The sequence below is a fragment of the Thermothielavioides terrestris genome, chromosome 1 (genome assembly GCF_000226115.1).
Source record: "Thermothielavioides terrestris NRRL 8126 chromosome 1, complete sequence".
NCBI classification, from domain to species: Eukaryota; Fungi; Ascomycota; class Sordariomycetes; order Sordariales; family Chaetomiaceae; genus Thermothielavioides; species Thermothielavioides terrestris.
The window spans coordinates 2314054-3356025 of record NC_016457.1 but is presented as its reverse complement, the minus strand read 5'-3'; the positions used below and the strand labels follow the sequence as shown (position 1 = coordinate 3356025).

At 52.7% G+C, this 1041972-nt stretch overlaps 272 protein-coding genes and 3 non-coding genes across 275 annotated transcripts; 135 read left to right on the top strand and 140 right to left on the bottom strand.

Annotated features, from left to right (window-relative positions):
* Positions 1 to 35529: 35529 nt before the first annotated feature.
* THITE_2037128 (uncharacterized protein) lies at positions 35530 to 36201 on the bottom strand (the record flags this gene model as incomplete). The annotated part of the gene is made up of 2 exons (XM_003649361.1): positions 35530 to 35709; positions 35809 to 36201. 2 exons carry the CDS (start codon positions 36199 to 36201, stop codon positions 35530 to 35532), a joined length of 573 nt encoding a protein of 190 aa, XP_003649409.1.
* Positions 36202 to 37022: 821 nt separating this feature from the next.
* On the bottom strand, positions 37023 to 38554 carry THITE_2107926 (glycoside hydrolase family 93 protein). The gene is made up of 2 exons (XM_003649360.1): positions 37942 to 38554; positions 37023 to 37876 (listed from the first exon to the last, which is right to left on the bottom strand). The coding sequence occupies exons 1-2, from the start codon at positions 38499 to 38501 to the stop codon at positions 37219 to 37221; spliced, it is 1218 nt and encodes a 405-aa protein (XP_003649408.1). The 5' UTR covers positions 38502 to 38554; the 3' UTR covers positions 37023 to 37218.
* Positions 38555 to 39418: 864 nt separating this feature from the next.
* THITE_2107924 (uncharacterized protein) lies at positions 39419 to 41913 on the bottom strand. The gene is made up of 2 exons (XM_003649359.1): positions 41667 to 41913; positions 39419 to 41592 (listed from the first exon to the last, which is right to left on the bottom strand). Exons 1-2 carry the CDS (start codon positions 41837 to 41839, stop codon positions 39573 to 39575), a joined length of 2193 nt encoding a protein of 730 aa, XP_003649407.1. The 5' UTR covers positions 41840 to 41913; the 3' UTR covers positions 39419 to 39572.
* Positions 41914 to 42235: 322 nt separating this feature from the next.
* On the top strand, positions 42236 to 45053 carry THITE_2107922 (uncharacterized protein). Its single transcript, XM_003649358.1, has 2 exons — positions 42236 to 43210; positions 43277 to 45053. The coding sequence occupies exons 1-2, from the start codon at positions 42365 to 42367 to the stop codon at positions 44768 to 44770; spliced, it is 2340 nt and encodes a 779-aa protein (XP_003649406.1). The 5' UTR covers positions 42236 to 42364; the 3' UTR covers positions 44771 to 45053.
* A 592-nt stretch (positions 45054 to 45645) lies between these two features.
* On the top strand, positions 45646 to 47446 carry THITE_2107921 (uncharacterized protein). Its single transcript, XM_003649357.1, has 2 exons — positions 45646 to 46264; positions 46338 to 47446. Exons 1-2 carry the CDS (start codon positions 45799 to 45801, stop codon positions 47153 to 47155), a joined length of 1284 nt encoding a protein of 427 aa, XP_003649405.1. The 5' UTR covers positions 45646 to 45798; the 3' UTR covers positions 47156 to 47446.
* On the bottom strand, positions 47447 to 49402 carry THITE_2107918 (uncharacterized protein). The gene is made up of 3 exons (XM_003649356.1): positions 48825 to 49402; positions 48580 to 48745; positions 47447 to 48524 (listed from the first exon to the last, which is right to left on the bottom strand). Exons 1-3 carry the CDS (start codon positions 49132 to 49134, stop codon positions 47738 to 47740), a joined length of 1263 nt encoding a protein of 420 aa, XP_003649404.1. The 5' UTR covers positions 49135 to 49402; the 3' UTR covers positions 47447 to 47737.
* Positions 49403 to 52155: 2753 nt separating this feature from the next.
* On the top strand, positions 52156 to 53360 carry THITE_2107917 (uncharacterized protein). Its single transcript, XM_003649355.1, has 2 exons — positions 52156 to 52756; positions 52820 to 53360. The coding sequence occupies exons 1-2, from the start codon at positions 52348 to 52350 to the stop codon at positions 53089 to 53091; spliced, it is 681 nt and encodes a 226-aa protein (XP_003649403.1). The 5' UTR covers positions 52156 to 52347; the 3' UTR covers positions 53092 to 53360.
* A 119-nt stretch (positions 53361 to 53479) lies between these two features.
* On the top strand, positions 53480 to 55215 carry THITE_2107915 (uncharacterized protein). Its single transcript, XM_003649354.1, has one exon. The coding sequence runs from the start codon at positions 53672 to 53674 to the stop codon at positions 55088 to 55090; it is 1419 nt and encodes a 472-aa protein (XP_003649402.1). The 5' UTR covers positions 53480 to 53671; the 3' UTR covers positions 55091 to 55215.
* A 728-nt stretch (positions 55216 to 55943) lies between these two features.
* Positions 55944 to 57233, bottom strand: THITE_2037075 (glycoside hydrolase family 64 protein; the record flags this gene model as incomplete). Its single annotated transcript, XM_003649353.1, has 1 exon — positions 55944 to 57233. The coding sequence occupies one exon, from the start codon at positions 57231 to 57233 to the stop codon at positions 55944 to 55946; it is 1290 nt and encodes a 429-aa protein (XP_003649401.1).
* Positions 57234 to 58944: 1711 nt separating this feature from the next.
* Positions 58945 to 60639, top strand: THITE_120899 (uncharacterized protein; the record flags this gene model as incomplete). Its single annotated transcript, XM_003649352.1, has 2 exons — positions 58945 to 59031; positions 59095 to 60639. 2 exons carry the CDS (start codon positions 58945 to 58947, stop codon positions 60637 to 60639), a joined length of 1632 nt encoding a protein of 543 aa, XP_003649400.1.
* A 225-nt stretch (positions 60640 to 60864) lies between these two features.
* THITE_2039607 (uncharacterized protein) lies at positions 60865 to 62184 on the bottom strand (the record flags this gene model as incomplete). The annotated part of the gene is made up of 2 exons (XM_003649351.1): positions 60865 to 61367; positions 61764 to 62184. 2 exons carry the CDS (start codon positions 62182 to 62184, stop codon positions 60865 to 60867), a joined length of 924 nt encoding a protein of 307 aa, XP_003649399.1.
* A 2203-nt stretch (positions 62185 to 64387) lies between these two features.
* On the top strand, positions 64388 to 65628 carry THITE_120898 (uncharacterized protein; the record flags this gene model as incomplete). The annotated part of the gene is made up of 3 exons (XM_003649350.1): positions 64388 to 64627; positions 64660 to 65058; positions 65209 to 65628. 3 exons carry the CDS (start codon positions 64388 to 64390, stop codon positions 65626 to 65628), a joined length of 1059 nt encoding a protein of 352 aa, XP_003649398.1.
* Positions 65629 to 65975: 347 nt separating this feature from the next.
* Positions 65976 to 68507, bottom strand: THITE_2107910 (uncharacterized protein). Its single transcript, XM_003649349.1, has 2 exons — positions 67529 to 68507; positions 65976 to 67462 (listed from the first exon to the last, which is right to left on the bottom strand). Exons 1-2 carry the CDS (start codon positions 67834 to 67836, stop codon positions 66238 to 66240), a joined length of 1533 nt encoding a protein of 510 aa, XP_003649397.1. The 5' UTR covers positions 67837 to 68507; the 3' UTR covers positions 65976 to 66237.
* On the bottom strand, positions 68508 to 71188 carry THITE_2107909 (uncharacterized protein). Its single transcript, XM_003649348.1, has 2 exons — positions 69008 to 71188; positions 68508 to 68935 (listed from the first exon to the last, which is right to left on the bottom strand). The coding sequence occupies exons 1-2, from the start codon at positions 71030 to 71032 to the stop codon at positions 68660 to 68662; spliced, it is 2301 nt and encodes a 766-aa protein (XP_003649396.1). The 5' UTR covers positions 71033 to 71188; the 3' UTR covers positions 68508 to 68659.
* Positions 71189 to 71768: 580 nt separating this feature from the next.
* On the top strand, positions 71769 to 73189 carry THITE_2107907 (uncharacterized protein). Its single transcript, XM_003649347.1, has 2 exons — positions 71769 to 72011; positions 72098 to 73189. The coding sequence occupies exons 1-2, from the start codon at positions 71979 to 71981 to the stop codon at positions 72986 to 72988; spliced, it is 924 nt and encodes a 307-aa protein (XP_003649395.1). The 5' UTR covers positions 71769 to 71978; the 3' UTR covers positions 72989 to 73189.
* A 1128-nt stretch (positions 73190 to 74317) lies between these two features.
* Positions 74318 to 77001, top strand: THITE_2107903 (uncharacterized protein). The gene is made up of 2 exons (XM_003649346.1): positions 74318 to 74470; positions 74532 to 77001. The coding sequence occupies exon 2, from the start codon at positions 75194 to 75196 to the stop codon at positions 76739 to 76741; it is 1548 nt and encodes a 515-aa protein (XP_003649394.1). The 5' UTR covers positions 74318 to 74470; positions 74532 to 75193; the 3' UTR covers positions 76742 to 77001.
* On the top strand, positions 77002 to 79070 carry THITE_2107902 (uncharacterized protein). Its single transcript, XM_003649345.1, has one exon. The coding sequence runs from the start codon at positions 77864 to 77866 to the stop codon at positions 78947 to 78949; it is 1086 nt and encodes a 361-aa protein (XP_003649393.1). The 5' UTR covers positions 77002 to 77863; the 3' UTR covers positions 78950 to 79070.
* A 388-nt stretch (positions 79071 to 79458) lies between these two features.
* Positions 79459 to 81093, bottom strand: THITE_154545 (uncharacterized protein; the record flags this gene model as incomplete). Its single annotated transcript, XM_003649344.1, has 1 exon — positions 79459 to 81093. The coding sequence occupies one exon, from the start codon at positions 81091 to 81093 to the stop codon at positions 79459 to 79461; it is 1635 nt and encodes a 544-aa protein (XP_003649392.1).
* A 457-nt stretch (positions 81094 to 81550) lies between these two features.
* On the bottom strand, positions 81551 to 82786 carry THITE_2107899 (uncharacterized protein). Its single transcript, XM_003649343.1, has 3 exons — positions 82257 to 82786; positions 81981 to 82132; positions 81551 to 81814 (listed from the first exon to the last, which is right to left on the bottom strand). Exons 1-3 carry the CDS (start codon positions 82434 to 82436, stop codon positions 81634 to 81636), a joined length of 513 nt encoding a protein of 170 aa, XP_003649391.1. The 5' UTR covers positions 82437 to 82786; the 3' UTR covers positions 81551 to 81633.
* Positions 82787 to 82963: 177 nt separating this feature from the next.
* On the bottom strand, positions 82964 to 85754 carry THITE_133987 (uncharacterized protein; the record flags this gene model as incomplete). Its single annotated transcript, XM_003649342.1, has 4 exons — positions 82964 to 83641; positions 83717 to 84456; positions 84607 to 84748; positions 85482 to 85754. 4 exons carry the CDS (start codon positions 85752 to 85754, stop codon positions 83138 to 83140), a joined length of 1659 nt encoding a protein of 552 aa, XP_003649390.1. The 3' UTR covers positions 82964 to 83137.
* Positions 85755 to 86243: 489 nt separating this feature from the next.
* Positions 86244 to 87933, top strand: THITE_2107893 (uncharacterized protein). Its single transcript, XM_003649341.1, has 3 exons — positions 86244 to 86396; positions 86468 to 86889; positions 86960 to 87933. The coding sequence occupies exons 1-3, from the start codon at positions 86334 to 86336 to the stop codon at positions 87702 to 87704; spliced, it is 1230 nt and encodes a 409-aa protein (XP_003649389.1). The 5' UTR covers positions 86244 to 86333; the 3' UTR covers positions 87705 to 87933.
* Positions 87934 to 87941: 8 nt separating this feature from the next.
* On the bottom strand, positions 87942 to 89633 carry THITE_2107888 (uncharacterized protein). Its single transcript, XM_003649340.1, has 2 exons — positions 89293 to 89633; positions 87942 to 89212 (listed from the first exon to the last, which is right to left on the bottom strand). Exons 1-2 carry the CDS (start codon positions 89493 to 89495, stop codon positions 88180 to 88182), a joined length of 1236 nt encoding a protein of 411 aa, XP_003649388.1. The 5' UTR covers positions 89496 to 89633; the 3' UTR covers positions 87942 to 88179.
* Positions 89634 to 90645: 1012 nt separating this feature from the next.
* Positions 90646 to 91686, top strand: THITE_2038036 (uncharacterized protein; the record flags this gene model as incomplete). The annotated part of the gene is made up of 2 exons (XM_003649339.1): positions 90646 to 91342; positions 91451 to 91686. The coding sequence occupies 2 exons, from the start codon at positions 90646 to 90648 to the stop codon at positions 91684 to 91686; spliced, it is 933 nt and encodes a 310-aa protein (XP_003649387.1).
* Positions 91687 to 92806: 1120 nt separating this feature from the next.
* Positions 92807 to 93337, bottom strand: THITE_2039304 (uncharacterized protein; the record flags this gene model as incomplete). Its single annotated transcript, XM_003649338.1, has 2 exons — positions 92807 to 92905; positions 93077 to 93337. The coding sequence occupies 2 exons, from the start codon at positions 93335 to 93337 to the stop codon at positions 92807 to 92809; spliced, it is 360 nt and encodes a 119-aa protein (XP_003649386.1).
* A 710-nt stretch (positions 93338 to 94047) lies between these two features.
* THITE_2107887 (uncharacterized protein) lies at positions 94048 to 94852 on the bottom strand. The gene is made up of 2 exons (XM_003649337.1): positions 94325 to 94852; positions 94048 to 94255 (listed from the first exon to the last, which is right to left on the bottom strand). The coding sequence occupies exons 1-2, from the start codon at positions 94669 to 94671 to the stop codon at positions 94153 to 94155; spliced, it is 450 nt and encodes a 149-aa protein (XP_003649385.1). The 5' UTR covers positions 94672 to 94852; the 3' UTR covers positions 94048 to 94152.
* Positions 94853 to 95033: 181 nt separating this feature from the next.
* Positions 95034 to 96532, bottom strand: THITE_39868 (uncharacterized protein; the record flags this gene model as incomplete). Its single annotated transcript, XM_003649336.1, has 2 exons — positions 95034 to 95668; positions 95761 to 96532. 2 exons carry the CDS (start codon positions 96530 to 96532, stop codon positions 95034 to 95036), a joined length of 1407 nt encoding a protein of 468 aa, XP_003649384.1.
* Positions 96533 to 98245: 1713 nt separating this feature from the next.
* Positions 98246 to 99258, top strand: THITE_2014679 (uncharacterized protein; the record flags this gene model as incomplete). Its single annotated transcript, XM_003649335.1, has 4 exons — positions 98246 to 98759; positions 98832 to 98949; positions 99017 to 99084; positions 99149 to 99258. Coding segments are annotated over 4 exons (810 nt in total), but the record flags the coding sequence as incomplete, so codon positions are not given.
* Positions 99259 to 100052: 794 nt separating this feature from the next.
* On the top strand, positions 100053 to 100858 carry THITE_41571 (uncharacterized protein; the record flags this gene model as incomplete). The annotated part of the gene is made up of 3 exons (XM_003649334.1): positions 100053 to 100080; positions 100155 to 100727; positions 100821 to 100858. Coding segments are annotated over 3 exons (639 nt in total), but the record flags the coding sequence as incomplete, so codon positions are not given.
* A 346-nt stretch (positions 100859 to 101204) lies between these two features.
* On the bottom strand, positions 101205 to 105387 carry THITE_40294 (uncharacterized protein; the record flags this gene model as incomplete). Its single annotated transcript, XM_003649333.1, has 3 exons — positions 101205 to 102685; positions 102746 to 103842; positions 103895 to 105387. The coding sequence occupies 3 exons, from the start codon at positions 105385 to 105387 to the stop codon at positions 101205 to 101207; spliced, it is 4071 nt and encodes a 1356-aa protein (XP_003649381.1).
* A 30481-nt stretch (positions 105388 to 135868) lies between these two features.
* On the bottom strand, positions 135869 to 136141 carry THITE_2039230 (uncharacterized protein; the record flags this gene model as incomplete). Its single annotated transcript, XM_003649332.1, has 1 exon — positions 135869 to 136141. A coding segment is annotated over one exon (273 nt), but the record flags the coding sequence as incomplete, so codon positions are not given.
* Positions 136142 to 147660: 11519 nt separating this feature from the next.
* On the bottom strand, positions 147661 to 147984 carry THITE_2041343 (uncharacterized protein; the record flags this gene model as incomplete). The annotated part of the gene is made up of 1 exon (XM_003649331.1): positions 147661 to 147984. A coding segment is annotated over one exon (324 nt), but the record flags the coding sequence as incomplete, so codon positions are not given.
* Positions 147985 to 185112: 37128 nt separating this feature from the next.
* On the top strand, positions 185113 to 185436 carry THITE_2039121 (uncharacterized protein; the record flags this gene model as incomplete). Its single annotated transcript, XM_003649330.1, has 1 exon — positions 185113 to 185436. A coding segment is annotated over one exon (324 nt), but the record flags the coding sequence as incomplete, so codon positions are not given.
* Positions 185437 to 199004: 13568 nt separating this feature from the next.
* On the bottom strand, positions 199005 to 200171 carry THITE_2125615 (uncharacterized protein; the record flags this gene model as incomplete). The annotated part of the gene is made up of 5 exons (XM_003649329.1): positions 199005 to 199214; positions 199276 to 199417; positions 199475 to 199541; positions 199681 to 199896; positions 200096 to 200171. 5 exons carry the CDS (start codon positions 200169 to 200171, stop codon positions 199005 to 199007), a joined length of 711 nt encoding a protein of 236 aa, XP_003649377.1.
* A 2540-nt stretch (positions 200172 to 202711) lies between these two features.
* Positions 202712 to 204318, top strand: THITE_2141222 (uncharacterized protein; the record flags this gene model as incomplete). Its single annotated transcript, XM_003649328.1, has 6 exons — positions 202712 to 202888; positions 202961 to 202997; positions 203053 to 203120; positions 203178 to 203418; positions 203476 to 203608; positions 203700 to 204318. 6 exons carry the CDS (start codon positions 202712 to 202714, stop codon positions 204316 to 204318), a joined length of 1275 nt encoding a protein of 424 aa, XP_003649376.1.
* A 568-nt stretch (positions 204319 to 204886) lies between these two features.
* On the bottom strand, positions 204887 to 207517 carry THITE_112766 (uncharacterized protein; the record flags this gene model as incomplete). The annotated part of the gene is made up of 4 exons (XM_003649327.1): positions 204887 to 205027; positions 205072 to 206816; positions 207414 to 207455; positions 207487 to 207517. The coding sequence occupies 4 exons, from the start codon at positions 207515 to 207517 to the stop codon at positions 204887 to 204889; spliced, it is 1959 nt and encodes a 652-aa protein (XP_003649375.1).
* Positions 207518 to 209562: 2045 nt separating this feature from the next.
* On the top strand, positions 209563 to 212270 carry THITE_40025 (uncharacterized protein; the record flags this gene model as incomplete). The annotated part of the gene is made up of 5 exons (XM_003649326.1): positions 209563 to 209637; positions 209700 to 209781; positions 209843 to 211100; positions 211137 to 211980; positions 212064 to 212270. Coding segments are annotated over 5 exons (2466 nt in total), but the record flags the coding sequence as incomplete, so codon positions are not given.
* A 594-nt stretch (positions 212271 to 212864) lies between these two features.
* Positions 212865 to 215076, top strand: THITE_2107881 (uncharacterized protein). The gene is made up of 2 exons (XM_003649325.1): positions 212865 to 214337; positions 214419 to 215076. The coding sequence occupies exons 1-2, from the start codon at positions 213133 to 213135 to the stop codon at positions 214897 to 214899; spliced, it is 1686 nt and encodes a 561-aa protein (XP_003649373.1). The 5' UTR covers positions 212865 to 213132; the 3' UTR covers positions 214900 to 215076.
* A 1906-nt stretch (positions 215077 to 216982) lies between these two features.
* THITE_2084540 (uncharacterized protein) lies at positions 216983 to 218404 on the top strand (the record flags this gene model as incomplete). Its single annotated transcript, XM_003649324.1, has 2 exons — positions 216983 to 217485; positions 217555 to 218404. 2 exons carry the CDS (start codon positions 216983 to 216985, stop codon positions 218402 to 218404), a joined length of 1353 nt encoding a protein of 450 aa, XP_003649372.1.
* On the bottom strand, positions 218360 to 220264 carry THITE_2107879 (uncharacterized protein). Its single transcript, XM_003649323.1, has 4 exons — positions 220010 to 220264; positions 219817 to 219921; positions 219289 to 219739; positions 218360 to 219208 (listed from the first exon to the last, which is right to left on the bottom strand). Exons 1-4 carry the CDS (start codon positions 220169 to 220171, stop codon positions 218844 to 218846), a joined length of 1083 nt encoding a protein of 360 aa, XP_003649371.1. The 5' UTR covers positions 220172 to 220264; the 3' UTR covers positions 218360 to 218843.
* Positions 220265 to 223291: 3027 nt separating this feature from the next.
* On the bottom strand, positions 223292 to 225357 carry THITE_2039882 (uncharacterized protein; the record flags this gene model as incomplete). Its single annotated transcript, XM_003649322.1, has 4 exons — positions 223292 to 223465; positions 223595 to 224488; positions 224564 to 224969; positions 225029 to 225357. 4 exons carry the CDS (start codon positions 225355 to 225357, stop codon positions 223292 to 223294), a joined length of 1803 nt encoding a protein of 600 aa, XP_003649370.1.
* A 314-nt stretch (positions 225358 to 225671) lies between these two features.
* THITE_2125607 (uncharacterized protein) lies at positions 225672 to 226118 on the bottom strand (the record flags this gene model as incomplete). The annotated part of the gene is made up of 2 exons (XM_003649321.1): positions 225672 to 225890; positions 225951 to 226118. 2 exons carry the CDS (start codon positions 226116 to 226118, stop codon positions 225672 to 225674), a joined length of 387 nt encoding a protein of 128 aa, XP_003649369.1.
* Positions 226119 to 227206: 1088 nt separating this feature from the next.
* Positions 227207 to 227910, top strand: THITE_2024308 (uncharacterized protein; the record flags this gene model as incomplete). The annotated part of the gene is made up of 3 exons (XM_003649320.1): positions 227207 to 227509; positions 227557 to 227682; positions 227758 to 227910. Coding segments are annotated over 3 exons (582 nt in total), but the record flags the coding sequence as incomplete, so codon positions are not given.
* A 429-nt stretch (positions 227911 to 228339) lies between these two features.
* On the top strand, positions 228340 to 228440 carry THITE_t35. The gene has a single exon. It is a non-coding gene; the product is annotated as a tRNA-Ile (tRNA).
* Positions 228441 to 228665: 225 nt separating this feature from the next.
* Positions 228666 to 229743, top strand: THITE_2107877 (uncharacterized protein). The gene is made up of 3 exons (XM_003649319.1): positions 228666 to 229245; positions 229326 to 229446; positions 229515 to 229743. The coding sequence occupies exons 1-3, from the start codon at positions 228985 to 228987 to the stop codon at positions 229544 to 229546; spliced, it is 414 nt and encodes a 137-aa protein (XP_003649367.1). The 5' UTR covers positions 228666 to 228984; the 3' UTR covers positions 229547 to 229743.
* A 1869-nt stretch (positions 229744 to 231612) lies between these two features.
* Positions 231613 to 233284, top strand: THITE_2141217 (uncharacterized protein; the record flags this gene model as incomplete). Its single annotated transcript, XM_003649318.1, has 2 exons — positions 231613 to 231723; positions 231845 to 233284. 2 exons carry the CDS (start codon positions 231613 to 231615, stop codon positions 233282 to 233284), a joined length of 1551 nt encoding a protein of 516 aa, XP_003649366.1.
* A 279-nt stretch (positions 233285 to 233563) lies between these two features.
* THITE_2107875 (uncharacterized protein) lies at positions 233564 to 236268 on the bottom strand. Its single transcript, XM_003649317.1, has one exon. It carries the CDS (start codon positions 235826 to 235828, stop codon positions 233687 to 233689), a length of 2142 nt encoding a protein of 713 aa, XP_003649365.1. The 5' UTR covers positions 235829 to 236268; the 3' UTR covers positions 233564 to 233686.
* A 2205-nt stretch (positions 236269 to 238473) lies between these two features.
* On the bottom strand, positions 238474 to 240493 carry THITE_2141215 (uncharacterized protein; the record flags this gene model as incomplete). The annotated part of the gene is made up of 2 exons (XM_003649316.1): positions 238474 to 239384; positions 239488 to 240493. The coding sequence occupies 2 exons, from the start codon at positions 240491 to 240493 to the stop codon at positions 238474 to 238476; spliced, it is 1917 nt and encodes a 638-aa protein (XP_003649364.1).
* A 738-nt stretch (positions 240494 to 241231) lies between these two features.
* THITE_154514 (uncharacterized protein) lies at positions 241232 to 243090 on the bottom strand (the record flags this gene model as incomplete). The annotated part of the gene is made up of 2 exons (XM_003649315.1): positions 241232 to 241867; positions 241933 to 243090. The coding sequence occupies 2 exons, from the start codon at positions 243088 to 243090 to the stop codon at positions 241232 to 241234; spliced, it is 1794 nt and encodes a 597-aa protein (XP_003649363.1).
* Positions 243091 to 243474: 384 nt separating this feature from the next.
* Positions 243475 to 245143, top strand: THITE_162666 (uncharacterized protein). The gene is made up of 2 exons (XM_003649314.1): positions 243475 to 244305; positions 244473 to 245143. The coding sequence occupies exons 1-2, from the start codon at positions 243585 to 243587 to the stop codon at positions 244565 to 244567; spliced, it is 816 nt and encodes a 271-aa protein (XP_003649362.1). The 5' UTR covers positions 243475 to 243584; the 3' UTR covers positions 244568 to 245143.
* A 6226-nt stretch (positions 245144 to 251369) lies between these two features.
* On the top strand, positions 251370 to 252529 carry THITE_2107873 (uncharacterized protein; the record flags this gene model as incomplete). Its single annotated transcript, XM_003649313.1, has 3 exons — positions 251370 to 251519; positions 251590 to 251625; positions 251682 to 252529. Coding segments are annotated over exons 1-3 (791 nt in total), but the record flags the coding sequence as incomplete, so codon positions are not given.
* Positions 252530 to 258905: 6376 nt separating this feature from the next.
* Positions 258906 to 269924, top strand: THITE_2093920 (uncharacterized protein; the record flags this gene model as incomplete). The annotated part of the gene is made up of 6 exons (XM_003649312.1): positions 258906 to 258911; positions 265094 to 265297; positions 265388 to 268383; positions 268442 to 268888; positions 268944 to 269048; positions 269141 to 269924. 6 exons carry the CDS (start codon positions 258906 to 258908, stop codon positions 269922 to 269924), a joined length of 4542 nt encoding a protein of 1513 aa, XP_003649360.1.
* Positions 269925 to 270052: 128 nt separating this feature from the next.
* On the bottom strand, positions 270053 to 272776 carry THITE_2107870 (uncharacterized protein). Its single transcript, XM_003649311.1, has 2 exons — positions 272495 to 272776; positions 270053 to 272236 (listed from the first exon to the last, which is right to left on the bottom strand). Exon 2 carries the CDS (start codon positions 272212 to 272214, stop codon positions 270181 to 270183), a length of 2034 nt encoding a protein of 677 aa, XP_003649359.1. The 5' UTR covers positions 272215 to 272236; positions 272495 to 272776; the 3' UTR covers positions 270053 to 270180.
* A 1042-nt stretch (positions 272777 to 273818) lies between these two features.
* Positions 273819 to 274230, bottom strand: THITE_154508 (uncharacterized protein; the record flags this gene model as incomplete). Its single annotated transcript, XM_003649310.1, has 2 exons — positions 273819 to 274081; positions 274155 to 274230. The coding sequence occupies 2 exons, from the start codon at positions 274228 to 274230 to the stop codon at positions 273819 to 273821; spliced, it is 339 nt and encodes a 112-aa protein (XP_003649358.1).
* Positions 274231 to 274262: 32 nt separating this feature from the next.
* On the top strand, positions 274263 to 275640 carry THITE_154507 (uncharacterized protein; the record flags this gene model as incomplete). The annotated part of the gene is made up of 5 exons (XM_003649309.1): positions 274263 to 274293; positions 274602 to 274844; positions 274953 to 275239; positions 275354 to 275444; positions 275510 to 275640. 5 exons carry the CDS (start codon positions 274263 to 274265, stop codon positions 275638 to 275640), a joined length of 783 nt encoding a protein of 260 aa, XP_003649357.1.
* Positions 275641 to 276101: 461 nt separating this feature from the next.
* On the top strand, positions 276102 to 277533 carry THITE_2084525 (uncharacterized protein; the record flags this gene model as incomplete). The annotated part of the gene is made up of 5 exons (XM_003649308.1): positions 276102 to 276177; positions 276246 to 276600; positions 276702 to 277041; positions 277120 to 277318; positions 277409 to 277533. The coding sequence occupies 5 exons, from the start codon at positions 276102 to 276104 to the stop codon at positions 277531 to 277533; spliced, it is 1095 nt and encodes a 364-aa protein (XP_003649356.1).
* A 440-nt stretch (positions 277534 to 277973) lies between these two features.
* Positions 277974 to 279684, bottom strand: THITE_2141213 (uncharacterized protein; the record flags this gene model as incomplete). Its single annotated transcript, XM_003649307.1, has 6 exons — positions 277974 to 278478; positions 278589 to 278755; positions 278835 to 279145; positions 279258 to 279387; positions 279439 to 279504; positions 279559 to 279684. 6 exons carry the CDS (start codon positions 279682 to 279684, stop codon positions 277974 to 277976), a joined length of 1305 nt encoding a protein of 434 aa, XP_003649355.1.
* A 1228-nt stretch (positions 279685 to 280912) lies between these two features.
* Positions 280913 to 281498, top strand: THITE_2084523 (uncharacterized protein; the record flags this gene model as incomplete). The annotated part of the gene is made up of 2 exons (XM_003649306.1): positions 280913 to 280996; positions 281112 to 281498. 2 exons carry the CDS (start codon positions 280913 to 280915, stop codon positions 281496 to 281498), a joined length of 471 nt encoding a protein of 156 aa, XP_003649354.1.
* Positions 281499 to 283234: 1736 nt separating this feature from the next.
* THITE_2141204 (glycosyltransferase family 21 protein) lies at positions 283235 to 284960 on the top strand (the record flags this gene model as incomplete). Its single annotated transcript, XM_003649305.1, has 2 exons — positions 283235 to 283344; positions 283400 to 284960. 2 exons carry the CDS (start codon positions 283235 to 283237, stop codon positions 284958 to 284960), a joined length of 1671 nt encoding a protein of 556 aa, XP_003649353.1.
* A 207-nt stretch (positions 284961 to 285167) lies between these two features.
* On the bottom strand, positions 285168 to 287002 carry THITE_2107866 (uncharacterized protein). The gene is made up of 2 exons (XM_003649304.1): positions 286022 to 287002; positions 285168 to 285962 (listed from the first exon to the last, which is right to left on the bottom strand). The coding sequence occupies exons 1-2, from the start codon at positions 286883 to 286885 to the stop codon at positions 285375 to 285377; spliced, it is 1452 nt and encodes a 483-aa protein (XP_003649352.1). The 5' UTR covers positions 286886 to 287002; the 3' UTR covers positions 285168 to 285374.
* Positions 287003 to 287083: 81 nt separating this feature from the next.
* THITE_2107864 (uncharacterized protein) lies at positions 287084 to 288224 on the top strand. The gene is made up of 3 exons (XM_003649303.1): positions 287084 to 287188; positions 287245 to 287583; positions 287667 to 288224. Exons 2-3 carry the CDS (start codon positions 287378 to 287380, stop codon positions 288115 to 288117), a joined length of 657 nt encoding a protein of 218 aa, XP_003649351.1. The 5' UTR covers positions 287084 to 287188; positions 287245 to 287377; the 3' UTR covers positions 288118 to 288224.
* A 35-nt stretch (positions 288225 to 288259) lies between these two features.
* On the bottom strand, positions 288260 to 288955 carry THITE_2169356 (uncharacterized protein). The gene is made up of 2 exons (XM_003649302.1): positions 288853 to 288955; positions 288260 to 288774 (listed from the first exon to the last, which is right to left on the bottom strand). The coding sequence occupies exons 1-2, from the start codon at positions 288853 to 288855 to the stop codon at positions 288439 to 288441; spliced, it is 339 nt and encodes a 112-aa protein (XP_003649350.1). The 5' UTR covers positions 288856 to 288955; the 3' UTR covers positions 288260 to 288438.
* A 2970-nt stretch (positions 288956 to 291925) lies between these two features.
* Positions 291926 to 292861, top strand: THITE_2107861 (uncharacterized protein). Its single transcript, XM_003649301.1, has 2 exons — positions 291926 to 291974; positions 292093 to 292861. Exon 2 carries the CDS (start codon positions 292243 to 292245, stop codon positions 292741 to 292743), a length of 501 nt encoding a protein of 166 aa, XP_003649349.1. The 5' UTR covers positions 291926 to 291974; positions 292093 to 292242; the 3' UTR covers positions 292744 to 292861.
* Positions 292862 to 295776: 2915 nt separating this feature from the next.
* On the top strand, positions 295777 to 297093 carry THITE_2084517 (uncharacterized protein; the record flags this gene model as incomplete). The annotated part of the gene is made up of 6 exons (XM_003649300.1): positions 295777 to 295810; positions 295873 to 295943; positions 296020 to 296231; positions 296304 to 296388; positions 296453 to 296744; positions 296816 to 297093. The coding sequence occupies 6 exons, from the start codon at positions 295777 to 295779 to the stop codon at positions 297091 to 297093; spliced, it is 972 nt and encodes a 323-aa protein (XP_003649348.1).
* Positions 297094 to 297650: 557 nt separating this feature from the next.
* Positions 297651 to 299585, top strand: THITE_2040701 (uncharacterized protein; the record flags this gene model as incomplete). Its single annotated transcript, XM_003649299.1, has 2 exons — positions 297651 to 297881; positions 298029 to 299585. Coding segments are annotated over 2 exons (1788 nt in total), but the record flags the coding sequence as incomplete, so codon positions are not given.
* Positions 299586 to 301078: 1493 nt separating this feature from the next.
* On the top strand, positions 301079 to 303100 carry THITE_2107857 (uncharacterized protein). Its single transcript, XM_003649298.1, has 6 exons — positions 301079 to 301316; positions 301407 to 301908; positions 301980 to 302137; positions 302200 to 302507; positions 302582 to 302813; positions 302891 to 303100. Exons 1-6 carry the CDS (start codon positions 301121 to 301123, stop codon positions 303037 to 303039), a joined length of 1545 nt encoding a protein of 514 aa, XP_003649346.1. The 5' UTR covers positions 301079 to 301120; the 3' UTR covers positions 303040 to 303100.
* Positions 303101 to 303160: 60 nt separating this feature from the next.
* THITE_2125584 (uncharacterized protein) lies at positions 303161 to 304815 on the bottom strand (the record flags this gene model as incomplete). Its single annotated transcript, XM_003649297.1, has 5 exons — positions 303161 to 303598; positions 303759 to 303982; positions 304016 to 304032; positions 304116 to 304239; positions 304515 to 304815. The coding sequence occupies 5 exons, from the start codon at positions 304813 to 304815 to the stop codon at positions 303161 to 303163; spliced, it is 1104 nt and encodes a 367-aa protein (XP_003649345.1).
* A 1478-nt stretch (positions 304816 to 306293) lies between these two features.
* On the bottom strand, positions 306294 to 312101 carry THITE_2107855 (uncharacterized protein). Its single transcript, XM_003649296.1, has 2 exons — positions 311787 to 312101; positions 306294 to 311596 (listed from the first exon to the last, which is right to left on the bottom strand). The coding sequence occupies exons 1-2, from the start codon at positions 311882 to 311884 to the stop codon at positions 306412 to 306414; spliced, it is 5283 nt and encodes a 1760-aa protein (XP_003649344.1). The 5' UTR covers positions 311885 to 312101; the 3' UTR covers positions 306294 to 306411.
* A 415-nt stretch (positions 312102 to 312516) lies between these two features.
* On the top strand, positions 312517 to 313576 carry THITE_2125581 (uncharacterized protein; the record flags this gene model as incomplete). The annotated part of the gene is made up of 6 exons (XM_003649295.1): positions 312517 to 312661; positions 312709 to 312779; positions 312965 to 313006; positions 313229 to 313283; positions 313392 to 313410; positions 313474 to 313576. The coding sequence occupies 6 exons, from the start codon at positions 312517 to 312519 to the stop codon at positions 313574 to 313576; spliced, it is 435 nt and encodes a 144-aa protein (XP_003649343.1).
* An 847-nt stretch (positions 313577 to 314423) lies between these two features.
* On the top strand, positions 314424 to 315231 carry THITE_2107854 (uncharacterized protein). The gene is made up of 3 exons (XM_003649294.1): positions 314424 to 314574; positions 314633 to 314716; positions 314774 to 315231. The coding sequence occupies exon 3, from the start codon at positions 314801 to 314803 to the stop codon at positions 315206 to 315208; it is 408 nt and encodes a 135-aa protein (XP_003649342.1). The 5' UTR covers positions 314424 to 314574; positions 314633 to 314716; positions 314774 to 314800; the 3' UTR covers positions 315209 to 315231.
* A 59-nt stretch (positions 315232 to 315290) lies between these two features.
* On the top strand, positions 315291 to 316611 carry THITE_2107852 (uncharacterized protein). The gene is made up of 2 exons (XM_003649293.1): positions 315291 to 315376; positions 315438 to 316611. Exons 1-2 carry the CDS (start codon positions 315303 to 315305, stop codon positions 316420 to 316422), a joined length of 1059 nt encoding a protein of 352 aa, XP_003649341.1. The 5' UTR covers positions 315291 to 315302; the 3' UTR covers positions 316423 to 316611.
* Positions 316612 to 317392: 781 nt separating this feature from the next.
* THITE_2107851 (uncharacterized protein) lies at positions 317393 to 319414 on the bottom strand. Its single transcript, XM_003649292.1, has 3 exons — positions 319165 to 319414; positions 317676 to 319020; positions 317393 to 317617 (listed from the first exon to the last, which is right to left on the bottom strand). Exons 1-3 carry the CDS (start codon positions 319172 to 319174, stop codon positions 317542 to 317544), a joined length of 1431 nt encoding a protein of 476 aa, XP_003649340.1. The 5' UTR covers positions 319175 to 319414; the 3' UTR covers positions 317393 to 317541.
* Positions 319415 to 319641: 227 nt separating this feature from the next.
* THITE_2107848 (uncharacterized protein) lies at positions 319642 to 321388 on the top strand. The gene has a single exon (XM_003649291.1). The coding sequence runs from the start codon at positions 319940 to 319942 to the stop codon at positions 321203 to 321205; it is 1266 nt and encodes a 421-aa protein (XP_003649339.1). The 5' UTR covers positions 319642 to 319939; the 3' UTR covers positions 321206 to 321388.
* Positions 321389 to 322822: 1434 nt separating this feature from the next.
* Positions 322823 to 325671, top strand: THITE_2107846 (uncharacterized protein). The gene is made up of 4 exons (XM_003649290.1): positions 322823 to 323264; positions 323345 to 323614; positions 323677 to 324141; positions 324204 to 325671. The coding sequence occupies exons 1-4, from the start codon at positions 323028 to 323030 to the stop codon at positions 325443 to 325445; spliced, it is 2214 nt and encodes a 737-aa protein (XP_003649338.1). The 5' UTR covers positions 322823 to 323027; the 3' UTR covers positions 325446 to 325671.
* Positions 325672 to 326812: 1141 nt separating this feature from the next.
* On the top strand, positions 326813 to 328855 carry THITE_2107843 (uncharacterized protein). Its single transcript, XM_003649289.1, has 2 exons — positions 326813 to 327042; positions 327209 to 328855. The coding sequence occupies exons 1-2, from the start codon at positions 326943 to 326945 to the stop codon at positions 328303 to 328305; spliced, it is 1197 nt and encodes a 398-aa protein (XP_003649337.1). The 5' UTR covers positions 326813 to 326942; the 3' UTR covers positions 328306 to 328855.
* A 4603-nt stretch (positions 328856 to 333458) lies between these two features.
* Positions 333459 to 337110, top strand: THITE_70031 (uncharacterized protein). The gene is made up of 3 exons (XM_003649288.1): positions 333459 to 334407; positions 334462 to 334667; positions 334726 to 337110. Exons 1-3 carry the CDS (start codon positions 333998 to 334000, stop codon positions 335988 to 335990), a joined length of 1881 nt encoding a protein of 626 aa, XP_003649336.1. The 5' UTR covers positions 333459 to 333997; the 3' UTR covers positions 335991 to 337110.
* Positions 337111 to 338587: 1477 nt separating this feature from the next.
* On the top strand, positions 338588 to 343936 carry THITE_2107835 (uncharacterized protein). Its single transcript, XM_003649287.1, has one exon. It carries the CDS (start codon positions 339516 to 339518, stop codon positions 343833 to 343835), a length of 4320 nt encoding a protein of 1439 aa, XP_003649335.1. The 5' UTR covers positions 338588 to 339515; the 3' UTR covers positions 343836 to 343936.
* A 466-nt stretch (positions 343937 to 344402) lies between these two features.
* Positions 344403 to 346068, bottom strand: THITE_2107833 (uncharacterized protein). Its single transcript, XM_003649286.1, has 2 exons — positions 345995 to 346068; positions 344403 to 345920 (listed from the first exon to the last, which is right to left on the bottom strand). Exon 2 carries the CDS (start codon positions 345844 to 345846, stop codon positions 344491 to 344493), a length of 1356 nt encoding a protein of 451 aa, XP_003649334.1. The 5' UTR covers positions 345847 to 345920; positions 345995 to 346068; the 3' UTR covers positions 344403 to 344490.
* Positions 346069 to 347578: 1510 nt separating this feature from the next.
* THITE_2107832 (uncharacterized protein) lies at positions 347579 to 349373 on the top strand. Its single transcript, XM_003649285.1, has 2 exons — positions 347579 to 349061; positions 349133 to 349373. Exons 1-2 carry the CDS (start codon positions 347685 to 347687, stop codon positions 349301 to 349303), a joined length of 1548 nt encoding a protein of 515 aa, XP_003649333.1. The 5' UTR covers positions 347579 to 347684; the 3' UTR covers positions 349304 to 349373.
* A 69-nt stretch (positions 349374 to 349442) lies between these two features.
* On the bottom strand, positions 349443 to 351010 carry THITE_2148916 (uncharacterized protein; the record flags this gene model as incomplete). The annotated part of the gene is made up of 1 exon (XM_003649284.1): positions 349443 to 351010. Exon 1 carries the CDS (start codon positions 350958 to 350960, stop codon positions 349443 to 349445), a length of 1518 nt encoding a protein of 505 aa, XP_003649332.1. The 5' UTR covers positions 350961 to 351010.
* Positions 351011 to 351255: 245 nt separating this feature from the next.
* THITE_39051 (uncharacterized protein) lies at positions 351256 to 351591 on the bottom strand (the record flags this gene model as incomplete). The annotated part of the gene is made up of 1 exon (XM_003649283.1): positions 351256 to 351591. A coding segment is annotated over one exon (336 nt), but the record flags the coding sequence as incomplete, so codon positions are not given.
* A 574-nt stretch (positions 351592 to 352165) lies between these two features.
* Positions 352166 to 352633, bottom strand: THITE_17733 (uncharacterized protein; the record flags this gene model as incomplete). The annotated part of the gene is made up of 1 exon (XM_003649282.1): positions 352166 to 352633. A coding segment is annotated over one exon (468 nt), but the record flags the coding sequence as incomplete, so codon positions are not given.
* A 338-nt stretch (positions 352634 to 352971) lies between these two features.
* On the top strand, positions 352972 to 354303 carry THITE_2107828 (uncharacterized protein; the record flags this gene model as incomplete). Its single annotated transcript, XM_003649281.1, has 2 exons — positions 352972 to 353337; positions 353405 to 354303. Coding segments are annotated over exons 1-2 (1000 nt in total), but the record flags the coding sequence as incomplete, so codon positions are not given.
* Position 354304: 1 nt separating this feature from the next.
* THITE_2107826 (glycosyltransferase family 31 protein) lies at positions 354305 to 356520 on the top strand. Its single transcript, XM_003649280.1, has 3 exons — positions 354305 to 354529; positions 354629 to 355247; positions 355310 to 356520. Exons 2-3 carry the CDS (start codon positions 354630 to 354632, stop codon positions 356120 to 356122), a joined length of 1431 nt encoding a protein of 476 aa, XP_003649328.1. The 5' UTR covers positions 354305 to 354529; position 354629; the 3' UTR covers positions 356123 to 356520.
* Positions 356521 to 356613: 93 nt separating this feature from the next.
* Positions 356614 to 358008, top strand: THITE_2073944 (glycosyltransferase family 32 protein; the record flags this gene model as incomplete). Its single annotated transcript, XM_003649279.1, has 3 exons — positions 356614 to 357108; positions 357198 to 357353; positions 357439 to 358008. The coding sequence occupies exons 1-3, from the start codon at positions 356794 to 356796 to the stop codon at positions 358006 to 358008; spliced, it is 1041 nt and encodes a 346-aa protein (XP_003649327.1). The 5' UTR covers positions 356614 to 356793.
* A 1103-nt stretch (positions 358009 to 359111) lies between these two features.
* THITE_162651 (glycoside hydrolase family 18 protein) lies at positions 359112 to 363349 on the bottom strand (the record flags this gene model as incomplete). The annotated part of the gene is made up of 9 exons (XM_003649278.1): positions 359112 to 360588; positions 360649 to 361359; positions 361458 to 361646; positions 361728 to 361845; positions 362047 to 362238; positions 362329 to 362453; positions 362529 to 362881; positions 362916 to 363091; positions 363161 to 363349. The coding sequence occupies 9 exons, from the start codon at positions 363347 to 363349 to the stop codon at positions 359240 to 359242; spliced, it is 3402 nt and encodes a 1133-aa protein (XP_003649326.1). The 3' UTR covers positions 359112 to 359239.
* Positions 363350 to 364186: 837 nt separating this feature from the next.
* Positions 364187 to 366885, top strand: THITE_2125566 (uncharacterized protein; the record flags this gene model as incomplete). Its single annotated transcript, XM_003649277.1, has 5 exons — positions 364187 to 365191; positions 365267 to 365517; positions 365585 to 366359; positions 366555 to 366683; positions 366724 to 366885. 5 exons carry the CDS (start codon positions 364187 to 364189, stop codon positions 366883 to 366885), a joined length of 2322 nt encoding a protein of 773 aa, XP_003649325.1.
* Positions 366886 to 366946: 61 nt separating this feature from the next.
* Positions 366947 to 367468, bottom strand: THITE_2107819 (uncharacterized protein). The gene has a single exon (XM_003649276.1). It carries the CDS (start codon positions 367414 to 367416, stop codon positions 366964 to 366966), a length of 453 nt encoding a protein of 150 aa, XP_003649324.1. The 5' UTR covers positions 367417 to 367468; the 3' UTR covers positions 366947 to 366963.
* A 1085-nt stretch (positions 367469 to 368553) lies between these two features.
* Positions 368554 to 369802, top strand: THITE_2039986 (uncharacterized protein; the record flags this gene model as incomplete). Its single annotated transcript, XM_003649275.1, has 4 exons — positions 368554 to 369093; positions 369194 to 369377; positions 369456 to 369569; positions 369657 to 369802. The coding sequence occupies 4 exons, from the start codon at positions 368554 to 368556 to the stop codon at positions 369800 to 369802; spliced, it is 984 nt and encodes a 327-aa protein (XP_003649323.1).
* A 661-nt stretch (positions 369803 to 370463) lies between these two features.
* Positions 370464 to 372218, bottom strand: THITE_2037555 (uncharacterized protein; the record flags this gene model as incomplete). Its single annotated transcript, XM_003649274.1, has 3 exons — positions 370464 to 371190; positions 371280 to 371746; positions 371814 to 372218. The coding sequence occupies 3 exons, from the start codon at positions 372216 to 372218 to the stop codon at positions 370464 to 370466; spliced, it is 1599 nt and encodes a 532-aa protein (XP_003649322.1).
* A 536-nt stretch (positions 372219 to 372754) lies between these two features.
* Positions 372755 to 373737, top strand: THITE_2107816 (uncharacterized protein). The gene is made up of 2 exons (XM_003649273.1): positions 372755 to 373130; positions 373247 to 373737. Exons 1-2 carry the CDS (start codon positions 372874 to 372876, stop codon positions 373587 to 373589), a joined length of 600 nt encoding a protein of 199 aa, XP_003649321.1. The 5' UTR covers positions 372755 to 372873; the 3' UTR covers positions 373590 to 373737.
* On the bottom strand, positions 373738 to 375082 carry THITE_2107815 (uncharacterized protein). The gene has a single exon (XM_003649272.1). It carries the CDS (start codon positions 374951 to 374953, stop codon positions 373886 to 373888), a length of 1068 nt encoding a protein of 355 aa, XP_003649320.1. The 5' UTR covers positions 374954 to 375082; the 3' UTR covers positions 373738 to 373885.
* Positions 375083 to 421877: 46795 nt separating this feature from the next.
* On the bottom strand, positions 421878 to 423870 carry THITE_112716 (uncharacterized protein; the record flags this gene model as incomplete). The annotated part of the gene is given in 6 exon segments (XM_003649271.1): positions 421878 to 421904; positions 422200 to 422202; positions 422215 to 422315; positions 422376 to 422969; positions 422999 to 423229; positions 423642 to 423870. The coding sequence occupies 6 exon segments, from the start codon at positions 423868 to 423870 to the stop codon at positions 421878 to 421880; spliced, it is 1185 nt and encodes a 394-aa protein (XP_003649319.1).
* A 1184-nt stretch (positions 423871 to 425054) lies between these two features.
* On the bottom strand, positions 425055 to 427266 carry THITE_2038627 (uncharacterized protein; the record flags this gene model as incomplete). Its single annotated transcript, XM_003649270.1, has 5 exons — positions 425055 to 425297; positions 425411 to 425998; positions 426053 to 426454; positions 426540 to 427023; positions 427151 to 427266. The coding sequence occupies 5 exons, from the start codon at positions 427264 to 427266 to the stop codon at positions 425055 to 425057; spliced, it is 1833 nt and encodes a 610-aa protein (XP_003649318.1).
* A 1088-nt stretch (positions 427267 to 428354) lies between these two features.
* THITE_40154 (uncharacterized protein) lies at positions 428355 to 430301 on the bottom strand (the record flags this gene model as incomplete). Its single annotated transcript, XM_003649269.1, has 3 exons — positions 428355 to 428668; positions 428747 to 429890; positions 429984 to 430301. The coding sequence occupies 3 exons, from the start codon at positions 430299 to 430301 to the stop codon at positions 428355 to 428357; spliced, it is 1776 nt and encodes a 591-aa protein (XP_003649317.1).
* Positions 430302 to 431546: 1245 nt separating this feature from the next.
* On the bottom strand, positions 431547 to 433895 carry THITE_2107811 (uncharacterized protein). The gene is made up of 4 exons (XM_003649268.1): positions 433597 to 433895; positions 432909 to 433530; positions 432135 to 432838; positions 431547 to 432068 (listed from the first exon to the last, which is right to left on the bottom strand). Exons 1-4 carry the CDS (start codon positions 433827 to 433829, stop codon positions 432023 to 432025), a joined length of 1605 nt encoding a protein of 534 aa, XP_003649316.1. The 5' UTR covers positions 433830 to 433895; the 3' UTR covers positions 431547 to 432022.
* Positions 433896 to 435569: 1674 nt separating this feature from the next.
* Positions 435570 to 441386, bottom strand: THITE_2107809 (uncharacterized protein). The gene has a single exon (XM_003649267.1). The coding sequence runs from the start codon at positions 441148 to 441150 to the stop codon at positions 435589 to 435591; it is 5562 nt and encodes a 1853-aa protein (XP_003649315.1). The 5' UTR covers positions 441151 to 441386; the 3' UTR covers positions 435570 to 435588.
* A 3245-nt stretch (positions 441387 to 444631) lies between these two features.
* THITE_2107806 (uncharacterized protein) lies at positions 444632 to 446778 on the bottom strand. Its single transcript, XM_003649266.1, has one exon. The coding sequence runs from the start codon at positions 446661 to 446663 to the stop codon at positions 444711 to 444713; it is 1953 nt and encodes a 650-aa protein (XP_003649314.1). The 5' UTR covers positions 446664 to 446778; the 3' UTR covers positions 444632 to 444710.
* Positions 446779 to 447783: 1005 nt separating this feature from the next.
* Positions 447784 to 449076, top strand: THITE_2107805 (uncharacterized protein). The gene has a single exon (XM_003649265.1). The coding sequence runs from the start codon at positions 447958 to 447960 to the stop codon at positions 449029 to 449031; it is 1074 nt and encodes a 357-aa protein (XP_003649313.1). The 5' UTR covers positions 447784 to 447957; the 3' UTR covers positions 449032 to 449076.
* On the bottom strand, positions 449077 to 450189 carry THITE_2107804 (mitochondrial 54S ribosomal protein MRPL1). Its single transcript, XM_003649264.1, has 2 exons — positions 449850 to 450189; positions 449077 to 449785 (listed from the first exon to the last, which is right to left on the bottom strand). Exons 1-2 carry the CDS (start codon positions 450092 to 450094, stop codon positions 449122 to 449124), a joined length of 909 nt encoding a protein of 302 aa, XP_003649312.1. The 5' UTR covers positions 450095 to 450189; the 3' UTR covers positions 449077 to 449121.
* Positions 450190 to 450361: 172 nt separating this feature from the next.
* On the top strand, positions 450362 to 452551 carry THITE_2107803 (uncharacterized protein). The gene is made up of 2 exons (XM_003649263.1): positions 450362 to 450879; positions 450942 to 452551. Exons 1-2 carry the CDS (start codon positions 450491 to 450493, stop codon positions 452467 to 452469), a joined length of 1917 nt encoding a protein of 638 aa, XP_003649311.1. The 5' UTR covers positions 450362 to 450490; the 3' UTR covers positions 452470 to 452551.
* On the top strand, positions 452552 to 454584 carry THITE_2107801 (uncharacterized protein). The gene is made up of 2 exons (XM_003649262.1): positions 452552 to 453432; positions 453677 to 454584. Exons 1-2 carry the CDS (start codon positions 452844 to 452846, stop codon positions 454465 to 454467), a joined length of 1380 nt encoding a protein of 459 aa, XP_003649310.1. The 5' UTR covers positions 452552 to 452843; the 3' UTR covers positions 454468 to 454584.
* Positions 454585 to 455255: 671 nt separating this feature from the next.
* THITE_40124 (uncharacterized protein) lies at positions 455256 to 456975 on the top strand (the record flags this gene model as incomplete). Its single annotated transcript, XM_003649261.1, has 3 exons — positions 455256 to 455553; positions 455619 to 456543; positions 456621 to 456975. The coding sequence occupies 3 exons, from the start codon at positions 455256 to 455258 to the stop codon at positions 456973 to 456975; spliced, it is 1578 nt and encodes a 525-aa protein (XP_003649309.1).
* Positions 456976 to 457041: 66 nt separating this feature from the next.
* Positions 457042 to 457766, bottom strand: THITE_2107800 (uncharacterized protein). Its single transcript, XM_003649260.1, has one exon. It carries the CDS (start codon positions 457735 to 457737, stop codon positions 457180 to 457182), a length of 558 nt encoding a protein of 185 aa, XP_003649308.1. The 5' UTR covers positions 457738 to 457766; the 3' UTR covers positions 457042 to 457179.
* Positions 457767 to 458748: 982 nt separating this feature from the next.
* On the bottom strand, positions 458749 to 460721 carry THITE_2015007 (uncharacterized protein; the record flags this gene model as incomplete). The annotated part of the gene is made up of 2 exons (XM_003649259.1): positions 458749 to 459230; positions 459284 to 460721. Coding segments are annotated over 2 exons (1920 nt in total), but the record flags the coding sequence as incomplete, so codon positions are not given.
* Positions 460722 to 461541: 820 nt separating this feature from the next.
* On the top strand, positions 461542 to 464195 carry THITE_2141171 (uncharacterized protein; the record flags this gene model as incomplete). The annotated part of the gene is made up of 9 exons (XM_003649258.1): positions 461542 to 462002; positions 462083 to 462441; positions 462527 to 462649; positions 462711 to 462849; positions 462918 to 463144; positions 463443 to 463542; positions 463625 to 463758; positions 463846 to 463992; positions 464098 to 464195. The coding sequence occupies 9 exons, from the start codon at positions 461542 to 461544 to the stop codon at positions 464193 to 464195; spliced, it is 1788 nt and encodes a 595-aa protein (XP_003649306.1).
* A 1186-nt stretch (positions 464196 to 465381) lies between these two features.
* THITE_2107799 (glycoside hydrolase family 11 protein) lies at positions 465382 to 466694 on the bottom strand. The gene is made up of 2 exons (XM_003649257.1): positions 466118 to 466694; positions 465382 to 466037 (listed from the first exon to the last, which is right to left on the bottom strand). The coding sequence occupies exons 1-2, from the start codon at positions 466387 to 466389 to the stop codon at positions 465623 to 465625; spliced, it is 687 nt and encodes a 228-aa protein (XP_003649305.1). The 5' UTR covers positions 466390 to 466694; the 3' UTR covers positions 465382 to 465622.
* Positions 466695 to 468259: 1565 nt separating this feature from the next.
* Positions 468260 to 469644, bottom strand: THITE_2107797 (uncharacterized protein). Its single transcript, XM_003649256.1, has 3 exons — positions 469357 to 469644; positions 469217 to 469288; positions 468260 to 469120 (listed from the first exon to the last, which is right to left on the bottom strand). Exons 1-3 carry the CDS (start codon positions 469535 to 469537, stop codon positions 468468 to 468470), a joined length of 906 nt encoding a protein of 301 aa, XP_003649304.1. The 5' UTR covers positions 469538 to 469644; the 3' UTR covers positions 468260 to 468467.
* A 977-nt stretch (positions 469645 to 470621) lies between these two features.
* On the top strand, positions 470622 to 471550 carry THITE_2107793 (uncharacterized protein). Its single transcript, XM_003649255.1, has 3 exons — positions 470622 to 470860; positions 470943 to 471292; positions 471356 to 471550. The coding sequence occupies exons 1-3, from the start codon at positions 470713 to 470715 to the stop codon at positions 471464 to 471466; spliced, it is 609 nt and encodes a 202-aa protein (XP_003649303.1). The 5' UTR covers positions 470622 to 470712; the 3' UTR covers positions 471467 to 471550.
* A 387-nt stretch (positions 471551 to 471937) lies between these two features.
* Positions 471938 to 472977, bottom strand: THITE_112700 (uncharacterized protein; the record flags this gene model as incomplete). The annotated part of the gene is made up of 4 exons (XM_003649254.1): positions 471938 to 472554; positions 472632 to 472754; positions 472822 to 472881; positions 472941 to 472977. 4 exons carry the CDS (start codon positions 472975 to 472977, stop codon positions 471938 to 471940), a joined length of 837 nt encoding a protein of 278 aa, XP_003649302.1.
* A 651-nt stretch (positions 472978 to 473628) lies between these two features.
* THITE_112699 (uncharacterized protein) lies at positions 473629 to 475078 on the top strand (the record flags this gene model as incomplete). Its single annotated transcript, XM_003649253.1, has 3 exons — positions 473629 to 473876; positions 474035 to 474253; positions 474550 to 475078. The coding sequence occupies 3 exons, from the start codon at positions 473629 to 473631 to the stop codon at positions 475076 to 475078; spliced, it is 996 nt and encodes a 331-aa protein (XP_003649301.1).
* An 871-nt stretch (positions 475079 to 475949) lies between these two features.
* On the bottom strand, positions 475950 to 476907 carry THITE_2107791 (uncharacterized protein). The gene has a single exon (XM_003649252.1). It carries the CDS (start codon positions 476875 to 476877, stop codon positions 476260 to 476262), a length of 618 nt encoding a protein of 205 aa, XP_003649300.1. The 5' UTR covers positions 476878 to 476907; the 3' UTR covers positions 475950 to 476259.
* A 7445-nt stretch (positions 476908 to 484352) lies between these two features.
* On the top strand, positions 484353 to 486390 carry THITE_2141167 (uncharacterized protein; the record flags this gene model as incomplete). Its single annotated transcript, XM_003649251.1, has 3 exons — positions 484353 to 484522; positions 484587 to 485897; positions 486153 to 486390. The coding sequence occupies 3 exons, from the start codon at positions 484353 to 484355 to the stop codon at positions 486388 to 486390; spliced, it is 1719 nt and encodes a 572-aa protein (XP_003649299.1).
* Positions 486391 to 487721: 1331 nt separating this feature from the next.
* Positions 487722 to 488945, bottom strand: THITE_2141166 (uncharacterized protein; the record flags this gene model as incomplete). Its single annotated transcript, XM_003649250.1, has 3 exons — positions 487722 to 488278; positions 488433 to 488486; positions 488525 to 488945. 3 exons carry the CDS (start codon positions 488943 to 488945, stop codon positions 487722 to 487724), a joined length of 1032 nt encoding a protein of 343 aa, XP_003649298.1.
* Positions 488946 to 489914: 969 nt separating this feature from the next.
* Positions 489915 to 490783, top strand: THITE_2107789 (uncharacterized protein). The gene is made up of 2 exons (XM_003649249.1): positions 489915 to 490246; positions 490360 to 490783. The coding sequence occupies exons 1-2, from the start codon at positions 490069 to 490071 to the stop codon at positions 490362 to 490364; spliced, it is 183 nt and encodes a 60-aa protein (XP_003649297.1). The 5' UTR covers positions 489915 to 490068; the 3' UTR covers positions 490365 to 490783.
* Positions 490784 to 490788: 5 nt separating this feature from the next.
* THITE_2107786 (uncharacterized protein) lies at positions 490789 to 492603 on the bottom strand. The gene is made up of 5 exons (XM_003649248.1): positions 492188 to 492603; positions 491935 to 492131; positions 491534 to 491876; positions 491339 to 491474; positions 490789 to 491285 (listed from the first exon to the last, which is right to left on the bottom strand). The coding sequence occupies exons 1-5, from the start codon at positions 492462 to 492464 to the stop codon at positions 490802 to 490804; spliced, it is 1437 nt and encodes a 478-aa protein (XP_003649296.1). The 5' UTR covers positions 492465 to 492603; the 3' UTR covers positions 490789 to 490801.
* Positions 492604 to 493918: 1315 nt separating this feature from the next.
* THITE_2107785 (uncharacterized protein) lies at positions 493919 to 494785 on the top strand. The gene has a single exon (XM_003649247.1). The coding sequence runs from the start codon at positions 494010 to 494012 to the stop codon at positions 494481 to 494483; it is 474 nt and encodes a 157-aa protein (XP_003649295.1). The 5' UTR covers positions 493919 to 494009; the 3' UTR covers positions 494484 to 494785.
* Positions 494786 to 495246: 461 nt separating this feature from the next.
* THITE_112693 (uncharacterized protein) lies at positions 495247 to 496603 on the bottom strand (the record flags this gene model as incomplete). Its single annotated transcript, XM_003649246.1, has 4 exons — positions 495247 to 495448; positions 495584 to 496060; positions 496120 to 496366; positions 496471 to 496603. 4 exons carry the CDS (start codon positions 496601 to 496603, stop codon positions 495247 to 495249), a joined length of 1059 nt encoding a protein of 352 aa, XP_003649294.1.
* Positions 496604 to 497798: 1195 nt separating this feature from the next.
* THITE_58222 (uncharacterized protein) lies at positions 497799 to 500159 on the bottom strand. Its single transcript, XM_003649245.1, has 5 exons — positions 499652 to 500159; positions 499184 to 499459; positions 498911 to 499127; positions 498190 to 498842; positions 497799 to 498089 (listed from the first exon to the last, which is right to left on the bottom strand). The coding sequence occupies exons 1-5, from the start codon at positions 500063 to 500065 to the stop codon at positions 498006 to 498008; spliced, it is 1644 nt and encodes a 547-aa protein (XP_003649293.1). The 5' UTR covers positions 500066 to 500159; the 3' UTR covers positions 497799 to 498005.
* A 4203-nt stretch (positions 500160 to 504362) lies between these two features.
* On the bottom strand, positions 504363 to 510534 carry THITE_2107776 (uncharacterized protein). Its single transcript, XM_003649244.1, has 6 exons — positions 510518 to 510534; positions 509822 to 510381; positions 509688 to 509736; positions 508806 to 509618; positions 508593 to 508684; positions 504363 to 508523 (listed from the first exon to the last, which is right to left on the bottom strand). The coding sequence occupies exons 2-6, from the start codon at positions 510164 to 510166 to the stop codon at positions 504510 to 504512; spliced, it is 5313 nt and encodes a 1770-aa protein (XP_003649292.1). The 5' UTR covers positions 510167 to 510381; positions 510518 to 510534; the 3' UTR covers positions 504363 to 504509.
* A 1839-nt stretch (positions 510535 to 512373) lies between these two features.
* THITE_2107775 (uncharacterized protein) lies at positions 512374 to 513894 on the bottom strand. Its single transcript, XM_003649243.1, has 2 exons — positions 513224 to 513894; positions 512374 to 513156 (listed from the first exon to the last, which is right to left on the bottom strand). The coding sequence occupies exons 1-2, from the start codon at positions 513457 to 513459 to the stop codon at positions 512418 to 512420; spliced, it is 975 nt and encodes a 324-aa protein (XP_003649291.1). The 5' UTR covers positions 513460 to 513894; the 3' UTR covers positions 512374 to 512417.
* On the bottom strand, positions 513895 to 515688 carry THITE_2107774 (uncharacterized protein). Its single transcript, XM_003649242.1, has one exon. The coding sequence runs from the start codon at positions 515437 to 515439 to the stop codon at positions 513988 to 513990; it is 1452 nt and encodes a 483-aa protein (XP_003649290.1). The 5' UTR covers positions 515440 to 515688; the 3' UTR covers positions 513895 to 513987.
* Positions 515689 to 515764: 76 nt separating this feature from the next.
* On the top strand, positions 515765 to 518273 carry THITE_2107772 (uncharacterized protein). The gene is made up of 4 exons (XM_003649241.1): positions 515765 to 515993; positions 516065 to 517105; positions 517167 to 517362; positions 517415 to 518273. The coding sequence occupies exons 1-3, from the start codon at positions 515888 to 515890 to the stop codon at positions 517223 to 517225; spliced, it is 1206 nt and encodes a 401-aa protein (XP_003649289.1). The 5' UTR covers positions 515765 to 515887; the 3' UTR covers positions 517226 to 517362; positions 517415 to 518273.
* Positions 518274 to 519725: 1452 nt separating this feature from the next.
* Positions 519726 to 522006, top strand: THITE_2107766 (uncharacterized protein). The gene is made up of 5 exons (XM_003649240.1): positions 519726 to 520765; positions 520825 to 520843; positions 520920 to 521110; positions 521187 to 521258; positions 521360 to 522006. The coding sequence occupies exons 1-5, from the start codon at positions 519807 to 519809 to the stop codon at positions 521949 to 521951; spliced, it is 1833 nt and encodes a 610-aa protein (XP_003649288.1). The 5' UTR covers positions 519726 to 519806; the 3' UTR covers positions 521952 to 522006.
* Positions 522007 to 523961: 1955 nt separating this feature from the next.
* On the top strand, positions 523962 to 525681 carry THITE_2042844 (uncharacterized protein; the record flags this gene model as incomplete). Its single annotated transcript, XM_003649239.1, has 3 exons — positions 523962 to 524479; positions 524561 to 524916; positions 524987 to 525681. The coding sequence occupies 3 exons, from the start codon at positions 523962 to 523964 to the stop codon at positions 525679 to 525681; spliced, it is 1569 nt and encodes a 522-aa protein (XP_003649287.1).
* A 736-nt stretch (positions 525682 to 526417) lies between these two features.
* On the bottom strand, positions 526418 to 529198 carry THITE_2084460 (uncharacterized protein; the record flags this gene model as incomplete). Its single annotated transcript, XM_003649238.1, has 7 exons — positions 526418 to 526492; positions 526570 to 526595; positions 526664 to 526795; positions 528107 to 528379; positions 528472 to 528632; positions 528723 to 528767; positions 528834 to 529198. 7 exons carry the CDS (start codon positions 529196 to 529198, stop codon positions 526418 to 526420), a joined length of 1077 nt encoding a protein of 358 aa, XP_003649286.1.
* A 1426-nt stretch (positions 529199 to 530624) lies between these two features.
* On the top strand, positions 530625 to 532382 carry THITE_2107763 (TAF6-like protein). Its single transcript, XM_003649237.1, has 2 exons — positions 530625 to 531294; positions 531359 to 532382. The coding sequence occupies exons 1-2, from the start codon at positions 530907 to 530909 to the stop codon at positions 532375 to 532377; spliced, it is 1407 nt and encodes a 468-aa protein (XP_003649285.1). The 5' UTR covers positions 530625 to 530906; the 3' UTR covers positions 532378 to 532382.
* A 281-nt stretch (positions 532383 to 532663) lies between these two features.
* Positions 532664 to 533768, bottom strand: THITE_2169343 (uncharacterized protein). The gene is made up of 3 exons (XM_003649236.1): positions 533587 to 533768; positions 533388 to 533469; positions 532664 to 533294 (listed from the first exon to the last, which is right to left on the bottom strand). Exons 1-3 carry the CDS (start codon positions 533624 to 533626, stop codon positions 532850 to 532852), a joined length of 567 nt encoding a protein of 188 aa, XP_003649284.1. The 5' UTR covers positions 533627 to 533768; the 3' UTR covers positions 532664 to 532849.
* An 860-nt stretch (positions 533769 to 534628) lies between these two features.
* Positions 534629 to 535066, bottom strand: THITE_2107760 (uncharacterized protein). The gene has a single exon (XM_003649235.1). It carries the CDS (start codon positions 534888 to 534890, stop codon positions 534705 to 534707), a length of 186 nt encoding a protein of 61 aa, XP_003649283.1. The 5' UTR covers positions 534891 to 535066; the 3' UTR covers positions 534629 to 534704.
* Positions 535067 to 535615: 549 nt separating this feature from the next.
* THITE_2084457 (uncharacterized protein) lies at positions 535616 to 537402 on the top strand (the record flags this gene model as incomplete). The annotated part of the gene is made up of 2 exons (XM_003649234.1): positions 535616 to 536370; positions 536469 to 537402. The coding sequence occupies 2 exons, from the start codon at positions 535616 to 535618 to the stop codon at positions 537400 to 537402; spliced, it is 1689 nt and encodes a 562-aa protein (XP_003649282.1).
* Positions 537403 to 538667: 1265 nt separating this feature from the next.
* On the bottom strand, positions 538668 to 539698 carry THITE_2125528 (uncharacterized protein; the record flags this gene model as incomplete). Its single annotated transcript, XM_003649233.1, has 4 exons — positions 538668 to 538832; positions 538869 to 539014; positions 539093 to 539148; positions 539412 to 539698. 4 exons carry the CDS (start codon positions 539696 to 539698, stop codon positions 538668 to 538670), a joined length of 654 nt encoding a protein of 217 aa, XP_003649281.1.
* A 598-nt stretch (positions 539699 to 540296) lies between these two features.
* On the top strand, positions 540297 to 542236 carry THITE_2141153 (uncharacterized protein; the record flags this gene model as incomplete). The annotated part of the gene is made up of 4 exons (XM_003649232.1): positions 540297 to 540614; positions 540657 to 540965; positions 541046 to 541969; positions 542060 to 542236. The coding sequence occupies 4 exons, from the start codon at positions 540297 to 540299 to the stop codon at positions 542234 to 542236; spliced, it is 1728 nt and encodes a 575-aa protein (XP_003649280.1).
* A 2803-nt stretch (positions 542237 to 545039) lies between these two features.
* THITE_40790 (uncharacterized protein) lies at positions 545040 to 545204 on the top strand (the record flags this gene model as incomplete). Its single annotated transcript, XM_003649231.1, has 1 exon — positions 545040 to 545204. A coding segment is annotated over one exon (165 nt), but the record flags the coding sequence as incomplete, so codon positions are not given.
* Positions 545205 to 545409: 205 nt separating this feature from the next.
* Positions 545410 to 546511, top strand: THITE_154429 (uncharacterized protein; the record flags this gene model as incomplete). Its single annotated transcript, XM_003649230.1, has 2 exons — positions 545410 to 545465; positions 545554 to 546511. 2 exons carry the CDS (start codon positions 545410 to 545412, stop codon positions 546509 to 546511), a joined length of 1014 nt encoding a protein of 337 aa, XP_003649278.1.
* Positions 546512 to 548468: 1957 nt separating this feature from the next.
* THITE_41497 (uncharacterized protein) lies at positions 548469 to 549486 on the bottom strand (the record flags this gene model as incomplete). The annotated part of the gene is made up of 2 exons (XM_003649229.1): positions 548469 to 549065; positions 549121 to 549486. The coding sequence occupies 2 exons, from the start codon at positions 549484 to 549486 to the stop codon at positions 548469 to 548471; spliced, it is 963 nt and encodes a 320-aa protein (XP_003649277.1).
* Positions 549487 to 550703: 1217 nt separating this feature from the next.
* On the bottom strand, positions 550704 to 552475 carry THITE_2107758 (glycoside hydrolase family 5 protein). Its single transcript, XM_003649228.1, has 2 exons — positions 551973 to 552475; positions 550704 to 551905 (listed from the first exon to the last, which is right to left on the bottom strand). Exons 1-2 carry the CDS (start codon positions 552322 to 552324, stop codon positions 551076 to 551078), a joined length of 1182 nt encoding a protein of 393 aa, XP_003649276.1. The 5' UTR covers positions 552325 to 552475; the 3' UTR covers positions 550704 to 551075.
* A 1624-nt stretch (positions 552476 to 554099) lies between these two features.
* On the bottom strand, positions 554100 to 555481 carry THITE_2107757 (uncharacterized protein). The gene has a single exon (XM_003649227.1). It carries the CDS (start codon positions 555087 to 555089, stop codon positions 554280 to 554282), a length of 810 nt encoding a protein of 269 aa, XP_003649275.1. The 5' UTR covers positions 555090 to 555481; the 3' UTR covers positions 554100 to 554279.
* Positions 555482 to 556948: 1467 nt separating this feature from the next.
* Positions 556949 to 557968, top strand: THITE_2038768 (uncharacterized protein; the record flags this gene model as incomplete). The annotated part of the gene is made up of 2 exons (XM_003649226.1): positions 556949 to 557055; positions 557191 to 557968. The coding sequence occupies 2 exons, from the start codon at positions 556949 to 556951 to the stop codon at positions 557966 to 557968; spliced, it is 885 nt and encodes a 294-aa protein (XP_003649274.1).
* Positions 557969 to 558790: 822 nt separating this feature from the next.
* On the top strand, positions 558791 to 563698 carry THITE_154425 (glycoside hydrolase family 18 protein; the record flags this gene model as incomplete). The annotated part of the gene is made up of 11 exons (XM_003649225.1): positions 558791 to 560158; positions 560224 to 560715; positions 560787 to 560996; positions 561114 to 561212; positions 561277 to 561761; positions 561898 to 562201; positions 562290 to 562473; positions 562541 to 562664; positions 562742 to 563311; positions 563384 to 563596; positions 563647 to 563698. The coding sequence occupies 11 exons, from the start codon at positions 558791 to 558793 to the stop codon at positions 563696 to 563698; spliced, it is 4101 nt and encodes a 1366-aa protein (XP_003649273.1).
* Positions 563699 to 564751: 1053 nt separating this feature from the next.
* On the top strand, positions 564752 to 565021 carry THITE_2037701 (uncharacterized protein; the record flags this gene model as incomplete). The annotated part of the gene is made up of 1 exon (XM_003649224.1): positions 564752 to 565021. One exon carries the CDS (start codon positions 564752 to 564754, stop codon positions 565019 to 565021), a length of 270 nt encoding a protein of 89 aa, XP_003649272.1.
* A 1133-nt stretch (positions 565022 to 566154) lies between these two features.
* Positions 566155 to 569965, top strand: THITE_2107756 (uncharacterized protein). The gene is made up of 5 exons (XM_003649223.1): positions 566155 to 566336; positions 566412 to 567599; positions 567648 to 569624; positions 569694 to 569768; positions 569833 to 569965. Exons 1-5 carry the CDS (start codon positions 566261 to 566263, stop codon positions 569865 to 569867), a joined length of 3351 nt encoding a protein of 1116 aa, XP_003649271.1. The 5' UTR covers positions 566155 to 566260; the 3' UTR covers positions 569868 to 569965.
* A 416-nt stretch (positions 569966 to 570381) lies between these two features.
* On the bottom strand, positions 570382 to 571357 carry THITE_2040302 (uncharacterized protein; the record flags this gene model as incomplete). The annotated part of the gene is made up of 6 exons (XM_003649222.1): positions 570382 to 570430; positions 570603 to 570764; positions 570864 to 570906; positions 571003 to 571087; positions 571230 to 571250; positions 571307 to 571357. 6 exons carry the CDS (start codon positions 571355 to 571357, stop codon positions 570382 to 570384), a joined length of 411 nt encoding a protein of 136 aa, XP_003649270.1.
* Positions 571358 to 571524: 167 nt separating this feature from the next.
* THITE_2107753 (uncharacterized protein) lies at positions 571525 to 573689 on the top strand. Its single transcript, XM_003649221.1, has 2 exons — positions 571525 to 572007; positions 572067 to 573689. Exons 1-2 carry the CDS (start codon positions 571675 to 571677, stop codon positions 573327 to 573329), a joined length of 1596 nt encoding a protein of 531 aa, XP_003649269.1. The 5' UTR covers positions 571525 to 571674; the 3' UTR covers positions 573330 to 573689.
* THITE_2107752 (uncharacterized protein) lies at positions 573690 to 575066 on the bottom strand. Its single transcript, XM_003649220.1, has one exon. It carries the CDS (start codon positions 574866 to 574868, stop codon positions 574050 to 574052), a length of 819 nt encoding a protein of 272 aa, XP_003649268.1. The 5' UTR covers positions 574869 to 575066; the 3' UTR covers positions 573690 to 574049.
* Positions 575067 to 578050: 2984 nt separating this feature from the next.
* THITE_154420 (uncharacterized protein) lies at positions 578051 to 580126 on the top strand (the record flags this gene model as incomplete). The annotated part of the gene is made up of 8 exons (XM_003649219.1): positions 578051 to 578279; positions 578368 to 578500; positions 578568 to 578905; positions 578973 to 579088; positions 579157 to 579300; positions 579413 to 579753; positions 579829 to 579972; positions 580027 to 580126. The coding sequence occupies 8 exons, from the start codon at positions 578051 to 578053 to the stop codon at positions 580124 to 580126; spliced, it is 1545 nt and encodes a 514-aa protein (XP_003649267.1).
* Positions 580127 to 580262: 136 nt separating this feature from the next.
* THITE_2037112 (uncharacterized protein) lies at positions 580263 to 581671 on the bottom strand (the record flags this gene model as incomplete). The annotated part of the gene is made up of 2 exons (XM_003649218.1): positions 580263 to 581386; positions 581416 to 581671. The coding sequence occupies 2 exons, from the start codon at positions 581669 to 581671 to the stop codon at positions 580263 to 580265; spliced, it is 1380 nt and encodes a 459-aa protein (XP_003649266.1).
* Positions 581672 to 582901: 1230 nt separating this feature from the next.
* Positions 582902 to 584311, top strand: THITE_2036996 (uncharacterized protein; the record flags this gene model as incomplete). Its single annotated transcript, XM_003649217.1, has 3 exons — positions 582902 to 583696; positions 583754 to 583848; positions 583915 to 584311. 3 exons carry the CDS (start codon positions 582902 to 582904, stop codon positions 584309 to 584311), a joined length of 1287 nt encoding a protein of 428 aa, XP_003649265.1.
* A 587-nt stretch (positions 584312 to 584898) lies between these two features.
* Positions 584899 to 586293, bottom strand: THITE_112666 (uncharacterized protein; the record flags this gene model as incomplete). The annotated part of the gene is made up of 1 exon (XM_003649216.1): positions 584899 to 586293. One exon carries the CDS (start codon positions 586291 to 586293, stop codon positions 584899 to 584901), a length of 1395 nt encoding a protein of 464 aa, XP_003649264.1.
* A 1638-nt stretch (positions 586294 to 587931) lies between these two features.
* THITE_2107749 (uncharacterized protein) lies at positions 587932 to 589136 on the bottom strand. Its single transcript, XM_003649215.1, has 3 exons — positions 588796 to 589136; positions 588123 to 588618; positions 587932 to 588070 (listed from the first exon to the last, which is right to left on the bottom strand). Exons 1-2 carry the CDS (start codon positions 588989 to 588991, stop codon positions 588218 to 588220), a joined length of 597 nt encoding a protein of 198 aa, XP_003649263.1. The 5' UTR covers positions 588992 to 589136; the 3' UTR covers positions 587932 to 588070; positions 588123 to 588217.
* A 416-nt stretch (positions 589137 to 589552) lies between these two features.
* Positions 589553 to 591682, bottom strand: THITE_2141149 (uncharacterized protein; the record flags this gene model as incomplete). The annotated part of the gene is made up of 7 exons (XM_003649214.1): positions 589553 to 590116; positions 590307 to 590387; positions 590440 to 590529; positions 590580 to 590688; positions 590759 to 590825; positions 590884 to 591163; positions 591617 to 591682. 7 exons carry the CDS (start codon positions 591680 to 591682, stop codon positions 589553 to 589555), a joined length of 1257 nt encoding a protein of 418 aa, XP_003649262.1.
* A 44-nt stretch (positions 591683 to 591726) lies between these two features.
* THITE_129749 (lanosterol synthase) lies at positions 591727 to 594275 on the top strand (the record flags this gene model as incomplete). The annotated part of the gene is made up of 3 exons (XM_003649213.1): positions 591727 to 591996; positions 592070 to 593782; positions 593909 to 594275. The coding sequence occupies 3 exons, from the start codon at positions 591727 to 591729 to the stop codon at positions 594197 to 594199; spliced, it is 2274 nt and encodes a 757-aa protein (XP_003649261.1). The 3' UTR covers positions 594200 to 594275.
* On the bottom strand, positions 593906 to 599055 carry THITE_2107740 (uncharacterized protein). Its single transcript, XM_003649212.1, has 4 exons — positions 598627 to 599055; positions 595591 to 598561; positions 595193 to 595531; positions 593906 to 595134 (listed from the first exon to the last, which is right to left on the bottom strand). The coding sequence occupies exons 1-4, from the start codon at positions 598863 to 598865 to the stop codon at positions 594670 to 594672; spliced, it is 4014 nt and encodes a 1337-aa protein (XP_003649260.1). The 5' UTR covers positions 598866 to 599055; the 3' UTR covers positions 593906 to 594669.
* Positions 599056 to 599501: 446 nt separating this feature from the next.
* Positions 599502 to 600706, top strand: THITE_2107736 (uncharacterized protein). Its single transcript, XM_003649211.1, has 3 exons — positions 599502 to 599976; positions 600094 to 600415; positions 600478 to 600706. Exons 1-3 carry the CDS (start codon positions 599831 to 599833, stop codon positions 600535 to 600537), a joined length of 528 nt encoding a protein of 175 aa, XP_003649259.1. The 5' UTR covers positions 599502 to 599830; the 3' UTR covers positions 600538 to 600706.
* Positions 600707 to 600839: 133 nt separating this feature from the next.
* Positions 600840 to 602448, top strand: THITE_2107735 (uncharacterized protein). The gene has a single exon (XM_003649210.1). It carries the CDS (start codon positions 601210 to 601212, stop codon positions 602245 to 602247), a length of 1038 nt encoding a protein of 345 aa, XP_003649258.1. The 5' UTR covers positions 600840 to 601209; the 3' UTR covers positions 602248 to 602448.
* On the bottom strand, positions 602449 to 603391 carry THITE_2107732 (uncharacterized protein). Its single transcript, XM_003649209.1, has 2 exons — positions 603130 to 603391; positions 602449 to 603057 (listed from the first exon to the last, which is right to left on the bottom strand). Exons 1-2 carry the CDS (start codon positions 603236 to 603238, stop codon positions 602651 to 602653), a joined length of 516 nt encoding a protein of 171 aa, XP_003649257.1. The 5' UTR covers positions 603239 to 603391; the 3' UTR covers positions 602449 to 602650.
* Positions 603392 to 604491: 1100 nt separating this feature from the next.
* THITE_2107730 (uncharacterized protein) lies at positions 604492 to 605972 on the top strand. Its single transcript, XM_003649208.1, has 3 exons — positions 604492 to 605442; positions 605516 to 605590; positions 605645 to 605972. Exons 1-3 carry the CDS (start codon positions 604594 to 604596, stop codon positions 605741 to 605743), a joined length of 1023 nt encoding a protein of 340 aa, XP_003649256.1. The 5' UTR covers positions 604492 to 604593; the 3' UTR covers positions 605744 to 605972.
* A 1077-nt stretch (positions 605973 to 607049) lies between these two features.
* THITE_2107729 (uncharacterized protein) lies at positions 607050 to 610149 on the bottom strand. The gene is made up of 2 exons (XM_003649207.1): positions 610042 to 610149; positions 607050 to 609939 (listed from the first exon to the last, which is right to left on the bottom strand). The coding sequence occupies exon 2, from the start codon at positions 609703 to 609705 to the stop codon at positions 607060 to 607062; it is 2646 nt and encodes an 881-aa protein (XP_003649255.1). The 5' UTR covers positions 609706 to 609939; positions 610042 to 610149; the 3' UTR covers positions 607050 to 607059.
* A 1480-nt stretch (positions 610150 to 611629) lies between these two features.
* On the top strand, positions 611630 to 614040 carry THITE_2107727 (uncharacterized protein). The gene is made up of 2 exons (XM_003649206.1): positions 611630 to 613430; positions 613563 to 614040. Exons 1-2 carry the CDS (start codon positions 612415 to 612417, stop codon positions 613840 to 613842), a joined length of 1296 nt encoding a protein of 431 aa, XP_003649254.1. The 5' UTR covers positions 611630 to 612414; the 3' UTR covers positions 613843 to 614040.
* Positions 614041 to 614398: 358 nt separating this feature from the next.
* Positions 614399 to 617428, bottom strand: THITE_2107726 (uncharacterized protein). Its single transcript, XM_003649205.1, has 8 exons — positions 617034 to 617428; positions 616875 to 616911; positions 616787 to 616808; positions 616674 to 616722; positions 616519 to 616603; positions 615845 to 616459; positions 614793 to 615742; positions 614399 to 614655 (listed from the first exon to the last, which is right to left on the bottom strand). The coding sequence occupies exons 1-8, from the start codon at positions 617040 to 617042 to the stop codon at positions 614599 to 614601; spliced, it is 1824 nt and encodes a 607-aa protein (XP_003649253.1). The 5' UTR covers positions 617043 to 617428; the 3' UTR covers positions 614399 to 614598.
* A 708-nt stretch (positions 617429 to 618136) lies between these two features.
* On the bottom strand, positions 618137 to 622998 carry THITE_129744 (lysine methyltransferase enzyme-like protein; the record flags this gene model as incomplete). Its single annotated transcript, XM_003649204.1, has 3 exons — positions 618137 to 619085; positions 619160 to 622253; positions 622336 to 622998. 3 exons carry the CDS (start codon positions 622996 to 622998, stop codon positions 618982 to 618984), a joined length of 3861 nt encoding a protein of 1286 aa, XP_003649252.1. The 3' UTR covers positions 618137 to 618981.
* A 1008-nt stretch (positions 622999 to 624006) lies between these two features.
* THITE_2107722 (uncharacterized protein) lies at positions 624007 to 625680 on the bottom strand. The gene is made up of 2 exons (XM_003649203.1): positions 625233 to 625680; positions 624007 to 625180 (listed from the first exon to the last, which is right to left on the bottom strand). Exons 1-2 carry the CDS (start codon positions 625480 to 625482, stop codon positions 624087 to 624089), a joined length of 1344 nt encoding a protein of 447 aa, XP_003649251.1. The 5' UTR covers positions 625483 to 625680; the 3' UTR covers positions 624007 to 624086.
* Positions 625681 to 625839: 159 nt separating this feature from the next.
* On the top strand, positions 625840 to 627044 carry THITE_2169332 (uncharacterized protein). The gene is made up of 3 exons (XM_003649202.1): positions 625840 to 625963; positions 626178 to 626482; positions 626546 to 627044. The coding sequence occupies exons 1-3, from the start codon at positions 625946 to 625948 to the stop codon at positions 626706 to 626708; spliced, it is 486 nt and encodes a 161-aa protein (XP_003649250.1). The 5' UTR covers positions 625840 to 625945; the 3' UTR covers positions 626709 to 627044.
* A 1659-nt stretch (positions 627045 to 628703) lies between these two features.
* Positions 628704 to 630359, top strand: THITE_2039794 (uncharacterized protein; the record flags this gene model as incomplete). Its single annotated transcript, XM_003649201.1, has 3 exons — positions 628704 to 629489; positions 629610 to 629776; positions 629846 to 630359. 3 exons carry the CDS (start codon positions 628704 to 628706, stop codon positions 630357 to 630359), a joined length of 1467 nt encoding a protein of 488 aa, XP_003649249.1.
* A 34-nt stretch (positions 630360 to 630393) lies between these two features.
* On the bottom strand, positions 630394 to 630835 carry THITE_2107715 (uncharacterized protein). The gene has a single exon (XM_003649200.1). The coding sequence runs from the start codon at positions 630814 to 630816 to the stop codon at positions 630619 to 630621; it is 198 nt and encodes a 65-aa protein (XP_003649248.1). The 5' UTR covers positions 630817 to 630835; the 3' UTR covers positions 630394 to 630618.
* A 46-nt stretch (positions 630836 to 630881) lies between these two features.
* Positions 630882 to 632312, bottom strand: THITE_2141120 (uncharacterized protein; the record flags this gene model as incomplete). Its single annotated transcript, XM_003649199.1, has 5 exons — positions 630882 to 631288; positions 631373 to 631541; positions 631610 to 632025; positions 632097 to 632219; positions 632297 to 632312. 5 exons carry the CDS (start codon positions 632310 to 632312, stop codon positions 630882 to 630884), a joined length of 1131 nt encoding a protein of 376 aa, XP_003649247.1.
* Positions 632313 to 636028: 3716 nt separating this feature from the next.
* On the top strand, positions 636029 to 638370 carry THITE_2107714 (uncharacterized protein). Its single transcript, XM_003649198.1, has 2 exons — positions 636029 to 636659; positions 636751 to 638370. The coding sequence occupies exons 1-2, from the start codon at positions 636397 to 636399 to the stop codon at positions 638234 to 638236; spliced, it is 1749 nt and encodes a 582-aa protein (XP_003649246.1). The 5' UTR covers positions 636029 to 636396; the 3' UTR covers positions 638237 to 638370.
* Positions 638371 to 638723: 353 nt separating this feature from the next.
* On the bottom strand, positions 638724 to 639939 carry THITE_2107713 (uncharacterized protein). The gene is made up of 2 exons (XM_003649197.1): positions 639290 to 639939; positions 638724 to 639230 (listed from the first exon to the last, which is right to left on the bottom strand). The coding sequence occupies exons 1-2, from the start codon at positions 639732 to 639734 to the stop codon at positions 638821 to 638823; spliced, it is 855 nt and encodes a 284-aa protein (XP_003649245.1). The 5' UTR covers positions 639735 to 639939; the 3' UTR covers positions 638724 to 638820.
* A 2936-nt stretch (positions 639940 to 642875) lies between these two features.
* Positions 642876 to 643665, bottom strand: THITE_40285 (uncharacterized protein; the record flags this gene model as incomplete). Its single annotated transcript, XM_003649196.1, has 2 exons — positions 642876 to 643162; positions 643242 to 643665. Coding segments are annotated over 2 exons (711 nt in total), but the record flags the coding sequence as incomplete, so codon positions are not given.
* A 1166-nt stretch (positions 643666 to 644831) lies between these two features.
* THITE_2107710 (uncharacterized protein) lies at positions 644832 to 646105 on the bottom strand. Its single transcript, XM_003649195.1, has 3 exons — positions 645859 to 646105; positions 645643 to 645799; positions 644832 to 645575 (listed from the first exon to the last, which is right to left on the bottom strand). Exons 1-3 carry the CDS (start codon positions 645970 to 645972, stop codon positions 644926 to 644928), a joined length of 921 nt encoding a protein of 306 aa, XP_003649243.1. The 5' UTR covers positions 645973 to 646105; the 3' UTR covers positions 644832 to 644925.
* Positions 646106 to 646427: 322 nt separating this feature from the next.
* THITE_40673 (polyketide synthase) lies at positions 646428 to 654494 on the top strand (the record flags this gene model as incomplete). Its single annotated transcript, XM_003649194.1, has 8 exons — positions 646428 to 647251; positions 647319 to 647538; positions 647623 to 651279; positions 651325 to 651739; positions 651851 to 652134; positions 652210 to 652494; positions 652581 to 653856; positions 653899 to 654494. The coding sequence occupies 8 exons, from the start codon at positions 646428 to 646430 to the stop codon at positions 654492 to 654494; spliced, it is 7557 nt and encodes a 2518-aa protein (XP_003649242.1).
* An 809-nt stretch (positions 654495 to 655303) lies between these two features.
* THITE_2107704 (uncharacterized protein) lies at positions 655304 to 656670 on the top strand. The gene is made up of 4 exons (XM_003649193.1): positions 655304 to 655463; positions 655563 to 655972; positions 656061 to 656279; positions 656333 to 656670. The coding sequence occupies exons 1-4, from the start codon at positions 655366 to 655368 to the stop codon at positions 656470 to 656472; spliced, it is 867 nt and encodes a 288-aa protein (XP_003649241.1). The 5' UTR covers positions 655304 to 655365; the 3' UTR covers positions 656473 to 656670.
* Positions 656671 to 656718: 48 nt separating this feature from the next.
* THITE_2107701 (uncharacterized protein) lies at positions 656719 to 657541 on the bottom strand. The gene is made up of 2 exons (XM_003649192.1): positions 657219 to 657541; positions 656719 to 657031 (listed from the first exon to the last, which is right to left on the bottom strand). The coding sequence occupies exons 1-2, from the start codon at positions 657402 to 657404 to the stop codon at positions 656834 to 656836; spliced, it is 384 nt and encodes a 127-aa protein (XP_003649240.1). The 5' UTR covers positions 657405 to 657541; the 3' UTR covers positions 656719 to 656833.
* On the bottom strand, positions 657531 to 658985 carry THITE_2107700 (uncharacterized protein). The gene is made up of 4 exons (XM_003649191.1): positions 658455 to 658985; positions 658254 to 658380; positions 657959 to 658179; positions 657531 to 657813 (listed from the first exon to the last, which is right to left on the bottom strand). The coding sequence occupies exons 1-3, from the start codon at positions 658777 to 658779 to the stop codon at positions 658008 to 658010; spliced, it is 624 nt and encodes a 207-aa protein (XP_003649239.1). The 5' UTR covers positions 658780 to 658985; the 3' UTR covers positions 657531 to 657813; positions 657959 to 658007.
* Positions 658986 to 659775: 790 nt separating this feature from the next.
* Positions 659776 to 660653, top strand: THITE_2042627 (uncharacterized protein; the record flags this gene model as incomplete). Its single annotated transcript, XM_003649190.1, has 2 exons — positions 659776 to 659819; positions 659900 to 660653. The coding sequence occupies 2 exons, from the start codon at positions 659776 to 659778 to the stop codon at positions 660651 to 660653; spliced, it is 798 nt and encodes a 265-aa protein (XP_003649238.1).
* Positions 660654 to 660824: 171 nt separating this feature from the next.
* Positions 660825 to 662888, bottom strand: THITE_2107695 (uncharacterized protein). Its single transcript, XM_003649189.1, has 2 exons — positions 661837 to 662888; positions 660825 to 661779 (listed from the first exon to the last, which is right to left on the bottom strand). Exons 1-2 carry the CDS (start codon positions 662662 to 662664, stop codon positions 660997 to 660999), a joined length of 1611 nt encoding a protein of 536 aa, XP_003649237.1. The 5' UTR covers positions 662665 to 662888; the 3' UTR covers positions 660825 to 660996.
* A 1189-nt stretch (positions 662889 to 664077) lies between these two features.
* On the top strand, positions 664078 to 668802 carry THITE_2107690 (uncharacterized protein). Its single transcript, XM_003649188.1, has 4 exons — positions 664078 to 664402; positions 664593 to 667120; positions 667188 to 668581; positions 668645 to 668802. The coding sequence occupies exons 1-4, from the start codon at positions 664222 to 664224 to the stop codon at positions 668682 to 668684; spliced, it is 4143 nt and encodes a 1380-aa protein (XP_003649236.1). The 5' UTR covers positions 664078 to 664221; the 3' UTR covers positions 668685 to 668802.
* Positions 668803 to 669541: 739 nt separating this feature from the next.
* On the top strand, positions 669542 to 670608 carry THITE_2107689 (uncharacterized protein). The gene has a single exon (XM_003649187.1). It carries the CDS (start codon positions 670069 to 670071, stop codon positions 670558 to 670560), a length of 492 nt encoding a protein of 163 aa, XP_003649235.1. The 5' UTR covers positions 669542 to 670068; the 3' UTR covers positions 670561 to 670608.
* Positions 670609 to 671564: 956 nt separating this feature from the next.
* Positions 671565 to 672597, top strand: THITE_2084410 (uncharacterized protein; the record flags this gene model as incomplete). The annotated part of the gene is made up of 2 exons (XM_003649186.1): positions 671565 to 671740; positions 671811 to 672597. The coding sequence occupies 2 exons, from the start codon at positions 671565 to 671567 to the stop codon at positions 672595 to 672597; spliced, it is 963 nt and encodes a 320-aa protein (XP_003649234.1).
* A 2805-nt stretch (positions 672598 to 675402) lies between these two features.
* On the top strand, positions 675403 to 677206 carry THITE_2107687 (uncharacterized protein). The gene is made up of 4 exons (XM_003649185.1): positions 675403 to 675674; positions 675736 to 675961; positions 676026 to 676075; positions 676150 to 677206. The coding sequence occupies exons 1-4, from the start codon at positions 675629 to 675631 to the stop codon at positions 677196 to 677198; spliced, it is 1371 nt and encodes a 456-aa protein (XP_003649233.1). The 5' UTR covers positions 675403 to 675628; the 3' UTR covers positions 677199 to 677206.
* A 3330-nt stretch (positions 677207 to 680536) lies between these two features.
* THITE_41229 (uncharacterized protein) lies at positions 680537 to 685108 on the top strand (the record flags this gene model as incomplete). Its single annotated transcript, XM_003649184.1, has 6 exons — positions 680537 to 681266; positions 681395 to 681511; positions 681591 to 682146; positions 682221 to 682558; positions 682616 to 682802; positions 682882 to 685108. 6 exons carry the CDS (start codon positions 680537 to 680539, stop codon positions 685106 to 685108), a joined length of 4155 nt encoding a protein of 1384 aa, XP_003649232.1.
* Positions 685109 to 685531: 423 nt separating this feature from the next.
* Positions 685532 to 689469, bottom strand: THITE_2107682 (uncharacterized protein). Its single transcript, XM_003649183.1, has 3 exons — positions 688431 to 689469; positions 686560 to 688364; positions 685532 to 686483 (listed from the first exon to the last, which is right to left on the bottom strand). The coding sequence occupies exons 1-3, from the start codon at positions 689193 to 689195 to the stop codon at positions 685742 to 685744; spliced, it is 3312 nt and encodes a 1103-aa protein (XP_003649231.1). The 5' UTR covers positions 689196 to 689469; the 3' UTR covers positions 685532 to 685741.
* Positions 689470 to 689697: 228 nt separating this feature from the next.
* THITE_154383 (uncharacterized protein) lies at positions 689698 to 690339 on the top strand (the record flags this gene model as incomplete). The annotated part of the gene is made up of 1 exon (XM_003649182.1): positions 689698 to 690339. One exon carries the CDS (start codon positions 689698 to 689700, stop codon positions 690337 to 690339), a length of 642 nt encoding a protein of 213 aa, XP_003649230.1.
* A 48-nt stretch (positions 690340 to 690387) lies between these two features.
* Positions 690388 to 691671, bottom strand: THITE_2107678 (uncharacterized protein). The gene is made up of 2 exons (XM_003649181.1): positions 691198 to 691671; positions 690388 to 691088 (listed from the first exon to the last, which is right to left on the bottom strand). The coding sequence occupies exons 1-2, from the start codon at positions 691545 to 691547 to the stop codon at positions 690437 to 690439; spliced, it is 1002 nt and encodes a 333-aa protein (XP_003649229.1). The 5' UTR covers positions 691548 to 691671; the 3' UTR covers positions 690388 to 690436.
* A 711-nt stretch (positions 691672 to 692382) lies between these two features.
* THITE_t36 lies at positions 692383 to 692466 on the top strand. The gene has a single exon. It is a non-coding gene; the product is annotated as a tRNA-Gly (tRNA).
* A 1186-nt stretch (positions 692467 to 693652) lies between these two features.
* On the bottom strand, positions 693653 to 696972 carry THITE_2107675 (uncharacterized protein). Its single transcript, XM_003649180.1, has 5 exons — positions 696663 to 696972; positions 696503 to 696590; positions 694926 to 696431; positions 694597 to 694865; positions 693653 to 694521 (listed from the first exon to the last, which is right to left on the bottom strand). The coding sequence occupies exons 1-5, from the start codon at positions 696813 to 696815 to the stop codon at positions 693769 to 693771; spliced, it is 2769 nt and encodes a 922-aa protein (XP_003649228.1). The 5' UTR covers positions 696816 to 696972; the 3' UTR covers positions 693653 to 693768.
* An 832-nt stretch (positions 696973 to 697804) lies between these two features.
* THITE_2107671 (uncharacterized protein) lies at positions 697805 to 699362 on the bottom strand. The gene is made up of 2 exons (XM_003649179.1): positions 698826 to 699362; positions 697805 to 698744 (listed from the first exon to the last, which is right to left on the bottom strand). The coding sequence occupies exons 1-2, from the start codon at positions 698916 to 698918 to the stop codon at positions 698088 to 698090; spliced, it is 750 nt and encodes a 249-aa protein (XP_003649227.1). The 5' UTR covers positions 698919 to 699362; the 3' UTR covers positions 697805 to 698087.
* A 767-nt stretch (positions 699363 to 700129) lies between these two features.
* On the bottom strand, positions 700130 to 705561 carry THITE_2107667 (uncharacterized protein). The gene is made up of 6 exons (XM_003649178.1): positions 705179 to 705561; positions 702967 to 705102; positions 702575 to 702910; positions 701513 to 702512; positions 701024 to 701451; positions 700130 to 700963 (listed from the first exon to the last, which is right to left on the bottom strand). The coding sequence occupies exons 1-6, from the start codon at positions 705368 to 705370 to the stop codon at positions 700220 to 700222; spliced, it is 4836 nt and encodes a 1611-aa protein (XP_003649226.1). The 5' UTR covers positions 705371 to 705561; the 3' UTR covers positions 700130 to 700219.
* An 890-nt stretch (positions 705562 to 706451) lies between these two features.
* THITE_2107664 (uncharacterized protein) lies at positions 706452 to 707205 on the top strand. The gene has a single exon (XM_003649177.1). The coding sequence runs from the start codon at positions 706732 to 706734 to the stop codon at positions 706891 to 706893; it is 162 nt and encodes a 53-aa protein (XP_003649225.1). The 5' UTR covers positions 706452 to 706731; the 3' UTR covers positions 706894 to 707205.
* A 12501-nt stretch (positions 707206 to 719706) lies between these two features.
* Positions 719707 to 720794, bottom strand: THITE_2107663 (uncharacterized protein). Its single transcript, XM_003649176.1, has one exon. The coding sequence runs from the start codon at positions 720384 to 720386 to the stop codon at positions 720198 to 720200; it is 189 nt and encodes a 62-aa protein (XP_003649224.1). The 5' UTR covers positions 720387 to 720794; the 3' UTR covers positions 719707 to 720197.
* Positions 720795 to 720930: 136 nt separating this feature from the next.
* Positions 720931 to 722404, top strand: THITE_2107661 (uncharacterized protein). The gene is made up of 2 exons (XM_003649175.1): positions 720931 to 721749; positions 721803 to 722404. The coding sequence occupies exons 1-2, from the start codon at positions 721498 to 721500 to the stop codon at positions 721866 to 721868; spliced, it is 318 nt and encodes a 105-aa protein (XP_003649223.1). The 5' UTR covers positions 720931 to 721497; the 3' UTR covers positions 721869 to 722404.
* Positions 722405 to 724176: 1772 nt separating this feature from the next.
* On the bottom strand, positions 724177 to 724852 carry THITE_112631 (uncharacterized protein; the record flags this gene model as incomplete). Its single annotated transcript, XM_003649174.1, has 2 exons — positions 724177 to 724215; positions 724271 to 724852. 2 exons carry the CDS (start codon positions 724850 to 724852, stop codon positions 724177 to 724179), a joined length of 621 nt encoding a protein of 206 aa, XP_003649222.1.
* A 2690-nt stretch (positions 724853 to 727542) lies between these two features.
* On the bottom strand, positions 727543 to 728756 carry THITE_165551 (uncharacterized protein; the record flags this gene model as incomplete). The annotated part of the gene is made up of 1 exon (XM_003649173.1): positions 727543 to 728756. A coding segment is annotated over exon 1 (1042 nt), but the record flags the coding sequence as incomplete, so codon positions are not given.
* Positions 728757 to 728974: 218 nt separating this feature from the next.
* THITE_2107655 (uncharacterized protein) lies at positions 728975 to 729237 on the bottom strand. Its single transcript, XM_003649172.1, has one exon. The coding sequence runs from the start codon at positions 729223 to 729225 to the stop codon at positions 729037 to 729039; it is 189 nt and encodes a 62-aa protein (XP_003649220.1). The 5' UTR covers positions 729226 to 729237; the 3' UTR covers positions 728975 to 729036.
* Positions 729238 to 730331: 1094 nt separating this feature from the next.
* Positions 730332 to 732659, top strand: THITE_2152964 (uncharacterized protein; the record flags this gene model as incomplete). The annotated part of the gene is made up of 4 exons (XM_003649171.1): positions 730332 to 730505; positions 730567 to 730630; positions 730661 to 731312; positions 731460 to 732659. The coding sequence occupies exons 1-4, from the start codon at positions 730448 to 730450 to the stop codon at positions 732657 to 732659; spliced, it is 1974 nt and encodes a 657-aa protein (XP_003649219.1). The 5' UTR covers positions 730332 to 730447.
* A 1271-nt stretch (positions 732660 to 733930) lies between these two features.
* THITE_2107652 (uncharacterized protein) lies at positions 733931 to 735832 on the bottom strand. Its single transcript, XM_003649170.1, has 4 exons — positions 735293 to 735832; positions 734898 to 735221; positions 734284 to 734843; positions 733931 to 734185 (listed from the first exon to the last, which is right to left on the bottom strand). The coding sequence occupies exons 1-3, from the start codon at positions 735661 to 735663 to the stop codon at positions 734345 to 734347; spliced, it is 1194 nt and encodes a 397-aa protein (XP_003649218.1). The 5' UTR covers positions 735664 to 735832; the 3' UTR covers positions 733931 to 734185; positions 734284 to 734344.
* A 284-nt stretch (positions 735833 to 736116) lies between these two features.
* On the top strand, positions 736117 to 737538 carry THITE_2039294 (uncharacterized protein; the record flags this gene model as incomplete). Its single annotated transcript, XM_003649169.1, has 6 exons — positions 736117 to 736145; positions 736204 to 736232; positions 736291 to 736305; positions 736374 to 736398; positions 736451 to 736882; positions 736953 to 737538. 6 exons carry the CDS (start codon positions 736117 to 736119, stop codon positions 737536 to 737538), a joined length of 1116 nt encoding a protein of 371 aa, XP_003649217.1.
* Positions 737539 to 737665: 127 nt separating this feature from the next.
* On the bottom strand, positions 737666 to 738921 carry THITE_2107646 (uncharacterized protein). The gene is made up of 3 exons (XM_003649168.1): positions 738435 to 738921; positions 738225 to 738311; positions 737666 to 738093 (listed from the first exon to the last, which is right to left on the bottom strand). The coding sequence occupies exons 1-3, from the start codon at positions 738587 to 738589 to the stop codon at positions 737976 to 737978; spliced, it is 360 nt and encodes a 119-aa protein (XP_003649216.1). The 5' UTR covers positions 738590 to 738921; the 3' UTR covers positions 737666 to 737975.
* THITE_2107643 (uncharacterized protein) lies at positions 738922 to 740999 on the bottom strand. The gene is made up of 3 exons (XM_003649167.1): positions 740495 to 740999; positions 740008 to 740434; positions 738922 to 739949 (listed from the first exon to the last, which is right to left on the bottom strand). The coding sequence occupies exons 1-3, from the start codon at positions 740668 to 740670 to the stop codon at positions 739122 to 739124; spliced, it is 1431 nt and encodes a 476-aa protein (XP_003649215.1). The 5' UTR covers positions 740671 to 740999; the 3' UTR covers positions 738922 to 739121.
* A 1590-nt stretch (positions 741000 to 742589) lies between these two features.
* Positions 742590 to 745686, top strand: THITE_2107638 (uncharacterized protein). The gene is made up of 5 exons (XM_003649166.1): positions 742590 to 742831; positions 742885 to 742986; positions 743046 to 743420; positions 743478 to 744141; positions 744197 to 745686. Exons 1-5 carry the CDS (start codon positions 742721 to 742723, stop codon positions 745483 to 745485), a joined length of 2541 nt encoding a protein of 846 aa, XP_003649214.1. The 5' UTR covers positions 742590 to 742720; the 3' UTR covers positions 745486 to 745686.
* An 892-nt stretch (positions 745687 to 746578) lies between these two features.
* On the bottom strand, positions 746579 to 748320 carry THITE_2107635 (uncharacterized protein). Its single transcript, XM_003649165.1, has 4 exons — positions 747914 to 748320; positions 747746 to 747830; positions 746908 to 747631; positions 746579 to 746852 (listed from the first exon to the last, which is right to left on the bottom strand). The coding sequence occupies exons 1-4, from the start codon at positions 748056 to 748058 to the stop codon at positions 746745 to 746747; spliced, it is 1062 nt and encodes a 353-aa protein (XP_003649213.1). The 5' UTR covers positions 748059 to 748320; the 3' UTR covers positions 746579 to 746744.
* A 173-nt stretch (positions 748321 to 748493) lies between these two features.
* On the top strand, positions 748494 to 750895 carry THITE_2107631 (uncharacterized protein). Its single transcript, XM_003649164.1, has 8 exons — positions 748494 to 748572; positions 748662 to 748853; positions 748909 to 748944; positions 748994 to 749258; positions 749314 to 749394; positions 749446 to 750048; positions 750165 to 750630; positions 750709 to 750895. The coding sequence occupies exons 1-7, from the start codon at positions 748559 to 748561 to the stop codon at positions 750585 to 750587; spliced, it is 1614 nt and encodes a 537-aa protein (XP_003649212.1). The 5' UTR covers positions 748494 to 748558; the 3' UTR covers positions 750588 to 750630; positions 750709 to 750895.
* Positions 750896 to 750912: 17 nt separating this feature from the next.
* On the top strand, positions 750913 to 752134 carry THITE_2040718 (uncharacterized protein; the record flags this gene model as incomplete). The annotated part of the gene is made up of 4 exons (XM_003649163.1): positions 750913 to 751097; positions 751166 to 751185; positions 751270 to 751743; positions 751839 to 752134. The coding sequence occupies 4 exons, from the start codon at positions 750913 to 750915 to the stop codon at positions 752132 to 752134; spliced, it is 975 nt and encodes a 324-aa protein (XP_003649211.1).
* Positions 752135 to 753025: 891 nt separating this feature from the next.
* THITE_29131 (uncharacterized protein) lies at positions 753026 to 756226 on the top strand (the record flags this gene model as incomplete). Its single annotated transcript, XM_003649162.1, has 4 exons — positions 753026 to 753204; positions 753234 to 754155; positions 754217 to 755504; positions 755595 to 756226. Coding segments are annotated over 4 exons (3021 nt in total), but the record flags the coding sequence as incomplete, so codon positions are not given.
* On the bottom strand, positions 756142 to 758135 carry THITE_133921 (farnesyl pyrophosphate synthetase). Its single transcript, XM_003649161.1, has 2 exons — positions 757858 to 758135; positions 756142 to 757758 (listed from the first exon to the last, which is right to left on the bottom strand). The coding sequence occupies exons 1-2, from the start codon at positions 757975 to 757977 to the stop codon at positions 756835 to 756837; spliced, it is 1044 nt and encodes a 347-aa protein (XP_003649209.1). The 5' UTR covers positions 757978 to 758135; the 3' UTR covers positions 756142 to 756834.
* A 261-nt stretch (positions 758136 to 758396) lies between these two features.
* THITE_2107621 (uncharacterized protein) lies at positions 758397 to 760992 on the top strand. Its single transcript, XM_003649160.1, has 3 exons — positions 758397 to 758765; positions 758840 to 759521; positions 759591 to 760992. Exons 1-3 carry the CDS (start codon positions 758668 to 758670, stop codon positions 760836 to 760838), a joined length of 2028 nt encoding a protein of 675 aa, XP_003649208.1. The 5' UTR covers positions 758397 to 758667; the 3' UTR covers positions 760839 to 760992.
* Positions 760993 to 762347: 1355 nt separating this feature from the next.
* Positions 762348 to 766140, bottom strand: THITE_2107617 (uncharacterized protein). The gene is made up of 3 exons (XM_003649159.1): positions 765930 to 766140; positions 762867 to 765863; positions 762348 to 762801 (listed from the first exon to the last, which is right to left on the bottom strand). Exons 1-3 carry the CDS (start codon positions 766016 to 766018, stop codon positions 762489 to 762491), a joined length of 3399 nt encoding a protein of 1132 aa, XP_003649207.1. The 5' UTR covers positions 766019 to 766140; the 3' UTR covers positions 762348 to 762488.
* A 549-nt stretch (positions 766141 to 766689) lies between these two features.
* Positions 766690 to 769432, top strand: THITE_2107614 (uncharacterized protein). Its single transcript, XM_003649158.1, has 4 exons — positions 766690 to 766974; positions 767042 to 767168; positions 767222 to 768627; positions 768732 to 769432. The coding sequence occupies exons 1-4, from the start codon at positions 766841 to 766843 to the stop codon at positions 769222 to 769224; spliced, it is 2160 nt and encodes a 719-aa protein (XP_003649206.1). The 5' UTR covers positions 766690 to 766840; the 3' UTR covers positions 769225 to 769432.
* Positions 769394 to 771648, bottom strand: THITE_2107613 (uncharacterized protein). The gene is made up of 2 exons (XM_003649157.1): positions 769803 to 771648; positions 769394 to 769699 (listed from the first exon to the last, which is right to left on the bottom strand). The coding sequence occupies exons 1-2, from the start codon at positions 771423 to 771425 to the stop codon at positions 769607 to 769609; spliced, it is 1716 nt and encodes a 571-aa protein (XP_003649205.1). The 5' UTR covers positions 771426 to 771648; the 3' UTR covers positions 769394 to 769606.
* Positions 771649 to 771825: 177 nt separating this feature from the next.
* Positions 771826 to 773166, top strand: THITE_2107610 (uncharacterized protein). Its single transcript, XM_003649156.1, has 2 exons — positions 771826 to 772373; positions 772436 to 773166. The coding sequence occupies exons 1-2, from the start codon at positions 772129 to 772131 to the stop codon at positions 773040 to 773042; spliced, it is 852 nt and encodes a 283-aa protein (XP_003649204.1). The 5' UTR covers positions 771826 to 772128; the 3' UTR covers positions 773043 to 773166.
* A 615-nt stretch (positions 773167 to 773781) lies between these two features.
* On the bottom strand, positions 773782 to 777074 carry THITE_2107608 (uncharacterized protein). Its single transcript, XM_003649155.1, has 5 exons — positions 776860 to 777074; positions 776080 to 776790; positions 775426 to 776022; positions 775116 to 775359; positions 773782 to 775059 (listed from the first exon to the last, which is right to left on the bottom strand). The coding sequence occupies exons 1-5, from the start codon at positions 776953 to 776955 to the stop codon at positions 774068 to 774070; spliced, it is 2640 nt and encodes an 879-aa protein (XP_003649203.1). The 5' UTR covers positions 776956 to 777074; the 3' UTR covers positions 773782 to 774067.
* Positions 777075 to 777215: 141 nt separating this feature from the next.
* THITE_2107603 (uncharacterized protein) lies at positions 777216 to 778322 on the top strand. The gene is made up of 2 exons (XM_003649154.1): positions 777216 to 777995; positions 778083 to 778322. The coding sequence occupies exons 1-2, from the start codon at positions 777469 to 777471 to the stop codon at positions 778312 to 778314; spliced, it is 759 nt and encodes a 252-aa protein (XP_003649202.1). The 5' UTR covers positions 777216 to 777468; the 3' UTR covers positions 778315 to 778322.
* Positions 778323 to 782870: 4548 nt separating this feature from the next.
* On the bottom strand, positions 782871 to 783233 carry THITE_40223 (uncharacterized protein; the record flags this gene model as incomplete). The annotated part of the gene is made up of 1 exon (XM_003649153.1): positions 782871 to 783233. A coding segment is annotated over one exon (363 nt), but the record flags the coding sequence as incomplete, so codon positions are not given.
* Positions 783234 to 784478: 1245 nt separating this feature from the next.
* On the top strand, positions 784479 to 785932 carry THITE_41253 (subunit C of CAF1 complex-like protein; the record flags this gene model as incomplete). Its single annotated transcript, XM_003649152.1, has 4 exons — positions 784479 to 784527; positions 784577 to 784628; positions 784683 to 785201; positions 785266 to 785932. The coding sequence occupies 4 exons, from the start codon at positions 784479 to 784481 to the stop codon at positions 785930 to 785932; spliced, it is 1287 nt and encodes a 428-aa protein (XP_003649200.1).
* Positions 785933 to 786970: 1038 nt separating this feature from the next.
* THITE_41471 (uncharacterized protein) lies at positions 786971 to 789940 on the top strand (the record flags this gene model as incomplete). Its single annotated transcript, XM_003649151.1, has 2 exons — positions 786971 to 788521; positions 789389 to 789940. The coding sequence occupies 2 exons, from the start codon at positions 786971 to 786973 to the stop codon at positions 789938 to 789940; spliced, it is 2103 nt and encodes a 700-aa protein (XP_003649199.1).
* A 1867-nt stretch (positions 789941 to 791807) lies between these two features.
* Positions 791808 to 794314, bottom strand: THITE_2107592 (uncharacterized protein). Its single transcript, XM_003649150.1, has 4 exons — positions 793975 to 794314; positions 793848 to 793905; positions 793010 to 793716; positions 791808 to 792884 (listed from the first exon to the last, which is right to left on the bottom strand). Exons 1-4 carry the CDS (start codon positions 794128 to 794130, stop codon positions 791961 to 791963), a joined length of 1845 nt encoding a protein of 614 aa, XP_003649198.1. The 5' UTR covers positions 794131 to 794314; the 3' UTR covers positions 791808 to 791960.
* Positions 794315 to 796886: 2572 nt separating this feature from the next.
* THITE_2107590 (uncharacterized protein) lies at positions 796887 to 797524 on the top strand. Its single transcript, XM_003649149.1, has 3 exons — positions 796887 to 796965; positions 797042 to 797117; positions 797201 to 797524. The coding sequence occupies exons 1-3, from the start codon at positions 796920 to 796922 to the stop codon at positions 797352 to 797354; spliced, it is 276 nt and encodes a 91-aa protein (XP_003649197.1). The 5' UTR covers positions 796887 to 796919; the 3' UTR covers positions 797355 to 797524.
* A 1100-nt stretch (positions 797525 to 798624) lies between these two features.
* Positions 798625 to 800952, top strand: THITE_2107588 (uncharacterized protein). Its single transcript, XM_003649148.1, has one exon. It carries the CDS (start codon positions 798733 to 798735, stop codon positions 800764 to 800766), a length of 2034 nt encoding a protein of 677 aa, XP_003649196.1. The 5' UTR covers positions 798625 to 798732; the 3' UTR covers positions 800767 to 800952.
* An 810-nt stretch (positions 800953 to 801762) lies between these two features.
* THITE_2084370 (uncharacterized protein) lies at positions 801763 to 803568 on the top strand (the record flags this gene model as incomplete). Its single annotated transcript, XM_003649147.1, has 1 exon — positions 801763 to 803568. The coding sequence occupies one exon, from the start codon at positions 801763 to 801765 to the stop codon at positions 803566 to 803568; it is 1806 nt and encodes a 601-aa protein (XP_003649195.1).
* A 181-nt stretch (positions 803569 to 803749) lies between these two features.
* Positions 803750 to 807609, bottom strand: THITE_2107586 (uncharacterized protein). Its single transcript, XM_003649146.1, has 4 exons — positions 807207 to 807609; positions 806143 to 807143; positions 804324 to 806075; positions 803750 to 804262 (listed from the first exon to the last, which is right to left on the bottom strand). The coding sequence occupies exons 2-4, from the start codon at positions 806349 to 806351 to the stop codon at positions 803908 to 803910; spliced, it is 2316 nt and encodes a 771-aa protein (XP_003649194.1). The 5' UTR covers positions 806352 to 807143; positions 807207 to 807609; the 3' UTR covers positions 803750 to 803907.
* Positions 807610 to 810073: 2464 nt separating this feature from the next.
* THITE_112604 (uncharacterized protein) lies at positions 810074 to 810937 on the bottom strand (the record flags this gene model as incomplete). Its single annotated transcript, XM_003649145.1, has 2 exons — positions 810074 to 810681; positions 810838 to 810937. The coding sequence occupies 2 exons, from the start codon at positions 810935 to 810937 to the stop codon at positions 810074 to 810076; spliced, it is 708 nt and encodes a 235-aa protein (XP_003649193.1).
* Positions 810938 to 812455: 1518 nt separating this feature from the next.
* Positions 812456 to 815133, top strand: THITE_2107582 (glycosyltransferase family 3 protein). The gene is made up of 5 exons (XM_003649144.1): positions 812456 to 812662; positions 812723 to 812820; positions 812902 to 813177; positions 813240 to 814798; positions 814854 to 815133. Exons 1-5 carry the CDS (start codon positions 812578 to 812580, stop codon positions 814939 to 814941), a joined length of 2106 nt encoding a protein of 701 aa, XP_003649192.1. The 5' UTR covers positions 812456 to 812577; the 3' UTR covers positions 814942 to 815133.
* A 953-nt stretch (positions 815134 to 816086) lies between these two features.
* On the top strand, positions 816087 to 818410 carry THITE_40155 (uncharacterized protein; the record flags this gene model as incomplete). The annotated part of the gene is made up of 2 exons (XM_003649143.1): positions 816087 to 816538; positions 816637 to 818410. 2 exons carry the CDS (start codon positions 816087 to 816089, stop codon positions 818408 to 818410), a joined length of 2226 nt encoding a protein of 741 aa, XP_003649191.1.
* Positions 818411 to 824156: 5746 nt separating this feature from the next.
* On the top strand, positions 824157 to 826234 carry THITE_2107579 (uncharacterized protein). Its single transcript, XM_003649142.1, has one exon. The coding sequence runs from the start codon at positions 824269 to 824271 to the stop codon at positions 825622 to 825624; it is 1356 nt and encodes a 451-aa protein (XP_003649190.1). The 5' UTR covers positions 824157 to 824268; the 3' UTR covers positions 825625 to 826234.
* A 2249-nt stretch (positions 826235 to 828483) lies between these two features.
* Positions 828484 to 829053, bottom strand: THITE_2084364 (uncharacterized protein; the record flags this gene model as incomplete). Its single annotated transcript, XM_003649141.1, has 2 exons — positions 828484 to 828793; positions 828863 to 829053. 2 exons carry the CDS (start codon positions 829051 to 829053, stop codon positions 828484 to 828486), a joined length of 501 nt encoding a protein of 166 aa, XP_003649189.1.
* A 314-nt stretch (positions 829054 to 829367) lies between these two features.
* Positions 829368 to 831599, bottom strand: THITE_69856 (fatty acid elongase). Its single transcript, XM_003649140.1, has 4 exons — positions 831373 to 831599; positions 830811 to 831276; positions 830462 to 830744; positions 829368 to 830391 (listed from the first exon to the last, which is right to left on the bottom strand). The coding sequence occupies exons 2-4, from the start codon at positions 831234 to 831236 to the stop codon at positions 830045 to 830047; spliced, it is 1056 nt and encodes a 351-aa protein (XP_003649188.1). The 5' UTR covers positions 831237 to 831276; positions 831373 to 831599; the 3' UTR covers positions 829368 to 830044.
* An 873-nt stretch (positions 831600 to 832472) lies between these two features.
* THITE_2107570 (uncharacterized protein) lies at positions 832473 to 834021 on the top strand. The gene is made up of 5 exons (XM_003649139.1): positions 832473 to 832643; positions 832775 to 833197; positions 833373 to 833418; positions 833508 to 833625; positions 833711 to 834021. Exons 2-5 carry the CDS (start codon positions 833001 to 833003, stop codon positions 833827 to 833829), a joined length of 480 nt encoding a protein of 159 aa, XP_003649187.1. The 5' UTR covers positions 832473 to 832643; positions 832775 to 833000; the 3' UTR covers positions 833830 to 834021.
* Positions 834022 to 834842: 821 nt separating this feature from the next.
* On the bottom strand, positions 834843 to 839629 carry THITE_2107568 (uncharacterized protein). The gene is made up of 4 exons (XM_003649138.1): positions 839149 to 839629; positions 836396 to 839077; positions 836152 to 836343; positions 834843 to 836091 (listed from the first exon to the last, which is right to left on the bottom strand). Exons 1-4 carry the CDS (start codon positions 839356 to 839358, stop codon positions 835174 to 835176), a joined length of 4002 nt encoding a protein of 1333 aa, XP_003649186.1. The 5' UTR covers positions 839359 to 839629; the 3' UTR covers positions 834843 to 835173.
* A 1441-nt stretch (positions 839630 to 841070) lies between these two features.
* On the bottom strand, positions 841071 to 843931 carry THITE_2107563 (glycosyltransferase family 8 protein). Its single transcript, XM_003649137.1, has 3 exons — positions 843191 to 843931; positions 842599 to 843131; positions 841071 to 842542 (listed from the first exon to the last, which is right to left on the bottom strand). The coding sequence occupies exons 1-3, from the start codon at positions 843707 to 843709 to the stop codon at positions 841273 to 841275; spliced, it is 2322 nt and encodes a 773-aa protein (XP_003649185.1). The 5' UTR covers positions 843710 to 843931; the 3' UTR covers positions 841071 to 841272.
* Positions 843932 to 846555: 2624 nt separating this feature from the next.
* Positions 846556 to 848485, bottom strand: THITE_2107561 (uncharacterized protein). Its single transcript, XM_003649136.1, has 3 exons — positions 848396 to 848485; positions 848286 to 848308; positions 846556 to 848180 (listed from the first exon to the last, which is right to left on the bottom strand). The coding sequence occupies exon 3, from the start codon at positions 848092 to 848094 to the stop codon at positions 846658 to 846660; it is 1437 nt and encodes a 478-aa protein (XP_003649184.1). The 5' UTR covers positions 848095 to 848180; positions 848286 to 848308; positions 848396 to 848485; the 3' UTR covers positions 846556 to 846657.
* Positions 848486 to 849569: 1084 nt separating this feature from the next.
* Positions 849570 to 850943, bottom strand: THITE_2062148 (uncharacterized protein). Its single transcript, XM_003649135.1, has 2 exons — positions 850578 to 850943; positions 849570 to 850521 (listed from the first exon to the last, which is right to left on the bottom strand). The coding sequence occupies exons 1-2, from the start codon at positions 850641 to 850643 to the stop codon at positions 849670 to 849672; spliced, it is 918 nt and encodes a 305-aa protein (XP_003649183.1). The 5' UTR covers positions 850644 to 850943; the 3' UTR covers positions 849570 to 849669.
* Positions 850944 to 851404: 461 nt separating this feature from the next.
* On the bottom strand, positions 851405 to 854454 carry THITE_2107553 (uncharacterized protein). Its single transcript, XM_003649134.1, has 4 exons — positions 854182 to 854454; positions 853486 to 854071; positions 853136 to 853429; positions 851405 to 853081 (listed from the first exon to the last, which is right to left on the bottom strand). The coding sequence occupies exons 1-4, from the start codon at positions 854204 to 854206 to the stop codon at positions 851584 to 851586; spliced, it is 2403 nt and encodes an 800-aa protein (XP_003649182.1). The 5' UTR covers positions 854207 to 854454; the 3' UTR covers positions 851405 to 851583.
* Positions 854455 to 855065: 611 nt separating this feature from the next.
* Positions 855066 to 855139, bottom strand: THITE_t5. The gene has a single exon. It is a non-coding gene; the product is annotated as a tRNA-Val (tRNA).
* A 251-nt stretch (positions 855140 to 855390) lies between these two features.
* Positions 855391 to 856868, top strand: THITE_2062142 (uncharacterized protein). The gene is made up of 6 exons (XM_003649133.1): positions 855391 to 855456; positions 855647 to 855731; positions 855807 to 856022; positions 856083 to 856108; positions 856159 to 856254; positions 856309 to 856868. The coding sequence occupies exons 2-6, from the start codon at positions 855678 to 855680 to the stop codon at positions 856424 to 856426; spliced, it is 510 nt and encodes a 169-aa protein (XP_003649181.1). The 5' UTR covers positions 855391 to 855456; positions 855647 to 855677; the 3' UTR covers positions 856427 to 856868.
* Positions 856869 to 857163: 295 nt separating this feature from the next.
* THITE_2107548 (uncharacterized protein) lies at positions 857164 to 859463 on the top strand. Its single transcript, XM_003649132.1, has 2 exons — positions 857164 to 858650; positions 858713 to 859463. The coding sequence occupies exons 1-2, from the start codon at positions 857435 to 857437 to the stop codon at positions 859393 to 859395; spliced, it is 1899 nt and encodes a 632-aa protein (XP_003649180.1). The 5' UTR covers positions 857164 to 857434; the 3' UTR covers positions 859396 to 859463.
* Positions 859464 to 859823: 360 nt separating this feature from the next.
* Positions 859824 to 860796, bottom strand: THITE_2107547 (uncharacterized protein). The gene is made up of 3 exons (XM_003649131.1): positions 860453 to 860796; positions 860231 to 860357; positions 859824 to 860066 (listed from the first exon to the last, which is right to left on the bottom strand). Exons 1-3 carry the CDS (start codon positions 860582 to 860584, stop codon positions 859918 to 859920), a joined length of 408 nt encoding a protein of 135 aa, XP_003649179.1. The 5' UTR covers positions 860585 to 860796; the 3' UTR covers positions 859824 to 859917.
* Positions 860797 to 860925: 129 nt separating this feature from the next.
* On the top strand, positions 860926 to 861698 carry THITE_2107546 (uncharacterized protein). Its single transcript, XM_003649130.1, has 3 exons — positions 860926 to 861280; positions 861335 to 861470; positions 861537 to 861698. The coding sequence occupies exons 1-3, from the start codon at positions 861278 to 861280 to the stop codon at positions 861602 to 861604; spliced, it is 207 nt and encodes a 68-aa protein (XP_003649178.1). The 5' UTR covers positions 860926 to 861277; the 3' UTR covers positions 861605 to 861698.
* Positions 861699 to 861865: 167 nt separating this feature from the next.
* On the bottom strand, positions 861866 to 863504 carry THITE_2107543 (uncharacterized protein). Its single transcript, XM_003649129.1, has one exon. The coding sequence runs from the start codon at positions 863167 to 863169 to the stop codon at positions 861997 to 861999; it is 1173 nt and encodes a 390-aa protein (XP_003649177.1). The 5' UTR covers positions 863170 to 863504; the 3' UTR covers positions 861866 to 861996.
* THITE_2107542 (uncharacterized protein) lies at positions 863461 to 864777 on the bottom strand. Its single transcript, XM_003649128.1, has 2 exons — positions 864298 to 864777; positions 863461 to 864239 (listed from the first exon to the last, which is right to left on the bottom strand). The coding sequence occupies exons 1-2, from the start codon at positions 864668 to 864670 to the stop codon at positions 863710 to 863712; spliced, it is 903 nt and encodes a 300-aa protein (XP_003649176.1). The 5' UTR covers positions 864671 to 864777; the 3' UTR covers positions 863461 to 863709.
* Positions 864778 to 865277: 500 nt separating this feature from the next.
* THITE_120736 (uncharacterized protein) lies at positions 865278 to 866598 on the bottom strand (the record flags this gene model as incomplete). Its single annotated transcript, XM_003649127.1, has 4 exons — positions 865278 to 865624; positions 865712 to 866095; positions 866201 to 866372; positions 866440 to 866598. The coding sequence occupies 4 exons, from the start codon at positions 866596 to 866598 to the stop codon at positions 865278 to 865280; spliced, it is 1062 nt and encodes a 353-aa protein (XP_003649175.1).
* A 604-nt stretch (positions 866599 to 867202) lies between these two features.
* On the bottom strand, positions 867203 to 868731 carry THITE_2107538 (uncharacterized protein). Its single transcript, XM_003649126.1, has 2 exons — positions 868050 to 868731; positions 867203 to 867990 (listed from the first exon to the last, which is right to left on the bottom strand). The coding sequence occupies exons 1-2, from the start codon at positions 868383 to 868385 to the stop codon at positions 867472 to 867474; spliced, it is 855 nt and encodes a 284-aa protein (XP_003649174.1). The 5' UTR covers positions 868386 to 868731; the 3' UTR covers positions 867203 to 867471.
* Positions 868732 to 868866: 135 nt separating this feature from the next.
* Positions 868867 to 870157, top strand: THITE_2107535 (uncharacterized protein). Its single transcript, XM_003649125.1, has one exon. The coding sequence runs from the start codon at positions 869307 to 869309 to the stop codon at positions 869913 to 869915; it is 609 nt and encodes a 202-aa protein (XP_003649173.1). The 5' UTR covers positions 868867 to 869306; the 3' UTR covers positions 869916 to 870157.
* THITE_2107532 (uncharacterized protein) lies at positions 870111 to 871821 on the bottom strand. The gene is made up of 2 exons (XM_003649124.1): positions 871396 to 871821; positions 870111 to 871255 (listed from the first exon to the last, which is right to left on the bottom strand). The coding sequence occupies exons 1-2, from the start codon at positions 871682 to 871684 to the stop codon at positions 870306 to 870308; spliced, it is 1239 nt and encodes a 412-aa protein (XP_003649172.1). The 5' UTR covers positions 871685 to 871821; the 3' UTR covers positions 870111 to 870305.
* Positions 871822 to 872918: 1097 nt separating this feature from the next.
* On the bottom strand, positions 872919 to 874928 carry THITE_2107530 (uncharacterized protein). Its single transcript, XM_003649123.1, has one exon. The coding sequence runs from the start codon at positions 874792 to 874794 to the stop codon at positions 872956 to 872958; it is 1839 nt and encodes a 612-aa protein (XP_003649171.1). The 5' UTR covers positions 874795 to 874928; the 3' UTR covers positions 872919 to 872955.
* A 626-nt stretch (positions 874929 to 875554) lies between these two features.
* THITE_2107527 (uncharacterized protein) lies at positions 875555 to 876143 on the top strand. The gene has a single exon (XM_003649122.1). It carries the CDS (start codon positions 875710 to 875712, stop codon positions 876064 to 876066), a length of 357 nt encoding a protein of 118 aa, XP_003649170.1. The 5' UTR covers positions 875555 to 875709; the 3' UTR covers positions 876067 to 876143.
* Positions 876144 to 877502: 1359 nt separating this feature from the next.
* Positions 877503 to 879383, bottom strand: THITE_2152932 (uncharacterized protein). The gene is made up of 3 exons (XM_003649121.1): positions 879215 to 879383; positions 879021 to 879132; positions 877503 to 878942 (listed from the first exon to the last, which is right to left on the bottom strand). The coding sequence occupies exons 1-3, from the start codon at positions 879250 to 879252 to the stop codon at positions 878289 to 878291; spliced, it is 804 nt and encodes a 267-aa protein (XP_003649169.1). The 5' UTR covers positions 879253 to 879383; the 3' UTR covers positions 877503 to 878288.
* A 962-nt stretch (positions 879384 to 880345) lies between these two features.
* THITE_2107521 (uncharacterized protein) lies at positions 880346 to 881207 on the top strand. Its single transcript, XM_003649120.1, has 2 exons — positions 880346 to 880729; positions 880827 to 881207. The coding sequence occupies exons 1-2, from the start codon at positions 880474 to 880476 to the stop codon at positions 880958 to 880960; spliced, it is 390 nt and encodes a 129-aa protein (XP_003649168.1). The 5' UTR covers positions 880346 to 880473; the 3' UTR covers positions 880961 to 881207.
* On the bottom strand, positions 881173 to 884380 carry THITE_2107520 (uncharacterized protein). Its single transcript, XM_003649119.1, has one exon. The coding sequence runs from the start codon at positions 884092 to 884094 to the stop codon at positions 881455 to 881457; it is 2640 nt and encodes an 879-aa protein (XP_003649167.1). The 5' UTR covers positions 884095 to 884380; the 3' UTR covers positions 881173 to 881454.
* On the bottom strand, positions 884381 to 889404 carry THITE_2107518 (uncharacterized protein). The gene is made up of 2 exons (XM_003649118.1): positions 888911 to 889404; positions 884381 to 888851 (listed from the first exon to the last, which is right to left on the bottom strand). The coding sequence occupies exons 1-2, from the start codon at positions 889074 to 889076 to the stop codon at positions 884668 to 884670; spliced, it is 4350 nt and encodes a 1449-aa protein (XP_003649166.1). The 5' UTR covers positions 889077 to 889404; the 3' UTR covers positions 884381 to 884667.
* Positions 889405 to 889617: 213 nt separating this feature from the next.
* THITE_2107516 (uncharacterized protein) lies at positions 889618 to 892024 on the bottom strand. The gene is made up of 3 exons (XM_003649117.1): positions 891156 to 892024; positions 890707 to 891030; positions 889618 to 890644 (listed from the first exon to the last, which is right to left on the bottom strand). The coding sequence occupies exons 1-3, from the start codon at positions 891223 to 891225 to the stop codon at positions 889905 to 889907; spliced, it is 1134 nt and encodes a 377-aa protein (XP_003649165.1). The 5' UTR covers positions 891226 to 892024; the 3' UTR covers positions 889618 to 889904.
* Positions 892025 to 894235: 2211 nt separating this feature from the next.
* Positions 894236 to 897402, bottom strand: THITE_2107505 (uncharacterized protein). The gene is made up of 7 exons (XM_003649116.1): positions 896585 to 897402; positions 896325 to 896488; positions 896090 to 896242; positions 895815 to 896032; positions 895729 to 895761; positions 895537 to 895667; positions 894236 to 895477 (listed from the first exon to the last, which is right to left on the bottom strand). The coding sequence occupies exons 1-7, from the start codon at positions 897073 to 897075 to the stop codon at positions 894625 to 894627; spliced, it is 2043 nt and encodes a 680-aa protein (XP_003649164.1). The 5' UTR covers positions 897076 to 897402; the 3' UTR covers positions 894236 to 894624.
* A 282-nt stretch (positions 897403 to 897684) lies between these two features.
* Positions 897685 to 903290, bottom strand: THITE_2152925 (uncharacterized protein; the record flags this gene model as incomplete). The annotated part of the gene is made up of 3 exons (XM_003649115.1): positions 897685 to 898090; positions 898186 to 899541; positions 899609 to 903290. 3 exons carry the CDS (start codon positions 903288 to 903290, stop codon positions 897906 to 897908), a joined length of 5223 nt encoding a protein of 1740 aa, XP_003649163.1. The 3' UTR covers positions 897685 to 897905.
* Positions 903291 to 905110: 1820 nt separating this feature from the next.
* On the top strand, positions 905111 to 905735 carry THITE_2107498 (uncharacterized protein). Its single transcript, XM_003649114.1, has one exon. The coding sequence runs from the start codon at positions 905226 to 905228 to the stop codon at positions 905628 to 905630; it is 405 nt and encodes a 134-aa protein (XP_003649162.1). The 5' UTR covers positions 905111 to 905225; the 3' UTR covers positions 905631 to 905735.
* Positions 905736 to 906735: 1000 nt separating this feature from the next.
* On the top strand, positions 906736 to 908527 carry THITE_2037692 (uncharacterized protein; the record flags this gene model as incomplete). The annotated part of the gene is made up of 6 exons (XM_003649113.1): positions 906736 to 906902; positions 906987 to 907516; positions 907582 to 907825; positions 907885 to 908246; positions 908307 to 908431; positions 908489 to 908527. The coding sequence occupies 6 exons, from the start codon at positions 906736 to 906738 to the stop codon at positions 908525 to 908527; spliced, it is 1467 nt and encodes a 488-aa protein (XP_003649161.1).
* Positions 908528 to 908737: 210 nt separating this feature from the next.
* THITE_2107494 (uncharacterized protein) lies at positions 908738 to 909648 on the bottom strand. Its single transcript, XM_003649112.1, has one exon. It carries the CDS (start codon positions 909533 to 909535, stop codon positions 908948 to 908950), a length of 588 nt encoding a protein of 195 aa, XP_003649160.1. The 5' UTR covers positions 909536 to 909648; the 3' UTR covers positions 908738 to 908947.
* Positions 909649 to 910433: 785 nt separating this feature from the next.
* Positions 910434 to 911664, top strand: THITE_2107492 (uncharacterized protein). Its single transcript, XM_003649111.1, has one exon. It carries the CDS (start codon positions 910790 to 910792, stop codon positions 911387 to 911389), a length of 600 nt encoding a protein of 199 aa, XP_003649159.1. The 5' UTR covers positions 910434 to 910789; the 3' UTR covers positions 911390 to 911664.
* On the bottom strand, positions 911665 to 914140 carry THITE_2107486 (uncharacterized protein). The gene is made up of 6 exons (XM_003649110.1): positions 914064 to 914140; positions 913654 to 914005; positions 913509 to 913590; positions 913353 to 913455; positions 912898 to 913294; positions 911665 to 912843 (listed from the first exon to the last, which is right to left on the bottom strand). The coding sequence occupies exons 2-6, from the start codon at positions 913800 to 913802 to the stop codon at positions 911940 to 911942; spliced, it is 1635 nt and encodes a 544-aa protein (XP_003649158.1). The 5' UTR covers positions 913803 to 914005; positions 914064 to 914140; the 3' UTR covers positions 911665 to 911939.
* A 185-nt stretch (positions 914141 to 914325) lies between these two features.
* On the top strand, positions 914326 to 914837 carry THITE_2107484 (uncharacterized protein). Its single transcript, XM_003649109.1, has 3 exons — positions 914326 to 914447; positions 914517 to 914709; positions 914769 to 914837. The coding sequence occupies exons 2-3, from the start codon at positions 914529 to 914531 to the stop codon at positions 914807 to 914809; spliced, it is 222 nt and encodes a 73-aa protein (XP_003649157.1). The 5' UTR covers positions 914326 to 914447; positions 914517 to 914528; the 3' UTR covers positions 914810 to 914837.
* An 878-nt stretch (positions 914838 to 915715) lies between these two features.
* Positions 915716 to 920512, bottom strand: THITE_2107478 (uncharacterized protein). The gene is made up of 8 exons (XM_003649108.1): positions 920117 to 920512; positions 919125 to 920051; positions 918931 to 919065; positions 918803 to 918869; positions 917685 to 918751; positions 917466 to 917619; positions 916142 to 917395; positions 915716 to 916072 (listed from the first exon to the last, which is right to left on the bottom strand). The coding sequence occupies exons 1-8, from the start codon at positions 920285 to 920287 to the stop codon at positions 915789 to 915791; spliced, it is 4059 nt and encodes a 1352-aa protein (XP_003649156.1). The 5' UTR covers positions 920288 to 920512; the 3' UTR covers positions 915716 to 915788.
* A 1324-nt stretch (positions 920513 to 921836) lies between these two features.
* On the top strand, positions 921837 to 923570 carry THITE_2107474 (nucleosome assembly-like protein). The gene is made up of 4 exons (XM_003649107.1): positions 921837 to 922104; positions 922194 to 922273; positions 922359 to 923443; positions 923497 to 923570. The coding sequence occupies exons 1-4, from the start codon at positions 922058 to 922060 to the stop codon at positions 923545 to 923547; spliced, it is 1263 nt and encodes a 420-aa protein (XP_003649155.1). The 5' UTR covers positions 921837 to 922057; the 3' UTR covers positions 923548 to 923570.
* A 930-nt stretch (positions 923571 to 924500) lies between these two features.
* On the top strand, positions 924501 to 926646 carry THITE_2093818 (uncharacterized protein). The gene is made up of 2 exons (XM_003649106.1): positions 924501 to 924909; positions 925229 to 926646. The coding sequence occupies exons 1-2, from the start codon at positions 924605 to 924607 to the stop codon at positions 926337 to 926339; spliced, it is 1416 nt and encodes a 471-aa protein (XP_003649154.1). The 5' UTR covers positions 924501 to 924604; the 3' UTR covers positions 926340 to 926646.
* A 1314-nt stretch (positions 926647 to 927960) lies between these two features.
* THITE_2107467 (uncharacterized protein) lies at positions 927961 to 933756 on the top strand. The gene is made up of 8 exons (XM_003649105.1): positions 927961 to 927993; positions 928110 to 928386; positions 928459 to 928591; positions 928664 to 928853; positions 928924 to 932770; positions 932831 to 932904; positions 932970 to 933184; positions 933269 to 933756. The coding sequence occupies exons 2-8, from the start codon at positions 928252 to 928254 to the stop codon at positions 933472 to 933474; spliced, it is 4800 nt and encodes a 1599-aa protein (XP_003649153.1). The 5' UTR covers positions 927961 to 927993; positions 928110 to 928251; the 3' UTR covers positions 933475 to 933756.
* A 644-nt stretch (positions 933757 to 934400) lies between these two features.
* Positions 934401 to 935558, top strand: THITE_2107461 (uncharacterized protein). Its single transcript, XM_003649104.1, has 3 exons — positions 934401 to 934763; positions 934937 to 935082; positions 935192 to 935558. Exons 1-3 carry the CDS (start codon positions 934578 to 934580, stop codon positions 935382 to 935384), a joined length of 525 nt encoding a protein of 174 aa, XP_003649152.1. The 5' UTR covers positions 934401 to 934577; the 3' UTR covers positions 935385 to 935558.
* A 110-nt stretch (positions 935559 to 935668) lies between these two features.
* On the top strand, positions 935669 to 936661 carry THITE_2141037 (uncharacterized protein; the record flags this gene model as incomplete). The annotated part of the gene is made up of 5 exons (XM_003649103.1): positions 935669 to 935854; positions 935958 to 936031; positions 936173 to 936354; positions 936450 to 936483; positions 936562 to 936661. 5 exons carry the CDS (start codon positions 935669 to 935671, stop codon positions 936659 to 936661), a joined length of 576 nt encoding a protein of 191 aa, XP_003649151.1.
* THITE_2107457 (uncharacterized protein) lies at positions 936639 to 938786 on the bottom strand. The gene is made up of 8 exons (XM_003649102.1): positions 938603 to 938786; positions 938064 to 938534; positions 937907 to 937997; positions 937738 to 937842; positions 937459 to 937670; positions 937211 to 937394; positions 936946 to 937150; positions 936639 to 936878 (listed from the first exon to the last, which is right to left on the bottom strand). Exons 1-8 carry the CDS (start codon positions 938675 to 938677, stop codon positions 936848 to 936850), a joined length of 1374 nt encoding a protein of 457 aa, XP_003649150.1. The 5' UTR covers positions 938678 to 938786; the 3' UTR covers positions 936639 to 936847.
* A 2418-nt stretch (positions 938787 to 941204) lies between these two features.
* THITE_2107455 (uncharacterized protein) lies at positions 941205 to 942043 on the top strand. Its single transcript, XM_003649101.1, has one exon. It carries the CDS (start codon positions 941336 to 941338, stop codon positions 941927 to 941929), a length of 594 nt encoding a protein of 197 aa, XP_003649149.1. The 5' UTR covers positions 941205 to 941335; the 3' UTR covers positions 941930 to 942043.
* Positions 942044 to 942512: 469 nt separating this feature from the next.
* Positions 942513 to 945010, top strand: THITE_2141035 (uncharacterized protein; the record flags this gene model as incomplete). The annotated part of the gene is made up of 18 exons (XM_003649100.1): positions 942513 to 942534; positions 942675 to 942785; positions 942852 to 942922; positions 942978 to 943139; positions 943196 to 943265; positions 943325 to 943430; positions 943488 to 943598; positions 943652 to 943709; positions 943801 to 943868; positions 943922 to 943964; positions 944013 to 944060; positions 944112 to 944143; positions 944217 to 944317; positions 944441 to 944475; positions 944542 to 944576; positions 944640 to 944796; positions 944850 to 944879; positions 944936 to 945010. 18 exons carry the CDS (start codon positions 942513 to 942515, stop codon positions 945008 to 945010), a joined length of 1335 nt encoding a protein of 444 aa, XP_003649148.1.
* A 243-nt stretch (positions 945011 to 945253) lies between these two features.
* On the bottom strand, positions 945254 to 946873 carry THITE_2062090 (uncharacterized protein). The gene is made up of 3 exons (XM_003649099.1): positions 946488 to 946873; positions 946142 to 946410; positions 945254 to 945991 (listed from the first exon to the last, which is right to left on the bottom strand). Exons 1-3 carry the CDS (start codon positions 946543 to 946545, stop codon positions 945752 to 945754), a joined length of 567 nt encoding a protein of 188 aa, XP_003649147.1. The 5' UTR covers positions 946546 to 946873; the 3' UTR covers positions 945254 to 945751.
* Positions 946874 to 947343: 470 nt separating this feature from the next.
* THITE_2107442 (uncharacterized protein) lies at positions 947344 to 950191 on the bottom strand. The gene is made up of 2 exons (XM_003649098.1): positions 947795 to 950191; positions 947344 to 947742 (listed from the first exon to the last, which is right to left on the bottom strand). The coding sequence occupies exons 1-2, from the start codon at positions 950078 to 950080 to the stop codon at positions 947467 to 947469; spliced, it is 2562 nt and encodes an 853-aa protein (XP_003649146.1). The 5' UTR covers positions 950081 to 950191; the 3' UTR covers positions 947344 to 947466.
* Positions 950192 to 951348: 1157 nt separating this feature from the next.
* On the top strand, positions 951349 to 952760 carry THITE_2107438 (uncharacterized protein). Its single transcript, XM_003649097.1, has 4 exons — positions 951349 to 951638; positions 951697 to 952055; positions 952117 to 952288; positions 952345 to 952760. Exons 1-4 carry the CDS (start codon positions 951490 to 951492, stop codon positions 952394 to 952396), a joined length of 732 nt encoding a protein of 243 aa, XP_003649145.1. The 5' UTR covers positions 951349 to 951489; the 3' UTR covers positions 952397 to 952760.
* A 67-nt stretch (positions 952761 to 952827) lies between these two features.
* THITE_2062081 (uncharacterized protein) lies at positions 952828 to 953409 on the bottom strand (the record flags this gene model as incomplete). The annotated part of the gene is made up of 3 exons (XM_003649096.1): positions 953145 to 953409; positions 952941 to 953079; positions 952828 to 952871 (listed from the first exon to the last, which is right to left on the bottom strand). Coding segments are annotated over exons 1-3 (231 nt in total), but the record flags the coding sequence as incomplete, so codon positions are not given.
* A 35911-nt stretch (positions 953410 to 989320) lies between these two features.
* Positions 989321 to 989572, bottom strand: THITE_2042428 (uncharacterized protein; the record flags this gene model as incomplete). The annotated part of the gene is made up of 1 exon (XM_003649095.1): positions 989321 to 989572. A coding segment is annotated over one exon (252 nt), but the record flags the coding sequence as incomplete, so codon positions are not given.
* A 16567-nt stretch (positions 989573 to 1006139) lies between these two features.
* Positions 1006140 to 1008058, top strand: THITE_2107427 (uncharacterized protein). The gene is made up of 7 exons (XM_003649094.1): positions 1006140 to 1006892; positions 1006947 to 1007194; positions 1007258 to 1007300; positions 1007359 to 1007441; positions 1007495 to 1007650; positions 1007708 to 1007954; positions 1008011 to 1008058. Exons 1-6 carry the CDS (start codon positions 1006247 to 1006249, stop codon positions 1007942 to 1007944), a joined length of 1413 nt encoding a protein of 470 aa, XP_003649142.1. The 5' UTR covers positions 1006140 to 1006246; the 3' UTR covers positions 1007945 to 1007954; positions 1008011 to 1008058.
* Positions 1008059 to 1010905: 2847 nt separating this feature from the next.
* On the top strand, positions 1010906 to 1011601 carry THITE_2107426 (uncharacterized protein). The gene is made up of 2 exons (XM_003649093.1): positions 1010906 to 1011360; positions 1011412 to 1011601. Exons 1-2 carry the CDS (start codon positions 1011015 to 1011017, stop codon positions 1011501 to 1011503), a joined length of 438 nt encoding a protein of 145 aa, XP_003649141.1. The 5' UTR covers positions 1010906 to 1011014; the 3' UTR covers positions 1011504 to 1011601.
* An 847-nt stretch (positions 1011602 to 1012448) lies between these two features.
* Positions 1012449 to 1014512, top strand: THITE_2107421 (40S ribosomal protein S1). Its single transcript, XM_003649092.1, has 6 exons — positions 1012449 to 1012640; positions 1012742 to 1012826; positions 1012896 to 1012921; positions 1013001 to 1013502; positions 1013593 to 1013848; positions 1014251 to 1014512. Exons 1-5 carry the CDS (start codon positions 1012627 to 1012629, stop codon positions 1013734 to 1013736), a joined length of 771 nt encoding a protein of 256 aa, XP_003649140.1. The 5' UTR covers positions 1012449 to 1012626; the 3' UTR covers positions 1013737 to 1013848; positions 1014251 to 1014512.
* Positions 1014513 to 1015090: 578 nt separating this feature from the next.
* THITE_2107415 (uncharacterized protein) lies at positions 1015091 to 1016725 on the bottom strand. Its single transcript, XM_003649091.1, has 6 exons — positions 1016244 to 1016725; positions 1016126 to 1016165; positions 1015946 to 1016070; positions 1015626 to 1015821; positions 1015205 to 1015511; positions 1015091 to 1015141 (listed from the first exon to the last, which is right to left on the bottom strand). Exons 1-6 carry the CDS (start codon positions 1016510 to 1016512, stop codon positions 1015110 to 1015112), a joined length of 969 nt encoding a protein of 322 aa, XP_003649139.1. The 5' UTR covers positions 1016513 to 1016725; the 3' UTR covers positions 1015091 to 1015109.
* Positions 1016726 to 1033675: 16950 nt separating this feature from the next.
* On the top strand, positions 1033676 to 1033927 carry THITE_2038189 (uncharacterized protein; the record flags this gene model as incomplete). Its single annotated transcript, XM_003649090.1, has 1 exon — positions 1033676 to 1033927. A coding segment is annotated over one exon (252 nt), but the record flags the coding sequence as incomplete, so codon positions are not given.
* Positions 1033928 to 1041972: the final 8045 nt, after the last annotated feature.

The following is a 1041972-nucleotide window of genomic DNA, read 5'->3' as shown; positions in this document are numbered from 1 at the left end:
GAGTCACGTGTGCACTAGCACGCGACAACATCTAATATATACCATCTAGCTATAGAGAGAAGAAGTATTTCCTTGTCGAGGCTTACAACGATCTTATAGAATACGTTAAGGCTAAGATCCTACTAAACAAGTCCTTTAAATCTATCAAGTCCTTTATCTCCTAGTATATCTTTTATCGCTAGGGTTACCCTATAGTTATAGTTGTTGATAGAGGCTCTAAGTTTAAAGGCAAAGTCAAGGAGATTCTTTGTAAATTGGGTATTAAGAGAGTTATTATCTCGCTATATAATTTGTATATAAATAGTGTAAATGAGGCTAGCTATATCCCAATTACTACCTTATTTACAAAGATAACTAATAGTATAGGAAAGAGGTAGAGGGAGCTTCTTCTATATATCTTATATATAGATTATATAACTATTAGAGGCTCTTATAGGATATCTCCCTTCTTTCTTACCTACAATTATAAGCCTATTAGTCTAGTCGAGTTTAATATTCCTATATAGCGAATTCTTACCTAGGACTCTGTCTATACCCAAATAGAGGGAGAGGATCCTACTAGACGCTATACAAAGCTCATTGCCTTCTATACTTATATCCTCTAGGAAGTAGAGTATAATTATAAGATTATTACTAAATAGGTTGCTATAGCCTATAAAAAGATAGTTAAACGCTATAATAAGGCCTATAGATATAAATTTCGCCTAGAAAATACACTTATATCTATTAATAATCTCGTCCTCGTCTATAACAATGTGCACTAACTAGATATAAACTTAGTTCAGAAGCTAGAGTATCGTTAGTTTAGCCTATTCTATATTCATATAATTAAAGACTAGGATATTTACTTCTTAGAGACTTTAGACGATATACCTATCTAGACACTATATCCTTCAAACTATATAAAGAAGTTCTTTAAGCTAGATAACGTCTAGCTAGAAGTAGACAATGTAAACCTATTCCTTTGCTTAGAGGGGTATAGCAACGACGAATACTACTATAACGGTCGCTATAGCAAAGCATAGAATAGTAGAGGAGCTAACCCTAACCTTAGCGCTAGCTAAGGCTTAGCTACCTTAGCGCACTATAATAGTAAAATATACCGACTTAACAGTCGCTTAAGCTCTTACTACGATAGGGAGATATATACTAGACACTTCTAAGGAGAATACTACTACCTCGATAGTCGTTTAAAGCTCTATAAGGATAGCGAAGAGGGGTCTAGTACCGCTAAAGACAACTAGAATACTAGTGACTAGACTATAGGTTGTTACCTTTATTAATTGGCTAAGAATTCTAATAGTAGTTAACTAGTTGGGCTTCCTTATAGTAGCGAACTATATAGTGCCTTAGCTAGTTGGCAATACTATCTTAATAATCTTTATTATACTTATAGCGATAGTCTACTAAAGGAGGAAACTATGTAAATAGTCGTAGAAGATACTACGATTATAGTTAAGGAGGAGGTCCTTAAGGAAGAAACCCCTAATTATATTATAGCGCTTTAAGCTAGCTAGACTCGCTCGACTATAAAAGGGGTAAAGAAAGAGCGACCTTGTTAGGAGCTTATCGTCGAAATCCTCTATAGAAAGCTACCCGGTTTTTAATACTAGCCCTCTAAATATATAGGGACGTACATTCTAGAAAGGGGGGAGGGCATAGAAGCTACTGTCTCTAATAGTTTCATTAGCGTTTAGCTATATTTCCTTCCTAATACCTATTGTTATATTAGCCTCCTACTTACTAATAATATCTTTGTTAGCTACGTCTTACTTAGTCTTCGTCTATCTATTGTCCTTTGTTCGTTTTTAGCCCTTAAGATCTTATTCTTTTTTCGCTAGTACCTAAGTTTTCTTCCTAAAGGGTAGCCCTACTCTTAGAAGCCTTATAGTCATTTATACCTTTTTCTTTTCATTTCTATCCTCTAGATAGATAGTTTCTATTATATAGGACTAAGTTTCTTAGAGCTAAAGCTAAGGCTAAGAAAAATCTATAATTAGGGTATATAGTCTCTTAATCTACTATCTATAGGCTAAGCTCCTAGACTATATCCTACCCCCTATCTATCTTTATCTATTGTCTCTATCTCTTAGCAATATAAGCTTTTACAGTTGGCCTAGTACTATATTATTTGCTCTTTGATAGTATCCTCTAGTAGGGTAAACCACTCTTAGCCTACCTCTTCTAGGCGTAGCTTTAGCCTAGGATCGTTCTTCGGATTATACAAAAGGTAGCCCTATAAGATCAAGTCCTAAGCTAGGTGCTTCTAATCGTTCTTATAGATATAAGTCTAGATATATTCCTTCTCCAACTAAATATAGTTAGTATATTTGTTAGTAAAGAGAGGAGTAAAAGAAGTATAGCTATTAAAGGGCTAAGTTATATAGATATCCCTATCTTCGTTAAAAGGAGTTGTCGAACGTTAGTACAAAAGTTTATAGCTTTAGTAAGGAACTTTATTACTATAGGAGTGTTAGTTTTCCTTTGCCTAGAGGGCAAGTATAAAAGGGAAGTGTAGCACTTACTTACGATCTTATACTTAGATTAAGAAAGCCGAAGCTCGGTTTAGGTGTATAGTAAGATAATATATTCAATACCTAAATAGTCTACTATTGTAATACTCTATAAACATTAGACGAAGAACTAAGGTGTTATAGTACTATTCAATTATATTAACTAGCTTATTGTCGATATAAACCGATCGCTATATCCTACATTAATTTTACTAATTGCTTAGTAGAACCTACTAGATATATAGTAGCCTAATATTTAGTTGGAAGATCTTAATTATACTATAGATAGCCTTATATTTAACTAAGATTATAGTATACTTGTTAGTATAGCGTTTATCTTTTAGTATTAGCGGATCCTTTATCTTACTTTGGACTACCTAGATATACTTCTAGGCTATAAAGATCGTTGTTTTCGGTATTAGCGAAAGATCGATCTAGCGGTTTATAATCCTATATAATAGTAGCCTCTAGTCGCTTACTTTATTAGTAATTTCCTACAATATATTATAGGTATACTAGCTACTTAGCATTATAGTTTCTAAATTACAAATTTATATATAGGAGCTATATATAAATTTGAAAGGGAAGTAGAAGACTCGACTACTAAGAACCTAATCTGCCTAAAGAGACGAAGGCACTAGAATAAGGTAGTAAGAAGGTTGGAGGAAGAAAATGCTTCTAGGATAATAAAGAGAAGAGGAAGGCCTTAAGAATTTAGGGGGCGACGCTTATTTCTAGCTAATCAGTAGGCGCTATAAGCCTTATCCGTTTTCTTTTACCTAGTTTAAGAAAGAGCTAAGTAGCCCTTTTGCCTTCGAAGGCTTACCTACCCCTTTTTCTTAATCCTTTTGCTAGTTCTTTTATAATCGACCATTTCTTCTATTTTACCTACTACGCCTTGGATTTTCTTATAATCGCTTTAATCGGTCTAGATCTTTCTATCTAGAGAGCGACTTTTCTATCGAGCTAAATTTTTATATATTATTGTAAATATTGCTATAGGTTGTTGTAGGATTCCTAATTTTATAGGGCCTATATAATCTTAGGCTAATATAACCGCTGCCCTAGGATGGAAGTAGCTGCTTAGAGAGCTTAAGTTTTATATACCACTAGGTTCGTAGAGGCTTATAGAAGATAGCGATCAAGTAAAGTATTATACCTCTCTTATAGGGCAAGAGCTAGACTTAAAGATACTAAGTTACCCTAGGGAGACTAGTTATAAGCTTTTTTTATTTCTATAAACCCTAAAGAAGTATCTATAAGATATAATCAATTAGCGGCCTAACTAGATTCAGAGCCCTTAGCTTAGCGCGAACCCTAAGATTGTAAGCTACCTATTCCTAGGCTAGCTAAAGGGAAGGTATACAATAGATCGGTTTTTTAAGGTCAGTTTCGTAGATATAGGTATTTTGCTTTTCAATATAGAAGGTATACTACTTACTAAGGAATAGCTAGAGGGCTAGATAATCCTAGACGTTATATAGTTTTTCTTTTATCCTTATAAGGACTATCTCTAGTTCTACCTATAGCCTGTCTTAGATACTAGTCCTATACTAAAGGAGTTCCACTAGTCTAACTAAAAGGTTATTACTAACCGTTGTCGTTTCTAGGTCTTCCTTTGCTTCGTCGACAAAAGGTATTAGGCTATTACGATCTTCGACCAAGTTATAGGCTAGCTTTACTACTTTGACTCTATACTCAAAAGTATAGAGATATATACTAACATTTTGTTAGAAGTCTAGATTACTTTCTAGTCTATCTATAGGTTCCCTTAGTTGTAGCGATATAAGGAGATTATTATCCGTTGCCCTTAGCAAAGTTTAGAATAAGAGTGTAGATAGTTTACTTTTAAGTTTATATAGGCCTTTCTTTAAGAGCTTTGGCCCTACCTTCTAGACGGACAAACGTAGTTTAGGCTACCCTAGCTTCGACTATACTAAGGAGATAGTAAGATAGTTATATAGTAGTATATATTACATTTGTAGTTAGGAGCTTATAGGAATACTCTTAGTACCTTTAAGGATTACCTACTCTACGCTAAAGGAATCCCTTCGTTGTAGTAGAACGAAGGGAAGATGTATAAGCTCCCTCTAGACCTATTGTCTTCGACCTAAGAACCTATATAGTCTACGCTCTTAGAGTACAACGAAGACGAGGTGATCGAAGTCCTCTAAGCCAACGACGTGTTTATACTCGATGTCCTCGAATTCGATAACCTATCTATATATCTCTATAACCACTTTAGTAATATAGAACTTAGGATCTTAACTATATACTTAGTAGCGTTTAGAGAAGCCTAGCTCCCTAACTAGAGCGAAAAAGGAGTAATCGCTACTACTTAAATTATCTTTACACCTTAGTTAAAGAAGGATATAGCGTACTAAGTATACTACTATAGGGTCGTAGAACTCCCGTTGGATAGACAGTTTAGTAGTGTACCACCCTTATAAGACCCTATAGGCGACCTTAGACAATAGCTATAGGGTACATTTCTAGTACCTAGTACTATTCTACCTTTCTAACTAGAGGACTAGCTAGTTGCTTTAGGTCTACTAATAGCATTTATAGAGGATCTTAACAATATATCGACCTAGTAGGATGTCGAAGCTAAGATTATAGAGATTGCTACATTGCAAGCGATTACAATATAAAGGCTTGTCGATACCCTTATAGACAAGATGGACTATAAGCGCCTTTTTAGTAGTAACCTAGTTAAGAACCTTAGGGCATTAGTATAAGTAGCCCTTAAGAAGATAGTACTTAATCCCTACCTCTAGGAAGAGGAGATATTTATTTATACGCTTATAAGGAGGCTAGACTACCTTAAGATACTTTATACTCTAGTATAGAAGTATCTTTAGGCATAAGGATTATCTACGTTATTTAGCTGAACGTTACCCTTAGTATAGTACTATAGTAAGCACCTTCGTAAAGAACCTATAAAGCTTAGACATCTACTTCGCCTACTACTATACAACCTATACGACTACGCCTTCGTCTATAAGTATAAATATCTAGTATAGTAGCAAGGCTAGGACGTATATATCAAGGAGGTAGAGGAGTACGAGAGATAGTATAATCAACTACTATAGCTAGCTAGACCTTTGTAAACTAAGAGAGCTATATATAGAGAGCAACTTAAGGAGTAGCGACGATAAGAGGTATATATTAGAGAGCTTTTAAGGTACAAGCTTGCCTATAGGAGTGTATAGCAAGCTCGAAAGGGAAGTGTAGATTAGGGTGATAGACTACCTAGATATAGGGGACCTAGTTTTTCTATTTTTCTATTTGTCTTAGAGCGTTGTATTCGTTACTAGGGGAGGTCTAACCCTCTAGTTATATATATTTAAGTAGGCTAAGCCTATCTTCTTTATTAAAAAGTAAGACATTAAGCAGTTGTTAATATATATTCGTTGACACTACGTTAGTGGTTCTCCTTCTTCTAGGAAGGCTATTAAACCTCTCCTTTTGTTATTCTACCTTTGTCTAGACGATAGGTATCTAAGTTATTGAGCTCTGACCGCATTCTTATTGTCCTTTCTTATATTTTCGCTATATCCTATTAGATATATCTAAGCTATATGTCTTCCTCTTGGAAGACAGCCTTCCTACTACTTGATACGTACTATCTTCATCTGTCCAGAGGGACACTGTATTCCTTTGGAAGCTATCTCGTACGCCTGGTTCTAGGTGTGGTGGGGTAGGTCAGTGTGGAGGTTTTGCACCACTTTACTATAGCAGGCCCGCCTTGCGCCCAGAATAACGTTGGTCTAAACCCACTTCGCGAGCCCCTAAAAAACTCTGCGCACAGGGACTGCAGCCTATACTTCTCCTTTTTCCTTCCTTAAGGTAGTTGAATAGAACATTGTACGCTTATTTGCATACGCTATAAGGCTAGCATATTACAGTTAGGTGGAATATAACTATATATAAAAAAACGATAAGATATATAAGTAGCGTCATTGATTTAAAGTCTATAACTAGACCTATATTAGAAAGGTCCTTCTCCTTATCCTTAAACGGGTATATAGGCGGAGTAGGTATATAAAAAGGCGGAGCAAGGACGTAAGGGGTCTAAGGTAGGACCGGTATATACGCTTAATAGGCGTATAAAATGTCCTCTATAGAGGAGGATAGGCGTTGACTACAGTATAGGTCGAAGGTGAGTAGGCGTATATAGGGTAAGTAACAGAGGTAGGTCCTTTAAAGAGTATAGATAGGCGAGGGGAAGGTAAAAGCGATAATATAGTCTATAAGATATAAGTTTATTTTAACAATAGTCGCTTAAGACTATATTATAGTATAGATAGCTTCTATAATATATTAATTCTTTCACTAAGAAGAATCGAGATACTACATTATATACTTAACTAGACGACTATAGTACTATATAGCAAGATTGTTTTAAAGAGCCTAGTATAAAACTAGGGCTCCTCGCTAACCTAGGGTGGAGGGCGTAGAGGAGATGATTAGGGGTATATTAAAAGTGAAGGCTAAATATACTAGAGATCGATGTACAAGGGCTATACTGACTATACTATAGAAGCTATAGAAAAGGGCAATAAATAAGGCCTTTAGGATAGTATAGTAGGCTAGCGTAGTCTCGGTTTTTTCATAAATAGGCTTTATAATAGTTTCGTTGTTAGTATAGAATTTGATTAGACACTTTCAGCCTATATATAAGGAGGGGTTAGTTGTCTAGAGCGCTAAATCCTAATAGTACTTGGTATACAACTTAGTATACTCTATATATCTTTCTCTATAGCTCTAAACGTATTAGATAAAATTGCTATATATAAGCCACTTAATATAGTTTAGGTAGATATTACCCTCCTCTTTAGGGAAAGCGTATCCTTATTATCGGAGTTGCCCTTAATGATATAGCCGCTAATAGTATAGCAAAAAGAATTGCTATAGTTGTTGTAGTTTTATCTAAGACACTATTAGCTTCTAGTCTAAGGCTAAAGTAGGCCTAATATAGGATAATATATATTACAGTCCTAGTTATTGTCCCCCCTAGGATAACGTCCCTCCCTACTACTATTGAACAAACTATAGTCAATATTCTAGAGGGTATAAATGGAAATAAAAGTAGATAAGTCTTAGGAATATATTACAATTATAAGGAGAATAAAAAGCTACTATAGACGCTATATAGGTAGACGAGGTATATATAGGGCGTTTATATGAAAGAAGCTAAATATATATAAGAAGAAGGAGTTGTAGGAATAAGCTGGGTATAATATAGATATACAATAGAAGGTAGTAGAGGTAGTATAGACGTCGTTGTTTATAAGAAGGTTAAGGATATATATGGAATAGAATATAGTAGGTACAACCTATAGAATAAGTAGAATATAAGGTATAAGCGTAAAGGACAAGAATATATATAAGATAGAAGTATAGGGATAAGAAAATATATATAAGGTAGAGTAATAAGAGGGATATCAATATATAAGTAGAAGGAAGATAGGTTTATAGTAGAGAGAAGGGGGTATATAATAAAAATAGGAAGAGAACATAGAGAGTAAGTTTCGTATAGGGCAAAGGGGTTTTAATAACAATAGGTAGAGGTTAGTTATATACAATTAGTAGACGCGCTTTACAACATAGTTACTATAGAGAAGAGTATAGGACAAGGAAAGGGCTAATCTACGTCCTATTGAAGCAACGTAAACAAATAATCCGCGACTAGGTAATAGAATCATAGGCAACTGCACTAGACTATATAGACGCTAAACTAGGTACTAGCGTTCGCTGTAATCGACCTTGTACCGGACCTGGCCCGCGCCCAACGCTACGCCGCGCCTGCCCTGATCTAACTCCCTGTCTAGGCGGGGGGAGAATATTATAGACCGGGCTATACCTAGGCTAGGTATATAGGGCTACACCTAGGATCTATAGCGGTTCCGTGATAGGCCTACAGCGGACCTATAGCGAGCCTGCCTTGTGCCTAGAATAACATTGGCCCGAGCCCCCTGTATATAAGCCTCTAAAAACTCTGTATACAAGAGCCGTAGCCTATACTTCTTCTTTTCTCTCTTTAAGATAGTTGAATAGAATATCATGCGCTTATTTGCAGACGCTATAAGGCTAGCACGTAACAGCTAGCTATAGTAGCTAGTTTCACTACCTATTATACTCTTTTACTTCCCTAATATTAAAGTAGTGCAAAACTTCTACACTAACCTACTCTACCACAGCTAGAGCTAAGCGTGCGAGATAGCTCCCAAAGGCATACAATGTCCCTCTAGACGGATGAAGATCGTATATACCGAGTAGTAGGAAGGATGTCTTCTAAAAGGAAAACATATAGCTTAGACGCGTCTAGTGGGATATAGCGGAAAGACAAGAGACAACAAGAATATAGTCAGAGCTCAATAGCTCGAATGCCTATCGTCTAGATAGAGGTAGAACAACTAAAGGTGAGGCTTAACAGCCTTCCTAAAGAAGGAGGACCACCGACTTAGTACTAAACAACGTGTACTGACAACTGCTTAACGTCTTGCTTCTCTTCTTCTTAATGATGAAAAAGATAGGCTTAGCCTACTTAAATATATATGGCCAGAGGGTTAGACCTCTGCTAACGAACGCAACGCACTGAAATGAATAGAAAAACTGAAAAACTAGATCTCTATATCTAGGAGATTCATCACCCTAATTCAATATATGTTATACGCAACTGTGATAAGGGCACCTATAACTGCACTACAGTTAGGGGTAACGAGTGTTCCCTTAAAAAAGTGAACCTCGCCTACGACTACATTGTAGATAGCTAAATTACATTAATATACTTTTGTAACATATATTAGTGTTTGGAAATATAGTTTTATAAGACTAAGAAGCATTAATCTTTCTTATTAGTATACGTTTACCGCTAGGTGTTATAGCAAGGCAAATCAAGTGCTAGATGACTCGTAGCTAAATTGATCCTTAATTGACGAAGACTTTAAGTCTAAGGAGAGAGAGGGAAACTATCAACATATAGGTGGAAAACAGTGCTTAAATACCTTGGGTAGTACATATAGATAATTTGCAGTAGGGCTGTAATTTACAGTGGGGCTGCAAAGTCTATACGTTGCGGGGCAAGACGCGGTTCGCCTTATTAGCGCGTTTTTCCTTATTAGCAAGTCAACCCCTCCTTCCTAATCTGGAAGTCGACTCGAATCTTATAAATCTACTAACTTAGGAAGTCACGTGAGTGTGTGGTCACGTGACAGGTCTATACGCAAGTTATATAACGGTGGTTAGCGTGCTATGCCGTTATATTACCCCCCTTTCGAAAAAGCGTTGTGCCTATATAATAGATACATTGTAGTCCTCTACTAGCTATCGAGAATAAAGAGAATTGGCTTATAAGCCTATTTTTTACAAAGTTTATACAATTGAGTTCTATAGGACTTGGAAATCTGCTCTACAACCCGCTAGTGTCACGGCAAGGCAAAACAAGTGCTAGATGACTCGTAGCTAAATTGATCTTCGATTGACGAAGACTTCAAGTCTAAGGAGAGAGAGGGAAACTATCAATATATAGGTAGAAAATAGTGCTTAAATACCTTGGGTAGTGCGCATAGACAATTTATAGTAGGGCTACAAAGTCTGTACGTTGTAGGGCAAGACGTGGTTCGCCTTATTAGTGCGTTTTTCCTTATTAGCAAGTCAACCCCTCCTTCCTAATTTAGAAGTCGACTCGAATCTTGTAAATCCACCAACTTAGGAGGTCACGTGAGTATATAGTCACGTGATAGGTCTGTGCGCAAGTTATATAACGGTGGTTAGCGTGCTATACCATTATATTACCCCCCCTTTGAAAAAGCATTGTGCCTATACGATAGATATGTTATAGTCCTTAACTAGCTATTGGGAATAAGGAGAATTGGCTTATAAGCCTATTTTTTACAAAGTTTATATAATTGAGTTCTATAGGACTTAGAAATCTGCTCTACAACCTGCTAGGCTATGTAAAATGCTACATCTAGGCTAGTAGGTATACAAGGAAGCTAGGATAAAATGTTATTCTACGACCTTATAGTAGGTTTATATATGTGCGCAACGTCTTTTAGATCGAGTTGGATCGCATTGTCCTTTAGATATTAGCAGGTTATTATCTAGGTATTTATTATCAAAGTAATCCTCTTTATAGGCTTTTAGCTATTACAGTAATCGCTAAGGTGGTCTAACTATATAGGAGAATTCTTTATAGAATTCCTAGAGGCGGTATAGTATATTTTTGAAATTGATAGCGTTATACTATTTAGGGTCCTTGCCCTAACCGATCTACTGAGCGCAATATTAGAGTTTCCCTTTGAATATCTAGGAGGTAAGAATCTTTTCGACTTACTATTCTAATTTGTCGTCTACTTTAATTAGCGGCTTAGGCTAGGGTTCCTAGCCTAGTAACGGATTATTCGGTGCCTTTTAGAGTTAATCTAAGGTAAACACTAGGTATATCTTCTAGGTCTTAGGTAGCTTTAGCTTATAGGAATGACCTTTCTTAGCGATAATTAGAAAAGGTTTAGCGACTAGGTAGTCGAGCTTGTTACTTAGTCGGTTTATCTACTAGTAGCCCTTTGTAATATAGACCTCTTAACTAACTTTAAATTCTTTTAGCTACTAATACTTATCCGTTTACTACTTTTAGGCTTTCTAGGCTTTTTATATACTTTCCTTAGCGAATTAGATAGTAGAATTGATTTTAGAGAGTATCTTTTAGGCTTTAGTACAATTAAGCTTGTCTTTAGCGCTATTGAACTCTTAGATATATTCCTACTAATTGTAGGTTATCTAGGGGAATATACTAGTCTTAACCTTAAATAGGGCGAGGCCTATAGACGAGTAGGGTAAAATAGCTTAAGCAAAATCTATAATAGGTAGTAATTTTAACTAATTGTCTTAGAAATAGTTAACAAAGGGGTATAGGCGCTAATCGAGGTATTGATTTATAATTTTAGTCTGCTTATCTATCTAGGGGTATTCCAAAGAAGAGAGGTATAGGTTAATTCTAAGGATCTTATAGAACTTGTCCTAGAATACTGAGATAAACTAAGGTCCTTAGTCTAAAGTAATCGATTCTAAGGCTCTATAGGTACACTAAATGTATTGATAGTAAAGTTGCGCTATCTCTTTAGTAGTAGTAGTTTTATAGTAGGGGAGTAAGTAGCTACGTTTCTTTAAACGGTCTATTACAACGAAGACTTAGTTGTAGTCCAACTTGTCCTAGGGCATTACATAGAAGTCTATAGTAATATATTGCCAAGGTCTTACAGGGACTTCTAGGGGCTTAAGGAGGCCTAGTAGCTTGTTACAAGGTATATAGGAACGTTGGTAGGTCTAGCAATTCTAGACGAACCTATCGATATCTCCTATTTGCCTTAGCTAGAAGTATTGTCTTTAGACTAACTCTTGTATCTTATTCCTACCTAGGTAGGCTATAGAGATTTGGTTATAGATCTTAGCTAATAAGTAGGTTTATAGGTAACTATCTAATAGAATTGTTAGCCTACCTCCCTTTAGTAGGAGGCTATTGTTGCTTAGGGTCTAGTCGGTATTATTCTAGTAGGCAAGTTTCTAGAAACTCTCTAGGGCTTTACTCTCCTAGTTCGCTTTAAGGATAGTATCTACTAGTTTATATCCTTTAAGTCACTATAGGTAGGATAGCTTAGATTCATTGGCTTTAATTTGATAGATTATATATTGTAAGTCGTATTTAGTAGGCTCCTTAGGCAGCAACTCTAGTTCCTCTAGGATCTATAGGTCTAGCTTGCTCTTAGGGAGGACTATCTAGGTATAGTAAGCTTCTTAGACTTCCTTTTAGGTGGCGAGCTCTTTGGCTTTGCGGGATAGGGCATTGGCAATAGCGTTCTACCTTCTAGGTCGGTAGATAATTTGAAAATCTAGGGTAGAGAGGAGCTTAGCCTATCTAGCTTGTTGTATATTGAGTAGCCTCTTCTATATAAAGTATTGCAACGTATAGTGGTTAGATAAGATATTGAACCGCTATTAGAGGCTAAGTAGTATCGAGTACTATTCTTCAACAGTATATACAATGGCAAGGAGTTCCTTGTTATAGATAGGGTAATTGCTTTTTAGTCTAGACATTGTTTTTTAGAAGAACGTAATGGGGTACTAACTATTATTGTACTTCTACTAGAAGACTTTAGCTACAACTCCGCTAGATACATCGACTTCGATTTAGCTCTCTCTAGTAGGATCGTAGTGTTTAAGGAGTAGGGTGTTGGTCATTTGCTTCTTAAGTTCTTAGAAGGCTTCCTTATACTCTTTGGTCTATTTAAACGGTTTTCCTTTGACGGTTAGGCGCTATAGAGGGCGTATAATCCTTCTATACTTATAGACAAATTGGTAGTAAAAGTTGTAGAATCTAAAGAAGGCTTGTACTCCTTATACAGTAGTAGGTTAGTCCTAAGAAACTATCGTCTCGATTTTCTTTAGGTCTACTTAGACGCCTTCAGTGCTAACGATAAACCTAAGGAACTTAGTTTCAGTAGTATAGAATTTGCATTTTTTAATGTCTATCTAGAGACCTACCTTATATAGTTTCTAGAGGATAAGCTATATATACTTACAGTGTTCTTCTTTATTCTAAGAGTAGATAATTAGGTTATCGATATAGGCGGTTATAAATATATTGAGGTACTCGAAGAACTAGGAATTAACGAATCGCTAGAAAGTAGTAGGTCCATTGTATAGGCTAAACGGCAAGACCTTATAGTGGAATTGACTATAGTAGGTTTAGAAGGTCGTTAGGTCTTTGCTTCTAGGGGTAAGTCAGATTTGGTAGAAGGCCTACTAGATATCGATCTTAGTAAAGATTTTAGCGTTTTTCCTAATTGATGTAGGGTTTCGTTAATATAGGGTAATAGGTAGCGATCTTTAACAATAACCTTATTTAGGGCTCGGTAGTCGATATAAAATCTCTAGATCCTATCTCCTTTAATAGCAAAGAGTATAGGAGAGCTATATAAGGTGGTACTTAGCTCGATAAAACCCTTCTATAGGTTTTTAACTAGGTACTTTTTTATAGTCTCTAGCTAGTCGAGGGTATAGGAGTATAGGGGGCTTACTCGCTAGGGTAGTAGTCTAGTAAGTTTAATCTTATAGTTGTATTCGCACTTTAGTAGTATCTTGTTAAATTCCTTTTTTAAGAATATATCGGTAAATTTAGTAAAGTAAAGGTACTTTGTAATCGCTTTCTCGACTTGGCTTTAGACCTCTTTGTCCTCGTTGTTAGGGAGTTTACTAGTCTTCGTAGCTTTAATAGCTTAGTCGATCTAGACGATTATAATGAATCCTAGTATAGAACTCTTTTATCGGTTTCCTTTAAAGAACATTTTGTTAAAGGCTATAGTAGAGATGACTATAGCCTTGATTAGGTCTTCTAGAATCTATAGTCGCTCGCCCTTTTCTACCTAGGAGGTAGTCTATTCCTTCTCTTCTTTAGGTATTATAGGTTGAATATAGGTTTTTAGGGGAATGAATTCCTTGCCCTTCAGTACCTAGTCTATCTTCTAGAGGCTATTGTCCTATACGCCTTTAAATAATACCTTCTAAAGGGGTTTCTTAAGGGGTTTAGTAAGATTACTCCTATTGGTATATATTTTAGAGACTTTGAGTTGCACTAATTAGTATAATCCTAGGTCTACCTTAGGTTATACTGATTAATATATTCCTAGATCTTTAGTAGGTTATACTAATTGGTAGAATTCGTTAGGTGAAGGTTCAGAGAGTATTTCCCTATATTTTAATATTTATAGCTACTATTGAGCCTTCTAACGTTGATCTTAATGCTTTATCGCTTAGTCTCTCTATTTAGTATCCTTCTAGTGTTTAAGGTTTAGGGCCTTAGGAACAAGGGAGTTATAAAGAATTTTAAGGATATAATTCTATTCTAGATTATATAGTTTATCTTTAGGCTAGATCAATCGATATTAGCGAATATCTAGTAGAATATTATAGTAAATAAGCTACTGCTAGCCTAGTAATAGCTAATACTCCTTCCCTATATTAAGAGCTAGGAATAGGGTATCCCTCTATATTCTCCTATCAATTTAGAGGTTGAATCTTAGGATTAAGTCGATAGGGTCTATAGACTAGCCTTAAAAGTCCTTTATAGAGATCAGAGTCTTAAGTAGTGTCCCCTTAACACTAAGTTTCTTAGCAATTCGCTTTATATAGGTTCGATCAAGGAAAGCGTATCCGTTTACTCTAGAGTCAACGAGTATAGTAATAGTAATGCTAGTTCTATTAATAGCTAACGTATAGGGGAAAGAGAGACTCTAACCGCCTATAAGCTACTAAAGGTCTACTTAGGTAACCGTTAACCTAATATCTAGCTCTAAGCTAGAGTCTACTTTCCCTAGGGCTTTTAGTTTTCTAATTCAGTGGTCTTAGTCTTATTCTCTTTAGCTAAGTTCGTCATTTTTTCTAGGTCTACCTCTATCTTCTTAATCGTAGCTATAATATATTTTAGGTACTACGCCTTTATATAGCTAGTCTCCTAGCAATAGAAGCATTTACCCTCCTCTTTTAGGGTATTATACTCCTTCTAAGAGAGCCTAGGAGATCCTAATTTAGCCTTGCCTCCGCTAGAGCTATCTGGTTAAAGGGTCTTTTCTTTCTTTTTCGTAGGACCTAATCCTCCACTTAGTTGTCTAGATCCTAGTAAATTGGATTTTCTATCCTTCCAATCCTTTTTAGCTATCTCCTAGAGCAAGGAGAACTGGTGACTAAGGTAAGTAAAGTCATTGAAGCTGACATTCGGATCAACTAGATCTCTTACTATTTAGAAATAAAGGCTCTAAGAGAGTCGAGTATAGAACTCCTCTTTCTATTCGTCTTTAGATTTCTTAGACTTAGTAGTAAGGTAGATAAACTTAGTAAGGAATTTACAATAGGGTATAGATCCTATCTTTAAGGCTATAAAATTGTTCTTTATATAGTAGAGCTTAGTAGGATTAGTATAAAATCTATCTAGGAAGTCGAACAACTTATTAAGATTGGTGATCAGTTCTGTTACACCTTCTTCTAGATAGAGTATAAGAGCCTTTATTACTTTGCTACCAATAAAGGACACTATATACCTAAATTTCAAGTCCTTTATTAGGAACAATTCGTAGTTCCCCTTGATCTTCTAAAGTATAGCTACTTTCTATACTAAATACTTTAGGTCTTTACTATCGATAAATTTCTTAGAGTTAGTAATCTTTATAGTCTTTATATAGGCTATAGGTTTAAAAGTCTTTTCGATCGTTGGGATTAGACGATTAGGATTATATAACTCTAAGTGCGACTCGGTTTATATTAGTTCGGTTTAGGTCGAGGGTATAGTTTAGCCCTATAGATCGACTATATTAATAATCTTCTTAAGGAGCTCTGTCCTCTTGTCTTTAAGTACTATCTTGTTGTATAAGAGTACCTCGACTTAGGTATGTAAAGCAGAAAGTTCTTTAAGGTCGGGGATATTGCCTTATTCCTACTTAAACTGCTAAACTCTTATAAATAGCACTACTATCGAATTAGCTAGTATATTGTAGGTGACTTGTAGGGCTATAGCTTGCCCAATTGCTATATTGTACTACACAATGATCAATTAGATTATCTCGATAAGATTGTCGCTTTATAACTGATCGACCTATTTGGTGCTCAACGGTTAGACCTCCTTAGAAGCAATTGGTTCATTATCCTAAAGGAAGTAAGTAATAGCGATATACTTATTCTTAAGTCTTATATAACGCTTAATTAAATCCGTCTTCTATTCTTTAGCTAAGTATTCGATTTAGCTAATTTGGTTAAAAAACTTAGGAACAGGGTTTATAAGCTTATATTCCTCGATTAAGTCGGTGGTTATATAGGTTTAGGAGCTAAACAGAGTTAAATCGCTAATCTTCGATCGAATTTAGGTACCTCGGTTACCTCCTATATTAAATTTATAGAGGTCTACTAGATTAATCTTCTAGGTGTTCTAGCCTTGTTCAATAGGCCTAGGAGTATAATCTATATTTTCTATTTTATAAGCTATTGTAGAATCGTACCTCTTTTGGAACTTCTTCTGTCGATCAATATAGTTAAATCGCCTTAACAAGGTAATCGTACTACTTACCGCTAGTCGATTAGAGGTTGCTTCGCTATCGGCAACCTATTGTACATTTAACGGTTTATCCTTAATGCCAATTGGTTCCTAGCCAACCTATTGTACTATACTGTCGGTAAGTCGAAGGTTCTATTAGAGATTTAGGTTCCCTAGCCAACTAAACTAGTCTTGTTGAGAAAGGCTATATTGGATATTATATCGCCTTTGTAGGCCTATAGTAGTAAGACTTAAAGTAATGTTATAGTAAGGTAAAACAAGTGCTAGATAACTTGTAGCTAAATTGATCCTCGATTGACAAAGACTTTAAGTCTAAGGAGAGAGAGGGAAACTATCAATATATAGGTGGAAAACAGTGCTTAAATACCTTAGGTAGTGCGTATAGACAATTTGCAATAGGGCTATAAAGTCTGTACATTGTAGGGCAAGACGCGGTTCGCCTTATTAGCGTGTTTTTCCTTATTGGCAAGTCAACCCCTCCTTCCTAATCTGGAAGTCGACTCGAATCTTATAAATCTACCAACTTAGGAGGTTACGTGAGTGTGTAGTTACGTGACAGGTCTATGCGCAAGTTATATGACGGTGGTTAATGTGCTATGCCGTTATAGCTAGGCTATATAAGATGCTATATCTAGGCTAGTAGGTATATAAGGGAGCTAGGATGAAATGTCATCCTACGACCTTATAGTAGGTTTATATATATACGCGACGTCTCCTAGATCGAGTTAGATCGTATTGTCCTTTAGGTACTAGTAGGTTATTATCTAGGTGTTCATTATTAAAGTAATCCTCTTTATAGGCTTTTAGCTATTATAGTAATTGCTAAGGTGGTCTAGCTATATAGGGGAATTCTTTATAGAATTCCTAGAGGTAGTGTAGTATATTCTTGAAATTGGTAGCGTTGTACTATTTAGGGTCCTTGCCCTAATCGATCTACTGAGTACAATACTAGAGTTTCCCTTTGAATATCTAGGAAGTAAGAATCTTTTCGACTTACTATTCTAATTCGCTATCTACCTTAATTAGCAGCTTAGGCTAGGGTTCCTAGCTTAGTAACGGATTATTTAATACCCTTTAGAGTCGATCTAAGGTAAATACTAGGTATATCTTCTAGGTCTTAGGTAGCTTTAGCTTATAGGAATAACCTTTCTTAACGATAATTAGAAAAGGTTTAGCGACTAGGTAGTTAAGCTTATTACTTAGTTGGTTTATCTACTAGTAGCCCTTTGTAATATAGACCTCTTAACTAACTTTAAATTCTTCTAGCCGCCAATGCTTATTCGCTTACTGCTTTTAGGCTTCCTAGGCTTTTTATATACTTTCCTTAGTAAATTGGATAGTAGAATTGATTCTAGAGAGTATCTCTTAGGCTTTAGTGTAATTAAGCTTGTCTTTAGCGCTATTGAACTTTTAGGTATACTCCTACTAATTGTAGGTTATCTAGGGAAATATACTAGTCTCAACCTCGAATAGGGCAAGGCCTATAAATAAGTAGAGTAAAATAGCTTAAGTAAAATCTATAGTAGATAATAATTCTAACCAATTGTCTTAGAAATAGTTAATAAAGGGGCGTAGACGCTAGTCAAGATATTGATTTATAATTTTAGTTTATTTGTCTATCTAGGAGTATTCTAAAGAAGAGAGGCGTAGGTTAATTCTAAGGATCTTATAGAACTTGTCCTAGAATACTAAGATAAACTAAGGTCTTTAGTCTAAAGTGATCAATTCTAGGGCTCTATAAGTACGTTAAATATACTAATAGTAGAGTTGCGCTATCTCTTTAGTAGTAGTAGTCTTATAGTAGGGGAGTAAGTAGCTACGCTTCCCTAAGCGGTCTACTACAACGAAGACTTAGTTGTAGCTCAACTTGTCCTAGGGCATTGTATAGAAGTCTATAGTAACGTGTTGCTAAGGTCTTGCAAGGACTTCTAGGGGCTTAAAGAGGCTTAATAGCTTATTATAAAGTATATAGGAACGTTGGTAGGTCTAGTAATTCTAGACGAACTTGTCGATATCTCCTATTTATCTTAGCTAGAAGTATTGTCTCTAAACCAACTCTTATATCTTGTTCCTACCTAGGTAGGCTATAGAGATCTAGTTATAGATCTTAGCTAATAGGTAGGTTCGTAGATAACCTTCTAGTAGAACTATTAGCCTACCTCCCTTTAGTAGAAGGCTACTGTCGCTTAGGGTCTAGTCGATATTATTCTAGTAGGCAAGTTCCTAGAAACTCTCTAGGGCTTCGCTTTCCTAGTTCACTTTAAAGATAGTATCTACTAGTTTATATCTTTCGAGCTGCTATAGGCGGGATAGCTCGAATTCGTTGGCTTCAATTTGACAGATTATACACTGTAAGTCGTACTTAGCAGGCTCCTTAGGTAGCAACTCCAGTTCCTTAATCAAGTTGGCGGTTATTGAAGTGGTGTAAAACCTCTACACCAACCTACCCTACCACACCTAGAACTAGGCGTACAAGATAGCTTCCAAAGGAATGTAGTATCCCTCTAGACAGATGAAGATAGTGTATATCGAATGGTAGGAAGGCTATCTTCCAAGAGGAAGACATATAGCTTAGGTACGTCTAGTAGGATATAGCGGAAACATAAGAAAGGACAATAAGAATACGGTCAGAGCTCAATAGCTTAGATGTCTATCGTCTAAATAAAGGTAGAATAACAAAAGGAGAGGCTTAATAGCCTTCCTAGAAGAAGGAGAACCATCAACGTAGTGTCAACGAACGTATATTGACAACTGCTTAATATCTTACTTTTTAATAAAGAAGATAGGCTTAGCCTACTTAAATATATATAACTAGAGGGTTAGACCTCCCCTAGCAACGAATATAACGCTCTAAGACAAATAGAAAAATAGAAAAACTAGGTCCCCTATATCTAAGTAGTCTATTACCCTAATCTACACTTCTCTTTTGAGCTTGCTATATACTCTTATAGGTAAACTTATACTTTAAAAGCTCTCTAATATACACCTCTTATTGTTGCTACTCCTTAAGTTGCTTTTTATATATAGCTCTTTTAGCTTATAAAGGTCTAGCTAGCTATAGTAGTTGATTATACTATCTCTTATACTCCTCTACCTCCTTAATGTATATGTCCTAGCCTTGCTACTATATTGGATATTTATACTTATAGGCGAAGGCGTAGTCGTATAGGTTATATAGTAGTAGGCGAAGCAGATGTCTAGGCTTTGTAGGTTCTTTACAAGGGCGTTTACTATAGTGCTATACTAAGGGTGACGTTTAGCTAGATGACGTAGATAATCCTTATACCTAAAGATACTTCTATACTAGAGTATAAGGCATTTTAAGGTAGTCTAGCCTCCTTATAAGTATATAAATAAGCATCTCCTCTTCCTAGAGGTAGAGATTAAGTACTATCTTTTTAAGGGCTACTTATACTAGTACTCTAAGGTTCTTAACTAGGTTATTACTAAGAAGGCGCTTATAGTCTATCTTATCTATAGGGGCATTAATAAGCCTTTGTATCGTAGTCGCTTATAGTATAGCAATCTCTATAATCTTAGCTTCGATATCCTACTAGGTCGATATATTGTTAAGATCCTCTACAAATGCTGCTAGTAGACCTAAAGCAATTGGCTAGTCCTCTAGTCGAAGGGGTAGAATAGCGCTAAGTACTAGAAACGTACTCTATAGCTATTGTCCAAAGTCGTTTATAGGGTCTTATAAAGGTAGTACACTACTAAACTGTCTATCTAGCGGAAGTCCTACAATCTTATAGTAGTATACTTAGTACACTATATCCTTCTTTGACTAGGACGTAAAGATGATTTAGGTAATAGCAATTACTCCTTTCTTACTTTAGTCAAGGAGTTAGGCTTCTCTAAACGCTATTAAGTATATAGTTAGGATCCTAAGTTCTATATCACTGAAGTAGTTACAGAGATATATAGGTAGGTTATCGAATTTAGAGATATTAGATATAAATATATCGTTGGCTTAGAGGACTTCGATCACCTTATCTTTATTGTACTCTAAGAGTATAAGCTATATAGGTTCTTAGGTCGAAGATAATAGGTCTAGAGGGAGCTTATACGTCTTCTCTTTGTTCTATTATAACGAAGAGATTCCTTTAGTATAAAGTAGGCAATCCTTGAAGGTGCTAAGAGCATTTCTATAAGCTCTTAACTATAGGTACAATATATACTACTATATAACTATCTCGCTATCTCCCTAGTATAGCCAAAGCTAGGGTAGCCTAAACTATATCTATCTATCTAGAAGGCGAGGCTAGAGCTCTTAAAGAAAGGCCTATATAAACTTAAAAGCGAACTATCTATACTTCTATTCTAAACTTTGCTAAAGGTAGCGGATAATAACCTTTTTATATAGCTACGACTAAGGGAACCTATAGACGGATTAGAAAGTAATCTAGACCTTTAATAAGATGTCGGTATACGTTTCTATACTCTTAAGTATAGAGTCGAAGTAGTAAAGCCGGCCTACGACTTAGTCGAAGATCGTAATAGCCTAATGTCTTCTGTCGACGAAGCAAAGGAAGACCTAGAAACGACAATGGTTGGCAATGACCTTCTAGTCAGACCGGTAGAACTCCTTTGGTATAGGACTAGTATCTAAGATAGGCTATAGGTAGAACTAGAGATAGTCTTTATAAGGATAAAAGAAAAACTATATAACGTCTAGGATTATCTAGCCCTCTAGCTATTCCTTAGTAAGTAGTATACCTTCTATATCGAAGAGCGAAATACCTATATCTATAAAACTGACCTCGAAAAACCAATCTATTATATACTTTCCCTCTAGCTAGCCTAGGAATAAGTAGCTTATAATCTTAGGGTTTACACTAAGCCGAAGGCTCTGAATCTAGTTAGGCCGCTAGTTGATCACATTTTATAGATACTTCTTTAAGGTCTATAGAAATAGAAAAAGCTTAGGACTAGTCTCCCTAAGGTAACTCAGCATCTTTAAGTCTAGCTCTTACCCTATAAGGGAGGTATAATGCTTTGCTTAATCACTATCTCCTATAAGCCTCTACGAACTTAGTAGCATATAAAACTTAAGCTCTTTAAGTAGCTACTTCTATCCTAGGGTAGCGGTTATATCAGCCTAAGATTATATAGGCCTTATAAAATCAGGAATCTTACGACGACCTATAGCAATGTTTATAATAGTATATAAAAATTTAGCTTAATAGAAAAGTCGTTCTCTAGGTAGAAAGATCTAGACCAATTAAAGCAATTATAAGAAAATCCAAGGTGTAGTAGACGAAGTAGAAGAAATAGTTAATTGTAAGAGAACTAGCGGGAGGATTAAGAAAAAGGGGTAGACAAGCCTTCGAAGGTAGGAGGGCTACTTAGCTCTTTTCTAAACTAGGCGAAAGAAAATAGATAAGGCTTATAGCGTCCACTAATTGGCTAGAAATGAACGTCGTCCCCTAAATTCTTAAAGCCTTCCTCTCTTCCTTACTATCTTAGAAGCATTTTCTTCCTTTAACCTTTTTACTACCTTATTCTAGTGCCCTCGTCTCTCTAGGTAGATCGGGTTCTTAGTAGTTAGGTCTTCTACTTCCCTTTCAAATTTGTATATAGCTCCTATATATGAATTTATAATCTAGAAACTATAATGCTAAATAGCTAGTGTACCTATAATATATTATAGGAAATCACTGATAAAGTAAACGACTAGAGGCCACTATTATATAGGATTACGAACTGCTAGATCGATCTTTTGCTAGTACCAAAAACAACGATCTTTATAGCCTAGAAGTATATCTAGATAGTCTAAAGTAAAATAAAGGATCTGTCGATACTAAAAGATAAACGCTATACTAACAAGTATACTATAATCTTAGTCGAATATAAGACTATCTACGATATAATTAAGATCTTTCAACTAAATGTTAGGCTACTATACGTCTAGTAGGTTCTACTAAGCAATTAGCAAGATTAGTATAGGATATAGCGATTAGTTTATATCGATAATAAGCTAGTTAACGTGATTGAATAGCACTATAACACTTTGGTTCTTCGTCTAGTGTTTATAGAGCATTATAATAGTGGACTACTTAGGCGTTAGATATATTATCTTACTATATACTTAAACCGAGCTTCGGCTCTCTTCATCTAGGTATAGAGTTGTAAATAAGTGCTATACTTCCCTTTTATACTTGCCCTCTAGGTAGAGGAAGACTAATACTCCTATAGCAACAAAGTTCTTTACTAAAGCTACGAACTTTCGTACTAGCGTTCAACAACTCCTTTTAACGAAGATAGGGATGTCTATATAACTTAGCTCTTTAATAGCTATACTTCTTTTACTCCTCTCTTTATTAATAAGTGTACCAACTATATCTAGTTGGAGAAGGAATATACCTAGACTTATATCTATAGGAACGATTAGAAGTACCTAGCTTAGGACTTGATCTTGTAGAGCTACCTTCTATATAATCCGAAGAACGATCCTAGGCTAAAGCTATATCTAGAAGAGGTAGGCCAAGAGTGGTTTACCCCGCTAGAGGATATTATTAGGAAGTAAATAGCGTAGTACTAGGCTAACTATAAGAGCTTATATTGCTAAGGGACAAAGACAATAGATAGGGATAGGTAAGGGGTAGAATATAGTCTAGGAGCTTGGCCTATAGATAGTAGATTAAAAGACTATATATCTTAATTATAGATTTTTCTTAGCCTTAGCTTTAGCTCTAAGAAACTTAGTCCTATATAATAGAAACTATTTATCTAGAGGGTAAAAGTAAAAAGAAAAAGGTATAAATGACTATAAGGCTCCTAAGAGTAGGGCTATCCCTTAGGAGGAAAACTTAGGTACTAGTGAAAAAAGAATAAGATCTTAAGGGCTAAAAATGAATAAAGGACAGTGGATAGACGAAGACTAAGTAAGATATAGCTAATAGAGATATTACTAGTAAGTAGGAGGCTAATATAACAATAGGTATTAGAAAGGAAATATAGCTAAACGCCAATAAAACTATTGGAGATAGTAGCTTCTATACCCTCCCCCCTTTCTAGAACGTATATCCCTATACGTCTAGAGGGCTAGTGTTAAAAACTAGGTAGCTTTCTATAGGGGATTTCGACGATAAGCTCCTAACGAAGTCGCTCCTTCCTTACCCCCTTTACAGTTAAGCGAGTCTAGTTAGCCTAAAGCGCTATAGTACAACTAGAGGTTTCTTCCTTAAGGACCTCCTCCTCAACTACAATTGTAGCGTCCTCTATAACTATTTATATAGTTTCCTCCCTTAGTAGGCTATCGCTATAAGCGTAATAAGGATCGCTAAGGTGGTACTACTGACTAGCTAAGGCGCTATATAGTTTGTTGCTATAAGGAAGCTCGACTAGTTGGCTACTATTAGAATTCTTAGCTAGTTGATAGAGGTGACAACCTATAGTCTAGTCGCTAGTATTCTAGTTGTCTTTAGTAGTACTAGACCTCTCTTCGCTATCCTTATAGAGCCTTAAACGACTATTAAGGTAATAGTATTCTCTTTAGAAGTGTCTAGTATACATCTCCCTATTGTAGCAAGAGCTTAAGCGACTATTAAGTTGGTATATTTTACTATTATAGTATACTAAGGTAGCTAAGCCTTAGCTAGCGCTAGGGTTAGGGTTAGCTCCTCTACTATTCTACACTTCGCTATAGCGACTATTGTAGTAGCGTTCATTATTGCTATACCCCTCTAAGCAGAGGAATAGGTTTACACTATCTACTTCTAGCTAGACGTTATCTAGCTTAAAGAACTTCTTTATATAGTTCGGAGGATATAGTGTCTAGATAGATATATTGTCCAAAGTCTCTAAGAAGTAAATGTCTTAGTCTTTGATTATCCAAATATAGAATAGGCTAAACTAGCGATATTCTAGCTTTTAAACTAAGCTTATATCTAGCTAGTATATATTATTATAGACAAGGATAAGATTATTAACAGATATAACTATATTTTCTAGGCGAAATTTACATCTATAGGCCTTATTATAGTATTTAGCTATCTTTTTATAGGCTATAGCAACCTGTTTAGTAGCAATCTTATAATTATACTCTACTTCCTAGAGGATATAAGTATAGAGGGCAATAAGCTTTATACAACGTCTAGTAGGATCCTCTCCCTCTATCTAGGTATAGACAAAGTCCTAGGTAAGAATTCGCTATATAGGAACATTAAACTCGACTAGACTAATAGGCTTATAATTATAGGCAAGAAAGAAGGGAGATATCCTATAAGAGCCTCTAATAGTTGTACGATCTATATATAAAATATATAGAAGGAGCTCCCTCTACCTTTTTCCTATACTATTAGTTATCTTTATAAATAAGGTAGTAATTAGGATATAGCTAGCCTCATTTACACTATTTATATACAAATTATATAGCGAGATAATAACTCTCTTAATACCTAATTTACAAAGGATCTCCTTAACTTCGCCCTTAAACTTAGAGCCTCTATCGATAACTACAACTATAGAGTAACCCTAGCGACAAAGGATATACTAGGAGATAAAGGACTTAATAGACTTAGAAGACTTGTTTAGTAGGATCTTAGCCTCGATATATCCTATAAAATTATTATAAGCCTCGACAAAGAAATACTTCTTCTCCCTATAGCTAGACGGTATATATTAGATATCAAAGTGCTATTTAGTAAAAGGAAAAGGCGAAGGCGCTATCTAACCTACCGCTTCTTTAAACCTCTAGGCATTATACACTTAATATAGTATATAAGCCTAAATCTACTCTACAATATCTTTATATATACTACGCTAATAGTAGTAGTTCGTCACTTATTAGTATATCGCTTTTCTTGTATAATAGCTAACCTCGCTATAGCACTAGTCGAAGATTAAACGCCTCTCTTTAGGGGTATTAACAATGTGCCTATAACACTATATATAATTTGTACTTTAGAGGAAAAGGTAACGATCCTCAATAAAGTATTTCAACGCTTTCCTTTTAAGCTAACGTCGCTTCTAGTATAGATTGTAGCTAGGTAGAGCTTCTATCGTCGATAGGAAGTAGGTAATGTCCTAGAAGCGCTAGGAGTAACTATCCTAAAGGTGGATAGGTTCTAGTTTCCCCTCTAGATATAAAGTCTCTTCGCCTATATAGTTGACAAAGATTTAGGCGTCGACCTAGTCGTTGATATCCTCCTCCGACTCCTTCTCTATATAGTTAGAGGGCCTAGACGGCTTATAGGACAATACGTTAGCTACAATGTTCTTAGGGCCTAGGATATACTTGACTTCAAAGTTAAATAAGCGGATCTAGGTAATCTAACGTATTATAAGAGTACCTAGAACATCGTTTATAGCACTATTGAGCTAATAGACTAGAACTAAAGTATTAGTCTCTATAGTGAAATGTATACTAAAAAGGTAGTAGTGAAAACGCTTTAGGAGGAAGAGTAGCCCCCTTAGCTCCCTCTTTATAGTATTATACTACTTCTTTACCTTTAACTAGATACTACTCTTAAACCTATATAGGTGTCTCTTATTATTAGGACCGACCTACTTAAGTATACCTCTCTAGCCGAGGATATTAGCGTTATAAACTAGAAAGATTATACTATACTATAGATCGCTATAGACGAGCGTTATAAAGACTAGAGTAGTAGTGATTTTCTCCTTTAACTTGTCTATCGCCTTCTACTTAGTAGACCTTTAAGTCCATTTAGCATCCTTTTTTATTAGAGTATAAAGAGGAATTATAATGATTGTAAAGCCCTTGATCTAGATCTAGTAGTATTCGACTATTTTAACGAAGGTACGTACCTCTTTAACGTTAGAACAAGTCTTCTATTCCCTTATCTTAATCATCTTCGCTTCCTTAGGAAAGCGCTTATCAAGTATATAAAGATAACTAAGTAAGACTACTTTTAGCTACGTCTATTTCGACTTTACTATAGCAATAGTTGTATCTACTAGCTCTATGTTTAGTAACATTATATTAATATTTTTAAGATACTCGACAATAAATTTATAATGTCCCTCTCTATCTAGATAACCATTATAATTAGATCGAGGACCTTTTATTATAATGTCGTCTAGGTAGACTCGATAGACATTTGGGATAAAGTTACTAAAGATCGTTGTTATAGCCTACTAGAATTAGGCAATGGAATTTATACCTTTTATCGATAGTATATATATATAGAAGAGACTAATCGATGTTGAAAAGGTCGTTAAATTATAGCTCTGTTTATCGAGATTGACCTAATTGTAACTAGAGAAGAGATCTAGGAGAGATATTAGCTTATAGCTACCGAAGTCTTTACTAAATTCCTTTATAGTAAATAGGACAAAAGCGTTATAGATCGTTATAGTATTAGCCTTTTAAATATCATTGATAAGCTATAATCTATTGTCCTTCTTAAAAACGAAGAACTAGTTATTATAGTAGCTTATATAGCTATACTCGATAATCTTATATATCTACCTTTCTCTAAGTAGATTAATGACCTTCTATATTAGTAGCTTTAGAATCGAAATAGACTTACTTTGCTAGGCTTTATATAGGATAGTTTTAACGTACTAGGGTAGGATAATATCCTTATAGATATACCTATATTTAGTAAAATCCTATATAAGCGTAGTTTCCTAGTTTTATAAGATTTTAGTAAATATCTCCTTTTCTAGCTCATTGAGGAACCTATCTATAGTAGTAAGTATTGTTTAAAGGTACTCCTTAGTAAACCTTGAGCCTAGCTTAAGATCTAAAAAACGAGGGACTATAAGGTCTTCTTATTCCCTTTTAAACTATATCTTTGCTTTAGCCTTTGTAAGCTGCTTTTCTTACTATAATAGGTCTCCCTCTAGTATAGAGCTATCTAATAGTGTCGAATCAACTAGTTGAACCTTATTTGCAATATTCTTCTAGAGCGTAAACGTCTTTAAAGTACGTTTGACCTTACGTTCGAATCCCTACCTTAGCCTCTAGTTAGAAAAGGGGCTTCCAACTAGGGTCCCCCTCTTCCCTTTTAAATAAGACAACAATTTGATCTTCGTCTATCTAGACGGAGAAGATGAAGAATAAGAATGTACAATGTGAAAAAGAGTGTTAAAGAGCGATATATAGGACTTCTATAAAATAAAATAAAAAACTGCTTTACCTATATTATCGTTAAGAAAACTAAGAGTAGTCTCACCTTCCTCTATCTCTACTTAGTTAAAGATTCTTTTAAAACTTTTCGTTAATCTCTAGAATTATTCCTAAATAGCTAGTTACATTAGAGATAGTAGGCGGTTCTACTAGGCAATCTTCTTAGAGACAATATATACCTAGACTATCTTTCCTTCTATAAGTAGATTAATAGTAATTAGATTACTATTATAGTAATCGAAGGTTAGAGCAGTATCTTTAATAAATAGTATACTAAGGATTGCTTTATATTCGCTAGTAGTATCCTTAGTTATAAAGAAGTAAAGGTTAATATCGACTCTACCTAGGTAAAAAGTGACCTAGGTCTCTCTAAGGAACGGTGCCGAGTTGTAAAGACCCTTTGAAACGACTTTAGTAGGCTAGTATAATAGTATATATTTCTTAACGACGTTTATCGAGATATAGTTGTACTCTGAACTAGAATCGATTAAAGCGAGATACTTATTATAATAACCTTTCTTAAATTAGATATATAGAGTAGAAAGCGACTATACTCTTATTATTACACTAAGTTCTATATACTTTAAGACTAAAAGCGTTGAGATAGACTTCTAAAGTAGGGTATAGATATAATTGTCAATGTCTCTAAATAGACTCTTACAAATCTAGCGCTCTTAGAGGCTTCCTATATAGATGCCCTATACACTATCCTTAATAACTCTGAAGATTGCTAGAACCGTCTTAGTCTAGCTAGAGCAAAGGCTACTAAGTGTATTTACATTAGTATATAGAGCCTATATATAGATCCCTATATCTTTTAGTATAGTAGCTAGTCCGTTAAGCTTAGGAACATTAGACCCTTTATAGTCGATAATCTCGATATCGGTAGAAATACTTTATAGGTATATAATTAGAGCATCCTTATATTTAGGCGAGATATAGACTAAGTCGTTAAAGGTTAGACCGGTCTTCGCTTTTATTATAGTATAGATCGTATCCTTTATATATAAAGGTAACGTAGTAACCTTTAGCGTAGGCGGCTTAGACTATAGCTCCTCTTTCTTTATATAATTCGTTGTAGCTAGGTTCTTAAAGATAATTATATAAGGAAGCTCCGCTAGAGGTATAGGAGTACTACCTATCTAGATATTATCTTCTTTTTTATTTTTAATAAACCAACGTTTAGTAGGCGGTATACCTTAAAGTATAGTCTCTACTTCCTTGTCCACTTCCTCTTTAGCTTCCCCCTTAGTCTAGTTAGAGAGAGGAAGAGGTAGTTAGTAGAATTCGTTAGCCTTTAGTATAGGTCGTAGGACAATCTTCTAAGTTAAGATACGACCTCCCTTTAATAGGACTATATAAAACGACAACTAATTAGACGTTATATAATAGAAGGCGGAGGTAAGCTTAGGCTCCCCTTTGTATATAAGACGATTGATTGTTGTTTAGACAGTTGTAGGCTTCTAATATAGCTTAGGCTACTAGAGGTAGTACTTGTTTAGTATTAGGGATATATCTAGTTTAAATAGGCAACCATTTAGGCGTTTATACTTATAGTAGTAAGCTTGGTATATAGGGTAGCTATTATATCGTAGGCAATAGGCTATATATATAAGAATAAGCTAGCTAATCTTACTAACCTCTTATATATTATTAATATCTGCCTTTGTAAAGGTGATCGTCTTGGCTAGTATATAGCCCTTTTTACTCCTATCGCTAAGGTAGTAGTCTATACCTTTACGATATATTAGACCTATAGCTATAGCTTTTATAGCCTCTATATATTTAAGAACTATATAGTTAGAGTTACTATAGTAGTAGCAATAGCTAGAACTTATAGGTCTACTATAGCTAGGAGGACGACTATTAATATATAGACCAGTGACGAAGCTAATATATCTCTCCTACGAGCGACTCTACTACTATTAGAAATGTATCTAGAGAACCTCGATCTCGTTAAGAGTAAGATCAATTCTATATAAACGGAGGGCCTCGATCTTTTACTCGAACTACTTAGCGATCTTCTACTTCTAGATATATAGACGCTAGAGCTAATTAACTAGATTGTCGATATCGTTAGATATAGGTATAAGAGCTTTCTTTAGCTCCTCCTCTTCCTACTCTTACGACTTAGGAGTCGTCTTAATAGTAAGTGTAGCTAGAGGCGAATAGTACTTCTATAGATCGATCTTATACTTATAGATCTTAAGGAAGAGGTCTCCTACGTTAAGACCCTTCTAAAGAGTATCTTAAACGAACTTAAGGAAGTCTATCTACTTTATAGTATAGATAGAGTCTTTGTTGTTCTTCTTTAGGGTATATTAACGATCTTTAAGAGCTACTTAGATCCGTTAATCAAGTGTATACTATACCATTGGAATAATTATATACTATAGCTCTTTACGAACTTTAGTAGAGGCGATAGCGTATATAGAGTCGATTAACTTAAAGTAGTTATAGATAACTTTATTAATTAGCTAGTATCTCCCTTTAATTAGATTATAAAGGTAACCTCTATTACTATACTACTTAGGATTATTATCTTTCTAGCGCTTTAGGAACTTAGCCTTGAAAGTAGCTTAGGTCTTTTAGTCCTTTTTCTCCTAGTAACAGATAATAGGCTAGATTATAGTATTATATTAAAGTTCGAATAGGTATATATAGGTCTTGTCATTAGTAATCTAATAAGCCTTATATATCTCCTCGAAGGTCTTGATCTATTATATAGCATTCTAACTAGAGAAGTAGCTTTAAAGGCTAGCCTTCGTTAGGGTTAGAAAGGTCGTACTAAGTATAGTAGTAAAAACGTACTTAATTATCTTTTTTAGAGCTTCGGCTTCAGCTTAACTAGAAGGTATTACCGTAGATGCCTTTATATAGATAAACGGAGTAGAGGTATTTAGCGAAGATGGAAGGGGTATTTATACCGCTTTGGCTAGGTCTTCTTCGCTTAGTATACCTTAGAAAGGCTATAAGACAGATATATCCTTAGACTCTCCCTTAGAGGTTGGTATTAGGATTAATAGTGTTATAGAGGTCGATAGGATTCTTAGAGCTTCTATAGACAGTATACATATATATCGCTAGAGTCTAGTTATTAGACGTTTGACTATCGTCTTTAAGAAAGGTAACAACTATATCAATAGATTGTAAAAAGACTAATATATACACTTCTATAAGAATGTTAGCTCCTTCGACGTCTATCTAGAGGAAGAAAACCTCTTAAGTAGCTAGGTTCCTTTGGAATATATAGTCTAAAGGCCTTGAAGGATAACTATAGGTTCCTTATAGATTATCTAGATACCCCTAGCAACTAATATACTAAACCTAACTAACGTGATAGCGGTAAGAGTATAGCTCTTAAGAAGAAAAGTAAACGTCTATACTAAGACCTTGTATCTAATATAAAACAGTGCTAGATATATTGTTAGAAGGAGCTAAATGTTGTAAAGGTATAGCTCTAAGCTTAGAAGCTTATAAGTAGCTACTATACTTAACTACTTTTGTAATTGGTTTAGCTAGATTAGAGAAGAAAATGACGATCGATAAAAATTCTGCCTTTGTCTTTACTTAGGAGGATAGAACTATTGTCTTTCGATTAGGTTAGTGTTTTACGACTACTATATCGATAATGACGAAGCCTCAATAGATCTTCGAAGTATTAAGGATAATGGGATATCTTTTCGATGCCCTATACTATTTAGGCAAAGGAAAGTCTCTTAGGACAAGGTCTTAATAGACCCTTAGAACATATACGCCTCAATAGGCTTCTATACCTCCTAGAGATGCTGGTATCGGTATACTAGAGCCTCAATAGGTTAGCTATATCGTCGTTGTATAGCTATCAATATAGCATTATGTAGTTCTACGATTTTAGAAGACTTTATAGTCTATACTATCCTATTTAGATATAGAGCTAAGCTCCTCCCTAATTAAGCCCCTATTTAAAGTAGTATAAAACCTTTATACCAACCTACCCTACTACACCTAGAACTAGGTGTACAAGATAGCTTCTAAAGGAATGTAGTGTCCCTTTGGACAGATAAAGATAGTATATATTGAGTAGTAGGAAGGCTATCTTCTAAGAGGAAGATATATAGCTCAGGTACATCTAGTAAGATATAGCGGAAATATAAGAAAGGACAATAAGAATACGGTTAGAGCTCAATAGCTTAGATACCTATCGTCTAGACAGAGGTAGGATAACAAAAGAAAAGGCTTAATAGCCTTCCTAGAAGAAGGAGAACTACCAACGTAGTATCAACGAACGTATATTGACAACTGCTTAATGTCTTGCTTTTTAATAAAGAAGATAGGCTTAGCCCACTTAAATATATATGACTAGAGGGTTAGACCTCCCCTAGTAACGAATACAACGCTCTGAGACAAATAGAAAAACAGAAAAACTAGGTCCCCTATGTCTAGGTAGTCCATCACCCTAATCCATTATATAGGTTTGGGAGCTAAACGGAGTTAAATCGCTAATCTTCAATCGAATTCGGGTACCTCAGTTACCTCCTACGTTAAATTTATAGAGGTCCACTAGATCAATCTTCTAGGTGTTCTAGCCCTGTTCGGTAGGCCTAGGAGTATGACCTACGTTTTCCGTTTCATAAGCTATTGTAGAATTGTACCTCTTTCGGGACTTCTTTTGTCGATCGATATAGTTGAATCGCTTCGACAAGGTGATTGTATTACTTACCGCTAGTCGATCAGAGGTTGCTTCGCTATTAGCAACCTGTTGTACGCTTGACGGTTTATCCTTAGTGCCAATTGGTTCTTAGCCAACCTATCGTACTACGCTATTGGTAAGTCGAAGGTTCTATCGGAGATTTAGGTTCCCTAGCCAACTAAATTGGTCCTATTAAGAAAGGCTATATTAGATATTATATCGCCTTTGTAGGCCTATAGGGGTAAGACTTAAAGTAATGTTATAGCAAGGCAAATCAAGTGCTAGATAACTTATAGCTAAATTGATCCTCGATTAACAAAGACTTTAAGTCTAAGGAGAGAGAGGGAAACTATCAATATATAGGTAGAAAATAGTGCTTAAATACCTTGGGTAGTATATATAGACAATTTGCAATAGGGCTACAATTTATAGTAGGGCTACAAAGTCTATATATTGCAAGGCAAGACGTAGTTCGCCTTATTAGCGTATTTTTCCTTATCGGCAAGTCAACCCCTCCTTCCTAATCTGGAAGTCGACTCGAATCTTACAAATCCACCAACTTAGGAGGTCACATGAGTATATGGTCATATGACAGGTCTATGCACAAGTCATATGACGGTGGTTAGCGTGCTGTGCCGTCACACTAGGTAGTTACTAAGAACTATTTATATATAATAAGGGGTATCTACCTATAATTCGAAACTATTTGCTCTTTATTAAAGAAAGCTAAATTAGCTTAGAAGATATTATAAATTACGCCTAGCAAGTTGTATAGAGTAGCACTAAAGCAGATAATGCTCCTTTATAAGGGAGCAAGCTTCAAAGTATACGATTTATAACGAACTAGTTTATAACCTAAATATCATTATTCTAATATTAAGTATTCGAAAAGAGTTAGAAACTAACTAAATTTAAGCCTTATAAACGCTAATGTCTATAAGGATATATAGTAGACTATCAAATTTATTAAGAACTTCGAAGTTACCTATAATGTCTAGTAGATAACCGCTGTTAATCCCTAAGAACTTAAATACTTACAAGCTATAGTATTATTTGAAGAGACACTAGAAGGAGGTGTCTATATTTAATAATATATCTAGATATTGTATATTTTAGTATTTTCTCTCTTAGATATTGAATAACTATATTCTTTATATCTATCTTATAACTATTAAATGTAAAGTCTAAGTAGCTATTAATAAAAACTTTATCCTAGACTCTAGGATCGAAGATAATACCTTAAAGACTAAGAACTTAATATAAGAAACGCTAAGGACCCTAGGACTAGAAAGTCGGAGACCGCTAGAGACCTTGAAACCTTAGAGGACTAATAATCAACAACTAAGACTAGCTATACTACTAGAGATATCGGCAAGACCTAGATACAACCTAACTAAGATCTAACTATCAACTCTACTAAGCCTAACTTTTCAAGAGCAATTAAAGCTCTAAAATATACTCATTATTCTTCAATAAGAATATAAAACCTATAGCGCTAATAGTTATTAGTAGACGCTATTAAAAACCGTTGAAAGGATTATAGAATCTATTGAGATTAGGTTGTTCTAGAAGCTTTTGCAAATACTATAGCTTAGAACCGGGCAGGAGAACTTAGAAAGGCATACAGGGCCTAGAAGGCCTATAGCATTCTACAGTGGTAGTGCGGCACAGGCTAGAAAGGACTAATATAGGCTTACGTTGAGTTAAATAGCTTTGTATTCCACTGTTGAGCAGGCATCTCCTCTCCCGCTCATATACCCACCGGCCTAGATGCAGTGTTCTGCACGAGCTAGCGAGCTGTGGGGCGGATTTCCCACATCCACAAAACTCATTTGGCTGGGTGTTTCTAAAAATCAGCTCGCGAGCTCGCGAACTAGCTCCAACCAATCACCGAGCCCACTGCCTCTACTGCCCCACCTACTTCAACCCCATATTTGAAAGCCTTACTAACCCTAACCGTAAATGGTATATATATAGATATATAGTTCTTTGACTAAGGTATCGATATATATAAGCCAGTCTTATTTTGGTAGAGGTTTGGTTAAGATGTAGCTGTTCAAATATAGTAAATATAGGGTAAGTAGGAGGTGTAGGGTAAGTCGCGTAGGAGAGGTGCAGGGTAGGTCGGTTGGGAGACAGTGTAGGGTAGGTCCCTTGGGAGACAACTACTACTGCGCTAGAGGTGCAGGGTAGGTGGCTCGGGGTAACCACTTTACCACAACCACCACTATAGCAGTTCTCCAACTCTATTTACATAGCGTACTGCTATAGTAGGTTCAACAATGCCTAGTTGACAACTCCCTTTATAAGGCTTCAAGCCTAGGCTCCTCCACTATATAGTATATAGTAGAGGTCAAAGCGAGTCTATGTAGCCTAGGGCGTCTTAGGTCTAGACCTTTTATAATCTATATGCTAGACTACCAACTGCTTTATTATTTCTTTGCTTCTCTATAAGTGTAGATGAGAGTATTGACCTCGAGAATCTAAGCTCTAAAGAGGAAGCTCTAAAGGCCTATAGCTCTTACTCTAACCTCGGTTAGTAAAGAGCTTTAGGCCTTGGTTAGGCTCTAGTGCTAGCCTAAGGCTCTGTTAGTGAAAAGATAGTCAAGGGGGTCCCAGTCGGCTAGTCTTTTACGCTTCTTACCCTACACCTATATCTTTCATTTCCACTGCTCTTCCTAAGCCTCCTTAAGCACTTATTTAGTAGGCTTGTAGCTAGCCTACCTTAGTGCCTCTAGTGTCTACCTTTATGCCCCTGTAGGCTCCTGTGGCTCCTACGCTCTCTAGAGCTTTCTTTAGCCTGTAGGCTTCCTGGACCTCCTATAAAGCCAAGAGTAGGCTCTACTTATAATGTTAATAAGCTTCTAGCATAAATTTAGTTCAATTTGATTTAGTATAAATAAAAATGCACTTCGAAAGCTAGGTATATAACTTATAAGATATAGGCATAGGAAGACAATGATGACCTAGATAATAGTGCTGATGATAGTAGGCAGAGATGGTGATAAAGAGGTGGGTAGATAGATGAATCCGAGGTCAGTGAGCCAAGGTCACGTGAACCCCCGAACCTTACACTAAATCATTCCCAAATAGCAGTGCGTGCCTCGACGCCGGACTCGTTCGTTTTGGCCGCTATCCATCAATCCAGTGCCCGCCAAGTCAGCCACACGTACTTGCCCACCTCGGAGTAACTCACGAGGTGGATCTCCTCGGGCGGATCCTCGGGCGCCGGCGGGTTCTTGCCATCGCTGGCCATGAGGCCGTACTGGCTATAACCCAGACAGTCGACTCCAGGAATTGCGTTGGGCAACGGGTAGATCTGTCACGCCCATCGCCGCGTCAGCTGGCCAACCACACCTATCTAACCAACCCAGACGCAGGAGGGAAAGCCGCCTAACTGGGCTGGAGCTTTACTCACCCAGAAATAGTACGCAGTCGGGTAAGTTGGGTTGCCGTGGTCGCACTTGAATTCCGAACCGATTATGTAGCAGCCGCCCTCGGTGGTCGTCAGCGTGAACTGCCACATGCCGGTGGGTTGGGCCAGCGGCGCGCCCGTGAAGACGCCGCACAGCGTGTCGTTGGCTGTCCACTGCCCGCCGTCTGTCAGGCAGCCCAGGTCCGCGTAATCGCCATCGTTCCAGCGCGTACGCAGCTGGCCCTTGCCAATGAAGCTCTTGGGCGGCGAGGGGCTGCTGGTCGGGGCCGCGGTTGGTGCTCTTGCTGCTAGCGGCGAGGCGCCGTGGTGGACGGCGGCGCCCAGGGCGAAGGGGGTGAGGGTGAGTGCGGCGGTGAGGAGGGTGGTGGCGAGCATGTTGGATGGATGGGGATGGAAGGCGTACTAAAGTGCCGTGTTGCCCTGTCGGTGGTCCGGCGGGTAATAGAGCCTGAGAGGTAGCAGAGAGGTGTGCCGTGAGGGGTGTGCCCTCCGGTTTATATCTTAATCTTGGCGCGTGGTCATTCTCGAAATTTCCGACTCAGAGGCAAAATACCGGACGCTTATATCCGCGGACCTGGTTTGTGAGACGAGTATGTCATCCTTTGTCATCGTCATGGATGGCGGTCACGCACCGTTGGTTCCGCTGGCTCCTGCTTGCGGAGCAGGAACGGGCCGTACGAATCGGGCGGTTGCGGAGGGCATACCCCCTTTTGCGCAGGGCGCCTTCTGCCTTTGGTGCATTTGCGTGCGTGCAGACCCGGAAATGGGGGCCGTAATGGGGGGGGGGGGGGGGGGGAACGAGCCATTGCGTTGTGTTCGTGGGTTGCAGCTACCCCGGAAAGAACGTTCCCCAGGAAGCTTGATCAGTGGTTGCAATCGATCCATCTAGCTGCATCTAGGGAGGTACCTAACAGCAATGGAAAGTTACACCGCTGCAGAGCAGCTTTCGAAGACCAGCAAGGAATTTTAACGTCTTGATTCGCCGATCCTGCCAGGCAACAATGCTCCGATCCGTCAACTGCCCGCCGCAGATGAACCAGGAAAGGGCTACCCAGCTTCCTGTTCGGGGCCCCGCGCGCCACATCGTTGGACATCGGACGCGTTCCACAACCGGCGGACTGCGATCCTTGGGAGCCACCCCCCGGCTTTCCTGCCGGCACGTAACCGTTGCGACGCCAGGTCGCGGCGCAGCACGATGACCAAAAGGGATAGCTGTTGGGCTGCCAGAGGATCTTTCAAGTATTCCGTAACGCTTAGAAAGCAAGCAAAACCGTCTGACGGAATATTAATTATTATTTCGAATCATGCCACCGAACTACCTTCCTAGCACAGCAACCCGACGTGTTGGCCCGCCATTCTTGCCCAAGCTCAAGCTGGCTTGAACGACCTCTATCACCAGTACCTGTTCACCGGGTAGGCATCCCTAGGGGGTCTCCTCAGCGTCTCCTCGACGCTGAACACCGTCACGGACAGCGGCCGCACGGCGCCGGGCACGTCGGCACCGGGCCAGTGCGCGGCGCCCATGATCATGATGTGGTCCGGGTTGTGGCGCATGACGTGCAGCGCGCGGCTGTAGCCGTCGGGCTGGGCGATCGCGTGCGCCTCCCACATGTCGGGCTGGCCGGCGAAGCGGTTCATGAACACGTCCGAGTAGGTCGCGTCGCTGACGATGATGGTGCCGTTGGGCCCGCCCGCCGGCGTCCACACGACCGTCGGGCTCGACCCGGCCTGCCGCCCGTTGACCGACAGCGGGATGCTCGTGGCGTTGTTGAACGCCCACGGCGAGCTCGACAGCCGGTAGTGCACCGGGTAGTTCTCCCCGTTCCACGATTCGCCCCCCGGGTACTCGTGCGTCAGGATGTACTGCTTCAGCGGCGGCACATACGCGACCGTCGTCATGCCCGGCCGGTCTGACCAGCGCGGAAACGCGACGTCGTCGACCACGGGGCCCCAGTTCACGAGGTCGGTCGACACCTGGTGGGAGAGCTTCTGCGAGTGCGCCGGGTCGCGCTCGTCCGAGTAGAAGACCCCCACGGTGCCATTGTCGTACCTGCAGCGCGATGGTTAGGCCACGGACCGCGGCGGGTGCGTCGAGTTTGCTTGTTGAATACTTACCAGATCGTCGGCTCGAAGATGTGGTTGCCGTTCGTGTCGCCGGTCAAGTTAAGGCCGCCGCCCAGCCCGGCGCCCTTGGCGACATTGCTGATGTATTGCCACGTCTTGCCCTTGTCCTTGCTGCCGTACAGGTCGATAAACCCGCTAGAATTGCCCCAGCTGTTGCCGCTGGCCAGGATCGTCCCGGCAGGCCAGTCGCCCACGGCGGCGGGTAGAACGGGGCCCAGCGCCGGCTGCGCATCCATGCCGAGCCCGTTGTGCTGATCCGTGATGTTGCTGAACCACGTCCAGCTCGCGCCGCCGTCCTTGCTCCGAAACACAGGGAACACGCCCGGAGTGGTGTTCAGACTCGCCGTCGCGAGGATCACGCCGCAGTCGAGCTCCACGATCCTCGGGTAGATGATGTTGTGATGGTAGTCCGGCTGGTAGATGATGTTGAAGCCAAAGGTGCTAAAGGGCCGAGGCTTGGTCCTGTTGGTATAGCCTGGCGGCAGGTTCTGGAACTGCGCTGCCGCCGTGGCTACCGCCGTGGCGGCGAGGGCAAGCGTCTTCAGTTGCATCGTGGCGGTTACTTGCCGGCTCAAGCTGCGAGACAGAAGACTGAGAAACCAGAGATCAATAACCAACATTAGAATCATCCGCTTATATATGTATAAGAGGCTCCCCTGTCCTCTCAACCCGGGACCGCCTGGGATTGCTCTGCGCTCACTCAGCCTACATTTCTCGGCATCTACACCGGCATTGAGGTCTCAGTTTAGCCGAATCACTCCCATGCCACCAACAGACACAACGCAACGACGAAGCTCACGAGGCTCGAATGCACGATGGCGTTGTGAAAGTGCCAAGCCGCTATCCCAGGTCACCGTCGCCAGTAGGATCGAACTAGTGTGCAGATCAACATTCCACCCGGGCTCTTGGGACGAGCTAGCAACAGCTGGGTGCATCCTCACTTTATCCGCGAGTATGCGGCCCAATCATGCCTCACCTGCTGACGGCCGCACCGGGTAAACATGCTTAGACCGAACCTAAACGCTGTGCTGTCAAAGCGGAGGAATGCGGGGAAGCTGGGGAATCCAGGGAGCCATCCCAGGCCGGTATTTTGTCGGCACGCAAAGAAGACATTCGCTTAGGAATGTAAACAAGTGCTTCCGTTGCCCGGCCCCCTGGGGAAGGCGTAGATGGTATTGGTATGGAGGTCGTTGATTCTCTTGTCTGTACGGGAGCTGTGGAAGCGCCTGACGCCCGGCTGCTAGCCGAGGAGAAACGCAGCCGACTGTTGGCTTCATCAAAACGTATTACTCTACCTCGCCGAAAGCGGGATTAAACTCAACAATCTACAACCACACCCTTATTCATCTTTGGTTCCCACAGGATTAGTCAAATGGTGATCGTGTCACCCAGTTGACGTACGCTGATGCCGACGAAGAGACCGGCCAGCAACGCAAAGAACATCGCGGCTGCCCCAGCACGACCAGCGTTTGAGAGGCTGGGCAGAGCGCGGTAGAGTGAGCCATTTTCAAACCAGCTAGCGGCAGTGGCTAGAGGAAACAAAATGCGAACCAGGGTCGCCCTGAAGGGTGCCAGCCCTTACTCGCAGACGAAAGGTGGAAATTGCAAAAACAACGTGGCCATCACCGAGGTTTACGCCTCCTGGACGTTCGCTCTGGCTTAGACTTGCCCAGTCGGTCGCCGCTTGCAGCGGCCCTTGGTTTTGACTTCTTTGCAGCTGGGGCTCGTGACGTCGCAGATGAAGGAGGCGTCGGTGGTTGGACGACCCTCCGGCTTGGCCTGGAACCCGTGTTCTTCACAGGCTGCGCCGCGGTGGCGAGCTTGGCAGCGTCGTTGCGGGCTGCAATTCGAGCGCTTCGGCGAAGTTGTTGAGGGAAGCCTTCGGGTTGGGAGATGCCTTGGGATGCTGGTACACGACCCTTGCCAGACACAGAAGCCTTCCTCCCGGCTCGCCATGGCTTATCTTGAATCGCGACAGGAATATCCTCAGGCCCTAGTGGTTCTCCGACTGACGACGCGCCACGCACAGTCAAGCCTTCAGTGTTTTTCCTGACGCGCTTAGAAGGCGGTGTATCATGCATTGCGTCATCATGTCGAACGCGTTTCGACGACTCTTCCTCTCGCGCAGGTAGGCTGGGATCTCCTGGAAGCATGTTGGGTTGATTGAGTCGCTTCCGCTTCGCCGTCTTTCGCGCACTAGCCACTTCGCTCTCTCTCTCTCGTCCGACTTCGGCATCACGGTCCGCAACCGAGCTGTTCGAGGCCTCTTTGGATCCGACAAGCTCAGCTTCAACAAGAGGCATCTGATCCCGAAGCCACTGCAACAGGAGGCTATGGCTCAGGACGTGCCGCTTCTTCTCCCGGTAGAATTGCGACTCCCGGATGAAATCCGCAATAAGATCAGTCCGCTTAGTAGTTGCCCTCAGCGACGCTTTTGCCGCCATCAGTCTGGAATGAGCGGCAGCCAATCTCCGCGTACGTTCTTCCTTGGTATAGCGAGAGCGCCGCGGATCCATCTTGGCTTTTGCCGTCTCGCGCAAGGCCGCCTCGCCAAACTCCTCTGCGGATTTGACTGCCATCTCGGCCTGGTCCCTCTCCGTTTGACGCTGAAGCGCAGATTCATCCGTCAACAAGTACTCTTCTGTTTCGCCGGGACGAAGTACGCCCGAGTCGACGAGCGCTTTCCATGCCTCTTCATGACGCGGGCGCAGACGCTCGACGGCGCGGACATGCTCGTCATACCACGCGCATTCGTAGTTGACGTACTCGATCCAGGTGGTTAGGCTGTCTTGTCGCTTCGGATCTTCGTCGAAGTGGAAGGTCCTGGGGAAGCCGTGCCGTGCGAGTCGGCGCTGGGCTTCGTCGACGTACCCCGCAAATCCGCCCTGGCCACGGTCCTCCCGCAGGGGGTAGAAATATAACCAGCGCCGGCGGGCCCGCTTCTCGTTGAACTGCGTTCTGAGCACCTGAAGATACTCATCCTCCGTTTTCGCAGCCGACTCTATCCCTTGCTTCAACCTCTCCAGCCGCTTCTCCTCCACAAACGCCAAGAATCCTTCATCGTCATCCGCTACAGCCGTCTTGCTGGACAATTTTTGATATTCAGCTTTCAGCAACTCGTGGGTGCGACGCTCCAAGACCTTTCGCGTCTCCTCCGGCCACCAATTCTTGGCCTCTGCGCGCTGCTTTTTCGCCTCCTCAACAAACGCAGAAAATTCGGCTTCCTCATTGAACAGCTCTCTGTTGTCCACCTGCCACTCGCGGAAGTGTTTCCAACTCTCCCACTGTCTCTGGAACACCATCTCCCAGCGCGGTGGGTCTAAGTCTGGCCAACCTCCTTGCCAAGGCCGCAATAATTCACGATAGGCTTCGGGGTGCTGGGAAACATGATCGAGAAGATCGATCGGGTATACAGGCCGGCCGCCATCTCCGACCAGCTTGTTGTAAGCTTCAGTTTCGAGCGTCTTCTCTAGCGCATCCAAGTCAACCACCTCGGTTGGAGATCTTTCGCGGCGCGACGGCGATTGTGGCGACCGGGTGGATTTGTCGCGTTCGGCCGAGATCTCAAGCAGGCGCGCAGCGACTTCGTCGAGATCAACAGGGCGCGATGTTATGGCCGGGCTCGCTTTTTGCGCTCCGAACCTGCCCGAGCAAGGGGATTAGCATGAGTATTGAAAGTAAAACCCGTCAGGTGGGAATGGACGCAATGTGTTCACCTGAGTCTCTCGGCAAGTTGGTGTCGCTGGTCGCTGGGCAGGCGTTCCCAGCCGTCGATGTTCCCCAATTTAAAGGCTCCATCGGGGCGCCGGTTGTTCTTCATGTACTCCACAAGTTCCACATCGCTGAATGCGAGCACTTCATCGACGGAGAGGTTTGCTTGCGGCTGCATTGTGGTGTGATGCCGCGCAAAACGGTTGTGCTGGCGCCTCCCGATTTTTCGATGTCGAGAGGAGAGAGGTCCGGGGGCATGAGCGAGCATTCCAGGCTTGCCGTGCCGCCGTGGTTTTTTGGCGGCCTGACAATGGTCAGGCAGCCCGCAGGGTGCTTGGGTGGGGGTTGGGTTGTGCCGATTTGGGTTGCGGGCGCCAACTCCGGCAACTCTCCGTCAACGCTCCGTCAGCTCTCCATCCACTCAAGCCCCGCCCATGGAAGCGCCCAGTGGCCAACCCAAGCGCCCCGTCTGCGGCCTAACCCAAGCGCCCCACCTGCGGCCTGTGTCAGGCGGCTTCCTGGGGCAAGCCAGCTTCATTGGCAACGGGACGTTTGTTTGGCGACAAGCACATTGCAGCCTTGTTGCCGCCGGCCCGCCTCGTACGGATGTAAATGGAGCTGCCAAGCCAGTCAAGGCCGCCCAACATGATCCCTCTCTCTTGTTCTCGATTCTGCCCCGCGCACGCGCATTTCGAGTTTCGACATGGAGGACACGGATCTCATTGCATGTGTGTATCCGTTTGAGGATACGAGTGGCTTCGGGAGGAAAGCGATTGAGGCAGACAAGAACCAACTGCGGCTTGTGCCCGCGCAGCTTCCTGTCGAAGTTCAACACGACCGCCCCGAGCCGCAATACACCGAGCCTCGCGGTGAGGCCAACGTTCCTGCGTACCTCCACGGTCCCGGGCTTGAATTGAGGTTTAGCCAGGGCCCAAGGATGTCGACCGGATTTGTGTTCGGGTGCGGCCCCGATTGCGACATTGTCCTGCCTCCAATCCGCGGCATCAGTGTTCGCCACTTCGCCCTCACGTTCGACGACAAGCACCGCCCGATCGTGAAGGATCTTGAGACGTCCATGGGAACCGAGGTCATATATGACCGACAAGGCCATGGACGGCGCAGCGGCTTCGTCTGGATCGTGGGAGGCCATGATATTCTGCGAGGCAAGACCATCGTCGTCAACGTCAACAGGGTCCTCAAATTCCAAATCGTCGTCAACGAGCCGGCCCTCAGGTCTAAAGACTACATCAACAACGTCAGCCAGTTCTGGCAGGGCTCCGTCGACGCTGAGAATCTCTTAGACAGCCTGGGCCTGAGGACCCAACCGCCAACTGAACGAGGCAGTGGCATCCAGACGCCAGGCACCGGCTCGATCTTCCTCGAAAAAGACATCGGCGAAGGATCTTTCGGGGTTGTGAGATACTTGTGGAATGTGAGCACTGGAGAGGAATGCGTCATCAAGCAGCCATCCCAGAAAGCCATTCGGGAGAGGAGGGTTAATCCTGCTGCGTGGGAGAGGGAGGCTTCGATCATGAAACGAATCTCTCATGTGAGTTGAGCACTCTCATCGCAACTTCGCCACACCTCCATTTGCCCAATCCTAATGTGCGATTAGGACCATGTTGTCAAGTTGCTTGGAGCAGAGTTTGTACCTCTACCCCAGTTCCGCCTCGAGTATGTTCGCGGTGGATCTCTTGACAACTACGACGAGATAACGACCAGCGAAGGCTTGCAAATACTGGAGCAATGCCTCTCAGCACTTGCATACCTCCATGGGCGGGATCCGCCGATCGTGCATCGAGACATCAAGCCGAGCAACATTCTCGTCCAGCATCGACGCGGCGGTGAAATTTTTGTCAAATTCGGTGATTTTGGCCTTTCAAGAGAGGGCTATGATCCAACGACGATCTGCGGCACTGAGAAGTATCTAGCGCCCGAGATCTTTGTCGAGTGGGGCGCAAGAAACGCTCAGCGCCCCGACAGGAGTTATACTGCAGCTGTCGACATCTGGTCCCTTGGCGTGTCTGTCTTCGAATGTGTGTCCGGCCGTCTGTCCGCCGCGGCTGGCGGCATCTCGTGGTGTCGCCATATCATCAAGAAGCTCAAACGCGACTTCGAAAAAGATCCTGAGCCCCTGAAGCACTTCTTGTTGGACAACATGGTGATCTTGCGGCCAGAGAAGCGGAAATCTGCCCAGTATTGCTACGAGAAAGTTCTGCACCTCACCGGTCAAGCGCAAGACGATAGTCCGACTCCAACCGCAACTTCCTTTTCCACGGCAGCGACCTCCCGTCAAGACGCGCACACAATTGCTGGGACCCGGTCGAGCACTACTTCAGGCGAGAATTCAGCCGACACAGTGCTGGCATACACCAGTCCAGAAGCCTCGTCTCCTGATGCCCACGTGTCACGCCTGCCGACGTTTCACGAGAGCTGGTTACTGGATCCATTGCACCCATTTGGTGGCGGGTCTAGCCTCGCAGCCCTCCTAGGCCAGGAAACATCCGATGTCAGGAGCAAAGAATCGTCTTCGCTTCCAACCGAGGCATCACCCCAACCACACAGTGGCGGGCCCGAACCCGTGCTGCAGGACCGTCCGTCGTTCTGGACCGCTGTGCCTCCGCCTGCCGTTCGCGTTGACCAGCACACGCGCAAGAGGTCCAAGCGATCCACGCGGTCATCCCACTCGGCTTCGTCCTCGTCTCGGAGACGACATCCCAAGCGCCGCGAACTCACTGCCTCCGCCCGGCGTCAGCGGAGCAGCCGCCATGCTGGTAGTTCTCGCACTGTGAGGCCGTTTCACCTGGATCAACACCGCTCAGCGTCGCAAGGGTTGCTTCCGCAGGTGGGAAACTGGAAAGACCCGTGGGAAGCAGCCGAGGTGCAACCCGGCCTGGCGGATGTTCAATTTCAACCTGAAGACTGGAACTTTGACGACTTAGATTGGTATATCCAGCCCGCCGATGATCCCCTTGCCGTTTGTGCTCCGGTTTCAGGCACCAATCCGCCGGGCAGGCCGAGAGAGGGAGACAATGGAGACGGGTCGGGGACGGATAGTGAGGCGCAGATGGCGGCGCTGTTGCTGTGCGGCATGCGCCAGCAATCTTGATGGGCAACGAAGTCGGCGATATCAACGAAGATGAGCTTGTCGGTTCGACTAGCCAAGGGTTAGGTGTGTAAGTGCCTTGATTCCTTTTTGATTGTATAGAGATTTGTACGAATATGTCAGTCTTCTTCGCCTATGCGTCGACCCTGACCCTTGTGCTTGACATCTTCCCGTCGACGACCATACATCGAGAGACTAAGGCGCTATAGGAATGGGTACGAACGATGTATTGGAATGTAGGTATGTACGGAGTAGATATGAAGGATGTGTAAAACTACCTGGTATGTAAATAGTTCACCATGTGTCTACGTTTTGTTGCTGCGGGATCGCCATTCACCGCGTTCAGCTTTGACAGATGCAGACGGGAGTTATGGATAGACCCAAGCAGTGAGAGGGGAGTGAAGCGCGGCTGAAATGCGGATACCGCATGGGTGCTTTAGTTGAAAGCCGCGCTGTGGCGCCCCTCTGGCTGAGCCTCGCGATGTCGGCTCACAAAGGTGCTCCACTTGTAGTTCTCCACTGCTCTGGCTCAAAACCCCGCACCCTCAAGCTGCCCAACCCTCAGACACATGATCTCAAGACTTCCTCTGAGAGGTCCATTCTGTCCCGTTTTCCCGTTTCCGGTCTGTGCAACGATGTCGAAGGAAGCCGCCGGTCCTCCCCATGGCCGCTCTTGTCGCGGACCACAATGGCCTAACATCCGCGCGCAACGGGGCTGGCCGTGATTGGCAAGGCCGGGTGTTGGCGCTCCACGTCGCAGCCCTGGAGGGGCCTTATCGCGACAGAGCCCAGCGGGGCCGCTCCATTGCGACAGCTCATCCCTGCCTGGCCGTTGTCATCTTCCTCCCTTTGAAGCCCGAAAACTTCTCTCCCGCTCATCGATTTCTCCGCTCGGATCCGCTGGGGAAATCGAGAGTTCTTCTGGAGAGCTGACGCGTAGGAGAAGTTCTCGAGAACTTGCTGCCGAGCGGCTCCGACGGCTTCCGCGTTGACTCCGGAACCACCCCGCGTCGCCCACCGCGTCGCCCGCCATGGCCGAGCCGACAAACACCCCGATTCCCCCAAGCACCCCGGTCCCGGCATCAACACCGCGCTCCTCGTCGCCTGCGCCGCCTACCCCCAGCTTGACCTCGAATGCGGCCACAACGACCGTCTCTTTACCGTCGGCCCCACCCGGCGCCGCGCCGAGGCGGCCCATTGTGCTCCACATCGGAGACCCGATAAAGTACAACCCGGCCACATACGCAGAGTTCAGCCAAGCATTTGAAGTGGTGCGCCCCAGCGCCGAAGAGCGTGAGCGCAGCGAGTTCATACGGGCCCTGAAGGAACGCCGATGGGGCGACTTCAGCGCCATCTTCCGGCCATTCTGGGGCACCGGCGGCGAGATGGGCCAGTGGGACGCGGAGCTGATCGGGCTGCTACCGGACTCGGTGAAGGTGTTTGCCAGCGCCGGCGCCGGTTTTGACTGGGCCGATACCAAGCTGTTGGGGGAGAAGGGTGAGAACATCATGCACGCATGCGCTTTGCAGCAACAAGCGCGCCAGGAGCTCTGCTGACGCAAGCAACCTAGGCATCATCTATTGCAACTCGGGTCTCGCGGCCGCCGAAGCCGTCGCCGACTTCGCCGTGGCCATGATCATCTCCACGTTCCGGCATCTCCCGTGGTGCATGACCGCAGCCACCTTCACGCCTCCCAGCCCACACGCCGCCGACCTCTCCGCCGCCGAAGCCTTCCAGACCTGCCACGCCCGCGCGACCGCAGTCAGCCACAACCCGCGGGGCCACGTCCTCGGCCTCATCGGCTTCGGCAACATCGGCCAGCAGATCGCCGCCAAGATGGGCAACCCAGCCTTCGGCATGCGCATCGCCTACCACGACATGGTGCGCAAGCCCGCCGAGATCGAAACCGCGCTGCACGCCCAGTACCACCCGACGCTCACCGGCCTGCTCCAAACAGCCGACTGCGTTGTGCTGTGCACGCCAGCCTCGCCCGACGGGCAACCGCTCATCACGGCGTCGGCGCTGGCGGCCTTCCGGCGCGGCGCGCGCTTCGTCAACGTGGCGCGCGGCTCGCTTGTCGACGAGGACGCGCTCGCCGACGCGCTCGAGGCCGGCGTCCTCAGCGCCGCCGCCCTCGACGTGCACGCCCGCGAGCCCCGCGTCAACCCCCGCCTGGTCCGCATGGCCACGCGGCTGGACAGCCCCGACGGCCCGCCGCCGCCCGGCGCCGGCAGGGTCATGCTGACCTGCCACAACGCCGGCGGCACGGTGGAGACGCACGCCGGGTTTGAGGAGCTGAGTATGAGGAATATCATGGGCGTGTTGAAAGGGGAGGGGCCGGTGACGCCGGTGAATTTGGAGTTTTTGAGGGTTGACGGGAAGGCGTGAGTGTTGAGGATGAATGATAAGGCAGGCAGTTGGGCGTTTGGTGAGCCCGTGGTGCGGCCTGGTACACTATGGGTGTGTGCGGGATGAGATTGATGGCACGGCAGACGTCGTGGAATGGTTTGTGGATTTGGGGTCCGGACTTGGCACTCAGGGGTTGGTTGGGGGCTATCAGGGGTTGGAGGACAGGATCAATAGAGCTTGGAAAAGTTGAACCGTCAGGACGGTAGCGAGGGTGGGCCGCAACTTTAGTTATATGCGTAACTTTGTAGAATTTAAGAGCCAGGTTAGACAAGAAAATGAGGCCGCGGAACACGAGCCACGGCCGCTTTGGCACCTCCCGACGACGCATGGGAGAGCTTGGGTGCATCGCATGACATAAACGTCGTTGCTCGATGGCCAAACCAAATGACGAGAAGTACTCCGTACATGTACGGAAAAAAACCGCTTGCTGCAGCAAGAGAGAAAAAGCAAGGAAATGAAAGTTGAGAAGAGGTATTAGTCGCGTCCCCCACACACGGAAACCCATGTGCCTGCCGTCTAAAACCGCAACCTTGGTTGCTCCCTTCCGACCCCACCTGCATCTCATCGCTGCGTCGGAGAAGTGGCCGCCATCTCGACCGGGTTGCCCTCGTGGCCGGCCGGGATGGTCGTGGTATCCAGCTCCGACGCCTGCTGCGGCGGCGGGTAGTGCGCGGGGGCATGGCCAGGGTACGGCGCATATCCACCCGGCGGCGGCGTGAAGCCAGGTTGCTGCTCCGAGGGCTTGGAAGGGTCGTAGTACGACCTGTGCGGGTCGTACGCCGCCGCCGCCGCCGCCGCCTCCGGGGGGCCCATCGGGGTGGCGCCGGCGAGGTAGGGCGTCACGGTGTCGGCCCGCAGCGTCGTGCCGACGCTGCCCGGCGAGAAGTAGCCGGCCTGGGACATTTGCGGGGACATGGCCGAGGGAGTCGGGCCGCCGCCGGGGTATGACGTGTCGCCGGGGGCAACGGCGCTGTAGGCCGTGCCGGAGCCCGCGTTGGCGTTCTTGTTCCGGTTGCGGATTATGAGGTACGCGATACCGCCCGCGATGAGGGCGACGCCGGCTACACCGCCGACGACGCCGCCGACGATGGCGCCTGTGTTGTTGCTGCCTCCGGAGGTTGCAGCACCCGGACCGCTAGTCGTTGTTTGGGCGGGCGCGGTGGCCGTCGTGCTGGTCGAGGACGACGAGGTTGTCGTGGATGAGGTCGAGGGAGTGCTCGTAGTCTGGGCAATTTCGGGCACGTCTAGCATGGTGATGATCGTCTGCGAAGTATAGCATCGGTACATGGACCTCGCCGAGGTGCCGGCCCAAAGGTAAGTGATGCAGGCGCCGAGAGTCGAGGTCTCGCTGGGAAGAGTTAGCGGAGAGAAGACAACCATGGCAGTCCTAAAGCGTCACGCACCAGCAGCCTGTCTTCAAGCCGATGTCCGAGCAAGCACCGGCTTGGTAGGCGTTGTAGTCTAAGCATACTGTGAAGAAGGGAAAATCGCCATTGGAGGAAGTGCAGGCCACAACGTTGTCCGTGTTTGTCGCGCAAGTGGCAGAAGGAGGGCAGGTGAAAGGAATCACTGCGTGACGTTGCTGGTTAGCGGATGGCCAGGGCCGAAGCAGTCCAGACTGAGACATAGCTAGGTAGTTAACGCTCACAGTCTGATCCAGTACGCCAGCCGCATGTCCGGCTGTCGAGCCAGGTGTTCGATGATGTCGATGATGTTGTCGCTCGCTTTATCCTGAGCCATTCGTCCCTCCTTCGCGCCAAGTACAGCGCATCTTCCCCGTCAGCAACAAATGGCGCCTCGGTCGGCTTGGGTGTCCATCCATTTGCGCCGTCGGGCGTCGACGCCCTCGTCTCCCTGGGCCATATCAATTCTCCTCGTCCCTTGAGTTCTTGGCCGAGCAGCTGGTCGGCGATGGCCAGATGGCCCGCTGTGGCCAGAAGCCACAGGTGAAACCGCATGGCGCTGGCCGACCGTCGTGCGCCGATATTCCCGCGTTTGAACCAGCAGAATGAAGCGACCGAAGATGGTCGTTGGCCTCGATGACTGGACAGTCCCTGGAATCAGGGCGCGATTCGTGATGAGACAGAATCGCGGAATGCCCGTTGTGGAAGTTGAAGAATTGGTTGCAGACGCTGGGGAGCGTGTTCCTCAGGGTTTTCCCAAATCAAGGGTGCAAGCGAATGGCGGCTGGCTGACAAGACGACAAGACGAGGGAAAGTCGCTCGGGGGGGCAGGGCCGACTGCCCAAACATCAGGCCCTGTCGTGGCTCAGCGGCGCTAGTGTAGGCTGAAAGGCGACCAGGGTCCCCGGGGGTCCACAGGGGTCCGGTCCGAGGTGACCTCCAAAGTTCAGACCTCGGGATGGGGCAAATGAGATTGCGCTTGAGATCCTTCCAGGTTCAGCGGCCTGGCTCCGGTCTCCGGACATCTGTCAGGCCTCACACCACAGTCTTCACGCCAGACGCCAGAAAACGGGTATGGGGCGATGCATCCCATGATTTACTCCTCGGAGGTTGGGCTGGGAGTATTAACTTTGTGTACAAATATATTAACCTGCGCCGACCCGAGAACCAGCGTGCTGGGCAGGGTCCCGCCATCGAATACGACGATGATGGGAACCACGGGCATCTCAGCCTGCTGAGTGAGCATGCAGAAGCTCTGCTGGTCCCCTCCCGGTCTCTCGCAGTCGGGCAAAAATAGAGGTGGGGATTTGCTGCCCGCCAATCCGGGGGATGACAACCCGCATGGGGCTCTCGCAGGAAGCCAATCAATTGCTACGATCAGCTCAGCCCAGGTGGGGTATGAAAAGTTCCGCCCCGCGAAATTGCAGGGTCCACCCGAAGATGTGCATGTTCATCCAGCTTGGCTGCATGTAGCCTCGTGATATTGGCCACAGCGAGGTTATCGTCAGAGCCACATCCTTTTAACTAAACCGCTTTTGCGATTTGAGTGAACAAGAGCTGTGGAATGTCGATGACATATCTTATGCTTCATGATGGGCTCCAATCGTGGACAGTAATCACACGAGAACTCGCTTCTCCACTATGCGGGGAGCAAACACAGTAGCTCGCCCCACAAGGCTGTGGAACATGAAACATCCAATCAAGACCACGTGCTGTGCTGAACTTGTGTCGGTAACCTGTTGAGGGCAACTCCCCCACACAACCCCTCCTCTCCCCTCCCCCTCACAAAAAAAAAAAAAAAAAAAAAAAAAAAAAAAAAAAAAAAAAAAAAAAAAGAGAGAGAGAGAGAGAGAGAGAGAGAGAGAGAAAGGAAAAGGGGAGAAAAGAAAGGGAATAAGTGGCATCATCGCTTCTGTATATCTAATGTCTCCAGAAACAACCGACGTTCACCGTTGCTCTTGACTCGCCTAGACCGCCCAGATATACGGCATACAGAAACCTTTCAGGCGGCTAGATGTTTGCCTCAACTTCCCTTTCCAAGTGTCATGTGAAGTGGTGCATACCTCACCGTGGCGGCAAATGCTGCTTGTCGCTGCAGTTATGAAACAGCTCCAGAGTGTTTTGGACAGCAGATTTCCTCTCGTGGCAGAAAACGTCAGTGAGAAGCAAAGCTATCATGTGAATTGTCTCGATTACTAATTGAAGCTACTCCCTTTGAGAACTGGGATCAATTTTCCCCAATTTTCAACCATCATCGACCATCCAGGTCCCTTCGCAACTAGAACGGTTTCGACAACACACTGACCACCTGCGACCCATCCGGGTCGTGGATGGATTCTCCGGTGCTGCCAACCTCCACGGCGATGTCGAGGGTCATGACACGAACCTCCCCGAGCTCCTGCAGCTTGTTTGTCACCGTATGCTGGTCACGCAGCCGCCGGTCCGTCGACTAAGTTGCATCATCCGTCGTCTGCACTTGGATGGCCACTTCCACGTTTACGGGTCCATTCTTGAGCTCACCGGCCTCGGAAACCACGGCCTCGTCAAGAAATGAACTCGTGAAGGATCTGTTCCTCTCACTGGAGGATGATTGGTCGGCGATGCCCTGAACTCCGGGAATCAGACCTGACCATACTCGAGGGTCTTCGCATGGGCACGTTCTATGGCCTCGTTCACCACTTCTCTTGCACCTTGTTCTCCACGGAGCCGTGCTCAACCTGGAACGAGGTGGCGCATCTTGTGGGCGTTTCCTGACGAGCTTCAGCGGAATCTTCTCCTGGCCGGCGCATGGCTTTTTTAGCTCTTCCCAGCACTATCAAGCATTCTTCGACTTTGGAGACCAAAACGAGGCGGTCCCAATACTGCGGGAGCTGTTCAACGTGTCAAGGGCCCAGTCGTACAATTGATTGAAGCTAAAGGCCCTAGCACCCAACACAGGAAGAAGATGTTCCATTCGAACCTAAATATCGGCTTCCGACAGGTTATTTAAACGAAGATGAGTCGAGTCGTCGGATGAGCTCGCTGTACCCTGCTCTATATTGACCCAAGGCATGATGTGGCTTACAATCACCTCCACAGTGAACTCGAGGACCATGGCGGGCACAATCGGCTTCATTGCCTGTGTCCTCGATGGCTGGCAATGGCGTTTGTGGATCTCGGTACAAATACGAGACAATCTGAAGTTGCTTAGCCTGCTTGACCCGTTTTTGCCAGAATTGATGACAAACCTAAGAGGCTCGGGAGGAAGGCGTAAGTGGATGGTTACCTCTAGTCAGACACGACAAGTCAAAGCACGAGAGTTCGGCGGGCCGTCCGGCATCAGGATGTGCGATAACCGGCCAAGGAGTCGTTCGAATAGTATTTGCCGTAGATAAATCAGAATAAGACTTACAGATCTTCAGAGTCGGCTTGGCACCCAAGTCTGTAGGGCCTACCCACATCTTGTCCGTGATTTCTGTGCTTGCGTGGTTTCCTCGGCCACCGGCTGGGCAAGGGAAGCAATACCCAGTCAACCCTAACCCTGGCGCGACGCTCTCCACACCCGAAACATTTTTGCCTGTGCAACAGCAAATTTGGCGCAACATGACGGAGCCGAAGTCGGGGTCGGTTCTCAAGACACCATTCAAACGCAGGCTGCCGAGTTTGACCAGCGTGCCGTAGGGGCGACCTATTGGGAGTCGCGAAGCTCGACCTTGTTCACAGTTTGGCCGCCGAAACCCCTGACGACCGATTTCAAAAGCGCCCCTCCCTGCCCCTCGGTTGCCCACCATGGCGGATCCATGCCGTATCGTCGTCATGGCCAGCGGCAATGGCTCAAATTTTCAGGCTCTCATCGACGCCGTCGCTGCCGGCCGCATTCCCGACTCCAAGATTGTCCGTCTCATCGTAAACCGGGGTAAGGCATATGCGACCACCAGGGCAGAGCAGGCCGGCATTCCGTGGGAGTATTTCAACTTGATTTCGCACGGCTTCCAGGCCAAGGGAGAGAACGACCCGGCGAAGGTGCAGGAGGCAAGGGACAAGTACGACGCAGCGTTGGCAGAGAAGGTGGTGAACGGAGACTTCAAGCCGGACCTCATCGTTCTCGCTGGGTGGATGTACGTCTTCGGCAAGCGCTTCCTCGACCCCATCGATGCGGCGGGAATCAAGATCATCAACTTGCATCCCGCCCTGCCGGGTATGGTGTTCCCCTCCGCCTCTTGTCTGCCTTCCCGCTCCTGACTGCTAACAATTCATGAAGGGCGATACGATGGTGCGAACGCCATTGAGCGTGCCTTTGCCGACTTCAAGGCAGGCAAGCTTGAGAACAACAGGACAGGTATCATGGTCCATTATGTCATTGACAAGGTCGACCGGGGCGAGCCGATCTTGGTTAGGGAGATTGAATGCCGCGAAGGCGAAGATTTGCATCAGCTCGAGGAGAGAATCCATTCTCACGAACACGAGCTCATTGTCGAGGCTACAGCACTGGTGGCAAGGGAGATCGTTGCTCGGAAGAGCAAGACACAATAACCATATCGTCCTGGGCGCCTGGACGAGGCAATTAGAAGGCCTCCAATTTCCAAAGGCTTTGTTGTCGACTGTGGTCCGTGTCCTCGGTCTGTTCTGCCTTACTTTGTCGAGTGCATCCTGTGCGGCGAGGTTGGTAGCCGCCTCGCTTCTCGCTTCTTGTTATGATCTCATCCCAATACATCATGGGTGCGCACTTCTGTGCCCCAAACCATTGCTTCATCCCATGTCTCCAGTGATTCCTGACAAACTACCTACCTTAGGTACGGAATACCTGAATTGAACTAAGGTTCCATGAAAACATTGGGGCCAAGCGAGAAAGGGAATCGATCGGTTCCACAGCGCCTGCCTGCCTAAACTCACAGGGCAATCCATTGGCTCCGGTGATAGGCAGCCAACGGCTGCCAAGCACCAACTGAGCAACGACCACAAAGGCGCCTGCCACCTTCATAAAGTCGGCGAAGGACGCGCCACGCGCTTCCATGGTTCAGCATTCAGTGCTTGTTTGCTGCTCTTGGATCTGTTCTCGGTTTAATTCCTCGATCCTTCTGCTTCTGCGTTGGCGTCTCTGCGATCAACAACCATGAGCGCCGCGGCCATGGGAGCGGCGATGGACCCTCAGACCCGCTCCAGGCTCGTCCACATCCCGCTGGAGGTCCTTGTTCGCATCACTTACTTCATCTCGACGACCGACCTAGGAAACGTACGGCTGAGCTGCAAGGCCCTGGAGCGCGGTCTTTTCAATTTCTTCTCGCATGAGTTCTTCCGCAAGAAGCAATTTATGGCAAGCTCCGCCAGCCTGCAGGCGCTCATCGACATTTCGAATCATCCGACTCTCTCCCCCGTCCTCAAGCATGTCATCATCGGCGCCGACCGCCCGGGCGAACGAACAAGCAGGACAGACCAACAGAACGCCGCCCTGCTGGAGCTCGCCAACGCAGACTTCGCGAACTTGCTGGCCACAGGGGGTCTCCGAGACATGCTTGCTGAAGCCTTCGCCAACCTGAAGAACCTCGAGACCGTCGACATCCGCGACTTCAACTCCCAGAGCCGCAATCGCGACGGACTGGGCACTCCATGGCGTAGCTACGGCTCCACAACACTGGCTGCGTCCACGAACACCGTCGTCGCCATCAAGCCGCGTTCGAATCCGGACCCTTACATCAATCAGCTCTTTAGCGCGGTCACCGCTGCCTTAGCTGTCGCAAAAGCGCGCCCAACGAGTCTGGAAGTTCTCATCAGAGGTGCCGACTGGCGTTATGCGTGGGGGCTTTACGACTCCGCCTTCTATATTCCGCCGCGCATGGAAGCATCCATCGTTCCGGTTCTGGAGGGTCTGCGGTCGCTCCACCTCTCTCTCATGCTCACCGGTACGGCCGTCACGCGACCCTTCATTGTCCAGAAGTTCTTGTCGCGCGCATCCAATCTGACGTGGCTGCGCTTGAACTTTTCCCGCACCACGCGATCGGACTCGCAGCATCTTCTCTCTTGGCTCGCACTCAACGAGGCCGACAACCCGCCGGACTCGTTCGACGCGCGCCCCGTCCCGTTCCGCCATCTTGAGCGGCTCGATCTGGGTGGTGTCGAGACGGACGCTGCGACCATCATCAAGCTGGTCGCCAAGTTCGCGCCCACCCTCACCTCGCTCTATCTCCGGAGAGTGTGCCTCTTCGACAGCGAAAATCGCCACAGGTCGACCAAAGTCAACCCCTGGGCTTCCTTCTTGACTGCGCTTCCCAGGGTGCCGGGCGCGAATCTCCGCGTGGTGGACCTCAGCTGCATTGCGCACTCCTTCGATGGATGGAGGGGCAATGTGTCGTTCAAGACCACAGATTCGGCCCCGTATTCCAGGGAGTGGAGGTGCTCAACCAACCTCGTTACCCTGGACAAAGCCGTTGCTGGGGCGGTTGCGATTATGACGGCTGACATGCCTCCGGAACCTAGTCCTGATCCTATGGATGGTATGTGCAGGCGGTTGTTGGGTGCCGAAGGGGAGGTATGACTGACGCTTCTTGCAGAAGACACTTCCGAGGAGGACGAAGATGAAGATGAAGATGAAGACGATGAAAACGACGACGAGTAGGTAGGAGCAGCAAGCGAAGGGGCGGGGTCTCAAATGGGGTTGTTGCGGTGCTGTTGCGGGGAGAAGTAACTGGTTGTCTTTGCTCGGCCCTGCACTTTTATCTGCGTTGGATTGGTCTCGAGGTCCGCCATAGCTAGAGGTAGACAGGTGTCTCCCAGGAGGTCTCACTTAGCCTCCGTTAAGCGCTGCCAACCTCCAGCCCGAGGGGCAACACCTAGAGTACTCCAGGTTGATGTTCTTATGCACTGGATGTACTGAATTGCGTTTTCTGAGGCTTAGTTCGAGTGTCCAAACGGACACAAACCGTGTTGACGCAAGTGCCGGGCAGTGAGAGACTGGTAGCTCACAACTCGGTGGCCGTGAGGACAAATCCTTGGTTAATGCCAGAAGAACTACATAGCGAAACATGGCGTAGCGAGATTAGACAACAACTCGCGGCAGCGGCTGTCTTCAGCCCCGATGTCAGCGAGGCGGAACCGAACCGGGCCATTGCTCCGGCAAGTCGGGGTAGATTGGGCCGACTACTTCATGGTCGAGCTCATTCTTGCCTTTCACGCTCGGAATAGGATTAGGCTACTTCGGCGAGCTTGATCATGGATGTGTTCCCAGAAGTGAAGGTGCTCGTGTAATCCTCACAGCTCTGACTAAACTCAGCACATTCTTGCCGACTTCGAGCGTCTCCTGCCCGCCCCCTTACCTCTCGAGAGCGGACAGCTACCACCCCCCCCCCCCCCCCCCTCTTCTCCCCCAACCCCTTACATCAAAACAAGCCTCAAGGCATGCGATCACCCACGTACGCACCCCCACCCCCGACCGCGACGACCAACACCCTCGGATCCCCCGCATTCACCTTCCCACTCTGATCCTCCCCGCCGTCAGGCTGGACATCGTCATACGCGAACGCATACCCCTTCCCGTCGAGGTTGCACTCGTGCACAACACGGGCATAGTGATTCGCGGGGCCGCCGGCGCGGTAGAACGTCGCCGGGTGCGACGGGTGCTCGGGCACGTCGGCGGCGGCGACGCACCCGCGCTGGAAGGCGGCCGCGAGCCGCGGGATGATGGCGTTGCGCACGGCCGCCGCGCCGCCGCCGCCGCCCGTCGCGAACGGCCCGCTGTTGCACCCCAGGATGTCGGCCGTCGTCGGCCGCGCGAACGCCTCCCCGCCGATGACGAGCTGGTTCGGCGACGCGGCCGGGACGATGCCCTTGAGCGTGCCGTGCGCGGATTGCGTGTTGATGCGTAGCACGGTCTGGGGCTGTGGGGGTGGTGGTGCGGGCTCTGGGCCGCGGTCGAGAAGGGGGAGGCGGAATCTGTGATGGGGTTTCTGCTGCTGCTGCTGCTGCTTCTGGGCGTATCTGTTCCATGCAGCTTCCACCAATGGCTCAAAGTACCCTGCGAAACTGGCTCCGACCGCATCGCCGTGGGTCGGGCTGAGAGCGCGAAGCGGCCTGGCCTGCCCCTGGCGCTGCACGATGAGTCTATCCCAAGGCCAACCATCCTTTGCAGCCTGGGCTCGGAGCCCAGCGCACACCTTGTCCAGCCCGTCTGGCGGCATGCCGCTGACGTGCTGAACGGCGCCGCCGTGCGTCTGCAGCGTCAGGGCGATGGGCAGGCGCGGGACGAAATCGACGTAGCTGATGTTGGCGAACAGCTGGTCATTGTTGAGCGTGAACTCGCAAAAGGCGAAGTCGACGTCGGCGTTTGGGTCGCTTGGGTTGAGGATGGAGGGCTCAACGAGGGCGGCGCCGCCGCCGGGCCCGCCAGGGTTGCGCAGGAACGTGAGCTTGTCCTCGACACTGAACCAAATGCGACCGCCAGCCATCTGCGGAATGATCGCGGTCACGGAGTTGCCAGGAGGGCCGAGCGGGATGGCACAGTCCTCTGTCAGCGGTTGCAGGATCCTGCCAGCCGGTGGTGGTTCAGGGAAGTAGAGGCTGGTGCCGTCAGCCTTCAGGAAGACGCGCGCCATGCCATGTTGAATTGCCAGTCCTGTGATATATGAGTAAACATTCTCTGAAGTCGATTGGTTGACGAGCTGGATCGTCAGCGAGGCGGGCATCTCGAGAAGCTCCCGTACGGAGTACAGAATAGGTAGGTAGTGATCATATGCGAGCGTGAAAAACTCTCATCAAAATGAGGTCTTCGCAGGAGGTGATATGGCTACTTTTGAGACGTCTGGTTGCCTGATTCGTTGTACAACTGAGAATCACGGTACTGATTTGTGAATCATGGGCGTGTTCCCTCGGCGAGGCGCTGACGTCGTGGGCAAAACCTGATTTGCTTGTTGTATCTGCGGAAACAGGGCCACCTCATTGCGGTTTCGTCCAAGCACAAGCTCCAAGCTGACGTAACAGCCCCCTTCCTCCCACTTACCTCTAGAATCCGGTACTTCGATACCTCAACAGGGACGGTCTGACTATTGAAGTTCAGCTGTTAGGAACATGATATTCTACAACATCCTCCTCGTCCACTGTTTCAACAGCAACCCAAAGCGCCTAAGTAGGCTACTCTGACGAAAGTCCTCGTACGCTACTGGTCGTGAGGAGCATCTCGACGGGGTTTATGGCCGGAGGAAATACAAGACGCTTCGACGCAAATGCTAGAAACACCAGATTGCTGTTTTCTTGGCCAAAGGTTGCGTATGGATGATATGGTGCTATGTCGAGGCCGTTCCTCACTTGCAGATTCAATACAAACAGGCAGGCCTCGAGGGACCAAGCCATGTGCTATGAATATATCTAGCTGCCAGTGTTGCATTGGCGACAAAGCCTAAAAGACCCTTCCTTGGCCGGTCTCCACCGCCTCCCGGCGTTCAATAGCGGATGAGGTACATATCCGGACTTGGGCGTAGACGATACACACACTCGCCGTCTGTGTGATGATGGTTTGCCGTTGTTCGAGGAAGGAGGAGGGGAGGGGGGCGCGGGGGAGAGGAAAGACGGAGAGAGAGTTGCGTGGCGTAGCCGTAAATAGGATTCAATTAGGGGCCTCGGTTGACTACAAAGCAAGCCCTGTGTGGTGTAGTTGGCTACCACATTCGGCTGTGAAGGGATCTATATCGAAAGGTCACCGGCTATTGAGGGGACTTCTTTTTGGAGCCGTGCTCCAATCTTCTCCTGCCCGTGTTTCTACGGCACAGCATCATGACATGACGATGCATTTGCTTCGCGTACCACAAAATGAACGGGTGCTGATCCCGGACACGAGGAAAGTCGAATGAAGGACCGGCGACATTGACTCGGTAATGCTTGATCGGAGCCATTCAAGGTTCTCGCAAGCATCCAGACGAGGAGGAGCCGTGGAACGTGGACGGTGTTAGGTGTCAGCGTGCCTGGGTATAAATAACTACGGCGCAAGTTGAATGATCGGCGGCCAGCTCTGCCAAGTTGCAACCAAGCGCCTTGGGGCGGCTTCGCGGTGCTTCAGTTGAACCTTCTCGACAGACACCTCACTGGGAGAAGCGCGCTGGGGATCGGCTGCGGTTCCCCCCTGCCGGGTTACATCTCATGCAACGCTGCCTCCCGGCTCGCTGCGCCGCAGCAGAGAGGAACCTGATTTATGGGCCGCTTCTACCGGGCCGTTTGCGCTGAAGGGAATGACATCTGGCCCCCGTCGTGCGCCCAAGAGAGCAACCATCTCCCTCCCCGCGCAGCGCTCCTCCAGAGAAGAGCCCATCCGCTTCGTGCACCTGCTGCGGGAAGTGGATGCCAGGTGCATCTGCGTCAACCTTGCTTAGAGGCTATCGAGCGCCTTTGCAGCGCCTGGCAGGCATGGACGCCAAAGACTCGGCTCGCGTCGAGCCGAGCGGGCTGGAGTCTGGGGAGTCGGGCGAGGACCGACCGAAGGAACCGGCTTCGGTCCCGACTCCTCCCCCGGCCCCGGGAACCACCTCGCCGACGCTGCCCGCCTCGCCCGTGAAGCACGGCGTTCGGTTCTGGGGCATCATTGCCGCCCTGTGCCTGCTCTCCTTCATCTCGGCCCTCGACGTCGCCATCGTCACCACCGCGCTACCCACCATCACGCGGCAGATCGGCGGCGAGACGGAGTATATCTGGATCGCCGACTCGTTCGTGCTCGCCTCGTCGGTGCTGCAGCCGCTGCTCGGCCAGCTCGCCGACATCATTGGCCGCCGTCTCCCCTTGATCGCATCCGCCGCGCTGTTTGCCGTCGGCAGCGGCGTCGCCGGCGGCGCCTCCAATGTCGCCATGCTCATCGCCGGCCGCACCGTCCAGGGCGTCGGTGCCGGCGGCCTCTACGTGCTCCTCGACATCATCTGCTGCGACCTGGTCCCACTCCGAGAGCGTGGAAAATACCTGGGCATCTTGCTCTCCTGGGCTGGTATCGGTGCCGCCATCGGGCCGGGCGTGGGCGGTGCGTTGGCCGAGAAGGACTGGCGCTGGATCTTCTACCTCAACATCCCCATCTGCGGCGTGGCGCTTGGCATCATCCTCGCCTTCATGCGCGTCAAGACGGGCCAGAAGGGCTCCTACAAGTTCCGCCAGATCGACTATCTCGGCAACCTGATCTTCATCCCCAGCATCACCGCCTTTCTGCTCGGCCTGTTCATGGGCGGCGTCAGCTATCCCTGGTCCAGCTGGCACGTCGTCCTCCCGCTCGTGCTGGGAGCCGTCGGCTGGGCCGCCTTCCACCTGCAGCAGCACTTCACAAGCACACCGAGCATCCCGAGCCGCCTCTTCGCGAACCGCACTTCGGCGACCGCCTACTTCCTCACCTTCCTGTCGTCCACCATCGTGCAGATGATCGGCTACTTCATGCCCGTCTACTTCCAGGCCGTGCAGGCCACCACCGTGCTCGACTCGGGCACCTACTACCTGCCGTTCGCCTTCGGCACGCTCGCCTTCGCCGTCGTCTCGGGCGCCCTGCTCTCCCACTTCGGCGCCTACCGCCCGCTGCACGCCGCCTCCTTCGCGCTGTCCGCCGTCGGCTTCGGCCTCTTCACCCTGCTGACCGACCAGAGCCCCAAGGTCATGTGGGCCTGGTTCGAGCTCATCGCGAGCATGGGCACCGGCGCGATTCTCTCGGTCCTGCTGCCGGCCGTCATGGCCGCCCTGCCCGAGTCGGACGTCGCCGCCGCCTCGGCGGCATACTGCTTCATCCGCACCTTTGGCTACATCTGGGGCGTGACGATCGCCTCTCTTGTGTTCAATGCCCAGTTCAACCGGAACCTGGGCGTCATTTCCGACCCGACCCTGAGGGACATGCTGAAAGACGGCGCGGCCTACGCGTTTGCGAGCCAGGCGCACGCGGCGAAGGAGATCCTGCTCGGGACAAACCCGGGAATTTGGAGCGAGATTCTGAGCGTGTACATCAAGAGCTTGAACACCATCTGGTGGGTCGGACTCGGCATCAGCGTTCTGGGATTCTTCTGTGTCGGTCTGGAGAGGGGGTTGGAACTCAGGAGGACCCTGGAGACCGAGTACGGGATCGACGAGTCGAAGTCATGAATCGTGTCTGGGGCATTCTGATTCCGTAGAGTTTTACTCCGTTAGAGCTGCCTGCTTTCCATTTCCAGCACCCACCAAGGCTCTTCACAACGTGGAACCAACTAGACTGCGTGGTGAGAGGAGTGTGAAACTGCACAGGCCTAGTGTATGGATCGGCAATCCGCCCCTGGCACAGTAATGCTCCAAGAAATAGCTCCCCGTCGTATTAACCATCGGTTGACTCTCCTAGCACGACAGCATTGGAAACCGCTTCGCGGCAAAGTACAACCAGTAGAAGAGCAGATTGTCTCCCCCGGGCATGCCAACCAGATCGCCGGCGACCGCGGCCAGGGCCCAGTCGGTGTAGAAGGCAAACAATATCGCTACCATCGCCACCGAGAACGACAAGAACATCACGATCGAAAAGTTGGAGAGCAGCTCGGCAATCTGTCCCCGACGGTCCCTCGGGGGCTCGCCCTGCTCTTTGTTTAGTCGCCTGTTGGTGTCCCTTTCCTCGAACATGGAACCGATGACGAAGAGCAGAACCAGGAACAGAGTGATCCCGCCGAACGCGCCCGTGACCGCCCGCAGCCGCCCCGCGGTGCCCATGTTGTTCTTGACGATGTCCATCAACCCCACGAAGCCGACCACCGTGCCGACGAAGTAGAGGAGCACCCACCACCAGATGCGCTGGAACTGCTCGGACCAGCTGGGGGGATAGCGGCGAGCGGGGGCCTCCCGGTTGGCATCTCTTTCGGCCGGCGCCGGCCGGCCATCGGAGTCTGCAGCGTCGTCCGTGGCCGAGTCGCGCAGCTCGTATGACGTCTCGGTGGCGGTACGCGAGGTGTACTGGTACGATCTCTCTCTGTAGTGGCGGCGTGAAGAATAATAGGAGTCTGCAGCGCCGTCTGGACTGGCGGGGGCTGATGCTGGGCGGCGCAGCTCGTATATCGTGTTGTTGGCGGTACGCGAGGTGTGCGGGTATGCCTCCTCTTCGTAGCGGCGTGAAGACTTCGAAGCATAAGAGGAAGAGGGTACGGTGGGGTTGTCCATGCGGCGGCCGGACTCGTACTCGTCAGGTGGGGACGAGGTTGGTGTGGCTGCTGGGGAGTTGGGCGGCTCGGGCGGCGTCGAGGGGATGAGACTCGCCGCATGGATGGCCATGATGGTGATCGTGGCGGAGAGGAACAGCTTCCAGATGGCCAGGAGGATGAAGGGCCATGTGCGGCGGCAGCGGACCATCGTGAGCACGGTGACGGGACAGGAGACGCAGAAGCCAACGGCCGAAACGAAGATATTGAAGCGCCGCCTCTTGAGTCGGTTCCAGAACAACAACGGGTGACGGCCGATTGAGAGGAGGAAGGCCGTCAGGTAGGTCAGAAGATGGCTCGAGAAGCCGATGGCGCCGTAGGGGAGCGCGTAGCATTGGATCTGCTCTTGTGCCGTGCCGCCTCCTGCGTAAGGGGGATTATCCAGCCAGGTGCGGAGGTTGAAGGCTTGCACAGGGCCTGCAGCCGCCGCAGCGAGGAGAATCAGAAGATGTAGGTAATGGCGCCCCCTCTTCATCGTTCCGGACTTAACTTGATGGTCTTCCACGACTTCCCTCGAGCTAGTTGAGTCGCAAATAGGCTGGTTTGCTGGAGACTCGGGCCCTTGCTTCACGGAAACAGTTGCATTGTAATGCAGTGCTAGCAACTAGAGGAAAGGGAAAGAGTCGGCCCTGACAGGGATGGCGAAAGGAAAGGTCGAGGAAGGCTCAGGTACTTAAACGACAGAACAAGCAAGACAAGGCTCTGGGGTGGGGGGCGGGGGGTTGCTGCAATGCACAGCCGCATCGTCGCGACGATGCGCTGCAAGTAGCTGAGCCCGGCTGCCCGGTATTTAAATTACCTGAATAACGGCTGAGATGCCTAGCGGGTGGTGTGGCATGATTCAGGGTCTTGCTGCGCCGGGAGGGGTAGAAACGGCAGCTATTTCGTCCCCAGCTCCGTGAGGCTTGACTCTTTTTGCGCTTGGCTTTGCCGACTTGAGAGCTCGCGACGTTGCAGCGCAGCCGGCTAGTGTCGAAGCGAGGATGTGGCAGTGTCAGCGACACTCTTAGTGTTCCCCCAGTTAATCCCCCCCCCCCCCCCCCCCCCCCAAAAAAAAAAAAAAAAAAAAAAAAAAAAAAAAAAAAAAAAAAAAAAAAAAAAAAAAAAAAAAAAAAAAAAAAAAAACCACCAACAGCCCCAGCCTTGTCTTTGCAGCTTTGCATTGGGCCGGAGAGAAGGCATCCGTACCTGGGAGGTTTTGGCACATATTGGGTTGTCCTCACGTTCTGTCGCTCGTAAGGTCAGAGAGCTCGGTTGCAGGGACATGGTGGTTGGTTTATCTGAGGTCAGTGGCAGAGGAACTTGGAAGTTGCACTCCCTCAAGTCGAGTCCAAGCTGCAAGATGTAACCCAGTCATGCCAGACGATTTGACTATTTTACCCTACTAGAGCTCCACGAGTCCCTAGGCAGAAAGCCTCACTCCTGGGATCAACGCTGTATTGACGTCGACGCTGCATGGTGAGCTTCAGGTTACAGGCTGTTGGGACTGGGAGTTCTTAATGCTGACGAGCAACATTCAATAATCATCAGAGGGGACGGCAACCGTCTACCCGGGCTTGTTAAGCAATGCGTTTTCTGCAGCACAGGAGGGAAAATAGAATCTTAATCACCACTAGCTTCCGGTATTCCAGCTTCTGCGCCAAGTTTCTTCGGTTGGATTCCCTACATAGGTCGAGGAGCATTGTGCAAAGCGGCCCTACCTGGCGCTTCAACGTCTCCTCACTGCGGTGCTGCTACAACACAGTTCGTCGGCCAGGCGTGCCGCCCTGGGACGCAGTTTGCTAGTCAACTTAGATGCCCCCCCTCATCGTCATCATGGATCCGTGCCGAGGCACCTCGTGCTACGCCGGTTGAGGACATCAAATCTTTGGGCAAGCTAGCCTACCAAAAGTCGTGCCGGACGTGCCCTCCTCTATGGCCGCGACAGCAGTAGATCTTACGCAATCTCTCGCAATGTCTGGCATCAGCTTTAGGCCATGGAATGGCTCGCCTTCTCCGCGAACGTTCGGGTCCCTCCTATGATGGCGGACCGTGTGCGCAGCTTTGAAGTGTAATCTATGTTGCGAAATTTCCACAGTAGTGAACATACACTAGTGTGAGCGCCACAAGCTCAGAACCATCTTAGCCCAAGTTTAATCACTTAGTGGAACTACCAGGTAGTGTATTTAGCGAGAGCTGGAGCGTTGCACAGCAGGGCTTCATGGCCCGGGAGAGGGAGCGGAACAACCCTTCGTTCCCACGCTGCTAACCCGTTCTCGCATGCTAGGCGAGCACAGGCTGAGCTGCGTCGCCAGCCAGGGAAGGTGATCGACGCCAGCCGTACACTAACTTCGTTCCTTCCCGACAACGGCGACCAGCCGATCCTCGCGGCCAATGGCGCCTTGGCCTCGTTCCTTAACATGAGTCTCGAGAGGCAGCAAGCAGCCACAGCATACTGCCCCCGACGCTGCGCACATCGGTTTATTGGTCCTGGCGGTCCTTGTGGATGCTTGATGGGAAAATGACAAAGGCCAAAGGACGCATGCATCCAGGGCCAGCCGGGCGTTTGCCACGTTGAAAGTCAAGATGCTCCCCAGATGTCCTCGGCGCAGCGCGCGCTTTCTCCGTCGTCCTCTTCCAAACGGCAGACCGCGCGGGTCCGACGTGACGTGCTGTGAAGAACCCACAGCAGCAACAGCATGGCTTCCTATGTCCAGGCCGTCATGCGCCTGTTCGGCTTTGGGCGGCGCCGGCCAAGCGCCCGGCCAGGCGAGGAACAAGGGGCAGCGTCGTCCGCGCTGCCGCCGGGCAACGTCAACAGGACCAGCCAGCGCATCGCCAGCGACGACGCCCTGACGCTGTTCCGCTTGACGCTAGGCATCGCCACCCCTTCACACCTGGGCTTCACCGAATCCGCCGCCCGCCCGCTGACAACGTCGGTCTGTATGCGCGCGTCGTGCGCTCTGAGCAGAAGGCTGAGGACAGCTACAAGGTGTTCTCGGCCGTCATCAACACCTGCTACTTCCTGCAGATCATCGTCACCGCCGCTCTGACCGCTCTCGGCGCCGCCAGCGCCGACAACAAGGCCATCACCGCCTTCGGCGCCATCAACACCATCATCGCCGGTTTCCTGACCTTCCTCAAGGGCTCGGGCTACCCGGCCCGCCTCAAGTACTACGCCAACGAGTGGAAGAAGGTGCGCGAGTTCATCGAGCAGCGCGAGCGCGACTTCACCCTCGAGGGCTGCACGCTCGACGTCTACGAGGTCGTCGACGCGGTCCGCGAGATGTACGACAGCACGAAGCGCGAGATCGAGATGAACACGCCGGACAGCTACAATTCCAAGACGAACAACAGCCGCTTCGAGGGCGTCAACACCTCCAGAGTCGAGGCCATCGCCGGCAAGCTGCACGGGCTGGACGACACGCTCCGGAAACTCAAGAGCCACGTTCCCGGCGGCAGATAATCCAAGGCGGAAGATTTGGCGGGCAAGCTGCGCGGGCTCGACGACACGGTCCAGAAGTTGAGAAGCCACCTCCCCGGCGGCCTGGAAGCGAAGGCGGAAGAGGCGGTCGGCCGGCTGCGGGGGCTCGACGACATGGCCCGCAAGCTGAGGAGCAACGTGGGCTCCGTGTCTGAGGACGTGGAGGCAAAGTCCGTCGACTTCGTGGCGAGGCTGCGGAGCGTGGAAGACACGCTGGAGCAAATTAAGAGCCGGATCGAGAAGGGCGCGCAGGACGCCGCGCGGAGCGCAGCAGATACCGCCACGCACGCTGTCCAGGACGAGGAGAAGCGTGTGGCAGCGGAGCTCCGAGACCTTGGGAAGGCCGTCGTCAGCGAAGCGGAGCAGCACAGGCCGCGCCCGCCCCGCGAGGTCTCCATCACTTTCTCGCATCATGGCGACCAGCCGGATGAGGCACATGTTTCGGTCAGGAGCTGACCTGACGTGGAGGTCGCTGGTTCGATTTCAGCGGCAATCGCACATACCTACGGGTTATTGACGCGTATGAGGAAGGAGACGATGATCACTAGGTGATGCCGGCCCTATGGGCAGTTTGATACGGACATAATGCTGGCGAACTTTGGAAAGGAGGACATCCTGGAGCATGTTGGGTTGATAAAATCACAAGCTGATACCCCATTGGGTGTTGGTATAAAATATACCTAATTGGCACTACTAAGAGATCACTGACGAGTTCTTGGAGGCTACACGACATTGCCCAAGTTCAGCGCTGGTAGTCATTGGATCTTGACTTAGATGAAGATGGTTAGGCCGCCCGTTGCACTGCTACTTGGGTTCACCGCACTCGCCAGCCCCTGAGACCAGGGCGTACTATGATTTGCACAAATGTTTAGCAAGGCACGCTAATCCGAGCCAGTACACTTCAAATTGATTTGCCCAAAGGATGGATGTACTCATGGTAACCGCCAAGCAGACACCGCATTTTACAGCTTTACAACACGTACTGGACAACCGGTGCCGATTTCGGGTTCGGGACAGACACCTGGATAGCGTCCATGCCTCCTCCGCACGAAACCGCCCTCCTTCTCACTGCCTCCGCTTCAGCGCAATCTTCAGCCCCAGCGGCTTCCGCAAGAACCCCTCCCTCGTATCCATATGATCCTGCTGCAGGGACACGTCGTACCGCCTCGCCCACGTGGCCACGATCAGCTTCATCTCCATCTCGGCCACGTTCCTGCCCACGCACGCCCGGGGCCCGTAGCTGAAGGGGATGAAGGCATTCTTCTGCCTCGCCGTCAGGTTATCCCACCGCTCCGGCCGGAACTCGTCCGCGTCGGGGCCCCAGATCTCCTTGGAGTGGTGGATCGAATACGTCGGCACGCTCAGCACCGTGCCCGGCGGGAAGTAGTGGCCCGCGATGTGGACGCCCTGGCCGTCGCGGGGCACCTCGCGGGGCAGGCCGATGCCCGAGGTCGAGTGGAAGCGCAGCGTCTCGTTGACGACGGCGGACAGGTAGGGCAGGTCGCGCACGAGGTCGAAGGTGGGCACGACCAGGTCGGCCGGCACGGCGGCGTCCAGCTCGGCGCGCAGCCGCGCCAGCACGCCCGGCGTGCGCGCCGCGTGGAACAGCAGCGCGCACGACGAGTTGGACGTCGTGTCGCTGCCCGCGATCAGCTGCGTCAGCGCCTCCGCCGTCAGCTCCTCCCGACCGAGCGGCTGGCCTTTCTCGTCGCGCCCGTCGATCAGCCGCTGCAGCAGGTCCTTGCGCGACGCCGGCGGCGGGTTCTCGAGCCGCGCCTTGACGCGCGCGATCGCGATGCCCGCCAGCTTCTCCACCGCGCTGAGCCCCTTGGAGAAGAAGGGGTCCGGCAGGTACTTGGCGTAGGGCTTGAGCTGCGGGAGGATGCCGAGCGTGGCCGAGACCTCGCCGCGGCGGTTGAGGATCTCGATCGCGGGCGCGTAGATGGGCGGGCTGTCCGGCGAGGCGCGCACCTCGGCCATGTCGGCGCCCGACGAGAGCATGCCGAAGGGCGCGCCGAAGGCCAGGTCGCCGATCACGTCGAAGGCGAGGTAGTTGAACCAGTGCAGGCAGTCGAGGTGCGCCGCCCCGTCGGGGCTCGTCGACCGCGCGATCAGGTCGTCCAGCTGGCGCACGAACAGCTCGAGGTTGCTGTGGATGTAGGGCTCGAACTGGGCGACCGACTTGACCGAGAAGGTGTGCGACACGATCTTGCGCTTGCGCGTGTGCTCGGCGCGGTCCCGCGTGTTGAACAGGCCGCGCTGGATGCTTACGAACGCGTCGTAGAAGTCCCTGCGGGGGTGTGAGCCTCAGCGTCCAGCACAAGGATATCCACCTTTCCGCGCCCATCCCACTCACGATTTCAGGAAGCCGTTACCGTGCCCGTAGATGGCCTGGATTGCCTCGTCGTCGAGGATGCTGACGTGGTTGGGCTGGATGCGCACGACCGGACCCAGCTTCTTGTGCACCTTGTCGACCGTGGCGTAGCGATCGCCGCGGCGGCACACCAGCAGCAGCCACCAGTTGGTGAACTGCGCCGGGAACGGCGCCGGGATGTGTCGCAGGTGCCGGTAGGTCACCAGGTACGGATACACGTAGTAGACCACGGCCGCGACGAGCAGCGCGGCTGGCGCCCACGGCGAGAGGATGAGGTTGATGACCGCCATGATCACGCCGTCGCAAACACTACGTACAACTACCCGGACACGCTCGGTTCAGGGGTCGCTCAACAATCGAAAACGGGGTTTATATCGACGGGCATTAGATGTTCGTTTCCCTCCCCCCTCGGCTCAGAAGTCGTTTTCCACTCGGCTTACTCGTGTAGTGGCCGCCCGTTCCAAGGTCGAGCGGATCGTCTCCTCCTCCCCGCCGTCTCCGCCAATGTAAGCTTGGGATACCCCGTGATTGATCGGCCGCGTTGTCGGCAGCCGTTTCGGCTTGGGAATGGGCCCTCTCTGATGCGCGGAGGCCCCGGATTCTGCACGAACGGGACCCAAGTTTGCGGGGATGTGGAACCTAAGTTACCCCGGCACTCTGGACCGGCATTGGGCGGTGTGCGAGCTGAGGTAGTTACACTACACAGAAACAGGCTCGCAGCTGATTTGTGCAAGGTACGAGCTTCTCGCGACTCCGAGCGCTTTGTGTGGACCTTACCGACACGGAAATCCGGGGGGCGGAGGAGATGAGCGAGCGGCCGAGGCACTCGTCATTGTCCCCTGTGAGTCCAGGCTCAGCTGCAGCAATCTTGTTTTGTATCCCGCAAAGGGCCATTGGGCGGTCCCATCTGCCAAGTCGCATGCTCGCCCACTCGCAGGGTTATGCGCCATGTGCCGTGTGTATTTCTGATGTACATGCGTAGAAGAACTAATCCATGCCTGTTACCCCGAACGCCCATGCCATGCACCTAGAACAAGAACCACCCGCTGGGCCGATGAGGCAGGTTTCATACAATTAAGGTACTTGCTGTCCCGGCTGTGGCCGGGAGAGCCGTCATCGAAGCATGTAGGAGAGATCGGGCAAATTTGCGATGATGCGCTGCGCCGATTCGTAGTCGTCTTCGTGCTGCGGGGAGCCAGATGGGATGTCTACTGCGCCTAATCGGGCAGGTTGTGTGGGCGGCCGATCGCTGGTCAACGTCCCCGCAGGGTCGGACGCCCTTGTCGTCGAAGTGGCCAGAACTGCTGGGTTCCCCAGCTTAGACACGGCCTTAGCCGGAGGCCGCATGGAGTCTGGGATAGACACCGGGGCTTGGGCATGCGGGGCCGGCTTCGCGGCAGCCGACTCAAATACCGAGAAATCAGCCGTGCCCCATGGGTAGCTTGGACCTGGCCCTCCCACCTGATTACCGCCGACGTCAACATTGGATTGGTGCTCAGATGCACCCTGGATAGGTACGCTGGCGAGACTTTGAGCAACCGGAGGTGCCACCGGCGAAGACACCATCTCACCCCATTCATCATCATCGCCGCCGTCAGCAGCGGCGGTTTCGTTGACTTGGAGACCCCCATCGGCGGGGACAGCAATTGGCTGTGAGAGGGAGGCGCCAGGCTCAGCTACGCCGCGAACCGGAGCTGTAGATGCAGAAGCCTGGCAAGCGGCAGCACTGGCGTTTGGTGGCTCACGTAACATGCTCGGCGTGGGTGGCGGTCTGCTGGAGACAGGTGAGCCGTTGCTCCAACCGAATGAGGGGACAGCTGGCCCGGCACTGCCCGAAGGCCGATGCGTGGGACCAGGGGTTCTGTTTGCCATGCCAGCCAAGCCTTGAGAAGCAGGGCCGGTAGTCTTGATAGGCTGGAGCGAGGAGGCTCTCGCGTGTGATTTCTTCCTCCCAAACACGGCTTCCAGGGCAACAGGCTCGGCAGCCGAATCCCAGCCAAACATGTTCTTCTGCGTCTTGGATATGCCACCGCCGAGAGCGACACGCCCGGCGATGGAATCTTCTTCCATCCATCGGCGGACGATCTTGATGACATCGTCGTGCACTGTCGACGACTGCCAGGCCACCCGTCTGTAACTCTCGTCGTCTGCGGCATTGTGCCTCCGTGACGACCCCAGTCGAGAGATGCGATACCAGGTTTTGCGCTCTGAAATCTCGGTGAAGCTATCGTTGATGATGTGGTCCGGCAGCTCGCGATCCGTTTGGGAAATGCGTGTGGGAGGTGACGGCGATGGGGGGAATAGCTTCTGGACCAAGTCGAGATCGGGGGCGAAGTTTAGTGGGCCAAACTTGGCAATCGGGGAAGTAGCTCCTCGCGAGGCGTCTGCTGTTGGGGGCCGTAATGTTGTTGCTGGGGGCGTTGCGGGCGGGCCGTCGTTGATTAGGCCCCGATCTTCTTCGGCCGATTCTGGCTTCGCGGTTTCCAACGCTATCGGGGGCTCGTTTTCGTCTGCATCCTCAAAATCGCCAAACTCGGCAGCATCATCCGAGCCATCTCTTCCCGTCACATCGAGTGGCCTCCTGCTACGAGCGGTCGAGAGAGGAGGGGCACCTTCTTCGCTCGCCGCCCTCGCTAAGCCATCAAACTTGAGGACGAGCTCCTGGACCTTTCCAGAAGCTTTCCTGGACAAATTTCGCTGTACGCTGGGCTCCTCGTCGAGCGAGGTTATTGGCGATTCTTGACGCTCGTCTTCCCGGTCAGTGTTGTCGTTCGAGGGCGTTGAGGAGCGGCATTCTCGACTCCGAGCCGCCGACTCAATGCTCACACGCTCCTCATTTCCGGGGGTAGGATCGGCTACTGTCTGCTCCGTGGCACCAGCTGTGACTTCTGCGTCGCTTGCGGCGGGGTTGGTTTCTGTGACAGGTATCTGCTTGTGTGCATCGTTCGTATTTGGCTCGGCCCATCCTTGTCCCTCCTCGATCACAAGAGCATCATTTCGCACCGCATCAGCAGGAGCGTCGACAGAAGAGGGACCGTCGACAACCAGCCGAGGGGTGGTGCTCCTGTCGATCGAAGCTGGGCGCGAAGCAAACCCATTCGCCCATGGGTCGGGAGAGGGCTGTCGTAACGACGCGGCATGCGGCGGTCGGGTAGTCGCCACGTTTCCGGGCCATGCGATCGGGCTGGCCTTGCTCAGCGCTTCGTCCCGTGGCGTGCCTGGAATGTTCGGCGAAAGATTCGGACTCGATGCTCCCCATCCGCCGGCCCATGCCGCTTGTGTCTCAGAAGCTGTTGCCCAATCTCCGAATCCGTCATCGTCACCTCCCCATGGCGACTGTTCGAGAGCGGCAGGTATGCGAGGAGAGCTCGAGGCAGAGAGGAAGGCTCGTGGGGGGGCCGCAATGGCGGGCAGGGCTGGCGAGGCATGCTTCTGGTCTTTGTCTGAATCTGTCGTGGCCCATGGTGAGCGCCACGGATCGTCCATCCTGTCTCACCAAGATTGTCATGTTGCGGGCCAAAGCTCGTGTAAGACGCGGGGCATCGTTGAGGGTGCGATGGTGCGACAGTCGGCGATGACGATTGTACTGTGTAGGCAGAGGCCGGGAGAGTCGGTCCGGTCTCGAGCTTGATTGGGACCGAGAAGGCAGATGACGTTTGCACGAAGATAGTTGGACGGTTCTGGCGGGTGCGGCCAGGTGCGGCGCCAAGATAATCGGGGTTGCAGCGTCGTGGTCTGCAGCGTGCATACGGGCCCCCGCCGACCCGACGTTGACGTTGTCGTCAAGCAGTATCTTGGATGGCGTGTGTGCGGTGCTCCCGCGCTATCCCGTGTCGCGCGCTATCCCATGTCCGAGCTCCTGGAAAGAAAATGAGAAACACCCGGCGCCGCGATTGGTTTGATGTCAATCTCCAAGCTCTGAGTCCCGATAATCGAATCCGCACTGTGTGCCCAGTCAATGTTAGTTACACAAACAGTGCGCCTTTGGCATCTGCAGATCCTCAACCTAGGGCCTGGGGACGGTCCACTGCGAGCACTTATGACAGCAATGTTCGGTCCCCTACGAACCTGGAATTCAAGAATAGCTCTACACTACCAGGTAGTTAAATCCTGCGGATATCTGATCCGCAGCTCCTTCACACCTGTCCCTACGTCACAGATAGGGGGTCGGTGGGGAAGGGGTTTCGCTTTCGCCTGCATTAACGCTTGGCGTCGACTGCCCCCCACCTGCTGATAAAGCACGCCGATTCAGGCCGATGGAGGGGCCAATTGCTTTGCTTTGGAGGCAATTTCACCGCAAACGAAAGGTCCGCCGGCTTGCCTAAAGGGAGAATGGAGTCCAAGTCCTTTCAACCACCCTGAGAAAAAGTCGGTGGTTTTCCAAACCCACTCAACCGGTTCAGTCAGGCGTCGCGCCTCGCGCAACGTTGCCATGTCGCTCTCCAAGATCAAGCACATTGTCCTGGTTCGCATGCCCCGCGCGGCCCCCCGCCATGGCCCGTCGCCCTCTCCGGCAGATTGCCCGCTAACATCAGCATCCAACCCGTCTAGGTGCTCTCGGGCAAAGGAGGCGTCGGAAAATCCTCTGTGACAACACAGCTGGCGCTGTCGCTCTCCCTGGCCGGCCACGCCGTCGGCGTCCTCGACGTCGATCTCACCGGGCCCTCCATCCCGCGCATGTTTGCGATCGAAGATGCGAAAGTGACCCAAGCCCCCGGCGGATGGCTGCCCATCACCGTGCACGAAGCAGACCCTGGGGCAGGCGTTGGTTCGCTGCGCGTGATGAGCCTCGGGTTCCTGCTGCCCCGTCGCGGCGATGCCGTGGTGTGGCGCGGGCCCAAGAAGACGGCCATGGTCAGGCAGTTCCTCTCGGACGTGTTTTGGGACGAGCTCGACTATCTTCTGATCGACACGCCTCCCGGAACGAGCGACGAGCACATATCCCTGGTTGAGACGCTTTTGCAGAAGACGACCCCAGAGCAGCTTGCCGGCGCCGTCGTGGTTACGACACCCCAGGCCGTGGCGACTGCCGATGTCAGAAAGGAGCTCAACTTCTGCGCTAAGACCGGCATCCGCGTGCTCGGGGTAGTGGAGAACATGAGCGGGTTTGTGTGCCCGAACTGCAGCGAATGCACAAACATTTTCTCGAGCGGCGGCGGGGAAGTCATGGCCAACGACTTCAACGTCCGGTTTTTGGGTCGCGTGCCTATCGACCCCCAGTTTCTGGTGCTGATCGAGACAGGGAGGAGGCCGAGAAACCCCGAGGGGACCACAGTCAACGGGCACAATATTTCCACACCGGCCGGGGCACCAGCAGACGACCAAGAAACCAGAGATTCGGCGCTGTTGGTGCAAAAATACAAGGATTGCTCACTTGCCTCGATATTCCACGCCATCACCGCCGACGTCGTGGCCGCCGTACAGCAGGCCCAAGGCAGCTAGAGCACGAGCAAGAGTCATCAAGCGAAGGCATCAGGCCACAGAGCTGACCCTGCGCTGCTGGACTGTAGGCAGGTTTCGGCTGCCTTCAAATGCCCTGCTGATCACCGAGTGCCAGCGCCATCGCCTGGCGAGCCCAGCAAGCCGCCTGAGGGATCAGGGGACGGCCTAAGTCTCCGGCAAAGGAAACAAGTCGCTGGTGCCGGTGTCATCACAACGACCATCTGACGGTCTTTGCCGGCAGCCCGGAGCGTCTGAAAGAACGCCATTAGTCCAGATAGGAAAAGGTTGAGGATTGGCCGCCAAGCCGGCATAAGACCGCATTTATGTTCTCCGATAATCGTTCCCGGAAGCGTGCCTAGAGATGTCGAGCTGCTTGGATGCGATCCGGATGCGACCCATCCATCAGCCAGCATTTCCCGACCGATAGCAATCGCCGCCAGATAACCCAAGTGCAATCACCCCACCAACAAGTAGAAAACGGAGAGAGAAAATGAAGGCGGCTGAAAGGGTAGAGCGGGCACGGAGCTGCGGTCCGTCGACCCTTCGAGTAACTGCGTCTTGGGCCACATCCAGGGCACCGGAGTGAATGCCGCGTCGTGTCCCGATCCGCTTATTCTCCAGAGTGCTGGGAGCCCTTCCTAAGTACTTCGGGCAGCAAGTGGTGGTGGCCAGTCCAAGCGAGTGCGGATAAGACTTGATATCAACTTTCAAGAACATTCAAGACAAGGGACGATATTGCAGAGAGAACGGACTCGCCCAGGTCCGGAATTCCCTTTGCACTGCGTCACTCGGTCGCCAGGCCATCAGAAAGCTTACGCTGCACTGGAATCCGTTTGATGTTGACCAAGTCTCGGGAGATCCCGGTCAAGTGTGTTTTTGGAACCCAATGACTGCGGCCAGTCGGTGAGCGCTGCCCAATTGCGGAGCATTTCGTGCCGCACCCCTGCCATTTAGCCCAACCAGGAGTTACCAGGAAAGTCAGCCCTGAGGCACGTGCCATTATCGAGCATTTCGAAATTCGAGATTCTGGTGCCGCTATTTGGAAGTTTGGGGCTCTATTCATCCCTCAATGAGGCTGAGAAAGGTACATGGATCGATAATATGATATCAAGATCAAGAAGGGCGTCGCCAATTCCATGGAACATAGTGTAGTGTACACTACAGATGACGTATGGATTAAACCACGGCACCTGAGGTGGTTTTGCTTGGCCCCGCAAATAACTCAGGTACCTGTTTGCCTGACTGTGTGGGCAGCAGTGAAAAGACTGGGCTGCGCTTGGCGACGAAATTTTTGGCCCCGCTAACCTGCCTGGTCCCTGTTTTGACATCAGAAAATTGATACCGCAGTCCAGAATACTGCCGAAAACACCACGCACGTCCCTTCTTGGTGACCAGCTTGAGTTTATTCAGGAACGCACACACTATCTGCGTGAATATCGCAACCGGCCCCAGAAACGCCAACACATCAGCCCATTTTTCCCAGTAACATTCCCCAGCATTATCCGTTTTGTGCGCATACCGCGTCGCTAACCGCTCCCCCGAGACCCTAGCCCGTGCTTAGCGGGTCGCATCCGGAGGCAGAGGAGCCCTCACCTTTTGCTATGCTCAGAGCAACCTGAACGTTACCTCTCAGCCGAAGCAGTGTTTTGCTCCCCGGATCTGAGCTTCTCTCCTCTTGCCTCCTCCTTCGGTCAATGACCGCAATTGATCTTCTGCGCTTCCTTTCCAAGCCTGCCAAGTACGTCCGTGGTCGGTCAGTCCCCTGGCCAGTGCGCGGCCCGTTGTTGACCCTTTTTGTCTCCAGGCCTCGATAGCACGACTCACTGCTGAAGTCTTGACCGTCAACTACCCAGCGCGAAACCACGACCGACTGCGATTTGTCTCGTCACCGCCAACCCTCCCGGTCCTCCTCCGCAGGTGTCGGCCCAACCGCAACCACGGCTCACTCTCAGCGCAAGTCCAAGATTCCGTTCACACACCTCTACCGCCTCCCCGTCCGAGGCCGACCTCCCTAACGTCCCCCCGTGACGTTCGAACATCCATCCTGCACACTGCAGCTGGCTCCGCCAGCACTCCGAAGGACACCACTTCCTGTGGGCCTACTCTCTCAAACGGACGCCGCAAGGTTCGTTTGAGCGGCAGCTAGTGTCCCGCGGACGCCCTCACCCTAGAAAGCACAATCAATCGCTTGGGCTCCGGTCGACCATGGTTCTCCTTGGGATCCCCGAGAACTACAGCTTTTCTCCGGCCCCTGGCAGTCTCCAGCTGACCATCAACCACGAGGTCGCCGCAGACTTGGACTCGAGCAACGCCTTCGAGGGTCCCGAGAAGCTTCTCGAAGTGTGGTTCTCCCCTAGCCCAAGCGCCCTGCCCCCGAGCGCCAAGGAAAATGGCTTGAAGGCTGTCAGCCCCTCCACTTGGGAGGGCATGCTGGATCTGGTCAACTGCAAGGTGCTCTCCATTGTCAGGTCGGATCACGTCGACGCCTACCTCCTCTCCGAGTCGAGCATGTTCGTCTTCCCACACAAGATCATCCTCAAGACGTGCGGAACAACGACCCTGCTGCTTGGCCTTCGCCGCCTGCTGCGCATCGCCGCCGTGGATGCCGGCTTTCCATTCCACAACGCCTCGTCGCTGGAGGACATCCACGTCGCCGCTACCCCGCACCGCGTCTTCTACAGCCGCAAGAACTTCCTGTTCCCCGACCGCCAGCGCGGTCCCCATTCGAGCTGGAAGGAGGAGGTCAAGTTCCTGGACGACATGTTCGAGAACGGCAGCGCGTACATGGTCGGCCGGATGAACGCCGATCATTGGTACCTGTACATGACGTCGCCCGTCAACGGCACTCTGACGCCGCCGTTGACGCCGCGTTCGAGCCACGGTGGCAGCCCAACTCGCAGCTCCAAGATTCCCACTGGGATCGTCGCGCCTCTCGGCGGAGCTACCGTCGATGACCCTACCGACGAGACCCTCGAGGTTCTGATGATGGACCTGGATCCCGAGCTTGCGAAGCAGTTTTACCTGGAACAGGCGAGTGCGGTCGCCAGTGACTGGGTGCCTGCTCAAGCTCAGGAAGCTCGTCGTAACGCCCAAGACAGCCTCGGCGACCTGGATTCGACTGTGGACGTCTTCGCCAACTGCGGCGAGTCCGACATTCCGGGGAGCCAGGGGGCTGATACCGAGCAGGCCGCTATCGAGGCGATGACCACGGAGGGACACGCGCTCGGCACTGTTGTTTCTGACACGTGCGGCCTAGCCCAGGTGTACCCTGCTTCGGCCTACCCCGACGCGCGCATCGATGCCTATCTGTTCTCCCCCTGCGGCTACTCGGCTAACGGAGTCGTTCCCGTCCCGGACTCCGGTGCAGATGGCAGCGGCATTAAGCGTGCCCACTACTGGACCGTCCATGTGACGCCGGAGCCCATCTGCTCCTACGCCTCGTTCGAAACCAACGTCCCGAGCGGCCGTAACGGACGGCAGACAGCGGACATCGTCGAGCACGTTGTCAGCATCTTCCGGCCCGGCCGCTTCACCGTGACCTTCTTCGAGGCGAAGAACAAGCCCGCAGACGAAGCCGCCGACCCCCTGGTGGCCCCTCGGGCTGGTGTCAACAAGCGCATGGAAGCCATCAAGGGTTACCGGCGCATGGACCGCATCGTTCACGAATTCGACGACTACTACCTCGTGTTCCGCTACTTCGAGCGCGATGACTGGGTTGGTGATAACCGGGCGAGGGTTGGCGAGGATCTCTAGGCCTTTCTCGGCCGAAGAGGAGCAGGGATGCAACCAGGTTACGAGTCACGATCCCCAATGTTTGTTCGTCCTTCGGTTCGCCTGCTATTTTCCATCTTTCGCCTGCTTCTTTCCGCAGTCGTAGCATAACTTCGCCGCTATGCTTGCAGTTTTGTCGATTTCCTAGCTGTGGTATCTCTGCTGTTCGTTGCACGGGATTGGAAGTGTCGTTTTCAGTGTACCTCTGAGTGCGGTCGGTGTTTCCCCTGATGACAGCACTCCATCCCTCTCACATTCCAGTCGCACTCAGGGCCCCCAGCCCAACCACCCGTCGTTAAAGTACGCCTTAGCCCCGCCGCCATTTTGAAGAATGTGGTTCAACCATGTGTGGCAGGGAGCATTCTTTTCTGCCTCCAGCCTTTTGGGAGGCTGGGCTGAGAGTTTCGACGACAGGTATGGTCGTCATACCCGCCATCTTCAGCATGGCGAGCCACTTCCCTTCATGATTGAGGTAGCTTCAATTCTTCACGGTTAACATCAATGTCTTTTGTTGTTTTCAAGCCTTACCCTCGTTCTCTGCGATCACGGAACAGCGACGTCTCAACTCCAGGTTCAGAGTGGATATGCCCTCGTCTGCTTCCTATACAGAAAGTCAATCCTCCAGAGCACCAGCGCGACAGGAATGGCTGCCGACGTTGGTTCTCGCCACGCTGGTCTTCCTCACCGTGGCGTCCGTTGTTGGGCTCTCCTTGTCTGCCACCGCGTTTGGCAACGCTGCGGACTTGGGAAAGCCCGGGCGTGGAATCATGCAGAGCTTCATTATGTTCGCCGTGCGTTTTCCATCCTCTACCTACTCTCGCAATGTGCTTGTGTCAACGAAAACCGTCGGCTAAACCCATATTCGGCTCATCCGCGCAGTCTGTGCTCTCTCTCTTCTACCTCCTCCTGCACGTCCACGCAGCCCGCAAAGGTGAAAGCCTCTATTTCGACTCTCCCATCCCATCATTCCGCCACCAGCTCCACGCCTGGGCGGCCATCGTGATACGCCTTGCCGCCGCCTTATGGGCAGGCGCGCTGGTCGGCGTCGCGGTGGGGATCAACCGAGAAGAAGGGGGAAGCAGCACGGTGCAGCTGAATGTCGACATGTTTGTCTGTGCCACAGGACTCCTCTCCAGCTGCCTCGTCCTCGGCGTTGTGCAGTTCTCCAGCCGCCCATTCACCCTGCCTTGGGTCACGCCATCGCCCTTCGACGAGGACACGTTCTGCCGCGCCGCCGAGTGCGACGACGACAAGACCGTCACCCCAGGTCCCAGCAGCAGCAGCACCAGCAGCACCAGCACCCTAAGCCCCTCAACCCCGTCCAGCGGCCCCTTCTCCTCCCGAGCAACAGCAAGAACAAGTGCGAGAGCACGCAAATGCAGGATGGCCCACACCCGCCGCTACATCCTCAACGTACCCACCCCCGTGCCACAGCGGCCGGCGCCGCTCCCGACCACCCCACCCAAGGGCCAGCAGTCAAGCGGCACGGCAACGAGCTGTTCCCAGACCAGCACCACCACCAGCACCACCACCAGCACCAGCAGCACCACCACCGGCAGCATCAGCACCAGCAGGAGCAGCAATATGTGCAACAGCAACAACGACAGCCTCAACCCGGGGCAGCAGCAGCCGCAGCAGGTAGAGGAGGAACCCGACCTCCCCCCTCGCCGCGCAAGCGAGTCCGATTCGTTCTTCGCGGCGAGCACGGCTGTCCCGTCGTCGCCCGAGCGGGAGGATCCGCGGGGAACTTTGCGGCGCAACAGGAATAAGAGTGCTGCGGTTGTGGCGGAGCCGGTGGCGGCGCGGGCGGGCGTTCGGAGGGCGGGGAACGCGGAGGTTGTTGTTGTTGTTGTTGGCTCGGAGGGTCAGCGGCGGAGGGTGGCGGCCTCGGGGGATGGGTATGGTGGTGGTCGTGGTCGTTGGGGTATGGGTGCGTCTGGGACGGGGGGGCGTCCGGCGCTGGTTCGGGCCGAGGGGAAGAAGAGTGGTGCTGCTGCTGCTGGGCTTGCGCAGGACAATGATGGGGTGGCCAAGTTGGGCGCGGCGGGTGTTGGGCGGGGCGGGGAGTCGCCTTCGTCGGCCGCTTCCTCACTCCCACCGCATTCGACGACTCGACCGCCAAGTTGTTATGTTCCTGGGGCGTGGATGCCGCGTGGCTCTCTTGAGGAGGTAATGGCTGGTGGGGTTTGATCTCCTCGCAGGGCCGGGTGGCCGGACGACAGAGATATGGTCGGGAGTGTGAGTCGTTGTGCATTTCCTTTTTTTATTTTTTTCTTTTTATTTTTTTTTTTTTTTTTTATTTTTATTTCCCCCCCCCCCCCCCCCTCTTGTCTCGAGTTTGATGTCCCAGGCCTGAAAAAGTCAACACAGTGCTAGCTGCTGAAAGTACACAATACACAATTATGTGTTGTTTCTGTTGTCTCCTTTCCGTTGTCCTACAATCTTGGTTCGGTGTTGGGCCTGGCTTGCGCAGACCCGCGGCTTTATTCCTTTTCTGTACCTGCCGTTTTCCCAGGTTTCCAACAGTAAATGCCCTTGCTTTCTATCACCAGCCTTGTGGAGTACAAAGACCCGAATGGTTTGTAAGCTGTTAATAAGACTGCTTGTCACAGTCTCCTACCCGCTAATATGGCCTGGCGTGGCATGCTCACTCGGGAATATACGGAAGAAAACAAGATACCATGCCCAGCTCCGGACTCTCAGTCTCCAAAGATGCGACGTCTGGCAGTCTTGAGCCGCTCAGTCTCTATCGCAAATACCGGCGGTGGGATGGGCGCTCGGGCGTGGGCCAACATGGCCTCAAGTAACCGCACAGCCTGCCGCTGCCACTGCTCCGCTGCTTGCCCTGGTCCAAACCGTGCTTCCAGCGGCATCCCCCGCGCATAGGCGCATTGTCCTCCAGAGTTCTTGATCCCCGCGTCCAAGGCGTCATATACATAGTCCAGCGCAGTCTTCCCTTCGCAGTCCCTTGCATCGAGTCTCGCCATGACATCCTCCCCGAGCAGGTACTGAAGGGTCAACAGCGGCAGCAGGTATCGTCCCTCGGACACGGTAAACTCATCCGTCAGCGTCTTGACGAAGTGGTGGAGAACGGTCATGCCGGCTTGGTTGGTAGCCGTAGGGTTGCCGCCCAGCTCGAGAACGAGCTTGATCATCTCGATAGCCACGGAGTCTGGCTGGGCAGGGTGGGCGGCAAGCATGAGCGGCGTGGCGCCGCCGCAGTCGTCCTCCCACAAGGTGTTCACGTCGGCGCCCATCTGAGCGAGAAACCTCACCAGCTCACGCTGCTCGGCGTAAGCGACGCTGTATCTGTCCTTGTCGAGATGAAACGTGATAGGCGGTGTCAGAGTCCGATGCAGCAGCTCCCGGCAAGCGTCCCAGGTGAGCCGGGGGTATGCGCCGGATTTCAGGAGGTCCACAACTGCTCCAAAGTAGCCGACTTCGAGGTAACCAGCCAAGACCTCGCACTCCTCGGCAGAGTCACCCAGCCGGGCTCCGTGCTGGACTAGCCGTCGCATGATGTATGCGCGGCCTTCTCTCGTGCCGCCGTGGTGTGGCCCCTGGCAGGCGAGCTGCAGAGCGGTCTTGCCGTCCACGGTCGCTCGGACGCGCGATTCGGCGCCCGGATGCGCGAGGATGTAGTCGACGATCTGCCAGTTCCCGGCATACGCCGCCAGGTGCAGCGCCGTGGGGTATCGGCCCGTCCGGTATCGGCCAACGCAGACGGCGTCTATCGATGCCCCTTTCCTCGCCAGGGTCATGAATGTAGAGACCTGCCCGTGACAGAGGGCGGTATGGATGGGATGCCACATTTTCGACTCAGGCCATGCCTGTAGTTGGGGCGGGCATCCTGGGCGGCAGGCACAGAGACTCCGGGACTGGGCATTGAGCTTCGCGCCGTGGTCCACGAGCCACTCGACGGCTTCGTCCTGACCCATCATGGCGGCTAGGTGCAGCGCTGTCCCCTTGTGTCGAATCGATGGGTATGATGAGTCCCGGAGATGCCGCAGTGTGACCCTGGCGCCGGGGTCTAGCCGGGGATCGGGCAGGATGCCCACGTCGCCGAACCAGTTGATGTCTGCTCCACACGCCACGGCGTGCTCCATCGCACGGAGTGAGCCATTGGCCGCACCGCACAGCAGGGAGAGTTGGGGCCAGTCGACGGGCGCAATCCTGTACAGCGACGCGTAGTAGATGTGGTAGGCAAGATGACAGGTTCTAATCAGGCTGCTCAGCGCCGCTAGCTTGCTCGGCAGGTCAAGGTCGTTGCTCTCGACAAGCGCATCCCGGATCCTCCAGTGCAGGGGAAGCGAGAGGGAGAGAAACGAGGCCATGAGTAAGTAGGGGTCTGACTGCTAATATGTTGTTCAAGTCAATGCACGCGCTTGGATGCAATCATTACGAGACACGCGGCGAAACGCTCAACTCCGAAGGGGGGGGGGGGGAAGACATGGCCCAGCACTGCGTATGGGAGCAAGCCGGGAAGGCCTCTCTGGAAGTCGCGACTCGTAACCGAGGGCGCAGCTTAGGGCTCATGCGACTCTTCGTTTTCGTCTGCGGGCACGAGGAAGGATCTTGCCGTCTGAAGCAGGGAGGAAGCAGCTAGGAAAGCCCATAAGTGGGCTAACCCCAACACTCCGAACTGACAGATCACTGGCCGTGAGCACCGCAGAAAAGGCCACAGGACCAAGCTTCCAAGAAGGATCATGAATGGCAATGCTGGAGTGCAACAGATATAGTCCTACTTTGCTTCCCAAACCTCGTAATCCTGGCAGCAACATCTCCCAGCTACTGAACGCTCCAAATATGCATACGTCCCATTACGACCCATGAGCGGCAGTAATTAGCTCGGACACACCCCGGAAGAGACTGACTCACACTACCCGCCTCGTCTTCCCCGTCTCGACCTCGTAGACCCAGCCACTGATGACAACCGAGTCCGGCACCAGTTTCGACGCCCTGAGGAACGCGACATCGGCCTCGACCGCCTTCTCCAAGTCCGGAAACGGCAGGAAATCAAGCTTTCTCTGGCGGAGTTCCTCGACCACCGGGGGACTACGAGCCAGCACGGACGTCCGTGTCAGCATTGCGAATCGTCGCCCGTCACAGCACATCCCACACAGCAGCCCTAGCGCCCAAAGGAGGAGGAGCCAAAGACAGATGCCAAAAAGAAGGTGGGAACCATCACACGAGGCAGGGAGAAAAAAGCAAGGGAACTCACCCGAGCTTGTCCTCAACAATCTTGTACGCGCCCTCGTTCCGGAACGTCAGCATGCCACAGCCGGTGTGCTTGACCAGCACGATCTCGGTCGTGCCGAGCAGCTGCTGGCTGATGACGATGGACCGGAGCGCGTCCTCGGCTGAAGCGCCGGCCTGCGTATCTCTCACAGTTAGCATAAATCAGCAACAAACACAACACAAACTGGGTATGGCAAATCAATCGATAGTGATCTTCCGGGGCTGGGCGAGTCCCAATGGGGGATGGGGAGGAACTCACATTGCGAATGACGTGGGCGTCGCCCAGCTCGATGCCAAAGGCCGGGGCCGGGTCGATGCGCGCGTTCATGCAGGTGAGGACGAGGTACTTCTTGGCCGGGGGCAGGGCGAGGCTGCCCTGGGTGAAGGAGGCGGAATAGCGGGCCGAGGCCGCCTCGAGGTTCTGCTGGACGGCTGACATTGCGGGTTTGCGGGGATAGTGGGTGTGGAAGAGAGAGCAGTTTGGGAAGTGGATAGAACAAAAGCCACGAGTTGTCTTCAGGCGTGTTTGGATTTCAGGGGTGTGGGTTGAGTTGAGCACGGTACTGACGACAGAGAAAGGCAAGGGACCGTGGAAGAAATCGGGGATTATCTGATAGATTTATACACATCACAGAACTACACAACGAAGACAAATGGCTTGAATAGCCAACCCACACAACCCCGCCTAGTGCCTCTGCTGCCCGCATCGCCATTGCGTCGTCGTGGGTGAACCCCCTTCTCAACTTCCCCATCAGACAAAGTGGGCTTGGCATCCGCCCAGTCCACTGGCTGCTTTTGGCAGCGCAGCCCACAGTTAGGGATGACGTGCTCGCGGCTCCCCCTCCTCCCCTCCTGCACGTTGCTTCCCCAACCAGACAGATGGGTTTGGGGTGGCACCAGAAAGCCACTGCATCTCACCATCCGAGTGATCGTCGGGCTGCAGCTCCTTGCCGGACGCGGATCGTGACCGGTTCGAGACGTGATTTCTTTCATGGTGTTGCGTGGTGAAAAGGGTGTAGTATACAGGTAGTAGATAACTGCCTTTGTCCGGGCCTTCTACTCGATGATTGATGCTGTCTCCGTGACGCCGTGACCCCCCCCAATGCGATGACGTAGTTGGACTAATCGAGTCTAGTTGATTTAGTACCGCTCGTCCTTGAAGCGCTTCTGCTGCAGGCGCGCAAGAATCTTCTCCTTCTCCTCGAGAGCTCGCTTCTCCTCGTACTCGCGCGCGGCCTTCTGCGCCCGTTCCAGCGCGCTCCGGTCGGCGCGCTCGTTGAACTTCTGCTTGGCATCATCCAACGTGGACTTCAAGCTCTGGTACATGGTCTGGGAGCCGGACGGAGCCGCGGGTCGGGGTGCGCCCGCGACTCTCGGGGCGCTCAGGTCCACGACCCGCGGTGCTTGCCACGACATCTCGCCAGTCCCGCCCGTCTTGACCAGCGGCTTCAGTCCGACTAGTCGGCGGAACCACGGCTGGTGAAAGGTCCATTGTTGCACAAAATGCAAGACCGCCGAGACGAAGAAGAAGAGGGTGGCGCCCGCGGGGAGGAAGAGCGGGACAACGACAGAGAGGGGCAACATAACAAGGCTCATAATCCTCAACATTTTTTGTTGTTCCTGAGCCATGTATGCGAGCGGCATCTGGCAAGGAGCGTGTTAGCGGAGGACCCGGCCGGCGGAGCAGGGGGGAGGGCTCATGTATTGTGCGTCGCATACCCTAATGGCCATGGTCATGATGATGCCCGTGAGAACAGGGAAGATGAAGAGCGGGTCGGGCACGGTCAGGTCGGTAAACCACAAGATCCCGCCGGTCTCGAAGGAGGGGACGGGCAGCGCAGCCATGCCCCTAGTGAGGCGGAACATGCCGATGCCGATGGGGACCTGGACCAACGGGATGAGGTTCTTCCACAGCGAGTAGCCGGCAGCCCGGTTCATCAGGCTCACCCTGGCCCGAGCCTCGGCGCCGGCCAGGTGATTTCCTGTAATCATCATGCGCTTCATCTCCTCCATCGCAGCCTTGTACCGCGGGTCCTTGAGCAGGTCCTGATACTTCTGCGAGTTTTCCAAGGCGGTCAAGGAGGGCTTGAACAGGGCCAGTCGCATGCCGACGGCCACGAGGGTGATGGAGGCCCACCACGGGAGGCCGGTGTAGACGTAGACGGACTCGAGCAGGGTCTGCATGAGCGAGGTCGGGCCCCAGCCGTAGTCGAGGCCCAGCGTCTTCAGGAAGCCAATCTGCTCGGGGATGTCGAGGAGGTCACTCCCAGTCAGGCTCACCGGGGTCGCCGTGACGTCCGAGAGCACCGAGGCATCGGCGGGCGCAGCGGCGCTGCTGCTGGGGATCGTCGACTCGGTCGACGCATTGCGTGTTTGCCAGAGCGAGAATGGCCGCCGAGACAGCGCGGTCGGAGCGAGGGGGCGGGCCGGTGTCCGGGTTGTCGATGCGCGAAGCAGGGCTGCCGCATTGTTGCTTCGCAACACAGTGCCGAATTGTCGCGAAAGAGGTGGTGGTCGGCTCGAGGGCGTCTTCGGCAGCGCCTTTGCATGGCCGTGAGCTGGGGAAACGTGGAAATTCCAGAAGTTGGGAGCAAAATCAAACCACTTACTGCCCTGGCGAGCCCCAGTGCTGGGTTTGACCGGAGGAGGCCTCTGCTGGAAAGCATTGTGTCTGGCGGTTCCTGGATTGGCGACTGTTGGACACGCGAGCCGTCGCTCGTCGCTCGTTGACTCGTCGCGGGCCAAAATTTCCTGGCCAGCGTCCCGAGAGTTCGGGTGGATACCTCCGAGCGAAAGGATTGGCTACTCCGCTCAGCGGCCGGCCCAAGCATCGGCTGACATCGCATCCTTCGCAGATAAAGTGGGGCACTCGGCCGACACCACCTGCAGGTACAGAGTACTCCGTTCGGATACACGGGTGACATGGACGGAATACATCAACATCAGGGATACCAGAACTGGAGATACCTGAGGCAAAGAAGGCATTCTGTTGTCAATGGATTGACCTCGTCTATACATCGTCAACTACTTAGATTTGGACTTAGATCGTACGGTCTCTTCGGCTTTGATCGCCCGTATATGTACAAACAGTATACGAAGGCCCGTGATGCTCTCGTGCTTGCGACAACCCCGTTGTCGCAGCGACGAGTTGCGACTTAGGCCTCAAGCACCGCCGATCCCCTTTGCAAGAAAGAATAGCCACGATGCTGGCGCAAAACCGGCGAGTATCCACTCGCTTCGTGTGTTTTGAAACCGCAATGTTGCAACAGACGGGCTGCATCATTCCAGACTCGTCAAGTCGTCGAGTTCGCGCCGCCGTCTCGGCTTCTCGACCGCCTCGATGCCCGGACCGACAGGATGCGCTTGTCGCCTCGAGACAGGAAAGACCTTCGCACGCACAGTTAGCTGTTGCACCCCAGACAGCGACTGCCCGGGCGCGGGCGCGGGCGCGGGCGTGGACGAGAGAGAGAGACGTGTGACATACCCGCGTATTACTCCACCCCAACCTGAACGCGGCCTCGTGAGCGAAAAGCTCGCCGAAGCCGAGCATCATGCCGTTAATGAATGGAAGAAGCAGGTTGATGGCGGCGCCGCGGAGGATGGACCAGATGGTCGGTGGTTGGTAGAGGATTACGGCCGGTGACGAGGATGACGGCGGCGAGTTCGACAGGTCTTCGTGGCCCGAATACTGCTCGCTGTCGGAACGGATCGTGACCCCGGACTCGGCCATCGGATTTGGCGGTTCGTTGGAGGCCATGGCGGAGGGGGAAGGGCGTGTCAACGGGAGAGCGTTGTTGGGTTGTTGCCCTGCGTCAGCGCCTGCAGCGCCGAAGAGGCAAGTTCGCGGAAGCAGGGGTACGGTGCCTCCAACAGAGACGGGGTTCGGCCTGGTAGTTGATCCGGCGGGCGGCGGACTGCCCTCGAATCAATTGGACGCGGCTTGAAACTACTTAGAAAGTGCGACGAGAAAGGCGTCCAGAATACAGAAATACAGCCGAAAGCTACTTGGTCTTGAGAACTTTGCGTGTTGTAACCGGACACAGTCGGTGTAGCCACGAGATTCGCGGTCAAGGCACTGGGATTATGTAATTGTGTTGGGGCCGCGGGGCTGCTTTGGCCGCCTGCGGGTGACGCGGGGCAGGAAGCTGCATGCATGGTCACGTCGCCCTGAGCTGCCTGATTTCCAACCTCCAAACGGAAAGCTCCAGCCTGTCATAACCACTCCTTGCCTCCGCTCCGTACTCTCCAGGTTTTCATCCTGGATTTTGGCCCTCCTTCTTCCTCGTAACCCGTCATTCTCCCCGCCCGAATACTACCGACTGCTGGACTCTGCAGGATGGCCGACCACGATACGCTGATCAGCAACTTCTGCGAGCTGACGGGCGCTTCAACGCAGCAGGTACGCCGACTGCTTAATTGCCACATTCCGCTTCGTGCGGTTTGCTCCAAGATTTATGCTGATTGTTGCAGGCTGCAGAGTATCTCAGCGCTAGCCAGTGGGATATCGGCTCTGCCGTGGCGTCGTACTACGCAGACATGGAGGAGGGCCAGGAGGCACCCGCAGCGACTGCTTCTGGCGCCGTTCCGGGCCCGGAGTATACCGGCCCGCGAAGACTGGACGGTCGTCCCGCGCCCGAATATGCCGCTACCTCCTCGTCGGCTGCGAAGAAGCCACAAAAGCGGACTGGTCTGGCCACCTTGAGTTCTCTGGGCAGCGGCCACGATCATGACGAGTCGGACGATGACGACTACGATGACGACGACGACGAGCGACGCGGTCCCCGGGATCTGTTTGCCGGCGGAGAGAAGTCCGGCTTGGCAGTACAGGACCCTGCCCAGCGGTCGTCTGATCCGAGGCGGCTCATTCAAGACATCTTGGCCAAGGCTCGCTCGTACGCAGCGCCAGCGGACCCTTTTTCATCCGAGGGCGAGCACTCATTCGCTAACGTCAAACTCTTCCAGAAATGCTCGACAGTCAAACCAAGAACCTGCGGGCCCTTCGAGAAGCCATTTCCGTGGTGCGGGCCAAACGCTTGGCGGAGATGGCGTTGAGAGCCGCAGGATTCCCGACCCTCGCGGCGAACCCATTCCTACCGCCACCACCGAAGGCCCCGTACAAGAGCGCGTTTTGCACATTTGGAATGACGGCTTCAGTATTGACGATGGCGAGCTGCGACGCTTCGACGACCCACAGAACCGCGCCGACCTGCAGATGATCAGGGAAGGGAGGGCGCCCATCCACCTCATGAACGTGCGGCTGGACCAGCGCGTCGACGTCAAGCTCCAGCAACATAACGAGAACTACCGCCCCCAGCCCAAGATTTACCGCCCCTTCAGCGGTGAAGGCAGGCGCTTGGGCAGCCCCGTCCCGGGCGAGCCCACGCCGGCCCCGCCTGTGGCGGCGGCCACCACGACCACAAGCGCCAGCTCGAGTCAGGCCCCATCCACGGGGGTCGACGAGTCGCAGCCGACGCTCAGGCTCCGCATCCGGCTCCCCGACGGGACGCTCCTCAACGCGCGTTTCAACACCAGCCAGACGGTTGGTGACGTGTACGAATTCATTGAGCGGGCCTCGCCGTCGACCAGCAGCCGCCCGTGGGTGTTGTCCACAACGTTCCCCAACAAGGAGCACGAAGATAAGGGGCTGGTCCTGGGCGAGATGGACGAATTCAAGAGGGGCGGCACGGTGGTCGTCAAGTGGAAGTAGAGAGAGAGAGTAAACGGGGAGGAGGGGACGGTTATGCTGTTCTGGCGTGGGTTGGGAATTTGGGCCACAGGCGTTTGGCGGTTCGGCAATTGCTGGCCATAGAAGGGAGGAGTTCTGCAACCCGTCCTGCTGCTTGACTACGTAGCTCGCGAGGATGGGTTAACACTGACGGAAATGGTTCATGCCAACAGAATTCTGGTCCCAGAAGCAGGGCGACGAGGTACTCACTACGCACATAGTAGTTCCACTACGCACATCGTAGTTCGCCTCGCTACGTTTTGTCTGCCTGCCCAAAAAGAAGCCCCTATTTCGTGACGATAAACGGTACCCAATAGCCCTACCTTTTCAACGCCGGAACGCCAACACCGTGGTATCACAACCCCCTGCCCTTGGCCGTAGTAGGCAGGCAGCCCGGCGGACATTGATCCTCTCCGTTGCCGTCCACACAACGCATTCCATGCAGCCTGCGCTCTGCTCAGCTCGCCGGCATCCCCGCCAGCATCTGCGACGCGCCCAACCCAGAACCGGCACCAGCAGCAGCCCCCGGAACAGCAGCAGCAGCGGGCTGCGCCGGCACGACCGGCCCGTCCAGGAACTTGAACCACGAGCGGGCGGCGGCGACGTTCAGCTTGGCGCTGTTGAAGCGGGCCTCGCCGGGGGGCATGCAGACGAGGATGTAGGTGTTGGTGGTGAACTTGGTGGCGAACATGCTGAAGGTGGCGCCCATCTTGTACTCGAAGTCGGAGAACTGCTCGGCGTTGCGCGGCGTGCCCGTGTACTTGGAGCACGTGTGCTTCCAGCTCTTGAGGATGTTGCTCATGCGCTCGAACCGGTCGCCGTACGGGTTGCGCTCGCCCTCCGCGCTCGTCCACCGCGACACCACCAGGAACGAGGTCCGCTCGAACAGCAGGATCTCGTCCGCGTCGATCGCCAGGCCCAGGCTGGCCAGCTGCGTCTCGATCAACGACAGGTTGGGCACCAGGTCGTGGATGATCGACGCCCAGGCTTTGTAGAGCGACTGGTCCCAGATGGAGGTCGCGAAGAGCTGGAGGTTAGGGGAGAGGTCATTGTTGGCGACCGGGGTGGGGGTGGGGGTGGTGGTGGTGGTGAGAGAAGCTTGCGGGGGCTGTTCCGGCTTCTGTTTCTGCACGATAGCGACGGCCTCGGCGGTCTTGCGGCGCACAAGGGCGGCGCGGTGGTCGAAGACGTCCTCGCGCGTCATGGGCTGGACCAGGTCCATCTTGTGGATCAGCACAAAGACCTTGGCCTCGCGCGAGTACTGCACCAGGGCGCTAATAATGTTGACGTAGGTGGCCAGGTCGCGCTCGACGTCCCGGCTCTCGATGTCGAAGACGTAGATGAGCACGCCCACGTTGCTGAACACATGGGCGCGCTGCTGCGAGAGGTAGTTCTCCATGAAGGCCTCCTGGCCGCCGCAGTCCCACAGGTTCAATGTCAGGTTGCCCAGGAACTTAACGTGGGACAGGTCTATGTCGATGGTGGCGCCTCTGGGAGGAGGGGGGAGGGAGGAGAGGGTCAGCCACGGGGCCTCAAATCTCATGGTGCATATGAATGAGAGCAGGCTCACAGTCTGCGCGTGTCCCGGGCGAGATAGTTGCTGAAAATGATGCTGCGCATGCTCGACTTGCCGGAGCCGCTCTTGCCCATGAGCAGCACCTTCTGCTTCTTGACCTTCTTAAGTTGCGCATGAGCGGCTGCAGGCCCCGTCCAGTCCCCCACGACCTGGCCTCCCGCAGACGGGGCGCCCATCGTCGTCTCAAAGTCCGCCATCATGAACAGATTGTCAGCTCATCGGTGCAGCTGCCTTGCCTCAGCTCGAAATGGCGCAGAGACGATGCAGGACTATGGCGTTTCGGAGATGAACCGGCGTGTCTTGTGCGTCCTGATGCTGGGCTGATGACGGAGCTGCGGGTTGGCTCGGCAAGCAATCCCGCTGTGGGGCTGGTTGTCCCTCCCCAAACGGCCGTGAGCAACACAGCAATGCTGCTCACTCACGTGATTGGCAATGCAGCCAACAGGCCTCGTGCCTTGCATGCTGGCGAGTCTGCACACATCGTCAAGCAGGGACACCAACTGCCTGAAAAATAACAAATTCAAGGTTCACGACTGCCTGGGACTTATTGCACATCATCCGGCCAACAAATGTTACAACTTGACGAATGCGTTGCAAGTCACTGAGTCCAGGGACGGTTCATCTAGGGTTGGGGTTAGGGTTCTGTGCGGCGCCGCCCGACTTAGACCACTCCATGTGCTCCATTTGTGGATAACACTTCCGAGAGCGAGAACGGTTCGACCCTTTGAGGAGCCTAGCTCAGAATGAATCGTATGCTCTGTCCATAAACTGTTCCTGGGTGGTACCGGTACTCAATCTCACTTGTACTCAAAATAACTTACTGCATCTTCAAAGAAGGCTTCCCCAGTCCTTCCGGTTCCTCCTGGTGTATGAAACCTGTTGTCTCTCAGATAAAATCAGGAGAACTTTTCCTCACTCTGCTGGACTTTCTTGCCCATTCGAACTTCCCTCTGCCTTCTTTGACATGTTGAGATCTTGGGTCTTGGCCTTGACAATAGGGCCGGAGTGGACAAGTCACAACCCCTTGAGCCCTTTGTGTTGAACGGAACAACACCGAGAGAAGAAAGGACTTGAACAGTTGGCGCTCTAGCAAGTACCTTTATACTAGGCTGATGCGTCAACAACAAGCTCTCGGCAATGACAACTGTACTCAATGACATGTTCACAGGAAGCTCTGGTGAGCAATATTTAAAACACGCCTCCAACCTCTCCATGGACTCGCACATACTCACTGCTTGTATCCGCACTCAACACTTCTCTATCACCATCTAGAGCAGACCCTAGGAGCAGACCGTAGCAGTCAACATGTCGAGCCCTCTTCTTCGCCTTTTCGCCATTGCCGCCCTCATGGGCATCCCCCACCTGACAACGGCTCACATGGAGATGACCTCCCCGCCGCCCCTGAAATCCAAATCCAACCCGCACACCAGCCCCTCCAACGTCGACTACAGCATGACCTCGCCGCTGCACGCCGACGGCAGCGACTTTCCGTGCAAGGGCTACCTGTCACTGCTCGGGTCCCCGGACGGCCAAGCCGTCGCCACCTGGACCGCCGGCGGCACCTACAACTTCACCGTCGCCGGCGGCGCGCCCCACGGCGGCGGCTCGTGCCAGGCCGCGCTGTCCGTCGACGCCGGCCGGACCTTCCGCGTGCTGCACAGCTACGAGGGCGGCTGTCCCGGCCTGTCGCCGCAGAGCTCGTTCGGCTTCGTCCTGCCGCACGACGTGCCGGCTACCAAGGGCGCCGTGTTCGCCTGGACGTGGTTCAACAACCTGGGCAACCGCGAGATGTACATGAACTGCGCCGTGGTGGATGTCGCGGGTGGCAGCGGCGGCGGGGGGAGTGAGAAGGTTGCGTTTGGCAGTCGCCCGGTGATTTTCAAGGCCAATGTTGGCAACGGGTGCAGGACGGTGGACTCGGCGAACGTCAAGTTCCCCGATCCTGGTCCGGATGTCGATGCTAATGGGCCGGCCACGCCGCCGACTGGGAGCTGTGGTGCTGCCGCATCTTCGGGGGGGGAGGGTGGTTCCGGGTCTGGGGCCGGTTCTGCCTCGGGGGGAGGCAGTGGTGGTGGCTCAGGGGGCACCTCTGGTGGTTCAGGGGGCAACGCTGGGGGTTCGACTGGCGGTTCTGGTGAAGACAGTGGTCCAGGTGAAAACGCTTCCCCGACCGCTCCGGGACAGTCGCCTTCTGAGACTGTCAGCCCGCCTGCTCCGAACCGCACATCACGTCCCATTCCGACCCCGGTTGTTGGTAGTTCTGGAACTGAGTGGACCCCGGGCAATGACTGGCCAGACTGGTTCCAATCTCCGGCCGCGAGGCCCTGCTGGGGCGCCTACCTCGCCGTGTTTCTGTGGACAATGCTTTTTGCATACTACATGAGCTAAAGGCACTCGACAGGCAGATATCTATCCTTCCTTCCCTTGCTAGCTCCTGCACGGCGGGGTTTGCGACGGTAAGGGCAAATGCGAGATTTGAATAGAACTTATGGGCACCAAATAAATAGAAAAGGTAGCGCGCATCAAGTTGGCTCTCCTCAATACCGCAGTCCACGTTTTCAATAAATGTGATCCTCTTAGTTAGCGTTACTTCGGTGTCAATTCTCCCGGTATTAAATGGTTAAACGAGTGTGATTCTATCTCCCTAGGTACCTGCGGCTCTTATTCTCATTCATACTGTCAATGCACTTCGTAGGAAAATGTGTGGCTCAGAGTCCCAAATACGGCTGCTGGAAAGCTTCAAGAGCCCATCTAAGTGGAGATGCCTGGTCGTTGCCAGGAAAGGGCCAGCGAGAGATCATAGAGAGATATCAGTTGCCACCTGTGGGAGACTGGCGAACTCAACAACTTCTCTCTTCCAAGGCAATCAGCAACTCCACACCGGCGCCAAACCCCTGAAAGACGGTCCACGTCGAAAACGACGACGACGACGAAAACAACAACAGCGTCAACGAATCACCGATGAACCCAACTGGATCCAGTCCTTCCTAACTCAACTCTCACCTCGAACCGACCCTTGCCCGACAGCGCAACCTAATCCATCCTCCAATCGTCTATAGGATTCTCCCCGTCCGCTCCCGCGGAAGAAGCTTAGCGACGATTAGTACGGGTTGGCGTGGAAGGTGATTAAGGAGAGTGAGGATGACATCATGGCCGAGTCGAATCATCCTGGTGGAAGGGAATGAATACAACGCTGCTGACTGGCTCTGATCCAGACACTGGGTGGCACCGTGAAGAATTACCCTGTTGGTAGCGCCGAGCTGGAGGATGTATGTGAGTCAGTGGACACCGGCGAGGAGTTTGCGAGTCACTGGGAACAGCCACACATAAGAGGTCAAAATGACAGCATCAATCATTAAGAGCAGAGAATTGTTCAACGCTGACAAGTATCTATGAAGCTCATACACAACGTGTAGACCCACAGCTCATCGACTACATGAGGCCCGACATCTCCCGAGGCTACGCACCATCTGACGGGCCAGTTCCTCGTCCAGGGCAGAAGCGACGCTCACTCATCGATATGGCGCATCTTGGCATTGTGCTCCGCGATGTGCTGCACCTCAGCCGAGAGCGAGTCTTTGCCGAGCGGATGCCCCAGTGCGCGGGCCTGTCCAAGTACACGTACAGGTTGCCTCGAATTAGCCCAAGGAACAAAACAAACATCGGTAAGACAAAAAAAAAAAAAATAAATAAATAAATAAATAAAAAATAAAAATAAAAATAAAAAAAAAATAAAAAATATAAAAAAAATAAAATAAAATAAAAATAATCCACGCACCTCGAAATGCTGCACCCGCTTCGCATCCTCCTTGGTCACCTCCCCGGACGGCTTACGCGCAACCTCGCCGGCGACGCTGAAGAAGTTCTGCTGGCGGTCGTGCAGGCTCTGGGCGGCGGCGGCGGGGCCGCCCTTGATGGGCCCGCGGCGCGTCATGTCGGACTCGGCAGCGGCGATGGCGGAGGCCTCGGACTGGGTGATGGGGCGGCCGTCGGCCGCCTGGGCCGCGAGCTGCTCCTTGGGGGGCAGTTCCGACTCCATTGTTGCCAGCGTGAGAGATGCGTTGGTGGCCGGTCAATCTTGGTTGGTGGTGCGAGAACTGTTCACGCTGCTGCTTCTCGGTTCACTGGATTTGGGATGCGGTGGTGATGGCGGCCTGGCAGTGGCGGAGTTGGACGGGAAGGTGTCGAGCGTCCAGAGGTGGTAGAAGTCAACGTGCTGCATGTTGGATGCGCTTAACGATTTAAGTACTTGTGTGCGCTCTCCAGTTCTCGAACACCAACGAAGCATCCTTTATGAAGCTTGCAGCATGTTTCTGCATTACCGTGCCTCTATGATCCGATCTCATCCCGCTGATCATTCATCTTGCCTGACGTAGCATGGCCGGTTCCGGGGTCCTCACCTTTTTTGTGGGCCAGTACCCCTACTACGTGGTAAATGACAGCAGATCTTGGAACACACAGGGTTCTGTACAAAGGGTCGGGTCCTATTAACTTCGAGCGTCGTTGGCCGATTGGCTCCAGACCGGTGTCCAGAGAGGCACTGGGCCGTCTCCATGCTGCTGGAAAGACAATTGCTCGGGTCTCTCATCCGTCGTCGGATTAAAGACCGTGGCGGCGTTTTGGGCATTGACGGTTTGGCCGTGAGGACTTCGGATCCCTACGATGGGCCGCGAGGTGCCCAAGGAATAAACTACTGATCGATCACGGCCGTGGTCCACCATGCCTTCCAACAGAACTTAACAAAGGAGTGATAATTTGAGGCAGGACTGAGGGATAGGTGGCTTCAATTTTGATTCTCGGAACAGAAAGATGAACACTACTAGCGGAACGCCATCACGGTGATAAACCTGCCACTTACTCGACCGTCTCTCCCAGCTCTTCCAGCTTTTTGCGGTCGGCCTCCTTGGCTTTCTCCGAAACGTTCGGGTTCTTGATTGCAGCCTTCAGTCCACGAATTCTTACCGCCAGACGCGTTTCTGTCAGCCAGTTCTCGAGGTGCGAGCGGCAGGAATGACCGTTCACTTACACATTGCCGCGGTCTTTCGTCTCGCCCATCTGCTGCAGACCGCTAGTGTCCGCGCTCGACGCCCGCCGGGCCTTCCTGCCAGTGGGCTGCTCAGTCTGTTCAGCGGCCGAAGGGCCCTGCGGAGCTTTTGCCTCGGCCGGGTGCGAGTGGGGACCGGTTGAAGAGCTCTTCTTGCTGGCCGACGAGCGCCGCTTGGGCTGCTCCTCCGGCTGCGTCTGCTCCTCCTCTTCGCCAAACTCGCTGGCCAGAAGCTCGCGGTCATGCTGCTTGGCTTCCTCTGACACGCGGGGGTTGTGGATGGCGGCCTTGAGGCCGCGTTCACGGTTTGGATTCTTTGACTCGGCCATGACGAGGAATACGGTGAACGTTGTCGAGCGTTGAGATCGTCTCCGCAGCCGGCCACTGGGCTAGAGGCAAATATAATAGGGACACCAGACATCATCGCGTTCCCTTCCTCCCTGAGGGGTAAACCGTCGTGCGCTACTGAGCCATGACGTCAGAAATATGCAATTTCGCCGTCAGAGCAAGCCCTGCTGGATTGTCCAGCCAACCCCGTGACCATTGTTATATGTCCTCAACAGCTTCCAATCTTGGCCTGCACCCAGAACGAGACCCTACTCACCCAATGGCACTCCAATGAGTGCGTTACCGTAGAGCACTTACGGGCTGTCATACAGTGTTATCTCCTTCCCCTAGCCCACGACCCTGCTCACAACCCAAACGGCCAAGTCTCATCATACTCCAGCGCGACATGAGGCTGGTGGACCTCGAGCGCGCCTACATGCCTCGTCTCGTCGAACCAGATGAAGCCGTCAAACTGCTCCGGCAGCACGGCCGACGAGTAGTGCGACTGCCTTTCCGTGTGCGGCGCGTAGATCACGCCGATGAAGCGCTCCAGCCGCTTCTTCATCAGCGCCTTGCGCAGCTCCTCGTTGCAACGCCCTTCCCGAAGGTCCAGGACGAAGCTCTTGACCCCCGTCGCGTGCATCAGCTCCTCGTAGCTGCCCGGGAGACCGGGGCGCACCTGCATGACCTGCATGTCGCCGTCCCAGCGCCGGGCCGCGGCCACCGTGCCCGTGTTGCCGCTGCAGCCGATGTTGAGGGCCTGCTTGCCGAACGTCTCCTTGCACAGCTGCCCGATGTTGAGCTCCTCGCGCGTCCAGCCCATGCTGGTGGCGCGCGCGTCGCCGATGTGGCTGTTGTGCGCCCACACGACGGCCTTGGCCGGGCCGGTTTTGCCGCGATGCTTGAGCACGCGCACCAGCGTCTCGAACATGTGCGTGTCGCGCAGGTTCCACGACTCGTCACGGCCGTAGTACATGGCCCTGTAGTACCGCTCGGCGTCTTCCGGATACCGTCAGTGCTTAGCCTTTGTTTCTCCCTCACCCAGAGCCAGGGAAAGGAAGAAAAAAAAAAAAAAAAAAAAAAAAGCCCACCCTTCACCAACCGCGCATTCTGCTCCCCACTGTGGAACTCCTCCCCGTCCCAGCTCGCGGCCGCATACTCCAGCCTCTTGGACAACAGATCCCGCAACATGCTCACCACATCCTCCTCACACCCCCTAAACCCGGTCGCCAGCGCCTCCAGGCCGTACTCGTGCGGATTCTCCGCCCAGACCATCATCCTGCTGTACCTGTCCTTGGCCACCTCGGCCATGTCCTTGTCCACATGCTCCAGGTAGCTGATGACGGCCTTCATGGACGCGCCGAGCGAGTACAGATCGAGGCCGTAGAACCCGACGGCGTCGGCGGCGATGGGCTCCTTCCCCGCGTTCCAGGCGCGCAGCCACTCGGTGAACCGCTGCACCTCCTGGTTGCGCCACATCCAGGTGGGGAAGCGCATGAAGGCGGGCTCGCGGCCGTGCTTGCGGGCCTCGGCGGCGGGGCCGACGCTCGCGCGCGGGCCGGGCCCCGGCCGGTGCCGCACGTAGCGGTCGACCGCCTCGGCGTCGGGCCAGTCGGCCTCGACGGCCACCGCGGTGAAGCCGTGGTGCTGGATCAGGTGCTTGGTCAGCTCGGCGCGCGCCGCGTAGAACTCGGACGTGCCGTGCGAAGCGTCGCCGATGAGCACGACCTTGGGGCCGTCCGGGTTCGTGCCGAAGGAGTCGAAGAACTCGACCAGCGTCGCCGTCGATTCCGAGAGCGGCGCGATCGGGGTGAGGTGCGCGCGCAGGAGCGGGAGGGCCGGGTCTGATTCGATCGAGTTCATTTTGGAGCGCTTGAAGAGGTAGGGTTTGGTCGTGCTTATGGAGATGGGTTGTTGTTGTTGTTGTTGTTGTTGTTGTTGTTGTTGTTGTTGTTGTTGTTGTTGTTGTTGTTGTTGTTGTTGTTGTTGTTGTTGTTGTTGTTGTTGCTGCTGCTGCTGCTGTTGGTGGTGTTGATGATGTTGTTCAGGCGGGCGGCTGGCACTTCGGAGTGCTGCGGAAATGGAGGTACACCGCGATGATGCTCGGCCAAGAGTGGCGAGGCGGTTCATGAGGAGGTCATGTTCAGGCCGATTGGGAGCATCTCGCACGCAAGTTCGACGCGTCGGATGGACTCGCCTCCTGCAAACGCGCGTTTAAGGAGATGGGGTCAGCATGACGAAATGGGTCGCTCCCCAAGGGAGACCATTGGAAGGCTGACGTCAGGGGGCACGGGGAGTGACGATGTCGCCCAGACAATGATCACTCGTCGTCTCCTCTCCGAATCTCTTGTGAGGATGAGCAGGCTCGTGGTAGGTTAACGCTGATGACGAGTTGTTCAGAAAAAAAAAAAAAAAAAAAAAAAAGTAAACCCGAGGACTGATATCTAGATAACGATAAGCGCTCGAGGTCCTTAGACACCCCATACCTAAGGTACCTATGAAAGCATTATTCGCTACTCAAGAAGCCGTGCCGTGCCGATTCACGTGTATGCTTTGCAGGAACCGACATCGAGCCGAACCGAATGCAGGGACGGCGATGGGCAATGCTGATAGGTCCGATCTGGACCAAACTCCAACCTTAGTCTGAATCGGAAACGCTGAAGGGACTAGCCCTACTTATACTGTGGCACGGAGCGTATTGTTGAATAATCATCGGATCATGTCCAGACTGTTCAGACTGTTCAGACCGCCCAGCCACAAAACGTGGTTCTGCGGCGTGGGGCGTCCCCGCGCATGCCGAGTTGGGACGGGACCGTTCCATTTACAAAGAATCTGGAGCGCAGTTCCACCCTGGAGTTGAGCGGTCTGAAAATGTATACCGGTCTCCACAACACTGGTAGCTCCCCAACCCTCCATTCATTGGCTTGATCTGTGCTGGTAGCATGATAACTTCAAGCCTCGGCTGCAGCCTCAGGGCGTCGCCGTCGGGTTCTCCAGCATCCGGCCGTTGCGCACGGGCAAAGGGCGGCCATGGTTGACTGTTGACTAGGTAATCTGGGCATACGCAGCTCAAGCAACAAGACGGAGGTCTCCGCAGCCATGACGCGTGGGCAGAGTCAGAGAAGAGTACGGTAAGAATCAAGCTTGAGCATTCACAGCGTAGTGAGGGCACGACGCAAGCGTAGGAATCTGTCTCGCCGTTGGTTGCCGGGTGGGAGCGTAAATTACACGAGCCCGCGCCACAAGCAAAAAGTATCCGTAGCTGATCAGCCCATCCCAACAGCTTTTCGGATCTAGGCGTCAACTAGCCGCCGTGACAAGCCGGCATCGGGTAGAGATCGGACGGAACTGGGGCGAGAACACCGCTTAGTGTAATGACGTCCGTTTTGTATGAAACAAGCCACAAAACCTCCTCGCGCAGTCGTCTTGGACCGAAGTACCTACCTTATTCAACTCCTCACCGCGCGCCGCTTTCTCTCTTTCATTCAAAGGGTGCGAGGATAGGACCAGTTTGGCCCCGTCCCCTGATCCGCCTCGCCCACCACCGCCCCGATGGCCGCCGACCCCGTCAACCCTGCGCAATCCAGCGCGCCGCGGCTCGTCTTGTGCATGGCCCTCATGGCCGGCATGTCGTTCCTGTTCATGACGGCGCGCCTCGCATGCAAGCGCAGCCGCGGCCGCAGGCCCGGCCCGGACGACTGGATCCTCCTCTCCGCGTGGCTCTTCCTCGCGACGTACGTCGCGCTCACCATCTCCTCGACGACGTTCGGCGTCGGCCGCCACCTCGCCGCGCTGTCTGAGCACGAGATCATCTGGTCCGGCAAGCTGCTGTACATCGGCGAGTTCTTCGCCATCATCGCCGTCGCTGTCGGCAAGACCTCCTTCGCGGTCACGCTGCTCGGTCTCGTCATAGAGCGGTGGCAGACGGTGCTGCTGTGGTCGGTGATTGTGAGCGTGAATGGGATTATGTGGACGTGTGCCACGCTGCTGCTGGCTCAGTGCCGCCCGACAGAGAAGCTGTGGAATTTTCGATTGGAAGGGGAGTGCTGGGCGCCTCATATCTTTGTGCTGTACTCGGTTTTTTCGGGCGGTAAGTTGGTAACTTTCTGCTTTCGCTCCGTCTGGACTGTTCACCGGGGTACTAATCCGTCTGATTACACAGCCTGGTCTGCTGCGATGGACGTGGTGATTGCCATGTTCCCCTGGGTGCTCCTCCTGCCCACCCGGATGAAGCTGCTGGAGAAGATCGGCATTGGCGTCGCTATGAGCCTGGGGGTATTGTAAGTACGTCGAGACCGTCGCAGTTCCGTCCCCCTTTTTGCTAACTATCAATTACGCCGTCTTCAGTGCCGGCATCACGGGGACGATCAAGACAATCTTCCTCTTCCATGTCCCGCCCCTGTCGGATTTCACCTGTACGTTCCAAAACAACCGAGTGTATTGAGGCGCAAGGAGGGAGTGGACTGACGCCCTCGCGAGACTGTTCCACCAATCTCTTAATCTGGGCAGCCGCAGAATCAGCAGTCATTATCAGTGCCGCTTCGATTCCCTTCCTGCGCCCCCTGCTGAAAGCAGTCACCGACAGCACCTGCCTGAGAATTGGAACGCGCGACGACGTTCCTTTGCGCGGGCACGCCCGCGTCTCCGCATATCCGAGGATAGAGCTGCCAATGATTCGTTCCCCTGAGGGGCAGAGTGGTCACTGCGAGGGCGAAGGAAGTACCATCGATCGCGTATAACAAGCCTCAATGGGATTCCCTAATCCAATTAATGATGCTATGTACCGGGAGCAGCGGTGTCTCGGGGTCGGGGATTAAAGAGGCTGGCAGACGGAATAGAAATGGGGAGGATTCCCATTAACGCTGCAGAGTCATGAAAGAGGATACATTTCAACACTATGCATCAAGTAGGCAGCTCCAGGCTTGGCTGAACGCTTTATTCAATTCGATGCATTGCTGCACAGGCGAGGGGTATCAGCTCAAGGAACTGGGGGTCGCAGAAGTCGGGCGGGCATGACATCATTCATTCCGCCTCGGCTGGACAAGAAGGGTCCGGTCCATCAGCATGATGCCATCCGACTCCTTCACTGGATCAACCACAATCAAGTCCCTTGAAGACAGAATTCCTCGGAATTTTTCTGTTGGCGGACCTCCACGATTCATGGCCCGATTCACCGTGTTGCTTGCCACGATTGGGTCGCTAGTTGCTGGGGCCTGCGCCCAGGAGCAGCATCCGCAGTATCCGCAGCATGTCTTGACCGGACCGTCTCGGGCGGCCGAGCCATCGGCAAAGGCCGCAGAGGTGATCCGGGAACGGTACGTCCGTCGCGCGCTTGTTGGGCAGAGTGACTTGACCATTTGGGTCTGACTATGCACCTCACAGGCTGAAGCTAGCTGAAATTATCCCTACCGGTAGGAGGGGACCAACATATCGACGCCTCCATGGCCAGTTTTGTGTGACAATACGCTAATCAGTCCCTGGCCAGTCCTCGATGACTTCGTGCCCTCGCTCGGCCTGCACGTCACCTGGTCCTTCTGGGAACGCGCGCTTCTCGGCAACACGCTTCCGCCGGAGAAGCTCCAGGACGAGCCGACCATCGCGCTGCACGACATCCTGGCCGCCGCATCCCCGGCGCTAAAAAACGCACGCGCAGCCAACGTGACCTACGTGATCACGCTGACCGACCCGGACGCGCCCTCGCGCGACGAGCCCGAGTGGTCCGAGTTCTGCCACTGGGTCGCGTCGGGCGTGCTGAAGCCGGGGCTGTGCGACCCCAAGGAGCCCGCGCCGTGCGTGCCCGTGCTGGCCGACCTGGACGAGGTCGTGCCGTACAAGCCCCCCGGCCCGCCGGCGGGGACCGGCAGCCACCGCTACGTGTTCGTGGCGTTCGTGCCCAGCAACGGCACGACCGACCGGCTGCACCTGTCCAAGCCGGCCGCGAGGAAGCGCTGGGGGTATGACGAGACCTGGTGCGGCGGCGGCGCCCACCAACACAACCACGACCACCACACGAAGGGTGCCAGGGAGTGGGCGGCAGAGAACGGGTTGGCGGCTGTGGGTAAGTGGCCCTACATGATGCACGTCAACTGGAAACGTGTTGTTTGCTTGCTTGTGCGATCTCAGTGTGCTCATCGGCGAGTCTTCTAATTAGGGGCCAACTTTATCTACGCCAGAAATAAGCAGCAGTGAAATCAGGAGAAAGTTCGGCCATTGGGTGGGTAAAAGGGAGGAGGTCGAGGCGGGCGATGTTGGAAAAGGGGTTCAAGGGTGTGTTTCGAGTAATTTTGCTTTCCAGCCTCGAACGGCTCTTTGCATATCAAGAGCTTGGGATTCACGGTGTGACGGATTTCGCGTGAATCATACACGAATATTGAGAAATGGAAGATCGAAGACCCTTTCATCGTTAACAACCTCGTTACCCTTCCTGTCACCAGAACGCCGGGAATAGGTCAATCCAGAACCCAACGCCTTCAGATATCACACATTGCCTCCCCAAGGCCTCCAGATCCGTACCAAAAGAACAACAAAAAATCAATCATCCAGCCAATAACTTCCCCTGCACCGGGGCCAAGTTCGCCTTCCGTTCGCTCTCCTGCTGCCACCGCCTCAGCTCCTCCAGATTCACCTGGCCGATGATATTCCCCCTCTGCGTGCGCAGCTCCGTCATCTTCATCTCGTGGCTCTCACGCAGCCCGGCGAGCCCCTCGTGCCGCGCCTCCCGCCCCAGCTGCGCCTTCCTGCACAGCTGCTCGTACTCCTGCACCATCCGCCGGTTCTCCCACGCCAGCTGTTGCGCCCGCCGGTCCTCGCGCGCCTGCCATGCCTGCCATGCCTGCCGCTGCCTGTCGCGCAGGTGCGCCAGGCTCTGTGCATGCCGCACGTTCTTGGCTTCGGTGGCGAACTGCAGCTTGTCGCGCCGGTGGGCCAGCTGCTGTTGGTGGGTCTCGTGGCGGTGGAAGCGGTCAGCCTCGCGCTTTTGGTTGAGCATGGCGATGTCGTCATTGTGGCGCTGCCAGCGGATGGTGGAGTTGACGGCGGCTTGGCTCAGTTTGATTTGAGAATCGTTGTGGTGCTTCTCGGCTGCCATCAGGATCGCCTGGTGGTGGTCGAGCCCGCGGTGGCGGCGCTGTTGCTGCGAAACGTCTTCGCGGTGTTGGAGGGTCCGATAGTGTTTGTCGTCTTCGAGCTGGGCGAGCGCGATGGCTTTCTCACGCTCCCGCCGGATCGTGTTAGCGTGTTCTTCCTCCATCAGGCGGTTCTGTCGCTCGCGGGCGCGGCGCTCCCGCTCGTACTCGCGGATTTCCTCTGGTAGGCCGACGGCATCGGGAGGTTGCGTCTCTTCCATGGAGGCATAAAAGCGATCTTCGCAGCCGTGGGCTTTTAGGAGCTGCAAAAGTGCGTCCGAGCAGGGGCCGGAGAGGATGCCCTTAGAGACGTACACGGTGGGGGAGTAGTGCAGGGTTCCCTGTTGGTAAGTGTTTTCGTGACTGTTCAGTGTCCGATACAGCACTCGGTCGAGCAAAAGCCGCGTGATGGCTTCGTTGTGTTGGTTGTCGAGTGCGAGGAAGATCACAGTTTTGCCGTGGACCTTGAGCAGTGGGCTCGCATCGACAGACGCGAGGAGATCTAGGCATTCTTCCGCAACGGCGACGTCGGATGGGGCATTGGCCTTCAAGGCGATCTCTCCCAGGGCCGTGCGTCCCCCGTGCTTGATTGACCTGTAATTTGGATCGTGGCCGGCTTCCAGAAGACGCTTCATCACCTGCAAATGGAAGCCCCGGGATGCTTCGTGAAGGCTCCCATCGTTCACGACGGGTTTGGCCTTCAGTAACAGCTTCACCATTTCCGAATTCCCGGCGCGCGAAGCGTAGAAGAGCGCTGAACGTCCTGCCGCATCCTTGGCAGAGACTCTCGCCCCAGCGTCGATCAGCATCTGCACAACGTCAATCAGGCCGAACTTCACAGCGAGAAGTAGCGGCGTAGTTCGTGTCTTGGGTGTCGTGTACGAGATATCGGCTGATTTGATTAGCGATGGATGGAGCACTTCCTCCAGTTGGACGACAAGACCGCACTTACCCCCATGATGAATCAGCGCCTTGATGACTGCAGGACTGATGAGTCCTTCCTCTTGAGCCAAGGCCCACATCAACACGGACGCCGGCTCCAGCTCCGAACTGACGACCCTGTTTTCTCTGTTTCGTGCAGACTCGGCGTACAGTCGCATTGGGATGGTCACCTCCAGATGGCATCCAGCTTTGACGAGACCGTCCAAAATCGCGGTCGAACTGCCATAACTCTTCAGGCAAAGCAGAATGGGGGGTGGCATGCCGGGAATGGACCGATTGAAATCGGGAGTGACGGAAGACTTGTCCGCGAAGATGGAGATGAGTTGCAAGAGAAGTGCCTCTCTGTGATGAGCCATGATCGCAGCTGTGAGCGCAAGCGTGGCTGATGAAGACGTCGCACCGTTCGCCAATAACAGGGACAGGAGAAATGGGTCTCCCCGGCTCGCAGCGATGCTCATCGCCTTCCCGTTCTCGTGATTTACATCGGCATTGGCGGCAAACAATCTGCGGAGCATGACCCCAGCCAAGCCAGCCTTGGGCTCCTGGCAGGCGAGGTGGTCCACAACTTCCACCAATGCTTTACTGACGATGGGTCCGGATGCGCCTCGCTGGAGGAGGATATCTACCACGTCAACATGCTCGAAGGCAATCCACTGGGTGCCGCGGCTGATGATGGCGGCAAAAGCCTGCCCGTAGATGTTCCCGTCGTGGTCCAGGTATTCTGAAAGCAGGCGGAGCAGATCACGGTCAAGGGTGGAGGCCGCGTGCTTGACGCACAATCCATCCTCAAGGGCAGCTTCCGCCCCTGAATCAAGGAGCATCTTCGCCAAGGCCAAATCTGTCTGCTCTTCCAACACGACATGCTTCAGCGCCATGTTGAGGTGATCGAGCTGCAGCCGACTCAGAAGCTCTCCGAACAGGGTAATTCGCTCTGGTCTGGAAGTCTTCAGTGCTTCCAAGACGGCTGTGAACAAAGGCTTGTACTCGATCCCCTGGCTCAGGAGTAAATGGAAGGTTTCAGGGCGGAAGTTCCGTATGGCGTAGATGAAGACTTCCCCGTTGTTGTAGTTCACGGAAGCGCGGGTGAGAAGCAATTCGACCAGAGCCCTGGCGTTTGCGTCAGCAGGCGCAGGGATGTACAAGTAGATTCTCCACTCACGAGTTTCCAGGCTCGCCCTTGAAGACGGACACGAGAGCCTTGCCAGCAGCATCCTCGTTGATCTGGTGGCGAACCAGCAGCTCGACTAGCGCTTGCTTCTTATGGCCGTCAGGCACAGCCATGGCCCAACCTAACGCCGCACCTAGCGATTCAGGAGAGGGCTCTTTGGCCACGATCTCCTCCGCCACCTCCACACATGCTGATCGGACCGCTATTTGCAAAGCCTCCCCCTTCGCGGCGTTCACATCGGCGTTCCCTTCGTGAAGGAGCAGGTAGAAGAGTCGCATGTTCCGCTCGGTGCTGACCTTGTCGCCTCGTTTTGCATCAGCAACGAGGCAGTGGACGGTCTTGATCAAGGCGTCGGCGGCACAAGGACCTTGTGCCCCAGCCTCGATCAGGAGCCTGGTTGCTTCATAGCGAAAGCTTGGGCTGCCAAGGCCGACGGATTGCGAGACGGCAATGGTGAGGCTCGCTGAAGAGGGTTTGAACTCGAGCAGCTTGGCCAGGATATCCAACTGCTCGGCTCGGATCGCTTCAACCAAGGCTGCGGCTTCATACTGACCCGGCGGCCTTTTGTAGCGCAAAATGATGTTCAGGAGCAAAGTCTGGCGCCGCTTCACTGCCTCAACAAGCCCTTCGATTTCCAAACGGGACGTTTCGGGGCCGGTAGCGCCTGCTGACAGGAGCAACTCGAGAATTTGGTGATCCGAGGTGCCGGCTCTCTCTCCCATCATCTGCCGCAGCTTGCCGATGGCAGCATCGAGTGAGCGAGCCGAGGGCTGCACCGTCCCAGAAATGAGAAGCGCGACGAGATCCGGGCGAGAAAGTTCCACGGCTCTTGTCAGGGCGACGGCGTCTCCGTAGTTGACATCGGCCCAGTGGTCAAGCAGCAGTCGTATGACCTCCAAGGACTGATTCTCAACGGCAATGCGGAGGCCTGTTGAGCGACAAGCTAGGCAGGGTAAGTGGTGGCCGGAGAGCAAGACCCTGAGGAGGTCGACCTGGTTGCGATAGACCACCTCTTGGAAGTCGTCGTGCAGGTGAACCGGGCTTGCGCCGTGCTCAAGCAGAGCCGCCAAGACGGCGAGGTTGCCCCTGGCTATTGCGTGGTGGAGGACGCTATCGAGGTTGACTTGGTCGGCATGCGCAGCAAGGACGTGGACGGTCTCGGGACGGCATCGAATTGTAGCGCGAAGGAGGACATTGTTCCTCTCGCCCGGGTCGCTCCGCTGGGTGATCTTGCTCCACGTGGTGGAATGTCTGCGCCGCACAAAGTTGACGTCCGCCCCGAGAGCAAGCAGGCCCTTGACAACGCCGACCGAGCCATCCGCCTCAACGACCTCGGCAAGAACCTTATTCACCTCTCGTGCCGTGAACTCGGCGCCGGCCTGCGAAGAGAACCTGTTCCGAAGCCAGGTGAGCGGCTGCTCGTCGCGGTCGGCGGCACGTTGCGCCTGGAGAAGTCGCGTGGCCTGCTTGATCTCGAGCTCCATGTCATTGCCAGGATTGAGGAACAGGTGTCTGTGGAAGGCAGGTTTGTGAGTACGCCATCGTTGGCCACAGGTGAGTGGGTTCCGTCGGCGATTCAAAGCTGCTCCGTAGGGTGTGTTGCTTGCGGTCCACACCAACTCATGCCAAGTATCCGACCAACGGCCCTCGACCGTTTCCCAAGGTTTGTGTGGCGTGCAGGTCGCATAAGTGAAACCCCATGGCTGATGGCTGCTGTGTCGGCAATCCCGCGCGAACCCCTCACTGGCCCCAGGATGTTCGGTACATCCATGCTGTACTCAGGTAAGCCGGCAGACCTGTTCTTTGCTTGGGACGGCTGGAGAAGTCGCATGAGCTGCGCCGCTCTCGCGCTTTGGGCTCGGCTTGCACGGGCTACCATTGGAGGGGTTCTGGCGACGAAGTAAGGGAAATCCCCGTGTCGCGTCTCGGGGCTACGGTGGCCACTCGTTTGGTGGAGTTGGCGTGATTTGGAACCAGCAAACGGTGCAGCACCAGCCGCTAAATTCAGGGGAAGCTTGCAGAATCGCGACAGCCACGAATCCCCGCCGGCAATTAAGCGCCGTTGGTTCTAGGCTTTTGCCCCTGCGGCCAAGACGCAACCCGACGCGACGGGACAGGGGCCGACCAAGCCTGCAAGCCTGCCGCGCTGCAAGTACCCGGCAGGGCGACGTTGAATGACTGGAAGCGCTGGAATGCCAGAGTTCGACCAACAGCAGCGTGCCACGGAAGCAAGGCTGACAGGTCCCTTTACCAAGCTGTTTGTTCTGGGAGCAGATTGCAGGTTCTGGGATCCTGGGCAACACTTTCAGATGAGTTCGATGGAGTTGGAGCCTTTTCACGCCGGGGTAATTCACCGTCCTGATCTGTATGGCCAGGGAAGCGCCTTCCCACTCCTCATCCTGCAGGCCCATTCTGATGCCCGGGGCTGATGACAGAGCTACTGTGCAGGATGGAGACAATGAAGCTATCACGAAGTGCCTAATACACAGAGATGGTGATCAATGATGGTGGTGTTCGTTGTATTGATCAAAGTGTATAGGAGAGGGCTACTCTGGGCATCCAGATCTATGGCTCTGGTGGATCCTAATTACGGCAGTGCGGCCCGTGGGTGCCGAGCCCCCGGTATTGAGGCCGAGGTTCTGACACACCCCCCCCAAGTCGAGCCACGGCTCTGACCTGCCTACCGTATTTAGTAATACTAATACTATCGCTATTTATATGATTTTTCTGGTTTGGTTGTTCTATAGTGTTAAAGTCTTTCCATTGCCCAGATCCTTCTAAGTGCCTACCTATCTCAGTTCTATATCCTTAGGTTGCAAACTAAACCTTCTTCTCAGCTACTAGTATAGGCTAGCTCGCCTAGTGTTCCTTTTTATATACCTGGTTAGCGTGTAGTTCGATTAGGTGCTTGATGTCGATTAGGTTACACTTGGTAACGAATCTCTTATAAGGCTCTAGGTTCAGTGCCTTCGTCAAGCCATCTGCTAGCATTTCCTTAAAGAGCATATATTCCACTTTGATTCTCTCGTTCCACGCTTTCTAACATAGCTAGTGGTTATAAATATCAATATACTACAACTTTGTCTATAGGGTAGCTACTTCAGCTATAATTAGCCAGATTGTCTAGTAGTTGTTGCATTAAATAGAGAGGTGGTGGTCGTTCAGTTCGATCGATAGCTCCTTCAATAGGCGCTATAGGAATATACCTTCCTTGGCCGCCTACGCTAGGGCAAGGAGTTCTACCTCTATAGTTAATATAGTAATAGTGTCTTGTTTACTAGTACACTATATAATAAGCCTACTAAACTATATAATAACGTAGTTTTATAAGCTTTTGTAGTCGAGGCTATTGTTGGCGAAACTAGTATTGCTAGCTACAATTAGAATATCGCTATTGCCTAGTTGGAGCACTAAGAACTATATCTTATAGAGGTAATATAGCACCTTATTAGCTACCTTATAGTGTTTAGATCTAGAGTTCTGATTGAACTATATAAGCTATAACGTTGTAAAGACAATATCTAGCTATATATTAATAGCTATATATAGGATAGAGCTGATCTTCCTTTAATATAGGCTTACTAACCTACTAGTTATAATCTCTAAGTATAGGAGCAGTTCCTTTATATCTATAGGTGTTTTCTCTTTCTTCTAGTCTTATATAAGCTGGTAGATCTTCTCGATATATACTGTTTAGCTAAGCTACACTAAGCGCTTTGTTCAATTATAGTAGACCTCTATTCTAAGGAACTAGTGTAAGTCATCGCCGCCTATAAGTTTATAACGGGCCCTTAGGCCGTTGATTAGTTCTTTTATACGCTTATAGTCTCTCTTATAGTATATAAGGACGATGTTATCGATATAAAAGAAGATAAGGATACCTTTGTTCGTTATAATATAAGGTTCCTAAGGTTCTACTTAGAAATCTAAGGTCTAGAGCGTACTAGTAAGTGCCCTTTGCTAAAGGAGAGGCGACTGTGTGCTATAGGCTATATAGAGCCTTCTTTAGCTTTAATACTATTCTAGGCTTACAATAGCCCTGGGGCATCTGTATAAAGACATCCTTGTCAATCTCTACGTTTATAAACGTATTGACTACATTGAATTACTTCAGTTTAAGATCGAATTGTATTATAGTTGTAAAGACTGTTCTAAACGATCTGTAACAGGAGTCTTCAAGCGCTACTAGTAAGATGCCTCAAGGCGAAGAAGCACAACAGTATTATGGCAGTGACTAGGGCAAGTGGTTACCGTTTCTAAGGCGACGCTATCTAAATGTATCTCCTATTGTCATTAGAGACTGATCCTTAGAGGATTAGGAATCCCCCTCCACCTTAGTAGGCGACTGCCCACCCTTTTAGTTATAGTCTATAGGCTCTAATCCTATACGTTATATTGTACGTTATAGATACTAGCTTCTAGGTTCTAAGTGCTCACTCTGTTCTAGAACTATACCAACGCTTGCTCAACAACGGCTTATGTATATACTATAACAGTTTATTCTCCCCTCTATAGAACCTGTCCTCAGGTTTAGACTTTGTAGTCGGCAGTGTACTATATTGCCTAATCTTCTAGAAAAGGTCCGCCTACCTATATAGGCTTACCAACTAGCAGGATAAAGGGTAATATATTGTCTATTTGACTATAAGCTTTGCTAGAGATTTAGTGGGGTATTCCTATAGAGTTAGACTAGTTGCTAAGGCAACGTATATAGTACGCTTCGCCCTTTTTATAACAATTTATATTTTACTATTATATATAGACTACCTACTCTTTACTTTAAATTTATATTGTTATAGCTATATTTCGCGCTTTATACTTCCTTTTCTTTATATATTACTGTCTTATTAATTACAATGCCCTCTTCTTCTTTATTTACTCGCTTTACATTCCTACGCTTGTTACTATCTATATATTGTCATTTCTCCTTGTTTTATATTTACCGCCTTCTCTCTACTAACTTATTATAGATCTTAAAAGGTTTCTTACGCTTCTTATATACAAGAAGTCACTATGCCTTAAATGTCTATATACCTTATATCAGAACCTCCTACTTAACTCGTTGATATCTATTATCCCTAAGTATATTATTACTAAATCGTCATCGAGCTATTATAATTAATATATAAAGAGAAAAGATATCTATATATCAGTAGATAGCTTAGGACTAACACTTAGTAGTAGTTTACCTACTAATTCTATTAAGCTATTAGTACAATGTCTAGCAATTTGACTAATCTAATAATTAGTTTATATATTGCTCACCTCCTCTATAAGGCTAAGAAGAGTCAGATTCTATCTAATTGCAAGTCCTTTAGTAGTTAGGAGGACGATAAAGAATTCGCTCTTTTGGACAATATTCGCTATAGTATTATATATTTATTGAAAAAGTTGATTAATATATTCTACGCTATAGACAAGGTTTACTACTATATCTTCGATATTATACTAAATAAGTGTTTTACCACTGAGTAGCAGTTAGCCTTTAAGGCTATAGTAGTAAAGTATATAGAGCTGAACATCTCCCTCTTCCTACGCCCTAAACGCCTTAAGAATATATCTAGGGCGAAGGTAAATTACTTCCATTTATCCCTTAGGTTTAACGATAGGATCGCTAATAGCGATTTAGCACTAATATAATCTAGAGGTCTAGGACCTAAAGAGGGCGTGCCACCTACGTCCCAACGATATAGGTTACCTCGCCTAGACTTAAGTAAAATATAATTTCGCTAAGGGTCTAATTTTACTACTTGCCAATAAGATTAGCAATTATAACAATGCCTTTGACCTTATAGAGCAGGTCTGCCTACTATATAATTCGTTGACCTAGCGTTCTCTAATAGTCTAATTGGAGTTTTAAAGGAGGGATCTAGTTGTTTTGTTTATATATACCTATATAAATTAGTTTATATATATTAGTCTCTAGCTACAACTAAGCTAACCTAATATTGCTATATTGTATACTACTTAATACGATTTAAGCGTCCTCCCCTCGTTTTCTTTTAGTAGTAGCTTTATATATTCGCCGAAACTAGTGAATTAATTACTATATGTTCGCTATATTGTCTTTGTAGACCTACTAGTTGTATTCTAAGAGCTAACCTACCTACTTTATCTAAAAGAACGTCTTGCCTTCGATTTACTATCTAGCCTACACTTCCTCGACTTCCTATTTCTCATTATCCTCTAAGTCTAGCATTAGCATCTAAGCTTCTTTAACTATAGTCTATAGATACTAAGGCTCTAATAAAGCCACTAGGAATATATTGTACAACCTTATATACTTGTATAGCAATGCTAACCGATATACTAACGACCCTACTTAGTCCAACACTTAGAATAGCCTAATAAACCAAGGCTTTAGCCCAAGGCTTTAGCTTTTTACTAGTCTTAAGTTTCAAGTTCTAGGTAGACAGCTTAACTAGAGCTCTCTTTTAAAACTTTATTAGCTTATATTTTTTATCGTAGTACTGTTTCTAACTTGCTATAGCGTTAGCCCAGTGTTGCTCTAACTATTAACGCAATTCCTTAAGTTTCTTAATCTATTCTACTATATTAGAGTATAGTACCCTCTTCTATTAAGCATTGTCCTTGATACAACGAGAGATTGTAGAGTCGTAACTTATAAATATATAAAAAGGAGTAATCCTAGTAGTAGTATTAACAAAGTTATTATAAGCGAATTCGGCTTTAGAGAGAAGGGTTGCCTAAGTAATAGGGTTTATAAAGGCGAAATATTGCAAATATTGGATAAGGGTTTAGTTTATTTGTTTAGTTTATCTATTAGTCTAAGGGTAAAACGTTATTGAGAGTCTCCGGTTTACTTAATTAAAATAACAAAGATTGCTTTAAAATTAGAAGGTGAAGACCAACCCTCGATCGCTAAAATATCTATAAGGTACTCTGTACTTAAGTTCAATTTCTTAGTAAAGGAGTTTAGCTAGTTCCTAGCTTTGAATAGAAGTTGAGATAGGGAAAAATCAACTTATCTTTGTATATTAGTCAACTACAACTAGGATTATATCCTTTTCGCTATCTAGTTGTTCTACTATAGGAAAATCTATAATAAAATCTATAGCAATTTTGCTCTAAAGTTAGATTAGTACTAGCAGGGATTAGAGGTTGCTATAGGGTCGATACTTTACTAGTTTTTAGTACTAATATACTAGGTAGGTATTACAATATTCGCTAACATCTCTATTAATATCTAGCTAATAGTATTTTCGTTATAGCAACTCCTTAGTTTAGTTGTAACTAAAGTGGCCTACTAAAGGGTTATTATAGTATCGCCTAAGGAGCTCTTATTTTATAGCTTCCTTAGTAGGGATATAGAGCTTAGCTTAGTATATTAGTTCGTTATTAGATCCTAACTCCTATTTAAAAGCAACGTTAGTTCTTCGCTATAGAGTTTTTAGATAGTCCTTGATTTTTTACGTCACTAGATCTAAGTCCTACAACTCTAAGATCAACTCTTTTATTGTTTAAGAAGGTACTAAGTTATATAGGGCTTCGCTTTATATATAAATAGCTACAATCTTTTTAGGTACAATTTACTCTCGACTAAGCAATTCTTCGAGTTCGTCTATACTAAGAGGCTCTTAAGTGCCCTACTTTACTAGCTAGGTAGTGACTATCTAACGTTTTATAGCTATCTTAAAGCTAATATATAGCTAAGTCTCTACGCTACTAGGCATCTAGTATCCTATGCCTATCTATATAATAGATTGAATATATAGAAGTCTCTCTTCTACGAACACTTGCTAAAGTCCAACCATCTTGTTTTATAGAGTTGGCAACTACGCTATACGTTCTAAAGCCGACCCTTCTTCGTAGTCGGGTCTCCTCAATAGTTAGGTCTCCTCAATAGCTCGTTGACAGAGTTTTGCTTGCCTACTTGATACTTAATAACAAAATTGTACTCTGCAAGGTATATACACCACCTGGCTTAGTGCCTATTCAGGTATATTTGCTTTATAAAGCTCTATTAATTGTTGTAGTTAGAGAGGACAGTGATAGGAAAGTTACTCTCTTTAATATAATAGCGCCAATGTTTAAAGGCCTTAATAATTGCTATTATTTCCTTATTAGATGTCCTATAATTCTTTAGCAATCCTAAGAACTTAGCTAACTAAAAGGCTATAGGTCGTTTTGTTCTATTGTCTTCCTCCTAAAATAGGACCGCTCCTATAGCGAAGTCGAAGATATCAGTCTCAATAGTTACTTTTCTCTATAGGTTATAGTAGTATAATGTTGATACTTCTATAAAAGCTTGCTTAAGTCGCTTAAAAGCTGTTCGTTCTTTGTTAGCAAATTAGAGAGATCCTAGCTTCCTCCTCTTTTCTAATCCCTTTAGCAAAGTAGTTAGAGGTAGCGCTAATTCTAAATAATAGGAAATAAACCGCTAATAAAAATTATAGAATCTAAAAACGATTTAAATATCCTAGTAAATAGTAGGTTCTAGCTATTCTTAAATGGTTTAGACCTAAGCTATATCTATAGTAATTCTTTTAGAAGTTACTAGGTATCTAAGGAATTTGACTTTATATTAGTAAAACTAGCATTTACTTAGCTTATAGTATAACTATACTGCTTAGAGCTTCTTAAGGACTTGTCGAATATAGGAAGTATAGGTGTTATAGTCCTTTAAAAAGATTAGGACGTTATTAAGGAAAGCTATATAGAAATCGTCTATAAGTTGCCCTAGTGCCTAATAAATATAGCTTTAAAAAGTTGCTAGAGCGTTAGTTAACCTAAAAGGCATAACTAAGTATTTGAATAGGCTATATTAAGTATAAAAGGCTATCTTCTACTCGTCTCCCTCCTTAATATAGATTTGGTTGTAGGCCTCTTTAACATCTAATTTACTAAAGTCCTTAGTACTAATTATATAGTCTAAGATTTCTAAGATCAAGGGCAGTAGATAGCGGTTCTTCTTTATAATTTTATTGAGCCCTCGGTAGTCAATATAGAGTCGGAGGGTACTATCCTTCTTAGGTATAAACAAAACTAAGCTTATAGCTAGGCTCTAAGATTTTTAGATACGCCCTTTTGCTAAGTTTTTACAAAGGTATTCTTTAATAATATCTAACTCCTTTTAAGCTAATAGGTAAATAGGCTCTACTAGCGGTATTGTACCTAGCAATAGTTCGATAATATAATTGGTCTTATAGTATAGTGGCAGTATATTGGCTTTAGTAAGGTTCAATACGTTAGTAAAGTCTTAAAGCTCTTTAGGGATTTCGTCCTTATATTAGGACAGTTTTATCTACGCCTCCTTATCCTCTTCCTCCTTAGAGAATAGAGCTTATAGTATATTAGGGTATACAAATAGAGTATAAACGTAGGGTTTTTAGTATAACGTCTTAGCGAACTGCTTTAGATGTTTAAAACGAACTTTAGTAATCTTAGGTATAAACTACTATTCTTTAGCTACTAGAAATAGTAAGATACATTCTTCTACTATTATAGGTATCCCTAAAATGATAGCCGACCCTTCTTCGATTAATAGGTAGTCAATAGCTATATAGAGGACATTGAGTCTCTACGTTACGCCCTTTCTATCTAAGAGTTCTAGGAGTATAGAGAACACTCTATACGACTAGGACATTTGAGCGTCTACTATATAAGTCTATAGCAAAGAAGGCTTTACTATAGGAAGGTAATACTATTTTATAAATTTAAGGCTAACTATATTAATTTTAGTATAAATGTCTAAATCTACTATAACCTCCTAGGGTTTCTTAGTATATAGGATAGTAGTAGCTTAGAAGCATTCTATAACTCAGTCCTTATATAGGAGAAGTGCACTAGTAGTACTAGGGTCTACTATTAGGCATTGGCTTTTCTCTCCTTTACGCTATTGTTTTATAAGCGACTAGTACTAAGTTTTTACCTAGCTCTTAGAGTATAATAAGTACCTTTATACCCTTAGCGTCTTATACTTTTAACTTTGTCTACGCCTTTAGACTTTTCTAGGTAGTTGTAGAAGAAGTAACCTATTTTGCTATAGGTCTAGTAGGTAAATAGGCTATTACCTTTGTCCTTTGTGTCACAGCATATGCGCGAGCCGCTGTTGAGCAGGAGCCGGCATAGTTCTAAGACGGAGTGAGCACTTAGAACCTAGAAGCTTGTATCTATAACGTGCAATATGACGTATATACTCGAAGCCTGGGAGCCGTAGCTAAAAGGGTGGGCAGTCGCCTACCGAGGCGGAGGAAGATTCCTAATCCTCTAAGGATTAGTCTCTAATGACAATAGGAGATATACTTAGACAGTGTCGCCTTAGAAACTGTAACTACTCGCCTAGGTCATTGCTATAATACTATTATACTTCTTCGCCTTAAGGCATTTTACTAGTAGCGCTCAAAGACTTTTATTATAGATTCTAATCCTTCTTCCTCTATTAGCTAAGATACTATCTATTTATAGTACTCCGACTTAGATACCTATATCCTTGTCCTATTTATCGCTATCTATTATCGTCAATTCGCTTATAAATCTAGTATAACTTTATAACTTAGAAATGGGGTCCTTTCTTAGCTCTTGCCGCCTATCTCTTTTACCTCCTAGTGTTCTACTACGAGAAGAACTGTTCTTTATAGGGGACCTGCTATAGAAGGTGTAGGCCTACGTTACCTAACTTTAGGCTCTAAAGGAACTTAAAGACTAGGAGTAGGAATTGCTTTAGTCGCTAGGAATAAGCGAGCTGCCTAATAAACAAAAGAGAGATAGTACTAGATTAGCCGATAATAGCGAGGATAGAGGGTAGGATCGTTAAACTATTAAAGTCAAGAACATTATACTATTGGAAGAGAACGTTACCTTCTAAAAGTATTAAATTTAGCTTTAAGACCTTTATCAAGCCTTTAAGGGCAACCCTAAACGCTTTAAAACTAAAAAGAATTAGATCCTCTTTACTATCAATAAGATAGAGTAGACGTTATATACCTACTAGTATAGCTATTGCAACAACTTGCTAAAGGAGGAACGAAATATAGCTAAGTCGATATAGTAGGTCCTTAAAGATTAGACCACTTTATATATTAAGGACTTTGCTAATAGTTAGTTAGAAATTATAAAGGCTATCGACTAGGCAAAGCAATAAGAGGGCTAAAGCCCTTTAAACTTCTACTAGTACCTCGACTCGTTAGAAGCCTAGACTAAGCGTTAAGACAATAAGAAACAAGCTCTTCTATTCTACTCTAAGTTATCGCCTTAGATTTAGTTATATATCGACTAGTACTTCCTTAAGAAGCCTAAGACTTATAAGACTATAGTTCGGCTAGCAACTTAGATTTAGAACGTTAAGTAGTACGATACTCGATAGAGACCTCTAAGAACCAACTAGGGATCTAGGCGGCTCTTCGACTAGAAGTGGCGAAGGCAAAGGCGATCTATACGTTAGGATTGCTATAGTCGACCCCGCTTTAACAACGAAGTAGGGAAGGAAAAGCGGAGCTATAACGATAAGGAGGCGAAGGACAAGGGTGATAGCCCATTTACTTGCTAGACCTATAGTAAAATAGGTTACTTCTTCTACAACTACCTAGAAAAGTCTAAAGGTATAGACGAGGTTAGAAGCGTAGGACGCTAAGGGTATAGAGGTACCTATTATGCTCTAAGAGCTAGGCGTAGACTAAGCACTAGTCGCTTATAAGACGATAGCGAAAAGGAGGGAAAAGCTAGTGCCTAGTGGTAGACCCTAGTACTACTAGTACGCTCCTCCTATATAGGGATCGAGTTATAGAATGCTTCTAGGCTACCGCTACCCTATATACTAAGAAACCCTAGAAGGTTATAGTAGATTTAGACACTTACGTTGAAATTAATATAGTTAGTCTTAAGTTTATAAAACAGTACTACCTTCCTATAGTAAAGCCTTTTTCGTTATAGACTTGTATAATAGACGTTTAAGTGTCCTAGTTGTATAGAGTGTTCTCTATACCCCTAGAACTCTTAGACAGAAGGGGTATAACGTAGAGACTTAATATCCCCTATATAGCTATTAACCGCCTATTGATCGAAGGAGGGTTAGCTATTATTTTAGAGATGCCTATAATAGTAGAGGAATATATCTTATTGTTTCTAGTAGCTAAAGAATAGTAGTTTATACCTAAGACTACTAAAGTTTATTTTAAATACCTAAAGCAGTTCGCTAAGACATTGTATTAAAAACCTTACGTTTATACTCTATTTATATACCTCGATATACTATAAGCTCTGTTCCCTAAGGAGGAGGAGGACAAGGAGGCGTAGGCGAAACTGTCCTAAGGCAAGGACGAAATCCCTAAAGAGCTCTAAGACTTTGCCGACGTATTGGACTATACTAAGGCTAATATTCTACTGCTATACTATAAGACCGATTATACTATTGAGCTATTATTAAGTACAATATCGCTAGTAGGGCCTATTTACCTATTAGCTTGAAAGGAGTTAGATATCTTTAAGGAATACCTTTGTAAAAACCTAGTGAAAAGGCGTATCTAAGAATCTTAGAGCTTAGCTACGAGCCTAGTTTTGTTTATACCTAAGAAGGATAGTACCTTCCAACTCTATATCGACTACTAAGGGCTTAATAAAATTATAAAGAAGAACCGTTACCTACTACCCTTAATTTTAGAAATTTTAGACTATATAATTGGTACTAAGTACTTTAGTAAATTGGACGTTAAAGAGGCCTACTACTGAATCTGTATTAAGGAGGGAGACGAGTGGAAGATAGCCTTTTATATCCGATATAGCTTATTTAAGTACTTGGTTATACCCTTTAGGTTAACCAACGCCCTAGCAACTTTTTAAAGCTATATTTATTAGGCATTAGACCGACTTATAGACGATTTCAATATAGCTTTCCTTAATGACGTTCTAATCTTTTTAAGGGACTATAACACCTATACTTTCTATATTCGATAAGTCCTTAAGAAGCTCTAAATAGCGTAGTTGTACTATAAGCTAAGCAAATGCTAGTTTTACTAATATAAGGTCGAATTCCTTAGATACCTAGTAACTCTTAAGGGAATTACTATAGATCTAGCTTAGGTCTAAACTATTTAAGAATAGCTAGAACCTACTATTTACTAGGACATTTAAGTCTTCCTTAGGTTCTATAATTTTTATTAGCGGTTCATCTCCTATTATTTAGAATTAGCACTGCCTCTAACTATCTTGTTAAAGGGATTGGAAAAGGGGAGGAAGCTAGGATCTCTCTAATTCGCTATCGAGGAATAAACAGCTTTTAAGCGATTTAAACGAACTTTTATAGAAGCCCTAACATTATACTACTATAACCTATAGAGAAAAGTAACTATTAAGACCAATGCTTCCGACTTTGCTATAGGAGCGATCCTATCTTAAGAAGAAGACGATGAAATAAGACGACCTATAGCCTTTTAGTTAGCTAAGTTCTTTGGATTACCTAAGAATTATAGGATATCCAATAAGGAAATGATAGTGATTATCAAGGCCTTTAAACATTAGTACTATTATACTGAAGGGAGTAACTTTTCTATTACTGTCCTCTTTGACTATAATAATCTATAGAGCTTTATAAAGTAAATATACCTAAATAGGCGCTAAGCTAGGTAGTGTATATACCTTACAAAGTACAATTTTGTCATTAAGTATTAGGTAAATAAGCGAAACCTAGCTAATAGGCTATCGAGGAGACCTAACTATAAAGAAGGGTCGGCTTTAGAACGTATAGTATAGTTGCCAACTCTATAGAACAAGATAGTTAGACTCTAGCAAGTGTTTATAAAAGAGAGACTTCTATATATTCAATCTATTATATAGATGGGTATAGGATACTAGATGCCTAGTAGCGTAGAGACTTAGCTATATATTAGCCCTGAGATAGCTATAAAACGTTAGATAGTTACTACCTAGCTAGTAAAGTAGGGTACTTAAGAGCCCTTTAGTATAGACGAACTCGAAGAATTGCTTAGTCGAGAGCAAATTGTACCTAGAAAGGTTATAGCTATTTATATATAAAGCGAAGCCCTATATAACTTAGTATCTTCTTAAATAATAAAAGAGTTGATTCTAGAGTTGTAGAACTTGGATCTAGTAACGTAAAAAATCAAAGACCGTCTATAAACTTTATAGCGAAGAACTGACGTTACCTTTAAATAGGAATTAGAACCCGATAACGAGCTATTATATTAAGCTAAGCTTTATATCCTTGCTAAAGAGGCTATAAAGCAAGAGCTCCTTAGGCGACACTATAATGATCCCTTAGCAGGATACTTCGGTTATAACCGAACTAAGGAGTTGGTACAACGGAAGTACTACTAGCTAGGTATCGATAGAGAAGTAAATAAATATTATAATACCTGCCTAGTATATTAGTACTAGAAACTATTAAGGTATCGACTTTATAGCAACCTTTAATCGTTGCTAATATTAATATAACCTTAGAGCGAGATTGCTATAGATTTTATTATAGGTTTTCCTATAGTAGAACAACTAGATAATAAAAAGGATATAATCCTAGTTATAGTCGATAGGTATATAAAGATAAGTCGATTCTTCTCTATCTCGACTTTTATTCGAAGCTAGGAACTAGTAGAACTTCTTTATCGAGAGATTGAGCTTAAGTATAGAGTACCTTATAGATACCTTAGCGATCGAGGCTTAGTTTTCACCTTTTAATTCTAGAGCGATCTTTGCTACCTAAACTAAGTAAACTATAGATTTTTAATAGCGTTTTACCTTTAAACCGATAGCTAGATTAAACAGATGAACTAGACCCTTATCTAATATCTCCGATATTTCGCCTCTTTAAATCCTATTATTTAAGTAACACTCTTCTCTAAAGTAGAATTCGTTTATAACAATTCTATTAATATAACTATTAGTGTTACCCCTTTTCAAATACTTATAGGTTATAACCCTACTATTTCCTATTATATTAAGGATGATACTCAATAGAGGAGAGTACTATACCCTAACGTAGTAGAACGGATTAAGAAACTTAGGGAGTTGCGCCAATAGTTAGAGCGACACTAGGCCAACGCTATAGCGAGTTAGAAATAGTACTATAACGAAAAATATAAGCTAATAGAGTTTTAGAAGGGAGCCCTAGTTAAGCTATCTACTTAGAACTTGAAACTTAAGACTAGTAAGAAGCTAAAGCCCTAGTTTATTAGGCTATTCCAAGTGTTGGACTAAGTAGGGTCGCTAGCGTATTAGTTGGCATTGCTAGACAAGTATATAAGGTTATATAATATGTTCTTAGTAGCTCTGTTAGAGCCTTGGTATCTATAGACTATAGCTAAAGAAGCTTAGATGCTAATACTGGACTTGAAGGATAATAAGGAATAGGAAGTCGAGGAAGTGTAGGCCGAATAGCGAATCGAAGGCGAGATGTTCTTTTAGGTAAAGTAGGCAGGTTAGCCCTTAGAATATAACTAGTAAGTCTATAAAGACGATATAGCAAACGTATAGCGATTAATTTACTAGTTTCGGCGAATATATAAAGCTACTGCTAAAAGGAAACGAGGGGAAGACGTCTAAGGCGCGTTAAGCAGTATATAATATAGCGATATTGGGTTAGCTTAGTTGTAGCTAAAGACTAATATATACGAACTAATTTATATAGTTATATATAAATAAAATAACTAGATCCTTCCCCTAAAACTTTAATTAAACTATTAAGGAACGCTAGGTCAACGAATTATATAGTAGGCAGACCTGCTCTATAAGATCAAAGGCGTTGTCATAGTCGCCAATCTTATTGGCAAGTAGCAAGATCAGACCCTTAGCGAAATTATGTTTTGCCTAGGTCTAGGCGAGCGATCCTGTCGCTAAACCCGAGGGACAAATGGAAGCGACTTACCTTCGCCCTAGATATATTCTCAAGGCGTTTAGGGCATAGGAAGAGGGAGATGTTTAGCTCTATACGCTTTACTACTATAGCCTCGAAGGCTAATTACTGCTCAGTAGTAAGACGCTTGTTTAGTATAATACTAAAGACGTAGTAGTAAGCCTCGTCTATAGTATAGAATATATCGACCAACTTTTTTAATAAATGTATAATACTATAGCGAGTATTGTCCGAAAGGGCAAATTCTTTATTGTCCTCTTAACCGCTGAAGGACTTACAATTGGATAGAACCTAACTCTCCTTAGCCTTGTAGAGGAGGCGAGCGATATATAAACCGATTATTAGATCGGTCAAATCGCTAGATATTATACCAATAGTCTAATAGAGTTAATAGGTGAACTATTGCCAAGTGTCGGTCCTAAGCCACTTACCAATATATAAATATCCTTTCTTTTAATATACTAATCGTAGCGACTTAAGGAGGACTTAGTAATAATATACTTAGGAATAATAGGTATCAACGAGTTAGGTAGAAGATTTTTATATACTGTATATAGACACTTGAGGTATAGCGACTTCTTATAGGTAGGAAGTGCAAAGAACTCTTCAAGATCTATAATAAATTGGTAGAGAAAAGGCGGTAAGTATAAAGCAAGAAGAAACGACGATATATAGATAGTAACGAACGTAGGAACACAAGGTAAGTAAATAGAGAAGAAGAGGGTACTATAATTAATAAAATAATAATATATAAAGAAATGGAAAATACAAAGTACAAAGTATAGCTACAACAATGTGAATTTAAAAGCGAGGAGTAGGTAGTCTATATATAATAGTAAAATATAAATTGTTATAAAAAGGGCAAAGTGCACTATATACATTGCTCTAGCAACTAATCTAACTCTATAGGGATACCCCACTAAATCCTAGGCGAAGCTTATAGTTAGGTAGACAACTCGTTACCCTTTATACCACTAGTCAGTGAGTCTATATAGGTAGATAGACCTTTTCTAGAGATTAGGCAATACAGTATACTATTAATTATAAAGTCTAGACCTAAGGACAGGTTCTATAGAGGGGAGGACAAACTATTATAGTATATACACGAGCCGCTATTGAGCAGGAGTCGGCATAGTTCTAAGACGGAGTGAGCACTTAGAACCTAGAAGCTTGTATCTATGACGTGCTGTTATACGCTGATGGTCCTCGGTGACCATCTAGCGGTAAACGTGTAAAGATAAGAAAGATCAATGCCTCTCAGCCTCGTTAGCTGATAAAGCGGCACTCTTAAACACTAGTATATGTCACAAAAGTATATTAATACAGTCTACTGTTCTACAAAGGGGTTATAGACGAGGTTCCTCTTTTAAGGGAACGCTCATCACCCCTGACTGTAGTACGGTTATAGGTGCCCTTGCTACAGTTGCGTATAATAAGTGCCTAGGAATAAGAAGAAAAGATAGCGTCCTCGCCATCATTATAGAACTCAATATAGAATAAGGGAATATATAGAAAGGAAAGAAAACTAGTCTACATTATATCCTATATAGGATTTCTATATCTATTATCCTAGTCTATAGCAAAGTCCTCTATTACGATATATTCATTTATTTGTTCTACTTGTTAAAATCGACTATACTATCACTAGTATAAGGGTCGTCTCTTCTAGCTTTAGATACCTTCACTACCGCTCTACACTTAGCGGAAGTAGGCGCCTTCTTAAGCTTCTTAGAAGGACGTGTCAGCGTCTTATACGTCTTGTCGTCAATAGTTACTTTGCGCTAGCGCTTAGTAGTGATAACTTCGGCCGTTTTAGCTCTCGACGTTAAGTGGAGGCTTTTATTGCACTAGCTTTACAACGTCTTAACTAGCGTCGTCGATACAACTAACGACGCTACTTTGGCGATAGGTGCCTTAGTAGGCGTTTTCTATATAGTCGGCTATATAGTCTTAGTAGATGAGGAGAGGAGGCGAGGGCACATCAGGTGGCTAAGCGAGAACTAGAGAGAAGAGGATGATAATCGAGGGAGCTCCTCCTAGTAGGTAGGAGGAGAGCTGAGATCTATATATATAGGTAGGAGCTTAGCCCCACAGGCCAGAGCGAGAGCCCTATAGGTGCTAGAGCTACAGACAGGGGGCCAGTGTGGTATACGACACACCCCCTAGACGCGCTCCGAGGAGCGGGTCTGTGAAAAACGCAAGGCACACTGGGCTATAGATCTAGAGATCCTATCCACAGATCCATTTGCCGATCTATCCCTCGAACAAAGGAAAAACAGGTGCCTAACAAGGCTGTCTTAGCCTACGGTTGCCTCTATCAACCGTGTTGGCTAGAGCTGTTGACAGGTTCGTCAATAAGAAAAGTGGTTGAACTAACCTCTATTGTTGGGAGTGTCGACTACGATAATAGCAGTACTTGCCATTGTATTGCCTAGTAGATAGTAGAGTAGCACCCGCCATTGGGCTACCCTAGCTAGTAGTGGTAGTAGCACTTGCCGTTGTGCTGCCCCGGCTAGTACTCCTAGGCATGCCGCTATATTGGCAATAATCGTGCCAACGCCTACATTAGAGGCCTCTACTAATATAGTAAATCTCCGTTCTACTGTTACTGCTAGCCCCGTAATTAGCAGGGGTAGCCACTCTCTCTAAATATATCTAGACGTTCCTAGCGTAGCTCTAGAAATAGTTCAGAGTATAAAGACTACTAGTAGGTTCCTCGCTCAAGCCCTAGCCCCGGTACTTAAGCACTTCTATACCCCCTAGTTGGAGGCGGGGAGAAACCTACCCTTCTAATTCCCTTAGCACCCCCCAGTTGTTCTAGAGAGCTAGGAACTGTTACTAGGCCCTTTTAGGCTATAGCTCCAATTAGGTATAGAGCACGTGCTATACTAGGAGCTAAAGAACCAAGTAAGGAACTATAGACGCCTAAAGCCTATAGTCACCATTGTAGTGTACCTAGCACCTGATTCTATAGTACTAGCTAATTAGGAAGGCTACTAGGAACTTAGGTCTCTATAGCAAAGCCGAAAAAGGCTATAGGAAGTGCCTTGCCTCGTAGAGGTAGGCGAGGAAAAAGATCTTCTAGAACCGTAGTACCCCCTAAATAGTAGGGCCGCCTATCGATCGCTCCTAAGAACGGCTATAACGTGTGCGCTAGTGGCTTAGCGGGCAATAGCCGAGGTTACAAGAGGTTGAGAGATCCGAACGTTCTAAAAAAAGGGGTTCGAAAAAAGAGGTTAGAAGTCAACGATCGAAGGTGCTCTTAATCGTAAAAGTATACAAGAGATACTATAGTAGTTGTAGGTTCAAGAGGCTAGAAGATAGAAGAAAGGAAGAAAAAGATGGCCCTACAACTGATAGCCCTATAAAGAACCTCCAAGGGTGATTTTGAAGCGCGAACTAGGCTTATAACTGAGGAGAGGAGGCGAGGGCACATTAGGTAGCTAAGCGAGAGCCAGAGAGAAGAGGATGATGATCGAGGGAGCTCCTCCCAGTAGGTAGGAGGAGAGCTGAGATCTATATACACAGGTGGGAGCTCAGCCCCACAGGCCAGAGCGAGAGCCCCATAGGTGCCAGAGCCACAGACAGGGGGCTAGTGTGGTACGCGACAGTAGAATATATAGTCGTTATAGTTGCAGTATAGCTAACCTTGGGCGCTACCTCTTAGTATCTAACGGTTTAGATAGCTATAGTAGCCTACTTTACAATATATACTTTGGCAGCGGTTATATCTATTATAGTAGTTTAGGACTTAATAGCTAAAAGGCAGCGCTTAATATCCTATATACGCTACGTCAGTCCTATACAAACGACGTCGTATATATTCACTACTACTTGAACGGCGGTATCGATCTCCTTTTAGAGCACATTATCTATATAATAGAGTTCTATCACAGTCTTATCGTAGGCTAGCTATATATCGCTAATCTTCCTAATCTAGTAATAGTATATATTATCTAGGTCGCCTTAGAAGGCAAGGCTATCTAGCTCTGTGTAGCTAGCGTTCCTATTTATATTTATAGCGCTAATATATCTTGTGGATTCTATAGCGATTTTCTCAACCTCCTTGACGTGAGCTCGGTATTTCTAAGCGAACTATAGCAGATCCTTGGTAAACGCCTATACAGCCTTTATATCTACCTAAAGAGATTTGATTACGTTATCGCTTACGGTGACTACGTAGCTAGCACCGCTTACTATATCTACGGCTCTAACGTTGTTGTAATAGGCAAGCTCAAGCTCTCCCAATATCGCGTTGATTATAGAGTTGCCCTCTCCTTTAGGCAAGACATATTGTAAAACAAGGATCTTAATCGCTATTGGCATTTAGCTCGCGGTAACTATACTAGTCTCCTAAAACTCCTTAAAGGCCTTTTTAATTGTGCTTTTAATCCTATAGATATACAAGTTATAAGCGAAACCGACAAGTTTATCACTAGGGTCTTTCTTCAGGACTATACAATAGAATCTAGTAAACTATATTGCGAGTTTAGCTATATATTCCTCGTTATAACCAAAGTCTATATATATATAAGCAAGTGCCTCGCTTATAGTGGCGATATACTTGTTTATAGCTTTTATATAGCAACGAGAGTATCTATAGGATATATAAATCTCCTATAGCTCTAGAATACAATGTGGTTCAGTGGCTATGTCTTCTTCGTCGCTAGTGTACTCGACTCCATTGTCGTTAGAGGCATCTTAATCGTCATTGGTTGCAATAGCCTTGTCTTTAGATATAATGTATAAAGCTTATTGTACTTCCTTACGCTATATATAGGTAAATATGACGTTGCTGGTATTGGGATACTAGATCCTAGGTATACGTTGGAGGGGCTGCTCTCCCTCTATATATTTGTGAGTAAGGAGGGCATCTAGGTGTTCTTACGCTATATCGCTCTTAAACGCTTTTTTATTGTCTTTAGCGACTTTATATTTGTTGTCGGAGACTATAATAAGACCCAAGGTAGCGGCCTACTACTATTCCTTGTAGGTAGTCTTTAAGCTATTCTAAATTGCTCTAGCTATATTAGCTTCCTTAGTAGCCGTTATCTCGTTGTCTTATATAGTTCTAGAAGCAATGTTCTTGGTCGCAACTTAATAGGACGTATATACTCTTATAGTGTATAAAGGAACATTGGGTGTACTATCGGCCTTTTTTATACCTTTTGCTTACTTAGTAGCGAGGCGAGCGCTCTCCCTTTTTTAGGTACTAGTAGCACGACCTTTAGTAGGCGTCTTTCTTCTATAAAGAGGTATTTTATAGGTAATAAAAGCTAGTCGTATATCTCCTTCTATAATGTCGATATAGTTGTTTTCAAGTACCTTGCTGCTTAATAATGTCAATAAGTCAAAGGAATCGACTATACGGTTGGCCTTGTCGTTGCTACAAGTATTATAACAATATATAGCAAATTGTTTCAAATTACGAATATAGTATAAGTGTATACCGATAGACGGCTGTTTATATAAATACACGTAGTTCAGTACTAAAAACGGCTAACAATTGATTGTATAACGAATACAATAGATTGCGATATAGGAGTATTGTAGGAAACAGATATATTAAGGGTGATATATAAAGAGAAAGAAAATTGTAATAGCTTATATTAAGCTGTTCTAGAAGTAAACAAAACAATAGTATAGTGCCTATAGCCAATGAACGATATTGCTATCTAGCAGCAGCTAGAGAATAGAACATTGTACCCTTAAGGCTCAAAGCCCTATACCTTTATAGTAATACAATAGCTTTCCCTAACCATTTGTAGGTCATAGCCAGTAGCGAATCTGTATATAGGAAAACTGGGATAAGTAAAGTGCCTAACGAACTGAATAACTATAGTTTTATAACTAAAAGTAGTGGTATCGTCTAAGTAAAGGATAAAGAAAAGAAAAGGAGATTTGTAAAATAGAGGACGACGCTTATACGTTTAGTAGCGGTATAACGGTAATAGATATAGTAAAGCGAATATATCTTATTAAGGAAAGTATAAACGAATAAAAGGAAGAGAAGGAAATAGGAAAGAAGGAAAGAGAAAGTTAGTAACAGTATAGCTGTCATTGGTCGTTGCCTTTCTTCTATAGTAGCTTAACGACAACTTGGTTCTAGGATCAAGGAATCTCCGTCACTGCTTCCTACTCCTTAATAGCGATGCCTTTATTATAATGTTCCTTCTCCTAGTCGATAGGATACACTCTCTTATATTCTTCGACAAGCTCTCTAGCGCTATCAACGAGCTGAATATATACGATCTACTAGTCGTCCTTAGCGGTATACCTTTTCTATTGTACTAGATACTCGACCTTGAGTCTCCTGTTCCTCTAGATAATACGCCGTTGTACAATTCTCTCGACTTTCTAATACTCGTCTCCGTCAACGATTATAGAGCTAGGGGGTTCTATATTATAGCCAAAGGGGTCTTTCCTCTAATCCGGTTTCTATAACTAGGAAACTGAAACTATAGGATAGACTTTCTAACTAGCTAGGAAGTCAAGTTTATAGGCGTTTCTATTGATTTTGCGGATAATCTTAAATGGTCTTACCCATTGTAGTAACTACTTTCGTTTAAGCTTTCCTAGAAGATAGTATCTATTATATAGTTGTAGGTAAATAGTGTCTCCTACTTTAAACTTAGTAGGTGTATACCTATCGTTGTAATATATCTTTGTAATAGCGTCTATATAATTAATCTGTTCTACTGCTTCCTTCTAATACTACTGTCTAAAGACACTAATAGCTTTAGTAGAGGCAACAATGCCCTTCTTACAATAAAGTATATCTAGGATAGAGCGTAGTTTAAAACTGTATACCAACTTGTTCAGTGATCTTCTAATAGTAATTGCAAATATATTATTAAAGTTATATTGTAATATAGGGAGAAGTAGAGGCTATAGCGTCCCTAGTTTCTCTATAGCTTCTATCTAGATAGTAATTTCTACTATCTAGTTCGTTCTTTCTAACTAACTGTCCGTCTAGGGGTAATAGGCTATCAAGAAAAGGAGGCTAACGCCTAGGATATAAAAGATTTCTTTCTATAGGTCAGAGGTGAACTTAGGGTCTTTATCACTAATGATTTATATTAGGAGCCCCCAATCTATATACGTTAATGCTCTAAGGATTATAACTGCCTAATCCTCTACTAACATCTTATTGTTTTTAGCTATAAGAAGCTTTTTCTTACTAAACTTATAGATAATGGTATATATAGCGTTGAGGATCAAGTACTTTTTTATTAACTATAGTGTCCCTTTAGAGGGTATAGCAGGCAAACCGACAATAAAATCTATTATAATAGTGTAGAAAGGCTATAGCAGTGTCCAAATCAGCTAAAGGTCTCTAGGCTTCGGTTCTCTTAAGGTCTAGTTCTCTCTATATATAGGGCAGTGCTAAACATACTTATATACTATCTAGCGTTTTTAGTTAAAAGCGAATACTAAAAGGTTTACTATTATATTGTCTATACCAAAGTGGTAAATATTATTGTATACAATAGTAAAAATATCTTTAATATAGTTGCTAGGGATATAAAGTTTCTTTACTCCTTCGTAGTTGATATAGTAGAGGAGACTATCCTTTAGCTTATAGGGTCTAATCTATAGCTTTCGGTGCTACTTCCTTTATAGCTCTCCTTCTTGCTCTTTACGTTCTCTCTAATTAACGATTTTCTTAGCTTGTTCCTTGTTACAGACCGGGCTATACCTGGGCTAGGTATGTGGGGCTGCGCCTAGGATCCGCGGCGGCCCTAGGGCGGACCTGTGGCGGGCCCGCCTCGCGCCTGGAATAACGTTGGCCCGAACTCACTTCGCGAGCTACTGAAAACTCTATATATAAGGACCGTAGCCTATACTTCTCCTTTTCCTTTCCTTAAGGTAGTTGAATAGAACATTGTACGCTTATTTGCAGACGCTATAAGGCTAGTACGTTATAGTTCAACTACCTTTACGTAGATAGAGCAGCTATTGCTTTTAGACGTAGATAAGAGTAGTATACTAGGCGTTTCGACGTTAGTACCAAGTAGGCTAGACGCTACTATAAACAACCTAGGTATCCTATAGGTCCTAGACCTAGATTAGGTCTATAAGTACTTCCAACTTCTATAGAAGACGATTATATACTAGAACGCAACTATTAAGGAACTTTATATAGCCTAGATTGCTATAGCTTAGACTATAAACGCCCCTATAGTAGCCAATGTCCTAGCTTCGATGACTAACGCTATAGCTCTAGCAGCTCCCTAGATATAGTAGAAGCGCCTCCCTATAGGATAACCCTTTAATAGTAAAAAGGAGCTCTTTACTGCCTAGAAGGCTATAATAGTATATATCCTAGTAGTAGACTAGGACTTTATTAGAGGCCTCTATAACTAATAGGTGTTTATTTAAAGAAACCTTAGCCAAAGGGTCTAGGCCAAGGTCGTAGCCTTCTATAAGTCGGGAGAACCTAGATACAACTATAACCTAGGAGCGTTTCTCAAATATTTCGTAATAGTCTATATAGACCTTTATAAGTAGGTTATAGCTTTAATAGAGCTAGATATACTCCGCTAAAAAGACAATAAGCTATTCTTCTCCTTTATTATTTACTTCGAGGTAAAGCTATCGAAGGCTAGAGGACTTAATTAAAGCAATAAAGTACAATTTATTAGACTACAACGATACCTCTCCCTAAAGTTAAAGTATATTACAATAGGATGGAAAGTCCTATAGAACAACTATACTATAGCCGTTGTAAAGTACTATAAGATTACTATCGACCTAGAGGCCCTTCGTTTAGAGGAACGATATTAGCGGTCCTAGGGAAAGCGACCTAGGCCCAATATAGATATAGAGAAGAATATAGACAGAGATATATCGATAACTAAGATTAATACGACCTATATTGCCCTAGCCTAGAGAGAAGCTAACAGGGGTTATAGAGGAAAGTAGTAGTAGAACAAAGGAAAATAAAGTATAAACGCGCTATAAGCAAAGTAGATAAACAACAAAGTATATATAGCGTACTAATAGGCTAGAGCCTATATCCGTTATAGGCGCTAAGGCTACTTTATAGGTACTTATCCCTTTGCCCTAGCTAAGAGACTGGCTCCTTAGGTCAATGTTAACAAGTTAGAGGCTAAGGAATAGGTAGAGAAGGACTCCCCCTCTAAGGAGGAGGAGGGAAAAGAGTAGCCCTTATACAAAGTCTTATATAGGGGCCGAAAAGACTTAGCTACTTATAGAACGAGTTTATAGAGATTAAAGAAAAAATAGATAAGCCCCTCTTTCTTCTCCCTATTTTCCTAAACTCCTCTAGTTTTATAAATATATAAGTAGATACTAGGTACTAGAGCTATAGAGCTATTAGCGAAAGAGTATATTAATAGTTAGAGATTAAGTAGATAAGCTTACCAACTCCTTGTACCCTAGGTATTATAGTTAAGGGGGTATAGATTATAAAGAAAATTATATATATCGCCTACGTTACAATGGACATTAATAAGTAGATTAGTGCTACTACATTCTATATAGTCCTAGGGCTAGCCTACAACGTTATATTGGAGCTCCCCTAGATAAACTACTATAGGATTATACTAGACTTAGCTAATAGGGTCTTTACTATTAATTTACAAAGCGGCCTATAGGTATATAAATACTCTTTATAGTAGAAGGAAACTAATACTACTCTAGTTATAGGCGTAGTATTTATAAGCTTAGCCTATAGGGTATAAAGGGAGAAGTCTAAAGGGGTATAAGATATATTCCTTGTCACTAGTATCTATAAGATGACTACTATAGTAGGAGCAGCCATCTCCTAGCCTAATACCGACCTAGACCCGAAGGTCGCCTTACTAAAGGAGCTATATAACTTCGCTAACCTCTTCAATAAAGAGAAGGCGAACGGCCTACCCCTCTATCGAAGAGAGGCCAACCATTATATCTATCTTAAGATAAGTCTAGATAGAAAACCTTTTAAGCTCCTATAGAGACCTTTATATAATATACTAAAGGACTATCTCCTAGAGATTTAGAAGTAGGTTGTAGACCTATTAGATAAGGGATAGATCTAGGTAAACTCCTTATCGATAGCTGTTCTAGTCCTCTTTATAAAGAAGCTAGAAGGAGGATAAAGGTTCTATATAGACTACCAAGCCCTAAATAAGATTACTAAGTAAGACTAATACCTACTTCCCCTAATTAAGGAGACTCTTTAGTCTCTAGCTAGGGCTAAATAGCTTACGAAGCTAGACGTTAGGGCTATATTCTACTATATTTAGATAGCTAAGGGGGACAAGCATTTTATAGCGTTTTATATAAGGTTTAGACTATTCAAGTAGCTAGTCTACCCCTTTAGGCTTATAAATACTTCTACAATATTCTAGAGATATATCAACAACGCCTTTAGTCCAACGTTAGGAGACTATATAATAGCGTATCTTGACGATGTTTTAATGTACTTAAACAGGAGCTAAAAGGACTATATAAAGAAGGTATATAAGGTCCTCCGAAGACTAAGGGATATAGGCCTTAACCTAGACTTTAAGAAATGTATATTCGTAGTAAAGGAAGTTAAGTATCTAGGATATATTGTAGAGGTAGAGGTCTATATCTGCCTCGACCCTAAGAAGATTAAAGCTATCTATAAGTAGAAGGTACCCTATAAGGTTTAAAGAGTATAGAGCTTCCTAGGATTCACTAATTTCTATTGTAACTTTATCCTCAACTTCTTTAAAAAGGCGGCCCTATTGATATATTTTATCTATAAGAATATTCTATTCTACTAGGCTAAAGAGGAATAGGAAGCCTTCGATACGCTTAAGGCTATATTTATATTAGAACTAATCTTTGCCTAGTAGGATCCTAAGAGGGAGATAGTTGTAGAAGTAGACTATTCTAGTATAGCGTTTAGTAGATACTTATCTTAGTAGGGAGAGGACAAGGTTCTTTACCCTATAGCCTACTACTCTATAAAACTAAGCCCTACTAAATGTAACTATACTATCTATAATAAGGAGCTACTAGCTATTATCTCTTGCTTTAAAGCTTAGTCGATAGAGCTCTAGAGTATAGTAGCCCCCTTCACTATCCTAACCAACTATAAGAACCTCGAGTACTTTACCTAGCTATATCCGATTAGTGAACGATAGGCCCAATAGGCAAAGACGCTCTCCCTATTTAACTTCGAGCTAAAGTACCGACTAGGATCCTAGGCCTTTCGTCCTAATATACTCTCTTAGCGTAAATAGGATAAGCCTAAAGATAGCTAGTATATCGCCTAGCTACTCCCTCCGATTAAGGTATACTAGACTAGTGTATAGGAGGAGGCTAGGTTGCCTATAGGAGAGACGCTCTTCGAGGATAAGTAGCTTACTGCCCTATAGGACAAGGGTATTGTCGAAGATAAGCACTATATTTATTAACTTTAGGCCGTTTACAATAGGGCTTAGAAGTTCCTAAAGGAGGCGAATATAGTATAGACCTAGATTGTAGACTACTCCCTCAATATATAAGGCATACTCCTATTCTATAGCTATCTCTAGTTACCTATATAGGAGCCTCTAACTACTATAATTATCTAGTAGATTTATAACTTAGCTATATTAGGATATCTAGGGTGTAATAGGCTATTTAAAATGCTCTAGAGAGATTACTACTAGAACCTTATATCGTCTAATATAAAGCAGTTCATTAGGAACTATAATTAGTACCACTAGAGTAAGATCTTTTAGTAGCTATATTAAGGGCTTTTACAACCTTTGCCTATCCCTAATCGCTTTTAGAAGCAGATCTCCATTGACTTTATAACCGACCTCCCTATAAGAGATAAAGGGGCGCCTAGCTACCTTATAGTAATTACTAACTACTTCTCTAAGTATATATAGCTCAAGGCAATATATTCGATAGGGGTAGAAGAGTATACCCTTCGGTTCTATAATATATAGTAGCGCTTCTATAGGTTCTCAACTCAAATTATAACCGACTGTAGGTCGGACTAGTTAAGTAGGTTCTAGACTATACTATATAAGGCGGTAGAGGTAGAGTAGCTCTTATCAACTTCTTACTATCCCTAGATAAATAGAGGGATAGAACAGGTCAACTAAGAGGTATAGACGATCCTCTAGATCTTTATATCCTTTGCTTAGTACAACTAGCCTAAATACCTTTTAGTTTACTAGTTTATACTTAATAATAGAGACTTGTTTATAACTAGGGTAAGCTTAAACTACCTCCTCTATAGGTTCGATATAAGTCCTATACAACTTATTATAATCCTAACAGCGCTTATAGCGTCTTTAGAAAGCTATATAGCTAGGTTCCTCCACTATCTAAAGAAGGGGATAGAGTAGACCTAAATAGCTATTGTATATATATAGCAACAGTAGTAGACAAATATAAATCGTTCTTACCGCCTAGCTAAGCGGTTTAAGGTAGGGGATAAGGTATAGCTCTCCCTATATAATATAAAGACGAACTACTCTAGTAAAAAACTCGACTAGCTAAATACTAAGTATAAGGTAGTTATAGTCCCTACCCCCCTAATAGTTATACTCGATATACTAAGTAGTCTATACCTAACCTTCTATATCGACCTAGTTGAGTGAGTGGCCTCTGACCCGCTTCTATTGTAGAAAGTTATAGATAAGTAGCTAGACCCTATATAGGTTACATTAAAGGAGGGTGTTCCCTAGTAGGAGTATAGGGTAGAGGCGATCCTTAAAGCTTAGAACGCTAGAGGGAGGGGGAACAACTACAATATATACGTTAAATAGGTAGGTTACAACAAATCAATGTAGAAGCCCCTAGAGAACTTCTTAGATATTGCTATACTTAATAAGTTTAAACGGGAATAGGGAGATATATAATACAACGATAGGCCAGTGTCGAACAGGAGGCGAAAGGGAAAATATTATATTCGTATACTAACTACCCTATAAAAAATGACTATAATAGAACTAATATAGCTTAGTAGTACTACTAGGTATATAGTTACTCCAATACGTTTAACTATAGCCTTATTATAAAAAAACGATAAGAGAAATATAAGTATAGGGAGGCCCTAACGCGCTAACTAGGTCTACTTTCTTAGATATAGGTAGTCCTCTAGCCTTACCCTAGCGTCAATCCTATAGTACTATAGGATACCTAGGTATAAGTTGATAGGAGGCAAGGTCGGCGGCCGACGTATAACCTACTCTAAGATCTCTAAGGTAGGACAAGGATAGATATTAAAATTGCTATAGCTACTTTAGTCGATAGGTTGGTTTAACAGAGGGTCGAGACGTAGAATAAAGTAGAAACAAGGCTATAATAGGAGACAGAGCCGTCTCTAGCCCTACTCTATTGCCTCTTCGTCTCTAGATAGTACTAGGTCGCTAGTAGGCGAGTATTCGGCACCCTTATCTAGCAACGAGAGCACCTCTATAATTAACTATCTACTAAACCCGCTAGAGGTCTAAGGAAAGGGATTAATATATTCGCAATAGACGTATATAAGGTTCTTAGTAGGTAAGGACGAATAGCGCTAGGGATATAGAGCGAAGGGGACTAGGGCAATATTACGCTTAGTAGGAGTTGAGCCGTAGCCACCTTATAGAGAGGGGCTAGACTATAGCGAACTTAAAATATAGTCAACGAGATGGTTGTTAATGTTAACAACTATTGTAATAGCGTCGACTAAATAGTGTATTTTGCGTTAGTAGGCTTCCTCGTTACTTATTAGGCGATAAGTAAAGTAGGTAGCTAGCTAAGCAGAGGCGTTTAGGGAGAAGGTAGATAGATTATAGGGCACTAGGGCCCTATAGCGGCTTAGTATAGCGGGGGAGGCAACTAGGGTCTAAAGGACAGTGCAAGTCGGAGTCTACTTAGTAGTAGACAAGGGGAGTAGAGCTAGCTAAATAGGGATATAGTATACCTATACATTATTAAAAGTAGTCTAGAAAGACTATACCAACTTCTAGAATTCACGTTTAAGGACTATATAGTAGGTAGGCTATAAGCTCGTCTTCTTCTAGGCGAGGGTCTCGATAGCCTAGTCTATATTGTATACCTTAAGGATTTTCTTTAGACTAGACTAAAGGCGGAGGTTTATTGCCTATAACGTAGAGTCCTATTTATATATTGTATAGGCCCTACGACATTCCTTGTAGGATTTGCTATAGCTAGGTGTATATTCGACCTTAATGCTACTAAGGAGGTAAGCGATATACTATATATAGAACTCTCCCTTGTTAGGAAGCAGTTTGTTTTCCTTGTTGTTAGAGTCTCCTTCGATAATAAACCTATCGATCGACAGCTTATTATTTTTCTAGCGATTATTTTAGTTCTATAATATCGTAGTTAGCGAGCAACTTAGGTCTATAACAAGGTTATCCTAGAAGCACTTATATTATAGTCTTCGTTATTATCGCCGCTAGGATAGTAGCCTATACCTCTATCTCTAAGAGTAGTAGTAGCAACTAACATTTTAGCGATCCTATATATAAACGTAATAGGCGAGTTTTAGGAACTATATTGCTATTAGGGTAGTGGACAAAGAGACTCTAGCTAGAGCTAAAGTGGAAATGAGCAGTACGCTCGAGGATATAGATGGATACGAGGTGAATATATAAGAGAAGAGGAATATATATAAGGCGGGATAGGGAGACGATATTGGTATATAAAGAGGGAAGAGAACAGATCGTAAGAGAGGAGGGGGATATATACATTGAGTATAGGAGGGAAATATAAGAAAGTTAGGTTATATAAGAAAAGGGGTTTTAATAGCGACGAATAGGGTTGAATTGTATATAATTAGTAGGTATACCCAATATAGTGCAGTTGCTCTATACAAATGTACAAGGCGAGGAAGGGGCTAATTAGCGACTTGCTAGGGCGATATAAATAAACAACTCGAGCCTAGGCAATAGGACGGCTACAAATAGCAAGGCCTTAGTAGGCAGCTACCCCGAACCCGACTATGCCAATGCTCGACGTAGCGTTGTATATAACCTAACTGGACTACTTAACAGGGCGGGGGGGGTATGTTATAGACTGGGCTATACCTGGGCTAGGTATATAGGGCTGCGCCTAGGATCTATAGCGGCCTTGGGGCAGACCCATGGCGGGCCCGCCTTACGCCCAGAATAACGTTGGCCTAAACTCATTTAGCGAGCCTTTAAAAACTCTGCGCATAAGGACCGTAGCCTATACTTCTCCTTTTCCTTTCCTTAAGGTAGTTGAATAGAACATCGTACGCTTATCTGCAGACGCTATAAGGCTAGCACGTTATATTCCTCCGCTTTATAGAGGCTCCTAATAATCTTATTGTACCTATAGTCGTCGGGGTAGGCCGCAGTTAGCTTAGCTTTAAACTCATTACTAATGACTAGCTCGAAGGTGCTAGTGTCTATAGCGTAGCATTCCTTAGTGTCGATCTAGATAGTGGACTAGATGTCCTTTAGTTCATTAGTAGTATCTTAGGTTTCGTTAAAGGCGTCTTCCTCGAAGGTCGATAGGCGTGATAAGGCGTCTAGTACAACGTTGAGCTTTCCTAGTATATAGAAAATGTTAAGGTCAAACTAGGACAACCAGTTTATAGCGTTAGCGAGCTTTAGGTTGGCTTTCGTAAGGTCTATAGTAGTAAGAGATATATATTTTACAATGCTTCTAGTTGCTATATAGTCTATTAGAATGTTTATAGGATATTGGTTTAACTATACTATCTTCTAGAGCTTCCTAACTGCCTATACAACAGTAGCGACTTTTACTTTTATACTCCTATACTTCCTTTCTACGTTGGAAGTCAGTTGGGATAGGAATATAATAGGCTAGATCTTACTACTCGAGATATCTTAGCTAGGGATACTGGTACTATCCTATTCGCTATAGAGTTGAAAGACGATTACTCTATATCCTTTGCCGCTTATATCGAGCTTAATGAACAGTGGTTTATTAGAACGGTGATAATATAGGAAGTACTACTTATATAGATGTTCCTATAGCAACCTAAAAGACTTTAGTTCCACTAGCGTAGGCTCGAATTTAGTGTTCGAAGTAAATGCTTTCCTAGCGTTCTTCGACTTAGCGATTGAAAGGTCTTCGCTCACTCTCCCTTAGGCAAGGAGCTTGGTTTTATAGTCCTATAGAGGCTACGCTTTCGCTATATACTATAGGATACTCTTATATAGCTATCTAGCTATACTAAGGTACTGTTCTAAGGTCTTAAGGGTGTTGGAGAACTTAAGTTTCTTAAATATAGTGATCCTGTTGTCTATTTTAGCCACTCCTTCGCCATTGACTATATAGCTAAGAAGTCTTATTGACGGGTAGGCTATAAAGGATTTTTCTATTGAAATGTAAATATATACCTTATCGAAGATATTGAGAACCGTCTTAATGTACTTAAGGTGCTCCTCTATATTCTTACTAGCGATAATAATATCGTCGATATAGGCGTATATAAAGTGCTTATACTTATAGAACAAGTGGTCTATAAAGCGCTATATAAAAGCTAGTAAGTTTTTAAATCCTATTAGTACAACGTTTAAGCGTCCTAAACCTCTAGGACTAATAACCACTATATAGTTATAGTATTCTTCTACAACTAAAAGCTAGAAGAAGAATCTAGAGGCGTTAAATGCTATAAAGATGGTGTTGCCTATTATTATATTTATAATGTCATCTTAGTTAGGCAATAGGTATATATCTGGTACCACCAACGTATTTAGAGGCTAGAGGTCCACTACAGCTTTGCCTTTCGTTTTTCCAGCAACTATGTAGTAGACTATAAAGACTAGGCAAGCGATAGGAGTTGGCTAGTCTATAAAGTCTATCTTTCCTTACGTATATAGTTTATTATATTCTTCGTCGACGATCGCTTAGTCCTTGGTATTTAGTAGGTAGATCCGAACAGGCTTAAGCTAATTCTACTATCCGTCGATAAGTGGAATTCTCATCTTTTAATCCTCTAGTATAGGAATAATGCTATAGTTATAGAAGACGTTATACTTATCTAGCAGTACCTTCATTTCTTCTATATACCGTTTGTCCCTACTACAAACACTTACCCCTGCTACTGACTTGATATATAGGATGTCGTCTAGTTTCTCGATACTATAGGATAGCGTATAGAATTCCTGCTTAGTAGGTAGCTTACGCTTATCCTCTGTCAATGTCTCCGTTATCAGTTCCTTACCGCTAGGCTTCTATTATATAGTCGTCGTTATTTATATACATTTGTTGTTTGTAACGTTATCCTAGGTCTATTATATAAAGTTCTATACTATTATTTAAATATCCTCCTCTAGGCTATACTAGAGGAGGTGTCTAATGTACTATTCTTCGACAATGGTAATTGGGCGAGCAATGTTGTTCCTTACAACGGCCTAGTATACGCTCTTTATATCTACGATAGTATTTAAAATGCCCTTGATATATAAAGCAAAGTAGAGCTTATATTTCTAGCTACCTAAATTGTCGTTATTAGTATCTATAGGCTCGAACGTAGTCTCGATTAGGTGTTCTATTATAGGTACGACCGTCACTATATTCGTAGCTTTCACCTTCTAGATTATCCTTCTCCGCTCTATATATACTTTCACCTTTATATTATAAATAGACTAGAAGTAACAGGTAGATATGTTGAAGTCAATCTTTACTCTATTATAGAGTATAAAGTTAATTCTAATCAACAGTTTTGCTTCTAAACCTTCAACGACGTTAGCTATTATAGTGAAGTAGCCTTCTACGTTGGTACTATAGACAATTCCTTGGATATAGAAGTCAAACTCGACTTACTTCTTGACTTCGGTATAGGCTCCAACGCCTTTGACAAAGTATAGCTTTATATCAATCTAATACAGGTTTTTAGCCCACTTAGAGATAAACTCCTTATCGACGAGGTTGGTATTACTGCCTATGTCGAAGTAAACCTCTATACCTAGCTCGCTTAGGTTTACGCTAATACTAACTATAAGGTATATAGCTTGCTTGTCCAATGCTTTTAGTAGCGGTATATATAGCTATACTTCTACGATCTGTCCCTTAGCCAATATAAAGTTTGCTACCTTACCCTTAAAGTTGTCTTCGTTATCACTAAGGTCGTACTAGTGGTCCGTTTAAGGTTATATAGGTTTGTACTTATCTTCGTCGCTATTGTTAGCTATATATTCGAAAAGCTTACGATATATTATAAAGACTCTACTATAGACGGTACATTGCTAAATCTATAGGAACTATCGTAGTAGTTTATTCCAACTTGGTCTAGGCTAGCAAAGGGTATAATATAAGTAGTAAAAACTATTAGCTTCCTTATCTTCCAATTCTTCGTCCTTAGCTTCTATATTATATTCGTCGATAAGAATATACCTAGTCTTCTCTAGCATTTTACAATAAAGGTTAGCGTCTTTATAGTCTCCTATCACTATAATCTCGCTATAATATACAAAAGTACCGTCTTTAAACTGCTTCTTACGTATATATATCTAAATTCGTTGGAGTCGTCAAGGTCGTTTTCCCTAGTTGCTATTGTTGCTTCTTCTCTAGCTATTAAACAGTCTAAGTCCTCTTCTACAATCGTTAAATAGTCGATATCCTCTTCTATATCTAGTTATACTATAAAAGTTTCGGTTACTAAATAGTTGTACTTAGTTACTATCTCTACGCTAATTGTCTCTAAGTTACTAAGGTTTATCCCTATCTCTTTTCTAAGGACTATAATATCCTCTTCTACCTCTTCCTATCTAGAAGGCTCTACTATCCTCCTAGTCGTCTCCTTGTCTCTCGTCGTTGTACTCTATATCTACATTGTTGGTAATACGATTGTAGCCGATAATATAGCCCTCGGCGATATCCTAGTGGAGCTTATCTCTAACGATATATACTTTGGTGTCAAGGATATTAATAAATATACCTATCTTTATATTTATATCTAGTTTAAGATATAACTAGCGAAGTACTAAATAGAGGTAGTTGTATAGGCGTATTAGACGTTGCTCCTTAGTAGTATCTCCCTAAATATATATATATTTAAAGCATTCTATAGCGAATTTTCTAACTGGCTTATCTTTATAGTTGTCCCTCGCGATATACCGGTTTTCGTTCAGTTATTTCTTTACTTTGTATCTCTTAATACTAAACTTCTTTTTTAAGCGTTTAGTCTACGCTTTTATAGATATAGTTAGTGCTGCCTTTTCTATAGTAAAGAGCTACTGCTTATACTATTATAGCGCTAATCCTCGAAGTAAGGTCTATATCTCTATATATAGGGTCTCTTCTCTTACTAGGTAGTATCTAATAACTTGATCTACCCGCTTAACCCAAAGGTTGACGTCCCTATAGTACAGCTACTGTTTATTGTACTATAGGTCCTAGGATTCCTTAGACTCGTTCTCTATATCCAGCTAAAAGAGACTAGTGTCCTAGATCTTCTATTTCGACGTAGGTACAGACGGTTGCAAAGACATAGTACTCTTATCCTTAGTTTTAGGCTAATAGTCTTCTATGCCTATAGCCCTATTTGCCCTTTCAATTATAACGTTCAGGTTCTCTATTATTCTAGCCATCTAAGTAAGAATATCCTATATAGCAAAAGTGGCCTAGATGTCTATAGCTCTAGCTACTTATCTAGAGGGTCTAGCTCCTTGTCTATATAGTGGGCTCAGTATCTCTTAGAATAGTAAGGAGACGCTAGAATCGACTGAACTATCTATACGTTCTGTTCTAGGGTTCTAGATAACTATACTTAGTTTAAGAAGCTCGAATAGGTACTAGGATAGTTGGCTAGGCGTCTATAGCAATAGCTAGGGAACCTAGTCGAAAGCGCTAATTAGCTAAGCTATTAGAGATAATAGGTCTTCCTTTTTAGGTTGTCGGTTCTAAGGTATTAGATCCTATAATCCTTTTGACGGTTCTTAGTAACGTCTATTGAGATTATAGCTACTAACGGTATAGGTTTTATATCCCTATTAAGGAATAGTTAATATATCTTAGAGCTCTAGTTGCTCCTAGAAGATTAGGCTTAGTAGGGTTGCTAGCTAGTTCTTAGTTAGATTGTATCTAGGTTTTACTAATATTTCTAGTAATATAACTAGTCTTAATTGCTAATTGTTAGTCCCCTAAGGCTTTAAAGTCTCTAACGGTCCCTAACTCTCTAGTACTAAGGTCTCTAGCGTTTCTTAAGTTAAGTCCTTAGTCTCTAAGGCAACGTCTTCGATCCTAGGGTCTAGGATAAGGTTCTTGCTAATAGCTACTTAGACTTTATATCTAATAGTTGCGAGATAGGCGTATAGAATGTAATTATTAAGTATCTAAGAGGGAGGATACTCTACGACGTATAGTGTTTCAATGTACTATTAGGCGTAGACGTCTCCTTCTAGTGCCTCTTCGAGTAATGCTATAGCTTCTAGGTATTAGAGTTCTTAGGGACTAATAGCAGTTACCTACTAGACGTTGTAGATAACCTCGAAGTCTTTAATAAACTTAAGTATCTACTATATATCCCTATAGACGTTGGTGTTTATAAAGCTTAAATCTGTCTAGCTTCTAACTCTTTATAAACGCTTAGTACTAGAATAACAGTATCTAGATTATAAACTAGTTCATTATAAATCGTATACTCTATAGCTTGCTCCTTTATAAAGGAGCATTATCTACCTTAGGTACTGCTCTATACAACTTACTAGGTATAACTTGTAATATCTCCTAAGCTGAACTTAGCTCTCTTCGATAGGAAGCGAATAGGTTTAAATCGTTAGTAGGCACTACTTATTATACATTAATGGTCCTCGGTAACCATCTAGCAGTAAACGTATAAGGATAAGAAAGATCAATGCCTCTTAGCCTCGTTAGCCGATAAGGCGGTACTCCTAAACACTAGTATATGTCACAAAAGTATATTGATGTAGTCTACTATTTTACAAAGGGGTTGCGGACGAGGTTCCTCTTTTAAGGGAACGCTCGTTACCCCTAACCACGGTGCGGTCATAGGTGCCCTTGCCACAGTTGCGTGTAACACGTGCGATATGACGTATATGCTTGGAGCCTAGGAGCCGTAGCTAAAAGGGTAGGCAGTCGCCTACCGAGGTGGAGGAAGATTCCTAATCCTTTAAGGATTAGTCTCTAATGACAATAGGAGATACACTTAGACAGTGTCGCCTTGGAAACTGTAACCACTCACCTAGGTCACTGCCGTGATACTATTGTGCTTCTTCGCCTTGAGGCATCTTACTAGTAGCGCTCGAAGACTCCTATTACACTTCGCTTCCTTGTTGTTATAGCTCTACTTTTCCTTCTCTACTTTGTTGTTAGAGCGAGGTCGACTTAGCGATCCTAATACATAGATCGCCCTTGCTTTTGCTACTTCTAGTCGAAGAGCTGCCTAGATCCTTAGTCGGTTCTTAAAGGTCTTTGTTAGACGTTGCACTACTTAACGTTCTAAATCTAAGTTGCTAGCTAAACTATAGCCTTATAGGTCTTAAGCTTCTTAAGGAAATATTAGTCGATATATAACTAAATCTAAGGCGATAACTTAGAGTAGAATAGGAGAGTTTGTTTCTTATTGTCTTAACGCTTAGTCTAGGCTTTTAACAAGTTGAAGTACTAGTAGAAGTTTAAAGGGCTTTAGCCCTCTTATTGCTTTGCCTAGTTAATAGCCTTTACAATTTCTAACTAACTGTTAGTAAAGTCTTTGATATATAAAGTAGTCTAATCTTCAAAGATCTATTATATCGACTTAGCTATATTTTATTCCTTTTTTAGTAGGTTATTATAGTAGCTATACTAATAGGTATATAGCGTCTACTCTATCTTATTGATAATAAAGAAGATCTAATTCTTTTTAGTTTTAAAGTATTTAAGGTTACCTTTAAAGGCTTGATAAAGGTCTTAGAGCTAAATTCAACACTTTTAGAAGGTAACGTTCTCTTCTAATAGTATAATGTTCTTAACTTTAATAGTTTAACGATTCTACCTTCTATCCTTACTATCGTTAGCTAATTTAGTACTATCTCTCTTTCGTTTATTAAATAGCTCGTCTATTCCTAGCGACTAAAGCAATTTCTACTCCTAGTCTTTAAGTTCCTTTAGAGCCTAGAGTTAGGTAACGTAGGCCTATACCCTTTGTAGTAGGTCCCCTATAGAGAACGGCGCTTCTTATAGTAGAACACTAGGAGGTGAAGGAAATAGGTAGCGAAAGCTAGGAAAGGACTTTATTTCTAAGTTATAAAGTTGTACTAGATTTATAGTGAAGTAGTGCAAAACCTCTATACCAACCTACCCCACTACACCTAGGACTAGGCGTGCGAGATAGCTCCTAGAGGAATGTAGTGCCCCTCTAGACAGATAAAGATAGTATATATCGAGTAGTAGGAAAGCTGTCTCTTAAGAGGAAGACATATAGCTTAGGTACGTCTAGTAGGATATAGTAGAAAAGATAGAAAACAACGAGAATACGGTTAAAGCTCAATAGCTCAGATACTTATCGTCTAGATAGAGGTAGGACAATAAAAAGAGAGGCTTAATAGCCTTCCTAGAAGAAGGAGAACTATCAACGTAGTATCAATAAACGTATATTGACAACTGCTTAATATCTTACTTAATAATAAAGAAGATAGGCTTAGCCTACTTAAATATATATAACTAGAGGGTTAGATCTCCCTTAGTAACAAATATAACGCTTCTAAGATAAATAGAAAAATAGAAAAACTAGGTCCCCTATATCTAGATAGTCTATTACCCTAATCTACACTTCTCTTTTAAGCTTGCTATATACTCCTATAGGCAAGCTTATACCTTAAAAGCTCTCTAATATATACCTCTTATCGTCGCTACTCCTTGAGTTACTCTCTATATATAGCTCTCTTAGCTTATAAAGGTCTAGCTAGCTATAGTGGTTGATTATACTATCTCTTATACTCCTCTACCTCTTTAATATATATATCCTAGCCTTGCTACTATACTAGATATTTATATTTATAGGCAAAGGTATAGTCGTATAGGTCGTATAGTAGTAGGTAAAGTAGACGTCTAGGCTTCGTAGGTTCTTTGTAAAGGCGTTTACTATAGTATTATACTAAGGGTAATGTTCAGCTAGATAATATAGATAATCCTTATACCTAAAGATACTTCTATACTAGAGTATAAGGTATCTTGAGGTAGTCTAGTCTCCTTATAAGCGTATAGATAAGCGTCTCCTCTTCTTAGAGGTAGAGATTAAGTGCTATCTTCTTAAGGGCTACTTATACCAATGCTTTAAGGTTCTTGACTAGGTTACTGCTAAGAAGGCGCTTATAGTCTATCTTATCTATAGGGGTATCGACAAGCCTTTATATTATAGTCGCTTATAGTGTAGTAATCTCTATAATCTTAGCTTCGATATCCTACTAGGTCGATATATTGTTAAGATCCTCTGTAAGTACTACTAATAGACCTAAAGCAACTGGCTAGTCCTTTAGTCGAAAGGGTAGAATAGTGCTAGGTGCTAGAAACGTGCTTTATAACTATTGTCTAAGGTCGTCTATAGGGTCTTATAAGGATAGTACACCGCTAAACTATCTGTCTAGTAGGAGTCCTATAACTCTATAGTAGTATACCTAGTACGCTATATCCTTCTTTAACTAGGGTATAAAGATAATTTAGGTAGTAGCGATTACTCCTTTCTCACTCTAGTTAAAGAGCTAGGCTTCCCTAAACGCTACTAAATATATAGCTAGGATTCTAAGTTCTATATTACTAAAGTAGTTATAGAGATATATAAGTAGGTTATCGAATTTAAAGATATTAGATGTAAATACGTCGTTGGCTTAGAGGACTTCGATCACCTTATCTTCGTTGTACTCTAAGAGCGTAGGCTACGTAGTTTCTTAGGCTAAAGACAATAGGTCTAGAGGGAGCTTATACGTCTTCCCTTCGTTCTACTATAACGAAGGGATTCCCTTAGTATAGAGTAGACAATCCTTAAAGATACTAAGAGCATTCCTATAAGCTTCTAACTATAAGTACAATATATACTACTATACAACTATCTCGCTATCTCCCTAGTATAGCCAAAGCTAGGGTAGCCTAAACTATATTTATCCGTCTAGAAGGTAGGGCTAGAGCTCTTAAAGAAAGGCCTATATAAACTTAAAAGCGAACTATCTATATTCCTATTCTAAACTTTGCTAAGAGTAGTAGACGATAACCTCCTTATATAGCTATAACTAAGGGAACCTATAGATAAACTAGAAAGCAATTTAGACCTTTGACAAGATGTTAGTATATATCTCTATACTCTTAAGTATAGAGTTAAAGTAGTAAAGCTAGCCTACAACTTAATCGAAGATTACAATAGCCTAATGCCTTCTATCGACAAAGTAAAGGAAGACTTAGAAACAACAATAGTTAGTAATAACCTTCTAGTTAGACTAGTAGAACTCCTTTGGTATAGGACTAGTATCTAAGATAGGCTATAGGTAGAACTAGAGATAGTCTTTATAAAGACAAAAGAAAAACTATATAACGTCTAGGATTATCTAGCCCTCTAGCTATTCCTTAGTAAATAGTATACTTTCTATATCGAAGAGTGAAATACCTATATCTATAAAACTGACTTTGAAAAACCGATCTATTATATACCTTCCCTCTAGCTAGCCTAGGAATAGGTAGCTTATAATCTTAGGGTTTATACTAAGCTAAGGGCTTTGAATCTAGTTAGGCCACTAGTTGATTATATTTTGTAGATACTTCTTTAGGGTCTATAGAAATAGAAAAAGCTTAGGACTAGTCTCCCTAGGGTAACTTAGTATCTTTGAGTCTAGCTCTTGCTCTATAAGGGAGATATAATACCTTGCTTAATCGCTATCTTCTATAAGCCTCTATAAACCTAGTGGTATATAAAGTTTAAGCTCTCTAAGTAGCTACTTCTATCCTAGGACGACGGTTATATTGGCCTAAGATTGTATAGGCCTTATAAAATTAGGAATCCTATAACGATCTATAGCAATGCTTACAATAGTATATAAAAATTTAGCTCGATAGAAAAGTCACTCTCTAGGTAGAAAGATCTAGACCAATTAAAGCGATTATAAGAAAATCCAAGGTATAGTAAGCAAGGTAAAAGAAATGGTTAATTGTAAAAGAGCTAGTAGAAGGATTAAGAAAAAGGGGTAGGCAAGCCTTCGAAGATAGGAGAGCTATTTAGCTCTTTCCTAAACTAGGCGAAAGAAAACAAATAAAGCTTATAGCGTCTACTAATTAGCTAAAAATGAGTATTTGCCCCCTAAATTCTTAAGGCCTTCCTCTCCTCTTTACTATCCTAGAACTATTTTCTTCTTCTAACCCTCTCACTACCTTATTCTAGTGCCTTCGTCTCTCTAGGCAGATTAGGTTCTTGGTAGTTAGGTCTTCTACTTCCCTTTCAAATTTATATATAGCTCTTATATACGAATTTGCAACTTAGAAACTATAATGCTAAGTAGCTAGCGTATCTACGATATATTGTAGGAAATTACTAATAAAGTAAGTGACTAGAGGCTACTATTATATAGGATTATAAACCGCTAGATCGATCTTTCGCTAGTATTAAAAACAACGATCTTCGTAGCCTAGAAGTATATCTAGGTAGTCTAAAGTAAGATAAAAGATCCACTAATACCGAAAGATAAATACTATATTAACGAATATACTATAATCTTAGTCGAATATAAAGCTATCTATAGTATAATCAAGATCTACTGATTAAACGTTAGATTACTATATATCTAGTAGGTTCTACTAAGCAATTAGCAAGATTAGCGTAGGATATAGCGATTAGTTTATATCGACAATAGGCTAGTTGACGTAATCGAATAGTACTATAATACCTTAGTTCTTTGTTCAGTGTTTATAGAGCATTACAATAGTGGACCACTTAGGCATTGGATATATTATTTCGCTATATACCTAAACCGAGCTTTAATTCTCTTAATCTAGGTATAGGGTTGTAAATAAGTACTACGCTTCCCTTTTATACTTGCCTTCTAGGCAGAGGAAGACTAATACTCCTATAGCAATAAAGTTCTTTGCTAAAGCTACAAACTGTTGTACTAGCGTTTAACAACTCCTTTTAATAAAGATAGGGATATCTATATAACTTAGCCCTTTAATAGCTATACTTCTCTTACTCTTCTCTTTACTAATAAGTATATTAACTATATCTAGTTAGAGAAGGAATATACTTAGACTTATATCTATAGGAATAATTAGAAGTACCTAGCTTAGGACTTGATCTTATAGGGCTACTTTCTATATAATCTAAAGAACGATTCTAGGCTAAAGCTACGTCTAAAAGAGGTAGGCCAAGAGTGGTTTATCCTACTAGAGGATACTATTAGGGAGCAAATAGCGTAGTACTAAGCTAACTGCAAGAGTTTACGTCGCTAAGGGATAGAGACAACGGACAGGGATAGGTAGAGGGTAGGATATAGTCTAGGAGCTTAGCCTATAGATAGTAGATTAAAAGACTATATACCCTAATTATAGATTTTTCTTAGCTTTAGCTTTAGCTCTAAGAAACTTAGTCCTATATAATAGAAACTATCTATCTAGAGGACAAAAGTGAAAAGAAAAAGGTATAAATGACTATAAGGCTCCTAAGAGTAAGGTTACCCCCTAGGAAGAAAACTTAAGTACTAGCGAAAAAGAATAAGGCTTTAAAGGCTAAAAATAAGCGAAGGACAGTAGATAGACGAAGACTAAATAAGACGTAGCTAATAAAGACATTACTAACGAGTAGAAGGCTAATATAACAATAGGTATTAAAAAGGAAATATAGCTAAACGCTAATGAAACTATCGGAGGTAGTAGCTTCTATACCCTCTTCCCCTTCTAGAATATATATCCCTATATATCTAGAGGGCTAGTGTTAAAAACTAGGTAGCTTTCTATAGGGGATTTCAACGATAAGCTTTTAACGAAGTCGCTTCTTCCTTGCCCCCTTTATAGTTAAGTGAGTCTAGCTAGCCTAAGGCACTATAGTATAACTAAAGGTTTCTTCCTTAAAGACCTCCTCCTTAACTATAATCGTAGTATCCTTTACAACTATTTATATAGTTTCCTCCCTCAATAGGCTATTGCTATAAACATAATAAAGATTGCTAAAGTAGTGCTATCGACTAGTTAAAGTGCTATATAGTTCGCTACTATAAGGAAGTTTAACTAGTTAGCTACTATTAGAATTCTTAGCTAGTTGATAGGGGTAACAACCTATAGTCTAGTCGCTAGTATTCTAATTGTCTTTAGTAGCGCTAGACCCCTCTTCGCTATCCTTATAGAGCCTTAAGTAACTGTTGAGGCGGTAGCGTTCTCTTTAGAAGTGTCTAGTATACGTCTCTCTATTATAGTAAAAGCTTAAACGACTGTCAAGTCGATATATCTCGCTATTATAGTACGCTAAGGCAGCTAAGCCTTAGCTAGCGCTAGGGTTAGGATTAGCTCCCCCGCCGTTCTACGCTTCGCTATAGCGACTATTATAATAATGCTCGTTGTTGCTATACCCCTCTAAATAAAGGAACAGGTTTATACCGTCTACTTCTAGCTAGACGTTATCTAGTTTAAAGAACTTCTTTATATAGTTTAGAGGATATAGTATCTAGATAAGTATATTGTCTAAAGTCTCTAGGAAGTAAATATCCTAGTCTTTAATTATCTAAATATAGAATAGGCTAAACTAGCAATACTCTAGCTTCTAGACTAAGCTTATATCTAGTTGCCAAATGTTGTTATAGACGAGGACAAGATTACTAATAGATATTACTACATTTTTTAAACGAAATTTGCATTTATAAGCCTTATTATAGCGTTTAGCTAGCTTTTTATAAGCTATAGCAACCTGTTTAGTAGCAATCTTATAGTTATACTTAGCTTCCTCGAGGATATAAGTATAGAGGGCAATGAGCTTTATATAGCGTCTAGTAGGATCCTCTCCCTCTATCTAGGTATAGATAGAGTCCTAGGTAAGAATTCGTTAGATAGGAACATTAAACTCGACTAGACTAATAGGCTTATAGTTATAGGTAAAAAAAAAGGGAGATATTCTATAAGAGCCCTTAACAGTTATATAATCTATATATAAAATATATAGAAGGAGCTCTCTCCACCTCTTTCCTATACTATTAGTCATCTTTGTAAACGAGGTAGCAATTGGGATATAGCTAGCCTCATTTACTCTATTTATATACGAATTATATAGCGAGATAATAACTCTCTTGATCCGTAGTTTATAGAGGATCTCTTTGACTTCGCCTTTGAACTTAGAGCCTCTGTCGACAACTATAACAATAGGGTAGCCCTAGCAATAAAGAATATACTATATAATAAAGGACTTAATAGCCTTAGAGGACTTGTTTAATAGGATCTTAGCCTCGATATATCCTATAAGATCGTTGTAAGCCTCGACGAGGAAACACTTCTTTTCCCTATAGCTAGACGATATATATTAGATATTAAGGTACTATTTAGTAAAAGGAAAAGGCAAAGGCGTTGTCTAACCTACTACTTCCTTAAACCTCTAGGCATTATACACTTAATATAGTATATAAGCCTAAATCTACTCTATAACATCTTTATATATACTACGCTAATAGTAGTAGTTCGTTACTTATTGGTATATCGCCTCTCTCCTATAATAGCTAACCTCGCTATAGCACTAGTCGAAGATTAAACGCCTCTCTTTAAAGGTATTAACAATATACCTATAATACTATATATAATTTATACTTTAGAGAAAAAGGTGACGATCCTCAATAAAGTATTTCAATACTTTCCTTTTAAGCTAATATCGCTTCTAGTATAGACCGTAGCTAGGCAGAGCTTCTATCGTTGATAGGAAGTAGGCGATATCCTAGGAGCGCTAGGAGTAACTATCCTAAAGGCGGACAGGTTCTAGTTTCCTCTTTAGATATAAAGTCTCTTTGCCTATATAGTTGACAAAGATTTAGGCGTCGACCTAGTTGTCGATATCCTCCTCTAACTCTTTCTCTATATAGTTAAAGGGCCTAGACAGCTTATAGGACAACACATTGGCTACAACGTTCTTAGGGCCTAGGATATACTTGACCTTAAAGTTGAATAGATAGATCTAGGCAATCTAATATATTATAAGAGTATCTAAAATATCGTTTATAGCACTATTGAGCTAATGGACTAGAACTAGAGTATTAGTCTCTATAGTGAAATGTATACTAAAAAGGTAGTAGCGAAAACGCTTTAGAAGGAAGAGTAGCCTCTTTAGCTCCCTCTTCGTAGTATTATACTACTTCTCTACCTCTAACTAAATGCTACTCTCGAACCTATATAGATATCTCTTACTATTAGAACTAACCTACTTAAGTATATCTCCCTAGCTAAGGATACTAGCATTATAAACTAGGAAAATTATACTATACTATAGATTGCTATAGACGAGCGTTATAAAGACTAGAGTAGTAGTAATTTTCTCCTTTAGCTTATCTATCGCCTTTTGTTTAATAGGCCCTTAAGTCTATTTAGTATCCTTCTTTATTAGAGCGTAAAGAGGAATTACAATAATCGTAAAGCCTTTAATCTAGATCTAGTAGTATCCAACTATTCCAACGAAGGTATATACCTCTTTAACGTTAGAATAGGCCTTCTACTCCTTTATCTTAATTACCTTTACTTCTTTAAGAAGGCGCCTATTAGGTATATAAAGATAACTAAGTAAGACCGCTTTTAGCTATACCTACTTCGACTTCACTATAACGATAGTTGTATCTACTAGCTCTATATTTAGCAATACTATATCAATGTTCTTAAGATACTTAACAATAAATTTATAATATCCCTCTCTATCTAGATAGCTATTATAATCAGATCGAGGACCTTTTACTATAATATCGTCTAGATAGACTCGATAAACATCTAGGATAAGGTTACTAAAGATCATCGTTATAGCCTACTAGAACTAGGCAATAGAATTTATACCCCCTATTAGTAGTATATATATATAGAAAAGACTAATTGACATTGAAAAGATTATTAAATTGTAGCTCTACTTATTAAGATTGACCTAGTTGTAACTAGAGAAGAGATCTAAGAGAGATATTAGCTTATAGCTACCAAAGTCTTTACTAAATTCCTTTATAGTAGGTAGGACGAAAGCGTTGTAGATCGTTATAGCATTGGCCTTTTAAACATCATTGATAAGCTATAATCTATTATCCTTCTTAAGAATAAGGAACTAGTTATTATAGTAGCTTATATAGCTATACTCAATAATCCTATATATCTACCTCTCTTTAAGTAGATTAATAACCTTTTATATTAGCGGCTTTAGAATCGGAATAGACTTGCTCTACTAGGCCTTATATAGGATAGTCTTAATATACTAGGGCAAGACAATATCCTTATAGATATACCTATACTCAGTGAAATCCTATATAAGTGTAGCTTCCTAGTTTTATAAGATCTTAGTAAACATCTCCTTTTCTAGCTTATTAAGGAACCTATCTATAATAGTAAATATCGTTTAAAGGCGCTTCTTAGTAAGCCTTGAGCCTAGTTTAAGATCTAAGAAACAGGGGACTATAAGATAGTCCTATTCCTTCTTAAACTATATCTTTACTTTAGCCTTTATAAGCCGCTTTTCTTACTATAATAGGTCTCCCTCTAGTATAGAGCTATCTAATAATGCTAAATCGACTAGTCGAACCTTGTTTATAATATTCTTCTAAAGTATAAACGTCTTTAAGGTATATCTAACCTTATATTTAAATCCTTACTTTAGCCTCTAGTTAGAAAAGGGGCTTCCAACTAAGGTCCCTCTTTTCCCTTTTAAATAAGATAACAATTCGATCTTTGTCTATCTAGACGAAGAAGATAAAGAATAAGAATATATAATGTAAAAAAGAGTACTAAGAAGTAGTATATAGGACTTCTATAAAACGAGATAAAAAACCACTTTACCTATATTATCGCTAAGGAAACTAAGGGCAGTCTTACTTTCCTTTATCTCTACTTAGTTAAAGATTCTTTTAGGACTCTTCGTTAATCCCTAGAATTATTCTTAAATAGCTAGTTATATTAGAGATAGTAGATAGTTCTACTAGGTAATCTTCTTAGAGACGATATATACTTAGACTATCTTTCCTTCTATAAATAGATTAATAGTGATTAGATTACTATTATAGTAATCAAAGGTTAGAGTAGTATCCTTGATAAATAGTATACTAAGAATTGCTTTGTATTTACTAGCAGTGTCCTTAGTTATAAAGAAGTAAAGGTTGATATCGACTCTACCTAGGTAAAGAGTGACCTAGGTCTCTCTAAAGAACGGTGCTAAACTATAAATACCCTTTAAAATAACCTTAGTAGGCTAGTATAGTAATATATATTTCTCGACAATACTTATTAAGATGTAGTTATACTCTAAACTAGAGTCGATTAGAGCGAGATACTTATTATAATAACCTTTTTCGAACTAGATATATAGAGTAGAAAGCGACTATACTCTTATTATTATACTAAGTTCTATATACTCTAAGACCAAAAGCGTTGAGATAGACTTCTAGAGTAAGGTATAGATATAATCGTCAACGTCTCTAGATAGACCTTTACGAATCTAGCGCTCTTAGAGGCTTCCTATATAGATGCCCTATACGCTGTCCTTAGTGACTCTGAAGATCATTAGAACCGTCTTAGTCTAGCTAGAGCGAAGGCTACTAAGTATATTTACATTGGTATATAGAGCTTATATATAGACCCCTATATCTTTTAGTACAATAGTTGGTCTATTAAGCTTAGGAACACTAGACCTTTTATAGTTAATAACCTTGATATTAATAGAAATACTTTATAAATATATAATTAGAGCGTTCTTATACTTAGGCGAGATATAGACTAAATCGTTAAAGGTTAGACTAGTCTTCGCTTTTATTATAGTATAGATTATATCCTTTATATATAGAGGTAATATAGTAACCTTTAGTATAGGCGGCTTAGACTATAGCTCCTCTTTCTTTATATAATTCGCTATAGCTAGGTTCTTAAGGATAGTTATATAAGGAGGCTCTACTAGAGGTATAGGAGTACCGTCTATCTAGATATCGTCTTCCCTTTCGTCTTTAGTAAACTGATACTTAGTAGGTAGTATACCTTGAAGTATAGTCTCTACTTCCTTATCCGCTTCTTCCTTAGCTTTCCCCTTAGTCTAGTTAGAGAGAGGAAGAGATAGTTAGCGAAATTCGTTAGCCTTTAGCGTAGATCGTAGAACAACCTTCTAAGTTAAGATATAACCTCCCTTTGATAGGACTATATAAAACGACAACTAATTAGATACTATATAATAGAAGGCGAAGGTAAGCTTAGGCTCCCCTTTGTATATAAGACGATTAATCGTTGTCTAGATAGTTGTAGGCTCCTAATATAGCTTAGGCTACTAGAGGTAGTACTTATTTAGTACTAGAGATATATCTAGCTTAAATAGGCGACTATTTAGATGCTTATACTTATAGTAGTAAACTTAGTATATAAGGTAGCTATTATATTATAGGCAATAGGCTATATATATAAGAATAAGCTAGCCAATCTTGCTAACCTCTTATATACTATTAACATCCGTTTTTATAAAGGTAATCGTCTTAGCTAGTATATAGCCCTTCTTACTCCTATTGCTAAAGCAGTAATCTATACCCTTATAATATATTAGACCTATAGCTATAGCTTTTATAGCTTCTATATACTTAAGGACTATATAGTTAGAGTTACTACAGTAGTAGTAATAGCTAGAACTTATAGGTCTACTATAGCTAGAAGGACGACTATCAATATATAGGCCAATAACGAAGCTAACATATCTCTCTTATAAACGGCTCTACTATTGCTAGAAATATATCTAAAGAACCTTAATCTCATTAGAAGTAGGATCGATTCTATATAAATAGAGGGCCTTAATCTTCTATTTAAACTACTTAGCGATCTTCTACTTCTAGATATATAGACGCTAGAGCTAATTAGCTAGATCGTCGATATCGTTAGGCGTAGGTATAAGAGCTTTCTTTAGCTCCTCCGTTTCTTACTCCTATAACTTAGGAGTAGTCTTAATAGTAGGCGTAGCTAGAGGCGAGTAGTACTTCTATAGATCGATCTTATACTCGTAGATCTTAAGGAAGAGGTCTCCTACGTTAAGACCTTTCTAAAGAGTATCCTAAATAAACTCAAGGAAGTCTATCCACTTTGTAGTGTAGATAGAGTCCTTATCGTCCTTCTTTAGAGTACGCTAACGATCTTTAAGAGCTACCTAGATCTACTAATTAAGTATATACTATATCGTTAGAATAATTATATACTATAGCTCCTTATAAACTTTAGTAGAGGCGATAGCGTATATATAGTCGATTAACTTAAAGTAGTTATAGATAACTTTGCTAATTAGCTAGTATCTCCCTTTGATTAGATTACAAAGGTAACCTCTGTTACTATACTATTTAAGATCGTCGTCTTTTTAGTACTTTAGGAACTTGACCTTAAAAGTAGCCTAGGTCTCTTAATCCTTTTTCTCCTAGTAATAGATAATAGGCTAGATTATAATATTATACTAAAGCTTAAATAGGTATATATAGGTCTTGTCATTAGTAACCTAATAAGCCTTATATATCTCTTTAAAGGTCTTGATCTATTATATAGCATTCTAACTAGAGAAGTAGCCTTAAAGGCTAGCCTTCGCTAGAGTTGGAAAGGTCGTACTAAACGTAGTAGTAAGAACGTACTTAGTCATCTTCTTTAGAGCTTTAGCTTTAGAGAGACTAGAAGATATTACTATAGGTACCTCTATATAGATAGGCGGAGTAGAGGTATTTAGCAAAGACAGAAGGGGTATCTACACTATTTTAGCTAGGTCTTCTTCGCTTAATATACCTTAGAAAAGCTACGAGATAGATACGTCCTTAGACTCTCCTTTAGAGATTAGTATTAGGATTAATAGTGTTATAGAGGTTGATAGGATTCCTAGAGCTTCTATAGACAATATATATATATATCGCTAGAGTCTAGTTATTAGGCGTTTAACTATTGTCTTCGAGAAAGGCAACGACTATATCGATAGACTATAAAAAGACTAATATATACATTTCTATAGGAATATCGACTCCTTCGATATCTATCTAGAGGAAGAAAACCTTTTAAGTAGCTAGGTTCCTTTAGAATATATAGTCTAAAGGCCCTAAAGGATAACTATAGGTTCTTTATAGATCACTTAGATACCTCTAGCAACTAATATATTAAACCTAACTAATATAATAACAATAAGAGTATAGCTCTTAAGAAGAAAAGTAAACGTCTATACTAAGACCTTATATCTAATATAAAATAGTGCCAGATATACTATTAGAAGGAGCTAAGTATTATAAAAGTGTAGCCTTGAGCTTAGAAGCTTATAAATAGCTACTACGTTTAACTACTTTTGTAACTAGTTTAGCTAGACTAGAGAAGAAAATAACGATTAATGAAAATTCTACCCTTGTCTCTATTTAGGAGGATAGAACTACTATCTTTCAATTAGGTTAGCGTTTTATAACTACTACGTCGATAATAATAAAGCTTCAATAGGTCTTCGAAGTGTTGAGGATAATAGAATATCTTTTTAATACTCTACGCTACTTAGGCAAAGGAAGGTCTCTTAGGACAAGGTCTCAATAGACCCCTAGAATATATACGCCTTAATAGGCTTCTATACCTCCTAGAGATGCCGATATCGGTATACTAGAGCTTCAACAGGTCGGCTATATCGTCGTTATATAGCTATTAATATAATATCGTATAGTTCTATAGTTTTAGAAGACTTTGTAGTTTATATTATCCTATTTAGATATAGAGCTAAGCTCCTCTCTAATTAAGCCCCTATTTAAAGTGGTATAAAACCTCTATACTAACCTACCCTACTATACCTAGGACTAGGCGTATAAGATAGCTCTAAGAGGAATATAGTGCCCCTCTAGACGAATGAAGATAGTGTATATCGAGTAGTAGGAAGGCTATCTCCTAAGAGGAAGATATATAGCTTAGGTACGTCTAATAAGATATAGTAGAAAAGACAAAAAACAACGAGAATACGGTTAGAGCTTAATAGCTCGGATACCTATTGTCTAGATAGAGGTAGAACAATAAAAGGAGAGGCTCAATAGCCTTCCTAGAAGAAGGAGAACTACTAACGTAGTATCAACGAACGTATATTGACAACTGCTTAATGTCTTGCTTGATAATAAAGAAGATGGGCTTAGCCCACTTAAATATATATAACTAGAGGGTTAGACCTCCCCTAGCAACGAATACAACGCTTCTAAGATAAATAGAAAAACAGAAAAACTGGGTCCCCTATATCTAGGTAGTCTATCACCCTAATCCAATAGGCGAATTGATAGTAATAGATAGCAATAAGTGGGATAAGGATATAGGTATCTAAGTCGAGGTACTATAAATAGATAGCATCTTAGCTAGTAGAGGAAGAAGGATTAGAATCTATAATAGGAGTCTTTAAGTACTACTAGTAAGATACTTTAAGGCAAAGAAGTATAATAGTATTATAGCAATGACTAGGGCGAGTGGTTACCGTTTCTAAGGCGACGTTATCTAAGCGTATCTCCTATTGTTATTAGAGACTAATCCTTAGAGGATTAGGAATCCCCCTCCACCTTAGTAGGTAACTGCCTACCCTTTTAGTTATAGTCTATAGGCTCTGATCCTATACGTTATATCGCACGTTATAGATACTAGCTTCTAGGTTCTAAGTGCTCACTCTATTCTAGAACTATGCTAGCGCTTGCTCGACAGTGGCTTGCGCATGTGCTGTGACACAATCGTATAGCTAGCGTTGCTATATAGTTCTTTTCTACTAAGGTCTTCTATTATTAATTGCTATAAACAACAAGTCTCGCCTTATATTTGACGAGGTGCCCTATTTTATTAAGCTTATAGACATATACTTATATACTATTAAGGATCTAATTGCCTTTGACTTATTTGTTGTAATAGCTAACCTCCTCCTAGGATTGCTTAATCTTATAGCTATATAGATAATCGTGTTTAGCTTCTAGGAAAAGGTCTCCTAGTAGGTAATTCTTAAGATCTATATACTATTTCGGCTTTAGTAATAGCTATAACTAGTAGATAGTATTTAGCTAATTTATTTACTTTAGCTAAGCGACCTTCTCGTATATAAGCTTTCTTTCTTCTTCCTTTTATTTAGCTAGGCAGATTATCTTCCTAATTAGTGAAATGGTGCAAACCTCTACATCAACCTACCCCACTACACCTAGGACTAGGCGCGTAAGATAGCTCCTAGAGGAATATAGTACCCCTCTAGATAGATGAAGATAGTACGTATCGAGTAGTAGGAAGGACGTCTCCTAAGAGGAAGATATATAGCTTAGGTACATCTAGTAGGATATAGTAGAAAAGATAGAAGACAATGAGAATACAGTTAGAGCTCAATAGCTCAAATGCCTATCGTCTAGATAGAGGTAGGACAATAAAAGGAGAGGCTCAATAGCCTTCCTAGAAGAAGGAGAACTACCAATATAGTGTCAACGAACGTATATTGATAACTGTTTAATGTCTTATTTAATAATAAAGAAGATAGGCTTAGCCTACTTAAATATATATAATTAGAGGGTTAAACCTCCTTTAGCAACGAATATAATACTTTAAAACAAATAGAAAAATAGAAAAACTAGGTCCTCTATATCTAGGTAGTCTATTATCCTAATCTATACTTCCTTTTTAAGCTTACTATACACTCCTATAGGCAAGCTTATACCTTAAAAGCTCTTTAGTATACGCCTCTTATTGTTGCTACTCCTTAAGCTACTCTCTATATATAGCTCTCTCGGCTTACAAAGGTCTAGCTAGGTATAGTAGTTGATTATACTATCTCTTATACTCTTCTACCTCCTTGATATATACGTCCTAGCCTTGCTACTATACTAGATACTTATACTTATAGGCGAAGGTATAGTTGTATAGGTCGTATAGTAGTAGGTGAAGTAGACGTCTAGGCTTTATAGGCTCCTTGCAAAGGCGTTTACTATAGTGCTATACTGAGGGTGACGTTTAGCTAGATAATATAGATAATCCTTATACCTAAAGATACTTCTATACTAGAGTATAAAGTATCTTAAGGTAGTCTAGCCTCCTTATAAGCGTATAGATAAGCGTCTCCTCTTCTTAGAGGTAGAGATCGAGTACTATCTTCTTAAAGGCTACTTATACCAATGCCCCAAGGTTCTTAACTAGCTTACTCCTAAAGAGGTGCTCCTAGTCTATCTTGTCTATAGAGATATCGATAAGCCTTTATATTATAGTTACTTTTAGCGTAATAATCTCTATAATCTTAGTTTCGATATCTCACTAGGTCGATATATTGTTAAGATCCTCTGTAAATACTGCTAGTAGACCTAAAGCAACTAGCTAATCCTCTAGTTAGAGGGATAGAACAGTGCTAGATACTAGAAATATACCCTATAGCTATCGTCTAAGGTCGTCTATAGGGTCTTATAAGGGTAGTATACTACTAAACTGTCTATTTAGCAGAAGTTCTATAACCCTATAGTAGTATACCTAGTACATTATATCCTTCTTTAACTAGAGTATAAGGATGATTTAGATAGTAGCGATTACTCCTTTCTTACTCTAGTTAGGGAGCTAGGCTTCCCTAAACGCCACTAAGTATATAGCTAGGATCCTAAGTTCTATATCACTGAAGTGGTTATAGAGATATATAGGTAAGTTATTGAATTTAGGGACATTGGATATAAATATATCATTGGCTTAGAGGACTTTGATCATCTTATCTTTATTATACTCTAAGACTATAAGCTATATAGGCTCTTTAGTTAGAGATAGTAGGTCTAGAGAGAGCTTATATATCTTATAATTATCCTATAGTAGCGAAGGGACTACTTTAGTATAAAGTAGACAATCCCTAAAGATACTAAGAGCTAGCTTGTAAGTTCCTAACTATAAATGTAATATACACTACTATACAATTATCTTACTATCTCCCTAGTATAGCTAAAGCTAGGGTAGCTTGAACTACGTCTATCTGTCTAGAAGGTAGGGCTAGAGTTCTTAAAGAAAGGCCTATATAAACTTAAGGGCGAACTATCTATACTCCTATCCTAAACTTTGCCAAAGGTAGTAGACAATAACCTCCTTATATAGCTATATCTAAAGGAATCTATAGACGGACTGAAAGGCGATCTAGACCTCTAACAAAATATCAATATATATCTCTAAGCTCTTAAATAGAGAGTCGAAGTAGTAGAGCTAGCCTCCAACTTAATTGAAGATCGTAACTGCCTAATACCTTCTATCGACAAAGCAAAGGAAAACCTAGAAACGATAATTATTAGTAATAGCCCTCTGGTTAGACTAGTGGAACTCCTTTGGTATAGGACTATAGTCTAAGACAGGTTGTAGGTAGAACTAGAGATAGTCTTTATAAAGGCAAAAGAAAAACTATATAACGTCTAAGATCGTCTTATAATCTAGCTATTCTTTACTAAGTAATATACCTTCTATATTAAAGAGCAAGATATCTATATCTATAAAATAGATATCGAAAAACCGATCTGTTAGGGACCTTCCCTCTAGCTAGCCTAGGAACAGGTAGCTTACGATCTTAGGGTTTACGCTAAGCCAAAGGCTCTGAATCTAGTTAGGTCGTTGGTTGATTATATCTTATAGGTACTTCTTTAGAGTCTACGAAAATAGGAAAAGCTTAGGGCTAGCCTTACCTAGGTGGCCTAGTATCTTTAGGCCTAGCTCTTGCTATATAAGGGAGATATAATACTATACCTAATCGCCATTGCTAGCAAGCCTCTGTAAACCTTGTAGTATATAAAACTTAAGCTCTCTAAGCGGCTACTTCCATCCTAGGGCAACGGTTATATTGGCCTAAGATTATATAAGCCCTATAAAATTGGGAATCCTACGACGACCTATAGCGATATTCGCAATAGTATATAAAAAATTAGCTTATAAGAAAAGTCGCTCTCTAGACAGAAAGATCTAGACCAATTAAAGCGATCGTAAGAAAAATCAAGGTACAGTAGGCAAAGTAGAAGAAATAGTCGATTATAAGAGAACTAGCGGGAGGATCGAGAAAAAGGGGTAGACAAGCCTTCGAAGGTAGAAGGGCTACTTAGCTGTTTTCTAAACTAGGCGAAAGAAAACGAATAAGGCTTATAGTATCTACTTATTAGCTAGAAATGAGTATTCGCCCCCTAAATTCTTAAGGCCTTCCTCTCCTCCTTACTATCCTAGAACTATTTTCTTCCTTTAACCTTCTTACTACTTTATTCTAGTACCCTCCTCTCTCTAGGCGGATTAGGTTCTTAGTTAGGTCTTTTACTTCCCTTTCGAATTTGTATATAGCTCCTATATATAAATTCGCAACCTAGAAACTATAATGCTAAGTAGCTAGTATACCTATAATACGTTGTAGGAAATCACCGATAAAGCGAGCAACTAGAGGCTACTATTATATAAGATTATAAATCGCTAGATCAATCTTTCGCTAGTACTAAAAACAACGATCTTCGTAGCTTAGAAGTACGTCTAGGTAGTCTAAAGCAAGATAAGGGATCTGCTAATACTGAAAGATAAGCGCTATACTAACGAGTATACTATAATCTTAGTCGAATATAAGGTTATGCTAGTACCGAAAACAACGATCTTCGTAGCTTAGAAGTACGTCTAGGTAGTCTAAAGCAAGATAAGGGATCTGCTAATACTGAAAGATAAGCGCTATACTAACGAGTATACTATAATCTTAGTCGAATATAAGGTTATCTATAGTATAATTAAGATCTACTAACTAAACGTTAGATTGCTATATATCTAGTAGGTCCTACTAAGCAATTAGCAAGATCAGTATAGGATATAGCGATTAGTTTATATCGACGATAGGTTGGTTAACATAGTCGAATAGCGCTATAATACCTTGGTCCTTTGTCCAATGTTTGTAGAGCACTACAATAGTGGACCACTTAGGCGTTGGATATACTATCTTACTATATATCTAAACTAAGCGTCAACGCTTTTAATCTAGATATAGGGTCGTAAATAAATGCTATACTTCCCTTTTATATTCGCCCTCTAAGCAGAGGAAGACTAATACTCCTATAGTAACAAAGTTCTTTACTAAAGCTATAAACTATTGTACTAACGTTCGACAACTCCTTTTAATAAAGATAGGGATATCTATATAATCTAGCCTTTTAATAGCTACACTTCTCTTACTCCTCTCTTTACTAATAAGTATATTAATTGTATTTAGTTAGAGAAGGAATATACCTAGACTTATATCTATAGGAATGATTAGAAGTACCTAGCTTAAGACTTAATCTCGTAGAGCTATCTCCTATATAATCTAAAGAATGATCCTAGGTTGAAGCTATACTTAGAAGAAATAGGCTAAGAGTAGTTTATCTTATTAGAAAATACTATTAAAGAGTAGATAGCGTAGTACTAGGCTAATCGTAAAAGTTTATACCACTAAGGGATAGAGACAATGAATAAGGATAGGTAGAGGGTAGGATATAGTCTAGGAGCTTGGCCTATAGACAGTAGATTAAGAGACTATATACCCTAATTGTAGATTTTTCTTAGCCTTGGCTTTGGCTCTAAGAAACTCAATCCTATACAATAGAAACTATTTATCTAGAGGGTAAAAGTGAAAAGAAAAAGGTATAAATGACTATAAAGCTCCTAAAAGTAGAGTCACCCTTTAGAAAGAAAACTTAGGTACTAGCGAAAAAGAATAAGGTCCTAAGGGCTAAAAACGAACGAAGGACAGTGGATAGACAAAGACTAAGTAAGATATAGCTAATAGAGATATCATTAGCGAGTAAGAGGCTAATATAACAATAGGTATTAAGAAGGAAATACAACTAAACGCTAATAAAACTATTAAAGACAATAGCTTCTACGCCTTTCCCCCCTTCTAGAATGTACGTCTCTATATAGCTAGAGGGCTAGTATTAAAAACTAGGTAGCTTTCTATAGGGGATTTCAACAATAAGCTTCTAACAAGGTCGCTCCTTCCTTACCCTCTTCGTAGTCGAGCGAGTTCTATTAGCCTAAGGCGCTATAGTACGACTAGGAGTTTCTTCTTCGAGGACCTCCTCTTCAACTACAATTGTACCGTCCTCTATACCGTCCTCTCTTAGCGTCTTATCGTTGTAATCACTTATATTATAGACCTCGTTATAATCTAGAACTACAACGCTATTATAAGGAAGCCTACTTAGGTGATTAGTATAGCTATCTAGGCTAGTGAAAACGTAGGTATAGTCCCCTTCTACCTAGTTGAGGCTAGTGCTATTAGCGACGCTATATTCCCTTTCACTATCGTTGGTAGACGTTGAGTAATATATATTTAAAGAATCTTGCTCTCTATCACTATAATCCTTATCGCTAACCTCGTTGTAATACTTACTATTATAGTACTCCTCTCTATAATAGAACAAGGTTGGTCTATCTACTTCTAGCTAGACGTTATCTAGCTTAAAGAATTTCTTTATATAGTTTAAAGGATATAGCGTCTAAATAGGTATATTGTCTAAAGTCTCTAGGAAATAAATATCTTAGTCTTTGATTATCTGAATATAGAATAGGCTAAACTAGCGATACTCTAACTTTTAAACTAAGCTTATATCTAGCTAGTATATATTGTTGTAGATAAGGACGAGATTATCGATAGATACAACTATATTTTTAAGGCGAAATTTACGTTTATAAGCCTTATTATAGTATTTAGCTATCTTTTTATAGGCTATAGCAACCTGTTTAGTAGCAATCTTATAATTATACTCTACTTCCTAGAGGATATAGGTATAGAGGGCAATGAGCTTTGTATAGACCTTTATAGAATCTTCTCCCTTCGACTAAGTATAGATAGAGTCCTAGGTAAGAATTCGCTATATAAGAACATTAAACTCAACTAGACTAATAGGCTTATAATTATAGGTAAGAAAGAAGGGAGATATCCTATAAGAGCCTCTAACGGTTGTACAATCTATATATAAGATATATAGAAGGAGCTCCCTCTACCTCTTTCCTATACTATTAGTCATCTTTATAAGTAAAGTAGTAATTAGGATATAGCTAGCCTTATTTATACCGTTTATATACAAATTGTATAGCGAGATAATAACTCTCTTAATACCTAACTTACAAAGGATCTCCTTAACTTCGCCTTTGAACTTAGAGCCTCTATCGACAACTACAACTATAGAGTAACCCTAGCAATAAAGGATATACTATAAGATAAAGGACTTAATAGACTTAGAGGACTTATTTAGTAGAATCTTAGCCTCGACGTATCTTGTAAGATCGTTATAAACCTTAATAAGGAAATACTTCTTCTCCCTATAGCTAGATGGTATATATTAGATATCGAAGTGCTATTTAGTAAAAGGAAAAGGCAAAGGCGCTATCTAACTTACTACTTCTTTGAATTTCTAGGTATTATATACTTAATATAAGGTATAAGTCTAAATCTAATTCGCTATATCTTCGTATATACTACACTAGTAATAGTAGTTCGTTACCTATTAGTATATTAGCTCCCTCCTATAATAGCCAACCTTATTGTAACATTGGTCAAAGATTAAACGCCTTTCCTTAAGGGTATTAACAATATACCTATAACACTATATATAATTTATACTTTAGAGGAAAAGGTAACAATCTTCGACAAAGTATTTCAATGCTTTCCTTTTAAACTAACGTTACTTCTAGTATAGACTATAGCTAGGTAAAGCTTCTATCGTTGATAGGAAGTAGACAATGTCCTAGGACCGTTAAGAGTAACTATCCTAAAGGCGGATAGGCTCTAGTTTCTCCTCTAGATATAAAGTCTCTTCGTCTATATAGTTAATAAAGATTTAGGCGTTAACCTAGTTGTTGATATCCTTCTCCAACTCCTTCTCTATATAGTTAGAGGGCCTAGGCGGCTTATAGGACAATACGTCGGCTACAATGTTCTTAGGACCTAGGATATACTTGACCTCGAAGTCGAATAGGCAGATCTAGGCAATCTAGCGTATTATAAGAGTACTTAGAACATTGTTCGTAGCACTATTGAGCTAATGGACTAGAACTAGAGTATTAGTCTCTATAGTGAAATATATACTAAAAAGGTAGTAGCGAAAACGCTTTAGGAGGAAGAGTAGCCCCCTTAGCTCCCTCTTTATAGTATTATACTGCTTCTTTATCTTTGACTAGATACTACTTTTAAACCTATATAGGTGTCTTTTACTATTGGGACCAACCTATTTAAGTATATCTCCCTAGCTGAGGATACTAGTATTATAAACTAGGAAAATTATACTATACTATAGATCGCTATAAACGAGCGTTATAAGGACTAGAGTAATAGTGATTTTCTCTTTTAGCTTGTCTATCGCCTTTTGTTTAGTAGGCCTCTAAGTCTACTTAGTATCCTTCTTTATTAGAGTATAAAGAGGAATTACAATAATTATAAAGCCTTTGATTTAGATCTAGTAGTATCCAACTATTTTAACAAAGGTATATACCTCTTTAATATTAGAATAGGTCTTCTACTCCTTTATTTTAATCACCTTCGCTTCTTTAGAAAGGCGCCTATTAGGTATATAAAGATAACTAAGTAGGACTACTTTTGGCTATGCCTATTTCAACTTTACTATAGCGATAGTTATATCTACTAGCTCTACGTTTAGCAATACTATATTAATATTCTTAAGATGCTTAATAACAAATTTACAATGTCCCTCTTTATCTTGATAGCTATTATAATTAGATTAAAGACCTTTGATTATAATGTCGTCTAGGTAGACTTGATAGACATTTGGGATAAGGTTACTAAAGATTATTGTTATAGCCTACTAGAATTGGGCAATAGAATTTATACCTTCTATTAGTAGTATATATATATAGAAGAGACTAATCGATATTGAAAAGGTTGTTAAATTGTAGCTTTGCTCATTGAGATTGACCTAGTTGTAACTAGAGAAGAGATCTAAGAGAGATATTAGCTTATAGCTATTAAAGTCTTTACTAAATTCCTCTATAGTAGGTAGAACGAAAGCGTTGTAGATCGTTATAGCATTAGCCTTTTAAGTATTATTGATAAGCTATAATCTACTGTCCTTTTTAAAAATAAAGAACTAGTTATTACAGTAGTTTATATAGCTATACTCGATAATCCTATATATCTGCCTCTCTCTAAATAGATCAATAACCTTCTATATTAATAGCTTTGGAATTAGAATAGACTTACTTTGCTAGGCCTTATATAGGATAGTCTTAATATACTAGGATAGGACAATATCCTTATAGATACGCCTATACTTAGTAAAATCCTATATAAATGTAGCTTCCTAGTTTTATAAGATCTTAGTGAATATCTCCTTTTCTAGCTTATTAAGGAACTTGTCTATAGTAGTAAGTATCGTTTAAAGGCGCTCTTTAATAAGCTTTGAGCCTAGCTTAAGATCTAAGAAACGGGGGACTATAAGATCGTCCTATTCCTTCTTGAACTACATCTTTGCTTTAGCCTTTGTAAGCCGTTTTTCTTACTATAATAGGTCTCCCTCTAGTATAGAGCTATCTAATAGTGCCAAATCGACTAGTTGAACCTTATTTACAATATTCTTCTAAAGTATAAACATTTTTAAGGTATATCTAACCTTATATTCAAATCCCTACTTTAGCCTCTAGTTAGAAAAGGGGTTTCCAACTAGGGTCCCCCTTTTCCCTTTTAAGTAGGATAACAATTCGATCTTCGTTTATCTAGATAGAGAAGATAAAGAATAAGAATGTACAATATAAAAAAGAGTATTAAAGAGCGGTATATAGGACTTCTATAAAATGAAATAAAAAACCGTTTTATCTACATTATCGTTAAAGAAACCAAGGGTAGTTTCGCCTTCTTTTATCTCTACCTAGTTAAAGATTCTTTTAGGACTTTTCGTTAATCTTTAGAATTGTTCCTAAATAGCTAGTTACATTAGAGATAGTAGGCAATTCTACTAGGTAATCTTCTTAGAGACGATATATACCTAGACTATCTTTTCCTCTATAAGTAGATTAGTAGTAATTAGGTTACTATTATAGTAATTGAAGGTTAGAGTAATATCCTTGACGAACGGTATACTAAGAATTGCTTTATATCTACTAGCAATGTCCTTGGTTATAAAGAAGTGAAGGTTAATACCAACTCTACTTAGGTAAAGAGTGACCTAGGTCTCTCTAAAGAACAGTGCTAAGCTATAAAGACCTTTCGAAATAACCTTAGTAGACTAGTATAGTAGCGTATATTTTTCGACAATGCTTATCGAAATATAGTTGTACTCTAAACTAGAGTTGATTAGAGTGAGATACTTATTATAATAACCTTTCTTAAACTAGATATATAGAGTAGGAAACAACTATACTCTTATTATTGCGCTAAGTTCTATATACTATAAGATCGAAAGCGTTAAGATAGACTTTTAGAGTAGAGTATAGATATAATTGTCAATGTCTCTAGGTAGACCTTTATAAATCTAATGCTCTTAGAGGCTTTCTATATAGATACCCTATATATCGTCCTTAGTGACTCTGAAGATCGTTGGAACCGTCTTTATCTAGCTAGAGCGAGGGCTACTAAATGTATTTACATTGATATATAGAGCCTATATATAGATCTCTATATCTTTTAGTATAGTAGCTAGTCCATTAGGCTTAGGAACATTGAACCCCTTATAGTCGATGACTTTGATATTAGTAGAAATGCCTTATAGGTATATAATTAGAGCGTCTTTATACTTAGGCGAGATATAGACTAAGTCGTTAAAGGTTAGACTAGTCTTCGCTTTTATTATAGTATAGATTATATCCTTTATATATAGAGGTAACGTAGTAACCTTTAGTATAGGCGGCTTAGACTATAGCTCCTCTTTCTTTATATAATTCGCTATAGCTAGGTTTTTAAAGATAGTTATATAAGGAGGCTCTACTAGAGGTATAGAAGTACCGCCTATCTAGATATCGTCTTCCCTTTCGTCTTTAGTAAACCAACGCTTTATAGGCGATATACCTTAAAGTATAGTCTCTACTTCTTTGTTCGCTTCCTCCTTAGCTTCCCCCTTAGTCTAGTTAGAGAGAGGAAGAGGTAGTTAGTGGAATTCGTTAGCCTTTAGCATAGGTCGTAGGACAACCTTCTAAGTTAAGATACAACCTCCTTTTAATAGGACTATATAAAACAATAACTGATTAGACGCTATATAATAGAAGGCGGAGGTAAGCTTAGGCTCCCCTTTGTATATAAGACGATTAATCGTCGTCTAGATAGTCGTAGGCTTCTAATATAGCTTAGGCTACTAGAGATAGTGCTTATTCAGTACTAGAGATATATCTAGCTTGAATAGGCGACTATTTAGACGCTTATACTTACAATAGTACGCCTAGTATATAGGATAATTGTTATATTATAGACAATAGGCTATATATATAAGAACGAGCTAGCTAATTTTACTAACCTCTTATATATTGTCAATATCTACTTTTACAAAGGTAATCGTCTTAGCTAGTATATAGCCCTTCTTACTCCTATCGCCAAGGCAGTAGTCTATGCCTTTACAATATATTAGACCTATAGCTATAGCTTTTATAGCTTCTATATATTTAAGGACTATATAGTTAGAGTTACTATAATAGTAGCAATAGCTAGAGCTTATAGGTCTACTATAGCTAGGAGAACAACTGTTAATATATAGACTAGTAACAAAGCTAATGTATCTCTCCTATAAACGACTCTACTATTGCTAGAAATACGTCTAGAGAACCTTAATCTCGTTAAAAGTAGGATCGATTCTATATAAACGAAGGGCCTTGATCTTTCGTTTAAACTACTTAGTAATCTTCTGCTTCTAGATATATAGACGCTAGAGCTAATTAGCTAGATCGTTGATATCGATAGGCGTAGATATAAGAGCTTTCTTTAGCTCCTCCTCTTCCTACTCCTACGACTTAGGAGTCGTCTTAACAGTAGGCGTAGCTAGAGGCGAGTAGTACTTCTATAGATCGATCTTACGCTTATAGGTCTTAAGGAAGAGGTCTCCTATATTAAAACCCTTCTAAAGAGTATCCTAAATGAACTCGAGGAAGTCTATCCACTTTACAGTGTAGATAGAGTCTTTGTTATCCTTCTTTAGAGTATACTAGTAGTCCTTAAAAGCTATCTAGATCCGTTAATCAAATATATACTATATAGTTAGAACAATTATATACTATAGCTCCTTATAAACTTTGATAAAGGTAATAGCGTATATATAGTCGATCAACTTAAAGTAGTTATAGATAACCTTACTAACTAGCTAGTATCTCTCTTTAATTAGATTATAAAGGTAATCTCTATTACTATACTACTTAGGATCGTTGCCTTTCTAGCACTTTAGAAACTTAGCTTTAAAAGTAGCCTAGGTCTTTTAGTCCTTTTTCTCCTAGTAACAGATAATAGGCTAGATCGTAGTGTTATATTAAAGCTTAAACAGGTATATACAAATCTTGTTATTAGTGACCTAATAAGCTTTATATATCTTTTCGAAGGTCTCGATCCAATGTATAGCATTCTAACTAGAGAAGCGGCCTTAAAGGCTAGCCTTCGTCGAGGTTAAGAAGGTTACGCTAAGTATAGTAGTAAGAATATACTTAGTTATCTTTTTTAGAGCTTTAGCTTTGGAGAGACTAGAAGGTATTACTATAGATACCTCTATATAGATAGGTAGAATAGAGGTATTTAGCAAAGATAAAAGGGGTATTTACGCCGCTTTAGCTAGGTCTTCTTTGCTTAATATACTTTAGAAAGGCTATAAGACAGATATATCTTTAGACTCTCTCTTAGAGGTTAGTATTAAGATTAATAGTGTTATAGAGGTCGATAGGATTCCTAGAGCTTCTATAGATAGTATATATATATATCGCTAGAGTCTAGTTATTAGGCGTTTAACTATCGTCTTTAAGAAAGGCAACGACTATATTAATAGACTATAAAAAGACTGATATATATACTTCTATAGGAATATCGACTCCTTCGACGTCTATCTAGAGGAAGAAAACCTCTTAAGTAGCTAGGTTCCTTTGGAATATATAGTCTAAAGGCCCTAAAGGATAACTATAGGTTCCTTATAGATTACCTAGATACCTTTAGCAACCAATATACTAAACTCAACTAGCGTAATAGCGGTAAGAGTATAGCTCTTAAGAAGAAAAGTAAATGTCTACGCTAAGACTTTATATCCGATATAAAACAGTACTAGATATACTATTAGAAAAAGCTAAGTATTATAAAGGTATAGCCCTAAGCTTAGAAGCTTATAAATAGCTACTATACTTAACTGCTTTTATAACTAGTTTAGCTAGACTAGAGAAGAAAATGACAATCAATAAAAATTCTACCCCTATCTTTGCTTAGGAGGATAGAACTGTCGTCTTTCGATTAGGTTAGCATTTTACAACTACTATATCGATAATAACGAAGCTTTAATAGGTCTTCGAAGTATTAGGGATAATAGAATATCTTTTTAATGCTCTATACTATCTAGGCAAAGGAAGGTCTCCTAGGACAAGGTCTCAATAGACCCCTAGAACGTATATACCTCAATAGGTTTCTACACCTCCTAGAGATGCTAATATCAGTGTACTAGAGCCTTAATAGGTTAGCTATATCGTCGTTGTATAGCTATTAATATAGTATTGTATAGTTTTATAATCTTAGAAGACTTTATAGTCTATACTATCCCATTTAGATATAGAGCTAAGCTCCTCCTCGATTAAGCCTCTATTTAAAATAATATAAACCTCTATACTAATCTACCCTACTATATCTAGGACTAGGTACGTAAGATAGCTCCTAGAGGAATATAGTGCCCCTTTAGACGGATAAAGATAGTGCATATCAAGTAGTGGGAAGGACGTCTCCTAAGAGGAAGATATATAGCTTAGGTACGTCTAATAGGATATAGTAGAAAAGATAGAAGACAACGAGAATATAGTTAGAGCTCAATAGCTCGAATGCCTATCGTCTAGATAGAGGTAGAACAACAAAAGGAGAGGCTCAACAGCCTTCCTAGAAGAAGGAGAACTACCAACGTGGTGTCAACGAATATATATTGACAACTGCTTGATGTCTTGCTTAATGATAAAGAAGATGGGCTTAGCCCACTTAAATATATATGATCAGAGGGTTAGACCTCCCTTGGCAACGAATACAACGCTTTGAAACAAATAGAAAAACAGAAAAACTAGGTCCCCTATGTCTAGGTAGTCTATTACCCTAATCTATTAGGCGCCTAGCTTCCGCCTTTGGGCCTAGTATTCCTATATAGAAGGCTGCCTACTATAGTTTAAACTAGTATTTAGCTTTAGTTCTAGGCGTACTAGGGGTACTCTCTCTCTATTTAGAGGAAAGTAGTAATAATAATAAGCTAACGAAGGCTCCTACTATAAGTATAGCCGATAGTATTAGTGGTAGTATTGGGTATAGGAACTTAGGGAAGGTTCTAGAGGTATTGCCCTTTACTATGATAGTATCTAGGGCTTCCTTAGTAGTAGTGATCACTTTTGCTTATTTGGTCTCTAATAGTGTACCTATCGTTATAGCAAGCTCCTTTTCTTCTTCTTCTTCTACCATAGGCAAGAGTTCATTATTGCTATTATAATTAGTATTATTTATATATCTAGCTTGAAGCTAGTGCTTTAGCTCTTCGAGGTCCACCTAGGCGAGGCTCTAAGCGATTTCCTCCTTATTACTAGAGAACACTTGTTTTTCGTTAAAGATAATATTATAAATATAAACTACCTAGTTGGTAAATAGGTTCTAGATACAATAGATGTTCAAGGAATTGTATCTAACAAGATACCTGATCTATACTCTTAGTCGAAGGCGCTTTAGGCGCTTCTACTTCTTCTTCGCGATATCTATTATTGTAAACGCCTTACAACTATAGACCTTTAGGTGGCCTTAGTATAGCTTATACTCTAATATATTGAGGCTATCTCTAATAGCTAGAGAGCTATGAAAACGCTTTGATAGTGTTCTCTATTCGGTAGTTAGACAAGGTGTTCTATTGTATAGATATATTGCTACTCTAGTGATCTCTAGCTATAGTTGCTATAGCAACTGTATACTGTTAGCTATTGCTCTAGCCTTCTCCTTAATTATACCCCCTAAGCGCTTAGCGCCGCTATTCTAGGCAGGGGTATTAGGTATAGAGGGCTCTATCTTAATACTTTGCTTATACGCCTAGTTGGTGATAATACTTTTTTAAGTAAACTCGTTGTTATACTCTAGAACTTTAATCTACAGTTTGTACTACGTTTAAAGGAACTATATAAGGTGTTTAATAGCTACTAAGATGCTAGCCACCTCGTAGTTATATAGGTAGTAATCCTTTATAAGATCTAAGTAATAGTCTATTGCTAGAAGCAGGTATTTAAAGCGTTGCTAGCTTTCTTTATAAGAATAAAGATCTAGAGCGATCCTTTCGCCTAGGCCGAAGTTAAACAGCCTTAGTATTTAGTTAGGGCAGCGTTTTAACTTGCTAAGGCTATAGCTATACACTTAATAGTTGGGATGCCCTTAATTTAGCCTCCTCTTAAATAGTTGACAAAGTGTTCTAGCGCTCTAGGGCCTATATAGCTAAGGCATAGGTGCTCTATTATAGCATCTGCTATACTCTCTATACGCTTTACAAGGCGCTTAAGCTTCTATATTCTAATTACAAAGGCTATAGGTATATAGTCCTCCAGTATATACTTAAAGACGTGTTATTAGTAAAGCTTAATAGTATATCCAAAGAGAGAGTAATTATACTACCTAAGAGAGTAGTTCAGTATACTCTATAGGCTATTGTCCTACTAGATCCCTTGCTAGTTAAGTTGTTCTAATGACACGATATTATAAACGAAGGTTAGATAGTATACAACGTTATATAGTGTAATAACTATAATACCCTCGTCGTTCTATAGTTTAATATCTATCTCGCTATAACCCTCAATCTAAATAAGGTGCTTGCTTACTTAGACGTACTTATTAGGCGCTACTAGCCTTAGAGGGCGTTTAAATTTGCTAAAGTAGTTAGCAATATAAATAGTTGACCCCGAATCTAGAATCACTAATGTTATACGCAGATGGTCCTCAGTGACCATCTAGCGGTAAACGTATAAGGATAAGAAAGATCAATGTCTCTTAGCCTCGTCAGCTGATGAGGCGGCACTCCTGAACATTAGTATATATTACAAAAGTATATTGATGCAGTCTGCTGTTCTACGAAGGGGTTGTGGGCGAGGTTCCTCTTTTAAGGGAACGCTCGTCACCCCTGACCGCGGTGCGGTTATAGGTGCTCTTGCCACAGTTGCGTGTGACAACTAAGTTGATTAGAGGATACGATTCTCCTACTTAGTATATTGTTTAGATCGCTATAAAGCTTGCTAAGTATTTGCCTATAGCTTGCTATATATACTTACGAGCTATTCAATAGCTAAATAGAGCGATGTTGTTTAATCTACTTAGAGGTATAGTGTTGTTGTTCGATCTATTTAGAGCTATACTTAGCTCCTAGGCGGCCTAGTTGGCATTGTACTCTATACTTTAGTATTTAGGAGCAACGCTTAGCTCCTAGGCAGCCTAATTAGTATTACGCCTATTAGTATAGTGTTTAGTGCCTTAGCTAGCATTATACTTATTAGTATAATCTTGATCCTAGTGTTCAATGCTTATATTTTGCACCTATTAGTGTAATACCTCCTAGTTTAATAGCTATAGTGCCTTCGAAGGCTACACCGCTTGAACTACGGCTAGTCAATGTAATTTATCGCCTCTATTGCTCTTAGAGTCGTAGTTAATTATAGTCCTAGATCTCTTTATATAGAGCTTGTTCGCTTTGGCTTATAGAGATGAATCGCTCCTTAGATTCGCCTTTATATATATTTAGATATAGGGTCTAGCTTCCTAGCTATCTAGTATATTCTTTGGATATAGGTAGTAACAAAGCTTAGTAATATAGAAGTGGTTATAAGTATAGTACCTAGGTATATCCGAGGACTATACTATAGGAATAGTAGGCGTAAAAGCTACACTGAGCTTCCATTTAGCTTATAATCTTCCGCCTTTAGCTCTTTCCTTACAAAAGCTCTAATAGACGTAGTTACCCTATTGTTCTTAGTGGTTAATAGTGTTGTTCTCTTTTTTATAAGCTCTATATACGGCGAAAGAGCCTTTGCTAATGTAGCTAGGAGCTTTCTCAAAGAACGGTTTAGCGCCTATATAGACCGCTATAGCAATATCTTTAAACCTAAGCTTCTTAATTTGATCTATCTAGTTTATCTAGTAGTATAAGACAAATATCGGGATAGAGTTTATAAAGGCCTATTTTAGTTTAGTGAACTAAATACCTAGATTCTTAGCTTTAGTAAGCCCTTAGGTAGTTGATTCATTTATTAGGTTCTCCTACTTGACGATCCACCTTTCGAACTTAGTGGCTCTTATATATATATTCCTAGGGTGCTTAAGCGTATCGAGATAGGTTCGGAGGCACGTTTAGAGCTCGAGTTCAATCTCTATAGTAGGTTTTATAATCTTCTTAAGGTTATAATACTATATTCGAAAGGAATAGCTCTTTAAAAAGTATATAGTATAGTAGTTCGCTAATATAGTAGTAGTTATAAAGTACTCTATCTAATTAAGCCAATAGCACTAAAGCTTATACTTCTAATTATAGTTGTTGCACTTTTTATAGATCATTACGATGAATATAGTAATATTGCTCCTAAGCTCCTTCTCAAAGACCCTATATACCTCCTAGTTAGCTATATTAAATAACTCAATAGTAGGCAGAGGTCTATAGTATCGTCTATCATTAGAGTAGCCGTCGTTATTACAATTGTAGTAGCTAGGTATAGTAACCGATCGTCAGTTTTAGCGGTCTTCGTTATAGAGCAGTTGATCGCCCTAATCACTAACTTCTATACTAGGAGTACAATCGTAGGCTTCGTCGTAAGGTTCGTTACAAAGATCGTTGTAAAGTATACTATAGGCCACGATACAAGCTGTATAGCGGGCCTTAGTATCCTTAGTATCTTTCAGTTCTATAATGTAGGCTCGAAGCTTCTAATTAATACGCCCCTAGGCTATATCGTAGGCGTCAACGCTCTCTAAGGTAAGGCGAAGGCGCTCCTCTTTATCCTCAAAGTAGTCTATAAGTTCGTAATACGTAATCTTGTTAACGAACTAGCGATACGAGAGCACCTAGTTATCGGAGCTTGCTAGGATGATGTCAACCTTTATATTGGCCTTTGAAGACATAGTAGCTATTCTAGTAGTCGTTTTTAAGGGTATTGCTAAGGGATTTTATTGGTCGTTGTTGTTGAGATTAGGTTATTTCAGAAGCTTTCGCGGCACTATAGCTTAGAACTAGGTGGGAGAACGTAGAAGGGCTTATAGGGCCTAATAGGCCTATAGCCTTCTATAGTGGCAGTGCGGCACGGGCTAGATAAAGGACTAATATAGGCTTGCGTTGCGTTGAACAGCTTTATATTCCACTACTAAGCGGGCATCTCCTCTCTCGCTTATATACCCACCGGCCTAGGTGCAGTGTTTTGTACGAGCTAGCGGGCTATAGGGCGGATTTCCCACACCCGCAAAACTCATTTGGCCGGGTTTTCCTAAAAATCAGCTCGCGAGCTCGCGAACTGGCTCCAACCAATCACTGGGCCCACTGCCTCTACTGCCCCACCTACTTTAACCCTAAATTTAAAGGCCTTACTAACCCTAACCCTAAATAGTATATATATAGATATATAGTCCTTTGACTAAGCTATCGATATATATAAGCTAGTCCCATTTTGGTACAGGTTTAGTTTAGATGTAGCCGTTCAAATATAGGGGGTGCAGGGTAGGTAGGAGATGCAGGGTAGATCGCGTAGGAGAGGTGCAGGGTAGGTCGGTTAGGAGACAGTGCAGGGTAGGTCCCTTGGGAGACAACTACCACTGCGCCTGAGGTGCAGGGTAGGTGGCTCGGGGTAACCACCTTATTACAACCACCACTATAGCAGTTCTCCAACTCTATTTATATAGCCTATTGCTATAGTAGGTTTAACACCCCCTCTTTGGAAATTGGTATAGTAGTAGATAGAAGGTTTAAACCTTACTATCTAGAGAATTGAAAATAGAAGGATAGAAGGTTTAAACCTTACTTATCCAACTATATAGCAAAGTAGTACAGTAGTTAAATACTGTTAAATCAACTTTTAGTAGCTGTTGAAGCCACTGACCGAATTTCTAAGCGTAAATACAGTTACCCCCTTAAGACAAAGGAAATAGAAGGGTATAGCAGTGGCACCCAGTGTTCCCAATCTCAAAAGCCACTACTACACCCACTTCAACAAAGGAAAGGGGTAGGGTACAATAGCGGATAGCCCTCCTAATTTCAACTAAACCACTATTGCACCTAAGGGGTATAGCAGTAGGAAAAATCTAATTTTAAAATCGACTACTACTACACCCTAGGCTTCGGTTTTAGACCTAGTAGGTCTAGAAATACCCTAAATTTAAAGCCATTTAAGGCTTTAGTTAGGCTATCGGCTAGCATATAGTTAGTATCAATATAGCTTATAGCAACTACCCCCTTTTTAACTTGCTCCCAAACGTAGTGGAATTTAAGCAATGTATACTTTATACATTAGTGCAGTATAGGGTCGTGGGCGATAGTTATAGAGCCTATATTATCGCCAAATAGACGAATAGGGCTTGGAATTAGCCGCTCTATTTTCTTAAAAAAGCCTATAAGCCATTGAGCCTCCTAAATAGCCTCTGCAAAAGCGTCTATTTCGGCTTCTACCGTCGAGAGAGCTATAGTGGTAGCCCTCTTCGACTTCTAACTCACAGGCCCACCTACTAGCTTAAAGAGATAGCCGTAGGTAGATTTAGAAGAAGTATTATCGCCTACGAAGTCACTATCTAAAAAGCCTAGAGGTTGAAGACTAAGCTCAGCCCCCTCTGTTTTAGTAGAGGGTCTACTAACTAATAGGCCTTTAGTAGGCTTTTTAGTAGTAGTATCTACTAGTTCTTTTAGACTATAGTAAATAGCTAAGTCTTTATAGGTGTTTAGAAAACGTAGTAGATTTTTAGCCGAGATTAGATAGACTATAGTGGGTTTTACCGTAGCTCGAAAGAGCTACTGGACTATAAACGCTATATCTACCCTTGTTTAGGTCATTAAGTATATTACAGTGCCCACTAGTTGTTAGTAGAGCCTATACTCAGCTTTTTCTATAGGGCTACCTTCTTTAGCCTTAAAGCCTAACACTCTAGGTTATAAAGGTATTTAAATAGGCCTACTATTTTCTAACCCGAAGTAGTGTACAGCTTCTTCGATATATTGGCTTTAGTAGATATATAGTAGCCTTTTAGCCCTATCCCGTTGTATTTAAACTCTAAGGAAGAAGGATGCTAGGCCTCTATCTTCTATAGGGTATACCTTGTTTAGACAGCGTTTTAGGGCCTGTATTTCTTGAAGATTAGGGCCTATTAACAAGCAGTCATCAATATAGGTAACTACAAATATCCTAGTTTCAAGATTATAGAAGATAGCAGAGTCTAAGACTAGTGGTTCGAAGCCCTCTTTGCCTAAGAGACTCTTAAGCTTAGTTTACTACAGTCTAGGGCTCTGTTTTAGGCCGTATAGAGCCTTAGATAGAAGGATAACCTGCTCTTCTTTAGAATTATAGCCTTGCTTCTTTAGTAGGCGTTTAATAGCCCTACTATAGGATGAAGCGAAGTCTTTAAAGCCCTCTGGAAGTTGTATATAGTTTTCCTTATCTAATTCTCCATTGATAAATGCCTCTATAAAGTCGATTTGTTCAATTTTCCAATCTTCTACTATAGCAATAGCAAGTAGAATTCGCTACAAAGACGGTATAGTAGTAGAGGCGAAGGTTTTATTATAATCGAGGCCTTCTATTTGTTGGAACTCTCTAATTACTAGCCGGGCTTTGAATTTAACTATTCGGTTATTCTTATCCTTTTTAGCCTATAGAACTAACCTACTACTTAAAGGCCTACGGCCTAGGGGAAGACTTTTATAGGGAAGGAACTTAAAAGTTCCTTGGCTAACTAACTGTTCAAACTTACTATAAATAGCCTTTAGCTACTGATCCTTATTTTGATTCTTTAGGATCTGCTTCCAAGTTTAGAGCTCTTTAGTAGTTGTAATACCTAGCCTTAGAGCCTTAAAGCAGTAGGCTTTAGCACTATTTATAAGAAAGTTTGCAACAGTATAGTCTAGCTGCATTCTATCTTAGACATTGGTAGGCTCATCAATATCTATAGATAGTGGGTTATTTGGAGGGGAAAATGTAGGTTCGGCCTTCTCATCTATAGATATAGTAGAAGGTCTTTTAGGCTCGCTACTAAGCCTACTATTACTATCTAGTATATTAGGTTCATTTATACTAGGTGTAGTAACAGTGGGAGAAGGAGGTAGGGCAGGCTAGCTAGGCCTACTTTGTATAGTATCTATAGAAGTTAGATCTTCATCTATATCTACTATATCATCTACCCCCTCTCGAACTATATTTTCCTCTTTATAACCACCACTTAAGGGGGTCTCCAAGGTAGTAATCCTAGATATAGTATCTAGTTCATCTAGTATCTTAACGAAAGATGATTTTACTACTACCCTTCTAGCAGAGACCTAAACTAGGTAGGTCTTAGAACCTAGAACTACTAGGAGTCTACCAGCCTCTATACAAGGCAGTAGTTTCAGGGACTTAGACCTTTTCTCATACGGTATAAGCAGTTCTATATTAGAACCTATAGCTCTATACCGGCCTAAATCAGGCTAATGAGTAACACTAGGCTCTAGTTCGTCGAACAGAGCTTGGTAGGGCGTTAGGTCCCTATTTGTTACCGCTGTAGAATTGATTAATTCTACTATACTAGGTAGTATAAAGCACTAAAGGTACTGCGGCAACTGGAGTCGAACCATAGTAGCCTATACTCTATCAAGTAGAACGCGTATAGACCGCTTGGCTAAACTGTTCTGCTCGTGAGTATACGAGTTAGAAGTTGAATAATCAATGCCTTTCTTAGCTAGCCAACTTTATAATAGGCTATTTACTTCGTTACCACCATCGAAGTGCAATTTAGAAGGGTATCTTCTATATTTGTTCTTAAGGCCTCTAAAAAAGCCCTTAATAGCATCTAGAACAGTAGGACCCTCCTTTTTCGGTAGAAGTAAAGCCCACCTATATCTTGATTTTCAATCTACTAGTAGAAGGATTACTAGGAGTTTATTGTAAGGAATTGGCTTTATCTACAGTGTATCCCCCTCTATAGAATCTAGAACGTACGGTGGGTCAGGAATAGGCTCAAAAGCCACTCTCCTAATAGCCTTGGCCTTATTGCAAGCAGAGCATTGAAAATCAACCTCCTTTATAGAGTCTATATTAGGTATACCGCTTGTGATTTTAGCAGTTTTCTTGAGAAGGCGTAGGCTAAGATAGCCTAGTCTAACGTACTACAATAGAGCTACTTTTAGTAGCTTCCTATAGCTACTACTATCGCTAGTAATATCTATAGTAGGCTCTATAAGGCTACTACTTTCGGTGGTTCAACCCTAGGAGAGGTCCTAACACCCTTCTAACTTACTACCGGGATCGTCTAGGTCAACGGGACCTTTTCTACTAGGCTTACCCCGGCTATAGCCCTCATTAGGACTTGGTTTAGGCTCTACAAGCCTAGTAGGCTTGCCCTCTATAGAGCCTTCAGAGCTATCTAGCTCTATATTACTAGAATTAGAGCTTTCTAGCTCTTCAACTCTAATATAACTATCCTTCCAACTAGAGGGTTTAGAAGGTAGTTCAACTACTAGCTTTTGGCCAGCTTGCTTCCTCTAGAGCTCGGCTAGGCAATACCTTCTAGCTATTTAAATATAGCTAGTTAGGTGTAGTCTAGGCGTTTGTTGGCTCTTAATCTTTAGAAAAAACCTTGAAGCCTCAAAATCCAATAGGGCAATAGGCTAATTTGAAAGCCCACACAATGTACTACGTTCTAAATAGCCACTAGCTTTATAGTGCTAAACACCACTCATTAGATTGATATTCAACTAGGGGATATATAGAGCCTTTTGGAGCCTCAACTCTATATACTTTAGTAGGTTCTTTTGAACTAAGACCTTGAATACTACGATGCTACTACCTAGAGGCTTCAGTGGTCCTCTACCTATATAGATAGAGCCTAGAGTGCCATTGTTTAGCCTATAGTCACTATCAAACCACTTTTTACTGTTGAAAATGTGGTCTATAGACCTAGTGGATTATCGTGATAGACTACTTAGACATAGGGGACCTAGTTTTTCTATTTTTCTATTTGTCTCAGAGCGTTGTATCCATTGCCAAGGGAGGTCTAACCCTCTAGTTATATATATTTAAGTGGGCTAAGCCTATCTTCTTTATCATTAAGCAAGACATTAAGCAGTTGTCAATATATATTCGTTGACACTACGATTGGTGGTTCTCCTTCTTCTAGGAAGGCTATTAAGCTTCTCCTTTTATTGTCCTACCTCTGTCTAGACGATAGGTATTCGAGCTATTAAGCTCTAACCGTATTCTCGTTGTCTTCTATCTTTTCTACTATATTCCATTAGACGTACCTAAGCTATATATCTTCCTCTTAGGAGATATTCTTTCTACTATTTGATATATACTATCTTTATTTATCTAGAGGGGCACTATATTCCTCTAGGGACTATCTTACGTGCCTAGTCCTAGGTGTAGTAGGGTAGGTTGGTATAGAGGTTTTACACTACTTTAAATAGGGGCTTAATCGAGGAGGAGCTTAGCTCTATATTTAAATGGGATAGTATAGACTATAAAGTCTTTTAAGATTATAGAACTATACAATACTATATTGATAGCTATACAACGACGATATAGCCAACCTATTAAGGCTCTAGTATACTGATACTAGTATCTCTAGGAAGTATAGAAACCTATTAAGGCATATACGTTCTAGGGGTCTATTGAGACCTTGTCCTAGGAGACCTTCCTTTACCTAGATAGTGTAGAGCATTGAAAAGATATTCCATTATCCTTAATACTTCAAAGACCTATTAAGGCTTTGTTATTATCGATATAACGGTTGTAAAACACTAACCTAATCGAAAGACGATAGTTCTATCTTCCTAAGTAGAGATAAAGGTAGAATTTTTATCGATTATCATTTTCTTCTCTAGTCTAGTTAAACTAGTTATAAAAGCGGTTAAGTATAGTAGCTATTTATAAGCTTCTAAGCTTAGGACTACACCTTTATAATACTTAGCTCCTTCTAACAGTATATCTAGCACTGTTTTATATTAGATATAAGGTCTTAGCGTAGACATTTACTTTTCTTTTTAAGAGCTATACTCTTATCGCTATTACACTAGTTGGGTTTAATATATTAGTTGCCAAAGGTATTTAGGTAATCTATAAGGAATCTATAGTTATCCTTTAAGGCCTTTAGACTATATATTCTAAAAGAACCTAGCTACTTAAAAGGTTTTCTTCCTCTAGATAGACGTCGAAGGAGTTAATATTCCTATAGAAATATATATATTAGTTTTTTTATAGTCTATTGATATAGTCGTTGCCTTTCTCGAAGACGATAGCTAAATGTCTAATGACTAGACTCTAGCGATATATATATATATTGTCTATAGAAGCTCTAAGAATCTTATCAACCTCTACAATACTATTAATCTTAATACTAACCTCTAAGAGAAAGTCTAAGGATATATCTGTCTTATAGCCTTTCTAAAGTATACTAAGTAAAGAAGACCTAGCTAAAGTAGCGTAGACACCTCTTCTATCTTTGCTAGATACCTCTACTCCGTCTATCTATATAGAGGCACCTACGGTAATACCTTCTAGTCTCTTTAAAGCCGAAGCTCTAAAGAAGATGACTAAGTATATTCTTACTATTGCGCTTAGTACGACCTTTCCAACCTTAGCGAAGGCTAGCCTTTAGGGCTACTTCTCTAGTTAAAATGCTATACAATAGATCAAGACCTTCAAAGAGATATACAAAGCTTATTAGGTCACTAATAACAAGACTTATATATACCTATTCGAGCTTTAGTACAATACTATAATCTAGCCTATTATCCGTTATTAGGAAAAAAAGGACTAAAAGACCTAGGCTACTTTTAAAGCTAAGTTCCTAAAGCGTTAGAAGGGCGACGATCCTAAGTAGTATAATAATAGAGGTTACTTTTATAATTTAATCAAAGGGAGATACTAGCTAGTCAACAAAGTTTTTTATAACTACTTCGAGTTAATCGACTATATATATATTGTCGCCTTTACCAAAGTTTATAAGGAGCTATAGTATATAATCGTTCTAATAGTATAGTATACGTTTAATTAGTAGATCTAGGTAGCTCTTAAGGACTATTGGCGTACTCTAAAGAAGGACGACAAAGACTCTATCTATACTACGAAGTAGGTAGACTTTCTTAAGTTCATTTAGAATACTCTTTAGAAGGGTCTTAATATAGGAGACTTCTTTCTTAAGACCTATAAGCGTAAGATCGATCTATAGAAGTACTATTCGCCTCTAGCTACGCCTATTGTTAAGACGACTCCTAAGTCGTAGAAGTAGGAAGAGGAGGAGCTAAAGAAAGCTCTTATACCTATACCTAATAATATCGATGATCTAGCTAATTAGCTCTAGCGTTTATATATCTAGAAGTAGAAGATTATTAAGTAATTTAAATAGAAGATTAAGGCTCTTTATTTATATAGAATCGATCTTATTTCTAACGAAATCAAGGTTCTCTAGATATATTTCTAATAGTAGTAGAGTCGTTTATAGGAGAGACATATTAGCTTCGTCACTAGTCTATATATTGATAGTTGTCCTCTTAGCTATAGTAGACCTATAAGTTCTAGCTATTGCTACTACTATAGTGACTCTGACTATATAGTTCTTAAATATATAGAAGCTACAAAAGCTATAGCTATAGGTCTAATATATTGTAAAGATATAGACTACTGCCTTAGCGATAAGAGTAAGAAGGGCTATATACTAGCTAAGACGATCACCTTTATAAAGGTAGATGTTAATAGTGTATAAGAGGTTAGTAAGATTAGCTAGCTCGTTCTTATATATATAGCCTATTGCCTACAATATAATAGCTACCCTATATACTAAGCTTACTACTATAAGTATAAGCGTCTAAATAGTTGCCTATTTAAGCTAGATATATCTCTAGTACTAAATAAGCACTACCTCTAGTAGCCTAAGCTATATTAGGAGCCTACGACCATCTAGACAACGATTAATCGTCTTATATATAAAGGGGAGCCTAAGCTTACCTCCACCTTCTATTATATAGCGTCTAATCAGTTGTCGTTTTATATAGTCCTATTAAAAGGAGGTTATATCTTAACTTAGAAGGTTGTCCTATGATCTACGCTAAAGGCTAACGAATTCCACTAACTATCTCTTCCTCTCTCTAATTAGACTAAGGGGAAAGCCGAGGAAGAAGTGGACAAGGAAGTAGAGACTATACTTCAAGGTATACTACCTACTAAGTATCAGTTTGCTAAGGACGAAAGGAAAGACGATATCTAGATAGACGGTACTCCTATACCTTTAGTAGAGCCTCCTTATATAACTATCTTTAAGAACCTAGCTATAGCGAATTATATAAAGAAAAAGGAGCTATAGTCTAAGCTACCTACACCGAAGGTTACTACATTACCTTTGTATATAAAGGATATAATCTATACTACGATAAAAGCGAAGACTAGTCTAACCTTTGACAACTTAGTTTATATCTCGCCTAAGTATAAGGACGCTCTAATTATATATTTATAAAGTATTTCCACTAATATCGAGGTTATCAACTATAAAGGGTCTAGTGTTCTTAAGCTTAACGGACTAGCTACTATATTAAAAGATATAAAGGTCTATATATAGGCTCTATATACTAATGTAAATACACTTAGTAGCTTTCGCTTTAGCTAGACTAAGATAGTTCTAATAATCTTTAGAGTTACTAAAGACAGTATATAAAGTATTTATATAGGAAGCCTCTAAGAGCGTTAGATTTGTAAAGGTCTACCTAGAGACGTTGACGATTATATCTATACCCTACTCTAGAAGTCTATCTCAACGCTTTCGGTCTTAGAGCGTATAGAACTTAGCGTAATAATAAGAGTATAGTCGCTTCCTACTCTATATATCTAGTTTAAGAAAGGTCATTATAATAAGTATCTCGCCCTAATCGACTTTAGTTCAAAGTACAATTATATCTTAATAAGTATCGTTAAGAAATATATACTACTATACTAGCCTACTAAAGTCGTTTTAAAGGGTCTTTATAGCTTAGTACTATTCCTTAGAGAGACCTAGGTCACTCTTTATCTAGATAGAGTTAGCATTAACCTTCACTTCTTTATAACTAAGGACACCGTTAATAGGTATAAAGCAATCTTTAGTATATTATTTATCAAAGATATTGCTCTAACCTTCAATTACTACAATAATAATCTAATTACTACTAATCTACTTATAGAAAGAAAGATAGTCTAAGCGTACATTGTCTCTAAGAAGATTGTCTAGTAGAATCGCCTACTATCTCTAATATAACTAGCTATTTAAAAACAATTCTAGAGATTAACGAAGAATCCTAAAAGAATCTTTGACTAAATAAAGATAGAGGAAAGCGAGACTGCCCTTAGTTTCCTCGACGATAATATAGGTAAAGTAGTTTTTCATCTTATTTTATAGAAGTCCTATATACCGCTCTTTAGTACTCTTTTTTATATTGTATATTCTTATTCTTTATCTTCTTCGTCTAGATAGACGAAGGTTGAATTATTATCTTATTTAAAAGGGAAGAGGGGGACCCTAGTTAGAAGCCCCTTTTCTAACTAAAGGCTAAGGCAGGGATTTAAATATAAGGTTAGATATACCTTAAAGACATTTATACTTTAGAAGAATATTATAAACAAAGTTCAACTAGTCGATTTAGCACTATTAGATAGCTCTATACTAAAGGGAGACCCATTATAGTAAGAAAAGTAGCTTATAAAGGCTAAGGCAAAGATATAGTTTAAGAAGGAATAGGACAATCTTATAGTCCCCTATTTCTTAGATCTTAAGCTAGGCTTAAGGTTTATCGAGGAGCGCCTTTAAGCAATACTCGCTACTATAGACAGGTTCCTCAATAAGCTAGAAAAGGAGATGTTCGCTAAGATCTTATAAAACTAGGAAGCTACGCTTATATAGAATTTCACTAAGTATAGGCATATCTATAAAGATATTGTCCTACCCTAGTATATTAAGACTATCCTATATAAGGCCTAATAGAGTAAGTCTATTCTAATTCCAAAGCTACTAATATAGAAGGTCATTGATCTACTTAGAGAGAGGCAAATATATAGGATTATCGAGTATAGCTATATAAGCTATTGTAATAACTAGTTCTATATTCTTAAGAAGGATAGTAGATTATAGCTTATTAATAATGTTTAAAAGGCCAATGTTATAATGATCTACAACACTTTCGTCCTACTTACTATAGAGGAATTTAATAAGGACTTTAATAGCTATAAGCTAATGTCTCTCCTAGATCTCTTCTCTAGTTACAACTAGGTCAATCTCGATAAGCAGAGCTGCAATTTAACGACCTTTTCAACGTTAATTAGTCTCTTCTATATATATATATTGCCGATAAGGGGTATAAATTCCATTGTCTAGTTCTAGCAAGCTATAACAACGATCTTTAGTAACTTTATCTTAGATATTTATTAAGTCTACCTAGACGATATTATAGTAAAAGGCTCTTAATCTGATTATAATAGCTATCTAGATAGAGAGGGATATTATAAATTTATTATCGAGTATCTTAAGAATATCGATATAGTATTACTAAATATAGAGCTAATAGGTACGACTATCGCTATAGTGAAGTCGAAGTAGATATAGCCGAAAGCAGTTTTACTTAGTTATCTTTATATATCTAATAGGCGCTTTTCTAAAGAAGTAAAGGTGATTAAGATAAAGGAATAAAAGACCTATTCTAATGTTAAGGAGGTATATACCTTTATTAGAATAGTTGGATACTATTAGATCTAGATTAAAGGCTTTACAATTATTACGATTCCTCTTTATACCTTAATAAAGAAGGATACTAAATAGACTTAGAGGCCTACTAAGTAAAAGGCGATAGACAAGCTAAAGGAGAAAATCACTATTACTCTAGTCTTTACAACGCTCGTCTATAGCGATCCGCAATATAGTATAATCTTCTTAGTTTATAACGCTAGTATCCTTAGCTAGGGAGGTATACTCAAGTAGGTTAGTCCTAATAGTAAGAGACACCTATATAGGTTCGAGAGTAGTATCTAGTTAGAGGTAGAGAAGCGGTATAATACTACGAAAAGGGAGCTAAGGGGGCTACTCTTTCTCCTAAAGCGTTTTCGCTACTACCTTTTTAATATATATTTTACTATAGAGACCGATACTCTAGTTCTAGTCCATTAGCTCAATAGTGCTATAAGCGATATTCTAGGTACTCTTATAATACGCTAGATTGCTTAGATTCGCCTATTCAACTTCGAGGTCAAGTATATCCTAGGCCTTAAGAACGTTGTAGCCAATACGTTGTCCTATAAGCCGTTTAGGCCCTCTAACTATATAGAGAAGGAGTTAGAGGAGGATATCGACGACTAGGTCGACATTTAAATCTTTATTAACTATATAGGTGAAGAGACTTTGTATCTAGAAGGGAAACTAGAACCTATTTACCTTTAAAATAGTTACTCCTAGTGTTCCTAGGACATTGCCTACTTCCTATCAACGATAGAAGCTCCGCTTAGCTATAGTCTATACTAGAAGCGACGTTAATTTAAAAAGGAAGCGTTGAAATACTTTGTTAAAGATCGTCACCTTTTCCTTCGAAGTACAAATTATATATAGTGCTATAAGCGTATTATTAATACCCCTAAGGAAAGGCGTTTAATCTTCAACTAGTATTACAATAAGGTTAGCTATTATAGGAGGAAAGCAATATACTAATAAGTGACAAACTACTACTACTAGCGTAGTATATACAAAGATGTTATAAAGTAGATTTAGGCTTATACACTATATTAAGTATATAATGCCTAGAGGTTCGAGGAAGTAGTAGGTTAGATAGCGCCTCCGCTTTTTCCTTTTGCTAAATAGCACCTCAATATCTAATATATATCGTCTAGCTATAGGGAGAAGAAGTATTTCCTCGTCGAGGCTTATAACGATCTTATAGGATATATCGAAGCTAAGATCCTATTAAACAAGTCTTCCAAGTTCGTTAAGTCCTTTATCTTCTAATATATCCTTTATTGCTAAGGTTACTCTATAGTTATAGTTGTCGACGAAGGCTCTAATTTCAAGGGCAAAGTCAAGGAGATCGTTTACAAGTTGGGTATTAAGAGAGTTATTATCTCGCTATATAATTTATATATAAACGGTGTAAATAAGGCTAGCTATATCCCGATTGCTACCTCGTTTATAAAGATAACTAATAGTATAAGAAAGAGGTGGAGAGAGCTCCTTCTATATATCTTATATATAGATTGTACAACTATTAGAGGCTCTTATAGGATATCTCCCTTCTTTCTTACCTACAATTATAAGCCTATTAGTCTAGTCGAGTTTAATGTTCCTATATAGTAAATTCTTATTTAGGACTCTATCTATACCTAGATAGAGAGAGAGGATTCTACTAGACGCTATACGAAGCTCATTGCCCTCTATACTTATATTCTCTAGGAAGTAGAGCACAATTATAAGATTACTACTAAATAGGTTGCTATAGCCTATAAAAAGATAGTTAAACGCTATAATAAGGCCTATAAATACAAATTTCGTCCTAAAAATACAGTTATATCTATCAATAATCTTGTCCTTATCTACAATAATATACACTAGCTAGATATAAGCTTAGTTTAAAAGCTAGAGTATCATTAGTTTAGTCTATTCTATATTTAGATAATCAAAGACTAAGACACTTACTTCCTAGAGACTTTAGACGATATACCTATCTAGATACTATATCCTCTAAACTATATAAAGAAGTTCTTTAAACTAGATAACGTCTAGCTAGAAGCGGATAGTACGAACCTATTCCTCTATTTAGAGGGGTATAGCGACGACGAGCACTACTACAATAGTCGCTATAACGAAGTGTAAAATGGTAGAGGAGCTAATCCTAGCCCTAGCGCTAGCTAAGGCTTAGCTACCTTAGTATACTATAATAGCGAGATATACTAACTTGATAGTCGCTTAAGCTCTTGCTATAATAGGGAGATATATACTAGACACTTCTAGGGAGAACGCTACCGCCTCGACAGTTGCTTAAAGCTCTATAAGGATAGCGAAAAGGGGTCTAGCGCTACCAAAGACAACTAGAATACTAGCGACTAAACTATAGGTTGTCACCCCTATTAACTAGCTAAGAATTCAAATAGTAGCTAACTAGTTAGGCTTCCTTATAGTAGCGAACTATATAGCACCTTAGCTAGTCGACGATATTGCTTTAGCAATCCTCATTGCGCTTATAGCGATAGCCTACTAAGGGAGGAAACTATATAAATAGTTATAGAGGACGCTACAATTATAGTTAAAGAGGAGGTCCTTAAAAAAGAAACCCCTAGTCGTACTATAGTACCTTAGGCTAGCTAGACTTACTCGACTATAAAGGGGGTAAGGAAGGAGCGACCTTATTAAGAGCTTATCGTTGAAATCCTTTATAGAAAGCTACCTAGTTTTTAATACTAGCCCTCTAGACGTATAAGGATATACGTTCTAGAAGAGAGGGAGGGCGTAGAAGCTACTGCCTTTAATAGTTTCATTAGCGTTTAGCTACGTTTCCTTCCTAATACCTATTGTTATATTAGCCTTCTATTTACTAGTAATATCTCTATTAGCTATATCTTACTTAGTCTTTGTCTATCTACTATCTTTTGCTTATTTTTAGCCTTTAAGATCTTATTCTTTTTCGCTAGTACCTAAGTTTTCCTCCTAGGGGGTGACCCTACTTTTAGGAGCCTTATAGTCATTTATATCTTTTTCTTTTTACTTCTGCCCTCTAGATAGATAGTTTCTATTATATAGGACTAAGTTTCTTAGAGCTAAAGCTAAGGCTAAGAAAAATCTATAATTAGGGTATATAATCTTTTAATCTACTGTCTATAGGCTAAGCTCCTAGACTATATCCCACCCTCTACCTATCCTTGTCCATTGTCTCTATCCCTTAGCGATATAAGCTCTTGCGATTAGCCTAGTACTACGCTATTTGCTCTTTAATAGTATCCTCTAGTAGGATAAACCACTTTTAGCCTACCTCTTCTAAGCGTAGCTTTAGCCTAGGATCGTTCTTCAAATTATATAGAAGATAGCCCTACGAGATTAAGTCCTAAGCTAGATACTTCTAATCGTTCTTATAGACACGAGTCTAAGTATATTCCTTCTCTAACCAAATATAGTTAGTACACTTATTAGTAAAGAGAGGAGTAAGAGAAATATAGCTATTAAAGGGCTAAGTTATATAGATATCTCTATCTTCGTTAAAAGGAGTTGTTAAACGCTAGTACAAAAGTTCGTAGCTTTAGTAAAGAACTTTGTTGCTATAGGAGTATTAGTCTTCCTCTATCTAGAGGGCAAGTATAAAAGGGAAGCGTAGCACTTACTTACGACCCTATACCTAGATTAAAAGAGCCAAAGCTCGGTTTAGATATATAGCGAGATAGTATATCTAACGCCTAAGCGGTCTACTATTATAATGCTCTATAAACATTAGATAAAGAACTAAAGTGTTATAGTACTATTCGATTACGTTAGCTAACCTATCGTCGATATAAACCAATCGCTATATCCTATACTAATCTTACTAGTTGCTTAGTAGGACCTACTAGATATATAGTAGCCTAACGTTTAGTTGGAAGATCTTAATTATACTATAGATAGCCTTATATTCAACTAAGATCGTAGTATATTTGTTAGTGTAGCGCTTATCTTTCGGTATCGGTAGATCCCTTATCTTGCTTTGGACTATCTAGATATACTTCTAGGCTATAAAGATCGTTGTTTTTAGTACTAGCGAGAGATCGATCTAGCGGTTTGTAATTCTATATAATAGTGGCCTCTAGTCGTTTACTTCATCGGTAATTTCCTATAACGCGTCGTAGGTATACTAGCTGCTTAGCATTATAGTTTCTAGGTTGCGAATTCGTATATAGGAGCTATATACAAATTCGAAAGGGAAGTGTAGATTAGGGTGATAGACTACCTAGATATAGGGGACCTAGTTTTTCTATTTTTCTATTTGTCTTAGAACGTTATATTCGTTGCTAGGGGAGGTCTGACCCTCTAGTTATATATATTTAAGTAGGCTAAGCCTATCTTCTTTATTATTAAGTAAGACATTAAGCAGTTGTCAATATACGTTCGTTAATACTACGTTGGTAGTTCTCCTTCTTCTAGGAAGGCTGTTGAGCCTCTCCTTTTATTGTCCTACCTCTGTCTAGACGATAGGTATCCGAGCTATTGAGCTCTGACTACATTCTTATTGTTCTTTCTTATATTTCCACTATATCCTACTAGATGTACCTAAGCTATATGTCTTCCTCTTAGAAGATAGCCTTCCTACTACTCGATATACACTATCTTTATCCGTCTAGAGGGACACTACATTCCTTTAGAAGCTATCTCATACGCCTAGTCCTAGGTGTGGTGGGGTAGGTTGGTGTAGAGGTTTTATACCATTTCACTAGGTACTTTTATAATACGTTGGATTGCTTAGATCTACCTATTCGACTTTGAGGTCAAGTATATCCTAGGCTCTAAGAACGTTGTAGCCGATATATTGTTCTATAAGCCGCCTAGGCCCTCTAACTATATAGAGAAGGAGTTGGAGAAGGATATCGACGACTAGGTCGACGCCTAAATTTTTGTTAACTATATAGGCGAAGAGACTTCGTAACTAGAAGGGAAACTAAAACTTGTCCACCTTTAAAATAGTTACTCCTAGCAGTCCTAGGATATCGCCTACTTCCTATCAACGATAGAAGCTCTACCTAGCTATAGTCTATACTAGAAGCGACGTTAGCTTAAAAGGAAAGCGTTGAAATACTTTATTAAGGATTATCACCTTTTCCTCTAAAGTATAAATTATATATAGTGCTATAGACACGTTGTTGATACCTCTAAGGAGAGACGTTTAATCTTTGACTAGTGTTATAATAAGGTTGGCTATTATAGGAGAGAGCCGATATACCAATAGGTGACGAACTACTACTATTAGCGTAGTATATACAAAGATATAGTAAACTAGATTCGAGCTTATACCTTATATTAAGCGTATAATACCTAGAGGTTCAAGGAAGTAGTAGGTTAGATAGCGCCCCCGCCTTTTCCTTTTGCTAAATAGCACCTTAATATCCAATATATACTATTTAGCTATAGGGAGAAGAAGTATTTCCTTGTCAAGGCTTATAACGATCTTATAGGATATATCGAGGCTAAGATCCTACTAAACAAGTCCTCTAAGTCTATTAAGTCCTTTATCTTATAGTACATCCTTTGTCGCTAGGGTTACCCTATAGTTGTAGTTATCGATAGAGGCTCTAAATTCAAGGGCGAAGTTAAGGAGATCCTTCGTAAATTAGATATTAAGAGAGTTATTATCTTACTATATAATTCGTATACAAATGGTGTAAATGAGGCTAGCTATATCCTAATTGCCACTTCGTTTATAAAGATAACTAATAGTATAGGAAAGAGGTAGAGGGAGCTCCTTCTATATATCTTATATATAGATCGTACAATTATCAGGGGCTCTTATAGGATATCTCCCTTCTTTCTTACCTACAATTATAAGCCTATTAGTCTAGTCGAGTTTAATGTTCCTATATAGCGAATTCTTGCCTAGGACTCTATCTATACCTAGTTAGAGGGAGAAGATTCTATAAAGGTCTATACAAAGCTCATTGCCTTCTATACCTATATCCTCTAGAAAGTAGAGTACAATTATAAGATTGCTACTAAACAAGTTGCTATAGCCTATAAAAAGATAGCTAAACGCTATAATAAGGCCTATAAATGCAAATTTCGCCTTAAAAATACAGTTATATCTATCGATAATCTTGTCTTTGTCTACAACAATATACGTTAGCTAGATATAAGCTTAGTCTAAAAGCTAGAATATCGCTAGTTTAGCCTATTCTATATTCGAATAATTAAAGACTAGGACATTTACTTCCTAGAGACTCTAGACGGTATACCTATCTAAACGCTATATCCTCTAAACTATATAAAGAAATTCTTTAAGCTAGATAACGTCTAGCTAGAAGTAGATAGACCAACCCTATTCTATTGTAGAGAAGAGTGCTATAACGATAGGCACTATAACGAGATTAGCGACGAGGGTTATAGCAATAGGGAGTGAGATTCTACAAATATACGTCTCTCAACACCTACTAACGATAGCGAAAGGGAATATAACGTCGCCAATAGCACTAGCCTCAACTAGGTAGAAGGGGACTATATCTACGTCTTCACTAGCTTAGATAGCTATACTAATTACCTAAGCGGGCTTCCCTATAATAGCGTCGTAGTTCCAGATTACAACAAGGTCTATAGTATAAGCGATTACGACGATAGGACGCTAAGAGAAGACAGTGTAAAGGACACTACAATTATAGTTAAGGAGGAGGTCCTCGAAGAAGAAACCCCTAGTCGTACTATAGCGCTTTAGGCTAGCTAGACTTATTCAACTATAAAGGGGGCAAGGAAGGAGCGACTTTGTTAGGAGCTTATTATCAAAATCCTCTATAGAAAGCTACCTAGTTTTTAACACTAGCCCTCTAGATATATAGGGATATACGTTCTAGAAAAGGGGGAGAGCGTAGAAGCTACTAGCTCCAATAGTTTTACTAGCGTTTAGCTATATTTCCTTCTTAATACTCGTTGTTATATTAGCCTTCTACTCGCTAATAATATCTCTATTAGCTACATCTTACTTAGTCTTTGTTTATCTACTATCCTTCGCTTATTTTTAACTTTTAAGACCTTATTCTTTTTTACTAGTACCTAAGTTTTTCTTCTAAGAGGTGACCCTACTCTTAGGAGCCTTATAGTCATTTATACCTTTTTCTTTTCACTTCTACCCTCTAGATAGATAGTTTCTATTATATAGAACTAAGTTTCTTAGAGCTAAAGCCGAGGCTAAGAAAAATCTATAATTAGAGTATATAGTCTCTTAATCTATTATTTATAGGCTAAGCTCCTAGACTATATCTTACCCTTTGTCTATCCCTATCCATTGTCTCTATCCTTTAGTGATATAAGCTCTTATAGTTAGCCTAGTACTACGCTATTTGCTCTCTAATAGTATCCTTTAGTAGGATAAACTACTTTTAGCCTACTTCTTCTAGATATAGCTTTAGCCTAGAATCGTTCTTTAGATTATATAGAAGGTGGCTTTATAAGATCAAGTCCTAAGCTAGATGCTTCTGATCGTTCCTATAGATATAAGTCTAGGTATATTCCTTCTCCAACTAGATATAGTTGGTATACTTATTAGCAAAGAGAGGAGTAAGAGAAGCGTAGTTATTAAAGGGCTAAGTTATATAGATATCCCTATCTTCGCTAAAAGGAGTTGTTAAACGCTAGTATAATAGTTTATAGCTTTAGTAAAGAACTTTATTGCTATAGGAGTATTAGTCTTCCTCTACCTAGAGGGCAAGTATAAAAGGGAAGCGTAGTACTTACTTACGACCTTATACCTAGATTAAGAGAGCCGAAGCTCGGTTTAAATATATAGTAAGATGATATATCTAACGCCTAAGTAGTCCACTATTATAATGCTCTATAAACATTAGATAAAGAACTAAGGTATTATAGTGCTATTTAATTACATTAACTAGCCTATTGTCGATATAAACCAATTGCTATATTCTACGTTGATCTTACTAATTGTTTAGTAGGACCTACTAGATATATAGTAGTTTGACGTTTAGTTAGAAGATCTTAATTATACTATAGATAGCCTTATATTTAACTAAGATTATAGTATATTCGTCAGTATAGCGTTTATCTTTCGGCATTGGCAGATCCCTTATCTTGCTTTAGACTACCTAGATGTACTTCTAGGCTATAAAGATCATTATTTTCAGTACTAATGAGAGATCGATCTAGCGGTTTATAATCCTATATAATAATAGCCTCTAGTCGCTTACTTTATTAGTAATTTCCTACAATATATTATAGGTATATTAGCTGCTTAGTATTATAGTTTCTAGGTTGTAAATTCGTATATAGAAGCTATATATAAATTTGAAAGGGAAATGGAAGACTCGACTACTAAGAACCTAATCTACTTATAGAGACGAGGGCACTAGAATAAAGTAGCAAGAGGGTTAGAGGAAGAAAATAGTTTTAGGATAGTAAAGAGGAGAGGAAGGCCTTAAGAATTTAGGGGGCGAATATTTATTTCTAGCCAATTAGTAGACGCTATGAGCTTTATCTGTTTTCTTTCACCTAGTTTAGGAAAGAGCTAAGTAGCCCTTCTACCTTCGAAGGCTTGCCTACCCCTTTTTCTTAATCTTCCTACCAGTTCTTTTACAATCAACCATTTCTTCTACTTCGCTTACTATGCTTTGGATTTTCTTGCGATCGCTTTAATCGGTCTAGATCTTTTTGCCTAGAGAATGACTTTTTTATTAAGCTAAATTTTTATATACTATCGTAAACATTGCTATAGGTCATTGTAGGATTCCTGATTTTATAAGGCCTATACAATCTTAGGCTAATATAACCGCTACCCTAGGATGGAAGCAGCTACTTAGAGAGCTTAAGTTTTATATACCACTAGGTTTATAGAGGCTTATAGAAGATAGCGATTAAGCAAGGTATTACGCCTCCCTTATAGGGCAAGAGCCAGACTTAAAGATGCTAAGTTACCTTAGGGAGATGTCGCGTACAGTATATAGGGTGCCCTTGGCCTTTGCAGGGCAAGGATATTCTTTTGCCCGTTGTGACAGTTATGAGCCTGGTTCGCGCAGTGGTCTTGCATCTCGCCGGCCGTTCCCTGCGCATAGCAGCTACAACACGCAAAGGTCTATAGTTCGAACCACAGTCCGACCAGCTCGTGTTAGACCGTCGACGCCCTAGCGTGCAACGCTGATGGGGACCTTGAGCTAGTTGCGAGAGGTTGCGGGAGCTGAGAGTCTGGGAAAACAGAGACTTGTGCGTTTGGCAGCCCTTGTGGTTGACCCTCCAAGGTCTAGGGGGTGTGTCGCGCACAGTATATAGGGTGCCCCTAGCCTTTGCAGGGCAAGGATGTCCTTTTGCCCATTGTGACAGGAGACTAGTCCTAAGCTTTTTCTATTTCTATAGACCCTAAAGAAGTACCTATAAGATGTAATCAACTAGTAGCCCAACTGGATTTAGAGCCCTCGGCTTAGCGTAAACTCTAAGATTATAAGCTACCTATTCCTAGGCTAGCTAAAGGGAAGGTATACGATAGATTGGTTTTTTAAGGTTAGTTTCGTAGATATAGGTATTTCGCTCTTTGATATAGAAGGTATACTGCTCGCTAAGGAATAGCTAGAGGGCTAGATGATCTTAGACGTTATATAGTTTTTCTTTTATCTTTATAAAGACTGTCTCTAGTTCTATCTATAGCCTATCTTAGATACTAGTCCTATACCAAAGGAGTTCTACTAGTCTAACTAGAAGGTTATTGCTAACCGTTATCGTTTCTAGGTCTTCCTTTACTTTATTGACAAAAGGCATTAGGCTATTACGATCTTCGACTAAGTTGTAGGCTAGCTTTACTACTTCGACTCTATATTTAAGAGTATAGAGATATATACTAATATCTTATTAAAGATCTAGATTACTTTCTAGTCTATCTATAGGTTTCTTTAGTCGTAGCTATATAAGGAGGTTATTATCTACTGCCTTTAGCAAAGTTTAGAATAAAAGTATAGATAGTTTACCTTTAAGTTTATATAGGCTTTTCTTTAAAAGCTCTAGCCCCGCCTTTTAGATAGATAGATATAGTTTAGGCTACCCTAGCTTTGGCTATACTAGGGAAATAGTAAGATAGTTGTATAATAGTATATATTACACTTATAGTTAGGAGCTTATAGGAATGCTCTTAGCACCTTTAAGGATTGCCTACTCTACACTAAGGGAATCCCTTCGTTGTAGTAGAACAAAGAGAAGATGTATAAGCTCCCTCTAGACCTATTGTCTTCGACCTAAGAACCTATATAGCCTATGCTCTTAGAGTATAATAAAGACGAGATGATCGAAGTCCTTTAAGCCAACGACGTGTTTATATCTAATATCCCTAAATTCGATAACTTGCCTATATATCTCTACGACTATTTTAGTGATATAGAACTTAGGATCCTAGCTATATACTTAGTAGTGTTCAAGGAAGCCTAGCTCCCTAACTAGAGTAAGAAAGGAGTAATCACCGTTGCCTAAATCATCTTCACGCCCTAGTTAAAGAAGGATATAGTGTATTAGATATACTACTATAGGGTCGTAGGACTCCCACTAGATAGATAGTTTAGCGGTATACTACCTTTATAAGACCCTATAAACGACCTTAGACAACAACTATAGGGTACGTTTCTAGTACCTAGCACTGTTCTACCCCTCTAATTAGAGGACTAGCTAGTTGCTTTAGGTCCGTTAATAGCATTTATAGAGGATTTTAACAATATATCGACTTAGTAGAATATCGAAGCTAAGATTATAGAGATTACTATACTATAAACGACTACGATATAAAGGCTTGTCGATACCCCTATAGACAAGATAGACTAGGAGCATCTCCTTAGGAGTAAACTAGTTAAGAACCTTAAGGTATTAGTATAAATAGCCTTTAAGAAGATAGTACTTAATCCTTACCTCTAGGAAGAGGAGACACTTGTCTATACGCTTATAAGGAGGCTAGACTACTTTAAGATACTTTATACTCTAGTATAGAAGTATCTTTAGGCGTAAGGATTATCTACGTTATTTGGCTAAACGTTACCCTCAGTATAGTACTATAGTAAGCACCCTTATAAGGAGCTTATAAAGCCTAGACATCTACTTCGCCTACTATTATACAACTTATATAACTATACCTTCGCCTACAAATATAAGTATCTAGTATAGTAGCAAGGCTAGGATATATATATCAAGGAGGTAGAGGAGTATAAGAGATAGCGTAATTAACTACTATAGCTAGCTGGACCTTTATAAACCGAGAGAGCTATATATAGAGAGCAACTCAAGGAGTAGCGACAATAAGAGGTGTATATTAAAGAGCTTTTCAAGTATAAGCTTGCCTATAGGAGTATATAGCAAGCTTAAAAAGGAAGTATAGATTAGGGTGATAGACTACTTAGATATAGAGGACCTAGTTTTTCTATTTTTCTATTTGTCTTAAAGCGTTATATCCATTGCTAAGGGAGGTCTAACCCTCTAGTTATATATATTTAAATAGGCTAAGCCTATCTTCTTTATTATTAAGTAAGATATTAAATAGTTGTCAATATACGTTCGTTGATACTACGATTAGTAGTTCTCCTTCTTCTAAAAAGGCTATTAAGCCTCTCCTTTTGTTGTCCTACCTCTATCTAGACGATAGGCATTCGAGCTATTGAGCTCTAACTATATTCTTATTGTCTTCTGTCTTTTCTACTGTATCCCACTAGACGTACCTAAGCTATGTGTTTTCCTCTTAGGAGACATCCTTCCTACCACTTGATATACACTATCTTCATCCGTCCAGAGGGGCACTACATTCCTCTAGGGACTATCTCGCGCGCCTAGTCCTAGGTGTAGTAGGGTAGGTTGGTATAGAGGTTTTGCACCACTTCACTAGTATTATACAGTAGAGAGTCCTTGAATACAGAGTGGTTGCAGGAGTTATCGCAAGGCGTATCTTCTACAATACTAGCCTTCTTTATAGCTTTCTTTGCAGTTGAAAGACCACTAGGAGGCAGTATTTCTTTAGTATTTAAATTCTCTAAAGAACTATCGCTATACTGGCCACTAGCGATATTGTAGGAGCCTGCTATACAGGTAAAGGAGCGCCTATTGCCTTTTTGGTTATTAGAAGGCTTAGAGCCCTTCTTCCACTTTTTGCTACCCTTTTAGCCTTGGCTTTTAGGCTCTTTAGACCCTGAGCCTTGTGGCTTAGGGCCTTTAGAACCCTTATTTTTAGAGCCTTTAGAGGCTCTATTAGCCATTTGTTTAGCTAAAGTAGAGGCTAGGTTCCTTTGCTCTTCAACTAGATCAGCTATTAGGAAGTTGAGGTTTAGTACATTAGTACTAGAGCCTAGTGCCTGCATAGTACGTAGCGTACTACATTGCCGTTTAGCCTACTGAGGAAAGGCTTTTTCTATAGCCTATAGATAGTGATTCACTTAATCTATAGGCTAGATAACCACCCCTGCAAGGGCCAACCTACTAATTAAGTTGGAAAAGCTAGCATTGAAATCAGCTAGCGAACCACTATAACTGCTGAATTTCAGAGCGTGGTACTCTCTATATAGAGAGTCCCGTTGAATTTCAGCAGAGTGGGAGTACCGTTGTATTAGAAGCCTATAGGCTTCGATAGGGCTAGTTTGCCAAACTATAGTAGCCTGTGGCCTAGGTCCAATATTATTCTATAGAAGCATTAGAACTATAGCCTGTGACTAGTCACTATAGTGAGCTATACTAGTGGGATCACTAGTAAAATTGGGAAGGCCAAGGGCCCTAAATATAATATTCAGCGCTTACTTCTAGAGTTCGAAGTTCTCTAGCCCTATAAGCCTCTGAGTCTCTAGAAATTTATAGACCTTCTTTGATAGCTCTTTAGCTAGCCTACTATTGATAGCCAAATCACTAGCTATAGTGTCTACTGCCTCTATAGGAGTAGGTTATACAGGTGTAGGCTAAGGGGCAGTAGTAGTGGCAGTAGTAGAACCACCACTATTACTAGCACTAGCTTGCACCTTCAAAGCCTCTATTTGATTGGCTAGACGGCTTACTATATTCTGTAACTGGGCTATTTGAAGCCTTTAGGCCTTAAATCTAGCCCTAGCTTTCTCCTACTAGGCCGAATCCTCCATTTCGGAGTCTTCCTCGTCATCTGGAGGAGGCCTCTGTGCAGGCACCTACGCCCCGGGGCCTAACCCAGTACCGCTAGGCTAGGTGGCCATCTAGTAAGGCTCTAGCCTTACTAAGCCTAAGCCTCTTTTTAGGTCTTTACTAGTATAGCAGGTTCTATACTAGGCCTACTATCAGACTTTCCTATAGGCAAGGCGTTTTACGCACTTACAGCAGTGCAACCACTATTCGCTATCTAGTGGCAGTTCTAGTTACCTAGAACCAGTGACCTCTATAGAGCTACTATCCTAATACAATACTGTATAGGATAAGGGTTTTACGTAGTACTAAGGCTACAACTACTGGCTATAGCAGTAGACAGTGTTTTTACACTGCGTTTTACCTACCCTACTAGGACGAGGTAGAACTAACAGGTGATCAGGCTGTTAGGAGGGCCTATTTTAGGTCTCTCGAGGGTATTCTACCCTCTATTTTACACCCCTAATAGGCAACCACAGCTTGCGGATTCAGTGGACGTACGGCTAATGTATAGACCTCAAAGGCACCATTTAATAGGCCTAAATAGGCTCTGTTAGCCGTGTTGATTTCCTAGCACAATCAACTAACTAACAATGTTAGTTTTGAACAACGATAGGCCTTTGTTAACCCGCTTTGGGGCTTCTAACCTTCTAAGGGGCTTCTAACCCGTTAGGGGGCTTCTAACCTACTAAAGCTTCTTCTAGAGCCAACGAAGGAACCAACTAAGCTTTTTCGTAGCGATTAGGCTCTAAGGATAAACCTTATAAGCCTATAGGACCCGGATAGTGCACTTCTAGGCTTATAACCTATTGAGATTAGGTTATTCTAGAAGCTTTCGCAGCACTATAGCTTAGAACTAGGTGGGAGAACGTAGAAGGGCTTATAGGGCCTAATAGGCCTGTAGCCTTCTATAGTGGCAGTGCGGCACAGGCTAGATAAAGGACTAATATAGGCTTGTATTGCGTTGAACAGCTTTGTATTCCACTACTGAGCGGGCATCTCCTCTCTCGCTTATATACCCACCGGCCTAGGTGCAGTGTTTTGTACGAGCTAGCGGGCTGTGGGGCGGATTTCCTACACTCGCAAAACTCATTTGGCCGGGTTTTCCTAAAAATCGGCTCGCGAGCTCGCGAACTGGCTCTAACCAATCACTGTGCCCACTGCCTCTACTGTCTCACCTACTTTAACCCCAAATTTGAAGGCCTTACTAACCCTAACCCTAAATAGTATATATATAGATATATAGTCCTTTGACTAAGCTATTGATATATATAAGCTAGTCCTATTTTGGTAAAGGTTTAGTTTAGATGTAGCCGTTCAAATATAGGGGGTGCAGGGTAGGTAGGAGATGCAGGGTAGATCGCGTGGGAGAGGTGCAGGGTAGGTCGGTTGGGAGACAGTGCAGGGTAGGTCCTTTGGGAGACAACCACCACTGCGCCTGAGGTGCAGGGTAGGTGGCTCGGGGTAACCACCTTATTACAACCACCACTATAGCAGTTCTCCAACTCTATTTACATAGCCTACTGCTATAGTAGGTTTAACAGTTGTATGTAGAGCTATATAGTGTTGTTTAACGAGTTTTTAAGGCAAATGAGACTCTTAATTAACAGAGCTACTACGTAGAATAGAGACAATGAAGCTATTACAAAGTGCCTAATACACAGAGATGGTGATCAATGATGGTGGTGTTCGTTGTATTGATCAAAGTGTATAGGAGAGGGCTACTCTGGGCATCTAGATCTGTGGCTCTGGTGGATCCTAATTACGGCAGTGCGGCCCGTGGGTGCCGAGCCCCCGGTATTGAGGCCCAGGTTCTGACAGCTGATGGGCGCTCTTGCCGAAGTGCGAGACTTGGCTCTGCAGCAAACAAAAATCGAAGCAGAAGGCCAGCATGGGAAGGCTGGTCTTCCGCCTTTCACTTTGCTGCCTGGCGAGAAACGGTAACTTCCAGTGTCAACTGCGGCTTCAAAGTCACTCACCTTATTCAAAATTGTGTACACACTATCCGAGGGATTGCTTTTGTCACTTCCTTCCTTCTTTTCCTTCAAACTCCGCATGTTTCAAGATGCTGATACTTCCTTCTTCTCTGAGTTTCATTGTTATTTCCTGCTCCAAAGCCTGGTGGCGTTGGCGAGGAGGGCGGCGCACATGGCCGCAGCAGCGACGGCCGTCGAAGCCGCGACCGAATACCGCAGGCCGTCGTACCAGACGAGCGCGCCCGGAGCTGCACGTCCGGAGGAAGCCTCCGGGTCGCCGGCTTCGAGTGTCCGATTTCGTCGATGACCTGCAGTTCGCCCTGGCGTGAGCACCTGGACTGCTCCCAGTCTCATCCCCGACAAACATCGCACACAGCAAGGAAAAGGGGCGTACTCTCCATCTGTCTGATATCCCGCCCAAAGCATCCGGGAGCCGGATGCTGAGCGTGGTTGGCCAGATGGCGGACGTGATGGCGGCGCCGTACACAATTGCCAGCGACCGGATGAGGTAAAGATGGATGCAAACACAGCATAGTCTGGAAGCATGAGGTTAGCACACCGAAGCCCTCGTGGTCGTCCTACTTCCTAGCAACCTCTTCCCTGCGTGGTCGAAGGTGGCCAGCGAGGCAAATAGAATGTCCGAATACGCAATCTGCTGGCCTAGATTTAGTACTTCCAAACCGAGTCCCCAAAGCCTAGGTAGTGATCTCTGAGCGAAGGGAAGAGCTCGACCGACATTGCAGCCGATTCTCCACGGCAGTAACGTGTCGTGTCGGTTCCCTGTGGCGAAGTTCGATACCTTTCAAGTGCTGGAAGCATCCCTTCGCAAACTGGCCACCGCCCGAATGTCCCTTTGAGTGAGGCATTTCGCCCACGGCGTGTTTAAGCGTCATGAAATCAAGGAGCCGGCCGAGGAACGGGGGATAACGGGCCAGTTGATGCAGACGTGCGGGAGTGGGCAGGAGAGCGCGGCCAATGTTTTGTGGCGGGCACATCGAGGTCAGCCGCGAGTTGACTCTTGCGCCGGCAATAAGTCCGTGTAGTTAGTGTCGATGATCCGGGTGCACAATGTCCACCCGGAGTTGTCAAGGAGAGAGATGCGGGGAGTTGATGGACATGACGGATACCGGGAGCCGAGTGAGCTTCCGCTCGGCCGGAAAGGGAATTCGACGTCAATATTGAGCACATGACCGATCGGCGGCCGGCATTCTCACCAGGACGATCTGGCGACGTGCTGGGTATCATGGGCCGCATCGTGCTGGATCTCCGCGGTGGCCCGGCATTTGTCATGTTTGATACAACTCCCTTCGTTTTCACCTTTCCAGGGGCGGCCAGGATTGGCGTTGATTACAAGCTTGGAGAGAAGGATGTTTGGCTGTTGAGCGCTCTTACGAAAAAATTCAGCGTTGCACCTCAAGTCAAGGAGTTGAGGATCCACCACCGTGAGGAAAAAAAGATTGCTTGATGCATGCGAGAGTGGTTTGGAGTTGGCGTGCTGGCCATCCCTGATCAGGCCTCGAGCATCGCACGGGACACTGGCGAGATGGGGCGCTCTGGCTTTTCACCTGCCTCGCCAGTTCTTGGCGCCATTTAGTTACTCCGCAGATTTGCGTCGATCATCACCAACGCCAAAGCAGGGGGGCCGCGCATCCTTACATACTGTAAGGAGCACAAGAAAATGTGCGATGACCACACTACGCAGTACACTACCTTAGTTAAAGTACGGGTTGATTCCATAGTGTACTGTGTACTGTATAGTGTAGTTATTAGGTGTTTATGTAAGCACCTCTCCCCTGGGATCGTCGAGCACCATGTGCGTCCTAGGGGAGCCAGCTGCCGATCCGCCTTGAAGACAATACAGTCGACCCTTGTTTGTTCGTTAGCGTGGTACTTATGGTGGATCACGACAAGGCTCTAAATTACAAATACCTACCTAGCCGTCTTAGCACGAATTAGACCAACCGCAACAGGAAGTTAGAGAGCACTATCGCCTCTGTATACAATATAGCTTCCTTCAGTGTCTAACCAGTTATTTAAGTAGGAAAATGGCGTTTAATACACTGCTTCATCTATATTAAACGTGCTTTAGTCGAACTTGGATTCTAGAGAGTGATGAGGAAGAGGTGAGTACAAAGGCCGAGTTTAGTTGGCTGTAGGCCCCTGTTAAAAAGTGGGGGCAAGAACTAAACTAATAAACAAACAAGGATTGAACTATACACTCCAACCCTTGTTTGTTTGTTAGTTTGGTACCTAGAGTGGATCACCATTAGCATATTTAAACTGATTGGTTAAATTGGCTAGTGTGGCTGATTTTAGTCGGTTCTAGGACAGCGACTTCTTTAAAATGACAACCCCTTTTTTTTAGAATGACAATCCCAGGGGCGGCCCGTGCGTCCACCACCAAAATCTTGCACCGCGCATCACTACACGGCCTTCCGCATAGCTTAGCTAAGACGCCGCAAAGGCCTCTTATCGATAAGACAGCACCACATGACTTACTGCCTACACTATATAGGTAGGTGGTCAAGACAGGCAGTATTCCAGGCTTACATAAGGCACCTTACTGTGCTGTGCAAGGCTGATTCTACTGCATCTTTAAGCTTTTCAGCCAGTTCCGCGTTTTCCACCAAAGCTGCATTCTCCCGGCTCTTCAAAAACATCAGGAACATCGTCGATTTGTAGCGATTCTTATGGCGATTGACATGCGCTACAAAACTTGGTGGGAGACGCACGGGCCGCCCCTCGGGGTTGTCATTCTAAAAAAAAGGGGGTTGTCATTTTAAAGAAGTCGCTGGGACAGCAGGGTGTGAAGTGCCGGAGCCAGTTAATGGAGCAGGGGGGTAAAAACCCAAATTTTGGTTTGCTGCAGAGCCCTGTTAAAAGTGGGGCAAAAAACCAAACTAACAAACAAACAAGGGTTGGAGTGTAGTTAAGCCCTCCACAGATGGCTACAGCTGGACCCCGCCAACCTATGTCGGGAATTGCCCAGGAATCAGCTCGTGCGCACCGAACGATAACGATGGTTCAGCGCCCGATGAGGCATCGTGTTGCTCAAGTTCACCTCGTCAACCTTGCCTCGGTGCTTCCAGGCGGCAAGGCCAAGATTTCGATAGCCTTCGATTCTCCCCTCAGAGGGTGGCGGCGGGCTGACCAGCTTGAGCGCTGATAGCATCCGACATCGAGTCTGCTCCTCGAGACCAATGATCGGGCAGTTTGCCACTAAGTTACTACAAGTTCGCCGTCGATGAGTTTGTACACTAGTGTAGCGTGAGGGGCCCAGCTGGCGAGAATTTCACATGCAGGCCCGCAATTGTCCCGGCGAATCGGTGGCTTCAATGCTCCCAAGCAAGGGTGACCCAGCACCCGGGCTCGCAATGCCGAGCCCGGCTCTACACGTATGTATTACACAGTATGTCGAGTCTTTTGAGGACCTTGATGACAGCATGATCTTTCTGACGCCGATCCAAAGATGAAGCCAGGGCGCCTGGTCATCCCGACGATCATACGGATACACTTCATATTCTCTATGGACGGTATGTACTGTGCACACTGTGACAATGTACTCTGACTTTGGCAGCTGGGCATCGTCCAGTTGTGTTTTCACGGGTGTGCCGTCACTGTCCCACTCGGACTCCGCTCCGGGACCTTCACGTGGCGCCCATTCACTATCTGCTTGGAAGCCCCAAGACCTGGGTACCCTGGAAAACAGCCCAAGACCGATAGAGCACGTCGGCTACAGGTACCCGCATCCTGTTCTTAAATATAGCGAAGGGAGCTGTGCTCCTTTGCGCACGAGCTTTTCTGGGTTGTCCTCATAGACCGATCTCACCATGGCCGCCCAAAGTCCAAATCCGGCCCTGGACGGGGAGTCCAGGGTCACCGAGATCGTTGTCATCCTCTCGGTGGCCAGCGTCTTCTCGACGCTGGCTGTCACGCTGCGATGCTACTCCCGCGGCGTCATCCTACGCAGCTTTGGCTTGGACGATGCGATCATGGTTCCCGCGCAGGTACGGGCCGTCCGAAAGGGCGGAATTGCCGGGGACGCGCTGACTGGAGGTCAATGTTGACATTAAGCACAGATCTTGACACTCGCGTCCGCTGTGGCCATCGGTCTCGGTACGAACACGCCCATCCTGGTCTAAACCCCCCTAACACAACTGACCGTGAGCAGAGGCGAAGTATGGTCTCGGCCGACACGCTTGGACGATGCCAGAGGAGAACTTGATCCCGTACATGAAGGCGAGCAAGCCTGGAACGCAGCTGTGCCTCGCGGGGCTCGCGACTAACCTCCACCAGGCCTTCTACAGCTCCATCGTCGTCTACAATATCGCCGTCTGCATGACCAAGATCTCCATCCTGTTGCAATATCGACGCATCTTCAACAACACGGCTCTCCGGAAATTCATCATCTTCGGCTTGGCCTTTCTGACTTGCTGGGGCATCACCCTGTCGTTGCTGCTCCCCCTCGTCTGCATTCCAGTTGCAGCATTTTGGGACCCAAACGTCGACGGTTTCTGTCTCAACAACGCAGCCATCTGTAAGCATCATTCTGGCTGCGTGGTATCCTTCATCGTGTGGCTGACATTGCCGGTAGGGTACGTCATGGCGGGCGTCAACTTAGTCACCGACTTCACCCTGTACGCGATGCCGATCCCTGTCATCAGCTCGCTGCAGCTCCCCAAGAAGCAAAAGGCACTGCTAATTGTTGTCTTTACTCTCGGCATATTGTGAGTTCACCAGCGCCGTTCGGCCCCTGTTTCCTTTCAGCGTGCTACCTACACCCGGTGGCATAACCTTGCTGATAACCGAACCAAAAAGCCCCTGCGCCGTCTCCATCTACCGCATCCACACCCTCGCCGCGGCCGCCCGGTCGACCGACCCGACCTGGGACAACGTCGACGCCGCCACCTTCTCCTTCCTCGAGCTCAGCGTCGCCGTGATCACCGTCTGCCTGCCGACGCTGCGGCCCGTGCTGATCCGCGGGCGCATCTTCGCATCCCTGCTGCGGTCCAACATGCGGTCCAGCACTGGTCCGACCGGCGGCCGCCCGAGCCGCGCCACCTTCGGCAACGCGAGGTCCGGCTCGAACGCGGAGCCGTCCACGTTCAAGAGCAGGCTGCGCCCGTCGGACAGCACCGAGCGCCTGCGCCCCGAGGACTCGAGATCGCCGCGCGGCCGGCTGGACCACCACGATATCGAGTTTGGCGAGCTGGACGGTGCGGGCAGCGGCGCGGCTGCGGGTCCCCGCAGGTACAGCGTCAGCGTGGTGGCCGGGTGCATGCCGGAGAGCGGCAGCGTGCCAGAAGTTGGCGCTGAGGGGCCGGGCATCAAGACGACCACCGTGGTTTCGCAAAAGGTGTCGTTCCATGGTGGAGAGAGACCGTCCGACTCCGACGAGGAGCAAGGGATCGGAGAGGGAAAGCTGCAGGGGATCTAAGAGGGGAAGCTTTTGCTTTTTGCAGAACATATTTGCCTTCCGTGTCCCGATCTACTTTTCCAGGCCACCGCCTTCAGAGATACCCCGACTTAATATTCTACAACCTGTAATGATACTTGCTAATGCAAGCAACCGAATCACGAGTTATTCCGCCAATACATCTGAACCACTGCACCCTGACTTCATCCAAACGCCTAATCGCAACCCACATCCCCAAAACATGAAAGGAAAAAAAAAGCACCGTACTTACCGTGACGGCGCCTGCAACCGTCCAATCACTCTACCCCAGCCTCGCTGACATCTCAACCTCGCCCTATCTCCTACCCCCCGGCCTCCCCTACCCCCTGCCCCTCCGGGGCCCCGGCCCCATCAACCCGCTAAGCCGCGACCAGGCTTCACGCCAGCCCTCCTCCCCTTCGCCGTGGCGACCGCAGCCGCTTTTGCCGCGGCAGGCCCAGCCCCAGCCCCAGCCCTGTCATCCCCGCCGCCGTCCCCAGTCTTTCTTTTCTTGCTGGATGGTCGTGGCGGCGCGCCCTGCTGCTGCTTTTTCTTCCCAGCGTCGTCGTCGTCATTGTCGTGCTCCGCTGCTTTGCGCTTGGAGGAGGTCCGCTTTGTTGGTGCTGCTGGTGCCGGTGCTGGTGCTGCTGGCGCTGGTGCTGGTGCGGGTGCGGGTGCGGGTGCTGGTCCTGGTTCTTCCTCGGAGCTGCTGCTGGATATGTTCAGGTCGTCGGGGTTGAACGGAGGTGGGGCTACGGGTTGGTACTGGATGTTCTCGTCGTCGTCCGCGGCGGCGGCGGCGGCTGCGGTCTTCTGCTTCTTTCGGGGACGGCCGGCGGTCTTCTTGCCGCTTGAGCCGGACTTGCGCTTGCGTTGGTCTTTCTGCAAGTCGGATGCTAGACCCTTGATTTTGAGCTCCTTGGCGGGTTGCGCAGGTTGCTGCGCGGGCGGTGGTGGTGGTAGTGGTGCTGCTGCTGCTGCTGTTGCTGCTGCTGCCGCCGCGGCGGCCCGTGCCGCCTCCTTTTGCGCTGCCCTTCTAGCTTCTGCCGCCACGGCCCGCTCGGCTGCTCGTCTGTTCGCCAGCTCTGTCTCCTCCTCGCCCGCCTTGAAGCCCGCCGCGCGCTGCTGGACTTCGGTGCGCAGCTGGGCCAGGCGGGCCGCGACATCGCGCGCAGCGCGCGCGCGAATGGCCCGGACGAGCGCGCGGCCCGGCGGGGCTCTGCGGACTCCGAACGTCTCTGGTACCTGCACCAGCACCTGCTGAGGGGGCGCGGCGGGTTGGGGCTCGCTGGGCTGGGTGGGTGGCCTTCTTGCTGGAGGCTTTTCCGGCGTCGTCGTCTTCTGCCGGGGCTGGACTACTTGGGGTTTGGGGGATGGCTGGATCTGAGGGCCTGCCTGCTGTCCTGCGGACTGGTTCTGGGGGCCTGCCTGCTGTCCTGTGGCAGCCGAGCTGTCCGCCTCAGTGGATCGAAGGCCGGCCACACGCTTCCTCTTTTTCGCTCTTTTCGCCGATCCGGGGGATTTATGCTCGGGGTCAATTTTCAGCCCCATGAGCTGATGCAGGCATGTGACGAGTGCCTTGCGCACCTCCTTGGACTTCTTCTGCCTCCACTCAGGGATCCTGTGCCATCCTATGGCCTCGAAGCGGATGAATGCCATGGCATTGGCGATTACATGGATCCCGCAGCTCCACTCATCCTCTTGCTCGGGATTTACTTCCAGAAAGTGGTCTGCTTTGGGGTCGGGGATGGGCCTCCCTGAGCGTTGAAGCCAGTCCCTCAGTGCCTCTCGCGCCTGTCGGCTCCGGAACGCGGCGCCCTCCGGCATTGAATCGATGTACCAGCTCTGCCCGGTCGAGCGCCGGTAGAACAGCACAGCCCAGTGCGCCGAGAAGTGTACAAAGTGTACGGTGATCTTGGCGTTGTCGAACGCCTTTTTGTGGAGGTTTGCTGCTCCTGGAGAGTAGTGTCCGCTCCCCAGCTCGGGAGCCTCTTCTTGCCAGCCGCCCGCGGTTGGGTCCCGAACAAGCAGGTTGTAATGCTCAGGGAGAATCCACCACTTTCCCTGCGAGATGGAGCCTAGGCGCGCTGGTCGCTGCTCTTGACACCACGTCAAGAGTCTGTTGGCGAGATAGTAGACGTCTTCGCCATCCAACCATTCCCCGTGCCGTGCGCGGAAGAGTCCGTTGTGGCATGACCGCCAGGCCGCCAGCCTATTGCTCTCAGAGACGGCCTCGTCGAGAGCCGGGTGTGCGACTCGCCTGTAAGCGGTGTCGAGAAAAGGCCTGTTGCCACTGAGCGAGCCACGGCATTCCCTGTCGAATTGAGGGTCCGTTGCATCATGAAGCTGATCGTCGCTGAGAGGCTTAGCAAAGTCCCGGTGCGTCGGTAACTGGAGGTGTTGCGCAGCCTGCGGGGACTTGCCGCCATCGTAGTCATTGAGGAAGTCCATCTCGGAAGATTTTGACGCCATGATATGCAATGTGTTGGAGAGACCGACAGCTAAAGCACCAAGAGCGTTGCTAGACTTGCATCAGGGCATTGGAAATGTCCATATGGTATTATCCTTCTATTCATTGGCATGGCTCTATTATGAGTCGGCGTGAGACAAAGGAAGCACCCAAAGCGCACTCTCAACTCTCAAGCAAAGCCACTCCCGCATCCGGCATTGGAAACGCGGAATCGCGCGCCAAAGAGTGGCCATACAAAGAACACTCTTTTTTGTGACTCTGAAATCTAAAATCTCATTCTAGTTGGACGGGTAGATGGGATTCTTTCAGGCTTTCAATCCTGTGGAGGCGCGGCCACTGGAACGAGCAAAGAACAGAACTTAGAAACCCGGCCACACTCACCCGTGCTCGGGCTAGATAGACAGATAAGTGAGTGGTACACCTGTGCTCCGTGGTGACAGGTAGTGATGGATATGGCATCAGAGAGAGATTGCATCACATCATACAGGGTTGTTTGTGCGATTTTGGTTATCTGCTCAGGAGGTATGATAAAATGCCCAGCACTGATGATGGCTGCTCTCCTCTCCCAACAATGGAAAGCCGAAGCAGCGGTTTGACTCGGCCCGTCGTGATTGATCAGGACTCTCACGCAACTCAGCTGCCCTCGCTTGCCGATTCTCGGCGCCGCAGGCTGGAGACGGCATGTAAGAGTATGTGCATACCAAGCCAACAGCCCCCAGACAGAACGCCCATTGTAGTGCCAACGGTTGGTGGCGATTGAGTCGTACATACACAGCAAAACACGGCATTTTAAGTGGCCAATAGTTGTCGTCGAAAATAACCAGAGTGAATATTAACCCTTAGCCCCCTTCATCACCTTACCCCACCCCTCACCCTTTGGCCATTGATTCAACGCACCGATAGCCAGCCAAGCGCCTGGGTGTCCAGTTACCCAGTGGGCTCGTCACGTCAAACAGCTGGGAATTGAGATCAACTACTACGAATGGGAGCTCCTTGCCGCGCAACCATACCAGAACGGCAGGTGTCAAGCAATCAACCACGAGACATGCAGCACAGCTCGCTGGCGAAGATGAAGCCAAGAGATATCTGAGCTTGGCATCCGACCTCCGCCACAGTGCCAAGCGACTCTTCGTCTGTCGGCACGACTCGGCCGTGTCGCACGTGTTGTTACTTTTAGGAAGGTATCACTGATGTAGGTATGCAGCCGGTTCTCCGGGATCAATGAAGGAAGCCGGGTGGTGGACGTTGGTGGGAAGCTCAAGGGCGTGAAGACAGAACAGACGCAGGGAACTCGCAGGTGGCTCGCAGGTTTCACCACAGCTCGAGCTTCTCCGTGTCCTGGTTGGCGGGATTCCCAGTCGACCATTTTCCCACGCTGCCAGCCGACCACCATCAGATCGGTTCCCAATATCTGCGGATGAAACTGAAGGAAGGCGATCTTGTGACCCTCATGAGCTGAGTCCCGGTCCATTCTTTCTTTCTTTCTCGTGCTTATACTTGTGCTTTGATCAGGGCATGCGGCAGCGGAGGAGAAAAAAAAAAGCTGCAGATGGCATGGCCTAGCCCGGGCGTGCATGGAATAATGGAGAACACGGCATCTCCGCTGCCGCCTCCAACGCTGTCCTCACTGTGTAATCGGCACGGGACGTTACTCTGCCGCGCTGGCCATGAGGCCATGGTCGGTGTCTGTGCTTTTCCGCCCTGTCAAGCGACAAGGGCTCGCATCCTTCCCACCCTTCCGGCCGTAGGGTAACAAACGTTAGTTAGTGTACATACTACTCTAGTGTTCCTTTGGGAGTCTGTCAGGGGTCGTCTGCCGCGTGGCACCGCTGCAACTGCCTTATCGGGATTGAACTAGGCCACGCAATTGGCCACTGCATCAACTGGTTGTCGGGCCTCGGCAGAGGTTCTCGATGCCCGGGTCCCTCCCTCACCGGTTCCCTCGGCCAGATAAGGGACTGTGGATGTACCACAGTATGGAACGCGACCTGCAGCTATCGTCGCTGGGGACGGACCCAGAAACAGAACTGATGCGCCAAGTGCCGTTCCCAGATGCACCCGTGTCGGAGACGCGGTAAAGAGACCAGGGTGGGAAAGGGGTGTTGGCGAGGAATTCGGATGACACCATTGATAACGCATGAAGGAAAGAGGAAGGCGCTTTTTCAGCGCAAGCCGGGTGGCTGCTGTGCTCCCGGGCAAGAGCAATATCGATGGCCCCGGTTAATTCGAGTCAGGTACGGCTGCCGTGTGGGGTGTGGGCGCGCTTTCGAGTCCTTCCCGAGACCTACCTGCCTTCCCGAGACCTACCTGCTTTCTGCCTCCTGCCTCCAGCCGCGATCGTCTGATCAGAAGGGAGCCATTAAATCTGTGCGGGGCACAGAGCACATGTTCGTTGCACATTAGGTTCTTTCTCTCTCGCCCTTCCGTTCCTGACCTTTCCTCAATCTTCATTCCGCAAGGCCATCGTTCCCCTCCCACCGCGCATTTCGATTCGTTCTCGATTCTCAACGACGCCAATTCCATGTCCCGTTGATCGAACCATCAATAACTTCCGAACATGTCAAGCGTAAGCGAGAAGCCTGAGGTTAAAGCGCCGGCGTCGTTCACCGCCGGCGCTGTCGACAATGGCCAGGCCGATCATGCGGTATGATGTCGCGTCGCATCAAACGTCGATTCCACTTGAACGTGCCATAGCTGACTTACGTCGAACATTCTAGACGTCGGCCCCATTTTCGGGCGAGGACCTGCCTTCCGAACTGCGCGAGGTCGGCCAGGCGCTCGCCGTGACCGAGAGCGACTTGATCGAGGCGAAGGCGACAGCGGCGAGGTTTACGCTTGACGACACCAGGCGTGTACGTGGCAGCGACCCAGTTAGCCCCATATCAAGTGTTCACCACCACTCACAATCGTTCAGTTGATGGCACAGGTTCACAAGCAGCACTCTCGTGATCCCAATTTCCCCGGCCATACCATCGAGATGATTGAGGATTTTCTTGGTTCGTGGCTTCCCGCTCCAACTTCTGGCTACGATGCTAGCCACTAAACAATGAATGCCAGGCAATGAGGAGGTCTTCAGCAATCCCGAGAAGCATGAGCAGCTCATCGAAGAGATGAAGATCCAGGCAGCTCTCATCACCAACAATTCGCCCTACGCCGAGGTGCGCTCTGTTGTCGACAACCACGACGATCCGTCGATGCCTGTGTCCACCATCCGAGCTTGGGCAATTGGCATATTCTTTTCCTGCTGCATTTCCTTCATCAACGCCTTCTTCGACGTGCGCATGCCCAGCATCTATGTCATCGCGGCGGTCCCGCAGCTGCTCGCTTACCCGCTTGGCAAATTCATGGAGCGCGTGCTGCCCGATGTGGGCTTCACCCTGTTTGGCGTCCGCCACAGCCTGAACCCTGGTCCCTTCAACAAGAAGGAGCACATGCTCATCACCATCATGGCCAACGTGGCCAAGAGCACGCCGTACACCAACTACGTCGTCTGGATCCAAGTACTGCCCAAGTACTTCAACCAGCCATGGGCCATGAGCGTCGGCTACCAGCTTCTGATCGCCCTGTCGACCAACTTCATCGGTTACGGCCTTGCCGGTATTTGCCGCCGCTTCCTGGTGTATCCGGCCTACTGCGTGTGGCCCTCTTCGCTGGTCACCATCGCCCTCAACACGGCGTTCCATGACACGTCCACAGAGGCGGCAACAGTCGTTGGCCCCTTCAGGTCCATCTGGAAGATGTCCCGCCTGAAGTACTTCACATGGGCCTTCGGGCTTATGTTCGTTTACTTTTGGTTTCCCAATTACATCTTTGGCGCCTTGAGTCTCTTCAGCTGGATGACCTGGATCGCGCCCGAGAACGCAGACCTCGCCAACATCACTGGAGGCACCTCCGGCCTCGGCTTCAACCCGTTCCCGACGTTTGATTGGAACGTTGTGACGTTCATGGTCGACCCCTTGATGGTGCCATTTTTCTCCACTTTCAACTACTTCCTGGGCGCCTTGGTTGCCGGCTTCGTCATCATCGCCATTTACTACAGCAATGCGTTCAATACGGGCTACCTCCCTATCAACTCCAACTTGCCGTTCGACCACTTCGGCAATCCGTACAACGTCAGCGCTGTTGTCGACGAGAGGGGAATATTCGACGCCGAAAAGTATGCTGCCTATTCGCCTCCATTCTTGGCTGCCGGCAACCTCGTCGTATACCTCTTCTTTTTCGCCGTGTACACGTCGACGATCACGTACGCCATGCTCTACCATCGCCATGAGATTATGCTCGGTTTCCGCGATGTCGCGAGAAACGTTAGGTCGTGGTGGGCGCGGGCCCGCCAGCTGAGGGGCAGCTCGAGCGCGGAGGCAGAAGTCGAGGACGATGTGAACATGCTCGACGTCCACAACCGCCTGATGCGCGCCTATCCGGAAGTGCCCGAGTGGTGGTACACGGTGTGCCTGGCCATCGCCCTTGCCCTCGGCATGATTGGCGTCGGGGTGTATCCGACAAACTCTACGCCTTGGGTGGTGATCTACGGCATCGTGCTGTGCCTCATCTTCGTCGTTCCGGTCGGCATCATCAAGGCTATGACGGGCGTCGAGGTTACCCTCAACGTGCTGGCCGAGTTCATCGGAGGAGTGTGGGCCGAGGGCAACGCGATCGAAATGTGCTTCTTCAAGTCGTACGGCTACGTAACGTGCGCCCATGCGGTCGCTTTCTCCAACGACCTGAAGTTGGCCCACTACCTCAAGATTCCGCCACGGTTCACATTCTGGGCGCAGATGGTGCCTACTCTCGTCTCGACGTTCGTCTGCATGGGCATCCTCCAGTACCAAACGCACATCAAGGACATATGCACGAAGCACGCGCCTTTCCGGTTTACCTGCCCGGGTGCCAACACCTTCTTCACCGCGGCCGTGTTCTGGGGTACCGTTGGTCCACGCAAGATGTGGGGCGTCGGCGGGCCATACGCCATCACGCTGATCGGCTTCCCCCTGGGAGTCGCTCTCGTCGTTCTGTTCTATCTGCTCAGCCGCAAGTGGCCCAAGAACGCCGTCATCCGGAATGCGCATCCGGTCGTCATGGTCAATGGCGCGCTGTCGTGGTCCCCGTACAACCTCATTTACATATGGCCAGCGGTGCCCGTGGCCGCCTTCTCGTGGCTTTATGTGAAGAAACGGTTCTTGGGGCTGTGGTCCAAGGTATGTTGCTCGCCGTTCCCCGCTTCGGTTCGCCAAAAACCTGAATAAAAGGAATGAGAGTGAGACTGACTGTGGATGGAAAGTACAACTTTGTCACCTCGGCAGCGTTTTCGTGCGGCATCGCGATCAGCGCCGTCATCATCTTCTTCGCGCTGCAGATCTCGGACATCGAGCTGGATTGGTGGGGCAACTCGGTCAACAACGACGGCTGTGACGGCCGAGGCGACTGCGTGCTCAAGGTGCTGGCCGACGGCGAGTACTTTGGCCCGAGAATTGGTGAATTCCACTAGGTAGGAAGGCCCGCCAGTGCTGAGGTCAACTGCCATCTTGTTTCTTTCTTTCTTTGTATTTTTCTTTTCATCTTTCCCTCTACTTTGGTATGAATCCTCGAGCTCTCGCAGGACACGCGACTATCTCAATGGTTTCGTTGTCATCTGACACCGGGACATTCATTCGAGACGGAGATGAGGCGGTCTGGCTGGATGATATGGGCTTGAGGGTAACTGGCTAGCTACCTAGCTTAGCTCATGAGATCTACCAATTTACACCAGCCTTTGAGGATTTCCAGGTGATTGATGGCTGTGTGGGCCGAGGGTCCAAGATCGAATCGGGTTGGCTTTGGTGGAAAAAAAAAAAAAAAGAAAAAAGAAAGGAAGAAAAGAAAGGGAGTGCAAACAGCAGTGTTATTGATCGAGATGCCAAGAGCCTCGAACAACAATGCTTCTGCCACCCGACTTTGTCGTTCCTTGCTGGCGAGAGGAGGCAAAGAGAGGTTGCCCCTAAACGGCTCTCTCCGCATGCCAAGCCCCGCCCCACAAGTGATATTTAGCTTCGTTACAGGGCCAATGGGGCAGTGGCCCAGGGCCCCTGGTCAGGCAAATATCGGAAGTTTCAAGAGAAAGTTTCAGTCGCCTCTTTGTTCCTTCCCAGCTGGGACAATAAACGGGCATACTACCACAGGGCAGCCATTCTACTGTGGTAAAGGTGCGCCGTCAGCTCTGCTGCACTTGCCGACGTGTTCTCGCGCCCATCTTCCACATGGCTATGCGGTTTTTGGCTGGTCTATCTCGGAGGCCAATCGCCTTGCCGAGCTGCGCACGCAATCTCTCGGGGCCCCTTCTCGTTCCCACCCTCACCCGCACACTCGCAACCATGGCAGCCGACGATAGCGGCCGCGCACCGTTTGCGCAATGGGCTGGCCGCTTGAAGCCACAGCTGCTGCAGGCGCTCAGCACCATGGGGCTCACGCACTCAACGCCGGTGCAGGAAAAAGTGCTGCAGCTGCCCAGCTTCACCCAGGACTGCCTGGTGCAGGCCAAGACGGGCACCGGCAAGACCATCGCCTTCCTGCTGCCGGCGCTGCAGAACCTGCTCAGCGCCAGCGACCTGGACCGCTCGTTTGTCGCCCTGCTGGTGCTCGCCCCCACGCGCGAGCTGGCCCAGCAGATCGTCGATGAGTGCAACAAGCTGACAGCGGCCTGCGAGCCCCCGCTGGAGTGCCACATCGCTGTCGGCGGCAGCAGCAGAAAGTCGCACCTGGCCAGATTCCTCAATGGCAAGCCCGCCATCCTCGTGGCTACTCCCGGGCGCCTGATCGACTACCTCTCCGAAGAGGCGGCCCGCGACCGGCTGAGCAAGGTCCGCTGCGTCGTGCTCGATGAAGCCGACCGCATGCTCGACGCGGGCTTCGCGCCCGCCCTGTATGAGATCCTGGAGCAACTCCCACCCAAGGCGGAGGCGCAGTGGCAGGGCATGTGCTTCAGCGCGACGGTGCCGCCCGAGATCGAGAAGATGCTGCCGATGGTGCTGGCCAAGGACCACGCGCGCATCTCGACCATCGACAAGAACGAGGTGCCGACCGTCGAGACGGTCCCGCAGTCGGTCTACCCGGTCGGCTCAGTCGACGACGTGCTGCCGACGCTGCACTCGGTGCTGTCGTGCGCCAGGGCCGACAACCCGGCGCTCAAGGCCATCGTCTTCTGCCCGACGGCGCGCCACGCCGGCCTGCTCTACCACGTCTTCGGCCACACGGGCGGCGCGGCGCCGCCGAAGCTGCCCGTCTTCCAGATGCACTCGCGCATGTCGCAGACGCAGCGCACGCGCACTGTCGACGAGTTCAAGGCGACCGACCGCGGCCTGATGTTCGCCTCCGACGTGGTCGGCCGCGGCATGGACTTCCCGGACATCAGCCTGGTGGTGCAGATTGGCGTGCCCGGCGAAAAGAACCAGTATGTGCACCGCGTCGGCCGCACCGGCCGCGCTGGCAAGCTCGGCCGCGCCGTCATGATCCTCGCGCCCGAGGAGATGTGGTTTGTCGAGAAGCACCCGGAGTTTCCGATCAAGAACGAGGGGCCCTTGTAAGTTCCCTCCTCCACACGCCACCTCAACCCTCAACCCAGCCTGAACTAGGTAATTTACTAACCCGCGCTCCGATCCAGCACGCACCCCAAAGCATCCCTCTACCCGTCCCGGGACATCATCCAGTCCGCCCTGGCCAAGGTGCCCCTCGAGACCAAGGAGCAGGCCTACACCGGCAACCTGGGCTTCATCAAGAGCATGATGAAGCGCTACGGGCTCGACCGGGCGCGCGTCGTCGACCTCGCCAACCGCTTCGCCCGCGCCTTCGGCTGCCCCGCCATCCCCGAGCTGAACCCCGTGGTGGTCGCCAAGATGGGCCTCAGGGGCGTGCCCGGCCTGGTCTTGCAGGGCCACGGGCTGGTGACCACTTCCGCGTCGGGGTCAAAGCCCGGCTCCAAGGCGGCGTCTGTGCCCGGGTCGGCGCCGGCTGAGTCGTCGGCTGGGGGAAGCGTCGGCGGCGGTAATAGGGGGAAGGGCAGCAGCCGGCGGGACCAGAAGGCGGGAGGCGAGGAGGGCGCGAAGGAGGGCGAGGAACCTAGCCGTAAGAGGCCGAGGCGGTGATTTGGTTTCTGTACCTCTAGGTGTGTCTCGTGGGCTGGTGGATTTGGGGTAGATCTCTGTTTTGTACGCTGAGGGGGGCTTTCTTTTGCGTTAGACATGTCCTCGGAGTTCTTACGTGTGCAATAGCTCGAGGGCATACATTGGGTTATGGGATGGCTTTCCATCAAGAGCGGGCTCCGGAAAGCTCAGGTGGATGGTTGGGTAGGTTGGCTTCTATCCAGTGTAATTCGGTTTGTCGGGTCTGATAGATTCTGACAGATAGAACAGGTCTCAACTCCCGTTAGACGTATTGCTATCATCTCTGCGGGCTGGACTACGACATGCATTGATAGAAGAATGTTGATCTTGTTCTAATCACGTTCCAGCTCCGTTGACACTCTGGCCCGCAGACGTAGCACGCTGGTGTGGCAGGCAGCGAGGGCGTACCTGCCGCAACCTGGGTTTAGTGATCAGCGAACGGTGCAACTCTCGTGCCCCTGGTTTGGTGGTTGGCAGAGGTACCATAGCGCGCCACGGGGGGTTGCCGAAATGGTCATGGCGCCTATCTCCTTGGTCAGGGACAGTCCGACAGACCGAAATATTTCCCTTGGGAGAAGAACGTACGTTCAACTCTCCTTCCAGAGATAACCTTCAACCGAAAATATTTCTTCCTGAAAATGGTCCCTTCTCTTAAAGATGTTCTCTTACACTGAGGGATGTTCTCTCACTTACATTGTGCTTTAAGATCTAGGAGAATTTCGTCTAGGCGACTTTCGTAGCGATGGTCTTGAAAAATTTGAACATTCTCCTACGACTCTGTGATCCAATTCGTGCTCCAAGAAGGTAGTGGAGACCATGTCGACAACCCCCCGTGGCGCGCTATGTGTAGAAGGAAGGATGGACCACTGGTAGGAAGGAGCATATTGGTGGGGCACCAGGTATTTAGCTACGCCCGGCTGGGCCACCACACCTTAGGAAAAACAACCCACATCCCACCCACCGTTTTCATATGGTAGATAATGCGGGTCCAAGACCTATTGTTAAGGTAGGTAGGTAGTTATGTAGAGGACGCCACTTGGCACATGCCATCACCTAGAGTTGGGATCTATCGGGTCACTTTTTTCTTTTCTTTTCTTTTCTTTTCTTTTCTTTTCTTTTCTTTTCTTTTCTTTTCTTTTCTTTTCTTTTCTTTTCTTTTCTTTTCTTTTTCTTTTCTTTTCTTTTCTTTTCTTTTCTTTTCTCTTCTCTTCTCTTCTCTTCTCTTCTCTTCTCTTCTCTTCTCTTCTCTTCTCTTCTCTTCTCTTCTCTTCTCTTCTCTTCGCTTCCTATTCCCGATTGTTTCAGAGCCCGATGCAAATTGCAAGACAGCCGAGTCTTGTAAATGAGAAGAGCGCTCGGCGCCGACGCAGACGGTGCTGAAGAGAAGTCGGAGCTGGTAATTGTACAGGCGCAATTACCCCTAAAGAGTGACCTCAATACAAGGCTGGGTCTAATCTGCCTTGGCACGCGTAGTCGCATGTGCTGACATATTCCAAGCTTACATGTACCACTGCTCATAGACTTCGCAAAACTCTCCATTATTACTGGCCAACTTGACACCAGATACTAACCAACTAGCAAGCCCATCCATACACCTATGCAACTCGCCTCACTCTCAGGGAATACTGCAGGGTGTGTGGCAGTGGCAATGATCGCCCAGTGGCTATGCTTCTGCGGGGAATGGTGCATCCGGCTTGGGCCAGCAGCCAGATGCCACGCAGTCTGCCTGGTCGTTGGCAGGCATCTCGCAGCAGCAGCACCATAGCCCGGGCCAATACGGAGCACTGAGATATTCACTAGTTCTTCGTAATGGCGCGAAGCCTGCGAGAGAGCCGCGTCTGTGCAACCACACCTTGCAGCAAGGCTGTGGGTTGACCAGTCGTTCCAGAATGGCAGTGCGTTCGTTGGCGTCTGGCGCAATGATGAGGGGTAGGGCAGGCTGGGTAGGTAATATTTGGACGGGAATCTGTGAGAATCCATCTCATGGCCGTCTGTCGCGTCCACTGTTGACACTCAACCAGCCGTCGGGCACTTCAGCACGCATCCTGGAGATCGAACAAGGACAATGGCCGAGGTCTTGGCCGTTGCAGGCGGGATAGCAGCTATCTTCGAGCTCGCCAAGGCCGGGTGGCGCTTCGCTGATACCTTATCTCAATTTGCTCGCCATGCTGGAGCCGCCGGCTTTGAAGTGGAACGCTTCGCTAATCAAGTCGAGGCCTTTTCAGATGCGGTTGAGCTCGCCCAGCTTATCTTGTCTCGACACCTCCACCGCAACCAAGAATCATCCGTGGTGACATACATAAGACGCCAAAATATTCTCGATATTATCGGAACTGAGGCGAACATTGTCCAGCGGCGTCTCCGAGCCACCCAGGACCAGGTGATGGGCCTGGAGAGCCGCTCAGTGGTGCTGGCGAGCATCAAGTGGCTTCTCAGACGATCTTCAATCATGCAGCTCTCTCCCGAAATGGAGAGTGTTAAAAGCACGCTGAGCCTACTCGTCGACATCGCCCAGCTCGAAGACGTAATGAATTTGGCAGATAGCGTTCTCAGCAACAAAGATGAAGTGTGAGTTTACCCAGGCTGTTGCGCTCCATCCTGACATGACTCCGTCACTCATTCTTGGATTGCATACAGTCGGTGGCTGCGGCGTCGGATCCGGCGCCATTTGAAGACAATAGAGCGGCTGCGTGCTCAGCTGCCGAGTGAATATGGTCGCGAGGGTCTCGGGCTATATAGCTCTTTTTCACTTGATCTGGAGAAGCCAGACCCGTTGCTGGAGCTGGGAAGGAGCATGTACAAGCACGGTAGGGTTCCCGACTCCGTGCAGTCCTCATCTTCGGGTTCCCAACGGACTCTCAATTCTCCCCAAGGGCCGTCTAATCGACCAGATGGCACGAGGGGGCAGCAGCCAAGCCGCAGCATGACGGTAACAATCCCGACCTCGTCGTCTTCGCGCCCGGCGTCGGCCGTTAACCCCATACCGGGTCCCGTCCGACCGCTTCGACGGGTCCCTCCGCGGCAGTCGCGATTGTCGCCTAATCGATCCGCGGCGGCGGACCAACCTGCTGAGGCTCAACCATCAGTCAAGACGCTGCGGTTCAGGGACGAGGATGTGACTGGAAGCATCGACGGGTACGTCGGGACAGAGCAGGGCTCGTTGCGCTATACCACTGCGTTCTTGGCCCCGACGCTGGAAGCGAACATTGTCTCGCTGGCGGAGGCCAGGCGGCTCGACTTGGACGTACGAGAGCCCGAGTCAATGCTCGAGACGGTCTATTTCGATTTCGGGACCCGCCGCCCTGGGAAAAGCGTGGGGACGGCGACGCTCCAGTGGAACGCCGGCCCTCAGGCAGACGGACGGTTTCCGCCGCTCAGCATCGTTTGCTACGTTTGTGAGAACGCCGCGGTTAAGCTGATCCTTGGGCAGCCATTCTTGGAGGAAAAAGCGCGGCGATGGCGGAGAAGGGGAGGCGTGTCGCCCTAACACAGCCCACAACGTGGCATCATTTCCTCAGTGAAGCGCAATCAAAGCAACGCTCCCGGTTGAGGCGCGTCATGCCGGGCCGGACGGCCGTCGATCGGTCTCCGATCATTTTCCTCCCCAGCCAGGATGCCGCCTCTAATGCTGCAGATCAATGCTATGCTAAATGGGTATCTCCTCTAGAACTTATCTCACGATGATATCTTTCCCAAGCGGACTCCCCTTGGACCAGTGACCTGAACCTGGCCTTGGCCTGGGAATGAGGGTTACCGGCTGGTATACCTGGCTGTTTGCTTCGGGCTCTTTATGCAAGAAAGCAACGGTGTAGCAGAAGCTGCACCTAGGGAACCGCTAGATGCGGGCCCCAGGACCTTCCGCGGCGCGGAGCCTCGTACAGTAGAGGATCAATTCAAATATTCTGGATGTTTAAACCCTCCTCCGTTCACGACCATGCCTGCACCTTCACCACGCCTTGTTGGTGGGTCCCAAGCTCGATCGAGTGTAGCGGAAGGTAGGTCTCGGATTCAGATGGCGAGGCATTCTGCTGTATTGTGGTGGTGATTCGGATCCTCGACTGCGAGTCGCAGCTCCCTTGGAACGTCGATCCTGGGGTAGCCCTCGTTCGACCGCTCGAGTGGTTGTTTCTGAACGAGATGCGAGGCGCCTTGCGCACGGAATCCTCCTCCCCGACCCATCCCCACTTGGTCAAGTAAGAGCCGATCAGCAGGCGCATCGAGGGCAAGCAGGTGCAGAGAACGCCGAGGTCGATCTCGAGCGCCGACCATATCCCGACGCGAGCGAAGCTTACTGTTGAAGTTGTCAGGCCTCTCCTCTCCCATTGTGTGCACATACACCGGTAAATCACCAGTAACCAAGACAAACCTTACCGGTCGGATTCGACGCCTTGTCAATGTTGTTGACAGCCAAGAACTTCAAGATGCTAAACGCAACGACGCTGACGCCGATGGCTAGCATGAAGGAGACGCCCAGCCTCTTCTTCAGCGAGAGCTGCAGTCGGGCGACGTAGGGAAGCGGCAGCAGGATGACCCAGACGTCCATGACCATGGTGGCGATCGCGCCGCTCCAGAACACGAGCATGGACGGCAGGCAGTGGCCCTCGTGCTGCAGGTCCCAGCGGGTCCAGAACAGGCTGACGGGCTGGCACTGGAATGCCACCGAGAGCACGACGCCGGCGGAGAGCGCCGTGTTGACGACCATGGTGCCGATGACGATGGGGCGCGGGTTGCCTATGGTGAAGATACGCAGGTAGAAGAGGATGATGGAGTGCCGGATGAACAAGCGAGACGCGGCGTACATCAGCATGCTGATGTAGAACCCCTGAGAGGCGCGCCGGGTCGCGGTTAGCCGAGAAACGGGCTCCTTGGCTGGCTGAACTGGCTCGCTGGTTTGCTTACGGTGAATAGATATGTGATGTCGTCGGGCTCAACAGCCCACACGTCGGTGCCGAGCCCGTGATTGGTCTCCTCGAATGCGATGGCGCTGTATGCAACACACCCAGCCTAGACACCCCGCGGCGCTCCCAACCCGCCCTGATGTCAGCCGTCCGCAAGACACGAGCGAAGAAATAAGTAGCCATGGCGTACATACCAGGGCCAGCAGCAGAAACCAATCATCCCAGCCGTACTTCCCCGTCGTCTTGAACTTGTTGAAGAAGCGCAGGAACACGGCCGCGACGGCGAGAGCCAGGAACACCGCCAGGACGGGGATGTATGTGTGGTCGATGTAGGGAGCGACGCCGCACGAGGTCATTGTGATGTTCTGTGTGGCTGGACGGATGCACGACGTTCGTGTAAGCAAACTGGCGCACCGGTCAATTCAGGGGGTGCATGCCGGCAACATCTGCGCATGACCACGGTCGGGACACAAAAGAAAGAGAAAAGCAAAAAGGGTCCTACCCAGCGATTCCCTCACCGTGCAGTTTACCCTGATACACGTCTCGACCGTCTGCGCAGTCGCCGGGTCCTGCGCAGCGCAGATATCGCTTGACGGGGTACGGCCGGCCGCCACCGCCTGATGGGCGGCTTGTAGCATGCAGTTACGCTGTCACGAAAGGTCAGCCACGGAATTCGGGACTCGATTCACCAGTCCACTCAGGGGACTCACGGCGCATGCCGGAAACGACATCAACACGGCCAAGGGATCCGGCGAGGTCCTGGCCGAAGCCATGGCGAGAGCTTCGGGTCGGGCGAGACGCCCGAGACTCGCGGCAGCGTTTGTTGTTTAGTCCGCCAGACAGCCTTCTGTCTCAAAGCCACACTAGCCCACTGACAAGCGGGAAGGGGTTCTCTTAGCGAGTGGGCGCCTGTCGGGTCGGCATGGCTCTGGTGCAGATGAACATCGCCGCGAGTCGCGTTCGAGCAACGGGCAGGGAAGGGGAGGAAAACGGGCTCTCCTCAGCGGGAAGAAGCGAGAGGCCAAGTCCAATCTAAGAGACGGCCGACGGGCGAGACGAGGAAACCGCCTGGTTACCTCGAGCATTCAACTGGATTTCGCCGACAGGGTTGGCCGACCTCCCACTTCTCGAATCCTGCGCCATACGCGGCGCGCGGGACGGGGGCACAGCGGGATCCCATCGAGATTCAGTGGGCTTTTTCCCACCCGGAAAGGCAGGCAGCAGCAGGGAAGACATCGCTGCAGGTGATTGAAGTGGCGCCAGTTGCTGTGGCTCCTTTCCTTTGGCCCCCGTCATGCATGCGCCGAGGCGGCGTAGGTCGCTCGCCCGTCACGTCAGGCCCGCGGCCCTCATGATTGGCGCGAGTTGTCGCTCGCAAAGCCGACAACAGACCGCCCGGCCGCAGTGTATAAGAAGGGTCCATGGTTCCGCCGGAGCGCCCCCATGATCGAATGCCCAGGCCTTGTTGCCAGCCAGACTGAGACTGTTTCGCTTTGACTCGCCAGGAGACCCAAGGAGAGTAAGATGCCCGCCCAGTCGGAAAATGGGAGGGGCATCGACGGCCCGATCCGGCAACTTCCGCTTTGCTTTCCTGCGTCAGATGGATCTCTCAGGTCACTCACTGCAGGCACGCGGAGAGAGCCGAGATGTGCAGTTATGTGTTGGGAGACAATGCATAAGGCAAACAAAAGGTGTCCTTGTGTGCCGCAAGACGGAACCAGCCGAGGCCCGCCGAACACGCGGGGGATGTTGCAGTTGCAAAACCAAGGCAGCCTTTTTCTTGGCGAGCGTCCGAGATTGGCGAATCGACTTGCGGAATCGGTGTTCTTTCTAAGCAAGCTGGTGCTGGGTAATCTGTTCTCCACTGACCCAAGTTACCGGGGAACTACACTAGGAATATCGGACCCGATCTGAGGCCCGCCAGCCCACCAAGATAGCGCGATGGTTAGCTTGGTGGGCGGCGGGCCGGCGACGCGAGCTATAGTATAGTAGTTAAGTCTCTGAAATAGTTAGTTAAGCAGTTAGTGTAGTCACCTTGGTCGCGAATTGCGCTCTGGCTAATAGTTAAAGGCCTGGGGGGCCGGGCAATATGATAGCGCGCACAGGGGTTCGGGGCAAGGATCTGGACACAATGGAACGCAGCCGCCACAAACTCGAAGGCGTAAAATTGGCGAAGGTAAACACTTCACCCAAGCGCAGCTCTGCTTGGCGCTTCCGGGGCTCCCCGAGGAAAAAACTTGGGCCCGTCGGGGATATGCACTCGGCTCGAGCACGGATATGATGGGAAGCCCTTCGCTAGCAACAAGCGAGCCAATCTCGATCGCTCCCGGCTGGAACACTCGATCCGGGAGGGAGGCTGTCAACGAACGTCAGCCCACACTCCCCCCCCCCCCCATTATTTCGGTTCTCGCCCGCCCCGCTATGACGCCCAGAAGAGAAGAAAAATGGCCATCACTTCAAGTACGTTGGTCTCGGCCATCAACCCGTCCATCCGGTGCCCCAGCGGTAAGCTGTCTACACTACACAACCGTGCTCTAGGATCCGATATCACTCGTGTTTTGCACTCACCGGCAGGCCGAAAAGACTTCGAAAGAAACGCCTTCCGGTTTCAGGTTCCTTGGCATTGCAAATTGTGGCACAGTTGCCAAGCCAGCGGTCGGTCCTGGGCTTGGTTAATGTTCCACACTCACGCAGAAAAATAAAAAAGATGCCTGAATCCCTCCGTCCCAAGACTTTCCAAGATTGGACCCGCGAGATTGCCCAGCGGTACCCAAAGAGGGAGATCCATCACATCACCTCGGGAAACCAGCCACGGCTCCAACCATGCTGCTGCTGCGCACACTATGGATAAAAGACCCTGCTGCCGTCGGGCATTGAGCATCCTCCCGCATGTCGATATTGATGCCTTCGCCTTGGATGCGGTGTGAGCTGGCCACTCGTCCGCCCCCAAGTCGTTGTCACAGGCTGCGACAAGCCTTTCTTGGTACAAACTTCGGTCCATCGGATGTTCTTCGCATCTTGCGCGCTTCCCCGCACTCCCTATACTACATGCGCTGCGGTCGCTGCGGTCCAACCCATATATCACCTCGCGAGCGTGTGTTATCACGTCGAGTAGGGAAATGGAGGGGCCGTCATGAAGCCGGGTCGAGGGGTCAGCAGGATCAGGCTCGCTACACTAGCTGTACCGAACCCGCCGGCATGGGTGCTCCCATAGGCAAGGTTTGTATTCCGTACAGAGGATACAGACACATAAAGCTGATTGGACAGCTACATGCTGTTTCGAGCACTAACTAGCCGTTATGGTCCTTCCGGCTTCACTATGAAAGCCAGCTGAGAGCTGTAAAAAGAACGGGACCCAAATACAGATCCTTTCAGACGCAACAGTGTCTGCACATCACCACGCCGCGGGAGCACTCGCCGCCGAGCAATAACCCCCAGACCGGCATTTTCATCCCTCCATCCGCGGGCATGCGAGCTCAGAGCTTGCGGCAGAGCCTGGTGTCCGTCTCGATCTGCGTCCAGTTCTCGGTGCCCGGCGTGGAAACGGCATAGAAGAGGCCGTCGGGATCATACTTCTGGCGGATCTTGAGCAGCGCCGGGTAGTTGGTGCCCCAGAAGGCGTTCTGCCAGTTGGGTTGGTACGGATCGGCCTGCGCGTCGAGTCAGCAATCTCAATCATATGGATCCAAACCACTGCCGCCGCCGCCGCCGCCGCCGCCACTGCAATGTTTACCTCAAGAAAGCAGCAGGTCAACACGAAAAGAAGCAAGTCAACTCACCTCATTGACATAAGCGCACCCATTCGGCGCGGCCGCGCGCAGCGCCGCGTCCACCACATTGGTCAGCTTGTCCTGCGCGGCCGCCTTCTCGGCGAGCGGCGCGTTGCCGGCGACCGGCACGACGGTGATGACCTTGCTGACGGCGTCGCGGAAGCGCGGGTTGACGGCGCTGGCGTTCCACTCGGCGCGCGGCAGGCCGTAGCCGGCGCTCCACATGTGGCCGATGATGAAGGAGCCCGCACCGAGCACGGTCCGGAAGGCGTCGACAATCCCCGTGCTGTTGGCGGCGACGTCGGCGCGCGCGACGGTCCACCCGCCCGTCAGCGCCGAGTTGCCGGCCACCTCGGACTCGAACATGGCCTCGTACAGGTCGTAGAAGGTGGGGAAAGCCCGGGTGGTGACGGCGGGGCGCACGCCGAGGGCCGCCAGGTCGTCGTACAGCGGCTGCAGCGCCGCGGCCAGCTGGTCCGCCGTCATGCCGACGCCCACGATCGGGTGCACGTGCAGGTTCTGCCCCGCCGTGCCCAGCTCCCAGTAGACGTACAGGCCGTGGTCGTCGACCATGCGCGCGCTGTGGCCGTGGAAGACGCGCACGGCCTCCCAGAAGAGCGTCGCGTTGGTCGTCACGCTGGCGTCGATGTCGAAGCTGACGCCCGCGCTCGGCTGGTCGTCGAACGTCTTGTACGTCGCCTCCACGATGACCGCGAAGGCGGCCGGCCCGCCGCCCCGGAGCGCCCAGAAGAGGTCCGCCTTGGTCTTGGCGTTGGCCGTCGTGAGCTTCCCGTCCGCCGTGATCACCTTGAACTCCAGCGCCGTGTCGGCGAGGAAGCCGTAGAGATTGGTCAGCGGGCCGTGCCCGCCGCCCTGGACGAGGCCGCCCGCAACGCCAACGGTCTGGCCCGCCCCCCAATGACTGTCAGCTCTGCCACAGCGCCTGAGAAATCAACCGTGAGGACCGGTGCTGCTTACCGCGCACTCTCCAGTAACCATGATCTTGGGCGGCTTCAGGGCGTTGGCCTGCTTCAGGACCTGGAATGCCTGGACTCCGGCGCCGACAGTCACGGCGGAGCCGTTGTACCCGGAGGCACCCTGCCACGTGTCGGTGAATTTGATGTCCTGGAAGCTGTGCGTGTTGATGACGAGGGCGCCCCAGCCAACGCTGCGGCCGAGGAAGTCGTGGCCCGTGTTCCGGATGATCAGCCGCAGGTTGTTCTCGCGCGCAAAGTTGATGCCGGCCTGAATGTGGGCGACGGTCTTGGCCATGATGACCAGCACCGGGTAGTAGCCCAGCGTGCAGTTGTCAGTCGGGTTGGTCGTGGGCCGGCAGGTGTCGTTGGTGAAGTAGGTCCAGAGGGCGGCGGCCGGCTGCTCGACCCTGTGACGGAGGTTCAGCATCAGAGCGCGCGGAGGACAACGCGCTGGGAGGCAACGTACTGGAACTGCTCGCTGGTCCAGTTGGCCGTCACAGTGGCGCACTCGTCGGCGTTGTACGTCTGGACGTCGCCCAAGGGGCCCTTGAAAGTGTTGTAGCAGGGCGCGCCCGGGGGGATGTCGACTTGCAGGTTGCCGCCGACGGTGGCGTTAAGCTTCTGCCACTGGCCGCTGTCGGGCCAGCAGGTGTCGCCGGGATAGCATTTGCAGGCATAGTTCGTCCCGCTTTCCCTCCTCAACACCCACTTCTGTCTGTCGATACCAGCGGCCAACGCTGGCTCTTGGGTGAGCAGGAGCGCACCGCACAGGAACCGTAAGACGCCGCCCTGCATGTCGTTGCCGGTGCTTCTGGCGTGTCAGAAGCGAAACCAAAGAATTGAAGACGTGCGGGATGACGCAAGCGAGGTGTCGATCGCGGGCGGGCGGGAGCCTTAACTATTCAGCGGACGGCGAACATGGCGCAGTAAGCGAGTGGAAGGAGGGTTGTCGGCGACATTTCCAGAACAGCACTGGGTGCCGTCGGCCGGGATGCTACCCGGGCAACCCCCGTTTTTTGCCTGTGCGCATGCCTGCGTGTCGCGTGGTTCCTGCATGGATACGACACCAGTTCGTGGCTATATTCGATGCACTCTATCCGTAAAATACACTAGATTGTAACAACAACGGCGAGTCTTTCCGGCACCAGCTCCCTGGGCGGCAGGGCTCCCGGCAATATTGCAGGGCGAATCTCCGCCTCGCGCCTGCTCCCGAAAGCGAACGTCGTCCGGGCGACGGGCATCTCCATTCTCGGTTGCGAGGGCCGATGTTGGGGATAGTTAGTGTAGTTCGTCGACGTTGGCCATTGGCTCGCCGGGAAACCGGGATACTACACTACACTACACTGGCATCCTGTGTACCTGGTCTATGTACCGTAGTGTACGCGTACACTAGATGCCGTGAGCACGGCCGATGTCACGTCGGGGAACCATCTGAGCCAGGCACGGTCGACCGTGGCCAGGCTTGCCAGGCCCAACGAGACTGACATGATAGCAGAGTGCCCGAGCAGAAAAGCATAGGGCCCCAGCACGAACCCCAGCACGAATTTTGGTCGCATTCGGGGTGGTGTGCGGACATACCTAGTGTAACTGCTATTCCCTTCTTTTGTCGGCGGACGGGAGAGAATCCGCCGTTCCTTCTGCAGATTCCAAGATGCAAGTCCAATGTCTACAATTGCTGCGGGGAAGCTTGTCGCAAGATTAGAGGTGGGCAGCGTGGTACTGTGTACACTTGTTGGGGATGCAACCTGGTCGATCAACCCAGCCGCAGAAGGGCGGGGGAGTACCTGTCCCGAATGCGACTGCGGGGATGAGTAGTGCAAGCGAAAGGCAGCGGGAATGGAGGGTATTCGATCCGAGCCAGAACAATTGCTGTGATTTAGTCGACTACAGTGCTGAATATAACGTAGCTAAATCGCCTAAATATTGAGTCTTTTCGTATGCACAGGAAATCTCTCTACAATACTAATACGTCTAGCCTCCTATACACTAGATAGCCGGCTCTACCCCAGATTATTGGTGGCACCAGGTCGGGAAGAAAAGTCGGAACTCTATCCTGTTTACTCACGGAATTCTATCCCGATTCCTCAGGTCAACTCGCACCGTCGCGGCCTCCCATACTGTGCATCCACACACGTGCCTACCTTACCCATGGGTCTTGGCCTGGTCTTCTTTGTTCCTGTACGCTACCAAGTAAGAGGCTCTGTGGATGGTCACACCCGAGCAGCACATCCGTCTCGGCTACCTAACCCATCATCGGCCTGCCCTGGCGATGTCCCTCGGGACCCCGGAGTGCCCGATCACGGCTCTCCCGGTCAACGGCCCGACCCGGTCCAGAACGCCCGCCCGCTTTCAGTGTGATCATTGAACAAAGTTACCACATCTGTCGTACATGTAGGGCCGTCCGTTACCACGATAGTTGTTACCTTTCTTCATACACTGCTGCTCTGTCCTTTTCACCGTTCCCTCTCTCCTCTACCACCGTCGCTTGTGCCGGTGGGTGGCCCGCGGCCCGCCTCTGTTTCAGTATCATCAGCCAGCTGCAACCCACGGTTGCACGCGCGGCTACGCAAGTCGCCTCGCTCACACCTCTGCTCGGCCACAACTCGTAGGGCGCTGCCTCGATGCAGACCGGGCAGAAGACCTCATGTTCGACTGTTCGCTGTCCCAGTCCCGCTTGTATTTTCAGCTCCTCCAACTGCTTCTCATCATTCCTATGTGGATCAAAGAGACAAGACGCGATGTCGAGAAACTTCGCGCGTCGTATGGAGGATTCTGGGGCGTCGAGTCCAACGTCCTGAGAGATTACCCCGAAATCGACGAGGCGGAATCCGCCAAGACGGTGGGTGAAAATTGGAAGACCTTGATGGATGACTTCGGTTCGCTTGAGGATCGGCTTTTAAAGCGCATCGAGGCTAAGACTAACGAGGTTCGGGGTCTACGCGATGGGGTAATCGAACAAGTTCACCGACCCAATTGGCAAGAAGACGTGCTAAGGTGTGTGACGTGCGGCTGCTCAATGTCAACACACTATTGGAGGCGTCCAAAACGACGTCAATGAACCGATACATCATAATATTCACCGTTCTCACCATTTTCTACCTGCCGCTGGGGTTCGTCACGGTAGGTCTAACGAACACTTCGAGCTTACGGATAATCAACACACTGGGCATGCGAAATAACACGTTCTCTTCTTAGGCCGTTTTCAGTATTGACATCCTTACCAATCAGGACTTGTCCAGCTTGAAAGGCCAATATGCTGCGTCCACAGTCGTGGTCTCCATCCTCACGTATCTCGTGGCGGGCGGGCTCATGATGTTTGTCGACCGCCGCGAGATCAAAGCTTACATCAACCGGCATCTCTGGGCCACAGCTCCTACCACTTCGGTGCGGATACTCCTGAGGACGCTAAATGTCTTCCACAGCCCTGCACGTGGCGAGAAGAGAGCAGAAATGAGGACCGACACGGCGTTCAAGTCCTTGGCGTCAATTTGGATTGCCTCGGCCCGCAAGTTGCGACGCGCGTGGCACAGGGAGACGGGGAAGGCGGTCGACGACACGGAATTACAGCCGACAGCCGGAGCGGAGCCCTGACGACGTATGACACTTGTTCGCGGAGGTATGCTTCGCGGCTTCCAAGACACGACTGAAACATGAACATAGGCCCACGAGTCCAGCAGGATCCAGCCGGTTGCGCATAGCTGGTTCCACCAGGCATTCTCGCTAAGAATCTGAGCCGCTCGGGCGATGCAGGCCACCACGCTACCTAGTAAAGGAATAGCCCGGTTAGCTCAGCTGGTTAGAGCGTCGTACTAATATCGCGGAATTGTCTGCAATATTGAGTGATGCGAAGGTCAACAGTTCAATCCTGTTACTGGGCATCGTCTGCTTTTTGAAAATGTCGAGGGCGACAATGCCCCACAATGGCGATAAGGGGGCCTCTTGATAGGCACTTTTTGGAATGAGATGTTGGACAGGCGTTGAGGTGATGCTGATGGTGTTGTCGACCGTGACGGAGACCCAAGGGTTGGTGGCAAAGACTCGATGAGTTGCTGCTCATTTGATTCTGAAGGTCTTTTCTGGTTTGTCGCCTGATGTGGAAACGGCTCTGGCTGTCCTTCAGCGAGTGAAAGGGAGTACAGTACAATAGGTGTGAGGCTGAGATGGTTGACGTCACAGGAACCACCCAGCCGCCAGGGGCTTGATCTCCAGTATCCCTTGAGCGTGAAGTCCCCCTAAACAACTTCGCCCAGACAAATCCAACCCAACTTGAGCATGCCCATATCACGTCTCATCCTGCGAAGCGCGAGCCTCCTCTCAACGACGAAACAGACACGATTCCCAACACCCAGCCTCCAACTCTCACACAAGGTCTCACACCAACAGCCAGCACCACCATCACTATTCCTCCTAGCACAGCGCGCCATGACCCTCCACATGCAGGGACGCTGCGTTTGCCAGCGGCTGCAGTACTCGCTGGACCTCGGCTCGCCCGACGAGGCGCGCACGACGCTCTGCCACTGCCGCAGCTGCCGACGCGCCTTCGGCACCAACTACGGCCTGACGGCCAAGGTGCCCGTGCAGGCGTTCCGGTACGACCGCGGCAGCCCGCGGAAGCACAAGCAGGATAACGGGGTGACGCGCGAGTTCTGCGAGAACTGCGGCGCCTACATCTGCGAATATGGCGTAAGTTATCTGCTAACCAAGCTTGGGGGGCCGGGAGCTGATGTAGCGGCGTTGCTGATGGGTGGGTTTTGTGTGTGCAGGAGGAGGCGGCCGACAAGTTCCGCTACGTCATGTGGGGGTCGCTGGACGAGCCCGACAGGATCCCGCCCAAGGGCGAGTTCTTCTGCAAGAGCCGGGCCGACTGGATGCCCGAGATCCCAGGTATGGCGCAGACAATGGCGGTGCATCCGCGCTGTGGTAGGCCGGGGCCCTAACTAACGGTGCTGCAGGTGTGTTTCACAAAAGGGAGATAAAGGAGTGAGTGAACAACACGCAACTCGCCACGGAGTGACGGCGTTTGGGGTGGAAGGGATGGAGGGGCTGAGGCTTATTGAGTTGTGAGTTCCGCGCATTCTAGGTTTCAAGCACCGTCTGGTGGTCTGCCTGTCTGTCTGTCTCTAGCTGCGAGGAGAAACCCAGTTGAAACGCGGGTGTTGCCCCAAGGCGGGCAAACCTGGAAAGATGCGAACAAAGAGGCCCACTGCTCACTCAGTGGCTCCTGTTGAGCTGAAGAAGGGATGACAATACATGCTAGACAAAGAAGCGTGCTGTAACTGGGGCACCGGGTCCCGACATCACACACGGCAACCCCGAACTAAAGAAAAGGCGCTGAGCAAACCACTGCCAAGCCCACCAGCAATGATACTTCGCGCAAATGCATATAGACAAGCCGGCTGATCCCCCTCAGCTCCCGTTCCTTCCGCCATACCATCTTCCCCATTCGTCACAGTCACTCAAACCGCCTCCGACAAGTTACAACATGGAGGACACACGGCCCAGCCTCTCCCCGCGCCGTCGTGCCATCTACGAAGGCCACCCGAGTCTCGCGCCAGGCGCGCCGATGACCGTCCTCTCGTTCGACTTCCCTCTGCCCCCGTCACGCAAGGGTCGCTCCCAGCCGCGCGACGACAACAAGCCCGATTTCTCGGCCTTCTCTTGGAAGAAGCAGCCTCGTCTGGGCCTGCCGGAGACGGCGCTCCTGCATGCTGCGCCCGTGTCTCCCCGGACAATGCCGTGCGAGCGTCCCGTCATTGCGGCGGCGGTGTCAGACACGCAGTCAGCCGAATGAGTTATGAATTGTGGTTGTAAGGTCTGAAGTGGGATTTTGTGTCTCTCCGACACAATGCCATTGCGTTCGAAGCTGACGCTTGAGAGGCAGGGCGAGCTGAGGTTTGCCTCGACTGCGTGACTCGTAATGAAGGGTCAAGGCCGTGGCGTTGATGTTCCGACAAGACACCGGGTGGGTAGAATGGGCAATTTGAAATGGGTATAAGGATAGGGATGGGGCGCTACGTACCGATTTGATGGGCCGAGGTTGGATGGCGTAAAGTGCATACTCGGGCGGCAGGCGATGCAAAGAACTCCAGACAAGACTGAATGACAGGAGGTTGCAGTGTAGTTACGATGTATGAATGTGAATGGACGAGGATAGAATGTGTTGGCCCCCAACTTTTGGGCCGTATTCATTTCACACACCGTTCCTCCTGAGCAGTTCAGTTAAGGTCATCTATCTCGAACGGATCCAACCACCAGCCTCGACCGTGAGAGCAGGTATACACATGCCGAACTCAAATGTATGTACGTCCACGGACGTCTGGAATCCTCTCTCTCGGTGCCACCTGATGGTAAACAAGCGGAGCATCCTCACAATCAGGCTCAGACAATCTCTGACGCTAAATAACCAGTGTTAACGGACAATTTATGCCCAATCCAGCCGTATCCCACGCCGCTTCCGCGCCGCGCGCCAACCCAACACCCAGCCATCACCGCCTATACGGATGTGTACATGCCTGCACATCGTCAGCGCTAACCTCGGATCAGCCAGTTCCCGCGCGGTTCTTCCCAGGCGCCAACGTCCCTCTCCGCTGGTCCGCCTTGGGCGACGTTGCACTGCAGGGGTACAATGTCCGACTACGCCAGTGAGATGCGAGGTTTTACAAGTCCGGGGACTCACAGTGCGGGCCCCGAATAAATTTCATCTCTTTCGGCAGGCAGACGCACCCAAATACACAGTAAGGTAGCACTGCTCGTCAGCATTGTCGCGGCCCAGGTGCTACATCGCCAACTGCAGCGGGACATCAATCACTTCCAGGCCGAGGGTGCTGTGGTCCTCCCAGTGCAGCTGCGCGGCGCGGTGCGCCTGTCGGTCTTGCAGCGCGGGAAGTTCGCATCGCTGAGGGTAAAGGGATGCAGTTAAAGGAGGCGGTCTCTTCACGTTGGCGTCGATGTTGATGATATTCTCTTGCCCTCAATTCCAGTAACGCGCCTCCTTTTCTTTCTTTCCCAGGTTGAGGAAGCATATTCCTGTGCATCAGTGACACTTCCACCATGGCAGTGATACAACAACTCTGGCCAGCCCTCCTCTCCCTGTCCCTGGCACTGGCACTGCCCACCGCCGCGAGAGCCACGCCCTCGCCAGACCCCAACAGCGCAAAAGCCGTACGACCACACACCCCCCATCAATTTCCTCCTATCTCCCCTCTCCCATCCACGATTCCCATCCCCCATCCTCCCAACCCGTCCACCCGATCTGACCAACCCCCCTCATCTCCATGATTAGTGCGCCGCCCTCTCGACCGCCCTGCCACACCTCGTCGCGCTGCCCAACACGCCCGCCTACGCGCAGCACAGCACCTACTGGTCCGCGCGCCAGACCGAGGTGCACCCGGCGTGCTTCGTGGCGCCCTCCACCACCCAAGAAGTGTCGCGGGCGATCGCGCTGCTGACGAGCCTCGACGCGCCCTTCACCGTCAAGGCGGGCGGCCACACGGCCTTCGCGGGCGGGTCGAACATCGCGGGCGGCGTGACGGTCGACCTGGCGGGGCTGGACGGCATCGCGGTGGCCGCGGACCGGCGGAGCGTCGCGGTCGGCGCCGGCAGCCGCTGGATCAACGTGTCCGAGGCGCTGGACCCGCTCGGCCTGGCGGTTGTCGGCGGGCGCAGCGCGACCGTCGGCGTGAGCGGCCTGACGCTGGGCGGGGGGATATCGTATTTTTCCGGGCGGTACGGGTGGGCGTGTGATAATGTGCGGACGTACGAGGTGGTGCTGGCGTCCGGGGAGGTGGTGGAGGCGACGGCCGGGGGCAAGCACGCGGACCTGTACTGGGCGCTGAGGGGGGGCGGGGGGTCGAACTTTGGGGTGGTGACGCGCTTCGAGCTGAACGTGATCGAGCAGGGCGACTTGTGGGCGAGCTCGGTGGTGTATCCCGGCGTTGCGAACGCGACCGTAATTGCGCTGATGCACGGGCTGCTGGTGGAGGGCCTGGCGGCGCATCCGGCGGCGCATACGTACTTTGTGATGACCTACGTCGCGGCGCTGGGCGGGTACGTGGTCCTCAGCGACCAGTTCCATTCCACGCACGCGGACGGCACGGCCACGCCGGAGGTGTTTGCCGCCTTCCACGACGCGGCGCTGCCCACGCTGTCGGTCAACACGCGGTTGTCAAATACGTCTCAGCTGCTGCGCGATATTGAAGAGCCCTTCGGTGACCGGCAGACGTCGTGGGATACGACGGTCGCGGCGACTGCGACACCCGAGCTGCTGCTGGACATTGTGCCGCTCTTCGAAAAGCACGTGGCTCGGCTGCTGGCCGCCGCGGCCGCCGCCAACTCCACCGTGACGCCGTACCTGGTCTACCAGGCCATTTCGACCAACATCATTCAGGCGATGCAGGTCAACGGAGGAAATGCGCTGGGGCTGCGGCCCGAGGACGGGCCCATTATGATTGTGCAAGTGACGACGACGTGGTCGAGCGCGGCACTAGACGACATGATCGAGAACAGCTCCAGGGAGCTGATTGCCGAGGTCGACGCGCTCGCGGCGTCGCGCAACGCGACGTCCAAGAACGGGTATATATACATGAACTATGCCGGCAAGACGCAGGATGTGTATGCGGGCTATGGCAAGGAGAACCTCGCGAGGCTGCGGAGCGTGGCGAAGCAGTATGATCCCACCGGCAAGTTTCGGAACTTGTGGAATGGGTATTTCAAGCTGTGGTAGGTCTGCCCTCGAGTTAACAAATGGGTGGTCGCCATATGTGGGCGTGATTTGCAACAGTCTCCGTCATAGATAGACCTGGGAATTGAGTTAGTTACCCTCAGTTGATTCTCGCGGCATACTGGGCATAGTATGTTGTAGCGTCCACGGAATTTACCTACTTCAATAGTCGAGCATGACGCTTAAGAAACCCCAGCAATGCGCCCGGTGCTTTTACCGGGCGAAGAGGAGGCTCGAGAAGTGTTGGTCCCCTGGAGACTCGCTCGGCAGGCGTGCAGGAGGTGGCACGCAACAGCAGAGCATGCCGCGTTCTCCCGTGCCGAAAAGGTGGCTAACTCGTCACTCTCTGTCGATCCGGGTGACCGGCAATCCCGGGGGTCGATACTGGTTTGGAAAAAGTTCACCTCAGCCCGCGGAGTTGGCCAGCATCTCCTTGCACACCCCCAGCCGCTCGTGCGCCTCCTGCAGCAGCTCCGAATGCGCCTCGGCAAACACGGAGCGCAGGGCGTCCAACAGGTCCGGCAGTCCATCCCTGAGGCTCAGCGCCGCGCTCTCGGTCATCTCGGGCAGGTTTGCAATGTTGGTGAGATAGGCGGCCACGCGCCGGTAGTTGACCGGCAGGGGCTTGCCCGGCCGGAACGGGCCGCTCGCGTGCGGGGGCGGATCATGGACAGAGTCCTGGGGGCTGAGCGCGCGCACGAACGACCAAACGCTCAGCGCGGCGTAGTACATGACCCACGGCCGGTGTGGGTCCGGCTCGTTGCGGCATGAGTAGGACTGCACCTCCATGGGCGGCAGGCTGACCACGCCGGAACCGATGTCCAGGCGTTCGCGGTCGCCGACGCTGGCGCTCCGCCGTGGATCGACCAGCACGCGGTGGAGCAGCTTGCAGGCATGCAGCACGGCGTGGCGGGTTGATGGCAATGTCGCCCACACACGCATCCGCGCGACCACGTTAGTGTAGTCTCTCACGGACACCTTCCTCCCCAGCAACCGCTTCGCGCCGGCGTAGACTTGGCAGTCGATGATGTCGACGTGCAGGCTGATCTGCGCCAGGTGGTAAAGCACGGCCGCGCTGTGGATGGGACCAGTGGAGCCGGGCGCATCAGCGAGACTCGGGTTACCCGACGCGCCCTGGGCAGCGTCGAAGCTGCGCTTCCAGTCGTCGAACGCGCTCAGCAGGACCTTCTTCCAGGCCTCTTGCGAGTCGGTCGACGGCGTGGTCAGGTCCAGCCCTTTGAGGCGTGTCTCGCGGTGGCTCAGGTGCCAGCCGACGCTCAGCAGCCCAGACATAATGATCATGCGACCGAACGAGTGGGTCCTGACCTCCTTGCCGTGGAGCGCGCGCTTCAAGCCGTCAAGGAACGAGATAGGGTGGACGCCGTACATGCGCAGATTCTGGTCGAGTTGTCGCACCGTGTCCGGGTTCGAGGCCGTCCACATGTTGTCGTCGCAGGGAAGCGGCAGCCGGATCTCGTGGGGTGCCATGTCCGCCGCGTGGCCGAACATGGCGGCGTGGATCACATCGATCATGAAGGCGGCGAAGACCACACGGTGGATCGCTTCGGTCTCGGCCCATCGGCACCACCACGTGTGCGAGTCGAGCGAAACACCCTGCGGCTGCTCGGCGGAGGGCACCTCGGGAGGCGACTCGCTTCCGGAGCGGCCAATAAGGGGGCTGCCCCGCCGGAGGAGGGTGAGCGTGACGGTGTGGTAGATGTGGGCGCGCTCGTGGAGTCGCCGAGACGAGTACATCTTCTCGTAGAACTCGAGCAGCACCAGCGCCTGCGATACCCAGAGAGAAACGGGCGGTTGCGCCTCTTCGGCGGTCAAGATTTCCGACCTGACCCCGAGAATGAGCATGTCGGCGAAGCCGCCGTAGTCGGCCAGGTTCCCGGTCGAGTCTCGGGTGCGCAGCGAGATCGCCCCCAGCGCGACCATGACCATGAGCAGAAAGATGGAGCATCTGTTGCACGAAAAGGTTGGCTGGTGGACGATGGGGAGGCGAGGGGACACCCGGTCCCAGTACTCCTGCAGACAGTCGCGCATCATGTCGACGCTCAGCGCGGGGATGTCTCCGCTGCTGTCATGCACCAGGTTCGCGACGAGCGGTTCCGCCTTGGGCTGCTTCTGGCGGAACACCTGGAACCAGCGCAGAATCTCCTGGCGGCGGAACTCGGAGATCAGCTCGTCGGTCTCGACGAAGCGGGTGGGCGTGTCGAGCTGGGACCGGCCGCTGGTCAGCGACTCGTAGTCGTAATGGATGTTGTTGTTGAGGGTCGACTCGAGGCCGCCGTCCATGAAGGGCAGGTGCGAGACACTGAAGTCCCCATACGGCGCGTGGGGATCAAACAGCCACACGGCGAAGTTCTCGCGGGACATGTCGCCGGCCTGGAACTCGGTCGTGGGATAGGCCACGGGCGCGGGCTGCTCGGGGACCCGCTGAGCGTCGCGGGAATAGTAGCCCGGCCTGGGCCGGATGATGTTGACCGCGGCCAACTCGGGCATTTGCGCATGCCAGCCGCCACCGGGGTTGCTGTGCGACATCCTGGGCGGGGGCTGCGCAGGGTTCGGCAAGGACGGTGAGGGCTGTGAGTTCGAGTCCGGGCCGAGCAATATGGCGGCGTCATGCGGGACCCGTGTGAGGGCCGGGCGGGCTTCGCTGGTTGCAGACGGCGAGATGGCCGTCGTGGTGGGCGACGACTCGGTGGTAGCACTGAAGCTGGGCAGCCGGTTCCTGGGGACGTACGAAGCCGAATGGCGCTTTCGATGGCGGGCCAAGAGGTCTGCGCGCACGAATTTCTGTTCGCACTACTCGCGCAGCGTCAGTATGGTCCGGCACTGTTGGGCTACGGGGCTGTGATGAGACTCTGGTGAAGCTGGGGGCTCGGGCCGGCGCCGGCGAAGGGCAGAGCCGTGTCTCAGTCTCGGAGAGAGGGAAGGCCGTACCCCAGCAACGTCGCAGCGGTAGATTTCCTTTGGCGCATCTGAGCATAGCAAGTAGCCAGGTCAGCAATAACCGCGAACATGGGCGGGCGGAGGAGGGCAGACAAAAACAGAGACGGGGCCAGTCGCACGGTTCAGCTGGTGTCGCTGGAGATGCTCGGCTCTCGAGTAAAGCTTGCCGCAGTTTGGGTAGTCGCAGGCAAAGCGGCGCGGGGCACCCTTCCGGCTCGCGCGCTTGTATGGGGCGGGCCCAGCACCGCGGTTCTGGGGCTGGGGCTGCGGCGGCTGTTGGGCGTCCATGGGGCTGGGTTCTGGGTCTGGTTGCAATCAATGTCTCGTGCTCTGGCTCTGGCTCTGGCTCTAGCTCTGTGCCGTGCCGGCGTCGGGGCAGTCAGTCAGCCGGCCTTCATCCGGCAACTTCTCCCCGTGGGGCAAGCAGTCGATTGCACGCACGAAGTGCGGAAACTGGGGGGAGAGGGGAAAGAAGAAGCGACAAAAAAAAATGTGCGCTCAAGTCGCGGCACACCCGCCCGCCTACAGGCACCCGCTGCGAACAGCAGACATTTGGATTGGGCCTGATTCTGCCTCAAACCAGAGTCATTGAAGAAGACGATTTGGCGCAAAAGTGCAGTAGTTCATTGGGTAAGTGTAAGCTGGTTTTGGGCAGGAAAAGAGCTCATCAAAGATCGAAAGGCACCTTCCCCAGACTGCCCCACCTGCGCCCAAACTCGCGCTTTTGGGGCGGGAAACCCCCACGCTCATCTCCACGCCCCACCGCCAGCAGAGTCCAGGGTCAGTCACTGAGCCCTCGGGGGTCTCACAGGACCTCCCCATCCACGTGGGAAGGCGCGGCTGTCGACGTCGAACGGGGAAACTCTTACGGATGCGATACTCCCCCGCCTCCATAGTGACTGTTCGAATCGCCTGGCACCACAGAGCCTGGAAGGAGAGAGAGCTAAGAAAACAGACGGGATGGAACCGCGCTCAAACCACGGAATACCCAACTGCCTTAATGTCGGAGGTTATAGGGAGAGCCAACGCCTAATGTTCTCGAACTACCAATGGATTATTATTATTATTATTATTATTTTTTTTTCTCTACCACTCTTGCCAAGAGCAACCTCAACAGCCCCGAAGAGACCCTCCGGCGGTTCCAGGTAGACCGTTTCGTCGTTGCTTGGCACAAGGATTCGTTGAAGGTTTGACGGCCCTCCGCACGGGTAGAGCTGATCCGGGGCGGAGGCGCCCTTTGCAGGCGTGGGGGTCCCTCACAACTCTCAGAGCTCTCGTCCGCCAGGCTGCGCCTGGTGAGCCGTTCATTGGCAGAGCCATCAGGGGCACCAGTTGAAGATAAGAATCAAGGGTGGATCCCCAAATGCGCAAATGCAAGGCGAATCCCGCGGAGCTGGCTTTTGTGTTTCTTTTTTTGTTTCCACCAATGCAATAGTCCGCATCACTGCCAAAACCATTCAGCTCAATGGAGCCCAATGGACCATAACTGGTAAAGGTACCATTATTCCGCAGTTATGCACAAGCCGCGGCATCAGAGTGGCCTCGCCTCTGCCGTTCCATCTTCATTTTTCTCTTGCTTCTTTCCCGAGTGCTTCTACTGTCGAAGGAGATAAAGTACCCAGAACAAACCATCGAGGGCAAGGCTAGCAGTTCCAGTGTCCGTGTCACGGAGCGGGATGGCGAAGCTGGTCCAGCATGAATGACCTCAACGGTCAGCGTCGCCAGTTTTAATTAGACGTCGCGCATAAGACTGACACAGCCACCGAAACTCCCGAGCCTGTGTAATCAAGACTTGGCGTAGATCGGCACCGAAATCGTCGTCATGGGACAACCGGTCCGCGTAGTGTCCAGTACATAAGCCGCTGACTGGAAGCGCGCTGCGGCAAAGGCAACACCATGGTTGATGACTATGCTAGCCACGAAGAAGCCACATCGACAAACTCGGAATCGATAATAAGTGACGTGACGCGAACGATCGTTAACCCCGTTCTGTTCCCAGCGTCCACATGCCCCCCTCGACCTTTCTCGACACATAAGAGTGCTCCTTAACGACGCTTGTCAGGACCACACACACTGACTTATCATCCGGCTTGCCGTCCAAACGAGGGAGGGCGACTGAGGTGCTCCTCGCGGCGAATGCCAAGACAGGCGTGAGAGATCGTCGTCGGGCAACAGCCTCGCATATTCCAACAGAGGAAAAAACGCCCACCAGTTGGCCAGCCGGGCCCCGATCGCTAGATTCCGATCTTCTCGGTCAGCGAATTGATGAACTCACACCGCTCCAGCAGGCGTTCTGCCTCCAGAAGCCGTTGCCTCTCCGCTGCCTCCTTCGTCCCCATCTCCCTAACCTCCAGGCTCCCATCCGCGCCTACGATGGGAATCTGCATGCCCTCTTCGCTCCCTCCGGCGCCCTCTCTCGCCGCCGCCTGGCCCGCCAAACGCACGCTACCAGTGCCTAGCGGACCTCCGACAACCAGAATCTCAACGCCGTCCTGCTGGCCCCCCTCCGGCCCGGCAGGAAACGCCTCGGGCCACGGCCCAAGACTGGCGTCCTCCCCGTCCTCCCCCGCCGGATTCCCCGTGTAGGCAAACCGGATGAAGCTGCCCGCCATGGCGGCCGCCAGCCGCTCGTCCGCGGGGGAGAGGCTCTGCCCGCCGCCCTCGGGGAACACGCCGTTGAAGATGTAGTTAGTGTCGCTGCCGTGGGCCACGCCGACGTAGGGCATGCCAACGGCACGGAACACCGGCGTCAGCATCGTCTGGTTGAGCGCGTACACGCGGACACCGCCGCCGCCGCCGCCGCCGCCGGCAGCGGCAGCGGACGACGCGGCGGCCATGGCGCGGCCGAAGTCCAGGCTCGAGCACGTGAAGAGCAGGTCGCGCAGGATGCGCGACGCGCGGAAGTAGTGCACCGGCACGGCCGGGTCGCCGGCGGCCGCGTCCCGGCGCGCCTCGTAGTTGGCGGCCTGCTCGGCGAAGTCGGCGGCCGGGTAGAGCGCGAACAGCCGCGCGAAGTCGTCGTCAGTGAGCGCGTGCGCGAAGTTGCGGATCGTGGCTTTGATGCTGTCTTCGGTTTCGTAGAGCTGGGCGGGGCCCGCGTTGAGGTCGCCGTCGTCTATCGTCCAGCCGTAGACGAGCGGGATCCCTTTGGGAGGGTTGTCAGTCAGAGCATGGGTATTATATTGACTTGGCCGTCGTGAGGCCGGACGGAGACGGTTTCGGAGATGCAACCAGGCTCTCTCTCTCACCTTTGACAAACCGACCGGATCGGTAAAGAACCGACTGTCGCTCGGGGAAGAAATCCCCGTCGATGGACGGAATGAAGGTGAAGAGCCCTCCGGGAGGGTGATTGCTAACCGAGTACTCCATCGCCTTCTTCGTCAGCTCCTCAAACGGCACATTTCTCAAGCACTCCAGCAACTTCGCGTCCTCGACCTCGTCGCCACACCCCACCATTGCGGCAACGTTGCGGGTGTGCAGCTCGGACACGTCGCTCGACATGTTGAGCGCGGTGCCCGGCGGGCCCGACATGGCCCAGGCGCGGGTGAACGGGACGCCCTTCTCGCCGCCGTACGAGACAAGGTGGAGCGAGGTGGCGGTGCCGCCGGCGCTGAGTCCGAAGAGGGTGATCCTGTCCGGGTCGCCGCCGAAGGCCGCGATGTTGTCCTTGACCCACTGCAGCCCGGCGCGCTGGTCGCGTATGCCGTTGTTCAGGGACTTCTGCTCCTTGAGAATGGGCAGGCGGGCGAACCCGAAGATGGTGAGGCGGTAGTTGAGGGCCACGTAGATGATTGGCTTGCTGAGCGACTTCGACAGCGTGATCAGCTTGTCCGGATCGAAATGAGGGTCGTAGGCCGAACCCTTGACGACGCCGCCACCGTGCAGGTGGACGACGACAGGCAGGTTGTCTCCTTCGGCGGTGCCCGCAGGCCTGGCAATGCGAAGGTTCAGGCAATCTTCGCTGATCTCGGGTATCTCGACAAAGTAAGGGGGCATCGCCGCCTTGGACTGGGGACATGCTGGGCCGGGCGCCGAGGCATCAACCTCGGCTCCTTCTGGAGAGCTGTATGGCTCTGGCGGCGCAAAGCGTCGCTGACCAGATGTGTCGTGGGCATACCGGATGTTCTGGAAGTGTTCTACGCCACCTGCTGCCGTTCCTCTGTACGTGACTTTGTTCTTCCGCAGCGTTACCGAGGGATCCGCCAAGGCAGACCTTGCCGCGAGGCCGACAAGTATGGCTGTCCGGAGAAACATGACGAGCGGATTATTTTCTCGAGCCTGGTTCCGCAGGACTGATGTGCAAATGTTCGACAGCCTGAAGCAAGGTAGAGGAAGAAGAATCAAATATGTTTCGGGGGCCAACCTGCAGTAAATAGAGGTGAAGTCGAGACCCCTGACGAAAGAAACTTGCGGCGCAGGCCAACAGCCCTCACGTATGCTTGGTCGCATTGCAGGATTGCTTAAAATAAGCGGTGTGGGCAGACAAAGGAGCACGGCGTGCTTGGAGGAATCCGACGAGTCGAGAAGGAAGAAACCAATGAACAAACGCTGGCTTGCCGCCAAGCCTGAAAGCTGCGTTAGCAAGATGCTTGCCAGCCAGCTGATCCTCCTCCAACAGCACGGATTACAGTTGGCAAGTGAAATATGCGTGACACATCCGCTGTTGTGCAACCCGAGGATTAAGTTGCAATCTCGACATAGTATTGAGACGTTCGTCTCGCTACCCCGTTTCTTCACCATGTCATGCGTTCTAAGCCCTGAAAGGCGATGTAGCTCAGAGTTGTTCTCATGTTTTTGCTAGACGTTGTTCTCATGTTTTTGCTAGACGTTGTTCTCATGTTTTTGCTAGACGAACACATGAACCGCGACCTCTCGTACTTCGAAGGGTATGTGTCGAGGTAAGGCTGTTGTTTGAAGAGCAAGAGCTCCCTCCTGTCTAGGATGATCGAGGCGGGAAGAGTTTGGTGATGATCTAAGCCAGGAAGCCGGGAATCAGGAACCTTTGGCAACGTCTTTCCCACCGCTAATGAGAGTGACTGAAGCCTGGGAGGCTCGGATTCTCGATCCCGGATTCTGCTCCAGCATCCGGTCCACCACCCGCTCCGTGCTATCTTCCCGGTTCAACCTTTGCCTCACGAGAGTCACCGAGTCCACCCAAGCCATCATTTGACGATACGCTGTTCCATGCTTATTAGCCACCTGATGGATCATCCAGCCAGCCACTGCCTTCTCGGGAAGGGAAATCTTCCCAAGCACGTATAGCATCGTGATCCCTAACGCCCACATGTCCCCAGGGGCACCACGCATCCCATTCTCGGCAAACTCGGGCGGGATGTACCACGGTGTTCCCCCAACAGGACCATTGTCATGGACAAACCTGGCCATTTCGAAATCAAGGAGGACGGCGCCACGCTGGGGCGAATAAGCAATGTTCGCTGGCTTGATATCGTTGTGAACGATCTGCTGGGTCTCGAGATAAGCGAGTGCGGAGAGGGCATCTCGGAGAATGACGGCAGCATCGGACGGGTGGAATGGCGAGTGCATGCCGCGGTGAAGAGATGGCGGGAGACGCTCGATATATAAGGCAAAGATGCGGCCATCGAACGCCTTCAGCGAGACGATGTTTCTCTGTAGGGAGTTATTAGACGACTTCACCAGGAGACCACGCTGGATGACTAACACAAAAGGCTTACATGACGCAGCTTTTCCAGGAAACTCTTTTCCGTACGCCATCTCCTTGCGCAGCTGGCCAGGTCGTTTGCGGTCTTGCCTTCGTATCTGACGATTTTCGCTACAATCCTTTCGGCAATTTCCGAGTGCTGAGCCACAAAGACGGAGGAAGAACGCGAGTCGGCGATGCTTCCGAACCGTCCCAGTTCGTACGTGGCCGGGCTGCTGGCGCTCGACGTTCGGCTGGATACCACTGGAAGAGGAGCCGCTTTCATCTCAGGGTTTTTTGGCTGTGTCGTCTTGATGATGGCTATTTCCCCATCTAACAGATCCAGAACTGAGGCGCCGTGTTTTCGGATGACTTGACGTCCAGGCGTCGCCGCAGTAGTCAGTACAGCGGCATTGGGAGAGCTGGTGATTGCATTGAGCCCGGATATGTTTGGTAGGCCAGCACCGCCAGACACAGTGGGGACAAGTAGGATTTCAGACACATCAGCTTCTCGTCTTTGGCGCTTGGTTGCCGGCTCCTCTTCATCACCGGAGGCGAGCCGCTTGGCAGAGGTAGGAGTGTCTCGTGGCGCTTCGGCGATATCAACAACAAACTGCCTTCGGACTAGCAAGAGATCGACCAGGTGTCGCCGAATGTCGCCACCATCACCCACCGAAATTCTCCAGAGGCCGGGCGAAACCATGCGACGCTGAGTGGGTGACAGTCTAGTTTTACCGCCAGACGGGCCCAGGTCGGTCAGGTAGATGGGACCGGGTGACTCGTTGACCAGCAGGCAGTCGTCACTGCTCGGGTCGTAGTAAATCCTACACTGGGCTTGTCCGTGAAGGATCTCGGGAGGTCGATGAGGGTGCGGAATCGAAAAGGGGATGACAAGGGCAAAATCCACGTCGACTGTGCGCTGCACCACGCCAACCATGTCCCAACCACCGACACTGTGAGGTAGGCGGATGACTGCAGAAGTCTCGCCTTCCGGTGGCCGAGAACAAGCGAGTATAAGCCGAGCGTCCGGCGATGTGGTCAGCGACACGTTGGTGAAAGTCTCCATCAATTCGGCGACTGGAAGATTGGCCGGAGTGGCCAGTGTGTCTTGGCCTTCGCCCTCGAGGCCACGTTTGGCTTTAGCCTCTTGCTGTTCAGGCTTGTCGTCATCAGGCACACCCTGTACAGGCATGGCCGGGTGCTGAGGTGGGCTGTCTGCAACACGGCGCCTCACTTCCGCCGAGTCTGTGAATGGTTGAGTAGAACCACTGCTATATGGCATGATGCACGAGAGACGCCGAGGGGCTGATTGCCTGAGATCGGAAAAGCAGAAGTTGAAAGATAAACCAGTCGCGGGGAGCTCAGGTTCGAGCGATGCCCAGTGGTTCACTACCTTCCTGCATACCTAAGGTAGGTAATTCAATTCACATGGTCGGTTGGTTGGGCTCCCGCTGGTGCCTGATAGCGGCTTACCAAACCCATGATTACCTAATCACCCCCCCCCCCCCAAAACCTCGGCTCTGCCAAACGGGCAGCGCTAATCATCAACGAGCGCTTCGTTCCACCAGGCTGGACACTCTTCTTCCACCGCCCTCTCTCCCACCTTATCCACAATCCACTCGCGCGCGGCCACCACCACGGATTTTCTTTCGATTACGCTGCAACTCCGTTGGAACCGCCCCCACGATGCCTTTTGAGCCACCGAAAATCACCGACAAGAAGAACGCGATCTGGATCGAAATTGCCAAGCCGGGCTTTCGCGACCCCAGGTATCTCTGGTCGGACTACTGGCGACGGTTCAACACTATCACCATCCCATTGCTAGACGAGGATGCGTATTTTGCCGACGCGCTTACTGCTGCGAAAGAGGCTCAGAGCCGTCAGCACCTCGAAGAATTGCTCGCTAAGAGATTCGAGGCGCGCCGCAAGGAACTCGAACAAACCGTCCGCGACATATTCTACGCATCCTTCTCCCCGAGAACGCCATTCCCCTCCGAGGCTGCCCGTACCGCAGCGTCCAAAGTGGGGACAACTGGCAGTCTTGACAGTTTCATACAAAGTGTATGTGGTGTCGTCTGGGGTTGGGGAGAGCGCAGCAACGAACATGAGGCCCTGCAAATCCACCCCGCCGATGGCCATGACTCTGGTGACAGCGGTGGCAGTACCGAAGGTGATGGCGAGAGACAACATAGCGACTTCAGTTTCTCTGGGAACGACGTAGGATCTGAAACGCAGCAATGGCCTGAGTATCCGAAGTTCGTCCATGACGACGAGGCGGATCTGCTCTGGAACGGCATTCCTTCGGCGTGGAGGGTTCTTGAGTGCGAGGATGCAGAGGAGACACCCTTGGAGCGACAGCTGCCGTCTCCCACCTTACCAAAGGACAACGCGGTGTTAGCCGTGAAAGGTGTTGTGAATAGGGGCGACGACGAACACATCTCTCGCCAACAATCGCCTACATCGCGAAGATTATCGTCAGAAACAGATTGCGCGACCCGCGCTATGCTGCCTCTAGGAACCTCCAAGCCGTCTCAACTGACCGAGAACTCCTCGGCTTATGCTCCTTCGACACAGACCCCGGGCAAAGCGCCTGCAAGCGCGATTCCCAGCCCGTCGTCCGCAAGCCCTCGGCGAAAGCAGGGAACCTCGCCAGATCTGACCGGCGGTGAAGGAAGAGACAGGCCACAGTGGCCGTCCCCACGGAGCAACATCTCCTCGCAAGAAGGGGGCGACACTACAGATGTTGATGCTCGCCGGAATGGATCGGGTGGAAGTCTCGAGGGGACCAGGAAAAGGTCCCTTAATGAGGGGATAGAGTGTGATGGCGGAGATTACCGCTTCAAGCAGAGAAAGCGGGAAGCCGAATCTGATGATGGAAACGCGGCAGCCTCGTGACGTACTCGACCGGCATGTGGCTGAATAGATACCTGGCTGCAATCGACATCAACATTGTTCGAGTCGATCGACGTTGTGTTGGAACCGCTGCGCAGGCTCAGGAAGATGAAGCTATCACAATGCAAGCAATGCATACAACTGGGATCAATCGTGGTGTTGAGGATGTTGTATTGTGGGAGAGTTCTCTTGATTAGGAGCCTAGTCTTGGGCGGCAGTTGGGCATTAAGCCGGTGGATCCTAATCTCGGTGGGCCGGCCCAGTGCCCTAGGCTAGGCTAGTTCTGATATATCCCCCTAGGTCGAGCCTCTGGCTCTAGCTTGCTAAATCTAGTAATCTATAAAGCTATTCCCAACGCTACGTCCTTCCTAATCTAGTAATTCTATAGTGTTGAGGTCCTTCTACTATCGCCCTAATCTACTGAGCTTTATACGCCTACCTTTCTTAATCCTATATATTATATTGTAAACTGAACCTTCTATTCGGCTAGAGCCTTCTTCTAGCTCTATATTTCTTCCTTCTATACCGCTTAATAGACGTAGATCTCGATGAGGGCTTAAATATCTGCTAGATTGAGTATTGCTATAAACTTCTTATAGGGCTCTAGTTCTAGCGCCTTTATTAGGCCATTGGCCAATATCTAGTTCAAGGGTATATAATCTATATTAACCCTCTTATTCTAAGCTTCTTAGTATAGCTAGTGGTTATAAATATCAATGTATTTTAGCTTTGTCTATAGTATAGGCATCTTAGTGTTAATTAGCTAGATCGTCTACTTGTTATTGTACTAGATCGATAGGATCTTATTATTTAGATAGATCTCTAGTACCTTTAATAGACGTTGAAGGAATATATCTTCTTTTGTTGCCTATATAAGTGCCAACAACTTTGCCTCTATAGTTGATATAGTTACTATATCTTGCTTACTAGCTCGCTAGGTAATTAGCCCTTTAAATAAGATAATAGTATAACTTTGTAAGCTTTTACGATCGATACTATTGTTGACGAAGCTAGTATCACTAGCTATAATTAGGATATCTCCTCCTCCTAGCTAGAGGGCCTAGAACCTTGTTTAATAGAGGTATTATAATACTCGATTAGCTATATAGTAGTGTTCTAGTCCTAGGTTCTAATTGAATTGTATAAGCTTAAAGGCCGCGAAAGCAATGTCTAGGCGTATATTGACGGCTATATATAGGATTAAGCTGACCTTCCTTTGATAGAGCCTAATAGAGCTGTAGCTAGCAATATCGTTATATAGGAGCAATTCGCCCTTAGCCATTAGAGTCTCTAGCTCTCCTTCTTTCTAGGCTAACCTTACAATCTTCTTAATATATACCGTCTAGTTAAGCTAAATTAAGCGCCTTTTATAGTTGCGATAAATCCTTATATCTAGGAACTATAGAAGGTTATCTCCTCCTATAAGTTTATACTTTTCTTATAGCTAGCTAATTACTTTGTTAGCTTAGTGTTGATCTTTCTTATAGTAAGTAAAGACGATGTTATCTATATAAAAGAAGATAATAATGCCTTTGTTCGTTATAATATAGGGCTCTTATAGTATAGCCTAGAACCCTAGATTCCTTAGAGTAGCCGTTAACTCTTATTGCTAGAGGAAGGGAGACTTTTATAGGCTATAAAGCGCCTTCTTTAGCTTTAGAATAGTTCCTAGCTTACAATAGCTATATAGTATTTCTATATAGATGTCCTTATCGATCTTTGTATTAACAAAGGCGTTAACTATATTGAACTACTTTAGTTCTAGGTCGAACCTCGCTATAGTAGTAAGCACTGTTCTAAAGGATTATATAGCGAGTATAGCTATATAGTTCTCTTTAGCAAACCTCTTCTTTTACTAATCGCTATATACTACTAGCCTTGCTTTACATTTAACGAGGTACCTACTCTTATTAAACTTATAGACATATACCTATATATAATCTAGGATCTACTTACTTTAGACCTCCTTATTATAGTAGCGAATCTCTTCTTAGAAGCCTATTACTTTATAGCTTCGAAGATAATTAGATTTAGCTTCTAGAAATAGCTAGCCTAGTAGGTAATCTTTAAGTTCAAAGTGCTATTGCGGTATAGGTAGAAGTATCAACTAGTAGATAGATCTAAGCTTACCTTCTTACTATAGGTAGTCGACTTCTTCTTAAGTAATCCTCTTAGTATCGCTATCTTCCTTTTTAATAGTACCGACTACCTTCTTAGCCTTCTTTTTACTCTTTTAGGCGAGTTCCTCTCTCTCTTTCTCTATATAGAGGACCCTCTTTAAATGCCTATATTTAGTAGCTTTAAGGCCTAATATTCCTATATTAAAGGTAGCCTCTTATAGTTAGAATACTCTTTTAGAGGCTCTAGACGAACGTAAGCCTAGGAAGGCAACTATAATCAAGGTACTTAGTAGAGTAGATAGAGGAGTTAGATATTAAAACTCTAGGAAGGTGCTTATAGTATTGCCTTTTACTATAATAGTATCTAACACTTCTTTAGTAGTAGCTAGGCTCTCTTCTAGTTCTTCGAAGGTTATTAAAAGTATATTGAACGCCTCTGTTATATCCTCTTCCTTAGCTATAGGCGTAAGATCGCCGTTATTTAGCTAATCGGCATTATTAGCGCCTTTAGCGTTGAGCTAGCGCTTTAGCTCTTTAAGGTCTATCTAAGGAATGTCTTATACTATAAGCTTTAGATCGCCTAGATATATCTACTTCTTGTTAAAGATTATATTATATATATATACTACTTAGTCAGTAGCTAGGTTCTAGATATAGTAGATATTTAAAGAATTGTATTCTATAAGGTAATTAATCTAAGCTTTTAGTTAGAACCGTTCAAAGCGCCTTTCTTTCTTTTTAGTAGTATCTATTATAGCGAATACCTTGTAACTATAGACCTTCAAATGCCCTTAGTACAGCTTATACTCTAAGGCTCTTAGGCTATCTCTCTTAGTAAAGAAGGTGTAAAAGCGATTTAGTAGCGTTATCTACTCTATTATTAAGGATAGTGTCCTATTGTAGAGATATACTGTAGCTCTAGTGACCTCTAGCTATAGTTGCTCTAGCAACTATACGTTGATAGCTATTGTTCTAGCCTTCTCCTTGATTATATCCTCTAAGCGTTTAGCGCCTCCATTCTATATAGGTGTATTAGGCGTTGAAAGCTCTATTTAGATGCTTTGTCTCTCTACTTAGGTAGTAATAGCGCTTGCTTATATAAATTCGTTGTTATACTCTAGGACCTTAATATATAGCTAATACTACTTTTTAAGCAATATAGTAAGATGTTTGATAGTTGCTAGGATACCTAATGCTTTACAATTATATAGATAGTAGTTCTATATTATACCTAAATAGCGATCTATTGCTAATAGCAGATATTTAAAGCGCTATTGGCCTTCCTAGAAAGGGTATAGATCTAAGGCAATCTTGTCGCCTAGGCTATAGTTCAATAGCTTAGGAATATAATTAGGCCTATATTTTAATTTGCTAAGGCTATAGCCGTTATATTCGAACGTTAGTACGCCTTTAATACGCCCTTCTTACAAGCAATTGACGAAGTGTTCAAGGGCCCTTAGGCCTATATAGCCAAGGCGTAGGTGCTAAGTTATAATATCTGCTACACTCTCTATATAGCGAGCCTAGCGATCAAGCCTCTTTGTTTAAGTGGTAAAGGCTATAGGTGTATAGTCTTTAGATATATATTTAAGGATATATTGTTGGAGCTTCTTTATAGTATATCTAAGGAGCGTATAATCTTAGCGTCTAAATAGATAGTTTAGCGTACTCTCTAGCTTGTTGTCCTACTAGATCCCTTGTTGATTAAGCTATTCCAATGATACGATATTATATACGAAGGTTGGGCAGTAAGCTACGTTGTATAATATAAGGACTATAATGCCTTTATTGTTCTATAGTTTAATATCTATCTCGCTATATCCTTTAATCTAAATAGGGTACTCGCCTACCTAGATATAGTCATTAGACGTAGCTAACTTAGAAGGCTTTTTAAACTTATTTAGATAGTTAGCAATATAAATAGTTGACCCTAAATCTAGGATCACTAAGTTAATTAGGGGATATCTCTAGCCTATCTAGAATATAGCTAGGATTATAGCGAAGTTCGCTATATATTTACCTATAGCTCTCTACCGCTATGTTCTTATAATATACTAGTAGCTAAATATCGTTATAATGTTGGTGCCTACGTTAGGGGCATTGCCTATATTAGGAGCGATACCTACTTTAGAGGCAGTGCCTACTTTAGAGGCATTACCCTTTTCCTAGGTAGTACTCTCTTTAGAAGCAGTGCTCTCTTTAGAGGCGTTGGCCTTGGCTATATCCACTTTAGGGACTTTAGGCTCCTTCGTTGGGAGTATAGCTATAGCTCTTTTAGAGTAGTTAACTAGTTAATATAGTAGTAGATCTTCGTTTATATCGCTTTTTATATTGTTAGCGAGGCTACTCCTAGACCTCTTTATCCAAAGTCTATTGGCCTCTGCTTATAGAGTTGAATTAGCCTTTAAATTAGCCTCTATATAAGCTTTGATATATTCTCTAGGTTCCTACCTAGGTAGTATACTCTTAGGGTTTAAATAGTAGTATTGCTTAATTAAATAGAAGTGATCGTAGATATAGCACTTCCTTAATATACTTAAGGACCTTATAGAGGTACTAAGAGCTATAGATACATTTAGCTTACATTTAGAGTAGAATTAGCCAATTCTAGCTCCCTCCTTACAACTGGTTTAGCGTCTAGGGCGATCCTCTTGATCTTCTAGTTGCTTACGGTCCTTATTTTCTTTCTCTCTAGGGCCGTATATTAGGAAGGATCCTTTTCCTATATAGCTAGGCGCCTTCTTAAGGAATAGGTATATACCTTTATAGACTTCTATAGCTATATTTCAAAAGGTTAGCTTCTTAAGAATCTCTATTTTACTTATAGTATAGAAGGAAATAAAGCTTAGGAATAGCTTCTCTAATATAGCTATTAGTTCGTTGAACTATAAGCTAGGATCCTTTGCCTTGTTTATCTTCTAGAGAGAGGCCTTATCTATTAGGTTCTTCTACTTAATAAGCTACCTTTTGAAATTAGCCTCTTTAATATATATATTCCTAGGGTATTTAAATATATTGAGATAGGTATAAATATATATTTAAAGCTCTATTATTGTTTCGATAGTTGGTTAAGTGGTCTTTTTAAAGTTGTTATACTATATTCGAAGGTTAATATACTCTATAAAGTAGGTAGACCAGTAGTTAGCTACTACTATAGTAGTTATAAAGGTCAATATCTAGGTAAGGTAATTGGTCTAATGTTTATAGTCCTTATATTTACAATCTAGATCCTTCTCGACTTATATAATAACGATAGCGATATTATTGTTGAACTACTTTTCCCTCTTATTATAAAGCTTCCTTTAGCAGCTATTTAGTACTTTGATACTAGGCTACTCTTATAGACCTTTGTTCTTAGAGAGGGTCTAGGAATCTATATCATTATCCTAGGCTATAGAGGCAGTACTAGGCCACTACTCGCCTATAGTAGACGCTCTTAGATTAGCTAGAGCTTCTATAGCTATAGCTAGTGTAGAAGCCTATAGTTCAACGATATATTCCTAGAGCTTACGCTAGATACGTTTATAGGCGAGATTATAGGTATCTACTAGTATAGGCTTTAGGAGGAGCTCCGCCTTATCTTCGAAATAGTCGAATAGGTTAAGGTGCTTAGCCTTATTGACGAACTTACGATTCTAAGCTACCTAGTTATCTAGGCTAGCTAGGATAATATCGATCTTTATATCGGCTTTCGAAGATATAGTAGTTGCTACTAAGCGCTATATATAGAGCTATATACTTAGAGATAGGGCTAGGTTTTCGAGCTAATGAGACTCTTAATTGTTAGAACCGCTATATAGGCTTAGGAAGATGAAGCTATTACGATGTAAGTAATGTATATAACTGGGATCAATCGTGGTGTTGAGGATGTTGTATTGTAGGAGAGTTCTCCTGATTAGGAGCCTAGTCTTGGGCGGCAGTTGGGCATCAAGCCGGTGGATCTTAATTTCGGTGGGCTGGCCCGGTGCCCTGGGCCGGGCTGGTTCTGACACGTTGTAGCTCTTCGTTAGTATCGGAGTGGCGCTGCGTAGCATTGGATTTGGCTTTGTCATGTCAAAATCGGCAGCAGGGACACAAAGGACAGAGCTCAATCACGGCTATAGCGTGTCCGAAGACAGATATATTTGGCGTTGAATTATATCCAGAGAGATACATTCAGACTACATTTGATGCCCGTCGGTGAGCGCTTTGAGAAGGCCTCAACTTCCCATCCCAGACTCGTAGTTGAGGGGAAGAACCGATTTTGGTCTATTGACAAATGAGCTCCGCATTAGCCTTTCCCAAATCTAGGGTTGGATACCATTCATGTCAGTGCATTTCGAAGTGTACACTAGTTCCTAAGGGGCTCCTGCTTTTGTGTTGACGTCACTACAGGTAGTCAACAACAACAATGCAACGACGTCATGCCGTGTTTCTGGACCTGAAATGAACTCTGAGGACAAACACGATAGATAATGAACCTCAGGCGGTTGTCTAGCGATCCCAACCTTGTCTAAGGACAACTTATACAGCGCTGACATCAACAACTGCACCACAGAAAAAGCAAAATATGCCATTCCAAGCCATCCTTCATCAATTTCTGGACTACGTGATGTCCTGGGTTCATCCTGTACGTACAATGTGCTCGACGATGACTGCGGAGCGGAATGAACTGACCGCGAGTCCATGGCTCATCACAGGACGCCCACTGGGGATGGATGACGTTCGTCCGCAAGGTATTCCTCCTGCAGCCGATCTTTCCCAATGAATATGTCCGGCTAAGTAAGCCCAGACCGGCAAGTTTGAGCGAGAGCAGCAACCACTGCTCAAGAAGCTGAGGATTATCCTCCTCTTCAATCCCCTGACCGAATGGATCGACACGACCCATGCGATGCGCCTCTACCTACACGAGTCGGCCCTCACCCAGGGCAAGAAGGAAGGACAGCCCGAGTCCAAGAAGCAGATCAAGCAGTTTATCGCCACGTACCACATCAACATGGACGACTTCGAGCCGTCGGACCCGGATAAGTACACCAACTTCGAGGACTTCTTCACGCGCCGGCACAAGCCGGGCTCGCGGCCGACGCACGCGGCCGAGGACGCGTCCAGCGCGGTGGTGGTGGCCGACTCGCGCGCGGTGGCGTACGAGTCGGTCGCCGAGACCACCAAGCTCTGGATCAAGGGCCGCGACTTCAGCATCACGAACCTGGTCATGGACACGGACCTGGGCCTGCGGTTCTGCGAGGCCGCCGTCGCCAGCTTCCGGCTGTCGCCGCAGGACTACCACCGCTACCACGCGCCCGTGGCCGGCAGGATCAGGATGTTCCGCAGCGTCCCCGGCGACTACTACCAGGTCGACGCGGTCGCGCTGCAGAGCAAGGTCGACATCCTGACGCGCAACCGGCGGCAGTACGTCGTGATCGAGACCGAGGCGTTTGGGGACGTGCTGTTTGTGGCCATCGGCGCGACCGACGTGGGATCGGTTGAGTAAGGGCTCCCCTCCGCGTAATCGCAGGGATTTTTGGAATAGGACGAGATCGAATGCGAGGCGGATACTGATGGCGGGTTAATGACTTGATTACAGGATTCACGAGCGCTTTCGGGAACCTGGCGCGCAGGTGAGCAAGGGTGATGAACTGGGCATCTTCCAGTTTGGCGGGTCTTCGATCATCGTGGCGTTTGAGAAAGGAAGAATCGAGTTTGACCAGGATCTGGTGGAGTTGAGCAAGCAGAAGATTCAGGTGGCCGTGGAGGTTGGAATGAGCTTGGGTCACGCTGTGGGTCGAAATTAAGGGAAATTGGGATTGCTGCCTAGGGAGTGAGATGATACCGATCCTGATGGTGCAAAGGAGGTAAATCTGTTACTAGCTGGTGAAGCCCACTTCTGCAGACGTAACTTTACGCCGACAGGATGGGATATACCATAGCGCGCCACCGGGTTGTGAGAAAATGATCCCTGCCACCGTTTCACAGTGGCAAATACGTCCTCCGTTTGGGGGGCCCATCTTACTGCTACAAAATACTCCCCCGCACCATTTCCCTATACGAATGGCAAGTTGTAAGCTGCACTCATGTTACATATTGAGAACCATCCCGTTGTACATCTTGTTTCTCTCTACGAAATCTTCTACTATAGTTTTCGTACTCAACTCGTTTGCTGTTACAAAATACATTGCACTATCTGTCTATTTCCTAAATGCAACATTGTACTATTGTACAATCTACACTTGGAACAGAGACCTTCAATCTATCGCTATATTGTCTCGGTATACGACATCCCCTACTTTTGCGACATTGTCTCGTTTTCATAGTACCTCCTACTCTAGGTCATCATCTTGCAAGGGCTAGTTATATTGAGTAAGTTGCTTGATACTCTATTGTATCTTCCGTATAGTGACGCTCTATAAGAGGAAGTTGCTCTACTAGCAACTACCTATTACGAAAAAAATTGTATACTTACAAGGAAGGCGCCTTGTATATATTCTTATTTTGCAATTAAGGCCATTTTCTACTATCTATCGCTTCTTCTACACCTAGAATCGCTGTATTTTAGAGTGCTTTTAGGATATTAAGGGCATCATGTCTTTTGCAACTGAGCTAGCGACGGTAACAGTGCTAGAATGACTAGGTCTAGCGGCAGTCGAGTACTATATACTATAGGCATCTCAATCTTGGTATACCAGTGGTAATTTTTATAGTCTATGCCATTGGGTTATAGGTCTCCGATATTATAGTAATAAATATAGTGCGAAATAGATCTTAAGTTCTTACAGTAGGTTCCGGTTGCCCCGACAACGCCCTCTCTACCTTAAGCCCCTTTGGCTATAGTAAACCCAAAAGCCTCTGATGACCCTTCCCTTAGCTTTGTACTAACTAAGGTATACCGGTCAACTCAATGTAAAAAGTAGAAAAGCTTAGTATTGGAACGCTATATATATTAAGACTCAACGCAACGAGCCAACTATAAAAATTGCAATGACCCTGCTAGGCTCGCTAAGACGTTTGCTCTAGCTCTAACGCCCTCTCGTCTAACTGTTATAATTATATGTAACAAACTAACCGACTATAAAAACGGCAATACCTTACCTAGTTCACTAAGATGCTAGTTACAGCTCCAACGCCTCCTCTAGCTCCGTTGTCTCTGGTATATGCTTAGCCGCTCTATCGTCAGTGATAGCTCTGGCATCTCTATAGTCTATAGCCTCTCCATTCTCGCCATTGTTGCTGCTAGCTATACCAACTTCAATTGCGTTTTCGTAGTTGACTAGCTGTCCAACCCTATTTTGAACCAAGGTAGGGTCAATAGGAATACTACCGTAGATAGAGTCGGCCTAGATCATTGTTCCCTTTGGCTATATATCGCTATTGTCTTGCCTAGCGTTGTTGGGGGCTATAGCCGGCTCAGGGGCGTAAGGGGCTATAGCTAGCTCAGGGGCGTAAGGGGCTATGGCCGGCTCGTGGTAGTAGGGACCTATGGCCATCCTGGGGGTGTAGGGAGGCGGAGGCTTGGGGTAGTATGAAGCGTTGGCTAGCTCTGGATTGTAGGGAGCTATGGCTAGTTCGCGAGTATTGAAAGCTATAGCTGGACCCGGAGTATAGAGAGCTATACCTAGCTCGGTGTTGGTAGGGGCTATGCCTGGTTTAGGTTGTACGTTGCGGTTGGTAGGGGCGGGAAGCTAGTTCCTTTAGCGCTTATTGGCTAGCTGGTTTTTCACACTCTGGTTGCTAGGCCCCTTCCGTTTTTTCAAGACCGGCAGGGCCAGTTGCTTAGCGTCATTCTCGTTATCGACGTCTCCCTTCTTTATCGTGAATATATTCTCTAGCACTTAGATCAGCCTATTGTAAAAAAAGTATAGTGGTACGAGGCGTCTTACTCTTCTTAGGTAGCTGCTTTTTTATACTCTAGTTGCTAGCGCCCTTCTATTTCTTTGGGGCTAGCTTAGCTAGTTGCTCGTCGTCGCTTTTGTCGCTTATAACGACGACTTCCTTAGCGAGCATTTTCTCTAGTATAGGATCAGCCTACTATAAAAAAAACGTGGTAGTATAGGGCGACTTACTCTTCTTTGCTATACTTATTCTAGCGCTAGTTATAATCTCGTCTATAAGTAGTTTAATCACTAGTCGTAACCTCGCTTTGATCAACGGCTTATACTTATTGAGCTCGATCCTTTGGCCGTCCTTGGTCTATATCTTAGATAGGAATCGTAGGGCTATTTCTACAATATTTGGATACGCCTCTTTCTAGGCCTTCTAGGCCCTACTAATAGCGTTGTTGCCGATATTGGCTTCGTCGTAGTCTAGGAGCGAGAGTATAAAACTGTAGATATTATACAAGGTAAGCCCGCTGTCGGGGCTCCTTAGAGTTAGGCTAAGTACGTTATTAGGCAGTTTTTTTATAGCTCTATACCATCTGAGTATAGACTTGCTAAATAATCGACTAAACAAGTTCTCTCTATTAGTATATTCCTTAGCGGGGTCGCTTTCGACTTCCTTAGCTAGTTTTTTACTAGTTTTTATAGCCAATGCTTTCCCTCCTACTATTATACCTCTTTAAGTACTATCTACTATTAACTTTATATCCTAATCATTAGTAAGTTGCCTATAATTTTACCTAGAATCTGGAAAAGAATAAGAATATAAAAACAACTATAGCGATTTTGTTGTTACTAATCTTGTTGGAAACAGACTAGACGAGGAATGAAATGTTAGGTTAGCGAAGCTTTACGATAGCGAAAAAGAATTAGTTAGGAGGAGGAGAGGTTCATAGTAGTAGAAGGAGGAGAAGATCGTAGTAGTAGAAAGAGGAGAGGTTCGTAGTAGTAGAAGGAGGAGAGGTTGGTAGGAACCTAGAAAGAAAACTTTAGAGGTATTTACTAGAAAATAAAAAGTTAATTAGGTAAGCTAAGTGTAATAAGTTAGGAAGCAAGTAGATCTAGTCAGTAATACTCTGTAGATTAGAGGATAGGAAGGTCTAATACCATTGAGGATCGAGAGTTCAATGTTGATAAGGAAAGGATCACCGGCGACATATTCATCGACTACTATAGCCTACTTGCCCTTAATAGCTTAGGCCAGCGTCTTAGACGGCCTATAGCAGTTCACCCTATTATAGAAATAACGGCTAGTAGTCGTCGTTAAGAGATCTTCTTTATATAGTCAACTATACTAGGTACCTAGGCAGAGGTAAAGCTCGAATATAAAATGAGATCACTCTAGCACTTAGTTCTATCTATCTACATCGCCTGCCCTACAATCAATACTCAGACTCTACTAAGTATATAGGGCCCTATTTACACTATATCCTCCGTTCTAGCCCCTTCCCTATAGGCACATTAGTATTAGAGCGAACGAAATTTTATAGTTAAATCCTACTATATCTCTAGAGATATATTAGTCCTATAGAGTAATATAAAAAGGTTGATTGACCATTCTTATATTATAATATCTATACTTGTCTATCGCTTTGCTATCCTAACTAGACAACCTAGAATTGCCCTAGCTAGAATTCGTAGTATACAACGGGGCAATACTAGTAAAATTTACGTCGTGAGCAGCAACGACTCTAGCATTACTCGCCCTCCCTACGATCTAGTATCACTCGCCTTCCCTAGGGAGCGTTCTAATAGGGAGGAAGTTTAATTTATATATATCGATATTTAGGTCGTCTATATAGATGAACTAACGCTTCTCTACTCTCGACCTCTTGGATATACGAGCCTTGAAGAACTTTATAATACTATGGGGATAAGGACAGTAACGGCTATATCTATCAAAGCTATAGATCGTCTTAAAGTAGTTGATAAGCAAGTAGCGGTCAATATTAGATTGTCTCTTCGAGTCTAGGTCATCGAGATAGTTGATATATAACTTAGCGTAGCACCTAAGCTTAATAAACAGGACTAGATATACTACCATTAGATACTATTAGGATTTTTATAGTAGGGAATTCGACTTATGTTTATACTAGTTCTATATATCCTTTTTGCTCTTCGTAATATCGAGGTAATTATTAGCAAAATCGAAGACCTCGATAAATAACTGTGGACTAAACTAACGTTTAAGCTCGGAGCAAATAACCTTTAGGTTACTACAACTCTTGTACACTAGACTCTCGTTGACCATCCTCCGGTTCAACGCCTAGATTTAGTGACGATAGGAGTTAGTGACGATAGGTACTAAATAGTACATTAGAGATTTTACAACTTATAATCAGATTATTAATAGTCTAGAGTTGCTAGTTCGATACGTTGCCCCTAACCCTCGACACTATATAATCCTAGATAAACTAGCCCTATTTATAGTCGAGGTCGCTTATATAGAAATTAATAATTTTGTACCGAGTCTCGTTAGTTAGAGTCAAGAGGTAGAAGATCTAGAAGTTATATTCTACTATCTTAAGTTGAACGCGGATCGTATCCTTAGTTTCCTTATTTAGAGCCTATATATATTTGTGTTTATTACTCCTAGGTTGCTAGGATGAGATATAGATTCGTTCCTATAAAAAAAAAAAGTTAGGCACTTAGTCTAAGTAAGGAAGAGGAACGCTATTTATATTTAGCCTAGTAAAGAAATCCTAGAGGCTTTGCTCTACGTCCTCTTCCTGCTCCGCGTCAAATGGATTCTCTTGCCCTAAGAGCTCCTTGCCTACAAATAACTTAGAGCTATTTTTATTATTGTGCCTAGTATTGTCGTTGGCTAACACTACGTAGACGCCGCTCTAAGGATTTGCCTAGCTGCCGTTTTATATAGCTAGTACGACTGCTAAAGATACTAGACTAGCACGCTAGCCGCCGCTCTAGCCGCTATATACCGTCTCGCTAGTTATTATAGTGGACAGGGCTATACTAAGAACAATAGGATTGTATTTGGTATATCTTTCGTAATAATGATCGCTAATAGATGACAAGCCGTTAAGGAGCTTGAGCCGATCGGTGAGAGCGACGTCGAGTTATCGGTGTAAGAGTGGTAGGCTAAAAGGAATCTAACGATCGAGCAACCTTAGTAGAAAATGCTAGGCTACAATGGCGATACCTAGATATAGTGTCTAGGTTGGGAAGGCGTACCCCTTTCGCGAGCTAGGCAGGGTTGATAGCGATAGCGGTGGCGTAGGGTCGAGTGTGATAAATAGTTGGCGATATTTCATAGTTAAGTACGCCTACTGTCTAGTCCCTAAGAGCTATAACGTTGGAAACCTCTATCTTCTAGCCTACTATCCTAGCAGCCAACTACGTCAATCTAGCTGACCACCATACTATAACGCCAATTCGATTTTTAGCACTAGGCCGATTCCTATTAGATATAGCGTTTCTACAACACTGCTAGCACCAGCTAGCTATATATCCTAAAACATACATTTGATGGCTCAACCGATTTCAATACCGAGTAGAAGCGCTGTAAGGATGCCGAAGCTACTACGAAAAGGCCTGCTCTACAAATATAGAATTCTAATGGCTATACTATACTAGATAGTCTTGGCTATACGGGACTAGGCCAACGTCGTGCCCCTATCGAGGAATAGCTATTTAGTATAGAGTTCAACGATAGAATCGAGTCTCTACCAGATATGCCGTTCGACTAAGAACTAGACGACCTCCTAGATCTACCATTGGCATTAGACGAGAAGGCAGAGGAAACCGACACTCTGACGACTATAAAAAATATCTAGGAGGAGGTCGTAGTAGCGAAACAGGCCGAGCCCTAGACCACAGAGTATAAAGAAGCTCTACCCTTGTCCGCTCTTCTCGATAGCCTTTTCACACCCAATATACCAGTAGCTCAAGATAATGTTGGATTTAATGACCTAGGGGACGAGGTTAGCCCAAGCGTTGGACCCACCCCCGCCAACACTATACTAGACACTACGCTAGACACTATACTAGACTCCTCCGAGCCTATATATCACAACCCTAAACCTTTTAATATATCGCTATTCGCCTTCGCCCTTACACTGTAGGAGAAGAAGCACAACATCTCGTAGACAGCTTATTCATACCTTTGTAAGGTTCTTCAACTTACAATGTTGGTAGAGGAGTTCCAACGTATTCCTCGTTAGAAAGACACGTTGCTTCGACAACTGAGGGATGTCCTTCCGTTGTCGATACTACAATGCTCGACTATTAAGCTAGACCAAGCGTAAATACTATCGAAAGCCTCTATAGATACTACAGTTCTTATATTTGATATAGAGAGCTTAGCTATCAACCTTCTCAGTTCCACTGCTCTCTTAGACAAGATCTACTGGGGGTTTGTATAAGTTGTTGATAGCCTTATCCTTGAGCTGTGGCAAGCAAGGTAGTAGGGCGAAAGTGTTCGATCAATAAGTAGGAAATTCTTTAAGTATATCGACGATGGACTAATCCTCCTGTCCGACTTCGTATACTGGAGGTATAGGGCCACTAAGCTAGCGTAGCTATATAGATTAGGCTAATATAAGAATCTATATATAGGGAGGGTCTGCTACTATAGTATCGATATAAGGATAGTACATTTGTAAAATGCTATTGTGAAAATCTAGTGGGTGTTTAGACGGTCAGAGCTTCTGCTAAGCTAGTAGGCGGCTATAGCCGCTATAGTGTTGGCCGATATCAACCCTAGTTTAACCGAGCTAGTGATAGAACTTAATAACGATTTTTCACTATACTTAACCTACGTTATCTAGCATCTCCCTAGGGTAGTCCTCGACTATAAGTTCAGCTCGACCGACGTCGACCACCAAGCTACAACAGGCTAGTTCGTCATCCGGTATATCTATAATAGTAATACTAGCAACGTACGACCGGTACACTTGACCTCCCTACACTAGGCCGAGTTGGAAATCGGTGAGTAAGGCCACGACGCCATTATCGCTAAGTTTATAGGGGAGGATAGGGTTTCGTTGCTATAGGCTCTCTTCTACGATATATTCGGTCTCTATAACAATATATACCGAGCAACAATAGGGTTTTACCTAACAAGGCTTTTCCTTAAAGAGTAGCTAAGGGGTAGGAGTAAAGGGATTTTCCTACTTACCCTAGGCTTATACGGTATAGACCTCTCGGACATTATTAAGTCCCTATTTTATATAAGGAGCTTGGACATTGGACGCTAGCTTAGGATTAACGATCGCGATCTCTTCGTCTATAGTTTTATCGTTTATATCATTGGCGATATACCGTCCTAATCTAAACTCACTAGGTCCAAAGGTCATTAGGCGCTCCGTCGTTATCGTAGTTGCAATATCCCTCTCGACCAATAGGCAAACCTTGACTATAATATCATTAGCAATGGGCGATACTATATATAGCACCTAGACAATATCGCTTTTGTCTAGTCTTGGCCTACTAAGAAGGTAAGGGAAGATATAGAGAGAAAACTCGGGATTGTTTATAGCGAACTTATTACCAACATCACATAGCTATTTCTATACCTCGATATCCTATAGTCGTGTCCAATTGACGTAGTGTATTCTAAGTTTGTAGGCATTGCCTACGTTATGCTCAATACCCTTTTTATACTGGACGGTCTACTATTTGAGCTAGCGAGGAATGAACTCGCTACGGTATATCAGAATTTCATATTCCCTCCTAGCTAGTCGGGGCTATAGAACCCTAAGATATATCGCGGCTTATATAAGATGAACGAGTATACCCAAAGTTCGATTATTATATCTATTATTCTTCGCTATTAGCTTAAGCCTTATTATATTAGATCCGACCTCTATAAGCTTATCGTTTAGTTTATACTGTAATTCCTTGATATAACTAACCAATTCCCCTATAATATAGCCTTCGTTGGAGCCTAGGACTAGGTCGTCGCTACTTTCTAGAGTTTTAGCATCTCCGTTATTATAATCTTTAGTAGAAGTAAAACCAACTACGATTTTACACTTGCTACTTTGAACGGTTAGAAGGCTATACAGTTCCTCTTCTATATATTCAGAGAGGCTAAAAAACTGGCTATAATCTAGAGCGAGGGAAAGCGCCGATAAACCGAAACTCTAAGAACCTACGGCACTACGTATACTTTATTCTTTAGAGCTAGTACGTTGGCTGCTACAATGTTGTTTCCGCCTTTGCTACCCTCGGTGGTCTCTACTATGTCTACTATACGCCAATGTAAATCGGCTAAGTAGAAATCCAATAAGTACCTTAATATAAAAGGGTTGCTAAATATCTATCAAGTCCTCTACTTGCTATAAGACTATGCTAAGTATAGATATTGCTTAACTCTGACCTTTACTAGTGAAACGAAATATAAGTCAGTTTTTATACTCCTCCTCCTATTCCTCTAATTTAGAATACTACTAAATAAATGCTATAGCAACTAGAGATTATACTTACGATATTATAGTAATAAACTACTGTGACCTAGCTCTAACGTTTATCTAGCGTAAAAATGAGTAGTAAACGATATCTTTTGCTTTAGTAGGCTATTTCGAAAATCGGTTTCCTAAAATCCACGATATATTCTATGCAATTCGGCGTAGTTGTCCAAAACTCGCTAGTGCTTACGACCTATACTACTATAAAAACGAGGAAACCGAAGAAGACTGTTCTACCTTGGAAATCGCACTAGATACGTTGTATCGCGAACTATTTACGCTTTATAGCCTATCGACGGCCTAGGTCAGTGGTAGATAGGATCCGCTACTCAAAGTGCTAAGTCCTTGTCAAGTCGATAGTAGTAGCGAGTTTATATAGCTCTTCTAGGTAGTACTCGCTAGGGATTACAACTAGCCGATCGTAATGTCTTGGGGCAAGGACAACTTCTAATAGGCAGAGAAGCTGTCGTTTAAGACTAGGTAGGCAATAGCGACGAGGTAGCTGTTTTAGCTATATAGCTAACCTGTCTATAGGGACTCGTCTAGGAGGAGCGTTTTTATACTTAGCTATTTCATCTGGGTCTTGGGCGACAATAAGGAGGTATAGACAGTTGTACGCTTCGATAGTATCTTTACCTTCTTCTAGACTGGCACTATATATCTATTCGCGGTAGTAACGTATACCGAGGCTAAGACGGCATTTCTATAGAAGGAGTTCATTATTGAGTGCCTAATCTATAATCTCATAGATAGGCGGGAAATCATTGGGCTTCCCTGTGTTGGCTCGGAACGTATCTAGATGGTGCCTCGTAAAGAGAAGGGTTCGTATATCTATATTAACTATAATATCTACTTTATGTAATTTGACTGTCTAGGGCTTGCCTAATCCAAGTGTGAAATCCGCTTAATATATGGCCCTTCGTTCTGGCTAGACCTGTGTAAGCTTGATGGGCCAACTGCAATCTATAGGCCCGATGGTGGTGTATATTGGCGTATTGGGTGTTGGGTTAGCTGACCTCCTAAGTGTGAAATCCTCATTGGTTGCTATCCACTTGGCTGCCTAGTGCACCTGCCTAGCCGCGTGAGGTCCGGCATTTCGGTAATTTCATAACTCCTAGATCGCTTTCCCATTGCAACTCTGCAACTTCTAGGTTAATCTCTCCTACAATATCAACCAACCCAACTCCAACTTTAACAACAATAGGCTCCTACCGCACATCGCCACTATATGAGCTCGGCGTTGCACTACTAGATACTCCTTCTTTTCACAGTGGGCTCAGATCGGGATAGCGACTTGGTCAATTGACCTCCTAGTATTCGCGTCTCCGACTGTAGAACCCTAGACTCTTGCACTTCTCAACCTTCAATACTACCAACAGCGTAGTCAGATTTTCATATCTAGCTGTCCCGTCTTGACGCTGATATATATAGCAGATTCCGCTGTTTTTTTTTTTTTTATACTAGGGTCCTCTTTTCATAGTAGGTTTAGATCTTGACGACGACTCTGCCAAGCGGCGCTACCAAGCATTGACGTGCTCTACTAACTGACGGTCAACCTACTGTAGATATCTAGATTCCTACTACTTCCCGACTACCGATAGCGTAGTCGGGTTTTCACATTCAATTGCCCCGCCTTAGTACTAACAACAGGCTCTACTGTTCCCTCTTTTCATAGTAGGTTCAGATCTTGACGACGACTCTGTCAAGGGGCGCCACCAAGCATTGACGTGCCTTATTTACTGACGGTCAACATACTATAGATATCTAGATCCCTGCCACTTTCTGACCACCGATAGCGCAGTCAGTTTTTCACACTTAGCTCCCCCCCTCCGTAGTTTTCACACTTTGCTACCCCCTCCGTAGATTCGCTATCAAGTGCCTTTTACTGACTATGGCTTTTCACAGTTGCCCCACTGATGTCCTAGGCCGACGATAGTCTGAGTTCCTACTCGACCGCCTTCTCTTTAGGCGGGTTGCTTTCGACTGTACTGCGTAGGGCGGTATAGCTTCTGATCCCTCCAGGGCGGTATAGCTTCTAATCTCTCCTACGTATATACTTGTCGCTGATCAACCAGTAGGCCAGGAGTTTTTTATAGATACGGGTTTGGCTGACAATGTGAGTTTCCGCTCTCCGTTTTTCTACAACGTCACTAACTCTTTTTCTCGTAGTAGACTAGAGTCCAACAAGGCTACACCTCTATAGTAAGATCCCCCTGGCCTACGCATTTTTATACTATAGCGAATAGGGGATATTGCTAATAGCTATTAGTCAGTTTCTAGGCCGCCGACCGTTTCGCCCTATCGCATTAAACTGGACCGCTTCGCCTTGCACTATCAACCAGGCTATCGCTGTAACGGCTAGCGAGGCTCCTATAGCCCGCTTTCTAGATTATATGGTCAGTACTTCTAGCGCCTAGCTTCCTTTTCATAGTTGGCTGATCGTTCTCGGCCGTCGCTCCGCTATATTGTTTCTTGGCGTTGACGTACTACCGTATCTATATTGGCGTTCTATACTCTCCGTCAATTGCTATAAGCGAACGCCGAGGAAATCGTAGTGTAGCGCGACCGCGGCCTAAGTATATAGGTGAGTTTTGTTATATAGCGATTGGCCGGGCACTTAGAAAGCTGACCGGTATATAGCGACAGTACCGGTATCCGTCTGCATTGACGACAGGCATATAAGCGAACCGCCAGGCTATCGTAGTATATAAACGTGGTCGGGATAATCGGGATGGTCAGGATTGTCGGTGGGATGGTAGGAGGCGGGATGGTAGGAGGTGGGATGGTAGGAGGCGGGATGGGAGGAGGCGGGATGGGAGGAGGCGGGATAGTGGGAGGCGGGGGCGGGGTCGGGTCAGGGCGCCCTGTAAGCCCGGAATTGACACGCCCAGTCAACTATCCTGGTGAAGCAAGTGCAGTCTTACGAGCCACGACGCCCCCCCTGCTGTAAGATGATTATAGTGTGAAAAAAGGCCTCGCTAGAAGCCTATCCGGAGCCGCTAGTACCATTATTAGGCTATAAGTAAGTTTTGCTGCTGTGAAATTATCGTAGATACAGCTTTATAGCGTAAGTAACTATACTGAATAGGATTTCCATCTTGTATCTAGACAATTTTACATTGACTAGCGGCTTAACCGCCTAAGGGCGTCCTCTATATACGGTAGTCATCAACCCACTGGGCAGGCTCAAATGTAAAATATTCCTTATAGAGCAAAGGTCTTAAATGCGAAATAGCTAGGCCCACAGTATGATGTGGGACACCAAAATGACCCTAACCTCAAAATGACCCCTCTATTGCAAAAATGATTCGTATGTAAAATGGGTGGCCGCTTAAGCCATTATACGGGAGTTTTGAGGGCGCGACCATTTTCGCCCCGCAAGATTGTCCGCAAGATCATTTTCTCACAACCCGGTGGCGCGCTAAGGTATGTTTGTCGTTGAACAGGCTGGGGCGGCTGGTGGGTTGTATGCCGTCGGAGCAAGGGTCATCTTCTACGACGCGACCTTCTACACTCCAGTGGACGACAAAGCGTTCGTCTTACGTTATCTTGCCTCATCGCGTAGCTTACGCGGAGCCGCGAGTTCGCGAGTTGGTTCGTCAGCCTGGCAAGCACACCAGACCTTGCTTGGGGGTATGCGCTTCGCACCTTCCTAAATGGTTCGCCGTCTCGAAGCAATAACTCCTTCCGCCAAGACGCCAAGACAGGGTTATGCAAACGCTCCAGCTACCAGCAGAAAGGCCGTTCCTGGCAGGGCGAGATTAGACGAGGTTTTCTGCATTCTTCAAGAGCGTGCAGTCCAGCCCGTCCAGGACGGACTTGGGCACCGAAGGGGTTCAGAACTTCAGGGCGGAATGATACCAAGCGCGTCTTTGCTTCGAACACTCGACAAACCACTGCTGTAGCCGCATGATGGACTTTTCTGGGTGTGCCGACGACGACTCGTTCGGCCCTGCCGTGGCGATTTCGACTTCACCATCAAGTTCGAGAAGATCTTCTTCGCCCTCATCCCCGCGCCCATCTTCATCGCCTTCTCTCTGGCACGCATCGTCCATCTCGCTCGGAAACGAGTCATCGTGGGCGGCGCCTTCCTGCGGGCGGCGAAAATCGTGAGTCTCGACTCGACCTGCCACAACCTAACAGCTTCGTTCTCTCCCGACAGAGATTCCCGTGCGGTTGCTGACCATACAATAATCTAGGCTACTTTTGGCGTTCTCTGCGCCTTTCAGCTTGCTCTGCTCGTCCTGAGCAGTACCAAGTCACGGCGCTTTGCAACGTTTTTCATCCCGGCGGATGCTCTGACACTGGCCTCCGGGCTCTGCATGATCCCGCTGTCCTACTTGGAGCACTCGCGCTCCCCTCGCCCTTCCATATTTCTCAACGCCTACCTGTTCATCACGGTCCTGCTGGACATCGCTCAGGCGCGGACCCTCTGGCTGGCGTCAGCGACCGCCGACGAGGCCACATTTTCCCGCATCTTCACCTGCGGAGTTGCCTTCAAGGCTCTCGCCATCGTCCTCGAGTCGCAATCCAAGTCCAAATGGATTGTGCACTGGGATGTCAAGGACCACAGCCCTGAGGAAACCAGCGGTCTGTATGGCCTCGGCGCCTACTTCTGGCTCAACCGACTGTTCCTTACTGGTTACCAGAAGGTCCTCGACATCGACGATCTTTTCCCCTTGGACCAGTGCATGGCTTCCGAGACGCTGTACTCCAGACTTGCCCATCGCATCGACGTATCCCGGCTTCTAGGGAAGAATCACGGGCTCGCGCGCGCCCTGGCGAAAGCCCTGGCGGTCCCACTCTTGCTGCCAGTAGGCCCACGTATTGCCTACGGCGCTCTTCAGTTTTGCCAACCGTTCCTGATCCAGACGCTCCTGGAATACCTCGAGCAGCCCGTCGAGGAGTCTTCCGCAAACGTCGGTTACGGGCTCATTGGGGCCACTCTTCTTATTTACGTCGGAATAGCGACCTCGGCGGCCTTTTATTGGTATTTTCAGGAGCGCGTCATGTATATGGCTCGCGGCCTTCTGGCCAGCGTCATTTATCGGAAGACAACCGAGTCGAAGCTGTCAGCTTCTGACGACTCCGCCGCGCTCACGCTGATAAACGCAGACATTGAGCGCATCATCGTGGGGTGTCTCAACATACACGAGTTCTGGGCCAACACGGTCGAGGTTGCGCTAGCTTGCTGGCTGCTCTCACGCCAGATCGGCCCAGCCTTTGCGGCCCCTCTCATCGTTGTCGGCCTCTGCGTCGTCTGTTCCTCCGTCCTGGCAAGGTTTGCGGGCCCGCGGCAAAAGCAATGGATGGAGAAGATTCAGAGGCGAGTCGGCCTTACGTCCAGCACCATTGGCCAGATGAAGCACCTCAAGATTTCGGGCCTGGCCGAAGCCGTCCAGGATGCAATCCAATCCATGAGAGTCGACGAGCTCAAGGCCGGGTCACGCTTCCGTACGGTCCAATGCTTTGCCGCCACGGTCGGATACACGCCGCTGTTTCTGTCACCGGTCATCGCCTTTGCATTCGTTTCTCGGACCCTGGATGTGACGGTCATCTTCACGTCCATGTCTTACATCAACCTGCTTGCGGCGCCCCTGGGGTTTCTGTTCCAGATGATACCGAACCTACTCGCGTCTTTCACTTGCCTGAACCGCATCCAGGCCTTCCTCGAGCAGGATTCTCGCGTCGACTTCCGTGAGTCCCCTGCCCCAGGGAACCTACGAGTTGGAATAGACGGAGAGAACCTGCGCAGCCACCATCCGCCTAGCCCTGCCTCACACAAGCTCCAGATCACCGGGGGCAGTTTTGGCTGGGACCCCGACAAGTTGATCCTCAAGGACATCAACCTCAGCATTCCAGTCTCTCGGTTGACTATGGTCGTTGGGCCCGTCGCGTCAGGAAAGTCAACGCTTTGCAAAGTTCTCCTCGGCGAGTTGCCTGTGACCCACGGGCAAGTGCTGATGGCACCCAGCACTTCCCGCAAAATTGGCTACTGTGATCAAAGCCCCTACCTGGCCAACGCGACTATCAAAGAGAACATTGTGGGCTTTGCTCCGTTTATTCAGGAACGCTACGACGAGGTCATTGAGGCCACCATGCTCCGTCCAGATTTGGCACTCCTGCCGCTGGGCGATGATACCAACATCGGCAGCAACGGAATCTCTCTTAGCGGGGGGCAGAAGCAGCGAGTCTCGATCGCAAGGGCGCTCTACCTCGACACGGACTTCTATTTATTCGACGACATTCTCAGCGGCCTCGACGCCGACACCGAAGCGCAGGTGTTCCTGCGCGTCTTTTCATCCGCTGGCCTCATCCGACGAAGGAATGCCACAGCTGTGCTTTGCACTCATTCGATCCGGTATTTGCCTTCGGCGGATCACATTGTTGCCCTCGGCTCGGATGGAACTATTGTGGAGCAAGGCACCTTCCAGGAGTTGATGGCCAACGATAAGTACGTGTCGAGCCTTGGTGTCGAGGAGGGCAAAGCCTCGTCTTCGAATGGCAGCTTGACGCCCGAGGTCGGATCCGTCAAGGAGCAACCTCGCAAACAAGTGCCTAGGCCGCCGGCTGCTGCTTCCAAGCCCCACGAGCAGTCAAGAATGACAGGCGATTGGGCCGTGTACAGTCATTATTTGGCGCGCATCGCCACATTTTCGAAGGTCGCCTTTATTGTCCTCGGGGTCTCCTGGGGTGCGCTAGCTAACCTCGGCACCATTTGGCTCAAGTTCTGGTCCGAAGACGTGGCATCTGCCAACCCGTCACATTCCAACGCCTTCTACAACGGGTTGTACGCCCTCTTCCAGATCGGCGCCCTGCTCTCTTTCACCTTGTCGGCCTTGGTGTGCTACAGATCTATGGTCACCATCTCAGGGGCACAGATACACAAAGAGACGCTCATGACGGTCATCAACGCCCCTCTGAAATTCTTCACCAGTACAGATACGGGTGTCACAGTCAACCTCTTCTCTCAGGACATGACCCTGCTCGATGGCCAGCTCCCTCAATCCGTTCTCAACCTGGCGCTGACCGCCTTCGAATGCGTGGGCATGGCCGCCGTCATCGCCACATCCTCGCCTTACATTATCATAACTTTTCCAGTCCTCGTCGCAATTATGTACATCTTGCAGAAGTTTTATCTCCGCACATCCCGACAGATCAGACTGCTGGATCTGGAAGCCAAGAGTCCTCTCTAGTAAGGCCCGAGATTTCACCTCCATATCCAAGCTCCGAGACACTAACGCACCATTCAGCTCTCACTTCATCGACACCATCAGGGGGATCGCCACGTTCCGTGCCTTTGGGTGGATCCAGGAAGCCATCGACCAAAATTACAGGCTGCTGGACACCTCCCAGAGACCAGCTTACCTGCTGGCTATGATTCAGCGCTGGCTGGCTTTTGCGCTTCGACTTGTCGTGGCCGTCCTTGCTGTCGTTCTCGTGACTTTGGCCATAAAGCTGCGGTCCACGACGGCCTTCACGGGTGCTAGCTTGGTCGCTCTCATGTCGTTTGGCGACAGCTTATCCTTGATCATCACATTCTATACCCTGCTTGAGACTTCCATCGGCGCCGTCAGCCGGTTGAAGTCGTTTAGAGAGACCGTCAAACCTGAGAATCGCGAGGGTGAGGACCTGGTGCCTCCGAAGGAGTGGCCGCTGCAGGGCGGCATCGAGATCAACGGTGTGTCCGCGTCGTATAGGTATGTCTTGCCCTTCTGTTTGCGCCGAAACTACCGTGCTAATCGTCCCCGGCAGCGACGGAGAAGAGAATACCAACCCGACGGAACACCTGGCCCTTAATGGCCTCCAGCTCTCCATCGCCCCAGGCGAGAAAATCGCCATCTGCGGCCGCAGTGGCAGGTGTGTTGCGCCCTCCTTTTCTCCCCCCCAACACCCAGCCCCCGGAACGAACAACCCGAACTAACCTCTCCCTCTCTAACCCCCATCAAAAGCGGGAAATCCTCCTTCATCCTCCTCCTCCTGCGCCTTCTCGACCCTTTAGCCCCACAGCCACAAACCACCACAACCTCCTCCTCCTCCTCCTCATCCTCGCCAGCCCGCGAAACGGACCTAGGAATCAGCATAGACGGCACCCCGCTGCACCGACTCTCGCGCCCGGCCCTCCGGCAGCGCGTCATCGCCCTGCCGCAGGAGCCCGTCTTCCTGCCGTCCGGCACGTCGGTCCGCACGAACCTGGACCCGCAGCACGCCGCCACGGCGACCGACTGCCGCGCCGCGCTCGAGGCCGTGGGGCTGTGGGACCACGTCGTCGCGGCCTGCGGGGGTCTCGACGCGCCGCTCGGCGCCGATGCCCTCTCGCAGGGCCAGAAGCAGCTGTTCAGTCTCGCGCGGGCGGTCCTGCGGCGGCGGGTGCGCGCGCGGGAGAGGGAGAGGGAGATAGAGCGGGCCGCGGGCGGCGCGGAGGTTGCGGCTGCTGCCGCCTGTGTTGAGGAATACAACGACGGGGGCGACGGGGGCATCTTGTTGCTCGACGAGGTCAGCTCGAGCGTGGACAAGGACACGGACGAGCTCATGCAGCGGGTCATCATGCGCGAGTTTGCCGGATACACGATTGTCATGGTGAGCCACCGGCTCGGCATGGTCATGGGGTTCGATCGGGTGGTGGTGATGGAGGCGGGCCGGATTGTGGAGACGGGGCGGCCGGGGGACCTGGTTGAGACGGAGGGGTCGAGGTTTCGGGACCTGTGGATGGTTGGGAACGGGGGTAGGGGCTGAGGGGTGTGGACCAGGTGCTGAATGATGATGGCTGGGGGCGGATACGCCTGGGTACGGCGAACATCTAGATGTCCACCGTGACTGCGAACTTGAATATTGGATGTTTGCACATTGCTTGTTCGTCAAGACTCCAGAATAGTATCTGGAACCTCGAATCATTTATGGTCCCATACATCATCCATGCCCGATGCCATGAGGATATCCTACCCAGCCCAACGCCATGTCCATGCACCTTATGCACAATCCTTTTTCTACATCACCGGTTGCGATTGACCGAGAACCGTCGCACCATAATTTCTCGAATCGTGTACTTCTTGAGCGCCGCGGCGATCCCGCCTCGCCGCATCTGCTCGTCAAACACGGGCGGCGACGGGATATCGACGTAGACCAGCACGAGGCTCTTGAGAACGTGCGAGAGCACCCGGTTGACGCCCATCAGCCAGGACCAGGACCGCCTCGGCGCGTTATGCTCGTGGTCCTCCCAGGAGGGGTCTGAAAAGGTAGGCATGACCATGATGCCGAACTCGCTGTGGTCGAAGACGGGCCCGCGCTGGTAGAGAATCCAGTCGACGCCGAACTTGATGCCGTGGCGGGGCACCCAGCCCAGCGAGCGAAAGTGGTGATAGACGGCGTAGTTCACAAGGAAAGGGTCGTCGGGCCCCAGACAGGATCCAAGTGGCCGGGGCGGGAAGTGCGAGTAAGCCCTGAATAGGGACAGGAGATGTTCCGTCGAGATGGGACTACTAGTCACCGGATCCACGACCCGGAGCGCTCCGAGCGAAAAGACGAGGAAAAACGCTTCTTCGGGCGCAAGCTGGAAGTGCTCTTTGTTCTCGATCTCGGTCGCGCTCACCGGGGCGTCCAGGCCAAGCTCTGGTGGACTCTCCGAGACAGGCTGAGCTGCTGGGGGGGCTGCGAGCGAGGTCACAGGCTTCGAGGTCGCTTCTCCGTTCGGCAACGCGGCCGTCCCGCTTTTTGATGAAAGACTCGCCGAGCGGTACGGACTTGGGGGGTCGGAATGCACAAACGTGGTGGACTCGACCGTGGGCGAGAAGCGGACGCTCTTGCGGCGCTTTGAAGCCTTTGGCTCTTTGGTCTCCCCAAGAGCATCTTCAAGGGATTCTGAGGACGGGGGTGAAACAGCGGCGTCGATTGTGCCATTTGGCTGGGTCTGGTTACGAGACACCTTGCGTGCCATTCGGTCGCCCGCCGAGGCACTCGCCTGCGCCGAGCGTCCATAGTTGTCACTGGCTCCATTCACTTCGCCATGGCTATCACTCTTCTGGCCGGCATGGCCGTTGACTGCTGTGGCTGGTACTGCCGGCTGATGCTCCCTCCTCAAGGGAGTAGCGTTTGGCTTGACTGCTTGCGCAACCAAATCCGTCAGGGAGTTGGGCAACAAGAGTAATTCCGCCGGGCCAACTGGTGGCTTCCACTGCGGAGGGCGCGCAGGTATTGGACGAATCGGCCTTGCCGACGAGTTGGGGAGCGCCAGCAATTCAGCCGGACTGACAGGCGCTTTGGGTTGGTCACCACAGCTCGTCACAGTTCTGTTGAGCTGGAAGACTGTCACGTCCTCGCCTGCCACGGCGCGTTGTGCAATCGCCTCGGCAATTGTGTCTGTCGAGTTCGGTGTGCCGACGGGGGGCGCCGCTGAATCCGGCACCCCCAGCGACGCAGTGGCATCCGCAGGCTCTAGGCCAAGACCGTTCACCTTGCTCAATTCGGCTGCGGCGGCGTGAGATGCCGCTTCCGCGAGCCTTTGTTTCTCGATGGCCTCCAACTCTGCCTTGGCTCTCTCCCACTTGGCAAGACGCCGCTCCTCTCGCCGCTGCTCCGTGCGCGCTTCGCTGACCGTCTTGCCTTCGGGCGAGCCACGTCTGGCCAGCTCCCGCTTCAGCCAATTCGGCTCGCTTCGACTCAAGCTTCCTTTCCCGTAAAAGCCTTGCTCCCAGAGAGCCCGGATGGATGTAGGATCGCGGACATGCACGGAGCGGGTCTCGGGATCCCACACACCGACGTGGATAACCGACGGCTCGCGCGGCGGCGGTCGGAACACCTGGCTCAGCCAGGCGTAGGCCAAATGAAGGAGCGAGATGGGATTGTTCGGGTAGAATGCGGGGAGCGGGAAGGTCCGAATTGGCGCAGGCAGAGCGTAGATCTGGTTCAGCGATGGCTTCGGTGGTGAGGCCCGCCCTGATGATGCTGAGGCGACTGCGGCAATTGGGGCACTGTCCGGCGCGGCATCTCTGCCAGCGGAAAATGCGGCGACTGTTGTGGGTTCAGCCATATCGGGAGTGCTTCATGACGGCCTGGGAGTGCGACTGTAAGTTGCTGAACGAGCAAGAAAGAGAAACAGAAACAACCGCAGCAATTTCCCCGGTGATTGCTCAGATACCGTTGTAGTCTATAAATAGAGGGCATTCACCGAGCGCACAGTGAAGTACATTGCTCTAAGCACCAATATTTGGATGTCATCAACGCGATGGGGGAGGGGGGCAGGAAGCAGGCCATGGGTATGGCGAGACCACCTGCACCGCATTCGGCTGCAAAGCCCTGCCTGCGCTTACCTCGGCTTGATGCGGGAATATTCCACCACGCAGTTACCGTCCGCGGCGAGAACGTGACCGTCCAGCGTCCTGGAAAAGGTCGCTAGAGGTTCGAGGGGTGTTGAAAAGTTGGCTCGGAACGCGGCTCACATCTGCGGCTCACATCTGGGAGGCGCTGGGGTTGCTGCTTTGGTTTTGCAGGAGCTTGCCAGAAGCTTGAAAACGGAGGATGCAGATCAGTCAGTGCTCGCCAGCAAAATTTTGATGTTCCTCAAGCCTTGAAATCGAGGCAGCAATCGGCGGGTGGCAGCCAATAGCTTCCCCCCAGCAGTTAGGAAGGTGGGGCCGATGCTAACAGGCCAGCAGCTGAGGATCTCGATGGCTCGCTCGCTATCAACGACCCCAAGCTTGAGCCTGGAGGAGTACTCAGTAAGATGGCGCGTTTGATCAAATTCCAAGATGGCCGACTTAAGCGGTGTTCATGCCATCCATTCTTACCTTGTCCGCCGTCCCACTGAATGCTCTCTCTTTGTAAAAAAAAAAAAAAAAAAAAAAAAAAAAAAAAAAAAAAAAAAAAAAAAAAAAAAAAAAAAAAAAAAAAAAAAAAAAAAAAAAAAAAAAAGTCCTCACCCGCCCAAAGTTGGAAGATTGAATCACGGCGTCAACCCTCCCAACATGAGCGAAAATGTCTCCGAGAAACATCGAGCCTTGATCGAGGTACTAGGCCGCCTCTACGGTACATGGTCGAGGGTCGAGATGCATTACATCGAATCGTCCGACGTCATCCGCCCGCTGAACCCGCCCGAGTCAATCGAGCTGGACTCGACACCGAGGCCGCCCAGCTTGCGACTTTGCTCTCAGCTCTCCGACACGAGGTGGTATGGAGATGCATGGCCGCGTGAGCCCGGGCAGGTTGCCCGCGACGGTGACGACGCAGTACGATGCGTTTGCCCCAGGTTTGAGCAGGTGCCGTCGACCTGCGGGTTCCATTCCCGGAACGGGTCCGAACGTGATGCTGAAATTCATCGAGATCATGTAGCGTTGTCGCCGAGCACTGTGTCGTAGGAGCGGCTGCAGTTGGCGATGGAGCCCGGCGCCGTCGGCAACGCCGGGTGCGCCCTGGTTGCGTACTCGGTCGGCGCTGCGGGCTGCGGTGCGTGAGCGGACGGCGGTGGGCGGCACCAATGGGTCGGCAGGTGTAATCCGCATCGAGCTTGGTTGGGCTGGGGGCGAGTTGGTTGGGCTGGGAGGGCGGCGGAGCCTTGGGTGAGCTTGGGGCTGTGAATGCCGATGGCAAGAGCATCTCGCACTGATGATGTTGACTGCCCGAGCGGCCGGGTCATGGTCATCGTGGTTTATCCGACGCACCCGACGGATCGGTGCATGTCGCTGGAGGTTCCGGCTGCTGAACCTCCAAAACCTTGGCTTCCCCGGCCTGGCCGTCACCGGCCTGAGCAGGCCTCCGGGGCCATGCTTTCTGCCGCTTCGTTTCAAGCTGCCTCGCCGCATGGGTCATGTTCTCTCCTACCCACTTCCAGAACTTCTTGGCGAGCTCAACGTTGAAGGCTACCCGGATGAGAACTGCCGAGACCACCTTGGAGACGGGAACTGTAAGTCGGAGGGTTGGCCGTCAGCCTGCTCACTCACCACAATTGATCGTAGCGTACAAAGGGTTTCTTACGCATGATGTGCAAGACAAAGCCGAGATCGAGGTGACCGCTAGAGTCTCTCTGGAATTGGCGAATGTTGAGGGCCATAAAAGCTCGCCAGGAATGACAACCGAATTGCCATGCGGACCAACCAGCCAGACTCCACCACAGGTTCCCAAACTTGAGGAAAGATGATATAGCCTTCAGGACTGATTAGATCGTCGCGTCCTGCCACGACGGCTGGCCCCAGGACATCGATATGCTGGATCGCTGAAATGAGCACGATAGCCACCATAGCCACCACAGCCACCACAAACCGCCCAGTTTCTTCCCGCTCTCTGGGCTTGCCATATTAACGGAGTATATTACAGAGTCGTCTGGCATCTTGAGTTTAACTGTGCCAACTGAAAAGAGCTGAAAAAAAAGTTTTGGTTGTTAGGGTTAGGAATATATTTGGCGATTGACGAGACTTGACGCAGATGGCCACCCGCCCTCCACGGACCTTGTCCAACCAGCGTCGGCCGTCCCTGTCCCGATCCCCGACGGGGGCAACGGCCCGATCGGCGATACGTCGTCTGTGCCCGCCGCCCTCGAGACATCAAGCAGTTCTGGGTTTCCCGGCCACGGTGACTTCAGTCTCTCCTTCCTAGAGGATCCAGCCATTCCCGCACTCGGCTACCCGACGACCTACCAAACGATAACAGCTCCCCCAGATGCCTACAGTCACGCTTCGCCATCGCAGAATGCCTCCATCCTATCGCAGACACAACAATCGCTCTAGCACTCCCAAGAATCACGTCCAAAGAATGCGGGTTGGACATCGCTCCCAGGGCAAGCACCGGACCCTCATGTCGCGGACAATGGCATAGCGTCTGTGATCGATGGTTCTTGTGCCGGGGCCGTGTTCGACATATCCGAACCCAGCATAGCCCATCAACCTCAAGATGTCCAGCTACCCCATGGTCTTGACATGAATTTCGCCACCTCGGACCTCGCTGGCTTCGATCCCATCGGCTTCAGCTTCGATCCAGCCATTTTCAGCTTCGGTTCCCCAGAGGAGAATCCAGTCGCACTTCTGCCTGCCGAGGACTCGTCGATCCGGCATGGCATCGGTAACGTGGGCATTTCTCCCAGTCGGACAACATTGGCGCAACAGGACAGTGCCAACCAGCGAGACCTTGTTTCCTTTCACCCTACCTCTACCGGTTCCAGTGGAACCCTGTCCACACAGAGTGGGCCACCCAGCCCTCCTCTCCTGTGCGGCTTCGACGATGTGGGCAGTTCTCCAAATGGGGAAGGATTGGCGCAGTACTCTGGCGACAGTCTGCGGCAGCTTGTTCCTGTTTATCCAAGTTCTCCCGTTTCCAGTCGGACCCTGTCCGCACAGACTCGGTCACCGATTCCTCTCTCGCCGGACGCGACAGCCACTCACCCTCCTGGTCGGCCGCCCGCTTCAACACCAGCTCTCGTGTCGACGCCATCGTCCTTAAACACGCATCCCCCTCCCAAGAAGAATAAGATTAACGAGCTCGAGATAGTTCCATACGGCGAGGCAGAACCGAGCCGAAAGCAAGTCAAACGGGACATTGATTTATCCAGGAGCGAAGTGAGTATACACGGAGGCTGCCAAGTTCGGATAGAGACGAGAATGCTCGTCATGGGCGCTCACGCTTCTAGATCTCTCGACAATTCATCCGCCGCGGCAATGGAGATGGCATCGAATTGGACATCATCGTCATGGGAAACTCGGGTCGAAAAACAAAAAGTGCATACGACGCTGCCACGAGAAAGTCAGTTGCCTGTTGCCGGAAAGTGGGCGCTTGCGAGACGTGCAGGCAAAACAAGAGAAGAGTAAGAAAATGACCAGGATACGGCGTTCCTTGTCCTCTCGTGAATTGTTTTATGATGGCTGAATTCGTAATTAGTGTGATTTGCATCAAAAGTCCCCATACGAGCCTTGCACGCCGTGTTCTCGGTCCATGGCCAGCAAGCGGGGCCTGATCAAGTTCCCATGCTTCCAGTCACAAATAGTTGATGCAGTATTCTTCAGACGGGGTAAGCCTCCAATCGCTGTCTTGCAAGCACGCACCCACTCCCCCATGCTTACCGGCTCCCGAATCCAGGACCAAGCTTCCAAAGCCCACAATATTTTCAGCGCTCGACTGTCTGCGACCTTGTGGACTTGACCTCGCCGACAGAACCGGAGGTGCGGACGCTTCAGCTGGGCCAGATCCCCGGGCCGACTCTCGAGGTTTACGACGCCAAGTTCCAGAAGCAACCTGGCGACAAGGTCGACTGCAGGGCACTGAACGAAGACGGGAAGGAGTACGTCCTGAAGATGCCCCATTACGGCCTCACCAAGCTCCAGAGGACAAGGGAGAACATGAAGACATACATTCGCAAGACACGCAACAGTTACCTCAGCGAGCTCCGGTTTGCAACAGATATTACCTGGCTCACTGCGCAGCGGGCTATTTCGTACGCGGCTCAACATCCGGTAATCAACGCCTCGGGCGCGCAGCCCATTCCCGGTACTTTGCCCTTCCTCCTTCCAATGCAGTGCTGACATTATGGCTTAGCATGGCCGTCGCCATGTGGGCTTACTGCCGTGTCATTGAGAAGGAATGGAAAATCTGCGGCGACGACACGCTGGACCTGGAGCCGATCACCGACCCCAAGAGTCCGTGGTACGGATTCATACCCATCACGCCGGCGATGGACGTGCAGCTCGACCAGATTGTCATCCGCGACGTGCTGCAGCCATTGAGGACAAAACTCCTTGCCAGACTCCAGGACAGCATCCAGAACTATCGGCCCGACAACTGGTTTGACTGCTACTTCACCATCTTCATGCTTCTAAACCACATCGAGCAGGCCGCGGCGCATGGCAATTGGTTTTCCAAGATTAATGGGCTGGGCGTAAGTAGGCGCTGATTTCTTGTTTCTTGTTTTTCTCCTACCGGAAACTTACTGACCAGCTAACCAACATGGACACAGCGACGGTACTCAGACATGAAGCTCGCCGAGGCCTGGTTCCACACGACCAGGATCCTGCTGTCGCGGTTCCATTTCGTGTCCAACGGCTCGGCGCCCTTGCGGCTCGACTGGGGGAAGGCGGGGAACGTTCGGTTCGCCAACTTCAGCGACGACGAGATCAAGTTCCTGCGCGACTCGCAGGCGCTGATGGCCAAGAAAAGTAAGCAGTTCTACAGTAGTGCTCCCCTCTATGCCCTTTACTACTACCGTACGAGCCTTGTGCTGATGGTTTACCTGCCAACCCCCGCAGGAGCGCATGTGGAAGAAGTCAAGTCCAAACACAAGTACGAGCACGACCTGTACTGGACTCATCAACTCTTCAGCGAGAAGTGGGAGCCGGGGTTGCCGCACATCGTCGACGAGATCCCGGATTGAGAGCGAATTGTGCGTGCTCAGCATCACTTGTGGTCATAATTGGCATTGTGTGAGAAAAAAGAGCAATTCATTTCAAAGTAAATTCGTAGTCATTTGGTTCGTTGGCATCATCCTCAGGCATGGGATGATGCCTTGCCATCATGCAATGTGGCGCCTTTTGCCTTCGCTGCCTGGAAGAACCTGAACACAATCCTCCGAAACGGAGTCCCACCAACAAGGCTCAAACTCGCAAGACTTGGGTCGAGTCCCTGGCCGACAATCTTTCGTGGTGGGTCCAAGACGGGATGATATACGCAACGGTGTCTCACTGACGCCCTCGAAAATAAGAGAGAAGCAGGGGACATCCGCCGGGCAAGCAGGGGCACGGGGTGTGAGAACCCCCAAGAGAATAAACAAAAACAGAACCTACACGGAGAATGAAAAAAGGAGAGTAGGAAGTCTCAAGAGCACTTGAAATGCTTCGTCAAAACCCGGTTGATGGGCGGCGCGCGGTGGACATCCCACTTGGCAAGCTTCCTCGCCTCGCTGTCCCCGTAGATCTCGAACGAGTTCGCCTCGAGAGCCTTAGGCGTCTTCCAGACGAGCTTGTCGTCGGCGGACCGGAGCCACAGGCGGAGCATGTGGCGCTTCCCGTTCAGCGACCTCCGCCTCGTTTCGTGCGAGTCGCCGACGATAACATCCCGAGCCTCGGGCTGGTCGCTGTCAACGAAGGCATTCCGGGCATGCATGAGTGCCAAGTTGTTGAAAATCTCGATGTCGCCCGGCTCCAGCTTGATGGTGAGCTGGTGCTTGACGGCGGTGAAGTGCACCGCGTCGATCGCCTCCGCCTGCTCCTCGGTCATGGCGGGCACCTGCGGGTGGTGGGGCGAGAAGGGGGCGCCGGTCAGGGGCCGGCGAGAGTAGCAGAAGCCCGGGCCGTGCTTCTCGAAGTTGAAGAGCAGCGGCCTGTTGATCCAGCTTGCCTTGGTTTTGTTGAAGCTTTGTTTTTTAATTAATTGTGAGGACGCTTGTTAACGAAAGGGCCTGACCGGAAGCACACGGGTGGCATAGCTTACTCATCATGAATCCACTTGTCGTCGGCGAGAAGATGAATGATGTCGGGCCGCGTGGCTGCGATCTCGTTGTAGATCATGCCCGACGAGGCTAGCAAGCTCTCTCCGCCTTGGACCGCCGTGTCGAGGACATACATGGAGAGAATGTCGCACATGTCAGTATGAAACGGCTTTTGTCATGAACAACGTTCGTAAAACAAGAGGGCATGGGCACCTGTCACTTCGATCACTTCTTTTGGGGGTACCTACTTGTGCCCGATTGGTGTACGGTGACGGCCGGCCCGTGGATTCGGGCAATTCTCTCTCGATATCCTTGATGTGCACAATCATTCTCCCATCGTAGTCTTGGCAACCGCGAATTTCGGCAATGTAGCTGGTGATGCCGAGATAGATGAGGACATTGTCCAGCGGCGAGAAGTCAGCCGGGTTCAGGCCACGAATGACGTTGAACCCGGTGCCGAGATGGATGTTGACGGCAACCTCCCTGAGCCGGGCGCCGAGCGTTGGAAGTGGGAAAGTCTTCGTAGACACGTCGTCGGGCAGGTTATCGCCATCCAGACCTATTTAGAGACGAGCATTAGCATCGGCGGGCATTGTTCACATAATACGCCTTAGATAAGTAGGTAATTTAAAGACACTTGACGCTCGAGAGTCGACCGAGTTATGCCATACCTTTGAAGAATGCCAGGGCAGCCTTGATCTCCTCGACATCTTCGGCGGACAAATGCACCAGGAACTTCACGGGGTCGGCAAAGTCCGAACCGGTCCAAACCCGAGGGGAAGAGATCTGGTCTGGGAACCCCTCGGGCACAGTTGTGGGCCGATTCTAGGCCGTTGCCGCCAGGGCAGCGACTCGGGCCTGGTACGTCTCGTAGCTTGGGTGCCACTCGATATCGGGGCGCTTGACGGCCTCGACCGGCTTGGTTGGGTTGGGTCTGATCAGATGTGCAAATCTGGCAGCATCGTCGTTGACGATGTCGTGTTCGATGTTCAGGTTATCCGAGTCGACCTTGAGATAGCTGCGGTTGAGCCCAATGGATTCTGCAAGGTACTGAAGCTGCAGAAGGGCCGCGTCGTTGCCGTTTGTAATGTAAGGCATCTTGATTCTTGGCTTTGGTGGAAAGTTGGAGCCTGGAGTGCCTGCTGCCGCGGGGTTATCATGAAGATGGGTGCCTGGAAGTCTTCCCGGCTTTTAACCCAAGCGGTTGTCAAGAGCCTCATCTATCTTCTCAAGGTCCCCTCGCTCTTCCGAGCACTTCCCATGCTGCCAAAAAATAGAGCCCAACTGGGCTTACAACCCCACAACCAGACAGGACAGAGCCTCCCGGGGTGGCCCGCCTGTCTGCCGTCGGATCCATCAGATGCCACCGATTCAATCCACATCCTATTCCATACATCGCGTGCCGATCATCAATATGCGGCGCGTGGTTTTAGGCCGAGAGATGACAGCCTTGCCTAGGCAACCCCGTACGGGGCTCACTTATTGGAAGTGACTTGAGTGATCGGAATATGAGATCAGGGAACAGCAGACCAGAACCGTCTCAAGAAACTCGGCGGCTTGCAGCCTTGTCATGTGGCCCGCGCCCACATGCGCAGATCCCTTCAACTATCCGCTGTGGTTTCTGTTTCTCCGCTTTCTTGCCACGCCTCCGCATCCTCAAGAACGAAGGAGAGCTGTGGAGGAACTTCGCCAGCCTTGTCTCAGAATCCATGGGACGGCTTGAAAATTGGTGTTTGAGCCGCAGAAAGCTGCACTTTCCTCCGGCACCCTCCGTCAGCCTCACGCGGCAATTATGGCACTGCCCCTACCCGCGGACCGCACGATTTCACCCTCGAATTCAGATGGGACACGTCACAGGAACTTTGTCTGCGAAATTGAATTGGACAGGCTGGGTAAATCTGACGCCCATACGAAGTAGGCACAACGGGAATTTGTGCCGTCTTTCCCAGGTCAAGGATAGGCATCTCGGACCTGACAGCTCAATGACGGAGGCCGCGTCGTCAGGCGTTATCTCAGGGACCAATGAGACTGAGGTACCTGGATTACAGCCTTCGAGTTGCAGTACGGAGTAGGAGTAACATTAACGTAACGTGAACTGAGCCTTGCCTGAGGTGTTGAATCAAATTTCTCACTCGGTTATTGGGTGCAAGCAAACGCCTCAATGCGCTGTTATGGCCCCTCAACCCGGTTTTGAGATATTTGCCTCGTTACACAATGAGGCTCTGCTCGCACCGTTGAAGGGGGTTATGCGTTGCCCAATTTCTTGCGCAGAGGAGCTACACACAACTTCCCGTCTTTGCTATGTAAGTCGCGGAACCAGCAGGCAATGCCGGCTCGTCCCTGGATTATCGTCTTTGCCGCCGCCGCGTTTCTCTACCTTCTGCGGATTTGGCCGTCCAACGCTCTTGCTGTTCGTATTCTTCATTTCTTTTTTTTTTTTTTTCCTTTACTACTTTCCCCAGTTCATTTCCCCAGTTCAACGAACTTGCTTGAACATGGAAGCGAGTGAAAACTGACGCACGCAGCACCCGCTCAACATGTCGCCGCCTACACCCATCTCCATCCTCTCCCTCAGTCAGAACCGGGCAATCGTGCGAGCAATTCAGGAGCACATCAAACCCCATGGCTACAACATTGGCGGTATCCTAGAGTCCGATCCGTTCTCGAAAAGTGAACTAGCTCTTGCCCTCAGGGTGTTGGAGCCCCGGCCTGCAGCCGTGGTCATTGGCCGAGCCTACAGCGAAGAGGAGACGGCCGATGCCCGTGAGGTGTTCTCCGAGTACCTGAAGGAAGTGGGCATTGAGCAGGGCACCGTCATCAAGATCACGTCACAGGTGTTTGAAGAAGTCGGAAAGGAAGGTGTGCCGAAGTGGGTATTGGAGCAGCTGGAGGAGTTCTTCAACAAGAACTGACTAGCTAGTCACATTTGACCTTGTGTCTGCCCCAGGGAGAGATATTGCAATGAGTTCGCGTGGACCCGTCACACAGGAGATGGGCGGGTGGCTGTGGGCCTTGTTATAGAAACTATCCTCGTCTCCGGCTGAGCGGGATAATCAGTACAGGACTTCACACATGCCGGCGTGGTTTCGTGCTTTGGTGACGCAGACTCTTCGGCACGCTTATCCCATCCTGGCTTCCAGGACAGGCCGTCCCCTTGTGCATTAAAAGCTTGCAACTTCCTAACCTACAGAGAGCCAACCGACAGGTGCCAACCGCTGATGTTGTATACTTTGCATTGTAACGCCACGATGCTCGTCGAATCCAGAACGGCGACCGCCAATCGCCGTCACGGTCAGCGGATTCCTCAACCATGGACGAAGTGCCTCGGCCACTAAATGATGTGTTTGTTGCAAGAGCAAACTTGGGCTCAATGCTTCCCGGTCGACTAGTCCAGTTCACCCGCTCAACGGCCAGCGCCTCGCGAGGTTGGTTGCTCGGAGGTCGCACGATTTACAGCGCTAAGAAGGCTATCGTCATGTATAAACTGAGGCCATTACCTAGTGTATATCTCAAGATCTCGTTGCACACAGTAACAACAAGTATACTACGTAGTAAGACTTTTAGCTGCCAAACGTGGGATACAGAAAGCAGAGGCCAATGCTACACTCTCATTTGCCATTCCACAGATGCGCTTTTCTGCTCGCTAAGATGATCTTGATTTTGTGTCTACCCCCTACCTGTTTGCGCCAGTTCACAGTATGTGCGCTGATTCCCTAACCCCACAATCCACTCGAGTTTTGAGGTGGTTATACGTTCATCCTTGACAATGTTACTACAGCTATTGCCAAAAACGCTTTACCACAGTAATCGCGCTCTCGTGTCAATCAAGTTGCTATTTATCGGGCTACTGTGTGACGACTGATGCGTGTTTGAGTCGTTTACAGTGAAGTCCAATGCCTAAGCTACGTAACTTGAAAGTGTTACGTCACCCCAGCAATGCGCACTGCGACTGGGGGTGTGGGGGTGCTTGGGGGGCCTGGCGGCTGGCCCTTATCTCAGACCTCAGACCAGTATTGGGCTGTATTGGCTCGCTGCGCGGGCCTCAAACCGGCTTAGCCTGTAACACTGCCCCACTACACTGCCTATGTACAGCCAATCAGAGCGCCCATTGCAATTTGAGCCCATACTGCTTCTCTACGAAAAGTGGGCCAGGTTCTCAAAAGGGTCTAGCGGACAGCGTTACATACAAACTAGTATTGGATTACGTCTTGGCAGGCCTGGGCACAGACCTCTCCCAGCCACAGGCCGGGAAAACAGAGAACGCAATGAAAGGGGTCTGAGGGCTGAGATAAGCTGGCCCCATCGAGGCACGGCTTCGTCCGAATTCGAAAACTCCTGGGAGAACCAGCAATTGGGTCGACGCGCCGCAGGAAAACTGGACGCGATCCCGTGATTGTTGCTTATCCAGCAAGGTGTCCCTGGCGACGCACTGTCTCTGATGGTCTCTCAGCACGAAGTTTTCCGCAATGGCACCAATCGGATGCTCACTGCTCCGCTGGAGATGAAGGACGAGCGCCCCACATGGATTTGCGCCCAAATGCGAGTCGCATTCGTGCTCCGTCGCCGAACCTTCCGTCGCGCCAGACTTCCTTACGACTGAGCTTGCTCGCCCGCCCGCCTTCGGCGTCTTTCCCTCGTTAACCCAGCGATGACCGTTGGCAATGGCCCAATGTCGATGGTCGTCCAAGGCGCCGCCTTGGTGAGCCTAATCTGGAGCTGCACCGTCTTCGTTGTCCAGGCCATCGGAATCTCGCAGCTGTACGGTGTCTGTCCATTTGCGCCGCGCGCTGTTGCTGACCTTCGCACGCCCCAGCTTCCGCCACCACTCCGGACCGCTCCCGAAGCCCGTGTCGCCGTCCCTCGAACCAGATGAGGTTCCTCACATCACCGTCATTCGCCCGGTCAAGGGCGTCGAGGTCGGCCTCTACGAGTGCCTCGCATCGACCTTCCGCCTCGCCTACCCCAAATCGAAGCTGACCATTTACCTCTGCGTCGCCTCCACCGATGACCCGGCGTATCCGGTCCTACAGCAGCTCGTCGCGGACTTCCCGGGCTTCGACGCAAAGGTCCTCGTCGAGGAGGACGATCCGCTGCTACACGGCACTGGGGGCCACGTCAACAACCTGGGCCCGAACCCGAAGATCCGCAACATCAGCCGCGCATACCGCGAAGCCAAGGGCGACATTGTCTGGATCGTCGACTGCAACGTGTGGGTCGGCACAAACTCGGCCGGGCGGATGGTGGACAAGCTCTGCGGATTCCTGCCCGACGGCAGCAGGACCACGCCCTACAAGTTCGTGCACCAGCTGCCCCTCGTCGTCGACATCGACCCGCTGCCAACCGCCGAAGAGCGGCAGCGCCTCCTCCCCACCACTCACAACGCCAGCCCGCCGACCGACCGCACTCCCCGCGGCATCCTCTCCCACTTCGGCGGCCGTCTCGAAGAGATGTTCATGTCCACCACCCACGCCAAGTTCTACAGCGCCATCAACACCGTCGGCGTCGCCCCCTGCATCATCGGCAAAAGCAACATGTTCCGCAAGTCCCACCTGGACCTGTTCACCGACCCGGCCCGCAACCCGCTGCTCTCCCCACGCGACGCCGCCCGCGGCCGCGGCCTCGACTTCTTCTCCTCCTACATCTGCGAGGACCACCTGATCGGCGACCTGATCTGGCGCTCGCGGCTGCCGCCGCAAAGCTCCGACGACGACGGCGGCGCCCCTGCCCCCCGCTTCCGCAACCACGGCCTGGTCTTCGGCGAGCCGGCGCTGCAGCCCATGGCGGGCATGTCGGCGGCGGGCTACGTGGCGCGGCGGGTGCGCTGGCTGCGCGTGCGCAAGTGGACCGTGCTGGCCGCCACGCTGGTCGAGCCGGGCGTCGAGCCGCTCGTGTGCTGCGCGCACCTGGCCTTCGCGCTCACGACGCTGCCCTGGTTCCGCGGCGGCGACCGGGGGTGGGGCGCGGGTGTCGGCGTGCCGCCGACGTGGCGCGCCATGGCGCTCGTGTGGGCGCTGGCCGTGACCGCGTGGATGCTGGTCGACCGCTGGGTGAGCGGCGAGCTGCGGCGGCTGCGGAGCGTCGACGTGGATGAGCACACGCCGGCCTTCGCGCGGGGCGCGGGCCGCCCCGGCGGCATCCCGCAGCGGCCGTTCGGCGAGTGGCTGGCCGCCTGGGTCGGGAGGGAGGTGCTGGCGCTGCCCATCTGGACGTGGGCGGTGCTGCTGGGCACGACAGTGACCTGGCGGGGCCGGCGGTTTCGGGTGCGCATGGACATGAGCGTGGTGGAGGTCGGGGGTGGGACGCGCGAGTCGTCCGCGCCGGGCTCGAAGGTGACGAGCCGTCCTAATTCCCGTAATAAAGACCGTATAGACTAGATCTGATCAGGGCCCGTTAGACATCGCACCCTGTAGCCATTGATACAATAAGTAATTTAGACACCCGGGACGAGGCAGAGTAACGCATCGAGGTGTGAATGCCAGAACAGCAGGTTCCGGTCAACGCATGATTGTTATTTTGTAGCTCCGTAACTCGAAAAAAACAGCAATCCCCTGTTGTTGTCCTACGTGGCCGATTCGCCGTGCGCCGTGGAGGTATCCGTGCCCAGCCCCTTTTACCAGCAATCCAACTCCAACGGCAGAAGAAGCAATGCGACCCAACCATGTCATGATGAAAGCCACGAAAAAGAGAACTCTGCGAAGTCGACCAGCTAGCGGAAACAACTAGCGGAGACGAGGTCCTCCACCAAACAAGCCTTCTCCTTGAAAAGGCAGCAGACTCCTCTTCATCAGCTACTCCCACTTCTTCACCTCGACGCCCTCGGGCGGCACTGTCTCGACCTTGCGGTTCTTAACATCCTCCCAGTCGGTGCTCAGCGCCGTCCCGTTGCTCTCGATGAAGCTCTTCATCATGGCGCGCTGCTGGTCCGGCGTTGCGCCCTTGTAGAGCTGCTTGAAGAAGCTGTTCACGTCGGACTTGTCCTCGTCATCGCCCGCTTCCTCTTCGCCCAGCTTGTCCCAGTTCTTGGGGCCGGACCGGCTGCTGGTGGGGTAAGCCGGGCTGGCGCCCGCGGTGGCCGGCGCTCTGGTCACGGGTGCAGAGGAGGCCGAAGCTGCCTGGCTTGGCGCTGGGGTCGTGGTGGCCAGCTTGGCGTCGTTGGAATCCGTTGAAGGTAGAGCACCAATCTCTTCTCTGCCCCAAGTGCCCCACTTGACGCCAGGAGCAGCCTTCTGGAGGACGAGTTCGATCTTCCGCGGCGTGACGGACCAACGGCTCTTCGAGGGATCAATCTCTCCGTCGAGAATGAACGTGGACGTGGCCTCTCGGTCACCGGGTTTGACGTAGGGTGCAGCTGCTCGGGCGAGGGGTGAAATTTGGACCTGCAGCGAGTTAGAACAACTTGAGACATGGCAGTTGCTTCCGAAATAGAGGGACCGACCTGGTTCCTGGAGAACTTGACGTCCAGGTTCTCCTTCTTCGCGTCCTTCACGAACAGAGAGATTGTGACATTCTGGGCACTCTGGTAAAAATCTGCGCGAAGCTTAAGCTTTTCGTCGGGCACACTGCCCGGAGCAGGGCCCTCGGGTTCGGTCGGCTTTTCTTCAAGCTCGTCATCTTCCACTGTAGGTTCGGGATCGGGCTTTTTGTCGGTTTTCGCTTGGGGCCGGGGTGGAACCTTGGTGACGCTGACCTTCCGGCCGGGATCATCTTCGGGCAGTCTCCCCAGGCTTCCAAGTGCCATGCTTCGCCAACTGTACGCCCGCTTCCACTCTTTCTCAAATCCGGTCTTGGGAGTCCCCTCAGAGCCGGAGCCGGAGCCCAACAGCCCATAAACCTTCTCGCCAGTTGAGTCGCGTGATGTCTGACCCGGCTGGCCCTTGCAATCTGCAACCCCGTCCTCATAGGTAACGGTGTAGTTTCCTCGCTCGTCAACCTTGTCCTGAATGCCATCATCCTCGCCTACCGGGCAGCCTTCCGCCAAACGCATGCTCCACCTGGCGCAGCAATCGGAGTCGGCATAGCGTCCGAGCCGGAAGTATATGACCGAACGGCGATATTGGGCGTCGATCATTTGCCTGCGAGAGTTCCCGGAGCCCCGCTCGGCGGCCACATGATATGCGAGTTCGGCGTCTCGGAGAGCCGCATCGTAGTGCTTGAGCTGCTGGTGGGCTGTGGCGCGCGCGAGGAGCCAGGCGGGAGAGGTGGATGACTCGAGGGCTTTGTCGAGCTGCGCAATGGCAGTCTCATATTCCTTTCTCTCGACGGCCAAAACGCCCTGGTGACCGAGCGTGGTGGCAGACATGGCGAACGGCGAAGAGAGGTGACGGTTGTGAGAGAGTCGCCAAAGCTCGACTTGCAGCGGAGAGGGAGAGAGCAGGTGTCTTAAATGTTGAGGAGGATCCACGTGCAGCGATGTGGGGGATGGAACATGTGGATATTGGGCGAAGGCAACCGAACAGAGCTCCCCTCCCCGCAAACACCTGAACCTTTGCGGGGCAAACGATTCTGCCAGCACCTGGGTGCGTCATCCAGCTTACTGTGTAGCACGAATCTGCACCGCCTGCTATTTTAAGCTTAGCTGAAGCTCAAGCTACTCCCTGTCACCGTACGAAGTGGACCGTCATGTGAATTGCACACAGTATGGATTTCTGACCGTCGCAGCGATCGCAATAATCCCAGCAACCTCGCTCATTGAACCACCGAGACGCCTACCCGACGCTGTGCACCGGCGAATGGACCAGCAGCAGAATACGGCGCCACGCACCCCAACCGCGAGTGTTTCCCAGCTACGACAATGGCGCACCTCGGGCCCGGCAAGGCGGCGAGCAGCAAGGAGCAGGCCGGGCTGCGGTATCCGTCCAACGGCAAGACCATCTACCACCGCCCGCTGAACCGCAGTAAGACGGCCGAGCTCAGCCAGGCGAGCTTCGCCTACCTCTTCTCCGAGATGGTGAGCTACGCGCAGCGGCGGGTAACAGGAATACAAGAGCTGGAAAAGCGGTATGCTTATCCTCCCGTCTCCTTCATTCATCATTCCATCCTCTAGAAGCATGGACTGACCTTCCCGTTCTCCGCCTTGCCAGCCTCAACCTCCAAGGCCACCCGATTGGCCTCAAGCTGCTCGACCTGCTGCTCATCCGCGAGCCGCCGCGGTCGCAGACGCGCCCGCTGACGATCATCGCGCTGCTGCACTTCATCAAGATCAACCTGTGGACGCACCTGTTCGGGCGGCAGGCGGACCGGCTCGAGAAGAGCTCGAACCCGGACACGCCGGACGAGTACATGATCATCGACAACGAGCCGCTCGTCAACGCGTACATCAGCGTGCCGCGCGAGATGAGCCAGCTCAACTGCGCCGCCTTCGTCGCCGGCGTCGTCGAGGGCGTCTGCGACGGCGCCATGTTCCCCGCCCGCGTCACGGCGCATAGTGTCGGGGGCAAGGAGGAGGGCGAGATGTGGCCCGGCAAGACGGTGTTCTTGGTCAAGTTTGAGCCGGAGGTGCTGGAGCGGGAGGCGCTGATTGGGAAGGGTTGAGGATGGGTCGGCCGGGAATCAGCGGGATGTGGGGGCTGCGGGCTCAGTTGTTGGGGAGGTTTTGCATCTTGTTTGGCGTTTTGGGTTTCAGGGCGCGGTTCAATCAGGGTCATTGATATCATGATTTGCAAAGGGACGGTTTGCGCAGGAAGAGGACAGAGCGAGCGGCACTCCGACGCATTGCCCGCTTGTCAATGCATAATGCACTCCCCATAAACTCCTAACGTGATGCCAACCAGCCCGTCCATAACCGCATCCCCTCCTTGACCAAACGCCTTGCAATGCAGCACAAAACGACAAAGCAAAGAACGTCCTTCCCTATCAACGCGGCAACCCCTTGTGCTGGCTGCCAGGACCGCCTCTCCGCCTCAACCCAGTGCGTCGCATGGAGGTGCCCGGGGCCGGCCCACGAGCCATCAGCTCCGCCAAACCCAGGTCCTTCCAGGCCGGCTCCCGCACCTTCTGCGTGGCCTTCTGGACGCCGTAGGCAGCATGCTGGTCGGGCACCACATCGTCCTCCTCCTCGGGGTTGATGGGCTGCAGGTTGGGCGGCACGTAGATGTCGTCGACCGGCAGCTTGTCCTTGCAGAAATCCTCAAACAGGTCGGCGTGGTGCGACTTGTGCATGTGCACGTACGTGTAGCATCCGTCCTTGTTCTGCAGCGTGCGTTAGTTAGTTGGATCAGTGTGCAGCATTGAAGGGGGAAGATGTGTAAGACTGGAAGGTCTTATTACCATTGTGGGCGCAATTGGAGCACGCAGCACAGAATCGGTGATGCTGGGCGTCGGGGTGTAAGGCTGTGGTTCTCGGGCGAAGATCGCAGCCTTGTTCGAGGCGTTGCTGGAGCTCAATGGAATGCGGGCCTGTGGAGGCGTCAGGGACTGGCTCGTCTCGCTGGAACGCGAGGGAGCAGGAGCTGGCTCCATTGTTGCCAAGCTTTCTTGTCTGGATGAGTGGAGCAGTTACTGTGGCTGGGAGGCGGAAAGGATGTGGCGGTGCAAATTTGTGGATCAGTTGTGCCAGACGCCAGTGGCACGTCAACCCTAACCCTATGCATGCCACAACCCACTCACCATCCCTCACACTCAAGTCCGACTTTCGAGGCCACACAATTCGGTCCCGGCCGTCGGCAAGGACTCCCCATCTCTGTGGCAACAAGTCGTAGGAATGGGCAAGCTTGACAGCTCCTCAATTTTGGAACAAAACAATTCAGGACATGAGGACGATGCAATGGATGTAATAGGGCAATCAGTTGTACCGATCCGTCCCCAATGCCCCCACAGCCCCTGCTGACGCAAGGATGGAGAAGTACGGATTAAAATGAATGATGGCCTAGGTAGGCAGCGTGAAGTGGTCTCCGCGACACGAATTGAAAACGACACCGCATACAACAGGGATAAAGGAGTTGAAAGCTCTGGATTGTATATCTCTCTGGAATTCTACGACGCTCGCTGCTGCATGATCGCCGAACTGCACATTGTCAGTCGGGCAGCTTCGTGGGCACCTCTCAATGAATTCGAGGTGGGTGATTTGATGCAAGTTACACCCAAGATAAGGGGGTCTTCAAGTGCCAGTCGGCAGCCCAGCGCTCCTCGGCCTTGCCCCTGGGGAGAAAGCAAGATTCAATTGTTCTGTTGGCTGAGCCTTTCTCTCTCCTGGTTGATAAGTCTCAAACTTGGCGCCTGTATTCTTCAGATAGCTCACCCATTCAACGATTCTATGTTGGCGAGCATGAATCCCTGAGTCAACGACCACAGCAGCTTCCAAACGGTCGCTCGGGCAGGTGAATTATTCTTTCTCTTGGCCCAATGATATTCGCCTTTGTTGTCAAATCGGCCTTGGCATTGTTTTACAAGTCACTGACACCAATCTTTGGCAGCGCTTGGCCTAGATTCGCGGGAGAGTCAAAGGACTTTATGCACTGACGGTATAATCCTATTCTGGGTCGGTGCCTAAGCCCCCGTCGTGCTCATCACGTAGTCTAGTGTAGTCTAGCTTCTTTGGCAACGTTGAACGATGGTCCGCGACGATGCTCGTATGGGCGACAGTGTCGGCAGGTTCCGACAATAATCACATTCTGAGAAGCCATCTCACCCCTGACCGGTTTACCCACCAGCCCATGATTCCCTAGCTTGAATAACTGGTCAAAGTCCATGAGGCGACCACATTGAAGAGAGCCTTCTCAGCCTAGGTATGGCTTCTTGCCAAGTTTCGGACGTCTCCGTTCCCAACTGCTGGACAAGCTTTGAAAAGACACCAGTCATCCCACCAATCAAAGGTAATCCATGTGACGGGAGGGGCATCGCAAGCGAGACAGCTTCACCGCCACGAGACTCGACGGTAACTAGAGACGTTCCACATTACACTAAGGTTGCTCTTGCGCTCAGCTGGCCATGGCCAGACCACGCGGGTGTAGCCCAGGCGTACGTTATCCGTGCAAGTACGGATAATGATGAGGAACTGTTGGGCAGTGGCGAGAGTTTCTTCCCATCAGATGTCCGGGTGGAGGCCTAGACCTCCGGGGCATATGCTTGACCCCTGCATGGTATTGAGTTACCTTATGTTGCATTAGCGTGCTTGGTGGGGTGGCTGGCCGTTTCCGCTGCAGCTGTGCAGCATGCTGCAGACAGGGACACACCGACAAACGCCAAGTTACCTGAACAGTGTTTGGGAAGAGAACATGGCTGCCCGAGCCTGGAGAATACTATGCAATGCCATGGACCGTTTCGCTTGGAGCCGTTCATTTATCTTCTGCTCTGATCGTTTCCACTCCAAACGGAAAATTGGCCGGGAGATTCGAGGCGACAGAACGGTGTTTCAAGGCCAAGCCCCACGGGCGTTCCAACCTATCGCGAGCCCTTCTGGGGACCTGCATTAGCGCAGAAGCGCCGGAGCAGCGTGCCACCTGCGGAAGCAACAATGCCAGCAATGGCCCGTTCGAAGGACGCAGCATTTCACGTGCTTAAGTATGAAGCTAACGAGGAAGGCCATTGAAGAGTACACTTCACAGGAGGTGACCATCTTGCATGTGCCCAGCACCCCCCTGAATCAGACAGTCATGCCAGGGCCAAATCCGTTCGCATGATGGCTGCGGCCCACTTGACCACCAGGCGTTCAGGTCAATTCCCCCCAAGAAAGGCCGCGTTGCCCTGCCTGTCGATATCCGCATTGTCAGTGTCAGCAGCGTGACGCGCTCTGCTGAAGTTGATTGATCTCTGAGGGCTTCCCGAGCTCGAGCTTGTGGGCTGACGGTTAGCGAATTGGCCCCGCGGAAGGCCGCTCAATGCTGCAGAGATGACCCCTGTGGAGGAAAAGGAGAGCTGCATTGGCTCGACCAGCCAGGCCAATCAGGCTTCGGACGTATGGCTCAGAAAGGAAGTGGAGCCTGGCTAGCCCAGGTTGTGGCCAGGATCTGGCATGAGCCTAGCCGAGTTTGGCTCAAGTGGCTGCACCATGGCAAGATCCCGGTATGTACGTACCTCCACATGCCCAGAAGGGACCGCTGCTGCTTCCATTCTTCTTTTCACCGGTCCCAAATGCTGGGGCTTTCTTCTCCTTGCACGACTCGATCGCCGCAAACTCTCTTTCTGCGATCCACCCGCTGTAATTCACCGCTTCCCTCGGAGCGGAACAATTACAGCAGGTGCCGATCGCAAACAGGAGCCCTTCTTGGCTGCCGTGTTTCCATCCCTCGACCTTTTCTTCGCCAAAGGTCGTTCCCTCGTGTCTCTCCTGCTGGAACGGGGTCACGGGGCCCGGCTCTTCTCTTCGTCGTCCGCCATCCACTGGGTGGCCGCTTCTGTTTTTGCTTTTTTGCCGAGGCGCGCACAGGCACATGTCTGCCATTGTGATGCTGGTCAGTACCTCCTGCCACAAACAAATTGTCATCTGCGCAACGAATGTTGCTCAGGTTTATTGTGCTCTCTTCCGCACCCCCGCCACCCGGCTCCCAAAACATAACTGACAGCTTCCAGGGCACGCCGTCGATAATAAAATAAGAACCTTACGAATTCCAAGCTCGCCGACTATCCAATTCGCTCGTACGGTCATCTGTCGACGATATCACTACGCAACCAGCCATTACACAGTCTCCATCCACCTAGCTACCACCTGATTCCCGCGCCATGGCGTCCGCGCCCTCCAACGAGACCCCGGCCGGCAAGCTGGGGCTGACCATTGAAACTACGACACCACACATCGCTGAGAAGCGCTCCGAATCCTCACCCTCCCCGCTGCAGCCCTTCCCCGCGTTTGAGGAGAAGGAGGCGCAGCTCTCGCGTCCCTCGGATGTCTCATCACCCAGCACTGCCCGCGCCGACCCCTTCGACACCGACATCGAAGCCATGGTCACACACAATTTCAGTCGAAGGTCAGCCGAGTGCACCAAGGGGGGCTCCGACTGCGAAGTCTGGCCTGGGCAAGATCACTGGAGACGGAAGGCCAAGGCAGCTAAGAGGAAGCGCCGCTACTGCAACTGTCTGGCCGGGTTGAGCAAGCGCAACCGCATCATCGTCAAGATCCTCATCATCATGCTCATCGTCGGCATTGCCGTCGGCGTTGGCTTCGGCGTTAGCAAGCCTCTCGGCGCGGGCGTCTGGCGCAGCGAGACGCAGAATAGCCCATGAGGCGCTGCCGCGCCGTCCGCTTGATATTGGCATACAACCATCTCCCACCGCTCGCTCTGGCCACGTTGTTTGTGCCGAGCGGGTGGTTTTCACGTTGCCGCGGGGACATGCCGCCAACGCAAATCAGCAATGGCGCCTCGCTTCCGGCAGCGAGCACACCTTCTGGGTTTTCATCGTTCCCACCGACGGATGTGGGAACGAGAGCACGTTTCTTGTTTACTGGCTGACCTCCGAGATGCGCTTACCTGCCAACTCGCCTTGCATAATCGGTTCGGGTTCGGTTCTCCTGCTACAACGGCATTGTTCCAAGTTTCCTTTTTTCTACTATGAAGCATTGCATGGCGTTTGGGGTTTTCATAAGGTAAAGACGACGGTCGTCTTGGGTCTTGTCAAGCCACAAGCAGGTGGCGGATTACGGTACATACATACATAATAATCGACATGCCAGGGATGGCGATCATGGGCTATCGGTCAAGGCATACAAGCAGGGATTTCTGCCTGATGTGTGGCGACTTTGGCGGCAGAGCGTCATGGCCATGCCAGGGCGCTGTTTGTTGATGTGAGACGAGGAATGCTCAAATCCGTTTTTGGGGTTGCAGCATTGTTGTCTTGCCCGCCTTTGTGCTGCGAGCTGTTGTTCCTTGTGTTACTCGTGAGTGCGATTGTCTCGGGTGCTTTGTTGCCATCCTAGCCTCCTGCTGAATCTACGACAGACGTGTGTGAGGCCTGTCCGGTTGCAACAGCACAGAGACACCGGAGCAGCCATCCTGTATGCATACCTGTCCACGGACCACAGTGTGCTCCCGACAAATGCTACCAATCCGGCCAGATGCCGGACGATCGCGTGGGTGGCACATGCCAAGCCGATTATACGATGTGGATTCCCACAGCTGCCTTGGATTTCTGCTCGGCCGTACGGGCGCTCTGACGGCCGCGCAATCAACGATGAGGCTGGTCTCTCACTCAGATGCCGTCGGCGATGGGCCAGCAATCGTAAAGAAGACGATTCTGCAACCGATCCTTGAGGAGGTAACTTCCTACTCCTACCGGTACTACAAGCAAGCCGAACTGTCTGTGTTCCCGCCTGTGCTGCTGAAAGCTGGGTGCACATGACGGGTTGCGCGTACCCAGGGTCTGTTCCCTGGTTGATGAGAGAGCATAAAGGATTTGTCCCCCCTCCATCCCTTGCCGACTACCGGGGTGAAAGGAGGGGCTGCACTACTGCAACCTGCGCGTGTCTTAGTCAGGAGTCTCATGCACGAGCAGCAGGGTTTTGGAGCATGGTTCTGGCCGCGCAGACCATCAGGAACGGTGCGCAGAGCAACTATGCCTAGTTCACGAGCTTCTTCGTCCAGACATTGTTGCACGAAATGGCACATGAGTCGCCGTTGGTTACATAGAGCTTTGACAGAGTAACTAGGCGGCGGGCCTGCTCGATCCTACTTACCGAGATACCTATTGATTGTGTCATCCCAGCGATGTACGGGTGTCTACTGTGTGAGGTCATGCCCACAATACGCTCCAGTGGACTATTTCTCCTGCATGGTTCTGTAACTCCTCACCATTAGGTTCTTCTAACAATCTGTTTGCTGTTCTCTCTTCTATCTCGCTGTGCACATGAATAGCATCTACGCACTGCTGGCATGAGTCCTGAATAACCAGCAACAGGAGCAGCTTGCCGGATTGATTTGGTGATCTCGGGGCACATCGGCCGCGTGCTCAAGCCTTCAAAGTTGTATCCTAAGGAACTCACTATTGAGGAAAGCAAGACTTAACGTCGGCAACGGCAGTAATCACTGTCGTGCTGAAGAATGATCAAGGTGGATTGAGTGGTTGCTTGCGAAACGAGCAGACGCAACCCAGGAAGAACATAATGCACGGTAGACCACAACCTCAACAAATTTGTCGGAGGCTGTGGGAATATGCAGGAACAGTAGTAAAATTTCGAAACAGGGGGATATGTTGGTGGGATGGTTGATTGTCCTGTGGTTGGTTTCGACGGTTCAACCTGCCTGGAAAAAGGCAGTGAATACAGGGTTCCCTTTAAGTTCCTTCAAGTGGCACACTACGACTAGCCAGCTTAACGGCTAAAGCTGGCGCTGCAAGACCGAAAACGAGCTTAATGGAAACTAGGTTTAAAGATATGGGTCCCAGACTCGGCCTTTGTTGAACCCGTCCTAGACTCATCCACCACGATCGATCCGCAAATGTTGCTGGCTTCGGAGACCACAGTACGGGTTGATGAGGCATGCCACTAGCCAGCGGCTTCGAGACACCGCAATTTCTCTAGTTACTACGCAACAGTCGCAAAGGGGGCACATTGACCTGTCCTTATCTTGTGGCGAGGTAATCAACCTTCCGGTTCCCTCACCGCCTATGAACTCTCGTTTGACTTTTCATCTCTGGTCCCGATTCTCATCATCAAGTCTCTCTTTGGCCCCTCCCCCTCACCTTTTCCGTGTCTCTCACTTTTCCTCTTACACTAAGAATACACCCACACATAGGGTGAGAGCGAAGGTTAGGCTTCGGTTTCGACGTCCTCGACTTGGACATCGGTGGGTTCCGAACCTCGCTTCTAACCCATTCACAGCTTTTATTGTACTGCTTGGTTGAACATCTGGATAGGCACCTCCGGTTCCCGGTCTGAAGCCGCGTTGTCTCCGTGGTCGTTGGCCAGGGATCAGATTAATGCGTTGGGACTCGGGGCAAACCCAGAATCCTCGGTTAGTGCCCTCTCAGCTGTTGCGTGGCGAACACTGTTACCAGGGTTGCATCAGAGACAGGGAGTTATGAAATCCGTCTTCTCGGCGGAAGTGCGGCGGATTGAACGGCAGTCCAAGACTCCAAGCCAAGCCGTGTTGTCAAGCTCGGCCGAAGCACGGAAGAACCACCAGATGCTGTCGGCCCCGGTTCCCAGGTATAAAAAAACGATGGAGATGCATCTTTCCAGTTGTACCGTCGGTTACGGTGCATCATCGACCTTCGAACCTTGAGTTTTCCCTGTTGATCTTGTCCAAGAATCCGACACAGAATATGGTCAAGATAGCGATTGCCGGTGGCTCGGGCGGTAAGGACAGCTCGCTGATGCTTATTTGAAACTGTTTCCCATTCCCGCTAACGCACAAGCAGACCTTGGCCGAGAGATTCTCGATGCGCTCGTTGCAACCGGGAAGCACGAGATCCTGATTCTGTCCCGCAATGTTCGTTCCGTAACTAAGTGATCCTGCTTCGCCCGGATTGCTAGCCGACCGGCGGCGCTGACTTGGATCGGCACAGGACACTCCCACTTTCGCGCTCGCACCCGGCGTGACGTGGGTCAAGGCAAACTACGACGATGCCAACCAGCTGGCCGAGATTCTGCGAGGTGTCGACACCGTGATCTCGGTGATCGTCGTGCACACGGATCCGGACAACCGCGCGCAGAAGAACCTGATCGATGCGGCCGTGCGAGCGGGCGTGCGGCGGTTGGCGCCGAGCGAGTGGATAACGTAGGTTTGCGGTCCTGATAGAGCCCTGGATGTGCCGTGTGCGTTCTTGCTGACTCGAAGGCTGGCTTCTAGGTCGACCGTGCTTCCTCACATGCCCTGGTATGCCGGGAAGGTCGAGATACGCAAGTACCTCGAAGACATCAACAAGGACAAGAAGGTACCCAGGTAGAAGTCGGGCGGAGAATACGGTACAAGGCTGACGCGATGTGCGTCCGCCACAGGTCCTCGAGTACACGCTGTTCCAGCCCGGTCTGTTTCTGAATTACCTGACATACCCCCACAAATCAGCCAAGCACATCGTCCAGCTCGAGTTGCCAATCAGCTTTGCCCATCGCCGCGCGCTCATGGTGGAGGGCAGTGACGAAGCCAAAATTACCCTCACCACAGCCGAGGACCTCGCCAACGTGGTGGCCAGGGCTGTTGAGTACGAGGGCGAGTGGCCGCGTGTCGGCGGCGTCCGTGGCACGGAACTCACCCTTGGACAGCTCCTTGCCATCGGAGAGAGGGTCCGAGGTAAGCCACCCACGTATCTTTTCTCCTTCGGGATCTTGCATTCACTCGCTCATGTTGTTCGAATAATCAAGGCGCGCCGTTCCATATCGAGAGACTCGACGCCGAAGACCTCAAAGCCGGCAAGATCAAATCTTCGTGGATGCCTATGCCCGAGCACCATGCCATTTCGCCCGAGGAGCTCGAGAAGCTGAGGCCAACCTTTATTGGCGGCATGATCCTCGGCATCTCGGCCGGTCATTTGTCCGTCTCGGATGAGTGGAATCGGCTGTTGCCCGATTACAAGTTCACCCAGGCTGAGGAGTTCCTGGCTGCGGCCTGGCGCGGCAAGCTTGATGAGATGGGCTTGTAGACACGGTTCCAGGAGGGGTTCGGCGCAAACTCTCTGATACCTTAGTGAATAGATGGATAGGATAGATACGGAGGGCAGTGACATGACATAGTAACTGCACCAGACCGGCAGAATCTAACTCCCTGGTACTGGATGGCTCAACCTCCAATCCTCGCCTATGGACGTTCCATGGCAACTTTTCCTGGCCATAGCTCAGCAGTAACTATCCCGGGCGTCTGGTCTGAGATATCGGCTGAGGATGTTATGGACTTGGCTTCAAGTCGTCAAAGGAGCCTAAGGCTTCAGGGGTCGAGGGGTTTCAGGGTGTGCTGACCCACAACAACCCTCAAGCCGTGCAACGAGAAAACAGGGGGGCTTCATTTTGTCCGCCGAGGCACGGCGAAACGGCGGCTCCCCTCCCCTTATTAATCAGCCCTGCCAGATTAGAGACCTTCTTTTTCCGCCGATCCGGGGGAGTTCTGCCGGGCGATTTGTCCACGCCGTTCACGAGCACAACACGGATTTCCACTCACCTGAACTTTCATTACTTTCATATTCCCGCCCAGTTGGTAGCGAGAATGGAGAGCTCGGTGGAAGAGCAATCGGAGCCGCCGAGGAAGAAAGTTCGAAAGGGCACGCGGAGCTGCTGGGAGTGCAAGCGGCGCAAGATCCGGTGCTCCTTTGCCGCACCGGCGGATGTGATCTGCTTGGGATGCAAGAGCCGCGGGACTGCATGCGTCAGCCAAGAGTTCCCCTATGTGCCCGCGCTCGCGAGTTCCAAGTCCGGCGTCGAGGACAGGCTCGGCCGTGTTGAGGCGCTCGTGGAACAGCTGCTGGACAAGTTGGTTCAGGGCAAAGATGCCGATGACGCCAATCACATCCTCCGTCAAACACCGGGCTCCCCACAGCGGTCGCCTGGTGTCACGAGGAGTGGTACTACTAGCCCACACGGCCAGCGCGTTCCAACATGGCCTGGCACAGATCCGGAACCGGATTCACATCCCGCTGCCGCTAGCACCAGACACGAAGGACTCGCCCGCACACTTCGCGCGGCGTGGCCCAGTCCCCGTGAGCTCGATTTGATCCTCAGCGAGCCCGTCGGAACATCCGGGTTCCTCCTGCGAAAGGCAGGCTGTACGGAGCCCCGCTGGGACGCGGCATCGGCGCGGGAAACCCTCCAGCTGCCGTCGCCGGGCTCTCATCCCGTGCTGGTAGCGGCGAAACTCCTTACTCTGTGCATCCATCTGCAAGGTGTCCCGATCAGTTCCGTGCAGCGCTTGGAACGTCTGGGCGTCAGCTGCTGCGACATCATGTCGAGGGCGGCCGACGCAGTGAAGCTCGTGACGGGCAGCGACGAGCTCGCCAACTCGATCGAGGGTGTCGAATGCCTCGTCATGCTGAGCACGTACCTCGAGAACGCCGGCAACATCAGCCGGGCATGGGTTGTTGCGCGTCAGGCTATGGCGGTGGCGCTGGTCATGGGCCTGCATCGGGGCAGCGGCCGTGGAGGCGGCATCATGAAGACGCTTGACCCTGGAACGAAGACACGCATCAACCCAGAGCAGCTGTGGTTTCGCTTGGTACAGATCGACCGCTACCTCTCCATGATGCTCGGCCTGCCGCATAGCTGGATCGATGACGACTTTGCCACGCCGAAGGCTCTGGCGAGTTGTGCCCTCGAGGAGCGTATGCGGCGCATCCACTGCTCGGCCGCCGGCCGAATCCTCCAACGTAATAACGCTGAGGCTGACCTCGCCCAGACTCGAGAGATCGATCTATTGCTGCAGGACGCAGCGTCCTCCGTGCCGCCAGAGTGGTGGCTGCCACCCGAGCTCGACGCTCCCCTACAATCCAGCAGCAGTAGGGGCGGAGACCATCAACAAGACATGGGGCTCGACGACGCGGTGCGTCTCATGGACCAATTCGTGCATTACCACCTCCTGCTGCGGTTGCATCTCCCATACCTCCTACGCTCCCCAAGCGATGGCAACACCAGCCACCACATGTCCTACCTCCACAGCAAGATCACCGCCGTGCACGTAAGCCGCGAGTTGCTCTCGCGCTTCGTCTCCTTCCGCAAGGCCGACCCTACCGGCACCTACTGCACGCACGCCGTGAACTTCCTCGCCTTCACCGCGGCCTCCGCCCTGTGCCTCGCGCACATTGAAGCGTGGCGACAGCGCCAAAACCAAGCGCCAGTCCTGACCACCACCACCACCACCACCACCACCACCATCCCGACAACAACAACAACAACAACCACCAACCCCCTAGTCGCGACACCGACATCAGCCCACCCAATGACCTTCCTCGCCCACCCGCGCCCAAGCGACCGCGCGCTGATCGAGCGCGCGCTCGCCTGCATCCAGAGCACCCGGCGCTCCCCGCCCGCGCCAGCGCCGGACCGGCCCGACCCCACGGCCGCCCAGATGGCCACTATCCTGCGCCACCTGCTGCTCATCGAGGCCGACGCCGCGCGCGGGGGCGCCTACCGCCACCGCACCACCCCTGCTCCTGGTCCTGGCCCTGGGCCTGGGCCTGGTTCTGGCCCTGTTGCTGGCCCTGTTGCTGGGAGGAGTAGTAGTAATAGAAATAGTAGTGGTAATAGTAGGAGTAGTCCCTCCTCGCTCGCGTCCGCGTCTGCGACCGCGGTATCCCCCGGCTCGGGGCTGGGGCCGGATGCAGCAGCAGCAGCAGCAGCAGCCGCAGCAGCAGCAGCAGGGGTGAAGCACAGTGGTGCCGGCGGCGGGGACGGGGAAGCTGGTGAGATTGACGCGCAGGAGAACGGCTGCGAGGCAGAGGAGGCGGAGACAGAGACAGAGGAGGCAAGGGGCGCGGGCATCGACGTCGGGCGGGTGAGCGACGGGGTCAGGGCGCTGCGCATCTGCATTCCGCATTTTGGGGTCATCGAAATTGAGCGGGCGGATAGTAGAGGGGTCCAGGAGGAGCGCGGAGGGGGGATAATAGGCAGGCCGGGGGAAGGAGAAGCGGAAGGGGTGGGGGAAGGGGTTGGGCCTGGGGCTGCGGCTGGGCTCGACCAGCAGGAGGCGGACTGGTGGGCGCTGCAGGGCGTGGATATGGCCTTTGAGAGCCTCATTCGCGAGGTGGCGGAGCCGGAGACGGCGCTGATGCAGACGGGGGGTGAGGGGCAGTGGGCGGGCTGGCTGGGGCAGCAGACAGGAGTCTAAGCTGATGGGTGTCTGTGGTAAGGGCCCGCGGGCGAACATCGGGGGGTTTAACCAGACAGATTGGGTCTTAGGTAGTTGACTGATGAGAACCCGATCGAAGTTGAAGCAAAGCTTTCATGGTGTTCTAAGACTTGCCATGCATTATATGTATCTGAGAAGAAGCATCGGGCCATATGCGGACAGCAGCCCTCCGTCACAACCACGAAAGGGCCCGGCTTACAGAGCTAACGGAAAGAACAGGGCATCTTCATACCTTCATTGACTACACCCGCATTCGGAGAGTCTTCCTGCCCTACCTGTCATGCAACCTCTCTTCTCAGCTGTTCCAGCCACTTGGGAGGGACGGCAGTTCTTCATTTTCATGGAGCTCGCCCCCGGCAGCGCCAAACTCCGCCCGACGACCGAATGTCAACAGTCATCGGGCCGGTGATGCAACCAACCGAACGGGATTGGCACGCGTCACTGGCTTCCTCTAACACCGCTACGACACTAAGTTAGTGCCAGCCGAGGTAGCATTGCGGGTGGACCCTTTCGAATCCTTGCAGTTCATCCTGCCCACCTCGTAGTATTCATCCTTGTTAGTAGCATTATCAGCCAACGCATCATGGCAGCCTTGAAGCACGCCATGCCGGCCGTGACGCGGAAACGGCACGAGACTGGCCGGCACGCAGCGCACCGTCCTTTCGGGCGCATGCTCCGAGGGAGTGGAAGCGGGTGGGTGGGGGTTCCGGCGTGGAGGGCATCACGCTCCCTAGGCAGTCTTATTAGAAGCCCTCAAACGCAGACCCAAGCCCATGGTCCCTCTCCCCTTCGCTCCAAGAATAGTTACGAACTCGGCATCAGGTTGAATCCGGGGCAGTATGTCGCGGGCTTTGGGCGCCTTCCGGGCCGTGTACCTCGTGGCCCTGTGCTGCGTTGGCTCGTTTTTGTTTGCCTATGACACGGGCATCATCGGGGGCATCCTCACCTTCCCGAGCTTCCAGCGGGACTTCCGCTACGGCTCGGCAGATAAAGCAACCGTGTCGTCGAACTCGACCAGCTTGCTGCAGGCCGGGGGTGAGTAGTCGGTTTCCGCTTTTTCAACTCACCGCGACGATATGCGTGATGCAGTTGTAGCAGAGCACAGCTGAGTTTTGTCCGCCGCAGCCTTCTTCTCCTGCTTTTTCGTGTGGCCCTTCACGGCCCGGTATGGCCGCCGCTGGTCGCTCGTCCTCGCGTCGACGCTCTTCAACATCGGCGCCGTCGTCCAGACCATCAACACCCACTCGCTCGCCGCCTTCTATGTCGCCCGGGTCATCAGCGGCGTCGGCGTCGGCATGGCAACCGTCATCATTCCCATGTACTCGGCCGAGATGGCCCCGAAAGGCATCCGCGGGGTGCTGGGCAGCTTCTTCCAGTTCTTCTTCACCCTGGGCGTCATGACATCCTACTGGATCGACTACGCCGTGTCCAAGTACATCCCCAACGACCACTCGGCGCAGTGGCAGATCCCCGTCGGCTTGCAGCTGGTTCCCGGCGCCATCCTTGGGTTCGGCATGCTTCTTACCAAGGAAAGCACGCGATGGCTGGCCAAGACCGGCCAGCACGAGGCCGCGCTCCAGTCCTTGATATGGGTCAGGGGCGGTGACAGCTCCGAGATTCGGGAGGAGTCAGTGGTTTCACACAACGCATCCCGGAGTGGAGAAAGCATGGATTTGTGGGCTGACCGTAGAGACGCAGATTCGCGGAAATCATCAGCAGCATTGACGAAGAGAACCGCATCAGGTCCGGTGTGAGCTGGAAGGAGCTTCTCGAGCCGATCAACCGACATCGCGTGTTCCTCATCATCGCTCTGCAGATTGGTGTTCAACTCACGGGCAACACCTCCATGGCTTATTGTGAGGCCTGGTTCCGGCGCAGCGTGCCATGGTAACTTTTGCTAACCGCCCTGGCGCGGCAGATGCACCACAGATCTTCTCTCTCGTCGGCGCCGGCCAGAACAATCTCCTCATCACGGGCTTCTTCGGTGTCGTCAAGGTCGTGGCCTGTCTCTTCTTCTTGCTCTTCCTCATCGAGCGCATCGGGCGCCGTGGTTCGCTGCTCGCCGGCGCGTTGCTCATGGGCAGTTACATGCTCATCGTCGCCGTCCTAACGGCCAAGTTTCCGCCCAACCCCAGCGCCGGCCTCACGCCGCCGGCCATCGCTTCGTTGACCATGATCTACCTCGAAGCCATGAGCTACAACATATCCTGGGGTCCTGTTCCGTGGGTCAGTAACCTTGATTGCTTCTTCGCCCACACCAGGACTTTATTTTGGGGCGCGCTCGCTAACACCCTTTGCAGATCTACACCGGCGAGATCTTCCCGACGAGGATTCGGGAGGCGGGTGTGGCCATCAGCACGGCAACGCAATGGCTCTTCAACTGCGTCTTCTCTCTGGCAACTCCGCCTGCCGTGCAGAATCTGGGGTGGCGAGTCTTTGTCATGTTCGCCGTCTTCAACTTCGCCCTGGTCGTCTTCGTGTGGTTCTTCATCGAGGAGACCAAGGGCAAGTCGCTCGAGGAAATGGAAGAGCGTAAGGCTCTCCTCCCTTCGTTGGGCGATGTATCTTGGGAGAGATATTTGTGCCTAGAAACTAACGGCTCCGCGCAGTGTTTGCTAGTAGCCGACGTGACAAAATCCGACAGCGCTCAGATCGAAGACGGCAAGGGCGGGAGTGGACAAACAATTCAGAGCCTACCGTAAACCAATCATGCAGGAAGAAAGACGGTATATCACAACTGGGAGATCAATGGCCATGAGATAGACGGACCCATTCTTGATTATATGGCCGGATTGCCCAGCCGGCGGCGACATGCTCTCTAGTACTAGAATAAACCAAAAGCAAACAAGAGCCTCCTCCCCGACTCAGGGCTGCAATCCCTATATAGCCCCTCGACCGGTAGCGCTCTCCTCCTCCGGACCGGGCGACGACAACGACGCGTCAGGGCCAAGCTCCGCGGGACGGAACGAGAAGACATAACCGACAGACCGCTTGCTGCTCGCGCTCTCCGAGTCGACGACGGTGGAGTCGTTGGGCGACGGCAGCAGCGGCGTGGTCTCCGAATTGGACGGGGAGCGCGGAGACGGGCCGGCGCGGTCGTCGGCGCCCTGCCGCGCGGATCTCCAGTCGCCCACGCAGACGGCCAGCAGCATGGCCAGCAGCAGGCAGGCGAAGACGGACAGGACGACCCCTTGGTGTTTCATGATCGGGGAGTCCCCGATCGGCGGCCGCAGAGGCGGTGGAGGCATGGCCGGCTGGCTGGTTGCTGAGAGAGGCAGAGCAGCGGTGGGTGACCAGCGGTTGCGGGCGACGAGAGGCTTTTTTTTTTTTTTTTTTTTTTTTTTTTTTTTTTTTTTTTTTTTTTTTTTTTTTCGGTTTGAGGCTTATGAAAGTCGTGCCTGGTAGTGGTTAGCTTTATTCGAAGCTCCCGGCATCAAGCCCGGGTTCGGGAATCGAGAGTAATTCGCGCACACACACCTCGAAACCCGTGTGGATTCCGGATAGTGAAAGCAAGGAGAGCGGTTCCGGGAGAGGTTCCGGGAGATGATCTTGACCAAGAGAAACGCGAGGGAACGGAACAAAATAGAAGTGGCTGCTGAGTGTGCTGATGGTGGCCTTTTGCGTGGGCAGGTTATCAGGAAGTTTCTCAGGCGCATGTGCCGCCGAGTGAAGACTTGTCCTAGCCGGCCGCCTCCCGGAAGCTAGGTCACGTTGACGTTGAACGGCGAACTTACGGGACTCGGAAATGTGTCTAACGAACCGGCGTCCACATGCCAGGAAAATGATCAGATTTGAACTTGTTTTTCAGTTGTTCCCTGTCCGACGACGCTGAACGGAGCTTCTTTGCGCCAAACATGGCGAAGCAGTGGGCGCAGCGCCGCCCGTTCCGGTTGCCTTGTCTCCTGGGCGGCGCCTTGGGCTGAATTCACAGCTGAGTCTTGGCGCGACGAGGCACTATCTGCTGCTGAGTCAGTGTATGGCTAGGCACTATCAAATGTATCCCCTCTCCCAAGGCTGGCTCCCACCACCAAGTTCTGGCTGTGCCAACGCTCGTCCCGGCCCCCCCCTGGCTTGGGTGCCCAGCCATCATCGCTGAACCTGCCCCTCGGCCATACCCATACTCGCTGGGACAGCTCGTACTACCTCCTCCACTCAGCAAAACAACAGGCACCATCTCGTGCTCATCCATCATCCCCTCTTCCTCCTCCAATCCCGAACCTCCACCTCTCTCACCTCCCTTTCCCCATGTAAACCGCCCATCCAGCTTTTCGTCGCCCTTCCCCTTCCCCTTCTCCTTCCCCTTCCCCTTCCCTTTCCCCTTTCCCTTCTCCTTCCCCTTTCCTTTATTTTTTCCATCTCCCCTCCCATCACCGTCCTGAATCCCCATCTCATCGGCCCTTCCCCCCTTCCCTTCCACGTCCTCCCTCGCCCTCCTGCTCGCCCGCACACAACAGCACCTCGCCAGCGCGAACAGCCCGACAAAGAGCAGCGCCCCGCCCACCACGGCCGGCACCCCGATCTTGACCAGATTCATGCTGCCGCCGCCGCCGCCGGCGGTGGTAATGCCATTGCCGTCGCCAGTATTGCTGTTGCCGTCGTTGTGCCCGCCAAACACCCCGTCGCCAATGTGGCCGGGGGCAGCGGCGGCAGGGGCGGATGAAGGGGAAGGGAGAGGGGAAGGGCCGACGGGAGCGAGAAAAGTGGTTGTGAGTGAAGGCGCCGTTGTTAATGGTGCGGTCCCCGGGAAGGAGGTCGCGCTCGCGGGGGGAGTGCTCGCGGGGGGCGTCGTCGGGGGCGTCTGTGCCGTCGTGGCTGGGTTATTAGGTGGCGAGAAATGCAGAGTGAGCGTGGTGAATGACGGCGTCGGTTTTATGGTCGTGAGCGGGGGCGCGTCGGCGGGGGGTGGTGTCGGCGAGGGGGGTAACGGGCTGGGATTGCTTGTCGGGGGTGGCGAGGCGCTTGGTAGAGCGAGCTGCTAGGTTAGCAGTGCACGATTAAGGCGGGCCAGTTCCATCGATGCTGAGCAAGGGAGGGTCAGCCGTACGTTGCGTTGTCCTGTGGGCTCCGCTTGAACATGCTTTCCCCTTTGACAGGTGTCATCGTGTTCGGAGGGTGGGAGCTCAGGGCTTGGTATGTGCGACTGAGCATCCGATCCTGCCCGGGATGGTGGATGGGAACGTTGTATAGTGAGACGAGCCGATTCCTAGGTCGCGAGGCCGCACTCTGTGACACCGTCTCCACGGCACTCCTGGGCGAAGTAAACGGGATACCGGAGATTCCAACCACAGACAGGAGGAGCAAACAGGCAAGCCCGAGGGTACGAGAGTCCTTTATCAAAGCAGCTGAGAGGCCAAACAGCTCAGACACGTGGGCTACACAACCACTCATTATTGTGGCACACGGCCGACCCATAGGCCCGCTCGTCGTCATCGGATGACGATACATTCTTTATAGCGTTCCTCTTCTACCCCTTTCCATCCTCTCCCGGCCAATGGACGGCTCAACCCTGTGACAGCCCTCGCCCTCAACACATCCACCTGGCCGTGGGCCGTTTTTCTGCTCCGAGTTCCTCCATATGCGTGACCCAGCGCCCCCAGAAGAGGTCATGCCGCACCACTTCGACCAAGCCTGTGTTGAGGTGACCGAAGCCGAGTTCTCACCAGTCACAGCCTCCTTTGGGTCACAGCGAGGCACGGCTGGCTGATAAGACCCTCAACATAAGATGGGCGTATATCTCTTCTTAACCAACCACCCCAAGCAACACCTCCGGGATCCGCCGGCCACTCTTTGAGGCACCTTCGACACCCAGAGCAGCAACTCAACCAGTCCCACCCCATCGGTCGTCCCGGGGCAGCATACCCGACCCAATCCACGACTCGCCGGCTTCTAAACATAATAAAGAAACTTGGTATCCCCCTCCCCCCTCCCAGCGAGTCATGCACAGCAAGCCAACACCCGTACGGCTCAAATTAGCCCTCTGAGCCGTGTATTCAAAACAATGTGGGCGTCTACAATATTCAATTTGAACCCGGCGACCAGCAACAGCCAGGCCGGACACCATCTCCAACTCGAAACTAAACTAAAACCCCGATACAACCATCTTCTATGTCCTAGCCCGTAACCGCGCCGACTATTGCCCCTCCCGAGTCTCTTCGCCCACAGCCACAGGCTCTACCGCCTCGACACTCGCGCCGGTTTGTTCAGGCGCACCTTCCTGCCCGTTGTCACCCTCCCCACCCCTATTCCTATCCCCATCCTCATCGTTATTCTCATCAACATCCACCAACTGCCTGCCCTTCCAGGCCCTCTTGGCCGCGGCCTCCAGCGAGGCAAAGTCCCCGCTCATCTCGCACATGCCGCGGAAGCTGCCGCCCTGCTTGCGCAGGAGCTCCCACGGGTGGCCGTACTCGACGACGCGGCCGTGGTCGAGCACGAGCACCTTGTCATAGTCGACGATGGTCTGCAGGCGGTGGGCGATGGTGATGATGGTGCTGGTCAGCTCGCGGATAGTCTCCTGGATGGCCGCGTCGGTGGCGTAGTCGATCGACGCGGTCGCCTCGTCCATGACCAGCACGGTCGGCTGCTTGAGTAGCGCCCGCGCGAGGCAGAGCAGCTGCCGCTGCCCCTGCGAGAGGTTGTTGCCGGACTCGGTCACCGGCGAGGAAAGGTCGAGGAAGATGTTCTTGTTGGTGGCGGTGGTGGTGGACGGCGGCCGGGACGTCTGTTGTTGCTGGCCGGTTTGGTCTTGGTCTTGGCTGGTGGCGGCGACGGTGTCCGATGCGGTAGTGGCCTCGGGAAGGACGAGGGCGGGCGTGGGCGGATTGGTGGCTGCTGTGAGCTCGTCGGGTCCGATGAGATGGACGCGGCGGAGCGCCGTGAAGATCTGCTCGTCGGTGTAGAGGTCGAAGGGGTCGAGGTTGCTGCGGATGGTACCCATGAAGAGCGTCGGCTCTTGCGGCACGATCGTGATGGCCTCGCGCAGGTCGCGGAGGCCAATCTGGCCAATGTCAATGTCGTCAATGAGAATCTTGCCTTCGTCCGCCTCGAGAGCCCGGAAAATCGCCAGCGCGAGCGAGCTCTTGCCGGCGCCAGTCCTTCCTACGATACCAATCTTCTGGCGGGCCTCAATCTTGAACGTGAGATTGCGCAGAACCGGGTCTAGCTCTTTACGGTACCGGGTGCTGTAGTTGATGAACTCCACTGCTCCCTCGGAAGGCCAGTTCTCTGGCGGCCGGTTCTTCTCGACAACGGCCGCCGCCTCCTGCTCGACATCCAAGTACTCCTTGATCCGCTCGACCGAATTCATGTTCTGCTCGTTCATGGCATACAGCCGGACCAGCCAAAGAACATTCTCGGCGAACCCGATCGCATAGCTGAGCGAGATGCCCGCTGAGCCCGGATCGATCTTGCCCAGGCTGAGGATGACGAACACGCCGGCGAAGAACGCAACAAGGTCGCCCAAGAGATCGGTCCTGAACGCGAGCCATCTGTTAGTAGCCCACATGTAGATGAACGGCCGCAGTTGCGTGTTGATCCGGGCCAGGTTGTCGCGAATGAAGCGCCTCTCGTCGCCGTACGCGCGGATGGTGGTGACACCGCTGAGGGTCTCTCCGAACTGCTGGAACAGCGGGCTCCGCTCGACCGACTCCAGCCGCTTCAGATCGCGCGAGGCGTGAAGATAGAACTGGCCGAGGAAAGCATATGCCAGCATGATGAAGACACCGGCAATCAGGAAGCCAGGGGTGATGTAGGCAATGATGACGATAGTCACGACAATCCCCAAGGCACAAGACATGACGCCGATGGCGATCGACGCGATCTCCTGATCGACAGCCTCCAGATCCTTGCTGAAGCGGTTCATCATCTGCCCCAGCGGCGTGACATCAAAGAACTTGAACTTGGCGCCAGTTACGGCCCTCATCAGGCGGTCGTGGATCTTCCACGACGCGGTGAGCGAGCCGAAGAAAATCCACAGGTCTCTGACGAGAGCGGATACCGCGCCTGCTATGCCAATGATTGCCAGCACCGTCAGGTAGTATGTGATGTTCACTTCGGGAACCCCAGCCCCAGTGGCGGAGAAAGCTGTCGCGCTTCCCCGGGCAAAGTTCGCAGTGAAGGCGAGGTAGGTCGGGGACAGCGTCTGTGCCGAGTAGCTCTGCGAGTTTGTGTTGAACGGCATCGTCGCGGCGCCCTCAGTGGCGTATTGGTTGGACCATTCCTTAATCCAAATGTTGGAGGCGACGCCAGAAAGTTGCTGCGCCCCGAAGACGAGAGCTGTCACGAGCCAGAACCACCAACTTCCCATTGACTGAAGGTAGAGCTTCATGACGGGCCATTTCACCGCGCCCGTGGCTTTGGCCTCCTCCATGGCATCTTGCTTCTTGGTCTCCTTTTTCTTGGCCGCCTCGTTTCTCGTCCTTTGTTGATCGCCATCTGGCTCGTTCACCAGAGTGTCACCGCTCTCCTCGCCGACGCTGGAAGGGACGCGCGACGGCACCCGGGAGATGTGAACTGATCCTGGCGCAGACTTCTGAACAGCAACGTCCTCGGGCAACTTCCCGGCTGCGATGAGCTCCTGCGGCGTTCCCTGACCAGTGACACGACCGTTGGCCATGGTGACGACGTAGTCGGCCGGCGGCACGCAGAGCGGGATGTTATGCGAGACAAGGATGCAGGTGCGGTGGCGCATGAGAGGGCCCATGATGCAGTTGTTGAAGATCCACTGGGCGGTATGGGAGTCGACAGCGCTGAGGCAGTCGTCCAAAAGCAGGTGCTTCGAGTTGGAGTACACGGCTCGGGCGAGCGAGATGCGCTGCTTTTGGCCGCCAGAGAGCGTGATGCCTTTCTCGCCCACCAGGGTCTCGTCTCCGTTGTCGAGGATTTCCAGGTCGCGTTCCAGGCCGCAGGCCACGATCACGTCGCGGTACCTCTGTTCGTCGTAGGGAGCCGAGAACAGGATGTTGTCCTTGATGCTGGCGTTCACAAGCCAGGCCTGCTGGGCGACGTAGGCGCAAGTCTCGCTGAGCCCCGTCTCGGGATCGGGCCGGACATCCTCGCGGCTGCGGCCGCCGGGGAGGTAGACGCGACCCTTCATGATGGTCATCTCGCCAAGCAGCGCCATCAGCATGGACGTCTTGCCGGATCCCGTCGGGCCCGTGATGACGTTCAGCTTGCCGATCTTGAAGTCGACATCGAGATCGAGCAGGCGGAAAGCCATAGACCCGTCCTCGGCAACGGTGTTCTTGCCGCCCCAGATGAACGTCGCATTCCGGAAGCCGATGACCCTGTTGCCGTTCTCGTCAACGTTGTCAATGCCCAGCTGGGCGAACTTCTCGGTTTCTTCTTCGGATAAAAATTCCTCGATGCGGTCGATCGACACCTTGGACTCCTGGACGTGGGCGATCATGTCGCCGAGCTGGTCGAGCGGGTAGCGGAGAAGCATGAAGAGCGAAATGGCCGTGAACGCGACGGACGGATACAGCGGCTTCTGCTCGACGACCGTGTAGACGAGGAACGAGAAGAACGTGATCAGGATTGGCACAGCGTTCCAGACGGCCACGGCGGCAGCCCAGATCACGAAGCGCTTCCGCAGAGCCTTGAGCTCCGCACGCCGCTTCTCATCCACGATCTTGGCGAAGCGGTGCTCCCAGGCGAAGTACTTGACGATGCGAATGTTTTGCAAGATCTCGTTTGTCGCGTGGATACGCTTGTCCGTAGCAGCCATGATCCTCTTCTGACTTGAGTTGAAGCCCTTGCCGAAGGCAATGTTGACGGGCAGCAGCAGCGCCATGACGACGAAGCCGGGGATGGCGCTGAGGCCCATGACCTGGTAGAGCAGACCGATGGAGACGAGCAGCTGTGTGGGCGCCGATGCGACGAGGAAGTGCATGTATGCGGTCACTTCGGACACTTTGAAGCTGTCGACCGACATCAGATTGATGATGGTGCCCAGGTTGGCCTGCTCATCGGCATCGTCCTCCTTCTTGCCAGCCGATTCATCGGCAGCCCGATTTGTCTCCGCTTGGCCGTCCTTGGTGTCCTTTCCGAAGCCAAAGAGCCGCTTCGCGCGGGCGACGATACCCTCTTTCGTGCGGTCGGCTTCAGAGCTCTTCTTCTTGTCCGCTCCAAGGTTCGTGTCCTTGCCGGCCGCCGCCTTCCTGCGCAGCGCCTTGGCATAGATCTCGCCCACCAAGATGGCCCGGATGTTGATGCAGATCTTGCGGCCAATCCACAGGGCCTGGCCGTCGCAGGCAGAGCGAACGAGGTCGGACAAGGGGAGGAGAATGACGTACAGCCACAGAACATTCCTAGGCGCCACCGCGGGATCCTCGACATACTGCAGGATGGCCCGGAGGAGCAGGGTCGGAGCAAAGGTGAGCACGCCGCTCAGGACGGCCCAGGCAGCCTGGGCGAGCAACAAGCCCTTGAAGTACTTCACAAGGTGGAATGACAGAGACGTGGTCTTCTTGAAGTGGCGGTAATTGGCCAGAACGGCGGCAGCCTTGTCTTTGGGAAGCAGGTTCCAAACCCTCTTGATGTCCAACGGCTCCTTCCAGCCGGCCCAAATGATCGAGTCAACCCAGGAGAAGGTGTAGTAGGAGAACAGGGAGGCCAGGTTCTCCCGGCTGGGCTCGATGCCATCCTCCCATTCAAGCAGGATAGTCTTGTTCCCCTTGCGCGTGCTGATGGCGATGCCAAACAGCAGCGATGTCAAGACAAATTCGGCGATCACCAGCGTCTGTGCGATCCGGGAGCTCGGATGGATCAGAACGGAACGGAATATGACGACGGAGAAGAGCCATTGGAAGCCGTAAATGGCAGCTGTGTGGTTCCAGAGCCGCGGGACGCGCCATTGCGTGTTCCCCAGGAAGAGCCGCAGCGAGGCGAGGACCAAGACGTAGACCCAGACGATCAGGCCAACCGTGGCAGCAATGCGAGTCTGATTCCGGTCATAGGCGCCGGTAGCCAGGGCGACAGCATTGACGGCGACGAGACCAGCAACGGCGACCTCCTCGGCAAGAACGGAGAGCGTCTGGCCCGGGGGGATGTCGGCCGCCACGATCGAACCCTTCGTGGGGGTCTTGGCCAGCGCAAGGCGGCCGCCGTTGATGGTCAAGTCCTCTTCATCCTCGCTGACAGGCTCTTCCTCGCAGGGCAGCTCCGTGTGGGCCGGCGGCGTTAATGTCACCGGGCCATCGCCAATGCGCTCGTACCCTCGGTCGCTTTTTAGTTTGACGGCACGCGCGATGCTCTGGGCGGCGAGTCGGAGAAGGGACAGGCTGACAACGACCAATGGCAGCAGGACTTTGAGGTAGCTGTTTCAGGGTTTGCTTAGTTAGCTCGATGTCGGTGGTCGGTGGTTTGACAGCGGAACGCCACGCCGTTGCAGGCGGCAGCAGGCCGTCGCAGGCCGTTGCAGGCTGCGAGATCAGCCGGCCCAGCGCCGGTGCCGGGACAGGTCCCAGCGCAACTTGCACATTCCAGATCGGTTGCTTAGTTACTTACTCTTGCTGAAAACAATGCGTGAAGTCGTCGGTCCGCCAGATTGGCCAGGGACACGAGGCAAAGCCCATCTCGCCCGCGTCGTCGTGGGCGTGGGTCATGACGGTTGCCTCCGTTGTTGAGTGGGCGAGCCAAACTCAAGCTCGAGAACGGGCCAAGCTCTGGGGGACGATTTTGGTGGGGCAGCGGGATGGGGATTGGAAGAGCAGAGAACGGTTCCGGCTCCAGCTCTTCGGCTCTGGCACCGCGACGGGTTTAAAGCTCCTGTGAACCCCAGTCTGGCACCTTGCTGCAGGAAGACCTCACTAGCTGCTCTCCTGCATTCCGTTCTGGGTCGCCGGATTCTCGAGTTTTCTTGCCATCTGGGTCGTGTGCGGGTCCAGGCTCGCAGGGCGGTGGTAAGCAAGGTGGGGTGCAGCCAGTCAATGCCCCACTGTAGTCCGTACCTTTGTCACAGTAGTCGCCCGTAAGCGGGCGAACAAGCCGTATTCCGTGCATAACTAGTTACCTGGAAATTTAGGTTGATGCTTCGGATATGGGGGCGGTGGAATAATGCAGCTGTTACTCGCTCTGTGGCCCGAGCTTCGCTCCTAATGTTGACAAACAACAACAGCACAGCACCAGCTCCCATCCTCGTGGTCCAGACTCGCACAAAGGCCTACCTCCAAATACATTTGAATTTTGGCACGAGACAATCAAGCAGTGCCATTCCCTGCTGTTGAACGCCGCAACCATGCATCTGCCTAGCTTGGCCGCCTTTGGTTGGACCCCCCGCCTTTTCCTGCGGGACGAAAATGCCCGAGACAGCGGGAAGCTCGAAATTTGGGCGGTCAATGGTGTCAGAAGCCTGCCCCTCCAGAAGCCGCCGGCTCTCAATTGTGAGTCAAAATGTTGCACATCGCAATTGCTCTCTCGTGTGCGTCAGGTGGCTCCTCGTTGATGCAGCTCTCCCACCACCCTCGCCGGGTCCATCAACACGAATCCGAGACAGATAGTGTAGGTTACATTCACCTCGTCGGGCAGCAGTGTTCCTTACGGGTAGTGTTGGTACTGTACAGGAAGATGCAGGCAGTACACTAGTGGGGTTCCGTGCGCCATCGCCGTTCGGCATGCCATGCCTGTTATCCCGTCTGCGACCTTCCTAATCCATCACAACCTCGGCGAAGCTATCTAATCAAAAGGCGGGCACCCTTCACCAACAAGTGCGAAAGCCAAGAAAGCAAGTGAGTCACCCCGAGAGTGACGGGATGCCACGCTGTCGGAGTGCAGAAGTCAGCCGCAACTGCGGAGAGTGGTGTCGACGCAAGTGATCCGAGAATGTCACAACGACAGAGCTGGGACACGCGGGGAAGCGTGAAAGCCTGTGCACATAGAATGCTGCAGCGATCGGTCTCACCGCGTGAATCGTTTTTCCTTACCCCTCAACCTGCACCTCCCGACAATAGACTGTGTTGCACAGCGAGGAGCACAAGCGGAAGAATCTGTCCATCCAGAAGTGCTGTAAGCGCCCTTGCCGTCCGTCACAATGCCAGCTTCTGGTGTTCGCTGTCGTTCAAAGGGTGCGGTTTCTTGATCTCGAAGCTATCAGTTCTGGCCCTTTCTGGCCAGACAGAGAGCTCTCAATAGTGTAGGTAGTTTTGGACAAGATCTTGCCCAGCACTGAACAGCAATTGCTGCCTCGGCTGACCAGAACGGCTTCAAACGGTGCCGGCGACAGAGGTCACAGGGTGTCGCCCACTATGAACAGGTCTCCTGCTCCCGGGGCCGTTTGGGACTACCGTCGAGGATGCTAAAGTTTTGGCAGTTCTGAGCGTCGAGTTTCTAGGGGCAAAAGCAAGATACTTTACAAAATCCACATGCGAAGAACCCCGAGTTTCCGCTCAAGGATCCCAAATTTTCTCTCTCGCTCTCTCTCTCTCGTTCAATATTTGTGCACTATAGCCCTCTCAACCCACTGCTTGCTTGTAGCCACCGCTCACTTACAAAATACCATATGTCTTTAACTTCCCTTTTTTTTAATCATTGACCACGTTGCGGGTAGCGGGGCAGCAACAGTCGCGGCTTCGCGTTTCTATAGCTGCACCGGAGAACGTCATCGTAACGTCATGACGGACAATTGAGACCACCTTGTGCAATTCACTCCTGCAATTGGAAGCAATGAAACTTTCTTCTAATAATAAACCCGGCACCTAAGACGACAGCGCTTTCTCATTTCCTCCAGCTCCACAATTTGCCATACACCAACATCTTTGTTCACGGGTCGCTGACCCCCTCAGACCGTTGTAACCATGGCTGCCTCTGAAGGAGTCGTGACGAAAGACCAGGGCACTGAAATGAAGACAGACACTGACGGCGGTGTCCTGGGAGACAGCATCACAGAAAAGCCCACCGACTCGCACACACTGGCCGTTGAAGCGCCAGTCGTCGAGGGTGGCAACCCGGTCGACCATGGCTGGAACAAGGACGACCCACAGGTTGTCGCCCGCCTTGTAGATGGACTCAGCAATGAGGACTTCTGGCTTCTCGTGAGACGCTTCAATATGGTATGCGGTCTCAGTTCCTTCCACGTTATACACGTGTTTGTGCCTATGCTGACCAGCATGCAGCAAATCTTTTACCTCAAGGAAACCAGCAAGATTCCGCCCAGTGGCCTGGACTTGAACTTGGCCGACCAAGCTGAGTTCGCACCTAACAAGCAAGTATTGAGTAGTTGAGAGATTTGGAGCATAGCCAGGCTTATACCGATTCCGCTAGGTTCCGATCTCAGATGGAGAGGCTTTACATGGGCCCGGTAAGGCTGTTAACGTCCGCTGTAATCTACAAATGGGACAGTTGCTGACCTAATTCAGCTCCTTGGAGTACTAGCCGGTATAAAGCACATCTCGAGAATACGTTCCTGGCTTGAACCGCGGAGGACGGGTGCATTTTGTGCGGTGAGCATGCCATAGGCGATCCTATATCCCTCCATTGCTGTTGCTAAGTCTCCCCAGGTGTACTTTGTGCTATGGTACTTTAACATGCTCGTCGCAGGGTTTATCGCCACAGCAATGGTACTCTGCGTTTCGCCGAGAGCCCGTACAATACTGTTCCCCCCTGCGCCGATGGCGCTCACAGACACGGCAACCGGGGGTTTGACAAAGCCTCATGCAGGCGTCCTCGGCTCAACGGACGCTGTGACAGGCGCGCCGGAGAATGTCAAGGGGGAAGCGGTCGAGAATGAAGCCAGCAACTTCGTGACCGGTGTCGTGGGGATTGCAGTGAACACGCTTACCGCGCAAGACCCCAAGGATGAACCGGAAAATGAAAAAGGGGAGAGCCACCTTACCGATGACATGCCGCAGCCCAATGAGGCGACGACACTGTTTGCTGTCGCCAAGGACAAAGCTGCCGGTGTAAGTGAACCCTCACATGACAAGACGAAGTAAGTCAAGACCTGGTCCAGCAGAACCCCCCCCCCCCACCCCCCGGCCTCCCCCTCCCTTGCCGGTCTAACTGCCACATAGGTACCCCGTGGAGACCATGATGTGGTCCAAGATGCTGCCCTTGCTGCGGCTCCTGCACTTTGTCTCGGACAATTGGGAGCGGGTCGCAAAGTATGTTTCCTGATCACCATCTCCCTAGAATATGAAGAGTCCGCTGACAAGGGATTCGCAGTGCATTGGACCCCACACCCCCCTTTCCCAAGGGAAAGCACAGGCTCCGCCTGGCAGGTCTTCTTTATCCCATGCTCATGGTGTCCATATGCTTTTCGGCAGCTACGATCTTGAAAGCCACCACGTTCATTTTCGGAGTCATCTTCTTCGGCGACCCGATAATCCGACTGATAACTCGATGGCTCGACCGCTGGCACCCAGGATGGACCCAGCTACTGCGTCCCGAGGCCCACATCCTACATGGCGTCCCGAACGATGCCCAGCTCGCCATCACGCTCCTTCGCCTCGGCGAAGCACACGGAACCCCCTTCCCACCCGCACCCAGCACCGACAAGAGCCCTCCCGAGGAACCCCTGCAGTTGACGGCAGCGGACATGGACGCAGCCGGCGCCGACGCGCCCCTCGGAGCTACGCAGGACGAGATCGACGAGGCGAAAGCCGCAGACACGAAGACGCTCGAGCAGGCCGGCGGCCCCGACTCCGAGATCAAAGACGTGGGCGGCCCCAAGACGAGCGGGTTTCTGGCGCTCGTCAAAGGCAGCGTCAAGCTGGGCGTCAAGGCGGCCCTGCAGATCGACAAGCTGCGTGCCAAAGTCGGCGGCCGCGAGAGCGCCAAGAACAGGCTGGGGGCCGTGCCGCCCAAGGGGGCGGGCGACCTGAGGGAAGGGCCGACCGAGTTCAGCGCTCGCTGGGAGGGCAAGCCGGGACATGTCCGCATCAGCAAGCCCGGGCCCGACGTGCTTGTTTCGTTCAATAACGACTGGCGTGTCCGCGCGGTGGACATTACAGAGCTGAAGAAGCACAGCGGGATGGGCGCGCCGAAGCTCAAGCTTGCCGTTGGCTGGGCCATGGACCGCGATGTCTCCGATGGTGTCGAGATCAAGGATCGCAACGGGAAGGCGTATGTTTTAACCGCTGTGCCGTTGAGAGACCAGCTCTTCAATAGGCTTTGTGCCATGGGTGGACAGAAATGGGAGGTGTGGTAAATGTGGTGGTAGGAGTTAAGCTGTCATGGAACAGCAGGATGGATCTGCTATCAATCAAACCAGATTGAACCGTTTTCGTTTGATCCTGACAGGATGCAAGGAAGGAAATACAAAATCGTAGCGCCACTGCCCATGGTGCAAAGGCCTTACAGGAGTGAGCTCGAGCGCCAGTTGCTGAGTTTATTTGTCTCAACCGGGTATGTCCCTAGGCTGCTGTGCCTGCCGGTGTGATCAATTGGAGGACGTCGGGTGTCATTGGGAGCAACACCCTATCACTGATAGACAAGCTCTCTTGATATATCCTATGTCTTGGCATGTCTCTCCAGCACCGCTTGCACGAGGATCTCGGTAGCTCGATTTCGAGCTAGATATTATGAATGAGGTGCCACTGCCGAACGATCAAACGTTCGAAGCCCTGGAGGCAAGACTGCCGTAACTTGAACCGGCGGAAGCTTTCCTTCGCGATCACGAATTGCCACTCCTTGCACACAGAGGCCAACGAAGCCCAGCCCGCGTACGTCTGCTGTGCAACCTCCTCTCGAATCGTGAGGCGGACGTTGCGTCTTGCAAACACCGCTGGAAAGCAAAGCCGCAACCGCGATTGGCTGGCTACAGAGAAGGAAATTCGCGACGCGTTGGCAGAACTAGTGACCACAGAGGCAATGTTTGGATCAGGTTACCGATGTTGCGCAACGAAACAGCACAGGGGGATCTGGCTGCCTAGAAATGCCGGAAGCGCCCTTGCCGTCAGACAACACATGGTGCCCAAGACAATCTTCTCGGGGAACAATGCAGAGCACCGGAGCAGCCCAGCGATTTGACTCAGGTAGTAGGTACGGTACCGAAACCCGCCGAATGGATTGTCCGCCCTAGTATATGAGCTAGTTTTCCTCACCCGCTTTTTGGAACCCTCCCGTGAAGGCTTTTTGTTTTGCTTCGTCGAGACTATACGTACAGAGGGCCCATGCGGCCCGTGCTTGGATCACCGGACAATTACAGTCATCTACAACAGGAAATAATACCGCATGTGGAAACCCGTCAACATGGGCAGTCGATCGGGGTGAAATGTAGCTGGCTACCGCAGCTACGCTGCGGTGGAGCTTGCGTGCTGAGCTGCGTTCAGCCCATGATCATGCCCTTCATGCCAGCGAGATCGCCCTCCTTGGCCGCGATCTCAAAGTAACCGTAGATGATCCTAGCATAGGTTAGCACTGGACTCGCTTCTTATACCTCAGCGGGTTTGGTTCGCTTACGTGACGGCAAGCAGGGTTCCGGTACCAGAGCCGAGCGCACCCATGAGGTCGCTGGCAACCGAGAGGGCACCAATGCAGGCGCCACCAAAGGCAGCGGCGGTGGGGATGATGCGCTTGAGCTCCTTGTACATGCTCTGCTCGCGGTGGCCAGCCATGACGAGGCCCTGATCCTTGAGCTGCTTGGCAACGTCACGGGGGCTCGAGCCAGACACCTCGATCCACGTCTTGGAGAAGACAGCGCAGGCAGTGAGCATGTAGGCGATGTAGACGGCGGTGTGGATCGGGTCCAGCAGGGCGTCCTTGAAGTTGAGCGGCGGGGACATGTAGTAGACGAGACCAGAAACGGCAGACAGCTGCGAAGAGCCGTCCTTGGCCTCCCAGACGCCGAAGAGGCGGACCAGCAGGTTCTCCGAAAAGCGCGAGTACAGCATCTGGCTGATCAAGAAGACGTTGGAGGACAGGGCGGACTGCAGCATAATGGGCATGTTCGATGTGTAGAACAGGCGGACGGGGTACGAGCCACGAGCACCGCGCTGGCGCGACGACTTGACGGGGATCTCAACGCGGAAGCCCTGGAGGTAGATGACGGCGGCGAACACCACGAGGGTAGCCAACAGGTTCATGATGTTGGGCAGGTTCTGGCGGTAGAAAGCCTCCTGCAGCGCACGCTGCTTGTTGGGCCACGTCATGAACAGGTGGAACAGCGCGATGACGGCACCCTCGTACTCGGGGCCGCGGCCGGTGTTAATCGAGGTCGGCGAGAAGGCCTTCCACATGATAGACTCGCAGATGTTGGTGGCAATGAACAGCGAGATACCGCTGCCAAGACCATATCCCTTCTGGAGGAGCTCGTCGAGGAGGATGACGATCATGCCGGCGACGACGAGCTGGAGGATCAGGAGAAAGACAATGCCGGCACCGAGCTCGCTGGGGGGGCCGTAAAGGCCGGTGAAGACGTAGACGGTGGCGGTTCCAACGGAGAGGATGAGGGCGAAGAGCTTCTGGGCCGTCTGGTAGAGCTCGCGGTCCGACTTGAGGTCGAGGTTGACGTCGATCATGTGGGTGCCGGCAAGGAGCTGGAACACCATGCCCGACGAGATGATGGGCGTGATACCGAGCTCCATCAAGGTGCCACGGTTACTCGCCATCATCATGCGCAGCCAGTATAGCGGATCGGACGTGTCTGACGAGACAATGCCGTAGAGCGGCATCTGGCTCATGACCAGGAAGATCAGGAGCGTCAGCCCGGTCCACATCAGCTTCTGGTTGAACGGTATCTTGGTCTCGGGCTGCTGAACCTCGGGGAGGAACGGCACGAAGGGCTTGACGAGATCGAGGAACCGGACTGCATCGCGGAAGGGCGGAGCGAGAGAATCAGCGCATTGTCGCAAACAGGAATAGGGGTGCTTTGCTCGCGGGGGTGCTTGGAGCTGCGGGAGCTCCGCGACACGCCCAAGCCCAAGCGGAAGGATGCTGCGCAGTTACTTACGGGAACTCATCTTGGGCGATTGTGCGGAGAAAATAAAAACCAGATATTAAACCATCCAGAAGAAGGAGAAGAAGAGGCGAAACGAGCGACAACGACTCCGCAGAAAAGCGCGAGTTGTCGTCGGTGCAATGGCGTCGGGAAAGGGGGGGAGAAGGCAGCTAGCTGGAGAAGCAGCTCCCTTAAGATCTGGCTTCAAAGTAATTCTGTGATGTGTCCAATTTCGAAATGGGTCCACACGTGACAGCTGTTCCCAGCCCGAAACAACTGGGGAAGCCCAGGTGCTCCGTGCGTTGCCGCCTACGTGCGGATAACATAGGACCGAATTTGGAATAGTTAGTGGTGAGCTGCGGCTGGAGTTTGGCTCAAATTGAGTTAAGGGACGCCAAGCCCTTCCCCAGCTTTCATTGGTTGGTGCCTCGCTGGACCAATTTGTTTGCCGCATTCGACATTCAGATTCCGGGGCTCCACAGCGCAGCCGGGAGAAAACATACACCAACGCCTCTTGCGATGCGGATGCGACTGGAGCCAGGCTGATGCTGATGGGTCCTGCTGCCCGTTTAGCCTCTGTTCTAGGTTCGGCGCTGCAGTCAGGAAGGGCTGCCGTCAGGAAGATGGCGCCCTTGATCGTCATCTATGGCTCGACCGGCACTGGCAAGTCGGATGTAAGCCCGGTCCATCTTGCTCCGTCTTGCCGTGATTGAGCATCGCTGACGACTTCCAGCTCGCCGTGGAGCTGGCAACCAGGTATAACGGCGAGATCATAAACGCGGATGCGATGCAGATGTACAGAGGCTTGCCCATCATCACCAACAAGCTCTCGGTCGAAGAACGGCGAGGTATTCCACACCACCTGCTCGGGAGTATCGAGCTCGACGAGGACCCCTGGGTCGTAACCCGTTTCAAAAGGGAGGCCACTAGGATAATATCTGAAATCCGCGGTCGAGGGAAGCTTCCCATCGTCGTGGGCGGCACGTCCTACTACCTCGACGGTCTGCTGTTTGAAGGCCGGTTGGTCGACGACCAACTGGCACTCGAAGGCGGGGCCGCAGACCGCGAAGAGCTCGCGGAGAAACACCCCATTTTGAGGGACTCAGCCGAAGCAATGCTGCAGAAGTTGCGCGAGGTTGACCCCGTGATGGCGGAGAAGTGGCATCCGAATGACGCCCGCAAGATCCGCACGTCACTGGAGATCTACTATGCCACTGGTCGGCGCGCATCTGACATCTACGCTGAGCAGCGGAGCAGGAGAGAGTCCAAGTGGGCGTCCCACGACCGCTCCCAAGGTCACAGTCTCGGGCAGATCCTTTTGTTCTGGCTCTATGCGCGCCGAGAGGCGCTCAATGAGCGTCTCGACGAGCGCGTAGACAAGATGGTGCAGAACGGTCTCCTCAGCGAGACGGCAGAAGTCTATGACTATCTCCAGCGGAGACTAGCCGCAGGCGAAACTGTTGACCGGTCAAAAGGCATCTGGCAGTCAATTGGTTTCCGGCAGTTCGAGCCGTACCTGTCTGCAGTCAAGCAGACGCCCGAGAGCTCCGAGCTGGCCAAGCTCAAGGCTGCTGGCATCGAGAGCACTAAGGCGGCGACGCGCCAGTACGCCAAGTACCAGGTCCGCTGGATGACCATGAAGACCATCCCGTCCCTGCAAGACGAGCAGCTGTTGGACAGGCTCTATCTCTTGGATAGCTCCGACGTCCAAAGCTGGCATAATGAGGTGCTGGAGAAGGGGGTTGAGCTAGCCCGGCAATTCCTCGCTGGCGAGCAGCTGCCTTCTCCATTTGACGTCTCCGACACCGCGCGGGAAGTGCTTGTCGGGTCCGTCGAGCGGAGCAATCGCGAGGACACGCCGTGCCGCAAGACCTGTGAGCTCTGCCAGAAGACCCTCTTGACGGAAGAGCTGTGGCAGGCGCACATTACGAGCAGGAAGCACCTCAAAGCGGTGCGTGGAGCCAGGAAGAGGATGCTTATACCCGCTCACGCCGTGCCGTCAAGGGCGCTGGTAGCAGTTGAGACCGAACCTGATAGACCACGAGGCACATAGCCAACAATAGAAGATGCTCAATGAGCCTCAACATCAGTGACACCTCAGGTGCCTAGTGTCGGCCGGTAAAAAAGGAACCTGGGGTTCTGACCAGCAAACACAGTACCGACGGCCGGCAAGGTATCGCTCAGGAACACTCTCCTGTCCAACATCAACCGCCTTCCGCAGTACTTTAGGACCTGGCTGTCCACCCCATCGGATGGTCAGGGTGGGGATGCTGCGCATGGTTTGCTTGGAGACGGCAAATTCCGACTTGGCGGTTCGGACCTCGGAGGTTGAACAGGCCGTCGCACACGGCCCACATCCTTCCCAGCGACCCTTGAAGCAGGAACCTGGAAGATATCCGGTACTTTTTGTGGTGCGTTAGGTACCTGGTAGGTGGTCCACAGGAGCAGAGGCAAGTTCTGCCAACCTGGAACTTTAGCTCCTGCTTCAAACCAGAGGTCCAATTTGCCAGAGACAACCTGACAATAACGCGGCTTCACTCAACTCCACAGTAACTGAGGGCGAGGAGTGTGATCTCTTCCACCACCTTTCGAGTGAGACACCTTTGTTGATCATTACCTGCATCTTGCCCCCCGCAGGAAAACCAATCCACCCTGAAGGTAAGCCGCGGGTAACCACGAGAAGGTGCTGCGCTCAAATCGAGTCGGACTGGCTCCGTTCGCGAAGTGCAGACGGTGCTGCATCCCGGCGGGATCGCCGTTGCGTGATGCAATGCTGTAGTTACACTAAGGTAGCCTGTGAGCGTGCATCATCCTCAATACACTACCAAGTTGCGGCAGTTACTCAGTACCTGGTCATTACAAGTTTTGCGCCCTAAGAGTCGCGCACCCAGCGCACTGCGCTGTCACGCTCTTTTACTGCGTAGTTCCCCTGCCGTACATACAACAGCGCTCGTCCCAACTCCGGTTCGGGCTTGGCATATTCCCCCAAGATAGGTACCTTAGGTATGAAGAAAACGGATCTTAGGGTCTTTAAGGGATGGAACATATGGCAAAAGTCCGACAAGACATAGATACCTGGTATATACATTCTGACGAACTTTACCGTACTCCGTAAACTACTCCACTACCTTACTTGGAATAACTACCTAAGGTACCTTATCGAAGGTGCCCGAACAACCCTCGGAGACTTTTTGGGCCAACGACGCAGGGGCGGTCAGAAGCGGGAAAACCTGGCCGTTTTGGGCACAACCTGGAAAGGCGCAGCGCAGCCTGGAACATTCAGGTATGACGCAGCCGGTGACCTGGGGTTCGCACTTGGTCGAGTTTTGGAGCTCAATTGGATGAAGTGTTCCCCCGGATTTCTTCGGCCAACGAACAAATCGCCAGTTTCCTCCTCTCAAAACTCTGCAGTGGCGATTCCAACGTTTCCCAAGACGCCTGGCCCCACACGAATATATCGTTAACTTACCTGGTACTCTGTACGGGCGGACTTGGGTTGAGGCCGCGCTTTGGGTTCTGCTTCCACCGACATCGTTGAAAACCAACCACGGACAGAGGACCAGCCTCAGGGCAGCCGAGCATCTTCGCAACAAAACCCCCGTCTTCACACACAGTACGGCGTCATCCACGTCCTGCCGTGGTCACTACTGTGTAGCCGCGCAGAACTTCCAGGTCGCACTGATCTCCGCGGCCTTAACGGCGGCGCTGCTGCAAGGCAGCCGCCGAAAACAGCATAACTTGAACTCCCCACTCAGCGCCAAATCCTCCAAGATCGAACCCCCCACCTGGGTGGTGGTTGACTGCCGGGTGGCTCGAATTCGCCTTCGCTCTCGATGTGAGCAAGCGATTTTATCGGCGCCTTCGTTCCCTGCGATATGGAAGACGCATTCAACTTCGCCGGTGCCCTGTCGGGCTCTATGCCACAACCACCGACGTATACGACTGCTGTACCAAGCTCGTCGACCCCGGGGAGTTCCAAACCCTCCGCCTCTGCCCCAGCGCTACCTGTCGCGGTCGCGACCAACAAACCTCCACGCATTCTCGCGTGCGTCCTCTGCCAACACCGGAAAATAAAGTGCGATAGACACTTCCCCTGCGCCAATTGCACCAAGGTAAGCTTTGGAATCCAGCGTGGCTCGTCCGTGGTGTTGCCCTTGGTGTGCCCGGCTCCCGCTGACCCTTCCCGGCCAAGGCAAATGTGCAATGCACGCCAAGCACGCCCGCCCCTGCGCGGAAGCGCAGGCGGCCGAACCAGGATCTGCAGGAGAGGCTGGCTCGTTGCGAGGAGCTCTTGAAGGAGTATGCGGCCGAGAAGCCCGACCAACTCGCCGCGCGCCCGGCGCAGCCCCCCAACTTCCACGACGAAGCGTACATAAGGTGGCAGCCTGAAGGGAGGCTCGTCAGAGAAGATGGCAGCGTGCGCTTCATGGACAGCCCTTTGCTGTCGATCGTCTACGACGAGGTGGGTAAACATCTGCTGTCCACTTCGCCCCAGATGACCGCTTACAGTGAAGTTTCCGCCAGCTCCGAGCCATGAGGGAGATCGTGGACAGCGAGGACTCGGATGACTTCGGTTCCGAGGCAATAACGCCCGACGAGAATTCCGATCTGATTCTTGGTGGCGACAGTCCTGGCGCGAAGGTGGAGGATCTCTGGCCGGAGGCTGCGCACATGCTCCGCCTGTGGCAGATCTTCCTCGACCGGGTGAACCCGCTGACCAAAGCCATCCACGTCCCGACGCTGCAGCCTTACGTCGCCGAGGCCGCCAACGGTCCCCAGAACGTGCCGAAGAATATCGAGGCGCTCATGTTCTCCATCTTTCTGATGGCGGCTGTGTCGCTAACACCGGAGGAGTGCCGGGGTTTGCTGGGATATTCGAGGGAAGAAGCGGTGCAGAGGTATTCGTCAGGAGTCCGGTTAAGTCTGCAACGCATCGGCTTCCTCAGATCTCACGACTTGCCAACCCTCCAGGCTCTCGTGCTTTATCTGGTATGGACCCTGTCGCGCAGTTCCCACAACCACAGCCCTTTCGTTGCTGATACCGGGCGCAGATTTCCCTCCAGGGCCGGTACAACCCGCACGCCACGTGGATTCTCAACGGAGTTGCCGTCCGCATCGCGCAGAAGATGGGCCTACACCGCGACGGCGAGGCTCTCGGTCTTCCTCCCTTCGAATCGGAGATGCGAAGGCGTGTTTGGTGGCTAATCTTCATGCTGGATTTCAAGTACGCCGTTTTTTCCGGGCTCACCCACTCCTGGCTGCCGAGATACTGCGACGCGAAGCTTCCAAAGAACCTCAACGACGCAGATATGTTCCAGTCGGCCACCGAGCCGTTCCAAGACCGCGAAGGACCCACAGAAATGATCTTCTGCCTCCTCACGTACACATTTGCCAGGTTTGTTGTCGAGCATCCCGGACTCGAAAACGTGGTCATGATTGCGGAGGGAGTGTCGAACAGCAAGCGGCCCACGGAGGAGGAGCTGGCCGAGTATATGCGTGGGTTTGGGCAGCTCCGGGAGAAACTCTTGGAAGTCTTGGACAAGTACTGCGACCCAACGGCTGGCCCTGTGCACGAGATGGCAATTGCCATGAAGTCGCACCTCACGGACAAGCTCAACGACCTGATGACGCCGCTCAAGGAGCGTCCCGACGGGGAAGGGGAGGTCAGGTCGGCGCAAGACAACGCATTCAAGGTCGCCATCATGACGCTCGAGCACGACGAGACGAATTACGTGTTGAGCAAGGACAAGGGCTTCGCCTGGTTCTCGCTGCAGCACTTCCGGCTGGAGCTCTTCATGTACGTGGCGGGACAGCTCTGCAGCCGCACCGAGGGCAAGCTGGTGGAGCGCGCGTGGAAGCAGGTCATCGTGGTCTACTCGTACCACCCGGAGCTGTTCGACGTGACCAACAAGAACTACGCCGCGCTCGCCGTCTTCATCCTCAAGGCGTGGAGGAAGCGCGAGCAGGTCATCCTGGCCCGCACCGGCACGATGCCCGAGGTGCCCTCCTGCATCGAGAAGCTGCGCGCGTGCATGCCGAACGAGGACATTAAGACGGAGCCCACACCCCCGGAGCCGCCCTACACGCCCGCGAACCTGAACATGGACCTCACGCCGGGGCCGAACGCCGCCGGCATGCCGCAGGACCCGCTCGGCCAGTTCTGGAACTTCTTCGACTCGCAGGCGCTGGACTGGGACATGTTCGGCAGCCCGGCCGTGAATGTCGACGGCCCGGCGGCTACGATGAACGGGTTTGGCGGGTTTGGAGCAGCGGGGCCTTCGGTGGAGTGGTGAGCGCTTCGGATCGGCGAGGGAATGGAACGGGAATGCGCCGGGGCGAGATGCAGGGTTTCTGGAGGGCTTGGTTGGATGTTTCGTGGTGGCCGACGAGGCCCCTCCTCCCCTTTTTTTCCCCTCCCCTTACGAAGTCGGCGGGAGGCTGCAGGTTGTTGTGATAAACAAACCTCCCCTCATACCCTTCACCCTCGGCCCCCCAACCTTTCCCTCACCCATCCCCCGCTTACACGGTGTGTTACAATATTTTTGTCCATCGAGTTCCACCACTCGAGGACCTGCCACTCTACTCCCTGGCTTTTACGACCCTTAACGAACTATCCCCCTTGGAATAGTGGGCTGTATATCCTCACAGGTTTTGGCGGCTACTTGGGCGTACGACGACGGGACCCACGGTTGGGCGGATTTACAGGCGCAATGTTTGCGTTCGAGTATATTACCTCATGACACAATGAGAGAGAAACCAGCGCGCGGTTGCCGGAATTCCCCCGAGATGTCTTGCTTTGCTCTGTTTTCTTGTTTCTGTGATGCGTCGAATCTCTTTCGCGGGTCGTTCCGGCGTGATGACACCGACGAACGCTCACTACGCAGCTCCTGCTGCCTCTCGGGTGCTCTCTGCACCCGCCATTTCCCAGATGGGCCGATATGTCTCGAAAGCCGGCGACGGCAGGCCTGGCGCCTGGAGAAGCCTGCGCCGCACTGATGGGCGTCTCCGGACTGTCTAGTCTGAGATGCCGTGAGCTGGCACCGTTGTTACACAGCGCGGTAGCGGCGTTGGTGAGTGGACTGGCGTCTGAGACATGGCTCCGAGCTGGGCTTTGCGAGAAATCGGGTTTGGGAAATCCCGATGGTGCGCGGATTACTAGGTAGTTGTTGGGGACTACCTACGGAATAGATGGTGGGTGCATGCTGGAGGAGGCACTGGGAGAGCCTGGAAGGGGATGGTGGGCGGGCGATAGAAAGGTCCGGGCTTGCGCCTCGCATCAAACAAGTTGCCGTCGAGGAGATGAGTGGTTTACGCATCCGTTGTGGCGTGTAACTACCTCAACATTGTTGTCATCAGAGGGACGAGAGGGGAGAAAAGCATCACCGCGTTCAGATCCAGCGTACGCGGCTTTGCGCCAGGCCAGTGTTAACAGGCCCTGGGGGGCATTGTGTTGGCATGCAAAGTATTATGAAGCCACGCGGTGTCTTTCATACCTTGGATATAATGGCGCATGTCCAGTGCCTATGATGTTTAGTAGCCTGTGAGACTCGAAGTCCTTGATGGACCGGACTCAGCGATACCTAAGCTGGTACCTGGGGGAGGGTAATTCCTCCCCAACCTGCCCCGCCATGTAGCTGCGGTCCCCCAATTACCCCACCACGAACCCCTCCATCCAATGGCCAGCACCTCCACCGTCTACACGTCAACGCGTACCGGGCTTACTCTCCTCACCTTTGACCTCACCCAGTAGCTGCGTGTGAAAGGGCCATCGCGCCTTCAACGCCGATAAAATGAGTCCCGAGAAAGCGAAAACGGAGATTCCGAATCCACGCCGGATCCTCGCCGTTTCCCTCACCGACTCCGCGCAGCACCTCAGCGATGTCATCAAAGGTTCGCGACGCCATAAGTCTCACCTCTTCCACTCACTGTCCAACCTCAACCCCCATCCCCGTCCCACGTCCCATCTCGTCAAGGGGGGCATACAGATATAGCCAGCCAGCTACAGATGTACCAAAAAGGCTAACACACTTTCCCTCCCCCTCTCGCCCAAAACCAGACCTAACCGGCACCCACCCCACTCCCGCACTACCCCCACCCCCACCAACACCATCATCACTATCACCGTCGTCGCCACCGGCCCGGTCATCAACAGAGGAACCGCCGCCGGCGCCCTCGCTCGCGGGGACGACCCACCTCCTCCCGCTGCGCACGCCCTACTACGCCGCCTCGGTCCCCGTGTGGCTCGACCTGGTGGCGTCGCCGGCCGAGTGGGCCGCGTCGTTCCTCTCGGCGGAGGCGCGGGAGGTGCTGGAGGTGCTGGGCGGCGTGCTGGTCGTGTTTGCGCTTCCTCCTCCTACTGCTCCTCCTTCTTTCTCGTCGTCGGCTGGGGATGGAGGGGCAGCGGCGGGGGCGGGGTCTGGGATTGGGACTGGGGCCGGGTCCGGCAAGGAGGAAACGGAGAGGGAGCGGGCGAGGGAGTTGATCACGCAGGTTGGCAGGGTCGTGAGGGAGGGGCTTGGCGGGTGGGAGTGGGACGGCGTGGGGTTGGCGGTTGGCGTTGGCGGTGGTGGGTTCGGGGGAGACGGAGCGGAGCTGGACGAATGGGAGGATCTGTGTGCCGAGTCAGGGTTGGAGTTCGTCCACGTCTCGAAGACAGGCGCGGGGACTGGCGCGGCTTCAGGAAAGGGCGGGACGGGGGAGGAGAGGAACGAGTATGGTGAGAGAATTGGCATGGCAAGGGTGTTGGAGGCGTTGGAGGCGAATGATTGGTCTGGAGGCGGAATGAAGAGGGGCGATGAGGAGGAGGAGGATGACGGCGAGGGAGCAGCTAAGAGCTCGGAGGGGAAGAGCCGACAGCACCAGGATGGGGACGATGACTACGAGTTTGATCCCGAGAGTCTTGATTTCGGGTTTGATCGAGAGGACTTCGCTGGGTTGAGAGAAGCTATCTTGGCAAGTGGCGGCGGAGGCATTGGGGAAGGCTCGAACGCGGGGGCGGAGGAGCAAGAGGAGGTGGGCGAGGAAGACGTCGAGAAGCTGGAGCGCATGATGCTGAAGTTGCAAGCGGTGAGGGATGCAAGCGCCGGGTTGCCGGAGGAGCAGCGAAGGAGGATGGCGGCACGGGCAGTGGGGGAGGTCATGAAGGAGCTGTGAGAGCAGCGCCTTCCGCTCTAGGGTGAGGCTGGAGACCGATGGCGAGTCCGACGGCGTCAATAGCCTCATTTTTAAGTCAGGCCAAATCAGGCCCTTGCCAAGGGCAGATGTTGGCCTCCGTACACCAAATCGAGTTGCCATGTGGGCCGACGTCCAGTTGTCTGGACTTAAATAGACGGGATGAGGCAGCATTCCCCCCTCCTTAACAAAGGAGGAATGGACCAACTAATGATTTGCGAATCCGCGGCGAACGACCACCACCACTTAGAGGAGGCGTGTGCCTGGGGATGGTATAAGCCAGCGTTGTCGCATAACCGCCCTGAGAATAGAGGGCGTTTACAGGGCTAAGCATGGCCACAGCAACAGGGCCGAATGTCTGGCCGTAAAGAGGAAAAGACTCACGCGCGTGCTGACTATTGACAGCGCTGCGTTTGCTGCGAAGCTTACGGAATAGTTACACAAACTCTCATTTCTTCTGCCTTGTTATCTCGGATCCGCAAGCAAGGGATACTCACATCAGGCCTGCTTCAACGACTCCCGGTCTCGGCACCGTGAAGCCGCGCAGCGGGGATGGCCACGGAACCGACAGCTGAACGCCACGTACTTTCCCGTCACGTCCAATGCGATCTCGGGTGACATGTTGAAGCCCTCCTTCCCTCGGCCGTGACCCGTCGGCCGGCGACACACGCGGCAGCCTGGGTCCCTGCCGCGCGCCCCAATTTTAACCGAAGCGCCAGTACATCCCTACCAGGCCACGGAACCAGAGCGCCTTTCCAAAAATACACTACGTCCCGTCTGATCCCGAGCATGCGCGCCTGCATGACGGGCGTTTACTATGCACTCCATGCTATGCTCTGTCACTGTGAGTATGCCTCTGTGGGGAAGGTCGATCTCCGAGTCGGCGCCAAGGGCGGGACGGTAAAGGGGCAGAGGGATGGCTTGGACTGGGAGGGAAGGGAATTCCGGGTAGGTTGCTACACCGATTGAAGGAAAAGGCGGGTGTATTCCGTACAGGACCATATTTGGCAGTACTTGCATAGTAAGTACGTAAGGTGGTCGACGGACTGGCCGATTGGCGTGTACCTGTTATGCCTCGCGATGTCAGACAGATGGCCCGCTGTCACAGAGGAACCGGGGGCTGTCAGCCGTGGAGCCGAGGCTGGGGACAGGGAGCGGCGAGATCTGAGACAACCTGTATACTACTCCGTTAGTTTCCAACAGTCAAACAGTGGAGTGAATCTCCGGTGGCGGGGCTTTGTTTTTGTTTTCCTCTGCTGCAGCGTGATGTTTGAGCCAGGAGCTGCATTAACTGACGCGCCTCGCGCAGAGCAGGAGTGCCATGATGGGTCCGGGGTAGGGGTGTTAAGGGGCGCTCCTATTGACCAGGGGTTGACGGAAGAGCCCAAAGGGGCAGCTAGAAGCCGGATCGAACGGGCTTCGAACATCGAGACGTACAGGGTTCGCTGGGAGGATTCAAACCGATTGGCAGCAGGGGCGTTCTTGGATCCAATGCCGCGCTGCCGGGAAGGAGGATGTTTACGGCTCCTGGAACATCATTCGACGAGCGCATCTCCCCCTGTGGCTCAGCTGAGCCTGGTGGCGGAAGAGGAAGGCGAAATCGGCAGCTTGATGTGGTGCGCGCATCCGCATCCGTGCATGTCGTGTTGTGGTCTTGTCACCTCGTGGGACTTGCAGGGCTGACGGGACCCTGTGCGTGTGATCGGGTCAGAGATGACCGATTGGTACCCGGCAAGCCCGCTGCTCGCAAGCCACCGCCAACATCACGACCAATCTGCATATCCACACGCCGTTTTAGCGATCGTTTCTCGACCACATGGCCCCCGAGAGTCCTCCAACAGCGCGTTCTCCCAGCCGCGTGGCCGGAAGTGGTGGTCGGCCTGGAAAGCTGTTTTTCGGCCCCCGCCAAGTCTCTTCCATCCTGCAGCGACTGCATGACCAACAGCGCGGCTCCAGCCAATCATGCCAACCTTGGCGCTGTGTGCTGCGTTCAGCGCATGAACTTTTTCCTCCGAAGGCTCGACGAGTCCGAGGTGCGTCGGCGCGACCAGCGCGGCACGATTCCCACAAGAGCCGTCCATCGCCGGGTTCCACAGGGCGCAAACCGGGAATCGAGTAGTGTACACCATGTATTGTGAACGGATGACTCCGTCGTGTCGAATCCGCTGTACTGCTACGACAACTGTCAGAGATGGGGAAACAGAGTTCGAGACTCGCGCATTCGGTCGATGTGCAAACCGAAGCACCGCAACCTGGCGTGGGGTGGATCTTCCGCCAAGCGTGGGAAGCGGAGCCAGGGCCGTGACAGGGATGAGGGTCGTGACAGCGGATAAACTCCCAGCGGGTGGCACGCTAAAAATGGGTGCAGGCTGCTTGGTCTGCGAGCAGTCCACTAAGCAGATTTGGTAATTTTTTTTTTTTTTTTTTTTTTTTTTTTTTTTGATTTTTTTTTCTTCTTCCTTTGCGTGGGAACTGCGATGCAGAAAAGGAGGCCGGGATGGGAAACGGGGACCGACAGGTCCCCCGGAAACCCCGGTTCGGGCATGGGAGGGAGGTCGGCGAGCCAATTGCGTGTTTGTTCCGAGAAGCGTTCCTGGAAGAACCCGCAGGCCACTCAGGGGTAAAGCGGGTCTTCGCATTCGACGCACCTCCTGAGGATGGGGTCGTGTAACAGTGCATTTCGACACTGTGGAGGTACTGGCTGGATCAGCCGCCTGTTCGGACTGCACGAACCAAACCAGCGACTCCCAGAACCGGGAGTTGGTTGATCTTTCGAATGTACGGAGTGCGGATTGCGTACTGTGTAGAGTAGTGTACGGATTGTACACTAGGAGGTAGGTAGTCACTCGATTTCTTTTTGGAAGCTGGTGGTTTGATGGAGGTCCTCAGGGCGAGTGTAGGAGAGAAGATTCCCAGACCCTCAGCTCGGATTCGGTCAAGCTGGTGCGCCCGGATCGGGCGGGAAAGCTGCGAAGCTGTGCGAGAAAAGCGGCCAGTCTGACGGTCTTATCCAGCACTGCACAGCTCAAAGCCTCGGCGACGGAGTACTTACAGTGTGTTCACAGAAGCACGAAACTCCGCAGGAACACAGCCAGTCGTACGGCCTGACTGGGTCCCTAACACGGAGGTACGGAGGTCGGATGCCCCAACCCGTTGCAAAGACAGAAGAGGGTTGTGCCACAGTTGATGGCGATCTCTCGCAGAGGACTTGCTGTCGTGTATTCCGTACCTGGAGCCGCAATTCCTCTTGATGTGGCTGCCTCAGAAGGGCCTGTGACAGGCAGGTCACCGCGGCTGGATGGCCTTTTCTTGGCTCCCTGTGATCACCTTGATGGATCCACGGAGAGTGCCAAAGCGGAGAAGACTTGGAGGGTAACTACACAGTACTTGTGCTGGTATGCCCGGCATTTCGTACATGGAGCGGATACACACTGTACTTGTCTGCACCGTTGGCCACCTGGACGATTCCTCAGTGAGTTAACTCGTGCTTCCTCCTTCCCCCTTTCGCCCCCATACTACCGATACCGCGGTACTAACTTGGTATTGCGTGTAATCGTGAGATGAGGAACGAGCCCGATGACCGGGTCGGTATTTATCCCGAGGATGAGAATCGACTGTGCCTCAGGAGTCTGTCGGTGCGGCGCATGCAAACACACTCCAGGTCGTTCCCAGGAAGTGTAGTGTAGTTGACGCGCGATCTGGAAAAGGGCTTAATCCCGGGCCCACCAACGTGTGGCAACCAGCCTGGAAGCCAGGAGGTTGAGGCCCACACTGCCTGATCGCGGCAAGCCCCTAAAGGGCTGCGCGACCCGACTGGTGCTGCGGAGATGCGGCAGTCGAGTGCCCATCATGCGCGGCTGTGCAAGTGCAGGAGTTGCGCTCCCCGGTGACGGAAATCGACAAGTCGGCGACGTGGATGCGATGCCCCGTAGCGGTCCGAAAGTATCCGCGCTGCGCTCCAGCGAACATCCCCGCACTCGAGCAAACCAGAGTTCACGTTAACTACCTTACCTAACTAGCGGCAGTCTGGGATGCTCTGCCGATCCATCCCCTGAAGTCGAACGTCAGGTTGGTCAGTGGAGGGCTCTCGCCCTAACCAACGTTACCAAGTAGTGTAGTACACTACACCAGAACTGCATTGTGGGTAGGTAGGCAGTGAGTTGCCGTCGCGGGCAGATAGTGTAGTTGCGGCGCTGATTGAATCCACTGCGATGTTGCCCTGATGGTGTTTTAGCGCCGGGGAATACTGCGGTAGACATGAAAGAGGATGCTAGCGTAGCAAGTCCTGCGAAAAGTTAGCGCGCGTTCATCCGATTCATCTAGCAGATCATGGCATCGTGGAACGTCTCTTCATGGAGGGAAAGTCGGCCGCAAAACTGCCCCAGGGCAATTTTTGCCGCGGCTGGTGTAGTGTACACTACACAGTATTCCGTACTTACCTAGTACTCCGCATGGTGTGATGTTTCCCAGGAGGAACCACCACCTTTCTCAGTTTCACCGTTTGGATCATGGATTCCTTGTATTCCTTCCCGTCTGCCAGTCCGCTTCGCTGCGCCTGATCCTGGTCAGATAGGCACTTACTTTCCGACACCACGTAGCACAACCCGTGCTGTCGGGAGACACATGCCTCCTGTCGGGCGGCTCAAACCCGCTATCGCCGTTCGTGCTCCTGAAGATGCGCGCGATCGACTGTCTCTCCTGCATGTGGGCTGTACCGATTAACTGCCGAGGGTGGTCAAGCTGGGCTCCATCGTCCCACGGTTGCGGATGGCAGCACCAACCGACAAATACTGTGTACGGAATAGGGAATTCTGAACCGTCTGCTCTGAGGAAGCAGGCCGCGGTCATCCCCACGCTGGTTGGGGCCTTGCAGCGGGCTTCAGCCCCAGCGGCGAGCACGCAGGCACAACGCTCGCACACCGTTGTCCGCACTGTACGCCTGTTCCTCGGCGGCTGCCATTCGCTGCCGTATCCGTTGGATCCCAGTTGTCCGTTTCGCCAAAGGCGCTTGGGTGGACAGGACCCACCGACCCGCCCAGTGTGTGGGAGCCGCCCGCTTGAGGTCCCGACCTTCCTGCCCCGTCTTTGCTCTTCCCTCTTGAACGGCCCCATGTCCCCTTCTCGTCTTCCCCCCTAGTCTCTCTTTTTTGTCACCTTTCGGCCGCCTCACGCCGTCTTTCGTCCAACGCCCTATCCTTTCACCCTTCCCCCTCCCCACTTCTACCTTCGCTTTTCTCACCACAGTCACTCCCTTGGAATAAACATTCATCTCTACGTTTTCACGGAATCCGTTCATTCTTTCCGGGTTCCATTTTGCCTCTATTTCACTCTGACCCTCCTGTTCTGACGCAACCCCGGCGGACGGGCTTCCCCTATCCGACTCGGCGACCGACAGCAACCTCCTGTTCCGATCTCTGGTCCAGGACGACACTCCTTTGCAACGCTCAATTTCCCATTGTTCTTTTGATCGTCCACTCCTTCCAACGCCTTAGAATCCGTGGAACCTTGGATTCTTCGACTTTCCGCCATCGGCTTCCGCAGTTATCAGCTCACCAATTCGACACACCGCCCATTAGTAGCCGCCACTTGAAGGATCGGTTTTGAGGGAGGGAAAGGAAAACATTCATTTTTATCGAAACCCATCTCTTCGACGAAGACGACGGCGCGGCACGAAATGGCGACCGACGTGATCCAACAAGAGGTCAAACAGGAATTCAAGGAGAATTCCGGGGACGAGGTTAAGCAAGAGGAGGGAGTCGCTCTGTCGGTGTCGGCTGCGTCGGCCTCACCGTCTTCCAGCAAGTCACCTCTCCCTACGCCCAAGTCTGCCAGCCCGAACAAGGCGACCAAGTCCCCTGCCAATGGATCCAAGGCCCAGGGCTCGGGGTCACGGCGGCCGGCGCGCAAGAGCACCCTCACTCAGCAACAGAAGAACCAGAAGAGACAGCGGGCGACGCAGGATCAGTTGGCCACGCTCGAAATGGAATTCAATAAGAACCCGACGCCCACGGCAACTGTCCGTGAGAGGATAGCTGAGGAGATTAACATGACCGAGAGGTCTGTCCAGATCTGGTTCCAGAACCGGTGAGTTGCCCGTGCTCCTCGACCACGAAATGGGCGGTTGCTAATCGAAGACAGACGCGCCAAGATTAAGATGCTGGCGAAGAAGAGCCTGGAAAGCGGCGAGGACATGGACTCCATCCCGGAGTCGATGCGCCAGTATCTTGCGATGCAGGCCATGGAGTCGGGCAAGAGCATCCCCGGCTTTCTCGGTCGCACCGGCCTTATGCCATATGGACACCAGGGGATGATGGGCGGTGAGCAGTCCGGCCCTGGCAAAGTCTGTACGTTACAACCGGCAGCAGTATCTTGTGGCGCGACGCATGCTGACCATCGCTGCAGTGATCCACCATCTCAACTGCCGGTCCCTCACCATCGGCAGGTGGATGCGGGTTGGCCAGAACGCCATGGACCTGATCATCTTCTACTCTCCCGACAAGTGCACGATGACGTATTACATCAACAACGACCAGGCCGGGTACAAGATCGAGTACCCGTTTTCGTACATCAAGAACATCTACCTCAACAACGCCGAAGGCGGAGATCAACTCGGCGGCATCACGATTGAGCTTTTGCACCCGCCCCTGTTCTACATGGACTCGTCGACCACCGCAACCTTCATCCAGGTCAACGATTTCACCGAAGACATGCAGGCGTCGCGGGTGCTGACGCACCACCTCGGTGGAAATCCGAAGGTGCTGAGCGGGCAGCTGGCGAAGCTGGTCAGCTTGGAGGTTTTCATGCACCGCCACAGTGCCCCGGCTCCCGTGTATGACCAGCTTCACCCGCTGTCGATGTCCGCCCCCGTCTCCCCCGCCGCGCGGCCGTCGTCGCAGCCGAACTTCGCCCAGCCGCACGCCGGCATGTTCCAAGAGTCGCAGTGGGGTATCCCCGCCCATCAGACCATGATGATGCGGGGGCCGGGTCACAAGAGACAGCGCAGCCGCAGTGTGCCGGGCCCGATCGACTTCCAGACGATGCAGCTCCTGCAACATCCGCCGAGTTTCCACATCACCCAGCCCGAGCATCAGCCGCCGGCTCACAACCCGCCCATCTTTAGCCCGATCCCTCAGCAACCAAACATGTTGGGGCCTGTTGGACCCAACCTACGGATTGACACGCGGGCTGGCTTCGGGGCCGTGGATATGCGACCGTATCCGCTCTCCGCGACAACGGCGCCCTCGCCGTCGGACTATTCGAGCCCCAACTTCTTCGCCACTCAGCCTCCAGAGAACGGCGGGCTTCCTGCGCCTAGCTTCACCCCGTACAGCGGCACGTTTTCGCCGCTGGTCAACCCTGCGAATCTAGGCGTGCCTGCTCCGCCGATCTCGCCGCTCTCGTTCAACCACCCAGACCCGGCGATTGTGGGAGAGTCTCCGCCCATGTCGATGCCTCCGATTTGCGAGGGGTCGGCCATCTCAGACGACGGCGCCAGCCTGAACGACATGTACCAGACCGGGAAGCCGACCATCACGCTCCCGCTTCACCCACACTCGCCGTTTGTGGAGCCCAATCAGGCGGACATGGAGCTCAACCAGTTCATGGACCTCAAACGCTTCGATGCCGAGCAGGCTTCGCTGTCGCCCGAGAGCGTCCAAGCCCAGTGAGCCCCCCGGGGATGACGCCTCGCTTCTCCTTTTTGCTGCGCATCTCCGGGGTCAGGCGGTGCTTCAGCGCTGCTCTCGGCAAATACAACATAGATGGTCCATGATGTGCGATATACCCGTCGAGAGAGTGGTCTTTCACTGGCTCGACTTTCCTTTCTGGCGTTCAGAGGTTTTAGTCGTTGTATATACCAGGGAGCTTCTTGTCGCGGGCCTGTCGGTTTTCCCCTGGAACGGACAGACCGGGTGTACGACATAAACCCAGCCGTTCTGGACTCTCCGAAATCTATCAACGGACACACAAATCCCTCGCAACTTTCCACCCTGTTGTCCCATTTCATCGATCAGTCACGAAATTGTATGACGATATCCCAGCCATTTGTGCCTCCGTCTGGCACAATGGCATCGGATTTTTCTCATTCTTGGTCTTGCGTCACACCTTGCTCTGCTCGCGTTTTGCGTTGCTGCTTTTCCTCCTCTCATCCTTGCATGCGGATTCGTTTTCGCTTGTTGCTCTCCCGAGGACACTTGCTACGTCGTCCGCCGGGAAAAAGCCCTTTTTAATACCTATTCCCTAGTTCGTGGACTGGTCTGGTCGGGGACGAAACGGCGTGTCAGAAGACGGAGCCGATGGCCGTGTGCTGCGCAGGGAAGGAAGAATGGTGAAGGCCCAGGAGGCTTGTTTTCCCTTTTCTCTCTTGGTAATGCGGTTCTAGCTATCTTTTGGGTGGGGGTTGGGAGCATCATTTGCGCTGCGAAACACTAGGAACGGTTGGGTTGGTGGATTTTGGGAGTTGATATCTGGCTTTTTGCAAATTGAGGAGCAATGAACATCAAAAGAGTGACACGGTGGCCCAACTCTGTACAGGGTGAGGTGGTGGATCGTGGTGCAGACAGTCGACTCGAACTGGGTGCGCTGGGGTAGGTCCAGGTTTATTCCTGTATCTTTCCTCGCCCATCCAATGGTGGTAGTGCTGCGGTTTGAGCGGTAACTTGGGCGGCTCTCTGTTCGGTGATGGAAGGGCTGTTCCAGCCATTCTTGCGGCATGCTCAGGTTGTTTGCCTACTCCGTATCCCGTATAATGAGTGACAGCAGGACGTAAGTGAGCGAGCGTTTTCGCTGAGTCGTTGCCCGCGCAGTTTCTCCTCAAAACAGGAACCGCCGTATACCAACTACTGAACACGGAGGAACACATGTGACACTGCACTACATACCTACCTTAGGTAGGCAACCGCCGTAGGGCTAGCCGATCATGCAAGACCACCGCTAAGACGTCGCCGAAGTAAACAATGCCGGCCAACGGAGCCAGGAAGCGGGCGCTTGAGCGCATCTGTGCCTGCAACACCAGCCCTCGAAATGCAACACAGTGCAACCGCCGTGCTGGTTATCCCAGGAGAAAACACTTCATCAACATGGTACTCCGTACATCGGTAGGTAGGCTGCATTCTAACGAAAATTGCGTGGTTGCTCCCAAGGCGGGCAGCGGACGGGAGGTAGGTAGAATAGGCACCATATCTGGACTGCACTGAGAGCTGGGGTCTGAGGGCCTTGACAGTGAGACGCTCGGCACATTTTAGGTAGGGCTGAAGAACCTGGAAGTTTGTTTACAAATAGGAGGCACTTACGCCTAACGTGATGTAGTTATTGTATCTCGCCAATAGAACATCGAATCACCTTGATTCGGGGAAGAGTGAATGTCGGTAATATCCGTGCGGCTCCTCAGATTCGAAGTTGCCGGATGTTGTTGTCTGAGAGATCTCACGCTTTCGGTGAGGCAGGAATTCCCGATGAAGGAGTTCGTTCCTGCGGGATGTTTGGAGGTGGGGAATGCCGCACGCTGCGTCATCAGGGCGGGGCTGAGCCTGATGACGGGGGCTGAGCAATGCTCAAACTGGCATCTCCGCCTTGTCGGTGCAAGCGATTCGCTGGCGATCGGCGCTCCGCCCCTTGGGACATGGCCGTGTATGTATTCCGTACACTACATGTTCATACAATACCTTAAGGTTAGTATTCCGTACTGTATGCTCGTGTCCCGTACCCAGGGTTCCACGAGAGAGACGCCGACACGGAGCCTGCAGCCCGCGGTCCGTGAACATTACGTAGGTGTGCATGCACATGTAAGCGCCTCAAAAACAGGAGGTACTTTATGCAATGGACTTGACAGATCCCGGGTTCTCAACATAGCGCGGGACTTCCATTGGGGAGACCATCAATCTGAGGCACTCACCTTGGCTCTCAATGCCCCAAACACCATCCCTCTAGACTCCGTACATGTCAGGTGCGTCAGGGCTTGTAATTTACCAAGTGGATCCTTTTGTGCCTTTTGTATGCGGTGTGTCAGCAAGCCAAGCTTTTTCGTGCCAGCCCCGGTTGCCCTGCTGGCTGAGGGGCGATGACGTTACGAGCAGGCAGTCAGATTTTCCGTCCGTACTCGGACGGTTCCATACTGTGACGGTTCGAGCGCCAAGGACGCACCAAAGTCTTGCTTTTCGGTTTTCTCGGCTTTGCATTTTGCTGGCTGTTCACTGTCTTGCCACTGAAGGCGTCCTGAGCTGCGCTTCAGCTGCTGGAAAAGACATGGGTCCATGGGAGGCGCAGGAACTAGGTAACGGAACTTTCCTCTGTACCTGGCGGGGAGCGTGCTTGAGGTTCGCCCTGGTGGTCTCGATACAGGCTAGTTTTTCGGAGCACCACAGCCACGGTGGGCCAGAATGGATGGATTCAGCGGCGCCTGATAGGCTGCTGCAACCTGGTCGAGACTTCAGCCGTTCACGTTCCGGTTCCAAGTTGTCTTGCCAAGTTGTCCTGCCATCGCTCACTTGTTCTGGGGTGTTGTCCGCTGGCGAGAGGCCAGGCCACTCGTTCTCGAGTTTGTTTTGCTTTCCATCGTCGCTCGTATTTTTTTTTGTCGTTGTCTGTCTGAAGATTGTTATGTTCGAGATTAAACGTCTGCCGCTGCTCGATCACGCCCTGCTCATGCGCCCTCCGCTGAATCGCTCGCCTCTGGAGGGTTCCCCTTGTGCCTGGGACACTAGCCGTTTTGCCCTTCCTCCGCGGGCATGGAGGGAAGAAGCCAGCAGAACTCTGCCGCCGCGTTACGAGATCAGCTTGACAGCATTGAACTGCAGCCCCATGCCTCGACCTCGCACTCAAGCGCTGGCGTAACGAGACGAGACACTCAAGCAGACCAGCCCTCGTTAGGGCATGCTGGGATGCTGAGAAGCTCCCCGTCTGCCCACGACGGCGCTCGATTCGATGGCGACGACGATACCAGAAATTCTGGCTCTCGACGGCCGCGACCGGCCCTAAAAGTCAGGACTGCTGAACTCTACACGATCAAGTCCCAAACGCCAGTGCCACCGTCGCAGGAAGTCGGGCAGGACCGCCATCATGGGCCTTCACCTGTTGCCGGAGGCCAGCCTCCGGAGCGCAGTCGCATTGACGAGCCGCGAGTTTCCCTGACCCTTCCTCGCCAAACCTTCTACAGGTTGCGAGAAAACGTTAAAGGTGCGGGGGCTCGCGGTGGAATGCTCGATACCGCTCTCCCGCAGTATGCCGACTGGGCCCGCCGTTCGAGGGCGCGCCAAAAGACGCTAGCCAGATGCCAATGGGAAAAAATACGGACAACCGTCGAGACGGTGTATAATCGTCTCATCTTGGAGGGCCTGTTGAGGCGGAAACCGATTCCGCCAAGCCGGGATGGGAGGCGTATACCGCTGAAGCCGGGGTTGGCGAGACAGAGAGCACTAAAGGACGAGCGGACCGGCCGCCCGTACGTCTCTAATTTCATTCGGTCGAGTCGGTACACCGTCTGGAACTTCTTGCCAAAGCAGCTCTTCTTCCAGTTCAGCAAGCTGGCCAACTTCTACTTCCTGGTTATCGGTATCCTACAAATGATACCCGGGCTCAGCACCACTGGAACGTACACGACCATCGGTCCACTCATTGCCTTCGTGGCGCTCAGCATGGCAAAAGAGGGCTATGACGATTACCGAAGATATAAGCTCGACAAGCTGGAGAACAGGAGCTCGGCATGGGTGCTGGACCCCGAAGGCACTATCCGGAGTGAGCCAAGGAGAACACGGCACATGTCTTGGGGTCTTTTTAGGAGAGAGAAGCCGTCGGCCGACCCAGAGATGCAGTCCACCGAATTGGCGTCGGCACACACCGGAGGTTTCCAGTCTGAGCAGTGGGCGAGGGTCGAGTGGCAGGATATCAGAGTGGGAGACATCATCCGGCTGCAGCGCGACGAGAACGTGCCCGCCGACATCGTCCTGCTTCACGCTACGGGTCCAAACGGTGTTGCGTACATCGAAACGATGGCCCTGGACGGCGAGACAAACCTGAAGACCAAGCAAGCTTGCCCTCTGCTGGCCAGACACTGCTCCTCGGCCGCTGACCTGGCCGAGCGCGATGCCGAGATTGTGTCCGAAGACCCGAATATGGACCTTTACAACTTCGAGGGCCGGGCCACCGTGAACGGGGAGACCATGCCGCTCACCCTGAACGAGGTTGTTTACAGGGGCTCGACGCTGCGGAACACGACACAAGCCGTGGGGCTCGTCATCAACACCGGCGAGGAGTGCAAAATCCGCCTGAACGCCAACAAGAACGTCCGCGCCAAAGCCCCTGAAATGCAGCACATCGTCAACCGCATCGTCGTTATGCTCGTATTCTTTGTTCTTCTCCTCAGTCTTGGTTGCACATTGGGCTACATCTTCTGGCGGAAGCACTACGAAGACCGCGCATGGTATCTTCGTCGCGGAAGCGTATCGCTGGGACAGATCTTCATCGCTTTCCTTATTGCCTTCAACACGCTTATCCCGCTGTCGCTCTACGTTAGTCACGAGATCGTCAAGATTGGCCAGCTGCTTCTGCTCAGCGACATTGAGATGTACGATCCGGTTACGGACACACCAATGGTGGCGAACACAACCACGATCCTCGAGAACCTCGGTCAAGTCAGCTATGTGTTCTCCGACAAGACCGGCACCTTGACCGAGAATCTGATGAAATTCCGCAAAATGAGCGTCGCGGGGACCGCGTGGCTCCATGACATGGACTTGCGGAGGGAGGCCAGGAAGCAAGGGAAAAAGCCAATGCGCCGAAACACCTCCGAGCGTGCGAAGAAAGGCCACCAGACGTCATTCGTCAAACGCCAGGCCAGTCTAGACGGACGCGAGACCATAGACGAGCCTCTTGTCGAGGGACGTCGGTCGGAAGGCGGCTATATTCCGAGAACGAGCTCGGTCTCGGGATGGAGATCGTCGGTCCACGCCGGGCAAAGTCAGCCAGAGCTCAAAACGGACGACTTGATGCGCTATATGGCCGACAAACCCCACTCGAATCTCTCCCGCAAGGCCCGGCAGTTCATCCTCTGCCTGGCTCTGTGCCATACTTGCCTCCCTGAGACGGGCGAAGACGGCGAGATCAGCTTTCAGGCTGCCTCCCCCGACGAGTTGGCGCTGGTCGAGGCTGCCCGAGACTTGGGATGTCTGCTGGTCGACAGGTCCGCGCAGTCCATGACGCTGCAAGTCCGCGCGGCAAATGGTTCTACGACAACCGAGACCTACGAGATCATGGACGTCATCGAGTTCAGCAGCAAACGCAAGCGGATGTCCATCATTGTGCGCATGCCGGACGGCAGACTGTGCCTCTTCACCAAGGGCGCCGACAGCGTGATCCTGCCGCGCTTACGACAGAAGCAGCTTGCCATGCAGACCGCCTCCGCCGTCGAACGAAGGGCCAGCGAGCGCAGGAGCGTCGAGCAGGTGAAGGCGCTCCGCCGACAGAGTCTGCAGAGCCCCAAGCGCGACAGCATGCATCTTAGGCGGGCACTGGACCGGAAGGATAGCTGGCGGAGATCGGCCATGATTACGGACGAGGTTGACCACTGGCTCTCTCGCCGCGAGGCCGAGGCCGAGGGCGCGGACGGAGACGGCGAGGCCTACCAGACTCCGCGCCGCTCCCTGGCTGGTGCCCGGTCGTTGGAGCTTTCCCGCTTGGCTGACCCCTTGGACGGTCTGGTGGATGATTCCATGGTTCTCAACGACGCCGCCGTATTTGAGCGCTGTTTCCAGCACGTCGAGAAGTTCGCCACCGAGGGCCTCCGAACGCTCATCTTTGGCTACCGCTACCTGGAAGAGAACGACTACCAAGAATGGAAGGCACTCTATCACCAGGCGACCACCAGCCTTGTCAAGCGCCAGGAGCGTATCGAGGACGCGGCCGAGCTCATCGAAAAAGACTTCGACCTTGCCGGCGCGACCGCCATCGAGGACAAGCTGCAGCAGGGTGTGCCCGAGACGATCGACAAGCTCCGGCGCGCGAACATCAAGGTCTGGATGCTGACTGGCGACAAGCGAGAGACGGCCATCAACATCGCTCACTCGGCGAGGATCTGCAAGCCCTTCTCCGAAGTGTACATCTTGGACGCGACGCAGGGCGACCTGCGGGAACGGCTTGCCATGACGCTGACGGAGGTCAGCCGGGGCGTGGTGCCGCACTCGGTTGCTGTCGTCGATGGCCACACGCTTTCGGTGGTGGAAGAGCACGACGTCCTCCGACTCCTGTTCTTTGATCTGGCCGCTAGAGTCGACTCGGTCATCTGCTGCCGCGCGTCGCCCGCGCAGAAGGCCATGCTGGTCAAGTGCATCCGCCACCGGTCGCCGTCCGCCGTGACGCTCGCCATCGGCGACGGCGCCAACGACATCGCCATGATCCAGGCCTCGCACGTCGGCATCGGCATCTCGGGCCGCGAGGGCCTGCAGGCGGCGCGCATCTCGGATTACTCCATCGCGCAGTTCCGTTTCCTGCAGCGCCTGCTCTTCGTCCACGGCCGCTGGAACTACGTCCGGTCCGGCAAGTACATCCTCGGCACCTTTTGGAAGGAAGTCGTGTTCTACTTGATTCAGGCGCATTACCAGCGCTACAACGGCTACACGGGCACGTCGCTCTTCGAGTCCACCACGCTGACCGTCTTCAACACCCTCTTCACCTCGCTGCCCGTCATCATCCCGGGCATCTTCGAGCGCGACCTGTCGGCGGAGACGCTGCTCGCGGTGCCGGAGCTCTACGTCTTCGGCCAGACCAACCGCGGGTTCAACTACGGCCAGTACCTCGGCTGGATGGCCATGGCCGCCGCCGAGGCCGCCCTCATCTACTACTCGGTCTACTACCTCTACGCCGTGCCCTGCCACGCGCCCGTGCCGACCGACCTCTACCCGGCCGGCACGCTCGCCTTCTCGCTCGCCGTCGTCTTCATCAACCTCAAGCTGATGTTCCTCGAGGTCCACGACCGCACGCTCCTCCTGCTCGGCGGCATGGCCGTCTCCGTCGGCGGCTGGTGGATGTGGAACCTCCTGCTGAGCGGCCTCTTCCGCCACTCGTTCGGGCCCTACGTCGTGCGCGACGCCTTCCTCCGCGGCTTCGGCCGCCAGCCCATGTGGTGGCTCGTCCTGCTCGTCGTGCTCTCCGCCCTCGTCGTCTTCGAGCTCGGCGTCACCGCCGTGCGCAAGTCCCTGTGGCCCACCGACCGCGATCTCATGCAGGAGATGGAGCACGTCAAGGGGGTGAGGGAGGTCCTGAGGGAGCATGCGGCCGCGGCGGATGACGGCGGCGAGGCCGGCGTTGCGGGGTTGGGGGAGGATGCGGACCGGGCGGGTGATGGTGGCGGGGCGGGCAAGCCCGGGGACGCGGCGTCGGTGAAGACGTTTGCGTCGGCGCAGTCGTCGATGCCCGACGCAGCGGCGCCAGACTGGCAGCGGTGGGAGGGCCAGGCCTCGCGCTCTGCGCATGGAGCGGGTGGGAACGGAGGTGGTGGACGCCTGGCGGGCGAGGAGCGCTAAGTTGCCCCTGGACCATCGGCGAACTGGCGACAACGAGCTTGCCCACTAGCCCCCTCCCCCCTCCCCTTATTTATGACTTGATGACATATATTTGGTTTGGCGTTTTTTTGGATGCACCTCAAAAGAAGGGCTGGGGCAACGTACATATCTAGAACATCGCCGGCACTCATTACCTTTGAGCATTGGACAGGAGCACAGGCGCTATGGGGCATTAGAGTTGTTTTTGCTTAGTGGGTTCATTTGAGGCGAAAGGGCTGCGTCGAGAAATTCTATCACTTTTTTGAGGAAAGCCTTCGCAAGACGAGCCTTGCGTGATGTGTGAGTTACAGCATCTGAATCAGGCACATGCTGGAACCTTCCCATTGCGCAAGGGCTCTTTGCTCTTGAGCAGAGTGAGCGGAGGAGAGTACTGGGAGTGTGCAGGACCGACGTTCGACCAACAAGCGCAATAGTACACTGCTTTCCCCCTCCCTTCGTCATGCGGGCTGAGCTGTGCCAAACGGTGCATTTTGCACTGCCAGCGTCAGACAATGAGATGGTATTAGGATTATTATCGGTAGAGGCGACATGGAATCAGAAGCAGACAGGCTTCTATGCCAAAGAGCGCTGCCAAATGCCTTCTATACCCTGGCCAGATGGATGTCCAATGCCTCGCTCAGTTAGACGCCACACCGTTTCCTGTTGCGGGCGCCGGTTCGACCTTCAGCTCGGCCACCTTCTCGATCGCGGTCAGAGCCGGCTCCGGAGTCGACTCTGCAACGGCCGCCGGAGCTGGCTCGCCAGAGTCCGTCTGCTCCGCCTGCTTGGTCTGCTCCGCTTGTTCGGTCTGTTCGGTCTGCTCCGTCTGCCCCGTCTGCTTAGTTTGCTCCGCTTGCTCGCTCTGCTCCGCTTGCTTGGTCTGCTCCGTCTGCTTGGCCTGCTCCGCTTGCTCCGTCTGCTCCGCCTTCTCCGCCTGCTCCGCCTGCTCTGTCTTCTCCGAACTTGCTGCCTCCGCCTCTGACCTGTTGTCCAGCGTGGCGGCCGGCTGCGGCCCGGCAACACCAGTCTCGGTGGCGCCGGCGAGGTAGTCCTCCGACTCTCCGACTTGCCGTCCGCCCGCAACCCAGCGCCGCCACCGAGCCTCGCGCCGCTCGGCGCACATCTTTTGCAGCGCCGGCCAGTACACCGCGTGGTCGTACTCGAACTCGAGCCGGCCGCTGCTGAACTCGGTCCACATCTGCTCGGGCGGCACGTACTGGGCCATGTCCTCGTTGAACTTGAGCTTCTGGCGCGTGTGCGGGTCGATGAAGGGCGTGATCAGGCGGAAGAAGCCGGTGACGATCCAGGGCATGTTGATGATCAGGGCCTTGCCGAGGCGCTCCGGGTAGTGGTGCTGCAGGATGTGCAGGACCTCGCGGGCCTGGCCGAGGCCCGGCGCCGTGTTGGACCGCGACTTGCTCTGCTTGAAGTTGATCAGCAGCGCCAGCGTCTCCTGGCCGGGCGGCATGAGGTCGATGACGCGCTCGACCATGAAGACAAGGTGCTGGACCTGGCGCGGCGACGGGTCCGTGTTCTGGCGGCCCGGGTTGAGGTAGTGGCACACGCGGGCCTCCTTGTCGTAGCCGAGGATGATCTGCTTGCCCGTCTCGTTCTCGGGCGAGATGAAATCGGCCGTCAGCTCCTCGACGCCGTACTCGCGCCGCCAGGCCAGCGTCTCCAGCAGCCGCTTCTCGGCCTCCTTCTCGTGCCACTTGGTGGCCCGCAGGTAGCGCAGCAGGCACTCGCGCGTCAGCCAGAACCGCTCGCGGTCGGTGACGGGCCCGGCCTTGCCCTTAGTGGACGGGATTTCCGTCCACGCCTTGACTTGCCCGAGAAGCCAGTCGTATTTCTGCTGCTGCTCGGCCGTCAGGGGTGCCCGCTCTTTGGGGCGGCTCTCGGGCGTTGGGGAGGCCAGCGGGACCTTCAGGGGCCCCGCTGTTTTCTCGTGCACCTCGTCGGCGACTGACGGTGTCGCGCTCGCTGCTGCCGCCATCATGCTTTGCTCGATCGACTTGTTCGTAGTAGTACTGTCTTCAGCACTAAAATTGCTTGCTGCACTATGCCACGCTGCGGCGCGTCGCATGCAACGGGTCAGCAGGGAACAAGCAGGGAGATGATGTGCACTCGGTTCTTGGGCTCACACAACGCCAGAGCAGGCCCAACCCGATATTTTGGGGCTCAACTGAACGATTGAGGCAAAAAGCCCGATGAGGTAGTTGCTGTTTGCTAGCAGGTAGAAGCTGGGCAAATGGTATGTCTCTAACACAGCTTGCGGCAGTAGCATAAACGTTGTGGGCAGCTCAGCGGTCCCTGCTGAGTTTCTCCGTACATTACCGACAGCAGCTTTGTTGATCGTAAATTTACCTAATCAGATGAACGGACCCGACTGCGGAAGTCCCCGTCGCAGCCCCTGGCCGGCGCGACGTCCGATCTCCTGCGCTAGCTGATGAGAGTTAGCGTTACAGCACTTAAGTCGTGTAGCACTGACCCTCTTAAAAAAACAACACGGATTTCTTAGAAATACGAGACACCCTGCAGCGGTCCGTGCGCCCCCACCAACACCTCCCAACGAGCACCACCACACCCCCTAGCTAACATGTTGCTACAGGAATCGCGATAGGAACCTGGAATTGATGAGAGACCCGAAGGTTCAAAGGATCTAAACGGTTAACTGACATGTTGCTCACCAAAAGGAGAAGGCATTTGCAAAGTACTATACTTATCGATAAGATAGCTTATCGATAAGTCATCTTATCGATAAGATGAATGTTATAAAAAGGAGGTAGCATTTACAAAGTACTATACTTATCGATAAGATAGCTTATCGATAAGTTATCTTATCGATAAGACCAATGTTATATGACCTATATTTTCAAGCTTTTTTAACAGGTCAACATTTTTTTTTTCAATCTGTACCTGACTTACCGGCCTCTTCAATCACACTTGCAACGTCGTCAATTTGTAGCAATTCCTTTGGGGACATGTGAGCTTGGAGCGATTCCTTTGGGGACATGTGAGCTTGGGGGTGTGGTGACGCTCGTTGGGAGGTGTTGGTGGGGGCGCACGAACCGCTGCAGGGTGTGTCGTATTTCTAAGAAATCTGTTCGTTTTTTTAAGGGGGTCGGTGTAGCACTGCATAACGTCAGCTGCACCCATGTCTTGGCGCGTTTTCGCGTAAAGTGTTTCCAGCGCGTCGCCCCGCGTCTCGCCAGCAACCCCTCCATTGACGACGGATAGCATTTCACATTTCGTGGCACGGCCTTGGGCAAGTGAACCGTGAAGAGATCTCAATAACAACATGGCCGACGAAAGTATCGCTGAGCTGAACGAGCGGTTCGGCTCGGGAAGCCAGGCGCTGGAGCCCGACGTCGTGGCCGAGCTCAAGTCCATCATGCGCATGCACCAGCTGTCGGCACAGGACTTGTTCTTCAAGTGGGAGTCGTACGGCATGAAGATGGGCCTGGACGATTTCAAAGCCACACTCGACAACATCCGCGCCTTCAAGCAAAACCTGCAGGACGAGCTCGAGCGCAGCAGCCGGTCGCAGGCGCACGTCAAGACCGAGAAGCGCGTTGGCGCAACCCCGCGGACGGGGAAGGGCAGCGATGTGTTCGGCATGTTGGACGGCCTTGCAACGCCGGCTCCGGGGAGATCCGTCAAGGCGGCGCGGAAAACGCCGGCCGTGTCGCGCGTGAAGGCTGAGCCCGCCTCCTCGCCGCTGAAGGTGGACGACCCGCTAAACGCCGCGGGCGCAGTTCCGTACGTCACTGCCAGCACGCTCACTGGTTTGCTACGGGAGTTGAGTGCTCTTGGCTAACGTATACTGCGACCATGCGTAGCCCATCATCGTTCCGCGACAGACCGAATCCCGGTGAAGTACTCGAAATCCTGAACGAGCACCTCCCGGCCTCCGAACCGCCCATCGCCCCGTTCAGCCAATCCCGCGTCAAGCTCACGGCTGCCTCGGATCAGAAGAAGCTCGGGTACAAGCCACTTGCGATGAAGCTGTCCGAAGCATCCGAAATCCTCGACGACCGGATAGACGACTTTGTCGCGCTCATTATGGAGCACCACAAGCTGGATGACTCGGCGTTTGGGAGTCCCGCCAGCCAAGGGACCGCCGAGATCGTTGCCGTCGGCCGCATCGCGTCAGACTCGCTGGAGGGCAAGCTCAACGCTGCGTCGCTGGTATTAGAGAGCTCCAGGAGAATGGGCAACGGGCTGCGCGTGCCCCTGAACCTGAGCAAGCTCAAGGCGTACCAATTCTTCCCCGGCCAGATCGTCGCCCTCAAGGGCATCAACAGCTCCGGCCGCGAGTTCACAGTCCACGAAGTCCTCGATATCCCCCTCCTCCCGAACGCCGCCTCCGCTCCAAGCGACCTCGCCGCCCACCTCTCCCGGCTGCGCGGCGGACCGGACGCCATGGACGCCGACTCGGACCCGCTCCCGCTCACCATCCTCTTCGCCTCGGGCCCGTACACCGCCGACGACAACCTCGACTTCGAGCCGCTGCACACGCTCTGCAACGAAGCCGCCGACACCTTCGTCGACGCGGTCGTGCTGACAGGCCCCTTCATCGACATCGACCACCCGCTCATCGCCGCGGGCGACTTCGACCTGCCGCCGGAAGCAAGCTACGACCCGGACACGGCCACACTCGCGACCGCGTTCAAGTACCTCATCTCGCCGGCGCTCAACCGGCTGGCGGCGGCCAACCCGGCGGTGACCATCCTGCTGGTGCCCTCGGTGCGCGACGCGCTCGACAAGCACGTCTCGTGGCCGCAGGACGCCTTCCCGCGGCGCGAGCTGGGCCTGCCCAAGACCGCCCGCGTCGTCGGCAACCCCATGACGCTGAGCATCAACGAGGCCGTGCTCGGCATCAGCAGCCAGGACGTGCTGTGGGAGCTGCGCCACGAGGAGCTCGTCGGCGGCGCCGCCGTGGCCGCCGCCCCCGACGTGCTCTCCCGCGCCAGCAGATACCTGCTCGAGCAGCGCCACTACTTCCCGCTGTTTCCGTCCGTCGATCGGAGGCGGTTGCCCAAGACGGGGGCGGTGGTAACAACGGGTGAGAATGGTGGTGGCGGTGCTGGTGGCGGTGGTATGCCGCCTGGCGCGATGCTCGATGTCAGCTATCTGAAGCTGGGCGAGATGGTGAACGTGCGGCCGGACGTGTTGGTTGTACCGAGCGCGTTGCCGCCGTTCGCCAAGGTGAGTTGCCCTGTTTTCTCCCCCTTTCTTATCTTCTGCTTTCTAAGCAGAGACTGACAAATGAACTGCAGGTCGTGGAAAGTGTGCTGGTCATCAACCCCGGCTATCTATCGAAGCGGAGAGGTGCTGGCACATATGCCAAGATGACGCTGTATCCACTATCACAGAAGGACCTGGGCGGGGACGGGCTGGTGGCGCACAGGATATTCGAGAGGGCCAGGGTAGAAATCACGAGGATCTGAGCAACAGCGTACATGGATGGAGGTTAATTCATGAGCACGCCCCTTTCGTCTATGGGGGCATGGGTGGCTGGTGCATCAAACCACACTTTTGGCACTCTACATGCTGGTGTATCATTCCAGAACGTCCAGAGAGGCTTCCCTATCTGGCCTCCACTCTTCGCCGCTTGTCGCTCTCATATCGGTCCCTCTCCTGCTCTAGGGACGGCGAGCGTTTTCGTCGGTCGCTGCGCTCCTGCCTGGGCGACCGGGACCGAGACCGGGACCGCCTCCTATCCCGGTGGTCAGCTCCCCGCCCGTGCGAGTCTCGACGGTCGTCCCGGTGCCGGTCCCTGCTCCGATCTCTGTATCTGTCCCTATCCCTTTCCCTTTCCCTGTCCCTGTCCCGATACCGATCTTCGTCCCGCGGCCGCTCCCGGCGGTCTCCCAGCGGGATCGCGTTCGCGCCCTTCGCGCCTCCGTCCCGTCCCGTCTCCCATGCCCGGCGCCGGTCGTCCGGCTGGAACCGCTCGTCCAGACTCCGGTCGAACTCGCGCCTCGGGCGGGGGTCGTCCAGCCGGCCCCACTGGCCCGTGTCCTCGCTCTTCAGGTCCCTGTACTTGGTCGCGCCCTTCTTGCCGATCTTGGTCAGGTCGCGCAGCTGCATCGCCTTGGGCAGCAGCTCGCGGTTGACGTCGTCGGCGTAGCGCGCGCCCACGAGGTCGCGCTTGTCCAGCCCGGCCGCCTTGCTCTCGTCCAGGTAAAAGGCGCCCCGGTGGAAGTACTTCTGCATGAAGCCCATCTTGCCGCGGCCCTCCTTCTCCTCGCGCTGCGCCGCCAGGTGCGCCTCGTCCTCGGCCCGCCGCTCCTCCTCGGTCAGGTTGCGCCGCCGCTCGATCTCGGCCAGCTCCCGCTCCTTGGCCTCGATCGCCTCGCGCTCGCGCCGCAGCCGCTTCAGCTCGCGCAGCTTCCACGCCGCGTACTCGGCCTCCGGGTCGGCGTCGTCCGTGGTGTCCACGTCGTTCTCCGACCCGCTGCCGTCGGACTCCCAGTGTTTCTTGCCGGCCGCGCGCGCCGCGAGGTCCTTCTTGATTTGCTCCTCGACGAGCGCGTCGGCGGCTTTGCGCCGGGCTTCTTCTTCGTCCTCGTCTTGGACGGGCTTGGTGTCGGCTGTGCCTGTTGTTGCTGTTGTGGCGCCGTTCCCTTGCCGTTGGCTCTTGGGGATGAACTTGGGTCGCATCATCAGCCGTCTGGGCGCTTCTTCTTCCTCTTCGGAGCTCTCCTCCTCGGCCTCGCTTCCTTCCTCGCTACCTTCTTCTTCCTCCTCTTCCTCCTCCTCCTCCTCGGTCACGAAGCCCTCCTCCTTTGCTCTCCTCTCCGCCTCGAGCCTCGCCGCTTTCGCAGCCTGTCGTCGCGCCTCCTCGGCATCGCGTTCTGTTAAACTAACGCCTTTCAAATCAATCTTGGCGCCATCGCCGCGACTGATTATGCGCCCAGGACCGGCAGCGCTGGCGAACTTCGGCGGCGGCGCTGTCCTGCGGGGCGGTTTCTTCGCGACTTCCTCTTCCCGCTCGGAGCTGCTGGCTTCGGACTCGGATTCGGATTCCGGGCCAACCGGCTTGCCGGCGCGGTAGCGCGCTGGCTTGAGCGGATTGGCCGTCATGCGCTTCTCAGGCGGCATGATGGAGTATCGGTACTTGGAAGGGTGGAGGGAGATTGGGATGAGTGAAGAACGGCGGCTGGCGGGCCCGTTGAAGATCGGCGGCAAGTTAGTGTTGATTGGTCATTGCGTTCCGCCGGTGAGTGTAAGTTACGTACCGGAGTTATCTAACGTTATCTGTATTTCGTAGTGTACGGAATACTCCGTACACTATCAGTCTCACTGCAAGGCATTGCTGGCGCCGCAGCGACGGGTACCGAAGCCGAGTAGTATAACCTTCCATCCTCATAAGCTTCCCTTGCTTTTGGCATTCCCGTTACTCGGCAACTGCGTAATTGGTGTGTCTCTGGTCCAAATGAACAACAAAGGTAATTGCAATTGTCTGACTCCTCCTTAAATTGCGTCTGTCAACGGACGAAGTTTCTTCCACCGTTCGGTGACCGGCTGGCCATCCGCAACTCACAAGCAGCAGCTTGCACAGCAACACCAGACTTAAGCCTGACCTTCGACTGCTAGCCACCACATACGACCATAGGCAGTAGACAACTCGGGATCCCGTCCGCTCTCCCCTAGATAAGCTACTGACCGCAGGATTAGTACTCAGGTCGGTGACGACTGGGGAATCCCCTGTGTTGTATGTTTTTGCCTTTTTCCTCGCCTTGAATCACCCCTTAGGATTAAAACTACAGCCCTTGAAACTCCTCGAATGAGCATCAAAAGAGTAGCCTGAGACGTGGGGCTCCATTACCGTGAAGAAGTCGTCACATCTGTACACTGCAGAGTTTCAAATCACCACGATCAAGTCTTAAACTGCACTATCATGACTTTCCCTTTCCCAGGTTGATCTTCCCGAACACGCGATCCAACTGCTCCGCCTCGTCTGGGACGGCCATTTCACTCGGTCCGCCCGGTCCGTGCCCGTACCCGGCCCCATATCCCACTCCCGCCGAGCCATCCAAACCCTGTTGCGTCGGCTGCTGCAACAACCACGGCGACGGCGACGGCGCCTGGCTCTGCGATAGCAATCCCCCACTTCCCTCCCCTCCCCCCCTCCCACCAGCCTGCCCCTTCAGCTCAGCATTCCCCATCAGCTCGTTGCCCATCCCCTTGTCCGACCCTTGCCCCTGGCCCTGCCCTTGCCCTTGCCCCTGCGGCTGCCCCAACCCCAACCCGGCACCAGCACCAGCGCCAGCACTCGCACTAGCAGGCCGCGGCGGCGGCGGGGCCCGCTCCGGCTCCAGCAGCCGCGCGTCGCTGTCCAGCCAGCCCGGCGCGAGGCGCCGCTTCTCGGCCAGGTCGCGCGCCCGGATGCGCGCCTCCAGCGCCGCCAGGTCCCGCTCCGCCTGCGCCGCCAGCTGCGCCACGTGCGCGTGCAGCGCCCGGCACGTCTCCAGCACCTGCTCCGGGTGCGCCGCGTGCCCGGACCGCGAGACGACGTACTTTGGTTTTTGGTCCGCTGCCGCTGCAGCGGCAGAGGAAGAGGCGGAGGGGGTGGGGTTGTTGGGGTCTTCGTCGGCTGCGGCGGCGGCGGCGGCGGATGTCGTGCTGGTGGTAGTGGTTGTGGTGGGGGGCGTGATGACTGAGGGCGGAAGCGTCGACGGTAGCGGTTTGTATTGGTACGGCAGGGTGGTGGCGGCGGGGAGCGTCACGAAGGGCGAGACGGTTAGGGGAACTTGCTGGAGGAGCGGGTGCGTGCCTTGGTGAGAGTTAGGAGCGCGTTTCGCCCTTGGTGTTGGGCAGGGACTGGAACTGCGAACTTACGGTTGTCGTGCATCTTGAAAGAGGTAGGTACCTAGGTAGGTAGTAATGCCTGTGATTGGGCCTTGAGCGAAGACACCTGTTGAGTCTCTTGGGATATGGATATCCAGGTGTTTGGCTGTTGAGTAAAAGGTAACGGGACATTGACACAAACTCGAAAGGGGTGGCGGGGTTGCAACTGGAGTGGACAAAGGCAGCAGCAACCTGGCAAAGCTCCAGGATGCGATAAGCTTCTTGATAAGAGCTTAGCCCCACGCAAACCTTGGAACTGCCGAAGCTCTCGCCTCCCGCCTCGAACACGACAGCGCCTGGCTGCGATTGCTTACCTAGGTTGGTAAGCAATCCAGCGTTCCATCGTCAAGATGAGCTTCGAAACGGTTCGGTCCCCGTTCGCGCTAAGCGATTACATCCTGCTCTCCGAGCACGAGGAGCAGACCCCCGAGAGCTTCTACGACGGCAAGCCGGTGCTGTACTACCATGCGACAGGCGCAAAGGCCTGGATTCCCAAGTCGCAGCGCGGCAAGCTGCCGTTCTTCCCAGCCGACCTATCCTCCGCGCCCACAGCCCCGGAGAACAGCGCTCTGAGCGGTCAGTCCGAGGAGTGCGTCGAACAGCAAGTCGATTTGTTTGTGCACTCACGGTACGAGCCCCTCCTGCCCACCCCGGAAACTCACCATCCTCATTTTTTCTAACACTCACCGCCACAGACACCTCTCCATCTTCAGCCCGGCCGCCCAGTGCGGCGCCTCGATCCCATACCAGCAAATCAGCATCCACGCGATAAAAAACCTCCGCTCCGCCACGAGCGGCCAAACCTACCCCTCCGTCTACCTCCAGCTGGAACTCGCCTCGGGCGGCGCAAGCGACGACGAGTTCGACACCGTCGAGCTGACGCTGATCCCCCCGCAGGCGCAGCCGCAGGCGCTGGCGCAGGCGCAGGCGCCGCCGCCGCCGCCGCCACAGCCCCGACCGGAAGACGCCCCCGGCGAAGCCCAAGCCGCCCAAGCGCCCCAGTCAACAGCGGCGAAGCTCTTCGAGGCCATCTCGGAGTGCTCCAACCTCAACCCGGACCCGGTGCAGCTGGGGGACGAGGAAGAAGAAGACGCAGACGCGGACGGCGCGCAGATCATCTTCGAAGGGGACAGGGACCGCGAGGCGATCGAGGGCTTCACGGGCGTGTTCGCCGGCGCGCGGGACGGCGGGCTGCCGCCCGCTTTTCCGGGCAGCGGGGGGTGGATCACGGCGGAGAACGTGCATGAGTTCTTTGACGAGGAGGGGAATTGGATTGGGTCTGAGGACGACGAGGATGCTGTGGCCGGCGAGCTTGGGGAGGGGGCTGGGACCGTGCATGCGAGGGCCGAGGACGAAAGAGAGGTTAATGGCCATGGAGCTGGCGCGGAGGAGGGGGACGCGAAGCGCCCTAGGATAGAGTAGGCTTGCGATGCGTGCATAGTATGGTTATATGCACGCAGGACTCTCGGGGGGTTCAGGAACGTGTTCAAATCTACCCTTACATATACTCAAATGTATAACCCTAACCCCGAGCCGCCGTCCTTGGCGCGAGTCTTGTCCCTGGTCATCAGCAGCACAACTCAGATTTCACACTTCGAAGCGACAGGAGGTCGCATGATGACTGTTCTTGGGACGCGATTTAGCAGCGGGGCCTCTCCTTTCAGTCTTTCCAGAGGCATTCGGCGTTGTTGATATGGGACTGCGATTCCGATTACGCTTGTGTGCATGCAGTGCTCCACGACGCGGGCGCTTCTGCGGTCGCGTGAGCCCGAGACCGTGACACGCCGGCGGCCAAGGGACCGCCGGCGAACTATCTGAAGGTTCGTTCCCGGCGCCCGTCGGATTGCCGACTTCAGACATTTTTGGAGAGTTTTTGTACATTTTTTATATAAGTAAGGCTGACCTCTTTGTTCGGGCAGCATGACATCCACAGTCTTGTGGCAGCGCGTCGGGCAAGGCCCCCGTGTGAGGACCCGTCCCAGGCCCCGAGTCCGGCTGGGCCTGCGGTCCCTGTCATGCCTCGCTCTGGCCGTCTTTCTTTTCCTGTGGCTGGTTCTGCCGTACGACTCCGCCGTGCGGCTGGCTTTCCGGTTCAACTTCAAGAGACTCGAGGCTGCCTGGACGTCCCGGCCGAGTGAGCGTTGGGTTTACGCGCAGCCTCCTCCATCCCCAGTCAACTTCGATCTTGGCCGAGATGTGTTGGTCGTGCTGAAGACTGGGTATGGCACAAAGGACCGGGTCCCCGCCTGGTTCGACGCGCTAAGCAACGTGAATGCTTTTCGAGATGTCTTGATCATCGCCGATTACGAGGGCCAGGGCGCGCAGGGGGACGAAGACTATCCCTACTCCTTCAAGTACCGCGGCCAACGACTTCGGGTCCGAGATGGGGTGGCGCACTCCCTTCGCCATTTGCGCGCTCACACGTCTCACCCCAGGATCCAGAAATACGACGAACTGAGCGAGGCCATCTCTGAGGGCGATGAGGCGTTGGCTCTCCAACACTGCAAGTCGTTTGGCTGGGAACTGGACGCGATGAAGGTAGGCTGGTGCCGGGGATGTCCCAGCCTGCGTCTGCTGTCCACTACTAACCTGCTCGCCAGTTCATGTCCGGTCTCGAGATGGCGTTCCAGGAGTTCCCCGACAAGAAGTGGTACCTCCTGGTGGACGACGACACCTTCGTGATCCAGCCCTCGCTCAAGCCACTTCTCACACATCTCAACCCTAAACAGCCCCACTACCTTGGAAACGCGGTGGGCGATTTCAAGGCGCGGTTTGCTCACGGAGGATCTGCCGTCATCCTCTCGCAGGCAGCGATGCGCGCCCTGTTCAAGGACCCACGGGCGCTCTCCTCGGCTTATGTCGACTCGCTCGACGAGACATGGGGCGATCGGCTGCTGGCCAAGGCCCTGCTCAAGCTCGGCATCTACCTCGACGAGACCTACAGCCACCTGTTCAATGGCGAGCCGCCGCTGTTGAGCAAGATCCGCGCCGACCGGCTCTGCTCGCCCGTTCTTTCCTTCCACAAGCTGGCGTCGCCGGCCGCGATGAGGGAGCTCGGCGACCGCTTCCGGGACGTCAGCAAGCCGGTGCTGTGGAACGATCTCTGGGAGACATACGGGCACACGCCGCCGTGGAGGCAGCCGGGTGCGGATGCGGCGTTCCATCAGGATTGGGACCATGTCGGGGAGCCCGACGAATCGACGCTCACGGTCCGCGACGTCAGAACGGCCAAGGCTTGCAAGAAGCATTGCGATCGCCGGGCCCGCGCCTGCCTTGCCTGGTCTTGGGACCCCGAGACGCAGGACTGCCGCATCAGCCACTGGATGATCGTGGGCAGCGAAGCCCCCGGGCGCGTTTCCGGCGTCAATCTCCCACGGGCAAAGTATTTGGAGGCCAATTGTATCCTTTCTTGACGGGACCAAGATTTTTTTTTTCTTCCCAATCGTTGTCGAGGGCCAACATCAGCCCGTCGGCACACAACAACAACGACAACAACGGCGCCCCCTGGCTGATCAGGCAATGATCAGACCCCCCAGATTTCTGCCAGCTCCACAGTCACGTTACCTAATGTAAAAGGATTAACCAGAAGGATTTCCCTCGCGGGCCAGGCATGCAACGAAGCTTGGCATGCGGCTCGATCCGGACTCCGTCCAAGTTGATCATTGTACTACCCGAGGACGCAGTAAAGCTCTGGATGTTTCGATGATTGAAGATGGAGAATTACACGCCGCAATCGCGAGCTAAATTGATATGGGGTGCTGCCGACTGTGAGAACCCCACCATTGTAAGCTAACGCGGCCAATAAGAACAAGTGGCACTCCCACGCCTACTCGGCGCCGGCTGTTCACCACTGCAAGGGCCCCAGGTAGGAGGTCGGCGCCAGCTGGTGGCAGACCATCGCAACATCATCTCGAACCCCGCGATTCCTTGATTCCTCGATTCCCCCTGGCCGAGGTGCGCTTGGCGATGGCGCGCTGAATTACGGATGAAGATTGCGACTGCGACTGCGAGTGCGACTTCGCACCGACCCATGTGACCGCCGTCGTTGCTGCATCGCTGCTGCCGCCGGCGAACGAGCCCCGAAATGCGCATCCGGCTCCGGAGAGTGCCCCTCAGGAGAGCGCCCGTCCTGTGGGCGGTTGCGCTGCTGACCGTCCTCGCTTTCTCCATCTCGCGCTTGTCGGCCTCCGTGCACATCTTCTTCCGCCATGCCGGCATTGCCCTCACCCAGCCCCAGATCGCTGCGGCGCATCACGACAAGAACAGCGTCCAGCACGTTCCCAAGATCATCCACCACATCTTCCACAACTGGCGCGAGCCCGGGAACGACGCGCTGCCTCCCCACTGGGCCGAGACGCGGAAGCACTGTATGGAACTGAACCCGGACTTCGAGTTCAAGGTGTGTTCGGCCCGCCCCTCGTCCCGCCGGCCTGGGACTTGCTGCGGTGGTGGCGCACACTGACTGATGTTGTTTCTTCCGCTGCGCAGCTCTGGACAGATAACAATTCACGCGAGTTCATTGAGACCGAGTACGCCTGGTTCCTGCGGACATACGATGGCTATCGATATCCCGTGCAGCGGGTCGACGCGCTGAAGTACTTCCTGATGCTGCATTACGGGGGCATCTACCTCGACCTGGACAACGTTAGTCGCGCCTATCGTGTCTAAATGTCGCTTACCGTTACATCCACACCTCCCCCTGGCTAACCTCTTCTTCACCTTCTCCTAGACCTGCAAAGTCTCTCTGACGCCGCTGCTGTACTACCCCGCCTGGGTCACCGACGGCGCCCGCGGCGCGCTGAGCAACAACATCCTGGCCGCGCGCCCGCACCATCCCTTCTGGCAGCTCGTGACCGTCTCTCTGGCGCGCTACGACTGGAAGTGGCCGCTGCCGTACGTCTCCGTCATGTACGCCAGCGGCCAGTGGTTCCTGACGGCCATCTGGGAGCAGTACCACGCGCTGCTGCCCCGGCCGGCCCCGGGTGCGGGCCAGGACCAGAACCAGAACCAGGACCCGGCGCGGCCGCAGCCCCACGAGCACCGCCTGTACCGCGTCCTGATGGACGGCCGCCCCGGCGCCGACGAGTGGGTCTTCTTCGGCTGGGACGGCAGCGGCGGCACCTGGAACAACTGGGACAACCGCCTGTTCTGGTCCATCGGCCAGTACCCGCTCCTGTACCTGGCGGGACTGCTCGGCGTCACCGTCCTGCTGGCCTGGCTGGTCGTGCGGTGCGTGCGCAGGTACCAGAACGGCTACTCGCTGCTTCCAAGCGCGCGCCCCGTAAGTGACGCAGCCTAGGAGAGACCTTCGCTTGGCGGTTGCGGGCTGGGTGGTTGTTTGGGCGCAGCCGCGCACGCAACAGGTGGCTGTTGCGGAGGAGGGTGTGTGGAAGCTTCTGTGTACACGGAAATCCCTGGCACGCAGTCATGTGTTCCGTATGTATCCATATACCCGTGCGGTCGAGTGCCGGAAGTGCGTATCATGAATGGTTTTGCCAGTCGGCCGTGGACAGCCAGCGTCTAAATACCCAAAGCTGTCGCATATGGATCCCGGACACCCACAAAGCACACAGCCAGACACGCTGCGCTCATGGGTCCCCTGTCAGGCCTGCTCCCGCAGGAATATAGTGTAGATCCTCCGGGCCTCCCCCGGGCTGGGGGCCGAGGAGCATCTCACTCTAATTGGTAGTGTGGTGTATGTATGTACGGAATACATATATCTTCTTCCTTGCGTTCTGCATGGCCCTGCTCAGCTCCCTGTCGCAAAAAGCCCATTTGATAACGACTGAAGGGCCGCAGACAGGCGGAGAATGCCTCGCCTCTTAGCACCCATCTCTCTGTCGTCGAATTCACCTAGACATTTTCCATCGAACTCCAAGGCCGGCTAGTCTGTTATGTTGCCTACTGGTCCTGGGGTGATAGAGAAATGGTCCGCCCGCTGGCAGAAATGCAATGTGCGGTAGTTATCCGCAGTGTCTATGAGGTGGCGGTGGCGATGGATTGATATTCGTGCAGTGTTGGCTGGGAGCGATCGAAACTCGCGTCCGGGAGATGGAAACAATTCCATATTGCTAAGAGCTGTTCGTAGCCAGCTTGCGCTTGCGGTTTTCAGTCTTCTAGAGTAAGTAAGAGGCTTAGTCTGGCATGGCCAAGCCGCGTAGTGCTGCACTACAGGCTTGCTCAGGGGGAACGGTCAGTATACCTGCCTATTAACCAACCTACCTAGGGGTCGGACTGGCTGGAGAGGCTCAGGGTTTCAACTACGAACTTTTTCTGAAAGATCGAAAACATTAAGGGTATTGGCCCATCAAGTGAAGTAGCCGAATCAACTATGATGCGGATATGTCACCTGTCCATGCTCACCTGGATATAGCTAATGTCTGCGCTGTCTCCGTACTGCTTGCTGGCTAACTCCTCGAGGCTCATGGCCATGATCCAATAGCCTACTAATTAGGAATACGTGACAAACACAGTTCAGGGCAATGAACGCCTGCTTTCTCCTTCCATCCCACACCCCCTTCCCTGCCCCTTTACGTCGATCCAGACCCAGGCAGCACCGACGCGGGCGTCGCCGCGGGCAGGTGCAGCGACGAAGGCGCTCTCGGCGCCGGCTGCGCCGCGTGGTCCTCCCGCCGGCTCGCGTCGTCAGCAGCCGCCGCTAGCACGGGCACGGGCGTGGCCTCGGCGGGCGCCGCAGGCGGCGCCGTCCTGGGCGGCAGCAGCGTCAGCGCCGACTGCACGCCGGCGGCCCGCTGCTCGGCCCGGCACTCCGGGTCGCGGCACTTGACGATGCCGTAGTGCTCGCGCAGCTCGTCTTCGGTGATGCGCCGGCTCGAGTTGCCGTCGACGACGACCAGCTCCTCCGGGTCGACGAAGACCTCGACGCCGCCGTCGTCAGCCGCGCCGCTCCGCTTCCGGTTCCAGCCGGGGTGGTTGACCTTGCCCTGCGTGACGGCCGGCGGCGGCGGGTCCGGGTAGTTCGCCCTGCCGTAGGCCCGCTTGGCCTTGTTGTTGTTGTACCACGGGTCCTCGAGGAAGAGGGCGAAGCCCGGGTCGTCGATGAGCGTCGACGGCCAGCACGGGTTCGCGCTCAGGCCCCACGGGTCGCTCGGGTAGGACGGGGTGTTGACGAACTGCAGCTCCAGCACGTTGTACTGCGTGCGCAGCGTCGACGTCCACGACTCCCACGGCGGGCACGCGTTGTAGTCGTGGTTGACCATGCGCCGGTTCAGCGTCTGCACCGGCGGCGTGTCGTCGCACACGCCGTTGAACAGTTGGCCCGCCCCCAGGTTCTGCGCCCCGGGCAGGAAGCGGATCCACACAGCCGGCGCCCGCGACCCGTCGCGGCCCTGCCAGATGACGGCCGGCGGGAACTCGTCGCGCTCGCAGGCGAGGTTGGGCCCCTGCAGCCAGCCCTGGTACCACTCGCGGTGGTGCTGCTCGTTCCACAGGCCCGGGGCCGGGCGCGGCGGGCGGGCCGCCTTGGCCGTGCAGCTGAGCCGGCTGTTGTCGATCTGGTCCTCTGCCTGGAAGACGGAGGCGTAGTGCAGGCAGGCCTGCGGGTAGAGGGCGCCGTTGCACTGCCGCACCACCGGCGCGTTCCACGCCTCCTCGTGGATCTCGCGCGTGATGGTGCGCGTGCGGAAGTCGACCTGGCGCTTCCTCCGGCTGCACGACGACGCCGTCTTGGTCGACGCCGTCGTGTGGTCCGTCTTGGGCGGCGCCCGCGTCGTCGGCTTCTGCGTCGGCTTGTCCCACGTCAGCGTGTGCTTCTTGCCGAACACCTTGAACTCGGCCTTGCCGGCCTTCTCGATCTGGGTGGTGCACAGCTTGATCAGCGCGGGCGTCGCCGCGATCTCGGCGGCGTCGGCGATCTCGCCTAGTCAGTTGTCGTTAGCTTAAGTTGCTCCTCACGCCGCACCTCGAAGGAACCCCTTACCGATGATGGGGATGAGATCCTCGGCCAGCTCCAGCGGGGCCAGCAGGGCCGGCACGGCGACGCGGCAGAAGGCCTTGGCGGCGAGGTCGAGCGCGGCCTGCTCGGCAACTCCCTCAGCGGCGTCCTTGGCGGCGTCCTTGGCCTGCTTGGCGAGCTGGGCCATGGACGGCCCCGGCTTGAAGCCGGCGCAGCAGTAGCTCTGCAGGCCGCCGTTGCAGGTCTGGTCGACCTTCTTGTCGTGGTGGTTCGTGTTGCGGGCCATCTCGGTCTCGCCGTCGGCGCAGCCGCCCATGCAGCTCAGACCGGCGCCGCGCCATCCTCGCCACGTGCACTTGCCCATGTGCGAGCCGTCGCTGCAGCACAGGCTGCGGTACTTGCCCTTTTCGCACCGCTCCACCGTCGACACCTGCCCCGGCTGCCCGGACATCTGCGTCACCTCGAACGTGCCCCGCCGGCAGCCCGCGCCGCAGTCGCTCGTGTAGCACGCCACGTTGCTGGCCAGCGAGTCCGACGCCATCTGGTTCGCCGTGCTCTGCTGCTCGTTGGTCACGCCGTACGCCGCCCCCAGCCCGTTGTCCTGGCTCTGGTCGACCTGGTCCATCGCCCACACCATGGTGCCGCCCAGGCACCGCTGGTTGGCAAAGTTCCGCTTTTGCTTGAACGTGTCCTGGTCGTCGTACGAGACCCATTGGTTGCTGTCCCATGTGATCCCTGGTTCCTCACCGTCTGGTCAGCCATCACGTAAATTCACTATATCACAAAAGGGGGTGGATGGATTGGGGTCTTCAGGGATGGAGGTTCCACCGCACATTTCACGGCAGCCTTTTCGTCGTGGACGGGCTTCAGGTTGTTTGATTTGATGATGTCTTGGATCTCCTGCAAATTCAGAATCCCCGACGCGTCCGAGCATTTGCCCGCGTTGGCGCCCCCGCTGAACTGGCAGATGCCGTTGGGTGTGTTGCAGTTGGGGTCTTTGAGCGTGAATGACCGTCCGTACCCTGGAAGTAGGAAACGGGAAATTTGAACTAATTAGCGGCATGATCTTGGAGGATTGGGGCTGGCTGCAGGCGGTAACTCACAGCCCAGGCCCAGCACGACTTTCTTTGAGTCGACTCCTGCCCGCCACAGCAGGTCCAGGCCCATGTCGATCTCTGTCAGGTTTGTGTGGCACGCGAGGTAGGGCCCCAGGAACTTGGACTGGGCATCCCATGTTCCTGCAGCGAACGGTTAGCATCGGGCCGTCTCTCACACGATTCATTAACGGGATGGCGTAGAAACTGGTTGGATGGAGACATGCCGTGTAAGTCGTACTACGAGACCATGACACCATCAAAGTTAGCAACTGGTAATAAGGTGGACAAAACCTCTATTAGTGACGAGAACTGGGTTTCTTCGTACCGACATAAAGTTGAACCAGTCAACCGAGTCCTGCAGGCCCTTGACGTCGAAGTGCTGCAGGTACCAGTACGACGTGGGCAGAGTCAGCGTCAAGCCGTACTTGGACCCTAAGGCGGCGCGCATTTCCTTGACGAGCGTTACGTAGTTGGCCGTGTCGGCCTTCACGCCACCTCGGTCATCCGCGCCGGGATACTGCAGGTGTGCGTGTGCCTGTGTCAGTCGTCCGTCTCGCAAAGCTGGGTAGGAGACACAGTGATAGGGGGTTACGTGTCGCGAACTGACCTCCCAGTCAAGATCGACACCGTCGAATCCGTACGTGTCCATGAACTTGATGACGCCGTTGATGAAGGCCTTCCGATTGTCTGAGCTGCCCGCCATGTCGCTGAATGCCTTTCTGGTAGGGCCAGCTGAGAAGTAAGGGAAAGGAATACAAGTTAGTCAATTCTCCAACCCTCACATCCGGCGTCTTTGAAAAAACTCACGATCGGTAAACGCCCACCCGCCGACTGACACCCAGGTCTGCAGGCCTGAATACTTGGCCTTGAGCCCGGTGAAGCGGCTGTACAGGCTGGCCGCGTTGGAATCCATGGGCGTGATCTGAAACGTGGACGGGTCGAACGAGGCAAAGGCGAAGTTGACGTGCGTGAAGCCGTTGAGGTTGAGGTCCTCGGGCGAGACGGCGTCGCACTTGCGCGTGTTGGCCCACGTCTCGTAGTAGCCGATGGTGCGCTTGTTCGCCGAGCTGCCGCCGCACGACGGCCGGTTGACGTCGCCGCAGCCGCCGAAGCCGGCCTGGCAGCCCTTGCCACAAAAGTCGGATGTCGAGCCACAGAAGCTGAGTTGGGAGGGACTGTTAGTTTGAACCCCACCTCTCAGTAACGGTCTTATTGGAAAAGACTTGCCCAAATTGCGAGCAGCAGACGTTCAGCGGGCAGTTCTGCGATCCAGGGACGCCGTATTGGCCGCAGGACGCCTTGGCGTCGCAGTTGGAAGAGCAGTTGCCCGCTCCACACTCAGCGGGCGAGTAGCCACAAAGGCCCGTGTTCTGTGTTCCTGTTTTAGCAGGCTCCAGTCCCAAGTCCCCCTGAGGCGAGAGTAACTCGGTTAGACACACCTTGCTGCAGCAGGCGCCGTTGACGCATGGCGTCTGGTCGTTGCAGGTTCCGGTGGGCAGATCTCGAGACGAGAGGAGAGGCGTGGATGCGAGCCATGGTGATAGATTGTGCAACTGCTGGACAGAGAGGACAACCTGGATGAAGCTCGAGGCTACAAGGATAGCCCAGGAGAGGAAAGAGGACCGCATGGCGAGGAAGGCTGCGTTGGCCTGCGGACACGGGGCTTGACGAGACAGCCAGAGAGAACCCGAGAAGAGGATGGCAGAGTGCTGCCCATAAGTGAGCAACGGCCACGAGGGAAGCATAAATCAGGGCGTCCATCGAGATCCGACTACCTAGGTAACTTATTAGCCAAGTTGCTAAGTCCGAGCTGTTTGCCTTCACTGGCGCGTAGTAGTTACCTCGGACTCTGCGGCCAATATTTCCATGCGGGAATAAGCTGATGAGACCGCGTGAAGAGAGCAATATGAAGCTAGATGGTCCGTCGCGCTGATAATTGCTGACATATTAGGAAGGTAGGCACTTGACTTACACACTCGGCTAAAAAGCGACCTATCCGAGGCCCTCGATGCAAGGTGCCCGCGTCGATGGCACATTGTCTCGCTTACTATGCCGAACACCGGGCCAAGTCCGCGTCAACATCGCTAGGCTATCTCTATACAAGGTTACATCGCAATCTTACGATCTTACACTTTCGGACTGAGGAAAAGGCTTGGTGAAGCTTGATTCGACCGCGAGGAGTCCGAGAGTGCGGAACGCAGATGCGACGAGGGAAACGGGCGCCATCATCTCACCGAAGCGGCAAAAGATTCTTCTCGCGGCTCGGAGCCTCGGGAACAATGAGTATCCACGCTCGAGGCAGATGAGCACGAAGCGATATGTTGGTTATCCACTCCCCTCCCTGCCCGGCCCTCAGCGTACCCGGGTACTTATGCAAACCAGCGGGCCTTGGGGGGATAGATACGGCGACGAGGGTGAACCAGCGCCATCATTTTTGTCCCTAGTCCTCCACCAGACCATCCATGATGGCCGCGACAAAGCTGTCCGCGCTCGCCCTCGCGGCGGCAGCACTCCTGACGCCGGCCGCGCACGCCTTCAGTCTGTACCCAACCGTCAACGGGGATGCGCTGGCTCAGGCGCTCGGTATCAGCAGCGACTGTCTCGCCGCCTTGAACGAGACGGTCAGCTGCGACGACAGTCTCTTCTCGTGGACCGTCTCCGTTGACGACTACTGGTGGGAGGCCGACAACCTCACGACGCTCTGCACGTCGCAGTGCACCGCGTCGGCGGCCACCTGGGTGTCTGACGTGCTCTCCGGGTGCATCAACGACGACATCGTGATCCAGGGGAAGGCCGTGCCGGCGGCCTCGGTGGCGGAGCGCTTCGGCGAGGGCCTGGCCATCGCGTGTCTGCAGACGAGCCAGCCAGCCCAGGCGGACTCGGCCGGCTGGTGCATGCTCGAGAGCCAGAACTGGGTCGGCTCCGACGTCGTGCGTCCCGACTGCACGACCGACCCGACCGACCCGTCCTGCTCGGACCCGGCCAACGTCACGGCCGACAACGCCCGGCTGAGCAACCTGTACCCGGACTCGATGCTCTGCAGCGACTGCTTCCTGAAGCTGTTCAACCTGCGCCTGAGCTCCAACTACCTGCCGGACCACGACTACTCGGACTACCTCGTCGACCAGCTCCAGGACATCCAGGAAGTGTGCAGCAGCACTCTGGGCGCCATCAGCACGCGCGCCTGGGGCGGGTATCCGGATGCCACGACCATGGCAAGCAATGCGACGACCACGTCCGAGTTCACCAGCTCCGTTCCCGCCTCCACGACATCTACGACGACGACAGCAACGACCACGACGGTCGTGACCCCGACCCCGACGCAGTCGGGCATGGTGAACAACTGCAACAAGTTCGCCTTCGCCGTGGCCAACAGCACTTGCTTCGACATCGCACAGAACTACTCCATCACCCTCCAGGACTTCTACATGTGGAATGCCGGCGTCGGCGCTGACTGCCAGAACCTCTGGGTAAGAAGCCACGGCAATTTACCTAATCAATAAATAATGTGGCTCTGTGAACGCGCTGACCGCTGCTCTCCCAAGGCCAATACGTATTACTGCGTCGGCATCCAGCTGCCCCCTGGATTCTTCTCGTCGTCGGCATGCCAGACAGTCGACTTGACCGTGGGCTACTTCAAAGACCCGACGGCCAACTGCGAGTATCTGTCCCTGCTGTACAACGTGACGACGGGCGACCTGCTCCAAGCGACCCAGGATGACGCATGCTATTCGGACGTGCCGCAGTGCCTGCCGCCGCCGTGCCAGCTGGTCCAGGTAGCCAACGGATCGACATGGTGAGTTTCTCCTTTACTTAGACGCAACTGTCGTAGGGCGGGACCTCCAGCGCTGACCCGCAAAAAGCGACGCGCTGGCCTCGTCTTTCTCCACCTCCGCGCTCAACGTGACCACGCAGATGTTCCTCTCCTGGAATCCCAACATCATCGGGCCGTGCGAGAACCTGACGGCAGGCCAGTACGTGTGCGCGGACAACCCGGGCGGGTCGTACGCGCCGCCGGCGCTGGCGCCGCCAGACGTCGGCGCGGGCGGCCAGGAGCGCGGCGGGCCGGGCGGGTGGGACCCGACGGCGATCACGGGCACGCCGTCGCTGATCGTCACGACGGGGCTGAACATCAACCCGACCGCCGCGCCGCAGCCCACGCAGCCGGGCATCGCGGCCGGCTGCACGGCCTACAGCCGGGCCGCCGCCGGCGACACGTGCGCCTCCTTCGCCGCCAAGAACGCCGTCGCCCCGGACCAGCTGTACGCCTGGAACCCCGTGCTGGGCGCCGGCGGCGCCGACTGCGCCACCGAGTTCTGGGCCGGGTACTACTACTGCGTGGCGGCGTCCGGCACCGGCACTGGCACCCCCACCGCCACTCCAACAACAACAACAACGATTCCAAGCCAGCCCGTGGTGACGGCGCCCGGGCCGACGCAGACGGGCATCGCGCCGACTTGCAACAAGTTCGCCGTGGCGAACGCGGGCGACACGTGCGACGCGTTCGCCCGCGCGAACGGCATCACGCCGGCGCAGCTGTACGCGTGGAACTCGGTGCTCGGGCCCAACGGCGAGAACTGCGCCACGTCTTTCTGGGCGAAGGAGTACTACTGTGTCGGGGTGAGCGGGGCGGCGAAGGTGCGGCGGGAGGATGGGGCGGCGCAGGCGTGGAGGAAGTATATACGGGGAGTTGAGTAGGGCAGTGATGGGGTGGTAGTATGTACGGAAGTGATCGGCTTCATGTAGTCAAGAGTACTGTGCAGTAATGGTGGTGGTAATCCCTACCCTTGAACCCTCAAGTACACCAGTAACCCCTGAATCGACCACCACCAGCCGCCCCCTTCAGCCGCGCACTTCCTCCTCGTCCCAGGCAATCATGGCGGCCCTGCACTCCTCGGCGCGGAAGTTGTCGGTGCCCCACCCGTGGTCGCGGTAGATCTGGCGCGCCTCCTCCTGGTCGAGGTCCTCGTGGCCGGTGGGCGGCCGGATCTTGAAGCGGTAGGGCGTCCGGCCCGGGATGGCGATCCAGTACAGCGAGCGCAGCTTCTCGGCCCAGTCCGCGATCAGCTCGACGAACGGCCGCGTCTCGTACTTGGTCCACCCCAGGCCCGTGCTCCAGATCTCCTCCGGCACCATCGGGTCCGGCCCGCCCAGGAGGCTGTAGTCCGTGGCCATGCCTGCCGGGCGGAGGGAAACATACATTCCGTTGTCAATAATCATTGATTGCGACCTATGTGGGCAACTAGAGTGGTATGTAGTACATACCGGTGTCGACATCGAGCAGGATATAGCGGCCGTAATTGAAGCCCTCTGTGAGCGACACAACGTTGCTCGGCAATTTCTGGCCGGCCGGCTCCAGGCCGGTCAGGTTGAGCGCGCCGTACTGCTCGAGAAAGGAGTAGACGCGGTCGCTGCGCCAGTCGATGGGGAGCGTCTCGTAGTTGACCTCGAAGTCCCTGCTCGTCAGGTAGGGGATGTGGCACAGCAGGTCGACGGCGGCATCCGACTTGCCGAGCCGGCGGAACTTGGCTCGGTCTTCCTCGGGCCAGCCGTCCGGCTCGGGCGGCGTCGCGATGACGTCCTGCGGGAGGTAGGGGAGTTCGGCGAGCAGCTTGTAGTAGGAGAGCAGCCCCGCGGCGACGGCGTCCCGGTGTGGGGAGATCGATGGCGCTGCGTCTCCGCTTGGCGCGGCCATTTTGGGTGGTGGTGGCAGGGTGCAAGTGGGTTGTTGATTTGAAAAGTAACTAGAAGAGGAAATGAGGTGAACCGAATAGGATAACTCATAGGCGGTGCAAGACGATGGGTCCTTGAGCGTGGCATTTTTTTGGGCGGGGTAATCCTTCAGGTATCTTCTCGAATTAATTGATCCTCTACCTAGTTACTTGCTTTTTGCATGTCTCCTCAACGGAGGAGAGCAACACTACACGTCTTCCGGATCATTGAGGTTGAAACAAGGATACAAACAATCATTTCGGGCTCGAATCTCGTGATTGCTATGTACGTATTCCGTACAGTTGCCTGGTTGCCAAACTGGGGACGCAGAATCGCACCAAGTGGGACTGGCGGCTTAACTCCGTTATGACCGGAGCGAAGATTCCCGAGCCTGGCAACTCTATTCCGTTCAAATGGTTACATGAACGGGCTGTTGGACCACTGAGCTAAAATGTTTGGGTGCCCCGTTTGTTGTTATTGGGACTTAGCTCAGTGCCGTTATGTTCTGACACGGGCCAACCTGCGTCCTGTTAGCCGCAGGTCCCCCATCGCCAGCATCAACTATTCCGGACATTTCTCTCAAGTTGGTTACGTACCCGGCTGTGAAGAGTACATTGAGACGCATTCTCCGATCCTTCGGCGTTAAGAAGCCCTAGTTGCAACCCAATATTCCCTTTGCGAATTCGAATGTGTATGTACACGGTTGCATACGAAACATTTGGGGGCGAAGCAGCCAGGCGATTTTCTCGTGCATCTACTATGTACTGAGGACATACGTAACGTTGGCGACCTAAACTTAACTCCTCAGGCTTAACTCCGACGGTCCCGTCCGTCCCGGCCCGGTTCATGTGAATCAGGTAGAAGCATTGCGCGGCATGCTTCGGAAAGCCCGACGGAACTTTTGATGCCTCTCAACCAACACGGTTTTAATTATCAAACACTGAAAAGCATCAAGATGATCAAGTATAAAAGAGGCTCCCTCGCTCCCCACGCAATGCGCTCCGATCACTCGCTTCGTTCGATCGAACAAGTTTTTGGCTAGACTCAGGATCTCGACTGCTGCTTTACCTCAACTCGGCTCTTTACAAGACCGTATCATCTTAGATCGCCACCTTTCGCCATGCCTTCGCAGGACAACGCCCAGACCACCGGCTCCGAACTTGTCCAGGAACTTGCCGACATCATCAAGGGCAAGGTCATCCTGACCACCGGCGTCTCGCCCGGCGGGCTCGGGGCTTTCTTCGTCGAGGCCATCGCGGCCGCGAACCCGGGGCTGCTGATTGTCGCCGGCCGTAACCTCGACAAGGTCCAACAGACCGTCGACAACTTGGCCAAGTCCCATCCGGGCGTCAAGACCCGCCCCCTGCGCCTGGACCTGATCTCCCTGGCCGCCGTACGCGAAGCCGCGGCGGAGGTGAACGCGTGGGATGACGTCCCCTTCATCGACGTTCTCGTGAACAACGCCGGCGTCATGGCGACCCCGTACGCGCTGTCGCCCGACGGCGTGGAGAGCCAGTTTGCCATCAACCACCTCGGCCACTTCTTGTTTACCAACTTGATCATGGGCAAGCTCCTGGCCGCCAGCAAGCCGAGGGTGGTCAACGTGAGCAGCGACGGGCACCGGCTCAGCCCCATCAGATTCGACGACTTGAACTTTCACGTACGAACACACCCCCCTCCCCCCTCCCAGGCATCGAAAACCGACTTCCTAGCTGAAAGACGATTTTTGTATGATTATTGCTGACGCGCGGCAACCGCAGGGCGGCGAGACCTACAACAAGGCCCGGGCGTACGGCCAAGCCAAGACGGCCAACATGCTGATGGCGCTCTCCTTGGCCGAGAAGCTCGGCAAGAAGGGGCTGCAGGCCTACAGTCTGCATCCCGGCGTCATCCACACAAACCTGGCGAACCATCTAGACTGGAATGTGGATTTTGAGGCACTCCGTACGCTTGCTCCCTGACCGACGCAAAATCAATGCACGACCCCAAGCCCGAACTAACACCAGCACACTCATGCACCAGACGCCGAGGACAGAGCCCAGGGCCACCGGCAAGGCTGGGAGGGCTTCAAGTTCAAGACGCCCGACCAGGGCATCGCCACGCACGTGTTCGCCGCTTTCCACCCGAGCCTGGAAGGTGAGTGGGAATTGGCGGTTCATCGCGGATTATCTCGCCGTACCCAACTGGACAGGTAAGCCCAAGTTACTGACCTTGGACTTGGAGCAGACCACAACGGCGCCTACCTCCAGGACGCCCGCGTTGCCGATCCCTGGACCGACACGGTCCTGCCCTGGGGCACCAGCCCGATCGAGGCGGAGAAGCTGTGGAGGCTGAGCGAGAAGCTGGTCGGCCAGGAGTTCAAGTACTGAGTGGGGTTAGGAATTTGCATGCCGGTCCGTCTTGTAGAGATCACCAGTCCCGTATTTTACTCTCTGTCGGGACCCTTTCCGAGATTTGCGAGTGGATCGCATGTAGCCGTCGTGTTTTAGTGTTCTAGACTTTAGCGACAATCTCACTGCTCTCTAGATAATTTCCACTCTCGTAGCGTGCTTCTGTTGCTCGCCGCTACTATGCCCAGCCAAGCTGCGTGACAAACCACTCGCGCGAACCGAGCGCCTTCATTGAATCGACTCGCGTTTTCCGTGATTGATAATACACACACGGCCCACCTAAACTCAAGATTTAAGTATATTACCATACATACAGAGTAGCGAGCCTGAGCCCTCAAACCTCCCAGCAACCTGAGCCCGGGATATATCGTAGCCAATTCATGAGCGGGGAATCACTGCCGGAGCAAGCAAAACACAAGAAGACAACATGACGCCTGCCCACCAAACGCCGACCCCATCACCCGTTTCTGCCCGCACCTGTTTGAGCGCGGGCATCCATACCTTTCTCTATCCACACACAGACTTTTCACTCACCACAACATGCTACAACCTACCCTACCAGCCCACTCCCAGCCGGGGATCGGGAAAAAAGGGGTGGTGGAGAAGTACGAGGAGAGCTAGGACCGAAAAAACGCAAAGCTCAGAACTCGCCGTCGCCGCCACCGCCCAGCACGCCGGCGGCCCACAGCCCGACCAGCCCCCACCAGCTGACCTTCCAGCCGCGCCACAACCCATCGAGACCCTGCCCGCGACGGTACACCGTCTCGGCCACGGTTGTCGTCGTCGTCGTCGTCGTCGGCGGCGGCGACGCGGCCTTGCCCTTCTTCGGCCCCGAGCCAGCCGCTCTGCTGCTACCGCCGCCCGCCACGGCGTGCGAGCCCTCCTCGTAGACGATCGCGTACATGGTGCCAAACACGCCATCGTACCTGCCAACGGGGACAACCGTCTCCAACTCGCCGCCCGCCGCGGAGGCGGCCGGGGCCGCAGCCGCGCTGCCAAGCCTCCTGCCGCCGCCGCCGCCGCCCTGCGCCGAGCTCCCCGCCGCTTCCAAGGCGGCGCGGTAGGCCGGGTCGGCGAGGACGGCGGCCTGGCCGCGGCGCAGGACCGTCTCGAGCGGCAGCTTGAGCAGCAGGGCGACGGTGGAGGCGCAGAAGCGGGCGGCCGAGAAGGTGGTCGGGGCGAGCTCGCGGTCGAGCAGGAAGTGCGAGCGCAGGACGAGCGGCGTCGACAGCGTCAGCAGCGGGTGCACGAGCGCGTGCAGCACCGTGGGCGCCACGAGCGCGCGCGGGCACAGGTACGACGGCAGGCTGCGCAGCGCGGCGAGCGTGCGCCGCGGCAGGCGCGAGGTCGTCGGGGTGATGACTAGGCTAGCACGTGTGGAGGAAGGTTAGTTCGGGTTCGGAAGGGAGAAAAGGGGGATAAAATTATGACAGGAGGGAAGTGGGAAGAGTCCTACCATGTGCGGATGAGGTCAAGCGGCGAGAGGATCAGGCTTGTTGTGACCGCGGCGGCAGCAGCGACGAAGAGGGACGCCCACGGGTACGGGGAAGCGAGGTCGACAAGGCGGTCCATGTCGTTTTTGACGCCGATGTCGGGTACGTTGAACAGTGCGCTCAACAGGCTGCGCGACCAGTTCTCGAGCAGGGACTGGAGGACGGAGTAGATAAAGGTCGCGTTGGAGCCCTTCCACACGCCCCAGGCGCCTTCTTTCTGCCAGACCTGCGCAATGACCTCTAATACCGAGTCTGGCGACCGTATGGCTAGCTGGTGCGCGGGTGCTGGTCGCGCGGACTGTCGTGGAGACTGGGCGCCCGGATGGCGCTGATTCCTCGAGCGCGAGAGTGTCGGGGAGGGGGTTCGGGGCTGATTTGAGGTGAAGAAGGCCGACTCATCCAGGTCCGAATCGGAATCGAATTGGGCATCCTAGCGAGCTATCAGTTGGGGGGGTCTTGATGCTGCTTGCCCAAGGGTGTGCGAGACAGCTGCCTACCTGCTCGTCATAGGCGTGTATCCGCTGGCTGGCCTGTCTCTGTCGCGCCTTCTCGGCTGCTTCCGCCGCTGCCGCGAGCCCTCCGGGGTCGTCCTGGACCCTGACCTGCATGATGGTCTTGGCGACCTCAAAGGGCTGGGCCATCAGCACGGACGTGTACTTCCATAGCAGCTCGTCCAGCAGTTCCTTGACCGTCTGCACGACCGAGGGCGAGGGCTCGGCGATGTAGTCTTTGTAGTCGAGGTCGGAGAAGATGTCGCGCGCCTTGGACGCGTACCTGCCGGTCGAGTTGGCTTGGGAAAAGGCGCGCGGGCCCGGGGTCGGCAGGGCCTCGGGCGGCTCGCCAATGGTCGGCGGGATGTAGTAGGGTCTCAGGGGGTTGACCCCGTCCTGGTGGCTCGCCATGGTGTCCCGCGTGTGCATGTGCGTGAGCGCGTGCGCAGGACCATGACACAAATAAACGTCGCAATCCGCACCGTCGTCCCGGGGTCCGGGCGCGCTTCCGGGTGTGCGAGCGTGCGAGGGTCCTGGGAGAAGCTGGTGTGGAGAGCTTCAGCGATGATTTTGACGTTGCTCGTGCATGATGCATGACGAGAGCTCGGCGCGATAAGATGGACTGGGGGAAACTTTCGATGCACCTCGCACCCGTGCGTCATGCCGCATATTGCATAAGCGAGGCGCTGATAAGATCAAGGATGCTGACAACGCCCCATCAAAGTCTCTTAGACGGAGGTATCGGAGCTCGGATTCGCCTCCGGCGGATGCTGATCTTCGAGCCATCTCGATGCATTGAACTCGGGAAGTTGCGAGCGGTCTCTCATGCTCTAGTACACAGTATTGAGCATAAGGAGGGAGTTGCGGTGTGTTTGTTGTGTCTCGGTTTCCTGCCTCAATCGGTCATTGTTTGTTTTTTTTTGCGCGGGCTCCCGATCGTCCGCATCGACTTTCTTGCTTGCACCCCAACGAACACACGAGAGCGTGAGCTCCGGTCCGCCGCCACGCTCCATTGCTTCCCCCCTTCTTCTCCGTTCGCCGCAGCAGGCCCGAACACGCCGTCGACATGTCGACTCCCAAACTGCTCGCCCAGACTCTCCCGAGCCTAAGACTAGCCACCAGACGCACCGCCCCGTCGATTGCTCGGCATGTAGTACGGTGTTACACTGCCGCCAGCGCCGCTCCAAGGCCGGCTCCTCCGGCCTGGTCTTCACAGCCCCCAATACGCCGCTCGCTCTGGTCCGCCGCTTTCCAAAGTCGACCGTTTTCCGTCTCAACCGCCGTCTCCCACGGTCATATCCAGCCCCCGAAACCTGGTGAAGAGTATGGCGGCCCAGCTGTCTCCCCCTCCCCCTCCCTTCCCCCTCCCCCTCCCTTCCCCCCCCCCCCTTCCCCCCTCTCCGAACGTACCCACACTGTCCTGCTGACCGCACCGCCAGGCTGTACGTCACCTTCATCGACAAGGAGGGCGTCGAGCACAAGCTCGCCGTGTCCAAGGGCGACAACCTGCTGGACATCGCGCAGGCCCACGACCTGGAGATGGAGGGCGCGTGCGGCGGCTCCTGCGCGTGCTCGACCTGCCACGTGATCGTGATGGACCAGGAATACTACGACCGGATGCCCGAGCCGGACGACGACGAGAACGACATGCTCGACCTCGCGTTCGGGCTGCAGGAGACGAGCCGGCTGGGCTGCCAGGTCGTCATGACGCCCGAGCTAAACGGCCTGCGGGTCAAGCTGCCGGCCATGACGAGGAATCTGCAGTCGAGCGACTTCAAGTGATGGCCCTCCTTCCGGCGGGGCTGTTTTCTCTTTTCTGCGGCTGGCGTTATGCGCAAATGCGGGCGGGAGACGGGGAAAGTGTGTATAGAATACCAAAAGCATGGCCTGGACTTGGCTTGGGGGCAGGAAGGATGTACGCCATGTTTTGCCGCGAATCTGTACGACATTTGAGGGGCATCCTTGCATTCAACTGATGAATGTACCTGTAACAACAACTCGCACGCACTCTCGGGGGGGTGCTGTATATAGACAGACGAACACGCACTCTGCTCCGAGAACCAATACGTGTGTGTTTCTTACGCCTCCTCCAGACCGCCCTTTTTTAACCCGCCTCCGCCGCTGGCGATCAAGTCCAGGAACCCCTTCCGGCTCATCTCGTTGATCTTCTCCTCCTTCCTCTGGGCGCCGACCAGCCCCTCCCTGCGCGCGGCGCGCTCCGCCTCGGCGGCCTTCACCTGCGCGGCCCGCACGGCGTTGAACAGCTTGACGACGCCGCGCTGTGCGACCTTGCGCAGCCTGCGCTCGCGCTCGAGGATCTGGGCCGTCGTCTCGGCGCCCTCCTCGGCCGTCTCCTCGATCTCGCCCGTGCGCAGGTTCAGCGTGCGCGTCTTGCTCGCCACCAGCACGTCGCGCACGCGGCCCTTCTCCATGGCCAGCCGCTTCTGCTCGCGCAGCCGCCGCCGCGCCTTGGCCTCGAGCGCCGCGTCGGCCGCCGCCCGCGCCTGCTCGGCCGCCGCCGCGCTGCGCGCCACGATCGGGTCCGCCCGCCGCGACGTCGGCAGCTTGGAGGAGAGCATCTTGGAGATGGACGTCGCGAAGGCGGCTGGGTCGTTGCGTTTGGATTTGGGACGGCGGCCTGCGCCACCGCCGCCGCTGGTGGTTGGGGTCTGGGAGTCGCCGCTGTGGCTGTGGCTGGCTGCGTCGGAGATGGAGTCGCTGTCGTCATCGTCATCGTCATCGTCGCCATCGCCGTCCGAGGCACTGTCCTTTGCGGAAGAGGCGCCGTCTGATTCGGGAGCGTCTCTGGCGATAAATGGTTTTGTTTGGGATCCTTGCGTCGGCTTTTGTTGAGACTTGAGAGCGGGTTTCCGTTTTGAGGATGGTTCTCGTTCAGACGGCAGATCGGAATCTGAATCGGATGCTGAGGAGGCCGACGAGGCGCCATCGTCTACTTCGATATTGTCTAGGTCCTCGTCCTCCGAATCCAGGAGATTAGCGGGCACGGAGGTGCCTTCATCGTCGCTGGCCGATTCCTCGGAGCTGCTGTGGTACGCCGCCAGCTTTCTTTGCTTCTTGGTCGGCCGTGTTGCGCTGCCCTTGGGGCCGTCGCTAAACGAGCGCTTCTTCACTGCTGAGCCAGCCATGGTGTGGTCTGTGGTAATCGTCCAATTGCTGTTAACAGATGCAGAAAGGGAAGCTTGGTCGTCGCCATGGAGCCGTTGGATGCACCAGCGCGCCCCAAATTTTTGGCGGTCAGCGACGGCAGTTCAACGCCCCGCATCCCACTATTCCGCACACTACCGGGTGGACTATGACGTTACGTAACTTCGAAATACATAAGGTACTACCGCAGCAACGCAGATCGGATTCAGCAAGGTTGCAGATAGGATATCTTTCCAGGTTAGTTAATTACAGAACTTGCTGTTTCTGGCCGCCGACTATGGCACGCCGTTGCCGCTATCTATCTTTTCTTGGGTTTAGACAGTGCGAGACTACACAGTAAGCCACAGCTGTCCTGCAGTGTCCGAGCCCGATGGCGACTGGAACTCTTGGCCAAGACAATAGGTTGAGCTACCCCTGACGACGCCACAGAGCCGATACAGCTGGACTAAAGGACTACCTACCCGCCTGGACAGACAGGAGGCTCACCGCGGCGAGGAGAATTTTCCTCTTTTTCCTCTTCCCTCTTCAAGCTTTGTTTTCGCGGAGAGAGTCGTCATCAGATGGTTGCAATACACTCCTAAGACTGTTCAAACAGCTAGGTAATCGGTTTGTACATACCTCACAGCGGGCTACCTACACTAGTCCTCTTCCAACCAATTAGGTTCATTAAAGTGCAGATATTCCATGTATAGCCCAACCATGCTCCACCCTGGGTTCAGCGATCAACGTGCCTCGCAAAGCCACCTACTATCACGTCAGGGGTAAGGGGCTCAGAGCTTGGCAGAGCGCACTGGCCATAGTTTCCCCACTCCTAGATATATATATACCACGCTCTGTTCAGTCCTTAGCTTTCTTTTATACTAGAACAACGCACTCTCTTTGCATTCCAATGCTCTATTATAATCCTACTATTGAATTTATACCTCGTAGCTCGCTATAGTATATTAGTTATAAGCCTAGACGCTCTATAATTATATATAGTAAGAAACCTATAGTAAGCTCTCTCTCTCTCTCTCTTTCTTATACTCTATATCTTGATATAGCTATTACTAAGAGTAATATAACTATTATACTCTAGTCCTATATAGATTAGACTAAGTAGTTTATAGAGCTTAAGATCTTAGCTCTAAGTAATAGTATTTAGAACAAATATAATCTAGGTACTTTTAACGAACTATAGGATAAACGACTAAAGGTTCCTATAAAGAATAATATAATTAAAGAGCTTTATAAGAAGTATACTAAGGCATTAGGTATTCCTTTAGAGTAAGCCCTAGCTTCTATTAAATAAGAGATTACTACTAAGTTCAAAGCTATATATAAGGACTACCTTATATTCTCTACTATCTAGGAAAGTAGAGTTAAGTTATATTCGCTTATCAACTAATAGATTATATACTCTATTTATTAGCCTTTATTTAATACTATATATATTGCTATTATAAATATTAACTTTAATAATATTTAAACTTTTATCTATAAGCTCTATAAATAGCTAGCGCCTATCAATACTCTCATTGAAGATATAGCTATTCGTTAGTATATAATAGTACTATAAAAAGCTTATAGAGTAGGTATTAACCTATATAAGTAGTACCACTCTTAGAACAAGGTATATCTATATATAAAGAGCTTCGATATCTTTAAGGTCGTTAGACCTAGAGCTTCTAAGCACTTTATCGAGGTAGTCGGTCACTAGATTGCCCTAGACTAGGCTCACTACTAGCTCTTTAAAATCGAGGTACTTAAAGCTAAAGGGCGTCCAATTCTTACTCTTAATAAGCTAGACGCTCGCCTTAGTATTTAGATTGATAATACCTACTCTAAAGAGCTTAGCTATAGTATATTTACCTCTTTAAAAGTAGTTTAAAGCAATAGTTCTTTAGATAGTATAGGCTTTTATAGTTTAAAGCTCTACTTATACCTCTATAAAGCTAATAGCAAGTATAAGTAGAAGCTAGTAGACTACTAAAGTAGTTTCTTTAGACTATAATCTCTAAGGTAGAGAAAGGCTATTATAAGCTCTTAGAAATATAAATTATTAAAATTAGAGAGCACTTTAACGAACTAAAGTAGTATTCTCTCTAAAAGAGCTTTTAAAAGCGGTATAGCCCTAGCTCTATAGAGTAGAGGAACTCTAGCTTAGCTCTTTCTAATAAGATCGTCTATACTATTATTGACCTAAGCCTCTTTAATAAAAGAGCTTATTACCTACTTATATTCTCGACTATTGTTATCTACTAGCTCTTTTAAAGTACTCTCTTCGACAACTATACTGCTCTATATATTATTAACAATAGGAAGCTCCTAGTTCTTAGTACCTTTATACTATTAGAAGACGATAACTATATAGAAGTAGATACTACTACTTTCCCTATTTTAAGAAGAGGAGAGCGTGTTATAAAGGGGGTACTAGATAGAGAATAGAGAAAAGGAACTATAGACCTCTATTTAAAGAACGTTGCTATAATAGAGGGCTTTTATACTAATATTATATTAGAAACCGCTTTATATACTACTAATATCTAGTATTTAGGTCTAGATTACTCTCTATAGTATAGAACATTTAAAAAGAGTATAAAGGTTAAACAATTAGTTTATAAGTTTAATATAGTTTTTTTAAAATCGAAGAACCTTTTCTTTTACTTTTATATTCTCTAACCTTTATAGAGCTTTATAGGCCTAGTGACAATAAATATAGTTATTTATAAGGATAATATAAGGTTATATATATTATATATATCTTAAGAGAGAGAAGATACTAAGGAGCTCTAGTATAAGAGATTTGAATATCTAGGTTAGAGAGCTCTTTAGGCATTAATATAGAGTATTAAGAACGTTAAAATCCAAAGAACGTCGACGATTAAATATAAAGTATATACTCTATTGTATATTAGGGAGTATAATACGCTCTATAAGATAGAGTATTGTACTCTACGCCTATTCTAGTATATCTCTTAGGACCTCTTTTTATTCCCTTCTAAGTTTAATAGATCCTAGTACCTCCTTATAATTAAAGACAAATATAATAGATAGATCTAGGCTTTTATACTCTTTAATAAGGTTTAAACCAAGCTCTTTAATACCGTTAAAGCTTTTAAATACTAGGTTAAATAGTAGTAGAGACTTAATATCTATAAGATCTATTAGAACAATGATATAGGAGTTATTGTACTAGAAGATCATTGACTAATAGCTTACTAGCTTTAGACATATAATAAAGATATTAACTTAGAGCTTATACTAATATATACTCTATAGGGCCATTGTTAGCTATATACTTAAAAAATATTGTTCGTAGCTAGCTTCTTTATACTTAAACGCCAATTGCGAAGGAACTATTAAGCTAAAATCGAATCTAATAACGCGAGCGTTCTTAGCGTACCTAGTTACCCCCGTCTACAATGTCGTAGAGGGGGCGTAGCGGCTACGTAGGTCGTAGTAGCAATGGCGGTGGCCCGACAGTGGGCGCTACGAGTTGCGACACTGTAGCTAATATATACGAGTACCTCGACCGATGCGACTAAAGACTTAGGCTCCCTCTCGTAGGAGCTATAAACGATCGAAATATATATACCGAAGGCGCTAGCGACAGAAGGTCGAGGCTTTTAGAAGAATTTTACACCTTAGTGTTGCTAGAGATATAGCTATATATATAGACTACTATATATATATACTATTGTAAGGTATTCTAAGACGAGCTAAACTGTTTCTATAATATATATAAGCTATATAAGATCGTCGACTATATAAAAGAGGAGGTTATATAGATAAAGAATAAAGTTGGGCTATAGGTAGGCATTAAAGGTACCTAGGCGAGGACCTAGGCCTAGGTAGTAGAGTAGGACATAGCTACAACGTTAGCGTCCTAGCTACTTAAAAGCTATATACAATATATACTAAAAAAGCTATTTTACAAGCTTATAATCGACCTTAGGCAAGTATTTGTAGATATTATCAATAGAAGTGTAGGGGATATAGTCTAGGCGGTAAATATAGCTATAGCTATAATGGGAGCAACTATAGAAGGTAGTAAAAGTAGCGCTATTACGATATAGAAGCTACTAAAGAGTAGGAATATAGTAGTTATATTTAAGGAGGATCGCTAGGCGTAGTTTATCGACAAAGACAATAATGCGTAGGTTACCGCTATATTTAGGGTAACTATAGTACTTAAGCGTTATACCTTTGTAGTACTAGCGAAAGGTATATAGCTAGCTACCTTGATAAGGTATAGGAATAACCTTAGCCGCTTAGTAGTGGACTTAATAAAGGAGAATAAAGTCTAGATTATATATATAAGGCTATATATATTGTAGGATAGTACTAAGGGCAGTTAAAGGCTATAGACGATATATATACTAGTTAAGCTCTATATAGTTAAGGAAGTTGTAAAGCTTATTGATTAAGGTGTTTTACTCAACTATATAGTCTACCTTTGTAAACGCTTTAAGGATATAGTATATACGATCTTATACTTTAAATATAGGCAATAGGGGTATAAAGCAATATTCTATAAAGAGGAAGAGGTATATTATCTAGTTTATACCTATATAGTATATAGCGATAGCAATATTATAAGAGAGTAGAAGACGTAGTACCTTATAAAGACTAATCCGGCTAGGCACTAGCTAAAGTATATTAAATATAAGATATTTATATAGCCTTTGATATAAGTTGCAAAGTTATATAGGAGTAGCGTAAGTATATAAGGAAGTAGTTCTTTAACTGTCTACTTACGTTCTATATGCCTTAGCCTTTAGCAACGACGGTAGTAGAGGCGAATATATAGTATAGAAACTAGGAAGATAAGTTAAGGGAGTAGCGTCTAAGGAAGCGCTTTACTAAAGTAGGCTAGCCTATTGATATCTAGAGGGTAGGGCGCTCTAACGATATAGACCTATTCTAGTTTAAAGTACTTTTGTAAATATTCTAGGGAGCTAGAGTATAAAATAGGAGCGTCATTTATATAACGCCCTTATATAATATAAATATAGAGCTAGCTTTATAGCTTAATATAGTTATAACCAAAGGCCCTTATTCTATACTAAGTATATAGCTATAACGCTAAAGATGCTCTACTAGAATATCGATAGTAGTAGATACCGCTTTAATTAGGCACTAGAGAGGAGAGAGGAGTTCGACCTAGTAGCAATTTAAAAGCTATCGATCTATTTAACTACGACCCTACCTACCTTGCCCTATAAACGAGGTAGACAATACGAGATGATATATAGCGTTAGCAAGGTAGCGTTGTACATAAGTAAGCGCCTTGACTATATAACGTAGTCTACTAAGGCTAGGGAAGATTAGGCGGCGGTAACGTTTAAGAAGGAGGGGTTAGACCCCTTTATAGTATAGTCTATCTATTCGCCTAACTAGGAGCTAAGGTAACGATCGCTACTCTATACCCTAGTAGAGCGAGAGCTTAGAGAATACAATATGTTTATAAGCGACTTTAACGTCTACTATCTAATATAGGATAAGTATAATAGAACCTCCTAGTTAATAGGTACATTGCTCTAGATTATAGTAGAATAGGAGCTTAAGCTCTATATACTTTATAGTATACCTACCTAGGTTTGATAGAGTAATAGAGATAGTATAATCGACTATATCTAGGCAACGTAGGGCAGTGGTGCCTATTAGCTAAGGCCGCTCGACTTAGTAGGCTTAGACTATATACCCTAGGTAGCTAAAGTGCTGCTAAAGGAGAATAGCGATAGAGCTACTACGTCGCTAGGCTATAGCTAGGCGCTATTAGACTATAAAAGGTACAAAGCTAAAGTATAGTTCTTTACTCTATTAGAGGAGGTCAATATAGTAGAGTAACTTAAGAATATAGTAGATACTCTAATATATAAGCTAACTAGTATTATAGACGTAGTAGCGTTGTGCTAGAAGCTTAATTAAGGATCTTATATATTGTAGTAGAACCTCGAAGTTGACAAGGCAATATAGAAAGCGAGGAGGGCTAAGTACATTTAGTAATTAAGCTATATAGCAAGCATCTAAGTATATTACTACAAGGCAGTATAGTAGTTTAAGTGTTATATTAGACGGTTATAGATACTATATTAGCGCTACTCTTTCGCTAGAGCGTCGAGGGAGTAGAAGTTGATATAGGATATTAAGAGGTAGATACGACTTTAAAGCTATTAACGCCTTGAACCTTTAGTGTTACTAGCGCTCTAGCTAGGGCCTAGCGAGCCCTAGAGCGCTATAGCGTATATCTAGAAGGCTAAGGCGCTAGTAGGGCGCTTCTTTCCTATACTATAGGCGTAGTACGATAGTATCTTCAACCGAGACTAGCCTAAGGGGTCTTTTCGTAATATTGCGCCTATTAACTAGGAGGTCTATAGTATTAAGATTATAGAGATTATAAGCTATATAGGATTAAATAAAGCATTTAGCGAGGACCTCCTTTTCAATAAGTTCTTTAAGGCCTATAACAAGGAGGGTAAGCTATTAAAGGTGTTTATAGCAATTATATATACCTACTTTAAGCTAGAGCACTTCCTATATAGATTCTACGCTATATAGGTAGTCGTCCTTAGGAAGTTTAGGAAGTCTCTAGAGTAGTTGACAGAGGTTAGAGTATACTATCTAATATCGCTATTTAGTATAGTAGGTAAAATTATTGAAGTAGCTATTATAGATTATATAATATATATAGCTAAGGTATATAAGCTGCTTCTAGAGATATAGATAGGCTTCTAGTAGTATAGGTCTATAGAGGTAGCGATCTAGGTAGTGACCAATATAGTAAAGACGGCGTAGGCGTATAGCGTCTATACCTTGCTATTACAACTAGGCTTAAAAGGCGCCTTCGACTAGGTCGACTAGGTCTAGCTATTATATATACTTTAGGAGCTTAGCTTCGAGAGAAAGTTGATTATACTTTTAAAGAGCTATTTTAAGGATTGTATAGTGCGCTTATAGTTCAATAGAATTATAGCTAAGCCTACAACTCTATAGCAAAGTACATTGTAGGGTTCGCCACTATCGCTAGCGCTATTTATCCTCTTTATTACCCCTTTGTTTTATACCTTCGAGGTATATACTAGGCTCTTAATAGTTAAGTACATAGATGACATTAACCTCTTTACATTTAGATAGGATATACTAGCGTACTATTGTATATTAGAAAGGGGGTTTACCGAGTATAAGAAATAGATAATAGAGCGGGATATATAGTTTAAATTTATAAAGAGCGAGCTTATCTACTTTATAAGGGCGTAGCGGCTATATACTAAGGTCGTCAACATCTTAGGTAAAGGCCAACTAGGGCTTACCTTAGTAGAATTAGCGAAGTTCTTTAGTATATAGCTAGATTATAAACTCTCCTTCAAAGTATATAAAAAGGTAGTAGAGGCGAAGATAGCTATATAGAAGTTCGCCTTTATAAGGCTTATAGCGAAAACGTATAGGGTATATATTGTATAAGCTTAGGAGATCTATATAAAAGTCATTAGGAATGTCCTTTTATATAGGGTAGTAGCGTAGTATACTTCGACGTTGGTTAGAGGGACTCTATATAAGATCATATATAGCTTTAGCGCAATATAGTTAGGTTGCCTTTAGGTAGTTATAGGTATATATAAGGCTATACTAGTATATAATCTTAAGAGTAAGACCTAAGTGCCCTCTATCCATTTATACTTCAACCGCTAGGCGGTATATACTGAGTAAAGGCTCTAGAGAATAGGGTTTATATAGCTCTTATACAATGTATATACGAAGGTAGTGTCAAAGCTAAAGAGGAGGCGCTATATACGTTGTGCCCTAGGGACAAGGCTAATTATAGAGGATTCTCCTATCGAACGGAGGTAAATATAGGCTAAGGAATAGCTTCTTTTATACCACTTTATAGTAATAGAAGAAGCGTAGAGCGAGAGTAGCGAAGATGATAGATAGAGGCCCTAAGAGCCTTAGCTTTATATTAACGTAGATATAGTTATAGTAGAGGAGTAGAAGGTATATAGAGAGCTATAGATACGCTATATAGATACTAGGAGGCTAGAAAGGGTACGCTATAGAGAAGTAGCTAACCTATATAGCTTAGAGCCCCTTGCCTAGATATTATAGATATATAAGGACCTTAGTAAAATATAGAGCTCTCTCTTTATATAGGCATATATAGGAGCTATTAGCTTAAGGTAGTTCTTATTCTAGAAAGGTATACTAGATATACCTATACTACTCTATCGCTATAGAGAGGTATCTAAGACCGTCGCCTACTTTACAATATACTATAAGGACCTAGTAGTTATAGTAGGAAGGCCTAGTGTCTAGGACCAATATACGCTATTTACGCTATTTAGGAGTAGGAGAGGCGCTTAGGCGCTTATAGGGTAGCTAATATATACTAGGCGTCTATAGGAATACCGGCTAGCGCTTAAACTGAACGTTGAGGGCGAGGTAGGATATAGGGGAGTGGCGGAAGGATCTACGAGCGTATAGTCAGCGTATAACAGCTAGGGTAGCACAGTGGAGGAGCCTCTAGCGAATAGCTATAAGAACAGTGATATAGGTAAGGGTTATAAAAGGAAGAAGAGGCGTAAGAAGGTTAGCCTCTAGCCGCTCTCCCTATATATACTACACGCTTAGCGACTAAGGCGCTTGCGCTAGGGGCGTACCGCATAAGCAAGTAGTGTGTAACGGGCTATATAGGCCGCTATATCTCTGTCGCTACTAGGCTAGAAAGGTGAGTTCTAGCAAGTTAGAAAGGGGGAAGTTGGGGAGGCCTGCCCTACGTAGTAGGAACGTAGTGCGAGCGCTGTATATAAGTGGTGTATATAGAGGTAGAGGGACCGCTTGCCCTCAGTAGTGAGGCACTAAATGCCTCTTTGGTATAAGATTAATAATAATAATAATATACTCTTGTTAAACCTACTATAGCAAGTAGGCTATGTAAATAGTATTAGAGAACTGCTATAGTAGTAGTTATAGTAAGGTGGTTACCCCGAGCCACCTACCCTACACCTCTAGCGCAGTGGTGGTTGTCTCCTAAAGGACCTACCTTGCACTGCTCCCAACCGACCTACCTTGCACCTCTCCTACACGACCTACCCTGCACCTCCGACCTACCCTGCACCCACTATATTTGAACAGCTACATCTTAGCTAAACTTTTATTAAAATAGAACTAGCCTATATATATCGATACCTTAGTCAAAGGACTATATATCTATATATATACCATTTAGAGTTAAGGTTGGTAAGGCCTTCAAATTTAGGGTTAAAGTAGGTAGGGCTACAGAGGCAGTGGGACCGGTGATTAGTTAGAGCTAGTTCGCGAGCTTGCGAGCCAATTTTTTAGAAAACCTAGCTAAATGAGTTTTACGAGTGTGGGAAATCCACCCTATAGCCCGCTAGCTCGTGTAGAACACTGCACCTAGGCCGGTGGGTATATAAGCGAGAGAGGAGATGCTCGCTCAATAGTGGAATATAAACAACTGTTCAACGCAACGCAAGCCTATATTAGTCCTTTATCTAGCCTATGCTGCACTGCCACTATAGAAGGCTATAGGCTTATTAGGCCTTGTAAGCCCTTCTAAGTTCTTCTGCCTAGTTCTAAGCTATAGTGCTACAAAGCTTCTAGAATAACCTAATCTCAATAGGTTATAAGCCTAGAAGTGCACTATCTAGGTTCTATAGGCTTATAAGGTTTATCTTTAGAGCTTAATCGCTATAAAAAAGCTTAGTTGGTTCCTTTATTAGCTTTAAAAGAAGCCCCTTTTAGTGGGTTAGAAGCCTTAGTAGGTTAGAAGCCCCCTAGCGAGTTAGAAGCCCCTTAGAAGGTTAGAAGCCTCGAAGCGAGTTAAGCAGAGGCCTATCGTTGTTTAAAACTAATACTATTAGTTAGTTGATTGTGCTAGGAAATTAATAAGGCAAACAGAGCCTATTTAGGCCTGTTAAATAGTGCCCTTGAGGCCTATATATTAGCTATACGTCCACTAAATTCGTAAGCTGTAGTTGCCTACTAGGGGTGTAAAACAGAGGGTAGAATACCCTCGAGGGACTTAGAATAGGCCCTTCTAATAGCCTAATCACCTGTTAGTTCTATCTTGTCCTAGTAGGGTAGGTAAAACGCAGTGTAAAAACATTGTCTACTGCTATAGCCAGTAGTTGTAGGCTTAGTACTACGTAAAACCCTTATCCTATATAGTATTGTATTAGGATAGTAGCCCTATAGAGGTCATTGGTTCTAGGTAACTAGAACTACCACTAGATAGCGAATAGTAGTTATACTACTGTAAGTATATAAAACGCTCTATCTGTAGGAAAGCCTAATAGTAGGCCTAGTATAGAACCTACTATACTAGTAAAGACCTAAAAAGAGGCTTAGGCTTAGTAAGGCTAGAGCTTTACTAGATAGCTATCTAGCCTAGCGGTACTAGGACTAGCCCTAGGGTATAGGAGCCTATATAGAGGCTTGGCCTAGATATAGAGGGGGACTCTAAAATAGAGGATCTAGCCTAGTAGGAGGAAGCAAAGGCTAGATTAGAGGCCTAAAGGCTCTAAATAGCCTAGTAGCAAGATATAGTAAGCTAGTTAGTTAGCTAACTAGAGGCTCTAAGAGTATAAGCCAGTGCTAGTAATAGTAGTAGTTCTACTACTGCTACTAGTACTGCCTCTCAACCTATACCTGCTTCCAAAGAGGCGTTAAATACTATAGCTACTGATTCACCTATTATTAGTGAGCTAGCTAAGGAGCTATCAAAGAAGGTTTATAAATTTCTAGAGACTTAGAGGCTTATAGGCCTAGAGAACTTCAAACTCTGGAAATAGGCTCTAAATATTATATTTAGGGCCCTTAGCCTTCCTAATTTTACTAGTGATCCCACTAGTATAGCCTACTATAGTAATTAGCCATAGGCTATAGTTCTAATGCTTTTATAAAATAGTATTAGGCCTAGGCTATAGGCTATTATAGCTTGGCAAACTAGCCCTATCGAAGCCTATAGGCTTCTAGTACAATAGTACTCCTACTTTGCTAAAATTCAACGAGACTCTCTATATAGAGAGTACTACGCTTTGAAATTCAATAGCTATAGTAGTTCGCTAGCCGATTTTAACGTTAGTTTTTCCAACTTAATTAGTAGGTTGGCCTTTGCAGAGGTGGTTATCTAGCCTATAGATCAAGTGAACTACTATCTATAAGCTATAGAAAAAGCCTTTCCTTAGTAGACTAAATAGTAGTGTAGTACATTACGTACTATATAGGTACTAAGCTCTAGCACTGAAGTGCTAGACTTCAACTTCCTAATGGCTAACCTAGTTGAAAAATAGAGGAACCTAACCTCTACCTTAGCTAAACAGATAGCTAATAGAGCCTTTAAAGGCTTTAAAAATAAGGGCTTTAAAGGCTCTAAGCCGCAAGGCTCTAGGCCTAAAGAGCCTAAAGGCTAAGGCTAGAAGGGTAGTAAGAAGTAGAAGAAGGGCTCTAAGCCTTCTAATAACTAGAAAGGCAATAGGCCCTCCTTTACCTATATAGCAAGCTCCTACAATATCGCTAGTAGCTAGTATAGCGATAGTTCTTTAGAGGATATAGATACTAAAGAAATACTATCTCCTAGTGGTCTTTCTACTATAAAGAAGGCTACTAAGAAGGCTAGTATTATAGAGGATACGCTTTACAATGGCTCCTATAACCACTCTATATTTAAAGACTCTCTATTGTATAATATAGGGTCTATAGACTATATTATCAACAGTAAAAAGTAGTTTAATAATGACTATAGGCTAAACAATAGCACTCTAGGCTCTATCTATATAGGTAGAGGACCATTGAAGCCTCTAGGTAGTAGCATAGCAGTGTTCAAGGTCTTAGTTCAAAAGAACCTACTAAAATATATAGAGCTAAGGCTTTAGAAAGCTCTATATATCCCCTAGTTAAACATCAATCTAATAAGCGGTATTCGACACTATAAAGCTAGTAGCTATTTAGAATGTAATACCTTATATAGGCCTTCGAACTAGCCTATTGCCCTACTAGATTTCGAGGCTTTAAGGTTCTTTTTAAAAGTTGAGGGCTAATAAACGCCTAGACTATACCTAACTAGCTATATTCAAATAGCTAGTAGGTATTGCCTAGCCGAGCTCTAGAGGAAGCAAGCTAGCTAAGAGCTAGTAGTTGAACTACCTTCTAAACCCTCTAGTTAAAAGGATAGTTATACTAGAGTTGAAGAGCTAGAAGGCTCTAATTCTAGCGATATAGAGCTAGATAGCTCTAAAGGCTCTATAGAGGGCAAGCCTACTAGGCTTGTAGAGTCTAAACCAAGTCCTAATGAGGGCTATAGCCGGGGTAGGCCTAGTGGAAAAGGTCCTATTGACCTAGGCGACCCCAGTAGTAAGTTAGAAGGGTGTTAGGATACCTCCTAGAGTTGAACTACCGAAAGTAGTAGCCTTATAGAGCTTATTATAGTTACTACTAGCGATAGTAGTAGCTATAGAAAGCTATTAAAAGTAGCTCTATTGTAGCACGTTAGGCTAGGCTACCTTAGCCTACGCTTTCTTAAGAAAACCGCTAAAATTATAAGCGGTATACCTAATATAGACTCTATAAAGGAGATTGATTTTCAATGCTCTACTTACAACAAAGCTAAAGCTATTAGGAGGGTGGCTTTTAAGCCTATTCCTAACCTACCGTACGTTCTAGACTCTATAAAGGGCGATACATTACAGATAAAGCCAATTCCCTACAACAAACTCCCAATGTGCCTTCTGCTAGTGGATAGAAAGTTAAGATATAGGTGGGCTATACTTCTACTAAATAAGGAGGGTCCTACTGTTCTAAATGCTATTAAAGGCCTTTTTAGAGGCCTTAAGAACAAATATAGAAGATACCCTTCTAAATTACACTTCGATAGTAGTAATAAAGTAAATAGCCTATTACAAAGTTGGCTAGCTAAGAAGGGCATTGATTATTCAACCTCTAACCTATATACTCACGAGCAGAATAGTTTAGCTAAGCGGTTTATATGCGTTCTACTTAATAGAGTATAGGCTACTATAGTTCGACTCCAATTGCTACAGTACCTTTAGTACTTTATATTGCCTAGTATAGTAGAATTAATCAATTCTATAGCGGTAACAAATAGGGACCTAACACTCTACCAAGCTCTGTTCGACGAACTAGAGCCTAGTATCACTCATTAGCCTAATTTAGGCCGGTATAGAGCTATAGGTTCTAATATAGAACTGCTTATACCGCACGAGAAAAGGTCTAAGTCTCTAAAACTACTACCTTGTACAGAGGCTAGTAGGCTTATAGCAGTTCTAGGTTCTAAGACCTACTTAGTTTAGATCTCTACTAGAAGGGTAGTAGTAAAATCATCCTTCGTTAAGATACTAGATAAGCTAGATACTATATCTAGGATTACTACCTTGGAGACCCCTTTAAATAGTAGTTATAAAGAGGAAAATACAGTTCGAGGAGGGGTAGACGATATAGTAGATATAGATAAAGATCTAACTTCTATAGATACTATACAAAGTAGGCCTAGCTAGCCTGCCCTACCTCCTTCTCCCACTGTTACTACACCTAGTATAAAAGAACCTAATATACTAGATAGTAATAGTAGGCCTAGTAGCGAGCCTAAAAGACCTTCTACTATATCTATAGATTAGAAGGCTAAACCTACATTTTCCCCTCTAAACAACTTACTATCTATAGATATCGATAAGCCTACCAATATCTAAGATAGAATATAGCTAGACTACTGGATTGGGGTGATGGACTATCTGGACATGAGGGGACCTAGTTTTTCTGCTTTTCTGTTTGTCTTAGAGCGTTGTATTCGTTGTTAGGGGGTCTGGCCCTTTGATCATATGTATTTAAGTGGGCTGAGCCCATCTTCTTTATTATCAAGCAAGACATTAAGCAGTTGTCAATATACGTTCGTTGACACTACGTTGGTGGTCTTCCTTCTTCTAGGAAGGCTGTTGAGCCTCTCTTTTCGTTGTTTTACCTCTATCTAGACGGTGGGTATTCGAGCTATTGAACTCTGACTATATTCTTATTGTATTTTGTCTTTCTACTATATCCCACTAGACGTACCTGAGCTACATGTTTTCCTCTTAGGAGATATCCTTCCTACTACTCGATATATACTATCTTTATTCGTCTAGAGGTATACTATATTTCTTTAGGAGCTATCTTATACGCCTAATCTTAGGTATAGTAGGGTAGGTTGATATAGAGGTTTTACACTATTTTAAATAGGGGTTTAATTAGGAAGGAGCTTAGCTCTATGTCTAAACGGGATAATACAGACTACGAAGTCTTCTAAGATCGTAGAACTATACGATGCTATATTGATAGCTATACGACGACGATATAGCCGATCTGTTGAGGCTCTAGTATATCGATACTAGTATCTCCAAGAGGTGTAGAAACCTGTTGAGGTATATATGTTCTAGGGGTCTGTTGAGACCTTGTCCTAGGAGACCTTCCTTTGCCTAGACAGCGTAGGGCATCGAAAAGATATTCTGTTATCTCTAATACTTCGAAGACCTATTGAAGCTTCGTTATTATCGATATAGCGGTTGTAAAACGCTAACCTAATCGAAAGACGATAGTTCTGTCCTCCTAAATAGAGACAAAGGTAGAATTTTCATCGATTATTATTTTCTTCCTTAGTCTAGCTAAACTAGTTACAAAAGCGGTTAAATATAGTAGCTATTTGCGAGCTTCTAAGCTTAGGACTATACCTTTACGACACTTAGCTCCTTTTAACAATATATCTAGTACTGTTTTATATTAGATATAAGGTTTTAGCGTAGACTTTTGCTTTTCTTTTTAAGAACTATACTTTTATCGCTATTACACTAGTTGGGTCTAGTGTATTGGTTGCTAAGGGTATCTAGATGATCTGCAAGGAACCTATAGTTATCCTTTAAAGCGTTTAGACTATATATTCCGAAGGAACTTAGCTTCTTAAGAGGTTTTCTTCCTCTAGATAGACGTCAAAGGAGTCGATATTCCTATAGAAGTATATATATTAGTCTTTTTATAGTCTATCGATATAGTCGTTGCCTTTTTCGAAGACAATAGCTAAGCGTCTAATGACTAGACTCTAGCGATATATATATATATTGTCTATAGAAGCTCTAGGAATTCTATCAACCTCTATAATACTATTAATCTTAACGTCAATCTCCGAAGGAGAGTCTAAGGATATATCTATCTTATAGCCTTTCCAAAGTATACTAAGTGAAAAAGACTTGGCCAAAGTAGTGTAGATACCTCTTTCGTCTTCGCTAAATACCTCTACTCCACTTGTCTATATAGAGGTATCTATAGTAATATCTTCTAGTCTCTCCGAAGCCGAAGCTCTAAAGAAGATAACTAAGTACATTCTTACTATCGCGCTTAGTATAACTTTTCTAACCCTAGCGAAGGCCGGCCTTTAAGGCCGCTTCTCTAGTTAGAATGCTATACGTTAGATCAAGACTTTTAAAGAGATATATAAAGCTTATTAGGTTATTAATAACAAGATTTGTATATACCTATTTAAGCTTTGGTATAATACTATAATCTAGCTTATTATCTATTATTAGGAGAAAAAGGACTAAGAGACCTAGGTAACTTTCAAGGCTAAGTTCCTAAAGCGCTAGAAAGGCGACGATCCTAAGTAGTATAGAGATAGAGGTTACCTTTATAATCTAATCGAAGGGAGATGCTAGCTAGTTAGTAAAGTTATCTATAACTACTTCGAGTTGATCAACTATATATACATTGTCGCCTCTATTAAAGTTCGTAAAGAGCTATAGTATATAATCGTTTCGACTATATAGTATACGTTTAATTAGTAGATCTAAATAGCTTTTAAGGACTATTAATATACTTTGAAGAAGGACGATAAAGACTCTATCTATATTACAAAGTAGGTAGACTTCCTTAAGTTCGTTTAAGATACTCTTTAGAAGAGTCTTAACGTAGAAGACCTTTTTCTTAAGATCTATAAGTGTAAGATCGATCTATAGAAGTACTACTTACCTTCGGCTACGCCTACTGTCAAGACGACCTCTAAGCTATAAAAGTAGAAAGAGGAGGAGCTAAAGAAAGCTCTTATACCTATGCCTAACGATATCGACGATCTAGCTAATTAGCTCTAGCGTCTATATATTTAGAAGTAGAAGATTGCTAAGTAGTTCGAATAGAAGATCAAGGCCCTCTGTTTATATAGAATTGATCCTACTCTTAATAAGATCGAGGTTCTCTAGATATATTTCTAGTAGTAGAGCTATTTATAGGAGAGACGTATTAGCTTTATCATTGGCCTATATATTGATAGTTGTCCTTCTAACTATAGTAGACCTATAAGCTCTAGCTATTGCTACTATTACAATGACTCTAACTATATAGTCCTCGAGTATATAGAAGCTATAAAAGCTATAGCTATAGGTCTAATATATTACAAAGGTATAGACTACTGCCTTGGCGATAGGAGTAAAAAGGGCTATACGCTAGCTAAGACGATGACCTTTACGAAGATAGATATTAATAATATACAAGAGGTTAGTAAGATTAGCTAGCTTATCCTTATATATATAGCCTATTGCCTATAGTATAATAGCTACCTTGTATACTAGGCGTATTATCGCGAGTATAAGCGCCTAAATAGTCGTTCGTTTAAGCTAAATATATCCTTAGTACTAAATAAGCACTACCTCTAGTAGCCTAAACTATATTAGGAGCCTACGACTATCTAGACAACGATCAATTGTCTTATATATAAAGGGGAGCCTAAGCTTACCTCCGCCTTCTATTATATAGCGTCTAATCAGTTGTTGTTTTATACAGTTCTATTAAAGGGAGGTTATATCTTGACTTAGAAGGTTGTTCTATAGCCTACGCTAAAGGCTAACGAATTCCATCGACTACCTCTTCTTCTCTTTGACTAGACCGAGGGGGAAGCTAAGGAGGAAGTAGACGAGGAAGTAGAGACTATACTTCAAAGTGTACCGTTTACTAAACGTTGGTTCGCTAAGGACGAAAGGGAAGATAACTTCTAGATAGGCGGTACTCCTATACCTCTAGCGGAGCCTCCTCGTATAACTATCTTTAAGAACCTAGCTATAGCGAATTATACAAAGAAAGAGGAGCTATAGTCTAAGCCGCCTACATCGAAGGTTGCTACATTACCTTTATATATAAAAGATACGATCTATACTACAATAAAGGCGAAGATTGGTCTAACCTTTAATAACTTAGTCTATATCTCGCTTAAGTACAAGGATGCTCTAATCGTATATTTATAGGGCATTTTCGCCGATATTAAGGTCATTGACTATAAAGGGTTTAGTATTCCTAAGCCTAATAGACCGACTATTGTACTAAAAGATATAGAGGTCTATATATAGGCTCTATATACTAATATAAATACGCTTGACGACTCTTCCTCTAGTTAGACTAAGATGGTTCTAGCAATCTTTAGAGTTACTAAGGATAGTGTATAGGGCATCTATATAGGAAGCCTCTAAGAGCGTTGGATTTATAAGGGTCTATCTAGAGACGTTGACGATTATATTTATACTTTGCTCTAAAAGTCTATCTCAATACTTTTAGTCTTATAGCGTATAGAACTTAGTATAATAACAAAAGTATAGTCTCTTTCTACTCTATATATCTAGTTCGAGAAAAGCTATTATAATAAGCACTTTGCTTTGATCGACTTTGGTTTAGAGTATAACTATATTTCGATAAGTATTATCGAGAAGTATACGATACTATATTGGCCTACTAAAGTCATCTCAAAGGGTCTTTATAGCTTAGCACCGTTTATTAGAAAGACTTAGGTCACTTTGTATCTAGGAGGAGTCGGCATTAACCTTCACTTCTTTGTAACTAAGGACATTGCTAGTAGCTACAAAGTAATCTTCGGTATATTATTCGTCAAGGATACCGCTCTAGCCTTCGATTACTACAATAGCAACTTAATTACTATTAATCTAATTATAAAGGGGAAGATGGTCTAGGTATATATTGTCTCTAAGAAGATTGTTTAATAGAATCGCCTATTATCTTTGATATAACTATCCGCTTAAAAGCAATTTTAGAGATTAACGAAGAGTCCCAAAAGAATCTTTAACTAGATAGAGATAGAGGAGGGCGAGACTACCCTTAGTTTCCTCGACAATTATATAGGTAAAGCGGTTTTTTATTTCATTTTATAGAAGTCCTATATACTACTCTTTAGTACTCTTTTTCACATTATACATTCTTATTCGTTGTCTTCTTCGTCTAGACGGAAGAAGAAGGGTAAAATCAAATTGTTGCCCTATTTAAAAGGGAAGAGGAGGACCCCGATTAGAAACCCCTTTTCCAATAGAAGGCTAAGGCGGGTATTCTATTATAAGTTTAGGGAGGCCCTAAGGACGTTTATACTCTAGAAGAATATTGTAAACAAAGTTTAGCCTATCGACCTAGTACTATTCTACCCCTCCGACTAGAGGACTAGTAAGCTACTTTAGGTCTATTAGTAACATTTATAGAAGATCTTGATAATATATTAACCTAGTAGGATATTGAAGCTAAGATTATAAAGATTACTATACTACGAGCGACTGTAATACAAAGGTTTATTAATGCCCCTATAGACAAGATAGACTAGGAGCGCCTCCTTAGTAGCGACCTAGTTAAGGACCTTAGAGCACTAGTATAGGCAGCCTTTAAGAAGATGGTACTCGATCTCTACCTCTAGGAAGAGGAGACGCTCGTCTATACGCTTATAAGGAGGCTAGACTACCTTAAAATGCCTTATACGCTAGTATAGAAGTATCTTCAGATATATAGATTACCTACGTCATCTAGCTAGACGTTACCTTCAGTGTAGCACTGTAGTAAGCGCCCTTGTAAAGAGCCTAAGAAGCCTAGACATCTACTTTGCCTACTACTATACGACCTATACGACTATACTTTCGCTTATAAGTACAAGTATCTAGTATAGTAGTAGGGCTAGGACGTATATATTAAGGAGATAAAGGAGTATAAAAGACGGTAAGATCAGCCACTATAGCCAACTAGACCTTCGTAAACCGAGCGAGCTACATATAGAGAGTAGCTTAAAGAGTAGCGACGATAAGAAGTGCCTACTAAAAGAGCTTTTAAGGTACGAACTTGCCTATAGAAGTGTATAGTAAGCTCGAAAGGGAAATGTAGATTAGGGTAATGGACTACCTAGATATAGAGGGACCTAGTTTTTCTACTTTTCTATTTGTCTTAGAGCATTATATTCGTTGTTAGGGGATCTAGCCCTCTAATTATATATATTTAAATAGGCTAAGCCTATCTTCTTTATCATTAAGTAAGACATTAAGTAGTTGTCAATATACGTTCGTTGACACTATGTTGGTAGTCCTCCTTCTTCTAGGAAGGCTATTAAGCCTCTCCTTTCGTTGTTCTACCTTTGTCTAGACGATAGGCATTCGAGCTATTCAGCTCTAACTATATTCTTATTGTCTTTTGTCTTTCTGCTATATCCTACTAGACGCACCTAAGCTACGTATCTTCCTCTTAGGAGACATCCTTCCCACTACTCGATACGCACTATCTTCATCCGTCTAGAGGTATACTACATTCCTTTAGGAGCTATCTCGTACGCCTGATCCTAGGTGTAGTGGGGTAGGTTGGTGTAGAGGTTTTGCACTATTTCACTACACTATTGCAAACTTTCTTATAAATAGTGCTAAAGCCTATTGCTTTAAGGCTCTTAGACCTAGTATTACAACTACTAGAGAGCCTCAAACTTAGAGGCAGATCCTAAAAGACTAAAATAAGGATTAGTAGCTAAAGACTATTTATAGTAAGTTTAAACAGTTAGTTAGCTAAGGAACTTTTAAGTTCCTTCCCTATAAAAGTCTTCCCCTAAGCTATAGGCCTTTAACTAGTAGGTTAGTTCTTTAGGCTAAAAAGGATAAGAACAACTAAATAGTTAAATTCAAGGCTTAGCTAGTAGTTTAAGGGTTTCAACAAGTAGAAGGCTTCGATTATAATAAAACCTTCGCCTCTACTACTATACCGCCTTTATAGTGGGTTCTACTTGCTATTGCTAGTAATAGAAAATTAGGAAATTGAATAAATCGACTTTATAAAGGCATTTCTCAATGGAAAATTAGATAAAGAGAACTATATACAACTTCTAGAAGGCTTTAAAGACTTCGCTTCAACTTATAGTAGAGCTACTAAACGCCTACTAAAGAAGCAAGGCTATAATCTTGAAGAAGAGTAAGTTATCCTTCTATCTAAGGCTCTATATAGCCTAAAACAGAGCCCTAGACTATAGCAAACTAAGCTTAAAAATCTCTTAGGCAAAGAGGGCTTCGAACTACTAGTCTCAGACTCTGTTATCTTCTATAATCCTAAAACTAGGATATATATAGTTACCTATGTTGACGATTGTTTACTAATAGGCCCTAATCTTTAAGAAATATAGGCCTTAAAACGTCGTTTAAACAAGGTATACCCTATAGAAGATAGAGGCCTAGCATCCTTCTTCTTTAGAGTTCAAATACAATAGGATAGGGTTAGAAAGCTACTATATATCTACTAAAGCTAATATATCGAAGAAGTAGTACACTACTTCGGGTTAGAGAATAGTAGACCCCTTTAAATACCTTTATAATCTAGGGTACTAAGCTTCAAAGCTAGAGAAGGTACCTCTATAGAAAAGGCTAAGTATAGGCTCTACTAACAACTAGTAGGCACTGTAATGTACTTAATGACCTAAACTAGGGCAGATATAGCCTTTATAGTCTAATAGCTCTCTTAAGCTATAGTAAAACCTACTATAGTCTATCTAAATTCGGCTAAAAATCTACTATATTTTCTAAATGCCTATAAAGACTTAGCTATATACTACGGTTAAGAAGAACTAGTAGATACTATTACTAAGAAGCTTATTAAAGGCATATTAGTTAGTAGATCCTTTACAAAAACAGAGGGGGCTAAGCTTAGCCTTTAACCTCTAGGCTTTTTAGATAGTGACTTTATAGGCGATAATACCTCCTCTAAATCCACCTATAGCTATCTCTTTAAGCTAGTAGGTAGGCCTATAAGTTAGAAGTCGAAGAGGGCTACAACTATAGCCCTCTCGACGGTAGAAGCTGAAATAGACGCTTTTACAGAGGTTATTTAGGAGGCTCAATAGCTTATAGGCTTCTTTAAGGAGATAGAGCGGCCAATTCCAAGCCCTATTCGCCTATTTAGCAATAATACAAGCTCTATAACTACTGCCTATAACCCTATACTATACTAACGTACTAAATATACACTACTTAAATTCTACTACGTTTAGAAGCAAGTTAAAAAGGGGATAGTTGCTATAAACTACATTGATACCAACTATATACTAGCTAATAGCCTAACTAAAGCCTTAAATAGCTTTAAATTTAGGGCATTTCGAGACCTACTAGGTCTAAAACCGAAGCTCAGGATGTAGCAGTAGCTGATTTAAGATTGGATTTTTCCTACTGCTATACTCCTTAAATGCAATAGCGGCTTGGTTGAAATTAGGAGGGCTATCCACTATTGTACCCTACTCCTTTTCTTTGTCAAAGTGGGTATAGTAGTGGTTTTTTAAGATTAGGAACACTAGGTACCACTGCTATACCCCTCTATTTCCTTTGTCTCAAGGGGGTAACTATATCTGTGCTTAGAAATTCGATTAGTAGCTTCAACAGCTACTAAAAGTTATTTAACGGTATTTAACTACCGTATTGCTTTGCTATATAGTTAGATAAATAAAGTTTAAACCTTCTATCCTTCTATTTTTCTTTCTCTAGATAGTAAAGTTTAAACCTTCTATCTACTACTATACTAATTTCCAAAGAAGGGGTATTAAACCTACTATAGCAAGTAGGCTATATAAATAATATTGGAGAACTGCTATAGTAGTGGTTGTAGTAAGGTGGTTACCCTAAGCTACCTACCCTACACCTCTAGCGCAGTGGTGGTTGTCTCCTAAAGGACCTACCCTACACTACTCCCAACCAACCTACCCTGCACCTCTCCTACATAACCTACCCTACACCTCCGACCTACTCTGCACCTACTATATTTGAACGGCTACATCTTAGCTAAACCTTTACCAAAATTGAACTAGCCTATATATATCGATATCTTAGTTAAAGGACTATATATCTATATATATACCATTTAGGGTTAAGGTTAGTAAAGTCTTCAAGTTTAGGGTTAAAGTAGGTAGGGCTACAGAGGCAGTGGGACCAGTAATTAGTTAGAGCTAATTCGCGAGCTCGCGAGCCAATTTTTTAGAAAACCTAGCTAAATGAGTTTTACAAGTATAGGAAATCCGCTCTATAGCCTACTAGCTCGTATAGAACACTGCACCTAGGCCAGTAGGTATATAAGTGGGAGAGGAGATGCCTACTCAATAGTGGAATATAAACAACTGTTCAACGCAACGCAAGCCTATATTAGTCCTTTATCTAGCCTATGCCGCACTGCCACTATAGAAGGCTACAGGCCTATTAGGCCCTATAAGCCCTTCTAAGTTCTCCTGCCTAGTTCTAAGCTATAGTGCTACAAAGCTTCTAGAATAACCTAATCTCAACAACTCTATAGCTAAATAGAACTTTAGAGTAGGTAAAACAAGTCTTATAGCTAAAGAGTATAAAGATACTTACTAATATAAACCTACCTATAAAGCTTTAGCTAAAGGGAATAAAGGCAATAGCCTTTTTATACTATCTCGCCCAACTATACTTATAGTCTTTAAAGCTCTAATAAGGTACTCTATGTTAGAGAGATAGATTATTATTGTGCTAGAGGAGAGGGCTAGTATAGGAGGGCAGGTTCGGAGGTATATACCGGAGGTGTAAAGTAGGTCAATCGAGAGGTATTAGAAGGTTCGAAAGTTTAGAAGGATGCTCTATAGGTGTAGAGTAAATAGCTCAGTAGGATAGTTTAGAGGATAGTTCGAAGGAGGGTTTAGAATAGGGAGGCTAATCGCAAGCATATAAGGTCTTTAGACTCTAGTACTAGTGTGCTTCGTTATAGAGATAGCGTAGCGCAGGTGGTGGTTACGGCATATGTAAAAATAGATTAAAGAAGCAGAGGCTGCGAGTTTAACTCGCAAAAAGATCTATTTAGTTTAAGGTTCTATCTTCTAGAGCTAGGAGGCACTGTAGTATTTATAGTTCTAAAGCTATAGTATATACCTTGGCTAATTTAGCTAAGGTTTGGCTAATCTAGATATTCTAACAGAGCTGCACTAGCTATATTTGGCTAGGTTATCAAAGTATAATGTATAGAACTAATTAGAGCTACATTGAACGTTTTAACGGAGCTGCACTAGCTATATTCGGCTAAGTTATCAAAGTATAACGTTTAGTATTCGTATACTCGGATTTAAATAGCTCTAATCTAATGGTTTAGATTAGATATATCAGTTTCGATAGCTCGGATCCAATGACTTAGATCTATTTATCTAGATTCTATCTCAGCCATTGTCAACTATTAAGGTCAATAGCCGTTGGCAGTTGTTATCGAAAGCTAATAGCTATTACTAACTGTTAGTAACTGCTAAGGTATAAGTTATAGTACTGTAGTAGTTATAGCATTATAGAACCTTTAAAGGGAGCTTTGTTATAGAGAATGCTTAGTATTAGTTATTTATATTATTATATATTAACACTCTACTCTTAGTTTAAGAACTACTTTCGCTAATAGGAACTGACCTTCTACTAAGCGCGTATAGTAGACCTACGTCCTAACTAGTCTAAGATCTTTGTATATAGCTATAGAGTATACCCCTTAGATAAGGAGTATAAAGCTAGGCATTAGAAAAGGGAATTTAAAGTATAGCTATATAGGTAAATTGAGTACTTAGTTAAGTATAGAGTATCTAATATTTACTATATCTAAGTGCCTAAACTCAATAAAGTTATTATAATGAAAAATATAATGTTCAACGAGAGGACCTTTTACTATCTAAATAAAGAAGAGCTTCTAGCTTAGAAAGTTATTATTATCAAAGATATAGTAGAGCATTTAAATAAAGAAATTAAAGAGACCTAGGACGCTAAGTCGATTCTTTAAACACTTTATAAACTTAAGTATAGAAGACTAACGTTTAAGTCTATTACTATTATAGTTTTGTTATAGGATGCCTCGTAACGTGGTTAGTTGCAAGTAGATAAGATAGTGCGTACGCACTAGTCCGTATCTAGACTAGTACAGGGTTGTAGGCTAATAGAGATATCCTCCGCGCTTTGTAGCTATCTCCTACTTCCCTTCCTCGTACAACTACACAAGTCAATATACTACTATAAGGTTATATCACTATCACTCCTATAATAGTTAGTTGCGCCTACTTCCTTGCGTTATACGTCTCCTTCGTTATTTTCGTTTTCTCCTATATATACTACGTTTTATATACTTTTCTAGCTTAATTAGCGCGTTCCGACCGACTGACCAACCGACTGACCAACCAACTTACCGACCAACTAATCGGTGTTGTGTATAGCGTAAGGTATTACGTTTCGACATTTAACCTTAAGAGGCTAGGAACTAATTGAGCTAGTAGGTTCCCTAGTATATGTTTTTCAGTGTTCTCCAACTTCTTTACGATTTTTCAAGCTTTTCTATATAGCTATTTAGGCCTAGTTTCTATAATAAGCGACTTAATAGACGACATTACCGCTAGTATAGTAGGCCTTTCTACTAACAAAGATATCTACAATCAATATAGCGAGTTTACTACTGCCCTAGTAAAGTACCTATACCTCGTTAGTTTCTCTATTACGTATAACGAGCCGATTATATATAGCCTAGGACCTATCTAGCTTTGTCTAAAGGCTAAGATTAACCCTAAGGTCGATAACCTATTTAAGATTCTTAATACTATAATCTATAAGTATAATAATCACTTTAAAGGCCTAAACGATAAGATAATATACCTATAGTAGCTACTTTATAAGTCTAACAAAGTAGCTAAGAACTATAAAGTAGTTATAAAAGCACTAACGTCGGCAATTAGTAAGATCGAAGGTAGTAATATAACAACGATCTCGATTAAGTATCTTAAGGTATTTACTAGAGATATTACCGACTTAGTGAAATATATAGAGGAGTTTAAGCATTGGTAGCAACGTATTTGTACTATCTAGATAGACTATCTACGTAAGTTCTCAACGAAGCGCTAGAAGTTGACCTACTTCCTTTCAATGCTAGGAGGCTCCGCCCTTTACGGTATTTTGAAGCGCCTAGAGGTAGTTATAGCCTACCTAGAGGAGCTAGAGCAATAGGTATAGCGTTCTATAGAGGATATAATCGTAGAGCTATTGAAATAGTACAATACGTTCAACGAAAAGACAAATACGCTCTAGAAGATGACCTAGCTACACTAGAATAACAATTATACTAATGAAATAGTGCAAAACCTCCACACCAACCTACCCTACCATACCTAGGACTAGGCACGCGAGATAGCTCCTAAAGGAATATAGTATCCCTCTAGACAAATAAAGATAGTACGTATTAAATAGTAGGAAAGATATCTTCTAAAAGGAAGATATATAGCTTAGGTACGTCTAGTGGAATATAGTAGAAAGACAAGAGACAACAAGAATATAGTTAAAGCTCAATAGCTCGAATGCCTATTGTCTAGACAGAGGTAGAACAACGAAAGGAGAGGCTTAATAGCCCTCCTAAAAGAAGGAGAACTACCAACGTAGTGTCAACGAATGTATATTAACAACTACTTAATATCTTACTTAATAACGAAGAAGATAGGCTTAGCCTACTTAAATATATATAATTAAAGGGCTAGACCCCCCCCTAGCAACGAATATAATATACTAAAACGAATAGAAAAACTAGGTCCCTACGTCTAGGTAGTCTATTACCCTAATTTACACTTCTCTTTCGAGCTTACTATACGCTCCTATAGGCAAGCTTATACCTTAAAAGCTCCTTAGTATACGCCTCTCATCGTTGCTACTCTTTAAGCTGCTCTCTATATATAGCTCTCTTAGCTTGCAAAGGTCTAGCTAGCTATAGTAGCTAATTACACTGTCTTTTATACTTCTCTACTTCCTTAATATATATGTCTAATCCTTACTACTATACTAGATACTTATACTTATAGGCGAAGGCGTAGTCGTATAGGTCGTACAATAGTAGGCGAAGTAGCTGCTTAGGCTTGGTAGGCTCTTTACAAAGGCGCTTACTATAGTGCTACACCGAGGGTAACGTATAGCTAGATAATATAGGCGATCCTTATACCTATAAATACTTCTATATTAGCGAATAAGGCATCTTAAGATAGTTCAACCTTCTTATAAGTATATAGACAAGCGTCTCCTCTTCCTAGAGGTAGGGATCGAGTACTATTATCCTAAGTGCCGCCTATACTAGGGCCCTAAGCTTTTTAACCTATGTACTACTAAGGAGATGCTCTTAGTCGAACTTGTCTATAGGGGTATCGACAAGTCTTTAGGTCGTAGTCGCCTAGATTATAGCGATCTCTATAATCTTAGCCTCAACGTTCGTCTAGGTCGATATATTGTCAAGGTTCTCTACTAATATAGCTAATAGTCCTAAAGTAGTATTCTAGTCCTCTAGTCAGAGTAGTAAAATAGCTTTAGGTACTAAAAACGTAGTCTATAGCTATTGTCTAAGGTCGTCTATAGGGTCTTATAAAGATAGCTTGCTACTTAGCTATTTATCTAGTAGGAGCTCTACGATCCTATAGTAGTATACTTAGTATACTATTTCTTACTTTAATTAAAGTATAAGGATTAGCTATATAGTAGCTATTAGTCTCTTCTTACTTTGGTCAAGGATTTAAACTTATTTAAATACTACTAAGTATATAGCTAAGATCCTAAGTTCTATATCACTAAAGTGATTATAGATATATATAGGCAAGTCGTTGAGCCTAGGAATATCTAGCTTATTAGATATAAATATATCGTCTCCCTAAAGGACTTTGATCACCTCGTCTTTATTGTACTCTAAGAGTATAGGCTATATAGGTTCTTAGGTCGAAGACAATAGGTTTAGAGGGAGCTTATATATCTTGCCTTTGTTTTACTATAAAGAAGGAATTCCCTTAGTACAAAGTAGACAATCTTTAAAGGTACTAAGAGTATTCCTATAAGCTTTTAACTACAAATACAATATTCGTCGCTATACAACCTTCTTACTATCTCTCTAATATAGTTAGAGCTAGAGTATCTTGAATTATATTAATCTATCTAGATGGCGAAGCTAGACCTCTTAAAGAAAAGCCTATATAAACTCTAGGATGAACTATCTATACTCCTATCCTATACTTTGCTAAAGGTAGTAGACGATCACCTCCTTATATAGCTACGACTAAGGGAACTTATAGATAGACTAGAAGGCGATCTAGACTTTAGATAAGATGTTAGTATATATCTCTATACTCTTGAGTATAGAGTCGAAGTAGTAAAGCTAGCCTATAACTTAGTCGAAGATTATAATAGCCTAATACCTTCTATCGATAAAGCAAAGGAAGACCTAGAAACGACAATAGTTGGCAATAACCTTCTAGTTAGACTAGTAGAACTCCTTTAGTATAGGACTAGTATCTAAGATAGGCTATAGGTAGAACTAAAGATAGTCTTTATAAAGACGAAAGAAAAACTATATAACGTCTAGGATTATTTGGCTCTCTAACTATTCTTTAGCGAATAGTATACTTTTTATATTAAAGAGTAAAATACCTATATCTATAAAACTAATCTTAAAAAACCGATTTATTATATACCTTCCCTCTAGCTAGCCTAGGAATAGGTAACTTATAATCTTAGGGTTTGTACTAAGCTAAGGGCTCTAAATCTAGTTAGGTCGCTAGTTAATTATATTTTATAGGTACTTCTTTGAAGTCTATAGAAATAGAAAAAGCTTAGGACTAGCCTCCCTAGGGTAATTTAGTATCTTTAAGTCTAGCTCTTACTCTATAAAGAAGGTGTAATGCCTTGCTTAATCGCTATCTTTAGTAGGCCTTTATAAACCTAGTAGTATATAAAACTTAAACTCTCTAAGTAGCTACTTCTATCCTAGGGCAGCGGTTATATCAGCCTAAGATTATATAGGCTTTATAAAATTAGGAATCCTACGATAACCTATAGTAATATTCGCAATAGTATATAAAAATTTAGCTTAATAGAAAAGTCGCTCTCTAGGCAAAAAGATCTAGACTAATTAAAGTAATTATAAGAAAATCTAAAGTATAGTAGATAAGGTAAAAGAAATAGTTGATTATAAAAGAGCTAGTAGGAGGATTAAAAAAAGAGGTAAGTAAGCCTTTAAAGGTAAGAGAGCTACTTAGCTCTTTCCTAATCTAGGCGAAAGAAAATAGATAAGGCCTATAGCGCCTACTAATTGGCTAGAGATAGGCTAGAAAAGAGCGTCTACCTCCTAAATTCTTAAGGCCTTCCTCTCCTCCTTATTATCCTAGAACTATTTCCTTCCTCTAACCTTCTTACTACCTTATTCTAGTGCCTTTATCTCTCTAAGTAGATTAGGTTCTTAGTAGTTAAATCTTCTACTTCCCTTTCGAATTTATATATAGCTCCTATATACGAATTTACAACCTAAAAACTAAGATATTGAACAACTAGTATACCTACAACGTCTTATAGGGAATCACTAATAAAGTAGACGACTAGAGGCTATTATTATATAGGATTATAAGCTATTAAATCGATCTTTCGCTAATACTAAAGACAAATATTTTTATAGCCTAGAAGTATATCTAGGTAGTTTAGAGTAAAATAAGGGATCTGCTAATACTAAAAGATAAGTGCTATACTAACGAATATACTATAATCTTAGTCGAATATAAGGCTATCTATAGTATAATTAAGATCTTTCAACTGAACGTTAGACTACTATATATCTAGTAGGTCTTACTAAGCAATTAGTAAAATTAGTATAGGATATAGTAGTCGGTTTATATCAACGATAGGCTAGTTAATATAATCGAGTAGTACTATAACACTTTAGTCCTTTGTCCAATATATATAGAGTACTATAATAGTAGACCGTTTAGACGTTAGATATATTATCTCGCTATATATTTAAACTAAGCTTTAGCTCTCTTAATCTAGGCCTAGGGTTATAAGTAAGTGCTATACTTCCCTTTTATACTTACCTTCTAGGTAAAGGAAGACTAACACTCTTATAACAACAAAGTTCTTTACTAAAGCTATAAACTGTTATACTAGTGTTCGACAACTCCTTTTAGTAAAGACAGAGATATCTATATAACCTAGCCCTTCAATAGCTATACTTTTTTTACTCCTCTCTTTATTAATAAGTATACTAACTATATCTAGTTGGAGAAGGAATATACCTAGACTTATGTCTATAAGAATAATTAGAAGCACTTAGCTTAGGACTTGATCTTATAGAGCTATCTCTTATACAATCTAAAGAATAATCCTAGGTTGAAGCTATACCTAGAAAAAGTAGGCTAAGAGTAGTTTATCTTACTAGAGAATACTATTAAGGAGTAGATAGCGTAGTATTAGGTCAATTATAAAAGCTTGTACTACTAAGGGACGGAGACAATGGATAGGGATAGGTAGAGGATAGGATATAGTCTAGAAGCTTAGCCTATAGATAGTAGATTAAAAGACTATATATCCTAATTATAGATTTTTCTTAGCCTTAACTTTAGCTCTAAGAAACTTAATCCTATATAATAGAAACTATTTATCTAGAGAATAGAAGTAAAAAGAAAAAGGTATAAATGACTATAAGGTCTCTAAGAGTAGGGTCACCCCCTAGGAAGAAAACTTAGGTACTAGCGAAAAAGAATAAAGTCCTAAGGGCTAAAAACGAACAAAAGATAGTAGATAGATAAAGACTAAGTAAGACGTAGCTAACGGAGATATTATTAGCGAGTAGGAGGCTAATATAACAATAGATATTAGGAAGGAAATATAGCTAAACGCTAGTAAAACTATTAGAGGCAGTAGCATCTATATCCTCCCCCTTTTCTAAAATATATATCCTTGTACATCTAGAGGGCTAGTGTTAAAAACTAAGTAGTTTTCTATAGGGGATTTCGATAATAAGCTTCTAACGAAGTTGCTTCTTCTTTACTCCCTTTATAGTCGAGCAAGTCTAGCTAGCCTAAGGCGCTATAATATAATTAGAGGTTTTTTCCTCAAGGACCTCCTCCTTAACTATAATTATAGTGTCCTCTATATTATCTTCTCTCAGTATCCTATTATTATAATCGTTTATACTATAGACCTCGTTATAATCTAAAACTATAACGCTATTATAGGGAAGCCTATTTAGGTAATCGACGTAGCTATCTAGGCTAATAAAGACGTAGGCGTAGTCCCCCTCTACCTAATTGAAGCCAATACTATCAACAACGCTATATTCCCCTTCGCTATCGTTAGTAGGCGTCGAGTAATATATATTTATAGAATCTCACTCTCTATCGCTATAGCCTTTATCGCTAACCTCGTTGTAGTATCTACCGTTATAGCGCTCCTCTCTACAATAGAACGGAGCTAGTCTATCTACTTTTAGCTAAACGTTATCTAGCTTAAAGAATTTCTTTATATAGTTCAAAGAATATAGTGTCTAGATAGGTATATCATCTAGAGTCTCTAGGAAGTAAATGTCTTGATCTTTAATTATCTAAACGTAGAACGGGCTAAACTAGCGATATTCCAACTTTCGAACTAAGCTTATATCTAGCTAGTATATATTGTTGTAGACGAGGACGAGATTATCGATAGATATAACTATATTTTTAAAGTGAAATTTACATTTATAGGCCTTATTATAGTGTTTAGCTATCTTTTTATAAGCTATAGTAACCTATTTGGTAGCAATCTTATAATTATACTCTACTTCTTAGAGGATATAGATATAGAGAGCGATAAGCTTTATATAAACCTTTGTAGGATCTTCTTCCTTTAACTAGGTATAGACAGAGTCCTAGATAAGAATTTACTATATAAGAACATTAAACTCGACTAGACTAATAGGCTTATAATTATAGGTAAGAAAGAAAGGAGATATTCTATAAAAGCCTCTAACAGTTGTATAATCTATATATAAGATATATAGAAAGAGCTCCCTCTACCTCCTTCCTATATTATTAGTTATCTTTATAAACGAGATAGCAATTATAATATAGTTAGCCTTATTTACACTGTTTATATACAAATTGTATAGCGAAATAATAACTCTTTTAATATCTAGTTTACAAAGGATCTCCTTGACTTCGCCTTTGAACTTAGAGCCTCCGTCGACAACTATAACTATAGGGTAACCTTAGCGACAAAGGATATATCGTAAGATAAAGGACTTAACAGATTTAAAGGACTTGTTCAATAGGATCTTAGTCTTAATATATTTTGTAAGATCGTTGTAAGCCTCAATAAGGAAATATTTCTTCTCCCTATAGCTAAATAATATATATTAGATATTGAGGTGCTATTTAACAAAAGGAAAAGGCAGAGGCATTGTCCAACTTACTACTTCTTTGAACCTCTAGGTATTATATACTTGATATAAGGTATAAGCCTAAATCCAGTTTACTACATCTTCGTATATACTACGTCAATAGTAGTAGAGTATTATTCGTCGGTATATTGGCTCCCTTCTATAATAGCTAACCTTATTGTAATATTAGTCGAAGATTAAACGCCTCTCCTTAGGGGTATTAACAACGTACCTATAACATTATATATAATTTATACTTTAGAGAAAAAGGTAATGATCCTCAACGAAGTACTTCAACGCTTCCCTTTTAAGCTAACGTCGCTTCTAGTATAGACTATAGCTAAGTAGAGCTTCTATTATCGATAAAAAGTAGGCGATATCCAAGGACCATTAGAAGTAACTATCTTAAAGGCGGATAGGTTCTAGCTTCCCCTTTAGATATAAAGTCTCTTCGCCTATATAGTTAACAAAGATTTAAATGTCGACCTAGTCGTCAATATCCTTCTCCGACTCCTTCTCTATATAGTTAAAAGGCCTAGGCGGCTTATAAGACAACGTATTAGCTATAACGTTTTTAGGACCTAGGATATACTTAACTTCGAAGTCGAATAGGCGAATCTAGGCAATCTAGCGTATTATAAGAGTATCTAGAATATCGCTTATAGTACTATTAAGCTAATAGACTAGAACCAGAGTATTGGTCTCTATAGTAAAATGTATATTAAAGAGGTAGTGGCGAAAACACTTTAAAAGAAAGAGTAGCCCTCTTAGTTCCCTCTTTATAGTATTATACCACTTCTCTACCTCTGACTAGATACCGCTCTTAAACCTATATAGGTATCTTTTACTATTGGGACTAACCTACTTGAGTATACCTCCCTAGCTAAGGATATTAGCGTTATAAACTAGGAAGATTATACTATACTATAGATCGCTATAGACAAGCGTTATAAGGACTAGAGTAATAGTGATTTTCTCCTTTAGCTTATCTATCGTCTTCTACTCAATAGGCCCCTAAGTCTACTTAGTATCCTTCTTTATTAGAGCGTAAAGAGGAATTACGATAATCGTAAAGCCTTTAATCTAGATCTAGTAGTATCTAACTATTCTAACGAAGATATATACCTCTTTTACATTAGAATAGGTCTTTTACTCCCTTATCTTAATTACTTTCGTTTCTTTAAGAAGATGCCTATTAGGTATATAAAGATAACTAAGTAGAACTACTTTTAGTTATATCTACTTCAACTTCACTATAGCGATAGTCATACCTACTAGCTCTATATTTAATAATACTATATCAATATTCTTAAGATACTCGATAATAAATTTATAACGTCCTCTTCTATCTAGATAGCTATTATAATTAGATCGAGGACCTTTTACTATAATATCATTTAGATAGACTTGATAAATATCTAGGATAAAGTTACTAAAGATCGTTATTATAGCTCGTTGGAACTAAGTAATAGAATTTATACCTTCTATCGATAGTATATATATATAAAAGAGACTAATCGACGTTGAAAAGGTTATTAAATTATAGCTCTACTTATTAAGATTAACCTAGTTATAACTAGAGAAGAGATCTAAGAGAGATAATAGCTTATAGCTACTAAAGTCCTTACTAAATTCTTCTATAGTAGGTAGGACAAAAGCGTTATAGATCATTATAGTATTAGCCTTTTAAATATTATTAATAAGCTATAATCTACTATCTTTTTTAAAAATAAAGAACTAATTATTATAGTAGCTTATATAGCTATACTTAATAATCCTATATATCTACCTCTCTCTAAGTAGATCAATAACCTTCTATATTAATAGCTTTGGAATTAGAATAGACTTGCTCTACTAGGCCTTATATAAAATAGTCTTAATATACTAGGGCAAGACAATATCCTTATAGATATACCTATACTTAGTAAAATCCTATATAAGCGTAGCTTCCTAGTTTTATAAGATCTTAGTAAATATCTCCTTTTCTAGTTTATTAAGGAACTTATCTATAGTAGCGAGTATCGTTTAAAGGCGCTCCTTAGTAAGCCTCGAGCTTAGTTTAAGATCTAAGAAATAGAGGACTATAAGATCGTCCTATTCTTTTTTAAACTATATCTTTGCCTTAGCCTTTATAAGCTACTTCTCTCACTATAATAGGTCTCTCTCTAGTATAGAGCTATCTAATAGGGCTAAATCAACTAGCTAAACCTTATTTATAACATTCTTCTAAAGTATAAATATCTTTAAGGTATATCTAACCTTATACTTGAACTCCCACCTTAGTCTCTAGTTAGAAAAGGGGTTTCCAATTAGGGTCCCTCTTTTCCCTTTTAAATAGGATAATAATTCGATTTTCGTCTATTTAAACAAAGAAGATAAAGAATAAAAATATATAATATAAAAAAGAGTATTAAAGAGTAGTATATAAGACTTCTATAAAATAAAATCAAAAACCACTTTACCTATATTATCGTCGAGGAAACTAAGGGCAATCTCGCCTTCCTCTATCTCTACTTAGTCAAAGATTCTTTTAAGACTCTTTATTAATCCTTAGAATTGCTCTTAGATAGCTAGTTATATTAGAGATAATAGGCGATTCCACTAGATAATCTTCTTAGAGACGATATATATCTAAACTATCTTTCTTTTTATAAGTAGATTAGTAGTAATTAGGTTACTATTATAATAATCGAAGGTTAGAGCGGTATCTTTAATGAATAGTATACTAAGAATTGCTTTGTACCTACTAGCGATATCCTTAGTTATAAAGAAGTAAAGGTTGATACCAACTCTACCTAGGTAAAGAGTAACCTAGGTCTCTCTAAGGAACAGTACTAAACTATAAAGACCCTTTGAAACGACCTTAGTAGGCTAGTATAATAGTATATACTTCTTAACGATATTTATTGAGATATAGTTGTACTCTAAACTAAAGTCGATTAGAGCGAGATACTTATTATAATGACCTTTCTCAAATTAGATATACAAAGTAGGAAGCGACTATACTTTTATTATTATATTAAGTTCTATATACTATAAGACTAAAAGCATTGAGATAGACTTCTAAAGTAGAGTATAAATATAATTGTCAACGTCTCTAGGTAGACCTTTATAAATCTAACGCTCTTAGAGGCTTCCTATATAGATGCCTTATATACTATCTTTAGTAACTCTAAAGATCGCTAGAACCGTCTTAGTCTAACTAGATCGAGGACTATTAAATATATTTACATTGGTATATAGAGCCTATATATAGACCCCTATATCTTTTAGTATAATAGTTAGTCCATTAGGCTTAGGAACATTAGACCCTTTATAGTTAATAATCTTAATATTAGCGAAAATACCTTATAGGTATATAATTAGAGCGTCCTTATACTTAGACGAGATATAGACTAAGTTGTTAAAGGTTAGATTAGTCTTCGCCTTTATTATAGTATAGATTATATCCTTTATATATAGAGGCAATATAGTAACCTTTGATATAGGCGGCTTAGACTATAGCTCCTCTTTCTTTATATAATTCGCTATAGCTAGGTTCTTAAAGATAGTTATATAAGGAGGCTCTACTAGAGGTATAGGAGTACCGCCTATCTAGAAGTTATCTTCCCTTTTATCCTTAGTAAATCGACGCTTAGTAGACGATATACCTTGAAGTATAGTCTTTACTTCCTTGTCTACTTTCTCCTTAGCTTCCCCCTTAGTCTAGTTAAAGAGAGGAAGAGATAGTCAATGGAATTCGTCAACCTTTAGCGTAGACTGTAGGACAACCTTCTAAGTTAAGATACAATCTCCTTCTAATAGAACTATATAAAACGACAACTAATTAGACGCTATATAATAGAAGGCGAAGGTAAGCTTAGGCTCCCCTTTATATATAAAACGATTAATCGTTGTCTAGATAATTATAGGCTCCTAATATAGCTTAGGCTACTAGAGGTAGTACTTATTTAACACTAGGGATATATCTAGCTTAAATAAGTAGCTATTTAAGCACTTATACTCGTAATAATATACTTAGTATATAGGATAACTATTATATTGTAGGCAATAGGCTATATATATAAGAACGAGCTAGCTAATCTTACTAACCTCTTATATACTATTAATATCTATCTTTGTAAAGGTAATCGTCTTAGCTAGTATATAGCCCTTCTTACTCCTATTGCTAAAGTAGTAGTCTATACTTTTATAATATATTAGACCTATAGCTATAGCTTCTATAACTTCTATATACTTGAGGACTATATAGTTAGAGTTACTGCAATAGTAGCAATAGCTAGAGCTTATAAGTCTACTATAGCTATAAGGACGACTATTAATATATAGGCCAATAACGAAGCTAATATATCTCTCTTATAAACGGCTCCGCTACTAGAAATATATCTAGAGAACCTCGATCTTATTAGGAGTAGGATCGATTTTATATAAATAGAGGGCCTCGATCTTCTATTTGAACTATTTAGCGATCTTCTACTTCTAGATATATAGACGTTAGAGCTAATTAGCTAGATCGTTAATATCGTTAGATATAGGTATAAGAGCTTTCTTCGGCCTCTCCTCTTCCTACTCTTATAGCTTAGGAGTCGTCTTAATAGTAGGCGTAGCTAGAAGCGAATAGTACTTCTATAGATCGATTTTACGCTTATAGGTTTTAAGAAAAAGGTCTTCTATATTAAGACCCTTCTAAAGAGTATCTTAAACGAACTTAAGGAAGTCTACCTACTTTGCAATATAGATAAAGTCCTTATTATCCTTCTTTAAAGTATACTAGCGGTCTTTAAAAGCTACTTAGATCTACTAATTAAGTATATATTATATAGTTAAGACAATTATATACTACAACTCTTTATAAACTTTAGTAAAGGCGATAGTATATATATAATCAATTAACTCGAAGTAGTTATAGATAACCTTGCTAACTAGCTAATATCTCCCTTTGATCAGATTATAAAGGTAACCTCTATTACTATACTACTTAGGATCGTCACCTTTCTAGTACTTTAGGAACTTAGCCTTAAAAGCTATCTAGGTCTCTTAATCCTTTTTCTTTTAATAATAGATAATAGGCTAGATCGTAGTATTATACTAAAGCTTAAACAGGTATATACAAGTCTTATTATTAATAACCTAATAAGCTTTATACATTTCTTTAAAGATCTCGATCCAATATATAGTATTCTAACTAGAGAAATAGCTCTAAAGGCTAGCCTTCGCTAAAGTCGGAAAGGTTATACTAAATATAGTAGTAAGAATGTATTTAGTCATCTTCTTTAGAGCTTTAGCTTTAGAGAGACTAGAAGGTGTTACTATAGATACCTCTGTATAGATAAACGGAGTAGAGGTATCTAGCGAAGATAAAAAAGGTATCTACGCTACTTTAGCTAAGTCTTCTTTACTTAATATACCTTAGAAAGGCTATAAGATAGATATATCCTTAGACTCTCCTTCGGAGGTTAGTATTAGGATTGATAATATTATAAAGGTCGACGAGATTCCTAGAGCTTCTATAGACAATATATATATATATCGCTAGAGTCAAGTTATTAGGCGCTTTGCTATTGTCTTTAAAGAAAGGCAACGACTATATCGATAGACTATAAAAAGACTAATATATATACTTCTATAGGAATATCGACTCCTTCGACGTCTATCTAGAGGAAGAAAACCTCTTAAGAAGCTAGGTTCCTTTGGAATATATAGTCTAAAGGCCCTAAAGGATAACTATAGGTTCTTTATAAATTACCTAGATACCTCTAGCAACTAATATACTAAACTTAACTAATATAATAATAGTAAGAGTATAGCTTTTAAAAAAAAAGTAAACGTCTATACTAAGACCTTATATTTAATATAAAATAGTGTTAGATATATTATTAAAAGGAGCTAAGTGTTATAAAGATATAGCCCTAAGCTTAGAAGCTTATAAATAGCTATTACATTTAACTACTTTTGTAACTAGTTCGGCTAGACTAGAGAAGAAGATGATAATCGATAAAAATTCTACCTTTATCTCTACTTAAGAAGATAGAACTATTGTCTTTCAATTAGGTTAGCGTTTTACAACTACTATATCAATAATAACAAAGCCTTAACAGGTCTTCAAAGTGTTAAGGATAATAAGATATCTTTTCGATGCCCTATATCGTCTAGATAAAGGAAGGTCTCCTAGGATAAGGTCTCAATAGACCCCTAGAACATATACGCCTCAATAGGTTTCTACGCCTCCTAGAGATACTAGTATCAATATACTAGAGCCTCAATAGGTCAGCTATATCGTTGTTATATAGCTATTAATATAGCATTATATAGTTCTATAATCTTAGAAGACTTTGTAGTCTATACTATCTTGTTTAGATATAGAGCTAAGCTCTTCCCCGATTAAGCCCTCATTTAAAATAGTGTAAAACCTCTATACTAACCTACTCTACTACACCTAGGACCAAGTGTATAAGATAGCTCCTAAAGGAATATAGTGTCCCTCTAGACAAATAAAGATAGTGTATATCAAGTAGTAGGAAGGATATCTTCTAAAAGGAAGATATATAGCTTAGGTACATCTAGTAGAATATAGTAGAAAGACAAGAGATAATAAGAATGCAGTTAGAGCTCAATAGCTCGAATGCTTATCATCTAGACAAAGGTAGAACAACGAAAGGAGAAGCTCAATAGCCTTCCTAAAAGAAGGAGAACCACTAACGTAGTGTCAATAAATATATATTGACAATTGCTTAATGTCTTGCTTAATGACGAAGAAGATAGGCTTAGCCCACTTAAATATATATGATCAGAGGGCTAGACCCCCCCCCCTAGCAACGAATACAACACACTGAAACGAATAAAAAAACTAGGTCCCTACGTCTAGGTAGTCTATCACCCTAATTCACTAATTTCGACCATTTTACATTATATTTTATAATCTTAGCGATTACTATTAAGTAAGACAATAAGCAAAAGGTTATATAGTTTAAATTGCGTTTATATAATAAGTTTAAGAAAGCGATTGAAAGTTAGGACAATATACTTAACGATAACGACTTTGAAGGTTAGATAGAGAAATACTAGTATATTACAAACTGTTAAACTACTGCGATAGCTCTTAATAAGATAGATAAGAGCTTTAAGAAGACTATTGGTAGTAGTGATACTAGCTATAATAGTAAGAAAGATACTAGCAAAGTAGGCGAACTAATAGACCTCAACAAGATGAAGCTCGCTATAGCGTATATTCCTAATAACGTCTTAAACTACTATTATACTAATGGCCTATACTTCAATTGCAGTAGTTCCAATTACACTACTCGAAGCTATAAGTAGAAGACAGATACTAGTATAGGCTAGGGCCGAGACTATAGTAGCTATAGTGGCGATAGTAGTCGCAGTAGGTTTAGTAGCTTTAGCAGATTTAGTAGCAACAGTGGTTTTAGCAGCTCTAGTACCACCTTCAGTAACAACATTATATTTAGTAGATCATTTACTAAGTTTAATAAACTTAGCACTAACACTAATACCTTAGGTTCATCTAGCTAGGGCGCCTCTACTAGTGGCGCCTAGCAATAGGGCACTACTAGATTTAGCACTTTTAGAGGTGGGTTCGGCGGCTCTAGCTGTAGCGGCTACAGTAGCTTTAGCTATAGCGGCGGTAGTAGCTATAGCGCGACTTAGCACTTACGCTTTGTAGATATACCTAAGTATATCGACAATTATAATACTAGGTTCGTCCTTAGAGAGGTTACCGATAACTAAGCTAGCACTAAGAGCTACGCTAGCTAAGATATAAACTAGGGAAATATATAACCCTTGAGCAAAGTCGTATTTAGGGGTGTAGAGTAGGATTATAGCAATAGGGAACTGAGGATCGTTTCGCTTATTTAGGCTATTTAACTATTAGCGCTATAGGTAGTTCGACTAAATCTATCCTCCTTACTTTATATATCGCTGTCGATTTATATATTATTCTATATATTTTGCTTATTGATTCTAACTATATAGCTCTAGCCTTTATAGACTTTTAGTTCGCTATACGACATTGTGTTCTATTGCGATAGTTGCCCTAGAAATAGCTGCTTTTCTTAGCCGATAGTGGGCTTTTCTCCTAGATCGAATAGTACGTCGAGCTTCTATTCAGTGTTAGCGACTACTAGGAGCTCCTCTTCTTTTTCGTTACAACGCTTTCTTTAGAAAATCCTATTATCCTTAGCTTGCTATAGCTATAGTAGTATAACCTAGAAGTAGACTAGGACTTGCTACGCCTATATTTTACTAAACGTTGCTAGGGCAACTGCCTACTACTATACCTCTCTAGCCAATAGGCATTTGCAAAAGGAAGCGACTGTCAACAACTAGGTTAGCCGATCTTATACTAATTAGTATACTAACCTTGCTTTAAGAACTACGTTAATAGGTACAATATAAGCCTAGCTAAAGATTATACTAATAGGTGCACTGCTAGCCTTAGTTAGGCCTTCTAGGCTACTATTAAAGAGGTTCCTAACAAAGGCGAGCTGCTACTCTCTTCTTTAGTAGCGACTTGCTAGGATAGGCTATAACTCTTTTCTTTAGTAGCAACTCATCAACGTTCTGTCTAGTAATTAGAAAAGTAGCGCTATTACCAATAGAAAGTGCAACTCCTAAGGCACTACGAATATATATTTGCGAATAGCCTAAGGTAGACGTTAGCACCACTAGGCGTGTAGGCTAGAGTAGTTAAGGAGGTGCCACCGACGATAAGGACAACGCTAGTGGCTATAGAGATGAGGGTAGATGTATATTGAGCGCTCTCTATCTACTGTCTATAGCTATAAACGCTTCTACAACTATAGCTATAACATAGGTATATTAATCTAAACGATATTAGGTTGCTAAACGCCTAGAATTTTATACTATTATATAAAGTGGATAGCGTTATAGTGATGACAGTTACCCTAAAAAAGCTTTAGAAAGCTATTGAGAACAACCTAGGCGAAGGCGTCTATCTACTATATTTGCTTAACACCTTCTTTAAAGACCTCTTATATCGCTAGAGGGATATAGAGTTTTATAAGGCCTAGTTCCCTAAGAACCTTTACAACTTTATTAACGACTATTAGCAAGATAGTAAGTATAACCGTTAGATTATAGAGGACAATGTTAAAAAGTTTTTCGACAAGGTAGATATATTTGAGCTAATAGTAGAGGATATTAAGGTATAGCTACCGTTATAGTATTACAATCTTTTTGAAGCTTTCCTTCCAAAGGAGGCTAATACCCTTCTACTATATCGTTTGTACGACTATAAGATTGAGGTGATTCTAGGTAGCAAGCTCCTATACTTGAGGAATCGCCTATTCTCGCCTATAGAACTATAGGTGATTAAGCGTTGGCTCGACGACCAGTTGGACAAAGGTTTTATCTATATATCTAAGTCTAGTATTATATCGCTAATCCTCTTGGCCTAGAAACCTAGCGGTAGTATCTATATTTATATAGACTACTATAGCGTTAATAATATATTGCTTAAGAACTAGTACTCTATTCCGTTGGTCTAGGAGACCTTAGATATAATCTATAAAGCTATTATTTTCATTAAACTCAATGTAATCGCTATATTTAACTATATATAGATTGCGGAGGGCTATAAGTAGCTTATAGCCTTTATTACTAGGTTCGGCCTCTATAAGAGTCTAGTTACCTCGTTTAGGTTATAGAGTGCGCCTACGACGTTCTAGTATTATATTAATGACATCTTATATAATATATTAGATAAGTACGTTACTATATACCTCGATAATATCCTTATATACTTTAGCAACGAGGAGGAGTATATAGCCTAGGTCTAAGAGGTCCTAAAGCGCCTTATTGACGCTAGCCTATAAGCTAATCTTAATAAGTACGAGTTCTATACTAAGAGAACGAAATACCTTAGTATAATCATTACTCTAGGGGGCGTTGAAATGGACCTAGAGAAGGTTGTAGTAGTTATAGCCTAGGAGTAGCTAATGACGAAGAGGTAGCTTTAGCGCTTCCTAGGCTTTGTTAACTTCTACAGATGGTTTATCTATAATTTTTCTAGTATTGTGAAACCTCTTTATAACCTAACGAAGAAGGTAGGTAGCTAGTATTAGTCGAATGTATACTAGGCGGCTTTTAAGAGGCTTAAATGTATATTTATTACTATACTAGCGCTATATATCTACGATTAGTCTAAGCCTATAGTAGTCGAGGTAGACGCCTCTAATTGGTTAGTAGGAGGTATACTTCTCTAGCTAGGGGATAACGGTAAGCTCTATCCTATAGCTTATTTCTTCTTAAAGTATAGCGCTTAGGAATACAACTATAACATCTATAATAAGGAACTTTTAGCGATTATTAAAGCATTGGAGGAATAGCGCCTTAAGCTAGAGGGCGTGTCTAAGAGGTTTAACATTATTATTAACTATAAGAACCTATAGACATTTGCTACTACGAAGCAGCTTTCCCTATAATATATATAGTAGTTGAAATTCTTATTATAGTTCAATTTCTATATTGTATACTACCCTAGATTAGCGAATATATAGCTTGATACGCTTAGCTATAAGCCTAAGCACATTCCCAATAGCTAAGATAACTAGCTTTGTAATAGGTAGAGGCTATTGATCGAGCTAGAGCGCTTCGACCTAGTCTCCTTTGCCTTTAGGGAGGGCGGCGAAGATAGCGCCGATTTACAACACTTCTAGCTCGACCTTTTATAGCTACTTGACTTACTGATCGATATATCTTACTAGTTCTTGCCCTTCTTAGCTAATGTACTAGTAGTATTATATAATCTAGGTATATAAGTGTAGTCTACAACTATTAAACAACGACTCTATATCCTACTTATAGAATGTTGTAAAGTAGTAGGCAAAGTCTACTTTAGAGACTGTCTATTGATCGATCTTAACGATTATAACTTATAGCTCTAGATCATCTACTGTATATATGCCTTTGGTCCTAGTAGGCACCTAGGTAGGACAAAGATAATCAACCTTCTAAATAGGAGGTATTAGTAGCTAAGGATAAGTTAGGCTACTAGGACTTATTATAAAGTATATCTCCTCTATAATAAAATAAAAACTCTAAGGTCATTGCTAGCTAGCTTCTTAAAGCCCCTACCTCTACTATTGTTGCTATAGAAAAATATCTCTATAGACTATATTACCCCGCTACCACCGTATATATAGCGAGGTCGTATCTACTGCTATATTGCTATAGTTGTCGATTAGCTTACTAAAATACGATACTTCCTTACAATAGAGACTCTAGACATTGAAGAATTAGCCAACTAATTCATTGAACGTATATACTCAATATATAGTGTACCTAATATAATTGTCTCTGACTATAGTACCTAGTTTATCTTTATATTCTAGTATACGCTATCGATATAGCTAGGCATTACGTTGAAGCCCTTGTTAGCTTTCTACCTTTAAATTAATGGTTAGACCAAGTATATCAATACTAAGCTAGAACAGTATTTACGGTTGTTCGTTGACTAGGTGTAGGATAACTAGGTAGACTAGCTACTACTTATAGAGTTCGCTAGGAATAACGTAGTATCTAAGACTATAAGCGTATTACTGTTCTTTGCTAATTATAGTTTCTATCCTAGGATAGGTGTCGAGCCTACAATGCTATACCTATTGAACTTGACTAAAGTATAACGATATAAGTTCTTCTAAGTGTCTAAGATAGCCAACCGTTTTTAAGTAGTCCTTAAGTATATTATAGTACTCTTAAAGTAAATGTAAGATCGGTATAAAGAGGGTATAAACCGCTAGCGATCCAATATACTAGTCTACTATAAAGGAGATAAGGTTATATTTAGTATAAAGAACTATAGTATAGGCCAACTAAGTACGAAGCTAGAGCCCTAATAGGAGGGCCTATTTATAGTAAGTAAAGTATCTTTATATACAGTAACGCTATAGCTCCTAGCTAATATATAGATCTTTAATACTTTCTATATCTTATATATATAGTTGTATAAGGGAGGCGATAGGATACTTAGATAAGAGAAAGTAGAATAGGATATATAAGCGAATTATAATAGGGTTATTATATATATAGACGATGGCTAAGAGGTTGTCGAGTAAAAGTTTAAATCTATCTTCGACTATAACAAGTTCGACAATGGCTAATGGTATTACCTAGTTGACTAGGAAGGCTACAACCTAACCTAGCAATCCGTTTTAGATTTATATAGCTACAACGATGCTATCTAGGATTTCTATAATATATATCTAGAGCTACTAGGCCCCCTAGCCTAGGTCTTTTAACGACAAGGACAGGTATATAGGGGAGAGGAGGTTCAACGTTAGGCTTATTATAAGGCAAGCTATATAATATAACAATTGAGGCGGAGTACCTAGTTAGTAGGGCAACGACTAGATTGAGGTAGCCTTATTACTCGCTATCGCCTTTTAATAGTTTCTTATAAACAAAGACACTTTGGCTACTAGCGACTACGTTGGGAACGATAGCTTGGCGTAGCGCTAGCCTAGAGGTAGCTCTAGCTATGGCCGTAAGCGAATGGCCACGGCTATAAGCGAGTACCTAAGGGAGCTCTAGCTATAGCTATAGGCAGATGGCTATAGCTATAAGCAAACATTTAAAGGTAGCTCTAGCTATAGCTATAAGCGACTAGCTATAGTTGTAAGCGAGCATTTAAAGGTAGCTCTAGCTATAGTTATAAGCGACTGGCTATAGCTACGAACGAGTACCTAAAGGTGGCTCTAGCTATAGCTATAAGCAACTAGCTATAGCTACGAGCCGAGGTCTTCTTTAAGATCAAGCGAAGTACAAAGTTGGAAAAACTTATAACAGCTCTCTATAAACGGTAGGACTGGACATTTGCGCTATATAGACCTCTCCTTAAAGGCTAGCGCGTATAACCTACTGATACCCTAGATATACTAGAAATGTAAGACGGAGACACCTTAGAAGTTTACTAAGAATAGGTCGGTAGGCCTACTAATACCCTAGATACACTAGAAATATAAGACGGAGATACTCTAGAAGTTTACTAGGTAGATCAGTAGCTTCTAAGCGTTGTTTAGGAGTTCTTTATAGGAATCTAGTGCCCTAGAGGAGGGGGCTTGTTTTAGAAGGGGGGGTAGTGTCATAGGATGCCCTGTAACGTAGTTAGTTGTAGGTAGATAAGATAGTGCGTATATACTAGTCCGTATCCAGACTAGTGTAGGGTTGTAGGCTAATAGGGATATCCTCCGCGCTCTATAGCCATCTTCTACTTCCCTTTCTTATACAACTATATAAGTCAATACACTACTATAAGGTTGTATTACTATCACTCCCGTAATAAGTTCCTAAATATAAGAGTATACTACTAGGTTAAGACTTAAGGGTAGAGGAAATATAGGTATAGGGTAGACTCTTAACCTCTAAGATGTTACTAGAACTATAGGCTTAGCTATAGAAAGAGCTTATAAATAGAGATAATAATAGGAATAAAGGTCTAGTCGATAACTCTAGTGCTCTTCTAAAGACTAGTAGAGTATCTAGGGATCTTAGGCTAGCTATAGCCGTCCTATAAGGCGCTGCATCTAAGAGCGAATATAGGGCTTCTCCGCTTATAGAGCCTCTAGCTTTATAAAGCGAATATAAAGAGGCATCTCTACCTATAGAGCCCCTAGCTTTACAAAGTAAGGAAAAGGATATATTCTATAATATAGTAGAATATATAGTAAAGTAGAATACTTAGCTTATAAAGTATAAAGCTTTATAAATATAATCTTTAACTAATACGCTAAAAATAAATATATTAAAACTATAATATAAGCCTAAGAAGTATCTTATATCTATAAAGAGGAGTATATAAATTTAAAAACCTTTTATAAAGGTATATAAAAATATAGCTCTAAATATAGCTTTAAAACGTATATATATTTTCTTTATTAAGTTGTTGGAAATATAGAAGAACCTAGGGCTAAGGTTCTAAACTAATTACCTAGATCCTACTCTCTAGGAAAACTATAATAGTACTAAGACGCTCTTCTATATATTTTAAAAGGGTATTAAAACGCTCTACTCTAAGTCGTTTTAAACCCTATATACAGTGTTTACTACTGCTACTAGCTAGATGTTAATAGTATACTATAATATTGAGCTTCCCTTTCTCCTAAAGAGCTAGAGAGATCTAGAGAACTATAAGTATAGAAAGGAGTTTAAGACGGCTATATATAAGGAGATCTACAATCTTATAAGTAAAGGAATATAGCGAGAGATTAAGTAAGAATATATAAAAACGAGGCTTCTACCTTTGAAATAGATATTTGACTATAAGCTCGACAAGGATAGTAACTTTAAAAAGTATAAGGTGTATATCTATATAAAGGGCAACCTTTAAAACACTACTAATATCGCGAATATATATATAGCTACCTTTGCTATATACTCTTTTTATACTATTATAACGCTTATAGTACACTTCGACCTCGAAGTAAAGTAGTTTAATATTAAATAAGCATTCTTAAATGTAAAGAGGCTAGATATAGAGTAGATAACTTATAAGCTTCTAGAAAGATTTAAGAAACTAGGGATCTATATAAAGCTCTTAAAGGCTCTCTATAAGTTGAAAGACTTGCTACTCCTATAGTATAATAAGTTTTATAGTGCTTTTAAGGAGCTTAGTATATAACCCTCTATAAAAGAACTCTACCTATTCTTTGACCCTAAGAAGAAGATTATCCTTATCTTTTATATCAACAACTTCTTAGTAGTTTACTATCGAAATAACGTTATAGCTATAGAGTATATTATAAAAGGCATTAAAGCAAAGTACAAAGTATATAAATAGAGTAATATTAAGCACTTCCTTAGGATTAGAGTTATCTATAACTATAAAGTATATAAAATCTAGCTTATATACAACTAGTATATTAAGAAGATCGTTAAAAAGTATAGTCTTACTAATATTACAAATGCTCTAGCTATTCCTTTCCTTATAAAAGAGCTTTATAAGTTTAAGGGAGAGGCGACTCCTAAATAGATTAAACTATACTAAGAGCTTATAGGCTTAATCCTCTACTCTATAGTTATAATCTAGCCCAACGTTACATTTATAGCTATAAAGCTCTCTCAGTTCCTAACTAATCTAGGACTAGAGTATATTAAAGCAATAAAACGAGTTATCTAGTACTTATACACTATACGCTTCCTTAGTATATAGTATAGGAGTAGAGTCGTTTACTAGGTGCTCTAGATTACGTCCAATGTATTACACGCTCTAGGGAGCTAGAAATAGTAATAGTGGTAGTAGCTGCTATATATAAACAAGAGGATATATATAGGAAGAAGGAAGCTTGAGCTCCTATAGGTAGGAATTTATACCTCTCCCTAGATCTAGGCGCTCTAATTAGCTAGAACTGCGCTTTAGAATTTCTTATAGCCTTACGCAACCTACTCCTATACAATCTACTGTTCACGAGGATTTCCTATATTCTGGTTTTTCGTAGTACAGTTGTTCAACTACGCGTACTCAAGCGCTCTGTTAAACAACTGGGGGGTATGTCACGTCAGGGGTAAGGGGCTCAGAGCTTGGTAGAGCGCACTGGCCATGGTTTCCCCACTCCTGGATGTATATATACCACGCTCTGTTCAGTCCTTAGCTTTCTTTTATACTGGAACAACGCACTCTCTTTGCATTCCGATGCTCTGTTACGATCCTACCGTTGAATCCACACCTCGCAGCTCGCTATAGCGTGTCACCTACAGTCTCCCGTCAGGTAGTAAGATGAGCAACGCATGCTACTATAATAGTAAAGAGCGGGGCAAAGAACAACCAGACGCCGAAAAAGGCAAAGCCCACGAGCGGGTGGAGGAATTTGATCTTGAAAAGGGCCGCGATATAGCCTGGGAGAAAGTCAGCGGTTAAGCCCAGACGGGTCAGACAGCTCCAGGACATCAACGCACCGTAAACAAGAACGCCAGCTTCCAGCACCACCGCAACGAAGGGGAAGCCGACTGCGAACATGTAGATCGGTTCGCGCACCTTCGCGGCGTCGCGCTGAAGGAACGACAGCGACTGGTTGAAAGCGTACGAGTCGCGCGCGATGACGGCCGCCCGGCACAGACACGCGAGCTCGACCATGGTAGCGATGACCGTGGTCAGATACAGCCAGGCCGGCGCGCCCCACGCCAGGAACGACCCGGCGACGGCGATGGCCCACGTGCCTCTGTTGACCGTCGTCGCCGCAAGCACCTGCGTCAGCTGCCGGGCCGCCCAGTCGTGGATCACTGGCGCATAAATTGGGCTAGTAACGACGGGCACCACGACGCCTCTCGTCCAGACAAGGCAGACCTGGAGGAAGAGCCACACCGTGCTGACCAGCTGCACGGCCCAGATGAGGTACGTCAGCTTCGTTGCCGGCTGCGCGTCCTCGAGGTCCTCGAGCTGGGAGGAGACGCCCTGGTCCATGGCCGCGCAGCCGACGACGAGGCGTGGTGTGCACTTGATGGCGGACCGGTGCGCCAGGAAGGCCGGCCATATCGTCCGTTTTGCCAGGCCTGAGGCGGAGAGACACGGTTAGCGGAACTTGGGTCGCGGGCGCGGAAGATGGAAGGCAGGATGCCACCTGTGTAGCGCCGGTCTGCCACGTATTGGTAATGCTGGTCGACTTTGAGCGTGAACCTGGCGAGCGGCCATGTTTGCAGCCAGCCAACCGCTGCCACGATGACGGTGAGGAGCCACGAGTACTGTTCGAACCACTGCACGGCTGGCGAGGTGCCAGAGAAGATATCTCCTGTTCCTTCGAGGTTTGCGGTATCTGTCGACATAGGTAATTACACGTAAGGAAGTTCGACAGAAAAGTAGGTATTGCTCGTGGTATGTCGTGTCGTTGTGGTCAAGTCGGTATAGCCGAAAAACTATAGTTGCTGTATGGAGGTTGCAAGAGGGCGCAAGTCTCGCTCTTAAAGCCTGGTCCGCGGGCGAACTCGCGGCCGTCTCACGAGGCTGTTGGGCGCATAAATTAAGGCGTGTTTTTGGAATAGTTCCGTGCAGTATGAGCTGATTCTGTAACTTTAGCTAAGGGGCGCTAGCCCTGGAGAGCTCAGCTTTGACGCGCTGCAACGCTGCTAAGATGCAGCGCATCTCAGGTCTGCCTGCAGGTGTTTGATAGTGTGATAAGTCAGGTCCACGGGTAAGTTCAAATTCCAATCCGTCCTCCTTCATGATAAGAGTAGTTACCTGGCAGTGTATGGAACTGCTGCCCGGGGCCAGCCGGGACTTGTCAGAATCACTGCGCAGGCTGACAACGACGCAAAGCATCGTGACCTTGGGGATCAAGGACGATGGGGGCAATGGTGTTCTCGATTGATTGAAGTCGAAGAAGTGGCTGGTTCGGCAAATTTTTGGCACCATCAAACTCGGGATCAAATGTTGCGCCTCCAATCCGCTGGCCGCCATCCTGGCAGGGCGGCCCGACGTCCGACAGGACTTGGCTCATCTTTTCAGCAACGAGATGTTTGAAAGTCCAACAGCCACGATTTCAGAGCTGCCGGGTTCAAGATGCTTACGTTGGTCGATTTGCAGCTCGTGGGACAGGGCAACCGTGCTGATCCAAGATCATGATGAGGATGTCTCGTTCAAACGGCCTTGGTCATCTCCTAGGACCTGTAAAAATGTCCTCGTGGCCCCAAGGCTCCGAACAATCCCGGCTCCAGATATGGCCACCTTCCCGAGCACCATCCATCCAGGGCCACCCGGCGAATCCAACGCGGGTCGGCGGCGCTTTCGGCTGAACCCACCGCTTTAGAAGACGCAATATACTCCCGTGAGCAACCCCAGGAGCCTGACACCCTTGCTCCCTCCATGGTACTTGTTGCTTCTGCCACGGCGAGTAACGACAGAAGTTGGGGACGGCGCCGCAAGCAGCCGTCTATCTCAATTGGTTGAAGACAGCAAGGATCCGTTGTGTAGTGTAGAAAAAGCCCAGCACGTGGAATGCAGGCCAGAGGCACGGCTGCCTGGAAAGCTCGGACCACAAAACAGGAAGGGGGCCATGCCTGCGGCTGTGACAGCGAGTTTGCCGACTACCAAAAGCAGCGGTTCTTACTTCTTAGTTCTTGTATTCCGTACATTAGAAGCTTTCCAGTCCATAGAACCAAGACGGACCAACCGATCCAGAACCAACTCTTCAATCCAACAAGTTTTTGAAGACCAAGCAGTTGCTTCCTCCCGTCCAATTGAAGCAGTCTCCGCCATCACTACTCAAGCCAGAGCCGTCTGACACATCCGCCGTTTTGGCAGACGATTTCCTCGTCTTCGAACGCTCCGTTCAAACATGTCTATCCCCCCGGTTGCCGGCGAGTTCGCCCGGCAGCCACTGCCGTCACCTCGCCGCCTGCGGGCGCCTAGCCGTCTCCGCGCCCGACTGGCCGGAGTCCTTGAGATGGAGCACTCAGCCTGCCAACCATCTGCCCGCATGTTGGAGCCGACGCTAGACGGCTAGCCGACCGTCCAGCCAACGGCCCTGCGGGGCTTCATGACTGGGACGGGGGAGATGGACTTCTGAAGGCTCATGATGCCCGATTCTGCTCAGGTCTCATCACGCATGCATATCGCTTGGCGAGCTACTAATAATTCCTCGTTTATTGATTCTTGACAACGAAACGCGCAGTGGCAATCCTCATACGCTTGCCCCAAAACATGATGGGCAGGGTCAGCAGCGAGAAGCCGCCCAGGATGGCGGTGAAGCCACCAAACGGAATCAAGAAGCCATCGCGCGCCACCCACTGCGCGACAAAGAAGGTCCAGGCGAAGGGGACAAGGCCCCGCAGGATGCAGATCATGACGAAGCAATCGCTGGCTAGCTGCTCGTAGGCGTCGATGAGCTGGAGGGGAAGGGGGAAAAAAAGAAGTCGTTAGCCATCACGGCACCGGATGAACGGCACGGCACGACACGGCAGCAGGCAAGGGACGGTTGGTGGTGGTGGTATGTACTCACATAGTTGAACCAGATGGAAGGCACCTGCGCCAGCGCCAGCGCGACCATGCCGTAGGCGAACTCGAGGCCGACCCACTGGAACTTGCCGGGATACTTGGCGCAGAAGCCAAACACGAGCAGGCCGCACGTGCCGATGGCGAGCGCGGGCACCATGACGGCGAGCCGGGCCTCGGGCTCGGCGTAGCCGTGGTCGGCGTCGCGCGCCAGCTTCTTGAGCCGGCGGTCGACCAGCAGGCCGGTGGTCAGCCCGCCGAGCAGGATGCCCACGAGCGCGCCGACGAAGAGCAGGCCCGCGTTCTCGCCCCAGCCGTACGGCTTGCCCGTGAGGATCTGCGGCCCGACCGTCGAGATGACCGCCACGCCCGCCACCAGCCCGCCGTACTGCAGCATGATCACCCACGTCGCCGGCAGCCGCAGCGTCAGCCACGGCTTGGCGAACTGGTACCAGATCTTGCCCCGGTACCGGCTGAACGTGAGAGACCGCCAGAAGGTGTAGGGGCGGTGTTGCGCGGCGCTGTCGCGGGCGGGAACGGCGAGGGTGCTGTTGCGCGGGGTGGCGCGGGACGCCCTGGAGGCTCTGGACGCCGTCTGCGCTTGCGGGACTCCGATCACGTAGATCGGGCCGGCCACGTTGATGTCGACCTCGTCGTCCGACGGTGCGTCGTTGTACCAGGTCATGCCGTGGTCTGGATCGAGTTCCTGGGCCAAGGGCCACATGAACTTTGAGGGCACGCTCAGCCGCATCGAGGGCAGCGTTGCCAGCGACAGCCGGGGCGGCAGCGATGTCCGGTCTCGCCCCGGTTCTTGAGAGGGCTGCAGACCGAGTATTTGGGACGCACGCGGCAGCGTTTGTTGGATCGGCAGGGTGTGCTCGCCGCGGTCGTACATGGTTTCGGGCACCAGGAAGATGATGAGCAAGGCGGCTAGGCCGGAGAGGCCGGTCGCGAACCAGAACTGCCTGAACCAGCCGAGCTTCGTGGCGATGTATCCGCCCGTGATGCCGCCGGTGACAGAGCCACAGGCAAGCGAGGCCGTGTAGAACGCCTACAGATCGCATCAAATCAACCATGTGAGCCCTGCATGGTCACAGCGTTGCAAGGGCCCAAGCCAGAGCTGGCTTGAGACTTACCATCCAGCGTCCGCGCTCATGGACAAAGAAAAGGTCGCCGACCACGGCCGGCGTGACCGTCTCGGAGGCGGAGCTGCCCAGGCCCTGGAAGATGCGGATGATGAGCATGGTTGTGAAGCCTCCGAGCTTCATTCCGCACGCGCTGGCCGCGGACAGCACGACGGTCGAGAGCACGAGGACCAGCCGGCGGCCGAAGACGTTGGCGAGCGGGACCCAGATGATGTTGCCGAGGCCGAGGACGAGCACGTTGAAGGCCACCAGCTGCATCAGCTCGCGGGGCTGCCGCCGGTCCTGGGGGAACTGGTGGTTCCACACCGGCAGCGCCGGCGCCAGCGACGACGCGATGTAGTTGGCCACGAAGGCGTACCACGCCACGGCCACCATGCACGTCACCTTGCGCCAGCGAGGCCAGTTCAGCGGGTCCGCCGGGTCGGAGGTCGGGATGGGGAACTTCACGACCCGGTCGTCCCCCTCGCGGCGGCCGCTGCGCCGATGGGCGGCGCCATGGTCTGGGTGGGCTGTGGTCAGCACAGGCAAGATCTCGGGCGAGGAAGGATGGTGAAAGCGAGAAAGACAGCGAGAGAGACCACGAGGAAGACAGCGACGAGCACGGCGAGAGAGACACCGGAGGAGACGGCAACTTACCGATGAGGATGACAGTTCCCGGCGGGGTGGCGGACTTCACCGACGCGCTGGGAAGAGTGAACGCGTATTTCCAGCCGGGCATAACGGCGCTAGAAATCGGGCAGGCAAGGCAGATCGAATCGGAGAAGTCGTCCAAGAACTAAAGCTAGAGCCTTGACTCGCTTTGACCGCGGGACGAGCGGGCGAGGGCAGGAAAGCGGGTGGTCTGTGGCTGGAAAAAATAGACCAGCTGGGCAGTCCTGGCAAGAAGAAGTGGGTTATACATGGCCAGAGAGACGCCATGGCCTGGAGGAAGAAAAAGATCACAGGTCGTTCACGATTGTCAAAAGCTGCCGCATTCATGATGTTCTCATGACGCTGCTGGACTGGTATTCAGCTGGGCTGGTTGGCATTGATGAAGCGAACACGTGCCCGACACGGCCTTGGTGATACCTCACAGGTATCAGCGAGAGGAGGACCGGGATAGAGATTCACTCTTGAGATTGCTTAGACGGGATTCATCGCCGACTTGACCATGCATCCTATGTACATTCAAAATCTAGCCTTGCTTGCAGTGAAGGGGACGAGGGGAAAGTCTGGAACTGCGTAGCATCAGTGTTGCCAGTTGGTGAAGCCTTGCATGATGTGATATTTCCGTATATATAGCTCGTTTTCATCTTTGCCTCTAGTCGAGTTCTACTTGGTGGGCTGTCCATGCACCCGACCTCCTCGGTACTACTAAGAATAACCTATATTGTTGTCCGTTTGGCCGTTGCGCTTGAAGTGCCGTTAACATCCGTTTGCCAGCAAGCTATCTGTGGCCCTTTCATGGGTCATCAAACATGTTTGTGGGTATGGGATCACTCCAAGGTTGGCTTGACCTGATAGGTGGCAGAAAGTGATACCAAAATGCTCGTCATTATTGGGACATGCAGAGCTGACGCAGAGAGCCTGCCAACTCCGAGACACGATGCGATGATACAAGATTGACCTTGGCCTGTCTATATCTAATGCTTCCCAGTGCCACCGGTCCCCAGATACCTACCCAACTCCAGAGGAGAGAACAGCCGGCACCCATTTTATCGTGACAAAAGGATAGACAAGTAGGGGTAAAAGAAAGAGATAAATAAACAGGAAAGTACCAAAAAGAAAAGGCGCGCTGTGCACAGTAATTATCCACACTCCATAGACTCACGCCGCCCCTCCGGCACCCTTCAACGCATCAGTGTTCAGCCGGCGCCAGTTGTTGAACAGGCTGACGACGAAGGCGAGGCCGACGGCGGCGATGGCCAGCGCCAGCGCCGTCTTGATGCCGGCCATGTAGGCGACCAGGATGCCGGGGACCTGCTCGGGGGGGAACACGGCGCGGAGCTGGGTCGCGCCGGTGCCGAGCAGCTTGAGCGGGCTGACCTGCGGCGCCGAGGTGGCCAGGCGGTTGAGCATGGTGTTGACGAAGGCGGACTGCGCGGCCGAGACCAGGAAGGCGCCGCCTACGGTTTGGAAGACTGGGGAGTGGGGGAGGCGGTTAGTGATTTGGTTTGAGAGGGCTTGATGGGGAGGGAAGAGAGATGAGACAAGCTTACAGAGGATGATGGCGGTCACGGAGGAGATGTCGTTGGGCTCGGCCGTGGCCTGGCCGACGACGATGGGCACCTGGAAGGCGGCGCCCCAGGCGAGGCCGCCCAGGATCTGGTAGCCAATCCACTTGCCGGTGGAGGTGCCGATGTCGAGCGTGTAGAGCAGACCGGCGGCAATGGTGGCGATGGCGGCGCCGCCGGTGGCGACGGGCGCGGCGATGCCCGTGGCCGAGATGGCGCCGCCGGCGACGACGGTCGCGACCGTGACCGACAGGATCAGCGGCAGGTTGCGCACGCCCGAGCCGGTCGGGCTGGAGTTGTCGATGCTCTGGAAGTAGATGGGCAGGTAGTAGATGATGACGAAGTAGGAGCCGGCGAAGAAGAAGGTGAACATGGACGACACCCAGACGTCGCGGCGCGCGAACAGGCGCGGCACGATCATGGACCGCTCGCCGTTGAACCACTCCCAGGCGGCGAAGGCGGCGGAGATGAGCACGAAGCCGACCAGCAGGCCGATCACGGTCGAGTCGCGCCACGCCTTGGTCTGGCCGCCGTACTGCAGCGCCAGGATGTACGAGATGACGGCGGCCATGACGAGCGCCGTGCCCACCAGGTCCATCTGCAGCAGCTTCTCCCGCAGCGGCGCCTCGACCGGCTTGGCGCCCTTGGGGGCCTTGAAGAACAAGGTGATGATGGTCGCCGAGAGGCCGCCGATGGGCAGGTTGATGTAGAAGCACCAGCGCCAGGTGACGCGGTCAGCGAAGGCACCACCGATCAGGGGGCCGATCACGGCGGCGATGCCGTAGGCGGTGCCGATGACGCCCGTGAAGATGGGCCGCTTCTTCGGAGGGGCCGTGAACGCAATGATGGTGTAAGCGCCCGAGCCGACGCCGGCAGCGCCAATGCCAGCAAAGGCACGTCCCACAATCAGGGCCGTCGAGTTGGGCGCGACGCCGCAGATCAAACTGCCGAGCTCGAAGATGAAGATGGAGGCCAAAAAGCCGAGCTTCAGGGGGAAGTACTTGAACACCTTGCCCCATGTCGACTGGAAGCCGCCGACGGTCATGAAGAACGCCGAGCCGTACCACGCGACGTCTTCGAGGCCCTTGAACTCGTCTGTAATTTTCGGAATGGCGGTTGCGACGATTGTCTGGGGAGGAAGCCCTGCGTCAGTACGTTGTAACTTTTGGCTGCGCGGTAATCAGGGGTTCACACGGCAGAAGCCACGGGACAGCCCACGCACCATATCAAGCGAGACGAGGAAAATGCTGAGCACCAGGGCGACGACGATGAACGTGAAGGCCCACCCTGTGGGATACTCGCCGTCCTCTGGACCCGAAGCCTCCTCCTTGACGCTCCCTGCTGTTTCGACGTCCTTCTTTTCGTCCGGCGCGGGTGACGCCGGGCGGGTCGTCGTGTCGCTGAGATAGGCATCGTAGTGGACAGGGTCCGGAGGGCTCAGGGTGGTCCGGGGCGCCTCGCTCGAGCTGGGCCGAGTGCCGCCGGCGAGGGTCGCGTCGGACGCCGACCCAAGCGGCCGGGTTGTGCTGGTCGTGGCCATTGAGTTTCGGGCAGAATCAAAAGCTTATGATACTCCTGGGTACTTGACGGGCGGAATGCCGCACAATAAGAGATGTCTGCTGCAAGGCAGGTGACTTGGTATACGCACTCAAGGCCTCGGAGGCTTAGGCACAACCGCGGCGCAGGGACGTGATGATGTGATGGTGAGGTGCCCAGTTGGGCACGGGGAGTGCCACGAGCTTTTATGATTCAGATTCATTTCGTACTTTAGTGTGTTCCGGAGACCCAGCCGCAGGGAGCGCGTATCCATAATACGCAGACTGACGAGATCTCTGCGCCGGGCGAAGCGAGATGCCGGGCGCCCCGACTGGCTTATCGCCGAACCTGAGATCTGACCAAGCATGGCACTTCCGCTGCGTGGCAGACTGGCAGCCTTACCCACCCTATGTGCCGTGCACGGTACACACGGCCCATCCGGAGTTACACGCTGCAGCGTCAAGTGGTTCCATCATCAACGCTCGTCCTTGATTTTCTGCCGGCACTGCCTCTGACTGGTCTGCCCGGAGACAAACCGCGGCGGTCCTCGGACATGCAATGAATCCGGAGAGCGTGCTTTTCACCCTTGTTCCTTGACGTGGACGGTGTCAGTCATCCTGGCCCAATCAGAATCCATGGCGGGTCAGATGGGAAACAAGGTTAATAAGGTTGCCGGGTCTCTGGGATCGGAGAGAGCCGCGTGAGGCAGCAGAGGCCAAGCCCGGCCAGATTTGTGACAGATTCCCGGCGGACATAACTAAGCAACGGTGTGCAATGTCTCCGACGCGCTTGGGCGGAGACAGGCCCCAGTTTTCAACGGCCAGCAGCGTCCGTGATTCGATCGGTTCTTCTTGATGACGGAAGCATCTAGTGGCCTGTCAAGGAGAAAGAACATGTTCGGCGAGATGATTCATTCGTATGTACGCGTACGGAAAACAACGGTGAGACGCTAGCGATGAGATGAAGGGATGGATACCGTGGCTTGGGACGTTGCATTCTGGGAGATCCAGACGTGCCGGATGCATCTAGATGGCTGGGCGGAAGAGCGCCCAAAATCCGGACATAAAGCCTCCTATCACCGGCTCCGCAACCAGCACAGCCCGCTGAGCCGGGTCCGAGCTAGCTCCGTCGTCTTTCGTTCGGAGGGTACTGGCAGTCGATCTTTTTTGAGGAAAGTAAGCTGCGCAGTTCGAGCATAACGACATGACTTCCGCAAGAACCGGCTTGATGGTTGAACATGCCAACCCAGCTCCCAGAGGGAGACAATCCCTTCGAGGTGGGAAAAAATTTTCGCACAAGAAGCCACGTGGGGGCACAGCTCTTTCAATGTCCCGGACAGGGTCCGTCGATTCCGCCCTCTCTAGTGTAGTGTGGCGGTGCAGTTCGCAATACGCCTTTTGTTTGACCCTGGTGTAAAAGTGAGAATCCGTCTGCTCGTCAAATCTGGCGCTTGTGAAGAAAGGGGAAAGGTCGGAATGAGCAGATCTGGCTGGCGCGGTTTCAAGCTGACGTTATCCGGAGTGGAGGCCCCTGAGGTGGTGCTCAGTCAAGGCGTGATTGGCAACTGCAGCTCGAAATCAAACCGCTATGCCGAGACGACCGGCTGCGAACGGAACGAAGCAATGCGAACCAGCCATCAGCATGGATCGGCTGTACTCTATCTATTTTTCTGTGCCCCCTCAATCACCGGACCAGATCTAGATGTATATGGGCTGCAGAGAAGGCTCATAGGAAGACCTCGAGGTTAACCTCCAAAGTGCTCACCGGGTATCTGCCATGCCATTTTGGTCAGCAATCTCCCTCGTTGACACGGGACAGGGCGGGCAGGCCATTATACCTCAGATCAAACTTCTCCAGCACGGTCGGATGCAGGACACCGAGCTCGCCGATCCGCTGCAGCTTCCCGCCCAGCCGCACGTAGATGGCGGCTGCGCGCCCCTTGAAGAAGGTGGGCTCGTCGATCTCCTGGATGAAGTAGCCGTCCTGCGGGCTCGGGTTTTCCTTCACCTCGAAGTCAACGCTCTTCCCCGAAAGGCCCTCCTCGTGCGTGACGAAAGCAACGCGCAGCATGGTCATGACGCGGTCCAAGAGGCCGTGGACCACCTCGAAACCGCTCGTCTTGCCGTAGTAGGCCGCCGCCCAGTGGCGCTCGTTCCGCGCCCGCCGCTCGACCGACGGGTCCTTGAAGACGACGTCGGAGGATTCGAAGATCATCAGGGGGAGACGCATCGCCTTGTTCTCGCTCAGGGTCTTAAGCAAACCGGGCAGCAGCGATGTCCGCACGACCTGGTACTCGACCGACTTCGGATTGGCAAGCTTGACCGCTGTCTTGCCGTCATCCTTGCGGTTGAGCCACTCGAAGTTCTCCTCGTGCGAGCACAGGATGAGCGGCATCACCTCCGCCCAGCCGGCCATCGCGCACTCGTGCCGCACGATATCGCTGAGCTTGTTGATCATCAGCGGCTGGCCAATTGTAACGGACCGGTTCGGCGACGAGCGAGGCAGGTTGTTGAAGCCGTAGGCGATGCCAAGGTCCTCCATCTGAGAGCGGCGTTAGTCGACTCCAGTGCACAATGCAGGGGCGGCAGACAGCTTGGCAGGCAGAACTTACCACATCGCATGGGTGCAAGACATCCGCCCTGGTCGGCGGCACCGTAAGCCGGATGAGCTTCGGATCCTCTGACGGCTCGGCGGAGTACGCCATCTTGCTCAGGAGTTTACATATCGAGGCAGGCGACTCGTTGAGCCCGCACACCCCGTTCAGATAATCGACCTCGACATCCATTGTCCGGGTGGCCAAGCTGGGTGTAATGCGAGTGGTGCCGTTGTGCTCCGAAATCACCTTGACCGGTTCAATCGTGAACGGCTCTGCGCAATATTTGGAGAACATAGTGACCATGATGTTGCAGACGATGTCGAGCTTGGTCTGGTCCGTCGCTGTCATGTCGATGAAGACGTTCCTCGTGTTGAGCGTGATTTTGGACCGCTCGCTGTTGATGATGGGGGGAAGGGAGCAAACGTTCCTGTCGGCATCGAGAATCAAGGGGTACACCGGCTTGTCGCGGATAATGTGCAGATATCTGCCGATATGCCTGTCCGTCTCGTAGAAGCTCATCAGCTCCTCGCCGTTGATCTGCTTGGTCTGGTTCAGCGGCACGAAGTTGATGTCTTTGGGCGGGAGCGCCTCATAGGTGAAGGGGCCCTTGATAGTGTCGAGATCGTGCGTTCCGATCCTGCCCCGACCAATGCTTTAGTACTGCAGCGCTAACAAGTCAAACAGCCTCGACGTATCGACTCACGCAACCAGGGTGCGCTGCCTCGCCAAATTCTGATGGAGCTTGTCTTGGAGGCTAATGAAAGAGTCGTAAGAGGCCTGCGTGAACTTGATGTTGCGAAGGATTGCGGCGGCAGCATAGGGGCGAACCAGCGCCGTCTCCTTGCTGATGGTGAGGGTTTGCATCTTGTTCTCGGGAATATCGAGGAGCCTCCAGTTCGGCGTCGCCTGCTTGCCCCGGAAGATGTTCAAGTTCATGGCAATTCCTAGCCAGCTTTCTCAGCATGCCGCCGCTCCAAGCCCTAAGCCCCAGGCAAAACAGAGATATCCTACCCTCAAAGCACAACATGTCGTAGCGGTTGGCGGGTATTTCGATGGCCAGCTCCGGGGGCTGGTCCTTGGGCCGCGCAGGATCATCCTCGGTGTCCTTGTCGAGCTCGATGCCGAATTCGAAGCACAGTTGCTCGAAGCTGTCCCCGGCGAACCTGCGCGCGGTGCCCCGGGGGTCAGATCAGGCCGAGACAAGAGCAGAGACGAGTGAATTCATGCAGGGGTAGGAAGCTGTCTTACTGCTCGCCCAGCTCCTCGAAGAGGGCGTACTTGTCGACGGTGATGGTAGGCATCTTGAGGCACGGGGTGCACGAGAGGTTACAAGGAGTTGTCTAGGCGAATTGGCTTGATGCAGGCCCAGGCAAGCTCGTCCAACACTGCACACCCCACACGATGGCTTCAGTCCGATGCCTCTGCCAGCTGCCCACCAAAAGATGACTCAAAATGCGGGGCATCTTTTTCTGCCGGTTCAGAACCAGACCGCCCAACCTTGGGTGAGCGGGGCCTGAGGGAGTGGGCCTCGCGGCAGCCAGGCTCCACACTGAGAAGGTCTGTGCACGCCTGCAAATTTGCAAACGTGCACAGACCAGGCAGCTGTGTCTATAAATATCCGGCCAGCCCGCCAGATTCTTCCTCTCCTTCTTCCTCTTTTTTTCCTCATACTTACCTTGATCGGGTACACCTGGATCAAGAAGCAGGGGTACCAGGGTGATAGGCCTGCATTGCACATCGTGGAGCCGGTCACCTTGAATTGTCCTTCGGGGCCGTTCCGGTCGTAATTTTTGATGTCTTCCAACTTACCTTTCTTTTCGCTGTGATCGCTGCCGCTGTAGCGACATGGAGAAGAGAAGGCTGCCCGCAGCAGGAATGGGGGATTCGATTAAGTCGGTTATGTGAGATCTGAACGCACATCTGTGCCCTTTGGAGCGATCGGTTTGCCCTGCTCGGGCGGTCCTGGCACTCTGAGTGAGGCACAAGGGGCGGAGCGTAGAACATCGGGTCTTCCATGTCACGGAAGTCAAGAAGAGCTGTTTCTTCCAGGTAGTGAAACCGTCAACTTGTCTCTCGGATTGTGATATTCTTCAGGCCATTCGCTCATGAAAACGGAGACCTCGCAGTGCGAGGGGCGACGTGAGCAAAACACCAGGAGTTTAAAACGGCGCAGAATGTTCAAAACCAAGGAGGGCCGCGAGCTGTGGGTAGATCGTATTCCAACATATTCCAAGACTACCGATTCTATCAAATATGCCTATCAAGAACAGAGGTTTGAGTACCCAAAGCTTTCTCGCCGCAATTAGAGGCATCTTGAATGTCGCGAGTGAGGTGATGCAGGCAGATAGTTGGATGCTGATTCCACCATGAATGCCACACCACACACCAGACCGGTGACGAACAGGCAAGAGCAAGCGAGCAAGCCAAGCAAGCATCAACCCGTACAAGAGAGCAAAGTAAATAAACACTGCCAACCAAAGGTATCAAAGCACGAAATGCATCAGGTATCATCCAAAAGCAACCAGAACACACCCAACAAATGCAACACTGTCTTTCCAACAACAAGAACAACAACAACCCCATCGTCACATCACATCGCCCGCCAGAGAACCACAACAACACGAACACGAACACGACCACCGCCACTTCTACACTAGCACAACAAACCCTCCAACCACTCGCATCCATCCATCCATCATCCCTGCCCCATCTCGTTCTGCGCCATAAACGTCCGGGCCAACTCATCGCCCCCGCGCTCAGCCGCCTCCATCCAATGGATGGCGACGCACATCAGCGCGGGGTCGCTCCGGACATCCTCGACCGCGCCATCCTGCTTCCCCACGCCTCCTCCCGCCCCCGCACCAGCGCCGGCTCCGCCCGAACCAGCGCCGCCTCCCGCTCCGCCGGCGCCCGAGCCGAGCGCACCACCCGGCCCCCCGGCCTGCGAGCCCTGCATCCGGCCCTGCGCAGCAGCGCCCGCGTGCTGGTTGTGGTGGTGGCCGCCGCCGTGGTGGTGGTGATGGTGGTGGTGATACCTGCCGGACCCGGAGCCGGCCCCCAGGCCTCCCGACCTGCCGCCGCCGCCGCTGCCGCCGCCGCTGCCGCCGTACTTTTCGATGACGGCCTGCTTGAACACCTCGCGCGGCTTGGACAGCGGCAGGGTGATGCGCTGGACCAGCTCCGGCTGGGAGAGGTAGCAGAGGGCGAGCTCGCGCTGGGCAGTCGGGTCGCCTTCTTTCGCGGTGATGGTCCACATGCGGGCGGCGTCGGCGAGGGAGTACGTTGATAAGGGTAAGGGCGAGGGAGGGGAGGATGGCGGAGAAGGGGAGGCGGGAGAAGAGGGTTGGTTGTCGCTGCCGGTGGGTGCCCCGGCAGCCGAGTCTGAAACGGTGCTACTCGCCGTTGTGGCCGTTCCGGGTCGGGCCGCGGCGGCATTGCGCTCCTGGGTATACTTCTTGACGATTTCGTCGGCTACTTCGACCATTGTGCGGCACACCTCTTGTTTGAGGTTGAGGGCGGCCAGACCGGCGTCCCAGAAGGCCTTGCCTCGTTCGGTCTTGTCGAGGATCGCCGGAGGCACAAAGGCAGAGATGAACTGCAGATCGCGGAACAGGGTCTTCGGGCGGAGGGACGGATCGCGGAAGAGGGCTCGCAAGATATTCGCGACGGCATCTGTATTCGCGGGGTAGCCGGAGACGACGGAGCGGGTCTCCGTGTTCCCCCCTCCGCCGGACGCTCGACCTGTCTGGGCATGGCCGCCCGTGCCGAAGGTGGGTGCCTGCATCAGCGTCTGCGAGCGCCGTTCCTTGACGTTGTCGATCGTCTCCTCGATTGGCTGGGACCGACCTACCCCGGCTCCCGCCCCGTGCTCCTCAGCGTTAGAGGATGCCGAGCCGAGCTCGGAGCGCGCCCAGGCCAGCCGGGCTCGCCGGGATCCCGAGTTCAGGGACGCTATAATCAGATGCTCCAGCTCAAAGAGCGCATTCAGTTTGACATAGGGATTCGGATGCACGCAGAACATCTTCAGCAGCCGTTGGTAAGCTTTGGTGAACGGGAAGTCCGGCATGGATTCCTTCCTCGACTCCTGGTTCTGTCTCCGCGCCGAGATCGTATCGCTGGTCGCCGAGCTCTCATTGCCATGGACGCTGCCTCCGTGGACGCTCCCCCGGTGACTGCCGCCGGTCCCCTCAGCGCCGCCCAGGCTTTGCGTTTCCGACAGAGCCTTGTCGCTCAGTGCGTCATTCCCACCTGACCCGCGCAGGTCACCGAAGCTCCGGTTGTTCTCGAGAAATCGCTGCTTCAACCCGGATTTGGCAGACTTCCGCTTCTCTCTCACGAGCGCTTTACGCGCTCGGCGTTGAATTGCCTCTCGGCGGTCGATGCACTCCTGGCCCAGGCCCTCGAACCACGCGTCCGTTTCTGATCCGCGGGCGAAAACGAGGTTGCCAAGGTCCGAGAGGAGAAGGCTGGTCAATGTCTGCCGTAGGTCCGCGAGGAAGCGCGATTTTTCCTCGGAAAGCCGCTGCTGGTACACGGTCTCGGCTGAAGAGGTCGATGTACCCGGCCGGCCGGTGGATTGCTGAGACTGGGATGGGAGCTGCTGGTGGTTCGGCGGATAGAATGAGCTGGAGAGGTTGGTCAGACTGGTGGTTGGCGAATGCGCTCCGGATGCGGTAGTTGGAGAAGTAGCCCGGTGTTGGAAGGGTGACCAGAAGGTCGCATTCGGGTCGATCTGGTGGACTGGAGACGATGCGCCGAAATACTCTTGCCCGTCGACGATCTCCGATATGGCGGTGCTGGCTCGCGAAAAGCTGAAGCGACTCGACTCGACCGATAGTTGGCTCATATTGTGTCCGGAAAGGCCGCGCAGATCCCTATCCCTGCTGTTGATGGAAGGCGGCCGGCTAACAGACACAAACCTGCGGTCGGGGTCACTGATGACGCTGAAGGAATCATCCCAGGCGGATTGATTGTCACGATCCCGGTCTCTGGGAGGGTTCTTGCTTGTTTCGAAAGCCCGGCGGTCTCGGGCAAAGAGTTCGCTTGACCAAAGCACAGGTCCATCGATGATGCTGTCGCCGACCAGTTTGCTGACGCAGCTGTCCACCTCGCAGCAGAAGCGGTGTATGCGCTCCTCGCCTTGGCAGAAGTTCTCAATGCCGCATTGCTGCAGCCAGCGGGCCGTCTTTTCTGCCTGCTCGTCGCGGAGCTTGTTCGGGCCGCCTTGCTCTTCCGGCGCCGCCAGCAGGTCGAGGACCTGGGACTCCGTCCGAAAGATGTAGTTGGATGAAGGGCCCCTCTGCATGTGGCTCTTGATGCGCTGGAAGGAGGACCACCGCCGAGGCGCGCCCATCGTCTTGAGCGCGGCGGCAACGTTCCGCGAGTCCTCGTACGGCGCAGAATTGCGAACATCGGTGACGTACCACATCTTGTCTCGCAAGGCTCGCAGGCGGCGCATCATGCTTTCGATCAACCCTTCGGCCCGCTCTTGGCTTTGCTTAAGCCAGACAAGCCAGGCATCGTATTCTTCTATTGCTGCGGCGGAGCGGCGGATCGAGTCCCGCGGCCCGCGAGAGAAGATATTCAGCAATGCCGCAAATCCATCGCGACGCAGGCTCTCGGACGACAGGGCATTGAGCTGTTGCAGCGTCCTCCAGTACAAGTGTGCGGAGACGAAATCGGATTGGGCACGGGACTGGGAGCAGGCTGCCGTCAGCATGGTGATGAGTGGGGACTGGTTTTCGGCAGCCTGCTCCGCTTCTTTCCCTTTGGCGCTCTTGGGAGGACTTCCGGCGACGCTGCTCGCCATGCTTGCGGCTCGCTGACGGTACGGATTTCGACTCCCCATCGTCGTGATGATACGGTTCTTGGAGCGGTACTTCTTGAGCGTCGACGCTCGGTTGCTGAAGGTCTGCTGCTTGGTGCCATCGCTCTCCAGACTCTGGGGGATCTCATATTCCTGGACCAGCTTGAGAATAGAGTCACGCAGTTGATGGTAATCCTTGTCGAGCTCCGGACGACCGTCATCATCGGTCTCCTCGCCTTCGGTATCACTGGTATTGGACGAGGTGTCCCCCTCATCGATCTGGTCGTCCAGGTCGAACGTCATGTGCGTGGACAGTTTACTTCCATCTGCCGAGATAAACAACACGGCCCACCGCTCGGCGCACGGATGGCACAAGCCGTACACGACATCCTGCCCCAGGGTCTGTGTCATTTCGTGCATAGCCAGACGCAGCCGATACCCGTCTTCTTCGTAATTGTTGGGCTTGGGGGGTTCCTGAGCGGACGGGGAATAGCGACGCGGACTACCTTCCTCCAGAAGCGGCTCCCTGGATGTGGTGGCGTCGCTGAAGGACGACTCGGCACTCGTACTGAGGACCGACATAGTATCAAACGTGCTGGGCGCAGTCCTGATAGACATGGGCTGGGAGACGGCAGAAAAGCCAGAAATCGAGGGTGCGCCGGACCGTAGGCCGCTCGAATGGGCCGACTGCGGTCTCCGTTCGGGAAAGAGCGCATTGACAAGGGTGGCTAGGTCCGCCGGGCTGATCACCAAATAGGGGTGGACCTCAACCGTCTCCCTGAGGGAGGTAATGGACCGTGCGGGCAGGAGCCGAGGTTTCTTCTGGAACCTAGACGAGTCCTTGAAACGGTTGTAGATACTCTCGATATGGGACTTCACCTTGGGCGGGGTCGATACCGGAGTCTTGCTCTGCAGCAGATCAACAACGTATTTCTGGGCTTGCATGGCAACCGTCTTCAGGATTTTCTGACGGCCATATTCGGTGATGTGATGCTCGGCCATCATGCCGTAGGCCTCGGGGTGGATGACTACGCCGAGAAGCCAGACCGTAAACATGTACTTTGCGATCAACCAACGACGGGTGCTCTCCACGTATTTCCGATCCAGGCGTTTCAGGATCTCATTCCCAAGCTCAAGCAGGCCTTCAGGGATGCCCGTAGCGTCCTCGTCATCGATGACCTCAAAGAGTTCGTCGACGGCCCGGGTGTAAAACTCCTCGGCGGCGATTTGGTCCTTGGGCGTCCAGTCCGAGAGGTTGAAGCGGGTCCCATGCTGGTCCTCGGCGCGGTCAAGCAGAAAGGCGCCGTCCTCGAGGATCTTCATGAGGTACCATTCCATGTTGGACCTTCCGGCCCAGTCACGCATGGAGACCCAGACATTGAGCACCGCAGTGACAGTCTGCTCATTACCCGTCGTCGACGAGGAGATCAGGCGGGCGCAGGCGTTGGCCCACGTCACGGTCCGACGCTTGTCCTCCGCACTATCGGGCCCTGCGGAATTAGCGAAGCAGGTAAAGATCAGGGCCGAGATGGGATCGTGGCGTTGGAAAGAGAGGAGGCGCTCAATGGCGCTACGTTCCCTGCCTCCGCCGGCGGCTCCGTTGGACCCGCTGCCGAACACCGAGCCAGCCGCCGCACCAGACGGAGAAAAAGTGGAACTGCCCGAGGGAGCGCGATTAGGAGAGCGACTGTGGTATGGAAGAACGGATTCGATTGGCTCGAGCATCTGGTGGAAGCTCGTGAGCGCCGCGAGTTCCGCGTTTTTGAGTGACCCGATGCGTGTGGCCAAATAGTCCGGGTTTGTCCTAATCTGGGTCAGAAAATGCAAGAACGCCTCGCGGGCGGAAGCAGAAAGGTCGTTCAAAAAAGGGGTGCCAGCGTTTGGCGAGGCGGCCGACCCGGTGACGGATCCGGTGGGGGTGTCCAAGTTCTCGGACGAGGCCAGCCCTGGTGGCTGCAAGAGTTCCATCTCTGGCTCCAGCAATGCGTAACGGCGGGTCTCGTCGCAGCTCCTCCGAACATCGATGACAGCGTTGTACAGGGCTGCAAAGGTCTTCTTGTCGTCCCCGCGAAAGCAATCAACCAGGTTGCGGTGGGCCATTTCTCCACACCTCATCAGTCGGGCAGATAGAGCAGTGGAAATCAGACTCCTCTGGAGGCGGATTCTGGTGTTTGCGCGCTTGCGCTCCTGGTACTTGGAGAGGCGCACAAGGTGCGCCAGCTCCTCCAGGCTTGTCCCCTCATCATTTTCCGGGCCGAGGTTCGAGTTTGTGTACAGTGACACATCGGTTATCAGTGGGCGCAGGAACTTCATGTTGCCATGATTGTCGTCCGGTGGGGACGGGGGGGACCCCGTGGTCTCGAGACTGTCGGAGGAATCCTTCGGCGCCGGCGTCGGCGCTGGTGACGGCGCGCTTGCTTGGTCAATAATGGGCTTGCTGCGGCTTGCCATGGAACTCGGGGCGTGCAAGACCGAAGCACGCCTGGGCAGGTCATCGATGCGGCGCCCGGGGCCATTCACGGAATCATTGCTGGCGCGGGACGGGCTCCTCGACCGCAAGCGGCGGGAGCGCGACACTTCGACATGGTTGTCGGACGGGGACGGCGTGGGCGACCTCGAGGCTGGCGTGGTAGGAGCTGATCGCGCTGTGTCGCGGTGGGACAGGTTAGCATCGGCACAACCGACGGGTTCCTCACATTTATTCCTCCCAACAAACATACGCGGCGACGGATGAATAGCAACGGGCGACGAGAGAGACCGCTGCATGGATATCATAATGGGCCCATGAGGGGAGTCGGGCGGGCGATTACGATCGCCCATATGCCTGCCGCAGGATGAGCGTTAAGAGGAGGGCAAGAGAAAGCTCGATTCGAGAGCCGCCGGCTGGGCGCTCTCCTGCAGAGGAGAAGAAAAAGCAGAGGGGTGAAGATTTGTCGCGCGGGTTGTTCTGGACGGTCGTCGGCGGGCCGTGAGTGCGGCAAAGGAAAGCTTCGGCTCTGGCCCGGCGTGCGACCCAAGTTCCCGTTCCCAAGGTCTTGGGCTCATGTGTACCGCAGGGTCATGTTATCGTGAGGAAAAGGAAGGAACGGCGAGGGCTCTGAAGCGTCGCAAGTGTGGCCCGCGCCGCAGCGGAGACTCAAGGGATGACGTTGCAGGGCGCCGCTGGGGCGCGTTGATGTGGATGGGCGGGAGCAAAGGGAGGAGGAAGCGTAAGGGAGATGTTTCCCTGCAGCTCCAAGCAATAGGGACGGGAGGTCTGTCCTGCTCTCGCGTTGATGTACTTGTGTACTGCCTCAGCAGGAGAAGCGTGGGGTAAGGGACGGCCAGCCACTAGCCCAGGCCACGGGGTCGCTAGCCCTGATGCGGAAAGGTGCAGCGGCGCGGTGGGACAAGCCGCTGGGCTTCTCTCTTCCATGGTGTCATGCTTGCATCCCTGCCTTCAGGCACACGTCCATTTCCAACCTGGCAATGCGGCGCTGAGTTGCGAGGTGTGCGCTGGCTGGCGAGCCGCTGCACCACAATTTCCTCCTCGCACCAGTGCCGAATAGGCTTTGAAGAATGGCGCGATTTCTGCTTTCGAAGACTCGGGCGCAGGTGCTGTGAGTCCGCGGTCTCGGCATCTCCGTGTTCGCCAATCCACGCCTTTTGCTCCTGCTCAATCCCTTGTTCGATGTCATCGCACCAAGCTTTCGATGACACCAGGGCTCTCTCTTCCCCTTGGTCAACAACGAACTGCCTTGCTTAATTGCAAGCAGACTCTGCATCTTTCTTTTCCGCCCTTAAACTTGCTTTTGCTCCCCCTAGACTTCGGTCTCCCGTGCCTAGTACTCGTGCACCGTGGATGAGGCCTGCTGAAGAGCCGGTATGGGCGGAATGAGAGGGTGGCTGCCCCAAAATCATCCATGGATGCCCGCCCAGACCAGCAAACGACCTTGACCGGTGCCTGAAGTGCCAACGCACACTCATATCCCGAGACATACATTTCGCACTGCCATCAGACAATATCTGAGCCCTCGTCCTCAACGCCCTTTTTGTCTCGACTGGGCGCCTGAAGGGGTCGGCGAGCGACTTGTCTGCCAGCTTTGAGAGGTTCCGAGTCTCTCATTTTCAGACCACAGCCCCCCGCTGCGCTGGCTTTGCATGTCGCCCCACCTTCCCGTTGCCCAGCGCCCCAGTTTTGGGCGGGCAACAGCCTGAACACCGTCCAATCTGCGCGGTCCACGACGATGGAACCTCGTTGCATGCCCGACATGCCCGACCAGGCGAGCACCCAGCATGCCAACTCAGCGTCCCATCGCCAATCAAGTGCCGCCACCCTACCCGCCTCTCCCGCTTGCCTGCCGTTGCAGCAGACCCGGCTGGGGGGCCGCCGGCTTTTCGCAGGTGGCCGCTCACCCTCAGCCGCCGTCCGTTTGACGCATCTTGTCCGAGGAAAAAGGGCGGTCCGGTCGATGAGAACTTTGCGAGCGAACGCAATGTGCGACGGCCCTTGCGCGAACTGTCGGATTTCCAACGGCCGAGATCTCGCAGAACGTGATCCACCTACGTCAGGCTGCTCTGGATAAACCTGAGCTATTTACTGTGTAGCAACCCAGCTCGCGGGACTCGGCTTCGGCAGCGCAACAGCAAGTTTCTAGGTCTGGACCAGCTGCGAAGTTTTATTGGTTGCTGTGTCCCGGTGCTCTTCCGTGCTTCGGCTCGGGTTGCCACGGGCGCGCGCCTATCGTCGAGTCATCTGTGTCTTGTCCCACCATCCAAAGCTGCTTTCTCACACCACGAGGTGTTAGCGCTGTCTGCGATCTGCAGGCTCTGGAGCGGGCCCGCCATGACCATTGGTGAACTTCATCGGTGAACTCGAAAGAACACGTTTTTTTGACGGATCCTGCCTGCCCTGCACTCCAATGTGTGTGTACTGCTTGTTGTCTGTTCACCGGCTGCATTGCGCGCCAAGCCCAGCTGCCCGGCTCCGCGTCCTGCTTTTGCGTCCATCGTCCCACACACCTACTTCTCCTTCTCGCAGGCCTCTCGTGGTCGGGTAATAATGTACGGTACGGATTCCAGACTTGCGCACAGCACAACCTCCAGCGCATCGGGATGCCCTGCCCCTTCCCCCCTCCCCTTCCTCCCCAACAAAAAAATCCGCCGATCTTGCGGTGTGTACGCACAGATTCTGCGAACCCAGCCCCGTTGATGCCTTGCCCTACGAATGCCTCACACATGGCGGCACTGTCTTGGTGCTGGAATATCAAGCATGCAAGATGCATAACTATACCGGGTACTATTACGTACTGCGGTATGTTGGAAGGCAGAACAGGCAGGCCAGCTCGTGATGGGTCGCAGGTATTGGCGTCTGCAGCCATCTTATGATGGTGGCCAGGGACAAGGTCGAGTTGAGTAGCGGTTACTTCTCGCCTGCGTGGCCATTGCATTGAAGCGCCAAACATCGCCAGGGTTTGCTGGAGGGCAACGTGTGTCAAGTCATTGATGAAGTGGAAGTACCGCAACGACAACCCCTCATCCCCGCCATCGTCCCAAGACGCAACCGTTAACCGCCCAGCCCGATCCCGGAGATCGCACGTCCAATCCCAACCGCCCACCCTGCCAATCCTCCCGCTAGCCGTATGCAAGTGATGTCTGGCCGGTTTCAACTGCAAACAGAAGACGACCGTGACGAGAACGCCGGCGCGGCAGAAAGAAAGGTTGTTAGCCCGGCCGCAGGACCGGCCGCATGAGCCAGCCAGCACCACCCCGACCCCCCGGGCCGGCCGTCCCCGTTCTCCCTCGTCCTGCCCATTGACCCCGGTGATAAACCACAGAGATGGAAGAAAAAATAACAAAAAGCACATGACTTGCTCGTCCTGCACCGGATCACCCGGCGTCACTTCCCGGCTGCATGAACCTCCTCACCCCTTGCCCTTTCCCCTCCCCTCCCCTCCCCCACCTCACACCTTTCCCCGCCTAACCCCCTCCTACGCAGACCAGGGTGCTTCCTTCGACAAGCGATTAATCACTCACTCACCCCTGCCGAAGCGGACGTCAAAGTCCTTAAGCACGCTCATGATGCTGGCCGCCTCCACCTCGATTGGTGCCCGCCCGTCCCGCCCTAGGCCCCGGCCTCCCGCGGGACCGGGCTGGGGCCGCGGGACAGGCAAGGCCTTGAGCTTCGGCAGCCAGGAGCCAATGTCGTCCGCTGCTCGGTCGAAGTGCCGGTGGCTGGACAGCGTCTTGTAGGCGTCGGCGCAGGAGAGGCTGAGGCCAAGGCGGGGGGCGGCAGCGGAGCTGTTGCTGGTTGTCCCTGAGGCGCCGGTGGTTGTTGTAAGGAGCGGGACGTTAGCAGCCTTCTCGGACTGGTCCTGACCAGCCTTGCAGCAGCCGCCTGGCCCACCGTTGCCGCAACATTCGCCCCTGTTGCCCCCGGGGTTGTTTCTCGCGAGATTGGCTGCCAGAGAGCGGCAGAAGAGGCCGGACTTGGGGTCAGCAAGACATTGTGCGCATGTGCCGGGCCCGTTTGGTCCACAGCCCTCCCCGGCTCCGGCAGGCGGCCTGGTGCTGGCAGCCTGCTGCAGTGACCGGAGACCAGGAAGTTTGATAGCGCCCGTCGCTGTGACCTCCATGGGCGGCGGTACGACGTCAGTATCCGACGGGGGAGGCGTGTGCATTTGCGTCTGTTCAGCGGTCGGCTGGCTCGCCGGTGCCGGCATAGAGGTGGTCGTTATCATTGTATCCGCGCACACGCAATATGTGCCCTCCTTGCAGAACCCACAGGGATCTCTAGGCTCAATCGACGGCAGAGGCTGTAGTTGGGACTGACGTGGTGGGGAAAAGATAGACTGCGGCGGTTCTGCGGGGCCGCGGGAGGAGAACATGGCGGTAAAGTCTGTCTCCATGGCGGTTTCAGCATTGGGGCGTTGACGCTTCTCCTCCGGTGATGGTGAGGACCGCGAGCTCGGCGGCAGTGGCCGTTTCAGGTCGGTGCCAGCCACGGGTGCTTGAAGTGCCTCCTCGAGACACTCGCACCTGGTGCCCAGCGAGCACTTCCCGCACCCCATAGCCATGTCTGTATTTCGGAGAACTTCCTCTGCGCAAGCACACGAACCGTTCGCCTGGCAGCCGCCGCAACCTAGATCCGCCGTCCCCGTGCCCTCTTCTGCAGGCGAGACTATCTGCGAGATGGCGAACGGTTGGGCCAGCGGGGGCCGGGATTCGGCAGCGGGCATAGAGTGTGCCGCGACATCTGGGGGAGCCGGAGGCAGTTGCCGCACAGTCTCTGGCCCTCCGACCGGAATCGGCTGTGACGACGCCGGTATCAGGCCGCCGCTCCGTCCCGCTGCCTGTTGGTGAGCGTCCCAGCTTCCCGTCATGCTAGCGCGGCCTTGTCGCTCCTTATCCAGCATTGACTCCAGCCAGTGGCATCGTGACTGGAGAGTCTGCCTCTCAATCTCCAAATGGCTGATGCGCTCCTGCAACTCCTTAACGGTCCGTTCGTGGGCTGCCTTTTGCGCCTCTATCTGTTCCTCCAGCTCCCCAACTCGGGCTGCTCTGCGCTCCCGGAACGCCCTCTGCGCAGCCCGGTTCTGGGCCTTGCGCTTGGTTGGCGGGGTGTCAGTAGCAGGCTTGCGGCCTGGTTTCGGCCTCGGAGGTATGACCCATTCCTTGCTGGTCATGGTCCTCGACTGCGGCACGGGCGCTGGCGAGCTGGCGGCCGGCGACGCCATGGTGGCCATCGCTGGTGAAGGCTTGATTGGAGGGGCTTTGTTTGCTGCGCCGGGCCGGATAGCGATTGGAGCGGCCGTCGAACCTGATGACGCGGGAGTGGAGACATTCGATGGGGATGCAGCTGAAGCGGGGCTGGACATGGCACTCGGCGAGTCCGAGCTGCGACCGGTGGTGATTGACGGCGCTCTCGCCGGTGCCGGGCCAGCCTGGTCGGCCCCATGCGGGACGCCAGCAACGATGGCTGCCATGCCGAGACACGCGAGATCAGCCTCAGCCGCGGAGGAGGTCGTCGTTGACTGGCTCCAATTCGCCGCCACTCTGCAGCGTAATTCTAATGCCGCACTGTATCTGTGCTTGACGGCAGAGCTTTCCCGATTGAGGAACCGGTAGTTCTCAAAACAATGTCTTTGAATGAGAACAAGTGGTGGCCGGTTCCCAGATAACGCCAGTGGGATGAGGCTGGATGCTCGGAATGCTGCATGCGATGGCCGCAGGATGAGCAAGCAGAAAACCCCGCGCGGTTGGGCCTGGAAAGAAGGCTTGGTCCCACGAAAGAATTGGGATCAGCTCAGAAGCCAGGAGGTTTTGATGTTGTGACTGGAGCGTTGCCGTCGTGCCGATTAAGAGGGGCCCTGAAAAAACGCAGTGCCAGTGGGCGAAAACTTTGAAGGGATGAAGAATTGAAGATTGAGAAGGTGCTGCACATCCCTGGGCGTGGAACGCGTCAATGAAGAAGCACCTTCGAGTTCCGACCGAGGAACGGCGACAAGGAAAATTTCGGCAGCGAGGCCGGATGCGTGGCCCAGGAGAGTAACTAAGGCCACCCACGGCTATCCTTCGGCAGAGACGAGATGGAGATGGTGCTGATGCTCCACTGATTGATTGATAAGATTATAAGCAAGCGCCGTTCCTTGACGGGATTAGTGGGGCCAGGCGGGGGCCAATCCTGCATCCGTCGCACGGAATGGTACATCTCCGAATCATTCGAATCATTCGAGCGAGCTCGGAGCGGGCTCAAAAGGTTATGACTCCAAGGCCTGAGCCCAGATACCCGCCCCGGGGGTGAACTCCGAGGAGACGAGTAGGCAAGAGGACTCGTACTACCATTGACTGGAAGGAGAACATCAAGCTGCCGCCCCAAGGCCTCGACGCATTTGCGGGCTGCTGATCTTTGAAGCTGCGGAAGTCCACGCATCTGCTTGCGCGTCTCGGCTAACAATCATACACAGTACTGCTACAAAAGCGAGTGCTTCAATGCGCTAGCCGAAGCCAAACGGTTGAACATCACCCCCACGGAGCATCTGATGGGCAGAGAACTGGGCTACAGAAAACGTACCACGCACGGACCATCAGCGCCAAGAGCCACCTGCTGCCATTCAAGCAGCAGCACAGTAACTTGATCAGCACATCAAGAAGCGCATCAGCCTTCCTGCACCCCTTTCCAAGACAGACGGCAGACCTCTATCACAGTCGAATGGCTGCCAGTGTTCGCTCACGACCCAATTGCCTCTAGTCCGCCAAGCAACTCTACCCGGCGTCACCATGTCCCACCTCAACGTCCTCTCCCCGCGCTCCCGCCCACCCTCATCAGCCTCCAACGTGCTCTCCCACTCAGAATACAACCCCTCTTCCTCCCGCACCGACATATACGCCTCCCCCCGCGACGACGACGACGACCACGATGAGGAGGAGTCAGACGAAGACACCCCGCTCCCCTTCCCGGCCGCGCTCTCCCGCGCGGACTTCCTCGCCCCCGACTTCGACGCGGCGGCCTACCTCTCGGCGCTGCACACGGGCGGGCCGGCGGCGCGGCACCAGACGCTGGAGGACCTGCGGGCGGAGCTGCGCGACCGCAGCGCGGCCATCAGCGCGGAGCTGCTGGAGCTGGTCAACGCCAACTACGCCGCCTTCCTCGGGCTCGGCGGCGAGCTGCGCGGCGGCGAGGAGCGCGTCGAGGACGTGCGCGTCGCCCTGCTGGGCTTCCGGCGCGCCGTCGAGGAGCTGCAGGCGCGCGTCCGCGAGCGCAGGCTCGAGGTCGCCCGGGTCAACCGCGAGCTCGGGGAGGTCAAGGGCGCGGTCGAGCTGGGCAGGCGCATGTTGGAGCTGGAGGAGAGGGTGAGCGCGCTGGAGGGGAGGCTTTTGGTTGAGAGCGTCGGTAAAGGGAAGGGGAAGGGTAAGAAGGTGGGGCATGGGGGTGAGGATGGCAAGGGGCATAAGGATGAAGAGGAGGAGGAGGAGGATGATGATTACTGGGCGGAGGACCTTGACTCCGTCGGGAGTGATGAGGACGATGAGGAGACAGAGGAGGATGGTGGAGGCGTTGGGTTCGTGAGCAGCAGCCCGTCGAAGCTGGCCGCGATGGCGAGAGAGTATGTCTTGATAGAAGGGCTTGCCAACTCGATTGGTCGGGACCTGCCGTTCGTAAAACGGATGGAGGAGAGGATGGCGCGGTGCCGCAACACTATATTGCTCGACTTGAGCACGGCACTCAAAGAGGCGCGCAGGGCCGGGCCGAAGGGACAGGGGCGTGTGCTCAGATACCTGGGCATATACAGGGTCCTCGACGCGCAGGCCGACGCGGTCAGGGTGTTGAAGGAGAAATCACGTCACCAATGAAATCACAATCAGAATCCGATTCCAAGCCATCCGACACGCTTTGTTTTCATGAGATTATGGTACACAACATACATCTATGATACAGGAATGCTACATGACGGATTGCAGGTCCTCGGGCTTGATCGCCGCGTCGGTGGGTAGGAATTCGCCATTTAAGCTAAAACCTGGGCCGTTAGTCGAGCTCAGCACGACTTCGTCCAGCGCTTTCGGGTGATTCTCGTCCGAGTTGTTGATGTCCTCCTTCAAGAGAGACATGAACGTCTTGACGTTGGCAGACAACATCTGCGGCGTGAAACCCAGCTGGCCGATTGCTATCCTCACCACACCGTCGCGTTCCTTGTATTCCTCTGCACCGATGAGCTCGTTCATGGTAGTCTTGAGGTCCCTCGTGATGGTCCTGGTTTTTGGGTTGGGCATCAGCCCTTTCGGGCCGAGAATCCGGCCTAGGTTGGCCTTCTTCAGCGCATCAACGCTGTCCACGTGGCAGATCAACTTGTTGAACGGGATGTTGCCTTGCCGGATGCTCTCGAACAGGCTCTCTTCTCCCACGGCGACGGCACCAAGCTCCTTTGCCTCGGCCGCCAGCGGGCTGTCCTCGGGGCAGATGACACCAATGCGCGTGTCCTGCTTGGTGGCGAACGGCAGGCGGACGCGGTTTCGGATAACCGGACCACCCTTGTGTGCTTTCAACTTGACGGCGAGCTCGTACTTGACGACGTTGGGCGGCCGGCCGACTTCGAAAGCACGGAGATACCTGCGAAGAGAGTTAGCGTCGGAAGGAGGAGCGGGACAGCGGGACTGCTTGGGATTGAACATGCCTCATGGCGTCACAGAGCGAGTACTGTTGTGCCGCCGACAGGTCGTAGGAGCGGTAGGTCTTGTAGGTCCTCTTCTTCTTTACGGGCCGCTTGCGCATGCCGCCGCCGCCAGACGCATGCCGGACCAAAGGCGCCGCCGCCGACGGCAGGAGGAATCTGGGTACTGTCGAGGACACGGTCGGCCTGGCCGGCGCGGCAAGGCTCAGCCGTGCTAGCGAAGCAACGCACTGGTTGAGGGAAGCCATCGTGCGGAACGCCGGGGTCGAAACGCGAGGCCACGCAGTGTCGCGGACTCGGCGCCAGACCGTGCAATTGACTGGTGTTGCAGTTCCTCAGAAAAAAGTTGGGCCAGAGCGGCAGCATTTTTGGAGCCTGGAATCCCAGGCGCTGAAAGCGACAGAGCCATCGACAGGGGTTCAGGTTTCGGACCAGGGTCGGCACTCACCGCCCGGCGAAACCGGGGTTTTGCTGCCCCGCCATTGAGGGGATGTTCCTGGGCCACTAACCCCTCCAAACTTTTGCAGGCATTCAAGACCAAGTGACTCAAGCCGGCGAAATTGGACGGAGGAACCGTGAACACCGTCCGACTCTCCCGTTCCGCAGCGTACTGTCCTGCACCTCCGCCAACAGCGCACGAAATAATGAAGCTGGACGAGCTCAAGCCCCTGGAGGCCCTCCTCACGGGCGATTTTCGCCAGATCGAGCCCCACCTGCAGGCGCTCGACAAGCACCTGATCCTCCGCACTTACCTCGATGGCTACACGCTTGGCGACATCGACACGAAAATTTGGCTGGCACTTCGTGGCAACCGTGCTGCCGTTTCGTTTATCAAGCGCGGCAGCCTGGTCAACCTCGCCCGCTGGTTCAACTTCATCGAGGAGAACCACCCCGAAATCCAAGCTGAGGTGAAGGCAAAGGATGCGGCGGCCAAGGCCAAGGTTGCCGCGGCGAGCAAGGCCGGCGGGAACTATGCGCTAGCTCTGCAGAACGCCGACAAGGGAGTCGTGACGAGATTCCTACCCGAGCCCTCGTGAGCCACATCCCGGACCTCTCGCCGGACCCGGCATGTTCAACAACTGACAAAGCGGCCAGGGGATACTTGCACATCGGACACGCCAAGGCCGCACTCCTCAGCGACTACTTCGCTCACCAAGCCTACAACGGGACGCTGCGTCTGCGCCTCGATGACACCAACCCGTCCAAGGAGAAGGAGGAGTACCAGGACGCCATCATCGAGGATCTCGCGCTGATGGGCATCAAGCCCGACACGCTCTCTTACACGTCGGACTATTTCGACTACCTGTACGAAATGTGCGTCCGGCTGATCAAGGAGGGCCATGCCTATGCCGACGATACCGACCAGGACACGATGCGCGACCAGCGCTTCAAGGGCATCGCGTCCAAGCGCCGCGACAGGAGCGTCGAGGAGAACCTGCGCATCTTCGAGGAGATGAAGCAGGGTTCCGAGGAGGGCCTCCGGAACTGCATCCGCGCCAAGATCTCGGTCGATAACCCGAACAAGGCCATGAGAGACCCGGTCATCTACCGGTGCAACGTCGAGACGCCGCACCACCGGACCGGCACCAAGTGGAAGATGTACCCCATGTACGACTTCGCCTGCCCCGTCGTTGACAGCTACGAGGGCGTGACCCACGCGCTGAGGTCGACCGAGTACACCGACCGAAACCCGCAGTACCAGTGGTTCCTGGATACGCTGAAGCTGCGGCAGGTCTACATGTGGGACTTCGCCCGCATGAACTTCATCAGGACCTTCCTGTCCAAGCGCAAGCTTGCCAAGCTGGTCGAAACCGGCAGGGTCTGGGGCTGGGACGACCCGCGCATGCCCACGATCCGGGGCGTGCGCAGGAGGGGCATGACCATCCCGGCGCTGCGCGACTTCATCATCAAGCAGGGCCCCAGCCGGAACGTGGTCACCATGGACTGGACGACCTTCTGGGCGAGCAACAAGAAGGAGATCGATCCGATCGCCCCGCGTCACACGGCCGTCCTGCAGAAGGACGCGGTCAAGGTGACCGTCACCGGGAGTGGAGCGCCGGCGGAGCCTTACTCCGCGGTCAAGCCGAAGCACCCCAAGAACAGGGAGGTGGGCACCAAGCAGGTCGTCTTCGCATCCGAGCTCCTCCTGGACCAGGCCGACGCCAAGAGCTTCAAGGACGGCGAGGAGATCACCCTCATGGCCTGGGGCAACGCCTTCGTGCGCCAGATCGCCCCCGGCGACCCGATCCCGAGCCTCACCTGCGAGCTCAACCTGGCGGGCGACGTCAAGTCGACCGAGAAGAAGATCACCTGGCTCGCCGCGCAGGGACAGAAGCTGGTGCCGGCCGAGCTGTGGGACTTTGACTACCTCATCACCAAGGACGTCCTGCAGGAGGAGGACAACATGGAGGACTTTTTGACGCCCGTGACCGAGACGATGGAGGACGCGTGGTGCGACGAGGCGGCGGCGCACCTGAAGAAGGACGACATCATCCAGCTCGAGCGGCGCGGCTACTACCGCGTCGACAAGGGGCTCGGCGACTGGAAGGACGGCGAGGAGGGGCCCAAGGGCAAGCGCCTGGTGCTGTTCTGCATCCCGACGGGCAAGACGGGGCCGAAATAGAGGGAAGATGGGTATGTGGGGTGAGAACATATGACAGATAAAATAGAGCTGATATCGAATGCTACTGATGATGCGTTGCAGGAGCGGCAGTGAGTCTGTGAGTTGGCGCTGTTGCAGCGAGCTGCCGGGCCTCACTATATGATTCGACGGTAGTACTTGTGAGCATGATGCCACACCGCTCGGGCCCTCAGCTCTTGAGCCCGCTGGCGTCCAACAACATTTCTCCCGGAAGAGGACCGGAACATGAAAACGGTCGTCTGAATGCCCCTGACGGAGAAGTGGGGCGGGTTTTCCGCATCAGGCTGCGCCGCTGGCTTCTCTGCAGTTGCTCTTTACCGAGGAAGTCAACCTCGCAGCAACCGTCTCCTCCTGCCATGGCTTCCCTGCCATCCCGCGCTCTGACATGTCACAGCCGCGCAGTTTGCTCTACCGTCGTTTTGCCGCATGTAGCTTACTCGACGCTGTCCCAGCCACGTTTTCTCTACCGTCCTCTTGAGGACGTCGAGAGGCTCGAGTATTATCAACCGGGGGGATACCACCCGGTAGACATCGGCGATCGCTTCCATGGACGGTACCGAATCGTCCACAAGCTCGGTCACGGGACGTTCTCCACGATATGGCTGGCCCGCGACGAGCGACTGTCAAAGTACGTCGCCATCAAGGTGTGCACCGCCGACGCGAGCCGGCGTGAAATCGGCATTCTCTCTCACTTGAACGATCCCGCGCATGGGAAAGCTGGGCGGCGTGAAGAGGCATTGACTCCTACCATTCTCGACCGGTTCGACGTCCAAGGTCCCAACGGCACGCATCTCTGTTGTGCGACTGCCCCGGCGAGATGCAGTCTTGCTGATGCAAAGGAGGCTTCGATCTGCCGCCTCTTCCAATTGGATGTTGCTAGGTCGCTGGCGGCTCAGCTCGCCCTCGCTGTCGCTCATATTCATGAGCGAGGGGTGGTCCATGGAGGTGAGTTTGCAACCTTGCATCTTTCGTTCTCTCCTCCCCCTTTTCTTTTTCTTTGTTTTTTCTTCTTTTTCTTTTTTCCTTTTTTTTTTTGTGTTTCTTCTTTTCTCTTTTCCTTTTTTTTTTTTTTTTTTGAGGGCCGGGTATTGCATTTCGACCTATTAGACGTTGCAAGAGGCCGTTCCCGTCTATAAACTTGCCTACATTCATGCCCGCTATATCAGACCCTGACTCATGCAAACAACAGACCTTCACCTCGGTAACATCTTGCTTCAGCTCCCCGCCGGTCTCGACAGCCTCTCGGCAGAGCAATTGTACGAGAAATATGGAGCGCCTGAACCGGAACCCGTGGTCCGACGAGACGGAAACCCGCTCCCGCCCGGCGTCCCTTCACATGGCGTCCCGCCCGTGTGGCTCGGCGACCGATGCGAAAGGATCCGCCTCTGCGATGCGAAACTGGTTCTCGCAGACTTCGGCGTCGCCTTTCGTCCGTCGAGCGAGCAAAGATACAAGTCTCACACGCCGCTTGAGCTCCGGCCGCCGGAAGCCCGGTTCGAGCCTTCCACGCCCCTCTCGTTCCCCTCGGACATCTGGAGCCTGGGATGCACCATCTGGTCTCTGCTCGCACACAGGTCGCTCTTTGACGTCCTGCTCGCGACGGAAGACGACGTCACGGCCCAGCAGATCGACGTGCTTGGGCCCTTACCCGACGAGTGGTGGGACAAATGGGAAGCGCGGTCCAAGTACTTTGCGGAAAATGCGACGCCGGTCGAGGGCCGATGTGTCTGGTCGTGGGAACGCCGGTTTGAGCAGTGGATACAGGAGCCGCGACGCGACAAGGGCATGGCAACGCTGGATGAGAAGGAGAGGGAGGCGTTTGCTGCCATGGTGCGGTGGATGCTGCAGTTCAGGCCGGGGGATCGGCCGAGCGCCAAGGAGGTGCTGCAAACGGAGTGGATGCGGACGTGGGCGCTGCCGGAGGTCGTCGTTAAAGAGGTCCCGCCAAGACTAATTTCGGAGACTGCCGCATACAAGTAATTACAAATCGGCAGGCCGCGACGACTTCGAGCAACATCAACAACGAACAATCGCAAAGACTCGTTGCAACAACTTTACAAAAACTCAACCAAATCAAAAAAAAAAGAAAACGAGGATAACCCGTACCCTAGCTATAACCTGCATCCTAACCTTAACCTAAGCCCTAACTAGCGGGGGGTTGGCGCCGCCCCCCGCACCCCTGGCGAACTAACCCTTGGCGATAGAGCAAACGCCTTGGCGATGGTGGCTATGTAATAACGTTGTAAAAACATAGCCGACAATTGGCCGAAATTAGTCTTGGCGGGACCTCTTTAACGTCCACCCTGCCGGAGTGTGAAGAGATTTGGAGCTGACCATCCTTGCCTGATAGAGCGGGAGGAAGATGCGCAGCCTATCATTACGGGATACAAGAGACCGTCGAATTAAACTAACGGTAGTTTTCAGAGCCTGCCGAGATGCGTTTGGTCCGGGCCGTCAGTAACGACGATCGGCTCGGCTTGGCGCGGGTCTCGCCGTCAACACCGTTCCAGTGACGTAACGAAGGCGTCAGGGCGCAAGACGGCTCGTCGAATCTTCTGTCTGTACACCGCTTGTGCGACAGCTTCATCTGGCATCGTTGCGGTTAGAGCCTGTAATAAACCTTTGATTGGCCTTGTTTCCATTCCGGTTTGGCGTTCCACCCTCGCTTTCCATCCTTTCCAGACTTTCAACGGACAGCTCTGGGCTCAGAGGGTGAAGCCAGGGATAATCACATCGAGAACCTGCCCGCGGCTGCTTTAGGCGTCAGAATGGCCACCTACGGCGGCGGCGCCGCCAACTACTACAACCAACAACAGCCCCCTCCGCCACAGCAAGGCGGCCCCTTCTACTACTACAACAACAATGGGCCGGCAAACGACGGCCAGCACGCGCCTCCCGCCTATCCTCCTCCTCCTCCGCAAGCAGAACCCAAGGGACCGCCGCCGAGTTACGATGAAGTGTTCGCCATCCAGAAGCCGAAGTGGAACGATGTGTGGGCCGGCCTCCTCTTCCTGGCCACCTGCGCCGGCTTCGTCGTAGTGTCGGCCATCTCCATCCAGGGCTACGGTTCGTCCCTCGCACGAGATACTTACACGCTAAGCATGCACGTTCAAGGTGCTGATTTCTCTCAGCCGCGACGCGGCGCGAGAACTCGGGGGCGCTCAACGGCCAGCTCAACACCTTCGGCCTGACCACGCACACCATCTACCTCTTCCTCTGGGTCCTCCTGACCGCCATCGTGCTCAGCTACGCCTACATGTGGCTCGCCCGCACGTTCACCAAGCAGTTCGTGTGGGTGACGGGCATCCTCAACGTCGTCCTCGGCTTCGTGACGGCCATCTACATGCTCACGCGGCGCTACTACTCGGGCGGCGTCGTGTTCCTGGTCTTCTCCGTCTTCATGGCCGTCTGCTTCCTCAGCTGGCGCCGCCGCATCCCCTTCAGCGTGCTGATGCTGCAGACCGCCATGGACGTCGCCAACCGCTTCGGCCACGTCTACCTCGTCAGCGCCGTCGGCGGCCTGCTGGCCACCGCCTTCGCCGGATGGTTCTCGGTCACGCTGGTCAGCGTCTACGTCAAGTACGAGCCGGGCGCGAACAACCCGGCCTGCCGCCAGGGGGCCGGCGGGTGCAGCACGGCCAAGGTGGCCGGCCTGATCGCGTTCATCACCTTCGCGGCGTACTGGATCTCCGAGTGGCTCAAGAACACCATCCACACGACCATCTCCGGCGTGTACGGGTCGTGGTACTTCAACTCGCGCAACTACCCGACCAGGGTCACCCGCGGCGCGCTCAGGCGGTCGCTGACCTACAGCTTCGGCAGCATCAGCCTGGGCAGCCTGGTGGTCGCCATCATCAACTTCCTGCGGCAGCTGGCGTCGGTGGCGCAGCAGCAGGCCGCGTCCGAGGGCGACATTTTGGGCACCATCCTCTACTGCATCGTCGGGTGCCTGATCTGGATCCTCGACTGGGCCGTTCAGTTCCTCAACCGCTACGCATTCTCGCACATCGCCTTGTACGGAAAGGCGTACATCCCGGCAGCCAAGGACACATGGAGGTGAGCTTTCTACCTACCTACCCAACCACCACTTCCCAATTTTACAGGTGTTAACCCCCCGTATCCCACCTGCCCAGGATGATCAAAGACCGCGGCATCGACGCGCTCATCAACGAATGCCTGATCGGACCCGTGCTCGGGATGGGCGCCACCTTCGTGGGCTACGCGTGCGCGCTGCTGGCATACCTGTACATGGTGTTCACGCGCCCGGCGTACAACGCCGCCGGCGGCTACACGCCCGTCGTGGTGGCCTTCGCGTTCCTCATCGGCCTGCAGATCTGCAACGTCTTCACGACCCCGATCAGCAGCGGCATCGACGCCATCTTCGTCGCCGCCGCCTGGGACCCGGAGGTCATGATCCGCGACCACCCGGATCTGTACCACCGCATGGTGCAGGTCTATCCGCATGTCCAGCAGGCCATCCACGCGTGAGGGGGAAGGTTGATCAATGTGAGTGGGGAGGCGGAAGCGGAGGATGGGACTGGGAGGTTGTGATGCAAGGTCCAATTAACAAGGGAAAGCAGCGAAGAGTGCATCAATAAATTGAAACTCCAATAGATCCGGCAGTGCTGGTGTTATCATAAACAAATGAAGAAAAGGCAAGAGCTCCAAAACTGCCCAAACCTGTCTTCGCCATCAGAAGTGAACCGAGAACCGGCGACGTTCAGCCGACTTGGTCGGCTTCACCAGAGGATCGGCCACCACCACAGGCTCGGGGAAGGGGTCTGCGCCAGCGTCCATGGGGAACAACACAACAGGACGCGGACCAATCTCGGGCGGCCGTCTAGGCGGATGCTGCCGCGCCGCCATCCTCACCCGCCGCCCGATCCTCTTCGTCGGGACCAGACTCCACGGAAACCCCTTCTTCTGAGGCGCCGCCTGTTGCTGCTCCTTGCCCTCCTCCGGCTCCTTTGCGCCGCCGCCATCGGCGGCATCATCATTCGCATCTTCGCGCGAGACGACGACCATGTCCGAGCCGGCCGAGCCGCCCAGATCCTGTCCCGCTTCCGCACCACCTGCCGCCGGGCCAACCCCCACAGCAACAACCTCCGGCCCAACCGCCTTGCCATCACCACCACCACCCCGGCTATCCTCACAGCGCCGCGGCAGCCCCACACCGCGCAACCGCTCCCTCACAAGCGGGAGCACGTCTCCTCCGCCAGGAAGCGGGTGGCGCGCGCAGTAGCTGGCCATCTTGAGCGCCATGAGCTCCCACAGCGGCTTGCGCGGCGCGAAGTCGCGCTCCAGCAGCACGAGCGCGGCGGCGGTCCACAGCGTCCTGTGCGCCAGGGCGCCCGGCTGGTGGTGGTGGTCGCGCCGCAGCGCGCTGAGGGCGCCGCAGACGGCGCTGCCCAGGCAGGACTCGGCTGTGCGCCAGGAGGGGAAGTTGATGGAGCCGTCGTACTGCTGGTGTTGGAGGACCGTGGTGATGAAGTCTGTTTCGGTTTGTGGGGGGTGGTGGTTGTTGTTGTTAGGTTGTTCGGGTGTTGGCTGGCTTTTGGAGGGAACGGGCGGCGGCGATGGCCGTGAGGGGAGTTCGGCTGGGAGAGGTGCGTCGCTTCGCGTGGCGGAGTTCCCGCCGTCGCCGTCGGCCTCTTTCTCGGCTCGGATGAGGCGTTCAGTCTCGTCGGCGCGGCGGGGTTCGCTTCTGAAGGGGCTGGGCCTCAGCAGCCGTAAGATTGGGTCCAAGCCGCCGCCTAGCTCGCCGTAAAACGGGTCTTCGCGCTTCTGTCTGAGTGCATCGTCGGCAAGGTCTTCGGCTTCGGCCAGGTTCCGCGTCGGCTCCGGGTCAGGGACGATGTAGGATCTTGTCGTACGCAGTCCCTCTTCACTCGACCTGCTACGCAGTCGCTGTCTCAGTTTGTCCGTACCGGGCTCAGGGGACATGCTTGTGGCATTTTCCCTCGGTAATACAACAGTTGTCGCGCCGTGGCACTCGGGACGGTCTTGCCGCGACCGTTCCGCCCACTTCAACGATGGTGACCGATCAGATGCGGAGGCACTGAAGCCAGAGGCGGGGGCAGCCGGCGGCGCACATCTCTGGTGAGAGACGTTAACAGACTGCAGCGACGAATGCGCAGGCGGAGGGGAGGGCAGAGCATGCAGCCAGCGAGAGGCAAACGAGTGGTTGGGAGGAGGGGTTGCGGGTGCGGCTGGGTGGTAAAGCCTCCCGATCAAGCCGGCCGCTGACCCGTCGGCTGCGGTTCCCCGTGGTTGTAGGAGATCATCCCCGGGCGCGTTCTTGACTTCGATTATACCGTCCGTGGGCTGGTCCTCCTCAGTCGTCGTGCGCTGCTCCTCCACAAGAAGGAAGCTTGTCCACTTGGAGAGGAGGCCCCATTTCGATGCGATCTTCTCTGCTTCCTTGCGAACCGCGTTGGTCTCTTCCCAGGATCCCGGATACGGTCGGTTGGGACCGAGATGTATGTGGCTGCGGCCACGCTCGAGGTCGTCCAGCATGGATCGAGCAGCCAGCTTGTGGATGGTTTCGCCGGGCTTTTCGACGACAGTGACGGGAACAACGAAGGACTTCGTATCGCCATCAGCTGGGACATCAATTCTGACCTGCTTGACCCTCTCGGATGGCCAGATATTGTTGTCCAAGAGGAAGTAGATACGGCTTCGCTCGAATGGACTCACGGCGGAGACGTCGGCAGGAGACCTCTGCGCCTCCGGCAGGCTGGAGTCTGCAGAATCGGTTAGCACGTGGTCGTCAGAACAGGTAACGATGCAAGATTACTTTTCGTATTGCCATCCTTGTCGTGGACCTTGAATTCCATGTGCAGCGGCCCTAGATGCGCACTCATCAGGGCGGCCTTGGCCATGCTCACCACGCGGTCTTCCCAGCCGCCCTGGCTCGCTTCCTGGACGACCTCGGCATACCCTCCCCCGGCTTTGGCGATGCCGTCGACCAGGGCGTGCGAGACTGCTTTCCCGATGCCGAGGGCAAAGAACCGGACGCGCCCTTCGGTGTTCGCCCGCGTCTTGTTGATGTACTCGAGGGTCTGGTCCAGACGCCAGGTCTGGCCGTCCGTGAGGACGATGACGTCGGTCATCAGCGCCTTGTCCCTTGCAGACACAATGGCTTGGATGGCGGGCAGCAGTTCGGTGCCGCCCATGTTCGCGGCAAAAGTGGTTTCCACCCAACTCAGGGCCGATCCGAGCGTCGCTTCGCCATAGTCGACCGAGCACGGCTGCCAGGAGGTGTAATTGCTGCCAAAGCACCAGATGTTGAACTTCCGCCCCTCGGGAATCCCCTTCAGGAAGAACTGCATCGCGGACTTGAGGCCCGGGATCTTCTTTTTCATGGAGCCGGAGAGATCAGCAAGGAAGAGGATCTCGGAACGCAGCCTCTCCGGGGGGCGCTTGTTCAGAAAGCCCGGCGGCAGAGTCAGCATCAAAGCCTTGTGGTTCGGCAGGGTCGGGTGTTCTTCGAGCCAGGCCTGCGGCGTCTCGGCATCGCCGTTGGGCGCGGTCACGATGTCGAGCACGAAGTCTCTGTCGAGGAACATACGACCCGACTCCAGCTTCAGCAACGCGGTTTCAACCTGGCTGCGGTCGTCTTCGCCGGCGAGATCGGCGAAGCTCTCGGCAACGCGAGCGCCGCGGCGGCGCTCGACTAAGACGGCGTGAGAAGGGCTGGTGATGGAGGCGATCCTCTCCGACTCGACGATCTCGGCCTCTAGGGTCAGCCCCTGCGGGACGCCGCTAGTCGCCGCATCATTGTAGTCTTCAGGCGCCTCGCCGTAGCGGGGGGCAATGGAGGTGGGGATCGTCAGGGTGGCGACGTTCTTGCGGTCGACAAATCGGTGCTTGAGCAGAGTAATGTAGTTGAGATTGACCTGGACCCTCGTCTTCTCGGGGATGTTGCCGAGAGTGGTAGTAAAGACCTCGGGCGTGTCCTGCTCGAGCAAGCCGGCGGCCGTGGCCTGCTGGCGGATGTGGTGCTCGAATGCATCGCGGGCTTCCTGCCGCGGCTTGACGGTTCCCTTGATGATCTTGTTCGTGCCGATCCTGCAGCTGAAGCCGGTAATGGTGCAGCCAGCAGGCAGCGGGAACGTGAATGCGGCCTCCTTGATCGGGGCGATTGAGTCGTTGTGGAAGTGCTGCGTGACGGCCACGCGGGCCGTGTCTTGCACGATGGAGGCGTCGACCGCGACGGCAAGCGGCGGGAGCACATTGCGGCCATGCTCCTGTCGTGCAAACGTTGGGAGCGCCGCCTGGAGATGCTTAGGTTGAGCAGCAGGCGTGCTGTGATGGGCCGCTACAGTGTGCAGATTCAGATGCGTCGGCGTGGTCGGGTGGCCAGGGGTGAAAGGGAGCGCCTCCTGATGGTGTTGCAATTCGGGCGGCAGCGGCTCGCTGGGATCCCATACGACGCCTGCTGAGAAGATATGGCTCCAGTGTGGCGGCATCTTCACCGTTCGTTGAATTGTCGAGTCCCGCGGTGTGAGCTGTAAATCAACCCGGGGCAGGGACAGTCACCCTGGGGCAGCTTGCAGCGGCGTGGCTCTCATATCTTTTATCCCGTCGAACACAGCAGATTACCCTCCCACACTCGCAACAGGTATTAGTAACTCAGCTGACCGAGCATTGGTAAGTGTAACTAGCGAACGCGCCAAGCTCCCCAAGGCAGTTAGTAGGACGGGCCAGCTGAACTTCGGTGAACCGACAAGCTGCAGCGGCTATCGCTGAGAGCCAATGACCTCGACCGGCCGAAGCCGAGAGGCCTCGACTGCATGGCTGTGCACGAGCTGCGCCCCAGGCAACCATCATCGACATGTCTCAGGGCCGTCTCTCGTGACTGCGGGCGAAGATTGCCTACAACGACTCATAATCTGCATATAGTGCACCGTGGGAGGACTTGGCGATTCTTCCGCTCTTCCGTTGTTATGTGCCCGTTACTCAGGGCACTCCAGCAGTTCAGCAAGCGGCCATTGTCTCGCCAACTTCATCGCCAGCATGGCGTCCCCCGTGTCCTTTGGCGACGTGGTTGCCATGTCCAAGATCGCCTGGCGGGTCGCCCACGCCTTTACCAAGGGCCGCCACTCGGCTCCGCGCGAGTTCCGCGAGGTCGAGAACCAGCTGTACTCACTCAGCGCCGCCCTGGCCGCCTTCAAAGACGTGTGCGGCGGCGATGTTACCGTCGATCCAGCGGACCTTCCTGCCCGCTTCCGGAACGGTGAACGGGACGGGTTGCGGACCGTGACGGGCATCCTCGACAACTGCCGCGAGACCCTCAAGCACCTGGAGGGTATTGTGGATCGGTACAGCATTGTCGCCGCCGGCCCGAAGGACAAGGACCCGGAAGAATCACGGCTTCGCCGATGGAGCGCCGAGCTGCTCAAGAATTACAGGAAGATCGAGTGGACGACCCAGGCTGGCGACTTGGCTGCGCTGCGAAGCCAGTTGATGGTCCACACAAATAGCTTAGATCTGGTCTTGGGCATCATCGTGAGGTGCGACCATGGGAAACTTCATGGTGTTGTGAGCATTGGAAGGTTGAGCCGTACACTGACCGCCATCGTTGCTTGACTAGCTCGCGGACATCGCGGATCGAGGACAGCCTGAGAGAAAGCTCTAGCATGATGAAGGAGATATACTCCTGGTGGGCGCAAAATCTAAAGAACACAACGACTAGCCCGCCCAGACTTCCACCAGAGCGAAAACCGACTGAGATGGAACAGACTGAGATGGGGCTGCAAGGGGCCGTTCAGCCCATTTCCTTCGAGATACATGTCATGGAGAATGGGGCCCCTCAGCTCCTGTGCGCCGAAGCTCGCCTGCACGATGGCTGGGCAGAGCCGGGCTCATCCCAACTGTTTCTGTGCGGGTGTAAGCGGACGGCCGCGAATCCGGAGAACGGGTCAGCCCACCCCAGGGTCGAGAACATCGCACGTAAGTTAATATTGTCTACACCTTTTCTTGAAAGGGACAGGATAAACATTGAGGTGCAGAAGGGTGCTTACACTACTTTTGCCAGTGTCGCAACTTAGCTTCCCCTTCCGTCAGACAGGAGACGCAGCAGTTTGGACGTTATTCAAAGCGCTTGATAGGTCAACAAATGAGATGGTGACCGTACTCATCAGGAATGTCGCGCCAGCCGGTGAGTCCTTCTTACGAACGAGCGTCCCCTCGCTGCATCGCTCACTCCTGCTCGATACTAGACATGTGTGAGCTCGAGGAATCCTTCATCCGACGCCTAGCCCACATGCAAGCGAGTGCCATGCTACAACAGGGCATAAGCAACATGCTGGTGCACGTCTCGCCGGACGGGAAACATGTCCGGGCCTTGAACATTCAGGGGTACGTGGTCGTGTTGTAACAAGCAAGTTTGCCGGCTGACAGTGTACCTATATTTAATGGCTCCCTAGCGACGTAAAAAATCTTCACAAATCCATCGACGCCGTTGCATTCCGCATGGGACACAGGCAGCTGTCCAAGCCCAATGTGGAAGGACTTAGTCTCCTCAACTACCAAGAGCTGGGAAATGCCCTCGAGCGGTACAATGATCCTAGCCTGGCTCACGCTGAGCTGTGGATCTACTACGCAAAGGAGAACGCAGATGAGCCCGCCGACGTCACTAAGAGCGTTGTCCACTGTACGTGCTTACCGTTCCCAACCCATTCCCCAGCAGTGGCTCAGTCAGCTGCGCCCCTCGGTATTAACCTTTCTTTGCTCGGTTGCCAGTACACCATTCCACAAGCATCAAGACGGAGGAGAATGAGGCCCGCGTGGTGATCCAAACGGTAGAGTTCCAGAGTTACATCCAAGACCAGCAGGTTCATCGCTTGGAGAAAGTGGACGTGGTGTTCCACATGACCACATTGGAAGGCAAGCACTTAGACTCCCGACCCGCGCCCGGCGATGGAAGAACAAACAGCCTAATTCCAGAGCAGCTGCCAAGACGCTTCACCAACGGCTCGAAGACATGCGGATGGAGCTCTTCATCACCAGTCTGCAATCTCCGCGGCCAGACGAAACAGTTGCGTTGCATTTGTGAGTCCCCCCCCCTTCCTTCCTCCGTTCGTGTCGAGACTCAGGGGGTCACCACACCTACTGACAGCGTCCTCGATCGCAGACAAGCGACCGAGGTGGAATGCGAAGTCGCCGCCATCTCCGACGCGGAGCTGCTGATAACCCGCAGCCGAGACGACGGCCGACACCGCCTCATCGTCACCAGCCGGAACCGGTGCACCGTCCTGACCCAAGTCCGTACGTACAGCCCTAAGGGCCATGCCTCCCCCTTCGCCGTTCCTTTACTCTCAGCTGCTAACGCCCATGTTCCTCGAACTATCCAAGTGCCCGACACCTTCTTCGCCCCGCCGCCATCGCAAGTCCCGACCTTCGCCTCGCCCACGTGGCTTATCCAGCTCGACGCGAGCGGCCGACGCAGGGTGTACCACTACCCCAACGGGTTCCGGTTCCTGCGCTTTCGCAACACCAGTGGTGGGCAGCTCCCCCTATCCTTCCTTCTCCAAATCCTCCCCTCTCCCGTCGAAGCTCGCTGGCTTGCTAGCTAACTCACCGGGCCCTGCTGCTCAAACCCGCCAGCCGAGAGGATGTTTGAGCTGGGTCGGAATGCGTTGTTGCAGGGTGCGCTGCCGGTTCGAGAGCTGGCTGTTAGGGAAAAGACTGAGGATCAGTTGTAGTTGTGGTCGATGCAGTCACATGGTTCTCGATTCAGAGTCCGATAAATTACAGACGGGGGGTGCCGTCAGTTCTGTGCTGCTGGCGAGTTTCCTGGGGGCGGAATTAGGACTGATGGCAGCCAGCCAGCTGGCTAGCAATTGATATAGGAGTTCGGCATGTGCACAATCCAACAACCTCCCGCGGTGGCCTAACGGTTTACCGCGGGAGGCCAGCTGTCCGTTCTCAACAAGCCCGGCTTGCTTGCAAGCTGAGAGGCCGCGAGTTCGAGTCAAAGCAGAGTGTTTCGGCTGATGAAGCAAAAACCCCTCCGCGGGTTTTTCGTAACCGGCTCCATCCTCACGGTGCAAGTCGGCGAGCTCTACATCCAAACGACCTGCTCCTCGTGGTGGCCCGACGGTCTACTGCGGCAGGTCGCCAGCTGTCCAAATGAAAGCACGGCTTCGGCTGATGAAGTCAAAATCCTTCTGGGTTTTTCGTAACCGACTCCATCCTCACGGTGCAAGTCGGGTAGCTTTTTGATTTTTTTTTCTTGCACTTTCCCTTTTTTCTGTTCTTTACCGCATAGTACCTCCTAGATGTAAACACAGCTACGCTTACCCTCTGTTCCTCCCTGCGCCATGGATTCAGATTCGGAGCCCTACCTAGTAAAGATCTTCACCTAGATCTATTTTTGTACGATTGACCTACTGCAGCTCATTCGTACCTGATTAGCTATATCGAACCATTCTTGCGGGCCATAATCAAGTCTTTAACCGGCGAGATTGCCGGTCCATCCGCATGCTTTTCCTTCCTGCATGTCGATCTTGACTGAAAATGAATGAAAGGCAGTGAGCCACCCGGACGTCGGTGCCAGAAACCGGGATTATAACTAAAGGTGATCGCAGAAGATGCGTCTGGCGAAATCAGCCCCTCACGTCCATCGCAGGGGTCCTCTCATTGCCGGCGATGCTACCCTGGCACCGCGCTGCTGTTTGGATCAGGGCTAAATCAAGTGCCTAAATGCGAACAGCCGTCTGCCGAGGCTTGGCCTTTTTTTGGAATAGAACGTTAAGCATCAACGCCCTGTCTGCATCTACAGCGCCGATTCGCGCGGCTGGGGACGGGGGCGGATGGATAGCAAGGACGGTGACCGCGTGGCAAGCCAATACAGTGCTCTTCCGCCAGGGGGTTGTTGCGGGGAACAGGCGCAAGAAAAAAAAAAAAAAAAACACGGAATTCATATAATTGAGTCTCCTATATTGACATCGAGTCTCAAAGAGGCTGCTTGCAGAAGCGAAGTATCCTATCCTAGCCAGTCCACCCTCCAACCCCTTATTCCCCCGCCTTTGCAATTTTTTTTACCATGATGGCCTCAAATTGCGAAGCTCTGAGATCCACACGCCCGAGGAAAAGCCCAGGAGACGTGGACAGCCCGAGACGACTCCGCTTAGCCGCTGATGGTGTAGCTCGAGCTGCCGCTGGCGCCGCCCCAGCCCTCGGTGGCGAGGACCTGGTAGTCGAGCTGGCCGAGGTTGAGGCCGTGCTGCTTCCAGGCGTTGATGTGGTTGGCCATGGTGACGGTGCCGCTGGTGGGGGCCGAGCCGCTGACGCGGTTGGAGATGTACTGCCAGAAGGTCGAGGTGCCCTCGATCGAGGGCTGGTTGACCTGCTGGTGCTTCCAGATCTCGTACGTCGCCCCGTCGCTCTCGTACGTGCCCAGCTTCTGGCCCTGCGCCGAGCCCTGCCCGTTCGACGTGTACTGCTGCACGTAGTACTCCACCAGCGGGTTGCGCGACCAGCCGTAGACCGAGAGCAGGACCGTGCCGGCCTGGGCCTGCGTGTTGCCCTGGTATTTGATGGTCCTGAAAAAGGGGGGTAGCCCGTCAGTATGCGGTTCGTTTTGGGTGAAACGAGGAAGAAATGACAGGGCGCTCAGTCTTACCGGGAAGCACTGCCAGTCCTCCAACCCTTGCCGACGACGAAGTCGCCAGCGCCCGAGAAGGTGACCGAGTAGCCGTTGCTCGTAGCCGAGTACTGGACGCTGCCGCCGCCGCCCTTCCAGTTCTGGTTGTAGTCCTGGCGGCGGGTGAGGTTGCGAGCCTCGATGTTGAACTCGAAGTCGGGCAGGTCAGCGCCAGCAGGCTCGGCGGCCGGGGCGGCAACGGCGCCGAGGACCGACGAGGCAAGAAGAGCCAGGTAGGTGAAGGAAACCATGTTGGCGATGTTGGCTGTCTAGGAAGGACTCTAGAAGAGCTGAGCTGAGCTGACTGAGTCGTGGCCTGGTGGGCTGCTCTGGATCTTCTTCAGCTGAAGGGGAGGAGCGCGAAAGCGTTCCTCTTATACACGATGGCGAAACCGCGAAAGCTGTGGCGCCCATGTTCATGATCGCCATGACGCACGATCTTCGGAGCTGAAGCTTCCACACATTTCCAGATTCGTGCTTCCGCGGCGCACGGATTGCTGGGTGCTGGTGACGCTGAACCCAGGGTCACGGTTGCTGTGTTACTCGTAGATGGCGGAGGGCTGGCGGCTGTTTCAAGGCGCATTTACCCGGCGGCCGGCACTCTATTCGGTAATATGGCGTGGCGGCTCCACCTCGGCCGCCCCCCGGCTGCCCCGCGGCTGCCAGGGAGGCGGATCGGTGCAGTGGCTGGACCGGGGAAGATCGCAATACCACATGGGGTTAATACTATGCAGCGAAGCTTGTGACCCGGTACAGCGCTGCGGATTGACGCTGTGCCTTGATTCATCGGCATTTACCCAGATATATTGCTCGGCGTCCGGGGTACATACTGCGGTACGCTTGGTGCATGCCCTTCATTTTCCTGCCCGACACAACCTTCGGGTAGAGAAGAGGTGACTTCTGAATAGAGAAGCCGAGGATCGTGCCGACGAGAGCAGCACGCAACCCACATACAAGATCACAATGAGGCGCTCTTTAGCGCGATGTCGAGACCCTAGTATGGCAAACTGCCATTAAGCGCTGCCGGTTGGGGCTGAAACGGGTGTGTCCTTTGCTTGGCAACGCCCCCGGCCCTTGTGTATTCCGTACACAGTAGTTATAACTAACGAATGCCGGTGCCGCTCTCCTGCGCAGTTTGGTACCTGGGGGTGGCTGCGGTTAATAGTGTGGGGAACGGCACGGCTTTCATCTGGCGGCGGCTTGGCCGCTGCTACCATGGTCAACATAGTGTACGAAGTACACTGCCGCAGGGTAAAGGTCTGGCTGGTCCTTTAATATTCTGGGTGGTGGGGTCGCTGATCTACCCGGCACTCAGCCAATTACACCCGCGTTGGGTCAAGGCGCAGATGGATGTTTTCCGCCCATCGTCGGGAGTGGCATCGGGAGGACTTGCTTGCGCCAGCGAGAGCCGAAAAAGCCTGCGAATAGACACTAGTGTATATGGAAACCCCGGCTCCGGGGCTGGAAGCTAGCCGTTGTAAGTGGCGTTGCTGGATCTCGTGGGCCGGGATCTCAGATCATTTAGAATCCGCCATTCGGTTGTATTCCTGCATTGAAGAGCTGAAGCCGCTCACTACGGGGTACACCTGCTGCGCATCTTCGAGCTTGCAGCCAGAATGATGAACACAGGTACACGGTATGCGTAGTAGCTGGCAGGGGCCGGGAGCCTGGAGGTAGCAGTCAGACAGCAGGGACTCTGTGTACACAGAAGGAGTGAACAGAACGAGGTAACCGGCTGGAAGGTGAAGCCAGGCGTGAGATTGGTGCGGCTGATGGGTGGGGCGGAGGACCCCGGCGGGCATAACGTTAAACGTTGCTGATATGCAGAGTGGCAGTCACTGGTAGCCCGTCTTAGGCTGTATGCAGAAGCCGTGTGATATTCCGGGATGTTGAAATTGATGGCCGATGACGTAGTAAGTGGGAGGAGTGGAGGGTGAGGCTGCATGGATTACGGATGCGCTGGAATTATATGCCATGAGGGTGAGACGTTGAATCGCAAGAAAGGGAGCTAGGGAAGAATGGGGAACGCAAGCAGGAGACTGAGGAGAGGCGGGAAAGAGTACTGGATGAATAGAGGGGATATAAAGAAAAGAAGGACAAAACAAATATGAGGAGGGGGGGGGGGGGAATGGTCGAGTCAGATAGGCTCAAAAAGGGAGTAGAACAACGACAAAATTAAACGTAAGTTTCCCAACAGGGCGACCCAAGTTGTGGGATGAATCTTGACAAGCAGGAGCTCCAGGAACGAAATTGAACATCGTTAAACATTTCCATACGTGTCCATTCCATAGGAACAATCAAGCGCCATCCCCCCTTGAACCACCCTCTCTTACTCCCGCGGCGCCACATTCCCCAGCCGGATACTCTCCCCCTCGGCCGACGCCGTCCCGACGCTCCGCGCCTCCTCCCCAACCCACTTGACCGCCCTCGCCGAATCCCTCTGCCGCACCACCCTCTTCCGCCTCTCCCTCTCCCTGTACAACAGCAGGGCCAGCCCGACCACCAGCGCGAACCCGAGCACGGACCCGACCACCGCGCCCGCGATCGCCCCCTTGGACAGCGGGGCCGCCGCGCCACCCCCACTGCCGGTCGAGACGGCAGCGCTCGGCGCCACCAGCGGCGGCGTCCCGCCGTCGCCTTCCCCGTGGCCCGGCAGGTCCGTCGGGATGACGCCGGTCGCCGTCGGCGCGGGCACCTCGACCTGCTCGGTCGCGTTGAAGCAGGGCACCGAGGCCGGGTTGAAGGCGGACGCGGCGACGAAGGTGATGTCGGCGCAGGCGTAGAAGGTCTGGTTCTCCGGACGGTCGAAGTCGGCCGTGTACTTGATCTGGATGGTGGCGTTGGTGCCGACGGAAGGGGGTTGGTTGGCGCTAGGGCTGGTGATGGTGGTGATGTCCGGGACCGAGAGGCAGGTGTGGCCTGGGTAGAGCTCGGGGACGGGGGAGGTCTCTAGAGGGGTGAAGTCGGATTGAGTTTTGGGATCTGGGTGTGGAGTAGTAAAAGTTAGATTGTTGGAGAGTCAGGGATAGGAGTAAAACATATGGGAGGAATGGGCGTGGGGGTGAGATAGGTTTGTACCGTTGCTGAACGAAATGCTGATTTCAGGATTGAAGGAGTTGTCTTGGGCGACAAAGGCAATGCGACCGCCGCCTAGAAGATGGAGTCAGCAACACGCCGGTAAAACCAAAGTGGCGCGTCGTCCTTGTTGTCCCGCTCACTCAGCGGAAAGGCCGTGCGGTTCGTGACACCGGCAACGGAGCCGCACGGAGGAGTGTTGTCAGCCTGCTGGGACCAGGCGCGGTCGGGCGGCCACATAATGGCGGCAGGGCCCATGTCGTCGGATGTACCCATAGCGCCGGCTGCCAGGGCCAAAAGCAGTAGTGGCCGAACGCAAGCCATTTTCACGGCCTCGTCTTTGGGGTTGGGTTGAAGAGCGGCTTTGGTCAGACAGACAATACCATGCAGCGCAGAGGGGAGGAGCAGCGGCAAGATCACACAGAACGCCGGACAGTGCAGCGGGTAATATACCTAGAAACACACAGTTGGCACCGCTTCATTCCCATTCTCGGCTGCCCTCCTTCCCAGTGCTCCCGCTTCGTCCCACACCGCCATGCCAAAACCGGGTGCCAGTTCTGGTAGCATCAGGCCAAGAAAGTAACTCACAATTAGGTACCTTTCTATAACGATTTGTCATGTTACAAAGTCCTGGCACACTTTCGACTCGTGTCTGACTCACATGCTGAAGCCACTCTCGCTGTCCGAGTCGGGGCCGATGTGTCCCCAATGCGTCTTCGGGGCGCTACTTTGTTGGTGACAGAGTTCTCACATCTCGCCATCCGCCAAGGAATTCGATGACACCTTCCAGCTCCGACGCGGCCCTCAAGGTGCTCACGGCACCAATAGCTTGCTCGCACCGGCCGTGGGATGTTCTCGACCTTGGGCCACCACGTATCAGATGATCTGATAAATTGGCTTGGCGCATCAACCCCGCTGCTGATTAGATCAGATACCGCACTGCCATTGGCTGCGTCATTTTTCAAGCTTCCCAAAGAGGCTGCAGGACTTGATTGCCGGCCTGCCAAAATCAGGGAAAGGGTGGGGTGTGCGTTTTTACGATGACAGGTTGGGCCCCGAAGTCGCACCGCTGTGCTCGGTTGTGCGCTGTGCTCGGTGTCCAGCCCAGCATCTCTGCGCGTACTCGGCTGCTGCTCCCCATGTCGCCACGGCGCAAGCGGAGGGTTTTTTTGCTGAGAACTCCGGAGCATCGGGCTTTTCGCGGGCTTGTATTGGGGTGTTACTGGGATCTCGTTTGCATCTGCGACCCCTGACCCCTGACGGTGTTCTGTGCCAGTCACACTCGTCGATCGATGTCTGTCGGCCATGTGTACCATGTAACGATGCACTGGGCCTCGGCTGCTTGCTATATGGCGTAACTAGACCTACCAGCCCCCATAATACCATCTCAATTCCTCCCACTCTCGCCAGTCTTCAAAGTCTCTCTTTTTACAGCATACACTCTCCTTGAACGCCAGAACTCACCTTCCCATCGCTCATCGCCCTCGGCACTGCCCATCATGCGACGTCTCAGCTTCTCGGTGTTGTTCGCTGCCTTCGCAGCTCTTGTTGTTCACGCTGCGCAGCCCCAGGCCAACGCGGAGCTCGCTCAGATACTGGGTCGTCAGGCCCCAGGCACGCCGGAATACGAATGCCACAGCAATTGCGGTATGGGCCCTTCCCCCTCATCTCAACCCTCTCGGGCAACACAACTAAGTTTTCCTTCTCTGACACCTGCCTATTCATCTAGGCAACGCCATCCTCGCCGGCCGCGACTCAAACCACTGCACCAACGCAACCTGGGTCGGCTACTACGAAGCCTGTCTCCAATGCGCCCTCCAGTATGACATATGGAAATACTACGGCGACGGCGTCACCAGCGCTGCCTCGGCCTGCGGCCTGAATCCCACGCCGTCCCCATCCGGAAATGCAGGGTCCGCTGTGGTAGTATCCACCTCGGCCACTGCGTCAGTCCCGACGTCCGGCACTACTACCGCCCAGGGTGCTGCTACCACGGCGGCTTCGTCTGGCATCGCGATCACTGCACCTCCAAATGCGACGCACTCGGGGACTGCTGTGTCTCTGCCGTCTGCTACAAGTGTGCGTCGAGCTCCAGTAGCCGTGCATGTTGGGCGAGGAATGGGCTAATGATTTTCGTTCTAGTCGACGGTTACCGGGGCTGCGCCGGGCAGGGAGGTCCATCGTACCGTGGGCTGTACGCTGACCGTCTCGAGCTTGGTGGCGATCCTCGTAGGACTCCTCGGCGGTTGGTGATTAATTAATAGACGCCTTTGGGTACCATGTTTAAGAAATCCATACTCCTGCCAAAGATTCAAGTGCCCACTGCACAACACATTTCAGATACACTTCGGATAGTGAACCGCAGTATCATCTGCTCTGGAAAGGATTGATTCTCATCGCCAATTTTGCCTCGATTGCTCCTTAGGGAGGAGAAATACAAAGTATCCGTCGGGTCCAATACTTTCCTTCAAAACACGTCAAAAGAGTAAGGAGTCTGCCCAGCTGTGCGGCAGACAACTTCAGACAGCTATCAAGAGACATTAGCACATCCAAGTCGCCAACCAACGAAACCAAGAACTCCGCTGCATTGGTCTGCGAGACGCCGTTACGATCTACGGACGCGAGATGAAAAACCATTGCCCCCAAAAGATGGCATGCATATATACCAAACTATAATACACCCCCCGCGCCAACCCACCGCCACACACCCAACCCTCAAAACCCTCAAGCCTCGCCCTTAAACTCGCCCTCCGCGGCCGCCGCGCGCTCCCTCACGAGGAACGGCACAGCCGCGACAAAGAGCACCTCAAACCCGAACGCAATCCACTGCAGCACCTGCATGGTCTTCCCAGCATGGATCAGCACAGTCGCATGGCTCATCCCCGCGGTCGCATACTCAAGCGCGCCGGCGGCCTGGGTGGTGGCGAGGCCGGCGGCGAACGCGAGCGCGGCCGACCCGCACAGCAGGCCGTAGGTCGCGCGGCGGATGGTGGCGGACCGGCGCGGGTGCAGCGGCTGCCCCTCCCAGGAGGCGGCCGTGCTGCGCACGTCGCGGCGCAGGAAGAACAGCGCGGCCACCCCGAGCACGAAGAGCACTGCTGCGCCGGCCAGGACGGAGATGAAGATGCGCGATTGCAGGTCCAGGGCTGTGGAGACTAGGTCGGTGATTTCGGTCGTGTCCGGGGTGGTGTTGTCGCGGGTGGTGGGGGTGTCGCGGGTGGTGGTGGTGGTGTTGTTAGAGGGAGAGGTCCCGTTGAGGAAGAGGTTGGCCACGAGCGTGTCGACGGACTGGCCCGAGGCCGACTGGCACCGTGTGCCGGATTCGCTGATGCCGCAGATTCCTGGAGGGAAAGCATGCGTTAGTTCGTGGCACCGGGTCAGGGCAGACGACATGGGGGAGGAAAAGGGGAAAGCTTACCGAAGTAGCCGACGCGGACCTGGGGCGTGGCGGTCCCGGTGGCGTTGTTGTTCGGCCGCAGCGAGACAATGTAGATGTTGGGAATCGCAGGCGACGTCGAGACGCATCCCGTCAGGGACAGTGCTGCCGAGCGTGTTAGTTCCGACTCCGGTGCCGGTTGGGAGTTTGGAATCAGGGGTGTGTGTCTTACTCTCGAAGACGATGATCGGGACGATCAGCAGATAAGGAAGGAAATGAAACATGCCGGAAGCTGCCAAAGCGTTAGCTGATGGTCTCAAAGAGGCTGTGTTCCCTCGGGCTCCAACTTACGCGTGAGCATGGTCTTAGCCAACTTGAAGATAGCCATTTTGACTGTGGTTTTCAAAATTCAAACCAAAAATTAGGAAACGAGTTGGTGTTCTTAAGTTGTTGACCGGCAACAAAGATACAATGGATATAAAGCAACCCCGGAACGCCTTGAATGGGACAATGGAAGAGAAAGCAGAGGAACCTTGACCCGAAAGAGAAACAATGCAGCCCGCCGAGCTCAACAGACAACAATGGAGAAAGCGAAAAAAAGGAACAATGCATTCGGGATGCAGCGATTAAGTATCGCGCAACATCGGAACCACCCGTGGCTCTCGCTCAGGAAACTCTTGCCCTTTGCGATTTCACACCGTTTTGTTTGTAGCAGCATGGTTGCGCTTCTCCCCTGGCGAGGCGGACTGATTCGCTGAGAGGCGCCGAAACCAGTTCTGCGCTGTCCGGCGCCGTTTGAGCAGCCGCCAGCCGGCGGGGCCAGTCACCCGTTGCGCCGGCGCGGCGGTGGGGCGGCCGATTCGATGCGACAAGCGACAATCGCAAGATCCAGAGCCGCTACTCCACAGGGCGCTTAAGAAGACGGGATCTTGCCAGGTTGCCAGGGGCTAGTGGAGTGTGCGCAGTATTTTTGGCGGCACATGCCTTGGCGCCGCTGGTCGTCTTTGTTCACTTGCCCAATTGAGGATCTAAAACAGCGATGCAGCCAATCAGAGACCCCAGATTGCTGAGCTCCAGGGGAGAACGGTCGCTGGCTGGGCAGGTCTGCGAAATGCTCATCGAGAACCGAGAAAAGGATGGGATGAGCAATGTTCTCAAATGGAAGAGTGAACGTGCCTTGTTCGGGCGATACCCTGTCTCCCGTGTCCAAGTTGCTGGCATCAATGCACCCGAACGCTTCGCGCAGCGCCAGTTCCACAGCAGAGCGGACACTCTTTGTGAACCTCGGTCAGTTACCCGACAGGGGTGTTGTTGAGCAAGGAACGGGATAGGTGTGGACAAAGCATCGAGCTTATCGCGCTTCAGCCAGAGCCAACGCATCTCCGACAATAATGGAGATGCCGTTTTTCCACGGTATTAAGCTCACTCTGTGCACACGGCGCCAGTGCTTCATTCACTCGACAAGCCGTAGATGCACGCAGCTATGCTGCGCCAGCGTCCTTGACCACGCTGACCAAATACGCCCACTGCGGCACCTCGGACGCCTTCCGAGTCAATGTCAGCCGGGCCTTTGTCAGCCTGGCGTTGCGTGTGGCTTTGTTGCCCAGAACCACGGCCACAACATACCAGCACTGTTCTGGCGGGTGGGACACGGAATCCGCACTGTATGGGCACTGAGACACGCTGCTTCTCGCCGTGGGGCCAGCAGCAAGTGAGCTTCGCTCCGCACAAACTCAAGCCAGAAGTGCAGGTGTGCCAGAAGTGCACGTCTTGCGTCAGCTCAAGCACGGTGGGTGCGGGATCGATCTTGGGGCCCAGACCTGCAACTTGCAGCAATAATACGGCGGATTGCTCATTCGTACTCGTACCGTTTGGATTGGTCCTCTCCGGACCCGTCGGGAATACGGACCGGAGCGTCTCCACGAGCTCTTGGACATCCTCCACCCCTCAAATGCTGTAGGCATGCGCGAGATCGACGTGCTAATAAATCCACCGGCGCAACGTCGCGAGCTTGCGACACTGGCTGCGCCATTTCCTCGCACGGGCATCGTACGCGCTCAGCCTCGTCCCCCACCTGGGGACCCGTGTGCTGCGCAGGCGTGGCCGTCTGGGGCTCCTCATCTACCACGGGAACGGCGACTTGCTGGCGGGCGGTGGGGGGCCAGCGCATCCAGCAGACAGAGGAAGAGCTCGAGCGCGGTTGGGTTTCTCGGGCTTCGGCACGACAGGATCTCGGCGACGGGTTTCTTCTTGGCGACGACGACCAGGTCTTGGAGGTCGGTTCACGTGTCCGGTCCAGGAGCGCGTCGTGCCAGTCGCGCCAGTCGCCCGGTTTGGAGAGGATAACCATAACCCAGGCCTTTTTGCTGGCGGTCTCGTGGCAGTGTGTTGTCTTCGCGCGGCTGCCGGCTGCAACCGCAGAAATTGACCCCCGGCATCATTGGGTGAAGAGGCGAGATCTGCAGCTTAAGCGCGCCCAAGCGCGGTAGAAGCTGGGGAGGGGCCTGGCGCCAAATCAGCAGTGGGGAAGCTCGCCCCGCTGCTTGTCAACATCTCTCAGCCTCAATTCTACCCTCTCTCATTTCCACTCCCCGCTTTGAACCCCAGTCTCCCGAGGGGCAAGGAGACGTTGATCAGCAATGATTGCTAGTCATTTGCATGTCTTGTGTTCAAAGATAACATGTAGAGCTGGCGGCGATCATTTTGCCTGCTGGGGGGTGTTGCACCATCCCAGCTCCTGGTCCCCGGCTTTCACCGAAACGACGAGCGCGCACCCCAAGGCGGAAACTGTCATTTTGCAACCCAGCGATGTTGGTCCGCCTGTTTGGTTCGCATCGAAAATGCGAACAATTGCGAACCACCGTGCAAGATACCTACCGGGGGTGCCGACGCAAAGGTTCGCCTTGGAAAGGTTCTTTTGCACAAACAAGGTTGACACAGGGCGCGCCTACCGAGCCTTTTGGGGTAACCTGTGCGGGAGGCCTCCCTTGCCGGTTGCTGTAGCCGGATACAACCGGTTGTGGAACAGCCCGGGGGCGGGGAAGCACCCAGAACTTGTGAGCAGAGGTTTTGAGAGGAGCGAGTAAACGCCGAACGGTGCGACAACAAGAAATCGAGAGCGAGGGAGGCTCTGCGTCAAAGACATGAAGCTTGGACAGGGACACGCAAGCCAAACGGTTCGTAGGAGTAATTAGAGAGGGATCATCGCGCCTCAGTGCTTCCATAGCATTCTCATTACAAGGCAATCCATGTGGTTCCAACGACAAGCAAGGCCACCACCGAATACTAGACCCTACGGTGACTGTCTGCCCCCGTAAGTGTGAAGCGAAGCGCGCAGTAATTTACAGAGAAATTGGCACTGTACAAACCGCGCTAAGTCACATGATTTGGGCCTCTCGACCAATCGAAACACTAAAAACTCTGGAGGATTTGCCCAGTAAATGAAGCGAAGCTTAGCTTCGCTCCTACAGTGCATACACTATGTGTATGTAACCACTGTTACGGAGCTTCATCTTTAAGCTTCGCTTCAATGAAGTCCGCCAAAAAGCATACTTCGTGTGACGCGTAGCCCAGCACGCAAGAGGAACCACTTTCTCAGCACACAATCAGAGCACCATGCCAAATAGCCCTTTCCAAAGACATCATTTCAACGCCAGCACCCCTGCATTGATCACGCAGGTACTTCCGCGAGCAACACCCCCAGTCGCGGCGACTGCTCCATCGCCCGCCAGGCCGCTTTCCTCCTGCCCCTCAAGCCCTCGACGCTCCGATGCCGACCGTGCTTCTTGCGCACGTGCTGCCACAGGTTATCCTGCCGATTGAACGTCGTCCTGCACCTCGGGCACGGGAAGCGGCCAGCCTCGCCGACGGCGTCCTGCCCCGTGTTCCGACGGTGCTTGTCGGTGAGTTCGTGCCGCGCCAGCTTCTTGCGCTGATCCGGTCCCTTGTCCGGGAAGTAGCCGCAGTGCGTGCAGCCCACACGCTCCTGCTGGTGTTGCTGCGGCTGCTTCTGCTGCTGCTGGTGGTGGTGGGTCTTCGGATTCTTTCGCTTGATCGGGGTGCGGCTTTGGCTGTTGGCGGGTTTGTTGTGTTGCTGGCTTGGGAGATCGAAAAAGGCAGGAGCCGGAGGCGGCTGCGCTGTCTCCAGCGGCGCCACACCTGAGGAGTCGTCGGACATCAAGACATCGAGCGCGGTGCTCGCTGTCGAGTCCCACGAGTTCCGTCTCTGGTGAGATGCGAGTGGCTCCGACGGGAACGCTGAAGTTCGTGGCTGGAAGGGTGACCCCATGGGAAGCCAGGTCGCCGCCGGCTCAAGCCCATTCACCACATTCGCCACTTGTGGCGCATGCCATGGGTTAGATTCCAGAGCAAAACCTTCCCCGGCACCAGTCGCCAGGGGTTCCGTGCACTGAACTCCCTCATACGCCTGCTCCAGCGCGGGAATCGGAGGGTGCATGTGTGTCATGGTGGTCTGAGGCGCCGGCTCCTCGGGTGACTGCGAAGCGTCCAGCTCCGAGATTGGCAAACTACCAGGAAGTTCTGCAGCGGTGGTTGCCGAATCCCAAGAGGGCTGGTGCGCAGCGGCTGGCTCTCTCAGCCAGGGTGCAACGTCATTGGCATCCTGGCCATACTCCACTGGCGAGGACGTCGTATATCCTGCGAAGAGAGGGCCCCCGTGCCCGACAGATGTTGTAGCCGTGGATGAAGAGGTGGAAGCGCTCGAGATTGATGACTGGGGAGAGACGAAGGAATGACTAGCCGGCGTCGATGCGCTGTACTGGCTCATGGTTGAGACGCTGCAGAACGGCGTGTGTCCGAGGCTTGGGAACCGCGGTGCAGTATGGGACTCGGCATTTGGCGATTGGCCAGCGAGTTCGTAGGCTCCGGCAACTTGATCTGTAGGATAGCCGGGCATCGTGTTGGGGTGAACAGTCAACCGGCCGGCGAGCTCATGCCCACGGTTGCATCCGAACCGCTCGAACGCCCCAGAGTGGTGAAATGAACTTGCGGTCTGCGGGATCTGGCCCGCTTGAAGCCGAGGACTGCACGCGGACAACCTCCCGGCTGCCAGCTCAGCGATGGTAGGAGAGCCGGGTGGCAGCTTGGCGGGGCCGACTGGGACCGGCAGCTCTGTGACTGACGGCGAAGGAGCCTCGCTGGCCCAGTCGGGATCCTCTGCTTGTCGTTCCTTTTCAGGAACGTGTTGAGACTTCTTGCGGGGCTTGATTGACACGCGCTGCTTGATGTTGCCGAAGAAGGATTTGGTCCGCCCCCACGCGGTCTGCCCACAACGGCATTGGAACCTCTTGCAGTAATCGTTCAAATCAGCCACCTGGGCAGACAAAGTGGCGAAGCGCTCCTCGCAAAGGAGCCTGGCGTGGATACAGAAGCTCGGATCATGAACTCTATGCATCCGTTAGCAGGGAGATTGTGTGGGTCGAGGGTCGCGCAGACATACTCGTAGTACCCCAGCGCCTGATCTGGAGTGGAATACACTGCCGGCAAGCTCGAGGGAGGGTACGGCACGGCCGTCGTTGGCGAGAGATCCTCCCAGTCAGCCGGCACGTGGAGGCCATCAGGGACGCCTGCCACTGCCACGGGGCCAGAATGGAAGTTGGGGAGAGATGCCATGTCGAAAGTCGCTGATGTTGTCCGGAGCGCAGTGTTACTGGATCGCAACTTGTCGAGGGAGGCACAGTTGGGTGGCGGAGCATTCTCTTAAGAGACTTTGTGTCCGTCATAAGAAGGGACGGGTGTGGTTCGCCATCTTGATGGTTGCGTCCAAACCAACACAAGAGAGCCCTCACGGGTCGGCTTCTAGGTCCTCAAGATTGAAGGTCCGATATGCAAATTCCAATTTCCATAATCGGGCAGAGGGCGTGGGGCCTCCGCGTACCATCTTCGCTCTGAGCCAGGCTCGGTCCCGGAAACATAGCGTGAAAACACCGGGCACTTGGCCGGTGCGGCAGAGAGACAGCATCCTCCTTTCCATTAAGCGGCGACACGATTAAGGCGTCGGTGTTGACGGTGCGTGGGGAGCGAAGGTCTGGCGGCCATAAATGGCTTCAAAAAGTGCGGGAACGGCGACCCCCTGTCAGTGCCGCCTTCACCGAGCAGGGCCTAACGCGATTGGTGCCGTCCACTCATCGGCGAAGGTGGGAAGCGTGGGTGAACACCGGGGAAGGTCCATTGTCGGCGAATGACGTGGCCGCCAAGAGGATAGCACCTCTCTTGGGCTTGGTGAAGCAGCGAGATGTCCGGTCCTGCAAAGCAGGCAACGCATCAGCGACGCCTCTGCAATAGTAGGTGAGGCAGGAAGGGAAGAGTCGCAGAGGTCTCGCGATGAAGGTACCTTTGCGGCCTGGGTGGGGAGGGGGAGGGGGAAGGGGGGCAAAACAGCCAGTCGATGCTTTTTGCAAAGGAAACCGGTCAGTTCCAGAGCCGGGCGGCCTCTTGAAGTGAGCTGAGAGATCGTTCGAGCAAACAAACCTCACCAAGACCGACATTTGGAAAGCAATAAGCACAGATAGGAGTTGTTCCAGATCTTTTATACGCAATGCGAAGATTGCACCGCCTCCCAAGCCCCTCAATTCCTGTTCAACGGGCCCATGCTACAGGCCATGATAGGTAAGGCTCATTGCGGCAGTGCTCGACCACTTGTCCGTTCACACAGCGAGGTCTGGAGCAACAATGCCAGGGATGATTCAGCTCGGTGGTTCAGCTCTGGTGGGGAAATTGGCACGAAGACCCAATCAGCTTCCTCACCTCGCCAGCCTTGCAGCCATTGATGATGGTGTGCCTGCGCCGCTTTGGGAAGGAGGAGGCCACGGGAGCCTGGCACGAGCCGACCGGCCTTTCTCCAGTTTTCAGTTCAATTTCATCCTTCAGAGGTAGAATCAAGACGTCTGGCGGGTGACCGAATGTCAGAAGCTTCAATACCTGGTAGTAATCCTCGCGAGGGTGGGAGATGGAGCGAGTCGAGCAAGGGAGCGCCAATCAACGTGAACACCAGTTGCCCGGGAGTTTATTACTCCCCGTGTTGCTCTGCCTCTGCAAAGTGCAGAGTGTTGGACAGAAAGGAGTCTTGGGTGAGTGGCGTCGGCCCTGCTGGTCCTGCGATCTGCAGGACCTACGCAACTAATGCAGGCCGCACCAGCTCTCTCGCCCAGCTAACGAGGGGCTCACTTCTCTCGAGACCAGCAGGCGACCAATCATCCATGGATAGGTGGATTGTGTCAGCGATGAGAGACGGGATGGAAGGGTCGAAGCTCTTCGAAAACGACAAAGCTCCCGAGTCTCTTGGGTCGAACTCAACCCAAGGTCTCATTCCACAAAAGCGTGATCTTTTTCGAAAAGAACTTGTCCATTTCTTGGTTGCCTTGTTGGCGTTTAGCTGACCTTGTTAGCATGATCGCTCAGTGCCTCTTTGGTGGCGTTGGTGTCAGTTCCCGCACTAGTCAGAGGTTAAGCACGAAGCAAGGCTCCCAACAATTCAAATCCAGCCAAATCAAATCAAATCAAATCAACGCAAATCAACGCAAATAGGCCCTATTCGCAATCAAATACGGCCCAGTATTTGATTTGTTTGATTTGGCATATTTGCCAAGACCAGCCCAGCTAGCCAGCCAGCCAGCCAGCCAGCCATCTAGCCATCTAGCCACCATAGCCACCGCTAACCGCCCTGTTTTTTCCCACTCTCTGGGCTTGGTATGCAAATGGAGCCAGTTATAGAGTCGTATTGCATTACAAGGTCTTTAACCGAGCCAACCGACTGCCCTAGCAAGTGCTATAGCTACAGCGATGCCTGAGACCTCTGTAGGCCTACTTATAGATGCGCTACGTAGCCGCCTAAGCGTTGCTAAGCAGTTGGAAGCCTTGGCTAGCACCAACCTTGAAGAACTGCCTCGTAGCTCCATCGCCGAATAGCCCAAGGTCGTCCTACATAGTAAGCAGTATATCCTAGAAGACTAGCTAGCTAAGAAGAGGCCCCGAAAGTCGTAGATCGCGAGCTATAGCAATTTCCTTATTAAAGCAATAGATAGTAAGCTAGGAGAGCTATCCAAGTGTTGCAAATACTACGACAAGACCTTCAAGGCTACTACAACGAGCAGTGCTATAGCCTATCTCTCCAACGAATATAATTGCTATAATAATATAAAGGACTAGCTAGTAAAGAGATCTAAGACGTTAGTCTTAGCGTTATAGTAAGCTATAGCTAATACTATAGTCGTCAAGCTAATAGCTAATTCGATTAGGGCATTGCTTATTACCTAGATCGTTCAAAACGACCTCCCCTTTATAGCGATTAAAGATATATATTTCCATTAGCTCCTTCGACTATTTAATTAGGAGCTTCTTAAGTTCGTTCCAACGAGCAATAATATAATATAGAATTAGGTGGTTTAGCGGTATCAATAAGAGAAGGAAGCTATTAAGAAGATATTAATATCTATAAGGTCTATAATACTAAGAGAAGGAAGCTAATAGACACTTATATCTATAAGGTTTATAAAGCATCTCTCCTTTAATACCTAGACTTTACTAAATTCTTATATACTCCTTATAATTATAGTCCACTTTGTTAATAGCTAGTTTAACCTATAGACAAAGCTATTATATATAGTTTAGCTCTATAGCTTGTACTCTAGCGATATATAAGCTATAGAGATTACAAAGGTCCTTAACGACTTCGATCTAGCCTAGGATATTAGCTTCTTCTAGTACGACAATATCTCTTTAAACGACATATATATTATAGCGATCCTCAACTATATCTAGCCTAAGTTCCTACTTATAAGAAAGTATCAACGACTTTGCTATCTTAGCTATATTGTTAACATCGTTATAAAGGCCTTTGTCGAAACCTATACTAAGGAATAGGAAGAAGAGAGTACTAGGCTAGTTAGGAAGCTTTACTATATTGTCCACTATATCTGCTATAGCCTACAACGTTGTAATACCTTTATTAAGTTAGCCTAGTTCAAATAGGCTAATAAGGATGCGATAGACGACTTTGATATACTTTTGACTAAGCTAGAGGATATCGTTAGACTATAGTTGGTAGTAGACAACGATATAAGGTAGAACTCGGTCTTCCTAATAATCGAATATACTATTAGACTATAGGACTCTATAGACCTCTACTGTCTATAATCTATAGCTAAGAAGGATAGGCTTCCAAAGGATAGTATTTTAACTGATTAAGATTAGATAGTATTAGCTAATATCAAGGATATATTGAAGCTATTTATAGATATTACCTAGTCGTTTAAAGGCAATAGACCTACTATATCTACTATTGTTAGTACGATATACTTTCTACTTAATAATCTAAAGAAGAGGCTTAGCCTAGCCTAGACAGCGACTATATTAGAGATACTATTGCTACCAACGCTATTATATTGGCTACAACGCTAATCTAGGAGGCTTCTATTGTAGTTCGAAGAATATAAGCTTAATCTTCTACTATCCTAGCTACCTAGTATACCCTTTTTACAAACAACGACGGTTATAAGCGACGAGCTAGCTCTAGAGGTATAGTTTATCTAAAACGGCGTATAAGTAGCGATTACGAAGCTTTAAGAATATATTAGCCTATTCGATGATTCGCCCGTTTACTAGATTACGATAATCCTATATCCTAGGTATAAGATGAGATAGATATAAAAGAACCTTCTAGAGGATAAGCGTAAGAGCTATTTTGCTATATTTAAACGGTGTTTTTAAGAGTAATATAGTTATATAGAGCTACTAGTCGAACTAGAGCCTTCTATTGAGCGTTTAGAACATTAAGAGAGCTAAGGAAGTGACACTTCCTAGTGTCTATCGACTATTATAAAGATATAAGCGATCACTAGAACGAGGTCGATAGCTACCTTTCTAAGCTACCTAAATAGGTAGAACGGCCATTCGATTGGTAGACAGTATATACTAGGCGGTTCCTATAGCTTTCTAGGATAGTATTCGACTACCTCTCGATCCTAGCTATATCTTCTAAGTATAAGCGACTATTTAGTTGCGCTAAACACTATATAAGCTACTAACGACATTTGCTTTATACCGATTTAATTAATATACTGTAATGCTTAAAGAATTAGGTATAGGATAGGGAGTTCTAAAGTGTAGAGGTCTAGACAGGGCGATAGCGATCTAGGCTATGGCGGGAGGTCTGGGTAGGCGTAGGAGGTCTAGGTAGGGCGATAGCGATCTAGGCTATAGCGGGAGGTCTGGGTAGGCGTAGGAGGTCTAGGCAGGGCGATGGCGATCTGGGCTACGGCGGGAGGTCTAGGTAGGCGTGGGAGGTCTGGGCAGGGCGATAGCGATCTAGGCTACGGCGGGAGGTCTAGGCAGGGCGATGGCGATCTAGGCTGTAGCGGGAGGTCTAGGCAGGCGCGGGAGGTCTAGGTAGGGCGATGGCGATCTAGGCTATATATAGGAGGTCTAGGCAGGCGTAGGAGGTCTAGGCAGGGCGATAGCGATCCGGGCTATGTATAGGAGGTCTGTATAGAGTGTAGGCGATCTGGGATTATATAAGCAATTGCTTAGTCAGAAAAAAATAAAACTGGCTATTCTCGATTTTACGAGTGCTACATAGAGAGCTAGAGAGCCAGAGAGCTAGGCAGGGCGTATAGAAAAGGGAGGCATAATATAGAAAAGGAAGGTGGGGCATAGAAAAAGTGGGGGGTGGCCGTCAGGGTTAGGGATATATATGGCATTTGACGAGATTTGACGACGATTTGATCAAATACAAACAACTCAAATATGATCGCGATCCACGTAAATCAAACCAAATAGAGCCTTATATTTGATTTGTTTAAGTTGTTGGGAGCCTTGGCACGAAGATCATCCAGGCTGGAGTTCAAGAGCTCAGCAGTAAGAAAACAGCGGCTGTCAGTTTTTCGGGACCGTGAACTGGAAACAAAGCTCTTTCTTGATGGCGGTTGCTCCTGAAGCAACCCATGACCATTTCGCTGAAGGCCCGCGGCCCGGCGCCTGTCGCTGCTGACCCTGGACGCTAGCCAAGTAGGAGGTAACTAGACTACTGCGAAGTCGAGCCAGCAGATGGTCGCAATGCACACCCCGCGGGGTCCCGCACTGGGTGACACCCCCGGGTCTCAGCGAGGCAGGCTAGTACCGCAGCAAGCTAGCCTGCACCAGGCAACACGGGCAGCCGTCTTTGTGCCTTTGTGCGGCACACAGAATGCGCAGTCGCTGGTTGAATTACGGGAGCGCTCAGCATACGGATGCTTTGGCGCAGCACTTCATTCGTCGGCCGCTGCCGCTGTGGGACAAACGCTCGAGGCCTCTCTTCCGGGAACTGCCCAAGCATCCGGATTCTCCTACCATACACTTCACTACTTCCAATGGGCAGCGACATGGGCCATGTAGTGTAACTGGTGCTGCAAATCATCAAGCTAGGTAATTGACGGCAATTGACCCCATCTCCCAGGCAGCAAGCTCCCCAAATCAGACCAGCAGGAATCCACCCCGCTTCCTCGGGTTGGTCCTGGCCAATGAAGCGCGGTGCGGCCCAAGAACCACGCGCTTCCGTTCTCTGAGCGCATCCAGCCTTGTGTCGCACAGCCACTGGGGCCCTTCCCCCCTCCCCCGCCGCCCTCTTCCGCATCCCGCTCGCCAGTTAAAACGGCCGTCAGTCCGCCTCCACCTCCGCCGCCATCCATTCCCATGCCAATCCACTTTGAACCTCTGCTGTCAGACTGACCGATCATCGCTCCCTGGTCTCTCATCGGCCCCGTGTCCATCATGGTCCCCACGCAGGACACGTCGTCCAGGGGACGAAGCCCCGCGCGAGGGAACAACACCGTGGATGACGACGACTGGTCCGGGTACAGCGATAGCGAGAGCATTGCTAGCTTCTCCACTGTGTCGTACGACTTCCCGACAATGGACAGGCAGGAATGTGCACCCGGGTTGTAGGTTGCGCCCCAGCCACAGCTGTGCGGTCGTCAGCATCGGTGTTACTGACGTCCAAGCTAGCCGCCTCAAAGAAAATGAACAGGACAGGCCCGTCTATGAAGCCTGGAACATTGATTACTACCCGGAGGAGCGCGAAGTTGTTGAGAGCGTCAAGGTGCTCGGCGTCAAAGTCGAGAACTACCAGCACATCGCCAGCAGCACCCATGTGACGCCGCAACCATCCACCCAGTCGGAACTGGCCGCCATGCACCTGCGCGGCCTCGAGGACTTCCGGGCCAAACACAAGCGCTGCTGGGCGACGCGGCCTTTCCGCCGCAAGGGCAAGACGTACGAACAGGATCTCGAAGAGAGGTGCAGAAGATTGCCCAGCGAGGTGCAGGACGCCATCACGCAACTGCTCCTGGACAGAGGTAACGCCTCCTCAACCCGTTACCGGACCCGGACCTGGACCGTCGTCGTGGTGCGCGAGCAGCTGCGTCGTCGGTTTGCTCAGCCCGACTTCACCGAGGTGAAGCAGCACAAGTTCCGGTTTTGGAAGAAGCGCGGCACGGAGGAGCCTCTGCGATACACCGTGGTCATCCGAGGAGTCGAGACCAAGGCCTGTGTTGGCGAGGAGTGCATCAACTCCTTCGCGCCTCGCTCCAATCCGTGGATGCAGGCCGACAACGCCGAGATCCGCCGCAGGTTGCGCGAGGAACGGGACCGGCGGGACTCCCCGGCCGGCAAGAGACGCGTCTTCTCGCCACCGTATTACCGGACCCGAGACCGCGCACGCTCGCTGTCTCCCCCTGCGTACCGGAGCCGGCGGGGCCGGTATGCGTCGCCGGCTCCGTCGTCCCTAGACTACCGGTACGAATCTCCGCCTCCGTACCGCCGCTGCACCCGCAGCGAATCCCCGCTGCCCAGCCCCTCGCCGAGCGCGCGCATCCGCGTGATGCCGCGCTACGACCCGCGTCCCTTCGACGAGGCGCCGTTCCCTCCCACGCCCCCGGAGTCCTACACCCCGCCGCCTCTCGTCTCCGGCTACTACCGACCATCAGCCACCGCGCCTGCGCCACCTTTCCCGCCAGCACCAGCCCCTTATTACACCACCGCCACCACCACCAACCCACCATATCTCCCCCGCCCCGCCTACGCCCCAATGCCCCTCCTCCCTCCCCGCCCCCTGCCCGCGCGCGGACCCTTCCCCTCCTACGGCCCCCCGCCGCCCTTCAACCCCTACCACCACCCCATCCACCCGACGGGCCCTCCCGCTCCCGCCGGCGGGCCGCTCTACCCGCTGCACCACCCCGCCGCCGCCGCGCCCACGCCCGCGCACTGCCCCGCCTGCCGCGCGACCCGGCCCTGCCCGCACTTCTCCGGCGTCCTGCCGTGCTTCCGCCCCGTCACCGCGCGCGGCGACCACCCGCCCTGCCTGCGCTGCCCGCCCTTTGCCGCCGACGCCGTCGCCGCGCCGTTCGCCCCGGCGGCTGCGACCTCCGCGGCCACCAGCCCGGCGGGTGCTGCCGGGCCTGGGCCTGCGGCTGGGTCTGGGTCTGAGGCTGGGTCTGAGACTGAAGTTAAAGCTAAAGGGGCAGGTTCGCCGCCGGCACCGGCGCCGCGTCCGCTGAGGACGCTGGTCGGCAGGCGGAGCAGCAGTGCCAGCAGCAGCGCGGGCAGCAGCAGCGCGGGCAGCAGCAGCAGCCGTGTGGTGCCGCCGCCGGCGCCGAACCCGTTCTCGCCGCTCTCGACGCCCGAGCTGTCGACACTTGGCGGCGGGTCGGTGTCCGGGGCGAGCGTGGCTGCGCCGGGGACGCCCCGCGGGGACGCGGGAGAGGAGGGCGCTGGCGCGGCCAGACGGGTGTCGGTTGTGTCGTTTTGCTGAGGAGGTTTCGGCTGTTGGTGAGGAGGGCGAGGCCCGGGAGGAGGGGGATGGAACGAGGAAGGGGGAGGCTTAGGGTGCGGATGTGAATGGGGTTTTTGGATTGTGGTGTGATCAGGGTTTGGGATGTGGTGGGTTCAGGCTAGATCATGACGACATGACGTGACACGACTATTACGTTTTGGTGCTCGGTTTCTTCATCTTTGTAGTTTCCTGGTGTATTTCCAGTTTCCAGCGATTTGGTAGCCAGGTTGAATTTAAGTTGCTGTTTCTGAGGATGTAGTTGCCCGGAGAGTGATCTGAATGGGGAGAAACATGCCGAGACTCTGGAGCTGTTATGGTGTCCCCCGTTTGTGAAATTCGTCGTCATCTGAGTGGTGGGAATGAGCGAGCTTGCACGTCAAATCAAAATTTAAAACTGCTTGTTTTTGTACGACAAAGCTGTCGTGTCCGTTCAATGCGCCTGACAAACCTATGAGAGGCGAAGGACCGTAGCATCTTCATCTTGAATGCTGGCGGGCCTCAGGAACAGGAAGAAAGCTAATTACAATCAGCTATCTAGACTCTTGTATTTCTCTCCATGTGGTCAGACTCACATGCTGTCCACAATTCTTACATCCCATTTATCACCATGCATGCCATTGAAACGCCCATTATTTACTAGCTAGGTAATTGATTACATAGGCTGAAAGAAAAGAACGAAGAAGGAAATAAGACAAAAGAGGAAATAAGACAAAAAAGGAAACAAGACAAGAAAGGAACTAACACAAAAAAGGAAATAAACAAAAAGAAAATAAGAAATGAAGGTAAGAATACAAAAAGGAAATAAGAAAAGAAGGAAAGGGGGAATGAAAAAAAGAAGAAAGAAGAAAATAAAAGAAAGAAAGAAGGAAAGAACTGCGGACTTCAATTCCCCGACCCCTTTAAAAACACATGCCAGATTTTTTAGAAACACATGCCAGCCAGGTGCGGTCCGTGCGCTCGCACCAAAATTTTGCAGCGAGCGCCAACACAGTCCCTAGCATGCATGTCGCCACGAGAAGGCCGGGGGTACGTACCAATGTCGCCATCCAACGAAGCCATCACCAACCTCGCCGCCCTCGAAGGCTGCAGGGCCGCATCGCCCACCGCATCTCCCAGAGCCTTGCGCAGCGCCCTGCCCACCGCATCGCCAGCCGAGTCGCCAGCCGCATCGCCCAGATCCTCGCCTGCCGCCTCGCCTGCCACATCGCCAGCCGGGATTTCTGTGGCGACATGCCGGATAGGGAGCGTGGCGATGCGCGCTGCAAAATTTTGGTGGGAGCGCACGGACCGCCCCTGGCTGGCATGTGTTTCTAAAAAATCTGGCATGTGTTTTTAAAGGGGTTGCAATTCCCCGGAAGCTCCCACCACTCACGACCAGCCGGCGCCCCACTGTTCCTCACCGCGTGGTAATACCGCGGCGGCGGGCGCAGGGCGACGTCCGGAAACGGGTGCAACTCCCTCCCGCCCAGCTCGCGGCGCACGCCCTGGCCGCCGCCGAGCTTCCACGTTTTCGGCTCCGGGGAGAGGGGGCTGGGCGGCTTGGCGGGAATGGCCGCGACCGCCTTTCGCGGGATAGGCGGCGGCGGAGTTACTGCGGGGACGTCACCCATCGCCGGGACGAGCGGGTCGTTGGGGCTGCCTGGCCTGAGCGGTTGCGGGTGTTGTGGTTGTCTGCTGCGCATGCGCCTGCGCCGGAGGCACATCCAGCCCGCGATTCCTGCTGCCGCGAGGGCTAGGAGAGCGGTGATACCCACGCCGAGGCCCAGGGCGAGATTGTTGGTGCTGCTGTTGGTGGAGGACGGTGTGGCGGCGGCGATGACGGAGCCGGCGGAGTTGACCCAGATGGTGGACGTGGCGTCGACGGTGGCTACTATGATGGGAGTAAGAACGGGCGAAAATAGGTACTCGATGTAAAGCGGACGTCCTGGCTTTTCTGGCAGGAGGTGAAGTGAAGCACTTGCGGGGGGACAGTACCTGCAGGAGCATCACAACTACCACCGTAAGGGGAAGCAGGCACTTACCCCACGGCTGCGAGGAAGAGTCGGCAAGGGAGCCGGAGGTTGTCGTCTGCGTGACTACCGAGAGCCGGGTCGTGGTGGAAGCCGGGCCGGACCATGGGTGGTGTCCTGGGCCAGACCCTGGGTGGCAGTGGCGGGGTTGTACCAGTTGGTTGCTCCCGGCTGTGTGAAGCCGTTCGCCATGCAGTACGATGCGTATATGGACTCCATCGCCGAGAGATCCAAGGAGAAGTCGCCTCCTCGGCATGCCGTCGAAGCGCATGCTTCCAGGAACGATGAGGCCTTGGATGCGGATGCCGCCGCCGTGGCGCAGTAACAATCATTGTAGAATGGCTCGTCGCACTTGAGCTCACTCCCGACGTTCGAGTATTCCATGGGCCACCGGCCAAGGCAGTTCTGAACGCAGGTATGCGGCCAGTCTTCTCCGAACTCGCTGACGGTCTCGAGCGCGAGTAGTGCTTGGACGTGGAGCAGGAGGCAGAGCAGCCGAAAGAGGAGTCTGGCCTTGAAGCCCATCTTGCGGCGAGGGTACAGAGCTGGCTGACGGTTGCTAATTAGGTATTAAGAAGGGAACTTCAGTGCGATATCAAACTGAACCCAACACACGACTCGAGTGCCCAAGTCTCCTCTTTATCCTCTTTACCAACTTGGCAAGACTGGCAATCGCGGGGCTTAGGGGGCTGCAGAGGTCAATTACATGGTACGGCGGCAAGTGTTTATTTCTGGGAGCGGCTGATGTCTGCATACAGCAGAAACGCTAGTCGCAGCCTCTCCAGCTCTTCATTGGATCCCACGCTCCTCTTCAAACTAATCTATCGAGATTCAAGATGAAGGATGACAGCCACCCTGACCTGGGCGGCTCCCTGCGCCTTGCGGGCGGTAATCGCACAGCACCGGCGAGGAGGCAATCTGCACATGCAGACCTCTGGACGGCCACCTCTGTGCGTTCACCAGGCTTGGTTCTGTATAGCCGAGTGTCCGACGTAGACGCGCAGAGCCTAGCGGTGTGTGGCGACGAAGTATGCACTGTCAACTATTTGAAAGCAGATGGCCTGCATGAGTGACTTGTGTCCCGCAAGAGCAAGTGCTGATATCCAAGGTAGGGGACTCTGGGTAATAGAGCAGCATCCACCACGCAGACTAAGACCCGCCCCCAGCTAACAGAGCTGCTGCGATTCAGATTTCAGTCCATGCTAATCCGGTCGGTAGTCGGGCGGTGATCGGTATGTTCTGTTGGAGACGTGCTACTGGTCAAACGGCCTGCTTAAGCAAACAGTGCTTCCTAAGTCTTGAGTCTCGCATAACGGAGCCTTACGAACAGCGTCTTGGCGCTTAAATCATTCTCAATCAAGAGACCGCTGGTTGGCCTGGAGCGGCTGTTGAGTGGGCGGGAAGCGCCGGGTGAAGCCAAGGAGGGGCCCACTCCTCAGCTTCAATGCCCCACTTGGCCAAGCGGCTCCACTCTCAGCCTCTTCCACTCAATCGCAACCTTTCATTGGCGAAAATCTTTGAGGCCGAACCATTCCGAGGAATTGATCCAAAGTCAACCACAACACCAGAACATCATCATCACCGCCACCATCACCGCTCCCTCGACCAGCCATCGCTCCGCACCCTCTCAACCCACGACATCATCAAGATGCATCTGATGTACCTTCCCGGGCCCAACGGCTCCGGCCGGCGATACACGCTCAAGAAGGTCATGGACGGGCAGGTGACCAAGTCGGCGCACCCGGCGCGCTTCTCGCCCGACGACAAGTGGTCGCGGCACCGCCTGGCCGTGCGCAAGCGGTTCGCCGTGCTGATGGAGCAGAAGAGTATGTTATTTTTTTTCTTTCCTTCTTACATTCTTCCGCTTTTTTTTCCTCCCCTTCGTTTGCCCTGAGTGGAGGTCGTCAGAAGGACGCCCAGTGCTGACGCAGATGGGCAGAATGAAATGGTTTTGCTGCGTTGGCGGGGGGCACGGCGCGGCGAGCGCAGCCTTTTCCAGACGGCGCGACGCAACCGCACTAATCTACAAAATCGGAGGATGAAAGTCAGCGGTCCGCGTCCCGAGGCGTGTTCGCGGTTCCGGTCAATGCTCGATGCCGTTGAACGACGCTCAGCACTTCGGTCAAGCGAGGGAGACTTTTTCAGGGGAGCATGGGAGACCGAAGAGCGGATGCTCTGTGATAGTGGTGATGACTGTGCAACAAAGCTGGGCGTTGGATTGGGCCAGGTCTTATACATGGTGGCGGCGTTATTTGGTCGCTACATGCTTGCGTCGGCAAGCGGGAACTGCAAAGAACTCATTTGGCACAGGGTCTATTGTCCGCCTCGAGCTATGTTCGCCCTGAGGTCGCCCTGAGGTCTAAAACAACGGTGGATACACATCACCTCCTCTTTTTGGCGTTGACGTTGCGGCCCGCGCCGACCTTGATCCTGCCGCTCCCCGAAGTCCTGGCCCCGGTCAGGATGCCCGGCAGGTAGTCCTGGTCCATGAGGTCGCGGTACTTTGTCCGGCGCTGTTCGTCCATCTTCTTGATATACTCCTTCTGGTCCTCTGCCAGGATCAGTTCTCTCCCCCACCCGTTCTTGCCGCCCCCTTTGACGTGGTTCCCCTTCCCGCTCGCCGAGCCGTGCGTCGGCTTCGGGATGCTGTACACGTTGCCCCGGTTGTTGAACTGGAAGTTCTTCTTCAGGTGGAGCGTGAAGTTCCCGGCGGCGTCCGTGCTGCACGAGACCCGTGTCAAGGTCGCCTGGCCACAAGACGGGCAGAACTGCTTCGACATGTCCTTGCACACCTTGAAGCAGCCATGACACCTCAGGACCCACGTTTTGAGATAAGTAATGCGCGAGAAACCGGAATCCAAAAGGCTTGGACCAGTCAGCGTGTCTTCACATGCCGCTCCGGCGTAGAAGTTACTTACTTGAGGTTTATCCTTAGGGCCACATTCCGCATAGCCATATCTGCAGTTATGAGGGCGGCTTGGAGCACACGCTCGACCGGCTGCGGTGTTGTTAGGGCGTTTTCCCGCGCCTGGTACTTTTTGATGTTGCTCGGCGCTGTTCCGGTGGCATATTAGCGGCTGTGCCTAGCGTTTGCCAAAGGAAACACAACGGACTTATCCATTCGCCCTCGCCATCGTCCTCTTCTTCTGTTGCCTCTTCCTCATCCTCTGCCACCACATCAGTCCTTTGTGGCGCAGGTTCGTTCACGCCAAGTTTTTGTAGCTTGTGTTCCACCTCCTCGCTTGTTGCGTCTGCTGCGGGGTCACTGGTTTCCCCTGTGCCGTCGAGCGAGCCACTCCCCTGACCTCTGGCCACATCTGTAGTGGTAATAACCGCGGCCTCGGAAGTGGTGTTTCCTTCTGTCGCGCCCTGACCCGGCTCCTCCACATTGGCTTCTTCCTTGCCCGGCGGCTTCCCGTTAACGCCCTTCTGGTTCGGCTCTCGTCTTAAGCGCCACTAAAGTTCTCTCGAGTCAGACACGACCAGCCCGACAAATCAAGACGAGTTGACATACGTCGCCTCCATTCCTCTCCACTTCCAGGTCGTAGGTGAGGGCGAGGAGGTGGAGATCGGGCTTCGACAGGCCCTGGAGGTCGCCGGTCCTCCGCGCGAAGTCGGTGACGAACTGCACAGACTCGGGGCGGGGGTTGCGGAGCTTTAAGAACGGCGACAAAGTCGTCTCGAACCGAGACCTTGTCGCCTCATCGCGGACTGGGGTGCATGTCAGCAGACCAGCGTCAGCAGGGCAATTCAAGGGCCCTGCGCACTCTCTGAGACCACTGCGGGGATAGTGAAGAGCTCCTCAGCCTGGGCAAGCAATGTAGAAACGGTGGGGTCATTTTTTATTATGGCGTTTGCATCGATAACCAGTGAATGCACAAGCTTGGGTGGCGTCGTGGCCGTCTTGGTCGTCGTGGTCGTCGTCGCCTGGGCTGGCGATGATGATGGCGGAACATGCACAGTCTCGCTCTGCAGCTCGGCTTGAGGTTGTGCTTGCGCTTGCGCTTCCGCTTGCGCTGCGTGTTCGGTAGCTGGTTGCTCCATGGCCCGAGAATACACGTGTATCCGGTTGCAGGGGGATCAAGAAGGAGCGTATTGGGCCCACGTCCGTTGGTTTCCAAGATGTGCCCGGCTTCGCCGTCCAACGACGCACCGAGTTGAAGCGGCCCAAATTACAAAATTCAGGCGGGGTTGGCGGGCAGAATTCTGGGCTTCCCGAGCGGTGAGAAAACCCTGGACGAGGTTCAGTGGGGTAGTTAACGAAACGCCCCACTTGCCGTACGGAGGCATTTACACAATACGCGCTTTAATGTAACTCCCGTAACTCTACCTCACTCACTCTGCAACAACAGCCATCTATGGCTTTGACACAGAGCCGCTGGGTGAACTAGAGCTATTAAAACCATGACAGGTCTGAGCTCTTGCCGGAATGCACGCGAACCGCGGCGGCACAAGCCGCCCCTACCCGAGTTGCCCTTGTTCTAAGTCCTCTTCTCACACCCGCACTGGCTTCATTACATAATCATCCCCTCTACCAGCTGCAACTGTCGATCTTTGCTCAGAGTGAACCCGGAGCTCGGTCGGCTCAAGCTCTGCTGAATTGCAGGTTCGGTTGCAATGTTCCCCCGGAGATGGTAAGCCCACGTCGACGACGTGTGCCAAGACCAGCTCGACTGCGTATACGAGCCACATCATGCGCGCCGGATCTTGGCAACCAGAGAATTCACTTGTTGACCGACCTGGGCGCTTCAGGCTGCTGGCCTGACTGCTGGTTCGAGCCCACGGTCAGGCGGCATAGCGAGAGCCCCGTCATTCGTCGGTGGTGACCTTACCAGGTCATCCTACCGGCACTTCTACACTGACGAGCCGAACGCACAAATCCCCGTCGCAACATGGCATCCAGCGTCCCTCAGAGAGGCGCATCTCTCCTTACCAACCCGGTTGTTCCGCAATCCCTCTGCGTCTTCTACCTAGCCCCAATGGGCCGTAGCTTGCGGCATCCCTCAGTGACCGTCCGAAGCAGACAAGATTCGCGGACGTCGCCGTCCCAAGGTGCCGGCATCCGGGGAAGATTCAACCCACCGCGGAACCCCCCCTGGAAGCGATGTAACTCTCGGACGAGCTGGCAAACAAGGAACCCGGGGCTGGCCGCCGAACCCCGCACGTTCTACACTCAGAAGTAAGCACGTATATTCTACACGACGCCACAGGTGCTGTGTAGATCATTGCTATATTGTTGCGTTTTGTGGGGAAAGGCGATGCTGCGCGCCTGACTTCGTATTTGCCCGATTGCCTTACTCGATGGAAACTGTTGGCGACAAACAAGGCCGGTTGGGTCTACCGTGGGCTTGCGCACGAACACGAACGGCTGGGGCGACCACGTCAGGCGCTCAGATGGCGGCCATTCCGCATCGAGGGCCCTGAGCAGTTAGATCTGTCCCGTCTATAAATGGCCGGTTCCCTTCCCAGATTGTAGTCGATACCTCCCTCCAGTTGCCGTCCGCTCTCGCAACCCAAAGATATCACATCCCAAAAGACATAATAATCAATAACCTCTCTAGCCAAACACATAGAAATCCGTCAGCCACCATGCTCACCCACCTCCGCCTCTTCGCCCTCGCCACGGCAGCGCTGGCCCCGCTGGCCTCCGCCGTCGGCAACGCGCGGGTGGTCAACAACTGCGACGCGGCCGTCTACCTCTGGTCCGTGGGCGCGGCGGTGTCCGGGCCGTACGAGCTGGCCGCGGGCGGCGGCTCCTACGCGGAGCCGTTCACCAAGGACCCGACGACGGGCGGGCGCGCGCTCAAGGTGACGCACTCGAACGACGGCCTGTACACGGGCGAGCCGCAGACCATCTTCGCCTACAACCTCGACGGCGCCAGCGTGTGGTACGACCTGAGCGACGTCTTCGGCGACGGCTTTGCCGGCCACAAGCTCGTCGAGGCCAGCGCCGAGCCCTCCTGCCCGTCCATCATCTGGCCCACCGGCGTGCCGCCCGCTGGTAGCCAGGTCAAGGTGTGCACGGCCGACAAGGATGTTGTATTGACCCTGTGCGCGTCGTAATTAAACTTTGGGTGGTTGTAAACCGGCGTTGGTGGGTAGGGAAGAGAAGGAGGGAAGAACTGCGCGGGGGTTATGAAGTTGGGCGTTTGGAGACGGGCAGTGTAAGGAGCTGTTGGACTGCATTGGAGGAGTCGGCTGGTGTACATACGTGAGATGATTGGCTCTGGGCAATGCACTTCTGTCCACACAATTCTTCAGGTTGGGCTGATCCAGTTCGCTAGTTGTTGCGGAATGGTCAAATCATGGCTACGTGTGTACCTGGCGGTGTCCTGCTCATGGGTGGTCATGATCGTAACTTCCGGCGCGCCCCATATGGATTGCTTACATGAAGCCACGTAACGGCTGGGATCAATCCCAGCCGTCGAGCTTCACCTTTGTCTTGATCCCCAGTGAAGGACCCAGGACATCAGGGGCTTGGGCGCGATCGATAAACTCCCCGTTTCCTGTGTTGCCTGTCTGCTCCCCAGGAGCCTAGAAATCGCTGCCCTCTGTTCATACTTTCATTGGTCTTTCATTGGTCCGTCAAAATGTCGTACCTCTCTGTAAAGTGAAAATTGCTTAAGGAGAAAACTAGGATGCGCAAGTTTGACTGAACCTCTTCCTTCATGATCACCTACTTTAGATGACCTCCTCCATGATCTCCTCCGTTGTCTCTTTGATCATCTCGTCCTCTATTCCATCCTCAAGAGCATCCTCCTTGCTCCCCTATTTCACATCCTCCTCGCTCTCTTCAGCATGATCATTCGTCCTCCTGGGTTTCTTCCTAGTTGCCTCCGTTCTCTTTAAATTCCTCCTTCTTGGTCTCCTCTTTGTCTTCCCCTTTGGGCTTCTCGGTTGTGTCCTGCTTGGTGTCCCTCTCCATGGTCTCCTCCAAACCCAGTGGCTTGTCCTCGAGGCGCTTGACCTTGGGAGCCGGGCGCCACAAGGAATTGCGCTTGTTGACCCGCCGCAACTTGATGGCAGCCCTATGCAGGTTGTTAGTCTAAGGTTTGATTTCTCTTTAGTTGTCTCTCCTGGCGTTTGTAGACTCGAAAATTCCTCATTGTGCTTCTTTCCCCTGACAACATGAACATAAAACTCTCCCAAAGTGAAATGCGTACCAGTCGGCGCGGTTATCGCCACCCCACTTCTTTTCACGCATTTCGCGAGCCAAGTCACTGGACCTGGCGGCGAACAGTTGGATCTCTTCAATCGTGAACCAGGCGAGGAAGGAGAAGCCGGGGCTGTCGGGGGTGTTGGTATAGACTGCAATGGGCTCTTTCTTGGCAGGGCGGTATTTGATGCTGGGAATGTCGACTGTGCCGGGTTCGGATGGCTTGCGGTCGCCGGGCATAGTCATGTAGGAGTTGCCGTACTGGTTGTGAATTTCCACGCCAGAGCCGTCCTCGAGGCCGGTGTAAACGCCAAAATTGGTGAGCTCCATCAGTTCCCCGGCTCTCGCCACATTGACCTGCCTGTACAGCTGGTCCTTCATCTCGGCGTACCCGGGGAGAAGGTGCAGACGCGACTCCACATAGATGGTGTTGTTCGCCGTCCATTGAGGTTGGTAGGCCACGTAGAGAAGGGCAAACGCCACGCTGCCAGGTTTCTTGGCCCCTGGGATCGCAGAATGGACACATGAAAGATTTATACATACCAGCCTGTCTGAGGGCGCCCCTCCATGTTTATTGAGCCTTGGGCCGAAGACGTCATCGCAGCAACCGAAGGACTTGAAGGGCAAGGGCTGGCAGGGGCCGCATTCCCGCGGTTGAAGTGGCCGTCACGATTGTGGGAGCCACGCCGGCCGTTGAAACCGCCATGATGGTTGGAACCGCCGCTGTTGAAACCACCAGGGTGGTTGAAGCCACCCATGCCGCTGAAACCACCGAGGTGGCTGAAGCCACCTGTGCCGATGAGACCACTAAGGTGGTTGTACCCACCTATGCCATCGACGCCGCCGAGATGGTTGAAGCCACTAAGGTGGTTGTAAACACCCATGCCATCGAACCAAGATGGCTGAAGCCACCGTTGCCGTTGAAACCACCATGATGGTTGAAAGCAAAGCCACCGCGAAAGCCGCCTTGGATGGCGCCACGGCGGCGGCCGCGGCCACGGTCGCTGGCAGGAGGACGGCGATACATGGTGACAATAGATCGGTGGCTGCTAATAGAGTGCCTTCGTCTTCGGGATGCTAATGCAGCTAGTGCCGTCAAGCAAAGCCCAGAGAGCCGATTTTCTCGAGGAAAACTTACGTGACTGATCGATCGGTGTTTGTTTGAAGAATACAACCTTCGAGTCTTGGTTGGAAGGCAAAAGAAGAAGCACCACGATGCGGGTTTTTAGAGTTCAGCGGGCCCTGTGGTGACTTGGACGGGCGACGTGGTTGGCCGCGAAATCTGAGCCAGTGCCCAAGCACACAATCATGGGATCGCAGACCTGTGAAGGACTCTGAGAGAGAGCGAGTGGCAAGCTCAGACCAGCCAGCCGCATCTAGTCATCCCTATGCCGAAGGCGCGGCCCATACCGGAACCCTCGCAGGCCCTTCCCGTTGAAGTTCAGAGAGATACGGTGTAGCACTAGCCCAGAGGCTACGGTTTTTGAATGCCGGGAACATGACGACCGACAACAAAGCACGGACTCACCAAATTTGAATCAGGGGTACATGCTGAAAGGGGCATAGCGAAAGACCTCTCTCACAAGCCTTGTGTTTTCCGATGGCCAAAAAGGACTCTAACAGAGACTAGTCTTCACTTTCGTCGAATCTTCATACAGGATCGTGCTCTTCAGGCAAGGAAATTGTATCTTGGAGATTTGTACAACTGTGGGCGAGTTATCAAACCCCTAGACTCCATGCTTGACCTAATGACGGAGCTTCTTAAGGGGGCATTGTGAGACACCAAACCATAGGTAACCGAAAGAAGTACTTCTGTCATTTCAAGGGGTTGTTACTTTTATCATCGCTCTCTGTCTTTCTCTTACACTGGCACAAAGAAAGAACAAGAAAGAAAGAAAAAGAGAAAGAAAAGGGGAAATGAAGAAGAAGAAAAAAAGGGAGAAAAACAATTGAAAGCGTCTATAATTAAAAAAAAAAATGATAGGTGGTGATGGCAACTTGCCCTTTGGCATTCAAACTGTTGGCTACTAAATCCGACCCAGGTGTGAGTTTGTACGGAGTATACACCCAGAAACCTAGGCTTACTGGGACAGTCGAGATACGAAGAGTTCTAAGATGGGGCAGAGACGATGTCTACCCTTAGGTACCTCAAGCTGAAGCAAGCCCCGGTTGACATCCACTGCCAACTACCGATACACTTGGAACCAACCAGGGCATGAGAGGACGAGAAAATTGCATGTGATGATTCCGATGGAAGGTAATGAACAAGGCCCATTGATGAACACAGACCAGTACGATACACGATTGAACCACCGTAAGCACAGCAGAGCCACTCATCCTTCCGACTCCCCACCAGCCATTCCCCTGTATGCCTTCCTTGACAAAAAGCAACTGAGCCGCCCCCTCAAGTGAATGCCATCCCCATCCATCTAGAACACCGTCCCGTCGCTCTCGATCAGAATCGGCGGTTCCTTGGTATTTGGCCGGGAGACCTCGGCAATTTCTCTGCCTCCCTGTCGTGGTTGGTTGTCAGTCAGCATTCCGATTCATTCACGAGTACCGGGCGGATAAAGAAAAAGAAAAGAAAGAAAGAAAAAGAAAATAAAAACCCACCTTCCAACTCCCCGCCTCCAAAACCTGCGCCAGGCTCAGCTCATGCCCCGCCAGCTCGCTCCGCAGCGCCTTGTTCACCTCGACGGTGAGCATATCGAGGAAGCCGACGGTGACGCCGCGCCACTCGACGATGACGTCGTCGCCGGGCTCGAACATGGGGGCGACCTCGACGCCGCCGGAGCCGGTGCGGGCGCAGTACTCGGCGTAGTGGCGCAGGCCGCGCTCGAGGTCGGCGGGCTTGAGCGTCAGCACGCCGAGGTCGACGAACAGGCCGCCGTTGCGGTACTCGGGCAGGCCGGTGAGCAGCTCCTGCCCGGCGAACTGGACCTTGAGGATGCTCTGCATGGGCTGCATGAGCGAGTACGTCAGCCACTGGGTGAGCTTGTGGAACGGCAGGATGCTCTCCCACGGTGCCACGCCGTTGGACTGGCCCGTCGCGTTGGGGAAGGGCGAGAAGGTCGGGCTGGCGGGCGACTGGGCGGGCTGCGGCATGGAGGAGCAGGGCCAGGCGTCGCCGAGCGAGACGCCGTTGATCGCGGTCCGCGATGGCGGCCAGATGGGGGCGAGGCCGTTCATGAGCACGTTCCAGAGGACGGGCATCGGTACGATGATGACGCTGGAGGCCTGCGTTGCTGGGTGGGAGAGGATGTGGTCTTGGCTTTGTTGTCAGCGCGGAGAACGGCAAAGGCCAGATCCAGGGGGGCAAAAAAGGGGAACCCACCGAGCATGTTGCCTGGCCGACCGTCTTCGCCAAAGAACTCCCTGCTTTGCTCCAGCGCATCGGCAAGCCGAATGAGCAGTTGGGCTCGGCCCTCGAGGCCAGCCATCTCGTTCCCGGGCCGGGACTGCAGCCCCTGGGCGAGGGCTTCCACCGTCAACCTCCGCAGGCCTTCCTTGTCCACCTGGTACTTGTTGCTTTTGCTGCCCGAGAACAGGCCCTGCGATGGGCGTCAGCATGTGCAGAGAAGCGAGGACTTGGAGGAGGCTGACTTACCGCCTTGAACATGTCCAGGCTCGCGACGGCGATGCCCTCAGACCGCCTGTAGACCCGCCCGTTCTCGGCGCTCCTGTAGCTCCATTGGGTCCCAGCCCCGGCATCCAGCAGCACGCTGACCAGGAACAGATCGATCAAGCGCTTGCACTTTTCCGTGTTGTCGATTTCCTCCGGCCATGTCGCCAGAAGATGCGCGATCCTGTCCCGTCCACCGACCCCGAAATGCTGGTACCGGCCGTGTGGCGGGATGCTCGTGAACGGCGCATCGTAGTCGCGCTGCGAACATTGCCCGGTTAGCTGAGTCCGACGCGCAGCCAACACCCGACTGCGCGGCCCAACCCGAAAAAGGGGGGAGGGGAGGGAGGGGTTAGGGGGTTCAGTGCAAATGCCAACCCCGCAAGCGCAGGCCAACCAAGATGATTCATTCACGCTCCCGTTAAGAGCAGCAAAGACCTCGGCTCAACTGACCTTGATAATGTTAGCAACAAACGAAACGACGTCCGGGAACTTGCGCATGTCCACGTCGAAGTGGTGCAGCTCGTTTCTGCGCGCCTTCTCCGTCACGATCCTGCACCGTTCCCGCACGGCACCCAAGCTGCGCAGGTAGCCGGCGGGGTCGAGCTGCGGATCCGGGGGCCGAGGCATCGCGATGTTGGGAATCGGACCGGGCGAAAACGGGGTGAGCGGGGTCCCGGGCCCGCCGCCAGTGCTCGTGGTGCCGGCCGACGTGCGGTTCATGACGCGGGCGCTTGTGTTGACGGGCGCGATGATGCTCGAGGAGCCCGAGTTGAGCGACGATCCGGACTGCGAGCTCGAGAGCGGTGGTGGTGGCGGGTTGCTGGGCGCCCTGGGCGCTTTGTCCTTCTTCGAAAACAGGCCCATCTTTGATGCTGTGGCACCTGTAGGTTTGCACGCAGATACGTCGGCCACTTGCGGGCGTGCTGCACCTGCACCTGCACTCGTGACGCAGTGGGGCACACGCTGACTGTCCCCAAGCTGAGTGCGATTGGCTGGAAGCTTCGAAGCTCGCGCAGAAACAGCAAGCGAGGGGTAAAGGTAGGGAGTGCCGCAGTATGTGAACGCCGGCCAACGGTCGTCGGTGCAGGAAAGACGGGTGCCGGCGTTGTTGTTCAGGACCGTGTACGGAATAGATGCTCGCTTGCTGTGATGCAAGCAGGAGAGAGCGTCACAGGGTTTGTTAGCAAGAGAGAACGGAAAGGGCCGGCATTTGCTGTCGCCGGAGGCTGGACAACAACACCGCAACCTCAATTTTCCCGAGGGAGCACTGGGGGATCATTGGAGCTGGCTCGTGGGCCGGGCCGGTGGAGTGGAGGCCCTTCACACACAGATGGATGCCCAGTTGAAAGTTCGGGACGAGGAGGGGCAAGGTGGGGTGCTGTCAGGGAGTCCCTTGCACCGGCCATCTGGGCCTTGGTGCCATTTCTGCCTGAGCTAGGGCCAGTTGCATGGGACGGGGCCCGGGGACGGGGAAATTGGAGGGGAACTGCATCGGCCTTGATTCCCCATGAAGCGCGCGGTGAGAGCGCAAAGAAACCGCCGGTGCGCACCGAGTCAATAGTATGTAAGCTGGCGCCACGCCAGGTCGAATTGGAGGGACGCTTTGCCGAGCTCGTTCTTCAAGCCCTGCTTTGGCTCGCCTCTGGCTGGAACTGCCCACTTCCGAGCGGCTGCCTCTGCTGATAGTTAGGTGATGCGAGGGTGATTCTTGGGGTCTTGCGGCGGTTGCTCCGTGCAAGGAGAATTTGTATCGGCCGACCGACCGGGAATTGAAAGAAAGGTGGGCCGACCGCAGAGACCAGACACTTCCATGTTGACTTTGGCGATGGAATCCACGGCCAGGACGCAGCAGGGGCGAGTGCCAGTGCCATCAACTCGGGTACCACAGTACGGGGCCTGGACGATCCCCCCCTTATTAGTGTAGTGTACGGAATACTGTGTGGTGCATGGCCTGCCGGTGTCAGACACCTTGTCTCCCATGTCCAACCCTGAGAGTGCTACGGCGCACGTCCCGGCGCCAGGGCCCCGGGGCGTCCTTCTCGAACATCGAGGAATGGGGGCAGTCGCACGGCCAGCGCTGCCACTAAGTGGTGCCTTAGTGTAAGCTGCCACAAGCAACCGGAAAATGACTTAGAGGACGTACCTAGTACGGATTCCATTCACTACACGACACTGCGCCTACGACACAGCATTACCTACACTCCAATAGTACACTACACTATAATCCGTACACAGTCTGCAGCAACCAGGATGCGGGCAGCCACTAGTGTAGTGTCAGTATTGTTGCACCCCTGCTGGCCATCGCCGGGATGCATTCCTGTTGGGCTCCGAAAATGGCGCCACTGAGCGACTGGGGGGCAACAACGTGGAGAAGGGCGCCCCCCCTTGTCCCACCGTTGTGGCGTTCCTGCAGGTACTGCAGGTACGGCGCAACCTCAACCCACCATCAGGGAGCGGCCAAGATTGATGCAATCCTTCCAGATGTCACGCTGCGTGTTGCAGTATATTATTCCGTGGAAGCGACGCCGTCCAGCCGCGTTCCCGTCCGTCGGTGACCGGGATTCGAGCGGAAGACGCTCCTGTCGGTGTGCGCTTTTTTTTTTCTACATACTGGGGTAGAGTGTAATCCGTAGGTGGTCGAGCCCCAAACCCCAAAGCTCCTGGCACTCCAGGGGGTATCCTCACTTCTTACCTAAGAGTTGGTTCTCGAAGAGGGGAATCGAGGACGTCGAGTCCTGGTCGGCACACTACGCTGCATAACGTTAGTATTATCCAGCTGGCGCAAAGAGACCCTCTATCTGTGGTGATGGGCACGCACTAAGAGGCAGTTAGGGCACGCTAGCGCTGCCAAACCAGCGCGATAAACACCCGACGGACTGGTCTGTCCTTGTGGATGGTGTTAGTGGGAATTTTCGGCTGCTCCCTGCTCATCGGTATCCAAGTCCGTCGTCCTCGAAGGGCGCTGTTTGTCGATCAAAGAGCAGACGGATCGCTTAGCGACCCAAGGTATCAATTTCGTACAGACACGAACACGCACAAAGGAGCACCGGAGCAATGGACACGCTCGGACCGTACCTAACTAACGGTTGGCCGGCGAGTTCTACACGGAACGTTAGTGTAGCCGCTCCGCGCGGAAGGATTGATTGCCTCTGAACACCAAATCGACCCGGCGGGCCCAAGGAGAACTTTGCGAAACCGGGGCCCATTTCGATTCGCTCTCTTGCTGCGTCTTTTAGCGTCCGGATCCACCTCCTGCCCCCTGATTTGGCAGTTGTCGGGCGCGACTCGGGCGAGTCCACTGATCAACCCCGACTTTTCGGCCAATCCCCCGACAGGTCGTTTGTTGAGACGATCTCTTGGGTCGTCGTTAAAGAGGTCCCGCCAAGACTAATTTCGGAGGCTACCGACGCTAAGAATTTATACACTAGGTTATTTCAACCGCCAAGGGGTGAGTAGGGCCGCGACGACGGAGAGCATCGACAAAGACAAAAAATCGCACAAGACTCGCAGCAATAACTTCACGAAATCTCAACTAAATCGCAAACAAAAAAAGAAAAAAAAAAGACCTGAATCCTAACTATAACCTATACCCTAACTATAACCTAAACCCTAACCAACCCTAACCGGGGGGGGGCTGACGCCGCCCCCCGCACCCCCGGCGCACTAACCCGTGGCGATACTTGGCCGTGTATTGGCATTGTAAAAACACGGCCCGACGTTTGGCCGAAATTACCTAGTCTTGGCGGGACCTCTTTAACGTCCAGCGATCTGTTGTCCGTGCCGGCCTACCGGTAGTTGATAGTGTATCCCTTCCAGCGGTGTTCACTTAAACACGTCCTTGGTTGATCTTACACTACACTACGATGCACGAAAGGCGCCAAAACCTTTAGGTTCCTATCCGCTAGTCCGCCTGACCGCCCAATGTTTATTACTCTGGTGGTGATCGGCCAGGATCACCGTCATGCATCGGCTGGCCGCCACCTCGCAAGATCATCTGCACTATCCCCTACGTGGCGTTCCTCGGAAACAATGAAGACGGGGAACCGATCAGAGAAAAGTTCTTGTGGGCTGCGTAAACTCCTTGCTTTCTCGCCAGGCCACCGCTGCTGGTTACGGAGCAGCAGCTCATGAGTGTTTCAGTTGTGTCCATAAGGTAGCTACCTCAGGTAGGCAACCAATTTATGCAACCGGAGCAAGTGCCGCAATTCCTCAGACCGTGCCAAGTTCTAGTCAAAAGCAATGTTCAAATCAAGACTCGACCAGATTTAATCACAGCCCAGATTCAATCACATGCCAGCAACTCTGAATCACCCCGCTCTTTTGCCGTTCCACCCCTCCGCCTCGAATCAAGCAAGAATCCGAACTTGGCAATTCCCGCTTCACAGCTCAGCAGGTTTCTCAGTGCGGCCAAAGAGCTTAGGGGCCTTCTGACTCTAATCATTCAATAATGCCCTTCTCCGCCTAAACGGGCGGCTACCTCAATGCCAAGGAGAACGGGAGAGGAAAACGGGAGAGGAGAACGGGAGAGGGTGAAGATGAAAAAGTGAAGGTACCAAGAAGCGGGGGAGAATGGTGATAAAAAGAGGAACTCGATACGGGTCATAATAGTTGAGTGTTCAAGCGAAAGGACAGAACAGAAGAGGGGAGCGTAAACTTAGATGCAAAACCTCAGCCAAGAACTTCCGTTAGACGACTGAAAGTGAAGTAGCAAAGGAGTAAATCCAGCAAGTGCCATTTGAATTAAATCCATGGCATAGCAAACCAATCCTGACTCCCTCTCCCACCACGGTCTAATGTGCAGATGATACTGAGATGCCACAAGGTGAAAAAAAAGCCAGAGGTACTCCGACCGCCGCCCCCCCCACCATTTCCCAAGCCCCCAATCCTCGCGTCCAGCCCACAACCAGGCAGCAATAGCCCTCCCAGCACCAGCAGCAACAATGATACGTACAGAGTAGTGTACAAAACTAAATGCCAGACCTCGTTGTCAAACCATCCACATCCCGTCCCATGAGTGACCCCACCGCGGGGGTCCCCTGGATTTGCAACACCGAACGCAACAACTGCCAACAACTCCGAAACCGATCTGTGGAAAGCAATTAACGCCCTGTTCCCGCCTCCCCGCCTTCCTGTCTCCCTAGTGGTAACGCCTCCGCAAAGGCCGAAGCGCCTGTCCATCGCAGTTCTCATGTGCGCTTTGCTCTGCTGCTGCCGGCAGGATCGCGATGACGGGTCCAGTCCCAGCAAGCCGTACAACACCGCCGGGGAAAGCAGGACGTGAAGTATGCATGCATCAGAACCAATCAAACTAGGATTCCTTCCTTGCATCCATCCACGACGCCGCCTCGCCGCGGTCCTCGTCTAGGATCTCGGCCGCATTCGACGGGTGAGGCGGGTTCTGGAGCTGATGCTGGTGCTCGCCCTCGACAGCAACGGCGGACTTCTTGCCGTCGCCGCCACCGGCCTCGTCCTCGTCCTGGTTGACCAGCTCCACGAACATGCTGTCGTCGCCGTCATTACCGACGCCGATGCCGATCGGATCGTTATCCCTCGCGCTGGCGCGGCTGCTGCTGCCGCCGCGGTGATCGCCGCCCCAGACCGCCGGCCCGAATATCTCCTCAGCGCGCCGCCGACCGGTGTCGGTGCGCGACAGGATCTCCAGCACCCGAGCCTTGCCGGACTCAGTCGACAGGTGCGCGTTCAGCTCCTCGTCGTCAAACGTGCCCCTCAGCAGGCGCTCCTCCAGGTCGTGCGTCGAGTCGCTGGCGACGAGCTGCGGGCCGGGGCCGGTGCCGTCGCGCAGAAACAGGGATGGGTGGCCACCCGTGGGGTCAAGGTCCATGGTGCTGCCGCCGCGGAGGATGGAACTGGACCCTGGTCGGCCCTGCTGAGAATGCGCGGACGACGGGTCGGTTCCGCTGGATGGGCGAGCGTGCGCGTTGCTCGGGAGGCCCGGCGTGGTGGGCTGGGTAGACGAGTTGCGCGAGAAGAACGAATGCGGCGCCGGTCCGTACCCAGGGCTGGGCACCATCACGATCGAACCCGGGCCGGACGCGGCAGCCGCGGCGGCGGCCTCGGCGTTCATCGCTTTGCGCTTCAGGCTGTTTGCCTTGCCCTTGACGCTCTCAGGCAGGTCGTCCGGATCGTCCACGCCATACTGGGCCAGCATCTTCTGCAACTTGGTGGGTCGCGGCTTGCGTGTGCTCTTGGACACCTCGAGAACCGGTGGGGGTTCGGGGGCGACCGGGGCCCACTTGTGCAGTTCCTGCCGGAAGAAGTTGGTCTCGTACGCAAGGAGGATCTCGGCGCCCTCGATTTTGCGGAGGTAGAACCGCTGCGTCTCCGCCTCTGAAGCGGTTGAGAGGATCGGGTTGCAGTACGACGCGATGTGGTTGCGGAACTCGGTCGCGTTGTCGATGATCTTCTTCAGCACTTCCTCCTCCTCCGGTTGGAATGGCAGGTTGGGGATCTCCTCCTGCCAGGCGATAAGATCCTCCAACTTCGGCCGAGCGGCGTCGCGAGGGATCTTGACCCGCCAGTCGCAAATCGGGCACGTGTACTTATCGTCCTCCTTGACTTTGCCGCGGGCAATCTTGAGGCATTTGCCGTGGTACCACTCGTGACACAGTTCGCACTCGATCATCATCCCGGCCTCCGTGCGCCGGCAGATACAGAAGACCTCCCGGAACTTGGGGTCCTCCCAGCGGTTGGCCTTGTCTTTCTCGGGGCTCGGCTCCCTAGACGCAGGCTCCGCTGGCAACCGGGGCTTGTCATGCACGATGTCGAAGCAGTCCAAGTTGCGGTCGAGCACATAATCCATGTGGCTCTTGAGGATATGAAGCGGCGCGTTCGTCTTGCCGAAAAGCTTTTTGCCCTTGCGCATCCAGTCTTCGTGTCGCTTCTGCTCCTTCTCCAGTTCGTGGGTCCCGGTGGGCTTGGCCTGAAGCTCCTCTATCTTCTTCATGACCTCGGCAACCTCGGAGTACTTGGGTCTCTTCCTGTAGTCGGGATTCTGGGAGCGCTCGTTCAGATCGACGATCTGCCGGTGTGCTTCGCGCTGCTTGTGCAGGATCTGGTCCACCGCGGCCATCGTCTCCGGGGAGACCGGCCAGTTGTTGCTTTGCGCCTGATCGGCCAGCGTCTGAAGCTGCGGGTAGTGGATCGAGTCGGCGTTGATCAGTTCCTGCACCTTCTTGTCCCACATGTGGCCGGCCGACAATTGATCAATGTAATACACAAGATGGTCGTTATACGGCGGTACGTTGAGCCGCCGGCCCTCCTCAATGAGGTCCCTGACACTCTGCAACGTCATCGCCGTGTTCCGGCTGCTGCTCGCTTTCTCGTTCCACTGAAGCTGCTCCAGGAGGCGTGACAGCTCCTCGAGCTCTGGGATGTCCACGTTGAAGCTCTGGCCCTCCTCCAGCAGCTTCTCGACGGGGCCGATGGCATGTGACTGGCGCTTGTTCAGAAGCTGCCTGGCATCCTCCTGAAACGCTTTGATGGCATCGGCGCGTTCTTGTAGCTGAAGGATTTCGGGGCAGTCGAACCCGATCTGTTTGGCTTCGTCAAGGAGCCGGTAGATATTCGCCACATTGCGCGTCTCGCGCTCCTTCTGCTCGTGTTGCGCATTTCCCACGGACTTGCGCGATCCCATCTGCCACACCTTCTCGTTCTTGCGGCGATTCTGCTGCTTCCGGACCGTATAGTTGGTCGCTTCCTCGACCCAGTGATTGCAGCGCTCGACAAAAGCCTTCAGCACCGGCAACGACGGCAGTTCGTAGGGTATCTTTTCGCCTTCGCTGAGGAGATTCCGTAGCGCCTTCAGCGACGGGATCGCGTCCTCATCGAGCAGTTTCTCGTACTTCTCTTCCCAAGCCTCAGGAACATGGGCTTTGTCGGCGACCTTTTTGGTCATGGAGGCGATGACTTCATCCGACTTGCGGTAGTACAGCGCGTGTTCTTTTCCGAGATACCTGTCCGACTCTGGGAGGTCGCAGCAAGGGTGGCTCCCGGCGTGCAGCAGGCAGAGGACCTTGCCGGTCTTAAGGCAGATAAATCTCGACAGGTAAGTGAACGCTTTACAGTAAAAGCAGCCGTACTCCTCCTCGGGGACATCGGCGTCGTCGACTTTGAACACAATCGGGCACTCGTCGCCGGCCTCTCCGTGAAGCACACAGCGATGGTGCTGAGCCGGATGTTTGGCATCGAGGAGGCGCTTGACGATGAAGTCGTGCTTGCCAATGAACTCCTCCCTCTGCGCGAGTTCCCGCTTATGGATCGTCTCCAATGCGGGAGCCAGCCATTTGGCTGTTTGGATGGTCAGCCCGCCGCTGGTCACGCCTTCTGCCGCGGTCCACAGCAACTCATCGTGCGAGAAACAAGGTTGCCGCCGGAAAAGTTGGAGTCTCTCCACCCCCGCAAGGCCGTACGGCTCCCAGTCAGCGGGGGCAAAGTTGACCGCTTCGTTGAAGTTGAATCCGTGGTTGAAGCCGGCATGGTATGCTTGCGGGAAGGTGATCACGAACTGTCCGGCACGCTGATCAAGCGCGTAGACGCGTACGCCCGCCTTCTTCAACTGCTCGGGGGTGAGCAGCGTGACGAGCTGAAACAGAAGATCCGGCTGCGTCTCGAACAGCTCGGGAACAGCCTCGCGCATCGCCGCCTCAAACTTCAGCGCGTCGTCACCGGGAATTCCATACCAGGTCTTGGTGGCGCCGAAGTGCTGGTAATTGGCCGAATATGCGTAGTGGTCCTCGTTGTGCCAGCAGAACGTCGAGAAAGTCATGCCGACGTAGACCCACGGGACGGTCATGCCCGAGATATCCGACTTGATGTGCCTGAACAAGCTCTCGGGGTGCAGCGGGAGCAGGTTGAGATTCCAGGGGTCGGTCGAGTACGGGTTGTCAGGATGCTTCTCGATGGTGGGGAAACCGGAGCCGTGGGTGGTGCAATGGATGTCGGCGCCGTACTCCACCTCCACTGTCTCTTCCAAGTCGGCAACTAGACGCCAGAACTCGTGTTCAACATCGTCTTCCGTGACCGGCCGATGGCAATTGAGGACAGGATCAAACGGCATCTTGTTGGCAAAGTAGCCCTGCTTGAAGTTGTTGGCCTTCTCCTGGAACTGCCTCAATGAATACAGGCCGCCTTCCTCGAAACCAAACTGGCCGTCGCCGACCAGACAACGAGGACAGTTCCACTCGGTTTCGGGTTTGACCTTGAGCGGCGGATCAAGGCATGTGCCGTGATACCTATGGTCGCAGGACTCGCAGACAAGAATGAAGCTCCCATCCTCGTTGCCTCTGCCGCACTGCTCGCATCTCTGCTGTGGTGTCAGCATCGGCAGTTGGGCACAGGTAATGCAAGGTAAATAAAACAGGGGTTGCCGTACCTCGCCAGGCGCTGCAGCTTCGTCTCGGGGCATCCTTTGGGGGGCGGAGCGGAATAAAGACATGTGGGAGCCGGCCACAGTGGGTACCGTCTCTGCGAGTGACGCTTGCATCAGCATTGGACTCGGAACAACAACCGTCAATAGGGACGGTTGGGAAGAAAAGGTTGGCTGTTGGCGACAGAAACCCAGATCTCGGAGCACATAATGGCGTACCTTTCTTGAGTCGCTTGCTTCTGCGACTCCCAGCTTCCCCATCCTCTTTGTCGCCTGGGTCCTTCTTGGAAGAATCCAGACTCTCGCAACTCGCATGCCGCTTCTGGCCGGAAGGGCCCTGGGCCGGTTGACGGCACTCGGGCGTGTTCTTGGCGGACGTGGCCGGCGTGCCGTTGTGCTTGTTAGGAGTGGCAAGGCCTTTCCCTTCCGAAGGCGTAGCCGCTGGGCGGTTGGCGCTCGTGAAGCCGGAGTTGACGGCCGTGAAGCCACCCGAATTGATAGCAGTGAACCCAGACGCCGTTTGGGGCGTGCCGGAAGCGGGCGTATCCGACATCGAAGCGTCTCGTTCGGAGTCCTTGGCGCGACCATCCATCGACTCCTGCAGCGCGTCTGTCGCGTGCCTTGCCGGGGAATCGGCGCTTGCGGGGGTGGGCACGTTAGACCGCTTCATCGGGCTCGGAGCCGGGCTGGGTGTCAAGGGACCGCCGTACTCGAGTTCAAGCTGCTGATGAACCCCGGGTTTCGCAATGCGAAGATACTCCTCGTACGGGCACAGCCACTTGGAATATGAGTTCTTCAACGAGGTGGACAAAGACGACATTATTTTGCCGCTGTAGCCGAGATCACGGCCAATCTCGGCCCATTTTTTCAACTTGCAGACTTTTTCGAAGCCACCCCGAGCCTCGACGGCCTTCTTCAGCCGGTAAAGATCGAGCGGCTTCTTATCGACGTAGGGCCATCGCGTAAGGTTTGTCCCTTGCTGTTTGTGGAACTTTGCGAGCGCATCGAGGTAGGATAGGTTCGCGCGTGTGCCTAAACAATCGCTCTCAGCAGCACGTCCGGGAGGAGAAAGTGGTCCGGGCCGGGAAGGGAAACCCTTACTGCCTTCGACTGAGTTCAGCTCTTGTTTGCGCGTTCGGAAATGAAACCTCTGCGGGGACCGCTGTGATTAGCATTGCATCATGCGAGTGTACGGCAGCAGCCGAAACCGCCGACTGTCCGGTCCAGTCGCTCACCTCTGTATCGATGGCAAAGTCGGGATTCCATGACTCCGGGGGAATGATCTTGCACATGCCGTACTGCCGCGCCTCGGGAGAAATCTTCCTGATATACTCGAACGGCTCTTTCCATTCCTCCTCGGTGGGGCGATACGTGGGCGCTTCCTGAAGACCATGAGGCCGGTTTTTCTTGGTGACCGGCTCGGGACACGCAGTGGGCTGGCCGCGTCGCTCGACCGACGAGAGATCAAGCGGAGGGCTTGTCAGGGAGCTGAGGGGGCTCGGCGGCTTCGCTGACTGGCCGCCGTTTGAGTTGGATAGTGCCGTTTTCTGCTTGCTATTGCCGCCGCCGCCGCCGGCCATGGTCAGCGGGGTTGTCGCCGAGGTACCTCTCATGTTTGCATTGACAATTGAGCCCCCAGCGCTAGGGGCCGAGACCATGCTCGTAAACGATCGCGCCGTCGGAATTTAATGGCAGCGGGTGGTTGCCTCGGGGTACGCGGTCTCGAGGGTGCAGGTGAGGGTGAACAGCGGCGGTAGGGGTCAGACGAGTAGCGGGCGCATCATAGAGGGAGAGCCTGCGGACAGAATGCGAGCAGCATTAGATCATGCGGTCCACAAGCCGGAGCCGGGGACCCAGTATCCGGCATGTCAATGTGCCAGCAAACCAGCAAAAAAGAGGTTTTTGGGTACCTATTGAGGATCACCACGGACCAAGGTCATGAATTCGCTTTGCGTCCCCAGCAGGCACAGACGAGTACGTGCGAGCCAAGGCCGGCACACTCTGAGAGACCGCAAGGGACAAGAGCACGCCAAGCCAAGCGGTAATCGAGGTTCACTGGTTTGCTGGTGTTGAGGAGACAACCAGCCTGTGGGTTACCGAAAATGTTAAACCGTCGGTGGGCTGAAGAGAGATCGGAGATGTTGCGAATCGCTGAGTGTCAAGTGAAGGATCGGGAAATGTGGAGGACGGGGATGCTGCGTGGGTGGTGGTGGGCAATGGGACAAGGGACCGACCGGAGACCGGGAGAGGGAAAGCGGCATTGCGGCAGTGGTCGGGACGACTTTGGGGCAAGGCGCAAAACCCACGACATGCACCTTCAACATTCCGGGCATGGGTGGGTCAAGCGGGGCCCCCTGTTTGCGACGGGGGTCTGAGCTGACAGCCTCCCATCGCGTGACATGGAACTTCCGAATGTAAAAGTCGGGTGTTCCTCTGGCGGCACATCCAACAAGAGAACAACGTACCAATGCGACAATTTCCCGATTTTCGTCTTTGCTTTTGCCGTGCCTTTCTTCTGTGTTTTTCTTTTCTTTTTACTACCATCGAGAAGCATACCCTTTCACCAAGCTCAGAGATACCTAGAGTGCAAGGGAGAGTGATGGACTGTACATAAGCGACTTGCAGTCCCCACGGACAGCGCTTCCTGCACGACACGAAGTGGAATCACATTGCGGGGACGAACCATGTTGGATACAGCGCGATGGCGTCGGCCCCAAAATGGGGGCGCAAGCGAGGTGACCCGCTCAACGTATATAGGTGCCTATCAACGTATCCTCGTCAACGAAAACGGTAATGCACGGCTTCGGAGAGGAACAATGGTCTTGTCAGCCGACGCAACATTGAACGGCAGTCCACGTGCAGGGTCGATGGTGGTCAGCCCGTGAATGTTGCCAGCGCCGAGAATGCGCCGGGCTGCGACCCATGTGAGGGAAGACAGGGAGATAAATACGATGCTGAGTCGCGAAAGACGACCTGAGGGTTCATTGATTGGAGCAATGTATTTCGCAACCCAGGCTACGTCCCTACGGACTGGGCATTCAAGTCCCACGAAGACCAAACTCAGAGGGGATGTAGCCATGTTATAGCGGAGTGTCGCAGCCCATGCCCAAGAAACGATGCAGTTGAGATCTGATATCGACAGGGGCTGCGATCGGCTACCCAGCCAATCATGGAGGTCTTGCCGTTGGAGCGGTGCCGAGCGGGCGGAGTCTGCTGGCACTTGTGCGACCCGGATCGGCAAATCTCGATCCGAGACACCCACGGATCCACGGCGTTAGCTCCGGCCCTGGGCCCGCAGACAGCAAGCCCCCGAACTTTTACCTGCCAGCAGCCGCCAGCATGTCGGAACCGTGATAAGCGAGATGCAGTTGTAATTCCAGGGTATCATGACTTGCAAGTCCTTTACAGTCGACCCCTTGTTTGTTCGTTAGCGTGGTACTTATGGTGGATCACGACAAGGCTCTAAATTACAAGTACCTACCTAGCCGTCTTAGTACGAAATAGACCAACCGCAACAGGAAGTCAGAGGGCACTATCGCCTCTGTATACAATACAGCTTCCTTCGGTGTCTGACCAGTTAGTCAAGTAGGAGGCGTTCAATACACTGCTTCATCTATATCAAACGTGCTTCAGTCGAACTTGGATTCTGGAGAGTGATGAGGAAGAGGTGGGCAAAAAGGCCGAGTTTGGTTGGCTGTAGGCCCCTGTTAAAAAGTGGGGGCAAGAACCAAACTAACAAATAAACCAGGATTGAACTGTAAACTCCACGCCAAACCCGGACCGAAAACCCAAATCACCGCAGTCGCCTCCCGGAGGCAGTTGGCCTCCTAATCAGGCGTTTGCCGTCTTCTTGGTGGCACGCCGACGCTTCCGCTTGAGCAGCTTCTCCACCTCCTTCTGCCCCCTGGTCCTCAGCGTCAGCTCCTTCATCATGTTGCCCCATTCCATTTCTCCGCCGCACTTCGGGCACTGGCCCTGAACAGGCAGGATACTGTCGGCCTCGGCGCCCTTGAGGAAATGCCGGCTCCAACATGACAGGTGCCCGACCCCATCACACCCCTGGTTGGTGCAGAGCGCCTGCAGACCGTCCCCCGATGCCATCTCCTCGCGGCAAACGACACAAGCTCCCTGCCGCTCAAACTCGAATATCTCTTGTCCTTTCGCCACGTAGTCCTTGATAGGCTCGTAGTCCAGCGGGAGGGCATGGATTCCCCAGCATGGAGCGCCCTCTCCCCGTTCGCGACCCTCCTCCCCGCCAACAACAGCACCGGCCAGACCCTCACTCCCGCCCTCGAAATCCGTCACCACCGCCAGGCTCGGCCTCAGCCGCTCGCTGGCGGCCGCGCACCACTTCTCCCACGCGGCAAACACGTCGCGGCGGAAGAAATGCACGCGCAGCGGCCAGCGCGCAAAGCTGGGCACGCGCAGCAGCAGGTGCAGGTTGGCGACGACGGAGGCGAGGCTGCGCGGCGGGCGCTGCGGCCGCCCGTTGGCCTTGGTCTGTGTCGCGACGGTCAGGCGCGAGGCCGACGGGATGTGCACCGAGAGGTGCGGGTTGGTGAGGGCCCACCTGTCGGTTGTCAGTAATCGCAGAAAAGATATGACGAGTCACTAAGGGGAGGGGGGAACAACGCAACTCAAATTTCAGCGCCGCCACCATGCTGGGGAAGCCCGAGACCAGGGCGACCATCTCCCAGGGACGGAGACTGCTGCGCGAGGTCCGGGCTGCGCCGCCGGGCACGAGGCCGTTGTGTTGCTTCAGCCGGCGCGGCGGGTTTGGAGTCGATCCAATGTAAAGAGACGCATGGCGGACGGTGGAACGCAGGACATAGACGGTGTAGAGGGCTGGGATCGGTTTGCATTGGACTGTCATGATTTCTGCCTCAGTGTTGAGTTGTTGTGCTGAGCCGTCACGTTTGCGTTTGCGATGCTGGACGCGGGACTGCGCGTTGCGGTAATCCTGCGCAATCCATTCGAGAGCTTTTGTACCATGGGATGTGAAACTTGAAAATTCACATTGCCAGCGGCCACGTTGTGGATTCCTAGTTGCTGGCTCAAGGGGCCAACGACCGCGTTTGTTTACCTGCCCGTGTGTACGGGGGTATTCAGTTGTTGGAGTGTACCACGGTAAACGCATCCAGCAGATAAGCCGCAATGCCCCGCATTTCTGCCACAAGTACAGATACAAGTGGGTCCAAGGCGGACGCTGCTGCATGTGGGCGGCCACTCAGATCGAGGTCCATGCAAGCCGCCTCTTCCGTCCAAGGAGAACCGTCCACTGCCAATGACAATCTCTTGCTGGGTATCGGCCATCTACATGTATTGCACTCCGTACACCACTTTGCTCGCTGTAAAAGTACACGGCCACTCCTCTGACCCTCGCAGCCACACCTCGACTTCCTCACAGCAGGCCCTGCTTCTGCAGATCCAGATAAACCTTCTCGGGCATGACGTTGCCCTCGGCGTCCTCCATCTGCACCACCGAACCCTCGTCGATCTGGTTTTTGCTCTGGTCCCGCTGGATCTTCTCCCACAGCCTGACAGCCTCCTCGATCGACGTGATGTCTCGGAACAAATACGTGCTGGTGATGCCCAACCGCTTGAGGTTGGTGATGTGGTTCGTCTCGTTGAAGTGCTTGTCGAAGGCTCGCCGACCGCGGTAGACGAAGTTGCCGCAAATCTCGCAGGGGAACTCCTGGCCCAGTCCGTGCAGCCTGTAGAGCCAGAAAGGGATGGGCTTGCCATCCCAGGCGAGGGGCAACTTGAGTGGGTTGTAGATCTTGTCGCCCTCGTCCTCGTCCTTCTCGTCTCCGCCTTTGTTTTGCGAGCTGGAGGTGAGGTTGTAAAAATTCTCCAATTCCTGCTGCCGTTCCCGCTCCGTCATGCCCTGCCGCCGCTCCACGTTCACTCGCGTGTCGTCCTTCTCGATGTTCATAGCGCCCGTCAGTTTCTTGATTCGAAATTCTCGCTCGGCGACTGCTCGCTCTTTCAGGCGATGTGCCGATGTGAGGCGCGTGCCATTCGCGTTGCCATCAGGCGTGTCCTCTCGCCGTGCGAGCAACTCCGCAGCCTTGACGTGTTTCCGCCCATTCAGATGTCCCTTGTAGACGTTCTCGTTCTTGAACTCTTTCTCGCAGGCCTCGCACCAGACCGCCTCGGCGGTGCTCAATGTCCGCCCCGCCCCGTTTGATTTTGCCGCCTTCTCTTTCTGCCACCCGGGCACCTCGTCCTTCTCCCACGCGGTCTCGAATTCTTCCTGCCAGCCCTTGAGCACCTCATCGATGTTCTCCAGAGGTCGAGTCCGCCGCATGAACGATTCCAGATATTCCATCAGCTCGCCGAGGTACTTGAAGTACTGGTCCGTGAGCTTGTCTGCCCGCTTAATCCCGCCGTAGCCCGGCTGGAAGTTGTCGAAAACCTCAAGATACTGCAAGTACCCATGTCTCTTCGCATTCGGGAGGTTGAGGTACGACTCATGGCAGCTGTGCAGGTCAAAGAACCGGCCGTATGCCTCCTCACCCGAGAACATGCTGTCGACGATGTAGGGTTGGTCATCGTCGCCCTTTCGCGGCCGGTACCATTGCTCCGAGTTTTCCGCCTGTTCGTTCGGGTAGCGCGCATGGTGTTCCTTGATCCCGGCAACTTGGCGATAAAACTCGTCGAAGGGGTCCCCGGTGCTGATTTGGAGAACCTCTTTCGACCGCAGCCCGGACTTGTCTTCGTAGAGCGAGAGCAGCTCGGCTGATTGGCGCTGGATCTGGTCGAGGAGCTGCGCAACTTCGTGGTCTCGATTCAGGCGATCGCGGATCTGTTTAGAGGTTAAGTACCAATGCCATGAGGAGATGGGACACATGGTCACCAAACACTTACGTGCTTGGGTTCCTCGCCCATGCGATCAGCGATCCCCTGTTCGAGGCGCTCCAAATCTTCATGGAGATACCGCTGATCTTCAAGTAACATTTTCGTATGTTCTTTACGAAAATTGTGAAATATTCCGGGAACTCGTTGGCTCGGTAGGAAGATCGTGAGACAGATTTGCTGATAGTCGAGTTCGAGCTTGTTCTTGGTTTTCCCATGTGCCTTTCAGCCGCGACGCCACCCAGACCGTGCAGAATTCGGCCGATGTTCATCCACTGTGGGGCCGCCCAAAACTTATGCTCCACCCGCCAAAGCTTATTCGCCTCCAAACCATCACCTCCAAGGCGCAAATCTCCAAACCTCATCGCAGCCTCCAAAGCGAACAGCGAGTTCATTCAACCGAGCCACGACACACAAGTGTGATACAGGCGCCAACTACCACAATGGCTGACGGAGTCGGTATTGACCGCAAGGCCGATGAGAAGATCCAGTTCTCGACCTCGAAAGAGGTCACGGTACATCCGACCTTCGAGTCGATGTCCCTAAAGGGTACGTCGCATGCGAGGAAGGACGGAGACGTTCAATGCAAGGCCGGTCGCGCTGACAGTTTTTCCCCGCAGAGAGCCTTCTTCGCGGTATCTACGCTTATGGATACGAATCGCCGTCGGCCGTCCAGTCGCGGGCGATTGTCCAGATCTGCAAGGGCCGCGACACCATCGCGCAGGCGCAATCCGGCACGGGTAAAACCGCGACGTTCGCCATTAGCATGCTTCAGGTCATCGATACCGCCGTGCGCGAGACCCAGGCTCTGGTCCTCTCGCCGACTCGCGAACTCGCGACGCAGATCCAGAGCGTGGTGATGGCCTTGGGCGACTACATGAACGTGCAGTGCCATGCCTGCATCGGCGGCACGAACGTGGGCGAAGATATTCGCAAGCTCGACTACGGCCAGCACATTGTCTCTGGTACTCCCGGCCGTGTAGCCGACATGATCCGCCGCCGCCACTTGCGGACACGCCACATCAAGATGCTCGTGCTCGACGAAGCCGACGAGCTGCTGAACCAAGGCTTCCGGGAACAGATCTACGACGTGTACCGCTATCTGCCGCCTGCCACCCAGGTCGTTGTGGTCTCAGCCACGCTTCCCTACGACGTTCTCGACATGACCACAAAATTCATGACCGACCCCGTCCGCATCCTCGTCAAGCGTGACGAGCTGACGCTCGAGGGCATCAAGCAGTACTTCATCGCGGTGGAGAAGGAGGACTGGAAGTTCGATACGCTGTGCGACCTCTACGACACTCTGACCATCACCCAGGCGGTCATCTTCTGCAACACGCGACGCAAGGTCGACTGGCTCACCGACAAAATGAGAGAAGCGAACTTCACGGTCAGCAGCATGCACGGCGACATGCCTCAGAAGGAGCGCGACAGCATCATGCAGGATTTCAGGCAGGGCAACAGCAGGGTGCTGATATCTACCGATGTCTGGGCCCGTGGCATCGATGTCCAACAAGTCAGCTTGGTCATCAACTACGACCTGCCGAGTAACCGTGAGAACTACATCCACCGCATCGGCCGCTCGGGCAGATTCGGCCGCAAGGGTGTCGCTATCAACTTCGTTACAAGCGAGGATGTCCGCATTCTCCGCGATATTGAGCGTACGTTTTTTTATTTTCTTTTTCCTACGTTCCCCAGTAGCCCTTTTCTAACAGCCGCTAGTGTACTACTCGACGCAGATCGACGAGATGCCCATGAACGTTGCCGACCTTATCTCATAAGGGACTGCATGACGTTGCTCAATTGAGGAACTTCCTTAGAGTAGAGGGGACTTGATGCCCTTTGGGGCTCGCGGCACTGCTTGGTTCCGCCGAGGTCGATGTGGGAGGAAAGGGGCCTCATTTTCAGAGGTAGTGTGGTATTCGGCCTTTTCCACGAACTTGACCGGGCAACTAACAGCGACTCGACAGGTCATGCCAAGATTGTCACACAAAACGACACGAATTATTTCCATGTACGGCTCCAGAGGAGCAATCTATCTATATACTGGGACGCCAAACAGAATCTGCTTGCTTGTGGTGGCTGTTCCGCGAGATTTCAGCGCAAGCGTATACTTTTGTGACTGGGCTACCGAAATGCGAACACCTGGCGCGCTATATATTGATTTTGGTCGCATGCTGAATGCAGGTGCGGGTGGTATTCATCGTCGAGGTGTCACATTACGAACGGACCGTCGACCATCTAGGCCGCTTTCGCGTTGGACGACTTAGACCCAAAATGATTTGCGGTTGAGTGATACTCGGATCAAGGCTGGGATGCTGGCAACGCGTTGCATGAGCTGCTGAAGTCTATAACACTCAACCCTCCAGCGGTATGATAGTGTGGAAGTGGAAGCCTTAGTCTGGGCAAGTCGGCATCCTTCTACTCTCCTCTTATCCCATTACTAAGGCTGAGCATTATCACCATCATCTATCCATATCGCCGGGTTCGGCTTTGGGCTCTGCGCACAGTCGAGTCACTCTTTCTCTTCTCCTGTTTGGTACATCGCTAAAGCTCTCCCTCTGAGCGCCTCACTGCCGCCGTGGATATCTTAGACTTTGGGGACGAAGCGAAGCTGGCGCCAGGCTCCTATCCGCGCAGGACGACGCCAATCCGAGGCTGGCCGCGCCTCCGGCATTCAGAAACGCGTCGATCCGTCTCGATCATGACGAAGGCCAAGCGCCTGTACGGACTCCTTGGGCTCTCAACGGAGCACGTCGCTTTGGGCCAGAAGTGAGCCCTGTGTTCCTGAGTATCCCTGGCTGCTAAGCTTGCGCGAGGATATTTCGGCTGCCAACGTTCTATAACCACTAGGCAAGTGTAACAGGCTTCCGGGGGGTGTTATTGAAGCGAGGCTTCAGTGACAGGGCTCCTGGGACAATTGAACGCTAACGCGCCGAAGTGTTCCTAGCACTGCATATTACATAAGGAGGAAGCGAGGAAGGATCAACTTTCGAAACATGCTACTTTTTCGGTCCTTTGTCCGTTCGCTGCTGGGGCCCTTTCACAAATAGGAGCTTGTTTCTTATGGGAGAGTTTAGTTAACCTTATTCAGCTCTACTCCTGTAACTCGGTACGACTGTAGTACCTTGGACACTGCCCTCAATCATGCGTCATATAGCGTGTCTCGGTCTTCGGGTGGTATTCAGTCCCCTGGCTTCTTCTCTGTTGATGGCTCATTCCAGGTTTCGAGTATCTAGTCCTTGGAATCAAGGAAGACTATAGCCTATTTTGAATTACCTTCGGTCATGAATGCGATCTGTAAGCTAGACAGGAGCAAGAGTTGAAGGGACTAGGCAGTTCACTGATGGCAAAAGAATCGAAACTCAAACCTCATAATGCATACTGCAAATAGATAATTATGACGCCAAACACACTACTCCTTCCAGGCAGGCTATGGTAGATCTACGTTGGCTCGATCCCGACGCTGGAGCATATCGGACGAGATGATGTCGTGCTACTGTAAGCGACATGATGCTCCGTTACAGCGCCGCAGCCAGAGCCGGTCATTGAGGGGGTCATGCATTCCTTTCATGAACGAATGTCAGGTGTTGAGACAAGCGAAATCGAAACACTCGGGTACACTGTGCTTTTTGCCAAGCATTCGCTCACCTTCCGCCTTCCGGAAAACACAAGACGGAATGGAGCTGACGTGATTTCGAAGATACGACAGTGTTCGCATCACAACCGAGGTTCTGCAAGCCACTTATTCACGCGACGCAACTCGCAGAAGGTGCCTAGACTGGGTAACGCACTTCCATATCATGCACTCTGTTCACTTTGTAGGCAGCTGGGTCAGCAATCGGGGAGCGCCGAGCGAACGCTGGGTAAGATTGGGGAGGTGAGCGGCGTTTGCGCAATCAGAGCCAGCTGCCTAACTCGGCAACTGCGGAGGGGCCAATGGGGCATGGGCCATTCGCCGAGCAGCTCCCCCTGCGCTCAAGGCTGAGCCGTCCCGGCGCCCAGCGACCAAATCTCCCGGCCAATGCCCGTCCGCGTGATGTCGCCTTGGGATTGGCCAATCCGGCTGGCAAAGGACGGAAACAGCACCAACGAGCCCCGGCATTGGCACGGCCGATCGGGGCCCGAAGAGGAAGTTGACAAACGGGAGAGCGAATTGTCAAATTCCATGGTTGCATCCCTGTCTTTTGGGACAGTGAGCTCATGCGAGCATCGCTGTGATGCAGTACGTGAAATTAATCGGAATATAAAAAAAAGGGGAGCTGCCCCGGGCCGCTTGGGTTGTGACTTCGACTTCACTCTACGAGTGGAATCGTCACTGCCCGACCAGCTCCTGCATTTCGAGGCTACGGGCTGCCCCAGATGCTCCAGCAGCTCTTCGTCACGGCGGCCCTCGCGGCCCTGGGGCAGTGCGGATTGACCGTGCTCGAGTCGCTCCCTGCGCAGCCACGCGGGTGGACACGCGTGGGAGATGCCTCACCCGACCACACCCTGAAGCTGCGCATCGCGCTGCACCAGCCCAACGAGGCCCTGTTCGAGCGCACTCTGTACGAGATCTCCGACCCGTTCCACGCCAAGTATGGCCAGCATCTCTCGCGCGACGAGCTCTCGGCACTGATGGCCCCCCGCGCCGAGTCCACCTCAGCCGTGGTCTCGTGGCTGCGCGACGCCGGCATTGCCAGCTCCAACATCGAGGAGGATGGCGAGTGGATCCACGTTAAGATGACGGTCCGCGAGGCCTCGGCGCTGCTGGACGCCGACTTTGGCCTCTGGGCCCACGACGGCACCAACGTCAAGCGCGTGCGCGCCCTCAAGTACTCGGTTCCCGACGAGGTGGTCGAGCACGTCAAGATGGTGGCCCCCATCGTCCGCTTCGGCCAGATGCGGCCGCAGAGGAGCCAGATCTTCGAGGTGGTGGACAGCAAGACGCCCGAGCCGAAGGCCGCCGCGATCCCGCCGCAGACTCTCAACGCCACCGCTTGCAACGCGACCATCACGCCCGAGTGTCTCCGTGCCCTGTACAATGTCGGCTCGTACCAGGCGGATCCCAGCGAGCACAGCCTGTTCGGCGTGAGCGGCTACCTGGAGGAGTGGGCCAAGTACGACCAGCTCGAGCTGTTCACCCATACGTACGCCCCGTACGCTGCCGAGAGCAACTTCACTGCCGTCCTCGTCAACGGCGGCGTGAATAACCAGGGCCCTTCGACGCAGGACGACATCGAAGCGAACCTGGACATCCAGTACGCCGTGGCCATGTCGTACAAGACGCCCATCAACTACTACAGCACCGGCGGGCGCGGACCAGTGGTGCCGGACCTTACGTGAGTGAACTTCCCTAACACTGGGAGATTAGGGGCCTGCTCTAACATGCCGCGAACAGTGAGCCGGATCCCAACGACGTATGATGGGACCCCAACGCGCATGTCCCGACTCGCTTCCTTGAAGATAGGGTATACTGACGACGGAGAATCGCAGTCCTCCAACGAGCCGTACCTCGACTTCTTCGGTTACCTGCTGAAATTGCCGGACTCGGAACTGCCGCAGACGCTGTCGACGTCGTACGGCGAGGACGAGCAGTCGGTCCCTCGTGCCTTCGCCGAGAAGGTCTGCCAGATGATCGGCCAGCTCGGCGCCCGCGGCGTGTCCGTCATCTTCTCGTCGGGAGAGTAAGTCACACACAAAACTCCCGCGGCTCGGGCAGGTGTGATATTTTATGCGACACCGAACTGACCCTCCGTCTAGCTCGGGTGTCGGCTCCGGCTGCCAGACCAACGACGGCAAAAACACGACCCGCTTCCTACCCATCTTCCCTGCGTGAGTCCTCTTTCTTTCTGTCAAAATTGCCGCTGGCTTTCGTGTCACCGAATTGGGGGGAGGGAAAACAGAGAGGGAGAGACGCTAACCAGCCTCTCCAGCGCTTGCCCATACGTGACCTCCGTCGGCGCTACCCGCTACGTGAACCCCGAGTACGCAGTCAGCTTCTCCTCGGGCGGCTTCTCCGACATCTTCCCGCGGCCGCTGTACCAGGAGCTCGCCGTAACAAGCTACTTGACGCAGCACCTGGGCAAGCGGTGGGCGGGGCTGTACAACCCGGGCGGGCGCGGCTTCCCGGACGTGGCGGCGCAGGGGGTGCGGTACCACGTGTTCTCGGGCGGCCGGGACGTGCTGGTGTCGGGCACGAGCGCGTCGGCGCCGCTGTTCGCCTCGCTCGTCAGCCTGCTCAACAACGCGCGCCTCGCCCGCGGCCTGCCCCCGCTCGGCTTCCTCAACCCGTGGCTGTACGCGGTCGGCTGGGCCGGCCTGACCGACATCCAGCACGGCGGCTCGACCGGCTGCACCGCCAACGACAGCTCCTCGGGCGTGCCTACCCCGTACGTGCCGTACGCCAGCTGGAACGCCACGCCCGGGTGGGATCCCGTCACGGGGCTCGGCACGCCCAACCTCGAGAAGCTGCTCGATCTGAGCACCCCCGGCTGGAGGCTGCCGCGGATTGGCGATTGGAAATAAATACATGGCGAGGGGACAAATAGATATGTAGATGTAAACACCTATGCCTTATCATAGAGGATGTAATGTCTGAACTTGGATATGCTTTCCTCACACGGCACGTGGCGTGATCAAAGCACTCGTTGGTGTAGGGGTTGGGCAGCTATACGGTTCAGCGTTGTGTGGGAACTAGGTAAGGCTGTGTGGTGATAAATGCGCGGAATCCAAGAGCAACAGAGGGTATAGTACGGTTGGAGTTTTAAATCATTTGCGTTGAACTCCATTGTTGAGTGGTTTTCGTAGTGGAGCGGGAGCTTGTGGAATAGACCTATGGGAAACGGAGACCGGAGGGGACAAGGGCGAGATAACTCACAACCCAGGCTGCTGGATCTCCCCCTGGAAACTTCCTCATAGTTAGGTAGTCGTGTGGCCTTGAACTCGGGAATTCTGTGGTAACCCAGCGTCGTAAGGATATAAAGAACATTCTTCGTTGGCGCGGCTGCGTGCGGGATTAGCATTTTTTGACACACTTGTCTCAGATCACTCACCGATGAAAACAGAAACATGACAGCCCTGCGGGCATGTTCCCAGCCCTACCAGTTCTACCTCTGCTTACTCCGTACAGTAGTAGCCGGCAACGACCTCGTGGAGAAAGCAGACTCATCTCCTCAGTCCTCACCGGTGGAGATGTTCTGGAAAAACATTCAGCAGAGACGGCATCTTCCGCCGCTCGCATCCCTTCACCCGCCATGCGGCACCACATCGTGCGACGCTGACTTCGAGGCCGGTGGGCGGGGTTCGATGTTCCACCAACGATTGCCCGAGAATTGCCAGATTAGGAAGGTGGGATAACACGCGGCGTTGGAAAGCTAACCAGCCCCTGCAAAATTGCATCACCCCACTGATCCCTGGTTGGAGGATTTCCAACAAGCTGCACTTGCTCGCAAACGGGCACCGAATCATGCTTTCGCGTCGCTTGGCGGCCAGCCAACGTGGGAGGCGGGACTGCGAGACAGGCTTGTTTCTCGGGATGGAATCTGGGCCCTTGTTCTCTTCCCCGCGTCACGGCCGACCCTGATTGATGGCGGGCATGGGGGAGGTGGATGCTGGCCATGGTCAGATTCCTCCCCAAACGTTACTGTGTGCATGCGTTGTACAGTTGTCAGTGCCGTTCTTGATCCTTCCCCCTCACCGTCTCGTCTTGCTTGCGGGTTTGCCCTGATTCAGCCTCTGTGAATACCCACCGGCATTTGCCAACTGGACGCCCCAACCGGGCACTTTTTTTTGGTTGTGAATACCTGAGGGTATCCGTACCTGGTTCGTTGGATACCGGCGTGCTATTTCGCCGAGTTGAGGCGCTGATCGGCAGCGATACACAAGCTTCGGCGACCCACACCCCGCCTCTTGCGCCCCGGCAGTCGAAATGGTGGGGCTCGGCAGGCCAGAAGGAGCGCGCGCGGCCAGTGATGTTCGGAAACATGGGTGTTCCCCGGACCTCCTCCGGCTCCCTCATCATCCACATCTGCGCATTCAATCCCAGTTACGGCCCCCGCTATCATACGAGATTCTACACTACCTGCACGATGTACACGTGCACTTGCCCACAGTACGGAGTCCACGATGGATGCAGTTCCGCTGGCTAAGAACTCTGGCCCCGGTCCTGCCATGGGTGGTAGTGTAGCACTGGAGACGACCACCCACCCTGCAGCCTGCGGGGACGCCGTTACACTGCGCGAGACGGAGTATGACAAGCTGGCGCCTATAAGGTGCCGGGCCGGCCGTCCCCAACGCTCAATGCTGTCCGGTCCCGCCATCCCGATTCCTACCTCCGACTGAAGTCCGTACATACCTACCTTATATAGGTACATACCTGTGCTCGGTATATATCCTTCATACCAGCCGCTTCGTCGGTATCTGTCTTTCTCCTCAACCCTCGGGGCTGTCGCACATCCCCTTCCCTCCTTTTTCCCTCCCCTCTCCCCGACAGCTGTCACCTAGCCTCAGGGTGACCCCTCCCCACGGCCGGCAGAAATGGAATCAACGCATGAGCCGGCCGACCCTGTCGCCAAGGGCGTGCTCGCGACGGCACGGCAGTCGTGGAACGACCTGTTCACCTTCCGGCAGCGCGTGGTGGTGACCAACGCGCTGGGCGAGACCAGCACCGAGTGGGCGCGGCCGGTGCCGCTGCGCAACCCCATCAGCCTGCTGGCGCAGCTGTCGGTCCGCGGCTGGCTCTTCTTCTTCGTCGGCTTCGCCGCCTGGACCGCCGACGCCTACGACTTCCACGCGCTGTCCATCCAGCAGGTCAAGCTGTCCGAGTACTACAACAGGTCCATCACCGACGTGTCGACCGCCATCACGCTGACCTTGCTGCTGCGCTCCGTCGGCGCCGCCATCTTCGGCCTGGCCGGCGACCGCTGGGGCCGCAAGTGGCCCATGGTGTTCAACATGATTGTGCTCGGCGCTCTGCAGATTGCCACCATCTACAGCCGGACGTTCTCGGACTTTTTGGCCGTGCGGTCGCTGTTCGGCTTGTTCATGGGCGGAGTGTGCGTTCTGGTCCCCCCTTCTCTTCGAGCCGTCTTCACAGCAACAAGCTAACAAGCCCTCGATTGTGTGTGTGCGTGCAGATTCGGCAACGCCATCGCCATGGCGCTCGAGCACTGCCCTCCCGACGCGAGGGGTCTGATGTCGGGCGTCCTGCAGCAGGGCTATGCCTTCGGCTACGTGTGCGCCGCGTGCGCGAACCTGGGCGTCGGCGGCGGCGAGGACAGCTGGAAGACCGTCTTTTGGATCGGCGCCGGCCTGTCCTTCGGTGTCGGCGTCATCCGCTGCTTTTTCCCCGAGTCGGAGCAGTTCATCCAGGCCCGCAAGGCCGGCAAGACCCACGTCACCCCTAAGGCCTTCTGGCGCGAGACCAAATTGATGCTCGCCCAGGACTGGAAGATGTGTGTCTACTGCGTCATTCTCATGACCTGGTTCAACTGTGAGTTTTGTTTTCCGACGAGTCTGTTTCGCCTTCCCGTTCTCTGTTCTAACATGGCTCGCCCCTCCAGTCTACAGCCACACCTCGCAGGACAGCTACACGACCTTCATGCTCACGCAGAAGGAGCTCGACAACGCGGCCGCCAGCCGCGCCAGCATCCTGATGAAGGTCGGCGCCTGCGTCGGCGGCACCATCCTGGGCTATGTGTCGCAGTGGTTCGGGCGACGCCGCACCATCATCGTGGCCGCCATCCTCAGCGGCCTGCTGATTCCGGCCTGGATCCTGCCCGAGGGCGAGCGCGGCCTGTCCGCCTCGGGCTTCTTCCTCCAGTTCTTCGTCCAGGGCGCCTGGGGCGTCATCCCCATCCACCTCAACGAGCTGTCCCCGCCGGCGTTCCGCTCCTTGTTCCCGGGCGTGACCTACCAGCTGGGCAACATGATCTCGTCGCCCTCGGCCCAGATCGTCAACGCCATCGCCGGCAGCCACTTCGTCACGAGCAAGTCCGGCAAGCAGGTCGACGCTTACGGCCCCACCATGGGCATCGCCACCGCCATCATCGCCGTCGGTATCGCCGTCACCACCGCGCTGGGGCCCGAGAAGTGCGGCCGCGAGTTCGAGAAGTCGCTGCCGGCGGGCATGAACGTTGTGCAGGAGAACGGCAAGGTCGTGGACCTCGAGCGCGCGGACAGCAGGGAGGCCGGGCCCAAGGGCGGGACGGCGGGCGAGGTTGAGGACGCGGGTGCCCTGCCGTCGGAGAAGAAGTGAGGGGCGGAAGGAGGTTTTTCGTTATCGATGGCGGGTTCGAGCGCGGTGTTGCTTGCATGGGACAGGAGTAGATGAGGATTCAAGTGGATAATGTTCACTGCTGTCTTGCCTCCCGCACCGAAGACAACTCGGTAATCACCGGACGATTCCCACGGTACTCTTGGGACTCATTGACCATGGCAGTTTTGCCCCGGAAGACTCGCGACTGGGGAAGCATTAGAAAACGATGGTGTGAAGTAAGCCCGTACTACAGGGGCCAGGTGCAGGTCATTGCTATGTAATACCCCTGAGAGCGGAAACACCGTGACGGCGGGTATCAATCGACATTCTGTGGCAGCAGCGTCCACATGCACGGACGAGCCCGGGGTGTGTAACTCTCCTTCCGCATATCTAGTTCTGGAAATGCAGAAGGAGAAAGAGAAAAGGGGGGGGGGGGGGGAGGGTCGGATGATCTGAAACAATGACTACACAAAAGAAAAGAACAAATAGAAGAAGAAAAAAAGAAAGAAAAGAAAGTAGAAACAGAGAAATACAGTATGTGCACTTGTGGTATGGTGAGAATGACAGGAACAGGAGAGCACCATGGCGACATTGGCCGGACTCCCCGTGAACAAATGATGTCTTCAAGGCCCATCTTGCCTTGACATACTACGCCACCACCTGCTGCTGCTGCACAGTGGGTGTGGCGGCTTGGGGCGTCCGAGTCACACAATTCAGCCAGTTCTGCCCACCGTCTTCAGGGCGCTGTTGACGGCTCGGCGGGCTTCGCCGCACGCGTCGAGTCGACAACGGCTTGGGCGAGCGCAGCAGGCTGGCACAATCTCATCCCACGCAACGAGGGCAGGAGGGCAACTGATAGCCGGGCAGGTATGATTGTGCTGTGCGCACTCGGCGCACCGAGAACCGGATGGATCCTCCCGCCGGGTCAGTGGCCGCGCAGCGAACAGCGAACACTGGACGATAACCAGACGCAGATACTCACCGAGCGGCGGGTTCCGCGACGGGTTACCGCGGCGGGTCACGAGAGCTGATTCCGTGCAGCAGAAAAAGTTCGTCATCCTGATCACATATCTCTTGCACTTGATGATTGCGGGTTCAGAGGTGCGACTGTCGACTGTCGTATGCTCAGAATGAACGGGACCGGGTTGCAAGACGGGGAGAGTACTGTTCTTGCTTTGTAGTAAATCTGTGGCGCGTCAATGCCTGCTTGGGACTTGGACACGTTCGCATTGTGCGGTGTCTTGCATTGCTCGGCGTGGAGGCAGCGGATTGTCTAGCATAGTACCTAGGTAGATGATGGATGAAACTGTTGGTGATCTATACACATGCTTGGTGTCACGGATGCCGACCAAACCTGGCGACAGCGTGTTCATTGGCGGAGCAAGAGGAACAGAGACTGTCTATATTTTCTTGAAGGAATATAGCAAGAGACTCGAAGCAACGCTTTTGTTTTCCCAACCGGCCCTATACCATTTCCAGCTTTATTTTTTCTGGTTGTCCCTGGTCTGTCGTGAAGGAGATGAATCCCGACACTCCCCCCTCTTTGGCAACGACTCGACGATGTTGAAGTCCCGAGCGGCTGGTGTGGACAAAGAAGAACGAAATGCAATACTGCTTGGTAGGCATTAGCTCCAGTTCTAGTTAAGCGTAACTGGGGGTGTAAGGAGAGTGGCTAACTGAGGTCAATGCGGATGAGAAGAGGTACTACCTGCCTTTTCCGAATTCCCCCTTTGACGTTTCCATTCCAATCATCAATGCTAGCTACGGCCGGAGTTGACTTGGCCGGCATCGTGAGCTCGTGTGCTGCCAGGATTCGTCAAACAAGCAGTCGCGGCAACTTGGAGGGACCTCAGTCCGCTCGTTGGCTGGGATCAGTGCCGCCCATGTCCATCCAAGACTTATACTCCGCGGGATGGAAGTGTCCGCTGGGATGAGGTCCGTAGACTTGGCCTTGAAGGGACGCGTAGGCATGAGTCGGCTCTGAGTGCGAGGAAGGATAGCTGCCAGCAATGGGAGGATGGCCGTGCTGCATGTTCACGGAGAAACCATGCTGGGCTGAGCTGTCGACGGATAGAAAGGTGGCCATGTTTGGCTGGGGCAGCGGATGCTGAACCGGCGCTGGGCTCTCAATGACACTTGACGAAATGCTTGGGTGAGCAGTCCGGACTCAGTCTTCTGTTCCGAGCGTGTGATGAAGAGGAACTCGCTACATACCGTGGGTGTAGGTGACGTGAGAAATGGCTGGTGGTAGAGGGATACGGGTTGGCAGAGGAAGCAGGAGGAGGATCGCATTGGTTCGTGGCACTTTTAGCTGGACTTTGCGCCAGAGGCATCAGACGTTGACGCTGGACCTGCTGCTTTCCATCCTGGCCCCCGCGGCTCTGATTTCCTTGCGTTTTGCGGCGGCTAGTCTTGGTTGACCGACCGCGGGCAGGGGCCGATGCCCTCGGAGAATCCGTCGCCTGTTGAAGAACAGTGTCCTGGAACTCCTTGAGGCAGTTGGCGAAGCTTGAAAGATCGCTTGCGTGTGCCGCATCCCACAGCCGTGATGCAAGGGCGTCAGGGTCGCTCCATTCGTCGCTCCGGATTATGTCGGCCATCTGTTTCTGGGCCTTCTCACGTTCGTGAGGTCTGAGCCATGCATTCTCGGCGACCTTTGTTGACTCGACAAGATCCATGGGAATGCACCTCTCGTAGTCTGTCCAGCCAGCATGGGTCAGCAGAACATTCTCCTGAGTAACAAATACTGCGTAGTCACAACACGTAAGGAATATTGGAGGCAAAGCCTACACGGTGATGGGACATGAGTATCGTCTGGGAACAAAACCCTCCACAAGTCTCCATAAGTGCAGACCTTGGTACAATTTTTCCGGTCGATCAATTGGTGATAAATGTCGGCGGTAATCCCGTTCTCGACGTCATCGGACTGGCTTGCTTGACGGCACAGAGGACTAAGCAAGCAAGGTTCAAGTCAATAGTCGAGAAACAAGGCGTCTTCGTTATAAGACTGTTGAGGGCTTGCAGGTTTGGGGTACACGTACGACTTGTGGGCCTCAGCTTTCATGTGACAGGCGAAGATATGCCTTCTAGAAGCAAGAGGTCAGCACAAGGGAAAGGCCGTCGTCAAGGCTCGAGCGATTCGGGATACAGACTTGAGCCTGCTGATATCAGCGAAAGGCTTGGTGCATTTCGGGTGGTCGCGTATGTTGAAGCGCGCCGGATTCCTCTTCCGATAGGGGCAACCTAGGGGCCGACTTAGAGATGGCTGGGCCTTGCCGCGGACGCCGCCGTCCGTCTCATGGTATTCTTCAACACTGTCGTCGTCTTCGCCGTCCGTATCGTCCTCGCTGTCGGGCTCAGATGGCTGATCATGGCGGTCCGGCGATGGCTGTCTCGGGTAACCACCGTTGTCCGGCGCGGTGTTGCCGGAATCCTGGGGAGGGTCGGATGGGTGTGTGGAAGGAGTGTGAAAGTGTGCGGCAGGCGCCACGGGCACCAATGGGGCCCTCCGTGGCATGGAGCCAGGGAGGGTGGCGGTCAAAGGAGAGGTGGGCTCCATGCCTTCCGCGGAGGCTAGGTAGGTACTGAGGCGCGGGCGACAAACACGACAGACACCGGCCGTGCGCGACCTACACGCCGACACGGCGCCGGGACACAAAGAGAGGCGACTCTGCCGTTTCTTAGATTTCCACAACCCGGTGGCATCTCGTGGCTTAAATAAGTACAGGAAGATAGCAAAGGAAAAGCACAGTCATGCTCGCTTTGCTTTGCTGCCGGCCAGTTCTTGCCCCCCAAGGCTGGACGGACACCAACCGGCCCCCATCGGCCAAGGCATCACTTGCTTGCTGTTGCCTCTTCAGCAGTTGCCCGGAGACCACTGGGCAAAAGAAAATGAGGCAACCGGGCTAGGAGTGCCAGCACGGCACTCCACGGAGGGAGATGGCTGCAAGCCAGCCTTGGTTTGCAAAGTGTGATTGGTTCGATCCGAGCTCGATTATATTCAGCGCGACCTCAACGTCTTGTAGCAACCCCCGATATGGACCAAATTTCCCGGGCCCACCGCGCGGCCGCCGGTGATGCCAGACCTTGCGAGAGCTGTCCTTTCACCGACATTCCGGGCCGCATTTCGGGGGTGAGAAAAAAAAAGTTGCGCAGCCTTAGATCTAACATCGGGATGGAATCGGGACGACGTGCTCGATGCCCAACGGGACGACAGGACACGCCACGCGCCACGCGATCCTGCACATCGAGGCCGGTGAGCGTGCCCTCCGGCTTCGCGTTCCTCGAAGTCGCAGGACAGGTGTATTGTACACAACACACCCAACACAAGCGCCGAGCCTTGCAGCAGCCTGAGAGAGGTCGATGGCCTAAGATGGAAGTGGCCGCTGTGCTCGGCCCATGTGTCTCGCAGTCCAGGAAGGGTTAGGTCAAGTCAAAGTGGTGGTGGAGGGTGAGAGTAAAAAAAAAAAAGATTGTCAGCAACAACAGTAAGGCCCAGGGTCACTGTTGTCACTGTGTCACGGTGATTGCTCAATTTCTCGTGGCCGACCCGATGGCCCGGGCCGCAATGTGCCAGCACACGGTTTCCACGCGAGTTGGTGGGCTGGTCTGCTGCCTGCTGTCACCCACACCTGCAGGTCTCCTGTCGTATGCATGTGCGGGCAGTTTTGAGAAAAAGTTGAAACTCAAACTCCTCCCTGGTGGCTGGCTATGCGTCTGAATTTGATTGTCTGGACCACCCGTCCGAGGGCGAAGAAACGTGTCGGTACTTCCCAGAGCGAGCAGTTTGCCTTATCAAGAGAACAATACGAGCCAGGTTAGTTAACAAATCGTCAATCGGTTGAGCCGGGTTTTGACCACGGGTTATCGAGGCTTCCGAGAACTACTGTGGTAGACTACCTGACGTCGAACTAGGGAGTTAGGCTCCTGCCAGCCAGCGTGCGCTGTGCTTCAAGTTGTGCATGCTTGAGCATTGTTGTGCGAGCTAACAAGCAGCCCCACCTCCGGCACTTAGCTAGCGCATTTCTGGCCCGGGCACGACAGCCCCACCAGATTCCCAACTGCAAGACGAGCACCTTGCAGCAACCGACCAGACGAACCGACCAGACGCGCGACCTCTAACCTCGACCCTGACCTCGACCTCATCTCGACGGCCAATCACCAACCAGGGCAACCCGCGCCCACGCCCCCAGCACGCATCAGCCTCGCGCCGCGTCGAGTTTGGGATGGCAGGCAACGAGGGGCCAAAGCTGCTCTGGAATCCGGACAACGTCCGAGATGTCGCCGACTCGCAAGGCATAACGCTTTCGGAGGAGCCGCTGCGAGTGCTCGCCCAGGATGTCGAGTACCGCATTGGCCAACTCATCGTCGAGGCCCTGCGCTTCATGCGCGCCGCCAACCGCACCACCCTAACCGTCCAGGACGTCTCGCTGGCGCTCAGGGTGCTCAAGGTCGAGCCCCTGTACGGGTACGAGTCGACCCGGCCGTTGCGGTACGGCGAGGCCAGCCTCGGCCCCGGCCAGCCGCTCTTCTACATCGACGACGAGGAGATCGACTTCGAAAAGGTCATCAACGCGCCGCTACCCAAAGTACCGCGCGACATGAGCTTCACAGGTGGGTGGCCGAGTGGAGCAGCATCCCTTGTACGCCGACTTGCTAACCCATCTCCCCTCGGCAGCGCATTGGCTTGCCGTCGAGGGCGTCCAGCCCTCCATTCCGCAAAACCCCACGACCGCCGAGACCTCATCAAAAGACCTCTTGCCGAAGGGCCCCGGCGCGAATCCCGCCCTCGCAGCGCTCGCAGGCAACGACAACGTCTCGTTCCGGCCGTCGGTCAAACACGTGATCAGCAAAGAATTGATTCTCTACTTCGATAAGATCCAAGCCGCAATACTCGACGACGACCCGGATGAAGAGAAAACAAGGCTCCGCGAGGCCGCGTTGGAGTCGGTCCGGTCCGACCCAGGGCTGCACCAGCTGCTCCCCTACTTCGTCAACTTCATCACGAATCAAGTCACCCACCACCTGGACGACCTGTTCGTGCTCCGGCAGATGATGGAGCTCGCCGAAGCCGTGATCCAGAACCCGAGCCTCTTCCTCGACCCGTACGCGAGCGCCCTCTCCGCGCCGGTGCTGACCTGCCTCATGGCGCGCAAGCTCGGCGGGGCCGCGCCCGACGAGGGCGGCGACGCGTTGCGGGAGCAGTACCGGCTGCGCGAGCTGGCCGCGAGCCTGCTCGAGATGATCGCGCGCAAGTACGGCGCGAGCAACGCGCTGCTGCGGCCCAAGCTGACGCGCACCTGCCTGAAGCACTTCCTCGACCCGACGCGTCCGCCGGCTGTGCTATTCGGCGCCATCCGCGGCGTCGCCGCGTCCGGCGGGCCCGAGGCCGTGCGCATCCTCGTGCTGCCCAACCTCAAGAGCTTCGACGCGGCCGTGCTGCAGCCGCTGCAGGAGAAGGCCGAGGGGCCGCATGCGCTGGAGCTGGAGATGCTCCTGGGCGGCATCATGAAGGCGGTCGAGAGCATCGTCCTGGGGGGAGGCATCGCTGCGGCGAACGGGGTCAACGGGGCCGACCTGTCGAGGGAGGCAGAGCAGGTCACCGAGTTCTTGGGCCCCATTATTGGGCAGAGGGTCGCGCGGTTGGGCAACCACGCATTGAACAGGGCCATCCTAGAAGTACGGCATCTGGACTAGTGCTTCTTCTTTAAGTTGTCTTTCCGGAACTTGGGTGCTGCGGAGGGCAGGTACGGCGTTGCGGAGTAGCGGGCTGCCTGGTTAGGTCAGCGAAAATGCATTTGCTACGGTCTCTTTTGATATCGGACTCGGCGATGGGACACGGCGGATTTGGGGGAACTGGATGGATAGTGCTCATTCAATACAGAATATAATACCCACAGGCACACTCGACCATCCACTCAAGATTTCCCATAACACAAAGAAACTGATCCTATTGGAAGTGTGACATCCATACACGGCATTCCTCCTTGTCTAGTATTTACGGCCCAGGCCAACAACCCCGACAATCTGCTGCCGAGCCCAACCGCTGGGATCTTCTTCGCGTTTGGGTCAACCACCTTCTCCCTTCATCCTCTCTCCTCCTCAGGCCCTTGCACTTGACCGCCCCATTTCACGACCGCACTCGTTGTTTCTCTTTTCCCCTTCTCTCTCAAAGGAAGAAAGCCAGATACAGCCCCCCGACGACGGAGACACCCCAGATGTACCACCCGGTCTTGACAATGGTCTGGCGCTTGAAGCCGTAGCCGAGGTCGAAGGCGAGGTGGCGGACGCCGTTGACGGCGTGGTAGGCGAAGGGCCAGGCGGCGAGGAACTTGAGGGCGCCCTTGGCGGCGAGCGGCAGCGCGCCGAACGCGGCCGCCAGCGACGCGCTCTCCAGGTGCCACCCGGCCAGCGGCGCCACCAGGTACGCCGTCGCGAACACGTACAGCCCCCCGCTCAGCGCCGACCCCGTGATGCGCTGCCACGCCGACCCGCCGAACCACGTCTGCTGCTTGTCGTAGATGGCCAGGTGCGGCGACACCGGCCGGTTGAGACGCTGCTTCGCCAGCAGGGCCTGCGCGTCTGCCGCCGTGATCTTTTGCGTCGCGACTGGTCTGTTGTGTTTTTGGCGAAGGCCGTTAGTGTCCGATTGCTTTGGTTGGTTGGGGGGTTGGCCGGGGAAGATAGAGTGGGATGGATGTACGGACCTGGTCTGGGTGGTGGAAAGCGGCTGGGCGAGACCGAGCTTGGCCACGTTGGCGGTGAAGAAGGAGTTGGGCTTGCCAGCCACTGCGGTTTGCGAGGCCGTTTGGTTAGCAGGCGTTCATTTCCCATCTTGCAGTGCTTGGTTTGTTGAATGCATCGGCTGAGCGGGAATTGGCTCCTATCCGATGTGCGATTACGTACCTCGGCGAAGCGCCGTCGTTCCTGCTCGCTGGGCAATCATGGCGGATGTGGGCTGGCGGCAGAGGGCGAATCTGGAACCAGGCGAGTTGCGTTGTCGAATGCGAGATTTGAGGTTGATGATGCCGACCCGCGAAGTTGCAGGTTCGGGATCGCAGCGCTGGGCTCGGCACCTCGGCTGCACGCAACCAATGGGAGCTCTGGCAATTCGAAGGCTTGGTCTGGTTGGCTGCGGCGCCGCTGCGGCTCCTTGAGGCGAAGGGGAACCAGGCACGTGACCAAGCGCCCCACTTTGCACGGCCGCTTTTCAACGTCCAGCGGCCCACAAAATTTTTGTTGCTCTTTTCCCTTCTCTCTTCAGATAGTCCATGGTTGTCCAGTCATAGCATTGTTGCTCTCCATCAGCGATGCATACGTGGCGTGGGTGCTTTGGTGCCCATGGACGCCCAGAGAAGAAAGCGATCCGTCGTTAATCACTGTCGTCAGTTCTTCGGTCTGGCGATTGTTTCATTTTTGAGATCTACAATTTCTGTTTCACGCCTTCTCCCAATTGTTATGGAGTACTGAGCAGTGCTGCACGTGCGAATCCTTTGTCTAACTGAAACTCTCTGTTTGGGTTCACAGTCGCCTTCATTGTGCGTTGTGATTGCTGATGCGAACACAGCTGCCATTCCACAGCCTGCAGTGATCCGGCGTCGCGTCTCTTGCCTGACCATCACTGCATGCAAGCCTAACGCTAGAGTCAGCGTACGCAGAGGCACAGCACGACATGCCACACCCACCGGAAACCAGATTTGAGACCGCACAACTTTCAACGGATATGGCAGCCGGATGCTATTCCAGGCGATAGCAGCCCAGATTTGAATGAATTGTGGCCGTGCTGGGAGTGGTCTGGCAAGTCTAGCCATAGCAGGCCCAGTATTCCATTCTCTGTGCATTGTGGTCGCCGTACGCTCTGTGTGGACCGCGAGAACGGCGATTCAAAGCATGTTTGATCGTCTGCATTGTGTCTGCTGTTGTTCTTGGGCCACGCTTTTCGTCTTGTTCTTTGTTCTCGCGCCGGTAATGAGCTGCTCAAGCAAGAGTCGGTGCCTTGTTTAGATGATTCATTTCCGAGGGACTCATTGGAAGCGCCAATTCACCACCGAAACGGTCAAAACTCTGGAAATGGGAATGCTGGAAGACGTTCGTTGGCTGATTCCGGGGCCGCCAACCTTCCGTCCAACCATCGAGCAAGCAGACACGAAAGAACACATGATGCTCGCACAAGCTTTCCTGAGGAAGCCTCCTTCAGGTGCCTTTGCCATTTGGGCTGGCAGTCATCTTTTTGTCTAATGGGAAGCAATTTTGAACCTGTCTCACTTGTACCACTGCGCCCCATTTCTGTGCTACATCCCAACGCAGAGGGGTTTATATGCAACGGATAGTCTGGAGCACGGGATGTGATGAGATGCGGCGACAGAACTCTGTAGCATCTACCCCTGGACGTGCCAGCTGTCCCATGGCAAGTCACTTTCGCAATTCAGATCATCTTCACCAGCTGGTTTTGTTTTGTTTTGTTTGAAACCTCTGCGTTCCTGTTGCCCATGCTGGGTTTCCCCCTGAACTACCCCGAGACTCAACCAAGGGGTAGGGGATATCTCCCAGTCTGTGCTACCGTGCTCGGCGGCAGCAAAGGAGCCGCCCCGGGTAGCGGATGCCTCCCGGTCTGTGCAGCTATGACCGGCGCCAGCCAAGGCAGGGTGCCGAGCCCTGGTGAGAGGACTGGTGCCCTGGACTTTGGAACCCTGTGACTGCGAATTTGGTCCTAGGCATGTTTGCCTTAGGACGGGAGTGTTTCTGATGGACTGACAGCCGACCGACAAAATACTGATTTCTACAACTCCATCTCCTGGCTCCAGCTAGGGCCGACGTCGCATATATACCCATCCCGCTTTCTGTTTGTCGCTTCCGCAAGTCTACTTGATTGTCGCATCAAAGTCCCCAAGCCCAGAACTACCTCTCTGATCAGTCGAGCGCATACCCAACCCTCATGTCGACGCCGATGGAGGAGCTCCTGGCCCAGCTCATGGCCAAGCCGGTCGCCAAACCGACCATGGAGACGCTCCCGGCCGACCTCATCATCGAGATAGCGGGCTGCGTTGACGACATCAAAGATCTGATCAGCCTCCGTGGAACACAGCGGCGCATATATCACGTCACCGCTGGCCTGTTTACCCAGAGAATCCAGAGCATGCCCTGGCTCGTTGCGTTTCACAGCCTCGGCGCTCTGGGAGCCCTCGCTAACAGGACCGAAATCGCTAACAAGCTACGCGTCCTCCGTCTTGGGTCTCACTACATCGAACCGGCCCAGCGCAGGTCTTTTGACGAGCGACTCGAGAATGCTTCGGAGGACCAAAAGCAAACCATCTTGGTCCAGCTCGACAATTGGCGTAGGCATTTTTCGCGGCAGGTGAGGTACTGCGTCGACAAGGAAGACTGCAGGGCCTTGACGGGGATTCTCGACCGTCTGACCAAACTCGAACATGTCGAGGTCACCGACGCTGTGTCTACAGATGCCGAGGTGGCCAAGAGGTTCAGTATCTACGAGAAGCGGGACGGCAAGTGCTTCGGCATGGAGAAGTTTGCGAGAGCGACGGGGAGCCATTACGCCAGCCGGGCCAGCCCCATTGAACCCCTCGGAAACCTGTTCGGCAAGAACACCGGGCTCGGCCACAACTTCGGTGTCCTCCTCGAGGCCCTCGGCGCCGCGCAGCGGCCCATCCGTTCCCTGCGCGCCTGGCACTGGTATGTACATACCCGTTTTTCACCCACCAGATTGCATGCCATGCCCGTCTCGGATGAGAAAATCAGCACTCCAAGCTTACCTCGCCGCTCCCCAACAGGCCCAACGACATGGAGCGCGACTTCGTCTCCATCCACTACCTGCCCCCGATCGACGCCACCACCACGCTCGGCGACCAGCTCGCGACCAGCTTCGCCGACCTGACCAGCGTCTCGCTGATGCTGCGCTGTGTGCCGCCGGAGCGCGCCGAGGTGGTCCGCTGCATCAACTGGATGTTCCTGCCGGCGCTGGCGCAGCTGGCGCCGCGGCTGCAGCGGCTGACGCTCGCGTTCGACGACACCGGCAGAGAGGGGCGCCAGTGGCACGACGCGCTCGTCGGCACGCTGCGCCGCTTCGCCAGCCACGCCGACTTGCCCGCGCTGCGCTTCCTCGACCTGCGCGACGCGCCCGTCCGCCGCTGCGACCTGCTGGCGCTGTGGGCCCGCACCCGCCGCACCCTGCGAGAGATCCGCCTCAGCGGCATCTCGCTCACGGCTGATGAGATGGATGATGACGCTGGTGGCCACGGAGGTTGTGGTGGCAGGTGGCGCCGCCTGTTCGCGGACGTGGCGAAATTGTACGGTCTCCGGGGCCACGGCGGCGGGGTGGGCGACGAGGGGGAGGTCCGCCGCGTGCGGGTGCAGCTTGCCGGGCTGATGGAGCTTGAGGCCGAGGTGAGCTTGTTGCCGCTGGACGTGGCGTACCGGCCTGGGGGGCTCGTGGTGTTCAACAACAACTGGTTCGACACGTGCAACCGCTGCCTGTACCAGCGCTATGCTGTGCCCCATGGCTGGCGTGACTGCCCCCATACGTGCTTCACCACGGCTCTGGTGGCCGGCGAGGAGGAGGCTCAGCGCAACTTGGGCCTCGAGACATTGCTGCGTGCGAGGACGGTGTCGATGAGGGAGTTGGCCGAGCTTCGGGAGAAACTGATGGCCGCCGAAGAGGAGATGATGAGGGAGTTGGACGAGCTTCGGGAGGAACTGAGCCGCTGATGACAAGATGGAAGCTGACTAAGGGACTCTGCAGGACGATCTCTTTCCCTCTGTCTGTATCTCCGGACCATGTTACCGGCGTGTGCACGGCCTGGGTCGGCCAGCAGGCAGCATCGAGCAGAGACCAGAGGAAGTCATTCGCTGATATAGTCACTCGCTGATAATGCACATTACGAGCCAAGCAAAACTCTCACGTACACCAGGTGAAATAGTATGTTCCGATAACTTGATTATTGCCTGGGTCCGTTGAGACTTGTAAATCCAACACCCTTTCTTCCGTTCCACACCACGCCACCCGAACCTCACCTCACTCCGCGAACGCATCCCCAGATCCTTCAACACATACACGTGCCCATACAGATCTGTAACCTTCAAGACAGCCTCAGCCCACTCACCCACCTCGCCGCCCATTTCCGCTCCCCTTCCCCACTACCCCCGCCCCCCGCCTCCAGCTCCCTGTACAGCACCTCCAGCGCACGCCTCTAGCCCGCGCCGCTCGTATCCCGCAATCCACAGTATTTCTTTCATTGCCTCGCCGCCTCTCCCTCCGCCATTTTTCATCACTATCACCACCATCCAGGTTGTGCTACCGGGGGCGTGGCAATTGCACACTCACTCAGCAAGTTTGAGCACGATGAGTGCACCCTTGCCCTTGTGGCGCACCTTCAAGGCAGCATTGTTGTACGTGCGGCACAGCGAGGCAAGGTGGCGGCGCCGGAGGGTGTTCTCGGCCCGTGTGTGTGATGTGAGCGAACAGGAAGATCTGCCGCTCGAAGGCTAGTGGGTTTGTAGGCTGGCGGGCTGGAGAGCACTGCGGTGTGGTACGGGGTGCGGCGTACGCACCGCCCAAGGACGGCTTTGACAGCGACCCAGAATTATATAGACGCCGCTTATCTCTTTCCTTAACCCCTTCTCTGCTTCACTCGGGTGGGAGTTCAACATGGAGAACTATCGTGCCGAACAAGAACGAGTGGCTGACTGGGCACCTGGGCTCGAACCATCTGGAGAGAGCGCTCTCGCGGTCAGGGCCAGGGGCATGAAAGAGATACCTATACTTGACCTTAGCCGTCCGGAGAATTGCTGCTTCCTCCGAGCTGGGCATATATCATCGACGGCAACGGAACGATAGCGGAGGCTAGACAGTAGACGTCGCTCAGCAGCAACGAGCTGTACGTCACCTTCCGATCCACAAGTGACGGCCATTGGTCCACTCCTCCTTATTGGCCGAGAGGAAAGACTTGCCCAACGAGATGCTTGCCATGATCTCACCACACTGAGCTGGTCAAGGCCAGCAGTGGTGAGGCTGCGGTGGGCGAAGAGGAGCTCAGAGGCGCGGCCAGGAGCATCATCCCGTAGGATTCGCTCAGGTTCTTTGCGTGACAGGGTTCCTTCGTGAGCTGGTGGCGGTCCTGACCGGGGAAGGGGCAAGACTGCCCGCTCAGCGAGGTGAGGGAATAAGTACTTACCCACATCTCACTGATGTTCCCTTCAAAGACCCTGCGCGTCAGAAACTGGGCGGCTCTGGCAATCTGCGTGGTGCGCGTCGTCGTCGTCACTGAGGTTATGAAGTGCTTCAAGTCTTTGACCGTGTCATCCGCATCGGAGAGAACCCCTGGAGTTGAGGGTCATGTCCATCAATTTCAGGGACTCATACGCGAAGGGGTAGGTGATCCTGCCCGGCCCAACATACCAAAGCCGAGCATATTGCGCTGCGCCAGCATAGTCTCCCTCAGTGTTGGCGCGAAGCTTGTCTCTCAACGAGGCCCGGCACTACTCCAACCGTTGCTAGAGCGGTGGCAGCCAGGTAACTTCGAATGTTGCCGTCGGCCAAGCGTACGGCATGCTTCCCTGTTAAGATGCTTTGGCGTCTTGTGTATGCAGGAATCGCCGCAGGTAGGCCTCCGCCTCGTCGTCCCGAATGGAACAGTTCATCAGGTACGCAGCCTTGGAATGAACCGGATGTCGGTGGGCATCCCTGAAAACACGGCCCGGCGAGAAGGCTCACTCACGCGGGATGCCCCATGACAGACTCGTCCGCCTGCCACCACGGCCGGAGACGGTTAATGTCGACGTGGCCGGCGAAGGCCTCCAGGGAGTGGCATAGCGTGCGCGGCATCGCGTATAGTGTCTCGGACGGCATCCTGGCTAGCTTGGCGTCTTGGACAGCCTCCAGGGCATCATCTCGAAGCCCACTTGATCCGTAGATTCGACGTCCCAGCGGTGCATCATCTTTTGCAGCGCCGCTTCGCTTTGGCGCGGTGGCTCTGATACCCAAGGTCGTCATCGAGATGGACATGGCGCTGCTGACGCCCATCGACTGCAGGGGCCCGGATCCCGGAGGATGAATCCCAAGACATGGACTCCCGCCAATCAACCGCAGTGGGCGGCTGCAGTCAACTGCGCATACACTTGCATGCACGGCAGGAGAACCCGGCTGGGCGTGCAAACAAGCCACAGCGTACCACACTGCCGTGCATGGGGGTTGGTCTGGTTGAGCAGACGGAACTCCTCAGAATCCATTAACAATCCGCCAATTGAACTTGAAATGAGATAATCTTGTTGGCTCACTGCGTTATCTAGATTGGGCGGAATGCGCTGCGCTGCTTGATCAGCCGGACGTTGGGGGCCATCAACCACGTCAGTGGGAGCAGGGGGAGGTCAGCAGAGACTGGACGGCCGAGCAACAGAGCAATTCCCCCTCAGCCGGCACTGCTACGGATCCTTATTAACTAGTACCCGTTACATGTATGAAGCACGAACGGCACTTGCCCGTTTCCTTCCCACTGACCCCTAATCAACTGCCTAGGCCCTCAGGACGCGGCGCCGGCAACGGACCAACCTACGGTGTACAGCACTGCCATCACTGCCTTCACTCTATACCTCTATCCCCCGCTATGAACGGCGTCGATAGCGGTGTCAAGGCTCTCGATGGCGGGCCCACGACCGTCACGGCAGCGCTGGAACCGGCACCTGCGGGCGACGACAAGAACAACAAGTCGCCACGGAAGGCCGCCGTCGCGGTCGACATCAGCGAAGACATCGATCCGGCCAACGAGGTGAAGGGCACGAAACTGGTGCTGATCCACGTCGCCATCTGCCTCTGCACTTTCCTCATTGGCCTCGACTTCAACCTCATCGCGACGGCGGTGCCCGCCATCACAGCCCAGTTCAACTCGACGCGAGACATCGGCTGGTACGGCGCCGCCTTCATGGTCGCCATGGCCGCGAGCCAGCCCCTGGCCGGCAAGGTCTAGGTCTACACGCTGTTCCCCAAGAAGCTCGTCTACATGCTGTACCTGTTCGTCTTTGAGCTTGGCAGCCTCGTGTGTGCCACGTCCCCCTCGTCCGCCGCCCTCATCGCCGGCCGCACCGTCGCTGGGCTGGGTGCCTCGGGCTTGTTGGCCGGCGGCTTCACCATCCTCACCACCATCATCCCGCTGCACAAGCGCGCCGTCTGGACCGGCACCATGGGCGCCATTTTCTCCATCGCGAGCATCGTCGGGCCTGTCATAGCCGGCGGGCTGACCCAGAACGTCACCTGGCGGTGGTGCTTCTACATCAATGTCAGTCTGCTCCAACTAATGATTCACCATCGTGTTTGAGTAACTTAGACGGGCTCGTAATCTAATCCTCGGTTGCCTAGTTGCCCATCGGCGGCGCCGCTGCGGCCTTGTTCTTCCTGCTCGTTCATCTGAAGCCCGCCGAAACCGAAAACCAACCCATCACGGCCAAGCTTCGAAGCGTGGACGTCCTCGGCTTGGCCTTGTTCGCCGGCTCCACCACCATGCTCCTGCTCGCACTTCAGTGGGGCGGCGTCTCCTACGCCTGGTCATCCTCAGTGGTCATCGGCCTGCTCGTCGGCTTCGGCGTGGTCTTGCTCCTCTTCCTCATCTGGATCGTCCGGCGGGGGGAGGCCGCGCTGATCCCGCCGCGGCTCTTCACCGTCAACCGCAACCCGGCGCTGCTCTGCGCGGCCGCCTTCTTCGTCAACGGGCCCTTCCAGACCGTCATCTACTGGCTGCCCGTCTGGTTCCAGGGCGTGCTGGGCGCGTCGCCCACCCGCAGCGGCGTCAACTTCTTCCCGACCGTCATCTTCGACGTGCTGGCCGCCTTTGTCGGCTCCGCCATCGTCTCGCAGCTCGGCTGGTGGAATCCGTTCATGCTGCTCGCCGAGGCCTGCGTCTGCCTGTGCGGCGGTCTGCTGACTACCATCTACCCGGACATCTCGGGCGCGCACTGGGTTGGCTACCAGATCCTGGGCGGCGTGGGATACTCGCTAGGGACCAACCTCTCGCACCTCGCCATGCAGTCCTCGCTGCCGCAGGATCTTGTTCCGCTCGGGGCATCGACGCTGCTGACTGTCATCTCGACCAGCTGCTCCATTTTCATGGCCATCGGTCAGGCAGTGTTTCAGCGCCAACTCCAGGCCAACCTCGCGGGAGTGGTCTCTGAGCAAGTGGTCGACAACATCATCAACTCGGGCGTGACGAGTCTAGGCTCGCTCGTGCCGGCAGCGGAGCTGCCGGCCGTCATTCGGCAGTACAGCCTGTCTGTCACGCAGGTCTTCGTAAGTCGGGATTCTGTGGCTCGTTTCCTGAACTCCGGCTCGCGCGCCAAGAGAAAACAAGAACAAAAGACTAATGAATGGGCAAAATAGTACATCCCTGCCGTAACGCCAGTAATTTCTTTTCTGCTGCTCCTCGGATGCAAATGGATCTCCACCAAGAGCAAGAAGAGCCCGGCAGCGGCGGCCACCACAACCGACACTAAAGCCGACTCGGACGACGCTGAGAAGGGCGTGGGTACGCCAGATATAGAATCCGAGGCGAACTAGGGGCGTGATTTTCTCTCTCGGCCCTTGGAACACAGACGGCTACCCATACTACGTATTTGCGCTTGTCGGCGCCGGCGTTCTCATACTGGGATCGGGGTATTGGTTGCTGTAGACCACAGCGGGTCGTGGGGAATGGATACGCTCTGCTCCTAGAGACAGCCTTGGTGGAAGAAGGTGACCATACCCCCAGGAGAACGCTACACAGTAAGGCTGGAGCGGATAATGGGCTGGATGGGCCGTTGCTCAGGGCCGGGCAGACTCACCAGTACGGCACAACAGCAGCAGTCCTTGTTCCCAAATGATTAACTGACAAGGAGGAAGACTCTCCTGTGCACTTGAGACTTGTTTCACGATGTATTTCACTTTCTAATTCTCCAAAACAGTGATAGAAGCTGTTCAACGTTCTTCAGGGTGTTGCAAGAGAAGCCAGAACCAGGTATTAATGTCAACTTCACATGACTCAACGCCCCCTTCCCGGTTTGACACTGCGCATGTCCAACACCATGGCCAACTCACAGCTGAAACCCTATTGTTGTGCGTAGTGAAATAAGCTCTTGTCTATTGTCTCCATTTCTATTCTTCATGAGTCTTTAAATATTCACTGACGCGTCGCTCAAGTTCACATCCTCAACACAACATCATCCCCCTGACGACAATCGGCACCACAGAGCCAACTTCTTTGCGAAGAAGAACCGCCTCAAAACCGACGTCAACACTTCCGGCCCCCTTTCCCCTTTTTCGTCAAAAACAACAACAAAAAAAAATCATAAGCCGCCAAAATGGGCCAAGACACCTCCAAGTCGGCCGCCAAAACGGGCGACAAGTTGAAGGACGACCAGGCCGGCGCTGGCGCTGGCGGAACGCCGGAGACGGGTGAGGACCATTGCCGGTGCCCCCAAAGCAACTGGTATGCCATTTTTTTTTCCCACAGTTTAGTCTACGTCTTTATGCTTGCCGGCAAAGCGCTGGTTGCCTTCGCGTCGAGCCAGGGGGGTGCGCGCCGTCCTTTAGCGTGCAGGGAAAACAGTCCTTGGGATTAGGCCGAGAGAGACCAGGCCTTCCTGATTGAGGCAGAGGCGATGGCCCGGGTTGGTCACCGTGATGCTCTTCGCCGAGTGGCGTAATGCCGAGCTCGCTCACCGCTCCCCTGAGCGCTGGCCCTCGTGGCGAGGGCCGCCGTGACGGGGAGCGGGAAGGCAGCCGCTTGGCTGGCAGGTCAAGAAGCAAGAAGAAAAATCCAGATTCTAGCTTTGGCCAGGCCCTTCCATGCTCGGGGTCCTCGAGGGTGGGCCGGAACTAGGAGGGTCTGGGAGAAGGCAACGGCGACATATCTGAGCCTGGCGGAATGTGCCCTCTTCACAGAGCCCGAAATCAAACATCAATGAGCCCTCGGAGTTGCAAAAGCTCCCCCAGCTGCCCGCTGGCCTGCTGCCCGCCGCTGCCCTTTACAACTTACTTACATCTCTCTGACTCTGCCGGGCATTCTGCTCTTTGTTTCCGCCGAACTACCACCTGCACCCCATCGCACGCCATAAAACATTTACCGTTCGCAACAACATCCAGCTCACAAACTGACGTGTTTACCTTAATTTTACAGCACCTGCCCTGCTCCCCGCACCGACACGGCCACAAAGGAGGACGGACGCCCCGAGAGGGAGGCGGGAAGAGAGGGAGCGTCTGATGGGAAGAAGCCCAAGACGGCGGAGGAGACGCTCGATTTTTTGCGGCGGTTTTGGGACAATTCTTGACTGGACGTGAGGCTTTTTTTTTTTTTTTGGGGGGGGGGGGGGGGGGGGTGGCGGGACAGGTTTGAAATTCTTTGGTTTGCTTCAAGTTTTCAAGTTTCATAGCCGGCATTGAGAGTGTTGAAAACCACTTCCGCCGTGGTGAGTGTGCCTGCGAAAAGCCAGTGTAGCGAGTTGGCTGCGGAGGATGAGCCAAGCAACCGCGATCTGGTCACGTTTCTCTCCGACACCTCTCTAACATTGGGAGGTATGCGAGACATTTTGAACGCGCGTCGGGGATGGGCGTTTGGTTATTTTGAATTTGCATTCATCTTTCATTAACGACATGCCAACGTCGCTGTGGCTATAATGAATGACTGTTGTGCCAGGTGCCTGAAAAGGTGCCTTCCTCTTTGCGAGAATGTTATGGTTCGCGGAATGTAAGCTGATTGACTCAAGAGAATTGAAGTCCACATATTAGCCATTGTAGACCAAGTTGCCCACTAACTTGGGGCCATGAGACGTGATGGGTCGCCAAAATCTGTGCTTCAGATCTTCCTTTGTTCCCATGTAGTTATTTGTGAGGAGAGAGTATGGGTGCTTGCCAGTCCCAAAGCAGTGGAGTTGTGCTTGGTCGCTCGCACAAGTTGATGGCCGGAGGAGCACCAGAGCGAAAGCACACCCGAGATAGTCGCTAGGTTGGCTGCTATAAGTGAGCAGTATCCGTTTACCTATTCTGGCCAAATTCGGCTAACTGAAGAACACGGTCAGATACACCCCAGAGTCAGGTACCTTAGTTAGCTCATCTCCGCTGGGCTGATTTAAGGCCAGCGCTGGGCTGGTTCGGGCAGCAAGCAACCGCCCCACCACCCACCAACCACACCTCAGTCAATTCCAGCCAATCTGCCGCTGTTCTTCAGAGCGGTGTAACGGTGGCGCTAGCTGGTCGGTGAGTCGGGATATAATAATAACCTTATGCCGGGCAACGGACGCCGGGCAGGCAGAAAGGCAGCCGGAACTACCTAGGTAGCACAGCCCAACATGGCATGACATGAAGTTGAGAAAAAGGTGTGCGGGGGAGGAAAAAGAGGATGAAAACATACAGCACAGGGGATTCCCCAGTCGTCACCGACCTGAGTACTAATCCTGCGATCAGCAGCTTATCTAGGGGAGAGCGGACGGGATCCCGAGCTTTCTGCTGTCTATGGCCGTATGTGGCAGCCTTACTCGTTGACCTGGATTAAGTTGGCTCGATGAACGGGGCGTACATTCATAACGGTGGCGCTTCGAGCGACTCTCTCCCCCCCCCCCCCCCCCCCGGCCACCCGACGTCCCATTCAACACGAACAACCTGGGAGGTAGTTATCCGTCGCACCATCATAACCGCCCTGACCGCAGCATCCTGCATTGTCTGTGACGCTTTTTCTTCACCAAGCCATGGCAGCCACAATGGAGACCGGGCTGCCCTGCCCCGACTGGCTCATCTCGAACACTTCCAACGTACAGTAAGGCTCCAATGCCCTGTGCTAATTATCGCCACCTAGTAATCAAGTCTGATGAATATGGCTAACCGCGACTGGCCATCTTCATTAGCGTGGCACGCGACCGTGTTTGGTTTTCCACCTACACGCCGTTCGCTACCTATATAGGCGAAGCTTACGGGGCGTCTCGGCTTGACGTGGTCGGGATTGGCGATGTCGAAATCCCGGTCAAGCTGTATCCGAAACGCTCCGGTCCCCGTTCCCACGGCATTCTCCGGCTCCGCAACGTCCTGCACGCCCCTACCGCCTTTTGCAACATCGTCGGTAGTACGAGCACTGGCGACTACGCCGGCATGCAGTTAGGCGGCATGGGAAAAAATTTCAGGGACGGGCAGCTTATGGATGCTGAGGGGCGGCGGATCGCCTACATCCACGCACCGGGGCCGGTCTGGGTGCTTAAACTCAGCGGGCCGCCTGTCGGCCCAGTGGTCGGCGAGTCGGTTTTCAAGCAAGACGAGGGATACATGATCAACGCGATCTGGCCCGATTCGGAGCGCTCTAGATGGGCCGCAGCCAGCGGAACGCAGCCGACTACTGGAAGCAACCAACAGGGAGCAAGTGGCGGTAACGGCAACCGGGAGGCCCAATCCTCTCGCCCGCCGCCCTACACAAGAGACGAAAGAGATTGGTTGAAGAAGAATTGGGGCGGCGAAATCAGGTTCCTCCGCTGCTGGGGCTTCAACATCCATGACGAAAAAGACCGAGACGAGGGCAGGCAGATGGTGCGGGCCATAATACGAAATGAGCGGGACGACAAGGAGGAAGACGAAGCCGACGCGGACGACGGGCTAGTCGATGATATCGAGCGATCCTTCCAAGGCCACTTTGCGGATTGCAACTTCACCGAGGAGGAATTGGACTTCATTGAGCGCGGATGGGGCAACTCGGAAATGTTTATGCTCACCTACGGTCTCAAGTTATACAACGACAACGATTGTGAAGAAGCGAAGGCGATCGTCAGAGCCCTGATGTCGGACCCCGAGCCAATGGGCGAGGAAGATGACGAATGAGCCATCTCAAGAACAAGACCCGGGTTCACGGCTAAAGCAAAACATTGTACCTCCGAGGGTATCTAAAACTTTCGATGCAGGTGAAACGAACGAGATACTCATGAACCGATCCTTGCTGTCCACAGCCCAGCCCTGCAAGATGACAGCAAAATTTCAATCCCTTTTGATTCGCCTTTTCAACCGTCCAAATCCCCGTCGTAGAGTCGTCTAATAGCATGGATGAGAAGGACCGGGAACGCGGGCCCAAACGCTGCACTGCGTGGATCATGTCTCCCTCCCCCGCCCCTTCTCCCGCCCATTCACCACTTGTCTTCCACCAGGTCTCCCAAACCCCACAGGTGAATCTGGGTATAATGCGATGTCCAAGCCTTGTTGTTCCGAGAACACCGATAAACCGCCACCCAACCCGGAGCAGCGGTGTTTCAGGGTTGTACATCGTCGGACCACACCCGGCCGCAGGCAAGTCCGGGGAGGACGAGGACTCATGCTGCCTGGGCAGATGCTTAGGGCCGCAATTTGACTTTAGGCCGTCGCAGACGAGAGTTGGTGAGACCCATGGCCTGAACCCGCGGGAGCATCCGACCTGAGCCAGTAATTATCTGGCTTACGATCCCAAAATACCACGGCTGCGTGCCCACGCCCAACCCCTTCCCGTCCGCCCCCCAGCCTCACAGATCGATCGGCATCCGCGTCTTGGCGATGGTGGTCCACGAGCGCCGCCTGCTCTTGACCAGCGGCAGGGTGCGCTGGATGATGCGGATGACAGAGCGCGAGAGGCTGCGTTTCAGGGCCATCGTCCTGGCCGTCGTCGCGGTCTTGCGGAGTGTTGCTGGGGACACGGACATGTGTGTGTGTGAAGCTGCAGAGACGGGGGAGAGCAGCAGGCCGTCGTCCTGAGGGAGGATCGCAAACTTGAAAAATCGCCCAGCGATCGGCACGTTCCGCGACCGGGAGAGAAGGGTGCAGAGAGAAAGAAAAACAAGGAAAAGAAAACAAAAAAGTTAAAGCAACGCGGAAAACGGCAGTCCCTGCCTGCTGACACCACGACGCCCCTGAACTGAACTGAATCGAGCAAACGAAACGGGATGAAAATGCTGGTATCCTCTCCTCAAAAGATCGACGGCCACCGGCCCCGGCCACGCGGAAAGGCAGCGGGATTTATAAACTCGGCCATGCTCAAGGGATTCTGCAAGACCTTTGGAGGCCTGTTGGGTCTTGGATGAAGGATGAATGAAGCCTTGGCTCGCAGCGTGCCCGACCCTCGGACTAGGCCGACTGGTAGGCAAATACCTAAAATAGGGCTCTGTGGAGGCGGCGCTCGCTGTTTCGCTGAGGGTTGGGAGCGCTGTGCCGTTGAGGCTGCGTCGTTGCGAAGATGTGCTGTGCCGCACCCGCATCCTCAATTCCCGAGACATTCCGTGCAGGTTGGAGTTTGTCGGAGCGATGAAACGGGTGGATGGTGAGACGGTGTGGCATGGAACTCTTGGCTTTCATTTGGGCTGCGTTAAAAGAATTACCTTGCTTCACTTCTAACACGGTAGCAGACAGTCTGTTTTGGTTCTTGAATTTTCGCAGTCAGGGGGGTGTTCCTTGTCTTCTAGCATGTGAAAGCTGCAGCTTCCTTCTGGCGTAGGCATAACCACCTCGATTTGCCTTTTCGATGACTAGCAAGCAGATCCGATGTAACTCCAACCACCTAAGTCTGCTGTGGGAAGAGATAAACATAGGAGAGTTCTGGGTGCGTGTGGAGGACAGCGCTGAACGGTTGTGTCGCTGGCCTCTCGCACAACCCATTCAGACCAACCAACCAAAGCCAGAATCTATCTGTACGGAGTACATGGCAGACTTAGGGTGAATACTTAGTAATTTTGTTTTTGTTTATTTTCTATGGACCGTGGACGGCCACGCCCATGTCGGCCGCCCAGGCCGGGTATCATTCCGATGCACCGTCTGTATTTCACAATTCATCATTAGAATTAAAACCTGACATGTACGAGTCGCCCGGCCCGCCGGTCCCCGAGTATCCCCTCATCGTCCGGCAGTCGAGATAGTTGTTCTCGATGAACGGCGTCGCCACCTGCACGCCATAGACGTCTGCCCACTCCTTCACGCCGCCCTGGAACGGGAAGGCGCGCGCCCTGACCCTGCCGCGCACCGGCACTGGCGCGTGGGCGCCGACTGACATGCTCGTGTTGAACAGCCGGATCATGTTGTCGCACGATGTTGCGTTTGCAAAGGTCGGCTGGTTCGTAATGTTCCTGAACAGCTCCAGTGAGTACGGGCTGAGGGTGGGATGCTGGAGGCGCGTCATCTCCAGCTCCACGAACTCGGCGGATGTAAGGCTGGAGCCCTTGAAGTACGTTGCCCCGTTGGCTAATTGCCGGTACGCATTACATGCCGGCTCGTACTCGGCCGGCGAGACGAGGGTACCGTACGCTCGTGATCCGTCCAGCGCGATATCGTTGGTCGCGCTGATGAGCTGCGCTGGAGCCCAGCGGAACGAGGAGTAGCCGTCGCCGGTGAGGTCCAAGAACGGAAACTCGAATCCAACACGCTACGCCCGGTCAGCAAAACTAGGGGTGCAGACCGGGTCCGACAGAGACACGGACCGAGAAGTCATCCATGGTGATGCCGTAGGCCCGAAACTGGACGTCATGGTCATGGGCTGCCTGCACCATAACGGGATACATCCCTTCGGGGAAGTTGGGAATCAGGGTACGGTAAGCTCGCTCGAGGATGCCGTACTGGGGTGGGATCAGCCGGCGAGCGGTGGCTAGCGGGATCGGAATGATGGCCAGCGTCGCATTGAGAACACCGGTGGCGTTGTTCGGAAACAGCTCGGCCAGTGGGTTGGGATGGTCGTGAGTTGCACAGGCACCCTGCGTCGCGGCCGACTCGCTGTTGTTCAGGAGAAAGGAGAACAACACAACGAGGACGACGGCCGAGATGTGGAGGAGCGAGAGTCTCAGAGCCATTGTCGACCACCGCTTCGGACTCGAGAAAAGCCGGCGGGGTCCCAACTCTCGAAGGTGCGAGGCAATATGGGGAGGAAAGCGCGGCATGCTGAGCGGCATGTCGGGCGGCGAGGGGAGTTCAGGGGATGACAGCGGACTCGAGTGAATCCGCCAGCCACCCACACCAAGCTCAATTGGTCAGAAAGAAACGGTGAAATGGGGCAAACATAACGGAAGAAAAAGAGATAGAGTGGAAGGAAGGAACCGAGACAAAGGAAAAGCGAGTGCGGCCCGAGCTGAAGTGACAGCCCTTTTAGACCGGAGCTACCTTTCGGCAGGTAGGGAAAGGGGGAGGCGAAGGAGCAACCGGACGTGACGGAGAGCGTCCGGGATGTGTAACATCGTCGGCATTCAGACGAGCGGGGCGGATCGAGGTCTGCAAAACGGCACTGAGGCTTGCCGGCGCAGCCAGCGACCCGTCGCTTGTTTCGGATGCGAGACCGGTTCGCAAAGTTTTCTGCTTTCTGACGCTGCTGGCCCAAGCTCTTCGGGGGCGATGGTTGCGGCAACGGACTCTTGGCAGAGCCCTTCCTGGCGACGGCCCGCCGTCGGAACAGGCCCTTCCATACGACCTTGCCGCGCTCCCGGGTCCCGCTGCACTGTCTGGCAGGTGATCCGCGAGACCGGGTCGGCAGGCAACCCACTCTTGCCTCCTGTGATAGAGGCGCGGAAGCCAACTTGCCGGCAGGTCTGGCAAGCTGATCATCTGGCGCGCGTGCGGCTCCTGCCCAATTGCGAGGAAGAGATAGAAGCCTCGGCCACCCAGCCGGGCCTGTTTCATCCGGATGCAGAGGTTTCCGGGACGCCAGGCTTGTTGCCAGCCAATCGGCGGCCCACCCGCTCCGGATGGCATGCACCGGAGAAAGACAGCATCCACGAACCTGCACTTCACAACGGCATTCCATCCGTTTGTGTTTGGTTTTCGGTCATTTCGTTTCCGGCCTGCGGTTTTCCACCCTCTATTGACCTTGGGAAGCCAAAGGGTTGTTTCCGTTGCAGCACCGTGGAAAAAAAATAGCGGTGGATTTTGGAGGAAGCGTCCTGCCAGAATTCCAGGTTCCAGGCCCGTTCTGGCACGCGACCCCTCCCCCTGAGGCAGGCGGTGTAACAGGGCACATTGGTTGCCAAACTGCCAACAGGCTCAAGCCAGCGAACGTTACTTCCCTTTCCGCGAACCCCCAACAACAACCACATCTATTCACAACCTATCCACGGCGACTGCGCCCTCACCTGGATTTTTGTGCATACTACATTCCAGTTCCACATCGAAAACTAGGAGGAACTTGCGTTACTGCCCCGCGGTACCGTCGATCTGTTCCAGAAGGTGTGAGGGACATGTTTCAGAATCGCCACTGAACGACAAGCCTCCCAGGCCCTGATCTTGGCGACCGCGACTCCTGGACTTGACTCGCATTTTCTGGTACGGTATAGTTACCAACCCTAACCCTGAGTCTCCAGGCTCCGGCAGAGCGAATAGGGGGTTGTCGGAGAGACGAGCTTGTCTTTTTTCTTATAGTTATCTCTACACCCAGGGCCCACTCTCTTGCAGCCTAGTGCTTCTGCGGCTTCTCCTCCAACCTGCCGCCCTTGACGCTCGCCATGCCGCGCCACTGCAGCTTCGCCGGGACCTTCTTCTGGATGACGGGCAGCCAGACGGTGTCGTACAGGCTCGGCCCGCCGTCCGCCGCCTTGCTGCCCGGCTCCAGGCTCCCCCACTGCTTCGAGTCGGTGCAGCACGGGCTGTTCGAGCCCCAGAACGGGCCCGCCGCCCACGCCGTCCACCCGATGTACTCGTCGTTCTGCGCCATGTAGTCCAGGATGCCGTTCAGCATGGTCGTGCACGACGTCGTGTTGGACCCGCCGAACTCGGTGATGAACGCCTTCAGCTTGTGCTCCCGCAGCCACGCCGTCACGTTCGCCAGGTTCGTCGCCGGGTCCTGCTGGCACGCCGCGTGCGAGCCGCTGAAGTCCACGTCCAGGTACTCGTGGATGTCGATGGCCAGGTTCCCCGCCGGGTCGACCAGCTTCTGGAGCCAGTTGCTGCTGGCCTCGGCGCCGCCCTGCGTCCACGAGTGCCCGCCCGTCCACGAGTTGCCCGGCGCGATGATCAGGTTCTTGGCCCCCGCCTTGCGGATCCCGTCGATCGCCGCCTGCAGGTTCGCCACCAGCAGCGCGCTCGGCATGTCGTGCGGCTCGTTCATCAGCCCGAAGATGACCTTCTCGTTGTCGGCGAACCGCCGCGCCAGCTCGCCCCAGAATTCGCCGAACTGGGCCGTCGTCGCCGCCGTCGGGTCCGACGAGTTGCCGATCACGCTCCCACTCATGGGCTGCGATGAGGGGTCATTGTAGCGCATGTAGTTGTGCGGGTCGAGGATAGCGTCTGAGGACGGCGGTTAGCTGACCGCGCAACCGGAAGACGAGCGGATGGAACTGAGTGAGGCACGCACAAGCACCCTTGGTCTTGGTGATGTAGTTGATGGCCTGCTTGTAGTAGTCGAAATGGGTTTCGTTGAACTTGGCGCCGAGGCCGTACGACGGGGGGCACATGCGCTCGAGCAGGAAAGCCACGCGGTGGAGGTTGACCTTGTTCTGATCCGTCATGGTGTCGACGCCGGCCGTGCTGATGAATTGGTAGTCGACCCCGAACCGTCCGGGCAGCCCGGTTCCCTTGGTAGAAGTGGCGCTCCATACACCGAACTCACCGCCTGACTGGGCGACTCCGGCGTAGTAGATGGTTGCCGATGCTACCGGGAGCAGCGCGGCGGCACACACGGCCGCATTCGATGCTGGCAACTTCATTTTGACCGAGACGAATCAAAGGGGGTACGCTCTACTGCTTGGAGCGACGCAGCGAGACACCACCACCCGAAGGTCGTTTACAGGGAGCATTAGTTTAGCTTTATAACCTTACTCGAGATGTTCGCTGTGTTATGAGGTAGCATCCTCTCCCGCTGCAACGGCGCGGTTGCGGATTCTCGGCGCGACGGAACCTGTTACCCGCGCAACGCCCAGTGGTAAAAAGACACAACTCCCTCGTTTGACTGGTTATTGAGTCGTTGTCCCTTGTAGCGGAAATTGAGGACCACGCGTGGCGCTCGGACGTGTTAACAATTCACAGAGGTAAATTCTGGATTTCGAGTTAGAGCGGACATGGAAGAGGAATCATGCGCTCGGTGAAATTGGGACCGGGGCGGCGCGAGAACGGAGGGACGACCTCCGCTGACCCGGTCTTTTTGTTTGCCAGCGCCTTTTCCGTCCCGCTGGGTCCATAAGCTGGCCAATGCTTGGTATGGTGTGGGTGGAAAATTCCGGTTCACTTGCCGAAACTACTTAGTTTACGCACTCTTGCTCCTCTGCGCAGTACAGTAAGATGTTCTGCGGATGAGAGACCTTGATGTCCTCCAGGGGCTGACGAGCTCAGGGGCTTTATACAACCCTAACCCTATTCATATTGTCTTCTCAACTCAAATACGGATATTTACCTAGGTCCGCAAAGACACAAACCTTGGACTGTGGAAGTAGCTGATGCAGCACAATTAGGCGAGAATGGAATTGTTATGGGATGCATTGGTTTGGCAGTGCATCGCAATCATCATGTTGCGGACCTGTCCCGCTAGTGCATTATGATGGCATCTCGGGAAAGACAATCTCTAGCTGATAGCGCCACCGTTCTGGTCAAAGTGAAAGTTGTGGCTATTAATTCTGCCTACTGATATAGGTGCCGAGAACTTGGCAAGTTTTCAGGCCGGCTCAAGGGAGCTAAAACTGCATCAGCTACACATTCTAGAAGCTCTCGAAACAGTCCACGCTCAACTCTTATCATTCCGTTAACAAAAGCAGCAACGTTGGTCATTGCGCTAGACAATTCAAGAGCTTTCGACAAAGTAAACCGGCGCGTATGCAGTGGACTAGGCAAAGCCTGAAGCTCGCCGCTAGTAAATACAGCATCGAATCGGTTGCTATAGGCCTTTGGGACTTTCTGTCTGAATGGGAGAACCCCGGGGGTTTCTGGGGTCCTACTGCGATGGTATGCGGGGAGGGAGCAGGAGGCGGAGGGATATTGGGTTGGCTGATGGATTCGGAAAGATAGCGAATGTGCGGCTTGGCTAGCAGGTCTTCAGTCAATTCAAGTTGTGTTCGCAGGATTACTCATTGGAATTTTTCCTGGATTAATGGTAATTAGATGTTTTTCACTCGGCCTGCATAGGGTCGGTTGTCCTGTGCAATACTTTTCCTGTGCAATAATTAGACTGAGGGACGGGCATGGCACGGTTCCAGGGCACAGGGGCGTAGGAATGATCATATATTGATGACCGGGCCGCCAAGGTCGTTTATGATCTTGAGGTCAGCGCGCATGACGGGCGGAAGGGAAGTATCTACCGACCGACGATATGGGTTGGATCTGAAGACAAAGCTTGTGCGAAATCCTGAACGGGAGTGTGATGGACTTTGTGGTCCTAGACCAATAAGTCGTTGTCGGGGCATTGGCGAGACACACTCAGGAGCCAACATGCCGGGAACGCTTGTACCTGGGGAGCTTCTGCCGGCGGTAGGCTGGTGGTCGGCCGTCAAGTCGCATCGCAATACTGTGTATTGGACCTAACGCAAAGCACTTCCTAAAGCATCACCGTTTCCAGCCTCGCTTGGATCGATGTACCTGAGTAATTACTTCATTAAATCCACCCATGAAGGGCCATGATGCTAAGGCGAAAAGGAAAAGAAATTACATGATTACAGACTGACAACCCCGCAGATCAAAGAAGGAAATATACCAGCGGTAAGGCCGCTATGAACCATGCCGCTCTGTCCACCCGGACCTGCACTGCGCCGGAAGGACAGTGATGCTCTTCCCTGCAGGTGAGGTTTGTTGTGATGCTGGAGGCAGCCGCTACGTCGAACTTGACACGGCAAGGCTGAGGGGCAGGCGGAGGCGTTGGGGGGACGACCGCGCATTGGTTTCGAGGAGGGCCGGTGCCATCCCAAGGGAGCGAAAGTTTGGGGAACTGGGGTAATATGCCCGTGACGTTGAAAGCGATGCCCGTGGTCTCGTTGCAGGTGTTTTCGATCGTGGCAGCGTCCGCGACGAGGTCAGGCTCTTTGCCGCCGTTTTTGGTCGTAAAGAAGACACTGGTAGTCTGAAACTGGCCCTTTGGCTGGTCAAGCGTGGTGTCCTCGGAGCAGTTCAGGGTCGAAAGCGACCAATCCAACCGCCAGTCGCCTTCGGTGTTGTTGAACAGGTGGGTGGACCAATACCAGTAGAAGGGGTCGTCGTAGGAGAAAACGATCTCCCCGTTGATGTACTCGCTGGTCTCGCCAATTGAATGGTTGGTGCCGAGCTGTGTGATTCGCACAAAGATGCCTGGCCACAGCGACGCAGCCACTCGAGGATTTTGAAACGCGAACACGATGGGCATGACCGGAGCAGGCGTGTATATGTCCTTGCGCGGGAAGATCAAGTCCACTTCGACTGTCGCCGGGAGCGCGACCTGCGCCCTGCACCAGAGCGGCAGGGCTAGAAGGCTCCAGCCCAGGCACAGGAGCCGGCGGCAGCGGCGTGCATGCATGTTAGGCCAGAGGGTTGGAGCCCGAAGACGAGGAATGGAAACCGGTAGGAGAAAAGAGGCTGTGGTCATTAATTACAGAAAGCGATGAGGGAACATGGGAGGCCTTCAGCTCTGCAGCGCCGAAAAAAAAATTGCTCTGTTTGGAAATGTGACCGGAGTCTGGCCAGTGGTGCGCCGTCGAGGCTACCTACTCATGCAACCCCCTAATAAGACGGCTTCGGTAAGGCGGTGGTTACTCGTGCACTACGGCCAACGAATCGCTTATCCTAGGCGGGTTGATGAACAGGGGTCCATGGCACGGCATGCCGAGCTCGCGTAATGCGTGCCTAGGGAGTTCACGGTGTACTGGACAGGTACCTTGGGTAACTTGTTGAGTGACTTTACAGGCCGCAGAGCAGTGCCTCGAACCAATTCGCTTTCGGACGGGGCGATTCAGCCTGAACACACTTTTGGGCGGCCTGGAATAAGACTAGGGTAATTCTTGTCCATCCGTTGATGCATTCGTTTAGGCGCAGGGCGTGGGAAACGGAGAGATGTCGGGTACAGCAGAGAGCTGTGAGGTCGAAGGAAGATATCACTAGATAGAACTTGTTGCAGTCAGCCACGACACCGGGCTGGGTGGGCTGGTACGGCGATGACGAGATCGTGGTCGTCGTGGTCGTCGTCGTGCTCTACGCTTCGCGAATGGTGGATGAGGTGAGGGTGGTTGGGGTGGAATGAATGACGGTAGAAACCGATGCGTGACACATTGCCCTGGACAACAGGCTCCCGAGGTCTTGTGCGAGGCCTCAGGGTTGTGTTGGAACCGCTGCACAGGATCGGCTAGGTTGAAGATCTCACGATGTAGGCGCTCAACACAAGATGCGTCCAATCGTGGTGGTGAAGATGTTGCATTGAGTAAGACTGCAGAAGAGAGGGCGCAGGTTGGGTGCCAGGCGCGGTGATGGTCCGAGAAACATCATGATCGGGAACATCGTCGACTCTGTCACTCTGTGGTTGCTGACGAGTTCGTGATGCTACCGCCTCGAAGACACGGTGGTCCGCGACGACCAACAAGCCGCTGTGGACCCTGCTCTGCCAACAAACCGCCGCGGCTGGCTGGATAAGGAGAACTTCAGTCACCCAAGCTGTTGACTCAGACGTGCACTGCTATTGGCGCCAGGCGCACATGTGGTTGATTTGGTGCGATTGATTGGCCAGAAAAACTCAATGCCAAGAACAACAGAGCCAACAGAAATGGTTGTGTTGAAGAGACATTTCTGCAAAGATCCAATAAATACTCCGTATTGGCGTATTTGCTGAGATTGAGCATGCACGAGGCCTCCAACAGGCCCTATGCAGGAAAGGACGAAGACGACTGTGGTTTGTATGTATGTATCCGTACCTTGCATACATCCCTGCATTAAGCCGGCCTGATGCCGCGGGCTGTGCCGCACCGCGGCCGCGGCCGAGCCCGCATGTAACCTTTGGGCTAGCACAGCACTTGGCCCAGCTTAGTGTAGCTTCTCTCTCGGTGGTGCTGGTCCGGGAGCCCGAGGCGGAACACTTGCAGGGACGAGGATACCCTTTCCCAGGGCCTCCCACATAATTCATGCGTGGGCACCAACAACGTTACACGGCATTCAGCTGGCCGACTCGTCCTTTGGGTCTCAGCGGTGATACGATGGGATACGCGTAGCAGGAGGCCGGCCGAGGATCCGGAAGGAGACAATTCTCCAGCGCAACTGGTGCAGTCCCCCATGGCAAATTGGGATGTTGTCTGACTGGAGCCACAGCCAACTTCCCTGGTACATATCACACAAGGGGTTTGGAGCCCGCTTCGCGGGCTCGTGGGTTTTTTGTCTGCATTTTTACATCACATGACTCGCTTTCTGTTACTACTGGCTACCTGCATTACCTGCGTACTGCCTGGCCCACAGCTTGCCTCCCAGCCTACGGCTCCCACAGTTGCCTACCTACCTACGTTGTGCCTGCGTTATACCCCCGGTGCCCACGTTGTGCCCCCGGTGCCCACAGTATGCCCTGGGTGCCTGCGTTATACCCCCGGTGCCCGCGTTGTGGCCCTGGTGCCCACGGCATGCCCCCGGTGCCTGTGTTCTAGCCCCGGTGCCCACGGTATGCCCCCGGTGCCTGTGTTGTGCCCCCGGTGCCCACAGTATACCCCGGGTGCCTGCGTTGTACCCCCGGTGCCCGCGTTGTACCCCCGGTGCCCGCGTTGTGGCCCTGGTGCCCGCGTTCTACCCCCGGTGCCTATGTTGTGGCCCTGGGGCCCACGTTCTAACCCCGGTGCCCGCGGTATGCCCCCGGTGCCCGCGTTGTGGCCGTGGTGCCCGCGTTGTGGCCCCGGTGCCCACGGTATGCCCCCGGTGCCCACGTTGTGGCCCTGGTGCCCACCGTTGTGGCCCTGGTGCCCGCGTTATGGCCGTGGTGCCCGCGTTCTACCCCCGGTGCCCGTGTTCTACCCCCGGTGCCCGCGGTATGCCCCTGGTGCCTACGTTCTACCCCCGGTGCCCACGGTATGCCCCCGGTGCCCACGGTATGCCCCCGGTGCCCGCGTTGTGCCCCCGGTGCCCACGGTATGCCCCCGGTGCCCGCGTTGTGGCCGTGGTACCCGCGTTGTGGCCCTGGTGCCCACGTTGTGCCCCTGGTGCCGCCCGCGGTATGCCCTGCGTACGGCTCCCCCAGTTGCCCACCTGGCCGCGGCTCCCCCAGATGCCTACCTGCCTACGGCTGGCCCAGTTGCCCAGGCTCCTGCGTATAGCTCCCCCGGTTCCACGGTGCAGGCGCGTAGCCCACGATGTAGGCGCGTAGAGAAAAGGAGGAAAAAGGAAAACAAAACAACGGGGAAAGGAAATAACGATTTAGCCGTAAGCCAATAGAAGGGGAAGGAAAAATCACTAACAGCTCTATACCCTGCATCTGTTATTTGTTAACGGTTAAAAAGGTAGATTAATGGTCAAAAAGGTGGATTGTAATAACAATTAGTTAAGGAAGACCCCTGTTTTGCAGCAAAAAGAAGGATCGTACTAACCGCCCAGTTGTATAGTATATATATTAGAAGCGTCGTGTTGTCCAAAGTCCCAACATGTCACGGTACCTACCTCCGTGCAGCATCGAACGGATCGAGTCAATTAACCCTTCGCTCCATATTCCTAACGCGGTAATGACAGTGGGCAGCCAAGCACACATTTGCCATGTTTGCCTAGGTACGCGCAGAGGACGCGGATCACATCTGCTGTCGACTTAGAGGCCGGGAGATTAGTGGTCGAGTCCAACAGAGCGATGCAACGAATCTGGGATACCTGAGGCCAGGGATTTTGATTTCTTGTGGTTCGTACGGAATGTTCGCCGGGCCGAGTGGCGATTTTAAGGGTCCTTCTTTTGTTGCATTGGGAGGTCATGGGCCGTCAGGTAACCTTCTTGGTAGAGCCACCAACAACTCTGACCTACAGTAGGACGGGGAGGGGGGAGGGGGGAGGGGGGGTGACATTTGACTTCGTTGGCAAGAGCACCAAAACCGTGTTCGCAGAGATGTAAGACCAGGGTAAACACCTAATACTTAAGGACTGGAGCAACCACCCCGACTTTCTCTCCGGCTCTGAGAAGCGCAGTCGTTTGGTCTTGCCCCTCACTTTTCAATGCTTCCAGAGGAATCTCTAGGCGTCCCGACGTAAATGATGTCCCTCTTGCGGCTTTGTCTAATGCTGGTTCTTTACGCCGCAGGCCTCATCACTTCTGCTGGCTTCGTGTCCGCCCAGCCTCCGTTCGGACGGTCTCCATTTGGCGCGAGCATCCCCGATGTCGACCCTTGCCCGCCAGGCTGCAGCGTTGCCGGACCTAATCCCGCCAACTGGTCTGTTTATCACAACCTCGATCAGCTTCAGGGCTGCAAGTACACCTTGTTCTACGAGTTCTCCCTCGCCGATGGAGTCATTGACGACCCCAACACTCCCCACCGCATCTATGCTTGCACCTCCCATGGCGCCGACTGGGCTAATCTACCAAACTCCACGGCGGGTACAATCCCAGCAAAGCATGTGGCGGCTACCTATGAGATTGGGTGGTCCTCCGGTGGCGATCCATTTGCTGCTGCCGAGATCCAGATCTTGTCCAAGCAGATGCGCCAATACCTAGCTAGCGGATACGGAGCCACGAAGCGCGCGGCAATCCTGTTTGCCCGACTTGGCAGGGGCGTCGTCGGTCTCTACATCGGCAAGGGCCTGCAGAACGAGGGGGTTGGCTCGGTCGCCCTCAAGACCTTGGAAGATAGCATCCCGTCCCTCAGTCAGGAGCCCGTCGTGGCGTCGAGTTTGGGGATGCAGCTCTGTAAGCCCGGTGACGATGGCGATCACATCTTTGGCTTCATCGCCACAAGCAATGCGTCGTTCGCGCCCGTCCAGGAAGCGCTCAAGTCGTGGTCCAACGCCGAGTGTCTTTCGTTTGAAAAGACGAAGAACGTCAGCGGTCTAGCCTTCCTCGTCACACCGTCCGCCGCCAACACAACAGCGGGCAACACAACCTTGTCATCAACCTTCGGCTCGCGCGGGCTGCGATCCAGGCGCCTGTCCACTCGGGGTGATTGCCGTACCATTCAAGTCGTCTCGGGCGACGGTTGTGCTTCGTTGGCTTCGAAGTGCGGCATCTCTGGCGCCGACTTCATGAAGTACAATCCCCAACCCGACCTCTGTTCAACTCTGCAGCCACTTCAGCACGTCTGCTGCTCGGACGGGACGCTGCCTGACTTCAGACCAAAGCCCAATCCGGACGGATCCTGCGCCACATATACGGTCGCGCCTGGCGACACCTGCGCAGGCATCGCCGCGGCGAACTCCCTCACAGTCGACGAACTCGACGCGTTCAACAGCCAAACCTGGGGCTGGATGGGATGTCCTACGCTTTGGAGCAACGCTATCATCTGTCTGAGCTCTGGAAGCCCGCCCATGCCAGCTCCCCTCCAGGGCACGCAATGCGGCCCCCAAGTGCCGGGTACCACAGCGCCGCCGGCCGGAACAGACCTCGGTTCCCTCAACCCTTGTCCGCTCAACGCATGCTGTGACATATGGGGTCAGGTTCGTGCACTTTCCCGATACGTCGCCTCTCTCATACTAGATTCTCACCAAAAGGGGATGTCTAGTGCGGCACCACGGCCGAGTTCTGTACCAACACTAGTACCGGCGCCCCGGGGACGGCCAAACCCGGCACGAACGGCTGCATCTCCAACTGCGGCACCGACGTGGTGCGCAGCGATCCGCCCGCTGTCTTCCGGAGCATCGCCTACTTCGAGGGGTTCGGCCTTAGCCGGCCCTGCCTCTACGAGGACGCTTCGCAGCTCGACACGTCCAAGTACACTCACCTGCACTTTGCGTTTGCTGGCCTTACGGAGGACTTCCAGGTCCGCTTCCAGGACTCCCTGACGGAATGGGAGTTTCAGAACTTCAAGAGCATCCGAGGGCCGGCGAGAATCCTGTCCATCGGCGGCTGGGATTTTTCGACAGACCCGAGCACTTACACCATCTTCCGCCAGGGGGTCACGTCCGCCAACCGGCTGACGCTGGCTAAGAACATTGCCAACTTTATCATCTCGAACGACCTTGATGGGGTCGATATCGACTGGGAATATCCTGGGGTGAGTTGACGGAAAGGGAGCGCAGCTTCTGCTGATTCGGTTCTGACCTGTCCCCGTTCTACCCGATCCAGGCCCCTGACATCCCAGACATCCCGCCGGATGATAAGGACGGCGGTCTCAACTACATGGCCTTCTTAGTCGTCCTGAAGAACTTGCTGCCCGGCAAATCGGTCTCGATTGCGGCCCCAGCCTCATACTGGTATCTCAAGGCCTTCCCCATCGCGCAGATGAGCAAATTCCTCGATTACATCGTTTTCATGACCTACGATCTTCACGGCCAGGTAGAAAACTAACCTCTCCTTTTTCTTTCTTTCTTTCTTTCTTTTTCTTTCTTTCTTTTTTCTTTTTTCTGTCGTCTCTACCCAGCGCTAACCTCTTATTCGTGGACACGCGCGCAGTGGGATGCGGGCGGCAGCTGGTCTCAGGATGGGTGTCTCCAGGGCAACTGCCTTCGCAGCCACGTCAACCTGACCGAGACCATCAATGCTCTGAGTATGGTTGGTGAACCCCCAGCACGTTTGACAAGGTTTGCCGACACTAACGGAACCACGCGCCCTCAAGATCACCAAAGCAGGCGTGCCCTCCAACAAGGTCGTTGTTGGCGTGGCGAGCTACGGACGATCGTTTGCGATGGCCGACGCGGGCTGCTACACCCAGGATTGCTTCTACCTGGGCGACAGATCGAACTCGATGGCGCTTCCCGGTCCCTGCACGGCCACGGCCGGCTATATATCGAACGCAGAGATCAAGGCTATCCTCAACAATGCGACACGCGTTAACGTGGCTTACGTCGACGAGGCCAGCAACAGCAACATTCTCGTCTACGACGACGTCCAATGGGTGGGCTGGATGAGCGACGGCGTCAAGAGCATGCGCACCTCCATGTACCGGCAGCTCAACATGGGCGGCGTGACAGACTGGGCCGCCGATCTCGACGACTTCCATGATGAGCCCCCTCCGCCTTCTTCTTCCTGGTCTGAGCTTATTCTAGAGCTCAAGGCTGGGAAGGACCCAAACTTGAGGGGGCTGACGCCGGATGGAAACTGGTTTGTCCAACCCCGAGCTCTTTTTTTGCCGACTACGGTCTCGGGTAGCTCTTAGTTGCTCCCGAGACAGTTCTCCTACTCCCGACTTGCTCCCGATGTCCCGATTAGGGCAGAACTGATTCGCATTGTTGAACAGGTCCTCGCTGACGTGCGACGACGACTCCATGGACGCAGCCGACTATACCCCCTCGCAGCGGTGGAGCATGATGGACGCCGATGACGCTTGGATGGATGTGATAAAGGTGTGGAAACAAACGTACGAGCCTGCAAAAAAGAAGACGTTCTCGGAGGCAGTCGCGCTCACCGTCGGTGTCCATGTGGACGTGGAGTGCGGGTCCTTTTCGGAAACCAACAACTGCGACCACATGGAGCTCAGTGGGTGTCTAAACAACAATCCAGCAAGCGGGGAGATCTGGAACTCTCTAGTAGGCATCCACCAGGTACGCACCCCATGTGCCACTAGTGCCAACGCAGTTATCCATCTTGCGCCGCAGCCAAGCTAAGGGGAGGGGGACAACCCATTGGCAGATGTACGCGAGCTACCACCAGGCCATCATCGAGGCTGCAGCCCTCACCATCGACCCGGCGCTCCAGGACTTCGAGAACAAATTCGCCCCGGTACCTCCGCCTGAGGATGATCGTTGGCTTGATTTCGTACTGGATCTCCTCAGCGTCGGCGTTGGAGCAGTGGCTAAGCCATTTTTTGAGGGCTGTAAGTGTTGAATAACCCCCGATTTCCCTTTGCCACATCACTTAGTCATACTTACTGGCTACGCAAGACATTGCGACCCTTCCGGCTTTCAAAGGCCAAGAGACGATCGTGAATCACACGGAACAGATTACCGAACTTCTCACACAGGGCATGACCGGCATCGCGAAGCAAGGAAGCGATGACGGTGGATTGTAAGTGAAGTTGGACACCTCGTCCCCGATCCGCCAGATGATACGGCCGCTAACCAGCGGCGGGCGCCTACACACAGTCCGAAATGGTCTCCGGAGTTGCAGGCTGAGTTTTCCGCGACCTTGGGCACTGTCCTCACCGGCTGGGCCGCGGCGGCGGAGGCAGCGGTGGGTGCCTTGTTCAACGGCACTGATGAGTCCATCAGCATGTTGACAACCTTGATTTCGGGCGGCAACTTCATCGACGGGAGCGTAGACGGCACGCCGGAGTCGATGCCTAATGGTACCTCGCACGACACCCAGTCGGCGTTGAACGCCATGGTTACGAAGGTCTTTTTCGCCTATGCGATCCCGGCCGTCTGGAACGCCTCGGGCCAGGCCGTCTTCGTCATGGACACGGGGTTCGCATGCGGCACGGTCGACCCGATGGGCGGGGACCTCAGCACCGACACGATGCACGCCACCTGGGGCTGCTGGGACAACATGCTGTACTACCTGGTCAATCCCGCCGGCGCCTCCCAAGACTGCGACGGCTCTTCCGATACGGCTGTAACGTGCCGCGACAACATGTTCTCGGCGCCGCCGGGTATCGATTCGCTGGACGGGAACACGCGCTTTGGAGGGATCACAGTGCAGGACCTTATCGCTGGGTGAGTCTCATCTTTTCCGCAAGGCAGTCATTGACCCAAACATAAACTAACCAACCGGCCCCCTATTATTAGATCTGTGCGCACGTACATCCAGAATGGCAGGCAGAACGGCGGCCCCGTTGCAGACCCCACCAACAGCGTGACGTTCAGCGACCTCTACAACTCGGACATCACGACGCCTGGCTTCATCCGGCTGCCCGTCTGCAGCGTGGACATGGCCAGGAGGGCGTGGTCCACCGCCGGCATCCACGGCAGCGAGGGGATCGCAAACGAGCCGTACTACCCGTGCGTCCCGACCTAGACCCGTTAGCCACTCACCCGCGTGTGGCCATTAGACGAGCGGCGGGCCGACACGTCTTCGGGCGCGCAGCAGCCCCGAGTATCTGATGGATGGCTGCAACAATCGTCGGGGGCACTCCTCCAAGTAGACACGTCGTTCCTGACTGTACGCCGTCTACATGGCTGGTCTTCCTGGCGACTGCCATGGTGTCTTCTTTTCACACCGCGTTAGTTGTCATGTAATGTATCATTGTTATCTTAGCTTCAACTTCTCAACCTGTACTAAGAAAGTCAGCTTTCGATACCTATACCATCAGGGACTCCTGGTGAGCTCTAAGAATGGCCACGGCCAACAGCACATCCTGGCAGGGGCATTGCTGCTAGGAAGCCGAAGAGAGGAGGGACGTGGAACTGACCGCTTTCCAGGCAGAAGCTAGACGGCACAGTTTGAGAAGCCCACCTTGAGTCGGGTGCCACATCGCATCCTCGGTCAGATGGGTAAATGGAGAAATGAGCTGTAGTCAGTGTGCTCACGTCACCTAGGGTCGGAGCTATATACGCAGCCTAAGGTCTGCGACCTCCTGCTCACCTCCTTAACCCGACGCACCACGCTCCGCGACGCCAGCCTACACTTGAACACGAGCGAGCGTGCTTACCCACCGATACACCCCTAGCATAGCGCGATAGACACTGCTTTAGCAACATGTCTATTCCTGGCTTACAACCTAGTCAGGTCGCTTCATCCATGACCCTGATGAGGCCAAGCGTTTTGACCTGATTACCGCAGGTTGCCGAGAGGCCTACATATCCCTTGCGCTACTTGCTTTGCCGCCCTGGATTGTGGTGTCAATTGCCTCGGGCTAGTATTGGCCCGAATTTTTGTGCCTTGCCGCGGCTTGAAAGTGCTGGCCGAGCAGTCTCTGCGGCCATCAGACCGGAAATCCCTGCTGCTTTTTTACCAACCGTCTGAATTTCGTCGCTTTTTAGTCAGTTGCTCGTCAGCCTATGCAACAATTCTTCTTCCGGCCTGCTGGTCATTCATCTGTGCGTCGGAGACAACCTAACGCTTTAGCTCAAGTTACGGATACTGACGTCCCAACTCTGCAATGCCAGGCCTTTGCGGAACAGGACATGTCCATGACGGGGCGGAAGAAGCTTTTAATGGCGCAAAAAAAAAAAAAAAAAAAAAAAACGTACAGCACCGGGGATTCGCTGGTCGTCACCGACCCAACTACTAATCCGGCGGTTGGTAGCTTATCTAGGGGAGAGCGGACGGGATCCCGAGTTTTCTACCACCTATGGCCGTACGTGACGGTCACTCCTGCACATTCACTAGAAATGGAGCCATTGCACAACAAGCACCTGAAAATCCCGAGATGGCATGGACTCCAGCAACACCTATATGGCCGACGGGAAGCAGGACGTGAATGAAGCAGGACGTGAAGGAACCAGTGAGGGAGGAGAAGCGCAAGGACAATCACAGCCACCCGTATCGCTTGCCTAGCGGCCGGCATCTAGCGCCGACGTCTGGGAAGACGCGAGTTGCAGCGTCTATGTGCACGGCGTAAGGGTCCACTTCCAAGCTCTTCGACGAGCAGGGACAAGCCTTCCCCGCTTGTATCTGCGGCCCCCGCTTCCACTTGTTCACACGAGGTTTCAGAGAGGTGGACTTGACTTCATATCTTATTGAGAAGGCGCACTGGAATCCGACAGCTGAATGATGCGCCATTCCACACATTGAGCATGATGTCGGTTACCGTCGGGCAGCCGATCGGGTTTCGGAGGTAAGATCAAACGCGGGAACCCTGCGTCGTTAAAATGCGGGGCACCGTCATGTTGTGCTACGCCATGCATCTCATCGAGACCACAGGCCGGCTGGGCGGATGAGTACAGTGGTACATTTTTACCTTCAACCTGCCTGTAATCAACGCCCATGCTCGAGCACCACAGTCCTCGGCCCGTGCTCTCGGGGTGGCGGAACGAGCGCAGGAACCATTCGGCATGTGGCCTTTCTATCAGTCCCCACGAGGGCAGGAGCCTGAGCACCCCCACTGACCCCACCCCCGCATTCTGAACCTCAGAATCCACGACTCCGCGCCTCTTGGCATTTGACCGGAAGCCAGAAGGAACCGCGAACCCCACGCGATGGAGCATGTCGGTCCCTTTTCGACCCCGGTTCTGTCCAACCGTTTTGCCAAAGTACACTCCCCCCCGGGTATTTTGGACCAGGTTGCTTCGCCAGAACATGGGTTGAACAACGAACCCCACACAGCACGGGAAGAGCGGGGTAGGTCTGGGGCAGATCAGATGGTCTCGCAGTCTGCTGAAGACGGGGGAGCTTAGACCACTTGCGTCTCTTCCTTGCGTGCCTCACCGATCTGTCCTGCCTTTCTTCACACCACCTGTTCCACCTGTCCAATGGTTTGACACCTGCAAGCCAGCTCGATGTCGTGCACATCGGCACGGTGACACAGCACACAGAAGATCCCAGTTTTCAACAAACATTTTGACAAACCGAATTAGCCTTTCCGTTCTAGGATTCTCGAATTGCTCTCTCTCCCGGCATCGTCGGCGATCGACGCGTCTTCGCTCTTCTATGTGAACTCATGATCGCTTCGTCTCTGGCTTGCCTCAACGGCGCCTCCGCTCGCGGGTAGGCACCTAGCCAGGATGTCTCGCTCTGTCTTCCGACCAGTGCTGGCCAGCGGCACACGCCGCGTCTCGCTTCGTGCAGCTGGTCTCTGGGGTAAGTCGGCCTACTCAATCCGCCAAGGGCCCGGCCCAGGTGATGGCAATGACGCCTTACTTGAGTCATTTACAGGCTCCGCTCCCATCTTGACCCGGCTCGCCGTTGAGTACACGCGAGCGTGGCACGGCACCCTCCGGCGTGACCAGCCGGGTTCTACCTGCCTGGCTCTCACCGTGCCCAAGGCTCGCGCTCTGCAGCTCTGCCACCATGGCTTGGCCGTGTCTGCCATCCCAACCCGGTTGCCTAAGCGCAGTGTGGCAGCCTTCGCGACGGTTTCGACGGAACCAGCGCCGGCGACCCCGCCTACCACCCCCTACGCCAGCCTGTGCGTGGGCGTGCCTCGGGAGACGTACCCGAACGAACGCCGGGTTGCCGTGACGCCGCAGAACGTTGCTCTTTTGCTCAAGAAGGGCTTCGCCAAGGTGCTCGTCGAGAGAGGTGCCGGTGCCCAAGCCGACTTTTTGGACGAGGCCTATGCCACCGCGGGGGCCACCTTGGTCGACGATGCCGCTGCTATCTGGAACCAGGCAGACATTGTGCTCAAGGTCCGAGGCCCCAGCGCCGCTGAGGCCGACAGCGCCCGAGAGGGGCAGACCATCATTAGCTTCCTCCAGCCGATGCAGAACAAGGCGCTGGTGGAGAAGCTCGCCTCTCGAAAAGCGGTTGTGTTCGCCATGGACATGATTCCTCGGATCTCACGAGCGCAGGTCTTCGATGCGCTGAGCAGCATGGCCAACATTGCCGGCTACAAGGCGGTCCTCGAGGCGTCAAACAACTTCGGCCGGTTCTTGACTGGTCAAGTCACCGCTGCTGGCAAGATCCCCCCTGGCAAGGTTTTGGTCGTTGGTGCTGGTGTTGCTGGACTGAGCGCAATCGCCACTGCCCGGAGACTCGGCGCCATCGTGCGTGGCTTCGATACCCGGTCGGCTGCCCGCGAGCAGGTCCAATCGCTTGGTGCTGAGTTCATCGAGGTCGAGCTGCAGGAAGAAGGCGCCGGCGCCGGCGGCTATGCCAAGGAGATGTCCAAAGAGTTCATCGAGGCCGAGATGAAGCTGTTCACCGAGCAGGCACGCGAGGTCGACATCATCATCACCACTGCCTTGATTCCCGGAAAGCCAGCCCCCAAGCTCATCACCAAGGCCATGATCGAGATCATGAAGCCAGGGTCCGTGATCGTTGATCTTGCCGCCGAGGCTGGTGGCAACTGCGAGAAAACGGAGCCAGGCAAGCTGATCACCTACAAGGACGTCAAGATTATCGGTGAGTTGTCTTCTGGCCCAAGTCATGATCTTGTCTGACGCCCTGCAGGCTACACCGATCTTCCCTCGAGGCTCCCTACGCAGTCGTCGACGCTGTACTCCAACAACATCACCAAGTTCCTCCTGTCCATGGCTCCAAAGGACAAGGAGTTCGGCATCGATTTGAGCGACGAGGTCGTGCGCGGCGCAATCGTCACGCAGAACGGGGAGATCCTTCCGCCCGCTCCTCGCCCGGCGCCGCCTCCTGCCCCGGCCGCGGCCCCCGCAGCCGCGAAGGAGGCTGAGGTGGTGGCCCTGACGCCCTTCCAGAAGGCCACACGGGAGGTCGCACTGGTGACTGGCGGCATGGGCTCGGCTCTCGCTTTGGGCAAGCTCACCGGACCGCTCTTCATGAGCAACGCCTTCACTTTCGCCCTGGCGTCGCTCATCGGTTACCGCGTCGTGTGGGGCGTCGTCCCTGCGCTGCATTCGCCGCTCATGAGCGTCACCAATGCCATATCCGGAATGGTTGGTGTCGGTGGTCTCTTCATCCTCGGCGGCGGCTACTTGCCGGAAACCATCCCGCAGGTGTTTGGTGCCCTGTCGGTTCTCCTTGCCTTCGTGAACGTTTCTGGCGGCTTTGTCATTACCAAGCGCATGCTCGACATGTTCAGGCGCCCGACCGACCCCCCCGAGTATCCGTGGCTCTATGCGATCCCAGGCGTTCTCTTCGGAGGCGGCTTCATTGCGGCGGCGAGTACCGGTGCCGCCGGTCTTGTTCAGGCCGGCTATCTCTTGAGCTCAGTGCTCTGCATCAGCTCGATTTCCGGGCTGGCCTCTCAGGCAACCGCGCGCATGGGCAACATGCTGGGGATACTTGGCGTGGGATCTGGCGTCCTTGCCTCGCTCCTGGCCGTCGGTTTCTCCCCTGAGGTCTTGACTCAGTTTGGCGGCCTGGCTGCTATCGGTAGCATCCTGGGCTTCTTGATCGGAAAGCGCATCACGCCCACCGATTTGCCCCAGACAGTCGCTGCGCTGCACTCGGTCGTCGGTCTTGCTGCTGTCTTGACCAGTATCGGCAGCGTCATGGCCGACTTAGCCCACGTGTCGACGCTTCATCTTGTCACAGCTTACCTCGGCGTGCTTATCGGTGGTATCACCTTCACTGGCTCCATCGTTGCTTTCCTGAAACTCGCGGGCAAAATGTCTTCCAGGCCTCTCATCCTTCCGGGACGGCATGTCATCAACTCTGGTCTCCTGGCGACAAACCTTGCCACCATGGGTGCTTTCGTGACCACGGCACCTGCCTCGCCTCTCATCGCCGCTGGCGCGCTGGCTGCCAACACTTTCATGTCCTTCCTGAAAGGCTACACCACGACAGCCGCCATTGGCGGCGCCGACATGCCGGTGGTGATTACCGTCCTGAACGCCTACAGCGGCTTTGCGCTCGTCGCGGAAGGCTTCATGCTCGACAACCCGCTCCTGACGACAGTCGGCGCGCTCATCGGCGTATCCGGCTCGATCCTCTCGTACATCATGTGCGTCGCGATGAACCGCTCGCTCGTCAACGTTCTCTTCGGCGGTATTTCGGCCCCGGCCGCGTCCAACCTCAAGATCGAGGGCAGCGTGACGCAGACCAACGTCGAAGAGACGGCCGAGGCGCTGACCAACGCCGAGTCGGTCATCATCGTCGTGGGATACGGCATGGCGGTCGCCAAGGCGCAGTACGCCATCTCGGACATCACGCGCATGCTGCGGTCCAAGGGCATCAAGGTGCGCTTCGCGATCCACCCGGTGGCCGGGCGCATGCCCGGGCAGTGCAACGTCCTGCTTGCCGAGGCCAGCGTGCCGTACGATATCGTGTTGGAGATGGACGAGATCAACGACGACTTCAGCGAGACGGACGTGACGCTCGTGATCGGCGCGAACGACACGGTCAATCCGATCGCGCTGGAGCCGGGCAGCCCGATCGCGGGCATGCCGGTCCTGCACGCCTGGAAGAGCAAGCAGGTCGTGGTGATGAAGCGGAGCTTGGCTAGCGGTTACGGTAGGTGTTTCCCTCCGGCTGAGTCGGTGTTGGGGTCAATCGAGAGAACTAACTGACCTGTGTGAATAGCCGATGTGCCCAACCCGATGTTTTACATGCCTGGTACGAGGATGCTATTCGGCGATGCTAGAGTGACGACCGAGGGTAAGCACGCCAAGGATTTTGCAAGACTTGGGAGCAGCGACTGACTGACCTCTACTTGCCACAGCCATCAAAGCGGCTATCGAAGCTCGACTCAAATAGAAGCTGGAACGGACTGTCTGCGCGTACACCGACTCGTACATATCCCGCCAACTCCTAGTTGGATCTCCTCGCTAGAGCAGGGACACGTTGCATACATCTGTTTGCGCATCTAGACGGGGAGGGTGGTAGAATATTTGACTGCCATTTCTTTGGATTTTACTTCCAACACCGTCGTCGCTGCATACCTTTGACTTGGTTACAGTTTTGCGTTCGAGTCTTTGGCTCGTCTGATCTGGTTTGCTGTGTTGTTGAGAGTCAGAAGCAGTACCTCGTACATAACATCGTCGCTTGACAATATACCGTTCACGAGGCATTTGCCGTCCCTATCTTCCAGGAGCCACAGCAGCGGCACAAGGGTCGTTGGGAAAGCCCAACACCGAAGACGGCAACAAAAGAACAGGATCACAACGAAGCAACACGTCTGACAGCAGTCTATTGACCAAGCCATGGATCATCCATCCAGCCTGTATATACAACTCCATATCGGTCCGCCACACCCTGCCACTTCACGTGCCTACCTCGGCGCAGCGAACGGCTCCCACGCCTGGATCTTGGGCTTCGTCCTATCATCCCCTTATATGTCAGCCAGCAAAACCTCCCACTGGACCGGGAATAGAGATAAACTGAACGAGCACCCCGCCCAGCCTGCTGCCCCAACCAGCAGCCGGGAGCAGAGGGAGCGTTGAGGAGAGGAGGAGAGGAAGAGTAAGGGAAGGGGGGGGGGGGAGCACGCACGTGTTGTACGGCTTGAACGCGCCGCGCGTGAGCGTGTAGTTGGGCACGTGGCCCTTGGGCGCCCACGGCCTGTCGCCCGTCGCCGCCGTGATCGGGTCCTGGTTCGGCGGCGTGTCGGTCGCGTACGAGATCCACGCGTGCCACTGCGGCTCGATGTGGGCGCTGCGAGGATGGTGCGTCAGCTGCGGATGGGGAGGACGGGGTAGGTGGGTGGTGTGGTTGGGGGGAGGGGCGAAGGGGGAGGGGGAAGGGGCAACCTACGGGTCATAGTCGTGCTTCGCGAAGTCGACCCATCTTGTGCGGACTGTTGGTCATGTGGACACGGGGTTGCGGTCGGGTTAGTCTGCTGCGCTGTGCTGCCGGGAGGATGATGACGCTGGGAGGGAGGGTCAAGACGCACGCGGCAGCTCGTCTTTGTTCTCGTAGTACTTGTTGCCGAACTTGTCGGTGCCGACCAGCACGCCGGCCTTGGTGTCGCCTGGGTCCTGTTGTCAGCGGATGCGGGAGGCTGCGATCGGCGGCGGGTGAATGGCTTCGTCGTACCGATGTACTGTCGTCGAGAAGCGGCGGGGTTAGCAGCTGTGAGTGCATGGTCCGGGGCCGGAGGGCGGCAGGCGGGAAGCTCACGTTGAGTTGATGCCAGTATTCCTGTCGTCGCATGGTCAGCGCATTGTCAGTTTCAGCGAGCTGTGAGCTAGACATACCTTCAGGCCAATCTTGCGCAGATTGCGCAGAGTCCTTGTGATGGTGGACATCTTGGCTGTTGCTGGTCAATTGACCGTGGCGGATGCGGTGGTGTTCGGTCGATTCGAGCAGCGCTCTTGCGATGGACGACTCTCTTGCGGGAGCGCCCCAAGACGGAGGAGCAGGAGTGGAGCATGGCCGGTCATTTCCGGCCCAATGGCTGAGCTTGCCTTGACTGGCACCCCCGGACGCCAAGAAGCTGCAGCCAGCTAGACGGAAGTTCGCTTTCTCGGCAGGTCCAACACCGAGCGCAGAACAAAACTCAAGACGAGCTTGCGCACCTTCGCGGCAACCGCCCTCTCAGCCCCGGTTTCCGTCGTCTGCGGCTATGCTGGCCAGGAGCGCTGCGCGATGGTCCAATAAACTCAGGGCCCCGGCTCCGCGGCCGTGCTTCCGGCTCGCGCGACCGCCATCTCGCCGCTTTTCGATGCCTGCCGCCGGATCGACCTCGGGGTCGCCGCCAATGTCGAGTGCTGGCATGCTCGCGCCCTTCGTGGGCGAGCTGGACCGCATTGCGCCCTCGTTCAATATCAATGGCGCGCAGATCCAAGTCCTGCAGTCCCCGGCCGAGTTCTATGAAACCCTCAAGCACAAGATTCGCAATGCGGAACGGCGCATTTTCTTGTCGACCCTGTACATTGGCAAATCGGAGAAGGAACTGGTCCGTTATTGTCCCTTTCGGTGTGTTTCTTCTGGCTTGCTCCGTACTGACCTGGATAGATCCTCACCCTGCAGGAGACGCTCCGCGCGAAACCTAAGCTCCGACTCAGCATCCTCACCGACGCTCTGCGAGGAACCCGCGAGGCCCCTAATCCGTCGTGCGCCTCCCTGCTAGCACCTCTCATCGCCGAGTTTGGTCCCGACCGAGTGGAGATTCGCATGTACCACACACCCAATCTGACGGGCTTGAGGAAGAGGTACATACCGAGCCGTATCAACGAGGGTTGGGGCCTGCAGCACATGAAACTATACGGTGTCGATGACGAGATTATCCTCTCGGGCGCCAACCTGTCGAGCGACTACTTCACCAACAGGCAGGACCGGTACCACCTATTCTCCTCGAAGGACGTCACCGAGTACTTTTCCAACCTCCAGGATGCCATCTCCTCGTTGAGCTTTCTGGTCAGGCCGTCAGAGTCCGCCGCCGGATTCGAATTGGTTTGGCCCGAGGACAACGCAGCTCCATCGCCCCTTGAAGACCCTAAGCAGTTCGTCAAGGAATCGACATCCCTGCTGGCTGGTCTCATATCCGCCAAGACCGCCCCGCTGACAGCCCACGACGCGATCCCAGCCGAGAAGAGGGACACCAAGGTGTATATGCTGGCGCAGTTCTCGCAGCTCCTATCCCCAGACACATCAACAGAGCTTCCTGCAGTCACGCACATCCTGAAGACCCTCTCTCTGCCCCGCTACGCCAACTCATCCTGGACCTTTACTGCCGGCTACTTCAACCCCGCGCCGTCGCTCACCCAGCTCTTGCTCTCGACGCAATCGCACAACAACACGGTCATCACCGCCTCGCCCTTCGCCAACGGCTTCTACAAGTCCCCGGGTGTCTCCGGTCTCCTCCCGGACGCCTACACGCTCCTCGCGCGCCGCTTCGTCCGCGCCGTCCACCAACACCAGCGCGAGGCGTCGACGGTGCTCCGCGAATGGCGGAGAGGCACCGTGGGGAAGCCGGGCGGCTGGACGTACCACGCCAAGGGCCTGTGGGTGACGCTCCCCGGGCACAGCGACCCGTCCATCAGCCTGATCGGGAGTTCCAACTACACTAAGCGGAGTTACTCGCTCGATCTCGAGGCCAACGCCCTGATCGTGACGGAGAACGAGGCGCTGCGGCGGCGGCTGGGCGAGGAGCAGCGCTGGCTGCTGGAGCACAGCAGTGTCGTCACGAGAGACGACTTTGCCAGGGCGGACCGGCGGGTGGGCTTCAAGGTCCGCATCGCCATGATGATTGTGCAGCTGTTGGGGGGGGCGTTGTGAGCGGTGCTTGGGGGGACATACCCTAGAGCGCGTCGACGGACTTGCCCTCCCTGTAAACTGCTGGATGGATGGGCGGGCGGGTTGTATGAATACTGTAACAGCACCTATGATAGAGCATTATACCCGGAATCGATTCACTATTACCTCGGCCCCGGATACAGTGGTGTACTTGGGGTTATTGACCCGAAGCGCTTTGTTTGACGCCCTTTTTCCCAGCGTCTATCGGGGTCTGTCATAGCCTCTGTGGGCACGATCCAGTTTTTCAACGCACTTTCACACGACAATCACAGCCTACATAGCTGTTTAGGTAGGACCACTGATCACTATAGAGCAGGGGCGGGCTCGGTGTTGGGATGAGGTGTGTATCGGGCGGCAAGATGAGGCAGGTGGCGAAGTAAGCTGCTGAGGTGGGAGCGAAGGTGTCTATTTTGGACAGCGGCAGTTGTGGCTCAAAGGACGAGCACTCTGTAATCAGTATGGAGTGTGTCGGGACTGAAAACACGAATCTGCTCGGACCAATGACGAGAATTTGAGACGAACGGATCGTGATTAAACTCTCCCAAGGGAGATTGTATTCGCCTCCGCAAAGAAACAAGCAACTCGTGTAGCAAGAAACAAAGAGCTCTGCAGCTCGGATATCATCCCAGACCTTCCCTCCCCTATCGTACAATTACGTTTGATACTGGTGCAAAAGCTTGTCGTGGCAACGGTAGATTCAGTTCACTGCGACGTCAAAACCTCGAAGATGCTGCTCATGCTGGGCATCGTCCGGATACTCCTTCCGGACGAAGTGCTTGGGGTCCGAAACGGCGAGGGCTCGAGGAGATCGAGGCCCGGCGTGCACGGCTCGGGCTCGAAATCGGAGAAGGGAGAATGGGACATGCCGAAGAACTGCGGCGTGGAGGGGGACGGCGTGGCCGGCGTGGTTGCGGAGGTCGGGTTGTCGTTGAAGAAGGCTAGCAATAGCAGGTGCAGCTCGGCCGTGGCCGTCGGCGAAAGGAACGTGGGCCGGCTGATCCTCTTGTACGAAGGCGGTCGGAAATCTGATGGTGAGCCGGCCGGGGACGACTTGGGTGACTTGGGCCGCTCGATGGGCACCGGGGGAGGGAGCGTTAAGGAGGGCCGCTCGGTGTGATCGGGTCGGTCGGAATGCAGGTGCTTCGGCGCGGGTTGAGCTGGCGGCGAGACTGACGGAGGATCTGGCGGTAGGGCTGTCTGTTGCCGCAGGGTGGGTGGTGTAAAAGAGGCTGCCTTGGTGCGGACCTTCGGTTCGGGTGCCGAGGAGATCCGCTTGCTGTGACGTCGCTCCAGTTCGACCTGCAGTGCTCTCACGGGCGACGGCGAGCGGCCAAATCTCCGCCTCGGCTTGTTCGCATGCTGCTCAAATAGTGCAATTGCCTCCGACACAGGCACATTGCTGGATGTGGTGTGGTTCAGTTCGTCCAGAAGGACGGCGATTTGGGATTCCTCGAGGTCGGCCAGCAGCTCGATGACGCGGTCGATCGACGACCGAGAGCGGTGGTGGCCCTTGGTAGGCATGGTGGTCGGCAGATCGTTCGAAAACGAATGGACGGCAGCTCACAAGCGTATACGGTGAGTTTGGCCTGGAAGGAGTGGATCAACCGCTCACAGAGAGCGCGTTGCTGAGGGAAGATGGAAGGAAAGGAAGCTTGGGCATCTGGAGAAATCGGCCTCCCAGGATCCGTCCTCCGGAAACTCAACGGCTTTCGGTTGTGGGGGGGCTCCACTTCTGGGCAGGGGCAGCTGATCCCCTAAATTGCGCTACCGTCACAGCTGCCCTTGTTAATCCTAGCTGACCTGGGCCAGACTCAAGACTCCTGCTCAATCTGATCCAACAGATTTTGACTGGTCCAAAACCCGACCGGTTGGATGGAGTGTGAAGAGGCAAGCTGGCGGTCAAACAGTCGGTTCCAGCAAACGGTTCTCCTCGACATGGTTACGGGCACGTGAATTACTCTTACCCTCGACCTTCAGCAATGTTAGTAAGTTATAGGCATCATATTCATGTGCACGACTTGTTGCGTGGGCCAGGAGCCTGCACCGTACGTCTTGCATACGTTTTGGACCATCATCCTGCTTTCATCTTTCCCTCATCATGCGTTTCCACTTTCCATCATCCATCATCCATCATCCATCAGAAGACATCTAGATACCTTGGCCAGTCCACCCACCCTTTTCACTGCCCCATCGAGGATTTCCCGGACCTGTTCCCGGACCTGCTCGATATTCTAGATTCAGCGCATCACGTACCATCTGCAACAGCGCTTTCCGTTGTCGACATCAGCTAGTTAAGTCCGTCCTCACTATGATAAATACATTCTTTTGTCTCCTTGCAAGCGCCTAATAGTGACTTAGGGTATGGGTAAACTCTCCAATATTCTGAAGAAACCATGTTCTGCCGTCCGCCAGGCATGGAAAGACTACCAACTCGGACGCACGATACGCAAGAACGAGAAGGAGGCGGAACGGCTGCAATGCAAAGGAATCGAACCCCCGCCTCAACCTGCCAAGTCTCCGCCCCAGAGAGGATGGCAATTCAAGAGGTATGTCAAACCCGAGCTTTTGTTTACCAATCACGGTTTCGGGTAGCTCTTGATTGCGCCCGAGACAGCTCCTTTGCTCCCGAGCTGCTCCCGATGTCCCAATCAGGAGAAAAAAACAAGCTCACGTTGTTGGGCAGGATGGCGGAGTTTCCCTGGCGCTTCCAGCAGATCGTTCAAGAGGAGAGCAACTGGCGAGGGACGTGGATACTAGAAGTGAAAGACATGCATGGAATGAATTGGGAGACGGTGCTGGTGCCTAAGGAGAGCGGTCGCGGTGGTAAATACCAGCGTAAGCCGACAAAGCACCTGCCGTTCACGCCCGAGATGCAGCAGGGCGACAAATTTGCTCTGAGCGAGGGAGGACAGGACGATTTGATGGTTTGGTTAGGGAAGCCGTAAACCGTTTAACTTGCGGAGCCTGGTGTAGGCCTGGGCAACCCTCGGCCCAGAGCAACACAAAGATATCAACAGCTTCAAGACTGGCCGACATTCGGCATGTGGGCGCGATCTTCCATGGAACGTGCTATTTTGTGTGGACTGGCGGCGTGGCCTAGTTTTGAGGGCGGAACATGAGGCAATCAGGCAAAGCGTGTCGTGGTCTGCCTCTCGCTTGGCTTGCAAAGTCGGCATAGCCTTTGGAATAGCGGAAATTGACTTCGCCATAGGTCAGCACGCCGCAGAAGATCGAAGGTGTCCTATAAAGAACGAAAGAAAGAAAGAAAGAAAGAAAGAAAGAAAGAAAGAAAGAAAGAAAGAAAGAAAGAAAGAAAGAAAGAAAGAAAGAAAGAAAGAAAGAAAGAAAGAAAGAAAGAAAGAAAGAAAGAAAGAAAGAAAGAAAGAAAGAAAGATAGCAATAAGAAAAAAAGAAAAAAGACAAAGAAGAAGAGGAGGAGGACTAACATATATCCTACCCTGCATTGTTCAACTGCACAGTTGGTGGTGGTGGATGCACTATGTGTTTAAGGTATTGTGATCTAGTTCCCTTCTGTCCCTGAGGTTCCTCGAAGCTAGGGAATTAAGACGTGTCCTAGCAAATATTGCGAGAACGAAATTAAACGAAGGTCTTGTGTTAACGCCTCTGTAGCCACCTACAGACCTCCATTGTGCTGTGCAATCCTTCCCATAGCCAAGCTGCCTAAACAGGACCTCCCTGCCCTCCTTTCCCCTGCTTTGCGGGAGCCGCACCACCACGCTCCGCCACGTTTGCGGCCCCACTCGGTGCCAAGGAGAACTGACAACGGTATCCCGACAGGACGGCTCGAGTAATCGAGTACAACACAGCTGTGAAACAAACGATGAATTATGCACCTTATTGTTTGGATCCTTTGTCTTGCGGCGTCCACATTTGACTGTCTGCCCATCAGACAAGCAACTTTGGCCATGGCGCCACTGGACTCGCGGGGTACGCATGCTCACGCCAGATGGAGCACGCACCCATGAATCGTGATTGTGTCCTTGGAGAGACCGGGGACAACATCTCGTGCGAGTCAGGGGCCCTCTGGTGCCCGAACCCTGTTCCCGAGAGCCCGACACGGATACGGCCCGCACGGAACAGCCGGTCTTACTAATGCCGTAAATTAGGGAGAGCATCAGCCAAACATAGGTACCTCTCGCAGCCTTGGTGTGCCGCGTCAGACTGGGAAGCGGATCCGCGCTCGCCTACGCTACATTAGCGCTGAGGTTGGGACCAGTCAACTCCTAGCTCCACCACGGTGGGTTGCGGGCTGGGTGTCAGCAATTCTACTGTGTAGCAAGATGGGGGGCACTAGATCCGGAGGACCGCGGAGGTCGAATCGCGGCGCGCTCATTCTGCGCTGGGCCGTGGGCTACCGTACCTACTGCTACGGTCCTGGACTCTCCTAGGTTCCTCCCTCCCTCACTGATTAGGATGGGGCCGCAGAGCAAAGGGCCGGCTGTGCATGTATCACCACCCGGAACCATCACAGTACCATCACAGTACAACGCAGCCAGCTGTTCTGCTGACGCTCCCCTGAGATCCTTTCCCCGCCAGCTTAGCGTCCCGAAGAAACTCGGCTTAGATGACGAGTGCTCCTCGCGGTACAAAACGTTGCGGGTGGCCTGCTGCTCCAAGCATTCCATCGCCAGCCAACTCGACGCCGATGAACATCACTGTCTAGTCCATCAATGCTGATCACAATGGAGCCCGCTCTTGAGCCTATCAGTGGCCCGGGCATCTGGCGCCCCGCCGCCATCCTCGCGCTGACTGTCGCCATCGTCCTCGTCGCGCTCCGCACGCTCCGGGCACGCGGGAGGGGCAACTTCCCGCTTCCGCCGGGACCTCCGCCGGAGCCATTGCTGGGACACTGCCGTACGGTGCCGCAAGACGCCGCGTTCAAGCGGTACGCCGAGTGGGCCAGGGAATACAGTATGGCCTTGCGTTTAAACCATGCGCTCCGTTCTTCGGTTGGCTGCCCCCACTAACATTAGGGGATGGTGCCATCGCCCGTATGCAGAGAGCGATGTCCTATACTTCCATACCTTTGGCACGAAGTGGATCGTCCTCCACAGCCTCGCCGCCGCGACCGAGCTGCTCGAAAAGCGAGGCGCCAACTATGCGGACCGGCCCCGCTTTGTCATGTTTGAGGAGTATGCATCACCGCCCTGTTTTCCAGCTCCTGGAGGCATTTACAAAGCAGAAGCTGACTGGTCACAGGATGGGCTGGTCGCCGACGCTCACCTGGCTCCGCTGGGGTCCCAAGTACCATCTCCACCGGAGGGTCCTACGCCCGCCGTTTACAAGGTCCAACGTCGGCCAGTACGCCGCCATGCAGCGGAAGGAGGCACTTGTTTGCTGCCAGGGCATGATCGACAATCCGGACCACTGGCTCACCGCCGTCAGAAGGTTCGCCGTGGCCATCGTGCTCAAGATATCCTACGGTCTTGAGGTCGATGGCCCGAGCAGCCGGTGGATCCGGTTGGCCGAGAATGCTGCCAACGCCGTTGGAAAGTCTGGCGCTCCGGCGAGCTCCATCATGGACCGATTCCCGGCGAGTAAGGATTCCTGTTGCAGCGTTAGCCTGTCAGTTCAAGAAGATTCTAATCAAACTGTTATCCACAGCTCGCTATTTCCCGGACTGGCTTCCGTTCATGGAGAGGCTGCGGTACGCCCGCACCTGGAGATCTGCCATTGAGAATATCACGAGCCTGCCCTTTAAAGCTGCATTGAGCCGCATGGTATGATCAATTCCTCCTCAGTTGGCTCCTTGCAAGTGTGCCTGAGCGTGCTGATCCTGGCCATGCAGGCCTCGGGCGCCGACAGTCAATCCTTTGTCCGCACGAGAATCGGAATTCTGCACGAGGACACTCAAAAGGGATTGCCCAGCGAATTCAGCATAGAGGACATCAAGGGAGCGGCGGCCACTATTGTCATAGCTGGCAATGACACGGTGAGCCAAACAACCACCCGATCCTCAACATCGCTGCGTTGCTTATTCCTTCTCAGACAGCCGCTACCCTCATGCTGCTCGTCCTCTATCTCATGCAGAACCGGACGTGCAGCGCAAGGCCCAGCAGGAAATCGACCGCGTCGTGGGCAAAGACAGGCTGCCTATCATGGATGATATTCCCAACCTGCCCTACACGAACCTGATCCTGCAGGAGACCTACCGCATGAACCCGCTGTCTCCCCTAGGAATCCCCCACGCCAGCCTAGCCGACGACGTATACAACGGCATGTTCATCCCCAAGGGCACAATCGTCTACCCAAACGTGTGGGCCATGCTTCACGACGAGTCCATCTACGCCGAGCCGTTCCGTTTCTGGCCCGAGCGGTACCTGCCCAGGGACCGGGGCGGGAACGGGGAACCGTTGCCGGTGGGGAACTTTGGATTCGGGAGGCGGTATGAACAGCCCGAGTTTCAGGGGTGGAATGTGATGCGCTTTCCAGTTGAGATACTGACTGACGGACTTTTCAGCATCTGCATCGGCCGGAATCTCGCCGAGAACAGTCTCCTCATCGTCCTCGCCACCATGCTTGCGACTGTCGATATCAACTGGCCGCTGGGAGCGGACGGGCAACCGGCCCCCTTCGAGCCGGAATGGTCGTTCCGGGGTCAAGCGTTCGTTCCACGCCGCGAGATTTTTATCATCGACTGTGCTGACGGTCAGAGCAGGATTGTGCTGCCTTTCAAAACGTCGATCACCAGCCGCTCTACCAAGTCGAAAGCGTTGTTGGATGCAGAGGTCGCCGCTTTGGGGGCTCGCCAGGAATGACCCTCCCAGTTTTGCTTATGTTTTCAATAGAATTACTGGGAATCATATCATTCCCAACAATCCCACAATTTCAATGTCACTCGAGGGTCTTGCCCCTTTTTAGATTCTCCCTCTCCCTTCCCCTTCCCTAATCCCCTCACTGAAACACATCCAGCGGAAACCCGTCCGCAATGGCCTGATAGCCCGCCACATTGGGATGCAAGTGATCGCCGCTATCATACTGCCTCGCCAGCTGGCTCTTGACGGACTTGTCGGCCACGATCGCGGCGAAGTCGACCGTCTCGTCGAACGTGCCGCTGGTGAGGATCCAGTCGTTGACCTTCTCGCGGGTCTGCTCGCGCGTCGGGTTCGAGTACGCCTGGCCGCTGCCGCCGAACGGCGTGATGGTGGCGCCGATCGTGCGCAGCCCGGCCGCCTTGCAGTCCCGCGCGATCTGCGCGAACGCCTGCTCCAGCCGGCTCGCCACCCCGGCCTGCGTGCCCGCGTCCGTCGCCGCCCCGCCGATGTCGTTCACCCCCTCGAACACCAGCACCCACCGCACCCCCGCCACCTGCAGCGCGTCCCGCTTGTACCGCGACAGCAGCGTCGGCCCCAGCCCCCCCGAGAGCACTGCGTTGCCGCCCGCCGCTTCGTTGACGACTGCGATTTGGGAGAGGTTGGTTCCCGACGGCGAGGAGGAGGAGGAGGCCTTTTGCAGCCGCGCCAGGAGGAGATCGGGCCAGCGGTTGTTGGCGTCGTCGGTGCTGCCGCGCCCGTCGCTGATGCTGTCGCCGAGGACCACCAGCGCGCCGGTGGTGGGCGGTGACCACGCCTCGACCGCGCTGAGGAAGTACCAGTGCTTGGTGCTGCTGCCGCCGGAGAGGGTGGCTGCGCTCGCGTGGTTGCCCGCCTGCATGTGCGAGGTCGTGCGGCTCCCCGGGTGGCCGGTGATGCTGCTGCCGGACTGCCCCGGCTGGGAGTAGAGCGTCACGGCGATGTTGGCCTGCGCGGCGACTGAGAAGTCGATCGGGTCGGTGTAGGCAACCTGTCCGCGGGGGATGGTGATGGAGGTCGAACCGTTGTTGAAGGTGAGCGGCTTGAGGGTGGAGGTGTCGATGCTGGCGGAGCCGGGCTTGTCGCCTGTGGGCAGGGCGATCGTGGCGGCCGTGATGGGCAGGTCGCTGCCGCCGAAGGTGTTGCTAATTTGGATGCGTAACCGCTCGGCGCCGACAGAGAGGTGAAGCGTCTGGCGGAGGGTGGCATCCTTGAAGACACCGCCGCCTCCGGTCTATGTTGGGTTTGTCAGTCACGGTGATCCTCAGCTTGGATACCAGGACTCGGGCACCGGCTGCTTACGAAGGGGGAGGGAGGCATGTTGCTCTGCTCAACTAGCTGCGGCATCGACGTCCACGTGGCCACCCAATGCCAGTCGTCGTCGGCTCGCGGACCCAGAGCGTTCCCCTTGTGGTCAACATCATCTCGGGTTGGTGCCGCGGCGGTCCATTGCGGGGAGAAGAGAAGCAACGAGGCGGCAATGCCTGCCCACCCAGAGGTGCCTAGCAGCATGGTGAAGATGGCGGACGACTACTTGGGTTATCACCAAGTCTTGGCAGATACAACAGGGTGATAGATGGATGTCGCTAGTACGTAGGCCAAGAGAAGCACGAGCGCGCGCCATGGCTGGCGTGCCTTTTGTACATCGTATGTACTAGGGTGGGTGGTGTTAAGATGCGGATGCTCGTTGCCCGAAGGCCACGGAAGTAATTTGCTTGGCAATGGCGAGAAGGAGGCTGATTTACCCGGTAGTCAGACTTGGATACCGCGAGAGGACACGGCCCACCGGAAGCAATTACTGTGTAACTTGCTGCCAGGGATCGGCGTATAGAACCTGGGGAAAGGGCCAGAACGGGAAATGCTACCTTGATGAAGCCAGCTACCATTGGCGCGATAATTTCTGGCGACCATGAGCTCCAGGGCTTTTGCCGGATTATCCACTGAGCAGGTTGTCGAGAATAACAGGCATGGATATTGGAAGGCCGTCATTCCAGCAGAGATCCCGGAAGGGGCGGTGCCAGAGAGTAGAAGAAGCCAAACTACCAGGAATAAATCATAACTCCAAGAAAGCCAGCCAATATCTGATCGAAGAGAAAAGTCATCTCAAGTACTTGGGACTCAGAGAAGAAGATAACTTACTCACGGAATGTGTGATGAGAAGAAGTAGATGCCTAACTAGACAGCGAGGAGTAAAGGCTTTCATGATTCTGGACCGCTTACCTGCCTGGTGACTAAAATATGTATTCGAAGAACAGATTAGGACTGTCAGGAGCAGCTCTTGGGCTTATGTTTCTCCCCCATGCAGCGGGCAAGTTTGCACTCGGCGTTGACAGCGACCTCTGGACGAGTAGGGGCGGCAGGTATTGCTCGAATTCGAGAACACTGATGCTTCACTGATTGATCCAGCCACAGAATCCATGCTGGCTGCAAGAATTGTAAAACATTACAATGGCGGCTCTCACTTTTATTCGGAAAGGTGCCTTTGTTATGAAAATAGTATAAGTGTCCTCGAACAGCCGCCATCCGCAATCCTACTGATAGCATCACAGCTCTGCTATCCTGAGTCCACACAGAATTATAGAATTGTGTAGATGTTTACACGACAGATATTAAATATGCCCTCCACGTCGTCTTCCAGTTCAGAGAGAATCTCTCTCTACACGCCCCGGCGCCGCATACCAAGGGCAACTGCAACTCACGGAGCCAGGTACACTCGGTCACACTCCCTCTCCAGCAGACGCCATGTTTACCTTTCCTTCCGCCGGCTGTGTCGAGACCGGCAAGGCCGGCTACGCCTTCATCTTCGACTCCAAGTTAGGCGAGTCCTACATCTACCTCGAAATGCTGGGGGTGGGCTCACAGAGCACCGTCCAGCTGGTGGCCAACATCTTCACGCACGAAGTGGCAGTCCGAAAAGTGAGCAAGAGAAAGCTTCCCCTCAAGGACATGTACGATCTAACCAAGCTGCGCGAAGACCGCGAGGTCCGCATCCTCGACTACCTCGAGTCGGTGCGCCTCAACCCTGTCCACCCGCAGCCGGCACTCACCCCCCGCTGGACGACCTGCATCTCGCACGACGACTTCCCCGTGATGTCCGACGGGCCCAAGCCGAAGCTGGTCTGCACCCGGGTGACCTACCTCAAGCTGTGCAACAGCGGCACCCTCGTCGACTGGTCGCGTGACTGGACCATGGGGCGCGACCTCGGCGACTTCGACGAGAACGGCTGTTTCCAGCCAGCCCCGAAGCTCCGCCGGAAGGAAGCCCCCCGGTTCCCGGTCTGCATCCTCGCGCGCTGCATCGCCCAGGTCTGCGAGACCCTGCACGTCATGTACCAGGCCGGGCCCGAGGCGGTCTACCACTGCGACCTGCACACCGGCAACGTGTTCGTGCACTTGGACCGCACCGACGGCAGCGACGACGACGCCCTTCCGGACTTCTACATCGGCGACTTCGGCTGGTCGCGCACCGCCACCGAATCGCTGGCCGACAGCGTGGCGATGTACAAGATGGAGCAAGCGCGAGCCGCTGGCACCACCGTGTGGGATGATGACGATGACGATGAAAACCTGTCCTCGCCCGCGCCGGGCGTCGAGCCGCCCGGCCGGCGCCGGCGGTGGGACGTGACGCGGTTCGCGAGCTCGTTGGGGACCCTCATCAGCCTGGCCAAGGCGGAGAAACTGGACGGGGAGTCGGCGGAGCTGGAGATGAAGCTGAAGGAGAAGGGGCTGTCGCTGGCCGGGCTTGGCCGCCAGAGCGGAAAGGCGCCGGCGGGTGAGAAGCAGCAGAAGGAGGCGCGGGCGAAAGCGGTGGCGGGACTGGAGCAACTGATCGGGATGATCCAGTGCTTGGACGAACAGGACGCGCTTATGGCGGCCAAGAATGACCGCAGCCGGCCGCCGTGGCTGATGGAGCTGGTGCGAGAGGCCAAGGAGCTGGAGCAGGTGGCGCTGGCGGCCGAGAGGGACTCGGAGTACTTCAGGGCGTTTATGGCCTTGGTCAAGCACCGGGCTGCCGAGCTCAACTCGGCAGCTGAGAAGCCGTACGTCTTCACCGGAGGAGCCGGTTTGACCCACGAGTTGGCGAAGGCAAGCGCTGAGACTTATGGGAGGGTCAATATCCCGGGCCCATGGAGCTTGATTGAGTCGGTGTGAGAGCCGGTGTAACCTATTCATGATCTCCCTGTTCTCAACTTCTCTAGCAGCGATTGGCTAGCTGCACTTGGCATACTTGTTAGCCCTGGATTGGGGCAAAATTAGGGAATTTGAGTACCTAATTAGCGGCAGGGAGTATGTCTGACCTGCAGGATTGGTCCCTCCCATCCTCCCCAACTTGACTGATCCCATGGCATGAAGTGTGATTACCTGAGTTTACGTTAGCTGAATTAACTCTTTTTGTGCAGGTAGGCCTGGTACTACCTCACTTCTTGTTATTAAACGACAAAAATAATATTAAATGTATCCGGCTGCACATTCTCCTCCCGCCAACGATCAGTTTCGTGAAAGACCGGCAGCCGCGTCGGGTCCGGGCTTGATTCAAATCGATAGGTTCCGGTCCAAGGCCTGGGGTTGCCAACAGGAATTGTTCTAATCATGGTGTTGATTCAGTCTGGCCATCATATAGAAATGCCAAGTCTGGACGATTGTACTGCAGCTTCTGACCAGCATCGGTACCACGTTCAAGCTCGGGTTGAGGTTGAACTCGACCAGCCGCAAGAAAGAGGAAGCGTTTGCTCCGGGTATCAACTTAATCCGCTGAACTCGGCCCATGTCTCAGCGGCCGAGACGACCACTCGGGGGAAGTTTGCCCTTGCCAATGACCCGCATTCGGCCCGTATGACGCGCCCAAACACTTTCTTATGCTTGGGCTTCCACAAGCGTTCCAGATCGCACCCGGGCAGCTCGGCCAGCGGTGCGCGCTCCTCGATCTCCGCCAGCGTCCTCAACGCCTCAGAGCGCCACTCTTCGCGGATCCGCCGTAGCTTCCGCGGCCGGGCCTCATCGTCGAGCGCAGCGGTCAAGTATTCGGCGTGCTGGAGGTAGTTGTCATAGCCCGCCAAGGCGAAGTAGTCACTGCAGGGGCTCGGGTGGCAGACGTAGTTCCGCAGCTCAGCCAGGCCGTGCAGAATGCGGGTCAGCGACGGGACTGCTGTCCACCCGTTCGTCGCGTGGCGAAGCTCGCCGTAGCAGGACCCGATGAAGCTGGGTCCTGCTTCCCACTTTTTCTGCCAGATGGGAGGCCAGCCCTTGCGGCATGCGGTCCAGAGCGCGGCGAGGGCCAGGCGGTGGGCTCTGCGAAGACCTCGCAGCGCTTTCTCGTCGTTCTGGAATACGTTGGCCAGTTGTGGCTCGGCCTCGATCCAGTTGACGTAACCGCGCCCAAGATCCAGGTCTAAAGACTCATCGCTGTCTTCTTCCTCAGCCCAGCCACACTCCAGCGGAAAGGTCGTAAACCCGTCATCGCCACCTGACTCCCCGGTGGCTGTCGCCGGATCGTTCAGTCCTGTGTCCGCTGCATCCAACTGGCCCGCTTGCCACTTGTCGTCCGTACGAGATCGGATGCCCGTGTCGTCATGGGCCTCGTTCTCATCAGGCTCGGCCTCCGCGCTGCGCACCATGCGCTGCTCTCGGACCCTGTTTTCCCGGTGCGCTCTGGTGGCCTCCCTCCTGTTCCGGCTGGCCTCGGTGTCGCGCATGCACCGGGGCAGCTCTCCTCCGTTGACCGGGTCCGCGGCGAAAAGTCTCCCGTCGTTGTATGTCCAGCGCCTGCCGTTGATGGTGAAAGGAGCGGACACATTGCGGACCGCAAGGGATTGGTCGCTCTTTCGTCTCGCGGCCACTTCCCTGCGTTGAGACGAGATCGTGGGCTTCATGTATGATTTTTCGCGGCGGGGTGAGGCGATCGAGGAGGCGGACGCGGAGGGGTCTGGCGCGGAGGGGGCAGACGAAGACGACGGGACCGCGGTGAAGGCGGGCGAGACGGCGTTCAGCCGTCTTTTCGGGCAGGGAGACAGCTCGGCAGAGACGCGAAGCATCGCAAGTTCTCTCCTGAGCTGCCTGTTCTCTTTCTCCAGGGCCTCGCACTTGTCCTGGAGCTTGGCGAGGTCATAAGCGGCCGAATTCAGGTACTTCGGCATTTTGGACGATGGGTTGATTGCCGTTCTGGGAGTATATACGAAAGAAATAGTGTGGCAAGATACTAGGACGCCTTGTGGAAACACCAACTTGGTTTGGCAATGTAGGCAGATGGGGCAGGCAATGAGTGCGGAAGAGAGCAGGAGATGCCAGTGAATTTATTACATGCGCATTGTTATTCACTCACGCCGCTCAAGATATGTCGAAATGCAGGCGAAGCAGCCTGGTCTCATCTGAAAATAGAAAAATAGCATGTGAAGAACAGATCTGCTGACCATCAATGGCTACTCTGCGGGAATGCAGACACCTAGCCGATGCCACAATAGCTTGTGAATAACCCGGCTGTTCTCGCATGACTTGGCAGGCGGCCAGAGAATGCTTGAACAGCTTTGCCGTTATGGAAAATGCAGCAACCATAGCGGACAGGAAGACCCGAGAGAAGAGAATGTGTCTGTGGCTAGCAATGGAATATCCAGGCACTTTTGACTACAACCTTACCTGGTATTTATGTGGTGTTGTTTAATCAAATACACGTTCGAATTGTTTGGAAGATTGGAAGCAGAGTCACCTCACGCGAAAGGATTGACAATACCGTCATAGTCAAAGCGAAGGCCTTTACTCCCAAATTTTGCCAAACTCGTCAGCGTCTGCGGGCAAACTGTGATGAGTGCTCCATTGCTCGCGGGCTTGAAGCCCCAAACAAACAGCCAAAACCTGGCAACCACTGAACTTACTCCGCACACAAGCGCAGCGGGCTCCACCGTTCGGTTCAATGGTGGCAGAGTCTCACCCTAACCCTTCACTGCATTTGCTGTCCCGCTTTCGCCGCCGACATCTCTCAAGTCTCAACTGCCCCTCCGACAGCCGAGTCAGCAGCGAAACGACAGCGTGGACAGCAGAACGCGGAACGCGACCACCTCTGCGTAAACCAAGCCGTACAAATAGACCCATGGCAGAGAACAGCAACGCGCGGAGTCGAAAGGTCGACTCGCTCATCAGCCGGGACGCCGGGCGGAAGTACTGGGAGGGCGTCACGGCCGACGTCAACGGCATGCTCGGCGGCTTTCCGCAGGTCAGCAGGGTCGACCTGCGCGGCTCGCGCAACTTCCTCGCCAAGTTTGGAATCGGGTCCAAACCAGGCCAACGCATGGTTGCCAGCGCGCTCGAGGGCGGGGCTGGGTGAGTGAGCGCTGAACACTGACCACTGGTGCGGATGGCGAATAATTCAATGGCGGGGCACACCGAGTCTAACCCAGAAAAAATCATTTCTCCTGCTCCTAGCATTGGCCGCATCACCGAGGGCCTCCTCCTCGACGGCATCGCCCGGCAGGTCGATGTCATTGAGCCCATCGCCAAGTTCACGGCCGCGCTGCAGGGCAAGCCCGGGGTGAGGACCGTCTTCACCATGGGCCTGGAGGATTGGCAGCCCTCGCCGGACGTGCAGTACGACCTGATCTGGATCCAGTGGTGCGTCGCGCACCTGACCGACGAGCAGCTGGTCCGCTTCCTAGAGCGGTGCAAGTCGGCGCTGAACCCGGACGACGGCCTGATTGTTGTCAAGGAGAACAACAGCACGAGCGGCGCGGACGAGTTCGACGACCTCGACAGCAGCGTCACCAGGTACGCGGCGCTTTATTGTGTTCCGTCTCTCTTCTGCAAGGGGAAAAACTGACGGCACCCTGCAGGGAGGACCGCACTTTCCGTCGTATCTTCGCCGAGGCAGGCTTGCGCCTCATTCAGGCCGAACTGGCAAAAGGCTTCAACACGGGCACCACGAAGCTGCTGCCCGTCAGGATGTACGCACTGAAGCCAGCACAATGAGACGACCGACCCTCTCCGTCTGAGGCAGAGCAATCGTAACATCAGCCGCCGCGCGTTTTGTTGTCCCGGCACTCCAGATTTCATTCCCATGATCATGACCCATCATCACGCAGCACGCGAACCCTCCTCTCCAGCCTTCCCTTTCCCCTTGCTCTCCCCTTCCGCGTCCTCCTCCCCCCCCTCCTCCCCCTCCTCCAAACTCACCCCGGCAACAGCCCCATCGAGCCCGTTCTCGCCCTCCAGCCCGCCGCTCCGCGCCAGGAAGTAGTCGACGACGTCGGCCTTGTCGCCGAAGCTCGCCAGGTCGAGCGGCACGTAGTTCTTGTCGTTGGCCAGCGCCACGGACGCGCCGCCGCGCTCGACCAGCAGCCGCACGACGGCCAGGTGGCCGCCCAGCGCCGCCCAGTGCAGGCCCGTGTTGCCGTACTCGTTGGCCGCGTCCACGAAGGCCTGCCGCTCGCCGTCCGGGCGCGAGGCGAAGTGCGAGAGGAGGAAGGAGACCGTTTCTGGTTGGTTGGGGTGGGAGTGGGTGGAAGAGGTTAGTTAGAGTATGATGTCGGGTTTGGTTGGGTTGGGAGGTTCGCGTGAAGTGAATGAGAAGGATTGAAAAGTTGTGGGTTGGGGTCTTGTGGAAGTGAGATAGGATCAATCCCTAATGAAAACCAACACACAATATGACTCACCAACGTGACCATTGCCCGTCGCCATGTGCAGACATGTCGACTTTCCCTCGTCCCGCGCGCTGGCGAGGATTTCCGCCGGCGACACCTTTTCCCGCTCAGCTAGTGACGAGAGCAGGCCTGTGAGCTCATCCGTGTCACCTGTGCGGGCCGCATACAGGAGGTCGTCGATCTCGTCTTCGCTTAGTTGCGGTGCCATTTTATCACTCTGGAAGCAATGTTACTTTTTCGATGTCAAAAAGTGAAATGAGCTTTGGGTATCAGTGAAACGGACCGACCCGCTAATCGACTGAGAGCATGCCTGGGCCTGATTGAGTTTGACATCACGGCCCGCCAAAATTTTTGGAGTGTTGATAGTGGCCCAAACAGTGCGGGATACGCATATATAGAATCGCCCGCACTGTAATCCCCTGAATGCGACACAGAGTGTGTCTGGAGGGACTGTGGCCTGAGTCATTAGGATTAGAACTTCTTACCTAGATATCCGGGAGATCGCATCCTGTCTTTCTAGGTGGCAAAAGGCCGAATGCGCACTACACCTGGGGCAGAATCTCATCTCGTCGGCAGAACATTAGATCCGTGTCCCAAGCAAAAGACAAAGCACTTGTTTATGTACTTGGTTTCTTTGTTCGTGACTTGAGATCCATCCAACTGGTCAATGATCCTTTGTCTCCCTTGGGAAATTATGTTGAATTAGAATTGCAAGCAAACTAGGTGAACTATAGCAAGAGCAACTAGGCGCCAGCAAACATGGGGACAACTAGATCTGTACTGTCAGTTTTATGTCCAGCCAGCCAGTAATATCCCCGTAATTGTCCACCATCTGCATCTCGGCTTTGATGTTGAGCATCAACATGCGCTGCAGTTCCCGCATCTGATTTGCTTCATCACCATTCATGCTTCCTGCGGCCGAAATCTCTCTCATCACTTCAACCGCCTTCTTCCTGTCACGCTGGCTAAGCGGGGAAATAGATTCAGCCGGTGTGTTTGCCTTGGTGACCCTCGCCCTCTTCGTAGGTCTCTCATTTTGTGAACCCTGGATGGAAGTTTCTTGGCCGGGCAGACTCTGGCTGCCTTCCTGGCTCTCGTTGTCGCCCGAAGTTACGTCCAACAGGATGTCGTCGCTGAGGATACCGAGCCATCGGAGCTGTGGTGTTGCGACATTCTCTTCATGCCCAAGGCGTTTGCTGCCATACCTGTAGGTCCGCATAATTGCCACCCCGTCTGGGTCGAAGTCAACCAGAACAGATATGCCCAGATCAGGCCGAATGGAATGGAGAGCGCACAGAAAACGCCGGGTGGTTAGATCTGGAAACCCCTTGGCCTATGGCTCACATGAATCAGTCAGCAATCACCAGCCAGAATCGATCATGGCTGCTTACGGTCAAGAGAATCCCGTGTCCTGCTTTCGAGGTCTTGTAGTATTGGGAAGCGGCCAATGTCCGAAATGTGGCCTGTATCAGGGTGAGTCGCCGGCCGAGAAGCTGTTTGGTTGCATTTGAGCAGCGTCATACCTCTTTCTCAATTACCAGCAGCCACCGCGCGGCGCGGAAGTTGATCTGACGGATCGAAGCGACGGATGGCAACAGCACCCCCTGAGACAATCAGTTACCGGGACACACGTCTGTGAGCAGGCCGGTTCCATACTGTGTCAGTGGAAGTATCGCAGCTGTGAATTGAGCCGTCACAGAGAATCAAATCAATCGGACCCGAAACGAGACCTTTGGCAGCAGCGACCTGCGACAATCAGCCAAGGCATGGAAGGGCTGGTTTCACGAGAAACTCACAATGTTCAGATCCTCGCGGCCGACTCCAAGTGTGAAGGCGAGGTTGTCCACCATGTTGTCAACGGCGCTCTGTGACCTGAACAACTCAGGGTTCTGGTAATAGATGTTTCTGAACAAGTCAGACAGATTGCGGGGCAATTCGAATCGCAATTGGGGACGACCATGGTCTCTGGTCTTACCTTTTCGTTATGACGTGTCCAGAGAGCAGCGCTGCATGGGAGAGTTCAATGATGCGAAATAGAGCTTCTGGATTGGATCAGCCAGATGAGCATAATTGCTACGCATCCCTTGCTGGTGACCGTACCGAACTTCCAGGTTTCCTGGATTGTACGACCAGGGAACCTCACACCATCAGTCGAGCGGCCATCTCTGTCAGCGGACACTAGGCCTGCGTCACTTGTGTTTTGAGGAGACCGAACGCTTCGGTAGGGGATAACGAGTTCGTCGCCACTGTGAACTGCATCCACGATCGCCTCAAGCAAAGCTTCAATCTGAGACAGCGCGCCCGCGCCTCGATGAGACGCTGCGGGAAATTGTACTACATCACCGGAGTTGAAGGCGGTTTCGTGCGGCTGTCTCGAATCCTGCCGAGGAGAAACGCTCGACCTCCCGGGAGGGGAAAACATACTTCTATATGCGGAAACTCTTAAACTGAGTTTGCTCAAAAGATATACCCGGTACCAGGGCGCCAAAGGGAGAAGGAGTGCTGTAACCTAGATTAAAGAGGACACCTAGGCAAACAAGAGAAAACTGGTGCTGCGCCAGGTCGAGGTCATGCCAGGGCGGAAGCAAGGCAGCAACTTGCATGGCTTCATGAAGACGCGCTCGTTCCTTCCCTCTTGGGATGCCATATGTGGGCAGTGCAACGGCCCAACGGGCGAGCTCCGTCTTGGATGGGCCCCATCGGCTGGTTTCCGAGTTAGACCAGCAGGGGAGCTGCAGGTGGAGCCTCTGGATTGGCTGCATGAGACAGGGGAACACGGGTCCTTCCGATCAATCGGTGATCCAATCGCTTGGTTCCGCAATTCCCACTGTACAATAAAGCTGGGGACCCAGCACAGCACCGAGGAGAGAAAGGGCGCGAAAGTTGCAGCGACACGCATCTTGAAATCCGACCAACGCAGCGAAGCAGCGGAGAGGGTCCAAGATGGCCCGGAGAAAAGCCAGCGCTGTGGCACAAGAAGACACCAAACCGCTCCTGGAAAAGGGCTCGACCAGGAAGCGGCTCAGCAATGCCGACGATGAGGACCACGCCACCAAGCGCGTGAGGGGCGGGATCGAGGAGAGGACTGACTACGCCCGGTGGCGCATGCGAGATGACCACGGCCGGCACACGTGGTGCTACCTCGAAGATGACGATGCGCTCAAGCAATGGCCCCAAACCTACGCGGACAAGTACTATCTGGGTCTGCCGCTGGTGCGTGTCTGCCGCTCCGTGCGAATGCACAATTGTATCCTGCCGCGGTCGTCGCTGACTCCGTTGGCCACAGGATCTCCCTGAACTCCCGAAGGCCAAGAGCCCTCTCGACGCGGTGCGCAACGGTCTCGAGTTCTTCGAAAAGCTCCAACTGCCCAGCGGCCACTGGGGTTGTGAATACGGCGGCCCCATGTTCCTGCTCCCTTGCGTCGTCCTCGCGTGGTATGCGACCAAGACCCCGATCCCCTGGTACTACGCCACCGAAATAAAGAACTACCTGTTCGCCCGCGCGCATCCCGAAGATGGCGGCTGGGGCCTGCACATCGAGGGAGAGACCTCCGTGTTTGGCACAACGCTCAACTACACCGTGTTGCGGCTGGTTGGGGTCGACGCCGACCACCCCAAGATGGTCAAAGCCCGCGCTACCCTGCACAAGATGGGCGGCGCGACCCATTCCCCCCACTGGGCAAAGTGGTGGCTCGCCGTCTTGGGCGTGGCCGACTGGGATATCGTCAATCCTGTGCCGCCTGAGCTGTGGCTTCTGCCAGACGTCGTTCCTTTTGCGCCCTGGAGGTGGTGGATCCACATTCGGCAGGTCTTCTTGCCCATGAGCTATTTGTGGTCCAGGCGATGGCGGGCCGAAGAGACCGAAACCATCCGCTCCCTCCGCAAGGAGCTGTTCGTCGAGGATTGGGACAAGATTGACTGGGCCGGGAACCGCAACACCATCAACCCTAGGGACAACTACCACCCCAAGTCCTGGCTCCTCAATTTGATCAATTGGTTTCTTGCCAATATCTGGAAGCCGTATTTCAGAGTGAAGCCCCTCTCCGACAAGGCGGAAGCCTGGGCTATGAAGCTGATTGAGATGGAGAACGAGAACACGGACTGCTTGGACCTAGCCACCGTATCCGGGCCCATGAACCTCGTCTGTCTGTACGCTCATGGTGGCCCGGACACCTATGCCGTGCGCAGGCACAAGGAGAGGGCGAACGAATTCCTCTGGGTAAATAAGGAAGGCCTCCTCGCCAACGGCACCAACGGAGTGCAGTGCTGGGACACGGCATTTGCGATCCAGACAGTCATGGACGCAGGGCTCACCGAGGATCCGCGCTGGCGACCCATGCTGCTCAAAGCGCTCGAGTTCCTCGACGACCAGCAGATCCGTGAGAATGTCAAGGACCAGGACAAGTGCTACCGACAACAACGCAAGGGAGCTTGGGCCTTCAGCAACAAAGACCAGGGTTATGCCGTGAGCGACTGCATATCCGAAGCCTTGAAATCCGTCATCATCCTGCAGAAAACGCCCGGCTTCCCCACCCTCATTGACGACCAGCGCATCTTCGACGCCATCGACACCCTCCTGACCTATCAAAACCCCAACGGCAGCTGCTCGTCCTACGAGCCACCCCGGGCCGGCCCATGGATGGAGATGCTCAACGCGGCCGAGGTATTCGGTAGAATCATGGTGGAGTACGAGTACCCGGAGTGCACGACCGCCGTGGTCACCGCCCTCTCGCTCTTCCACAAGCACTGGCCGGATTACCGGCCCAAGGAGATCGAGCGCTTCATCAACCGAGCCGTAGCCTGGATCAAGACCAACCAGCTGCCGCACGGCGGGTGGTACGGCAGCTGGGGCATCTGCTTCACCTACGCGACCATGTTCGCGCTCGAGAGCCTGGCCAGCATTGGAGAGACGTACGAGAACAGCACGCACGCCCGGCGGGGGTGCGACTTCCTCATCTCCAAGCAGCGGGAAGACGGCGGATGGTCGGAGCATTACAAGGTAAGCTCCCTTCCCTTCCTTCCGCCCAACCCCTCCCGCCTTTCCTTCCCAACCAACACTAGCGCCTAACCATCACCACCGATATCATAATACCTTCACTAACCCTCCCCTCCCTCCGCAACCCAGGCCTGCGAGACAGGCGAATACGTCGAGCACCCGACCGGGTCGCAGGTGGTCATGACCTCGTGGGCGCTGATCGGCCTGATGAAGGCCAACTACCCGGACCGGGCGCGGCTGCGGAAGGGCATCAAGCTGCTGATGGAGCGGCAGCAGCCCAACGGCGAGTGGCTGCAGGAGGCGATCGAGGGCGTCTTCAACAAGAGCTGCATGATCTCGTACCCCAACTACAAGTTCACCTTCACGATGAAGGCGCTCGGCATGTTCGCGCGCAAGTACCCCGACGACACGGTCCTCTGAGCTTGTGATTAGTGCTTTTTTTATCCTTTCCTTCTCTCAAGGACGGAAAGCGATTCAGTTCTGTGCGTGCGGAGGGAAAAAAAAAAAAAAAAAAAAAAAAAAAGGCGGTTTCTTTGTAACGCGGTAAATTCTTTAAGGGGGAAAAGCACTGGGTAATGTGTAATAACAAGACAGAGATGTCACGGCTCACGAGATGAAGCAAGGGGAAAGGATACGATGAAAGATATCGTTTCGATTCGTCCCCCGCATCCATTGTTCCCCGCTGTTGATAGTAAAAAAAAGGGGGGTGGAAGCAAACCACACAACAACGGAACGCGACTGCCATGGTAATGGCGGCAACTGTCCCTCCTAATCTAAGGACATCGATATCACATGAAAGTCGGTTACACCGCCAAGGTGTTGGAGTCCGTCAACTCTGACGAATGAGTCAATTACGCCGGAAAATGAGGGAACCACTCCTCCTATGTTGTTTAGACGGAGACAGCAGCGCTGGCTTCCTTATTCTCCTCGCTGAGACTCCTGAGTTGCTCGGCAAAGTCCCGGTTGACCCACTCCCAGTAGCTCGTCCAGGCCGGGCTCGATCCAGCGCCGGCGCCACCACCAGTGTTCAGCGCCGATTTGTTGAGCTTATCTCCCAAGAGCAGCGTGAGGCGCAGGACCGCCTTGTTGGCCTCTTCCTGCTTCTCGATTTCCTGCTTCACTGCATTGTCCTTAAGTTTGTGAGACAGTGTCTTTCTAAAGCCCTCGGCGATCGAGTCGAGCCGGCGGATCGTCTCGTCGGGAGCGAGGAGGACCAGCTTCGAGACCATGAGGTTGCAAAGCGATCGGATGTCGTTATCGTCTGAGAGACCGGCGACGATGCGATCGTACAGGTCGATGATGCTCATACGGGAGAAGGCTGACTCAATGAGAGCATACAGAGTCTCGTAGGCCGCCTAATCATAGCTCGTCAGAAGCAGCGTAAACAACAGCCAGGAACGCCGCCGAGCCTACCTTTCGCACTTCCAAGCCGTCGTCGATGATGTGCTTGAACGGACCCATCTGGACCTCGCGGATGAGCTCCGGCTTGACGACGGTCTCGTCCATAACAAACGGCATGAGCTGGTTGAGTTGGGCCAGGATCAGCTCAGGCTTGTTGTGGGCCGCCGAGGTCAAAGTGGACATAGAGTGGCGGCGGATCTCGAGCTCGGGATCGCTCAACGCAGTCTTCAACATATCGACGAGGGAATTCCTAAGCAATGCATCGAATGCCTCGTTGTCATCTGGGAGCGTGTACCGGAGGGCCTGAACGGCGATGGCCCTCAGCCCTGGCGACTGGTTTCGGAACAGAGACTGGAGATCAGTTAGCATCGTGGGCCAAAACAAGCGCGGGGGCGAAATATAAGGCGCACCTCGAGCTTGGGCATGTATGTGGTCGGATCAATGATGACCATGCGCCCAATGCATTCGGCGCACACAGCCTTGTTATCCTCGGCGCTGCTGGCAGCAAGAATCTGCTCCCAAAGACGCGTAGAGAACTGGCTGATGTCGGCAGAGGAGAGCGCAGCTTGCTGAAGAATCTCCTTGACGGATTGCAGAAGCAGGTACTGGATGCCGCCTTTCTGGGTCATCGACTGGAGGATGACAGGCAAATAAACCGAAACATTGCCCGCCCCGGCCCGGCCGAGAGCCACGGCCGCCGAGAGCGACACCTTGTCGTATTCGTTGGTGAACTGCTCCAAGAACAGCGTCGGCGCAATGGGGAATTTGTCGCCCAGCCGAAGTCCAGCTTCGCCAATGACGGCCAGCGCGAGACTGCTTCTCGCCTGGTCCCCGGAACTGGCGCCGATCTCCCGGATGAAGTCATCGAGCGTGACTCCAGCCGAGCCACCGCTTGCAACGAGAAGCGTTCCTATGACCTTGCCGACCACAGCGGGATCGCCCGCAACACCAACATTCTTGAGGAAGGCGCCCATCAAGGGCTTGCCTTGACCCGCCTGGCCCGCTTGCGTGACAAGGACGATTAGGGAATCAAGGACGGACCCAGTAACAGTTGTCTGGAGAAGCTTGCAAAGCGACTCAACAAGGTCCGGAATCACAACAACATCGGGCATCTCCTGGGTAAGCCTGGCGAGCACCAGGAGCCCCGGCCCAAGGAGTTGAACATCGTTGTTCGTGATGACAGGGATCAGGGCCGCGACGATGTTCTGTGTCGTCGTCTTATCCAGGCTTCCTTTGGTAGCGGGGGACAGGATGAGGTGTTTCAGCGCCATGATGCTCGACCCTCTCAGGGCGCGGTTCGACTTGCGCAACTGGGCTGCCAATTCGACTGCAACTTGGCGGGTCCACTGTGGCTCAAATGTGACGGTATCCGCCGACATGGCAGCCGCGGTGTCGACCGCCCGCACCGCGGCCAGCCTGGTTGTCTCATTCTTGAGCCTCTCAAGAAGACACACGAGAGACGCCGAGCGCTTGTCATCAGGGAGAAGGCCCGATCCCTCCGGGCCGGTTGTGCGAGCCAAAAGCGTACCAAGAGCACGGATGGCCTTCTGTCGAACTTCGGCATCGGCATCATTGGCGGTTGCTCGGTCAATGACAACCTCATAGAGCTTCCGGAGCTCGCCCTTAAACTTCTGAGCGGCCATACGGGACCGTGGGGGAGTGATGGCCTTGATCAACTCCTCGGCCGTCTGAATGGCTTCCGCGGAAATCTTATAGAACCGATCATGGGCCACCGCGACGATTCCAGAGACAATTTGCGTGAGATATGGGTGCAGTACGGCGGAAGAGTGGTTCTGTGAGATGTCGCTGGTCAAACGAAGGGCTGCCAGTCTCAAGGTGGTTGCCGTTGCGCTCCCACCCGCAGATGAAAGAGACGCCGAAGCAGAAGCAGCAGAAGAGGGCTTGATGGCCTCCAGGATGGGCAAGATGATCTGGTCGAAATACGACTCGAGTCCACCCCTCTGTGCGCATACAATGTCGTCCAGCAGAGTAATGCAGGCCTGTTTGGTGGGTATAAGTTTCCCTTTGAGCAGCCCTGTCAGCGGTTTGATGATCGCTGGGGTCAGTGCGGCCAGTTCGGCACGCGGGCCCGTCGCCGGCACTTTCTCTGTGGCCGGCGAGGTGAGACCGGTCCCAGAAAGAACTGACGAGAGGCCAGTTGCGCTACTCTGGCGCCGCCGCTTTCGAGTTGGGGCCTGCTGGCTCAACTGCTCCCCATCGCGAGAGAAGTCAGGCAAGACGCCCTCTCCCGTCTTCCGCACGAGCAGGGCCATTGCCGATAACACTTCGAGGCGCACGTTTTCCTCGCGCTCATTGAACCTCTTGACAAGAGCAGGAGCCACGGTGCCGTACAGAACGCCATTTTCGAGCAGATCGCCGCTGCTCCTGGTTGAGATGATGGTGTGCAGCCCTTTTGCAGCGCTGCGTCGCACCTTCCAGCTGGCATCATCGTCGTCATCGAAACCGCCAACGGCCTCGAACTCGTCATCCTCTTCGAGCTCATCGTTCTCGTCTTCTTCGTTGTCTTCCATCTCCTCGTCCTCGTCGACGGCATAGTTGGGGTCGAATTTCAGATACCGGATGCAAGCTTCGATGGCTTGGTCGGTGAACGCGCGCATCTGAGTTGGGCACGATGAGAGGAATGCCTCCAAGGCGACGAGCGCAGCCTCCCGGACTTCGTTGAACTCCAGAGTAGCTCCTTCACCCTCGCTGATATCCTCAAGCTGCGCCTGGAGCTCCTCCTCGCTCAGCACCCCGAGAACAAGAGGGGCGACATTCGCCAGATGAAGGCCGAATCGGTAAGGAATAGACCGAGCCATGGAGCCCAGCACGGTAATGTAAAGCCGGCGGGTGGCGTCTTTTAATTGGGGCTGTCTAAGCACCCCGGTGACACGCTTGATGAAGGCGTCCAGGAGTGCGTCGGAAAGGTAATGGGCGAGCATGGAGATGGCAACAACAGCCCTCTTCTTGACAACCGAATTGCCCTTGTCCTTCTCTAGAATGGTGACGACAGCATTGTGTAGAGCCTCGATCTCGAACGACTGGAGCATGGGACCAAAGCACCGAACCACATCGATTAGCACGTCGACCGAGTCGGAATTGGGGTCCTCGGGGTCCAGCAGCCCCGGGACGCCCTTGGCGGCCGAGGTTGCCCGTCCAAGGAATCGAGGGATGAGCACCCTGCTGATGCTGGCGTACGCCTCGTTGACATCTTTGGTCGGTGTGACGCCGGGCACCGGACGAGGTAGCGCATCCACGACGGCGCGGATCGCCATGGACGGGATCGAATCGTCGAGCGAATTCTTGAGCTTCAAGCTGCAGAGCTTCTCCATCATCGGCGCAATTAATTGCGGGGTAATCTTCTTCACTAGCGGTCCGAGGCTGCGGCAGAGCAGTTTTAGACCTGGCCAGTCTCTCCGCAGGGGTCAGGAAGGGTCGACTCTTACCACTTGATCGCCTGATTCTGGACCTCTCCATTCTGATCGTCCAGGGCACGCACGACATGGTCGACAGTACGCGCCGCCGTATTGTAGTCATGGAGCAAAAATTCTGGCTTCGCCACGGTAAAGACCTTAAGGAGATCGTCAAGGGCCATAAACCGGAAGTCGGGGTCCGAGTCGGTGATCTTGGTCAGCAGCTGCATGACCGTCTGGGGAGTCGGGTTCTGCGGGATTGTGGTCGCCATGGTGGCTGCCGAGAGGAGAAGCGGGAGCCTCCAGAGCGAGGATTCGTCTGCAGAAGAGAGACGTAGGCCGTAATGTCTATTTCACAGAGCGGCCCAGTCGGAGAGATGCCTGCGCGGCAGGTCAGAATCCGAACCGTCGAGATGGGATACTGCGGGGTAATAAGGGCGAGGTGGCGTAGAATTTCAGGCTAACCTGTGGCACGGCTGGGGATGGTTTGTGTGCAATAGTTGATCTTGTGAATGAAGCCCGGCCACGGTTTCCGGGAGAAAGCCGCCGTTGATGTTTGGGCGGTTCATCGGTGCACCTTCCCCACGCAGCGGATCAGGCAGCTCCAGGCAAATGTTGGTGGGGCATCCGCGGGGTTGAAGCACGAGCCCACCGACCCACAACAAACTGCTCACAACGACGGCACGGAGGAGCTCCCTGATCCATGCCACCTCCCATGAGCTGTGCTGTGCTAGGCTACCCTACCACTGCAATATACTGTGTAAGACGCCCAGCCCTGGAGGTACGTCTTTCCACAGCAGCACAAGTTGCAGGATGACGCCACCTAATTTCTGTCACTGCACCTCCTCGTAGCCTGGAATACCTTGGTGTCCTTGGCTTACAGTGTATGCAGCCAGAACCGGAGCTGTGGCAGGTGGCTCCGGAGCTTAAACAGTTCATTACGGAGTATTCCGTACAGTCTAGGGTCTGTGAAATACCTCCAGCCGGTCTGAATGGTTGAGGAGAACAGACGAAAGGAAATGGGTAGGTAGGTAACTACGTCACTGCCGAGCGAAGCCCGGAAACCAGTGGAACGCGGGCTTCTCGTATGCTTGCTTGCGGGAAGTGGTGCCTTCTCCGCATCCATGATTGGTCTGTTCCCGCATCCTCCGCATCGTGCCGGCAATAGGAGAACGAGTGTTCTCCAACCCCATTCGAACTCTCGCCAGCGATTATTAGTCGTCTGCAACCGCAAGCCATGATCGCGAGCAGAGTGTCTACGCTGCGTTTCACGCTTCAGGCAGCCTTCCGCCGGCCTGTCCCGCCGCAGCTGGCCCGCCCCGTCGGTCGGAGAGGCTACGCCTCGCTCCAGGAGCGTGTTGGGCAGTCCAGTGACAGGCCATGGTAAGCTCGTGACGACCGCGCCGGGCAGCAGCACTCGTCTCCGTCTTTGCATGTTTCTTCCACCAATTGCCAATTGCCGTGGCCGAAACTGACAGCTTCGATCCCGCCCCGAGTCAGGCAGATTGCCGCGCTGGCTGTCTCAGTAACGGGGCTCCTCCTCTTGCGCAGGACTGGCTCGCCCAAGGCACACAGCGTCAGTGGCCATGGTAGTAGCTCTGGCGAGGCCCATGTGACGCATTCGGAACCAGCTAGGAAGGAAGCCAAGGTCGAAGCAGAGGCCGAATCACCCCCGGAGCCCGAGAATGAGGCAGCTGAGCAGACGGCCGAGGCAGCCGAGTCGGAGGGTGTCACTGACGGCGATTCTGAGGGCGCGCCTACCCCATCCAGCTCTGGTTCGGAGCAAGGCGAGTCCAAGGAGATGGACACCTCTCAGGAGAGCGTAAGTTGACGAGCATCACCTGCCTGCGAGGCTGTGGTTGGCGAGACTGACCGGGACTGTAGCAAGCTCAGAAGCTCACGGACAAACAATCCTCTCAGCCGGCCGGTCCTACTCAGAAGTAGAGGGGCCAGAGAATCTGCGAGTGGGATTCGCCGTTGTACTAGCCATTGATCAAGCGCAGACGCTGTAACCTATTGTATGCCGCCAGCTGAGATCCAGAGCCAATGCAACCTTTCTTTGACTTGTCGTATTTTCGCGCTCCAATGCGTTGCTCGCGGTGCCTGCATCGTGTTATCCATTCCTCAACTTGATTCCAACTCACCAGAGGATGTGTTCGGGTCCGAGTGGATACGACCCTTGAGGACATGGGCGGCGAAGTTCACCGCGCGCCGTGCCTGTGGGTAAGTGACTCCTGAAAAATGACCCAGCACCTTATCTATACGGAGTCAATTTGGGGAACCTTGAATTTTCTTCTCATCATGTGCATACACGATGAGTCTGTATCGCAGGAGGAACTCCGGCCTGGCGGGCACTGAGCTTTCCTGAGTGAGTTACCCCGCCCCCGCGTTCCACTTGTTAGGCTGTCGTGGGTCTCAAAGTTTGCCCGTAGCTAACCTCCACACCAGAACATCATCCACGGCCGAGATCTTCCGATCGCCATTACAAGAACACCACTCTTCTGGTCAATTTTCAGTTGACCTCGTTTTCCGAGCTGCCCGAGGCCAGCGCGTTCGCCCTCTCGCAATCCGCATACCCAAACAGCCCATACAAACGGAACATCATCAACCCTCAACATGACCAACCCTGAAACGCCCCCGATCAAAGTCGGCACGCGGCGCTCCGCCCTCGCCCTGCGCCAAACCGAGCTGGTGATCGCCGCGCTCCAGAAAGCCCACCCGCACCTGACCTTCGAGGTGCGCGCGATGGCCACCATGGGGGACCGCGACAAGACGACGCCGCTGCCGGCGCTGGGCAAGGGCCTGTGGACGACCGAGCTGGAGGCCAAGCTGATGGCGCGCGAGGTCGACGTGATCGTGCACTCGCTCAAGGACATGCCGACGGCGCTGCCGGCGGGCTGCGCGCTGGGGTGCGTGCCGGCGCGCGAGGACCCGCGCGACGTGGTCGTGTTCAGCCGGCGGCACGAGCGCGACGCGCGCTACCGGCGGCTCGGCGACCTGCCCGCCGGCGCCGTCGTCGGCACGAGCAGCGTGCGGCGCGCCGCCCAGCTCCGCAGGCGGTACCCCGGCCTGGTGTTCCGCGACGTGCGGGGGAATATCGACACGCGGCTGCGGAAGTGCGACGAGGAGGGCTTCGACGCCATCATTCTCGCCGCGGCGGGGCTGTTGAGGCTAAACTATGGCGACAGGATCGCGCATTACCTGGACGCGGACACCGAAGGTGGCGGGCTGCTGCACGCGGTCGGCCAGGGCGCGCTGGGGCTGGAGGTGCGGGAGGACGACCAGAGGATGAAAGAGGTGTTGAAGGCGATTGAGGATCCGCCGACCATGATGGCGTGCCTTGCGGAGCGGAGTGTCATGCGCACGCTGGAGGGAGGGTGCAGTGTGCCGATTGGTGTCCAGACGTCGTGGGTCGAGGAAGAGGAGGGCGGCCAGAAGAAGAAGAAGCTGAGGCTACGGGCAACGGTGGTTAGCCTGGATGGCAAGGAAGCCGTTGACGGCGACAGGACGCAAGAGGTCACCAGCCTGGAAGAGGCGGAGGCCATGGGCAAGCAATTGGCACAGGAGCTGGCCGGGATGGGCGGCCAGAAAATCCTCGACGACATCAACAAGGGGCGCGTATCAGGGGCGGCGCTCAAGGTCAGCGACGCCTGAGGGGAAATAGGAAATTGGCGGATATCTCATTGGGATTAGCCCTGCAGCGCGGGCTTCCCGTTGTACAACACAATTACTTTTAGAGCTCTCCAACTGCGAGTTATCAACTAGACATTTGCTCTGGAGGGAGCTGTTGAGATCTTCCCCTGTCTAGGCAGACCATGCGCGTACGTTTCGGTTTGCATCGCCAGTTTCTGCTTGCGTCGTCTGCCTGATGAACGCCTGTCGAGACTCGAACTGCGTGAACCCAACACCCGGTTGCCCCAATGGCCCGTTATGGTACAAATCCCAGGCCCATGTGTCTATCAGGTTGAACTGTCCGAGAGAGTAAAGGAAGAAGTGACGATGAACCCGCAAACCTCCTTGTCCAACCTCCACTGACCACCCACACCCGCCGATTGGTTTAATGCGCGCCTTCCGCCGCGGTGAACTCCTCGTATTCGGCAGAGTCCATCAGCTTCTCGAGGTCCTTCAAGCCTTGCTCGGTAACCTGCACCTTGGCGATCCACCCGCCGCCGTGCGAGTCGTCCTCGGGGACCTGGTTGATGGTGCCGGGCTTCTCCTCCAGCGCGAGGTTGACTTGGGTGATCTTGCACGAGATCGGGGCGTTGATGTCGGCCGCGCTCTTGACCGACTCGACGGCGCCGATGGCGTCGCCGGCCTGCGCCTCCCTGCCCTCTTCCGGCAGCTCGACGTAGACAATGTCGCCCAGCGACTTGGCGGCATACTCGCTGATGCCCAGAACACCCGTCTTTTTATCCGCCGAGAGGTCAATCCACTCGTGCTCCTTGGTGTATTTCCTTATCGCGTCTATATCACGGTGCGGAGCCAGCGGGTTAGCAGGGCGGGATCAACAGCTTGGGTGGCCCGGCGTTTTCTCACTTGTGGCGGTCACGGAGAAGGGCCGGACACCGATTGTGCGGGAAGCGGAGACGACGGCAAAACGAGCGGAGGGCCGGGCGACCCTTAGGCACCGCGCAATTGAAGCCATTGCGAATGATGTGGGCAGGCTGCTGCGAGACTGAATAGCTGCGACTACTCCTGACGCCGGTCGGTCGGTTGGTCGGTTGGTCGGTCGGTCGCTCTGTCGGCTGGCTGCGCAAAAGATAACTTACTCCGTACACTAAATCGAATGACGCCGATTGAACCGCGAATCGGATGGGCCCGCTGAATCGGACAGCCGGCAATCGCCGGCAGGCCAGTCAGAGCGCCAGCAGGGGACCCGAGCTGCCGAGCTGACATAATGTGCGCCCCGTGCTTGGAGTCGGACCTGGACCCACGGCGTGGAATGCACTACGGGCAACCCCGCGATCACGACAACAAACGGGAGATTTGAAGGTGATGCCTTGGAAAGCCAGGCGGACAACAATAGGCTGTTCCTATCAGGCCGGGCGCTGCTGCATCCCGCCCATCTTATTATCTCTGTGTTTAGTGGCTGTCTGTTTGCACGAATGCACTGCATGGCCGGGCACTTGGAAGCCTGAGATTCCATGGTGTTCCTGGGGACCTCGCCTGGACTGAGCTACAAGTCTGCATCGTTTCTCTTGCTTTAATCGGGAACGTTGATCTTCGGCTCGCGTCGCATTCTTTGCATCAAAAGCGCGTCCGTTGGCGTGCTGCAGGTGGCCACTTTAACGTTAACTCCGTGGCTGCTCTCAATCACAGCTAGTCCCCTGCCCAGCCCTGTTGTGTCGTGGGCGCCCCGCCCAACCTGGGAAGCAACGCAGCGCAGCGGGTGGGTAGGTACCTGTGGGTTCACCCTGTCATCCACTGTGCAGCTGAGCTCTTCGACTGGGTTCCTTTCATCCACCGCCGGCCTGCATTTCCAAGTCCACGGCACTTGATCGAAGCCCACATTCCCAGTATTTTAGTTTCGAGGCAGCTGCTCTACGAGGGAAACAATCGAGGGCTCGCGCAGTCCTGCGCTGCGCCCGCCAACTGAGCAAGCAATCGGTGACTGGCGACTGGCGACGGACGGGCGAGACAGCGCATAAGAGGGACAGCAACGAGGCCCATCGACCCGACCCGGCTCCGTGTCCAATCCGATCGTTCAGTACAGTTTTCGAATCGGACAACTCCTTTCGTTTTATGAAAGCATCATCCCGATAATCAACCCCCAGGCCGCACCGTACACCGCTCATCAACCTGTTCTCTTTCCCATCCACATCAGGCGAACATCATCCGAACCCAGACCCTGTAGCGCACTCGGACTCTCCGGGGCACGGCGCGTCGACTGTTTCCTCTTTGACACCCCACCTACCGCTGCGCCTGCAATCAGCTTCCACGCTGGGTCCCTCGAGTCTTCCGCCGGGCGCTCCAGCCCAGTTTCGCAGTACCGTGGATACCATGGAACAAGATCAGAGTGCGGTCCCGGTCTCTGACCCGGCGCCGCCCTCTGCCCCGCTCCCGACCGAACCCTACGACGACACCCTCGGCAGCATCGACAGTTCCCTTCAGCAGCCGCAGCAACACCCGCAACTGCACCAGTACCATAACCCTGCGGTGCCAGAATACAACGACATCCACGACCAGAATGGCTTCCATGAGCAGCAGGACCATGTCCCATCACACCCTGTCGACCAGGGCTTAAGCAATTCGCCTCGCTCGCATTACCCGCCCGATAGCACAGATGGCGAGCCGACAGCTCGCTACGCAACCCCGCCGGTTCCCGCGCCTCCCGCATCCCGGCCGCCCTCGGGCCTTTCGGGACATGGGACTGCGTACGGAGCGGACCAGGCCTCGAGGGCAGGCAGCAACGGAGCGCCTGCCGAGCAACAAAACCCCGGGCGCAACCACGTCGTGATCAAAGTCGGCATGGTGGGGGATGCCCAGATCGGAAAGACAAGTCTGATGGTCAAATATGTCGAGGGGAGCTGGGACGAAGACTACATCCAGACTCTGGGGGTCAACTTCATGGAGAAGACCATCAGCATCCGGAACACCGAGATTACGTTCAGCATCTGGGACTTGGGTGGCCAGCGCGAGTTTGTCAACATGCTACCGTTGGTCTGCAACGATGCCGTGGCGATCCTGTTCATGTTCGACCTGACACGGAAGAGCACGTTGAACAGCATCAAGGAGTGGTATCGTCAGGGGCGCGGCTTCAACAAGACGGCCATCCCCGTCCTCGTGGGGACGAAGTACGACCACTTTGTGAACCTGTCGCGCGAGGAGCAGGAGGAGATCTCGAACCAGGTACGACTTGTCTGAACGGCGTAGAATAATCAGCTTCATGTGCACGGTTGGTTGACACGGACGATTGTGGCAGGCTCGGCGCTTCGCCAAGGCCATGCGCGCAGCACTGATCTTTAGCAGCACCAGCCACAGCATCAATGTCCAGAAGGTGCGTGGCAATCGCGACCACCATTTCCCGAACGTGACGGCTGACCGTGCGCAGATCTTCAAGATCGTGCTCGCAAAGGCGTTTGACCTGAAGTGCACGATCCCCGAAATCACCAACGTCGGCGAGCCATTGCTCATCTACCAGTCTTGCTAAACGACGCCCGAGAAGTCACCAAGATTTGACTGCCCACCCAGGAACACGTGTTGTACAACTGTACGGGTTGCCGGGGGAAAACCCATAATAGTATCCCCCAAACCACTAGTGGCCTCTATGATCCATGCCTCATCACGGAGGAACAACAGCTTTCGAGTCGGAATGGCATTCCAGGAGGCGGAGGTGGGCCAAGATACAAGGGGTCCAAGCGGCATCAGTGCCAGCAGCCCCAGGAAGGGCTCCAAAGAACGCTCGAGACTCGTCTCTCATTACCCATACTTCCTTTTTGTAACACCAGAGAGGCAACAGAAATGGACAAGACATTACTGTTGGGACGTGGAACAGATACATGCGCTGCGTGCCAGCCGGGAGCCGCAACCCACTCCTGTATCTGTAAGTTGGTTCGGATGTGGAGAGCAATAGGACTCAGTTGAATGTTGAAGCCGCGTGTCAATAACTACATTCCGCTTTGACTGCCGTCAGGGAATGGGGCGAACCAGGACCTACCGTGCATGGACGGGGCGTCGACGGAACAAACACCCCGGAGCTTTCCCAGCTTTAGATATTGATTTTTTTTTTTTTTTTTTTTTTTTTTTTTTTTTTTTTTTTTTTTTTTTTTTTTTTTTGGAACAACACCTCGTCAGTCCGTCAGTGGAGGAAGAATCGTTGAATGGATTCCGCGCTGTAATTCCAACATCCCGTTACGGAGTACAGAGCACGGAGCTACCAGCAGCAGTATCACACGTCCCTTCCCTGCCTTCCCCCCTCCTCCCTTCAAGCCCGTGTGGCTTTGATGGCGCTGACTGATCTCTGAGGGCCGCTCTGAGCGTAGAGCAACCTGGGAGGGAGGCAACACATTTCCTCCGAGGCCGCTCGAGCGTTGAGCAACTTGCTTGGGAGAGAGATTGCCTCGAATCCTGACCCTCCCCTCCCCCTTCGGATCACCGTCATGCACGCAGGTGCGCGGAAAGGAGGGACAACACAAACCACCGTATTCCCCGCGAGCGTGGGTTTTGAGTCTCGGTCACTCGTGGACACAGATACCTGCCCCCTGCCCAGCCACTTGCATCCTCACAACGTTGTACGGGGCAATCCAAATTGATGGGTGTATTTGTCTCGCACTCGAGCGATGTCTTTCCGCTACGCCAGTCCAGTCCATCATGCCAAGATCCCGACCATCTATCGACCATTACCAGTATGCCTCGAGCCCGTTGCCCATATCCCGATCCGATCCAAACCGACCCTTACGAAAAACCTTTGCCACAATCCTCAACGCCCATGCTATGCTTCACACTGAAATCCCCTAGTAAAGCATTTCATTCATCCATCTCACCCTCCTCGATGAGCCGACCCAGAATCAAGCTCTGGATAACCAGCTCGTCGCTCAGCGTCCGAACCCGCTTCACCGGCGGCCCAGCAGCAGAGCTCGCAGCCGTGGACGCCCGCTTCCTCTTTCTGCCGCCGCTCGGGCCGGAAGCGAACAGGGCCTCCTCGTCCGGCTTTCCGTCCACATAGACCCAGTCAAACGGCTGTCCCAACTCCTCGGCGGCTTTCATCTCCGCTTTTGCCTCCTCAACACTGTAGACACGCGTCAGGGCCGCACCCAGCACGCGCGCAAGGAACACATAGGCCATCTTCTTCCCCTCCACCGACTTCTTCACGACGGCAAGGATCTTGCTCCCTTCCAGGAGCTTCTTCCGTTGTTTGATGACATCCACCAGCTTCGCTGTTGCCGGATCGTACGGGGTTAAGCTCCTCGACCGGATAGCATCGCCGAGGAAGGCAGACTGGCCGGCGCAGAGCAAGTACGGCGACCAGTCGACAACCTCGTTTCGGTCCAGGCACGTCGTGATCCATCGAGCGGCGATGCATGGCAAGCCGAGGGCAAGAGCCTGCATGTATTTGACCTTGCGCGAGTGGCCATCTGCAATCAGTGCAGTAAAACCCATAGAACGGCCCTCGGGAGTAAGGTGGATCTCAGCGTCGCCGCCACGACTCGAAACAGCAGGACTACTCGACGGAGTTTCCATGGGCAATACTTCAAAAAGTTCATCGAAGCCGTTCTCCAGAATCCGGCCGCCAGCCTGTCTGATCCGTTTCTGGAGCATAGCCGAGAAGTCGGTCCGGGCACTGTATTGATCGTTGCTTTCGCCGGGCTTCCTCGACTGGAAGGATATCGCAAAGGCCATGTTCTCGAATAGCTTCAGGTCCCGCTGAGTTGGCGGGGGCCTCATAGCCGCACGGCCGGATCGGGATGCCGGTCTCGACACGGAAAGGCGAGAGACGCGCAGGCTCTGCTCGAAAGTAGGCGTTGCCGACACGGATCGCGACAGCTCGTCGGTCGAGTTAGAACCCCGCCTAGCCACCTTGTTAAACTGTCTGAGGCTCTCGGTCGATCCTGTTTTCAGCTTTGGCAGTCTTCTACGCGTATCCCGCCGCCTAGTTTGAGCAACAGCCGGCGAGGAACTGGCGACGACGGTGGAGCCAGTTGGCGAGCCTGTGTTTACTGTGCTCGTGATACTGTGAGAATCGCTGGGCGGCAGCTGGGGGGTCGATGGCAGGTCACTCAGACTGGAGGTTGAACTCGGCACCGGCGCGTACCCTTTGACAGACCTCGCTTTTCTGGATCTCGTACTGAAGGCCGGTGGAGAGGAACGGAAATTCGAAGCTGATTTGGCTTCTGACGGGGGGACCTCAAGAGACGGTGCCACCTGCGGCAGAGGCTCAGGCCTTCTGCCAGTAGGGCTTGTCTCCGGGATGGCGTCCGCATGGGACGTGCCTTCAATCACGGACGCCTGAGCAGGTAGGTTGGCCGACATCGTTGACGATCGCGGGAGCTCAGGCGCCGTAGGTGGCGTGGGGTCCATTGCAGGCTCCGGCTTCTCCACGTCTGACTGGGTTGACTCCTCATCCACTTCAGAGCGACGTTGCGCAGGCTGCTGAGGGGCCTCTTGGGACTCCTTCACGGCATCCGCGCATTCCGAGTCGTTCTCTGTCAGAGTCTTTCCGTAACACTGAGCGATATATTCCTCGGCTTGACTCGTCCGCCTGCGCTGGCTAGTTGAGGGCACCTCAACGATTTCCGACTTCATGGGACGGGGAAAGCTGATGGTGGTCAGCTGCTTCAAAGCAGCTTCCTTCTTCAGCTGGGCTTTCCTGCGCCTCACTATGGTGTCATAGCTATCATCGTCTTCGCCGGAGCTAACGGGATCGGAGCGCCCCCAAGAGGTTGATCGCCTTTCCTGAGATTTGCGCATCGGCTCGTAGGTGCTCATCGGCTCTGGGCCCGATCTCTTTCTGGCTGGCCCATCGTGAGAAGAGTCTGGCACGACAGGGTTCTCGGCCGATGCGGCGTGAACGGGGCTAGCTGCCCTAGCATCGATCGTCGAGGAGGTGGTCCCGGGCAAAATCCCCGGGCTTGACGTAATGTCGACAGGGGGTGAAGAACGGAGGCCACGAGCCTTAAGAGGGGACGAGACGACTGGGTTGGGAGAAATCGTCTGTCCAGGGAAGTCGGCCGGCGACGGGCGCGACGATGTTGGGCTGGCGGCTTTGGCTGGTGATGAGAATTGTGTACCTCGGAACAGCTGGGACGTCGGGAGCAGTTGGGAGCGGCTGTGCCGGAACGGGTTTCGGGATTGAGCGGGAGTCTCTGGCAAGTGCTGGGTCGGAGACTGAGCAGTCTTTTGAGAGGCTACGTGATGGAACCGCGCGAGGCTTCCAAAATCCACGAATCCCGAGTCGTCTTGGGCCGGGGAAACGGTCTTGTTGGTCCCAGCGGCACCGTCATCATCGAACCGAACAGCAGCCGTGTCATCATCGTCTACAGGAATCTCGACATTCGGAGAGCTGCCCCGAACAGGCTGGGGCGAACTCTGAGCCAGAGCATTTGGCGATGAGTGGTAGTACTGATCGTAACTGCGGCCAGCGTTGGGCTGGGTGGAAGATTGTGTCGAATCCATTTTCTGCTTTCGCGGCACGCCGCCGGCCTCCTCTGCCGAATGGTGGTGGGTCAGCGGAAGACTGTCTGGCAGTGACAAAGCACCGCCCAGCGTGCCATGTTGCTCAAGAGCATCCCAGATCGGCGCAACACCTGCTGGCCGCCCGCCGCTCAAAGCGCCAGGGTCCTGAGTCTCTGGAATTGAAGAAGCTTGGCTTTGCTCGGTGTCATCCACGCCACGCGTACCCCGCGTCTTCTGAAGCTGGTCAGTGCAATCCATGGCCGAGGCAGGGGTCGTGTTTGCAGGTCATAACGCGACTGCGATTGGCTTCAGCTGGGGCCGTGCGAGCAGACTCACCTGCTCGGTCGGTCTGCTGCCGCATGCCGAGTCTGCGTGCGACCGTCAGCGCGAAAACAGTCTACGGTGAATTTGGGCGAGGTGCTTCGAAGGCGAATTGGACTCACTCAGCCCATCGCCCCTCTCGCTCGCCGGGCTACTTTGCCTGGGTGAAGGCAGCGGCACTGCTTCTTCGACATGGGGAGAGCTGCTCCTCTGCACAGTGCCTCGAGTGATTAGCCTCGACTGCCCGGACATTAAATTGGACGAGGGGCTGTTGATGCTGGACTCACCAGACCGACACCGAAGCTCATCATCAGGTGATGCGCGATGACAAGGGTATCTTGCGACTCGTTGGTCCCGTCCAGGGCCTTTTTCTCCGCTTGGCGGAGAGCTCTTGAAGAGTGCCCGGGCATCTTCAATGCGCACTTGTCGCAAGCTGACGCGCAGGACGCCAGCAGGCAAACGGGAGCCTGGCGATGATGCCTGGCGGCAGAAAAAGCCGCCAGCTTCCGGATTGCCAAACGTGATGCAGCAGCGGGGCGAAAACTCGACTCTCAACCAAGGCAGCAGCAGCCATTGGCTTTGGCTTCCCCACGGTTCTCGAGGCCGATTCCTGGATCCCTCGTTTGTCTCCACCTGGAAGGCGCGACGAAAACGCGTCGTCACGTGCGAGTCCAGTGAACAGGAGCAGACCGCGAGCGGCCGGTCCGGATGTACTCCGTACGAATAACTGTGCAGTAATTCGTACACTGTGTAATTTACAGGTTATGATTATTCCGTTGTCCATGTACGGAATACACAGTAAAGGAGAGGTCAGCAAAACCTGGCTCTGGGCTGAGCGGATCAGCAGGGGCAGCAAAGGCCCACCTCATCCATACACTACCTCGGTATTCCGGACCAGTAGTTGAACGAACAGGTGGGCATATGTATCGCAGTATCAACTCCTTGACACTGAATGCACAGTAGTGTAAGCTACCAAATGTCACACGTCCACGGTGCTCTGAAGCCAGACTCGGGACCAGTCAAAGAAAGCCATGGAGATAGTAAATTGTTTGGTGGTCTCCGTTTTGTATCCGGGGCGCTGGAATTAAGGAGTGACGACATGTGAGACACTGCGTGCGCTGTGGAGCTGATCACCTTTTCCAGGTTCGCGCTGTTTGGTGGCCCCTGCGGGTTTCCGTGGCACTGAGATGCAGCACGAAATGAGCGCCGGGCGACTCCCCTTGCACCCTTTTAAGAAGCTCCCGCAACCGAGCTCCTGGAATCTCCCGCAACATCCCTCAGTCTGTCGCTTGCCATCCTCTGCCTCGGTCGCTCTCTTGAACCACATTCCTTTGAAGCGCAGCAAGCCCACAGCGCCGGTGTCCTGTCGGCCGCTGTTGGACACTGTGGACGTTACGTCCGATTACGTTTTGTCGATCGCCGACTGGTTCGGTTACACACCGGACCGCAATTGATTCTCATCGCCATCCGACGCGACCAGGTCCAGGTCTTGCGGTCGGAAGGCAACGTCAACAAAACAACAGTCTCCATCAGAGCCAAGGAAACGAAACGACACGGCGAAACAGCGGTGGAGCTGGCTGCTGGGCCCTGTCAGCGCCGGACCCACGCGGGCCAGGGACCGGATCCAGCCAGCGCTCCTCCTCCCCCGGACGAGTCGGCGGTCAGGGGCAGCTTCGCCAATCAGAACCAGGGGCTGCATGAATCGGGCGAGATGAGGTTCCCACCCTCTGGATTGCATCCATTCTTTTTCCCATGACCTCTGCCGTCCTCGTACGGACCTGCTTTATATCGGCTTGCGCCAACACTCTCTTGAACAAACGCGACAGCAACCCGCTGAACCTCCATAAGGCCGCCGTCGTCGCCGGAAGACCTACCCGCTTCAACTGCAGGCGGCGCCTCTGCCGACACTCGCTCGCCACCCCAAGCCATTCCGGTCGCCGACTGAGCTCACATCCTGGCTCTCTGCGCAAGCTCTCGCACTCTTTTGACCGACTTAGACTGCCGGCGAAGCGAGCTAAGGTAGCCCGCGTCTGCCCAGGCCCGCTCCAGGAGATGGAAGAGACCGCGCCGCTCCAGCGCGGCATGGACCGAACCCTGAGCAATGGCGCTTCAACCCCCGAGGGGAGACGCTATGAGAGCCGGGGAGGCAGCCATGACGAGTCCAGGCCGCGGCGCCTCCCTGAAGAACCTGTTGCGTCGCCTGCTTCGCAAGCCGACGATCCTGTAGAGACCCGCTCGACAAGGTCGGCTTCGACGGCTTCGAGGAGCACCAACAGGCTATCCCTGACTTTGCCAATCATGCCGCCAACTGCCTATTCTGCGCGGCCAACGCCAGCGTCTTCCACTGCGCCTGCATTTCCCCCGACTCCGCTTGACACGCCTGGCCTCATGTCACCCGTGGACCCGAATGACTTCATTACCGCAATAGCAGCACAGGAACGCCGCGTCTTGGAGCTTCGTGAAGAGCTCAGCCGTGCCGAATCGGATCTTGCAAGGCTGAAGAAGCAATGGGCGACGCACGAGGCGTACAAGAAGAGAGCGGGGCGACGAAATATTGAAGCGCTTTCCGGTCTCGGACCAGCTGCCGAGCTGCAGGACGAGACAGCCATTCGGCGCAGTGTCGAGCTCGACCGGAGAAAAGCGCTCCTCGGCCAGCAGAATCAGCAGGCAACACCAGAACGGAGTCGACGGCGCGTGTTTACGGGAAGCCACACGCGCACCCTGTCTTTGCTGTCTCCAACCAAAACCAATGGCGGATTTGACGACGAGTCAGAAAGCTCCAAGTTGGACGCTGACAGTCGCTTCACGCCTGCCGCTCCTGCTCTTCCCGCCAAGCGCGCATCATGGGCCTCGCGGCCAACGCAAGCAACCGCCATGAAGCAGCTTGCGGAGGATCTCAAGACGGGGATTTGGACATTTATGGAGGACCTGCGTCAGGCGACAGTGGGCGATGAGCCAATCACCGGCCAAGGAACTTACCTGAGGGGCATGGACGGCAGCATGAGGCCAACCGTGACAGGGAGCCTAAATAGTGCTGTGAGCGCCGGCGACCAGGACACCATCCGTGCCTCGGGCAACCCCAGGCCCCGAGCGACGTCGGCTTTCGAGGATACGCCCAAGACATCGAAGCAGGAGCAAAACAGTCAAACAGGAAAAGATGAGGGGGGCCAGTTCGGCGATGTCCCACCCCCCAAGCCGCCGCGGCCGCTGCAGAGATCCAAAACCGACGCGGGCACCACGAAGCCGACCAAGCGCTTCTCCTGGACGCCCCTGGCCATGGACTCGGTGGATGACAACGACTGGTCCAACTGGGACAGCCCCAGCTCCACCTCTCCCCGGTGGAGCGGCACGACGGTCAACGGCGACATCATCCCGTCCATCCCCGAGAGCGACTCAAGCCCTTCGTAAGCCCCCCCGTTCCTCCTTTTTCCCTTGCTTCCTCTACCACCCACAGCCAGCAGCCTCCCACCTCACCACCTCCATCCCGACTACCTGCACAATCGCACTAACCCGACGCCGTTTTGAACACGAACCAGGAAAAAGAAACCCTCCGCCAACCCCCGCTCCCCCTCCCCCTCGGCACCACCACCGCCGTCCTCCTCCGCCGCCCTCTCCCTCAGCCCCCACAAGCTCGAGGACCTGCTGCCGCCGGTGCTCAACCGGCTGACGCCGAGCAACCTTAAGCGCGTGGCCGGCGACTTCATGAAGGAGTGGGAGCGCAGCCTGTCGGCTCCCGACAGCGGCAGCAGCTTGGCGGCGGCGACGGCGACGGCGAGGTCTGCGCCGGTTGCCGTGGGGAAGGAAAAGGGTGTTTAAAGGGGATTCGTCCTCTCTCTCCCCCCTCTCTCTCTCCCCGCTTTCTCAACGGTGTGGGAGGGGAGTGACTGGGGAGGAGGGAGGTATGCAAAGCGTGCCACGCACGGACATGCTTCTGTGCCTTTTGGCGTGAGACCTGTCGGCGTTGAGCTTTGCTCTGATTTCCCTCCGCCCCTCGGTAAAGCACAGTTGTTGTTGGACTGCCGATATGTGAGGATTCAATTCAACCCAATGGCTGCAGAAGAAGGTGCCTCGCGGCGACTTGGGGGGGTTGGAGGTGAGACTGCTTTTTTGGCGCTCATCCAGCCCGGTTGTGGGAAATAGACAGAGAGGGGGCGGCAAGATGTGGGTGGACATTGTGTGATGAGCTTAAGATGGGCTGTGGGAGTGTTAACGATAATGACGCAACGAATGTGATGAAATGAAACGCATCAGAACCACAACCCCGCGTTGAGCCATTGCAGGACTGTTGTGGTGAACTGGACCAATCCGTCCATCGATTGATCAGAGACAATGGAACGCAACATCACCATGACCCTCAGATCCGCGCTCAAGGAACCAAGAGACGAAAATGAGGATCCCCGAAGAAGTCTATGTGCTAGGTTCCAGGCCATCCTTCCCATATGCACAGTTACATGACAACCACCCTGGTGAGGGAAACCAATCTCTTCCTTTACTTGTCCTTGACACACACGCACACACACAAACACATGCCAACCAGGCCGGACATCTCCCGTGCAGGGTAACTCTTTTTTTTCACTCATCAATCACAGCGGCAAACTTGTCCAGCATGGCCTGCTGTATCGCCTCGTACTGTTTGGAACAACTCCCGTCAGCACACATACACCTGACCACTCAAGGAAAGCAGAAGCAGAGCTGAAAGCAAAAGAAAGGGGAGGGGAGGGGAGGGGAGGGGAGGGAAAGCAGCGAAAAAAGAGAGAGAGACCAACCTTCTTGCAGATCTTCTCCTGCCCCTCGGTGGGCACCTCGAACTTGAGCCTGCGCAGCTGAGCCTGCAGCTCCTGGGTGGCGTCGCGGACCTTGGCCCAGGTCTGGCCCTGGGCGACGGCCTTCTGGGCCTCGTCGTGGAAGCCCATCATGAGCTTCATCATCCACTCGGTCTTCCAGATGGGGCAGAACTGGTCGTAGTCCGAGTAGCCGTTCTGCTGCAGAAAGTCCTCCTTGACCAGCGTCGCCAGGTCGAGCGTGATCTTGTCCGGGTCCGACAGGGCCGACTTGCCGACCAGCTGCACGACCTGGTCGAGCTCCTCGCTGTCCGACAGCAGCTGGCGGATGCGGTCGCGCAGCCGCGGGAAGTCCGGGTACTCCTTCTCGTACCACTTGTCGAGCACCGCCGTGTACTTGCTGTAGCTGAGCGAGGTGTTGATGGAGGGGAAGTGCTTGCGCTGCGCAAGCTTCTTGTCGAGGCCCCAGAAGACCTGCACGATGCCCAGCGTGGCGGACGTGACCGGGTCGGAGAAGTCGCCGCCGGGAGGGGACACGGCGCCGACGATGCTGACGCTGCCCTCGCGCGCTGGGCTCCCGAGGGCCTGGACCTTGCCGGCGCGCTCGTAGAAGGAGGCGAGCTTGGCGCCGAGGTAGGCGGGGAAGCCTTGGTCGGCTGGCATCTCGCCGAGACGGCCCGAGAGTTCTCGCAAGGCTTCCGCCCAGCGCGACGACGAGTCGGCCATCATGGCGACGTTCATGCCCTGGTCCCGGAAGTACTCGGCCACTGTGATTCCGGTGTAAATTGAGGCCTCACGCGCGGCGACAGGCATGTTGGAGGTGTTGGCGATGAGCGTGGTGCGCTTCATGATGGGCTCCTCGCGGCCCTCGACCTTGATGGTAAGTTCGGGGAAGTCCTTCAAGACTTCGGCCATCTCATTGCCGCGCTCGCCGCCTGCCAATGGTGTTAGCCACATGGTTGCTCCTTGGAGCGTGATTAGGGGGGTTTAGCGGAAAAGGGGGTGAATAATAAAACAACCCAGATCGCTCTACCTACACCCGACGTAGACGATCACGTCACTGTTGGAGAACTTGGAGACGGACTGGCTGATGACGGTCTTGCCACAACCGAAGGCGCCAGGGATGGCAACAGTGCCGCCCTGGACGGAAGGGAACAGAGCGTCGAGCACGCGCTGGCCAACAATGAATGGCTTGTCGGCTGACTGCTTCTCGGTTGTCGGGCGCGGGACTCGCACCGGCCAGGTCTGCATCATGGGGTATTCCGTCTTCTTGCCGTCAAACTCGACCTCGAGGAGCTTCTCCTCGACGGTGTAACTGCCCTTGTCGGCGATCCTGGTGATGGTGCCACGAGCCCGCGGCGGAAACAGAATCTTGTGCACCGAGATGAGCGAGTTCTCGTAGACGGTCCCCCACACATCGCCGCCTGCGATGTGATCGCCAACCTTCATGGTCGGGGTGAAATCCCACTTCTTCTCGCGGTCGAGCGCGGGGGCGGCGATGCCTCTGGGAATGTAGATGCTCTTCGACAAGGACGAAATCTTCTCCAGCGGCCGTTGGATACCGTCGTAGATGTTGTTCAGGAGACCGGGGCCGAGCTCGACAGCGAGGGGCTTGCCAGTCCGCAGCACTGGATCGCCAACCATAACGCCGGCTGGGGAGATGTTAGCGTCACGACGAGGACGCTGGGACAGCACCGTTGGATGTCCTAACCTGTTTCTTCGTACACCTGAATGGTCGCTTGGTCGCCATTGATTCGGATGACTTCGCCGACGAGCCGGTCATGGCCGACTTTCACCTATTCCTCAGCTCAGCCACATCGCCCTTGCAGACGCGGAAATCGCGGCGGAAACCGTGGCCGTACGTACCAGCTCGTACATGGCAACTCCGATCATGCCCTCGGCGACGACGACGGGTCTGTATATCTTATATCAGCGGTCGCTGCGCGGGCTCGTGGCGGGGGAATTTGGTCGTGACGAACCCGGAGATCGAGTAGATCTTGCCTGCTGAGCCGTCAGTAACCATCAGGGCGGGGGGAGAAGTGAAGCACGCTGGAAGGGTATGCGCACCTGTATGGACGCCATCTTTGTCGCCGTCCGTCCGCGACTGCAATCAAGCAGCGTCAGCTTGTAAAGTCAAGGCCACGGGCAACTCTTGGGTAGAGGGAAGGGTGTTGGCGGCAGGCATCATCAAGTAAGGCTCGTGCTGGCGGGGCGAGGGCTGCTTACAGGGGCCATGCTGGGCGACGAGGAAAACGCAGCGGGCGCGGATGCAGGCGCAGGCGGAGGTGCAAGATTAATAACAATCGTCGGCTGGTTCTTCGGGGCAGATGCCGGCGCGGGTGCGGATGCGGATGCGGATGTGGATGTGGATTCGGAGAGGGGTGGTGTGCCGGGTGACGGTGGAAGCGGGAGGTTTGCAGCTTCGACAAGCTCCCGGTCGGAGGCCGGGGCGGTGCCTGCCGAAGAGAGTGGAGGCGGCAATGATGCAGTGGGCCGCGCTTCTGGGGCTTCAGGGGCTGCTGCGGCTGCTGGAGCTCCTGCTGCTCCTCCTTCGGGCGGCGGGTCGGGTCGGCCGGATTGGCTGCCAGCTCCAGCTCGAACCAACAGATCGACCAGCGACGGCCGCGCCTTCAATCGCGGCCGCAGTCCGACCTGCATTCAAGAATCGAGAAAGCCAGGCAGACACCCCGACGTTCGTGTAACAGACGGTTGTACTGTACTTCGTAACGAGTGCACAGATGTTGGTGCGCGAGAAGAGAACGAATTCCAAAGCAGTCGGGTCTGAAGCCGTTCGGTGTGCTTGTATCGAAGTACGGATAGTTACTCCGTGAAGGTTCCCAGTTGGGTGATGCTGGTTGGATCCCCAGTTGAATGGTGCCATCCACGGCTCAGCCGCTCAAACGCTGGAGGAAAAGGCAACGAATGCGACGCCGCAGGACACCCCTTTTCGGCACCGCTTGCTCGCTCGAAACCACGGCCCGGGATAGCAGATATTGAATAGGTATATGTGGTACTATCTGATGCAATGTGGATTTGCCGATCTCTCTTTAGTGTATGCCTCCCTTTTTTCCCTTCACTCCACACCTCTACGAGTTAAACTGCCCCGCGACGCTTCCTCGCGAGACACTGGCTTCACTGACAGTTGGAGAACCGTGGCTGCTCCCCGTCGGTTGCAATCAAGAATGTTATTTCTTAGGGGAGCTTCATAGAGTATGCACTGAATCAATGCTGCGGAGTACACACAAAGCCGCTCACAGTATGGACGCCGGAGCACTGTGCCGAAGCCAACCAGGTAACGATATGGATCAGTTCACAGAGCAGCACGGCTTCTACAGCACCAACCCAATGCATCATCCCATTACACTACGACACGACCATATATAGCTCGGGTACAGCACCAATATATCAGTACAAGCCACCCCACAAGACACAACGGCGCAGAGCCGAAAAGAACAACCACCGGACGAGACCGCCGGCCTCAACACGTCATGCCGCCCGTTTCTCCCGTCCACGAAAACGCCGCCGGCCGCCGGATAACTTGGAAGCACCATCCATCCGCCCGTCCGTCCGATGATCCGAAACTCCTTTTCTCACCCCACCAAAGCAAGAAAGAACAATGACACCGCACCTCGGAAGATTCGGTCAAGCCGTCTCAATCACCACCGCAACACCACGACAGATCCAAATGATGCGAAGGCCAAGACGGGGAAAAAAAACTGACTGAATGAATTCGCTGCAAATGCTCCATCCGGGAAGCAGACTTCGCGCCTCCCTTGCCCTCGCAACAACCCCACCCCATTAAAAGGGCGGTTTGCCCAAACCGGTGCCCCAACCTGAACCGACGCCTCAAATAATGGTTCTCAACTCCGCTCTGAAGACAGTGAGAGAGGGAGTAAAAAATGGGAGAGCCATTCTCTCCTCCATGATCAGATCTCATTGAACGGCGTCGATAATTTGATCTCCCCGAAACCGACCGCGGGGACTCTGAGATGATGGGGATGCGAGGTCTGATGACTTGATGTGATATGTACGATGCAATGGAAACATCGCAGAATTCCAGAGAGAATCCTCACCTCAAAAACAGGGCAGCAATGGTTGGTGAGGATCCCCAAGAGCAGGAAGAGGTGAGGAAGACAGGACATGCAGGAGGCATTATGAGGTGGGGAGGTAGTCTTTAGTTGAGGAAGCCCTTGCACGCTGCCGTTCCGCACAGGCAGGGGATGCGGTCCGTGCTGCCAAGCTCGCGCTCAAACTTGTAGTCGTATGTTAACTCCTCGTCTGTGGTACGATACGGCGTCAGCTGATAGCTATCCCAACCAAAAGAAGGCAGATCCAAAAAGGAAGCAACTTACTCTGCGCGATGTCCCGGAGCGCATAGATCACGATCCGCTTGCTGCCCTCCACCTTGATGATCTTGGCCGTGCAGTTGGGCATGCAACTGTGGTTGATGAAGCGCGCGATGCCGCCCTTCTTCGTCGCGTCGATGACCGTGTTGTCGTCGATGCGGAAGAGGTAGCTGCTGCCGATGCCGCTCTTCAGGTACCTGTGCTCGCGGATCTCGGCGATCTGCTGCCGGACCTCCTCGCCCACGTACTCGATGATCATGTCATCCTTGGGTATGTTCTCCATTGCATACAGGCCCCAGTTGTGGATGGCCGACCGGTCGAACTTGACGGGCTTCTTTCGCTTCTTCAGCTGGTTAAACCGCAAGACGTCCGAATCCTGGCCGAGCGTTTTCCGCTGGTCGTTGAGGTCCGCCACGAAGCGACGGTTGTTGGCCCGGTTGGCTCGGGAATTCCCCTTCGCGACGAGACTCTCCGCGGCCAGCCTGGCCGCTTCCGCTGCCGCGAGCGCCGCGTCTTTGGCGTTTTTGCCCGTCTGCGCCTGACGCTCCTCTCTGGCCTTCTGCACCATGAGGTGGTGCGGGAGATATTTCGACTTCTCCGAATTGAGGATCTTCTTCACGCCCTCAGTCCTCGCACAGCCAGTGGGATTCGGGACATAGTAGCCCTCGATGCGAACCGGTTCCTTTTTTGACCCCCGCGCCGAGTTCAGCTCACGGATTCGATCTCGCCTCCATAACCATAGCTCGGGGTCGTCCATCTTGCAGCGCCCGAACTTCTTGCAAAGCTTGTCGACGTCTGGTTGATCGTTCTCCCCCAGCATCAACTCTTGCAATGCCGCCACGTCGAAGCTGAAGTCCTCAGGCAGCTCCAAAGCTGCGACCTTCCGGGACGGGTACAGATTCTCGTCCAGGTCAGGCTTCTCCTCCTCTTCTTCGGCATCGGGCTTCCCGGGCTTCTTCGGCTCCGTCTCCGCCTCAGGTGTCGGTTTGGCCTCGTCCACTTCCTCCGATGGCAACGCCTCTCTCTCGAATATCTCTTGCTGTTGCCGTTTGAGAGCTTCCCTCTCTTCGAGCAGCTGCTTCTTCGACTTCTTCTTCGTTTTAGGCGCGGCTTTCGGCTTGGCCTGCGCCCCTTGCGGCAAGGGCGTTGGCATCCGGGAACTGTCCGTTTCATTCTCCTCCGCGGCTCCGGCGTCCGGGAGAAGAAGGTCCTCCGGAGATGGCTCAGAAGATGGGAACTCGGTTTCGATGCGGTCAATGGCCACGCCGAAAAGCTCCTCGTCCGTCTTCTTCTGCCGTTTAATGGCCGTTTCCACCTGCAGATCCAGCTTCCTCTTCTTTGGCAGTACCGAGCTGTCATTCAGAGCAAAACTGGCCTCCGTCATGGAATCCTCCTCGCCCGGGCCCCAGAATCCGTAGTCATCCTTGTCCGCGCCGAATTCCGAGCCCATACGGCTGCGAGGTCGGGACTCAAGTTCCTCTGTGTCGCGGCCGAGCGATGTCCTATTCTCGGTTTCATCCTCAGATTCACCCTCGCTGTCGCTCCTCAGGCGGTAATGGAGGGACCGAAATGCGCTGCGCCTAGCCGCAGGGCGGTTGCGCGCAAACGGATCGTTGAACCCATGCTTACGGGTGTTCAATCCGGCATTCTTGACCTTGCGGATGCGCGGCAGCGCGGAGACGTCAAGCCGGGCCGTCCGTCGCTCAATGGGATCCCCCCTCGAGTTCGGCGTGCCCACGGGCGAGCGCTCCTCGTAGTCGTCGAGAGAAATGGGAGGAAGCCTGGCACTAACAGGATCCTCGAGATTGAGTCTGCGTCGCGTGGCGTAGTGGTTGGCAGGATCCAGGAATTTGAAAAGAGCCGGTGCCGCGATCTTGGTCCGAATATGCTTGATCAACTGCTCCTTCATCTCCCGGAGGACGACTTCCGTGGCTTCGAGAACCGGGTCAAAGTTCTTAGCCCTTTGCCGCTTCTCCTCCTCCAAGTCCGCCTCCTCCTCGCGCCTTCGACGCTCTCGCTCCTCACGCTTGGCTCTCTCCTCATCGCGCTTGCTGCCGTCATGTTCATGGTCACGTTCACGGTGCGACCTGCTGTCGTCAAATCGTCTCCGCTCGGGGGTGCGACTTCGGCGCCGGGCATCTGAGCTATGCGAGGTCTTGCCAGCCGTCCCGTACAGATGGAGCTCCATGACCATGGTGTAGGTAAAGAAGGCTGTGCGGTCTGCAGACCGGTAGCAGCGATCGGCCTCGGCTCGCCCATGTCCTGAATCTCGGAAGATGATGTAGTAGCCGCTCCTGTCAGCCCGGATGTCCTCAAACATGAATGTTTTAAGGCGCCTCTTCATGTGGGTCACCGTGGTGGGCATGACGGGAACGTGTTGGTGCGCAACAAAGATGTACGGCTCGTGTTTAAGGCGTGGGGCAATGGGCTCGACCTCAATCACGGAATCCAGTCGGGGCTTTGGGACCCAAACGCCTTGGACGTTCATCAAGCCACGGTGGGCTGCGGGGGCCTTGGGTGCGGTCGGAGGGGGGCCGGGAATGAAGTCTTTGGGTCTCGGGCCAGTGGGGATCTTGGGTTCGCCTGGGCCCTGCGTCGATTCGTTCTCTTTCTCTTTCTTCAGCACCTCTTCCAGCATCCGAGAGCTCTTCTTGCCATCAGCATCGTACTCGACGCGGACGGTGCTCGCCTCAATTCTCTTCCCGTTCATTGCCCGGACGGCGCGCCTGGCGGCCTCGGCTGCGGGAACCGGAATCGGACGCGAACGGCTGGGCTTTGAATCTCTGTAGCGGAATGTGGCGAAGCCGAGGTAGCTCCCCGTCTCTGGGTGCATCTTGTTGCTACTCTCGGCGATGTCGCCGAACGAAGCGAACACGGCAGTCACCTTGGAAAAGGCAAGCAACGGGTTGAACCCCATGACCACGATCTGGGTGGGAGGTCCCGGACCGCAGGAGGTCTTGGGATCATACTTGTACGGCTTCAGGTTGTAGGGCGCATGGCGTAGCCGGGCCTTCGGGAGGTGGAAGTCGACGTTGATGTAGTTTAACCTCCCGCCCTTGGCCAGGCGAGGGTCTGAGGGGGGAGCGTCATCTCGGTTGCCCTATGCACAGCATTAGCCAGTCAATTCACGAACCAAGATGACGCTCCCCCCTTTGGTATGGAAGTATCACGTGTACACGTACCGGTCCAAACTCTTTGTATACCGGTTTTCTCTTCCTCTTCTCGGGGATCGGAACCGAAGCATCCAAATGTGGATCATATCTGCATCTGATGGACAGAATCGAGCGAGACGGGTCTCGGGCAGGCACACGTCCGGCGTTCGGGGCTTCAAGGACTGTTCCGTTGGGTACCGGGCTGCGTCCGTCTATTTCGTCGGCGCGGCGGGGAGTGAGCGACTGTGCCTTGACACCCGCAGTTGATGATAAATATGACGACGGGGATGCGTGCGTGGTAGGTGGGGTGGGTTGGCCATTTGAGCTTTTCGCGGCGGCCGAATTGCTCGGTCGCGCGGGGGCACTAAAGACTGAAGAACTTGTGCTGGCGTGCGAGCTAACCGAACCTCCAACGTTGAGGGCATCTCCGGCAAGCGAGTCGGCATCATCTGTCGGTAGGTGTGCAACATCACGGCTGGCGCCAGCGGTGCCGGCAGTGCCAGCGCCGGCATGTTGTGGTGCGGATGTCGCAGGGTTCAGCGGGGAGTTGTGGCCATTGATGTCGGCTGCCTGCACGGATGGAGACTCCTGTGCTTTCATTTTCGCCTTTTCGCGTTCCATGGCCCTGTCCCTTGCGGCGCGCGGGGCGGCGGGGAAGAACTGAGCGAAGCTCGCGCCAGCAGGGCGAGTCATCGCGAGAAGGGGTCACTGTTACCGCTGCCGCCGTCCTCCTCCAAGAGTCATCTTCGGTGTTGGCGATACCGGGACGCACCATGCATGAGCGCCGTCGAGCTTGGAATTTGCGATGTGGCGGGAGAATTAGGCGCGCAGGTCCCAACCGCCAGTCCACGCGACAAAGCCTTGCCGTGACAAAGCTTTGCCGAATGAAGGGCGTCACTGAGCTGCGCCGCTGAGCGCAAGCGGTTGAGAGGCCTCCAGCACGTCAGGGGAAAAAAAAAATCAGCAAGAAGTCCTGGGGAATTGCTGCGACCGGCACACGTGCACTCCGTGTTCGTTTGAAAAAACGTGCTGTGAGGGAAGAGCTGGGCTGCTGGACGCGAAGCGAAGCGACGTGAAGTTGAAAGTTTAGGAGACAACCAACTGGGCACAGCGTGTGAAGTCGCGAGGGAGCCATTGTCTCGCTAGACCGAAAGTGGTTGGCGGTGTCCGCGCCAGGTGGCCCGAGCGCTGAATACCTGGGCTGTGGCGCTTCGCCAAGAGTGGCTTCAATGGGGCCCAGGATTGCGAGCGGAGGTTGAACAACATTAGCGTTGTGAGGGATAGGGATGGAGATGATCACCAGACGAGCATCGGCCTCGTTTGGTCAGGAGCAAGAGGCCATGGCCAATTCTTGATGATATCGACGCTGTGTGGCCCGGACTGTGCAGAATTCATTACTACCATGAGGTCAAAAGCATCGACAATGAATTTTCCTTCATAAGACATACTTGGCCCCAGAACTGACACAAAACCACTCGGACTGACCCTCCAGACCTGGGTCTGGTCTTGGGAAGTAAACAAACAACCATGCTTGATCCGTTCTTCGCAAGGCTAACCACAGTTTGGCTTGACCGCAAAGCGGCATTTTGAAGCCGCTGGGTGCGAAGATCACGCTCTCCATAAACCAAATTGTATTCCATCACATCCTGGCATACCAATGCCGCCAATAAAGCCAGTCGGCAGAAAGCAATGCTGCCAGTGATTCCCAAACGCCGCGACAGCCAACGCCAACCTGCAACCCCCTTGGTAAACTCAGACAAGAAACCAAGAACCACTCCGGTTCACTCAAACTTCACGGTCAGGTGAAAATCCTCATCGTCGTCGTCCATTGGGGGCATGGTGCCACCTATGCCGTCTTCTTCCTCATCGGCGTCGAAGATGGAGAGGAAGTCCGGCTTCTTCCACTCAGAGGAGGACTGGGCAAACCGGGCTGGTGTGATTGTGGCTTCCGAACTCGTAGAGGCCGTGCTTGCGGATCGCATCAACGCCCGAGGCTTTGGAGCAATCTGCGGCTGGCGACTGGTCGAATCGACGTTGCTGCCGTGGACAACGGAGGACACGGACCGGCCCTTGTTGTAGCCAAGTGTGCTCCGTGAAGCGAGCAAGGCAGCTGTCCGCTCCCTGGCTGGAACGTTAGGCTGAGTTACTTGCTGCGCTGGTTTGCGCTTTGGCAAGAGGAATCCCTTGCTCGCGGGCTTGTTTGCCGCTGGTCCCGTAGTACCAACTGGTTTGGGCTGTGCTGTTCCAGATGGCTTGGACAATGTGGCTAGAGCTGATGCTGCCTTCCTCGAGGCGATCGTTGAGGGTTGCCTTGCAGTCGGATGCGAGGCTTTCTTCCCGGCTACTGCCATAGCTGTTGGCGTCGCGGTGCTCTGCTTTTTGAACGCGTCCTTGCTCTCGGGGATGTCGCCGATGCTCCAGTCGAACTCATCCATATCTTTGCGGATCTGCTCCTCCCCGCGGGCAAAGCTGCGCTTTTGTCGCTCCTCCATCTTGCGCTCCATGGCTGTTTTACCCTCTTCATCCACGCGGTTGTAGTAGTATTGGTAGTAGCCCTTGAAGAGATTCTCAGGCTTGAGCCCCTCAAAGGTCAAAACCCCATCAGGGAACACGTCGGACTCGTAGGGTATATCCTTCGGCCTGGGAGGCGCGTATTCAATCTCCTCCTCCTCGAGCGGATCCTTGTCTGTGTGCACCTCAAATTTTGTTGCCTCAATCTGTGGCGGAGCATGCTTCGGTCGGAGAGTGGTGGTCGGCTTGACGCTTGTTCTCTCAAATTCACGGATAATCGACTTGACGCCCGGGGTCTGCTGCGTTGCCCTGGCTTTGGCATTGGTTGTCTTGTTTCCGAGAGGCGCCCGGGCGGTTCGAGGTTCTGCGGCAATGGTTAACGGGGGACGTAAATTGAAACAAGCAGAAGAGCATACCTGCGGGGGTCACCATGGCTGGCTTGCCGGACTTGCCGAGCCCAGCTGTGCCCTTGCCGATGGTGAGATTGTTTTCGTTGTTTCCTTTCGTCTTTCCGCCAAAGCCATGATGCGCATTCTCGTCTTTGAGCGGGATTCTCAAGGGTGTCTTTGGATAGCGTGCACCAGGCGTCTTTGCCTGGAGCTGCTGCTTCGAGGCGCCAGCCTGGTGCGTGTAAACATTCTCCTGGTCGTGGTGGGCCGCAAGCATCGTTGCGCGCGAACGGTGACAGTGTGTCGCGGCTGCAATTTGAGGTGGCGTCGATGATAGTCAACGAATGCAAGCAAGATCACGGACTGGCTGATTTGGCTCGAGAAATGGGCAGGGACTGAGCAAAGTGGAAACCTTGAAGCTCGCGCGCAGCACGCGTGGCTCGAGTGGGCTTCTGAAATGGACAGCGGCGGTTGGCACAGCAACGGCGCAGGCTGCAATGTCCCCACCATTGGCTGGGCGGGTCGATCAGACAGCGGCAACCCCCCTGCCGCTTGAGGTGAGGGGCAGTTGCTGGTCCTCATTTCCTCCTCCAACTTGAGCTGCTTGTTCGCATCCACCGACTTCCCACTTCCTCCCAATCTCCCACAACGAGCTGTGGCATCCAACCCGCGATTACTTTCGCTTTCAAAAATCACTTTAATTTCGACTTCATAGCTTACACCGCCGACCAACTGCAATCATGGATCGCATTAAGGAGGTAAGGTCACTTCAAAACCTCCCAAAGCTGGCACCCCTGTTTCCGCGTTGGCCCCACCATTGGGTTCACTTGGGACATCCCCCCAAAGCGATGAATGCCATCGCCGCTGACGTTGGGCGTCACGGTGCCCGCGCTGCTCGCGCTACCTTGTGTCCCTATTTTAGCTTTTCTCTGGCGATGCTTCAAACTGCTGACGGCGCGATGTGCGTTCCAGAAAATGAACCAGCTCCGCCTGGAGGCCGAGGAGTCGTCTGCCAAGGTCGAGGAGCTCCAGGCCAAGGTCAAGGCGCTCGAGCAGGAGAACCTTCAGAAAGAGCAGGAGATCATCTCCCTCACGCACAAGAACAGCTTGCTCGAGGCCGAGGTAGAGAAATACGAGGCCCAAGTCAAGGAACTCAAGGCTGCTGCCAGCGAAGGACAGCAGCACGGAACCCAGAACGAAACGCTGACTCGAAGGCTCCAACTTCTCGAGGAAGAGGCCGAGGAAGCTGACCGGACGTTGCGTGAGGCCAACGAGAAGTAAGTCGGCAACGCCGGGACCCCGCACAGCCCGCGTCCTTGCTGACCGCCTCTTCTGTACAGGCTGCGGCAGACCGACGTCAAGGCCGGACACTTCGAGCGGAAAGTCCAGGCTCTCGAACAGGAGCGCGATCAGTGGGAGGCCAAGTACGAGGAGATGGCCAAGAAGTACGCGGCTGTGCAGAAGGAGCTGGAGGACTTCCAGAACGAGATCAACACCATCTGAGCGGAGCCCGCTTCGGTCGGGTGGCCGGGTTCGTTACGTCGAGCTATGTATTCCGGGTTCTGATTCCGTACCTGCGGTTTGTCGCATCGGGGGACGATGGTTGGAGATGGACCAGTCAATAGCGCTGCCTAAATACTTGCGAAGTGTTGCGGCAGCACAATCACACATCCCTTCAGCCCTCACCCGTGCGAGCGCAGTTCGTTCTCCAGGAATCTCGTGGTTTTGTCAAGGTCGACCCTGACTAGCCTATCTCTTCCTTCGCTTTGCCCTCTGCTTCCGCGCTTCCAACTCTCTTTGCAGCTTGTTTTCGTACCGGAACTTCTTCTTTTTCTTCCGACTCGAGTCTTTCGGTCGCTTCGAAACCCGTTTCTGGCCGCCCTCCTGCTCTGTATCACCCTTTTCCTCCGGTTCTGACCCCTCATCTTCTGACGGCTGGTTGAGATCCGGTTTATGCAGCCCATCTCGATCGACACTAACTGCCTCCACGGTGACGGTCGTGAACCTGTCCTCGTCGATGTATTCCTCTTCCAGCTCAATCGGCGCCTCTGGCACGTCTGTGTCAGAGAAGCCCCCCCATTCCTCTTCGGAGCTGTTCTGGTGTTGCTCTGTTCCAGCGTGCTCAGCCTCTCGGAGGATCTTGTTGACGGCCCGCACGTGGTCCTCGACGGCTTGTCTCCTCTCTTCTCTGATCTGTAACAAGCGTGTCAGCGCAGGGGATTGTGGGAGCTCCTGCAACGCAGGTCCACGAAAGGCGGCCACATGCCTGCTTCCGCATTTCGATCCTCTCCTGCCGCGCCTTCTGCTCGGCTACCTCCTGTGCATGCTTGATCCGCGCCTGTTTGCGCTTGTGGAAGCCTGTGAGAAACTCGGCGCGTGCATCCTTGTCGAAGGTAATCTCCTCGATCGCATGCACCGTCTTCCGCTTCTTGGGCGGTGGAGGGGCCGTCTTTCGTATTCTCGGTCGCGCAAACATGATGTGGCCTCGTAGCCGCCCTTGGGTTCAGATCTTGGTTGAGTCGCTGCGGCTTGAGCTGCCAGGAAATTTCCATAGCAGTTACCTAGCGATAACCCCTGCACTGCGTCAGCTTATCGGCGTTTCTGCCCCCTCTCACCGCCCTGTCTGTCGCTCAGCTGGGAGGGAGTTCAGTGGGGTGAAATTAGCCTGTCCACTGCAGTGCAGTCTTGCTCGACCAACACGAAGGTTCATGAGCGAGCTTCTCCACCTAACAACCGGCCGGTACCTGAAGATGCTTACTCTCCACCATCAACTGCCGATCTAGTGTAGTCGATCCGACACGAGCAACGCCTACAATAGCCCGTAGCTAGCTACGGCGGCAAGTCGTTACCTCGCAACGGACGCCCGGACCACAGTCAAGCGGTCGCAGGTGCCAATAACCTTGGTACACAGTAGCCATCCGGGGAGTCTCGAATGCCCTAGCGGTCTCTCTTCATCTTGCAGCAGAGAATTTGCCATCTCCTTCCAGTTTGAGTTCAGGAGGTGAAAGAGGAGCCCAGCACAATGGTTAGCAATCGACAGGCACGAGAGCAGCGCGAAACCCACCTACGGAGGTACTCTTTGATTACCTTATTCTGTGAGTTACACAATGTCAGGCGGACGGTCGCTGCGCTACCTTACAGGCAGATTTGAGGAACACCTTGACAGTGTTCCCCAGAGGTTCCTAAAACGTCATTGGGTAGTAGTGCTAAGAGACCAATAGTCATTGGCAAAGGTCATCAACAGAGGTGGGCTTTGCGATTTCTCTGCAGGGAGTTAGTTGCTGACCTGTGGCGCGTCACACTTATCCTTGCGACCTGCGATTGGCCGTTGGCGGTACTGCGGACAGGCAGCGCACGCATCCAGGATCCTTAGTACCTTAGACTTACAAGGAAAGGAAGTACCTATTCTCGTTGACGGCACAGCCCTCTGGCCAAACCCAGGGCTGTCAACGGTCTCCAAGTACAGTAAGAGGTAAACCAAACCCGCGATAGCGCATCATGGACACCGAGTCACCAGCTCATGAGAGCTTCCGCCAAGCCGGATTGAGCGTCCTCCTCCCTTCAGACAAAGAGTACGCCCTCCGCCAAGAGAGCTACTTCTCCCGAAGCGCCGCCCAGGTCGCGCCCGCTTGCATCGTCCGGCCCCGATCGGCCTCTGAGGTCTCGGCCGCGATTCGCATCCTCACAAAGGGACGGCATCTCTTTGCGATACGGAGCGGCGGCCACGGCACTAACGTGGGGGCCAGCAACATCGCGGGTGGGGTGACACTCGATCTCGGGCTTCTGGACTGGACGAGGGTGGAAGACGATGGGCAGCACGAGCCGGTTGTGGATATCGGGCCCGGCGCGCGCTGGGCGGATGTGTACGCCTCCCTGCAGGAGCGCGGCCTGGTCGTAGCGGGCGGGCGCGAAGGGAGTGTCGGGGTGGGAGGTCTAATTCTCGGAGGCGGCAACACGTACTTCACCGCCAGCCACGGGTTCGCGTGCGACAACGTCCTGGCGTTCGAGGTGGTCCTTGCTGACGGGCGCATCGTCAATGCGACGGCCGAGTGCCACGCCGATCTGTTCTGGGCCCTCAAGGGCGGGTCCAACAACTTCGGAGTCGTGACCAATTTTCGGATGAGGGCGCTGCGTGGCGGCGCGGTTTGGGGTGGTCTGACGCTGTATCCGTGGCAGGTTCTGCCGCAGGCTATCGAGGCACTGACAGATTTTACGAGCCTTGTCCACGCAGATGTGGATAGTAATCTGATGTGCTTTTTTGCGTACAGAGGTAATTGCCTACTAGTATTCGAGGTCTGAAACTTGAAGCGAGCGGGACGTGTACGGACTAATCCTTTTGGCTCCCATTCTAGTGAGACACGCTCCGAGTCTGCCCCGTTCCTTTCAAGAAATTGACAGTTATAGCCCGAGCTCAAACAAGTCACCATCGTTTCCGTCTTTGCCCAAGTCGGGGGAGTGGAGAGGGCACCGGCATACGAGAAATGGCTGGCGCTACCGTCCATCCATACGGACTGCAAGATGACCTCCCTCTCAAACATTGTCGCGGAGAATATCATGCCAAGCAGATATTAGTGAGTAATTGCCAACAACTTCTCATTTCCCCCCGCAGCGCTGCTGAAGCGTTAATCACTTTGCTACAGTCAAATATGGTTCACGGCCACCATCAAAAACGACGCCCGCATCGTCTCCAAAGCTGCCTCACTGCACGAGGAACTCGTCAACGCGCTGAAAAGCTCAGTAGCCCCAGACGGCGACTTCTGGGCTCTGTGTCTACTCCAACCGCTCCCCAAGATAATGGCACAGCGCGGCGGCAACAACAACAACGCACTGGGTCTTTCGCGGCAGCAACATGACGGCCTCCTCCTCCAGACGACGGTCATGGTGCGCACCCCTGAGCAGGAAAGAATGGCTTACCCGAAATGCAAAGCGTTCATAGTCGCCGTGCGAGACTTTGCGAGGTCGACCGAGATGGAGGAGGACGGGAACATGGACTGGGAATACCTCAATTACGCCGACGCGAGCCAGGATCCCCTGGCGAGTTATGGTGCTGAGAATGTGAAGAGGCTGAAGGAAGTGTCGCTGCGATATGATCCGGAGCAGGCCTTTCAGAGACTCTGCCCGGGCGGGTTCAAGCTCGCCCACGTGTCGACTTGAGCACCTGGTGACGGAGCTCTCGGCTTGGAGCGGAACCTCCATGAGAAGGAGTTTTCGTCCACCATCATTGCACCCTGGCAACTGGAATTTGAATTTGGGTCTCGGCTGAAAAATCGCGTGATAGCTTGCTGGCTATGCAATCCTTTTGATTCACAGTGTTGACGTCTCAGATTTCCATGATTTTTTTCCCCCCTGAAGAGATGGAAGTCAGAGCCTTGCGCTGAGCGTTCTCCATATGACCGATTGTTCTACTGTGACTTCAGTGTCTAAAAATCACCCTCAGCCCCTTGCTGCCCTTGGCGGGAAACGGAATGATATAGTCATGATTCGGGTCGATATCTCTCGCCCGCTCCGTGTCATACAGCTCGACCGTCGGCCCATCTTGTCCGCGGTACAAGTCGTACATGCGGAAAAGTGTCGCCAGGACAAGAGCCATCTCCTTGCGGGCAAGATTCATGCTGCGACATTGGAAGCGGTCAGCAACATCCAGGTACGATTATTCTTCGTACGCGCTAGCCGAACTCACCCTACGCAGTTCCTGGACCCTCGAGCAAACCCCAGGAATGCCCTCCCAATTCTCGGGTTATCGATCCATCTTTCAGGCCGAAACACATGGGGATCCTGGAACACATCGGCATTCATATGCGTTGTAAGCGGTGACATGCTGAAAATGGTTCCTGGCGGGAGGGTGTATTTCCCTTTGTATGTGATGGCTAGGTCGGGCGAGATGCGCGCCTGGCGGGCCATGACGCCCGGGTGCAGCCGGACTGTCTCCTGAATCACTGCATTGAGATAAGGGAGGCTCTCCACCTGGACGAAGGAGGGCATCGTGCCCCTGTCAGGGATGGCCTCGGCCAATTCGCGCTGGAGCTTCTCGAGCACGGGAGGGTTGGCGAGAAGCTCGTACATGGCCGCGGTGAGTGTGTATGCTTTTTCGCTTTCTGGTCAGTCAGAGCGCCCATGTCACCGAGTTAATTCAAGACTACCTAGGTACCTAGGTAAGGGGAGCTTGCCTGTGGTGCCCTCGCCCGCAAAAACTATGAGCTGCGCCTCGGCTAAGAGGCGCTTGTCGGTCACATCCTCTTCAGGCAATCCGCCGCTCAGAATGCCCTGGAAAATCGTATCCTTGGCTTTGGACATGTCTGCTGAGCCCCTGATTTCACGGATCCGGTCCATCCACCACTACCAGAATCCGAGGGGTCCTGTCAGCGCTACCACCGTGTGTGAGTTCCATTATGGCGATGACTTACGGCCTGCTTGGCGACCAGCTCCTGTAGCGAAGGAAAAAGCATCGGAACCAGCCAGAACGGTAAAGCCTGTACCAGATCCGCCAGCCAGTGAAAGTGGCCAAAGAGGTGCTCCAGGCGGAAAAAGACGTCGCTCGCCTCGAAATATGGAACGCCAAAGTCGGCACGGTCCAACAAACCAAGCGAGCGCCCAAAGGCGTAGGTCGTGATGACATCGTTGGTGCACGCCCTGAAGACTGGATGCATCTCCAGCGCCTTGTTAGGCTCGCCGCTGCGGATCCGCCGGAGCAGTGTGCGCAGCCGCTCCTGTAAGATGGGTTCCATCCTGCGTATGCTGTTGTTGGAGAAGAAGGCGTTTACGGCGTTGCGGCGGCGACGATGCACGTCGTGATCGACTGTTGTGACCATGGAATCGGGCGCTAGGTGTAAGTGGCACAGATTGTGAGTTGCGAGGTTGGACTGAAGCGATTCCCGAATTGTTCTATCTTACTTCCTGTGCGTTTCCCAATCTGAATTGGCTTGTTCGTTCTTCTGCCAGAGAGAGGGAACAGAGTGTCGATGAACTCTGGATCGTTGAAGTGCACCTCGTTGGGATTCACACGCACGATAGGCCCTTGAAAACCCGACGTTTCGTGAATTGTCAGGTCAAGTTTTGCGAAAAGGCCGTCGCCTGGAGGAGACCGTACGTACCATATTTCCGGTGCATATCGTCAATCACCCGAAAGTACTGGCCGCCCAGAAGCACATCGTAGTAGAACTCGGGCCAGTAGGACAACGCTGGACACCGCAATCAATAGGCGGTTTGGCATGAGCTACCGGTATTCTCGGAATCGATTGCTTCAACTCACCCATCAACCGCGGCCCGGGGATACTAGACAGGGCATGGAACGATACTGACAGAGCCGGCGTCAACGTTCTGCACTTTCCACCAGACGGGCAAACAGCGGTGGTCAATTACGTCGGTAGATGCCAAGACCAACAACGTAAACAAGGACGACAGCCGTGGCTGTGAGCAGAAGCTCTCTTGGGCCCCATCCCCCTTGGGGAAGTTTGGCCAGCCAGTCCAGCAGGGCTGGCATCTTTCGTGGCGACACGGTTGGTGCACTTTGCCCAGCGACAGCGATCAAAGCCTCCCGAGGTCGTTAGTTGAACCCGGAGAACGACGGGCACTGGGAGCCTGGGTAGCGAAAGCGAAACACCCGACCACCTCAGGTGGTATATATGGAATTGCCTATGACCACGCACATACTACCTTAGGTACTAAGGTACCTAGGTACCTCTACTGTGGTATGTACAGTACAAAGTACCCGAGGGCCAAAGGAAAAGTGGGTATTTTCGCAGCCCTCTCTTCTTCCAGAAGAGAGGGGCATAAAATTGCCGGACACCCCAAAAAAACCGGACACCTCCGCACCCATTTTTGTATATGATCGCGTCCTGGCACAAGGTATCGCAATTCGTAACCGCATCAATTCGACCACCCTGCAAATGCACAGGATGGCTTAAAAAGCTTAAAAACGCAATAAAATTCGATCTAGATCAAATTGAAATATACTTATATAATATATGGCCAGCTTATATGCCCTAACTACGTACCTCGACTACTCCCCTAACTACGCGCCTCTAACTGCTATCTACTTACTGCAAGGCGGCTAAACCTATAGATACTAGCTCGTTATTGCCATCTAGGCGTATCTATATACGTGGCGAACTATCACGATCCTCCCTAGCCGCGGATTCTTAGTGTTGAGCTTCCTACGCCATGTACCTCCTCGCCTTACGTACCCGCCACTTCGCGATAAGCCTGTTGATCCTATTATAGACTGGTTAGCGAACGCCTTTGCCGTTGTAAATGCTTCTATATAGTAGAGGCGAATCAGTATCATCGTCGGCATTATCGTTGGCATCATTGTCGTCAAATTGCATCTAGGAGAGGCCGTCATCTTCGTTGGTAAGTAGCTCCTATTCATCGCCTACCTAGATACTACGTTGCATTGGCTTTGGCTCTAGCACTAGGAAATCGTATAGCGGTCGCTCTAGCCTATAGGTATCTAGTTCTTCGCCTATTGTATCGATAAAGAAGAAGGGCTTAGATAGAGGATCCTCGCTATACTACGTATTAAAGATTGAACGGTCGTTAGGATTAAGAGGTATAATGTCGTTAGTCTAGCTAGTCTTTTTAAGGAATTCTTCGAAGGTTACTATCTATAGACGGCCATTGCCTATAACCTTGTTGCTTAGTATCTTTTTCTACTCTATCTACTCCTTCTTAAGCTCCTTTTCCTTAGTATATACAATGTTCTTTACTGCTTTATAAGATTCCTTAGTAATAGCCTCTATATACCTCCGATTGTAAGTAGCCTATATATAGTAGATATCTTCAACGGATATACTAGTAATAACAATGCTAGATAGCTAGACTAAATGCCCCCTAGCTCGCTTTACAATATACAATGCTAGCCATTGTTTATTGTCGACTACGAATATAGCAAGGTACTCCTATATAAGCTGACCTTCTTATATTGTAGTAGCGATATCTACGATATAACAATGTATTAGGGAGCTAAATATATCGTTGTACTTAGTTTAGAAGCGTTCAACGCCTTTAGTAGCCAACTCTTAGCGATCCTACTTCGAAAGCAACGAAGGATATACTACGCTATTAGCCTAGAGGTCGACATCTTTAAGCTTAGCGATATAGATAGTATAGTTCGATAGCTATATCCCTGACCTTATAAAGCTAGAGATAATCCTATTCTTTATAAAGCCTTTATCAACGATTTACTAGTTATATATTAGAACTAGTAATAGGTTTAGCTCTAGGCAAGGCAACGAACCTAGAGGTTCTCAACGAACTATATACGTATAAAGGTTAGCTCGCCCTAGCGAACTACCTAGCGAAGGTATATTTGATATACCTTCTTAATATATTGGAATATACCTATATCTATTAGCTACGTCTTATACAATGAATATAGTAGTAAGAACTCGATAATAATATCGTATACAAGGTAATATTTATAGATATCCAACGTATAATACCCTAAGAAGCTATCTATCACCAATAGGCGGTAGATACGATCCTTAGAACGTATATTATTCTACTTAGATTCTATAACATTATTAAGGCTCTAGAAGCTATATACGCTATAGCTAAACCACTCTTCGAATATAAGCTTATACGCCTAAACGATAGAATAGTATTAGAAGGAGTATCTATTAAAGTGCTAGATCTAGTTGGCTATAATATCGTAGTTACTAAACGCTATTTCTAAGGCGTTGAACTATATCTCGCTATCGAGGCTATCAACGTTCTAGTTCTCGTTTAGCTACTACTTAAAGATGCTATATATAAGTATAGCGTTGCCAATGGCATTGATACAACTAATCAAGGTTATCGACTCCCTATTATAGAGGTCAAGGAGCTCTAGCTAAGAAAATAGTATAGTAAGTAGATAGTAGACCTTTAATATTAAGGAATAACCCTTAACCTTCCTATTCTTCTTCGTCTTAATAGCTAGGATCTAGAACTTCCTGCTCAATATCGCTAAGTAGTAGCCTATCTCGTCGACATTCCAACAACTAGCTACTATAATCTTAAATCTTTTAATAGCATCTTCGTAGTAGTCAAAGAACTTATTTAGCTTATCGATCTATTATTAAATAGATAGTCGTATAGCCTCCACTAGCTTCCTACTCGTTATAAAGTATATAGGATGATCAAACCGCCAATGTACCTACTAGGCGTAGCTAACAAGGCCTATAGGAGGAACATAGTATACCTATAGGCGATTCGTAGCGCCCTCGATAAGATCCTATGTAAGTAAGGATCCTAAGGTAGATAGCCACTCCGTATATATATCGAGGGCACTATCTTCTATATCTGTAAACGTATATAGCTACCTAGCGATACAATAGGTATTCAGTGCCGGCGAGCCAGTATCACGAAGAGCCTTAAGATATATAGCAATTTGCGATTTGCTATAGCCGAACCGCTTAGCCGTAATACGAAGAGAAGGCATTATATAGCTATTGGCCTTGCCTCGAAGGTAGTTGATATAGTAGTACACAAGGGCGTTGTTAAGCTAGCGAGCAGCGTGTACACTACGTAGCTCGGGCAGGAGGTTCGAAGATCTAGGTATATCAAAACACTATAAAAAACATTACTATTTGTAAGTTGGCTAGCGGCAATAGCTTCAAATTGATACGGTTGACGTGGTTGTGATCCCCCGTGCTAGGACGCGTTCGTATATAAAATTAGATGGGGAGGTGTCCAGTTTTTTTAGGGTGTCCGGCAATTTTGTGCCCCTCTCTTCTGGAAGAAGAGAGGGCTGCGAAAATACCCACTTTTCCTTTGGCCCTCGGGTACAGGTATGGAATTGCTTATGACCCTTTTCCGTGATTGGCCAGTTTGTCCCGGATGGCGCTGGAGGCTCACCACCATACCAATGATGACTGCTTGTGCACTTGATGACAGTAATCACGCCAACGGGTAGCTGCTGGTAGGGAGTAATCGGCAAGTTAGGACATGGCTGACCGAGTATTACTCGGCCCCCGCCAAGGTACCTATCCATGGATGGGTGTGATGAAATGCAGGTACCGGAGCGGGCCGCCGTCCAAGCCTTGCATAGAAGGTGAGGATACCCTACCTACCTACCTAACTAGGTCGTCACATTTATTAGGACACTTATTAGCACGAAACGCAGCAATTACGCTGTCCATCTTGCCTACCTTGCCCTACCTGGTGAGGCTCGCCTATCCATGGTTGTCTTTCGCTTGGCTCGACGTCGGTCATGGAACAGAAACGGATCGTGGTAACGGCACTCGCACTTCTCATTGGTGCGTTCAGCAGCCGCGCTGGTGCATCATCGTCGAAGTGCCGGTACCTGCCTGGGGACGCGAAATGGCCAAGTGCAGCTGCGTGGGCCCAACTCAACCACACCGTTGGAGGGTCACTGATCGCAGGTCGGCCTCTGGGTCGGCCTTGCTTTGAGCCGGGCTTTGATGCCACGGAATGCGCTGCCATCAAGGCCGAATGGACATCCCTGGACACCTTGTAAGTGGCATGGGCACGAGAAGTGAGTGAGCACATGCGGCCCGAGCATGACCGACTGACTACCTACCGTACCTGGTACCTTACCCTCCAGTCTTGCGGATCCGGTCAATGTCATGTCACCGTACTGGATGAACAACTCATGCAACCCCTTCTATGGGCCCAGCGGGGCATGTACTCTCGGAAATCTCGCCGTTTACGCCATCGATGTCCGCAATGCTCAGGATGCTGTTGCTGGCGTGCGTTTTGCCCAGGCCAACAACATCCGACTCACCATCAAGAATACGGGCCACGACTTCTTGGGACGCTCGAGCGGTGCGGGATCCCTGGCATTGTGGACACACAACATCAAGGACATCGCCTTCTTCAACTACCGCGGCCGCGACTATGCCGGACCCGCAGCGCGGCTTGGCGCGGGCGTCCAGTACTCCGACCTCTATCCTGTCGCCAGCGCACACGGCCTTCGGGTCTTGGGCGGATCCTGCCCGACCGTGGGCGTCGTCGGAGGCTTCAGCCAAGGCGGCGGCCACGGTCCGCTCTCGGCCAAGTACGGTCTGGGTGCCGACCAGGTCCTGGAATGGGAAGTCGTGACCGCTGACGGCAGGCACATCACTGCATCGCCTTCGCAGAACGCCGATCTGTACTGGGCCTTGCGCGGCGGCGGAGCCGGCAACTACGCCGTCGTGCTCTCGGTTACTGTCAAGGCGTATCCAGATGGCCCGGCAGCCGGCGCAGGCTTCACGTTCGCCAACGAAGACGAGAACACCTACTGGGCGGCCGTATCGGCGTTCCTGAAACACCTCCTCGTTCTGGACACTCTCGACGGCTACATGTCCGGCTTCACTCTCACAGCGCAACAGTTCGCGCTCGACTTCGCCCTGCTGCCCGACGCCGAAGCGGCAGACGATGTCACCGGCCCGCTCGAGCCGCTGTTCGCCGAGCTCGACGCGCTCAACGTGACCCTCGTGAGCAACCGAGCCAGTCTCCACCCTAACTTTGCCGACTGGTTCGACACGTGGGCAAAGCCCATCTACTACGGCACCAACGACTCCGTCGGGGGCCGTCTGATCCCGCGGGCCGCAGTCCGGGACAATCTCCCGGCCCTGGTGGCCGCCTTTCGCGACATCGCGGAGAACAGCAGCGCCGTGGGCGGGTCGGCGCTGAACGGCGTCGCCGTCAACGTGACGGAGGCGCGCGTGGGCTCAGCAGCCGCGTCCGGCGCCAGCGCGGTGCTGCCTGCCTGGCGCGAGGCGCTCTTTACGCTCAACTTTGGCATCCCGCTTGCCGAGGACGCGAGCTGGGAGACCATCCGCTTCGGGCAGCGATGGATCAACGAGAAGCAGGACAGACTGCGGGCGGTAACCCCTGGCGGGGGCACGTACATGAGCGAGGCGACGTGGGACAATCCGCACTGGAAGGAGGACTACTTTGGCGTGAATTACGAGGCGCTACGCGCTGTCAAGGCCAAGTACGACCCCGAGAATCTCTTCTGGGCAAATGCCGCGGTCGGGAGCGATGCCTCGTGGGAGCCTGCGGCAGATGGAAGACTCTGCAGTATCTCGGGTAGTACTAGTCACTAAGTACCGTCACCATGAATGAGCACAAAATTCCTTGTGGGTTTTTGGCAGGCAGAATTAAACGACTCGTGGAAGGCACGTGTGTCTGCGTCGAGGCGGCAGGACGGGTGTGGTCGGAGAATACCTTTATCGCGTTAACAGGCTACTAGTAGTTGAAGCGAAGCTTCAATGATGAAGTTTTCGTGGTGTACCGTGCACATAGCGGAAACTGTTTGGAAGCGAGGCAGGAGCTTTCGGTTCATTTACTCTGCTTTTAGCCTTTTCAACGGAGTTTACCGTGCAGCGACTAGATGCCGCAGCTATGCCCTTGGCGGTGGAGTTGACCCCAAGCTTTCCTTTTCGGCGCTCGGTCGGATTGCCCCGGCGTGGCCGGTCGGAAGGCGGCTGGCTGGCTCGGGCGGTCGTCGGCTACGGTGGGCTTGCAGGTGGCGACGGCATCATAACGGCCTCGGTCTTGCCAAGATTTGCTTCACCACTTACTGGGGCGTGGCACAGTCAAGGCCTCAAGGGCCATGTAGTAGTACGAGCATCTTTTCAAGGATACCTCTACCTAAATGCCTCCACGTCCTCCTTGCTTGACCTGGGACTCATTTCTGGGAGCGGCGTTTGACCTTCTCCAGGCCTTTCCCCACGTTGCAGCTCCAGTCCAAGTACCACTGCGGGAACAGTTGGCTTCCGACGCGCACAAGCCCAGCATACACGCCCCGCCAGATTTGGCCCTTGGCCCCCCCGAGAATGTCCTTAACAATCTGCTCGGCAAATGCATCGGGCTTCATCGACGCGCGCTGATGGGCCATGCGCTCCTGGTATGCCGTATCCTGTACGTCGTAGTAATACGACGTCTCGGGCAGCTTCATCCGGCCACCGGGCCGGGAGAACATGGGCGTGTCGACAGACCCGCACATAGCCGTCACGACGCGCACACCCAGCGGCTCGAGCTCAAGCCGCATGATCTCAGACATGCGCCACAGAGCTGCCTTGGAGCTGGAGTAGACGGCTGCGGTGTTGATTAGCCAGCTATCTTTGAATCTGGAGCTCGTCAGCCGACACACTCACCCGACCATACTATGGGTATGACACAGGCAATGGAGGTATGGTTGGAAATGACGCCTTGCGCCTCGATCACCAGTGGGGCAAACGCTTGAACCATGGCGAGCGGGCCCCAGACGTTGACGTCGTACAGCTTCTTGGACTCGGCGATGTCGACGTCTAGCACGGGGCACACGAACTCGGCCGCGGCGTTGTTGATCAGCACGTCGAGCCGGCCGCCGGTGCGCTGTGCGACAGTGTCCTTGCATCGCAAGATGCTGTCCTGATCGGTAACGTCCAGCTGGAGAACCTCCACGTTGCTGAGCTCCGCGAGGCCCTCCACTTTGGAGGTGTCGCGCGCCGTCGCGAACACGTAGAAGTCCCGCTTGAGGAAGGCATTCGCCAAGTGCCAGCCAATGCCGCCGGCGCTGCAGCCCGTGATTAGGACTGTCTTCTTCTGTACGACTGGCATGTTGGGGTTGGTAAAGAGCGTCGAAGAACGATTATGTCTTGGATTCAGAGTGTGACTTGGTCGGAGCGTGAAGGAGCGGGACGTTGACAGGACTTGGGCGCATGCCACCACCACCTTTTTGCAACGGTTGGTTCTTGTATGGCCCTTGCGGCCGCTTAGGTCAGGTACATATCATCCAACCAGTGTGAGTTGGTGAGCAGCCTTGATGTTACACAGCAGAGACGACAGTATGAAAACGCAGCAGCGGCAGCACCAACCTCCCTGCTCCGAGGTAATAAATGGCGGACGGAGAGTGCAGCCTACCTACCTATCATCGGCCTGGAAAGTAAGCAACGGGAGCTGTTATGAATGCAACCCGAACCAACCGGGCGTCATTCCGTTCGGTTTCCTAACCAAACATTCATTTTCAAGCTGGAGCCCCACCACAAAACACTGCACAAATATGCACTGGCGAGGCGCAACGCCTTCCGAGACATGGAAGTTCCAGGGGTTCCTTTCACCTCCGTACCGGCTGCCGTAAGGACCGGAAGCCCTGGGCCGACTGTCTCCCCCCCGTGCTCGGCGGTCCCGGGTCGGAAAGATGCAACATCTCCATGCAGCGGTGGTGTTTTGTCTCCTCATCGCGACTTCTGCGCTCGGCACCTCGTATTGACACCAAATTCTAGCAACACCTGCACGCCCGTCTCAAAACCCACCTCGATGGCGCTGTGCAGCGGCGTCCTTCCCTCGGCGTCGTACACATCCAGGTTGGCGCCCGCCGCGACGGCGTGCTCGAGGAGCTGCCGGAGCAGCGCCTCCCGCCGCATCAGGACCGCCCAGTGAAGCGCTGTGCGTTTCTGCTTGTCGGCAGCGTCCACTGCGGCCCCCGCGACGAGCAGCGAGCGAGCAACGTCCTCGTAGCCGCCCTGGACGGCGTGCATCAGCGCCGTCAGCCCGTCGCTGTCCGGCTCGTCGATGCTGCAGTCTGCAGTCCGGTGCTCGAGCAGGATGCGCACGATGCGGTCGTTGCCTTTTGCTGCTGCCAGGTGGAGCGGCCCGAGCCAGCCGCGGTCTGGGTCCAGGCCTCGGCTAGGTGGCTGTGATTCCCGTGCTGTCAGTGTCGGGGCGGAGAGCGACGCAGAGCGGGAGCCTCTTGGGGTGGTCGAATCTCGCTGCTGATGGCTTAGACTGGCGGCTCCGGTTGTATCCCCACCGGTCAGTGAAACGCTTCCCATCATGTGCCCGTCGCATGGCGAAGGTAGTGGTAAGAAGCCCCCAAGATCCAAAGGATCCGAATACGTGTGGTCCTCCTGCAGGGCATCCACCTCCATGGGGCATCGAACGTCCCCGTTGTGACGTGGCTCGTCGATCCCGAAGGTCATGGAGAAAGCATCGGGAGACAGGATCGTTTCGCTGATGCTCGAAATGGACGGCGTCGCGAGTTGACCTAGTTGGGGGCTTGCGCTTCCGGCTTTCTGCCTCTCCTGTTTCCGGGCCGAAGTCTTCTGCTGGCTTCGCTTCCCTAGGCACTCCGTGAGCGAGTTTCATGTGGCCGGGTTTCACCGATCGAGAGAAGCGTACAACGAAACCTTCGTTGTGCCAAGCGATTTTGCTCTCGACGTCGAGCAATCGGGTCATCCTTGGCCGGCTCCATCTAGGATCACAAGTATTTTGGCATACCTGAGAGTCAGAAGTTCCCCTGCGTCCGAGAGAAGAATCGGCATAGTGGCGCAGAAATTACTGCCTGGCGAATACATAAGGTACCCCTTGGTCTTCAACTCAACCTTCCACCGATCCCCGCAACTTACCTACCTACCAGGTAGGTACCGGGCCTACCTACCAGGTACCCACGGCCCAACAGCCCCAGAGTCCTGCACTTGCCCCCCAACCCGCCTACGGTTCTGTGGAAACCCGGAGGGTTCCATCACATCATATGTGTTCCCGAGCCTGCAGTTGGCCCCCTTTAATATCAGCTATCATGTGAGACTGCGGCGAAGATTTGGCGCAACTCAGGTCAGCTTGCCTCGGCTTGCAGATCCGTGCCATGTCGCCGCAACCAACGTGCGTATGACGGTCGCAGTGCAGTCCGGTGCCGCGCTGTGGGTGGCGACGGGAGGCTTGGAGCCCGTCCCGTCCCGCTGCTTATTAACCGTGATGGGGGCCATTTTCGGTTGGGTAGTCGACCCCGGCTGCATTCCGCGAGGTGTCGACTGTGCAGTTACTGTGGTAGTTGCTTTCACTGACCAGTCCACATATACAAGTATCAGTCCAGATTTTTCCGGGCCCCCCTGCAGCATATTGCATCGGAAAAAGGGACGGGAGTTGCCTTGCTTCCAAGTTCCGGCCCGTCCCTCCTGCTTGACTGCTTCGGCAATCAAGACAACCTCAAGCAAGTATACCTACATAATTCCGAACGCCAAACTAACCCTTTACAGTTAGCAAGAGACCCAGAACAAGCATACCAGAGGACCGGGTGCGAACATCGGCGTGAAAAGCCATGAGATTTCATTTCAATCAATTCAATGCCTTCTCTTCATATTCTAGTAGGGCTGAGTTGCGGGGAAGCTGTGCTGAAAAAAAAAAAAAAAAAAAAAAAAAAAAAAAACTCCACTGAATTGTTAAAACAAACGGGGTACTTACTGGCCCAACCCGAAAGAGAAAAAGAAAGCCAGGCGCCCCAAGGATGCAGAGGGCAAAGACGGATCCAGAAAGACTAGGTGCCAGTGCTCTATACAAATACAATCAGACTAAGTCGTGCTCCTACGGACAACGTACCTATGTGCACAATCTACCTTCACTCCTTCACTCAAGCCGCACTCACAACCTCTGTCACACTTTTCCCAGATGGCCTTAGCGCCCTCAATGACTCGCCGTCCTCATAATAATGGCGCCAGCCCTCGTCCGTTGAAAAGTCGACCGTCATCAAGCCGGACGTCGGCATGGGGAGTTTCCACGTCTCGTGGTCGTATCCGGACCCCTCGAGGTAGCGCGCCGTTGTGAGGAGCGAATCGTGCAGCTTGTGGAGGTAGTACCTAAAGCGTCCATTTTTAGGCGATGACGGCGGTGTGACGCGTTTCTGGCTCGGATCGCCTCCGCCGGTAAGTTTTATGCGGCGCTGGACGAAGAGGGACCGGAAGGATATGGCGCAGGCAACCAGGAAGGCTAAAGGTTCACAACATCAGTCTTCGAGAAATGGATGTGGAAACAGACCTGAAGAAGGAAGGAACAAAACTCACATGTGAGGTACTCGATCGAGAACCAAAACACCCACGCAATGTTGATTTGTTCCAACGCGTACTTTGGATCCTCCGAGATGGTCCTCGAAAAAACACCCCGAACGATAGTCATGGAGATGGTCAGGCCCACCAGGCAGAAGATGGCCGATAAGACCACCTTTTGGCGGAAGGAGACGTGGGTGCTCCACAAGATCCAGACGGGGAAGATGATGACTAGGACAGGAACGAAAGAAGAGCCATCAATACCTCAGCTAGCTCGCCTCTTGCATCTTCTTGGAGGAGGAAGACTCACGCAGCAGGTCAGAGAAGACATCAAGCACGCTGGCCACGATCTCCTTGATGTAGACACTGTGCAGGGAGTCCGGAAGCATGCACGTGGCGAAGATGACGTCGATGTCCCCGAACATGCATTCATACTGGTTCAGCCCCAGGGATGCGAACCCGCACGCCATGATGAGGGCGGCGCACACCCACCACGCGTACAGGTACAGCGGGATCTGGTGGCCCAGCCGGTAGAACAGGGCCAGGAAGGACGACTTGATCAGCCACAGACCGATGTACACCGTGATGGACATGACTCCGCACGCTCGGAGCGCCGCCTGCGTGTCTTGGACGAAGGTGGGACCCGGGACAAAGGTGCCCTCGACGGCGTGCGCCATGTTGTACAAGTCCGGCAGGTACAGCTGCCAGACAATCGTGCTGGAAATGAAGACGGCCAGGGCGCCAGCCACAAGCCAGTCCTCGAGCAGGAGGGTGCCGAAGCAGACATGGCGGATGTAGGCACGGAGAGTGAAGCAGACAACGCACACGCCGGTACTGACCCAGAGGAGGATCTGTCGAGAAGAGTCAGTCAGTCAGCGGGAATGTAGATGGTCTTCTTGGAAAGCCCACACCAATGGCAGGGAACCTCACGAGAAAACCGTCGCAGGACACAATATCGGCCAGCGCCATGCCGACGAGGGAAAGCTGCTTCTGCGACGGGTCAGAAGGTATTGTGTGGATGGTTCAGCGCTGGACAATGTCTTTGCTGGGGTGTCAAGATGAGGACCAATCTGCGAACTTGTGAAACTACGGCATCCTTGACACCAAAGGATGAGAGAGACAGAGGCTTCCAACTTTCTTTAACTCAGCCTCTCCAATCACCTAGGCAACTAAACCGCAGAGCAAGCGGCTGGAGACGGGAAGGGAGGTGGCACAGCAACACAGCCCGCGTGCGGGGTGCATCAGTTTGTTCGTGACGCAGTGAAACACGCCGAACCAACGCGACCGCATGTTAAGTAGGTAGCGAGTGCCTTGGGTTGACATTGCGCGATGGAGGGCTTTCACAAGCCGATCTGGATGCGCCGCCGTCCATGAGCAGGTTGAGGCATGCGGCGGGAGAGAAAAACCAACAACTAGACTTGGAGGGGGGCGGCTCGGTAAGAATTCTGGGTACCTAGGTAGGTGTATGTGCCTCATCCAGGCAGAGGCTGACTGGGTAAGCCGTAAGCATTACGCTGACGGATCTGGTTTCCTTAGGCCAAGCGTAATCGGCACGCTTCTCGAATGTTACCCTAAGTCATCATACATATTACATGATTATGTACGTAGGTCTTACCTAGTTATCGGGAGAAAAAAATGAGCTCCATGCCACAGCAGAGCGTCAGGCGGAGTCAATGGGTGGGATGTCGTAGGACTCAGGGATTGATACCTGCCGAAGACGCGAACGGTCCTTCTGTCCTTCTGCTGAGTCGAGCTACCGAAGTCGGCTCCCTGGACAAACAAGAAGACGTGTGCCTGCGGCCCTGAGTAGCCAATTGCTGTAGAAGTGTGAGATGAGAGAACTCCCCAAACGAGACCGTGGCGAGTTGTCTAGGGTACAATTGGGTGGATTAGATACCTAGGTAGCACATCAATATCCTCCGCCAACCCAAATGGAGTTCCAACGGCGCCATGGCTTGTCTCGCTAGACAGTAATAGTGTCACAAACTAGGTGACTACCCGGCATCGTCCCTCAGAGCCTCTCGGAAAAAGTCGTCCATGGCTTCCAGAAGCTCCTCTGAGCCCTCTCCTGTCACGACAGACAGGTGTCCCTTCCCCCGCGCTATATGCAGCCGCTTCCTGGGCGTCGACAACTTCTCGAATGCCGCTCTCTGCTCTTCCGGGCTGGAAATATCGTCCAGCTCCGGCACAACCACCATGACGGCCATCCGTTCGTCGATCATGTCCAGCAGCTCCCTCGGCCGTGCCAGCGCCAGTTTGTAGAACGTCTGAAACGTGATGCGATCCCGGAAGCCCGGGTGGCCCCGCCCAGCCGCCGCGCGCATGAGGTTGTACGCCTCCAGGCCGCCGGGTCCCCCCGCGCCACCGAACCCCGCAAGGTTCTCCCCGTTGCTGTTGAACGGTGGTAGGGACAAGGGCTCGTTCCCGCCTAATTGCGAGACGCGATCCTGGATCAGACGGGCGAACGTCGCGCGTCGCCGGTCCGGGCGCACAAAGCTGAAGAGGGGGCACACCATGATGAGGGCCCGGGGCCGGTGATCAACGGCAGCAGCGCAGCCGCTCACCGTGCCGCCAAAGGACATGCCCCAGAGGAGGATGCGTTGAGGGTCGACACACTTAAGATTTGAGACAAAGGTCACAATGTCTGCCGCCGAGTCAGGAAGAGATCATGTACTGCACATCGGGAAAGGGGAAAGGGGCAAGAGACACACCCGAAACGTCCTCGGCCATTTGCAGAAGGTCCGGCTGGTTCCGCGGCACTCCGCCACTCGCGCCGACACTTCGAGCATCGTAGAGGAGGACATTGTAGCCGCGGCGTTGAAACCACTCGGCAACGTCCGGCAACGTCATCTCCTTGACGCAGTTGAACTGGGTATTCGATGCGATTATGTTAGCTATGCGTCAGAACAACAGGCGGGGACTCGTACACCGTGTGACATGACGATGGCCGGTGCCGGCCCAGGAACAGCAAAGAGCCATCCGCGGATGGCAATGCCGTCGATGGTTGTGCATTCCACTTCTTCATATGCGGAGGAGCCCATGGCGCGAAGAAAAGGGGTGGAGGCAAGGTGTCGAACAGCAAAATGGGGCCCACCACCCGAACAGCGGGAGCGAAGGAAGGCAGAATGAGTTTCATTTGCTAGAAACCGCTGCAAGACGCCACGCAACGGTCTAATAATAAGCGACGAGAAAGCCCCGGTGTAGCAAGATGTAACCGGTAGCTCGATGACCGGTCAGGGCCTCTCTGATTGGGCAAGGAGGGAAGGCCAAGTATGGTTGATGTTCGTGCTGACCAGACCGATGGGTCATGATTACCACGGTGCGATCCAATAAGGAGAGGAAAGGGGAAGAGGAAGGGGGGGGGGGGTGTGTGTCGTGCACTTCATGGCAGAGAGATATCCCAGCTCAAGCCCTCAAGACTGCAAACAGACACGACAAACAGCAGCTTTCCAGAGGAAAGCTTCTGCCTGCTAAGCGGATTCGCTCCCCGTTGAACATGGCCCAAGATCCCATTGCCATCATTGGCTTGGCGTGCCGCCTCCCCGGCGGGAACTCTTCCCCGGGAAGGCTCTGGGACTTCCTGGAAGAAGGCAAGGTCGCCTCCAACGAGGTGCCGGCCTCACGCTTCAACTTCTCGGGCCACTGGGACGGTTCCCTCAAGCCGGGTACGATGCGCTCCAAGGGTGGCATGTTCCTCTCGGAACAGGACGTGGACCTCGCCGACTTCGACGCGTCCTTCTTCGAGATGGCGGCCACTGAAGCCCTTGCGACGGACCCCAACCAGCGCCAACTGCTTGAGATCGTGTACGAAGGGCTGGAGAGTGCGGGGGTACCCATGGAGGCCATCAACGGCGCGCCCGTGGCGTGCTTTGTCGCCTCCTTCGCTGTCGACTACGGCGACATCCAAATGCGCGACCCGGAGGACCGGCCGGGAAACACGGACCTCGGCGTAGGTCGCGCCATCCTCGCGAATCGCATCAGCTGGTTCTTCAACCTGAAGGGCCCCAGCGTCACCATCGATACGGCCTGCTCAGGCAGCCTAGTCGCTCTCGATATGGCCTGCCGTACCCTGCGGTCGCGCGAGGCGGATGCGGCGATCGTCGCCGCCAGCAACCTGTACATGAGCCCCGAGCACGTCATCGACGACGCGCTTGTCGGGCAGGCGCACTCCCCGACGGCACTGTGCCACAGTTTCGACGCTGCAGCCGACGGTTATGTCAAGGCCGAGGCCGTGAGTTGCCTGATTGTGAAGCGACTGGAGACGGCGCTGCGAGACCGAGATCCTATCCGGGCTGTCATACGCGGCATCGCCATCAACAGGTTCGGGCTAGCAGCCTTTGACCGCAGGAACACTCACTCTCCATTCGTACTGACCCCTCTTCGCTAGCAACGGCCGGACAAACGGCATCGGAAGCCCGAGCTCCGAAGCTCAAGCAGCCGTTATCCGCAAGGCGTACGCCAACGCTGGAATCGTCGATCTCAACGATACCCAGTATCTCGAGTGCCACGGGACGGGAACCAAAGCCGGAGACGCAGCCGAGGTAGCCGGAATCAAGGCCGCCTTCGCAGCATCACGAGATCCCGCCAAGCCGCTCATCATCGGATCGGTGTGTCCTTGACTCCTTGCCTCCAGCCTCACAGATGCTTTGCTCCTGGAAGAGGAGTCAAGTATTGACAAGTACTGCTGCTAGATCAAATCCAACGTGGGCCACTCGGAACCGGCTGCGGGCTTGTCAGGCTTGATCAAGACAATCCTGTCGCTCGAGCATGGCATGATCCCCGGAACGCCCAGCTTCATCAACCCCAACCCAAACATCGACTTTGCCGGGGCCAAGGTGAGGGTCTCTCGAACCATGCTCCCTTGGCCAGCCACCGATGGCAAGCCCAGACGCGCAAGCGTCAACTCGTTCGGCTACGGCGGCGCGAACGCGCACGCCGTCCTAGAAGGGTCGGACGCCCACACCCAAGGCCAGACGCACCACGTGGTCTCGATCCGGCCCATCGACGAAATCTCGCAATGGGCCCCGGACGGGCACAGCTTCAATGTCACGGCGGACGGCGTCGGTGCCAGTACTAGGCCATACACTCTCGTCCTCTCGGCCAACGATGCCCCCTCCCTCCAGGCAAACATTGCCGCCCTCTGCAGCCACCTCGTCAACCCACGCGTCCGCGTCCACCTCCGGGACGTGGTCTACACGCTCTCGCAACGCCGCTCGCATCTGTGGCACCGTGCTTTTGTCAACGTCCGCAGCAGCAGCGGCAGCAACGAGCAGACCATCAAGATCCAAGCGGCCGATTTCGTCACGGCCAAAAAGGCGCCCCGGCCCCCGCGCGTGGCTTTTGTGATGACCGGGCAGGGCGCGCAGTGGTCGCAGATGGGGCGCGATCTTGTGCGCGCGTTCCCCTCCACGGTGCGGCCCATCCTCGCGGAGCTCGACGGGGCCCTGCAGGGGATCGCGGCGTGCGAGCCTCCGGGTTGGTCGCTCCTGGAGGAACTGACCGAGCCGCGGGACGCCGCACACCTCCGGCAGCCCGAGCTCTCGCAACCGCTCGCGACAGCACTGCAGATTTGCTTGCTGGCCGTGCTCGAAAAGTGGGGGGTCAGCGCGTCGAGCGTCGTGGGCCATTCGTCGGGCGAGATCGCGGCCGCGTACGCGGCGGGATATCTCGACCGCGCGGGTGCCATCAAGGCCGCCTTCTTCCGCGGTCGGGCCGTAACCCGAGCAAGTCGGAGGGAGAAGAACATGGAGAAGAGCCTCGGCATGCTGGCGGTGGGCCTGGACGCGGACGGGATCGCTCCTTATCTGGGAGCGTACGGCGGGCGCGCCTCCATCGCTTGCTACAACAGTCCCCGCAGCTTGACGATTTCGGGAAGGAAAGACGACCTCGAAGCCTTGGAAGCGGAACTCAAGGCGGCGGGCCATTTTGCCCGTCTTCTGCAGGTCGATGTGGCTTATCACTCGCGGTACATGGACGCGGTCGGCGCGGAGTACGAGTCTCTGATGGAACGCGAAGGCCTCCGTGTGCGGCATCCATCTGACGAAGGTTGCTCGGAATCTCGGGGCACATGCATGTTTTCATCGGTGACCGCATCCAAAATAACCGACCAGACACCCACCGATACGTCTTACTGGAAGGCCAACCTCTTGTCACCGGTTCGTTTTGACAAGGCCATCCAGGAGATGCTCTCACAGCCAGATCACAAATCGCCCGATATTATCATCGAGGTCGGCCCGTCGGGCGCCTTGGCCGGCCCCATATCACAGATCCTCAAGTCGGCTTCCAACGCCGGAGATGTCTCATACTACGCCGCCTGGTCCCGCGGTGCCGACGCCATCAACGCTCTTTTCAACGTGGCCGGCCGGCTCTTCATCACCGGCGCGGCCATCGACCTTGGGGCGGTCAATGGGGCTGACGACAACGACGACGGCGGCGGCGGGGATCACACTGCGCCGCGGTGCGTCGTCGACTTGCCGAGTTACCGCTGGAACCACTCAGTCAAGTACTGGTACGAGAGCGCGGCAAGCAAGGACTGGCGATTCCGACGGTATGTCACCCACGACCTGCTCGGCAGCAAGATCCTCGGCACGCCGTGGACGAGCCCGATCTGGCACAAACGCCTGGCGTTGAACGACGTGCCGTGGCTGCGGCATCACAAGATGGGCGGCGACGTGCTGATGCCCGGCGCGGCGTTCTGTGCCATGGCCGTCGAGGCCATGTATCAGAAACACTGCGCAGTCGAGCTGCACGCGTCACCCGAGGCGGTGCGCGTGAGCGATCTCGCCTACGGGCTGCGAAACATGCGTTTCCACCGCGCCCTAAGGGTGCCAGAGGGCGAACCTGTCCATATCCTTGTCGCCCTCACGAAGCTCGCTCGAAGCAGCGACGACTCAGGCTGGCACGAAGTTCGCATTTCTACATCCAAAGACGACGCCATCGTCGAGCATTGTACCGGTATGATTCGTGTCCAAGAGGCCGTCGAGGAGCGGCTGCCCGCGAACGACGAGAGGCGTGCGCCGCTGCGGTCTCCCCAGCCTTTCCGGCTCTGGCACAAGACGCAGCGTGAAGTGGGCATGGACTTTGGCCCCTCGTTTCAGAAGACCAAGTGGCTCGAGGCCACCAGTGGGCAGCGGTCATGCCGGGCCATGGTGGACTTGACGCCGCCCTCTTCGGCTTGGAATCCTCCGTCGCACTATTCTCTCCACCCCGCTGTCATGGACTCGTGCTTCCAAACTCTTATGGCCCCGAACGCGGCGAACGAGCGCAGCCTCGTCAAGGAAATCCAGATACCCGCGTTGGCCGACGAGGCCTTCATCAACCGGATCCCGCGCCAGGGGGTTCGCCAAGGCCTGGTCCTGGCGCAGTCGAGATACTCGGGACGAGGTCGGCCAGATCAGGCAAAAGGGATCATAGGAGACGTTTCGACGTATGACGCCGAGACGGGAGACCTGCTGGTGCAACTCAAGGGTCTCCACTACGTGAAGCTGGACGTCGATCCGAAGCCCGACGCGCACGTGTTCGATTCGGTGCAATGGAAGCCTGACATCACACTCCTGACCCAGGCCCAGCTCGGGGCTCTTGGGCTCCCCGTGAGCGCCGTGATCGATCTGCTCGCGCACAAACGGCCGCGCCTCAGGGTCCTTGAAGTCAACCTCAACGGCGGCACGGACGGCAATGTATCGAGTCTTTGGCTGGACGCTGGTGAGGCAGCAGCGCGGCAGGCGTGTTCCCAGTATGACTTTGCGTCTTCGGATGCCGAGGGGCTGGTCGCCGCCCAGAGGAAGTTCGGCGCGGCGAGACACAACGTGGGTTACCTTCTGGCGAGCCCCGAGAAGCCGGGGCTTGGCCTTGAGACCGCACTCTCAGCACAGTACGACCTCGCGATATTGCATTCGCCTCACAGAGTTGAGAGCGCCGGCGTTATCAGCGAAAATCTGGAGCCGCTTCTTTCCGACGGCGGCCTTGTTGTCGTCGTGGAATCCGGAAACGGTCCTGGGATCATGACCTTCATCTCCCCTTCTTCTGCAAGGTCGACAGATTCTCGTGCCGCATCCTCAGACGAGTCAAACCCCAATTTCGAGAATGGCGCATCTCAGACATCTCAGTCTGACGGAGAGCATGTCGCGAGCTCCGCCACCTCCCTGGCCAGCGCCGATGCTGAAGCCTGGAAGACCACGACGAGCCCGGCGGAGATCCGTCTTCTTGACCATGTGCTCACAAGCCAGGACGGGACAACAACGCATCATCTCTACAAGGTACGCAGGGCTTGGAGCTCGGCAAATGCAAATCCCAGGTCGGCGCAGGGGGTCGGCGAGCCCGTGAGCTCCCCGCCCCAGCACCGGACACTCGTGGTGACACACCTGTCGCCCCTTTCGGGCAGCCAAGCCGCCCAGATGGCCATCATCCTTGGCGACATCACAGAGGCTTTACAAGCCTCAACGCAGCCGACAGTGTCCCCCAATCCGCCGACGCAGTCCGGGTGGACCGTGACCCACGTCGCCGCCGACACGCTCACCACGGTCGTGGACGACACCAGCATCATCCTTGTCCCAGACGAGCTGCTGACCTCGGTACTAGCCGACCCGTCCCCAGCGCAGTGGGCAGCGCTCCAGGCTCTCTTCGCGGCGGGCCGCCCCATCCTTTGGCTCACCGCCGGGGGCGGCGGCGGGGCCGGCCAGCATCCCGAGCGGGCCATGGCGCACGGCCTGTTCCGCGTCGTGCGCCGCGAGCTGGCGAGCCAGGAGGACCGGGTGCCCCGCGTAGTGCTCGACGTGGACGCCGAGCTGGTGGGCGTTCAAGTCCAAGAAGGTCAGAACAACGCGGCCCCGCTGGCGCTGGCGCGCGGCGTGGCAGCCGTGCTGCTGGAGCTTGTGGGTAGGAGGAGTAGTAGTAGCGAGGGTGACGGCAGTGGTGGCAGAGTGGAGGACCACGCTGCCGAGGCCGAGTACCGCCTGCGGAGGGACGGCGTTCTTGAGGTGCCGCGCCTTGTCCCGGATGCGCCCGTGAACGAATTTCGCCGATTCGATCTGCTTGGGCAAGCCGGCCCGTCGACCGCGGCTGGGCTGTGGGAGACAGAGCGGATGGTGCGTCTCCGTGGCGACAGAGTGGGCTCGCTCGACCTGACCTGGTGGGAGTGCGAGGAAGAGCCTCTGCAGGAAGGCTATGTCGAGGTGGATGTCGAGGCAGTGGGCGTGAACTTCAAGGTAGGTTGCGCAGACCGGAATGCCCGTCTCCTAATGTTCCATGGTTACTGACGAGAGGGCCTTTGCTTGAAAAAGGACGTCGCGGCTGTGATGGGAATCATACCTGAAGATGAGCACATGATCGGGTGTGAATGTGCCGGCGTGGTTCGGCAGCTTGGGCCTGGCGTGACCAAGGTTAAGGTTGGGGACCGGGTTGTCGTGCTGGGTAAGGGCTTCTACGCAAATCGCATTCGGTCAATCGCCCATTGTGTCCACGTTATTCCATCTTGGATGAGCTTTGAAGAGGCCGCCACCATCCCTCTCGCGTACTCGACAGCAATCCAAGCCCTCCTTCATCTGGGGAACCTCCAAGAGGGCCAGGTGAGGAAGATTCTTCCCCGTTGTGCAACCTTCAATGTCTTCCGTTGCGTGGGCAAAGCCGCCGAAAGCTGACGTGTGATCAATAGTCCGTTCTCATCCACTCCGCTGCGGGTGGCGTCGGACTGGCCGCCCTTCAGCTCGCGCAGTACAAAAAGGCGGAAGTATTCGTCACCGTCGGTACGGACGAAAAGCGCGACTTCCTGAGTTCCGAGTTCGGGATCGCCCAAGACCACATGTTTTCTTCGCGGAACTCCAAGTTTGCAGAGGAGATCCTGGCCATGACAAACGGCCGAGGCGTGGATGTCGTTATCAACTCTTTGACTGGAGACATGCTCGACGCGTCATGGCGGATCGTCGCCGACGGTGGCACCATGATCGAGATCGGCAAACGGGACATCCTGGACCGCAATGCTCTGGCGATGGAGCCGTTCGGTCGAAACTGTTCCTTCCGAGCGCTGGACTTCTCGTCCGGCAGAACCTTGAAGGACGCGCGCCTGCTGGGGGAGCTGATGGGCGAGATATTCACGCTCATCGAGGGCGGCCATATTGGGCCGATCCGGCCCATCACCGCATTCGGATTTGACAAGGTCTCAGAGGCCCTGGCCTATATGCGGCGGGGTCAACACATCGGTAAGCTGGTCGTCGCCAAGGGCCCGTCAAAGAGCGTCCAGGTGCCCATCAGGCCTCTGCCACGAGCCCTGAAGCTCCGCCAAGATGTCTCCTATCTGATCGTCGGAGGCATCAAAGGCCTCTGCGGCAGCCTTGCTCTGCACATGGCGAGGCATGGGGCGCGTCATCTCATCGTCTGCAGCAGGAGCGGCATTGATGATGAGACATCAGCACGCATCGTTCGCGGGTGTCGTTCGTATGGATGCGAGGTGACTGGGCAGAAGGGTGACGTTTGTGACATGGCCTTTGTGCGACGCGTGTTCGAGTCGGTTCACCCTCGACGAATTGCTGGCGTTATCCAGGGGGCCATGGTTCTGAAAGACAAGCCCTTCCAGGCTATGGGGCTGGAAGACTACCGGGACGCCGTCGCTGCCAAGGTGTCGGGAACATGGAACCTACACCGTGCCTCGCTTGAAGACGCGTTATCGTCGTCATCGTCGTCGTCGTCGTCATCATCACGTTCTCTCGACTTCTTCACGCTCCTGTCGAGCGTCTCGGGCGTGGTGGGAAACAAGGGCCAGGCCAACTACGCCGCAGCAAACGCCTTTCTGGACGCCTTCGCTGCTCATCGTCGTTCCTTGGGCCTGCCCGCACATGCTCTCGACCTCGGTGCAGTGGACGACGCCGGTTACATTGCCGAGCAAGAGGCGGCGGCCCTCGCCGGCAAGGATGATGACAGCGCTGACGGCACGAGTCACAGTTCTGGGTCCCGTCTCGCAGATCGCTTCCGCCGAGATCCCCTGTGGACGCCACTAAACGAACAGGCCCTGCGGACAGCCCTGACCGTGTCGATCCTGCAGCAGCAGGCGCGACCCCTCAGTGCAAACTCCCAGCTCGTTACGGGAATCGCGCATCCCCTGACGGGCGGCGACCTGGAGAACGACCCGCGCTTTGGCTATGTGTTGAGCGGGGCCAACGGCAGGAATGATGTCGGCTCTGGACAGGAGGACGATATCGGCGGAGCGGAGGGCGTCGTGGGTGCGGCGGTCCAGGCCTTTGCGCTTCTTCGGGCGTCGGGCAACACTACCGCGAGTGCGCAGGCCCTGGAAAAGGCAGCGGTGGCGGCGCTAGCAGCGCAGACGGCACGCATCCTGCGACTGGAGACTGAAGTCGAAGTTGGCAAGCCACTGTCGTCGTATGGCTTCGACTCGCTCTCCGCGGTGGAGCTCCGTGGCTGGATCCGGGCCCGGCTCGGTGCTGAGGTCAGCACTCTGGATGTCACGGGAGCCAGGTCACTAGTTGAGCTAGGAGAAAAGGTGGTAGCCAAGATAAGCCAGAATGGTCTGCAGGCCCAGGCTGCAGCTGCAGCTGAAAGCCGTGGTTCACAGTAACGGGCAGAGTTGCGGCGCTTATGTAGGTAGGTAGTGGGTTGGGTGCTCACTTTGAAATTACGGGAGTCTTCCCTTTTCCCAGCCACCGAAGCGAGGCCTAAGAGCGGGCAGAGTAATAGCAGATCTAGCGGAGACTGGCCTCCACCTTCGAGATACCTAGGGGCTCGATGGTCTCCCTAAGGTACTTGAGAGCACTATATATCTCCTTCTTGTCGAACAGTGCTTTAAGGAACTGGCCTATAGCGTTTCCTTTAGCAAAGCGAGTACCCTTGGTCTCCCCTATAGTTGTGAGCCGACCAGTGAGGAAGCCTCCAGCTAAAGGACTAGGGCAATATCGGTGTTACAGAACTAAGGCACCCACGTGAGCGTTACTGGTGGTTGTGACTACCTATATATGCAAGTGGAGCGCAGCGTTCGACCACGGTGTGGTTGAACTGGCGGATCTTTTGGGCCACGACAGCATGAGCGAGCCAGGCCAGCAAGGCCAGCTCACCCGAGGCTCGAGGGTCGGGCACAGTTGGTTCGCGTCCCCGAACCGGGGGACGGGATCCTGGCGCCGAAAATGCACCACCATCGCGAATGCGCGGGGTGCGAGCTGAGGGACTTAATGGGGTGTGAACGAAGTAGGATGGGCGACGCCTTCCGGCCTCCGCCGCCGGCGCCGTTTGCAGTCGCTACGAAGCCGGCCCCACTCCGGGAACGCGAACAGGTTCTCGGCCGGCAAAGCTTCGGGTGAGTCGTTTGGCCCGGGCTTGCTGAGTCATCATTTTGCATCACAAGCTCCTGGAGCTGTGCATGCAAGGCATCGCCAACCAAACCGCCGCCGCAGCCGAGGACGACGACGCAACCAGCCCCCGGCATCAGCAAAACAATGAAGCCTTCCACAACAGCAACACTACTGGCCTGCACAGCAGTGCACGTGCAGGCCTTTTCGGATTCCTCACCGTTTATCCTATTTTCCACGGCCAAGTACGTTTGCGTCCCTGGCTGGACTCTAACCCCCGTCCCCAAGTCCCTGTAGGATCGCAGACCGAGCTAACCATCCATTGCGCGCCCAACCCATCACAGACTCCCACCGGCCCCGTCAGATGCCCAACTGCAGACCTCCTCGCAAGTCCTCGCCGCCGCAAAGTCCCTGCTCGCGTCATGTCCGACGACGCGGTACATCCTCGTCTCGCAGCCGAACATGCACGCAGCCGACTTCCGCGCCACCGACAGCAGCAACAGCGGCACCGGCAACAGTTGCCGCATGCCGAACCTGTGTCGCGCGGTTCGCGCGGCGGGCGAGAATGCCAGCTGGAGCGTCGCCGAGGTGATCGGCCAGGTCTCCGGCCGGCCGCTGGCCGAGTACGTCGCCCAGGCGTGCGAGGCGCGCGGGGTTGAGGCGAAGCTGGACAAGATTGAGCTGAAGCACTTGCCTGCTGCTGCTGAGGGCACGAAGAGGGAACGAGAGAGGAGGGAGGTTTTGGGCGATAATGGTATGTTTGTGGCTCTTTTCTCCGTGTGCCGCTCAGAGAACCAGGGTAAGGTGGCGTGGATCGGGATGCTGATGGCTCGTCGGAACAGATCACGAACTGGGCCAGCTTCTCGAGATCCTGGATGGCGACTACACTGTTATGGTGTACTCGGACCCGAACGAGTTCAAGGCGTACCAACCTGACTTCGTGGAGCCGGTCCATACCGACATGAAGCGCTGGTCTGAGGAGCTAGAGCTCGCCGCGAGGCAGATGTCGAATTCGACCTCGAGGTTGCCGCTGTTTGAAAAGTATCAGTTCTTCACGCCGGGTCAGTCGCCCCTAGAATGTACGCGCCAGTGCAATATGCTAATATGGACACAGGCATCTTCATGTCCTTCATCGTGCTTGGTGTCGTCCTCTCCATCCTGGGCGCCGGTCTCAAGGCGCTTGCCAGCCTGGAGGTCTCTTACGGCGCGTTCGACAAGGAGATGGGACCGGCGGCGCAGAAGAAGCAGATGTAACATAGCGTATCTGTCTCATTACGCCGTGCCTGTGGCGCGGCTTTTTTGGTGGCTTGCAGCATTCCTCGTTGTACTGGGAGTTTCGGGAGTTGGGCATACTTGTGGTGTCATGAATGTTTAGACATCTCTTGGAGATATTATCGATGACGGCTTCGGCGTGCTTAATCGTGAATGGCTTTTAATGCCAGAGACAGTGACTTCTATTCGAAATTCGTCAGGATGACAGCGCTCCCGATGATGCAGAGAGTGTGTGATTTGTCCTCAAGTATTCCGTAGTTCACAATCGTAAACGCCGTGACCAAAGCCCAGAGTATGCCCTTACCGTCTCCACCCCCAGCCTGCCCCCAAATCTCTCTTCCTTTCATACCAGGTGACTCGGCAGAAGGAAATTGGCGATGCCTTCCCGAACGGCATACTCGTGGCCGCAATTCCCACACACCAGCTTGCCCTCGTTAATCTGCGTCTCCATGAGCAGCGTGTGCAGATCCTTGAGCATCTTCTCGTCGCTCTGCAGCTCCTCCGCAGTGGGTGGTTGCTCGGGCAGTTGGGGAAAGCCCAGCTGTGCTCGGGGTTAGTGAGGTGAGCATTCATAAGGAACTGTGAGGCGAGAGATTCGATTCAACCGGAGGGGGGGGAGCCATGGCGATAAGAGCATCAGGCAGTGAAAAGGTGAAGGGAAATGGCCCACTACAGTATAGGAAATCGCAACTCCTACAAAAGACATTTAAACTAGGAAAATCACTTGCCTCCGTCGATGTTATCCGCAGCGCATTCCAATCGATGCGGGGCAGCAGGTTGACTAACAGCTGCGGGTTGAGCTCGACATCGTCGCTGACGAGCTCAGCATCCTTGGGGTGCAGCGGAAATGAATTGGCCGAAGACTTGCATGTCTTGACCGCACATGTCAGGAAATTCAATGTTAGGACCTTCATTTTGGGAGCCTCTGGCGTTGTTGTCGAGCAGACGGTGCAGGTCTGAGTGATCCAGAGTCCATGAAAAAATTAGGGATGCCTGAAACGGGGCCGCCTGATGCATCTAACGGAGGTCTCAGAGGAGCGACCCCTTCCATGGAAATCACCTCGGCGTTCACGGAAATACGGCAACCAAATCTCGATGGGAAGCTGTATTTCTACAATTCATGCCCGCGTCTTCTCGTAGCCAATGTTGTTGCGCTTCTGGTCGGCCCTCGAAAATCGGAACCACACCGCCATCACCGCCACGACGATGCCAAAGAGCGTCAACCCTGGACCAGGAAGTGGTAGTCCTCGTCGGTTTCGGTGTCCGGAGCCTCCTTGTTTGTGGCGGGCGTCTTTTCGGTTCCGTCTTCAGGCAAATCCGAGTCTGGACAGGTGCGAAGGAAAGAACCAACAATCAGCACATCATCCCACAGGCATCGGATAGTTCGGGCGCGCGAGTGGGAACTGCAGATTCATCTTTCTTTCGACAGCAGCCCTTCGAACAAGTGCGCGTGTTTTGCTGCCCCAACCTGTTTTCAGGGAAGAAGAGGGAAACGGTACACATTGAAAAAACAGCCCTTAGAGCTCCACGTGGATACCTTCAGGAGGGACCTCCAGCTCGCCGCTCTTGACGATCTTGACGGTCTTGACCGGCCTGTCGCCAGGCTGCGTTTCGACGTTCTCGATCTTCTCGACAACGTCGTAGCCCTCGAGGACCTCGCCGAAGACAACGTGGCGGCCGTCGAGCCAACTGCCATCAGCCCGTGTCAGCAAAACCGGTTCAGAGGGAACAGCCCCCTGTGGCTTGTGTATCCGGGCACTTACGAGGTGACAACCGTGGTGATGAAGAACTGGGAGCCGTTGGTGTCCTTGCCCGCGTTGGCCATGGAGAGGAGGCCTTTCTTGCTGTGCTTGAGCTTGAAGTTCTCGTCGGGGAACTTGTCGCCGTAGACTGCAGCCATGGGCGTCAGCACCTTCAACTCGGAACGGCCATGTCCCAGAAAGGCGCCGGGGGGGAATACGCACTCGACTTGCCACCGGTGCCGTCGCCCTTGGTGAAGTCGCCGCCCTGGATCATGAACTGCTTGATGACACGGTGGAAAGTGGAGCCCTCGTAGCCGAAGCCCTTCTCGCCCGTGGCCAGAGCACGGAAGTTCTCGGCCGTCTTGGGGACAGTCTTGCCGTAGAGACCCATGACGATGCGGCCAAGGGGCTCGCCGCCGTGCTCAATGTCGAAGTAGACCTTGTGGGTGATCTTGGGGCCCTTGGCGGCGGCAACCGGCTGCGCAACCATCAAGCCGACGCCGACCATCACCGAGGCGGCGAGAACGAGCCGCTTGAGGTTGAACATTTTGGCTGTATAGGGGTCTGTAGTCTGTCCGGCGGAACTGCGAGGTGGAAAGGTGATCGTTCCAAATCAATTGGACCGAGCGAAGGGGAAAGCAGTGAAAACAAGGGACGAGGTTCGTCGACTGTTCTTGAACCTTGGAAGCTACGTTTCACCTTGGACGGGAGCAGCTCCAACCCATGGCTCAGTGGCCCTTGACCATTTAGCGGGACGGAGGGTAGACGTTAAAGAGGTCCCGCCAAGACTAATTTCGGCCAATTGTCGGCTATGTTTTTACAACGTTATTACGTAGCCACTATCGCCAAGGTGTTTACTCTATCGCCAAGGGTTAGTTCGCCAGGGGTTCCGGGGCCGGCGCCAGCCCCCCGCTGGTTAGGGTTTAGGTTAAGGTTAGGATACGGGTTATAGTTAGGGTGCGGGTTATCCTCGTTTTCTTCTTTTTCAATTTGGTTGAGTTTTCGTAGAGTTGTTGCGACGAGTCTTTGCGATTGTTGTTGTTGATGTTGCTCGAAGTCGTCGTGGCCTGCTCATCCCTTGGCGATTTGTAATTACTTGTACGCGGCAAAATCCGAAATTAGTCTTGGCGGGACCTCTTTAACGACGACCGGACGGAGACAGGGGTTCGGCCTCCGTGCAAACACTGCAACGCCGGAGGTGCAGGGGGTGAGTTGCGGGGCCCGGGGGCACAGTGCCGCGACCGAACAGAGATAGTACCTAACGTTATCCAGTATTCCACAGTTCAGGAAAGGCATGCTTCGAGCGCTGCAAACACCCCGACCGTGTCTGAAGTAACATCGAGTCTCGGCCTGGGAATCGCCCACTCAGGTACCTCTGTGGCCGCCTGTCACGGAATACAGGGCATCGTCATCTTCCGCGAAGTCAAAGTTGAACCTTCAACAACCACACGCCACTGAGAGACAGCATCGCGCGACATGCGCAGAACCTGGCTGTCTGATGATCAAGCCCGCCTGAGAGCGTAACCCACCACGGAGCGGGATGATGTCCTCGACGAACGACGAGGACCCGTTCCTCCAGGTCCAGCAGTGCGTTTCGCCCTGCCGCCGCCGCTGGCCCCCCGGCCCGCCGCGTGGATGGAAAGTGAACTAACGCAACACGGCAACAGAGATGTCCTCAACCAGCTCCAGTCCGCCCGCTCCCTGTTCACGTCATACCTGCGCATCCGCTCGCTCACCACCTCCGCGACGTCTCCAGAACTGGCCTCGGCGCGCGCCGACCTCGAGTCCTCGCTCGCCTCCCTCGCCGAAGACCTCGCCGACCTCGTCGCCTCCGTCCAAGCGGTCGAGTCCAACCCGTCCCAGTATGGCCTCTCCGCCGCCGAGATCGCGCGGCGCAAGCGCCTCGTGCAGGAGGTCGGCGGCGAGGTGTCCGACATGCGCGAGGAGCTAGCCAAGGTGTCGTCCTCTTCCGCTTCCGCCGCCGCCGGGCGCGGAGGGAAAGGAGCGGTGGGCAGCGGCGGCGGTGCCAACGACCTCCCGGACCCGTCGACCTTCGCCATCCCCGACGGCAGCGGCGGCGGCGGCGGTGACGATGACGCGGTCGGCGACTACGCGGCCGAGTTCGAGCGCGAGCAGCAGGTCATGATGATGCGCGAGCAGGACGAGCACCTGGACGGGGTGTTCCAGACGGTGGGGAACCTGCGGCGGCAGGCGGACGACATGGGCCGCGAGCTGGAGGAGCAGGTCGAGATGCTCGAGGTGGTGGACGACTTGGCGGACCGCGTCGGCGGCCGCCTGCAGACGGGCATGGAGAAGCTCAGGTATGTCATGAGGCGGAACGAGGACCGGCTGAGTAGCTGCTGCATCGGGGTTCTGATCGTCGTGTTGATTGTATTGTTGATATTGCTATTGGTGTTATGAGGGTTGGGAGGCGGGCGTTGGGAGGATGCTTTTGGCGAGGACGTCGTCCCATAATACCTTTGCGTAGATAGACAGGGTGGCCTCTGCTGAATTCGGCGTTTTGGGTCTTGTATTGATGTTTCTCATATTTCTTGCTGTTGTTATATGTTGGGTATATAACTCGTATCGAATCCAGCTAGGACACATGCAGTCCCAAAAGCGTGACCTTCACATCCCCTGTCTCGCATAGCCGCCGCTTTTCAACCCGCAAGGCAACGCCGAACCAGAGCCTCTCTATCTGGAGCCAACATTATGTAGACATCTTAGGGACACCCATTCCCGTACCCTGATCAGCCCGACCAGCTTATCCAAGAACCAAGCCCGCGTCCCGCTTTAGTAGCTGAGCCAACACGTCGAGAGAATTGACAGCCGCTGTCTTCTGTGGCGCTCTGGCGGGAAACTCGACCAGGGCCATACGCAGTGCCGCCAGTGCGGCCGTACCGTAAAACTCGATAAACTTCTGCTCGTAGTTCTCCACCATGGACTTAAGCACGACGCATTGCGTGTCCGAGATTTCCGCCGACGGCGTGTTGACGATCCGAGCCATGGCCGTCCAGTAGTGCCGCGGGGGATAAGGATTCTCCTTCTTGACCGCCATGAACTTCCGCAGCGAGATCGCCGCAAAGCCGGCCCCGAGGCCCGTCATGCGGTCCATATGTTGCTGCTGCGTCACCCATCGCCCGTTTTCTTTCCACCAGCCTAGCCTCTGCCTCCCTTGCTCCGTTTTCTCGCTGCCGCGGTAGCCGAAGAGCACCGGGCAGACTATCCTGAACTTAGCGAGCAGGATGTCGATCATTGACCCGCCCCGCCAGAGGAAATCGGGCTCCGAGAGGGTGGCAGCAACGCAGACCCCGATCGGGTCTGCCGTCTCCGGCCGCGCCCCAGCCTCGTTGATAAACTGCGAGATGGCGGCCTTTGCGAAAATATTGATGAGGTAGAGAAAGACCGAGGGCAGCATGGGTTCGTTGTGTGCGGCTCCTTCGACTGGATTCTTCCTCGGCGTCAATAGAAACTCGTTGGGGTCCATCAACTGCGATTGCACCTGGTTTGAGAGTGCCTCTCGCATCAGTTTGACGATCGTTTGTTGCTGCATCGGTTACGTTAGCAAAATGTGGCTTTCACATCGGAGACCACGTTCGCATACCTGAACTCTGTTTACCCCGGCAACTCCAGAAGACACAGTGAGTTGCCCGACGGATTTCCGTAGTTCTCTCCGCATGTCGCCCATTCTCTCCTTGAGAATCGGGTTCGTTTTTGCCTGTTCCGCCATGAATTTCCGTAGATTTTTGAGATTCTTGTGGATTTCGGAATACCGATCTGGGCGCGGTTGCGCGGGCGGTGGAGCAGCCGAGCGAGACGTTTCGGCCGTGGAGGTGTCGCCATTGGGTTGCGGAACATTACTCAGAAGACCACCGACTCCCAAGGCCGAGGTCGCCGGTCTAGCAGGTTCGGCGGCCTTCTGAGGGACAGCCGCCGGGGCCTGAGCGGACGGCTTGGATACTTGAAGCCCTGGCGTAGCCACTCCCGGGGGTTTTGTTGCTGGTTGCGATGTCGCGCCATTCGTTTGCGTTGGTGCCCGGGCGTTGGCCGACTTCGGGGCTGGAGTTGTACCGTTGGGTGTTGGCGGTGCAGGCTGCTGAGGCTCTGGTAATGGAGGTGGGATCGCAACCTTGGTCGCCCTGAGGGCATTTAACCTCGTGCGTTCGGCAGCGAGTTGCTCCTCGAGTTTGATCCTCTCCTCCTCCTTGCGACGCTCGGCGAGGAGGCGCTGCGCCTCCTCCCTCTGGAGTTGCTCCCGGTACACTCTTTCAGCATCTTCCCTGATTCGGTCATGTTCCCTCTTGGCAGCTTCGAGGAGGTATTTGTGTCGCGCTTCCGAGTTCCGGTCGTCGTCAATGATCTCCTCGAGCACGGATCGCGACGGGCTCGCCCGGTGGTAGCTTGGCGGGCGATGGGGTGAGGAGCCAGCCATTATAGAGGGCGGCACAAGTTCGACTTTGCTCGGCGTCTATAATGCCATGCTCCTCGGCGATTTGCGAGGCGCGGTTGCGAGTGCGTCGCGACGGCGGTCCTTGGACTTTGTTCGCCAATGGAGGCGCAGACTAGAATCACCCTCCAGGTGTTTTGCGGCTGTCCACCCAGTTGGTTATCATGCAGTCGGGTTACGGATAAATGTTAGCGAACCGCACATGCAGGCGGCTAACGACAGATCCGCACTGTAACACAACACTTCATTCCAACCCTAACCCTGCTAAGCTCCCCCCTTACGCTTGACTGCGCTTGACCATCAGGGGGTGGCTCAAGCATCCCCAACACATGGTATTTGTCCATGTAGTTCCACAAGTGTTACCTGTGCACTAGGAGGTAGGTACCAGGTAGGTAGGTCGCGTGGAGCGAACACCGCGTTCAGGAAATCCGACAGGCGCTGCTGGCGCCAGTCAAGCAGTTATGTGCGCCTAGATCGTCCGTCACCCAGCAGGGCTAGGGAAGGGATATTCCGTACACCCAATGAAGAGCTTTCCCCAGTTGCATTTCTGTTCACTTGGCCGTGCACCGCAAAATTTGAATTCCGCGACATCCTGCACTGTCGCGCCTCACTCGGTTGGGAAGCCACTCGTGATCATTCGCTTGGCCAGGGGAAGAGTGGAAACCACCTGGTAACGCTAGCGCACCCTGAGACGGTGGGCGCCGAGGTCGCGTTGACGGAAGCGGCTCTTGGTATCCCTTGAAGCTGCCTCAGCTCAACCAATGTCTTCATCTAAGAAGTGAATTGGGCAACATGGGCCAGGATACATCGCCAATGCTGCAAGCTCGAGCAGTAGTCCCGTGTGAGCTAGATACTTGTAGTTAACTTGGAGCTTCGAGTCTCCATGTGAAGACGAGCTACTGCGTAGCTTCAGCAACTGTTGTGGGGGGTTTGCGCCCCGCTCCTCGTGGGTTCTTGCTCGGATTGAGAGCCCCACTTTCCGCTTGCTCCCTTTCCGGTAGGCTGTCGCTGACGCTACTACGGATATCGTTAGTGCGCAAAGCTGTTGCTTGGGGCACTGAGCACGGAGCAAGCAACCAGGATCGGGCAGGTCTGGAGCATTCATCGCTCCCGCTTCCACTTGCAGTGACTGCCTTCATCGTCATCGCCATCATCGGGGCTCTCTCCTCACTCGCACCCTCCTTCAACCCTTTTTGTCTCCCCAAGCTTCCGGCATCCAGCCTTCCGCCATCAAGCCCGTCCATCTCTCTTGACAAACACTCCCTCTTGTCTTTTGTTTCAATCTCTCATTAACCTCTTTGGGCTCGAATCTTTCCCGCCAGCTTGTCCGCGCGAGCAACTGCCGCCGCGAAGCAAAATCACCCGGCACAGTAGACAACAGCACCAACCACAACAACAGCAATCCACCGCCTGCCGACTGCTCCTTGGCACACGCATCCGAACACACAGCCTGTTTCGCGCGCACTCGACGTGCATTCATCCATCGGGAGATACCTGCTCTGCCAGTTTCCCTGCCGCCTGTGAACGACACCGACCGCCACTATGGAGCAGCCGCAGCAGCAACAGCAGCAGCAGCAGCAGCAGCCGCAGCCGCATATCCAGCAACCACAGCAGCCTCAGCCCGGAGGCGTCCCCGGTCCTGCTGGCCGCCGGCTGCACATCGCCCATCGCAGAAGCCCCTCGGAGCTGACCCCCTTGATGAGTATGTTTGCGAATCCCGGCAGTAAGTTGCTGTTTGCTTCTGCGCCTTGGCTTCTACTCTTCGTTGCTCTGCCCCTCTCCAAGTCGCACTTCCGCTGCGACTCGTCCAATGGACGGACATTGGGCTCATGCGCTGCCGCCCCCCTCACGCTTTCTTTGGATCGCGATGTGCCCGAGGTGGATGGAAAGCTGACGCGGGCCTTTCTTCGCAGTGGAGCAGCTGGCCATCCAGCAGCAGATCGAGCTCCTGCAGCAGCAGCAGCAGCAACTCCAGGCTACTTATCAGCAGATGGGCATGCTACCCGGTCAACCGCTCGGCGCGGGCGCCTACAACCTCCAGGCCGCCATGAGCAACATGTCGCCCCAAGCCGGCTTCCAATTCCCGACCCAGCTGCCCCAGCAGAACGTGCCCCTGGCTACGCCGACACAACCCCTGTCACATCGCCGTAATCAGTCGGCTCTCCCCAATATGGGCATGGGCCCTCCTCCCGCTCCATCGTCTGGTGCGTCCGGATCTGCCTTTGGCAGCTTCGATACCTCACAAGGACAGGGGAGGGAGAACGCCGGCGGCCGTGGAGGACGGGGCGGTGGCGGCGCTGGAGGCGGCCATCAGAGACGGCACTCCTTGGCTCTGGCCGACGCCAAGAAGGCCGCCGAGATTGCCCAGCAGAAGCGCACTACGTCCGGCTTCCAATTTCCTGCTCCTGGCGCTTCTGGCTCCGCCGAGAAGCCGGAGGACGAGGCCAAAGGCGCAGCCAGCGCTCAGCAGCCCGCAGCGGAACTCACGCCCGCAGCGGCTTTCCGCGGTGGTCGGGGTGGTCACGGTCGGAGCCAAAGCATGGCTGTTGGCGCAAACGGCCGTGGCGGCTTTGGAGGCGAGTTCCCTCGCCGCGGCGGCGGCGGAGGCCACGCTCGCACTTCCTCCCGCAACTTTGACAGCAACTGGCGCACCCAAGGCCAGGGCCAGAGCCAGGATCAGACGAGTGGTGCCGGCCAGAGTCAGGGATCCGCGTTCCAGCCCGGCCATCGCACCCGTAGCTCGCTCAGCCATCAGTCCGTCTCCGGTCTCGGCGCCTTTCAATACCCTGGTCAGCCCCAGCTGATGCAGCTCCCCGGCCAAATGATGATTCCCGGGCTCTACGCTGGGCAGCAGCTCAACCCCATGCAGCTGAACCAGCTGCAGGCTCTCCAGGTTGCGACCATGAATGGTCAGCACATGGCCGGCCTCCAAGCCAGCCAGCACGCTCCCCAGCTGACGGCCCAGCAACCCCAACAGCAGCAGCAGCAGCAGCGCAAGACTCTTTTCACACCCTACCTGCCGCAGGCGACCCTCCCTGCTCTCCTTGGCGATGGGCAGCTTGTCTCGGGCATTCTTCGCGTGAACAAGAAGAACCGGAGCGATGCCTATGTCTCGACCCAGGATGGCCTGCTTGATGCCGACATCTTCATTTGCGGCAGCAAAGACCGTAACCGTGCCCTCGAGGGAGATCTGGTCGCCGTCGAGCTCCTCGATGTTGACGAGGTCTGGGCTCAGAAGCGCGAGAAGGAGGAGAAGAAGAAGCGCAAAGACATCACTGACACGCGCTCCGGATCCACTGCTGGCACAAGCCAGGTCGGCGGTAATGGCAACGACAACGACGCTGGTGAAGGTGGCATCCGCCGACGTGGCAGTCTTAGACAACGTCCCACTCAGAAGAAGAACGATGACGTCGAAGTCGAGGGCCAGAGCCTGCTCCTTGTCGAGGAGGAAGAGATCAGCGACGAGCAGAAGCCGCTCTACGCGGGCCACATTGTTGCCGTCATTGAGCGCGTGGCCGGTCAGATGTTCTCCGGCACTCTGGGTCTGCTCCGGCCCAGCAGCCAGGCTACCAAGGAGAAACAAGAGGCCGAGCGAGCTGCGCGGGACGGGAATTTGGCCCGGCACCAGGAGCCCCGAGCCCAGGAGAAGCCCAAGATTGTGTGGTTTAAGCCGACCGATAAGCGTGTTCCCCTGATCGCTATCCCCACGGAGCAGGCTCCTCGCGACTTCGTCGAGAAGCATCAGGAATACGCGGATCAGATTTTCGTTGCTTGCATCAAGCGCTGGCCCATCACCTCGCTGCATCCGTTCGGCACCCTGGTGGAAAAGCTCGGAAAGATGGGCGATCTCAAGGTCGAGACGGATGCCCTGCTCCGAGACAACAACTTCTCGTCCGACGAGTTCTCCGATGCCGTCTTGCGCAGTGTCGGTCTCCAGGACTGGACGATTGCCAAGGAAGACGAGGCGGCCATCGCGGCTCGCCGAGACTTCCGGAACGAGAAGGTCTTTACGCTCGATCTGGACGGCTCGGCCGAGCTTGGGAACGGCGTCCATATCAAGTCGCTGCCCGACGGTAAAATCGAGGTCGGCATCCACGTGCCGGATGTTACGCACTTCGTCAGGCCGAACTCCCTTGTTGACCGTGAGGCGAAGAAGCGGGGCACGGCAGTTCATCTGGTCAACAGATTCTGTGCCATGCTACCTCCAAAGCTCTCAAGCGAGGTCTGCTCGCTCACCCCCAAGGAGGATCGCCTCACCGTCAGCGTCGTTTTCCACGTGAACCCGCACACTGGCGCTGTTACGGAAGGCGATACCTGGATTGGGAAGGGTATTGTCAAGAGCGGCGGCAAGCTCTCGCTTTCGCAGATGGATCAGGCCCTGTCCAACGCTGCTGGGTTTACACATGATGTTGTGGAGGCCAAAGACGTCCAGATTCTTAACGTAAGTCCCTTTTCCGGCGAACTTAGGGGGGATGCAGGGAGTGGCTTTGCTAACCGGTCACTTACAGGTACTGACTCAGAAGTTCCGGGAGGCACGTCTAGGTGCCGGTGGCGAGCCCATCGCTCCTCTCCGTCTGCTACAGCAGCTGGACGACGAGAACATCCCCGTCAGGCACAGCCTCTTCGACACGACCCCTGCGACGGAGATGGTCGAGGAACTCATGCACAAGGCTAATGCGTACGTTGCGCAGCGCTTAGCTCGCGCGCTCCCTGAGAAGGCCCTGTTGCGCAGGCATGCCGCACCTAATCCTCGCCGTCTGCAAACGTTTGTGGAACGCATGACGGCTCTTGGCTACGAGATCGATCCGTCCAGCAGTGGCACGCTCCAGAACAGCCTGTTCAGGGTGGAGGACTCCGACATCCGAAAGGGTATGGAGACGCTGCTCCTCAAGTCGATGCAGCGTGCCAAGTATTTCATTGCCGGCAAGACGGCCAAGCACCTCTGGGCGCACTACTCACTCAACCTGCCACTGTACACCCACTTCACCAGCCCGACCAGACGCTACGCCGATATTTTGGTGCACCGTCAACTGGAGTCCGTCCTTTCGGAAGGGAAGATTGAGTACAACGACGACGTGGAGGCGCTCGTCAAGGTGGTCGAGGCCTGCAACAACAAGAAAGATTCGGCGCAGAACGCGCAGGAACAGAGTATCCATATCGAAGCCTGCCGCGCCATGGACAAGAAGCGTCAGGAGGTGAACGGCGATCTCATCAGCGAAGGCATTGTTCTTTGCGTGTACGAGTCGGCATTCGATGTGCTGATCCCCGAGTGGGGCTTCGAGAAGCGGGTGCACTGCGACCAACTGCCCCTAAAGAAGGCCGAGTTCAGGAAGGAGAAGAGGATTCTGGAGCTGTACTGGGAGAAGGGCGTGCCCAGCTCGGCGTACGTGCCCGAAGACGAACGCCCCAAGGCTGCCATGTCGCAGCGCATTTCCAATGCTCTCGCCGCCGCTCGCCAGGCCGAGGAAGCGGAGAAGGCCAAGAAGGAACGCGAAGAGGCGGCCAGGAAGCAAACGGAGACGGGCACCATGTCGACGGATGCCGTCGACGCCCTCTTCGACGACGAAGACGAGAACACGTCGGAAAACGCGTCGGACAACGCGCTGGACAACGCGTCGGACATCACGGAGGCCATGGCCGGAGCGTCGCTGGTGGAGCGACCGACGCAGAGCGTCCCCGGCTCGCCAACTCGGTCCTCGGCGGATGCGGCCAGCAGCCTGCACCGCACCCGGTCAGATTCCAAGGTGCCCACCGCCGACGCGCCGGAGACGCGGCTGAGCAACAAGGAGAGATACCTGAAGCTTTTCAAGCTCAGGGAAGAGGGTGGTGAATACATCCAGGACGTGACGGAGATGACGCGGGTGCCTGTCATTCTCAAGACCGATCTCACCAAGAGCCCGCCGTAAGTGCCCCGCGACCCAAGTATGTGTGAAAAGGGACCAGGCTAACCAGGGTGTTTATAAAGGTGCTTGACAATCCGGTCGGTCAACCCATACGCACTGTAGAACAGTTCAGGCCTCCCACGCGGGGTGCAAACGCCTGGTGTCGACGGAGCTCCTGCTGGTTGAGCACAACCTACCATCGATCTGGGAGGTGATGAAGCAAGACAAACGGAGATGTGCAGTCGAGCGGCTGTGGGAAGGGAGACGAGGGTGGAAGATTGATACAGGGGGCTCCACATACGGACCTTCAACCAAGATGGTATAGTTTGTGTGTAATGCGATGGGCGGCGTGGTGCATTTACATAGCAGTGCTGAGTTGGAAGGATTCCGAGGTGTGCAAGCAGAGCAGTATTGCCGGGACGGTAGTAGTCCGGGCCTGCTGCTGTTGTGGCGGATGAACTAAAAAGGGGAGACAGGGGAAGATGGAGACAGAGAGAGAGTGGCAGGAGAATGACGGGGAGGACGCAGGCAGAACACGTAGGACAGCCATCTAATAGTGAACTCGCATCGTTTTGTGCATGGTGGCGCTCGCTGCGTTCACTGATGGCCCTTTTATTCCAAGCGATGGTCTTCCGAGTCAGCTAAAAGTCGGTTTCATCGCTGACATGCTAAGGCGAGAAGTGTTAAGCCAGGGGTTAGGTACTATGTAAGATCAGGAACGGAGCCGGCGCAATTCAATAATGGAGAAGGGTATCGAACGGCCGGGATGGCTTCTACCGTGTAGGCTTGGTTCCTCCGTAACGGGCCCCAGTGGACTGGGGCAAGCATGAAGTAGGCCAGGTGCTAGTTGCTTGGTACAGAGGAGAGGTTGGTTCCATGGGAAACAGTCGTTGAAGCGAAGATCCAAGGACGAGTCTTCGTTAGGTCTCTCCTTCTAATCTGAACTCGCTATTTCGAAAAAGTGATTACATGCTACAACTGTACTGTACAAGTGGGATTTAACAGCGATAGATACAGGTACACAATTACCTACCTGCCGTAGCGGGTAGGCGTCGTAGCCCTAATGCCAGCCTAATGGCAATGGCCTCCGAGTCCTTGTCTTCCATTCTTTAGTGGTTACCTGCTCTGGAGTTGACAGAAGGAGCGGCCATCGAAGTGTTGGGGAACCTGGGTGACGTAATTGACAATTCCCTCTGCCTCTAACCACGGACCAGCAACCAAGCAACGGCTCTCCAATTCTGCAATTCGTCTCACAGGATGCCGCTCCAGAACACCTAGTTGAGCCCATGCCTCACCCAGTGCTCAGCCAGACCTAGAGATCACCGACGAAGCGGATATTTTTCATGAACGCGGAGCCCCATCCAGTTCTGGAGGATAATCCCAGAAGAACATGTTGATTGACCCTCCAACACAGCACGGACACTGCATCCGGCGCAGCATCGCATCGGATCTTTTTTGCATCTATGTAGCAGGCGTGCATCCGTATGTCGCACAACAGGCAAGAGGCATGCGGCAGATCCGGAGGCAAGCTCACCCACACCGGCTGAGCTCGGCCATGTCGATCCGGTATTATGCGGTAGCCCGTGATGACGAGTCCGGGGCGGTAGCACGGTCGGTGGTGACGCTTCCTCAGCACGGCTCTCTCGAGGACGCAGTCTCTCCAGGACTTGGAGCCTCAAGGCTCGGGTTGTATTCCTCTTTTGTTGGCAATGATCAATTGACAGGAGCTAAATCCCGGGAAACACTGCCAGATTCGTCGCCCAAGACAGACCGTCATATCTCGACTGCGAGCTATCCGCTAGCTCGTGACAGCCCACGCCCCCGCTGCCCAGATGGGTTTCCCGACTCCCGAGCCACAGCTCACCCGCGGTTCGCAAGCATTGTCCGGAAGCAGATTGCTGCTGTCGCACACCGTTGTCTGCGCAACGCAGACATTGCGCGCTACTCCGGTCCCGATGCGGTCCGTGAGATTGAAACAAGCCTGAGACGAGCATCCTGAGCGCCGTTGTCGCAAAACCCCCGGCGCGGTAACCGTGCGCACCCCCTGGACAGGCTTGGCCTTTGCCGCCGTGGCCAATCCAAATCTGCGCCTCGGACCCGCACACTCGAGTCCGAGCGGAGCCCGAGGGGAAGCCCTGGCAAGCTGGAGTGCCGAGCCAGGATGCTTGATGCCTTCGTTCCAACCTTAAACCCTTTAAACGAGCATCCGCTCCGCTCTGATTGGCCGCCTTCCGCCTCAGGTCGATGGTTGCGCAACCCCGGAAGGGTCGCAGCGAAGGCCATGCATCCCAACGTCTGCAGTAGCAAGGCTGTCCAGAACGGGGGAGAAGAAACGAAACATCGACGATGTCACTCCCCGTCATCCTTCTCATCCGAAGTCCATCTTGGCTGCGCCCCCTGTCCCTTCGAGCACAGGCAGTCTGGACCCGAAACCAGAGTTTTGTCCGGGCAAATCCAGCTCGCCGGGGTTCTTAGTGCGGCCTAGTGTAGGGAACATGTATCCCCCCTTCGCAAGCAATGCTCTACTTTGTAGCCGCTGCATGTTCCTGATCCCGCGCTTTTTGGCAGGGTGCCGCGGGAGCGGACTCGACCTGAAGCGGGTCCCGGAACGGTCTGCACCCGCTTGGTGAAGGAGAGATAGCCATCTTGGCGCAGCCCATCTTTATTCGAGCTCGTTTCCCACGTTCCATTGCCGGGGTTGCCTTTTCTTTCTTCTCTCGTCTCTCCCATCTCGCCCACGTCGTGTTCGTTTCCCTCGCTTCAAAGCGCTGGTCTGCTTTCGCTCTCATTCAAGCAGCTCAGTCTGTCCTTCTTTCTGTCCAGAGTTTGCTTCCGGCACCAGCAGTCTGTTCTCGTAATATCTTTAATACACCTTGTCCCAAGCAGGCCTTTCGATTCTTCAGCCAGGCTGGCCTTTGAGCTTAGATCCAACGCTCGCTTTGCGTCGGGAGGACCAAAACGAGGGAAAACCCGCCTAAAGCTTAATCGACCGACGTCGAGAACATGCCTTCTATCAAAAAGACCATCGGCGTGGTGGTGGCCGGGTTGGCTGCCGTGTCGTCGGCGCTACCAGCGCATCCCAAGCTGAGCAAGGCTCAGTTGAAGATGTATGAGCACGCAAAACGCCAGAACGCTGCTGCCGCCGCCCTGGGTCTGACTGATGTCGATATCCTGCAATTGTAAGAGGATTACGCTCCCTTATGTTCCAGGAACGAGCCTGTGACTGACCGATCACCCTTTGGACTACAGCGCCCTCACCCTTGAATGGCTCGAAGCGACCTTCTACCAGCAAGGATTTGCCAAGTTCCCAGCAACAGACTTTCAGGCGCTAGGCCTCAGCCAGCAGGAGATCAACGACCTCCTCCAAGTCGGCGAAACAGAACAAGAGCACGTCATTCTCCTGCAGAGCGCCATCGCCCAGGCTGGTGTGCAGCCGGTCCAGCAATGCACGTACAACTTCGGCTTCACCGATGCCGCCGGCATGGTCGCGACTGCCGCGGTGCTCGAAAATGTGGGCGTGTCGGCCTACCTCGGTGCCGCCGCCCTCGTCTCGGACGGCTCCATCCTCACCACCGCCGGTTCCATCCTGACCGTCGAGGCTCGACACCAGACCTTCGTCCGCGCCGCCACCCGCGCTCTCGCCGTCCCGCAGGCCTTCGACACGCCGCTCTCGCCCAAGCAGGTCTTCTCGCTCGCCGCGCCCTTCATCCAGAGCTGCCCGCAGGGCAGCAACCTGATCCTGACGCCCTTCCCGACGCTGACGATGGCGGCCGGGCAGAGCGCGCAGGCGGTGGCCGCCGGCGCGACGGTCCAGCTGCAGAGCAGCGCCGCGTCGGCCGCGAGCCACTGCGCCTTCACGACGGGCGGAATCCCCGGCGGCACCGTCTTCACCCCGTTCGACCAGACCGCCGGCTGCCAGGTGCCCCAGGGCTTGGCCGGCATCACCTACGTCAACCTGGCCAGCGCCGGCCCGCTGACGGGCAAGCTCACCGACGACATCATCGTGGCTGGACCCATGGTGATGCAGGTCTCTTAAAGCCAGCCGGCTTTCCTGCCACGGTGGGTGTTTGGTCTGGTCTAGAAGCCCTGGGTCCTCGCTCGTCGCCTTCCCTGGGATACAGTGAGCGGTTCATGAGGTTAAAATGTTCCACGCTCGTCGGACTGGTGAGCCTCCTCAGCTCACCGTGGGGTCAGAGGATCAACGCAGGCATTGTTAGACCAGACCAGACCAGACCAGACACTCAAAAAGAGACTTGTTTCTCGTCCTATATCCATTTCTATTGTTGACTTTCGATTCTCACGTGGGCTGTGTTATTTTCCAGGCCCATGGTACTTTGCCTGTATATAAACCGGACTTGATCCAGAGGCTTTTTCCCTTTTTTGTCCTTTTTTTTTTTTTTTTTTTTTTTTTTTTTTTTTTTTTTTTTTTTTTTTTTTTTTTTTTTTTTTTTTTCTTTTTACGGATCCTGCGGCGGATCTGCTGGGAATGGGTTTCCTTCGTCAATTCTACCCGCTTTTTTACTTCTGTCGTCGATCTCTCTGTCTCTACGGAGTATTTCACTATTCACGTATACCCACAGATATCTTCGGGAAGGGAGGGAAGCAAAGGGTTAGAAGGAGTGCCGTTGATATTATCAGCGCCACGCAAGGAAAGTACCTTATGCTAGAATACTATACATACTAAAGGTATGAGTGTATTCATATGTCAAGGCGTCGGGATCATTGTTGTTGGACTTCAACATCCTGTCCCTTCACCTCTATCAATCTCATGCGCTGAACGTTCCCGTCTTCAGCTGTCCACAGTCAATAATACTAGAGCGCCGACTCTACCGTATGCACATTGTGTACCCACCGAATCCCGTCAGTGTAGTCAACTGCAGAAAACGGCCTCCAAATCGCGACCCCTGCCTTGCTCGACACTAGTGATATCTACTGTGTAGCCTGCATCCATACTTTACCGTGGGGTAGCAGTGCATACAGTTGCTTGCCTATCCCACATGACAGGACCCTAGTATGCAAAAGGGGGTGAGTTAGGGAATCGCCAACACCGACTCACGCCGTGCGTTGCTGGGAACGTTCCATCACGTTACACGTGGCAGGCAACGTACTAATACAAGTACCTATGTATTGTGTAGCGCATTTGCTGTCTACACGGTAGGCTGCCCGACTTTGCCGCGGTTGCGGAACTGAGAGAGCTACCTAAGCCTACGAGAGATTGTACTGCGTGCTTTGTACATGAATTCATCGGCCCAGGGACGGCACCGCGAGAGCTCAGCTTTAGTGCAACGGTATCTCGAGCCATGGACCATGCACTTAAACCCGCACTTCCGCGCGCGGGCTGTGGCGTTGGCGCGTCGAGAGCGTCGCATACCGCGCCGTCGGCAACGCAAGAAATCGGTAGTGGTGTAACAGTAGGATGAACCCGGTATCGCGGGAGCGGGAGAGGACGGCGCGGACCATCAAGTGCCGGCATCTCAGCCTCCTGAGCGTACAGACGATGCCCCAGGAGCGGAAACAACAGCGAGATACTTAAAAGGCCTGAAGTTCCCCTTCCTACGGTGTTCTCCTTGTTTGGGTGTTCGAGACTTCCCCACACTCAACACGTTCTCGACCGACCAAGATCGGAAACTTGAGTTAAAGGTTACATCTCTTGACCCACTAGTTAACTGCACAGCAGGAGCAACCCGTAGGACTGGGTCTCGAGTGCTCGACAAGGGTTCGTCACCTTCGCCATCAACTCTCCCATCGGGCTCCTGCGTTGGTCTTGATCACGATGTTGGCGACACTGGCGATGATGAAAACATCGTAGACTTGCCGGGGAGGGTTGGACAGGGGTTGCTCCAAAGACACGAAGGAGACAAGGAGACGGGACGAACATGTTGACAGGTCTTGCTGAAAGCAAACAAGGATGGACGGGCCAATTCGAGTTGCCTATCAGACATGACTGCGTCAATTCATTACCAGTTGGCATTACCACTCGAGATAAGCGGGGCGCGTGAGGTGAAGGTCGGAAACTCGACAGACCGGCTACCACGCTTTTTGCCCAGATGTTCATCAGGGCAGGATGATCACCGGTTGCCTGTTTCGGGGCGATCCGGAGGCGAGGTTGCCTGGAGGCCAGGCCAGCGAAGTCGGAGAGGCGCGAAAATGGATCGGGCGAGTTGTCATGGATTTAAGTAACGCCTCTCTCGGGCTAGCTCCCGCTCGTCGCGCTGTGGTCAAGGCGACCAATCGATTTCCGCGGATAAGTTAGGTACGCCAAGCGCAAACCCCACCAAGCCTGCGGCAACTCGCGACATCGCTGGCAGGAGCGGGTGCCTCTCAGCGATGGGGTTTCTCCTACTGAAATCTGAACAGGGTTGGTCGCCAATCAAAGTCCCATGGCGTCAGTATCGATAAGGGACGACCAGCTGAAGAACGAGGCTGAATGCTCCCGCGCGATGGACGGGACGTGGGTGAAAAACACGGCCGATATCGCCGCTTCCACGGCAAGAGAGGATGATGACCACCACTACCCACAGGCAATAATTGGCAAATAACGCAGCGTAACCACCGCGGTGGTGCATAGCGGCGCCAAGTCAGCGCGGGGGATGAATGCTTGGGTGTGCCGTCCATCCAGAACGAGCGAAAATCGGCGCGGGCTCCGACCTGCTTGCAAAGCCCTCGCCAAGGCGTAGCCACTTCATCCCAGCCGGGCGCGTCCGATCGAAGTCGGGACCGGGTGATGAAACGGAGTTACGAGCTGCGCAAGGCTTGAACATCCTCTCCTCTTTCGGCCGACCTGTCCTCGGAGCAACGAACAATGGCTCTGCCGTGCATCTTCCTGCCCCCCGCCGCCGCTGGTCGGCCTCTTCCATCCTCACCCTCTCCCCCACCCTGTTGTCTGATCCTGGGTATATATTCCGGATTGTTGCCCGGCTCCCTCCTTCCCGCCTCTGCTCCCTCTTTGCTTTCGCATTCATCGTGACCGAAGCTCGAACTCGACGGTGGCAGCCTGTGATCGACTCCCCTCATCGTAGCGTCTTGGCTTTTTACCCTTCTAGATACCCAGCCAGCCACGAGTCACGATGTCGAACCTTCCTTCTGAGCCTGAGTTCGAGCAGGCGTACAAGGGTGAGTGAGATAAACATTGCCGCTTGGTGAACGGCGGCGAGCTGAAGCCGGCTTCTCGCAGAGCTCGCCTACACGCTTGAGAACAGCTCGCTCTTCCAGAAGTTCCCCCAATACCGGACCGCCCTCAAGGTCGCCTCGATCCCTGAGCGCGTCATTCAGTTCCGTGTCGTCTGGGAAGACGATGCCGGCAATCTGCAGGTCAACCGCGGCTACCGGGTGCAGTTCAACTCGGCCCTTGGCCCGTACAAGGGCGGCCTGAGACTGCACCCCTCGGTCAACCTTTCGATGTAAGAGATGAACAAGAAATGAGGAAAAAGAAGAAAGAGTTTGCGGCGCTGACAAGAAAATCAGTCTCAAGTTCCTCGGTTTCGAGCAGATCTTCAAGAATGCTCTCACTGGCCGTGAGTACACACACCCGGTGGCGAGAAACGGAAGCTTGAAGCTTGGCAGCACTTGCTGACTGCGGGGCACACAGTGATGATGGGCGGCGGCAAGGGCGGAGCCGACTTCGACCCCAAGGGCAAGAGTGACGCCGAGATCCGGCGGTTCTGCGAAGCCTTCATGCGCGAGCTCTCCCGGCACATCGGCGCCGACACGGACGTGCCGGCCGGCGACATCGGCGTGGGCGGCCGCGAGATCGGCTATCTGTTCGGCGCCTACCGCCGCGAGCGCAACAAGTTCGAGGGCGTCCTGACCGGCAAGGGCCTCGCCTGGGGCGGCAGCCTCATCCGCCCCGAGGCGACCGGGTACGGCCTCGTCTACTACGTCACGCACATGCTCGAGCACGCCGGCGCCGGCGGCTGGCAGGGCAAGCGCGTGGCCATCTCGGGCTCGGGCAACGTCGCGCAGTACGCCGCGCTCAAGTGCATCGAGCTCGGCGCCACCGTCGTGTCGCTCTCCGACTCGAAGGGCTCGCTCGTCGCCGTCGACGGCGGCCGCGTCACGGTCGAGGACGTCGAGGCCATCATGGCCCTCAAGGCGAAGCGCCAGGCGCTGGCCGACTACGCGCCGCCCCAGGGCAGCAGCAGCCTCAAGTACGTCGCGGGCGTCCGGCCGTGGCTGCACGTCGGCGCCGTCGACGTGGCGCTGCCGTGCGCGACGCAGAACGAGGTCAGCGGGGAGGAGGCGCTGGCGCTGGTCGCGGGCGGCTGCAGGTTCGTCGCCGAGGGCTCCAACATGGGCTGCACGCTCGAGGCCATCGAGGTGTTTGAGCGCGAGCGGCGCGAGAAGAAGGCCGGCGGCGGCGCGACCTGGTACGCGCCGGGCAAGGCGGCCAACTGCGGCGGCGTGGCCGTCTCGGGCCTCGAGATGGCGCAGAACAGCCAGCGCCTCGCGTGGACCCGCGAGGAGGTCGACCAGAAGCTCAAGGACATCATGAAGAACGCCTTCTACCTCGGCCTCGACACCGCAAGGGAGTACGTCCCGGCGGCCGAGGGCGAGCTGCCCAGCCTGGTCGCCGGCAGCAACATCGCCGGCTTCGTCAAGGTCGCCCGCGCCATGGAGGACCAAGGCGACTGGTGGTGAGTCGCACCGGCATGCGTCAGCCTCGAGAAAGAACGTGGCCCGCGCAGCTTGAAACCCTCCCGTTCCGGGACGTGTCTCCCAGGCCGGACGGCTGGTCGCTGAAGGGTGGGGTGGGGGCGGGGGGGTTTTCTCCCTCTTGCTTGTTTTCCGTTGGCGTTCTCGGTGTTCCCAGCGTCAGGACGGAGTTGGGAGGGGTCGGGACGAGGTTTACGATATGATTCCGTGGGCTTGCCGGCGATGCATTGTCCCTTGTCTGGTTATGATCTAGTACGCAAGCAATGTGCTTCGTGTCTCTCCCCGCGCATTGGCGCTCGGTGAGGCACTCGGATGCGCGGCGCACTCGGTGTGACGTTGCTCCAACAGCACATGCAGCGTCTGGGGGGTTCAGCTGAGTTGGGGGGGAAAGGGGGCGATACATTTTCAGAGATTCTGTGTAAATACATACATAGACAAGCGGCCTTGCTTTATATACCAACAGCTCATACGGAACAGGGCAAGGAGTACGCGCGAGAGTATGCGAACAACACGCCATTCCTGATCATCTTCAAAACAATCGGCGACATAGCACTGCCCAATCACGCGGAGACTGCAGATAAGACAACTAATTGACTGGTCGTTCCCATTTTTCTTGTGGAACATAAGTTTCCCGAGATGGCCTGAAGCCGCGTTACGGAGTACCACCTAGAAAGGTGCGTCCGGTAGCCGGAGCTCGGCGGAGTGTAATTTCTTCGATTGCCAGTCCTGGGCGTCTCCTCTTACCGTGGTATAAAGTGTCTGGCTTCGTCAACTGCCGTTCATCTGAAGATCATCCGTAGTTATGCAGTTATCTGAGTTCTGGCGACATTGCTCTCTCCCACAGCCACAGCTGAGTGCGTCCCGTACCTTGCATCCCCCAACGCTGTCCAACCTCGTTGGCGAAGTCGTTAACTCAGCGGACCAGTTGAATCACTCGCTGTCCGGCCCCCGCAGGACGGACATCGGGAGGACATATCAGCGAGGGAACCAACCACCCTTCTCAGCAGGCTGCCTGCCGTGTCGCACGGCGTCGGATATTTTTGACGGTGTGTGCAACGAATACCATTGACTTTGTCTCGGGTCGTGCTTCACTTTGGGCGAGTCAAACGTTACTCTCCTGGCAGCATTTACTCGTCTGAGAGCGCTAATACTCCGAACGCAGTGAGCATTCGGGTCTCGCCGGCGGCGGCGGGAGATTGGCAGACAAGCGAAGTTCCCCCATCCGTACTCCGTAACTGGATCCACTTCGAGAGGCGAGAGGGTGGTCCGGGCACTTGGAGTTCAAATAACGGTAGTTTACCGCAAAAAGTCGGGGCCGCGCGGGAAGGATCGTTTACCGCAGTTGACTGTGCCAAACCGCTGGGACACGGTGCGGCGCGCAAGGCGGCGGTGCCCTCCATCGCCACACCTGGTTCTCCGGGTGGTCGACGAATCGACGAATCGGGCCCGCGTGCTGGCTTTCCGCGGCGCTGAGTGGGGGTGGGGTGGGTCGAGGCTGAAGGGCTGAAGGTGTGCGTTGCCGAGCTCCTTCCCTCGGTAGCCAGGGGTTAAAGTTAATGTATTCCGTCCACTCCACTACCTACCGTAGTAGTTACCGCAAGGATCGCACCCACGCGAGCAGGCTCGATGACGCTCTATCATGCACAAAACACAGACGAGTTGTTCGCATCTGCGCGCGAACATGCAGCGAGGCGTCCAATCGTGTCCGTAACTGGGGCAGCTTCGTGAGTTGCATATGTTGACCGTTTTTGCGCCACCCTCCTCTCGCAGGGCATCAGCGGTCTCGCCGAGCGATCAGGGTACGGAATAACGACAGTCTGCGATCTGCGCTCCTCCGACGGGGATTGGCCGGGCGCGAGAATGACTTGCTCTGGGATTACGGAACTCTTCATGAGGACTGTTGCCAGCCTTAAAAGCGGGCAGCCTATCAGGGCTACCAGGGCCGGGACTGAGTTCGTTTCCCGGCCAATAGCGCCTTCAGCTCGCTCGAGATCCCGGCAACTGACGAAAAGGGATCACCGTCCGGAAGGACCCTGCCAGCCGCGACACATTCAGCACCGAGTAACGAGCTGCTGGACAGACGGAGTCCTACGCAGGACACCACGGATACTGTGTAAGCAGCGGGCGAGTTTAACCCTAAAGTGAGACATTGTGCTGCCTCCTTTCTCAGAGCTGAGCGAAATTCGCCGATTCGCCCAGTCCGCGCCCGGGGCCGGGGGGCTATCTCGGGACAGCGAGGAGGAGAGGGAATGACGTCGAGAGGGACGTGTGCTCGTCGGCGCCGCCGGGCCCACGGGTCCAAACGGCTCCTGCTCCTCATACTCCATCGAGGGGACGCCCGGTTCCGCTTCATCTGATCTGCATACTGCAGTACGCAGTATGTGCTGCAAGTTAGTGTACCGACGGGAGGGAGGGGAGAAGCGCCAAAAACAGGGGTGTCTCGTGGCTGTGGTCCCTCCCTCCCCAAGCTGTGTGGCCTGGCCGACCCACGCATGCTGACCGTCGGTTGCTCCACCACGATGGTCCCCCTTTTTAGTGTACACTAGATGCCACCCTCTCGCTGCATCTAGCGTACTTTTTCGGTCGTGGCCCGGTATTCTGGCCAATGGCAGCGGTCGTCACCCATCGTGGATATTTTTGCCCAGCCCGAGTCACCTTCGGCTGATGACTGCGCCGTGTTTCTCGGGTGTGATTGAGCGTCAAGAGACATGGAGGACACTGGCTTGTTGCTGCTCTCTCCACCTGGGGGCGAACCGTGGAACGGGAAACGGATCCATAATGCCACTATTAGGTAGTTACATGCGCAGAAAGTGACTCTTTCCTCCCATCAGCCTAGCGGGCCCACCGATGTTTGCGAGTCCTAGGTATTCGTGGCTCAGACAGGCCGGGCTACGAAGGGCTGGTACGGAGTACTCGCTCATCGATGTCTCACGAACCCGATAAGGTGAGGCCCGGAGCTGAGATTTATGAAGACGGCTCCTTGCCCTGACCCAGCGGAGCACGGTTCCTGGTGTTCTACACTAGACACACCCACCATCCTTCCACCTAGTTTGGCTACACTTGTAAGCTGTATCATAGGGGATACAACACTCCGGGATAACGTCCTGACTGAACGGCCTCGTGTATCGTTTCATAACCCCTTGGCTGAGACCGCACCCGAGATCACCTCGACCACGCGAACGTCCCTCAGCATCGAGTGTGTTGCAACCAAGACGATGGATAAACCAGCGGGGCCGAACCACCCGGCAGGGTCACTGCAGGTCAATGGCCCGCTCTCACCTCCGCTCACGCCAGACCTGAACGGCCACGGAGACGGCAACGGCATGGGCATCGTAGTCAACTCCAACGGCACGGGGAACTCCTTCCACAACGCCCGCCCCGTGTCCCCTGACCCGACCGTCTCCCACTCGGCTTCCAGCAGCAGCGTCTCCAGCCCCAGCCCCCGGACGGCCTCCACCTTCACAGACACGGCAACCTCGTTCGCCGACTCACAGCCCCCGAGGGCCTCCCTCCGGCGCAGACGTCGCTCCCGCTCCCCTTCCACCCGCCCTCTGCCAACCTACACGGTCGACGACTACGACCGCGAGCACAACAGGCACAAAGAGCCGACCCCGCCGCACAGCTCCCGCTCGCAGTCCCGCGGCCCCTCCTCCTCCTCTTATTCCTCCTCGTCCACCTCATCGTCTTCTTCCCGCAGCCACATCGACCGCGGCCCGGCGGCCGACCCGGCGCAGCCGTTCCCGCGGCTGTCGCGCCCCGTCGAGCTGCTGCGCAGCGCCTACGACGTGGTCGTCATCGGCTCGGGCTACGGCGGCGGCGTGGCCGCGTCGCGCATGGCGCGCACCGGCGCCCTCTCCGTCTGCCTGCTCGAGCGCGGCCGCGAGAAGTGGCCCGGCGAGTACCCCACCGGCGCGGCCGAGTCGGTCCGGGAGCTGCACTGCTCCGGCGTGCTCGCGCCCGGCCCGCTGCGCGGCAGGCCCGTCGAGGGCGGCGATCCCACCGGCTTGTTTCACCTCGTGCTCGGGAGGGGGCAGAGTGCGGTTGTGGCGAATGGTGAGTTTTTATGCCTTTTTTTTTTTTTTTTTTTCTGTTTGTTTGTTTGTTTGTTTGAGTTGAGCTTGGGGGTATGTGGTTGATAGGGGGTTAGGAGAGGGCATCCTGACTGACCACGGCTGTTGCAGGTCTTGGAGGGACAAGTCTGATCAATGCGAACGTGTTCATAGAGGCGGATAAGGAGACGCTGGCCATGCAGGACTGGCCGCCAGAGATCCGGAATAATGTGGATGAACTGGACAGATGTAAGTCTCGCCACGAAGATACACCATGACATATATCATGGTTTCAGCTCCGGATTCGACTGCTAACGGGCCGTTGCAGACTACGACAAGGTGGCCGCGGTGCTTGAGCCCAAGGAATACCCGGCCGAATGGCCGGCGCTGCCCAAGGCCGAGATGCTCCAGAAGCAGGCCGAGCTGCTGGGGCTGGGCAGCAAGTTCAAAAAGGTGCGGCAGACCACGCGCTTCATCAACGGGCCCAACAGCTGCGGCGTCGAGATGTCGCCGTCGACCCTGACCGGCCAGGATACCACGGGGCTCAACGACGGGTCCAAGAACACCACGCTGGTCACGTACGTGGCCGACGCCTGGAACTGGGGCGCCGAGATCTTCTGCGAGTGCGAGGTGCGCCACATCGAGAAGGTTAAGAACGGCGAGGGCTACCGCGTCTACTTTGCCTGGCACGGCCGGAACCGGGGACTGTTCAAGGCCAACCTCCTCGGCGACCTCATGTGGGTGCATGCGAAGAAGGCCGTCTTCCTCGCCGCCGGCGCCATCGCCTCGACCGAGATCCTGCTCCGTAGTAAGGCCATGGGCCTCGAGATGAGCGACATGGTTGGCCAGAACATGAGCGGCAACGGTGACATGCTCGCGTTTGGGTGAGTACGGACTTGTGCAGGGCCATGTGATGAGTGCTCAAGGGGTAAAAACTGCTGCTGACACCAGCTCCCAGCTACAACACGGACGAGACGGTGAACGCCATTGGGCGTGCGGTGCCGTCGCCGTACAACCCCATCGGCCCGACCATCACGAGCGTGATCGACTGCAGGGAGGGTCACGACAACCCCCTAGACGGCTTTGTGATTGAAGAGGGCGCCGTCCCACACGCGCTGTCCCATTTCCTGCAGGCGATGCTGGATCTCATGCCGGGCAAGGAGGCGCCCGAGAACGAGTCGCTGGTCCAGCGCACCCAGGCAGCCCTGGCACGGTACGGCAGCAGTTTCCTCGGGCCGTACTTCAAGAAGGGCGCCGTCGAGAAGACGCAGGTGTACCTCGTCATGTCCCACGACAGTAAGACCCACGCACCCAACTACGGGGGGCCTCATGTGCAGCACTGACAGTCTTCAGGCAACCAAGCAATCCTAACTCTCGAGGACGACAAGCCGGTGCTAGAGTTCCTGGGCGTCGCCCGCAGCCACCACGTCAAGAAGCTCAACCAGCTGCTTGCGCGGGCCACCGAGGCCGTCGGTGGCACCCTCGTGCAAAACCCCTTTTTTGAGCTGCTAGGCCAGGAAATCACGGTCCATCCAATCGGGTACGTACATACCAGCGCTACCCTCCGCCCCCCTTTTTGGTCTGTTCAACGATGCTGATACAACATCCTATCCGGGCAGTGGCGCATGCATGGCCCGAGACAACACGGGCAAGACCGGTGTCACCAACCACGTGGGCCGGGTATTCACCGGACAGGGGAGCGAGACATACGAGGGGCTCATCGTGACGGACGGCTCGGTCATCCCCACGGCGCTGGGCGCGAATCCCTTTGCCACGATCGCCGCGCTGGCCGAGCGGTCCGTCGAAGCGTACGCCACGTCTCAGGGGCTCACCATCAGCCAGGAGAAGAACGACGTGCTCGACCTGTTCGGCGAGCCCCAGCACGCCCCCAAGCGCGACCGGCCGCGGCGCAGGCGCGGGGAGATCAGGGCCATGGAGGAGCAGGAGAGCCTCAGCGTGGCGAGCAGCGCGATCCGGTCGGCGCGCGACCTCGGCGCCGGCGGCTTGGGCTTCACCGAGGTCATGTCGGGCTTCATCCACTACGACAGGCGGCTCACCGACGACAAGCGCGAGACGTACGAGCTGGCGCACCGCATGGCCAAGTCGCTGTGCGAGAGCGCGCGCTTCTTCCTGACCATGCAGGCCTTCGACACGCGGGAGCTGGTGCGGCACGCGCAGCACCGCGGCATGCTGACGGGCACCTTCGTGTGCCCGGCCGTCCCCGGGTCGCCCTTCATGGTGCAGCGCGGCGAGTTCAACCTGTTCATCCTCAACAACAAGGCGCCCGGCACGCGCAACCTGACGTACGACTTCGACATGACGGGCGTCGACGGCCGCAAGCTGCACTTCCACGGCTACAAGGTGGTCGACTCGTCCGTCGCCCTGGCCCCGTTCCGGTTCTGGCGCGCCACCTCGACGCTGTACGTGACCATCAGCGAGCACGTCCCCGGCATGTGCGCCGACCTGGACGACGAGGACGCCTGGCGGCGCGGCGCCGTGCTGGCCAAGGGCATCATGCAGATCCAGCCGGCCGACTTCCTCGCCCAGATCAACACCATGGCGCCCACCGGCAGCAACCTCGTCCGCAAGGCCGTCAGCGCCGCCAGCTTCCTGACCTACTTCACGCGCAAGTCGCTGTCGCTCTTCCTCGCGCCGCTCACGCCGCTGCAGTACCCGACCCAGTCGTTCACCGGCTTCGTCAACAACACGCCGCCGACGCGCTCGGTCGAGGTGAGGGCCTCGGACGGCGTCAGCTCGCGCCTGCACGTCTGGGAGCCCACCCACGTGCCCGGGGGGAACCCGGCGAACGTGCGCAACCTGTTCATGATCCCCGGCGCGTCGGTCGACCACCAGATCTTCGCGCTGCCGACCATCCCGTTCAACGCGGTCAACTACTTCACGCGCGCCGGCTACCGCGTCTTCGTCTCGGTCCACCGCATCTCGAAGCTGATGCTCGCCGGCAGCGACTGCACGACGTACGACGCGCGCCTCGACCTGCGCGCCTGCCTCGAGCACATCCGCCGCGAGCACGGCCCGGACCCCGTCTACACGGTCGCGCACTGCATGGGCAGCGTGGCCTTCGCGTCGGGCCTGCTGGACGGCACCATCCCGGCCGGCTGGATCCGCGGCATCACCTGCTCGCAGGTCTTCATGAACCCGGTGTGGGGGCCGACCAACATGGCCAAAGTCCTGGCCGGCCCCGTCCCGCTCGACAAGTTCTACAGCCTGCTCGCGGGCAGCTGGTTCAGCTGCAGCACGTCGCGGGGCGACACGCTGGTGCAGCAGGCGCTCAACCAGCTGCTGCGGCTGTACCCGCAGGCGCGGCGGGAGATGTGCACCAACGCGGCGTGCCACCGGGCGTCGCTGGTCTTCGGGCGGTGCTGGAACCACGCGAACCTGAACGAGGCGACGCACCGGCAGACGGACCGCTTCTTCGGGGGCGTCAACATGACGCTGCTGCACCTGCTGATGCGCATGGGCGCCGAGGGCCACGCGCTCGGCAACGCGCCCCTGTTCGAGCGCCTGACCACGCCCGAGAACGTGCGCCGCCTGCGCGGCCTGCCCGTCCTGCTCTTCGTCGGCCGCGACAACGCGGTGCTGTCGCCCGAGGCCACCGAGCGCACCTACGAGACCCTGTGCGACGCCTTCGGCGACGCCGACTACAGGCGCCGCGTCGTGCCCGGCTACGGCCACCTCGACTGCTGGATGGGCCGCAACGCCTGGAAGGACGTGTATCCCTTCGTGCGCGAGGAGGTCGACCGCGTCACCCGCGGCGAGGACTATCGGTTCGAGGAGCCCGACGACAGGTTCAAGGCCATGGTCGACCGTGGGGAGTTGCTGTATTGATGAGTGTATGAGTGAGTGACGACGATGGGATGGAGCGATGGAGTTCCGGATGGGTTCCACTTCATCTTTCTGAGGACTGGGCTGCTGGATATCGTACCACTCCTTTGGTTTATGCTTTTGGTTTACGGTATGTGGAACTGGATTTCCTGGTTTATTAGTACATGCTATATATATGTCGGGGGTGATCAGGCAACTGATATGTTAAAGGGGTGATACAAAGATGTTTGGCAGGCCCAAATGTGTTGAGGAAAGAGAAGGGGATAAACACACCTCCATAACTGGCTCCCTCATGTACCTTGACTCTGAACACAGATTGACATCCACTGCTCATTATCTTTGGGCTCACAGAGTCCTACCGAGTGAGCGGATCCTCGATGGTGACAAAACAAAGCAACATCACGCACACACACACACCCACAATCCCAACAAGATACCACTGCATAACCATAACCATCATCCCGTTGCTACATTAAACAAGTTACCAAGTCCCAGAAACGCCCGTGCCTCCTTATCATAATTTGCATTGAAAAGAAAAGAAAAGAAAAGAAAAAAAGAACAAAGAAAAAAAAAAAGAAAAAAAGAAAAAAATAAACTCGACCCAGCTCCTGATGATCCCACCGGCATCTCACCAGATCACCAGATCGCCGCCTGGTCGAAATCAAACCTCCTCAGCTCCCGGTTCGCATCCTCCAGGTCCTTCTTGGCCTTCATGCGCATGTAGAAGATGGGGCAGTCCTTGCTGCTGCAGATGACCTCGCAGTGCATGCTGCCCTGGCAGCGCTGGCACTGCGTCCACAGGCGGCCGAAGCGGACCTCGAGGTCCGACACCTTGTCGAGCGTCTTCTTGTAGAGCTCGCCGATGCGCGGCGCGTCGTCGGCGCACACGGCCCCCTGGCTCTCCTCCTTGCCCGTCAGCGGCTTCTTGCAGCCCATGCACGTCTGCGTCTTCTTGGCGAACTTCATCAGCCCGCCCACCGTCGGCGCCGCCACCGAGATGGCCCGCGTGTGGTCGCCCGTCAGCAGCGACTTGGCCTTGGTCTCGCCGAGGATGGGCTCGAAGATGCGGCCCAGCGGCTTGGCCAGCTGGTTGTCCAGGTAGTACTTGGTGTCGATCGGCACGTTGTTCTCCAGGACGTAGATGGGATCTTCGGACCGCTCAAAGTTCTTGGACCCGGCCGCGCCCTTGACCATCACGTAGGCCACGCGGTCGCCGAGCGCCGGGGCGGAGCCGGCATCTCGCTTCTTCATTCTCTGCGCCAGCTCTACGTGCGCCTGCTTCGCCGCGTAGTCCTCCTTGGTCAGCGCCTTGGTGATGACTAGCTTGGACATGTCGATCTTGTTCTGCAGGAGGTCTGCGATCGTGTCCTTGACGTATCTGTTGTTGTCAAGTCCAGTCAGTCGTCGCGGTTCTCAGTTTCCATAACACTTTGGTAAGCACGGGGCAGACCTACTCTTGCGCGCCCGGAACATCTTGGTCTATGAGAATCATCCGGAGCACCTTCTCAATAACGGTCTGCACCAGCAAACAGTTGTCGCGACGGACCGTCTCGATACCCTTGGTGTCCATCTTGTCGTACTTGTCCGGCTTGGTCCAGTACAGCCCCGCATACCGCTTCTTGTTGATGAGGAGGTAGGGGAAATAGACCTTCTCGAACTCCAGCTTGATGGGCTTGATAAACTTGCTGGACACGAACTGCGAGGCATCCTCGCCGAGCTTCATCGCTTCCGCCAGGTCCTTGGTACCAAACTTGACCATGACCGAATCGGTATCACCGTAGATGACCTGGGCGTCGTGCGAGTACCCGTTGGCGATGCAGTACCGCTTCTCCACCTCCTGCTTGGTCTTCTCGATCATTTGTCGACCGAAGCTGGTAGTGCTACTGGCAATTTCCAGGCAAGGGAGCTTGCCATTTGTCGCACCCGTCAGGCCGTACACCGAGTTGGCGCTGATCTTCAAGGCCAGCTGGCGACCGTTCAGCACGGCCTTCTTGAACGGATCCGTCTCGGCCGCCAGTTCTTTCTTGGCCTGTTTTCTGGCGGCCAGCAACTCTTCGAGAATCTGCGACAACAGTCCCTTTCTCTGCTTGGTGGTAACGAACATGTCCCCGTTCGGGGTGACGATGTAGTCTTCGTCCTTCTTGAGGCCCCACTTCTCAATGTCCTTCTTTTTTATCAGCGTGGTGTAGCAGAGGTTGTGCGCCTGGATGATGCTGGGGTACAGAGACGCAAAGTCCAGGGTGGCGATGGGCACGTCGTAGTAACCTCGCGTGGGCTCAATGACGGTGGCGCCTTCGTATTGCTCCTCTGACGACTCTGACCTCAGGTTGGGTATAACCAGTTTTTGCTCCAGAGCCTTGCGGAACAGCTGACTCAAGAACTTCACTTGCTGGCCTCTCGCGAGAAGAAAATTGAACGGGACGCCCGTGACTCTTGCCATTTCCGTGTAATTTTCGAGACAGGATAGCTTGTCCATCAGGCGCTGGGGGAGGTAGGCATCCTTGAGGCAGTACAGCGCCAGTCTTCGCCTCGACTCGGGCGTGCCCTCGAAGAGTTCAGTGATCATCGAGTGGTGCACGTCCTCCTTCTGCTCGCCCAGAAAGTGCGAGCAGACAGAGTTCAGCGTGTAGCTCCGAAGCTGGTGGTCACGTTGGATCAGCTGCAATAGGTCGAGCTGCAGCCGCCCGTTCGTGTTGGTGGCCTTGGTGTCGCGATTGCCCATCTGCTTGCTGGAGAAACTGGTGTCCTTCGCCACAGACTTGACATGGGTGCGCGACCAGTACTCGAAGCCGCGCACTTTCAGGTGCGCGGCCCGGTCGAGGAGGTAGGGGAAGTCGAAATTGGCAATATTGTAGCCGGTAATGATGTCAGGATCGACCTTCTCAAGGAAGTCTCTCCAGGCCAAGAGCATATCCTCCTCTCGGTCGAAGGACAGGATCTGCGTGGCAACGATGGGGCTCGTTGTGTCTAGACAGAACACATTCCGGACAAACGGCTTCTTGTCTCCGTACTTGGTGACTATGTTCGCAATCTGAATGACAGCGTCATGCTTGGCTTCGGGGAAGATGCCCTTGCGGCCGGCACACTCAATGTCAAAGGAGAGGATCCTCAGCGGTGCCATCTTGGACCACTCGCCGACCGGCTTGTGGGCGATCAGGTCTCTGTAGCTCATCTCGGCCTCGATTTGGCAGTTGGACTGCTTGTCGGTCACGAGACGATACCGGCCAGCCGGCGCCTCGACCCAGGCCATCCCAGCGATCTATACCCACTCATTAGCTTTTCTGCGTTTCCCAGTGTCCACTCGGTCCCAACATTTCCAACATACCGAGCAGTCAACCATGAATCTGAGCAGGTACTGGATATTGTCGTATGTCATGATAGTGCCGTCGGCACTCTTCCACATGCCCTTCCAGTTGGCGTCACCCCTCTCGATGGTGGTGCGGACCCTGTTGATGAACTTTGGGTCGTTCACAGTAATTTTCAGATAGGGGTTCTGGATGTTCCCCTGAAAACCGTAGATGTTTTCTCGCATCGTCAGAACGACAGAATGTATGACGGGCTGGTGCATGGCGAGCTGTGTCTCGAGATAGGCCCTGAACTTTGGGCAGTCCTCGGGGGTGAAAGACACAGGCGCGGCGACGTAGAGGTAGTGCTTGAAGTCCTTCACGTGCAACAGGACAGAGTTGCCATTTTCAGTGACACCAAAGAGCTTGACGGTGGCCTGCCCGCCAGCGAGCGTGCCCTCCTCAGCTTCGATGGCCTGGAAGCAAAGGGCATCCTTGTCTGGCTCGAAGTCGCGGGGTACCGGCGGGCGGTCCCAGACCTGGTCCTTCTCCGCATTGGTTTCCTTGAGCCCCGAGATGTCCTGGCTCATGCGCTCCAGCACTTCGCTCTCGAAGGTGCTCTTCTGCTGGCTCGACGCGAGCTTCCCCCTGCCGCCAGCTTGGGAGCCGGCGAAGCGGACCGAGGGAGACGAAGGCGGCTCATCGAGACGGCGCTTCTTGGAGGAGACTGGCGTGGCGACGATGTTGCGACGGGCACTCGAGGCCTCGCCGAACACCCGCTTCTGGGGCAACGTCGCAGTGGGCATCGCGACGTCGGAGTCGGCGTGAACGACTCGGACTGGAACTGTGAGGGCGTGGACTTCCAGGCAGTCGAGTCGTGCTCCGGCGAGATGGATGATGCGATGATGCGATGTCGGTCAATTCATCGAGTCACGTACGAAGCCGTGGTGAGGCACCAAGCATCATGCACCTGCTTGTTAGAGCTGGTGAGCTTGTGTGGGAGGAGCAAGAGCTCAGTGACAAGCAAAGTTTCCAGGGCCCAGCAGGTTCACTGACGCGCTCCCGCCCTTGTTACGTGACGTGCCCCACTTCACTGACGCGACCTTTAATGGAGCAACGCGTGACAGGGCCCCCGCCTAACTAACCCTGGTCTCCTGAACCCCGCCAACCCTCAGACCTGCATATTGAAGCCACGGGCAGTGTTGTTTACTCGACCATCTTGGAGCTCAGATAGAACTGTCACGTTGTATTTGAGCCACCATCAACCAGCGCTACAAAGTATACCCTAGGTACTCAACATCCAATTCGATGGCTGACAGACACGCGTCCTCCTCCCGGGTTCTCGCATCCGGCATCTCCAAGGCGCGCAGCGGGATGACCTCGTCGTCGCATGGCGTGCGCCGCAACCTCTTCCAGAGCCAGCTCACACGGCGGCCGACAGCCAATTCACCGCCGTCACCCGACTCGCTGCACCTAGATGTCGATGCGCAAAGGGAGCACCAGCACCAGCAGCAGAATCAGTTCCAACCACAGCTCGAGGCGCACTCGCCCGATGACCACATCGTTGTGCGCGACCACAACGGCGAGATCGAGCTGGACGACCCGCCAACACCGCCCTTCAACGATGCCGAGGATATGGAAGATAGGCGGCGCGAGGACGAGAAGGAGAGGCAACGGCTAGCCGAGGCAGTGAGGCAGCATCAGATTGGCCGTAACAGTGTGCCTGCACAGCCCGAAGGCAAGGACCCCTTCCCCTCCATCAGTTCCACCAGCAGCAAGTGCTCTGCCAAACACATGTCGCCCGTCGTCCTGATGACTAAAACCAAACGCTTTGCATCGAGTACAGAGCTTCTCGAGGCGGTCAAGGCAAGCCTGAGAGCAAAGGTTGCTGCGCTAGACGAGGACAACTGGTTATATGAGCGCGAAGAGCTACCGCAGCAGCATCAGTAGCCGGGCGCTCCATAGTTCCTACCGAGCCTCGTCTCTCTCCGGCTCGTCGGCCCATATTCTTGAACCCCCGCCGTCCTCTTCGCACAACCAGAGCGGATTAGTCCAACCCTTCTGCAACAGGCGCCTCCACTCGCCCAGGCGCTGGTCTGCTCTGCCGGCCGGCCGGCGCGCCGCCACCTCCGAACAGACTTCCCATCATATCGAATAGAGGATTGCTCTGTCGCGGCCGTTGGATGCCGAAATACATCTCAGCGATCATCTCGAGCGGCGTGTCCCACACGCCTCCCAGCTCACTGATATTGGCAGCGTATTTTGTCTTCAGCTGTCGGAACAGATCTGGAGTACCCTTCTGAACAGCGAGCAGGAGCAGGCCGAGGAAGTTGAGCAGCGGCAGACTAGGGAACACGTGGATATCGGCGCTCTGTGAGCTCACGTCTTGGACTGCGAGATTCTTGTTATCGGCCTCGAGCGCGCTGACGAAGGCGCGGTAGGACGCATTGGCGGCCCGGACGTTGGCAACGAGCAGATAAGGCAGGACGGCGCGGGCGCAGTAGAGGGGCGCCGTGTGGGAATCGTCCTCCTTGTACCATTCGTACTCCATGCGGCTGAGCACCTCGGTCGAGTCCTTGGTGCCCAGGATCAGGTGCCGCTCCGCCTCCTCAGCCTGGTGCTCTTCGGCGTAGAGAGAGCCGATGACGTGGTGCAGCTCCGGGTCGCCGGCTGGGTAGTCGCCGAACTTTTTCGACCAGCTGTGTGTTTTGTGCAGTTCGCACCTCCGTCAGCCGAAGCGCACCCTCACAGACAACATTCCCAGAGTAGCAATAGACAACAGAGAGCAAAGACAGAAAAAAAACCCACTCGATCATCTCCTTGATAAACTTCTTCCGCATCGGCTCGCCGGGCTCGAACAGCCGCAGGCAGGTCAGCAGGCGGCCGCGCGACCCGCCGTCGGGCCGCTGCGCCGCCTGCCGGTACACGTCGACCAGCAGCACGGCCAGGTCGCCGCCGCTGCCGCCCTGGCCGGCCCGCAGCAGCGCCTGCGACACGCGCGAGAGGATGTCGATGGCGGCCGCCCAGTTCGCCTGCTTGGCGTAGCGCGCCGCCACCAGCCGCGTCTCCTGCGCCGCCTCGTACTGCTCCTCGAAGGCGCCCTCGGCGATGCGCTTCTGCAGCCGCGCGATGATCTTCTCGATCTTGGCCGATGACATGCTGGGCGTGTCGTGTCGGTCCGGGAGGGGCGAGGGGCAAGCGAGTTAAGGGGTTGCTGTGTCTTGGCCTCCTGGGTTGAGTCGCTCGACTGGTTTCGGGTTCCGTTCCGGTTCGGAGAGGCGGGGTCGGAAGGGGAGAAGATGTGACGTTGTTGTATGGACTATGGAATCCTCCAGTCGAGGACCCCGTGTCGTCAATATGGCCCCGTTTGGCACTGTCCTTTTGAGGCCGAGGCCGCTGTTTACTTTTAGCAGACAGTCGGAGCAAAAGACAGCAGGCGGAATGAAAGCAACGCTGGGATCCAGGCTTGCCCAGCGAGCTTCAGGATCAACCGTCCAGCTCCGTGCCCCACGGCCCCACCGAACCCTCCGCTGCGCATCGCTGCGGTTTCCTCCAGCGAACCGAATGGCTAATTTTTTAAACTTCCTAAGTACCTAGGCACTGCATCAGCAGTGCTTGATCCATTTTTAACTTCCAGGTTTCTCTGACGTTGACTGTACTCTTGCTTGTTTCTTCTTTGTTTTCATTCCTCCTGTTTTTGTTCATTTTTCTTCGCACCTTGAATTTATGAAGGAGCTGGACCTGTGCCTTTCAACCCAGTGTAGAGATAACAGTGAAATCGAGCCCTCATCACACTGCCAGAGTAAGCACTCCGTACCAAGCTCTCGTGCGCCCTTGGCTTGCTCACACAGTTGACTTACCTACACAGCTCGACGTCTTTCCACGAGGCGGGGCACTATGGTGTTAACGTTACCGCCCTCCGCCCTCGGCTTCCGAGCATCGAATCGGACCACATGCCTTGGCAGAACTTACCACTCTGGTAGTCTCAGCGATGCGACATTGGTGTAATGGTTAGCATCTACGCTTCCCATGTCCAGTGGCCTGCGTAAGATTCGAGTTCGATTCTTGAACGTCGCAGAGTGAAGCCTGCTCTCTTGCCGGCGGGAAGGTTTCTGGTGGTCTTTAGTCCCTCTCAATGCCCTCCAGACCACCGCTTGTTGATCCCAGCCCCAAATGACGGCAGAGCTGCCACTTCTGTGCACCGCAGGCTCGAGGCCAAAGCGAACAGGGTAGAGCAGCCCTACCTGAGATGAGAGGCCCGAGTTGCAGAGCTAGGAATGGAGCGGGCAAGGGCGTGCAAGAAAACTGCGTGTGAGAACGATGAGGACGCGGCCGCGGACTCGGACAGCCCGTACGAAAAGGGGGCAACTTGGAAGATGGTACTGGCGACGAAGCGAAGAGACTACGACAGTTCGTTCTCTGGTTGACAGAGATCCCGTTATTGACGGCCAGTTAGCCATCGAACACCGATGGATGTCGGTCGCGGAGTTTTGCTTGGGACAGCCGCATATATTTGCTCGGCAACTCCTGAGCTCACTTGCGCTGAACAGCCCCTTTTTTGCACGGATCTATTTCGGGCAGCCCACGCTGGTATTGACCATCACTAGGGGGTACTTGCAGATCACACAATTCGGACGTGGTTCATCGCTGCAACAAAAGTACTGTGACGGTTTAGACCAGTGAAGTTGGGGGCACCGTGTTTGGGGTTCAGGCTTTGTATGTTGTTACCTAGGTATATATTGGGTGCGGAACGGTAGGCACATCAGAGAGGACCCTACTTACTCTGTACTGTACCTCAACATCTCGACCCGTTTTTTGGCCCACCCACTCAAGTCTCCTCAGGGGTATCATCCGTACCATGCATATCCGAAATGCTACTCCTAAGCCCTGCTACAACACAACACACAACAAAACAAAACAGACTGCTCGCTGTGTCTAATCTACGATGATCGACGTGCTGCCTGGTTTCCCTTCCGGATGCAACCCACCCGTCCGCCGCCTCAATCTCTCGCTCTGCCGCGCTCCGCTGTGCGCTCTCTCCATCCTCCGGCGCACCCTCTTGCTCCGGCGCACTCTCTCCCCGCGCGCTGCTCTGTTCCTCCGCTCCACTGTCACCCCCGCCGCACCCCCTCCCTCCGCCCGCCGTGACCGTTTGGCCTCGAGAACAGAAACTTCCTCGCGCTCTTCCGCGGTCCTGTCTCTTTTCCCACAGCCGCCGCGCATGTCCGTCGCGCATCCTCGCACCGCCCCGCCGCAGCGCGAAGCTGACTCCGCCTCCGTTAAGCACGGCGCCAGCGCGTGCTGGTCCTCCTCGCCGGCCACGGCGGACGTCATCCGTGGCGGCGACCGATCCGGTTCCGGAGGCCGCTGAGCGACCTTCTAAACGCCGTCGGCCGCCGGCCCGAGACCGGCGTCCACATCCTTCTGATCGCTGCTCAAGTCAATAAGCGGCTCACCGTCGTCAGCAGCAGAAGCCGCACCGCCGTTGGCAGCGCTGCGGTTAGTCGGCCGCGCCATGAGCAGCTGCGCGTTCGGGCGCTCCTGCATCTCCGGCGCGGGCGGCCTCGGCGGGCTGTTGCTGATCTTGACGTCCTGCAGCGGTAGCACCTGAGCAAGCCGCGCCGACTCATGGTCGACGGCCGGAGCCTCACCGGTCTGCATCTCGACGTCGTTATCGGGAGCCGACGACGACGATGACGAGGCCCAGACGGGGGACGGATCCACGAGCTCCGGGATACTCTCATCCTGGCCGGCCGACTCGTGAGCGGGGGTTCCACCGGCTTGGCCGGAATGATAGTCGTTGTCGAATGGCGAGTCGCGCATGAAGTCTTCGAAATCGCCGGCGGAGGCGTGGTTGGTGGCTAGCGAGTCCATGCTGGCCGACCGTTGAAGTCTCTTCGACTGTGAATCGTCGCCGAGCACTGCGCTCCGCTTCTTATCCGGGGACTGGCCGAAGCGAGCCGACTGCGCGAGCTCGTTCTTGAAGTGCCGATTGTCGAGCTTGACAAAGGACCTGAGGGCATCCGATAGAGGCACCTTCTCCTGCTCCATGGCCTTGTCCGTCGCGTATACCAGAATGGGTAAGCTGCCAACCCCGCAGGCCTCGCGCATGACGGTTTCAAACGACACCGGCTGGAGCAACGGTCAGCACCGGCCGTTAGGCCACCCCAGAGACCACCACAAAGCAGCGGCCGAACGGGTACTTACGCTCTGTTCAACCGTGTTGTCTTCTGACTTAAAAGATACCTTCCACCACCTGTCTTCCACTTGTACGGGGTCGTTCTCAGCCGACTCGGACCGAGGCTCGCCAACAGGGCCTCGGATCCGCAGGTAAACCGTGTTCGCCTCATTCACCACGCCACGAAGCGTGTACGCGTGTGTTGCGTTCCACTTCTCATCCGGGGATGGCCCAGTAAGCAGCGATGCCATTCTGCGCATAACCTCCTGGATAGCCTGCCTGCGCGGAAGAATCTGCTCTGATACACCGGTGCTCTGTTAGCGACGGGTCAAGTGCTTCGGGGGCTGGCTCGACGTACCGTTCATAACGCGCTCAATCTCGACCATACTCTCGTCAAGCTCGCGTATCTTAGCCTCGTAGTGGGCAACAACCCTGGCCTCCTCGGGCAGCAGCCGCGGTTCGCCCGCGTGGTCCGGCAGGTAATATTCTCCGTCCCCGTTGGCAACTGCTTGCTCATGATCCCTCCAAAAGGCCCGTTTTTTGACCTGGGCTATCCTCTCCTGGCAGCGGCGCGCGGCGGCCCGGCTTAGGACCCGGCGGTCATGGGCCTTGTTCGTTTTGGGGTTAATCCATCTTATGAGCGCCTCCTCCCTCTGAACGAGGTCGTCGTATGCCGTTAAGAGTGTTATCATGTCCATCTGCAACTCCTGCATCTGAGGGCCGTTCCTGGATATGTATCGATCGATGTAGAACGTCTCGGGCATTTCGATTGGCCCGGGGAGCCCGTCGTCTCCTTGGAAGCGGAAGGTCAGAACCCCGGAGGCCTGTTGTACCAAGGCCATCCTTGCGTTGCTCGGATCCTCCCCTGCCATTCTCAAATCGGCGAGAAACACCCAATCCAAAACGTCGTAGATGATCTTGGGTACCGGGATGGCGTCCTTGCTGACCAGCAGATCTAAGAGGCCGAACCAGTCGCTGCCCTGCGGCGTCAAGTCGTCAAGTGTAACCGCCTCGACGGTTGAAATGAGCGCTTCCTTGTTCCCGTTACCGCTTCCCGGCGACTGCGATACACAGACGCTGTGGAAGAAGTCCCTCTCTACGTCGCCCGTCTCTATTGCCGCCTGATCCGTAGCACGCGCAAGATTGTCAGCTGTTCCGTAGGCACGATCTGAAGACTCGAGGAAGGCCATTAAGCGGTGGAGCTCATCCGACCAAGGCGGGACGGCCGAGTTACCCCAGCCACCAGTCTCCGGGTGACCTGGGGGCAGGATCGGCTTGCCTTGCCACCAGTCGCTCTTGTTGCCGTACCCGTAGTCGGGGGGCTTGCCGCACTGGAGCAGCGCATTGCGCGCGGCGGGGATCTGCTGGAATATCATCAGGAGCGCCCCGAGGCGATGCTTGCTCCACGCTGCCTCCTGGCGACAGCGCAAGAAAACGGGCAGCCCCGGTTTCCTCGCTCTAAGAGATGGCTCCGGATCGCTCTCCTGGTTCCCCAACCGAACCATCGCCCACTCATCTGGGTCATAGTCTGGGCGGTTGGCAGGGCCAAAGTAGACCGAGGTCTCCCCGCTGCTCGAAGTAACGCCGGACTGCTGGGGTGGCGGGGGCGGAAAAGGGGGCGGCAGCATTTGGGCAGTCGGAACGACCGAGGTATTCAAGGACTCGTTGATGGCGCGTTGCAGGTGTGCTTCCTCCTCTTGACGGTTGCTAGGTGCGTCGGTAGTGTACTCGCCGGCGGTGGTGAGATCGGTCAGACGGCTCATCGGGGATCTGTTATTGGCCCTGGACGGAGGACGCGAGGGGGCGCCGTAGAATCCCGATGATGGCTCCGTTCCGTAAATAACGGGCGAGTGTATGGCAAAGGCTAACCCGATGGTTTGTGTCTTTAGCACGCAAGCTTGCTGTAAAGGCGATCCACCGGGGAAAGGTACGTACCAGGGACATTGATGCTGGTGTTCAAGGCGTCTTCGCCTTCTCGACCCGACGAGAACGCACTCTCATCCCAACCATACTGTCGCCTGAACTGCGAGGGGAGTCAGCGGGAATGCGCTGCACTAGAAAGTTGAAGGCGGGCAGCGCGGAAGCGGGCACTGACTTTGTCCGGATCGTCGAGGTACTCATTGATAACGGATTCGACGTTGCCTCGGTTTCGAAGCGCATTTCTGATCATGCCGCGGTCTTCAAAGCCGGTAATAGTCACCACCATGTCGACGTCGCCCGCAGGCACCGGGGTCCCGTCGGCGGCCATCTTGGAGGTTCGTTCTGGCTCCGGCTGCGGCTGCGGCTGCGGCGGCGCCGCCTAGGGACAGCGCGCCGGGGTCGTCAACGTCCACTTGGTCTCGGGAATGTCAAGGTGCCATGCAGGACCGGCGGAGGCAGGACGTGGTTGGTTGGGCGCGTGGTAGCAAGACAAAATCGAAGTTGGCGGGGAGGGTTGGGTAGCTGGGTAGGCGAAGTACCGTCGTTCGTCTCGAGGAGCTCAGCGTCTGCCTGGAAGGGCTCAAGCTGCTCGACGCTGACGTTGGAGTTAAGACTTGCAAGTAAGTGGAGAAGACCTCGCTATCATTGCCCAATGGTTGGACTAGACACTCTCCGGCAGAGCAAGAGCCAGGGCTTTGTGTTTTTGCCAAGTTTGAGCAAACTGTTCGGGTTGTTTAGTGTAGGTCTGCCTTCCATTCCAAAGAGACCCGTCATGGATGCCAGGTTCAGACCGGGAAGCTGCTGGGTCTTGGCGGGGTAATGAGTGGCAGGGGGCAGCTGAGCACAGGCCGCTGCAAAGCACAAGAACCCGTGGCTGTGGTAACTCAAGGACATATTCAGTAGGTATGGTATTCTGTGCTCTGTACAGAGGTGCTCTTGCATTCCGCTCACTTCCGGAAGCCACTAAAGTAATCCTTTGGCATCTTTCCGGAACATTGTGGGCATCTTTCCGGAACATTGCGGTGGATTATTAAGACTTCCGGAACCCCAAGATAAAGTGCTTTCATCTCATCGAGAGTCCAAACTTAACGACGTCGCTTGTGCTTCGGAAACCAGCACAATCGCAATGCAGCCCCCCGTTCTTGTTTGCAGGGTGCCTTGGACCAGCTAGCTTCCATCAAAGCGGTCAGTTGCAAAGGCAGTTCACCAGTACTCTACAAAAGTCCCCCGTTCAGGAAAATCCAGAGCCAACTTGCGCCATGTGGACCAACCAACCAGCACTCTAGTGGTGATATCCCCGTGTTCCCGTGTGATGTTCGTCACCCCTTGGAGGACACCTCTCCAGGCGCTGTGAGGTCCCGTAAATACAGCCAAGTCCCCGTTCTCCAGATGTAAGCCCCGTAGAACGCCCACTGCGCCCCGTCGTCCTCACAAACGCTATGCATGTTATAAGAAACCAGCGACAAAAGGAAAAGAGAGCAAGCAATAAGAAAACCGAATGAAAAGGAGGTGAAAGGGAGGAGGGAAGGGAGCGAGAGCCCTCGCCGCAACACCTTCCCCACCCCACAATGAATGAGCCGTACTGTCGGCCGAGGATGTCTTAGTGGTGGCCATCCTCATCGTCGTCGTCGTCCTCTTCGCCCTCCTCGTCACTGCCTTCCTGCTCCTCATCTTCCTCACCTTCCGCATCCCCAAAGTCTTCCATCTCCTGGTCTTCTTCTTCGTCGTCGCCGGTATCGCTGCCGCCGAAGTCGAACTCGTCCTCACTTTCGGCCCAAAAGTCGTCGTCGTTCTCAGGCTTCGGCGGCGGCGTCGACTCGAAGCTCCGGGGCATCTCGAAGCCGGGGGGGATGTCCTTCTTGGACCGCTCGACCGTTTCGCGCGCCTTCTCGTTGTACTCGGCGCGGCGGTCGCGGTACATGACGCTGGCGTCCACGTTGGCGGGCGAGTTGATCTCCGGGTCGTCGAGCAGCAGGAGCACGGAGCGCAGCACGCTCTCGGCGCCCTGCAGCGGCGACCAGCGCTCGCTCGCCTCCTCGCCGGACATGATGTCTTCGCCGGGCTTGTGCAGAATCGAGATGCAGAGCTGGCCGTCAGGGTAAATGTTGGGGTGCGTGATGGGGATCAGGAAGCGGAACTTGGGCGGCTGGTACGGGTACTCGTCGGTGAAGAGCATCTCGGCCCTGAAGTAGCCGCCGTTGAAGGCGCTGTCCGAGTTGATGACCATCAGCGCGAAGCGCCACTTGAGAATGTTGCTCTGCTCATCCTGTCACGCGGGGAGTTAGCGTCAGTCAAGGAGGGGCTGCAGACGACGGCGAGAATTCGGCTGGGAACCTACGTCTTCAAAGTTGATCCACTTCTCCTTCCGCAGCGCCTTCATCTCGCTCATGAGGCGCGTCTTCGCGCCGCTGGGCGCCGTAGCACGAGACATGGCGGCTAGGACAGAAGAGATCGGGCGCGAGGTAACACAGGATCGTCGGTCTTCTGTACAACACGGGGCCCGTGGGCTCGTCCCGAGTGGGTTGAGGACAGGCGGAGTGAGAAATAGGAAGAGCGAGCAGCTGAAGAGGTTTCAGCCTTCTTAAGAGCGGAAGCTGAAGTGGCGCTTGGGCTGGTAGAGAACAGGCGGCGGCGGCGGCAAATCGGTGCCTGGGTGGGTAGGTAGCGAATGGTCGGTCCGCTGCCGAGTCCAACCAAGGGACTTATAGTACCGCCGGAAAAGCCTGGAAAGAAAGTGGACGGGAGAAAAGAGAGAGGGGGGTTTTAGCGCCGGGACTTGGTATTGTAGTTAGGTATTCTCTCCGATTCCGTGACTGAGGCCAACGCCAGGTTCAGGTGTGGTGTCAAGGCGCTGGAAGTCTCCAGTCATTCATTCAACTTCAATGCTTGGTCTCTTGGAGCCGGGGGCGCCGAGCAGGGATGACTGCCCCACCTGCACTTAAGCATGGGTGCCCGAGCACCCTGGATTCCAAGATTCCGGGCCCACTTGCTTACCGACTGTGGAAGTACCGGACACTACCGACTAACCTGAACTGAGGTCCTCTGTCCAGAAGTAACTCTACCTCACTGTCCCCGTCCCGCAACAGAGATATTCAAATGCGCCAAACAATGGGAAGCTTTGCCTGATGGCCATTCGGCGATTACAAGATATGCCATGACAGGCAACGTTGAGATCGTTGCACAAGTTTCCGTCTCATAGCGTGCAACAACCTTGGTATCGCTTGCTGCTATTGCAGAGTTCAGAGTACAACAGAGTCACATTAACTGACGTTAAATTTAGACGACCGCGAGCGATGAGACGAGGTTTGATGCAATGATCACGGCAATGGCCTCCAATGGCCTCCGTTGTCAGCGAACACGGTCTGGTTGGCAGTCGACCCCTGACCGCCGTGCTGCTCCGGCACAGCCGACAGGCAATCATCATTCCTGTGTCAGACACAGCCCAAGCTCACCCACCCACTCTCCTTTGTTCAACCACTGCTCAATCCGAATCAAGACGCCGCCACTAACAACGCCTAGGTCTGTCTGGATTGACCACTCGGATATCAACTGATGAAAGTAGAAACAAAGCCGAGGCTACGCATAGCCTCCATCCGCCATTCGGAAGCATCGCAGAGAAGAGATAGACAGAGACCGCATTATGCACCGCGATCCTCACAAGCCAACCGACCACCGCCGCTCTCTCCGCGACGACGAAGAGGAAGCGGACGGCCCGGCCGACGCCGGGGCCGCCTAAGCTCCCAGGTCATAGTAGACACACTTGCCGGTCCGGAAGTTGTACACAAAGGCGTTGCCGGGCCCCTCCTTGGCCTCCCACTCCCACCGCCACTGCTTGAGCATGTCGTGGATCTCGCGGACGTACTTCTTCTCGGCCGTGCCGACGCTGTGCTCCACCCTGCGCCAGCTCTCCGGATCCGACAGGCTGGTCCCCTTGATCAGGTCCATGACGGCGTCCGACGTCTCGATGGCGGCGATGGGGCCCTCGAGGAACGACTTCACCAGCCGGGACGCGCTGGCCTGCGCCTGCTCCACCACCGCGCGGCGGTTGAACTTCTTGGACTTGGTCTGGGCGACGAGCACGTGCACTTCCTGCTGCTCTTGCTCGCCACTGGGAGCCGCCGGGAGGGCGTTGGCCGAGTCGGAATGCGGCACGCCCGCGGCGCTGCGGAGCCTCATGCCCGAGCGGGACTCGCGGTCGCGGATCTCGGATTTGAGCCAATTGAGAAGTTCTTTGGCGGCGATGTCGGCATCGGGCGCGTCCTTCCGCCACATGGTCTTGATCTTGAGGAGGTTGTCTTGCTTGATGATCACGATCCAGCTGTACGACTCGTCGCGGTAGCTGGAGAGCAAGTCTTCGGGCGAGCGGGCATCACGCGCCAGCTCGGCGCTGATTCCGTGCGCCCAGAGGGTCTGCAAGAGCTCGATGCCCGAGGAGCGGAGGACGGACGGGTCGAAGCTGGCAACCAGCACGTCGCACTGTCGCATGTTCAGTTAGCCGTCGCTGATCTCGGACAAAAAAAAGGTGAGGGACCCAACCCGTTTCGTGCTAAATATCCCTTGCGCCTCCTCCTCGACCGCCTTCTTGAGGAAGGCCTTGCCCGTTGTCTTGGGCACTTGCTTCGCCAGCTGCTTCTCCCAGTTCAAGCTAAAGCCCACCGCATGCCGCTCTTCGAAGCGACTGCCGATCCTGGGTCGATGCTCCTTGATCAACCCATCGTAGCGACCACCGGCCGCAAAAACGTCTTTGACCTTTTTGTCGTACAGGCAAGCAAAGAGAATACCTCCGCGGAAGAATGTCTCGTTGATGCTGCTGAGCGGCGCAATGTAGACCTTGCAGCCCACGCCGAACTTTTTGGTATACTCGTAGACTTCTCGAAGGTGCGCCAAAGTGGAGGACACCTTCTCGTGGTAGTCAGTCCCCTCAAAGAGGTTTCTCAGTTTCGCAATGGCCTTGCTAGGAGAGTCTATGGAAGTCAGCAGACTGGAACGAAGCAGTGGGAACTTTGTTCCACGGTAGTTAAGTACCTCGAAAGTCGAATCTCTGCAATTCATCGACGCTGGTGGCCGAGATGCCCACTAAAGGCGACCTGAGCTCGCTGCGAACCTTCTGCCATGTGAAATTCCGGATGTTGAGCTTGCTGAGGACCTCGGCGGCGGCCTGCCTTGCGCCGACCTCCACGCCACAAAACTCGAAGATCAAATGCAGGAGGTCTGAGTGGCCAAGGTGGAAGCAGACCGGCGTCGAAGACGTGGTCGGGAAAGCGGCAACAATTTCGTCTAGAACCTTGATGACCTCTGCCTCTTTCAAAGCAAGATCCAAGGCGTCGGTTGTGACGATGTCAAAGTCGACCTCTCCGTAAACATCTGGCTGTCCGCCATCATGGCGGTCTCGAAAGATGTTCCCGAAGGAGTAAGAACGCTGGGGTACCTGCCCGTTCGTGACCCTGGCGAGCGAGCGCGCGTGGCCCATCACCAGATCGAAAGGGAGCTGCAAGACCGTGCCGTTCCTGTCGAGCAGATGGACGGCGTTCTGGCCGTAGTGCGATGATCGAGGGTAGAGACATGCAGTCGGGACTTCAACCGCACCATGTCGTCGGAAGATCGATACAAGGGTGTCCTTCACGATGTATCGACGCATCAAATCGGCCGGGCTCGGGGACGAGGAGGACATATCCCAAGCATAGTCCTTTGCCTGCTCGATTTGGCGGGCGAACAGCGTGCTAAGCATCTTCTCGAAGTAGGGAGAGCTGGGGTCAGCAACCCCGGCAATCGCCCGTCGTATCGCCTCACTCTCCATCTGAACCGGCAGCTTCCCGCTCTTCAGCAGCTCGACACTAGAAGGGCGCTCCTTGGGGTTATGGTTCAGAAGGGACAGTATGATTCCTGTAAGATTCTTGTCGGCGGGCTTAAAGTCCGCCGGGAGCACTGGCGGATTCTGTCGCACTTGCTCGAGAACAAGGGCCCGCTGCATTCCCAGCATTGGAGGGTATGACATCTCGAACAAGATTACGCCAAGGGAATACATCTACCAGGGGTTAGTGATGTGAATTATCCCAGAGACTGGGGAGGCTTCGATCCAGTACTCACATCCACCTTTGCAGTGTAGGAACCGCTGCCTCCTGTCCTCACCTCCGGAGCCACATAGACGGCAGTGCCGATGCTCCGGGTCATCTCACTCGAGTCCACGTTGGACGCAGTCTTGTCAATAGCCAGTTGCCCGCTCGTCGCCAGGCCAAAGTCTCCAATCTTGACATTTTCGACCCCGTCGGGACCGGCGCTGATGAAGATGTTCTCGGGCTTGAGATCCCGATGGACGATGTTGAGGCTGTGGATGTGAGCGAGCCCTTCGAGAATCTGGCGGAACAGGCGCCAGATTTCCTGCGTCTCCCTGCACAGGTTCCGGGATATCAGATCGCGGAGGGTCTCGCTAGGGTTAGCTCATGACGTAAGAGCGCGGTGACTTGACGAGCCAGACTCACTCGCTTCTCACAGTACTCCATGGAAATGTACATGATGGTCCGGAATGGGCGACTGCTTGGCCTCCTTACGGGCCTGGCCGGGACGACGAGCTGGTCTTTCGGAGCCTTGCTATTCAGGGTCGACGTGTCTTCGTCGGACGTCGACGCGCCGTCGTCATTCTCGTCCTCATCTTCGTCATCATCGATCGCCGACTCATATCCGAACTCGATATAGGGATGCCCGCTCGACGACATGAAATCCAAGCCCCTGCTCTTGCTCTCGGCGAATTCGATGTTCATACTCCGAGAAATCGTCCCTTGCGAGGTCTCGGTGGCAGCACCTTCTGTCGATGCATCACCCTCCGTGTCCGAGAAATCAGGGATCTCCTCGAGCCAGGTGTTGTAGTACCGTACGACTGCGGGGTGGTTCATCTGCGATAGTAGTCTGACTTCCTTGAGCATTTCTGACAGTGTCTCCTGGGAGCGCTGTGTGATCTTCTTGATGGCATAGAGGCGGCCATCGATCATTTTGCGGGCTCTGACCACCTCTCCAAAGCCACCCTTGCCCAGGCGAGCCTCTTCGACATAGTCCTGCAGATATCTTGAAGTGGCGACCCTGCGATTCATAGAATCATGGCGAGGCCTCCGCGGCAGACCTTGGGGAAGAGAGGTCATAGACCCGCCCAGAACAGCCGAGTCGTTTTCGGCCAGGATAGGGGCGTTGGTCGCCAGGAACTCGCTGGAGCACAACTCAAATGCTCGAGGTCGCCTCTTGGGATCAGGCTTGAAGAACTTGGCGACGAGCTCCTCGAGCGGATCAGAAAGTGAGAGCGACTCCATAAGCGCCGACGGAGAATGGTACTTGTTCGGGACGTCCAGACCGAAGAGCATCTGCAAGACGACGATGCCGAAGTCCCACACGTCTGTCTTCTGGGTGTACTGCGGTTTCGACACGCCTGCAATTTCTGGCGGGAACCAGTACGCCGACTTTGCTCCTCTCGTGGTAGTCAGCGTGGCTACCTTGGTGCAGATGTTGTGGAGTTCTCTCTGGTAGCCGGCGTCGGCAAGCTTGGGAACAACATCGCCAGCCGGTTCGCGACAGAGGAGAATGTTACCAGGGTGTATGTCCTGGTGGATGATTCCATTGTTATGCAAGAATGCCAGCCCATCCAAAAGATCAGCGGTCCATATCTTGGCCTTGTTGATATCGATCTGACCGGCCAGGTCCAGGAGTTCGTCGAGAGGGCCCTTGTCCGAGAGGGGGATCAGGACGCCAATGCTCCAGACCGCTGGCGAAGACGAGTCCGTCTCGCTGATGCAGCGGTCAATCTTAAAATCGATGAGCTCCAGGAGGTTCTGATGGCGCAGCTTCTTGAGCGATTCGAACTGCACCTCCAACGATTGGAGTTGCTTTTTGAATTGAACGGAGTCTTTACCGTGGCACTTCAGCTCGACCTGCTTCAAAGCAAGGCTAGGGCGGAGGGTTCCCGCAGACAGGACAGGCTTCACCTTGTATACCGTAGTGACGGGTCCTTCGCGGTACACGGTCCTTCCGATGACGGTCTGAAAGAGCAGGACATCACCCGTTCCGTCGGTTAACTTGCAGGGCTGGTCAAAGACGAGGGCGACGTCAGTCTCGGCGAGATCTTGAGCGGAGCGGTCGGGCGAGAGAAGTTGGCTTCTGTTCTTTTTCCTCGACTCCCTGGCCTTTGTTCTTTGCCGTTTCAGCTCTTCCTGGACCATGTCTCCGAGGATGCGCTCCTCCTCCTTGGTCTCCTCGAGCTTCTTGCGCTCCTCTAGCTCCTTCTCATTGCGCGCCTGCCTCGCCAACTCGGCCTCGTGAGCGGCTCGCTCCTCCTCCAGAGACGGAAGCTCAAGCCCCTGAGCCTTCTTCACCGCGGCGGCTTCCAGGATCTCGCGGATGCCCTCGACAATGCGGTCGATCATCTCCTGTTCCTCCTGGGCCCACAGTTTCGGCTGCGTCTCAACGAACTTCTGGATCTTAAATCTGACCGATTCCCGCAGATCGCCATCGTCTCGGATGGTCAAGAGCGGAGGCGACTTGGGGTAGGTCGCAACCAGAACGACACCCAAGGTCACAGCGAAATCTCCGTCTGATGAAGCCCTGATCCTGATGTCGAAAGATGGCTCCGATTTCTACGTGGGCCGGCATTAGCCACACAGGGCGAGCTCAGAATCATGCCAGCAGGGCGCGCTCTGGCCGCAACCTTACCTGCCAAGCGCTGTGCGCAGCACTCTGGTGCTTAAAATCGTCACCGTAAATGGCCTGCAGCACCATCACCTCGTTTTCCTGCAGCTCCTGGTAATGCGTCTTGGGTGCAGTTTCTCCGGGGCCTTTGAGCCCCGGGAAGCTGTCGGTGCCATTCTGCGTAGACTTGTGGGGGGCCTTCTTCTTGGGTGCCATGGTGATATTGAGCGACGATGACCCGGGACTCAAGCAGACAACTCGGAGAAGATCTAGCACAGCCAAAAAGGCTGTGAGACTCTACCGAGTTGAGCCCATCGTTTGCCAAATGTGTTGCCTAGATAAGGCAAGGTAAGGTAGCGATGGGAAGTGAAGACAGGCAGGTCAAATCCAGGACGCAGGTTAAACGCGAGTGAAAGAAGGACCCTTGGCCTTTGACTGGACGAAAGATGGCGGGGCACACTGTGCATTTGATGATACTGTGCTGTCAACTTACACTAGCGCGGTTAGTGTGTTTGCTCAGCTGAAGAGCTGAGGGAGCAGGGCCTTATCTCAGACCTCAGACCAGTATTGGGCTGTATTGGCCCGCTGCGCGGGCCTCAAACCGGCTTAGCCTGCACCACTGCCCCACTACACTGCCTGTGGCCAATCAGAGCGCCCATTGCAATTTGAGCCTATACTGGTCCGACCCCAGTAAAATGACTACACAGTTCCAGTAGAATGACTACACGCGTCGGGGTGGACCGTGCACCACCACCAAAATCCAAGGAGCGTAAGTCGACATAGCCCTTGGCCAATGCGTCACCATAGGAAACGCCTACGCGCCTCTACGATATATGCATCGTAAATGTTAGTATATCATTGTTGAAACCCTATCGAAGAGCTTTGAATAGACCGTTTTCTTTTCGTAGTTTGGCCTAGTATTGGGCGAGCAATTGAGGGTTGCTTTGTGGTGGTTGCTGTCGTGGTTGGGGTGACACGTGACTCCGGTAACTTGGTGCTTACCGGGGCGGCGTGGTGATGCGCGCTGCAGAGTTTTAGTGGTGGTGCACGGGCCACCCCTGATTTTGGTGGTGGTACACGGTCCACCTCGACGCGTGTAGTCATTCTACTGGAACTGTATAGTCATTTTACTGGGGTCGATACTGGTCTGAGTGCAAAGTTCGGGATTGGGCCCGATCAACGCACGCAAAGAGCAGGGCGCATTGCATCGACGGCCACTACACCATCAAATATAGGTTTTAAGCAAGCCGTAAGTTGGTCCGCAATAGCCAGATTATACGCTTTCTAACGGTGCCTAGGAAGATGCCCGTGAACCTAGGATACCTACGTTGGCCAGGATGCCTGTAAACTCAGGAAGATGCCCGCGAACCTAGGAAGATGCCCACGAACCCAGGAAGATGCCCGCGAACCCAGGAAGATGCCCGCGAATCCAGGAAGATGCCCACGAACCTAGGATAATGCCCACGAACCCAGGATAATGCCCGCGAACCCAGGAAAATGCCCGCGAACCCAGGAAAATGCCTGCGAACCTAGGAAGATGCTCGCGAACCTAGGAAGATACCTACGAACCTAGGAAGATGCCCACGAATCTAGGAAGATGCCCACGAACGCAGGATGCCCGCGAACCTAGGAAGATGCCCGCGAACCCAGGATGCCCGCGAGGCCAGGAGGATGGCCGTAAGCCCAAGATGCCTACGATCAAGCTCGTCAAAGTCCATTTTCCACACCCTCTGGGCTAGGGTTCAGCCAAAGGTCTGATCAAGGGGCAGAAAAATAGGCTCTAAGGATCGCCTTGAGCTAGGCAACGTCGCTGTCAAATTTGATCGAGTTTAACGCAGTGGTGTGGAAGTTGAGGGGGGGTCATCGACCAGAAGGAAAGGCGTGCATAAACCTGGATTTTACGTCGAGGCCAACCGTCTAGCAAAATACTGTAGGCATATACTGAATTAGAGTGATGGACTGCCTAGATATAGGGACCCAGTTTTTCTATTCGTTTCAGTGCGTTATATTCGTTGCTAGGGGGTCTAGCCCTCTAATCATATATATTTAAGTAGGCTAAGCCTATCTTCTTCGTTATTAAGCAAGACATTAAGCAGTTGTAAATATACGTTCATTGGCACTACGTTAGTGGTTCTCCTTCTTCTAAGAGGGCTACTAAGCCTCTCCTTTCGTTGTTCTACCTCTATCTAGACAATAAGTATTTAAGCTATTGAGCTCTGACTATATTCTTATTATCTTTTATCTTTCTACTATATCCTACTAGATACGCCTAAGCTATATATTTTCCTTTTAGGAGATATCCTTCCTATTACTTAATATATACTATCTTTATTTATCTAGAGGGACACTATATTCCTTTAGGAGCTATCTCGTATACCTAGTCCTAGGTATAGTAGGGTAGGTTAATATAGAGGTTTTATACCATTTTAAATAAGGGCTTAATTAAAAAGGAGTTTAGCTCTATATCTAAATAGAATAATATAGACTACGAAGTCTTCTAAGATTATAGAACTATACAATGCTATATTTATAGCTATATAACGACGATATAGCTAACCTATTAAGGCTTTAGTATACCGATACTAGTATCTCTAGGAAGTGTAGAAACCTATTAAGGTATATATGTTCTAGGGGTCTATTAAGACCTTGTCTTAGGAGACCTTCCTTTGCCTAGACGGCGTAGAGCATTAAAAAGATATTTCGTTATCCTTAACACTTTGAAGACCTATTAAAGCTTCGTTATTATCGACGTAGCGGTTATAAGACGTTAACCTAATCGAAAGACGATAGTTCTATTCTCCTAAATAAAGATAGAAATAGAATTTTTATTGATTATCATTTTCTTCTCTAATCTAGCCGAACTAGTTATAGAAACGGTTAAGTATAGTAGCTACTTATAAGCTTCTAAGCTCGAGACTATACCTTTATAACATTTAGCTCCTTCTAACAGTATATCTAGCACTGTTTTATATTAGATATAAGGTCTTAGTATAGACGTTTACTTTTCTTCTTAAGAGCTATACTCTTATCGCTATTATATTAGTTGGGTTTAGTATATTAGTTGCTAAAGGTATCTAGGTAATTTATAAAGAACCTATAGTTATCCTTTAGGGCCTTTAGACTATATATTCTAAAGGAACCTAGCTTCTTAAGAGGTTTTCTTCTTTTAGACAGACGTCGAAAGAGACGACATTCCTATAAAAGTATATATATCAGTCTTTTTATAGTCTATCAATATAGTCATTACCTTTCTTAAAGACAATAACGAAGCGCCTAATAACTAGACTCTAGCGATATATATATATATATTGTCTATAGAAGCTCTAAAAATCCTATCGACCTTTATAATACTATTAATCTTAATACTAACCTCTAAAGGAGAGTCTAAGGATATATCTATCTTATAGCCTTTCTAAGGTATATTAAGCGAAGAAGACCTAGCTAAAGCGGCGTAGATATCTCTTCTATCTTCGCTAGATACCTCTACTCCGCCTATCTATACAAAGGTACCTATAGTAATATCTTCTAGTCTCTCTAAAACCAAAGTTCTAAAGAAGATAACTAAGTATATTTTTACTATTGTACTTAGTATAACCTTTCTAACCTTAGTAAAGGCTAGCCTTTAAGGCTACTTCTCTAGTTAGAATGCTATATAATAGATTAAGACCTTTAAAGAGATATATAAAGCTTATTAGATTATTAATAATAAGACCTATATATACCTATTTAAGCTTTAATATAATACTATAATCTAGCCTATTATCTATTACTAAGAGAAAAAGGACTAAAAGACCTAGGTAGCTTTTAAAACTAAGTTTTTAAAGCGTTAGAAAGGCAACGATCCTAAGTAGTATAGTAATAGAGGTTACCTTTATAATCTAATTAAAGAGAGATACTAGCTAGTTGACAAGGTTATCTATAACTACTTTAAGTTGATCAACTATATATACGCTATCGCCTCTATTAAAGTTTATAAGGAGCTATAGTATATAATCGTTCTAACTATATAGTATATACTTAATTAGTAGATCTAGATAGCTCTTAAGGACTACTAGTATACTTAGAAGAAGGACAATAAGGACTCTATCTATATTATAAAGTAGATAGACTTCCTTAAATTCGTTTAAAATACTCTTTAGAAGGGTCTTAATGTAGGAGACCTCTTTCTTAGGACCTATAAGCGTAAGATCGATCTATAGAAGTACTACTCGCCTTTGGCTACGTCTACTATTAAGATAACTCCTAAGCTATAGAAGTAGAAAAAGGAGGAGCTAAAGAAAGCTTTTATACCTATACCCAACGACATTGACGATTTAACTAATCAGCTCTAGCGGCTATATATTTAGAAGTAGAAGATTACTAAGCAGTTTAAATAGAAGATCAAAGCTCTTTGATTATATAGAATCAATCCTACTTTTAACGAAATTAAGGTTCTCTAGATATATTTCTAGTAGCGGAGCCGCTTATAGGAGAGACGTGTTAGCTTTGTTATTAGCCTATATATTGATAGTCGTCCTCCTAGCTATAGTAGACCTATAAGCTCTAGCTATTACTACTATTGTAGTAACTCTAACTATATAGTCCTTAAGTATATAGAAGCTATAAAAGCTATAGCTATAGGTCTAATATATTATAAAGGTATAGACTATTGCCTTAGCGATAGGAGTAAGAAGGGCTATATACTAGCTAAGACGATTACTTTTACAAAGGTAGATATTAACAATGTATAAGAGGTTAATAAGATTAGTTAGCTTGTCTTTATATATATAGCCTATTGCCTATAGTATAACAGTTATCCTATATACTAGGTGTACTATCGCGAGTATAAGCACCTAAATAGTCGCCCATTTAAGCTAGATATATCCCTAGTACTAAACAAGTACTACCTCTAGTAGCCTAAGCCGTATTAAGAGCCTACAACCATCTAGACAACGATCAATCGTCTTATATACAAAGGGGAGCCTAAGTTTACCTCCGCCTTCTATTATATAGCATCTAATTAGTTGTTATTTTATATAGTTCCGTCAAAGGGAGGTTATATCTTAACTTAGAAGGTTATTCTATAGCCTACGCTAAAGGCTAACGAATTCTACTAATTGCCTCTTCTTCTCTTTAACTAGACTAAGGGGGAAGCTAAAAAGGAAGTGGACAAGGAAGTAGAGACTATACTTTAAGGTATATTGCCTACTAAACGTCGGTTTACTAAAGACGAAAGGGAAGATAACTTCTAGATAAGCAGTACTCTTATACCTCTAGTAGAGCCTCCTTATATAACTATCTTTAAGAACCTAGCTATAGCGAATTATATAAAGAAAGAGGAGCTATAGTCTAAGCCGCCTATATCGAAGGTTGCTACATTGCCTTTATATATAAAGGATATGATCTATACTATAATTAAGGCGAAGATCGGTCTAACCTTTAACGACTTAGTCTATATCTCGCCTAAGTATAAGAACACTCTAATTATATATTTGTAAGACATTTCTGCTAATATCGAGGTTATCGACTATAAAGGGTCTAATATTCCTAAGCTTAATAGACTAGCTATTGTACTAAAAGATATAGAAGTCTATATATAGGCTCTATATACTAATGTAAATACATTTGATAGTCCTTGCTCTAGTTAGACTAAGACAGTTCTAACGATCTTCAAAGTTACTAAAGATAGTGTATAGGGCATCTATATAAAAAGCCTCTAAGAGCATTAGATTCGTAAAGGTCTACCTAGAGATATTAACGACTATATCTATATTCTACTATAGAAGTCTATCTCAACGCTTTCAGTCTTATAGTATATAGAACTTAGTATAATAATAAAAGTATAGTCTTTTCCTATTCTATATATCTAGTTTAAAAAAGGTTATTATAATAAGTATCTTACTCTAATCGACTTTGGTTTAGAGTATAACTATATCTTAATAAACATTATTAAAAAGTATATACTACTATACTAGCCTACTAAAGTTGTTTTAAAAGGCCTTTATAGCTTAGTACCGTTCCTTAGAGAGACCTAGGTCACTCTTTATCTAGGTAAAGTCGGCATTAACCTTCACTTCTTTGTAACTAAGGACATCGCTAATAGGTATAAAGCAATTCTCAATATACCGTTTATCAAAGATACTACTTTAACCTTCGATTATTACAATAGTAACCTAATTACTACTAATCTATTTATAGAAGGAAAGATAGTCTAGGTATACGTCGTCTCTAAGAAGATTACTTAGTAGAATCGCCTACTATCTCTAATGTAACTAGCTATTTAAAAGTAATTCCAAGGATTGACAAAGAGTCCTAAAAGAATCTTTGACTAAGTAGAGATAGAAGAAGGTGAGACTGCCCTTAGTTTCTTTAACGATAATATAAGTAAAGTGGTTTTTTATTTTGTTTTATAGAAGTCCTATATACTACTCTTTAACACTCTTTTTTATATTGTATATTCTTATTCTTTATCTTCTCTATCTAGATAGACAAAGATCGAATTGTTGTCCTATTTAAAAGGGAAGAGGGGGACCCTAATTAGAAACCTCTTTTCCAACTAGAGACTAAGGCAAGAATTCGAATATAAAGTTAGATATACTTTAAAGACGTTTATACTCTAGAAGAATATTGTAAATAAGGTTTAGCTAGTCGATTTAGCCCTATTAGATAGCTCTATACTAGAGAGAGACCTATTATAGTAAGAGAAGTAGCTTATAAAGGCTAAGACAAAGATATAGTTTAAAAAGGAATAGGACAATCTTATAGTTCCCTATTTCTTAGATCTTAAGCTAGGCTCAAAGCTTATTAAAAAGCGCCTTTAAACGATATTTACTACTATAGACGGATTCCTTAATAAGCTAAAAAAGAAGATGTTTACTAAGATTTTATAAAACTAGAAAGCTACGTTTATATAGGATTTTACTAAATATAGATATATCTATGAAAATATTGTCCTACCCTAGTATATTAAGACTATTCTATATAAGGCTTAGCAAAGTAAGTCTATTCTAATTCTAAAGCTATTAATATAGAAGGTTATTAATCTACTTAGAGAGAGGTAGATATATAAGATTATTAAATATAGCTATATAAGCTACTATAATAACTAGTTCTTTATTCTTAAGAAGGATAGTAGATTATAGCTTATTAATAATATTTAAAAGGCCAATGCTATAATAATCTATAACGCTTTCGTCCTACCTACTATAGAGGAATATAGTAAAGACTTTAATAGCTATAAGCTAATGTCTCTCTTAGATCTCTTCTCTAGTTATAACTAGGTCAATCTCGATATATAAAGCTACAATTTAACAACCTTTTCGATACTAATCGGTCTCTTCTATATATATATACTGCCGATAAGAGGTATAAATTCTATTGCCTAGTTCTAGTGGACTATAACAACGATCTTTAGTAACTTTATCCTAGATATTTATCGAGTCTACTTAGATAATATTATAGTAAAAGGTCCTTGATCTAATTATAATAGCCGTCTAGACAAAGGAGGACATTATAAATTTGTTATTAAGTATCTTAAGAATATCGATATAGTATTGCTAAATATAGAGCTAGCAAATCTAACTATTACTATAGTAAAGTCGAAGTGAGCGTAGCTAAAAGCGGTCCTACTTAGTTATCTTTATATACCTAATGGGCACCTTCCTAAGGAAGCGAAGGTAATTAAGATAAAGGAGTAGAAGACCTATTCTAACGTTAAAGAGGTATATACCTTCGTCGAAATAGTTAGATACTACTAGATCTAAATTAAGGGCTTTATAATTATTGTAATTCCTCTTTATACCCTAATAAAGAAGGATGTTAAATAGACTTAGAGACCTACTAAGTAGAAGGCGATAGACGAGCTAAAGGAGAAAATCACTACTACTCTAGTCTTTACAACGCTCGTCTATAGCGATCTATAATATAGTATAATCTTCTTAGTTTACAACGTTAGTATCCTTAGCTAGGGAGATATACTTAAGTAGGTTGGTCCTAATAGTAAAAGACACCTATATAAGTTTAAAAGTAGTATCTAGTTAAAGGTAGAGAAGCAGTATAATACTATAAAGAAGGAGCTAAGGGGGCTACTCTTCCTCCTAAAGCATTTTCACTACTACCTTTTTAGTATATATTTCATTATAGAGACTAATACTCTAGTTCTAGTCTATTAGCTTAATAGTGCTATAAGCGATATTCTAAATGCTCTTATAATATACTAGATTGCCTAGATTTGCCTATTCGACTTTAAAGTTAAATATATTCTAAGTCTTAAAAACGTTGTAGCTAATACATTGTCCTATAAGCCGCCTAGGCCCTCTAACTATATAAAGAAGGAATTAGAAGAGAATATCGACGACTAGGTCAACGTTTAAATCTTTATCAACTATATAAGCGAAGAGACTTTATATCTAGAAGAGAAGCTAGAACCTATCCACCTTTAGGATAGTTCCTCCTAACGTTCCTAGAATATCGCCTATTTCCTATCGACGATAAAAGCTCTATCTAGCTATAGTCTATACTAGAAGCGACGTTAGTTTAAAAGGGAAGCGTTAAAGTACTTCGTTAAAGATCGTTACCTTTTCCTCTAAAGTATAAATTATATATAGTGTTATAGGTACATTGTTGACACCTTTAAAGAGAAGCGTTTAATCTTTAACTAGTATTACAATGAGGTTAGCTATTATAGGAGGGAGCTAATATACTAATAAGTAACGAACTACTACTACTAGTGTAGTATATACGAAGATATAGTGAATTAGATTTAGGTTTATACCCTATATTAAATATATAATACCTAGAGGTTTAAGGAAGTAGTAAGTTAGATAGCGCCTCCACCTTTTCCTTTTACTAAATAGCACCTCGATATCTAATATATACCGTCTAGCTATAGGGAGAAGAAGTGTTTCCTTATCGAAGCTTACGACAATCTTATAGGATACGTCGAAGCTAAGATCCTACTAAACAAGTCCTCTAAGTCCGTTAAGTCCTTTATCTTACGATATATCCTTTATTACTAGGGTTACCCTATAGTTGTAGTTGTCGACGAAGGCTCTAAGTTCAAAAGCGAAGTTAAGGAGATCCTTTATAAGCTAGGTATTAAGAAAGTTATTATCTTACTATACAATTCGTATATAAATAGTGTAAATAAGGCTAGCTATATCCTAATTACTACCTCGCTTATAAAGATAACTAATAGTATAGGAAAGAGATAGAGGGAGCTCCTTCTATATATCTTATATATAGATCGTATAACTATTAAAGGCTCTTATAAAATATCCCCTTTCTTTCTTACCTATAATTATAAGCCTATTAATCTAGTTAAGTTTAATATTCCTATATAGCAAATTCTTATTTAGGACTCTATCTATACCTAGTTAAAGGAAGAAGGTCCTACGAAGGTCTATACAAAGCTTATTACCCTCTATACCTATATTCTCTAGGAAATAGAGTACAATTATAAGATTACTATTAAATAGGTTGCTATAGCCTATAAAAAGATAGCTAAATACTATAATAAGGCCTATAAACGTAAATTTCGCCTTAAAAATATAGTTATATCTATTAGTAATCTTGTCCTTATTTACAATAATATACATTAGCTAGATATAAGCTTAGTTCAAAAGCTAGAGTACTACTAGTTTAGCCTATTCTATATTTAGATAATCAAAGATTAGGATACTTACTTCCTAGAAACTCTAGACAATATACCTATCTAGACGTTATATCCTCTAAACTATATAAAGAAATTCTTTAAGCTAGATAACGTCTAGCTAGAAGTAGATAGGCTAGCCCTGTTCTATTGTAGAGAGGAGCGCTATAACGGTAGGCACTACAATAAGGTTAGCGACAAAGGCTATAGCAACAAAGAGCAAGATTCTATAAATGCTAGTCACTTAGGAGCTGCCAACAGTGACAATAATTATAGCGAAGGCGTAGATTCTATAAATATATATTACTCGATACTCGCTAACAATAGCGAAGGGGAATATAGCGTCGTCGATAGCACTAGCCTCAACTAGGTAGAGGAAGACTATACTTATATCTTCACTAGCCTAGGTAGCTATGCTAATCACCTAAATAGGCTTCCCTACAATAGCGTTGTAGTTCTAAGTTATAACGAGGTCTATAGTATAAGCGATTACAACGATAGGACACCGAAAGAGGATAGTACAAAGGACGCTACGATTATAATTAAGGAGGAGGTCCTCGAAGAAGAAACCTCTAATTATAGTATAGCGCCTTAAGCTAATAGAACTCGCTTAACTATAAAGGGGGCAAAGAAGGAACGACCTTATTAGGAGCTTATCATTAAAATCCCTTATAGAAAGCTACCTAGTTTTTAATACTAGCCCTCTAGACGTATAGGGATATATATTCTAGAAAGGAGGGAGGGTATAGAAGCTACTACCTCTAATAGTTTCATTAGCGTTTAACTATATTTCCTTCCTAATATCTATTGTTATATTAGCCTCCTACTTACTAGTAATATCTCTATTAGCTATATCTCACTTAGTCTTTGTCCGTCTACTATCTTTCGTTCGTTTTTAGCCTTTAGAACCTTATTCTTTTTCGCTAATACCTAAGTTTTTCTCCTAAGGGGTGACCCTACTTTTAAGGGCTTTATAGTCATTTATACCTTTTTCTTTTTATATCTGCTCTCTAGACAAATAGTTTCTATTATATAGGACTAAGTTTCTTAGAGCTAAAGTCAAAGCTAAAAAAAATCTACGATTAGGCGAGATAAACCACTCTTGGCCTACTTCTTCTAAGTATAGCTTCAACCTAGGATCATTCCTTAGATTATATAGGAGATAGCCCTATAAGATCAAGTCCTAAGCTAGGTGCTTCTAATTATTCCTATAGACGTAAGTCTAGGTATATTCCTTCTCTAACTAGATACAGTTAATACGCTTATTAGCAAAGAGAGGAGTAAGAGAAGTATAGCTATTAAAGGGCTAGGTTATATAGACATCTCCGTCTTCGCTAAAAGGAGTTGTTAAACATTAGTACAACAGTTTATAGCTTTAATAAAGAACTTTGTTGCTATAGGAGTATTAGTCTTCCTCTACCTAAAGGGCGAATATAAAAGGGAAGTGTAGTACTTATTTACAACTCTATACTTAGATTAAGAGAGCCGAAGCTTAGTTTAGACGTATAGTAAGATAGTATATCTAACGCCTAAGCGGTCTACTATTATAGTGCTCTATATACACTGAACAAAGGACTAAAGTATTATAGTACTATTCAATTATATCAACTAGCCTATTGTCGATATAAACTAATCGTTATATCCTATATTGATCTTACTAGTTGCTTAGTAGAACCTACTAGATATATAGTAGTTTAACGTTTAGTTAGAAGATTTTAATTATACTATAGATAGCTTTATATTTAACTAAGATTATAATATACTTATTAGTATAGCATTTATCTTTTAATATTAGTAAATCCCTTATCTTACTTTAAACTACTTAGATATACTTCTAGGCTATAAAAATATTCGTTTTTAGCACTAGCGAAAGATCGATCTAGTAGTTTATAATCCTATATAATAAAGGCCTCTAGTTGTCTACTTTATTAGTGATTTTCTATAAGACATTGTAAGTACACTAGTTGTTCAACATCTTAGTTTTTAAGTTGTAAATTCGTATATAGGAGCTATATACAAATTCGAAAGGGAAGTAGAAGACCTAACTACTAAGAACCTAATCTGCCTAGAGAGACGAAGGCACTAAAATAAAATAGCGAGAAGGTTAGAAGAAGGAAATAGTTCTAAGATAATAAAGAGAAGAGGAAGGCCTTAAGAATTTAAAAGGCGAACGCTCTTTTCTAGCCTATCTCTAGCTAATTAGTAGACACTATAGGCCTTATCTATTTTCTTTTACCTAGATTAGGAAAGAGCTAAGTAGCTCTCCTACCTTTAAAGGCTTACCTACCCCTTTTCTTGATCCTCCTACTAACTCTCTTATAATCAACTATTTCTTTCGCCTTGCCTACTACGCCTTAGATTTTCTTATAATTACTTCAATTGGTCTAGATCTTTCTACCTAGAGAACGACTTTTCTATTGAACTAAATTTTTATATACTATTGTAAACATTACTATAGGTTATTGTAGGATTCCTAATTTCGTAGGGCCTATATAATCTTAGGCTAATATAACTACCGCCCTAGGATAGAAGTAGCTGCTTAGAGAGCTTAAGTTTTATATACTACTAGGTTTATAGAGGTTTGCTAAAGATAGTAATTAAATAAGGTATTACACCTCCTTTATAGGGCAAGAACTAGACTTAAAGATACTAAATTACCTTAGAGAGACTAGTCCTAAGCTTTTTCTATTTCTATAGACCCTAAAGAAGTACCTATAAAATATAATCAACTAGTAACCTAACTAAATTTAGAGCCTTTAGCTTAGTATAAACTCTAAGATTATAAGCTACCTATTCCTAAGCTAGCTAGGGGGAAGGTATATAATAGATCGGTTTTTCGAAATTAGTTTTATAGATATAGGTATTTCACTTCTTAATATAGAAGGTATACTACTTACTAAAAAATAGCTAAAGAGCTAGATAATCCTAAACGTTATATAGTTTTTCTTTCGTCCTTATAAAGACTATCTCTAGTTCTATCTACAACCTATCTTAGATACTAGTCTTAGACTAAAGGAGTTCTACTAGTTTAACCAAAAGGTCATTGCTAACCATTGTCGTTTCTAGGTCTTTCTTTACTTTATTAATAGAAGATACTAGGCTATTATAATCTTCAACTAAGTTATAGGCTAGCTTTACTACTTCGACTCTATACTTAAGAGTATAGAGACGTATACTAATATCTTATTAGAGGTCTAGATTGCCTTTTAGTCTATCTATAAGTTCCTTTAATTGTAGCTATATAAGGAGGTAATTATCTACTATCTTTAATAAAGTATAGGATAGGAGTATAGATAGTTCGCTCTAGAGTTTATATAGGCTTTTCTTCAAAAGCTTTAGCTCTACCTTCTAGACGGACTAATACAATTTAAGATACCTTAGCTCTAACTATATTAGAGAGATAGTAAGAAAGTTGTATAGCGGTATATATTATACTTATAGTTAAGAGCTTATAGGAATGCTTTTAGTACCTTCAAAGATTGCCTACTCTATACTAAGGGAATCCCTTTGTTATAATAGAACGAAGGTAAGACGTATAAGCTCCCTCTAGACCTATTATCTCTAACCTAAGAACCTATATAGCCTACGCTCTTAGAGTACAACGAAAGTAAGATAATCGAAGTCCTCTAAGGTAATAACGTGTTTATACCTAATAAGCTAGATATTCTTAAGCTCGACGACCTGCCTATATATATCTACAACTACTTTAGCGACGTAGAGCTTAGGATCTTAGCTATATACTTAGTAGTATTTAAACAAGCCTAGATCTTTAACTAAAGTAAGAAGGGACTAATCGCTACTATATAGCTAATCCTTATACTCTAATTAAAGTAAAAGATAGCGTACTAAGTATACTACTATAGGATTATAAAGCTTCTACTAAATAGATAGCTAAATAGTAGGCTATCTTTATAAGACTCTATAAGCGACTTTAAACAATAGTTGTAAACTATATTTTTAATACCTAAGGCCGTTCTACCACTTTGACTAAAGGACTAAAATACTACTTTAGGACTATTGGCTATACTAGCGAAGGATCTTAATAATATATCGACTTAGGCGAACGTTAAAGCTAAGATTATAGAGATCACTACAATATAGGCGACTACAGTTCAAAGGCTTGTCGACGCCCCTATAGACAAGTTCAACTAGGAGTACTTCCTTAGAAGTATATAGGTTAAAAAGCTTGGGGCCCTAGTATAGACGGCACTTAGGATAATAATACTTGATCCCTATCTTTAGGAAGAAGAGACGTTTATTTATATACTTATAAGGAGGCTAAACTACTTTAAGATGCTTTACTCGCTAGTATAAAAGCATTTATAAGCTTAGAGTTCACTTATATTATCTAGCTATATATCGCCCTTAGTATAGTACTATAATAAACGCCTTTATAAAGAACCTACTAAGCCTAAGTAGCTACTTCGCCTACTACTATACAACCTATATAATCGCGCCTTTGCCTATAAGTATAAGTATCTAATATAGTAGTAAGGATAGGACGTATATATTAAAGAAGTAGAGGAGTACGAAAGACGGTATAATCAACTACTATAGCTAGCTAGACCTTTATAAGCTAAGAGAGCTATATATAGAGAATAGCTTAAGGAGCAACAACGATAAGAAGCGTATACTAGAGAGCTTTTAAAGTACAAGCTTGCCTATAGGAGTATATAGCAAGCTCGAAAAGGAAATATAAATTAGGGTAATGGACTACCTAAATATAGGGACCTAGTTTTTCTATTCGTTTTAGTACATTATATTCGTTGCTAAGGGATCTAGCCCTCTAATTATATATATTTAAGTAGGCTAAGCCCATCTTCTTTGTTATTAAGTAAGATATTAAGCAATTGTAAATATACGTTCGTTAGCACTACGTTGATAGTTCTTTTTCTTCTAGGAGGGCTACTAAGCCTCTCCTTTTGTTGTTCTACCTCTATCTAGACGATAGGCATTCGAGCTATTAAGCTCTGACTATATTCTTATTGTCTTTTATCTTTCTGCTATATCCTACTGTCAGGAGCGGGGGCTCCCAGAAGGAAGGGGGTATACGTTGAAGTGACGGAGTACGAGCAAGGCACAAGCAGAGCACGCGCTACAGGGTAGCTACAGGTAGGGGGGTTGCGGGTGGTTGCATTGAACGCTGGCCTCTCCCACTGCCTGTGGGTTCCATCCTCCTTATTTCTCCCATCCTGGCCCTCGATCTTCCTCCGCATCGGCCAGCCTCCATTCCTGAGCTCGCAGATCCTTTCCTGGGCCATCCTGTGGCGCCTGCATAGCTCCCTGAGTGCGCCCAATCCGCTCTGCTGCCGACCCAATGTCTCAGTTCCCCGCACTTGCTCAGCCTGATGCCCCGCACTTCGCTCAGCTCTGTGCCCCTCCGATCGCTCCTCCGGGTGGCTCGCGTGATCTGGGCTACTGACGTGCGCCCTGGTGGCGCACGCAGATGACCTGCGTGGTGCCCTGTGGTTGGCCAGGCTGCGCCGGGTGCCGGATGCAGGGCGAGGTGGTCGGGCCGAGGGTTGTGCCAGGTGCCGAGGCGCGTTCCGAGGGCTGTGCCGGGTGCCGAGGCGGGTCCCGCGGGTTAGGGTGGCTCCGGGGCATGACAGGGCCCTCCTCCTTCAAGGTCCCTGACCCCAGGGACTGCCGTGCCGTAGCCTGAGGGGCGCAGTGGTCGCGCCTCGGGGTCGTAGCCTTGCATGCCCGGCGGCGGACTGCGTAACGGTAGTTCGGGTGGCGCATGCGCGGCTTACGATCTTGCCGCACGCGTGGTTCCTGTCAGTCGCGCTTCGGCCCGCGGCCTAGCCTGCCGGCGGCAGATCGCGTAGCGGTAGTTCGGGTGGCGCATGCGCGGCTTGCGATCTTCCTGCATGCGCGGCCTCCATCGATCCAACTGCTCCTCCGCATGCGCGATCCAGGGCGGCCCAGATGGAAGTGGCCTGTTCAGATCTGGGGCCGCCTATTCAGGGCCTATTCAGGCCCGAAACAGGAAGGCAACAATAGAGCTGAATAGAACTGAATAGAAGGTGTGCATGTTTGGGGTGACGGCAGGAAAGAAAAAGGGGTAAGGAGCGCACACTATGCGCGTCCCAAGCGCCTTCGCTGCGCACATGGAAAAGGGGAATTGAAACTTCTGCCAGAACATTGCGATGCAAGAAACACAGGATTTTGAGCCCTCCAAGCTTGGACCACCTTACCGAGTATATCTTCTGGGCTCGCGGCTCCCAGCCTTCCTTTCCTCCTTTTCTTCCTTCGCGCCATCTTCGTAAGTGCCCAGCCCACCTAAGTGCCCAGCCCACCACGACGACAATGCGATACTGGCCCGCGATTGCGATCGCGCGCGTGCCCTCTGCTTCCTCCTAACGCTCCCTCTGATCGCGCGCGCATGGCTGACTTCTTCGCTCTGCAGATGATTCGTTTTTTTTTTGGCGCTTCCGCCCTCGCCTCTCCTCGGTAGGTCGCCCCGCGATGGTTCGGTCGATTGGCAGGATGGCTCTCGATCGACAGGATGGCTCTGGCGATTCCAGCGTGCGAGGGCCGCGTGGCTGGCGAACTCGCTGCGCGGCCGGCGGGAAGAATGCAATGGTGCGCTGACAATGTGGCAGATTCAAATAACTCATTCATTTCCGGCCGCGCCTCGTGAGTGACCTTCAACGCTGAGATGTCGATGGATGGAGCAGGGCGGACGCTGCTGACACGCTGGGTAGAAGCAATCATGTCAAAGTTGTTCTCGAGCCTGGGCTTCCGGCCCATCAACGCGGCGCCTGAAGAGCGCCCTGCTGGCGAGGCGGAGTCGCCCGCCGACGACGCGCCCGCGGCTCCCGCGGAGCGTGCGTCTGGCGCGGCGGCTGCGCCCGCCAACGACGACGAGAAGGAGGAGAAGAAGGAGGAGGACGAGGACGAAGAGATGGAGGAATCCGAGCCTCCGACTCCGCGCAAGGGCGGCTTCGGCCGCAAGAGAAGGGCGGTACGTAGAGAGGGCGCAGATGGGGAGCAACGCGATCGCTGACAGTGCGGCAGTCCAGTGACCTTGACTCGACGCCCAAGAAGAGAGTCCCTGCGGGCGCTGCCCGCATCATTCCGTAAGTGCAGAGAGCGCAACCGAAGCGTGTCGGAGGCGCGGGCTGTGCGTGTGCTGACAATGGTAGCTGCCGCCGTTGTGTGGCCAAGTTTTTCGACAGTGGTGGCGCCCCCGTCTGCCACCATCAAGCCGGTGCGTGTCTGCGTGTAGGTTGCGTGTTCGTTGCGTCTGACATGCTCGTAGGTTCCGGTTCGCGCTGCGTCGAGTGTGCGCAAAATAACCATACTTGCCCGGCTGTGAGTTGCCCTCCTCCTTCAAAGGCGCTGACCTCAGCGCCTTGAAGCCGAAACCTGCGTTTTCGTTGCGTGTGCGTTGCGCTGTTGCTGATCCCTCTGAAAAAATGAAGATTCATCCTACTGCCCTCGCCGCAGTTTGCGGCTTTATCGAAGCCCTCGACAAGAGGGACCACCCCGCCGCCGATGAAAAGGTAAGTTTTCAAGTGTCTCCCCTGCGTGCGCGATGCGTGTACTGAGCGCGTTCTAGCCGGCTGCGCTTGTCCAGGGCGTCGTCGACGCGCTTGCGGTGGCCCGCGAGGCCATCAGCGGTGCCCCGGTCGCCCCCACCGCCCGCTCCGAGAACTTCTCGGAGCAGTGGGGGGAGGTGCGGAAGGCGGAGGGCGTGCTGAAGAGGCGCCTCCGGCGCTTCGTCGGCGCGCCCGCGCCGCTCCCACCTCCTCCCCCTCCTCCTAGCACTACGCTGGAGGAGGTGGTGGAGAGGCTGGCCAAGCTGGAGGAGCAGCAGAAGCGTGTGGAGGGGGTGGTGGTAAGTCTGCGAGTCCGTTGCGTCCACGAAGCGTGTGTGTGGCTAACAATCAAAGAATGAAATTTTGGTGGTGGTGAAGAGCTGGGGTCCGCCGCCGGAGGAGGGTGAGGAGGGGGAGGGGGGTAGCGAGGAGGGCGCTGATGACGCGCAGGTGGCCGAGTTCGTGACGGAGTCGATCCAGGGCTTGGAGAAGGACTTGGCGATGTAGGGGGTGGCTGTTGGGTGGGTGGGTGGTTCTTGCGTTGTTTTTTTCTTTTTTCCTTTTCTTTTCTTTTTTCCTCAATTGAAGCGCCGCTTGGCGCCCTCGTTGCGTTCCCGCCGCTCATCGCCTGCGCCTGTGCTCATCTTGAATGCGTGCTTCGTAAGCGCGCAGTAAAGGCCCGTCATCAATATGCCTGCGCGGCTCCCAGGTGTTCTCCTCTGGCGGGTAGTTCTTCCACTTGATGAGGAAATACCTGTCGAGAGGTGGCCCTGCATGATCAAGAATGGCTTCGACCTCCCAATGCTGCTCCTGCGCAACGACCTGCACGCGATCGCGGTACGCGAGCGCTTCCTGCAGGTTGCCGTTGAACGGCTCGAGCATCGCAACAGAGAAAACAGGGTGGAACTTGAACGCAGGCGGGAGATCCAAGCGATACGCCATCTTCTTGCTGCCCACATCAGCGATGATTTTGAACGGCCCGAGATACTTATCTGCGAGTTTGCTGCTCGGGCGCCGCTGGCGAATGTGCCTTGAATCAACCCAAACCCACTGGCCAACTCTGAAGGTCATGGGCGTGCGCTTGCGGTTGTACCACTTCGCATAACCTTCGTTGGCTTGCACCAGGGCCTCGCGGATTCTTTCCCGATCCTTGGCGAGCTTCCTAGCACGCTCCTCCGCAGCGGGAACGTTGCTCGAGCTGTTCGCAAGCGGGTCTGCCGGATCGCGCGGGTGGTAGCCGTAAAGGAGGTATGCCGGGGTCGCCTTCGTAGCCGAATGCACTGAGGTGTTGTAAGTGTGTTCGGCCAGAGCCAACTTCTGCGCCCAGTCATGCTGCTCCCACGCGCAGTAAGTGCGCAGGTAATGCTCCAACGCCTGATTCTGCCTCTCTGTCTGGCCGTCAGTCTGAGGATGGTACGCAGTGCTCAGCTTTTGCGTGACATCCAAGAGGTCGCAGAGTGCGCGCCAAAACCCGCTTGTAAACAAGCTCCCGCGGTCGGAAACAATGGTCTGCGGCAGGCCGAAGGGTCGGTAGACGTAATCGAAGAAGAGGTGGGCAAAGGCGCCAGCCTGGAGCTGCTTGTGCGTTGCGATGTAGAGGGCGTACTTGGTAAACTTGTCGACGATGACGAGGACGGCGTCGCAGGGTTTGTGCGTGCGGGGGTCGATGGAGGTGGGCAGGCCAGTGACGAAGTCGACCGTGATATCCTGCCACGGGCGCTCAGGAACCGGCAGCGCTGCGAGCTCGCCGTAAGGGCGGTGGGTTCTCGCTTTCGTGCGGCCGCATGTGACGCATTCCACCACATGTTGATCGATCTCCCTGCGCATGTCCGGCCAGTAGTAGTAGCGCATCAGGCGCTCGCGAGTCTTCCTGATGCCGCCATGGCCACCTGTTGCAGCGTTGTGGTAGCGCGCCAAAAGCGTGTGCCGCAGGGCCGCAGGCACATAGATCCTGCCGCTGTAACGCAGGATGCCATCGTCTCCGAGCTTCCACTGCCTGCGCATGCGAGCCGTCTTCCAAGCGCCCTCAGTCACCCAGGGATCGACTTCCTGTGCCTGGATTAGTTGCTGCTCAAAAGGCCAGCCTTCGTCCTCCACCGGCTTCCTAGCAGCGGCAGCGACGTACGGGCGGTGATCAGGCGCACGCACGCCGCCAGCCAGACTGCTGCGGGCCGTCTGGTCCGAGGGGGGTCGCCGCCCAGGCCCCGGGTGGCCAGGTTCCCTTGCGTGTGTTTCCTGGGCCTCCGGGGAGCCACGCTCCAGCGGCGGTTTACCAGGTCCATCTGGGCCGCGGGTGGCACTTCCGTCCAAGCCGTGGTTGACCAGTGGAAAAGCGTCATCCAGGCGAGGCCTCTGCGCCGCCGCCTCTCCCTCGTCCCCAGCCGTGGGCTCACGGTGACGCTTGCCGCTACCCACGCGCTGCGAGACCTCCCGATGGCCCTCCTCGAGGCGCACATCAGGCGCAACACTCTCATCAAACTCCCGCTCACGCAGCTCATACGCATCCTCCAACTCTCTGAGGCCCATACTGGGTCTCGGCCGCACAGCCAGAGTGACAACCCCAACCGTAGAGCGGTGCCCTGGCACATGGTCCTTTCCCGCAGCAATACGCTCCTCCAGGAGCCGTAGCAGCGGGTTCTCGGCGCCCTCGTCGCTGGGGCCTTCTGCCAGGTCTGGTCTTCGAGAGAGTCCGTCAGCAGGGTTCTGCGGGCCGGGGCGATACTTAATGACGAAGTCAAATTCTGCGAGCTCATCGCTCCAGCGCAGCTGCCGCGCAGAGGGCCGCTTCTTCGTCTTCATGTACTCGAGGTTTAGGTGGTCAGTGAGGGCGATGACGGTGGTCTGCGAGTACAGGAGGTAATGCCGCCAGGCACGAAAGGCGTCGACGAGCGCAAGCAGCTCCCCATCACCGGTGCCGTAGCGCGTTTCTTCGGGGCTGAGTTTGCGGGAGCGGAACGCAACAGGGTGCCACTGGCCCTCGAACAGTTGGGAGAGGACCGCGCCGATGGCGAACTTCGAAGCATCTGCCTCAACGCGGGTCGGAAGGCTGGGATCGAAATGGCGCAGGACGGGCGCTTCCTGGAATCTGCGCTGTAGCTCGTGGAACGCATCGATCGCATCATGTGTCATCTCAAAGGTGCGATTGCCTCGGAGTAGGTCGGTCAGGGGGGCGCAGATCTTCGAGTAGTTGCGAATGAACCTGCGGTAGAAGCCAGTGAACCCAAGGAACACCTGGATGTCGTGAGCGCTGCGAGGTAGCGGCCACTGCGCAATGGCTTCAACGCGCGATGGTTCCATCTTGATGCCCTCCGGGGTGACAATGAACCCGAGGAATTCGACTTCGCGCACATGGAACCGGCACTTGGGAAGGTTGACGTAGAGGTCGGCTTTTCGCAACCGTTCCAAAACTTCGCGCACATGCCGCTCGTGCTCAGCTTCGTCGTTGCTAAAGATCAGTATGTCATCCAAATACACGATGCAGGTGACATCAACAAGGCCAGAGAGGGCATGGTTGATGTAAGTCTGGAAGGTTGCGGGTGCGTTAGCCAGGCCCATCGGCATCACAACAAACTCGAAGTGGCCGTAACGCGTGCGAAAGGCGGTCTTCCACTCGTCGCCCTCGCGCAGCCGGATCCGATAGTACGCATCCTTCAAATCGAGCTTGGTGTAGATCTTCGCGGAAGACAGGCGATCGAGGATCTCGCCGATCAGAGGAATGGGAGCGCGGTTCTTGCGGGTGATGTGATTGAGCGCACGATAGTCGACAACGAGGCGCAATTCGCCTCCCTTCTTCGGAACGAACAGAATGGGCGCGCCTGCGGGACTGGTGGAAGGTCGGATCCACTGCTTCTCCAGAGCCTCCGCGAGCCACTTGCGCAGGGTTTCCAATTCCTTCTCGCTGAGAGGGTAGATCGGCCCCCATGGCGCAGTCGCACCGTCTTCGAGATCGATGCGGTGCTCAAGCGCAGTGTGGCGAGGCAGGGGAGGTCGATCCGCAGTGGAGAAGAGGTCTCGGTAGGCCTCATACACTTCCGGGAGCTCGGGAGTAGCAGGTTGCAAGCCAACGGTGGGCGAGTCTTCTTCGGCTGGGTCGTCTGGGTTGGCTGGGTCGGGCGGTTCGGCTGGGTCGGTGACTGGCACAAGCGCGGCAACAAGGAAAGCATTATCGCTCCAATCCTGCTTGGGCTCAACTTGCAAGCCAAGGTGGCGCTTCGAGTTCGGGTAAGTCCAAGTCTTTTCGTGGTAGTTGAAGAATGGCTCGGCCATCTCCATCCAAGTCTGGCCCAAGAGGATTGTGAATGGCTCGATATCTGCGACCACGAAGCGCAGCAGGCAGGTCTGGGAGTATCCAAGGTGGTCGGTGATGCGAACATGCAGGGGGCACACGCCGTACGTCAGAACAGGCACATTGCCAACAGCGGCAAATCCAGGGCACTGAATGAACTTGGTCAACTGCGAGTGCTCAGCTAGAAAGCTGCGACTGATCATGTTGTAATCCGACCCAGTATCTAGCATTGCTACCGCAGGCTTCCAATTCTTATCCAAGCGCACGAGGACAGTGCTCTCGATCCGAGACGACCTGGGCCCCCCGAGTTCCTAGGCGGCGTTGGCGCTGCGGTCGCGCCCGAGCGGAGCAAGGTTCGGGTTATTCTGGGCGTTCGGGTTCAGAGGCTCCGGGCAACGAACAGCGGTGTGACCTGTACGCCCGCAACGACGGCAGATGGCCTTGGGGCAGAATGTGGAGATGTGGCCAACTTCGTTGCAGGTGTAGCAAACTGGGCGCGACTTGGGCGCAGCAGCGGGTGCCGTGGCAGCATCTGGGGCGGGTTGCTGGGGTGCGGGCTGCGCAGGAGGAAGCTGGGTGGGCGCAGCCGCAGGCGGAACAGGCTGAACAGGCGGGGCAGAAGGCGGGGCAGGCTGGGCAGGAGGGCGGTTCTCGGGGCAGTTGGCGTAGCGATGGCCCTCCCTGCCGCAGGTGAAGCATCGAACGGGGCGCTGGAAGGGCGCGGGCGGGACGTTAACAGGGCGCGGCGGCTGCGGAGCCGTGGGGGCGTTGTTTGACGAGCGAGGGCGATAGCGAGAGGTGCCGGCAATGCGCTGACTATGCTCGATACGGCGGGCGAAGCTCACGAGCTGCTGGAACGTAGCGGGTAACTGGGGGGAGCAGTTGAGGATGAAGCTGATCTCTGGGCGGAACTTCGGCAGGAGGGTGACTATGCGGGTGGGTTCATCCCACTTCGAAGGCATGTCGGCGATTACGCTGGTGAACCGTTCAACGAACTCCGGGACGGTCTCGTCTTCGCGCTGTGCGAGGCGCTCAAGCTCCGAGGCCGCACTGAAGGCGCGCGAATCGGGATCAGATAGTTCGTTTTGAAGGAACGCAACGAACTCGCCCCAGGTGATGGCCGAGAGACGAAAGTTAGGATCGGCCTCCTGCTCCTGGACATACTTCACCCAGGCGTTCTTGGGCGGGCCTCGGAGGCAGCTTGCCGCGTACGCAACGCAGTCGCTACCATCGAGCGAGTAGCCCATGAGCTGGAAGTTGGTGCGGCAGTCGTACAGGAAGGCCCGAAGCGAAGAAGCATCCTTGCCGCTGTACGTGGGGTGGTTCAAGCCAGCGGCACGCCAGAGGGGAGCTCCCGCAGCGCTGGGAAGGATCGGCGAGGGCGCAATAGGAGCGCTGAACTCAGGATTGGCAGCGGGCGGAGGGGCATCGATGGCAACAGACGCGGCCACAGGTGCGGCCACAGGTGCGGGCGCAGGCGCAGCGGCCACGGGCGCAGCCTCAGGCGCGGCAACAGGCGCAGGAGCAGGTGCAGGAGCGGGTGCGGGCGCAGGCGCGGCAACAGATGCAGCCGGCACGGTGGTATTGGCGGTCTGGGCGGCAAGAGGGTCGGAATTCGAAGAGGTGGCGCCCTCGGCAACATGCGCAAGCTGGGCATTCTGGCGCAGGAGCTGCGCATGCTGAGCTCGCAGTTGGAGGATAGCTTGACGGCGGCGCTCGAGAGCGATCTCAGCGCTCAGACGGCGCTCTTCCTCAGCAAGGTCGCGCTCCTGGGTGGAGAGCAGGGGGTCGATAGGCGCTGCACGGGAGCCGTTCAGATCAATCTGGGCGTGCTGGGAGCTCTCGCCCATGGTGGCGTCAGGCGCAGGCGGTGCGGAGAGGGTGTACGAAGAGGTCGGATCGGTGGAAAGTGCCTGAGATTGCGAGGGTGCAGGGCTCTGCTCGAGCGCAGCGCGGGCGCGGGTCTGGGCCATGGCTCGTCTCCGCCGGTTCAACTCCCTGAGGTGGGATAAGAGCGTTCAACTTGTCAGGAGCGGGGGCTCCCAGAAGGAAGGGGGTATACGTTGAAGTGACGGAGTACGAGCAAGGCACAAGCAGAGCACGCGCTACAGGGTAGCTACAGGTAGGGGGGTTGCGGGTGGTTGCATTGAACGCTGGCCTCTCCCACTGCCTGTGGGTTCCATCCTCCTTATTTCTCCCATCCTGGCCCTCGATCTTCCTCCGCATCGGCCAGCCTCCATTCCTGAGCTCGCAGATCCTTTCCTGGGCCATCCTGTGGCGCCTGCATAGCTCCCTGAGTGCGCCCAATCCGCTCTGCTGCCGACCCAATGTCTCAGTTCCCCGCACTTGCTCAGCCTGATGCCCCGCACTTCGCTCAGCTCTGTGCCCCTCCGATCGCTCCTCCGGGTGGCTCGCGTGATCTGGGCTACTGACGTGCGCCCTGGTGGCGCACGCAGATGACCTGCGTGGTGCCCTGTGGTTGGCCAGGCTGCGCCGGGTGCCGGATGCAGGGCGAGGTGGTCGGGCCGAGGGTTGTGCCAGGTGCCGAGGCGCGTTCCGAGGGCTGTGCCGGGTGCCGAGGCGGGTCCCGCGGGTTAGGGTGGCTCCGGGGCATGACACCTACTAGATACGCCTAAGCTATATATTTTCCTCTTAGGAGATATCCTTCCTACTATTTGATATATACTATCTTTATCCGTCTAGAGGGATACTACATTCCTTTGGGAGCTATCTTGCGCGCCTGGTCCTAGGTGTGGTAGAGTAGGTTGGTGTAGAGGTTTTGCACTATTTCAATATATAAAAATAGGCTTATTGGAATCGCCTGTCAATAGCGATCTTCAGACAGTAGTTGCTTTCGTAATACGATTCGTAGTAGTTGAGATATTTGCGAGTAATCAAGTTGGATTTTCAGAGCTCCTTGTAACAGGAGTCTTCGAGTGCTACTGGTGAGATGCCTCAAACAGAGGAGTACAACAGTACCACAGCAGTGACCAGGGCGAGTAATTGCAGTCTCCAAGGCGACACTGTCTGAATACGTCTCCTATTGTGATCAGAGGCTGATCCTTAGAGGATCAGGAATCTTTCTCCGCCTCGGTGGGCGACTGCCCACCCTTTTAGCTATGGTTCCCAGGCTCCGAGCACATGCGTCATGTCGCACGTCATAGATACAAGCTTCTGGGTTCCAGGTGCTCACTCCGTCTTGGAACTGTGCCGGCTCCTACTCGACAGCGGTTCGCGCACGTGCCGTGACACTCCTATATAAAAGTGTGTATAAACTTGGCTAGATCCGGAATTTTACTCTTAGACCTCTTTCAAAGGCGTTCTCTATAAAAAGTGGGCCAGGTTCTAGAATGGGCTAGCGGACAGTGTTATATACAAACTAGTATGGCATTACGTCTTGGTAGGCCTGGGCACGGACCACCCCCGGCCGTAGGCCGGGAAAACAGAGAACGCAATGAAAGAGGTCTGAGGGCTGAGATAAGCAGGGCCCCTCTTTTAGAGAATGATGTAAGGCCGGACCTCCATATGCATGTGTGCACTACCTTACATAAGCTGCGGAAGTACTCCGTACGTAATACCGTATCTCAATTTAACTTTTACTGTCTATGGACCTCAGTGTGACCACCCCACTTTCTTGCGGCCGATGCGACGCGCTCATCTGGTCTTCGCTGGCTGAATCTGGCAATCAAGTAAACAGTCGCCTTCAACGAACAAGCCACGACGGCGCCGCAGCAGGCCCGGTAGACTGCCTCAACACAACAGACCAGCCCACAGACACGTAGATTGACGATCGCCACGGAACTAGTATCGTCCCTGACTGCAGTCTACAATTCACCATGATCAGCTGGGCGCTAAAGCGCAACTCGGACAGCGCGCGCGACGCGCCCGCGTCAGGTGCGCTTGCGCCCACGTCTTCGCTACCTGGCTGTTGGGCATTGGACTCTGACAGCTGCAGATGATACCACTCAAATTGACCTCCCCGACACGCCGGCTCCTGTATTTGCCGTCCGCGCATTGCGGTCTGCGTTGTTCGGCACCCCCGCGCCCAGAGACCGCCGGCCTGCGTCGAAGACCACGGACGACACAACAACCCAGCAGAAACCCAATCTAGCACAACCTACGGCGAAGTCGCCGGTGAAAACGACGGGGATACTCCTCACACCCGGCACCGGCACAGCGCGTCGGAAGCGTGTCTCGTTCGATCAAGACGTGAAGCAAGGCTCCGGCGGGGCAGCGAAAGCGAGCACCTCCGGTTTACCGGACGAGTGCCCCGGCAAGTTCCCCAGTCCATGGATCGAACGCGGCCAGGATGGTGGAACGGCTCGACCGAAGACTAGACTGCAGCAGGCCATGGAGAACTCGCGGAAAGGCAACGCGAAGGAGACCGGGAAGGCGGACGAGAAGGACTCGGCTTCCGCGGCCGGAGAGCCCGAGGACGTATGGGAGGAAGTGGATGACAACTCGGAATTTGAAGCGGACATGGATATCACCATCGATCTCAACGAACCACACTCCCGCTCCGGCAAATACTGGAAGTCGTACTTCGAGACTTACCACCGCGACGCTAAGGTTGAGATGGAGAAGCTTGTCAAGTACAAGCATCTCGCCAAGTCTTACGCGAAGATGAAGGATGCCGAGGCAGTCGAGCTGAGCCAAAAACTCAAGGCAGAGCAGGAGAAGGTCAAGGCGATGGAGCAGAAAGTAGCCGAGCTGACCCGCCAGGCAGCATCGACTGCCAGGAAAAAGGGAGAAGATGGCGACCCCGTCTTGATGGACGAGCTCGATAAACAAACGGCCCTTGCGGCGGAATACAAGAAGAAAGTGGAGGAGCTAGAATCCCTGCTCCAGAAAAATATCGACGAAGCAGGCGACGGACACCAACGGCAACAGCGAACAGCGTCCCCTCGGACACAGCGAACCCTAATGGAAGCGCAGCGGGAATTGAGGCGCGCGAGGTCACAGATTCGCGAGCTTGACAAGCTCCAAGAGGAACGAGACCGACTGAGCTCGGAGCTGAAATATGCCGAGCAGCGCGCGAGCAAGCTTGCCGAGGAGAACCGCAAACTCACTAGTGAACTGTCTCAGACCGCTGCGCGGGTCCGGGACCTGGAACAGAAGCTGGGGGACTCCAAGGGTCTCTACGAAAAGTTGAAGGACGATGCCAAAGCTCGGTATCTCGAAGCCCAGCAGGTTCTGGAAAAGAAGAACGAGAAGATTTTGGAACTCGAAGAGGAGATCGAATCACTCAGGAGAGTCGGAACCGAGCCAAGGCGGCCGAGTCGATCTACCCGGGCAAAGAGCTTTGACGAAAAGGGCAGCGCACTCAAATCCCTGGAACAAGTAGACAACGGGACGGCGCAGCGGCGCAAAGAGCTCGAGGAAATGAAGCTGGACTCCAGCCGAGACAGTCTGACCGCCGCAGCAAACCGAGCTCAGACCAGGCAGAGGGAGAAGCGCGGCGCAGAGGTCAGCAGGCGTGCATCTTTTGAGGACAGGACGCTTGCGCAATCCCGAGCTCTTAGGGAGAGGCTCGAGGCCGAGTCTGGCACCAAAGCGCTGCCTGCCTCCGGCGTCTTCGGCGAGCGCGGGAACCTGCAAGACAGCCAGAGTTCGGCGTCGAGCGGGCGATCCGCCCACCTCCGCGACGATCCACCGCATCGCACCCGGACCGACCGGCTGTCACGGGCGACTCGGGAAGTGACCTCAGCGGAAAAGCCGACGCTCGATGCACTCATCGCGGAGACGCGCGAGAGGCGCGCCAGAGCAACGTCCTCGGAGCGTCAGCAGCAGGCGAAGAAGCTGCCGACACGGCCGCTCTCGCGGGAGGCCGCGAGATCACCGGACGGCGATCTCGCACAAGGCGACCACGCACACGTCGCCGCCGGCACAGATGGCCAGACTAGCGCTGTTTGGAGTACTATGAGCGCTTCACGGGCTGCTCTCCCCGCGCACCGCAAGGCGGCCGCCATTGCCCGGCTTCAGCGCAAGAAGGCGGAGCGGGCGATGCAGCTGAAACTCCTGCGGGACAAGGAGAACTCGGATCCGTGATGAGCAGCGCCTGTTTTTTTCTTACGGCGTTGGTCAATGTTGGGTTACTGTGGGCAGAGCATTTGTTGCATATCTGTTTTCTCCCCGGTGGGGCGGGGCGAGGGCGCATCATCATGGTTACTTGGGACCGGGCATGGTGTTGGAATATGATTTCTTACCAAGTACAAGTACGCTTGGGTCGGTCGGGTTGGAGTTCGGGATGTGGTCTCCGGGATTGAGTGTTGTAGGAAGGAAGAGCATTGTGGTACTGTACTGCGTATTTGATGGTCAACTACGAGAACGTAATGAAGGGCACCGGGGGAGATAAGCTTATCAGCAACTCGATCACTCACGAGGGGCACTCAATCCTCAATCTTCAACTGAGTTGAGTGAGCATGCGAGCACTGACTCAAATAGGAAAAAAATGGACACCTCAGATGAACCAGAGCCGTGCAACGCCAGCGAGCTAGAAGATGAAATCGCCGACCTAGAGCGTCGACTGTCAAAAGCTAAGGCCTGGCGCCGCCAACTCGCGGCCGACTCCCGCGCTTCACCACCACCCGCCGGCAGTCACCAGCCTCCGTCGAGTTAGTCTCAGCCCTTCAGTATAAGCGGGCCTGCGCCTCGTGAATACTACAAACCGGCTGCTAACGCCCTAACCAGGCCCCCTTCGCACCGCCCTCCCCTCATCAACGCACTTCCTCCTCCTCCTCTCCGACTCGGCCCTTCCCCTCGGCAGCTTCGCCTTCTCCTCCGGCCTGGAAAGCTACCTGGCCCACCACACCAAGACCCAGAACCAGTCCCAGACCCCTAATCAGCAACAACCATCCTTCGCCGCCTTCCTCCCGCTCTCCCTCTCCTCCTACGCGGCCACGGCCCTGCCCTTCGCGCTGGCCGCCCACCGCGACCCCTCGCCGGCCCGCCTCGCCGCGCTCGACGACCTGCTCGATGCCAGCCTCCCGTGCGCCGTCGGCCGCCGCGCGTCCGTCGCCCAGGGCCGCGCCCTGCTGTCCATCTGGGAGCGGTCGTTCGCCGGGGTGGTAGAGGGAAGTGGAAGTGGAAGTGGAAATGGAAATGGAGGTGGGAACGGGGCTGCGGATGCGCTGAGGGAGTTCGCGGCGCTGCTGAGGAGTTCGGCGAGTTCGAATTCGAATGCGGCGGTGACAACGACAGCGACAATGACAACAGGTGTAAGTTCCAGCCGCCGCGGTGGTGGCCGTGGCAGCGGCAGGATGGGCGGCGCAGGGGATGAGGAACCCGAGCCCGAGCCCGAACCCGAACCGCCGGCGGTCGCGGCACATCTGGCGCCGCTGTTCGGCGCCGTGTGCGCGCTGGTCGGGCTGAGCCTGGAGCAGACCGCGTACGTGTTCATGCTGGGACACGTCAAGGCGCTGGTGTCGGCGGCGGTGCGGGCCGGCGTGTTCGGGCCGTACCAGGCGCAGAAGACGCTGGCGAGCGGGACGGTGCAGGGGCTGATTACCGCCGTGATCGAGAGGGAGTGGGAGACGCCGGTGGAGGAGGCGGGGCAGAACGTGCCGGTCATGGATCTGTGGGTGGGCAGGCATGAGGTGTTATATTCGAGAATATTTAACAGCTGAATGATGTCGAGCTGGTCTATTCGGTGGTATCTCAACGTTGTACATACATGTACATACAGAACCCGGGCTTTACCACTTGGGGCCGGCCCAGGACGACGTTCCCTCCTTCTAATCGCTGTCGTCGCTGTCATACGCTACTAATGGCCCAGATGGGGGCGTCGCCTTTGGTTTTGAGGCGACAGCCACCTGGGCTGTCTGCAGAGCGGCCAGGGTGCTGCTCGAGAGGATCCCCCCTGCCTGGGGCTGGTCCTGCTCCTGGGCAGGCGCCTCCGCCGTCTGAGCTTCCCCAGCTTCAATCATCAGCCGCTGCTCGTGCTCAAGCGCATAACCCTCTCGGCCTCTAGGGTTAACCGCGTTTGGCCCCCGCGCAAAGTGCACCGCATCGGGTGCCTCGTACCCCTCGAGGCCGTAACTGCTTTCCAGCTTGCGCCGTTTCCGAGCCTCGGGGTCCTTGCCCTCAATCTCGGCAACAAACTCGGCCGGCAATGCCTTCCGGATGGCCTCGGCAGCCTGCTCCTCGATTCGTCTCGCCTCCCGTTTCTGCGCCATCGGGTTCGGATCGGCCGTCGCCCAGCGAACGTTCAGGATCTCGTTATGGTCAAGAGATCTGCAACTCGAGTTAGCCAAGCACTTTCAGGTCAGCGCCTGCGCTCAAACCTACTGATGAGCCATCGCCTCCTTCGCAAACTGCGCATTCGCCTCGTTCGTGTACGTCACAAAGGCGACACCCCGGTTATTGAGCACGCGAATGCGCTCGATCTGCCCCCACTCGGCGAAGTGCCGCGCCACTATCTCTTCGATATCGTCCGTCACATGGATTCTGCCGATGTAGATCGTGCGGTTCTGGCGGGTGAAACTACCGACACCGCCCATATCGTCGCGGTAGTCGCTAAACTTGTCGCGCCCGAAGCAGTCGACATTGGGGTTGAAGATGTCGTGAATGCCCGGCAAGCGGTGTAGATACTCGCAGTCCTGGCCTTTGGGGCTACACTCGCGCGCGCACGGAAAACTGTCAGCAAGCTCCAGCATGAAGTTGATGGCGGGGACCCAACGTACCATATCCCCCTGGCAAAAAACAAGCAGAAATATGACCCGGGCCTGGAGTCGGCGCGCGTGTACCCCGAGTCCAGAGCGACATTGCATCTTCCCTTGGCGTGCGTCTGCGACAGGTATTTGTCCTCGCGGTCTCCGCCCGCCCACTTGTTGTACCAGATGTTGAATACTGTGCCAGTCTGCGGCGGTGGTTCCGACTTGACGAGGGCTGGATCGATCTGCGGACGCGCCGGGCGCTTTTTCCGCCGAATGATCTTCTTGACCTTTTTCTCTGTTGGGGGCGCAACCTCCTGGCTCGTGGTTGCGAGCGCGAGCTCTTGCGCCTCGCCGGGAACCTCGATAGCCGTGTCTGGCCTGACCTCGACTTCTGCCATCCTGTATTGCAAGGGGATTCTCCTCCAGTCTTCTCTCGAATCGTTCGCGTGGGGGGAACTGCAGGGTGGGGATATTGACGGTGTGAAGTGGCGACGACGGGTTTCTTGACAGAGGGCTGTTTGCGATGATGCTGCGACTAACTACAGCTCGGACTTTCTGGCGGCCGGGGTAACGTTAACTGAACCTTGGCGGCTCCACACTTGGGTCTTGGCATGGCATGGGCTTGAAGGCGGTGAATGTCCTACGCTGAGTGCCCCGCGCCCCCCCCGAAATTCTGCCGCCTTCACAACGTGGGGTTCAATGCTCCCAATTAGATTAGCATCCAGCTGCCGTCCAAGTCGCTCAACCCGACAACTCTGTTGCTTGGAGATTTGTCTTGTTTTCCTCATTTTTTTTTTATCTCACACGATTGAAAGAGATTCACGTGGCACCTAGCACACCAACAATTCAAAATGGTGAACATAACGGACAAGATCAAGAAGTAAGACTTGGCCGCTGAGGCGTATCGATATGTCGATGCTTGGGCTGACCAGCGGCAGGATTGAGGAGGAGATGAGGAGGACTCAAAGTTTGCTCCACCGTGTTATAGTTCCGGATCAGTGTCTTTGGACTGACACATAGTGCAGAGAATAAGGCAACCGGTACGTGGTCGACCCCTGCTTGAACCCGGACGATCTGATTGAGCCTTGTTGCTGATGCCTCCGGCCAGAATATCATCTGGGTCTCCTAAAGGGGTGAGTAAGGGCTTAGCGCTCCCTCTGAATGCCGCATCCTGAATAATGGTAGAAAGCTTGCGCGGCTCCGTGCCCAACTCTTAGAACCAGGGCCGGGCTCGGGCGGTGGTGGCGGCACCGGTTTTGATGTGAGCAAAAGCGGCGATGCCCGGATAGCACTAGTCGGTTTCCCCTCGGTGGGCAAGTCGACTTTCTTGTCCAAGGTCACGAAAACGAAGTCCGAGGTCGCCTCGTATGCGTTCACAACACTCACTGCCATTCCTGGCGTTCTCGAGTACGGTGGCGCCGAAATTCAGCTGCTCGACTTGCCGGGAATCATCGAAGGTGCCGCAGAAGGCAAGGGCAGAGGGCGGCAGGTTATCTCGGCGGCAAAGACCAGCGATCTCATTCTCATGGTCCTCGACGCGACCAAGAGTGCTGAGCAGAGGGCACTGTTGGAAGCCGAGCTAGAAGCTGTAGGCATTCGGCTGAACCGCGAACCTCCGTACGTCTGAGCCCCTGAGAATCTGGGAACAACCCTCGGCGCGCCATCCTCTCTGACAAAGCTACAACAGAAACATCTATCTCAAGCCAAAAAAGGCAGGCGGCATGAAAATCACCTTCCAGTCCCCGCCCAAAGGCCTCGACGAGAAGATGATCATGAACATCCTGCGCGACTACAAGCTTCTGAACTGCGAAGTGCTCGTCCGCGACGAAAACTGCACCGTCGACGACTTGATCGATGTCATCATGAAGGACCACCGCAAGTACATCAAGTGCCTGTACGTCTACAACAAGATTGACAGCGTGTCGCTCGACTATCTCGACAAACTGGCCCGCGAGCCGCACACGGTGGTCATGAGCTGCGAGCTGGACCTGGGCATCCAGGACGTCATCGACCGGTGCTGGAAGGAGCTGAACCTGATACGGATATACACGAAGCGCAAGGGTGTCGATCCGGACTTCAACGAGGCGCTGATCGTCCGGAACAACAGCACCATCGAGGACGTGTGCGACCGCATCCACAGGTCGCTCAAGGACACGTTCAAGTACGCGCTGGTCTGGGGCGCGAGCGCGAGGCATATCCCGCAGCGGGTAGGGCTAGGCCATGTTGTGGCGGACGAGGACGTGGTTTACATTGTCAGCGGGTGGAAGGCGTAGTCTTTGCGAATAGAAGAGACCATTGGGCGCCGGTCACGACTTGCGGCGGTGCTTTGGCGTGCATCAGGAGTCCCCGTAATAGCGTGTTCTGCATTCTTTGTGTACATGTCTGTGCGTGCCTCGTGCCTCGTCATAACCAGTCGTTATCAGCCCTCACCCTTTACCCTTGGCAATACAAAGAGCCCCCTATTGGCATCGCCACAACACAGAAATCAACGCAAAGAGACGTGATTGCCCAAACGCCCAATCCCAGCCCAGCCAACCCTTCCCTTCCCTCCCTCTCCCAACAGACCACGCATCGCTCTACGTGGAAGCAGGAAACAAAAATACAAGATGGTAGAACCGAACCACAGACCGCCGCCAAAGCACAGGTATCATAAGACAGGCAGGCTCATATCCGTAACCCAGTCGAACAGAGGTATGGAGGGCGAGCACGCTCAGTTGGCGAAGGGGTTGTTTTCAGCCTTGTTCCCGAGCGCGGCCGCACCGCTGGCACCGCTCCCGGCCCCGAGTTTCTTAGCCGAGGCCTGGGCAAAGAGCGACTTCGGCTTGACCCTGCAAAACAGCAAGCACCTTGTTAGCCAGCACCCCCTTGTGCCGAGCTCACCGTGTGTGGTGGAGAGGAGGAAGAGAGGCGGCGAGGGTAGGCGAGGGTCGGCGAGGGGAGGAGGAGGGGCTCAACGTACTTGCCGACCTGCTTGTTGCGGAAGGCGCTCAGCTTGGCGGTGCAGGGGCTCATGATGTTGTCCGAGGGGGAGATGTACGTCTTGTTCCTGGGCGGAGGGTGCGACAGAAGGAAGAGTCAGCATGCTGGCTCGTGGCAGTCTCTTTTCGCTTGGCAGCGGAGGTACCTAGGCAGGCCAGGTATGGGGTGAGGTAGGCGGGCAACAACGTACTCGCCCTGCTGCATCTTAGACTGGAAGACCTGGCGGTGGTACTCCATGCTCATAACGTCGGGCTTGGCATCCGCCTTGGTCTCGGTGCCAGCTGAGGGCTGCTGGGCCGGCATCGACGTGTTCACGTCTCTGGCCGCGAGGACGTTGGAGGACATTGTGGTCGCCTTTCCTGGTCTCGTTCTGAGTCTAGGCTCGATCTCGTGCGCAACGCGATGGCAGTGCGCGGGTGGGATGCAAAGAAGCAAGCAGGTCCAACAGCAAGAAGTCGTGGGTTGGCTATCGTGCTAAGCGCCAAGTGCCGAGGCTTGTGTGCTTGCAGGAGCAACCGGAGTGAAGTCACGAGGAGGGGTGGTTTAGACTTAAATTGACTGCAGGAATGCTGGATTCAGTGCCTTGTGCAAAAAAAAAGGTCAACACACTTCCCGTTCAGGCACCATTGGCCGGGCAACGGCATAATTAACCACCTGATAGTCAAATGTTCTGGACCCACATGTCCCAAACACCCTGTCAGCTAGCTTCCTTTTTGATTCCCAGAAATGGAACCTTTGACCCCAGCAACCTCAATCGAGTGAGTCAACGTGGACAAGGAAAGCTTGAAGTGCTCAAACAGCGCAACGTTAAGAGCTGCGTTAAGTTTACACCATAACAACCAGGTAACCAGGTCGGGCATGCCGGAAATGGAGCAACCTAGAGATTGGACCGCTTGATGTTGGACCCAATCTCGGAGCGCGTCGCGCCGTACTGCTTCATGAGCTGCTCAGTCTTTGCCTTCTGCGCAGCAATCTTCGCCGCGACCGCCTTGCCGCGCCGGTTCTCATTCCTGCCCATCTGCTGCAGGTGCACCTCGTCGGGTCCGTCGGCAAGTCTCAGCGTCCGGATCCCTGCCCACATGTTGGCCAGCGGGGTATCCTGGCTTACGCCCGCTCCACCAAAGGACTGCACCGCACGGTCAATGACGGTCAGCGCAGTCTGCGGGACAAGCACCTTGGCCTGGGCAATTTCCGTGAGGGCGGCCTTGGGCCCTTGCTCATCCATCTTGATGGCGGCGTTGAGCACGATCAGGCGCGCTGCGTCGATCTCAATGCGCGACTTGGCGACCCACTCCAGGATGACGCCGTGCTCGCGCAGCTGCTTGCCGAAAGTCGTCTTCTTGGGGTCGTTGATGCGCATGAGCATCCACTCCAGCGCCCGCTCGGCCGCGCCAATCGTCCGCATCGCGTGGTGGATCCGGCCGGGGCCCAGCCGGCCTTGGATGATCTCGAAGCCGCGGCCCTCACCGAGCACCAGATTGCTCGCTGGCACGCGGACGTTGTGAAAGCTGATGTGGCCGTGGCCATGCGGCGCGTCATCGTAGCCGTAGACCGAGAGCATGCGGTGAATGGTGATGCCTTCGGTGTCGGCCGGCACGATGATCACCGACTGCTGTCGGTAGGGGTCCTTGTTCTGAGGGTCGGTCTTGCCCATGACGATGTACACCTTACACCGCGGATCGCCAGCACCGCTTGACCACCATTTCTGCGAACTAAGTCAGGTACGTGGCGAGGAAGCTCCGGGGACAATCTCGGAATCAAACCTGCCCGTTCAAGACGTAATGGTCCCCGTCCCTCTCAATCTTCATCTCAATGTTGCGAGCATCGGACGAAGCAATCTGCGGCTCTGTCATCAGGAAGGCCGAGCGGATCTCGCCTTCCATCAGCGGCTTCAGCCACTTGGCCTTTTGCGCCTCGTTGCCGTACTTGGCCAGCACTTCCATGTTGCCCGTGTCCGGGGCGGCGCAGTTGACCGCCTCGGGGGCTACCCTCGACTTGCCCAACCACTCGGCCATCAGGCCATACTCAAGGTTCGTGAAGCCCGGCGACTCCTTGTAGTGGCCCTTGGGCAGGAACATGTTCCACAAACCCAGAGAACGGGCCTTCTTCTTGAGATCCTCGAGGATTGGCGGGTGCGAGTTCCACCTCGCGTCGCCAACGCCAATCTGGGCCTCAAAGACGGCATCGGCACTGGACGTACATCAGACCCCAAGGATCTTGAACGGCTGGAAGAGGCGAGCTTTGGCTTACGGGATACAGTCCTCCTCGACGAATTTGGCCACAGTGTCCAACGCCTTCTTAGCCCGCTCGCTCACCCGATCGCGGACCTGCAAGCAAGCAAGATAGGTCTCAATTAGCGGATGACTGAAAGCCAATGCGGGGTCACACATGGAAGCACCTACAGCAATTGGGATCTGAGCCGACATCTTTGATGCTCTCTTGTGTGAAGCGCTAGGTTCAGGTGATGGAGTGTAGTTCGGGTATAATTCTAGATTAAGGGAAGTTTACTTCGGAGTAGACAGTGTACGGAGCACCCGTGTGAAGGAAAATGTAGAGACTCCGTTGAAGTCGAATCAATGGTTTAAGATGCCTTTAACAACAAGCGAGGTTCAAGCTCCCATTCGGTACGCTCTACCCTGTATGCCGAGGTCCGTCCCGGCTTTAGTGGGGCGAGCTGGGCGGAGTGCCAAGCTTCTGGTGGGTTCAGTGGCTGACCAAAACGCGGAGGTGGCTCGACCAAGCCCCCGGCCCGGGGACTCGAGGCCGGCGGACGGGAGCAGCGAGTGCGCAAAGTCACCTACACCATTTACGGCTAGCAGCGGCTTGCGGAAGTTTCCCTGGTTGGTTTCGCGCGAGGTGGCTGTCTTCAGGGGAGGGAACGGCATGAAGGCCTGCAAGGGTTGATAGAGTCTGGGAGCCACAGATGCTTTGCTACAGGCACCTATCTAGGTGCCTGCGTAGGTGAGTCAAAACCAAATGAGGAACGGCTGCCAGCTCGTCAGCAGATCGCCTCACAGAGCGACGAGAGATCGATGCGTGACCTAGGTAGGCACCTGGTGCGGTCCGCTTGGCCAGAAGCAGAATGGGCAATGGAATAGCCCCATGCGAGTAACCGCCGCAATCAGGTGGTTGCAGTAGGATGCATACGTCCTATATTTATCAATCCCTCAGATGCGTCTGTCTGCGAGGATGCATCTATGCCCAGGTCCGGCCTTGACCCGGCCTCTGTATTAAGATTCTGGGAGCAGGCCCATGGGCGGCGGATCAAGCGATCCGCACGGCCCATAACTGGGACGACCGTGCCGTCTCAACCGCCAACGTTCTAAGACGGTAGTAGGAACATGAGCACAGTTTCCAAACTGATCTCTGGGAAATAAGTGTCAGCGATCCGCCTGCCGCAGGCTTCAAGATTTTCTCAATAGTATCGTCGTCAGCCCTACACGTCATTGAAGACGTCAGCTGTCAGCCGCTCCCGTTCTCATGCCCACGACAGGCTGCACACGCAACCAAGGAGAGGTTGACGTGGGGCGGAACAAGGTGGGGCGAGGGTCCGTCACATCGGGGATTCAGCGCACCAGGCTGTCACGTAACCTTCAATATTACGCACGAGTAAGCCAAGTAGTACACGAGAGGTTGGCTCTAGCTTCCTTACCACTGGGTAGGGCAAAAACTCACGCAGTTGGGCGAGCTTCATGGTCGTCGTACTTCGAAGGATAGTTCTGATGTTGCGACAGAGAGTCAAGGCTTGCTCAGACATGAACTTCCATGACTGTCGGCTGCCTCAAGCCGCTTCATCTGTAATTTCATTGTAAGTTGGCGCCTAAGGTAACGTAACGTACTCAGGTAGGATCTCGTGTGTGCTTGGTATATTACCTTGCAGGCTGTCGATGTGACGGTGTCGGTGGCGTGTCGCAGGACGCCGTCCCGATAGGCAGGGAGCTTGCAGCGATCTCCCACACCTCAGCCGCCCACCGGGGGCTGCAGCAGGCCCCTGATACAGTGATAGTTAAACGAGGGAAGCGAGGAAATCATCCGTGAATCAAGTGCTGCTCCGGCTTCGCGTGGCGGGGACCCTAGCAGCCCACGTCTTCGGGCCCCTCCTTCCTCTTCAAGTTGTTGGCTGCACGTTCTGCCTTTAACTTAACAGTGGCCAGGGTTCCCCTCTCCCACTGCCCCCCACTCCACAAGTACCTCCCTCCCCCAACTTCACTCATGACCACCAGCAACCACCATCACCCAGAAGCTTCCATTGCCACGTACAGCGACTGCCGAAGACGTGGCTTCTCGTCAGCAATTCACCTGTTTGTCTTAATAGTCATAGCCCCAGCCTCCCGTCTTCCGGCTCTCCATCACAGCATCGCGCAACGCGACAAGTCAACATTTAGACGATGTCGCAGTATCCACGCAGAGCCTCCCGGTTTTAGCTTGCCTATCCTATATTAGTTTCGGACCAGATCTGCGGCGCTCCAGGAAGCAATGGAGGTCGTCAAGGCGGCCAGCTCGCTCATGGTTCCCAAGAAGTTCCGGAGTGTGAGGGAAAAGAATGGCGGCCATCGTCGCAACAGGTCCTCCGAGTCCGGCGCCAAGGTGCGGAGACTACGTCGTTGCACCACCATAACGATCGCTGACAGCCCCCTCAGGCACGGCCCCTGACCGCCGACTCGTGGCTCTCCATCTTCAAACCCGACTCCGCGAAGCAGGCCCAGAAGGAGAAGGAAGAAGAGGAGAAGGAGGCGGCAAAGGTAGACTGCGGAAGAACCCTGGCCGATGGTCGCGTCGCCATGCTAAAGGTGCTAAACAGGTCGAAGCCATAGCCAAGAGGCTCACAGAGCTCAACTACCACGAAATCTCCAAGGACATCATCCGAGTTGCCCTCCGCTCCAACTTCGCCGCCGGCGACACCGACAAAGCGGTCGAGCTTCTTCAACTCCAGCAACAAGCCTTCTCGGGAATAATCCAACCCTATGACCCGAACGTGGAGATGCTCGGCGCCGAAAACAGGGGGAACGTTACCTGCTATCTGGATTCATTACTGTTTGCTATGTTCGCCCATCTCACAGCTTTCGAGTCGATGCTGCAGAATGACTTGGAAAGTGAGCCTCAGAGGAAGTTGGCCGCTTTGCTCAGACTATGGGTGAACATGCTCAGGAGTGGGAAGCTGATCCACACTGATATGGTACGACGCACCCTGCCGCCGTCCTGCCGCCCTCCCAGGCTGACCATATCGTCACAGATGGAACATATACAGCAGGCCCTAGCCGATTGTGGCTGGAAAGAGGCCGCGCTCCTTGAGCAGCAGGACACGTCCGAAGCTTTTGCCTTTATCGCTGACGCATTGCAGCTGCCGCTGCTCGCCCTCCAAGTCGATCTCTTCCACCAAGGCAAGGGAGACGCCGACGACCACAAGGTCGTCCACGAGAGGTGTCTGAACCTCGCTGTGCCTCCCGACCCCGATGGGAAGGGGATCAAGCTTGAGGATTGCTTGGAAGAGTACTTTAACAACAAGGTCGATGTTCTCCGGGACAGTGTGGAGGAAAAGACGCCTGTCGACAGGCCGACCCTAAGCCCTTCCAGCACAATTCGACTCGTCTCCGAGGAGCCGCCGGGTGAGGAGGCCGAGCACACTCGGCTGCAACGGCGATGGACGACTCACGGAGGCGTCGTGCAGTCACCAGTGTCGGTATCTAGTCCAGACCCCTTGATCTCCGAAGGCCCTTCAAGCTCCCGGACCAGGTCGACCAGTATCATCCAACGGTTTGTGGTGAAGGGAGAAGGCCACTCGACAGCAAAGTCTACGGACGCGGAAACCAGGAGTCTGCTTGAGCGAGCTAAACGTACTGGTTCGTCGGTGGTCAAGGCCGTCACTATTCCAGCCTGGCAGTTCTACCGATTGATACGTCGGTGTTCCCCCTTCCCCAACCTACAGTACTTGAGGCTAAATGTCTTTATCAGCATGGAATGCCACCTTGAACAAGGCGCCGAGCAACGACGTAGAGCTTGCTCGGCATTTCAATCAACGCCCCGTCGTGGCCATCTGCTTGAAGAGGTACACGATGACAGAACAGGGTGTTCCTATCCGGCAAAACACCTTCATCGATATTCCCGACAGTCTTCGCCTCCCTCATTTCATGGTCGTTGATGATCCGAAGGCGGAAGAACAGAATCCGAACGGTCTGAGTCAAGGCTACAAGTTAGTTTTGCAGTCGGCGATCTGCCACCGAGGCGACTCTCTTCACAGTGGACATTATGTCGCCTATGCTCGGGTCGCGCCCAAGCTCCTGACGGACAATCGGAGACACGACCACGATCCCCCTCCTGACTACGAAGAAGCACAATGGGTCAAGTTCGACGACTTGGCCATTGAAAAGCGGGTCGAAACCGTCGACGATATCCAGCAGTGTCTTCGACGGCAAGAGGAAATGCCATATGTGTTGATCTACCAAATCGTGCCCATGGTAGATGTAACGACTGCATCAACCGACGGCTCTGTCACCGAGCCGCCGTCGTACCTTGAATCAGCTACCAACGTTCCCGGAACACCGAGCGTCGGGGCGCCGTCCGACCACGGCGGCACCCTCTCAAAATCAACTAGCGCTTATTTTGACTCAGCGACGACTCTGGCTCATTCTGGCCCGCATCTCCGCCCCAGTTCCGAGACCGACCGACCGCCACGATTCAGTTTTGATGACGACCCGTCCGCTCTGACCATGAAGGCAAACGTCTCCCGGCGTGCTAGCATCGCCTTCTCGGAGCCGGTAATTGCCAATCCCGTCACAAACACTGAGTCCGTCTCTCCGGCGGTCACCCCTCAGGAAGAGACAGCGGCAGCACGCCTCTCCAGGGCAGCGGCCAAGTTCAAGACAGGCGCCAGCAAATCTCGGCCCTCGAGCCAGGTCGGAGAGGGCAGAATCAGCCTTACCATGTCAAGGTTCGGGTTTGGACGCCAGAGCAGAGATAGCTCCAACGGCGCGAACGGCGTCTCCAGCTCCGAGACATCAACCAACGAGCAGGGCCCGACTGTCGATGGAGAGGAATCGAATGGAAAGGACAAGGAGGAGGAGCTCCTCGGGCCCCATCAACACCACCACCACCAGAAAAAGGACAAGGGAAGGGACAAGGACCGCACCAAGTCCAAGAGCCGCGACAGGGATGAAAAGAAGGACAAAGACAAAGGGAAGGGCAAAGCAGCCAAGGAGTCTGGCAAAAATGGCGTCCCAGACCGCGAATGCGTGGTCATGTGAGCGGCTGCGCGAACGAGGTCACAGCATTGTTGGATTATCATTGAGTGGGAAGCATTTGGTTCTGAGGGTTTCATTCCAGGACACGGCACGCATGCTCTCTTTTTCTTTTCAATTATCCTCAAACGCTGGCGCAAAGGCTGTTCTGGCTGACACATCGGGAAACGGGAAGCGCTGGCAAAACAGGAAAGCATACTGGTTGGATGGCTGGTGGGTTTGCATGATATCAGTGATACCAAGGACAGCATGAAGCAGCATGGGAGGGATGTCAAAAGGCATGTACAATGGCTGGGATGTGAGGCAGCTCCCGCAACCCTCAGGATCACAAGAAAGGTCCAATGCCGTCGCGGAGGCAGCAACGGGGGCTGCAGAGAGTTGGTGACTGTCGAGTAGCAATGAGCGAGCATGAAGTACGTCGGGTTGATATCCATACCTGCACCATTCAAGATGGGTGAGTGCCCCTCATAAACCCGACAGTCGAGGAGTTGAGTGATATCGACCATGGCCGATCCCGGAGGATGATAGTAACCGGACCAAGCTTGCTGCGAAGACGCTCCCATAAACCAACCATGCACATGCTATTTTACACACCGCCTCAATGCCACAGATATATCTACAGCGCGGCCACCGCCGGATTCAACAACGCCGCGGCCGCGTGAAACAGAAAGGCAAACGTCTCAGACTCCCTCTCCGCACCTCAACGCAACCCGGCTCAGCCTACAAACGGGCTTCTTCCGACGCCAAAAGGGATAAGGCCGCATTTTCCCTTCTATCTCACTCCCCGCCCCCATGACACACACAAAAACTCTATGGTACAAATTTCATTTGAATTTTTCCTTTCATCTTCCCCGAGCGACCCGGCAGGGAGCAGGGAACGAACAGGGCCCGACCAAGAACCATTCGCAACACCGACCGGGAATGTCTATCGTTCGTCAGGAGCCGATATGCAAGACGGGGGGAGCCAACCCGATGTTGGGGAGCCGAGATCGTCACGGCTGCCGGTGGACCGCAGTGGTCGGTGATCATGTATAGAAACACAGAAAGGGGGGGGGGAAAGACATGGGACAGAGGTCAGAGCGAGCATGACGTCAACGGATGGGAAGGTTCGGCTTCATGCTGTCGCTGACCGGCCGCCGGGTGTTATTAGATTAGTCGGTCCTCGTGTGGACATATGGTGGAGCGGAGCAGAGCGGAGACGAGGCAAGGCGTGTGAGTGCAGAACCGGGACGTCAATTGTCGTTCTGCCTGCTGCCCGTCACAACTTAGAAGGGGATGTTCGCCGGGGGCTGGGCGCCCGTGGCGTCCTGCTGGTCTTGGAGCTCCTCGCCACCAGCCTCGATGGAGATGCCGACACCGATCTTTGCTTGTTTCTGTGGGAGAGGTCAGTTTGGAACTTCCGACACAGGTGGGTTGTGTCTCTCGTACCGAGAAATGGTCCACGTCGGCGGCGAACGTCATCATAACGGGAGCAGCAACCCGCTTTTCCAGAAGACAGCTCAGCTTGCCCTTTGAGTCGATCTGGGCGCGGAAGGTCGACATCCTGAAGTCGTACTTGGCGCCGAATGTGGTAATGCCCTCCTTCGTAGGGCCGCCCATCAAGGCGCCACTGGGAGCGACAGAGAGCGTCATGTCGACACCAGCCTGGACCTTCTCCGACAAACGCTGCCAATACGAGGCGTTGAGGGCGCCCTGGGCCTGCAGCTGCGCGCTCGCAATGAAGTTGTCCGACTTGTACCGGGCAACATACGAGACAGCAGTGTCCGGCCCCTGGGTAAGACCGCTACGCTGCCAGACAGCTTCTAGACCCAAAGCAAGCTTGGGTGTGACGGACTGCAGGTACTGGCCGATGAAGATGCCAGTCAAACCCCCCTCAAGGAACGAAGGGTTCAGAGCCTTCACGGTGGCGGTGAAATCGTTGCCCTGGTACTCGTTCTCGAACTGGGCCATGTCCTGACCGGTGGCGCCGGGTGAGATCTGGAACCGAGACTTGGTGATGAAGGCGTTATTCCATCGCCAATTGAACGTCGCGGACAAGGCGCCTTGGTCATCGATGTTGCCCTGGGCAAACACCTTGCTGGTGCCGTACAAGGCGGCGAAGGTGTAAGGACTCAGCCGCTCGCCCATCGCGAACTGGTGAGATACTTGGAATCTTTACTTGAATCAGCACCTCGCAGCAGCTATCGGGGCGGTACGGCAGGCAACCACATCCACTCCGACCGTGGCGACCCTTGTGTGAGCGGGCTGGCCTGGCGATAGAACGTACAAGGGGTTGAAGCTGAAGGCCTTTGTGAGGTCGGCCCGCAGGCCGGAGAACATCAAGTTTGTGGTGAGAACATCTCGCTGGACCTCTACGGACTCGGTTAGCGATGGTCAAGCGGCGACACGTTGCCGAAGCAGCATGCTCTCGAGCGAGTCCTCCGCGCTGACGTACCCTTGGCGATATTCTCGACCAAGCCAGGGTTTGGAAGTCCCAACCGCGCTCTCCTTTCTTGAAAGGCATTGTAAATATCTGAGAGACCGGAAAACACGGGGTTTTTGCGTAGAAACGCCAATGGCGCGTCGATAGCGGATGTCATGGTGACAGCGGTCGCGGCCGTCGCGCAAAGTTGCTAAGCGTCCGTCCAAAGGACTCCGAAGAGGGAGCGACAGTGCCGAAAGAGGAAACCCAGGAAAACCAGACGCGACGGATCTGATCGCTATGGATATGCCTGCCGTTTGGATCGACGCAACGGCCTTTTGATGTCGGGACGCTGGGGCCGTGGTTGAACTGTCGCCGCCGGTTGCGCTGGTTCAAAGGAGCTGCAGCCAAAAATTTCCATAGCGCCGGGCAGGACAGTGGCAGGCTAGCAGCCCAGTCTGTGGGAGCTGGCTGGCCCATGCACCGGCAAGACACCTGACTGCTGGTGGGTCAATGAGAAGTTAGCTGCGTATTAGGTAACCGTGCTCATGCTAGGTGGGCCCGGTAGTTATTTGATAAGAATCCATAGCAAGCTACGATAACACTTAGAAGCCCGATTCATACCGAACCATCCCCGCCCCGACCCTTCCAGGCTTGATTACAACGGCCATTGTCAAGATGGACACACTTCTGTACGTGGGCTCTGCTGCTCGCTTGGCGAGCATACCATCTCGCGACACTTGGCTCGGGGACCGAAGGCACAGGCCGCTGACAGCTGCAGGACCGCCGAGATCGCCGCCAACGCGCCGCGGTACCGTCGCAAGAGTTCGACTTTTATCGACGGCATCCACGATGTTTCCGACAATCAGGGCAAGTTGGCCCCTGCCCAGCTCTACAGCACCATGTCTGGGAGGCTGTTTCACTCGGGGAGAATTGCCATTGTCATGGTTGGCCTACCGGCTCGGGGAAAGACGTAGGGAGATCTTGGACTGCCGCTGCACAGCTGGAGACTGATCGAGCCGTTGCAGTCATATTTCCGTCTCGATGGGTCGCTACCTCTCGTGGTAGGTTTGGATCGTGCTCCGTCCAGGCCGTGACACTCACCCGTGGCAGGCTTGGCGTCAAGACTCGCATCTTCCACCTGGGCGACTATCGCCGCGCTACCGTCCCAGGGGGCCATGTTCCGGAGGACTATTTCTACCCCAATGCATCTCCGGCTTCCATGATGCTACGTCAGAAGATTCTCAAGAAGTGCAGAGAAGATATCTATGCCTGGTTGAATCACGAGAACGGCCAAGTCGCCATCTACGACGCCGTTAATCCCACTCGGAGCGGGCGCATTGCCCTCGCAAAGGAATTCGCTAAGCACGATGTCCAGGTGAGATCCTCGATGTGCGAGCCCAAGGACGTCCCTCTAATATGGCACGCCACAGACCCTGTTCATCGAATCGTATGTCGATGACCAGGAGATCCTGAAGGAAAATGCCCGCAACGTCAAGATATCCTCACCAGATGTAAGTAACTCCGGGCAAGATTGAGCGGCAGAGGAAGACTAACCGGCCAAGTTCCATGGCATGGATCCGGACGAGGCAGCGAGTCTCTACCTCAAGCGGATCGAGACCAAGATCCCTGTATTCGAGACGATGGAGGAGGAAAATTTGAACTTCGTCAAGATGATCAACGCCGGCCAAGCCTTCTACTACAACAATGTCAGCTTCAACTACCTGTTTCACAGAATCGTCTTTTACTTGACCAACCTTCATATCAAGTCGCGGACCACCTTCTTTGTCCGCGCCGGCCCCGCCACGGACGAAGATTCGTATAAGGCTGATGCCCCTCTCTCCGAGGAAGGCATGGCGTATGCAGAGAAGATGACGGAAACACTCCTCCGACACCGAGAGCAAGAGCGTCAGGCCTCCATTGCCCAGGGCGGCCCGGACGTGCCGTTGCGACCGCTGACCGTGTGGACATCCACGCGCCTCCGCACCATGCAGACCGCCGAACCGCTGAAAAGGATGGGATTCAAAGTCCGGCAGCGGTCCCAGATGAGCCAAATAAACCCCGGGGTTTGCGAGAAGCTGTCGGAGCGTGCGATTCGCGCCCTGTATCCCGAGGAAGTGAAGAAGCACGAGCTGGATCCGTACCACCATCGCTACCCACGCGCCGAGGTACGCAGTCATCCGCTATCCCTCATCTTACCCACCACCTTTCTTCTTGTTCCTTTTTCTTGCCTTGTTCCATTCTTTATCTACCTCTTCTTTTCAGTAGGGCTAACTAGTGACAGTCGTATCATGACCTTGCTGTCCGATTGGAGCCGATCATCCTCGAACTAGAGCGGGAGCAGAATGATCTCCTGATTATTGCCCATGAGAGCGTGTTGCGCGTCCTGTATTCATACTTGATGCACTGCAGTACCATGGACATCCCAAAATTGAAGTTCCCACGAGACGAGATCATTGAGATCATTCCCGCAGCGTACCAGAACAACGCCAAACGCATCCACATCCCGGGACTCGATCCAAGGACGATACCGGGCTCACCAGAAGACATTCGGATTCCTGTGCCGGGTGATCCCAGCGCTAATCTCCCTCCGATCCCGGGAATGAGCAGCCCGGAGCCGGTCGATGTTGCTGTCCCGCGGCCACCCGAGAAGATCATCAACAACGCGAAGGAGACAGTTTCGGATAAGCTGGCCGACGAGGATTGAGTAAGCGGTGGAAGGCCAGGGGGTAGCAAATAGCGGGCATCCTGTATGTACAGCGAATTGAAGCAGCGTTATCATCGCAGAGATCGTCACTGATGCCAACTATTCTTTCCATGCCCCCTAGAACCGCTGTCGGCGGCCCCATGTCCATGGACAGAACCCGCCTTTGCAGGACGCTTCCGGCCAATAACAAACCCTAACCCTTCCCTTTGCTCCTGCCGATTGATGACGTCGGTCGTGGGACTCCTCCAAAGCTCCCCCGCAGTGGGAAATTCAACTCTCCTCTCAACTGAGCGCCAGTACCCGACTAGCAACCCCGCTGTTAACCATGACCGGCAAAACAGCTCTCGTCACCGGCGCCACGGGTTTGCTGGGCAGGCAGGTGGTCAAGGCATTCGCCTTCCACGGCTGGTCCGCCAAGGGCACCGGCTTCTCCCGTGCGGATGGCCTCAACATCCTCAAGGTTGACCTGTCCAACACGGCCGAGATCGAAAGAGTCCTCGATGAACAAAAGTGCGCAGCACGTTTCAGCCAACTCATTTACGCATAGGATATCTCGCATCTAACGCTGTCGTGGCAAGACCACAGGTAGTCATTCACTGTAATTGACCCCAACCCCCCTCCCCACGTCCTGTCTTCCCTCCTCCTCTCCCTTCTCCGGGCAATAACTCAAGAAAGGCCTTAGGCGCTGCGAACCGCTTCCCCGACAAGGTCGAGCAGGACCCCGCCGGCACGCGCGCGCTCAACGTCGAGGCCTCGCGGGCGCTCGCCGCGCTGTGCGCCGCGCGCGAGGCCCTGCTGATCTACATCTCGACGGACTACGTCTTCCCCGGCCGGCCCGGCGAGGCGCCGTACGAGGCCGACGCCGAGCCGGGGCCGACGAACCTCTACGGGCAGACAAAGCTGGATGGGGAGCGGGCCGTGCTGGGGACGTTCGCGGCCGCGGGGAAGGAGGGCGGGGCGGTGGTGCTGAGGGTGCCGGTGCTTTACGGGCAGGTGGAGGACGGGAAGAACGCGGAGAGCGCGGTGAATGTGCTGATGGATGTCGTGATGAAGGCGGCGCGGCAGGGTGAGGAGGTGGGCGCCAAGAAAGTGGCCATGGACCACTGGGCGCTGAGATACCCTACGAATACGGAGGATGTGGCGAGGGTTTGCTACGGTACGTTGCGTTGCGTTGTGTTGTCGAGCTTGACTGGACAGTATGGCTCGTGGGTTGGGGGAGTGGCTCACTAACACGGGCTGGGATGGGTCTAGATATCGCTGTCCGGTATCTGGAGGCGGATAACAAGGCGGCGCTGCCGAGGGTGCTCCAGTTTTCGAGCGAGGACAAGTACACCAAGTACGAGATCTGCCAGCTGTTCGGCGAGATCATGGGCGTGCCGATCAACCGCATCGAGCCCAATACGGAGGGCAACGACCCCAATGCGAGCGTTCAGCGGCCATACGACTGCCACCTCAGCACGAGGGCGCTGAAGGAGCTGGGCATCGATGTCTCGACGCAGGACTTCGTCGGCTGGTGGAGGCGAGAGTGCCGGGCGTTCAGGCATTGAGGGAGCGCAGTGCAGCATGCCATTGACCCGCTGAGTCGCGAGAGATATGTCTGAGACTCACAGCCAAAGCGTGAGCATCGCTTGGCGCGAATAACGCGTCCGTCACACACGGGAAAGCATGCATTGCGATGCGCGGAATTCGACGTATGGCTGGCGAGCTCTGTGTGCCCACTAAAAGAAATCGCGGGCAGCCCCTTGCATCTACTGATCACCAACCGGGGTGCCCGTCTAATCTGCCAGGGCTGCTTCGCAATGCCAGATGGAATCGCAGATCTCAGTTAGCCATGAACACGCGTTCATTCCGTGCAGAGGCCAGTTCAACGCGTTGTGGAACGGAATGTCTCTTCTGGCCTTTCGGGGAACCATCGGGGTTGTCCGTGATAAAGTGATTTACTGTGGTGTGATGGGTAAGTTACTGCCCCTTGCTGGGTTCTCGCCGGGGCATTTACAGGGGATGAGCGTGTTTTGTGGAGCCAAAACATGACTTTGCACTGCGATCTTGCTGAGAAATTGACCGTAACTTACGGGAAGCTGATCCTGGTCGGTACCCGACAAGGGGCAGAAACTTTTGCTCGCAACCGCAGTATTCGGCCAGTTCTCCCCTCTTGGCTTTGCCCGTATTTTCTGTGTTTCTTCAAACACGGCTGCGGATGCAAGAAGCCTGCAATTTAACGTTAGTGAGTTGCCCTGCGCAAAATCTCCACATGGAGCACATGTGCCACCAGGGGTAATTAGTGTACTGTACCTCTTCGGTACCCGCTGGACCCTGAAGCTGTCGCCGCCACAGAGCTGGAGGTCCCGGTCCCCGGTCCCGGCACCAAGGATCCAGTCTTGCGCCGCTTGACAGCGGGGGCCGCCGGCCAATGGCTGCCGCCCGCTGCAACCCTTCCCACAGGCACCAATGCCAACATCCCGCCAGCACTTAACAAAAAGCTTGCTCGAAGGGACGGAAATGTGGCAGGCAGACGGGCAGCAGTTGTGGTTGACGGGTCGCTGCAGGTCGGCGACGCCAGCCGCGAAGGACTGAAGACGAGCCCACCGTTTTCGCCCGCATACTTGCTCGCGGCTCTGTAATGGGCAGATAAAAAGATGGCGACAGCAAGAAGGGTAGCATTGATGTTGTTAGCACCCGGCCCAGCGGCCCCAGCGACACCCGCGGGAAGACGACGCCGGGCAGGGCCGAACCCCCTGTTGCGCCGCTGCAGTTGGCACGCCAAACGGCTTCAAACTTGGGGCCAAACCGGACGATCGATGACGTGAACAAGACTGCAGGGCGCACTGCAGAACCGGCCCCAGCCGTGCCGCACGTCACGCTAGACTCTTTATTATCCGAGAAGCTATTCTTTCCGTCCCGCAGAACCCCTGCATTCTTCCTGCCCACTCCGTCCTCCGTCTCCCTTGATGCGGCAGTCAAGAAGAGGCCAGTGTCCCCAGCGCTACACATCGTCCGTCCAAGCAGTCCTGGCTCGCGGTCTGAGCATCGTGGGAATCATCGCCAGCGACCACAGCAGCGACGGCCACGGCACCAGCAGCGGGGCGAAGAAGTGGGAGGGCGGCGGTGGCGCGAGCAAACAGAGGCTACACATTGGGCCGTCAACGAGGTGGCACAGCTCGACGCCGAAACCGACAGGATTTTCTTGGCCGGAGTGGGCGACGGCGAGGGTGGGAAGAGCAGAAGCAAACAGACCGTGTATCAGACGATGCAGCCTTCCGGGATGCCGTCCTCAGCGACCCGGCTCCCCAGCCCACCCCAAGAGCTACCACAGGGCGACCACGGGCGCGAAGGGTTTGCCTTCTTTTCGCGCAGTCGCAAGAAGAGCATTACCAGCGACTCGCCCCGTTCAACGCTCAAAAAACGCTCCCGCGCACTGCCCACCTCGTCGACCTCGACATCGGCGACCGATCCTTATGTTGGCGACTCTCCGCTGTCCCCGCTGTCGCCTCAGTCTCTTGGCACCACGCCGGATGCCGACATGAGCCGCACACGCACCCTGAGTGAGACTAACAGCTCCGGAGCCAAGGTAGGTATTTTGACGACCTGGTATTGAAGCACAGATTTTGGTTTTGCTGATGTGCGCGTAGTCTGTTGGCGTGCGGTGCAGAGGCGTCACCGTGCCCGTCCAGGTGGACAAGGGAACCACCGCGGACGATCTTCTCCTAGAATGCTCGAAAACGCTGGAAAAGCTCCAGCGGCCAATTGACAGGGATACCTGCGTCGTGATCGAGCCGTGCCTCCGCCCAGGTCTCGAGAGGCGGCTTCGACGCTATGAGCGAATCTGGGACGTGATGAACGCTTGGGACCCGGGCGCACCCTACACGCTGATCGTGCTGCCGGACTCTTCCGACGTGGACGGGGAACTGAGCCTTTCCAGCGTCCCAAAGACGCTTGAGGAGCCGGCCGGCTTTGCGCTTCCTCTCTATCACCTCCAGCGGCCGGGGAAGTGGAGCCAGCGTTACATCACGCTGAAGGAGAACGGACAGATGTTTGCATCGAAAAATCAGGACGCGAAGCCCTCGGACAAGGACGTCGTCAGGCTATGCCACCTCTCCGACTTTGACCTCTATCTACCTACCGAGGCCGAGCTGCGGAATCAGCTGAAGCCCCCAAAGAGGTACTGCTACGCCATCAGAAGCCAGGAGAGGGCATCGCTCTTCGTCGACTCAAATCTCTACGTGCAGTTCTTTTGTACCCAGAACCCCCACATCGCCCGCCAGTTCCGCTCGGGCGTGCATGGCTGGCGGAGCTGGTACCTGGTGAATAAGAAACTGAGGCTGCACGAGCCGCGGGAACCACCCCCAACCTCTCCAGCGAGCCACTCGAGGCCCGATTACGGCTACAGAGGGAGAGCCTCAATCGACCAGGCCGCCAGGGGAAGACCATCGGATGATCTGCCCCCTTCCACCAGATCGATTAGGTCTTCACGCGAGGACACGCCGCCGGATAAAGCAGGGCCGTCGGCGATCCCTCCGGTGCCGCGTGTGCCTGCGTCTCTTCTGGAAAAGAACGCTGAGGTCTTCGCGGCAAACGGCTTGCTCGGGAATGCGTATGAAGAGCGAAAGCAACAAGCATTGCGTAAAGACTTGGCCACGTCCACGCCAGGCGACGCTGCCTTCGTCGACGGGCCCAATCTTTTGAACGGCCGCGCAGCGGTACCCCTTGGCACGGACGGCCGCCAGCAGACCGGCGGCTCAGACAAACCCTCCAAGACGCCGCCGAAACCCAGCAGTCCGGAGCAAGAAGACTGGTTCCCTTCCGCCGTCCAACACTCCGCCGAGCAGCGCACTACGCGCTCAACTGCCCCGCTGGCCCGGCGACCGAGCACCTCCTCCCGCGCCCCCTCCCGCGCCCCCTCCGTCCGCGAGCGGGAGCGTGAGCACCACCGGCCACCGCTACCACAGCACTACCCCCCAATTACCCGCAACACCCAACCCCAACCCCAGCAACAACACTACCCGCCAGCACCATCATCATCATCAATACCCCCGCAGCAGCACCCTCACCAACGCCAACCCGCGGCCCCAGCCCAGCAGCCGCTCATCGACCTGACCCCGACCTTCGTCGAGCCCCCGCAGTGGTCGAGCAAGAACCGCGGCCGCGGCGTGCGCGCGCCCCTCGGCAGGCCGCTCGTCGACCTCGCCACGGGCCCGCCCGCCACCTCCTCGCGCTTACCCCCCGAGCCGCCGAAGAACCTTGTGCGCAGGCCCGAGGCGGGCGCGGTCGGTTGGAGTGGTGGCGGCGGTGTTGGCGGTGGTGGCGGGCCGACGCTGCTGCAGCAGCTTATCGCGGGGGAGTCTGACGCGCAGGGGCAGATGGGGAGGGCGGGTAGGCAGAGGGGGCAGACACTTACTGGTGGCGGTGGTGGTGGTGGTGGTGGTGGTGGTGGTGGCGAGGGGTTGGTGGGCTCGGCGGGGCTGCTGGGGAGGAGCAAAACCGTCCGGAGCAGCGCCAGTGCCGGGTCCCGGGCTGCGCAACCCACCACCATGACGGCGGGAGGTGCGGCTTCTCTGCAGAATCGGGGCCGGGCGGCGATGGGGGTTGGAGAGGCGGACCGGGTGAATGAGCGGTTGCGGAGCGTGGAGAGGCATGGGAGGGCTGCGTTTCAAGGGCGCGAGGGCCTGCCGCTGAGCGGGGAGCACTGAGCAGCTGATTATACTTTTTATTTGATTATTATGTCCCGCTCTTTTCCGGCCCTTTCTCTTCCTCTTCGTCTTCGCCTCCTTTCCTATTCTCTTGCTTTCTGTTCCTCCCCCAGCTCAAAGGCTGGATCCCTTCGGGCTCTCTCCCATTGGTTTATCTTTCCCTCTCAGTTCTTTGCTGGGCTTCGGATACCTCGTTGGCTTTTGGCTGTCGACCCTAAGGGCGCGGAACTCGGATAGGGACACCGGGGCACATGAATGGACTCTAAACTGGGAAATGAATGGGGCCGACGGACTTAGGGAGCTGGGACAATTCCTGGCGTCGGCGGCATACGGTCGCTTTTAGCCTGTTGGACAGGCGAATTCTGCGAAATATAGGAGATCTAGATTTGGTTTTTGGTTCACCCGTGCCGTCCGTAGACCTCGCTTTGAACGCCCATTACAAGATAGGGTATTAAGGCGCTGAAATCTGCAAAGCGCCTGACTGCTCAGCAGGCCGACTACATGCTGCAGAACGGTTAAGTCTCAATAAAATGCAGCTGCTCTTTTGCTGCGGCAGGTGCTCATTTGCTGCGCTTGTAGATCTTGGCCAGGAAGGCCTCGAACACGCCCTTCTTGAGGCCCTCGCTCTCGTCGATCCTGGCGATCTGCTCGCGGATCTCGCCGACCACCTTCTCCTCGTAGGCCTGGTACCGCTGCTCCAGCTTGAGCTCGTCGTACAGCTTCTTGACGACCGCCTCCTTTTCCTTGTCCTTGCGGCCGTAGTTCTCCTCGAGCAGGCGGCGCTGCTCGGGCGTCACAATGGCCAGGGCCTGGTTGATGAGCCAGGAGCACTTGTTGTCCATGATGTCGGTGCCGATCTTGCCGATGTGTTCGGGCAGGCCGAAGTTGTCGAGGTAGTCGTCCTGCACCTGAAAGTACTCGCCCAGCGGGATCAGGATGGCCTCGGCCTGCTTGAGGTTCTTGGGGGTCGCGATGTCGAGCAGGTACAGCGCCAGGGCCACAGGCAGGTAGAAGCTGTAGTAGGCCGTCTTGTAGATGACGATGAAGCGGTACTTTTCCATGCTGAAGTTGTCGAGGTTGACGGCGTCCTCGGGCGCGGTGATCAGGTCGCACAGCTGGCCGATCTCGGTCTGGAAGCTGACCTCGTGGAACAGCTCAACCAGGTCGATGTAGCGCGGGTGGTCGCGGAAGTACTTCTTGAGCAGCGTGTAGATGGCCGTCTCGATCATGAAGGCGTCGTTGATGGCGATCATGCCGACGCCCTCGTGGCGGTACCAGCACGGCTTGCCGCGGCGCGTGATGCTGCCGTCCATGATGTCGTCCGACACGAGGAAGAAGGCCTGCAGCAGCTCCGTCATCCAGCCCAACGTCGCCGCCTTGAAGTACTCTTCCTCGGTCAGGGGCCGCCCGAGCAGCAGCGACGTCGAGTCCGGCACCGACATGCCGCGGTTGCACTTGCCGCCGACGGCATTGGTCTCGAGTGACTGTTCGAGGACAAGGTACAGGTCAGTTCATGTTCCTTTTTTCGCCCGAATTGGCACTGTTTCATGGAGAATAAGGAGGCAGCTGGCAGCAGAACTCACCCTCTTGTACCACTCCAGCGCTTGCTCGGGGAGGTTGTAGGACTTGGCATGCTCGACGAGCGCCTCCTCCAGCTTGGGGAAGACCGCCTCGAACTCCTTGAGGGTCGTTTTCTGCGCCATCTTTGCTTGAGCAGCTGAGGATCCGTAAGGGAAGGAACAGCGGGGCCCTGGAAACAAGGAGAACGAGGCCGGGGCGAGGGGAGCTTTCGAGCGGTGAACGGAGCGTTGTTAGTGATTGTTTGGGCGGGCGACACAGGCGGTGGACCTTCTTATGCAGGAACAATTCAGATTGACCCCTCCTTTAGTGTAGCTACCCCTGGAAAATTAGTGGGGGCTTGCGAATGAGGTTTTGGTGCCACAGACAAAGACCCTGAAAAGCGCGCTCCCAACACTGTACGGAGCACGAAATACACTAGTGTACGGATTACACACACTAGTCTGCCAAGGCGGTGAAATGATAAATATGTGGGGCGACCGGCAGAACGCAAGGGACTTAATTGTTAAACGGTAACTCCCCCACACACGTCATTTGGGAGAGACGCGTTCTTTCCAGGTTCCGATTTGTTGGAATCAAACCCATCAACACTGGTCCACTTGAACAGCAACGTATGCTATACCAAAAGCTGCAAAGGCACACGTGCTTGGTACGCCATTGAATATGTGCCACTGGACTCCCTGCACGCACGGCTAAAGTACCCGGTCCTGCCGTGAGCGTCTGCATCCGTCCGGATACACAGTTGTGGACCTTAGCTGAAAACCCCACCTCATCCTTGCCTTGCTTGCCCTACACGACTTTTCTTTCCGTACGCCATGGGGCTCTCAGCCAAGGACACCCAGCTTCTACGGGAGACTCTGCAAGGAGCAGCAGTGAAGTGCTCGGAAAGATGCCTTTACCAATCAGCGAAATGGTATGCTTGGGCCTGCGCCCCGTCCCGTTGCTGAACGACGGCGGCGAGAAACTGCAGCTGACGAAGGTCCTCAGGGCCGCCGAGCTCCTCGATGCGCTTCCGGAGCCCGAGATGGACACGGCAGTACCGGGCGCGGGAGACGATTATGTGCACCCCGCGTTCGCCCCGAACCCTGACCCGACCGAGGCTGCGCTCGAAGCCCGAGAGCTCAGTCGCTACCTGCTCGCCAAGTCCTACTTCGACTGCAAGGAGTTCGAGCGATGTGCCGCCGTCTTCCTTCCCGATTCCATGCTCGCGCGATTGGTGGCCCCGACGGGAAATGAGAAGGCTGCTCCCAAACGCCGCGGCGGCAATGGCAAAGGCAAGGCCACGGCGGCTGCGTCCTTCTCATCCGAACTGCCCGAGATTAGCCAGAAAAGCTTGTTCTTAGCCCTGTACGCAAAGGTCATATCCGGTGAGAAGCGCAAGGACGAGGACACCGAGATGATTATGGGGCCCCAGGACTTGGGCTCCGTCGTTAACAAGGAGTTGGTCCTTGTCAGCCGCTTCCTTGCTAAGTGGTTTGCCGAGCGACGGGGTCGCGACTCCGACTACCCTGCCAGCCAAGGCTTTCTTGAATATTTGTACGGCATGGTCCTAGCCAAGGAGAAGAACGACAACATTGCCCTGGACTATCTCGTGGAGAGCGTCCAATTGTTTCCGTGGAACTGGGGAGCTTGGCTCGAAATCACGAACCTCGTTTCGAGGATCGAGCAAGTGAGCCGCTCCCTCCTCCGATTCTTCTGGTCTCGTCCCACGGCAGTGTAGACTGACTATTCCCCCTAGCTCAACAATGTTGCGGGTCGCTTGCCGCAAAACATCATGTCTTTTATCTTCCACGCCAACGCCGCAGTCAATCTCTACCAGCAAGGGCCGGAGCTTGCCACCTCGCTCAACGACCTCCTCGCCATATTCCCGACTTCATCCTTCCTCCTGACGTGCAAGGCATTGCTCTGCTATCACTCCAAAGATCTCTTCGCGGCAGAGCAGGAATTCAACAACATCTTAGCGCTCCATCCGCACCGGCTCGACGCTCTCGATCACTACTCGAACATCTTATACGTTCTGAATCGGCGCCCCAAGCTCGCATTCCTGGCCCATCTCTGCTCCAGCATCGACAAGTTCCGACCGGAATCTTGCGTCGTGATCGGGAACTACTACTCGCTGCTCTCGCTCCACGAGAAGGCTGTGCAGTACTTCCGCCGGGCCCTTACGCTGGACCGCTCGTGTCTCTCCGCTTGGACGCTCATGGGGCACGAATATGTCGAGCTCAAAAACACGCACGCGGCCATCGAGTCTTACCGCCGAGCGGTTGACGTCAACCGGAGGGACTACCGTGCCTGGTACGGCCTCGGCCAGACGTATGAGGTACTGGAGATGCATGCATATGCGCTGTGGTACTACAAGAAGGCCGCGGGGCTCCGGCCGTGGGACTCAAAGATGTGGCACGCTGTCGGGTCGTGCCTGCAGAAGATGGGTCGCGACCGCGATGGTATCAAGGCGCTGAAAAGAGCGCTGCTGGCGGACAGCTACTACGACACCACGGCGAGCAGTTTTGGTAGCGCCGGCACGGTCGACCGGACAGCGCAGATGGATCCTGAAGTGCTGTTACAAATCGCCACCATGTACGACCGCCTGGGCGAGGAGGAGGAGGCCAAGGCGTACATGGAGCTCTGTCTGGCGCAGGAAGAAGGGGCAACGGGCCCCGGGGAGGGCGGCGGGGCCGCCGCCGGCTTGAGCGAGTCGATCGCGATCCACCACGACTCTCAAGGAGCCGGAGCGGGAGCCGGGTCAGACGGGGAGGGCGAGGGCGACGAGGGCGGCGCCGGCCACGAGGGCGGAACCGGAGTCACGTTTGCTACGAGCAAGGCGCGCATGTGGCTGGCGAAGTACGCGATGCGGGCCGAGGACTACGAAACGGCCAACCGTCTCGCCATGGAGCTTTGCCAGGATGGAGTGGAGGTGGAGGAGGCCAAGGCGCTCATGCGCGAAGCCCGGTCGCGGATGGAGATGGCAAGTCTGATGGAGCGTTAGAAGTCGCCACCGTCGAGATTGCACTCCGTCGATCCGCGCGGCCCGGTCGAGCTGGGCGAAGGCCCCTCGGGAGCCAGCACGGGAGACAGGTGGCAGAGGCAGCAAAGCGGGCGCCTCTCGTCGCAAGGCTGAATGGATTCCATGCAAAGGCTCTGGTTGACTGGACTGTCCTGGGCCTTCCGGCTTTGGCGGATCTGGGCTTCGGAGGGTGGTCCGCCTTAGCCTGTGTCGCAAAGCCCAACCTTTGCAACCCAGTCCGTGGCTAGCGGGGCATCCATTATCAGGTTGGCGGACTTCAGAACCACCCCTACGAGGCCACATGCGCCCGATTTTTGGTGCGAATCACCAGGTTTCGGAGAGACGAAACCATTCTATTGATAAGCTGAGCCTCCTGCAGGCTGGCTGCACGCGGGAGCTGGAGCTTGGGCCGAGATCCCCTTGCACAAGTTGATGTGGGGTGGAGGATGGAGGATGGAGAAGGCTTATGTGAAAGCATGGTTAAAGAGCGACGGGTGGGGGGATGAATTCTAAGGCAGGGCGCCTATATAGAGGTAATGGGAGTCCCTGATGCGACTGAGGCAGTTAGGAGGTTCTGACCGGAATTCGATGGGAAGTTAAGCCTCGCGGCCCAGCAGTTGACGGCTCAGCTCGCCAAAATAGCTTCCAATGGTTCAAACCACGAAGTTCGACTTCATATCGGCTCACAACTTTCACAGGTATACTTGCAGCCACGGTCTACCTACACCGGACCGACTAGTATGGGGCCTCGTCTGTCCGGCTGTTCGTCTCGAACAGTCCTGACGGGACTTACACTACACTTACTGTGCAGTACATCCCTTCATTGGATCGACAGGGGTACAAACGCGCTGCGGGACGGGCCGCTAGCGTTACACACAGCCGTGGTAGTTACTTGCTGCCGTGTCTCTATGGGAAATATTGAAGGACCCATACGACCGTATCATCAGCTTTGTGAGCAGTTGCAGAGCCGAGACCATGAATTGGCCTACAACAGCCCTTCTAACATAGACACATAGATACCGTAACTGCGCTTGCAGAGTAGACATTTGTTTGGAGACAACTTACAGCGCCCGATTGTTGCCGGGACGACCTTGGGGCTCAAGGTCTGACGGTACGCAGCATTCGGCCCTGATGGGCCTGCTTTGGGCCTGCTGGAGCCAACTAGTCCGAGCAGACTCGGGCCTGTAATAACTTGTGCCGTAGTGCCCAGCCGATGTGACATATGCACGCCAGACATCCCATGCTCCGGCGATGACGTTCAACATTCAGTCTCGCTGCAGTGGTACTGAGGGGTTGCGGCCCGTCCCGCACTGCGCAGCGTTGGTGCCCCTGGCGACCCCACATCCCCATCCCGGAAGTATCCACAGGAAGGGATACAGACGCCAACTCATGTCCATGGTGTCGGTAGCTAAGTAGTAGCTTGACGGGAGTCTAACATGATCGTTATGGATCATAGTAGGTTTTCTTTTACCCGTCCATTGCGTGACGAGCCTTCTCCGAGACCCCGCGACTCGGCATTCAAGAACGTGCGTATGCATGTATACAAGCCAGATGATATCTATACATCCACGCATAGGAGGACATGATGCCAACGCGCTTATCCCGCTCTCTTGGACCAAACACCCATCTCCGTTACGCCTTGCTCGTGTCGCTGGGATCCCCGTTCTGCCCCGCATGCGCGGCCGCTACTTGCCCTTGCGCCTCTGGAGGCTCCCCCGCCGTCACGCTGCCACCTCCCCCTTCCTCTGGCGCTGCTGGCGCTGCTGGCGCAGATCCTGGTGGCGGTGATGAGGGTGTTGGTTTTGGCTCTGCCGCTGGCGCTGGCGCTGGGGGCGGCGCGCTGATCTTTTTGGCTTTGATGATATTAACCAGATGGTCACCGGCGTCTCCGAACCCATCGATCTGGCCGAGGCGTGACTGGAAAAGCTCGACGTCCCGTAGCATCCTGCTTGCTTGTTAGCGCATGCCCGAGGTCTGGCCCGCAGGTAGATCAGAAATTTAAAGACCAACCTTTCCCGACCCTTCTCCGTCTTGAGCTCGATGCCCTCGTACGCTGCCCCAAACGTGTCCTTGTAGTTCTTGAACACGGAGAGCATGATCAGCCGCACTGTGCCCTTGGGCAGGTGCTTAGTGAGGTTGCGATGCAGTGTCGTCGACTCGTTGGCTACCGTTTCCATGTACTCATTTGCCTCGTTGTTTGCGGCGTCCTGGTCCCAGTCGACGGCCTTCAGCTTCTTCGCGGCAGCTAGCGCCCGGCTGCTCATGAGTTCGACGACCTTATCATAGATGCTGTTCTGATGTTCTTGGAGCGTTCGTCGGACCTTGTCGAACTCGCCCGTGACCGTCGACGCCACCATGCCCGCGCCACAGTGACGTCGAACAAATTCTCGGACGTGCGGGATAATGGCCGCGATAAAACCTAGCGCTTGCGAGGCCAGTGCAAGATGCTTTGTGTTGATATTCTTGAGCCCCACGGACCGCATTGCTCCTGCCCCAAGAATGAGCTGGGTGCAGCGCGAGTTGAAGAGCTGGAGATAGGCAATGAGCGAAGCGGATATCTCAGCCGTCATGGACGGTATGGTAGCGATGAGGTGCAAGAAGCGGGCCATGCCGTGCATGCATGAGATAGCCGCGTTGGGCAGCAGGAAACTCTCCGAGTCGACGACAGCGCTCCTCGTCTTTGTCTTGCTTGTACCGTTCGGCTGGCCGGACAACACGTCGGCTTCCGCGCCTGATGCTTCTGTGTCCGGGTGTGGGATCCAAATCCGAGTGCCTTCGGTCCACGCGGCGGCATCCCGAGTGCTGCCGTCTATGATCTGGTTGAGCAACTCGGTGTCCTTGTCGCCGAAGTCGGCGGCATTCCACCGTTCTGAGTCCATGCCCTGGGCGAGCTTCTGGTTCTCGGCGTCGCCGTGGTTTTGGATGAAGTCCTTGATATGCCCATTGACCACAGTCTTCAAAGTCGTGCCGCTGCGCCCGGAGATGGCCTCGCACTCGTTGGCGAAGTGCAGATTGAGCGTGAAATACCGAAGGAACCAGATTAGATCCAGGCGCTTGCTTTGCTCCGACCGAACCCGCAGAACTTTGACGATCTTCTCGTGTGCCACGTCCACGGCCTGTCCCAGTAGATTGGCAATGTCCACCGCTCTGTGTATCTCCTGCTGAGCCTCCTGGGCGGCGCCCGTTGTGTGTCTTGCGGTGGGGCTGAAGGGCGGTGACTTGAGCGGTGACCGCATGCCCGACGGGGCTGATGGATCGTCGATGGAGCTGGCAGCATCCAGCAGAACTTTGGCTTGAGTGCTCAGCCTTCTGAGCGCCTCGGCCACGCCGATGTACATGTTGGTCAAGAGCGCCTCGGCATCCTGAGGCTCCAGGGCGCGCAGGTTACGGGCGAGGAGGATGGACCTCTCCTGCTGAGAACGTTGCCTGCCGCCGGTTCTTGTGGACGTCGACATGAGGGATTCGTTGTCGTCGTCGCTGGAACTTGGCATTTGCCGTCGGATGATGGTTCTGATTTCTCGCAGTGCCGCTTCCCGATATGCGGTAGCCGCGGCCGTGACGTACTTGGCACGCTGCAATCCCGTTAGGCTCGACAAGAGTTCTGTCCGGATCGCGTCCGTTCCCGACATGTAAGACGGGAAGACGGACGGCTCCCGGCTGTGGGCTCCACGGGCGCGCGCCGAAGCACTACTCCAGCGCATCAAGACCTCCTGGGGAGATACTCGTTCGACGTGATTGCGGAGATCCGTGAGCAGTGTGTTGAGGAACTTCGCCTCGTAGGTTCTCCCAATGCGGAGTCGAAGAGTATCCAAGTCACTGCTTACGCCTTGTAATGCGGTGGCCCCCCTGAGATCTCTCAGTTGGATATCCAGGTTATTGCCGCCTGTGGGTTCCCCTGCCATGAGTTTCTCGAGATTGTCGATGTTGTCAAGGGCTTCATTAGCTTCGCCCGCATCAACCAGGGACTCGCAGACGGCTAGGCCGTCGACAATCTCCCTCAACTGCATGACGGCGTCGTGCAGCTGCTTCACGTTCTCTCTCCTCCGGCGCTGCTGGACGAGGTTGAGCCCCCCAACGACAATCTCTTCGTCCAGAGCGGCCAACTCTTTCCTCAGAGCCTTGATCCTCTCTACCGAGTCCGCCGCTTCTGAGTGTAGTTCTCGGAGGGAGCCGAGAGCTGTGAAGAAAGTGGTTGAGGCGGTCGATATGGACTGGATGAGATGCATCTCGACCGTATCCATATACCACGACAATTTCTCCTGCAGGATGGCGTTGGTCGCGAGGGCCTTGCGCGGTGCAGCCGCTTGGCCGTTGGGCGCGGCCTTGCCGTGGCTGCCCGGCGCCGGCGGCACAACCTCGGAGCGCTCGCTGACGACGTCGAAGATGCGCGGGTTCTCCAGGTGGAAATCTTCGTCAAAGTATACTGAGGGGATGGTGGAGAGCGGTGGAGGGCCGTGCGCTTGTGCTCTCCTGGGGCGCGAACTCGAGCGCCCCGGCGTCGGGCCGGCCTCTATGGACGATAAGGAGCTGAGTGAGGCGGTCGATGCCCGTCTCGACGACAGTCCCGGGCGCCTGCCTGGCCGCAAGCGACCCTCGTCCAGGGCGTCGGGGAATTCGTCGGGCTTGTTGCTGTGACGATGGAGGCCGCCCAACCCTTGGTCCTCGTCCGCCTGTATCCGCCGCAACTGTTCATACAGCGCACCGACCTCGGAGAGGTAAGGCTTGAACTCGGACGCGTCGACATGGGGGATGTTGGTCAGGGCGACGGGCGGTATGTCTCGCGCTGTCGGAGGTTTGTGGGCGCTGGACGCGGGAGGGGCGGTGTGAGGAAGCAGGCCGGTCCGCACGATGGGGGGCTGCAGCAGGGTCGAGATGGCGTTTTGGCCCGATTCGAAGACGGCGCTGGACCAGCCTCCAGAGGTGTCGAGCGAGCCTCCGATCGAATGGACGGAGCTTGCGGTCGATCCCCGCCGCTGATGCGAGCGTTGTTGGCCGACGGGCGCTGTCCTGCGAACATGTCAGCTACCGGGCCCGCTAGGGCGTCGCAGCGGATCTATGGGATGGGATGCACACCCGTGGAAGGGGAAATCGCCCCGATGGCCAGCCGACAAGGTCGGCGACAGGCTATCGACCGACTTGCGGGCCCCCTGGTTTGAGTACATGGTGGTTCGCCCAGTCCCCCCAACCGCAAGGTGAAGTCCAGCTGTCGTTGGCGACCATCCAGGCCGGGGCGCGACGTCGCGACGCAGGGGATGGACGCTGTTGTTTTGCAACGACTTGGGCGGCCTCCGGTCACCGCGGTATCATCGCTGGGGACAGACTCGGCAGACAGGGATCGGAATGCAGCGACTCGGTACTCGGTGGTGGGTAGACGACCTCGGAAGTTGGTGCACCGATGTTGGAAGTTCACGCAGTGATTGACAAAGAAACGTTATAATCGAAGCTCCGTGGAAAGGCTGCTGCTGTGTCCGTAGTGTAAAGCTGTTGAGCTGCTGCTCCTGGTCCTGCTGCGCGTCGTTGGTGGATGTGGTTGGATAGTGGATGTCGATCTGGCCGGGAGCTGCCTGCCAAGCCCAGGCCCAACCTGTCGCTGCGGATCCTGCGTAGCGAGCTTTGACTTGCGAGTTAACTTAGGTAATTTACCTAGTAGTGTCGCGTACTGCTCGTTAACGAAACCTAACTAGCGTTAATTACATATGCTTGGTATGCATGGGCCAATATGGATCGTGTCGGGGAGTTTATCTTATCCGGGCCAGGTCGGGTAGTTACCCGCCTATGTGAATCCAATTAAGATCCCTGCATGGAAACGCGACGTCTTCGCGTTTGGTGGGCGCTTTTACGCGTTGAGCGTGTTTCCCCTTTTGTATGCAATCTTTACCCCTCCGTTGTCACCAACAATTCAGGGAACCGGCCATTGCACTGCTGGCGCCGCTCACAATCGCAACGAACTCCCCAACTTCCAGTTTACCATTTTCCCTCCCAAGATGGACCGCCAGTCCGTCTTCACCAGCCGGCTATATGGCGCGCCCTCCGAGAGCGAAGATTCCAATACACAGATCCGCAGCCAGCTCGAGTCCTTCATTCTAGACTTCCGGCTCGACAATGTCTTCATCTACAGGTCCGTCTCCAAATATTACGGCGATCATACGTCGAAGTCAGTTCTTGCTGCTGACAGTCAACGGTAGAGACCAATTGCGAGAGAATGCGTTGCTCAAAAAGTACTACTGCGATGTCGACATCGGCGACCTGATCAAGTTCAACGAGGAGATCGCGCACAGACTGGTGACAGAACCCTCAGAGATCATTCCGCTGGTATGATGCGTGCCGCCATGACCATCGCCTTTGGACGCTCTAACGATGCGCAGTTTGAGGCAGCCTTGAAGCGGTGCACACACCGGATCGTGCACCCCCATGAACCCAATGTCAAGCTCCCCGATCACCAGCTCCTGCTGCACTCCAGTGCCGAAGATGTCTCCATCCGGAACCTCGACTCGATGACCATCTCGAGGTTGGTGAAGGTGCCAGGCATCGTCATTGGTGCGTCGGTTATGTCGTCCAAGGCGACAGAGCTTCACATCCAGTGTCGGACCTGCGACCACGCACAAGACATTCACGTCGTTGGAGGATTCAGCGGCGTTACACTCCCCAGACAATGCGGCAGGTTCCGACCACCCAATGACCCGACCGAAAAGTGCCCGCTCGATCCCTATTTCGTCGTGCACGAGAAGTCGAAGTTCGTCGACCAGCAGATCATCAAGCTTCAGGAGGCGCCCGATCAGGTCCCTGTCGGGGAGCTGCCCCGCCACGTCCTCATATCCGCCGACCGCTACCTCACAAATCGAGTAGTACCCGGATCGAGGTGTACTGTCATGGGCATTTTCTCCATTTACCAAACCAAAGGCTCCAAGAACTCCACGGGTGGTGCTGTCGCCATCCGGACCCCCTACCTGCGCGCTGTTGGCATCCAGACCGATATCGACCAGACTGCCAAGGGACAGGCCGTCTTCTCCGAGGAGGAGGAGCAAGAGTTCCTCGAGCTCAGCCGCCGTCCGGACCTCTACAACATCATGGCCGACTGCATTGCGCCCTCCATCTACGGCAACAGGGACATCAAGAAAGCTATCCTATGCCTGCTAATGGGCGGCTCCAAGAAGATTCTCCCAGACGGGATGAAACTTCGGGGTGACATCAACGTCTTGCTTCTCGGTGATCCCGGCACAGCCAAGTCGCAGCTGCTCAAGTTCGTCGAGAAGGTGGCGCCCATCGCCATCTACACGTCGGGCAAGGGTTCGTCCGCTGCCGGTCTCACAGCCTCGGTGCAGCGAGACCAGTCAACGCGCGAGTTCTACCTCGAAGGCGGCGCCATGGTGCTCGCGGACGGCGGCGTGGTTTGCATCGACGAGTTCGACAAGATGCGCGACGAGGACCGCGTGGCCATCCACGAAGCCATGGAGCAACAGACCATCTCGATCGCGAAAGCCGGCATCACGACCATCCTGAACGCGCGGACGTCGGTGCTCGCTGCCGCCAACCCCATCTTTGGGCGGTACGACGACATGAAGACGCCCGGCGAGAACATCGACTTCCAGACGACCATTCTGTCTCGTTTCGACATGGTCTTCATCGTCAAGGACGAGCACGAGCGCAGCAAGGACGAGCGCATCGCCAAGCACGTCATGGGCATCCACATGAGCGGCCGCGGCGTCGAGGAGCACGTCGAGTCCGAGATTCCTGTCGATAAGATGCGACGGTACATCAGTTACTGCAGATCGTAAGCCTAACCGTCCCCATCGTCCTTCCTTCATTTCTTTTTCTTCCCTTTTAGCAACCCGATAACGAGCCATCAACACTAACCCACCGCGTTCCCCGCCCCAGCCGCTGCGCCCCGCGCCTATCCGACGCAGCGGCGGAAAAGCTCTCCTCGCACTTCGTCGCCATCCGCCGGCAAGTGCACGCGGCCGAGCTCGAGGCCAACACGCGCTCCTCGATCCCCATCACGGTGCGGCAGCTCGAGGCTATCGTGCGCATCACCGAGTCGCTCGCCAAGCTGACGCTGTCGCCGGTCGCGACGGAGGAGCACGTCGACGAGGCCATCCGCCTGTTCCTCTGCTCGACCATGGACGCCGTCAACCAGGGCAGCAACCAGGGCAGCCGCGAGCTGAACGAGGAGGTGGCGCGCGTCGAGGCCGAGCTGAAGCGGCGCCTGCCCATCGGCTGGAGCACCAGCCTGGCCACCCTGCGCCGCGAGATGGTCGAGGGCAAGGGTTTCAGCGAGGCGGCGCTGAACCGCGCGCTCATGATCCTGCAGCGGAGGGATACCATCATGTTCAGGAACCAGGGGGCGCAGGTGTACCGGAATGGGGCTTGAGCTTTGGGATGATATCCGGGTCTTAGTTAACCAAAGGTCTTGTGTGTTTCTGGTGTAGGTATCTGCATGGGGGGTAATGGGGGTACAGGGGCGCCGGGCGCAGGATGGGATAGGGGAGGGTTATGCACCACTGTCATACTGTTACGAGGATATAATGCGATGCAACGCGCACATTCAACTCGAGCATGGCGTATTCATTCGTACATGTTGATTCGACGCTAATGCGACTTCTATGGGACGGCATGTTGAGCAATCACAAACAAACCTAAGTCTAGTTTCAATAGAAACGCTAGATTATTCAACGCTGCAACGGGCAAGCTGCCGAGTAAAGCCGCGGTGCCAGCTTGGAACTGTATCCCTCATCATACCTCGATGGGTTGTCTCAAGCATATGCCAGCGTGTTGTCGTCCCTGATTCTACCCGCCACACCCAACGCCGCCTGATTCCCGGCGACACAGGGCCCCCGGACAATAATCTGCCACAAAGGTTAAGTTAGCGTCAGCTCTCTCATAACACTGAGCGGCCCGTCTAGGGCAGTCAAGGGTGAACCTGTGGTGTGTGTGTGTGGGTGAACCTACCTCCCCAGCCCTGCTCTCATCAGTGGTCTTCCACTGGCCCATATCGCGGAGGAGGATCTCGGTGCTCGTCAGCGGCGGGCCGAAGTGCACGCCATCGCCGTCCGCCACGACCCTGTAGTCGTAAAACGCCGTCTGCGTCGCGGCGCCGGCCACCTTGGCCGCCGTCAGGGCGTACATGATGCGGGCGCCCGTGAAGGCGCGCAGGTCGGACAGCACGGCGGACGATAGGCGCGGGGTGTCGGCGCCGACGCGCTCGGCCGTCAGGATCAGGCGCAGCTTGCTCCCCGCGGGCCGTCCGACGGCGGCGGCGTACGCGCCGGAGAGCAGGCCGTCGCCGGCGGCGGGCATCACGCCGTTCTGCGTCAGCTGGCGGGTCTGCAGGCGGTGCAGGGCGCGGCCCAGCAGGGAGGCGTCGAGGCGGGCGCTGGTTTCTTTGTGCGTTTTGAGCAGGGCGGCGGGCGTGGCGACGAGGATGGTGGGGGAGACGCCGCGGGTTGCGACGGCGAGGTCGTGTGCTTGGGCGGCGACTGAGTTGAAGGCGACTGAGGCGTTGGAGAAGAGCGCGGCGAGGGTCAGCACGAGGGTGTGCGTGTTGGCCAGGGAGTCGGCCGGGAGGAAGACGTCCGAAGGGCCCATCCGCTGGGCGGTCGGGATGGCAAATAGCTGGGCGGCGATGGCGGAGACGAAGTTGGCCGACGTGAAGCGCACCATTTCCTCGGGCTGGCCCGGCTTGGACACCCAGAAGACGGTGACGTCGCGGGGCTCCTTCTGCCCTTCCAGAGGTGGCAGAGCCTTTCCGGCATCAACGGGGCTGTCGTTAACGATGTCTTGCCAGGTGGACACGTTGACGCTACCTCCCGTGCCCTGGGGGACCTCGTTCCAGTCCAGATGCTTGCTGCCCTCGTCGACGACCCAGATCAGCTGGCGCAGGGAGGGGTAGTTCTTGACGACCAAATCGAAAGGGAAGGAGCCCGGGGCGGTGACAACGGTGTCAGCGGCCGATCGTCGCAGCATGGAGATGACGGCATCGTCGGACTGGTCGAAGGGAAGGATCACGGCCGTCAGGTTGTAGAAGGAGCAGGCGAAGAGCGTCGCGATCAGCTCGACCGAGTTCGGGAGGTAGATGGCCACGCGGTTGCCGCCCTGGTCGAGGATGTGCTGGCCGATCAGGTTGATCTGGCGGGTGACGTCGTCGAGGCGGTGCTCGACGACCTTGTCGATGCCGAGCACAGTCAGGAGGCGGCCGGTGGCCCCCTTCGTCGGGCCGTCCTCCTGCACACCAGCGACAGCCTGGCGCCACACATCGCGCAGGTCGCCGTCGCGCCCTCTCGCCCACTTGGATGCGCCGGGCTCCTTCACATTCAAGCCGGAGTTGAGCGGCATGCCATGGGGGGCGCCCTGCGACCGGTAGACGGCGGACTCGCCGGGCTGGCGCACGGGGGAGCCCTCGGCCTGGCGGGCGAGCAGGAAGGGATGCGTGTCCGGTTCCTGGCGGGTCGCAATCTGGTAGGTCAAGAAGCCGGCGAACACGGTAGCAATCACGGTGGTCCAGAGGTTCCACTGCCCGAAGAGCCCCGTGACGCTCTCGTCCAGGCGGAGCAGCAGGTTGTCGAAGAAGCCCATCTTTCTGGTCCTTCGCGACCTTGCCTGCCCCTCGTCGCAAACTGAAATATGCACAATGAGAGCCCCGTTCTCAAGTGGCGTTACAGGTTGCTGAGCGGTGGTGTGGAGTCGGAATCCGAGGCCGCCTGCACTGGAGCGGCATGGATACCCAGGGAAGGACGGAGGAGCAACAGCGGGGAGCTGGGAGCTGGGCCCTCCGTGCACCGTACTGTACTCCGTACGGATCTGCTGTAACGACAGAACATCCGAGCGAGCTGGTGTGGAGAAGCAGCCTGAGAAAGGTGGGGAAGCGCCGAAGCAGCAGCAGATGGACGCTGCGAGCGGCAAAGCGCTCCTGAGTGGAACAGCTGCCGACAGCTGTTACGATAACGTTAACTTTAACCCCCTGCACCGCAGCCTGTTGACTTCCACGCGCAATCGTGGGGGGCAACTGCTTCTGCTGCAACCGCCGGCAAACAGCGCCAGACAACCGCACAACAGCGCCGAGTGACGTCGCTGCAAGCGGCGGAGGCCGGCCTGTTTGACTTTACTAACCACACCACATATACAGCAGTTGGCCATCCGCGGGTCAGCTGGTTTTCAGCCAGCGCTCGGCTTCTTCGCCGCCCCATTTCCCGCGCAATCAGATCGTCGACGCGACGCCGCCGACGCCTTCAACTCCGGTAAAAGGAAGCGAGCGCAGAACCTCCTACACCACAGTGCAATGGCCGCGAACTCGGCGGTGGCGTTATCCCAATCAACACCCGTCAAGCAGCCCGCTACACCCGGGCTGACTGCTACGGAGAGCCCTGGCATCTGGACACACCCCAGACTGGCCGAGATCACGCAGCGGCAAAGGCAGAGCACCTTTTCGGAGGAAAACATCAGGCGAATCGTCTACAGTGTTGTGGCTATTGCCAGTGTTGCTGTGCTACGACAACTGGTGCTGCCCTGGATCCCTCCCTCCCTGTTAGTGCCCTCGCGTCTGTCCAGAAGAAGCATTGCAGACACGGCGCTGACTTCTATGCCAGGACCAATCCGGTCTTGAAGCAATACAGCAGCTGGATATACGCCGGTCTGTTCCTGCTCCCATCAATCAACATCATCTTGGCGCTGCTGCCGCTAGTCCGGCCCAAGGACGACATGTCGGACATCCCGCTCACACCAGCCCAGCGGAAGCTGCTGGGCCTGCCGCCAAGCTCGCAGCCGGCAAGCCCCAACTCGGTGTACAGCACGCCGCCGCGGTACTCGAGAACCCCGTCACACGCCGGGACCCCCGCCAGCATCAAGAGCTACGCCAGCTCGCCGCTGTCCACCGTCGCCAGCCAGGGTTCCGCGCAGTACTCGTCGCCCAGGGCGGGCAGCTCGCCGTCCAAGCTGAACGGCGCCTCGCCCTACTCGCCGTCGGCGGTCAGTCCGCTCCTCCACAAAGCCGTCGGGGGAGGGCTCGGCGGGGCGAGGCCTGCGTCGTTCGGCTCGCCCAGCAGCCCGCTCGGCGCGAGCACCGCCTCGAGCGTGTTCGGGGACGGCCCCGCCACGCCGACGCCCGCGCCGGGCAAGCGGTCGAGCGTGGGCCTCAACAGCAAGTGGTTGTACGAAAGGGGCAGGAGGAGCTCGGGGAACAGTTGGATGCACTAGGATCTGTCACGACGACGGTTGGTCGTGTTGTACATAGGTCGGGCATTTTCTGCTCTCGAGACCGGCCTAAGGAGTCGGTAGTAATAATGAGAGGTGAGCTACCGACCACTACCTCGCTTTCACGACGTTTGGTTGGCATGTGGGTGTATTAGCGTAGTCTCACAGCCGAGAGAGTGAGCGTCGGTATGCTTGGCTTTGCGTGCGTGAATCTTGTTCGGCATGACCTGCTCGGCTTCCGGAAAAGCAACTACTTCGGCCACTCCGAGGTTGTCATGTTGTTCTCCAGGCACATACATTCTTCAGGCCTGACATGCACAGACTTATGCATGCATGTATAACTGGTCGAATAAGGGGTAGCCCGGCGGGACGACTTGGAGAATCTGCGTCTAAGCCATCCTCTGCTTCTGAACTGAGAGTGGGACACGAAGGAATCAACGGAGCGTGTGAACGGCATGACTGAGAGAGGCCGCAGAAAGCGGGAATAAGGTCATATGTAACGCTGAATACACGCTCGTTCGCTTGCGCTAAATGTCCTCCCTTCGCATTTTATGGGTAATAGTTGGTTAGCCACATCGGCGGCTCGTTAGAAGAGAAGGGCAGGCGACGAGACCCGCTCTTCCGTTAGAGCACAGTCAGATATTGAGATCGCAGAGCGTGCGACTCTGGTTATCCCGGGGCCTGGACTGACGAGACGCGGTGTTCGCTGTCGGCTTCCCGACCAAGTCAAAGGTGGAATTCCACGCGCTGCGACTAATTGTGTCTGGCATATGTATGTTTGTTCACCCCGACTGCCCAGTTAGCAGCGCGCTGTGCCAGTGCGCCGGTCCGCAACACCTTCAAACACCCCCAACGCCCCAGCTGTGAATTCATTTGATAGCCATCAACGCACCCCGTACCATTCTCCGTCCCTGAATAAAGGGCATGTGAGACCCTGCTCAAGTCCCGTGGCAAAGAGACGGACGCCGCGTATTTCCTCTTCCCGGGCTAGTGTCTGGATCGTAAGCTCGGCCCTCTCCATCGTCCCGTCAAGCGCCCCGCGCAGGGGCCTGTCCGCTTCCGTTCCCTGACAGCGACGGCGCGCCAACGCCGCGCAAGTTGATCGCGCCGATGCGCGACACAATGTTGCTGCCCACCGCGTCCACCGCCCCGCGGGGCGAGGTCAGCGTCGGGCCCTGCGGCGCCGTCTCCTGGACGCGGAACAGCTTGATCTGCGTCGTGTTCCACACGCCCACGGTCCCCTTGGCGACCTGCATCTCGCTGGCGAAGATGAAGCCCCAGAGCAGGGACTCGTACCACCCGAGCGCCAGGGGCGACCACTCGAACGAGTGGACGCGGATGGGAGAAGGCTCGACGCCCACCAACTGCGCGTCGCGGATCTTGCCCAGCGTAGCCGCGGATGGCGTGTCCGCCGAGAGGGCCGGACGGGGGATCAGCGCCGAGAGCTGTTGCAGGACGGTCAGCGTCGTGTGCAGAGGCAGCTCCGGAAGCCAGCTGTCCATCCACTGAACGGACGGCTCGAACAAGCCAGACTGCGACTGGCCGGCAACAGGGCTGCTCAGGCTGGTGGTGCTGTTCTGGCGCGAGAAGTTGCCCGTGCCTGCCGGCAGTTTCCCTCTGGCCTTCTCCGACATGCCTTGCAGCTGTCTCGGCACGTCCTCGTTCGCCGCCGACACCACCGACGATGCTGCCGAGGGTTGCTCGCGGGGGCTCGAAGCTGCTGGCGTCGGCCCCGCCTCGTCGTCACTGTCGTCCTCGTCATCTCCAATCGCGAAGGTTCCGTCTTCCTCTGGAACATTTGCTAGCGTTGGCGCCCGCGAGACCTGCGCTGTCGGACTTCTGGTGCTATCCACCGAGCTCCGAGTCGAGTTGGGCTCTAATGGATCGTGGGAGGCTCCGCTGTCTTTTCGTCGCCGGTTCCGCCTCTCTATCTCTTCTTGGCCGCTTTCCAGCGTCAGAGAGCGCAATGCTTCGAATCTCTTTTTATTCTTGAGGATCGCATAAATGAACTGGGGGTTTTCTGCTCGCTGTCAACATCGACGTAGACCACGACGCAAAGCACGGGGCAAAGCTCACTGCTGTACTGATGCTCGACGATAGCGTTGATGGCCTCGAGGAGTGACCGCAGGAGGACATGGTTGGTCTCGTTGGCCAGAAGGAACGACGGCGAAGACATGGAGTTAAAAAGCTGCGTGATCTTGGAACACGTAGGCCCGCTTAGACCCTCCAGATATGCGGCGATGTTGTTGATGACTGCCAGAAGGGCGGGATAGATAGCAGTAAGCTTCCCCTGACTCGTCGTAATAAGGGTATAGATCGACTGGACTCGGCGGTCAGCGGTACGGGGCGGTCAAAAAAACCGATGCTGCTCGGCATCTCGGCTCACCTGGAGGAGGAAGTCTCCATAGGTGCCCCTGAATCCTGCAATCCGAATCGCCGTCGGCAGCGTGTCCTGCGCCTCGAACGATTTGTTCAGGTTGATCCCAAAGTTCTTCTCGACGCTGAGGGTCTGCAGGAGGAAAGCACACATCCTCACAACCCCCTGTTTGGACGCGTCCGCCTTGTATTCCAGAGCGTAAAAGAGCATGAGGATGACGAAGTCGTGAGCCCGCTCGGTGTCGATGATAAAGGATCGGAACCGCTTGTTGCACTGGGTAATCTCCCAGAAGAGCATGATGATCTCCGGGGCGCATCTGACAGAAGATTGGGTTCCGGGCAGGTACGAGGAATTGGCTTGCAGGGGCTGGTTGAGTATGCGCGTCATTCCGTCGACGACGAACTGAAAATCTTGGGGCCGATGGAGACGGCCGAGAAAATGACGGTAGTAGTTCTTCGGAGTGGCTGCGCCAGGCTGCTCCGGAATGGGGTACAGCAGCGTCGCCAGGAGGAACTGAAGGCTGTAAGTAACGAGGATCTCCTTGGGATCCTTGAAAACGAGCGCGTTGTAAGGCACACGCCAGCTGGCCGGGTTGTATTTGAGGGTCTAGTAAACGTCAGCAAACAGGGCCATGGACGGACATTGATATCGCAGGCACCCTACCGTGTTCAGCAGCGAGCACAGCACTGAGAGCACCACCTGCTTGTCCGAGTTGGTGCAGATGTACGTGAGAGCTTTGATTCCCTGCTGCGGCAACACGCTCGGCGACAGATACATGCTCTGGCTCGCCAGGGTCAAGAGCAGGCGCAGAATCTCGCAGCGGTTGCTCTCATGCTCTTTGGTTGTGGGAATTGCAGTGTTGCAGCCGACGCCGCTCTGCCAGATGGCGTAGGTGACCTTGGGCTTGCCGGGGGGAGCCTTTGGCACGGTGAGGGCGGAGAAGAAGAGGAAGTCGAGGAGGGTGTCGATGAGCTCCTCGGCGAGGGGCTTAATCTCCTCAAACTCGCCCGCGGGAGATCTGGTCTGCTGCGCATCCTGCACGCCGTCGAAAAGGACCTCGTTGGCGAGGGTCGACTGCCGGGTCCGCCTGCGCCGCGGGGACCAGAACAGCTTCTCTTCCCACTGCTGGAGAGACTCTTTTTCGTAGATGAAAGGCAAAATCCGCGTCAGGACACGGACGCAATTCAGCGCTTCTCGATCGGGAGCAAGTTCGGGGTCGGGGAAGGACGGATGGTGGCGGAGCTCAAACAGGCGGCTCGTCACGGCCAGAATCAAGCTCTCTAGGTTCTCGAGCGCATCGTCGCGGGTGCGTCGCACATCGGCGGGGGCGAAGAGACTAAAAATGTCCTCGGCGGACTCGGGCAGCTCCCAGAACTGGAGGTGGAAGGTCAGAGGGTCAGCACCAACACCAAGTAAAGTCGGGGCTTGCGAGTTGCAACTCACTGAAGCCCAGTAAGCATCGGCTGGCGGAATGTGCCGCTCCTCGGAGAGCCGAAAGATGCCCTTCTTGAAGACGAGCTTCGAGTCGCTGGCACCCATGTTGACTGGGCTCAGGATATTCGCATCGTGTGGTAGCCGGTGGTCGGGGAGTCGGACTGCTAATTCACGTTACGGCTGTCGATCAAGTGGCATTCAGCTTGCCTGGCTGCGTTCGAGGCGAGCCGACGTCTTACATCACAGCCCAGCCAAGGGTCCAGAAGGATTCCGAACGCTTGCGTACTCAGTAAACCCTAACCCGTAACTAACTGTGCCGCCCTCCCTTGTAATAGGTATCCATGCAAGAGCTCCCCGGATTGCTGCATGAGGCAACAATCTGGCCTTATCGCTGGTTATCGCCAACATGCACCTTGGCGCCTGCCGTGCTGCACACAGTCCTCCGCAAGCTGCGAGCTCGTTGCTCGTTGACATCGTGTTCTGCGATTTCCAGCCGATGACGAGGTGCAGGTGACGCCGGCCATCTCTCCCTCTTTCCTCCACGACGGGGGGACAACCCAACAATTTCGTTCTTCTTTTTGAGCAGCACGGGCGCAGCGCCTCGGCCAATTGCCCGCCATGTACTCGACCGTCGTGCGCATCCAAAACACGTTCGGCTTCTTCACCACCGTGGCCTTTGTGGTCGCCGCCTTGATCGCTGCCACCGATCTCCTTGCGCCGCGCACCCCCACCGTCGGCGTCCTCAAGACCACCAATGTACAAGTGTACGGCCAAATCCGCGTCCTCTCCTCCAGTGGCCCCCTTTCCTGGCGAGCAACTAACTCACCGTTGCCCCCCCTATCCAGCGTCCGCGGCCGCCCGCACTACTACTCCTCCAAGAAGGAGGAATACGCCATAATCAGGTTCTCGCTCGACGCGGATCTCTCCTCGCTCTTCACCTGGAACACCAAGCAGCTCTTCGTCTACGTGACCGCCGAGTGGCCGTCGGCAGGCGGCTCCGGCTCCGGCCAGAACGCGACCAACCAGGCGGTCATCTGGGACAGCATCATCACGGCGCCCAGCGCCGACCACCTGGCCAACCTGGGGCCGGTCGCCATGAAGAAGCTGCGGCGCAGCGCAGCGGGCAAGAGCATCGACCCTAGCCGGTATGTTACATCTCAGCGCCAAACAATCTGACCCTTTCTCTTTCCGCGCTGGCACGGACGTGTTACTGACGCAGCGGCGGCGGAAAGCGGAAAACTCTCCATCAAGAACCAGCGCCCCAAGTACCAGATCACGCACCCGTCCGGCAAGGTGGCCGAGCAGGAGGACGTGGTGTTGCGTCTGCACTACAACGTGCAGCCGTGGGTGGGCTTCCTGACGTGGAACCAGGACGCGGATTTCTGGAGGTGGAAGACGCTGAGGAACAACCTGAGCAAGAAGTTTGCATTGCCCGCGATCAAGAAGAAGGATGAGCCGAAATGAGCGGCAAAACAGATATTATTGCAGGGGAATCACAAAGCATCCTTGGTATATTCTATCCGCCGGGACGGAGCGATCGAGACTCTCCCTCCTGCCAACTGGCTTAAGCCATTGGAGGCGCCCCAAACTGACGGTCATCATCCATGCGCAACAACGGGGGTGGTCTGATATTGCAAACCAACATGTCTCGCGTGCCTGATGCCATGTATACCCCGAATTTTGTGCTACATGTACTACACACAAAATACGTGACATCGTGCGCTGCCCAGCGCTTAGCCCACCAGCCAGTCCTATATCTCCCCAAAGCCCAATGCCCTCACGTCATGATCCGATCGAGTATGCAGACACGTGCAATACTCCTCGCTGTTCCTCTGTTTCCATCGCACATTCCATTCCGGGGCGACGCAACACCCATCCCTACTTCCCACTTCCACAAACACATGTATCACCCTCCAACCCATGTCTATATCAACATCAAATCACCGGTCCGTATTCCCAAGGCCACTAGCCTTGAGAAGCGGCGGCGGCCGCCCGCTGCTGCTGAGCACCCCCGAGGCCACCGCCCCTCCCACCGCGTCCCCTAAACGCCTGTCCATCACCCCGACCCCTGCCGCCGCGTCCGCGCCCACCGCCGCGCCCGCCGCGGCCTGGCGCATCCAAGATCGACGGCGGCGGCACGGCCCCATACGCGGGCGGCGCAGACGCCGGATGGGGGACGCCGTTCGCCGCGCCGAGCCTGACGGCGCCCGGCGCGACCGGCGTCGGAGCAACGTATCCGCTTCCGCCGCCTCTGGCCGCCCCGCCCCGGGCAGCGATAGTCGGCGGGGTGGCGTACCCGCCTCCGCCGCGCGGAGGGCCACCGCCACGGCCCCGGAGCTGGCTGCCACCGCCGCCGCGTCCACGGCCGCTCTGCGCTTGACCCTGGCCATTGGCGGGGCTGAATTGGGGGGTACCGGCGCGGGGACCGTTGGGTTGCTGCTGCTGCTGCTGGTGCGGCCCGGCGCGGGGACCGTTGGGTTGCTGCTGCTGCTGCTGGTGCGGGCGGTAGGGCAGGTTGCTGTGGATGGATCCCCGCTGGGGCTGGCCGCCCCGCCCACGGTTGCTGCCGTTCAGCGCGCCGCGCCAGCTTCCCTGGAGGGGAGGCGGTGCGGGAGCATCCTGGTAGCGCTTGCCGTTCAATTGGTAGCCGCCGTGGGCGGTCAGCGTGGTGACTGACGGGCTGATAGGCTGTCTAGCGACTTGTTCCCGAGATCCTGCGACTACCTGTCGGTTGGTGAGGTTCAGGAGGACCGTCGACGGGATGGTCTGACCGCGGAACGGCGGGCAGCGATCGCCCAGAGTCGTACCGCTCATGAAGGTGACATCGAAGACGACGTCGAGAAGCTTGGCGGTTGGGGTGCGGCTGATGCCCACCACTGTGCCGCGGTAAGCGATAGGGACTTTGCCCGTGCTTGCGACATACACGACACGGTCGCCGAGCGCGAAGTTTTGGTTGCCCAGACGGTGCTCGGCGTCCTGGGGCCGCATCAGTGCGTTACGCGGTACCCCGTTCATCTTCTTCGGGTTGGCAGGGATCGCGCTCAACTGTAACCTGTCGGCCTCGTTGGCGAGTCGCATGACGACATCCGAGTCGAGTTGCTCGGCGTCGAGGGGCACCCGCTCCATGGAGCTGCTTTTGAGGGTCTTCAGCCACGCGCCGATTTCCTTGACCCTGGCTGCCGCCACGGCAGGATCGGCCCACAGGTCCGTCTCGGCCAGTTCGGCGCCTGAAGGATTGCGCTTGACTCCAGCGAAGAAGTCGGGGAATCGCCTCATGTACTCGGCGATCAGGTGGACAGCAGCAGGGCTGAATTCCCAGCCGGTCTGCGACTTGCGCGAGTAGCCCAACACCTTCTGTTTCTTCGCCTCAAACTTGAGGTTGAGACCCAGGTTAACCCGGAGATCACCAACAGTACGGACGAAGAACGCCGAGGTGATCTTGCTGAGGGTGAGTGGGTGCAGATCCAGTTGCTTGGCAACCATGTACGAAGGCAAGTAGTGCATTCCCGATTGGGCGTCACGGATGATCTTCTTCGCAAACTCTGGCTCGCGTTTCTCCAAGACAGCGAGCCAGATGGAGAGCTTCCCGTTGGAGTGGCCGGCGACCTCCAGGGGCTGGCCGTAGTTGTAGTCGCCCAAGAAAAAGCCGACCGATTTGACCGGGAATTCTTCCTCGACTGGCAGAGCAGCCTTCTCAATGAAGCGCTCATCCTCGTTGACGACTTCGTCCACAATAATCTGCGAGGCGTATTCGGTCTCCATCCCCGGAATGTCGCCGTACTCCTTCACCGTCGCTCCCTCGTCAGTCTTGACGAGACCTTTGAGCATGTGGACGGAAACAAGCGACTCCACGGGGCCGATAAGGATTCCCAGCCGCTTGCTGTAGAAGTTCTCGATCCTGTCCGCCTTCTTGGTCCATTCCTCAATCTCGCGGTTCGAATGGGCCGTGGCCACGACTTGCCCGCTGCCGTTCTCGGCCAGTGTGTAGTCAAAGAGCTCATCTGACACCTTCACGATCTTGGCCTCCTGAAGGAAAGGATAGCCAACGAAACAGCGTTGACCAAGCTTGACCTTGGCGGCTTCCACCTTCGAGCGCAATTCCGTCCCCAGGAGGGTGACGACCATGCTCTCGTTGCGGCTGTCTTGTTGGAAGACGTTGACCCCATGGAATCCGAGACTAGCGACATACGGCAGTGTAGCCAGGGTGGGGAAACCGGCCAACGCTTCAACGTTGAGCAGGGCGCCCTCGGTCAAGCCAGCTCGAAACTCGAGCCCTTCCATGGGCGGGAGTTCGAAGATGTTCTCCACGCAGTGGCAGTGGGCAATCGGGGGGAAGACACCAACCAGGGAGGAAGGATACACAAAGTCGACGTCCTCGGAGTAGGTGAACTTCAAGGCCACTCCGAAGTCGTTGCGCGCCTTTTCGGCGTCGGACAGAAGCGCATCCCTGGGAGCCATGGCAGCCAGCAGCCGCTTCTCGTCGATGAACGGAATTTTGACGACGGCTTCCCAGTCCATCTTCTTGCCATTCATGTCTAGCTCGAAGTCTCTCGGGTAGAAGTCGATGATGGGCGAGTTGGGGTCCGTCATGAGGTCCCAGTACACGGAGGGTACGATCTTCTTGCTGCGGTCCGGCAGGACGCCCATGAGCTGCTCGTTCGGCTTGAAAGGCTGGCCCAGCTTGAAGTTGAGGTCTGCGTTGAGGCCTTTCCTGACGTCCGAGATCATGGGCGAGTAATGGTAGCCGTAAAACCAGGGCCACGAAGCGATACCACGGTAGTAGTAGTAGAGCACCCACTGCAGACCTTGAACGTAGTTCTCGGCCAGCTTCCGTAGCTCCTCCTCCTTGTTCTCCGGAGTCCAGTTCTCGAACTTTTCGAAGTAGTACTTGTCTTTCCACTCCACGAACTTTTGTTGGTACTTGGCCTCCATCTTAGCCTGGGCATCGGCCGCGGTAAGGTCAAGCACCTGCGCATTATCATATTTCTTGATGATGCGCAATACCGCCGACTGAGCCTCCTCGTCGTCCTCGTCCTCTTCGTCTCTGACGGGATAGGACAAGACAAGGTGACGATGGCCCTCGTCATCCGGTTTCGTGGCCCACTCTAGGTGGGCAGCTTCGGCAAGATCCTGGACAAACTTGCGATCGGCGGCCTTGAGCTCCGCACCGAGATCAAGTGTCTGAGAGGTGCGGTTCGTGAGGAACCTGCGGATCTTTTGCTTCCAGAGAGCCTTTTGCTCCGAGCTAACGATGAGCTTGCCCTTAGCTTTTGCTCTCGTCATCTCGGCCTCCTCGTTCTCGAGCATCCGTTTGCCGCGCAGCCAGCCGGCGTCCTCGTTCTCATGCTCAAAGAAGCGGTACTCCTCCTTTTCCAGCTCGTCCAGAAGTAGACCAAGCCTCTGCAAATTTACCTTTCCGTTCTCGTTGATGTAACCGTCACACTTTGGGAGCACGGTCTTGTATACTCTGAACATTGTGGCCAAGGCGCCCTCGTTGATGTGAAGACGGGGAAGATTTGGGAGGAAGTCGTTTCCAACGAAGAAGGCCATCAGGATGAAGTCGTCAATGACCTTTTCCATGTCGAACGGAAACGGCATGGCGCCTTCGGATTTCAGTTCCTGGAACTCAAGCTCCAAGTATTCTCGAACGATGCAGAGATGCAGCAGATAGAAGTTCTGGTGCTCCAGCTCCTTCGACTTGTGCTTGGCCTGGCGGCCAAACGTCACCTCCTCGCGGAGGAGACAGAAGTGAGGGTCATGGCTCAACAATCCCAGCATGATGAGATCGGCATCAAGCCCGTACAAGCAATGGCGGACGTTGGGGCTGTAGTCGTGCTGAGCGCGAGCGTTCCGGATGTACTCCATGATCTTGTGCTCGCCTTCGCCGGGGACTTCGTGGCCGGAGAGTACAATCTCGGGTTGCTGCCAATCCCTGTCTTCGGACACCTTCTTGTTGATGAAGTACTTGAGCTGCAGCGACAACTTAGCCATGAACTCGGTCCCTGGGAAACACAAGCAAGTCAGCGTCCGCTATCCTGCGCAGTTCGGCGACCGGGGAGGGGGGGGGGAGGCGGACCCGGTGTGATGCAGTTGCTGTCAAACGGCTCCTCCTTGGGCAGCTCCTTGCCCTCCCTTATAGCTTTCTCGCGGGCCCTCTCCGCATCCAAGGCGGTGCGAAAACGCCGGGCGCGTTGCTGGTTCATTTTGGCGCGGGGGGCGACGCCATCGACGGCCATGAAGAACAGCTTCTTGGGCTTGATCTTGCCAAAAAGATGCTCGATGTAGTTGAAAATGGCTATGAACATCTCCTCCTCGCTGAGACGGAAGTGGACGTCGTCCGAGTCCTTGTGTGTGCAGTTGTGGATGATGCCATTCATATCCAGCTACAAGCGTCGGTTAGCTAACTGGAACTGTGACAGCGGAAAGCCAGGAGGCTTCCGGGAGGCTGGGAAGCTCGCGCACGTAAAGGCAGTCGAACTCGGGGATCCGGTTCTCGGCGATGAGTTGCGAGATGGCGGGATAGCGCTCCGAGAGCCATCTGAAGAACTTGGGCACACTGCGCAATCGGTCAGCTATCTAGGACGCATCGCGATCAGGCTTCAAACAGATACACACCCCATGTTGGCGATGGACGAAGTGGCGCTAACTCAGATCTGCGTGCCCGGGGTGTTCGCAGGAGGCGAAGCTTTGTACGCGAGTATGCTGCTAGCTCCTTACACTTCGACTGTGTATCACAGAGCGACAGCAGAAAGTGGCGACACCGACTGGTGACGGAGAAAATAGGTAGACGATCGGGTTGCCGGCGCTGAATAAAAATGGCCGGACTTTTTCGACAGAGGCGAAAGAAAGGAAACAGAACCAGAACACTTGCTGAAGGACCCGCAGGGTGCCAACACGGTGCGCCGCCCAAGGTCTATAGAAAAACCAATTTCGTGAGAACCGTAAGATCCGTGACCGGTATGAGGAGCGGCGGAAGACGAGGAGGCCGGAACGGGGAACCGGGGCACCAGAGAAACGGGAGACGATGGTGTTTTCTCTTTCCAGGCTTTGGCCGAAGCTTTGTTCAGGGCCACTGAGAGCCTCACCCCCGATGACTGACTGGCCGATGGCCCACTTTTCAGCGTAGCCTGCCCGGACCCACAGCGCTCCCGCCCCACATGCCCCAGCTCTCGAGGCCCACGACCCTGCAGGTATTCAGCTAAGCTGCTTCCGGAAAGGCATGTTCGTGGCTGAGGCGGCTGGAGCCCCACAAGTGGCAGGCAGGCTGAATTCATTCTGCTAACGTGAAGTTACCGTTAAACTTGTGTAACACGTTACTGCCCGTTAGTTAACAGTTCAAAACGCGTCTGTCGCGCGCGGTCACACGAATCACGATTCTCACTCATCAGTTCAAGCGACACACGGCCATTTGCGAGCGTTTGAAGGCCACAACCCTTCAATTCCAAAGCGCATAATTCTACTGCTTCCACTAGTGATTCGTAACCACGCTCTGCTCCGGCAAAAACTGCGTCGCCCTCCAAAATGGCTTCAGGCTCGGCCGACGTTGTGGACGACGTCGACGGTATTCCCATCCCTCTCTCACCTTTGCGGAACGGAAACCACCAGATCTAACTCTGTATGCAGTCGGCATGGATGACCAGGATGATGCCGTCATGGAGCAGAGGCTCATCAATGAAGGTGTGTCTCCTCCTGCGATCAGGGTGGGCCGCTCGCTGATCTCTCGCAGAGTACAAGACGTGGAAGAAGAACAGCCCGTTCCTCTACGACATGATCTTAAGGTAAGCGGCTGGTGGAGGAGGCGTCGTTTGGGCGATTCGGCTGACCTCAGCAAGTACGGCGCTGGAGTGGCCGACCCTGACGACGCAGTGGTTTCCCGATGTCAAGGACGTCAAGGACAGAAACTACACGGTGCACAGACTGCTCATCGGCACCCACACTGCTGAGGGCAAACCCAACCATCTTCAGATTGCCGAGCTCGAGATTCCGAAATTCGTCCAACCTAACCCCCGCGACTACGACGAGGAGCGGGGCGAGATTGGCGGCTACGGCGCCAAGGGGTCGTCCGGGGAGCCGCCTGTCATCAAGTTCAACATCACCCAGAAGATTGACCACCCGGGCGAGGTCAACAAGGCGCGGTATCAGCCTCAGAACCCCGACATCATCGCCACCCTCGCTGTTGACGGCAAGGTCTTGATCTTTGACCGCACTAAACACAGTCTGACACCCACGGGCACGCCGAACCCCCAGATCGAGTTGGTCGGCCACAAGGCGGAAGGTTTCGGCCTGGCATGGAATCCGCACGAGGAGGGCTGTCTTGCGTCCGGCAGCGAGGACAACACCATGATGCTCTGGTATGTATCGAGACCGAAACTCAACGGTCCGGACTTCCGACTGGGCTCTAACTCTCCGGCGTAGGGATCTGAAGACAATACAGGGCTCGGGCAAGACGCTGAAGCCGTGGCGCAAGTATACGCACCACAGCCACATCGTCAACGACGTGCAATACCACCCTCTGGTCAAACACTGGATTGGCACCGTGTCCGACGACCTGACACTCGCCATCATCGATGTGCGCAACCCGACTACCACGAAAGCGGCTGTCGTCGCCCGCGATGGGCACAGCGACGCAATCAACGCGCTGTCGTTCAACCCGCGGCACGAGATCCTCATCGCCACGGCATCGGCCGACAAGACAATCGGCATCTGGGACATGCGCAACCTCAAGCAGAAGATCCACACGCTTGAGGGCCACAACGATGCCGTCACGTCGCTCGCGTGGCACCCTACCGAGACCAGCATCTTGGGTAGCGGAGGCTACGATAGGCGGGTTCTCTTCTGGGATGTCAGCCGTATTGGCGACGAGCAGCTGCCGGAGGACGAGGAGGACGGCCCGCCGGAGCTGCTCTTCATGCATGGCGGGCACACCAACCACCTTGCCGACTTCAGCTGGAACCTCAACGACCCCTGGCTTGTGTGCAGCGCGGCCGAGGACAATCTCCTCCAGATCTGGAAGGTAGCAGACGCGATCGTCAACCCGGCTGACTTCGACCTGCCGATGAACGAAATGGACGCGTCCAATTAGAAAGGGGATGGTAGGAAGTTGAAGGTGCGGCTGGCAGCGACGACCGGCGCGCTTTCACCGCCGTCGACTCGTTCAACGTCGGCGGTCGATTCGCAGCCAAATGTCCATTCGGAAGCACCGGCCATTTTGGAGGGTTCAAAAACAGACACCTGGGACGAGCTCGAATGCCCTTCAACCGAAGGGGCGGCCACTCAACTGTCCTACGTAACAACCAGGCGGGCTTGGGCCGAACAAGTGGAGGGGATGCACCGGGATCGCGAATGAGGAATTGACGAAGTGGGAAAGCTACAAAAGGCCGATTTTGCCAACAGTCTGGGAGGAAACAATGCTACAGATCAGGACCAGGATTAGGATCAGGATCAGAGGTCTGGCAGCCGCTTGATCGATCGAGCGATCAAACAGAATTGGTTGCTGCGGCGACCTCGTCAGTGTCTTCTTCTCTGCTCTCCCAAGTGAAATCCAGTCCGTGACACGGTCCGCAAGATTCACAAGCACTGACTGCACAGGATAATACCGGCAACGACTAGTAGGGGTGCTCAGCAATACGCAGGCTTCAGCTGGACCCCAACCAGGCAAAAGGCCTCGAGTTCTGGTTTTTTGGTTTCGTCCCCGGGATTGTTGGTGGTCACATCGTGAATGCGTTTTGTTTCAGTGGGTGGATCGATTTTTAGCATTGTGCGTTGGGCAGTTGCTATTGTGACTGCTATTGTTGTTGATCTCACAATAGGAGAGCGGCAACAATAACGTAGCCGCCATCACCGGCAGCAACACCAGGCGCGCTCCATGCCGTGAGATAAGTACCTAGCCATCAGCGGTGGCCGCACATGGATTCTTCCACACTTTTTTTTCACATCGAGACCGTTGGTCGGCGATTGAGCACACATCCTAATCACAACACATCCCATCACAGGCCTGTTTCTTCCCACGGCCCAGAGAGCAACGGCGAAGCGTGCCTACTCATTTCACTCGTCAAAACTCCCTTCTCCAACCCCTTCGTCGCATCTTTTGCCACATCATCGCTTGTCATCGACCAACAACATGTCGGCTCCTCTGGGCAACGGCGGTGGCCGCGATCCGCTGCAGAATCTCACCCCCCAGCGCCGACTGGCCCTCGCGCAAGCTGCCCGCGCCAATGCCACCCGCGAAGAGATTGAAGCGCGAGGCATCAGGCCCGATGTCCAGCAAATCCTCCATCACATGAACCGGACGCCGTCCCATTCGTTCAAGCGGGCCAGGCTCAGCGACTCGGGAGTCCGCAAGATCTACGACGACAACGAAACTGACGATACAAGTGGCGATGACGACGATGATGACGATGAGCTCGCGCGCGCTGAGCGCGAAGAGAGAGAGGAAGACGAGTTTGAGGAGCAGTGGCAGGCCATGCTTGCCCAAGAGGGGCTGCAGGATGTCAACATGTTCGTCGTCGCCGAGTTCCGCCAGATCGCCCGCCAGCGCATCCGCATGCTCAAGCAGGGCACTGCCGAGTGGCGTGCCGCCGCGAGTCGCCCTCCGAGGAAACCGCGCTTCGACCTGGTCGCCTCGCTGTGCACTTGCACCGAACTGATCGTTGAGGTGTGCAAGCACATGCGGCCCGTCGACATCGTCCGCCTCTACAGCATCAGCAGGGACTTTAAGCACACCATCAACAAGCACATGCGTAGCAGCATCTTTGCCTGGGCGAATTACATGGCGCCCACGGCCAGCCGCATCTTCTCGAGCCCGATCTATGGCCGCTGGTTCATCCCGGACCCCGCCGAGCAGCTCGTGACGCGCGCCGACGTGGAACTGGGCCAGCCACGGCGCGGCCAGGCTAATCTGGCCGAATTTGGCCCTGTGAATGACGTCGAGGGCGAGGTCCGCATGATTCCCGGCCTGCTCTGGCTGCAGATGGTGGTCAACCGCGAGATCCGCGTCCGCGACATCATCGCGTCGCTGGCCCGACGGGGTCACCGCCTGCCCGAGGGGGCGCGTGTGACGCTCACGAAGCTCTGGCTGATCATGGACGCCGCCACGTCTGAGGCGCGCATGACCCTGCTCAAGGACCAGGACTTCTTCTCCAACGAGGACCTGTACATCGCCCAATTGTTCATGGTCAAGCTCGTGCTCGCCTTCAACGACCCCGTCTTCGGCCCGCAGTCGAGCATGCTGATGCGCCTGATGATGGGCCAGCGCGGCCTGTCGCCGCTCTGGGCAATGCTGCGCGGGAAGAAGTACCGCACGCGTGCAGAGATCCGCCAGCTCAAGCTTCGCTACGACGTCGGGCCGGACCAGGTCCGCGCCTTCAACGGGATGGCGCTCCACGGAGTCCAGGTTTACGAGTTGGGCACTATGCACTTCGAGGGATGGGGCGCCGGTCCGGACCACCTGATGCGCCCTGACGAGCTGATCCCGCTCGAGGCCGTCCGCCGCCAGCTCGACCTCGACAGCTGCCTCGAGGAGATGATGATCTTCGGCCACGTCGACTTCACCACCGGCAACAGCCTGGTGCCGAGCCTCGACGAGATGTACATGAGCGACGACGACCTGCCGCCAGCGCAGAAGGACTGGAAGCCGCTCAAGCACGAGCTCATCCACTCCGGCTGTGGCAACGTGCCCTTCGAGCCCGGCATGTGGCAGCCCAAGCACGCGCGCAAGGCCCGCTGGGCGACGCTCAGCGACGAGGAGAAGGCCATGATCCTGGAGGCGGAGCAGGAGGAGATGGACGAGTTCAAGGAGATCGACGAGGGCGCGCAGCTGCGGGCCGATATTGCCTGGGCCAAGCTGGCCAACCTGACGACGAAGGCCATGAACGCGCGGAAACTCAAGAGCAAGTTCAAGCTCGCCGAGCCGTCCCCAGACGACATGCAAGAGCACCTCGCGCAGTTCGACAAGCCGCAAAAGCTCCGCCTCGCCAGCTACCACAGAAACGTGGACAGCGACGATGACTCCGACGCCATGGACGTCGACCAGCCGGCCTCAGCCTTCAACGGTACCACCACCCTCCCGCTCCGCCCGCTCCACCCAGCCCCCCCTCTCGACCCGGACGACCTCTCCACAATCCCCGACGAAGAGCTCGTCCTCGAGCCCATCCCGCCGGCGGAACTACGACGCCTCCTGCCCCGGAACCCCGACGAGTCCTCCGACGAGTCGGACTACGAAGACGAAGACGACGAGGACGACTACGACTACAACTACAACTACGACCTCCCGGCGCAAGGCCAACTGCCCGAGCAGCAGCAGCCCCAACAACCCGAACAACAACAACAACAGCAAGATCTGCAGGCAGAAGACGGCGACGACGAAACAACCTCTGACGACGATGATTACGACGACGGTGACGACGATGACGAAGACGTCCTCCCCAACCCGCCCATCTACGACTTCGACCCGGTCGACCCGTCGCAGCTGCTGTACCCGACGCCGGCGACGACGGCGGTGCTGTCGGAGGGCGGCACGGACGAGATGCTGCTTGCGCAGGCGGACATGGTCTATTCCGATGACGACGACGAGGATGATGATGATGGTGAGGGTGACAGCGCGGATGATGATTACGAGGGAGACGGGGAGGAGGCGGACGGCGATGTGGTGATGGGAGAGGAGAACCGGGAGAATCGCGCGGAGCAGATGATGATGGCCGGGATGGGAGCCGGGTTTGACGTTGACTGGGATCGCTTCCTGAGTCACCCTGCCGAGTACGCTGCTGCGTTGCAGGAGGCGGCTCTGGCAGCGGCGCGGGCAGAGGCGCTGGAGGGTGGCGGTGATGGGCATGGTGATGGGACGGGGGGGCAGAATGATGACCCGCAGCAAGAGGCGGAGGAGGTCAACATTAACACGCTTGTGGACGGTCTGCACGGCGGTCAGCATGATGATGATGATGCGGACGATGTTCAGGACCATCAGGTCCAGCAGCCTGGTCACGGCAACGGCAATGTTGAGGACACGATTGACTGGGAGAAGTACATCGCCGACGAGGACATTGGGGAGGATCCGCGGACGAAGATGCTGAGGGATTGGTACCGGCCGTGGTAGCGCGGGGACGATTCGACGGCCAGCTGGCGTTGCTACAACCCGCTGAAGAGCCGGCATTGAGACCAAGGTGCCGTCACCTTCTCAGCATTGGGTCGGGGAACGGTTATTTTCCTCGCGGGTATGTTGTTTCTCGTCTTTTGAGGGGTTCCTGCTTAGTCCCGCTCACTCATCTTTGGTGGGCGGTCGGGCGTGAGGGAGTTGTGGGGGAGTTGTTGACGCATTTCTTTCTCGATCTGGGTGCTGGTGCCCTCCAGTTACAGTTGCTCTCGGATCTTTTGCTGAAGGTCCACAGTTGAAGAAGGGTTGACACAGCGGCTGGGATGAGTTCGTCGGTTTCGAGTACTCTCCCCGAGGTAGCCGGTTGTCGTCTAAGTAGATGATCCAACCTTCATACGACCTGTCTCTCTCATGAGCGACTCCCCGTGACGTGTCGATCATCCACGATCATCCACATGAACAGAGAGAATGGCCGGTCGGGCAACGGACCGAGGAAATTACTTGGAGAGCTCCCTATGGAGGCTACTAGAAGCATTGTTGCCGCCGCTACACCTCCCCCTACCACCTGTAGGATATTATCAACACATGCCGGCTTGAAGCCTCCATCCACGAGGAGCAAGGAAAGAAAGAAAAGAAAGAAGGCGCCTCCCGAGCCACGCAACCGCTCAAGAACCCAAGACCCGCCGTAGCCACGACCGCCGTGTCCCTGCCCTCTCGCCCAATGGTCTACTACAATCCCAGATTGCGCTTCGCTCCGCCCAGCCCAGACGTGCCGTAGAACGCAAGAGAAAACGGACTAATGCACCCTCAAACCACAGGCGCCTGGATCCCGCGCAATTTGTGACAGAGACTGGGCCGTTCGTTGGTGGCGAGAATATATGTGCGAGATCAGCTGGAGCGTATCGAGAAACCGAATCGGAGAATAAAATCCTTCTTGGCACAAATTCAGTGTAGACACATCAAGGAGAAAGGAAAGCAGAGAGGGAAAAGAAATGACAACCTCCCTTCCGGCCAGCCCGAAACCAACACGCCTTCCGCCCTGATGGTGAGCTTTACTCCCGCCGCCGCCGCCGCCGCCCTTGCAGCAAACTTTTAATCCGCGAAAAGAATAAGACGGCAATCTGGAGCAAATTGGATAGATATCTGGACGGGTGGATGAGCGCAAGGAAAAACGAAGAGAGGAAAAGAAAACAACAAGATTTGAAGAATCAGCCAACAGATAAAGAGGACAAGATTAACACACAGGACCGAGGCCGAGGCGTTCCGGTTTGCCTGAGCCGTCGTCCACGAGCACCAAAGGCCTGCTTATAACCCCCGAACACTCCCTCGCTATGCACGCCTCTTTCCCGCGCCTCCCGACCACTTTTCCCGCGCGCCACACCTCCGATAGATTCCCAAACCTGCCCAACCCATGCCTTGACTCAACCGATTTTGTCCATTTGCTGCGAGTATCGAAGTCGACGATTTTTGGAAACAACCGTATGCGTGTGTGTGAGTGTGTGCGCGCGCCGCCGTGTCCCAGGCGATCCGAAGGATATAGAACATTCCCCGTTTCCCCCTCTTCCGCCGCCGCCGCTTTGTGGCCCCTATTGCCGAAAGAAAGCAGAGAGCCGCAACAATGTGGTGTCGGTCCGAAGGAAAACTCCGCCCTGAGGGTTCCCTGTAAGAATGGCCATCCATCTTCTCGTTTTGTCTTTCCAGCCTTTTGTAATTTTTGACCCCGCCCAAGCCATCCGTCGCCGCCGCTCTCTCGCCCGCGTTAACCTGGTAGATAGTGACCGGCCGCGATGCCCTCTCCCAAAAGCCCCATTACCTGCACCTTGTGTGTTGTAGGAAAAAGAAATCAGAGGAAATTGTGCAGCGAAGATGTATGTCGAGGCTGAGGTGACCGATTGCTCGCTCCCAAAACCTGCCGCCGAGGAAAGCAACAAGTGGAAGGCGGGGACGAAATAGCCCGGCGGCTTCGAGGAAACGAGCCATAGTCTGACATCCCGTAATAACCGAGTATTTGCTGGTTTGGTGCTTATGCGGGCGACTTGTTCTGTGGCGCCCCGCCATTGTTCTGACGAGCATCCTGGTTACTGACGGAGAGGCCACCGATCCCTGAGGAGAGGAAGGCGAATGGGTCGTTCTCGTTCTGCGAGTAGAAGTTGTTACCAGGACCGGCGGATGCAGGGCCGTTGCCTGCCGATTGGAAAGCCACCTCGGCGGCACGGCTGTCGAAGGGACCAGCAGAGTGGGAGCCTGGCGCGGGTCCAAAGTGAGTGTTCAGCGGAGGGTAGGGCGCGGCACCGCCGCCTAGGCCGGACGGGAGAGCGTAGGTGCTCGGGGGACCGCCAAAGTGCTGGCCATATCCGGCGCCAGAGCCGAAGCCGCCGGCAGCGGAGCCGAAGGGGCCAGGGCCAGGGTTGCCACCCATGGAGCCTTGCCCCATGGCGTACGACGAAGGGGCGTCCATGGGAGAGGGATAGCCAGAGTCAGCAACCACAGCAGCGCCGGCACGGCTGGCACCGCACCGAAGGCAGCAGACGTTCTTGGCGAAGTTGTGGTAGCCGCAGACTTCGTTGCCGCACTTCCAATCGCCAGCACGGAAAGGCACCACTCCGGAGCCGCCCATGCGACCGTGGCCGCCGCCGTGACCATGGTGAGCCATGTGGGGAGGCGGAGCCATCATAGCCGGGGGAGGATAGCCGTAGCCATAGCCCAACTCGCCTGCAGGCCCGGCGGTGATGGCCGGGAACGAGCAGCGGAAGCACGCGGTGCGGCGCTGGAAGTTGGAAAAGCCGCAGGAGGGGCACGTCCAGTCGCCGGGCCGGGGCCGGTTCTTGCTCGGCGGGAAGGGGGTGAGAATCTCAGCAGCTCGGTCCAGCACACGGCTGGACGACGGAGACACCTCGATCGCCTTTTCGTTCAAAGCACGCCCGTTCATGCACAAACTTTCGGCAGCCTGGTTCCGGTTAGCGGGCGGGGTTGTACCGGCGAGTGCTTTGCACTCTATGTAAAGAGAGCGACGAGCGGGTTTGGGTTTGGGGTTGGGCGGTTGGGGGGAGGGATTGTGTAGGATCGAGTTACCTCTTCATGAGAAGAAAAGACGGCGAAGCCGGTGCCGGTCGGCTTATGCTGTTCCGGCGTGCGCAGGGTCCAGAAGGCGATGGGGCGGCCGCCGAACTGGGTAAACCAGCTTTCGAGTTCCGACTGGGTGGTGTCATGGGGCAGGCCGGACATGTGGAGGACCTTGCTGCGCTCGGACAGGAAGGCGCGAACATCGGCACGGGCATCCATCGGGCGGGTGAGCACGTCGGGATGCTCATGCGGCGGCTGCGACTTTCGGATCAGGCCACGGAGGACACGGGCCAAGGTCACGGCTTCCTCCATAGCCCGGCGGGGCGACGCCGGAGCCAAGGCCTGCAGGTGGAAGGGGAGGTTGTGCTTGATGGGAGCGCTGGACTGGACGGCCTCCACTTCCAGCGCGGCACAGATATTCGCCAAGGACGACGGCCCGAACGGCAGCGACTCGGGGTGGTGTTGTTGCCACCGCTGGTACTCAGTGCGGAGCTCGAAGGCCCGGGAATGTTGCAAATAGGGAGGCAGCACAACGGACTTGTCGCGAGCCTCGCGGGGGAGCTGGACGCGCAGGTCCCATGCCTCCAAGGTGACGAAGACAAAGTCGAGGTTCGGCGTCGTCAGGTGCTCGGAGGCGAAGGCATCGAAGCGGTTGATCGCATCCCTGAAGGTACCGGCGTTCCGGACATGCTCCCAGGTGAGGGTGGTCAAGCTCGCTGGCGCGGATTGGTCAGCAACCATGGAAGCGATGTGTGATAGCACCGCTGCAACGGATTGGCCATCGGGGAGCCGTCGGCCTCGGCCGGGACGGGGACGGGGACGGCAACGGGGACGGGCGACGACTCACTGCAAAGCGGCGTGATGGGGGTGTTGACGGGCTTGACGAGCACGCTCTCGCGGTGAAGCTGCAGCAGACACGAGCTGGTGAGCAACGGGGCGGCGCCTTAGAATTTTCAGGGGTCGGCTTAGCCCACCTCGTCCAGCGTGTTCGCGTCCAGCAGGATCCAGCCCAGCTCGATGACCTCGGCCGAGTCCTTGGTCACATAGACGCCATGCTCGTCGCAGGTCGTGGCGACGTGGATCACGACGTACCGGTCGACCTTGAATGCCGGGTTCTGCTGCGTAGCCATGGCTGCTGCGGTCGGGGCAGCGTCGAGGCTAGAGGGGGGAGGAAGGGGGTGCGGTGCGCACGCGCTCGAGGAATTGGGGGAAGGAGGAGGATGCCGCTATCCGAAGAAGTGGCCTGGCAAAAGGGAGCAAGCTCCGTTAGCTCAATGGACCTGGACCCGTCACGGTGCTGTCGGATGCGGCACAAACCTTTTTGTCGCCCGGTGGACGTCCGCAGCGTTTCAGCAGCGGGTTTTCGGGAAAATGTAGCAGCAGGCAGGCTGCGAAAGCGCCGCAGGTTTACCGAGTCCACTCACCCTATCAAGCTAAACTAGCCAAGGGAATTGCGGAGCTGAGCACGGATTTGACTCGTTTGGGTGATCCAAGCTTTCATTCCTGCTGCAGCAGCAAAGAAGCGCAGGCGAATAAGATTGCAGCACCTTCATCCACAGCCCGGACTCGTCCTCTCTTTCTCGAAGCCTGGGAGAGGGGGTACTTGGAGCAGGACACCAGCAGGAGCAGCGAGGGAGGAAAGCAGCGAAGGGCGGAGTTGGGGGTGGAAAGGGGAGAGGAAATGTGAGCTCGGAACTGTGCAAAAAAAGGCAAAAGAGGCCAGGAGCTAATCGCCAGCCTGAGTTCAGTTGACTGCAATAGTTAACAGCCCACGCAACCTGGAAGGTAAGGTAACTTATTGAGCTCTCTCGTCTTGTGTACCTTCCAGGTTAATTACCTCCCTTCCTCTTGTTAACCGGACACAACCCAACAAATGGAACGCCCGCCAATCTTCTTCGAACTCCACGCACGGGAAATCAAAACGCAGACCATGCCTGCTTCATTTGCTAGGATACCAAAGTTACCATCTCGGTTGCTTTGAGCTTCAACGAAAGTGTGGAACTACCGGGGATACTTTGCTGGCCGTCAACCTCGTCAACCTCGCGCCAGGCGGTAGACGTTAAAGAGGTCCCGCCAAGACTAATTTCGGCCAATTGTCGGCAATGTTTTTACAGCGTCAGTACCCCGCCAAGACCGCCAAGGGGTTTGCACTATCGCCAAGGGTTAGTTCGCCGGGGGTACGGGGGGCGGCGCCAGCCCCCCGCTGGTTAGGGTTCGGGTTAATGGTTAGGATTCGGGTTAAGGCTAGGGTGCGGGTTAACCTTGTTTTCTTTTTTTTTCGATTTGGTTGAGGTTTCGCGAAGTTGTTGCGACGAGTCTTTGCAATTCTTCGTTGTTGATGTTGCTCTAAGTCGTCGCGGCCCCGCTTACCCCGTGGCGATTGTAAATACTTGTAAGCGGCAGTCTCCGAAATTAGTCTTGGCGGGACCTCTTTAACGACGACCCGCCAGGCTGAGCCGGGTGGAACCGGCTTTCACTTGCGCCATGTTCTCATTGGCATCAGTTTGATATCGGTTCCAGCGTCCGTCCGTGGCGGTGCAAATGAAAGGTGACGAAGACTAATAAAACGGCAGGCCGAAGATCCCGTGGGACGATGCTCGTCAGGGGCACTGCCGTCGACCCATGGCCCTTGGGCCGATCTTGCCGTGGCGCCGTTGCCTGCCCCTTGATCTTGTGTAATGTTCGTGGTAGTTACTGGAGTTAGGAGACTCTGCACGGAGTAGGCGGAGCACCATATCCCTTGGAACGACCAGCCTAACGCCGGAACATGCATCCGGAATTTGCGTGCTTGGGATTGGCTTGCTGAGGAGCCCATCAACTCTTGCAAGTCGTCTCAGCCTCGCCCCGTGGCGGTTGCACAGCGCCTCACGCGAACTTGGCGCTGGGAGCTGAAAACCTGGAGCTGCTGCTCGAGTGGGTGGAGAGAGAGGGAGTTCCCGTAAATGGGCAAATCTCTCCCAGCCATTGCTGGTGGGGTTGCGTAGTATAAGTCATCTTTCTGTTTACACTACGTTCTGTTTTCCCCTTGCTTTATTTGACCGTTGGAGTTTTCCGTTCTTGCCGTTTTTCCTTGCCCTCTCTAGCCCTGTCTTCTCTGAAGAGACTGCACACCCCATCCCATTACCTCCACATTGTTCATTGCGGAGCTCCCTGTGCAAGAAGAAATGTCGCCAGGGAGTGGACCAGACAGTCGAGCTACAATTGAACTTACACGAGAGATAGTAACTGTGTCCGACAGTACGACACTGAACTCTCACTGAGGAGACGTGAGCCTGTCCCAACTTGAATTAAGATTCCCCACCACATTAAGCTCGGCGGCCCACGCGGTTGCTCGTTATTGAGCCCCTTAATGGTGCGGGTGACACCACGATGAGGCTTGAGGCGTTGGCGTCCATTCCTGCATCGGTTGCTTCTTGGTGTCCTACTTGTACTGTGGAGGTAGATCAAGCGCTTCCATGCTGTGTTTGGCGCTCGCCATCCGTGTCATTCACAACTTACGCAGCGTCGATAGCGAGAAACACCACTCACTAGGTACCTGCTACGCAGGCGCCTGCTCATCAAGTTGCCACCGCAACCAAGCCCACTTTTCGAAGCCAGCCATCAACGCCATTTGCGTCTTCCTCCTGAGCCACGTTATAATGGGTACGCTGTTCCGCACAGTATCAGTAAACACTACAACCTCGGAGAAACCTGGAAAGGAAGGGTCACTCAAGGGCCCATTCAGGGTCTAATTGGCTCGTGCACCCACGAACGACGTCATCGGATCAACCCGTCTCTCTTTGACCAGTACTGCTCGCAATGAACGCTGCCTCGAGATTAGAATGGGCTTCTGAACGAAGAAAAGACATCGAAGGATCACCTTGCCTTCAATGGGACTGGCTTTTGGGATATTAGCATTTACACACGTACAACAATCGAGATGGACGGCGTGGTCGGAATCCTGGTGGCCATCCTCTGCGTGATATGTAAGTGCCCTTTGCTGTCCTCATCTGAGGATCGGAGAAGAGCTGTTCGGTAACATGGTGTCTGTCCAACCAACAGTCCCTCCCCTAGGTGTCGTCATCATCGCCGGCTGCGGCGCCGACCTGCTCATCAACGTCCTTCTCACTATCTGGCTGTACGAATAAAGTCAAGTTCTTTCGACACTCGATTGTGGGTGAACAAGTTGAGAGGTGAGCTAACCAACCGGTTTACAACCAGATGGGTCCCTGGCCTGATCCACGCCTTCTACCTCCTCTTTGTGTACTTCGACCGGCGCGAGAAATACAAGATGGGGCATCCCCCGCTTCAGCGCGCACCGTTTGTGTTCAGCAACAAGATCCAGTCGGGAGGCATGACCTACGGGCGATTTTGAGATGGATCAGCCGCATCCCGCCTCTAGACTGCGACGTTCATGGTTTTCGGGAGAGCAGCCGGGTCGACGACACAACTTGTTTCGAGATCTTTGGGTGGCAACGAGCGATCTGCTAGTCGCTAGTGGGACGGCCTTGCTCGTGGTGGACGGGACCTTGCCGGCGTCGGAGAATCAAATTGTATCATGTAGGTCGAGGCGGCCAAGATTACCCCCTGGCAGAGAGTCACAAGTTATATCCCAAGACGTTCACGAAGAAAAGATATAATGCATGTGTTGGGGCACAGGTCCCTAGCTTCGCTTCCTTCATGAGCCTCGAGGATGCAAAAGCAGGCTCCTGTTTCACTGTGTCAGAGTGACACGGGCGGTAGAAAACGAGCATGCGAGATCCAAGGCTGGCTGAGATGCGACTCTTGGGAAGCGGGCGAGGTTTTGCTGGTTCTGGAAAAAAGTGCCTCGAATTCCGAAGCTGAGTGGTTGGGGAGAAAGCTGAGTGGAGTGGGGCCAAACGTTCAACTCCTCCATGCAGCCCCGCTTTGCTTGGGTCGATCACCCCCTGCTGACCCCTGCAAGTGGCCTGCCGCCAGACCTTTGAACGACAGCCACGACTCCGTGCAGAAGTCGAGCTGCTGCTGTCCAATGGCGGCCACCTCAGCGTCCGGGCACTCACCGGCCGAGCAACCAGTCACGATGGCTCGCAGCAAATAGAGACAGCAAATCCAAAGCAGAGATTGTGCACCCGCCAATCTCACGATTGCGCTGCGTATGCCGATTACTTTATCTTTCTACCCCTCAATCGAGCCGAATCGAACCGGTCCAGTCAGTTCGTCCGTCCTGGCTCCGTCCAGACAAACAGTATATACCTGGGAGGGGCAAGAAGGCGCGGCAACGCACGCAGCTGTGAAGCAGTTGCACCGAGTGTGGAACATGGGACCGGCAGGTTTCCCGTAACCCATAAGCGGACGCCCACGTCAACGCCTTGACATCAGACGCCGCCCGGCTCGCGACACGCAGAAGCTTCCCATGCCGCCCATGCCCTGGGCTGCTGCTCCTGTTCTTGCCGCCGCCCTGCTACCGTTCTCGTGCCGTCGTCCGCTCCCGCGAACACGTCGCCGCCGTCCATTGAGCCATTGGCCTGCTGGAGCTTGACGCTACTGCCCGTCATCCGAGTCCCACGGGTCGCCGCCGTTCCCCGGACCGTCTGCTCCTACTTGTTGCTTGTTGCTTGGTCCCCGCTGCGCTTACTGCTGCTGCTGCTGACAACCCCCCCCATTGCTGCGACGACACGACGCGCCTGCATGGTGCGACACCTATCGGTGCTGCTCGTCTAATGCCGATGCATTGAGCTTGCGCCGCTTGCCATATATATCTACATCCAGTAATGATGGCCTCCGACGGGTCTGCCGCAGTCGGTGCTGCCGACATTGCCAGCGCAGAGGCCGCCTCTCCGTGTCCGCCTGGAGAGCGAGAGGACCGGTCGCCACCCCCTGGTCCCGCTCTGCATCTCCATATCCAGGGGCCGTCTCCCTCCTCCTCTTCCAACCCTCTCGCATCTTCCACTCCTGGGCTGCCTCATGAGAGTCCAACCCACCAGAGGCAGGCGCCCTTCCCTCTCTCGCTCCCGTCCATCCTCTTCCAGCTCAGCAAGGCACCGTCAGCCGCGATTGTCCCGTCCACTGCCGAGGGCAGGCCGGTCCCGCTGGCCGATGCCGCCGACTCCCGTCGCACATCTGCCTTGCAGAAGCTGAACAGCAAGTACCCGTCGGTAGTCCGCCGCCACGGCTACGCCCCCGAGGCCTCTGGCGCCCAGAGCAGCACCTACTCCCAGCCCGTCATTGTACGCACTTACAGCGGGCCCTCGCCCTCCCAAGGTTCTCGCGGGTCGCGCTCGCGAAACTACAGACCGCCGAGCAGCAGCCGAGGCGTTTCCAGGCGCGTGCCGCTGCCCTCATCTTCGGCACCAGGCGGTCGCGCCGTCGGCCCCGGCCAACCCATCCAGCCTACAGTGACCGACGTAGGGGTGGGTACTACCAGCAGTATCAGCGCCGAGCCCCGCGAGGGGGATGACTACGGAGTCAGCATGCCTCCCCCCTACAAGCCCGAGAAAGCCCCCGGCAGCAGCAGCAGCAAGCTGTCTCTGCCATGGCCATGGAAGACGTCGAGCCAGGCGCCGGAAGAGCCTAAGCTGCCACCACTGGAGGCCTTTTCGTTCAAGAGCTTCATGGCTGATCTGCAGACTCCCGGAGGCGAGAACGATATTGGAGCAGACCTGGACCGCATTGCCGAGATATGTGCCCGCTCACGGTATTCCCTGAGCAACCAGTACGAGGTTCACGTCGCACCCCATGGCTCGGGTGCTTTGTTCGCATCAGGTATCGGACCCTCGCCCTCCTCAGCGCCGCGGAGGAAGGGCCACAGCCACAGTCGGAGCCGCAGCTACGGACAGAGTTCTGGCGGCCCGACGCTGCAAGCCATTACCTCTGACGATGAGAACTCGGCCCAGTCCCACCCCAGGAGAAGGAACGGCAACCGGCGGAGGAGTGCCGCGTACGGCACCCTCGAGACCATCATGTCCTCGAGCCGATCCTCGGAGGAGGACAAGACGAAAAAGAAGTCAGCTGCCGAGCTAGTCGGGGAGGTTCGGGGAAGGGCAGCCAAGAAAGCATGGGCTACAAACAACCCAAGCGAGTCAGGGTCAGGTTCCGGGTCAGGAACAGCGTCGGCATCGGCGTCTGCGTCAGCATCGACCGGAAACGGCGGCAACGTAGACGCCCAAGCGGGGCAACCGCCCACCGCGGACGGCAGCAGGTTGGCTGGAAAGAAGCCGGCCTCATTCGCCACCGCCATCATGGACAATGGCTGCTCTTCCGCGAACACCAACACTTCCTCTTCCTCACGCTTGAAGCCCGCCGCTGCCACCGCTACGAGCAGCTCCACGTCTCCAGCAGCCACCTCAGCCCTGCACAGCGAACCGGCCCAGCCCCAAACCTCGCCCAGCCACCTCGGCGTACGAACGGCCCCAAGCGCCCCGACCCAGCCTCACGCCCCCGACGGCGAAGATGGTCACCCTCCCAGGGGCCCTGTCGCAGGCAGCGCCGGCCTACCCCAGCAGCGCGCGTCTCCCGCCCCTGCGGGAATTGCCGACGCCCTCGGCTCGTGGGCCGCTTGGATACCCTGGCGCACGCCCGCCCAGGTCCCCGGTGATCACCGTCACCATCATAACCACCACCAGCAGCAGTACCAACAAGAAGAACAACAAGGGCAGTCCTCGCGACAGACACAGGCTGGAGGCTCGACGGCGCCGGCGCCGGCAGTGAGCAACGCAGAGGGCAGCTTGAGACAGCTGCTTCGGAGTGCTGCTGCTGCGGGGGATGCGCCGGGGAAGAGGAGCCGCGCGGGAGGGGCGGGTGGTTAGCTCGGCGGGTTGTTCATCGCGGCTGAGGGGCCTTTTCGAATGGGGCTTTGCTGAGTTTGTGATTTGATGCCGGATGGGATGAACGCCGGAGCTGGTGGATGGACCAGAAATTGGAGAGGGTAGGCGGGATCAGACTGTGCTGGACTCGTCTGGGATCCTGAAGGGCTGGGGACGCAGGGTTTTAGGTTCGACCGGTAAAGGAGAGGGAAGGGGAGTTGTATAAGTACGGAGGTAGACTGGACCTGCTTGGAACAGAAGTCACAGGCTGAGGTTGGTTTCTCATAGGATGGGAAAGGATTAACTTCGCTCGCTAGGCCGAGGGACATGTATGACAATTGTTTGTGCTAAGATGTTGGCTAGTGAAAGATGAGATGTCGAGGATCTCTGCCGAAATGGAACATAAGCGAGTGATCAAGTCCGGAGAACTTGAGAAGGAAGTAAGCGTCCAGATTGCCTTGGGATCTGAGATTCGAGGTGATACAAAACGGCAGGGCCCATTTGACACCGCTGCCACAAACGTAGCTACCTAATGCACAAAGGGTCATCAGATAATGTAAAGTACGGAATACAGATAATGGTATGTAAGAGGATTGACCTTGCAAAGTGATACTTGACAAGATGCAGGACAAGAGAAAACCGATCAACTGATGAGATCAGGCTGTGTGTCCTTACATGGGGAGTACGCAGCTTCAAGGCTTGCAGGGGTTCTTCCAGCACCAGAAAACCTCGTTAATTAGGTAAGCACCTGTTATTCCAGGAATACTGCATAATCCGTATTCAGCATAACATCGGTCTCGGTTCTCACGGTACCTAACTTCCAGGTTCCCTCTTATCCGGCTCATTCATTTATCATGGATGTTATTGGAGCATGGATGTTATCGGAGGTTAACTTCATAGCAACACACCCTATTTGTCGGTTGGGATCCATCAATCAGAAGGCCGAGCCGAGCGTATCACAGTGAAGCGCAGGCACAGCCGCACATCCTTGTCAGGGGCATGCTACCGGGTACCTCGCCTGAATCCGCGTACACATTATACGGATTACTTGAGCTAGCCACCCACGACACATCCGCCTTCGAGCCATCTGGCGGCCGAGCGGCTTGCTGCCCTTCCGTCCTTCCAGGCAAGAAACATGTCACCGGGGCGCCGTACGGGCATTCGAAACTGGAACCCACAATGTCCTCGTCGAAGGACCGGAGTTCGCCCGAGCCCCGGTCAGATGCGCGCTGGGCAAAGCACGAGGGATTGCTAGAACCTGATGATGTCGAGGCGCTCAGTCTCAACCGCTCCGGCCACGCCGACAACAAACCAACCAATGTCGGCATGCGCTCCGACGTGGCCGGCCTCATGTCCTGGGCGCTGTCCCCGATCCTCCGCTTCATCTGCTACCCGCCGCCCGGGTCCCTGCGGCTGAGACGGACGGCCTGGCTGGACGGCGTGCGCGGCGTCGCAGCGCTGGCCGTGTACATCTTCCACGCCATGGGCTGCTGGGCGCCCATCGTGCCCGCCTGGCACGCCGACGAGAAGCAGACCAGCGTCCTGCAGCTGCCGCTCGTCCGGACCGTCTTCGTCGCCGGCGGCGGCGCCGTGTCCGTCTTCTTCGTCCTCTCGGGCTACGTGCTCACCCACCGCTGCCTCCGCCTGATCCGCGCCGGGTCGCCGCGCGCCGTCTACCCGGCCGTGGCCTCGTCCATGTTCCGCCGCGGCTTCAGGCTGTACCTCCCGCCCGTGCTGCTGACCTTCTGCGAGATGCTGCTGACGCGCCTCGGCTACGCGCCGCCGCTGAACTTCTCTTTCACTCCCGAGCCGACCTTCCTGGCCCAGCTCTGGGACTGGCTGGTCGAGACGAACCGGCTGGTGAACCCGCTCTACAACTTCGGCCGCGCGATCCGCGGCTTCGTCACCCATCCGAAATACGACCCCGTCATCTGGACCATCCCGGTCGAGTTCTACGGCTCCATGGTGTGCTACGCCCTCTTATTCACCCTCGCCCGCGTGTCGAGCAACCGCCTGCGAATGGGCTTCGTCGCGCTGGTCAGCCTCCTCGGCATGGCCCTAGGCTGCTGGAACATCTTCTGCTTCGCCGCCGGCATGCTCATCGCCGACCTCAACCTAGGCCAGGACGAAGCCGACGCCAGCACCACCGCACTCCCCACCACCAGCACCACCACCCCGTCCTCTACTACCACCACCACCACCACCCAGACAACCAAACACCCCTTCTTCTGGACCACCACCTTCCTCATAGCCTTCTACCTAGCCGGCTTCCCGACGCTGGTCTTCCCCGAGGCACGCACGAACCCAATGCCAGGCTTCGAGACCCTGCGCGCCCTCATCCCGACCAGCACCAGCACCACCACCGGCGGCGCGGCCGCGATGGAAGACCCGGCGCGCTTCTGGTGGTCGGTGGGCGGGGCGCTGCTGCTGCTGTCGGCGTCGCAGCTGCCGCGGCTGCGCGCCGCCTTCGAGACGCGCGCGTGCCAGTACCTGGCGCGCATCGCCTTCGCGCTGTACCTGGTGCACGAGCTGTGCGTCGTGCTGTTCGGGCTGGCGCTGCAGGGCCTGCTGCTGCGGCTGGCCGGCTTTGGCGCCGGGGCAAGCCAGCAGGAGCAGGGGCAGGAGCAGGAGAGAGGCGGCGGGGGCGTGACGTACTGGGCCGTGTGCGTGGTCTGGTTTGGGCTGTTTACGGTGCCTGTCTTCGCGCTGGCCGCGCAGGTGGAGAGGTGGGTGGACGCGCCGAGCGTCAGGTTTGCGAAGTGGCTGGAGGAGAGGTGTCTGGAGATGTGGAAGGGTTTGCGTTGAACTACTGGAGGTATAATTATGTGATAGTATATATGGCATTAACTTGTTTACCGAGCATTCGCGTGCACCATGAAGATTCCTAGGTTCGATCCCACGCTCTTTTGAAAGGAACTCATTTCCATGTCCGATCACGTCAACGGTTCACGGCTTACACACTCAAAAGAGGGCCGCGGCGGGTGTCATCATAGGATAGGCAGTCGTACATTCGTTGCATTTTACATTCCGTATACTCCGTCTAACCTCCCGGCCACCCCCTCCTCATTTGTTGTAAGCCGAGCTGTCTCCTCTCGGGTATAATGATACCCGCTCCCCTCTGAGTAGTATATACACAGCGCGGTCCTACCCATTCCCGGAGGCTCGATTTCGCGCGGATCCAGAATCCTGAACGGGCACTAACCTCCCGGACGCCGCGTCCAGCTCCAGATCGCGGCTGCTACCCGTCTGGCCAGATCTCTCCGCCTTGCCGTTAGCCTCGATATGGGGCCTCTTCGCCTCTCGCTGTGCATCGGAGCCCTCATTCGGCCGCTTCCGCTCTCTGTCACGAGAGCTGGAGCTTTCCGGGCCGTCTTCCTTCGGCCCGGACTGCTGGTGCTGGTGCTGGGCGGCGCGCGCCCGCTCCTTTTCCCTCTTCTCCTTCTCGCGCCGGAGAGCCTTCGACTCGAGTTCGTGCCACTCGCCGCCAATGTCTTTGAGCCTGCAATTATCCCCGAGTTAGCATCAGGTAACGCGTTCCAAAGAGGGAATGCGCCACTCACTCAACCGCCTGCCGCGGGGCGGGCTCCTCCGTGGTGAAGTACGGGTGCTTCAGGACCTCGGCGGCGCTTGGGCGTTTGTCTGGGTCATACCGGAACATGGAGGAAAGCAGGTCAAAGGCGGCAGGAGTAAGCAGTCCCTTGTACTTCTCTTCAAAGACGCTTGGTTTGCGGTAGGTAGGCCTGAGGAGCGGGAACCAGGGCATCTCGACCATGTTTGGCCAGTCTTTTCTGCTGGGGGTCCCGAGAACCGCATGGATCTTTTCCAGCTGGTTGATTTCGCTGCCGTCCCCGGGGAAGATGGCGCGCGTCGTGAAGATCTCCACCATGACGCAGGCGGCGCTCCAGATATCTACGGCCGGACCGTACTGCGTCTCTCCCAGTAGCAACTCGGGCGAGCGGTACCAAATGGTGATCACACGGTTGGTGTAATCAAGCTGGTGATGCTTCGCGTAGAAGCGAGCTAAGCCGAAGTCAGCGAGCTTGAGGATGCCCTCGTTGCTGACCAGTATGTTGGCAGCCTTGATATCCCGATGTAATACGCCGCGCGTGTGGAGATAGTCGAGCCCCTCAAAGAGCTGCTGGGCAAGATGCTTCTTATGCCCAGGGTGCAAGGTAAAGGTCGGGTGGTTGAGGAGGCCCGTCAGATCGTGCGACAGGTACTCGAACACCATGAAGCAGTCGTTGGCTTCGACCATGACCTCCTGCAGCTGGACGACATTCTTGTGGCTGAGCGAGCGCAGCAGCTTGATTTCCCGCACAGCCGTCACCGGGAAGCCGTCTTTCTCGCCCTCCATCCGGATCTTCTTAAGAGCCACCAACTTCTTTGTGTATACGTTCAGCCCTTTGAAAACCTTGCCGTATGTGCCCGAGCCCACGACGGATTCGTTGCCCGGCTTCCTGAAGAACACAGACTTGGAGGCCGCAAAATCCGGAGGGAGGGTGGGCTTCTCCTTGAGCCGCCTCACGATCTTCTTCACTTTCCGTGTCTTCGGCGTCGGCTCTGGCTGCCTGCTGGTCTCGAGCGGTCTGCGGTCGCCGGGGCCGCTTGGCACGCCGGGACGCGGTCGGGCTGACGCTGGTTCCGTGGGCGCATTCTTGGGGAAGCCGCCCCGGTCTCGCTCTGGCCTCGTTGGCGGCGCTTTCTGCGCCGGCTTGCTCGGCGGCTCTCGAGCCGCTGGAGCAGCGTTGAATTTGGACGATATCTCTGGTCTCGGTGCCGCCACGGCCGGCCTCGCCGCGTTTTTCATGCTAAAGCTGAACTTATTGGGCGTCGCGGATTGCGGGCCGGTGGGAGGCGGCCGGCTTGGAGGCGGCATCTTTTCCTCTTTCGGCTGGTCTTCCTTGCTCGTGTCCTCGACTTGCAACTCCTTAGAGGGCCTGAAAGGGTTGTCACTCTCTGCCGCCGAGAGCTCGCCCTTCTCCGATGGAGGCCCGGCGTGGCTGCTTGGAGACTGATGGGAAGCAGCGTGAGACGGCTCCGAGTCCTCAGCCTGCCCAGCTTGGCCTCGAGCGTTGTTGCTTGGGGTGTGCCACTGCGTACTCTTAAAACCACCTCGGACGCCCCCTCGGGCAGGGAACGGGCTGCCGCGGAATGAGCCGCCTCGGTGGCCACCACGGTACGGCCCTGTTGGGTATTGGGAGGAAGGTCCAGTCGGCGGGTAAGGAGGAGAGTGCGCCGGCCCCGAGTGATACTGGCCTTGGGGCCCTGTGGGAGGCCCATAATTGTTATGAGCATACGAGGGCGAGAATTGGCTGCTATGCTGTCAGCTCACTGCACGTTCTCTGAAGGAGCAAAGGACAAAGGGTGAGGCTAACGAACCCTTGAGGGGAAAATTGTGGTTGGTTGTTCCAGCCCCGTCCACTGCCTCCAAATGGCGACTGAACTGCTGGGGAACCGTGAAATGAAGACACGGGCGTCCCATGGCCCGGAGACTGGCCGTAGCCGCGGGCATCATATTGCCCTTTCGGATAGCCAGACTGCAGTTGTTGAGGATTGAACCCCCCACGGAAGCCGCCTCTGGCCGCCATGTTCACTTCAACACTGTTCGCACCGGAGGCGGGGTCGGATTGCTTAGATGACCGTGGCCTGTCGCGGGCCCTTCCTTTTTTGGTCGGTTTAGGGGGTCGGCCTCCTCGCGGGAAATCGGACGGAACCGGTTTGTGAGACGCACGGAATGACCCTTGGTCGGAGCTTGGTCTCCGGCGCGACCCGGTATCAGATGCGGTTGGCGGCCTGCTATCCCCTGCAAGAGGGCTGCGAGGGCGTGATCTGGATCGACGTCGGGAATCGCGGGGGCGAGGAGACCGGGGCCGACGTTTCGGAGATGCGCTCCTATCGCGGGCTAGGACTTCGGGCTGCGGCCGCGGGGGAGGGCTGCCACGGGGCGACGGGGATCTACGCCGGCGGGGCGGACTGGGAGACGTGGCGTGGGCCGGCCGTCTGCTGGGCTTTGAACGCCGGTCACGGGATTCAGGGGAACGGGCGCGGTGCAGGTGGGGGGACAAGGCACGATCAACCCTCGGCTGCAGAGATTTCGGCGGCACACCCCTCTCTAGTGGTGCTGGGCTCGCGTCGTGTCGAGACTTTTTCGGTGGCGACTGCCCGCCAAAGGACGGTCTAGGGCTGCGTCGACGCTTGCTTGGGGCTGGCGATCGCGATGAGAGGCGAGCGGCACGATGCTCGATGCTTTCGTGGGCCTCTTTTCGGAGGCTTGGGGAGCCAGGATTTTCAGCTCGGCGACCGGGAGAGACGCGAGGCTCGCGGCGATGAGCAGGGTCACGGGAACGAGAACGGTCACGGCGACGGCGTGGGGAGCGATGCGACCAGTGCGGCAGACGGCCGCTGTGGCGCTCGGTGCTGCGGCTCCGGTCGCGACGGCGATGCTGGGGCGCAGGAAGCGGTGGTTCGACAGACCGGCCGCGGGGATGAGCCGGGGGCGGAGGAGGAGCGTTCGAAGAGCGGTGCTTCCTGGCCCGGTTCCGGTCCCGGTCCCGCTCTCGCCCTCGCTCGCGATCTCGGGTGGATTCTGACGACCGATTCACAGCAACAGCGGCAGGCGAGATGGATCTTCGTGAAGAAGTCATGCCGAGGTCATTTCCGTCCTGGCGGCGGTGCTGGCTGTCTCGGTGGCTGCCGCTGCCATTCGGTGTTGCAGGACGGTCCCGGCGTCGATGGCGTGCAGAGTCGTCCATCGCTCCAACTCTGAGTTTTAGTTGGTCAAGGCGGCCCAGTTTGACCGGGGGGAGCGCGACCCCGATACATGCAGACGCCCTGGCCAGCCCGCCGCCACAGGTGCGTCTTAGCGCTGTCAAGGGCGGGGCAGCTAGGTGCTGGACGTCCACCGTTGAATCTCCGCCCACCTTGGATAGAGAAAAAGATCTTAGGTCAGAAAACACCACCCAAAACCTGGCGGCCAGAAAAATAGTGCTGCGGGCGAAAAGAACTGCGAGAGCTTCCGACGCAACGGCTTGCTCGCTGGTTTTCCCCGCTGGATCTGGCTGCGCGGTATTGATCGGTGCTGCGCAACAGCCTGCATGGACAAACCCCCAGCCTGGAGTCGGATCCAGCAAGCAAGACTCGACGGGTGTCCGAGGCACCTGTTCTTTTGATGCAAGTCGCTGAGCCAGGTTCGGGTGATGTTCGACACTGGCCGCTGTTGCCGTGCCTGGAGGTGGGGATCAAGTATTTGCCATGCACCCGCGAACCCGGGAAGGGTGCGCAGCCGGCTTGACAATGTCCCAATCCCACCAAGCAGTTGTCCGGTATAGGTGCCGTCTCCAGGCAAGCAACAACCCGGCGAAAGGCTGGGTTGCGTGCAGTCCCAGCTTTGTGCACGCTCGGTGCACGCTCGGCCCTGGAGCTCTCCCAAGTTCGATGATACCCAGCTCTTCCCGGCGTTCCAACAAAGGAGCACAAGACCTTGGCTCCAGAGCTGACAAACCGCGCCATCCACACCTTGTCCCGCAACCCTGCCAGCCCAAGCGTAGTTCGGGCTGAGGCTTGCAGATACTTGATCACCAAACAGAGACCACTATATACGGCATATGCTTTACGAATGCAGCCCAGAACCAGATCCACGGGGGCTCAAAAGCATCAGCCTAGCTCTCACCCGCCCGAGGCAGAGCCAGCGCTTCTCAGGGTCTGTGCAACCGTGCAAATAACCGCTGTCCTGCGTTTCGCATCATCCCGCCGCTGCAAATGGCGATGGGGTCCCGCGAGGAGGGGGGTGAGGGGTGGGCAAACTGTTAGCTGCGCGAAGTCAATTGCCCTGAGGTATGGCCATAGGGGGTTCTCCGTAGCCATCTGTTGTTGTTTGGCCGGCGCTCTGGGTTCGGGCGCCGGTGAAATCGGCGGGGTTGGACAGAAGTCCGGGTCGAACAACATTGAGCCGCGAGCCACAGCATTCTCAACTTCACCCTCGGATGTAATCAACCCTATTCTCCGCAAGATGCAAGGTGCAACGGTGAGACGCGAAGTATCCAAAGCCCCATGGAAAGGGTTGTTCCGAAATGTAGGGCGTGGCGGGTTGAAGTGCTGTCAGCTCCCAGAGCCGGGTTCGGACGCCGTTGGGGTGCGGCCATTCTATCTCCAGAAGCATGTGGAGGTGCAGACTGATTGTGTCGGGTGCGTATGCGGCGATCCACAGCCAGTGGTGGAGATAGTGCGACGACGCATTGCTGGCGGCTCATTGCTGGCGGCTCGGGCGATTGGCGTAATGATGGTTAAGGTTCAAAAGGCCGCGAGGCGGAAAGCCCAGACCAACCCAGGGGCGCTTCCTGGAGGAGATCGTCACCAGAAAACCGACAGGGCTTCCTCTCTTCCACTCTTTCTGCGTTCGAGTCGTTTGGGATAGAATCAAGTCTGCGATAGGGTTCTAGCGAGAGACGCACACTTCCGGTCGCTGTGCGAGGAAAGCCCCGCCAGTGCTAAAACCAGCACGGAGGCCTCGGGACCCGATTGAAAATCGAAGCGGGGTGACATGACGGGAAAATGAAGCATCGATAATACGCTGATACAGGCCTGGAGTATGTGCATCAGAGTCCAGCGACGGCAAGCAGGGCCGACAGGCTTTGGTGAAAGGCAAGAGGGACGAGGGAGTCCGTAGTGGAGTGGAGAAGAGCCGACGGGCAGCAGTCGATTTCAAGTTAACGCGAGCTAATGCTAGCTATCACGTGAGGCCCACTTCGGTTCTGTCTGGTCGTATTCGACACTGACACTGCCCGCGCCTTCTCTGAGTCCATGCTCTTCAAGGGCTATAAGCCGAGTGACAAAAGGGCAGGTCTCCGAATCCCTGGTATCTCGCGTATGGACCAGGGACAGCGAGCCAGGTTGTTTTTCTACTACTATGTTGAATTTTGACTCACTATGAGGAAAAGCGCATTGGGAGCAGTTCGTTCTATCCTTCGGTGGGTGCACTGTTGATTCTTAACCTACCGTACCTTGGTCACGATGATCCGCACACAGGCATCAATGGCCGCCAACTTCCGTGCCCCTTTGTTTCAACGGACCTTGACACTATCTTCTGACGTCTCACGGGAGCTAGGCTCCCTTGTTCCAGGCTCCTTGAATCCAAGTGTGTTCTTTTCCCTGATTTGCCCATCCGACCCAGTCCCAGTCCCAGTCCCAGTCAGTGAAATTCACAGAAATTATCCCAAAGCTCCCACCAGAGAACGGCTACAGCGATGCATGCATAGTGGTAACCTGGAACCTACCAAATGTCCTGTCGGCCCTTCCACAGGAAGCCCCGGCACTAATGTTGCCTTCCAGGAAATGGTACAGATCTGGCCAACATATCGACGAAGATCCTCGTGAAGTCGGGGCCTTCGGCAAACAGTGTTTGGAAGTTGTTGTGCTCCCGGTCGGCATCCAGCATTTCGATGTCCCCTTCTGCATCGGGAGTAGCGCTGATCAAGCTGGTGGCGACTTCGCGGAGCCATTGACTGACTGTCACCGGAATACTCAACGCTCGGGAGATTTCCAAGGCATTCATCCCTTGCCTCATACCCTTGTCCCACATGAGCTTGAGGATGAGAGCGGTAATCCAGGCCAGTTTTTGGAGCTCCTCGACGTCAAAGTGCTTCCTGATCAAAAGCTTGTCGAGATATGCCTCCAGTATAGAGATGTTGCCGTTCCGGTCGCCTTTGCCGTCCCGGCCGCCGTGCCCGTTCCGGCCGCCATGTTTGTTCCGGTCGCTGTGTCCGTTCCGGTCGCCGTGTCCGTTCCGATCGCCGTGCCCGTTCCTGTCGCCGTTGCGCACGCCGTTACGCCCGCGGTTACCGCCGTTTTGATCGTAGTCGAAGCGGTTGCGGGGGTTCTGATGCCGATTGTGGCCTCGGGGCCAATACCCTCCGTGTCCACCTGGTCTGCCATTGCCCCAGCCATCACGATACCCACCGTTTTGATACCCACCGTTGTGGTATCCACCGTTATGATTTCCCCCGTTACGATACCCACCGTTGTGATACCCACCGTTATGATACCCACCGTTGTGATACCCACCGTTATGATACCCACCGTTGCTGTTGCTGCTGTCGCTGTCGCTGTTGCTGTAACCGTTGTGGCCGTTGTCGTAGTCTCTGTCGCCGCTGCCGCGGTACCTTCTTCGTGGAGACATTGTAGCGAAGCTCAAGTTCGAGAGCAGATTATATTGTTAGGTTACAGGTTGGCTTTTCTCTGGTCTGGTTCACGCCGTATGTGGTTGTCCAGAATCAATCCGCCGGAGGAGGGCTTCGTCACGCTCCCGTACATAGGCGGGGCCTTCTTATTGCTCTCTGCTTCCTTTGTTCGATGGATTATCATTTATAGGCGAGACAGTCTGATACCAGGGGCTCGGGCAATGGGCTTTTCAGACCAACCATGTCTTTGTCAGGCGCTGACACAATTCTGTTGTTCGATGCATCAAAGAAGCCTCTTCCGAGCAAAAGCATTGTGTTAAAGTACCTGCAAGAGCACTTGCCCCTGCAGAACCAGTTGGCGACACAGTTCCTTTGCAATGATGGTGACGGGATCATCATCCGCGCCCGCCCACCGTAGCGAAGACACTTCGGACATTGTCATTGCTGCTAGGCAGCCGTGCGATGGCCCGTGGCCAAGTATTGACGGGGAAGTGTCCGGTTCCTTGATGCCCAGGGATCGTTAAACTGACACCGCCCACCCATCTCGTATCCAACAGCGAACTTCGCGGAGAACTGTGTAGACACTCACTGAACTTCTATAGCGGTGCTGTGTCCCCCATCCGCTGAGCGGACTGACCAATGTGGTTGGGCCAATTTCACGACACAAGCCAACAAAAGGGGCTATTGGCTGAAGCCCCGCAATTTCACCGGCATCCCACTGTGAGCTGGGGACGATGATCTTGGTGGAACTGGTGTCGGTGGTTTAACCTGGAGTTGAGAATGCGGAACCCCGCAACGGCGGAGGAACCAATGTCGTCATAGGTATAGCGCGGGTCTAGCGAGGAGGGAACCCCCAGCAGCGGCTGGTAATGGTGTACTTGGTAGTGCAAGGCTGACAGCGCACTCCGTATGCTATGGCCTAGTGGCGTTACCGTATTTTCCTTCCAAAGGTAGGGCAGCCAAACAGGAAGTACGCGAAAGTTCAGCTCCACCGAATAAGGTACCTTCTAGCTCCAAACTGGAAGCGACTGAGCTGGAACCTTGAGCTCTCCCAACATGGAAGGGGGACCTTCAAAAGCGAAGAGCTCTGGCATCGGTGTCTTGCCCGCTCCAAGATTCCACCGCCACGAAGCTCTCACCAACCTCCTCTGAGCAGCTGCGCCAGACGCCTCCCCCTTCCAACTTCGAGATCCTATTCTTCGTTTCGGGCTTTACCGCGCCGTGCCTCCAGCGTGCTTTGCCGCTCACCCAGCCGCGCCTACGGCTCCTGCGACCCCCCGGTATCCGCCGTCACCCCGCCCTGGGCGCTGTGTTCGGCCGCTAGAAGAAACACAGAACTTGACCCGCCCATATGCTGTCTCAAATCTCGGCTCTCAGCGACTGATCCTCGCTAGAGCTCCCTAAAAGGCTCATTTTTCCTCTTCTTATTTTTTCCTCCTTCCGGGGCCGGGTTTGCCAGTCATCAAGTCTGCTCAAAGAGTCCAGCTGTGAAAGCTGGAAGTCTACCACCAGTCTCGCCTTCGAGCCTCGATCGGAGACATTGTGGACTGAACACGCTCATTCCGCCCGCGACATCGCGTTCCCCGCTGCTACCGATTGCCCTGAGGCAAACACTTCCCAGTTCGCACTCGAATCTACAATGGCCAACGAGGAAGCAGAGCGCGAGCCACGCGACGTCAAGAACCACGTGCTGTTTGAGATCGCGACAGAAGTCGCGCATCGAGGTTCGCTCGTGCCGGCTCTCCTTGCGGAGATTCTGTAGCCCGGCTAACGTGTGCGCTCAGTCGGCGGCATCTACTCCGTCATCAAATCCAAGGCCCCGGTAACCACAGCAGAATATGGCGACCGCTACACCCTCATTGGGCCTCTCAACCACCACTCCGTATGTGCTTCCTTGCTTGAGTACCTTCTCGTCTCCTTTTGAGGGTCCTCCAGGTATTCGAGAGTGCTAACCGAGTTGTAGGCGGCCGTCGAGGTCGAGGCCATGGAGCCCACGAACCCCGAACTTGCCGCAACAATCCAGTCCATGAAGGACCGCGGCATCGGTATGCTGTATGGGCGGTGGCTGATTGAAGGAGCTCCTAGAGTGCTCCTCTTCGACACCAAGACGGCGTACGGTTATATGAATGAGTGGAAGGGTGACCTGTGGAATGTTGCCTCCATCCCGTCGCCCGATAACGACGATGAGACCAACGAGGCCGTCGTCTTTGGCTATCTCGTTGCATGGTTCCTCGGGGAGGTTGGTGCCCGATTCATGGACGACCGGAAAGCCTCACAAAGCTGAAGCTGACCCTGTTGCAGTACGTATGCCACGAAAAGAAGAGGGCGGTCATTGCGCACTTCCACGAATGGCTGGCAGGCGTTGCGCTGCCCTTGACCAGGAAGCGGCAGATCGACGTGACGACCATTTTCACGACCCATGCGACATTGCTCGGTCGATACTTGTGTGCCGGCTCCGTCGACTTCTACAACAACCTCCAGCACTTCGACGTGGATGCTGAGGCGGGTAAGCGCGGTATCTACCACCGGTACTGCATCGAACGAGCTGCGGCGCATTCCTGTGACGTGTTTACCACGGTCTCGCACATCACAGCCTATGAGAGTGAGCATCTACTCAAGCGCAAGCCCGACGGTGTCCTGCCGAACGGCCTCAACGTGACCAAGTTCTCGGCGGTCCACGAGTTCCAGAACCTGCACCAGCAGTCCAAGGAGAAGATCCACGACTTTGTCCGAGGCCATTTCTATGGCCACTACGACTTCGATCCCGAGAACACGCTCTACTTCTTCACGGCGGGTCGGTACGAGTTCAGGAATAAAGGCGTTGACATGTTTATCGAGTCGCTCGCCCGCTTGAACCATCGGCTCAAGTCGTCTGGGAGCAAGATGACGGTCGTCGCGTTCATCATCATGCCCGCCCAGACCTCGTCGCTGACGGTCGAGGCACTGAAGGGGCAGGCCGTGATCAAGTCTCTGAGAGATACGGTGGACACGATCGAGAGGAACATCGGCCGACGCATCTTTGAGCGCTCCCTCAAGTGGCACGATGGCGATCCGATGCCGGAGGAGAAGGAGCTGATTTCCAGCCAGGATCGCATCCTGCTCCGCAGGCGCCTGTTCGCCATGAAGAGGCACGGGCTGCCCCCAATCGTCACACACAACATGGTCAACGACCACGACGACCCGATCCTCAACCAGATCCGCCGGGTGCAGCTCTTCAACCATCCCAGCGACCGAGTCAAGATTGTGTTCCACCCCGAGTTCTTGAACTCGGCAAACCCGGTGCTGCCGCTGGACTACGACGACTTCGTGCGAGGCACGCATTTGGGCGTGTTCGCATCGTACTACGAACCATGGGGTTACACGCCCGCCGAGTGCACGGTGATGGGTGTGCCCAGCATCACCACCAACCTTTCCGGATTCGGCTGCTACATGGAGGAGCTGATTGAGAACTCGAGCGATTACGGCATCTACATCGTGGATCGCCGTACCAAGGGTGTCGATGACTCGGTCAATCAGCTCACGTCGTACATGTTCGACTTCACGCAGAAGAGCCGCCGGCAGCGCATCAACCAGCGGAACCGGACTGAGCGGCTTAGCGACCTGCTCGACTGGAAGCGGATGGGCTTGGAGTATGTCAAGGCGCGGCAGCTCGCGCTGAGACGGGCGTATCCCACGTCGTTCCTTGGTGAGGAGGAGGAGGAGGACTTCATCCCGGGCGTGGAGCAAAAGATCTCGCGGCCATTCTCGGTGCCCGGCTCCCCAAGGGATCGCACCGGAATGATGACCCCTGGGGATTTTGCCAGCCTCCAGGAGGGTCGTGAGGGGCTGAGCACTGAAGACTACGTTGCGTGGAAACTTCCGTGAGTGACACAGAACCTGACACGTGGGCGACCTCAGCTAATTTATGTTGCACAGAGAGGAGGAGGACCCGGATGAGTACCCGTTCCCGCTCACGTTGAGAACCAAGGCATCCGGCCCTGGAAGCTCTCTGAACGGCAAGTGACCACGCGGAATGGGACAGCCCTTTGTGTGTTTCGACGCTCTCTTCATTCTCCACGAAGCCAGCCAAAACATAGACCCACCACCAGCATTCGTCCATAGCGACATGCATACCTAGTATGTACGAGCCGAAGTTAGGGGATGTTGACCATGTGGACTCGCGCAAGTTTGCTCCAAGACCTGCGAGGGTGTATGGAGCAGTGGAGGCTAGGAGGTGAGACAACACATTAGGGCGGTAATCACTGGCTCCGTGCCATATTTTGTGTATCTAGGTATGTGCCACATGTAAAATTGACTTGCAGATGTCTCGCCTTGAGCGGTTGCTTGCTGCTGGTGACAGGCCGTGTGAATTGTTGGCTTGCACCGTCGCGTGCATCACCAGGCGGCCTGGAGGGTCTGCTGCAGTGAGGGAAGCTCATCGGAAGACATGCTCAGACACGCTTGTCGAGGCCTTCTGCTATTCGAGTGCTGTTGATACGGTGTTTCGAGGTTGGGAATTTACTGTGCACGAGGCCACTGCTGTGTGGTCTCATGAAGACTTACCACAGTACCTGTACCTAACACACACAGCAGATTCAGTTCACGTTTGTGGGAGTGGCCAACTGGTCAACACCCAACCCTCGCACTTCCGACCATTTCTCAGCAATCCTGCAGGGCGCGAAGCAAACAACAAACGGTTTTTCTTTGTTCACCCTTCTGGAAGCTCCCTGGTCTGAACCGCTGCAAATTTCCGCGAGCCTAATGCCTGCTGGCAGCTCCTATTGCTCTGACAAGCACAGGTTCGCAACGTGTAGAGCCTTTGCAATTGCAGGAGCTCTGCACGATCGCGACCTCGCTGCAAGGCCACAAACAGCGCTGGCCTATCATTCAATTCAGACCTCCCTGCGTAAAGTCGCAGACGCGGCTTGGCAGGCTGCTGTAGGATCGCTGAGCGCGCCTAGCGGCTAGCAGCAAACCTGGAAGGGACCCTGGTCAGTTGTGTCACAGTGCTTGGCTGTGTGTGGGACAGGTCGGTAGCTTAGCTCCCTCCTGACGGAACAAAGCACTGGAGCTTGCTTTTAAGTCGTGCACCCCGCCGCTTCTCACTTCGCGGCGTCTCCCCTTCCCGCTCCTTCCGCCATGGGCTTTGCTACGACCGTCCTGGGCACAATGAAGTTCTTCAGGAGGAAAGACAAGCGGAGGAACGAGGGCGCCAGCCACCAGGGCCGGATGCCGGGCTTCGGCAGCAGCAGCAGCACGACGAACGGCAAGCACTTGGCCCCGGCGCACGGCGGGTACGGTCTCGGTTTCGGCGTCTCCCGGCCCGACGGCCACCGGACCTTCGGCTCCACTCCCTCCGGGCCATACCACCGGGGGACGGACGCGCAATCCGATCTCCTTCCCAACCGGCCGACTCGTGCTTCTGCTGCGGCGCTCGCCCAGCTACCGGCCGCCATCCTCCAGCGGATCTTCACGTTCGTCTGTCCCCACAGCGCCGATGAGAGCTACACCACGTGCGAGCAGAGCTCCGTCGACGACTGCTGCGCGCTCTGCGACCTGCGCGACCTGGCGCACTGCGTCGCGGTCTGCAGGAGGTGGAAGGCGGAGGCTGTCAAGCTGCTGTATGTTGTGATCGCACGCCTCGTGTGTGTTGGGGGGTGGGGGGATGGGGGGGTGGTGAAGGGGACGGTGGTCCGCTGACGCAGCTGTGCTCCTGCAGGTACCACAGCATCCGTATCGACAGCGTCCATTATTGCGATCTCGAAGCTGTCCTCGCCGAGCGGCGGAAACGACGGTCGTTCTTCGACCGCAATGGCCAGCCCGAGGACCCGGCGCAGGCCCGCCTGAAGCTGCTCTGTCGCACCCTCCGCGAGGACCCCGTTCGCCGCGGCCGGCTTGTCCAGTTCTTCAAGATGCCGTATATGCTACGCGAGTCCTGCCAGGCCGACCTGGCACGGACGATAGCCGTGACGCCGGACCTTCGATACGTGGACCTGCCCGAGGGTCTCTTCGCCGATGAGCCGTCCTTCCTGACGCTCCGGTTAGAGGTCCAGGCGCGCTGCCTCGAGTTGCGCAAGATGACATACATGGGAGGGTCAGAGAATAGTCTGCGGGCTATCGCCTCGGGGAGAGTCTGGACCAAGCTGGAGGTGCTTGAGCTGATCCGGATAGAGATGGAGCCTGCTATGCTGCGCCAAGTGCTGAGCTACTTGGGCAACCTGCGGGCGCTCAAAGTCAGCCAAACGAAATCCTTCAGCGACGAGACCTTGGAATGGAACGACATGATGCCGCCGTTCCCGCCCCTGGAGGAGTTTATTCTCACCGACGTTCCCAACGTCACCTCCGAGGGCCTCAAGGGCTGGCTGGTCCAACCCGAAGCGCGGCAGTCGTTGAGGGTGCTTACATTGAACGGGACTGGCGTGCGAGCCTGGACTCTGCAGGAGCTCCTGGCTTACCTTCCCGGGCTCAAGCACTTGTCCCTCATGGACAGTGTGTCGGCGTCCATGGCATCCGCCGCCGGCTCGCACAACATCCCCCCGCTCGTCTCGACCAGTCTCGAGTCGCTGCACTTCGAAATCACCGCGGCGCCGTCGTCGCCGAAATACTCGGGCGTCGCAGCGAGCTACTACAACTACCTCGCCGGCTCCCTCCTCTCGGGGGGCTTACCCAACCTCCGCGCAGTCTACGTCCGAGATCCCAACTTCCCCGACCTCCTGCTCGGGCTCCCTCCGCCAGCTCCCGCCTTCGCCGAGGGCCGTACCCCCCGCCCGGCAAGCAGCGGGTCAGCCTCCCCGTATGGTTCCCCGAACAGAAAAGCCAACGGATTCCCCGGTGGTTCCTTGTTACCCCCGTCGGCCCCGTTCGCTGGCGGCAATCTGGGCCACCGCTCGCAGGGCTCCCTCTCCTCCCTCAACGGTGCCTTCAGCCCCGCCTCCGGCCTCGGCGTGGGCACCGCCACCACCACCAACCCGCGCTTCAGCAGCAACAACCCGTTCGCCACCGCCGCCGCCGCCGCCTCCTCCCCTCATCTCAGCCCGCCAGGCGCGCCGCCGCTCGCGAACTTCCTCAACCTCCCCGCCAAGCTGGAGGTCTTCACCAAGGGCGACGACGACCAGCTGGGGTGGTCGTTCGTGCAGGTGGGCAGCGGCCGCGGGTCCGGCGCCGCGCACGACCGCCAGGAGCGCCCGCTCAGCAGCTATGGGCTGGGCGCGGACGTGCTGGGCGGCAGCGCCGCCGGGTGGAGCAGCGGCGCGGGGGCCCGACGCAGCGTGCTGGTCGGCGGCGCCGGGGCTGGCGGCGGGTTCTTGGCCGTGCCGACCGGCGATGAAAGGGGAGGCGGGGGGGCGCAGACGCGCGGGCGGAACTCGTCTCTGGCAAGGGGGAGTAAGACGTCGTTGGGTGGGTATGTTGGCGGTGGTGGGGAGGATGAGTGGCCGCGGCCGAAGAGCAGCGCGGGGGAGAAGAAGTGGGAGAGGATGGATTTGTGGCGGTGATGGATGGTCTGGGCAAGGCAAATTGCTTATTGACGGGCGGCGAGGAATGAATGGAAAGAGGCGGAAGGAAATGGGCGAGTGCCATGATCGCGGGACTTGTTTGGTCCCGAACAGGCTGGCACCTTTGGCGTTGGTGGGAAGCTCGGAGTTACGCAGGGCGAGGGGAGAAGAGCCGGAGTCTGATTTCTTCCTGTTCATTCTGCTCATTGATGCAAGGCGGGCCCTTAACGTCTTCAAAATGGTAATGCCTGATGTCTGATGTACTATATACCCCCGTGTCGCTTCAACGCTTTCAAGTCGATGAATATTCAGCCGTTGCGTTCTCCTCAAGAGTTCGAGGTCTTCTACATAGCCATAAGGCACGCTTCTGGTAACTGCCCACACCTTACATTAGCTGACTACCATCCTTGAGGTTCATCCACCCACTTCCGCCTTCGATACCTCTCACATATCTGGGCCATGATTTAAGAGTGCGTTTCGGCAACTGCGTCAACACATATCTAGCTTGCCTTACAAGCTCCCGATGTCGGCGCCAAGTTCCTTTGTATGCAAGTAAGATACTCTGAAACACTCAGTCGCAGCGACACCACCAATCTTCCCGACAGAGTGCGCCGTGCCGGCAGGTGGAAGCGCTCTTCGAGTGACGATCTTGTCCCAGACAGAGGATGTGTTCTGCACAGCAACATCACACCACCACCACCAAGACGCAGTAGTGCGCCCAACGCTCTTTTTAACCGTTCTTCCATATTCAGGAGCAAGCCGGGATCAAGTCGTTCTCCACATTGCCAGCAGCGAGACTTTAAGAACTGCATGGTACGCAACCGAATGCTACGCAGTTCGCGGGATATGTCTGGCTGCAGATGCCCATCAACTCTTCGGGCAGCAAGACGCTGCGTCGAGTTCGGTGGGTACATGTATGTAAATACCACCTTGCTGACGTCGATCCATAGCAGCAGCAGCCTGAGACTACATCGTTAAGCCTGCAGCTTTGAACCGTATGTGTACGGCGCTGACTGACCGGGGCGATCCATTCTCCCAAGGTCTAAGTTAACTGTTTGTGTGGGTTTTGATAGCCAGCAGAACCCGCCGCTGGTGGAAGTGGTTTCCGTTACAACAAAGAAACAACTCGGCCAGCGCAATATGCTCCTGCGCTCGCCATATGCCCCTCATGCTCGCCGTATCAGGCCTGGTCCTCTTGTTGTCGTGGACGTTGGACTTCGGAGTCTTGGCTGACCTAAGTGCTGTATATGTCGTACTCGTCATATGCTGGGACACAAAATTGTATGTAGAGGGGGAACAATCTTGAAGCTGTTGCGTTGAGTTTTGGTGTCTCCCTCGGGAACCGTTCCCCACGGCTGTCCGAATTGCGTGCAGTCCGAAGTCGAGCAGCTGGCAAGGCTCAGCGAGACATGTTGTGAAGATAGCCCCCACCTTGACATGGGAATACACTGGATAGCACCAACACTGGAACCGTGAGCTTGGATAAGTGAGTACACTACCAACAGGTGGCTGTGCATTGAGCGGCCGCCTTTGAAGCCCACGCCCTCGTTGACTCTTCCCGAAACGGACGAGCTTGCCTTCGCCGTTGTGAACTATATACTGAAGACTGGATAAGCCAAGTTGTCGAATGCCAGCAGATTTACTCTGTCTTGTCAGTGATCACCAGCCCGCAAGCAGTACGGAGCAGCGCATATCAATCGAAGGGTGAGTTAGCTCTCCGCATGCAAGACATCCACCTAGTGCTAGTGTTGCGGCGCAGCCCAGTTAGCTGGTGGCCATGCGGCACGGCAAGGTGATCTTCCGCGAAGCTTCTCTCCATCCTTCTGTGGGGGTTCTATACATAGTGAACAGTAAGGATATCCCAGAAAGCAACGGCGGCATCCAAAGTACCCGAAAGTCCGGCAAGGTAAAATGCCGGCCTCCATGAAGGGCAATGCTGAGCACGCCTTACCAATCAATATCGGAGGGGGCCTCGGTGTTTGTCCCCCAAGAAGGACTACTAACTATGTCACCAGAGCGGAGGGACGCCACGAAGGAAGACTCCGTTGCCCTGTTGGTTCGGTGCCGCCATGACGCACCGGGCGTACACTAGAACGAGGGATGAACGGAGACAGTGGCGGAGTATGTACAGCCCAGGAAAGGGGAAGGGGCAACCGCTCGAAAACGGATGATGGGCAATCCTTGGGAGAGTCCGGTGCACCGTTGTTCGACGTCGAACCTCGTCCTGTGGTGTCAGCATCACGTATGTCCGGCAGGAATGCCCCCAACTCCGGACCAGGGGAGTTGGGAACCGGGCGGTGACATCAGATTCGGAGCAGGATCATTCCTCAGCCTGGCCGCGAAAGCGTCCAGTAAAAAGATGGTTCGTTGTTGTGGCCTGGAGTCAAGCCGGAGCAATGATTCGTCCTCTGACGTTGCTCAGCCGAGTCAGCCTCAGCACGTTGGGGCGCACCGGAGCCGAGTTGGTGGGACTGGACGGAGCAACTCTATTTCTGTGCCGCACAGCTCTTACCGACGATCCTCGAGGAAGCCGACTGCTGTGGCTGGCAACGCAACGGGGACGCCCCCGCGTTTGCTCGTTGGGGAGAACGGCTGACAATTTTTATGGATCATGTGTTGCGGCATGCTAGGCCGTTTGTCCAAAGTCTGATAGCTCGCATTCCCAAGCATCATCTGGAGTGGACGCAAATGTCTGAAAGAGGGTAAATCAAGGGCCTTTTTTTTAGTTGACCGGGGTTGACACAGATCTGTCAGGTGAAACAATTTTAGAAACAGCGACTGTTTACTCTGTAGGGTTAGTGCAAACAGCCAACCTGAAGTTTCCACCATTTGGTCCCGCAACCCATCCATGACGCAATGGCGGGATAAGGGTTTGCAGCGACAATCAATATCAAACAGGATGCTCCCACTACCACGGTTTCTGGGTGAGTATGAGCGTTCATAGACTACTGCGATATTTCCAGCCGGATGCTACGTTGACTTTCCAATTGCACATCGAGGTGTTGGGGCAATGGTTTGGCAATGTGTCCCATGGTCAGGGCGGCGATCTTTGCACCTTCTCACCGCACCTTGTAGCGGCACCTGGACGCTCAGACGCAGCTTGCGAGCTTTCCGTATCGCCTGAGGCAATCTCAGATGTCAGTCGTGTTTCGAGGTCGAAGCTCAAAGTTTCAAACGCGATGGGACTCTCGGGAGGTGGTTTCACCGGGCGAGAAACGGGACGCTGACTCGGTTCAGAGTCATGTGTCTGAATTCATCTCTCAAGATCGTCGGCGGCCTTTGTTGAGAGGGAAAACGGCTGGAAAGCGCGGGTGGCGTCACGTGTTTCGTGATGAACCCCGACATAGTGTAGCTCGTGTTAAGTGGCGAAGGTAATTTGATCTTCGTGTTTACGTCGCCGAGGCTTGGAACCCTGGCTCAAAGCCTTCTTCTTAACACGAGCTTAACACGAGCTTAACACGAGGTGAGAATGGAGATCGCCAGCATGGTGGCGGTTGCTGCTGCAGGCACACCTGTTCGAAGTGGGAATCGAGAAGGTGTCTAAAAGAGGCGCAGGGCGCCGCCACGGCGTCCATTGACCAACCCGCAGAGCGGAGCACGGACAGAGCATGGGCAACGCGATCCACTGGAGTTTAAGGAAGGGGCAGTGTCCACGTTACACAATAAGAGATTTGCTGTCTGAAATCTGAGTCGTGATGTGGGCGTTTTACGCAGATCAGAGACGGTGTGCTTTCACCGGCTGCTCTTATCGATACGGTAGCTAACGTGGACTACGCTAAGTCCAAGAGAGAATTGACCTGGACAGAAATGTCCTCATGACTTGGATTAGAACAGTGTTTCCATGCAGCGACAAACATCGGCCGTGGCGGGAGGCAGGCAGAATAATTGTCCTCGGAAGCCACGTTTCTTCTGGTTAGCAGACGAGGCCATGCAGCCGCCGTGGTGGGCGAACCTGTACCGTTTTGGAGACCGCGGGATTCAAAGGGCCGCGCGCAAACCGCAAACCGCTCCAAAAACAATCTGTAAGTTCATGCTGCCACGCACGCACTCGGGCAAGAGGACAATCGGACGAGCGGCCGACCCGGGCCCGCGACATAGCGGCTCTCTTTGACGGGAGAGTTATGCATCCTCTTTGAAGGTAAAAAATAGCATCCCGGTTCTGGCTTGCAGTCGCGTTCCTTGCAGGGTGGGTTGCCGGTCGGGGTCGGGTCGGGTCGGTCGGGCTCTGCTGCGTCTCGACGGTTTGAAGGTCGGGCAACAGTCGCCGGGCAGGACGAACAAGCCAGCCAGCCCGACTCGGAGCCCTCCTACGTTAATCTCTGCATCCGCACTACACCAGATGGTGGGTTGCGAGGGCTGCGAGGGGCCCATGGAGGATGCTCGAGGGAAGGCATAAGCCTATTTGGCCTTTGCATCAACCGCGTGGGGAAGCCAAAGGGGTTTCCGTCTCCCACTCATACTCTCCTATCTACGGTGTAGTACTGCGCAGTACTCCGCACGCATGTTCATTGGCAGCATGGTTCGCGTCGCGAGAGGCAAGTTCCTGCGCAACGGTGATTGGCATTCCGACCCGGATCTAACTCGGGACGGCGGCAACGGCCGGCCACGGCTGATTGGAGAGAACGCAAGACCCGTGGTCACGTTGTTGTTCACTTGAGCGATGGGAGGCCGCTGGCCGGAACTTGGCTGGCTGAGGCTGATGACGAGAGGGCGGATTGCGCAGATCCTCCACAAGCTGGCAAACAGGTGCACACACCGTCGTGGCTGTGATGCCGGAACACGAGAGTCCCGTCCTGGGAGTGCTGGACATCCTCGACCGCGACAGAACATCGGCCGCCACTGTCCCGACAAAGGCACAAAAAAAAAAAAAAAAAAAAAAAAAAAAAAAAAAAAAAAAAAAAAAAAAAAAAAAAAAAACACGCCAAAGTTCCCGAACCAGACTGATAACCAGAGGGTTATTTGAAAGTTACACAACGTTAGCGCGAGCATGCACTTCTCCGTAGGCTTGGCGAGCATGTCCACGTCCCCAGGCGTTCGCTGTCGACCCGAGGAGGACGAGGATTGGCTCTACCTGAAACACCCGGCCACGGCCAACCAGCGCTCGCCGTTCCGACAGCCCTCGATCGTAGCCCAAACCAGAGCCAGCCCTCGCCCGGGCTCAGACAGATGGCCGGTCCATTCCTCTGAACCCTCGAATGCCTCCTTCTGTATCCCTCCCGTTTCCGGACGAACAGTCAAAGAGGCTGATGGCCGGCCGCATGATCAAGAAAAGAAAAAGGGCAGACCGAAGCTCGCAGCTCGGGTGGCCCCCTGCGATTTCGTGCTGTGGAGGCGCGAGCAGGGATTGCCAGTGGCAGGGGAAGGGGGGGAGCAGGGGCAGGGACAGGGGTCGGATGCAAAGCCCTGTCATGCGAGGGCAAGCCATTCATCCGTCTTGCCCAGGTCCGCTCCGTAACGGATCTGCTTCTGGCAGCCATCCCCGGGACGGAGGCACAGAGCAGCGTCCGACATGGATTTCCTGCGCACTTGCAGAAAAGTGGCGGCCCAGGTTGACGGCGGGTCCAGTCGCTGCAGACCGTGACGGCCTCCTCCCCTGGGCCACTCCTACTTTGTTCAAGTGCTATGTACGGCATAGCTTGGGCACCACTCGCTGCGTTGAAATATCCTCGTTCCCTCCCAACCTCTCGGGACCCGTTCCCTCACCTTGCCAGTCCCACACATTCCGCCATCCCTCGCCATCCCTCGAGGATCCTCAGCCCACGAGAGTGAGACATTGACGTCGGCAGAAGCTTACCACAGTACGCTCCCTTGGCCCCGAAGGACTAGCTCCCCACGTCTGCGCATTCTTCATCGAGGCGATGTCCCCGATCGACCAACCTCTTCCTGCCGGGGCGGCAGGCCACCCGATCGACACGACGACAAATACCCGGGCCCTCGACGACGACCAGGCCGACTTCTCTCTCGCTTCCGAACCAGTAGCCTTCGACGAGCCCATCTTTGACAAGTTCTACGAAATGGACAGCCAGGAGACCCTAACCCCCAGTCCCAACCGGGTCCACTCGAACGATGCCATCCCAGAGCTGCCGCCGAAGAGCGCTCTCAGGTCGTCCAGGATGCTCGACGGCCTTGGACTCAAGTTGGGCGCGTCTATCAAAGCGGCCGAGCTGGGCCAGGCGACGACGCCCCACGACGTGTACCTGTCATCCGAAGAGGACGCGTCGTCGGAGGCGGACGACTTTTCCGACTACGACTACGACTCGAGCGTCGAGGACCCCACCTCGCCCACGAGCAGGAGCAGCCACGAGGATACGGCCAGGGTGGTGTCGGTGGTCTTCTCAGGGAAGCCGTCGCTGGTAAACCTGCCGACGGCGAGGAAACGCCCGACGTCGAGCAGCTCCCTGGGCACAAGCAGGACACGATCGAGCACCGAGTCATCGGCCAAGCCGCCGACAGCCCAGACGGTTGGAACCCCGTCGAAGGACCGGCCGGCCACCCCCGCGAGCATCGCGTCGTCGCAGCATTCGCAGCCCCAACCGAGCAAGGACGCCTCGCCGAACAGCAGAAGAAGCGTCTTCTTCGCGGAGATGCTGAAGAAGAAGAAGCCGCCATTCCTCAGCATCGACCCCTACGCCAACGGTAGCACCTACGCCCTGGACATCCCCAAGGCCCTCGACAGCCTCGAGGGTGAGAATCTCTCGGCGAAGCCGCCGCGCACGCCAACCGCGCTGCTCAAAGGCGTCACGAGGTCCCTCAGCCTGGTCCGGAAGCGCAGCCGGCCCAATCTGAGCTCGTCAGCGCAGCCTGCCGTGCCGAGGCTAGACACGGCGCTCGCGGCGAGCTCGAACAGGGCGTCCGTGCAAACGCCGGCCACGACGACGCAGGTCAGCGATCACCACCAACAACAACAGCAACAACAGCGACGACAGCAACAACAACACGAACAACAACAGAGCCAAGAGGAAGACGGGCAGCCGCAACAGGCCTGGCACGACCCCGACGTGCCACCCGCCACGCCGATCACGTACAACGACATCCTCAAGGCAGCCAAGAGGAACACGACCATGTCCAACGGTGCCGCCTCGCTGCCCAGTGATGTCGTTGTGCCTCCGTCGCCCGGCCCGGCAACGGCGACGGCGACGGCGACGGGCAAGAGGGGCATCCTGAGCGGCCTGGCGGCGCGGCGAAGAAGTATCAAGTTGACTGGGAAGGTTTGAAGGAAAATTAAATGACTACGCAGGAGGAGGGAGATGGCGGTTTCTTTGCATGCATTTCACGGCGTTGGTGATGATTCACGGGGCGGATGGATTCAACGGCGTTCCAATTCATTCATCAAACGGCATGGCAAAGCAAGGCGTTTTGGGGCGATGATGACATCTTTTTTTGGGGGCGGAATCTACATGATTTACACATCTTGGGTTGGCTGGGGTTTTGGGGAAGGCAATGATGATACCACAGACTGATTGATGCAGCATTTCAGCGCATTTTCTTCGTTTCTCTGTCTTGAACACTACAATTCAAGCGTTTCCAGCCAGCATGCATGCTGTAAGACTATACCTTCCGTACAAACCACGCATCACGCCCGTCAGTAGTCTCCCCAAGTCTTGATGGTTTGGTGGTCCCTTGATCACCGTCCTCCCGTTCACATTTGCTGTCAGCCCTGAATCATGTTTCGCATCTCCTGTTTCTGTTCATGCACCACCAGGCGCGCAAGACAGCCCTGTAGGCGCGCGCACTGACAAAGATGCTGGTTTCGAATGGCCCGGATGGTGCCTCACCGAGACTGCACCCCTCACTTTGCACGGAGTAGTGTGGGCAGTCCTCGGTTGGCAAGACATGCAGGGAGCACAAAGCGTTATCTTCTCTTTATTGTCCTCGATCACCGTTTTCCTTGCCTTTTCTTTTTTGGTCGCTTGATCTCAGACATTTTGACTCGTCACATTCCCCCCTCCCTTGTCCTCTGGGTACCGGCTCCGTCCGAAAGGCCCCCCCTCGCTTGCCAGGGGATGGTGTTTCAACGGTCGCGCTCCCTGCCGAAGCGAAGGGTCACCGGGCCGGGCCCTGGTTAACACTTCACTACCATTCTCCCCCTTCCACTCTGCTCCCCTTACCCTCATCCTCGATAAGCGCTGCCCAGGCTCTAAGCCGGGAATGTACGGCTGGCGGTAATACTGTCTATGCTTCGATTGTGCGGAAATGCGGAATAGTGTGTACTTTATGTTCTCTCGGTCCTGGGAACCGTCCGATCTCTCGGTCAGATCTCGTCTCGCTTCCGTCTCAGAGCATCCCGCACTTCCGTCCGCGCACTCCACCAGCATCCCACCTCATGCAGGAACGAACACACCTGCATCCTCTGCCCTGGGACTACCGCGGTGCAGGCACGGAAAGCAAAAGGCGAGCACAGGCGGCGAAGACAGCTGCTTTGGGAAGGTGTCTAGGACATACACCGTACACTACTACTACCCCGTCGCATGCCAGCGCCTGGCGGTGGTCCAGCTTGTGGGGGGAAGAAGGGGGCCTGCTTACCCCGCTCCGTCAGACATTCCATCTGATCCCTTTCCCATTTCTCAATTCCAGAAGCTTGTCCACTCCGAGCGCAGAGGCCGGAGACTGCCCCTGAGAATGTGGCGAGTGGCTGGCGATGGACGATCACATTGGCTTGTTCGCGGAAGAATCGCCCTGGCTACACAGAGCAGGGCGGCCACTTGAGGTGGCCCTAACCGGTTGGCTATTCGTGACTCTTTAACTTTGTTCTCCGTATAGCGAGTTTCTTGTAAGTCAACCGAAGTTGAATGCAGGAGAAGCCGAGTCTGTATGTGTAATCCGCACTTCGGTACGCAATACACTACGGTGTAAGAGAGGCTTTTTTTCTTTCTTTTTTCCTCTTAAGTTCTTACATCACACCACCGGGGCCCGCGGGAGCATCTGCAGCGTCCATCCCGTCAACTTTCTTTGCTGTGCCGCCCAGTATACAAAAGGGGCTCCTCTGGGACGGGGTAACTACCTAGGGTAGCTAACGTAAGGGGCGACGGACACCGGCGCGATTCCCGAGTCGAGCTGCCCTCACCGTCACCAGGACCAGGACGCTCAGTCGCTAGGCCTGGCAAGCAAACGGCCAGGCAGCTGCGCAGGGAACCGCATCGACATGTCTCTGCCAAAGACGCCCATCCATCCCTCTTGTTTCTGCTCGTACGTCTCGCCAAGCAAACCCGCCGACACGGTAAGGATGCCCCCGGACCACTCCAAGTGTCCGTGTCCTTTCCGCTATACCCCTGGCCGCCCTCGTGTCTCAGACGAGGATGTGGACGGGATGATTGAAACAAATGTAGTGTAACGGCGCCGGATGGCACCTTCTCATCCTTGGCCCGGGTGGGCAGGGGAGGATGCCGTCGACGGCAACGGCGAGTCGGCGATCACGGTTTCATCAGGGGCTGATCAGAGGAGCATTACTCAATACACTACACCACTCTGTGGAGGCAAATCAAGATGATAGCAAAAACGGTGCGTTCCTGACTGCCGTTTCCCGACTGCCCTGTTTCGGTGGATAAGGGGCCAACGTCAGGATGCCCTAGTTGTATGGTTGTACATCGGACTCCAAGTGGCGATAGCGCAACTGTCAACTTGGACTGCAGTACGTTGCCGATAATGCGGCTCTCCCAGGCTTGAATCCAGGCCTCCGCTTGGTGGCCCAGCTTCCGTGTGGCATGTCTATGCGAATTCAGGCGAACTTGTACGAACCTGACTACTTAGCTACCTTCGGTACGAATAAATCACTTCCGTCCCACCCGCCCGGGAACGTGCCGCGCCCTCCACGGCCGGGGACCACTCACTTATTCCGATTATTCGCCGACCAACACATAGGTGCGTGTAACGTGGACATTATGATCCCGCTGGCCGGATCCCGGAGCCGGCCTGTCACTGAGACGGAGACGCATCTAGAGTTCCCGACTAGCAATGTCGCAAGAATGCCGAGATCGCAGCCAGGCCGCGCTTGCTGGCCTTCCACAATGCAAACCCCAATCGCAGATGGCCCGGGTCCCTTCCCATATTTTTTTGTTTTGTGCATGCCAAATCGTCTAACCAATGGTCGGGCCAAAAATAGCCGGCCGGCCGGCCGGCCCCGTGGCGGCCTGTTTCCGACAAGCGCCGAAACGGGCCCAGCCCGATCCGGACCTGCCCCCGGCCCGCGGACCCGGCCGCGGATTACCGACTGGGGTCACAACATAGACGTCCGATCCGTTGGAACACGCATGCAAACTGGCCCGGCTGTGCTTGCTGAGCCGGTTGTTGTCGAGGGAGAAGGCCTCTGTGTAGCTGGTTTTCTTCTTGCCTGCCGCTCGTCTTGCCTCACTGAACGGTAGGTAGGCTTGGAAGAGCAGCCAGCGACTGCGGGAGAACCGGGACGACTGGCTTTTGTCGAGACTGGGGCACCGCGTCTTTCACAACTTGACCGACCCCGTTCGGAACACCGTCGTCGGGCGGCCAAACGACCGCCGTCCTGCCATCATCGCCAGGGTTGTGAACTTCTCAAATAGGGGGCCGAGGAAGTCTCCTTGACCCAACCAAGGACACCGGTTCATCTCGCCGAACCACTGAGCGTCCCATCCGGACGGGCGAGTGTGGGTATCGGGGTTCTCGGCTGCCATGGGGGATCTTGGCCGTCATTGATGCGCCTAGGTTCGTCTCGCAACCAAGAGCCTAGATCTGAGGAGGTTCTCTGGATGCAAATCAGGAGGGACGTTCCGAGAGATGGCCTAGTCTTCAGTGATCCGTTCCCACCCGTGTTACCTCTCCTCCTTTACCTGCCATCCACGAGATCGCTCGGGGTTATGGTCCACCGACCCGGGTCTCAGACGCTGTGTCACCGGCAACGATAACGTAACGCCAGCGCAACCACCAGCTTCTCCCTGCTCGGTATCACTGCGCGGAAAGCCAAGCACACCCAGGTCCGCCGCGCCTTGCGTGTCCAACCCAATGTTATTAGAATTGCTTATGGTGAGCTGCCCGCTTGTATCCGCTCCGGCCAGTAGTACAGGCAAACATGTACAGGAAAACGAAACGAAAGCATAAAAAGCGAAGAAAAACGCTCGACCCGGCAGGGAGACGCCGTTCGCCGGACGACCCGCCCCTCGCTACCCGGCCAAACCAGCCTGTCGCCTCTCTAACCCTCTTCAACCCTGGGCTTGCCGACTGGGGACCCAGCTGATGCCGCCGGTGATACCAAAACCCATTTTCAAACCACTCGTCATACACAGCGCCTTGACCGTCATCATGGTACAATCGACCCCCTTTCCATATTAAACCGCCCCGAAATGGTTGTCATGACAAGCTCCGAGCCCAGTGAATATGATCGCCGCCGGCGTCTAACTCCGTAATCAATACCCACATGCCCTTGATGTGATGCTGGGGAAACCAGGCCAGCCCTCCCAAAGGCCTGTTGACTGTCCCCTGGTCAGGTACTGTACACCCCACGTCTCGATTCATATCCTGAGACATGGTGCCATAGCTTCGTGGGCTTCCAGGGGCTCTCTGGCACAGCTCCCTGGGTTGGTTTGCGGCCACGGTTTTCGTTTTGCCAAAAGCGGCCCGCCACCGCGAAATGGGTAGGGTCGCACTTCACAGCGTGCAAGCCAGCGCTTAGGCTCTTCGGGACCTTGTGGAAGTGCCGTTGGCCTTGACACCCGACGCCTTGGCCTCGCCGTTGCTGCTGTTCAGGATGCTGGTCGCCGCCTTGCCGTGGATAATATCGCTGGGGTCGGGCAGCGGGGCCTGGCTCATCCTCCGCAAGGACTTGCGCCCGCTGGGACGCTTGCCGTCCTTCCTATAGGTGGCGAAGTAGAACGAGATGAAGAGGAAGAGGTACGAGCTGAGGATGGCAATGCCGCAGAAGGCGGCAAACTCCTCGCCAGCGCACTTGCCAGCATTAGGCAGCCAGGGCCAGTAGGTCGACGCGAAGTAGGTCCACGACGCGAAGTACACAAAGCCTGGATGATCATTAATATATACACACACACACACGCGAGCGGAGGCAGACACAGAATCTAGTGTGCTTACCGAGGTCAATGACGAACTGGATGATCTGGAGACGCGTGATCCACTCCTTCCACCAGATCTTGATGCCACGAGCGCTCTGGAAGTAATACCAATACATGACCACATGCACCGTCAGGTTCAGCGTGATGGGTACCCACGACACCGCTGTCGAGCCAATAAGCTGCGTGTAGCAGAGGAGGGCAGTCGCGCCGTGGTGGTAGCAGTGCAGGAAGGTCAGAGGCTTCTTCTTGAGGAAGAGGAAGCAGGTATCCAGAAGCTCGAGGTACTTGGTGAGGTAGTTCAACTAAGCCGGCATCAGCACCCACACCGGAAAACCTTCTGATAACCCAACAGAGAGAGAGAGACTCACGTAGTAGAGAACCACGAGGGGCTGAGTCCAACCGCCCTCAGCATGGCAGATGGCGTGGAAGACGCCATGGCGGACCACGGTGGGCAGGAGCTGCTCAATGAAGAGCGCGAGTAAAATGCCGCTGATGGCCGTGAGGTAGAAGTTGTGGATCAAAAAGAGTGTTCGCAGCTTGAACGGCTCGCGGTTGCGCATCAATTCCCTGCCGCCAAAAATGATCGTGTAGTAGATGACGATGAAGATGCCCGTCTCTTTGAGCGTCGACATGGGCGTCACGCCCGGCTGGAACCTGAAATCCTCAGCCGGGTAGCCTGCGATGGACTCGAAGGCCTTGCTGAAGATGGGCCACAGATGGATGCCGAACGGCCGGTCGAGGGTGGGGACCGGCAGGTTCTCGAGGAGAGCCGAGGGCGGAGGAGCGGTCGCCATTGTAAAGGACAGTTCTGCGCGGTGTACGGCGCGATTGATGCTGCGCGACCGCTGGGTCAGTATACTTTGCGAACGTGACGCCATGATCGCGTCGGATCCGAGCGCAGGGGACTTGGGGACCTGGGGACGGGCGCACCGAGTGATGCAGGATCCAACGCGTGACACGACGAACAGCGATGCTGGGTATTGTCGCGCCCTGATCAGCCGCCAGAAGAAGCGAATGGCAACGACGGCCGAATGAAGAAGCCAAAAAGGAAGTGAAGAGAAAAGGCGACCGAACCAACACCCTCACAAGCCGGGAACTTGAGACGCCAAAAACCTGGACAGAGCGGCCAAGGGAAGGAAGGGTTCGCAATAAGTTAGAGGGGATCGCGATTCCACTGTTTGCGGACAAGGAGCCAAATATTTTCAGCAGGTCCGCTCCAGAAAAGGAGAAGCTGCGAGAGACTCATTTCCTGGTTCCTGCATGTGAAGTCTTGCCGCCCAATCAGCGCTCGACTCCGGCCAGTGTTGGATCTGCCCCGCTCGGGGCTCCCGGGGCTTCGGGTCTCTCTACACTAGTTAATTGTTGAGAGTCTGGTGAACAGACAGTTCCATATACGGATTCCTTCGTATCACGGTTTTATGCTAGAGGAGTTGAGGATGGCAAAGGAGATGACAGAAAGATGTGATGCATTAGATCCTGTTGAACGCTACTGTTCAGTCTGACTTGCCAGTCAGATGGATATTTATGAAGACTCCCCCTTGAACGGTTGAGCCCAATCACGCGGGAGGCTTGGCTCGCTCCTTCGTCTTGTTCGTTGGGCAGAGAGAGACGCGAGAGGGAGCGCCTGTTCAGCGGTTGCCCCATGATCCGCCTGCTTGCTGTTCACAACCGATCATTGGCCAACTGCGCGCCCTCAATGGAAAGCGGGAGCCGGCTACAGATGGCTTGTGAGATGTCGAGGCGGGTCTCGGAGCCCCCGGTAACCGACGCTGGCCAGCACCCGGGCTCCGCGGACCGCGTCGGGAATGTGCCCACGTTACCTGCCTTGAGTGTTGAGTAGGTAGCCAGTACTACTCCGTACTACATAATAAGCGCGGATACTGCATGAACAAGCGTCTATCCCATCGTTGCCATTCCAGTGCGCACAGGACATCCATTCCAAGACACTTCGCCTCCCATCCCTCTCAGCGAATGAAGAGAGGCCGATCCTTAAGTTGTGAGGATCTACTGTGTAACGTAACTAAAACAAACCTTAGCGCGGTTGCAGAGAGCTCCGCGGAAAATCTTGCTCAACTCAGCTGTGTTGATCGACTGACGTCGCAATGTCCAAGCAGCCTGCCGAGTAGGCAAGGTAGCCAGCATCATGAATCTGGTGGGTGGATGATTTGTTCGCCGAGACCACACAAGGCCACCTGAGCTAGGTACGTCCGAGTGGAAAGCAACAAGCTTCGTGACAGAGTAACTACTCCGTGGTGCACGGATTACTCAGCCCGCAATTTCATTGGCGGGGTCCAGACCCCGACAAGTGAATAACCAGCGCTAGCCAACTAAGCGAACCGGAGGCATCCGTTAGCCGAAAGATGGTTCGATGCCAGAAACTACCTAATCAGCGCACATTGGCCGAGACTGCACTCCAATTCAATTGCTCAACTTACCAAGCTCTCCCCGGGCCAGCCCATCGTTGTCGAGCTCCCGCTCCGCCAATTGCCCGCCTCACGTCTTCCCTCGGCTCGGGATTTTGCCTTTTTTCTCCCTCACTCCACAGAAGAACCGAAATCATGTCGGCCTCCCTGCTCCGCGTCGCCGCTCGCGGCCCCTCGAGCATCCTCCGCGCCAACCTCGCCGCTGCCCGGCCGCAGCCGATGGCCCCGCGCGCCGGTCTTGCCGTCTCCAACCTGCCGAGCAACAGCTTCAGCACATCGAGTCGCCTGCGCTCTGAGCACCAGGAGGAAACCTTTGAGGAGTTCACGGCCCGGTGAGTCGGCGGCCTACCCATTGGTTGTCGCAGCAGAGCTTTCCATAGCTCCGCTGCTCGCTTCCGTTCCATGACGTGACCCCTTTCCGGCCCACCTAGCCCGGCCCAACACATATCGGCCGCCCATATCTACCTCAATTGATCCAACAATCGCTGACTGCTCGACTTCTACCAGGTACGAGAAGGAGTTTGACGGCGTTCAGGACGTTTTCGAGCTCCAGGTATGGTCCCCGAAGTGGCGCATCGCCGCGCGCCCGATCGTCCCATCTCCGTCGCCGCCTCCGCTGACCCGGAGCTTTCAACACCACAGCGCAACCTGAACAACGCCTTCGCCTACGACCTCGTCCCCTCTCCCTCCGTCGTCTCTGCCGCCCTGCGTGCCGCGCGGAGAGTCAACGACTTCCCGACCGCTGTCCGGATCTTCGAGGGTACTGTCCAGCCCGCTTGCGGGAAAATATCCGCGCTCCCCGCAACTACGGAACCCCACAGCTGACTAGAATGCGCTGCACACAGGCATCAAGGCCAAGGTCGAGAACAAGGGCCAGTACCAGCAGTACCTGGACGAGCTGAAGCCCCTGCGCGAGGAGCTCGGCATCATGCTCAAGGAAGAACTGTACCCGGAGGAGTCCTAAGACGCCGGCTCCGCCTGCCAACGAGGAAAACAGGGCCTCCCTGACCGCGCCCGTGGGATACCTTAGCCGTCTCTCTCCTTTCCATGCCGGGTTGTAGAGGGCGCCGCCGAATCAAAAGCTGTACATGTTCTACTACTAGATTTCTGCGCAAAGTAAGGAAGATATCGGGGCGGAATCTGAAGCGCTGCGAGGCGTGTTGAGTCGTGTCTGGAGGGTAGCGGGGCGCTCTGGATGTAAGACGTTGAGTGGTGAGAAAAGAGAGGTCACCTCATTCCCTTTGTATATCTTTCCAGTGCTCCAATCCCCTTGTCAGTCATTGTTTTCGCGACATTTAGCCTGCGTTCCGTCATGTCGCTCTCTCCTTAGGGGCATCACGACCAGCCTTAACACTTCCCATCGCAAAACACCCACGCATCCTTATATATACTCCATGTATTCTCGTGGATATCCACGCTCTCTGACGGCCCTCCTAGCACCCAAGTGGCTAAACCCAGTCCTGGTAAAGTAGCCTTGCTCGCCAAAATCTCATGATTCCCGAGCCGGTCCATTCCCGAACCAGTGCGGTGCGCAAAACGAAAGAGAAATCTAGACGCCAGGAAACCCATCCTCTGTTCTCTCCGCAGCAGTCAAGTGCCACCAAAAAAAGGAGATCGAAAGGTGACTCCTCAAGGCAAAAAAGGGCGTTGCTATGTCATGTCATCTTATAGTCCATCCTGCACGCCAGTGGTCTAAAGCCCCTTTCTTTCTCTCCCAACTGAAGCCCGGCTCAAACCAAAGCGACCCTTTCCTCACGAGACTCCGACTGTCGTTCATCCGGGTCTTTCCCCAGCCGGCAGAAAGTTTATATATGTTCCCTATCCCCTGAAGGGACCAAAAGACCGGTTAGCGGGGAGATTCACTTGGCTCGCTCCTTTCAGCCCCAGCACGGCGAAACCTCACCTCACGGCGCGGGCGAGTCTCTGGCCGGGGGGGAGCAGCCACGCACTCCGTGAAGATGGCTCTTCACTACTGTCCTGCTATTCACTCATCTGACAGAGTCGGCGGCAGCAGCCGTGCCTTCGACGTTGCCGATCGCGTCCGCCGCGACGGCGAGTCCAGCGTGGCCGGATCCTCCGCGACCCGTCTGACACGCTTCCGGCGCGGCGTAATGACCCCGGTCACCACCGGCGCCTGGGCGGAATCGGTGATGCTCTTGGATTTCTGCTTCGGCTTTCCCTTCGCAGCTGGCTTGGCGCGCCGACCCTCTGACGACATCCTCGGTCTGAGCTCGCTAGCAATCAGTGCAGGCGCAAACGCCGATGCACTGCCGGTACTGCTCCCGTCACCGCTGGCACCTCCGCGCTCCTAATCCCGGAGGTAGCCCCAGCGACCGCCGTTGCCCGCAGTCGGGAAGAAGGTCATGCCGGGCACGGGACCACTGCCGCCACCGCCACCGCCGCCGCCGGTGCCGATGCCGCCGGGTCCGTCCGAGCTCATGAGCGGCGAGGGGCTGGTACCTCGACTGCCTGAGCCACTAATGCCGCGACCCGGTCGAGGGCTCATGACGCCGGTACGCGGACTGCGCGGAACACTAACCTGGCGAGTCTCGCGGCGGCCATTCTTGAGGACCTTGAGTTCTTCCTTGGCGCGCTCCAGCTCGCGCTCACGATTCTCGAGTGTCGCTTGCAACTCGTCAACTTGGCGGCTGATTTCGGCCGTTTGATTCCTGGCGTGGATCTCGTGGATCTTGAGCAAGTTCTCGCTGGCGCGCCTCTCGAGGTTGGCGACCATGCTTTTCAGCTCCTGGTTCTCCTGGTTGAGCTCGGAGTGCGCATTGGATGCATCCTGGTACGCTTTGCGGGTGTACTCGACTTCATTCTGCAGGCTGCGGACCTTCTTTTCGAGCTTTTCCGCTGCGGCAAGAGCCTGATCACGCTCCTTCTCTGCTTGGGCAAGCTTCGCGATTTCAGGGATGGTTGAGTTCGCAAGCGTGGCGTTGGCCTCGGCGAGCTTAGACTCCAGGAGTTTGTTTCTCTCCTTCAAAGTCTCTACTTCGGTCTTCTGGGCTTCGAGACGCTTCTTGGCGGCGTTTGCCTCGTCTACGGCGACCTTGCATTCCTTCTCAAAGGTCCCTCGGTCCCGGAGGGCGTCCATGTACTTGGGCTGAATTGACTGGACGGTGCGCTCATAGGATCGAAGTTGAGACTCGAGGCTTATCATGTGTTCGCGGAACTTCGACTCGATGTTGTTCTGTGTCGCCAGGCGGGCCTCCAGCTCCGCGATCTAGATTTCGTCCGTCAGTACTGACTCGGGCCCGCTCTTACTCGGAAATCTCTCCCTGACCTTATCTGCCATCCGCTCCAGCTGCTCGACGGGCACTTCAACGACCTGGGTGGTGGCGCTCGCATCGATGGGGTAACTTGCGAGCGTCTTTTTGAGCAACTCACTCATCCGCGCGGGTGTGGGGTTCCGGGACGGTTGTCGGGATTCTGGTAGCAGTCTTGGTCGCTTGGGGGTTCCTTCATCGACGTTTTCCTACCACAACACATGAGTGGAGTCTCCTCGTCACCTGTTCCAGCATGCTTACCAAGGCGCGTTTCCGGTTGTAGGTACCGTTCGAGACATCTGCCACGTGGGCCTGGTCCTGAGAAGATTGGGTGCGCTCTTGCGAGCTCAGCCAGATCTCGAAGACATCGGAGGGGAGTGGGTGAGGCTCCCAGTCCAGGCCACTCTCCGGGTTCTTCAAGAAGTCCGCAAATATCGTGGCCGCTTGATGCGGCTCGGGATAGCGCCGGCCCTGGGGGTTCCTGAGGTACTTCCCTGCCGTCACGGTTGCCAGATTCAGTGCGTTTTTCCGCTCCAAATCGTCCAAATCCTGCTCAACTTCCAGGAGCTGCTGGTCGATGTGCTCCAGCGAATAGGTAGCGACCAAGGAAAGAACAATGGGCGCCATTGATTCGTAGCCCAACGTCGCCGGGAGATGAACTGATCTCGCCGTGTGATCAAAGAGGATCACAACGTCGACGCCACCCTGGACCATGGACAGGTCCTGTCCAGCCACCGCGAGGATGACGGACATCCCTTCCATTGGCTGCTGTCCAGAGACATCCTCGCCAAGAATGGTAAAGGGCAATCCTGTAGCCGAAACGACCGCTTCCATGTATTCGAAGACACGGCCCGGCTGGGAGAGGATCATGACTCGGCCGTTGATGTCCCACAAACCGCTCAAAAACTCGTAGACGAATGAAAACTTGCTGTTCGTGTTCGTCGCGTGCTTCATCATCTCGTCCTTGCCCAGTCCGGAAAGAGAGTCGTCATAAGCGGGGAGATCGCAGAGTCTCAATAGCTGCTCGAAGATGTTGTCCATCTTGACGACCAGGGACGCCTCCGGATCCTGGGAGTGTGAGTTGGCGAACACCTCGCCGAAGCTAATCATAGTCGCCCTGTTCTCCGAGATGGTGTCGAGGTAGATGGCCCGGGTATTCGCTGCCATTGGCAGAGTCACTGTGAAGTGTCTGCCGTTGATGTCGTCATCTTCCTGCTCCCCGCTGCCCATCTCTGGAGGAGATCGCTCGGGTTCGACATCTGGAGGCGTATGAACGGCGCGCTCTGCGGCTTCACTGAGGAACTGATGAACACCGCTGGAAGAAAGATCGTTATCGGCGGCTGATATCTGTTCCATCGAAGTGGTCAGGTCCGCCGGTGCGACCGTGGTGGGCGGAGGCTGGAGTTCCATGCCGTGATCCCCTAAGGCAGCATTCTCAGCGTGCATGTCGATGTTCACGCCAATTTGCCGATTCAGTTCTTCGACAGCCGAGAGGGGCTGCTCCGTTGGCGACTTATTCGCCGCCGCATTGGCAGTTTCTAAACGCTGTGAGAGATTCTCCATCCCCGGAAGAACCGCAGTAGGAGAGATCAAGACTTGATCTGGCTCCGTTTCTGCAGGCGGGACATCAGCGGATGTACCGAACACTTCGGCCTGTAGCTGGCGCATGACGTCCACCGCGGAGCGCGGCGTCCGGTTTGAACCATTGTCCATGTTTCGATGCGAGGGAGTAGGCGGCACAGGGGTGATTCTTTGCCGCACTGGAGTAGATGGATGCGAGCCCGCCGCGCCGAGGGGAAGGCTGGAAGCGACCGCTCCGTTCTGGGTCTTTAGCGGGCTGCTTGCGCTTTGGTTGGGGAGTCGACAAGGGGACTTCGTTTTAGGAACTTTCTGGATGGTTTCAGGGACAACGTCCTCGGGTAGTTCAGCGGCCTCGGAGAACTGAGTGAGAATTTGCCCCAGATTGATCTCAGTTGGGGAAATATTCTGGGCTGCCTGGGAATGAGTGTGGAATTCGGATGCGCTCAGAAATGAATGAATGCCAGGCGCGCTATTGTCCCGGCTGAATAATCCTTGCTTCTGTTGACGGACCTCGCTCAATTCTTGATCGCCGGAAAGCACACCTCCGGGTCCAGATGATTCTGCCTCACCCCAAGAGACCGAGAACTCGTACTCTGGCTGCGTCAAAAAGCCTTCGCCCCAAGAACTGTTTCCCACCTGATCCGGCTTGGCGCTGGAGTGGCGGCTCACTGAACAGCGTGGACTACTCCGTGCGGCGTCGAACGTCTCGAGGAGATCCGGGGAGCCACTAGAAACGTGGCGTGACGGTTCGAGCTGGCGGGACGGTATGTCTAGCTCAGAACGACTCGTCAGGCCTTCAGCGGTCGAGGACTGCGGCTCCTTGCCGGTCTCTGGCGCAAGCTCTCCCGGGCTAGGTTGGGAAGCTTGCTGTGGGAGGTCGGTTGCGGTAAGGTAGGCGGCGGACTGGCCCGTGGATTGAGTATGTAAGGAATCGAACCCCTGCGAATCAGCTATCGTTCTTTGGCTGTTGCGGCCGATGGTTTGCCGATTAACGTCCTTCAAGGATGTCGCTTGCGACGGCGGTGCGGATTGAGACTGAGACAAGCTGATGGGTAGGAACTCGGAGGGGTCGAACTCAGGAGTAGCTGGGATTGCGCACACAAGTTCGCTTGTCCTGTTGGGGACCGACTGCACAAACGCCCAGCTGGCGTCGGGGTCGCTGTCGGTGGACGTGTATCCCGAGTCAAAGGACGTCCTTGGCCGCTTCGTCGCCCTACCGCCCACGATTGTAGGCGTGAGGTCTCTTTGACGATTTGCCGCGCCCTCCGGGGACAGCACTGGTTCGAGTTCGAGGCCTAGGCGGCGACGCTTCTCTCTCTCCCAGTCGACAACTGCGGCTGCTGTTACGTTCTCTGCTGGTTCCTGAAGAAAAGGAACAACGACGTGGTCAGCAGGCGTGGCCCGGAAGAGAGAAAGAGATAGGGCAGACCTACCCAAGTGGGATCGTATTGCTCGCCAGTGGTGGGGTCGTCGGCCCAATCGACCTTGTACAATAACTTGCCTTTAACGTACTTCTCGTCGATTATGTCGCGGATCTCGTACAAAACCGCCTCTGATGTCGGCTCTCGTGCAGTCGGGTTTGCGGCGGCCGGTTTGCGGCGTTTTGGTTTGGTCGACTTCGCCGAGGGATGCGGTTTGGTCATTGACGCGGCAGTTGTTCGCAGCGATTGTGCAACTTGTCGCGCCGTACCCGCCAAGTGGTGGCAGCGGGTAGGTCAGACTCCGTGTCGGGGACCACGTTCATGCAGGATAAATCGTCGTCGGCCGGCGAGGAATCTCGCGTATGGGGGCGGCAGACCATCTGAACGCGGTTTTGCGCGTGGTGTAATGCGCACTTGCAAGGCGAGGGAGGTACCTCGACTTGCCTTTTGCAGCCGCGAGCACTGACACGGTCGGCCCGCCGCCTCGCATCTCCCCACATTTCTTTTGTGCAACACCGCAGCAACTGCCTGGTCGTTAACCGGTTATGGTTATAGAGGTCCCGCCAAGACTAATTTCGGAGGTTGCCGCTTACAAGTATTTACAATCGCCACAGGGTAAGCGGGGCCGCGACGACTTCGAGCAACATCAACAATACAAACCCACGAAGACTTGTAAAAGCAACTTCGCGAAACCTCAACCAAATCGAAAAAAAAGAAAACGAAGTTAACCTGCACCCTAACCTTAACCCGAATCCTAACCTTTAACCCGAACCCTCACCAGCGGGGGGCTAGCGCCGCCCCCTGTACCCCCGGCGAACTAACCCTTGGCGATAGAGTAAACGCCTTGGCGATCGGGGTTGCGTAAAAACGCTGTAAAAACATTGCCGACAATTGGCCGAAATTAGTCTTGGCGGGACCTCTATAACCTCCAGCCGTTAACCCACGTTCTAAACAGCTGATCGGCCAGCGTACCTGTCAGGTCACGTGGAGGTTGCTGGGCCGCCTTCGACTTGTAAGTGCCACTGCCTGAACAGGGAACGAACCTCATCAGGTGCCTTAGGGTAGGTAGGCACTTTCGTACTTCTGTGCAAAGCCAACTATGATGTCGGTAGCCTCGCAACCAACAGAGGTTGCAGTAGGAATGGGAATCTCCACAGTAGGCATAATCTGTCTCTAAAATCTCTGGTGCAGCTGCAAGCCGCGTTTGACAGCGTGAACTACCCCAAGACCTATCCCCCATGGGGTTGCTACAATGGCTACATCGGAATGCCTGGATCGACTGTAACTTGGTGTCCGTGGCCCCCAGCGTGCAAAAGTTGCCTTTGTTCCTGTTTGGGTACTGAACTCAAAAACAAAACGCTACCAGTCCTCAATCACAAGGCAGACAGCGTTGTTAACTCCGTGCCATGCCATATGCACTGAGGGTCCTTTTCAAGCTGGCCTCCTTGATTCACGGTGCATAGCACTGCGGAGAGCTGGGAAATAAGTGTTCACGGCGGTTTTTTTTTTTTTTTTTTTTTTTTTTTTTTTTTTTTTTTTTTTTTTTTTTTTTTTTTTTTGGGAGGGCGGGGGGGGGGGGGGGGGGGGGCACATAGGTAGGTCTCAGTTCTATCTGGCGCCTCGACGTCTCCATCCTGGAACGCCAAAACAAAATGCGGGTTGGATGGATCTTCACTTCCAGGAGCCAGTCACGCTCACAGCCTAATTCGGCTCTGAACATTGACCCTCTCATTTAAAAAGTGACCATTTTCATTAGATATACCTCGAGGCCAGATGCAATGCCGAACCGAGTGCTCAAAGCTGCATGATACTCGATGCCTGACAAGCTCACAACAAGCAACTGCTGCAGAGATACCGAGAAGAAGAGCAGAACACACAATGGCGATGCGCTGACAACACAAAACAATATGCCATCCAGAAAAATGGTGTGATACTCTCGGACGAGGATCCCTCCCAGCTTCACCCCTCGCCAGTGAAGGGGAGGACGTAATTAGGATCTTCGTCGATCTCGCGTCTGGCTCAAGCCTGATGCCCTCCGATAACCCCCCAGAATCACATTGTACAATCTCACCCCCCATACTGAGCGTACTGCGCTGAGAAGTTAGTCATTAGCCTCGAACACCCCGTCTCCCCGACCTAAGTCTCCAGCACATCCCGCTCTTCCTCGGTCGGCAGCGCGGGTGTCTCGTATGCTGGCACATCCTCGCCCTTCTCAAAGGCCAGCCCGGGGCCCTGGTAGCTGGGTGTCTGAATCACGTCAGTAGCACCTTGGGCTTCCGTCGACGCCGCTGGGCCCACCGGCGGAGACGGGCTGATGCCAGGGGCAGCCGCCAGAATCTTGCTGACCGGGCTTGTCCCACTAAGCGGTTTGACCGGTTTCGGGCTAACCAGAGGGGCCGGCGGCGCAGGAGCGACATAGGTCGGAGACCTGGCGTCCTCCGAGCCGAGCGGCAGCGGCCGCGAGGAGATCTCTCTCCCCTCCGGCGCCGGACCTTGCTCACCACCCAGTCTCTGCCGCAACAGCTCCGACTGCTCCCTGGCCAGCTTCTTCAGCCGGGCCGCGGGGTCCTTGTCGTCGTAGCGACGAATGACGTTAGTCAGGTCACAGAGGCAGTCTGCAGGACCCCACCGAACCCCATGCACACATACCCAGTCAGACTGCGCCGGCACGCCCTCCGCGGCCTGCAGCTGTTCGTCCTCGCCGCCAGTCCCGCCGCCGGTGCCGGGGCCACCGCCGCCCCCGCGTCTCGGTCTGCGGATCGGCGCGGGAGTCACGGGTAAGCTCGGACGGTCGTCCTCACTGGGGAAATCGGTGACCTTGGAGCCCCGCCTGGCCCAGCCGAACTCGACTTCCCCGTACGGGCCTCGCGCACCGCCCAAGGCCAGGTTGCGGCTTTGCGCACGGCGGTGCTGATTCTGCACCTTCTCAACGTACCGGTTGATCTCCGGCATGTTGTCCCAGGCATTGGTCCGCGGGAATGAGGACCATATGTCCGCAGGGGCAGGAGGCGCGCCCCGAGAGTCCGGCCTCGGCGGCGTTTGTGGTTCGCTCGCTGGCTCCGCCGTCGGTGCCCCTGACATGGATGGCTCAGCCGTGAGTTGTGAGCCTGGCCATGCCTTGTGCTCCTCAGGACTCGCTGGTGCTGGCGCACTCACAGGAGGCTCAACCTGCTCCTGGTGCGCGAAGACCCGAGTCGGCCGTGGCTGGTGAGTCTCCCAAGGAAAAATCGGCTTGGGTTTCCCCTTAAGGTGTGCCGGTGGCTCCTTTGGCACTTCATACCACATATTCTTCGGAGGACTCGGGTACCGTTCTGGAGGGACGAATGGAGCCGGATCAGACGACATCGCGTAGTACGTTTGCGGGAAGTTCAATGCTTCGGGCTTCGAGTCTGGAGGCGGAGGGTGCCTAGAGTGTCCTGTTAGCTTTGTGGCTTCGGTCAGCAGATAACGTGGTTGGCTAACCATTGAGCATCCCAGCTTGGCGCCGGCTCCGGTTGAGGCCGAGACTCCGGCTTAAGATCCGACTGCGCCAGCGGTTGAGGACCCCATTGCTGGTGGTCCGATCTCTGGTCTTTTCGAGCCTCAGTATGTGTCCCTTCGTCAAGCTGAGAAGACACGCTGGGAACACCGAGAGAAGGCACGTGATGCGAAAACGACTCGGTGGAACGTGCGACGTGCGGTGGTGGTGGAGGATGAGGATGATGTGCGTGCTGATGAGATTCATGTGGATGGTGGTCATGATGACGATGCTCAGTATGAGACTGCCGCTCAGGAGGGAGATGAGACTGATGGGGCGAGTGCTGTTGCTGGGGATACTGCACGCCAAAGGCCGCTGGTGGCTGATAAGGCTGATCGTAGAAAGTACCGGCTTCATTACTCGGAGGCTCGCCAACGGGGACAACATAACGGACTGTGGGCTGGTATTCGCCCCTCACGAAAAACTGTACGATCTCTGGGACCTGTTGCTCCGGCTGAGAAGGCCCAATACGGGGTGTCTACACTCGACAGGTCAGCGCAGCCTCTCTCATCGGGATGTGAGAGACGTAGAACGCACTTCTTTGCGGTAGTGTCGGTCGTAGACAGCCCACCACCTGCCCACCATTTGGTCAAACGGCGAGCTTCCATTGGCCTTGTCTCTGCCCAGTCTCCACGGCTTGTCGGGACCAATGAAGTGAACCATGTTGATGCTGGACTGAAAATGCTTGTAGGCCGGCACGTATTGGTAGTGGGCAGAGGGCGTGACGTTGTAGGTAAAGCTGAGGCGGTTGAAGCTGTTTTTGAAATACATGTTCAGGAGACCCTGGTCGGCACCGTCGAACGAGATGCCCCGCTGTGCCATGGCCATCAACGCGTAATAGTCGCCCATGTTCGGGGTCAAGACCATGAGACCAGTGTTGAACAGATCGGGCCAGCCAATGTCGGGTGCGGCCGAGAAGGCATGGTCGAGGCTGAAGAGTTCGTCGGGTGCCCTGTACGCCACCATATCGGCATCCATATAGACAATCTTGCGGAACTGAGTCTGTGTCCACAAATTGATTTTGGTGAAGGCCGAGTGTAGGTCCGGGCGGTTCATGAGGTCCAGATTGGCAGGATGCTCGTTTCGGATGCGGCTGACGGGAATGACATAGTCATACACGGCCTACACAACGCTCAGTTTGCGGTATCCATACGGGCCGGCGGGTGGCGACGAGAACTTGCCTTGAGCTGCGTGACCACGTCGGCCGACACCGTGTCTAGCGTGACCAAGATAGCCAGCTTCTTGGTGGTGCCGGCATCGCGGAGTGAGTGCGCCAGCACCAGGGCGCCTGAGCAAGCGGGGACTATCAGCAACACGGCTGCAGCACATCTTGCAATTGGCGCCCCAATCTTACCAGGAAGATATGTGTCTGTCAAAAGAAGCTAACCCGGCATCCATCTTAGCATGTAGGTCCAATGCAAAACGTGGAGTTACTGGTTCGGTTCGACGGGGCTTTAACTATGTCTCGCGCCAACACCCAAGCGCGCGTGGGCGCATGCCGGGCGCAGCGCCCAGCGGAACGGGGACAGATAGATGATCAGACTCACACTCGCGTATACATCCTCTCCCCCTTGCACAGCCATCGTGTGCAAAGGCTCCTCCCTAAAGGCTTCAAAACAGAGGCCGGCGAGCGAACGCACGGGAAGCAAGAAGGCAGCCAATCCTGTCAGGATGAGGAGGAAAGAAATATGAGGGAACTTGGGTTCGACAGCGAAGTACGAGGCAAAGGCAAGCAACGCTGGTGAGATCGGAAGCTTATGTCGTGCGCAAAGTCCCGCGAGAGCGACCCTGGTTTAAAGCGATTGTTTACACTGCGCAATTCACTATCGCACCTCGAGAGCCGTCCAGCATTTTCGGCGCAACGGGCAGCCAGTGGCGGGGCAATGGGAGGTTGGTCGAGCAAGGATCCGGTGCAGCCCCGGAGCAAGTTCAGGTAACCAGGTATGTACAGTACCTACAGAACAGCTGCCAACGAGCACGTTACCTCTGCAGTGGCTTCACGAGTTCGGGCAGCACCAGATATATTTCCCCTGCGGGGCAGTGTGTCGTCCCAAGCGGCATGGGCGACAGACGAACCCAGGTCGCGAAACATACCCGACTAAAGCTCATATAATCGGGCGAGAGTTGGGGTCGTGGTGCATGGACTAGCGTACAGACATGGTGGCACAACGGGCTTCACAATGGACGGTCGAGTCGTCGAGTTCGTGGTGAGTCTCTGCAAGATGCCTTCCCTGGTGTCGGTCTTCCAGCGGATTCCCATGCCCGTAATTGATCCCTGCCGCCCAGAAATGCCTGGGTGGTCGCAGCGCTTGCCGAGCCTGAAAAGCCAAGAGCAGCGTTTCATTTGGAACATGGCTTGCAGCTGCAGATAACTAACCTCAACGGTCATGTCGCTCAACGCTCCCAGATGAGCCCGCACACAGGCTTCCTGAAGTACCCACGACGCTCTCTTATAATTCCCGTGCCTCCAGGAACTATTCCATGCAAGCGATAGAAGCGCGGTCGGAAGAATGAGAAGCGACTCAGCGTTTGAAAGACGGATTCAAGCATTGTTGATGGCACTGTCAGCCGTGTTTGTATGCTTGTTTCTAGTGTAATTGCCTTTTACGTTAGTACTTGATAGGTAGCAATATCATCTAAGGTATTGCTAAAATCACTTGGGGACGCTCTACCATGAGACTTTAGTGTTGTACGTCTCCGTACTCCGTATTATACTCCGTATTGTACGGTAAAGTTGATAACCACAGTGGAACCTACACCAAGGGGGTCATCTCGCACCGTGTGTGGGTGATCATTGCGGTTATGGCTAAAGAGGTCCCGCCAAGACTAATTTCGGAGGTTGCCACTTACAAGTATTTACAAATCGCCACGGCCACAACAACTTCGAGCAACATCGACAACGAACAATCGCAAAGACTCGTCGCAGCAACTTCACGAAACCTCAACCAAATCGAAAAAAAGAAAAACCGAGATAACCCGCACCCTAACGTTAATACCCATCCTAACCATAACCTGAACCCTAACCAGCGGGGGGGCTAGCGCCGCCCCCCGCACCCCCAGCGAACTAACCGCTTAGCGATAGTGCAAACGCCTTGGCGATCGTGGTTGTGTAAAAACGTTGTAAAAACATTGCCGACAATTGGCCGAAATTAGTCTTGGCGGGACCTCTTTAGCCATCAGCGATCATTGCATCATCCCGTCCAGTGCTTCTGCCCCGCTCCCCCGCGAAGTCCCGGGTCAAAACTCCAAATGCAAGATTCCAGGGCAGTTTCAGCATGCACCCGTCTGGGGAATGACCAGACCCCAGGTTTTTGTTATGGCCAATCAAAGCCCTCCCTTCTCAACCATACTGGTGAAAAGGGGCGGGCGACAGCCGCTCGATCGTGAAAGCTGTGTCTGTTGAGAGCACCCTCTTTTCCCATCTTCGTCACTAAAACTTGGACTAAGGTCCACTACCTGCTTAGGGAGATACTGTAAGTTGAACAGCGCGCCACTTCCTGGTTTCTGTTGGCTGCCAGCACTTTCTCTCGGAGCGAGCAGCCCAAGACGATCCAACCTGGAAAACCAAGAATGATGCGGCAAGTCGATTTACCTCGTGACCTCCTGGCATGCTCCGACTTACCAATAGCCATCCGCCATCCTCAGTTTGTGGCGAGTTGGGTGACTTCCGTGCATTAAAGCTTGCCGAAACACTTCAGTCGTGGTATTCTGCTTGCTTTGGCTCGATGACATCGCATGTTAGCTATGGAGAGTTCGTGCTGCTCCAAGGGGCGACCCCCGTCGGCTCGTTGCACTCATAGAAGAAGGAAATATGATCGCAACTGAGACTAACAATAAAGCGGAAGAACTGCGAATGAGAAATTCGAGACCAATACACGGGAACGGCGGCGCAAACCTACATGACACAACAGGCCTCAAACATGTGCTCCTTCTATCCCGTCCCGAGCAGCAAGAAAGCGGAATCCTCTAGACTCCGTAGATACCCGCAGACGTCATCCAACCCCTCACAGATCCTTCTTATAGGCGTGCTCCGGCTTATGCGTCGTCTCGTAGTCGACGTGCACATACGCGCGCTCGACATCCGGCAGGCGCTCCAGCTTGATCTGCAGCTCCTCGGCGACGTCGTGCGTCTCCATGAGCGAGGCGTCGGGGTCCATGACCACGTCGACCTCGGCAATCAGGCGCGGGCCCGAGTGGTAGGTGCGCACGGTGTCGATCTGCCGGATGGCCGGAGAGTGCGTGACGCAGACGTACGTGATGAGCTGCTGGATCTCGACGGGGGCGACGACGCCGACGAGCAGCAGGAACTCGGCGAAGGCGGTGCGCAGCCACAGCGTCGAGATGATCACGGACAGGACGATGGCGCCGGCCGGGTCCAGCCACCAGACCAGCTTGCTGCCGCCGACCGAGGTGAGGATGCCGAAGCTGTTGATGAGCAGGTCGTTGCGGTGATCCTCCCAGAGGATGTGTATCTGCGAGTACTTGTCCTTCATGGACCACGTGTAGAGGAAGAGGGCCAGCTTGGTGCCAAAAGCAGTGCAGACCGAGATGACGGACGGCAGGTGGAAATCCTTGAGTTCGCCGTCGCCGCCCACGGCCAGCTCGCGGGCGGCAAAGGAGAGGATGATGAGCGACACGGTCGTCATGAGGAAGCAGAAGACGATGTTGCCGACCGTTTCGAGGCGCGCTTTGCCCGAGGGGAAGCGAGCTGGGTCGACACGGCGCACGGCGCGGTTGGTGACGATCAGAGTGACGTTGGACATGGGGTCAAAGATGGCGTCGGCCATGGTGGTGAACAGAGAGAGCGAGCCGGACGTGATCGCGGCGTAGAGTTGGACGGCGGCCAAGGCGACGTTGACGGCGAACGAACCCCACATGGCGATCTTGAACTTGAGCTGGTCCTCGCCCTGTTCCTGGCGCGCTTCGGCGCGGTGCTCCTCAACGCTTTTGAGCAGCCGCTCAATCGTCTCGTTCTGTGCCTGGTAGAACCCGTGGAGGCGCCGTGCCGTGGTGGCAGAGCGCCCAAACGTCTTCACATATCGCGCCAACGTGCTGGCAGTCGAGCGCTTGGTGGGGCCGGCCGCGCCAGGAGATTGTTCGGTAGCATTCCGTTTTCTAGACGTATTTGCTTTGATCTCGGCGAGCTCGGATGCCGTCTTGTACCGCCGAGACAGGCCATACGGGTCATTGCCGGCGCCGACAAGCGGAAAGCGGCCGGCGCGCTGACTCTCAACTTCGACGTCCGCGGGTGATAGTGTCGGATGTCGAGGAACGGCAACATCGTCGCCTCCGCCTGTAGTCTCGATTGCGGTGCTGGTGCCTCTCCTTGACATGGATGCAGTGGGCGACTGAGACCGCGCCAGGCGGCTCGCCGAGTCCGACCTCGTTTTAAAGAGGTGCGGATGCAGCGATATGCTGTGCGAAAGGTCATGCTGATCCATGGCGAGGAATTTCTGTGTTTTTGCGCAATTGGGTTGGCTGCATCTGCTCTTGCGCAATACTGAGAGCACCGGTCTTACACAGCAACCTTGATGCAAGATCAGATGAACGTGTGGGCAGGCAGCGGCTAGACAGTTAAAGATTGATAAGATGCGATGAACATTGGTGAGTGCAATAAGCGCCAATCACTCACCCTTTTGGGAACTCCGCTGCAGTCTATGATGGGAAGTTATGAAGAAGCAAGTAAGCTCAGAACCTGGAGTGAATCGCCCGGCGAGGCGCAATATGCAGAACGAGTCCTACCAGGAGTTTCAGGAGTTCCGCAGCCTGTTCGCACCGTCGCATACAGTTGCAGGAGTTGTGATCTTCAAACGCACAGCTAGGGGAGCAAGGAAATCTTCAATCTGATAAATGCCCAGGTGGGAGGGGAGATTGGATGGACCCCCTCCATTATCCGTCCTGTCCACTCAGGGTGCGGGCAGTCTTGGCGCACTAACTAACGTTACATTCAGGGTCCAACTTGCATTCAAAAGTTACAGGACGCGCTCTGCTTGTGGAAACTCCGGGACCGTCCTCACTAAGCTGAGGCATCGCATTGCGGTACCCCGCAACACCTATATACGTGATGTCCCGAGATTGCCATTCTGCTCCATTCCGACGGGAGTTACTTTAACCTTCTACCTCATTGTGTTGGCAATCGCGGCGTCGCTCCGCGGCGCGCCTCAGCGGCTGTCACGAGTTACGATCGACGCCAGGGCTCATGGCGCTTGAATGCCAAGCCGTGGAGCCCGGTGGCGATGCTGCGGACAGGCCTTAGTGCGAAACTACCGCAGGAGGACCCGGAGAGAGCAGCAGTGATCCACACGCTGCTGCAATTATGCGAACCCCCGGGCGATACCGCCTGCTTGGAGAGAGGTGACTGAGGAGGGGAGGTCGGGCACTCAGGGATGTTCCAAGTTCTAACAAAAGCAGTTGCCCACCCACCCTCGGAGCGAGCATGGGGAGATTGTCCCACGCTGCCGTAACACAAAGCCGTCCCAGGAGCTCCGAGAGGGAAGCTTGCCATCTTCATTCCTTAGCACGGATTTGCTCGGGCTACGCGGGTAGCATCCATGTACTGGCATGGATGATATGCTGCAATGTCTCGGTGGAGGTGAGTGAGCATGGCCTGCCCCACGGAGCCGCCGTCTCTTTGGTCGTGGAGACAAAAGCCGAACTCGACATCAGAACATAGAGCAATGAACTTTCAGTCCTTCATCTTCAACACTCCTTTGCCTCGAAGTCCATTCCTCCGTTCCAAAAACGCCGGGTTGCAGCAACAGTCCAGAGAAATGCACGGTGTCGGCCTCCAGAGCAGAAGACAAGACTTGAGGCTACACTCCCGGGGCCCCACGTGCTTAAGCCCTTAAGCATGCGGAATATGCGCCCAGGACTTCATGCCGCTCTCAAAGCTTCCAAACTGCCGGGTCCTCATGATAAGGAACCGAATAATGTGTATTATCAGTGACGCAGACCGACAAAAAACATAACCCCCTCCAGTCCTGTAACTCCACGTACCGAGCAATCGTATCGCTCCCTTACAGCTTCGCCTCCGGGTCCCCATCACACCTCGCCAGGATCCAATCCCCGACATCTCTGAAGAACAGCTCGCTGTCCGGCCCGTCCGCGTGCAGCTCGTGATACCAGCCCTCGTACGCCTTGAACTCGCGATCCTTGACCTCCCCCGTGCACTCGTCGAAGTACTTCTTGCTCGCCTGAAACCAAGTGGTCTTGTCGGCCGTGCCGTGGGACATCCACAGGCTGCGCAGGGCGCCGCCGGGCAGCGGCCTGACCTCGCCGCGGGCCAGCGCGGCGGCGCGGTCCAGCAGGCCGGCCAGGCCCTCCAGCGTGCCCGTGTGGTGCATGAGCTTGTCCTCGGCGATGCTGCGCACCACCGCCGGGTCGCGGCTCAGGTGCTCCGGCGGGATCTCGTGCTTGAGCTGGAAGTGCGGCAGCACCTTGCCGGCGAGGCGGCCCGCGAACACCTTGAGCGCGTTCGGCTGCTCCTCCGGCGAGAAGCCGATGAAGGGGCTCTCGAGCAGCCAGCCGCGGACGCGGCGCACCAGCGAGTCCTGGTAGCTCGGGTGGCACGCCAGCGTGAGCACCTGGCCGCCGCCCATGGAATGGCCCATGACAAACACCGGCGGGTCGGCCGGGGATGCCGGCAGGTGAGGGGTGATGAACGCGGCCATGTCGGCGAGGACCTGGCTGGTTGGGCCCGTGAGTCCCTTGTCAGCGGGTTTGCGGACGGAGCGGCCCCAGCCGCGCTGATCGAAGCCGTGAACAGCGATGCCGCGCGCAGCGAGGGCGCTGAAGAAGGTGTGGTAGCGGCTGATGTGGTCGCTAAAGCCATGGATAAAAACGAGTTTCGCCTTGGCGGGGCCGTCGGGCTAGCAATGAGATGTTAGCTTTACAGGCGAAGTCGATGGCGTGTGTGATAACGTACCAGCCATGACTTGGTGTAGAGGCTCTGTCCTCCGATCTCAATGCTGCCTTCCTTTTCGACAACCATCTTGGCGCTTTTCAGCAATTTCAACAATAGAAGACAAGATGGAGCTCCAGTAGGTAGGCAAGTAGGTGAAATGAGAGAAACTGTGCCGCAGAGGATGGCCCCGGATCAAATAAGTGTCGAGATGAGCGCTGTGGCGCAGTGAGAACCTCGGTATCGGACGGTACCTTAGACACAGGGGGACCTGCTCGGTCTCGGCTTGTCGAGGGGCCGCAAATGTCTGCAAGCGAAGCCGAAAGAAAAGAGCGAGAACTCTCTAGCTCAACGCGACACGTACGGCAGCAAACCCCGTCAAGAAAATACACGGGTGATTAGGTAGAAGAAGAGTGTCGGGGCTGAGAGAGGATGTCCTTAGCCCACTTGGGCGCCGCGTGGGGCTGGCTCGCTGTGGTGGACGGAATAAGCCGAACGCTCGCCCTGCTTTCACATGCTCATTGGAACTTGGCCTGGACGCCAACCTCAACTGGCACCAACACGGTCAAAGGGAGAACTTCGAGGCCTAGCCAGCAGTTTCGCATATACTAGACCTAACATTATCTTGATCGTCAGCGCCATTCACCACGTCATCGGCATTAAAGCTCCATGAAGTCATCATAGCCCACACAGAAATCCCGCCTGCGCCGGACTCCATATATACGGAGAGGCAAGCCTGCCGGCCGTCGCAGCCAATTTAAGAGCAACCAGCCTCCCTTTTCCCTGCAAAGACATCACTGTCAGAAGAGGAAGACATCAACACGATCCAACTCCCATGCCCAACCTGCGCAGCCCTCAAGAGCAACAGCAATCCGCTAGCCCAACTGTGGAAGTCATCCCATCGTCCCATCGTGGCCCGGGAGACCAAACACTTCCCCCCAATATGACGCCGAACCTCCAACCCGTAATAACACATCCTGAGTGAAATCCTCCGACCGCCCAAGATTGGCGCCGAGGCGAAAGGGTCTGTCTATATTTCCCCGAGATGGTCCTGCAACTCTGCGCCGGTAAACAGGTCTTGGGTTGTGGCCGGAGTGAGACTAAACTTCTCTCCGGGCAAGTCTTCATCTGGTGTCCGAATCCCGATTCCACTATCGTCGTGACTCGCCTGCTGATTGTTCGCTGCCGGCCCGGACGGGAACGGTGCCCGATCTGGTTGTGGCTCCGCCATGCGGGTTAGGTTGAAATCGTCGCTAGCGCTGCTGTACCGAGACCCCGATCCTTGGTGGCCTAGTCCGCTGTTGGCCGCCTGCCGCTTCGGAACGACGAGCTGGCTCTGGGTCGATTTTTGCTGCATGAAACCGCCATGTTCCGCCATGAACTGGATCATCTCATCTATCCAGCACTTTGTTACCCACCACGACCCGAAGCTCTTTGCTCCCGAGATCGTGAGGTCCCTCATCAGAACCGTCCCCACCCTCTGAACACACCAGACAAGGTCTGTAGCCGAAGCATACGGAAACCGGCCGGGAAGGGTGCGCAAGAAGTTGACCCAGCGATCCAGTAACTTGGACGAATCGGATTCGTCATTGCTCCCCTCCTGCGGTTGCCGCCCGTTACGCATCGCAACTTCGCCATACACTGTTAGACACTCGAGCTCCCACGGAATGTTGACGGGGTCGATGAGGTCGCGCATTTCGTTTATCAGGACGTTGACGACGTCGTCCATGCCACGGGACGGCACCGCCTCGGCGATCTTTCGCACATTGATAATCGTAATCCACTCCATGTACATCAGGTCGCGATTTGCCGGATTCGCGAGCATGTTTGCGGCGGCGTGTGCTGCAAGGTTCACGCGCAAGGCCCTGTCGAGCAACCCAGCAAAGATCGTAGCGGGCGCCTCTTTAGCCCTGACAACGTGTGGAGGCTGTCCTTGGAACGAATCGCGGATATGGGGGACAAGTCGCTCCGAGATGTTGCGTAGTGTTTCGAGCACCGGCTTCGGCAAGACCTGGAGGATCAGGCCTGAAACAATGCGCATCATCCGCTGGTACAGAATGAAGTCGCACTCCTCGATCCAGGGCGCAATGGCTGGGTTGGCGAACAGCTTCTGTACTGGCATCGTGAGAGTGCCTTGGAATGATGTAAAGAGGTGGAAAAAGGTCTTCTCCTTGCAGTATCGGATGCACTCTACAAGAGATGTACAGTACGACCGATACAACGCAACGAGGGACTTGGCCGCGTCGGGATCCGTGCCGCTGGGGAGGTAGGGCTCGATATCCGGAAGGATGACCGGCTCCGATTGTTTGAAGCTCTCGCCGGATTCGGTTGAGAAACGCAGTTGCTGGGGTGTCTTTCCTGTCGTCGTCTGCAACTGATCGAAGCTCCCCACCTGGTGTAGGTTGTAGAGGCTGTGCTGGAATTCGTGTGATCGCTTGGCTTGCGGCCCAGGTTGTTGTTGGGCTGGCGGTAGAGTAGAGAACGGCGTTCTCTCTGACTCCATCGACGCGGAGTGGTTCGGGAGGGCACTGAAGGATGTTAGCGCGCGCTAGCAATCAACAAACAGCTAACGGGGCGCCTACTCGAAATTCTTCGACGAAGAAGGGTCCTCTCCGAGTGGTACGGCAGGTTGACTGTTGCCGCCTCGAACATCTGGCTGCTCTTCCTTCACCTGGAAATTGACATAGTGATACTTGGACTCCCCGCGAACACCTAGGCGTCGCGTTTTCAGACCGGGAAAAAGAACCCGCACGAGCTTGCCGAAGCTCGCGGGATTCAGAACAGTGATCCTCTCGGAGGCGCATCTCGATGCATAGTTGGCATAGACCCGTCCTCGCGGGACAGAGCCGTTGCCGGTGGAGCAGGTTTGGTTTATCCTACGGAACGGTCAGCACTCCGGCATCAGCGTTCCTTCAAAACATCGGCATCATACCAAAGCATCGCGAAGATCTGGCGCGCGCGCTCCGAGTTCGGCCCTCGCTCGTTTCCAATCAACTCCTGGGCGACATCCTGGAGAGTACGGTGCTTATTGGCGTGAAAAAGCTGCCGCATCTCCATCTCATTGTTGGCATTCGACCGCGAGCCTGGTTTGAGTGGTAGCGACATCCCGTGGAACGAGTCTCCGTCGTCATTCCCGTCGCGATCCAGCATTTGGCTATCGTCGGCAAAGCTGGTGTTTCCAGCGAACGAGTCGGCGGACAACGACTGGCGGCTCATGCTATGGCTGTGGTGGTGGAACGAGACGCTCTGCATGGGCGCATTTACTGGAGGGTCCATCGTATACTCGCGGCTTTGCTGCAGCTGAGATGCTAACAACAGATCTTCGGGCGTCATCTGGCTCGAGCCATTTGGGAGGTCGCGGGGGTGGCTAGGGTCGTTCGACAGCCACGGCGTGGGGAACACCTCAGCGGACTCTCCGAAGCTGTGCTCGATGTTTGGCTGCGTGGTGGCGCTGTGAATCGATGCTGTCGAGCCTCGCGACCGAGGCCTCTTTCTGGTCTTGGCGAGCGCCAGTGGATCTGCGCGAACAATAAGCACCTAGACGCCGCTACTCGATGCGTCGGCGGCGAGCCGACGATGCCCGGCACGTGCATAGGGGGGTAGTCGTGATGCACAGGAGGGGTTGGACCTTTCTTACCGTGGGTCGAGTCCATTGCCACGGGCGGCCAAAACAGAGAAGCACACGTCACGTCAACTATGCTGGCCCGCACTTGCGACAATGAAAAGACTGCCTGCACCAGAACAGAAAAGAATATTAAAAGACGATAATCGAAAAGATATTTGGCACCTGCAGGGATTCGCTGCGATGCATGAGCAGGGGAGCAACAGAGTCGAGGCGTTGCGCTGTCTGCCTGTCAGGCGTGCTCAATTCCGCATTTTTGCTTGGGAGGAGGAGGAAGAAATCAACAAACACGGGAGGCGGTGCCCGGGCAATGCGCATCTGGTGGCCAACCTCCCCCACATGAGCTTCCAACCGGCCCCACCATGCTTCTGTCTAACGTGATTCGCCCACTTCCTTGACTCGTGGAAAAAAGCTGGGGAGTCTTGCTGGTTGACCGAGTTCGGTCGTGCTTTATCAAAGACTCATCATTGTTTAAACCAAAACAACTTCTTGGCCACCGCGAGCCAGCTTGCACGATGCAAGAGTCAGGGGTGATTATGGTTGAATGCTTTGCCACAGCATATCCTTTAGAACCACGGACCAACCTATGTACTCAGGTTATTCCGTGGTATTCGAGTCGACATGCTTTGGCGTACTCGATTTTTGTCCTTTCCATGCGAGCGTTACAGAGATTATTTCGCTTAAGAAACACCAAGCCAAGGAATACAGATGGAAGACGTAGCTGAACGGGTAATGATCGAATCCTGCCTGCGGATCACCAGATCAATTTTTATCGTCTGAGAGATTGAACGAATTGTTATTTCTTTGAGCCATGCACCATCCTACATGTTACGTTTGCGGATTCAGGGGCGAGGAGCGACTCAGGTAATTTCGCAAAAGAAAAAAGTGGCTGATCCGATCCAGGTTCGAACTGGAGACCTTCAGTGTGTTAGACTGACGTGATAACCAACTACACCATCGGACCGCACATTCCATTTCTACGACTTCTGCACATACAGGGGTTCATCGCTAAGGCTGGTTGCTAATCACGTGACACAACTTGTTGTTACCCTTTTCTGTGCGACGCCATTCCTCCAAAACCGGGCAGGCGCCTGCCGGGATTGGGGGGTTTTGACCGGGGCTTTGCACACGTAGCAAGCGTCATTGCCTCCCTGCATCCACCGACGCCTGCCACCCACACCGAACTTTGTAACGTATTCAAGCAAATTCCATTCTTGGCTCTCCCACATAACTATCCGACTGTCGAGGAATATCTTTGCCGCCTGGCTTCAGACTCGCCGCGTAAGTTTTTCCCGACTCCAAGGCTTGTTGCCAGCTTTCCCGTCTTTCCTCGCGTGCCCACCCGCCGAGAGCTCCAGCTCAAGAAGCTGGCGGATCGCCCCGCCGAGGTTGCCGGATGCCCTCTCCGAGACACTCCCAACTTCCATCAATCTCCAGGCTTTGCTGACATCCCCTGGCCGTCGCTTCATAGCCGCCACCCGAGCTTTCGAACTACCGCAATCATGTCTTCCCCGCAGGACCGCGTTCAGCACTATGTCGCCCAGCTCGACAAAGAGGTGCGTCCCGGTTAGCCGGATCCGGCTCCCTCCTCCTCGGCCCGGCCTTTATTCTGACTGAACACGGAGTTGCAGCTCTCGAAGTACCCTGTTCTCAACAACCTTGAGAAGCAGACCTCCGTCCCCAAGGCGTATGCTGTGCTTGGCCTCGGGGCGCTCTACTTCTTCCTCATCCTGCTCAACCTCGGCGGTCAGCTCTTGACCAACATTGCGGGTTTCGTTATCCCCGGATACTACTCTCTTGGTGCGCTCTTTACGGCGACCAAGTCGGATGACACGCAGTGGCTGACCGTAAGTCGTCGAGCCGCTCCTCTACGGCCGGGCGCAATGCAATGCTAATGGATGCCATAGTACTGGGTCGTTTTCGCGTTCTTCACGTACGTACGCTCTGCCGCCGGCGCCATGGCGCAAGCTAACCGCATGCTAGTGTTGTCGAGAGCCTCGTTAGCGTCGTCTACTGGTTCCCGTTCTATTATACCTTCAAGTTTGTCTTCCTCTTGTGGCTGTCTCTCCCCGCTTTCCGGTAAGTGGTTCTGCATCCGTTCTCTTCCGCTTGGATAAGCTGACGCCTCTTCAGCGGTGCCGACATTGTCTTCCGCTCTTTCTTGGCCCCGGCCTTTGGCCGCTACTTCCACAAGTCTGGCTCCACTGCCAGCGGCCTGCGCGCGAAGGCCGATGCTGTCCACACCGAGTAATCCATTCTCGGGCGTCCTCCGCTACCGGCATCCCTCGGTCAAACTACAACGTGCACAGGCATCCAATTCGGTCCCGTGAGGACAACAGACGGCCGTAGATCGCACGCGTGATGCTGGTATCCCTTTCGACGTTGGATATGAACGATGATAACGCAGGGGAGCCGTACGGCTGCTATGGAGACAACAGTGCCACAGGATCGACGTGGTTTCCCTTACTCTGAGGTCCCTGGCGGATGTATACTGGTATAGCTTTTCTTTGGGGCTTTTCCTGGGACATGCCGATTTCCTTGTAGTCGGTAGAATGGTGGTTTTCTTACGGGGGTCTCGCCACGGATGTTGGTCGCGATGTTCGGTGGTTGGGAAGGCGGAAGCAGGTACTATGAGTACTATGAGTTTCTCAGTGTGCGATAGTTGCATACCTCGTCGCAGATGTGCAGTGACCAGAAGCTTTCCGTCTGCCGGCATGAGCTTCTTGAGGGATGTGTTCTGAGTATCTTGTATTCCGGAGATCGCGTGTTAGCGACCATTGCCTGCGTGGCTTGAGCTGAGCGGATGGCGCCCTACCCATGCAGGCTTGGCAGGATTTCGAGCCGCCCCACTGGTTATTCTCAAGCAGCCACCAGGGACCAAGACACCCCTTGCTGATCCGGAACACGGCTGCTGCACGATTCGCTGTTGCTTCCGCACCTCGACGCAACAACGTTGGGAAATCCCACCTGCAGCGATTCCTCAAGACCAGGTGTAAACGCAGAGCCCGCCCAGCAACCGGTCGAGTCCTGGAGGATAGAAGGGCGAGTGCGCAAGACCATGGTGCCCTGAGTTTCGGGCGGCCTCCCAGACTGTCAGGGACAGCGACAGGGGCCTTGGCGGCTGAGGCGATCGAGAGGGACAGGACGAGACACAGTCGGAGGAGGAAATCTCGCTCACTTAAGTGCACCCGAAAGTTGTTTGCCCGCGCATCGACGACTGCGATCCAAGCTTCCCCCGCACCGGGCTTCTATCCTCGCGATGCAGCTCAGCCCTTTGCAGTCGCGGCTTGCGGCGTCGCTGGTCGCCTCGTGCCTGCTCCTGCTGCTCTACCTTTTCCTGTTTCCGCCGAACTTCGCGCTTGCGGCCGAGCTCACGCCACCAATCCCCCTCGTTCTCGATCTCGATGGCTTCGACTCATCGAACCCGCCGACGCGCAGCTTAGTCGATCCGACGTACGAGCCCGAGTTCGCTCCCTTCGATCGGAGCATCATCGGCCGAGCGCCAGCAGGCGTGACGTCGCTCACCAACAATGAGCCGATGTCCATGAACGTCGATAATGGCACGACGCAGGTTTTCGTGTTTGCATTGCCTGGGGTATCCGGGCGCGCTGCGGAGAAGGACCGGTTGGAGCTCAGGGACGACCGCAATGCCTCCGAGGGGCGGGACGCTGGCGCTGGCGCTGGCGAGCATCAGGAGGATGAGGAGCGAGACCTAACAAGGCGACAAGCATCGCGAACAGTATACATATCGGCGAACACCTGCCAGCAGCCACAGCCGGTTGATCCATCCAAAACGACGTCCGATCCTCCTCAACTTACTCTTTTCGTCTCGACATCGAAACAAAACCAATCCCCCGGTCCACTCGCAGACCCGGCCTCCCAGAGGGTGATTGCATTCGAAGAGGGTGCCGTAATGTACAGCCTCACTTCGAACAGTGAGGTGTACATCGGTGTTCACGCCCCGAATGTGTCGCAAGAGTTCTCCGGGGTATACAACGTCAGAGTGGCAGGCTCGGTCGACAACTATTACTACAGCTATGATAGCCAAGACAATGCGGACCTGATCTGGGTTGACAGCGATTCGCAAGGCGCGCTGTTGATCACACACGACCTGACCAACAGCTCAGACCCGACTGTGATCGCGCAGATCATGAGCACGGAGCCGTACGTGCTGTTCGCGCACAACACGCAGGATCGCGCCATCAACGGACTCAAATATTCGTTTTGTGGGCTTCAAAACTATGCGCAGATCGCCGCTATCAAGGACGGACGGCGAACGGACCTTGTCAAGACGAGCATGACAAGAAGAGGCCAAGGAAATTTTCCGAAGCAGCAGTTCTTTTTCAGCGGGCTCAACTCGAGCTCCCAGTATATTGGCATCCTAGCGAAGGACGGCAGCGCGTCGACCAAAAGACAGACCACAGCCGCAGGGGGAACCGAAGTCTTCAAACCGACCAACTTCAGCACGAAGTCAGGTGAGACCTCCGCGCCATGCCATTCCGCCCGCTGCTCCGCTTATTACTCACCGTTTTGCCAGACCACGGCAACTGCGCCTTGATCGTTGACCTCGCCTTCTGCGACCAAGTCGCATACTCGGTCCCGAGCAATCCCAGCTTCGGCAACGCGACAAAGCTTGCCAACTTCTATGACACGTTCGCCGCGGGCATGTACAGCAATTTCAATAAGTCGCTCGCCCAGATCCAGTGCGAGGCGCCCTCCAGCCAACGTTACTCGCTCGCGCGCAACTGCACCGACTGCGCCGCCGCGTACAAGGACTGGCTGTGCTCCGTGACCATTCCGCGGTGTGAGGACTTCTCCAACAACGCGAGCTACCTGCAGCCGCGCGCCATCAGCCAGCCCTTCCCCAACGGCCAGATGTTGGATGCCGCCACGCTGGCCAGCCTGCCCAACACCACCAGCTTCAACTCGAGCCGCAACCCGCTCATCGACCAGGTCATCAGCCCCGGGCCATACAGGGAGGTGCTGCCGTGCGACGACCTCTGCTATAAGCTGGTGCAGAACTGCCCGGCGAAACTGGGGTTTGGCTGTCCGCTGCCGAATCAGATTGGGTATCAGGGGAACTATGCGAGGCACGATCCCTCGAGCGGGCTGACGTGTAACTTCCCCGGCTCGGCGCACTTCCCTTCAGCTGGTGCAAAAGCAATCGTGAGCTGGGGGTTGCTTGTTGGGGCGGTAGTTGCGGGGATTTTGGGGTTCTGAGTCAGGGGCAGTTCGGGCTGTTGAGTGTTAATGAAATTTCATGGATAATGGATAGGCGGGCGGCACTTGGGACCGGTTTGGCTGGCGTTGAGGCTGTGGGTCGGGATTCAAAGATACAGTAGATTTCCTAGAGCTTTTAGTTGCGAACTGGGTGTCCAGCGGAGGCGTTACATGTAATGGTATGGGAATGCGGCGGATGTACATACTTTTCCCCGGGCGCACTGATCTCGCGGAGTGTGGGAGGAGTTGTGACCTGAAACCCCCGTTGCTGTGTTTGTACAAATGTAGCACTACATTGAACAGCGTTCAAATCCATGCGCTTAGCGTCGCACATATATCATCCCGATCACGCCGGGACTGGTCAGCTCCGTAGTCCGAGTCCAACGATCTCTCTCCTTCGAGCTGCCCATCCACTCGGTCATCACTCCCTTGCCGCCCGGCGGCTGGTATAACGACACAACTCCAAACCACCAGCCACCTGTTCCTCATCGACGCTACCCCACTCTCCGTTCACCGACCACCCTACTTCCATCGCCACCACGACCACCCGCTCCCCTTCGCCTCCCCCCGACCATCGCCAGCCGCGCTCGCAGCAGCAGCAGCAGCAGCCTCCTCCGCCTCCCTCGCAGCCTGCAAGGCCCGGACTTGCGCCTCAAGCTTGACAATCTCAGCTAGAAATGAACGCCGGCGTAAGCAACGCAACCAGCCAAGCGGATCAATCAATGAAGCGCTGCACTCCCATTCCTCGCTGCTAGCTAGCTTTCTTGCAGCCCGTTCCGTTCGCGATCCAGATCGAAGCTGAGCCTTGGACAGATATTGGTGCTGTTTCACTCACCCTGCCGCTCCTGCTTGATCTCGTCCGCCTCCAGCTTGGACCAGCCAAAGTACACCAGCTGGTACACCAGCACGGCCAGCAGCGCGCACTTGGCGACGGGGCGGGTGAAGGTTTTGTAGAAGGCGCCCTAGAGGCGAGTTGGTAGGCGAGGGTTTGGTTAGTCTGCGCGAGTGAGGAGAAAAGACTTTAGAGTGGAAGGAAAGAGGTTGAGGGGCTCGTTACGGTTGCTGATGGCGGTTGTTGTTGTTGGTGGGAAGAGTATCGTCTGACTTGGGCGAGGGGGATGAAACGACGGGATGGTGCGAGTGAGAGGGACAACGGCCTTGGAAGAGCGGTTCTGAGTGGCCGGGACATGGCGTGTTTGTGAGCGACTTCGGTTTCCGTTTTCTTGCAAAATTTGGGGGTGTAATCCGAAACTAAATCCCCTGATTGTGACGGCCTCTGTGCGTGAAGGCAAGTCAGAACTTCAACAAGAGGCGATGAAGCTGGCTCAACGTCGATGGAACGCGACGCCAAGCTCGACGATCTGCGGCTTCCACTGCACGCTCTGATTGGATTTCAAGGGGCCCGCTCATTCCCCGTGGCACCCTTGCAACGGCGGAATACGCTTGCCGGTAACGTTAGCTTGCCGGTTGCCGCAAAGAGCACGCGACCCACATCAGCTTCAAGGAGTCCAGGGTCCTGCGGGGGGATGGATGACTTTCATTCGCTCGACGCTGGGGCGGAATCTGGCCTTTTGGAAACGGTGGGTCCAGCCAGCCCATCAATCCCCCAACTCGAACGCCGTGCTGGCCTGGACAGAGGCAGAGGATCAAGAACTTGAACTTGAACTTCCAAGTTGGAGCTTGACCTCGCGCAACACAACCGGACTCTTCATTTTTGGCGAAAGTTTGAACGGAAGCGCAGTCAATTCGTCCTCGTCCCCGACCATACGCCGGCCTTTCGGCGTCACAAAGACGGCCTTCACGGTTGACCTCCCTAGCTGCCTCCTGCGAGACCGAGACATTCAGTTCCATCCGTGTCCCTAATACAGCACACAACTGCACAATGGTACGGGTGTCATGGCCGCTCCGTTAGAGAGCACCTGCTAACCTGTTGCGGCAGGCCCAAACACCGCAGCAGAGGAGGGCGAACCTCAAGTTCGCCAAGGAGCAGGAGGCGCGCATGGGCAAGTCGGAGGAGCAGCTCAAGAAGCGGAATAAGACTGTGCCCAAGTCGCCCATCTCCCCCGTCTGGGTCGGTACGAATATATTGCCGCCCCGCCAGTCTCGTGTTATGGGTTCGCTGCTGACCGTGCCGATTCCAGCCCTCCTCGGTTTCGCCGTCATTGGCGGTCTGATCTTCGAAGTCATCTCGCGCATCTTCCTTCGGTGATTTGGTTCTCGGACGCGGAGAAGAAAGTGTTTTGCCTTGAGACACGGTTAAATGGACTGGGAGGATACACAAAAGTATTGCGCTAGGTGTTAGACGCGCCGGCAGGGGACGCGTGGCCTGGGGAAACATCCAGGAGGGAGGAGCCCGTCAGCCGGAGACCGGTGCGGATTCGAAGTCGCTTAATCGCGGTTGAACGCAACATGTATCATTGCATATTTCCAGCTTTGTTTCCAGAATCAAGGGTCGAATTTTGCGCGCGTATACCAGCTCTGTTTTGCCAGAAGACCGCAGAGGGTGGCGGCGATCTGAAGTTGTATCTCAACCTTGTTCGATATCGCCCAGCGGATATACATGTAGCTGCGGGAGCTTGAAAGACACACGAGGTGTTCCCATCACGCGCCGAGTCCTCGGCGCTGGCCGCCACCGCCGAACTTCATCCGGATGCCGGCGTCGAACTGCTTCTCAAGCTCCTGGGAGACCTGGCCAATGTCGAACCGCTTGCGAGAACCCTCCTTGGGTTCGCCACCCGCGGCAGGAGCAGCGGTGCCATGTTTCTTTCCACCTAGCAGCCGCATGAATTTGTCTTGGCGTTTGGCGCCGCCGTCGAGCCCTTGGACATTCCACCGCTCCATGAGGTCGGCGCCGGTTGCGGCAGCGGCAGAGGGTGCTGCCTGCTTCGGGGTCCCCTCCGAGGTCTCCGCAGTTTTGCTCTTCTCAAGCTTGTCCTTCTTGTCCTTTTTATCCTTCTTGTGCTTTTTCTCTTTTTTCTCCGTCTTCGCCTCCTCCAGATCCGCCTTCTCCTCCGCCTTGCCTGGCCTAGCCTGCTCGTTTGTCGAACCAGCAGCAGCCGCGTCGAGCATTTTCAAATTCCCGTCCTCGTCCTGCCTCTTGTGCTTCTTCTTCTTCTTCTTCTCTTCCTTCCCGGGCTTTTCTTCCTCCTGGGGAGAATCTTCAGGTCCCGCTTCCGTTGCCCCAGCCGGTGCACGTTTCTCGGACTCGCTTCCTTTCTTCTTTTCCTTCTTCTTTTTCTTCTTTTTCTCCTTCCTCCTCTCCTCCTTCTCGTCGCCGTCCTTCATCGTCTCATCCGTTGTTGCAGCAACTGCCTGCTCCATGCCGCGCTTGACGGTGGGAACCTGCTCATCCTCCCCCTGGTGCCTCTTTCTCTTCTTGCCCTTCTTATCCTCCTTCTCTTGGTTTTTCACTTCGGGCTCCTTGCTATCCTCGGCCATGGCGTCCTTATGCTTCTTCTTCGGAGGCTCACCTCCCTCAGCTCCGTTCGCCCGGTCGACATTCGTCTCAGCCAAGGATTTAGCGTCAACCGGTGCATCAGCGACTTCCCGCTTCCGCTTGCCGTCTTTCCTCTTCTCCTTCTTGACTTTCTTGTCGTCGATTTTCGGCTGCTCACCGGATTTGACGGCTGCGGGAGCCTCAGTCTCTCGAACACCAGGCTGGCTGGCCTCATCCTTTTTGGACTTCTTCTCCATGTTCACGCCTGTAGCGCCTGCAAGCATAGCAGCCGCTTCTTTTTTGGGTTTCTTTTCCTTCTTCTTGTCCTTTTCCCCCATGTTGGCAGCGGAGCAATGTGGGCGCGATGCGTCGTAAAGTAAGGAGAGTGGCCAAATTCGAATTTTTAGATGCGCTGCTTGGAAGGCTCTCAGCTTGTTCAGCTGGGTTGAGTGCGCGTAGTTTTGCAACCCAGAAATTGAAAATCTGCGCGGGCCATCAAGGTGCATGTGGTGTGCAATGAAAATACGGAATACTGTGTACGGAATAGAGTTGAACGTGAAATGTATGGATGTTCATCCTCTCAACCCTAACCCTTATCGACTCGCCCATTGTGTCCCGTCTTGAGCCGAAGACTGCTATGTAAACAGGAAACTGAGAGAGATAAAACGCGGCCTACGATGGTTGTGCGCTGTTTGCGTACAGTTTAATAGTCTCTCTTGCGGACGGTTCAAGCCTCACAGACCGTCCATAGCTTGAACGAAAGGCAGTCCCGAGATTGGAACCCCTCGTGCTGTTTCGCAAGTATGTATTCCGTAGTCTACATGGGTATCGACACCAACAATGCACATCTCGCTCCCCGTTTTGGCCACGGCGCCTCATTACCTCGTCGGACTAAGCGGCCTGTTGAACCCACCAATACGGTTCATGTACTGGCGGTACACCGTCTTCTTCTCCTTCCTTGCCGCACCCACGTTGTTCCCTAGCACCTTCTTGCCCTTCGTCGATCCGAAGCCTCCAAAGCCCATCATAGCCGCCATATCATCCAGGCCGTCGTCCTCGACCACCACTTCCTCCTCATCTTCATCCATGGGATCTGCGTCGAACCGTCCTCTCGACTGGTGACGGTCCTCATCTTCGTAGTGGCGCTCTTGTTCCTCGCTGTTCTCCCGCGTTGATGTAGGCTGCTGACGTGATTCCGGTCCGTGGCTGCCATCCCGGCCTTTAACCTTGAATGACACGGGCGCTGTCGGGGTGGGGGTATTTGTGCTGCTGGGTTTTGAGCGCGTGGGCAGCTGTGTGAACTCATCACCATTCCTCTCAAACACACGCTTGGGGCTGGCTGAGCGGCGGGGTGACTCTGTCGCCGTACGAGCATCTCTGTCTCTGTCCCTCTCGCGGCTGGGCTTGTCTAGCGCATCGCAAATGTCAGCACTGGAAGCCAATGACAAGAGATCCGGCGGGAATACCTCGCTCCGGTCGCTCCCACTCGTCTCTTATGCTCCTGTCTCCGCGATCCCGTTGAGGCACTGCTCGGTCATCTTCCCGCCGTCGATGGGCCCCATCTCTCTCGCCGCCGCGCCGATCGTAACCCCTGTCGCGCCCGGGAGACCGAGAGCGCCGGCGGTCCCCTCGGTCTCTGGAGCGTGAGCGGTACCGCCGGTGGTCTTTGTCCCTGTCCCTGTCCCTGCCATGGTCGCGGGCCCGGTCATGATGTCTGTCGCTGTCGCCGTCACGGTCCCTGCCGCCTGCGCCTCGTTCTCGATCGCGCCGCCTGTCTCTGTCGCCGATGTAGGATCTATCGCCTCCACGGCGGAAATGACCATCTCGCCGATCGGTCATTGTGGTTGTGGGGAGTCTTGTGGTGGGTATGGGGTTGGGAGGCACAAGAAGCGCGATGTTTAAAGTTCCAAGTCGCGAGGAGTGACGTCTGCAGGGAAACTTCCAGGCGCTGTGCGGCTGAGACAAGGCCCCTGCTTTGCATTTATTGGGCCAGCAGATCCCTGTAACTGTGGGGTTTAGCACCCCTCTTAGTGTACCGTAGGTACTGTACTGGACATCCACCATAGAGGTGCCGGTTTCGATCTGACCCTGCTAGGTGATAGGTGCCCCTAAACACTCCCCAACGTTATTTTAACCAAGCGTGTCGAGGACGCCGGACGGGCATTTCAGGGAAAGTCAGGCGAGGGGCACGAATGAGTCAAATAAGAGAAGCCTATAAATAAATACAGCTTAAACTTCCGTACTGGATGGGGTTGTTTGGGCAACAGACACGGGTGGCATAGTTCGTCGGCATCCATTACCGGGACCATGGGCTGTAACTACTGGGACGTGGGAATCGCATGCCAACATCCTCAAAGTGATATCCCCCTCCATTCACATACTAATATCCTTCTCAGTTCAACATGTGACTTTTTTGTGCACCACAAACGAGACTTGTAAATGCTCCTTAGATCTCATCTTCCTCCTCGTCAAAGTCGTCCTCCCTCCCCATCTCGTACAAGATTCTTCCACCCTCCCCGCCGCCAACCTCCACCTGCGCATCAAAATACGGCAGGACAACCCCCTCCCTATCCTTCCTCTGCTTTTCCGTCAAGCTCAAGTTGAACGTAGCCACCATACCCTCTTCCTCCCCCTCCCCTTCTCCACCCCCCACCGCCTTCCTAAACGCAGGATGATCGTCCATGACAACAACTCCGAGCCCCCTCCCGTCGGTCCTCTGCACAAGCACGAACCGCTCCGCCACCGCCCGCCCGCTCTTCCTGCGCATCTCCATCTCCACCACCAGGCCGTCCTCTTTAAGCCCCATCTCACCGTTTCCATTTCCATTTCCAATTCCATTTCCATTTCCGATCCCACCCCCATTCAGCCCAGCATCAACACCTCCCACCCCGGCCCGCAACCCGACCAGCACCCCCTCCCGGCCCTCGCGCAGCCCCCACTGCGGCTCGGCCAGGCTGCGCTCGCGGGCGCGCCGCGCCGCGACGGCGTGGCCCAGGCTCGAGACGCGGAAGACCGCCGTGGCGAGGTGCGCCAGCAGCGTGAGCGCGTCCGGCAGGTACTCCGCCGCTGCCGCGGCTGCGGCTGTGGCTGCGCGGAGGGAGTCGGGGCCGGTGCCGGGCAGGGCCACTGGCAGGGCGGGGACGTCGGTGTGGTAGACGGCCACGAGGGAGGTGCCGGGCGGCAGGATGGAGGTGAAGAAGGAGGGCAGCAGGTGGGGTGTTTGGCTGGCCAGCGGGTTGAGGGTGTCGATTATGATTAGGGATTCTGTTTTTTATTTGGGTGAGAGGGCAAGGGGGGAAGGGGTTAGTTTTAATCGTGTCATGTTGTGGGTGGTTAGATAGATAGCAAGGCACAGGGGCGAGGACGTACTCTGAGGTGTGGCCAGGGTGTCTTTGCTGGCGCCTCGTGGAGGCGCAACGTGCGCGGCGATTTCTGCTGCGAGCGCCTTAAGAGACTTGCCCCAGGCTTTGATGAAGACGTCTGAGACAGCGGGCTTTTTTATTGTGGCGAAGGAGACGTAAACGATCTTTGCGCGTTCAATCTGCCGGGGGCCGTCAGCACCTGGCAGAACTGGAGCTTCCAGAATGAACGCTTTCTCATTCACTCACTTTGGCTCTTCTCATAAACTCGTTGGTGAGTGGCTGAGCGCCTTGCTCTAAAGTGTCAAGGAGGATATTGAGCGGACTGGCCGCGTCTCGGAGGTTGAGCAGCTTCTCGAAGAGCAGCAGGCTATGAGCCCGTTTGTGAGCCTGAGCACTGGGTGCCATGGTGGTCCAGTGTCTCGAAGAATGAACGAGATGAGAAGTCTTAGATTTTATTATGGCTTTTATTTAATCAGCAGTGATAATAAAGGTGGAGGAGTGCTAGGCTTGGGTACAGAAGGGTAAGGGGGGTTTTGGTGGTTGTGGAGGGATGTGAGGAATGATAGGCTGAGCTGAGGTACTTCGTAACCCGCTGCGTCAAATATGACAGGCCAGGATAGTGTAATTTTCACTACCTTCACCAAGTACACTCTCAATGGACCAACAACTGAACCTGTTGACGGACTAAGCAATCAGCAACAGATTGAAGATGAGACTTGCAAGACGCTGAAGTCTAGGTGCTTCATTTCCTGACTAAATGTATAACTACCTAGGTAGGTTCTCTGGCCTCCGTCGTTGCCTGCATCCCAGAATACAGTGCCCAAAACCCAAATGGCAAGATGAGCACTCTCGCGTTCATGGGTCCAGTTTTGATAACCCAACAGCGCGGACACTGCTCAAGTCACACATCTGCTTTCGCTCGTCTTCTCGAACTCAGCGTTGAATGCAACGCGCCAGGCTCCAGACGGTCTTTTATACCAGCAGCCCCATTTCGGGCTAGCGGAACCTGAGACCGAAGTTCTGGTCAATTAAGTCTTGGTAGAAGATGGCAAAAAGACATGGCTCTGGATACCCACCTGACCTGTCGCAAGGGAAGGCTCCAGTCCATCATCTAGACTTGCGCCGCAGCGGATCTCGGAGACGTGATAGCGCAACACTCAATGGCGCATAAATGGGCCGCTTGGGCTTTGAACTCTCAAAGCTCGATGGCTCGGGGACTGCTGGTTCTTCCGCAGAATGCGCTCTCACCCTTCTGCTTGCCGCCGACTTCCACGCGTCCTATGGTGACTGAGTAGCGATGGCGTGATTCCCGACTTGTTGCGCTTCCGAGCCATTGGGCAGGTTGTTTGTGCCTTGGCTCGGCAAGTTGCTGGGCTGAGCCCCGTTTGGCTCAGGGACAGGGGACTCCGAGACGCCCGGCTTTGAATTAGTTGGATCTCCCTCTGGGGAATGGACCGACTCGCCATGCCCCGGTTCGTTGTCTTGAGGCAGCTCGACGTTCCAGTCCGTTTCAAACTTCATCCGAAGAAACGCGTCATGATCGCCGCGCTTGTGCTTCTCGTGGGCGGTCCAGGCCTGGCGCAGCCACTCCTCATCATGGCGGCCAAGCTTGATGTTTTCGCAATAGGCGGCACAATCGTGCCTGAAGTTGTCATCGTTGCGGAGGGAAGCCGTGTTGGGGCGGGCGTTGGGGGTGCCCGCATCCAGAATATGCGTCTCGTCTGGGAACTTGGCGAGTACGGACTGCTTCTCTTCTTGGGTTAAAACATCCCAAGCTCCCGGGAGAAGCAAGATCGCCTGCGGAACCCCATCAGACACTACGAACTGAGCGGGAGAGTGGGGGCAAGTATTCGTACTCTAAGGTCAGCTCGCGCGAGGGGCGATTTTTCATTCGTATAGACGAACGGGGCTTCCCACTTTTTTTCTTTCGCAGACTTTCTGATCGCAGCCAGTGGTCGCCGGAGCTTTTTTGCAGGACCAGAGAGGGATATGGTTCTTTTGCGCTTCTCGGCGCTGGACTGGCGGCTGCCATCCCTATCGCGTCCAATGTCACTGGCGGTCGCTTCGGCATTTGCCTCCTGAAGACCACCTAAGTCGGGTGCGCCTTGCGTGTCGGCAGCTGGACTGCCAGTCGCAACCTCGATCACGCTCTCGGGAGGCGAGGAGAGAGGGCTCGAGGACCCGCCCGGCATGGCGTACCTGGTGGTCTGGTTGCCGCTGGGTCAATCAGCTTAGAAATGACAGTAAAAAGTGGAAGGCCAGGCGATGAGAAAAGGCCCCTCGCACTCGTGATTGCTGCGAAACTAAGGCCAACAATGCAGCGGCCCGGCCAGTGCCGGATTTTATGAATGCGCAGCAGCTCGGGTGGGATGGTTGCTTGAGGAATACTGCCTCTGCCGCAGTTTCGACGGGGTATATTACTTATTTCCACTGAATAGGACCGGAATGGTAGTAATGGGCAAAAAGGAAGCATCAAGGAGCTGAAGGGACCCTCAATTACAAGGCTGAGGCCGTGATGAGGTCAAGAGCTGTGACCGGTGTACTGTGTAAGTTGCGCCTAGCACCGTCCTGGCAGCAGCAGCGCGATTGGCCAGCCTTGTTGTGCTGGACCCACTGGAGCAGGGAGAGCTTTCAGGACTGTCCGGGGGAGCCCCCTGGCCAAGCTTTCCAGCCAAGTGGTAACAACCAGAGGATCTCCTTCCGGAGTCAATTCCTCCGGAATATGAATTGCTTCACTGTAGTGTAGGGGTCCTTTGCTGTCACAAGTTCAATTTGAAATTGATTTGCTCGCTGCACTCTTGGAAAGGAATTTGTATTCCTAATTCCTAGGCTCTCACGTTTCGGCTGGCTGTGGGGACCTTGCTTGTGACGTCCACTTTCCAGGTTGTTTGGCCTGACAAGCCACGTTTCTGCGCTGTTGACGACAGCCAGGAGCTTCCAGCTGACAGCGCGTCTTTCGCAAGCATCGCAACACTGCGAAAGACAATCAGCTCCCGGACCCGCCCACGATGATCCGCTCAACACAGATTGCGAGGCTAGATGGTGCGCCCATTCCCCGTTCCCTTTTCCCGTTTCCCACCAGAGCTCCCCGCTGACCGCTGCCATCAGGCCTCATGCTCTGCGCCTCAGTAGACGACTCCGAGACCGAACGGACGCTCTCCGAAGTAAAATCCCAAGTGAAGCTCGTGCTGCGGCGGCTCAGCCGGACGTCGGAGCCGCAGGCGTCGATCGAGAGCGGCGCGTACACGCTGCACTACCTGATCTCGGCCGACATCGTGTACGTGGCCATCACGGACCGGGCGTACCCGCGCAAGCTGGCCTTCACGTACCTGTCGGACCTGGCCGCCGAGTTCTCGACGACCTACCCGGCGCAGCAGCTGCTGAGCCCCGTGCTGCGGCCCTACGCCTTCATGGAGTTCGACACCTTCATCAGCCGCACCAAGGCGACCTACAGCGACGCGCGGGCGACCATGAACCTGGACAAGCTGAACGACGAGCTGAGGGACGTGACCAAGGTCATGACCAAGAACATCGAGGATCTGCTGTACCGCGGGGACAGTCTGGAGCGCATGGGCGAGCTGAGCAGCAGGTTGCGCGACGACAGCAAAAAGTACAGGAAGGCGGCCGTCAAGATCAACTGGGATTTGTTAATGAAGCAGTATGGCCCGTTTGGGGTGCTTGGGTTGATCATACTGGTGTTCCTGTTGTGGAGGTTTTTTTGACCGCTTGGCATCGAAGACATGGGGCGAGGACTATTTGCTTGGTTTTCGGGCTCGGCATCGGAGTTTGGGAGGGGTATGGGGACCAGCGGCCGGTTTGCGCCGTTGCTTGTGTATGTTCTCCCTTGTTTGGTGTTGATGTATTTGATATTAGACGGTATCCATACACAGGAGCATGCAAACGCGGCACATATCAAGTCCCTGGAGAGAACGAGAACCTGTTCCCGAGTCAGGCAGCCATAACACCGGCCAGCCGCAATGATACCGCTGCATTCAATTATGCTGAGCAAAACCATGCCGAGCCTAGCCTTTGCAAGGTTATCTCATCCCCGAACGCCACGCTGTCATCCCTTAGCCTATCCCGCCAGAAGCCAAACCAAACACCCGACGCCCTTACATAACCCTGCAGCTGGACGCCGCAGACGGGAGCGCAGAAGCTAATGCTGATATCGGCGGTATAGGCAGCGCCGTGTGGTACCACTCGAGATGTTCCCGAAACTTCTCCAGATCCGGGAATCCCCTCTCATCCTGGACATATCTCAGCTCCGAGCTGTCCTCGCCCTCGTCGACGTATGTGTCTTCCTCGCAATACGGACACAGCAAGCCGGCCTGCCAGTCTCCCGGCTCGGGCGGCATGTGGTTCGCTATCGCCAGCGGCGCAAACACGATCGTCTTCTCCTCCCCCGTCGCGGCGCTCACCCCCTTGGCCTGCCAATGCGGGTACCCCGTCACCGCCGTCGGCGGCAGCGGTGTCCTCTCCGACGGCATGCTCTCGAGGTCCGGCCACACGATATGCCCCTCGCAGAAGTCGCACACAAACGCCGCGTCATGCGTTGCCCCCAGCCGCAGGAACCGCCCCACCGCGTTGCAGCTCGGCACCAATTCCTCCAGGCTGCCCCTCCTCCCACTGGCGCTCGTCCTCCCAGGCTCCGAATCCAGCGAATCCCCCGCGGCGCGCCCAGCAACAGCAACAGCCTCCTCCTCATCCTCCTCCTCCTCCCTACCCCGTTGCCGCTGCCGCTGCCGCTGCTGCGCCTGCCACGGCGGTATCCCGTCCCTATCCCGGCGGCTGCGGCGCCCGCGCTCTGCCTCGATGCGGGCCTGCTGGCGGTGGACGAGGACGGCGCCGAGGCAGCGCTCGCCGCCGGCGGCGTCCAGCTGCGCGGCGGCGAAGATGCGGCGGGCGGCGCGGCACTGCGCGCGGTGCAGCTCGCGGCGCAGCTGCGCCGTCTCGCGCGCCCACGCCGGGTTGATGGGCCCGCCCTGGCGCGCCCAGTCCCGGAAGTTCTGGGTGTGGAACTCGAATTTGGTGAGGAGGACGAGCAGCTCGTGGAGGGATTCGGCTTTGTTAAGGGGTTAGTTGGTGTTTGACTTTGTTTTTTTGTTCTGGTGTTGCAAGAGCTGGGGTGGCGAGGAGTAAGAGGGTCAAGGGGGTTGTGTTGTTGCTAGGCGCTGTTGAGAGGAACAAAGAGAGCCAACTCACGGGTTCGGTCGTTTTCGTAATAGAACTGCCCTCGCACTAGGGGCGCCATCTCCTGGAAATCCTTCTTGGCCTCGTCCAGCGCTTGCTCGAGAGCCCGGGTCTGCTCGAACTCGTCCGGGCCCCAATGCCGCTTGTCGGCGAACATGAGGATGCGGAGCGCATCGGTCATGCATGTTGCGATGGAGGCGAGCAGCGTGCCCACGGTCTGGCGCTCGCGGCTGCTGTCGATGCCGCTGCTGGCGCTGCCGAGACTGCCCTTCCGGCTTTCGCGGCCGGCGCCGCTGCTCATTGCTCCCTCTTCCGCACTGTCTTGTCTTCCGGGCGAGTTCTTTGGTTTGGGTTAGGTTCCAGGTTGCGTTGACTCCAGCCTTCTGGGCCGAGCAGTGTTGCGCAAGGCAAGGAATCCCTGCAGTTGGCTTGGTGGAGGGAAGGGTGGTGACGGAATATTAGAAGCGGGCAGTGACCACTCCCACCTAAATCCTTATTCGTTCCTCGCTCCAAATTGCCACAGGAGAAATGCGTTGTTTTGTTGGCAGGTCGAACTCCAGGGCAGAGGTCGACGAGTTAATGGGGCCTAACACGATGGTCTTCAAGGATTCTGGCGGGGCCCCGGACATGGGAGGGAATTAGCGTTAGCGTTACGCAGCTTCGGCGGCCTCGGGACGCAAAGATGACCTGAGTGTTGGGCAACCTAAACGTCGATGAGCCGTCCATCAGCATTAGGTATCCCGATGGGTGCGTCACCCAGTGGGAAGCTCTTCGGCCAAGCTTAATTCGAGCCTCTTGCCCAATGTAAGCCGTGGTTAGAAAGGCAGGCGACGTTTCCGTCGTGCCGGGATTTTGAATGAGCTTGAGTGTTTTCTACGGGCAGCCCCAGTTGGTACTGTACACCGTCTAAGTGCTTCCGTACAGCACATAAGTCCTACCTGCCCTTGTCGGACGACGACTTAAGGGGAGAACGAAGGTGACGTTACAAACAGTCAACGTTTGTTATTGGCCGGCCCTTTGTTGGCCCCAGGGGTTGTCGATCGCCAGCCAACGGCCACAGACAAGCCAAAGCGTGGTCGATACACGGGTTTGTTCAGTTAAGCCGGTACGCAGTGTACGAGTTTGTGACAAACACACGAAAAGCGAATTACTATTGGAAGTTATGCGCAGGAAGCACCGCGCATTGCCCAATGGCATTCGTCCAAACGGTTTTCTCCACGCTGGGCCCCCCACTGTGCCGCTCAGCCCTACCGGCCCCGGCCCCGCCCCGGCCGGATGGAGGTTGAGATTGAGACTGCAAGGGCCCCAGCGGTTCGATGGTCGTTCAGCTCGGCCATGCGATCCGCGCCTCGACCAAGTGGCATCCGCAAGGCGCATATCTCACGGGGTTCACCATCCTCTTCTTCTGCTTTTCCCCTCTTCCACTCAATCTGTCTCTACAGTTAGGCATAGGCTGGCAACGCGGCAGCCGACGGAGTCAAATATGACAGTTCTATAGGCTGGGTACCTCTATCAGGACTTATGCAAATCCAGCATCGGTGTCGTCCTCTCCAATCAGCCCTACATGCGAAATTACTTCCGCTTGGTCGTCTTGACCGCCTTGGAAGCGTCCGCCCCCGTGGCCTTGGCAGTGCTCTCCTCAACGGCAGCAGGAGAGCTCTTCTCCGTCGCCTTCTTCTCCTCCACCTCGTCTTCGCCGCTCTGTCCGAACTCGTTGACGCGGGTGTAGTCGACCTTGTACACCCAGCGCTGGTACAGATAGATGAAGAAAATGATGTCGTCTCTGAACGTTGCCAGGCGGTGCAGGAAGGGCATCTTGATGGTGAAGGCGAACAGGTCGTCGATGAAGGTGTTGAGGAACTTGTACATCATGGCCTTGGCCGGCATGTGCGCCACGCTCTTGAGCCGGTAGTTGATGTACAGCGACGGCACCATCATGAGGAAGCCGTACGCGTAGACGGACCCGACCAGCGTCGTGATGATGTACGAATACCACGACTTGTGCGTCTCGTAGAGCAGCGAATAGATGGCGTACGCGATGAGCAGCGGGATGCCGGCCAGGTACATGTACTTGAAGGCAATCTCGTCGTACTCCTTGGTCTTCTCCTCGGTCTCGCTGAGCTTGTGCTTGTCCTCAAAGGATATCCGGTACGGTAGCAGGGAGCCCGGCGCTGGGCGCAGCCGCACATTGACCACTGTGGTGACCTTCCAGAGCTCGATGACGATGCCGACGGCCTGGGTGCCCAGAATCATCCAGCTGGTGTTCTGAGACTGGTCGACCAGGTAGAGAAAGATGACTGTCTGCATGAAGACGTTGGCGAGGATCGACCGTAGCGAGATGCCGACATTGTCCTTCTTCTTGCGGTAGTGTGCAATGTCGGACCCAAACGCCAGCGTCTCGAGGATCATGTGGGCGATACTGACGGCAATTGTCACGCCGAGCAGGATCGGGTTCGTGTCCAGGAAGATTTCCTTGATCATCTCAATCTCGCTTCCGTCGCCGCCACCGGGCAGCGCGTTTCCGTAGGCGGCCTGCCGAGCAGCCTCCCTCCCGTTCATCTCGATCGACGCCATGGTCTTGAACTTCCAGTCGGCCAGGTTGTTGAGATCGACGCGGATAGGCATGCTCTTGACGGTTTCGTTGAGCAGCGTCATATGGGACTTGAGCTGCCAAAAGGTGTTGACGAAGAGGATCGGGTAGTACCACGAGTTCTGTCCCGTTCCGTCACGCGCGCCGGTGGCTTCGACGGCCAAGAACTGGCGAACTGCCGGGGGTATCTGCGCGGTGGAGATAACGCCGGAATTCGGGATGAAGGACAGCGACACGTTCGGGTGGTAGTAGTTCCCAAACACGGGCCCGACCTGCTCGGGCTCTTCATCCACAGTTGCCTCGGCAGACTCGCCGGCGTCGCTCAGCAGATTCCTCGTCTTCGCCTCCTTCTTCTTGGGGATGTACTGCGTAAGAGGGTAAGCGAAGTGGTACGCCGAGCCGGTATCGTAGCCTGGTAGAGTGGGATCCAATTTGGCACCAGAGAGCCCGACATAGAAATGTCCCCAGAGCGTGCCATTGTGCTGGACGGCCGTCGGAATGTGGATGGTGCCCTCCGACGTGCGCTTGTCTGTCCAGTTGCCGATCCGAAACTGCTTCTCATGGAGCACGACGGCGTCTTTGGGATAATCCTTCAGTGGAGTGAGGACGACCGATGGCGAAACGGTGACGATGATGTCCACCGCGCTGTTGTCGGGCCAGATGGGCGCCAGAAGCTGCGGTACAGGGTTGTAGACGGCACCTTCGTTCAACTGCGCCGGGCGTTCGGAGAAGGGCGGAATCTGGCTGGAGGCGTCACGGGCCGTCGCGGTTTTGGGGGCGCCGGCGAACTGCTTCATGACAAACTGCATGGCCATGTACATGGCAACGCACTGGAGTACCGTTGCAAAGAAGGATTGCTACGCCGGAGTTAGCTATCCCCTCCGAACGGCAGTATCTGGGGACCGGACGCTGGGGTCTCGACGCACCCCTTTCGCCTCATCCCGCGCGGGCTGGCCACGCGCTTCCACGTTCGCCTCGGGCATTTTGACAGCGGGCAAGATGAACTGCTCTTAGTTGTACGGTGAAGTTCCGCAGGGGTCCCGTTACCCTAAAACAGGCTGAGGGGCGAAGGCTGCTCAGTCGATGCAGTTCAGTGCATGTCGCAGGACAAGAGCCGTCGGCCGGATCGCAAAGCTGTTGGAGTTTGGTAACTCAGGTAGTGTCTGTTGACCCCCACTGGCCACGTGGGGCGCTGTAACATCCCAGCACGCCATCGAACAGGTCTTATGTTTTAACTATACGCACAAGTGTACTCCGTAGGCCGTGTAATGATGTAATCCGTATGGTAATTATTCCATACTGTTCATTAGGAACACTGCTCCTGCGACATTTTACAGGACAGCGTGCCCAGCAGGGATTGCCCAGCGTGTGCACAGCGAAAGAAAAAGGCCTGTGCTGGGCGCCTGCAGCAGTGTTCCGTACAAAGGACAAGAACCTGGAAGTTCCATGTTGTCTAACTGGGATAAGTCATGTGCAAGAGTGTGCTCTGGAAGTCTTCAGGGTTCGTCTACTTAGCACCACGTTAAACAATGGGGCCCTCTCTCAACACACCATGTCGCTCGCTTTCGGCCGACAACTTCATCTCCAGGGAACTTGCGGGCCATGTTTTCCATATCAGCCCGGATCTTGTTCTGAAGTGTCGTCCCCAGTTTGACAATGCCTTACCCGAGCAGGTGGAAGAGATGGAAAAGAGCAGCATTAGAATCGAGGCCGAGAAGGCGGTATAAAACGTCTCGATGGAGAACCAGCACCCTAATATCGTGCGGTGCATCCTCCATACCCTGAAGGGCATCTTTCTACACCAAATGAAGTCTACACTTCAAGGACGGCTAGAGTCTCAGACCGCACCCATTCCGGCCATTGCCCAGGAACGCTGGGTTCACTGGCCCTGGCCTGACGTCGCTCCCCCAGCTCGCATCCAGAAGCTGATCAGGGGTGAGCTCCCGTCGACCTCGGCGGATCAGCTGTTTGGCGGGATGACGACGAGGTGCTGGCATGGCGAGTATGCCTCCGTGGCGGATGTCCAGCAGGATGTCCTGTCCCGGCTTGGACGGAGCGTTGCGGAGGAGGGCTGTGAGAAAAACCGGGGTTGAGGAAATGGCTGCGCATTATCCGCTGTTGAGAGCGGAGTGCGAGGAGTTCCTGGCAAAGCAGAAAGCTCTTGAGTGACTTAAACCGCAGCGGGGACAAGCCGTTGATGTTCTTGGAGTGGACAGGGGGTACGTGGAATTTAGTCACGTGGAGATTAGATTAGATTACGAGCTTGGGCTATACCCGCGATTAGCCGAGTTTGTTCAATCGCGCGGGGCAAGCTGCCTTTCCGGAAGTACAACGCACATGACAACGCACATTGCACTCGTGGCCCCGAGGATCTTCCTGCCTCCTCCGTCATCAAGCGTACTTCATCTTTACACACCTGCGCACTTCCGCATCGATTGGCCAACGTTCTAATATGTTGTTACTAGTTCTGACACGTATGTAGCTTTGTCGTTGAGACCCCGAGCGTGGGGTTGGGTTTCCGAATAACAGCCTATTGTGTCTGTAACGGACATCCGTGTATCCAAATCGCCGCCATCAATATGTAGGGAGGATTTAGAGTATGGTGTAGCAAAAGCCCCGGGTTGATACGGCCAACATATACACAGTAGAACGGTCTCCCTGACAAGCGCAAACCCATTATCCTTCCTTTGCTCGGTTTCTTTGGTGCTCCCGATGCCGAGGGCAGAAAACGGGAGGGTTCCGCCTTTTGACCATTCAGGCATGTGCGCTAGGCTATGAGTGTGATTGGTATTAATCGAAGATCTCGTTAGGCTCGTTACCTACGTTGGGATGGAAGGAGCACAGGAGAGGGCAAGATGGCTTCCTATTGCACCAATCTATTACGTGGGAATTCGCAATGGCGGGGTTTGTTTTTCTGCTGTTAATGGAAACTCCAAGGATCGTTTGCTATTCCTCGGCGCTCATGGTGCCGTTCGCTCACGATTCGCCGATTGACTCGATATCCACCAAACTCCTTGTCTAACCGTTGAGTCAGCCAGCCTCGCACCGTCGTTCTTGACCAGTCCTGGGCCTCGAGAGCGACGGATACGTGGCAGTGCGCCTCTTCCTGGCCCAGTGCCTCCGTCGATCAAGCGACACAGGTCCGACTATAAACCGCCGGTTTCCCTGTCGCAAGCACGGGAGCAGAAATCACTCAGCATCTCCAGACACCGCCACTCGCTATTTGTTGGTCATCCGGCGGACATCATGGAATCCGGCGGCGCATCTCCCTTCCCGGAATCTCGCACCACCACGCCCTCGAGCGTCACGCCCAAGCGGACAAAGATCTGCGTCTACTGCGGCTCGTCACCAGGGAACAAGCCCGAACATTTAGAAGCTGCCCGCGCCCTAGCACGGGCCATGGCGGCCAACAACATCGCGCTCGGTGAGTTTCGCATTGCGCCGCTTGCATGATCAGCCAAGCAGGAAACGCTAACTGGGCTCTTTTCCCTTTCCAGTCTATGGCGGAGGCACCGTCGGGCTCATGGGGGAAGTCGCCAAGACGCTCGTAGCTCTGTCGGGGCCGGACGCGGTGCACGGCATCATCCCCGAGGCGCTCGTGCGGTACGAGAGGGACCCGACGTACACGTCGAAGCAGCTAAACGGGGAGACCGGTACGCACCTGGCGGTGCCCGAGGAGTCGGTGTTCGGGCGTACGACCATCGTCAAGGACATGCACACGCGCAAGCGCATGATGGCGCAGGAGGTGCTCGAAGGCGGGCCAGGCAGCGGCTTCATCGCGTTGAGCGGCGGGTACGGCACCATCGAGGAGCTGTTCGAGACGGCGACATGGAACCAGTTGGGCATTCACGACAAGGGAATCTGCGTGCTGAACATCAATGGCTTCTACGACGGGATCCTGTCGTGGATCAATAAGAGCGTCGAGGAAGGCTTCATACATGAGGCCAACAAGTGGATCTTGGTCGAGGCCAAAACAGCCGACGAAGCCATCAAAGCGCTGAGGGAATACAAGGTCTCGGAGGCGGTATTCAAGTTGTCTTGGGGCAAGGAATAGACTAGACGATACCCGTTGTTTTCGGTCACGGATAGAGCGGGCCAAAAGGAAAAAGAAAAAAAAACAAGGATGCCATGCGTTCATGCATCAACCCCAAATACCATCTGCCATGACGGCTCAACCATGGCTCCAGCAAACATGCTGCCATGAGCCTAATCGTTCTTCGTGGCACGATTCTAGTTTGTTGTACATTGTTTCGGCGCGGTGGCAGCAGACCTCCCAGCAGAGCCAACATATTCCTGCCACCACAGGAGCGCGCGCCTATGAATCGACTTCCATGCCTTCACCTTCACCCTCGCCCGCGCTGGCACCGCCCTCCTTGTCATCCGCCACGCTCTCTATCCAGGCCGCCACGTCTTGGCCGTCATAGACCTTAAACGGCTCCACCTTGACGCTGCCGTCGTCGGCCTTGACGGAGCCCGCGACACCCACGCTCGTGTTGTCCACCGTCAGCTCGCGGTCCTGCACCAGACTCTCCTTGAGCGCGCGCAGGCCGTGGCGGATCAGCTCCTCGCGGTCGCAGTCGGCGAACTTGGCGACGTTCTTCTCCAGGTAGGTGCGCGCCATCTGCGAGCGGGCGCCGATCGCGAAGGCGATCATCTCCTCGGTCATGCCGCTCGGCTGGAACTCGAACAGGTGCGGGCCGTGGTCGTCGACGCCGGCCACCAGCAGGCCGACGCCGTACGGCCGCTTGCCGTAGTGCTGCGTGTTGATCTGCGCCTTGGACCCGATCATCTCCACCAGCGTCCGCACCGGTATGTTGCGCCCGTAAGTCAGCCGGTGGCCCAGGCACTGCTGCTTCATGAAGTTGGAGAGGACCCGCGCGTCCGACGTGAGCCCCGCGATGGCGATGCCGACGTGCTCGTCGATGGGGAACAGTTTCTTTTGGTAGGACGAGAGTTCTTCGGCGTTGCGCTGGTTGGTTTGAACGTGTCAGGAAAGATTCGCGGTAATTCTAGGGGCGAACAAGCGGCATGGAAGACGAATGCGCACCTTGATTGCTACCAGCACCGCATGTGTCTTGCTTGCGATGCCCACCACCACTGAGCCCTGTTTGACTGCCTCGGCCGCATACTCGACCTGGAATATCCGCCCTTGCGGGGAGCTTGGAGGGGGGTTAGCGAGAGTCGAGGAGCCAGCTCAGGATTGAAATGGCATGGTGGGACCGGTCGTCGGCTGGAACATACAATGTGACCGAGTCGTTGTCGTAGTTGTTCCTGAACATGACGGCGGCTGCTGAACCTCAGATTCAGGCGGAGAAGAATTCGTTCACTAACGAGGATCTCAATCGATAGATTTCAAGTCGTCGGTGCAGCGCAGGTCACTTGTTCCGGGCCTTGGGGGGTTCGTGATGATGTGGTTTGGTTGGTGAGCTTCGTTCGGCTGCCATTCTAGGCAGCTCCTAGCTGCGTAGACCAGGCTGGGCTGGGCTGAGCGGGCAGGGGTAGTCACTGGAACCCGGTAAACCAAAAGCTCGCCTAGAAGAAAATACGACCCCATTAAATCCACAAACCCTTTTCATTAGAACCACAATCCCCGAGGGGCGGCCCGTGCGCTCCCAAGAAATGCACACACAGGAACTGCACACACAGGAACTGAACACACAGGAAACGCACACATAAAATAGGCGATGTTGCTAGTATTGTTAAAGGGGCAATGCGCTAGGCAAGGCGCTTAGAAATGTACTAGGTAGACGCCGAAGCCCTGCTACAGCCTTCAAGGGCGTCGAGGTTGGCCATGGCTTTGTTTTTTACTGTAGTAACGACATTGTTATGTAATCCTGTGGTGGCTCGTACCTAGGGTTAGGGTGACATGTGCTTATGTAACTCGGGCTCGTGGTGATGCGCGCTGCAAAATTTGGGTGGGAGCGCACGGGCCACCTCCCAAGGGGTTGTGGTTCTAATGAAAAGGGGTTGTGGATTTAATGGGGTCGAAGAAAATATGGCCCGCTATTTGGGTAGCATGAGCCACTGCATTCCAAGCTCACTAACCCATCAAGGCTTAGCGCAATAAACCCCAGTCCGGACAGGGGTCCGCCAAGGCTGACGACGGCCTGTCTGGGTCATCACAGCTCCAACTGCGCCGTCATCGCCAGCCGCCAACTTGGACATAACCAGCCGAGTTGAACGAGCGCGCTGGTGCACAGCGCGACGGTACAATCCGCAACGACTTCGCTCAGGGACCGCCATCCCGCTGCTTGACTCAAAACATTACCGACCGATTATTTCGGGCTCGTGACCCGAAATCTCGCCAGCAGCAAGCCCCTCCGCCAGCACCAAGCGTCCGCGCTCTCCCCCGCCTCCCGGTCGATAGAACAAGTAAAAATCAGCGCAACAACCTCCCCGCCTAAGCAGACGGAGGAACACCGCGATTCCGCGGCCATCCCGAAAACTACCAAATCAGCGTAGAATTTGTACAAGGCAACATCCATCCCAGCCCGCCCAGCATGCCAACAGCCGGCCTCAAGACCATCATCGCGCTCTCCTTCGTGCTGGCCGTCGGCTTCCTGCTCGTCATCCTGTCGTGCGCGCTCTGGCACGCCTACTACCCGCTGCTGGTGGTCGCCACCTACGTGCTGGCGCCCGTGCCCAACTGGATCTGCAGCCACTGCGCGAACCCGGACGACTTCGTCGAGAGCTCGGGCGCCGCCGTGCTGGACCTCGGCCGCTTCTGCACCGGCTTCTTGGTGGTTATGGGTATTGGTAGGTTTTCTCTCCCTTCTTTCTTTGCATGTTTCTGGTCTTGTGAAAGGAGTGACGGTTTGGTTGGCCGCTTTGCTGACTCCAGTTGCTGTTGTAGCGCTCCCTGTCCTGCTCGCACACTCGAATATCATCTCGATTCCGGCAATGGTCATGTCGGTCATTGGCGGCCTGCTGATCTACGGGACGATTATCAGTTTTGCCATGTTCTTCCAGGAAGAGCAGGAGTTTTAGGTTGAGGGCAGAGGCAGAGTGACAGGCTGGTCCAAACGCTGGGAGGGTTTTTGGGCGATGAGGGTGGGAATGGAAAGGAGTGGCGCATCTTTCAGGGCGGTATTTTCTCGTGTCAGGCGTTTCACTTGACACGCCAATCGGTACACCACAAGCGGGTAGAGACGGACGGTGGGTTTGGGCGGGTTATTGCATGAAGGCTTGGAGCGTTGGAAAGGGGCAGGCTTAACGGCATGGAGAGACATTTCACATTGTTATTCCAACCCCATATGTCAAAGTTCTTGACCGGTTATTGTACAACGCGTTAAAGCCTTGTATCCCAGAATGCCGCCGTTGAGCCTTCAAATGTCTAAACCCGTCAGAACGCCATCGCTTTTGATATGGTTCCCAGACACGTTGAGTATCCATCCTCCTCCTGTCTATCCCACCTCGCCCGCATCTAGATCCCTGATGAGAGGTTCCAGCCCCTTGAAACGCAACGCCAAACCCAGATTCGACTACCAGCACGCCTGCTCTCCAAACACCCGCAGCGGCCCGGCAAGCTTCGTGAACATCTCCTCCCTCTCGCCCTCTGGGGTACTCAAAATGGTGACGGCGCCTCCAGCCCCAATCCGCCACACCTCGCGCTTCTCAGGCCCGTCATCGCCGTTGACAACCACCTGCTCATCATCCCACCGGAACAGACTCCGGATCGTCACGCTCCAGTCGCCCCGCCCCGTCGCGCACATGTACCCCACCACACCCGAGTAGAGTCCCCTCTCCTGATGGCCTTCAATCTCCCTCAGGATCTCGCAACTCCGCTTCTTCGGCGCGCCCGTCATGCTGCCCGGCGGCAGGCTAGCGGCGAGGACGTCCAGGCCCGTGTACGAAGACGAGGCGTCTTCACCCCGAGCACGCGCAGGCAGCTGGCCCTCGACGACGGTGATCATCTGGAACACGCTCTGGTACTCCTCGACCTTGAGCAGGTGGGGCACGGTCACGTTGCCGGCGCCGCACACGCCGTGCAGGTCGTGCCGGACCAGGTCGACGATCATCAGGTTCTCGGCCTCCTCCTTGGGCACGTGCAGGATGCGCTCGGCCTGCGCGAGCGTCGCCACGCGCTCCGACTTGCGCACCGTGCCCTTCATCGGCCGCATCGAGCAGCGCCCGGCGCGGTCGTAGGTCAGGAAGCGCTCCGGCGACGCGCTGACGAGGGTCGCGCCGCCGAGGCGGAGGTACGATGCGAAGGGCGCCGGCTGGTGCGTGCGGAGCCGTTTGAAGAGGGCCCAGGACGACGAGGAGAGCAGGGGGCCAGGGCAGTTGGAATAGCGACGCTGCTGTTGCTTCCGCGAGGGAGAGAGGGGGGTGATGGTGTCGGTGCGAGGCGCCTGAGCGCTCAAGGGGCGGGTGAGCGTCGTCTGATCGGTTAGGCAGAGCTCGTAGGACTCGCCGGCTGCGATGTATTCTTGGCATATTCGGACTTTGGCTTCGTACTCCTTTGTTTGAGGTGTCTGGATCGAACCACTTCGTGAAGGACGCCGTGCCTTGGGGGACTGGGCTTTCAACGCTTCGTCTGGCAAGGCAAAAGACGGTCGACGTCGAGGGTTCTGCAGCGACCGCAGCTTGTCCGCCGTCTTCTCCACCCAGCGGTCACCGACGTGTGAGAAGTTGGAACTGAGGTGCTGGACATGGACCAACCCCTGCAGATGGTCGACGACAATGCTTTTGGTGACCCAGACAAGGCAAATATCAGGCCGCCGATGCGCACGTGGTTGCTCCAGGAAGACGCCAATATCGCTCAAGCCTTGCTCGTATGTGATGTAGCCTATGAAGCCGCCGACGAAGGGGGAGTACGCTGGCTCTGCGGCCTCCAAACGCCGCGCCTCGTGAAACGCCGCGATCAGACCCCATACGCTGCCGTACTGCGCAAGCGGGATCTTGTCTGACGAGTGCATAGACGGACGCCCGAGACCTCCAACTTTGACGGTGACATAGGAATCGCCGACGTGGTGCTCGACACGCAGAGCCTCGTCCAACCCGGCCGCAATGATGCTGTACCGTCCACGCACATCAGCCCTAGACGTCGCGGGGGCTGCGTTCGCCGAGTCAAGCACGATTTGCTCTAAGCACTCGGCGCCGACAGCCTCCACGATATCCGGAACCTGCACGCCGGGCGGCAGCGGCACCGTAAGAGACTGCAGCGCCGGGTTCGCCTCGAACTCCTCCCACCACTGCCGGGGGCCGTCGTGTTCAGCCGCTCCGCCAGCAAGCTGCGACAACAAACTCGGCTTCGTCGCTGCTCGGGCCAGCCCAATCCCTTCCGTCACAGCGACTCTCCCTCTCTGCGCGTTCCACCTCTGCGCCTCTCGGAACCAGTTCACAATGACTTTATTCCCCTCCTCCTCAGTGCAGACCGACTCCGGGTGATACTGCACGCCCCAGAACGGCTTCGTCCTGTGCTTAACAGCCATCAGGATCCTCTCCTTCGCCCGGCCCTCCCGCTCCTCCTCCACCCACGCAAGCGGCACCAGATCAGGACACCTCGCGAACGGCCGCCACCTCGCCGCCTCCCACTCCCGCTCGTCCCCGACCTCCGCCTGCCCAACATCCCCACACAGACTATGATAAAGCGTCGCCCTGAACCGGCCGACCCCCTCAAAAACATCCCCTCCCTCACCGGCCCCCGCAGCCGCGCCGCGGTGCACAATCTCCCTGACCATGCCGTGCAGGCCACGCGCAAGCCTGCCGACCCGCCCGCCGTGCGCGCGCACCAGGCTCTGGAAGCCCAGACACACGCCCAGCACGGGCAGGATTTCTTCGCGGTCGTCGTCGGCGAGCTGCCACACGAAGCGCATCACGCCGACGTCGGCCGGGTTGTCCGGGCTGCCGGGGCCCGGCCCGCACACGAGGGCGTCGTAGCGGCGCAGCTCGGCGGTGAAGCGGGCGCGGAGGGCGGCTTCGTCTTCGCCATTCTGATTTTGAACTTCTTGGGAGGGGTGGAGGGGGTGAGAATGGGTGGACAGCGGCGGCACGAGGAGGGCAGGGTCGTCGATGGTCAGGACGGAGACATCGGCGTCCAGGAGGGTGGTGAGCAGCGAGGTGATGTTGTTGGAGAAGGAGTCGTGGGCGTCGAGGAAGAGGATGCGCGGGCGGGGCATTTTTTCCCTCTCTCTTTTCCTTTGCTCTCTTCTGATACTGCTCACTATCCTTTCTTCTCGAGGAGCCGCCGTCTCAAGCCCGGCTTCATACAAAGTGTTTTTCGTTGCTCAGACTCGTTAGAGTGTTGATGAGTTTCCGGCTTGAGCGAGTATCTTCTTCCCTCACTGGCCCTGCGGTCCTCGGAAAGGGTTTCGTCTAACAAATAGGGAAAAACAACGAAGAAGAGAAATTATACTATGAATCAAACATGTTCAATTGAGTGTGCTAATCACAAATGCCGCGGCATTCGAGAGGAAACGGTAAGTGGCGAGCGGTCGAAGATTTCAGATAAGATCCGAGATCGCTGATAAAGTGTGTACCTATGCCGCGCTTTGCCGACATGCAGAGTCTAGACCGCAGCCAAGCCCGAGAGCGACAACATCATTAAGTACCTAGGTATCTCCAAGCGTTACAACCACATCTTCTTCTACACTACACTACCTCCGTGCCCCATAGCTTCATGTCCCATGTAGTTACCCACACTCGTTCTATTCAACCACCCCCGCCCCCCTTTCCCCCATAGTCCTGAGCCATCACTCCCGATCCCTCACCACCAGCCGACACGGCCTCCTGGCATGCCACACCCTCCGCTGCCTCTTCCCCAGCGCGGCGCCCAGAATGATCGCTTGCGCCTCGATCTCCGTCCGCTCCCTCCGGTGGCCCTTCTTCTCCTCCCTCTCCCTCTCCTCCCGCGCCCGCTCCTCCTCGGGGTCGGTCCACAGCCTGGCCTCCTCGACGCTGCCCGCGATCTCGAACTCGCCGCGGCACAGCGCCGTGACGCCCATCGTCAGCTCGGCCGCGCCGCCGCCGCCCGCCAGCAGCGGCAGCGCCTGCTGCAGGTTGCCGTTCCACGCGAACCGGGCCATCTTGCGCGTGAAGTCGAGCGACACGTTGAACGGGCGGTGGCACAGCGCCGGCGTCAGGCGCAGCAGCGGGTAGATGGGCCGCGCCGAGCGGTTGGTCACGCGCACGCGCAGCTGGAGGAAGTCGTCGGTGGCCACGACGTAGCTGTTGCTGGCGCTGCTGCGCAGCGGCTCGCCCGTGGCGGGGTCCACGACGGCGATGTCGATGTCGACTTCGTCGATCTTGATCGCCTCGATCATGCGCGCCGTGAACCGCACCGCGCGCAGCTCGATCTCGCCTGCCCGCCGGCGGCCGTGGCCGCCCGGGGAGACGGTGCGCCATGTGCCGCGGAGCGTGTCGAGGACCTTCTCGCGGTACCAGAAGGCCTCGCGGTTCGCGCGCTCGACTTCGGGCGAGATCTTGGTGCTGACCACGAACTGGCGCTGCCGCGCTGGGTTGAGTGCCGGGATGAAGGCGTGCGGGTCTTCGAGGTAGATGCGTCTGATGGGCACGACGACGCGGGACGTGTTGCCGGGTAGGATGTGCTCCTCGACCTGCACTCCGTCCGATGACTCGAGGTGAACGGCCATTTGGCTGGGCCACGAGTTGCGGAGGTCCAGCAGCAGCAGGCAGTGGGAGTCGGCCGTGAGCTCGACGGGGGGTTCCTGCGGACTGGCGACCCGCGACCACAGCGGTGCCGGTATGGGGCCCGTGAGCGGGAGGACGTCCACCCGCGTGATCTCCACGCTGGCGTTGACAGTAACCGTGAGTTCCATCGACACCTGGCGGGTGTAGAATTTTTCCGCCACCTCGTCGTGCGGCACGCCGAGATGCGCGTAGTCAACCTGTATGAGACCATGCGTGAGCCCCGGCCGGCCGAGGAGCTCAAAGTCAAACGTTGCCGTCTGCCCCGGAGCGATGAACCTTTTGCTGTCGTCACGGTTCCTCAGCCTCAGCGGCTGCTTCTTCGCCAGGACCAGCTCATACTCGTACAGCTCCGTGGCGGTTGCCTCGCGGTTGTTCAGCGCCAGCTGCAGAGGTTCCTGCGTCGAGTCCTTGAAGGAGAAGAGGAGGAAATCCACCGGCGTTGTGGCGGAGAGATTCTGCAAGGTAAGAGAGAAGCACTGGCGCTCCCCTTCCAGAATCATAACCGATGACTGGGGAAGCGTGGACGACTTGATCACCACAACGGGCTGCGGAGCAATGACATTCAGTTCAATGTGTTCCGGCTTCAGGCGCTGGATAGCCGGTGACACGGCCTCGGCGTTCACGTCGAGAGCTCCGAGTCCGATGGCCTTCACTTTGGCCTCGTCCTCGGGAGCCCACGGGTCCGCAAAAATGGGAAACCTCCTCTCCCGGCACCCTCGAACTTTGATCACGGCGCCCGTGACCTTGACCGCGCCCGCGCATTTTGGAGTGCCCGATATCCTCATGATCTGCGTCCGGTAGGCTCCGATCACGGTACTCTCCACCGCCGACTCGAACTCAGCGCCCTCGGTTTCGAGTCGGATACTCTCCAGCTCGACCTCCATCTCGTAAGGGTTCTGGAGCGTGAGACGGAAGGTGGCCGGCTCTCCGGCCACCAGCGTCCGGTCGATTGTTGCAGTGTCCGGGCGCTTCAAGAAGGGGTTGTAGATAAATGGGTCGACATCCTGCGAGCTCCGCGCTGCGGTTATGCCAGGAAGGACCGTCTTGGCGTGCGGCACGGGCATCCTCGTCGGCGGCAGTGTTTCCAGTGTGATACCGCGGACCAAGAACTCATCCCAATACTCGGCAGTCAAAGCGCCGATCCCCAGGCGTTTCGATAGGTTCGACGTCTTCAGAATGTTGGCGACCAACCGAACCTGTTCTTCCCTCGTTATCGAGGGGTAGGCGTTCTCTCTGCGCGGTCCCGGGGCGATGCCGCTGCCAGCAGTTCGCAGCAAGTCGCTCGAGTACTTCAAGACGCCGGCAAAGTCCGGCAGGGCCTCGGAGAAGTTGATGCAAGCGCGGAGGATGTCGAGCTTGGCGGACTGCATGCCAAAGAATCTCGCGGCAGACTGCTTCTGGATCCGGGCGATGACCGCCGCATCAGAGTCGTCTTCGGATTTCCCGGCAGCATTGCCGCCCACCACCCCATAGGTCCTAAGTAATAGTCCCAGGAAGGAATCAATTCCGTGCTCGACATCGCCTTCGGCAAGCTCTAGCGCACCGCCACCTCCCTCTCGAGGGCCGGCGCCGTTGAGCCCAGCCAGGCCAGCAGCCGGGTGGATGCCAACATCGGCGGCACCCCGTGTGCGGGCCTCGACCAAGCCGCCCACCAGGACCGAGACGAGCTCTTTCATAACCATCGCCTTCTTCCGCTGGAATCCGAGGTGGCCCAGCAAGGACGCTATCCCGCTGAGAATCACCACTCGGTCCGCTGTGGTAAGGAGCTCAGACGAAGACGCGGGGAAGGCCCGGAAGAGCGTGGCGACGATCAGGGTCCGAGTGGGTTGGATGGTGAATCGGGGCGATGTCGTCAAAGGTTTCTTGGGCGGCCGGCCGAGGACAATCATGTCCAAGGACTCCGGGCAGAGCCTGCCGTCGGCAGTGTGAAGTGCGGCCAGTATTTTGCAGAGCCTGATGACCGCCTCAGAAAAGGGCAGCGGCGGTAAGTGTTCGGCCGATATCCTCGAGTAGAGCCCGATGATGCGGTCAACCAGCTCGGGAATATGGACCTGGAGATTCCGCAGCCAGCGAGGTTGACTGGGGTCTCTTAACTCGGCTTCCTGGAGCGCAGCCGCGATGCTCGTGCCCTTGTCGTGCGGAGGGAGCATGATGCTCGGCACCTGAAACTCGATGCCGGCCCAGCCTAGCAGCAATAGACATATGAGGGCGAGCTCTAAAGCCTTTCCGTGCCAGAGGTGGTCATTAATCGACTTAGCTACGGTAGCTGCCTCGGCGAGCTCCTTGAGCGCATTGTTCCAGAGCCCAGCCTGGAGATAAAGCGACCCCACGACCACCTGAACCCGGCACCTTCCTTTGCTCCTCCATCGCTCGTTGAGCCCGCCCGGGCCGTACCCTTGTACTGACACCCGCTCTTGGCTCTGGGCTCTGAAACCATCGGTCCAGTCAGATCGGGAACGGCTTGTCTGCTCGGCGCTAGTGGACTCCATAGGTCCGATGATGCTATCAAACGTAGACGGCGGCGTCGGCAGGGGTTTGTTGCCGCTGACGGGTGTGGAGGGCCGCGAGGGAGTGGAGCTGCTCGAGCCGAACGGTTGCCCCTTCGAAGTGACGGGCGGCATCGACATGCGCACATGACTCCTGTCCGCGACTCCGCTGGTCGAACTCGACCGGTTGAGGGGCAACGCAAACTGCGAGTTCCTCCTGGCGAAGCCGGCGGACTCGTCCATTGCGTTCACCTGATGGGCAGAGGAGTGGCCGGGAGAGTCAATGAACGACATGCCCTCGTACGATTTGGCCAGAGTGGTCATCTCAGCCAGGACAATGGCGGATATGTCGCACATGACGGTCTTGATCGTGGTCCGCTTGAGCTGCTCGACAGGCGGTATCGTGATGATGCCCTCGGGCACTGGTATGGGATTCTCTTTGGCCGGCAGATAGTCGAACAAGAGCACCTGGTGGGCCAGCATTTTGGGATAGCGATCTCTCAAGTCCTCCAGCTCCTGGTAGAGCGATCGTATGTTTGCCTCTTCGACGGTCCTGCCGCCGGAATGCCGCTTGCTGAAGACGGCGTTGGGCAGTTCGGCGCCGTCGGCCACGGCGATAACGGCGAGCGGCTCGCGGAAGAGGTCAAACGGCGAGAGGGAGAGGTGGGACGGCGGAGGGTGGTGTGGCGTGAGGTCGTAGAACATGGCGCCGTCGGGGAACGCCAGCGGCGAGAACATGTCTGTACGGCGGGCGGTCAGCAAGCGATCTTGGGGCAGCGCAACCCGGTCCGCTCCTTACTCCTGTGAGGGCGGCCATCGGGCGTGACGTCTCGGAGGAAGACGACCTTCTCCGCATTGAGACGGTCGACGAAGGCGGTGAAGCGCTCCCGCTTGATGAGGCCGACGGGCAGCACCAGGGCCTTGACCCTCGCCGGGGCAACGGGCGAGAGGGGATCGAGAGTCATTTTTGCGCGCGGTGATCATGCCCCGGGGGTCGGGGCAGCGCAGGCAAGGAGGAAGCGTCCGGTCGAGGGCAACCGCATGTCGAGAGCCGCAGGCCGCAGCGCGATGCTTCCACAGCCGCGCCGCTGCCCGTGTCGCGCCGAAACCGAGCGAGTCGAGCGCCGAGAGTGCTAACTTGAAGTACAGGGCACAGGAGGGTACAGCGGAGGCTTAGTGCACGTTGCGGTGCGACTTGGCGTTTCTGTGCGACCTGAGATGTCGCAGTCTCCAAAAAAGGGATTTGGCCGAAGCCGAGAATCGATAGCCCGGGCATCCAAGACCGCATCCCCGGATAGTGTTGGGAACACCGTAACGTTCGGTGGGCGCTGCGGGCCCAAGCGTCGGTCCGGGGCGGAGCTAACGTTATGGCCCACTGCAATTGGCAGCCCACTGTGCTGCGCTCCGGGGGGCTGACCCCGCCTGAGCCGCCTGTTCAGGTGAGGTTATGGCCCCTGAACGTAAGATAGGGACCCGGGGTAATCATGGAAGTAATTCACTGGAGGAGTAACTTACAGTACGCGGGAGGTGGACTATCAGTCTCGAAAGGATCTTGAGATGCCAACATAGCATACAGGATTGGACATGACGAATAAGGCACTCCGTGGTAGGTAGGTAATAAAGTACGTTAGATGAGGGCGCATCGGTAAGAGACTGCGTAAAATCAGGTATCATTCATTCCGTCGCTTCAAGCTGTCCCTTCTTTTTCTAGGCCAACTCCTTGAACCCAAAGGAAAAACCAGACAGAGCAGGTTTAATATTTCTAATATCCATTCCCGGCGTCGGCGTCGGCCTCACGCGCTCGCCCCGGACCCCGGGGGAACGACCTCGATTGTCGACCGGCCCTCCCTCGCCTCCGCCTTGAGCTCGCTCTCAAAGATATCCACGGCCAAGCTCGCCTCGACGAAATCCTCCAACTCCTCCGTCACCGTCTTGAGCTTCTCCTTGACCGCCACCGCCCCCTCGAACCCAACAATGTGCCTCGCCGGCGGGTTCTCGTGGCCGCCGATGGCGGTCAGGGCGTGCACCGTCTCCATGACGAGCTTGTCGTACGCCGCGGCCGGCAGGATCGGGTACCGGTACTGGACCTCGTCCTCGGACTGCTCGATGGCCGTGTCCGGGTTGGCGTTGAGCACGTTGCTCAACATCTCGCGCATGCTCGGGGCCGGGCTGAGATCGGCGTCGTAGAAGGGCAGCTGCGGCGCGAAGATGATCTTGTTGGTCAGGCTCTGGATCTCCTTGTTGGGCTGCACGATGGTGACCTTGATGTTGAAAGGCGCGATCTCGTACGCCAGCGAGTCGCAGTAGCCTTCGAGCGCCCAGGTGGCAGCCGTGTACATGGGCATGCACGGCGTGCCGATGTGGCCGCCGATGCTGGTCAGGATAATGATGTGGCCCGTGTGCTGGGCACGCAGCTGGGGCAGCGTGGCCTTGATGAAGTTGACCTGGGAGAAGAAGATAGCGTCGAACTGGTCGCGCACTAGATGGCGTGTTGCCGGTGTCGCCGAGAGTTCCTCGACGGTGCCGATCACGGCTGTTCAAGGCGTCAACGAGGCTTTCTTTTAGGGAGGGGTGATATCACGGTTAAGAACGCACCCTCAGACTTGCAGCATAGCAAAATATCTATCCGGCCAAACACCTGCACGGCCTCGGCGACGGCGGCGCCGCACTGGCCCATGGCGCGTCCATCGCAGCGGATGCCGCGTATGCGGTCCTTCCAGCCCTCGCGGTCCTTGCGGCTGCTCTTACACTCATTGATGAGCTCGCGGAACTCGGCACTCCGCGTCTCGTCCTCGATCTCGGCGGGCGGAAGACAGGCGACCACGTAGTCGCCGTGGGCCAGCAGCAGCCGGATCAGCCGGACGCACAGCGGGGAGAGCGACGAGGTGAGGAACCATGTGCGTGGCGAATTGTGCGTTGCTGTGTGGTCCATTAGATCTCGCAGCTCAGCTCACTCTGAATGTGGGGTGCAGATGGGGAAGGGGGGCGGCTCGCGAATTGGGCGAGGGGAGCGGCACAGGTGTGCGGGAAAGGGGGCCACTCACGGAACGACGCCGCTGGTGTCGAGTGCGTGTGTCGAGACGGCCCAGCCTCTGCCGTTCGTCGCTCGGCCATTCTTGCAGGCGATCAGACAGTCGAGCCTGTAGGAGCAGGCGGTTTTCGCCAGCCACGGGCGTCGTTTCGCGGCCCGTCTGCACCTTTGCACCTTTCCCAAGTGCGCTCTGCAAACCGTGCCGTCATAGCACAGACGTCACCGCGGAGAGTAGTAACCGGCGAAACAGCTGCTGCATTAACACACGAAGCAAGCAACGCTGGCAATGGGTTGTAGGGCGCTCGCTGTTCTGTGATGTCAAATCCACTGCACTCGATTTGAATCGAGGAGAAAAAGGCTGGAATCTCTCGAGGCGAGGTCACTTATAATTGCCCGTCGAGAACAACGGTCAGCGATAATTTATTCCGTAGTTGACATCCCTGTTTCATATAGCGTCACGTCTGTTGCCCGGCGCCGTCGGACCACCTTCGGTGAATGGAACGGCAGATGCGACCGACCTCGATCGCCGGGTTGATGCTCAAGCGGCGGTCAGAACCGGTAGCCGGCCGAAATGGATCGGAAATGCGGCAACGTCCGGCTTAAAAAGCGTCAAACTCCCAAGCAAGCCCGGATGAGGGAACGGCAAGGTTCCAAAATGCGGCCAAGATCTGGAATGCTCCTGGCGCCCTGAACAAGGCCAACCCCACCGCTCAGGCAGACATGGCGTGGAGCTGATTCAGACCTTAGTCAAGGGAGGACCAGATTCGATGCCCGTATAAGTGCAAAGTCTATAAGCGCAAAGTCGAGGGGGATTGCTGGCGGTCAAACCGCCCAACACCGTTCATCAATCATCAATCATGCCGCCTTCATGACGGATCTTCGAGACCAACCAACACGATCTTCGGCCGTCAGATGTAATCTCCGCGGGCAGCGAACCAGATCCTGCCTCGCTCGCCATACCTGCCCGGTTAGGTGCCCTCGGGTACCTCAGCTGTGGGTCCCCGCAAAGAGGAAAGTGCAATGCAAGCCACCCTTTTTGCAAGGACGACGACGTCATCCACTATTAAGGAGCCAAACACGGATATGCACGGATTAAGGCGCCGCCCGTCTTTGAACCCTCTCCGTCCCAGCCAGCCGTGCGGCGGCCGGAGCCGAACCCGGAGCTGCTTCCGGTGCGGGAACCCTGCCGCCACGCTCGGTGCTGCAGGCACCCCCCACTTCCCGCATTCGGCGAGCGGCAGCGCTGTGAACCCCACGGCGCGGCGCCCTAAGCCCCTGTAAATTCATGTGTAAAACCTGGGGATAAAGTGAGTCAACGTCGCTCCTCAGTGGCCAGCCGACACGGTCAGCGGAAGAGGCTGCCGCGCCTGTTTTCACACCTCTGCACCAGCTGCTCCGAGTTGAGACATTGCGCCCATTGGGCGACAGGTTGCTGGACACTCAAATGGTCTGCAGTGTACGGAATAATTACGGTTCGAGCGCCCGACTCCGGCCAGGGCGGGGTCAGGGTCCGAGTTCCAGACGACTCATCGAGCAATAAAGGAGCTGCCCCGCTACAGCCGATAAAATACCTCTGCTTGTTCCAGCACATATTTAGCGTTTGAAGAGTCAGACCGTGAGCTCTCGAGACGAGGTGACTCAACAACACACGTATTTCTACTAAAGGTGGTGCCGAGGCATTGACTCTGCCCTCTAGCAGTGTTCGGAGGAGAATCTCCAGAGGGGGTTCACAACTTGTTCCTCCGGCGCTGGAGATAATAATAAGCCTGCAAAGTGAGGGGTGAAAAGAAACCGAAAGGAAACAGAGAACACACGGAAGGGACAAAAGAAGAAGAAAAAGGGAAAAAAGAGAGAAAAAGAAAATGCCCACCCGTGCCGACATCACCTACTTCGGCGCCGGGCCAGCCGCCCTGCCCACCGATGTGCTCGAGACGGCCGCGCAGGCCCTGCTCGACTACAACGGGACGGGCCTGGGCATCGCCGAGCACAGCCACCGCTCCGAGCTGGCTGCCAACATCATCAACGAGGCCAAGGCCGACCTGGCCAGCTACCTGGACATCCCGACCGCCGACTACGAGATCATCTTCATGCAGGCCGGCGGCACCGGCGAGTTCTCCGCCTCCGTCTACAACCTTGTGGGCGCCTGGGTCGCCCGCCAGCACGCCGCCGTGCTCGAGGAGCTGGGCACGGACGACGAGGCCGCCGTGGTCGCCGCCCTGCGCGCCCGCGTCGAGAAGGACCTCAAGCTCGACTACATCATCACGGGCGGCTGGTCGCTGAAGGCCTTCCAGGAGGCCGTGCGCCTGCTGGGGCCCGAGCACGTCAACGCCGCCGCGGACGCGCGCACCATCAACGACGGCAAGTTCGGCAAGATCCCGGACCAGAGCACCTGGAAGCTCAGCAAGGACGCCGCGCTGGTCTACTACTGCGACAACGAGACCGTCGACGGCGTCGAGTTCCCCGAGTTCCCCTCGGTGCTGGCGCCGAGCGCGGACGGGTCCGGCCCCGTCGTGGTCGCCGACATGTCGAGCAACATCCTGTCCAGGAGGGTGCCCGTCAGCAACCACTCGCTGATCTTCTTTGGCGCGCAGAAGAACCTGGGCTCCACCGGGGTGACGGTGGCCGTCGTCAGGAAGAGCCTGCTGCCGCCGGCGACGACGCAGCCCAGCCCGGCGCTGATGAGGAAGCTCGGTCTTCCCATCCCGCCTATCGTGCTGCAGTACGAGACGATTGCCAAGAATAACAGCTTGTACAACACGCTGAGCATCTTCGAGTGGGTGGCCCCATTCGTCCTCTTGCAGCCGTGGGAAACGTTGAAGAACGCTGATGTGTCTTGCTGCGTAGCGTGTACATCGCCGGCCAAGTGCTCAAGAAGCTGCTGAGGACGTTCCCTGACAAGGTCGACGGCCAACAGGCTCTCTCCGCGAAGAAGGCCAATCTCATCTATGCTGCCCTTGAAGCACACCCGGAAGCGTACCGCATTGTACCGGACAAGTCGGTCCGGTCGAGGATGAACATATGCTTCCGCGTGATCAAGGTGAGTGGCTTTTCTTTGCTTCCTAGGCAAAGCCGAAATGCTAATCCTGAAAGCAGAACGGCAATGTTGACGAGGCCGAAAAGGCCTTCCTCAAGGAGGCCGCCAGCCAGGGATTGACGGGCCTCAAGGGGCACCGCAGCGTTGGTGGGATCCGGGCGAGCAACTACAATTCAATTCCTCTGGAGGGGGCCGAGAAGCTTGCCAAGTTTATCGAGGCATTTGCAAAGGCGTGATCTAACACGCCTAGCGTCTGGCGGCAGTGTGTGTGAGTCAAATATCAGGGGCGGCGGAGGGGGGCAGCATTGGTTTTTCAACAAAGCGGATCTTTTGCATACAACGGCTGCATCTCGGCCCGTTCAACGACCGGGCTGAATAGAGCAAAACATTTTGTTCCTGTGCACCTGCACCTCAGTTCGTTGTATAACAGGACATTCACGCTCTCGGCTCACTTGCTCCCCATCTCCTCCCTCAACCACGCCGGCACCTCCGGCAGCACCTCCCACCCGCTGAGGTACTCTTCCTTCGGCACCCCCTTCCCGCTCGGCTTGGCGTAGATGCCCGTCACGTACCACACACTCTCCCCCTTGGCCACCACGCCCTGCAGCGTGGGGATCGTCGTCCGGCTCTCGATCAAGTTCGAGTTCGGATCCGCGTTCACCAGCATCGCCGTCCTCTTGCTGCTCCGCGCCCCGCCGGCCGCGGCGCCGACGCGGCCCTCCAGCGCGCGGATGCCCACCGCGCCCTTGGACACGGCGAAGGCGCCGTCGGCGCCGTCGGCCCACGCCTCGGGCGTCGCCAGGTCGTAGTTGCCGATCAGCCGCGGGCGCGTGCCCTCGCCGCGCGCCGCGTCGTACGGGTCCAGCGGCCGCCCGTCGGGCGTCCGCGTGCTGCTGATGGCGAAGCTGCCGTCGGCCGTCAGCACCTCGCGGCCCTCGGCGCGGATGTGGTGCGCCCGGATGTGCCAGTTGGGCGTCTCGGCCCGCGGCGGGATCAGGTACGTCTTGACGTGCACGTCCGGGAAGGGCGACCAGAGCGAGACGAGCACCGGCGTGGCGTCCGGCCCGCGCGTCTCCAGGCTCGACGTCGACAGCCGTCGCGTCTTCCAGTACTCGCCGCCGTCGTCGGAGAAGCCGAGCTGCGAGGCCAGCGAGTACTGCTCCAGCGTGAACAGGCCCGGCGGCACCGAATAGCCGTAGGCCGAGGAGTAGGCGAAGGCGCCGTACTTGGCGTGCGTGCCTTTCATCGGGTAGGAGCAGGCTTGGCCTGAGGAGAGGAGCATGCAGTGCCCGCCGAGGTTGCTGTGGCAGAGGTCAGGCGATGGAATGTGAAGGGCTAGAAAGGAAAGGGGGGGAAATACCTCATGATATGGCCCGGGTGCTTGAGAGCCTTGATCTTGGGAATCACGTCCCAGTGGTTCTCCTCCTTTGATGTCCAGAACGGGTGGGTCTCGGGCACCGCGAGGCAGATGAAGGCCAAGCACGCCCAATACTGGAATGCGTGTAAGCCACAGCCACTACACATAGGGGAAGTAGAAGACGGTGACTCTTACCGGACTGCCAGGGCTGTTGTAGTTCTCGGCCATCTGTAGCGTTGTGAGGGACCCTCCAGGGCATTTCAAGGGGTACGTTTACTTACATACATGTTCGGGTACGAGTACCCGATAGTCAGCGTGCCGCTCGAGCTCCAGATGTCGCGCTGCGTTTGCCACCAGCGCAGGTGGCGCAGGACGATGCCCTTGACCATGCCCCAGGTCAGGGGCGCCGGCAGCTCGACGTCGGCGTAGGCGAGGGCGCCCCAGAACGAGACCATGGCAAAGCGGTAGCCGACGCTGCGGCCGAAGGGGATAGCACGCCCTGGGCGGTTCAGGTAAGCATTTGCCCCGACTTCCGCTTAGAGACGGGGCTCCTTACCCTCCTCGTCATAGTAGTGTGCCAGGTCCAGCGCGACTAACTGGGCCCGCTTCTTGAACTCTGCTGCGCGCTCCGGATCCTCATCGCCGGCCAACTTGGCGTAGAGAAGCTGGAGGAAATGGATCGCAAAGCTAGATGAGTAGTAGTCCATCTCTGCAGACCGCTTGTCAGCACAGCATCTAGTAAGGGGGTTATTTGGGTGGCGGTGATAAGTAATAAGTCAGGGACAACCCACGATGGATCCCCTCCGGCCCGTCGTTGGACCAGCCATCTCCGCGGTAGAACGTGTCCAGATGCTTGATATCAGCATCCAGCCGCTCCTGCGAGAACTTGCCGCCGTTCTTCTTCAGGCCCAAGTTGGCAAACACGCGAAACCAGAGCCAGTTCGTATTTGGCATGCTGTTTCCGCAGTCAGCCACCAACCAAAACCCTTTCTCCCCCATCCCTGCGCATCCCATCCCATCCCCCCCATGATGATACCAAACACAAACTCACTTCTTCTCATTGACCGAGTTCCCCAGCCAGGCCTCGACATTCCTCCTCTCCCGCTCGCTCAGCCCCGCCCAGATCTGCGGCGCCGCCGCCAGCGCGTAGCCCAGCGGACACATCTCGACCATGCGCTGGTCGTTGTCCCGCGGGTAGCCCCAGTACTCGTCGGCGTCGTCCGGGTCCGTGCCGGCGCGGATGCCGTCGATCCACCACTGCGTGCCGCGGTAGCTGCCGCCGCCGGCGAGCAGGCAGGCGAGCCCCCACAGCGGCCGGCAGAAGCCCTCGACCTCCGAGGCCGTCTGGTCGAAGCGCACGGCCGTGGCCCCCGGGCAGCGCACGCGGGCCTTGCGCGGCGAGAAGAAGGGCTCGAGCGGGTCGAGCAGGGCCGCGAGCAGGGCCTGGACCGACGCCCGGTCGGAAAGGGGGATGGCGGAGAAGGGGTGGACGGAGTTGTAGCCAAGGACGAGACCTTGGCCGGGTGCCGTGGTAGCGGCCATGGTGGTGTTAGGACAAGGCTGGTTGGAGGTTACAACGGTGAGGGGGAGGGGTAGGAGGAAAGTAGGATAGAATGAAGGTGAAGAAGGGAGGAGTGAGACTCAAAGAGTTGGAGAACGGAGAAACACCCGGATGACGACGGATGATGAAGCATGTTGCGCACTTGATATGTAGGTAGCCATCCCTCAACGACACATGCCGGCGACATGCCGTCCAAGCAGCCAATCCCAAATTTCTCCGTCTCGCAGCGCGCCATCCCCCGAGCTTACAACCACGGTGGAGTCACCGGCTTGGAGGAATCCCCATGAATGAGGGGCTGCCGTCCTTTGCGCCTGGTCTGCCCCTCTTCCCATAGTGGGGGGAAGGTTCACGGCTAATTACGGAGAAGCCAGGGGGAGCTGTGTCGAACTAGTGAATTCCGGAGCGTGGCACTTTAGCCAGTGCTCCCACTCTTGCATGTGCATACCACGCAGCCAACAGCTTAGCCGTGGGTATACAGCAGGTTGCGTATTCCAAGATGTATCAAACCTGTCGCCAAACAATGCGCTGCCTTGCTTCAAGATGCCTCCCTTCCTTCGTTGTGCCGCAGCCAACCCGCGGCGTCAAAACCACAGCATAAACACAACCCAAGTAGACATTACGTAGTGTATATGCTTGGGGTATACTTCCTCCTCTTGTTTACACATCAACAAACCCCCATTCCCCTTATGGCCTTGGGGAGGGAAACAGCAGGACACCAAACCACCCTTCGCATCAACTACCCGCATTTGTTCCTTCCACCGGCGAGCGCATAGCCATCTCAATCCCCGCCGCGGCCACCGCTGCAGCCATCTCATCCGGGCCCGGCGTCGGCGGCACATCCCCCGCGCTCGGGTCCCCGCCGACCGTCGAGCCCTCGCCGCCGCTCAAGCTCGGGTCGCCATTGCTGGCGCTCGACTGCGCGAGCTCGCGTCGGCGCCGTCTCATTCTCCGTTCCTCGTCCGCCGTCTGCCGCCGCGACCGCCGCAGGGTCTCCCGCTTCTCCGCGTCGGCGGGGTCGTCGGCGCCGTCAGCACCCGAGCGCATGCCCTGCAGGAGCAATGCGGCGCGCTGCGCGACGTCGTCCTCCTCACCTGCGCCGGAGCCGCCGTCGCCGGCTTGGTCTTTCGTCGGGCTGAGGAGGTCGGAGGCTGGTGTCTTGATGTTGCCGTCCTCGTCGCCGCCGGCGCCCGAGGCTTCTGGGCCAGGGTTCTGAGTGTTTTGGAGCTCTGCCTCGACCGAGGGTATCTGGGTGAGGTCGGGGATCTTTTGGCCCGATGCGATGCGCACTTGGTGGCGGTCCTTGAGACGCGCCCGTCTGCGTCTGTCGCGCTGATCTCTGGCCTGCGGCGCCGCCGCGCGGAGCTTCTCCAGCAGGCTGTCCATGGCGCCCGTGCTGGTCGGGGAGGCCGGGTTACCCTCCGTCGCGGCCTGCGCGGCCTTCAACGCGTTCTTGCGCTTCATGGACGCCTCGTTCTTCCGCCGCTGCTCCTCCATCTGGAGGTTCTTCGTGCGCGACTTCTTCCACTCGGTAATGAACGACGCCAACTTGGCGAAGAAGTCGCGCCGCGCGTTCTCGTCGGTCGGGTCCTCGCCGTAGAAGATCATGATGTCGTTGTACGTGCGGACCATTTCCTCCAGGTAGACCTCCATCTGCTCCGCCTTGCGCCGCGCGTCTTTCATGCACCGCCCCACGATCTGGGCGACGCGGTCTTGCGGGTGGAATTTCTTGGCGTCCGACAGGCTGCCCGAGTCGAGCGCCCTCTGCACGCTGTTGACGTTGTCAATGTACTTCTTCGCGTCCGCCTGCAGCTGCTCGATGTTGATCTTCTGCGCGGTTATCACGCCCGAGATGTCGTCCGTGAAATGCTCCCACTCCGGATACTGATTCCGGACAATGCGTTCGACGAGATCGGCCAACGTCGACTGATTCTTGTCGTCTTTAACCATAGCCAACCTGCCAAGTGAAGATAGCTTGAAGCCGCGCGCCTGCTTGTTCGCGTCGTTCATGTAGTTGCCAATATCCAAAATGAGGCCGAGGACGTTCATCAGAGACACCGAGTCCCGTAAAGATTCGGATACACTGACTACCTGGCGCATCTTGTCCGTGATCTCGTCATAGTCGGCTTCGAAGCTCCGCGTCAACGACAGAGCCCGCATCCTGCTCTTCCAGTAGTGGTGCAGTTCAAACGCAGTGTGCAGGTAGATCTGATCCTGTCGAGTGAGCTCCGAGGGGTCTTGCTCTCGGTTCTCCTGGTCGGCTGCCGGGCCCGTCCAGTCCTTGCTATACGGCGCCAGCTGCTTTGAAATGTTGTCGGGGATATTGCAGAGGTCCTCCTTCTGCAAGAAGTCCATAACCACCGGGTTGTCGAGCACTTCGCTGTCACAGTGGATGATCATCTGCACCACCTTTTCAACCGAGTACTGCGAGAATTTGGAGAGAGCGATTTCTGCTAACAGTCAGTCGCCCGCCTCTGCAAGCGTTTCTTGTTGTTGGATGGAACAGGATAGGATTACCGAAGGCTTTCCGCAGATCGTTCGAGATGATCTGCTTCTTGTCGTCCTTCTTCGTCGCCCCTTGACCGAGCTGTTTGATCTCCTTTGCCATGAACAGCTTCTCGACCTCGTCAAGAATACCCTTTCGGCTGAGCTCCAGATACTTCTCTTCCCTCTCCTCTGCCGACGGGGTGTGGGCAGCCCAATGAGTCGCAAGCGGGGAATCGACCTTCTCCCAGTGGAGGGCCTTGAGCTTCTTCTTAGGCCGGACAACAGATAAGCCGAGGGACGGAGTGGGTGTGATATGTTCCTGCTGCCGGGATAAGAAGTGACCTGACATTGCGCCCGGCCCAGGTAAAGGGGGGGCCGGCGGCGGCGCCATGCCTTTGGCTCCCGGCAAATGGGGAGGCAGCGGCGGCGGCGGTGGTCCGCCGCCAATTGGCGGAGGTGCGCCAGGAAGCTTGCCCGGCATCGGAGGTGGAGGCGGCGGTGGAGCTCCCCCGGCCGGAGGCGGCGCCCCAGGGAGTTTGCCGGGTAGAGGGGGCGGTGGGGGAGGAGGTGGCCCCCCTGCCAATCCGGGTGCCGGCGGAGGCGCCCCCGGGATCTGGCCTGGTAATGGGGGAGGCGGCGGCGGCGGCGGAGGCGGCGGTGGCGCCCCGCCTGAGGCAGACGGAGTGGTGTCGGTGACCTGGATTTTGGGAGGCTCGTTGTCGCTTGGCGTGAGAGGAGGCTGCGACTCCAGACTCGGGTGAGATGGCCCGGTGGTAACGCCATCGCCCTCCTCCGAATCGCTGGCATCGTATTTCTTAACCTTGTCTTGGAGCTCGTTGAACATGCCTGCAGCCTGCTTAGGATCCAAGACGGGCCGCTTGATTTCGACCAGCCGAGGCCTTTCGTAGATGACCCCTTCCTCATCTTCGGCTGCATCCTCGGCCTCTTCCTCCAAGGCGCCCTCCGCTGGCTTTTCACGGGAGCTGACAGGCTTTCTCGGGACGCGGGTTGACCTCTTGACGCTTCCAAGCATGGTATTGGTGAAGTCCCTGGGCGGACCGCCGGCGCCGGGGCCTGAATCCCCATAGCCGTCCATTTCCTCCCGCAGCGCGCGGAGCCTGTCCGAAGGCCCAATCGCCTCGCCCCAGACTTTGCCTTCGAGCTTGTACACGGTTTTCTGCCGTTCGAGTTGCATTTGGAGGCGCTCCATGAGCTTTTCTCGATCGAGGATCCCCTGCATACGGACAGGGTCCTCGTCACCCAACTTGGTCCCCTTCGCAGCATTAGAGGCCGCCACATCCTGTGCGTCGCGGAGCATGAGATAGAGCTCGCGCGTCTCGAGCTCGTACCGCTGCGCCTCCTTTGCCCTGAGCGTCTGCAGGCTCTCCAGCTCCGACTTCAGGCCTTCAACCTGTCTCCTCTGCGCGTCTATAAACCTCGTCTGCTCATCGATCTGCTTTTGCAGTTTGGCAACCAACCCGTCAGCACCCAGAGCCATCTTCTCCCGGAGCTCATCCCTTTCCGCCATTGCCGCCTCGGCAATCCGCCGCGTCTCGGTAGCTTCCTCAAACGCCTGACGAGCTTCCGAGTCGGTGTGCAGCTTGTCGAGTAAGCTCTGCACGGTGAAGTTGAGGCTCTGCTTGAGATCCATGTCGGGCAAACGGCGGTCCATGGCCACGTAGCTCAACATCGAGTCGACCAGCTGGAACATGCGCAGGCGCTCCTCGCTGTCGTTGTCTCTGATCAAGAGCAGATGCTGCAGAGCGGAGACGAAGTAGTCCTGGGTCTTGGTGCCCTTTAGCCGTTGCTGGATCGCATCTACGATCTGGACCGGATCGTTGAGGTCCCTGACCTCGCCTTCCACGCTGTCCTTGATGCTGCTGTTCTCCCGCTCGAGCATATCCTCGTAGTCGATGGCCTCGTTGGTCCGGAACCGCTCGATCTGCTTGTCAATGAGTTCATACTGGAAGGCCTCCATCTTGTTCAGCATGCGCTTGATACCGCACGCTGTAAACTGCGCCCTGATGTGCACGCGCATCTGGAGGTCCTTCTCGGCAGCATCAATCAACATGTTGACCAAGATGAGCGTCGCCACGGCATACTCCATCAACAGGTTCTCCATGCCGATGCCACCGCTGCGCATTTCCTCGCTTGCGCCCACAAGGCTGCCCATCTTCCCACGGCCATCGATGGTAACCTCGACAAGGCGCATCCAAGCGTCGAAGCGGCCGTTCTCGCCCTGCTGATTCTTGACGACATCCATGGCTTCGATCACCTTCAGGTGACCCTTGCCATCGTCCCAGTGGCAGAGGAAGGTCAAGACTTCGCTGACCAGCTTCCTCGTCGTGAGTCGGGGCGAGATAAGAGACGTGGCCAAGGCTACAAGGACCTGCTGATGGGCCAGGGCATCGTCCGCGCCGAACTTGTTGTTCATCAAGGCCTTCAAACACTTGATGATGTCGTACTCGCGGTCCAGGTTCTTATCCCCCTTGCCCGAGTCTGGCGCCGGGCCCAGGCCGGCCCGGCGATTGAGTTTCATGAGGACGTTGGTGAGCGCCACCTGACCTTGGCACTCGATGAAGCGCCTGACCCAGCCGATTTGCTGCGTCCGTAGGTTGACCTCCAAACTCCCCAGAAGTTTGCTGTCGAGCGCGTTCTCCATAACCTTGCGCACATACCATTCGGGGCTGCCCTCCTCGTCCGGTAGGTGGGCGAGGTCCACATTGCCGTATTGGCCAATCTTGGCGGTCTGCCTGCGCTTCTGTTCGCCCTGCCACTCCGTGAGGCGATCCTGGTGGATCAGAGTCCATTTTTTGGTCGACGGATACGCCATCATCTGCCGCTTGGCTTGGTCCGGGAGGTTATTCCATCCTCGCTTTTGCATGAGCTCCAGGAACATCTGCTCGATCACGTTGTCGTCGTCGGGCTTCGGGAAATAGAAGCCCTCGCTCGTCTGGTACGCAGAAGGGAATTTGGTGAGGCGGTTCTCCCTGGGCGAGTGGGGTGACAAGTACGAGGACTGAGACGAGGCACTAGGCAGTGCTACTTTGGATGAGCGATGGGCTGCGGCCGGGTCAAAGTAGGATCCTCCATTACCTGACATGATGCTCGAGTTGTCTCCTGAACTGCGCCCCCCGGACGTCACATATGAATTGTACCGGGAATTGTAGGATCCAGACAGGCTGCTCTCTCTCGGGGGGCCCCATTGTTGGTACTGGGCCTGGCGGCCGGTCGACGCCATTGTGATGTTGGACCCTGCGGGTGGGGGGCGCGGGCCAGAGAGGTAGGGACTTGATGGACGCACGGTGGATGGGTCAAAGCTCGGATACTGGTGGAAGTCGTTTGTTGCCTTGTTCAGCTGGTGCGGCAGCGGCTCTCTTCGATAGACTATCTGATCGCCTTTGGGGAGGTAATCGACAGGAACAGGCGAGCGCCCGTCCGCGGCGACGGCGTCGTACGGAATGGTGGTCATGACGCCGGCCATCATGTTGATGCCTGACTCTGCGGAGCTGGGACGGTCTATTGATACGACGGACGAGTCTCGTTGGTGGCGTGAATGGCGCGAGTTCACAGAACTGGCGGCGTCGGTGTCGGCTGACAGGTTGCGGCCGTCGTCGGCCGTGCTCCGCTTGTCGGTTTTGTTTTTGGACCGATGGAAGAACGATGTGGCCTTCCCGCCAGAGGAGGCGCGGGACTTGTCGTAGGATGACATGGTGTCGGCAGAACGTGTGAAACAGCCGTTTCTCTGGCGGCGAACAGCGAACCGCCCGTGTTTGGATTCTCAAGAGCAGCCGGCGCAAACGACGGTCAATCAATGCGGAGGCGGTGATGTGGGTCGACTGGAGAGGAGTGTCGTATGGCCGTCAATGGACTCGAGTCTCAAACCCAGGGCGCATCGCATCATGTTCTTGGGAAGCCGGCCGGGGTCGGGAAGCGTGAAGTCGCAGCGCGCCGGGGGAGTACGCCTGAGTGCATGAAAACGGGAATGTTTAGCATGAGAAACTGGTGTATAATAATGCCGCTATGGCGTGGTGCAATAATGGACGGTCGCCGACGGGAACCCAGACATACGGCTTGCGATTTTCCTGCGCCTGGAACGATCGGATCGTCGACAAGTGGGCGGTTGAAGTTGCAAGGCAGGGGGGTGTCGGCTTCGATCGCGTCGTTGATGTCGGGCCAGGGGCAACGGAAAGGAGCCACCTTATCGCCGGTGGCTTTCTCGTCCAAGCAACTGCGAGTAGCCAGCGTGCCGGCGTCGGTGCGTGAAACGCGGAAACAACTTGCGAGGGAGCGAGCAGGCGACCTGAGGTTTCGATGTCCTAAAGAATGGTGGGCAGGCCCAGGGAAGCACCTCCAGGATGTTGTTGCAAGCAGTGAAGGTTGGCCTGAGTGCGATGCTGGGAGGCTCCTTGCGAGCAATGGCCACCGCGACAGGATCGCAGAATCGATAAGCGGCGGAGACTGTGGGAACAACACAAAGGGGGCTTGGTCTGAAACAGGTCTAGCCTGAATCTGCCCCTGAAAGTGTTCGGCTTGCCCCCTGGCAGCTGCACAGAGCAGCGCACAGGCCGCAGCACAGGCCGCTGTCGCTGTCATGTCTGCGATCTGTGATCTCTGAGCTCTTCCAAGTTGTGTATTCCGTCCTCCGTACACTACGGACGTATTGAATGTACGGAAGACACAGGACAAGTTAGACATATAAAGCCACCTAGTTATCTTACCTAATGCAGCGAAAGCCTACACTATTATACACTGGTTCGTCATCCGACCCGCCCCTGTTCGCGCGGTTAATCCCGAGTGAACTTGAATACGACTTACACTACTGTGGTAGGTACTCCGTTGACACACGCCTTCGCAGCCCACTAAGCGCTGTTCTCTAGTGTACTGTAGACCCTCTTCTGTCACCGACGGCAGCGCAAGACAAATTAGTGGTGAGGAGCCTCACGGCTGAGCTGGAAATTTGCCATTTGGCCTTACACGTTATAAGGTTACCCTCTACTCCGTACAATCTAGTCAGAAACGGCGTCCGAGACGACGGCAAGCCGATCGAACCGGATGCGTAATTCGACTGCTTCTCTCTCATCTCCAAGGTCCGGTCATGTATTATTACGGAGTAGTGTACGGGATAACTGCGGCCGAAGCGCATGCGGTATTCCGTGCTGAGCATGGATCTCAACCCCCACCGTGACTTACCCCCGAGTTATCTTGGCTCGATGTGGTTGGTTGAGCGTGGGGCCCACTGTACTGTACGGTACGTACTCCGTACTGCACAGTACGGAATACACTGATTGCGGTGCGGGATCCACGGCTAGCGACCCCAGCGCCAAGCATTCTGGACTTCTGTGCGGACAGACGCACTTCCACTTGGACTTGGACGACTCCGAGTTGGCGCGGCACTGGGCAGCTTCCAATTGCATATTGCCAGTGTTTGCTCCTCACGCGCTTTTTCTCGGCCGGCGATATTTCCCATGTCCGGTTGTCTCGCTACAAACATACTGCGCATCTAAGGCGCCGTAATAGCCTTATCGCTGACAAGTTGAGACCGACGGAAGCAGGCGGGAGCAGTCGCTGGTGCTGCGCGGCGGAGCGAGCGATATGGGTACGACACTCTCGGCGATCAAGGTAAGGAAAAGATCTGCCTCGCTGCATGGAATGGCGCTCCGTTGTTGATTCTGTTGGACAGACCTTGATTGTTCCAGCCATCATCTCTCTCATTCTCTTCCTCGTCTCGACTTTCGTCCTCGTCCCACTCTGGCAGCGCTACCGGAACCGATACAGCCAGTACCTCCCACTAGAGACAATCTCGAATCAAACACTATCTCTTCGTGCAAGGGTGCAGAGCGCCGTGGCCCGCTTCACCGTGCCGTCGGCCTGGAGGGCGAGGGGCTCTGACCGCGTCGCTGTGGCTGAGCGGAATTCGTTCGATTCGGACGAGGGGGAGGAGCTGAACGAAGTGGATGACGCCGTTAGCAGGAGGGTGTTAGATCAGCAGAGGGGTAATCACCCCGTTGACAGCACGAGGAGGCTAAGCAGAGAGTCAGTTTCGGTCTAGACGACTAGCCACTGCTGCACGCCGTCACGCTAACTGTTCGGCAGCCTGGAGGAAGGGTTCATGGACGACAGTGACGAAGAGGCCGAAAGGGCCCAGGGGCGGTAGATTGTTCTTCGGCGTGGCGTTTGATTTTCGGGCTCAAATTCTCTAGAGGCTTCCCGCTTTCTCAGGGTTCGCCCACAGACGAGCAACTTGCTCCCGTTTCCATCAATGCAAGTCACCGTGAACATGTTAGTATGTGTCTTTACGGCAACCCAATTGGGTGGGGATCGTGGTACGGATCGCGACTTGACTGCCAACGACCTTGGCCACGTGGGTCTCCATACCCAACGCTGCGGACCGTTTGTGACCGCTGATCACCTTCTGGAATGGGGTGAAACTCGGGGTAGGACAGATCCTGGATGGAAACGAGGTATCAGAGGCAAATGCCAAAAGCACTTGGCTTGCGTCGTGGCCTTTGCCTAGCAATTGCTACCAGGCAAGTGCCGGTTTCTGGTCCTCGATGCTTGTGGCTGCCGCCCTATTCCTCTCCCACAAGCATCGACGGAGTGTTGATGTACGCCCAAAAGCCTTACATGATAACTGAGCCTCCAAACTTGCCATGAACCAGTCCAGAGTCCTCTTGAACACAAATAACGCAGCTCACAATACACTTGTAACTGGCTACCCCCAGGTACCTACAGGCACCTGAGGTATGAACGATATGGAAGGTAGGCCAGGTGGGATTTGGATACACAGGTACCTGAAGAACAGTACCCCACGTGCACATATTTTAACCTACTACGCTTACAATCATGTGGGTCCTGCATGCATGCAGTTACCAGGATTCCACCCACGTCGCCTGCAAGCCAAGACTCTGGATCCCCGATCCCGTAGCGTAGTCCCAAGGCAGAATTCGATAGAACCTCGATTTTGACTGGACTCGTTCTGGTTTCAGCGCGCTTGCCACCCACGGGATTCTGCCGTTCTGGTCTGTTTTTTGGCCCCAGCGTTCCGGTAGTCTGAAGCGAAACTTCAATACAGACAATACAGACGCTATTACCTGTGTTCTGTACATTCAACCGCATGTTCAGCGATCCAAGGTAGCGCCCGGCAAGCAGACGGAATGGCGACCCCCGAGGAAAAGGCAACGGAGCTCAAGAACCAGGGCAACAAGGCGTTCGCCGCGCGCGACTGGCCGGCTGCGATTGATCTGTACAGCAAAGCCATTGAGCTGTACGACAAGGAACCAACCTTCTGGTCCAACAGAGCTCAGGTTCGTGCGGCCTCGGCGTTCTGCTGTCGCGTGACTAACCGCTGTGTAGGCGTATCTGAAGACAGAAGCGTACGGATTTGCGATCCGTGATGCCACGAAAGCCATCGAACTCAAACCGAACTTCGTCAAGGTGCGCGAAGCGCCCTTCTTGCAGTTCGAGCGGTCTTCCCCAGGCTGACGAACCACCGACCACAGGCCTACTACCGGAGAGCAACCGCATATGCCGCCATCTTGAGGCCGAAAGATGCTGTCAAGGACTTCAAGACGTGCATCAAGATCGACCCGAGCAACAAGGATGCGAAGCTCAAGCTAGTCGATTGCGAGAAAATTGTGCGGCAGCTCGCGTTCTTCGCTGCTATTGAGGTTGGGGAGGAGCCGTCGGCTGCCGAGGGCCTCGATGTGGACTCTATTGCGATCGAGCCCTCGTACGACGGCGTGCGGTTAGAGGGGGAGATGACGCAGGAGTTCATCGACGACATGATGGAGCGGTTCAAGAACGGCAAGACGATCCATAAGAAATACGTCTACCAAATTATCCTCGCCGTCAAGAAGCTCGTGTATGACGAGCCCACCATGGTGGAAGTTGACATTCCGGAGGGCGTGGAGCTCACCGTTTGCGGCGACACTCATGGTGAGTCTAGCCAGCTCCCTCGCGCACTGACGGTGAGTACGGTGAATACTGATGGGTTGTGGTAGGGCAATACTTCGATTTGATGGAGCTGTTCAGGTTAAACGGGAAGCCAAGCGAGAAGCACTGGTACCTGTTCAACGGCGACTTTGTGGACCGGGGTTCTTGGTCGACCGAGATTGCGCTTCTGCTTTACGCGAACAAGTGGTTGAGGCCCAAGTGCTTCTTCATTAACCGGGGCAATCATGAGACAGACGACATGAACAAGGTGTATGGCTTCGAGGGCGAGTGTAAAGCGAAGTACAACGAGCGGTAAGAACCTGCTGCGCCTCCCAATCTGGCCAAGCTGCTGACATCATTTCTTTCTTCAGTGTGTTCAGGTTGTTTTCGGAGAGCTTTTCAGCTCTGCCGCTGGCCACGCTGGTCGGCAAGAAGTACTTTGTGCTCCACGGTGGTCTATTCTCGGACGATAACGTAACATTGGACGACATCCGGAAACTAGATAGGCACAAGCAGCGGCAGCCTGGACAGTCTGGGCTGATGATGGAGATGCTGTGGACGGATCCTCAAACGGAGCCTGGCAGAGGCCCCAGCAAGCGGGGCGTGGGCTTGCAGTTTGGGCCCGATGTCACCAAGCGGTTCTGTGAGAAGAACGGCCTTGAAGCTGTCATCCGAAGCCACGAAGTCAGGATGGAGGGGTACGAGGAGGAGCACGACGGGAAGTGCATCACCGGTATGTAAAACCCGACTATACGACTCCGCTGCAGGGCCAGACTAACGTGCGGTGTCCTAGTGTTCTCGGCCCCCAAATACTGCGACATGACGGAAAACAGGGGGGCATACATCAATATTGGCCCCGACTACAAGCTCAGGTTCTCACAGTTTGACGCTGTGCCACATCCAAACATCAGGCCTATGGTGTGTACCGGCCAGCTTGAATTCTCGCCATCTGCTCGCGCCGCTAACCCTCCACAGGCGTACGCTGCCAATTCTCTGATGTCCGCGTTGATGTAGACATGGGTGTAAAAACATCCATGCATAGGGGTTATTTGAGACGACTGTTCTCGAAAGAGCTGAGCTTGCCGCGTGTCCCTGGGTGGTTTCCATGAGACACGGGAGTTAGGATGTTGTGCGGACTGCAGCGTCGCAGTACAGTCACAGTACATTGCTGGATATCCCCGAGAGAAGGCTCTCGACGAGGGCTATCGTTGGCTAGGTTGGGTCCAACGCGGGGCAAGGTTGCAGTGGGTCAGTAGTACCATCTACTCGCCTCATTTCCCGAGGCACTTGCTAGTCAGGCGGAGCATACATGCTGCAGATACCCCGCGTACCTCACGCAGATAGATGCCAGATTCCCTCCCCAATGTCTAGCGTAGATACAGGCTACTTAGAAAAATAGACAACCGCCATACAGCAAACCAAACCGAATAACTGTCAGCAAGTCCACAACGCCGCCTCCTCGTCCCGTCCGATCAGACTCCCCAACCAGTCCCCGCAGGCCCTCAGTTGCAACAGCATCGTCCCCGTCCCCGCTCCCGCTCCCGCCCCCGCCCCGGACCCAGCACTCGCGCTGCTCGACGGAAGGCCGCCGAACGCCGTCACGCCCGCCGCGAACGCCGGCAGGTCCTCCCGCGGCACCCGCACCCACGCCGAGCCGCCCCGCACCAGCAGGATGTCGATCGCCATGCCGGCGCCGGTCGCGCCGAGGAACTGACGCAGCGCGGCGGTCAGGTAGGCGCGGACTTGCAGGGCGTCCAGGAGGGGGGTGGTGGTGGTAGTGGTGGTGGTTGCGGGGTTGGAGAGTGTGGGTGGTGGCGATGCTAGAGAGAGGTGCGCGTAGGCGAAGGGTGGGTTTTTGAGGGTTGCGGTTGTGAGTGTGCGGGTCTTCGATGTTGATGTTGATGGCGGGGCGGGCTTGGTTTGCGCGGGGATGGCGGGGTCCGTCTCCTGGTCGAGGTCCATTGTGTCGGGCTCATGCCCGGGATCCGTTGTTGTTGTTGTGGGTGGCCGGTTTGAAGGCATGGTGTTCGAGGATATGTACTCGGTGTGTGTTGATATGGAGGAGTGGTAGGTATGATGTGGTGTAAGTCCGCGGTGAGTCGAGTTGCGAGGCAGACTCGGGATAGGGCTGAGTTGGGGCGGCGATGTTAAGTTGGGTAGATATGATGTCCCTAACTTCACAGTGACGGGCGGTATATATGATCAGATTACTCGTCGTGTCGGTGTTCGGTAGTTCGTGTCTGCCATCTCAAAGTCTTTGGTTGTCCTTGATGAAAATACGGATATAGAAGCTTGCATCGCCAGAACTGGTAATAAGCGAGTGGGGATTGATGCAAGAATCGAGTGTTCACTTCGATTCTTGCATCTTTCTTCCCCCAATATCAAACCTCGGGCGACGTCATGCTACAATCAAATACCTGCCGTTGCTGCTCTGACTGAGCGTACTTATCGATGTGGTCTCACGTTCACCTTACATCTCACGTTCGTAAACAGACATCATATTCGCGCACAGCCAAGTCCCAGGGAAGGCGCAATGTGTATATTAAAGCAAATGCCATGTTGCCCCCAAGACGTCTCTGCCAGATACTCTTTCTGAGCTCGCACTCTTGCTCTTCTGGGCGAGGGACTCCCAGAATCAATTCGCACTCCAACCCCACGCTCTCCGAGTTAGCCAGCACCCATCTGCTCCTTTGGACCCCTCCTTGAGCCGCGGCTGGTCGCAGTCCGAAGCTATGAGCCGGGTCTCGTCCACACCCAACGCGAACAACAGCTGGCCAAAGATCCTTTGGTCGTCCTGTCCCCGATACCTACGCATCTTAATCATTTCCGTCATGGCGGTCCAGTTCCAGGAGGCTGTCCGCTTCCTGCTGACGTCCGTCTGGAAGACGTTGTCGGTCGTGGGAACGCTGACGGCCACTGTCGTTATCTGGATTGCCAGGATCAGCTATGCAATCGCTGTCGCTCTGGTACGCTCCATCGCCCATCAGGCTCTCTTTATCCTCCGCCTTTGGACTTGGCCGTTGTCGTTTCTGGAGCCCTACAAATGTGATATATTTGTAAGCCGACTGCCTCATGTTCTACCTCCTATTGACCTGACATCACGGTTCTGACACGCGTCGTGAAGGTCTTCGCCACATGCGTAGGTTCCATCCATCTAGTCACCCTCAGCATGTCCGAGCTAACCACGACCAACCATCCCACTCGCCAAAGTGTCTGATACTTTTTACCCTGAGCGTCCTCACCGCTTTCATCGTCTTTGCCGTGTGGGTGTTCAGCATGCGTCTACTCTACTCGCTCCTTCCCTGGCTGGCACCACCGCCAGCCCACGCCCAGAACGCGGGTCGAAGGAGCCCACGCGAGACTAGGCGCCAGCGACGAGAGCAACAGGCCGGCAGACGCTGGCAGCGCCAACCGCCCCGCGGCCAACAAAGCACGACGGGCTCGCTCCAACCCCAGAACCCCCGCACGAGCAGGGCCACCACCTCCCCCCTCAACACCACCGGCCTTGCTCGAGACCAAAGCACCTCCTCCTCCTCCCTCGGCCGCCAGCGACAGCCGTCCACCTCGCCGGATGAGCCCGTTGCCACCCCGCCCACCAGCAGCGACGAGGCGCCGCTGGAGTCAACAAGTCCGCTCAGAGGCTCGGTCCCGGGGGGGAACTGGCCGCCGCAAAGCTTCTTCCCGGCGATGACATCGCGGTTCACTGCGGGGGGATCCCAGCTCGGGACGCCGAGCCGGTGGCAGAAGCACCACCGCCAACACCACCTGGAGCGGGAGCAGCAGCTCCGCTTGCGGCGGCGGAGGAGGTCGGCGGTGGGCACGGAGGTCGGGGTGGACGAGACGATCCACGAGGAGGAGGACTCGTCGCCCTGTTAGGACGAGTCTGTGGCTGAAAATTCGGAATGGGGAAGCCGCGAAGCGGGGAAGGGAGTAAATGTGCGATTAGTGAAGTAGTGCATAGTTGACGATGGGGGACTGCCAGGGGGTGAGGTGCTACTGGGGATTGGGTAGTGTCGGTTTGGCTTGGGTATTCTGAGGTCGCACTCCGCGGAGAGTTCGAAGAAACAGGCCGCGTTCGTCTAGCTGGCCGTATTTGAGAAGTATGTAGAAATAGGCGACCCCCGTGGTGTGAGTCTACATCAGTGAGCATGAGAGTATGTCTCATTTGGATCATTTGAGCGTTTCTTTCGCAGTGATTCTACCGAAGCCATCCCCTGCCAGCCTAAAACAACGACCCTTCCTGCACCGGAGGCGCAGACTGGAGTCCATCCCGTATCAAGTCCCAAACGCCTTTGCCCTATACCACCATCAGCCAGGCCCGCCCCTGAACACAAGCAATCGCAGAACAGCCAGGCTAGCCGCGGATTCGCTCGCTCACCCAACAGCACAATCTCCTCGTCTACCGGAGACCCAAGAACGTCCGGTACTACCTGCGGTACGCGTCGCGGTCTCGGTCTCGGTCCCTGTCCCGATCACGATCCCTCTCCCAATCGCGGATGGGCGACCGACTCCTACTCCTCGTCCGGCTGTTGCGACCTCGGTCGTCGTAGTCGGGTCGCCGCCGGTCCCAGTCATGCCGTCTATCGTCCCTGTCGTCCCTGCGCCGCCGGTCATCCCTCCTGGGCGGATCGCGGTCATAGCTGGGGATGTACGTGTCGATATCCGGGCGGCCACCGCCCGGCCCACGCGGTCTCCCACCGCCGCCCCGGTCTCGACCGTCGCGGTAGCCGTCCTGGTAATCGTCGGCCGGCGGAGGTGGGCGGGGGGGCAGGCCGCGGTCCCGGTGCCAGGCTGGTACCCGCTCCTCCGGGCCCCGGCTGTTGCGCGGATAGCGGCTGCCCCCGTTGACCCCGTTCCTGCCATTGAACCCGTCGCAGCCGAAGGACGCGTTGGGCCCATCGTGGGGACCGCGGCCGACGGTGCCGCCTTTCGGGGCGGGAGGTAGCGCCGCTCTTCTGTCGTGAAACTTGCGTCGGTCGAGCTCGTGGCTTTCTTCATAGGAGGGCAACTCGTTGGGCTTTGCAGGGAACGGCGCTGAACGGAAATAGGGATGCTGGAGGGCGTCGATCGCGTTGATGCGGCTTCGCCAGTCAAGCTTGAGCAGCTCTCTCAGAAGTGAGACAGCGCCGGAGCCGTACTCCCTGAACCTCTGGGACAGGTTGCCCTGCCGCGGCCGGGGTTGCAAGGTCTCGGCGCCCGGCAGCGAGCGCCAGCCAGGCATGTTTTCGTCTGTGGGTGTCCCACACAGGTCAAAGATGATCTCCAGCTGGTGGCCGTCGCTCTCTCCCGCAAGAATCGGCTTGCCGACGAGCATTTCGCCAAACACGCAGCTGGCCATCGATTAGCGCGACAGAGCATACCGCAATGAATTGCTGAAGCCTTACCCAACACCCCACATATCGATGGCCGTGGTGTACCGTTTCAGGTGCATTAAGAGCTCCGGCGGTCTGTACCAGCGGGTCACCACCAAGCTGGTATAATCACGGCGCCCCTCCCCGCCACCCCGGCCCGGTCTGGGCACTTCTCCATCGTAATGCCTAGCGAGACCAAAATCGGCGATCTGGAGAATGCCCTTGTTGTTTATCAGGAGGTTGGCGGCCTTCATATCCCTGTGCAGGATGTGATTCTCGTGCAGATACTTGAGGCCTTCAAGCAGCTGGAGCATGTAGCACTTGATCTGCGGTTCGGTGAAGTGGACCGAAGGGTTGTCGAGCAGGCCCGAGAGATCATGGTCCATATATGGCGTGACCATGTACATGATGGGCCTCTTGCGCTTGTCGGCTGGACTACAAGTTAGCGGAGATGCAGCAACAGCCTCATGCTGGGAAAGAGGACTTGCAGCTCCGAGCCGGGTGTTCCACCGCCATGTCTTCGAGGCGGAGGATGTTCTTGTGCGAGAGAAGCTTCAACAGCTTGATTTCTCGGAGGGCCGTTATCGGGAACTGCGGTCGCGTCAGCCAAGTCAACGCGGGGGGGTAGGGGGAAGAATACGAACGCCATCTTTCTCGTTGTGCATGATGATCTTCTTCAGTGCCACCAGGGCGCCGGTCCTCTTCGATCTCGCGCGATGGACCTCTCTGGCCGCAGGCGTCAGTAATCGTTTGGTTGCGATTTGGACGGGGAAGATGGGCCCAATTTACCCAAAGGTTCCCTCGCCGAGCTTGCCCAGGACCTCATAGTCGGAAATCCGCGAACATCCAACGAAACTGTTTCTCGGCCGCTGGTGCGCAATGGCAAAGCTGCGCGGGGAGGGCGCGCCACCCAATTCTCTCGACTCGAGGATGCTCATCTTCCGTCTCGGCGTTCGCACTCACTGCGCTGCGTAGCGTAGCGTAGAATAGAGGGTGTTGGTAATGCGCTGCGCAACGCGAACTGGCGACGCGCGGCGAGACGAAGACGAGAATAAAGAGAAGCTGAGTTAGGCGAGGAAAGCAGAGAAGGCGTGTGCTCCTCAGCCGGGGATGGCGAGCAACATGGCAGGGCGAGGAAGTCCTGCGCGTTTGCTATTGAGCTTCGTAGACAATAGTTAGAACAAGGTTTGGAGGCTTACATGCCTCAACGCTCGCTTCGTTCGAAGCAGGTGAATCGATGTCGAACGCGCTAAGCTGGGCACGCTGTACCTTGCTGCACAGTGCGGGAGGGGGAGGGGAACAGGCCGATGTCAGGCCTTTCCCGCGGGATCGGAGCTTGCAATATCGGGCATAAGCCACCGGCCAGCCAAACCGTACCGTATACAGCCAGTATTCCGTACTGTGCGGACGCTCTTGCTACGTACCCGAACCCTGGCGGCCATCAAGTGTCACCAGTCTTGGCGGCAGTCGGTTAGTCAACTGCGGAGCTCAATCGCATTCTCGATCGACCGCGACATCGAGCAGTACCAGCCACTCCACACATACAGTTCTTGCGCAAAACGTCCGATCCGACTCGCGAAACGGTTAGCCATCGCGCCTTTCTCCCCCCAGCCGATCCCAATTCGCTCTAACGGCGGCGACTCCAGCGGCAGATACGGACACCAATGGCTGGCGCCGGACCCCCCGTTCCCCGGATCTACCGCTTCACGGCCACCGGCCTCGGCGCGATCATGTGGTTCTGGGTAGGTTATTGTTGCTCGGTAGCTGGAAGTCAGCACTGGAGTCGCGCAGCGGCTAACCGGGGCACAATGAACGCACAGATCTTCTATAGAGCAAAGAAAGACGGTACAGAGCAGGCCATTCTACCTCAGGGACGGGAGATCGCAGCTGACACGACATCGCAGGGCCGGTTCTCCTCGGCTGGAAGCACCCTTGGGATCACTAGACGTGCGAGAGACAACAAGCGGCCGGGGGTGGGCGCTGTGCATACATACTCCTCGTCACATCCGACGACATTGGGGCTCACGCCCGTTGTCCTAGTTTCCCCGTTGTTCCGGTGCTATATTGGAGTCGCTCTCGTGACTTTGGCTGTGTCTACAACCCCCCTGTACATTTTCATTCCCCTGGCTGTATCGTCTCAAGAGTCCAATGGAGAGTTACGGTACCAGCGGCGCACAGTACCGTCGTGGGCGAAGTCCAGCATCTTCTTGTCCGGTCGCCGAGGTGAGACGAAAGCACGATAGAAAAGGGGGAATTGAAGGGACCTGCGGCCTTTTTCTTTCTTGGCTTGACAATGCCATGGTTAGCGATTCTGTTATCATCAAGAACAGTCTCGGCGTCCGACAGACCCGTTGGACCTTGGAACGAGGAACACCCACACCATGAATAGGACGGAATACCATACCTGACGCCTGTTCTTTACTTTGGAAACCCGTATTGCAATGTGGCGGTTTAGACTCTTCCCCGGTTGTCCTAGCTGTCATCCAGATATGGCAGGCGGGCCAGTTTCCCGGAGGGGGCGTTAGGTTCTCGCCGTTGCAGCGCAAGGGCATTTCCAAGCATGATGCCCGAGAAATTGACACGATAGTGAGAGACGGAGGGAAGTATCAACTTGGGCGAGTCCCCCTTTGCCCGCCTAGACAGCGGTGCTTCTTTGCAAGCATATTCCGGCTGAAATATAGCCATCACTCCGGAATCGAGCGAGTGCGAGAGCGGCCGCGGGGAATCACGGCGATGGAAGCCAGGGTTAACAGCAGCCAACTCAGAAGGCTATCATAGAAGGCATCATGGATCTGTATCCCGTCCCCCAGGATAATTATATGTACCTGTTCCCATTGTGAAGATAGCACCCGGTCGGCCAATGCCAAGCTACTCTATCCAACCCGACGCCGCCCATCCATGCACGCTATCCAAGTCTACAGCATCTAGAATAACATCTGCTCCTGTATTACCTTGTATTGCTTCCTCTGCTTTGGCCTCTTCAACGCCGACTGTCTTATCCTCCCCACCAGCCGCGCAAGACGCTGGAACGCAAAGTGCTCCCCGAACCACGCCAGACAGAGGTACAGCGCTCCGAGTCCAAATACGAGGCGCTTGAAGTCCCCGCTGAGGTATGTCAGCTGCATGACGCGGGATAGCCACCCAGGCGGATAGGCGACCATGACCGAAGTGATGGCGAGGGTGGCAACTATCGTGGCAACGAATGGCCCTGGCGTTCTGTTAGCAAAGGAAAAGGTCGGGCAAAAGCGAAGAAAAAGAAGGGAAGGAAAAGACAAACAATTGTGGATCGCCGAATGTCTAAACGGACGACCGGCGTTGAGCACCACCCCAGCCAAGATATATTCGAAGCAAGAGGTCAAGAACAGTGCCGTGTTCTCCGAGTTTTCAATGTTTGATTTCTCAGGGTCGACGACAGGCGGAATGAACCACGGCTGCCGACGGACTGCCACGAACGCCAGTGCTTGGATCAGGATACAGATCCATATCTGACCCAGCAGCGGAGCGAGCACCTTGCGCGACACCAAGTCTGCGGTAGGCCGCTTGCGGCACAGCTCCGGAAATGGGCCAGCCCAGCTCATGAAGACGGCAATGGGCAGAATGAGCGCCAGGTCAATGAAGAGAAACTGGAAGTCGCCCAGGTTGGATGCCGAGGCGTACAGAAAACTGACCGAGGTGAACTGGATGGCCGAGTACAAGCTCATGTATTTGAAGCAGCTGAAACTCGTGACGAGCGCCGCTCGACCCTCCCGGATCACCTCGGGCACGCACCGGATGTCGAACACTCGCGACGTGAACGGCGCCGCGACCGACGCTTCGGCTTCCGAGAGCGAGATGCCCACGTCGGCCGCCTTGAGCGCCCCGCAATCGTTCGCGCCGTCACCGCAAAATCCGCACGAGTAGTCGATGCTCTGCAGCTTCTCCACCAGCTCGTGCTTCTCGTCCGGCGACATGCGGGCAAAGACCTTGCCGGTGACCAGCATGCGCCGCATGACCTCAGGTGGCGCAAAGTCGACCACCCACCGGAAGACCTCGCCGCTGACGGCAACCGAGTAGTTGCGAAGGTTTGATATATCGTACGGCAGCGATGCGTCCTGTTCTGGCGGCGGCGGCAGCGGAAGCAACGTTCTCGGGTCAAGCCGGTAGGCCTGGTTGTTGATGCTCTCCCACTGCAAACTGGCGTTGGGGTCCCTGGCATCACCTGTCAGGAACCGAGGAACAAAGCAATGGGCTGTCTTGCTGATCATGCCGCATTCCCTTGCCACGCTGATGGCGGTCAAGATGTTGTCGCCGGTTACCATGACGGCGCCGATGTTGGACTCGAGAAGCTGCTTAAGCACGGCCGTGGTGGTAGGCTTCAGCTTGTTTTCGAAAATGATGAAGCCGACGAAGTCCAAGTCTGACTCAACCTCGTGCCGTTTCATCTTGTAGACCTTGGGCAAGCTGAGCTTCTTTATGTGCTTGGTGGCACAGCCAATCACCCGGTAACCTTTGTGGGTGTACTGTGACAGGAGCTCGTCGTAGTCGGCTGGGACTGGGCGAATGTTAGCGCTCGTGCTCTGGGGCCGCCTGCTTAGGGGCTATACACTGAAACCAGCACTTACAAGTCTCTGGCCGGCAGATCTCCCGCATGCACTCCGGCGCGCCCTTGACATAGACGTCCCCACCGTGGCGCCCCAATGTCCTCACAACGACACTGGCTCTGCGAAGCTGGGAGACGAACTCGAACGACTTCAGAATGCCAAGCTCGAACGGAAACTAGCACTGCGTTAGCGAGCGGGAGGACGCAATGGACTGCGCATCAGGTGCCCGGGACTGCCTACATTCTGCGTGGAACCGTGCTCAATGCTGTCTGCCGGGTGTTTGAGCCCCGGTGGTGGTCTGGCAACTGAAGGTTGGAGAGTCGTCCCTTGGTCCTCATCATCAACATTGCCGCCATGGAGGTTTCCCTCCTCGAACGACCACGAGGTGAACTCGAACATTTTGAGATCAAGAGGGTCGCCGACTGGCTCGCCGTCTACCGTCCGGAGTGAATGGCAGGTCGCCATCGCATGGAGCGCTGCGCTTCGGGTGTCGGCGTGGTCCTGGCCCGCAGAAATCGAGCCTTGATCCGAAACAAGGTCATCGGCACGAGTGAACAGTTCGCTGAACTGGTTGCTGGCCCGCAAGACAACGCGCACCCCGAGAATATCGAGTCCCTCCTCTGTCAATGTGCCGGTCTTGTCAAAGCACATCAGGTCGAGCTTGCCACCCACGTTCACCCTCTGGGGGCTGATACAGAAGATCTGCTTGGCTCTTAACCGTCCGAGGGCGAAGTTGGTACCGATCGTCAGAGTTGCCGGCAACGCTGGCGGGACCACGATCGTGATGAGATCGAGCGCGCGGACGACGATCAAATGCCAATCCAGACGAAGCCTGATGAAGTTGACGAATGACGCGGTGAATCCCAGCAGCGCCACGCAGGCCATCACCGAGATGTACCGGAAGGAGTCTTTGTAGAACTTGAAACCGGAAGGCTTAGGGAACAGCATGGAGCGAACCAGGGCGCCTTTGGTCGTGTTGAAGCCCGTCCTTACGACTAGAGCGAGCGCCCCAGCTTCCTCGCCCCGAGCTTCCTGCGGTTGCCGAGCACGGACAATCTTAGTCCCGCAGAATAGGAAGTGCTTCGCAACCTCTGGGAGCATGGTGGATGCTGCCAGATCTAAACTTTGAAGCGTCCCGTCAGTTGCGGGTGTTTTCGACACCGGCACGGATTCGCCGGTTAGCATGCTCTCGTTGACGATGCAGTCGCCGCTAAGAAGAAGACTATCCGCAGGGAATTGGCTGAGGCTCGGGTCGCTGACCTCGTAGACATCCCCCGGAACGAGATCACTCGACGAGACCGAGCGCCCTGGATGCGGTCAGCGACCTCGCTACCCGTAGCGGGGTGCATGGCACCTACAGAAGCCGTTCCGGAGAACCCTGACATCGCACGTAAACCGAGAGATTTCACGCAGTCTCCTCATTGTCTTGCATCGTCAGCAAACCGGGAGCGTTGCGAGTGGCAAACACAGATGACACCAGACGTACGGATCTTGTCTCGATGAGTGTCGTTGTGATGCTGCCCACGGACATGAGGAAGATGGCAACGGCGTAGTAGTAGTATTCGTCGAGTGACCAGAGAATCAAGCTAGCAATTTGGAAGACGTAGAACGGATGGAACACCTGGCGACCGTAATCAGCGAGCCTGCACTTTGACATACTCAGCGGAGGACTGAACAGACCTCGTCAACGAGGAGTCGGAACAGCGACTTCTGCTCGATGTCGATGAGGTTGCTACCGAAAATAATGTCGCGGTGGCTTTTTTCCTCGCTGTCGATGCCAGCACGAACTCCTCTGACGGTTGACCACAGGGGGTCCTTCCAGCCGTTCCCAAGGACGAACTTGTCCCGGAGCGGATGGAAGAAGAACCGCACATAACGGTAATTGATCATGCGGAGGTCCTGCAGAATAGGGTCTGGGTCCTCGCCGGCGACGTACGAGGTCATCTTCCCTGGAGCCCCGAACACTGTCGACAGAGACCTCCCGTAGGGCGTAAGATCCACGTTCAGGATCGCCATCTCGTTCCACTGATTCTCGACAACGACCCAGCTGCAATCCCTGAGCGGCGACGGCTTGCCAACCAACTTGATGTGCCATCTGGGCAGCCAGCGGAAGACAAGCCACGCCCCGCCTAGGGTAGCCAGGCAAAGGAGAAGGTAGATGGCAAGTCCAATGCGGCTGGTCCGGAACCCGGCAATCGCAATATAGAGGTCCTCATTCACCATGTACACTTTCTGGCTGGTACGGTTCGCGCCGTACCCGCTGCCGGCGGACACGCCGCTGTCCCGTCGCAAGAGTCTGCTGTGCACCGAGCTTCTGGATTGCGTCGACGTTCTGCGCAGAAAGACATGGTCGTCATAGGCGGCGTTGCGCTCCAGATCGGTCGAGTCCTCCTCTTGCTCTTCGTACTCGTCCTCGAGCGGCATCTCCTCGAGGTCGCCCACTGACGGTCTCCCGTCCGAGGGTGCAAACATGGGCCCCGGTGCCTCGGGCTCGTCCACCTCCTCCTGGTAAAAGGAGAAGCTCGCAATCGAATCGGCGCGCGCGCGACGGTGACTGAAGGCAGAGACGCTCGTCGGGAGGGACTCAGCCACAGGGCCGGCAAAGAGCTGCAGGGGCTGGTCAGCGCGGCAAGTCCGCGACAGATATGATGCAACATTCGGGCGCAACTGACCTCATCCTGCGCCATCTCGACATCCTCAAAGATGCTGGCGCTGCTCGGGTTCGTCCCCTGGCGGTAGAAGCCGGGGGTATTGCCATCTCCATCGCCATCTTGCTCCCCGCGCAGTGGGTTGCGCCCATCGCGGGCCGAGCCCTCGTCGGGCCCGTCCGCGTGCCCGTCCATGCTGGGCTTTCCCTGGGCTTCCCTTCCCTGCTTTCCAGGCTCAGGACTCGGTGCGGTGCCAGGAGTCGCTGCAGCGCGCACACATCTTAGGAAAAGGGCGTGGCGAAGAAAGCCCGGGGCAATGGATGCGATCAGGCCAGGGCGTGCCACTCCAATGCCCCTCCAACACGAAGATCGAAGGATCACTGAGGACTGTGGAGCTGGCCTCGATAAGGTACCTTAGCCAAGACGGTGACGTCGATCCATTACACCCGAAACGGCATTCCGGTAGTTGCATGATAGAGTTAACCGGACGGATTACATGCATTAAAACCAGATAGGTAGGTACCGTGCCATCGCTGCTTGACACTCCGATCACCTTCGCATCGAACAATCAGACATACCAGATAGTATAGCTAAGTCGGTCCCTTTGGCATCCAGTGTTCCCTTGATCTTGCGCAGGGCAGAATACTTTGGACGGCGTACAGGTTACAGGACAACCATTGCCTGGGGCCCCCTCTTACTTCAGGTACAAGGTATGCACCTTACTCAATCCTTACTGTGGTGCGCAAGATTCTGATGACATTGAACCCACCAGACCGAACTCCACGGCCCCAGGCTCAAAGTTTGTTGTGGTCTGGACCATCTGAAAACCAGGCTGTTCAGATGCGCGACTTGAGGCCAAACTCTCACCTACAGGTACCGACCGTCTGTGCACGTGGCATAAACAACAGCATGCATCACACTGTGAGCTGTCTGCGCCAAAGGATTGAGGACTGTTCAGTCTCCAAGTCGTGCCATGAACTCCCCAACAAGTACCTTACCCTTGAAGCAACGATCAAATGCAGGCTTCTTGTCAGAAGTGGAAACGCCCAGCGTCGTAGGGCAAGGTGCGGTGGATCCTCACCAGCTTTATCGTTTGCGATTACTTTGGCTCCATCGGTCGCAGCCTTCACCTTGATACGGGGAACCTGTCTCCTTCAACCGGCCGTTGCTAGAGCGAGAACCGCCAGTTCGTTTTGCTCAAGACCGGGCATCTTGAATGGCTCCTGACAGCAAGCGTTCTCTTTCGAGCCCCTGATGCCTCTTTCGCAAATTCTGTCTTGCGTCTTTTTGTGCATATTGTAACTACCTATCCGTGTCCTGCAACACAGCAGGACACATCCTTGTCCGGTGGGACCGGAGGCGAGGAAAAGTTGACATTCACCGACCATGTGAGGAGCTGTCAGCTGCCGAGTCGTTGATGGCAGGCGATGCTGTTAGTCACAGGGAGCGGTGAACAGGCCGCTGATTACCGGGGCGCGACCGCCAGAGGCGCTCCTGTTGAAGAGGGCGGGAAACCCACAACGGTACGTGTACCGCTACAACAAGCTTGATGTAGATTCGATGCCTGTGAATTTTGGGGTAGATGTGTAAATGTGCGTAGCAAATGCCAGAATAACTAGTGTCGGATGGATGACGAAAAACGGCTCGTGGTTGTTGGTGCATGTGTCCTTGAAAATCCAGCAGAAAACATCTTGTGGCGACGCTCCTCCGGAGTATAAAAGCCCCTTTGGAACTTGCCTCTCCGTGCGCAAGCCAAGGTGCCCCGCAAATTTTCTTTGGATACCCATTAACGCGAGTTCCCCTCCTCAACATTTCTAAACCCGCCATTTCATCCTCTGAAATTTTACAACCTCTCCCGCCACATCAAATTCCCCAGACCTGTCGATTCGCCACAGACGCAGATCTTCTTTCTTGTCATCGCGAAAAAGCGTCACTTCCATCGACAGAAACCGGCTCCCCATCACCATGGCTGAGCCCATCAAGAACAAGCGGCCCGACCCCGCCGTCGCTCCGTAGGTTCCATTTCCGTTTGGGCAATCTCGGTGTCAACGGCCGCGGGGCCGCTCGCAGTGAACGCGTTACTGACCCAAGCCTGGTACAGCACACCCCAGAACACACCGGCAAATGCGGCTCCCATTTCGTCGCATGCCCAGCAGCCTGGTATTTCGAGCATCAAGGAAGGTTAGTTAGCCTTGCGCAGCCTCCGGCCTTTGCTGCCCAACTACGCCCCCCTTGGCTTTCCGCGCGTGCTGACGGCTTGGTGCAGAGGATTTGGACCGCGCCGCTGCGTCCATTTTCGCTAAGGACCCGCGCCTTGTGTCCATGATTCACAACCGGCTGGGATCGCTCGTTGGCAGGTCATCTGGCTACATCGAGTCGCTTCCCACCGAGGTCAAGCGCCGCGTCGCTGGCCTCAAGGGCATCCAGAAGGAGCACTCCAAGCTCGAGGCAAAGTTTCAGGAGGAGGTCTTGCAGCTCGAGAAGAGGTATTTTGCCGAGTTCACGCCTCTGTACGAGCAGCGTGCTGCCATCGTGAACGGCAAGACCGAGCCCACCGAAGAGCAGGTCAAGGCTGGCGAGAAGGGTGATGAGGCCAAGGAGACCGAGGGTGCCGCCGTCAAGGAGGAGAAGCCTGCTGAGGGCGCCAGCAATATCTCGGGCATTCCCGAGTTCTGGCTTTCGGCCATGAAGAATCTGGTTTCCCTGGCTGAAATGATCACCGAGCGGGACGAGGAGGCGCTCAAGTCCCTGGTCGATATCCGGATGGAGTACCTCGATCGGCCCGGATTCCGCCTTATCTTCGAGTTCGCGGACAACGACTTCTTCACCAACAAGACCATCACCAAGACGTACTACTACCAAAACGAGAGTGGCTATGGTGGCGACTTTATCTACGACCACGCCGAGGGCGACAAGATCGACTGGAAGCCGGGCCAGGATCTGACCGTCCGCATCGAGCAGAAGAAGCAGCGCAACAAGAGTGAGTGCCCGCTATCGCCGTATGCGAAAATCGAAGCACTGTTGACGGACGCAGCCACCAAGCAAACCCGTATCGTCAAGAAGACGGTCCCGACGGAGTCGTTCTTCAACTTCTTCTCGCCTCCCAAGGCTCCGGCGGACGACGATGATGACGCCGCTTCCGATATCGAGGAGCGCCTGGAGCTCGACTATCAACTGGGCGAGGATATCAAGGAGAAGCTCATCCCTCGGGCGATCGATTGGTTTACTGGAGAAGCCCTAGCCTTTGAGGAGATCGATGACGACTTTGATGGTTATGAGGATGAAGAGGATGAAGATGGCGAGGACCTCAGCGGCGATGAGGATGATGAGGATGAGTCGGAAGAGGAAGAGGTACGTGTGTTCTGACTGGGATCTTCCGGGCCTTGATTGCTAACGCGGCGTAGGAGGACGGCGCCAAACCGAAGCAGGAGCCCACGGAGTGCAAGCAGAGCTAAAGGACGATTTCGCCACCCCGCTGGTCCGCATCCTTCTTAATCAGGCTACCAGGCCCTTGGCCCGAATCTAGTCCCGATCACACATAATTCCCCTCCCCCCCTTTCCCAGGAACCCCAAGGACGGCTGCCGGGCTTAGATTGAATCCGGTGTTGCAGGGAGAGCTTTGGGGGCAAGCAGATCCTAATTCTCAGGAGGAACATCCTCCCGGGAGCATACTTCAATGTTTCGAGGTTTGGTTGTTTTTACATATCAAGTTATCCCAAGGGAGTTTGACTTGTGCGCACTCCCCACTTCCCGGCGACGACGTAGACGGTAGTTAAAACGGAGGCCGCACAGGGGCAATGGCATGACGAGTGTCTGTCTACTAGGTGGAAGGTTCTGGTGCTGGGAGCAGAGATAGGCAGAGTCGAGGAATTTGATGCAGTCTTCAGGGCAGTGCACTAGTTGAGTTTCCTCTCTCACCCCCCCTGCAAGACAATGTGAACTTGCCTCAACTCCGGCATCGGGGCGGCAGGCTCAGCACCCTGGAACCTGGTTCTACCCAGGAGGCTGTCGAACCCTGCAATGGGATGCCTCACGCATTGGAGTGTAGTTGGAAAGCAAACGCATCAGGGGTCGGACAGCGGCTGCGTCCTATCGACCTGATCTCGATCTCTTCTGGCTTCCGGCTTCAAGGTCCGTAACAGAATGCCTTTCTTTGCCCGGGTGTGAGCACTGTAAAACTGCAGCAACCCGTCGAACCTAAACCAGCGTGACTTAAGGTGCCCGGTGTTCTTTCACCCAGGTACACATGGGAAGGTAAGCAAAGTTCCTATTTGGGATGGAAATTGGGTGGTTCAAGTAAGACGAAGGGGGTGAGCGGGCGCCGAGCATATTCCGTCATCCAGAAGTTTTTCCTTGCTGTGAGTCAACCCCGCCATAGCGAAGCGCTATAAAGCCAACCCCACCACACCTTAGATTTCGCAGCGTGGGGTCTTCCTGCTGGATAGCATCAGAAGACACGACTCTCCTTGTCCTGCCTACCTTTTCTTCCCTGACCAGCTTCCTCTTTTCACGATGACAGCCCCAAGAGACATCGAACGGAGTTCACTGGGAAGTGCCGTTTCGCACTCCCTCAGCGTGTCGCCCACCGCCGCCTTTCACTCTCCTCTCTCTTCAAGCCAAGGCGGCTTCCTGGCGGGGTCTCTTCCGCACCGGGCCGCGGCGGCCAAGCAGCTCAAGCCCTTCAGCACTGAGGACATCAAGATTCTGCTACTCGAGAACGTCAATCAGACGGGGCGGGATATCCTGAAGGCCCAGGGCTACCAGGTCGAATTCCTCAAGACCTCGCTGCCGGAAGACCAACTCATCGAGAAGATTAGGTAGGCCAGAACTTAGCCATCCGCTTTCGGAGCTGGGTTTCTTCCCCTGAAGCAAAGACTCGGGACCTACACATCCTGTCCTACGATTTGCTACTTGTACTTACGAACACCACACCTTTTATCCAATTGCGTGCAACATGCCTCCAATCTCATGATTGCTGGCTGAGCAAATAAAACCGCTCCGTTTCATCTCTACGCAGTCTCTTAAAAGGAGTCCGGTGCAAAAGAAGGGGGGGGGGGGGGGGGAAGAGGGTCAAGGACCGGAGCCACAAGCACCACTCAAGACAGAGACCCGGTCACAGGGCTGACGCTCAAGCAGGGACGTACATGTCATTGGCATCCGGTCAAAGACAAAGCTCACAGCCAAGGTGTTGCAAGAGGCGAAGAACCTGCTCGTCATCGGCTGCTTCTGCATTGGCACCAACCAAGTAGACCTGGACTATGCGGCCAAGCACGGCATCGCCGTCTTCAACTCGCCCTTCGCCAACTCGCGCAGCGTCGCCGAGCTGGTCATCGCCGAGATCATCTCGCTCGCACGCCAGCTGGGCGACCGGTCGCTCGAGATGCACCGCGGCACCTGGAACAAGGTGAGCTCCAAGTGCTGGGAGATCCGCGGCAAGACGCTCGGTATCGTCGGCTACGGCCACATCGGTTCGCAGCTATCGGTGCTGGCCGAGGCCATGGGCATGTCGGTCATCTACTACGACGTCCTGACCCTGATGGCCATCGGCACGGCTCGGCAGGTGCCGACGCTCGAGGCGCTGCTGGAGGAGGCCGACTTCGTCACGCTGCACGTGCCCGAGACGCCCGAGACCAAGAACATGATCTCGGCCGCGCAGTTCGAGCGCATGAAGACGGGCTCGTACCTCATCAACGCCAGCCGCGGCAGCGTGGTCGACATCCCCGCGCTGATCAAGGCGATGCGTTCGGGCAAGCTGGCCGGCGCGGCCCTGGACGTGTACCCGAACGAGCCGGCGGCCAACGGCGACTACTTTGTCAACGATCTCAACGCGTGGGCCGAGGACCTGCGCGGGCTTAGCAACATCATCCTGACGCCGCACATCGGCGGCAGCACCGAGGAGGCGCAGCGGGCCATCGGCATCGAGGTCGCCGAGGCGCTGGTGCGGTACATCAACCAGGGCATCACGGTGGCCAGCGTCAACCTGCCCGAGGTGACGATGCGCCAACTGACGCTCGACGAGCCGAACCACGCCCGCGTCATCTACATCCACCGCAACGTGCCCGGCGTGCTGCGCAGGGTCAACGAGATCCTGGCCGAGCACAACGTCGACAAGCAGATCTCAGACAGCAAAGGCGATGTAGCGTACATGATGGCCGACATTAGCGATGTCAAGGTTGAGGATATCAAGGAGATCCGCGACAGCTTGGATGCGCTCAACTCGCGCATTCTGACGCGGGTTCTGTACTAGAGGGTGGGGGGAGTTTTTTTGGGAAGGGACGATTGAGGTGATCTGGAAGTTCTGGAGTCCACGGAGAGATTTCAACATGGAGTGGGCTCACCATGTTCCTTCTCCTTTGTTTTATTTCTCTTCAACACACATACACCTCGGGCATTGGTTGGTCTTTTTTGTTGCCAAAGAACAAAACTATATGTGTAACGGTTACACAAAAATGATGGATGGTTCTCAGCACTTGCATAGGCAAAAGGGGGCATTACAGGACAAATACAGAGCAACACATACAGAAGACGATTGGTTTGGCAAACAGAGCATGTTCAAAAGAGCAGCGGCGTGCAGCGCAGTTGCTAGTTCTGGCTCTTCGCTGCACTAGTTAACCACATACGGAATACAGGACATCATGAGAGAGCCCCTGCTGCACCTGAAACACCAGCGGAATATTCCCCTGTCAAGGTGTTTATTCCAGGGGCTTGCCCAGCTTGCCCCGGGAGATTTTGAACAGGTTTCTTCTTCAAAGTCGGCCCGTCCTCCGCATCGCAGTGAAGACATGATATGGCGTCGAAACGATGACGCATCCAATACTTGAAGTTGGCGATGCGAATGTCCTGTTTCGACCTTGATCTGTTCTCCTGCGGTATCACTATTCAGTATCCACACTGGGGGCCGGGTGCTCGTTCGAGGTTTGTGATGTTGGGTTCCGTCACGCCTCTCCAGAGCACAGTGTGCAGGGGGTCATGGCATGAGTGGGATTGTGCTCCACCGTCCATCCAGCCTTGTTGGGTAAGGGATTGCAGTTGAACAGGGCCTGACCCCCAGCACGCCTTGGCCCCTATTCCAAGAGCCATCTCTGGGGGCTGCTGTTGTTCAGCTGGCTGGAGATACAAAGCTAGCCTGCAAACCTGCAAGCTACGGTGTCGAGAATACAAACAACGCGTACTCCGTCCAGTACAAGAACGTGAACGTTAGGTGCCTCGCGGTTCTTGCTGTGCTCTTTGGGATGGATGGCTTTCGGCAACTGCCCAACACGGTAGTTTTCTCTAAGCCAGGCCCATGTATTGGAAACAAATCCAAGTGAGTTGGTGGTGCACGAGCAAAGGATGCCTCGATGGATGGTCGGTTCGTTTCTTGCTATAGGTATGAGTAAAGGGTACTTTAAAAAGGCTGCACATAATACACACAACTGCATTCAAGGTGATTCTGGACATTCTTCACCCAACCATCTAGTATATCTGGTGTTGCAGTCCGCTGGCCAGTGCGCTATGAATATCTATTCCGTACTGTGGTAACCAACCCCAGAGTCCGTGCCCCGAGGTTGACCCCCCGGGCCTCTTACCGATTGTTAACGCCGTTGGCCGTTCCGCCTTGACTTCTCCTATCAACGCTCAACCTGCAGAGTAACTCTCCGTAGCGTGCATAACTGCATCGTACCCATGCACCTTTTTTTCTCGGCCCCCTGAACTCGAACGACGGCGTCCGCCGACACTTTCGCTCCGCGTTCGTTTACCTGCAGTAAGCACGCGTCTTCAACGTGCCCATACCAGCGAGCCACACCGTTTTCTCCAGTCGTTTGTCTCGAGTCGTTTGCCGTTGCCCACGCCTTCAACCAGCCAACAGGACAGCGAAGATCCCTTGGGCACCGCTCTTTCGGAACCTGATGAAGTGACCCGTTAGTTACCGTATTCTTCGCGAATGCCTTCTCTCACAGCAGCAGCCACTGCGCCCCATCTCACTGCACCCGTCCTCCTCTAACTGCTGCGCCGCTGGCCGACTGACCACGTGCAGCTCTTCTTCTCCTCGGATACAGCGCCGCGACCTTCTGCCGACCTGCCGCGACGAGGCCTGGCCTCCGAAGCTGTCAACACGCCGAAACCAACCTTGACCTCCACCGCCCCTCACCCGGCTTCACTGCCCCTAACCGTGTCCAATGTCGGAGAGCTATGATGTCGGTACCAGAGCGTGGCAGCCCGACCCGATTGAGGGCTGGGTTGCGTCCGAGGTTACCAAGAAGACAGTAGAAGGGTCAAAAGTCGTGCTCGAGTTCACGCTCGAAAATGGCGAGGTAGGCCGCCTCCTGGATTGCGGCTAAGAGCCCCGGCGCTGTCCCGCTGGCTAACCTCTCCCGTGGCTGCAGACCAAGACACTGGAGGTCTCTCTCGAGGCCCTCCAGTCCGGAAACGACCCGTCGCTGCCACCGTTGATGAATCCCACAATGCTCGAAGCCAGCGATGACCTGACCAACCTCTCCCATCTTAACGAGCCTGCCGGTAACGCGACCCCTCTTAACAACCTGCTCTGCTGCTGGGGAACAAGGCACTGACTATCTTCGCCGCAACCAGTCCTGCAGGCTATCCGCCTCCGATATGCCCAGAAAGAGATCTACACGTACTCCGGCATCGTGTTGATAGCAACCAATCCCTTCGCTCGGGTCGACTCTCTCTACGTCCCGGGCATGGTTCAAGTCTATGCCGGGAAGCAAAGAGCGACGCAAGCCCCGCATCTTTTTGCCATTGCGGAAGAGGCCTTCATGTATGGCTCTGCGCTGCCGGCGCGGCTCTGGACGTGCGGGTCAGGAGGGCAACGCTGACAATTTCCGCAGGGACATGTTGCGAGATGGGAAGAACCAAACCATTGTCGTGTCCGGCGAGTCCGGCGCCGGCAAGACCGTCAGCGCCAAGTACATTATGAGATACTTCGCGACTCGAGAATCGCCCGACAGCCCAGGGTCGAGGGCGAAGAAGGGGCCTGAGGCCATGAGCAAGACGGAGGAGGCTATTCTCGCGACCAACCCGATCATGGAAGCGTTCGGCAATGCGAAAACCACGAGAAACGACAACTCTTCACGTTTCGGCAAGTACATTGAAATCATGTTCGACAAGGGCACAAACATTATTGGTGCGAAGATTCGGACGTACTTGCTCGAGCGGTCAAGATTGGTCTTTCAGCCTCTTAAGGAGAGGAATTACCACATCTTTTACCAGCTGGTGGCCGGTGTGTCGGACAGGGAACGCCAGGAGCTGGGCCTACTGCCGGTCGAGCAGTTTGAGTATCTCAACCAGGGCAACACCCCAACCATTGATGGCGTTGACGACAAAGCCGAGTTTGTTGCCACCAAGCAGTCGCTCAAGACGATTGGTGTCAGCGAAGCGGACCAGGCTGAGATTTTCAAGCTGCTCGCAGGTCTGCTGCACCTGGGCAACATCAAGATCGGCGCGTCTCGCAATGACAGCGTGCTCTCTGCGACTGAGCCGTCTCTGGTGAAGGCTTGCGATATTCTCGGCATCGACGCCCCTGAATTCGCCAAATGGATTGTCAAGAAGCAGCTCATCACGCGCGGAGAGAAGATCACGTCCAATCTCACGCAGGCGCAGGCCATTGTCGTCAGGGACTCCGTTGCCAAGTTCATCTACTCCAGCCTCTTTGACTGGTTGGTGGAGATCATCAACCGGAGTCTTGCAACGGAGGATGTGCTCAACCGGGTGCACTCGTTCATTGGTGTCCTTGACATTTACGGTTTCGAGCACTTCGCCAAGAACTCGTTTGAGCAGTTCTGCATCAACTACGCCAACGAGAAGCTGCAGCAGGAGTTCAACCAGCACGTCTTCAAGCTCGAACAGGAAGAGTATCTCAGGGAACAAATCGACTGGACCTTCATTGACTTTGCCGACAACCAGCCCTGCATCGACCTTATCGAGGGCAAGCTCGGCATTCTCTCGCTGTTGGACGAGGAGTCGAGGCTGCCTATGGGCTCCGACGAGCAGTTCGTGACGAAGCTGCACCACAACTTTGGCTCCGACAAGCACAAGTTCTACAAGAAGCCCCGGTTTGGCAAGTCCTCGTTCACCGTCTGCCACTATGCCATCGACGTCACCTACGAGTCGGAGGGCTTCATCGAGAAGAACCGTGATACGGTTCCGGACGAGCACATGGCGGTCCTCAGGGCCTCCACCAACAAGTTCCTTGGTGCGGTGCTGGATGCGGCTTCGGCGGTGCGGGAGAAGGACGTCGCCTCGGCGAGCTCTAACGCCGTGAAGCCAGCTGCGGGACGGAAGATCGGTGTCGCTGTTAACCGCAAGCCGACACTCGGTGGCATCTTCAAGTCCTCGCTGATCGAGCTCATGAACACCATCAACAGCACCGACGTGCACTACATCCGGTGTATCAAGCCCAACGAGGCCAAGGAGGCGTGGAAGTTCGAGGGCCCGATGGTGTTGAACCAGCTCCGGGCCTGCGGTGTGTTGGAAACGGTCCGCATTAGCTGTGCGGGCTACCCCACGAGATGGACGTATGAGGAATTTGCCCTGCGCTACTACATGCTCGTGCCCTCGTCGCAGTGGACTTCGGAGATCAGGCAGATGGCGAATGCCATCCTGACCAAGGCCCTCGGCACCAGCAAGGGCAAGGGCCTGGACAAGTACCAGCTGGGTCTGACAAAGATCTTCTTCAGGGCCGGCATGCTGGCCTTCCTCGAGAACCTCCGGACCAACAGGCTGAACGAGTGCGCGATCATGATCCAGAAGAACCTGAGGGCCAAGTACTACCGAAAGAAGTACCTAGCCGCCCGGAACTCCATCATCGCATTCCAGGCCGCGGTACGAGCCCAGAAGGCTCGGAAGCAGGCGCAGGAGATGCGGACGATCAAGGCCGCAACCACCATCCAGAGGGTGTGGCGTGGTCAGAAGCAGAGGAAGCAGTTCTTGCGCATCAGGAACGACGTTATCCGCGCCCAGGCCGCCTTCAAGGGCTATCTGCGGCGCAAGGAGATCATGGAGACCCGGATGGGCAATGCTGCGCTCATCATCCAGCGGAGCTGGCGGTCGAGGAGGGCACTCCGGGCGTGGAGGAACTACCGCCGGAAGGTTATCATCGTGCAGAGCCTATGGCGCGGCAGGCGCGCTCGCAAGGAGTACAAGGTCATCCGCGCCGAGGCGCGCGATCTCAAGCAGATCTCCTACAAGCTGGAGAACAAGGTGGTCGAGTTGACCCAGTCGCTGGGCACCATGAAGGCGCAGAACAAGGAGCTCAAGACCCAGGTAGAGAACTACGAAGGCCAGGTCGCCATATGGAGGAACCGGCACAACGCTCTCGAGGCCCGGGCAAAGGAGCTGCAGACCGAGGCCAACCAGGCCGGCATCGCTGCTGCCCGTCTCGAGGCCATGGAGGCCGAGATGAAGAAGCTGCAAGCGAACTTCGAGGAGTCGGTGGCCAACGTCAAGAGGATGCAGGACGAAGAGCGGCAGCTCCGGGACTCTCTGCGTGCTACGAGCTCGGAACTCGAGGCTGCGCGTCAGGAGAGCCAGCGCCACGAGGCCGAGAAGAACTCGCTCCGGCAACAGTTGCTCGAGCTTCAGGAAGCGCTCGAGCAGGCCAGGCGGAACGCCCCCGTCAACGGCGAGCTCATCAACGGCCACACGCCCGCCACTGCCCCGTCCGGCCTCATCAACTTGGTGTCGGCTAAGAAGCCCAAGCGGCGCAGCGCGGGGGCCGAGGTCCGTGAACTGGATAGGTACAGCATGGCCTACAACCCCCGTCCCGTGTCCATGGCTGTGCCCGGCATGAGCAGCCAGACCACGCTGTCCGGCTCGACGTTCATCCCTGGCGTGGACAACATCGAGCTGGAGCTCGAGGCCCTGCTCTCCGACGAGCAGGGCCTCAACGAGGAGGTTACCATGGGTCTCATCCGCAACTTGAAGATCCCCTCGCCGGCCAGCAACCCGCCGCCATCGGACAAGGAGGTCCTGTTCCCGTCGTACCTCATCAACTTGGTCACGTCGGAAATGTGGAACAACGGGTTCGTCAAGGAGTCGGAGCGCTTCCTCGCCAACGTCATGCAGTCGATCCAGCAAGAGGTCATGCAGCAGGAGGGCGATGAGGCCATCAACCCCGGCGCCTTCTGGCTCTCCAACGTTCATGAGATGCTCTCGTTCGTCTTCCTGGCCGAGGACTGGTATGAGGCTCAGAAGTCGGACAACTACGAGTACGACCGCCTGCTCGAGATCGTCAAGCACGACCTTGAGAGCCTCGAATTCAACATCTACCACACGTGGATGAAGGTGCTCAAGCGGAAGCTGAACAAGATGATCATCCCGGCCATCATCGAGTCGCAGTCGCTCCCGGGCTTTGTCACGAACGAGAACAACAGGTTCCTCGGCAAGCTCCTGCCGGGCAGCAACCAGCCGGCGTACAGCATGGATAACCTGCTCTCGATGCTCAACAGCGTCTTCCGCGCCATGAAGGCCTACTACCTCGAGGACTCAATCATCACGCAGACAATCACGGAGCTGCTCCGTCTGGTGGGCGTGACCGCCTTCAACGACTTGCTCATGCGCCGGAACTTCCTCTCGTGGAAGCGTGGCCTGCAGATCAACTACAACATCACCCGTATCGAGGAGTGGTGCAAGAGCCACGACATGCCGGAGGGCACCCTCCAGCTTGAGCACCTGATGGTGAGTGATTCTTCTCTCGCATGATTGTTGAGATGGATGGCGGTGCTGACTTGATCCCAGCAAGCGACGAAGCTTTTGCAGCTCAAGAAGGCGACGCTGAACGATATCGAGATTATCCAGGACATCTGCTGGATGTGAGTGATCCCTGTGAGCTAGCCGGCCCTGGTGAATCTGTCTGACCCGCTTTGCTCGCTACCAGGCTCTCGCCCAACCAGATTCAGAAACTGTTGAACCAGTACCTTGTGGCCGACTACGAGCAGCCCATCAATGGCGAGATCATGAAGGCGGTCGCCTCGCGTGTGACGGAGAAGAGCGATGTCCTGCTCCTTCCGGCTGTCGATATGGACGACAGCGGACCGTACGAGATCGCCGAGCCCAGGGTGATCACCGCCCTGGAGACTTACACCCCATCCTGTAAGCCTATCTTCCCCCAAGCCCACTTCCCTTCGTCCATCAGCCCTGAAAATTTTCCAAGACTAACCTCGCGATTACCCCTAGGGCTCCAAACCCCGCGGCTGAAGCGTCTCGCGGAGATTGTCTCGCAGCAGGCCATCGCCCAGCAAGAGAAGCTCGAGTACGGCTCCCAGGCCGGCGAGGGCGACGAGGACGAGGAGTACGAAGGCCAGAGCACAAACGACACGACCGTGGTCGACCAGGACGAGCAGCAGCAGCGACCCGCGTCGGTCGTGGCGGGCGCCGCCTAGGCGGCGGCGGCTGTCGTCGCGCAACCCGGCCCGCGCTCGCTCTTGCCTGCCGGTGTGCGGCCGCTGTCGCTCCCGAGACAGGGGCCCGCTTCGGTGCTGCTCGGTCCGTGGAAAGATGGGGGCGGCGGTGGTAATGACCGGGGTGAGGAAGATCCCATTGCGATGGGATACCGGTTGGTGAGAAACAGGAGTGGGAGTGAAAGTGAGTGAGCAGCGCAGAAGCAAGCAGTTGACAGCCAACAACAGGTGGTTGGTTGTATCTGCGGGAAGGTACTTTGGAACGGAGGTACTTTGGAACGGTCTGTGTTGCTTGTTCCAGGATATCGATCATCCTGGGATGGCAATGTGCTATTGTTGGTTTGGGGATATCTGAAATCCTTTGCTGCCTTGCTTTCTTTTTCCCCCTTCCTCACGCGGTGCAATACCCGCACGTCTCACTTTGCTTTTTCGCGTGCATAGTCCGTAACAATGGCCGGATTCAGCCTCGTTGTCTGGGAGGCTGGATTGGAGGGAGAGCAGGGAGATACCGAAGTATCTGGCTATGGTCATGTTTACTTACGTACATGTATGAAGTTGTAGAGGTAGAGGAGAAGGTGGAACGTGGTGGCACGCAGTACAGGATAGAGAGCATGAAGACGCAGCAGCACACGGTCCTTGCCTCCTTGCCGCAGGGGGCTGAGCGAGATGGCCTGGGGGTGTGCGCTTCATGTAGAGGAGAGGAGTTGAGCCGACTCCAAGAGAAAGAGGAGACAGCGCATGAACGATTCACTCTGTATCAGACAGATTTGGTTCCATGCATCCATGAAATGGGATGCACTAATGATTGGACGCCGTGATGTTCGTGCTCCGTGGTGATGGCCTGTTGAACTCTGCCTTTGCACAGTGGGGATTTCCAATCTTCGCACATACTCCTTGCCAAAACGCCAAAAACTTCAAATATTTTTGGGCGGAAACAGAACAGCCACTTATAACCACGAGCTTCATCATAACTACGCTAGTTCAGGAACCACAACCGGTACCAAGCTCGAAGCCAGAATCCCCGAAGACTAAAAGCACACTGGAGAAAATATTGGTCTACCAGAATCTGCCAGTGAGCCGAGAATATGTCGCGCACCTTACCCAACATCATCATCACAGGCACGCCGGGCACCGGCAAGACCAGTCACTGTGAGCTTCTCGCCGAGCGCACGGGGCTCAAGCACCTCTCGATCAACGACGTGGTCAAGGACCGTGAGTGCCATGAGGGGTGGGACGATGAGTACCAGAGTTGGATTGTGGATGAGGACAAGGTGAGTCTTTTTTCTCTTTTGTTCTTTTTCTTTTTTTTTTTTTTTCTTTTTTTTTTCTTTTTTTTTTCTTTATTCCCCTTATGTAATTTCACTTTCTTTTCACTTTCCTTACCCCTTTTACTTCATTTCGACTACGTGCATATGAACAAAGGCTGACATAGATGAAACTACAGCTCCTCGATGCCATCGAGGACGAGGTCAAGCAGGGCGGTTACATAATAGACTGGCATGCGTGCGATCTGTTCCCCAAAAGCTGGATCGATTTGGTGGTAGTGCTGCGGGTGGATACGGCGACGCTGTATGACCGTCTCACGGCCAGGTGAGTCACACCGGTTGTTGTTCTCCTGATCCCCCCTTTCCATCTTATTCAATTATTGTATGCAATAATGAGAGGAGCCAAGAAAAGAACGACTGATATGCGGGGCCAGGAAATACCCCGAGGTCAAACTTCAGGAGAACATCGACTCGGAGATCATGGATGTGCTGTTGCAGGAGGCAAAGGAGTCGTACGACGAGGAGATCGTCGTGGAGTTGCAGAGCGTGACGGCGGAGGAGATGGAGAGCAATGTCGAGCGCATCGAGCAGTGGCTGGAGCAGTGGAAGAAGAACAATGCCACATAGCACCTATATAAGCGGTGAAGCCCCGAATCTATGAGATATGACATGCCATGACCGCTTGACCTTTGACTGCGGTATCTCATAGGCAGTGAGCGGACTTTGTCAAGCTGCTGGTTACGAGGGTTGGTAATTTCACCTAAACATGCAACAACAGAGGCTTTTGCCATCAGCGGGGCTCCTCAAAACACTGTTTCGGAGATCACTGCTGTAAAAGATACAAGCCCCAACTGTAAACACTCATCAATAGCAGCTCTCCCAAGAGAGAAGAGACAAACAAGAAACTCAAAATGACGACCCCGACGGCAGCCCGACCCATTGTCAACTTCATCACCGGCAACGCCAACAAGCTGGGCGAAGTCAAGGCGATTCTGGAGCCGGCCATCCAAGTCGAGAGCCGGTCGCTCGACCTGATCGAGATCCAGGGGACTCTCGAGGAGGTAACGCTCGACAAGTGCCGGCGGGCTGCCGACCTGGTAAGTACATAAGAACGCAGCACACCACGGCATCCCCTCAAAGTCATTCAAAGTCCAAAACTAACCACTAACCATCTTCCTCTCTTCCCCCCGACCAAAACAGATCGGAGGCCCCGTTCTGGTGGAAGACACATGCCTGTGCTTCAACGCGCTGAACGGCCTGCCGGGGCCGTACATGTAAGCGGAACCGCACCCTCCACCGCTTCACCCGTTCACCCATGCCTGGCCGTTATTTTATCAGCCTCCCCTCCGACATGACTCTATAGCACCCAGCCTTTCTGACCGAAACAACCCCTTGCTGACCCATAAAAACCCCAGAAAATGGTTCATGAAATCCATCGGCCACGCGGGCCTCAACAACCTGCTGGCGGCCTACGAGGACAAGTCGGCCCGGGCCGTCTGCACGTTCGCCTACTCGGCCGGGCCGGGCCACGAGCCGATCCTCTTCCAGGGGATCACGGAGGGGAAGATCGTGCCGGCGAGGGGGGCCGGGAATTTCGGTATGTTTTGCTGCCGTTCAGGGTTCCTGATCGAAATGTGCTCGTTGCCAGAGGTTCAAGGGGGGTGGTGAGCTGACCGAGAGCCGGGCTGTCAGGCTGGGATCCGGTGTTTGAGTACGAGGGCAAGACGTGAGTCAATTCTTTCCATCCCAGGCGAGACGTAGGAGGGTCGTGAACGGCTTTTCGTAATCTAACCAGTGAGGGCAGTTATGCCGAGATGGACAAGGCCGAAAAGAACAAGATTTCGCACCGCGGGCGGGCGCTGGCAAAACTCCAGGAATGGTTTGCGAAGCAAATGACGGCTTGAAAATGCGCTGCGAGAGGGTATAGACTAAGACACGAATGATAAACCGCTGATACTAGGAGGGACGCCACTGGCTGCCTCCCCCCATCTACCTATCCCTCCATGCCGGGTGCTCGCTGTGAAACACAAACGATTCTATCAAAAAATACATCGTAGGTCAAATACAGCACCGGCCGCGACGCTGCGATATCACCCCGTTGCTTCCGTGTCCGTCCGTAGCCTGTGGCCGTCATCGTCAGCACATCCGCAACCTGCAGCAGAGTGGAAACTCTTCAGGAGAGACAAACCTTAACAGCTCAAACTCTCGGTATGCCTTCAGATACCTATTCCCTCGACGATACTGCCTCAGCGCCAGATCGGGTAAGGGGTGCACAAACGTCTTCCCAACGAGGCGCAAGATGGACGACGAGTCATGGAAGGAAGGGTCAAAGACCAGCAGTTGCTTGGAGCCGTTCTTGAGCTTCTCGAAGCCAATGATGGTCAGGGAATGGCCTGGCGTGCCCCAGGGATGTCAGCTGGAAGACTATATGAAGCGAATCTTAAGTGGCGTACCCGCGTGCTGGAAGTAGATCGGCGGTAGCTTTGTCCTGCGGATGCGCTGCGTGGGATCCTCGACTCCGGACTGGAAATAGTTCTCGACGTAATCCATGAGCTGCGCTTCGCTCTTGGCAGGCTCTGTGTCCTTGATTGCGAGGGGCTCGCAGGGAATTTCTAACAGACAAAACACCGCTAATGCCTGGCGAAATTATTGGTCAGCGATGTGGGTGGGATGCGAGTAAGATTGCGCAAGGCTGGTGTACCTCGGGCGTGCCGATGTATTTTCTGGTTCCCCTGATCCCGCCCGTCTCAATACGGCCTTCGGCGTTGATGCCGCGGTCCCACGCGGTCTCAATGTCCTCCTGAATCTGGAAGATGGATGGAATGACGCCCCGGAAGTGGGTGTGACCTTTGAACTTGGTGTGGATGATGAACGAGCACATCATTTGAATATTGCGGTAGCCGCAAAACCCTCCTGTGGCTGTCTGTTAACTGCCGAGCCAGAGCTAGGCTGGGGTCGCCCGGCAGTGGCGGACACATACCCTCGCGCTTGATCTTGGAGACATGCTGCACGCATGGGTGGCAGAGATAGGCGTACTTTGTGGACGAGCTCTGCTCCAGGAGCTGGGCCAGGACCGGGATGACTCCTAGTAATGCTTGTTTAGCAGCCAGCCCATCCGAGACGGGCGGGCTCCTTCCTAAGTGACCCACCCTGAGACGTGACTTGACCGTGTTTCCTCAGCAGGGTAACTAGCCAATCCGGCATACGCTCTTCATGCGCATATTTTCCAAGTTGTGCTTTCTGCAAGGTAGTCAGCCGGGTGTCCAGCAGCCTCGACGGGACGACACTCTATCGGAGGCTGCTTACACCAAGCCGCCTGCCGCGTATGGAATACGGACTCGTGGGCTTCTTCTCATCCTGCAGGCTCTTTGCATGCGAAACAACGTTTGTCGAAGAGGACCCCGGCATCTTAAGCAGCCGCCTCCACGCCGAGATGGCCTTGGATTGGGAAGAGTTTTCCACCGAGGCCAGATCGGACTGCCCTTGCCTCTGTGCCTCGCGTTGAGCCCTTGACGGCCCGGAAAGCGGGAGCTGGGCTTGCGAGTCCGGCTCTGGAGCTGGCGTGGATTCTTTAAGGAGGTGCTCGCTCGATTGCTCAGCGTGGAGCTCAATATGATAGTCTAGCTCCTGGAGAGCCAGAAGCTCCCCGCAACCCTCGATCGGGCACTCGGCATACGGGGCGTCCTCAGCATTGTCGGCACTTGCGGATGCTCGGTAACTATTCTCTTCTTTCACACCTAACGGCAGGTCGTCCTCAGCGTGCAGGGTCTCCATGTGCTAGGTTACGGATTAGACAATGGGAGGTGGAGTCGAGGCCCGACTACAAACGTCGATCACAGACTCACCAACAGCATTTGATACTCCCCTGCCTCGTTGGTCCAACCACAGAAAGGGCAGACCATCGCCTGGTCCTCGCGCATTTTTTTGACCTTGGACCTGGAAACCTGGGTCACCTCTCTTTGAACGAAGCTGGTCTAGTCAAGCGCCAAGCAACGCGAGGCCTCAATGCACAGCACCGATAGTCGAGCGTCGCGGTCATGCTAGGAATCGGAAATGTCGCTGTTGCTGCGTTGCCGTGTCCCGTGCTGGCTGAGCAAGCTCATGGCGCGAAGTTGCGGGCAGGGAAACAGCAGTCGCGATGGAGGAACTTGGCCGAGCGCATGTACTGCTTGCCCTTTCCGGCGTGGCCGAGGGCGCGGTCGGTCACTTGACCTTGGCCGGCGAGTATGCGGTTTTAGCATCAACCCCCGCAGCAGACGAGGGTTTGCATGAAAGGAAGGGTGGATGGCTTATGCTTGTTCTCATAGCTACTCATCTCTGCTCCCTCCGGCGACTGTTGACGCCGACAAAGAGCGGGCAGCAGGTTCCTGATACGGGAAAGGAAGTCACAGAGTTCTCAGAGTCTCTCAACTGGGATGGTGGAGGGCGACGGCGGTATTCACAGAATAATACCGCCGACAAGACAGAAGCAACCCTAGCTTATCGGGGTTTGGTGTCAACATCTAAGGTAGGTAGTTACTCAACAAACCCTTAGAGGGTCGTCGTTAAAGAGGTCCCGCCAAGACTAATTTCGGAACCTACCGCTTACAAGTATTTACAAATCGCCAAGGCCACGACGACTTCGAGCAATATCAATAACGAAGAATCGCAAAGACTCGTAGCAACAACTTCGCGAAACCTCAACTAAATCAAAAGAAAAAAAAATGAAGTTAACCCGCACTCTAACCTTGACCTATACCCTAACCTTAACCCGAATCCTTATTAGCGGGGGGCTGGCGCCGCCCTCGGCACCCCTGGCGAACTAACCCCTTGGCGATAGAGCAAACGCCTTGGCGATCGGGGTTGCGTAAAAACGTTGTAAAAACATTGCCGACAATTGGCCGAAATTAGTCTTGGCGGGACCTCTTTAACGTCTACCCCTTAGAGGACCATTAACATTCCAGCCTACCCGAAAGGGGTTAGCATGAATCGTGGTAAAACGAGCATGCCATTAACCATGTAACTAACCAACGTTACGCAGTATAACTGCCAACGCAGTAAATACCTTAGCCTTCACCGCCCTGCTGAATATTTACAGGTGCTCATCCCAGTCAGCAATCCAGACTCCAGAGATGCTGTCGGCATCGCAGCATTGACACAATTCCATCCTCACCGCCAGTTATCCCGGCAGTTTCGGCATCTAGTTATCTTGTGCAAAGGAACGAATCTTTTGGCATATGTCGCAGAAAGCCATCAGCTTTGAGCAGACACCCAGGCACACCGCATGCGAGCGCAACCTGGGGAAGAGCTAACCAGGGCATAGCGGAGGCGAGAGTTGGATGTGACGGGCATCAGGCGGGCCCAAGAAGCAGTTACCTGGTGTACCTGCCTTGCACGGGGCTGATGAGTCTGCCTGGCAAGCTGAGGACGAAAGGGCGTGGTCGGCGGACGGACGAGAGCTGGTCTAGTCAGCCACTGAGACGGCACGGCGGGTGTAAGAGGTGTAAGACGTCACCCCGAGACTGGTAGTGTCGCCGAATTGCGTCGCTACAGCAGCAACAACGTCTCAACTGCCATGCTAGACCTGGGAGTTTAGCAACTTGTTGGTTTGACTCTCTCCGTTTTTTCCCGCAGCTCCGCCGTCTTACGGAGGCGTGCCGCATACAGGAAAAGATCCCGTCCTATATCGACCCGCAGGTCAAGGGAGACGGGGACCCGAGGTAACGCTTCCATGATGGTCCGGATTCCGAACCCCCGTTCGGCTGCCCACGGGTTGCTTCCTGGTCCTCGACGAGCGGTGTAGTAGAGCGTTGGATTATTTGAAGAAGAAACTCCTGGCTCATGCAGTCTGCGTTGTCCTGGCCCCTCGTGGCTTCTTCTCGCCTCATGAGAACCATCTGTCCTGGGCTGTAGCTCAAAGCCGAAGGAGGATCGCTGATGGAAGAGCAAGTAAACCTGCTTAGGGAAGGATTGGCGCCGGCGACTTTGAGGATTCGCTGGTCTTTTAACGATTAGTGACCAGGTGTTTGTAAGGGCTGGTTGATTCCACAAAAGATCGTTCCCAACCTGCGGGTGCGAATGACTGCATGAAGGCAGGCATACAATGGTATGTTGTCTAGAGGCTGTGTCACGCTGTGCTGAGTAAAGCACTGCAGCGTGTCATCGGATATCAGGCTTCCCCTTCAGGTCGCCACGAACATGCTGTGTGTGGATGCGCCTACACAGTAGGGTGGACGCGGTATGCTGCCTGCTACCTACCATCATGGGGTTTAGAACGGAGATAACTTTACCTGGCAGGCTTGGAGCACTGGCTTGCTGTGCTCCGACGCAGAGTTGAGAAAACCGGTGGTGAGTATATAAGAATGCCCCCCTGGGCTTTACGAGTTCCTAGACACACTGTGGTGCATAAAGTGCCGATATCGAGCTGTCGCTATGACTCAGCAACTGAAGCGGACGTTTCGAGGTGAGAGCCCCTTCCCACCAGAGCTCATCAACCCTGGCTGGATCTTTAAGCTGACTCGTCCTGGAAAGGATGTTTGACATGTCGGCGCAGGAAAGTGCGCTGTCCCGGCGGTAACCCGTGCCTGAACTGCTCGCGGATGAACGTTCCCTGCCATAGCTCCTTCGACACCAACTTCCGCATTCGGGTTCCCACGGCGACGGGTCAGAGGGACTTGGAAACGAAGGCTCCGATGGGCCAGCCAAGTCGGAGCCAAGAGTTGAATCCCCATACGCCATTGATGTTGGGGATGGCAGATGATGGCAGCGGTTTCTTCGAAGTCCCCTTTATGCCCGTTGCCACCCGGTTCTTGTTCCCATACCACCGGCCAGCTTTTGAACCTCAGCCGTTGAGCACCCAAGCAAACATTCCGTTAGCATGGGGCCATGGGGCAGCGAATTTGGACCCTCTTGGCGGCTTCGGGACCTGGGAAACCGATGGGGCGCTAATTAGGGATCCCGACCACCAGAATGCCATCCGTTTCGGCGGGAATGCCCAAGGAGCAACCTCGTCGGTATACTTCCCCGCCCATCTCGACCCATATGCCATGCCAGCACCAAACCTCCAGTACCAGCACCAATACCAGGTGACCAGGCTGAACTTTGAAACCGCCTCTCCGGTGGATGGCCAGAACCAGCAAGGAATGAGTCACGACGGCCGGATGCAGGCGGCCAAACCCTCCCACGATGGTTGATAATATCGGCCGCCGGAAAACGAAGACGGTGGTACAAAGTGCGCAATGTAACGCCGGGTTAGGTGGCACACAGAAAGGAGGAAACAACCCAGAGCGAGGCAAGAATTCACTGTGCATCAGACTGAGGGACACAAGTGACTCAAGGGGCTGTGGTACCCTCAAATCTGAAGGCTGTGCGCTGCTGGGAACAGGCAGGGCCGGCCTACTGGAGCAAGAGAAAGGATGAAATGGAAAGTCAGCTCGGCTTAGACACGGCTGCAATTGGGATACCTCATTCAAATTTCAAAGAGAGAAAACGGGCAAGGCTGAGTCACTGGATGCTGTGTGGTCTGGATGACCAGCCTTAAAAGGGAAGCATCTCCCTGGCCCCTGGTCCGATGTGCTCCCGTCGTTTGCCAAGCACCCCTCCACCCCGCGCTCGAAATAAATCTGCCCCACCATAAAGTAGGGTACCTATTTCGAAACAGTTCGCGACACACCATCGCTGTCCGCTTCCGTACTCCGGGCCCTCTACCCCTAGGGATCTGCCATCTTCTTGCACCACATCAGCTTGCCGTGGGAATTGCAAGGAAGAGCAAGCAACATGCTGGACGTCAACGATTTCAGTATGACCCCCGCAGGACCCTCTGATCGGTTCCTTCCCAGCCTACTACTCTCTAATTCATGGCCGATACCAAGAGCACGCGATCTCTGCGTGAATTTTCCATTTTTCCTGTCCAAGGATGTTGACTCGAGCCTTGGGCAGTTACCGAGCGCGGCGGCAACCCTGAGCTGATCAGGGAGAGCCAGCGCAAGCGCTATGCCAGCGTCGAGGCAGTCGACGAGGTCATTGCCATGTTCGAAGACCATCGGAGGAGTGAGTCGATGGATCCCCCGCCGGTTTCCCTGTTCTCAAGGTGTCTCTAATGCGCCTGTTGTATAGCCGCGTATTCTGCTACCCAAATCAACGCCAGGATCAACGAGGTCCAGAAGCAGATCGGTCCCAAGAAGAAGGCATGCGCCCTGACCGACAGTCCCTCGATCCACCCGTTTCTGACCGCCACTGCAGGCCAAGGAGGATGTCACCGACCTTTTGAAACAGAAAGCCGACCTGGAGAAGGAGAAGAAGGACCTGCTTGCCTTGGCCGCTGAGAAGGAGAAGCTCCTGAAAGCCAAGGTCAAGACGATCGGCAACATCGTCCATGAATCGGTTCCCGTCTCCGACAATGAGGTCCGTCTTGTCTCGACATTGCTGCTGAAGAATCGCGGAAGTCTGATCGCGAGTAGGACAACAACAGAGTGGAGCGCACCTGGGCGCCCGAGGGCGTCCTCTTTGAGAAGCGCAACGTTCTGTCTCGTGAGCACAATGCTTCGTTCGCTCGCTCGGTGGTTCAATGCTGACTGGGCATGCGAAAGACCACGAGGTTCTCGACAGGCTGGACGGCTACGACCCGGAGAGAGGAGTCAAGGTCGTCGGGCATCGCGGGTATTTCCTGCGACGGTGGGGCGTGTTCCTCAACCAGTATGACGCCTTTTTTCTTTTCTCCCGCTTCTTCGTCCTGTTCTGACACTCACCTAGAGCTTTGATAAACTACGGCCTTGAGTTCCTGAACGACAGGGGATACGTTCCCCTGCAGACCCCACAACTCATGTTGAGGGATCAAATGGCGAAGACTGCCCAACTCTCGCAGTAAGCTCGGACGACGACGGCGGATTCGAAGCTGGGATCTAACCCCGAGTCAGATTCGATGAGGAACTTTACAAGGTTACTGGGGACCAGGCAGACAAGTATCTCATTGCCGTATGTGGTCTCCGTCGAAGCCGTGCTATCAATGACCATGGCTGTATCATGCTCCTCTTTTCAAATCGCGACTGGCACTAACTGGCTCCAGACCTCGGAGCAGCCCATCAGCGCCTATCACAGCGAAGAATGGCTGCAGCCCAAGGACCTTCCCTTGAAGTAAGCAAACTCATGGCAAGTGCAACCAGCAGCATTTTCTGACGGAATGTCAGATACGCAGGTTACTCGACTTGCTTCCGCAAGGAGGCCGGCGCTGTAAGTCTGAGGTGTCCGTTCGGTCGTCACCACTACTGACCTTAGCAGCACGGAAAAGATGTTTGGGGCATCTTCCGCGTCCATGAGTTCACAAAGGTGAGTCTAAGAGGCCTGTTTTGTCTTCCAGGCACATCTAACCTGCGCCAGGTCGAGCAATTCTGCATCACGGACCCTGAGAAGTGAGTTGCGAGCTGACCTGTAACGGAGATGACTGGAGTTGGGGCTTGACACACGATTCTCATATAACGGCAGGTCCTGGGAAATGTTCGAGAACATGATCGCGACCTCGGAGGAGTTCTACAAGTCCCTCGGGATCCCCTACCGAGTTGTGGCTATTGTCTCTGGCGCCCTGAGTACGTGCGACCCTTTTTTCCCTTACCAACCTTGACAGGCAGCTAACCCCAGTTCTCCAGACAACGCAGGCATGTTGGGGTAGTACACAAACCTCTGAGATTTCCTTACTAACAATCGCACAGCCGCCAAGAAACTCGATCTTGAGGCCTGGTTCCCGGTAAGAGACTCAAGTGTCGTGGCGTTTTGGAGTGGAGTGTTCAGAAATGCTAATCATTTCTTTCAGCATCAAGGAGAGTTCAAGGAACTCGTCAGCTGCTCGTGAGTTTCACATCAGCCAGTCATCCTCAGATTTTGTATCCTGGTGTTGACCCTTCCCTGCAGCAACTGCACTGATTACCAGAGCCGTGACCTTGAGATTCGGTTCGGCGTTAAGAAGCAAACGGACATCAAGAAGACCTATGTCCACTGCCTCAACTCCACTCTCTGTGCCACGACGAGGACAATTTGCGCCATTCTGGAGAACTTCCAGACCGAAGATGTGAGTCCCCTTGAAATTGAGCTGCTTCCCGGCCCGCCTAACTCTGTCTTTAGGGAGTCAACATCCCCGAGCCGTTGCGCAAGGTAGGCTGAGGCCAGAAGGTGTGCGTGTCCGTGCTCCCTGATACTGACGAGCTTAGTACCTTCCGGGTGCTCCGGAATTCCTCCCTTTCGCAAAACCAGCCGGCGAGAAGAAGGAGGTCCTCATCAGGTAGGGGACCATGGTCTAGAATATGGAAGATTCTGTGTGTGATGCTATTTAACCCAGAGGCGTGCCGGAGTTGACGAGACTCTGAAGTACAATGGGAGAGCATATCCAATGAATAGAGGAGAGTTGGTTTTCCAGTGATGCTCAACTTCAGTTTGGTCTCTGTGATACGTGAATCCCGTTTGCTGGTCCTCTTCCTTGGTCCTCGGCGAGTGTCAGCAAGGCAAGCAGAGATTGTAAACTCAAGAGACACGGTTGAAGTGTGAATGTCATGAGCCCTTATCGTACGTAGCATTACCCTCCACAGTTCATGACAGTGATGCTGAAAACCAGAGCCAGCACGCACGCTGCCTTTCCCTAGTCTCGTCCCAACTGTCCCTATCCTACAACGTAGATGCAACCATGCCTGGCCCACATAGGAAAGTCAATGCGGGAGACATCTCCCACGCCTGAAAGCACTCATCCAAACCCATAACGGGCGGTATCATGGCGAGGAAAATGCGACCTCGCTTGCCGCCAGCCCACCCAAGAGAGCATATCGTCATGACCACCATGCCATTAGCCCCCAAAACGTAATTTTGCCGAAGCAAAGCTTCTTCGGCTCGGCGCGAACGCCCTACCACCCCACCCCTACAGCGCCTTCGCCGGCTTGCCCGGCCTTTGACCCATCCATCTCATCAAGACTTGAAGAGATGGGACGAGCCAACACGAATATATCACACTCTTCCGCTCCCCCCCCCCTGACACTTCACATGAGCACGCACTTGCCGCCGTCCGACGGCTCGCTCGGGTTCTGGGACTTCTCCACCTCGCCGATCAGCAGCTCGAACGCCTTGGCCACGTTCTCGTTGTACCGCGCGCTGGCCTCGGTCCAGGCGCACTTGTACTTCTCGGCCAGCGCGCGGCCCTCGTCCGCCGTCACCTGCCGCTGCTCGGGCCGCAGGTCGCTCTTGTTGCCGACGATGCAGATCGGGACGCTGTCGGTGCCCTGTGGAACAGTGGCAAAAGTAAGGAAGTGTGAGTGAGTGCGTGAGTGAATGAGAGCAAATGGGGAGCGAGGAAGATAGTTGAGGCGATTGAGGGAGGGCAAGGGGTTCCGGAGGGAGGGAGGGAGGTAGGAAGGAAGAAAGGAGCGTACAAGATGGTTCAGAATCTTGTCCCGGATCACCTGCACCATCTCGAACGACTGCAGCGAGGATACGCTATAGACCAGCATGTAGCCGTGGATGCCGATGAAGTGCTTCGAGTTGAGGATGCTGTACTCGTCCTGCCCGGCTGTGTCCACGATCTCGGTCGCAAAGTCCTGCCCCTTGTACCTGATCTCCTTGCTAAAGGTGTTCTCGATGGTGGGGTAGTAGCTCTCGACAAAATGCCCGTCGACGTAGCGCACGGCAAGCGAAGATTTGCCTATTGGTAAGCCAAGTGGCGGACATGTTAGCGAGAAGGTAGTGGTAGGGGGGAGGGGGAGAAGCGAGAGAGCACACCGACTGAGCGGCTGCCGACAATGGCGATCTTCCGCTGCTTGGCTAGTGTTGATGGCATTTGATCTGCTCTTTCGGTTCTTGTACCGGGAGGTATACCGCTGGTGCTCTATTGGGTCTTGTAGGTAACGGTTGCGACGAGACCGCCCTTAGTCCCAATGCGATCCTGGTGTGGCCAGACAAAAGCTGAATTGGCAATGTTGGTTGAAGCCGATTTGAGCAACGAATGTCGGATGAGAACGACCGGCCCCGGTTTATTGCAGCGGAACCAACACACACCAACGGCAGCGGTCGTGTGTGTGAGCAATTTGGGACGTTCTCCTAGGAGTGTAGTTGAATGCGCAACGTACAGTGGATGGTCCAGGTCGCAATAACTCAGGTAAACTACGATAAGGGGCAACGATAGGCACGGTGAGGCGGGGTGGCTCCCTTCCTGGGCGGTTACGGGAATTGCCCCACTGCGGCTCATGGTCCGGGAACCCGCTGCGAATCCACCGTGGCTGCACGCCACTCTCGCTTGTGTCAAACACAAAGCACCAGAGGCATGTGAACGGTCTTCTTCCCATTGGCGGACTCGAGACGCGCCTCGCCTCACCAGTTGTGCGCACGAGCATGTCCAACTGACGAAAGCCGCCATTAAACTTGACGGAAACGAGACACAGTCCAAATGAAAGTTGCGTTGGAATATGAATATGACCAGTGCAGCTCTGAACTGGGCCTTTAATTTGGCTGACATGCCATCCTTTTGATTCTGCTGTTTGTCATCTCCCTTGAGCGCATTTCATGCCTCATGTCGTTTCAATGTCATGAGAACCACCCCTTCGTCGTGCATACTTCACCTTCAAACCATGAACCCGTTAATATCAAAGCAAAGCATCAAAGTTCCGCCGCCCCACTATGTAAGCTGTTTCCTTGACGACGATTTGACGACCAAGCGCCATCCACGGTAAAAGACATGTCCGCGACACGAGCTTCGCGGCCCTTAACAGAGCACTGCGAGCTGGTCTGCCAAGGTATGAAGCCGATTTAGGGAAGCCGATTCGGCATCTTGCTTCGCTCCCTCCGCAACTTCTGTCTCGGCAACTTTGCGGTGGAAAGCAATGAACTCGTTGACCGAGTCGAGCAGTGGCTGAATGCTCTTTTTGGGGTGAACAAGGACGAAGGTGTCTCTGATCGAGTCTGTCAAACAGAGACAACCCAGGAGGATTGAGAGATAACCCAACGCAACATTGAGTTGTGTCTTTTCCATTGAATCGGCCTGCAACTTATCAGCAGCTGGATCTAGCGAGTCGTCTTTGGGTTTGACTTACCTCTGCTGTCTTCGTGTGATTATCCGCAAACACCTGGATGAGCCGGCGCAGGGGTGACGGCGCGCTGTCGTCTTGTTCCTCGAGTCTTTCCGACGCAGGCGGATAGTACATACAGAAATTGATCATAGCCCCGAGCATCATTATGAGAGACTCAAGCACTTTGGTTAAAAAGGCGTCAAGTTGCATTGAGTTCAGGACGATGTCAAAGGCATCGCATGCCGATTCAGCCGAGCGCCGGAGCAGCCCCCTTTCAACAAATAACCGGCAAGCCTCGCTGTTGTGGTTTGTGATGTTCAGAGAAATCCTCAAGGCCAGACTTGCGAGGTCGCCAAGCTGGTCAGTCGGCCGCCTCAGCGCGGTTTCCAAAACGGCGGCGATGATCGGCGCGTATTGTTTGGTCCACGTCGCGCTGAACTGGGACTGCATTGCGCCGATTGAATGGCCTTCCAGCACAAAGAGCGCGAGGTGGAAATCGCAAGACGCTGGCTGGTTCGGAAAGTCCCAGCACGCCGAATCGGACACGCCGCTCGCGAGGATCGCAAACAAGCGGTGGGTAACTGTTTTGGAGAGCAACGCGTCTTCGGCGGTCGTGTGCGTAGGTTGCCGCATAAGGAGGTCTAGGCACTTCAAGGCCAACGTACGCGGCGACAGTGTTGTCGGGGAGCAAGGCTCCCAGACGGGCAGCTCCAGAAGCGAGGATTTGATCGTCGCCAACGCTAGCTGGCCGTTCCGAGACACGTTCTGCTTCCGATCCTTGGCGAGTTGGACGATATCTGCGGTGTTGTCGAGAAGCCAGCTCAGGAGGGAGGCGAGACCCTGGGAGCGAAGCTGCTGAAGCAAGTGGGCCGACGTGGTAGAGGCGAGAAGAGTCGTGACTATAGCCAAAAGTGCGTAGCCAGAGACCAGATCCTTCTCGTCTCCGAGAGACTTGAATAAGCTTCCTTCCTCGCCGTGATTTCGGAATTGCTGGCGGAAGTCTTTGTGCTTCATCTTCTGGGCGAGCTCTAGCAATGCTCCTCTCCGCAGAGACGCCGGCTTGGCCGATGGCGTGCCGACGCGGTCGAGTATATCGTCCATTTCGTCAGCGAAGCGGCTGTTCGCCCCGGCTTGCCTCAGCTCGTGGATACTCCGAACAGCACCGGTATTGACAGTCTCGTCATCCTCGTCCAAATAGGAAAATGTGTTGATGGTTGAGCTCTTGGTAAGACGCCCAAAGTTGAACAGCGCGCCTTCCGCCAGCTCGTCCCCGAGGTCACCGAATCCGGCGGCCCCCAGTAGGGGATCATCATCAGCCAACATTGTTCTGTGTTGGCTGTAGGTGAACTTGGGACCAGTCTTCTTGGCCACCATTAAAGGCCGCAGGATTGGTTTTGCCTCACGAAGAGCGGATGTGGTAGGCGGGGTAGAGCCCCCCCCTGCTGGCGAGGGCGGTGAGCTTTGGGTCTCTGATTTTCGAGCCGATGTCTCGTCCTCGGAAGAGCTGATTTCTTCTTCCGCCTGCGCCGCTAGGGTATCGATCAATCGCCTTTTCCGGACTTGATGAACGTCATGGCTGGGGTTTTGAGCGCTGGTTGGCGTAGCTGGTGGCCGTGATGGCTGTTTGGGGACGGGCTTCGGGTTCGACGAAGCTTGGGCAGAAAGGCGGATGGGAATCTGTTGCTTCTTTGATCCCAACGTTCTGGAGCCGACACTTAGGTTCTTCAAAGTTCGGGAAGTCTTGGCTGAGAAGGGCATCAACGTCGGCCCCTCGTCCCCGATGTCGGGATCGGGCGTGCTTCGTCGCGATGCCGGAGACGCACTCGCATTGCGTGTCAATCCCGGAATTTCATCCACGGCCTGCGAGACAGGTGATCGCACTCCTGGGGGGGTTGAATCCGGCGTGGAATATGCACCAGTGAGCCCGCCCTTATCAGAAGTCCCCCGCACGATCCTCCGTTTCTTCACCCTCGTCGCGTCGTCGTCGAGCTGCGTGTCAATGTCGTAAAGGTCCGGGAGCGGCTGACTGTGAGGCTCTTCCGGAGGCTTCCGGAGGACTTTGGAGTCATGCTCGCGGATGTCTTGTTGCCGGACTTTGGTCGAATGGACACCGCGCGTCGGCAGCGCCGGCTCGAGCGACCGGGACTGCGTTTTGACGAACGAGGTGGGAATCGCCGGCGCAGATTCTGCGTGCCTCAAAATTGCTGGCCTCGTTGCATCGGTCCTCCTCCTCCCCGCTTTCCCGTAGGTGACAACTTTCCTTTTCGGAGCGAACCCGAAATCGTAGACCGAGTCTGCGGTGCTGGCCATCATAGTGAAGGTTCGAAGAAGCGAGGATGAGCTTCTGGTACTGGGCTAGTTGCTTGGCTCAAAATGCGCTATCTGCTTGCGCATCTGCGATGCGACGCTCAGACGATGGAAGCCCTCGGCCAAGCGGGTGTTCAAGAGTCGGCGGCCTTCGGGGGACACGCTGCGAGGAAGAAATTTGAGCGGCAGTTGGTAGAATGGAGAACTGAAGCCAACGTTGAGTTCATTCCCGTGCCTGGTTTATGCCTTTGGCAAGACAGACCGGTCGCGCAACCTGTTTGGGAAGGTGTTGCATGGGAGATGCTGTTCTGCACCAGTCGCAAGCGCCCGCGATGTTGTTGTTTGGAAACATGCCCTGCCCCGGCAGCCGAACCCCACATTGCACCTGAGACAAGGCCCGTGCGTCCGTTTCTCTGGCGCGGTAAAGGGCATGCCCCTGGGTACGGATTCACTCCACTACTGCGTCCGGAAGAGTTACACCAAGAGCCAAAAGCAAGTTCAAAAGGTGCAAAGGAACCAATACCTGATACCGAGCTACCCCCGTTGATACCAGGCCCGCCACGAAACACACACAACCTTACAGGTACCTATCAAAATAAGGACGGGAGGTACTTACCTTAGTTTACACGCTCTAGTGGAAGGATATTGGTGTTTGGAGGAGAAAATTACGCAGTCATGATCGCGATTGGCAGCATGTTTCTGAACCCTGATCATGCGCATTTACACTAGTTACGTCCTTTTCAGATTTGCTTGCGGGTTGGGCCTCGGAGCGCTAACTACCAGGAACGGAGGATATGGTTTGATACTTGGAGATGATGGCTGCTCCGTGCCAATCCGGCCACCGCCACGAGGAAGGCCTACCTAAGGTAACTCAGGTGCCTACTGTCCAGTAGGAAGCGTACCTTAGAGACCAACTAACGGGAAAAGCGCTCTCTCTACCTCACGTACTCTACGGTCCTGAAATTTCTGAATTTCCCAATGCATTCTATGTTACGCGGATCATTCGTGATGAAAAGAGCAAAGAACAGGCCCAATTGCGGTTGCGGCGCTGCTGCTTTCCAGTGGCTTTTGTTCATCCGCTCTTGTGGGGTTGGTTTCTGCACCACAGTACTGGGTTCCCCTTCATGCATCCGATAAGAACTGAGAGGGGCTGTGAATAGATTTACTGAGATTGTACACCGTCAGGAGCATGAACAACAGCCCTGTTGTTCTATCTGCTCGCAGAACCCTGCCTTGAGCCACCCGAGTTACTGAACTGACATTCCAAGCCTCTCCCGTTTTCACGGCAACTTTCGTCGGTCTCGGGCAGTAAAGTATCTGGCGGGAATTCTTCAGCTCCGCCTTTCACCTTTCAAGTCCTCTGCGACCACTCGAAGCTGCTTTGATGCATTAAGCCGGATCCCGCAAGCGCAATGTCCGACGTGAAACCCGCTCCGACCCAGTGCGTTGGCCCCGACTACCGCTCGGAGAGCCAGAAACCCACGGCGGCGGTCTCGGCCGGGGTGGAATTTGACACGGTCACCATCCTCCCGCAGACCCCGCAGCTGATTGCCCTGCTCTCGTGAGTAGTTGCCGTCTTCGGACTACCAGCACCGCACTGGTTCTGATCGGCTCCGCAGGATCATCCGCAACAAGGACACACAGCGCGGGGACTTCATCTTCTACTCCAACAGGATCATCCGCCTCCTGGTAGAGGAGGGCCTGAACCACCTCCCCACCATCGAGCACACGGTCACGACACCAGTTGGGCGTACCTACGATGGGCTGGCTTTTCAGGGCAAGATCTGCGGTGTGTCCATCATGCGCGCAGGCGAGGCCATGGAGCAGGGCCTGAGGGAGTGCTGCCGGTCGGTGAGGATTGGCAAGATTCTGATCCAGAGGGACGAGGAGACGTCCCGGCCCAAGCTCTTCTATGACAAGCTTCCGGAGGATATCGCCGACCGATGGGTGCTTCTGCTCGACCCGATGCTCGCTACCGGTAGGTGTCCTGGCATGCGAGGTGCTATGAGCCGGAAGCATCCCCACTGACCGCTCGGCAGGCGGCTCCGCTATCATGGCTGTCGACGTTCTCAAGGCACGCGGAGTGCCCGAGGAGCGAATCTTCTTTCTGAACGTACTCGCAAGCCCACAGGGTATCCAGAACTTTGCGACCAAATTCCCCAAGGTTCGGCTGGTGACGGCTTTTGTTGATCAGGGGCTCGACGAGAAGAAGTGAGTATCTCTTCCCAGATTTTTGGCCGAACTTTCAGACTTACCACTACTCGTAGTTACATTATACCCGGTCTTGGGGATTTCGGCGACAGGTACTATACCCGGTGAAGAGTCGCTTCCCAACAATCACGTACTCTTCCGCATAATTCCGGCGTAGCATTACGTATTCCACCTAGTAGCACGACTTTTCCAGAATATGCCTCCTCGTGACGTGTTGATCGATGTCGCCCGCGACCCGTTACAGGTTCCAGAACACCCTTCCCCGTCCCAACCCAGAGTTTTGAAGTAGTTGGAGTAAACGCCTGGCCTTTCGTAACCTAAATCAATCGTAGGGCTCATCATCCGGGACGATGCCCTCGCCTTCATAGCCATCCATGTCGTCCTCTTCATTTATCCCCCGGCTCGCCTCACCCGCACGCCTGCTGCTTAACTTGCCACCGTCTTGGCGCGCCTCCTCTGCAACAGCCTCTGCGAAGCCCGATCAGCCTCCATCGCAGAAAGCCTAAAGATGAGAGAGAAGATAAGAGGCGCCTACCTGCTGCGTCGACCCATTCGCTGTAGACGTCGATGGGCGCGGCGAGGTCTGGTACGCGGGTGGATTAGCGCTCCTGAACTTTCTTTCCGCTATGGAAGCCTTGCTTTCCGAGCATACAGTTGATGGCGCATTGGAATTTTTGACCGCAGATCCTGCAGTTGAGTAGACCGAAACCGGCCTTCTTTTCGAGCTTGACTTCGACCGCGTTCTCGTGGTTGCAGAAGAGGCATGTGAACGTCCTCGGGAGCGACTCGCGCTGGAGCCGGGAAGCGTCAGCGTCCAGTGCCACCGCGGCCATGTGCCAGGATGGATCGTATATACCTTCTTTGGCGCCTGAGGCTTTCTTGAGCTCTTCTTACGTTTGCCCATTGTCGTTGGTTGCCTAACCGGCGGCTAGTTCTGTAGTTCGTGTCGCGGATCGCGTCCAGTGCGTTGCCACGCCGAGGCGCTGGTTGTACTGACGCGCCGAGTGCGAGCAAACTCGAAGGGGAAAAATTTTGCCTGTCTTGGGCAAGGCGAGGTTCCCCGCAAAATCAGGAACGGTTATTTACTGTGGTCTTCTTCTGGGAGGCGTGTGGGAGCTCCGTCATCAGGGGGTCAGGTCGTTGCGAGAAAGAAACCAGCCCCGCCACTGCGGCATGCAACATGCCGCCAGCCTTGCATATGAGCTTCCATAGCCTTGGTTGCAAGACCACGGTGGTCTGTGCCAAGAGCGCGCGTTTGTCGAGCAGGGCGCTCCATACCGTACCTTCCAATAGGTATTCCATCGTATGCAAGTCAAAGAAAGGGAGAGAGGTACGCAGTAGCTTCCTTCACAGCTTTTCTCACACTGCGCTGCATTTTGATTTCAGCCGGAAATTCCTTTGCTTGATGAGAATTGGTGGTCCACAGACTCCTGGACACCTTTCGAGCGACCTCCTTCGTAGGTGCCTACTCCGTATACAGGCAGCATCTTTTACTGCGTACCTACATAACCTCCGTACTGTGGTAACCTGTTAGTGTAATATTCAATGACTCGTGTATCCGCAAGTGGGACCCGCCGCCGTGGTCCGGATTGCGGTACCCTGCCGTTGGCGACTCCAATAGTGGAGTGTAGCGTACACTGCGGAGTAGAGTGGGCCATACCTACAGTTGTGGAGTGCGGCGTTGCAGGGATGCTTGGGGTACAGCGCTCCAAGTCCTTCACTGTCCATAAACGTGACACTCGTTTACAATTGACTACCACCTAAACAAACAAGCTGGCCCCGCTACAACCCAATTTTGAAAATCGCTCCTCGCTCTATACAATAAAGAATTTTTAGCTATAGCTCGCTACTATTCCCTATTCCATTTCCTAAACTATATTCTAATATTCAATTGTACTCAATTAAACTAAGTTGTTGGTCGTGCTACTAATTCTAATTAGCCCTATTCCTTAAATCCTACCTTAGTAGATTTTTTCTATAGTTGCTTAAGTTTCTTAAATGATTTAGCTAACCTTAGGCAATAGAAACTATAGCGCCTTTGCTACTTTCTGACTTTACTTAGAAAAACCAATTGCTATCTAAGCTGCCTAAAGCAGTTAAGGACTACTAGGACGACTTAATATAGACTACTTAGGTTATAAATAAGCTCTAGGTCTATATATTCAACTAGGCTCGTTCGATTATTAAGGACAATTAGGTAAGATATCTAAGTTTTAGTTTCAAAAGTTTTTACTCTACTAACTAGGGTTATAGAAGCTTCGCTAGCTTTAGATCTCTAAGTAAATCTAGAAGGATAGGGTAAAGATAGACGCCCCTTAGAAACTTACTAACTAAATATAATATATAGCTATTGCTTACTATCTATTTCTTAAGTATACTAATAGCCTTAATACTTGTAAAAATTGTATTTTACCTAACAATATAGGGCTAGGAATTATATATATCTAGCTAGGTATTAGTTACCTAGAGGGGTTATATACCAACTGTTACTACTCTAGAAATGCAACTACTTGTATATACTATTAAGGTATATTGCTTTAAAAAAACTTTAATTCTAAAAGTTTCTAATAGCTTTAGCCTACTATAATAAAGAGAAGGAAAAGTTGGCCTAGACTAAGTACAATAAGTTCCTAAGGATTAGCAAAGAGTCCTATTAGTATATATCTATAAAGGAGCTTAAGGACTAGATTAGTATAATTAAAAAGGAGCTAAAGTCGTAGGAAGAGAAAGAAGAGGAGTAGGCTAAGCCTAAGAAAAAGGGTTAGCGCTAGGTCTTAGTGTCTTGAGGACAGAGTTATATAGACAAATAGTTTCTTACAACATTCTTTACTAAGGGGGATAAAAAGGTCGACATTGTATTCTAAGGTAGTAGAGAAATTCTAACCTACTTTTACCTTAGAGTTTTCCTACTATATAGCTAGTATAATTACTAGTGTTAGTACTAAGTAGATACTACTAATGAAATACTACCTTTAGATAAGAATCCTTATCTTATCTTTAGATAAAGGTCTAAATCCAATTATCGGATAGATCTATATATAATCTTAGGACAAAATGGATAGGCTAAGCAAATTTTTTGTTATTAGACAAAATGCTATAAGTCTCTGCCTTTTCTCTTATAATTGCCTTAGACTCTATATAGCATTTTCTATTATTATTTTTATTATTATTTCCTACTCCGATGTGCCCTTGGCCAGGGCTCGCCAGTCCTTCTACCGCTTATATATAGGAAAACCGTGCCCCGAGGGCCGGATGAAAAACCTGTATCCGACCTTTAGAATTAAGGAAAACGAAACGAACGAACGAGTCTGAGTCCCAATACTATAAAGAAAAGGGAAAAAAAAAGAGTGGCTAGGCCAAGTAGGCCCAGTAGCTCGGGGCTAGCTTGGGCCAGGCTCCTAGGCAAGGTCTAGCCTTGCGGCTAGCCTATACTCTAGAAGCTGGCCTAACTGTAGGAGCCAGTTAACCACCCCCCTTGCAAGCCTACGAGCCTAGGCCCCTCTACCACGCAATACATAGTAGAGGTCCAAGCAGGTCTATATAGCCCAGGGTGCCCAGGGTCTAGGCCTTAGGGAGTACCTGCACTAGACCACCAAGTGCTCCACCGTTTCTATACCTTCACCGTAGGCACAGAGGGGGGTATTAACGTCTAGGACCTAAGCCTTAAAAAGGAAGCCTCAAAGACCTATAGCCCCTACCCTAGCCTAGGTTAGTAGAGAGCTCTAGGCCTTGGTTAGGCCTTGATACTAGGCTAAGGCCCTATTGGTAAAGAGGAAATCAGGGGGGTCCTAGTCGGCTAGCCTCCTAGGCTTCCTACCCTATACCTAAACCCTTTACTTCCACCGCTCCTCCTAAGCCTCTTTAAACGCCTGCCTAGTAGGCCTATAGCTAGCCTATTGCAGCACCGCTAGGGCTTGCTTTTCTACTGTTATAGGCTCTTATAGCCCCTACGCCCCCTAGAGCCCCCTTCGGCCTCTAGGCTTCCTAAACCTCTTATAGAGCCTAAGGCAGGCCCTATTTATAATGTCGATAGGCCTTTAGCCCCCTAGGAGGACCAGTCGTCGAATTCGCCTCTCGAAGTCTACTAGCCTTTTATTAAGGTATAGGTCTAGAGGGGGAACCTAGGCTTTGGTCTCGAGGGTATAGGTAGACGTAGCCTAGTAGGCCCTAGTGACCACCTAGAAGCTACAGTTCTAGGCCTTGGCTAGGCCTTTAGCAATGCCCTAGGGCTAGCCCTAGGGGGGGGTAGGAGTGTAGGCAATAGAGACACTGTAGGCTATAGCACTATATATACACTTGGTATAGATTTCCCTAGCCTAGGCTAGGCTAGGGCCCTAAGTCTTTATAGTAATCCTAGTTAGAGTATACTCCTAGGTCTATAGCTTGCCCTCTATAGCCGTCCTATAGGCCCTCTACTGTAGCCTCTAGTCTAGCTAAGCTCCTAGGAACCTAGCTAACTAGGTAGGCTATATAGGCCTAGTTCCCCCCCCCTATAGTAGAGCTAAGTGCATTGGGATAGCCTATTGCTACTAGCCTTTGTTAAAGTGCACTAGCTCGCTTTTTTCAGCTATAAAGGCTATACCCTAGGTTTTAGCCTACTATAGGTATATATCCTAAGCTTTTTCTAATTGCCGGACATTGGCTTCTAGGGTTCTACTAAAGGCTAGTAGGTTAGTATCGTCGGTAAACCCTACTAGGCCTAGATGTAGGTGCCTCTCTTTTAATACCCTATATAAGGTGCTAATATAGAGTAGGAATAGCACTAGGGATAGGGGGAAGCCCTAGGGGACCCCTGCCACTACTGGGATAGGCTCTATAGCCTTCCTATCGAAATAGAGGATAGCTAATTGGTTAACTAGCTAGGCCTTAATCTATAAAACTAGCCACCTTAGGTAGCTAAGGTCTTAAAGGGTGGCTAGGAGCCTAGAATAGTTGACTATATCGAAGGCCCTAGAGATATTAAGCTATAAGAGCGAGGCCGCCGCCCATTGCCTCTAGGCCTCTTAGACCTAGGCTACTACTAGCTGTATTGCCAGCTCTATAGACCTATAGGCTCTGTTGCCCATTTATTCTTTAGGGAGCAGGCTATTGGCTTTAGTAGCCTCTACAACCCTCTTCGCTACTACTGCCTCTATAACCTTGCTAATAGTAGACAATAGAGCGATAGGCCTATAGCTAGCAAGGGTCTAGTATATTGCTAGAGGCTTGCTAGGCTTCTATAGCACTACTGTTTTAGCTACTTTGAAACGTAGGGGGAACTACCCTATCTATAGGCACCTAGTGGCCAATATAGCTAAGATCTAGGCCAGTGGTTAGCTATAGGCCTTAAGTAGGCCAGTAGATAGGAGGTCTTCTCCTAGGGCCTTCTATAGGGTAGCGCCCTATAGAGCTCGGCTAATGTCTTTAGGTATTACCCCCTATTTAATAGTGAGCTAGCTAGGCTAGTCCTAGGCAAAGCTAGGGTCTTAGATATTAGAGAGGTCGATAAGTAGGTTTAGGAAAAACCGGTCTATAAGAGCCTAGGCCTTAGCCTCGAAGGTAGTTAGGCTAGGGGCCCCCTAGGCCACTTAAAGGGCTAGGAGCTTAGGGGGGTCGACAGAGGTATAGCTCTTAAGCCGAGCCTACTTTTCTAGCCTCTATAGCAGAGCCTAGTTATCGCTAGCCTCCTAGAGGGTAGCCCTTTAGTTAGCTGTTTTAGAGGCCTTAATAGCCCTTAACAGTGCCTTGGTAGCCCTATTGTAGCTTGTCTAGTGCTTGGGGGTAGGGACTGCTTTGTAGGCCCTCTTAGCTTGCCTAGCCTATTTTCGAAGATCTTAGATCTCTAGGGACCACTATAGGGCTTAGAAGCCTTAGTAGAGCCGTTTCTAAGGGGTAGTACAGCTTACGATAGCCTATAGCTCGGCTATTAACTTATCGAAGGCCTTTTGCAGGCCCTAGGCTGTTGTAGCCTACCTAGTAAGCTTACCTAAGGTAAGCCCTATTGTAATAGGCAAGGTCTTCGCTTTAGCTTCGACCTCATCCTTCCGCATTATACCCTAGGCCTACCCTGTTGGATAGCTGTCCTAGCACCCTCTAGGCCCAAATACTAGGGCTTCGAGGGCCTAGGAGTAGTGGTTGGACCGCCCCCTAGTGTCTAGGCCATAGTAGGTGCCTTATAGGCCTATAGAGGCCCAAATATAGTCAATGGTCGATGGCCGAGCTAGCCAACGGCCTTAGGGGGCCCAAGTTATAGCCCTATAGGGCGTACGAAGTTCAAGATCCCACTGGATAGCTAGATCGAGCAGCTCGTTGGCCCTTTGATCTAGCCGGCTATACTAGTCCTAGCAAAGGTGGTAGAGGTTAAAGTCCCCCGCTAGGACCATAGGCACTATAGGGGCAGGTAGCTATAGGAGCTTGCTTAGTACCTCCTTAGAGTCTAGAGGGTTGTAAACCAACTAGACCTTAAGGCCCTATTCTAGCTAGATCTAGTACCAAAGATCCTCTATACTATAGTCCTATTAGCTAACCCTATAGCGCTTAGTAATATATAGGGCTGCCTAAGCCTTAGGCTTATAGACCAAGTGGTATTAAGAGCTTCGAGGGCAGTAGGTCAACTTGGTAAACGGGTTGACCTACGGTTCTTAGATAGCTAGGATATCGAAATCGGACTCCTTAAGCAGGGCCTTAATCGCCTCTTTGCTGCCCTAGGTGTTCTACGACAGGATCTGTATAGTTATAGCGCCATTGGGTGGTCGAGGGTGGTCGGCTAGGTTAGACTCTAGGCCTCTGGTTGGCTAGGTAGTTGGCTAGGTGGTTGGCTAGGTTAGCTAGCTTGAAAAGCGAAGCCCTAGGTAGGAATCGAACTTACAAAGTTATAATTAAGCTAGCGCTACATTAGGTCCTAAGCTACCTCCTAGGTTGCAACTGCAATACCGCTAGGCCTGCTATAGGGCCGTTTTAATAGCTAGGCTAAGCTAGGGCTATTAGGTTCAACTAGGTTAAAGGCAAAGATTCGACCGTTATCTTAAGGCTAGTGACTAGGCCTAGCGGCTAGGGCCTAGGCAAAGGTCCAAGGTCGGTAGGCGTAGGCCTCTTAGGCCTTGGCCTTGGCCTAGGCCCGGGCTAGGCAGCCCCTATCCTAGGCTAAGTGCTTTCCCCTATAGGCTAGGTAGTAAGGTAGCCGAAGGCCTTTGCAAGTAAGGTAGTCTATCTTAGCCTACCTACCTTCCTAGCTATAGGCCTTAGTTCTATAGCTAGGGCATAGGGCCTCTTTATAGTAGTAGCGTTGGATATACCCCCACTTCTAGCACTTGAAGCACTAGGTAGGGTTCAAGGTTGGCTAGTATAGCTCGTAGTTGAATAGCTGGGCCCTCTAGAGCAGGCCTTCTTCGTAGGCCTTCGTAGCCTTAGCTTAGTCGGCTAAGGTAATAAGGATTGTAGCCCTAGTATAGCCTTTAGCTACTAGGAGCCTAAATTTGACTTTGTCGACGCTCTAGAGGCTAATCTCCTATTGGAAAGTAGCCTCTAAGACCCCTTCTAGGTCCTTGCGGTATACCCCTTTAACTAGGATTACGAAGGTCCTTGTAGCTTTACAAGCCTATAGGCCAAAGGCCTTTGGGACCCACTTTTCCTAGTTGGCTAAGTATTATTCCTTAGTAGCTAGGTCTTTGAAAGTTAGAATAATATCTCTACTAGGGAGCTTCTAGGCTGCTATAGCTCTATTAGGCCTTTCTAAGGCTTGGTTAACGGCTTAGATCACCTAGGCTAGGGGCCTTTTAGCTAGTTTGGCTAGTATACTAGCCTTATATATTGTAAGCTCTCTAGCAGCCTTGGGTAGGACTACCTTCTAAGGGGCAACAGGGTCCCCTAGAGAGGCCCCCACAGCTATATTAGCCTAGGTTTAGGCTTGTAGCTTCCATTGATTGGTTTCTACAATAGCCTTTTTAACCTCTTTAGCTATAAGCTTCTATAGGCCTTGCTAAAGTAGGCTTATAGGCCCTAAGGCAGGGCCTTCGGCCTAACCGCTAGCCTAGTAGGCCTCCTTTAGCTTGCTTATAATACCCTAGGCCTAGGCCTTTGCTTTAGCTAGCACTAGGGCTAGCAAGCTACTCCAAAGGCTTTGAATTTCCTTTTAGGCCTAGTGGGCCTTTGGCTAAGCCTATATAGCTAGGGGGGGGCTAGCCTAGGCTAGCCTTTCTTCTTTAGGCATTGTAGGAGCGGGGTTGTTAGCGCCTATCGCCTAGTGGCTATAGCCGACGTTGCTAGCTATTAGCAGGTGTTGGGGCCTAGGCTAGCCTAGTAGGGCGGGTAGGTCACGTGAGAGCGAAAAGTCTGACCACTGGTCGGCCGATGCTAGATTACCCTGTTTTCTACTACCTCCTACGCTCGTGTAATGGACTGCGCGTAGTGGTGGTCGGTACGGCTGGATAGGGCTCGACGAGAGCTTTCGAACGGTGGTGGTTTTGAAGGGTTTGTTGGCGTTATAGCAAGGATGTAAGCAAGTAGAAAGAAGAGAAAAGTTTTTTTTTTTAGGAACTATAGCATTTTCTATTTTTATATAAACTTTTCTCTTCTTTCTGCTAGCTTGTATCCTTGCTACAACGCCGACAAACCCTTTAAAACTACTACCGTTCGAAAGCTCTCGCCGAGCCCTATCCAGCTATACCGGCCACCACTGTGCGCAGTCCATTGCGCGAGTGTAGGAGGTAGTGGAAAATAGGGTAACCTAGCAATGGCCGACTGGCGGTTAGACTTTTCGCCCTTACGTAACCCGCCCGCCCTATCGAGCTAGCCTGGGCCCCAACACCTGCCGACGGTTGGCAACGTCGACTATGGCCGCTAAGCGATAGGCGCTAACAACCTCGCCTCTGTGGCGCCTAAAGAAGGGAGGCTAGCCTAAACTGGCCCCCCCCTAGCTATATAGGCCTAGCCAAAGGCCTACTAGGCCTATAAGGAAATTCAAAGCCTCTAGAGTAGCCTGCTAGCTCTAGTGCTAGCCGACGCAAAGGCCTAGGCTTAGGGCATTATTGGCAAGCTAAAGGAGGCCTACTAGGCTAGTAGTTAGGCCGAAGGCCTCGCCTTAGGGCTTGCGAGCCTACTTGAACAAGGCCTATAGAGGCTTATAGCTAAAGAGGTTAAAAAGGCTATTGTAGAAACCAACCAACGGAAGCCGTAGGCCCAAACCTAGGCAGATGTAGCCGTGGGGGCCCCTCTAGGGGACCCTGTTGCCCCTTAGAAGGTAGTCCTACCTAGGGCTACTAGGGAGCTTACAATATGTGGGGCTAGTATACTAGCCGAACTGGCTAAGAGGACCCCGACCTAGGTAATCTAGGCCGTCAACCAAGCCTTAGAAAGGCCTAATAGGGCTATAGTAGCCTAGAAGCTCCTTAGTAGAGATATTATTCTAACCTTCAAGGACTTGGCTACTAAGGAATGGTATTTAGCCAACTAGGAAAAGTAGGTCCTAAAGGCCTTTGGCCTATAGGCCCAAGAGGCTATAAGGACCTTTGTAATCCTAGTCAAAGGGGTATACCGTAAGGACTTAGAAGGGGTCTCAGAGGCTGCTTTTTAATAGGAGATTAGCCTTTAGAGCGTTAACAAGGTTAAATTCAGGCTTCTAGTGGCTAAGGGCTATACTAGGGCTACAATCCTTATTGCCTTGGCCAACTAATCCAAGGCTATAAAGGCTTATGAGGAAAGCCTACTCTAGAGGGCCTAGCTGTTCGACTACGAGCTATACTAGCTAACCTTAAACCCTACCTAGTGCTTTAAGTGTTGGAAGTAGGGGCATATCCAACGCTACTGCCGTAAGGAGGCCCTGTGCCCTAGCTATAGAACTAAGGCCTATAGCTAGGAAGGTAGGTAGGCTAAGATAGACTGCTCTACTTACAAAGGCCTTTAGCTGCCCCACTGCCTAGCCTATAAGGGAAAACACTTGGCCTAGGATAGGAGCTGCCTAGCCTAGGTCTAGGTCAAGGCCAAGGCCTAGGAGGCTTACGCCTACCGACCCTAGACCTTTGCCTAGGCCCTAGCCGCTAGGCCTAGCCACTAGTCTCGAGACAATAGCTAGATCTTTACCCCCGACCTAGTTGAACCCAATAGCCCTAGCTTAGCCTAGCCATTAAAACGGCCTCGCAGCAGGCCTAGCGGTATAGCAGTTGTAACCTAGGAGGTAGCTTAGGACCCAATATAGCGCTAGCTCGACTACAACTTCGTAAGTTCGATTCCTACCTAGGGCTTCGCTTTTTAGGCTAGCTAGCCCAGCTAGCTATCTAGCCAACCACCTAGCTAGCCAGAGGCCTAGAGCCTAACCTAGCCGACCACCCTCGACCACCCGATAGCGCTATAACTATATAGATCCTATCGTAGAACACCTAGGGTAGTAAAGAAGCGATCGAGGCCCTGCTTAAGGAGTCCGATTTCGATATCCTAGCTATCTAAGAACCGTAGGTCAACCCGTTTACCAAGTCGACCTACTGCCCTCGAAGCTCCCAATACCACTTAGTCTATAAGCCTAAGGGCTAGGCAGCCCTATATATTACTAAGCGCTATAGGGTTAGCCAATAGGACTATAGTATAGAGGATCTCTAGTACTAGGTCTAGCTAGAGCAGGGCCTTGAGGTTTAGTCGGTTTACAACCCTCTAGACTCTAAGGAGGTACTAAGTAGGCTCCTATAGCTACTTACCCCTATAGGGCCTATAGTCCTAGCGGGGGACTTCAACCTCTATTACCCCTATTAGGACCAATATAGCTAGCTAGATCGAAGGGCCAACGAGCTACTCGATTTAGCTATCTAGTAGGATTTTGAACTTTGTACGCCCTATAGAGCTATAACTTAGGTCCCCCAAGGCCGTTGGCTAGCCCAGCTATCGACTATTGACCACATTTAGGCCTCTATAGGCCTATAAGGCACCTACTATAGCCTAGACACTAGGGGGCGGTCTGACTACTACCCCCAGGCCCTCGAAGCCCTTGTATCTAGGCCTAGAGGGTACTAAGATAGCTGTCCAATGGGGTAGGCCTAGGGTATAATGCAGAAGGACAAGGTCGAAGCCGAGGCGAAGACCTTGCCTATTACAATAGGGCTTACCTCGGATAAGCTTACTAGGTAGGCTACAACGGCCTAGGGCCTATAAGAGGCCTTCGATAGGCTAATAGTCGAGTTATAGGCTATTATAAGCCGTACTACCCCCTAGAAACGGCCCTACCAAGGCTTCTAAGCCCTATAGTAGTCCCTAGAGATCTAAGATCTTCGAAAGTAGGCTAGGCAGGCTAAGAGGGCTTATAAGGCAGTCCCTACCCCTAAGCACCGGACAAACTATAACAGGGCTACCAAGGCACTGTCGAGGGCTATTAAGGCCTCTAAAATAGCCAACTAGAGGGCTACCCTCTAGGAGGCTAGCGACAACTAGGCTCTGCTATAAAGGCTAGAAAAGTGGGCCCAGCTTAAGAGCTATGCCCCTATCGACCCCCTAAAGCTCCTAGCCCTCTAAGTAGCCCAAGGGGCCCCTAGCCTAACCACCTTCAAAGCTAAGGCCCAGGCTCTTATAGACCGGTTTTTCCTAAACCCACCTATCGACCTCTCTAATATCTAAGACCCTAGCCTTGCCTAGGACTAGCCTAGCTAGCTCGCTATCGAATAGAGGGTAATACCTAAAGACATTAGCCGAGCCCTGTAGAGCGCTGCTCTATAGAAGGCCCTAGGAGAAGACCTTCTACCCAATAGCTTGCTTAAGGCCTATAGCTAGCCACTAGCTCAAATCTTGGCTATATTGGCCACTAGGTGCCTATAGGTAGGGTAGTTCCCCCTACGTTTTAAAGTAGCTAAAACGGTAGTGCTATAGAAGCCTAGCAAGCCTCTAGCAATATACTAGACCCCTACTAGCTATAGGCCTATCGCTTTATTACCTACTATTGGCAAGGTTATAGAGGTAGTAGTAGCGAAGAGGGTTACAAAGGCTGCTAAAGCCAACGGCCTACTCTCTAAAGAACAAATGGGCAATAGAGCCTATAGGTCTATAGAGCTGGCGATATAGCTAGTAGTGGCCTAGGTCTAAGAGGCCTAGAGGCAACGGGTAGCGGCCTCGCTCCTATAGCTTGATATCTCTAGGGCCTTCGATATAGTCAACTATCCTAGGCTTCTAGCTACTCTTCGAGACCTTAGTTACCTAAGGTGGCTAGTTTTATAGACCAAGGCTTAGCTAGCCAACTAATCAGCTATCCTCTATTTTAATAGGAGAGCTATAGAGCCTATCCCAATGGTAGTAGGGGTCCCCTAGGGCTCTCCTCTATCCCTAGTGCTGTTCCTACTCTATATTAGCACCCTATATAGGGTATTAAAAAAGAGGCACCCGCACCTAGGCCTAGTAGGGTTTACCGACGATACTAACCTATTAGCCTTTAGTAGAACCCTAGAGGCCAACGTTCGGCAATTGGAAAAAGCCTAGGATACGTGCCTATAGTGGGCTAAAACCTAGGGTATAGCCTTTGTAGCTAAAAAAAGCGAGCTAGTGCACTTCAATAAAGGCCGGCGGCAGTAGGCTATTCTAATGTACTTAGCTCTGCTATAGGGGGGGGGAACTAGGCCTATATAGCCTACCTAGTCGGCTAGGTTCCTTAGAGCTTGGCTTGACTAGAGGCTATAGTAGGGGGCCTATAGGATAACTATAGAGGGCAAGCTATAGACCTAGGAGTATACTCTAACTAGGATAACTGTAAAGACTTGGGGCCCTAGCCTAGCCCGGGCTAGGGAAATCTATACTAAGTGTATACGCAGTGCTATAGCCTACGGTGCCTCTATTGCCTACACTCCTACCCCCCCCTAGGGCTAGCCCTAGGGCATTGCCAAAGGCCTAGCCAAGGCCTAGAACCGCAGCCTCCGGGTAGTCACTGGGGCCTACTAGGCTACGCCCACCTATACCCTTGAGACCAAGGCCTAGGTCCCCCCTCTAGACCTATACCTTAATAAAAGGCTAGTAGACTTCGAGAGGCGGATTCGACGGCTAGTCCTCCCAGGGGGCTAAAGGCCTATCGATATAATAAACAGGGCTTGCCTTAAGCTCTATAAGAGGTTTAGAAAGCCTAGAGGCTAGAGGGGGCCCCAGAGGGTACAGGGGCTACAAGAGCCTACAACTATGGAAAAGCAAGCACTGGCGGCACTACAGTGGGCTAGCTATAGGCCTACTAGGCAGGCGCTTAGAGAGGCTTAGGAAGAGCGGTAGAAGCAAAAGGTTTAGGTATAGGGTAGGAAGCCTAGGAGGCTAGCTAACTGGGACCCCCCTAACTTCCTCTTTACCAACAGGGCCTTAGCCCAGCACCAAGGCCTAACTAAGGCCCAGAGCTCTCTGCTAACCTAGGCTAAGGTGGGGGCTATAGGCCTTCGGGGCTTCCTTTTTAAGGCCTAGGTCCTAGACGTCAATACCCCCCTCTACGCTTATAGCGAAGGTATAGAAACGGTTAAGCACTTAGTAGTCTAGTGCAGGCACCCCCCGAGGCCTAGACCCTAAGCGCCCTAGGCTATATAGACCCACCTAGACCTCTACTACGTACTGCGTGGTAGAGGGGCCCGGGCTCGCAAGCTTGCAAGGGGGGTGATTAACTAGCTTCTACAGTCAGGCCGGCTTCCAAAGTATAGGCTAGCCACAAGGCTAGACCTTGCCTAGGAGCCTAGCCTAGGCTAGCCCTAGGCCACTGGGCCGGTTTAGCCCAGCTACTCTTTTTCCCTTTTCTTTGTAGTATTGGGACTCAGACTCGTTCGTTTTGTTTTTCCTTGATTCTAAAGGTCGGATACAAGTTTTTCATCCGGCCCTCGGGGCATAGTTTTCCTGTATATAAGCGGTAGAAGGACTAGCGAGCCCTGGCCAAGGGCATATCGGAGTAGGAAATAATAATAATAATAATAAAAAATTTTTATATAAATATATTCAATTATATATAATTGTACCTACTATCCTAAGCCCTTATAGCTCTCTTTTGTAAATGTACTAGCAAAGTACACCTAACTTTATCTTATAATAATAATATTCAATTCTATATAAACTATAAGAAAACGCTTGCTTATACCCTAGATTTAGATAACGACTTTCCGTTTACTCTATCCTAACCTGCTCGCCACTAGCGTTCTCCGCTTCTAAAGGTGGAGTCCCCTAATCTAGGGGTAGTAGCAAAACTAGCAAAGAAAGCTAAGTAGCTATAGAATAGAAGCAGTACTAGCCTAGTTAGATTTGTTAGTGTATAAGCTAAGGCAGCTAAACAACGCTTATTAGCTACTATAAAGAATCGATCTAAGCTAGCCGCTTAAGCTATACTCTTTGTCACTATAGAGCTTTAGGCCTATATAACACATATCCTAATAAGGGGAAAATACACTACTCGTATATACTTCGAGCCTAGTATTATCAAGTCGATCAACCCCTTCTCGACTAGCCTTTACCAACGTTTTGCTAACTATACTACGTTTATCCAATATATCTTTAACCTCTTTGATCAAGAGGGTTAATTCAATGCAAATAACTTCAAAATCGTCGCTTCCCTCAAGTAGACTAGCAAGGCGAAGCTCTAAGTTATAGACATCGTAACATTACCCTCCTCCTAGCCACTCACATTCAATATACTCCGTTGCGCTATCTATAATAAAGAGGTCTTTAGACTAAGGGAGCTGTTCTACTTGTTCTTACTTTAGGAGAAAACCTATATTAATAAGCCAAAGTTCCCTATAGTTAGGCCTAATTTAAGCTTAGAGGAGAAGGAAAGCGCTAGTAAGTAAGACACTAAAAAACAAATGAAGGTATCCTCTTAAGATCGTAGTTAAAGCTATAAACGTTAGGCTTCTTCTTAGGTAAAACTTAAGCCTAGGTCGAAGAAGATTAAGTCTAAGCCTATTGATATCCTAGTAATTAAGCAAGAGGTTGTTCTAGTATATAAAGCTTTAGAATAGGAGAGGAAACCGCTACTTAGTAAGCTCTTTAGCGATAAGTCTAATCTAAACACTATAGTAGCAACGCCGGAGCTAGAGGAGCTTGGGGAAGCTAGAGAAGAAGGTGCTAATAAAGTATTAAAGTAGGCAATTGAAGGTAGAGCTAAGGAGTAAGAGTATAGCTTACGTTAGGTATATCTTAGTTCGCTATTTACAATACGTTTAAAGGTAATAGTAAAGAAATAAGTTAGGATTAAGCTATATTCTTATTCTATATTTTTAGTTAGCCCTACTAGGCTTTACTCTTAGTAGTAGAATCTCTATTTCCTTTATCTTAACCTAGAATCCTTCTATTAAAGAAAGCTTCCTATATACTTAGTTCATCTCCTAAGTCCTAGCTCTAATCTAAATGCCTAGTCTAACTCTCTTTGAAAGAGGCTAATTTAGCCTCGATGTCAATGCCCTCTATATATATCTTCTTAAGAAAGGTAGTCCAACCTCCTATCGGCTAAGAAAGAAGTGTAAAAGCAGGTTAACGTCTATCCTTGTTGTAGAGTACAAGCTCGTCCTAAAGAAAAAGGTATTTGCTAAAAAGGGGCATCTTAAGGTTGAAATTATCTAAACCCTAGTAGTATAGTATAATTTCCTTATATAGTGTTACACGAACAAAGTAGGTTGCTGCCTAGCCTCGTTAGCCAAGGCAGCGAAGCACTCAAACTAAGCAGGAGTTTTAGAAGAGTGCAAGATCGTCTATTTTGCAAGAGTGTAAGATGTAGGCAAGTGCCCTCCTAAATATAGGAGTGTAGTAGCCTGTGTGTAAGGTGGCCTATGCACTGTTGCGGGGCCCAGTGCTATTGTGAGGCCCAGTGGGCCTAGTGGGCCCACATTGTACAGTTGGCCACAGATGGCCACAGGTGTCCCACAACTACGTATAATAATTGCCCCCCCCTACAAACAAACAGAAAAGCTGTCCTTAGCTTGCAAATCCATTGTATCTTGCACCTCAACTATCTAATCCATTCAATCCATTCAATCTACCTATCGGGTTCCTTGATCGGGGCGACTAGCCAGTCGAGTTCTTTGATCGAGGCGACTAGCCGGTTAGGGCGATTGATTAAAGCGATTGATCGGTCGGAGGTTAGAACGGTCGGAAGGATAGGAGCTAGGCCAAGGCGATGAGGTCTTAGAAAAAGTGGTTGCGATTAACGGTTGGCAAGATAGGAGCTGGGCTAGGGCGACGAGGTCTTGGAAAGTGGTCGCGATTGACGTAGTCTTTAGGAGCTAAGCTAGGGCGACAAGGTATTGAAGGTCGCGATTAACGTTGTTGCCCTAGATATTGACCTCTAGGTTAGGTCTTAGAAGCTTAAGGGCTTTATAATACTTAGAGACTACCTAAATAAGCAAAACTACAAGTGCTTCCTAGTAGGGCATTTGGGGTACCTACGCCTATATATAGTTGCCTAAGCTATATAACGTGGTACTGCTTAAGCACGCTATTGATAAACGCTAGCTCCTTTAAAAAGGAGTTGTTATACATAGTTGTAGGACACTTGTAGCCACCTGTAGCCAACTGTGCAATGTAGGCCTACTAGGCCTACTAGGCTCTACAACAGCACTAGGCTCTACAACAGTGCATAGGCCACCTTACGCATAGGCTACTACACTCTTATATTTAAGAGGGCACTTGCCTACATCTTACACTCTTGCAAAATAGACGATTTTGCACTCTTCTAAAACTCTTGCTTAGTTTAAGTGCTTCGCTGCCTTAGCTAACAAAGCTAGGTAGCAACCTACTTTGTTCATATAACAAGTGGTGCCCACTACTAGACTCAAACCTATACAATAAACTACAATAAGACTCCTTTTTAAAGGAGCTAGCGTTCATCAACAGCGTGCCTAAGCAATACCGCGTCATATAGCTTAGGCAACCATATATAGGCGCAAGTACCCTAAGTGCCCTGCTAGGAAGCACTTATAGTTTTACTTACTTAAGTAGTCTCCAAGTATTGTAAAGCCCTCGAGCTCCTAAGACCTAACCTAGAGGTCAATATCTAGGGCAACAACGTCAATCGCGACCTTCAACACCTCGTTGCCCTAGCTTAGCTCCTAAAGACTACGTTAATCGCAACCACTTTCCAAGACCTCGTCGCCCTAGCCTAGCTCCTATCCTACCAACCGTTAATCGCGACCACTTTTTCTAAGACCTCGTCGCCCTAGCCTAGCTCCTATCCTTCTAACTACTCTAACCTCTAACCGATTAATCGCTCTAATCAATCGCCCTAACTAGCTAGTCGCCCTAATTAAAGAACCCAACTAGCTAGTCACCCTAATCAAGGAACCTAATAGGTAGATTAAATGGATTAAATGGATTAGATGGTTAAGGTATAAGATACAATGGACTTACAAGCTGAGGACAGCTTTTCTATTTGTTTATAGGGGGGGGCAATTGTTATACACAGTTGTAGGACACCTATAGCCACCTGTAGCCAACTGTGCAATATAGGCCCACTGAGCCTACTAGGCCCTACAACAGCACTAGGCCCCGTAACAGTGTATAGGCCACCTTACGCACAGGCCACCACACTCCTGTATTTAGGAGGGCACTTGCCTACATCTTATACTCTTGCAAAATAGACGATCTTGCACTCTTCTAAAACTCCTGCTTGGTTTAAGTGCTCCGCTGCCTTGGCTGACGAAGCTAGGTAGCAACCCACTTTGTTTGTATAACAAAAGTCTTATCGCGGTTCATTGCACAGGTTTGAGTCTAGTAGTGGACACTATTTGTTACACAAACAAAGTAGGTTGCTGCCTAGCTTCGTCAGCCAAGGTAGCAGAGCACTTAAACTAAGCAGGAGTTTTAAAAGAGTGTAAGATCGTCTATTTTGCAAGAGTGTAAGATGTGGGCAAGTGCCCTCCTAAATACAGGAGTGTAGTAGCCTGTGCGTAAGGTGGCCTATGCACTGTTGCGGGGCCTAGTGCTGTTGTGGGGCCCAGTGGGCCCGGTGGGCCCACATTACACAGTTGGCCACAGGTGGCCACAAGTGTCCTACAACTGCGTGTAACATATAGGTTATAGACCTTAGGAGGGAGGAAATCATTAAGCGCGACCCTATCTAGCTCTATAAGCTTCTAGAGTATCTGGAGGCGGTCCTTAGGAATAGCAACGCTATATTCTATTATAGTAGGCTCTATTAGAGAAAAGTATATCTTTAATAGAATACTAGTATAGATATATACCTAGTTTCGTTGACGCTAGATTATATAATTGTTCTACTCTTTAACAAAGGACCTAATTTCCTATTAGATCTATAGCATATATATAAAGAGGAGGGCAATTCTATATAAAACTTAGTCTAGCTACTAGGCAAACTTACGCTATAACTTAGTAAAAAAGTCCTACTATTTATTAGTATTCAATTATATATAATTAGGCCCTTTGACCTACGACTCACCATCTAAAAGCCTATATAACCCCTATAACGCTAAGCCTATTAAGATTCAATACGTTGGTTCTTAGTGCTCTTACTAAAGTTCTAACAGTCTTTAAATTCAAGGGGGCGCTCTAGACTAAAGAGAGGCAAGTCGGGATCAATTGTTATAAAATCGACAATACTTGATTATTATAATCCCTATCCTAGTATATACCACTTAATCTGTCTATCCTAGTTCTACTATAGTCGTAGACGCTACGCCTACTCTATACTAGTGGAAAGCCAATAATACGCTCTAGCCATTATAAACGTCTCCTTCCTATAATCTAAGCATATAAGCATCGGCATTACCCTACTTTCTAAGATAATAGCGAGGTACTACGTAAAGATCGACCTTTAGGTTAGAGCTAAGATGCCTATATAGGCCTATATAATAAAGCGTAAATATATATTAATCCTAGTATAGACTTTGAAACTAAACTACTGAAGCTTATAGTAGGCGTCGATCGACTAAGTATAGTTTAGACTAGGGAGGGTAAAGCCTCCTCTATAGTTGGTTAGTAGGTTGTACCTTGCCTAGACAGATCTACTAAACTCGTATTTAAGAACGTTGTAGACACTATACTAAGGAAGGTGGATATTAGTAGTTTATACAATATATTTCTAAGTAGCCTAGTATCTAAGTTGGGGAAAGAGGATAGTAGAGGATAGCGATAATTCGAGGAAGGTGAGCAATTCTTATTAGCGCTCAACTAGGTCGTGCTTATAGAGATGTCTCGAGATGCTAAGTGCTCGCTATAATAAGGCGACGCCTTACTAGGAGACTTAGAAGCTACATTCTATAAAATAGGAATATAATTCCTTATTGCTTAAAGTATAAGCCTAAAACTTCTTAGATAGTGCGACGTATAGCTTATTAGAATCCTCGGTCTTAGTCTAGTTAAAGGGCACCTACTATTTCTTAAGCTATTTATAAAGGAGACTCTAGGCGACCTTTACCCTATATTCCTTATACAACTCTTCGTAGATAGATTTTACTAAGAGTTTAGCCTAATAGAGCTTTGTAATAAAGTCCCTAAATAGCTTAAGATCAATACTAGCTTAGAGTATCTTAAAGCTTTATATATAGAAGAATTTATATAAAATTAGAAGCATTTATATATAATTGAACCCTATTAGTGGAGAACTACTTAAGTAACTTTGAGATACTCTATATATAGTAGGTCCCTTCTTTATTATTAGATGACAAACTGCCTTTTATCTTATTAAAGTTTCAACATAGATACAATGCTAACAATTATATAGATAGAGCTACTAAGCTCGTAGTTACCGATTCTTCCTCTACTATTTAAGGCCAACTAGCCTAAGACGGTCTAGCTATAGCTACTGTCCAACTATATGTTTAGGGTCAAGGAGACGCGCTTATAGCGCAACGAGGGGCAAGTTAGGTCGATAGAGTCTAAGCCCGTTCAAGCGCCAAGGTTTATAGCTAGGGTGGCTATAGCGCTAGCTTTCTTTAGCGTCGACTTAGTCATGTAGCCTAAGACAACGCCCTCGTAGTATAGCGAGGGGGAGTCAAATCGATAGGGTCTAAACCTATTTAAACGCTAAGGTTTATAGCTAAGGTGGCTATAGCGCTAGCTTTCTTTGGCGTTGACTTAGTTATATAGCCTAAGACAACGCTCTTGTAGTATAGTAAGGCGAGAGTTAGGTCAATAGGGTCCAAGCCCATTTAAACGCCGAAGTTCGTAGCTAGGGTAGCTATAGCGCTAGCTTTCTTTAGTATCGACTTAGTTATATAGCTAAGACGATAGTCCACTTTGTAGAGAGGTATATATATAGTATCTTTACTTGCCCTTTATCTGCTTTAGGTTGGTTTTTAAAGCCTTGGAAGATACTTCCTATAGCTAGTTCCTTTGAACCAATTCTCAATTATTTAAGTAAAATAGGATTAATTTAAGCGTAATTGAATCTATATGTGGCCTAGGTCCAAGAGGCTTGGAGGCAACGGGCAGCGGCCTCGCTCTTGCAGCTTGATATCTCTGGAGCCTTCGATACGGTCAACTATCCTAGGCTCCTAGCCACCCTTCGAGACCTCGGCTACCTAAGGTGGCTAGTTTTGTGGACTAAGGCTTGGCTAGCCGACCGATCGGCTATCCTCTGTTTTGATGGGAGGGCTATAGAGCCTATCCCAGTGGTGGCAGGGGTCCCCCAAGGCTCTCCTCTATCCCCAGTGCTATTCTTGCTCTATATTAGCACCCTATATAGGGTGCTAAAAGAGAGGCACCCACACCTGGGCCTAGTGGGGTTTGCCGACGATACTAACCTACTAGCCTTTAGTAGAACCCTAGAAGCCAATGTTCGGTAGTTGGAAAAAGCTTAGGATACGTGCCTATAGTGGGCTAAAACTCGGGGTATAGCCTTCGTAGCTGAAAAAAGCGAACTAGTGCACTTTAACAAAGGCCGGCGGCAATGGGCTGTCCCAGTGCACTTAGCTCTGCTATAGGGGGGGGGAACTAGGCCTATACAGCCTACCTAGTCGGCTAGGTTCCTAGGAGCTTAGCTAGACTAGAGGCTATAGTAGAGGGCCTACAGGATAGCTATAGAGGGCAAGCTACGGACCTAGGAGTACGCTCTAACTAGGATAACTGTAAAGACTTAGGGCCCTAGCCTAGCCTAGGCTAGGGAAATCTATACTAAGTGCATACGCAATGCTATAGCCTACAGCGCCTCTACTGCCTACACTCCTACCCCCCCCCAAGGCTAGCCCTAGGGCATTGCCAAAGGCCTAGCCAAGGCCCAGAACCACAGCCTCCAGGTGGTCACTGGGGCCTACCGGGCTACGCCCACCTATACCCTCAAGACCAAGGCCTAGGTCCCCCCTCTAGACCTATACCTTAATAAAAGGCTAATAGACTTCGAGAGGCGAATTTGACGACTAGTCCTCCTAGGGGGCCAAAGGCCTATCGATATAATAAACAGGGCTTGCCTTAAGCTCTACAAGAGGTTCAGAAAGCCTAGAGGCCAGAGGGGGCCCTAGAGGGTATAGAGGCTATAAAAGCTTACAACTATAGAAAAGCAATGTTACACGAACAAAGTGGGTTGCTGCCCGGCCTCGTCAGCCAAGGCAGCGGAGCACTCAAACCAAGCAGGAGTTTTGGAAGAGTGCAAGATCGTCTGTTTTTGCAAGAGTGTGAGATGCGGGCAAGTGCCCTCCTAAATACAGGAGTGTGGTGGCCTGTGCATAAGGTGGCCTGTGCACTGTTGCGGGGCCCAGTGCTGTTGTGGGGCCCAGTGCTGTTGTGGGGCCCAGTAGGCCCACACTTGCACAGTTGGCCACAGGTGGCCACAGGTGTCCCACAACTGCGTGTAACAATTGCCCCCCCCACAAACAAACAGAAAAGCTGTCCTCAGCTTGCAAATCCATTGTATCTTGCACCTCAACCATCCAATCCATTCAATCTATTCAATCCATTCAATCCACCTGTCGGGTTCCTTGATCGGGGCGACTGGCCGGTCGGGTTCTTTGATCGGGGCGACTGGCCGGGGCGATTGATTAGAGCAATTGATCGGTCGGAGGTTGGAGCGGTCGGAAGGATGGGAGCCGGGCCAGGGCGACGAGGTCTTGGAAAAGTGGTCGCAATTGACGGTTGGAAGGATGGGAGCCGGGCCGGGGCGACGAGGTCTTGGAAAAAGTAGTCGCGATTGACGTAGTCTTTAGGAGCCGAGCCGGGGCGACGAAGTGTTGAAGGTCGCGATTGACGTTGTTGCCCTGGATATCGACCTCCAGGTTAGGTCTCAGGAGCTCGAGGGCTTCGCAATACTTGGAGACCACCCAAGTAAGTAAAACCACAAGTGCTTCCTGGCAGGGCACTCGGGGCACCTGCGCCCGTATGTGGTTGCCTAAGCTATATGACGCGGTACTGCTTGGGCACGCTGTTGATGAACGCTGGCTCCCTTAAAAAGGAGTCTTATCGCGGTTTATCGCACAGGTTCGAGTCCAGTAGTGGGCACCACTTGTTACACGAACAAAGTGGGTGCTGCCTGGCCTCGTTAGCCAAGGTAGCGGAGCACTCAAACCAAGCAGGAGTTTTGGAAGAGTGCAAGATCGTCTGTTTTTGCAAGAGTGTGAGATGCGGGCAAGTGCCCTCCTAAATACAGGAGTGTGGTGGCCTGTGCATAAGGTGGCCTGTGCACTGTTGCGGGGCCCAGTGCTATTGTGGGGCCCAGTGCTGTTGTGGGGCCCAGTAGGCCCACACTTGCACAGTTGGCCACAGGTGGCCACAGGTGTCCCACAACTGCGTGTAACAAGCAAGCACTAACGGCACTACAGTGGGCTAGCTATAGGCCTACTAGGCAAGCGCTCAGAGAGGCTTAGGAGGAGCAGTAGAAGCAAAGGGTTCAAGTACAAGGTAGAAAGCCTAGAAGGCTAGCTAACTAGGACCCCCCTAACTTCCTCTTTACCAACAGGGCCTTAGCCTAGCATCAAGGCCTAACCAAGGCCTAAAGCTCTCTACTAACCTAGGCTAGGGTAGGGGCTATAGGCCTTCGGGGCTTCCTTTTTAAGGCCTAGGTCCTGGACGTCAATACCCCCCTCTACGCTTGTAGTAAAGGTGTAGAAACGGTAGAGCACTTAGTGGTCTAGTGCAAGCACCCCCCGAAGCCCAGACCCTGGGCGCCCTAGGCTATATAGACCCGCCTAGACCTCTACTACGTACTGCGTGGTAGAGGGGCCTAGGCTCGCAGGCTTGCAAGGGGGGTGGTTAACTAGCTTCTACAGTCAGGCTAGCTTCCAGAGTATAGGCTAGCCGCAAGGCTAGACCTTGCCTAGGAGCCTAGCCTAGGCTAGCCCTAGGCTACTGGGCCTGCTTGGCCTGGCCACTCTTTTTTCCCTTTTCTTTGTAGCACTGGGACTCAGACTCGCTCGTTTGTTTTGTTTTTCCTTGATTCTAAAGGTCGGATACAGGTTTTTCATCCGGCCCTCGGGGCACGGTTTTCCTGTATATAAGCGGCAGAAGGACTGGCGAGCCCTGGCCAAGGGCATATCGGAGTAGGAAATAATAATAATTGAATCTATATTCTATAAACAGAATACGATTTTATATATTTGGACTTTGGATAAAAAGTTAGGATAGTAATATTTTACTTTAAGGTTTTTTTTAGGACTTTAGATAAGATTTTATATATTTAGACTTTGGATAAGAAGTTGGGATAAGAATATCTTCGCTATATTTTATATATAGTATAATACACTATATAGTATAAGAATCTAATAGTGTTACTATAAATAAACTTCATTGATAGTATTATATACTAATCCGACCTATTTCCTAACCTATAGTATAAAATGTCTAGCTAAACCTATAGTCCCTATAACCTATACCTAAATAGACGCTATAACCTAAACCTTACTCCTATAATAGGCGAACCCCCTTTGCTACCTAAGACTTAAGCTTGCTCTATAGTATCTCTAACTAAAGCTCGAGCTCTCTTATAGATATAAGCTAACAAATACGTTCTATTAGTAGAGTAGGCTTATTATCGTAGATCTACAACTTTCTTTTCTCCTTAGCCTCAATCTCTAAAAAACATTAGTAAATTAAAATAAACTAAGATTTTTTTATATAATATACCTTAATGTAAAGAACAAGTATTTCTATATAAGGAGTAAATATAGTTAGTGTATACCCTTTTTCTAAGCTTAATGTTAGGCGAGATATACGACTTATATAGCCCTATACTCTTTAATAACGTATATTGCTAGTAGAGTGTCTTAGGACTAGTATAAGGGGTAAATAGTAGAAGCGCTAAGGCCTTAGTATATAGCTAGGTATTGACTTTAATATTAATGTACTAGATTTCCCTATCCTTTTAGATTTCCTTAGGGATAAAGTAGTAAAGAACATTCTATAACCTTAGTTAGTAATTATAAAAGTTTATAAGTAAAAATTAATCTATTTAACCTTCTTTTTGTCTATTAGTTTATAGACCTTATTAAACGTAGTTTTATAGAGCTTTTTTAAGACCTAAGCTATCGTTTATATATCGCTATTACAGTCTTCGAGAGTTGGTAGCAACGTAATTATAAACGACTATCGAGAGGCCTTAATAGAATTGTCTAGGGTCGTATCCTAAGGGGTAGGATTCTCCTTAGTATAGGTAGAGGACGCTATTCTAAAAGCTAAGCGATAGGCAAATGTCGCGTGCTAGTGCATACGTGACTCTATCTGCCAAGCTCCCTACGCTCAGGGGGCATATATCAGCTATGCCCATATATGTATATAGACCTTAGCGCTCCTCCTACCTAGCTTGAGAGGAGCACCTCTCTCAATATATATACCTCTACATCCTATATAGCCCCACTTCGCTACTCTTCTCAGTTATAAGCCTAGTTTATATACAACACTTATAATAGTAGTATAGCCCAGTTAGGGCTATCCTTCTTCTTTTCTCTAACAACTACTTCTAGTTTTCTCGATCGTCAACAACTCCTATAAGTTTATATCACCCCTATCGTTCAGTCTAAACAACGTAGTACACTTTAGTTTACTTTAAAATAACACTTGAAACTGAGAAAACTGTTATTATTGCTATTGTAGCGCTTTCAACCTTCGATAGCCCTAAGGACTAGCTAAGATAGATCTCTACTGTTCGCTAAGAGGCTAACAACTTACGTGTCTAGCACATCATTGACCTAGATACCGAGCTTGCTACCGAGGCTAAGATGCTCGGCCTTCCTATATAGCCTACCTAGGGTACAGCTCGTTAGGCGGTCTAGGACCGCCATCTTCAAGCGTAGTACACTGTACTGTAAGCCTAGAAGGTAGCCGATCCTACTACCTATAGCAAGGAACCTTAGTCAACCAATCCTACTAAGGAGGAGATCCGCTATAAATTCCTTAAGCTATATAAGACGTTTTCGAAGTCTACTATCGACACTATAGCGTTCTATACCATTAACAAGCTCTATAAGATAATCAATATATCTATTAGCGACTGCTATATATATACTATATAATATATTATAGAGGCTAAGAACGTTACTAGTATATATAGGTTTATATAGACGCTACGTAAGATTATTGCACCCTCTAATAGCGCTACTTTTACTATACTTGCCAAGAAGTACACGACTATCCTTGCTAAAGGCAGCTAGAGCGGCGTCGAACCTAGGACTTAGATTCTCAAATATATATTAGTCCTCTACTATATAAAGGTGGCTAATATCGCTATAGTTACCAACGTAATAGCCATTACTATATTCCTTAAGACTATATAAAGACGCTTAGATCTAGAGTAGGCGACTTATATTATATGCGGATAGTCCTTAGTAACTATCTAGCAGTAAATGTGAGAGAGTGAGAAAGATCAATGCCTCTTAGTCTCGTCAACTGATAAGGCGGCACTCTTGAACACTAGTATATATTACAAAAGTATATTAATATAGTCTAGTCTCTATAAAAGAGTTGTAGGCGAGGTTCCCTTTTTAAGGGGAACGCTCGTCACCCCTAACCGCGGTGCGGTTATAGGTACCCTTGCTATAATTACGTATAACAAGTGCCTAGGGACAAGAAGAAAAAGATAGCGTCCTCGCTATTATTATAGAACTTAATATAGGATAAAGGAGTATATAGAAAGGAAAGAAAACTAATCTACATTATACCCTATATAGGATTTCTACTTTCGTTATCTTGGTCTATAGCAAAGTTCTCTATTACAATATATCCGTTTACTTGTTCTATTTATCGAAGTCGACTATACTATTGTTTATATAAAGGTTATCCTTGTCTATCTTAGATGCCTTTAATATTAGTTTACGCTTAGTAGATATAGGCGCTTTCTTAGTTCTCTTTAGTAGACGTATTGGCGTCTCTTGTATCTTATCGTCTATAGTCACCTTACGCTAGCGCTTAGTAACAGTAGCTTTAACGGTTTTAGCTTCTAACGTTGAACGGATACTCTTATTATACTAGCTTTATAGTGTCTTGGCTAGCGTCGTTGATGCAATTGGCGGCGTGGCTTTGGCAACGGGTACCTTGACGAGTGTCTTCTATATAGGCGGTTGTATAGCTTTGGTAGAGTATATTGTCGTTATAGTTGTAGTGTAGCTAACCTTAGGTGCTACTTCTTAGTGTCCAACGGTTTAGATAGTTGTAGTAGCCTATTTCGTAATTCTCGTTTTAGCGACAGTTATATCGGTTGCAACGGTATAGGATTCGATAGCTAATAGACAATGCTTAGCGTCCTATATATACTATATTAGTTCTATATAGACGACGTTGTATACGTTTATAATAACTTAGATAGTAGTATCGATTTCCTTTCTAAGTATATTATCCTTATAATAGAGTTCCGTTATAGTCTTGTCGTAGGCTAGCTATATATCGTTAACCTTCTTAGTCTAGTAATAGTGTATATTATCTAGGTCGCTTTAGAAGGCAAGGCTGTCTAGCTCTATACGACTAGCTCTCCTATTTACGTCTATAGTACTAATACGCTTTACAGATTCTATAGCTGTCTTTTCGACCTCCTTAATATAAGTTTAGTAGTTTTATATAAATTGCAATAGGTCTTTAGTAAGCGCTTAGATACTCTTTATATCTATTTAGAGGGACTTAATAGTAGTATCGTTTATAGTAACTATATAACTAGTATCGTTTGCTATATCTATAGCCTTAGCGTTGTTATAGTATATAAGACCGAGTTCTACTAATATTACGTTGATAAATAGGTTACCTTCTCCCTTAGGTAATATATATTGTAAAGTAAGAATTTCGATTATAGTTAGTATCTAGCTTATAGTTACTATACTAGTCTTCTAGAACTCCTTAAGGGCTTTCTTGATTGTCCCTTTGATTTTATAGATATATAGGTTGTAAACAAAGCTAGTAGGCTTACTACCGAAATCTTTCTTTAGGACTATACGATAGAATCTAGCAAACTACGTTGCGAGTTTAGCTATATACTCTTCGTTGTAGCTAAAATCTGTATATATATAAGCGAGAGCTTCGCTTATAGTGGCGATATACTTGTTTATAGCTTTTATAGGGCGACGAGAGTATCTATAGGATATACAAGTTTCCTATAGCTCTAGGATACGATATAGCTCAGTGGCTATATCTTCTTCGTCGCTTATATACTTAGCGCCGTCGTTGTCTAAGGCATTTTGATCGTTATCGTTTACGATAATTTTATTGTCGGATACTATATATATAGCCTATCGAGGTCCTTTACATTGTATATAGGCAGCTATAGCGTTGTCGGTATTAGGGTACTAGATTCTAAGTATACGCTATAGAGGCTACTTTCCCTCTATATATTTGTAAGTTAGGAGGGTATCTAGGCGGTCTTGCACTATATTACTATCGAGTTCTCCCTCGTCGTCCTTAGTAGCTTTATACTCATTGTCAGTGATTATAATAGGATTTAAGACTTTCTACAATATCTCTTTATATACAGTTTCTAAACTGTTTTAGATCGCTCTAGCTATATCGGCTTTCTTAGTAGCCGTTATTTCGTTGTTGTAGATAGTTCTAGTAGCAACGTACTTAGTTATAGCTTACTAGGCTATATACTTGTCTATAGTATATAGGGAAACGTTAGGTATAATAGCGACCTTCTTCGTACCTCCTACTTATTTTATAGTAAAGCGAGCGCTTTCTCTCTTTTTAGCACTAGTAGTATAGTTTCTAGTAGTTACTCTTCTTCTATAGGGAGGCATCTTGTATATAACGAAAGCTAGTTATATATCTCCTTCTATAATATCGATATAGTCGGCTTTGAACGCTTTACTACTTAATAATATAAACGAGTTAGACAAATCGACTATTTAGTTGGTCTTGCCGTTATAATGGGTTTTATAAGAGTATATAGCGAATTGTCTTAGGTTACAATTATAGTATAAGGGTATACCGATAGATAGCTACTTATATAAGTATACGTAGTTTAATATAAAAGATATTTAAAGATTGATTATATAACGGATATAATGGATTACGATATAGAAGTGCTATAGGAGATAGGTGTAAAGGGTATAATATATAAAGGAAAGGAAAATTGCAATAGCTTATATTAAACCGTTTAGAAAGTAAATAAAAACAATTATATAGCGACTATAGCTAATGAACAGTGTTATTATCTAGTAGCGGCTAGTAAATAGAAATTTTTACCTTTAAGGTATAGAGCCCTATACCTTTATAGCAATAGGATAGCTCTTCCTAACTATTATAAGTCAAGGCTAGCAATAAATCTATATATAGGAAAACTAGGCTAAGTAGAGTACTTAATAAACTAGATAACTACGGTTTTATAACTAGAAGTAGTAGTATTGTCTAAGTATAGGCAAGAAAAGAGGAAAGGAGAAAAGAAAATCTATAAAATAGGGAACAGTGCTTATACGTCTAATAGCGGTATAACGGTAATAGATATATTAAAGTAAACGTATCTTATTAAAGAAAGTATAAGCAAATAAAGGAAGAGAGAGAAAGAAGAAATAAGAAAAGAGAATGTTAGTAATAGTATAGCTATTACTAGTCGCTACCCTTCCTCTATAGCAACTCGACGACAATTTAGTTCTAAGGTCGAGGGATCTCTGTTACTACTTTCTACTCCTTAATAGCGATACCCTTATTATAGTGTTCCTTCTCCTAGTCGATAGGGTACGCCCTTTTATATTCTTCGACAAGCTCTCTAACGCCGTTAACAAGCTAGATATATAGGATCTATAGGTCGTCCTTAGCGGTAAAACCTTTCTATTATATTAGATATTTGACTTTAGGTCTCTTATTCCTTTAGACAATACGCTATTGTATAATCCTATTAACTTTCTAATACTTATCTCCGTTAACGATTATAGGGCTAGGGGGTTTCGTGTTATAGCTAAATAGGTCCTTCCTCTAATCTAGTTTCTACAACTAGGAAATTGAAACTATAGGATAAACTTTCTAACTAGCTAGGAAGTCAAGCTTATAGGCATTCCTATCGATTTTATAGATAATCTTAAATAGTCCTACCTATTGTAGCAACTACTTTCGTTTAGGCTTGCCTAGGAGATAGTATCTATTATATAGTTGTAAGTAAATGGTATCTCCTACTTCGAACTTAGTAGATATATACTTATTATTATAATATATCTTTGTAATAGCGTTTATATAGTCGATCTATTCTACTACTTCCTCCTAATACTATTTCTAGAGAACATTAATAGCTTCTATAGAAATAGCGGTGCCCTTCTTATAGTAAAGGATATCTAGGATAGAGCGTAGTTTAAAGCTATATACCAACTCGTTTAGCGACCTTCCAATAGTAACTATAAGTATATTGTTAAGGTTGTACTATAGTATAGGGAGAAGTAAAGGCTATAGCGTTCCTAGTCTCTCTATAGCTTTTATACGAATAGCAATTTCTACTATTTAGTTTATCTTTTCTAACTAACTGTCTATCTAAGGGTAATACGCTATTAAGAAAAAGAGGCTAACGTCTAAAATATAAAAGATTTCTTTCTATAGGTCTAAGGTGAACTTAGGGTCTCTATCACTAATAATTTGCGTTAAAAGTCCCTAATCTATATACGTCAGTGCCCTAAGGATTATAATTACCTATTCCTCTACTAACATTTTGTTATTTCTAGCTATAAAAAGCTTTTTCTTACTAAACTTGTAGATAATAGTGTATATAGCGTTGAGGATTAAATACTTCTTTATTGACTATAGAGTCCCTTTAGAGGATATAGCTAGTAAACCGACAATAAAATCTATAGTAATAGTATAGAAAGGCTATAGTAGTATCCAAATTGGCTAAAGGTCTCTAGGCTTTAGTTCTTTTAAAGTCTAGTTTTCTCTGTATATAGGGTAGTGCTAGATGTACTTATATACTATTTAACGCTTTTAGCTAAAGGCGAATACTAAGAGGCTCGCTATTATATTGTCTATACTAAAGTAGTAAGTGTTGTTATATATAACGATAAGAATGTCCTTGATATAGCTACTAAGGATATAGAGCTTCTTTACTCCTTTATAGTCGATATAGTAGAGGAGTCCGTCTTTTAGCTTATATAGCCCGATCTATAGCTTTTAGTGCTATCTTCTTTGTAGCTCCCCTTCTTACTCTTTGTATTTTTTCTACTTAGCGATTTTCTTAGTTTGTTCTTCTATATTATAGAGGTTCCTAATAATTTTATTATATCTATAGTCGTTAGGGTAAATAGCGGCCAACTTAGCTTTGAACTCGTTACTAATAACTAGCTTGAAGGTACTAGTGTCTATAGTATAGTATTCCTTAGTGTCGATCCAAATGGTAGACTAAATGTTCTTTAGTTCGTTAATGTCGTTTTAGGTTTCGTCAAGGGCGTCCTCCTCGAAAGTTAGTAAATATAACAAGGCGTCTAGTATAATATTGAGTTTTCTTAGTATATAGAAAATGTTGAGGTCGAACTAGGATAGCCAATTTATAGTGTTAGTAAGCTTCAAGTTGGCTTTTACAAGGTCTATAGTAGCGAGAGACATATATTTTACAATACCTCTAGTTGCTATATAGTCTATTAGGATATTTATTAGGTATTGGTTTAACTATACTATTTTCTAGAGCTTCCTAACTGCCTATACAATAGTGGCAACTTCCACTTCTATACTCCTATACTTCCTTTCTACATTGGAGGTCAATTGGGATAGGAATATAATAGGCTAGATCTCGCTAGTCGGAATGTCCTAGCCAGGGATACTAGTATCATCCTATTTACTATAGAGTTGAAAGACAATTGCTCTATATCCCTTGCCGCTTACGTCGAGCTTAATAAATAGCAGCTTATTAGGACGATAATAGTATAGGAAGTACTACTTATATAGGTACTTCTATAATAGCCTAAAGGACTTTAGTTCCACTAGCGTAGGCTTGAATTTAGCGTTTAAGGTGAATACTTTCCTAGCGTTTTTCGACTTAGCGATAGGAAGGTCCCTTGTTACACGCGGATGGCCCTTGGCGACTATCTAGCGGTAAACGTGAGAGGGTGAGAAAGATCAATGCCTCTCAGTCTCGTCAACTGATAAGGCGGCACTCCTAAACACTAGTATATATTATAAAAGTATATTGATATAGTCTAGTCTCTATAAAAGAGTTGTAGGCGAGGTTCCCTTTTTAAAGGGAACGCTCGTTACCCCTGACTACGGTACGGTTATAGGTGCCCTTGCTATAGTTGCGTATAACAAGTGCCTAGGGATAAGAAGAAAAAGATAGCGTCCTCGCCATTATTATAGAACTTAATATAGGATAAGGGAGTATATAGAAAGGAAAGAAAACTAATCTATATTATACCTTATATAGGATTTCTACTTCTATTATCTTGGTCTATAGCGAAGTTCTCTATTGCAATACGTCCATTTACTTGTTCTATTTATCGAGGTCGACTATACTATCGCTTATATAAAGGTTATCCTTGTCCGTCTTAGATACCTTCGATATTAGTTTATACTTAGTAGATATAGACGCTTTCTTAGTTCTCTTTAGTAGATATATTAGCGTCTCCTATATCTTATTGTCTATAGTCACCTTATACTAGCGCTTAATAGCGGTAGCTTTAGCGGTTTTAGCTCCTAACTTTAAATAGGTATTCTTATTACACTAGCTTTATAGCGTCTTAGCTAGCGTCGTCGATATAATTGGCGATATAGCTTTAGCAATAGGTGCCTTGACAAATGTCTTCTATATAGGCGGTTGTATAGCTTTAGTAGAGTATATCGTTGTTATAGTTATAGTGTAGCTAACCTTAGGTGCTACTTCTTAGTGTTTAACGGTTTAGATGGTTATAGTAGCCTATTTCGTAGTTCCTATTTTAGTAGCGGTTATATCAGTTATAATAGTATAGGATTCGATAGCTAATAGACAGCGTTTAGCGTCCTATATACGCTGTATTAGTCCTATATAGATAACGTTATATACATTTATAATAACTTAGATAGCGGTATCGATCTCCTTTCTAAGTATATTATCTTTATAACGGAGTTCTATTATAGTCTTATTATAGGCTAGCTATATATCGCTAACCTTCTCGATCTAGTAATAGTATATATTATCTAGGTCGCCTTGGAAGGCAAGGCTATCTAGCTCTATACGACTAGCTCTTCTATTCGCGTCTATAGTACTAATATACCTCGTAGATTCTATAGCTATCTTCTCGATCTCCTTGATATAAGCTTAGTAGTTTTATATAAATTGCAATAGATCTTTGGTAAGCGCTTAGACGCTCTTTATATTCGCTTAAAGGGACTTGATAGCAGTGTCGTTTATAGTAACTATATAACTAGCACCGCTTACTATATCTATAGCCTTAGTATTATTGTAGTATATAAGACTAAGTTCTATTAATATCGCGTTGATAGACAGGTTGCCTTCTCCCTTAGGCGATATATATTGTAAAGCGAGAATTTCGATTGCGGTCGGTATCCGGCTTACAGTCACTATACTAGTCTCCTAGAACTCCTTAAGGGCTTTTTTAATCGTCCCTTTGATTCTATAGATATATAGGTTATAAGCAAAGCTAGTAGGCTTGCTATTAAAATCTTTCTTCGGGACTATATAATAGAATCTAGTAAACTGCGTTGCAAGTTTTGCTATATACTCTTCGTCGTAGCCGAAATCTATATATATATAAACAAGAGCTTCGCTTATAGTAGCGATATATTTGTTTATAGCTTTTATAGGGCGACAGAAGTATCTATAGGATATACGAGTTTCCTATAGCTCTAGGATACGATATAGCTTAGTAGCTATATCTTTTTCGTCATTTACGTATTTGACACTATCGTCGTCCAAGGCGTCTTAATTGTTATCGTTTACGATAACTTCGTCGTCGGATACTATATATATAGCCTGTCGAGGCCCTTTACACTATATATAGGCAGCTATAGCGCTATTAGCATTAGGGTACTAGATTCTAGGCGTACACTATAGAGGCTACTCTCCCTCTATATATTTGTAAGTCAGGAGGGTATCTAGGTGGTCCTACGCTATATCGCTATCGAGTTCTCCCTTATTGTCCTTAGCGGCTTTATACTCGCTATTAGTGATTATAATAGAATTTAAGACTTTCTACAATATCTCCTTATATATAGTTTCTAAACTGTTTTAGATCGCTCTAGCTATATCGGCTTTCTCGGTGGCTATTATTTCGTTGTTGTAGATAGTTCTAGTAGCGATATACTTGGTTATAGCTTGCTAGGCTATATACTCGTCTATAGCGCGTAAAGAAACGTTAGGTATAATAGCGACCTTCTTTATATCTCCTATTTATTTTATAGCGAGGCGAGCGCTTTCTCTCTTCTTAGCACCGGTAGTATAGCTTCTAGTAGTCGCTCTTCTTCTATAGGGAGGCATCTTATATATAATAAAAGCTAGTTGTATATCTCCTTCTATAATATCGATATAGTTAGCTTCGAGCACTTCGCTATTTAATAATATAAATAAGTTGGACAAATCGACTATTTAGTTGGTCTCACTATTATAGTAGGTCTTATAAAAGCGTATAGCGAATTGTCTTAGGTTACAACTATAGTATAAACGTATACCAATAGACAGTTGTTTATATAAGTATATATAGTTTAGTATAGAAGACGTTTAAAGATTGATTATATAACAGATATAATAGATTATAATATAGAAGTACTATAGGAAACAGGTATAAAGGGTACAATATATAAAGGAAAGGAAAATCGTAATAGCTTACGTTGAACTATTTAGAAAGTAAATAAAAACAATTGTATAGCGACTATAGCTAATGAACAGTATTGTTATCTAGTAGCGGCTAGTAAATAGAAATTTTTGCCTTTAAGGTATAGAGCCCTATATTTTTATAGCAATAGGATAGCTCTTCTTAACCATTGTAAGTCAAAGCTAGCAACAAATCTATATATAGGAAAACTAGGCTAAGTAGAGTACTTGATAAACTGAATGACTATAGTTTTATAACTAGAAGCGATAGTGTTGTCTAAGTATAAAGCAAGAAAAGGGAAAAGGAGAAAAGGAAATCTATAAAATAGGGAACAATGCTTATACGTCTAGTAGCAGTATAATAGTAACAGATATACTAAAGCGAATATATCTTATTAAAGAAGGTATAAGCGAATAAAGAAAGAGAGGGAAAGAGGAAATAAGAAAAAAGAACATTAATAATAGTATAGCTATCACTAGTCGCTACCCTTCCTCTATAGTAGCTTAACGACAATTTGGTTCTAGGGTCGAGGGATCTCCGTCACTACTTCCTACTCCTTAATAGCGATACCCTTATTATAGTGTTCCTTCTCCTAGTCGATAGGGTACGCCCTTTTATATTCTTCGACAAGCTCTTTAACGCCGTCAACGAGCTAGATATATAGGATCTATAGGTCGTCCTTGGCGGTAAAACCTTTCTATTGTATTAGATACTCGACCTTAGGTCTCCTATTCCTCTAGACGATACGCTATTATATAATCCTATCAACTTCCTAATGCTTATCTCCGTTAATGATTATAAGGCCAAGGGGTTCTACGTTATAGCTAAATAGGTCCTTCCCCTAATCTAGTTTCTATAACTAAGAAACTAAAACTATAGAATAAACTTTCTAACTAGCTAGGAAGTTAAGCTTATAGGCGTTTCTATCGATTTTATAGATAATCTTAAATAGTCCTACCCATTGTAGCAACTACTTTCGTTTAGGCTTGCCTAGGAGATAGTATCTATTATATAGTTGTAAGTAAATAGTGTTTTCTACTTTAAACTCGGTAGATATATACTTATTATTATAATATATCTTCGCGATAGCGCCTATATAGTCGATCTATTCTACTACTTCCTCCTAATACTATTTCTAGAGAACACTAATAGCTTCTATAGAGGCGGCGATACCCTTCTTATAGTAAAGGATATCTAGGATAGAGTATAGCTTAAAGCTATATACCAACTTATTTAGCGACCTTCTAACGGTAACTACAAGTGTATTATTAAGGTTGTACTATAGTATAAGGAGAAGTAGAGGCTATAACGTTCTTAGTCTCTCTATAGCTTCTATACAAATAGCGATTTCTATTGTCTAGTTCGTCCTTTCTAACTAACTGTCTATCTATAGGTAATACACTATTGAGAAGAGGAGGCTAACGTCTAGGATATAAAAAATTTCCTTCTATAGGTCTAAAGTAAACTTAGGGTCTCTGTCACTAATGATTTACACTAGGAGTCCCTAATCTATATATATTAGTGCCCTAAGGATTATAACTGCCTATTCCTCTACTAATATTTTGTTGTTTCTAGCTATAAGAAGCTTTTTCTTATTAAACTTATAGGTGATAGTATATATAGCATTAAGGATTAGGTACTTCTTTATCGACTATAGGGTCCCTTTAGAGGGTATAGCTAGTAAACCGACGATAAAATCTATAGTAATAGTATAGAAAAGCTATAGCGATATTCGAATTAGCTAAAGGTCTCTAGGCTTTAGTTCTTTCAAAGTTTAATTTTCTCTATATATAGGGTAGTGCCGAATATACTTATATACTATCCAACGCTTTTAGCTAAAGGCGAATACTAAGAGGCTCGCTATTATATTGTCTATACTAAAGTGGTGAGTGTTGTTGTATATAACGATAAGAATGTCCTTAATATAGCTGCTAAGGATATAGAGCTTCTTTGCTCTTTTATAGTCGACGTAGTAGAGAAGTCTATCTTTTAGCTTATATAGCCCGATTCGTAGCTTTCGGTACTATTTTCTTCGTAGCTCCCTTTCTCGCTCTTTATATTCTTTCTACTTAGTGATTTTTTTAGCTCGTTCTTCTATATTATAGAGGTTCCTAATAATCTTGTTGTACCTACGGTCGTTGGGGTAAGTGGCGGCTAACTTAGCTTTAAACTTGTTACTAATAACTAGCTCGAAGGTACTAGTGTCTATAGCGTAGCATTCCTTAGTATCGATCTAAGTAGTAGACCAAATATCCTCTAGTTTGTTAATGTCGTCTTAGGTTTCGTTAGAGGCGTCCTCTTCGAAAGTTGGTAGACGTAATAAGGCGTCTAGTACAACATTGAGTTTTCCTAATATATAGAAAATGTTGAGGTCGAACTAGGATAGCTAGTTTATAGTGTTAATGAGCTTTAGGTTGGCTTTTGCAAGGTCTATAGTAGCAAAAGATATATATTTTACAATGCCTCTAGTTGCTATATAATCTATTAGGATATTCACTAGGTGTTGGTTTGACTATACTATTTTCTAGAGCTTCCTAACTGCCTATACAATAGTAGCGACTTCTACTTCTATACTCCTATACTTCCTTTCTACGTTAGAGGTTAGTCGGGATAGGAATATAATAGGCTAGATCTCGCTACTTAGAATATCCTAGCTAAGGATACTAATACTATCCTATTCGCTATAAAGTTGAAAGACAATTGCTCTATATCCCTTGCCACTTATATCGAGCTTAATAAATAGTAGCTTATTAGGACGATAATAGTATAGGAAGTACTATTTATATAAATATTTCTATAATAGCCTAAAGGACTCTAGTTCCACTAGCGTAGGCTTGAATTTAGCGTTTAAGGTAAATGCCTTCCTAGCGTTCTTTGATTTAGCGATAGAAAGGTCCCTGCTTACTCTCCTTTAGGCGAGGAGCTTAGTTTTATAGTCCTACAAGGGCTATACCTTCGCTATATACTATAGGATGCCTTTGTATAGCTATTTAGCTATACCTAGGTACTACTCTAAGGCTTCTAGGGTATTAGAGAACTTGAGCTTCTTAAATATAGTGATTCTATTGTCCGTCTTAGCCACTCCTTCGCCATTGACTATATAACTAAGGAGTCTTATTGACAGGTAGGCTACAAAGGACTTTTCTATAGAAATGTAAATATATACCTTGTCTAAGATATCGAAAACCGTCTTAATGTACTTAAGATACTCCTCTATATCTTTGCTAGCGATAATAATGTCGTTGATATAGGCGTATACAAAATACTTATACTTATAGAATAGGTAGTCTATAAAGCGCTATATAAAGGCTAGTAAGTTTTTAAACCCTATTAGTACAATGTTTAAGCGTTCCAAACCTCTAGGACTAATAACTACTATATAGTTATAGTGTTCTTCTACGACTAGAAGCTAGAAGAAAAATCTAGAAGCGTTGAATGCTATAAAGACTATATTACCTATTATTATATTTATAATATCGTCTTAGTTAGGCAATAGGTATATATCTAGTACTACTAATGTATTTAGGGGCTAGAGGTCTACAACGGCTCTGCCTTTCGTCTTTCTAGCAACTGTATAGTAGACTATAAAAACTAGGTAAACAACAAGAGTCGGCTAGTCTATAAAGTCTATCTTCCTTTAGGTATATAGTTTATTATATTCTTTGTCGACAATCGCTTAGTCCTTAGTGCTTAGTAGGTAGATCTAAATAGGTTTAAGCTAGTTTTACTATCTATCGACAAGCGGGATTCTTATCTTCTGCTCCTCTAGTATAGGGACAATGCTATAGTTATAGAAGACGTTATACTTGTCTAGCAGTGCCTTTATTTCTTCTATATACCGTTTGTCCCTACTATAGATGCTTACCCCTGCTACTGACTTAATGTATAGGATATCGTCTAGTTTCTCGATACTATAGAATAGTATATAGAATTCCTACTTAGTAGGTAGCTTATACTTATCCTCTATTAGCGTCTCTATTACTAGTTCTTTACTGCTTGGCTTTTATTGCTCAGTCGTCGTTATCTATATATATTTATCTTCTACAACGTCGTCCTAGGTCTGCTATATAAGGTTCTATACTATTGTTTAGATGTCCTCCTCTAGGCTATACTAGAGGAGGTGTCTAATGCACTATCCTTTGACAATAGTGATTAGACAAGCAGTATTGTTCTATATAATAGCCTAGTATACGCTCTTTATATCTACGATAGCGTCTAGTACGCCTTCGACGTATAAAGCGAAGTAGAGCTCGCATTTCTAGTTGTCTATATTATAGTTATCGGCGTCTATAGGCTTAAACGTAGTCTCGATCAAGTGTTCTATTATAGGTACGACCATTATAGTGTTTATAGCTTTCACCTTTTATATTATCCTCCTTCGCTTTATATATACTTTCACCTTTATATTGTAGACTAACTAGAAGTAATAGGTTAATATATTAAGGTTAATCTTTACTCTGTTGCAAAGTATAAAGTTAGTTCTAATTGGTAGTTTTACTCCTAAACCTTCGATAACGTCGGCTATTATAGTGAAGTGACTTTCTACGTTAGTACTATAGACGATTCCTTAGATATAGAAGTTGAACTCGACTTGCTTTTTAACTTTGGTATAGGCTTTAACGCCCTTGACGAAGTACGGCTTTATATCAATCTAATGTAGATGTTTAGCCTACTTAGAGATGAACTCCTTGTCGACGAGGTTAGTATTGCTGTTTATATCGAAGTAAACCTCGGTGCCTAGTTCGCTTAGATTTACACTAATATTAATTATAAGGTATATAGCTTACTTATCCAACGCCTTTAGTAGTAGTATATATAGCTATACTTCTATAATCTGTCCTTTGGTCAATATGAAGTTTATTGCCTTACCTTTAGGATCGTTTTCGTTGTTACTAAGGTTGTATTAGCGGTCTGTCTAAGGCTATATAGGTTTACATTTGTCTTCGTCGCTATCGTCTACTATATATTCGAAAAGCTTGTAACGTATCGCGAAGACTCTGCTATAGGCAGTGTATTGCTAAATCTATAGGAGCTATTATAGCGGTTTATTCTAGATTAGTCTAGGCTAGTGGGATATATAATATATATAGTAAGAACTATTAGCCTCCTTGTCTTCCGATTCCTCGTCCTCGACTTCGGTGTTATATTCGTCGATAAGAACGTACCTAACCTTTTCTAGTATTTTATAGTAAAGATTAGTATCCTTGTCGTCTCTTATTACTATAATCTTACTATAGTATATAAATGTACTGTCTTCGAACTACTTCTTATATATATATATATAAATCTATTGAAGCTATCGAAGTTGTTTACTCTAGTTGCCGTTGTCGCCTTTTCTTAGGCCGTTGAATAGTCTAAGTCCTCCTCTATAATCGTTGAATAGTCGGTATCCTCTTCCTCGTCTAGTTGTACTATAGAAATTTCAATTACTAAATAGTTGTACTTGGTCGCCATCTCTATACTAGTTGCTTCTAGTCTATTAGGGTCTATCCCTATCTCTCCTCCAATAGTCGCGATATCCTCTTCTACCTTTTCCTATCTAAAAGGCTCTACTATCTTCCTAGCTATCTTCTTATCTATCTTTGTTGTACTTTATATCTATATTGTTGGCGATATGGCTATAGCTAATGATATAGCCCTTGGCAACGTTCTATTAGAGTTTGTCTCTAACGATATATACTTTGGTGTCAACGATGTTAAAGAACGTGCTTATCTCTATTGTTATATCTAGTTTAAGGTAGAGCTAGCGAAGTTTAGAATAGAGGCTATTATATAGATATATTAGACGTTGCTCCTTAGTAGTATCTCCCTAGATATATATATATTTAAAGTATTCTATAGCGAATTTCCTAACTAGTTTATCTTTATAGTTGTCTCTTATAGTATATTAGTTTTTATTCAACTATTTCTCTACTTTATATTTCTTAATACTAAACTCTTTTTTCAAATGTTTGGTCTATACTTTTGTAGATATAGTCAGTGCTACTTTCTTTATAGCGGAGAGCTACTACTTATACTACTATAACGCTAAACCTTAGAGCAAGGTCTATATCTCTATACGTAAAGTCTCTTCTTTTACTAAATAGTACCTAATAACCTAGTCTACTTACTAAACCTAAAGGTTGACGTCCCTATAGTATAGCTACTACTTATTATACTATAGGTCCTAAGGTTCCTTAGAGTCGTTCTCTATATCTAGCTAAAAGAGACTAGTGTCCTAAATCTTCTATTTTAATATAGGTATAGGTGCCTATAAAGATATAACGCTCTTATCGTTGGTTTTAACCTAACGGTCTCCTCTAGCCGTAGCCCTATTCGCCTTTTCGATTATAACGTTTAAGTTCTTTATTATTCTAGCTATCTAGGTGAGGAGGTCCTATATAGCGAACGTAGCTTAGGTGTCTATAGCGGTTGTCGCTTGTCCAATAGGTCTAGCTATCTATCCAAAGGGTCCCTCTTAGGGCGGCTACTATCTATATAGTAGGCTCGGTATCTCTTAGAATAGCAAGGAGATATTAGAATCGACTAAACTGTCTATACGTTCTATTCTAGGGTTATAAATAACTATATCTAGTCTAAAAAGCTTAGATAAATGTTAGAATAGCTAGCTTAGTATCTATAGTAGCGGCTAGGGAACCTAGTTGAAGGTGCTAATTAGCTAGGCTATTAGAGATAATAAGTCTTCCTCTTTAGGCTATTAGTTCTAAGGTAGTAGATTCTATAATCCTCTTAATAGCTCTTAGTAGCGTTTACTAAGATTATAGCTACTAGCAACGTAGGTTTTATATCTTTATTGAAGAATAGTTAGTATATTCTAAGGCTCTAGTTGCTCCTAGAAGGTTAAACTTAGTAGAGTTGATAGCTAGTTCTCGATCGGATTATATCTAGTCTTTACTAATGTTTCTAATAGTATAGCTAGTCTTAATTGCTAATCGTTAGTCCTCTAGAGTTTTAGGGTCTCTTATAGTCCTCGACTCTTTAGTACTAAGGTCTCTAACGTCTCTTAGGTTGAGTCCTTAGTCTCTAAAGTAGCGTCTTTGATCTTAGGGTCTAAGATAAGGTATTTACTAACTACTGCCTAAACTTTATATTTAATAGATATAAGATAGGTATATAGAATATAGTTGTCAAGTATTTAAGAGGGAGGATACTCTAAGATATATAGTTCTTAGGTATAGCGTTATATATAGTCGTCTCTTTCTAGTACTATCTCGAGGGATACTATAGCTTCTAGGTACTTAAGGTCTTATAGGCTAATGTTGGTAACCTACTAGACGTTATAGGTAACTCCAAAGTCCTTAATAAACTTAAGTGTCTACTAGGCATCCCTATAGACGTTCACGTTTATAAGGCTTAACTTTGTCTAGTTCCTAACGCCTTTAGGGTATCTAGGGCTAGGTTAATAGTATTAGTGAAATAAACTAGTTCGTTATATAATATATCTCCTAAAGTTTACTCCTTTATAAAGGAGCGTTATCTACTTTAGGCGCTACTCTATACTACTTGCTAGGCGTAACTTGTAATATCTTCCGAGTTGAACTTAGCTCCCTTTAATAGGAAGCGAATAGGTCCAAATCGTTAGTAGGCACCACTTATTATACGCGAATAGCCCTTAGCGACTATCTAGCGGTAAATGTAAAAGGGTGAGAAAGATCAATGCCTCTTAGTTTCGTCAACTGATAAGGTGGTACTCTTAAACACTAGTATATATTATAAAAGTATATTGATATAGTCTAGTCTCTATAAAAGAGTTATAGGCGAGGTTCCCTTTTTAAAGGGAACGCTCATTACCCCTGACTATAGTACAGTTATAGGTGCCTTTGCCACAGTTGCGTATAACATCCCTACTTACTCTCCCTTAGGCAAGGAGCTTAGTTTTATAGTCCTATAAGGGCTGTGTCTTCGCTATATACTATAGGATACCTTTATATAGCTATCTAGCTATACCTAGGTACTGCTCTAAAGCTTCTAAGGTGTTAGGGAACTTAAGCTTCTTAAATATAGCGATCCTGTCATCTATCTTAGCTACTCCTTCGCTATTGACTATATAACTAAGGAGTCTCACTGATGGGTAGGCTACAAAGGATTTTTCTATAGAAATGTGAATATATACCTTGTCTAAGATATTGAGAACCGTCTTAATGTACTTGAGGTGCTCCTTTATATCTTTGTTGATAATAATAATATTGTCGATATAAGCGTATACAAAGTGCTTATACTTATAGAATAGGCGGTCTATAAAGCGCTATATAAAGGCTAGTGAGTTTTTAAACCCTATTAGTACAACGTTTGAGCGTTCTAAACCTCTAGGACTAATGACCACTATATAGTTATAGTGTTCTTCTATAACTAGAAGCTAGAAGAAAAATCTAGAAGCGTCGAATACTATAAAGACTATATTACCTATTATTATATTTATAATGTCGTCTTAGTTAGGCAATAGGTATATATCTAGTACTACTAATATATTTAGGGGCTAGAGGTCTATAATAGCTTTGCCTTTTATCTTTCTAAACTATATAGTAGACTATAAAAACTAGGTAAGCGATAAGAGTCGGCTAGTCTATAAAGTCTATCTTCCCTTATATATACAGTTTATTGTATTCTTCGTCGACAATCGCTTAGTCCTTAGTGCTCAGCAGGTAGATCTAAATAGGTTTAAGCTAGTTCTACTATCTATCGATAAACGGGATTCTTATCTTTTGCTCCTTTAATATAGAGACAATGCTATAGTTATAGAAGACGTTATACTTGTCTAGCAATACTTTTATTTCTTCTATATACCGTTTGTCCTTGCTATAGATACTTATCTCTACTATTGACTTAATATATAGGATATCGTCTAGTTTCTTAATACTATAGGATAGTATATAGAATTCCTATTTGGTAGGTAGCTTATACTTATCCTTTGTTAGCGTCTCCGTTACTAGTTCCTTACCACTTAGCTCCTATTATTCAATCATCGTTATCTATATACATTTACCTTCTATAACGTTGTCCTAGGTCTACTATATAAGGTTCTATACCATTGCCTAGATGTCCTCCTCTAGGCTATACTAGAGGAGGTGTCCAATGCGCTATCCTTTGACAATAGTGATTGGACAAGCAATGTTATTCCTTACAATAGCCTAGTATATACTCTTTACGTCTATAATAGCGTCTAGTACATCTTCAATATATAAAGCGAAGTAGAGCTTGTATTTCTAGTTGTCTATATTGTAGTTATCGGTGTCTATAGGCTTAAATGTAGTTTCGATTAGATGTTCCATTATAGGTGCGACTATTATAGTGTTCGTAGCTTTCACCTTTTATATTGTCCTCCTTCGCTTTATATATACTTTTACCTTTATATTGTAGACTGACTAGAAGTAATAGGTTGATATATTGAGGTCAATCTTTACTCTATTGTAAAGTATAAAGTTAGTTCTAATTAGTAGTTTTGTTTTTAAACCTTCGATAACGTTGGCTATTATAGTAAAGTAACCTTCTACGTTAGTACTATAGACGATTCCTTAGATATAGAAGTTAAACTTAACCTGCTTTTTAACTTTAGTGTAGGCTCCAACGCCTTTAACAAAGTATAGCTTTACGTTAATCTAACATAGGTATTTAGTCTATTTAGAGATAAACTCCTTGTTAATAAGGTTGGTATTACTGCCTATATCGAAGTAAACCTCGGTGCTTAGTTCACCTAGATTTATACTAATGTTGATTATAAGGTATATAGCTTGTTTATCCAACGCCTTTAATAGTAGTATATATAGCTATACTTCTACAATCTATCCTTTAGTTAATATAAAGTTTGCTACTTTACCTTTAGGGTCGTCTTCGTTGTTACTAAGGTTGTATTAGCGGTCTGTTTAAAGCTATATAGGTTTATACTTATCTTTATTACCATCGTCTACTATATATTTAAAAAGCTTATAACGTATTGCAAAGACTCTGCTATAGGCGGTATATTGCTAAATCTATAGGAGCTATTGTAGCGGTTTGTTCTAGATTAGTCTAGGCTAGTAGGATGTATAATATATATAGTAAGAACTATTGGCCTCCTCGTCTTCTAATTCTTTGTCCTTAGCTTCGGTGTTATATTTGTTAACAAGGATATACCTAACCTTTTCTAGTATTTTATAGTAAAGATTAATATCCTTGTCGTCTCCTATTACTATAATCTTATAATAGTATATAAATATACCGTCTTTAAACTACTTCTTATATATATATATATAAATCTATTAGAGCTATCAAGGTCATTTACCTTAGTTGCTATTGTCGCCTTTTCTTAGGCTATTAAATAGTCTAAGGCCTTCTCTACAATCGTTAAATAGTTGGTATCCTCTTCTTCGTCTAGTTATACTATAGAAATTTCGATTACCGAATAGTCGTACTTAGTCGCCATCTCTACGCTAGTTGCTTCTAGTCTACTAAGGTCTATCCCTATCTCTCCTCCAATAGTCGTAATATTCTCTTCTACCTTTTCCTATCTAGAAGGCTCCACTGTCCTCCTAGCTATCTCTTTATCTATCTTCGTTGTACTCTATATCTACGTTGTTAGCGATATAGCTATAGCTAATAATATAGCCTTTAGCAACGTCCTGTTAAAGCTTGTCTTTAACGATATATACTTTAGTGTCAACGATATTAAGGAACGTACCTATCTCTATTATCGTATCTAGTTTAGGGTAGAGCTAGCGAAGTTTAGAATAAAGGTTGTTATATAGATATATTAGACGTTGCTCTTTAGTAGTATCTCCCTAGATATATATATATTTAAAGTATTCTATAGCAAATTTCCTAACTAGTTTATCTTTATAGTTGTCCTTTATAGTATACTAGTTTTCGTTTAACTATTTCTTTGCTTTATATTTCTTAATACTAAACTCTTTTTTTAAACGTTTAGTCTATACTTTCATAGATATAGTCAATGCTACCTTCTCTATAGTAGAGAGCTACTACTTATACTATTATAGCGCTAAACTTTAGAGTAGGGTCTATATCTCTATATATAGGGTCTCTTCTCTTACTAAGTAGTACCTAATAACTTAGTCTACTTACTAAACCTAAAGGTTAACGTCCCTATAGTATAGCTACTACTTATTGTACTATAGGTCCTAAGGTTCCTTAGAGTCGTTCTCTATATTTAGCTAAAAGAGACTAGTATCCTAAATCTTCTATTTTAATATAGATATAAGTGCCTATAAAGATATAACGCTTCTATTGTCGGTTTTAGCTTAACGGTCTTCTCTAGCTATAGCCCTATTCGCCCTTTCGATTATAACGTTTAGGTTCTCTATTATTCTAGCTATCTAGGTAAGGAGGCCTTGTATAGCGAATATAGCTTAGGTATCTATAGTAGTTGTTGTTTGTCTAGTAGATCTAGCTATCTATCTAGAGGGTCCCTCTTAAAGCGGCTACTGTCTATATAGCAGGCTCAGCATCTTTTAGAATAGCAAGGAGATACTAGAATCGACTAAACTGTCTATATATTCCGTTCTAGGGTTATAGATAACTATATCTAGTCTAAGAAGCTTAGATAAGTACTAGGATAGCTAGCTTAGCGTCTATAGTAGTAGCTAGGGAACTTAGTCGAAGGCGCTAATTAGCTAAGCTATTAGAAATAATAAGTCTTCCTCTTTAAGCTATTAGTTCTAAGGTAGTAGATTCTATAATCCTTTTAGTAGCTTTTAGTAGCGTCTACTAAGATTGTAGCTACTAGCAATATAGGTTTTATATCCTTATTAAAGAATAGTTAACGTATCTTAAAGCTCTAGTTACTCTTAGAAGGTTAAACTTAATAGAGTTGATAACTAGTTCTTAATTAGATTATATCTAGTCTTTACCAACGTTTCTAGTAGTATAGCTAGTTCTAATTGTTAATCGTTAGTCCTCTAAGGTTTTAAGGTCTCTTATAATCCTTAACTCTTTAGTACTAAGGTCTCTAGCATCTCTTAGGTTAAGTCCTTAGTCTCTAAAGCAACGTCTTCGATCCTAGGGTCTAGGATAAGGTATTTACTAACTACTATCTAAACTTTATATTTAATAGATATAAGATAGGCGTATAGAATATAGTTGTTAAATATCTAAGAGAGAGGATACTCTAAGATATATAGTTCTTAGGTATAGCGTTATATATAGTCGTCTCCTTCTAATGTTGTCTTAAGGGATATTGCAGCTTCTAGGTACTTAAGGTCTTATAGGCTAATGTTAGTAACCTACTAGACGTTGTAGATGACTCTAAAGTCTTTAATAAACTTAAGTGTCTACTAGGCGTCCCTATAGACGTTTACGTTTATAAGGCTTGACTTCGTCTAGTTCCTAACGCTTTAAGGGTGTCTAGGGCTAGGTTGACGATATTAGCGAGGTAAACCAGTTCGTTATATAATACGTCTCCTAAAGCTTACTCCTTTGTAAAAGAGCATTATTTGCTTTAGGCGCTACTCTATACAACTTACTAGGTATAACTTGTAATATCTTTTAAGTCGAACTTAGCTCCTTTCAATAGGAAGTAAATAGGTCCAAATCGTTAGTAGGTACCACTTGTTATATACAAATGGTCCTTAGTAACTATCTAGCGGTAAACGTAAGAGGGTAAGAAAGATCAATACCTCTTAGTTTCGTCAACTGATAAGGCGGTACTCCTAAACACTAGTATATGTTATAAAAGTATATTGATGTAGTCTGGTCTCTATAAAAGAGTTGTAGGCGAGGTTCCCTTTTTAAAGGGAACGCTCGTTACCCCTGACCACGGTGCGGTCATAGGTGCCCTTGCCACAGTTGCGTGTAACAACTTATATACTAAAGGATATTAGTGTAACTAAGAAGCTTAGTAGTAAAGGACCAACCCTTCTCGACTTAGCTCTTTTACTCGAAGCGATCCTCTAGGCTAAAGCGGTAGTCTATCTAAAGCCTAGAGCCTACCCTATACTTCTAGGAGTATAGAATAGTTAGAAGGGCAGTTAAAAGCGTAAGAAGAACTGCGACTACCTATATAAACTAAAGACTTTTCGCTACTAGTAGTTTCCCTTAGAATATCGGCAACTTCAGTACACTCTAATAGGGGAATCCCTAAATAGTATAACGCTTCTAAACAATATAGTGAATATAGTACGCCAACGATTCGCTAAAGAGCGCTAGAACGACCTTCGAATAGAGCTCTAGAAGCTCGGTTAGAAGATTTAGAATATATCGTCAAACGCTAAAACTATTAGTCCTAATAGTAGCGTAGGTCCTTCATTTCTAGAAGCGCTCTAAATATATACTATCATCGACCTAGCGATTATAAATAAGCTTAAAGAAGTATATAGCATATTTGTATCTCTCGAGTTTAGCCTATACCTACTTAGCAAGTACATTCTATTTAACAACTATAGAGCGGTCAATCTCGTCAATGACAAGGCTCTCCTTGTCCCTAGTACGTTTGTTAAAACAAGTAGTAAGACTGTTGAGGCAGGCACTATATCCTTCCTAATCTCTAGCTATAGCAAATAGATTATTAAAAACGTTTTAAATAGTATATATAGCCTAAACACTAAGGACCTTGTTATAGACAACGTTGCTATTATAGAGGGCTTTCATATCAACATTGTCTCTAAGAGACGCCTTTAAACGTAGAGCGCTTAGTACTATAGTCTAGATTATATACTACGTTAGAGAACTTTAGAGAAGAGTATTGTACTTAAGCAACTAGTTAAGAAGTTTAACCTAACCTTCTTATAATACAATGCTCTTTCCTCCTACTCTAATGCCCTTTAAGTACTCCTTAGAAGCTTTGCTGGACTTATAACTATAAGCGCTACAGTTGTAAAGAACTTTAGGAGGAGCAAGCCCTCTAAGGACCTACTCCTAGAGAGAGAAGACCTAGCTACTCTCTAGTACATTAGATCTAGTTATCTAAGTTCAGAGGCGCTAGAACATCTCGTCTTAAACGCTAGAGGTATATAGATTTATAGGCTTTATAGGCTAGAATACAAGGTATATACATAGATATATATAGAATAGGTTATTTCGTATCGCCTACTATCGAAGCCATTACTATATCTATTTTAAAGGGTCTCTTAGGACCTGTTCAACTTTCTAAGGGCACTTAATAGCTTGAACTAGCTACTAGTTATTAAGGACAAGTATAGTAGAAAGCTTTTTACAACTCTACTTATATATAAGACGTATAACAGTATATACAATAAGCTTGTCCGCTTTAAACGCTAGGTAAAACGCCAATTTAAGCTACCTATCTATAATATTAGGCAGGATAGCGACACTAACGTCATTAGTATCAAAGGATATATAGTATATAAGCTCTAGGCGTAAGAGTAGAGCATCAACTTAGAGGTTACGCCTTTAGATACTAAGGAGCCCAACAGCAATTTAAAACGTATAGGTAAAGAACTTATTATAAAGAGCTTTACAATGCTTATAGGCGCTAGACTTCCTTAGAACCTATAGCCAGAGTCGACGGTTGTAGCTATATACTTATATAGTATAAGCCTAAGTCGCGCTTATAACTACCACTTACCGAATAAGGTGCTCAACTCTTGGTTTAGGCACTAGTTTCGCTAGTATTAGCCTAATCTTATATATTCCCTAACTACCGACCTACGCCCTAACTAGGGCGGCGTTTATATATATAGCTACCGAGTATACCTACTAACGAAGGAACGTAAAAAGGGGATTAAGAGGCGTACTAGAAAGGTTAAGCCTAGAGCGTACATTAGGTATCTTGTTAGATATAGGGCGTCCAACATTTACTATATCTAGGTACTGAAACTTAGAAAGGTTATTACAATATATAATATAACCTTTAATAAATGTACGTTCTACTAGGAGGGAGAGGAGCAGCTTAATACTTAATCAGTAGTAGTCGCTAGAAAGGTTATTAAGCTTATCGAACTCCCTATAGAGCTTTAGGACGCTAAGGCAATACTATTTAGAGTTATAGATGCCTATAAAGACCTAGTAACAGTTCCTAGCTCTCTAGGATATCTAAGGGGTATAATTAAATAGGAACTAGAAGGGTAGGCTCTTCCCTATTCTCTATCTTGTCTAGGGGGTATAGAAGTACTTGAGTATTATAGCTAGAGTTTAAGTAAAGAGCCTACTAGTGGTCTTTATACTCTAGAACCAACTCTAGAGCTATACTAGGAACGCTTAAACGGTTTTAAAGGAAGTAGCCCCCCTACTAATCACAGTACTAGCAGTGATAGTAGACTAGTAGGAACTATATTATTGGAGGCCCCTAATATAGTTATTAGAGATGCTAGTAGCAGCGTCGCTAGTAGTACAACTAGGAGTGCTAGCTAGGGCAGTACAACGGCAAGTACTACCGTAGTCGATACTCCTAGCAGTAAAGAGGAGGTCGACCACCCTAGCGATTAGCTAGAGGCTCTAGACGATTAGGAAGACGCTTTAAACTATAGTTTTTAGCCTAATTCTAGAACACTCGTAGCTACGTTAGCAAGGGAGAAGCGTAAATATATATATAAGGTATATAGACTACCAACTCGTTACTTAAGACAGATCTATAGATAGTCTCCCAATAGCGATATAGGCGGAAGCGACGGTCTAGTGTACTTCGTAGCCCCTATATACTATAAGGAGAGTATCGATGTACTAGATTAGTATATATAGCATTTGTTTAGCTATACATTTTTAAATAACCCTATAATCGCTCTATAGGAGGGCGATAGTATCTACTACCGTACATTGTATACGGTTTTTACAACGATAGTCCGCTAATATCGTAACGTGTGTCCTAGGGCAACGCTAAGCAAGCCCTAAGTGCATTTTAACGACTTCGCTAAGCTTCTAAAGCGCTAGAAGGATCTCGCTAACTACCCTCAAGGGCCTAAGTTTATTAAAGTAGCTAAGGAGGAGATTTGTAATCTTGTTAATAGGAAGATATAGTATAAGATTCGGCGTAAGACCTTCAAAGGAAGACTACTCCCTCTAAAGTGGGTTTTCGTCTATAAGTTCAATTAGAATAGCAACCTCGAGAAGTATAAGTCTTATATCTACGTTTAAGACGACCTTTAGGAGCTTACTACTCTGCAAAGCACTTATATAGCTATACTTATAGCGCGCTTATTCTATAAGCAGTTCAACGTAGCGTAGACGTTCTTAAATATAGACCTGCCTAAAGGTGTTGTTTACAAGATACCTAAGAGGTTCGAAGAGCCTAGATTTCTTATAGAACTGTAAAGAGCTTTGTATAGCTTATAAGAGTCTCCGTTGCTCTAGTACTAAAAGTTCTCTAGTATACTTCGGAAGCTTGGCCTTATAGCTTCGCCTAAAGAGCTATACTTGTTCTTCGACCACCAACGGTATATGCTTATGCTATTCTATATAGATAACTACCTAGTCTTCTACTATAGAGACTACGTAGAGACAGCTTAGAGGATTATCAACGCTCTGAAAGCGAAGTATAAAGTATATAAAAAGGGGGACGTAGCTTGGTTCCTAGGCATTAGGGTGATCTATAACCGTATATAACGTAAGATCTAGCTCTACCTTGACCAATATATCGAGAAGATTATAAAGCGCTTTGGTCTTATAGATCAAATCACCTTTGTAAGTATCTCTCTCCCTATAATAGAACTTTGCAAGTTTACTAGCACTACTACTCAAATGTAGATTAAGCTGTTCCAAGAGCTTATTGGATCACTACTCTACATTACAGTTGTACTACGTACAAAGGTCGTATTCCTAGTATCGTTGCTCTCGCACTTTCTAACAAACCTCTTAGAGATATATATTAATACTATAAAGTATATAATCTCCTACCTATTTAATATACGTTTCTTCGCTATTTAGTTTAGAGGTATACTATAGGATGCTACTCCTATATAAATCTTACTTATTATAGAGGACATATTGTATATAGATAATCCTAATATATATAGGTCGTTATAAGGCTATCTTATCTCTCTGTTTAGTAGGCTTGTTCATTAGAAGGCTATACACTAGGATATAGTTACCACCTCGTCTATAGAGACGTAGCTCCTTGCTCTGTCTACCGTAGTATAGGAGACAATAGCGTTTAAGCGTTTCCTTAGCGACCTACAACTTAAGCTAGGTATACCTTAGACTATGTTCTATAATAATATATAGACTATCTGCCTTATAGTAGGAGAGAATAAACGTATTAGTACTCGCCTACGTTATATTAACATCTATAATATATAGCTATATTAGGAATATACAAAGGGATCTTTCGAGGTTATATACTTACCAACTACTAAGATGCCTATAGATAGGCTTACAAAGGTATTGACTCGCTAAAAGTTTAAGCACTTTAAGGAGCTCCTTAACCTATAGGATATACATTATATAGTTTAGAGAGACGATTAGAGGGATAGAAACGTAAGGCTTAAGTAAAAATAAACTAAATATAGGAGTATACACTAGTGTAAAATAGACTAGGGGGTGCCTATACCTATAAAATAATAAACAACAATATAGAACTACTTACTATCTTTCTTCTTCTTAGGAGTTATAGTAGCTAGTACTATCGCCGCTATACTATATACTAGCGCCTCTAGGTTAAAGCCTAGAGTAGCCTCCTCCTTGCTCTTATCTTTATCTTCGTCCTCCTCTTCGCTCTTCTCCTTCTTAGCCTTCTTAGCCTTTTTAGACTTTTTAGTAGGCGTAGCCGCCTTTGCCTTGCCTTTGCCCTTGCCCTTGGTAGGCATAGACGTACGTTCGTTGTTATTGTTATCGTTATCCTTAGCGTTAGCGTCCTCGCCCTCTATAGCGAGGAGGGCACGTAGAGTAGCGTATAGCGTCTTCTAGTCCTACTATATATAGTTAGACTAGCTCTTTTCCTTTATCTTTTTATTTATATTTATAAGATTAGGCTTAGGCTCCTAGCGCCCTTATATTAGGGCTAGGAAGTGCTTAGTAGTAGAGAGTATACTTATAGAGCTAATTTATTAGTACTATATACTTTATAACTATACTAATAAACTTATATAGAGCGACACTTCTTACTATATATATAGTGTATATACTAGGCTACTTTGCTAGGGGCCTCCTAGCACTCCCTAAAGCTCTTGCTATATATAGTAGACTTTAGACAACCTAGGTAGGGCTACTCTCTTAGGGCGCCCTCCTCCTCTTTATCCTCCGAAGAGGAGGAGGAGGAGGAGGGGGGCGCTATACGCTTAGAGAGGGTCTTTAGTGTAGCGAGGGTCCTGCTATAAGTGTTAGAGACGTAGATATACGTACTACGCTAGTTAGGCAAATTATAGTATACTTACTTCTTACTAGCGTTAGCGCTAGCCTTAGTAGGGGTAGCTAGGAGTAGAGGAGGCTTGTTCTTAGCCGCCTTAGTAGCGTAAGCCTTTTTAAAAGTAGTAAGGCGAATAGAGGACGATATAGTTGTTGTTGTTGATATTATTGTTGTTACTAATATTGTTGCTATTGCTCGCGGTCTATAGAGGAAAAGTTTAGGAGTTGGTTTAAGGTGTACTTACTATAATTAAATACTTCTAAGAGTATAGCTATCGACTAGCCTATAGCATTGTAATATTGTCTATATAGCGTAAATACAACAATAGATAGCAATAGTAAGTGTATATTTAAGACGTTAGGCAACAATAGCTACAATAGTATATATACAAATGATTGCAATGCTCAATTATATAACCTATACCTATAATTGAGGCGGTACAATTCAAGATACGCACCTAAATAGAGGATAGGAATAGAACGTACTATACAATTGGGAACTATATATAATATAATCAATAGCGCTTACAACAATGCCAACGATAGTGCCCCTAAATGTCAACTTTAACGCCCCTAGGTCTAACCGTATTTAGCGTAATATACAATTCGCCAACGTATATACTACAACGCTTATACAATAGTACGTAGATAACTTATATAATAGTAGCGGCTATATATAATAGTAGGATCAATACCAGAGGCTACAGTTTAATACGCCTAGCAGTACGAGCTCCAGAGTTAGTGCCTAGTATACGTATTCTATAGATAGCCTCCTAAGAGTCTGTCTAGGGGGTATGTCGCGTGCTAGTGCATATATAACTCTATCTACCAGGCTCCCTACGCTCAGGGGGCACATATTAGCTGTGCCCACATATATATATAGACCTCGGCGCTCCTCCCACCCAGCTTGAGAGGAGCACCTCTCTCAATACACATACCTCTGCATCCTACATGGCCCCACTTCGCTGCTCTTCTCAGCAAATAAACAAAGTGAACTTAAATTAAAGGAATTAGGCCGATTAGAATGTATAGCGCGATAGACAGCTTAGTTCAATCGAGTATGATTGAATGTCGGGATATAGTTTTAGAAATGGAATAGAGAATAGTGGCGTAGTGTAGCTGAAAATTCTTTATTGTATAGAGCGAGGAGCGATTTTCAAAATCGGGTTGCAGTGGGGTAAGCTGGTTGCTATAGCGATTGTTCGGCTGGAGGCTGGCGGTCAGTTGCAAATGGGTTGAGGTTAATGGACAGTGAAGGACTTGGAGCGCCGTATTGGGGCCTGCCTCCACCAATCCGATCACCTGCGCACCTGCCGCTAGTTATCAGACCGCTGCCGCCGATACCCCCGATGCCTGCCAATGAAGCCGATCCCTTATCACAGCCCAGGGTCTCTCACTTGGTGCATTCCAATCCCCGTCTTCCAACTGCTTTCAGTCCTGACCGAACTTGGGCTTTGAGCTTTCTCCAAGTCGACAGTGCCCGGGGATCCCAATAAAGCACGTACTTGACTCCTGAACGCTGTCTCTCACCTTGCTGTCCCTCCCTTCGAAAAGCATTTCTCATTGCAAACTGATTACTCGCTGAGCTTGCGCTGTGCATCAACACCCACCGCTATTTGATCTCCTCATATCGTCTGGGACCCTCCCTACCTCCCTAGGTAGCTTCATATTCGACCTGATACTTGCCCCTGCATTGCTCGCCGGCAACACCATGGCATCCGGGTTGGAAGACGTGAAGGAGGCGCTGAAGGCCATCTCGCTTGGTCAGACGAAGCTGCTGTCCGCAGTGGAAGCTGTCTCGCAGCGTGTCGCTGAATTGGAGAAGAGCCGTGATGAAGAACGTCGACGACCGAGCGGTTCTGTGGCCGACGGCGTCAAGCGAACGACGACGCCCCTCGCCGGCGGCTTCACCCCCTCCCCCGCGTCGGTGATGCCGCCCGAAGCGGGCACTCAGACGCCTCCACCGTCGTCCGCCTCTCCGGACTTCAAATCCAGCTTCTCGTCGCGCGTCGTGCTCACAACGTACCCCAAGCAGATCGGCATCAAGCCGTTGCCCATGGAGTGGGGTGCCGCAGACCCGTTGGAGCGCGGCCCCGTCACGGTGTCCAGGTCGCCATCCACCATTGGCAGACGCAATGCCATCGGCGCCCACGGCGGCTCGTATTCCATCTACTATGCGCTGGCCCTGGCCAGCAGGGAACTCAAGGCGGACCACCGCCCCGATTTCACCAACACCGAGCCGGCAGTAAACATCGGTCCGTTCCCCCAGTGGGCCGACAAGAAAAAGATTGTAGCCATGGATCCGTGGGGCCATCTGGTGCCCTGGCTGTACAAAGACATCATCCAGAAGGAGAACGGCATGTTCACCGTTCCTGACCTCTTTACCTGCTGCTGCTAATCTTCTCATGAAGTGGACCTCCGGCCGACGATTGCTATTACCAAGGCTCACATGAAGCTACCCGAACTCGAAGAGAGCGTGAGAAGCGGGCGGCTGGTTCCCGACGGCAAGGTGTGCCTCAACGAACAGGGCGAACTCAATGTGACCAAGATCGCTGTTGAGCCGGTGTGGTATCTCCCGGGTGTCGCGGAGCGGTTCGGAATCGACGAGGGCACGCTGCGGAGGTCGCTCTTCGAACACACTGGCGGCATGTATCCGGAAGTATGCGTGCCCAACAGAACCCAGTCCATGCGACGGACGAGTTGGACTGACAAATATTCCCAGTTGATCACCCGATCCGACATCAAGGTGTTCCTGCCCCCTATTGGTAAGCAAACCCCGCCCCCTGTGCCCTACCGTCGGTTATGCGGTCTGACCTGCGACAGGTGGCTTGACCGTTTACTGCTTCGGAGATCCGGCGAGGATGTCTGATCCTTCCAAGCGGCTTGCGTTGCGCATCCACGACGAGGCAGGTTGCCGCAGGGTTCCGCCCCCGAGTTCTCGGCTGACTTATCCCGGCAGTGCAATGGGAGCGACGTTTTCTGTTCCGACATCTGCACCTGCAGACCCTATCTCATCTTCGGCATCGAGGAGGCCGTCAAGGAGGCGCAGAACGGCGGCAGTGGTGTTGTGATCTACTTCCGGAAGGAAGGGAGAGCCCTGGGTGAAGTGACCAAAGTAAGCTTTTTCTCCGGCCCGTCCACTTGGTTGCTGCAGGAGCTCACGCAAACATAGTACCGTATGTTGATATCCTCGACGCGACCCACTAATATTTCGAGTTTGATGTCCTTGGATTGGCCATCTGACAAAGATCTGCAGTCGTGTACAACGCTCGGAAGCGCGGGGAGGATCGAGCATCGGACTACTTCAAGAGGACCGAAAACATCGCGGGGGTCAAGGATATGCGCTTCCAGGCTCTCATGCCGGATATCCTTCACTGGCTTGGCATTACCAAGATCGACAGAATGCTGAGCATGAGCAAGTACGTCGTCCACGTAACCAGTCACGGTTTCCAAGCTGACGGGATCCGGCATCCAGCATGAAACACGATGCTATCGTCGGGCAAGGGTGAGGACCTAACCTTTTCACAGCTGCCGCACCGAGATTGCTGATGCTGACGGTGCGGCGTATAGAATCCCTATCCTAGAGAGAGTCGAGCTCCCAGAGTCGTGGATTCCTGCGGACTCCAGAGTCGAGATCGATGCCAAGATCAACGCCGGTATGGACCAATGCCTTATCTTCCCTTTCGGCACCTTTCTCACTGAACTAATCCCGCAGGATATTTCACGACTGGCCACCGCATGACAGAGGAGGAACTCAGGAGCGTGCAGGGCCGGATATGGGAGGAGTAAGCACAACCTCCCCTGGCGAATCGCGGGGTTGTAGGGCTGACCAGAGGCACAGTGTCGACCACTGAAGCGAATCGAGGCTGCAGTGGCCGTTTGCAGGTGTTGTCTGTCCGCCCGTGCCGTTGCGAGCCGCGGCAATTCCGGCGCGGGTTGAGCCAATGCCGTACTGATCCCGCGCCACGAGGGCAACCAGAGCAGCTGAGTAGAGCAGATTGATCTTCAGGAGGCCGTAATCCCCCTCCGATGCCGCGGGGATGTCTTGACATGAGGTCCCGGCGAAGAGGCATTTTCGCCATCGGCAATGGCCCCCCAATCCCCCAACCCCCCATTCCCCCCACAACAAGAAAGAAAACAGAGAAACAGAGATACACAAAAGAAATCTCGTCTTGTCACGCGCTCACCTGCTGTGCGTAATCAACGCACAACGTGCCATGCGATGATCATCCTGAGGGGTTGGCGCTAGGCTAACGTCGCTTGGCGGGTCAAGCCATGTCACCCATTTCCTTTTCCTCCCTAGGAAGTCTCTGCACCTCTCGAACCAGATCTGTTTGTCCCTGTCGAGCTGTCGTGTGTGTCCCAATTCACCCCATACCTTACTAAGTCTAACTAACCTACTGGGGATGAGTTTCCGGCGCCGTGGATTGTGTACTGTATGAACATGCAAAGTCAAGCCGAACGGACTTGTTTGCCTCCTCGCCGAGAATAAGCGCTATCCAACATCCCCAGCGATCTTGATGCAAGGCTTACCTCCACTCCGCCAACGGAGTCGTGGCTTAAAAGTGAGAGCCGAAACTTGGCAACGAACAACGCGATTCTCTCCGCCGTTCTCGAAGACTGTGACGAACTATGACGTGATGTCGCTGTGTGTCAAGCCTGCTTTCTCGCGATTCCACTGCTTTGCTTACCCCTGTCTGTCTGGTTCCGACTTCCAATAGTGAAATCAACCCGCTTGTGAGTGGACCTCGGGCGGTAAACTAGCGTACACTATCCCCGGGTGCGCGGTCCGTCCGGATTAGTATCCAGTGGAGGATTGCTTGCTGCTTCTGGTCGCGGTTCGTGTCTAATACGTTGTTTGCTTCAATTTCCTCCCTTCCCCCCTCCCGGCTAGGATGAACATGGTGGTGTCATGGACCGAACGATCCTCGGACGTACGGTGGCGATGCCATTGAGCATGGAAAAGTCGCGCAGCCCTTTGTTCTGCGTTGTGCATGAGCCATTTCCGGCGCTGTGGGGGAGGTAACGAACTGGCGAAGTTCACTTGCGCCTGTTCTCCGCTTGGGGAAGAGAAGCTCCCCACATTCCTCGTGGGAGCAGGGAGCGGATGTGGGCGGAATAACCAGGGATGAAGCCCAGCTTGCTTGTTTCCCCGGGCCTGTGGAGGTGTTCCGTACCCAAGATTTGTTCCAGCAATTGTCAACCTCTGTGCCGACGTGCGGAGAGGACTGCAGCCAGTCCCGGGGTGGTTGTGTATATTGGTGAATCTCGTCCAACTCCCACGGTCCCATGAGGACGAGTGGATGGTTACATTCGCAGCACCGGTGAAGTGAATTGCTCCAAACCAAGGTGGTGAGCACTTAATCAAGCCGATATTGGAGTGAGATCTGGAACTATCACGAGACCAGGGGCGGAAACGGTGAATACACTAGCTTGTCTCCTCACCCCAAAGAGCTTAGCTGATGCAGGACAGCTGTGTCTCGGGGATGGACGATCGCCAACTTTGGTGCCTGGGAATTTTTCTGACAGGTCCTCGGGAAGTGCCTGGCGCTGGCTGGCCCGCATCCGGCTGCTCGGCCAAGTCTGGAATAACTAACTCTCTGGGCCTGTGATCCAGGTCGCCAATGGTTGCCGGCCACCCATGCCCTGGCTTGCATGATGCAGCCTCAGAGCTCCTGAAGTGTCAAGTCTTGAATGGCTGGCCGGCGTTCGCCATACCCCACCAAATCGGTAGTGTGGTGTCTGGGAGCCTGGCGGGGGCACCTTGGCGCTCCTCCCCACTCTGCGGGACTGATGAACACCGGTGTGCAGGGCGTTCATCAGCTGCGTGTTGTTGGGATGTCCAGCAACCCGAGGGTCAGCCGTTACTTGAACCATGGACGTGGCATACTTATTCGGTACGCACATACAAAGCAGTGTGGTGGTACCTTGCCTGTGTGGCAACGGCCCGAAGCAAGACCCAATCCGTTGGTGGGAGCCCACGTCTCTTCTGCACTGGGACACTACCTAGTTTGACCAACCACTTTCTCGGCCCAGTTGCCTGAGCAAGGTTGTTGGACTGGATGGTGGGTGCGGGTGCGGGTACCGGGTCTCGAAGCCAGGCCGGCCAGGGGAGCAAGCCCAGGCAACGCCGTGCCACTCATGCTTTGCCCTCCCCTCCCTTGCCAGACAACACTCGTCCCATGGGCTGCCAAGTGGCAATGTTGCCCAAGTCCGAGAACTGAAACCGTATAGTGTACTGTGCAAAGTCATCCCCGGCATTGAGTGGAATCATCGCATTTCAGCCCAAGTGGGCTTGGTCTTAATAAGGCTCATCAGCCCTTGGTACCCTTCTCTCGCTTCCTCTTCTTCTGGTCTTAGCCGGCGATTAGCGACCAGCTTGAAGCCTTCCAAGCGCTGTGTGAACTTCAACGATCCACGATAAGGCTCAAACCGCGGAAGTCAACTGCTCAGCAACCCACCAACACAGACAGTCCACGATGGGCTCAGCTTCTTCCGACTCGGGCCGCATGCAGAGGAGGGACTCCTCGAATAGGAGCCTCAGCTCTCGGAGGCCAAGGCTCCTTCGAGCATCCGCAACCGAGCCGTCCATTACGACTTCGAATGCTAGCCCCAATGCCCTTTCGACACAGCCGGGGCGGAGAGCAACAGAGCTGTTGACTCGGATGGCTTTTGTGTCCGGCTCGCCGCCGGATTCCATGCTCAGGTCAGCGTCCATACTGTCGACGCGGTCATCCATGTTCGACAACGTGGACCGCCAGGGCGAACTGTCTTCTTCGCCTGTTAGCCAAGCTGATTCCTTCGAAGACCGGGACCCTCATCCATGTAGGCTTCTCTGGCGTTGCCACCCTTGCCAGAACCCGCTGACCGTGCCAGATTCGGGACGGTACTTCAGCTTCCCAAGCTTCGACCTGTACGAAGCAAGCCAAGAAGACGAGGAGAAACAGTCGGAAATCAAGTCGCCTTGAGGACCCGGTTTCGACGACAGGAGCCTGGGCCGCAGGATGAGACCAGAAACGGCCTCCCCAGCAGCGCCCGGCTCGTTCGCGGATAGCAGAGCAGCAGCAATCCGAGAAGGCTGCCACCTGTTCGTGCCCAGATACAGCAGCGCCGCAAACCGACGGTGCATGTTGTCTGGACCGACAAGCGACCCAAGGGCCCCGTTCAAACGTGGGAGAACGCCATAGGCCCGGATGTTCGGTTGTCGTGCAAAGCGGAGGGAGGATTGCCTTCAAAGAGTACATATTCCTCATCGCTGTGAACCGGTGAACGGGGTGGACGAGGCACGACAGCAGAAACATGGGGTCCTCGAAACGTCGGGCAGAGCGCTTCAGGAAGTCGGAACTCGCCGATTTCAAGAGAGAAGGTGTACATGAGGGAGATGTGATACCCGACTGTCTGTGTCCTGGGAGGTGTGTTCACTCGGTCGTGGCACGAGTGCATTCCGAGGTGTAAACAGCGGCGAAAATGGCCAAGATTGGCACAGCATCGAAGTTCAATGGGAATAGGTGCAGAGGCAAAATAGACCTTGCACTGACAAGCGGTGGTTGTACCTGTCAATATACCGTTGAATCGTGTAGCCTCTAGCTGTTGGAACGCCACTCCGTCGCGCCTCGAGAGCGCACGGAGACAGCTGGCGAGGACAAGGAACCCAACACGAGATATGGATATGTTGGACTGTTCCATTTGAAAACCCGGTGGCCCGTGTCTGGTTGAGCCATCTCGCTATCCATCGGGTTACAGGCCCGAGGAAAGAGCTGCAACAGATGGAGAACGTCTCAACTTGGTCCCGTCGTTGTTGGGGTCGGTTCAGCTCGCTGCCCTCTGATGGGTCTCTCACTGCTAGCGATCGCAGGCGCCTCATGCCAGAAATGCACGAGCCTTTGAGCCCTAAGGTCCGAGCAGCCAATGAAATTAGCGCTCTTGTGCCCCACATTTCTGGTTTTTCCGAAGGTGGGCTGCACCCACACAACCAATTCACAATTTCGACTCGAGCGAAGAAACCCCAAATTTCGCGACCCTTGATTCCACGGTCTCCGTTACTAACCAAGCAGCACATCTGTCCCGCCGTTGGCATCGCTGCTCGTCAAGATGGCTGTTGGAAAGTACGTTGCGACCCGAAGCATCGATATGTGCCGCAACTGCACCTTACCAAGCAGTCTGCATCGCGGCTGGCGGATTTCCGGTGGCTGATTTTCCGGCGCAGGAACAAGAGACTGTCCAAGGGCAAGAAGGGTCTCAAGAAGAAGGCTCAAGACCCCTTCTCCCGTAAGGACTGGTTCGCCATCAAGGTGAGCCTCCATCCCACCAATGTCGGAGCGCTTTGCACCTTTGGGAAGCTGACAATCTCGATAATCTAGGCCCCCGCGCCGTTCGCCATCCGAGAGTAAGACCTCATGCCCACGAGACGCGTACCGCACGAGCCTGCGACGAACAGCGAGAGCGGATTCTAACGTGATGATCAGTGTCGGCAAGACCCTGGTCAACCGGACCACCGGTCTCAAGAACGCCAACGATGCCCTGAAGGGCCGCATCTTCGAGGTCTCGCTCGCCGACCTGCAGAAGGATGAGGACCACTCGTTCCGCAAGGTCAAGCTCCGGGTCGACGAGGTCCAGGGCAAGAACTGCCTGACCAACTTCCACGGCCTCGACTTCACCTCGGACAAGCTCCGCTCGCTCGTCCGCAAGTGGCAGACCCTCATTGAGGCCAACGTCACCGTCATGACCACCGACCACTACCTCCTCCGTCTCTTCGCCATTGCCTTCACCAAGCGCCGCCCCAACCAGATCAAGAAGACCACCTATGCCGCGTCTTCACAAATTCGGGCGATCCGCCGGAAGATGACTGAGATTATCCAGCGCGAGGCTTCGAGCTGCACCCTCACCCAGCTCACTTCGAAGCTTATTCCTGAGGTCATCGGCCGCGAGATCGAGAAGGCCACCCAGGGCATCTACCCCCTCCAGAACGTACGTGGGCTGTTGGCAGTCAGAATGCAGAAAGGGGGGGGGGGGGGGGGGGGGGGTTGGTTGAAGTAGGTAGCTAACATGGGGAAACAGGTGCACATTCGCAAGGTCAAGCTCCTCAAGCAGCCCAAGTTCGACCTGGGTGCCCTGATGGCTCTGCACGGCGAGTCGAGCACGGACGAGCAGGGCCAGAAGGTTGAGCGGGAGTTCCGTGAGCAGGTCCTCGACTCGGTATAAGGGTCTTGTCATTGGGGACGCACTGGGCAGGGTTTTCATCAACAATACCTCACTGGGGCTTTGGGCTTGCTTTCGTTGCATTTGGCGTGGTATCATGGTACAGTAGTCAAAGGTAACGAATTTTCCGTCCTGACGGCGGAGCGCACGGAATGGAAAAGGATGACAAAAAGACCGTGACATGACCAAGCACAGCGTTTCGCAGCGAGGGCGCCGACATCCTTGGATGGGACGGGCAGCGGTACCTCACGGGAAGGCGCCTGGTGGTGTGTTGTTGGGCTGTGATGGGTCGGTCGGCGGGGGATTCGGGAGACATGGCGAGGGCGGATACGCATCCAGTTAGTCTCGGCGAATATCACCACAACAAGCATAGCTGTGTCTCCCAACATTCGTCGAGGTGGCTACTGTCCTGCCGTTTGCCTAATGGGTGTTCTTGGATATCCCCCATTGAGTTACACACCGGGAGCCGATATCAATACATCCCATGTGAGCGTGTCATGCTAACTGAGGAACGCAGCAGCAAGCGGAGAAAGCTGTGTTGGACAATTTTGACTCAGGCGTTTGCGGTTCACCATCACCCACGGCCGCCCTCAGCCTCTTCGAACTATCCGCTGTTTCTTCCACCCGGGACGGCGAAGTGTGAGCATCTCAGGAACCCCATCGGCACCACCCCTAAACAAACACCGAGACCTGGTCACAATTCCATTCCTGCCACTTGCGCTTGACTCTGGCGGGGAATCGGCGCTGCTGGACTAGTAACTCGTTGCATGTCTTTTTCTCCACGACCTTTGCGCCACGGGCACGGTCTAAGACTACCCTAGGCGTTGGGACAACCCGGCGCACAGCAAAGGCATGAGATTTTCGCGGTCTTACACGTATTGTTCGCAAGCTGGGGGAAATGGGTAACGTAGTTGTGGGTCCGGTTTTCTCATCCCCTTAGCTTCCTCGACTTATCTCTTCCCCGACCCGTCGAGAGCCGCGGGCCTTTAAATGAAGTCAGCACCGAGGATTTTCATTGCCGGAAGCGGTTGTTTGAGGGCAGTTGCTGAAGCGGATCATAGCCACCGCTGCTCTGATCGAGGCTGTTAGGAGCATACTGGCATGGAGCGACACGATCTTGTTGAGAAAGGGGTCATGTGCGGCGTACAGTACCATGATTCCCGCGACACTTGGGTGCTCGGGTCTGTCGACGAGGCACAGAGTGACCGTAAGACGTGTACATATTTCTTTATCTCTTGCGGTTTTCGTGCCGCCGCGAGGCTGGAACGACTCTAGGTCTATGGTTTCTACAGGTCTAGCAGGGTTGCAGGAATCCAGTTATATCTACAGTTGCATCTGAGAGAGCCTCGATCCAACATCCGGCCGATACCCTGATGCTACTCCTTGGGTTCCAAAAACCGAAGCACGGCTGTCATTCCACCAGTCAGCGCCAGACCTCTACGCCTCGACTAGAGAAGGAGGAATAGCTCACCCTGCCGGAAGGCCTCGGGTTTCTCCGAGATGACCCAGTGGCCCGCCTCGACGTCGACCAGCTCGAACAGGGGGAAGAACTGGCCAATGAGCGGAATCAGCTCGTCCGGCACGTACTTGCTCTGCGTGCCGCGGATGAAGAGCGACGGCTTGGCGAAACGGGCCTCGTTCGGGTCCTTGAAGGGGAAGTCGCCCATGTGGTCGAGCGCCTTGGCCAGGATGTGCAGCGGCACGCGGAACTTCTGCGCCTTGCTGGCCGGGGTCGGGCGGTGCAGGTTGCCGAGAAGGAATTGTCGTATCGTGAGGTCCTGCGTGGGCCCGCCCCTCCGCAGGGGAAGGGACGGGGCGGGCTTGTTAGCATGGTGGTGGTTGGCAATATGATGGGGGAGGTTGCGGTTGGTGTTGAACAAGCTTTCGCTTACCTTTTCGTACGGCTCGAGAATCTTGTCGGCTTCGGCCAGGCGCGTGACGTCGGCCTCGTCGATTTTCTTCATGCCCTGGATGTACCGGGCGAAGTCCGAGGATATACGAGCGTCGACGGGCGCGTTGTCGACGGCGATGAGGTTGGCGACCAAATCAGGCTCCTGAAGGGCAAGGGTCATGGCAGTTTTGGCGCCCCTGTATATCGAGGCGGGACATTATGAGAACTGTCTTTTATTGAGGGGAGATTGAGGGGAGGTTGCTTGGGGGGGAGGGGGGGGAGAAGGGTCAGGGACTGACTTCTGGCATCCGGGGGACCTACATAGAATGTCCGATCAGCGTGGGCTCTTTCAGCCCGTGTTGTCGGATGAAGTTGGCCACGTCGGCCGCCATGGCAGGATAGTCATGCCGCTCATCATGTGGTGACTCGCCGTGGTTGCGAAGGTCCTTTGGCACGGGTGTGAGTGCAGGCCAAGCTGACGAGGAAGCCGATCTTGCTCACCAAAGCATAGACGTGACGGCCCAGGTCGCGAGCGAGGACCCTGTAACGCAGACACGAGTTAGACTCCGGCATACCGTTCAAGTCAAGGGCTTTGTGCAACGGACAGTTGGCCACTCACTTACTTATCGTCCGGTTATTCTTCTTGGAACCAAACAAGCCGTGCATGACAATGAGCGGGGATGTCTGTTTATCAGCCACGGGCTTCGCCGGCTGGTGCAAGTCATATGCTAGCGTAACTGTAGAGATTGGCGATGAGTCCCTCCGGGCGCCGAGGGCAAGGGGTCTCCGCCACACCGGAGCCGGCGCTGCGGTCGGCACCCGGATCCGTCGAGCGCATCCCGAGCACAGCTGCCTGAACGAGAGAACAGAGGATGCCATTCCAATCATTGTTTCCCGTGAAGCAAGTGAGTGCATTGGGTCTTCTGCATGCCAAATCCCTCTACTAGCCTCGAGTCGAGGCCTTCAGGCTAAGAAAGGAAGATTACGACCAAAACGCGCCCAGAGGAAGAAATATTCAAGAGCTTCAATGCCGTGTATTCCGTACACCGTGTGGAGTAAAGCACCGTCCGGCGTCCGGCGCTGAGCCCCCGGTGAAGCGTGAAGCCGCCGAGTAAAAATTCACGATTGATGCACCGTTGCATTTGCTGACTAGCAGGCCTGAGCCACCATTCGCAGCTCGCCCGATGTTTTGCCGAGCGAGATCTCGGCCTCGATAAGTTTAGTCACCGGGCCGTCGCCGCCTCCGAGACGACTGCAAACTGGGCGAGTGGAGGCGGCTTTGCTTTCCTCGGCAGCAACGCCGGCAACCTCTAAGATGAGGCCAGACTAATTACCTTACCTACCTTAGCGCGCCAGGGGGGGGTGGCAAAATGATCTCTGTTATAGTTTCCTAGAGCTAAGATAGTTTTCTAGATTACAATATACTTTATACTATAAAAAAGATCACTACTACTATTGTAAGGCTAAAATAATTATATAATATAAGAATTATTTAGATTAATAATATATTAAACTGTCATAGCACGTGCGCGAACCGCTGTCGAGTAGGAGCTAGCATAGTTCTAAGACGGAGTGAGCACCTAGAACCTAGAAGCTTATATCTATAACGTACAATATAACGTATATGCTCGGAGCCTAGGAACTGTAGCTAAAAGGGTAAGCAGTCGCCCACTAAGGCGAAGGAAGATTCCTAATCCTCTAAGGATTAGCTTCTAATTACAATAGGAGATATACGTAGATAGTGTCGCTTTAAAAACTATAGTTGCTTGTCCTAATCACTATAACTCTCTACTTTAAGGTATCTTATTGATAGTACTCGAAGACTCTTGTTATAAATTCTAATCCTTCTTCCTCTATTAGCTAAGATACTATCTATTTATAGCACTTCGACTTAGATACCTATATCTTTGTCCTATTTATCGCTATTAGTTACTATTAATTTGTCTACAAATCTAGTACAACTTTATAATTTTAAAATAAAGTCTCTTCTTAGCTTTTGCTATCTATCTCCTTTACCTTCTAATGTTCTACTATAGGGAGAGACGCTCTTTATAGGGGACTTACTATAGAGGGTATAGGCCTATATTACTTAGCTTTAGGCTCTAAAGGAGCTTAAAGACTAGGACTAGGAATTGCTTTAGTCGTTAGGAATAGACGAGCCGTCTAATAAATAGAAGAGGAATAATACTAAATTAATTGACGATAGCGAGGACGGAGGGTAGGATCGCTAAGCTATTAAGGTCAAGAATATTATACTATTAGAAGAGAACGTTACCTTTCGAAAACACTAGATTTGGCTTTAAGATCTTTATTAAGCCTTTGAGAGTAACTTTAAATACTTTAAAATAGAAAAGAATTAGATCTTTTTCACTATTGATAAAATAGAGTAAACGCTATATATCTACTAGTATAGCTATTATAATAATTTACTAAAAGAAGAACAAATAGTAGTAAAGTCAATATAGAAAGTCTTTAAGGACTAGACTATTTTATATATTAAGGACCTTGCCAATAGTTAGTTGGAAATTACTAAGGCTATCAACTAAGCAAAGTAATAAGAGGGCTAGAGCCCTTTGAACTTTTATTAATATCTCGATTCTTTAGAGGCCTAGACTAAGTGCTAAGATAATAAAAAATAGGCTCTTTTGTTCTACTCTAAGTTGTTATTATAAATTTAGTTATATATTGACTAATATTTCTTTGAAAAACCTAAGACCTATAAGGCTATAGTTTAGCTAGTAACCTAGATTTAGAACGTTAAATAGCGTAATATTCGCTAGAGACCTTCGAAAGTCGATCAAGGATCTAGGTAGCTCTCCGATTATAGATAGCGAGGTCGAGGGTAATCTACGTATTAGGATCGTTATAGTCGGCCTTGCTCTAACAATATAATAGGAAAGGAAAAGTAGAGCTATAACGATAAAGAGGCGAAGGATAGGAGTAACAATTCCTTTATCTATTAAATTTATAGTAAGATAGGTCACTTCTCCTACGACTACCCTAAGAAGCCTAAAGGTATAGGTAAGGTTAAAGGTATAAAACGTTAAAGCTATAGAGGTATTTGTTACGCTCTAAGAACTAAGTATAAAATGAGCCCTAGTTATTTGTAAGAAAATAGTAAAAAGGAGGGAAAAGCTTGTACCTAGTAGTAGACTCTAATACTACTAGTGTACTTTTCCTATATAAGGACTGAGTTATAGAATGCTTCTAAGCTACTATTATCTTATATACTAAGAAACTCTAGGAGATTATAGTGGATTTAGACACTTATATTGAGATTAATATAGTTAGCCTTAAGTTTATAAAGCAGTATTATCTTCCTATAATAAAGCCCTCTTTACTATAGACTTATATAGTAGACGCTTAGATGTCCTAGTTATATAGAGTGTTCTTTATACCCTTAGAGCTATTAGATAGAAAAGGTGTAATATAGAGGCTTAACGTCTCTTATATAGCTATTGACTGCCCTTTGATTAAAGGAGGGTTAGCTATTATTCTAGAGATACCTATAATAGTAGAAGAATATATCTTACTATTTCTAGTAGCTAAAGAATAGTAGTTTATATTTAAGACTACTAAAGTTCGTTTTAAACGTCTAAAGCGGTTTACTAAAACGTTGTACTAAAAACCTTATATTTATACTCTATTTATATACTCCGATGTACTATAAGCTTTGTTCCCTAAGGAGGAGGAGGATAAAGAGACGTAGACGAAACTGTTCCGAGGTAAGGATGAAATCTCTAAGGAGCTCTAAGACTTTGCTAACGTATTAGACCCTATTAAGGCTAATATTCTACTACTATATTATAAGACTGATTATACTATCGAGCTATTACTAGATATAATACTACTAATAGAGCCTATTTACCTATTAGCTTAAAAGGAGTTAGATATCTTTAAGGAATACCTTTGTAAAAACTTAGCGAAAGAGCGTATCTAAGAATCTTAGAGCCTAGCTACGAGTCTAGTTTTGTTTATACCTAAGAAGGATAGTACCCTCCAACTCTATATCGATTATCGAGGGCTTAATAAAATTATAAGAAAGAACCGCTACCTATTGCCCTTGATCTTAGAGATCTTAGACTATATAATTAGTACTAAGTACTTTAGTAAATTAAATATTAAAGAGGCCTACTACCGAATCTATATTAAAGAGGAGGACGAATAAAAGATAGCCTTTTATACCTAATATAGCCTATTCGAATATTTGATTATACCCTTTAGGTTAACCAATGCCCTAGTAACCTTCTAAAGTTATATCTATTAAACATTAAGGCGACTCGTAGACGATTTCTATATAGCTTTCCTTAATGACGTCCTAATCTTTTTAAAGGACTATAACACTTATACTTTCTATATTTAGTAAGTCCTTAAGAAGCTATAAGCTATATAGTTATACTATAAGTTGAATAAATATTAGTTTTACTAACGTAAGGTCGAGTTCTTTAGATACCTAGTAACTTCTAAAGGAATTACTATAGATTCAACCTAAGTTCAAACTATTTAGGAATAGCTAGAGCCTACTATTTATTAGGATATTTAAATCTTCTTTAGGTTTTATAATTTTTATTAGTAGTTCATCTCCTATTATTTGGAATTAGCACTACCTTTGACTACTCTCCTAAAAGGACTAGAAAAGGAGAAGAAACTAAGATCCCTCTAATTTACTAGCGAAGAACGAATAGCTTTTAAGCAATTTAAACGAGCTTTTATAGAAACGTTAATATTATACTACTATAACCTATAGAGGAAGGTAACTATCGAGACTAATATCTTCGACTTCGCTATAGGAGTAGTCCTATCTTAAGAAGAAGATAATAGGACGAGACGACCTATAGCTTTTTAGTCAACTAAGTTCTCTAGATTGCTTAAAAATTATAGAATACCTAATAAGGAAATAATAGTAATTATCAAGGCCTTTAAGCATTAGCGCTATTACATTGAAGGGAGTAACTTTTTAGTTATCGTCCTCTCTAACTACAATAATCTATAGAGCTTTATAAAGTAGATACACCTAAATAGACGCTAAGCTAGGTAGTATATATACCTTATAGGGTATAATTTTATTATTAAATACTAGGTAGGTAAGTGAAACCTAGCCAATAGGCTATCGAAGAGACCTAACTATAAAGAAGGGTTGGCTTTAGAATATATAGTATAGTTGCTAACTCTATAGAATAAGATAGTTGGACTCTAGTAAATGTTCGTTGAAGAGAGGCTTCTATATATTTAATCTATTATATAGATAGGTATAGGATACTAGATATTTAATAGTATAGAGAGCCAACTATATATTAGCCCTGAAATAGCTATAAAACGTTAGATAGTTACTACTTAGCTAATAAAGTAGGGCATTTAAGAGCCTCTTAGTATAGACGAACTCAAAGAATTGCTTAATTAGGAGCAAATTGTACTTAGAAAGGTCGTAGCTATTTATATATAAAGCGAAGCCCTATATAACTTAGTACTTTCTAAAATAATAAGAGAGTTAATCTTAGAGTTATAAAACTTAGATCTAGTGACGTAAAGAATTAAAGACTATTTGTAGACTCTATAGCGAAGAACTAACGTTACCTCTAAATAGAAGTTAAGACTTAATAACGAGCTATTATATTAAGCTAAGCTTTATATCTTTACTAAAGAGGCTATAAAGTAAGAGCTCCTTAGGCGACACTATAATGATCCTTTAGTAGGACACTTCGATTATAACTGAACTAAGAAGTTAATATAATAGAAGTACTATTAGCTAGGTATCGATAGAGAAGTAAATAAATATTATAACACCTACCTAGTATATTAGTACTAGAAACTATTAAGATATCGACCTTATAGCAACCTTTAATCGCTATCGATACTAATATGACTTTAGAGTAAGATCACTATATATTTTATTATAGGTTTTTCTATAGTAGAACAACTAGATAATGAAAAGGATATAATCCTAGTTATAGTCGACTAGTATACGAAAATAAGTCGATTCTTCTCTATCTCAACCTCTATTTGTAGCTAAGAGTTAATAGAACTTCTCTATTGAGAAATTGAGCTTAAGTACAAAGTACCTTATAGATACTTTAATAATCGAAGCTTAATCTTTACCTCCTAATTCTAGAGCGACCTTTACTATTTGAACTAAATAAACTATAGACTTTTAATAGCATTTTATCTTTAAACTAATAGCTAGATCGAACAAATAAACTAAACCCTTATCTAATATCTCTAATATTTCGTCTCTTTAAATCCTATTACTTAGGCAATATTCCTCTTTAAAGCTAAATTCGCTTATAACAATTCCGTTAATGCAACTATTAGCATTACCCCTTTTCAAATATTTATAGGTTACAACCCTATAATTTCCTACTATATTAAGGACGATACTCGATAGAGAAAGGTATTATACTCTAATGTAGTAGAACGGATTAAGAAGCTTAAGGAGTTGCGTCGATAGCTAGAACAACATTAGGTCGACGTTATAGCGAATTAGAAACGGTACTATAACGAAAAATATAAGCCAATAGAGTTCTAGAAGGGATCTCTAATTAAGTTGTCTACTTAGAATCTGAAACTTAAGACTAGTAAGAAGCTAAAGCCCTAGTTTATTAGGCTATTCTAAGTATTAGACTAAGTAGAATCGCTAGCGTATTAGTTGGCCCTACTATATAAGTATATAAAGCTATATAATATATTTCTAGTAGCTTTGTTAGAGCCTTAGTATATATAAACTGTAGTTAAAGAAACCTAGATGCTAATGCTAGACCTAGAGGATAATAAAGAATAGAAAGTCGAAGAAGTATAAGCTAAATAGTAAATCGAAGGCGAAACATTCTTTTAGATAAAGTAGGTAGGTTAGCTATTAGAGTATAACTAGTAGGTCTACAAAGATAATATAGCGAACGTATAGTAGTTAATCTACTAGTTTCAACGAATATATAAAGTCACTATTAAAAGGAAACAGAGGGAGGACACTTAAAGTACATTGAATAGTATATAATATAGCGATATTAAGCTAGTTCAGTTGTAGCTAAAGGCTAGTATATATGAACTAAAGTATATAGTTATATATAGACAAAACGGCTAGACCCCTTCTTTAAAACCCTAATTAAACTATAAAAGAATACTAGGTTAGCAACTTATAGAGTAGGTAAACCTACTCTATTAGGTCTAAAGTATTTTTATAATCGCCGATTTTATTAGCGAATATTAGGATTAACTCCTTAGTAAAATTGTATTTTGCTTATATCTAGGCAAAATAGCCTATATCATTAGGACGAAGGTGGCAAGCCCTCTTTAAGTCCTATACTTCTAGCTTACATTAGTACTAAATCGCTATCAATATTCCTAGCAACTAATCTAAGGGATAGATAGGAGCGACCTACTACCAACAAAGATATATTATCTAGGTGCTTAGGCTATAGAAAGAGGGAAACGTTAAGTTCTATATACTTGACAACTATAGCTTTAAAGGCTAGTTGCTAGTCGGTTATAAAGCGCTTGTTCAATGTAATGCCGTAGATATAGCGGTATACCTTGTCTACAATATAGAAAGTGTCGACCAACTTCTTCGATAAGTATACGATACTATAGTAAATATCATCTAAAAGAGTATACTCTTCGTCGTCCTTCTAACTGCTAAAGAACTCTTAATCAAATAAAATTTAACTCTCTTTAGCTTTATAGAGGAGTTGTACAATATATAAACTAATCATTAGATTAGTTAAATCTCTAGACATTGTACTAATAGCCTAATTAGGTGTTATGCCCTGGAACCACCCTAACCCGCGAGACCCGCCCCAGCACCTAGCATAGCCCTTAGAACGCGCCTCGGCACCTGGCACAACCCTTGGCCCGACCGCCTCGCCCTACATCCGGCACCCGGCATAGCCTAGCCAACTATAGGGCACTACGTAGGTCATCTGTGTACGCCACTAGGGCGTACGTCAGTAGCTTAGATTATACGAGCCACCTAGAGGAGCGATCGGAGGGGTATAGAGCTAAGCGAAGTACAAGGCATCAGGCTAAGCAAGTATAGGGAACTGAGACATTGGGTCGGCAACAAAGTAGATTAAGCGTACTTAGAGAGTTATATAGGCGCTATAGGATAGCCTAGGAAAAGATCTACGAGTTTAGGAATAGAGGCTAGCCGATATAGAGGAAAATCAAAGGCTAGGATAGGAGAGATAAGGAGGATAGAACCTATAGGCAATAAGAGAAGCTAGCGTTCAATGCAACTACCTATATCCCCCCCTATTTATAGCTACTCTATAGCGTATACTCTACTTATACCTTGCTTATACTCTGTTACTTCAATGTATACCCCTTTCCTTCTAGGAGCCTCTACTCCTAATAAGTTGAACGCTCTTATCCTACCCTAGGGAGTTGAACTAGCGGAGACGAGCTATAGCCTAGACCTATACCTATACTATACTTAAGTAGAGCCCTATACCCTTATAATCTTAGGCACTTTCTACTGATCTAACCTCTTTATATACCCTCTCTATACTATCTATACCTAACGCTACTATAGGCGAGAGCTCTTAGTACGCCTAGATTGATCTAAACAGCTCCTATATAGCGCCTATCGACCCTCTACTCTTTACCTAGGAGTATGATCTTACTAAGGAAGAGCGCCGTCTAAACGCTAAGATCGCTTTTAAGTACTATCGTCAAGCTATTCTCCAACTACGAGCTTAGTATATATAGCTTCTACGCTAGAATGCCTAGCTTATATATATTGCTAAGGGCGCTACCTCTTTGAATTTTAACCCTTTTGCTACCTAGGCCACTAATACTACTATACTAGCTATATCTATTGCTATATCTATATTTATATCTGCTCCTATACCTGCTTCTACGCCTATTGCTATACCTAAAGCTACGCCTATAGCTACTACGCCTATACCTATACCTATAGCTATACCTATAGCTATACCTATCGCTATTGATACTACTTCGCCTATTGCTAATCCTAAGTTTAACGCTCTTATTACGTCTTTACTAATCTTTCCTAGCGTTGTAGAAGCTCCCCTCTAGCGTACTACTAGCTTAAACTACCCTATATATAGTAGCAAAGATACTTCTTTGCTTTAGGCCTTCTTATATAACTATTGTACCAACTTCTAGCTTATAGGCTATTCGCTTAATAGTAGTAACTATATTGTATATATAGCAAGTTGCCTCTAAGGCCTACCTAAGAACACTTAGGTAAAGTATATCTAAGAATAGAAGGCTAATCCCAACTTCCCTCTTTTAGCTATTACCTAAGGCAAGTTTGTTATATTCCTTTAAAATGAACTATCTAATCCCAATTTATACGCCTTTAGTATAGCTATAGAGCTTAAACGCCTTATATAATACGAAGACGAGACTATCCTAGAGTTCGTTAAACAGTTTATTAGTATAATCGCTAATATACTTTCGAAGTAGGATAAACCTACCTATATAGTTACCCTCTTACTAAAGTTCCGCCTAGAAATTAGCTTTATCCTCAACTACTCCTCCTAGTTATCTACTACGTTCTAGCAGCTTATAAGCTTCGCCTACTATATCGAGTATAGTTAATATATTGCTAGCACCTCTCGCTATCGCCCTCGCTTATTAAATAACGTCTTTATAGCTCTATAGCCGCCACGCCCTATTAATGTCCTGCCTACGCCTTTCTAGTGCTTTGTTTAATGCTTTATCTATAGTAAAGAGGGCTATCGCTATATCAACTGCCCTAAAAACCACCTTTATACCTAGCCTGCCCTATCTCCTACCTCGCTTGCTTAGCCTGTTCCATCTATAGCTACGCCTACCTAGCTCCCTCCTATATAGCCTATACCCTAGCAACCCGCCTTAGATGCTACTATAGTACTTGCTACTATACCTAAGTTGTACCTAGTTTACTATACTTACAACGAAGTTAGCTATATCTCTATATTCTACTCTAAGGCTATCTACTATCGTTATAAGTATATAGGCTATACCGCTATTTGTTGCTTAGAGCTATTAAATCCGAACAACTAGAACAACTTGAACTTTACTCTACTTAGGTGTGACTATAGCGCTAACGTCGCTTAGGAACTTAGGGAGCCTAGGTCGTCTTAGATCGAGAGCACTGTCCTTATACGCTTAGATAAAAATTAGAAGCCTATAATAGCAATGCTAGATACTAGGTTAGATTATAATATAATTAGTTGTAGCTTTCTAGCTAAATATTTGTAGTTGACTAAGTTTATTTAGTGCTCTAGATTTATCGCTATTGGCAATATACTTATTCTAATATATAGTGTGTACCCCCTATATATTCGTATTACTAACTACCTTAGATACTCCTAGACCTGTTTACTACACTTTATAGTCGTAGATATCGAGCTATTTATAATCCTCTTAGGCTAAATTTAGATAGAGATAGCTAAGCTATTCTTTAACTACTATAAGAAGACTTAGACTTACTTAAATTTAAAGTACCACTTTGGCTTATAAGTTGAGCCTAAATAGGATTAGAGCAATAATGCTTTCCTTATTGCTATGCTTATATTAGTCACCGACCTAGCTAAACTACTTAGCCTAGCCAACCTAGACGACCTAGCTAAAGAAGACTTGTCTACCATTAGCTTGTAACCTGCTACTTCTAAGCTCCTAGAAGTATATAAGGCCTACTAAGACCTCTTCTTTACTATAGATCGACCTCCCTTGCCTCGCTATATTACGTTCGAACACTGTATCGATCTCGAAGACAGTACGACTACGCTATAGGGGCCGATCTACCCTTTTAGCGAAAAGGAATTGGAAACCCTACGCAAGTGGCTTATAGAGGCTCTAGAGAAGCAGTGGATCCGACCTTTTACTAGTCCTATAGGCACGCTTATTCTATTTGTTCTAAAGAAGGGAGGCGAATTGCGCCTCGTTGTCGACTATTATATGCTCAATTATATTACCTATAAGAACTATGCTCTTATTCCTCTGATTGATAAGATCTTTGATCGCCTATCTTCTACGAAGATCTATACTAAGCTCGATTTAAAGGATATATACTATTGGATTCAGCTATATAAGGGCGATAAGTAGAAGATCGCCTTTCGTATACGATATAGCTACTTTGAGTTTATTGTAATGCTAATAGGCTTAGCTAACGTACTTGCAACCTTCTAGACTTATATTAACTATACTCTCTCTAGCCTTATTGACGTTACCTATATTGTATATTTAGATAATATACTGATCTTTAGTAACGACGAAGCTAAGTACAAGTGGTATATATATAAAGTTTTAGAATAGTTATAAAAAGCCGACCTCTATATCAACCTCCCTAAGTGCTAGTTCTATATATATAAAGTCGAATTCCTTAGGTTCATTGTCACCTTAGAGGGCATTAAGATAGAACTATCGTATATTGAAGCCATTGTATAGTAGCTACTACTTTATAGCGCTTATAATATCTAGGTGTTCCTTAGGTTTACTAGCTTCTACTATAGGTTTATCTACAACTACTTAAAGATCTATACCCCTTTGACTAACCTACTCTAAGGCAATCGTACCTTCGAGATAACCTAGGATATAATCGATACGTTCTATAAGCTATAGTATAGATTCTAGGAAGTGCCTATCCTACGTTATTTCGATCCTAGCCTTCTAACCTATATTGAGGCAAATACTTCGAAGTTCGCTATCGGCGTAGTCTTCTCCCAACTGTTCAAGGGCCAATGGCACCCTATTGCGTTCTACTCCTATAAACTTAGCCCTAAAGAAATGTGCTATAGCACTAGTGATAGAGAGCTACTTACGCTTATCGACGCCTTTTAGGCCTAGCGGCATTACCTCCTATACTTATAGACTACTGTTATCGCCTTCACTAACTACCTAAACCTCAAGTATATAAAAACGAAGAAGTAGCCTTCTATATAGCAGCTACGCTAGAGCGATAAGCTTATAGAATTTAACTTCGTTATTAAGTATTGCCCTAGCCTATAGAACTCTACTAATAGACTGTCACACACAACTGTGGCAAGGGCACCTATAACTATACCGCGGCCAGGGGTGACGAGCGTTCCTTTAAAAAGGGAACCTTACCTAGAACCCCTTCGTAGGAAGACAGACTATATCAATATACTTTTGTAATATATACTAGTGTTCAAGAGTACTGCCTTATTAGCTAACGAGGCTAAGAGGTATTGATCTTTCTCACCTTTATACGTTTACCGCTAGATGGTCACTAAGCGCTATTAGCGTATAATAAGTGGTGCCTACTAATGATTTAAACCTATTCGCTTCTTATTGAGGGGAGCTAAGTTCGGATTAGGAGACATTATAAGTTACGCTTAGTAAGTTGTATAGAGCAACGTCTAAGGTAGATAATACTCCTTTTTAAAGGAGTAAGCTTTAGGAAACGTATTATATAATAAACTAGTTTACTTTGCTAATATTGTTAACCTAACCCTAGGCACCTTTAAGGCGTTAGAAACTAGATGAAGTTAAGCTTTATAAACGTAAACGTTTATAGGGATATACAATAGACACTTAAGTTTATTAAAGACTTTAGAGTCATCTACAACGTTTAGTAGATTACTAGTATTAGCTTATAGAAACTTAAGTACCTAGAAGCTATAGTATCTCTTAAAATAGTACTAGAAAGAGACGATTATATATAACGATATACTTAAGAACTATATATCTTAGAGTATCCTCCCTCTTAGATACTTAACAACTATATTCTATATATCTATCTTATATCTATTAGGTATAAAGTCTAAGTAGCTATTAGCAAGAACCTTATCCTAGACCCTAGGATCGAAGACGCCGCCTTAGAGACTGAGGACTTAACCTAAGAAACGCTAGAGACCTTAGTATTAAAGAGTCGAGGACCTTTAGAGACCTTGAAGCCTTAGGGGACTAGCGATTAGCAACTAGGACTAGCTATATTGCTAGAAACATTAGTAAGAACTAGATATAATTCGACTAAGAACTAGCTAGTAACTCTATTAAGCTTAACCTTCTAGGAGCAACTAGAGCTCTAAGATACGTTAACTATTTCTCAACGAGGATATAAAACCTATACCGTTAGTAGCTATAATCTTAGTAGATATTACTAAAGACTACTAAAAGGATTATAGGATCTACTACCTTAGAACTAATAACCTAAAGAGGAAGACCTATTATCTTCGATAGCTTAGCTAATTAGCGCCTTCGACTAGGTTCCCTAGCTACTACTATAGACGCCTAGCCAACTATCCTAGTACTTATCTAAGCTTCCTAGACTAGGTATAGTTATCTAGAACTCTAGAACAGAATATATAGACAGTTCGATCGATTCTAATGTCTCTTTACTATTCTAAGAGATACTAAGCCTACTATATAGCTAAGTAGCTAGACCCTTTAAATAAGGAGCTAGACCCTTTAGACAAGTAGCTAGAGCTATAGATATCTAGGCCGCTTTTGCTATATAGGACTTTCTTACCTAGATAGCTAGAATGATAGAGAACTTAAACATTATAATTGTTATACGCAACTGTAGCAAGGGCACCTATGACCGTACCGTGGTCAAGGGTGACGAGCGTTCCCTTAAAAAAGGGAACCTCGCCTATAACCCCTTTGTAGAACAGTAGACTATATCAATATACTTTTATAACATATACTAGTGTTTAGGAGTACCGCCTTATTAGCTAACGAGGCTAAGAGGCATTGATCTTTCTCACCCTTATACGTTTACCGCTAGATGGTCACCGAGCACTATCTACATATAATAAGTGGTGCCTATTAACGATTTAAACCTATTCGCTTCCCGTCGAGGGGAGCTAAGTTCGGATCGAGAGACATTACGAGTTACGCCTAGTAAGTTGTATAGAGTAACGCCTAAGGTAGATAATACTCCTTTATAAGAGAGTAAGCTTCGAAGTATACGATCTATAACAAACTGGTTTACAACCTAGCCATTGTTATTCTAGTACTAAGTATTTATAAGAAGTTAAAAGCTAGATAGATTTAAGCCTTATAAACGCCAACGTCTATAAAGACGTATAGTAGACACTTAAGTTCATTAAAGACTTCGAGGTCACCTATAACGTCTAATAGGTAACTACTATTAATCTCTAAGAACTCTAATACCTAGAAGCTATAGTATTATTCGAAGAGGTATTAGAAAGAGACGTCTATACCTAATAGTACACTAAAACACTATATATTATAGAGTATCTTTCCTTTTAAATATTTAATAATTATATTCCTTACACCTACTTTATAACTATTAGGTATAAAGTCCAAATAGCCGTTAGTAAGAACCTTATCCTAGACCCTAAGATCGAAGATACTACCTTAGAGACTAAGGACTCAACTTAAGAAACGCTAGAGACTTTAGTACTAGAGAGTTAGAGACCGCTAGAGACCTTGAAGCCTTAGGGGACCGACGATTAGCAACTAAGACTAGCTATACTACTAGAAATATTAGTAAGAACTAGATATAATTTGACTAAGAACTAGCTAATAACTTTACTAAGCTTAACCTTCTAAGAGCAACTAGAAACCTAGGATATACTAACTATTCTTCAATAGGGATACAAAACCTATACTATTAATAGCTATAATCTTGGTAGACGCTACTAAGGACTATAAAGAGGATTGTAGGATCTACTGCCTTAGAATCGATAACCTAAAGAGGAAGACCTATTATCTCCGATAGCTTAGCTAATCGGCGCTTTCGATTAGGTTCCCTAGCTACTGCTATAGACGCCTAGCCAACTATCCTAGTACTTATCTAGGCTTCCTAGACTAAGTATAGTCATTTAGAACCCTAGAATAGAATATATAGATAGTTTAGTCGATTCTAGTGTCTCTTTACTATTTTAAGAGATACTAAGCCTATTATATAGATAAGTAGCTAGACCCTCTAGACAAGGAGCTAGACCCTCTAGACAAGTAGCTAGAGCTATAGACATCTAAGCTACTTTCGCTATATAGGACTTTTTTACCTAGATAGCTAGAATAATAGAGAACTTAAACGTTATAATCGAAAAGGCGAACAAGGCTATAGACGTAGAAGACTATTAGCCTAAAACTAAGGATAGAAGTATTATATCTTTACAACTGTCTATATCTACGTCGAAATAGAAGATTTAGGATATTGGTCTCTTCTAGCTAGATATAGAGAACGAGGCTAAGGAACCTTAGGACCTATAGTACAACAAATAGCAACTATACTATAGAGACATCAACCTTTAGGTTAAGTAGGTAGATTAGGTTATTAGATACTACCTAGTAAGAAAAGAGACTCTATATATAGAGATATAGACCTTACTTCGAGGATTAGCGCTATAATAGTATAAGTAGTAGCTCTCTACTATAGAAAAGGTAGCACTGACTATATTTATAAAAGTATAGACCAAACATTTAAAAAAGGAGTTTAGCATTAAAAGATATAAAGCAGAGAAATAGCTAAACGAAAACTAATATACTACGAAAGACAACTATAAAGATAAACTAGTCTAGAAATTCGTTATAGAATACTTTAAATATATATATATTTAGGGAGACACTATTGAGGAGCAACGTCTAATACGTCTATACAACTGCCTCTATCTAGAACTTTGCTAGCTATACCCTAAACTAGATACAACTACGAAGATAGGCACGTTCTTTAGTATTCTCGACACCAAAGTATATATCGTTAGAGACAAGCTTTGCTAGGACGTTGCCGAAGGCTATATTATTAGCTATAGTCCTATTGCTAACAACGTAAATATAGAGTATAACGACGAAGGATAAAGAGACGACTAGGAGGATAGTAGAGCCTTCTAGATAAAAAAAGGTAAAAGAGGATATTATAATCCTTAGAGAAGAGATAGGGATAAACCTTAGTAACTTAAAAACAATTGATATAGAGATAGTGACTAAGTACAACTATTTAGTGACTGAAACTTCTATAGTACAACTAGATATAGAAGAGGATATTAACTATTTAACGATTATAGAGGAGGACTTAGACCGTTCAATGGCTAGAGAAGAGGCGACAACGGTAACTAGGGAAGACCACCTCGACCTCGACGACTTTAATAGATTCGGATATATATATATAAAAAGTAGTTCGAAGATAGTACCTTCTTATACTATAGTAAGATTATAGTGATAGAAGACGACGAAGACGTTAACCTTTATTGTAAAATGCTAGAGAAGACTAGGTATATTCTTATCGACAAATATAATACTAAAGCTAAGGACGAGGAATCGAAAGACGAGGAAGCTAATAGTTTTTACTATTTATATTATACCTTTCGCTAGCCTAGACTAAGCTAGAACAAACTACTACGACAACTCCTATAGATTTAGCAATGTACCGCCTATAGCAGAGTCTTTACGATATATTATAAGCTTTTCAAGTATATAGCCAACGACGACGACGAAGATAAATATAAACCTATATAACCTTGAACGAACCACTAACGCGACCTTAGTAATAACGAAGATAAGCTTAATAATAAAGATATAAACTTTATATTAACTAAAGGACAAATTATAGAAATATAGCTATATATATTGCTACTAAAAGCATTAGACAAATAAGCTATATACCTTATAATCAATATTAGTATAAACCTAGGTAAGCTAGGTACTGAGGTTTACTTCGATATAGGTAGCAATACTAACCTTATTAATAAGGAGTTTATCTTTAAATAGGCTAAGAACCTATATTGGATTAACGTAAAGCTATACTTTGTCAAAGGTGTTAGAGCCTATATCGAAGTTAAGAAGCAAATCAAGTTTGACTTCTATATCTGAGGAATCGTCTACAATACCAACGTAGACAGTCACTTTACTATAATAGCCGACGTCATTGAAGGTTTAAAAGCGAAACTGTTGATTAGAACTAACTTTATACTCTACAATAGAGTAAAGATTAACTTTAATATATCTACCTATTACTTTCGGTCTATCTATAATATAAAGGTAAGGGTATATATAGAACGGAAAAGAAGAATTTAAAAGGTGAAAGCTATAAATACTATAACGGTCGTACCTATAATAGAACACCTAATTGAGACTACATTCGAGTATATAGATACCGATAACGACAATCTAGGTAGCTAGAAATGTAAGCTCTACTTCGCTTTATACGTCGAGGGTATACTGGACGCCGTTATAGATACGAAAAGTATATATTAGGCTATTGTAAAGAACAACATCGCTCGCCTAATCACTATTGTCGAAGAACAGTGTATTAAACACCTTCTTTAGTATAGCCTAGAGGAGGATATCTAGGCGATAGTATAGAACCTTATATAGTAGACCTAGGATAATATTGTAGACGACAAATATATATAGATAATGACAACTATATAATAGAAGCCTAGTAGTAAAGAACCGATAACAAAGATATTAATAGAGGATAAGTATAAGCCACCTACTAAGTAGGAGTTCTATATACTATCCTATAGTATCGAGAAACTAGACGACATCCTATATATTAAGTCAGTAGTAGGGGTAAACGTCTATAGCAAAGACAAACGGTATATAGAAGAGATAAAGGCACTGCTAGACAAGTATAACGTCTTCTATAACTATAGTATTATCTCTATACTAAAGGATTAGAAGATAAGAATTCCACTTATCGATAGATAGTAGAATTAGCTTAAGCTCGTTTAGGTTTACCTACTAAGCGCTAAGGATTAAGTGATCGTCGACGAAGAATATAATAAACTATATATATAAGGAAAGATAGACTTTATAGACTAGCTAACCCCTATTGCTTACCTAGTCTTTATAGTCTACTATATAGTTGTTAGGAAAACGAAAGGCAGAGCTATAGTAGATCTCTAGCCTCTAAATACGTTGGTGGTACTAGATATATACCTATTGCCCAACTAAGATGACATTATAAATATAATAATAGGCAATATAATCTTTATAGTATTCGACGCCTCTAGATTCTTCTTCTAGCTTCTAGTTGTAGAAGAATATTATAACTATATAGTAGTTATTAGTCCTAGAGGTTTAAAACGCTTAAACATTGTACTAATAGGATTTAAAAATTTATTAGCTTTTATATAGCGCTTTATAGACCATTTATTCTATAAGTATAAGCACTTTATATACGTCTATATCAACGATATTATTATTGCTAGTAAGAATATAGAGGAGCACCTTAAATATATTAAGACGGTTCTCGATATTTTCAACAAAGTATATATTTATATTTTAATAGAAAAATCCTTTATAGCCTACTCGTCAGTGAGACTTCTTAGCTATATAGTCAATGGCGAAGGAGTAGCTAAGACGGACAATAGGATCGCTATATTTAAGAAACTTAAGTTCCCTAATACCCTTAAGACCTTAGAATAGTACCTTAGTATAGCCGAATAGCTATATAAAGGTATCCTATAGTATATAGTGAAAGCGTAGCCTTTATAGGACTGTAAAACTAAGCTCCTTGCCTAAAGGAGAGTAAATAGAGACCTTCCCGTTGCTAAGTCGAAGAATACTAGGAAAGTATTTACTTCGAACGCTAAATTCGAGCCTATACTAGTAGAACTAGAGTCCTTTAAGTTGCTATAGGAATACCTATATAAATAGTACTTCCTATATTATTACCGCTTTAATAAACCGCTATTTATTAAACTTGATATAAGTAGCAAAGGATATAGAGCAATCGTCTTTCAACTTTATAGTAAATAAGACGGCACTAGTATCCTTAGCTAAGATATTCTAAATAGCGAGATCTAGCCTATTATATTCTTGTCCTACCTAACTTCCAACGTAGAAAGGAAGTATAAGAGTACCGAAGTAGAAGTCGCTACTATCGTATAGATAGTTAAAAAGCTCTAGAAAATAGTATAGTCAAACCAATACCCTATAAATATCTTAATAGACTATATAGCAACTAGAGGCATTGTAAAGTATATATCTCTTACGACTATAGACCTTATAAAGGCTAACCTAAAGCTCATCAACGTTATAAACTAGCTATCCTAGTTCGACCTCAACATCTTCTATATACTAGGAAAGCTTAACGTTGTACTAAACGCCTTATTACGTTTATCGACCTTCGAAGAAGATACCTTTAACGAAGCCTAAGACGCTACTAATGAATTAAAGGATATTTAGTCTACTACCTAGATCGATACTAAGGAATACTATACTATAGACATTAGTACCTTTAAACTAGTTATTAATAACGAGTTTAAAGCTAAGTTGACTATAGCTTACCTCAACGACTATTAGTACAACAAGATTATTAGGAGTCTTTATAATATAGAAGAACAAACTAAGAAGATCGCTAAGTAGAGAGAATATAAAGAGTAAGAGGGAGAGCTATAAAGAAAGTAGTACTAAAAGCTATAGCTTAGACTCTATAAATTAAAGGATAGTCTCTTCTACTACGTCGACTACAAAGGAGCAAGGAAGCTTTATATCCCTAGTAGCTATATCAAAGACATTTTTACTATTATATATAACAACATTTACTACTTTAGTATAGACAATATAATAGCGAACCTCTTAGTATTTACGTTTAACTAAAAGCGCTAGATAGTATATAAGTATATTTAGTATTGCCCTATATATAGAGAGAACTAGACCTTAAGAGAACCGAAGCTTAGAGACCTTTAGCTAATTTAGACACTGCTATAGCCTTTCTATACTATTACTATAGATTTTATTATCGATTTATCTACTATACCCTCCAAAGGGACACTATAGTCAATAAAGAAGTATCTAATTCTCAATGCTATATATACTATTACCTATAAATTTAGTAAAAAGAAGCTTCTTATAGCTAGAAACAATAAAATGTCAATAGAGGAATAGGTAGTTATAATCCTTAGAGTATTAACGTATATAGATTAGGGACTCCTAGTATAAATCATTAGTGACTAAGATACTAAGTTTACCTCTGACCTATAGAAGGAAATCTTTTATATCCTAGGCGTTAGCCTCCTTTTCTCAATAGCCTATTATCCCTAGATAGATAGTTAGTTAGAAAGGATGAACTAGATAGTAGAAATTGCTATTTATATAGAAGCTATAGAAAAACCAAGAACGTTATAGCCTCTACTTCTCCCTATATTATAGTATAACCTTAATAATATACTTGTAGTTACTATTAGAAGATCGTTGAATAAGTTGGTATATAGCTTTAAACTATACTCTATCCTAGATATACTCTACTATAAAAAGGGTACTATTGCCTTTGCTAAAGCTATTAATATCCTTAGATAGTAATATTAGAAGGAAGCAATGGAATAGATCGATTATATAGGCGCTATTACGAAGATATATTATAACGATAAGTATATATCTACTGAGTTCGAAGTAGGAGACACTATTTACCTACGACTATATAACAGATACTATCTTTTAGAAAAGCCTAAACGAAAGTGGTTACTATAGTAGGCAAGACTATTTAAAATTGTCTATAAAATCAATAGGAACGTCTATAAGCTTGACTTCCTAACTAGTTGGAAAGTCTATCCTATAGTTTTAGTTTCCTAGTTATAGAAACCGAATTAAGGGAAAGACTCCTTTAGCTATAACGTAGAACCCCCTAGCCCTATAATCGTTGACGGAGACGAGTATTAGGAAGTTAAGAGAATTGTATAGCAGTATATTATCTAGAGGAATAGGAGACCTAAGGTCAAGTATCTAATGTAATAGAAAGGATTTACTACTAAGGACAACTAGTAGATCCTATATATCTAGCTTATTAATAGCGCTAAGGAACTTGTTAAAGAGTATAAAAAGGCGTACCCTATCGACTAGGAGAAGGAACATTGTAATAAGGGTATTGCTATCAAGGAATAGAAGGAAGTAAAGGAGATTCCTCGATCTTAGAACCGAATCGTTGTCGAGCTACTATAGAGGAAGGGTAGCGACTACTAATAGCTATATTATTATTGACTTTCTCTTTCCTTCTTTTCTATTTCCTTCTCTTCCTTTCGTTTATTTATACTTTCTTTATTAGAATATATTCGCTTTAGTATATCTATTACTACTATACCGCTATTAGACGTATAAACGCTATCCTCTATCTTATAGATCTTCTAGCTTTCCTTCTCTTTACCCTTTACTTAGATATTACTAACGCTTTTAGTTATAAAACTATAGTCATTTAGTTCGTTAAGTACTTTGCTTATCCTAGTTTTTCTATATATAAATTCGCTATTGGCTATAACCTATAAATAGTTAAGGAAAGCTATTGTATTGCTATAAAGGTATAGGGCTTCGAGCTTTAAAGGTATAATGTTCTATTCTCTAGCTACTACTAGATAGTAACACTGTTTATTGGCTATAGGTACTATACTATTGTTTTTATTTACTTCTAGAACGGCCTAACGTAGGCTACTACAATTTCCTTTCTCTTTATATATTAACCTCAATGTATCTATCTTCTTTAACAATTCCTTATTGTAGTTATTTACATTTACTATACGATTAATCGTTAGACCTTCTTATTACTAAGCTATATACATTTATACGAGCTACTGTTAGTTAGTATACGTTTACGCTATATTTGCAACTTAAAACAATCTACTATACGTTCTTACGATATCTATATCAACGATAGAGGCGACTATATAGTCGATTCTCTTAGCTCGCTAACGTTATCGAGTAGCGAAGCGCTTAAGTACAATTGTATCGATATTATAGAGGGAGATACCTAACTAGCCTTCGTCGCTTATAAAATGCCTCTCTATATAAGAAAGACGTCTATTAAAGGCTATACTACTAATACCTAGAAGAGGGAAAGCGCTTAACTTACAACTAAGTAAGTAGAAAGAGTAAAAGAAATTAATAGTATACCTAGCGTTCCTTTATATACCCTAGGAGCTTCTATGTCCTACTAAGCTATTACTAAAGACGTTGCTACTAGAACTATTTACAACAATGAAATAATAGCTACTAAAGAAGCCGATATAGCTAAAGCAATCTAAAATAGCTTAGAGACCGCTTAAGAGAAGTAGTAGTAGAACGTTACTATAGACCCTATTATAGTGTCGAACAACGAATAGGAAGTCTACAAAGACTATAACAAAGCGCTAGATAGCAATGTTATATAAAAGCATTTAGAAACTCTCCTAACTTATAAGTATATAGAAGGGGAGTAGCCCCTACAATGTACGCTAGGGATTAAGTATCTAGAAACTAGCAACGTTACCTCTACTAGTATATAGCGTTAAGAAGTCTAGTAAGCTCTATATATTACATTAGAAGACAAGGCTACTATAACTAACGACGACCTAGACGTCTCCGATAATAATAGTATTAATTATATTAATAATAAGAAGGATATAGCGACTAAGCTATATTATATCCTAGAGCTTTAGGAAACCTATATATTATATAGGTACTCTTAGCGCTTAACTAAAGCTATAAACAAATATATCGCTACTATAAGTAAAGCATTTGCTTATATATATATAGATTTTAGTTATAATAACAAGTATATAGCTAAGCTAGCAATATAATTCACTAGGTTCTACTATATAGTCCTAAAGAAGGATTTCGGTAATAAGCCTATTAGCTTTATATACAACCTATATATTTAGAGGATTAAGGGTATAATTAAAAGAGCCTTTAAAGAGTTCTAAGAGACGAATATAGTTATAGCAAGCTATATATCGACTATAATAGAAATCTTTATATTATATTATATCTCGCCTAAGGGCAAAGGCAACCCTTCTATAAATATAATATTAGTAGAGCTTAGACTAGCCTATTATAATAACGCCTAAGCTATAGATATAGCAAGTAGTACCAACTATATAGTCACTATAAACGATAATGCTATTAAATCTCTATAAACGGATATAAAAGAGGTATAAGCGTTAACTAAGGATCTACTTTAATTCGCCTAGAAGTACTAAGTCTATGTCAAAGAAGTCGAAAAAATAGCGGTAGAATTAGCAAAGCTTATTAGTATATTAGAAGTAAATAGCAAAGCTAGTAACCTAGATCCTAGTAGTTTTACCTTCTAAAGCGACCTTAATAATATATACTATCATTGGATAGCAAAGATTAACGACCTATAGCTAATATACAATAAGACTATAATAGATCTCTATTATAAGAACAACGCTTTTCTAAAGAAGATCGACCTTGCTACTTAAACAACAATGAACCTATATAATAGTATCTATATAGGACTAGCATAGTATATATAGGACGTTGAGCACCGCCTAGTAGCTATCAAGATTTAAGCTGCTACGATAGACTTACCTACTATAAAGGCAGCTATTATAAAATAAGCTAGAACATCTATTTAGACCGCTAACTACTATAAAGTAGTACCTAAGATCGCTTATACTACAACTATAACTATAGTATACGCTATTAAAGCTATATAGCCGTCTATATAGAAGACGCTAAATAAGATACCTATAGCCAAAGCTATACTATCGGTTATACTAGCAACGTCGGCTAAGACGCTACAAAGTTAGTGTAACGACAATACCTAATCGACGTTAGGAGCTAAAACTGTCGAGGTTATAGGCAATAAGCGCTAAAGAAAAGTAACAATCGATAATAAAGCGTAGGAGACGCTAACGTATCCTCCTAAGAAAGTTAAGAAGACACTTATATCCGCTAAACGTAGAGTAGCTACGAAGACGTCGAAGGTAGCTAGGGACAACCTATACACTAGCGATAGCACTATCGACTTAGATAAGTAGAACAAATGAATAAGCAAATTGCAACGGAGGACCTTACTATAGACCGAGATAACGGATATAGAAATCCTATATAGGGTATAATGTAGATTAGTTTTCTTCCCTTTCTATACGCTCCTTTATCCTATATTAAGTTCTATAATAATAGTAAAGACGCTATCTTTTTCTTCTTATTCCTAGGCACTTGTTATATATAACTGTAGCAAGGGCACCTATAACTGTACTACGGCTAAGGGTGACGAGCGTTCTCTTAAAAAGGGAACTTTACCTAGAACCCCTTCGTAGGAAGATAGACTATATCAATATACTTTTGTAATATATACTAGTGTTCAGGAGTGCTACCTCATTAGCTAACAAGGCTAAGAGGCATTGATCTTTCTCACCCTTATACGTTTACCGCTAGATAGTCACTAAGCGCTATTAGCGTGTAATATAGACTCTCTCGAAGACTAGACCTAGTAGAAGGCCCTAGCAACGAGGGCGCTAAGAACCTACTGCTATAGCTTCTAGAGGAGTGTATTACTATAGGAAAGGACTATATACTAGGGCACTGCTCTATAGTTAGGGCTATCACTCTAGCTATATAGCTAAGACCTAGTATAGGCCTTAGAGAGTTGGAGAATATATATAAGCTATATAAGTAGGAGTTTAATAAGAGTGTTGTACCTAATATACGCCTCGAAGAGGGCTATTAGAAGGTCCTATAGTGTATAGGTAGTAGTAAGCGTCACTATAAGCCTATAGCTAGGGATAAAGGAGAGGTGGCGATGTAGAGGCCTTGCCTAGATAACGCTTTTCCACTAGTTAACTACGGTATAGACGGAAGTGCTACCTACGGCCTAGATAGACCTAGTAAACCGCTACTAGAGCGTAGCTCCCTAGAGGCCTAGGAAATATATATAAGGGAATCTAGCTACCTAGGGCCTAGGCGGCGACCCCCCTTAGACTAGACGGCCTATAGTAGTCTAGCTAACGGTATATATACGCCTAATCACCGCCTATATATCGCTATTGCTACTAGGAAGCCGGTAGAGGACGAAGGCTAGCCTTTTGAATAGCAACTAATCTAGATATAGGAAGTTGATCCCTAGGTAACTAAGGGCGTTTAGAAGATAGCTCGTATATATAAGCAGTGGAAGCATAGAGACAATAGCATCCTATATTATAGTAGTAGGATCTATATACCTATAGCTCTATAGTATACGCTTTTAATACGCTACTATAACGCTACAACAAGTGGCTATAGCGGCATTAGGAAGACTCGTAAACGCCTAATGCACTACTACTACTAGCTAGATATATATAAGGAGATCGATTAATATATAGTAGAATACGTTATATATAGCTATATAAAAGCGAGAACCTATCGCCTTTATAGCAAGCTTATAGCATTGCTAGTTCCTAAGCGCCTATAGCAAGATATTATAGTCGACTTCGTTACTAGCCTGCCTACCTCTATCGACCCTTATATATATAAGCCCTATAACGCCGTCCTCGTTATCGTCGACAAGTTTACTAAGTACGCCCTCTATATTGCAATATATAAGCAGCTCTAAGCTAGCGCCTTTGCCTACCTCTTCTTCGATTATATCTACTAACCCTTTAGCCTGCTATAGACTATTGTTTCTAACTATAGGAGCTTGTTTATAAGCGGATTTTAGTATATACTCTACGACCTCTTAGATATTATATAAAAGCTAAGTACTATATACTATCCTTAGACTAACAGTTAGACAGAGAGGCAGAATTAGGCGTTAGAGCATTACCTATATATTTACTATATATAGGAGCAATATAACTAGGCGTAGAAGTTAGCTCTAGCTAAACACACTTACAACACCTTAGTGCATTTGGCTATAAAGGCGACCCTAGTATACCTCCTTTATAGCTACTACCTATACAATCTAGTAAACCTACTTATAAATAGCTTAAGCAATGTTCCTACTATAGAGGAGTGTGCTAGGAAGTTCGCTAAGGATCAAGAAAGAATCTGCGAGGCCCTAGTATAAGCTAACGAAGGTTATATAAAGTAGTATAACTATAAATATATGCCTATAACCTTTAGAGTTGGCTAATAGGTTTAGGTCGATTTAAGGTATATTCACTAGTAGCGCCTAAGCAATAAACTTGTAGATAAGTATCTTAGGCTATTTAAAATTATCGTTGATATAGATAGTAAAAAGATAGTATATCACTTAGATCTCTTGCCTATATTCAAGTTCTACCCTATTTTCTCTATTGCAATATTCGAGCTATTCAACGGCAACCTATAGGAAGCGCTTAAATACTATAATCATATATAGGTCGTTATATAGGAGTAGCATTAGGAGGTCGAAGCTATTCTTGATTATATAGGGCTACCTCTCAACAAGTATTTCCTTATTAAGTAGAAGAACTATCTACTAAAGGAGAACACCTAGGAGCTATATAGGTATATTAATAACAGGTCTTTACTACGTACTTACGAAGTACGTATTTAAGATAAATATAGGTATAGACGATAAGCGGCGGGAATATAATAAGGGCGCTAAACAGCGCTTTAATTAAAGAAAAAAGGAAAGAAAAGGAAAAAGAAAAAACAATATAAGAACTACCTACCTACCTAATAGCTACCCCCTATATCGCTAAGTCCTTCTCTAAGCCTTAGATTAACTCTATTATAAACTTGTCTACCTATACGTTATTAGCGCCCTCCTCGCTACCCCCCTCCCCCTCTTTACCCTC

What these genes read in the sequence shown, in the direction of transcription:
- THITE_2107926 (XM_003649360.1), bottom strand. Translation starts at nt 38,501, where the DNA reads ATGCAACTGAAGACGCTTGCCCTCGCCGCCACGGCGGTAGCCACGGCG. An exon ending in ATCTTCGAGCCGACGATCTG is followed by an intron (nt 37,877 to 37,941) that starts GTAAGTATTCAA and finishes ATCGCGCTGCAG; the next exon opens with GTACGACAATGGCACCGTGG.
- THITE_2107924 (XM_003649359.1), bottom strand. Translation starts at nt 41,839, where the DNA reads ATGCAGCCGCAAGCAAACCTCTCCGTCGATGAAGTGCTCGCATTCAGC. An exon ending in CAACTTGCCGAGAGACTCAG is followed by an intron (nt 41,593 to 41,666) that starts GTGAACACATTG and finishes TTGCTCGGGCAG; the next exon opens with GTTCGGAGCGCAAAAAGCGA.
- THITE_2107922 (XM_003649358.1), top strand. Translation starts at nt 42,365, where the DNA reads ATGGAGGACACGGATCTCATTGCATGTGTGTATCCGTTTGAGGATACG. An exon ending in TCATGAAACGAATCTCTCAT is followed by an intron (nt 43,211 to 43,276) that starts GTGAGTTGAGCA and finishes ATGTGCGATTAG; the next exon opens with GACCATGTTGTCAAGTTGCT.
- THITE_2107921 (XM_003649357.1), top strand. Translation starts at nt 45,799, where the DNA reads ATGGCCGAGCCGACAAACACCCCGATTCCCCCAAGCACCCCGGTCCCG. An exon ending in CAAGCTGTTGGGGGAGAAGG is followed by an intron (nt 46,265 to 46,337) that starts GTGAGAACATCA and finishes CAAGCAACCTAG; the next exon opens with GCATCATCTATTGCAACTCG.
- THITE_2107918 (XM_003649356.1), bottom strand. Translation starts at nt 49,134, where the DNA reads ATGCGGTTTCACCTGTGGCTTCTGGCCACAGCGGGCCATCTGGCCATC. An exon ending in CTGGCGTACTGGATCAGACT is followed by an intron (nt 48,746 to 48,824) that starts GTGAGCGTTAAC and finishes AACGTCACGCAG; the next exon opens with TGATTCCTTTCACCTGCCCT. An exon ending in GGCTTGAAGACAGGCTGCTG is followed by an intron (nt 48,525 to 48,579) that starts GTGCGTGACGCT and finishes AACTCTTCCCAG; the next exon opens with CGAGACCTCGACTCTCGGCG.
- THITE_2107917 (XM_003649355.1), top strand. Translation starts at nt 52,348, where the DNA reads ATGGCGGATCCATGCCGTATCGTCGTCATGGCCAGCGGCAATGGCTCA. An exon ending in CTTGCATCCCGCCCTGCCGG is followed by an intron (nt 52,757 to 52,819) that starts GTATGGTGTTCC and finishes CAATTCATGAAG; the next exon opens with GGCGATACGATGGTGCGAAC.
- THITE_2107915 (XM_003649354.1), top strand. Translation starts at nt 53,672, where the DNA reads ATGAGCGCCGCGGCCATGGGAGCGGCGATGGACCCTCAGACCCGCTCC.
- THITE_2107910 (XM_003649349.1), bottom strand. Translation starts at nt 67,836, where the DNA reads ATGGCGGTCATCAACCTCATCCTCTCGCCGTGGGCGCCAGCCGCGCTG. An exon ending in GGTAACGGCTTCCTGAAATC is followed by an intron (nt 67,463 to 67,528) that starts GTGAGTGGGATG and finishes ACACCCCCGCAG; the next exon opens with GGACTTCTACGACGCGTTCG.
- THITE_2107909 (XM_003649348.1), bottom strand. Translation starts at nt 71,032, where the DNA reads ATGGACGATCCGTGGCGCTCACCATGGGCCACGACAGATTCAGACAAA. An exon ending in TTGACGTCGGCGGTAATCAG is followed by an intron (nt 68,936 to 69,007) that starts GTGGGAGGGCCA and finishes GCTGCCGCGAAG; the next exon opens with CCGGCCCCGCATGCCCAAGC.
- THITE_2107907 (XM_003649347.1), top strand. Translation starts at nt 71,979, where the DNA reads ATGTCGCTCTCCAAGATCAAGCACATTGTCCTG. An exon ending in AGATCAAGCACATTGTCCTG is followed by an intron (nt 72,012 to 72,097) that starts GTTCGCATGCCC and finishes CAACCCGTCTAG; the next exon opens with GTGCTCTCGGGCAAAGGAGG.
- THITE_2107903 (XM_003649346.1), top strand. Translation starts at nt 75,194, where the DNA reads ATGGTTCTCCTTGGGATCCCCGAGAACTACAGCTTTTCTCCGGCCCCT.
- THITE_2107902 (XM_003649345.1), top strand. Translation starts at nt 77,864, where the DNA reads ATGTTTGTCTGTGCCACAGGACTCCTCTCCAGCTGCCTCGTCCTCGGC.
- THITE_2107899 (XM_003649343.1), bottom strand. Translation starts at nt 82,436, where the DNA reads ATGTCAGCCGTCCAGCAGAACCTCGAGGCGGCCTCGGCCCGCTATTCC. An exon ending in ACGCCCACGTCATTCGCAAT is followed by an intron (nt 82,133 to 82,256) that starts GTGAGTTCCTCC and finishes AGAGATACGCAG; the next exon opens with GCCGGCGCTTCAGCCGAGGA. An exon ending in ATTGTTGAGGACAAGCTCGG is followed by an intron (nt 81,815 to 81,980) that starts GTGAGTTCCCTT and finishes GCTGGCTCGTAG; the next exon opens with TCCCCCGGTGGTCGAGGAAC.
- THITE_2107893 (XM_003649341.1), top strand. Translation starts at nt 86,334, where the DNA reads ATGGCCGACCACGATACGCTGATCAGCAACTTCTGCGAGCTGACGGGC. An exon ending in CGGGCGCTTCAACGCAGCAG is followed by an intron (nt 86,397 to 86,467) that starts GTACGCCGACTG and finishes TGATTGTTGCAG; the next exon opens with GCTGCAGAGTATCTCAGCGC. An exon ending in ATCTTGGCCAAGGCTCGCTC is followed by an intron (nt 86,890 to 86,959) that starts GTACGCAGCGCC and finishes AAACTCTTCCAG; the next exon opens with AAATGCTCGACAGTCAAACC.
- THITE_2107888 (XM_003649340.1), bottom strand. Translation starts at nt 89,495, where the DNA reads ATGGCGGACTTTGAGACGACGATGGGCGCCCCGTCTGCGGGAGGCCAG. An exon ending in GCCCGGGACACGCGCAGACT is followed by an intron (nt 89,213 to 89,292) that starts GTGAGCCTGCTC and finishes CCCTCCTCCCAG; the next exon opens with AGGCGCCACCATCGACATAG.
- THITE_2107887 (XM_003649337.1), bottom strand. Translation starts at nt 94,671, where the DNA reads ATGGCCGAGTCAAAGAATCCAAACCGTGAACGCGGCCTCAAGGCCGCC. An exon ending in ACGAAAGACCGCGGCAATGT is followed by an intron (nt 94,256 to 94,324) that starts GTAAGTGAACGG and finishes TCTGGCGGTAAG; the next exon opens with AATTCGTGGACTGAAGGCTG.
- THITE_2107881 (XM_003649325.1), top strand. Translation starts at nt 213,133, where the DNA reads ATGGCAGCCGACGATAGCGGCCGCGCACCGTTTGCGCAATGGGCTGGC. An exon ending in ATCAAGAACGAGGGGCCCTT is followed by an intron (nt 214,338 to 214,418) that starts GTAAGTTCCCTC and finishes GCTCCGATCCAG; the next exon opens with CACGCACCCCAAAGCATCCC.
- THITE_2107879 (XM_003649323.1), bottom strand. Translation starts at nt 220,171, where the DNA reads ATGACCTCGTGCGGCGTCGCTCCCTACATCGACCACACATACATCCCC. An exon ending in ACATCACATATCTATTCACC is followed by an intron (nt 219,740 to 219,816) that starts GTAAGCAAACCA and finishes CGCGCCTCTCAG; the next exon opens with GGGTTCTACATCAGCATGCT. An exon ending in CAAGGCGTCGAATCCGACCG is followed by an intron (nt 219,209 to 219,288) that starts GTAAGGTTTGTC and finishes CAACTTCAACAG; the next exon opens with TAAGCTTCGCTCGCGTCGGG.
- THITE_2107877 (XM_003649319.1), top strand. Translation starts at nt 228,985, where the DNA reads ATGACCCTCCACATGCAGGGACGCTGCGTTTGCCAGCGGCTGCAGTAC. An exon ending in CCTACATCTGCGAATATGGC is followed by an intron (nt 229,246 to 229,325) that starts GTAAGTTATCTG and finishes TTGTGTGTGCAG; the next exon opens with GAGGAGGCGGCCGACAAGTT. An exon ending in CTGGATGCCCGAGATCCCAG is followed by an intron (nt 229,447 to 229,514) that starts GTATGGCGCAGA and finishes ACGGTGCTGCAG; the next exon opens with GTGTGTTTCACAAAAGGGAG.
- THITE_2107875 (XM_003649317.1), bottom strand. Translation starts at nt 235,828, where the DNA reads ATGTCGCACAGCAACCCCGGTGGCGGCTGGCATGCGCAAATGCCCGAG.
- THITE_162666 (XM_003649314.1), top strand. Translation starts at nt 243,585, where the DNA reads ATGCCTTTTGAGCCACCGAAAATCACCGACAAGAAGAACGCGATCTGG. An exon ending in CGCGGTGTTAGCCGTGAAAG is followed by an intron (nt 244,306 to 244,472) that starts GTGTTGTGAATA and finishes CCTTCGACACAG; the next exon opens with ACCCCGGGCAAAGCGCCTGC.
- THITE_2107870 (XM_003649311.1), bottom strand. Translation starts at nt 272,214, where the DNA reads ATGGCTGAACCCACAACAGTCGCCGCATTTTCCGCTGGCAGAGATGCC.
- THITE_2107866 (XM_003649304.1), bottom strand. Translation starts at nt 286,885, where the DNA reads ATGTCTGCCACCACGCTCGGTCACCAGGGCGTTTTGGCCGTCGAGAGA. An exon ending in TCAAGTTCTCCAGGAACCAG is followed by an intron (nt 285,963 to 286,021) that starts GTCGGTCCCTCT and finishes AACTCGCTGCAG; the next exon opens with GTCCAAATTTCACCCCTCGC.
- THITE_2107864 (XM_003649303.1), top strand. Translation starts at nt 287,378, where the DNA reads ATGGCGCACCTCGGGCCCGGCAAGGCGGCGAGCAGCAAGGAGCAGGCC. An exon ending in ATACAAGAGCTGGAAAAGCG is followed by an intron (nt 287,584 to 287,666) that starts GTATGCTTATCC and finishes CCGCCTTGCCAG; the next exon opens with CCTCAACCTCCAAGGCCACC.
- THITE_2107861 (XM_003649301.1), top strand. Translation starts at nt 292,243, where the DNA reads ATGGCGTCCGCGCCCTCCAACGAGACCCCGGCCGGCAAGCTGGGGCTG.
- THITE_2107857 (XM_003649298.1), top strand. Translation starts at nt 301,121, where the DNA reads ATGTCGCGGGCTTTGGGCGCCTTCCGGGCCGTGTACCTCGTGGCCCTG. An exon ending in AGCTCCGAGATTCGGGAGGA is followed by an intron (nt 301,909 to 301,979) that starts GTCAGTGGTTTC and finishes GTAGAGACGCAG; the next exon opens with ATTCGCGGAAATCATCAGCA. An exon ending in CCTGGGGTCCTGTTCCGTGG is followed by an intron (nt 302,508 to 302,581) that starts GTCAGTAACCTT and finishes CACCCTTTGCAG; the next exon opens with ATCTACACCGGCGAGATCTT.
- THITE_2107855 (XM_003649296.1), bottom strand. Translation starts at nt 311,884, where the DNA reads ATGACCCACGCCCACGACGACGCGGGCGAGATGGGCTTTGCCTCGTGT. An exon ending in ACGCATTGTTTTCAGCAAGA is followed by an intron (nt 311,597 to 311,786) that starts GTAAGTAACTAA and finishes ACCCTGAAACAG; the next exon opens with CTACCTCAAAGTCCTGCTGC.
- THITE_2107854 (XM_003649294.1), top strand. Translation starts at nt 314,801, where the DNA reads ATGCTCGTCGCAGGGTTTATCGCCACAGCAATGGTACTCTGCGTTTCG.
- THITE_2107852 (XM_003649293.1), top strand. Translation starts at nt 315,303, where the DNA reads ATGATGTGGTCCAAGATGCTGCCCTTGCTGCGGCTCCTGCACTTTGTC. An exon ending in AATTGGGAGCGGGTCGCAAA is followed by an intron (nt 315,377 to 315,437) that starts GTATGTTTCCTG and finishes AGGGATTCGCAG; the next exon opens with TGCATTGGACCCCACACCCC.
- THITE_2107851 (XM_003649292.1), bottom strand. An exon ending in GGAACCCTGCTTGCCGTCAC is followed by an intron (nt 317,618 to 317,675) that starts GTAAGCGAACCA and finishes AACCTATGCTAG; the next exon opens with GATCATCTACGGTTACTTTG.
- THITE_2107848 (XM_003649291.1), top strand. Translation starts at nt 319,940, where the DNA reads ATGCAGATGTACAGAGGCTTGCCCATCATCACCAACAAGCTCTCGGTC.
- THITE_2107846 (XM_003649290.1), top strand. Translation starts at nt 323,028, where the DNA reads ATGGAAGACGCATTCAACTTCGCCGGTGCCCTGTCGGGCTCTATGCCA. An exon ending in TGTCGATCGTCTACGACGAG is followed by an intron (nt 323,615 to 323,676) that starts GTGGGTAAACAT and finishes AGTTTCCGCCAG; the next exon opens with CTCCGAGCCATGAGGGAGAT. An exon ending in AGGCTCTCGTGCTTTATCTG is followed by an intron (nt 324,142 to 324,203) that starts GTATGGACCCTG and finishes TACCGGGCGCAG; the next exon opens with ATTTCCCTCCAGGGCCGGTA.
- THITE_2107843 (XM_003649289.1), top strand. Translation starts at nt 326,943, where the DNA reads ATGAGTCCCGAGAAAGCGAAAACGGAGATTCCGAATCCACGCCGGATC. An exon ending in CCTCAGCGATGTCATCAAAG is followed by an intron (nt 327,043 to 327,208) that starts GTTCGCGACGCC and finishes GCCCAAAACCAG; the next exon opens with ACCTAACCGGCACCCACCCC.
- THITE_70031 (XM_003649288.1), top strand. Translation starts at nt 333,998, where the DNA reads ATGGCGACCGACGTGATCCAACAAGAGGTCAAACAGGAATTCAAGGAG. An exon ending in CAGATCTGGTTCCAGAACCG is followed by an intron (nt 334,408 to 334,461) that starts GTGAGTTGCCCG and finishes AATCGAAGACAG; the next exon opens with ACGCGCCAAGATTAAGATGC. An exon ending in GTCCGGCCCTGGCAAAGTCT is followed by an intron (nt 334,668 to 334,725) that starts GTACGTTACAAC and finishes CCATCGCTGCAG; the next exon opens with TGATCCACCATCTCAACTGC.
- THITE_2107835 (XM_003649287.1), top strand. Translation starts at nt 339,516, where the DNA reads ATGCTCGATACCGCTCTCCCGCAGTATGCCGACTGGGCCCGCCGTTCG.
- THITE_2107833 (XM_003649286.1), bottom strand. Translation starts at nt 345,846, where the DNA reads ATGGCGGCAGCAGCGAGCGCGACACCGTCAGTCGCCGACGAGGTGCAC.
- THITE_2107832 (XM_003649285.1), top strand. Translation starts at nt 347,685, where the DNA reads ATGCGTAGCCCATCATCGTTCCGCGACAGACCGAATCCCGGTGAAGTA. An exon ending in CGTTGCCGCCGTTCGCCAAG is followed by an intron (nt 349,062 to 349,132) that starts GTGAGTTGCCCT and finishes AATGAACTGCAG; the next exon opens with GTCGTGGAAAGTGTGCTGGT.
- THITE_2107826 (XM_003649280.1), top strand. Translation starts at nt 354,630, where the DNA reads ATGACATCCACAGTCTTGTGGCAGCGCGTCGGGCAAGGCCCCCGTGTG. An exon ending in GGGAACTGGACGCGATGAAG is followed by an intron (nt 355,248 to 355,309) that starts GTAGGCTGGTGC and finishes CCTGCTCGCCAG; the next exon opens with TTCATGTCCGGTCTCGAGAT.
- THITE_2107819 (XM_003649276.1), bottom strand. Translation starts at nt 367,416, where the DNA reads ATGGCCGCGCCAAGCGGAGACGCAGCGCCATCGATCTCCCCACACCGG.
- THITE_2107816 (XM_003649273.1), top strand. Translation starts at nt 372,874, where the DNA reads ATGTCGACTCCCAAACTGCTCGCCCAGACTCTCCCGAGCCTAAGACTA. An exon ending in CCCCCGAAACCTGGTGAAGA is followed by an intron (nt 373,131 to 373,246) that starts GTATGGCGGCCC and finishes CCGCACCGCCAG; the next exon opens with GCTGTACGTCACCTTCATCG.
- THITE_2107815 (XM_003649272.1), bottom strand. Translation starts at nt 374,953, where the DNA reads ATGGCTGGCTCAGCAGTGAAGAAGCGCTCGTTTAGCGACGGCCCCAAG.
- THITE_2107811 (XM_003649268.1), bottom strand. Translation starts at nt 433,829, where the DNA reads ATGAACTTGAACATCTTCCGGGGCAAGCAGGCGACGCCGAACTGGAGG. An exon ending in TCTTGCACCCATGCGATGTG is followed by an intron (nt 432,839 to 432,908) that starts GTAAGTTCTGCC and finishes CGCCGCTCTCAG; the next exon opens with ATGGAGGACCTTGGCATCGC. An exon ending in CTGGAGAAGTTTGATCTGAG is followed by an intron (nt 432,069 to 432,134) that starts GTATAATGGCCT and finishes ATGGCATGGCAG; the next exon opens with ATACCCGGTGAGCACTTTGG.
- THITE_2107809 (XM_003649267.1), bottom strand. Translation starts at nt 441,150, where the DNA reads ATGGCAAGCCGCAGCAAGCCCATTATTGACCAAGCAAGCGCGCCGTCA.
- THITE_2107806 (XM_003649266.1), bottom strand. Translation starts at nt 446,663, where the DNA reads ATGGCAGCCATCGTTGCTGGCGTCCCGCATGGGGCCGACCAGGCTGGC.
- THITE_2107805 (XM_003649265.1), top strand. Translation starts at nt 447,958, where the DNA reads ATGTCCCACCTCAACGTCCTCTCCCCGCGCTCCCGCCCACCCTCATCA.
- THITE_2107804 (XM_003649264.1), bottom strand. Translation starts at nt 450,094, where the DNA reads ATGGCTTCCCTCAACCAGTGCGTTGCTTCGCTAGCACGGCTGAGCCTT. An exon ending in TCGCTCTGTGACGCCATGAG is followed by an intron (nt 449,786 to 449,849) that starts GCATGTTCAATC and finishes CTCTCTTCGCAG; the next exon opens with GTATCTCCGTGCTTTCGAAG.
- THITE_2107803 (XM_003649263.1), top strand. Translation starts at nt 450,491, where the DNA reads ATGAAGCTGGACGAGCTCAAGCCCCTGGAGGCCCTCCTCACGGGCGAT. An exon ending in AGATTCCTACCCGAGCCCTC is followed by an intron (nt 450,880 to 450,941) that starts GTGAGCCACATC and finishes CAAAGCGGCCAG; the next exon opens with GGGATACTTGCACATCGGAC.
- THITE_2107801 (XM_003649262.1), top strand. Translation starts at nt 452,844, where the DNA reads ATGGCTTCCCTGCCATCCCGCGCTCTGACATGTCACAGCCGCGCAGTT. An exon ending in GCGAGGGGTGGTCCATGGAG is followed by an intron (nt 453,433 to 453,676) that starts GTGAGTTTGCAA and finishes TGCAAACAACAG; the next exon opens with ACCTTCACCTCGGTAACATC.
- THITE_2107800 (XM_003649260.1), bottom strand. Translation starts at nt 457,737, where the DNA reads ATGGCCAGCTACTGCGCGCGCCACCCGCTTCCTGGCGGAGGAGACGTG.
- THITE_2107799 (XM_003649257.1), bottom strand. Translation starts at nt 466,389, where the DNA reads ATGGTTTCCTTCACCTACCTGGCTCTTCTTGCCTCGTCGGTCCTCGGC. An exon ending in AGGACTGGCAGTGCTTCCCG is followed by an intron (nt 466,038 to 466,117) that starts GTAAGACTGAGC and finishes CCCCTTTTTCAG; the next exon opens with GACCATCAAATACCAGGGCA.
- THITE_2107797 (XM_003649256.1), bottom strand. Translation starts at nt 469,537, where the DNA reads ATGGCTTGCGTTCGGCCACTACTGCTTTTGGCCCTGGCAGCCGGCGCT. An exon ending in CCGCACGGCCTTTCCGCTGA is followed by an intron (nt 469,289 to 469,356) that starts GTGAGCGGGACA and finishes TCCATCTTCTAG; the next exon opens with GCGGCGGTCGCATTGCCTTT. An exon ending in CAGCATTTCGTTCAGCAACG is followed by an intron (nt 469,121 to 469,216) that starts GTACAAACCTAT and finishes CTCCACACCCAG; the next exon opens with ATCCCAAAACTCAATCCGAC.
- THITE_2107793 (XM_003649255.1), top strand. Translation starts at nt 470,713, where the DNA reads ATGCGACGTCTCAGCTTCTCGGTGTTGTTCGCTGCCTTCGCAGCTCTT. An exon ending in CGAATGCCACAGCAATTGCG is followed by an intron (nt 470,861 to 470,942) that starts GTATGGGCCCTT and finishes CTATTCATCTAG; the next exon opens with GCAACGCCATCCTCGCCGGC. An exon ending in CTCTGCCGTCTGCTACAAGT is followed by an intron (nt 471,293 to 471,355) that starts GTGCGTCGAGCT and finishes TTTTCGTTCTAG; the next exon opens with TCGACGGTTACCGGGGCTGC.
- THITE_2107791 (XM_003649252.1), bottom strand. Translation starts at nt 476,877, where the DNA reads ATGGGGTCACCCTTCCAGCCACGAACTTCAGCGTTCCCGTCGGAGCCA.
- THITE_2107789 (XM_003649249.1), top strand. Translation starts at nt 490,069, where the DNA reads ATGCATCTGATGTACCTTCCCGGGCCCAACGGCTCCGGCCGGCGATAC.
- THITE_2107786 (XM_003649248.1), bottom strand. Translation starts at nt 492,464, where the DNA reads ATGGAGCAACCAGCTACCGAACACGCAGCGCAAGCGGAAGCGCAAGCG. An exon ending in CCCCGCAGTGGTCTCAGAGA is followed by an intron (nt 492,132 to 492,187) that starts GTGCGCAGGGCC and finishes CATGCACCCCAG; the next exon opens with TCCGCGATGAGGCGACAAGG. An exon ending in TGGAGAGGAATGGAGGCGAC is followed by an intron (nt 491,877 to 491,934) that starts GTATGTCAACTC and finishes AGAGAACTTTAG; the next exon opens with TGGCGCTTAAGACGAGAGCC.
- THITE_2107785 (XM_003649247.1), top strand. Translation starts at nt 494,010, where the DNA reads ATGCTCACCCACCTCCGCCTCTTCGCCCTCGCCACGGCAGCGCTGGCC.
- THITE_58222 (XM_003649245.1), bottom strand. Translation starts at nt 500,065, where the DNA reads ATGGGCCTGTTTTCGAAGAAGGACAAAGCGCCCAGGGCGCCCAGCAAC. An exon ending in GCCTGGACATGTTCAAGGCG is followed by an intron (nt 499,128 to 499,183) that starts GTAAGTCAGCCT and finishes CGCCCATCGCAG; the next exon opens with GGCCTGTTCTCGGGCAGCAA. An exon ending in TCGGCCAGGCAACATGCTCG is followed by an intron (nt 498,843 to 498,910) that starts GTGGGTTCCCCT and finishes AACAAAGCCAAG; the next exon opens with ACCACATCCTCTCCCACCCA.
- THITE_2107776 (XM_003649244.1), bottom strand. Translation starts at nt 510,166, where the DNA reads ATGGCCGGCGGCGGCGGCGGCAATAGCAAGCAGAAAACGGCACTATCC. An exon ending in ACTTTGCCATCGATACAGAG is followed by an intron (nt 509,737 to 509,821) that starts GTGAGCGACTGG and finishes CGGTCCCCGCAG; the next exon opens with AGGTTTCATTTCCGAACGCG. An exon ending in AAGCTGCAGCGCCTGGCGAG is followed by an intron (nt 508,524 to 508,592) that starts GTACGGCAACCC and finishes ACACCACAGCAG; the next exon opens with AGATGCGAGCAGTGCGGCAG.
- THITE_2107775 (XM_003649243.1), bottom strand. Translation starts at nt 513,459, where the DNA reads ATGACAGTCCAATGCAAACCGATCCCAGCCCTCTACACCGTCTATGTC. An exon ending in GTGGCGGCGCTGAAATTTGA is followed by an intron (nt 513,157 to 513,223) that starts GTTGCGTTGTTC and finishes GACAACCGACAG; the next exon opens with GTGGGCCCTCACCAACCCGC.
- THITE_2107774 (XM_003649242.1), bottom strand. Translation starts at nt 515,439, where the DNA reads ATGTGTCCCATCTCCTCATGGCATTGGTACTTAACCTCTAAACAGATC.
- THITE_2107772 (XM_003649241.1), top strand. Translation starts at nt 515,888, where the DNA reads ATGGCTGACGGAGTCGGTATTGACCGCAAGGCCGATGAGAAGATCCAG. An exon ending in CGAGTCGATGTCCCTAAAGG is followed by an intron (nt 515,994 to 516,064) that starts GTACGTCGCATG and finishes TTTTCCCCGCAG; the next exon opens with AGAGCCTTCTTCGCGGTATC. An exon ending in CATTCTCCGCGATATTGAGC is followed by an intron (nt 517,106 to 517,166) that starts GTACGTTTTTTT and finishes AACAGCCGCTAG; the next exon opens with TGTACTACTCGACGCAGATC.
- THITE_2107766 (XM_003649240.1), top strand. Translation starts at nt 519,807, where the DNA reads ATGCTCCAGCAGCTCTTCGTCACGGCGGCCCTCGCGGCCCTGGGGCAG. An exon ending in GTCATCTTCTCGTCGGGAGA is followed by an intron (nt 521,111 to 521,186) that starts GTAAGTCACACA and finishes CCCTCCGTCTAG; the next exon opens with CTCGGGTGTCGGCTCCGGCT. An exon ending in TTCCTACCCATCTTCCCTGC is followed by an intron (nt 521,259 to 521,359) that starts GTGAGTCCTCTT and finishes CAGCCTCTCCAG; the next exon opens with CGCTTGCCCATACGTGACCT.
- THITE_2107763 (XM_003649237.1), top strand. Translation starts at nt 530,907, where the DNA reads ATGGCAGGCAACGAGGGGCCAAAGCTGCTCTGGAATCCGGACAACGTC. An exon ending in GCGCGACATGAGCTTCACAG is followed by an intron (nt 531,295 to 531,358) that starts GTGGGTGGCCGA and finishes TCCCCTCGGCAG; the next exon opens with CGCATTGGCTTGCCGTCGAG.
- THITE_2169343 (XM_003649236.1), bottom strand. Translation starts at nt 533,626, where the DNA reads ATGATTGCCCAGCGAGCAGGAACGACGGCGCTTCGCCGAG. An exon ending in AACGACGGCGCTTCGCCGAG is followed by an intron (nt 533,470 to 533,586) that starts GTACGTAATCGC and finishes CGCAAACCGCAG; the next exon opens with TGGCTGGCAAGCCCAACTCC. An exon ending in CTTTCCACCACCCAGACCAG is followed by an intron (nt 533,295 to 533,387) that starts GTCCGTACATCC and finishes AAAACACAACAG; the next exon opens with ACCAGTCGCGACGCAAAAGA.
- THITE_2107760 (XM_003649235.1), bottom strand. Translation starts at nt 534,890, where the DNA reads ATGGCAAAGGCACCTGAAGGAGGCTTCCTCAGGAAAGCTTGTGCGAGC.
- THITE_2107758 (XM_003649228.1), bottom strand. Translation starts at nt 552,324, where the DNA reads ATGAAGTTGCCAGCATCGAATGCGGCCGTGTGTGCCGCCGCGCTGCTC. An exon ending in CACCAAGACCAAGGGTGCTT is followed by an intron (nt 551,906 to 551,972) that starts GTGCGTGCCTCA and finishes CGCCGTCCTCAG; the next exon opens with ACGCTATCCTCGACCCGCAC.
- THITE_2107757 (XM_003649227.1), bottom strand. Translation starts at nt 555,089, where the DNA reads ATGCATGCACGCCGCTGCCGCCGGCTCCTGTGCCTGGGCTGGAGCCTT.
- THITE_2107756 (XM_003649223.1), top strand. Translation starts at nt 566,261, where the DNA reads ATGTCTCGCTCTGTCTTCCGACCAGTGCTGGCCAGCGGCACACGCCGC. An exon ending in GAGCTTGGCTAGCGGTTACG is followed by an intron (nt 569,625 to 569,693) that starts GTAGGTGTTTCC and finishes CTGTGTGAATAG; the next exon opens with CCGATGTGCCCAACCCGATG. An exon ending in TGCTAGAGTGACGACCGAGG is followed by an intron (nt 569,769 to 569,832) that starts GTAAGCACGCCA and finishes TACTTGCCACAG; the next exon opens with CCATCAAAGCGGCTATCGAA.
- THITE_2107753 (XM_003649221.1), top strand. Translation starts at nt 571,675, where the DNA reads ATGCTGGCCAGGAGCGCTGCGCGATGGTCCAATAAACTCAGGGCCCCG. An exon ending in GCAAATCGGAGAAGGAACTG is followed by an intron (nt 572,008 to 572,066) that starts GTCCGTTATTGT and finishes TGACCTGGATAG; the next exon opens with ATCCTCACCCTGCAGGAGAC.
- THITE_2107752 (XM_003649220.1), bottom strand. Translation starts at nt 574,868, where the DNA reads ATGCCTACCAAGGGCCACCACCGCTCTCGGTCGTCGATCGACCGCGTC.
- THITE_2107749 (XM_003649215.1), bottom strand. Translation starts at nt 588,991, where the DNA reads ATGGCACCGCAACTAAGCGAAGACGAGATCGACGACCTCCTGTATGCG. An exon ending in GACGGGCAATGGTCACGTTG is followed by an intron (nt 588,619 to 588,795) that starts GTGAGTCATATT and finishes CCAACCAACCAG; the next exon opens with AAACGGTCTCCTTCCTCCTC.
- THITE_2107740 (XM_003649212.1), bottom strand. Translation starts at nt 598,865, where the DNA reads ATGGCGACCACAATCCCGCAGAACCCGACTCCCCAGACGGTCATGCAG. An exon ending in CAGAATCAGGCGATCAAGTG is followed by an intron (nt 598,562 to 598,626) that starts GTAAGAGTCGAC and finishes GCTCTGCCGCAG; the next exon opens with CCTCGGACCGCTAGTGAAGA. An exon ending in ACGGCTTGGAAGTGCGAAAG is followed by an intron (nt 595,135 to 595,192) that starts GTAGGCTCGGCG and finishes AGCTATGATTAG; the next exon opens with GCGGCCTACGAGACTCTGTA.
- THITE_2107736 (XM_003649211.1), top strand. Translation starts at nt 599,831, where the DNA reads ATGATCGCGAGCAGAGTGTCTACGCTGCGTTTCACGCTTCAGGCAGCC. An exon ending in CAGTCCAGTGACAGGCCATG is followed by an intron (nt 599,977 to 600,093) that starts GTAAGCTCGTGA and finishes GCCCCGAGTCAG; the next exon opens with GCAGATTGCCGCGCTGGCTG. An exon ending in TGGACACCTCTCAGGAGAGC is followed by an intron (nt 600,416 to 600,477) that starts GTAAGTTGACGA and finishes CCGGGACTGTAG; the next exon opens with CAAGCTCAGAAGCTCACGGA.
- THITE_2107735 (XM_003649210.1), top strand. Translation starts at nt 601,210, where the DNA reads ATGACCAACCCTGAAACGCCCCCGATCAAAGTCGGCACGCGGCGCTCC.
- THITE_2107732 (XM_003649209.1), bottom strand. Translation starts at nt 603,238, where the DNA reads ATGGCTTCAATTGCGCGGTGCCTAAGGGTCGCCCGGCCCTCCGCTCGT. An exon ending in CTTCTCCGTGACCGCCACAA is followed by an intron (nt 603,058 to 603,129) that starts GTGAGAAAACGC and finishes ACCGTGATATAG; the next exon opens with ACGCGATAAGGAAATACACC.
- THITE_2107730 (XM_003649208.1), top strand. Translation starts at nt 604,594, where the DNA reads ATGGAACAAGATCAGAGTGCGGTCCCGGTCTCTGACCCGGCGCCGCCC. An exon ending in AGGAGGAGATCTCGAACCAG is followed by an intron (nt 605,443 to 605,515) that starts GTACGACTTGTC and finishes CGATTGTGGCAG; the next exon opens with GCTCGGCGCTTCGCCAAGGC. An exon ending in ACAGCATCAATGTCCAGAAG is followed by an intron (nt 605,591 to 605,644) that starts GTGCGTGGCAAT and finishes GACCGTGCGCAG; the next exon opens with ATCTTCAAGATCGTGCTCGC.
- THITE_2107729 (XM_003649207.1), bottom strand. Translation starts at nt 609,705, where the DNA reads ATGGATTCGACACAATCTTCCACCCAGCCCAACGCTGGCCGCAGTTAC.
- THITE_2107727 (XM_003649206.1), top strand. Translation starts at nt 612,415, where the DNA reads ATGTCACCCGTGGACCCGAATGACTTCATTACCGCAATAGCAGCACAG. An exon ending in GAGAGCGACTCAAGCCCTTC is followed by an intron (nt 613,431 to 613,562) that starts GTAAGCCCCCCC and finishes AACACGAACCAG; the next exon opens with GAAAAAGAAACCCTCCGCCA.
- THITE_2107726 (XM_003649205.1), bottom strand. An exon ending in AAGATCTACTCGATCTCCGG is followed by an intron (nt 616,723 to 616,786) that starts GTTCGTCACGAC and finishes TAAGATATACAG; the next exon opens with ACCCGTCGTCGTCGCCGAGG. An exon ending in TCAGGTGTACGAAGAAACAG is followed by an intron (nt 616,460 to 616,518) that starts GTTAGGACATCC and finishes ACATCTCCCCAG; the next exon opens with CCGGCGTTATGGTTGGCGAT.
- THITE_2107722 (XM_003649203.1), bottom strand. Translation starts at nt 625,482, where the DNA reads ATGCTTGCGGCCCACCACGACCAGGAGAATGTTTACACGCACCAGGCT. An exon ending in AGCCATGGTGACCCCCGCAG is followed by an intron (nt 625,181 to 625,232) that starts GTATGCTCTTCT and finishes CCATTGCCGCAG; the next exon opens with AACCTCGAACCGCCCGGGCG.
- THITE_2169332 (XM_003649202.1), top strand. An exon ending in TTGCGTGAGGCCAACGAGAA is followed by an intron (nt 626,483 to 626,545) that starts GTAAGTCGGCAA and finishes TCTTCTGTACAG; the next exon opens with GCTGCGGCAGACCGACGTCA.
- THITE_2107715 (XM_003649200.1), bottom strand. Translation starts at nt 630,816, where the DNA reads ATGAATCTTGCCCGCAAGGAGATGGCTCTTGTCCTGGCGACACTTTTC.
- THITE_2107714 (XM_003649198.1), top strand. Translation starts at nt 636,397, where the DNA reads ATGGAACAGAAACGGATCGTGGTAACGGCACTCGCACTTCTCATTGGT. An exon ending in TGGACATCCCTGGACACCTT is followed by an intron (nt 636,660 to 636,750) that starts GTAAGTGGCATG and finishes CTTACCCTCCAG; the next exon opens with TCTTGCGGATCCGGTCAATG.
- THITE_2107713 (XM_003649197.1), bottom strand. Translation starts at nt 639,734, where the DNA reads ATGCCAGTCGTACAGAAGAAGACAGTCCTAATCACGGGCTGCAGCGCC. An exon ending in CATACCCATAGTATGGTCGG is followed by an intron (nt 639,231 to 639,289) that starts GTGAGTGTGTCG and finishes TCAACACCGCAG; the next exon opens with CCGTCTACTCCAGCTCCAAG.
- THITE_2107710 (XM_003649195.1), bottom strand. Translation starts at nt 645,972, where the DNA reads ATGGGCTCCTCCGCATATGAAGAAGTGGAATGCACAACCATCGACGGC. An exon ending in CCATCGTCATGTCACACGGT is followed by an intron (nt 645,800 to 645,858) that starts GTACGAGTCCCC and finishes TCGAATACCCAG; the next exon opens with TTCAACTGCGTCAAGGAGAT. An exon ending in AATGGCCGAGGACGTTTCGG is followed by an intron (nt 645,576 to 645,642) that starts GTGTGTCTCTTG and finishes ACTCGGCGGCAG; the next exon opens with ACATTGTGACCTTTGTCTCA.
- THITE_2107704 (XM_003649193.1), top strand. Translation starts at nt 655,366, where the DNA reads ATGAAGCCTTCCACAACAGCAACACTACTGGCCTGCACAGCAGTGCAC. An exon ending in GGAGGTTTTGGGCGATAATG is followed by an intron (nt 655,973 to 656,060) that starts GTATGTTTGTGG and finishes TCGTCGGAACAG; the next exon opens with ATCACGAACTGGGCCAGCTT. An exon ending in GTATCAGTTCTTCACGCCGG is followed by an intron (nt 656,280 to 656,332) that starts GTCAGTCGCCCC and finishes ATATGGACACAG; the next exon opens with GCATCTTCATGTCCTTCATC.
- THITE_2107701 (XM_003649192.1), bottom strand. Translation starts at nt 657,404, where the DNA reads ATGAAGGTCCTAACATTGAATTTCCTGACATGTGCGGTCAAGACATGC. An exon ending in TGCGGATAACATCGACGGAG is followed by an intron (nt 657,032 to 657,218) that starts GCAAGTGATTTT and finishes CCCCGAGCACAG; the next exon opens with CTGGGCTTTCCCCAACTGCC.
- THITE_2107700 (XM_003649191.1), bottom strand. Translation starts at nt 658,779, where the DNA reads ATGTTCAACCTCAAGCGGCTCGTTCTCGCCGCCTCGGTGATGGTCGGC. An exon ending in CGGCACCGGTGGCAAGTCGA is followed by an intron (nt 658,381 to 658,454) that starts GTGCGTATTCCC and finishes CCATGGCTGCAG; the next exon opens with TCTACGGCGACAAGTTCCCC. An exon ending in ATCACCACGGTTGTCACCTC is followed by an intron (nt 658,180 to 658,253) that starts GTAAGTGCCCGG and finishes GGCTGATGGCAG; the next exon opens with TTGGCTCGACGGCCGCCACG.
- THITE_2107695 (XM_003649189.1), bottom strand. Translation starts at nt 662,664, where the DNA reads ATGGCTGGCTCCTCACCCCATCGCCCGCCAAGCTACCACCGGGCGAGC. An exon ending in CCGGGGTAAACAGAGTTCAG is followed by an intron (nt 661,780 to 661,836) that starts GTATGCGAACGT and finishes TAACCGATGCAG; the next exon opens with CAACAAACGATCGTCAAACT.
- THITE_2107690 (XM_003649188.1), top strand. Translation starts at nt 664,222, where the DNA reads ATGGAGCAGCCGCAGCAGCAACAGCAGCAGCAGCAGCAGCAGCCGCAG. An exon ending in TATGTTTGCGAATCCCGGCA is followed by an intron (nt 664,403 to 664,592) that starts GTAAGTTGCTGT and finishes CTTTCTTCGCAG; the next exon opens with TGGAGCAGCTGGCCATCCAG. An exon ending in GATCTCACCAAGAGCCCGCC is followed by an intron (nt 668,582 to 668,644) that starts GTAAGTGCCCCG and finishes GTGTTTATAAAG; the next exon opens with GTGCTTGACAATCCGGTCGG.
- THITE_2107689 (XM_003649187.1), top strand. Translation starts at nt 670,069, where the DNA reads ATGCGGCAGATCCGGAGGCAAGCTCACCCACACCGGCTGAGCTCGGCC.
- THITE_2107687 (XM_003649185.1), top strand. Translation starts at nt 675,629, where the DNA reads ATGTCGAACCTTCCTTCTGAGCCTGAGTTCGAGCAGGCGTACAAGG. An exon ending in GTTCGAGCAGGCGTACAAGG is followed by an intron (nt 675,675 to 675,735) that starts GTGAGTGAGATA and finishes GGCTTCTCGCAG; the next exon opens with AGCTCGCCTACACGCTTGAG. An exon ending in CAAGAATGCTCTCACTGGCC is followed by an intron (nt 676,076 to 676,149) that starts GTGAGTACACAC and finishes CGGGGCACACAG; the next exon opens with TGATGATGGGCGGCGGCAAG.
- THITE_2107682 (XM_003649183.1), bottom strand. Translation starts at nt 689,195, where the DNA reads ATGCCCACTGCGACGTTGCCCCAGAAGCGGGTGTTCGGCGAGGCCTCG. An exon ending in GATTCATGGTTGACTGCTCG is followed by an intron (nt 688,365 to 688,430) that starts GTATGTTGGAAA and finishes GAGTGGGTATAG; the next exon opens with ATCGCTGGGATGGCCTGGGT. An exon ending in GATGTTCCGGGCGCGCAAGA is followed by an intron (nt 686,484 to 686,559) that starts GTAGGTCTGCCC and finishes TGACAACAACAG; the next exon opens with ATACGTCAAGGACACGATCG.
- THITE_2107678 (XM_003649181.1), bottom strand. Translation starts at nt 691,547, where the DNA reads ATGTCATCGGCCAAGATCGAGAAGATCATCGCGCGGCTGCAGAAGCGC. An exon ending in TTTATCAAGGAGATGATCGA is followed by an intron (nt 691,089 to 691,197) that starts GTGGGTTTTTTT and finishes CAAAACACACAG; the next exon opens with CTGGTCGAAAAAGTTCGGCG.
- THITE_2107675 (XM_003649180.1), bottom strand. Translation starts at nt 696,815, where the DNA reads ATGGCCGCCGACGGGACCCCGGTGCCTGCGGGCGACGTCGACATGGTG. An exon ending in ACCTCGACGATCCGGACAAA is followed by an intron (nt 696,591 to 696,662) that starts GTCAGTGCCCGC and finishes CTCCCCTCGCAG; the next exon opens with TTCAGGCGACAGTATGGTTG. An exon ending in GATTGAGCGCGTTATGAACG is followed by an intron (nt 694,866 to 694,925) that starts GTACGTCGAGCC and finishes CCGGTGTATCAG; the next exon opens with AGCAGATTCTTCCGCGCAGG.
- THITE_2107671 (XM_003649179.1), bottom strand. Translation starts at nt 698,918, where the DNA reads ATGTCTCGTGCTACGGCGCCCAGCGGCGCGAAGACGCGCCTCATGAGC. An exon ending in AGTGGATCAACTTTGAAGAC is followed by an intron (nt 698,745 to 698,825) that starts GTAGGTTCCCAG and finishes CAGGATGAGCAG; the next exon opens with AGCAACATTCTCAAGTGGCG.
- THITE_2107667 (XM_003649178.1), bottom strand. Translation starts at nt 705,370, where the DNA reads ATGGCACCCAAGAAGAAGGCCCCCCACAAGTCTACGCAGAATGGCACC. An exon ending in TGGAGTACTGTGAGAAGCGA is followed by an intron (nt 702,911 to 702,966) that starts GTGAGTCTGGCT and finishes AACCCTAGCGAG; the next exon opens with ACCCTCCGCGATCTGATATC. An exon ending in CCTACACTGCAAAGGTGGAT is followed by an intron (nt 702,513 to 702,574) that starts GTGAGTACTGGA and finishes AACCCCTGGTAG; the next exon opens with ATGTATTCCCTTGGCGTAAT.
- THITE_2107664 (XM_003649177.1), top strand. Translation starts at nt 706,732, where the DNA reads ATGCCCACGAATCTAGGAAGATGCCCACGAACGCAGGATGCCCGCGAA.
- THITE_2107663 (XM_003649176.1), bottom strand. Translation starts at nt 720,386, where the DNA reads ATGCCCCGGAGCCACCCTAACCCGCGGGACCCGCCTCGGCACCCGGCA.
- THITE_2107661 (XM_003649175.1), top strand. Translation starts at nt 721,498, where the DNA reads ATGTCAAAGTTGTTCTCGAGCCTGGGCTTCCGGCCCATCAACGCGGCG. An exon ending in TCGGCCGCAAGAGAAGGGCG is followed by an intron (nt 721,750 to 721,802) that starts GTACGTAGAGAG and finishes ACAGTGCGGCAG; the next exon opens with TCCAGTGACCTTGACTCGAC.
- THITE_2107655 (XM_003649172.1), bottom strand. Translation starts at nt 729,225, where the DNA reads ATGCCCCGGAGCCACCCTAACCCGCGGGACCCGCCTCGGCACCCGGCA.
- THITE_2107652 (XM_003649170.1), bottom strand. Translation starts at nt 735,663, where the DNA reads ATGGCAGAAGTCGAGGTCAGGCCAGACACGGCTATCGAGGTTCCCGGC. An exon ending in TTTTTTGCCAGGGGGATATG is followed by an intron (nt 735,222 to 735,292) that starts GTACGTTGGGTC and finishes GCGCGAGTGTAG; the next exon opens with CCCCAAAGGCCAGGACTGCG. An exon ending in AAGGAGGCGATGGCTCATCA is followed by an intron (nt 734,844 to 734,897) that starts GTAGGTTTGAGC and finishes CTCGAGTTGCAG; the next exon opens with ATCTCTTGACCATAACGAGA.
- THITE_2107646 (XM_003649168.1), bottom strand. Translation starts at nt 738,589, where the DNA reads ATGTCCTCCAACGTCCTCGCGGCCAGAGACGTGAACACGTCGATGCCG. An exon ending in TCTAAGATGCAGCAGGGCGA is followed by an intron (nt 738,312 to 738,434) that starts GTACGTTGTTGC and finishes CCCTCCGCCCAG; the next exon opens with GAACAAGACGTACATCTCCC. An exon ending in CGCAACAAGCAGGTCGGCAA is followed by an intron (nt 738,094 to 738,224) that starts GTACGTTGAGCC and finishes GCTGTTTTGCAG; the next exon opens with GGTCAAGCCGAAGTCGCTCT.
- THITE_2107643 (XM_003649167.1), bottom strand. Translation starts at nt 740,670, where the DNA reads ATGTCGGCTCAGATCCCAATTGCTGTAGGTGCTTCCATGTGTGACCCC. An exon ending in GTCGAGGAGGACTGTATCCC is followed by an intron (nt 740,435 to 740,494) that starts GTAAGCCAAAGC and finishes ATGTACGTCCAG; the next exon opens with TGCCGATGCCGTCTTTGAGG. An exon ending in ATTACGTCTTGAACGGGCAG is followed by an intron (nt 739,950 to 740,007) that starts GTTTGATTCCGA and finishes CTTAGTTCGCAG; the next exon opens with AAATGGTGGTCAAGCGGTGC.
- THITE_2107638 (XM_003649166.1), top strand. Translation starts at nt 742,721, where the DNA reads ATGGAGGTCGTCAAGGCGGCCAGCTCGCTCATGGTTCCCAAGAAGTTC. An exon ending in CCTCCGAGTCCGGCGCCAAG is followed by an intron (nt 742,832 to 742,884) that starts GTGCGGAGACTA and finishes CAGCCCCCTCAG; the next exon opens with GCACGGCCCCTGACCGCCGA. An exon ending in AGCTGATCCACACTGATATG is followed by an intron (nt 743,421 to 743,477) that starts GTACGACGCACC and finishes ATATCGTCACAG; the next exon opens with ATGGAACATATACAGCAGGC.
- THITE_2107635 (XM_003649165.1), bottom strand. Translation starts at nt 748,058, where the DNA reads ATGACATCCGCTATCGACGCGCCATTGGCGTTTCTACGCAAAAACCCC. An exon ending in GCCTTCAGCTTCAACCCCTT is followed by an intron (nt 747,632 to 747,745) that starts GTACGTTCTATC and finishes ATTCAAGTAAAG; the next exon opens with ATTCCAAGTATCTCACCAGT. An exon ending in CCGACGTGGACCATTTCTCG is followed by an intron (nt 746,853 to 746,907) that starts GTACGAGAGACA and finishes CCTCTCCCACAG; the next exon opens with AAACAAGCAAAGATCGGTGT.
- THITE_2107631 (XM_003649164.1), top strand. An exon ending in TCAAGATATCCTCACCAGAT is followed by an intron (nt 749,395 to 749,445) that starts GTAAGTAACTCC and finishes TAACCGGCCAAG; the next exon opens with TTCCATGGCATGGATCCGGA. An exon ending in ATCGCTACCCACGCGCCGAG is followed by an intron (nt 750,049 to 750,164) that starts GTACGCAGTCAT and finishes AACTAGTGACAG; the next exon opens with TCGTATCATGACCTTGCTGT.
- THITE_133921 (XM_003649161.1), bottom strand. Translation starts at nt 757,977, where the DNA reads ATGGCGCAGAAAACGACCCTCAAGGAGTTCGAGGCGGTCTTCCCCAAG. An exon ending in CGCTGGAGTGGTACAAGAGG is followed by an intron (nt 757,759 to 757,857) that starts GTGAGTTCTGCT and finishes GTCCTCGAACAG; the next exon opens with TCACTCGAGACCAATGCCGT.
- THITE_2107621 (XM_003649160.1), top strand. Translation starts at nt 758,668, where the DNA reads ATGGGGCTCTCAGCCAAGGACACCCAGCTTCTACGGGAGACTCTGCAA. An exon ending in CTTTACCAATCAGCGAAATG is followed by an intron (nt 758,766 to 758,839) that starts GTATGCTTGGGC and finishes GAAGGTCCTCAG; the next exon opens with GGCCGCCGAGCTCCTCGATG. An exon ending in TCGTTTCGAGGATCGAGCAA is followed by an intron (nt 759,522 to 759,590) that starts GTGAGCCGCTCC and finishes TATTCCCCCTAG; the next exon opens with CTCAACAATGTTGCGGGTCG.
- THITE_2107617 (XM_003649159.1), bottom strand. Translation starts at nt 766,018, where the DNA reads ATGTACTCAAACCAGGGGGCCCGCAAGTCGGTCGATAGCCTGTCGCCG. An exon ending in GGCGATTTCCCCTTCCACGG is followed by an intron (nt 765,864 to 765,929) that starts GTGTGCATCCCA and finishes ACATGTTCGCAG; the next exon opens with GACAGCGCCCGTCGGCCAAC. An exon ending in ACGGAGAAGGGTCGGGAAAG is followed by an intron (nt 762,802 to 762,866) that starts GTTGGTCTTTAA and finishes ACAAGCAAGCAG; the next exon opens with GATGCTACGGGACGTCGAGC.
- THITE_2107614 (XM_003649158.1), top strand. Translation starts at nt 766,841, where the DNA reads ATGGACCGCCAGTCCGTCTTCACCAGCCGGCTATATGGCGCGCCCTCC. An exon ending in GACAATGTCTTCATCTACAG is followed by an intron (nt 766,975 to 767,041) that starts GTCCGTCTCCAA and finishes AGTCAACGGTAG; the next exon opens with AGACCAATTGCGAGAGAATG. An exon ending in TACATCAGTTACTGCAGATC is followed by an intron (nt 768,628 to 768,731) that starts GTAAGCCTAACC and finishes TCCCCGCCCCAG; the next exon opens with CCGCTGCGCCCCGCGCCTAT.
- THITE_2107613 (XM_003649157.1), bottom strand. Translation starts at nt 771,425, where the DNA reads ATGGGCTTCTTCGACAACCTGCTGCTCCGCCTGGACGAGAGCGTCACG. An exon ending in ATGAGAGCAGGGCTGGGGAG is followed by an intron (nt 769,700 to 769,802) that starts GTAGGTTCACCC and finishes CCTTTGTGGCAG; the next exon opens with ATTATTGTCCGGGGGCCCTG.
- THITE_2107610 (XM_003649156.1), top strand. Translation starts at nt 772,129, where the DNA reads ATGGCCGCGAACTCGGCGGTGGCGTTATCCCAATCAACACCCGTCAAG. An exon ending in CCCTGGATCCCTCCCTCCCT is followed by an intron (nt 772,374 to 772,435) that starts GTTAGTGCCCTC and finishes CTTCTATGCCAG; the next exon opens with GACCAATCCGGTCTTGAAGC.
- THITE_2107608 (XM_003649155.1), bottom strand. Translation starts at nt 776,955, where the DNA reads ATGGGTGCCAGCGACTCGAAGCTCGTCTTCAAGAAGGGCATCTTTCGG. An exon ending in ATGGAGACTTCCTCCTCCAG is followed by an intron (nt 775,360 to 775,425) that starts GTGAGCCGAGAT and finishes CGCCGAGTCCAG; the next exon opens with TCGATCTATACCCTTATTAC. An exon ending in CGTCGAGCATCAGTACAGCA is followed by an intron (nt 775,060 to 775,115) that starts GTGAGCTTTGCC and finishes GACAGCGAGCAG; the next exon opens with AAAACCCCCAGTTCATTTAT.
- THITE_2107603 (XM_003649154.1), top strand. Translation starts at nt 777,469, where the DNA reads ATGTACTCGACCGTCGTGCGCATCCAAAACACGTTCGGCTTCTTCACC. An exon ending in AAGAGCATCGACCCTAGCCG is followed by an intron (nt 777,996 to 778,082) that starts GTATGTTACATC and finishes GGCGGCGGAAAG; the next exon opens with CGGAAAACTCTCCATCAAGA.
- THITE_2107592 (XM_003649150.1), bottom strand. Translation starts at nt 794,130, where the DNA reads ATGGCTACGCAGCAGAACCCGGCATTCAAGGTCGACCGGTACGTCGTG. An exon ending in CCCCATCACGCCGCTTTGCA is followed by an intron (nt 793,717 to 793,847) that starts GTGAGTCGTCGC and finishes AATCCGCGCCAG; the next exon opens with CGAGCTTGACCACCCTCACC. An exon ending in TCTTTTCTTCTCATGAAGAG is followed by an intron (nt 792,885 to 793,009) that starts GTAACTCGATCC and finishes AACCGGAACCAG; the next exon opens with GCTGCCGAAAGTTTGTGCAT.
- THITE_2107590 (XM_003649149.1), top strand. Translation starts at nt 796,920, where the DNA reads ATGGACGGCGTGGTCGGAATCCTGGTGGCCATCCTCTGCGTGATAT. An exon ending in GGCCATCCTCTGCGTGATAT is followed by an intron (nt 796,966 to 797,041) that starts GTAAGTGCCCTT and finishes TCCAACCAACAG; the next exon opens with TCCCTCCCCTAGGTGTCGTC. An exon ending in GTCCTTCTCACTATCTGGCT is followed by an intron (nt 797,118 to 797,200) that starts GTACGAATAAAG and finishes GTTTACAACCAG; the next exon opens with ATGGGTCCCTGGCCTGATCC.
- THITE_2107588 (XM_003649148.1), top strand. Translation starts at nt 798,733, where the DNA reads ATGATGGCCTCCGACGGGTCTGCCGCAGTCGGTGCTGCCGACATTGCC.
- THITE_2107586 (XM_003649146.1), bottom strand. Translation starts at nt 806,351, where the DNA reads ATGGCGGCCAGAGGCGGCTTCCGTGGGGGGTTCAATCCTCAACAACTG. An exon ending in CCACAATTTTCCCCTCAAGG is followed by an intron (nt 806,076 to 806,142) that starts GTTCGTTAGCCT and finishes ACAGCATAGCAG; the next exon opens with CCAATTCTCGCCCTCGTATG. An exon ending in GCCCCGCGGCAGGCGGTTGA is followed by an intron (nt 804,263 to 804,323) that starts GTGAGTGGCGCA and finishes GGATAATTGCAG; the next exon opens with GCTCAAAGACATTGGCGGCG.
- THITE_2107582 (XM_003649144.1), top strand. Translation starts at nt 812,578, where the DNA reads ATGGCCAACGAGGAAGCAGAGCGCGAGCCACGCGACGTCAAGAACCAC. An exon ending in GGCCTCTCAACCACCACTCC is followed by an intron (nt 812,821 to 812,901) that starts GTATGTGCTTCC and finishes ACCGAGTTGTAG; the next exon opens with GCGGCCGTCGAGGTCGAGGC. An exon ending in TACGTTGCGTGGAAACTTCC is followed by an intron (nt 814,799 to 814,853) that starts GTGAGTGACACA and finishes TATGTTGCACAG; the next exon opens with AGAGGAGGAGGACCCGGATG.
- THITE_2107579 (XM_003649142.1), top strand. Translation starts at nt 824,269, where the DNA reads ATGTCCCCGATCGACCAACCTCTTCCTGCCGGGGCGGCAGGCCACCCG.
- THITE_69856 (XM_003649140.1), bottom strand. Translation starts at nt 831,236, where the DNA reads ATGGCGACCGCTCCTCCGCCCTCGGCTCTCCTCGAGAACCTGCCGGTC. An exon ending in CCCTCGTGGTTCTCTACTAC is followed by an intron (nt 830,745 to 830,810) that starts GTGAGTCTCTCT and finishes ATGCCGGCTTAG; the next exon opens with TTGAACTACCTCACCAAGTA. An exon ending in CCAGTTCGTCATTGACCTCG is followed by an intron (nt 830,392 to 830,461) that starts GTAAGCACACTA and finishes ATGATCATCCAG; the next exon opens with GCTTTGTGTACTTCGCGTCG.
- THITE_2107570 (XM_003649139.1), top strand. Translation starts at nt 833,001, where the DNA reads ATGTCGGCCTCCCTGCTCCGCGTCGCCGCTCGCGGCCCCTCGAGCATC. An exon ending in TTTGAGGAGTTCACGGCCCG is followed by an intron (nt 833,198 to 833,372) that starts GTGAGTCGGCGG and finishes GACTTCTACCAG; the next exon opens with GTACGAGAAGGAGTTTGACG. An exon ending in AGGACGTTTTCGAGCTCCAG is followed by an intron (nt 833,419 to 833,507) that starts GTATGGTCCCCG and finishes TCAACACCACAG; the next exon opens with CGCAACCTGAACAACGCCTT.
- THITE_2107568 (XM_003649138.1), bottom strand. Translation starts at nt 839,358, where the DNA reads ATGACCAAACCGCATCCCTCGGCGAAGTCGACCAAACCAAAACGCCGC. An exon ending in AGCAATACGATCCCACTTGG is followed by an intron (nt 839,078 to 839,148) that starts GTAGGTCTGCCC and finishes CCTTTTCTTCAG; the next exon opens with GAACCAGCAGAGAACGTAAC. An exon ending in ACAACCGGAAACGCGCCTTG is followed by an intron (nt 836,344 to 836,395) that starts GTAAGCATGCTG and finishes GTGTTGTGGTAG; the next exon opens with GAAAACGTCGATGAAGGAAC.
- THITE_2107563 (XM_003649137.1), bottom strand. Translation starts at nt 843,709, where the DNA reads ATGAACCGCCCGGACCTACACTCGGCCTTCACCAAAATCAATTTGTGG. An exon ending in ACCGACACTACCGCAAAGAA is followed by an intron (nt 843,132 to 843,190) that starts GTGCGTTCTACG and finishes TGTCGAGTGTAG; the next exon opens with ACACCCCGTATTGGGCCTTC. An exon ending in CCAAGCTGGGATGCTCAATG is followed by an intron (nt 842,543 to 842,598) that starts GTTAGCCAACCA and finishes AGGACACTCTAG; the next exon opens with GCACCCTCCGCCTCCAGACT.
- THITE_2107561 (XM_003649136.1), bottom strand. Translation starts at nt 848,094, where the DNA reads ATGGATCAGCATGACCTTTCGCACAGCATATCGCTGCATCCGCACCTC.
- THITE_2062148 (XM_003649135.1), bottom strand. Translation starts at nt 850,643, where the DNA reads ATGGTTGTCGAAAAGGAAGGCAGCATTGAGATCGGAGGACAGAGCCTC. An exon ending in TCTACACCAAGTCATGGCTG is followed by an intron (nt 850,522 to 850,577) that starts GTACGTTATCAC and finishes TCTCATTGCTAG; the next exon opens with CCCGACGGCCCCGCCAAGGC.
- THITE_2107553 (XM_003649134.1), bottom strand. Translation starts at nt 854,206, where the DNA reads ATGGACTCGACCCACGGTAAGAAAG. An exon ending in CTCGACCCACGGTAAGAAAG is followed by an intron (nt 854,072 to 854,181) that starts GTCCAACCCCTC and finishes TTGTTCGCGCAG; the next exon opens with ATCCACTGGCGCTCGCCAAG. An exon ending in CAGATCTTCGCGATGCTTTG is followed by an intron (nt 853,430 to 853,485) that starts GTATGATGCCGA and finishes ACCGTTCCGTAG; the next exon opens with GATAAACCAAACCTGCTCCA.
- THITE_2062142 (XM_003649133.1), top strand. Translation starts at nt 855,678, where the DNA reads ATGTCTTCCCCGCAGGACCGCGTTCAGCACTATGTCGCCCAGCTCGAC. An exon ending in GTCGTTTTCGCGTTCTTCAC is followed by an intron (nt 856,109 to 856,158) that starts GTACGTACGCTC and finishes ACCGCATGCTAG; the next exon opens with TGTTGTCGAGAGCCTCGTTA. An exon ending in CTGTCTCTCCCCGCTTTCCG is followed by an intron (nt 856,255 to 856,308) that starts GTAAGTGGTTCT and finishes ACGCCTCTTCAG; the next exon opens with CGGTGCCGACATTGTCTTCC.
- THITE_2107548 (XM_003649132.1), top strand. Translation starts at nt 857,435, where the DNA reads ATGCAGCTCAGCCCTTTGCAGTCGCGGCTTGCGGCGTCGCTGGTCGCC. An exon ending in CAACTTCAGCACGAAGTCAG is followed by an intron (nt 858,651 to 858,712) that starts GTGAGACCTCCG and finishes CCGTTTTGCCAG; the next exon opens with ACCACGGCAACTGCGCCTTG.
- THITE_2107547 (XM_003649131.1), bottom strand. Translation starts at nt 860,584, where the DNA reads ATGTCCCGGCCACTCAGAACCGCTCTTCCAAGGCCGTTGTCCCTCTCA. An exon ending in AACAACCGCCATCAGCAACC is followed by an intron (nt 860,358 to 860,452) that starts GTAACGAGCCCC and finishes ACTCGCCTCTAG; the next exon opens with GGCGCCTTCTACAAAACCTT. An exon ending in GATCAAGCAGGAGCGGCAGG is followed by an intron (nt 860,067 to 860,230) that starts GTGAGTGAAACA and finishes GTTCATTTCTAG; the next exon opens with CTGAGATTGTCAAGCTTGAG.
- THITE_2107546 (XM_003649130.1), top strand. An exon ending in CATCTCCCCCGTCTGGGTCG is followed by an intron (nt 861,471 to 861,536) that starts GTACGAATATAT and finishes TGCCGATTCCAG; the next exon opens with CCCTCCTCGGTTTCGCCGTC.
- THITE_2107543 (XM_003649129.1), bottom strand. Translation starts at nt 863,169, where the DNA reads ATGGGGGAAAAGGACAAGAAGAAGGAAAAGAAACCCAAAAAAGAAGCG.
- THITE_2107542 (XM_003649128.1), bottom strand. Translation starts at nt 864,670, where the DNA reads ATGACCGATCGGCGAGATGGTCATTTCCGCCGTGGAGGCGATAGATCC. An exon ending in GTGGGAGCGACCGGAGCGAG is followed by an intron (nt 864,240 to 864,297) that starts GTATTCCCGCCG and finishes GCGATGCGCTAG; the next exon opens with ACAAGCCCAGCCGCGAGAGG.
- THITE_2107538 (XM_003649126.1), bottom strand. Translation starts at nt 868,385, where the DNA reads ATGCCGGGCGGGTCCTCGAGCCCTCTCTCCTCGCCTCCCGAGAGCGTG. An exon ending in TCGCGCGAGCTGACCTTAGA is followed by an intron (nt 867,991 to 868,049) that starts GTACGAATACTT and finishes GGGGTTCCGCAG; the next exon opens with GCGATCTTGCTTCTCCCGGG.
- THITE_2107535 (XM_003649125.1), top strand. Translation starts at nt 869,307, where the DNA reads ATGCTCTGCGCCTCAGTAGACGACTCCGAGACCGAACGGACGCTCTCC.
- THITE_2107532 (XM_003649124.1), bottom strand. Translation starts at nt 871,684, where the DNA reads ATGAGCAGCGGCGCCGGCCGCGAAAGCCGGAAGGGCAGTCTCGGCAGC. An exon ending in TTACGAAAACGACCGAACCC is followed by an intron (nt 871,256 to 871,395) that starts GTGAGTTGGCTC and finishes CCCTTAACAAAG; the next exon opens with CCGAATCCCTCCACGAGCTG.
- THITE_2107530 (XM_003649123.1), bottom strand. Translation starts at nt 874,794, where the DNA reads ATGTACATGGCCATGCAGTTTGTCATGAAGCAGTTCGCCGGCGCCCCC.
- THITE_2107527 (XM_003649122.1), top strand. Translation starts at nt 875,710, where the DNA reads ATGGAGAACCAGCACCCTAATATCGTGCGGTGCATCCTCCATACCCTG.
- THITE_2152932 (XM_003649121.1), bottom strand. Translation starts at nt 879,252, where the DNA reads ATGTTCAGGAACAACTACGACAACGACTCGGTCACATT. An exon ending in GACAACGACTCGGTCACATT is followed by an intron (nt 879,133 to 879,214) that starts GTATGTTCCAGC and finishes CCCCCCTCCAAG; the next exon opens with CTCCCCGCAAGGGCGGATAT. An exon ending in CGGTGCTGGTAGCAATCAAG is followed by an intron (nt 878,943 to 879,020) that starts GTGCGCATTCGT and finishes CAAACCAACCAG; the next exon opens with CGCAACGCCGAAGAACTCTC.
- THITE_2107521 (XM_003649120.1), top strand. Translation starts at nt 880,474, where the DNA reads ATGCCAACAGCCGGCCTCAAGACCATCATCGCGCTCTCCTTCGTGCTG. An exon ending in CTTGGTGGTTATGGGTATTG is followed by an intron (nt 880,730 to 880,826) that starts GTAGGTTTTCTC and finishes TTGCTGTTGTAG; the next exon opens with CGCTCCCTGTCCTGCTCGCA.
- THITE_2107520 (XM_003649119.1), bottom strand. Translation starts at nt 884,094, where the DNA reads ATGCCCCGCCCGCGCATCCTCTTCCTCGACGCCCACGACTCCTTCTCC.
- THITE_2107518 (XM_003649118.1), bottom strand. Translation starts at nt 889,076, where the DNA reads ATGACTCTCGATCCCCTCTCGCCCGTTGCCCCGGCGAGGGTCAAGGCC. An exon ending in CGATGGCCGCCCTCACAGGA is followed by an intron (nt 888,852 to 888,910) that starts GTAAGGAGCGGA and finishes CCCGCCGTACAG; the next exon opens with ACATGTTCTCGCCGCTGGCG.
- THITE_2107516 (XM_003649117.1), bottom strand. Translation starts at nt 891,225, where the DNA reads ATGGCCGAGCGACGAACGGCAGAGGCTGGGCCGTCTCGACACACGCAC. An exon ending in GACACCAGCGGCGTCGTTCC is followed by an intron (nt 891,031 to 891,155) that starts GTGAGTGGCCCC and finishes TGGACCACACAG; the next exon opens with CAACGCACAATTCGCCACGC. An exon ending in GCTATGCTGCAAGTCTGAGG is followed by an intron (nt 890,645 to 890,706) that starts GTGCGTTCTTAA and finishes CGCCTTGAACAG; the next exon opens with CCGTGATCGGCACCGTCGAG.
- THITE_2107505 (XM_003649116.1), bottom strand. Translation starts at nt 897,075, where the DNA reads ATGGCCGCTACCACGGCACCCGGCCAAGGTCTCGTCCTTGGCTACAAC. An exon ending in ACTCGTACCCGAACATGTAT is followed by an intron (nt 895,762 to 895,814) that starts GTAAGTAAACGT and finishes ACAACGCTACAG; the next exon opens with ATGGCCGAGAACTACAACAG. An exon ending in CACCCGGGCCATATCATGAG is followed by an intron (nt 895,478 to 895,536) that starts GTATTTCCCCCC and finishes CCTCTGCCACAG; the next exon opens with CAACCTCGGCGGGCACTGCA.
- THITE_2107498 (XM_003649114.1), top strand. Translation starts at nt 905,226, where the DNA reads ATGGAATGGCGCTCCGTTGTTGATTCTGTTGGACAGACCTTGATTGTT.
- THITE_2107494 (XM_003649112.1), bottom strand. Translation starts at nt 909,535, where the DNA reads ATGCCTTCAAACCGGCCACCCACAACAACAACAACGGATCCCGGGCAT.
- THITE_2107492 (XM_003649111.1), top strand. Translation starts at nt 910,790, where the DNA reads ATGCGTCTACTCTACTCGCTCCTTCCCTGGCTGGCACCACCGCCAGCC.
- THITE_2107486 (XM_003649110.1), bottom strand. Translation starts at nt 913,802, where the DNA reads ATGAGCATCCTCGAGTCGAGAGAATTGGGTGGCGCGCCCTCCCCGCGC. An exon ending in TGCACAACGAGAAAGATGGC is followed by an intron (nt 913,456 to 913,508) that starts GTTCGTATTCTT and finishes ACGCGACCGCAG; the next exon opens with TTCCCGATAACGGCCCTCCG. An exon ending in ATCGATATGTGGGGTGTTGG is followed by an intron (nt 912,844 to 912,897) that starts GTAAGGCTTCAG and finishes ATCGATGGCCAG; the next exon opens with CTGCGTGTTTGGCGAAATGC.
- THITE_2107484 (XM_003649109.1), top strand. Translation starts at nt 914,529, where the DNA reads ATGGCTGGCGCCGGACCCCCCGTTCCCCGGATCTACCGCTTCACGGCC. An exon ending in CTATAGAGCAAAGAAAGACG is followed by an intron (nt 914,710 to 914,768) that starts GTACAGAGCAGG and finishes ACGACATCGCAG; the next exon opens with GGCCGGTTCTCCTCGGCTGG.
- THITE_2107478 (XM_003649108.1), bottom strand. Translation starts at nt 920,287, where the DNA reads ATGGACGGGCACGCGGACGGGCCCGACGAGGGCTCGGCCCGCGATGGG. An exon ending in CACTCATCGAGACAAGATCC is followed by an intron (nt 918,870 to 918,930) that starts GTACGTCTGGTG and finishes TGACGATGCAAG; the next exon opens with ACAATGAGGAGACTGCGTGA. An exon ending in AGCACGGTTCCACGCAGAAT is followed by an intron (nt 917,620 to 917,684) that starts GTAGGCAGTCCC and finishes ACGCAGTGCTAG; the next exon opens with TTTCCGTTCGAGCTTGGCAT.
- THITE_2107474 (XM_003649107.1), top strand. Translation starts at nt 922,058, where the DNA reads ATGGCTGAGCCCATCAAGAACAAGCGGCCCGACCCCGCCGTCGCTCC. An exon ending in CCCGACCCCGCCGTCGCTCC is followed by an intron (nt 922,105 to 922,193) that starts GTAGGTTCCATT and finishes AGCCTGGTACAG; the next exon opens with CACACCCCAGAACACACCGG. An exon ending in ATGAGTCGGAAGAGGAAGAG is followed by an intron (nt 923,444 to 923,496) that starts GTACGTGTGTTC and finishes AACGCGGCGTAG; the next exon opens with GAGGACGGCGCCAAACCGAA.
- THITE_2093818 (XM_003649106.1), top strand. Translation starts at nt 924,605, where the DNA reads ATGACAGCCCCAAGAGACATCGAACGGAGTTCACTGGGAAGTGCCGTT. An exon ending in CAACTCATCGAGAAGATTAG is followed by an intron (nt 924,910 to 925,228) that starts GTAGGCCAGAAC and finishes ACGCTCAAGCAG; the next exon opens with GGACGTACATGTCATTGGCA.
- THITE_2107467 (XM_003649105.1), top strand. Translation starts at nt 928,252, where the DNA reads ATGTCGGAGAGCTATGATGTCGGTACCAGAGCGTGGCAGCCCGACCCG. An exon ending in CCATCTTAACGAGCCTGCCG is followed by an intron (nt 928,592 to 928,663) that starts GTAACGCGACCC and finishes CGCCGCAACCAG; the next exon opens with TCCTGCAGGCTATCCGCCTC. An exon ending in ATTGCGGAAGAGGCCTTCAT is followed by an intron (nt 928,854 to 928,923) that starts GTATGGCTCTGC and finishes CAATTTCCGCAG; the next exon opens with GGACATGTTGCGAGATGGGA.
- THITE_2107461 (XM_003649104.1), top strand. Translation starts at nt 934,578, where the DNA reads ATGTCGCGCACCTTACCCAACATCATCATCACAGGCACGCCGGGCACC. An exon ending in GGATTGTGGATGAGGACAAG is followed by an intron (nt 934,764 to 934,936) that starts GTGAGTCTTTTT and finishes ATGAAACTACAG; the next exon opens with CTCCTCGATGCCATCGAGGA. An exon ending in TATGACCGTCTCACGGCCAG is followed by an intron (nt 935,083 to 935,191) that starts GTGAGTCACACC and finishes ATGCGGGGCCAG; the next exon opens with GAAATACCCCGAGGTCAAAC.
- THITE_2107457 (XM_003649102.1), bottom strand. Translation starts at nt 938,677, where the DNA reads ATGCGCGAGGACCAGGCGATGGTCTGCCCTTTCTGTGGTTGGACCAAC. An exon ending in GGGAGTATCAAATGCTGTTG is followed by an intron (nt 938,535 to 938,602) that starts GTGAGTCTGTGA and finishes TCCGTAACCTAG; the next exon opens with CACATGGAGACCCTGCACGC. An exon ending in GATCTACTTCCAGCACGCGG is followed by an intron (nt 937,151 to 937,210) that starts GTACGCCACTTA and finishes GGGGCACGCCAG; the next exon opens with GCCATTCCCTGACCATCATT.
- THITE_2107455 (XM_003649101.1), top strand. Translation starts at nt 941,336, where the DNA reads ATGAACGTTCCCTGCCATAGCTCCTTCGACACCAACTTCCGCATTCGG.
- THITE_2062090 (XM_003649099.1), bottom strand. Translation starts at nt 946,545, where the DNA reads ATGCCATCAACACTAGCCAAGCAGCGGAAGATCGCCATTGTCGGCAGC. An exon ending in TGTCGGCAGCCGCTCAGTCG is followed by an intron (nt 946,411 to 946,487) that starts GTGTGCTCTCTC and finishes GCTTACCAATAG; the next exon opens with GCAAATCTTCGCTTGCCGTG. An exon ending in ACAAGATTCTGAACCATCTT is followed by an intron (nt 945,992 to 946,141) that starts GTACGCTCCTTT and finishes ACTGTTCCACAG; the next exon opens with GGCACCGACAGCGTCCCGAT.
- THITE_2107442 (XM_003649098.1), bottom strand. Translation starts at nt 950,080, where the DNA reads ATGGCCAGCACCGCAGACTCGGTCTACGATTTCGGGTTCGCTCCGAAA. An exon ending in ATCACACGAAGACAGCAGAG is followed by an intron (nt 947,743 to 947,794) that starts GTAAGTCAAACC and finishes GATAAGTTGCAG; the next exon opens with GCCGATTCAATGGAAAAGAC.
- THITE_2107438 (XM_003649097.1), top strand. Translation starts at nt 951,490, where the DNA reads ATGTCCGACGTGAAACCCGCTCCGACCCAGTGCGTTGGCCCCGACTAC. An exon ending in CAGCTGATTGCCCTGCTCTC is followed by an intron (nt 951,639 to 951,696) that starts GTGAGTAGTTGC and finishes TCGGCTCCGCAG; the next exon opens with GATCATCCGCAACAAGGACA. An exon ending in CAGGGGCTCGACGAGAAGAA is followed by an intron (nt 952,289 to 952,344) that starts GTGAGTATCTCT and finishes CACTACTCGTAG; the next exon opens with TTACATTATACCCGGTCTTG.
- THITE_2107427 (XM_003649094.1), top strand. Translation starts at nt 1,006,247, where the DNA reads ATGGCATCCGGGTTGGAAGACGTGAAGGAGGCGCTGAAGGCCATCTCG. An exon ending in CTGGCGGCATGTATCCGGAA is followed by an intron (nt 1,007,195 to 1,007,257) that starts GTATGCGTGCCC and finishes AAATATTCCCAG; the next exon opens with TTGATCACCCGATCCGACAT. An exon ending in CCCTGGGTGAAGTGACCAAA is followed by an intron (nt 1,007,651 to 1,007,707) that starts GTAAGCTTTTTC and finishes ACGCAAACATAG; the next exon opens with TACCGTATGTTGATATCCTC.
- THITE_2107426 (XM_003649093.1), top strand. Translation starts at nt 1,011,015, where the DNA reads ATGGGCTCAGCTTCTTCCGACTCGGGCCGCATGCAGAGGAGGGACTCC. An exon ending in AGACCGGGACCCTCATCCAT is followed by an intron (nt 1,011,361 to 1,011,411) that starts GTAGGCTTCTCT and finishes TGACCGTGCCAG; the next exon opens with ATTCGGGACGGTACTTCAGC.
- THITE_2107421 (XM_003649092.1), top strand. An exon ending in AGGACTGGTTCGCCATCAAG is followed by an intron (nt 1,012,827 to 1,012,895) that starts GTGAGCCTCCAT and finishes TCGATAATCTAG; the next exon opens with GCCCCCGCGCCGTTCGCCAT. An exon ending in GCATCTACCCCCTCCAGAAC is followed by an intron (nt 1,013,503 to 1,013,592) that starts GTACGTGGGCTG and finishes ATGGGGAAACAG; the next exon opens with GTGCACATTCGCAAGGTCAA.
- THITE_2107415 (XM_003649091.1), bottom strand. Translation starts at nt 1,016,512, where the DNA reads ATGATTGGAATGGCATCCTCTGTTCTCTCGTTCAGGCAGCTGTGCTCG. An exon ending in ACGCTGATCGGACATTCTAT is followed by an intron (nt 1,015,822 to 1,015,945) that starts GTAGGTCCCCCG and finishes CTCGATATACAG; the next exon opens with GGGCGCCAAAACTGCCATGA. An exon ending in ACCCGAGGCCTTCCGGCAGG is followed by an intron (nt 1,015,142 to 1,015,204) that starts GTGAGCTATTCC and finishes GTGGAATGACAG; the next exon opens with CCGTGCTTCGGTTTTTGGAA.